General features: G+C 50.0%; 359 protein-coding genes and 17 non-coding genes across 376 annotated transcripts; 185 read left to right on the top strand and 191 right to left on the bottom strand.

Annotated features, from left to right (window-relative positions):
• Positions 1 to 150: 150 nt before the first annotated feature.
• On the bottom strand, positions 151 to 3,026 carry ALT_7273 (putative aldo-keto reductase (AKR13); the record flags this gene model as incomplete). The annotated part of the gene is made up of 9 exons (XM_089600216.1): positions 151 to 428; positions 481 to 582; positions 635 to 821; positions 895 to 1,073; positions 1,680 to 1,795; positions 1,870 to 2,418; positions 2,471 to 2,540; positions 2,603 to 2,796; positions 2,857 to 3,026. 9 exons carry the CDS (start codon positions 3,024 to 3,026, stop codon positions 151 to 153), a joined length of 1,845 nt encoding a protein of 614 aa, XP_089455678.1.
• A 641-nt stretch (positions 3,027 to 3,667) lies between these two features.
• Positions 3,668 to 5,341, top strand: ALT_7272 (Zn(II)2Cys6 transcription factor domain-containing protein; the record flags this gene model as incomplete). Its single annotated transcript, XM_033557183.2, has 2 exons — positions 3,668 to 3,708; positions 3,757 to 5,341. The coding sequence occupies 2 exons, from the start codon at positions 3,668 to 3,670 to the stop codon at positions 5,339 to 5,341; spliced, it is 1,626 nt and encodes a 541-aa protein (XP_033413074.2).
• Positions 5,342 to 5,710: 369 nt separating this feature from the next.
• On the bottom strand, positions 5,711 to 7,611 carry ALT_7271 (uncharacterized protein; the record flags this gene model as incomplete). Its single annotated transcript, XM_089600215.1, has 5 exons — positions 5,711 to 5,983; positions 6,048 to 6,784; positions 6,835 to 7,141; positions 7,190 to 7,233; positions 7,287 to 7,611. The coding sequence occupies 5 exons, from the start codon at positions 7,609 to 7,611 to the stop codon at positions 5,711 to 5,713; spliced, it is 1,686 nt and encodes a 561-aa protein (XP_089455677.1).
• Positions 7,612 to 8,273: 662 nt separating this feature from the next.
• ALT_7270 (putative phosphorylase) lies at positions 8,274 to 9,222 on the top strand (the record flags this gene model as incomplete). The annotated part of the gene is made up of 2 exons (XM_033557185.2): positions 8,274 to 8,390; positions 8,443 to 9,222. 2 exons carry the CDS (start codon positions 8,274 to 8,276, stop codon positions 9,220 to 9,222), a joined length of 897 nt encoding a protein of 298 aa, XP_033413076.2.
• A 110-nt stretch (positions 9,223 to 9,332) lies between these two features.
• ALT_7269 (uncharacterized protein) lies at positions 9,333 to 10,016 on the bottom strand (the record flags this gene model as incomplete). Its single annotated transcript, XM_033557186.2, has 1 exon — positions 9,333 to 10,016. The coding sequence occupies one exon, from the start codon at positions 10,014 to 10,016 to the stop codon at positions 9,333 to 9,335; it is 684 nt and encodes a 227-aa protein (XP_033413077.2).
• Positions 10,017 to 10,451: 435 nt separating this feature from the next.
• ALT_7268 (uncharacterized protein) lies at positions 10,452 to 11,749 on the bottom strand (the record flags this gene model as incomplete). The annotated part of the gene is made up of 5 exons (XM_089600214.1): positions 10,452 to 10,884; positions 10,943 to 11,085; positions 11,225 to 11,371; positions 11,426 to 11,530; positions 11,588 to 11,749. The coding sequence occupies 5 exons, from the start codon at positions 11,747 to 11,749 to the stop codon at positions 10,452 to 10,454; spliced, it is 990 nt and encodes a 329-aa protein (XP_089455676.1).
• A 1,303-nt stretch (positions 11,750 to 13,052) lies between these two features.
• ALT_7267 (uncharacterized protein) lies at positions 13,053 to 15,014 on the top strand (the record flags this gene model as incomplete). Its single annotated transcript, XM_089600213.1, has 7 exons — positions 13,053 to 13,163; positions 13,213 to 13,367; positions 13,418 to 13,507; positions 13,564 to 13,646; positions 13,697 to 14,094; positions 14,148 to 14,477; positions 14,532 to 15,014. The coding sequence occupies 7 exons, from the start codon at positions 13,053 to 13,055 to the stop codon at positions 15,012 to 15,014; spliced, it is 1,650 nt and encodes a 549-aa protein (XP_089455675.1).
• Positions 15,015 to 17,329: 2,315 nt separating this feature from the next.
• On the bottom strand, positions 17,330 to 18,089 carry ALT_7266 (haloacid dehalogenase, type II; the record flags this gene model as incomplete). Its single annotated transcript, XM_089600212.1, has 2 exons — positions 17,330 to 17,871; positions 17,924 to 18,089. 2 exons carry the CDS (start codon positions 18,087 to 18,089, stop codon positions 17,330 to 17,332), a joined length of 708 nt encoding a protein of 235 aa, XP_089455674.1.
• Positions 18,090 to 19,658: 1,569 nt separating this feature from the next.
• Positions 19,659 to 21,011, bottom strand: ALT_7265 (uncharacterized protein; the record flags this gene model as incomplete). Its single annotated transcript, XM_033557190.2, has 1 exon — positions 19,659 to 21,011. One exon carries the CDS (start codon positions 21,009 to 21,011, stop codon positions 19,659 to 19,661), a length of 1,353 nt encoding a protein of 450 aa, XP_033413081.2.
• A 267-nt stretch (positions 21,012 to 21,278) lies between these two features.
• Positions 21,279 to 23,471, top strand: ALT_7264 (uncharacterized protein; the record flags this gene model as incomplete). The annotated part of the gene is made up of 1 exon (XM_033557191.2): positions 21,279 to 23,471. One exon carries the CDS (start codon positions 21,279 to 21,281, stop codon positions 23,469 to 23,471), a length of 2,193 nt encoding a protein of 730 aa, XP_033413082.2.
• Positions 23,472 to 24,053: 582 nt separating this feature from the next.
• cp8 (putative carboxypeptidase Y) lies at positions 24,054 to 25,692 on the top strand (the record flags this gene model as incomplete). Its single annotated transcript, XM_033557192.2, has 4 exons — positions 24,054 to 24,632; positions 24,677 to 25,037; positions 25,094 to 25,563; positions 25,621 to 25,692. 4 exons carry the CDS (start codon positions 24,054 to 24,056, stop codon positions 25,690 to 25,692), a joined length of 1,482 nt encoding a protein of 493 aa, XP_033413083.2.
• A 295-nt stretch (positions 25,693 to 25,987) lies between these two features.
• ALT_7262 (uncharacterized protein) lies at positions 25,988 to 26,776 on the bottom strand (the record flags this gene model as incomplete). The annotated part of the gene is made up of 2 exons (XM_033557193.2): positions 25,988 to 26,192; positions 26,259 to 26,776. 2 exons carry the CDS (start codon positions 26,774 to 26,776, stop codon positions 25,988 to 25,990), a joined length of 723 nt encoding a protein of 240 aa, XP_033413084.2.
• A 2,716-nt stretch (positions 26,777 to 29,492) lies between these two features.
• ALT_7261 (ankyrin repeat domain-containing protein) lies at positions 29,493 to 30,323 on the top strand (the record flags this gene model as incomplete). Its single annotated transcript, XM_089600211.1, has 1 exon — positions 29,493 to 30,323. One exon carries the CDS (start codon positions 29,493 to 29,495, stop codon positions 30,321 to 30,323), a length of 831 nt encoding a protein of 276 aa, XP_089455673.1.
• A 1,717-nt stretch (positions 30,324 to 32,040) lies between these two features.
• On the top strand, positions 32,041 to 34,894 carry ALT_7260 (cytochrome and DOMON domain-containing protein; the record flags this gene model as incomplete). The annotated part of the gene is made up of 4 exons (XM_089600210.1): positions 32,041 to 32,385; positions 33,536 to 33,767; positions 33,834 to 34,064; positions 34,170 to 34,894. 4 exons carry the CDS (start codon positions 32,041 to 32,043, stop codon positions 34,892 to 34,894), a joined length of 1,533 nt encoding a protein of 510 aa, XP_089455672.1.
• Positions 34,895 to 35,611: 717 nt separating this feature from the next.
• ALT_7259 (cellulase family protein) lies at positions 35,612 to 36,941 on the bottom strand (the record flags this gene model as incomplete). Its single annotated transcript, XM_033557195.2, has 3 exons — positions 35,612 to 35,703; positions 35,754 to 36,315; positions 36,366 to 36,941. The coding sequence occupies 3 exons, from the start codon at positions 36,939 to 36,941 to the stop codon at positions 35,612 to 35,614; spliced, it is 1,230 nt and encodes a 409-aa protein (XP_033413086.2).
• Positions 36,942 to 37,601: 660 nt separating this feature from the next.
• Positions 37,602 to 40,817, bottom strand: ALT_7258 (putative beta-galactosidase; the record flags this gene model as incomplete). Its single annotated transcript, XM_033557196.2, has 2 exons — positions 37,602 to 38,754; positions 38,803 to 40,817. The coding sequence occupies 2 exons, from the start codon at positions 40,815 to 40,817 to the stop codon at positions 37,602 to 37,604; spliced, it is 3,168 nt and encodes a 1,055-aa protein (XP_033413087.2).
• Positions 40,818 to 41,673: 856 nt separating this feature from the next.
• On the top strand, positions 41,674 to 45,794 carry ALT_7257 (MFS transporter/fungal specific transcription factor domain-containing protein; the record flags this gene model as incomplete). The annotated part of the gene is made up of 7 exons (XM_089600209.1): positions 41,674 to 41,921; positions 41,971 to 43,314; positions 43,959 to 44,034; positions 44,083 to 44,723; positions 44,768 to 44,929; positions 44,979 to 45,527; positions 45,581 to 45,794. 7 exons carry the CDS (start codon positions 41,674 to 41,676, stop codon positions 45,792 to 45,794), a joined length of 3,234 nt encoding a protein of 1,077 aa, XP_089455671.1.
• Positions 45,795 to 45,861: 67 nt separating this feature from the next.
• Positions 45,862 to 47,073, bottom strand: ALT_7256 (uncharacterized protein; the record flags this gene model as incomplete). The annotated part of the gene is made up of 1 exon (XM_033557199.2): positions 45,862 to 47,073. One exon carries the CDS (start codon positions 47,071 to 47,073, stop codon positions 45,862 to 45,864), a length of 1,212 nt encoding a protein of 403 aa, XP_033413090.2.
• A 590-nt stretch (positions 47,074 to 47,663) lies between these two features.
• On the top strand, positions 47,664 to 48,977 carry ALT_7255 (serine hydrolase domain-containing protein; the record flags this gene model as incomplete). The annotated part of the gene is made up of 1 exon (XM_033557200.2): positions 47,664 to 48,977. One exon carries the CDS (start codon positions 47,664 to 47,666, stop codon positions 48,975 to 48,977), a length of 1,314 nt encoding a protein of 437 aa, XP_033413091.2.
• A 318-nt stretch (positions 48,978 to 49,295) lies between these two features.
• On the top strand, positions 49,296 to 51,300 carry ALT_7254 (putative transporter C1002.16c; the record flags this gene model as incomplete). Its single annotated transcript, XM_033557201.2, has 6 exons — positions 49,296 to 49,429; positions 49,521 to 49,728; positions 49,780 to 49,948; positions 49,996 to 50,149; positions 50,194 to 50,633; positions 50,684 to 51,300. The coding sequence occupies 6 exons, from the start codon at positions 49,296 to 49,298 to the stop codon at positions 51,298 to 51,300; spliced, it is 1,722 nt and encodes a 573-aa protein (XP_033413092.2).
• A 160-nt stretch (positions 51,301 to 51,460) lies between these two features.
• ALT_7253 (MDR family MFS transporter) lies at positions 51,461 to 54,235 on the bottom strand (the record flags this gene model as incomplete). Its single annotated transcript, XM_033557202.2, has 5 exons — positions 51,461 to 52,213; positions 52,259 to 52,718; positions 52,765 to 53,102; positions 53,153 to 53,319; positions 53,614 to 54,235. 5 exons carry the CDS (start codon positions 54,233 to 54,235, stop codon positions 51,461 to 51,463), a joined length of 2,340 nt encoding a protein of 779 aa, XP_033413093.2.
• Positions 54,236 to 56,286: 2,051 nt separating this feature from the next.
• ALT_7252 (uncharacterized protein) lies at positions 56,287 to 58,149 on the top strand (the record flags this gene model as incomplete). The annotated part of the gene is made up of 2 exons (XM_033557203.1): positions 56,287 to 56,593; positions 56,642 to 58,149. The coding sequence occupies 2 exons, from the start codon at positions 56,287 to 56,289 to the stop codon at positions 58,147 to 58,149; spliced, it is 1,815 nt and encodes a 604-aa protein (XP_033413094.1).
• A 297-nt stretch (positions 58,150 to 58,446) lies between these two features.
• On the bottom strand, positions 58,447 to 59,198 carry ALT_7251 (cysteine dioxygenase; the record flags this gene model as incomplete). The annotated part of the gene is made up of 3 exons (XM_033557204.2): positions 58,447 to 58,532; positions 58,588 to 58,843; positions 58,893 to 59,198. The coding sequence occupies 3 exons, from the start codon at positions 59,196 to 59,198 to the stop codon at positions 58,447 to 58,449; spliced, it is 648 nt and encodes a 215-aa protein (XP_033413095.1).
• A 4,733-nt stretch (positions 59,199 to 63,931) lies between these two features.
• Positions 63,932 to 64,570, bottom strand: ALT_7250 (uncharacterized protein; the record flags this gene model as incomplete). The annotated part of the gene is made up of 1 exon (XM_033557205.2): positions 63,932 to 64,570. One exon carries the CDS (start codon positions 64,568 to 64,570, stop codon positions 63,932 to 63,934), a length of 639 nt encoding a protein of 212 aa, XP_033413096.2.
• A 755-nt stretch (positions 64,571 to 65,325) lies between these two features.
• On the top strand, positions 65,326 to 66,897 carry ALT_7249 (uncharacterized protein; the record flags this gene model as incomplete). The annotated part of the gene is made up of 1 exon (XM_033557206.2): positions 65,326 to 66,897. One exon carries the CDS (start codon positions 65,326 to 65,328, stop codon positions 66,895 to 66,897), a length of 1,572 nt encoding a protein of 523 aa, XP_033413097.2.
• Positions 66,898 to 67,679: 782 nt separating this feature from the next.
• On the bottom strand, positions 67,680 to 69,833 carry ALT_7248 (GTP-binding protein rhoA; the record flags this gene model as incomplete). The annotated part of the gene is made up of 5 exons (XM_089600208.1): positions 67,680 to 67,838; positions 67,901 to 68,293; positions 68,353 to 68,380; positions 68,431 to 69,333; positions 69,397 to 69,833. The coding sequence occupies 5 exons, from the start codon at positions 69,831 to 69,833 to the stop codon at positions 67,680 to 67,682; spliced, it is 1,920 nt and encodes a 639-aa protein (XP_089455670.1).
• A 3,187-nt stretch (positions 69,834 to 73,020) lies between these two features.
• On the top strand, positions 73,021 to 74,841 carry ALT_7247 (Zn(II)2Cys6 transcription factor; the record flags this gene model as incomplete). Its single annotated transcript, XM_033557208.2, has 1 exon — positions 73,021 to 74,841. One exon carries the CDS (start codon positions 73,021 to 73,023, stop codon positions 74,839 to 74,841), a length of 1,821 nt encoding a protein of 606 aa, XP_033413099.2.
• Positions 74,842 to 75,406: 565 nt separating this feature from the next.
• Positions 75,407 to 77,929, bottom strand: aguA (alpha-glucuronidase; the record flags this gene model as incomplete). The annotated part of the gene is made up of 1 exon (XM_033557209.2): positions 75,407 to 77,929. One exon carries the CDS (start codon positions 77,927 to 77,929, stop codon positions 75,407 to 75,409), a length of 2,523 nt encoding a protein of 840 aa, XP_033413100.2.
• Positions 77,930 to 78,973: 1,044 nt separating this feature from the next.
• Positions 78,974 to 80,936, top strand: ALT_7245 (transcription factor domain-containing protein; the record flags this gene model as incomplete). The annotated part of the gene is made up of 5 exons (XM_033557210.2): positions 78,974 to 79,370; positions 79,420 to 79,715; positions 79,761 to 80,195; positions 80,242 to 80,477; positions 80,522 to 80,936. 5 exons carry the CDS (start codon positions 78,974 to 78,976, stop codon positions 80,934 to 80,936), a joined length of 1,779 nt encoding a protein of 592 aa, XP_033413101.2.
• Positions 80,937 to 80,982: 46 nt separating this feature from the next.
• erg4A (c-24(28) sterol reductase) lies at positions 80,983 to 82,493 on the bottom strand (the record flags this gene model as incomplete). Its single annotated transcript, XM_033557211.2, has 4 exons — positions 80,983 to 80,994; positions 81,041 to 81,258; positions 81,304 to 81,635; positions 81,685 to 82,493. The coding sequence occupies 4 exons, from the start codon at positions 82,491 to 82,493 to the stop codon at positions 80,983 to 80,985; spliced, it is 1,371 nt and encodes a 456-aa protein (XP_033413102.2).
• Positions 82,494 to 83,364: 871 nt separating this feature from the next.
• On the top strand, positions 83,365 to 84,332 carry ALT_7243 (SDR family NAD(P)-dependent oxidoreductase; the record flags this gene model as incomplete). The annotated part of the gene is made up of 5 exons (XM_033557212.2): positions 83,365 to 83,774; positions 83,821 to 83,933; positions 83,981 to 84,003; positions 84,047 to 84,099; positions 84,143 to 84,332. 5 exons carry the CDS (start codon positions 83,365 to 83,367, stop codon positions 84,330 to 84,332), a joined length of 789 nt encoding a protein of 262 aa, XP_033413103.2.
• Positions 84,333 to 84,385: 53 nt separating this feature from the next.
• Positions 84,386 to 85,716, bottom strand: ALT_7242 (alkene reductase; the record flags this gene model as incomplete). Its single annotated transcript, XM_033557213.2, has 3 exons — positions 84,386 to 84,721; positions 84,776 to 85,411; positions 85,459 to 85,716. 3 exons carry the CDS (start codon positions 85,714 to 85,716, stop codon positions 84,386 to 84,388), a joined length of 1,230 nt encoding a protein of 409 aa, XP_033413104.2.
• Positions 85,717 to 87,551: 1,835 nt separating this feature from the next.
• ALT_7241 (uncharacterized protein) lies at positions 87,552 to 90,296 on the top strand (the record flags this gene model as incomplete). Its single annotated transcript, XM_089600207.1, has 4 exons — positions 87,552 to 87,702; positions 87,903 to 88,446; positions 88,492 to 88,854; positions 89,249 to 90,296. The coding sequence occupies 4 exons, from the start codon at positions 87,552 to 87,554 to the stop codon at positions 90,294 to 90,296; spliced, it is 2,106 nt and encodes a 701-aa protein (XP_089455669.1).
• Positions 90,297 to 90,346: 50 nt separating this feature from the next.
• Positions 90,347 to 93,786, bottom strand: ALT_7240 (alpha,alpha-trehalose-phosphate synthase [UDP-forming] 1; the record flags this gene model as incomplete). The annotated part of the gene is made up of 8 exons (XM_089600206.1): positions 90,347 to 90,655; positions 90,715 to 91,089; positions 91,143 to 91,353; positions 91,408 to 91,470; positions 92,266 to 92,608; positions 92,655 to 93,028; positions 93,078 to 93,447; positions 93,495 to 93,786. 8 exons carry the CDS (start codon positions 93,784 to 93,786, stop codon positions 90,347 to 90,349), a joined length of 2,337 nt encoding a protein of 778 aa, XP_089455668.1.
• Positions 93,787 to 99,412: 5,626 nt separating this feature from the next.
• Positions 99,413 to 105,641, top strand: ALT_7239 (phosphate-repressible phosphate permease pho-4; the record flags this gene model as incomplete). Its single annotated transcript, XM_089600205.1, has 13 exons — positions 99,413 to 99,660; positions 99,728 to 100,550; positions 100,600 to 100,755; positions 100,805 to 101,277; positions 101,319 to 101,901; positions 103,634 to 103,731; positions 104,054 to 104,144; positions 104,204 to 104,411; positions 104,463 to 104,709; positions 104,782 to 104,907; positions 104,954 to 105,332; positions 105,401 to 105,454; positions 105,504 to 105,641. 13 exons carry the CDS (start codon positions 99,413 to 99,415, stop codon positions 105,639 to 105,641), a joined length of 3,624 nt encoding a protein of 1,207 aa, XP_089455667.1.
• An 84-nt stretch (positions 105,642 to 105,725) lies between these two features.
• On the top strand, positions 105,726 to 106,022 carry ALT_7238 (inorganic phosphate transporter; the record flags this gene model as incomplete). Its single annotated transcript, XM_033557220.1, has 1 exon — positions 105,726 to 106,022. The coding sequence occupies one exon, from the start codon at positions 105,726 to 105,728 to the stop codon at positions 106,020 to 106,022; it is 297 nt and encodes a 98-aa protein (XP_033413111.1).
• A 300-nt stretch (positions 106,023 to 106,322) lies between these two features.
• On the top strand, positions 106,323 to 108,102 carry ALT_7237 (acyl--CoA ligase; the record flags this gene model as incomplete). Its single annotated transcript, XM_033557221.2, has 4 exons — positions 106,323 to 106,412; positions 106,458 to 106,595; positions 106,641 to 107,500; positions 107,547 to 108,102. The coding sequence occupies 4 exons, from the start codon at positions 106,323 to 106,325 to the stop codon at positions 108,100 to 108,102; spliced, it is 1,644 nt and encodes a 547-aa protein (XP_033413112.2).
• Positions 108,103 to 108,131: 29 nt separating this feature from the next.
• Positions 108,132 to 109,620, bottom strand: ALT_7236 (alpha-ketoglutarate-dependent dioxygenase alkB homolog 2; the record flags this gene model as incomplete). Its single annotated transcript, XM_089600204.1, has 2 exons — positions 108,132 to 108,505; positions 108,819 to 109,620. 2 exons carry the CDS (start codon positions 109,618 to 109,620, stop codon positions 108,132 to 108,134), a joined length of 1,176 nt encoding a protein of 391 aa, XP_089455666.1.
• A 431-nt stretch (positions 109,621 to 110,051) lies between these two features.
• On the bottom strand, positions 110,052 to 111,166 carry ALT_7235 (uncharacterized protein; the record flags this gene model as incomplete). Its single annotated transcript, XM_033557223.1, has 2 exons — positions 110,052 to 110,409; positions 110,460 to 111,166. 2 exons carry the CDS (start codon positions 111,164 to 111,166, stop codon positions 110,052 to 110,054), a joined length of 1,065 nt encoding a protein of 354 aa, XP_033413114.1.
• A 5,707-nt stretch (positions 111,167 to 116,873) lies between these two features.
• On the top strand, positions 116,874 to 117,203 carry ALT_7234 (uncharacterized protein; the record flags this gene model as incomplete). Its single annotated transcript, XM_033557224.1, has 1 exon — positions 116,874 to 117,203. One exon carries the CDS (start codon positions 116,874 to 116,876, stop codon positions 117,201 to 117,203), a length of 330 nt encoding a protein of 109 aa, XP_033413115.1.
• Positions 117,204 to 117,434: 231 nt separating this feature from the next.
• ALT_7233 (uncharacterized protein) lies at positions 117,435 to 121,250 on the bottom strand (the record flags this gene model as incomplete). Its single annotated transcript, XM_033557225.2, has 3 exons — positions 117,435 to 119,172; positions 119,223 to 120,036; positions 120,095 to 121,250. 3 exons carry the CDS (start codon positions 121,248 to 121,250, stop codon positions 117,435 to 117,437), a joined length of 3,708 nt encoding a protein of 1,235 aa, XP_033413116.2.
• Positions 121,251 to 123,271: 2,021 nt separating this feature from the next.
• On the top strand, positions 123,272 to 124,504 carry ALT_7232 (uncharacterized protein; the record flags this gene model as incomplete). Its single annotated transcript, XM_033557226.2, has 1 exon — positions 123,272 to 124,504. One exon carries the CDS (start codon positions 123,272 to 123,274, stop codon positions 124,502 to 124,504), a length of 1,233 nt encoding a protein of 410 aa, XP_033413117.2.
• Positions 124,505 to 127,371: 2,867 nt separating this feature from the next.
• Positions 127,372 to 129,063, top strand: ALT_7231 (Zn(II)2Cys6 transcription factor domain-containing protein; the record flags this gene model as incomplete). Its single annotated transcript, XM_089600203.1, has 3 exons — positions 127,372 to 127,438; positions 127,495 to 128,342; positions 128,410 to 129,063. The coding sequence occupies 3 exons, from the start codon at positions 127,372 to 127,374 to the stop codon at positions 129,061 to 129,063; spliced, it is 1,569 nt and encodes a 522-aa protein (XP_089455665.1).
• Positions 129,064 to 131,275: 2,212 nt separating this feature from the next.
• Positions 131,276 to 131,549, top strand: grg1 (putative glucose repressible protein Grg1; the record flags this gene model as incomplete). Its single annotated transcript, XM_033557228.1, has 2 exons — positions 131,276 to 131,397; positions 131,462 to 131,549. The coding sequence occupies 2 exons, from the start codon at positions 131,276 to 131,278 to the stop codon at positions 131,547 to 131,549; spliced, it is 210 nt and encodes a 69-aa protein (XP_033413119.1).
• A 262-nt stretch (positions 131,550 to 131,811) lies between these two features.
• On the bottom strand, positions 131,812 to 132,075 carry ALT_7229 (uncharacterized protein; the record flags this gene model as incomplete). The annotated part of the gene is made up of 1 exon (XM_033557229.2): positions 131,812 to 132,075. One exon carries the CDS (start codon positions 132,073 to 132,075, stop codon positions 131,812 to 131,814), a length of 264 nt encoding a protein of 87 aa, XP_033413120.2.
• A 909-nt stretch (positions 132,076 to 132,984) lies between these two features.
• On the top strand, positions 132,985 to 134,610 carry ALT_7228 (MFS transporter; the record flags this gene model as incomplete). Its single annotated transcript, XM_033557230.2, has 3 exons — positions 132,985 to 133,220; positions 133,274 to 133,730; positions 133,786 to 134,610. 3 exons carry the CDS (start codon positions 132,985 to 132,987, stop codon positions 134,608 to 134,610), a joined length of 1,518 nt encoding a protein of 505 aa, XP_033413121.1.
• Positions 134,611 to 134,666: 56 nt separating this feature from the next.
• Positions 134,667 to 135,759, bottom strand: ALT_7227 (uncharacterized protein; the record flags this gene model as incomplete). The annotated part of the gene is made up of 2 exons (XM_033557231.1): positions 134,667 to 135,037; positions 135,090 to 135,759. The coding sequence occupies 2 exons, from the start codon at positions 135,757 to 135,759 to the stop codon at positions 134,667 to 134,669; spliced, it is 1,041 nt and encodes a 346-aa protein (XP_033413122.1).
• A 620-nt stretch (positions 135,760 to 136,379) lies between these two features.
• Positions 136,380 to 136,475, bottom strand: ALT_t151. The gene is made up of 2 exons: positions 136,440 to 136,475; positions 136,380 to 136,415 (listed from the first exon to the last, which is right to left on the bottom strand). It is a non-coding gene; the product is annotated as a tRNA-Cys (tRNA).
• A 401-nt stretch (positions 136,476 to 136,876) lies between these two features.
• ALT_7226 (uncharacterized protein) lies at positions 136,877 to 138,706 on the bottom strand (the record flags this gene model as incomplete). The annotated part of the gene is made up of 9 exons (XM_033557232.2): positions 136,877 to 137,133; positions 137,182 to 137,211; positions 137,255 to 137,369; positions 137,420 to 137,507; positions 137,552 to 137,661; positions 137,706 to 137,860; positions 137,909 to 138,263; positions 138,313 to 138,401; positions 138,448 to 138,706. 9 exons carry the CDS (start codon positions 138,704 to 138,706, stop codon positions 136,877 to 136,879), a joined length of 1,458 nt encoding a protein of 485 aa, XP_033413123.1.
• A 467-nt stretch (positions 138,707 to 139,173) lies between these two features.
• ALT_7225 (uncharacterized protein) lies at positions 139,174 to 139,986 on the bottom strand (the record flags this gene model as incomplete). Its single annotated transcript, XM_033557233.1, has 1 exon — positions 139,174 to 139,986. One exon carries the CDS (start codon positions 139,984 to 139,986, stop codon positions 139,174 to 139,176), a length of 813 nt encoding a protein of 270 aa, XP_033413124.1.
• A 571-nt stretch (positions 139,987 to 140,557) lies between these two features.
• On the top strand, positions 140,558 to 141,406 carry ALT_7224 (uncharacterized protein; the record flags this gene model as incomplete). The annotated part of the gene is made up of 1 exon (XM_033557234.2): positions 140,558 to 141,406. One exon carries the CDS (start codon positions 140,558 to 140,560, stop codon positions 141,404 to 141,406), a length of 849 nt encoding a protein of 282 aa, XP_033413125.2.
• An 891-nt stretch (positions 141,407 to 142,297) lies between these two features.
• Positions 142,298 to 142,537, bottom strand: ALT_7223 (uncharacterized protein; the record flags this gene model as incomplete). Its single annotated transcript, XM_033557235.2, has 1 exon — positions 142,298 to 142,537. The coding sequence occupies one exon, from the start codon at positions 142,535 to 142,537 to the stop codon at positions 142,298 to 142,300; it is 240 nt and encodes a 79-aa protein (XP_033413126.1).
• Positions 142,538 to 144,663: 2,126 nt separating this feature from the next.
• ALT_7222 (dynamin family protein) lies at positions 144,664 to 147,051 on the bottom strand (the record flags this gene model as incomplete). Its single annotated transcript, XM_089600202.1, has 7 exons — positions 144,664 to 145,974; positions 146,023 to 146,116; positions 146,165 to 146,206; positions 146,257 to 146,344; positions 146,395 to 146,542; positions 146,592 to 146,867; positions 146,923 to 147,051. The coding sequence occupies 7 exons, from the start codon at positions 147,049 to 147,051 to the stop codon at positions 144,664 to 144,666; spliced, it is 2,088 nt and encodes a 695-aa protein (XP_089455664.1).
• A 1,070-nt stretch (positions 147,052 to 148,121) lies between these two features.
• ALT_7221 (DASH complex subunit DAD1) lies at positions 148,122 to 148,616 on the top strand (the record flags this gene model as incomplete). The annotated part of the gene is made up of 3 exons (XM_033557238.2): positions 148,122 to 148,199; positions 148,326 to 148,388; positions 148,440 to 148,616. 3 exons carry the CDS (start codon positions 148,122 to 148,124, stop codon positions 148,614 to 148,616), a joined length of 318 nt encoding a protein of 105 aa, XP_033413129.1.
• Positions 148,617 to 149,229: 613 nt separating this feature from the next.
• Positions 149,230 to 150,047, bottom strand: ALT_7220 (Rho4-like protein; the record flags this gene model as incomplete). Its single annotated transcript, XM_033557239.1, has 3 exons — positions 149,230 to 149,598; positions 149,649 to 149,852; positions 149,925 to 150,047. 3 exons carry the CDS (start codon positions 150,045 to 150,047, stop codon positions 149,230 to 149,232), a joined length of 696 nt encoding a protein of 231 aa, XP_033413130.1.
• Positions 150,048 to 151,864: 1,817 nt separating this feature from the next.
• On the top strand, positions 151,865 to 155,369 carry ALT_7219 (dihydrosphingosine 1-phosphate phosphatase C823.11; the record flags this gene model as incomplete). The annotated part of the gene is made up of 7 exons (XM_033557240.2): positions 151,865 to 151,919; positions 152,011 to 152,227; positions 152,325 to 153,095; positions 153,154 to 153,650; positions 153,711 to 153,757; positions 154,282 to 154,384; positions 154,423 to 155,369. 7 exons carry the CDS (start codon positions 151,865 to 151,867, stop codon positions 155,367 to 155,369), a joined length of 2,637 nt encoding a protein of 878 aa, XP_033413131.2.
• A 2,520-nt stretch (positions 155,370 to 157,889) lies between these two features.
• ALT_7218 (vegetative incompatibility protein HET-E-1) lies at positions 157,890 to 161,925 on the bottom strand (the record flags this gene model as incomplete). The annotated part of the gene is made up of 3 exons (XM_089600201.1): positions 157,890 to 160,160; positions 160,246 to 161,774; positions 161,829 to 161,925. The coding sequence occupies 3 exons, from the start codon at positions 161,923 to 161,925 to the stop codon at positions 157,890 to 157,892; spliced, it is 3,897 nt and encodes a 1,298-aa protein (XP_089455663.1).
• Positions 161,926 to 166,678: 4,753 nt separating this feature from the next.
• Positions 166,679 to 168,508, bottom strand: ALT_7217 (heterokaryon incompatibility protein s; the record flags this gene model as incomplete). Its single annotated transcript, XM_033557243.2, has 4 exons — positions 166,679 to 167,721; positions 167,789 to 167,987; positions 168,046 to 168,105; positions 168,224 to 168,508. The coding sequence occupies 4 exons, from the start codon at positions 168,506 to 168,508 to the stop codon at positions 166,679 to 166,681; spliced, it is 1,587 nt and encodes a 528-aa protein (XP_033413134.1).
• A 917-nt stretch (positions 168,509 to 169,425) lies between these two features.
• Positions 169,426 to 173,860, top strand: ALT_7216 (uncharacterized protein; the record flags this gene model as incomplete). Its single annotated transcript, XM_089600200.1, has 6 exons — positions 169,426 to 169,469; positions 169,514 to 169,790; positions 169,838 to 169,915; positions 169,975 to 170,545; positions 173,339 to 173,640; positions 173,696 to 173,860. 6 exons carry the CDS (start codon positions 169,426 to 169,428, stop codon positions 173,858 to 173,860), a joined length of 1,437 nt encoding a protein of 478 aa, XP_089455662.1.
• An 807-nt stretch (positions 173,861 to 174,667) lies between these two features.
• On the bottom strand, positions 174,668 to 179,806 carry ALT_7215 (cutinase transcription factor 1 alpha; the record flags this gene model as incomplete). The annotated part of the gene is made up of 6 exons (XM_033557246.2): positions 174,668 to 174,998; positions 175,048 to 175,388; positions 175,441 to 175,902; positions 175,971 to 176,025; positions 177,948 to 178,066; positions 178,133 to 179,806. 6 exons carry the CDS (start codon positions 179,804 to 179,806, stop codon positions 174,668 to 174,670), a joined length of 2,982 nt encoding a protein of 993 aa, XP_033413137.2.
• A 3,272-nt stretch (positions 179,807 to 183,078) lies between these two features.
• On the top strand, positions 183,079 to 184,164 carry ALT_7214 (DUF3632 domain-containing protein; the record flags this gene model as incomplete). Its single annotated transcript, XM_033557248.2, has 1 exon — positions 183,079 to 184,164. The coding sequence occupies one exon, from the start codon at positions 183,079 to 183,081 to the stop codon at positions 184,162 to 184,164; it is 1,086 nt and encodes a 361-aa protein (XP_033413139.2).
• Positions 184,165 to 185,895: 1,731 nt separating this feature from the next.
• Positions 185,896 to 186,903, bottom strand: ALT_7213 (WW domain-containing oxidoreductase; the record flags this gene model as incomplete). The annotated part of the gene is made up of 1 exon (XM_033557249.1): positions 185,896 to 186,903. One exon carries the CDS (start codon positions 186,901 to 186,903, stop codon positions 185,896 to 185,898), a length of 1,008 nt encoding a protein of 335 aa, XP_033413140.1.
• Positions 186,904 to 188,067: 1,164 nt separating this feature from the next.
• On the top strand, positions 188,068 to 188,881 carry ALT_7212 (alpha/beta hydrolase; the record flags this gene model as incomplete). The annotated part of the gene is made up of 2 exons (XM_033557250.2): positions 188,068 to 188,481; positions 188,540 to 188,881. 2 exons carry the CDS (start codon positions 188,068 to 188,070, stop codon positions 188,879 to 188,881), a joined length of 756 nt encoding a protein of 251 aa, XP_033413141.2.
• Positions 188,882 to 191,744: 2,863 nt separating this feature from the next.
• On the bottom strand, positions 191,745 to 192,936 carry ALT_7211 (zinc-binding alcohol dehydrogenase family protein; the record flags this gene model as incomplete). The annotated part of the gene is made up of 3 exons (XM_033557252.2): positions 191,745 to 192,686; positions 192,746 to 192,765; positions 192,819 to 192,936. 3 exons carry the CDS (start codon positions 192,934 to 192,936, stop codon positions 191,745 to 191,747), a joined length of 1,080 nt encoding a protein of 359 aa, XP_033413143.2.
• A 681-nt stretch (positions 192,937 to 193,617) lies between these two features.
• Positions 193,618 to 195,080, top strand: ALT_7210 (epoxide hydrolase family protein; the record flags this gene model as incomplete). The annotated part of the gene is made up of 5 exons (XM_033557253.2): positions 193,618 to 193,901; positions 193,953 to 194,493; positions 194,553 to 194,628; positions 194,683 to 194,937; positions 194,989 to 195,080. The coding sequence occupies 5 exons, from the start codon at positions 193,618 to 193,620 to the stop codon at positions 195,078 to 195,080; spliced, it is 1,248 nt and encodes a 415-aa protein (XP_033413144.2).
• Positions 195,081 to 196,650: 1,570 nt separating this feature from the next.
• On the bottom strand, positions 196,651 to 197,334 carry ALT_7209 (uncharacterized protein; the record flags this gene model as incomplete). The annotated part of the gene is made up of 4 exons (XM_033557254.1): positions 196,651 to 196,850; positions 196,905 to 197,052; positions 197,172 to 197,245; positions 197,289 to 197,334. 4 exons carry the CDS (start codon positions 197,332 to 197,334, stop codon positions 196,651 to 196,653), a joined length of 468 nt encoding a protein of 155 aa, XP_033413145.1.
• An 830-nt stretch (positions 197,335 to 198,164) lies between these two features.
• Positions 198,165 to 201,344, top strand: ALT_7208 (SUMO protease ULP1; the record flags this gene model as incomplete). The annotated part of the gene is made up of 1 exon (XM_033557255.2): positions 198,165 to 201,344. The coding sequence occupies one exon, from the start codon at positions 198,165 to 198,167 to the stop codon at positions 201,342 to 201,344; it is 3,180 nt and encodes a 1,059-aa protein (XP_033413146.2).
• A 600-nt stretch (positions 201,345 to 201,944) lies between these two features.
• ALT_7207 (glycoside hydrolase family 16 protein) lies at positions 201,945 to 203,351 on the bottom strand (the record flags this gene model as incomplete). The annotated part of the gene is made up of 1 exon (XM_033557256.1): positions 201,945 to 203,351. One exon carries the CDS (start codon positions 203,349 to 203,351, stop codon positions 201,945 to 201,947), a length of 1,407 nt encoding a protein of 468 aa, XP_033413147.1.
• A 1,504-nt stretch (positions 203,352 to 204,855) lies between these two features.
• Positions 204,856 to 206,417, top strand: ALT_7206 (uncharacterized protein; the record flags this gene model as incomplete). The annotated part of the gene is made up of 2 exons (XM_033557257.1): positions 204,856 to 205,606; positions 205,660 to 206,417. The coding sequence occupies 2 exons, from the start codon at positions 204,856 to 204,858 to the stop codon at positions 206,415 to 206,417; spliced, it is 1,509 nt and encodes a 502-aa protein (XP_033413148.1).
• An 886-nt stretch (positions 206,418 to 207,303) lies between these two features.
• ALT_7205 (zinc finger HIT domain-containing protein) lies at positions 207,304 to 208,670 on the bottom strand (the record flags this gene model as incomplete). Its single annotated transcript, XM_033557258.1, has 3 exons — positions 207,304 to 208,024; positions 208,079 to 208,546; positions 208,621 to 208,670. The coding sequence occupies 3 exons, from the start codon at positions 208,668 to 208,670 to the stop codon at positions 207,304 to 207,306; spliced, it is 1,239 nt and encodes a 412-aa protein (XP_033413149.1).
• A 533-nt stretch (positions 208,671 to 209,203) lies between these two features.
• ALT_7204 (oxidoreductase, short chain dehydrogenase/reductase family) lies at positions 209,204 to 210,093 on the top strand (the record flags this gene model as incomplete). The annotated part of the gene is made up of 4 exons (XM_033557259.1): positions 209,204 to 209,251; positions 209,298 to 209,593; positions 209,651 to 209,948; positions 210,004 to 210,093. The coding sequence occupies 4 exons, from the start codon at positions 209,204 to 209,206 to the stop codon at positions 210,091 to 210,093; spliced, it is 732 nt and encodes a 243-aa protein (XP_033413150.1).
• A 361-nt stretch (positions 210,094 to 210,454) lies between these two features.
• On the top strand, positions 210,455 to 211,405 carry ALT_7203 (glycoside hydrolase family 16 protein; the record flags this gene model as incomplete). Its single annotated transcript, XM_033557260.1, has 5 exons — positions 210,455 to 210,887; positions 210,944 to 210,975; positions 211,034 to 211,209; positions 211,260 to 211,312; positions 211,362 to 211,405. The coding sequence occupies 5 exons, from the start codon at positions 210,455 to 210,457 to the stop codon at positions 211,403 to 211,405; spliced, it is 738 nt and encodes a 245-aa protein (XP_033413151.1).
• A 234-nt stretch (positions 211,406 to 211,639) lies between these two features.
• Positions 211,640 to 212,986, top strand: ALT_7202 (putative endo-1,3(4)-beta-glucanase; the record flags this gene model as incomplete). The annotated part of the gene is made up of 1 exon (XM_033557261.1): positions 211,640 to 212,986. The coding sequence occupies one exon, from the start codon at positions 211,640 to 211,642 to the stop codon at positions 212,984 to 212,986; it is 1,347 nt and encodes a 448-aa protein (XP_033413152.1).
• Positions 212,987 to 213,561: 575 nt separating this feature from the next.
• On the bottom strand, positions 213,562 to 218,558 carry ALT_7201 (WD40 repeat domain-containing protein; the record flags this gene model as incomplete). Its single annotated transcript, XM_033557262.2, has 5 exons — positions 213,562 to 216,716; positions 216,775 to 217,559; positions 217,616 to 217,924; positions 218,028 to 218,151; positions 218,207 to 218,558. 5 exons carry the CDS (start codon positions 218,556 to 218,558, stop codon positions 213,562 to 213,564), a joined length of 4,725 nt encoding a protein of 1,574 aa, XP_033413153.2.
• A 2,630-nt stretch (positions 218,559 to 221,188) lies between these two features.
• On the top strand, positions 221,189 to 222,368 carry ALT_7200 (FAD-dependent oxidoreductase; the record flags this gene model as incomplete). The annotated part of the gene is made up of 3 exons (XM_033557263.2): positions 221,189 to 221,217; positions 221,285 to 221,883; positions 221,938 to 222,368. 3 exons carry the CDS (start codon positions 221,189 to 221,191, stop codon positions 222,366 to 222,368), a joined length of 1,059 nt encoding a protein of 352 aa, XP_033413154.2.
• Positions 222,369 to 222,849: 481 nt separating this feature from the next.
• ALT_7199 (translation machinery-associated protein TMA46) lies at positions 222,850 to 224,102 on the bottom strand (the record flags this gene model as incomplete). The annotated part of the gene is made up of 4 exons (XM_033557264.2): positions 222,850 to 223,282; positions 223,340 to 223,890; positions 223,964 to 223,981; positions 224,046 to 224,102. The coding sequence occupies 4 exons, from the start codon at positions 224,100 to 224,102 to the stop codon at positions 222,850 to 222,852; spliced, it is 1,059 nt and encodes a 352-aa protein (XP_033413155.1).
• A 944-nt stretch (positions 224,103 to 225,046) lies between these two features.
• Positions 225,047 to 225,958, bottom strand: wos2 (Hsp90 cochaperone SBA1; the record flags this gene model as incomplete). The annotated part of the gene is made up of 4 exons (XM_033557265.1): positions 225,047 to 225,127; positions 225,190 to 225,369; positions 225,428 to 225,753; positions 225,937 to 225,958. 4 exons carry the CDS (start codon positions 225,956 to 225,958, stop codon positions 225,047 to 225,049), a joined length of 609 nt encoding a protein of 202 aa, XP_033413156.1.
• A 709-nt stretch (positions 225,959 to 226,667) lies between these two features.
• Positions 226,668 to 227,413, top strand: ALT_7197 (ESCRT-III subunit protein VPS24; the record flags this gene model as incomplete). The annotated part of the gene is made up of 2 exons (XM_033557266.1): positions 226,668 to 226,715; positions 226,775 to 227,413. The coding sequence occupies 2 exons, from the start codon at positions 226,668 to 226,670 to the stop codon at positions 227,411 to 227,413; spliced, it is 687 nt and encodes a 228-aa protein (XP_033413157.1).
• Positions 227,414 to 228,200: 787 nt separating this feature from the next.
• On the top strand, positions 228,201 to 228,725 carry ALT_7196 (uncharacterized protein; the record flags this gene model as incomplete). The annotated part of the gene is made up of 3 exons (XM_089600199.1): positions 228,201 to 228,419; positions 228,477 to 228,506; positions 228,564 to 228,725. 3 exons carry the CDS (start codon positions 228,201 to 228,203, stop codon positions 228,723 to 228,725), a joined length of 411 nt encoding a protein of 136 aa, XP_089455661.1.
• Positions 228,726 to 229,581: 856 nt separating this feature from the next.
• On the top strand, positions 229,582 to 230,218 carry ALT_7195 (putative RNA annealing protein Yra1; the record flags this gene model as incomplete). The annotated part of the gene is made up of 4 exons (XM_033557267.2): positions 229,582 to 229,707; positions 229,761 to 229,831; positions 229,886 to 230,156; positions 230,216 to 230,218. The coding sequence occupies 4 exons, from the start codon at positions 229,582 to 229,584 to the stop codon at positions 230,216 to 230,218; spliced, it is 471 nt and encodes a 156-aa protein (XP_033413158.2).
• A 380-nt stretch (positions 230,219 to 230,598) lies between these two features.
• On the bottom strand, positions 230,599 to 233,018 carry optD (glutathione transporter 1; the record flags this gene model as incomplete). The annotated part of the gene is made up of 3 exons (XM_033557268.2): positions 230,599 to 230,894; positions 230,950 to 232,797; positions 232,853 to 233,018. 3 exons carry the CDS (start codon positions 233,016 to 233,018, stop codon positions 230,599 to 230,601), a joined length of 2,310 nt encoding a protein of 769 aa, XP_033413159.2.
• Positions 233,019 to 234,067: 1,049 nt separating this feature from the next.
• ALT_7193 (nucleotide triphosphate diphosphatase NUDT15) lies at positions 234,068 to 234,673 on the top strand (the record flags this gene model as incomplete). The annotated part of the gene is made up of 3 exons (XM_033557269.2): positions 234,068 to 234,155; positions 234,212 to 234,417; positions 234,476 to 234,673. 3 exons carry the CDS (start codon positions 234,068 to 234,070, stop codon positions 234,671 to 234,673), a joined length of 492 nt encoding a protein of 163 aa, XP_033413160.2.
• A 222-nt stretch (positions 234,674 to 234,895) lies between these two features.
• Positions 234,896 to 237,939, bottom strand: aglA (putative alpha-galactosidase; the record flags this gene model as incomplete). Its single annotated transcript, XM_033557271.2, has 3 exons — positions 234,896 to 236,427; positions 237,046 to 237,534; positions 237,585 to 237,939. The coding sequence occupies 3 exons, from the start codon at positions 237,937 to 237,939 to the stop codon at positions 234,896 to 234,898; spliced, it is 2,376 nt and encodes a 791-aa protein (XP_033413162.2).
• A 238-nt stretch (positions 237,940 to 238,177) lies between these two features.
• ALT_7191 (putative transsulfuration enzyme family protein) lies at positions 238,178 to 239,407 on the bottom strand (the record flags this gene model as incomplete). The annotated part of the gene is made up of 2 exons (XM_033557272.2): positions 238,178 to 239,206; positions 239,252 to 239,407. 2 exons carry the CDS (start codon positions 239,405 to 239,407, stop codon positions 238,178 to 238,180), a joined length of 1,185 nt encoding a protein of 394 aa, XP_033413163.2.
• Positions 239,408 to 239,957: 550 nt separating this feature from the next.
• Positions 239,958 to 240,743, top strand: ALT_7190 (FMN-binding negative transcriptional regulator; the record flags this gene model as incomplete). The annotated part of the gene is made up of 1 exon (XM_033557273.1): positions 239,958 to 240,743. The coding sequence occupies one exon, from the start codon at positions 239,958 to 239,960 to the stop codon at positions 240,741 to 240,743; it is 786 nt and encodes a 261-aa protein (XP_033413164.1).
• A 312-nt stretch (positions 240,744 to 241,055) lies between these two features.
• Positions 241,056 to 242,654, top strand: ALT_7189 (Zn(II)2Cys6 transcription factor; the record flags this gene model as incomplete). Its single annotated transcript, XM_033557274.2, has 4 exons — positions 241,056 to 241,296; positions 241,344 to 241,424; positions 241,469 to 241,928; positions 241,976 to 242,654. 4 exons carry the CDS (start codon positions 241,056 to 241,058, stop codon positions 242,652 to 242,654), a joined length of 1,461 nt encoding a protein of 486 aa, XP_033413165.2.
• Positions 242,655 to 242,734: 80 nt separating this feature from the next.
• ALT_7188 (putative stress response protein (Rds1)) lies at positions 242,735 to 244,156 on the bottom strand (the record flags this gene model as incomplete). Its single annotated transcript, XM_033557275.2, has 1 exon — positions 242,735 to 244,156. The coding sequence occupies one exon, from the start codon at positions 244,154 to 244,156 to the stop codon at positions 242,735 to 242,737; it is 1,422 nt and encodes a 473-aa protein (XP_033413166.2).
• Positions 244,157 to 245,247: 1,091 nt separating this feature from the next.
• ALT_7187 (uncharacterized protein) lies at positions 245,248 to 245,545 on the bottom strand (the record flags this gene model as incomplete). Its single annotated transcript, XM_089600198.1, has 2 exons — positions 245,248 to 245,374; positions 245,442 to 245,545. 2 exons carry the CDS (start codon positions 245,543 to 245,545, stop codon positions 245,248 to 245,250), a joined length of 231 nt encoding a protein of 76 aa, XP_089455660.1.
• A 958-nt stretch (positions 245,546 to 246,503) lies between these two features.
• ALT_7186 (caleosin family protein) lies at positions 246,504 to 247,517 on the bottom strand (the record flags this gene model as incomplete). The annotated part of the gene is made up of 5 exons (XM_033557277.2): positions 246,504 to 246,608; positions 246,662 to 246,754; positions 246,807 to 246,968; positions 247,025 to 247,249; positions 247,305 to 247,517. 5 exons carry the CDS (start codon positions 247,515 to 247,517, stop codon positions 246,504 to 246,506), a joined length of 798 nt encoding a protein of 265 aa, XP_033413168.2.
• Positions 247,518 to 247,942: 425 nt separating this feature from the next.
• On the bottom strand, positions 247,943 to 249,125 carry ALT_7185 (PP2C family serine/threonine-protein phosphatase; the record flags this gene model as incomplete). Its single annotated transcript, XM_033557278.2, has 5 exons — positions 247,943 to 248,328; positions 248,383 to 248,485; positions 248,533 to 248,818; positions 248,885 to 248,994; positions 249,060 to 249,125. The coding sequence occupies 5 exons, from the start codon at positions 249,123 to 249,125 to the stop codon at positions 247,943 to 247,945; spliced, it is 951 nt and encodes a 316-aa protein (XP_033413169.1).
• A 390-nt stretch (positions 249,126 to 249,515) lies between these two features.
• ALT_7184 (uncharacterized protein) lies at positions 249,516 to 249,953 on the bottom strand (the record flags this gene model as incomplete). The annotated part of the gene is made up of 2 exons (XM_033557279.1): positions 249,516 to 249,841; positions 249,905 to 249,953. The coding sequence occupies 2 exons, from the start codon at positions 249,951 to 249,953 to the stop codon at positions 249,516 to 249,518; spliced, it is 375 nt and encodes a 124-aa protein (XP_033413170.1).
• Positions 249,954 to 251,652: 1,699 nt separating this feature from the next.
• ALT_7183 (C40 family peptidase) lies at positions 251,653 to 252,425 on the top strand (the record flags this gene model as incomplete). Its single annotated transcript, XM_033557280.2, has 2 exons — positions 251,653 to 252,368; positions 252,416 to 252,425. The coding sequence occupies 2 exons, from the start codon at positions 251,653 to 251,655 to the stop codon at positions 252,423 to 252,425; spliced, it is 726 nt and encodes a 241-aa protein (XP_033413171.2).
• A 1,636-nt stretch (positions 252,426 to 254,061) lies between these two features.
• On the bottom strand, positions 254,062 to 255,279 carry ALT_7182 (uncharacterized protein; the record flags this gene model as incomplete). Its single annotated transcript, XM_033557281.2, has 3 exons — positions 254,062 to 254,509; positions 254,569 to 254,686; positions 254,745 to 255,279. The coding sequence occupies 3 exons, from the start codon at positions 255,277 to 255,279 to the stop codon at positions 254,062 to 254,064; spliced, it is 1,101 nt and encodes a 366-aa protein (XP_033413172.2).
• A 1,866-nt stretch (positions 255,280 to 257,145) lies between these two features.
• Positions 257,146 to 258,600, bottom strand: ALT_7181 (uncharacterized protein; the record flags this gene model as incomplete). Its single annotated transcript, XM_033557283.2, has 3 exons — positions 257,146 to 257,401; positions 257,446 to 257,602; positions 258,327 to 258,600. The coding sequence occupies 3 exons, from the start codon at positions 258,598 to 258,600 to the stop codon at positions 257,146 to 257,148; spliced, it is 687 nt and encodes a 228-aa protein (XP_033413174.2).
• A 2,075-nt stretch (positions 258,601 to 260,675) lies between these two features.
• ALT_7180 (tyrosine-protein phosphatase) lies at positions 260,676 to 261,515 on the top strand (the record flags this gene model as incomplete). Its single annotated transcript, XM_033557284.2, has 1 exon — positions 260,676 to 261,515. The coding sequence occupies one exon, from the start codon at positions 260,676 to 260,678 to the stop codon at positions 261,513 to 261,515; it is 840 nt and encodes a 279-aa protein (XP_033413175.1).
• A 407-nt stretch (positions 261,516 to 261,922) lies between these two features.
• ALT_7179 (uncharacterized protein) lies at positions 261,923 to 263,927 on the top strand (the record flags this gene model as incomplete). The annotated part of the gene is made up of 2 exons (XM_089600197.1): positions 261,923 to 262,233; positions 262,280 to 263,927. 2 exons carry the CDS (start codon positions 261,923 to 261,925, stop codon positions 263,925 to 263,927), a joined length of 1,959 nt encoding a protein of 652 aa, XP_089455659.1.
• Positions 263,928 to 265,844: 1,917 nt separating this feature from the next.
• On the top strand, positions 265,845 to 266,225 carry ALT_7178 (YbjQ family protein; the record flags this gene model as incomplete). Its single annotated transcript, XM_033557286.2, has 1 exon — positions 265,845 to 266,225. The coding sequence occupies one exon, from the start codon at positions 265,845 to 265,847 to the stop codon at positions 266,223 to 266,225; it is 381 nt and encodes a 126-aa protein (XP_033413177.1).
• Positions 266,226 to 266,559: 334 nt separating this feature from the next.
• ALT_7177 (fungal specific transcription factor domain-containing protein) lies at positions 266,560 to 268,572 on the bottom strand (the record flags this gene model as incomplete). The annotated part of the gene is made up of 5 exons (XM_033557287.2): positions 266,560 to 267,034; positions 267,091 to 267,444; positions 267,511 to 267,684; positions 267,759 to 267,916; positions 267,973 to 268,572. The coding sequence occupies 5 exons, from the start codon at positions 268,570 to 268,572 to the stop codon at positions 266,560 to 266,562; spliced, it is 1,761 nt and encodes a 586-aa protein (XP_033413178.2).
• Positions 268,573 to 269,331: 759 nt separating this feature from the next.
• On the top strand, positions 269,332 to 269,922 carry ALT_7176 (uncharacterized protein; the record flags this gene model as incomplete). Its single annotated transcript, XM_089600196.1, has 2 exons — positions 269,332 to 269,349; positions 269,536 to 269,922. The coding sequence occupies 2 exons, from the start codon at positions 269,332 to 269,334 to the stop codon at positions 269,920 to 269,922; spliced, it is 405 nt and encodes a 134-aa protein (XP_089455658.1).
• Positions 269,923 to 279,483: 9,561 nt separating this feature from the next.
• Positions 279,484 to 280,134, top strand: ALT_7175 (uncharacterized protein; the record flags this gene model as incomplete). The annotated part of the gene is made up of 1 exon (XM_033557289.2): positions 279,484 to 280,134. One exon carries the CDS (start codon positions 279,484 to 279,486, stop codon positions 280,132 to 280,134), a length of 651 nt encoding a protein of 216 aa, XP_033413180.1.
• A 1,325-nt stretch (positions 280,135 to 281,459) lies between these two features.
• Positions 281,460 to 283,376, bottom strand: ALT_7174 (bifunctional C97 family peptidase/thioredoxin family protein; the record flags this gene model as incomplete). Its single annotated transcript, XM_033557290.2, has 4 exons — positions 281,460 to 282,941; positions 282,997 to 283,218; positions 283,275 to 283,289; positions 283,341 to 283,376. 4 exons carry the CDS (start codon positions 283,374 to 283,376, stop codon positions 281,460 to 281,462), a joined length of 1,755 nt encoding a protein of 584 aa, XP_033413181.2.
• A 489-nt stretch (positions 283,377 to 283,865) lies between these two features.
• ALT_7173 (EF-hand superfamily Ca2+-modulated protein) lies at positions 283,866 to 284,571 on the top strand (the record flags this gene model as incomplete). The annotated part of the gene is made up of 3 exons (XM_033557291.2): positions 283,866 to 283,868; positions 283,933 to 284,135; positions 284,205 to 284,571. 3 exons carry the CDS (start codon positions 283,866 to 283,868, stop codon positions 284,569 to 284,571), a joined length of 573 nt encoding a protein of 190 aa, XP_033413182.1.
• A 280-nt stretch (positions 284,572 to 284,851) lies between these two features.
• ALT_t150 lies at positions 284,852 to 284,923 on the top strand. The gene has a single exon. It is a non-coding gene; the product is annotated as a tRNA-Glu (tRNA).
• Positions 284,924 to 285,172: 249 nt separating this feature from the next.
• Positions 285,173 to 287,212, bottom strand: ALT_7172 (ubiquitin-specific protease UBP1; the record flags this gene model as incomplete). Its single annotated transcript, XM_033557292.2, has 1 exon — positions 285,173 to 287,212. The coding sequence occupies one exon, from the start codon at positions 287,210 to 287,212 to the stop codon at positions 285,173 to 285,175; it is 2,040 nt and encodes a 679-aa protein (XP_033413183.2).
• Positions 287,213 to 287,488: 276 nt separating this feature from the next.
• Positions 287,489 to 288,129, top strand: ALT_7171 (Alb1 domain-containing protein; the record flags this gene model as incomplete). The annotated part of the gene is made up of 3 exons (XM_033557293.1): positions 287,489 to 287,504; positions 287,572 to 287,861; positions 287,920 to 288,129. The coding sequence occupies 3 exons, from the start codon at positions 287,489 to 287,491 to the stop codon at positions 288,127 to 288,129; spliced, it is 516 nt and encodes a 171-aa protein (XP_033413184.1).
• Positions 288,130 to 288,552: 423 nt separating this feature from the next.
• vp16 (tethering complex subunit VPS16) lies at positions 288,553 to 291,110 on the bottom strand (the record flags this gene model as incomplete). Its single annotated transcript, XM_089600195.1, has 7 exons — positions 288,553 to 289,862; positions 289,918 to 290,012; positions 290,060 to 290,363; positions 290,418 to 290,553; positions 290,607 to 290,735; positions 290,807 to 290,913; positions 290,966 to 291,110. 7 exons carry the CDS (start codon positions 291,108 to 291,110, stop codon positions 288,553 to 288,555), a joined length of 2,226 nt encoding a protein of 741 aa, XP_089455657.1.
• Positions 291,111 to 292,821: 1,711 nt separating this feature from the next.
• On the bottom strand, positions 292,822 to 294,522 carry ALT_7169 (FAD-binding dehydrogenase; the record flags this gene model as incomplete). Its single annotated transcript, XM_033557296.2, has 1 exon — positions 292,822 to 294,522. The coding sequence occupies one exon, from the start codon at positions 294,520 to 294,522 to the stop codon at positions 292,822 to 292,824; it is 1,701 nt and encodes a 566-aa protein (XP_033413187.1).
• A 685-nt stretch (positions 294,523 to 295,207) lies between these two features.
• Positions 295,208 to 296,576, bottom strand: ALT_7168 (bestrophin family protein; the record flags this gene model as incomplete). Its single annotated transcript, XM_033557297.2, has 4 exons — positions 295,208 to 295,574; positions 295,631 to 296,172; positions 296,233 to 296,374; positions 296,434 to 296,576. The coding sequence occupies 4 exons, from the start codon at positions 296,574 to 296,576 to the stop codon at positions 295,208 to 295,210; spliced, it is 1,194 nt and encodes a 397-aa protein (XP_033413188.2).
• Positions 296,577 to 297,665: 1,089 nt separating this feature from the next.
• On the bottom strand, positions 297,666 to 299,553 carry ALT_7167 (FHA domain protein; the record flags this gene model as incomplete). The annotated part of the gene is made up of 3 exons (XM_033557298.2): positions 297,666 to 298,295; positions 298,358 to 298,454; positions 298,520 to 299,553. 3 exons carry the CDS (start codon positions 299,551 to 299,553, stop codon positions 297,666 to 297,668), a joined length of 1,761 nt encoding a protein of 586 aa, XP_033413189.2.
• Positions 299,554 to 301,478: 1,925 nt separating this feature from the next.
• On the bottom strand, positions 301,479 to 302,190 carry ALT_7166 (uncharacterized protein; the record flags this gene model as incomplete). Its single annotated transcript, XM_033557299.2, has 2 exons — positions 301,479 to 301,877; positions 301,930 to 302,190. 2 exons carry the CDS (start codon positions 302,188 to 302,190, stop codon positions 301,479 to 301,481), a joined length of 660 nt encoding a protein of 219 aa, XP_033413190.2.
• A 515-nt stretch (positions 302,191 to 302,705) lies between these two features.
• Positions 302,706 to 302,954, top strand: ALT_7165 (uncharacterized protein; the record flags this gene model as incomplete). Its single annotated transcript, XM_033557300.1, has 1 exon — positions 302,706 to 302,954. The coding sequence occupies one exon, from the start codon at positions 302,706 to 302,708 to the stop codon at positions 302,952 to 302,954; it is 249 nt and encodes an 82-aa protein (XP_033413191.1).
• Positions 302,955 to 304,669: 1,715 nt separating this feature from the next.
• vac8 (protein anchor VAC8) lies at positions 304,670 to 306,737 on the top strand (the record flags this gene model as incomplete). Its single annotated transcript, XM_033557301.2, has 6 exons — positions 304,670 to 304,843; positions 304,951 to 305,071; positions 305,133 to 305,246; positions 305,296 to 305,541; positions 305,596 to 306,345; positions 306,406 to 306,737. The coding sequence occupies 6 exons, from the start codon at positions 304,670 to 304,672 to the stop codon at positions 306,735 to 306,737; spliced, it is 1,737 nt and encodes a 578-aa protein (XP_033413192.2).
• A 581-nt stretch (positions 306,738 to 307,318) lies between these two features.
• Positions 307,319 to 308,068, top strand: ALT_7163 (exosome non-catalytic core subunit CSL4; the record flags this gene model as incomplete). The annotated part of the gene is made up of 1 exon (XM_033557302.2): positions 307,319 to 308,068. One exon carries the CDS (start codon positions 307,319 to 307,321, stop codon positions 308,066 to 308,068), a length of 750 nt encoding a protein of 249 aa, XP_033413193.2.
• Positions 308,069 to 308,820: 752 nt separating this feature from the next.
• On the bottom strand, positions 308,821 to 312,391 carry ALT_7162 (GTPase RIA1; the record flags this gene model as incomplete). Its single annotated transcript, XM_089600194.1, has 5 exons — positions 308,821 to 309,598; positions 309,647 to 311,188; positions 311,241 to 312,175; positions 312,241 to 312,261; positions 312,329 to 312,391. 5 exons carry the CDS (start codon positions 312,389 to 312,391, stop codon positions 308,821 to 308,823), a joined length of 3,339 nt encoding a protein of 1,112 aa, XP_089455656.1.
• Positions 312,392 to 312,773: 382 nt separating this feature from the next.
• ALT_7161 (KIAA1143 family protein) lies at positions 312,774 to 313,302 on the bottom strand (the record flags this gene model as incomplete). The annotated part of the gene is made up of 2 exons (XM_033557304.2): positions 312,774 to 313,222; positions 313,272 to 313,302. The coding sequence occupies 2 exons, from the start codon at positions 313,300 to 313,302 to the stop codon at positions 312,774 to 312,776; spliced, it is 480 nt and encodes a 159-aa protein (XP_033413195.1).
• Positions 313,303 to 313,765: 463 nt separating this feature from the next.
• Positions 313,766 to 315,423, top strand: ALT_7160 (pre-mRNA-processing factor 19 family protein; the record flags this gene model as incomplete). The annotated part of the gene is made up of 5 exons (XM_033557305.2): positions 313,766 to 313,778; positions 313,840 to 313,884; positions 313,938 to 314,376; positions 314,430 to 314,893; positions 314,954 to 315,423. 5 exons carry the CDS (start codon positions 313,766 to 313,768, stop codon positions 315,421 to 315,423), a joined length of 1,431 nt encoding a protein of 476 aa, XP_033413196.2.
• Positions 315,424 to 316,376: 953 nt separating this feature from the next.
• On the top strand, positions 316,377 to 316,876 carry ALT_7159 (putative RING finger domain protein; the record flags this gene model as incomplete). Its single annotated transcript, XM_089600193.1, has 2 exons — positions 316,377 to 316,721; positions 316,778 to 316,876. The coding sequence occupies 2 exons, from the start codon at positions 316,377 to 316,379 to the stop codon at positions 316,874 to 316,876; spliced, it is 444 nt and encodes a 147-aa protein (XP_089455655.1).
• Positions 316,877 to 317,555: 679 nt separating this feature from the next.
• ALT_7158 (mitochondrial 54S ribosomal protein mL43) lies at positions 317,556 to 318,097 on the bottom strand (the record flags this gene model as incomplete). The annotated part of the gene is made up of 3 exons (XM_033557307.2): positions 317,556 to 317,847; positions 317,909 to 317,991; positions 318,059 to 318,097. 3 exons carry the CDS (start codon positions 318,095 to 318,097, stop codon positions 317,556 to 317,558), a joined length of 414 nt encoding a protein of 137 aa, XP_033413198.2.
• A 308-nt stretch (positions 318,098 to 318,405) lies between these two features.
• ALT_7157 (U1 small nuclear ribonucleoprotein 70 kDa) lies at positions 318,406 to 319,759 on the top strand (the record flags this gene model as incomplete). Its single annotated transcript, XM_033557308.2, has 4 exons — positions 318,406 to 318,667; positions 318,725 to 318,852; positions 318,901 to 318,997; positions 319,098 to 319,759. 4 exons carry the CDS (start codon positions 318,406 to 318,408, stop codon positions 319,757 to 319,759), a joined length of 1,149 nt encoding a protein of 382 aa, XP_033413199.2.
• Positions 319,760 to 320,544: 785 nt separating this feature from the next.
• On the bottom strand, positions 320,545 to 321,396 carry ALT_7156 (ribosome assembly factor MRT4; the record flags this gene model as incomplete). Its single annotated transcript, XM_033557309.2, has 2 exons — positions 320,545 to 321,094; positions 321,203 to 321,396. The coding sequence occupies 2 exons, from the start codon at positions 321,394 to 321,396 to the stop codon at positions 320,545 to 320,547; spliced, it is 744 nt and encodes a 247-aa protein (XP_033413200.2).
• Positions 321,397 to 321,748: 352 nt separating this feature from the next.
• On the top strand, positions 321,749 to 323,223 carry ALT_7155 (mitochondrial distribution and morphology protein 10; the record flags this gene model as incomplete). The annotated part of the gene is made up of 2 exons (XM_033557310.1): positions 321,749 to 321,845; positions 321,908 to 323,223. The coding sequence occupies 2 exons, from the start codon at positions 321,749 to 321,751 to the stop codon at positions 323,221 to 323,223; spliced, it is 1,413 nt and encodes a 470-aa protein (XP_033413201.1).
• A 345-nt stretch (positions 323,224 to 323,568) lies between these two features.
• On the bottom strand, positions 323,569 to 324,653 carry ALT_7154 (triose-phosphate isomerase TPI1; the record flags this gene model as incomplete). Its single annotated transcript, XM_033557311.2, has 6 exons — positions 323,569 to 323,597; positions 323,657 to 323,871; positions 323,927 to 324,039; positions 324,101 to 324,175; positions 324,240 to 324,519; positions 324,616 to 324,653. The coding sequence occupies 6 exons, from the start codon at positions 324,651 to 324,653 to the stop codon at positions 323,569 to 323,571; spliced, it is 750 nt and encodes a 249-aa protein (XP_033413202.1).
• Positions 324,654 to 325,245: 592 nt separating this feature from the next.
• Positions 325,246 to 326,979, bottom strand: ALT_7153 (uncharacterized protein; the record flags this gene model as incomplete). The annotated part of the gene is made up of 1 exon (XM_033557312.2): positions 325,246 to 326,979. The coding sequence occupies one exon, from the start codon at positions 326,977 to 326,979 to the stop codon at positions 325,246 to 325,248; it is 1,734 nt and encodes a 577-aa protein (XP_033413203.2).
• A 2,273-nt stretch (positions 326,980 to 329,252) lies between these two features.
• On the top strand, positions 329,253 to 331,225 carry ALT_7152 (Protein kinase domain-containing protein; the record flags this gene model as incomplete). Its single annotated transcript, XM_033557313.2, has 3 exons — positions 329,253 to 329,919; positions 329,988 to 330,481; positions 330,626 to 331,225. 3 exons carry the CDS (start codon positions 329,253 to 329,255, stop codon positions 331,223 to 331,225), a joined length of 1,761 nt encoding a protein of 586 aa, XP_033413204.2.
• A 383-nt stretch (positions 331,226 to 331,608) lies between these two features.
• Positions 331,609 to 332,520, bottom strand: ALT_7151 (ESCRT-III subunit protein DID4; the record flags this gene model as incomplete). Its single annotated transcript, XM_033557314.2, has 5 exons — positions 331,609 to 331,740; positions 331,800 to 332,060; positions 332,114 to 332,174; positions 332,247 to 332,461; positions 332,515 to 332,520. 5 exons carry the CDS (start codon positions 332,518 to 332,520, stop codon positions 331,609 to 331,611), a joined length of 675 nt encoding a protein of 224 aa, XP_033413205.2.
• A 363-nt stretch (positions 332,521 to 332,883) lies between these two features.
• On the top strand, positions 332,884 to 335,876 carry ALT_7150 (mitofusin; the record flags this gene model as incomplete). The annotated part of the gene is made up of 4 exons (XM_033557315.2): positions 332,884 to 333,205; positions 333,283 to 333,331; positions 333,391 to 335,456; positions 335,515 to 335,876. The coding sequence occupies 4 exons, from the start codon at positions 332,884 to 332,886 to the stop codon at positions 335,874 to 335,876; spliced, it is 2,799 nt and encodes a 932-aa protein (XP_033413206.2).
• A 703-nt stretch (positions 335,877 to 336,579) lies between these two features.
• On the bottom strand, positions 336,580 to 339,301 carry ALT_7149 (S-M checkpoint control protein rad4; the record flags this gene model as incomplete). The annotated part of the gene is made up of 7 exons (XM_033557316.2): positions 336,580 to 337,625; positions 337,674 to 337,754; positions 337,802 to 338,078; positions 338,126 to 338,757; positions 338,814 to 339,090; positions 339,162 to 339,223; positions 339,280 to 339,301. The coding sequence occupies 7 exons, from the start codon at positions 339,299 to 339,301 to the stop codon at positions 336,580 to 336,582; spliced, it is 2,397 nt and encodes a 798-aa protein (XP_033413207.2).
• Positions 339,302 to 340,118: 817 nt separating this feature from the next.
• On the top strand, positions 340,119 to 342,462 carry ALT_7148 (DEAD/DEAH box helicase; the record flags this gene model as incomplete). Its single annotated transcript, XM_033557317.2, has 3 exons — positions 340,119 to 341,096; positions 341,152 to 341,570; positions 341,625 to 342,462. 3 exons carry the CDS (start codon positions 340,119 to 340,121, stop codon positions 342,460 to 342,462), a joined length of 2,235 nt encoding a protein of 744 aa, XP_033413208.2.
• Positions 342,463 to 343,052: 590 nt separating this feature from the next.
• On the top strand, positions 343,053 to 347,738 carry ALT_7147 (mRNA decapping enhancer EDC3; the record flags this gene model as incomplete). The annotated part of the gene is made up of 7 exons (XM_033557319.2): positions 343,053 to 343,167; positions 343,223 to 344,953; positions 345,011 to 345,172; positions 345,784 to 345,822; positions 345,880 to 345,896; positions 345,968 to 347,178; positions 347,237 to 347,738. 7 exons carry the CDS (start codon positions 343,053 to 343,055, stop codon positions 347,736 to 347,738), a joined length of 3,777 nt encoding a protein of 1,258 aa, XP_033413210.2.
• A 1,365-nt stretch (positions 347,739 to 349,103) lies between these two features.
• On the top strand, positions 349,104 to 350,834 carry ptcG (type 2C protein phosphatase PTC1; the record flags this gene model as incomplete). The annotated part of the gene is made up of 2 exons (XM_033557320.2): positions 349,104 to 350,360; positions 350,412 to 350,834. The coding sequence occupies 2 exons, from the start codon at positions 349,104 to 349,106 to the stop codon at positions 350,832 to 350,834; spliced, it is 1,680 nt and encodes a 559-aa protein (XP_033413211.1).
• Positions 350,835 to 351,472: 638 nt separating this feature from the next.
• On the bottom strand, positions 351,473 to 352,570 carry ALT_7145 (mitochondrial 54S ribosomal protein mL67; the record flags this gene model as incomplete). Its single annotated transcript, XM_033557321.1, has 2 exons — positions 351,473 to 352,228; positions 352,292 to 352,570. The coding sequence occupies 2 exons, from the start codon at positions 352,568 to 352,570 to the stop codon at positions 351,473 to 351,475; spliced, it is 1,035 nt and encodes a 344-aa protein (XP_033413212.1).
• Positions 352,571 to 352,992: 422 nt separating this feature from the next.
• Positions 352,993 to 354,911, top strand: ALT_7144 (putative UV radiation resistance protein (UVRAG); the record flags this gene model as incomplete). Its single annotated transcript, XM_033557322.2, has 2 exons — positions 352,993 to 353,076; positions 353,136 to 354,911. 2 exons carry the CDS (start codon positions 352,993 to 352,995, stop codon positions 354,909 to 354,911), a joined length of 1,860 nt encoding a protein of 619 aa, XP_033413213.2.
• A 936-nt stretch (positions 354,912 to 355,847) lies between these two features.
• ALT_7143 (uncharacterized protein) lies at positions 355,848 to 359,285 on the top strand (the record flags this gene model as incomplete). The annotated part of the gene is made up of 6 exons (XM_089600192.1): positions 355,848 to 355,998; positions 356,046 to 356,961; positions 357,020 to 358,020; positions 358,069 to 358,116; positions 358,170 to 358,465; positions 358,518 to 359,285. 6 exons carry the CDS (start codon positions 355,848 to 355,850, stop codon positions 359,283 to 359,285), a joined length of 3,180 nt encoding a protein of 1,059 aa, XP_089455654.1.
• Positions 359,286 to 361,798: 2,513 nt separating this feature from the next.
• Positions 361,799 to 363,146, top strand: ALT_7142 (pepsin-like aspartic protease; the record flags this gene model as incomplete). The annotated part of the gene is made up of 4 exons (XM_033557324.1): positions 361,799 to 362,121; positions 362,173 to 362,450; positions 362,510 to 362,758; positions 362,809 to 363,146. 4 exons carry the CDS (start codon positions 361,799 to 361,801, stop codon positions 363,144 to 363,146), a joined length of 1,188 nt encoding a protein of 395 aa, XP_033413215.1.
• A 718-nt stretch (positions 363,147 to 363,864) lies between these two features.
• Positions 363,865 to 365,590, top strand: ALT_7141 (MFS transporter; the record flags this gene model as incomplete). The annotated part of the gene is made up of 6 exons (XM_033557325.2): positions 363,865 to 364,037; positions 364,087 to 364,349; positions 364,411 to 364,448; positions 364,498 to 364,663; positions 364,715 to 364,804; positions 364,857 to 365,590. The coding sequence occupies 6 exons, from the start codon at positions 363,865 to 363,867 to the stop codon at positions 365,588 to 365,590; spliced, it is 1,464 nt and encodes a 487-aa protein (XP_033413216.2).
• Positions 365,591 to 365,974: 384 nt separating this feature from the next.
• Positions 365,975 to 368,160, bottom strand: ALT_7140 (uncharacterized protein; the record flags this gene model as incomplete). Its single annotated transcript, XM_033557326.2, has 2 exons — positions 365,975 to 367,981; positions 368,050 to 368,160. 2 exons carry the CDS (start codon positions 368,158 to 368,160, stop codon positions 365,975 to 365,977), a joined length of 2,118 nt encoding a protein of 705 aa, XP_033413217.2.
• A 619-nt stretch (positions 368,161 to 368,779) lies between these two features.
• On the bottom strand, positions 368,780 to 371,017 carry ALT_7139 (PalH/RIM21 family protein; the record flags this gene model as incomplete). Its single annotated transcript, XM_033557327.1, has 1 exon — positions 368,780 to 371,017. One exon carries the CDS (start codon positions 371,015 to 371,017, stop codon positions 368,780 to 368,782), a length of 2,238 nt encoding a protein of 745 aa, XP_033413218.1.
• Positions 371,018 to 373,194: 2,177 nt separating this feature from the next.
• On the bottom strand, positions 373,195 to 374,053 carry ALT_7138 (DUF614 domain protein; the record flags this gene model as incomplete). The annotated part of the gene is made up of 3 exons (XM_089600191.1): positions 373,195 to 373,231; positions 373,285 to 373,390; positions 373,462 to 374,053. The coding sequence occupies 3 exons, from the start codon at positions 374,051 to 374,053 to the stop codon at positions 373,195 to 373,197; spliced, it is 735 nt and encodes a 244-aa protein (XP_089455653.1).
• Positions 374,054 to 377,914: 3,861 nt separating this feature from the next.
• Positions 377,915 to 382,078, top strand: ALT_7137 (inositol polyphosphate kinase KCS1; the record flags this gene model as incomplete). Its single annotated transcript, XM_033557329.2, has 2 exons — positions 377,915 to 380,022; positions 380,116 to 382,078. 2 exons carry the CDS (start codon positions 377,915 to 377,917, stop codon positions 382,076 to 382,078), a joined length of 4,071 nt encoding a protein of 1,356 aa, XP_033413220.2.
• A 1,222-nt stretch (positions 382,079 to 383,300) lies between these two features.
• On the top strand, positions 383,301 to 385,297 carry ALT_7136 (MFS transporter; the record flags this gene model as incomplete). Its single annotated transcript, XM_033557330.2, has 3 exons — positions 383,301 to 383,572; positions 383,659 to 384,580; positions 384,632 to 385,297. The coding sequence occupies 3 exons, from the start codon at positions 383,301 to 383,303 to the stop codon at positions 385,295 to 385,297; spliced, it is 1,860 nt and encodes a 619-aa protein (XP_033413221.2).
• A 330-nt stretch (positions 385,298 to 385,627) lies between these two features.
• ALT_7135 (uncharacterized protein) lies at positions 385,628 to 387,642 on the bottom strand (the record flags this gene model as incomplete). The annotated part of the gene is made up of 2 exons (XM_033557331.2): positions 385,628 to 385,738; positions 385,807 to 387,642. The coding sequence occupies 2 exons, from the start codon at positions 387,640 to 387,642 to the stop codon at positions 385,628 to 385,630; spliced, it is 1,947 nt and encodes a 648-aa protein (XP_033413222.2).
• A 201-nt stretch (positions 387,643 to 387,843) lies between these two features.
• On the bottom strand, positions 387,844 to 390,141 carry ALT_7134 (GDP-Man:Man(1)GlcNAc(2)-PP-dolichol alpha-1,3-mannosyltransferase; the record flags this gene model as incomplete). Its single annotated transcript, XM_033557332.2, has 3 exons — positions 387,844 to 388,451; positions 388,510 to 389,326; positions 389,566 to 390,141. 3 exons carry the CDS (start codon positions 390,139 to 390,141, stop codon positions 387,844 to 387,846), a joined length of 2,001 nt encoding a protein of 666 aa, XP_033413223.2.
• A 782-nt stretch (positions 390,142 to 390,923) lies between these two features.
• On the bottom strand, positions 390,924 to 396,432 carry ALT_7133 (uncharacterized protein; the record flags this gene model as incomplete). Its single annotated transcript, XM_033557334.2, has 5 exons — positions 390,924 to 391,472; positions 391,528 to 395,562; positions 395,625 to 395,800; positions 395,854 to 396,177; positions 396,270 to 396,432. The coding sequence occupies 5 exons, from the start codon at positions 396,430 to 396,432 to the stop codon at positions 390,924 to 390,926; spliced, it is 5,247 nt and encodes a 1,748-aa protein (XP_033413225.1).
• A 3,413-nt stretch (positions 396,433 to 399,845) lies between these two features.
• ALT_7132 (agmatinase) lies at positions 399,846 to 401,393 on the bottom strand (the record flags this gene model as incomplete). The annotated part of the gene is made up of 7 exons (XM_089600190.1): positions 399,846 to 399,930; positions 399,979 to 400,129; positions 400,177 to 400,269; positions 400,329 to 400,546; positions 400,597 to 400,818; positions 400,868 to 400,973; positions 401,021 to 401,393. 7 exons carry the CDS (start codon positions 401,391 to 401,393, stop codon positions 399,846 to 399,848), a joined length of 1,248 nt encoding a protein of 415 aa, XP_089455652.1.
• Positions 401,394 to 402,581: 1,188 nt separating this feature from the next.
• On the bottom strand, positions 402,582 to 403,397 carry ALT_7131 (putative transporter C11D3.06; the record flags this gene model as incomplete). The annotated part of the gene is made up of 1 exon (XM_089600189.1): positions 402,582 to 403,397. The coding sequence occupies one exon, from the start codon at positions 403,395 to 403,397 to the stop codon at positions 402,582 to 402,584; it is 816 nt and encodes a 271-aa protein (XP_089455651.1).
• Positions 403,398 to 403,451: 54 nt separating this feature from the next.
• ALT_7130 (putative transporter C11D3.06) lies at positions 403,452 to 404,157 on the bottom strand (the record flags this gene model as incomplete). The annotated part of the gene is made up of 2 exons (XM_033557336.2): positions 403,452 to 403,483; positions 403,536 to 404,157. The coding sequence occupies 2 exons, from the start codon at positions 404,155 to 404,157 to the stop codon at positions 403,452 to 403,454; spliced, it is 654 nt and encodes a 217-aa protein (XP_033413227.2).
• Positions 404,158 to 405,750: 1,593 nt separating this feature from the next.
• ALT_7129 (uncharacterized protein) lies at positions 405,751 to 407,702 on the top strand (the record flags this gene model as incomplete). The annotated part of the gene is made up of 7 exons (XM_033557337.2): positions 405,751 to 405,971; positions 406,027 to 406,340; positions 406,398 to 406,487; positions 406,537 to 407,154; positions 407,208 to 407,282; positions 407,334 to 407,461; positions 407,523 to 407,702. 7 exons carry the CDS (start codon positions 405,751 to 405,753, stop codon positions 407,700 to 407,702), a joined length of 1,626 nt encoding a protein of 541 aa, XP_033413228.2.
• A 3,973-nt stretch (positions 407,703 to 411,675) lies between these two features.
• On the bottom strand, positions 411,676 to 413,877 carry ALT_7128 (uncharacterized protein; the record flags this gene model as incomplete). Its single annotated transcript, XM_033557338.1, has 1 exon — positions 411,676 to 413,877. One exon carries the CDS (start codon positions 413,875 to 413,877, stop codon positions 411,676 to 411,678), a length of 2,202 nt encoding a protein of 733 aa, XP_033413229.1.
• Positions 413,878 to 415,270: 1,393 nt separating this feature from the next.
• mdv1 (mitochondrial division protein 1) lies at positions 415,271 to 417,512 on the bottom strand (the record flags this gene model as incomplete). Its single annotated transcript, XM_033557339.2, has 5 exons — positions 415,271 to 415,546; positions 415,598 to 416,409; positions 416,462 to 416,665; positions 416,718 to 417,318; positions 417,429 to 417,512. 5 exons carry the CDS (start codon positions 417,510 to 417,512, stop codon positions 415,271 to 415,273), a joined length of 1,977 nt encoding a protein of 658 aa, XP_033413230.2.
• A 759-nt stretch (positions 417,513 to 418,271) lies between these two features.
• Positions 418,272 to 419,258, top strand: ALT_7126 (chorismate mutase ARO7; the record flags this gene model as incomplete). The annotated part of the gene is made up of 3 exons (XM_033557340.2): positions 418,272 to 418,342; positions 418,474 to 419,125; positions 419,181 to 419,258. The coding sequence occupies 3 exons, from the start codon at positions 418,272 to 418,274 to the stop codon at positions 419,256 to 419,258; spliced, it is 801 nt and encodes a 266-aa protein (XP_033413231.1).
• A 184-nt stretch (positions 419,259 to 419,442) lies between these two features.
• On the bottom strand, positions 419,443 to 420,428 carry ALT_7125 (protein-transporting protein BCP1; the record flags this gene model as incomplete). Its single annotated transcript, XM_033557341.2, has 3 exons — positions 419,443 to 419,997; positions 420,050 to 420,286; positions 420,345 to 420,428. The coding sequence occupies 3 exons, from the start codon at positions 420,426 to 420,428 to the stop codon at positions 419,443 to 419,445; spliced, it is 876 nt and encodes a 291-aa protein (XP_033413232.2).
• Positions 420,429 to 420,843: 415 nt separating this feature from the next.
• Positions 420,844 to 421,557, bottom strand: ALT_7124 (uncharacterized protein; the record flags this gene model as incomplete). Its single annotated transcript, XM_033557342.1, has 1 exon — positions 420,844 to 421,557. One exon carries the CDS (start codon positions 421,555 to 421,557, stop codon positions 420,844 to 420,846), a length of 714 nt encoding a protein of 237 aa, XP_033413233.1.
• A 663-nt stretch (positions 421,558 to 422,220) lies between these two features.
• ALT_7123 (uncharacterized protein) lies at positions 422,221 to 422,725 on the top strand (the record flags this gene model as incomplete). Its single annotated transcript, XM_033557343.1, has 3 exons — positions 422,221 to 422,395; positions 422,463 to 422,572; positions 422,624 to 422,725. 3 exons carry the CDS (start codon positions 422,221 to 422,223, stop codon positions 422,723 to 422,725), a joined length of 387 nt encoding a protein of 128 aa, XP_033413234.1.
• A 449-nt stretch (positions 422,726 to 423,174) lies between these two features.
• On the bottom strand, positions 423,175 to 424,653 carry ALT_7122 (alpha-mannosyltransferase; the record flags this gene model as incomplete). Its single annotated transcript, XM_033557344.1, has 1 exon — positions 423,175 to 424,653. The coding sequence occupies one exon, from the start codon at positions 424,651 to 424,653 to the stop codon at positions 423,175 to 423,177; it is 1,479 nt and encodes a 492-aa protein (XP_033413235.1).
• Positions 424,654 to 425,413: 760 nt separating this feature from the next.
• On the top strand, positions 425,414 to 427,806 carry ALT_7121 (uncharacterized protein; the record flags this gene model as incomplete). Its single annotated transcript, XM_089600188.1, has 6 exons — positions 425,414 to 425,527; positions 425,574 to 425,693; positions 425,748 to 426,105; positions 426,169 to 426,355; positions 426,403 to 426,551; positions 427,589 to 427,806. The coding sequence occupies 6 exons, from the start codon at positions 425,414 to 425,416 to the stop codon at positions 427,804 to 427,806; spliced, it is 1,146 nt and encodes a 381-aa protein (XP_089455650.1).
• Positions 427,807 to 428,554: 748 nt separating this feature from the next.
• ALT_7120 (GNAT family N-acetyltransferase) lies at positions 428,555 to 429,109 on the bottom strand (the record flags this gene model as incomplete). Its single annotated transcript, XM_033557346.2, has 1 exon — positions 428,555 to 429,109. One exon carries the CDS (start codon positions 429,107 to 429,109, stop codon positions 428,555 to 428,557), a length of 555 nt encoding a protein of 184 aa, XP_033413237.2.
• A 4,357-nt stretch (positions 429,110 to 433,466) lies between these two features.
• Positions 433,467 to 435,947, top strand: ALT_7119 (fungal specific transcription factor domain-containing protein; the record flags this gene model as incomplete). Its single annotated transcript, XM_033557347.2, has 1 exon — positions 433,467 to 435,947. One exon carries the CDS (start codon positions 433,467 to 433,469, stop codon positions 435,945 to 435,947), a length of 2,481 nt encoding a protein of 826 aa, XP_033413238.2.
• Positions 435,948 to 441,918: 5,971 nt separating this feature from the next.
• Positions 441,919 to 443,130, top strand: ALT_7118 (uncharacterized protein; the record flags this gene model as incomplete). The annotated part of the gene is made up of 1 exon (XM_033557348.2): positions 441,919 to 443,130. One exon carries the CDS (start codon positions 441,919 to 441,921, stop codon positions 443,128 to 443,130), a length of 1,212 nt encoding a protein of 403 aa, XP_033413239.2.
• Positions 443,131 to 444,646: 1,516 nt separating this feature from the next.
• On the bottom strand, positions 444,647 to 445,524 carry ALT_7117 (YoaK family protein; the record flags this gene model as incomplete). Its single annotated transcript, XM_033557349.1, has 2 exons — positions 444,647 to 445,248; positions 445,299 to 445,524. 2 exons carry the CDS (start codon positions 445,522 to 445,524, stop codon positions 444,647 to 444,649), a joined length of 828 nt encoding a protein of 275 aa, XP_033413240.1.
• Positions 445,525 to 446,906: 1,382 nt separating this feature from the next.
• Positions 446,907 to 447,245, top strand: ALT_7116 (uncharacterized protein; the record flags this gene model as incomplete). Its single annotated transcript, XM_033557350.1, has 1 exon — positions 446,907 to 447,245. The coding sequence occupies one exon, from the start codon at positions 446,907 to 446,909 to the stop codon at positions 447,243 to 447,245; it is 339 nt and encodes a 112-aa protein (XP_033413241.1).
• Positions 447,246 to 448,433: 1,188 nt separating this feature from the next.
• On the top strand, positions 448,434 to 452,695 carry ALT_7115 (kinesin-like protein KIF1C; the record flags this gene model as incomplete). The annotated part of the gene is made up of 4 exons (XM_033557352.2): positions 448,434 to 448,602; positions 448,685 to 450,331; positions 450,956 to 451,647; positions 451,706 to 452,695. 4 exons carry the CDS (start codon positions 448,434 to 448,436, stop codon positions 452,693 to 452,695), a joined length of 3,498 nt encoding a protein of 1,165 aa, XP_033413243.2.
• Positions 452,696 to 453,274: 579 nt separating this feature from the next.
• Positions 453,275 to 453,805, top strand: ALT_7114 (uncharacterized protein; the record flags this gene model as incomplete). The annotated part of the gene is made up of 1 exon (XM_089600187.1): positions 453,275 to 453,805. The coding sequence occupies one exon, from the start codon at positions 453,275 to 453,277 to the stop codon at positions 453,803 to 453,805; it is 531 nt and encodes a 176-aa protein (XP_089455649.1).
• A 164-nt stretch (positions 453,806 to 453,969) lies between these two features.
• On the bottom strand, positions 453,970 to 456,136 carry ALT_7113 (DNA-directed DNA polymerase alpha subunit POL12; the record flags this gene model as incomplete). Its single annotated transcript, XM_033557354.2, has 4 exons — positions 453,970 to 454,143; positions 454,199 to 455,501; positions 455,549 to 455,734; positions 455,805 to 456,136. The coding sequence occupies 4 exons, from the start codon at positions 456,134 to 456,136 to the stop codon at positions 453,970 to 453,972; spliced, it is 1,995 nt and encodes a 664-aa protein (XP_033413245.2).
• Positions 456,137 to 456,519: 383 nt separating this feature from the next.
• Positions 456,520 to 457,749, top strand: ALT_7112 (CRAL/TRIO domain protein; the record flags this gene model as incomplete). Its single annotated transcript, XM_033557355.1, has 2 exons — positions 456,520 to 457,357; positions 457,418 to 457,749. 2 exons carry the CDS (start codon positions 456,520 to 456,522, stop codon positions 457,747 to 457,749), a joined length of 1,170 nt encoding a protein of 389 aa, XP_033413246.1.
• A 1,130-nt stretch (positions 457,750 to 458,879) lies between these two features.
• Positions 458,880 to 460,735, top strand: snf4 (AMP-activated serine/threonine-protein kinase regulatory subunit SNF4; the record flags this gene model as incomplete). The annotated part of the gene is made up of 6 exons (XM_089600186.1): positions 458,880 to 459,203; positions 459,480 to 459,579; positions 459,762 to 459,899; positions 459,968 to 460,324; positions 460,385 to 460,494; positions 460,550 to 460,735. The coding sequence occupies 6 exons, from the start codon at positions 458,880 to 458,882 to the stop codon at positions 460,733 to 460,735; spliced, it is 1,215 nt and encodes a 404-aa protein (XP_089455648.1).
• A 666-nt stretch (positions 460,736 to 461,401) lies between these two features.
• On the top strand, positions 461,402 to 463,719 carry ALT_7110 (uncharacterized protein; the record flags this gene model as incomplete). Its single annotated transcript, XM_033557357.2, has 3 exons — positions 461,402 to 462,473; positions 462,544 to 462,858; positions 462,914 to 463,719. The coding sequence occupies 3 exons, from the start codon at positions 461,402 to 461,404 to the stop codon at positions 463,717 to 463,719; spliced, it is 2,193 nt and encodes a 730-aa protein (XP_033413248.1).
• A 3,348-nt stretch (positions 463,720 to 467,067) lies between these two features.
• Positions 467,068 to 468,051, top strand: atfB (bZIP transcription factor atfB; the record flags this gene model as incomplete). Its single annotated transcript, XM_033557358.2, has 1 exon — positions 467,068 to 468,051. The coding sequence occupies one exon, from the start codon at positions 467,068 to 467,070 to the stop codon at positions 468,049 to 468,051; it is 984 nt and encodes a 327-aa protein (XP_033413249.2).
• A 483-nt stretch (positions 468,052 to 468,534) lies between these two features.
• ALT_7108 (sugar porter family MFS transporter) lies at positions 468,535 to 470,237 on the bottom strand (the record flags this gene model as incomplete). Its single annotated transcript, XM_033557359.2, has 2 exons — positions 468,535 to 470,012; positions 470,069 to 470,237. The coding sequence occupies 2 exons, from the start codon at positions 470,235 to 470,237 to the stop codon at positions 468,535 to 468,537; spliced, it is 1,647 nt and encodes a 548-aa protein (XP_033413250.2).
• An 817-nt stretch (positions 470,238 to 471,054) lies between these two features.
• Positions 471,055 to 472,926, top strand: ALT_7107 (arylsulfatase; the record flags this gene model as incomplete). The annotated part of the gene is made up of 2 exons (XM_033557360.1): positions 471,055 to 471,212; positions 471,270 to 472,926. 2 exons carry the CDS (start codon positions 471,055 to 471,057, stop codon positions 472,924 to 472,926), a joined length of 1,815 nt encoding a protein of 604 aa, XP_033413251.1.
• Positions 472,927 to 473,084: 158 nt separating this feature from the next.
• On the bottom strand, positions 473,085 to 477,067 carry ALT_7106 (uncharacterized protein; the record flags this gene model as incomplete). Its single annotated transcript, XM_033557362.2, has 8 exons — positions 473,085 to 474,086; positions 474,140 to 475,042; positions 475,624 to 475,800; positions 475,860 to 476,405; positions 476,466 to 476,623; positions 476,677 to 476,716; positions 476,771 to 476,952; positions 477,025 to 477,067. The coding sequence occupies 8 exons, from the start codon at positions 477,065 to 477,067 to the stop codon at positions 473,085 to 473,087; spliced, it is 3,051 nt and encodes a 1,016-aa protein (XP_033413253.2).
• Positions 477,068 to 478,510: 1,443 nt separating this feature from the next.
• On the bottom strand, positions 478,511 to 479,227 carry ALT_7105 (mRNA splicing protein SMD2; the record flags this gene model as incomplete). The annotated part of the gene is made up of 4 exons (XM_033557363.1): positions 478,511 to 478,553; positions 478,611 to 478,859; positions 479,051 to 479,083; positions 479,205 to 479,227. The coding sequence occupies 4 exons, from the start codon at positions 479,225 to 479,227 to the stop codon at positions 478,511 to 478,513; spliced, it is 348 nt and encodes a 115-aa protein (XP_033413254.1).
• Positions 479,228 to 480,078: 851 nt separating this feature from the next.
• ALT_7104 (putative GATA transcription factor (Ams2)) lies at positions 480,079 to 483,717 on the top strand (the record flags this gene model as incomplete). Its single annotated transcript, XM_033557364.2, has 3 exons — positions 480,079 to 480,260; positions 480,326 to 482,316; positions 482,369 to 483,717. 3 exons carry the CDS (start codon positions 480,079 to 480,081, stop codon positions 483,715 to 483,717), a joined length of 3,522 nt encoding a protein of 1,173 aa, XP_033413255.2.
• Positions 483,718 to 484,607: 890 nt separating this feature from the next.
• ALT_7103 (putative ssDNA binding protein Ssb3) lies at positions 484,608 to 485,018 on the bottom strand (the record flags this gene model as incomplete). The annotated part of the gene is made up of 2 exons (XM_033557365.2): positions 484,608 to 484,721; positions 484,779 to 485,018. The coding sequence occupies 2 exons, from the start codon at positions 485,016 to 485,018 to the stop codon at positions 484,608 to 484,610; spliced, it is 354 nt and encodes a 117-aa protein (XP_033413256.2).
• A 380-nt stretch (positions 485,019 to 485,398) lies between these two features.
• Positions 485,399 to 486,931, top strand: ALT_7102 (microfibrillar-associated 1 family protein; the record flags this gene model as incomplete). The annotated part of the gene is made up of 1 exon (XM_033557366.2): positions 485,399 to 486,931. The coding sequence occupies one exon, from the start codon at positions 485,399 to 485,401 to the stop codon at positions 486,929 to 486,931; it is 1,533 nt and encodes a 510-aa protein (XP_033413257.2).
• Positions 486,932 to 487,372: 441 nt separating this feature from the next.
• Positions 487,373 to 488,205, bottom strand: ALT_7101 (trafficking protein particle complex subunit 5; the record flags this gene model as incomplete). The annotated part of the gene is made up of 2 exons (XM_033557367.2): positions 487,373 to 487,862; positions 487,919 to 488,205. The coding sequence occupies 2 exons, from the start codon at positions 488,203 to 488,205 to the stop codon at positions 487,373 to 487,375; spliced, it is 777 nt and encodes a 258-aa protein (XP_033413258.2).
• A 1,458-nt stretch (positions 488,206 to 489,663) lies between these two features.
• ALT_7100 (putative NAD+ kinase) lies at positions 489,664 to 491,411 on the bottom strand (the record flags this gene model as incomplete). The annotated part of the gene is made up of 5 exons (XM_033557368.1): positions 489,664 to 489,820; positions 489,873 to 490,149; positions 490,213 to 491,206; positions 491,282 to 491,329; positions 491,382 to 491,411. 5 exons carry the CDS (start codon positions 491,409 to 491,411, stop codon positions 489,664 to 489,666), a joined length of 1,506 nt encoding a protein of 501 aa, XP_033413259.1.
• An 826-nt stretch (positions 491,412 to 492,237) lies between these two features.
• ALT_t149 lies at positions 492,238 to 492,329 on the top strand. Its single transcript is given in 2 exon segments — positions 492,238 to 492,275; positions 492,294 to 492,329. It is a non-coding gene; the product is annotated as a tRNA-Asn (tRNA).
• Positions 492,330 to 492,606: 277 nt separating this feature from the next.
• On the top strand, positions 492,607 to 492,695 carry ALT_t148. Its single transcript is given in 2 exon segments — positions 492,607 to 492,644; positions 492,660 to 492,695. It is a non-coding gene; the product is annotated as a tRNA-Asn (tRNA).
• Positions 492,696 to 493,216: 521 nt separating this feature from the next.
• On the top strand, positions 493,217 to 493,313 carry ALT_t147. The gene is made up of 2 exons: positions 493,217 to 493,254; positions 493,278 to 493,313. It is a non-coding gene; the product is annotated as a tRNA-Asn (tRNA).
• A 1,039-nt stretch (positions 493,314 to 494,352) lies between these two features.
• On the bottom strand, positions 494,353 to 494,850 carry ALT_7099 (VOC family protein; the record flags this gene model as incomplete). Its single annotated transcript, XM_033557369.2, has 1 exon — positions 494,353 to 494,850. The coding sequence occupies one exon, from the start codon at positions 494,848 to 494,850 to the stop codon at positions 494,353 to 494,355; it is 498 nt and encodes a 165-aa protein (XP_033413260.2).
• Positions 494,851 to 495,498: 648 nt separating this feature from the next.
• Positions 495,499 to 495,588, bottom strand: ALT_t146. The gene is given in 2 exon segments: positions 495,499 to 495,534; positions 495,551 to 495,588. It is a non-coding gene; the product is annotated as a tRNA-Asn (tRNA).
• Positions 495,589 to 496,759: 1,171 nt separating this feature from the next.
• On the top strand, positions 496,760 to 497,839 carry ALT_7098 (uncharacterized protein; the record flags this gene model as incomplete). The annotated part of the gene is made up of 1 exon (XM_033557370.2): positions 496,760 to 497,839. The coding sequence occupies one exon, from the start codon at positions 496,760 to 496,762 to the stop codon at positions 497,837 to 497,839; it is 1,080 nt and encodes a 359-aa protein (XP_033413261.2).
• Positions 497,840 to 504,466: 6,627 nt separating this feature from the next.
• On the top strand, positions 504,467 to 505,639 carry ALT_7097 (uncharacterized protein; the record flags this gene model as incomplete). Its single annotated transcript, XM_033557371.1, has 1 exon — positions 504,467 to 505,639. One exon carries the CDS (start codon positions 504,467 to 504,469, stop codon positions 505,637 to 505,639), a length of 1,173 nt encoding a protein of 390 aa, XP_033413262.1.
• A 1,218-nt stretch (positions 505,640 to 506,857) lies between these two features.
• ALT_7096 (rRNA-processing protein LAS1) lies at positions 506,858 to 509,853 on the top strand (the record flags this gene model as incomplete). The annotated part of the gene is made up of 13 exons (XM_033557373.2): positions 506,858 to 506,977; positions 507,027 to 507,166; positions 507,225 to 507,710; positions 507,767 to 508,207; positions 508,630 to 508,658; positions 508,748 to 508,835; positions 508,887 to 508,958; positions 509,014 to 509,047; positions 509,096 to 509,306; positions 509,356 to 509,447; positions 509,500 to 509,634; positions 509,686 to 509,712; positions 509,770 to 509,853. 13 exons carry the CDS (start codon positions 506,858 to 506,860, stop codon positions 509,851 to 509,853), a joined length of 1,959 nt encoding a protein of 652 aa, XP_033413264.2.
• An 844-nt stretch (positions 509,854 to 510,697) lies between these two features.
• Positions 510,698 to 512,843, top strand: ALT_7095 (uncharacterized protein; the record flags this gene model as incomplete). Its single annotated transcript, XM_089600185.1, has 5 exons — positions 510,698 to 511,015; positions 511,107 to 511,636; positions 512,072 to 512,241; positions 512,313 to 512,768; positions 512,824 to 512,843. The coding sequence occupies 5 exons, from the start codon at positions 510,698 to 510,700 to the stop codon at positions 512,841 to 512,843; spliced, it is 1,494 nt and encodes a 497-aa protein (XP_089455647.1).
• An 892-nt stretch (positions 512,844 to 513,735) lies between these two features.
• On the top strand, positions 513,736 to 514,338 carry ALT_7094 (putative mitochondrial inner membrane protease subunit 1; the record flags this gene model as incomplete). The annotated part of the gene is made up of 2 exons (XM_033557375.2): positions 513,736 to 514,095; positions 514,159 to 514,338. 2 exons carry the CDS (start codon positions 513,736 to 513,738, stop codon positions 514,336 to 514,338), a joined length of 540 nt encoding a protein of 179 aa, XP_033413266.1.
• Positions 514,339 to 514,516: 178 nt separating this feature from the next.
• ALT_7093 (mitochondrial 54S ribosomal protein mL38) lies at positions 514,517 to 515,851 on the bottom strand (the record flags this gene model as incomplete). The annotated part of the gene is made up of 3 exons (XM_089600184.1): positions 514,517 to 515,238; positions 515,308 to 515,778; positions 515,842 to 515,851. 3 exons carry the CDS (start codon positions 515,849 to 515,851, stop codon positions 514,517 to 514,519), a joined length of 1,203 nt encoding a protein of 400 aa, XP_089455646.1.
• Positions 515,852 to 516,255: 404 nt separating this feature from the next.
• On the top strand, positions 516,256 to 517,014 carry ALT_7092 (mitochondrial 54S ribosomal protein uL4m; the record flags this gene model as incomplete). Its single annotated transcript, XM_033557377.2, has 1 exon — positions 516,256 to 517,014. The coding sequence occupies one exon, from the start codon at positions 516,256 to 516,258 to the stop codon at positions 517,012 to 517,014; it is 759 nt and encodes a 252-aa protein (XP_033413268.2).
• Positions 517,015 to 517,593: 579 nt separating this feature from the next.
• On the top strand, positions 517,594 to 519,120 carry ALT_7091 (mitochondrial 37S ribosomal protein mS47; the record flags this gene model as incomplete). Its single annotated transcript, XM_033557378.2, has 3 exons — positions 517,594 to 517,644; positions 517,701 to 517,862; positions 517,921 to 519,120. 3 exons carry the CDS (start codon positions 517,594 to 517,596, stop codon positions 519,118 to 519,120), a joined length of 1,413 nt encoding a protein of 470 aa, XP_033413269.1.
• A 183-nt stretch (positions 519,121 to 519,303) lies between these two features.
• On the bottom strand, positions 519,304 to 520,368 carry ALT_7090 (Kelch repeat protein; the record flags this gene model as incomplete). Its single annotated transcript, XM_089600183.1, has 2 exons — positions 519,304 to 520,130; positions 520,194 to 520,368. The coding sequence occupies 2 exons, from the start codon at positions 520,366 to 520,368 to the stop codon at positions 519,304 to 519,306; spliced, it is 1,002 nt and encodes a 333-aa protein (XP_089455645.1).
• A 792-nt stretch (positions 520,369 to 521,160) lies between these two features.
• Positions 521,161 to 521,319, bottom strand: ALT_t145. The gene is made up of 2 exons: positions 521,282 to 521,319; positions 521,161 to 521,204 (listed from the first exon to the last, which is right to left on the bottom strand). It is a non-coding gene; the product is annotated as a tRNA-His (tRNA).
• A 1,047-nt stretch (positions 521,320 to 522,366) lies between these two features.
• On the top strand, positions 522,367 to 522,931 carry ALT_7089 (class I SAM-dependent methyltransferase; the record flags this gene model as incomplete). The annotated part of the gene is made up of 2 exons (XM_089600182.1): positions 522,367 to 522,397; positions 522,516 to 522,931. The coding sequence occupies 2 exons, from the start codon at positions 522,367 to 522,369 to the stop codon at positions 522,929 to 522,931; spliced, it is 447 nt and encodes a 148-aa protein (XP_089455644.1).
• A 655-nt stretch (positions 522,932 to 523,586) lies between these two features.
• Positions 523,587 to 524,626, top strand: ALT_7088 (metallo-beta-lactamase family protein; the record flags this gene model as incomplete). The annotated part of the gene is made up of 3 exons (XM_033558428.2): positions 523,587 to 523,708; positions 523,779 to 524,394; positions 524,441 to 524,626. The coding sequence occupies 3 exons, from the start codon at positions 523,587 to 523,589 to the stop codon at positions 524,624 to 524,626; spliced, it is 924 nt and encodes a 307-aa protein (XP_033414319.2).
• A 688-nt stretch (positions 524,627 to 525,314) lies between these two features.
• On the top strand, positions 525,315 to 527,282 carry ALT_7087 (CCCH zinc finger DNA binding protein; the record flags this gene model as incomplete). Its single annotated transcript, XM_033558427.2, has 6 exons — positions 525,315 to 525,395; positions 525,460 to 525,603; positions 525,665 to 525,712; positions 525,776 to 526,073; positions 526,128 to 526,483; positions 527,163 to 527,282. 6 exons carry the CDS (start codon positions 525,315 to 525,317, stop codon positions 527,280 to 527,282), a joined length of 1,047 nt encoding a protein of 348 aa, XP_033414318.2.
• A 651-nt stretch (positions 527,283 to 527,933) lies between these two features.
• ALT_7086 (uncharacterized protein) lies at positions 527,934 to 528,434 on the bottom strand (the record flags this gene model as incomplete). The annotated part of the gene is made up of 1 exon (XM_033558426.2): positions 527,934 to 528,434. The coding sequence occupies one exon, from the start codon at positions 528,432 to 528,434 to the stop codon at positions 527,934 to 527,936; it is 501 nt and encodes a 166-aa protein (XP_033414317.2).
• A 2,642-nt stretch (positions 528,435 to 531,076) lies between these two features.
• Positions 531,077 to 532,928, bottom strand: ALT_7085 (aminoacyl transferase sphA; the record flags this gene model as incomplete). The annotated part of the gene is made up of 4 exons (XM_033558424.2): positions 531,077 to 531,502; positions 531,561 to 531,703; positions 531,770 to 532,673; positions 532,773 to 532,928. 4 exons carry the CDS (start codon positions 532,926 to 532,928, stop codon positions 531,077 to 531,079), a joined length of 1,629 nt encoding a protein of 542 aa, XP_033414315.2.
• A 72-nt stretch (positions 532,929 to 533,000) lies between these two features.
• Positions 533,001 to 540,693, top strand: ALT_7084 (reducing polyketide synthase sphB; the record flags this gene model as incomplete). The annotated part of the gene is made up of 4 exons (XM_033558423.2): positions 533,001 to 533,650; positions 533,713 to 538,450; positions 538,511 to 538,804; positions 538,882 to 540,693. 4 exons carry the CDS (start codon positions 533,001 to 533,003, stop codon positions 540,691 to 540,693), a joined length of 7,494 nt encoding a protein of 2,497 aa, XP_033414314.2.
• An 801-nt stretch (positions 540,694 to 541,494) lies between these two features.
• ALT_7083 (monooxygenase sphC) lies at positions 541,495 to 542,472 on the top strand (the record flags this gene model as incomplete). The annotated part of the gene is made up of 1 exon (XM_033558422.2): positions 541,495 to 542,472. The coding sequence occupies one exon, from the start codon at positions 541,495 to 541,497 to the stop codon at positions 542,470 to 542,472; it is 978 nt and encodes a 325-aa protein (XP_033414313.1).
• Positions 542,473 to 542,591: 119 nt separating this feature from the next.
• On the bottom strand, positions 542,592 to 544,352 carry ALT_7082 (MFS-type transporter sphD; the record flags this gene model as incomplete). The annotated part of the gene is made up of 2 exons (XM_033558421.2): positions 542,592 to 544,043; positions 544,110 to 544,352. 2 exons carry the CDS (start codon positions 544,350 to 544,352, stop codon positions 542,592 to 542,594), a joined length of 1,695 nt encoding a protein of 564 aa, XP_033414312.2.
• A 634-nt stretch (positions 544,353 to 544,986) lies between these two features.
• On the top strand, positions 544,987 to 546,534 carry ALT_7081 (acetyltransferase sphE; the record flags this gene model as incomplete). Its single annotated transcript, XM_033558420.2, has 1 exon — positions 544,987 to 546,534. One exon carries the CDS (start codon positions 544,987 to 544,989, stop codon positions 546,532 to 546,534), a length of 1,548 nt encoding a protein of 515 aa, XP_033414311.2.
• A 165-nt stretch (positions 546,535 to 546,699) lies between these two features.
• On the bottom strand, positions 546,700 to 547,936 carry ALT_7080 (3-ketodihydrosphingosine reductase tsc10; the record flags this gene model as incomplete). The annotated part of the gene is made up of 6 exons (XM_089600181.1): positions 546,700 to 546,828; positions 546,876 to 547,126; positions 547,206 to 547,512; positions 547,601 to 547,734; positions 547,791 to 547,857; positions 547,907 to 547,936. The coding sequence occupies 6 exons, from the start codon at positions 547,934 to 547,936 to the stop codon at positions 546,700 to 546,702; spliced, it is 918 nt and encodes a 305-aa protein (XP_089455643.1).
• Positions 547,937 to 550,250: 2,314 nt separating this feature from the next.
• On the top strand, positions 550,251 to 554,876 carry ALT_7079 (uncharacterized protein; the record flags this gene model as incomplete). The annotated part of the gene is made up of 8 exons (XM_089600180.1): positions 550,251 to 550,324; positions 550,437 to 550,482; positions 550,545 to 551,288; positions 551,353 to 551,930; positions 552,089 to 552,664; positions 553,049 to 553,331; positions 553,389 to 553,661; positions 553,722 to 554,876. The coding sequence occupies 8 exons, from the start codon at positions 550,251 to 550,253 to the stop codon at positions 554,874 to 554,876; spliced, it is 3,729 nt and encodes a 1,242-aa protein (XP_089455642.1).
• Positions 554,877 to 555,408: 532 nt separating this feature from the next.
• On the top strand, positions 555,409 to 556,475 carry ALT_7078 (ketoreductase sphI; the record flags this gene model as incomplete). The annotated part of the gene is made up of 2 exons (XM_033558417.2): positions 555,409 to 555,823; positions 555,889 to 556,475. 2 exons carry the CDS (start codon positions 555,409 to 555,411, stop codon positions 556,473 to 556,475), a joined length of 1,002 nt encoding a protein of 333 aa, XP_033414308.2.
• Positions 556,476 to 557,206: 731 nt separating this feature from the next.
• On the bottom strand, positions 557,207 to 559,080 carry ALT_7077 (uncharacterized protein; the record flags this gene model as incomplete). Its single annotated transcript, XM_033558416.2, has 2 exons — positions 557,207 to 558,452; positions 558,512 to 559,080. The coding sequence occupies 2 exons, from the start codon at positions 559,078 to 559,080 to the stop codon at positions 557,207 to 557,209; spliced, it is 1,815 nt and encodes a 604-aa protein (XP_033414307.2).
• Positions 559,081 to 561,309: 2,229 nt separating this feature from the next.
• On the bottom strand, positions 561,310 to 562,877 carry ALT_7076 (uncharacterized protein; the record flags this gene model as incomplete). The annotated part of the gene is made up of 2 exons (XM_033558415.2): positions 561,310 to 562,198; positions 562,264 to 562,877. The coding sequence occupies 2 exons, from the start codon at positions 562,875 to 562,877 to the stop codon at positions 561,310 to 561,312; spliced, it is 1,503 nt and encodes a 500-aa protein (XP_033414306.2).
• Positions 562,878 to 565,022: 2,145 nt separating this feature from the next.
• On the bottom strand, positions 565,023 to 565,817 carry ALT_7075 (uncharacterized protein; the record flags this gene model as incomplete). Its single annotated transcript, XM_089600179.1, has 1 exon — positions 565,023 to 565,817. One exon carries the CDS (start codon positions 565,815 to 565,817, stop codon positions 565,023 to 565,025), a length of 795 nt encoding a protein of 264 aa, XP_089455641.1.
• A 1,211-nt stretch (positions 565,818 to 567,028) lies between these two features.
• On the top strand, positions 567,029 to 569,333 carry ALT_7074 (ankyrin repeat domain-containing protein; the record flags this gene model as incomplete). The annotated part of the gene is made up of 3 exons (XM_089600178.1): positions 567,029 to 567,148; positions 568,375 to 569,149; positions 569,242 to 569,333. 3 exons carry the CDS (start codon positions 567,029 to 567,031, stop codon positions 569,331 to 569,333), a joined length of 987 nt encoding a protein of 328 aa, XP_089455640.1.
• Positions 569,334 to 575,489: 6,156 nt separating this feature from the next.
• On the bottom strand, positions 575,490 to 576,278 carry ALT_7073 (LysM peptidoglycan-binding domain-containing protein; the record flags this gene model as incomplete). Its single annotated transcript, XM_033558414.2, has 2 exons — positions 575,490 to 575,770; positions 575,834 to 576,278. 2 exons carry the CDS (start codon positions 576,276 to 576,278, stop codon positions 575,490 to 575,492), a joined length of 726 nt encoding a protein of 241 aa, XP_033414305.2.
• A 647-nt stretch (positions 576,279 to 576,925) lies between these two features.
• ALT_7072 (uncharacterized protein) lies at positions 576,926 to 577,750 on the bottom strand (the record flags this gene model as incomplete). Its single annotated transcript, XM_033558413.2, has 1 exon — positions 576,926 to 577,750. The coding sequence occupies one exon, from the start codon at positions 577,748 to 577,750 to the stop codon at positions 576,926 to 576,928; it is 825 nt and encodes a 274-aa protein (XP_033414304.2).
• Positions 577,751 to 578,846: 1,096 nt separating this feature from the next.
• Positions 578,847 to 583,362, top strand: ALT_7071 (killer toxin subunits alpha/beta; the record flags this gene model as incomplete). The annotated part of the gene is made up of 7 exons (XM_089600177.1): positions 578,847 to 579,914; positions 579,973 to 580,467; positions 580,529 to 580,753; positions 580,804 to 581,733; positions 581,784 to 581,967; positions 582,051 to 582,174; positions 582,228 to 583,362. 7 exons carry the CDS (start codon positions 578,847 to 578,849, stop codon positions 583,360 to 583,362), a joined length of 4,161 nt encoding a protein of 1,386 aa, XP_089455639.1.
• A 3,916-nt stretch (positions 583,363 to 587,278) lies between these two features.
• ALT_7070 (HET domain-containing protein) lies at positions 587,279 to 589,315 on the bottom strand (the record flags this gene model as incomplete). Its single annotated transcript, XM_089600176.1, has 2 exons — positions 587,279 to 588,972; positions 589,036 to 589,315. 2 exons carry the CDS (start codon positions 589,313 to 589,315, stop codon positions 587,279 to 587,281), a joined length of 1,974 nt encoding a protein of 657 aa, XP_089455638.1.
• Positions 589,316 to 589,990: 675 nt separating this feature from the next.
• Positions 589,991 to 590,497, top strand: ALT_7069 (uncharacterized protein; the record flags this gene model as incomplete). The annotated part of the gene is made up of 2 exons (XM_089600175.1): positions 589,991 to 590,108; positions 590,163 to 590,497. 2 exons carry the CDS (start codon positions 589,991 to 589,993, stop codon positions 590,495 to 590,497), a joined length of 453 nt encoding a protein of 150 aa, XP_089455637.1.
• Positions 590,498 to 592,285: 1,788 nt separating this feature from the next.
• Positions 592,286 to 593,967, bottom strand: ALT_7068 (glycosyltransferase family 1 protein; the record flags this gene model as incomplete). The annotated part of the gene is made up of 2 exons (XM_033558409.2): positions 592,286 to 593,844; positions 593,901 to 593,967. The coding sequence occupies 2 exons, from the start codon at positions 593,965 to 593,967 to the stop codon at positions 592,286 to 592,288; spliced, it is 1,626 nt and encodes a 541-aa protein (XP_033414300.2).
• A 440-nt stretch (positions 593,968 to 594,407) lies between these two features.
• ALT_7067 (NYN domain-containing protein) lies at positions 594,408 to 595,184 on the top strand (the record flags this gene model as incomplete). The annotated part of the gene is made up of 1 exon (XM_033558408.1): positions 594,408 to 595,184. The coding sequence occupies one exon, from the start codon at positions 594,408 to 594,410 to the stop codon at positions 595,182 to 595,184; it is 777 nt and encodes a 258-aa protein (XP_033414299.1).
• Positions 595,185 to 596,273: 1,089 nt separating this feature from the next.
• Positions 596,274 to 598,259, bottom strand: ALT_7066 (dihydroxyacetone kinase 1; the record flags this gene model as incomplete). The annotated part of the gene is made up of 4 exons (XM_033558407.2): positions 596,274 to 596,902; positions 596,965 to 597,593; positions 597,642 to 598,149; positions 598,253 to 598,259. 4 exons carry the CDS (start codon positions 598,257 to 598,259, stop codon positions 596,274 to 596,276), a joined length of 1,773 nt encoding a protein of 590 aa, XP_033414298.2.
• A 1,895-nt stretch (positions 598,260 to 600,154) lies between these two features.
• Positions 600,155 to 603,069, bottom strand: ALT_7065 (cullin family protein; the record flags this gene model as incomplete). The annotated part of the gene is made up of 5 exons (XM_033558406.2): positions 600,155 to 600,224; positions 600,276 to 600,636; positions 600,695 to 601,117; positions 601,174 to 602,254; positions 602,317 to 603,069. The coding sequence occupies 5 exons, from the start codon at positions 603,067 to 603,069 to the stop codon at positions 600,155 to 600,157; spliced, it is 2,688 nt and encodes an 895-aa protein (XP_033414297.2).
• Positions 603,070 to 603,735: 666 nt separating this feature from the next.
• On the bottom strand, positions 603,736 to 608,984 carry ALT_7064 (nuclear pore complex Nup192/Nup205 family protein; the record flags this gene model as incomplete). The annotated part of the gene is made up of 5 exons (XM_033558405.2): positions 603,736 to 603,786; positions 603,836 to 604,107; positions 604,155 to 604,310; positions 604,364 to 608,707; positions 608,801 to 608,984. 5 exons carry the CDS (start codon positions 608,982 to 608,984, stop codon positions 603,736 to 603,738), a joined length of 5,007 nt encoding a protein of 1,668 aa, XP_033414296.2.
• A 354-nt stretch (positions 608,985 to 609,338) lies between these two features.
• atmA (DNA-binding protein kinase TEL1) lies at positions 609,339 to 618,471 on the top strand (the record flags this gene model as incomplete). The annotated part of the gene is made up of 9 exons (XM_033558404.2): positions 609,339 to 609,420; positions 609,470 to 609,512; positions 609,579 to 610,913; positions 610,970 to 611,310; positions 611,365 to 615,820; positions 615,874 to 616,264; positions 616,314 to 617,375; positions 617,437 to 618,397; positions 618,452 to 618,471. 9 exons carry the CDS (start codon positions 609,339 to 609,341, stop codon positions 618,469 to 618,471), a joined length of 8,691 nt encoding a protein of 2,896 aa, XP_033414295.2.
• Positions 618,472 to 619,156: 685 nt separating this feature from the next.
• On the top strand, positions 619,157 to 620,728 carry ALT_7062 (gluconeogenesis factor YvcK family protein; the record flags this gene model as incomplete). The annotated part of the gene is made up of 2 exons (XM_033558403.2): positions 619,157 to 619,355; positions 619,431 to 620,728. 2 exons carry the CDS (start codon positions 619,157 to 619,159, stop codon positions 620,726 to 620,728), a joined length of 1,497 nt encoding a protein of 498 aa, XP_033414294.2.
• A 304-nt stretch (positions 620,729 to 621,032) lies between these two features.
• On the bottom strand, positions 621,033 to 624,077 carry ALT_7061 (DNA-directed DNA polymerase gamma MIP1; the record flags this gene model as incomplete). The annotated part of the gene is made up of 1 exon (XM_033558402.2): positions 621,033 to 624,077. One exon carries the CDS (start codon positions 624,075 to 624,077, stop codon positions 621,033 to 621,035), a length of 3,045 nt encoding a protein of 1,014 aa, XP_033414293.2.
• A 2,536-nt stretch (positions 624,078 to 626,613) lies between these two features.
• ALT_7060 (putative CorA family metal ion transporter) lies at positions 626,614 to 628,768 on the top strand (the record flags this gene model as incomplete). The annotated part of the gene is made up of 5 exons (XM_033558401.2): positions 626,614 to 628,273; positions 628,324 to 628,397; positions 628,454 to 628,506; positions 628,560 to 628,613; positions 628,666 to 628,768. 5 exons carry the CDS (start codon positions 626,614 to 626,616, stop codon positions 628,766 to 628,768), a joined length of 1,944 nt encoding a protein of 647 aa, XP_033414292.2.
• A 175-nt stretch (positions 628,769 to 628,943) lies between these two features.
• ALT_7059 (NADH dehydrogenase (ubiquinone) complex I, assembly factor 6) lies at positions 628,944 to 630,199 on the bottom strand (the record flags this gene model as incomplete). Its single annotated transcript, XM_033558400.2, has 2 exons — positions 628,944 to 629,949; positions 630,012 to 630,199. 2 exons carry the CDS (start codon positions 630,197 to 630,199, stop codon positions 628,944 to 628,946), a joined length of 1,194 nt encoding a protein of 397 aa, XP_033414291.2.
• A 380-nt stretch (positions 630,200 to 630,579) lies between these two features.
• On the top strand, positions 630,580 to 634,317 carry ALT_7058 (DEAD/DEAH box helicase; the record flags this gene model as incomplete). Its single annotated transcript, XM_033558399.2, has 1 exon — positions 630,580 to 634,317. The coding sequence occupies one exon, from the start codon at positions 630,580 to 630,582 to the stop codon at positions 634,315 to 634,317; it is 3,738 nt and encodes a 1,245-aa protein (XP_033414290.2).
• A 237-nt stretch (positions 634,318 to 634,554) lies between these two features.
• On the bottom strand, positions 634,555 to 635,597 carry ALT_7057 (uncharacterized protein; the record flags this gene model as incomplete). The annotated part of the gene is made up of 3 exons (XM_033558398.2): positions 634,555 to 634,655; positions 634,711 to 635,325; positions 635,429 to 635,597. The coding sequence occupies 3 exons, from the start codon at positions 635,595 to 635,597 to the stop codon at positions 634,555 to 634,557; spliced, it is 885 nt and encodes a 294-aa protein (XP_033414289.2).
• A 905-nt stretch (positions 635,598 to 636,502) lies between these two features.
• ALT_7056 (putative GTP binding protein (GTPBP1)) lies at positions 636,503 to 639,771 on the bottom strand (the record flags this gene model as incomplete). The annotated part of the gene is made up of 4 exons (XM_089600174.1): positions 636,503 to 636,783; positions 636,836 to 638,354; positions 639,488 to 639,580; positions 639,646 to 639,771. 4 exons carry the CDS (start codon positions 639,769 to 639,771, stop codon positions 636,503 to 636,505), a joined length of 2,019 nt encoding a protein of 672 aa, XP_089455636.1.
• A 368-nt stretch (positions 639,772 to 640,139) lies between these two features.
• Positions 640,140 to 642,395, top strand: ALT_7055 (uncharacterized protein; the record flags this gene model as incomplete). The annotated part of the gene is made up of 1 exon (XM_033558395.2): positions 640,140 to 642,395. The coding sequence occupies one exon, from the start codon at positions 640,140 to 640,142 to the stop codon at positions 642,393 to 642,395; it is 2,256 nt and encodes a 751-aa protein (XP_033414286.2).
• An 89-nt stretch (positions 642,396 to 642,484) lies between these two features.
• ALT_7054 (PIG-L family deacetylase) lies at positions 642,485 to 643,649 on the bottom strand (the record flags this gene model as incomplete). Its single annotated transcript, XM_033558394.2, has 3 exons — positions 642,485 to 642,524; positions 642,742 to 643,354; positions 643,412 to 643,649. 3 exons carry the CDS (start codon positions 643,647 to 643,649, stop codon positions 642,485 to 642,487), a joined length of 891 nt encoding a protein of 296 aa, XP_033414285.2.
• A 4,598-nt stretch (positions 643,650 to 648,247) lies between these two features.
• On the top strand, positions 648,248 to 649,825 carry ALT_7053 (alpha-arrestin; the record flags this gene model as incomplete). The annotated part of the gene is made up of 1 exon (XM_033558393.2): positions 648,248 to 649,825. The coding sequence occupies one exon, from the start codon at positions 648,248 to 648,250 to the stop codon at positions 649,823 to 649,825; it is 1,578 nt and encodes a 525-aa protein (XP_033414284.2).
• An 826-nt stretch (positions 649,826 to 650,651) lies between these two features.
• On the bottom strand, positions 650,652 to 652,130 carry ALT_7052 (integral membrane protein TmpA; the record flags this gene model as incomplete). Its single annotated transcript, XM_033558392.1, has 1 exon — positions 650,652 to 652,130. One exon carries the CDS (start codon positions 652,128 to 652,130, stop codon positions 650,652 to 650,654), a length of 1,479 nt encoding a protein of 492 aa, XP_033414283.1.
• Positions 652,131 to 654,340: 2,210 nt separating this feature from the next.
• Positions 654,341 to 656,323, top strand: afeA (adenylate-forming enzyme AfeA; the record flags this gene model as incomplete). The annotated part of the gene is made up of 3 exons (XM_089600173.1): positions 654,341 to 654,544; positions 654,774 to 655,876; positions 655,930 to 656,323. The coding sequence occupies 3 exons, from the start codon at positions 654,341 to 654,343 to the stop codon at positions 656,321 to 656,323; spliced, it is 1,701 nt and encodes a 566-aa protein (XP_089455635.1).
• A 4,044-nt stretch (positions 656,324 to 660,367) lies between these two features.
• Positions 660,368 to 661,267, bottom strand: ALT_7050 (uncharacterized protein; the record flags this gene model as incomplete). Its single annotated transcript, XM_033558390.2, has 1 exon — positions 660,368 to 661,267. One exon carries the CDS (start codon positions 661,265 to 661,267, stop codon positions 660,368 to 660,370), a length of 900 nt encoding a protein of 299 aa, XP_033414281.2.
• Positions 661,268 to 661,669: 402 nt separating this feature from the next.
• On the bottom strand, positions 661,670 to 663,107 carry ALT_7049 (ferritin-like domain-containing protein; the record flags this gene model as incomplete). Its single annotated transcript, XM_033558389.2, has 2 exons — positions 661,670 to 662,701; positions 662,751 to 663,107. 2 exons carry the CDS (start codon positions 663,105 to 663,107, stop codon positions 661,670 to 661,672), a joined length of 1,389 nt encoding a protein of 462 aa, XP_033414280.1.
• Positions 663,108 to 664,588: 1,481 nt separating this feature from the next.
• ALT_7048 (SDR family NAD(P)-dependent oxidoreductase) lies at positions 664,589 to 665,621 on the top strand (the record flags this gene model as incomplete). Its single annotated transcript, XM_033558388.2, has 2 exons — positions 664,589 to 664,661; positions 664,789 to 665,621. 2 exons carry the CDS (start codon positions 664,589 to 664,591, stop codon positions 665,619 to 665,621), a joined length of 906 nt encoding a protein of 301 aa, XP_033414279.2.
• A 232-nt stretch (positions 665,622 to 665,853) lies between these two features.
• ALT_7047 (isopenicillin N synthase family dioxygenase) lies at positions 665,854 to 667,018 on the bottom strand (the record flags this gene model as incomplete). The annotated part of the gene is made up of 2 exons (XM_033558387.2): positions 665,854 to 666,846; positions 666,944 to 667,018. The coding sequence occupies 2 exons, from the start codon at positions 667,016 to 667,018 to the stop codon at positions 665,854 to 665,856; spliced, it is 1,068 nt and encodes a 355-aa protein (XP_033414278.2).
• Positions 667,019 to 667,871: 853 nt separating this feature from the next.
• Positions 667,872 to 669,082, top strand: ALT_7046 (amidohydrolase family protein; the record flags this gene model as incomplete). The annotated part of the gene is made up of 2 exons (XM_033558386.2): positions 667,872 to 668,862; positions 668,919 to 669,082. The coding sequence occupies 2 exons, from the start codon at positions 667,872 to 667,874 to the stop codon at positions 669,080 to 669,082; spliced, it is 1,155 nt and encodes a 384-aa protein (XP_033414277.2).
• A 223-nt stretch (positions 669,083 to 669,305) lies between these two features.
• Positions 669,306 to 670,967, bottom strand: ALT_7045 (uncharacterized protein; the record flags this gene model as incomplete). Its single annotated transcript, XM_033558385.2, has 3 exons — positions 669,306 to 670,387; positions 670,446 to 670,811; positions 670,865 to 670,967. The coding sequence occupies 3 exons, from the start codon at positions 670,965 to 670,967 to the stop codon at positions 669,306 to 669,308; spliced, it is 1,551 nt and encodes a 516-aa protein (XP_033414276.2).
• An 850-nt stretch (positions 670,968 to 671,817) lies between these two features.
• Positions 671,818 to 673,146, top strand: ALT_7044 (putative cell cycle control protein (Cwf23); the record flags this gene model as incomplete). The annotated part of the gene is made up of 1 exon (XM_033558384.2): positions 671,818 to 673,146. The coding sequence occupies one exon, from the start codon at positions 671,818 to 671,820 to the stop codon at positions 673,144 to 673,146; it is 1,329 nt and encodes a 442-aa protein (XP_033414275.1).
• Positions 673,147 to 673,319: 173 nt separating this feature from the next.
• On the bottom strand, positions 673,320 to 674,663 carry ALT_7043 (YgfZ/GcvT domain-containing protein; the record flags this gene model as incomplete). Its single annotated transcript, XM_033558383.2, has 1 exon — positions 673,320 to 674,663. The coding sequence occupies one exon, from the start codon at positions 674,661 to 674,663 to the stop codon at positions 673,320 to 673,322; it is 1,344 nt and encodes a 447-aa protein (XP_033414274.2).
• Positions 674,664 to 674,945: 282 nt separating this feature from the next.
• ALT_7042 (decapping enzyme complex catalytic subunit DCP2) lies at positions 674,946 to 677,597 on the bottom strand (the record flags this gene model as incomplete). The annotated part of the gene is made up of 2 exons (XM_033558382.2): positions 674,946 to 677,493; positions 677,545 to 677,597. 2 exons carry the CDS (start codon positions 677,595 to 677,597, stop codon positions 674,946 to 674,948), a joined length of 2,601 nt encoding a protein of 866 aa, XP_033414273.2.
• An 876-nt stretch (positions 677,598 to 678,473) lies between these two features.
• Positions 678,474 to 679,378, top strand: ALT_7041 (DUF4112 domain-containing protein; the record flags this gene model as incomplete). Its single annotated transcript, XM_033558381.2, has 3 exons — positions 678,474 to 678,548; positions 678,618 to 678,832; positions 678,892 to 679,378. 3 exons carry the CDS (start codon positions 678,474 to 678,476, stop codon positions 679,376 to 679,378), a joined length of 777 nt encoding a protein of 258 aa, XP_033414272.2.
• Positions 679,379 to 679,470: 92 nt separating this feature from the next.
• Positions 679,471 to 680,646, bottom strand: ALT_7040 (cytoplasmic tRNA 2-thiolation protein 2; the record flags this gene model as incomplete). The annotated part of the gene is made up of 2 exons (XM_033558380.2): positions 679,471 to 680,497; positions 680,561 to 680,646. The coding sequence occupies 2 exons, from the start codon at positions 680,644 to 680,646 to the stop codon at positions 679,471 to 679,473; spliced, it is 1,113 nt and encodes a 370-aa protein (XP_033414271.2).
• A 565-nt stretch (positions 680,647 to 681,211) lies between these two features.
• Positions 681,212 to 683,002, top strand: ALT_7039 (membrane protein PTM1; the record flags this gene model as incomplete). The annotated part of the gene is made up of 6 exons (XM_033558379.2): positions 681,212 to 681,373; positions 681,432 to 681,757; positions 681,819 to 681,859; positions 681,909 to 681,983; positions 682,048 to 682,658; positions 682,718 to 683,002. 6 exons carry the CDS (start codon positions 681,212 to 681,214, stop codon positions 683,000 to 683,002), a joined length of 1,500 nt encoding a protein of 499 aa, XP_033414270.2.
• A 463-nt stretch (positions 683,003 to 683,465) lies between these two features.
• ALT_7038 (uncharacterized protein) lies at positions 683,466 to 685,115 on the top strand (the record flags this gene model as incomplete). The annotated part of the gene is made up of 1 exon (XM_033558378.2): positions 683,466 to 685,115. The coding sequence occupies one exon, from the start codon at positions 683,466 to 683,468 to the stop codon at positions 685,113 to 685,115; it is 1,650 nt and encodes a 549-aa protein (XP_033414269.2).
• Positions 685,116 to 685,253: 138 nt separating this feature from the next.
• Positions 685,254 to 686,488, bottom strand: ALT_7037 (WD-repeat containing protein SWD2; the record flags this gene model as incomplete). Its single annotated transcript, XM_089600172.1, has 2 exons — positions 685,254 to 686,032; positions 686,089 to 686,488. The coding sequence occupies 2 exons, from the start codon at positions 686,486 to 686,488 to the stop codon at positions 685,254 to 685,256; spliced, it is 1,179 nt and encodes a 392-aa protein (XP_089455634.1).
• Positions 686,489 to 687,092: 604 nt separating this feature from the next.
• ALT_7036 (putative mitochondrial oxaloacetate transporter (Oac)) lies at positions 687,093 to 688,329 on the top strand (the record flags this gene model as incomplete). Its single annotated transcript, XM_089600171.1, has 6 exons — positions 687,093 to 687,109; positions 687,242 to 687,262; positions 687,322 to 687,451; positions 687,507 to 687,978; positions 688,031 to 688,176; positions 688,237 to 688,329. 6 exons carry the CDS (start codon positions 687,093 to 687,095, stop codon positions 688,327 to 688,329), a joined length of 879 nt encoding a protein of 292 aa, XP_089455633.1.
• A 757-nt stretch (positions 688,330 to 689,086) lies between these two features.
• Positions 689,087 to 689,158, top strand: ALT_t144. Its single transcript has one exon. It is a non-coding gene; the product is annotated as a tRNA-Glu (tRNA).
• A 385-nt stretch (positions 689,159 to 689,543) lies between these two features.
• ALT_t143 lies at positions 689,544 to 689,615 on the top strand. The gene has a single exon. It is a non-coding gene; the product is annotated as a tRNA-Glu (tRNA).
• Positions 689,616 to 690,164: 549 nt separating this feature from the next.
• Positions 690,165 to 690,236, bottom strand: ALT_t142. The gene has a single exon. It is a non-coding gene; the product is annotated as a tRNA-Glu (tRNA).
• A 604-nt stretch (positions 690,237 to 690,840) lies between these two features.
• On the bottom strand, positions 690,841 to 690,912 carry ALT_t141. The gene has a single exon. It is a non-coding gene; the product is annotated as a tRNA-Glu (tRNA).
• Positions 690,913 to 692,451: 1,539 nt separating this feature from the next.
• ALT_7035 (ribonucleotide-diphosphate reductase subunit RNR2) lies at positions 692,452 to 693,902 on the top strand (the record flags this gene model as incomplete). Its single annotated transcript, XM_033558375.2, has 4 exons — positions 692,452 to 692,481; positions 692,559 to 692,804; positions 692,910 to 693,243; positions 693,295 to 693,902. The coding sequence occupies 4 exons, from the start codon at positions 692,452 to 692,454 to the stop codon at positions 693,900 to 693,902; spliced, it is 1,218 nt and encodes a 405-aa protein (XP_033414266.1).
• Positions 693,903 to 694,603: 701 nt separating this feature from the next.
• On the bottom strand, positions 694,604 to 695,215 carry ALT_7034 (SRP9/SRP21 family protein; the record flags this gene model as incomplete). The annotated part of the gene is made up of 2 exons (XM_033558374.2): positions 694,604 to 695,032; positions 695,144 to 695,215. 2 exons carry the CDS (start codon positions 695,213 to 695,215, stop codon positions 694,604 to 694,606), a joined length of 501 nt encoding a protein of 166 aa, XP_033414265.2.
• A 538-nt stretch (positions 695,216 to 695,753) lies between these two features.
• On the bottom strand, positions 695,754 to 700,832 carry ALT_7033 (putative WD repeat-containing protein C3H5.08c; the record flags this gene model as incomplete). The annotated part of the gene is made up of 7 exons (XM_033558373.2): positions 695,754 to 697,445; positions 697,499 to 698,060; positions 698,244 to 698,407; positions 698,494 to 698,660; positions 698,799 to 699,132; positions 700,252 to 700,351; positions 700,429 to 700,832. The coding sequence occupies 7 exons, from the start codon at positions 700,830 to 700,832 to the stop codon at positions 695,754 to 695,756; spliced, it is 3,423 nt and encodes a 1,140-aa protein (XP_033414264.2).
• Positions 700,833 to 702,375: 1,543 nt separating this feature from the next.
• Positions 702,376 to 706,009, top strand: ALT_7032 (uncharacterized protein; the record flags this gene model as incomplete). Its single annotated transcript, XM_033558371.1, has 4 exons — positions 702,376 to 702,449; positions 702,569 to 702,756; positions 702,833 to 705,904; positions 705,966 to 706,009. The coding sequence occupies 4 exons, from the start codon at positions 702,376 to 702,378 to the stop codon at positions 706,007 to 706,009; spliced, it is 3,378 nt and encodes a 1,125-aa protein (XP_033414262.1).
• Positions 706,010 to 706,729: 720 nt separating this feature from the next.
• Positions 706,730 to 707,997, bottom strand: ALT_7031 (pseudouridine synthase PUS4; the record flags this gene model as incomplete). The annotated part of the gene is made up of 2 exons (XM_033558370.1): positions 706,730 to 707,907; positions 707,964 to 707,997. 2 exons carry the CDS (start codon positions 707,995 to 707,997, stop codon positions 706,730 to 706,732), a joined length of 1,212 nt encoding a protein of 403 aa, XP_033414261.1.
• Positions 707,998 to 708,513: 516 nt separating this feature from the next.
• ALT_7030 (uncharacterized protein) lies at positions 708,514 to 710,709 on the top strand (the record flags this gene model as incomplete). The annotated part of the gene is made up of 6 exons (XM_033558369.2): positions 708,514 to 708,718; positions 708,832 to 709,097; positions 709,160 to 709,318; positions 709,377 to 710,488; positions 710,566 to 710,632; positions 710,686 to 710,709. 6 exons carry the CDS (start codon positions 708,514 to 708,516, stop codon positions 710,707 to 710,709), a joined length of 1,833 nt encoding a protein of 610 aa, XP_033414260.2.
• Positions 710,710 to 711,224: 515 nt separating this feature from the next.
• ALT_7029 (EBP2 family rRNA-processing protein) lies at positions 711,225 to 712,508 on the bottom strand (the record flags this gene model as incomplete). The annotated part of the gene is made up of 3 exons (XM_033558368.2): positions 711,225 to 711,523; positions 711,589 to 712,267; positions 712,335 to 712,508. 3 exons carry the CDS (start codon positions 712,506 to 712,508, stop codon positions 711,225 to 711,227), a joined length of 1,152 nt encoding a protein of 383 aa, XP_033414259.2.
• Positions 712,509 to 712,909: 401 nt separating this feature from the next.
• Positions 712,910 to 713,308, top strand: ALT_7028 (heat shock factor-binding 1 family protein; the record flags this gene model as incomplete). Its single annotated transcript, XM_033558367.1, has 3 exons — positions 712,910 to 712,987; positions 713,043 to 713,142; positions 713,214 to 713,308. 3 exons carry the CDS (start codon positions 712,910 to 712,912, stop codon positions 713,306 to 713,308), a joined length of 273 nt encoding a protein of 90 aa, XP_033414258.1.
• A 384-nt stretch (positions 713,309 to 713,692) lies between these two features.
• ALT_7027 (protein disulfide isomerase family protein) lies at positions 713,693 to 714,872 on the bottom strand (the record flags this gene model as incomplete). Its single annotated transcript, XM_033558366.1, has 2 exons — positions 713,693 to 714,276; positions 714,350 to 714,872. The coding sequence occupies 2 exons, from the start codon at positions 714,870 to 714,872 to the stop codon at positions 713,693 to 713,695; spliced, it is 1,107 nt and encodes a 368-aa protein (XP_033414257.1).
• A 564-nt stretch (positions 714,873 to 715,436) lies between these two features.
• On the bottom strand, positions 715,437 to 718,113 carry ALT_7026 (MKT1 family protein; the record flags this gene model as incomplete). The annotated part of the gene is made up of 9 exons (XM_089600170.1): positions 715,437 to 715,526; positions 715,587 to 715,779; positions 715,830 to 716,061; positions 716,126 to 716,372; positions 716,426 to 716,515; positions 716,570 to 717,412; positions 717,480 to 717,577; positions 717,650 to 718,018; positions 718,071 to 718,113. 9 exons carry the CDS (start codon positions 718,111 to 718,113, stop codon positions 715,437 to 715,439), a joined length of 2,205 nt encoding a protein of 734 aa, XP_089455632.1.
• Positions 718,114 to 719,621: 1,508 nt separating this feature from the next.
• Positions 719,622 to 721,020, top strand: ALT_7025 (UPF0676 protein C1494.01; the record flags this gene model as incomplete). Its single annotated transcript, XM_089600169.1, has 6 exons — positions 719,622 to 719,801; positions 719,857 to 719,916; positions 719,984 to 720,037; positions 720,111 to 720,127; positions 720,178 to 720,337; positions 720,391 to 721,020. The coding sequence occupies 6 exons, from the start codon at positions 719,622 to 719,624 to the stop codon at positions 721,018 to 721,020; spliced, it is 1,101 nt and encodes a 366-aa protein (XP_089455631.1).
• Positions 721,021 to 721,699: 679 nt separating this feature from the next.
• Positions 721,700 to 723,520, bottom strand: samB (MYND-type zinc finger protein MUB1; the record flags this gene model as incomplete). Its single annotated transcript, XM_033558363.2, has 1 exon — positions 721,700 to 723,520. One exon carries the CDS (start codon positions 723,518 to 723,520, stop codon positions 721,700 to 721,702), a length of 1,821 nt encoding a protein of 606 aa, XP_033414254.2.
• A 2,397-nt stretch (positions 723,521 to 725,917) lies between these two features.
• ALT_t140 lies at positions 725,918 to 726,009 on the bottom strand. Its single transcript is given in 2 exon segments — positions 725,918 to 725,953; positions 725,972 to 726,009. It is a non-coding gene; the product is annotated as a tRNA-Phe (tRNA).
• Positions 726,010 to 726,099: 90 nt separating this feature from the next.
• ALT_t139 lies at positions 726,100 to 726,190 on the bottom strand. The gene is given in 2 exon segments: positions 726,100 to 726,135; positions 726,153 to 726,190. It is a non-coding gene; the product is annotated as a tRNA-Phe (tRNA).
• An 89-nt stretch (positions 726,191 to 726,279) lies between these two features.
• Positions 726,280 to 726,371, bottom strand: ALT_t138. Its single transcript is given in 2 exon segments — positions 726,280 to 726,315; positions 726,334 to 726,371. It is a non-coding gene; the product is annotated as a tRNA-Phe (tRNA).
• Positions 726,372 to 729,160: 2,789 nt separating this feature from the next.
• ALT_t137 lies at positions 729,161 to 729,248 on the top strand. The gene is given in 2 exon segments: positions 729,161 to 729,198; positions 729,213 to 729,248. It is a non-coding gene; the product is annotated as a tRNA-Phe (tRNA).
• A 245-nt stretch (positions 729,249 to 729,493) lies between these two features.
• On the top strand, positions 729,494 to 729,584 carry ALT_t136. Its single transcript is given in 2 exon segments — positions 729,494 to 729,531; positions 729,549 to 729,584. It is a non-coding gene; the product is annotated as a tRNA-Phe (tRNA).
• Positions 729,585 to 732,799: 3,215 nt separating this feature from the next.
• ALT_7023 (WD40 repeat domain-containing protein) lies at positions 732,800 to 734,204 on the top strand (the record flags this gene model as incomplete). The annotated part of the gene is made up of 5 exons (XM_033558362.1): positions 732,800 to 732,917; positions 733,043 to 733,755; positions 733,821 to 733,910; positions 733,965 to 734,084; positions 734,184 to 734,204. 5 exons carry the CDS (start codon positions 732,800 to 732,802, stop codon positions 734,202 to 734,204), a joined length of 1,062 nt encoding a protein of 353 aa, XP_033414253.1.
• A 2,739-nt stretch (positions 734,205 to 736,943) lies between these two features.
• Positions 736,944 to 737,920, top strand: ALT_7022 (phosducin family protein; the record flags this gene model as incomplete). Its single annotated transcript, XM_033558361.1, has 3 exons — positions 736,944 to 737,546; positions 737,617 to 737,846; positions 737,905 to 737,920. 3 exons carry the CDS (start codon positions 736,944 to 736,946, stop codon positions 737,918 to 737,920), a joined length of 849 nt encoding a protein of 282 aa, XP_033414252.1.
• A 666-nt stretch (positions 737,921 to 738,586) lies between these two features.
• ALT_7021 (Ran GTPase-binding protein YRB1) lies at positions 738,587 to 742,065 on the bottom strand (the record flags this gene model as incomplete). Its single annotated transcript, XM_089600168.1, has 9 exons — positions 738,587 to 738,675; positions 738,756 to 738,876; positions 738,960 to 739,100; positions 739,178 to 739,323; positions 739,429 to 739,580; positions 740,991 to 741,057; positions 741,119 to 741,247; positions 741,306 to 741,564; positions 741,781 to 742,065. 9 exons carry the CDS (start codon positions 742,063 to 742,065, stop codon positions 738,587 to 738,589), a joined length of 1,389 nt encoding a protein of 462 aa, XP_089455630.1.
• A 537-nt stretch (positions 742,066 to 742,602) lies between these two features.
• Positions 742,603 to 745,029, bottom strand: ALT_7020 (uncharacterized protein; the record flags this gene model as incomplete). Its single annotated transcript, XM_033558358.2, has 1 exon — positions 742,603 to 745,029. One exon carries the CDS (start codon positions 745,027 to 745,029, stop codon positions 742,603 to 742,605), a length of 2,427 nt encoding a protein of 808 aa, XP_033414249.1.
• Positions 745,030 to 747,047: 2,018 nt separating this feature from the next.
• ALT_7019 (glycosyltransferase family 15 protein) lies at positions 747,048 to 748,802 on the bottom strand (the record flags this gene model as incomplete). The annotated part of the gene is made up of 5 exons (XM_033558357.1): positions 747,048 to 747,389; positions 747,451 to 747,862; positions 747,917 to 748,003; positions 748,054 to 748,461; positions 748,531 to 748,802. 5 exons carry the CDS (start codon positions 748,800 to 748,802, stop codon positions 747,048 to 747,050), a joined length of 1,521 nt encoding a protein of 506 aa, XP_033414248.1.
• Positions 748,803 to 751,638: 2,836 nt separating this feature from the next.
• Positions 751,639 to 752,987, top strand: ALT_7018 (PH domain-containing protein; the record flags this gene model as incomplete). The annotated part of the gene is made up of 3 exons (XM_033558356.2): positions 751,639 to 751,884; positions 751,945 to 752,694; positions 752,760 to 752,987. The coding sequence occupies 3 exons, from the start codon at positions 751,639 to 751,641 to the stop codon at positions 752,985 to 752,987; spliced, it is 1,224 nt and encodes a 407-aa protein (XP_033414247.1).
• Positions 752,988 to 753,518: 531 nt separating this feature from the next.
• Positions 753,519 to 755,097, bottom strand: ALT_7017 (DMT family transporter; the record flags this gene model as incomplete). Its single annotated transcript, XM_033558355.2, has 6 exons — positions 753,519 to 753,806; positions 753,875 to 754,290; positions 754,353 to 754,425; positions 754,480 to 754,485; positions 754,541 to 754,858; positions 754,981 to 755,097. The coding sequence occupies 6 exons, from the start codon at positions 755,095 to 755,097 to the stop codon at positions 753,519 to 753,521; spliced, it is 1,218 nt and encodes a 405-aa protein (XP_033414246.2).
• An 810-nt stretch (positions 755,098 to 755,907) lies between these two features.
• On the bottom strand, positions 755,908 to 756,856 carry rab7 (Rab family GTPase YPT7; the record flags this gene model as incomplete). The annotated part of the gene is made up of 6 exons (XM_089600167.1): positions 755,908 to 756,017; positions 756,077 to 756,224; positions 756,291 to 756,470; positions 756,543 to 756,626; positions 756,693 to 756,746; positions 756,827 to 756,856. The coding sequence occupies 6 exons, from the start codon at positions 756,854 to 756,856 to the stop codon at positions 755,908 to 755,910; spliced, it is 606 nt and encodes a 201-aa protein (XP_089455629.1).
• A 468-nt stretch (positions 756,857 to 757,324) lies between these two features.
• ALT_7015 (ATG16 family protein) lies at positions 757,325 to 758,064 on the top strand (the record flags this gene model as incomplete). Its single annotated transcript, XM_089600166.1, has 3 exons — positions 757,325 to 757,455; positions 757,516 to 757,777; positions 757,906 to 758,064. 3 exons carry the CDS (start codon positions 757,325 to 757,327, stop codon positions 758,062 to 758,064), a joined length of 552 nt encoding a protein of 183 aa, XP_089455628.1.
• Positions 758,065 to 758,633: 569 nt separating this feature from the next.
• Positions 758,634 to 760,204, bottom strand: dot1 (histone methyltransferase DOT1; the record flags this gene model as incomplete). The annotated part of the gene is made up of 2 exons (XM_033558352.1): positions 758,634 to 759,597; positions 759,657 to 760,204. The coding sequence occupies 2 exons, from the start codon at positions 760,202 to 760,204 to the stop codon at positions 758,634 to 758,636; spliced, it is 1,512 nt and encodes a 503-aa protein (XP_033414243.1).
• A 650-nt stretch (positions 760,205 to 760,854) lies between these two features.
• On the bottom strand, positions 760,855 to 763,418 carry spb1 (rRNA methyltransferase spb1; the record flags this gene model as incomplete). The annotated part of the gene is made up of 4 exons (XM_033558351.1): positions 760,855 to 761,408; positions 761,467 to 763,132; positions 763,187 to 763,336; positions 763,401 to 763,418. The coding sequence occupies 4 exons, from the start codon at positions 763,416 to 763,418 to the stop codon at positions 760,855 to 760,857; spliced, it is 2,388 nt and encodes a 795-aa protein (XP_033414242.1).
• A 492-nt stretch (positions 763,419 to 763,910) lies between these two features.
• On the top strand, positions 763,911 to 766,715 carry ALT_7012 (uncharacterized protein YML020W; the record flags this gene model as incomplete). The annotated part of the gene is made up of 5 exons (XM_033558350.2): positions 763,911 to 764,051; positions 764,128 to 766,050; positions 766,112 to 766,191; positions 766,255 to 766,404; positions 766,460 to 766,715. The coding sequence occupies 5 exons, from the start codon at positions 763,911 to 763,913 to the stop codon at positions 766,713 to 766,715; spliced, it is 2,550 nt and encodes an 849-aa protein (XP_033414241.2).
• Positions 766,716 to 767,162: 447 nt separating this feature from the next.
• ALT_7011 (Zn(II)2Cys6 transcription factor) lies at positions 767,163 to 770,032 on the bottom strand (the record flags this gene model as incomplete). The annotated part of the gene is made up of 9 exons (XM_089600165.1): positions 767,163 to 767,212; positions 767,272 to 767,921; positions 768,009 to 768,268; positions 768,504 to 768,542; positions 768,599 to 769,175; positions 769,235 to 769,445; positions 769,495 to 769,645; positions 769,722 to 769,767; positions 769,902 to 770,032. 9 exons carry the CDS (start codon positions 770,030 to 770,032, stop codon positions 767,163 to 767,165), a joined length of 2,115 nt encoding a protein of 704 aa, XP_089455627.1.
• A 1,029-nt stretch (positions 770,033 to 771,061) lies between these two features.
• Positions 771,062 to 772,612, bottom strand: irs4 (the record flags this gene model as incomplete). Its single annotated transcript, XM_033558348.2, has 1 exon — positions 771,062 to 772,612. The coding sequence occupies one exon, from the start codon at positions 772,610 to 772,612 to the stop codon at positions 771,062 to 771,064; it is 1,551 nt and encodes a 516-aa protein (XP_033414239.2).
• Positions 772,613 to 774,034: 1,422 nt separating this feature from the next.
• ALT_7009 (uncharacterized protein) lies at positions 774,035 to 777,644 on the top strand (the record flags this gene model as incomplete). The annotated part of the gene is made up of 6 exons (XM_089600164.1): positions 774,035 to 774,065; positions 774,146 to 774,359; positions 774,425 to 776,111; positions 776,216 to 776,440; positions 776,511 to 776,655; positions 776,707 to 777,644. 6 exons carry the CDS (start codon positions 774,035 to 774,037, stop codon positions 777,642 to 777,644), a joined length of 3,240 nt encoding a protein of 1,079 aa, XP_089455626.1.
• A 331-nt stretch (positions 777,645 to 777,975) lies between these two features.
• On the top strand, positions 777,976 to 781,358 carry ALT_7008 (DNA ligase (ATP) DNL4; the record flags this gene model as incomplete). The annotated part of the gene is made up of 7 exons (XM_033558346.2): positions 777,976 to 778,055; positions 778,147 to 780,260; positions 780,321 to 780,452; positions 780,506 to 780,638; positions 780,693 to 780,798; positions 780,846 to 781,284; positions 781,339 to 781,358. 7 exons carry the CDS (start codon positions 777,976 to 777,978, stop codon positions 781,356 to 781,358), a joined length of 3,024 nt encoding a protein of 1,007 aa, XP_033414237.1.
• A 1,039-nt stretch (positions 781,359 to 782,397) lies between these two features.
• ALT_7007 (uncharacterized protein) lies at positions 782,398 to 783,897 on the bottom strand (the record flags this gene model as incomplete). Its single annotated transcript, XM_033558345.1, has 1 exon — positions 782,398 to 783,897. The coding sequence occupies one exon, from the start codon at positions 783,895 to 783,897 to the stop codon at positions 782,398 to 782,400; it is 1,500 nt and encodes a 499-aa protein (XP_033414236.1).
• A 1,703-nt stretch (positions 783,898 to 785,600) lies between these two features.
• On the top strand, positions 785,601 to 791,330 carry ALT_7006 (putative C6 transcription factor (NirA); the record flags this gene model as incomplete). The annotated part of the gene is made up of 4 exons (XM_089600163.1): positions 785,601 to 786,227; positions 788,737 to 788,772; positions 788,838 to 790,111; positions 790,169 to 791,330. 4 exons carry the CDS (start codon positions 785,601 to 785,603, stop codon positions 791,328 to 791,330), a joined length of 3,099 nt encoding a protein of 1,032 aa, XP_089455625.1.
• A 390-nt stretch (positions 791,331 to 791,720) lies between these two features.
• On the bottom strand, positions 791,721 to 793,145 carry ALT_7005 (serine/threonine-protein phosphatase; the record flags this gene model as incomplete). The annotated part of the gene is made up of 3 exons (XM_033558342.1): positions 791,721 to 791,723; positions 791,779 to 793,060; positions 793,129 to 793,145. The coding sequence occupies 3 exons, from the start codon at positions 793,143 to 793,145 to the stop codon at positions 791,721 to 791,723; spliced, it is 1,302 nt and encodes a 433-aa protein (XP_033414233.1).
• Positions 793,146 to 794,629: 1,484 nt separating this feature from the next.
• alg3 (dolichyl-P-Man:Man(5)GlcNAc(2)-PP-dolichol alpha-1,3-mannosyltransferase) lies at positions 794,630 to 796,023 on the top strand (the record flags this gene model as incomplete). The annotated part of the gene is made up of 3 exons (XM_033558341.1): positions 794,630 to 794,780; positions 794,859 to 795,382; positions 795,433 to 796,023. The coding sequence occupies 3 exons, from the start codon at positions 794,630 to 794,632 to the stop codon at positions 796,021 to 796,023; spliced, it is 1,266 nt and encodes a 421-aa protein (XP_033414232.1).
• Positions 796,024 to 796,196: 173 nt separating this feature from the next.
• On the bottom strand, positions 796,197 to 796,677 carry ALT_7003 (putative eukaryotic translation initiation factor eIF1a-like protein; the record flags this gene model as incomplete). Its single annotated transcript, XM_033558340.1, has 2 exons — positions 796,197 to 796,299; positions 796,367 to 796,677. 2 exons carry the CDS (start codon positions 796,675 to 796,677, stop codon positions 796,197 to 796,199), a joined length of 414 nt encoding a protein of 137 aa, XP_033414231.1.
• Positions 796,678 to 797,331: 654 nt separating this feature from the next.
• Positions 797,332 to 798,840, top strand: ALT_7002 (putative MFS efflux transporter; the record flags this gene model as incomplete). The annotated part of the gene is made up of 1 exon (XM_033558339.2): positions 797,332 to 798,840. One exon carries the CDS (start codon positions 797,332 to 797,334, stop codon positions 798,838 to 798,840), a length of 1,509 nt encoding a protein of 502 aa, XP_033414230.2.
• A 1,655-nt stretch (positions 798,841 to 800,495) lies between these two features.
• Positions 800,496 to 804,364, top strand: pkcA (protein kinase c; the record flags this gene model as incomplete). Its single annotated transcript, XM_033558338.2, has 9 exons — positions 800,496 to 800,931; positions 801,042 to 801,308; positions 801,376 to 801,957; positions 802,015 to 802,410; positions 802,482 to 802,907; positions 802,976 to 803,522; positions 803,589 to 803,790; positions 803,842 to 804,247; positions 804,303 to 804,364. 9 exons carry the CDS (start codon positions 800,496 to 800,498, stop codon positions 804,362 to 804,364), a joined length of 3,324 nt encoding a protein of 1,107 aa, XP_033414229.1.
• Positions 804,365 to 805,201: 837 nt separating this feature from the next.
• ALT_7000 (uncharacterized protein) lies at positions 805,202 to 807,438 on the top strand (the record flags this gene model as incomplete). Its single annotated transcript, XM_033558337.2, has 2 exons — positions 805,202 to 806,741; positions 806,798 to 807,438. The coding sequence occupies 2 exons, from the start codon at positions 805,202 to 805,204 to the stop codon at positions 807,436 to 807,438; spliced, it is 2,181 nt and encodes a 726-aa protein (XP_033414228.2).
• Positions 807,439 to 808,138: 700 nt separating this feature from the next.
• ALT_6999 (ubiquitin carboxyl-terminal hydrolase) lies at positions 808,139 to 808,840 on the top strand (the record flags this gene model as incomplete). Its single annotated transcript, XM_033558336.2, has 1 exon — positions 808,139 to 808,840. One exon carries the CDS (start codon positions 808,139 to 808,141, stop codon positions 808,838 to 808,840), a length of 702 nt encoding a protein of 233 aa, XP_033414227.2.
• A 301-nt stretch (positions 808,841 to 809,141) lies between these two features.
• ALT_6998 (tubulin-specific chaperone D) lies at positions 809,142 to 812,994 on the top strand (the record flags this gene model as incomplete). The annotated part of the gene is made up of 6 exons (XM_033558335.2): positions 809,142 to 809,318; positions 809,377 to 811,876; positions 811,924 to 812,206; positions 812,256 to 812,600; positions 812,652 to 812,817; positions 812,869 to 812,994. 6 exons carry the CDS (start codon positions 809,142 to 809,144, stop codon positions 812,992 to 812,994), a joined length of 3,597 nt encoding a protein of 1,198 aa, XP_033414226.2.
• A 145-nt stretch (positions 812,995 to 813,139) lies between these two features.
• ALT_t135 lies at positions 813,140 to 813,210 on the bottom strand. Its single transcript has one exon. It is a non-coding gene; the product is annotated as a tRNA-Gly (tRNA).
• Positions 813,211 to 813,361: 151 nt separating this feature from the next.
• ALT_6997 (U1A/U2B'/SNF family RNA-binding protein) lies at positions 813,362 to 814,346 on the top strand (the record flags this gene model as incomplete). The annotated part of the gene is made up of 4 exons (XM_033558334.1): positions 813,362 to 813,408; positions 813,476 to 813,482; positions 813,549 to 813,855; positions 813,952 to 814,346. 4 exons carry the CDS (start codon positions 813,362 to 813,364, stop codon positions 814,344 to 814,346), a joined length of 756 nt encoding a protein of 251 aa, XP_033414225.1.
• A 263-nt stretch (positions 814,347 to 814,609) lies between these two features.
• On the bottom strand, positions 814,610 to 815,800 carry ALT_6996 (H(+)-transporting V1 sector ATPase subunit D; the record flags this gene model as incomplete). The annotated part of the gene is made up of 8 exons (XM_033558333.1): positions 814,610 to 814,824; positions 814,876 to 814,916; positions 814,970 to 814,979; positions 815,036 to 815,084; positions 815,140 to 815,465; positions 815,534 to 815,544; positions 815,607 to 815,719; positions 815,786 to 815,800. 8 exons carry the CDS (start codon positions 815,798 to 815,800, stop codon positions 814,610 to 814,612), a joined length of 780 nt encoding a protein of 259 aa, XP_033414224.1.
• A 367-nt stretch (positions 815,801 to 816,167) lies between these two features.
• Positions 816,168 to 818,952, top strand: ALT_6995 (mRNA splicing protein SYF1; the record flags this gene model as incomplete). The annotated part of the gene is made up of 5 exons (XM_033558332.2): positions 816,168 to 816,209; positions 816,272 to 816,388; positions 816,442 to 816,495; positions 816,590 to 818,601; positions 818,661 to 818,952. The coding sequence occupies 5 exons, from the start codon at positions 816,168 to 816,170 to the stop codon at positions 818,950 to 818,952; spliced, it is 2,517 nt and encodes an 838-aa protein (XP_033414223.2).
• A 637-nt stretch (positions 818,953 to 819,589) lies between these two features.
• ALT_6994 (Sec7 domain-containing protein) lies at positions 819,590 to 824,625 on the bottom strand (the record flags this gene model as incomplete). The annotated part of the gene is made up of 6 exons (XM_033558331.2): positions 819,590 to 819,919; positions 819,980 to 820,362; positions 820,423 to 820,529; positions 820,591 to 820,979; positions 821,039 to 821,384; positions 821,447 to 824,625. 6 exons carry the CDS (start codon positions 824,623 to 824,625, stop codon positions 819,590 to 819,592), a joined length of 4,734 nt encoding a protein of 1,577 aa, XP_033414222.1.
• Positions 824,626 to 826,547: 1,922 nt separating this feature from the next.
• ALT_6993 (putative Rho guanyl nucleotide exchange factor) lies at positions 826,548 to 831,355 on the top strand (the record flags this gene model as incomplete). The annotated part of the gene is made up of 3 exons (XM_033558330.2): positions 826,548 to 828,771; positions 828,826 to 830,693; positions 830,792 to 831,355. The coding sequence occupies 3 exons, from the start codon at positions 826,548 to 826,550 to the stop codon at positions 831,353 to 831,355; spliced, it is 4,656 nt and encodes a 1,551-aa protein (XP_033414221.2).
• Positions 831,356 to 831,925: 570 nt separating this feature from the next.
• ALT_6992 (UBP9-binding protein bun107) lies at positions 831,926 to 837,979 on the bottom strand (the record flags this gene model as incomplete). The annotated part of the gene is made up of 11 exons (XM_033558328.2): positions 831,926 to 832,240; positions 832,310 to 833,760; positions 833,822 to 834,117; positions 834,455 to 834,699; positions 834,754 to 834,928; positions 834,984 to 835,072; positions 835,124 to 836,082; positions 836,161 to 836,371; positions 836,420 to 837,689; positions 837,779 to 837,857; positions 837,943 to 837,979. The coding sequence occupies 11 exons, from the start codon at positions 837,977 to 837,979 to the stop codon at positions 831,926 to 831,928; spliced, it is 5,127 nt and encodes a 1,708-aa protein (XP_033414219.2).
• An 809-nt stretch (positions 837,980 to 838,788) lies between these two features.
• On the top strand, positions 838,789 to 839,493 carry ALT_6991 (cupin domain-containing protein; the record flags this gene model as incomplete). The annotated part of the gene is made up of 2 exons (XM_033558327.1): positions 838,789 to 839,322; positions 839,374 to 839,493. The coding sequence occupies 2 exons, from the start codon at positions 838,789 to 838,791 to the stop codon at positions 839,491 to 839,493; spliced, it is 654 nt and encodes a 217-aa protein (XP_033414218.1).
• Positions 839,494 to 839,561: 68 nt separating this feature from the next.
• Positions 839,562 to 840,626, bottom strand: ALT_6990 (putative mitochondrial carrier protein (Pet8); the record flags this gene model as incomplete). The annotated part of the gene is made up of 2 exons (XM_033558326.2): positions 839,562 to 840,467; positions 840,570 to 840,626. 2 exons carry the CDS (start codon positions 840,624 to 840,626, stop codon positions 839,562 to 839,564), a joined length of 963 nt encoding a protein of 320 aa, XP_033414217.1.
• A 964-nt stretch (positions 840,627 to 841,590) lies between these two features.
• ALT_6989 (serine/threonine-protein kinase oca2) lies at positions 841,591 to 844,274 on the bottom strand (the record flags this gene model as incomplete). The annotated part of the gene is made up of 4 exons (XM_033558325.2): positions 841,591 to 842,357; positions 842,421 to 843,762; positions 843,864 to 844,159; positions 844,223 to 844,274. The coding sequence occupies 4 exons, from the start codon at positions 844,272 to 844,274 to the stop codon at positions 841,591 to 841,593; spliced, it is 2,457 nt and encodes an 818-aa protein (XP_033414216.2).
• A 2,920-nt stretch (positions 844,275 to 847,194) lies between these two features.
• ALT_6988 (mitochondrial 54S ribosomal protein uL11m) lies at positions 847,195 to 847,754 on the bottom strand (the record flags this gene model as incomplete). Its single annotated transcript, XM_033558324.1, has 2 exons — positions 847,195 to 847,527; positions 847,626 to 847,754. The coding sequence occupies 2 exons, from the start codon at positions 847,752 to 847,754 to the stop codon at positions 847,195 to 847,197; spliced, it is 462 nt and encodes a 153-aa protein (XP_033414215.1).
• Positions 847,755 to 848,219: 465 nt separating this feature from the next.
• Positions 848,220 to 849,649, top strand: ALT_6987 (survival factor 1 family protein; the record flags this gene model as incomplete). Its single annotated transcript, XM_033558323.1, has 5 exons — positions 848,220 to 848,239; positions 848,315 to 848,530; positions 848,642 to 849,066; positions 849,123 to 849,499; positions 849,551 to 849,649. 5 exons carry the CDS (start codon positions 848,220 to 848,222, stop codon positions 849,647 to 849,649), a joined length of 1,137 nt encoding a protein of 378 aa, XP_033414214.1.
• Positions 849,650 to 851,208: 1,559 nt separating this feature from the next.
• Positions 851,209 to 864,372, bottom strand: ALT_6986 (dynein heavy chain; the record flags this gene model as incomplete). Its single annotated transcript, XM_033558321.2, has 3 exons — positions 851,209 to 851,655; positions 851,713 to 864,026; positions 864,090 to 864,372. The coding sequence occupies 3 exons, from the start codon at positions 864,370 to 864,372 to the stop codon at positions 851,209 to 851,211; spliced, it is 13,044 nt and encodes a 4,347-aa protein (XP_033414212.2).
• A 649-nt stretch (positions 864,373 to 865,021) lies between these two features.
• Positions 865,022 to 870,477, bottom strand: ALT_6985 (dicer-like protein 1; the record flags this gene model as incomplete). Its single annotated transcript, XM_089600162.1, has 15 exons — positions 865,022 to 865,321; positions 865,374 to 865,526; positions 865,579 to 865,764; positions 865,839 to 866,355; positions 866,415 to 866,815; positions 866,876 to 867,946; positions 868,000 to 868,182; positions 868,234 to 868,325; positions 868,482 to 868,527; positions 868,593 to 869,274; positions 869,324 to 869,431; positions 869,481 to 869,746; positions 869,810 to 869,898; positions 869,976 to 870,172; positions 870,227 to 870,477. The coding sequence occupies 15 exons, from the start codon at positions 870,475 to 870,477 to the stop codon at positions 865,022 to 865,024; spliced, it is 4,542 nt and encodes a 1,513-aa protein (XP_089455624.1).
• A 561-nt stretch (positions 870,478 to 871,038) lies between these two features.
• ALT_6984 (IGBP1/TAP42 family protein) lies at positions 871,039 to 872,217 on the top strand (the record flags this gene model as incomplete). The annotated part of the gene is made up of 3 exons (XM_033558319.2): positions 871,039 to 871,250; positions 871,311 to 871,587; positions 871,639 to 872,217. The coding sequence occupies 3 exons, from the start codon at positions 871,039 to 871,041 to the stop codon at positions 872,215 to 872,217; spliced, it is 1,068 nt and encodes a 355-aa protein (XP_033414210.1).
• Positions 872,218 to 872,592: 375 nt separating this feature from the next.
• ALT_6983 (porphobilinogen deaminase) lies at positions 872,593 to 873,682 on the bottom strand (the record flags this gene model as incomplete). Its single annotated transcript, XM_033558318.1, has 2 exons — positions 872,593 to 873,329; positions 873,394 to 873,682. 2 exons carry the CDS (start codon positions 873,680 to 873,682, stop codon positions 872,593 to 872,595), a joined length of 1,026 nt encoding a protein of 341 aa, XP_033414209.1.
• Positions 873,683 to 874,433: 751 nt separating this feature from the next.
• On the top strand, positions 874,434 to 877,210 carry ALT_6982 (putative LON domain serine protease; the record flags this gene model as incomplete). The annotated part of the gene is made up of 2 exons (XM_033558317.2): positions 874,434 to 874,905; positions 874,971 to 877,210. 2 exons carry the CDS (start codon positions 874,434 to 874,436, stop codon positions 877,208 to 877,210), a joined length of 2,712 nt encoding a protein of 903 aa, XP_033414208.2.
• A 575-nt stretch (positions 877,211 to 877,785) lies between these two features.
• Positions 877,786 to 878,569, bottom strand: ALT_6981 (mitochondrial 54S ribosomal protein uL23m; the record flags this gene model as incomplete). The annotated part of the gene is made up of 3 exons (XM_033558316.1): positions 877,786 to 878,020; positions 878,092 to 878,382; positions 878,481 to 878,569. 3 exons carry the CDS (start codon positions 878,567 to 878,569, stop codon positions 877,786 to 877,788), a joined length of 615 nt encoding a protein of 204 aa, XP_033414207.1.
• Positions 878,570 to 878,893: 324 nt separating this feature from the next.
• On the bottom strand, positions 878,894 to 880,290 carry ALT_6980 (protein kinase RIO2; the record flags this gene model as incomplete). Its single annotated transcript, XM_033558315.1, has 3 exons — positions 878,894 to 879,933; positions 880,005 to 880,149; positions 880,228 to 880,290. The coding sequence occupies 3 exons, from the start codon at positions 880,288 to 880,290 to the stop codon at positions 878,894 to 878,896; spliced, it is 1,248 nt and encodes a 415-aa protein (XP_033414206.1).
• Positions 880,291 to 880,817: 527 nt separating this feature from the next.
• Positions 880,818 to 883,830, bottom strand: ALT_6979 (proteasome regulatory particle base subunit RPN1; the record flags this gene model as incomplete). Its single annotated transcript, XM_033558314.2, has 5 exons — positions 880,818 to 880,847; positions 880,918 to 883,227; positions 883,293 to 883,457; positions 883,527 to 883,591; positions 883,683 to 883,830. 5 exons carry the CDS (start codon positions 883,828 to 883,830, stop codon positions 880,818 to 880,820), a joined length of 2,718 nt encoding a protein of 905 aa, XP_033414205.2.
• A 585-nt stretch (positions 883,831 to 884,415) lies between these two features.
• ALT_6978 (uncharacterized protein) lies at positions 884,416 to 886,553 on the bottom strand (the record flags this gene model as incomplete). Its single annotated transcript, XM_033558313.2, has 3 exons — positions 884,416 to 885,554; positions 885,621 to 885,872; positions 885,932 to 886,553. The coding sequence occupies 3 exons, from the start codon at positions 886,551 to 886,553 to the stop codon at positions 884,416 to 884,418; spliced, it is 2,013 nt and encodes a 670-aa protein (XP_033414204.1).
• A 411-nt stretch (positions 886,554 to 886,964) lies between these two features.
• ALT_6977 (mismatch repair ATPase MLH1) lies at positions 886,965 to 889,411 on the top strand (the record flags this gene model as incomplete). The annotated part of the gene is made up of 4 exons (XM_033558312.2): positions 886,965 to 887,060; positions 887,121 to 887,300; positions 887,357 to 887,623; positions 887,672 to 889,411. 4 exons carry the CDS (start codon positions 886,965 to 886,967, stop codon positions 889,409 to 889,411), a joined length of 2,283 nt encoding a protein of 760 aa, XP_033414203.2.
• Positions 889,412 to 890,554: 1,143 nt separating this feature from the next.
• Positions 890,555 to 892,415, bottom strand: pps1 (tyrosine/serine/threonine protein phosphatase PPS1; the record flags this gene model as incomplete). Its single annotated transcript, XM_033558311.2, has 3 exons — positions 890,555 to 891,468; positions 891,521 to 891,607; positions 891,671 to 892,415. The coding sequence occupies 3 exons, from the start codon at positions 892,413 to 892,415 to the stop codon at positions 890,555 to 890,557; spliced, it is 1,746 nt and encodes a 581-aa protein (XP_033414202.2).
• A 2,588-nt stretch (positions 892,416 to 895,003) lies between these two features.
• ALT_6975 (tRNA methyltransferase PPM2) lies at positions 895,004 to 898,399 on the bottom strand (the record flags this gene model as incomplete). The annotated part of the gene is made up of 6 exons (XM_033558310.2): positions 895,004 to 895,462; positions 895,523 to 895,813; positions 895,866 to 897,550; positions 897,604 to 897,968; positions 898,053 to 898,270; positions 898,325 to 898,399. 6 exons carry the CDS (start codon positions 898,397 to 898,399, stop codon positions 895,004 to 895,006), a joined length of 3,093 nt encoding a protein of 1,030 aa, XP_033414201.2.
• Positions 898,400 to 898,996: 597 nt separating this feature from the next.
• Positions 898,997 to 900,606, top strand: ALT_6974 (phosphoinositide binding protein ATG18; the record flags this gene model as incomplete). Its single annotated transcript, XM_033558309.2, has 5 exons — positions 898,997 to 899,048; positions 899,116 to 899,270; positions 899,412 to 899,571; positions 899,627 to 900,500; positions 900,558 to 900,606. The coding sequence occupies 5 exons, from the start codon at positions 898,997 to 898,999 to the stop codon at positions 900,604 to 900,606; spliced, it is 1,290 nt and encodes a 429-aa protein (XP_033414200.1).
• A 570-nt stretch (positions 900,607 to 901,176) lies between these two features.
• On the top strand, positions 901,177 to 902,526 carry ALT_6973 (tRNA(Phe) (4-demethylwyosine(37)-C(7)) aminocarboxypropyltransferase; the record flags this gene model as incomplete). Its single annotated transcript, XM_033558308.2, has 1 exon — positions 901,177 to 902,526. One exon carries the CDS (start codon positions 901,177 to 901,179, stop codon positions 902,524 to 902,526), a length of 1,350 nt encoding a protein of 449 aa, XP_033414199.2.
• A 176-nt stretch (positions 902,527 to 902,702) lies between these two features.
• On the bottom strand, positions 902,703 to 903,373 carry ALT_6972 (nucleobindin SSP120; the record flags this gene model as incomplete). Its single annotated transcript, XM_033558307.2, has 2 exons — positions 902,703 to 903,187; positions 903,247 to 903,373. 2 exons carry the CDS (start codon positions 903,371 to 903,373, stop codon positions 902,703 to 902,705), a joined length of 612 nt encoding a protein of 203 aa, XP_033414198.2.
• A 371-nt stretch (positions 903,374 to 903,744) lies between these two features.
• Positions 903,745 to 905,928, top strand: ALT_6971 (uncharacterized protein; the record flags this gene model as incomplete). The annotated part of the gene is made up of 1 exon (XM_033558306.2): positions 903,745 to 905,928. The coding sequence occupies one exon, from the start codon at positions 903,745 to 903,747 to the stop codon at positions 905,926 to 905,928; it is 2,184 nt and encodes a 727-aa protein (XP_033414197.2).
• A 399-nt stretch (positions 905,929 to 906,327) lies between these two features.
• ALT_6970 (DEAH-box ATP-dependent RNA helicase PRP43) lies at positions 906,328 to 908,754 on the bottom strand (the record flags this gene model as incomplete). Its single annotated transcript, XM_033558305.2, has 3 exons — positions 906,328 to 906,456; positions 906,518 to 908,384; positions 908,447 to 908,754. 3 exons carry the CDS (start codon positions 908,752 to 908,754, stop codon positions 906,328 to 906,330), a joined length of 2,304 nt encoding a protein of 767 aa, XP_033414196.2.
• Positions 908,755 to 909,314: 560 nt separating this feature from the next.
• On the top strand, positions 909,315 to 912,107 carry ALT_6969 (protein arginine N-methyltransferase; the record flags this gene model as incomplete). The annotated part of the gene is made up of 4 exons (XM_033558304.2): positions 909,315 to 909,419; positions 909,474 to 910,101; positions 910,188 to 911,743; positions 911,802 to 912,107. 4 exons carry the CDS (start codon positions 909,315 to 909,317, stop codon positions 912,105 to 912,107), a joined length of 2,595 nt encoding a protein of 864 aa, XP_033414195.2.
• A 1,939-nt stretch (positions 912,108 to 914,046) lies between these two features.
• Positions 914,047 to 916,710, top strand: ALT_6968 (UNC45-central domain-containing protein; the record flags this gene model as incomplete). Its single annotated transcript, XM_033558303.2, has 2 exons — positions 914,047 to 914,127; positions 914,275 to 916,710. 2 exons carry the CDS (start codon positions 914,047 to 914,049, stop codon positions 916,708 to 916,710), a joined length of 2,517 nt encoding a protein of 838 aa, XP_033414194.2.
• Positions 916,711 to 919,877: 3,167 nt separating this feature from the next.
• On the top strand, positions 919,878 to 923,658 carry ALT_6967 (glycerophosphocholine phosphodiesterase; the record flags this gene model as incomplete). The annotated part of the gene is made up of 4 exons (XM_089600161.1): positions 919,878 to 920,013; positions 920,082 to 922,904; positions 922,964 to 923,364; positions 923,419 to 923,658. The coding sequence occupies 4 exons, from the start codon at positions 919,878 to 919,880 to the stop codon at positions 923,656 to 923,658; spliced, it is 3,600 nt and encodes a 1,199-aa protein (XP_089455623.1).
• Positions 923,659 to 924,446: 788 nt separating this feature from the next.
• ALT_6966 (TFIIH/NER complex subunit TFB4) lies at positions 924,447 to 925,653 on the top strand (the record flags this gene model as incomplete). Its single annotated transcript, XM_033559486.1, has 2 exons — positions 924,447 to 924,492; positions 924,554 to 925,653. 2 exons carry the CDS (start codon positions 924,447 to 924,449, stop codon positions 925,651 to 925,653), a joined length of 1,146 nt encoding a protein of 381 aa, XP_033415377.1.
• A 630-nt stretch (positions 925,654 to 926,283) lies between these two features.
• On the bottom strand, positions 926,284 to 927,936 carry ALT_6965 (threonine aspartase 1; the record flags this gene model as incomplete). Its single annotated transcript, XM_033559487.2, has 4 exons — positions 926,284 to 926,394; positions 926,460 to 926,569; positions 926,637 to 927,638; positions 927,753 to 927,936. 4 exons carry the CDS (start codon positions 927,934 to 927,936, stop codon positions 926,284 to 926,286), a joined length of 1,407 nt encoding a protein of 468 aa, XP_033415378.2.
• Positions 927,937 to 929,217: 1,281 nt separating this feature from the next.
• ALT_6964 (actin-related protein 3) lies at positions 929,218 to 930,741 on the top strand (the record flags this gene model as incomplete). Its single annotated transcript, XM_033559488.1, has 4 exons — positions 929,218 to 929,252; positions 929,319 to 929,341; positions 929,405 to 929,766; positions 929,842 to 930,741. 4 exons carry the CDS (start codon positions 929,218 to 929,220, stop codon positions 930,739 to 930,741), a joined length of 1,320 nt encoding a protein of 439 aa, XP_033415379.1.
• A 353-nt stretch (positions 930,742 to 931,094) lies between these two features.
• On the bottom strand, positions 931,095 to 932,690 carry ALT_6963 (tRNA (uracil(54)-C(5))-methyltransferase; the record flags this gene model as incomplete). The annotated part of the gene is made up of 1 exon (XM_033559489.2): positions 931,095 to 932,690. One exon carries the CDS (start codon positions 932,688 to 932,690, stop codon positions 931,095 to 931,097), a length of 1,596 nt encoding a protein of 531 aa, XP_033415380.1.
• Positions 932,691 to 933,101: 411 nt separating this feature from the next.
• On the top strand, positions 933,102 to 934,397 carry ALT_6962 (mitochondrial 37S ribosomal protein uS5m; the record flags this gene model as incomplete). The annotated part of the gene is made up of 1 exon (XM_089600160.1): positions 933,102 to 934,397. The coding sequence occupies one exon, from the start codon at positions 933,102 to 933,104 to the stop codon at positions 934,395 to 934,397; it is 1,296 nt and encodes a 431-aa protein (XP_089455622.1).
• Positions 934,398 to 934,827: 430 nt separating this feature from the next.
• On the bottom strand, positions 934,828 to 935,361 carry ALT_6961 (DASH complex subunit DAD3 family protein; the record flags this gene model as incomplete). The annotated part of the gene is made up of 2 exons (XM_033559491.2): positions 934,828 to 935,094; positions 935,197 to 935,361. 2 exons carry the CDS (start codon positions 935,359 to 935,361, stop codon positions 934,828 to 934,830), a joined length of 432 nt encoding a protein of 143 aa, XP_033415382.2.
• A 916-nt stretch (positions 935,362 to 936,277) lies between these two features.
• Positions 936,278 to 938,466, bottom strand: ALT_6960 (putative serine/threonine protein kinase (Nrc-2); the record flags this gene model as incomplete). The annotated part of the gene is made up of 5 exons (XM_033559492.2): positions 936,278 to 936,617; positions 936,675 to 937,056; positions 937,126 to 937,251; positions 937,307 to 937,480; positions 937,572 to 938,466. The coding sequence occupies 5 exons, from the start codon at positions 938,464 to 938,466 to the stop codon at positions 936,278 to 936,280; spliced, it is 1,917 nt and encodes a 638-aa protein (XP_033415383.2).
• A 1,788-nt stretch (positions 938,467 to 940,254) lies between these two features.
• ALT_6959 (uncharacterized protein) lies at positions 940,255 to 942,582 on the bottom strand (the record flags this gene model as incomplete). Its single annotated transcript, XM_033559493.2, has 3 exons — positions 940,255 to 940,654; positions 940,718 to 940,789; positions 940,850 to 942,582. The coding sequence occupies 3 exons, from the start codon at positions 942,580 to 942,582 to the stop codon at positions 940,255 to 940,257; spliced, it is 2,205 nt and encodes a 734-aa protein (XP_033415384.2).
• An 810-nt stretch (positions 942,583 to 943,392) lies between these two features.
• ALT_6958 (uncharacterized protein) lies at positions 943,393 to 945,132 on the bottom strand (the record flags this gene model as incomplete). The annotated part of the gene is made up of 1 exon (XM_033559494.2): positions 943,393 to 945,132. The coding sequence occupies one exon, from the start codon at positions 945,130 to 945,132 to the stop codon at positions 943,393 to 943,395; it is 1,740 nt and encodes a 579-aa protein (XP_033415385.2).
• A 1,287-nt stretch (positions 945,133 to 946,419) lies between these two features.
• ALT_6957 (telomere repeat binding factor family protein) lies at positions 946,420 to 949,195 on the top strand (the record flags this gene model as incomplete). The annotated part of the gene is made up of 4 exons (XM_033559495.2): positions 946,420 to 946,510; positions 946,656 to 947,125; positions 947,194 to 947,847; positions 947,900 to 949,195. 4 exons carry the CDS (start codon positions 946,420 to 946,422, stop codon positions 949,193 to 949,195), a joined length of 2,511 nt encoding a protein of 836 aa, XP_033415386.2.
• A 517-nt stretch (positions 949,196 to 949,712) lies between these two features.
• ALT_6956 (putative TFIID and and SAGA complex TAF10 subunit) lies at positions 949,713 to 950,676 on the top strand (the record flags this gene model as incomplete). Its single annotated transcript, XM_033559496.2, has 2 exons — positions 949,713 to 950,111; positions 950,221 to 950,676. The coding sequence occupies 2 exons, from the start codon at positions 949,713 to 949,715 to the stop codon at positions 950,674 to 950,676; spliced, it is 855 nt and encodes a 284-aa protein (XP_033415387.2).
• A 735-nt stretch (positions 950,677 to 951,411) lies between these two features.
• ALT_6955 (37S ribosomal protein S19, mitochondrial) lies at positions 951,412 to 951,971 on the bottom strand (the record flags this gene model as incomplete). Its single annotated transcript, XM_089600159.1, has 4 exons — positions 951,412 to 951,519; positions 951,570 to 951,723; positions 951,831 to 951,846; positions 951,929 to 951,971. 4 exons carry the CDS (start codon positions 951,969 to 951,971, stop codon positions 951,412 to 951,414), a joined length of 321 nt encoding a protein of 106 aa, XP_089455621.1.
• Positions 951,972 to 952,335: 364 nt separating this feature from the next.
• Positions 952,336 to 953,817, bottom strand: ALT_6954 (inositol polyphosphate multikinase; the record flags this gene model as incomplete). Its single annotated transcript, XM_033559498.2, has 2 exons — positions 952,336 to 953,563; positions 953,729 to 953,817. 2 exons carry the CDS (start codon positions 953,815 to 953,817, stop codon positions 952,336 to 952,338), a joined length of 1,317 nt encoding a protein of 438 aa, XP_033415389.2.
• A 1,727-nt stretch (positions 953,818 to 955,544) lies between these two features.
• Positions 955,545 to 957,265, top strand: ALT_6953 (uncharacterized protein; the record flags this gene model as incomplete). The annotated part of the gene is made up of 5 exons (XM_033559499.2): positions 955,545 to 955,802; positions 955,865 to 955,950; positions 956,011 to 956,028; positions 956,079 to 956,327; positions 956,386 to 957,265. 5 exons carry the CDS (start codon positions 955,545 to 955,547, stop codon positions 957,263 to 957,265), a joined length of 1,491 nt encoding a protein of 496 aa, XP_033415390.2.
• A 182-nt stretch (positions 957,266 to 957,447) lies between these two features.
• On the bottom strand, positions 957,448 to 958,500 carry ALT_6952 (quinone oxidoreductase family protein; the record flags this gene model as incomplete). Its single annotated transcript, XM_033559500.1, has 2 exons — positions 957,448 to 957,670; positions 957,725 to 958,500. The coding sequence occupies 2 exons, from the start codon at positions 958,498 to 958,500 to the stop codon at positions 957,448 to 957,450; spliced, it is 999 nt and encodes a 332-aa protein (XP_033415391.1).
• A 2,110-nt stretch (positions 958,501 to 960,610) lies between these two features.
• ALT_6951 (uncharacterized protein) lies at positions 960,611 to 962,911 on the top strand (the record flags this gene model as incomplete). Its single annotated transcript, XM_033559501.2, has 1 exon — positions 960,611 to 962,911. One exon carries the CDS (start codon positions 960,611 to 960,613, stop codon positions 962,909 to 962,911), a length of 2,301 nt encoding a protein of 766 aa, XP_033415392.2.
• A 179-nt stretch (positions 962,912 to 963,090) lies between these two features.
• ALT_6950 (chitin deacetylase CDA4) lies at positions 963,091 to 963,873 on the bottom strand (the record flags this gene model as incomplete). Its single annotated transcript, XM_033559502.2, has 1 exon — positions 963,091 to 963,873. One exon carries the CDS (start codon positions 963,871 to 963,873, stop codon positions 963,091 to 963,093), a length of 783 nt encoding a protein of 260 aa, XP_033415393.2.
• A 433-nt stretch (positions 963,874 to 964,306) lies between these two features.
• ALT_6949 (cleavage polyadenylation factor subunit CLP1) lies at positions 964,307 to 966,128 on the bottom strand (the record flags this gene model as incomplete). Its single annotated transcript, XM_033559503.2, has 3 exons — positions 964,307 to 965,085; positions 965,137 to 965,899; positions 965,991 to 966,128. The coding sequence occupies 3 exons, from the start codon at positions 966,126 to 966,128 to the stop codon at positions 964,307 to 964,309; spliced, it is 1,680 nt and encodes a 559-aa protein (XP_033415394.2).
• Positions 966,129 to 967,121: 993 nt separating this feature from the next.
• Positions 967,122 to 968,734, bottom strand: ALT_6948 (KilA-N domain-containing protein; the record flags this gene model as incomplete). Its single annotated transcript, XM_033559504.2, has 5 exons — positions 967,122 to 967,146; positions 967,200 to 968,046; positions 968,105 to 968,267; positions 968,337 to 968,554; positions 968,674 to 968,734. 5 exons carry the CDS (start codon positions 968,732 to 968,734, stop codon positions 967,122 to 967,124), a joined length of 1,314 nt encoding a protein of 437 aa, XP_033415395.1.
• A 1,928-nt stretch (positions 968,735 to 970,662) lies between these two features.
• ALT_6947 (rho GDP-dissociation inhibitor) lies at positions 970,663 to 971,524 on the top strand (the record flags this gene model as incomplete). The annotated part of the gene is made up of 4 exons (XM_089600158.1): positions 970,663 to 970,713; positions 970,791 to 971,231; positions 971,294 to 971,342; positions 971,394 to 971,524. The coding sequence occupies 4 exons, from the start codon at positions 970,663 to 970,665 to the stop codon at positions 971,522 to 971,524; spliced, it is 672 nt and encodes a 223-aa protein (XP_089455620.1).
• A 6,002-nt stretch (positions 971,525 to 977,526) lies between these two features.
• nuf2 (kinetochore-associated Ndc80 complex subunit NUF2) lies at positions 977,527 to 979,075 on the bottom strand (the record flags this gene model as incomplete). The annotated part of the gene is made up of 4 exons (XM_033559508.2): positions 977,527 to 977,640; positions 977,694 to 978,608; positions 978,677 to 978,937; positions 978,992 to 979,075. The coding sequence occupies 4 exons, from the start codon at positions 979,073 to 979,075 to the stop codon at positions 977,527 to 977,529; spliced, it is 1,374 nt and encodes a 457-aa protein (XP_033415399.2).
• A 364-nt stretch (positions 979,076 to 979,439) lies between these two features.
• ALT_6945 (translation initiation factor eIF2B subunit alpha) lies at positions 979,440 to 980,554 on the top strand (the record flags this gene model as incomplete). Its single annotated transcript, XM_033559509.2, has 2 exons — positions 979,440 to 979,465; positions 979,519 to 980,554. The coding sequence occupies 2 exons, from the start codon at positions 979,440 to 979,442 to the stop codon at positions 980,552 to 980,554; spliced, it is 1,062 nt and encodes a 353-aa protein (XP_033415400.2).
• A 7,484-nt stretch (positions 980,555 to 988,038) lies between these two features.
• Positions 988,039 to 990,393, top strand: ALT_6944 (uncharacterized protein; the record flags this gene model as incomplete). Its single annotated transcript, XM_033559510.2, has 1 exon — positions 988,039 to 990,393. One exon carries the CDS (start codon positions 988,039 to 988,041, stop codon positions 990,391 to 990,393), a length of 2,355 nt encoding a protein of 784 aa, XP_033415401.2.
• A 1,298-nt stretch (positions 990,394 to 991,691) lies between these two features.
• ALT_6943 (thioredoxin family protein) lies at positions 991,692 to 992,100 on the top strand (the record flags this gene model as incomplete). The annotated part of the gene is made up of 2 exons (XM_033559511.2): positions 991,692 to 991,720; positions 991,797 to 992,100. 2 exons carry the CDS (start codon positions 991,692 to 991,694, stop codon positions 992,098 to 992,100), a joined length of 333 nt encoding a protein of 110 aa, XP_033415402.1.
• Positions 992,101 to 995,961: 3,861 nt separating this feature from the next.
• On the top strand, positions 995,962 to 998,499 carry ALT_6942 (uncharacterized protein; the record flags this gene model as incomplete). The annotated part of the gene is made up of 6 exons (XM_089600157.1): positions 995,962 to 996,116; positions 996,167 to 996,519; positions 996,572 to 996,731; positions 996,808 to 996,885; positions 996,947 to 996,974; positions 997,057 to 998,499. The coding sequence occupies 6 exons, from the start codon at positions 995,962 to 995,964 to the stop codon at positions 998,497 to 998,499; spliced, it is 2,217 nt and encodes a 738-aa protein (XP_089455619.1).
• A 1,308-nt stretch (positions 998,500 to 999,807) lies between these two features.
• Positions 999,808 to 1,001,411, bottom strand: ALT_6941 (OTU domain-containing protein; the record flags this gene model as incomplete). Its single annotated transcript, XM_033559513.1, has 3 exons — positions 999,808 to 1,000,425; positions 1,000,502 to 1,000,956; positions 1,001,066 to 1,001,411. The coding sequence occupies 3 exons, from the start codon at positions 1,001,409 to 1,001,411 to the stop codon at positions 999,808 to 999,810; spliced, it is 1,419 nt and encodes a 472-aa protein (XP_033415404.1).
• A 984-nt stretch (positions 1,001,412 to 1,002,395) lies between these two features.
• ALT_6940 (FAD-dependent oxidoreductase) lies at positions 1,002,396 to 1,003,744 on the top strand (the record flags this gene model as incomplete). The annotated part of the gene is made up of 5 exons (XM_033559514.2): positions 1,002,396 to 1,002,424; positions 1,002,504 to 1,002,641; positions 1,002,699 to 1,002,802; positions 1,002,854 to 1,002,957; positions 1,003,025 to 1,003,744. 5 exons carry the CDS (start codon positions 1,002,396 to 1,002,398, stop codon positions 1,003,742 to 1,003,744), a joined length of 1,095 nt encoding a protein of 364 aa, XP_033415405.1.
• A 327-nt stretch (positions 1,003,745 to 1,004,071) lies between these two features.
• On the top strand, positions 1,004,072 to 1,005,117 carry ALT_6939 (uncharacterized protein; the record flags this gene model as incomplete). Its single annotated transcript, XM_033559515.2, has 2 exons — positions 1,004,072 to 1,004,744; positions 1,004,804 to 1,005,117. 2 exons carry the CDS (start codon positions 1,004,072 to 1,004,074, stop codon positions 1,005,115 to 1,005,117), a joined length of 987 nt encoding a protein of 328 aa, XP_033415406.2.
• A 1,078-nt stretch (positions 1,005,118 to 1,006,195) lies between these two features.
• Positions 1,006,196 to 1,006,810, top strand: ALT_6938 (TVP15 family protein; the record flags this gene model as incomplete). Its single annotated transcript, XM_033559516.1, has 4 exons — positions 1,006,196 to 1,006,215; positions 1,006,297 to 1,006,412; positions 1,006,483 to 1,006,572; positions 1,006,638 to 1,006,810. The coding sequence occupies 4 exons, from the start codon at positions 1,006,196 to 1,006,198 to the stop codon at positions 1,006,808 to 1,006,810; spliced, it is 399 nt and encodes a 132-aa protein (XP_033415407.1).
• A 2,489-nt stretch (positions 1,006,811 to 1,009,299) lies between these two features.
• sreA (siderophore transcription factor SreA) lies at positions 1,009,300 to 1,011,071 on the top strand (the record flags this gene model as incomplete). Its single annotated transcript, XM_033559517.2, has 3 exons — positions 1,009,300 to 1,009,616; positions 1,009,683 to 1,010,203; positions 1,010,266 to 1,011,071. 3 exons carry the CDS (start codon positions 1,009,300 to 1,009,302, stop codon positions 1,011,069 to 1,011,071), a joined length of 1,644 nt encoding a protein of 547 aa, XP_033415408.1.
• A 488-nt stretch (positions 1,011,072 to 1,011,559) lies between these two features.
• On the bottom strand, positions 1,011,560 to 1,012,747 carry ALT_6936 (CapA family protein; the record flags this gene model as incomplete). Its single annotated transcript, XM_033559518.2, has 1 exon — positions 1,011,560 to 1,012,747. The coding sequence occupies one exon, from the start codon at positions 1,012,745 to 1,012,747 to the stop codon at positions 1,011,560 to 1,011,562; it is 1,188 nt and encodes a 395-aa protein (XP_033415409.1).
• Positions 1,012,748 to 1,013,545: 798 nt separating this feature from the next.
• ALT_6935 (PTH11-like integral membrane protein) lies at positions 1,013,546 to 1,014,912 on the bottom strand (the record flags this gene model as incomplete). The annotated part of the gene is made up of 6 exons (XM_089600156.1): positions 1,013,546 to 1,013,895; positions 1,013,947 to 1,014,014; positions 1,014,064 to 1,014,424; positions 1,014,474 to 1,014,563; positions 1,014,627 to 1,014,663; positions 1,014,721 to 1,014,912. The coding sequence occupies 6 exons, from the start codon at positions 1,014,910 to 1,014,912 to the stop codon at positions 1,013,546 to 1,013,548; spliced, it is 1,098 nt and encodes a 365-aa protein (XP_089455618.1).
• A 3,085-nt stretch (positions 1,014,913 to 1,017,997) lies between these two features.
• ALT_6934 (SDR family oxidoreductase) lies at positions 1,017,998 to 1,019,043 on the top strand (the record flags this gene model as incomplete). Its single annotated transcript, XM_033559520.2, has 5 exons — positions 1,017,998 to 1,018,302; positions 1,018,367 to 1,018,676; positions 1,018,732 to 1,018,787; positions 1,018,835 to 1,018,943; positions 1,019,011 to 1,019,043. The coding sequence occupies 5 exons, from the start codon at positions 1,017,998 to 1,018,000 to the stop codon at positions 1,019,041 to 1,019,043; spliced, it is 813 nt and encodes a 270-aa protein (XP_033415411.2).
• Positions 1,019,044 to 1,023,318: 4,275 nt separating this feature from the next.
• On the top strand, positions 1,023,319 to 1,024,262 carry ALT_6933 (Ras family protein; the record flags this gene model as incomplete). The annotated part of the gene is made up of 4 exons (XM_033559521.1): positions 1,023,319 to 1,023,330; positions 1,023,495 to 1,023,609; positions 1,023,677 to 1,023,952; positions 1,024,024 to 1,024,262. The coding sequence occupies 4 exons, from the start codon at positions 1,023,319 to 1,023,321 to the stop codon at positions 1,024,260 to 1,024,262; spliced, it is 642 nt and encodes a 213-aa protein (XP_033415412.1).
• Positions 1,024,263 to 1,025,724: 1,462 nt separating this feature from the next.
• On the bottom strand, positions 1,025,725 to 1,026,033 carry ALT_6932 (uncharacterized protein; the record flags this gene model as incomplete). The annotated part of the gene is made up of 1 exon (XM_033559522.1): positions 1,025,725 to 1,026,033. The coding sequence occupies one exon, from the start codon at positions 1,026,031 to 1,026,033 to the stop codon at positions 1,025,725 to 1,025,727; it is 309 nt and encodes a 102-aa protein (XP_033415413.1).
• Positions 1,026,034 to 1,028,306: 2,273 nt separating this feature from the next.
• On the bottom strand, positions 1,028,307 to 1,029,403 carry ALT_6931 (flavin adenine dinucleotide pyrophosphatase; the record flags this gene model as incomplete). Its single annotated transcript, XM_033559524.2, has 3 exons — positions 1,028,307 to 1,028,925; positions 1,029,021 to 1,029,187; positions 1,029,317 to 1,029,403. The coding sequence occupies 3 exons, from the start codon at positions 1,029,401 to 1,029,403 to the stop codon at positions 1,028,307 to 1,028,309; spliced, it is 873 nt and encodes a 290-aa protein (XP_033415415.1).
• Positions 1,029,404 to 1,030,183: 780 nt separating this feature from the next.
• ALT_6930 (GMF family protein) lies at positions 1,030,184 to 1,030,544 on the top strand (the record flags this gene model as incomplete). The annotated part of the gene is made up of 2 exons (XM_033559525.2): positions 1,030,184 to 1,030,255; positions 1,030,353 to 1,030,544. 2 exons carry the CDS (start codon positions 1,030,184 to 1,030,186, stop codon positions 1,030,542 to 1,030,544), a joined length of 264 nt encoding a protein of 87 aa, XP_033415416.2.
• A 3,773-nt stretch (positions 1,030,545 to 1,034,317) lies between these two features.
• ALT_6929 (uncharacterized protein) lies at positions 1,034,318 to 1,035,556 on the top strand (the record flags this gene model as incomplete). The annotated part of the gene is made up of 4 exons (XM_089600155.1): positions 1,034,318 to 1,034,484; positions 1,034,611 to 1,035,087; positions 1,035,226 to 1,035,420; positions 1,035,472 to 1,035,556. 4 exons carry the CDS (start codon positions 1,034,318 to 1,034,320, stop codon positions 1,035,554 to 1,035,556), a joined length of 924 nt encoding a protein of 307 aa, XP_089455617.1.
• A 4,547-nt stretch (positions 1,035,557 to 1,040,103) lies between these two features.
• On the bottom strand, positions 1,040,104 to 1,042,958 carry ALT_6928 (putative nucleosome remodeling complex ATPase subunit (Snf2h); the record flags this gene model as incomplete). The annotated part of the gene is made up of 5 exons (XM_033559527.2): positions 1,040,104 to 1,040,188; positions 1,040,274 to 1,041,289; positions 1,041,339 to 1,041,822; positions 1,041,878 to 1,042,408; positions 1,042,462 to 1,042,958. 5 exons carry the CDS (start codon positions 1,042,956 to 1,042,958, stop codon positions 1,040,104 to 1,040,106), a joined length of 2,613 nt encoding a protein of 870 aa, XP_033415418.2.
• A 683-nt stretch (positions 1,042,959 to 1,043,641) lies between these two features.
• Positions 1,043,642 to 1,044,767, bottom strand: ALT_6927 (putative oxidoreductase, 2OG-Fe(II) oxygenase family; the record flags this gene model as incomplete). The annotated part of the gene is made up of 2 exons (XM_033559528.1): positions 1,043,642 to 1,044,346; positions 1,044,402 to 1,044,767. 2 exons carry the CDS (start codon positions 1,044,765 to 1,044,767, stop codon positions 1,043,642 to 1,043,644), a joined length of 1,071 nt encoding a protein of 356 aa, XP_033415419.1.
• Positions 1,044,768 to 1,045,542: 775 nt separating this feature from the next.
• ALT_6926 (RNase P/RNase MRP complex subunit) lies at positions 1,045,543 to 1,046,323 on the top strand (the record flags this gene model as incomplete). Its single annotated transcript, XM_033559529.1, has 2 exons — positions 1,045,543 to 1,046,059; positions 1,046,130 to 1,046,323. 2 exons carry the CDS (start codon positions 1,045,543 to 1,045,545, stop codon positions 1,046,321 to 1,046,323), a joined length of 711 nt encoding a protein of 236 aa, XP_033415420.1.
• Positions 1,046,324 to 1,047,196: 873 nt separating this feature from the next.
• Positions 1,047,197 to 1,048,129, bottom strand: ALT_6925 (tRNA splicing endonuclease subunit SEN34; the record flags this gene model as incomplete). The annotated part of the gene is made up of 1 exon (XM_033559530.2): positions 1,047,197 to 1,048,129. The coding sequence occupies one exon, from the start codon at positions 1,048,127 to 1,048,129 to the stop codon at positions 1,047,197 to 1,047,199; it is 933 nt and encodes a 310-aa protein (XP_033415421.2).
• A 960-nt stretch (positions 1,048,130 to 1,049,089) lies between these two features.
• On the bottom strand, positions 1,049,090 to 1,050,340 carry ALT_6924 (elongator complex protein 4; the record flags this gene model as incomplete). The annotated part of the gene is made up of 1 exon (XM_089600154.1): positions 1,049,090 to 1,050,340. The coding sequence occupies one exon, from the start codon at positions 1,050,338 to 1,050,340 to the stop codon at positions 1,049,090 to 1,049,092; it is 1,251 nt and encodes a 416-aa protein (XP_089455616.1).
• Positions 1,050,341 to 1,050,639: 299 nt separating this feature from the next.
• ALT_6923 (DNA-directed RNA polymerase core subunit RPB8) lies at positions 1,050,640 to 1,051,163 on the top strand (the record flags this gene model as incomplete). The annotated part of the gene is made up of 2 exons (XM_033559532.1): positions 1,050,640 to 1,050,971; positions 1,051,058 to 1,051,163. The coding sequence occupies 2 exons, from the start codon at positions 1,050,640 to 1,050,642 to the stop codon at positions 1,051,161 to 1,051,163; spliced, it is 438 nt and encodes a 145-aa protein (XP_033415423.1).
• Positions 1,051,164 to 1,051,383: 220 nt separating this feature from the next.
• On the bottom strand, positions 1,051,384 to 1,052,401 carry ALT_6922 (thiamine pyrophosphokinase-related protein; the record flags this gene model as incomplete). Its single annotated transcript, XM_033559533.1, has 2 exons — positions 1,051,384 to 1,052,311; positions 1,052,361 to 1,052,401. The coding sequence occupies 2 exons, from the start codon at positions 1,052,399 to 1,052,401 to the stop codon at positions 1,051,384 to 1,051,386; spliced, it is 969 nt and encodes a 322-aa protein (XP_033415424.1).
• A 422-nt stretch (positions 1,052,402 to 1,052,823) lies between these two features.
• Positions 1,052,824 to 1,053,549, top strand: ALT_6921 (OPI10 family protein; the record flags this gene model as incomplete). Its single annotated transcript, XM_033559534.1, has 1 exon — positions 1,052,824 to 1,053,549. One exon carries the CDS (start codon positions 1,052,824 to 1,052,826, stop codon positions 1,053,547 to 1,053,549), a length of 726 nt encoding a protein of 241 aa, XP_033415425.1.
• A 220-nt stretch (positions 1,053,550 to 1,053,769) lies between these two features.
• ALT_6920 (type 1 glutamine amidotransferase) lies at positions 1,053,770 to 1,054,725 on the bottom strand (the record flags this gene model as incomplete). Its single annotated transcript, XM_033559535.2, has 3 exons — positions 1,053,770 to 1,054,066; positions 1,054,130 to 1,054,356; positions 1,054,485 to 1,054,725. The coding sequence occupies 3 exons, from the start codon at positions 1,054,723 to 1,054,725 to the stop codon at positions 1,053,770 to 1,053,772; spliced, it is 765 nt and encodes a 254-aa protein (XP_033415426.2).
• A 1,017-nt stretch (positions 1,054,726 to 1,055,742) lies between these two features.
• On the top strand, positions 1,055,743 to 1,060,639 carry ALT_6919 (multidrug resistance protein fnx1; the record flags this gene model as incomplete). The annotated part of the gene is made up of 7 exons (XM_033559537.2): positions 1,055,743 to 1,057,489; positions 1,057,541 to 1,057,640; positions 1,058,200 to 1,058,258; positions 1,058,359 to 1,059,230; positions 1,059,281 to 1,059,972; positions 1,060,032 to 1,060,196; positions 1,060,249 to 1,060,639. The coding sequence occupies 7 exons, from the start codon at positions 1,055,743 to 1,055,745 to the stop codon at positions 1,060,637 to 1,060,639; spliced, it is 4,026 nt and encodes a 1,341-aa protein (XP_033415428.2).
• Positions 1,060,640 to 1,061,219: 580 nt separating this feature from the next.
• ALT_6918 (WD40 repeat domain-containing protein) lies at positions 1,061,220 to 1,062,645 on the top strand (the record flags this gene model as incomplete). The annotated part of the gene is made up of 2 exons (XM_033559538.2): positions 1,061,220 to 1,061,485; positions 1,061,538 to 1,062,645. 2 exons carry the CDS (start codon positions 1,061,220 to 1,061,222, stop codon positions 1,062,643 to 1,062,645), a joined length of 1,374 nt encoding a protein of 457 aa, XP_033415429.2.
• A 39-nt stretch (positions 1,062,646 to 1,062,684) lies between these two features.
• On the bottom strand, positions 1,062,685 to 1,064,961 carry dbp7 (putative ATP-dependent RNA helicase; the record flags this gene model as incomplete). The annotated part of the gene is made up of 1 exon (XM_033559539.2): positions 1,062,685 to 1,064,961. One exon carries the CDS (start codon positions 1,064,959 to 1,064,961, stop codon positions 1,062,685 to 1,062,687), a length of 2,277 nt encoding a protein of 758 aa, XP_033415430.1.
• A 528-nt stretch (positions 1,064,962 to 1,065,489) lies between these two features.
• ALT_6916 (pantoate--beta-alanine ligase PAN6) lies at positions 1,065,490 to 1,066,518 on the bottom strand (the record flags this gene model as incomplete). The annotated part of the gene is made up of 1 exon (XM_033559540.2): positions 1,065,490 to 1,066,518. The coding sequence occupies one exon, from the start codon at positions 1,066,516 to 1,066,518 to the stop codon at positions 1,065,490 to 1,065,492; it is 1,029 nt and encodes a 342-aa protein (XP_033415431.2).
• A 770-nt stretch (positions 1,066,519 to 1,067,288) lies between these two features.
• ALT_6915 (lysophospholipid acyltransferase family protein) lies at positions 1,067,289 to 1,070,056 on the top strand (the record flags this gene model as incomplete). The annotated part of the gene is made up of 7 exons (XM_089600153.1): positions 1,067,289 to 1,067,760; positions 1,067,890 to 1,068,108; positions 1,068,160 to 1,068,415; positions 1,068,472 to 1,069,150; positions 1,069,200 to 1,069,511; positions 1,069,567 to 1,069,823; positions 1,069,891 to 1,070,056. The coding sequence occupies 7 exons, from the start codon at positions 1,067,289 to 1,067,291 to the stop codon at positions 1,070,054 to 1,070,056; spliced, it is 2,361 nt and encodes a 786-aa protein (XP_089455615.1).
• Positions 1,070,057 to 1,071,978: the final 1,922 nt, after the last annotated feature.

The raw sequence follows: 1,071,978 nt of genomic DNA, 5'->3' as shown, positions 1-1,071,978 counted from the left end.
CACCTGTAGCACACATGGCAATTCAGACAGAATTAAGCAGGAGGAAGAGCATTCTTGCCCAACTGCGACCCCTGCGCTCGAGTCCAGACCCAGTCGCTCACAGCGCTAACATATGTTCCATTCTGAAAGTATAGACCGAGATCCGGGCCGTTATTGGCGAAACTGCCCCGCTGGAGTGATGGTTGGCTTGTCGTAATAGCCCTTGCCGTGGTCCCAGCAGACCTGCCAGATAGTGTTGTCCAAGTTGACAAAATAGATACGCATATAGATGGAACTGTTGCCGGCTCCGAAGCTGGTGGCGGCAATGGCGGTACGTGGAGGTGCCTTGTCAAAGATTGCGCTGAGGTTTGGGTACCAGCCTTTGTGCGGGTCGTAGGCTCTTTGGACGCGTCTGAGGTCGTCCGTTTGGAACCAGATCCTGTGTATTTCTTTTATTAGTAAGTGTTTCCGTATTCAGGGTTGCATATGGAGGTGGCGTACCGGATGCTTGGGCCATTGTAGTCAGTATAGCGGAAGGAGGTGGCTCCGATACCAGTACCGGGGACGCAGTTCCCAGGTTGGTGCCCTCCTCCCAGCCGTTGCCTAAGTTGCAGGTTAGAAAAAGACATCAAGAGAAACTTGTGATTCGACACACCATTCCACATGTACTCCTGGATTGTGTTATCTGACTTCTGGACATAACTCCGCAACTGCAACGCATCTGTTCCCGCCAGGAACACAGCAGCAATGCCAGAGTAAGGCAACTTGGAACTTGGCACCGCCCAGGCCGCCGTTGTACCATCCGCTTCCAGAGTCGTAGGCAAACTCCTTGAGGGTATATCCTTCAGTGAGGGTTAGACACGGATCTCCATATGGTCAGTCCGGAGCAGAGCCAATGGGCAGATAATAACATACGTTGTTCAGCTCCTTGGAAGTCGCGGCGACAGGGCTGCCGAGCTTAGCCTTGCCGATGACATTCTTTTCGGTGCCGTTGGCCCAGCTACCCTCACAGAGACTCTCGGGAATACTACCATAGACATCCTGGAGGTAAACACGGAGACGGTTGGTTGAATTGACCGCGGCAATCCGGGTGCCTATGTTTGTCAGGTCGAAACAGGAGGTCACTTAGTGGTGCTTAGACAGACCTATTAACAAGTTCATCTGCTTCTTACCATTACTCTAATAGATATTTTGATAATAAGCATGTTTAAATAAACACAGGAAGATATTGACTCGTATATGCTGGATGGATAGGAAGTCAGCTGGTATATTTTCTACTACTAGCAGATACAAAATCATGTCCAATGGTCTGTAATAATATAGGGCGGTGTTGAAGTCGTCACCATAAACCACTATAGTCTCTTGCAGATCACTCTAATGGATAGAAGTTTGAGTTCAAGTATAGCTGCGGGAAACACATACCATAGTCTAGTCAAAGGATAAAGAATAATACACAGAGTAGGTTAGTTTCAGCACAAGTGAATTAGGCACAGATGTGGATTCTTATTTAGCCTCTGCATGATTTTGACATATACGCCAGACCACTGATCTGCATTATTATTAGATGGGTGGCCCACACTAGGTTGTCTATATTTAGATTCCATAGATTGCTGCAGACATTCACCACAGAAGCCAACTCAGATGCTACTCTAGAGTCGGATCGAAGAGTAATCCTGGATATCATAGCGCTACAAATGTACAAGAATGGCTCCTTCTAAGGCCCCAGGTCAAAACCATCCCAGAATGCTGCTGATTGGCAGGGGTGACTTGTAGAACACGATCGATAACGATATCAACCCAGTAAATGATTCTCCGGCTATTCAACATGGATCAGAGTAAAGCTCCCATCAGCTCTCCTCGACAGTATCGCGATAGAGATACTCCACGAACTGGTCCGGGACCTGGCCGCCAGCCATTTCGTTCTGCTCCGCAAAAGTCCTGATCTCGGCCTCCTCCGTGTCCGTCAGGGAAATTTGGAGGGCACCCCAGTTCTCCTCCAGATATCTGACCCTTCTCGTCCCTGGAATGGCGAAAATATCGTTCCCTTGTTTCAACAGCCAGGCCAGTGCCAGCTGCGATACAGTACAACCCTTCTTCTCCGCCAGTGACGCGAACTGACTGGCAACCTTGACGTTGCGCTCACGATTCTCCTCCAAGAACTTGGGTATGACTTTTGGTCGCTTATCTTCACTATTGCCGACTGGCTCACCCCTGCTGAAAGTGGACGTGATGACCCCGCGGCCAAGGGGACAGGAAGCCACAAGCGCCACCCCCAGTTCTCGACAGGTTGCCAAGAGGTTTGTGCCTGTTGGGCCCTCGATATCGCGTGAGAAGACGCAATACTCAGTTTGGACAGCCACGACATTGGCGATCTTGCATGCGCGCCGGAGAGTTGCGGAAGACACGGATGACACGCCAATGTGCTTGATCTTGCCTTCTCTGTACTGAATAAGATTATGAAGCTTCAACATTGACTGAATTGGTGACTTACGCCTGAAGCTCTACCATGGCTCTCATGGTCTCCTCGATGGGAGTCTGGGGATTGGGACTGTGCAAATAGTCTGGGGTAGAAAGCTGGTTAGCAATACTGGCCTCTGTCAGTAGACGGGGTTAAGGCGCCAACAAAGGTCAATCGAATCGACCCCCAATCTTTTGAGGCTCGCATCACAAGCTTTCTTGCAGTATTCGGCAGAGCTGTTTATCTCGTGGGGTTTTCCTCCCTGAACAAAGCCGAACTTGGTCGCGAGAAAGATCTGGTCACGCTTTCCGGTTCGTCGGAACCATTTTCCCAAGAGCTCCTCATTGTCGCCGTAGAGACTTGGCAAGTAGAGTTATTAGCAATTAGAGCCTACTGATTGATGCTGCTTGAAGACTTACTCGGATGTATCCCAAAATGTCTCTCCCAGCTCGACGGCACGATCGAGGACCTTGAATCGTTCTTCGTCACTGGGAATGGAGCCATAGACCCAGAAGGACATTCCCATCAGACCGAGCCCCAGGGCCGGAACAGTTGGCCCGTTTTTGCCCAGCTGGCGGTTGACAACCATATTGGAATTGATAGCAAGGCGCGATAAGTGAGGTTATATATATATATACGTTGACGGAATGGAACTGGATTGATCTGTTTCGGGATTTGGGAAGGTCGACCAAGTCGGACTCATGCTGGATACTTATAGCTATTGCCTCTACCTGGAACAAGGAAGAATCGAGGTCCTTCCTACAAGACAGTGCTGCAATCCATCGTCTGAGCCGTGAAGCGCAGCCTTCGCTAACAGTTGCTTTCAGTATAGGGAAGTTGAACAGCCAATGGGAGTACAATATTGCCGAGTGAGCCTATTATCTCAAATGACCAACCAGCGTAAGGACAGAGCAAAAGATATGTCTCACTTGATCTTTTGGAGAATGGCCATAACTTCCAGTCTGCCCTGGTATCCCGGGCACCCTTTCGGGATGGGCCATGACACCATTATTATTAAGGATGTCCAATCAAGCGTAAGTACAGCCGAGTAAGCCAACCAAAACCTTTCAAAAGCTCCACTAGTGGAAGTGGGTGGGGTTTTTCTTGGCTACCTAAATGAGTGCACGAAGGATCTCGTCTCACATCATCTTAGTCCTCTGTTACCTGCAGATTGGTGGTGAAATTGCAGTTTACCGACCGAACAGACAGCTGGGAGTGGCTACGCGGCGCATGGGTAAAAGAAGAGTTAGGACCGGCTGCCAGACATGCCGGTAAGTCAATGCCGAAACCACGCCTGCGTGTTGCTGAGGTCTTTCTAGGATTCGCAAGGCCAAATGTGATGAGGCCTATCCGGCATGCCGTCGGTGTCTTTCCACCGGTCGCACCTGCGATGGATACGGCATCTGGGGTGGCGGAAGCTCCAGCAGGACTACGAAGCCTTTGGCTGTCACAGAGAACTCTGCACTTGTCATTAGACCAATGTCGGATTTTTGGCTGTCTGCTAGGACCAACAGTGAAGAGGACCGCTATCTTCAGTGGTTCAAAGAGCGCACTGGGTCAAAGATGTCCGGTTCATTTTTCTCAGAATTCTGGAGCGGCTTTGTCATACAGGCCAGTATGAGCGAGCCCGCCGTGCTGCACGCCGTCCTTGCCCTGAGTTCGGTCCATCGGCAAGGCATCCTGAATGATGGCGGTCTCAAGGCAGGGGACGAGGAAAGGGTAACGTTGACCCGGTACAGTAAAGCGATCAATCATCTGCAGCCTCATTTCAAGGCAAAGGACCGGACTGCCTTTCGAATAGCTCTCATTGTCTGCGTTTTGTTCATTGCGCTAGAGCTGCTCAGAGGTCATTTTGTATCGGCGCGAATCCACCTTCAACAGGGCTTAAACCTCCTCGAAGGATCATGTTTGTTGAAAAGAAAAGGCGACCTTTTTGTAGTGAATAGTCAAGAGTATGTTGATGACTGGATTGTGCAAGCACTGTCGAGGTTGCACATTCAACTCGAGCTACTTAAGCAAGTCCACCGGGGTTCTTCCCTACGGCTGCAGATGCCCTTCTTGGAATGCAAATCATCGACATTCCCCTCCGTGAAAGAGGCGTGGTCCTGGCTTCACCACCTGATGGGAACAGTTTTTCATTTGAATGGAGAAGTTCGTGAACAATTCTGTACAGGGAGCAGTTCCCGAGCAGAGCTGCTCAAACATCAGCGATCTGTCCATGACGATCTTACCCGGTGGCTGAACACTTACAATACCACGATCCAGACTATGAAGGGCAGTATGCGCAAAGACCAGGCGCAAATCTACGTGCTGCTTCGTACATATCACACTATGATAACTATCATGGCGGCGACCTGTCTTTCGCCTGGCGACGAGATGGTCTTCGACCAGCATACCGACAAATTCCAGGAAATGATTACCATGCTGGCACAGCTCTGGAAATTCCTCTCGATGTATTCCGCTTTTGGCTCTCGGCCGACCCAGTTCTTCATGTCGCGGTCGATTGGAGATCTGGGCTGGATTGCTCCACTATACTATACCGCCATCAAATGTCGTGTGCACCGGTTTCGCCTGCACGCTATCCGGCTCCTGGAAGGCAGCTTCCACAGGGAAGGATTCTGGGACTCACAGATCCTGGCATTCGTGGCGCGAAAGGTGATGGAAATTGAGGAGGGCGACTTTTATCTCCTTCTAGATGCGGTGGATGACTTTGAGCTGCATTGCCCTCCAGGCCAGGAAGATATGCTGTTTCCGCCATTGCCCGAATCCTGCAGACTATCTGATGTGGAAGTGAGCCTGTTAGGCGATCCTGTCAGTGCAATTTCAATCCTTTGCAACCCGAGTCGCCACAGAACGGATCGCAAAATGTGTGTTGCAAGTTACGAGGTCGCCTTCGACCGATGAAATGGAACTACACGTCTTCAAATGGAGCTTCAGCAGCTTCACATAAAAGGCAACGTCATAAGATCATTGGTGGATATGATTCCGGTGATACCGTAAGAGGCTCCATTGAGTAGGCACGGGGACGAGGTTGGTCTCGATCAACAATCCAGACATGAGGCTCATTCAATATCTCCCGTCTGCCTTAGTGCTTAGTTGCATAGCGTGACTAATTATCATAATCATTGGTGGAATAACCTATGTTACAATGGAAGCATCACCGACAGAAGTCCCATTATGGTGATATCCTGGTGCTCGAATCTATCACATCGTCATCAATCGGCACAACACCTGCCGGGAACAAGTACAGACTATCGGCACTCAGGCGCTGCGTCAGACCTTGCCAGAAGCACTGTCTCGTCGGCTCCATGACGAGAAACTCAGAGAGCGGAAGGTTCCTCTCTTTGGTGGTGGGGTGGGGTCCTCGTCCTCCTTAGCCATCGGTGCTGGGCGCACATTATCGTTCCGTTTCTTATAGAGCCACCAACTGGACATGACAACCAACGTGAGGGGCACTGTTATTGCAGCCCATAGCCACCATACTGATGCCGATTCAAACCTTGTGTTATCGCCACCACTGTTGAAGCTACCGGCGCTTAGGATTGTCTGTGAAACAAAGATCAGAAATATCACGATCGACTCCCGCCTGCAATCGGCCTGAAGAACTCACCGCTATGAACGTCCCAGGTAGAAAGACCATCGTCAGCGCAGCAATCGCATTCATGCTGGTACTATCTCGTTTCATACTCGCTGCCAACTGGATGTTACTCGCTGCATCCTGCTGCGTCACAAGGTTATACACCAGGGCCATCGTGCTGTCTTTGCGGTTCTTGTAGTTGAGAAACCATATCTTCTGCTTCTGCATGGACTCAATAACATACGTGATCGAGTCAGATGCGCGCTCAAACACCCGAGCGGGGCTGCCCATGGCTTCGTGCAAGCGAGCATGCGTCGTGCGGATGGCAGTTGCTGTGATGATTGCGACATCGGCATTTCCCAGATGCGAGTCAGCGTTTTGGGAGATGATTTGCAGCTCCTTTGTCAGTTCTCCTAGCTTGCGTCGGTCGTTCGCTTCGAGCCCCGCGAGATGGTCGTCGACCTTGTTGATCTGGCTCCACATGTACCGCCGGAATCGCTGGGCATGATATTTCGAAGCCTCGAAGGATAATGTGGAAAGAATAACGGCGAGGTCGAATGGATCGTCGAGCAGGATTCCTACCCGTTGGTCTGCAGGCGCCGTTTCGATGGTAAGGTCGAAAATGTTTTGCAGAGCTTGGATACTCGAGTCTCCTTCCTTGTGGGAGATGATATAGGTCGTGAGATGCAAAGCCGCGTTATAGCGGAGATATACTGATAGAGGTGCCCCTTGGAAGTGCAAGTTCCAGCGGGGGTGTTGACAGTAGAAGTCTGCAGATGTCAGCAATTCGATTCATCGTCCAATGTCTGACGCAACAGACCACAAGCTAATATGTTACTATTGCTATCGGACGTCCACCGTGTTTGCGGCGCCCAGTAGTCTGGTCTCCCAAGCAAGTTCATAATGAATGACGGATCAGCGTTCAAGTACTTGAAAAGCTCCATCGTGTTGTCTTGAGTCATGGATATCCGACTCGCAAACGAAGTATGCTTCTCTGGTATGAGAGGTACGAAGCTATTGACTGTCAGTGGCGAAGGTGCCAAAAAGTCTGGAACGTACAATGCAAGTAGCCTCGAAGGTTTTGAATGTCCAAACGGTACATTCGTGTGCGAAGCTTTTGGAATATTCTAATCTGCCCATCAGCTCCGTTGGCCCGGTGGAACAAATGCTCCTACCTGAAGGAGTTGAGTCAATCCTCTCGAGTCGAGCGTATGCCATGCTTTGCAGTATCAGCCATCGATCAATAACTGTACGATTATCGTTCTGACTGACATGACGTGTTTTCATTCACATCCAGACACATGATATCGGTCTCGTCAGAAAAGTTCCGGGGATTCTTCAAATGCGTGTCATGCTGCACCGCTGGAAACACATCCTGGAGGGACTGGAGGTTACCGAGAGGGTAGTTGCTGCGGTCTAAACTGAAGTTAAAGTCGAGATCCTTCGCTTCCAAATCGCTTGCTTGGGCGTGACGAAAGATATCCTTCATCTCAATCGAATTTCTTCGAGGAAGCACCTTTGTCTGCGAGAATGACGCCTCCAACCGAGAGAAGGTGGCATCTTCATGGTCGGTGTTTATGGGCTGCTTATCGCCCATTTTGCTGGTGTGGACCTGCAGTTCTGTCTGTCTGAACAATCTTAAATATTGTCAAGCAAGTGGGGATCTTGTCGTCTAGACTCCAGACTATATCTGCCGACATTGTGCAGAAACGGCTCCTCTTCTTCCCACAAGGATGAGCCTCATCACTGGGCCAGTGCGCTTGAACTCGGTAGGGATTACTCTGTCCGGCCAATCTGACATGCGCGATTCATCTGAATGGTGCTGGAAAGTACGCCACCAACTAACAGATTCTCCTATCTGGCCCAGCTGCCTCTCAGCTGGTCATGCCAAGAGAGAACTAATATCATCCTGTTCTCAGCCTAGCGAGTTAGCCTAGAGTAATAAACATCTTAGGAAATCATATCTTCAAATTCGGAGACATCGGATCTGCAAGGATGAAAGGGTGAGGATATGGATTGACCCAAGAAATGCAAAAATGTCACCATGGTTTTGAATCTGTCAGCCGCCAGGAGGCGGAGAAATCGAATGGATATGGATATGGACACGTAGTAAGCACTAAACCTTGTTCGAAAGTAGTCCCCGGTCTTGCTATCATTCTTCTTATTGCCCTGGTTTCTTTTCTTTTCCTCAATCAGTCAGGAACTCAATATTCGTAATCTGGCTGCCACCAATCCTGGTTCTGCTGCTTTCCACGTGCTATGGCGACTGAGGTTGACTATGATGCTCTCCTGGCGAGGTTCGATGACCTGGTTGCTCGAAAAATCATATACTATTCCCCGCCAACAACAATACGGCTGAACGATGCGGGCTTTCCTGTGAGGAACTCCGGCATTAAATCGACATTCACTAACTATATGTCGATCCCAGTTCGAGTTCTATATCAGTCCTTCACTCCGCACAAAGCCGGCTAATATTGGGGAGAATTTCCACTCGAGTGATAGTGCATCACCCGAAGGCTTCGGAGCAGGCAGTGATATTGCCAACGCCGATCCAGGCTTGCTCATTGCATCCATTAACCAGACCCATCTCCTCGTAATCAACAAGTTTTCTGTTCTCCGGCCACAGTTGCTCTTGTTGACGTGCGACTCCTACCGGCGGCAGCATGAAGCGCTCACCGTGGAAGACTTTGCAGCGATTCATAGCGTCCTGAGCTCGTCTAAAGAACGCCATCTGGTTATCTACAACTGTGGGCCGATAGCAGGCGCAAGCAGGAACCATAAACATGTGCAGATTTTGCCGCGCCCTGCCCATCTGTTTCCCGACGACCCGAACTTTGACCCTGAGGTGATTCCATTTCAGTATGGTCTGCGATATCTTCGGGATCTGGACTTTGAAGATCCGAACTACCCTTCAAAACTCTCGGAGATCTACCAGGAACTGTTGGCAGAAGCAAAAAAAAGGACTGGAAACTCACCCGACGCAAACAATGGAGGGTACTTTCCACATAACGTCGCGTTGGTCCGAGACTGGATAATTGTCATCCCCAGGCGCAGTAACAACTTTGAGGACATCACTGCCAATGCGACGGGAATGATGGGCTCTGTCTGGCTAAAGAACGAAGACGAAATGGATCGTTGGAAACAGGTTGGACCAACCAAAGCTCTGGCTGGTTTGGGATTTCCAAGAGAGACTGAGAAGAAGGGCTAGCGTGGCATTATAAACATTGGTGGATGCATTTCAAGCGGCATTAAACTCCTTTAGCAATCCGACTAAAATAAATATAGAATGCTCACCCTCGACGAGAGACAAGCAGATCATCACAATATCTTCATGGCGGCCTCCGCCAAGTGTACAGCCTCCAGTTCCTGATTCTTGATGACCGAAATCAAATAGTTCGTCCCATATTCCGACACAGCGCGGACAACCACATTCTCTCCATATCCACAGTCCTTCTCCGTAGAGGCTGCTTCAGTGTATTCGGCAAAGCTCTCCTTGGTGATTTCATCTTCTTTGGACAGCAACACCCGGCTGGCCAAGTCTCTTGCCTCCTGGTACGTCAGGAAGACACCCTCGATGTCAATATCGCGCACTCTGCTGCCCTCGTCGGCGCTGTATTCGACATTCGCCTGTACCACATAGTACAACGGCTTGGTGACGTGGCCCTCAATGACCTCGTCGATGAGCTTTTCATCTTTCGGCGTCGTCATGATATGAACCCGGAATTCCGTCCCATCGGGCGCAACAGCAAAGACAGCTAAACCAGATCGCTCGGGAAGATCTCTGTTCTCGAATACGTCCGGCTTGGTCTCGTACGTGGTGAACCACTCCTTTTCGTAGCCCGCGTCAAACAGACAGCGGTATGCGGCAGCTTTGGCAGCTTGGAGTTTTGTGTAGGTGCCCGGGATTCGGACCTTTTCGACAACGTTGTTTGGGTTTTTTTGAAGGTGACTGGTCGTCAGAAGAATGTGGAATAGTTGTTCAGTAGTGTCGTTTGACCCCATGGTGGCGACAGTATTGGGGATATGTGGTCGTAGATCTAGAATGTATGCAGGTATTACCGTACTCGTTGTGGATGATTACTTTTTAGGTCGCTATCCCAACTGCTTTTATATATTCGCTACCTTGCACAAGTTTCGTCATTTTCGCCTTTTGTTGAGTTTGATGTCGTGGGGTGATGTGGCTCAACGATGGCATGTTATGCATGGCATGATGCTATTCCAATATAACCCGGGTTCTAAGGATTATACCGGATCATGACTTGGATGATTCTAAATGTGACCATGATTCTTCGGCAGAACAAGTTGATGATAAAGTTATTCCATGAGGATTTTTGAACACTTTTCCATTCATCATTCTCAGAGCCGGGCAATTATGGTCATAGCTCAGTTTCCCTATGACCAACCGGACCTGAGTTACCAAAGAAGAAACCCATCTCACTACCTATGCTCCGGATGTCCTTCATCACCAGTCACAACCCAAGTCCGCGTCTCGCGGATGATCCCAGTTTGGCTGGATTGGCTATCCGCATCCCACGCCGGTGACGCCGACACCATGGTGAGATTCTGTCCTGATGCCACTGGGACCAGTTCATGGTGCTCCTCCCGGCTATGATTTGTCCCAGATCGTCCGTACGACCGTGATGATTGTCCCTTCCCAGTCGAATATTGGTAATCCACCCCTCGAATACGCAGTCCATTGGACTTGAGCTGATTGAGGAAGGGCTTCAATTGGCCCCAGCATGCGGTAACTATACTCGCACATTGTACAACCTGCGACACAATTGTAGTAGGACAGTAGTCGTATGTCGGATCGGTGGAATGTCTAACGTCGCGGGAGAAGACGATTTCGATAATTGTCGCTACGATCACGCTGCATAGTAAAGGTCAGTCCTTGTCATTTCAATCATAGGGGCCTGAGTAGCACGAACATGACTCTTGACAGAAATATACTTGCAAAAACGGCCTTTTTCTTCCACGTCGCCTGAATGCCTGCAATCAAGAGCAAAGCCTGTGCGATAATCATACAATCTGTAACAATGTTCGACACAGAAAGGAAGTGATTCCAAGCGGCCTTGCATAAGTTAGTACCAATCAGACGTGACGCTGTTATTAAGGATAGGCGCAATGGCTACCAAATTGAAGCATTTCCCGTGCCAATAATCCCATGGACGGGGCATATGACATTGAAAGGCCGTACCAAACACACCAACCACTCCCAGGACCGCAATAAGGCCCTGCAGGACGGCGGCCTGGAAGTGATCTTTATGCACCGGGGTCAAGCTGCGAATAAAGGTCGAGAGCGATAGCTTGGAAAGGCAGAGGCTTGCGATATACAGGATGTAGGCGGCATATTGTGACTAGACAAGGGTTAGCCGGACTTAAGGCAGCAGACGACATTAGCAACGACGTACTTTCATGACCTGGTCAAAATTTGCACTCGAGATTGTCGCGAAATGATAGCCATATCCGTGTGATACCGCTGTCGAGATGGCCGCTGATTGCGCAATGCAGAATGTCTGTATTGAAACTGAGTAAGATCATAATTCTCTAGCATTTTATATTCGTAAACATACCAAAGATGCGATAATCAGGTAGTCATCGCTGGTCAACCGGTGAAAAATCCAGAACTTCGTCCCCAATCGAATAAGGACGCTTAAACCCACAACAACGACCAGAAACCAGTTGGTGACATTGACGGCAGGATCCCGGGTATCGGAGTTGGCAAATCGCCCCATATCTGCCAGTCATGCCCTGCAGGTAGGCAGTCGATCAAAGCCCGGCTACTCAATAGCGCTTGTCGCGCACAGTGGCATTCATGTCAGGAAAAGGAGAGGCAACCTGGCGTGGATGGCATGAAGAGAGACGAAAGCAGAGACTTCGTCGACATTTAACGTCGAAATCAATGCGAATACTCAAGTAGACCTCACGCGAGCCCACTTTGAGCTGATAGAAACATTGAGAGTTTGATTATGACCAGGGAGGGACAGGGATCTCATCCTTCCCGTGCCATCCTCGCGTACGTTCTGCGTTGGGGCGGCAAATATTACCAGGAATAGATTTCCTCCGTGTCAGATATCTGTCCGAAGGCCTCTGCACTTGATCTCATCCAAAGTTCTTGTTCCCTATGCCAGAATCTATGTGAGCATAGTTCACATGCATATACTACCGCGTGTCGTGGGATCTACATGTGGCCCTGGACAGCCCATCGAGGCAGATCCAGACGCGAGCACAGCATACACACGGAACTCGGCCAGCTGCTCTGGTGAAACACGCACGGCACAGATCCTGGCTCGTGCATTACGAGCATGCGACCGTGGGAGACAAAATTTTCTCATCCTTGCAGTTATACGGAGGAAGGTTACATTGTTGGCCGAACCCTTGTCGCGCCAAGAGACGTCACGTAATAGGAGTGGACTCTGGACGGTGGATTGACCGTGGTCTAACTGGTTTCAGCACCCGATGCCGATTGATAGAAGGACTAGTTTCAGAGTAAACTGTCTAGCAAAGTCTACCCACCGATCACGATCAAATGGTGCCTTGGCTCGGTCGGTGGGCGGGACAAGAATTCGAAACCGAAGAAGCATATCCTAAGCCTTGTGATCAGTCGAGTACTCGGCAGTCGGACATTTCAGCATGGCCAATTGTAAAATGATACAAATTGGAGGTTGTACACCACCGCTGGACGTCGACGGCATCAAGTGTGAACTCCTTGATCTTATCCTGGTCGCAACCCCCTGCGAATGACCCGCAAGACAGGGGGATGACAGGGATCGTAAATTAGAAAGACACCGTCGATATCGGCTTCAGTCGGGGTTACTTCCCACCCATAAGACGGCCTCCTTTTGCGTTCAGGACTAGAACCTGAACGGAAGGTGTTTCGACGGTGGCCAGATTGGTCTGGGCAACTTGCGTTCTGTCTAGCAACCCACTTCTCCTCACTCCTAGGCCTTAAAATGAACCATTCCCGACATTCATGGTGACAATCTCCAGCAGCTCTTGAGTGTGATTGCTATTCCCCAGTTTCGTGATATCGCCAACATGGAGTCGCACCAACTCAAGCATCGCGCTGTCTCCGCGAACGAAGAGGTCCGCAGCCATGATCGCGATGTCACCGATCTGGCGCGACTGGGAAAGAAATCAGTTCTGAAGGTAAATAGGCTGCTTATCTTCAAGTGCTCCTTAATCTGACTCGCTTTAGCGAACGTTCGGCATCCTATCCACGCTCGGGTTCAGCTGCACAATTCTTGCGACGTGGGAGGGATTGTTCAAGTATGATTTTCCTAACCCCTCGCGGCCGATCATGCAACTAATAAATGGCTCCTTTTATAGTACTTTGCTCATGCCTCTATCAAAGTTAGTAATGCAAGCTGGGTGACACGAGGTCGGAAACTAACAGCATTCAGTGGCGGTCCCGGAGGCGCAGTCTACGCCTTTATTTTCGCCTGGACAGGAACCGCATGCTGCTTTGTGGTAATATCTGAATTAGCCTCAATGTATGTGGACACATCTTGCAGTCCAAGGATTAGAGTTAAATACTAACAATCGGAAGGGCACCAACCTCTGGAGGCCAATACCATTGGTGCGCAATGCTTGCTCCCCCGCATCTCATGAAGTTCCTCAGCTACATGACTGGTAGGCATGCAATCGAATCCCCATTGACACTACTGACCTCATCATCATAGGATGGGTTACCGTCATTGGATGGCAGGCTGCATTCGCCTCGTCCTCGTTTCTTGCAGGGACTCAGATCCAAGGCGCTGTCCGTCTCGGTCACGAACTGTACCAGGCGAAGCCCTGGCATGGAACCCTTCTCATGTGGGCGGCAGTCCTGCTGGCGTTGGGAATCAACGTGGTGGGAGGCAAGTTGCTCCCCCGGCTTGAGACGGTCATCCTGGTGGTTCATTTGCTGGGCTTCTTTGCCATTCTCATTCCGATGACCTATATGGCCGACCACAAGTCTTCTCACGAGGTGTTTCTCGAGTTTGTCAACAGTGGTGGATTTCCCACTCAGGGGTTGTCGTGGTTTGTTGGAATGACGGGTTGCGTTTTCGCCTTTGCTGGTGGCGATGCTGCTGTGCATGTAGGGACCCCCCACTACCTTGTGAAAAGAAGTGGATTATTGACCCGACACAGATGGCGGAGGAGGTGCGCAATGCATCGGTGGCAATTCCAAGAGCAATTCTGCTGTCCGTCCTCATCAATGGAGCGCTCGGATTCAGCATGTTGATTGCTGTACTGTTCTGCCTGGGTGATCTCGACGCTGCCCTGGCAACGCCCACTGGATATCCGTACATGGAGATTTTCCGCCAGGCTACTGATTCACTCGCGGGCGCCCTGGGAATGACCTCGATCTTACTGATTATTGGAGTCTGCTCGGTGATTGGAATGCTGGCCGCAACATCTCGTCAGTTCTGGTCTTTTGCGCGTGATCGAGCTGTGCCTGGATGGCGCATCTGGAGCAAGGTATACTCGCCCCCGTGATTTCGCCTAAACATCACTGACATGCTGCCTCTTCAGGTCTCCCCTACCAATTGTCTCCCCACGTATTCGATCCTGCTCACAATGACCGTATGCTGTCTTCTCGGCCTCATCAACATCGGCTCCAGTGTTGCCCTCAACGCCGTCGTCTCCATGGCCGTTTCTGGTCTCTATCTTTCCTACCTCATGGTCGGAAGTCTTCTTCTCTACCGGCGATGCACTGGTGCCATCTCGCAATACGATCATGGAGAAGACGGGGTCATCAATGTTCCCGGTGCCAAGTTGGCCTGGGGGCCATTCCATGTGCCGGGGATTTGGGGCACTGCGGTCAACACCTATGCGGTGATTTATATGGTGATCGTCGTGTTCTTCAGTTTCTGGCCTTCTCAGATGTCGGTCAACAAAACGACAATGAACTTTAGTGTGGTCGGGACTGTGGGGACTATTCTGCTGGCACTTTTGTACTATGTGCTGCGGGCGAGGAAGGTGTATACGGGACCTGTCATGGAGGTTTCGATTTGACGAGAATGATGGAAAAAGTCACGCGAGTATGAGCATATTCCATGTTCCATAATATATACAAATCCGTGAAAAACTAGACGTTATTTTCGCCTGGCTCATTCTGTTCGAAGAAGGCTCGGTTACATAGAGGACACAAAAAGTGACGCCCAAGGAACCACTGCTCCAGGCAGTGTGCGTGATATACATGGCGACAGGACAACACGTGCATTAGATCTGTTCCGTTTACGTCTTCCAGGCACATGGAACTAATACAGTTAGTTGATCGGTTGAAAAAAAACTAGTTGCAATGGTCAACCTACCATGTGAGGCGCGTCGAAGACCGATCAGACAAGTCTTGTTCCTCCTGAGTGTGTTCTACCCATTCGTCATACGGTTTGGTAGGACAGAGAGACTCGAGCTTCTGAAGCAGTTCTGTGTCTGACTGATGCTTGGTTTCTTTTAGGACAGTGGAGGCCGAAGTACGAGCTGCGTTTCGGCGGACTTGGATGAAGATCCCTCTGATTAAGTCATTAGCTGATGTGTTTCTCACTCTCCAACTCGATATCGTTGGCTCCTGAAAAGCGCGGAGAAGACGGGGTCTCATACAGCATTGCAACAACGATAATAACAAATGATCCGACACAGACCCCTATCACCGCTATTGGAGAATTTGATCGATGGTCCATCTTGATGGCTGAAGATTTCTATCTGCATGTGTGGGCGCAGAACCACAGTCACGGGCAAACGCGATAATAAATGACGGCAGAACGCCTGTCCGGCCGAAATAAACAGTCCATGTGCGTGCTCGACAGTCTGACCAGCAGCCACCCATGGTTTTGTTTCATGAGCATCGGGTGAGCTCTGACATCTCATGTTCTCCTGTGGCAGTGTCGCTCATGTGCTGCCATTTAAAGTGCGGTGGCTCAGTCTATCCTCGGGTAGCCCGTCCGTGGATCGCCATCTTATTGCTTAAGCCGCGTCAACGATGTAATCGATTGACAATGCGATTGTCTAGATTGCCATCGATCGACACAAGCTGGCGATCGGGAATATCCGAACCATGAGAGATTTGCCCCACAACATCCCCCATTCCCCAGAGCCCGAGCGCACGTGTGTCATTCTGTTTCGACTTGATGAAGCATTTGCCTCCCGGCCGGCATTCCTCAGGCCACGTTTGTCGTCGTCAGCTGCACAGCCACTCTCGAGGATGGACTGTTGAGCGAGATTATTTGGAATTGTGTAAGCAAGCATTCCTGAAATGATTTCTGAAAAAGCATCGGACAAATATTCTTCGTACTCGATGTAGTCCAGACATTTGCTGTGTATGATCCCGCTGGAATGATTACGACTAGATTAGTTTGCATACAAGAGATGATCTGTTCTTGAATATTCCATAGACTTTTTGAGGCTGTAGGTCTCTTCACTGAGGTTTACATCGGTATATTGGATATCAGAAGCAAAATCAAGCTGCTTTGTAAACACACGAAGCTCATTACTTGAGACAGCTCCGATAGACTTTCTGTTAGTAATCTTCCTTCCAATCGCACTATGCATCGCCACAAGCATTCTTCCAAGGGAGGCTGGTATGCTAGAGCTCTCAGGAATGTGAGGTCGGCTCTATGTCTTGTGGACAACCAAGCACTTCCCAATCTTGTTGTTAGACCAGGGGACCGCCACCAATCCAAGTTGTCGGGCCCAAAGGTGGACTGTGCTCTTTTATGTTCCAGAGGCATAATGGCTGACCTTGCGGCTTCTATATTCTGCTACGTTGGGCGATCAATACCGAAATTCGTGCTTGGAATGGTCGCCTCGTGGCCAAAGGGGCAATCGGAATTGAATTAATGGCGAACTCATGGTCCATACATTCTTAAAGGTTTCCATTCCTCGTCTTGAATGGACTTTCTGGATCCCATCCAGTGGAATCAATCCATCCTGGCTCGGAGTATCCTTGCCTGAAACCTGAATATACACCCACCCACCATGTGGTCTGCCCCAGGGTCACCAACCGACGATCAACATGAAACTTCCAGAACTTCTTAGCTATCAATACATTCCTTGCTTCTAATTGTGATCACCTTTGACACAGCAGAAGATACGAGTGGCCTTCCGGTATGGGGCCGGTATGGGCAACTGCTACATGCCGGGTCTGTCGTTCGTATGGCAAGAAATATCGTAACTATGTACGAAGAATTATTTAATACCGGATAAGACCGTGTCGCCTAGCTTGGCTAATGATAGAGTGCCCGAATTATTGATAAACCAATAACAGATATGCAGACACTTCAAGCCAGTAACTGTGGTACTGCACTCCAGGAATACTTCTCATATCAGCCTCATCACTGAATGACAGTGAGTATGTCATTCAAATCATGAACCACGGCAGTTGGCTGTAGATCAGGTACAACACCATCCATCCAGCCCCGACGACCTCGATCCACCCAGATGGCGTGCATACCACAGCTTCTAGCACCGACCACGTCGAATGGGTTTCCACTGACCAGCCATAGGTCTGCCATCTGTGAGGGCGACTTTCCCATCTTCTCGGCAAGATGGGAATACACTGCTGGAGCTGGCTTGAACTGCCTCACCCCATCAACCGTGATGACCTTCTTGAACACGGCACTGTGAGGCGACAAGTCTGGGGAGTGGCGTACAGAGTTGGTGACCATAGCCTGTGTCCCATTCGAAAAGACCACCGCAGTGATCTCGGAACGATTGGCCAGCTGGCCCAAAGTAGACTGAATATCTGGGAAAGTTGATAGGCTGTCATAAGCTTTTAGAAGCTCGTCAATCGCAGCTTCCTCTAGCTTTTCACCATGCTCTGCTACGGCATGGCGCAGGGAGTTTTGAGTGATGTTTGAGAATGAGTCGTATAGTCCTGCTCTCGGACTCAGTTTAGGGTTTCAGGGGCATGTCATTGTCAAACGTACCCATGCTGTTGAGTCTCCAGGTATACTCCAACTGATATCGTCTCCATGACGTGGATATGGATTGCGCTTTGGTATTAGAGAAATGCTGCCCGAGCTGCTTCACAATTGAATCTGTTGATAAGAGTGTTCCGTACAGGTCGAAGGCGACAACAATTTTATTTTCCATTATTTCTGTTTAGAATGAGAATTATTCTCTTGGATGAGAGCGTATGAGAAAGAGTATTAGTGGTAGTATTAAACTGTGGCTGGGACTGACATCATTTCTTCGTAAACCAGCATTGTCCAATCACTGTTGGAGGAATTTTTTAGTAACAACATGAATTTATTTAAGGTGGTCATTGTCCTTGTATACCAAGTTTATAATTCAGCCATGCTAGACAGCATCCTGCCCTTTGTTAATGTAAAACTATGTTGAAATATTCTTTGATTTTACCTCATAGATATCTAGCTTTAGATCTTAGAGTACTAATTTAACACCTAGCTGATAAGCACTGCACGATTGTTTGCTTTGCTGATGAAGGCAAGTCTCAGTATGTCCTGTTCGTAGAAGAGTCCATCTATACATATCATGTAAGACTTAGGAGCAACTCAAGTTACAGAAGAGTGCAGTTATGCCCTATTCGTCGCAATCCTCATTAAACAAATCGTGGCCTAACAATTCCTTGACCGTCGGTCTGTCCCTCCAGTCCATCTTCATGATTCCCAGAATAAATTCTTTATCTTTTCTAGAGACCTCCTTCTCTGTTATCTTAGAACAGTGTAGACTCCGACTTGGGAATTTCCTGCATAATCCATCTAATGGCATGCACTGTGTCAGGGCTTGCACGTCTTCATACTTACCAGACCATGGGCCAAAATATCGAAATCGTTGCTTTAAAGCCTCTAGGCTGTACTCTTCATGGCCGTAGGGTACGGTGGTACGGTTGAACAAGTTGAAATCGCCACCGTAGGTTAGACTTATTAGCTGCAGGCAGAATTAGCGCTCCACATTGCAAAAGCCCGTTCGTGAAGATGGGATTAAAAAGCTTACCACTGCCCCAAATGACCAAATGTCGGTTGGAGTGCCCCAAGGAGTTTCCATAATCATTTCTGGACTGCGCAACATAGGCGCTCCCAGGGGAGTTCCTGATTTCGCCCACTTCGAGTCAACACGGCATACGCTACCGAGATCCCCGAGCTGGACATCTGAAAATCGCACATCGTTGTTAACACCTCTGTCGATATAATTTACAAAGATGTTATCCGGCTGGACATCTATAGATCTATCGTCAACGAGAGTCCAAGATAGATAGACCGCGAATACTATGCCGTTACCTGCATGTACATAGCCGACCTCATGGAGACTATCCAGCGCTTCGAGAACACATCTGAAGACGAGTTTAATTTCTCTTCGGTTCAGGGCAGCTTTCTCGTTGCTCGAAGAAGATCATTGTCTATGGACGGAAATGATTGATCCCTCTACCTTAGCAACGATTAGATATTGAATGCTCATGTAGTTTGTGTGGTATAGAATCAATTCGTACACAGAGAAAAGTAATCCACTGGGTGAATTCAGTCACTTTACCATCTGCGCCACCTCAAAACCCCTCTTTATCAAGTCCTCCCAGCAAGCAAACAGGAATATTTGATCCTTCTACCAATTAGAATAATTATTGTATGTGCATAGTTCAGAATTGATAAGATATGTCTACTGCTCAACATACCTCAGCAAGAAACAAACAGCTAAATATCCCAATCAAGCCTTGACCCTCAGCGCGACCCCAGCCTTCATGATTCGAACACCAACAAGGATGATGCCAGCAACGCATCCAGCAACGCCCCCATAAACCCACAGGCCCGTCCAATCCAGAGGTTCACTTTTCCCGAGTATGGCACCACCACTTGGCCCACCAATCAGCAGACCCAACCCGCCAATCGCAAAGCCCTGTCCGATGCGCGTGCCAATCATAGACTTGTCCGCGGTGAGGACACGGAAGCAGACAGGAGGGAGGGCGACGACGACGCCGCTAAAGAAGCCGGTGACGATTGCCTCGACGATCATACCGGCCGCATTGTGCACGCCGAGCATACACAGCACAGTGACGCCCAGGAGCAGGGTGATGGGCACCATGGTGTTGAAGACGCCAATGCGGTCCGACAGCGCGTTGGGGGCGATACGACCCAGGACGGACCCGGCATTGAAAATGGCGGCCATGTAGAAGGCCAGCGAGGTGTCGGTGAAGCCGCGGTTCTCCGGGTAGAAGGAGATGTAGAAGATGAGGACTGCGTTGCCGATGAAGAGAATGACCAGGCTCAGCGTGAAGACCATGAAGGGGACGTCTGTGAAGGCGGACCAGTCAACGACGGCGCGCGGCTTGGGTGCACGCACGCGCATGCGCATGACTGCCAGCGGGAGGATGAAGGTGCCGAGGGCGATGAAGCCGAGGGTGCGGACGGCCCAGGGGAAGCCGATCGGGCCGAGCAGCCGGTAGAGTACGATGGGGTAAATGATGCCGCCGAGGGAGGAGCCGGATGAGGCGATGCCGACGGCGAGGCCCATGTGTGTGCTGAACCACGTTGGGAGCAGCGAGACGGTAGGCGTGAAGAGCAGGCCGCCGCCGATGCCGATGCAGAAGGCCTGCGCCAGCAAGGCCTGCCAGTATTCGGTGCACAGGGAGAGCATCATGAGACCGAAGACGACCAGGAAGCTACCGGTGATTAGGAGCAGGCGGAGGTGGCCCCGGTCGTAGATGGGGCCGGCAACAAGCCCGGTCAGCTGAAGTAGGAAGCATTGGATGGACCCTATCCAGGAGATCTCGGAAGACGAGGCCATAAAGAGCTCGCCGCTCTCGTAGTAGGTTTGGAAGACAGCAAACGTGTTGATCATGCCCCATGTGTTGAAGAAGAGAACGAAGCCGGCCGCAACCTGGAGCCATGCCATGAGCCCGCCATTAGGAGGCGGAGGAGGTCCGCTAGGTGCAACTGGAGCTGTCGTCAATTTCTCATCGACCTCTTTGCGGCTATCATTGTTGTTGGGGTTCATTGGCGGCCTCTCGTCTCTGGGCATGTCTTGCCTTGGCACGTCTTGGACGGCTGGCTGAGGATCCATTTCTGATACTGCAGCAAAAAGTGATAAAAAGAGACTTGTCTGGCTCTATCCTCGGACGACATAGAGACTTAAGTAGGGGGTTATAGATTGATTGTATTTTCCGCCGTGACGGACGAATGGCCGCATATTGTCCATATAGTTCACTGGAGCTGACAAATGCAGTTCGCCCGTCACGGCGGAAATACGAATCCAGGTTGACACCATCCAGTCCAACATCCTTGAAACCATCTCTAGAGAAGAAGAATAACACTCTGATCGGCAGCAGTAATGGAGAAGACAAAACTGCACCACCAAGATCCATCGGCTAAGCGCAGGAGGGTGCGCAAAGGAACGCGGTCATGCTGGGAATGCAAGCGGCGGAAGATCCGGTGCATATTCTCGTCCGCCGACGATGTCGCTTGCATCAGCTGCCAGCACCGGCGTGCTCCTTGCGTCAGTCAGGACATGCCCGAGGATTTGTCTCCGTCAAGAAAAGGCAACCGGCATCTTAGCGAACGCATCGCAAGAGTCGAAGACTTCATCAAGGATTTTGTGACTAGCAAACATACCGAAGGAGAGCCACAGCAAGATAGGCATTTGGATCAACCAAAGGCTCAATCAGACGATTCACCGACCCCATCAACTCGGGCTACACAGACGGTGGACTCGCAAGGTGTATCAACTCGGACCAAAACCGAGACAACAGCGCAGCGTCACCTATGGGCGGCCTTTCTAGCTGAAGACGATGCCAAAATCCTGCTCCGGGAGAGCGCGAGACCGTCGCTTTATACCGCTCTCATTAACACCCAGCCACATAGTAAGCTGACACTCGAGTCGCTTGCCGTGCCACACCCGATGCCTCAGCTTCCCGGCCCCAACACTCATCCGGTCATTCTGGCCAAACAAATGCTCATGTTCGCAATCACACTACAGAGTCCGTGTGGGGAAGCGGTTCGAGGACTTTCCGAACCACAAGGCGTACTCATGAGCCGCTTGAAGATGGCTGCAACGACATGGATAACGGCCAAGGAGGAGATGCATGGCACAGTCGAGAGCCTGATTTGCATCATCTTAGAGGGCGTCATTGAGGTGAACTCTGGTAATCTTCGACGGGGTTGGGTTGTCTATCGCAGGGCAATGACAGTAGCCCAATTGATGGGCCTGCACCGGTCCCCGATGCCACCCCTGAAACGCATCGAGCCAGAGCTGCAGGTGGACCCCGAGTTTATGTGGTTCCGCATCGTGTATATGGACCGTTATCTCAGCCTGCTACTTGGTCTCCCTCAGGGCACAACAGACAAGAGTATGGGAGCAATACCGTCTCTGCAGCATGAACCACCCCTCGGCAAATTCGAGCGGCAACTCACCGTCATTGCATCCTGCATCTTGGATCGCAACGAAAGTGCTTTTACCACAAGCGCAACCATGACAACTCAGTCCATCGATTCAGAGCTATTGAAACTGTCACGGAGCATGCCCACAAGTTTTTGGCGGCCGGTAAATTTCTATAGCTTTACCGCTGGATCGCCGGAGAGCCTGTTAGAAACGGTACGCTTGTCAGCCCAGGTCTACTACTATGGCCTATTGATTCATCTTCATCTACCGTATGTGATGCAGGGAATAGCCGACAATGCCGAGCACGAGTACTCCAAGGGTACTTGCGTCAATGCTAGCCGGGAGATAATGACGCGCTTCATTGCTCACCGGACGTTTAATCCCATGTCGTCCTGCTCGCGACCAGTAGATTTCTTCGCGCTTCTGGCGGCAATGACGCTCCTGCTTGCTCATCTCGACGCCCATCATCATCGAAAAGCGACCGACATCCTCGCTCATCAACGCTTGAGCGACCGCGCCATACTAGAGCAAGCCGTGGAACGGATGGATGTCATCAGTAACGTGAACAAGGATGTAATAACCGGAAAGAGCGCGGAACTGATACGACGCCTACTCGACATTGAGGCGGACGCAGCCGAGGGACGCAGTTACACTACCAGAAGCGTAGTAGGAGATGGCGCCGATGTGGACGAGGGGACTGACAAGAAAGGTGACGAGCTTCGCTTACATATCCCGTACCTCGGCGTCATCAAAATTGCTCGCCAGGATCCTATTTCTTGCGAGCTGCCCGGGCCGCATCAGATATTCCCGGTCGAGTCCCCGCAGAGAGAGTCAGCAATCGCCGTATCCAACGATGCGTTCGCGTCTCTCCCTCATGCGTCATCGACGGAGGAACAGCAGCGGCTTTACCATCTGCACGGCACGACCCAAGTCTCACCCTTCCAGGGTACTCTGCCCGCATCGGACTGGCTGAACGCGCAGTTACATGAACAGTCCATTCTGCAAAACCCTAGCCCTAGCCAAGATGACATCGCTCTGCAACCGCATGCGGGGCTTCCTGCCATCACCGCTGGTGTCAATGACTGGACTTTTCAAGGGGTCGACATGGCGTTTTTCGATAGCTTGATGAGAGGAATGCCCGACTAGATGCGGCCGAGTTAGAGGAAAAAAGAGCGGGCCAATGATTTGAACCCTGACTTTGATATGCTATTATGCGTCTTGATGCTTAGTGTTTATAGATTTACTACCTTAAGAATTCTAAGTTAATAAAGCAAACATGCTCACGCCCCAGTCCCGGGTTACTTGAATATTAATATCCTTTGAATTGCGTCCAATGGAGGAATTTACCTTGTTCATCACGGATGGCCAAAGTTGTCAAGCATTTATTTGTCCATATTATAAGAGGCGGTATAAATGGAGATCTGAACTGGCCCACAGAAACCATCCTTACAAAAGCAAAATACCGGTCCATCCCTGGTTCCCGGGTCACATCTTGCAAATCATGTCTACCTAGTCCTGTACCCTTATAGCTGGACTATCCCAAGCCCGAACTCCGAACTCCGACCTGTAATAGTCCGGTCTATTCTTAAGCCAATCCGATGTGTTTATATGAGCAGGGTTTCTGATTACCCACTTTTCAATGGTACCTGGTTATTTAAGAACAGCATGAATCATTTCCCACCTTCCTTCTCCTGATCCTTCTCTATCCTACTGCCTTCAACTTTTGTCATGATCGTTTCTTGCCTCCTCCAATTCGCTCTTTACAGCGTGGCGTATGCCACCCAGGAGGTGTTGCGGCCTGTATCGGACCAAGACAATGAATTTCGCATTGTTCAGAGCCACCATTCCCCAGATCACTCAATTCGAATCAAACAGCAAGACGAGTCCATCTGTGCTGCTGGCTCACCTCAATACACAGGCTGGCTCGATGTCGGCCACAAGCATCTTTTCTTCTGGTACTTTGAGAGCCAGAACGATCCCTCCAATGACCCGCTAACTTTGTGGATGAACGGAGGCCCCGGTGCCTCCAGTATGATGGGTCTGTTCCAGGAGGTTGGCCCCTGTCTAGTTAATGAACACGGCAATGGGACATACCACAACCCATGGGGGTGGTCCCGCAACTCATCGCTCCTCTTTGTCGACCAGCCCGTCGATGTCGGCTTCTCATACATTGATGAAGGGCATGAGCTGCCGCGGGACTCGAAGGAGGCCGCCATTGACATGCATCGCTTTCTGCAGCTGTTTGTCTCTGAAGTTTTTCCTTATCTGCGGGATCTTCCTGTCCATCTTTCGGGAGAGTCATACGCGGTATAAAAGACCCTTTCCTTTGGTAGGCCATGCTGACTTTCCAGGGTCATTATATCCCGTACCTGGGCGCTCAGATCATACAACAGAACAAGCTCTATCCCGACAAGCCCCAAGTCCGACTGAAGTCATGTCTGGTAGGTAATGGCCTGATGTCTTCGCAAGATACAACGTTCGGCTATTGGGAAACGCTTTGCACCACGAATCCAGGCGTGGAGAAACCTGTATTCAACCAGACACGCTGCGATATCATCGCCTCGAACATGCCCCGGTGCATGGACGTTACTGCAGTGTGTGCACAAAACCCAGATCCAGCTTTGTGCAGCGCTGCTTCATCTGTCTGCTACGAGGGTATAATCGGCTTGTATGAAGACGAGTCCGGTAAAGGGGGGCGAAACAGGTTTGACAGTAAGTTGAATAAAAAGAACAGAGATATGTCAATTGCTAAGCACTGCGCAATACAGTCACAGCACCCTGTGAAATCGACGATATGTGCTACATCCAAGCCGCACGTGTGGAACAATACCTCAACAGCCCAACTGTCTGGGAGGCGCTGTCACCCCCCAAACAGATTACCGAATACAAAATGGTTTCGGAAGCGGTCATCCAAGCGTTCGCAAAGACCTCGGATGTTATGACGTCTACTTCCGAACTGGTCACGTCTCTCCTGGCAAACCAGGTCCATTTCCTGGCTTATCAGGGTAACCTGGATCTCGCCTGCAATACAGCCGGGAACCTCCGTTGGGCTCATTCCCTGCCCTGGAAAGGCCAGACTGAGTTCACGTCCAAGCCACTGCGTCCCTGGCGATCGCTTGTTGCAGCCACCGGGCAAAAGGAGACAGTTGGTACCATGAAGGAAGTTCGGGTACGTGTGGCCGAGGCGGAGACCGAGTCGCGGTTTGCACTTGTCACTGTGGATGGTGCTGGTCATCTGGTGAGCATACCTTTGAGAATACAATGAATAGTAGTTGGTACTGACTGTTGGCAATAGCTCCCTCAAGATCGACCAGATGTTGCTCTGGATATGATGGTTCGGTGGATTACTGGCGCGCCCTTTGCCTGAGTCGTTGATTTGCATGCTTTGACGGACCAATCTTTTTTATAGCCAATTTCCTGCTCGGAGTATATAAGGCCGAATGTGGATGGTATTAATGATGAACAGGAGGGGAAGCCGGAAAAACAGCTCAGAAGGGATCGCTGGTGGCTAGCCGGGGGGTAGTTGTAGATGTATAATACTATATATACATGTATCTATCAATCTGAGAACAGTAGATTCTGAAAATGGCAGCAACAACTACCACAATGTGAATCATGTACAACATTGTAGTCCTTACCTGATAGGCGAGTTCGGAACACACCTATCCTTGCTTAACCCGAGTTGACCTCCATTCGACTCTGCGGAAATACCACAAACACACCCCATACGTTATATCCAAGCAATAGAAAGCTCCCACAAGCCAGTACATGAGAACATTGTCGACCCAGTCCCATTTGGCAGGCCAGTATGCGGCTCTAACGAACAGCCCTGGTACCGTGACGCCGGAGGCAATAAACCGGGTGAGCCTAATGAGATGAGTATATATTTTGAGGATTCTAATATGGTGATCACTGCGAGGGACACGAGCCTACCACATCTTATATGACATGCCTCGCGTATGGCCACGCTGAAGAAGGAGGCCCAATGCACTTGCGCTGAGCGTCACTTGACAAAGCATCCCACCCCAGAAGAGAGCTGCCAATGGACCGACATGGGATGAGAAGGCGAGATGTCCGGACAACATGCCTAGAATGCTAATGAGGACAATGAAGGGTAGGTGCCTCCGCATGAATGGCGAATGGGAATCAGACTCTCTCTCGAATTTGACGGTGGCATATAGGACGAAAGCATTGATAGACAGCCACAGAGGATAGTTGACCTTGGCGAAAGGGTTAGGTGGTGGATTGATCAGAGCAAAAGCAATCTCCCAAGCCAGGTTGTTGGATAAAGCTATCAGCGAGACACCAGACATGCGGTCCTGGTATGCTTTGCGGATAGTGAAGAAGTAGTTCAGTGACCATCCAACCCCGGCAATAATGAGTGGCGTCTCCACTATCCACCGCACCTTTTGGAATTCGGCCGGGGCCGTGTCGAAATCGAGTCCATCCATGTTGATCGTCTAGGTTCTTTTGGGAACGACTTGGCCGTATGGTCAAGGCCGATGCGGTCAACAGACCATGTCATCGTGGGCTGATTGCTTGATCATATATTTATGCCGAACGGAAGGTAATTAATCTGACAACTCAACGCAAGGGATGGCTGTCACCATGATAGCAACTGAAGCAGCGCAGAATACATTAGGTGGATAGATGGTAAGGATTTGACCAACCCTGTAAATTATTCTCGCATATAATGACCAGCTGAGCTGCAGTCCGATTGGAAAACGGGCGGACCGGTCGCCGTATCACATCACCGTCTTCACATAATGATTCACATCTAGACTAAGAACCGCTGCTTTGGGAATGTGCTGGCTGACTTGACAAGTTGCACTTTGCTTGTAGGGTTGCAACAAGCGGAATATCTAGAAGATGGACTACTCAAAAAGTGGAATGCTTGTATTAGTTTGAATGATAGCCATTGCAGCGTAAAATACCCAAGAGATAATAGGGCTTCTGCTCCCGAGCAAGTCCAAACCCTCGGCAGATATCTCTCTTGCTCCATGCCTTCGGACCGTCCGGTCAATCAAGTTCGCAGACGATGCTTATCTCTGGACAGAATAGAAATTGTCGGATGGAACAAGAGACAAAGTGCGGACTGTAAGCCCGCCGATCCTAGACGGCATTAAAGTAAGAACTGCTCAGATGAGGAAGACCTTTGGAGACGGCGTCAAACCAGTCATCGTACTTCTCTCCACTCCAAGGCCCTCTGGAGGTGCCATGGTCAATATGCTCTCACGTATGCATTATTGACTCGATGACGTGTGATCCCCGAAGCTGTAGGTTACAGTCATGGCGAGGATTTCCTGTTTCCTGTGTATCACTGTTTTAGTGCAACGTAGTGCACTTGATCCAATGTGGTGTGTGGGCCACTGCTATGGTTCATGCTTCATCGTCCCTCGGCATCCTCGGCTGACAAGGGTATATACAGCACACCCTCAAGCTCCCTGCCGCTTAGCCTCGCTGTTTCCTGCAATACAGCGTCTAAATCTGTTAGAATGTAACAGCGATGTTCGCCATTGGGTTGGAGCCATATTCCATATTCATATAGCATTGCTTGTGATTAAGGGCTTTGCCTAAATGTAGAATGATACCTATCCTCTCAACTGATACACTTAAAACTGTGTAACGATATTCCTGCATGGCCGCAGAATTGGCACTTCAAACAATAGGCGACGGCTCTGGCACCGAATATATAAGCGAGAGCAGTTCTAGGGCGCCAGTCATAGAATCCTAGTCTTTACTCCCGGCGCAGCGAACTGCTCTCTAGAAGGGTGGTAATTGAATTTGAATTCCCATACACCTTACGGAGGGCCGTCGAATGCATCGAAAAGGGGAGACTGGTTTGCAAAAACAAAAGAACGAATCATCTCGTTCCATTATGCGCTGCGATGGTGAGGTTGAGGTGGTGCTTTGCGATTTGTAGCACACCCCTGGCGCTTATTTTGGCATCATTGCAGCCTTTCGCCGGTCAGGGGTATGAAGACTCCTGGAGACCCCTCAGTTCAGCCTCACCGGCGCTGTTAATCTTCTTAAAATCCTTCTAGTGTACTTTTTCCCTTTGTTTTGCCAATTCTGTGGTCGTTATAGGATTATTGAAAGAAGCGCCACATCTATCTTATATAGCAGTCTCGGTAAATTGCTAACGTGCTCAAGCGCGCGAACCACGCCGAGGAAAGAAAGCTTAAGAGACAAAGGGGCGGTGGCCCAGCTCAGAAATACCCAGTCGGGTGGGTTTGCCCTCTGGATGAAGAGCTCATTGCTGCGCTGGAAATGTTTAGAGGACAGTACACTAAGGGACACGGCCGGAGCGATGGCCGACTTCCATTACCTTATCATGAAATTACCTTATCATGGAATCAGTCCAGTCCATGCACGGATTCTAGGCTGAGTGGTATGTGCGTACGAGGTTCGACTACCATATATGTAATACGGCGACGGATTCCCGCTTAGCGCGTTGGCGCCTTGTAGTAATATTAAAAGCCTTTCCTCGTATTCGGCAGCGAGGGGAACCAAGTCATTGGATGATTGTCTACATAAGGGGCTTCCTCCTGCCTCCCCAAAACAACTGTCCCAGTAACAGAGCAAAGACCAACATCTGCTGTTCTCCTATATGCCCTGGCCGAAGCGAGGATGCTCGTATTACGGGTTGCCGAATTATCTCAATAAACAATATATAGTCAACATACGTCAAGTCAGACACGCGATTCCTGACAATTCAAGACACCTGATTTATCGGAAATCTTTCATCTTGCCGTTATACTCCATAAATGAGAAACCATGGAAACAGATACCTGCAATCAGCATCATTCGCATATATTTAAGTTACCGAACGAAATTATACTCCTAATCGGGGAGTATTTATCTATATCTTCACTAAACTCATTCGTGCAGACGGCCAGACGGGTGAACCGAATTCTTACTCATCATCTTTACACCCTGGCACTCAGCCACATTGGCAAAGACGGCAAGAGTGTCCTGGAGTGGGCAGTTAGAAAGGAGCGGATGGCAACAGCGAAGAGGATCCTACACTGCAGCCCACCTGACTATTTGCGGAAAGCATTATCCTTCGCATCCAGCACAGGCCGTGAAGATGTTGTGCGTTTCCTCCTTGCTTCCAGCGCATATACTGATTCGCAAAAACCACTAGTGGAGAATAACTCACCACTAATGGCGGCATCTGCCGGCGGACATAGTCGCATTGTCCAACTACTACTCGAATCCGGAGAAAACGTCAATACAAGGAATAGCGGTTACTATACCCCGCTGCATTTAGCAGCTCGTGAAGGGCATATGAATGTCGTTCAATTACTTCTGGACTATGGAGCAAAGCTCATCGCTGCCAGTGGAATGAGAACGCCATTAGACGACGCAGTTTTAGGAGGGAACCCCGAAATCGTCCAGCTCTTCCTTGATTTAGGGCCCAATACTAAAGTTCGCGTCTATTCAAGATTTCGTGGTCATACGAGTCGCCAGCGCATGTACATGCCTTTATTTTCTGAACGTTCTTTAAGTGAACTATTACATTTCGCAATCACTTCTAGTCGGCGAGGAAACGTCCAAATAGCTCGACTACTTATAGAACATGGAGCCAATGCTCAGCATGTTAACGGCGATGGAGACACCCCATTACACAATGCGGCCCAGGCGGCCTGGGAGCCCTCGCGCCTGATGGAAATGGTGCAGCTTCTCATCAAATGCGGAGCAAGCATTCATGCTACAAGTTATGACGGAGACACCCCATTACATCGAGCGGCTGGGCAGGGTGCGAGTCGACAGGTTATTCAAGGGCTCATTGCGTGCGGAGCTGATATCAACGCTTCCAACGGCCACGGAGAAACGCCATTGCACATGGCAGCTCGCGGAGGGGAGATTGATGCCGCCAGGGCTCTCATTGACTGTGGAGCTGATATTACTGCTACCAACTCCCAAGGGGAAACCGCTTTCCGCGTGGCGGTCAGTGAGCGGCAAAAAGAAATCATGGAATTGCTCAGTGGTTAGTTTATATAATACCGCCAAGCTGTGATAGATGCATAGGCAACCCGCATCCCTGGGCTTTGGCCTTTGGGGTCATATAGAAGGGGTAGGAGTCTGGATTAAGATAGAACTAAGCCAAGCTTCATGCTGCCCATGGCGCTGTCTCTTTACAGATAGATGCCTGGGCCACAACAGTTCTATGCGAATTAGGCGCTGGCGTTATCTAATATTCCTTTACAGCAGGCGGTGCTTGGTTTGCAAGGATTCCGCAGTTCTAGGCCTGCGTTCAATTGAATACTTCCTGGCTATCTCAGCCCAATTCAGATTCGGATGGCGATCCACCCATGACTAAAGCACCCTTTCCTCATCTGGCGTCCAGGCCTGGTAGTTCCTCTTATCAAGGCCAGTCATTCTTTGTAGGAGGACTAGGGGAGCTGGGCGAACAGTAGCAGGAGAGAGGCGCAGAGGCACAAACAAGGGCAGCAAGTCTAGTGGTATTGCCCAAGGTGCTGAAGGAAAATAATATCACTAGGTTATAGGGAATAGGGGGAGTAGCAAATGGAGGAGATCAAGATGCACTTAAATAGGAGGAATGATTTATTTCTGGTATCAGGCAACCTTCTGCCTCATAAATTCACACCGACTGGCGATGGGGAAGTGCATATTAACCAGGCAATTCTCATCTCCCTCAGGAATTGAAGACAAAATCTGTACTCTTGATGAGTGTTCTAATGCTTAGCAACTACGCGACCAGGTAATTCAATTCACTCCGTACATCACATCATCATCAGGTTCAATAACTGCTCAATCCATGTAAACACTTATCACGGCCAGCAGCACGCCGTCCAACAGTAAACAGACCATCTCGGGGGATCAAGAATGCCAGTAAGCGGGTGATTGGACGGAATTTGTCCCATAGACTCGCCTTGACATTCAGGGAGCCTTCAGTGAGGTAAGTTGATTTACTCGCCTGATTGCATCAGAAAATATCATTCTGAGAGGGAACCTACGCGTATGTTCTGCAAAGGAAAGACTTTCCGCCGTTGGACGAGGGGACGAGGTTAATCTGCACGACTCTGAGACTGGTTAGCGAGGGCCCGGAATATATTAGGTTTCATAGGCAAGAGACATACTCTACGTCGAATGTCTTGCACACTCCGTCTTCGACGGGGATTAGAATCCAGTCACTGCCGGCTTCTTCTCGGACTTCCTGTGACCACTGTTTAAGCAGAGGGGGTATACAGCAGGTGGGGTTTTCAAACCATCTCGATGGCAGCAGCCCCAGAGAGCAGAAGCCCGAGAGTCGTGAGATGGGCAGAGAGCTTCATGATGGTAAGATGCAAAAGTTGTATTTCTAGAAGTTTGGAAATAGATGGGCGGCAGATCCAGCCCAGGGGCAGCGGTCGTATTTGACACACTCGGTTCACACTGGATTTGCTTTTTTCAGGTTGCGGCTGTGCTCAGCCCTTAGGATCTATTCATTTCATTCGTCATGAACCTGGGAGAACGCGCGGGGTAATGGGTCTTTCGTATTCTGAAATGACCCAATGTTATATCAGAAGACTTGCGCCTTCGTTTCTCTTCCGTTGCTGATGGACGGCGACTTTCAGTCTTCAAGCTAAATACAAGCATGAGGAATCAAGTCCCCGAGCTTGAGCAAGCGCCTCGCTCCCATTTTTTTTTTTAGAAAGAACTCCGCTTGATTTATCAATCGTGGGATTCTGATAAGCAGTCCGCCTCCATGTTCCCGACGAGCAATTCGGCCGTGGTCGCCCTTCCTCCCTTGAACGTCCCCGAGTTGCGGGAGGCAACGACGACAATCCATCCAAGCCCTCCGAATTCCCCGTCTCGGCAATATCTTTCGATGATTACAAGGCGAAGAGTGAGCTCAAAGATGGCGCCGCATCTAGGAGTGAGCCCTCTATACTTCTCACTCCGCCCACAAGTCCTCCCCGACGGTATGCCAGAGTTGACGAACGAGGGCCAGCCAGCAGGAAACGCAGCCAAGCTTGATCCTGCTGCGTTAAAGTCTCCGCTTAGTCTCGATACTGAGCGATGTGGATGTCCCAAAAACAGAAGCAGCCTTGTAAGGTAAAACTGCGGAGGAGAAGAAGGCAAAGATCGACAAGATGATCAAATCAATGCTCGGTTCCATTCCCTCATCTCCGGAGCTCGAGGGCGAGTTAAAAAATCTGGCTGAGCTCGTGCACTGTTGGCACCATGACCATAAACTGTTCATAGAATCTCGTGCCGAGGAATGGATACCCATCTTGCTACCGGAGATCCCGGCAACAAGTCTTTTCTGTCTCTAAAGCGGCAAATTAGAAAAGCTCTAGACGGATTGTCTACCCAGTGCATAGGGAAAACACAGGTAATAGTTTTATTTTATAAATAGTTATATAGGACTATTCTCTATCTATAGATATAAAAACATCCCCCTATCTAGGCCTAGGTCAGGTTAGATAAGCTTATCAGCTTCTAGAGGCCCTAAATCACATGCACCCCAATGGGTTATCCATATCCATGTGGATTAGGCAGGTTCAGCCCATATCAACATGGGTTGGATATGGATTTGCGGATTGGGTCAGCCAGTCTAAGTGCAAACATGGATTGTAAGTATTCATCGTAAATGCAAATATAATTGTTTATTCTAACCCAAAATCTGGATCAACCCAAGCTCAGTCGGGATGGCAGGGGACAGCTCTGGATTTTGTTCCACCATTCACAAGCTAATAAAGTTGCTGATGCTTTTCAATCATAGATGACTACCTCTTTCACTACAGGGACCATGGTTCCATCAGGAACCACTTTGTGGGTCACTCTGTCAGTGCGGACAATGAAGCTTTGCTTCAATAGCCAACCTAGACCTAATATGGCAGGAGACCCCTGATTTAGGTTCAGCGTCAATGTATACCAGAAATAGAAGCAGCTCGATGCAGCCAATGGGAGGGAGGATGATGGTCATCGATGGCTGGATCAATGTTGACGACGCTTCTGTTCGGCAGGAAAGTTCAAATAATGGGTTTCCAACTGTTGGCCTTGTTAATGCTCTTGTATCTCTAGGGTAGTTTCAAAGTTTGGGTACTTGACACTTGTTCATCACAATGATGCGCCTTTTACGGAGCGGACTATTAATGTCTGGTATCTATCCACTGCCCCACGATCCTGAGCTTGTCTATGCTTGGCTATTCTGGCCGTCGGTTACTGATTCTTGGACCTAAGTCTGTCTTTTCCAGCTCCTTGCTATTTCCCTAGCGGATGAAGCAAATGCTGCTGTGAGCACATTTACTCTTCCCCTGGGAAGCAGTTCAGAAAATTACACATTTGCTCTCAATATCCCAGACAATTCCAGCGATGTGTACTTCCACCTGTTGGGGCCGACCTCGTATTCGTGGGTGGCCGTCGGGACCGGCCAGGAGATGAAGAACTCCTTGATGATCCTGTTGTATTCCGACGCCAGTGGAAAGAGTAAACCTTCGAAGATTGTCCCCAACAGCAATTCAGTAAGATTGAGCTAATAGAGACTGTTTCCAGATGTCACTGTCAGTCCACGACTCTGTACTGGTGAAACAGAACCGGTGTATGCCTCCTCCCTCGCCGTCCAGCTTCTCCCCGGAACAGGAATCGCGAATGGCTTCATGACTGTCAATGGACACTGCTCAAATTGCACGAAATGGAATACTGGCTTCTTGGATTTGCAATCTACATCGCAGCCTTGGATCTTCGCATTGGGCCCTCACTCTGGTGCCAACGCCGTCATTCGCAGTGACTCCTAGGCTGCCAGCATCGAGCGACACTCCAAGTACGGTATGTATTAATCTGTCGCCTTCTTGCCTCGAGCAGTATGGAAGCTCATTCCCACTCTCCTAGGGCGCTTCACAATGGATATGACCCGCGCGACCGGCGGATCGGGCGGCTTGCCTGACTCGTACACCAGTTCGATAGGAACCAGACCGGTGGGAGACGTCTCAAATGATAGCAACTGGCCTGCTGTGATTCACGCTCTGGCCCTCTGTGGCGCTTTCATCTTATTAATGCCCACAGGTGTCGTCCTGCTGCGCGTGGCTCCAGGAAGTGTCCGCTGGCATTGGGTCAACCAGACCGTCGCCAGTGTCATCGCCGTCATCGGTGTCCTGATTGGCTTCTGGCTGAGCACCATGTACACGAAGTCGCAGTCGTTCAACTCGTCGCACCAGATAATAGGGATTCTAGTTGCTATCGCCATGATCGCTCAGTGGGGGTTAGGATTCTGGCACCACCGGCTGTACAGGCTCCGACGAGCCCCGACCAACTACGGTGTATTCCACCGGTACTTCGGACACATCGTAATGTTCTTTGCCATTGTCAATGGGGGTATTGGGCTTAAGTGGTCCTCTGCATCCACCGGTGCGATTATTGGATACGCCATCGCTGTGGCTTTTGTTTGCATCCCGGTTATCGCTGCGGTCGCCTGGAAGAAATGGGCTGCCTATCGTGGCGGCCAAGGCTACGTTCACCGGCCGGTGCGTATGGATGAGGCACAGGAGGGATCGGGATCAAATATTGGTCTCAATCAGTATCCCGGTGGCCAATATCCTCCCAAGCCATTTATCTAGACGCCGGGATGGTCCTTGAGTATATTATACCAACACACCGACGTTAATGTACAGGATTACTATAACAACCATTTTGATGAAATACAAGTCTAAATAGTCATACCAACCTATAGCCGTGTAAATTGCTATGGCCAATGCCATAAACAATGCCATAGCTAATCCGAGCAGCCAGTGCTCCAACAGAAAGTGTCTGAACGGCTCCATGTAGGCCAGCTGGTTTAGCCTTGGCTACGATCAAGGCCCTGCTAAACCCAGAGCTCAATAAAACGACAAGTGATGAGGATCGGAACGAACCAGGCATTGTGAAATTGATCGTGATAAGTACGTAGGAGATCATTGCAACTCAGCCAGTGTATCCTATTTCCAAGCGTCAAGTACTCAGCATAAACAAGCCAAGAACGCAGAATGATTTTCTAATGTTGATCACAAAATCACTCACGGTTGAAAGAAGTTAATATTAGAGCTAAAGTATTAGATTCTTCAAAGCCTTCGGTTGAGGCATGCAGGTACCTCTTAGGCGGGATCCTTCCCCCTGGGCTAATGACACAGATGATGCAAGTGGATTGTATTTCATGTTCATTGACAACAGATCTGTTAGGCTCTTGCAGTAGTGAAAGGATCAAGAGCAAGAATGATGTAAATGCTAGAGACAATCATTCAACGTGAATGTGTTGCGTCCACACGGCAACACCACTGGTTTTGCTCAACCGCAAACTCCTATCCCTTCAGTGACGACTGGACCATTACTTTCAGTCCCTGCTCAATTGCATCTTGCGACCTCCAGCCAGACCACGTATGATCAAGCATGCCTGCATATATTAGCATTTTAACCCAGCAACGCTTTGGAAGTCATTCTTACCCCATGTCTCATCCATGTCCTGGTTTCCTTGCCGAATGTAGTAGCTGCCTGCAATAACCCAAGTGATCCAACCGGCGTGCTGCTCGGGGATCCACGTCCTCAGACAGCTGGCATACACATTCTTCCACGTGGTGCTGTCCTGCAGGAAACCAAACTCGGTGAGGACCACCGGCATGGGATTCACAATCGACGGGTCGGATGAGTTCTGGGCCTTGAATCCGGCGTTCCAGAGCGCACCGGACAGCGCGCTGCAGCTGGTGGCACTGGTGTCATAGTTGTGGAGCTCCAGGACCAGCTTGTTCGCAAAGCTAAAGTCGGAGAGACGGAATTTGACCCCGTTGCCGAGATCCGACGCAGTCGGGATGGGCGCGAGCGTGGTATCGTAGTTCAAACCGGACAGGAAGATTAGCGCGTTCGGGTTGGCCGCGTTGACTCTCTTCGCTGCGGTTGTCATCTGTGTGTACCATGTCCCCCAGTTGTACGGGTACTGCGTGTTGCTCGTGGAGGGCTCGCGAAGCTCATTCCGCAGTCCGATGCTGACGAAGTTGGGCCATTTTTTGGCCTAGCGGGTCAGTATCTTCTGAACCGGGCTGTCATTAAAGAGGTACCTACATGAGAAGCCATATATTCGAGTCCTCTCATCCACTTGGCAACGTCGAAGTAGGTATCTCCAAACCAGGCGTTACCATCCGTGTGTGAGCAACACCACATCGCCTTCGAGATGTGATTATCCAAATGAACATAGAGTCCTTGTTTGTTGCACTCCGCAGCTACCATATCAAAAACTTGTAGACGAGTGGTCGTGGTCTTGATCTGCGGGTTCACCTTGCGGATCTGATTGAATACCTTTGTCCCGTTCGTCGATCCCAGCGCGTTGATCAGCGATTTCTGGACAGTGACATCTCCGCCATTGTCTAAAATATCATCGATCAGCTCAATGGGAAAAGTCAAACGAATAACATTCATTCCCAGGTTCTTGAGCTTGGAGACTGTGGATGCGATGGAAGCGTATTGCATCCCCTCAGGGATCATGGCCTCGCCCGCACCGGGCCAATTGGCCCCCGCGTAGGTGAAGACTTCACCCTTGGAGTCCTGGATCCATCGGCCAGAGGCGGTGAAAGGGGCATGCAACGCCGTGCAGGCGAGGGATTGTAAAAGGACAAGAGAAGAGACGATGTTCAACTTCATGGTGAGATGCTGTTGCTCTCCCAAGAGACGGTTAATGCCTGGAGAAAAGTGCCTCCCTCCATCTGCCCTTTTATACTTGCATAAATTAGGTATTTGAGTATACCCTGCCATTTTCTCCGCACTCGGGATATTGCTTAACGAAAAGGGCCCACTTTCTGCAAGACTATGGGGAAGCGGGGAATCTAGCATGTGTCCAAACTATGAGCATGATGATCTTCCTTGTTTCCGTTCAAGTGGTCGTCTATATCCTTCCGGCTCCCCCGAGGGCCGCACGGTACGATATGATAAGCGTGTGACGTTCTTCACACTTTGTGGCTCCCCTTTCCGCAGAATTGCCTTTTGGAGTCATCCGTTAGGCTCACTCTTTTGCCAACGGATCTACACCACTTGTACCTTCCTTCAAAATCTACGGATATTGACCCAAAGTGCGGCACGAACCGAAGCACGGCTTTCTTTCCTGCAAGGGGAGGCAGTGGTCGATAGATCGTTGGATTTTACCCGACAGCAGCATGCGACAGGTCTGGCTGTCTAGGTCTACCTTATGACAATGGAGCATTGGTCACATACTTCAATATTCTCTAATGATTGTAAGAAAGCCGGAGCAACCAGTGCACTTCCAAGCCAAGAATCTATCCTTAGTACTAAAAGAACTCAAACAATCTAACACGTCTCGGCAAAAACAGGCTGCAGAGTAAAACCAAACTTCCTTTCCTCACATTTAACCCTGTACTTGTCAAGGGTACGAGGACCACAAGCTCCCGTCCCAACACCGCAGCTCTCCACATCCAGTCTCAACCTGACCCGTTTCTCGGGAACAAGTTCAGGCGCATGCTTGGCCGACTCGATAGCCTCGGGACTGTACCGCGTAGCAAGCCACTGGAACAATTCAGTCGGCTGCTTGTCTCTCTCCTCTGTGATGCGAGTCACTCGGAGACCCCATCCTCTACTATCGTGCACACGTAACCACCGGGTTTCCATCCGGTTGCCGCCTTCCTGGGGTACTTCGTAGGGGGTATGAAGTTCGGCAGTCGTAGCGTTGTAAATTCCCACCTTTTGCGCGCGCTTCTTGTCTGCGTAGGCTTCGCCGGGTCCTAGCCCGAACCACGAGGTGTTGTCTAGCTCGTCTGCGAGAAGGACGTCCAGGCCGAGACGGGGCAGGTCCGCTGGGATGGGACCGTGGGGCTTCAGGTGCACGTTGACGGTTAGGGCGCCATTACCGGAGATGGTGTAACTGGTCGAGGCGAAGAATCCCCAGCCTAGAATTGGCGCGGAGATGTATGTCTCTGTGGTGACTTCTACGCTCGTGGGGGCATGCTGCACGACGTGCATCTTGCGGAGCTGAGAGGTGAGCGTGTCGAGTCCGAAGCGCCGCCATTCAAGGAGGTCATGGGACATGTCGTTGTCGGTTGGCGGACGCCAGAATCCAGGAGAGATGGCACCGGTTGTTGAGGACGGGTCCAGGAGGGAGAGACCGTCCGATGTCCAGGCGTAGAGACTGCCGGTTTCTCTCGAGAATTCCAGGTTGAATGTGGCGCCGGTGATCTTGTGTGTCGTCTTGGTGGACGAGAGCATCAAAGACTGAGCGGGTAGAGGCAATGAGGGAGATAGAGAAGGCGACTTGAGGCACTGCTGGTACCAAGCGACTTCATAGTTGCTCGCGGCCCATGCCGTCTCTGCCTTTTCATGGAAGCTGACGGTGAGCCAGACCTCCCCGAGGGTCGTTGTAGCAGGCGCAGATGGCAGCTTGATAGTTCCTTTCTGGCCGGCAGGAATAGACGGAAGTTCTATATTGCCTGTGGAAATAATGCGCCCGCTACAATGTGTCAGTGCAAGGTTGTTTAATGGATCATGAGAGACATACCTATCTCCGAAGACCTCGACCTTGTAAGATGCCTGGAGACCTTCCAATCCAATAAAATTGTAATCGTTGGCCACGACCAAAGTCCCGTCCTCACCAGGCCACACCCGAACCGGAGCATAGGCCTTCTTGAGTTCAGTGATACCAGGTGTCGGGGTGTGGTCGCTGAATAGCAGTCCGTCCAGCACAAAGTTGCCATCGTGGGGCGTATCTCCAAAGTCGCCGCCATAGCCATACCATCCCTTTTCCTCATCCCAGAGCCCGTGGTTTGCCCACTCCCAGATCCACCCTCCTTGCAGACGCCGGTGGGCCCGGAAGGCTTCCATATACTCTTCCAAGCCCCCAGGCGCGTTACCCATCGCGTGCGCATACTCACAGAGCACAATTGGCTTTTTAAACTCATCTCCCTCGGCAGTGGCAAAACCGACGAGTCGCTCGACCGACGGATACATGTAGGAGTACATGTCGACCGTCTTGGCCTCCATGTCTCCTTCATAGTGCACCGGACGACTGGGGTCCACCTGCTTGACGTAATCGTACATGGCTTGGTGGTTAGCGCCGTAGAACGCCTCATTACCGAGCGACCAGATGATAATACAGGAATGGTTCTTATCGCGCTGCACCATTTGCACCATTCGGTCTACATACGCATCTTTCCACTCGGGGTTGTTCGTGGTGAACTGCGCCGCCTTGTCGAACGTGAGCTTCTTGCGCTCCTCGTAGTCCATAGACTCGGGGATATCCAGGGGACGGGCGATGGCATCGTAGAAGCCGTGGCATTCCAGGTCTGCCTCATCCATTACCCATAGGCCGAGCTCGTCGCAGAGTTCGTACAGACGGGGATGGGACGGGTAATGTGAGCAACGGAGGGCGTTGACGTTATGCCGCTTCATGATCAAGAGGTCCTCGCGCAGGAACGAGAGCGGAACTGCTCGGCCGAAGCGTGGATGGTGGTCGTGCCGGTTGACGCCGCGGAACATCACTGGCACGCCGTTCACAGTGATGTTGCCATTCTTAATCTCAACCTGACGGAACCCGACACGGTGGTTGATTGCCTGCACGAGTTCCTTCCCACCGTCTATATAGAGAGCGATGCACAGATCGTAGAGATGCGGTGTCTCTGCTGTCCATTTCCTCGGGTTGGGGACGGAAAGCTGAGCCTCAAGTTTGTCTTGCTTTGCCTGAAGAGAATACTTCTCCAACTGCAGCGCACTGCCCGTGGACGGATCGCTCAAAGTCACTTCCACGACGGCTGCGGTGGCGAGAGCCAGATCCAAAGACAAGCGCAATGTTGCATCAACGTAATCCTTGTCCAATTCGGTGCGCACGAAGAAATCTTCAATGCGCGCCTGACCAGGAAATGCGAGAAGGGTCACATCGCGAAAGATGCCCGACAACCACCATTGGTCCTGGTCCTCAATATACGAGCCATCGCACCATTGATAGACTCTGACGAACAATTCATTGGCGGCATCGCGGTCGACAACTTGCGACACATCGAATTCAGCCGGGTTACGGCTCCCTTGAGCGTACCCAATCGGGACGCCGTTGACCCAAACATGATACGCGCTGTCAACGCCGTCAAACCTCAGCCGCAATTGGGACGAAGCATCCCACGCGGCAGGTACGTGAAAGGTCCGACGATAGGTGCCGGTAGGATTCTCCGTCGGCACAAATGGCGGACACACAGGAAAAGGGTAAATGACGTTGGTGTAGTGCGGACGACCATAACCTTGCAATTGCCAATGGCCAGGGACGGTGATGGGAGCCCACGATGTCTCGGAGTCTGCGCCGTCAGAGCTAGATTGGTTTAAATCCCGGCGGGGTTCGGAGGTGGCGTTCTTGGTGCTTTTGGACCATGTTGGCTCGGGGGCGCTTACAGGAGAGGCTGCATAGTTGAAGTCCCAGCGACCATTGAGCGAGATAGACGTCTCGGGAAGGAAATATGCTCTTGGTTTGAGCCGATTGCGCTGGAATATGTGCTGGTTTTCGTAGTCGGGGACTGCAGACAGTGTCATGATGAGGGATAGTGAAACCGAGGATAGAGTAGGATAGTAGCAAAGAGAATTCCTCCTCAATCGGGTCTAAATAAGCCACGGAACGGGATCTAAAGAAGAAAAAGGAATTGCTTGAACGAAAACAAGAAGTAGGCCATCTTCTCCTCCTAAATAGGCGGATTCGTGGAATAACAGGTGGACTGGAAGAAAAGCTGTGCTCGAGGGCATTCACTTGCATCCAAACCGCAACGAATGCCCCTCTTCGGTCCACATTCCGATCATGATTGATCCTTATTCCTAATGCAGAGATATGTTTCGCTGTTAGGGAGCGGGGAAATCCACGCCTTCGTTCGTCAGTTTCGTCTGTTCGTGGTTCTTCTGCTTGGCGCACTCCGCCGGGGATGTCGGATGGAAGAGGAGAAATCCCCACATTGACTGATCAGGGGACGGTTAACCTTAGATTAGAGTATAATACAAAGTGCGGATAATGCTATGGCCCATCGTTCACATGCAATAACATCAAAGAGTTTGTTAAGTCCTTCCGATAGCCCCAGTAGACTACCAGTAACAGTACGCACTGACTCTGGAGTATATATCCATACGAGGCCATCGCACGATTCGCACGGGGATGTCGGAACCGAGGGACTACAAATGATCGTCTGGAAGAAATTGCCTCGAGCCCAGGCGGTCCATCTTCCCCGTATTTCCCCAGATTGCCCTTCTGGTCATGGGCCATGCACGACCGTCCAGGATATAACCTCTGCAGTCGCTGCACCTGAGGCTTGATACCGCTTATTAACGAGGCTCCTGTTCCTCTCTGTCGCTGAATCCCTTGTTTTCTTAAGGTGACTTTCCCTCAAGGTGCCTTTCTCCCAATATGGCAGTCGACGAAAAGACCGACGCTCAGTTCCACGAGACGGTCCCCACGCGCGATGGAGATGTGGGCGACGCCATTGAACTGGCCCAGCAAGCCGCTTCGGCCAAGTACAACCCATGGACCCCGAGTATGTTCCGGCTGTACGGCTGTTTGACCATCGCGTATCTCTGTGGCTGTCTCAATGGCTACGATGGATCGCTCATGGGCAGTTTGAACGCAATGCAAAGCTATCTGGACTACTTTCACATGTAAGCTCGACCATGCAAATTAAAAGGAAGTCAGAGCTGACGTCTCCAGGAAATCCGCCGGTTCGAGTACAGGTCTCGTCTTCGCCCTCTACAATATCGGTTCTATTCCTGCGGTGGTCCTATCGGGTCCTGTCAATGACTATCTGGGCCGCCGCGCGGGCATGTTTACCGGCGCTCTCATCATCATCATTGGCACATGCATCCAAGCGCCTTCGATCAACCACGGCATGTTCATGGCCGGTCGATTCATCCTCGGTTTCGGCGTCAGTTTCTGCTGTGTCAGCGCACCTTGCTACGTCAGCGAAATGGCGCATCCGGCCTGGAGAGGTACCCTGACTGGTCTATACAACTGTACCTGGTATATCGGGTCGATTGTCGCGAGTTGGGTGTCATACGGCTGCGCCAACATCGAGAGCCATGTTGGGTTCCGCATCCCCATTTGGTGCCAGCTTATTTCGTCGGTGATTGTTGCTGTCGGAGTCTGGTTTCTACCGGAATCACCACGGTGGCTTATGGCGCAGGACCGCGTTGAAGATGCCGTCAACGTGCTGGCCAGATACCACGGAGAAGGCGACCGTAGCCATCCCATGGTGACGCTTCAGATCAAGGAGATGCGGCAACAGATCATGACCGACGGCTCGGACAAGAAATGGTGGGAGTACCGGGAGCTGTTCAACACGCACTCTGCCCGTCGGCGGCTGATCTGTGTCGTTGGTATGGCCTGCTTTGGACAGCTGTCTGGTAACTCTGTCACTTCGTACTATCTGCCCAACATGGTGGCCAACGCCGGAATCACCGATGAAAAGACCAAGCTGATGCTCAACGGCATCTACCCGGCCATTTGCCTAGTAGCAGCCGTCACTGGCGCCCGGTTGACCGACAAGATTGGCCGTCGTCCCTTGATGATCTACTCGCTGCTTTTCTGCTCGGTGGCCTTTGCCATCATTACTGGAACCTCGAAGATGGCGACAGACAATCCGGATAACAGCAATGCGGCCAACACGGCGATCGCATTCATCTACCTGTTCGGCATCGTCTTCTCATTTGGCTGGACACCGTTGCAGAGCATGTACATTGCCGAGACCCTCACGACGACCACTCGGGCCAAGGGTACTGCTTTTGGCAATCTCATGTCCAGCATCAGCAGCACCATTATTCAATATGCGTCCGGCCCGGCCTTTGACAAGATCCACTACTACTTCTACCTGGTGTTTGTGGGCTGGGATCTGGTCGAGGCGGTAGTCATCTGGTTCTACTTCCCTGAAACCAAGGAACGAACTCTGGAGGAACTGGCCGAGGTGTTTGAGGCCCCTAATCCGGTCAAGAAGAGTTTGCAGAAGAGAGATATCCACTCTGTCTTGAACACTCTGGAGGTTCAGGGTGATACCAAAGCGTAGTCTATTCTCATTTTAGTAGTTAATGGTTTCAGTAGCTGAATATATCCAAGCCAAATGAACGTATGATTGAATCAGAGAACTTTTGCAACTACAAATCAACCTCGGCATAGATCACTTTCCTATCTCCTGTTGCCAATGCCCCTGATCTGGCCATTCTGGGGAAAGCTCTCCAGCCCGTGATTGGCCAAGACAGAATGCAAGGAATGCGGGGAAGAGATCTTCGTCTTCATTCTTCATTTCGGGTCAATTCGACCGCGCTGATTCCTCCTGCACTCTGTCTCTCTAGATTGTTTCTGCTTTATCATTTGGGCTTTTCTCTTAGGTAATAATATATCATGTCGCTAGAGGAGACGCCCGATTATCGTAAGCGCAAGAGAACTTCCCACGCGGTTTGCCTCCTTCTCTTCTAATTGGGTTGACCCCTGCTGATCGGCAGACAGTGTGACCCCTGTCGATACAGAAAAGTGAGGTAGGTCTCCTCTGTATCAATTATCAATTAGGAGTACACTGAGTAGGTAGATGCGATGGTCGTCAGCCATGCACGACATGCGCCAACACAGGCGAGGAATGTGTGTACGGCACCGAGGCAGTCCCGTTAGTATTCCCATGCATTGAGTGCGCATTGACTGACCCATTACAGCAAGAACAAAAGCGATTTGATTCTCGAGGTGACCGTTCGCTCCGAGCGACTGCTTCGGGATATGTCCGCTCAATTGGTAGCGCCTCCCTGACGTGGCTGCATACCTTCCGCTGACCCCGTCTAGGCCAGGGTGTCAGGGATGCTGGACGGTAGAGCGTCATCGCAATATCATACATCTCCAACGGCCATAATCTCTCCATCGACAATCAATGGGGCCCATCGTGCCGACAGCCCTGGTGACCACATCTCCAATGCTACCCTGTCAGCCTTTCATGCGTCCACCACTGAGTCCATCCTCGCGTGGCCGCACTTCAACGACTTTCAGTCCCTACGGGAAGATCACAGTTTCTCCGTTTTTCACCTGGAGTCCAGTCGTGCGCCTCTTGCGCCCCGTCCCACAACGGTGCACCCCTACGCCAGCCGCAGCGAAATCGACCGCGTGGTGCATAGTTTCCAGCGCAACGTCAACTTTTGGTATCCGACCATGTCAGTAGCCCAGGCGGCCGAGGTCCAGGTGCACATAGCCGCGGGCGTGTTTGGGGACAGCGTCAAATCCTGTCTGGCTCTGTTGGTCATGGCACTGGGCTGCGCCAGTGAACTCATCTGCTCGTACGCGGAACATGAAGATCCAGACTCGGAAGAGCTAGAGCTGCGCAGTCATCGGCGAGCCATGGGCGAGATCTATTTCGATTGTGCGTTCAAGAAGATTTACCTAGCGCAGGCCGAGTGCACTGTCGATGCAGTGCAGTCTTTATTCTTTACAGCGTATATCCCCCCACCGCAAAGTTGATATCTTCTAACCATTGCAGTATCTTCTTTGCATTCCTTCAACGTCCCCTGCAAGCGTGGTCGTTCATCCACGCCACTGCCGCCAAATGCCGTCTCCTGTTAGCATACCATAACCCCGACGCCAACCCGGCCGAGCAAGAATGTCTCCGTCGGATCTTCTGGTCCTGCTACATCCTAGAAAGGTATGACCTCCCTTACTGTTAGATAATTCAGCACCATCTAACGAGACAGTGACTACCTCGCCGAACTCTCCGCCCTCCCCCAAACCGGCATCGCCGACATCGAGTCCTCCATCCCCCTCCCAGGCGAATACCAAACGCACCTCTCGCAAACCGACGAAGAACAATCCTCCCTCTACTTCCTCGCCTGCATCTCCATGCGCCGGCTGCTCAACCGCGTTCACAACATGCTCTACGCGCGCGACACCGGCGTCGCCTTCGACAACCACCAGTTCCCCTCCGTCGTCGCCGAACTCGCCCACCAGCTCGAGGAATGGAAGGATCTCCTCCCGCCTCCCTTCCAATTCACCGTCGACCTCCGTGCCCTGCCCTGCACCGCCGCATCATTCCTCCGCCAGCGCTACCTCACCTGCAAGAGCGTCATCTACCGCCCGTACCTCACCTGGGCGCTCTCCATGACCGCCACCGCGACGGTGGAGCATTTCCCACCGCAGCTTTTTGAAGGGTGCAAGATCTGTCTTGAAGCGTGCTGGCTGCATGCACAGAATTTAGGGAGTTATCCGCATACGGTGCTGGTGGATACGTGGATCTGTTCGCTGTCGTATGTATACCTGCCCTGAATTTTGGACTTGGATCGTGCTAATGACGGTGTAGAATGGCGAGCGTGATGCTGATTACGCTGGCGGCGTCAAGGCTGACGGCGCTACGGGGCTGCTTGTCGCCGCAGGTGGCGGAGATGGGACCCCATCTGGCGAAGCTGCTGACGCAGTGGATGCATATCCCGGGACATGGGGTGTCGCCGAGTGTGCTGCAGAGTGTGAAGCTTATTGGGGATGCCGGGGTGTTGTTGAGGATGAGATTGGGGTGACTGCAGTGGAATGTTATACTAGGCTATATGTGGTATATGATACAGCAACAATTAGACGAGAGACTATTTAGTGCTTCTCCTCCACGGGATGCTTATCCAAACTCTCATACCACTGTATCACAGACCCCCACAGGAACGCCCAGGACCCCCAGAACGTCGCCAACGTGCTCTGATACTCGACCCCCGAGTTGGTTGTTGCTGGCCCCAGCGCTCCACACAGAGTAAATCCAATCCCCCCGATGAAATTCCAAAACCCGACATGCCAGCCAAGGATGTGGATGGCAGGGATATACCATTTCGGCTGCGTCTCTATCGCAAAAAGAAACCCGCTGAGTATAAAGCACGAACCGCCAACGATCTGCGGGACCCAGAAGACGCCGTTGGTGACTGCCTGGCTCATATGGTTCATGATGCCAGGAAGGCCGGTAAAGCCTGCGATCCAGAAGATGGTAGCTCCGACGAGCTGCACAAACGAAGCCCAGAATCCGATCTCGTGGAGATAATGAGTGCGCAGTTCGGTCAGCGTGGGAAGCCATTCGAACGATCGCTTTCGAGCAATTGCCGTCTGTCTGTGCGAGTCCTGTCTGGCCTCGGAGGGCGTCAGAAACGAGTGGCGGTTTGCATGATGATGCAGACACGAGTCCATGTCGGACTTGATTCGTACGACGGCCTGTTCGACTTCATCTTCTGCTTCCTTGGAGGCCGTCTCGACTGCCCAGCCGAAGCAGCCCGTCTGGTTCTCGTTGACTGCTTCCAGAACCAGCAGGACGCTGCCGATTTCGAAGACGGTCGCACCGATAAAGGCCGTGACGCCGCCGCCGGTAAGGACTTCATTCGCAAATTCGGTGGACGGGTCCTCCAACGGCAGCCAGACGAAAAAGGCGTTGATAACCCAGATGACCGACCCGACCGTAAATACAAAAGCCACCCAGAAAGAAATGTCCCAGTAGGGGAATGTCGTGAACATGCGAAGAATTCCTTTGATGATAGCTATCCGGTGCATTGTTTTCCGGGGGTAATTCTTGCCTGCGACTCCTGGCGGTCGCTGGTGGATGGTGAGCGCATGTCGTCCTTTACGATTATCACGGGATCTCCAGAGTCTTTCGATGCGAGGCTTTGGGACGGTTTCTTGGTCAAGACTTGGATGCGTCGACAGTGGAAAATGCGCCCGTGTTGGATTGAAAAAGGCCAGAGGACCGGAGATGTGGGGTGATCCCAGTGGCACTCGTTGGTCTTGTAGGGGCTGTCGACCCGCGTGAAAGGCCTGCGACCGGGGCATTTTCTTTTTTATCGAAAGTTACAAGATTACTGAAGAGTATCATACATTTTGTTTGCGCCTTTTGTTGCGTGTTGATGATATTGGATGATGGGTCGATGGATGAGCTGGGATCCGATATATGGCGAGATCAAGTTGCCGCCCCAAACTGCCGCTGCTTTTTAAATATCAGACCATCCATGATCTCATTGGGCTTGGACAAAGTTCCTAACAACCTTAGTCGCTGCTAGGTTAGGTTCATTCCACTGTTCTCAAGTATCACAGCTTCTAGCTCTGGCATTATGATGGCGCTGTCAGAATCTTGGAAATGCGGGCGCTGATCCTGGCAGCTGTCAAGCTTTTTGTCTCCATGACCCACTGCTTAGTATCGTCTAATAAAATGATAAGCATGCGGTCAACAGACGAGAATACGAAGGAGAATCCAATGTTACATTCATGTTACATTCGCTTGTGTATATTGACTTTGGCTATTTTTCACTTGGGGATGATTCAGGGGATAACCAACGTATATATCGACAGAATGAGGGGAAGACGTAGTATATATATAACACTGCATGGCTTCAATCTAAACATCAACCACAACAGTCTCTGCCATGCGCCTATCCTACCCTTTTGTCCTTGTCATATTTGGCACCATTGCCAGCCATGCATTCCATCACCAATCCAGCCAGGATACTCTCCGTTTTGGCTCCCCCGAATCCGTAGGCCTTCTGTCAGCCCCCCTCCGCCAACTGGTAACCAACATCACCGGCTATCAACAACCAGCCAACTATGGAGCATTCACGCACAATGAGATACATCCAATCCAGCCATCGTCTGCAGTGACCGTGGGTCATGATCGCACCATTGTCTCACTTTTCGCCAGCGGAAAGATGTTGCTGTATGCCGACGCCAATGGCACTGAATTGCCTGCATCGCAGCAACTGCCTGCGAGGACAGACACCATCTACGATATGGCCAGTCTGACCAAGCTATTTACCACCGTTGCGGCCCTACGAGAGATGGATGCTGGCCGACTCTCCTTGAACAGAACAGTGGCGTCCTACATACCATCCTTTGCAGCAAATGGGAAAGAGAACATTACCATCCTGATGCTTCTGACGCATACTTCGGGCTTTGCTCCAGACCCAGAGCCTCCATTGTATGACCCCGTGTATAAAACGGTCAAAGAGAGGAATGCTGCAATATTGAACCAGTCTCTGCGCAATCCCCCCGGCTCTACCTACCTCTACTCAGACCTCAACTTCATGTCTCTCGGTCTACTTCTGGAGCACATCACCCACAAAAAACTGGATGAATTGATTCGAGACTTCACCAATCCCCTCGGCATGCATGACACCTTCTTCAACCGGGGCAACATTGAAGGCCCAGCATTCCCCTTCTACCCCCGCATGGCAGCCGAGGAATACCAGATCGAGGTCCTGGGGCCAATGGAGCCGCAGCGCCCACAGCCAGTTCGTGGGACCGTCCACGACGAGAATGCTTGGGCTCTCGATGGCGTGTCCGGACATGCAGGCCTGTTCTCAACAGTCGAGGACACGGCAATCTTTTGCCAGATGATTCTAAACAACGGCACGTACGGAGGCCATCGAATATTATCGGCAAAGGTCGTGGATCTCATCTTTCATAACTTCAACGCGAGATTCCCCGGAGATGAGCACGGATTAGGGTTCGAGCTGAATCAGTACTATACGGCGGGGCCAATGGCCAGTCTTCAGACGGCCAGCCATACCGGCTTCACGGGGACCACTCTGGTGATTGACAGGCCGTCAAACACGTTCTTCCTTCTTTTCGCCAACCGTGTTCACCCCAATCGTAGCTGGTCTTCGAATAATATCGCCAGAGAAGCTTTGGGCTACTGGGTGGCCAAGTCGTTGGGAAGAGATGTCCCTTTTCCCACCCTTTGAATGGCCCTGAAATGGTGTATTTTTGAACAGAGAGCATGCGCAGTATTGAGAGTCTCGCATCAATGAGTTTCATTCTGTATCAGATCATAACTGCAAGTAGACTATCATCTGTAGATTCCTGCTTGGTCGAGTTAGCACCCTTGAACACAGTGGAAGGATCCTGGCGGATATTGGGCGGAAATCCAGCGGAAAAACGGATAAGCACAGCCCAGCTTTTAGCCAAGAAAGTTTACCTCGTCCAAGGGCATGCCATTAGATGATACACATGCAAGCCAAGACCATCCAAAGCTAATACAACCGAGATAACCATTCGCGTGGATGAACCCCGCATTCAGCAACTGTCGTCCCCAGGATTCAACCCCAGATCTTCATGCTTGGCCGCTTGGCAGGAAGCCAGCGGGGACGGTTCTGAATGCGGGGGATGAGACAATGAGCTTCTGGCGTGGAGAAAAGTCCGGAAACAGGCCGTAGCTTGGTAAATATGACCAGGTCCAAGCGGATATATAGTTCTTGTTGACCCTGACCGGTTGATCATCTTGATAGACGCCAGGATCAAGAAGGTCTCCTGAATCCTACTGAAGTAGAAATGGCGGTCTTTGACATTGCAGACGAGAAACACTTCGAGGACCATGTGGAGACTGTGTCAAACATTGTTACTATCGACAACATCCGGGTCCTTGGGTTGAGTGCCGACGATGCCGAGTTCTATACCAACTTTCCTCTGGACAGGAAGAAGAAGCTTCTGCGCAAGGTATGCTCTCTAACCCTCATTACTGCTCATTGCTCATCAATTGACGTACAGGTCGATATCCGACTAGTTCCGATGCTGGCGGTCCTCTACCTCATCTCCCATCTCGACCGTGCAAATATTGGAAATGCGAAGATTGAAGGACTTGTCAAAGACCTTGGACTGACCGGTATACAATGGAATATTGTTCTGAGCATCTTCTTCGTTCCATATGTGCTTCTTGGTGAGTATCACCAGTCAATATGGCAGTACAAAGTTAAACTCCGACAGAGGTCCCTAGCAATATGCTCCTGAAGAACTTCTCCAGACCGTCTATTTACCTTGGTATCCTGATCACCTGCTGGGGTATTATCATGACCCTTACTGGAGTGGTCCAGAACTTTGCTGGCTTGATGGTCACTCGTGTTCTCCTCGGTGTATTTGAGTAGGTGCCACTCCCGGCGAGATATACATTTCTGACCTTCTCAGGGCCGGGTTCTTCCCAGGAGCAGTCTATCTATGCACGTTTTGGTACATGCCCAAAGACCTTTCTACCCGTATCGCTGTTTTCTACTGTGCCAGTGCGCTGTCCGGTGCTTTCTCTGGCCTCTTGGCAGCCGGTATTGCGCAGATGGACGGCGTGGGAGGCCAGGAAGGCTGGCGGTGGATCTTTCTGCTCGAGGGAATTGTCACTGTCATCCTGGGCGTGATGTGCTTCTTCCTTTTGATCGACTCACCAAGACGATCTGGGAGATGGCTTGATCCCGAGGAGATTCGGTACTTGGAGCTGCAGCATTTCATCAAAGAGGGTGGCTACTTCAAGGACGAGAGAAAGGGGGCCTCGTGGAGCGATATCAAGGCCGTGCTGTTGAACTGGAGAATGTACATGCTGGCGTACATACTGCTCTGCCAGTCTGCCTGCTCATACGGTCAGTCCCGATCATTCTCACTGCTCCGTCCTCCCGGCTAACTTGTACAGGAACCAAATTCACCCTGCCCACCATCACCAAAGCAATGGGCTTCACAAACACCAACGCCCAACTCATGACCGTCCCGCCATACGTCGCAGGTGCTCTCTCCGCCATCTTCTTCTCCAAACTCTCCGACCGCTTCTACTGGCGGATGCCATTCGTCGCCATCCCCCTGACCCTGGTAACCGTCGCCTACTCAATCATCATCTCCCTCCACGGCCAGCTAAGAGAGAACATCGGCCCGGCCTTCTTCGCAGTTATCCTCACCTGCATGGGTATCTACCCCATCCACCCGGCGACCACGTCCTGGACAGCCAATAACCTCGCATCCTCCAGCAGCAGAGCCATCGGTCTGGCATTCAATATCTGCATTGGGAATATTGGCGGGATCATCGGCAGCTACATGTATATCGACAGCGAGAGTCCGAAGTACTACACGGGGTTTGGTCTATCATTGGCATTTGGTGGATCAGGTCTCCTCGTGGCGCTTCTGCTGGAGCTGTCGTATATCTATGGGAACAAGAAGAAGGCCATGGTTACTGAGGCGGAGATTAGAGAGCGGTATACCGACGATCAGTTGCTGGCTATGGGCAACAAGTCGCCTCTTTTCAAGTATACGTTGTAACACTGGGTCTTAGAGGACTGCTATCTTATGTTGGCCATTGTGTGAGCTTTGTCTAGTAGTTCATATGCAAATCATTTTTCCTATTTTTGATTCCGCGCCGGTAATATGACGGTGTATTCCAACACAGATGAGATCGACTGTCATAGACTGGACTGTTCCCTCAACATTCATCCGCAGATCTTTCAGCGACAGTTGCAGCCTCCGACTTCTCCGGCCTCAGCCCTGTCCTTGTTTCCACATGCTCCTTGTTCAACCGGGTCTTCAAAATAAACACACCCGCAACAATCCCCAAGGCGGACATGCACGTATACAGGATCCACATGTTCCTCAAGCTCCAGGCGAACGCCTCCTTGACAGCAAGCAGCTGAGTGGCATCCTGAATGGTCTTGATGACTTCGATATTCGCAGCCGCGGAATCTCCGGACATCTGCTCCGCCAATGTTTCGGACATTCCAGCGGCAAGCAACGTTGATTTCATCCGGCTCATAGAGTTCTGGAACACCACGCCACCGATGACGATGGACGAGGATGTTGCCAGATTACGAATAAAGCCGAGGGTAGCTGTTGCAGTGGCAGTTTCGTCCTGGGAGACCATTGCCTGGATCGCGATGATTGGGGGTTCAAACAGGAATCCTGCTCCGATGCCGCTGAGGATCTGGTATCCGATTATTTGGCCTAAGGATGAGTATGCATTCAGATGAATGTACAGTCCGTTGCCAATCGTCAATAATGTCATTCCTAGCCAGATCAGTTCGCGATAGCGGCCGGTGCGATGGATAATGGCTCCGGTGATGATGCCGGCGAAAGCTTCGGAGAGAACCAGGGGCAGAACGAGGACACCAGAGCGCATGGGCGAGGCTTCTTTCACGGACTGCAAGTATAGTGGCATGTAGTATTCGCCAGCGATGAAAACCTACTCCTCGTAAGCTCAGCTTCACAACAGGTGGGAAATACATACGAAACCATGGGCAAAAGCGACTGCCAGTGTCGCAATATTGGAGGCCTGGGCAAAGAGGCTCATCGGCATCAGTGGGTACTTTGCCAGCCGCTTTTCGCTGTAGATGAACAGTAACGAACAGAGCGATCCGAAGACGATCAGACAAATGACCTTGGGCGAATCCCAAGGGAAGGTTTCACCACCAAAGTCCAAGCCGAGGAGGAGCATCAGCGTCAGGCCGAGGATTGAGAGACTCCCGAACCAATCAATAGCCTTCACTCCATCCATCATCTTTGTCTTGGGATTGTGCACGTCGAGAAATAGCAAGAGGAGGACGAAGGCAAGTCCGCAGACCGGAAGATTCACCCAGTAACTCCATCTCCAGGAGACATATTGGGAAAATGCACCACCAAGAAGGGGACCGATTCCTCCGGCCAGCGCCCACATGAACTCCATCAAGCCGAGATAGAGACTCCGGTGTCTGCAAGGTCAGAAATGGGTCCATGGGTGAAAATCTGTGTACATACCTGACACTGAACAAATCCGAGATGACAATAGTGACCAGTTGAAGCAGGCCACCTCCGGCCACACCTTGCAGTGCCCGTCCCGCGATTAACATGGGCATATCCACCGCCGTAGCACAAATGATCGAACTACCAAAGAACCAAGCCACGGCCAAGAGTAAGATGGGCTTGCGTCCCCAGATATCCGAGAGCTTGGCCCAGATGCAAGCACCAGCGGCATTGGCCAGAAGGTAAGCACCGCCAATCCAAGTATATCCCGCGGCCGAGTGTAGCTTGGCTGCAATAGTTGGGATCGCCGTGGCCATGATCGTCTGGTCGAGAGCAGCGACAAACATCGATAGCTGCAGTTTAGTTAGCTTGGTGTAAGTCAAATTGTGTGCCTTGTCCTGACCGAAAGAGCCACCATGATGGCAAAGACCTTGAGGTTGCTCCGGTGCGGCATTGCCGTAGAGTCCATCATCTCCATTACCTCCATATTGTCTTTACCTTGACTCTTATGCTGGACAGTCCTATGTTGATCAAAATCCAGGTCGCCGTGTTTGTCGATATGTAGATCGCCTGGCACGCGAGAGTCTGAGTCAAAAGACCTGAAATCTTAACTATCGGGTTTCCTTTTAGTGCATCACTAATCCTATAATACTCTAGCACAATTTACCTAAGTACTGGATACGGTAAATCAGCCATTATCATTTGTTGGTTACCGGCTATGGTGGAGATATTACCCCACTTGATGAGGAAAAAAAGAAAGCAAAAGCGATTCGGAGCTAATTTTCCTATGCCCAACAATCTCTCATTTTTGTATTGGTCCACGGCCATCTCCGATACAACATAAACGAATAGCTCAACTCCTACCGAACATGACCATACCAGCAAGATTAATGCTCTGCACCATCGGCAACATGGCCAGCCCGGAAATCACGGCTTCGTCCTTGACCAGTTGATCGAGACCAGCGTCTACTTCAAATGTGCCCACTTGCTCATTGGAAAACGCTTTGTTCCGGAAGCGAACCAGCACCCGTCTCTCCGACTCATTCTCTGTCTCGTTGACGAGTCGATAGTCACCCAGGTTACCCGTCGGGTCGGCTTCCCACGTCAGGATGGGCGATGACGGTGGCGAGGACGAGGAGTTCATGGTATTTGCGGCAGACATTGCTGGAGAGGTGAATGAATAGCTCGTGGAAAGCATGCTTTTCCAGCTGAGCAGGACATCCCGGTGCTCGCGGATCTGAAGCTGGACATTGAGGCTCGTCATCTTGAACTTTGCCGTGTAGACCCGGCGTTGGAAGTAGGCGCTCTCATCCTGGGGAAACGCTTGGCCGGTATCGTCGCTTGGGGCTGGGCTTAGGCGAATCATTTCCATCTGCGGTACTTGACGGCAAACCTTGACATGGTACAGGGGGGTACGAGTGGCTGCGTCCACTAAGGAAAGATATTTGCCGTCGGTATAAGTGATGGTGATTGTTTGAGATGCCATTATGGATGGGTAACTGAACAGGAATATTCGATCAAGAATTGAATCACATATTCTTTCCCAAATTGGAGGTAATCAATGAGCATATATATATCTGTCTCATTTTGGTCCTAAAATCATAGGCAGCGCAGTTTCTCCGAGTCATGAGGTGAGATCATATAAACCGTTCTCTATCTATTTGTAGTTAAGACATAAACAGGGATGTCAAGGCTGCCATAAGGCATTGGCTAGGAAGAAGAACTTTGGCCATGTGATGGTCATAGCCACCTTTAATCCCTGTCAAAGGGGTCCATGCTGATTGAAATTCTGCCAAGATAGTCTCTAACCAGCGGGGCTGAGGAGGCTCAAGATTAAAGATATTGTTATAATAGTTACCAAAGCCTACCTTGTTTGTGCTTGTACTCAAGGAGCCTTCTAGGATAATAATGGGTAGGCCCTAACACAGCCTTGCTATGCAATAAACCATCTACATCAGTGACCAATGTGTATCACCTATACTATCCATTTGTATGGACAACCTGGGCACATTATTCATAATCAGCCTCCTAACATGTTAATATCCTTGCTCTGCCACCCGTAACCTTTCGCAGATTTTATGCTCCTGCTATGTATTCAGGCACAAACTACTGGAAGTGGCATCTCCGAGACAAGAGAAGGTCTGGAATATCTGCTAAGATGCCTCTTGATAACATGAGGTTCTAACGAATGGTGAAAAGAGCTGCGAGTGAGAGTTGTCCATCTTTGTGAAATTCGAGCCTCTGTAACCTCGCCACTTGTCCAGAATGTATGCGGTGGTCCGGTTGTAAAGCCTTATCTTGTTCATTTGATTGGGATCCATTGGAACCTCTGACAGTCTCTGAATGCAAGAGGTGCTTTCGTCAGGCAGATTTGTATCCAAATCCAGACGTCGTAGAGCAGTTCTACTTTTATTACCCAGACCTGGGACCGGTAACATCATGGTTTTGAATCAAAAGATATCAGCAATTATTGACTGGGCGTCGGCTGGATTCTACACTGGTTTCTGGGTCTAAATAGAGCCTCCCTTCTTCTGGACTCGATTCTTATCCGTCGATTCCTGGTGTTGAGGATACCGTACGACAGAGGCGACTAATGGTGGAACTCGAAGAACATGGCTGTCCCCGTTTCGCAGGGTGGTATATGCAACGGAGGAAGGAAGACAAAATCGAGGGTGTGAGAATCAGCTTGCTATAGCAAGGTGCGGGAGATCCTGGGAGCGGTAAATCTAAGCTTTGATAGAGGGATTGAGCGCTTGGAGGAGATGGCTTTGCTTGTGTGAGAATAACATCATAACTGACCCCATCAACAGTTGGGGATTGTTCAAGGCATGTTAAACTCCTGCCTTAGACAATTCCATCGTGGACGAAAGTGTCTGGCCAGCTTCTTATCCTTGCCGTACTCTGGGATATGTACGGCAGTAGCATATATAGTGCTTTGCCAACAATACAGCCAGGAATTCGCTGTAAATAGCAGCTCATTACTATTGGTGTTTCTGCTTGAGGAACTTGCTGCCAATGAGGCTTGGGGACACTACAGGAGACAGCGGCGACGAAAACAACTGGGTAAATATATACTTTACTGTCATCAAAGTAAAACTCTTGGTTTGCACTACGGTCGTGGGAAGAGGCATCGTATACGGAATGGTCGCCTATATTTCGTGGGTTTGTTTCATTACGAGTCGACGCGTGAACACTTTTACTTCATGTTCATTTCATGTAGATTATTAACTGAGACATCCATACGCGACGGACGAATCAGGATACTATTAAGGGCCGTCTTGGCTGAAGTGAAACATGGACTGCACCGAGTTCGGCATATTTCCGATCCTCTTCAGTAATGCCTGGAACAAAGTAATGAAGCTCCTGTTATGGAGCCTTTTTGAGTCTAGACTGTTAGGGCTAAGTTGGATCCTTCAGGATCATCCCCTTAATCAATATGGCGAGATAAGCTTGTTCTAGGGGTATATATCCGTGTCAACTTCCCACCAATCCTCCCCAAAAGTGGACAGTCAACAAGCAAACACCAACCAAGCAACCATGCGTCGGTTTTTCGTTCTTTCTTTGCTTTCTGCGGCGCTGGACGTCGCGGCCGGTCTGACTGCGTCCAACCTCGAAAAGCATGTTGATGTGCTGGCACTCAACTTCAACTTCAACCCTGTCAAGGCTGCCTACTGGACCAACTACCCTCACCACCGTCGTACTCCTTTTGCTGTCTCTCCCGATGGAAAGACCGCCTATCTCGCCTACCTGGATTCCAGTGAGACTGACGTGCATGTTCAGCAGCTGGATCCCTCTACCTTTCAGGCTACAGGGACCACGGTTACTGTGGCCGGTGGGAAGGAAGGTATGTAATATGACTGATATTTTATGACTTCTTATTGACGGAATGTAGCCGGTGGACTAATTGCCCATGACGATGGCTTTGCCTTGTTGACCAACGAGGCCATGCCTTCCGGAACGAGCAATGCCCCCCCGTCTAACACCCCTGTTCCAGTCCTCTACCGCTACACCAACGGCAAGCAGACATGGAAGACCTGGCTTGGTGGCCCCGGAGTGCACGAGGCTGATGGTCTATCGGCCTCTCCCGACCTCAATGGCGATCTGGCCTACTCCGAGAGCGCAAAGATGTACGGCGCCTATTTTGTCGTCACCGACTACGCCGGCTGGGCACAGGGCCATTTCGGCGACAGCATCCAGTACGTATCGGACAACGGAACTCTCGTTACTATTCCCGGCGCCAGCAGCGCCTGGGGCTGCAGCCACAACACCGGCATTGCGTTTGAGGCAGCGGACGAACCCCCCTTTGCCAGCATCTGCTCCGAGGACCAGGGTGCTATCTGGCTCAACACCAAGACACAGGGAATGTCCAACGACGGGGTCAAGATCTCCAATGAGAACACTACAAACGGAGCCTCGGGTGAGCCCATGGGCGGCATGTCCGGCAGCTACAGTGCTCTGGCCCGGTTCGCCGACTCCGCCCGCTACATCTTCGCCTGGGTGTCCCGGGGTGCCATGGACGTGACGGAGAACAGCTGGATGGGTGCAGGATACACCCACGTGAATAACCGGACGAACGGCCGCAACGTCGCCATCGCCCTTTTCACCGACAAGTACACCAAGGTCGGCGCTCAGGCTACGTCCCAGGTGGGTGCCGAGGATGGCGACAGCCAGGTCACCTGGATCACCAGCGGCTCGAACGACTGCTCGAACGCGCACGCAGCTACCTTTGGCGCTGACTCGGCGCTGATCACCTGGGAGGAGATCTCGAATCCTACCTGTGACTACATCGCCATGGGCTGCCGTGGGCAATTTGCCGGCTCATTCTTCCAGCAGGTCGACTCGAGTGGAAAGAAGGTCGGCGAGGCCCTCAAGAGCACCGATACCTATGTGGCGGGTGACATGGTAACCATGGCCGACGGTCGTGTCTGCTGGCCCTATGTCAGCATGACCTGGGATCTGTCCCAACCCGTCGGCTTCTCGTCATCCACTACCAAGAAGATGAGCTTTGCTTGTATCTCCCTTGGCGGGGCATCCTCTTCGGCCAATTCGTCTTCTGCGGCATCCTCTGCATCTTCTGCCTCTTCCGCTTCTGCTGTTACTCCTAAAGCAGATGATTCCTCTTCTGCTTCTGCAGTCAATGCCCATCAAGCAGAGGCTTCCTCTGAACCAGCTGCCACTCCCGCTGGTGCTTCTTCGGCGTCTTCCGACTCCACCGCTGACGCGGACACCAATTACGCCAGCGAACCCGCTGCTCAGGATGCAGCCGTGTCGGCAAACGCTGATACGGAGCCAGCTGCTGAAACCCCGGCCCAAGCAACTACTACTCCATCAGTCAACAAAGGATCTCACGGGCATGGACACCGCAAGCACAAGCACCCCGCTTCTTGCCCGGCGAAATAAGCAAAGTTGTCACTGTACGACAGAGGAACAGTCGACTCACAGGGAATAGAAAGGTTACGTCGTTCACCGTCTGTAACCACAATGGAGAGTTCAATATAAATCCTCTCAATGAATTCATAGCGTAGGCCACTACAATGACCGTATCTAGTAAAGCCACATGATGCAGCGCATTCAATTCCAACAAACAGGCACCGAAATAATGCAATCTGGACAGCCGCTAATATGGTATCATAATACAAAGAAACACCTGGACGTGAAATGGTATCATTCTGCGCAAAAAGCATCATACGCGCGTCTCTACGCCTGGAAGACATGACTGGATTTTCCGGTTTTCGGATCGTAGATATTGTATCCAAAGTCCGCTGCATTCGGAGGCGTATACACTAAGGGTCGTTAGTTAGTCCATACTCGCCATAACTGTCTGATCCGTGAACATACAATGTAACGAAACAGCCAATCGATCTTTGGACGGGTTAACAACGCGGTGCAGCCCGATCTGGTCACTGATATAGGCCACCTCATTAGGCTGATACGTCGTATTCTTCTTGATCTTCAACGGAGCGTCCTGGTCCTCCGCTGTGGGAGTGTGATAGACCGATTCGTTCAGTTCCCCATCGAGGATCTTCATGATACAGTGCGCGTTGGCGTGGTCATGGATGAGTGATCCTTTCTCGGGATTCCAGACTAACAGCAGCTACTTGAGTTAACCCCGACCTCCCGCTGAAAATACAGCGATGACATACCAGATTTGCACGCCCGCTGATATCGGCCACCAGGTTCCGGGTATAGTTCTTGCTAGGGTCATTGCGCATGTATCGTGCCCAGTCGGCGCTGCTGGACGTGTACTTGGACATGAAGCCCATGAGGACCGCCGGGTCGACATGGTCGTCGTCAATACCGGAGCTGCCCAGGTACTGCTTGATATCTTGTACCAGGTTGTCGAGGGTGTAGTTTGTGTTGGGTTTGCGGGATACGGTATAGTTCTGGACGCGATCAAGCGAGGCCGGGTGACTGGCCACGGCAACGGGAGCGCACAGAGCAGGAGACATTATTATGATAATTCAGAATTATGATGGAATCAATGATTTCAGAGGATATACACTAAACAGAAGAATGTGGTATAGCTGGCACAACTACCTCAGCCAGACATCAAGGCGATATATGTGTACCCCTTATCAGGGTCAATCGCCGACCCAACTGTCGAACGGCGACTCACCCGGGGATCCAAGCAGAACAGCCAATCAGAGCACGGCAAACTATGTAGTGGAGTGGAACAGCCCATCCCAGGATCAGCAATATAATTGGGTATGGATCGCGAAAAAAGACATGGACAGCTTGTCATTATCAATGTAATTGAAGGATTGGCTCAAGGGGTAGTACAATGGCCAGCGATAGCCGTGGCTATGCGATCAACAGCATCACCGCACTTTCAACGAAGCGGTGAATGAGACGCAAATTGACATCAATTTGTTGATGATACGGTTAGTAAAAGGGCGGGCATTATGGGTTATGAGGAGATAGGCTTGTTTGGCTGGTTATTGAAGCCGCTGATGTGCTCATAATACCCAATGGACATTGCAACGGCAAAAGTCGGTTTGTATATCATCCAGCGGAATGACGCGAAGAAATACTAAGCCAGGGCATCCGTCGAACAGGGTACGTATAACAACGATCATAGGTGCGGGAAGTTGGCACTATGTTGTATTCAGCTAAAACGCAAGACTTGCTTGGAGCTTTGTACAGCCGGAGTTCACGTGAATATGAATATCTTGCGCGCCTGCAATGTAGTAAGTCCTTCGGCCTCGTACCTCCCTTAACAGGCCCTTGTCCTTTCGTTGTTCTCCACGGTGCCACACGGCATGGCATCACGGGTCATCTACTACCCTAGCTTCGAACTCTGGGAAAGTTGCAGGATGGGATCATGTCGTGTCCTGTGTACATTTTGGATTGGGAGGCAGAAAACGGACCTGGTCATGGTCTCATGAAGCTTGTGTGCGTCGCTGTTGGGAAGTCGTATCTACGCTGCTGACGTCTGGATCAATATCGAATCATAAGTGGAGGCGTTTTCAATCGTGATACTCACTGTTATTGAGAGTGCATCTTTGTAGATGAAGTGCTTTCCCTGTCAAGTCGCCGAGCTGACATTCATCGTCCCGGAAGAGATGACCAAAGACATTTTCTAACTCCTGAACTCATCTCCATATCTCTTCACGAACGTCGCTTGAACCTGCCGGATTCGGTGTCTGGAACAGACGAGGCCTTGTGTTTCAGACGTGCTAGAATCTTTCTGCTAGAAGTGATATGCAACTGTAAGGTGGAGTCCGTCTCTATGTTCTGACGTAGATTGTGGTTAGATAACTTAGGCCCCTTCTACACAGCGAGCCAGCTGATTGTCTGCCTTTACAGCTAATGAGGCAGAACCTCATAACATTTCGCTGCCGGGATTACGGAGAATCACGGCACCTCCCTGGAAAACGGGACACAAGTGCGTGGCTTGAGACCATGTCTGCGACCTGCACGATCGATTGGAGATTGCGTTGGGCTAGGCCATGATACATGACCGGGCTCAACTTTATCCAGGATACAATTCTGCTGAGCAGGAGACAAAGCTTGGCAGCTAGCCATCAGCGTCGTGCCTTGTTCTCTTCTCCAGAGCAAAGGCCGGTCCCTTTCAATACAGGATTGAATCCCCTCGGGAATAGGTACATGTGGGTGCATTTTCCTGGATAGATTCGATTTTTCCACTCCCCGAGCTGGTGGTAAAACTTCCGGTGTTTAACTTCGAGATGGCCTTATTTACAATCGCACAAGTAGCGACATAGTGCCTCCTTCAAAGATATGGGAGTTGTTGAAGTCTGCGGTGACAATCTCAGATGGCTCTTCCAGAGGGGCTGCTCGATGCATATACCATTGGTCTCCGTCTTTCCCGGTTGCGAGGCACGACCTGTCCGGTGTCAGAACCAAGACGCCAAAGGGAGGGAGACATCTGACTTATTGATTCTTCGATTAATCCCAACAAATGTATCTGATGGTTTATAGACCTGTCTCAGTGGACATGTTGACACACCGATGACCAGACAACTCTGCTATTCCGAGCTACGTTGGCTATCTTATTCCAATGTTCAATGATTAGCTTATATTGCTAGCCTGGCCTGAACTGGGAGACAACCTCGAACTTGGTTGCTAGGCTATAAATTTTAGTCTTTATATACGCTATGCAAAGTCAGAGTAGTGAAATCCCAGCAAATTGCTCACCTGACATGCACTGGCTTCAAATGCCTGTCTGGGCAGACTCTCGCTAGAAGCAAGCGTACAAAGGAAAGGCCTCAAGTAAACGCAAAAAGGACTAATAAACAGTATGTATATCACAGGTAAATTCCCAGTTGCTCGCAGACGTCTTTCGAAGCAATGTGCTTTGCTTGTTTCTTGTTAGAAGCTTCTCCTCTGCCTTGCCTTCCACGAAACTTCACCGCGCATCTAAATCGAATCGGAAAGCTGCTTATCATTTCATCAGAGATCTCAGGTACTTCATTACAGCACTGGCCTTCTTCCCACAAACGAGAGGTGTACCTCCAGATCTCAACACTGGATCGATCTGGAAGCTGCAGTTCGATGTTTGTCTGCTCAGACTCCATCCTCACATAGGAGTACGGCGGGGGCGAATTTTCGTCGCGATGGTTGGAGCTTGACGCACTTCCCAGGATCCCTGCGTGTGCCTCAGCTCTCTCTGCGTCAAGGACATGGATCTCTGGAATGATGCAGTTCTCTGTAACGGATTTATAAAGTTCTTCTGGCTTTGTGCGATGCAAAAAGCCAAACGCCCGAAAGAAGTTTTTCCTGAAATCATGCTGAACATCCTCGCTTGGGAAGGTGCACTCATTTTTCAGGCTTTGAAGTGCTCTTCTATAGTCGAATCTCTCTAGGAACTGGTTGACTTTGTCCTTTTTTTTTTTGGTTTTAGTAGAGCTTCGAGTACACTAGGAAAGAGAGCAGAGCAGCAAAGAGGTAGAAAAGTAATTAAATGAGCAAAGAATCCGCCGGTTGAAGCTATTCAACTAACCTCAAAGGCCCCGACTTCCGTATTTTGCTCCACCTTGGAGGCGTTTTCTAGAGTAATATAAGTCGAAAGCAGTGTTTTCCCAACCACATAATCTGGAATTATTAGCTTCATCAGATCGGGTTATTATCTTTTATTCTTACCACATGCATAGTATATGTCCGAAAGGCTCGTGGAAGCCATCCTATTCAGTGATCTAATCTATCCGAGAACTTAAGTTATGGCCGAGACGGAAATTTCCTCGAGGTGGCTCGCCGAAAGAACTGAGTTGAGCCTTCGTCTAGATTGAGCACTGATAAAGGAGATCAATCACTAGGAGGTTAATGACCGAAATAGGAGTCTAGAAATCATAAGTGAAACTTGAGGTATTTTCTGCTTTTCGGAGAATGAATAGCGGGATTTGAACTTATCGATACTTTATAACCACTACAGTTGTGTCTTCCTGGTCTACCACTTCTGCCTGGTCTGCCTCGGTGGATTGAGTCTGGATCTCTGCGGCTGAAACCCGGACATCTTTCGCCCAGGCTGTATCGCGGCATGGAAGCCTCATCTTTGAAGCCAACCGTGTGACCTGAGGTAGTGCACGGATTTCAGTCATTGCAGATATGGACCAGAATACAGCCTGGTTATAATCGTGCTGTTGAGTACAAAGTGTCCGGAGGTAGGAGGGAGACAAATGATTGGGCAATGGCCCATAGTGTGAGGCTGGGCTGGGCAAAGCAGCATTAGCATTCTCAGCCTGATCCAACGCCCTGCTACCCTCAGACATCGTTCTTCCAGTCATATGCAACGAACGAAGGACACGATTGCACTAAAAGCAGGTATTTCGAGAGCTTTCAGCTTGATCTAACCCGTTTTCTTGCTGCGCTGAGCACTACCCGCTCATAACATATGGACGGACGCAAAGCACATTTCTGCTCTAGGCAAGAGGCTTTCATGAGCTCTCAGCCTGATTTGACTTCCTAGTGCGCTCAGACCATGACTTCTCAATAGTACGCATATGGACAAATCAAACTTTTATCCTCTATTGAAGGAGCAGGCGTCGCATGATGTCAGCCTGATCCATTGTCTCACTGTGCTTCAACAATAGTCCATAAATGACAATCAACATTCTAATCACAAGGCTGAAAACTCCGAAAGGTATGTCAATTTGTTGTTAGAAAAGGTAGAATTCTCATTACCATTAATTGATCGAGATTCAAGCTGTCTCCCAAAGGTTAGGAAGAATCACTGATACTTTGACGCAGGATTGTGTCCAGCATTCCGGAGCAGGAATAGCAATGCAGATCGTCTCTAACCTGGAACGAAAGCCGAATAGACTTGAAGAGCGCCTTCCACTGATTGAACCAAGCCAAAAAATGTCGTCAATATGAGAATCAGAATTGCCACCCAAAATGTATACCACTGAACACCGTTTCTCCTATCCCACCACCACTGGTTGATAGTCTTGGGATGTGTACAGTCATACTTTTGCTTCAACGTCACCAATCGATCCCTCCAGTAAAAAAAAAAATTTATATCGCGTTGGGCACCATGCAACTGACCACATCGTAATATCCTTCCATCAATTTCTGCATTAGACCGGTATTTCCGAGCCGTTTTTTTGTCACCCTCGGGGAAAAGAAGTGAGATTGTCCGCAAAGTCTCTGTCACTAGATCACTGGGGAGCATAGAACTAAATGTTTGATTTAAGTATTTAAACAAATATGAGAAATGGTAGACAACTTACTGCTTTTGACACTCGAGAAAGGTGACGTGATGAAATATGGCTACCTTTGTCTCCCCTTCGATTAAGCGTAGGTGGTCAGCAAGGTTATCTGTCCAGAATATTTTAATATCCGCAACCTTCTCAATGTTGTATCCTGTGAACTCCGCGTCCAAAGTGACGGACGTATCAATGAGCGCCTGTTCGGGTGAGAAGTGCTGCTGGATTGAGCTTTCAAGAGCACCCTCAGCCCATAAGACTTTCTCGGTCCCCGAGATGGCGTATGGGGGATCTCTAAAGTTCAACATCAGCAAGAGCTGCGCCGCCAAATCGATTGTTGCGTCAGCCTGATAAAGGGAGTCTGGGGATGATATAGAATTGCGTATGGTATCACGAGAGCAGCCACTGCGCAGCTGCTGGACTATATCCATAAGCTGCCGGTGCGTTTGAACTGACATATGGCCTCCGCTATAATGCAAAGTGCGAGCGCAGGAAGCAATGTAGAAGCGGAAGTAGGCATCGAGTTCAATCTCATGGGAGCGTACGCCGTTTGAGAATTGCTGGACGACGGGTTGGGGGCCCCAGAGACGTTCAGCTATTAAATGCTTTGTTGTAGCTGCTGGGGGATCGCTGAAAATACTATCGTCAATGGAAGCCATTTAGGACACGCTTCCAGGGTGAAATTGCATGTAGATCAATTACAGAAGGACTGCGACTAACAGAACATTTTATATTTGATACTACCGTTACCGCTGAATGTCCCACATGCCGTTGTTGGTTTTTCTTTTTCCACCCTCCTTTTGTTTGACTCTCCCGAGATCAATAAATCATGACTGGAACCGGGGGCTTCTATCAGCGTCCGCGTCTGCAGAATGCATGCACTGCCACCTAACCAGAGTGGGGTTGAAAAAGCCTTGCGATTGTCAGCCTCAGTCATTTTTTCCGCGAGATTATCGAGGTTGCCCACGCGGTCCAGAGCACGTATATAGCCGTTCTCTCGTTACGTTAAGAAACGATAACTACAAATTTTCTACAGGAGGTTTCTATACTGTCATATTGCATTTTGCCTTGCTGGGCAATGCAGTCACTTCCGACATCCGTTGGCCCGTTGGTACAGTCTTCAAAGCTTGGAAAAAGCTACTGGGAAGCAGTTGGGCCAATGCGAAACCTTTTCATTGACGAGCTCGCGGAGACTGTAAAGGATTATCTCGATCGATGCCTCGAACCTCCAGCAGATTGTTTATACTGGTCTATGTACATGCGAGGGCATACTCCAGGAAAAGCTAAGCCTTATCTGGTTTTTTCTTCTACCAACGAGAGGACAGGGAAAAGGGCGCTACGTATGGTGAGAGAAAGCGGAATCCTTGCAAAATTCCCGACTATAAGATTGAAATACACTCGCTATCCTCCAGAAATGAACACATTGATGCGACTTCTCAGCGACGAAGGCCTAGAGCTAAGTCAAAATGCCGTACCTTACACCTATATTGACGGCAATACGGTCTACCACATACCCTCCGGCAACGTCATGAGCCTACAATTATATGTTAGAAAGCCAACAATCAAAGAGCCAGTTAGACAAGCTACAGCTGGCGGAGTCATATGCGTCGGTAGTTCATTCTTCTATCTCACAGTATATCATATCCTCGAGCGAAACGAGCACCAGGTATCACTGCAGGACAGCAAGCTTCAAATCCACGGAAAGCTTATAAACCTAGACGATGAAAAGTACCAGGTGAGCTGCCGGGGAGAGGAGGATGAAGAGGCCGATGATTCTGGATTTGAAGACAGTACCCAATCCGATTCGGATGGAACGTCTACGACGAGCGACAGTGACAACGGCAGCGGAGACTCGGGGGTCAGCATGCAGCTCAGTGAAGAGCACATGAGAGGCGCTTGTATTGGTTCTACCGGCCTTGATAACAACCCGTCATTTTCACCCCAAGTCCCTCTACCCACAGAGCAAACTAAAATGGATTCCGCCGAATTAGCCTCATCTGCTGCATTCGGGAGTGAATCACTTGATTATCTGTTAATAAAGCTCCAGAACGAGGATCAAAAGAAGGTGAATAGGATTGAAGCCTCACATATTCGTTCACACGACATCTGCGTCGATAAGATTGCTTCAATCGGCAATGAGGATCGCAAAGTAATCATCCTATCGACATCTCACGGAATCTCAAAAGGTGCTCTATCTGCCACCCCCCGTTACATGCGTTTGGCGAGAACATCTACAACTCGAAAGACGTTTGCCCTACAGCTTGATAGGGATGTGCAGCCTGGTGAATGTGGGTCATGGGTAGTGGACGAGGTTTCCGGTCATCTCTACGGACATGTTTTTGGCGGAGGGATTGGCACAAGAACCGCCTACATAATACCAGCAGATGACATCTTCGAAGACATAGAACGGAAATTTAGACAGCCAGTATTTCTGCCTTCCGTGAAACAGGATTCACATACGCCATCTGGAATGAGCCCGGGCACGACTCCCCCTCAGGTGCTACAAGCTGGTTCCTCGCAAGGCAGCATGATGGTGTCGAAAAGTGGCGAGAAACCAGCTATTCCTAGAGAGGCGTCCGACCAATCCCAACTTGATTATTGCAACATCGTTAGCAGCAACGCCAAGCTTCCTGGAAACCAAGATTCGGTTGATCCTCGAGGAGGCGATGTTCCTCAGCTACCCTGCACAAGAAGTCAATATCGGGGTAAGTTAACATGCAACAAAGCTGCACAGATCCTTTCTGACAATGGTGTTTCGTCAGCGCCCAATTCTTTGCCGACACTGAGCATTAGATCCAAGCCTCCTAAGGCTGCTCCAAACTCAACCTGCGCGAACCCAGTTTCTTCTAAAGGGTCAAGAGCTTACCTCACGGACAAGAAGGAGCCACTTAGGACCTTCAGAAAAAATTTGAGTCGATCACTCTTTTACTATGCTTCGTCATCTCGCTCCGCGGGTCCAGGGCAAGACAGCGAGAAAAGGCATTAGATATGATCCGCGAGCTAATTGGATTGTCACGCAAAATTTTTACATTCTTGAAGTTTGGCAAAACCATGTGTCGACAGAGAGTTTGTTCGACCGCCCTTACCTACTAGACAATACGTCTGCAGACGCTGTCGCTCTATCCGATGCTGTCACAATTGACGTTGAATGGTGGAGAGGGCAAAGAAGGTCAAAAGCATGAAGCAAGAACTACTTTCCTTTCCTTGACTGTGAGTAAAGATCGAAATCTGTGTTTCGATTAACTCGCGTATCTCCCCCCCATTCATGGCAGTATCATGCTCCGTCAGCAAGAGACACGGGTGTAGTCCTCAATTTGAGTAGCCCAATGGGTAGAGGTCACTCCCCTTTACCTTACCTATAGGCCCATAGGCATCAGTATAGTATCCATTCAAGCCAATAGGAAAGGACCCACTACACATACGTAGCCCCTTGAATGCCCATCCTTGCATAGTATTCATTAGTACGTATTCTTTGCTATGTTAGTCGACTTGAGCCGTTCCGCCAGGACACACTGCGACTGTCCACTCCAAATATTTGACATCTAGGTGTACACAAACCTTCATAGATGGCCGGGCAATCACCAAAGACTGCCCATCCTGCGATGCTCTTCGGTTCCTCATTAATAGGTGAGAATGTGACTCCGGCAAACAAACACCAAGCGGGAATGTTATTACGTCTGTTCTTGATGCTTTCCTAATAGCTAATTCCTCCCTAAACGCCGTCGACTATGTATGACTGGTGGCAAAGCATGGGGGTAATGACCCTCGCTAGAAGAAACTGCGGCCTTTCCTCCTTTTCTTCTGTACCATTTCTCCTTGCAAAATATGTCTAACCGCTTTCTCTAAGGCCACATCAACGCCATCTCCGGTCTTTGCAGAACAATCAAAATACTCAACTGCGCCCAAGTCTCGCCCCACTTCTTCAGCCTATAACATGAAGAAAGTTTAGTCAATGGTCCTCATAGACATACATAGAAGTTCATCCATACCACAGCTGGTTTCACGGGGCATTGTGAGGTTTTAAAAAGCTCTCCAATAGTTGAAGGGTCGTCACGAAGATCGTTCTTGCACCCTAGGAGAAAAACAGGGACGTCTTTGCAGAAGTGCGATACCTCGTTTATCCACTGCGTAACGGCGATTAGAACCGGGGCCTCTCCTCTGCCTTGTCGCACGGAATACTTTACTTTCTCTTGGGCGTTATACAAACTGTCCGGGGAATCTATAGAAAAGCATATGAAGACGCCGTGGGAATCAGGATATGCGAGGGGTCGCAATCGATCGTAATCTTCTTGCCCAGCAGTATCCCACAGAGCCACTTCGACGGACGTTCCGTAGGCCTGAACATCGCACACGTAGTTCTCGAAGACCGTGGGAACATAGACCTGAGACGGGATTCAGCTGCGCTCTATATATCCACCCCCTATATAGTGCCATAACTCACCTCTGGCATAACACCTTTAGACGCCCGGCTTGAGGGTTGTCAATTGGGGATTGGAAGTGGCAATGGAAGAAATCATACATTAGAAGACATGTCTTTCCACATGCACCGTCGCCCACAAAGACAAACTTCATTCGTGTTCTGGACTGTTTGTGCCCTTGGTCTTCCGTCACAGCTAGCTCCCGCCTTGCCTTAGGTGTGGATCTCTTATTAGCAGAGGCCTTGCTCCAGAAAAGTTGAATAAGAGATTGTCGCTTTTCCCTGGAAGGAAAAGCAAACAACGGGGTTAAGTTTTGTTTAGATGTTTTGCTCTGCTGATGAGCCGGCGTTGACAGGGATGGTGGGACGGGGCGTGATAGATAACTGTCTTCTGCGGGTTTCTCAATACCAACCGTCTCATCCTTTAGTTGGTAATGGTCGCTATTTTGAGTTCCCAAATTGAACACAGTGGGTTGTCGTTCGCGGCTGCTAGGTATGAGTCTGTCAAACCAGTGGCCCGAGCCTTTCCTAGTTAGATGTATCAGGGGTTGTGTAGGTGATGGAGAAACCTCTGGTAATCCACCAGGTGCATCAGAACTCGTCGTTAAGGGTTCTTGAAAACTGGTATTGCCGAGTTCGAAGGTGAGTGATTTCCCTCTAGTGGAGCTGACCCAATCAAGGTTTGTTTTGGTTCGAAACCAGTCTGCATTGAAATCAGGCCAAAAATCGTCTGCATACTCAGAAAGGGCATCATCCCCCTCCTTGTCGTTGGAGGTTATTGTGGAAGCAGATGAAAGGACTGTGGCGGCCGAGTGAATGAATTCTTTTAGATTTTCGACACCAGCCATTTGCTTTTGCTGGTTACTCCCATTGAACATATTTTGCAGTCCATGAAGCTTGATGTCCAGGTTTGTTGCAAGCCGACGGATGTCCGAATGCATGGCGTTCAGACTAGGCAGGATCTTTGAAGTTGACTCTTGGATTGAGACCTGATGCCAGCTTTCCCTTATTGTTACTCATCGATACCATATTGCTAATGTTGGTGCGGAGAGCTGGGAGGTGACTTACAAGATAATAGTTTGCAATGAGAGCTGCATTGCATCCTTATACGTTTGAACTTGCTGCCTGAAGTTTACAATTTGTTCAACAGCGCTCTTCACGCGTACTTCTCGCCGTGCGGAGTCTAGGAAAGTCACTTGCTTGTTGATCGTAGTGAGGAGCTCTTCAAGTTGTTCAAGAGTACTGCGTCCATCTTGGAGAGATCTCAAAAGGTTCTTCCAATGAATCCCAATATGGCCACTTGGAGGCTGAACTTCCAACTCATCGAAGGTATCTTCCATTGACTGGAGGACATCTCGCAAGCCTTTCATGTCGTTCAACATTGCCGTGACGTAGGTGCGGGCTTCCGCCGCTCCGTGGCGAAATTTCTTCAGCTCGACGGCGACTTTCGAACATATTCCGAGGAGCGAGGCCGCGCTCGCTATTATAGTGAGCGGTTCCACCATTGTTTCGGCCGTTAGTGTTGTGATTCTGGCTTCTTCTGGGGAGGGTCGTGGGTTATAAAGAGCGGAGGAGCTCGGGTTTTGAGCTAGGCAGTGGTCACTGGTGTGGAACTGGGGCTGAACACAGCCACCTCGCACAGATCCTTTCAGCCTCCTGGCAGGCGCTTCATGTCCTTTGCCTACTCATATTTGTTAGATTTGGAATGAGCTGATAGCACGGTGATGAGGAGTAGCTGTGACCGTATGAAGCTACTGGGTCTTCTTCATTCCTGGCTTTAATGGTTCTTTGGGCAAGGGACCATGTAATAGAGCAGCTCAGAGATTCCCAGTGGCTAATCGATCTCGGTGGTGTTCTTTCTATGGACGAAAGTTTGATGTGAGAAAATAGGCAGTGCCATTAGTGCCTTTGGGTGATGGTAACGCACAGGCGGCCAATTATAAACAATTTCACTTTTTGTTGCCCAATCACGCATAAGAAGTTGGCGCCTGGTCAACAGGTCCTGCTATTATGTGTGACTGATTGACCATAGGAGATTCTCAGTGGTTGATTGCCTGCTTGGAAGTGGAAGGATTCCCATGCATCAACAAGAGTTAGCCACACCACTGTGAGCTGATGGGATGGACATTAACAGCCACAAGTACAGTTAAAACCAGAATTAGGCAATAGGTTCCATGGGAAAGAAACACAAACAAAGTCTCTTTGGTAATCTCGTATTCTCACATCACATCAAAACCAACATCTTTCCACGCCAAGGACTATCTAAATGTTGACTTCCAACATCCAAAACCCTCCCAAGGAATGGCGGAAAGATGAAAAGCCCAGTGGGGCTGTGTGCGAGACAAACTTTCCAGTCACAATGATAGCTAGTTCAGGTGCGAGTGGTTTCCGTCAGAATAGTAGATGCAATCCTTGGAACGACAGGCACCGGAGACACATCTGCAAGCAAGTTGACAGGTCCAAAAACAAAAATACAAGAAAAAGGACAGAATCTTCACTCCATACTATGGATTCTCAGCAAAATAACAGCAATGTGAGGGCACAGCCATGGCCTCTCCTACTTCTTACTCAATGAGATTGATTTCTCATTTGTTCAGCCCTGTGATATCAATTGAGCCATCCACAGATGTGTTCCCAGACTTAGAGTTTTTGGGCTTCCGCCCAGACCAGGGAAAATATGGAAAAGAGGGGCTACTTCTCCTGTGTTATTGAGCTGTTCACTAGAAGCTGAACAGAGTAGATCAACTTACCAAACGTATAAGGGGGATTTTTTTTCTTTTAAATGCTTAGGCTTGTGAGACATATTGACCTATATTAACTACCAAAATTCTTAGGAGAGCCATGAATCCACTCCCTTCCTTACTGCTATTGTCCCAGATTTAATCTATTGTACCCCCGTTTGTCTGGGGTCAAGAAGGGTTAAATGGTTAAATACCCCTCCGAGAAAGGCCCTTTCTACCTGTCTATTATATCAAGAAGATATCAAGCAAGTCATAGCAAGTTCCGCCACATCAGTGTGCCATGAATGAGGTGTTGTCTTTAAGTATCAGAAAAGTAGGTCCATAATAGCAAACATTCTATTGCCCATGTAGTTAGTTATGAATCAACCCCCTAAAGCTAGTACAACTAGAATTCAACGCTACTGCATCTGACATTTACCTGTGTATGTATTCTATGGATGGTGTACTGTTCCACTTATTTTTAATCTAGAGAAAGGTTGGTTATTCTCGGTCTCGCATGTAGCTTGGCTCCTGATCACAATGTACCACTAGATAAATTAATATCAGCCCTACTATGTAGGATTGCTCTGTGCCTGAACCAATTGTCACAGTGGATTATGATTGCTCTGACAACAATATACTAGTGATAATGGTTGTTTTCAGCTAAAATGGCCATCTGCCGCGGGCCGGACCGCGCAGCCTGCCATTTTTCTAGTGGATAAAAGTTAAGTTTCCAATCATGTCTTTCTACGGAAACCCATTTGATTAATCATTTTTTGAATCGCTTAGGCCCCGTTCATTTCTGCCTTGCCAAGCCCACCCTGCACTAGTGTTGTGTCGTAACAGGAAACTTAGTTTGTTCTTGCTTTGGTATTCTCAGGCCTTTCATTGGTTTCAACTGTTTCAGAATTTCGCAGGGAACTGGCATGCCGAAAAGCAGCTCATTGTCTACCAGTCACGCAGAAGCCTTGCACTTCATTAGCTTGTGATTTTCACCTAGCTGGATGATGGGGCTAAAATATCTGTGAGTAGCAAGACCCTCACATGAGATCCTATGAAAACATTCTAATGATGCTTGGACAACAAACTATGTAACTTGACTCCCTTAGCACTGTTATTTTATCTAATTGACATGATTCCATTACCTAGCTTGCTTCCCCTCACTTTAAGTCTTAATGCAAGGACAGCTGCACTTCTTTAGTGGCTTACTAGGCATACCAGGATGTCAATCACTTTTCCAAACAAGACATGAGACTTTTCTACAATCGATGGCTGACATTGGTTTGACCGCATGGAGCAATCAGTACCTAATGTCTGGCTTCCACTCTTATAGGCATGATACAAGAGCTCTGCTGTATATGATCAATCATTCAGCTGGTCGAAGGCTCGAAGGCTCAATCTATGAGTGTCTGTTAAGCATCCAGAGCGTTTCTATATTAGTTATATATGCCAAGCTAGCGTCCCTGAGCCTGGCCTTGGCAATCTTTATTTTTCTCTCCAGTGATAGCCCATCAAAGGATTATCTGTGATGTCTGACAAAAGTGACGTCCCAAAAGAACATATATTCCCTGACTTCGTCAACTGGCATCTCCGAAGACAGCAGATCCTAACTGGCGTATTGCAAGTCATCTGAAGCAGCGAGGCTGATGAAATCAACTGGCCAGGGCAGTCTTCAATAATGCCGGACATGAGAGAAAGTGGAGGGAGGGGACTGCAGGAGGAATGTCTACTTGACGAAGTGCCTGAGGCACGACTGGTCGCTCACATGACCCAGAGAACTGTTTAATGCTGACTCACCGGAATGGTGGCAATTTCGGCCTTGGATTTCAGGCAGCAACCAGTCGCCGAGTTGGTCGCCGAAATCCCCGAAATGGAGGTGAGCTCGTTCGGTCCTCGTCTGCACTGCCACCGGTCATATTATTTATGCATTAGATATGATACCTCTGATATCAGGGGATGCAGATAGCTCAACATGAGCGACAGAAGAAGGAGAACAGCTTCTCCACAAGGCAATGCTCTGCGTCCCTCTCCTCTCGCGTGCACCGAGTGCCGCAAACACCACGTCAAATGCGACGCCAAAAAGCCTTCGTGTTCCCGGTGCTTGGATGCCCGTCTGCCGTGCAACTATCTCCCATCGCGAAGGGGTGGCAGACGCAAACCCCGTAGCAGCCTGCTTCAGCCTCTGCAGGGAGTAACGTCAGACTTCCCAGGCATGGCGTATCAGACTCCCCTGTCGGAATCAGCGGGCGGGAATCCAACCGCAGGCCCATCCAGTTCCCCTGTTACTGGTAAAGAGGTTTCATCAGTCGACTCAAGGAACTCACCGCAGAATGCACAACCTGTGGTGCCAGATTCGCGGTTGGTACGTCTGTACTATGAGCATTTCCACAATGCGCATCCAATTCTGGTTCCGGCCTCCTCATATGAGGAGCGGAATTATCCCAGTTTCCTCCAGCAGGTGGTGCGATTCATTGGAAGTCATTACTCGCTGCAGGTCTCTGGCGACTCTTTCAGGGATGCTGCAACGTTGCAACTGAACCATGCTGGCGATCGGACACCCTGTATGGTGCAGGCTTTGTTGTTGTATTCGATCTTTCTGTGTTCGCGAAGTGAGTGCAGCGAGGCGGAGAGAGCATTCTCCCAAGCAACCGACATCGCCCTGGAACTGGGAATGTTCCGTCGAGATTTTGCGACAACGTTCTCCAATGGAAACGAGACCGAAGCGGAAAGTTTACGGCGGACCTGGTGGGAGTTGTTCATTGTCGACGTGTTCATGGCGGCGCGACCACCCAAGGTCGTCCTTCGCTGCGGCAATGTACCTTACGACGTCCCCCTACCTTGCGAGGAGTATGTGTACGCCAATCGAAAGGAGATTCCGCCTCCGGCGACCTTTACGGCGTTTAAGATGCGCGTGTTTCTAGAAGAGGACGGAGATGCTCGTTTCTCTCGATATTCATCGTTCAGTTATCGCATCGAAGCAGCACTCATCCTGGCTCGCGTGCTCGTGTTGAACAGTCTGCCCGAGACGCACCGCGATCATCTGCAGGCCGTGGAGAATGCGCTCATCAGCTGGACAAACCACCTGCCAACGCACAAGGTCGACATCGTCGATATGTACGGCAACGTCGACGAGATGCTTTTCCAGGCACACACGACCATTCAGTACGCCGCAATGCTGCTCCACCTTCCTCGCAGTAATCTACGCCCCGACTTCCCTGACCTCCACGTCCCCATCTGCCCGACAACTCCTCTGCGTCTATCACCATCATGCACCCGACACGTCCACGATGTGAAAGCAACAGAAGCCTCGAAGCAACTCTCTAATCTTCTATCCATGCGCCCCAGCGCACAGGGATACAGCCCGCTGATCGTGTCCCCGCTCGTCCTCTGTGGCATGGTCCAGCTGGCAACCAGCCGCATCCATTCCCCCGAGTGTCTAGACCATCACTGCAACCGCGTGGTGCTCGTGCTGGGGTGCTTAAAAGTCCTCAGCTCGAGCTGGCCTCTTGCACGCCAGGCCCAGCAGCATCTTCGACGTGCAGCGGCCGACTCGTTTACCTCCTGGATCGAATCGCAGCATCCCCAGGGAGCGGCCGGTCTGCCTTCTGCATCGAGGAACGACGCTTATAAGGATTCCTCGGCCGATCAGAATGCCTGGTACAGTGCAGGCGGTCAAGGGATGAACGGGGATGTCCAGTCTCTTTTCTCGCCGGGCTTGCTCTCGGCGTATATTGATCCGACGTGCAGTGACCCCTTGTTGCTGAATACAATGCCTGAGTTTGACATCCCATGACGGTCGCTGAAACGTACTCGGCTGTCGGCATTTTAGGCCCTCGATAGCATGTAGTATGCAATCACCAAGGGCTTTATTTCTTTCGATACGTGCGCATGAGGACCAGCGTGCCGACGCGGTTGTCGAGATGCAATCTCTCGTGACATCGGATGGGGAGCTGCCCGATCTCACATCATCCCGCGCCCAGCACATGCTTATTCCGTCGACTTTCATCTGTTCTCGCTATGCACAATACCTCCTGAAAATTAAGGTGCGGTCACATAGTGTGCATCAAGACGCGAGAGCCTCCCAGTCAGGAACACAAGGTTCATTTCCATTAGCGTGGGGTCTGGATTCATACGCAAACCCTCGACGTATCATTCAGTCATGGCTAGTACCATCGCAGCCTAGAGAAACTACATCCCCGAATGCCTATTCGTACGCAGAGTGTGTGTCATGAATACCCTGCTTTGGAATCCTAGCTATCAAAACAGCCATTCGAACTGCCCAGCCACCATCCTGATGATCAACTCTATAAAATCCATAGAAGCCGATTAAGGTCCTATCACAATGTATCTAAGCACGGCTAATCTACAATTCCCTGGGGCAGCAACACCACATAGTCCAGCGGCGCCGGTTCCACTCCATCCGGCTTACCCACAATCTTCAGCCGATCCCCCTTGTGGATCTTCACGTCTCGGAAGGTAATGCGCGTAGCGGAGTGTCCATCTAGATAAATCGAAGGCGTATGGCTCAGCACGTCCTCGCTGTTTCCTTGCCACTGGCCCACCACGCGATCATTCAGATACACCGTCCATTGAGACTTGCCCCCGTACATATCGTAGTAGTTGATGCCCAAATCGTACGTGCCTGTCTTGAAGTCCAGCGTAGCGCTCGCTGTTCCCGTGGTGCCATTCGATGCAGTGACGATAGCGGTGAAGTTGGACGCGGTCTCGAACGGACTAACGGCGTACGGCACGTAGCCATCGAGCTTCATATCTTCCGCTTCGACACGCCAGGGGTGGTGTCCCACTCGTTGCTTCTCGTCGGCGATTCCCGAGAGATTATGGTAGAAGCTGTTGATGGCGTCGCGCCAGACGATAGAATGCCCCGCTTGGTAGATGAGGCGCGCGAGGACGTGCTGGTACCGCTCCGCGTCGATGTGTTTACTAAGCGACTCCCACTGCGAGACGAAGGTTTGGGCCGTCTCCGCGCCGGCGTAGTGTGCGTCGTAGAAGTGCTGGATGACGGTTTTGCCGGAGTGCAGGCGCTGGGTGTATTTGACGTGGTGGAACCAGAGCATCAGGTTGTCGGGTGTGGTCTCGATATTCTCGTACATCGCTGCGACTTCGGCGGGGTACTGGCCCGAGAACTTTGTTCCGTTCTTAACGGTGCGATCCATTCCGATGGATAGGTGATCTGCTCGTGTCCACTGGCCCCAACCGTTGCCGTCCTGGGAGGCCGGGTTGGGCCCGTAATGGGTGTACAAGATGTCTGTCAGTGTCTGGATGCCGAGGTTGCCGGAGTAGTTCTCATACGCAGGCCAGGATTCCATGGACATTTGCGTGAGGGTTTCGAGCACGCGGCGATCCAAGCCAAACGTGAGGCGGATCCAGTCCTGCACGATGTGCTCCGAATCCAGCGTCGGCTCCCAGGCCAGCCGACCATAAGCGTAGAGATTCGACATGGCCAGATGACTACCAAGCCAGGTAGTGTTAGTCCCGACATTGACAACTGCCGCCCAGCCACCCAAGGGTCGGTCAAATCGCTGTCCGGAGATGATGTCTCGCACTGGGGAGGGTTTGTGGTCGACACGAAGATCAAATCCCAGGATCGTTTGCCAGAGCGGGGGCAAGTACACGAGATGTGATTGTTGTCCGAGATACTCCTGCGTCACTTGCAACTCGATTGCCGTGTTCGTCTTGTACAGGTTGGCAAACAGGGGCGAGGCAGGCTCGCGAACCTGGAAGTCGATGGGTCCATACTTGATCTGTACTACCACATTGTCGTCAAATTTGCCATCAAGCGGCTTGAAGAAGTCTACTGCGGCGTTCGCGCGGTCATTGTACCAGTTGTCTTCGCTAATATTGTGGTCGTACACAAAGGCACGAAACATGACCACACCACCGTGCGGCTTGAGGGTGCGTGCGAACATGTTGGCTCCGTCGGCGAGGGTGCGATTATATGTGGTAGGCCCGGGCTGGCCTTCCGAGTTGGCTTTAACCAGATACCCTGCCATATCCGGGATGCGCGCGTAGAGCTGATCCGTGATGTTGCCCCACCAAGCGATGACCGAGGAGTCGAAGGGATCATAGGTACTGAGACCGCCAAGAGTCGAGGGAGACGCGAAATTGAGAGAGATACCGACCCGGATTCCGTAGGGACGGAAGATATCGGCGATGCGAGCCAATCCATCCATATTCGACGGCATGAGAAGTGATGCATTCGCATTGACATTGTTGACGACGATGCCGTTGATGCGTACCGAAGCCAGCAGACGGGCATACTGTTTGACACGAGAGAGGTCCTGACGAATCACGCCATCCTTGAAAAAGATCGAAGGTCCACCGTAGCCTCGCTCAATGCTACCGTCCATGTTGTCCCACTGGTTGACCCAGCGGATGGGCGCGTGCGGACTGGTCGCGTACGAGACCTGTGAGAAATTGCCTTGCGCCAGCATGGAAAGATACTCGTATGCTCCGTACAGGGCCCCTCGCTCACTATGGCCAACGATCTGTACTGAATTGCCTCTGATGCTGAGCCAGAAACCGTCGACGTCGAGTTCTGGTACCTGGCTGCCGGTATTGCAGGCCTGCCGGTACGCCTCGACCGTGCCGACAATGATCGAAGAATCAGTCGAGCAGCCGGTGGTCTTGACGGGAGCATGTTTTCCGAGGATCTGGTGTAGACCATCTTGGAGTTCCTGTCCAGCGACATACACCGGGCTCGATTTTGTAGAATTGAGCGTCACAATCTGCGGCGGGAGGGCACGCTGGCAGTGTCCATTGCAGGGAACGGATGCATACCTTAGCCAGCCATCGAGACCATTCTCTGCGGCCGCAATGCCGATAGAGGATAAGAGCGCAAATATAGGAATGCCGCTCCACATCTTGACGGCTTTTGGGTAGGATGATCGGCTCAGGTGAACCAGGGGTCAGCGCTGCTTTTAAAGGCTCCACGAGCCCATACCATAGTGGCGTTAGACAGTCATCATCCAGCAGCCGCTACTTTTGCTATTGAAGCCAATTTCGAATTCAGGCTATACGCAAAATGCGGGGGAACGCTGATCTTCAGGAGAATTTGTCTTCCGTCTGGTGCTGTACCGCCATTGGTGACTCTCTCAACATAACTCTTCGCTCGACTTGTTTTCGGCGGCACGGCATCAGCCTTGTAGCATTTCAATCTCTGGGCTACCCCAAAGCAGGCAAAACAGTAGTGTCGAAAATGAAGAAAGCAATGACGAGCAATCCTGTGAGGAGTGCGGAGTTCGGATGTGGAGGACACAAACAAGAAGCGGAGATTTCTCCGGGCATGATTGATGGATTTAGGCTAATTCTGGCAGCGTTCCATTGACGCATTTGATCATATCCACGGATATGAGACAGATAATTCACAGTAAGTGATCACCGTTATTATTGAGCCGTCGAGAAGGGATCGAAATACAAAAGAGAAGCTGGGGATCTGCCAGAAGGATGAGTCAGCAGCCACAACAGAATCCCGAATTTCCTCACGTGTCGCTCCATCATTTCGTCGCATCGAATAGGATCATCCTGCACGCGAATATCGATGTGAAATCATCAAGAATAAGATTGTCCTCATGACAGACCGGCTCAATTCGGGAGTTCGTAACTCATTTCGAGCCCGCGCGGTATGTTTCGACCCCCACAGGCACATTGGGATAACTCTAATCTCGACCGGCACAGTGCGACAATTGCCGACAGAGAAAGGTAATCGAAATTCCCGCATTGGGCACAGCAGGACTGATCAGCATAGATCAAATGCAATAAAGCCATTCCATGCTCCAGTTGTGGCGCACTTGGAATCCCATGTCGGCTGAATGGTGTCACTGTGAGCACTCCAGAACCACCGCAAAGGACTGCCTCTGGAGAATAGTAAGAAATACCAAAAGTTCGTGGCTGGGTGATATATTGATATGGTCTTCAGTGAAAAGAAAATCGATGCGCTACAAGAGCAGCTAGCAGCCATTCAAAACACTCTGCAGCAGATTACCCAGGCTCCCACCCCTCCCTCAATACCTCAATCCACTCATCCTGTAGCTGTGGACATCCCGTCTACTCCCTCTGCGCCCCTTTTTGAAGGTCAATCCTCCTTCAACAATGAGGTTATCATCGCTAGGGATGCAGCTTTCTCGGCTGTTGCGACATCACAGCCAGGAAGAGTGGATGCCCATGTTTCAGCAATCTTGTCTTCCCTCAGGAACAGTCTCGACCGGCAGCAGGGATCGTCCACAGTTATCGAGCCGCCTTCGCAGACGAAGGTTGAACTTTTACCTCAAGAGTTCCTCATTACTCTGATTAAAAAAGTCAAAGGTAGTCTGACTTTTCGTTCAGTTGCCTGTCTTGCTGACCCAGCTACAAGTGCATCCGCCCTTCTTTTTGACCGTCCATTCATGGCGAGACGTTCGCCAAATTGAGTCATTGTGTCATGCGATCTATTTTCCAGTAGATCCTATTCCTGCGGGCTCTCTGACTCTTTTGCATGGATTGTTATACTACATTATCCGCGACTATCTCCATGAAGAGTGTTCGGATCTTGCACGCTTTGACCTCGCAGCGTACGCCGGATTCTGCGAGCGTCATTTCTTGGCCGGGCTGAAAAGCTACGAGATGATGTGCGATCCGACGCTTCAGAAAGTCCAGGCTCTGCTCATCGGGGTATGTGCTTCCGACTTCTAGTGGACATAACTAATTCATGATCAGATCATCAAAGCCCAAGAAGAGTCTGATCTCCAGCTGTGCTGGACCTACCTCGCTTTGGCCTTCAATATGTGCCAAAGCATGGGTCTCCACCGAAGCGCCGCCCTGAAACACGATCCTGTCCCGGTCGCTGACGCCAAACGCCATGCCTTCTGGTCGTTGTATACCATTGACAAGAATCTGTCGTTGAATCTCGGATTAGCTTCGCATTTTCAGAACCATGACATCGATGCCGAGCTGTTCACGCCTTCGGACAACCCACAGTACCGCCCCTGGGACCTGATGAGTCTCACCACGATTGACTTTGCCACTTTACAAGGGCGCATCTACGATCGGCTTTACTCCACTTCGGCAACTCAGGCCACTGAATCGGAAAGATTGAAGTCAATAGAAGAGCTATCGAATGACTTGATGCTGGTTCGCGAACGCCTTCTGGGGGTAAGTGTCTTGTTTGTGGCTTTGGACTTTTACCAACCTTGGCCAGATCGATGTGAGCCAAGGTCTCTATGCGGAATCGCTTCATGGGATGGCCGCCTGCGCGGATTTCATCACGCACTCCGTCATGACAGTAATACTTCGGGCGCAGACGCGGGCCAGTGATGCCATGGCCATCACGTCTCAATGCTACGAGGCAGCGATGCGAGCCTTGCAGAGTCACCTGGAGTGCTTTACGTATTTTCGCAACCGGAAGACCCATAAGCAAACTGAATATGTCAATTGGTATGCCGTTTGCACCCTCACCTGAGATCGCACTAATGGAATAGGATTCTATTATACCCATCATTCACACCGTTTGTCATTGTCTTCATACATGCCATCACGACGGTGAGCTCATTCGATCTGGCCTTGTTGCAGGACACGGTTCAATCCCTGGAACTATTCAAGGGACTCTCACGTGGCTCAGACCGTCTTTACACAATCTGCGCGGCTTTCTCCAGGACTGCTCAGATTCTCGTAGACTCGGAAGAAACACTGGAAGGCCTCACACAACACCGGGACGGATCGCTTGTCATGCCGGCTCTAGATAGCAACATTGCTCTACCCAACGTTGAATGGCCGGAAAATGTGTTTGATTCGCACATGAACAGCACTGACATCTCCATGTTCCTCAATGATTTCATCGGGACACATCGTTCAGTGATGGATATATTAAACTCTGACTACATGAATGAGACTTGACCGCAACCGGTCTATGGTACAATTCAACTTTTACTTCTAGCCTACCTCAAATGACGTACTAAACTGGTCAGCTCATCCTTGTGAAGCATATCAGCGAAACTTACTGGAATGAAGAGATAAGGGACCCGACGCTCATACTCCATCCAAGCCTCCCCGTACCGCTCCCGGCAGCGCATGATATCCCGTCTTGCGCGATGGATAATCATGACGGTGAAGAAGCAAGCATAGAACCAGGGAAATGGCGAGTTGAACCCGGTAATGAGGCCCCAGGAAATTGCGAAGAACACGTCACATGTATAATGCACCTTGCGCGCCATGCCATCTAGCCTCGTCAGCCGTGTAACTTGCGCCCGGGGAGATGACTTACACCATCCGCCGCAAAGGATTGAATCGCCGGTCTTTGTCGGGATGGACTGAGGATTCTCGACGTACTTCCAGGGTAACTGGGGGAACGACTTGCGGTCGACGGTGACGCCGCGTTCCTGGGCGCGGAAAAAGTTCTTCTGGCTGTTGCAGGTATCCCAGACCCAATACATGAACAAGTATGCAACGGTCCACACAGCGAGAACCCAGGGGTTCCAGTGGTAAGTGGATGGGTCATGCAAGGCCAGATACAGAGTGCAGTGGCAGTAGCTCATGGGGACGCCAGCCAAATTCCAGAAGATAAGCATGAATCCCCATTTCTCATAGTACATGTCCCTGTCGAAATCAGTATGATTCCAGGTGTGCACGCGGAAAGCAAACGAACCAGCTGGTGACGATCAATTCCTCGCCCTTGGCGCAGGCGTTCGCGTATAAGAAATGGGCCATGAGCAAGAAGAGCACCTCCCCAGAGACGAACCCATACTCCTCAAACTGCTTCAGGGCCGTTCCCAATGTCAACAGGAACAGGATGAACCACGGAATGCGGACCTCGAAGAACATCTTGAAATCCAACCAGCCAAACAGCCGCGGGTTCAGCTCCGCGCCCATGAAGAAATCATAGACATGCGAGCCTGTCATGCGGTGCTCCGCTCCTCGCGCCAGAGCAGAGATGTATGCCACGATCGACACGAGGATTCCCGAGCAGATAGCGACAGACATGAGGGGTCCGAACTCGTCGATGAGGGTGTACAGCTTGAATATACCGGTGAAGTGCAGTGCCAACGCGGTGGCGATCGTGACATACCACGACGACACGGCGGAGCAGTAATACGGAAGCTGTTTCCCACCGAGATGGGGTAGCCGTTTTCCCTTGCCGTAGACACCTGGGAGGTACAGGTACCCGGCGCCTTCGAGGATGAGAAAGGTCCAGTAGATGGTCCAGGCTTTGCGGGTAGGATAGGCATGGGTGTATGCGAGGTCGATGAGGTGTGAGAGGAAGTCTGTCCATGATTGTCCTTTCTCGGGGGTGGGAAGGTGTCCATCGTAGAGGGCTGCACCGATGTACATGTAGTACATCAGCAGCGGGAAGCCGATCATGACCAGGGTCACGCCGGGCGCGCCGCCGAACTCGAATTCAACTTTTGTATCAGGCGGGGGAGCCTCATCGCGGGTTTTCCGATCTTTTGCTGCCATTTTGCTTTCAACGGTCTATTGTACTGCGAGTCAATCGCCTGGTTCACCAAAGTACGGAGTGACGAGCACTTACCACTGTTCGTTCGCAACAATTGAAATTCACGTCCAAACGCACCGAAAAGCAAGACTTGACTTATATCCTCTTGCAAAAGCGCAATCCCTAGGTACTTCAATGCTATTGAACAATCGAGGACTTATCCGGCGATGGCCCGGTCACCACGGACACCGCGGAGACCGCGGAGAACACGGCGACCACGGTTCATCTTCTGCGTTGCAGTGGAATCATAGTAATTTATGGATTCAAGAATAATATTAAGATTGGATCCGACCTGATACGCAGAATAGTATTTGGCTATTTAATCGGTTGTGCAGTATTATACTCCTGTCTTGTGCACTCAAGTGTGCAAGCTACAGAGTCTCCGGAGACAGGACAATATATAGCTACTGCATCAACAACACAGTGGGGTCATATTGCATTTCCAACCATTGGTTTTGTGACACAACAATCCTTCACATTGATTAAAATCTAGGAGACTACATTACAAGCCTCAAAATTGTCTATTACATTCTTCATGATTGATGATGTTCTCTACTCTTGAGAGGGCACCCAAACAATGTCCCCTCCTAGATCATAAACAAAGAACATCAGACCACCTCAGCAGTTAACAATAAGCACAGTGAGCAAATATATTCGCCGAGCCCAAGGTAGACATCAGCTGAATAAAAAACAGAGAAAGCAGGTAACACAAAAGCGCAGTCCATAAGATAGTCTCATTCCGTGCCGTGCTTACCCCGCTTGAGCCGTCTCTAAATAGCACCTGATCCCCATCCCGTCCCTTTCCTCATCATCCTCAGCATCACAAACAGAACCATGGCGTTCCAAGTCCAGGGAACCGCATTCATCACTGGCGCTGCATCAGGCATCGGCGAAGCCACCGCGCACATCCTCGCGAGCAACGGGATCAGCGCAGTAGCCCTGGTAGACGTCAACCTTGCACTCCTGGAGGAGACGAAAAGGGAACTACTCTCTGGGCATGCCCAGCTCCGAGTTGCGGTCTTCGAAGTGGACGTCACGGACGAGGCCTCCGTCGAGGATGCTGTCCGCAAGACGGCGGAGGAATTCGGACAGATCGATGTCGGGGTGAACGCTGCGGGGATCAGTGGCAAACCGGATCCGTCGCATGAGACGGAGCTGTCGGAGTGGCAGAGGGTGATTGATATCAATCAGACGGGGGTGTGGATGTGTCAGCGGGCGTTGATCCGGCAGATGTTGAGGCAGGAGTATGTGTGCGCTTGCGATTTTGATATGCTTGCGCTGAGGATGTAGGTCTCGAGGGGCGCGCGAAGGACGCGGCACGATTGTCAATGTCGCATCGATGTATGGGGTTAGGGCGCCGCCGGGGGCGACTGCGATTGCGCCTTATGTGGCTGCGAAGCATGGTGCGTTAGACCCTACTGGTCTGGATTATACTAATGAGTACGCATAGCTGTTGTGGGGATGACCAAGATGGTAGGTCATTCAGTGGGTGACTGAGGACGAGCTGATATAGTAGGACGCCAAATCGTATGCCGGAGAGGGCATTCGCATCAACGCCATATGTCCCGGGTATGCAGTCTCTCTAGGTGTCAGTACTCTACTGACGGTTCAGATGGGTGGAAACGCCGATGATAAGTCGGTCGATCGAATGCGGCGCTCTCGACTCGCAATTCGCGATGATTCCTCTAGGACGTCCTGCGGCGCCGGACGAGATTGCCAACGCGATTCTATTTCTCGCCTCGCCCATGAGCAGCTACATGTGTGGAGAAGCAATGGTGGTAGATGGGGGGTTGACAGCATAAGAATTCGTCAGCAATATAGTCTTTATCAATCACTATATACATCTATAAACATGTTAAGAAGAAGCAGTAGCCGGGGGATAATCCACGTAACATTTGGCATTATCCTCAAACGGACCGTAGAACCGCGAACGATCGTACGGCGTAAAAGGGATGCCCTTCCTCAACCGCTCGACAAGGTCCGGGTTACTGGTGAAGTAGCGTCCGTACAGAAGCGCGTCGTACCGGCCGTCTTCCAGCACGCCCCACGAGTTGCTCTGATCCCAGCCTCCGGCCGAGAAGAAGGGAGTAGTTCCAAAGATCTTGCGGAAGCTGCTCAGATCGACATCCAAAAGTCCCCAGCTGCGGAGGAAGTTGTCCTTTTCCTCGTAGCTGAAGATTTGCTCATAGCGCTGGGCACGTTAGCGTTATGACGGATCAGGGTTGTATTGTAGACAAAAACTCACCGGTTCAATGAAACTGACATACGACAGATTCGGATGCGCCTTTTTCAACGATTCGCAGAGGAACGTCCAGGTTTCCACACGCTGCTCGCCGCGCGCCTGGTTGAACAGTCCGAACGGTGAGAGACGGATAGCCAGATTGTCCTCGCCCACCGTGGCCGCCAACTCATCCATGAGCTCGAGGACAAACCGGCAGCGCTTCTCCGGCGAGCCACCGTACTCATCCGTGCGCTTGTTGACGTTGGAGCTCAGGAACTGCTCGGGCAGATACCCGTTGCCCGCGTGCAGCTCGACGCCGTCAAAGCCAATCTCCATGGCCGTCTTGGCCGCACTGCAGTAATCGCGGATGGTCTGCTTCAGATGCGGAATGGTGAGCTCGATGGGCGGATGGTCCGCGTACCGCACCGGCTCGGTGGATCCCACGGGGGGATGGGAGTAGCATTCGGTCGGCGAGTCCCAGACCGTGGCGGAGGCCGAGACAGCAGGCGAGCCCGTCATCTGCGGGACGGTGGCGCGACCTGCGTGCCACAGCTGGCAGTAGATGTAGCCGCCCTGTTCGTGCACAGCGTCGACAACCCTCTTCCAGCCGGCGGCCTGTTCGGAGGTCCACAGACCGGGGACACCGGGCATGCCATTGCTCTGTGGTCAGGTTAGTTATGCTTTGACAGACTTGAGAAGCTGCACACCTCCAATGACGGCGGAACACCCTCAGAGATGATCAATCCGCCCGGGGTGGCGCGCTGGCGATAGTACTGGACCATGAGATCGCCGGGATACCAGATACGATTGGGCTGCTCCGGGGTGCTGGTGGGATTGAGCGGAACGCCCCGGTTGCGCGTCATGGGAGCATGGACCACCCGATGCGAGAGGCGAATCCTGCCGTTTGCGATCGCCAGGGGCTGGAAGAGCATCGAGTCTTCGCCATCGAGCTTGCGGATTGTCATTTTGGCGGTGCTGCTCTGACCGGGCAACCTAAACCGTAACTACGGATGGTAAACAGTGGCCTGTGGCGGTTGATCGACGGCTAGGTGATGTAACTTTACCACGGAAGGCAAACCATGGACTGATCGAAAGGGGAAGTTTGAAGATTTGTTTGCAGGATTGATAATAGGATTTATGGTGGAGATGAAATGAAGAACATAAGCGGCCATAACTCGGCAGCACCATGGAAGTGTCTGCCCCTCCTCGGTTCCCCTGAAACGCAGACCATTTTGATGAACTAATCGATTTCTAGATATGTTTTAGGCTGGAAATCAGGCCAATTGACAGGATGACAGGAATTAGCGAATTATCCAACCATAGCGTTGGAGATGGGCGCGAATGGAGCACCAGGTGGGCTTGTCTCGGTCTCTCCACCCGTGGCTCCGTGGCTCCACAGCCATTTTTACATCCCTCTGCCAAACACACAAGGAGACAAATAGTTTGATAAATAAAGGTTTCAGATCAATCAATGAGAAGTGCTTTTGCAATAGACTTGCCGGGTCAATGGATGGAGATCATCAAGTTCGGTATATGTCGAGTCGTCTGCCGTCCAGTTTGATACCCTACACACGAGCACGATTCAAATGATGATCAATACGCACTATTCGACTAGTTGTGTCTAACAACAGAAGGAACTCAATTCCTTTCCAGATCGTCACTTGAACTGGACGCGAGAACGTCAGGCTACAGCAGCCGTCAAACTCTGTTTCCCATTGTCGGCTGCCGAATCTCCCAATCGGAAGAAACCATTTGTCTTGGGAATGGGGCTATTCTGATATGAACCAATGGTTTCACCCGGAAAAGCTTCGGGTGTCCATCTCGTTTTTCCGCCGCCTCGGCGCCATCTCGTATTTCTCTGCTAAGTAGCCTCGACTAAGGCGATAGTCCAGTCCACCAAAAACCCTCGCGCTGGTCATACAAACCTATCTTTATCGTTCCCTCGTGTGTCAATTTGTCCAATTCGCATCCACTGGGCCATTGCTCAGTCTAGCCCAGAGGAGCTAATGATGTGGCAACTCAAGAAGGTTCGAATCCTCTGTGACCAAGATTGGAGACGAGATGGCAACAGGCCTGCAGATCATGGCAATTTTCCGCGCTACGGCTTGGGCGTTGCTTGTCAACTCGATGCTTTTCATCTCGATTGCTTGAAGTTCCTTCGCCTATTACGTTAGAATCGACAATAGGATCGTTGGGACGTCTGCGGGATTGTAGTAGAAGTGAGACATGTAAAGATCGAACGATTGTCTCAGATATGCCGTACTCTGTAGAGAGATGCAGTGATGCACGCGGGATAGCCCTTGGCCAGGTGTTCATCATTTCCCTGTCTGTGCAGGTACGCTTAATGGTACTAGAATAATAGTCGAGGTCTATTGCCCCATTCCCCTATCACGATCGATCTGGCTGGAACGCACGTGATGCCGCCCTGCCGTTTGTTCCTACTGTAACGTACGCTGAAACTAGAAGGATGCGTGAGAATTAGTGGATGATGGCAATTTTCTTCATAATGGTAACCTATCACATGCCTCCCGCGGAGGAGGTTTGTTTATGAAAGTTTTGAACGGCGGGTCGGCAGCATAGTGGATTCCGATGGGATCAGCAGAGATGGAAATAGGCCACAATCAAACAAACCTTGACAAGATTGAGCGGAACATTCGGCCTAATATACACTAATATACATATCTGCTGCCGCCCGGATAACGCCTCCTTTACCTCAGTTCCTCTCCGGTCTGTTTGATTTCGATTCGGTATCCTTATTTCGTTCTCCTGCCCTCCGCGTCATGCCCACTTGACGGACATAATGAGTGCAGACGCCATCACACAACCTGTGGATGTCCTGCATACGGTCAATCTGGTGACACAATGTCTGTGTATACCAATCGTCACCATCTTCGTGGCCATGCGGCTGTCCGTCCGCTTATGGTACCGCCACATCTCGGTACTTGAAGATGGTACGTGCTGGCCAATTGCACTCAACAGAAGAATGCTAACCTCAGTAGGGTCATGTCTCATCGCATGGGCAAGTGGCTTGAGACTGGCTGCCGTTGAGATCTTCTAACATCATGTAGGCCTTGTTCATGGGATACTGCGCCATCGCCATCATCAGTCGGTAACCCTTTCTGCATCGTCTCGACCCATCTAACCGTGATAGTCGGCCAACATGGCGGCGGATACCATCAATCGGACATTCACGACTCGGCCACGATCGTCGCGTACTATAAATTCTGCTACATCGCTACCGTCCTCTACTGTCCGATGGCGCTCTTCGTCAAAATCGCCCTCCTCTCCATCATCATCCGCATTTTCGCCCCATACCGCAGCAAGATCATCTTCATCTACGTTCTCCTCGGCTGCCTGTGCATCTACTACATTATCGCCGAGATTGTCAAGATCCGCATGTGCGATCCCATTCCGTCCTACTGGGAGAACACACCAGGACGGCGCTGTCTCGACCAGAGCGCCGCTCTCCTGGCCGACTCGGTCATCAGTGTCATTAGCGATCTGATCATCCTCGTTCTACCACTACCCTTGACCTGGTCGCTGCAGATGTCGCGCAACAAGAAACTCCGGGTGATAGGGATTCTGTCGGCAGGCGGCCTGGCCACGGCGTTTAGTATCTACCGGTTGATTCTCGTGCTGCGCGACGGAAAAACATCGGATATGACCATCTTCTTCACCTGCGTCATTATGTCTGGGTATGTATCCCTCCATCTCTCGATGATCTTATCTAACTCCCGCAGAAACGCCGAAGGAGGGGTCGGCCTCATCTGCGCCTGTCTACCGAGCCTCAACATCCTCATCAAGCGAGCGCGAAAGAACGGCTACAGCTCCAACCGATATGCTGAACAGGATTCGTCCGTGCAACTGGGCCATGTGAAACCGGCGCCCAAGAAACGTCTCTCCATGGGGTTTTCGAAGAGCGACACCTACGTGGATCCGACCGAGCTGGGGTGCGATCAGAGCCATTTGATCTCGTACGCGGGCGCCGTCGATGGCGAGTCGCGCGATGCAGCACTTGGAATCCACAAGACGGTTGATGTGTCGCAGACGGTCGAGGTGTTGGATGGAAATCGTAGTCGTAGCGGTAGTGACAATAGTCACCCGTCTCGCTATTGATTCTTGCGCATATATACTTGGGTGGTTGTACATTAAACTGGAATAGTGTTTAAAAATATGAAACAACTCAAACATTAATTCTAGTTTATTTCCTGTCCAATCAATTCTAATGCATTAGGTGGTACAATGCAATTGTCCAGCTGATTTCACAATGCCCAGCCACCCAGCCTCGTCTCAGCCGCATGATGCATCCCAGCGATCAATGCTCTTTCCGTCATCCCATCATCTTGTACAACACAAACATTAGACACAAATGCTTAACGTCTTCTTAATTAAACGTGTCACTTCTCTCCTTTGCCAGAAACAAGCTCTATGGCTGAAGTGGCTGAAGCTGAAAAGGTGCGAGCCCTCACTTACTTAATCTGGACTACTCTAACATAGGCAGACTCAACTACAACCTCCCTTCTCGCGATCTCTACACAATGCCAGAAGGCAAGAGACCGGAGGAGATGATCCTCAACCTAAAGATGGCAGCGTCACTGAAATCACCGACCGCAGTCAAGATGTGCTGCTGACGCTACCAACCATCTCTCGCACAGCAAACCACCACGTCTTCCTCGTGCAAGACGACATGCAGACATTCCTCAGCACGGATCTGGATCTCTCACGGGTCAACATCATCCACAATCTCCTCTGGATGGCCGGCCGACCGATGAACGCGCGGCCTCTGCAACGCCAGAAAATGATGGGCTTCGAGCTCATCCCAACCGAGCGCGCAGACCTGCATCTGCTGAAATTCTCCACCAAGCTGCTCGTCAAACCCTTGCCGGAGTACATTCTCGACCACGACTTCTGGACGCACCACCTCTGCTCGTCACAGACACTGCACGAATCCGCGACCGGCCTCCTCCTCTCGTACATGTGGCTGATCTGCACCCCGCTGGACCTGCAGCTCGCCCACGACCACAGCCTCATCCCCAAAGACCTCACCTGGCCCTGGTGGAAGGCCTTCATCACCGAGTTCTACGCACACGTCGACGTCAACGCCCTCGACACAGTTAACAAGCGCTACCAGTTCGGCGAGCTGCGGCTCGGCCGCATCAACACCATCTACCGCGTGCGCTTCTTCCTCTCCCATTTCATCCGCGGCTATCTGTACGGGTATAACCGGTACGTGGTGTTCTACGAGCGCAACTTCGCCTGGATGTTGATGATTTTTGCGGTTTTCTCGCTGGTGTTGTCCGCCATGCAGGTGGCCGCGGACGTGCCGCGGTTGAATGGCAATGCGGCTTTCCAGGATACGACGTATGGGTTCGTGGTGTTGTCGATTGTCGTGGTGGCGGTCTTTCTGGGCGTGTTGGGGATGTTGTTCAGTGGGATCTATGTGTTTAATATGTTTGCGGCTATCTCTCAGTGTCGGCGGGAGAGGATCAAGAGGCAGAAGCTTGCGAGAGAGCGCATACGGGGGGAGAGGATACAGCGTAACTAGTCGATTACCTCTAGGCAGTCTATTGAATGACCGGTATACTTATATAGCGATTAAGCATTCCAATCCACCAGTCCATCCTCCCCAACCTTCTCCTTGATAAGCCGATGACTCAAATCCCACAACGCAGCACCCAACATCGGATCCGACGCCTGCGCCGACTCCTTCCCCGGCTGTGCCACATCGCTAAAGTAGTACCCATTCCATCCCCTCTCCTCGATCTCTGGACTCGTCGCCGCATACAAGGCACTGTACGAGCCCTGCTCGACATTCCGGCCCACAGCCAGCATCGCAGTCGTGAGCAGCTTGCCAAGTAAACCGGGGTACGCGTCCTTCCACTGCTGCTGCATCGCCGTGTTGACCTGTTTCCCTACATCAGCTATACACCCGACAGCCAACCTGGAAGAAAAAAGTAACTCACCGCGCCAGGATGCACCGAAAGCGCATAGATATTGTCCTTGTTCGGCTTAATCACCCGGTCCACTAGCCCATACTTGACCCCCAGGATGATCGCCAGCTTCGTCCGGCCGTAGACCTCCGTGGTGCCGATCTCGGGGTTGTTGATTTCGTCAACCGACCCGAAATGCACCACCTTGGGCGCATTGCGGTGCTGCTCGGACGACTCGAAGACTACCCGCGGCGGCGGCGTCCCAGGCATCTTCGCCGTCTTGCGCAGTAGAGGCCAAAGCTGATTAACGACGTAGAACTGCCCGAGGAAATTCACCTCGAAGTGTCGGTCTAGCGCGTCGGTTGTCTCGCCGTACTGGTTGACATTGATGCCCGCGGAGAGGATAAGCTGTTGCCGTCAGCATTGGCGTGGATATATCCTTGTGGCTAACGTGCTCGTACCAGGTCAAGTCGACTCTCCCGCTCGCGGATCCCAGAGAATACCTCCTTGATTTCTTTCAGATTGCCCATGTCGCAGGGGATCCATTCGATTTTTGCGTCGGGCCCAGCCTCCTCTTTGATTTTGTCGATGGCGGACTGGCCTTGTTCTTCTTTGCGGTTGACCATGATGACGCGTGCGCCATTGAGCACAAACGCGCGGGAGATTTCATATCTATCTGTTTAGCAGGACTTCTGGAAAAAAAAAAAAGAAGGATGATTGACTTACCCGATACCCAGGGCTCCGCCGGTCACTAGGGCGACACGGCCGGTGAGATCGTGGATCTCCTTTCTGGGACCGATTACGGGTTGCAGCACGGATTGCATTTTGGATTAGATTATTATTACTAGGTACGTTGGTTTGGTCGATGGGATTGTTATGCTCTTGCTAGCCTAGCTGTACCTGAGTGAGGTGGTGGTTATATTATACTGTAGTTGGACTAGATGATCGTCATGATGATATCAGAGGCTGCCAAGGTCAGATGTTGGCTGTGGCAGGATTTCATACAATGAAATTGTCTCTTATACGGCATGTAACTGGTCGATTCTGCAGAATGAGATAACGGTGGATATTGCTTGTTTCCTGCCTGGGGTCGATTTATTGGTTGCTGCATTGCTGGGTGGATTGGTATGGCATCGTATGACATCTCAAACATAACCTTAACTGAATAATTATTCGAATTCTCTGAGAGAATGTCTTTTCAGTTCTGGGTACCAATATCTTTCTTTTAATGAGTTGCTAGTCGAGTATTTAATGGTTGAGGTGATGTATTGTGGACTATGTCCATGCGGTATCCAGCTCTACACCACACAAGGACTGATGATAAATTGTCACCGTGTACCGTCCCATTAAAGTAATTATTTGAACAATCACTGAAGGAAATAACAGGTGCCGTGCATAAAGCAGTTGACGTCGGATGGTGTAACAACGAGATACCATGTCAAGTCATAACTCGTAAGACATTAGAACCAGCCCGGAGACCTGTTCAAGACGCTGAATGCTTCGCCAGAGTATCCACAAAGGTTTCGCCCCATTTGGCACTGCTTTTGTTAGCCATGAACATCTACAGCCAGCAGATCATCTTACCTCGTATGAGTCGTGACGAACTCGCTTAGCTCTTTGTAACGCCGCTTCTTCTCCTCGTCGTCCATGGTAACCGCCTGGTGGATGGCATTGGCGAGCTCGCGAGTGCTGGAGGGATGGAAGGTGACACTGCCATGGCCCATGAACGACGCTGCCCCCGCCAGCTCCGACAGCACCAGCACGCCATATCGATCTTCCTGGCAAGCGACGTACTCCGAGGCTACCAGGTTCATTCCGTCTCGCCGAGACGTGATGAGACAGGCTTTGGCCACGCAGTACAGCGCCGTCAGCTCGGGGAAGGAGACGGAACGGTGGATGTAGATCAGAGGTACACCCTCCGGGGTGGCTGGACGGTCAGCTAGAGTCACTACAGACAGATTGACAAAACTTACCATAAGTCCCACAGATCTTCCCGACGAGGGTGGAAATCTCGGTTTCGAGTTCCTGGTACTCCTTGACGTCCTCGCGACTGGGAACCGCAACCTGGATCAAGACAACCTTCTTCGCAAGCTCCGGGTTCTCCTTGAGGAACTCCTCGAATCCCTGGAGTTTCTGCACCAGACCCTTGGTGTAGTCCAGTCGGTCCACGCCGACAATGACAATCTTGTCCTTGTACTCCTCGTCCAATTCCTGGATACGTTTGATGACCGTGTCGTCTTTCAACGCATTGTCAAACTTCTGGGGATCAATGCCAACCACGAATACACCGACATGAGCACGATGGTCTTCAAATTGGATTTGATTGTTGTCTGTAGCTTGAGCGCCCCTGTCCACTGTTAGCGCGACTCAATCCGGATCGAAGTGTAGGTACATACAAGCTCTGCTCGCAGGCCTCGGTAAAATTGCGCTTGTACTCTTCGGTATGGAATCCGATCACGTCGCACGCAAGAACACCCTTGAGCAGCTCCTTCTCGACCGGCAGAGAGCGCCAGAAATCTCCTGCTGGGAAGGGAGTGTGCAGAGTAAACCCAATCGGGCACTTCTTCCCCTGGCTCTTGAGACGCTCGCGCAGGAGCTCAGGCAGAAGCAGGAGATGGTAGTCGTGCACCCAGATCAGATCGCCGTCTTGCGCTTCGTTGGCGACCGTATCGGCAAAGATCTCATTGACGCGCTGGTAGGCCTTCCAGTAATCCTCGTTGAAGTCGACACCAGACTGATAATGGAGGATCGGCCAGAGAATGGAATCTAGATCATGTCAGCTCGGTTCTGCCCACTTGGGTTGGGTGACGTACTCGAGAATCCGTTATAATGAGCATGCCCCAGCTTCTCCTCTAGAAAAATACCCTTTGCGCCCTTTTGTTCAAGAGATTCGGCTGCCCTCTTCTGCTCTTCGGGATCAGGGATGTTGACTCCTGGCCAGCCGAACCATTTGAATGTCGTCGAGTTGGTCAGACCTGACAAGGCAGTCACCAGTCCACCGCTGGAGAGGGTGGACTCGAAACCTCCGTCGACCTTCTTCAGCGACAGTGGCAGACGGTTGGAGACTATGATCAAGCCTCGCTTTTTCTGTTCTTCAGATGCCATGACGATGTGGTTGTGTTGTTGACGGGTTGTCGAGTTTTACTTGCGCCTGACTATTTACTCTAAAGTACTGCCGTGGGATTTAAGTGCAAGAAAGTCTAGATTCACTGAAAGCATGAAACCCTGTCGTCAGGATGAATCGTCTGCTAAGCAGGGTTATGGTCCTGGAGGCTTGGTGGTGAGCAGCGGTAAATGACGTCATCTATCTCAACCACAGTGAATCATCGACGATGGAGATCAGCCACATTCATTCACTGATCTGGTTATATTTAGCAGGAGCTATGACACTTCTGACGCCTAGAAGATTCCTGTCATACAGTATGAAGACAAACCCGGAACCTGTAAGGCTGAGGGATCGCCTGGATGGTGCTCGAATCAGATAAAGTACAGGTCCCGCAGGTCTTCCAAGGTTTCCTTAAGCGGCAATGGATTATATAACTATCGCTTGATCTACCCCTTGATATGATCATGATTCAATAATAGTAGAGTGTTGATCACTTTGACACAAGCTAGATGTTTTGGAGAAGTCATCCCTTCGTGACTATTGGATGACTGATGAGCTGCTGGATAACCTCATCATGACGTTATCCACCCGCCAATCCCATCCGACAGCAACATGGAACAAACAGCCTACTCAAAGAGGAAAACGATATATGGCCCCATACTTCTGACATATAACTCCATTTTTTTTGAATAGTATTCTGCAGTAATGGCACTAAAGCTACAGACACTTACGGAGATGCCATGTACATCAGGCAATGTCTCATCACTAGTTACTACCCGACATACTATTCGGAGGATAGCCGATCCACATATTGTAAGGCCTGACGGTTAACCCCACTCGTACTTTACCTCGACTTAGACTAGGGATGTCGGTGCGTGAATTCATACGTGGCGCACTGAGGATGGAAGAATCATTGGTCTCTAGATTGGATCGAGGCCGCAAGTATAGGCTAAAGAACAGTGCGGAGGCTTCATCGGTTGATGATAGAGTTTCTTCCTGCCGTGTCTCAGCAATGAAGATGAGTATTCGGCATACCGAGAGTCTATTCACTTAAGTTAGGTCATTATTATTACACTAGGGATCCTAGTTCATCAAATAGGCCCCTCAAAGTCCGGTTGGAATACCAGAAGAAACTGGTCCCGTGGATCACCCAATGGGAACTAATTGACGTTATGATAAGGGATTTGGTGGGGTATCGATGTCATCACTAATTTATCCTCCACGTCTTGTCCATAGAAACCAGCTATGCGAACGGATAAACCCCGACTTGCGCGTTGGACGCCGGAGGTGAATTCAGCTCTAGCGATGGGTTGTATATACCAACGAAAGGAAGACCGAAGCAGAAACAGCAACTATCTACCAGTTCTGAATAGCCGTGTGAATCAAGGTCGCACACAATATAATCAGAAACTCTTCTCAAATGACAATGTCTTCTCAACACACAATGTGTCGCGCTGAAGACAATCTGCGCCCTCAGTGGCTGCGAGTTGCAGGTCTATCCGTTCCGATCCTCCAAATGGTAGCCCTGGCAAGAAGGTAGTCCCCCAAGGAATCCCTGAGTTTCAAAGGAGGCCAAGCAGTACGCTCAGAATCTCCTTGCCGACGAATTAGGCGGATACCACGTTCATTCAGGCTGGATTGAAGGCTTGGAGTGGCAGACGAGGGCAAACGCGGCGCTGCTGAGAACCACAAGGAGTGTTCGGCCAGAGGCTGACGAATAGACCAATCGATACTGTCATATGACTGTAAATGAGACCTGCATTAGTGTTATGTTGATGGTAATGCAATCCACTAGAGAGGTATGTGAGTAGAAATCATACCAAGATGTAGTACTTCAGTAGCAGCAATATGCCGATCGCATGCACGGTGTCGCATTTGTAAAAATCCTGCTTTTGGACGCGCTCTTCTGGCGCATTGACCAGATATAGAGAGCTTCAGCGCCATAATACACTGTGTCCCAGTGACCCTGAGGTCGTGTGCTCAAGAACTGCATCGAAGAAAGTTTGAAACTACTCCGGAAGTTCCTGGTGTAACGAAATTGAGCCAATGCACTCTCGGTAGGCGGCAGAGCCTATGACCTTGTGCCCTCGCTCGTCGCCACGTAGTCGAATACATTGCTCCTATGATGGCGATGCCAGGATCCCCGGGAATGAGCGCTGAAACGTATATAACCAGAACCAATGAGCTGAATCAGCTGGTGAGTCAGTTCCTCGGTCGCGAGCGTCAGAAATCAACGTGGCGTACACTGGCGTATCATCCTGAGTAAGGTTCTCCCCAGACATCGAGCAGCACGTACAAGTGCTGAGTGTTCATCTGTTACCGCCAGCCTCGTACTGTGGATATTGCAGTGTAAACAGGCTGATAGTGATTACCCGGTCGATCTTTCTTGGATCGATGTAACCATCTTGGAAGAACGTCGTGTGATGCGGGTAGGACGCGCGGAAATTGCCTCATCTTCTTGATATATCCCGCTGCTCTCATAATATTAGTTGTCTTGCATGGTTCAAATTGGCGCTCCGGAGAACCTGTGAATTGAAAAGAGCCCAGCTGACTCGCGGATAATTTCAGATTGATGATATCCACGGTGTCGACCTGGCAGAGGAGTCGTCCCCCTCCCTTGGCAATCCACCACCCAAGGAAATCATATTGATGCGAGACTGCCCAGCTTTATCTAGATTCTAGACTATCACTCTGACAACGTACGGAGTAATTGCTCCTGAATCAGATCATGGCGGTGCTCGGGCTCGGCAACGCCACCGACTGGACACTATTGGTTAATGGCGACTTGGCGTCTGGTGCAACCTGCTCGTTTGCATCTCTCCGACTCTGACGCCCATTCGGGGTGACGCCAAGGTGATTCTGCGTGTTTTATTGCCCTTTTGGGCATTATTTGGTCGGACTCTGCGCGATCTTGGCATTCCTCGTACAGAATAGCGGCAGACTAGTCCTCGGATTTGCTCTTGGAGACCCCCTCCGCTTGAACGCGTCTGGACTTGCCAAGATTCCCCTCCAGCCACGGCATTCCTCTCCGTCTTGCCTGATGATCTCCAAGGTGAAACGTCGGAGCACTTGAGCTGCAGAATGCCCCTTCAAAGTGGAGACGGCCATAGAGCGTTGCAGAAACCAGATTCTCCCACGGAGACTGCAGCGCTGATCCTCACACAAGTCCGCGTGTTGAGCAGAATGTACACCATAGGCCAAGACGAGCTCGTACGAGAGATCCCTGCCTTGTCTCAGTCATCGTGGCTGTGGGAAAGTCCTGCATGGGCATGCTGCATGTATCCTTCCACAAGGTGATTTCGCACTCGTCATTAATCCTGCAGGGCTCGTTATCAGAGCCCAGAGAAGAACGGGGAATGCCGAAGAATCCTTCATCGTGGACGCGCTTCGGTCTCCTGATGGAGTAAGCAATATATTGATATGGACCATTCCACAAATCATGACCGACCGATAGTGAGATTAATCACTGATATTACGAGATCTAACGCAGCTGGCATAAAACGAGGCTCGGGCCATGATATAGCGGTCCACTTAGATTCGTCAGTGACGACCGGGAAAGACATGATTGCACAGTGAATGAGCAATGTACCGCCAGATAAGCATCACGGTGCGAAGGTCATTGCGCCCAATATGCCTGCTGTCCAACCAACACACGACCCAGACCAGGTAGCTTTTTTCTGCTCTCGCGTTTCTGATGATAGTGACGATGGTGGTGAGGCTCCATCTGGTCATCCTGGGAGTACATCATTGTCTCTTGGGCATCAACCGAGAATACATTGTGGGCATTCGGTATTACAACCCCCCTGTTGATCCAGGGGGTTGAGCTGGCTAAGTCGGAGCAGACCGATCAGCCAGCCCAGGTTGTAGAGTATTCCGGCAGCTGCTGTCGATATTATCCCGTCCTTTTTCTGCACGCCATCGAGATTGGAGACATCCCTCTATATTACCTCTTGTCCACATTAGGAATATATCCGTGCATATTCTTCTCAGCTTTTGGCACTGACCCTCGCCGAGCTATCGTCATATTCACTCATCATGATTGACATTTCGATACACTGAAACACGATTCATCCTAGAGTATGGTCTTACAAGGTTACATCGATCGTTCGGCATGTCAATCTCCCGCGTTGAGACCTAAGCGAAATACGAAAGAGCGCCATAGACGGGCGCAGGACGATTGGCAAGTATCGGAGACTAATCGAGCACGCACTCTGATTAGCTGCGCTTGGCGAACAATCTCGACAATTCTGGACTCGAGCGTTACCCACTCCGGCTAGAAGGTGCTAAAATTTGAACTACTGAGCTGCGAGCTTGCGAGTCTGCAAAGGGGATTCTCTACCCTGCAGAATGCGAAAGCCCGAGGAAATGTCCGCAATCACACGTAATCAGAATCCCTGAGTCCCTAACGTCATTTCTAGATTGGAGATGTGTCTCCTCGACTTGGCGGAACCCGGACTCTTCCCGGCGCCCCCTCCCCCCCCCCCTCCTCCTTCCGCCCCCAAGTAAGATCTGTGGAGTCTGGTGCAGTTTATCCGAAGGCCTCTGGATTGCGTATTATTGAAAGATTTCGAGAAAGGTTCCCATCTCAGCTCGCAGGTGTAAACCTGGCAAGACAGCAAGGGTCTCATGCACAGCCGGTTGCTCTTCGACTAGTAGCTAATGGAAGTTCTGCAATGTCCAATTGCTCCGGGAGGGACTTTCCACAATTGCTGGCGTGTGGGAAACATCGAACCTTCCTTATCTGAGAAGAATACTGAGTTCCAGCCACAACTCTTGAATCGAAGCTTGTTCGGGGTCGAGCAGAACCTTCAGTCAGAAGACGAAGAAACGGCCCTCTGGAAGGCCCGATGGCACCCGGTCAGCTCGCCTTTTGCGGTCCAGGAATCCCTGGTGCGTGAAGGGTTCGGATCCTTCTGCAGCCACGAGGTCGTGCAACGAATACATGTGGATGTGGAGGTTGATGCCGCTCATCCGCTGCAGTATCCACCTTCGATTATGCAGCACTGCAGCCAGTCACAATGGGCCGGTGCAAAAAGGAGTGGCTCTGGATGATTGTTACGCTACCCTGGTGGGCAGAGATTATACCCACCAGGGATTATACCTTTTCGGATTGAGTGCTTCATCCGTTCAGAAGTGTCCACACACTTCCTTGAAACGGCATAGTACACTGCGTTTTTTACGAACGATCACTTTTACTACATCTGGCTTTCCCCCTTCACATGAATTGTGGACCTCTACTCCACGAAAAGTGGGAGGGGTATCCCTCAATGTTCTGCTGGTTATTCCTCTTTCAGGGTTTGCGAAGCGAAACCCCTGCACTGTTACTGGATATTCCCCCAGTCGGACAAGGACGGTCGGTACGGAATATACACCGATCGTCGTCTTCTAAATGAAGATCAGGGTCTTATCACCCGTGCTGACAGAGGCTTCGAGCCGCTCCGCAGCCTTGATTTCGTGTCTGTTGAGTCCTCTCGTATCTCTGGTGGATTCTCCCCCAAGATCATTTATACCGTGGTCCGCTGTGTATATCATTTCGACTCTGGGCCCAGTCTATCACTACCGTGCTCTCCTCTTTTCTGCTTTGCATGTGGAGTTGTCCATTCCATATTTGTTCTGTACTACACAATGGGTACACAGGACCAGACAGGAGCGAAGCGGACCAGGGTGAAGCCTGTTCCCAGTCAACCAGGATCTCACGGCACGACAGTCATGAACGTGCCTCCGTTAACAGGGTCCAGGGAGGCATGTGATGAGTGCCGTATCCGGAAGGTCCGTTGCAACAAGGAATATCCCAAGTGCTCGAGCTGTCGCAAATCCAACCTCGCATGTGGGTTTTCTAACAAGGGGAAGCGAGTCAATCACACCAAGAAACTGTTCGTCTCTGTGTTTTCTGTCTCGTCTAATTGACCCGAATCATTCTAATCTCCTGTGCCTGTATAGGGTGAACGATGTTGAAGTTCTTGGAAACCGTCTCGGGAAGATTGAAGAGGCCGTACTTCGCTGCTTGTCAGCCGTAGAGCGTTCGCAGACCCCGTCAAACCCTGCTACGCGGCAAAGCTCAGTTATTCCGCCCGACGACAGTCATACCGACCTCAATGATAGCCCGCGTGCAGACGGAAATACGTTCAGAGATGCTTCTTTAAAAACGAATCCCGAACAATGCAATGACCACCCCTTCCCTGGATCAACCCCTCTTGCGTCTTTATATACAGAGGCTCAGGCTGCGTGCGATAGACTGCGATCGCTGTTGCCGTTCTCGAATCCAGACAGCCAATATAGTCCAGCTTCACCGGATTTCATACCAGACCAGACTTGTTCATTGCAGTCACGGCTTCAAGAAGTCAGCGAATTGTTTGAGAAATTGACCAGAGAAAGCCCAGTCCTGTCGATACCAGAGTCAGACGGCCTGCTGCCTTCGCTACCACCACGAGCACTTCTGGAGACCTGCCTAGAAACATATTTTGCATGCCTTAGTCCCTTTCTGCCCATCTACGACCGCCAGAGCGTCACGTCAGCAATCGAAGAGCAGTATGGACCCAGTATCAACAGTCCGGACCCTGCCTGGGTGATCTCGTTCAACAATATCCTTCTACAGACACTGGATGCAAGATATAGTGCAGCGACTAGAGCTGGCTCGATCGCTCACAACATACTGGAAGAGGAGCTCATCAAAAGTTTGTTACTAAACTATCGACGAGGGTACAACAATTTCGAGAGACTGTTGAGACCGCAGTTGGCTAACGTGCAGGCACTGTTGAGCATGGTAGGCTAGCCCTTCTTCATTGATGGTACTCATTGACTAACGTACTCAGGCATTGATCGCCTTAAAATACTTTTCTCTTGCGACCTTCGAGACAGTCTTTGCACAGGCATGCCAGCTATCCAAATCCATCGGCCTCCACCAATGCAGTTCGGATTCGGAGAACGCAGAACAGATAGACCTGTGGTGGTCGTTGTTCATCATCGATGTAAGCCTGGCAATTGATTCGTCCCTTGCCCCTGCTAATTACGGAATAGAAGCACGCGTCTTTCATGGCCGGCAAGCCTTGCCTTCTTCCATCGTATCATTGCGGGCTGCCGTTCCCAGCGGCAAACTCGGAGCATATCCCACGGGATCAACGTTCTGCACACATCTCCCTGGCACGTATCGAAGAAGACGTTTACCAACGTCTCTACTCCGCACGGACAGCTCGCGAGGGGCGAGACTACATTATTCGTCAAGCTCAGCAGATCAATCGAACCTTGGACGACTGGGAAATCCAACACAAACATGTCCTCTCCCCTGCGAGCACTATGACAGCACAGGAAGCCTTCCGCCTCACTGAGTTGCGCTACACACTATGTACACTTCGGGTCCTGACTCAAAGGTTGGAACATACATCCAACAACCGATGCTCACGCTTAGAATATGCGCGGGCCGGCCTTCGGCTATTGCAGGAGACATGCGATACCCGTGGTGATAGCATCGTTGAACTTGCACTCTATCAAAGGTATGTCTTTCGTAGGAACAGTGGACATCTTATCTTATTAGTCCCAGTATCTGCCTGAATTATTCCACGACGTTGTTCCTCGAGCTCTTCGTTGCCATCATGAAAGAGTACCAGCAAGACCACCGCATCGATGCCGAGCTCCTGTCAACCTTCGCTGCCCACACGAGCTTCTTCTCTGCCAAATCGTCTCCTGCATCTCGTGCGTCTAAAACCACCTACATGGCCGGTCTGTGTAGCAACATTGCTCTCAGCATCCAGACGCTAGACGGTGGCTATTTTCCGAACCAAATGCCTCTTTCCAGACCCAATTCTATACCTGATTCTCCAGGTCTCACAACCATTTCTACTGTGTCGACCTTCGGACCTGAGATACTCGAGAGCTCTTCATTGAGTGCGGGTATTCCTGTCTCATTCATACGGGATCCTTCCTGGGAATTATCCTCCTTTCCCACTGATGAAAACTTCAACATGAAGATGCATGAAGCGCAGGCAAAGTCTTACGAGCAATATGGACTTCTCGTGGGGAGTAACCCCACTGCAGGATTCTCGCATAGACCAGAACTGGCAGGGATGGGCTCGATGGAGTTTGATGCAATGCTTGATACATTTGCCTCCTATGATCATGTAGGTGGACTGATGCATAACGACAGAATTTAGACGTTCAGATTAGAGTAGGCGTCTGTTATTTGACTTTTATGGGTCCTGATATTGCAGCGGCGCACATTATTGACTTTGATTCAACATATGATGTCCACATAACGTCTAACGATCGGAATAGAATTCAACACAATGATGAAATTCTCTGTCGAACATCTACTATAATTTTGTAGCAGCTCAAAGCACATTGTTAGCTTGTCTACTATTCACCATGTCAAATCAACAGCCACATACAATCATCTAGACTGTATTGCACTAGTAAGATAGCCAATGCTTGATAAAGCTTATAGACCCAATCACCGGTCCCAAACCTATCTTCACCTAGGTCAGACCTCGATAATACATCCAGGTGGCGTGCGCCGCCACCGCAAAGGGTAATCTGGGCAAAATCCGTACCCATCATTCATTGGAGTAGATATTCTATCGAGCTGACTCGTGTCGCGCCACTATCACTCCCAGCTGAAGGGATTATTAGGCTTTCAGCTCGGAGTAGCACGTTGCACCACCTCCAAGGACTGTGATTAGAGGGAAGGCTTTTAGATAATATAAGGGTACATTATGCGCGTTAATATGTTGTCGAATTGAGATAAGTCATGGCACGCATAACAACAAGAGACCGCTTTACAGTTCCTAATCAAAAGGCCCAGCCTAGGGTTCTGAGAACGGATCTTTAGCAGAGCGAGAGGAACCGTTCCAGGGGGCTTCTAGCCCGGTCTGAGAGTTGGGCTAAGTCTAGGTACATAACGGGCGTAACGTACCCTCGTAGGATTCAGCTTGTTCTATGTATTCACCAGTCCCTTGCTAGTCAGCACGTGTATCATCGGTTCCAGGGCAAGTTCATTTGGTCTCGCCGATGTTTCTGACGAAGGCGCGCCACCTGGGCTTGGATTCATCCCCGCTACGAAGTTTCTGTTAGTCAGAATGGCCAATGTATAAGGTACATTTGCGACGGGATTGGGTCTGAGTTAAACATGGATATACTCAAGTCCGATCTGGATCTGCTCGCTTATTCATAACTCCTGTTTCCAAACGAGTTTAATTAGTGTCTGTTATACTGTGTATTCATAACTCGAGATCAAACTAGCTCATAGCAGGAGTACGACTACATTCCTTGGTTCAGGCAATATAAAAAAGTAAGGACAACTCTTTCGCCATTGTCATTATAAAAGTACAGAGTACAGAGGACAGAGTACTTTGAACTAAGGCTATGAAAGTTCTGATAAGAATGCCAGTAATATTCTCATTATCAAACAGGCGAAAGACCATCAGGGAATCGAGAACTGGAGACCAAGATCCCAAAATAATTGCAAGCCATGGCATGAACTGCGATGTAAGTGGCAGATAGGTAACCACTCCCAGACCAAGCGGCCTATGCGGTAGTAGTCAAACTCAGGATCACCTACAATAGTACCCTGAGATCCACTGGAACACGAGTCATAGACCCATAATGAACTTATTTCGTTCTGTAAGTGCCACCACACGCGGGCTCTTGCTACATTGACCATCCACGACAGCACTCTTGCCAATCTCTCGAGCCAGGCGTCGTTGGCATTGCTTGAACTTCCTTGTCATTTCTTATGGAAGCATACAAGAAATGACAGGAGCACTCGTGCTTGCGTGCCTGGATCTCGTTCGCTGCTAGACACAAGCAGTCCACTTTTTGTATCCACATCGGTTCCGTTGTTGACAACCTGATAAGCTCCGCAACGGAAGGGAAATTACGCCAAGCGCGGCGGACGGACTTGGCGGGCGCTGGGGCCTCGACAAGGAAGCTTCTCCTAGCGAAGACTCCGCTTGGTGTCTGGACAGTGACATACTCCTGTGCTCGAATCATTGTGATCATGGTTCGTCGAGGAACTGGGACTGCGTCTGAGTGCACCCTTTGCATTGCGGCACTGTGATTTGATGGTCAGCTTGTCTATTGTAATGCTCTGTCCCTGGCTGTTCTTCCCACATGGCTAGGATTTGGAGTTCGCGTGGGCTTTTTCTAGAAATCGAGATCAATGCAACAATGACATTACCTCTAGAGTGTATAAAGGATGTCTCCCACGGCAACATTCTCTTCCCCGTCGACCGTCCTACATCAATCCAAGTCGTGACTCGACGTTGTAGACTAAAGTACCAACACGGCTGTCAATCACGACCTTGACTGGCTTTTTGCCATCGGTAACATCTTCTTCTTGATCTCCGTCTGGGGTATCTGTGCCAATGTATGTTCTCCTTCCTTGGAACTTCGCTCGTTTGAGCCAGACTGACATCTTCCTCATAGGATGTGGCCAACTCTTACGCGACGTCGGTCAGCTCGAGATCTCTGACCTTGATCCAAGCCGATATCCTCGCAACCATTACGGAATTCATCGGCGCCATTGCCCTTGGACAGCAGGTCACCTCGACCATCCGCAGTGGTGTCTTCTCCATCGACCGCTTCCTCGGCTCGCCCGGAGTTCTGATCATGGCCATGGTGGCGGCAGAAGTTGGTGTGTCTCATTGCCGGGCTTGGATACCTCTTCGTTGCTGACGTGTTATAGGCTCCTCGATTTGGCTTACCGTCTGCACTTACTTCGGTTTCCCCGTCTCCACCACCCAGTCCATTATCGGCGCTCTCATCGGTGTTGCCATCGCGTCGGATCTCCCTGTTCACTGGGGATGGAAGTCTCAGAGTGTCTCCCAGATTGCTGCCTGCTGGGGTATTGCGCCCGTCATCTCGGCTGGATTCAGTGCCATCATCTTCATGAGTATCCGGTTTTTGGTGCACTCGCGCGAGGATCTGATGAAGTAGGCTCTGCGCATTCTTCCATTCTACCGTGCTCTTACCGCTGGAATTCTGGCCTTGTTCATAGTCATCAGCGGTGGACATGGCGTTCCCAAGCTCGAGGACCTAGGTGTTGGTAAGGCCTGCGGTATCATCCTTGGTGTCTTTGCCGGTGTCTGGGTCATCAGCGCTGTCTTCTTTGTTCCTAACTACTGGCGCAGGTATGTCATCTTCTCGATTATCTAGAGTTCTGCTAATTGGTATCAGCCTCGTCAAGGAAGACCGTCGTCTCCGGTTCTGGCACATCCCCAGAGGCCCTCTCCTCCAGCGCGATGGCTACACCCTCTACTTCCCCGGTATCCCCGACAAGGGCATTGTCCCCAACTACTACAAGAGCGACCTGAAAGCGACCGATGAAAAGAGCGACACCGATACCCTTGGCTCAGTCACGGAGGGCCAGCAGTCCACCCTCGCCAGCCCGGAAATCGAGCCAATCAAGGGTGACCGCAACACCGCCGAGAGCGAAGCCCAGCGCGCCGACGCGAAGCTCGCGGAGAAGCACCAGAAGGAGCTCCAGGCTCTGGATCGCTCCCCTGGGCTCACCCAAAGCGCATCTACGCGACCCTCAAGCTTGTTTTCACCTATGGTATTACCCGGGACGTCATCCACCACCAGTCGAAGGGTCTGGAAGATATCCACCGCCGGGCTCCCCAGTTCGATAACAAGGTTGAGCATCTTTGGACAACGGCCCAGGTTTGCTCTGCTATGGTACGTTTAGTCGCCACACTCCTGAATATCTATTCTAATGCTACGGCAGATCATGTCCATCTCCCACGGCGCCAACGATATCTCCAATGCCATCGGCCCATTCACCACCGAGTACATGACCTGGCACACCGGCGTGGCCTCCACCAAAACCGATACCCCGATCTGGATCAAGCCGTTGGCGGTCTAGGCCTGGGAGTTGGTAAGTCTCTCTTCCTCCCTAGTGAGTATCTATACTAACGAACTAGGCTTCTGGACCTTCGGCTACCACATCATGCGCAGACTCGGCAACCGCATTACCAAGCATTCTCCTACCCGCGGGTACAGCATGGAACTTGGCGCTGCCATTACAGTCCTGCTTGCGTTGCGGCTGGGTCTGCCTGTGTCCACGACGCAGTGCATTACCGGCGCCGTGTTGGGTGTTGCGCTGGTGACCATAGATCTGAAGAGTATTAATTGGAAACAGCTGGCGAAGATCTTCCTTGGTTGGGTGCTGACGCTGCCGTGTGCGGGTCTCATTAGTGGGATTATCATGGGGATGGTGCTGAATGTTCCTCAATGGGGACGGTAATCTAGGTCACTAGTGGACTGTTGCATTAGACATACATAATCTTGAGGTGATGACCCTGCTGCGGGTTCATCTGTATAAATACAAGCTTACTACATTGGAATAATATGCATGAGCACAAGCTGCAAGTTCCACATGACACCTTTGCTCAGGCACCTATTCACTGCGGAGTTGAGGCTTTGAGGGCTGGGCGGAGCGGGGTAACAACCGTGCGCTGAACAACAGATCGACTTGAATAACTTCATCTCCAACACACCACTCCACAGTAGCTACATTCTTCAATTACACTGTCAACGCGGCAAGATGATCTTTGAACCGGCGGAGCGCGTTCTTCTCCCTTCTGTGGATGTCATCTCATACATCTTCGACAATACATATGACGCAAACCGACCGGTAGACGATCTCATGAAAGCTGAAGCAAAATACTGACGCTGACAGATCTACATTGATGTCAATAACCCCTCCCGATCAATCAGCTGCGCTCAGGCTCGGAAGATCGTCCGCCAGTTGATTGCCGGCCTACGCGCCTGGGGAGTCAAACCAGGCGATTGCATCGCTATCCACTCTTTCAACGATGTACACAACCCCTCTGATATCCCTTGCAAGGCTAATGCATAATAGATCCACTATTGCATGCTTGTTCTGGCCATCGTCGGCACGGGCGGTATCTACACCGGTACCAATCCATCCTACACGACGATGGAGCTAGCGCATCATTTCAAGGCGGCAGACGTAAAGTTTGTCATCTCCGAGCCGGAGATTCTGACGTCTGTTCTTGCAGCCGTCAAGGAGAGAGGCATCCCCGAAGGGAACCTGCTCATCTTCGATGTCTTGGGACAGGAAGTACCCGCTGGTCACCGATCATGGAAGGATCTCTTCAACCACGGCGAAGAGGACTGGCTGGCCTTTAACAACCTGCAACGAGCCAAGGAAACCACTGCCGCACGACTATTCAGCAGTGGGACGACGGGCCTTCCCAAAGCCGTGACCATCACGCATCACAACCTCATCGCGCAGCATGAGCTGGTCTTCGAGGTGCATCCCCCACCATACCAGGTTTCCAGCGTCGTCGCAATGCCCGTCTTCCACGTCGCAGCCGCGATCGTAACACACTTCAGCGCCATCAAGGCCGGGCACACCGTCTACATGATGCGCCGCTTCGACCTCGAGACCTACCTGGTGGCCAATGAGAAATACCAGACAACCGACCTGGCCGTCGTCCCGCCCATGGCCATTGCCATCCTGACGTCTCCGTTCTCGCGGACCCGATCGTTCCTGCACTCCATCAAAAACGTCAACTGTGGTGCCGCCCCGCTAGATAAAGAGGTGCAGACGCGGTTCCGCACACTCCTGAAGGAGGGAACGCCGTTCACCCAGGTCTGGGGAATGACGGAAACCTCCGCCATCGCGACAATGTTCACGTACCCAGAGCACGACGACACGGGGTCTGTGGGCCGGCTAGTTCCGAATGTCGAAGCGAAGTAAGTCGCTTGCCCTTGGCCAATGGGACGATTACTAACTCTCCAGACTAATCGACGAAAACGGGGACAACATCTCCGCATTCGACGTCCGCGGCGAGCTGTGCGTACGCGGCCCCATCGTCACACCAGGGTACTTCCGCAACGACTCCGCCAACGCCGAGTCCTTCGATGCCGAGGGCTGGTTCAAAACGGGGGATATCGCGTACTGCGACGGGCGCACGCGCAAATGGTACATTGTCGACCGGCGGAAAGAGCTTATCAAGGTCCGTGGGTTCCAGGTTGCGCCGGCGGAGCTGGAGGCTGTGCTGCTGGGCCATCCGCTTATTGTTGATGCGGCGGTGATTGGGGTGGTAGTTCCTGGGGCGGATACCGAGTACCCGCGGGCGTATGTGGTTAGACGGCCTGGCGGGGAGGGTGAGAAGCTCACGGAGGAGGATGTGAGGAAGTATCTTGGGGAGAGGCTGGCGAGGTACAAGGCGCTGACTGGGGGGGTCAAGTTTGTGGATGCCATTGCGAAGACTGCCAGTGGAAAGATCCTGAAGCGGGTGTTGAGGGAGGATAGCAAGAAGGATATTGAGGCTGGGTTGTGGCCGAAGTTGTAGACCGTGTTTAAATACAGGTGGCACATAGGTCATGAGCGAAAGAATCTGCTGAGGAATCCCTTCTTTGGCTCCTGAGCCTTGGTCTCCACCAAGACTCCCACTTGCAAGCGCTCTCGATAACGGGAGAGGATTGATGCGTCATGATACTGGAGGAATTTGTCCGTTGCATCTTTCCCGGCGACCTTTTGCAGGACTGTCTTGTCAGACTGCTTTCTTGCTATATCTGTAGATAACTCACTCCTCTCACCCCCAGGATGCTCTGCCTGGAATTCTGTAACATCGAAAACTTCCTTGTCGATTACTATCCAGAGGTCTTTTGAGGTGTTATGCCGCGAGACATCTTGCAGCGAATAGATAGGAAGCGAAGAAGCCATGCTGACTGCTCTCTCATCGCCAGATAGGTCTGACATATATAGTCAGCCTGAGCGGGGTATTCATGCTGACAACGTATCCCTGCTTCGGGGAACTGGATAATGCTGACAATGCAGCTGCAATAAGCTGGTTGGTCCTTGTGAACATCCCTGTTGGCAATCCTATACAGTCAGTGCTATACAATACATATCCTCCCAATCAACAGCTCTCTACCATCCTCGCCTCCTCCTCACTCCACCTGTAGACCCTTCCCTCCCCCACATTATACCTATAATAATTCTCCGTCCCACCAGGCACCACCGCCCTCCGAAACGTAATATTAATCCTCCCTAGCCTCGCCTCACCCCTGCTACCCCTCCTCTTCGGAATCGAATGCAACCAATTCGCCTGCGTCTCACCCCGCATAACAACCATATCCCCGTCCGCCAAGGCCATCTTGACCGGCGCCGCCTCAACACCTTCCGCGGCCTTATGCTTCATGAGGAAATCCCGCTTTGCGCCGAGCGACAACGATGCAATGCATGGCTTCGGGCCGAGGAACCGCTCGTCGTCTGAGTGGTAGGAGATACTGTCGTCGCCGGTTGCGTAGTAGTTTACCAGGCAGAAGTTGTAGACTGCACCGTCGGTAGCGGCCTCGACGCGTTGGCGGAGGGCGTCGAGGCAGGGAGGGATGGGGCGGGGGGTGGATTTGTATTTGGTGGGTGGGATGGGGGTGCGGGATTTGCTGTCGACTAGATGGGAGGTAGAGGTATTTGGTGACGGGGTGAAGATGGAGGTATCATCGACGCCAAAGACGGTGGTGAAGCGCGGGGTGGTGATCTGGGTGGTGGTCGGGCCGCGGCGGATGGTGTACTGGACGCGGTAGAAGGGGAGTTCGCGGCGGAGGAAGTGGAAGAGTTCGCGGGCGGTGGTTGACGAGATAAAAGGTTGGTAGTAGAGTAGATCCAGGTGCGGCTGGTTGGTGATGCTGCGAGGGGTGGTGGCGGGGAGATCCGGGAGCGCGTTGGCGATGGACGGGGGAAGATCCGCGATGGGGAAGGGATAGCTGGGATGATGGGAGTAGGTTGATGGAGGAGTGTCCTCAACGCGCGGTTTCTTCGCTTTACTGATGGGTTTGTAGAACGATTCGAGTGTCCGTTTAGCCATTGTCGTCTGGAGGATGGAGTGATGAAGTTGATCAAGGAGTCAAGGGATGATGTCACGTTGAGACGAGAAAGATAACCCTAATTCGCATGAACATCCAGCCATCTATACTGCCTGTGTATAATGCTCGAATCGTTCTGGGCATCTTATGCAACAATCATTCCAACTCTGGCTCTTCCTGAATAACCCCCTCTCAATATCATCAAGGCAGATGTGACTGCCAGTTATCAGGTCTACTTCCGCAAGATACCACTAGTGGTTCATCTCACCATCTATGTTCTTTTAATCCTCAACTGAGAGGCACATGCAATCATCAATTGGTTAGAAGATATATGAATACATTAGAATTCGGACGGCGTGTCTTGCATTAGGTTATGTCTATACCAGCTGTCAAATTCTATAAACGCACGTAAGAAGGAGAAGGACGATGATGGTCAATTATCCGGCCAAACCCGTTTTGGAACTTTTGGGAAGGCCCAGCCAGGAACTGGCTCGGGGAGCGTCTCGTTGACCTCATGGAACTCTTCCCAGATGGCCTTCAGGGTGACCTTTTCTGTCGACATCAGATCGTAGAATTTGTTGAACAGCTGATTCCAGGTAACCTCAACGCGTCCATCGTAGCCATCAGCATCTGGGCCCGGTAATGACCAGTCAGGCTCAATAGCCCAAACCCAAGCACATCCATCTTCTCGCTGCAGATAGGCATCTCGACATTCGGTGGGCACATTGATGAATACATTCGAAAGAACACCTGGTTTGAGACCGCCTTGATCACGACGGTCGCGAAAGTCCCTGATAGCCTGAGTTAGAGAGTACTATCAAACATTTTTGAGAGTACGTACCTCCGAAGCTGATCCACCCCGCCCATTTCCGCTTCATAGTCGACAAAATCAAGGATCTTGGAATCTTGAATCTTTTGGCTGCCAATAACCATGAGCGGGAAATCCCTCAACCGTTCAATCAAGTGGTCCCAGCACGCTCTCCACGCTTCCTTGGTGCCTTCTTCCTCGAGAGTGGTTGAAGGACGGTAGATCAAATATCCCCAGCCTTTACCCTCACGGTCAAGGATTCTCTGCACCCAATCCGGGGGATGAGTCCAGTATCTCTCTGCAGCGGGGTTTGAGTAAGCTTTTGCCTTCTCAAGAAAGACCTCACGGACGTTCTCAAGAGCCTTGAGTTCATCTGGTGATAAAACAGCGGCTCTTGCCTGCTGCCACTTGTTCCAAAAGTCCTGATCCTCGATCATGAGTTTCCTTCGGTCATTTTTATATTTACAAGCATCAAGAGCTTTGAATATCTGAAAATCCTCATCAATCAAGCGGCATTCCGCATACGTGAGAGCGAGAGGATCGTTGACCGCTGTATGAATGAGATCTTGCAAAGACTTTCCAACGTATTTTTGGCTTGTCTCCTCCATTTGTTCCAAAGATGGCCATTCCAGTATAGCATGTTTCTCTTCCTGAGTTATCTCCGATGGTGAATGAATCGCTTTGTCATAAAGAATCTCCATAAGGGCCAATGCCTCGATATCATTGAATGGCTCAACCATGCTGATCGTGTCGCTGTATGTATTATGTGCTGATTGTTTCCCGTCCAGGGGTGGATGCTCGTTTTGAGGGGAGAAAATCACCGCTAACCTTAAGCAGGAAGAGTCCCCGCTAGATGGGTTTGTAGTCGAACTAAACACAACAATTGGCTATACTTGGTTATCTATACTGGGTGGTCCATGGTTGGCAGTTTTAGTGTGAGACTATATGAATGTTTTTTGGTTTAGTAGAGTTCCCGCCAGGAAATAGGGACTTTCAAGATATACACGGCAGGAAGGTGTCAAGACATTAACAAATAAAACTATGAAGCAAGAGGAAGGTAATGAATTAGCAATAGTCAAAGGTCTAATTCATTCACTGTCTGACATGCACCAACACGGACCATAAGCGCCTCTTTCCACTTTCCCTTTGCTAGAACTCTTCTTAAGCACTCTCACCATACGCAGCAGCCTTCTTGGCCTTCTTACGCAGGTGATTCTTGACCAAAAGGGCCAGACTCATCATCAAGCCCAACCCGTCCAATCCAACCTCAAAGTAGAATGCGCCCTGATACCCCTTCTTTCTTATCATCATAGGTATAGCCCCTGCGATTAACCTCCTGCTCTACCATCCCAGCAAAGCCCAGCCCTAGTGAAATACTATAGTTCATAATTGTCATGACCACACTCTGATACTTAGGCAGCACCACCCCAGAGAAGATAATTGTCGCAGCAGGTAAAGATAAGTCTATACTAACATAGATGATGAGAATGCTCCAGAAGAAATTCCCCTAGTAGATCTGGTGCATCTGCATAGTGGCAATGAGAATCAATTTGATCAGGTATACCACAATGCCGATGACCATGACTCATGCGGTCGAGACGTAGCTAAGCAGCTTTCCCACCGCCAGCGCCGAGGCGAGTCCTGACGGAATCACTGGGCTGTACCGGCTGATATTGTCCAGCTCCAAGATAAATACAGCAGTGTAGTATACCCAGATCCTAAAGGTCACCCAGCTGCAGGCAGTGCAGCCTAGTATAAAGGCAAGATCTTAGTTAAAGGCTGCCAGAGGTAGGATGGGTCTTGAGACTAATGTAGTTCTACCTAGAAGAATGTAGCTGCGAACAGGAATCCCAGGATAAGGTATATATAGATATACAGTTTTTACCAGCCAACCCCAGCAGCTTAGTTCTATGTGAAATTTATCAGGACTAGGGAGGCCACAATAATAATGCAGCCTGGGAGTTCCAGGTATATAATTTCCTAGCAAATTATCTGAGTTTTAGACATACTACTCACCAGCTGAGGAGGGATAGACTAGACAGTAAAGACAGCTAGATAAGTAAGTATAATGGCCGCGCTCTAGTACATCCATAGCCACTAGGCCAGCATAAAGTGGCTGCCTGTTACAGAACCAGAGATAGCACTAAAGAGTACACTACCACCAAAGATTGTAAAAGCCATATTCTTATACAGGCCGAGGACATACAACTAACCTAAATAGTAATTATATTAGACAGTATGAAATTCTCCATGCACTGTTCTGCTTGGTCTCAGTTATCCTAGACAGCAAGTCCTTCCAAAGCACTGCACCCAGAACTAGAGAGTATCATAGCACAAGGGAAAGGAATCAATCTGCCGATGTTGGTTGGGAGTCACTCAAAGGTGCAGCACAAGCATGGTTATTACTACTAATATTAACACATACACACAAAGAGATGATTCCAAAGAGTCCTCGGAGGAGGCATTGCCAATATCCGACGACTAGGTGCAAGATAACAGCAGAAGAACCTGGTCCCGATGCGGAAGTGGTCGATCACCTCGTCGGGTATGGATGTTCGCATCTGAAGAAGTTCTCCGATCTACTACTACTCCGGTGGCTTACAGTGGCTTGAGGATATTATGTCCAATCTCGCCTACGGTGCGACGTTGAACAAGGCCGATGACCGCATCTGACGGTTGAGCTCTTCGCGGTCCTTCCGACCTCAGGCTCGTAAAATATCTATCTGTATACAAGATTAAGCCTATACATCAGTTTGAATTTCAATCAGAAAGCCAACCTCTGGCAAAATATACACTCCACAGCACTGGAGATCTGTGCTTCCGCTACTATAACCATCTCACGCACATAATGCGACCCATGCGACCCAGGCAACTAGACAACCACCTCGTAAGGCATAGCCATCTTCTGCTTCGTAGACTTTGATAAATACTGCTCCAGTCCTAATGATTTCCGCTTCTAAGTTACTTTTGTCCGGCTGAAGTATTGCAATGAACCTGGGTCATTACACCTCCTCATTCCACAGTATGTTCGGGGCGCGCTCGTCAGGATGATCGTTCAGATTTTGTTCAGTCAATCTCATTCTTCAACACCTTTCCGCCCCAGGTCATGAAGGATATATGCATAATGCCAGGGTTGGCAAGTAGTATATATTCTGCCCAGATAGATATCTCCAAGATAACCAGGGACAGCGTGGCCCTGCAGGGTTTAAAGCACATAGTAAATTCCGGCGCCTTGGATTCTAGGTCACAGTTCATTTGATTAAGATGATTTTTGCATGACTCTCATGCATGTCGCCTCGTGAAGTTGACTAAGTGAAAGAAGTCGCACTGTCTAGACGACCGTATCTGGATTCAAAGGACCAGGCTACTTAGCCAATGATTTCGACCATGTAGTATGTCTCCTACTTCTGGTTTCACACCGGAACAGCCATCACGCGACCTTTCTTTGGCGAAGTGTTCTTGATGCTATGGAGAAACATAGTTGGGAGAGGAGGAATATCCTTCCCCTAGCCCGTCGAACGGCCATCCTGATGAACTACTTTTACGAACTAGTTTCGCGATAACAGCATTCGATCGGAACGAGGGGCAAAGGCGAAGTAAACGCCGAGTCGCTTTGTCCAAAAAGTAGACTAGTAAACAGTAACTCTTGTCGATGCAGGCCGATATCTTGAGAGCAGAAAAAGCGCCTCCGGACCTTCGGCGTAGGGATCAACGGGTGAACCCACAACTAGCTAAGCTCTCGGTTGAGACCGAGCCAAAAGGGACGAAAAAAGCTCATCCACTGGACGTCACCGGTAAGCTTAGATTTGGACACCCTTCTTCCTTTTTTGCTAGATGGGATATCTAAGTATGTCTAAGGGATCAGACAAGATCTCGGCGGCAATGAAGAAGAATCAATCGAAGATCATAGGGCGGGTTCGAATCCCTCGGCGCTAGCAGAGATTGGCATCGACCAAACGTCCACAATATCCTGGCTTATTTGAATCATTCGACGACGACCAGGGTCTTGTGGAGGGACCAATCCTCAGCGTGTCGGCATTGTGATGGACTACGTGGGATCGCTTTATTTTCAAAGCTAGAAGGGGCTGCAAACTTCTCTTAGGCGCCTGCGTAATCTAGCTACTGGGAGGGCGCGAATTAAAGTGATATTAGTTACGAAGTCGCAGATCCACAAGTCAAATGATTGAACTTCTATTTGCCAGTTTCACCGGCTACACCTTTAGCTTCTCGGTGATTTCCAGCTAAGAAAAGGGGCGTAACCGCCCCTAACTCTGTGATCTCCCAAATGATGCGGGTAACAGCAACGGCTTGAACCGAATCACAATTTAAGAACCAGGCCACTGTTGTAACTGGTAAGGAGCCAAAGTACATCATACCTGGCCAATGACAACAGTGAAAGTCACTCGATATCGCTAATGGTCACTAATTATTACTCCGCAAATCCTCTCTTCTCAAACTTCTCAAATTTGAGGTTACATCCTTAGTATTTGACCATCTCATGCCAGCAAAGATTTGGCCAGGTTCCGGCAGGCGCAGCAGAAAAACTCAAATATTGCTACCAACCCAAGCATTCAACAACTTTGAGATAATGATCGACAATGAATTGTAAAACATGATTCTCTGAATCGCCATAGGGCACTGAAAAGAAAGATGTTATCAGGGAACACTGGAAATCTCAATGCTCCTTAACCTACACGACTCTTGCTCCATGATAGCTTGTATAGCGTGAAGGCCCCCATCAATGCTTCATGTGACCCACCTGATCCATTATATTATTTGAGCTATGAGCTTTAGTCTATGAAACTGTGATCTATGATTTTGCGGCGTAGTCAACATACATCTTGGTGTAAGCATGCCGCCCTCTTCGTCCAGGTGCATGGCTAGCGGGCCATCTACAAGGACTAAAGACAACGGCGGGTTTCAGCCAGCTAAATCAGAGATGGTAGAACATCCCAGTGATCAAACCATGCTCAAACTAGTAATGGTATTGCTTGGTTGTCACAGAGCCCTGGCGCTTCCTTGCTATCAGCGTTTAGGCTGACCTCTAGCCTCTTCTAAATAACTTTCCGGTACCATCCTATTCTACTTATGCCTCACAGCTTTTCTCTCCTCTATGTATATTTGAACCTACAGCAGTTTCGCCACTCTTTCCAATGCCTTCGCAACCTTTCTTGTACACACTTTTACTTGTGGGCCTCTGTCGAGCCCAGAGCTGTTATTTCCCTGACGGAAGCTTTGCTGATGAGTATACACCATGCTTCTCTGGAAGCAGCGGGTCACCATGTTGTAAACCTGACTCTGTCTGTCTGACAAATGGCTACTGTATGTCGGCGGCTCAGCCATACACACTTTATCGCGGGGCCTGCACCGACGCTGAATGGTCTCCCTCATCGGCATGTAAAGATATGTGTTCTGGATGTGCGTATAAGTGCCAGCAGAGTCCCGTTCAGCCAGCATCATAACATACCTAACATCCAAACTGTGTAGTACTAAATACTCGAAACACTGCATGCTCTATTGTTCTTTACAGCAATGACGGGGGCAACGCCCTGTATTGCCCGAACTCCATCGTCGCCAATTCATCCGACAGTATAGGCTGCGCGAACAGCCAGAGCCCGATTCAGGTTCCCCTTGGCAATATAGTTCCTAACAAAGCTGCCCTGGCGAATACTTCCTGCTCTGCTGAACCCAGCATGGCGACGACCAAAGACGCCGCGTCCAGCACCGGCACTTCGTCCTCTTCTCCTTCCAGGTGTCCAACAAACAGTGCTAGCGACGCCAATAACAACATATCCGATCACGGAAGTGGTGACTCGAAAACGCTCGCCGTTGGCGTAGGCGTTGGTGTTTCGCTGGGGGTTGTATCTCTCGTTTCACTGATATGGGGTGTCTATGAGCGGAGAAAGCGACAACAGCTTTTGAATTCAATGCCCTCAATGATGCCGATGAGCTCAGATCCATACATGCAAGTGGCAGTAGCAAAGAATCGATACAGTGAACCTCAGGAGCTGGCGCCATAGCTTTCTGAGCATTCTCCATGACCGTTGAAAGAGAAGAGACTTTCATCTCTAAAACCATATTAGGGATGATACATCATTCTCTTGCCATAACACTGCGAGGATTCTCCTTGTCAGTCAGTTCTTTTAACCCTACCTCCTCATATATTACCTGCTCTGACTTCATTTCATTTCAATGACCTGTTGCCCAAGCTCCGTTGTACATTTTGACGTTATCTTAATGATTAGCAGACACTCAATACAGCTGATCTTTTGCCTGATATGCAGACCATGAAACTTCCAATACAACAGTTCCAGTGGATATGCACCTCTTCATTTTACTCAAAGGAGGCCTCTAGGTTATTGCTGCAACTCTAGTGTCAATAATCCTAATGGGAGTCTGCCGCTCTGCGACCAAGGTCTCAACCCCATTGAGGTTGATTCTGCTTCAATGATCGCAAGAATGGCAACGCTCACCGATTACACCAAGATCGACGGCTCTACCAACACAACGTCTCCAACAGCTTCGCCGACTTCGAATACGTCAGGTAGTGCCAACTCTCACGGTTCCTCCTCGCATGAAGTTGCAGTTGGAGTTGGTGTGGGTGTTCCACTTGGTGTCATTGCCGCTATATTTTTGGTCTGGGCTTTGTGGGAAAGAAGAAGCCGACTGGGTATTATAGGGAATTCGTCCTACGCAGGGGCCCAGAGTACCTATGCCCTTGCTAATCTGAGTGGTGGAAGCTCTCAGAAGCTGAATACCCCCAACATCCGGTTCTAGGACCTGCAGAACTGCACGTGAATTTTCGAGCAAATCATTCCAGGTCTTAGTGGCAGTCGACAATTTGAAGCTTTCAGGCACCCCAAGGATCCGAGTCAAAATTTGCCCATGCACTTCCACGCCTGTCTCATCTTTGTTCCTATCGATTTCTGAAGAACGAACTAGGAAAACTCGATTCTTGTGTTCGTTCAGACATCTGTAAATACATTGTCAATTTGCGTTACAGAATCTCTAAACCACACAAATCCCGGTAGAAGCTATAGTTGTCGTTGGGTCAGCACCCTTCTCAAGTAACTGCTTGACCACTGCTTCATGCCCATTCTCTGCGGCCCGTGACAGTGGTGTCTGACCATAATCGTCCATTAGGTCTGGGTCAGCACCCCTCTCAAGTAACTGCTTGACCACTGCTTCATGCCTGTATCTTGCAGCCCATGACAGTGGTGTTTGGCCAATCTTATCCCTTGTGTCTATGTCAGCTCCCTTATCGAGTAACTGCTTGACCACTACTTCATGCCCGTTCCTTGCAGCCGATGACAGTGGGGTCTGACCATATTTGTTCTTTAGGTCTGGGTCAGCACCCTTGGTAAGTAACTGCTTGACCACTACTTCATGCCTTTTTCTTGCAGCCCTTAACAGTGGTGTTCGGCCATATCTGTCCCTTAGGTCTGGGCTGGCGCCCTTATCAAGTAACTGCTTGACTACTACTTCATGCCCATTCTCTGCAGCCCATGACAGTGGTGTTTGACCATCCTCATCCCTTGTGTCTATATCAGCGCCCTTATCAAGTAACTGCTTGACTACTGCTTCATGCCCATTCTTTGCGGCCCATGACAGTGGTGTTCGGCCATTTCTACCCTTTAGGTCTGGGTCAGCACCCTTCTCAAGTAACTGCTTGACCACTGCTTCATGCCTGTATCTTGCGGCCCATGACAATGGTGTTAGACCATCCAGGGATATTGTGTCTATATCAGCACCCTTGTCAAGTAACAGCTTGACCACTGCTTCATGCCCATTCTCTGCGGCCCATGACAGCGGCGTACGCTGAAAAAGGTCCTCTAAGTCTGGGTCAGCGCCCTTGTCAAGTAACTGCTTGACCACTGCTTCGTGCCCATTCTCTGCGGCCCATGATAGCGGTGTACACTGAACACCGTCCTTTAAGTCCAGCCTAGCATCTGGCAGTGCTTGACCATCAGTGGTCTGTACGGTTGTTGCGACCTCCTCAGACAGGAGAGTATTAACCGCTCCCTCCAGGCCAAAGTAGGCCGCCAAGTGCAGCCCTGTCATCTGCACTTTTATCCGAGGAGATGAATACTCCCACTCATTCCTTAGTGCCTGAATTGACGCCTCTAGCTTCGTCTTGCATTTTAGAAACCTGATGAGTTCTGGGCATGAAATGGAGGCCTTGCGAGCATGATGTCCCCAGTTCTTTGCAGAGTAGTCGTAGAGCTTGTATAGGTCTAGCCTATGCTGAAACTCATTAGATGAATGACAAGGCCCACTTTCGAAAGCATGAAATGAGAGATAAGAAGCGCAAATTTCCGTGATATTATCCTCTGCATATGGAAACCAGAGTTTCTGTGTTTGCTGGAAATATTCTTGAGTAGTATAATGAACTAATCGGATAATGCTGCTTTCTTCGTCGACTGTAACCAATCCAGCACAAACACTGACCATGTCCTCAATTAGTGGAAGGTTATCTTCATCAAGTTCAGACTTGCCAGCTTCCACAGCAAGAGCATGCTGAAGTTCCGATGTATTGAGCGGTCTCTTTGCGCAGACGATCCACGATAAGACATCCTTTGCAAGATTCTGAGAATCTACATCATGCCCTTCAATTCGCTGCATAGCATCCTTGTATGCATGATTGTATGCTTCGGCCCCCTTTGGAAGGTGCTTTATAGCTTCCCTGACCTTTTTCATTGATTTTTTCGATTTTATTGAGTCAAAGTGAAGCTGTGCTAGGAGAAACCTGGCGCATGGTTAGTCTACTAAGCGTAGTATGATGTGAGTTTCACCTACATCCCATCTACGGCGTTTATGATGCCGCTTTGGATTTCTTCGCTGACTGGGACCAAAATGGCCGATTCCGACTGTAATATCCGATCTTTTAAGTATTTTCGCACATCTTCATCACATGCACGGATTTCCAATGTCATGCTGCATTTGAATCTCTCGGTTATTTGCGGGATGAATCTGGAAGTGGCAAAGACGTTTACAGCGCATTTTGCCTGGAGGTCGAATATCTCTGCTAAGAATTTCGTTCGGCGACCATATACTTCACATTCATCAAGAGCGTCAATGAAAATGTATGCCCTCGAATATTTAGCTGCGACGGACCGAAGAGCTTCTGAAATTTCGTCAAGTGATGATCGAGTCCCTTTGTCTTTATGCTTCTTGTAAAGAGTGCCCACACTATCTGGTAGGGCAGGCTGCTCCTGACTCAGCTGCTTTAGTAGACTCGCAAGTAAGTCTTCGACCTTCTGCTCGTTTTGCCGGCGGAAGTTGAAGTAAATGTACGCAATCCCAATGGATTGATCATCCAGGAACCGTGTAGTGAGGTCGTCAATAACTGTTGCAGTCAGAATTGTTTTCCCTGCCCCAGGAATACCTGGACAGAATAACGTCTGATTTTTCGCGCTTAGCCAAGTCTGGTACTCAGCAGACTCTAAAAACCATCGGCCAGTTCCTGATTGCCGTCTTTTCAAGAAGTCACTATGCTGAGGACCATAATCGACCGGCGTTAGCCAATTGAGGACCTCAAGGTCTTCTTTTCTATCCAACTTAGACCTCAATGTTTCAATATTGGCCTCAGTTCTCTGCAAAGTGTCAAGAACTATTCATATCGTTAGAAGATTGTTATTAACTTGATATAGGTCTTGGAAATTACTAACCCTTGCCTAGAATGTCCTTCACTGGCCGCTGTCCGTCAACATCACTCGTCTGCACATATTCAAGAAGTTCCTTCGCGTACGCCGCAGCGACGGCTGCAGCATATTCCTGCCAGTCTTTGCTCTTTTGCGAGTCGGCATAATCACAGATACCCCGTATAACAACACATGGGAAACCATTCATGAGCCCGGCCGCCTCCATTTCAATACACAACACATCTCCGCCGAGACTCTCGTCAAGGCTGTCACGAAGCTCAGCGTCCTTGACCACCTGGTTACCAGATGCGATCAGACCATAATGCACGCGTGTATTCCCAGGTCTGCCCCGAGTCCTGACTAACTCATCATGTGCTCTGCTTGCAACCTGCTCCGCGCCACGATCTATAGGAGCAAACACCCACCAGCCTAAGAGGCAGCTGAGTAGAGCCCAGATTATCTCCAAAAGTTGAAAAAGTATGCCTTGCCATCTGCTCCGAGGACGATGAGAACTCTCGGGGGTGAATAGCGGGTCCTTGAGGGCATCGGACCAAGTATACTTTGACCTTAGATTGGGATATTTCTCTCCCAAATCATCAAGATAATCATGTATCTTAGAGCCATGCATCTCATGCTGAGTCTCCAGTTTTGTCAGCGCTGTCAGCAGCGCGCTCGGGGGATTATTCAGGGCACCAGTCCTTTTGAAGGTGCCACCACCCTCCGCCTTGCCCATATCCCACTGGACAACTCCAGGAAACTGGTCAACGGGCACACTAACCACAACATCCCCGAGTCTAACCTTGGGCGGAATACCACCGCCAATACCAACCATGAGCCCGACCTTGATGGAAGGAAAAGTGTTAACCATCCAGGTCGCGACCATCGATGCTGAAATAGTGCCGTACTTTCCTTTGGGTAAGCAGGCTATGACGATGTTGTGCTTCCTAATAGATCCTAGAGTGTACGCGTTGGGATCATTTGACGGCTTTGGTAGAGGAGAATGTATCCGATCTAGCATTCCTGTTGCTGCTGTCTGCTCTTTTGACAGCGCGCAGATCCATCCCACAGTGTAATCACTGTGCGTTAGCTCCATCAACCGAGACTCGCAGTCCGTATTGTTACTATCTGTCTTGCTAGAGGCAGAATTTTTGTCATCACTGATCCCCCCGTGCCCTCCTGACATTCTGGATCGGTCTGGATGTTACGGGTTTGGGCGATGCGGTTGTTGGCTTGTGAATGACATATATTGATGATATATTTATGCAGGTTCGCTTTCAATGGTAATCTAAACTCGGCGATTCGATCTGGTTGTGTATGCTTGTTTAGTCGGTGGTGATTAGGGCGAGGCTAGGCAGCCTTACTTTGATTCAAGAGAACTCAGGATAGAGTCAGTGGTGAGGGGCGACACGAATTGTGGTCAAGAGAGGGTATGATTGCAAGTGATCTAATTAGAAGGGAGAAGGAAAAGGGGCATGATGCAGACACAGCTGCTAATTAAGCCTTGCGTTTCAGAATCTAGCAGATGTTGGACATAATACAGCTCAGCCGCACGCGTAAATAGTATTACTTCTATTTATGGTTTTGATTGCGCCTCGAACCCATGAGTCTAAAATATACGGGACTAACAATTGGAAGGCGTAAGTTCATGGCGCATGACCGGCTCCAGAAAAACAGGGGCTAAAGCTTCTGGTTGGTTTGCTTTACGTCGCGGATGGGACCTGTCATATTGCCATGGTCCATGGATAGTTCGGCAATCATTGACGGATTACCCCGCATCGGTTCAGATTTGGATCTCTACATCACCCTCTTGCAAATGGTAGATCTCTACGCTTGAAGGTTGTTGTCTTCCCATTTCCGGGGATGATCGCGTGTTGAATACGTCCCATCAAGTAGACCGGCCAGTATCACCGCGAGAGATACCAAATTACGGCACCCAGAACTGCTGCTGAGTCTCTGTTAGCTCCTCCTCTTTCAGCATATCCTCTATCATTAATGTTATTATCAATGCGAGCGTCTTCTGGAAAGTCAGTCTTGTAAGTTACATTAGTACAAAAACAAGAAGGTCCTATCCTTAGCAGTGCCCTACTATCAACTGGGATTACAGATCCTTTTAGGTTAATACCGCTAGCTTCATAACCGAGATCCATCTACCTTGGAACTAGCGGTCCTGCATGTTCCTTCGGGCAGGCAGGCAGTCACAACATAAGGTTCGCCGATTCGGTCCAAGGTGTAGATGGTCGGATCGGCTGCATCTGTTCCTCAAGAACTCCAAAACCCTCATCAAGAGGTTCCTGAGCTGCTGCTGCCTCGATAGGTATGGCGCAGAACCTTCCGACCTAGAACTCCTCTCGCGAGGGGCAAGGCATAGCTATGGTGGTGTAGGCAAGATGGAGCTACGAGCTGCTCTAATATTGCTGGCCTGATAATTTCCCAAAGATATTGGAGGCGAAGCGGAAGTTTGTTAACTTTCTCTCTACCTAGGGAAACCTGGAGAGCGGGATATATCAAGGTCAGATCCCAGATTATAATCAGCCAGCAAGTCTCAGCCTTGCGCTGGAAATTAGGCAAGGCAACAGGGCTGGGCGGCAAGAGACAAAATATCATTGACATGTGTTCAGTTCCAATGCATGTGACAATTGGGCAGGTACTCCTTCCTGGAGACCAGGCGCTCCATTTTGAAATGGTGTAGAGCGATCAATAATAGCTCTCCACCGTCAATCTGGCGATTGCTCAGTCTGCCACCTGAGCGGCTCATGAAACTCTTTAACTTGGCAGGGTCCAGCGCCTGTTGTTACTTAGAGCATATTAGGAATTATATTAAATAGCTGCATGATTACTTGGTAATTAGGGGTATTTTCTCAAGTCATGTGATTTCAATCTTCATGGTACGTCAGATGCCGCCCAGAATATGGGCTCTACAGTCATTGGCGTCATCAACTGGTATAGATAGTACGAAGAGGTACACTTCGAGTGATGTAAGCTTAACTATCGTTCCAGTCAGTGGTATTTTGCTCATAGTTGCAGCTTCTTGCAATTGCTCCCTGAGAAAGTTGTTTTAAACAATCTGGCTGATGTGCGTACAATATGGCGCTTGATCATGCTTGTTACATCCCCCCTGGTGATGGAAACCTGCGTTCAGTGGCGGATATAGTCCTTAAAAGCCTCTCCATTCATATCTTTCCACTCGCCCTTTTCGGCCATTACATGTCTCTTTCTGGAGTCCCTCATACCGCCTTGGCGGCCTTTTTGATGATTGTCTTTGCTTGCTCTCCTATTAGCGTCGCAGCTCTCTTCATATGGCGTGCATTGAGGATCTTCACAAGAGAACGCATCCGCCAGCAGCCTGGTATGTCATGGTCCTATCGTCTCTCGGCCTGCGTCGGTATGTGGGCAACGTTCGACAACCCTCCTTCTCTCCCGGATGATGACCGTCTCGTTGGCTCCGTTCCGCTGATCTTCGTTGATCCACGTGATCTTCAGAAGCGAAGCCTGCCACGTAATATATGGTGGTTTGGCAGGATCTTTATGCTAGCCATTGGATGGTTTCAGGCTCTGATGACGTCCATTCTCTACTTCCGTCGAGTCAGTAAAACTGCTTGCGCGCACCTTGATATAATCAATGGCACATTGGCTTGCGGATCATTTGTCGTTCAGTCCTTTTCTCTTTTTATCACGCGAAAGAACATCAAATGGGAAGTTGATCCCCGAGCACGATCGCTTCGCCATCGGACGTATGATACGGGTACTTCTTATTCAGGCCCTGTTAGCTGGCCAGCAAGAAACCAGCGTGAAGATGAGAGGGGTGTAATGAGAGCGACCTCGTCTGAACAAGGTAGACACATTCTGCGACAACGCCGAGTGCTTCGGTCCTCGCCGGTGGCCGAGACTGTGCACGAGAGACGCATTCTTGACACAACCGGTCTCCTCGGCTGGGGCAATCCCAACCAAAACGCTCTTGAGTACAGTGTGGAGACTGATTTGTTAAACGAACTGATGATTGCTCTTGGAATCTCGACGCCTTTCAGTCCAGGGTTTTGGACCTTTCTGACCGGCGCAGTAGGATGTGTCATAAGCAAGCCCGAGCCGTGCCCGGGACTGCTAGTTTATACGGTGTTCGCGTTGCTGCTCATTATTCCCCCTATTATCCATCTGGTTTGCTATCTTTTCCTAGAGTTCATGCGACGAAAGTCAGCTCTTCTTTCGCTCAAAAAATCAGCTCAAAACTGGATTGAATTAGGGTATGGTACCTGGTGGCTCTGGTTTGTGGTCTTAATTCTTTTGCCAGCTTCATATTCCGCCCTTCTTGCGTATAAGGAATACGGCAGAGCCAGGAGTCCGGTGGGTTTGGATTGGGGCCTCATTTCGGAGCCCTCGCTACCACCATGCAACAGGACATTCTGGAAAGATCCGCTGGCGGAAATTCTCTTTGTGTTCTAATAGCAACTGAAAGCCTTTTCCAAGTACGCACCTGCTGACTAGCAATATGTAAGACGGGGAGATGAATATCGAAGGCTTTGCTGACCCCTGGTATGTTTTTAGTTCACCGGCTTTTTTTGGCTCATTATGTCTAGCGCCTTCAGCCCTTCGCCGAAGTCTTTCATACCAAGTCTTGAGAACATAGTGAGCGGACCTCTTAAAAAGGCTCAACCAACCTGGAAGTCCAAGCCATACTATCAACAGTGTCATGGTGCGCTAGGTCGCGGCTCCCTGCTGCACAAAGCTTAGGCTATGTATTGGAACTCCTATAACTATTAATTTATGTGCGAAGCAAAAGTTAAAGTGCCAAGGGCGAGATCTTAGTCTCTGAAGTTGGAAAACTTGAGAGATTCTTTGATGATTTGATTCGACGTCGAGGAGCAAATGAGAATATGAGACAGCAGGTGCTGGCTAGCAAATTTGCGCCATACAGAGGCCGGTTTCCATGATGAACATGTAGGCACTACGTACCTTGTTTTGTATCTAATGTTAGTCATACAATATTCATGATTATTTCTCGGTTTCAAATAAAGTCTAGCTAATGACTTGGTCAGCCCGACATTTTCTGTTCTCCCTAAATCGAAGTGCGGGTTACATTATGCATTACACCGTATTTGCGGATGGGCCGGTCCTGCTGCTTGAACTGCAGTCTTCTTCTCTGTTCTTGCTGTGCATTGTCTTTCAATTCGACGAGAGAGACGACTAGTAGAAGCAATCTCTTTCACGGAACCATGTGAAATCTAGGCGAGCGCCCCTGCGAAACATAGGTGAAGCTCAAGCTCTCCATCCTCCTTAATGATCTTTCTGATTTCCTCCCATAGCACAGTTGGATAACAGCGCTGCGATTCACGGTTGTTCCACTGAGTCTTCCCTCTCAAGAAGCTCAATAGATCCGCTTCTTGCGGATGATTTGTTGCTGTTCTTCCGACGAATATGTTCCGACGCATTCTTGACGCAAACTGCTGTTACTCATATCTTGTTTGGCAGAGAAGGTATGAGTCCAGGGTCGTAGAAAAACACCCTAATGACTATTCGCCATAAAAGATGCGTTTCATGCAACCAACACAAAAACAAGTTACTCTGGACATTGGTGAAATGTTGTTGCATGACCTATCATTATTAGTGGAAATCATGAGGCATGTCCAAAGATCGACGAGTTACAATCTTGCGTTAACTGCGGGTCGATCAGTAGAATCTCAGGGATTGTATTAAGTAGTTGAGGACCCAAGTTCATTACTTATGCAGTGTAGGAAGGTTGGCAGTGCTTAATGTGTCTGCAATAGAGTCAGGCTGCAGGGATGGTGAGTGGATTGAGCATTCAATGCCATCTATATTAGATCTTGCCCTGTTTTTTATATAGTTGATATAGTCTTCTGTCTGCTGATGAGAATGATGTCTTGCTAAACACCTAGAAAGGTGTTGCCAAGCGGTTTGAAAGTGAAGGAACTGGGCGGTAATTGAGCCACCTGAACAGGGGTCAGTTCTGTATGGTTGCCCTTGATGAGTGTAGAGCCTGGCTGTCTCTCAACCTCGGCAGAATGGCGACTGCTGGATGTGGTAGTAATATTTAATTCCGGAGAAGCCCACTGGATAACATGGACGGTTCTTCAGTGGGAGATCAGGATTTTCTGATACAGAGAAAGCATCTCATTGGTCACTCTTCTTTAGACTTGACCAGCACAGATTGTATTACCTAGCGCAGAACACCCTTAGTCTTGTCATCCACCAAGTGCCGTTGCCCTTTGGCAGGAGCACCCTTGGATTATTAGATTGAGTACAATGATCCTCTAGCCCGGCTTGCCATCATATAGTGGATTACAACTTTAATCCTTCACTGATGTCTTTTGTGTGTCAGGTATAGGAGGGAGAAAGCATGTTAGTTCACTCATGAAAGTCTATAGCACTAATTCTATGTAATTCATGCTGCACTATCTATAAAAAAAAAAAGAATCAACAGTTAGTAAGCCCTGAGGCAAGCAGAATTTCCATTCACACAGAAAGTACGGACCATCAGGCGGGCGACAACTCAAAGGCATAAAAGGAGGTGGCAAAGTATAGAACATCGGAGTCTCAGTCTAATAGCAAAAATGCCTTAGTACTTGAGTTAGAAGACCATGATGGGTTGGGAAAATAGTAATAAAAGTTAGCTATAATCTCAAGTAGACAAGAAGGCAGCTTTGTAAACCATACACCAAAACATCAAGCCTCAGTTGCGCGCTTTCACCAGACAGGAACACTATACCACTTCTCCTAATTCACTGTCACCTCAGAAAGTGGTCCAAGTGGATCATGATTCGCGGCCCGCAAATCTAGACTCTAGTTCCTTAAATGTGCCGAGCGCTCCCAGTGCGATCTTGAAATTGAAACTCGAGCGACGTTGACCCACGGGTTCTACTTTCTTCTGTCGCAAACGCATGAAGGACAGCCGTGTGGTAATAGATAAGCACTAAGGACGGGCAAATAATGCAGACGGGACAAACGGGACTTTTGACTCGCAGGTAATAATAGCTCCACTGATATAAGCCAGGAAGATAGCCAATGTTACATTGATTGCACTTGATTAATCAATGCTAGACCCCGCGCTTACCACACAGGGGATGGCTTCGGATCCTTCGTAAATCTCACCTTTTCATTGTCTGTCCTTCTTACCAATACCCCGTCTTTCTTCGAACCAAGGCTACAGACATAGAAGGATCGAGAAGATCGAAAAACAGGATATGTCGGATTCTCTGGCTTACTCTCTGACACGAGTCTATTCATTTAACCTGACAATCCCCGGCTTATTTGTTATTTCCTGTCTTCTGTCTCCCTGATGCCGCCCTTCGACCATGCCGGCATCCGAGTCATCCAACGACGTTCACCAGTGTGACTCTTGCTTCAAAACCTACCAACGACGTTTGTCTCCGCCGTTTGTTGAGTCTCCATCTTCTTGCGTCTGAGCTGATGTCTAGACCGATGGATTCCAGGTGACCTCCTCTTGCGCCATCGACGCCGGTGTCTCCGGTCGAACAAACCTAAGATACGCCGCAAAGCGTGCAATGCCTGCGTGTTGGCCAAGACCAAATGCTGCTGCACGCAACCGACTTGCTCGCGATGTGCCAAACGGGGCATCTCATGCGAATACGTGTCGGCGGCCAACACAGCAGGCGCCATTCCCTCTGATTCTTCCGACTCTTCCTCGTCCCCGTCGACCAGAGATCGTCCTAGACCCGATGAAACCCGCGTGAACACGCCAGACTTCCCGTCGCTATGGAGCCCTCGAAGCATGCTGGGTGGTCCCGACGCCGACAGCTTCGACTCGTGGAGCTCCCAGAACTTCGTCTGGACCATGGATACCCTCGGTTTCCCCTCGTTGCCCTCGTCAGCAGGCTTAGTCGGCGAAGTCACCTTGGATCCGACACCGGCAGTCCCGACCAGCCATCCAAGCTTCACATTACCACTGGCCCCGGCTCCGTCGCAACCGTACAGTACGCCGGTCGAAATTTCCATGGTGCCGCCAGATCCAGCGATCCCCAATACGTCCACCCTCACCGGTCTGGGTGGCAGTCCCGACGTGCTGGGGGTGCGGCCGCCCAACTACGTCCGTCTGCTTGCACAGTATCCGAGACTCTTGCTTCAGGATGATTTCAACTGTCCGTTCGTTCACCGCACTCTGTTCACCGAACAAGTCGCGGACATGACGATTCTGCCGCACACGTCCATGGCCATTTGCTGCGGAAGTGCCTTGGGCTCCAAAGATGCCGCGGGCTACGTCAAGCGAGCCATGGACGCGCAACGACAAAGCTTGATTGAGTCATATGTAAGCACTTCCTTCAGGTGTTAGGGTCATACTGACAGGCCAGCCCACCTACCACTGCATGGAACAGTGGGATGCGCTGCATGCAATGCTCCTCTACGAGATCCTCGAGATGGGCATTCCGCCCGTCGACAAATCCGAGAGTTGGAAACGCAGGCGCCGCACAAAAGGGCTGAAATCGCCCTTCCTCTCAAAAATGACCCAGTGTTTCTCGCGGTCCTACCTCGAGTCGCACGACACGGCCCTCCTGCCCGCGGCCAACGCCAACTCCACTCACTCGTGGGTCAAATGGGCCGTGGCCGAAACCGCCCGCCGCACCATCTTCCTCGCCAACATTGTCAACTTCTTGAACAACCGCGATCTCAACTCCGGGCGTCAATCGCCCTACTACGAGCCCCTCAACGATGAGCTCATTATGAAGATGCCTCTACCCTGCGATCAAGGACTGTGGAGCGCCCGCACCGAAGACGAGTGGCGCAAGTCCTCGCCCGCGACCCCTGGCTCTCCAGGCATCAGCGACGCCTTTTCAACCTTGGGCCCTGCTGGTGACATCCCGGTCGGTGAGCAGCTCCCAAATGCCCAGTACCAACCCTCGCTCGAAGTGCTTTTCTCCAAGTTCACCAAGGACGATCTCCGGGCGAATTGCGCGATGAATGCGGGGTTTGCCAACTCCAATGAGCTGCGGTCGTTTATCATTCTCTGTGCGCTGGAGCAATTTGCGTAAATCAGCGGGGTCAACTTGATGTAGCGGATTGTATGTAACCTGACGATTTATATAACGCTTAACGGATCATGGGCATATTCACTGAGCTTCCCGTTTCATACGGCACATGTAGACCGGTTCGAGGAGCAGAACGAGCAATGATGAAATGGGAGTTGCAACATTTTGTCATGCATTCACCTGATCCAATTGCAAATCCCGACATGTCTCTCTCATCAATCGCATCGACTGTCCCATGGTCTCAAGCCGACGCACTCGTAAAACTGACTGCGTCTCAGCAGCTCGGCGCTTCGCTTTCAATGGTCTGCGATATGTAATTGCTTCGCGCGCGCCTTGACATGCTTGTCCGCCACAACGGGCTCGAAGCGGGCCGGGCTCGTCTCCGTTACCCGGGCATCCAGTGGCACACCAGCATATCTGGATTTAAGCGTCCGAACAACGTGGTTTAGTCCAGATTCTTCCCATATGGAAGCCAGAGTCGCGGAGGGCCGCGCCAGAGTCGGCACCGCTCGTCGATGGAGAGGGCGTGCGGTGGCGGGTTCATTCTTTCTGGGGCTGCGAAATCGGTGGTGGCCAGGTCGATGGTGTCGTGGGTGACTATGTGAGAGATTGGTGCTGTACTTTCATCAAAAAGAATCCTGATGATTTCGAATGAGTTCATGACAACTGCAGATATAGCATTCACCACCGTCACTCCACATCCAGCATTCAGTCTTGTTCGTGCTTCTGTGCACGCATTTTATGAGTTGAAACAGTGTCTGGACAGCGGATTCTGTTTTAACAGGCATTTGGTGTGGCCGCCGGAGCTGGTGGTTGTCAAACGACCACGAACTCCGGCGCCTAAGGACTCCAGCAGACGACGGAGACAAGCAGCCGGGAAAGGACAAACTGATACGCATTTGTCAGGTCCTGCAACATTGGCTTGCTTCCGTCCTCCAGTCGTCAAAAGTTAGCTACGCAGGAATGGCACGATTCGTCCGAGTCTGGCTGTCCTTGGGATCGTCCTTTAGATGGCCTTCAACGACATGATCAGAGCTTCTGTCATGAAAGCCACCGCAAACACTGCATTTCGGCTATCCGGTCTCGTTGCCAGATAGACAGGCCATCCTTATCGGCCAGAGTATTTGCCGTCCAGCCTGACGTCGGCGCGCACGACAAGGACACCTCGCGAGTCCTAGGGCCTCTAGTCCGGGCTCTACACGCCCCGGCAACTGGTCGACCCATTTGCGCTGCTGCTGGACATGGTCTTGCGCCCGACGTGAGCCAGTGCGGACGCTGGCCGGTGGACCGACTCGTTCCATCTTCTCTGGTACCTCTCCGCCAAGCTGATCCAATGACGTAACCAACGTCATCTTCGACTACCGCTCCAGGATTACTATCTTGCGCCTCGTGGAGATCCCCGCCGGCACCGAGAATACTCCGGCGCCAGACTCAGGGTCCAAAGCACAGCATTGCAGTCACCTTATCGGCCGATATGGTTCGGCAATTGGAGTTTCAAGTCGAGCTTGCAACGGCAAGTGCATCTCCGTCGCTCTGGGGTTGCGCGGGCCATCTCTACGCCTATTAGACATACACATGCGACACCGCAACATCAGCTACGTCCAGCGTAATCCACGACGCAGCCTCCGTCCTGGAAACCAGGGACTGAGACAGTATCATTATGGTAGAACGGCTGCATGTGAATCCTTGCACGACCCAGTGGTTACTCTAGCGCTACTGGGGAAGATCTGATCTACCCGGGAAACGTAATCTTGCCGAGGTTGGAAGCCTAGTGCAAGCCGAGGAGACTGGCAAGGGACTGGAGCCAAGTCTGTGTGGTTTGGGGGTGGCTATCTCCGCTGACGTCTACTTGTACTATATGGTTACTGCTAATAGCAGATGTGGCTGGTACGCAAGCAGTGTATGACTTAACCTCTAGCCTAGGTACCATAATTCCTAAATTCAGTATGACTCAATAGAGCTTATCAGCCAATCTTGTTTTGCGAGGCTAATTCCTGAATGTTGCGCATCCAATACTTGGCTCGATTCGATGACATCACGACATTTCGGGTCCTGTATAGATGACATCATCATGCCGTACCACCTATATAAAACCTCATATTTCGTCCTCTTATGTCCTTCTTCATCAACAAGCAACAATCAATCAATCAATCAATCGAACCATCTACTACTCAATTTAATCCAACCCAATCTACAACCCAATACAACCAATACAATGGAGTCCATCAAGCAGGGTGCCAACTACGTCAGCGAGAGCGTGCAGCAGGCCTTGCACGGCACCTCCAAGGAAGCCAACAAGGAAGTCGCCAAGGATTCCAATGCTCCCATTGGCACTCGGTAAGTTTCTTCTTTCCTGCAGAATCTTGCAGCCATTCTTGCAGCAGTTTCTAACATTGTCCAGTGCCTCTGCCGCCAAGGATGCCCTCGGCGACAAGGCCCACGAGTCCAAGCATGACGCCAAGGCCGAGGCTCACAAGCAGCAGATTTAAAACTGCCTCTTAAAGTGGTATGTACCCCTGTATTCGTTGACGATGGATTGATCTGACTGGTCTAGTTATGCGAATGACACCTGACGAATTCATGTTATGTATTTGATATGATTTGTATCTAGTGATGGCCACTGGTGATACCAAAGAATGAATTATTAAATAAACACAAGGACAGTATCAAATCATTAGGTAACATATCGTACGCCGTAGACAATCGTAACATCATAAAAGACAAAGAAATACATGATTTATAATATATGATTTACCTGCCCTGCAGCTGCACTACCAACCTCCCGGCGCAATCTTCGAACACGCCAGAACCATCCTCCATCCGATCCATCTGCAGCAGCTGATACAGCGTCTGCGACAGCGCATGCTGCTGCGCCAGCAGCCACTCCTCCTCGCTGCACGCGCGCCACATATACTCCGGCGCCGGCAGCAGCAGATGCAGCACCATCTCGTCCGCCAGGGGCTCAAAGTGATCCTTGTTGAGCTTGCGGGCGCGCGCCCCCAGGATGTTGATCATGTGCACAAAGAAGACGCGGTGTCATCATCGTGGTACGAACAGGCCGTACTTCAGATTCATCATAAAAGGCGAAAAGACCATGCAGGACCTAGCTTTCGACCTAGTGGTTGCGATTCGCCGCACTCATACACCCTCTACGGCATCAACATCGGATCGCATCAGTTCCCTGCTAAGCCTGCGCGAGATGTTGGGCAGTACAATCTCCTCGAGTCATCCCAGATTATCTTTCAATATCGTCCATGAGCGCTTTCGTCAGAAAGAGATTCGTTGCGGCTGTCCGATATTTGGCTTGACAGATGAGGTAGGTGATAGGTCATTTCAATTTTTTTTTTGTCACCCTATTTTGATCATTATTCTCCCCAAAGTAAGGGGGTTCTGGCGTTACACCACACGCGCCGAGCCGTATGCATTTCTGGATCGATCGTAGAGGATTTGAAAGAGTAGCCTGAAAACCCACTAGTTCGTGCATGAACAAAGTCAAGTGTAACCTGGCACTTGTCATCTAGAGACTCCGGCTCAAGGGACAAATATGAGGTCAAGGCATGAAAGATAAACAGCTGAGCTCGCCAGCCAAAAGCTTCACAGGGTTCGTAGTGGCCGACTCCCGCGAGTCATAACGCGACAGATGATTGGCTTTTCGGCCGGAAAACTCCCAGGTTCTGCATATGCTTGAAAAATTAGAATGGTAAATCATGATATTGGCTGATTGCACTATGCAAGGAGGAAAAAGCAACCATGCTAGCCCGATGCGAAGAATGTGAGGGATCGAGTCAAGTATTGATTGTCCTTCACAGTTCACCTCTCTAGAGAGGTACTCTTGCAGTATATATGTAGAGTTGCCTCTGTTGGAATGTGCTGGCACAATGTCTTGCAGCTGGAGACCGAAAGAAGTAACATCCGAACACCGCCATGCAGGATTCCACTCCCAGCGAATCCACCGACCTGGAAAAAGGCCTGGATAGAGACACCGCAGTATCTTCAAAGCAGGTAGAGAGCTCTACTTCACAGGTTCAACATGACCTCCCCACTGAAGACCCGGATTTGGTCAGTTGGGATGGCCCCAACGATATCAACAATCCCTTCAACTGGCCGGTCAAGAAAAAAGCGCGCCAAGTGCTGCTGATGGCAGTCAATACCTTCATAACGTGAGTCCTTCCCCCTAGTCAAATTCATCCGACGCACAGCTAAGATGATGCAGTCCCCTGGCCTCGTCTATGTTTGCTCCTGGAGTCGGAGAGGCGATGCGCGAATATCATTCTACCAACGACATGCTCGGCTCTTTCGTCGTCTCTGTTTTCATTCTTGGATACATGGTCGGCCCTTTCGTGATCGCTCCTCTGTCCGAAATGTACGGCCGTGTTCCTCTGTACCATACCTGCAACATCCTCTTCCTCATCTTCACCATCGCCTGTGCTGTGGCGCAGAGCCTGCCGCAACTGATCGTCTTCCGGCTGTTGGCGGGCGTCGCCGGTGTGTGTCCATTGACCATAGGTTCGGGGACGGTGGCAGACATGGTTCCCAAGGAGAAACGCGCCGGCATTATAGCTGTTTGGGCTATGGGGGCTATCCTAGGACCGATCATTGGGCCCGTGGCAGGAGGTTTCCTAGCCGAAGCGGAGGGATGGCGCTGGGTGTTTTGGGTGATTGCTATCGCGGTATGTTTGTTCCATTCCTCTCATCGACTCTCGATGCTAACGAACGCTTTTCTAGACCGGCTTAGTGACTGTCAGCTGCATGTTGCTCTACCGCGAATCTTACGCCCCCGTCCTCCTACGCCGAAAAGCCGCCCTTCTGCGCAAGGAAACCAACAACCCAGCGCTCTATTCGATCCATGACAAGACGCGTCCCACGAAAGGGATCTTCCTGTTCACGCTCGCCCGCCCCACCAAGCTGCTCATTCGCTCGCCCATCGTCTTCCTCATGTCCCTCTTCAGCTCCATCACCTACGGCTACATCTATCTCATGTTCACCACCATCCCCTCCATCTTCGAAACCAAGTACGGCTTCTCCCCCGGCCTGGCCGGTCTCGCCTACCTGGGCCTCGGCTTCGGCTGCGTCATCGGCCTCGTCGTCTACGGCGTCGTGTCCAACCGCATCGCCGCCGCCCACTCCGCCCGCGGCTGCTTCACCCCTGAGTCTCGGCTCCCGCCCATGCTGGTCGGATGCTGGCTCGTCCCCGCGGGTCTATTCTGGTACGGCTGGTCCGCCGAGGCAGGGGCGCACTGGATCGTGCCAATCCTCGGGACGGCCGTCTTTGCCATTGGGCTCGTGACCGTCTTCATGCCGGCGAATACCTACCTGGTCGATTCCTATCTCGCGCATGCGGCCTCTGTGACGGCCGCGAATACCGTCCTGCGGTCGTTGATCGGTGCGGTGCTCCCGCTGGCGGGTCCGTCGATGTATGAGTCGCTGGGGCTGGGGTGGGGGAATTCGGTACTGGCGTTTATTGCGCTGGCAATGTGCCTGTGTCCGATGCTGTTTTGGAAGTTTGGGGCGAGGATACGCACGCATCCACGGTTCCAAATGAAGTTGTAATGCATATGGACATAACAATAGAATAACAATTACATAACTACACAGTTGGCAGTCAGTCACTTCTTCCTCAGCTCAGTCAACCCATCCAACTCCACAACCCTCACCACATCACCCGAACCTCTCAGCGAAGAATTGAAATCCAGCGTCGCGAGACAAGAATGCTGCATCTCGCCGCCACGCTCGTACCACCTCGGCAGCGCCACCCCTGGCGCGTCCTTCGCCAGCTGCTTGGCCGCAATCCCCTCAAACGGCGGCGCCGGTCTCTCCAGAATCCCCAGTCGATGCATGTGTCTCGTGAGCGCCCCAAGAAGCGCACAGTCACACTCGTACGAGCACTGCACCTTGTCCGAGCTCAACATATTGAACCGACTATGCAGCCTGTCAAGGATCGCGCTTATAGCATCCTCCCGCGCGCGATCAATCGCATCTAGCCGCATCAGCGCTGCCCACGAACCCATGAACAAAGATCTAAAACATACCGCATACTCGCCTCGGTACCGGCAACTCAGAACAAAACCTTCCAGTCAAATTCTCCAGCAGATACCCACCCGTCTGTGCAAACATCTCCCGATGCTGAAACACCCAGGACACAAACAGCCATTCCTCGGCCTGCGCCAGCGATGTCAGAGACGTCGCTGTAGTCGGCTTCTTCAGTGCCGTCATCCACATATCAGTGAAGACCTCGACCGCCTCGTAGCACTCGTAGTAATCGACCAGCACGGCGAAGTCGACGAGTTTGCTGAGTGTTAGTTTCCTTGGGACTGGGCGCGTGCGCCCGTGCAGGATGAGCATGAGCAGGAGAAAGGCGGCGGGATCCCAGTTGTCGATTTCAAGGGTCAGGTGGCCAGCTTTTTCGAGGGAGTGGGATTCCTGGAAGCCGCTGTGTAGGGTGCGGGTGAATTGGGGGCAGGCCAGTGTGAGGTGTTTGGAGGAGGCGCGGATTTTGAGTATTGCTTGGGGTTGTTCGTTTTGTGTGGTTTCTTCTTCTACTGCTGCTGCTTCTGCTGAAGGTGAGGTGGTTGTTGGTGTTGAACCGTCTAGCAGGAGGGGGTCCAGTTGGTCTAGGCTTTGTGGGAAGGAGTCTGGGACATCGTAGACAAGGAAGGTGATGTCGCCTTGGCTGTCTAATTCGTATATCCTCTCGTCCATTTTCAGTGGGTTGCGAACTGATGAAGATGATGGCGAGGATGACTGGGGGCCTTATATTAATTGCATGTGATATGATATTGCATATATCATAATCTTTACTTCACCTTGCATGATCTGCGGGGTCTGATTGTCAACAACTACTTGTGACCTGAATTAATATGTGTATCAAGTATCTCCTGGTATGTACAGACAGTGATCAGGCAGCCATATTGATGCATATTAAACAAGCATGCAGATTAGTCTATGCACCCTGCTGGCACCACGATTGTCGTAGCCAAGATTATGTTTCTAAAATAGGGTCTTGCATCATTAAACTTTCTATCCATTCAGGGTATGCACCTACAGGATCAATCTCCTCTTCCTAAATACGTCTAGGTGCATCATGCGCTCTGTGTCTATGTTCCAGCCCCTAATCCAACAACGAGACAGGGGCTGTAGGGCATTCAAGCTCAACTGCTTAACTAACAGCAATAAAATCAACTGTAAATTCAGACAGGGTACAAATATCCTGTAGCCAGGCTACGCTAATAATACACAGCTAACAGTTAATTGCATGCTTGTGGAGAAGCCGTCTTGGCAATGATGGGCCGGAAAAACAGAAAGAAAAAAGGCAAAAAATTAGGACTGACCGTGGATCGAACACGGGACCTCAAGATATTACAGTACATCTTGCGATGCGATTGCAATCTCACCCTCTACCACTGAGGTACCAGTCCTTTTGTTGATATTGCCACTGAAGTTAAGATTTATATCCCATTGTACCTTTTGATGGTTCTACCATAACTTGACGGAAATGTCGTTTTTAGCTTTTACCACTCGCTTATAATATCATAATTAATGGGGTTTAAGTAAAATAGTTGAATAGATGTGAATGTGTTCTATCTTGCGTTATGATTTTCTATACCGCGAGGAAAGGGAAGGAATTGTCTATGACTTTCATCCGTGTAACTATATATTGCCTTTTCACTCTTACCACCCATTGGTTTACTACATCTAGATTGAGATAGTGGATACAATTCTTGATGATCATACGGATATTATGCGCATGAGACTTCTAAAGGAGCACATAACCATCTTATGGACATAATCTAGTCTTATTCACCCACTACCACCACTGTCAATGCTCAGGCGGATAAACCACAATCTTATCCAGATCTGCCCCCTTGTAATCAAATCCATTGTACAATCCCCCAACTGTAATGGTATTATGCGAGCCCTTCTCCAGCGTTAGCAGCAGAGGCGCCGACAGAATGATGCTCTTGTGGGTGTCCCTCTGATAAAGCGTTTCCACATTCGAAGTATTCCCGTTCACAACGACGCTGCTAATGCGACGGAGCTGCCATGAGCCACCGATGCGATCGGGGGAGCCTCCCGCTGGTACTGTTAGCTCTGCTACTGGTCCTGGCTGATAGGGTAACTTACGTTGATCGCCGAAACCCATATCATCGGTGTCTATAACATTAGTATGGATAGTAATCAGAGCAAAGAGACGTACTCTGGTAGTAGAAAGACACCCATTGTGGCTTGCCAGTTCCTTCAATGCCCTCAAAGGTGACCGTGCTGTCATTGCCGTAGATCCCTGTCAGGATGACACCGTCGGTTGCAAAGTTCTACTCAATTAGCATTACGACTGAAGCTGGACTGAAAGCTAAGGACATACAGCTTCCTGTTTATAAGCATTGCCGTTCGTCTTGGCCTTGCTGGCGGTGTATGTCTTGCCGCGGATGGCTTTCCATTCTCCAGTTTTCCTAGATCCGTCAGTATTTCTTCATTCAATTGGTTGGTGACATACACGTTGAGGTCATAGACGTCATTCCAGACAAGGTCGAGCGTTTTCTTCTTCTCGTCGATATCCATCGGAAGCCAGATGTACCGGCTTTCCCAAAGGGAGTTGGAGTCCCACTGTACTCGTTACCTTCCATTCATCCTTCCAATGACAAACTTACCTGATCGCCAATATACAAGTATGTCGTCTTCTTCGTCCCCTTAATGCGGAGGGAGAAACCGGACTGGGAGCTGAACGTGCGTGTGTTCAGAGGAGCAACCATGAACGGCTGGGACCAGGGACCGCTGAGCGAGTCGGCGCGGAACGCAACGACATCTTCTCGGTCAGTCATTGCAGTTACCGTCAAAACTCCCGCTCACTTACTGTTCGGCCGGTAACCAGTCTTGTGGCTCATCAACGCCCAGTAGCTCTTCTCCGTTTGGATGATGGTCGGCGCCTCCAGGTCAAACTTCGGGAACCGGTAGACGACTTCCTCTAGCGCGGTGACGTTCTTGTTGTACGCGGTAAGGTAAACATCGCGTCCATACTTGCTGTCGCCGTTCGAGTAGAGCGCATACGAGCGGCCGTCCTTGTAGTCGGTGAAGAGCCCAAAGTCTTGCGACCAGTTGCCTAGCGGTGCCATCGCGTCGACAAATGTATAGGGCCCAGTGATGTTATCGGAAGTCGCGAATCCTTGCAGAAGCCATCCATAAGTGGAATTATCTGCATGCCACCACATCTAATGCCTGTTAAAAGAAGCATAGCTAGAGAGGATGATCGGATCATACATGATACTGATTCGACTCCTCACTGTAGACCACCTTGGGACGCTGGATGATGTGCTTGGGGGAGATGTACGGATGTCCCTCAACCGGTTCTGCAGAATATTAGCCAGAAAGCTTTCAAGAGACCGGTTGTCATACTCAAAGCCAACCCATGAGGCTCCCACGTCGCCAAATCCTCCGAACTATACACTGAGACACCACCACCCTCCGTCTGGCCTTCAATCTTGTACTCGCCAAACCACCAGAACTTGCTCGACTTGTCGTCATACAGAAGACCGCCAGCATGCGCATTGACCAGGTCCCCGTTGGTATCTCGCCATCGGCCGCCGGGGACAATATATCTGGCCTGTGCCGCGGCAGCGAGGAACACAGCAGTGAACGACGCGATTCTTCGCATATTGAGAACAATTGATAGTTTGGACTTCTACTGACCCCAAAATCATCCTTCTGGAGCTTTATACCCCAGACCTCGTGTAGCCAAGACGGCATCGGTTGTTGCTACCCCGAGATTTGCGGGGGTACAATTAAACCATCAATTTAGCCGTTCTTGGCTGGAATGGTCCACATGGCAATCCCATGCATGATTTCGAGTTCGATCACCTTGAGGCTGTTCTGTCTGGAGTGTTGTGATGAATTGAGTACGTCACTGCCGAGTCTTCTGGGACAGAAATCATCTGTCAGTTGCTATAGGACGCACAATTCCCTTACGGAGTATTTGAGGTCATTTAATCAGCATTGTCGATTATCACTAGATAATGGATATCTAGTACAGAAACTGTAATAGTGTAAGTACCATACAACAGACCAATTCTTGGTATATTCACTTACTACCAGCTACATAGAATATAGTAAACCTGAACCCGACTAAGTCGTATCAATCTTCCTCTTCTTCGATCCCGAATCCGCACCTCCAGCCTTGGTAAACATGCTATCCAGCCTCTGCTGCCCCTTCTCATGCTTCTCCACTTTAACCTTCTCAGCCGCCAACACCGGCGGCAGCCCTTGAACCCTCTGCTTCGCATCCTCAAGCAGCTCCGCCTCCCTCTCGCGCTGCCTCTTCACCGTCGGAATCGACCACGAGTTCGACGACGCAGACTTATACGCCAGCTTGTACTTTGAGCCCGTCAAATGCGTCTCGTACGTGTTCGCATCCACCTTCTTCACATGCTGATGCGCCACGATCAGCCAGTGGTACTCTGTTCCGACGGGGGCGCCGCTCCCCTCTGGCGCCTTGCGCGCTCGCCGCTTGTTGGTGCGATAGTCGATCCGCCAGAGATCAGGCTCCTCCTTGGTTTCTTTCCAGGTTCCTGCGTCGTAGGTCCAGGTGTGGGAGCCGCCTACTGCCATTCCGGAGTATACCTGTCCCTTGAATGACTTGAGGGCGTTGTATCCGCCTGCGTAGCCGGCTTTTTTCTGTTTGGCTGCTTCTTCGGCGATGGTGTGTTCGGTTTCCTCTGGCATTTCTTCATCTGAGTCGAAGGGGACGGTGTCTGTTATCTCCTCGCTTAGTTGGGAGCTGGGTGGGCTGGCATGGTCAGTGGGCTCCAGCTCGGGCTCAGGTTTGGCCTCGGCCTCGGCCTTGGGTGCGTGTGTTGTCGTGGCATTCTTCTCAGACAGTGGGGGAGATGGTGGGTTTTTTGCTGCTGAGGTGGTTTTTCTTGTGCGTTTTGGAGGCATTCTTGCGATTGATAGTTTGTGTAAACAGAACGATGTGTAGAGAGATGCTCGGGTGTTGATGGTTGATATGTCGCAGGCCAGCGTGACGTCACTGATAACGCATCATCTAGACAACATCAACAAACACTACATCAGGATCAAAGATGCAGATCAATCGTTGATTTCTCTTTGATGTTACATTATGGGAGCAGTATGTGGATAAGATGTGACTGTAATGGCCAGATATGAGCTGGTCCAGATCTACCTGCGAATACCCTCGTCTGGTGGCCGTCATATATGTGTTGACTGCCTGAGGCTTCTGCCATTACAAGGGGAATATATGAGAGTAATGGGCACGTCAAAGGTACATCTTTAAAACCAAGGGCCACATATCAAAAGCCGTATTTTCACTGTGCACAAGCTTTCCCTCATCCAGTTTAAACCATCAAGCTTATCTGTTCCTCTGAGAAGCTCAACCTTCCTGCATGCTCCTCTAATGTTGAAGTAGACTCGATTGAGAACCACAGCCACAAGCGCAGGACGTGTCAGGACACGAATGCACCTTATCTAACGGCTCAGGACTGACCAGGAGATGGCTAGTCCAGAACTGACGGCAAATCTGCCAGACGATCACATCGTCGTCCAATTCACTACCTTAGAAGACCTCCAGCAGACAGCAGAGCGAGTCCACTCCTCCCTGAACCAAATAGGAAATGAGAACCAATTCATCCTCATTCTCGGACTGACCAAAAACTCCCGCATCGAGCTAGACAGCGAAGAACGTCCCCTGAACGGCATCCCTTACCGATTCATGTGGGAAAATACCGCCGGCATCCTCAAAATCCTCACTCACGGACAAGATGTAGTCACGCTCAACATTACCCGCGCCATCGATCTGTTCTGTAGCCGCATGGGAATGGACCCTACCGCAGAATTCGCGTTCGGCGGAACCACCACGCGGCTTCTCTGCGCAGGACGCAAAGGCAAACAGCCAGATGGATGTCTCTTCCCCAAGGCCCGGATGCGACGAGACCGCGAAGCCTGGCCCACCCTGGTTATCGAGGCAGGCGTCACGGCGTCACTTCCCCGGCTCCGCGAAGAGGCAAGGTGGTGGCTGCGCAACTCGCAGGGAGAAGTCCGGATGGTCCTCGTCCTTGGCATACACCGCCAGAGACGAACGTTGATTATCGAGAAATGGGAGCAAGAGCGCGCGCCGATACAGCAACATCAGCATCAGCCATCCTATCAGCCTGTGGCTTCTCTGCCGGCGTACGCTGCGCAGACTACTGAGATCAGTCCCGAGTCTGTTTCTGGGGCTCCTCTCGTTCTTTCTTTTGAGGAGCTACTCGAACGACCCAGACAGGGTAGGGAGGCTGATATCGTGCTGGCGGCGGAACAGCTTCGGGGCTGCATGTGCTGGGTGTGGCAATTCATGGATTGAGGCATTGCTGAGCTAGGAATTTACAGAAATCTTTAGCCTGCCATTGTTCTTCAACTTGCTGCCAGCGAATCAATCTTCATCTTCAAAGTGTACCATCCTTTGATATGTTCATCGTCATAATCATACGTAGAGAAAGGTACATGTTTAGGCGCCAAGGCACACCGGGGCTGAGCATGCGCCCATGACGTCACAGGCGCTGGAATGCGTACTAAGAATAATATAACTTTGGAGAAGAGGTAGACTAGACACTAGGTACTTTGATCCTGTCATTCAGCAGAATACTTGATCTATTTTGTAAGTCTAAATATAGTTCGCTTGTATGTCCGGATCAACGGCATGTCTGATCAACACAGACGATCAGGATCGACATACACCCTTGAACTCCACCGAGTACGCAATGGGTCCCATTATATCCGTCAATCTATCTATCCACAGGTATGCCAATGCACTTGGGATGATTTGCAGGTCATGCTGTACAGGCCACGCCAGCAGTGGCGATTTCGGATGCCCGTCCGAATTCGGTTGGATGCAGTGGCGCAGGATGATCCAACAAAACATAACGTAGTAGTACATGATGGAGAAGGATTGCGTGTTTTAGGCCAGCCGACTCTTATTGAACAAGGAGGAAAAGAAAAGTGTATAGCATAATGCACGGGGTATAGGAGGGCTCATTTTCGTAACGTCATTATCGTAACAGAGGATTTCCAACCAAGTCCCAGCCAACAAGAAGAGCCCTTGGGTTGAGCCAGTCAACTATCCCGGTCATCCAGAATAACGTATCGTAGAGGTATTAGATATCCGTGTCTAATGTGGCAGTCCCTTGTATCTGTCTAATCGTCGCAAGATAACTGAAATATACCAGAACTCGGTTCTGGGACCGTAGTGTAGTGATCACGATGTGGAAGGTCGTCGGGGCGTGATTAGGATAGTGCTCAGTCTTTTCCAACGCTGCCCCGACGAGGAGGAGTTATCACGGTCTGATCGGTCACTGGTCTTTGTGGCGGACCGGGGTCGAGTGACGATGGCCTCGTGATCGGCTAGGACATCTTCCAGGCGGACATCCGAGTCGGAGAAGCGCAGGTTATCTGAGGGATCGAGGATTTCAATGAACCTGGATGGCATGTCTCGCATTTTTCGAGTGTTGGTGTAGTTGCTTGTAATGGATGGCTTATGTGGTGCCCAGTGCAGTGCTGAGTCAACAGAAGCGGACTGACAGTGATGGAAGTATGCTGAGAGATGCTGTCAGACGAGGTGAAGACATTTGTTCGCTGAGAATAAGCGATGATGACGGACAATCGGTGTGGAATACAATTTCCGCAAAAGCAACGAGAGATCAATAGGGAGCGGAGGGCCATCCAGGATTATAAAGACCCGCGTGAGGAATAAACATTTTTAAAGATTGACAGCCACCAGCTCCCGTGACTGAAGAGGATGGGCAATGCAGCCGATAATCCCAAATTTGCGGGGTTTAGAATTTTTCCTTCTGTTGCGAATGACCTTATCCGACACACAGATCTCCCACCGCACCGAGGGCGCCGAGATACTATTGCTCAGCGGCATCACTTAGGAGTGCGCATGATGATCCTTACCATGCACAGGTGGGGGTCTGTGTCTCGTACTGGCAACGATCGTCCAGCGATTTTACATTGTGGCTGGCCGCAGCAGAATCCCGAGTGGGCGCTTGCGAAGGAAAATGGCTTACACACTGCTGATGTGGCTGCGCTCGAGCAAATAAGGATTGATGATCGTGTGAGAAGATGGAGGATGAAGCAGCCTGATGGTTCGTCTGTTTCGGGAAAGATTTTCTCATTATCAATCAGACATTCCTCAGACACTACCTCTCTAACTTTGTTTGAAGTGTCCCACTGTGTAAAACTCCATAAACTCCACTATAACACGAACTCCTCAAAGCCATGACGTCCTGTGGTTGATCAGCGGGTCTTTCCGAGCTGGTTGGCAATCTCAACTTTGAGACCAAATATTAACTGTCCTCTGAATCCTTGGTCCCATCCCAAAGTCAAACAGGAGCCTCCTGAATGTTGTACGGTTGTACCTTGTAACCGCCGTGCGATAACTTTCAAAAGTCGAAACAGTCCTGTACTCCTGTTTCATCTATCAACCCGTCCATTACGGTTTTGGGATTCATACCCAGCGCTAAAAACCGAGAACGACAATGACCGCATCCGAGAACCCGAGAGAGTCTCGACTCTTCTATTTTCTCCAGACTGAGACACTGAGACTTCTCGCCCACTTGAGACTCTAAAGCCGTTCGTTTCCCTCTGCGCCCCTTCCTTCTCCATATCGCGACCCAAGGGACAGATGACGCATATCAACGGCCTTTCTCTGTCTTGGCAAAATTCAGGTAATATAACCGACAGCCACTGACTACATCGTAGACCAGTCGCTGTAATTCTTTATATTGAATTCTTCGCAAAACGATGTCCTACCTTGTTACTATTGATATGACATCGTACATAGTTTACCTCACTTGGGTTACACTAATAGATACTGTGTAACCGTAGTGCGGTTTATCGATCAAGGCTAATTATGGCTAGTCTCAACATTCCTTGCCGACATAGACATCCTTAGTGTAAATGACATCACCGCGACGCAGCCTACGCGCTATTAGCTAAGTAGCTGCAGCTTTATCTTGCCTGTTCGGGAAGACGTGAGGCCATTCCGAATGGCATGGGCTGTGTTCTGGGAAACTGCTGGATTTTGGCCAGGCACCTCAGGAAAATATGGCTCATATTTTAAGCATATCAGCAGCTTCAACTTTCAAGTCATATAACCATTGATTGATAAACTCAAAAGTCGAAACAACAATGGACGTAAAAAGTAATGGACGAAGAAGAAATCCAGCTCCTCTATCTTTTAAAAGAAGCCTCTGCAGTTGCAGGATACGATGCAGACTGTAGGGACTATTTGGCTCCGAGAAAACGGCATGCTATCTGCCTCAAATGTGAGCGAGTTCTGCGAGACTCGAAGTCACCATGAGCTAAAGCTGCTAAGGGTTTGCACTACTGGTTAAAAGAGACTTGTTTATCAAACTGCAAACTGTTTCCCATACCAAAGCAATCGTTGCCATTACCATTATCCCAACGCGCAAATGACACACGACAAGTGAGGATGAGTTCAGACCTAGCAAGGACATGGATCTGCTGTGGTACGCCAGAAAAAAGAATGTCATCACGAGCATTCGGCCCAATCTTCTCGGATACTGAAGCCGCCGTCATGCCTGACACTTGGGCGCAAACCTAGATACTGGCTGACTTCGCAATCTGCAAAGCTTTTTGGAATCGATCCACTTTGGAAGCCAAGTCGTTTCGCATGCTTGACGTCACATAGCTTTCACCGGCTATATGCTCGAGCTCGCTATCCTCCAGACTCATAACGAATTCAGGTGACAGCGTTTTCACGGGTCCATTGGTCCCAAGAAGGTGACGTTCGGCTACCTGGAGAACGACGTTGTCTGTAAATCTTTTCCGAGCAACCTTGTAGTACGCCTTGAGAATATCGTGGATATCCTCAACAGCTTGATCCTCATTGCTGAGGTGCACCGCACCCACGACTTGGTCGAGACAAAAGTAATTGCCGTCGCGAAAGCCCATCGCTTCGAGGCGCCGGAGAGTGCGCTCTTGACGAATGTTGGCCAGCGTCTCAGCAAAATAGTGGTTGACTGTCTGCAAGATACCGCCCCTCTCACACTGTAGTAGACTGGCCAACTCGTCACCTGCACGTTTGACGGCTTCCTGGTTTTGCTCGCGGAGGCGTGCCATGAGATGATCTCTGATCCCGTCGTCGCCTATCAATTTGTCGAAAATTGCGTGATTGAAATCATCAACGGCTCTAGCTACCTTGCCGATATATAGGCTCGCGATTGGCTTCCATGCCATGGTCTGCTGCCGGAACATGGACTCAAGAACACTGGGATTCACCATACCGGGCAGCTCGGCACCCCGTGAATCGCGATACAATTTCCGAATCCATTCATATATGTCGTCGTCCTCAGCTTGTCCGGGACGTTCGTACTCCTCGTCTCGTCCGCCGTCAAGGTTCTGAAAAATCTTAGTATGGCCGTCACGGGCCATCGCCTCCGCGAATTCGTCGTTGAGATTCCTGATGTGCATTCTCAGTTTCAGAAGACTGTTTGCTTGAAAACCAGAACCATAGTTGCCACTGAGCGCATTCGACACGTCGCGCTCATATCTTGTGGCAATTTGAGTCAGATAGCGTCGCTGATCTGAGGCTGTTTGCCGCGAAGGCCCCAGCTGTTGCAACTCCTCCCGCGCGTCTTGCAAGAATTCTTCGATGTCCTTGACGACATGGGGAAACTCTCCACGAATATGCGCATACAGGAGTTGACCCAAGAAAGCCTTCAGGGGTTTGATCCCAACTCTGTCCGGTCGAAGAGTGTTCCACGGCGCTACGGTGGAAAAGAATTCCTTTTCCCGTTTGTGGCGGTCCTCAATCGTCATACCATCCTTGATATCTTTTGTTGAGCGGTTTCGGACGGCAAACCAACCGTGAGTCAGTTTTGCATCTTCGTTCCTCGCGATTTTCAAAACCTGTATCGATCAGCCATGTCTGCATTCGGTAACAGCAAGCCAGCTTACCCTGTCCTCATCGCCAGGCTCCAAGGAGTCGCATTTGGTAATGATTCCGACTGTGCGAGCTCCTGCAGGGTCTGCGGCCTGAGCCATAGAGAATCTAGACCCCTCAGCTATGTGCCCCATATGACCATGTTGGATCACTCACACTTCTTGATTGGCAAAGTTGTTTCTCGCATCCATCACTGCCCTAAACAAATCGTCAGCGCTCCGATTCCAGTTCCAAGAATCGCCACTAACAAAATAATGGTTCTTTTATCATTGAGGTAGCTTTTAATCAGCTTGCGAATGGTGTCGCGATCTTCTTCCGTTTGGTAGTCCGTGGGGTCTGCGAGTTCGCTCAGCACAAGCACTGATCTCTTTTTGGGTGATGCGTACTGTGGAACAAGCCAGGCACATCCACCACACTCAAGTTTTGATGTTGAGGGCCGAAAATCTCGATTCTCAGAATGTCATCAGAAAATCGCTTGTCCAGGTTCTTCGGGTCCTCAGTATCAGGCCCCGGGACACCCATGTGTTTTGCAGCCTGTTGGTTTGAGCAACCGAGACACAATATGCTTTGAGTATGAGCCTACCTCATTGAAGATTTGCCTCAAGTCATCACCCCCAAAATCTTCTTCTGCCATCTTCCGCTCGAATCCTAAGAGGTGTGCCTTGAACTCGCCATCCGTCTGAGTTGTTGGACCGGGTATGATTGTAACTCGAACTCCTGCGTTGCTTTCGGGGCCTCGAATGAGGACAATCTGTGTAACGAACCGAGTACACAAGTCGCTGGCCACGGGGAAGCAGAAGCCTGTCATGCCCTCTAGGAGAGAGGATTTTCCACTGGATTGATCGCCGACAACGACTAGCTGCCATTTCTTTCAGCAAAACAAAGCCCAACGCGTGAGAAAATGAATGCATTACCTGGGGAAGTGAGACGCTCTCACTGATGCCTAGCTCGCGTAGTTTGTCAATTGTCTCCAGGAGGTGCACGCGTCCTCCTGTGTTGAAGCCATCAATGTCTGACAGCATAAGGCTGTTCAATTTGCCCATACTGTCGAACTCTGATACTGTATATGTAACTTGACGTTCTTGTGGGTCCAGGCACACACTGTCAGCTGGGAGTTAAGAAGGAAAGATTAGCTTGAGTGTGAGACGAGGAATGTCTTCAGAAAGATGGAGAAGCTCGTGCCAGGTTCTTATATGGTGACATGGGAGGCTGACTGTGTGAGTTAAGAGGGCTTCTGGGAATTTGTGTTTGCTACTTGTTTGTATACTCTTCGACAGCTGACGCCAAAGCGTTGGTAGTGTCTGCCCCCATTGCCTCTTTCTTAACATGGCGTAGAAATGAGGTTCAATGTGGCCTATCTTTTTTTGCTTGTCGTTGCTTTCTAGCCATGAATGGGCGCTACTTGTATGGCCTTTGATGTTAAGTGCAAAGCGGATAGGAGCAGCTCATCACAATTTTCTTTTAACAGCTGTGTGCCCATTCAGGACCGGCTTCAAGAAAATGTTGACATTTTGGCATTGCTATTCCATCTTTGTCTCAGCATCATTGAGAGTCCTCTGAATTCACAGAGACTAAAGATTACTTCGTAAGAGAGTCATATGTCACGTCACTACGCAATGACTGACAACTGTTGCCATGCCGTTTCTCAAAGTGAAGCCATTGCTTCAAACTTTTCAGTCATGGAGGATGTGTTTGTGGATCCGGAGAGCATCGGTTTGGGCCATCGGGTCCAGAACATGATATGAAATTCTCTCTGCGTACTATAGCAACTACCTTTTCGAAGATGAGAAAGATTATGCAGCATGTCCCTGTTCAATTTCTTTAAGGACGTTGAAAGAACTAGCTACCTAGCACCATCGTCCGTGACTGAAAGAACATCCAAAGAAGCGGTAAGGTAGGCGGTCAAAGCCCAATCAGATACTGCCACTTCCGCCCCGCATCAGCCACAAAGCGCAAAATGGCAACAAATCAACGCGTCCAGAATCAATCAAACAATTCCACAACATACACAAGATACAATATTTTGTGATCAATTCTTACGCCAGAATTAAGCAGACTGATCTGATTGAAGACCTTTGCCCTGTGGAGTGAGAACAATTGGACCGTGCCGAAAATGTCAACAACACCGAGGAGATCAACCCCGACAGTCTTTGAGCAGCAGCGAGCTGAACTGGTTCGGGAAATCGCAGTGGTAAGCAATTCGGCGCTGAGTGAGAAACAGAAATGACAGCATTATGCAGCTGTTCAAATCCCTTAATCAATTTCATTGATGGATTAGAGTCACTCTATTTACTACAGCGCTGACGGAATTCATCAGGGTATGGAGCAAGTACTCCAAAACATCAACCGCCTAAACCGCAACCTGGAAAGTATCATTGCAGTAAGTGACACGAAACCAACGGACCAAGGCTGTCAATAATGTGATACGCAGGTTGGCAATGAGTTCAGTTCCGTCGAAGCTCTCTGGTCACAGTTTGAGAACTTCATGGGCCGCTCTGAGGAGAATGAGCCGAACGGGACGAGACAGGGTGAAGGGCAACATGTTGGAGAGGAAGGAAGGGAAGGCCATGGTCAGAGTTACGCCGAGGGAGCATCGACGAGTCACTAGCGGTGTAAGCACACGGTGTCTTGCATACGATGATCGTTCTACTTCTTTTACGAGTTATGTACTTATTTTACTGGGTTGGATATTCCACTATTTGATACCACTACTACGTCGGATTTTGTTACAAGAATAACACACACGTGTTTAGAATCATCAGTTTTGATAGTTTATCCTATCGGGTACATGGGATAGTTGCTTGCGCCGGTAAACACCCATGCCATGCATGCAGAAGAGTGGCCTCAGGCTAGTTCATGACAGACATCAAATGTTAAATAGAGCCAATCGCGCAAATGGAAACGAGGACAAAAAAAGGGTAATCGTTGGGTTCATGGTAACAATCATCAAGTCCAAACCGGTATAGCAACATGAAGGGAACATAAATCAGTAAGCCACCTTGACCAGCATGTCTGAAGTAAGGAATGACAATCCGCAACACCTGCCAGAAGCCGAATGTTTCTTTCCCAACAATTATCCGGCTCGGGGCAGCACGTCACGTACCAAAAAAAAGAGTTATCTGGTCCATCGCGGCGTCGAGGCAACCAGGCCCCGAAATCGGCTGTAAGAAGACCCGAGAAACAAGGAAAAGTCAAGCCAGCGGAGAGAAGCTGCTCAAGATTTACAAAATCTTGCAAGTACGCTTCTTAACCTTCTTGCTGCCGCTCCTGAGGCCACCGCCACCTCCTCCGAATTTGCTGCTGGTGCCGTTACTCTGGCTGGTGCCCATCCAGTCTTGTTCTTCGGCAGACACGACGGTATCGACTGCCATTGCAAAAACTTCATCAACACCGCGCATTTCCTTGCTACTGCATTCGATATAGGAAGCATTCATTCTCCTGGCAACTGCCTCGCCCTGTTCCGGTGTAACGGGAGTCAATCCTTGAGTTTTCAGGAGTTCGATACAAGTCCTCTTCGAGCGCAGATCCGACTTCAAACCGACAAGTATTATAGGCGTGGTGGGACAGAAATGCAGTACTTCGGGATACCACTGTTCGTGTTGGTCAGATGTTGCGGGAAGACGAGAGGTGAGTCAAATACCTTGTCCATGACATTCTCTAGCGATGCAGGACAATCGATGGCAAAGCAGACGAACAAAAGATCTGTTTCGGGGTATGAGAGTGGCCGCAGTCTGTCGTACTCTTCCTGTCCAGCAGTATCCCAGAGAGCCAGTTCGACTGTCTTTCCAGAAGCTCGATGGGTGGTTTGCGTGATATAATTCTCGAACACGGTAGGAACATATTTCTAAAAAAGCGGAAGTTCGAGCAGTGAGGGATGATTCTCATCAAATTCGACGTTCAAGGATAAAACACTTACCTCAGGGAAATACCCTTGTGAATAACTGATAAGAAGACATGTCTTACCGCAACCACCATCTCCCACCACCACAAACTTTTTTGAATATGCTGGCGGTTGAGTGATGTTTGTGGCTTCCGACATCCTTCCACTTGAGACACTGGTATTTGTGCTGACAGTTCCGTTACTCACCCTCACACTTTGACTACGGGTCCGATTGTGTCTTGGAGTCATGGAGGGTGGTGGAGTTGCAAGCGAACGACGTCGAGAGGCTGCGTAGCCACTATCTTCATACATGTGTCCTGACATGTCCATGAATCTAGGAGAATAATCTGGCACGAGGTACCCAGCGGATCCAGAAAGGGAGAAATCTGTCCAATGTACGGGCTGCTGCTGTAACGGTCCAGCTGACGTATCAAAAGCAGAACGGAGTTATCGTCTTTCCAGTTGCAGGTGACTCGCAGGTACTGATGGTGCGGTGCGGTTCAGACAAACAGACGGTAAATTGATGCGCTCGATGGATGTGTAAGAGGATGAGGTGCGGTTGAAATATGGAACAATTAAAGGATGAAAGGGATGCCACTTTGTAAGATGGTTTTCGCCCATTTGAGTAGAGCATGCCTGCTGCTCCAACAACGAGTGCAGGTGACATGAAACTGCAACCTTCAAAATGCGGTGTTTACGGGCTGGAGGGCTGCCATGGCAACCGCCCGTGGCTGGGATGACGCACGAAGCTCCGCTGCCACTCGACCCTAGCACCATACTCTGGTGTTCCAGAATCCCCATTCGTGCACGCTCTTCAATTCTCGTCTTATTTTTAGAGTACCAGCGATACAAACAAGATCCGCCGGTTGATCTGGTCCATATTTCATTGTCTTGTCGTTGGCCAGCTGGGCTGGAGGTTCGGATCATTGAGCCGCCCCGATCGGAAAGCTGACACTGGCTTGTGGTTTGTCAGTAGTGGAATTGGACTACTAGTCTAGCTTCCTAGTAATGCTACAGTAGTGAGGGACCTCTCTATGCCCTCGGCTAACGTTCCCTTTATCTCAGCACCTGCCAGGCTTGCTCGCTCACTTTCGTCATGAATACATGTGGGGTTAATCGTCAACCAGAGGAACACCACGACAGGCTTTGCTACCTCGGATATGAACACCTTCAGCCCCAATATCCAGGCTCTGAATGAGCGACTTTCATGCTGCCTGTGCTGAGGGTGATCTAGACTTTTCCACAGCTAATAAGGAATTTAGAGTTGCGCGCAAGCAACATCCTTGCATGTGATTCAGGCGTCAAGAACCTCTCTCAGACATAAAGTATGGAGTCAGACCAATGGATGATTTGTGCTAGTCTGCCCATGTGTGCAGATGATTCAGCTCGGAAGATTTGACTGTCCAGGCTGGATCCAAATAGATAGGCCTCCAAGAGTCAAGACTGACGGAGTCCAAGGGTCCTTCAAAATATATATCTGCGGTTGATGTTGCCACGGTCGCCTTTCTCCAGGTAGCCAACACTATACTTCCTGTAAGATGACGATCAAACTCGTCTTCTAATAATTGTGCCTAGTGCAGGAAAAACATTATTGTACCAATGCGCAGATAGACTATCTTCCTGCTATTCATTCGTATTCGTACCTCTCCTCACGTGCTTCTGACTAAGGGGTCAACGCACAATCGTTATCGCGACGCTTGGACTGCCAAGCGCCAGTCTCTCTTATGCCGCGGGACAAATTGTCGTGGGCCCGCCCGGGTTGATCTGCTGTTCTGTCAGCCCCGAGTGGCCAAGTCCCCTGAAAAAAGCATAAAATTCAGGTGCAAGCGGACATATCGCTCAGTTGACCTTTTCTTCATCCGCCATTGCGATGTCAATGTCATCAATAACGCGCGTGTGTTGAGACGTCGTAACTGGCTGGCACTCTATGGGGAAAACTGCAATTACACCACTTGTTCGAATCGGCCGCCTTCAGTATGGTTAAGGGCGCAAATGGCAATCCAGATGCCGGGCTCCGGAGCCTAGATCACTGTACGTGTGTGACATTTCCCTTTCGGAATGAAGTACACTACTTGTTTCGAGTCTTCGCTTACCTGGTCTCCTTTCCTCTATTGCTGAATAGACCGGAATCGACTCCCGCAATGGCGTTATGTGCCTCGACAGAAACTCCTTCCTCTGGTGCGCTATGAGACACCCTATCTGGCGTGGTTCCAGGAGAAGATCCGTAGTCCGACCCTCGATTCCTATTTCGCATTCACCGCCAACCTGGGAACGCATACCTTTTTCATGATCTTTTTGCCGATGTTGTTTTGGAGCGGTTACACGAACTTGGGCCGTGGGTAGGTGCTCGTGGGAGGGATGGAAGCTCTTTGAGCCGTCAAGAACAACTCATAGCTCGGAATGGACCCGTGTCGGCTAACAACTTGCGCCGCTCAGATTTGTGCAGGTGTTGGCCTCTGGAGTCTTCTTCAGCGGATTCATCAAGGACTTGCTATGCCTTCCCCGCCCGTTATCACCTCCGCTCCAGCGCATTACTATGTCTGGTTCAGCCGCGCTAGAGTATGGGTTCCCTTCGACGCATTCGACAAACGCCGTCTCTGTCGCCATCTACGTGCTTACCCTGCTTAATTCGCCCGACACGACTCTGAGCAGCCACATCAATTTGATCTTTCAATGCATGACATATCTCTACGTCACCTCCATTGTACTAGGTCGCCTTTACTGTGGAATGCATGGGTTTCTCGATGTCATTATCGGTTGCCTGCTCGGAGCTTTCATAACGCTCGTGCAAAATCTATACGGACCTTTGCTCGATGACTACGTGTTCTCAGCGTCAGGGAAACAAATCGCGCTGGTGGTCCTGGTGATAATCATCCTCGTCCGCATTCACCCCGAACCGGCAGACGATTGTCCGTGTTTCGACGACAGTGTGGCCTTTGCAGGGGTAATAATTGGAGTGCAACTGGGCTGCTGGCATTTCGCGAAGTCTAGCATCGCTTGGTCCGAGCCTTCCCCCGCTACGATACCGTTCCGGTACAAAGATTTGGGTCTGGTAAAGACAGTACTGCGCTTTGTCCTGGGTGTCCTCTTGATTTTCACTTGGAGAGAGGTCATGAAACCTCTTCTCCTACGCACCCTACCTCCAATCTTTCGAGCGTTGGAGAAGTTGGGTCTCCTGCTTCCTCGGCGATTCTTTACCAGAGCTTCGTAAGTCTTCACCCACCACTTCGAAGAATGAAGGATGGATTGATTGACAATTAAACAGGCAGTACAAAACTGTTCCAGCTCATCTAAAGGACCATGAAGTCCTTCCGTCGTTTGCGGACATTCCGTCGATTCTCCTCAATATCCGCCATCCGCGCCGCCGAGCCGTATCCATTGGCCCCCAATCCGAGGCCGATGCCTACGAGACTCTGGCATATCGCGAGAAGCGCAGGCGCGAAAGTTTGTCAAATAACGCTCACAATTACTCAGTTGCCGAAGACGATGGTGACACTGCAAATGTCTCCATGTCCGGGACGCAGCCATCCAAATCGGCACGAAAGCAATCCAAATTGGACGAGTATGAACAAATGATGGGTACTGGCATCTCGCGCCACAGCCCTGGCGCCATATCGGCCATAGACCGAGAGCCTTCAACCGAACCCTTCCCTGCTTACGAAGAGGAAAAGGAACCCAATCTTACGGAGGTCTTCTCGCAAGTGAAGAAACCTCGTGTTCGATATGATGTCGAAGTGGTGACCAAACTGGTTGTGTATACGGGTGAGTAATGCCGTCAAATAGCTGCGACGATGGTTTTGCTTACGATTTGCCCTATGTTAGGTATCGCTTGGGTAACGATAGAAGGTGCGCCCCTCGTCTTCGACAAAGTAGGCCTTGGGTTGTAGAAATCACGAGAGTATGTCGATTTACATAAATATTTTGTTCCTCAATTTCATGTCACTTCTCTTCTTCTTCCTACGTTCAATCTTCGGTCGGTTTCGCTGCGATCTCTTTCTCGGTCGGTAGGAGCAAAGTGTAAGTGACTTGTAGATTAACCCCCCCGTGTACATGCCATACTTGGCCAAGGTCATAAACTGTGCCCGATTCCAATTAGTGATTGAAATCCGTCTATATATACTTACCATCAAGCCATGGTTGACTACTCGTAGGAATTTCTAGATTTTATTATTGCTTGGTAGTCAATTTGCGGGGTTAGGATAGGCTTATTACGTCAGCCCATCACAAGCGGGGGCCGATATATCCCAGCCCCGAACTAGGACTAGGACTAGGACTAGTCCGTTTGCTTTCTTCATTTCTAGATATCACATTTCGAACACTACAGTACATAGAATTAGGCTCTCGCTAACCCGAGACGATGGAGTATGCCAGTACTCAGCTCTCCTGGCCCCAGAGTCAAGCGAGACAGGCCGCTGACGATCGTGACACGGAAGCCGAGGCTAAGGCCAAGCAGCAGCGCAGGAAGGTCCAGAACCGGAGGAACCAAAGAGCACACCGTAAGTATCCCCCTCGCTCATAACCGTTCTATACTCAGAAGCCACTACAGGACTACGGCTCAAGGGCAGAGACTCGGGGAATGTTCAGGAGTCGCGCTCATTCCAGATCAGGCGCTGGCGCCTCGACGAACCCGACCATTTCCCCTCCCAAGAAATTTCGTTAGCATCAGAGCGCGCAACAACCACGTCCTTCTCCCTTCGCCCGCCTTACACGTACCCTCACATGTACACAGGCACATCACCCTCCACAGCCAAGCGTACAGTCGTCCTCCGAGAATCGCCATCCACTGCCAAACCCCCGGCCGTAAATCTGGACCCCCAGCCCTTTACTTTCCCCCTCTCCTTAGATCACCTCCTCCATCTCATTCAGTATAACGTCTGCCGCGCCTTAATCTCTAATATGCGTACCCTCAACACCCAACCCGCCGATTCAACCATCTGCACCATTACCTCAGCCTGCCGTGACGACACGGCTCTCTACCCCCTCAAGCCGGACATCCCTCCCTCCCTCGTCCCAACCACCCTCCAACAAACTCGCTATCACTCTGCCTGGGTTAACGTCATCCCCTTCCCCCGCGTCCGTGATAACCTTATTAGATACGAAGGCTGCTTCGACCCCTGGGAGCTGATGCAGGACCTCGTCGGTGATCTACTGAACTCGACACCAGCTCCGCGACGAGGAGGCGCGCCCGTCTCCACTAACGTACCGGAGACTCAACGGCCCCTGACCCTTTCATCCGGAAGTGATCCTGATGAAGTGACCGCCGGGCGTAAGGGACTCATTGTCTGGGGCGAACCGCACGAGATGAAGAGCTGGGAGGCCACGCCCGGTTTTCTCGTGAAATGGGCATGGGTTGCGGAGGGCTGCGATGAGCTAGTAGAAATAAGCAACCACTGGAGGATGAAAAGGGGGGAGGAACCTATTCGACTCGCGATGTCGAGGAGCTATCCGCCACCACTGCTCTCGCACGCAGCGTCAAGTTGATGATAGATGCGTTAGCACTGGCACAGTAAAAGGTCCGGCAAACCGCCGACGTACCGAGAATGACCAATAGTCCCATTTGGCGAATCCTATCACAAGAGGCTGGTGAGCCAACTGAGCATCGCCTTAAAGCTTGGGAGACGGGCGAGAGCTTGAGGTCTTTAATGTAGCAACGCTAGGGGTTTCGCTGGCCCTGGACGAGCTTAGTAAGAGGGACTACAGTATCCTGAGGGATTACCTAGAGTCTGTAGCTAGATTTGCGCTCTCTTTGTCCTGATATATATAATCTATATCATATATAAATTGAGTGGCGTAAGATCGGAAAGAAACTGAAGCCTAGTTAGGGTAATAGAGATAAAATTATAATAACTAAACCTACTTATTTCATAACTAATATCAATAGAGATCCTAAAATACCTGCTCCTGAGAGTTACTTTACATTTCACACTACCTTGTAGATCTAGGTATTGTTTTGGGTGCCTGCAGCTTCAAGGTAATGCCACAAGTAATTGCACATGATTGGCCTCAGTCACAACAGAGCCCCAGGGCACAACAGCGCCCTAGGCAAAACAGGACGCGAGTTATGGGGCACTAATATTAATCATTTAGAAGCCAGTTGATATATAAAAGCATTATCTTCGCCCCTTTAACATTCGGCACTACAGCTATCAAAGAAACTACTACAACTATGTGTACGTTCTAGGACTATTATGAGTGGTATCAACATGTCTTATCTTATTTTAACTCTATATATGAGGGGGTCTTTGGAGGATCTAGATCCTTTTATAGAGATCTTGTTACATCCACTTTGGAGAACCTTGAATATATAATAGGTATGTATAATGTGCTTCTGCTTTTTAGGCACCCCTTACTAGGCTAGTGTAGGCTAATTAAATCAGGAATATTTGCTGCTGAATACCTAGTCATCTAAAGCAAATGCTTAACAGCTTTAGAATTGACTAAGGATTATCATCTCACAAAGGAGGGCATTTAAGAGTGAGGTAGTAAGGGTGCAAGAACTCTGCAAGAAACTAGTACTGCGTAACTCTATATGCACTTAAGGATTATTAACAGGCTCTATCAAATTTTTACTCTATAGCCAATAAGATCTCAAAGAAACCTCAATCCTCTTATAATAAGGCAGCTATATCTACTATAGAAAAACTAGATATTATAATAAAAGAATATGAGGAGTATCAATCCATTGAGTTTAATGAGCGACTAGGAAGAGCAATCTGCTTCGAACGAACTGTCGGCTGTTCCATGAAGCATCTCCTTTGGTCCTCCTCCTCTTGGATGAACAAGAAAGTGCCGACGAAAATAACACGCTGTCTGCTAAGAATGCCAGCAAGACCCAAGCACCTAAAGCAGACCACAGTGCTAACAACCTACTACCGACCCATCAGTGGTATCCCCACTACATTAGTTACCTCAGGTAGTATACGGCTGAAGAATGAATAGTGAATGCAATATCTGACTGGGCTTTTGCATGACTGGTAATCACTGAGATTAAAATTCCATCTTGAACTCTCAAAATGCATCTTGGGTAGGAACATATCTGGGATTATCACTCTAACGTGAAGTAACCTGTCTCTAGTTTTGCTGGTAGATCATCATTAACAATACATGGCCCAGCGACCTCCTCCATGTCACGATGAGTGGTATATCTGTCGAAAAAATATACACATATTTGGAAATTGAACGTCATTGCAGTCCACTCTGTTAGATGCGAACGGGTCGAAGACGGAACTGATCAAGTCATCCTCTACTCCTATTGGGGTTTGACGGTTAGGCTTGGGCAAAGCAGCCACTGGATCGTGGAACCATATATCGGGTGCCAAGTTTAAATGGGAAAGGAGCAAGGACTGTATTGCAAATCTCCTTTCTACGTCTCACACTCCGGAGTATCCTTTGAGCTGACGGCGCGACTGATATCAAACCCGGTATCTGAGATACTATTAGACAGTCGATGGGTTACTCCTAGGTAGATCTCAATATGTATACACTTATATCTGGGCACTGGAACTCACCAGTCCTTTGGCCCGTCGAGGTTCATTATGGGTATCTTTATATCCAAGAGGCCCTGGACTGCGAAATTCAATTTGATTCTTTCTGCTGAACTGGTTGATCTCTCTCGTCCTAGCTGTTGTCTATTACACAGACGGAGAGTCTCGCGAAGTGTAGACTAAATACGTCGCCATGACGCATGGCACAGATAATCGGAAGCCTGGCAAGCTATAGGGAACCCCACAGCACGAGCATTCCGTGTACCTCTCGTGCATATTAATATTGATTCCAATCCTCATCTACCATCATGACCATAAAAATGCATATAGTATTCCTGGTGTCCATAGAAGACGCAAAGCAACTTAGAGGAAACTGGTTCGAGAATCGCAGTAAAATGAACAAGCGAAATCGACTGATATAAACTCCCCGCAGCTGCTACAAAAAGGAGCGACATACAAACAGGCCTACCAATGTTGACAAACCGCATCTGACCTGACCCGGACCGAGACTGAATCTTCAACGGTCAAGAGAAGCCTCCTGGTTAACTCCATCCCCACTCCGACTTCCAGCCAGATTACTAACCGGCTGTTGGGCGCTTACCGTCATGAAGTGTTTCCAGTATTGATGTAAACTCCATCGATCAATGTCGAAGCTTGAAACTAGACCGTTGCTGAATCCAACAACCACTTGATCGCCGTGCACATCACAGGCACAAGCCAGGAAATCAGGCAATAGCCGAAGGAAGGGCATAGTTCCATAGTATATCCACTCTCCTCTGACATAGAGCTTCTGTAATAAATCCGAATCTGACCTCACTGGCAGTTCCTCCTCCCCTTCCTCGGACGCGGTGCTCTCAAGTGATATTAGTCCAATGGCTGTTTCAAGATAGCGGTTGCCTGCTGCGAATTCTACGCCATACACCTGCTCTGACGTCTTAATCTCCTTCCATGGCCGAGATGACTTGATATGACTACCAACACCGCGCCCCAGAAGTTTCGATGCTTTGAGCAATTTTTTGATGTTCCAGACCTTGATGGTCTGATCATCACAGACTGCTGCGATCAGCTGGCCGTCTGATGAAAAGGCCACTGTGATGATTGATGTGTTTGCATGGGCCCCTGTTGTAAGGGCCACCGTGGCCGCCGTAATGATGCTCTCGAAATTGCATTCTAGTGTCTTCTGGAGGTCCCCCGTTTTAGCATCCCAAAGCTTAATTGTTTTATCTTCAGAGGCCGATGCAATTAGCTTGCCATCAGGTGAGAAGGTCAAAGTGGTGACTTTGGTGTCGAACATATAGTCCAGCCTCGTCAGGGACGCAAATTTGTTTATGTGGCCTGCAAGTGTCTTCTTGAGGTCACCTGTGGCAGGATCCCAGAGACTAATTTTGCCGTGCTCATGGCCTGTCGCAATCAGCTTGTTGTCGGGTGAGAAGGTGACAGCGCTGAAATTGTCGTCGCTCTGAAGTGAGATCTGCAGGTCACCTGTGGCAGCATCCCAGAGATTCACCGCTTCGTCAGAGCACGAGGCGATCCGCATGTTGTCTGGGGAAAAGACCACAGCAAAGACTGTGCTTTGATGGCCTGCTAGTGTTTGCTGCAAATTGCCCGTTGCAGCATCCCAAAGCTTAATAGTCTTGTCAGCGGAGCCTGACACAATCACCTTGCCGTCTGGTGAGATTGACACTCCTACAACCCTCCCTGAGTGGCCCACGACATTCTGGGTGGCACCTATGGTGATATCCCAGCGCCTGATAGTGGTATCAGTAGAGCCTGTAACGATCTGCCTGCCGGTTGGTGAGAAGGCCATGGACATAACTGTGCCTAACTGGCATGCTAGAGTCTTTTGAATATTGCCTGCAGTATCCCAGAAGATCATGCCATTAGTAAAGCATGCTGCGATCTGTTTACTATCGGGTGAGAAGGCCACGGTCCGGGCACAAGGGTATGCCAGTGTCTTCTGGAGATCACCTGTTGCCGCATTCCAAAGATTGATAGTGTTATAACTGGCTGATACAATCTGCTTGCCATCTGGTGAAAAGGCCACAGTCCGAACACTGTCTGTGTGGCCAACTAGTGTTTTCTGAAGGTCACCTGTGGTAGTATCCCAGAGTCTGACTGTGCCGTCATATGAGCCTGATACAAGCTGCATGTCGTCTGGTGAGAAGGCCAGAGCTAAGGTTGTGTCTGAATCGCCTGTAAGGATCTTCTGGGGGTCTCCTGTAGCAGCGTCAAAAAGCATGATACATTGATTATCATGATAATAACCGGTTGCTGCGATCTGCCTGCAATCCGCGGAAAAAGCCAGGGCGTGGGGGCTAGCCTCGCGCTCTTCTGGTGACTGCAAGTGGAACCAGTCCTGACGGTCGCCTGTGGTGGTATCCCATAGCATAACAGAGCCCTCAAGAGCGCCTGACATAATCAGCTTGCTATCCGGTAGGAAAGCCATAGCTGTGATCTGCGCTGAGTGACCTGATAGCGTTCGCTGGAGGCTACCTGTGACAGTATCCCAGAGCTTAATCATGCCATCATAAGAGCCTGATGCTATCTGCTTGCCGTCAGGTGAAAAGGTAACAATCTCGATAGTTTCAACATGGCCTGCTAGTGCCTGTATCATAGGCGTCCAACTGTCCTCCATGGGAGGAGCTCTTCTCAGCCATACGGGAACTTTGTGAAAGTTTTCTTTTTTCACAACACTTGATTCAGGACTGAAAATGATGGCAGAGCTGTAGATTTGTAGCGGCCAGTGCGACAAAGTGTGGTAATGTCGCAACAAAAAACGCAGAGCATCCTGCACGGATGCTAAAGCTTGACAGTCATCCTTTGTCAACTTGATTAGTAAAGACGGAGACGTCAGAGAAAACATTAAAACCCACTTTCAATATTTCTTCCAGTGTTCTCAACGCGTCAATGGCCTTTGGTAGCCTGTCCAACAGACTTAAGCATTCTAGCCATTCCAACAACTTTGTGTGTAGAAATACGCTGACTTGGCTCTTGTCGGTGTCGTTGCTCGTGTTCTGTAGATGTGACACCCAGAACATAGCTGCATAGGCCACGCGAGACAGTATGCCATTCTTCGGTCCATTTTCCAAAGCTTCTATAGAGTCTCTCGTGGCATCGGGCCGCGGCAGGTCGACAAGGTTGGGCTTGAGACATTCAGATAAAAAGGACAGACAAGCGAGGACAATTTCTTCATGTCCGAAGCGTCCATGAGAGTCGAGTATAGACAGTCCATTCTCTCCGGCCAAGTAGTCTCGCGCTGACTGATGAACAAACTCGATGTTGTCTTCGCGCAACCGGATGAATGAAGCACAGCAATCGACCAATGCTCTAATGGCGTCCTCTTCATCGGTTAGGCCGATCACACTAGCGACTTCCTCCACTTTCAAAGGTCGGTATACCGTCATCATGGCTTTGAGCAGTCGCATACACTTCTGTACTTCAGCCAGTTCGCCTTCGTTGAGCTGGTTCAATACCCGATCATAAAACGGATGCAAACCCGGCGGCAAGCTTTGAACTGTGGACAGAGCGTCATCTCGGCAGACACTCTCGAGCGCCTTGCATACCAAGCTTACCCAGAGGAAGGTACCTTCCGATCTTTCAGTAAGCTCGGTCATTATTTCGCTCTTCAGGGCCACTCCATATTTGTGCTGGCGACTAAGCTCCTCCACTTTCGAAGTGATATAAGCCTCCACAGCCCCTGAAACAGATTGGGAATTGTGTTCCCCGTCCAGATTGATTTGCACCTGGTCCTGACCAGCTAATAATACCCGCTCTGCGCCGTCCCATGGTCGACTTGTCAACATCCACTTGATCTTGCCGGGATGATCAAGTCCCTTACGCACGATGGATTTGAGAAAGTCAACCACGTCGTCATTCCGACATTCATCAAGCGCGTCAACGACCATATATACCCTAGAGTACTTGCACCGGGCCAACATCTCGAAAAGGATGTTCCACAACGATTGCCACGAGGTGACATCCTCACTGAACGACTCCTGTATGGTGTCCCACCGGCGACGGAGCGATTCTTTCAGCTCCGTTTGCTGATTCGCCAGCTGGAGAATCAACCCCTTGAGAATGGCTTCCAGTGTATTGAGCTCGTAGTCGGCATTCTGGCAGAACGAATAAATCACCACGGTGGATTCATCCTGCGCCCGCGCGAGCCGCTCGATCAGACCGATTGACAGCATGGTCTTCCCCTTCCCAGCGCCTCCCTTGATCCAAAGCAGGCCGACGTCGTCCCCATTTTCCCAATCTTTGTACTGAGGATCTTCAAGAATCCACTGGATAGACTGGTGGACCAACCTGTCCTTGCTCTCTTTCAGGCGATTCTTCACAGCCAGGGAGTCCGGGCAGCGCAGAGCGTGGAGACAGATTCGATCGATATCTTCGGAGGTGTACGCTAGAAACAGTGTTTAGCCTGCCTTAATTTAACTGGAAATCACATGAAAATTACCCCGCGCCACATGGAATTCTGCTGTGATGGAACCAGAGTTGTTTCCAATCTGCAGGCCATGGTTAGTCGCATTAAAAGCAGTGGAAGTGGCCATCATCAAAGCATTCACTGATGCGAGACTGTGCTGGAGGGAAGCTGCGGCTCAGCCAGCTGAAATGAGTGCCTACCTTTAATTGTTAGGGATAAAGTGTCAAGGACAAGTGGAGAGATTCATTACAGTGACATGGGATTGGTCCAAATCCAACCCGTATTACCTATAGTATGTGTTTGTATGTAATGTGCGGGTAGTCTTTGCTGACGAACATCTATGTCAAGTTCATGCAGGGCACTCAAAAAGGCAGGGTCAGCAATCACGTTATTGGTTGGTTGGTAAGCTCTGCTCGGTTCTTTTTGCCCATACCAACGCCCTTAGGCTGCTGGGACTATGTTTATGACATCCCTGCAATGAGCCAATATGTTTTTGAAGTTGCGAAGGGACGAATAGTGTTTTGAAACTAATGTGACGGGCATTGTGCTTCTTGACAGTGCGACGTGAAGAATCTTACATTTTTCAGACATGTCCTCTCTAGTGGAACATTATACTGGTAAATTGTGTCGTCTTTTCAGCTTGCTAGTCTCTCATCTCTTCTGGCAGTTGTGGGCCTCCCGGTGTTGTGTAACTCTACATTTGAAACACGAATAAAAGGGTGTATATCGCGGCTACGGCTTAGCTGCGAGGATTGGCGGATCAGGAGCAGGATTTCCGTCCCAATCAGGCGTCGCTAACATTTATTTATTTATTTCTATTTATTTTATTTTTTTGGGGGTGGTTTTGGGGGAGAGGGGGGAGGGGGTGGGGGGGCAAGTTAGCTCTGCTTTCAGCAATGCCGCTCCAGTTCTAGCCGTACATATTTCACCGATTTTGGAGTCCACATCCTTTTCAATCAAAGCCCAAAGAACACAAGAGAATGCCCCTATGGGTGCGCAAGCAGGCTGGCCAATGCCGTACGCAGAGGACAAACGTGTAATGAAGTCAGAAACGTTACCATATCAACGTCATTAGGTTCTTCCTTAGAAGCAGGCGAGCGGTACAACTCTGGGGACTTTGTTTTGTTTTCTGCAATGGTCTTTACTTACATTAGAGGGACCACAGGTACCATACCAGCACTTTGAGTTCTATTACCTGGATGAGCAGTGTCTTTTCCGTAAATTTCGAGTCCATACCACTCCGAAGAATTGCTATATGCATAAAGCCTGAAACATAATAAGAAATTCAAAATCGAAGGCGTTAAATATCTACTTGGGCCGGATACTTGAGAATTGGATATTTTAATACCAAATATATATCATGTGTTCATAGGCTAAAGCTCCTTATCTAGGCGACTAATTGTTCTGCTGTTATCCATCATAAACTGCAACTCAAATCAATCAACTTCTTGTAAGTCTTAGCTTTCCCGCACCGATGAAGGTCCTCTGGAAGCTATGATAAGTGGGGGTTTCCAAAGGAAGAGTCCTGGTCCCAGTCGTCTTTGGTTGTGAGGTGATTTAGTTAACTGTGGGCTCAGCGGCTGAGCCATTGTCGCAACTGTAACGTGCTGTGCTTGAGCCTCCTGCAGATGCTCTGTTTGTTTGATCTGAGGTGGAGCAGAGGGAAAGTTCTGATTTGGGAACAATTTATGTTCCGCCTGCCAGCTAAGAAGAGTGGAATAGGACTCTCTGGCGTCTGGATGATTGTGCCCCAATACTTTGTTGCGCAGTATACAACATTCTTGAATTAAGGCTAAGGCGTCTGTACGCCTTCCTTGAAATCTCCAGGTGTAGGCAAGGTTGGCCATGCTGGTCAGAATATTCAGGATGCTCCGCACCCAGAATGCTCTTCCTTATCTCCATCATACACACTTACAGCTCTTCTGCCTTGTTCCATTACCCTTAATCTATATATGTTGATGCTAGGTTCACTATGCTTATCAGAGTGCCAGGGTGCTCTGCACCTAGCACCCTCTTCCTTATCTCTATCTCCTACAACTCTAGGTCTTCTGCCTCTTTCCATCACCCTTGATTCCTCTATATCGACGCCAGGTTGCCCATACTAAGCAGAATAGCAGGGTGCTCTGCACCTTGCACCCTCTTCCTTACCTCCATCACCCATACTTCCAGCTCTTTTACCTCTTTCTATTGCCCTTAATTGCTGTATGTTGACGCTAGGTTGCCTATACTAACTAGAGTGCCAGGGTGCTCTGCACCTAGTACCCTCTTCCTTATCTTTATCTCCTGCAGAAACACCTCTTGCGCTTCCTTCCATCGACCCTGACGGTGGTAAATTACCTCCACCATTCCTACGCTCTCTAGTGTATCTTCATGTTCTGGACCTAGATATTTCGTCTGGGCTTCCATTGCTTTAAGCAACAGTCTCTCCCCCTCAGCCCTACTACCTTTTTGCCAGTCATACCATGCGGCCTTGAATAATACTGCAGCCCACTCAAAAATTATTGAGTCGCGTTCATGGGGACGCTGGCTGGCCGCCGACTTTATACGTGGGTAAAGCACTTGACACTGCGCCTAATTCTTGTACTCTCCTATAGGGAATTTCGCATTAGGTTCTGGATATACTGCTGTATCTACTTCTCCAGCTCGCCATGCACTTCTAACCAGCTTCGCATCGCAAGCTACACCAGGCCGTGTATGTTAAACGTCCTTTAGTCCGCATTAATAGAGATTAAGGAGCATCTGCGCAGCATAAGAATGTGGTCTTTAAATTCTTCAGTTACACTAGACTGTGATTGACTGTCGTCGTCATCATCATTGTCTTCATCGTCATCATTGCTATTACTCAGCTCCACGTGTCGCTGTTCACTTCAACTTTGAAGAAGCGCCTCAGGAATCCCTTGCCGGTCGACGAAACTCATAAGCAACAACAAATCAGCCGCCGATCGTCGCCTTTCGCGTATGCTGTTAAACAAGATCTGCCAGGTCCTAGATTTCTAGGACCTGAACCCGGTGGGCTAGGTTTGAAAGATAGGAGAACCCAGCCCAACCCGCAAAAATAACAACCCTAAGCTAGTATAACTAGAAGCTCTAATATTATTACTATATTAAGTATTAGCAGAGAGTCCTTAAATACTATTATAGATATTACCTATATACTAAGACTAGGAGAAGTATTCTTATACTAATTACTAAGGCTATTTATAGGTTAGAACCTACTTTTATAGTCTACCTCTAAGTTAGTCTCTCTTATAACAGGGCTGTTTCCTTAGGTTAAGATATTCTTAAGCTTAATATTAAATATATTACAAGGGGTAGGGCATTAGAAGTAGCCCTTAATTATAGAACTTATAATAGCTATTACTGCAGTAGGAGGCTTTGGGGGAAGAGGATATAAAAGGGGATCTAGAAATAGAAGGGACTAGGGAGCAGAGAGTATATAGTATAACCCCTAGCTAGAAGATGACAAAGTATACACAGGAGGTTTAGGAGGAGGGGGATAATAGTAGAAATTAATATTATTAAGGCTAATTATGACTTCATAAGATCTTTAGAGAGGATAGACTTTTGTTTTTAACAGGTCAGGGTCGTAGGAAGCTAATGCTAGAAAAAGGTAGGCAAGGGTGGTTCACTTAAATATAAAATAATAAGAGGGGGTAGTTATTTATAAGTAAAAGAACAAAATCCTTACAGCTCTGAGAATCACAACTAGATTAGTACTAGGCAACACTGGGAGACTAGACTAACTTATCATCTCTTACAAAAGTCTAAACACCCCAAGGTCGCTTCCCACAGATCGGCTGAAATCAGCCCACTGCTTCACTATTTCCAGATGAAGGGGCCTTTGAATGGAAGAAAATCTAAAGTTATACAATGCAGAACTTACAGTTAGTGGAGTAATTATAATTCTGTGGCAGGTGTCCCTTGCTGGTCAAAGTCTGAATGCAACCATACTAATCCAGTCTGCCAATTGTTGAAAGCGCTGTGTTGTGGAGTGATAATGACGCCATAAATGGGCCTGTAATGCCATCCTCTAAAGATGAGGCATTTCTGCTATTGGCGTACAGGTTGTCCTACCCAGGATGGAAGATGTGAACTGGAGCCACTGTTTAGCTGAAGTGCCCCAGTGTGAAAAAGGCAACTATTGTTAAGGAGGCCCAGCTGCCCCATTAGAATCTGTGTGAGGGCTATGCATTGTGAATAGCAGGCTGACCAGCAGTGATTATGATGTGACTCCTAGTGGGATTAGTCCACGCGTGACTTGCTACCTCAAGCTGGTGGAATGAACTAGCTGCCTGAGCCAGTCGGGGTCGCTGAAGAGGGGGGGGAGAAGAGAAGGGGCTGAGTACTTATTTCTGGATGTAACAGGGATCAGGGGGGGCCGTGGGCCGTGCAACCTATATACAAAATAAAAGTTGTAAGGGTAGTAGTAGACAAAGGAGGGAGGGACTATGAAGCGACACACTGGCGCTCTTATATAGTTAGTTGAGAGGGAGTGACTTAAGGTAGTGCAAGGCGGCGGTTCCGCTTTGGGGATTAGTACCATAGGCTAAGCCTGATACAGTAGGCACTAAACTGTATCAGGGTCTGGCGAGACAGGCGCTAAACTAGAAGAGGGCGGTTGCCGAAAACAACGCCCCTTTGGTAAATACGAATTGTCCTAACCCTATTAGTCTACACTAGGTAGTAAGTAGTAATAAAAGAAATTAGGAGATATACCTCTCAAGTACTCTAGAGGCTACGGAGCTCTCAGAGGAATAGGGATCTTGCGCGATGAAGCGGTCTTCTTAGCCAGATTCATCTATTATTTTCTGCCTTCGCTTGGTGGTGGATATCCTATTGTGCCTCGACCTGTCTGTTTTGTTCAGACTGCATCCCCCTGTTTACTAGGAACCGCCGAAGCGAACCCCACTAATCTTGCCGGAATTGTTCCCTATCTGAAAGCCCGAGTTAGGTCCCGAAAACACCACACTGTTGGTATAGGTGGTGGTGGATTGAATGACTTTGACAACCGTGTCACTCAGCAGCTTGTCCTGGCCAGCAGCGACCTCCTTCAGTAGCGAAAGAGCGCCCTCGTTCGCGTTCAGCCCGGCCACCTCTTCTTCACACAGCTTGCGCTGTTCTTCCTGTATTCCCGGGAAAAGATCGACCAAACCGTCCACCAATTCGCTGATGTCCTCGATGAGCCGGGCGAAATTCTTCTCCTCGTATAGAATAGTCACTTGGTCCTGCTCCAACTCGGACTTTCCCTGTCGCTTCTTAGCGAGATCTTCCATCTTCTGGTGCAGTGAGGCTGAGACGCCGTCGAGCTCTTCAGCGGGGTCCAGCACTTTCAGAGTGGGATTGCGTCGTCGCAATCGCTTCGATGCCGCCTCAGCTTCCGCAAAGAGCTCCAGAATCTGTGCCAGAAGATCCTGGACCTGCTCTTGATCTTCAGAAGCGAGATTCGTCATCCGGAGATGTTTCACATCGCCGTCGTCCACATTCGCCAGTCCAACCGACTGACCCCACCGAGTCAGCCGGAGCCTTACGACGTCCAGTTTCAGCAGGCTAGTTTGGAAGCTCTGCCTGAAATTAGACCCCATTTGGATATACTCGAAACTTTTCACCGCGTCGTTGAAAAGTCGAGATTGCTCGTCCAGCATCTTGAGCATGGCGTCCTGTTTCAGTTCCAGCGCCTGGGTTTGTTCGATGATCGTCCCCGTGTCGGATTTGATGGCCTCCATTCGTCCATCAATTATAGTGACCTGCGCTACGAGGAACTCGACGTTTCCGTTCATACTTTGGACGATGTCGTCTAGGATCTCGACGGTTCGTAGCGTGGCTAGGCCAACGGCTTGCGTCAGCTCGTTCACGGCTTCCTCCATTTCCTCAATGGCACCAGAAAGAGCCCCATCCGATCCATCGATCAAACTGGAAAACCACTTTTCTATATGAGAGAATCTTATCAACACCGCTGTAAGCGCAGCCAAAGCGATTAAGGAAAAGTTGCTCACTGAATCTTTTTTTCTCGGCATATTCCTGCGCCACGGAACAGATGGTCAGCATGCCTGAGAAGACCCGCGCAATGCATCGCTGGAACGGCGCTTGCTGGGGAGTTTTATCCTCGATCATGGAGAGCCGGTCGAAGAAGCGATGCGTGAAGTCGAAAAACCCCATGATCTTGTCGTAGTCGGCGGATACCGAGGCAAAAGACTTAGGGCGTTATCAGAAAATTAAAATCGTTATTTTGTTATCAACAGGAGTCTCTTACCTGCATGACCTGTCCAAAAGCCGTGAAAATCAAGCTAGCTGGCATTGCAGGGGGAAAAGCCTGTTAAGCATCATCAGCATCAGCACGAATATCATCAGCATCAATGTCATCAACATTAATATCAACAGCATCAGCATCAACAGCATACACACTATAAATTCCATGTGAGAGAACATACCGATGCAGCATTCCCAATCACCTCGACCGTATTAACAACCTTCTGAATCAGCCATAAATTATTCTTCAATGCAGTCCGCACATTGTCTGTTTTCGATCGATCATGCCGGAAATCCTTAAACTCGTTCAACAAGCCTTCCGTGCCCTTCATTATTTGGTCGATGTTGCTGAACTGGGCCAGGTGGAGTGACTTCTTGGTCCTTTTCTCATAGTCCTCGACTGCTCGTTGCCAGAGTTGAGCGATGTCGGACGCCTGTGCCGCGTCGACTTGCCTCTTGGTAGCCATGTTGGAGCAAGCGTGAAAGACGAATGCTGGAGCGAGATTGAATGTGTGAGGGAGTTACGCGAATGATGGTGTTTGGACTTGGACAGAGGAAAGCCAATATTTAATGAGCCAGCACAGTCCAGCACCTCATCTGCTTTACAGGGGAGCAGAGCTGGGCTGAGAGACTCGGAGGTCAAGTCCACAACTAAACCGGCCAGACCAATCGAGAGTCCAACAGCTGTAACGCTTGGTCCCAGGTTCTCAGCCGCATTTACCCCACCAACAGCACTTGGTCTCAGAACAGTGGAAAATACCGCGCCACGCCTTCCCCAGTTCGGAGAACAATAGCATTTTATACACAAATGTATTATCCCAACACTGAGGGCGGGTTAATTATTTTAGGGAGCGCTAGTCAGTGGTCACTGCTCGGACCGATACAGCACCCCCGCCCCAGGCTGTGCGACTGGCGTGCCCTCCAGCGGAAACTTCCCCCATTTACACGAGACGGGATATTAACGACCTTATTTAGCCCAATAGCATGTCTGCCCTTCTTGCCTCTTCGAACGTTCTGCATGAGCTTGACGCACAGGGAGTCCGGGAGAGCCGAGGCCTCAGCCTGCGCATCCATAATCGCTCAGCGCCGGTGTATGACCAGGTGTGGTGCTTCAGCCGCTCTGTGTAATTTTTGTAATGAGGAAATACAGGCTAGGCCTGCACCTAGACTTATAAACAAGTAGGAAGCAGATCTCAAGGTGAATCTTTCGTCTGGTTGTAAATTTTCCACGCTTCTACCTTGCTCATATGTCGTCCCCCCTTTGCCAGTCACCTCTTCTACGTTGTATAGTCAATAACCCTTAAGAGTCGCAAAGAATCATCAATTACTTGCTTGCTTGCTACATATCTAGCTAGCTTTCCTTCCAACTCTATCCATCTTCAAAATGTCTATCAGAGCGGTTAGGGAACCGGCCAATGCCAAAGTTGAGTAAGATCGACCCGAGCTCTTTCTCCCCCAATCTCTTTCTCTAGCCCAGCCCATCCCATCCTAAATCAGCGTACTTACCCAAAACCACCCGATAGTATTGTGTTTGTCCACGGCTTGCATGGCGACCAAGCACCGTGGACATCCGAGGCGGATGTCTTCTGGCCTGAAAAGCTCCTACCAGGGAAAGTCTCCGACGCGTGTATCCTGTCATTCGAGTATGAAGCGGCTATCGGTCCTTTTTTTGGCGAGGACGACGAGATCACGGACATTTCCAACGACCTGATCAACGAGCTGATGGACCATCGAACTGAGAAAGAGAAGGTTTTGTTCCCAGCTCTGCTCTACTCTTCCAGTGCCTCTTGATCCAGCTGGTTGACGAAGCAAAACAGGAAGAAAGACCGATTATTTTCGTTGCACATTGTCTCGGTGGCGTTGTTTTAGAGAATGTATGTTACCCTCGCTGTCCATGGGAAATCCCATTAACGTAGGACATTCTCATGTCTAGGCCCTAGTCCGAGCCGCCGAACATCCCAGGAAAAGAGAGCTCATTGGTCATATTCACGGTATATTACTACTAGGAACCCCTCATTTCCAGCCGGCGTCGCTAGCAGCAGCCACAACGTATCTCCAAGTTGCTCAGGCGGAGGTCCCCAGCGAGTCGGACCTGAAAGACCGGTTAAAACGCCTTAGTGGCATTCCCCAGCGGTTTGCCGAGCTCAAGCAAGCAGGGGCTGAGTTCGAGGTGGAAGGTTTCTATGCCGGAGCCGGCACCAAGCTGGGCGGTACCGGCAAGGACGTGAAGATCGTTGATGAGGCGTTGGCCCGAGGCCCCGATGCTCCTCCTCCTGAGCGCCTGGCGCGCAATCAGCTACGGCTGAGCCAGTACGACGGCGAGGATGACAAGGATTTCAAGAAGGTGGTTCGGGTTCTTACCCAGTGGGCGTCCAAGATTGTTCTTCCGGAGGAGAATAAGGGGGCCGCCAATGTGTCGAATGCGACGTTTTCGGGTTCTCATAATTCTGGTTTGCAGCTGGGGCAAAATGTAGGAACTCTGAAGGGGTTCAGTTTCGGAAGAGGTTAGATAGTTAGGTAGTTGATCAATTCATACTTGCAGCGTATATCGGATGGGGAAGGTAGGTAATGATATAAGTTGACGGTTGTTGGTCCATATTGTGTTGTATTGCTCCATAGGTTAAACGCCATGCTCTGTTGAATGCTGTAACCATTGTAGTTAACAAGTTTTTCTATTCTTCTAGTAAAGTGAAAAGACGCGTTGTCCATGATGTGTGATGCTTTCAATGATTAGTGGGCTGGATCTGTGAGGTTGCATTCAGACTTTGACCTGCAGGGGACGCCTCTGCTGCGGAAGTTGCAATGACTCCACTGACTGTGTATTCCACATTGGGTGACTTTTGTTTCCCTGTCCATTCGGAGGCCCCATCATCTGGAAGTGGTGAAGTGGTGAAGTGGTGGGCTGATTTCAGCCCGTGCTTAGGAATAGGAAGTGACTTTGATGTTTGGACTTTTGTAAGAGAGGATAAGCTAGCCCAGTCTTCCATTACTACTGTGCTGATCTATATTATACATACTCAGTTACTGCCAGGATTCTATTCTTTTACTATAAATAATTACCCCTTCTTATTATTTTGTATTCAAGTAAACTGCCCTTAGCTACTTTATTCCAGCATCAGCTTCCCACTACCCTAACTATTTAAAAAAGAAAAAAATATCCTCTCTGAAGATATTAAGAAGTTATAATTACTCTTAATAATATTAATTTCTACCATGTCTAATCCTCTTTTCTAGGAATAGGTTCTGCGACCTGCCACTTGTAAAGTATGAGCTATTCTCTAGATAGATACTCATTGGCTATCAGTCTACTCCGGTGAGGACCGTGAGGTTTTTTCCCCTAACCTTGGTTTTCCCTCACTATCATGCAAATGTGGGAGCAATGTTCAATGCATTAGATTTCTATCTTTTAAATCTGATTATTGAGCAATTTGCTTTTCTTATAGAGCTGCCTGGATCAGCATCCTGATTATATTTTGCAGAGCTGATGCTCCATAATATATAACTTTATACTAGTGTAATCTGTCCGGATCCTGTAGTATTAAAAGAACGGAAGCTTGCCTGGCTGTCACTCAAAGGAGACAAATGACCAGGAAGCTTTTAGAATTATTGGCCATGGAACACAGGCCAGGAAGCCTAACCCGGGTGGTGCGTTCTATTGAATACCGAGAGATTCTTTAGTTTCCAGCAGAATCTGGCTGGGCTATGCATTACTTCATTCAGCACCCAGCATGTGTGACTAACTCTATAAATCACCTATCATCCTATTCCTCTGACAGCAAAGATTCGGCAGTCTGCAATCCAGTAGTAATATTGCTCACAGCCGTGACACCATCGCCGCAGTCAGTAGAAGGATCCAGTTTTCCTCCTCACTGGAGTGTGCAGCAAGCGATGGATTCTAAAAACATAACTTTGCAACACAGGAACTAATCAAGCCGCCGCACTAGATTTGGCGCGTATGAGTTTCAAAGGGATGCATAGACATGAACTGTTGATATGAGCTGATTTTGTTGGAGGTTCCATCGCCTGCCCATCCACACGTAGAATTACGAAGATTCGATGGTAGAATCCCCAGGTTGATGGATGCTCCTAGAGCCCCTGTGACCTTTCGATGCATTTTCTGACAAAGCGAGTCCCGCAAAAATAGAAATAACGTGGTGCTAACCAGAATATGCACTATTATTCCTGCCATACTAGAAGCGGACATCGAGACACTTTTTTCACTTAGTGGTTCGATGACTGCCGCATGATTATACACTGCCAGTGGCCCAGTTCAGCAGCCAGCACGTAGGAGCGTTTCCTGCATTGAAGATATAGACATGACAGGAATCCAGTCGGGCTGGCCGACGCGGAAAAAGCAAGGTATATCATGCAGAGGGGACACTGCTAAGGGAACATCTTCGGGAGAGAAAAAATGCTATGGAGTCCCTGAACGTGGGTCAACTAAAAAGTCCAGAAGCACACAGCTGATGATATCGAGTTTGCCCCGTCAAGCCAATATCCCTATTACTCGAAGCGGCTCACAGAAAAAGATAGGTAGAGAAACATATAATTTATGCGGACATCTGCGGCCCTAGCACTTGGTCCCTGGGTCCTCGCATCCAGGAAAACACACTTGGGTCCATTTTACAACTCCAAACCGCGGAGCCCCAGAGTCAATCATGGCTGAACCATTGCGCAGAAAATTATCGTTTTGTATCTGCCACCTCTGCTCGCGCAGCGTGGGGCATTTCTTCTCCTTGATGAACCTATAGAACTTGCACTAGATCCCCTGAAAACCGCGCCGTTGACGGTTGGGGAACTGGCGGTTGAAGTTCTCGCGGACCTCCTTCCACTCCTGGCAAAGGTCGACACGGCAGTACCAGAGGAAGTACATCTCTTCTTTATTGTACTTCGGCCGGGGAGGTTGCTTGCTGGAGCGGCTGGAAGCGGAGTCATGCCTCTTCTGATAATAAGTGTTTGATGGCAACTCGCCCAATATAGACTGATAGGATAAGGGAGTTTGTTCTTGAGAAGACCCTGAGGTGCCTGAAAGAGGGTACTCCTCCCTATTATGAGCATAGTAGTAGCGGCTAGACCTGGAAGAATAATGTAGCGAGTATTGCTGGCTCGAGGATCAATGGCGTATTGGTCCTTTATTGCCTTGTTCACAGCTGACGGATTCAACAAAGCATCGATGGCCATTCGGCTCGCGTAAGATGAGGGCATGTAGCTAGTTCACGTATCCATCGGTTTCGTGACGGACTTTTGCAAATGGCGTGACTCGTAAGTGAGGGACACAGTGAAGTCTAACCCCGTAGGAAGTCTGCGACTCAACCCCCCTGCTCCAAACATCTTTCCCACATATGGAATCACGAAGCCTGGCATGGAGTTGTATGGCAAGTTTGCGCCAGCGGGGACCGAGGTTTCAGGCAATCAGTGGATCATGCAGCGGGACAAGCAGATGTATGGGGAGGATGCGGAAGAGTCTAAGCTGGAGCGTTGGTTGGGTGCTGAAAAGGCTAAGTTGTATAATAAGTATAGCTTCACATTTGACTACGGGGCGCGAGTGTGTCTGGGAAAGGATATTGCCATGATGGAGCTGTACAAAGGGCCCTTACAGGTTGGTCTTCCGTAATTCTCGTTGTGTGTTCTGAACCGATTCTCATGTCTCTCAGTTCTTTCGGCGATTCAATGTCCAGACTGTGAGCGACAAACCGCAGACTCGATTCGTGATCCAAGAGGTGTTGGTTTCTATCGCGATCTATGGCTGGCAATTGATCGTCGCCTTCCAGAAAAAGGCGTTAAGTGACACTACCACTGATCAGCAAAAACTCGGTTGAACTCTCCCCTGCGAATATGTACATGCCCTCTATGTAAAGCACCTGCACTTACCTTGTATATCATTGGTTCAAATATCAAAGAATGAACTCGCAGCTTTCACGATGCTAATGCGCATGGATATATATCCAGTTTGTACTTCAGCTTCGCACTGCTACGGAGAATTGGGCTCAGTGGCAGCATTTTCCTTGCGCTGTTGACTGATCCAGTAATCGCCATGCGCGATCACGATGATCCGCTGTCCCTTGTTTCGTGAGGGTCCTACATGCTCTTGGGTTGGTCTAAATGTATTAAAGGATGTACCTTATCCCTGGTGCATTGGATGTTCATGCGGATAGACTACAAATAGACCATCTACAGGATGTATTTGCTTGCGCCTTCCGAATTCCCCTGGTGGATTAGCATCCACATTCCATGGGCCATTCTCTCTAGGCATGAAATGGCGCTCAAATGGTCCACTAAGCCAATATCTATTTCGGCATACACATATCTAAGTTGATGGAGTCGCGTTGTATGACAGGTGAGGCTATTTCCGTATCTTGTATATTTCTCAATTAGAGTTGCATGAGCTCTTGAACTGGGCAGATAGTGGAAAACTGGGGAAAGTCTGGGGTATAGTACTATGTAGACTTTTGGAGCGATACACTTGGTGGATTAAGGCAATGACATGGCCGACATATTTTCGTTGGCTACTGGTTAGCTCGAACCTGGTAATATATCCAGTTTTACTCTCCTCCCTCCAATCTTGGCAAGGAATACATGACCAGTCAAAGTCAATATGGAACTTGTTTCGCCACCTATCCCGCGAATTATGCTTTGTCGTATTCAGATATCAAGTCATTCATGTTCAACGCTGCTTCCATAAACTCCATCTCCTCCATCCCATGCTCCGTGTAGAAGCGAAGGAAGCTCCGACGCCTGAACAAAGATTCAAAGTGCTCCATGGTCATCCGTAGCTCATTTACAATAGATGTAAAGTTTCCTGTGGATGTAACGGAAATTTCATATCCAGCAGTCGGAACGGTGCAGGCGTAAAAATGAGGGTTAGCAGGCATCCACTCCATGAAGGCTGGGTTGCTTTTGTCTCTGACGTCTCGAGTGAATTGTGTAAGTGTGTCATGGAACCCATAATTGCCACGGCTTCTTGTTGTTAGTTGAATATATTGCTTGGGTTTACGCAAGGACTTACAAGGCCGCATTGTAAGCAAGGCACCGACCAGTATCGTGGGAATGGATACCCACCATCGTCCAGACTCTATTTCGAGAGAGTTCCTGGGCTACTTGCGCCATTGTCAAATCTGCCATATTCGTATGTCCCTGGCTGCCATATACCGGTATCATTGCTGAGGTTAAGAAGTGCATCCGCGGCGTTGGGACCATATGTTCAATAAGCTGCATCAGATCCACATCTCTGTGGCTTGGAAAACGCAATGAGGTCGTTGCGCCTAGAATAGTATCCGCTACTATCCGACTGTAGCGTACGAAGGAATGATCCATCTTCAGTTGATTTATGATTTTGTCGTCCATAGCCTACCACACATTAACGAAATTATTTTTCAAAGCAATCGCTAGGCAGAAATACTCGGTAGCTGAACAAGGTCGCCAAATCCGTAAATTCAGTCAGATAATGTAGTGTTAGAGTGGTATTATAGGGTCTAATCATGCATCCATCAGGGGAGGAATACGTCGGCATTATGGCATAAGTCGCTCGCGATGCCTCCGGATACTCTTCAGCGAGTCGGCCCAAGAGTCGACTGGCCATGCCACCTCCAGTGCCAGAAGCGATGCTTTGCGTCATCTGGAAGCCCTGGAGGTTGTCGCAGTCTTCGACCTCAAGGCGGACAATATCGATAATTTTCTCCACCATGTCGCCTCCTTCTGCACTGTAGAATCCTTTCGCCCAATAGTTAGAGAAGCTGTGCTGACCGAATATCTGTCTCTTCCGGCTGAATGCTTTTGTTATGGGTCTACAGTCAATGAGATTCGCCGTAATCGGACAAGAGTCGGTGAGTATTGCTCGTGGGACATAGAGGTTATTCTCGGTCTATCGCTCAGTGTCATATGAAATGCTTCCAGCAGAAAAGATGGAAAGAAGTAACATTGGAAACGCACCTTCTTGAAGTAAACTCCCATTCGTTCAGACTGTATGTCAGTCGTTGTCGTGAGACTACAATACAAGCTGTCAGGAAACTAGAGTAGCCGCTCAGCAACATAGGTGGCAGAATATACCAGCCTGATTGATTGACCCCATGCTCTGTTAAAAGGCCCTTCCTGAGTAACAGTGAGAAAAGCCTTGAGGTTCCATGCTAATGCGGGCTTACCAGAAATTGAGGCCCAGATCAATTCCCTAAACTCCAATCAGCCATGATGTGCTTGAAGAGTGACTGGAAGCCTACCCAATGCCCGACGTGTAAATTTATCTAGCAAGAGACATTAGTAGAGGACAGAGTATCGGATGGGGAGGGCTACAATTTCTTTTGAATTGCTCATAGTGAGACAGAAGGAGGGAAATTCTGTTCCAGCATGAAAAGCATTATATGAAGTCAAAAAGTTATCTTGGATAATAGAACAGTTGGTCCCAAAATGGGCGACGGTATTAGTTATTATTGACGGAATAGATTACCGCTTACCGAATGGAGAAATTTGGCCATTCTCTCAACCCCTTCCAGGATAGATGATTCGGCGAAGACGACGAGGATACCACTGACAATCTATGGAATCATGATTGCCGATTCAATCTGAGTGATGCAGAATCATTTCGAATGTAACTACCTTCATACTCGGGATATAAATATGGCTTATTTAGTCGGTCGTTGAAAAGAATCAGACCTTCATTTGATTTCAATCTTGCATACATATTAGTCATATCTAAACTTTAAGTAACTAACTACTAGCGTAGTCGAATTCAAAAGTCGATTTGGACCTGTAACAATGCAGCAAATTCAGAATAGAACATTTGCGTGGACGAGCTCAGCAAGACGCTGACGAAAAATATCGATACACTCGTCGACATAAGGCTCATACGTTACCAGTGACGACATGGAGTATAACTTCTAATACTGCCTACAGTTCTGTGCATGCCTCTTGATATCGCTGTCGGAGAAAAGTGTCTTTAATGGCGCCAGTGTGTTTAGGAAAGGGCCATCTATGACCATAGATGACATATATTACTTTAGGGTCGCGGAAACTGTAACAGATTGGGCCGCAGCGCACGATCAGGCCTGCGTAATACAAATCAGGCCAACTTCGCCTTGAGAATGGGTGAACGAAAGCACAATACCATAGACTTTGTGCAAATTCTGGTTCCGGTGCTGGAAATCTCCAGCACGAAGATACAGATCCTACCATATGTACCAAATAAGACGCCACTATCATGCTGGCTGAACCAGGGAGGCTCAATTAACCCGGCAGGATTCGTTGACAAAGACGGAACCCGCTATGCCATTTTCGAGTTGAACAGTAATAGCATTAGCCATGGTGGTGACTGTAACAACAGTATCACACCTCTGATGCCCACCCCAATCCTTCTACAGAGAGTAAGAGATGTTGGCTGTACACTAATTAGGGACGATATCCCAGTCCTTGACGGTGATGATAGTGGTGGACATCTGGTTGAAGCCCCTAACCTTATCCTGCATGGTGACATATACTTCCTTTTCTACTCAACCCATTGCTTCATGAAGATTGAGCATGATGTACATTGGGCGACCTCGAAATCGATCACAGGCCCATACGTCAAGTCTGGCCAAAAGTTATTCAAGTCTGGCGACTATGCACTAACCTCACCTGGCGGAGGGACTGTCTATGGATGTGGTGATAAGATGCTCTTCCATGGAATCTGTGAGCCCAATAGACGATGTACATATGCTGCGAACATTGCCATTGATGGTGATCAGGTTATAGACATGAAGCGAAAGAGGAGTGCTACGAGAATATCTAGCCCTCATTCAACTTTCGATTCACCTGATTCATGCTTGGCTTTGATAGTGAAAATTCGGGTTGCTGGCATCATAAATTACCCCGAAGAACTTAAACCTAGGCATTTCTTTTTAGCAATAATTCCTCATATTGTGAACGATATACCCCTACCAGTCGTTCATATTCAACGTCATTGGCGCAGGCTGCCCTTGAGTCACGGCCCAACCATCCAGGCTTGGTCCGTCCGGCATTTCCACATCAAAATCGGGAAGCGATGTTGTATGTGGCCCCTAGTAAGCGTCAGTTTATATGCGCCCAGCTTTTAGCCCAGAGACTTGTCGAGGTCAATTTGCTACCTGCCCATGCACGCCCTGTCCCACGCTGTAGGGCGCCATTTGGGATATGGTGTTATGCTCTTCTCTCAATCCGCCATTCTGCTTCATGATTGCGCTTTGTATGTGCGGTTGCAACCATCCATATGACGCCAGTTGGCTGGGGCTGGGAAAAACAAGGTTAGGGCATATTCTTTCTTCGTCTTTCGAGAGATCTTGCCCCTTGCCCTGTTGCTCCGGTCGAGACAGGCTGTGATGCTTTTCAGGCTCCTTAGCCCCAAAAGTTTGCACTCCGTCTTCGGGCATATTGTTGCGGATAATCGGCTCAAACAGAGTATATGCCATCTTGCCTGTCAGCCACACATGAGACACAGCCTTCAAAGCTGACATGCAGCTGCGTAGCTTGTCTGTGACATCTTGGCGAATTGTCGAAACTGATGTGTGTATCTCATTGACGTGCGTGATCAGCGCTGAGAATAAACTATAAACAATGGACGGTGGACAATATCGAAGCTGACCGGAAACCGCCAGGCTCTCGATAATAGAGGTGATCATCGCTGCCGCCTGGGAAGAAACTCTTCTCGAATGAGCAGAGTCGCCTCGGGGTACTGGTACTCGGTGAAGCAGACAAAGCGTTGTATAGTAGTTGCAGTGCAAGATCGCAGACCAGAAGTGATGTCGTGGCGCCTCCCAGTAGACAATTTGGGGACAGTTACTGAGCCAATCTGCCAAGGATATATCGTTGCGGGCTGCTGTTGAATGAACAGCGGGCCTTTGTTGCTCTTTGGGGCCCGCTGGGTAGTGTTGGTCCAGAATATGGCCCATAATAACACATAGCTTGACATACTGAAGGAAAAATTGCACATGCACCGAATCCGATGCAAGCCCGTTGGACCTGTCCACGCCATCCGCGTTATCCTCGACAAAATCGTCTTCTGTCACCATTTCTACGTCGCAATTCTGAAGGTCGATATAGGTAGGCCACCCAAAGGCGACAGCGATGGACCGATCCACAGTGAACAGGGTCCACCATATTCTTTTCCAAAGTCTCTTATCTGACTTGCTGAGATATGACTGGTCAACGGTCCGGTGCATCCCGCAGCCTTGGGCAATTATTCCCGCGACCCGGCTCCAGTAGAAGGCATTCTTAGTAACGTCCTTAGGGTCTTCCCAATACAACCCCATCAGCAATACAGACTGTATAATAGCAACACGATCATCCTCATAATTCGCATCGTAAAGAGCCTTGGCGCGCTTATAGAGGATTTGTGCATCTGGGACAACCGATCCGTTGGTAGACGCTAAATCCGTATCGCAGAATCGCGAGCCAGCTAGCAAGACGGCGTGAAGAAGCAGTAGCGACGGTTGGTTCTTAGGATTTCGGTACTGCCTCATGAAGCGGGCGCGGTTGATGACCGGTAGCATAGGGTGCACACACTTGAAATAGGTATCGATAATAGCGTCGCAGAGGGAACGCGGTGGAAGAATGAATGCACCCCGTTGGTGCAGGATGTTCATCTCGACCTTGTCCAGCTTAAACTGCCTGGTCCTGCGTCTCTCAGTATTCTCGGGATGCAGATAGTGTACGTCGTTGCCGCCCTGACGGCCCTGGATCAGGAACGTAACGTTACCTGACTCGCCTTGGTATACAACCCGGCCGGCGTCGGTGATGGGGGCACGAGTAAATTTTGGCCTCATAACCAAACGTACAAGAGTGCCGTTGTCGTCTTCTTCTGTTAAAGCTAGGGCTTCTGTTTGTGACGTTGAAGGGATGCCTTCAGTGGTATGATATAATGGACAATCCCACAGAGGGCAGGAAATTGAGTTATTCGAGGCCTGCTGGTGCGATCGATGGTCTACCCCAACATGGCAATCCCTACTGGCAGAAAAGGTGCGTTAGCATCACTACTGGAGTTAAGGCTCTGTTGCCGAGGCTTGGAGAGCAGCATTAGTGTGGAGATCACCTATATGAGTCCCCCTTAACATGGCCGGTGGTATCCCGGGATTTCCTTTGTTTTGGTGTTGGAATACAGCACCGGACCTGGAAGGCCTTGCAGTTGGTGCAGGGTACACCAAGATTGACAACATCACAACGGACCTAGATGATCATGCTGTTAACAGGTCTGTTTATGCAAATCAGTCACAGAAGATATACAATACTTTTCGTGCACGACAAGTCTGGTAGGACGCGCCAATGTCAGCACTAAGGATCTAACATCAAAAGACAGAAGGCTGGTGAATGCCTTGACTTCGCAGCTTGCGATAGCTACATCAAGGCAAGGGGTGAGTGGTCAGTAGATACATGCCTCACATGCTCGTGATGCTCGTTGTCTATATATAATGCACAGCTTGTTAGTGTCTGAACTCTCATCCAAAGGGTTTCTAGATGGTCATACCTCTTAGAGCCCATTGTGTTGGTTGACTTGGTCATCGCTGTGAGGCTTTCGCGGCTCAACTACTGACTGCCAACTGCTAAGCCTGTAGCGCTACTAGGTCGTCACCTAAGCTTTCGGGTGGACTGAAGGCGTGAGTAAAGAAAGGTGCAATAGATCAGACTGCTCCCCACACTGCACATGTATTAAAGTAACGAGGAGTCTGACAAACTGACATGTTGCCATGTGCCCAAACAGGCGGGCGGCATCTGACAAATCACATATACCTTTGTGCTACTCAAGCTGTCATCAGGCTCCTACGAGATGGTTGGAGGGAGACATTCGGTAAATGAGGGGTGCGCTAGGTATTCACAAACAGAGAGCGCTTGTACTGGCCCTCCTTGCGGTGGACTGAGAGGGAGTATACTGAGGTTTGATGGGGCCTTCCAGAGCTGATAGAGGGGTTTCCGAGGCAAGAGGGACAATGTCCAGAAAGGAGATTCGCCAGTCGGATCAGGGTTTCCCATTATGTCAAGTGTGGGTGCCCCGCACAGATTCAGAAATAGATTTCAATCACAGAAAGGTCGCTTTCTATGCACCAGCCTCGGCACTCAAGACCGAGCCTTACATTTTATTGGATAATCATTCCCCGCAGGAGGCAGAGACAACCGAGCCGGGTTCATTTAACCAGAGGCACCGGAAAGAAAATCAAAGGAGAGAAATGTAGAAGCCTTAGCTGGGCTGTGGCTTTTTGTTGAGACATGGGGCGGTAACTTGCCGCGTACATAGATATGGGTTATATGGTTATACTAAGTGATCCACTTTCCCTTGTATTTTGTCATGTGTTACCTTATACTGATTTGGTATTCATGGCATCACAGTACGGTTGTCGTAGCACCTATGGGTATTTCAAACTACCCCATCAAACTTGTTCTTTCTTCAAGCTTTTGATCCGAGATTGGTTCTGTTTGACCCTATCCTCTTATTCCATTCGCCTACCAGAGTTACTAGCCTATACTGTTCCAACTTTACAGGGGCGTGACATTGATGTACAAGATGTGAGTCGGGAAGCACATTGTGTTCTTATTAGGTGACTAACTTCAAATGTAGCTGACTACATCTGGACGCTAGCCCAAAGGACAAGGGAAAATAGTAACAGGTTTCACCCATTTACACTAGGAGGAGTGGTAATAAGGTGGGCTGGTAAGAGGTGGTTAAACCATGGCTGTTGGGAGACAGTATCACATGGGGTAATGGAATAATCCCTTTTCACAGGTGAAAGTGGAATAAACACAGGCTACAGCAAGGCTCCAAGTTCGTCTAAGAAGTGGCACATTATCATCGAAGAAATCATGTATTTGCGCAGTTGTTGTACGCCGCATATCGTCTGCAAAGTTGGATTGTTTACCACAGCCTCCTAGGCTTGGTATGGATTCGTACTTTGGCCTAAAACCCACTCGCGAGGGGAGGTTAGCGTAAGTGAAATTATCCATCCATCCATCCATCCATAATATCCAGGCAAGGGATAGTGTTGTTCCAGTAGTAGAGAGCAATCCGTCCATAAAGTCTATCTGTCTGATAACTTCTACTGCCTCCACCCCGAAGATGTAGAAAACAGCAGTTATTCCTAATCCAATGAGAGCCCAACACCATAGAATAAGCCTAAGTATCTCCACATAGAATGCTATTGGTTCATCAGTGCAAGATGAATGTAGAGCAGATTAAACTTTATTAAACGTGCCTGCTTGACTATCTAGCCTGACATCTTCTGAAGGCCAGTAACTGACAAAGAGTAATTATGTAGAAATAGTGATATGGTAACCTTAACATTCTAGCTATTTCTGCCTTATATTGCCTACTTATTATCCGTCAGCCCCACCATCTCTAGGGAGTCTTTCCAGAGCTAAGCCTCTTTCTCAGCATCATACACATGCCCTGCAAACCCTACACCGGCAATCTCATGATTGTTGTACTTTAAAAAGGGGAAGGGTGATCAAACCATACTTCATCCTAAGTTGGTAAATACTAGCATGCTTTGTATTTCTGCTCATCTCTTTTACCAACACTGTGCAGGGGATGATGATGTCATAGCTGATTTGAGCATTTTCGCGCGGCGGTTTGATGATTGTAATGTGTGGTAGTGAAGGATGATCTCCTCTCTTATATGATTTAAACTACTCCTCTATAAGTAAATCCACTCAGACCGCGCTACACTGAATTCGGTCAGGGAAAGACCCATCTTTTCTGATGTATTTCTGGTAGATCACTAAAATTACCGTCACATCCAATGTAATTTTTCAGAGGCTGCAGGATGGCTCCACTTGCTGGGTGATTGACAAGAGACAAAGAAGACCGCGCTCAAACAGCACATGCACAAGCCCAAGGGTTCAATACTAACCGGACTATCACCCTGTCAGAGCCCTGTCTGACCAGCAACATAATCCGTACATTGCTGCCTAGGAGTTTCCCTGAGAGAAATCCCTCATCTTCTCCCTTCCCATTCACCCTCCCCGGTTCTAGCAGGTGGCACTTCTCTTTCATTCATACTGATAACTGCAACCAAATCAATCCATCAGTCAACACCATCAACACCTCATAATGCATAATCTCCGTGATTCGCTGCTCAGCCCTTCGCCACGAGGCACCCCTCACCTCACCACATCAGAAGCTTTTCGGATAGACCAAGAGGACACCCGTCAGTGCACCGCTCGGGGAGAATTCAAGGAGATTCGGAGCGCGGCCTTCAGTAACCGAATCTGGATCATCACCTCCCGATACTGCGAGCTTGGAGATGGTGTGGATTCCCTTGAAAAGTACATTCATTCCATGTGGTATATGTACTACCAGCTCGGTCGGAATATCTCGTACGAAACGCCCGACCATGAGGGTCTTGTCCTCGACATCGTCCGCATTCAAGGAATGGGACCGCTCACTCGGCCCGTACGAGGAAATTACGGTGCTGATATCGCACGAACTGCCGAAGGCACACTGTGGAATGATCTGCCCTTCTTGGCCACTGACATGACCAACTTCTGGAACAGCGACTTCCCGACGATGTCGGGTACACACCGACTCAACTTTGCGACTTTCCTGGCCAAACTGGCCTCAACCCGCGTCGGCAAGGATAGGTTGTGCCAGATTGCCCTCATTCTATTCCGCAATCTGTTTGAGGAGAGTCAGGGACTTTGCAGCGGGGAGGAGTCGGATGATGAAGATCCAAAGCGAAGCATGCATCAGCTTGAAATTTTTCACTTGTTGCCAGCTGCCGTGGCTTGGCTCTGCCATACAGGCCACAATCTTATTCTGCTCTCAGAGGTCTATTGGAACGAATGCCCCAGTACCGTCAGTAAGGGTGGCGAGATGTTCACTGAGTCAGAGCTTGGGCAGCGATCACCCACTGGATTCTCGCCATGGAGATACATATACTGGCTCAAGCGACTCCATGAAATCCAGGAGGAGGCCAAAGAGGCCAAAGAGGAACTCTTAGAAGAGTACGCCACCGATGCCATTGACTACATGCTCAGCAAACTCGAGCAACGAAACTCTGAAATTTTCAGGGCATACCAGAACGGTGGAGATGCCTTGCATCAGGAAAAACATCTGCTTTGCCTGAAGATTCTTTTGAAGAGTGAAGCTACGGAGAATAAAGACTTGAAGGATGACTCGAAGGATGGCGTAAAATAAGTAAGACGCGAAGGAAGGCCCCAAAGCAGATGTTAAGGAAGATGACAATCAAATCTCTCTCCTTCTTTCTTAGCTTCTCTCCTACTTTAGTTTCCGAGTTCAATGTTACTCTTCTCTCCTAATGCAGCCCTCCGCATATCTGCTCTATCTTTCAAGGTGTACAAATAAGATACGATTACACTATTTACATGATTCAGGTGAAATACATATGTCTGGAGTTCTGGTAATTGTCGAACTTCTGGATTGTTCAAACTGTCAGAGACAATCCCTCGGGTCAGATTCTTGGAAAACATGGTAGGTAGCTACTAGAGCATCAGGCCACTAGCATAACTCAGCAATAAATAGATGGCTAGGATATTCTCTGAATGACAGAGATGCTCAAAATACCAGGTAGTTAATGAGTAATTTGTTGATAAGCAAAATATCTAGCTAGATACTAAACGAGTGTGGTCGTAGCAAAAATCACAGAAAAGCGAGATACAGGGGATGCACATCACATATGTATCCACCCAACATACACTCAATATTGCTTGTTCCTAGCCCTTCTTGAGGTGAATTGCAGTTGTTGAGAATCATGCGGCGTCTCACACTTCCTGGTAAGAAGAATGACCAGGAACAGCCATTTAAAATAGTTTTATCAATGGCGGAAGTCACACTTGACCTTTCTGTTATAGGAGTCATATGTGCACTCGATATCGGCCAGTTGTGCGGCTAGTAGTTGCCGGCATAAAGACTTTCTGAACCCACTGTAGTCCAGTTTGATCAGTTGTCCATCCATTAGCACTGACTTCAATCCGCCAGTCAGGTGGTATGGCTGAAACTTTATGCCAGCCTTCAGTATGGACTTTTCCTTTGAAGATAATACATGGTTTGCTAAAGTGTACCGAGATCCCTTGTTCCAAATTCGTGGGGGTTTAAGTGAAAATACACAAAGAGTCCCTGACTTAGGCCCGAACAAACCGGTAACAGTATGCCAAACAAACAAACAAGAAGCGGACTATCCGCAGTACGGTTCCAGATATCAACTCGAAATTAATCATATCACGACCTACGGACGCCGCATAGTATACCCTTCCTCCTTTAATTGCACAAGGCGCTGCTTTTGCTCAAATATTGGTCTAAGACCAGCAAACACTGCTTATTTGAACTAATACAAGCGGGAAAATTACATACAAGGGTGGCTTATGCTTCAGATCATCGCTCGTTCTGTCGGAGGACGGTTCTCTGCGATCCTCTCATACCGAATCTCGCTCATGTCAAGCGTTTGATATTCCCCATGCACGGCCAACTCGACAACCCGGCGCCCGCAGGCTAGAGCCTATTGGCTCCCCTGGCCAGAAAAGCCCACGCAGAAACTGACCTCATTAAGTTCGGACCGAATCCAGAAATGGAAAGTTGCACAGTTTGCACAGAAAAACAGTTCAGTATTAGTTCAGTGGTTGATATCCCGTCTATAAGAATAAAAATGATGCGTCCAGGACGGTAGGGCGTAAAGAAGGAGACTATAAGAATCTCTAGAATTAAATGGCAGTTAATACAAGAACTTTCATGGCCAAATGTTGAGACACTTCATCAGCGCAAGATGAAATAGAGCGGATTGAACTTTATCAAATATGCCTAGTTGACTATCTAGCCTGACATCTTCTGAAGGCTAGTAACTAACAAAGAGTAGTTATGTAGAAACAGTGATATAGTAACCTTAACATTCCTACTATTTCTGTCTTATGTTGCCTACTCATCATCTGTCAGCCCTACCATCTCTAGGGAGTCTTTCCAGAGCTGAGCCTCTTTCTCAGCATCATATGCATGCCTAGCAAACCCTACACCAGCAATCTCATGATTGTCGTTGCCCTGTGTGGTTTTCCCGCACTCAGCAAGATATTCTCCACCCTTCTTCTCCCATTCTTGGCCAATCGCAGCCCACACCGTCGTTGCAGCCCCCTGCTCTGGCGATTTCATCATTTTATACATCTTTTCGTCTTTGGAGAACGCCTCCACTGTTGCAGGGTCCATGTGCTGCATAAGTGCAGTATATATCATGCCAGGATGGACGCTGGTAGCGTGGAGTCCTCGCGAACCGTAGCGCCGCTCGATCTCGTTGGCCATATAGATATTGGCGGTCTTTGATTGTCCGTATGAAACCCAGTCGTTGTATTCAGTCTTCTCAAAATTGTAGTTGCCTGATTCATTGATCGAGGCTACATGATGGGCAGAAGAAGAAACGTTGACGACTCGAGACGAGAATTCAGGGCTAGCGCTGGCAAGGAGAGCTGGCTTCAAGAGCTGAAAGAGGAGGAAATGGGCGAGGTGGTTGACTCCAAACTGCATTTCAAAGCCGTCTTTGGTATACTCCAACTTGGGCAGGGCCATGATGCCGGCGTTGTTGACTAGGATGTTGACTTGACCGTTCGACTTTTGGAGAATGGCTTTCGCGGCAGCACGCACGCTGCTCAAGGAAGTATTGTCCATCTCAACGAGTTCAACACGCTCCGGTTCGAGGATGCCGTCCAGAGCAGACTTGGCTTTAACCAGATCTCGTGCTGTCAGGAATAGCCTTGCTCCGGTTAAAGAGAGAGCGCGAGCTGTCTCAATCCCTATTCCCGACGAAGTGCCTGTGATGACGATCACCTTCCCGACTAGCTTGCCCTCGACTGCTTCATCCTTGATAATCTGGAGAGCCGTTGGCCGAGCGTCACCGGGGCCAGCAGGGTTCGAATGAGCTTCTGCGTAGCGGGACATCGTGGTTGAATAGAATCTTTGGCAGGTTGAAACTGGGAAATGATCTGAATGAAAATGGTCTTGATGAGTTTAGGATTCAGCTTCTGGGAGCATCAGAGAACTATTTATCTTTTTTCGGCTTCAAACTTCTATCCCCAAGTTCACAGAATCTTGCTTCGCATTTCTAAGCACTCGGCTTTAGCCCCTAAAGTCCAGGACGCCGTCGACGAGAGTGATAATCAGAACATGTTTGTATTTCAAAGCAACGGACTTCTGAAGATCACGTCAGAGAAACTAAGTTTTTGTTGTCTTTCCATAGTTCAGAACTTCAGATCCTGACCTAGTTTGATGACCTTTTTGCCATTTCCGGCCTAGCAGCTAAATACGCAGTACCCACTGTGGATGAGAGTGATACTTAGAATGTGTTTGTATTTCAAAGCACCGGACTTCTGAAGATTATATTAGGCAGATTAGGTTTTCGTCGTCTTTCCATAGTTCAGATCTCTGACCTAGTGTGATGACACTTTTTGCTGTTTCCAGCCTAGCGCATCCCAGCTAAATTCGCGGACCCGCCTTCCAGGGTTGTAGTTGACTAGTTGCTGTAGGCTCGATGACATTTTCTCCTCTTTCGGCCTAGCTCGCGGGACTAGTTAGCCTTAATAAAAGGTTCGGACTTAACTAGCGCCAACCTTGATATCTCTTCGGAATCGCCATATGTATCACAGCTTACAGGGCCAAATTTCCTAGTGATAAATAGCGGAATCCTTGAGTTACTTCCATGCTAAAATACATTATAGGTTCCCTGCTAAAGAATGTTAGTTACGCGTGGCTAACTGGTTACAGTGAGGACGTCTTATTATAAGGTATCCACAATAAATAGAATATAGACCCATTTTACTGGTATCCTTTTTTCCAGCGGAGAATCGGCTCGACGTCAACCTGATCGGTAATTAGAAGGAGGGCATCGGTGTGATTAGTGAACTCATTTGTTATGTTCAAAAGCCCGGAGAGGAGGCGTCGAATGGGTATGAGAAACCCTTGGCTTTATGCATTACACAACAGTCAGGCTTCCTCATCATATAACTCATATAAGGCGCATTTCGCCTTTTGTGTCTCAGTTGTCTAGATCCTGCCACTGGTCGGCCTCGACGACACATGTCATCTACAAGCATCCTAACTACGAAGATGTCTCTCCCGAAACCAACCATTCTTCTTATTCCCGGAGCCTGGCATCGGGGTAGCACTTTTGAACCAGTAGCAGCACTCCTACGGACACAGGGATATCCCGTGGAAACAATCACACTATTGTCCGTTGGTGGTCCAACATCAACGACAGTCGCCGATGATGCCGCCTACATCCAGAAAAGATATTTAGACGAGCTGATCTCCCAAGGGAAAGAAGTGGTTGTGGTCATGCACTCTTACGGCGGTATTCCTGGCACAGAATCCGTCCAGGGCCGCACACGCCGAGACATAGCTGCACAGGGTAAGAAGGGTGGAGTAGTGGCTCTCGTATACATGGCAGCGTTTCTCATCTCTGCGGGCCAATCGGTCGATTCGTTTCTTCCCGGCGGAGCAGCTTCAATCATGACCTTTGAAGTAAGTTAGGCTGGTGGTTCCATTGACTGGAGGATAACTGATATTTCGAAATTAATAGGGCGAGAAGTCATACTGCATCGACCCGATTCCCAAGTTCTATAATGATCTTGACGAAGACACGGCTAAAAAGTATGCTACTGAATTGGTTTATCACGCTAAACCGAGCTTCTTTACCCCACTCAACTATGAGGCTTATCGTGATGTGCCGACTACGTATCTCTTTTGTGAGAAAGACGCATGTTTTCCTTTGGCTGTGCAGCAGGCTATGGCAGCTATGCCCGGTGATGGGGTAGTGCGGACACGTACTTGTGCTGGAAGCCACTCAGCCATGCTCAGTATGCCAGAGGTTGTTGCTGATGTGATACAGACCGCCGCGAGTGACGCAGAGATTGTTAACTAGATTTAAAATTGATTAGAGATTAGTGGGCTTCTTCCCATCCTTGATAGGGACGCAGCTGGCTTAAGTTTTTATCAATAGTCTGTTGTCATTGGAGAGGATAGTGTGACATAAAACACCCAAGGCTTTCACTTTCAAACTACACCTTCAGCTTTTGCAGAGTGTATATTTCAATTTCCGCCATATGACATTAAAAAAAGGTAGATTCTGTTATTCAGAACTTTGCCTCCCCTGCCTTCTCTACACTCAACCCTGCGGACGGGATAGGCAGCGACCCAGACTGTGCTGCAAGGCGGGCGACGTTTTCTCCCCGCACCTTTGAATGACTGTTGACGCTGGGAACTATGTAGAGACAGACATTAGTCTTGAGCAATCTGATTGTGGAAACCGAAGGGTATGAAGGCAGGCACCGCAGCTCCAGCACTTTTCTCTTCTCTCCCCTCTCGCGTCTCAGACTCTCAGTATTCGCCGCGGAACGCGCTCTTCCCCAAAAGTCTAGACTCTTGTCGCAGGCTGTATTAGGTTGTAACTTGTGTGGCCTTGTGTGGATCCGGAATCCAGTAAACCGCATTATGAATGCGGACCCGAGAGGCGGGTGTTCGTGTTGGGGTTCTCCCTTTCCCTTCATGTTTAACGCCTGATGACCCCAAACATAACCGTGGAGTACATTACAGTGTGGGCGATATGTTGCGGTGAACTTAATATCAACCCTTGATTATGGTATACTTTATTTGTACTTGCTATCGTCTGCCGTACCACGGCCGAAACGGGCTTCGGTGCGGGAGCCATTTACGATTACAAATCGTGCCCGCCTGATATCAACTTAGTTAGCTCTCACGACAGCGACGAAAACGTCGTCACCATCATTGCGAAGAGTACTAGCATCCGCCTCAAGTAAACATGCAGCAATCCAGGAGAAATACCATGACCAGTACAAATGCTTCGTCTACGGAATGAACATCGAAGCGTACTACTAAGGTGCCTGTTTCCGAGGTAGGTTTGAGACGATTCAGACATGTCTACTTGGCCGGCGGGATTCTGAGAGATTATAGCACCGAAGGCTACAATTACGACTGGCACAGCGAGCCTATCGCTACCGCAAGGAGGCAGCAGCCTTGTTCTTGCAGCATCGACTTGAATATCTGCAGACACAGATTCAGAACCTAAATCGGATGTTCGAAGCATACAACCATCAAATAGAAAGGTCCGGTTTATTATCTTTTGACGTGGCTGTCGAAAGGAAGCTGCAACAATTACGCTCGCAGTTTCTTGTAATTTCTGCTGCTGCAAATTCAAGTAACGAGGACAGCAGTGCAATTCAATTGGATGACATTGCATTGACTATGGCCCAAGCGAGGAAACAGCGGGAGCATTCGCAGCAGTTAGAGGATGATCTTGAGTCGTCCACATCAAGACCGGTCAATGGTGGTCTCTATTTAGCTCGTCCGATCCCCTCGTTTAACAGTGCCGACTGCCAAGAAGACAACCCATGAGGTAAAACATCAGCCTAGAGTTATTCGTCCTTATCGACACCTACCCTGCATATTGTCAACCGTTTAGAATCAGTGCCATGCGCTGTAGATGACAGTGCTTTCCTTAATATTCTGTGTCGCTCACATCTTCTATCTTCTTCCACTGCCCCTTTTCGCGAGACGTCTTTTGAATGCCGGTTGCATCGAGCCTGTCTGAAAAATGGATATAACTTGTTGGTAGATCCGACCTCTGATCCAGACAATGTGAGCCGGGTGTTCAGGCTCCCATTGACTCTGTCCACCCGGGATTCCATAGTCCAACAGGTGAAAGGGCTTCTGGAAGGTGGCTTAGACGAAGCCCTAGAGCTATGGGATATGCCTTTCTTCTTGCTAGGGGGCGCGGGGACTCACTATCCTCGAAGGGATCAAACAGGAAAACCTATCCTTCCTCTGAATGCCTTGCCGATAAGTAAACTCGCTGGTGCTTTTGTACATCAAAGAAAGGAGCCACTGCCCTTCCAGAACGACCATGACCTTCTGGCCGACCTTGGCCTCAATGGGGAGTGGCTAGATTCTCATGATGTGGAAGGTTATCTCAAGGAGAAAGGTATCTCCTTGAGTGCGGATACTGCATTTTGCAGAGTTCCCGCACGTAGTTCCTCAACAACATTCCGGCCTTCCGACATAACAGATGCCAATGCTCAACACGGCATTGGCATAGACGAATCAGCCCTGGGATATATGCTTCCTCATCATGCGGATTTTATGGAACCACAGTCGAGAGGATGGGGAGCAGGCATACAGGTACTTTTCCGTTTACCACCATTCACCAACGTTTGAATAACTGACCAATCTCGAAAACCGGCGCAGGATGTAGATCTTCTTCGAAATTATACCGATCCAAGCGGCTCTTGGGTCCTGGATGTGGGACTATTCATTGACCGTATGCACTTAGTGAACCCAGATTGGTTGCTATTACCCTCTGACAAGAACAGATCTTATTCAGTCCGGCATTTGCCTCGGTCGCTGCCCTGCGTTTCGCCGAGAAGACGTCGAGCATACATTCCGCCTTGCATTGAGTAGAAACTTTTTGGACTCTTCGATGTGATGGTGTTTATATTCACATAAATAAGCCTGTGCCCACAGGATGTGCGCATATCAAGCTTTGTTGTATACCTACCAGACTCCGGCTAGTCTGTGCTGACGGGCTAATTCGGACCATTCATCCGTCACTATAAAATACTAGTTGTTCTCAATGCTTGCCGCGTGAACCTGGCGCTACTTGGAATGGATTCATTGCATGTGACAGTTTGACGTTTCTGAATCTTATGATACCAAGCTCGACGTGCGATGTCAAACGTGCTACCTGATACACAAGGTTGCGAAAGCATATATCATTCGAGAATGGAGTCCCTATGATGGGGATGCACATGAGTCTTAGTTACCGCTCTACCGTCACGGTAGTCGTCCAGTAGGTTGTTAACTTTCAGCGCGTCAAGTCCGTCAATAACTTCAAAGTCTAACGGCCTCAGCTCGCCATTTTCGATCCAGCCTGGCAACTCCCCCCAGAACTTGGCAGCCAGCTCTTGGTGCAGGTCGCTAACTCCGAGAACTTGGTTTTTCTTGAAGCCAGCGGTCTTTGTAGCTGCAATTGCAGGATCAGCCTCTCCACGCACCAATGTTGCCAAAGACCCTTTCTTCCTGGTCGACAGAAGTGAGAGCGCCAGCCGGTGGCTGACACCACCCGAGTAAGCACCGTTGACCGTGTCAAAGGCGTACGACAATTCATCGCCAACTATCGCACGGATCTGATCTTCCACATCCGCTGCCTCCCGATCTATGATATGAGTAGCACCAAAGTCGCGGAGTGATTGGCCCCCATCGCTGCGGACCTTGGCTGTTGCAATGATCTTCCCAAAGCCTGCGAGACGAGAGAACTGGAGGGCAAACTTCCCACTATTAGAGCCACCTCCAATAATGACAATCGCTTCATTCGCGTAGTCCAAATCATGGCCCAGGAACTTTGGTGCTAATCCCAATCCCGACGAACTGAATAGAGCGATAAAACTCGCAATGGCATTGACGGGGAATGTCGCTGCCTGGTCAAAGCTAATATGGTGTGGTATGGGAGCAGCAAAGTTTGCGTCGAGGATGCAGAACTGCTGCAAGCCAGCTTGGTCAGGGCCACCCGACAGGATATTAGACTGGCCAACGATGCGATCTCCAACGGAGAATCTTTGGACGTCTGGTCCTATCTTCTCGACAATACCGCTGATGTCATTTGCTAGGATCGCATGAGGCAAGTACTTCTCCACAAGTACACCTCGATCTCGACCCTACAACGGATTAGAATTCGACAAAATGTCAATTGTTCGACAAGTCTTCTCCACGATACCTTTTGGTCATGAGGATTGACTATGAGCTGTTAGCTTTTCTTTCCTACAAATATATGCATCAACGGGCCATACTTCCGGCTGCAATGATCCTCACAAGAACTTGATTCCCTTTTGGCTCAGGGATAGGTCGCCTGCCTAGTACCAGTGGCCTTTGGACCTCTTCGAGGAACAATGCTTGTTGTGTGTCCATTTCGTATAAAGACCTTGCTTGTCCCGGTGGGTTGTAGAAGGGAATTGAAAATATCAAAGAAAGTAGACAGAGGATGAACAGACAACCCATTGATCTAAGGCGAACAGCATACATAACTAGGTAGATAATCCTTAATCAGCCGAAAATGTGGGTATTTCTAATCAGGCCTCTTGACCTCGGCCAAGAACCGACATGATCGCTCATCTTCGTAGTGGAATCTCATTCCATCGCGAACTCTGGTAGCTGCTTTGATTACCTAGTCAAGGTCTAACAGGATCAACCACTGGTTGGGACAGTGCTAATGTTTGGCGAGACCTCCCACTCCTAGCCTCGGCTGATCTGCTCATCACTCATCGACGAATCTCGCCGAGTCAGTCCCTTCTACTTGGGACTCTCTCCGATATGACCACTATGTCCGATCGGACAAAACGAACATGTAATGGGAAGGTGCTTGAGAAAAGCAGAGTTTTCAGTCGCTTATTCATGGCTTCAATTTGTAATCATCGCTCATCAGCCCGTGTATTCATCAGCTTTCCATCTTGGGCTGGATTTGTGCCAATTTTTTGAAAGATCGGCTGTGAGACAGCGCATCGAACAGTATAAGAAGTAGCTCCATAGCGCGCGTAGGCGAGGAATTTGAGGGCATAGAAGCCATTGACTGCCATAATTTGCCCGTCAAGTATGATCGAGTTTTGCTTCCAACTACTGGCTGCAAGCTGCATGCATATCGTTGTACATGCAGCCTCTCGGGCGAACGATCCATTCAATGTACGCCCTTTTCATATTGAATTATCGGCTAGGATACCGCGAATGCTCGATCAGATCCAAAACACTCGGCTTCCTGAATGGTTTCCTTATTCCGGTGTTGACTCTTCCTTCGGGATAGACCTGGATGTCCTGAAAGCGTTGCGACGAGAATGGGTGACTGATTTCAACTGGAAAACAGAACAAGATTCGATGAACCAGTTTGTATAGACACCTTGATAAACAATCTCTTTTTCTGACATGACAGGTAGGTTCAATCACTACAAAACGCCAATTGAAAATCTAAGCATTCACTTCGTCTACGAGAAGTCCCCTGCGCCGAACGCCATACCGCTGCTTCTGGTCCATGGCTGGCCAGGATCATTTCTGGAATTCGCTCCGATCATCGATCAGTTGACCAAGGAAGCAACGACCTCTACAGGAAAAACTGTGTCGTTTGATGTTATTATACCGTCCCTCCCTGGTTTTGCTTTCTCATCCCCTCCTCCGCCCAGCTGGACGATTACAGATACAGCTCGTATATTAAACACGCTGATGGTAGATGTCCTGGGATATGAAACCTATGCAATACACGGAACGGACTGGGGTAGCGCTGTTTCCTATAATATGTACGACACATTTAACGCAACTATCGGTGCGGCACATTTTGTGTTCCTGCCCTTCTATCCGCAGACCCCAGGGGAACTTACTGCTGGGAATATCACACTCTCCAAAGCGGAGCAGGCCGAAGAGCAGAATGCGATGAACTGGGCTAACACGGGTGACGGGTACTTTATTGAACAAAGTACGAAGGTAAGGAAGATTCACATCGTTGTAAGTTGGGAATGTACACTGATTCCCGCTTATTGCAGTCTAATACGGTCGGCCTGGCACTTCATGATAATCCAGTAGGGCAACTGGCTTGGCTTGGAGAGAAATTCATGAACTGTGAGTGCACTCTCTTCACAACAACTGGCCGCCATTAATCCAATTATCGCGAAGGGTCCGATCCAAATGCCGGAACAGGGCCTTCCGTACTCAACCACAATGAGATTCTCCGCAGCGTGTCTTTATACTACCTCACTGGAACGTTCGCCTCGTCTGTTTTGATATATTCTCAGAACCCGAACACCTGGAAAACAGAGTACAGCAAAGCACGTAACGACGCACCGCTACTGTTTAGTTCATTCAAGTATAATGTTGGCTTTTGGCCCGCAAGGCTCGTTTCGAAGCTTGGAAACTTGGTGCTCTATAGAAGTTAGTATGCGCGGATTATCCTTCGAAAGATTCGCCTCTAACACGTATTAGACCACGATTTCGGAGGCCACTTCCCTGGTTTGGATAACCCGCCTGCTTTGCTGGAAGATCTTCGAGAGATTGGGTCTTTCTGGAGTAGATGAGTCTCTGAGACGATGGAATGCTTCCCTCATGTTAAGATTCCATGTCGACTCGACGTTTTATAAATCCTTTCTTAAGACATGGAAGGTTGGTTACCGTAAATTTAAAGAATGAGAGGGAGACTAATGTAGTAATATAGCTTGCGGTTGCTATCTTTGACTTTTTCATATTGTCTACATTTTTCCTTCTCTGTTCTTGCTGTTTCCTGTTGATTTTCACTGCTTTCCAGAATGAAATATAATATTGATTGAATAATTGACCTCGGAGTAAGATCTCACAAGCATTTAAGAGCGAACTCGTCGCTTATCAAGTATCTTGGAGGACTCGATGTTATACTCACACTCTCTGTCGCGTTAGCTACGGTAGCACGACTTTTAGCATGCAGGATCCTGTGTCTCCAGCAGGCTAAAACAATTATTTGCTAGGCATTGGCGTAGTCTGCGCTTCCGACGTACAGGTGAGCGACAGGCCCTGATCGTCGGAGCCCGTGGTCAGCCGTATGTACAAGATGTTGCGATCTGACCACTCTTATGTATCCATTGGACTCCTTGATTTTACTCCTTTTACATCACCTTGATTTAACAAGATTCACGTTTAACTCACTTAAGACCCTCATTTCGCCGTCAATGCTGCATCCTTTCTTTCTCAAGAATTTCCACAGCTAGCTAATCTTGTTGTAAATCAGAGGAAGGTTGAATTGTTGTCAGTTCAGAGCGGGCACAAGAGGATACATACACAACATGAAGTCTAAGTTGATTTCCAACAGACTTGCTTTCTTGTATAGCCAGTACTGGAATTATTTCTGATGTTGCAGCGTCGTTCCTGGGTAGCAGCTTCCTCATATCACAGCAGAAGTAGATATCAGCTATAGTGGAAGTTACTTCGTTTGTCTCTCTTTGATACAGTTACTAAGGTTATACTGTCCTCTTTATTGCTATGCATGCCATAACCAGTTCCCAACAACGAGCCCTCCGCTCCCCATAATTGTCGATGCAACTAGAAAGAAAGCGGCCGAACTTCGTACGGTAATTGGTAGTGGACTTATTATAAATCAGTTTTCGACTGTACCGCACGGCCATCACGCCCTTATCTCTACCGACTTCTTGCCACGGTGTACGTTCTCTCATCTCCAGAATTCTACCAAATCGTAATACAAAAGAGTATTGACGAAGAAATTGGTATGATATGTGAAGTATCGACGTTAACCGGTCAAAAAGGAAGAATCTAGGTGTTTTTGTAGGGGTTTTTCCAATTTGTGATTACTATATGGTATAAAGTCTGATCCCGAGGGCACAATTGTGTCTTCCAGCCCTCACTCAGTTGTACAAAAACAGTTCAAGATGCTGTGTGTAGAGCTCCAGCACCTAAAAGAGATGCCCCTGTCCCGAGTCAGGGAAAATATGCAGCTCGGCCCGAGTGATCTTCTGCTGCAAAATGAAGCTGTTCGCTGTGGGTGTCATAATGTTCACCGGCCCTGGGAACCCAGAGAAGGTAATCTATCGACTCCCGCCAACCGGTAGCCCTCCTATCCCCGGTGTTCCAGTTTCTATCGGGGCTACAGCTGCGCAGATTCTAGTTATATCGACCGGACGCCGAAGGTGATGCAGAAACATCACCGCCAGTGACATTAGGAACAGAAGAGTCGGCAAGGATTAGGCCGGCAAGCTGCCACTCAGAGCCCAGGCTTGCCTCCGAGAGCGTCTTGCCGATCGAATAGTTAACTGCCAGCGCCTTTATGTTACTCGGACATGCAGTCAATTCTTCGAAGTTACCTGCGCGGACTCCTTTATGGACTAGAAACTAGAGAAGGCAGCCTCTCTAAAGACCTCTGCCGCCATTATTTGCACCCGGGTAGAGCAGACCCTGCAGGAAAAGCAGGCCGCAGCCGAGCGGGCCGATGTCCAGGTCCCGATTATCGATCCGCATCCGACCGCGGTGTCGCCCTGGCTGGAGCTTACCCGCTGGCCCGAATACCTGCGAGGTCAGAACCTGGCGGCCACAGCCCTATTAGACTTGCCTGCCTGATTCTACGACCGAGCCCCCTGCTCGAGCAGTTCACTGCTAGCATCTGGCGGCTGCTCGATCAGGCCTACCACGCGATCCAAAACAGCCGCATCAATGAATTCGATCAGATTCAGATTAATACTTTCTTCCGCCGGCCGAGAATCTGGAACCGGTCAATACAGATCCATCTCCGGCCGGCTACCTACCATCGATACCGCCAGGTCTGGCAGCGTCTAATCTCGGGGGTTGCATGAACGAGCTGGTCTTTATCAGGGCGCGCCCGACTACTCTGGTAAAAAATTGAAAGGCTACCCATCATCCAGAACGATCAAGGCGGGCTGTGGTTATGCACAAGGCAAATTTGGCAATAATTTGATGTATTGTATGCTAAGTATGCTAAGGGGCCCGGACAGCCTCCGCAACTGCCTAGATTCGAGACGGTCCATGGGTGACAATGAGAAGGTACCTCTACGAAGGTATAAAGCTGGTTGAATTGGAGTAGCAGGCCAGCATTGCATGAGTCTCGAAAGGGGCATTCTCATCAACCAGATCTTGGGCTTATGTGGAGGACGATCGTCGTACTTGTTGTGGACTACCACTGGACCATTCCACTTTTGGTTTAGCGCTGCTTCTGACGTAGAGCACATCACGTGATTTGACGCGCCCGCGACAGAGCTTCGTGAGAGCTTCCGCATCGGCGATAAATCTGAGTTTCTTATCAATCCCCTTCCTGTGCTACTGCCTGGTTCCTAATGAGAGATCATACTCAGTGCTCGCTGCAGATTTGCTTCTATTGATGCTTTCTGTAAAGTCGCACACTGATGTGTTCTTCGCCATGGCAACAATTTGAGCTATTAACAAAACACTGGGAGGTGCGCATGGTCAGTGAATGTCCACCTCTATGTTTTGACTCAACCCACCTCTTCACCCACCTTCCCTTCCTTCTCTCTCTTTTCGTCCTCTTTCTCATCTTCATTGCAGCATATCTACTTTTTATGCGTTCCTCACCAGCGTCCTTATTCACAGCTTTACCTCCGAACAGCCAGATCAACTTACAATCAGGTCTCACTTCCGACACCAAAATGGCTGGTGTCTTCGCGACTCAGCAGCTAGAGAAGGTCGACGAGGCCGAGAGAGACGCGCGTATGCTCCCTACTAATCACGCGCAATCGGAAATTGATAACATGTTACTCGATCCTATGGACACGAGTTCTATCAAGTCCTCACCTGCTCAGCAGCCAGAGACCAACGCTCACCCTGTTGGCTCCATTCCTCCGCAGAATCATGCTCAGTCTTACTCTCATCTCGGATCCTCTTTTGCCAATGCCGTACCCCGCTATGTCGCTACAATTGATGATCCCTATCCCTGGGGTCCTCTGCTCAATTCCCCCTTCGTCAGGCCTCGCTTTGCATTCTCCCCGAAGTCTAGAGCTGCAAGTCGCATGAAGTCCAATCCAGTCGCAGTCGCAAAGCCGTCGGTCAACAGAACCAAAGCAATATCTCTTGCCGCGCGAAATGGTTCTACCTTCGTCGGCCTCGATCACACTACGCGTCCCTTTTGGAATAACCGAGTTGTGAATGGTACCAGTCTTTTGACCGGTGGGGTCCCTTCCGTCGCTAATCGTGGTCTTGCATGGACCAACTTTCAAAAAGTTAACATGCCCTCTCAAGGTCAAGCTCCTCAGTCCGACCGCTCTGCGTCTCTACTGTCTGGATTCTCTTCTCTTCCTCGTAAGAGATCTATTGACGAAGGCGTTACGAGCAACCCCCCTCAGAAAGTCATTGACGACCCGAACAACATCCCTGTTGCCCCTTCCGCCAAATACCGTCGTGTGGACCAAAAGGGTTCCCGCTTGTCTCCTGTCCTGCCTGACGGGACCACCCTGGCTATGGCTGCTAGCCCTCAAAATGGAGAAGCCTGCGGCAAGGCCGATTCTGAACCTACAGCTACCGATAATAGCGATGGCAAACTGTCTATTCATACTGGAAACGCCAGCCCACCCGTTTCCTCGTCTCCCAAGCACAAAGCCATAGATTCTCTCATTTCTGAATCCAGAGGTCACGACATCATCTCTGAAAGCCAGGCGAATGTAGCACAGGCTACCACGCAACGTGCCGGAGGTAATTTCCCCGCCCATTCTCGCTTTTTTCCCTCTTCGTTCACCCATGGTTCCAAGCCCACTGAAGGTCCCATTCGTCCTTTTGAAGTCCGCGGTGTCATTCCCCAGTGGCACGATAGCTTCCCCCATGGTCCCATGCGTATTCCGGGCAGTTGGCCTGAGGAGTCTCACTTCGATTCGATTGCTGATGTCCGCAAAGGTTGTAACGACTCGCTTCAAGTCACACCTCTTTCTATCCCAACCGCTTTTAACGGTTCGGCCTCTCCGGAAAACCGAGACGGCCAGCAGACCACCGGGTCGTGGCAGGAGACATTCTACAATGCACGTAATAGTACTGTGGGCCGTGTAGTCAGAATGGCTTTCAGTTATGCTTGGTCAACTGTCACACGGCTCTTCAAACCAAGCGGCGTTTCGTCTCGTCGAACCGCTGCTGCTGTGTCAACTTCCCCGACTCGAGTGAACCTCCGTAACTTTCCAGAGCAGCAAAGACAGCAAATCAAGAGTCATCAATGGCGGAAGGAAAGAGGGTATCCTACTGTCGAACACTATCCATTTCCAGAATTGTCTCTTGATATTCCACTCTACCCAGCTGGCGCTGCTTCTCAGACCGAATCATTGGCAGAAGTTCGCCGTCCTTCCGTATCGAAGAAGCTTACTGGAACCCCGCGACAGCCTCGAAAGCGTATCGGGACATCTGGACCTCGTACCGTTTCGCTAGAGGGACAAGAGAAACATGGAAAGGAGAAGCGGGCCCGTGTTGAGTCGCTCAGTCCGCGGCTCAAACGACGCCTGCTTGCGGGCACCCGACTCAGTCGTTGGAGAAACGCTCGTCGTGAGCGCGCTCTGGCCCATGCACTTGAAACAGCCGAACATGATACAGTTCGGCCCCTGCAGCCGTCTGCCAAGGCATTGAGCATCAGTCACATTGAACCGAGACGCTCTACACTGATTCAGCCTCGAACTACTATTGAGCCAAAGTCAAAACCGAAACGCGTCCGGTTCCAAGAGCCTTTGACCGAAACTCCTACCCTCACAGCTCCAGCCCTCCTAACGGAGCTTGCCCCTCACCTCAACCCACCCTCCCCTGAAATTGACCGTGTTGTCCAACAGACAGAACAACAAATTATCGAAGAGAAAGAGAATGTGCCCCCAGCTCCCGAAGATGCCAAGAAAGTGAAACTTGCTGCGCGTGACGACGAACTCCGCACCAGACATGATGACTGGCTTCGTACCGAATTTCCATTTGGGCGGCCAGTTTCCGCAGTTAGGCTTTTCTATCCAGTTCAGAAGCCACTTCCACCAGGTCGTACAGAGTCTATTTACGCGGCTGAATGGAGAAAAATCGAAGAAGAACAAAAAGCGAAGCAAAAGCCTGTCCGAGTCAAACCAGAAGGCCCTGCCGTACGACCTCTCCCTCCTAAATGGGAAGCGAAGGTTTCGGAGATCAAGTCCATGCCGAGCAATCGTCAGATCGCCACTACCCTGTCCGGTGATCCTTTGACCAAGAGAGATCTTGCCACCTGCTACACTCCAATGGCGTGGCTGAACGACGAAATCATCAACTCATATCTTGCTCTGATCGTCGACTACTTGCGTCGTTCTCACGGAAACGCTGGGCGTCATGACAAGCCTCGATTCCACGCGTTTAACACGTTCTTCTTCTCAAACTTGCGCGACAAGGGCTACCAGTCGGTACGCCGCTGGGCAACTCGGGCCAAAATTGGGGGAGAGGCTTTACTGAACGTCGATACTGTGTTCATCCCCGTGCACAACAGTGCCCATTGGACACTGATCGTCGTCAGACCGGGAGAGAGAACCATCGAGCATTTCGATTCCCTCGGTTCCCTCTCCCGGCGCCACGTGGGACTGGTGCAAGGCTGGCTCCGGGCCGAGCTCGCCTCCCGTTATGTTGAGGAGGAGTGGACAGTACTCCCCTCCATCTCCCCTCAACAGGATAACGGGAGCGACTGCGGCGTCTTCCTCTTGTCGACCGCGAAGGCGGTGGCCATCGGTCTCGAGCCACTCTCTTACGGTGCTAAGGACATCGTCGTCCTGCGCCGTAAGATAGTGGCCGAGCTGATGAATGGAGGGCTGGAGGGTGATTTCGATCCCACCGGTGGGGGTGGAGAACCGCTGCTCTAAGCAGCAAAATTTGTTTCCCTTTTTTCCCTTTCTGTATGAGTATCTGTGTTTTGTTTTGGGTTAGGGCGTTGTCGTTTCAAGGGGAGAAAGGAAGACAGAAGAAGCACTTCGGTGCATGATGTATGATTACGGGCCGGTATAGACTGGCCGGACCGCCTCCCTCCAACGTTCGTTGCATGTTTCGGGGCGCTTGGGACAGGATGATGGGACGAAGGAATGGCCTGCATTGTATGATCTGGAGATACCAGCATGGCGTTTATGATTCTTGGGGTTTGGCGCATGTGTGCATTTTCCGCTTCTGATACCCCGTCAGTCGAAGCTTCGGCTCCTGACTTGAGCATGCTTTGTGGTTTAAGCTCGTTCTTCAGCGTCTCAGCCGCCGCTTGTTTATGTTTGTTGTACAGGATAGTACTGAAAATGAATCTACCGATTGTCAAGCATTCTTCTTTTTCGGATAGTGAGGCAAGAATCACTTGGGTGTTTAGATACGCAGTCACCTACGTCAGTGTAGATTTATAACGAGCAATGCTAGTCTTAAGGCTGAGGTGAGACATTAGGAATGTTATATAAGAATTAAGACTATCGTAATTGACAGAGTCATCACGGACCACGAACATCATCTAAGAAGCATGGCCTCGAACATTGCCTGGCCGCGTCCTTCCTTTGGATGAACTCAACCTCCTCTGCCAATCCCTCATGGTCTGGTTCTGGTCCTGCGGCTGGGGCTCGCGCAAAAGGTCTATGTTTGTGGCTCGGAAAGGGTACAGTATCGCTCGGTGCTCCGTTAACCTTTGTTGACGTGTTGTAGGCCACCTCGATCCACTCAATTCCTATGTACGCGCTTTGTCCCACGGGCATTTCGCCTGTCCACTGCCCTCCGTTACTCCACAGATTGATTGCCATCATGCTCGGCTGATCAGGAACATGGTAGGTGTTGGAGGCTTTGATCTCGCCATCGGCGTACCATTTGGTGATATTGTGCAGCCAGTCGACCCGGTGCGTGGTAGGGTTCGTCCATGGCTGGGAAAGCGTACCGATTGAGGCCGCCCCCGGAATCATGGCATCCGTTATGGGGTCGTAGTCAGGTTGATTAGCGTAGCGAACGATATTGGTTGGATCTGAAGTCAGGATCTCGATGTCGGACTCGCAGGTCGATGAACGATAGGTGAAGATACCCGCACATGCACCTCCGGGTACCACTGATTGATTTGTAGGGTTTCCTTTAGGCACTGGGCGGCCATACAGCATTGGCTCCCTGTTCACAGAGCCAACTGTCATGACGCGCATCCGGACACGTAGGGAGCAGTGGAAGATATTGCGAAGGCGATACTCGAGTTCGGCTGTCGCCGTGTGGTTAGGAAATCGTGTCGTGCGCAGTACGAGGTGAGTTGACTCGGAATCATTTGTATATAGGGTGTTGCTCGCGAAGAATATGTTTTCTGGTGAGTTAATGATAGGGAGGGGTCCATATTTGTTGCTTTTTCGGTGCCACTTTTGGGGTTTCCAGTCCCTTGCAAATGCAGTCTGTGAGAAGAGGAGAGTACCCAAGTCAATTCCTTCGCCGATTGCTTTCATATCACCGTGATCGTTCTTGTCATCGTCAGGGTTCTCTTCATCTTCGGCGTTCTCTTCATCGTCAATGTTTTCTTCATCGTTAAGGTTCTCTTCATTGTCGCCGTTTTCTTCAAGGCCGACGTTCTCTTCCTCGTTATCGCCTTCATAGTTGTGGGTTCTATCGGCTCTGGACAGGATATAGCTTCTCTTGTTGGCGCGGCTTTTGCTGCCATTGCTATCATAACGAGGCAAAGGGATCTTTCTGAAGTCCCAGAAGGCGTAGTTCTCAAAGTATACGGTTTCCGATCCGGACACAACATAGCAGTCACACTGACGCTTGTAGAAGTCAAGGGGGAGTCTAGGAGATGTGGTACTGCTGTTACTTGGAGCAGGATAAGAGAGGACTCTTGTGGCGAAGAGCGAGGGTAGAAGAGAGAAAAGGAACAACTTCATTCTCAAAAACGTTCGAAGTGTAGGTCGACGTGCGGATAATAGATAACGAAAGTCATAGCAGCTTTCTTAGGTCGACAGTAACCAAGAGGTGTACGTCTCTCGCAAGCGATACTTGAGCAATCGCGAGGAAGCATCTTGCAGTATATATCAAGAGAGGCAGGCGCGTCTCTTGTCGTTTCGGACAAATCTACTCCCCCAATCTCAAATTGACGAAAGCCATAGGTAGGAAGTATTGAATTCGATCGTCTAGCATTGGAGTTCCCTTCGTAGTTGTGCTTCTGTGTTACTGTCATTGAGCACTTGGGTAAACTGGCCCACTTTGTATGGGAAAATGTGCCCCCAGAAATCATTTTCGGACCCGGGAACGTTTGCACACATAATTCCAGGCCAATTGAGGTCGGCGAATCTATGAGGGTATACATTTCTTCATTGAATGTGTCACGAGTATGTCATAGTTAGCATTCATGTTTACCATGACGCTTGAAGTTGAGCATCTCCAGTGTAAACAGTAATCCTAGCAGCAGCGCAGGCTGTCAACTGGTCAGTATCGCCAACTGGTCAACCGGTGAACAGTCCAGGATCGTTCACATATACATGGGTTGACTCATCCATTATGATGCTAATTTGAGTCATGAGCGATGTGCTATGAGAAAGAATGAGCTATCAATCCCGATTGCACCATCTACTCAGCCATTGTGAGTCGACCTGAATGTGGGCATTGCTGGCGTTCCTTTTCCTTGTACACTTGTTCTTGGATTAAGATGTAATGCTTGTATTAGAAATACCAAAACTGTCCCTCGAATGAGGCAGAGAAACGCCGAGCAGATATTTATGCTGTCCAATTGGCGGTCGTCCACTCTGAGGCGGCAGCCGCGCATCAGTTATGATTGGCTTCTATGCAGTCACCTGGACGCAAGGGAGGGGCCAAGGCGTCAGGCTATCCTATAACGGTATTGTCATAAATCCAGTAATTACCAACACTTTCAATTTCGTCGCTCCTCCTGGGTCGAATGTTTGATAGATGAGGGTTGTGAAACTTCATAAACGATTCTTCACTGTCAAGCTAGACAAATGTATAGAGTAGAATTATCTTGGAGAAAATATCAATTGTCAGCAGTCGAAATCCAACTGGTAGGGATGGCGAGTCTTGATGGTCGCTGTCCGGCGATCCGGTGTTGGCGAGGAGTTGCCGTATGTGCTTGTGCCACGCAACAAGCGACCGAAGAAAATGAAAGGAGGGGGCGTCAGCCGGAACGAGAAAGGGAGTCGTCCAACTTCCTCACCCAGCCCTTCCGTCCATCCATCACATCGTCATCCATCATCACCTACGACTTAACCATCATTACCATCATCGAAATATCGTCAAAATGGATATCCTTCGCATATAAATCGATCTGCACCTGCAGGTGGTACAATATTGACGCAGAATTCGAGTTTACGCCATATTTTTACAGTCATCCATTGTAATCCTTCTACCGACCGTCATCTCATCCTCACTATCACCATGACTGCCACACTTGAACGAAGTCTTTCCCGTACATCAAGCATGTCAATACCAATATCCAGTCCTCTACTTTCAGTCAGACATGATGTGACGCCTCCTATTCTATCTGAACCCTCTTTGTCCCAAATCCACGACCGATTAAACCTCCTAGATTCACGAGTACTCGAGCTACGCTCGACAGTCCTCACCAAGGATGGCTATGTTGATCGACGTAATCGTGAAGATGAGCATATTCGCCGAGAATTCGAAGCCAATCGCTCGATATCGAATCGAATTGATCTGAACGTGGTTGCGTTGAGGACGGATGTCGACCAACTCAAGTCGGGCGTGTTTCAACTCAAATCTAGCATTGGCCAGGCCAGCAACGAGACGGTCTTTTTGCGCAGTGATGTCGACCGTCTCCAGAAGAATGTCGATCAGGTCCAGGCCGACTTGGAACAGCTTCAGACTGATGTTTGTGGATGCCGCATTGAAATCAGCAAACTGCATGCTGCTATCAGTCAACTACGTACCGATCTGATTACTCTTCAACATGAGACATCGCGTCACCTGAACGCGGTATTCAATCGGTTTACCCTAATTGAGGCTCGCATGAAGCACTCGGAAAGGGTTCGATTCAACTCCCTTGCTCACACCACGCATGCCCCTATCACGCCCGTCCCGGTTATCGAAGAAGATGGATCTCTTCAGTGGCCCGAATACTTCCCTCGTACAGTCTGGAGATTCTGGTGCTTGAAGAAGCGCAGTAGGAGTGAGTGATTTGTACTCAAGATGAGTCTTATGGTACCTAACATAAATCCGCAGTTAATCGACTTGTACAACTCGCCGAATTCTATCAACTGGGAGGTTTTGAGTACTGGGGCCGCATGCACCAATCGGACTTGTATGGCAGCGACAGCGATTCGAGTGAATCCAGTGAATACCCATCAAATCTGACGCGTGCCGAGGCTGTTCGTCAGTATCCGGAATCCGCACACCAAGCTCTCGCCGCAACTTTGGGTCTGGTCTACTACAAGATCCGGAATGAAGTTGGTGAAGGGCCGAACACTCATATTACCCGTCCCCCGAAGCGGGAGCGCCAACAGGAGGATCTGGCTTCTGTCTCCTCTAGTTCCAAGCAGAAACCGGTCAAGATGCCACGCCGACCCAACAACGTCTCCCCCACCACGCTACACAGGCTCATCACTGGGCCCTCACTGGAGTCGAAGTCGCTGGTTTCGGAAGAATCCGACAAACTTGGCTGGAATGTCCATTCCGACGTGTCTGACGACGCCATGAGCAAGCTTCGAGGTATCGTGTCTGAGGAAGTCGGTACCCTTCTTCGTGCACTAGAGCAAGGTCGTCTCAAACTCAAACCAAGTCGATCCGAACGATTAAATATGTCTCCTACGGAATCCAAGGAAGGGTCGTTTCAAAACAAGGCCCCAGAATCGGCTCAAGACGATGAGGTTCGCACAGTGGCGAACACCGTTGCAACCGAGCTTGTGTCCCCATCATCTACACGGAATGAAGAACATGATCTCCCAGACACAGCTTCCGATGCTACAACTCCATTGACTTGATGGCGCTGCCCTGGTCGGATTTCCGTTCCCGGCAGACCACGTTACTTGATCCATGATCGATCATAGGGCTTCATACTTCGTATAGACCCGGCCGTCTGCAAGTCTAGCTTGTATGGGTGACCATACAGCATTCCTCAACCTGGATTATGCTGAACGCGGCAATTACGCGTCAAAGCTTGACTCTTGTGGCATCGCCCATCGAAGAGAAACAATCCGTTTCAATCCTGACTGGCCACCTCTGCAGCTGAATGGAGGTCACAGGAGCTCGCTCAACGTGAACATCACCACGAGCTATATTACATAGCACATTTCTGTCATCTTATTATCGACGGCAAGTCGAGCAGGACTTAGGAGGACTAATCTAACTCAGTCCAGCAGCAGCTGGATAGAACCACCAAGCATTGGCAAGGCGTCCTGGAATGGTCATATTTTGCAAGGATACCCATTTGTTTGTTATATTTGGCGTTTATTTATTCTTGGACCGGAGTACATACCACTTAGATACCTCCAGGTTATTGGGCGCACTTCATATTTTGCGTTAATTGATATTGGCAAGCTTTGATTAACCATGATGCTCTAGTCTCGATACCGAGCGGATCGAGACACATTCACGTATTTACATCCTGTCCTCACCCTATTCGAGGTAACGATCTCTGTCGGCGCCGTGAGCTGAGTAATTCCTCCGTCGGCCATGACTCTACCAGTATACCATTGCACCAGAGCAATTAGTCCGCCCTCGTATACCATGAGTGGAAGGGAGAGTGTCCCTGGCACTTGTGACCAGTTCGCGAGAATGTAGCTGACAGTATACATTATATCAGGGACGTATATACACGATGTGTCCAGCCAAGTCCAAGCTCTTCCACCGAAGCAAGTGAAAGGCTAATTATTGTGTTGTCGCATCAGCTGCGACCGGTTCCCATAGATCCTGCTTCAACACTTCGAGTACTTTCTTTTCGTCAATATTCCCTATATCCAAATCGCCAGTGTGGATTTGATCTTCAGAAGTTTCTTGCAACATGTCTTCGCTCAGATCCGGTTCCGGCCCTTGGGTCCGTAGATAATCTTCCTCCAAAAGGAACATTGGGGTTTCTTTTTTGGCGCGTAATGCCTCTGGAGGCTGGGGAAGGGCGTAGATTGTGGGAAATTCCAGAACCGCACGGTCTCGGAGAGCAGAGGTAAAAGTCATGCTGGGGGATAAAGGGATGAGGACCGGCTGTTTGGTAGCAGTTCGTGGACGATGAAGATAGAAGCTAACGCCGCGATGGGGGATTATTTCGTTCTTGCTTTTGGATGAGCTTGACGGTCGATCCGGCGTTGATTCTGTGACCGATTGACCAGTTGGAGCTGTCGAAGGAGGCTCAACGGTTTCTGATTGTGTCGGTTGTTCGCTGGACGCGGGCTCTGACTCCTGCTGTCGATCTCCTGTACTTTCAAGTGTTTGCTCGTCTTCCTTTGGTTTTTGAACAACTTCGCCTGCTTTCTCCTTAGGCTGTGGGTAGATGCGGTCGTAGGCTTCCGCCAGAGTGCACGATTCCAAGCAGTTCCTCGTCACCTTCTTGCCATCAGCAGTAATCCATTCAACCGTCCAACTCAAACATTTATGTCTGGAGATCGTCAGTACGCCGACACCACTCTCACCGCCCAGAAAAGAGACATACTTAGGATTCCACTTTGACGCATTCGCCTTATTCCTACTCATCCCCCTCGGCGCCCTGATAACCCTCACCCCGGCATTCTGAGCCCCACGCAGGAACCCAGCTTCACCCTTCACAAATCCTCCCTGCTCAGGCCTCTTCCTCTTTCTCCCCGCCTCAGCATCCTGCCCATCCTGCCCAACCTCATGCTCCAGACCCAACACCGCCGGATCAGCAGCCGTAGTCCCACTCAACGGAATCCCTCTATCCTCCGCCTCTCGCTCCGCGCGCTCAAGACTCCTCTCGATCTTCGTGATGAAGTTGAAGTCCCGGTCGAAGGCGGATTCCGTGGCGAGCTCACTGCGCTTCAGGTAGGCGGCTGGATCGCGGACGCCGGAACACTGGGACCAGAGCTTGTGGCGGCGGGAGCAGGGGAGGGAGCAGGTTCGTGTTGAGCAGCGGGGACAGCGGTATTTGGGGGGGTTGATGTGGCTGTGAGTGTGGAAGATTAGTTAGCGGGTTGTTTGATGCGATGGGGGATGGGATATCGTCTTTTGTTTACTTACCATATTGTGCATAGATCGGACAATAGGGTGTCGCCGTCGGCATTGGACATGTTGATGTATATATTAAAAATAATTGACAGTAAGGATAGATGATATTATTAGTGATACTGTTCTAATAGGAATAGATGTTGACGGCAAGCTGCGCAGACGATACATCAGGAAAAAGTTTCTGGGGATTGGGGTGAGCTTATCGATAACAGTTAGCCTTCGTGCCTCAGGCACCAAAAGTGTTGCTCATGTTTGAATCACTACGGAGTACGTCTTTAAACTACTTTCTTTGGGATGTGGTTAAGGTATTTTGAGCATTGAAATTGGAGTCGCTATCTTGAAAGACTATTAGACGATGGAGTGGAATCATCATCACAGTATCAGAGGTCGTGTTGCAAGCAGTAGCAAAGATGATATCATCGCGATTACTGATCAATATGGACATGTATTTCTAAGCACGGCATCAACAATGCCCGAAGTAAATCACGACATCCAAATCATAAGAGATATAATTAAGGGAGAACCATCGTAATCTCTGATTCCGCGCGACAAAGTTACGATTTAAACATTGACAGCATATAAGACGTTCAACAGTATGGCTACCAAAGCATTGGCTATCATCGCGGGAGTCGGCCCTGGCACGGTAAGTCCATTACTTGACTGGAATACACATCTGCTAACATGACCAGGGCGCTTCCATCGCCAGACGCTTTGCCAAAGCATACTCGGTGGTGGTACTTAGCCGGAACCCGGCGAACTTCGAACCTCTGGTCGAAGAGATCAACTCCAGCGGTGGACAGGCCCTAGGAATTAGTACGGACGTGACAGACTCGGGAAGCGTCAAGTCTGCGTTTGAGAAGATCTCTCAGCAGTACGCTGGTGTTCCTCTGGCAGCGGCCGTGTTCAACCCTGCCGGTGGATTCTCGCGCAAACCCTTCCTCGAGCTTACAGAGGAAGAATTCTCCCAGGGGTTCGAGAACCAAGGGTGAGTTCTTATTTCCAAAGACAAACGTATTCATCCAAAGACTGAAAATCAAAACAGAAAGGGGGCTTTCAACTTCGCCAAAAGCGCTTTGCCTCTTCTGCTTCAGGCGCAGGGCTTGCATCATCCTCCAACTTTAATCTTCACGGGGGCTACAGCCAGCGTGAAAGGGTCTGCGAATTTCGCGGCCTTTGCAACCGGCAAATTTGCTCTACGAGCGTTGGCGCAATCGCTGGCGCGAGAGTTCGGACCGAAGGGCGTTCACGTCTCTCACGTCATTATCGATGGGGTCATAGATATTCCCAGAACGAAGGCTTGGACATTCGAGCATGAAGACGCTAAACTTGATCCAGACGCTGTAAGATACCTCTTCCTCGTTTGGAATTGATGACAATGACTGATTGGTACTATAGATTGCAGAGTCGTATTGGCATTTGCACACCCAGCCACGCACGACATTTGGGTTCGAGCTAGATCTTCGCCCATATGTGGAGAAATGGTAATGCAGAGGTCGAAGGGGTATATCAGCTGATTATAATGGATCATTTATATTGTTTTCTACGTGATAATGTTGGTGCGCAGGAGTAGCGCTGTAACCTTCGGGCCGATCTTTCAGTTTCAGTAAAACTCCGGGGGAATGAGGAGGGGAAACGTTCTTCGTATAAATTGATTGTCGAGCAAATGATCTCATTGAAGGTGATGGTGAAGGTGATCGTCACTCAGAAGGATATTCTGTTTCAGTTGTTGCTTCAAGTTTTCCCGAGATGACTGAATTATCCCAAGCCCATTATAAAAGGATACTGTTTAACCGCAATTATAGCACTATGCTCGCTCATCTGCCGAAGATAGTTCAAGTGCGCCAAAATGAAGTTTTCAATCTTTCTGAGTGCTCTCCCTCTAGCCTCTGCAGCTACTACATTGATCCCCTCCACGTGCTTCAACTCATACTCGTCTCTGGAAAAATACTTTGCCTATCTCTACCCTTGGGGCTCAGATCATAATGGCTCCGCTCGTATGGTCGGCAGCTCAGCCGACCATCAGTATATTTCTGTCAACTCAGGCACACTGACTCTGGTTGCCAAACCAGTTAGCGGCCAGCCGCCTACCAAATCAGGTAGAGAGATAAACTACCTATCTGGCGCGGTACATTCAGCAAGGACCTTCACCGTCAAAGCCGGATCAGGCTTCGACATCCAGGCTGAGTTCCAGGCTCCAACTGCTAGAGGTACCTGGCCTGCGTTCTGGCTCAATGGAGCGAATACGTGGCCACCTGAGATCGATCTTGCCGAGTGGAAGGGTTTGCTACACCTCGAGACCCAAATTTCTCGGACTCTGTATGGCTGACAGCAGCAGGAACCGGGGATATCAGTTTCAATACCTTCAACGTGAGAGATGCACCTAGAACTATGGTATCGGACCTGCGCTGACCGGTCACTATTACAGACCTCGTCTGAAGTCAAAGCTTTGGACGTCAACTACCCCTCTCCCGGCAATTTTCACAAGATCAAGACGGAAATTCGTGACGTCGATGGCAAGAACATCTCCGTCAAGTTCTACCTTGACGGCAAGCTCATCACCACCCAGTACGGGAGGAATTATATTGGCAAGCCATTGCACTTGTAAGTTTGTAACGATGCATGAGATATTGCCCAGCACTGACTCCTGCCAGAATCGTCAATCTACAAATGGAGGGGTCGTCTGGCTCTCCTGGTCCAACAACTGGTTAGTCTTCTTTTCATGGCTTGGTGATGATGATCGACTAATTGAGCAGATACCTACTATCGTATTCGCAATCTATCTTTCGTGGAGATTTAGTTGGTAGATTGTCACTGCGAATGATACGTGTTGATCAGCGTTAGTGTGTTCGAGTAGATTGTTTACTTGTAGAATAAGAATTATAAGAGTAACTTTATGCTGGTGAAACGCTCGATGACTAAGCTGCACAACATCACCCAACATTCTTCTAACCTTCTCCACACTCCGTCACAGCTATCACCAAGCTTCTGAAACACCAATTGGAGCAAGACCACGAGCGCTCTACCATCCAAGATGGTACTCAACGACACATCGCCGCTGTCCGAGTCCGAGAGCTCCAACGCGTCGTCTCAAAATGGATCTAATTCATACAACAGCGGCCACATCCCAATACCAGGGTATCCCCTCGTGCTCAAGACCGAATACCTTTCCCGCCCCGACCTATTCACGCTGTACTTCGGCTTCGTGGGCCAACGCAACTGGCTGCACAAGAACAGCGCACACATCCGCGACCGCATTGAATCCTGCAAAGTCATGATCAACCGGCTCCCCACCCAGGACGAGCTCGACGCCTTCGTCTACCACGGCAGCAAATACATCTACCACCAGCGCCTCGGCGCGCCCTACTCCGGCGCCATCGGCACGGCGTACCTGTACTGGCGCGTGCGCAACTCAGGCGTTGTCGCGCACCTTGTCCCCGGGCTGAAACCGGGGCAGAAGCCGTCGCCGGCGCAGGTGCTTGCGGCTGTGAAGCTGTACTCGTCGATCGAGCCGGCGAATTTCAGACAGGTAATGATTCGGGGATCGTTTAGGTGGTTCTTCTGGGTGGTGGCGGGCTCGATGATGACGAGTGTGTGGGGGATGTTCCATGATTTGAAGGAGACGATGGGCGATCCAAGGCTGAAGCAGTTCTTTGCGGAGATGAAAGACAAGGATCCAGAGGAGGTGCGCAGGCGGAGGGTCCAGAGGGTTGCGGAGAGGACTAAAGCGGCCAAGGAGGCGGCGGAGCGGCGCGCGCAGGGCTTGCCGCCTGTGGAGGTGGGGATGGGTCAGGGTGCCGGGGCGGGAGGGGGCTACGCTGAGAGCCAAGAGTATGGCCAGGGTGCTGGGACGTATGGATCTTTAGATTCTTACTCGTCTTCGTCTGCGCGGGAGTCCGTTCCGTCGGCGTCGTCTGATAAGCCTGCTAATCTGCCGGATCGGAATCTGGGGCGCTTGTACGGTGATTCGTCCTCGACGGAGTCGATGCGCGGTGCTACCACTGTCGATCAGAGCAAATCTACGGACTTTTTCGAAAGCGACGATGCCAGCCCCGTTGCGGCGGAGTATCGATCTGGAGGCGGCTCGCAAGGAAGCGCCTGGGATCGGATCAGACAGCAGGCCGGCTCCGGCTCCGGCTCCCAAGGCGGACAGGATAGTGGGCTAGGATCGGCGTGGAATCGGTCCGTCAATGAGAGGCAACAGCGCGAACAGGATAGTGGTCCAGGCTCAGCATGGAGCGGGTCGTCGTCAACGCCAGACAGTGAGAGGCGACAGCGCGAACAGGCTCAGGCTGAATTTGACCGCTTGCTAGAGGCCGAGAGAAACATGGCCGGTGACTCTGAGGGGGGTGAGAAGAAGGGATGGGGAAGATGGAACTGAATCTCCTGCAACGCATTATGAGCTTAACATGTACCATATCACTCCACATTAGCAGAGTTACATTTACTACTCTTTTCCAACTATGCTACGGCTACTTTCTCGTCCAGCCCGTGTATCACGCCGGACTTCAACCGTCCGAGATCGCTGGGCTTACATATGAATAGATACAGATCGGTCTACATTTCACGAAGGATATGCAACGGATTCGCTTGAATAAGACAGTAGGATGCTAACTTTTCCTTTGCCCTTGCGGGCGAGTACAGTCTCAGAACATCAGGAATTCCTTTAGAGCACATCATGAAACCGGGCAGAATCTTTCAAGGTGGCCCGCGTGATCATAGAAACTATCGCGTGAAACAGAGGCAAGGGTATAGCAATTAAATCGTCACTAGAGATATGAGAAACACGCTCGGTCATCGCAGATTGTAGATATTGGGGGTGAGGTTTAATTAACGGGGCATGGTTGAAAAGGAAAGGTCATCAGTCATAAGAATTATAGGTCCAATGAGATATAATGCAAATCATGCTATAGAAGTCGAGCTGGCAGGATATGATAAATCGAAGAAATCACTTGGTTATATCCGGCCTTCCGACATTTGTACACTTTCATAAGGGACACCCGTCTCACGGGAAGATGTCCAATTGTCTAGTCCGCGGCTGTTGCTGCGCATGCGTGTCAGATTCCGGATCTTGTTCGTGAAGCTCTCGTTGACGCTCTTGCCCCGCCGATGGTCAAATGACGTGCGCCGGCGCTCGATGGTAGGCCGCGTTTCCGTACTGATTGCCGGGGCCGCTGTCATAGCTCGAGGGAGCAATCTGCCCAGGTTCTCGTTGTCAATAGCAATGTCTATAGTCCCGGAGGATGCCCGAGGGGAAACAGGTCCAAGGGGAGCAGGAGGCGGAGGAGGTGGGGGAGTGTTCAGATGCTGTAATTCTGGCAGGATTGGAGGATTCTCGAATTCCTTCAGGCCCATGGAATTTTCGATCGTCTCCTCGATACTGACGGTGACTGGAGAAGAGCCGTACGGATAGCCACCGGAGCCTCCCAGCTCTCGAGAACTTTCTCGCCGGTGACCGATGTTCCGGCTCCTACTGGTCGATCTGCTTCGCGGGAGGCGGGGGTTGAACCTCGGATGGGTTGGCAGGTCGACAGGCATGGGACCCGGTTGATGCTCCTGTACTGGAACGGACATTGAACGGCCGATTCTCTCGGCTTCGCCTTGGTACCTGGCATCACTCAGTGTTATAACGTTGTCTGGAACACTAGACCCCGAGGAGACGGTCTCTTCGTAGCCGTTAGGATACTTCGGGTGACGCATGGCTTTCGGAGTGGCTGGCAGACCAAGAGGTCCTCCTGACCTCGACGAATTCGAATCGGAGCTGCTGGGATAGTCTGGCGAGGCCTTGCTGGTCGACGCTCTCCTTCTCGCCGGTGTACGCTGGTTGGCAGAGGTTCTGGACAGAGGTGGGCTGCCTAGGGGGCTTCGGCTGTACTGCAGCTCTCCAGGAAAAGGTATGTTTGGGGCTGAAGGGTTGCGCGCAATTGAAAGCCGCCGGGCCTCCAGTTCAGCAGCTGCGAGCTCCTTTCGCCTCTGTTCTGATAGTGCTATAGGTGGCAAGGTTGGTGCACTTGCATTTCGAGCCTGCATCTCCACTTCTTCCATTTCACGGGTTCTCTCTTGGACGTATGTATCGGTCTGAGCAATATCACTCGTCATCAACCCGTTAGCCCGCTGTTCGGTGTCGGTGTTAATGTTCATGTTTGTATCATGGCCTTGCCGATTATGAGATGGTGCCCGCGAATGTTTGCTCTCGGGAGACGCATCCCTTCTCGACCCGCCCTTGTCAGGACGTCGGCTGCTACTGCGTTGGTGACTCCGCAATCTTTCCCTGTCACTAGCGACCAGCCTCAAGGCATCCTCCGCTTGAGGTACAGGTAATGGGGCAGACGGTGATCTATCCCCGGAGCTTCGCCTATCGATGCTGCGCCCCCGATGAGCAGGGTCATTCTTGTCTGCGGCCATTCGGCTAGCGGCGTGTCGACTGGCAGAACGATGCTGATGACGCTCCGATGAGTGTCGAGAGCGTGGCTTTCTCACTCTGCTGCCATTACGTGATTTGCTCGCAGGGTGTTTGCTTCCTGTGCTCTTGCTGTATTGAGCTATCTCCTCCGGGGACATTGGAACCGGAGAGGACGGCGATCGTTTAGCAGGCTGAATGTATCTTCTCTCGTTTCGTCCTCGAGTGGTTTCCTGGGAAGTATTCCTCGAAGTGATCCGTCGTGCTGAGCTTTGGCTGACCGAATCGTCCGTGTTTCGCCTTCCTCGACTGAATTTTTGTGAGCGATAATTCGCCTCGTCGAGACTGTTGATGTACTGGTCCATGCTCCGACCACTGACACTGGGACTTTTCGCTGAATTGTAACTGTTTAGCGTCGATGCCGGGCTCCGAGTATTACTCATTGTACCGCTAGGTGGACCTAGCAAATCACTGTCTGGAGCATCGGGCTGGAACAGGTGAAGCTGCAGACCACCTGGCTTTCGGTCTCTGGATCCGTTCCGACTGTCCGAACGTTCCCTGAGGGCCTCGAATACGCCAGGGCTTGGGGAAGGAAGACCCTTGATGGTTGCAAACTTATCCGAGTTCGCCTGAACGGCAGTTTGCGGACTCGGCTTAAACGTGTCTTTTTCAGGATTGTACCGTGCAGACGGCAACAAAGACGACAAGACCTCCTCGTCCTGACTTTGGCTTCCATCATGCAGCCTGCTGGTGCTTTCCACCGACGAGGCATATTCCACGGAGTGATTCAAGCCACTTGGCAAGAAAGTGGGTGGATGGACATCAACGGGCGTTTCCCCAATGGAGGGCAAGCGTCTCCGGTTGAACGCAGGCGTGCCTGTCCTTGCGTTCATCGCATTGTTCAGACTCTGAATGTTGTTCGCTCTGTAGGACCCAAGTCCCCCGGGGGATATAGCAGACCCTCCTACAGCCGACTCGGCGATAGGTGTAATTCCCGGGGCATTTGTTGGTGTTCTATCGTCTGATTTCAGACCCGGGAATCGGAACTTGCCGGGCTGAGAATCAAATGACGTGATCAGCTTGAGGGCAGGAGTTTTCGCGTTCGGTCTGGTGCTAGGCGGCACCTTTGACTGTGAATTCATAGTCGGCCGAAGAAAATTCGACGATTGTTGCTGCAAAGGCTGTGGCTCAGGAGACGTCATCGGCGATCGTCCTGAAAGGATTTCCGCAAAAGACGCAGCTTGCTGAGCAGCGGGAGAAGTCCAGGGATCGGAGGGCTCTACACCGGTACACATGAAGCATCGAATTGCCAGCTGCTGCTGAGCATGGGAAACGACGTGCTCACCCCATCGTCGCACCAGATATGACTGGCGCTGCCAATCCGTCGGCGTCAGAAGACAAGTCATCAGGATCGCTTCCATGTAGCAGTTCTGAGAGACATAGACTTCAATAGCTTCGTTTTTATCGCCCAGGCCCAGCAAAACGGTAGCCGATGTATGTATGTCGCCGATCTCTAGCAACTTTTGCGCAAAGGCTTGGCCGACCTTGTTCGCTTGCGACTCGCCATTCATCTGGCTCATGGCCAAGAGCATCCAATCGGTCAATGTCGCCGGTCCCGAGTTGATCATGGCCGCGGTTGCGTCAGAGTCGGATTGGCCGAGCCATTGCGCCAACAGAATGGCACTCTGACTGCCGGGTGGGTGACGAAAGACTGCTCATAAGTCAATTCGAGATGTTGACAGCGCAAAGATTTGAAGGTGCTCACTCACGTTCGTCTCTAATCAGGTCTTGGATATCTCCATCCCATCCAAACACGACGCTCAGCATCTGTCGCCGAAGGTCGTTTGGCGTGAGATGGGTCTCATCTATGGGGCGATGGTTCCTATACGGCACGTCGTTGAGGCGCGCACGCGTGAATGGAAACAAATCAATACGCTGGTCGGCTGGGCTAAATTGCACCTCATTTCGCAGTCGGGATGCCGCGCGAGAGCTTTTCACCGACGACATTGAGATCGAGGAGGCGTACGTGTACGAGGCCCCAGACTGCTGAGGAGTCTCTCTTCCACTTGCTGAAGCTAGCGAGAACGATGTACCCGTCTGTCCCGACCTACTCGGTGGTGAAAATGGCACCATCCTGTATTTCCCCGAAGATGCTTTCGAGCTCACAGAGTTGGCGTGACTCCGCGACGATACTGGACTGCTCATCTCTGCACGCTGCTGCCGTACGGCGTCTACTCCGCTCTGGTCAAAAGGTGGCCGGCCGTCGTACATGCGCGCTGCTTCTCTGAGATCCGGCGGATCCTGCAAGGCTCGTGGTTCCAGGGGCGCTCCCCTCGGGTCTTCAGAAGTTGCAGTAAGGGCTCCAGCAGGAATATGCTGCACATTAGCAACCATTCCCGGATTATCTAAATCGTACTGCTGCACTGTGTAGTTAGGGCCAAGAGTGAAAAGAGTAGCAGTCGGGCCATAATTAGCGAAACCACGAGGGTTTTCTATCGTCGGAATCGGTTCATAAGTGACGTGTTTCGTTTTGACATCCCATGCCCAGGTCTCTCTGGAAGTCGTTGCTGGTTAGGAATTCAATCTTATGATTGGGTGGACGACACTTACCCATCGAGAAACTGCACGATCCGGCCGTTCTTTGACCACGCCATCCACTTAGGCTCGGCTGAGGAAGAGTCGGATCGCTTGAGCACTCTGATGACCCGCGGAGCCTCTTTGCCCGGAGGTTTTGAAATACTCCAAACTCTCAGGTCTCCATTGAAGGATAGAGTCGCGAGCATATCGGACTTTTGCTTTGACGACGACGCATGCCATGCTAACGAGACGATGGGTGACGGGCCTCGTGAGGTTGACATGGTATGAAGGATGTTAAACGTGGGATGAAGAGTGGCGATCAGAATGGAACCGTTCTGATAGCTGGTATATGTGTCAGCTGAACTGTCAATCGACAACAATGCACATCTCCAAGACTCCGTTGTCCTGTTCACTTTCTTTCTCCAATAGAAGATCATTTACATACCCAATGGCATATGTTCGGCAGTCAGAGGCCGGCGCCAAAGCTGTAATGGGGTCGAAAATGGTCCTCGTCGAGACATGCTCCGAAGTGGAAGGCTCGAAAAGAATGACATCGCCCTTTCCGTTTCCTTCCGGCTCATCAGCATGCATACTCCTGGGTTGTGAGGGCAAGGTCCTCCTTACCAAACGCTACATTGCCATTACGCATCCAGGCAGCTACTCGTAGATGATCAAACGCTGCAAACCGAGCGAGTTCAGCTCCGGTAAAAAGATCCCATACGATCGTCGTCTGTCCCGTGTCATAACTGGCGACTAGTCTTCCTGAACCTCGTTCGCTAACATTGTCCACCGATATGAAAGAAATATCAGACTTGTGATGGTCGAACCGTCTCTCGAGCGCGAGGGTGTCATGATGGAGGCAATTGATCACCGATCCTTGAGCGTAGAGGAATAACGAGGCTGTCGACGCACATGGTTCGAACGTGGTTTCCGGTGCCTGTGATTGAGGCGTCGGCGGCGCAACCGGAGGCGCCATTGGTTTGATTGTTGTACTTTTTGTCTCAGGAAGGGGATTTCTGTTCCATGTCAATTCAACCATTCTTCGGATCTTGCGGTTGAGTTGCCGGCCTGCAAGCAGAGTGAGACAGCGTCTGTTTCTTCTCTGACTCGCCGTCCACACGTATTTGTACGGCGACTACCGGATTCGAGCTCGCTTATCCGAGTTCGATGTTCTATCGCAGATCTCCGGAAGCGTTGGCGCAAGTGGAGTGACAGAATGGGTATTGTTCGACAGTATAGACAATCCTCAACAGCATTCCCACAGCTTCGGTGTTGCTCGCAGAGAGATAATTTAGAACAGTTTGGTTATGACCGAGCAGAGTACTATCCAGCTAATCAACAGCTTTATCGTAGCCTCGATGACGAGATACAGTCCGCTGAATTAGTACAAAGCTTCGGTCTCGGGACATGGACTCTGAGGAAGAAGCAGAAAGAGAACCGACAAGACGGTCCGGCCCACCGTAGGATAGGGTAAGAGGGAAACGGAAAAATGGCAAAAGCTATAACGAGAATAATAAGGTCAAGTCTTTTCGAAAATAGGCGAGAAGTGCGATTATGCAAGGCCAGCAACCGCAAGGTATCGCAGATGCAGGCGACTGACAAGGAATAGTATGCACTAGGCGGGCTACCACGTTATATGGAGGGGGAAGTACATAAGAGAAGAGCCGGGAAGGATTTGAAAGTCCAGGAAACCAAGGAATAGGGGTTTCAGAAGAGTCCACAACGGAGACTGTTTTCTGTGATGGAGCAAGTGAGCGACGACTGAAAGGGTGTGATTCGACATTCCCTACGACTCGACCCTCGTCGATAATCAGTTATACCATGGGGAAAAGGTACAAAACGGTTGGAAGGCGACACTAAGTTACCCTAGTCAATGATCGAACTCACCAGCCACCAAGCAATGGCAGCTCGCGCCAAGGGAGGTCGATGGCGCTTGGTCTGTATCGGGAGGAGGAGACAGTGATTCCATGACTTCATTAGCGGACGAGCATAAATGAGGGAAAGCGAGTGTATCCAGTGACATGTTGATTGCATTTGATACCTCTCCAGCGCTAAAGCAGTACAGCACACTAGCGAGATATCTGCCAGCCATACAGCGGTACAGCCACAGCACACAGGACACGAGACTGCAGAGGGCGGACGGACAGACAGGCAGCCGAATGGATTTGGAGAGGAGAATCAGCGCTAACAAGATTGACTAAGGCAGTGGAAGGAATTAAAAGTCGATCAAACTCATAGCGGACATGGTCGGACGGAAGAAATGTGCGAAATGTTGCAGCTCCTAGCGGTAGTGAGACCTGGGCATAGCACGATCATAGGATGCTTTGCAGCCGGGAAAGTTTGGAGCTAACATGGGAATTAAACAAAAATAGCCAATTTTTTATAACGTAAGGACAGAAGATAATCCATCGGCATGATGATCATTTTCTATTATTGCCAATTATCTCTCTCCAGGGGACGATAAGTATGGTTCTTAATTTCCAATGAGAGACAGGTCAAGAGCACGCCTACAGCAGAAGCAAGCTAAGCCAGTGATCCAGCAATCCTGTGAAAGACTTCCACCATTTCAAGGCGGGGTTAGGACGAATTATGCGTATGGTCAGATGTTAACAGGAATTCTTCTTCTGGACGGCCCTAGGATGATGCTGCCAGGGACCCCTAGAACGAGCGCTGATTGGCTGGCAGCAATGCAGAAGGCGTTTCTTCACACTGCAGGTCTCATCACCCGGACCAGCCAATCACATCCCATAGCGGCCCTGTCATCCCCCTCCCGTGATCAACTGGGCGCGTATTTTAACAGGTTCAATGAAGATAACTGGATGCTTCAGATGGCCGAAGGACCGTCTCTCAACTCGTAGCTACTTCAGGTGCTCAAAGCAGAAGATCTAGGAAAGTAACGAAGTCGGCATGATCGCGAGAAATTGATTCCTTCGAGCAGTGTGCCGAAGGATATATCTATCTATGGTGCGCCTAATTAGAGAGGCAGGATACGCTGCAACAGTATTTCCAAATAGGAGACACTAGATAAACCTTGAATCTCAGAGCTCACCAAGTATACCCGATTTGGCCATTTCCTACGATGCAATGTGATGTGATGATCAAGTGCTCTGTACCTCAGAGGTACTGCGGAGATGCCCGACAAGCTCACGACCAATATGCAGCTTCAAAATCAATATCCAGCCAGGATGGTGTGATAAGGAATCCAGCCTCTGCTCGTATGTGATTGTGATCCGATCCATGGCGGCTTGCTAGTAATCACTCGAGCTATAAGATTTGGCGGGGTCAGAAAGACGGTTGAACTGTCATGTCAAAAGCTCCGACAGTTCAAAAGCAAGCATGGCCTAGCCTCAACTGCTCCTCTATACATAGAATTGTAGACAGAGTTTGACAGAAGGAAATGATAACACAACAAACTGAATAACCTCATACCACCGAACCATGATCGGAAACTCCAACGTCACTTTTCTGATAACGGCAATAGTTCGGGACCCCAACATGCGGGGATCCGCTTATCTATCTCCATCTCACAATGCGACAACCACAGTCCAATCGTCTGTTTGACCAAGGAACGTTGCGTTTGATCGAGTACACCGTGTATCTTAGAAAATGAATAACGAAACCATAGTCGTCATCGGGTACGTCGGTTCCCCTCAAAACCAACAGCACACAATAACCTGAATATATAACACTGACTCATTCCAGCGCTGGCGTGGTCGGCCTCACCACAGCCCTCCACATCCAACAACACCTTCACCCCTCTCAAAACGTCCTCATCGTCGCCAGAGAATTCCCCAACACCACCTCCCTCAACTATGCTTCGCCATGGGCCGGCGCGCACTACCGCCCCGTCCCAGGATCCTCACCGCAATCCGCACGCGAAAACAGTCAAGCACGCCGCACATATGAGTACTTCAAGCACCTCGCAGCGGACGACCCCTCATCAGGCGTCCAACTCATCGACGGTGAGGAACACCTCGAGTCCCCGCCGTCGGATTACCTACACGAAGCTAACATCCAGAGCGCGTACGCGCATCTGGACGGCTTCCGCCGCCTGACGGCCGACGAGACACCCCCCGAGGTGAAATGGGGCGTGCGCTATCGCACCTACGTGGTCAACTCGCCAGTCTACTGCGCCTATCTGCTTCGGAAGTTCGTCCTCAACGGCGGCCAGACAAGAGAGTACACGCTCGTTGATCCGATGGAGGCGTTTGAGCTGCCGGGGACGGAGACGGGGACCGTTACGACGGTCGTTAACTGCTCCGGGCTGGGATTCGGGGATCCCAAATCGTTCATCATTCGAGGTACGAGCTTCTGCTTGTTCAGTTTCTGATACAGCTGCTGATAAAGGCTATCAGGGCAAACGTGTCTTGTCCGCAATCCCTGCTCTGTGACCATCACCCGCCAGAACTCGGACGGCACCTGGTCCTTCTGCATCCCCCGGCCTTTGAGCGGTGGGACAATCATCGGCGGCACCAAGCAACCGCACGATTGGAGTCCGACACCCTCACTTGAGACGAGGAAGCAGCTTCTCGCCAATGCGGCGAAATGGTTCCCGTTTTCGAAGGAGAGTGGTGGTCAGTTCGATGTCATCCGTGACATTGTCGGACGGAGGCCGGCGAGGGAAGGGGGAATGAGGATCGAGGCGGAGAGAGTGGGTGATGATCGCTTCATTGTACATGCCTATGGGGCGGGAGGACGCGGGTTCGAGTTATCGTGGGGTGTTGCGCAGGATGTAGTGCAGTTGATGTTTGAGAATGGGTTGGCGCGGCAGAAGGCGTCGTTGTAGATAGTCCTTGGGTCAGTACTCAAGGCTCGTTCTACGAACAATAAAGTGCTATCAGTCGCTGATCGACTGCATTCCTTGGCTGATGGAACCTAAAACGTTTGATGCAAAGCATTGAGATGTAGCGCTAAATCTAGTCAAAATCATTTTCTACGTACAAAAACGGCACACAGAATGCCGGCCTCTGTTTTCTGCATCCACGTTACACATGACTGCCTCAATCATGTGTCGCCTTCTGCCTCTGCCCTTCCATACACGCATTGGGACATCGGTCCCAGAATCCCTGTGGATGCATAGGAGTACGTACGGAAATGACAGAGGACAAAGCGTCAACGCCCACCCGGCAGATATCCCAGTCCTGGTTATCAACACGATCACCATCACGGGCCCGGACATCCGCCTGGGACGCCGGTTCCAGTGTGGGAGGTGCCATGCCCGAATTCGAAAGCCCAAGTTGTTAGAATCTCGGGTGAGTCGCATCGACTCAGCCTTCGCCCTCTTGGGCAAGGGTCTCGTCGTTCGAAGACGGCGTGACAGAAATACCAGCCAGTCGGGCAAGACGTTCCTCTTCTTTCCTCTCCCGTATCTTTTCGGTCTCCCTCCGCAGGGCTTCCAGGTTCCAGGTTCCATCGTCTTCGTCCTCGTCCTCGCTCTCCTCCTCCGCACGCCAGTTGCCGCTCTCGAACAGAGCGCGTCCTGTGGCCTCCTTGGCCTTGCGGGCCTGTTCCTCTGCAGCCTTCTTATCCAGACGCTCCTTCTTCCACTTGGCGAAGGTCTCGGGTGTCACCGGTGTCAAGTTGCCGGTGAGCTTGTGACGTTCTGATTCGAGCCAGTCCTCCAGGGTTAGTGTGTTCAATGGAGACTTGTCCATCATAGCCTTCTCAGCAGCTCTTTGTTCCTTTGTCTTCAACACGAATCTATACGAATATGTTAGCTTTGGGTCATCGTGCTCGAAATCCTGTACTGAAACATACCCAGGTGGCAAGCTGTGTTTGTACATGCACTTGTCTCCTCCATTGGGACAAACCCAGAACCAACCGTACTTCTGGTTCTCGACGGCCTCAATGAAGTACTTGCAAACCTTCTCGGTAGTCGTCCGAGGGTTGCCGTGCTTGCTGAGAACAACTTTGCGAAGTTTCTCTTCGTCCCACTGGTCCATCGTGTCGCCCTTCTTCGCCTCCTCCTCCTCAGTCTTCGCGTCTCGCGAATCGGTGTAGAGATCCTTCTTGGCCGCTTTCCGCTCAACGTTCAGATCGTGACTGAACTTGCACTTCTTTCCCTTTTCACAGTTGCCCTGCTTGTAGAAAACACACAGGACGGTCTTCGGGTCGACACCGAAAGGAACCTTCTGAACCTGCACGGGCTTGAACAATTCTAGGGCTTCCTTCTTTGCGGCCTCGGCGGCCTTCTTCTCGGCTTCACGGCGGGCCTTCTCAGCCTCCTTCTTCTTGGCATCGGCGGTCTTGTTGTGCGCTGCTTGGGCTTGGAGCTGTGCAATCTGCCTCTTCGCGGAGCCACCTTTTTTCTGTAAGATTATCAGGTCAGTTGGGTGTTCAATAATAACGGGATGATATTGTCTTCGAAAGGTCGTAACGTACGTTTTTCATACCAAAGGTCTGTCAAGAAAAGAGTCAGTAAATCATCTCCAAAACAGTTTCATCATTCAGCATCAGCACGAACCTTGTCCTCGACCGTGGTCTTCTTCTTCTTCGCCGGCTCAGGCTTCTTGGGCGGCATTTTGGCGATGACCTTGTGGGTTTCTAATCTGCAAAACGTCTATTAAAAGAGGAACAAATTCGCCGAATTTGGCGGTGGCACCGGGCTCGTTCGCAGTCAATCAAGGCTGAAGGGCTAAATCGACCGAATATTTATAACGACAGAGAAAAGGAGGGTCAATCCAAGCGTCCTGACAGATAGACAAAAGTTGGTTGACACCTCAAATGCAGCGTGTGCAACGATCGTGAGAGTTGGTGAACTTGGGAAGATCTTGGGTTGCGAGTCCCTCCACATTTTCAAGAGATGTGGGTTTCCAGAAGAGAATGTGGCGGCACAACCTTCGAAAGGCTTCTCTCCGCCAATGAGTTTCGACGCCCAGAATGCGGTCGACCAAACATCGACTCGACCAACTCGGAACACTTTTTGCTTTCTGGTCGTGCCAGAGGCATTATCAAGCATAATAATCGTACTGGTTAGTCCCGGTACTCTCTATTCCCGGCTTTCAGTGGTTCCTGGTAAGAAACGTCTGTCGGCACCATGATCGAGATATTTACAACCTCAGCCAGTGGCCTGAAAATCGAGGTGTCTCCAATGCTCTAGGACGTCATAACTTGTCTGATGCACCTCAAGGCCAATGGTGTTACATTTAACATACTACGACGAACTTACGCTCGAGCATAGCCATGGCAGTACTAGCCGCAACTTATCGGACGGAATAAGCGAATAGCGCGAAGCGTATCTCATTATATCATTCAGACTTGCGGTAGGTCCTGAGACATTGTTGTCCACAGATTATGTATCTCAGGCCTCCACAACAAGTCGCCAACGGTATACTCAAGACTCGTACAGCCTCTTTTTATAGTCGAAATGAGTAAAGCTCATTCATGGCAGAGCGATTTTGTTCATAATAGGTGTTTCAGCATTCAGCTTTCACAGATCATCATCAAGCTCCTTCCCATCATACTTTAAGAGACTTCCTGGATCTTAGAGGACTTGGCCTCTCCCTCGGCCTTGCTGTCACCCTCGAGCTCGGGCATTTCCTCGTCCTAATAAGGTATTAGCAAATGGCATGCGTACGGTTTCCAGAGCTCGGATCAGATCGACTTACCGATTCTTCGCCCTCGGCACCTTCGAGGCCCTCGGCACCCTCGGCACCCCCGCCAAGGTTGGCACCCAGCTTGGAGAAATCAATGTTTCCAAGACCGCCCTGGTCAAGTCCCTCGAATCCACCAAAGTTGTTTGCGTAGTCATCGTCGCCGGCCTCGTCTTGCTCGTCCTCGTCAACCCACTAGCAATTGTTAGTAGGTGTCCTCGTCCGCCAACATTCACGGTTGTTATCGTCATACCTTGTCGAAATCCGTCTTCAAGAAGTGAAGCTTCTGTGTGTCCTTCACCAGGCGGGGCCAGTACTCCTCCTTAAGCTCCTTCTTCCGCAATACGAGCTCGACCTCGCGGTCAGTGTGGTTGACCTTGCTGTTTTCGGGGTCGATCTCGGCGTATAGGTCGAGAGAGACGTGGTATTTTACGCCCTTGTTGGTTTCTCCGGTGAATGAGACATTGGTCGCGGTGATCTTGAGATCCGCGGCCGACTTCGCGACATCGGGGGTCTTGATGTTGACGTAGAGGTAGTTGCGCTCAGGGTCTGAGCTGGATGAGCGCTGGGCCCATGTAACTGCACAGGAATTCGTCAGCGAGGTTCACCATCTCGAGGGCCAAGTGCTAGCTTGAGCTTCTTTAGAGTGCGGCAAGTACATATGCACTGAGGCTCAAGAGTCTGTGCTGCAATTGAGACGCAAAGACCAGCAACACAAGCCGAGGCGGGGAAGGTGGACGGGATGACCACAAGTTAACGTACCTTCAGGAGTGAGTTGAGACATTTTGATCCGCGTTAGATAGGATACTAGGAAGAGAGACGGTGAGGAAGATGATAGTAACAGATGTGTAGAACTAGGCTGAGAGGAAAGTGAAGATAGAGCAAACAATAATAGGTAGAAAGACTTGGGGCTAGAAAGGCTGGTGATGGAGTCCAGCTGAGGTTAGCGTAGCTGTCCCTCCCTAAGTGGTGCTAGAAAGTACTGGAACTGTCTTATGGCAGCCGCCTGCTGTTTGCTCTGTTTGCGGTCTCTCGTATGCCTGAGGCTCATTTCCCAACCAGGTTGGAACTTGAGTGGTCTAGTTGCTGAGTAATCACATGGGGAAGTTGGCGCCGGATTCCTCAGTCTGTTGACGAGAGTGACACCGATCTTGATCAAAAGTATTCAGATTTACAATCTTCAACTAGTCACCACTCTTATTAGTTCAGTTGCCCTATCTTTCTTCTTGGCGTCGACATTAGTGAGCTGTTATCTTATAATCTGCACTCGCCTTGCGCAACACATTCGAACACCCTGCCGGGTCAGATACCCCACTTACAGTGACGATCAAGTTCCGGAACATAGCTTGATGCCTTTTGCGATAACGTAGCCTTGGGCGCTCACGAAGTCGTGAACTCTTGCTTATATTCTAAATTCACATATATTCGGTCCTCAAGGACGGAGTATCCCAGGGAGATAATCCAGGATAGAATCTCAGAGAGCCTCTTTTATCATGGAGACTCTGAAGGCAGTCTTCTTTGGGCCAGATCCTCAAGCGCAAGTACGATGATTGACGACTACTTGCTACCAATGTGTGCTAATTTGACTTCCCATTTGCAGATGAGGAAATGCAACCAACTCATACGTGCCAACACCCGTCAATTAGACCGCGACATTGCCCAGTTGAGGAATTTGGAAAGCAAGACACGGCAATACATCGTGAATGCGTCGCGCAGGGCTCAACGAAACCCATCACAAGCAAAACAGGCGACTGCTGAGACAAAGACCTTTGCCCGGGAACTTGTTCGGATCCGCAAACAGTCCGCTCGTCTAACTACGAGCCGAGCCCAGCTTCAAAGTGTCCAGATGCAAGTGAATGAGGCGTTTTCGATGCGTAAGATCCAAGGCAGCCTGAAGAAATCGACTGGAATCATGAAGGACGTCAATACATTGGTCCGGCTGCCTGAATTGACAGGAACCATGCGGCAACTGGCGACGGAACTGGTGCGTGCCGGTATCATAGAAGAGATGGTGGACGACGCGATACCCAACAATGAGCTCTATGAAGATGAAGAAGATGAAGCCGAGGCGGAGGTCGACAAGGTTCTACAGGAAATCTTGCAGGGCAAGCTTTCCCAGGCCGGAGACGTCAAAGCGGAAGAACCGGCAGAAGGAGAGCCGGCTATTGAGGACCAGATGGAAGATCAAGAAGCGGCCCTGGAACAGATGAGAGGTCGATTGGAAGCCCTGAAAAGCTGATTATGAAGGGATTGATCACTTCAGGCTAGTGCTCCAGGGAATGTGTTGATTTCAACTCAAGGAGTACTCTTTCATTGATGTAGTTGTGCGTTATGTACAGGGCTCCGGGTAGAGCGAGCGTTCGGCGTTTGTCATTAGGAACTCTTTTCTTATTGCAATGTATCAAGGCTGGGCCTAGGGGTAGCAACTGACTCGGATATACAATTCTATTTTGTTCGTGAGAATGATTCTATATATAGTGGTAGTTTAACTCCGCATCACTGATGACGAGTCCCATAATGGGCCTCCCAACGGTTTCCGAGACATCCTGTTCTTTTAGCCAATATAACGCTGCATTAGAATAGACGTGGAGGGAATCTTCTCGAGATTTAGTAAATGGCAATAATGATGGTGATGATGACTGTTTCAGTTTGTACGGCTAAATCCTGATGTCTAAGGCACCAACATCCCGCTTCTGTATGCGGCCTAGCGCCAAACCCGACACAGCCTCCTTCCCTACCGCCCTTGCGTAACTTCCTGTCGTCCATCAATCTCAACCGTCCATCGTCTTGCATCACCTCCTCCATCAACGTGTCTTACTTCTCAATCACGTACATCAATAATTGTATCAGCAATTAATACTTGAAGCTCAATAGCGACAATTCACAGCTCTTGGGCCTATTCTCCTGCCCCTTTGTTAAAGCCTCGAACCACCTTAGGTGGTGCTTTATCTGTCACGGTCGCAACTCCGTGAATCTTCTGAACCTCTCACTCTCCAATTCGGACCACTCATTCGAGCTCAACAACAATGTCTGCCAAGCTGGACAAGTCTCTCGACGAGATCCTCGTCAACCGTCGTCAAAATGCTCGTCGCCGCACTCGTCGTCCAGCCGCTTCAAAGCCTGGTAGTGCTGCTGTTCCAGTTGGAGGAGTGAAGAAGAATGCAAAGGCCGCCAAGCCTGTTGCAAAGGGCGCTCAGGGTGGACACCCGGTCGCAACAGAGAGCAAGATCATGGTCAGCGGCTTGGTAAGTCTCCACTCACACTCCGAGGTTGTAATGTGCAGATATGCTAACTCCTTCAAGCCCTCTGATGTGAATGAGGCCAATATCAAGGTATGTTGATCGAGAGGCCTTCGCCTTGGGTTTCTATCGCCATGTCTGTTTTTCGAGACCTTCGAGGCGTCAACGGCTTCCATCCGCGTACGGACCCTCGCCACGTCGCTTCCACAACCTCGTGGTGATTGCTGGGTCCGCTGCACAGGCACCAACTCCTTCCCGTCTTTTATCTACGAGCGCTTTCATAATCTGCTGCTACGTGACGGTCGAGAGTGAGTTTTGCCGGAGTCTTGCGAGAAGCGTCTTAGTTTGAGTGGCGAATTTGCATTATCAGCAATACGCTTCCATCACTACGCTGCAGACTGTGCTCGGAGCTTTGAAATACCTTTCCTGGCGAAACTTTCCGGTTTCGCCGCCCGTTTGATTTCGCACTGCATGGAGGGGGCATCAGCGAGCGCATCAGCAAACAGCAGTAGCAGGCAAGGCTTTGCAATGAAATTAGAACCCTCGACGGGTACCGCGATTTATCTGTGAAGTGCGTCAGTTTATTAGGGCAGGAGACGCACTCGCAATGAATCTTGAGGATCTAGCAGCCTTGCTGAGAAATTGTTCTTATGATCTCTATTTCACTTGTGGGCAAACTGGGGGTCGTGTCGAAATTTCTCTGTTCGTCTTGGATTTTAAGCCATGGAACGGTCACTTCGTTGATGGCAGGTCGCCTTCGGGCGTGGACGTTTGATATCTGCATCGCGGCAGGGCACTGAGACGCATTCGTCCAGTCTTGCTCTTAATGGTTGCTGAGGTCGGTTCATGCCCTGGAGGGATCAATTTGCCCGGCCATTATTTGAAGGGGATTGTGCCGCGAAGGTCAATATGGATTCCCAAAAAGGGTCTTGGGGCTTCATGATCGTAGAAGTGGAAATTCGGGTTCCCTGTGGAACATAACGCTAACGCTGTGTGCTCGCTGATGCTCTGTGCTACTTGTTCGGGGGCCGTTGTGCGCAATTGTCGATGTTTCGTTCATGCCGCCGTCGTTACCAGGTTTCGTGACTTGATCTTGACTGCAGTACTGATCATCTTTCCCGTCCATTAGGAATACTTCTCAAAATCCGCAGGTCCCGTCAAGCGAGTGATGCTCACTTACAACCAGAACGGCACCAGCCGTGGTATTGCTTCGATTGTCTTCAGCAAGCCCGACACAGCCGCCAAGGCTGCCAAGGAGTTGAACGGCCTTCTTGTTGATGGAAGACCCATGAAGGTGGGAGGCGCATTGTCCTTATTTTCATTCCGATCGTCTCTAACTCTCCATAGATTGAAGTAGTGGTTGACGCTTCCCACGCTCCCAGCGTGCCGGCACCCAAGCCTCTTACAGAGCGTGTCGCGTAAGTTTCTCACGCTTTCTTTTTTTCTGATGATCTTCTATTAATTTGGCACAGTCAAGTCAAATCCCAGCCCAAGCCTGCCACGGCCGCCAAGGCCGCCAACACCGCTCGGGGCCGTGGCGCCCGCCGTGGCCGCCGTGGTGGTGCCCGTAGCTCGAACCGTCCTAAGCCGAAGACCGTCGAAGAGCTCGATGCCGAGATGGTAGACTACTTTGCCGGCAACGAGAATGGTGGCCCCGCAGATGCCAATGCCCCTGCCGCTGCAAACGGCGCTGTTCAGCAGCCTGCTGCCGGTGGTGAGGATCTTGGAATGGCCGAGATTTCTGTAAGCTTCCCCTGTTTCTTCATGCGCTGTGGACGTACAGACACTGACCCCTCGTGCAGTAAATGTTTCATGATGTATCATTTTTCTTTTTATTCGAGGCGTGGCAGGTCACTCCTATTGACTGAACCGACCAACTTTGGCAAAGTCTTCTCGGACACCCGGTCTGCTCGCTGCTTTCTTTACCAAGCTACGGTTTCCGGATTCTTGCTTTCGATTTTCTCCCGGCATTGTTTTATTCCTCTTTACTTGATATGGCAGTTTAGTTCGGTTTTTAATGGGAAACATTGAGGTAACCTGGATGTATACAATCATTTCTCAACAAGCTCCGTCCGACGATTGCAATAGAAAAAAAGTAGCTGAGTAGGCAAATGCGTGCCTTCATGCGTATATGAACAATATGTGCCGATTTTTGTCACCGCTGTAGAGGGATACTGGCGTGACGTCAGGTCCAAGTTCCGTTCGGTAGACCAAAGTAACCGACATCCGGCATTGGCTTCCAGGCGACTCCCTGTCCATCCGCCGTGTTGAGGTATACTGTGTTCCCCCACCAGTCCGGAAACACGGCACCAGGATACGAGATGCAGAAAAATATAACGATGCCGCTAAGGGCAAGGCCTGTGTCCAGAGCCGCTGCGAGGACGTAGTTGTATTTCGTCCACCAAGCAAAGAAGCGGCGCTTGATGACATGGTTGAAGGCGAAGTTGACGAGAGCCCAGCTGGAATAGTTGATACCCGTTGCTTAGGAACGCATCAGTAGCTGGTTGCACTGCAGCATTGAAGTCTAGCCACTTACCCGGCGGAACGTTCCATGTGCCCACGAAGATGAGAGGCCAATTCATGGACTTGAAGATGCTGCGCTTGGTGTATCTGTACAGGAAGTACGTGACTAGTGGCGCGAGGGCGCCGATCCAGAAGAAGTGCAGGAGAGACGAGTAGATTTTTCCGGCGGAGTAGAGGCGCCGCGGGCCGACTAGACCCCAGATGACGGAGGATGAGTACACGGTTCGGCCGTTGGGGCAGGAAAAGCCGTCTGGTTGGTCCTCAGTGCAGATGCCGTCGATGTTAGCGAGCATCCAGAGGGTGACGCCGGCCTGGGTCAGGGCTCCGAGGATGGTGGCCGTCCCCTGCGCGACAAAGAGAAGCCGTGGAGGGATCTTCAGGTAGTGGCCGAGTTTCATGTCCATGGCGAAGTAGACGCCTTGGCCGACCACGTCTGTGCTGAGGATTTTGAAGAGCATATTAGCCAGGGGCTTGCCTTCGAACATGTAGCCGCCGATGAACTCGCTGAGGACATTGAGCTGGTTTGCGTCGACGTTGGTGATGCCCTGGACGATTCCGCAGGGCACCATGTAGAGGGCTGGGATGATGAGGGCAAGGAACACGCCGTAGACGGGGAGTTTCGTTTCGTAGACCTCGACGAGCACAATGGCGATAGCGGTCACTACCACAATGACCGCAGCATACCAGTACCAGGGAGTTTTCCTATATGATTTCATGAGCCGAGCATGGATGTCTAGCCTATTTTTGCCCTTCATTGCTGCCCAGATGTCGTTCTTATGCCAGACTGCAATGTGAGTAAGGACGGACGTAATCGACGCGAAGGCGAGTCCGTAGACGAACGCGAATGTGGCGCCTAGATACGGAGGCGAGTACTGCTTGTAAGCATCGATATCCAATGTCTTTTGGGAGCTAACCACTCGAGCTGTGTCGTAGACAGCCCCTGTCCGATCGTACACGTCCGCCGTCATCATTGGAAGATAAGCAGTATACCAAGTGTTCGTGTAGTAGAGAGCAGGAACAACACCCCAGAAGAAGATTGCGAAGCCCGCGAAAACGTTGACGGCTGCCCAAGATGGAGATAGAAGGGGGTTCGTATTGTACGCTACCTGGCTCCAATCGAACGTGATGGGACTCAAGCCCAGTCCCGTCTGCATGCCGAAAAGCTGATTGACAATAACGTTTTTGGGTGCAATCCAACAGATCCAGGTAAAATAGGAAAGGGCCGTGAAAATGAGCCCGGGAAAGAAGTACCACAGGAAACCGGCAGCAGTGACGTACAGAAAGAAGCGCAAGCGAGAGATCTTCCATCCATCCGCAACGGAGTTGGCGCGAGAATGAAGGGTTTCCAGCATTGCACAGTTCGATAGAACCCCTGGCCATATAATGCTCGCGGGCTCCACGAGCCATGGCGCAGCTAAACCAGCGATCCCGAAGCCTAACAGCTGCGCGCAGATCACAACGAGCACCGAGAAGCCCGCTTTGAGACCAAAGTTGTAGAAGTTGGAGCTTGAGGCTTGAATAATGTTGGTCGAGTCGGCACTGCCGTATCCAAAAGAGACATTGCTCATGATCACAATGATGGCATGTTCCTTGATATTGAAATGGCGATCTGGATTTATGCAGAACGAGCCCAACCATCCGCAATTTATCGTTGTTACGGGTAGTATTTTGGCGAGAAAGACGCCACATGGATACGCAAGCAGCTCCGCAACAAGCGAGACGATGTGTACAGATGGGTAACGGAGGGAGAAGAATTGATTGATCCCAGAACCTAGAATGGTGAAGACGACGCCGAGCATCCACATCCGCAGCGTATTGACAGGCATGTGTGGATCATCAGTTTCAGGAACAACTGCTCGGACTATACAGCTTTGGAATGAGTAGAGAATCTGGTATTTACAGCGCACTCAACAGACCTTCGGCAAACGGAGAGTGTTCCGATCCGTAGTCATACTTCTCATCCTCCAAGGTGGAGTCGAGATCAACTTCAAGCTCATCCAGGCAGCCAATTTCTGCCTCTGGATTATCTCCGGCGTGAGATATCTTGACAATACGATCTTGAGCCTGCTCCTTAGAAGCCATGGTGAGTGATGTTTTCAAGCAGGGCCCAAATTCTGTGTCGGGACCCGCCAATTGCTGATGATGCAAAGATAAAAGGACTGAACGATTTCCCAAGACTTCTCTATCTTTTAAGGCTTGTCCTCAAAGCTTGATCTGCCCATCTGATCCTAGTCAGACTCAACTGCAATGCGGGGTCACGAAGATAAGCCATGTTGCATCTGGAGTGGCACGGCCCATGGAGCGGCAGCACACAGTGAGGACATTCAAATCGAAGTCACATGGCGCTTCATTTCCTGAACGGTACCATCGTCATAGATATGTGAAGAAAAGCTGGCCGCATCTCCCCGATAATTCTTGCGCTTGTCATTTCAGAACACCAACTGCAAGACAGGAAACACATGATGGTGAAGCTCCCGATATGGAAGATGTCTCCAACCTCCACATCTCCAGACGAGGTGATGCAAGGCCCGACTCCGACATTACTCGTTATCAGGGCGCTTTGATAAGGAATGTAGTGCCTTGCTTGATAGGGCAGGGAATGGGGTGCGGGAGATGGCCAACAGCAGGCCGGGCAAGCGATAACGGATTCTCAGCTTGTGATTGGTATAGCAGTTTGTCAAGCCAGACCCATTTCAGATGGCCATGATGGCGATGATAAGATGAAGGCTTGAATGAGAAGACTAGAGCTGAGGAGATGATGGAGAATGGAGGTTCTTTGTTATGGAGACAAGTTGAAGATGTTTGATTTGTATGCACTGCCTTCCAAAACGGGAAAGTGTCTTCACAGAGGTCACCAACAGCAACACACCCATATCAACTTCACCATTGTCAAAAATTGTGCTCATTGAGCAATATAAAAGAGATTGGATTTGGTCATCAATACCCATACCTGAATTTAAGTGCAATCAACCACAGCTGAGAATTAGGTGAGCATTACCTCCCAGCGTTTACGCACATGACTCACCCGAAGGGCTGTGTAAGGCTGTGCTACAGACATTTTTTATACGCGGCACACCTGCGCTCAAAACATCGTTAAGTCCAGTATACTAATTTGCTGCAGACTGCTCATAATGAATCCAAGAGTAGGAGTTGGAGTCGTGGTCCTGAACAATGAAGGGAAGGTCGTTCTGGGCAAGAGGAAGGGAAGCCATGGTGCCGGTATTTCTGTCTTCTACTATTTTCTGTATTTTGAGCGGGGTCTGACAGTGGACTAGGAACCTGGGCATTTCCCGGAGGCCACCTCGAATTCGGCGAATCTTTCGAAGCCTGCGCAGTACGGGAAGTTCTCGAGGAGACAGGCCTCTCAATTCATGACGTACGTTTCCTAACCGCTACGAACGATGTCATGAAGGCCGAAGGAAAGCACTATATTACTGTTTATGTCGGTGCTATGGTCAAAGAAGATAATGCACAGCCCCAGGTGTGTTGGAACCATCCGCCCTTGTCCACGATGTCTCCCTACTAATTCGTGGTTTCAGATAATGGAGCCCGAGAAGTGTGACGAATGGCGGTGGATAAGCTGGGGAGATGTTCAGTCATGGTTCGAGAAGCAGGTGCAGACTGAAGGAATGGAGACCGCCGATGATCAACCAAGACTGTTCATTCCTCTGTTCAATCTCTTCCGACAACGGCCGACCTTTGACCCGAAAAAGAGTTATGATTCTGCACAAGCATAGTACTTCTCGTTTCTGTTTTTCGTCAATTATTGTTGATCTATGGTCTATGGTTCTCTGACGACAACTTATCGGAGGCTTGTTATCCTTTCAAAAAATATGATGAGTACATACTGTACCGTTTAAGAGATGGGATGCCACCAAGGGATTCTGTCCTGGAAGATTCCATTCTATTAAGACATTGCCAACGCGAGCGGATAATATCTGCAACTTATTGAGGTCTATCTAACTGGACATGATGTCTACACCACTCGGCAGACCAAATACCTGGTTGTCTCGTTCAAACCCACATTGAGATATTCCAGTCCCCTCCGTCAAACACATCTTAGTGTGTTCGTTCTTGAGATTGCCGGTCATCTCATAAGTCCACTTCTGGTCTTGGTGTCCAGTGCACAACTGGACAGATAATTGACTCCCTGCAGTCAAGCAATGCGACGTTGTCGACAGCGGATGTAGACTTCCCAACTCACTGACCTGCCAAATCTGCGTCTCTGACCCTTTGCAAGCGTCGAAGCCAACTCTCTCGCCGTCGACATCAGTGAGACAGTTCCCCGATACCGTATTGAACACAATACCCGTTGGAATGACCGTAGAGCACTCCGCCGGCAGAGCGATTCTGTACACCTGCGTAGCATGCGAGTCCAACCTGATCACGATCTCCTCCACCACAACCTGCCCCTCCCCATCCCAGAGATTCTTAGCAATATACGCACACCCCCTTTGCAACCCCATCCACTCAACCGGCACCTTAACCACCGCCACTCCATCCCCCCGATTCAATACAGTAAGCAATCGATCCCCACCCTCCAAACTCCTCGTCAACACATCGACCTTCTCCCCCCGACTCGCCAATGCCGCCTGCAACCCCAACGCATCCTGATCAACCCTGATCAACTCCTCGTTCCTCAAAATCGCCACCTCCTCCCCCGAAAGGCCCGGAATATACGCACTAACAATCAACGGCGCCGAAAACGACGCCCACAGCGCAAACTGCGAGCGTTTCTCCTCAATCGTCAACCCAGGGTGATCCGGTATCAAAAAGTCCGGATCATTAAAGTACCCGGGGCGCTGGTACCGCGCCAGCAGCGTGTTATAGTGATAGTTCACCATGATGCTGTCCCAGGCGCTGCCTTCCCCGACATAAACCAGTATATCAGTCGAGTGGCGCGCCAGCTCCCCGAACGCAGGAACCCAGTCCATGACCTCGTACCAGGAGGTCAGATTGGCGGGGTCAGCAAAGTACGCCGGGGCGCTTTCGGAGAAGATGAGCGGGGGGTGCATCTGCTTTAGGACGGTGTGCCAGTGTGAATAGCGAACTTTGTATTCTTCTTCTAGGGTGCGTGAGTGCTCTGGGAAGACGTTACATCCGTCTAGCTTTAGATAGTCGATTCCCCAGGCTGCGAAGGTGTGGGCGTCGAGGGCCTCGTGCCCGAAGGAACCCGGATACCCGCCGCATGTGAGATTTCCTGCGTCTTGGTAGATGCCTAGGTGGAAGCCTTGGGTTTTAAGTTGGTGGACGAGCCAGGGGATGCCGTGGGGGAATTTGGTGGTGTTCCATTGGAGGGAAGAGTCCGCGGCGCGGTCGTAGGCCATCCAGCAGTCGTCTAGGTTGAGACGGTTGTAGCCTGCTTCCAGGAGGCCGGTTGAGATCATTGCGGAGGCGGTTTCGAGGAAGAGTGTTTCGTTGAGGTCGCACATGAAGCGGGCCCAGTTGTTGAAGCCCATTGGGGGTGTAGGGAGCAGATTTGGGGAGGAGACTGACCCCATGGAGAGGGGGATCATTATCAGTATTAGGCTAGATAGGAAGGATTTGGTTGTGCGCATTGTGATATGTTACTTGACCATTGAAATGTCAATTAACTGCGAGTAGGAAGCGGATTATATACTGTATGAGGATTCCCCGCATCTATCTGCAAGGAGGAGGCCTAGCATGATATGCAGGTATGGTGATACTACCGTGTCATTGCAGTGAGGGGAAGAGACAGTCGATCGTCAGTTGATAATAACTATTCAGTTTTAGTTATCTCCTACCAGTTACTATTATGCAGTGCCTGTTCCGGTCTGTTTAAACTTGGCTATTGTATAAGCACTAGAAGCTCACTTGGCATAAAGATGCCTACCTAAACAGCTACTGAGCAACCTCTGCTATCTATGAAATACAAGAGTCGTACAATCATGTACAGAGATGTGAACAGCCATTTCTCTTGACTCTGTCCTTAGTCACAGCCTGGTCGATCAACTGGAGTCCACCCCCGGTAAAGCCACCAAAAAAGTACATGATTACCCTCCTCAAGGCTTCTAGGAAACCCTTCTTGCTCGTTGACAGCATCTAACTCCATCAGCTATTGTAAATGATCTGAATCAACAAAACCCACCTAAAATCCTCCCTGGAATAGGTAATCCTAACGAATCCATCCGCTCATCCAACTGCTCCATAGCCATTGCGCCAACCTTCCGAAACTGCTCTGGAAGACGCAACACCCACGAAACCCACAACCACAAGACAATATCCTTCGGCCGGACAAGATCGGAGCATGTCGGCTTCAGAAAAGCATACCAAGACAGCGCCATGAACTGGATGGCGTCTATACACTGATAATAGTCGGCGATGACGGTGACCTTCGCTAAGAGCTCTAGCCCTATTTTCCAGGGCAGGCCGCGGTGTTGTCCGTGTATAACATTCAGAAAGATCATAAGCGCCTGATCATCCCAGTCGTAGACGGTAAAAGTGACAGAGCCGTGGGTGCCTAGGGTGTGGGTCTCCTTCCATCCTTTTGTTAGTGCTGCGCGGAAGAATGGAGACGAGAGTATCAGGTGTCGTGAGGAGACTTGGTAGGTGTACTCGTCGCTGAATGCCGGTTTGCCTAGACATCTACACTTAGCATGTACTCGTGCCCAGGGAAGCATGACATACGTGCGTATTCACTCAGAATACATTCACTTTCGCTCATTCTCCGTGGACGATGACGTTGTCGTCGAGTGGGGGTTCTTGTTAGTCTGGTCTCTGCCAAGAGAGAAACATGCGTCTCTGATGCTGCAGACTTTTGGGGTTCGTCCTGGTCGTCCTGATCAACGACGGTGAGGTCAAGGAGCGAGTCGACTGCATGTTCGTTGTTCAGCGGATTCCACTGTCTTGATCCGAACCACGAGGGTAATTCGTCATCCTCTCCGTAGTCCCATTCTTCAGATACAGCAAACGGAGCATTTGGGTTGAGGAGTTTTATGATCACGTCCCCGTTGGGGTCGATGATGTGTGTTGGGTACTTCATTTGAGATGCAGAGTTTACTGTTTGTAGGACTGGGACAGAGCAGCATAGCTAGTTATAGACGAGGCTAAAGCTCTCGAACAAAGGAGTACCCTTTTGTAAATCTTTGTTGCAAAGAATAAATCACGTTCTTTGTAACAATGCAGACTCTCAAGTGAAATTGACTCAGTGCGTGAATGAAATCTATGAATACTGAATAAGCGAGATCCATTAACAACAAATTCACGAAATCGACACACCGCTAAACCTCAAGAAGAGCCTTGAAAGCAGACAACAAATCCATCTTCAGATCCTGCCAATCCTCCAACCCAACACTGATCCTCAGCAACTTTCGATCAACTCTGGAATCAGACAACGCCCTCCACTCAATCAGCGACTCAACACCCCCCAGACTTGTTGCATGCTGGAACAAAGCAAGCTTGCTGGGCAATGTCTTTGCAAGCTTCTCATCCCTCATGAGAATCGCAAACACAGGCCCGAACCCATTCGGCATCTGCCTCTTCAACCACTCCTCATCCTGCAAACTGGCATGATAGATCTTCACCAGCACCTTTTGCACGATCTCCTCCTCACTCCCCGGCGCCGGCGACGCAGCCGTCAACGCATCATTCAGCCAAGAAATCAACTTGGCCGAGTTCTGACTCGCCCTCTGCACTCTCACCTCCAGCGTACGCAGACTACGCACACCGAGCCAACTTTCCAGATTCCCCATGACATGGCCAAGTGCGACCCTGTCCTCTAGCAACTGACGATGCCACTCCGCACGCTTGACGCCAAGCACACCGCAGAGCATATCGCTATGACCGCCGAAATACTTGGAGCCGGAGTGCAGCACGATATCCGCACCCCAGAGGAAAGGATCCTGCAGGCCTGGCGGAGCAAAGGTGCTGTCGACGATGAGGTAGGCTCCGCGGGAGTGAGCCTTTTGCGCGTACGCTTCGATGCTGAATGCGGTGCCGAGTGGGTTCACCGGCGTCTCGAGGAGGATCACATCACCTTCTTGCAGGTCGTCGGCGGAGCAGTCCAGAGGGAGCTTCTTGAGCCCTGTAAGACGGGTGAGCACACCGATGACTTCGTGGCTGCCGTGGTAGCCTTCGCCGACGGAGACGCGCCGCGGGTTCAGCAGGACTAGGGCTGCGTGTAGTGCGGCTAGGCCGGTGGCATAGCTGACGGCGTGGCTAGCAAGTAAGGTGGAGAGGATTGCCTCGAAGCGGGTTGCGTTGGGTGCAAACTCCCGTGAGTAGACAAAGTTCTTGCCGTCGAATTCGGCCTGGGGTTGTTAGTTGAATCCTCTCTTGGGGTTTGAGGGGCTTACGATGGGATCCTCGGACGGAATCAATTGGTCAGGGTCATTGGAGTATCGAAATGTGGTCGATAGATGGATTGGAGGTGCGACGTCTGTCACCAGATTGAGTCGATCGTCGGCATGGAGTGCCTTGGTGGCAGGGTGGCTGTCTTGTGAGAGAGGCATTTTGCTGGTGTGAGTATGGTAAGAAGATGAAGATGCTCATAAAGAATGCGGTTTCCTCAGATTTATAAGATGTATGGTACAGAGCAAAGTTGATAGTAGTGGCAATCAGCAAGCTGCTCCACTCCCCAGAATTTCCTAGAATGGAAGTGGTGACGATTTTCAATGATCGATTGAAACACTGTGAGCCTATTGGCTGTAAGAAATGCCCCACTCCTGTCAACTGCTGAAAAGGGAATAGTGCAGAGATCCATGCGTACTATTGGCCACCAGCTTTTTGGATTGAGATAAATCTAGTTGGACCAATCAGGGTGCAGACATTCCCCTCTAAATCGGCCGTTTGTAATGTCTTCTGCCGGGACAGTTATGACTCCTAGCAGTTCCGAGGGCGTACGCCCTGTGCCGACACAATCTGACTCGGCGTCCTGAGCCAATTGAATACGGCCGATATCCCGAGCATGGCTCTACTCATCGATCAGACGATTGAGGATATATAGCCCCGTTCCCTACCACGAACGACAATAACCATCCGAACTACAGAGTACATACCAACATGTATCTCCGCGCCGTCCACGCCGAAGCACACATCCCCCTCCTCCAACAGTTCATCCGCGACAATCCCCTCGGAATCCTCACAACCGCCATCAAATCTTCCAATTTTCCCCTCCTCCAATCGAGCCACATCCCCTTCGTCCTCGACACCCCAGACACCTCCACCGACAATGCCGATTCCGATCCCGCCCCAGGGACTCTCCGCGGACACATCGCCAAGCAAAACCCACAAGCAAAAGCCCTAATGGAAGCATTGGCGCAGCACCAAGCCCAAACCCAGTCCACAACCCTCGAACTCCCCGACGAAGTCCTCATTCTGTTCAACGGCCCACACCACCACTACGTCACGCCCAAATTCTACAAAGACACAAAGCCCGCCACGGGCAAGGTCGTGCCCACCTGGAACTACTCCGCCGTGCAGGCCTACGGCAAGATCACCGTGTATTGCGACTCGAAGGCCGAAGCGACGGGTGCGTTCCTGTCGCGCCAGGTGAATGATCTTTCGCGGCATGCGGAGACCGCGATTATGGGGTATACCGGGGGTGAGAGGCCAGGTCCGTGGAAGGTGAGCGATGCGCCGGAGACGTATGTGGAGCTTCTCAAGAAGAATATCATTGGGGTGGAGGTGAGGATTGAGCGGTTGCAGGGGAAGTTTAAGATGAGTCAGGAGATGGGGGTGGGGGATCGGGAGGGGGTTATTGAGGGGTTTGAGAAGTTGGGGACGGAGGTTGGGATGGGGATAGCGAAGACGGTGAAGGAGAGGGGGGAAATAAAGGAAAAGAAATAGTTATTCGATAGACTGTAAGTAGTATTATAGACGTTGGCGATGATTGAACTGTGTTTCCTGATTAGGGAATACTTGTAGATCAGGTAGTAGATAAGCACGTGATAGTTCCAGATCCCCCGGTCGCCTTGGCACGTGCATCTTCCGTCTTGCAAATCCATGAACCCACATTTCATACTCTGCTCATCTTAATTCTTCCATCATATGTTAAGTCTATCATTATCTATTAGGCATGGATGTCTGAGTCGAGCTCGTCAAGAAGATGATGGTTATGAGATGAAGATTACGACCTTTTGATAAATTCTCGGCTGATGCATGTCGTCCACGATGGTCGAGTTAGAAGGATGTTACACCTGCCGGCATCGGCGAATACAATGCGACAGATCCGGTATTCCCTGCTTGAAATGCGAAAAGGGTGGATTCGAATGTCACCAGAAACGCCCCATCAGATGGGTCAAGGGTGTCGCCATCCGAGGCAAGATGCAGGGGGTGTCGTACAGTCGATTAAATATTCTTGCAGGGGATGGGCAGGGCCTGATCAAGTTAAGACGTGAAGGTACGCTCTGTTGCTACTTCCTGTTGTACTGCCTCTTACCATTTCAGGTCGACGAGATTTGCCTACTGGCTTAGGGGACGTATCCATGTCAAGCTTGGACCGAGTGTCGAAATATTATCTCGACTATTGTAAGTAAACCAGCTGGTCAAAATACTAAGCTAACGATGAGAAGATAATGATCGTATATGCAAGCTCTTCATTGTCTATGACAGTAACCAAAACCCATTTCGCAGTCTGGTCTCACTGGCAGTAAAGGATCCCCTCCTGCTCAGTGCGGTTCTTGCTCTCGCAGCAAGGCACAGAGCAAATGAAGGTCGGACGTTTAACGGCAGTGAAGCACCGATCCCTTGGATGGATAATGCTCAACAAGATGCACTGGTCTTTAAACATCAGGCGATACAAGGCCTATCGCAAATTGTCGGTGATCCAGAGTCTTGCAGAACAGATTCAACTATTGCGAGCATTTTCCTTCTCATCTTCCTTGATCTGGTAGAGTCAGGGAACGATCGGTGGAATGCCCATCTGGAAGGCGCAAAGACTCTCTTGTCTTTGAACAAGTCGTTGTCACAAGTCAACGATCCCGGCCGGACAGTACAGGAGATACGGAACTTTATCACTAAGCAGATTTACCTGTATGTACACTTTGCTCTGAACCTTTCTGATGCTAACACAAATTTAGAATCGAGACGCTAGGTGGGACCCTTGTACGGCCGAATCTACTATCACCAGTTCCTGTTGCGGAAGAAGTAGAAATGGGACCAGATACAGTCGAACAGTCGTTTCTCGGCTGTCCGGAGCAGCTTCTCAACGCGGTCCAATTTTTCTCTCTCCAACGAGATCTTGCTAGCGCTGGACAAGGGTCAGACGCTAGTATTTGCAACATCTCGTTCATGATGGAATCCGTCCGCAGCTTTGATACCTATTCCTGGGCTGCAAATCTCCCTCAATCCACAAGGCATGCTACCCACAATATTGCGACTCTTGCCGAATGCTATAAACTGGGTGCTCTCATTTACGGGCAGCGCGTTCTAGATATGCTTATTGATGAAGACACTTCTCAAGAAGAGGTGCTACACAACCTCTTTGGTACCATCGAATCCCTCAAAGATGACGCTACATTGTTCAAGTGCATCCTATGGCCCATTTTCGTTGCTGGTCTTGAGTGTCGCTCGTCGATCGAACGAGAATTTGTCACCCGAGCTTTGGAGAGGTTCTGGACGGTCACCCTGTGCTTGAACACGGTCAACGCTGGGAAGATTCTACAGTCATACTGGCAGACCCAAAACTGCGCTGAGAACCGGCCCTCAAACTGGGTACTCGGTATAGGACAATCAGGAGAGGACTGGCTACTCATTTGACCAAAGTGAAGCTCATACACAACTGACATTAAAGTTCTGTCGACTGCAACAGATGACAAAATCCACTATATTACATGATATCAACCCGCCTGATACAATCCCAAAGCACGGATATGCGGATTCAACATGGTTAGGTTGTACGGTGTGACAAACATATCCGTGTCTGTGAGTGCAATAAAAGCCGTACCGTTCAGGGCTGGATCCGTCTCAAATACTTCGCTCGCCGGCTGATAGGTATATCCCTTATTCTGTCCTGTTACCGTCAGCTCGGTATAGGTCAAGTTCAACTGCGACAACCAAGCCACGAACGAGGGCTGGCCCGCCGTCGTGGAGGTGACGTAGCTGTTGTTCGGCCCCACAGCACGACCTGGCTCATCCCAGGTAAGCTCGACTTTGCGTCCGGGGAATGTGAGCGGATCGTACTTGTCGCGAGAGATGGCGGGTCCGCAATTATAGCCCGTGACATTGTTGTGGACGCAGGACTGGGCCGCTGGGACTGTCGAGTTGCTCGGATCACCAGTGCCGTTGCCGACAACTTCCCATGCTGCGGTAGCATTCGCGTTGATGCGGTTGGGGTTGGCCTGGTTGACCACGTATAAATTGGGGAAATTCTGCCAGACCAGCCGAGTGTTGTTCGCCGGGCAGGACGAAATATACTGGGCTAGCAGGGTCCAGTGCCAGGATTGCGGGATACCGGCAGCGAACCACATGGGCATGGGCTGGAGGCCAAGAAGCTGACGGAAGATGGCCTGCTGCCGGGCTTCGATGGCTTCCGCTTCGACGACCATGGTCGCGACCTCTTTGGAGTTGAGATGGCTCAGCCAGCCCCAGGTGCCGGACTCGCCCCAGCGGGTGAGCTTGACGTTGAAGTCAATGAACTCGCGGACCGTCTTGAAAGGATAGTTGTACGTGCATTGGCGTGGGGCGGACTCGCCCAACATGTTGCTCAGCAGGGTGGCGTGGCCGGCCTCTTGTATGGCCATGTATTCGATCAGGCGGCGGTCCTCGACAGTGAGACCGGCATCGAGAAAGTCCTGCTCGCTGAAGACTTCGAGACCATAGTGGAAAAGGTCCAGCTCGATGTATTCCTGATGCACGCCCAAGGCGACGGACTGGTAGTCGTAATCGCTCTGCACCATATACACGGGCACGGTGCCGTTAGTTCCCACACCGCCGGCGGGCATGTATGGCATAGGCATGGGCTCGGTCAGCTTGCCATTGGGATTGTAGTACGTGGCGGTTGGGTTGGGCTGGATGGGGATGGTGGCCGCCACCGTGGAGGGATACTGCTCAGCCCCGGTGGTGGTAGGGGTGCCAGAGTAGGCACCGTGGGTGGTGACGCCAGTCGTGGCACTGTTGACCAGCGGAGGGGCCGCACCAGGCTCATCACCACGGGGCGGTTGAGTCTCGATGGCGGGGATGCTAATAACCTTTGTTCCTGAGTCGGACGCAAGGGGGACGGCTACGGCAGAGCCGGCAAGCACCCAGACGAGGAACTTCATCTTGATGTTTGGAGTCTGTTGGTTCACGGTTCATGGTTCGCAGTTCACCGGGCAATTGACTGCTTTTATAGCGCGGTCTCGAACTTGTAGCAGCATTGTCATGTTACATACGACTATGGATCTAGCCCTGTGGACTTATCAAGCAGTACTGATTCAAGCTTGGAAAGAACAGACCAAGTGGGTCACGACTATTAAACTTGCTTTCAATACTGCATCATGACACTGGCCTGGGCTACAGCATCTGCAGAACTGGGCCGTTGACTTCCGGCTTAGAGGTGCCGGTATATGCAATGCCGAATGCACGTCATCCTTAATAGATGAGCCTATTCATCATTACCAGGACGGCAATTTCATCCCAAACAGAGTCGAAGGCTGAACGATCCCACTACATCAGAGGCACAATTTGATTTTAACGATATACCAAGAAACCCCATGTACTTCCTTGAATTAACAGGGAACATCTTCCTCAGACTCGGTGCAACCGGCTTTGGGAAAGCCATGGGCGCTGACGCGGAAACTAGTTTCTCTATTCGGATCGCAACCGAAAACAAGGCTGACCCGAAAGTAACCTAGAATTGAGACTGCAGAATGTCATTGTGAAATCACATCTATTACCCTCTCCTACTATGCAGTTCTATATCGGATATGTCTAGAGAGGTACCTTATCTGATTGCCAAGCATTTACGTCATGTTGACGACTCCAATACCGGTCCTTCAACCTAGGTACATCTCTATATCAATCTGGGAACGCCCCCCAAGCCAACACTAATGGACAGAGGGAAGAAGGTGCATAGCAATGTTGCTGCTATGAGACGGGTGAAATCGGCGCCGAATCATTCAGACGAGTGTTCGGACGAGTCCATCTTTACCCGCCATCACTATATATTACTACCCAACTGCAAATACTCTACTCCGTTTTAAGATCTTATAAAATACAGTATAAATACAAGAAGAACCCGTCAGGATCCCATACATACTTTATCATACCCACGCTGCTAGACAAAAGTGCGACAAAAAGCAAAGCTTGCCATGCATTCCTGCAGATGTCATTGGTAGGATATTCCGCCAGGTGTCGATCCCTGCGTCCCTGTCTAGGCCTTCGTGCTAGTTTTGGCATACTTGGTAAAGATGTCGTCCGTGGCAGCTGCAGTGTTGTATTCGTCTCTCAGGGCCCGACTGAGGGCGAGCATCAGCGCTGTCTTGCCAGACCCAAGCGGCCTTGCTGTCAGTTAGCTTTGCCCTTGCTAGCTCAAGGGGTTAGATATAATTACCCTCCGATGCCGACGGTAAATGCTCGCTCGGTCCAATCGCGGCCCTAGTCGAGCGGCTTTTCTCGTTCGAGGTACGAGCCCGGGCCGTCGAGGATCTCGTGCGAGTGGCCGTGGCCATTGTTGGTGCCGTCGTGGCTGTGGTCGTGAGAGTGGGTCATGTTTTACTATTGACAATGACAGAAATGACAGATGCAATGCAAGGAATAAAAGAGAGGCGTCAATAAGGGACTATAGGTAGCTGATATGGGAGTATTTATAGATTTGGAGGGAGCAGACACTGACTATGTTACTACTGTACAGTAAATTCTCTCAATTTACTTTACCTACCTCTGCAAATTTCGAAATACCAGTACCCCCAGATGTAATCAAACATATCACTTATTGGACCTTTAGCCTGGGAGGATAATGACCATCGACTTCTGATGCTAATGGAATCTGCAGCAATGCGATGATGGGGATGCTCTTAAGCTGATCTTGTTATAACAAGCTCTTTTCTATATTACTGCGGCATTTACCTCTGATTCTTCTGCACACATAGTAGTGATTCCTATCATAGCAGCAAACACGCTCCTCGATCCAGATATACAAGGAACGCATGCTACTGTCACTAGAAATGATATTCTTCACTAAGGAATATGTTGGTTCATTGGATTTGGTACGACCAGCCTTGGGAAGCAATGGCGCTGGCACGGGACTAGCATCTCTGTTGGACCGCAACTGGCAAGGTTGACCAGAAGTAACCGTATCAGGACTAAAGGATTCACAGAATGCCGTAGGAATAAATTACCTATACTACGTACCTTGACTGTAGTACCTTTCATGCTATCCGTTATCAGATATGTCTGTTGCCATTGCCAGAACATGTCATTATTATGCCTCAGTGCCATGTGTCTATATATCAATCTTAACGTGCAGTACAACCGGTGGTTGTAGTCGATGTCAAGACATTGAAGACCGCGGTTGGGACGGGGTATGATCTACGAGAAGATGGCAATAGATGAATTCCAGGAGGCATAGCGTGTATACATGCTGCATTTTTGTACATAAATCGTGATATCAGGACATATGTATGGATATCAGTACATCTTGACTGCACCCACGAACCCATCCCCTCCAACGCCATACCCCTGCTTCCAACCTCCCTTCTTCCTCTCCTCGCGGATCTTCCAGAATATCGATCCCTATCGCACGTCAGCATCGTCATCATCACCGTCACTCCTTGCAAATGACGTACATCATATACCCCCCTCAAATCCTCCTTGTAAACCCGTCCATCACGCTGAATCAACAGCCACGTCGTCCCCCATTCAAAGAACGCAGCTCCCCACTACAGTTGTAAGCTTAGCTTCCCTCAATCAAATCCAAAGAAAAAGACCTACCCCAAACGGATCCGCCGCACACCGATTCCCGTGCATCATCTCAAACAACTCCCCCAGTGTCAACGCCCCGTCTTGGTCCCGATCATACTTGGCAAACATATCCTCGAAATGCTGCGGGATGAACCGTCCTTCGGGATCATACGTCCCGCTATCAGAACCATGCTGTATCACTCTCATCAGCGCCCGCTCCATCATTCTTCCGAGGCAAGAAAATTCACCTTAGCTTTGTATATGCTGTCAACATAAACCCTAAACCACAAATCCGGGATAACGGAATGCGCCAACCGCGTCGGATACGAGAAATTCAAATTGATGATCAGCACCGCCAGTATCGAGAAGAGGATATTGAAGCCTAGCTCCCGGAAGCCCTTGTAGGTGTCTAGCGGGTAGATCTGGCCGTCGTGGTCGCGGTCCCAGAAGAGGACGTGTTGTTGTAATGGGGTCTGTGGGAGTCAGTTTTCTGGAGCATTATTTTCTGGGGCTTTGGGAGGGACGTACGTAGTCGCCGTATTTGGCAATGTAGTCTGCGTCGCCATTGGGTTTGTCGATTGAGACGGCGGCGTTGGCGCGCGCGACGGCTGGGTTCGGGATGGATGTTGCGGTGGATGTTGCGGGGGGACGCTCGGATGTGACGGGGCAATTTGGGGCTGTTGTTTGGATTTTGGGGTCGTTGAGATCGGATTCGGGAATGAGGTCTGGGACGCTGGGCATTTTGTGGTTCAGTGTGGGTTTTTGTGCGGTTCAGTGATTCAGATGGAGGAGATTGAATCGAGTATGTTGATGGGGATGGAGAGGCCAATTGATGGCAGTTAAGTATAATACCAGGAGAATCACATGCAAATTGATCAGGCAATCAGGATTTCTGTATTATCACGACTCTCAAGACTCATATCATCTTGTTTATCAGATAGAGAATGACGTTCGTTCCGGTCCAGTGTGATGTCATTTTATAGTCTCAAGAGTGGAGCTGATATCAAACATATGATTCTCGCATATCATAGGCATATACGAATTTATTTTATAGATAGCCAGAAGACAAAAAGTACAATAATTAGCTGGGGTATATTCATCTCTATGTTCATAGTCTGAGAGTTTCTGAACACAACGTATGCTATGCTATGTTATGCTATGCCATGCTATGCCGAATCATGCTGCCTCCCATAAATAAAAGCACATACACAAGTCGCATTATCACTCATCGGCCCTCCTGTCGCCTCCGTCGTGATCTTGCCCGCTACGCCCTCAGCCTGAGTCCCATAATTCCAATGCGCTACGGCCCGATCAAGTATCCTCCGATCCTCCATTTCATCCGTCACCCCATCCGTCGTAAGAATAACGATATACTTTCTGTCCTCCTTGAGTTCAATCCGTGAGATAGCCGGTCGGTTAGACAGTAGATCCCCCTGTTCCTTGTCCGGGTTGAACCCGGCAATCTCCTGCTCGAGCGAGAATGGTTCATCCGCGTTGATTAGCGGCGCTTTGTACTGGAGGTCTCCGAGCGCGCGTGACATGTTCAGGGCGCCTGCGGCTGTCATTTAGCAATTGAAGGCATTGGAAGGGAGAGGAAGTGAAATACCTATTCGCGGGGACCCGAGCTCCCGATTCACGACTCCCCCAGCCTCTTTGATGCGTTCCTTTTCCGCGTCGGAGCCCGGCTTATGTGCTTTCGTGATGCGTTTCTATCATGGCATTAGCACCGTCTGACAAAAAAGTAGGCTAAACTCACCACTTCCCAGCCATTAGGATAATGCTCAGCGAGTAGAACATGCGAATCGCCTAGGTTTCCCACGATCAGAACCCCGTCGGTGAGATCCACTAGGCAGACGGAGAAGGTCGAGCCGGATTTGCCAAACACCTCGTTCCCTGCTTTGAATTGATCGAGGAGAAGGTTGTCCTCTTTCTGGACGGCGTCTTCGATGGCTTTCTCGTAGTTGCCTGTTTGGATGTCGGGGGATTCGAGGATGAGACGGTGGAGGTGTTGTTTGGCGTGGAGGGAGACGTCGGATGTCACGCTGGAGGACCAGATTATCAGTATATACTTGACGATTTCATGATCGCGTGGATACGTCGAGACTTACTGCCCGTCGTAGACTCCGAGGAAGAGGAGTGTCTTTTCTGTCTTGAAAGGAATCTGCGCGGGGAGGAGGATGGTGTACTGGTCTTGTTGCGAGGGTCGAGATCCTAGGGCCTATTTTTCTTAGTTTCGACCGACAGTAGACAGTAGACAGACAGTAGACTTAGGCTTAGGCTTACACTATTTCCTCCCGCATCCTTGAGCGTAAGCTTATCGTCTGATGCAGAACTTGATAGCGGTCCCATTTTGCTGTTTGCTCTAGAGAGTAGAATTGAAGTTGCGCAGTTGCGTTTATTTACGGACAGTAGATGTAGAAATAGTAAAGCAGAAATGCCATCACCGATGCATAAGATCTACGACTTGGTCCGAGCTGAAATGAGCAGGTCTCATGATACGCCCCTTAAAATATCTTGATCCGTCGCTGTCAGATAAAAAAGGAGACTAAAAAAAGAGATAAGAGATACACTACGCAACGGTGACGTCATCCATTGTCCTCCATCGATTATCAGCTTCATCCTATGCAATATTATATTATATTCCCTTACACATATACTACCTAGGTAGATCATCAATCGTCTGCATTCAATGGTCTTAATGTAGTAATGTACATAGTCAACGAGGTAGATATATTCAGCCTAAACCCTAGACCTCCGTGACTTCTGTTCATCCTCCGGCCCCATCTTCCTGCTCCCCGCTTTCTCCACATTCTCTCTCTTCTTCTCTGTCGGCTCGTTGGGGTCATTCTTGATCATTGCATCCGCACTCGTCTGCTCCTCGCCCTCGTGCGCCTCCGAGGGGTGTGCCCTGTGCATCGAGACCGGCGATTGCACTGACCGTGTATCTGCTTCGTCGGAGTGCCCCGCCTCCCTTCCGCGGGCCTTGTTGATAGAATAAGCCTGGGGGTTGCTGGAGATCGGATTTCCAGATGATCCAGATGGTTTTGTGGCAAGGAATCGGACGTCTGATTTCTGTCAGTGCTGGTGGATGAGAGGTTGGAGGGGGGGGGGGTCACTTTGTCACGTACGGTTGTAAGGTCTCAGTGACCGAGAGATCGGAATTCGAATTGGAGGCATTTTGATGCTGCTGATGCTGCTGATGATGATTGTTCGTAGTTGTTTGTCTGATTGGAGTAGATGTGTTGCTAAGTGTTTATATATGCCGGGGTGGGGGATGACTTCATTCGCCGTCACCGGGTTGTCATCCTCCTTGAAGCAGGCACAAGCTTGATGTTTACTGCCTGATCCAATAATGTGGTCAAACAAACTGGCTAGACAGCAAGGGCTTTGAAGGTCTTTACACCTCCCTCAAGACCAGCTTGTAGGATTCCAATCGATCGTGAACGTCTTCAAGGGTACCACTTCCCAGTATATGTCTCAAGCAAAGCAACAGAGTACTCTCCCACGTCAATCCCATCACGCCATGGCGTCTCACCTCCTTCCCCAGCTCATATCGATAATCATCCAGCGCGTCGTTCCAAAACCCTCCGTCCTTCAGCGCATCTAGTACTTCTAAAGGCGAGACATAGTACGGATGGCCTGCCCGAATGAAGGGCTTCGTCCGTCGCTGTAAACGACACTTATGAACGAGTCCATCCGAGAACGGCAGTCGATACACGGTGCAATCGGAGCACGAACACCACTTCCACGGCGACTAGACTTCGTCTTTCCCAGCTTTAGATTTCGGGAGCCCGACTGCTGCTGTCCCTTAGGAGACAAGAGGATAACCTGGATACCATTGAACCTCGGTTTGGCGAGGCATTCGGTGCAGTCTAACTAGCCAGAGAGTCCCCAGGATCGAAAGGAAAGATTAGCTTGCAATGGATCTCGAGTGTCACATCGTCTCTCGAAGATTTACTCAACCACTACTACTGATTAGTAGCAGCTGATTCAATGAAATGAAGACTTGCAGGCTCAGTGAGCCACTTAATCAAAATACGAGCAAGGCTTTCTATTTCGAGGTTGCATTGCCTCCAGGAAAGAGGCGAGAACCTGTTCGACAGAGACCAAGAACTTCAGATCCCATCAGATTCCAGTCAAGAAGTCAAAAATGCTTCGCGTGTTGCTTTACTTAGTTTATCTAGGGCATCGCATTGAATTGCGCACAGATAGTCTCGCTGAATGACTCTCAAAAAGGAATCAACGCAACATGAGGACCTCCACGCACCAGGGTTCAAACAAATACGGATCAAACTAGTTTATTAGGCCAGATTAAATCGCACTAATGGAACATACCCCTGGGGTATTGTGATGGTCTGATCTCGTATTCGGCGATGATTCGCTGTGGGTGATCTGCAGACTAATCTGCAACACGAGAAGAACGAGAAAGATGGCCTTGACGAGTTAAGCTTCAGAGCTTGTGTCCTCTTGGATGCTATTTTTAGATCTATTTTTAGAGCATGCCCTTCTGCTTAACTCCTAATGGCTTCCTACTCCTTCGATTCCCAGGAACACGAACAGTACGAGCCGGGCACTCACAGGACCTTAGTCGATGTAACGCTTCTAAACTTGGCCTCGGATACGATTTTCGGCCCCTTTCCTGGACCCTGAATTGAGAAAACACGAGCGTTCATGTTTGGGCTCTGTGGGAATACGAGATGTGCTCCTTCGGATCGACAGGCTCTGAAGAATCTCATGAAATGGGGAAGAAGCAGCAACAAGAGCTCAATGTCTATAAAAGGTACGATCTGCCCGTGTCTGAGTCCACTTCAACAACAACATCATCAAGCCTCAATCAAAACACATCTCAAATTCTCATCTCCCTTCTCTCACCAAAATGAAGTACCTCACCATCGTCGCTGCATCCCTTGCAGCCATCATTCCCTCAGTCAGCGCCTACCCCATCACTGGCGACGGCGTCAACTGCCGCTCCGGTCCCGGCACCGACCACCCCGTTGTCAAGTCCTACCCCAAGGGCCACGATGTCTCCATTGTCTGCCAAGCCCCTGGCACCGACGTCAAGGGCGACAAGATCTGGGACAAAACCTCCGACGGCTGCTACGTCGCTGATTACTACGTGAAGACCGGTTCCTCCACCTATGTCACCAAGCACTGCGACGGCGGCAGCGGTGGAGGCAGCGGCGGCGGCTCCGGCAGCGGATCGGGCAAGGCCATCGTCGACGCAGCCGAGAAGGAGAAGGGCCTACCCTACGTCTGGGGAGGTGGTGGCTGCAAGGGTCCCTCTGGCGGCGGCTTCGACTGCTCCGGTTTGACTCAGTACGCCGTCTGCCAGGCGCTGAAGAAGACCATTCCCCGCACGGCGCAGACGCAGTACAACTCGAACATGGGCAAGCGGATTCCTCGCGCACAGGCTAAGGAGGGTGATCTGCTCTTCTGGGCTACCGGTGGTGACTGCAGCAACAAGGTTGCCCACGTTGGTATCTTCATCCGGGACGGATGGATGATCAACGCTGCGAAGACTGGTACTCCTGTCAGAGAACAGGCTATCTGGACCTCTTATGGTGGAGAGTCTATCTGCCCTTATGTCATGAGGTATGTCACTTTCTTCGGTACTGTGGATTAAGCTAATGATTATACAGATTCTGGTAAGAGTTCTTGCAACTATTGCATGGGATACAGTGGACATACTGGCAGTTTTGCCTCTCTTCTGATTTCTTTCGAATTGGGCTATACAATTGTGATTAACCGCTTGCCTACTTTCTTCGCACTGTACAAATCTTTTCAATTCTATATAGACGAACCAATTGGTCTTCTTTGATCTTATTTCATCTATTATGCGTTTCCTCTAAAGACAAATGAAATTTGTCCTCAGGCTAAGGCTGTCAGATCAACTGCTTGAATATATTATACATCCTGGAAATTTGCAACACCCTAGTAACCTTGTAAGCAGTTTGGCTCATAGCACAATTCTGCTACAATACTAGCCAACATAATATAATCCAATGGAGAAAAACTATTTCAGACATAGCGGAAACTTCCAAACATCGGAATTCCATGCCAACCGTGGATCGTCCCATCATACCGATACACCACAAAACGAGACCCAACGGTTCAAAAGAGCTAAACAAGCTTCAAGCGAACCACGGTCGGTCTTCCGGCTTCGTTCCGTGGATAGCTATAGGGTTGCCATATAAAGTAAACCAGAACCATGTTATCTCGCCGTCAGTCGAGTGTTCATAACCAGGTTCTTCCCAACGTCTTTTCGTATAAGACCTTGATTTTGGGCTGGTCCCTGTTCTGCATGTCGCATAGTTATATTGCCTCAAATTTGAGCCTAGTCTCATCACATCATTTCTCAGAGACTACGTTATACTGACATAGATGGCAGGTCAATCAGGATGAAATGCTTCTATTGGAGTTGGGCGGGATTGCCAGCAGAAAATCCTAGCATATAAGGCGGCTGAGCTTGGAAACGTAGAGATGGTCCAGTTTTTGGTCTCTGGAGGAATAGACCGCAGCATCAAGATGTAAATGGGCGGACTGCTCTGGAGTGCGCTGAGATGTTAACATGTCAAGTGGAGGTTGCGAAAGTGCTCAAAGAGGCAGCGAAAGGAAACGAGCAACCATCCCGAAGTTTCTTGGAGAACTCTTGAGCAAAGGCTGCAAAACTACCAGATTTGAAGTCAGTGAGCGCAGACCGTCCCGAAATGGTTAGCAATGCGAAAGTGTCATTGACTGGCACGATATTAGCGTCGAAGGCTTAGGTAACGCTCATTGCCTGGGGATAATTACAACCTAAATTATATATCCTGCTGCACAGCCGGACAAGACTTCACTGAGGTGCAGGTATTTGACTCTTTGTGGTTCGCGATGGAGTTCTGACACATACAGAAGTTATAGAAGGGTTGCAGATACTCCAACCGTGTCTGTGTTCACCCGAAGATATGCAGTACAACGGCTGTAGATCTCGGATAGGAGATTTATTCGCCCTTGAAGACATGACGCTCTATAAATGAGAATTGAACAATGAGTGCAGGTTAGTACAGCTGAGCTGGAGGTGCAATCCATTGGTATAAGTCAGAGGGTCTGAACGGGTGGACAACGGGGCTTCCAGTAGCCTTAGAGTGATGGTATCTCCAGCCCAATATGGTCAGGTCCCTTTGAGACAGTCAAGCCATTCCTCCATGCATTGCGACGAATAGGTAGGTGCACGCCGGACGTAATTCTGGTTATTATGACATTAATGTGAAATAGTTTGACATAAGCTGAAATACATGAATAATCGTCACATTCCATCGTATCGTACTAGCCCCTGGATATGAAACTCGGTTGTTTTGAGGATCCCGGTCGGTGAACTAGGCTCGATCGTAATGAGCGCCTCACTGTCACTGCTACGGCGCTTGGAATCCTTCGCTGACCCGACGCAGGTCATGGGATATTCGACGTATTCTCGCCCTACGCTTGCAAAAGGCAGGTAGGGTTGAGGGCGACTCAACTTGCGGTCGCTTGCTCCCAGCTCGTTGGGAGTTGATTTGGATTTGGACCGCTTGCTGGTTACTCGACGCACAATGATATTGAAAAGAGGCGTGAGTGCAGGAATGCAAGCGGCTATAATAATGAGATATTGTTCGACTGAAACCCAGACTGTCAGAGTGAGCGTATCCCACGTATAATCTGTTCTGGCCGACAGTGCCGCCAAGTGGACGGTCTTGATAATAGCAGCCACCATTGCGCTATGCGGTATGACGTTAGAGTACAGCACACAGGAGTTGAGGCGGGAATTTTGACTAACATGATACCAAGCGAGAGCACGAAGCCGAGCCCAAATTTAACCTTCGTGGCCATCTGCAAATCCTTGATGGTAAGGAGAGGATATACCGCCAGAACGAAGTCGCTGAATGCAGAGGCAGCTACAGCGTCCCCGATTAGCAACATCGTTAAAGAGAAGGTCCGTCCAGCCATACGTACAGCCCTGAAAAAAAGCGTAATCTCTCTGTGCTCCCGCTGGCCAGCAGGTGCCTTTGATGTCATTATCCCAAGCTTTTGCAGTGGGTGTGCACTGCCCGTAGATTGTGTAGACACCACCGATATTAATGATAGACAGGAGTATCATTCCCGCATACATGGCTCGCTTATGTTGCTTCACCTCCGAAATAATGCGAACCAGAAATAAGGCGACCGACACCTTCCCCCAATTTGTTGACATGACATGAAACCCCTGGGAAAGCAGCTGGTACTTTACTGAAGCGATCTGTTGCTCGTGTGATAGATCACGCATGTGACGCCCAGTGCCATGCATGATACTCAGAGTTACCAGTACAGTATTGACAGCGGCACAGATCAATGCAAGCAGGATGAATGCATCGTCCCAGCCGCAGCTCCGAATGATGCGCGCACGTACCCAGAATCTGGTAGCAGTGATAAGAACGCAGATTCCGAACAGCGGCCACGAGACTGCGTGGAGAATCCAGCCGCGGTCATCGCCTGATGCGTCTGCCATCATCAAGAACTGCGGTGCAGGACATGGAGGTAGATAGTGTAGAAGTGAAGATCAAGGGCCTGGGGGAGGGGCAGGTGGGTGGGGAGGTAGGTAGATGGCAGAAGAAGGAAATCGCGATGCTATTGACAAAAACTGACATCTTTGCACGATCTAATACGGAGTAGTCGGCAAAGATGTCCCTCTGAGCGAAGATCTTGCTGAGTTCAGGGGCAATGGCTTGCATAGTTTCTCTGCCGTTGTGATCATCTCAACCTTTGCCGAATTGGGTTATGACTTCGGGGAAAAAACCCCCACTTGGGAAATGATTCTCACCGCAGTGGACCTGTCGAGGGATGGCGGTTTGATGTATCGGTTTGAAGAAGAGATTCAGACAATAATGCAACGGATCTATCTTGATTTTGCGACCCTTCTCAGATAGAGCTAGTGGTAAGTGGCCAGTCGGCGTAATATTCTAGAGCCACCCACCGAATCCAACAGTGAGTGAGATGATCCTTGATGATCCTTCCTGGTCTCCCTCATGAACCAGATGGGGAAGTGGATACAGTACGCTTCGTATTCCCTGTTATGGCGGGAACTATACGAGAGCGCCTATTATTGGCCAGTACTGCCATTGATAGCGTTGATGTTTCCTTGCTATGCGAATAAGATGCAAAGAATATAGTGGATAGTCCTGCACGGGATCTGGACCCCAGCAATAATACTAATAATATTAAAGGAAGTCAAACTAGTCCTCCACCCTGTTTTGCATCAAAAAGACCCAAAAATGTGGCAACGACCTGTCTATCCTTTCTCAATCAGAGCACGTGGCCCCTGCGAATGGAGTCTGGCCAGAATGGTCCACCCAACCTTATTCCGCTCCCACACTAATATAAGGACAAGTATTCGCATTCATCTCCCTCGTTGTTTCTCTCAACACGTCTCTGCGTTTTTCTGCGTTTTTCTGCTTTTGGTCTCATTGCGGTTATTGTCGGAATCCAATTATTGTCATAATAGGAAACATTACATCCGCGATTAATTGCAGCTCAGCTCGTCCGAAGTTTAAGCGTTGAACGTATACAGGTAAATGCATCCTCGCAGTAATAACAACAGCCTGCTATGGGAACTCTGAAGAGCTATTCCCAAAGATAGGATCGAAGACAGCGGGATCTTTCTCCAAATTGGATAGAGCGAGAAGCCTTCAATCCATTTGAGACAAGAGGAAGCGCTATACCACCCTTCGCGGGCTAAGTTTCATCCTCGACACGCCGGGTAAACGCTAAATGATTAAAAATACGCATTGCAACATGCATACCAGCCTCAATATGTAGCCGAGAGCCTGGCTTGCACCCCAATCTCTCCGAGGATTACTGACCACCACAATGCCAAGTATTCCTCCATAGGTCCTCCGCAAGACCAATTTAATCGATTATGGATCTCATAGATTCGTTCAAACGTTCATTGTTGTTTATCTAGAATAGCTGGCGTGGCCGTCTGATGCTTGTCATTCCCAAGCTCATACAAGATTCATTTCTAGAGTTGGCATTGACTTGATAGCCCCGTCATGGAGATCTCTTTGAGCCGGCCGGATTTGAGCGCTCATTGCAGGACAATCGTCACTTTGATGATCGAGGCTGTAGTCAACACCTACATACGAGTGGAAGAATATACAACAGATGACCAGTCACTTGTCCTGTTTCTCTCTCTTCATCTGCTTTGAAAGAAACTCTTGGTTTAATCTACTAAGCTGTTGAGTAATCTTTAACAAGTTGTTGAGTTATCTCTATTTATTCCACCAGCTGCCCACTAACATACATTCAAACGATTTCATGTCGCAGAAAAGGTATAAATCTTCCTGGTACTCTGCTGCTTGCATCTCTCGCTCTTCCCTGATCAAAACAGCTCAAGGTCCCAACACTTGTTCTTCCTCGGCCATCCATCATGAAGGTCTCCCAGATAATCCTCACTTCCCTTGCCGTCGCTGTCAGCAGCACAGCCGCCATCAAAATCAGCACTGGCTAGCAAATCAACTGGGACGAGAACTACGCCGTCGCCTGGAAAGAAGGCAAAGACCCGTGTCGTAATGACCACCTCCTTGCCCCCGTCTACCAGAACCCATGCGAGCGCAACTTTGTTATTGATAGCGTGCCTTGTAAGTCTAAATTCTTGCTCCCTTTGTTATGTCGGACTTACATAGTATAGACCACCTTGCGAACTGCGGCACCGATGACTTTGGCCTGTATAGGAGTGATGACGGTTCGCGAGTTGGTGGTTGTACGAGGGTAGCTGATCAGAAGATTGGCTGTGACCATGTCGCTGCGTATGTGCATGATGTTATCAAGCACTGGATCTGTGGGAATTAGATGCGCCCTAACAGAAGCATGAGTAGCCTGGGTATGAAGACAGTTCTGATGGGAATAGTCCCGGCGATTTGCCACAAGACTTGATAAAGAGATGAGGGCGTTGCATAGGTTGGCCTCCGGCCTCCCCGCTAGTACTAGGAAACTTCAGCTGTTCTCTTCTCACGCACTGCTAAGTTATGTAACTATGGATCTTAGCAAGGGTCTTGAATACTATCTGTTTTTGTTATGGTGTCCTTTCATTTACATAAGGTGTAGGATGAGGAGAAAAGTACAAAGGTTTGGATAGCGGCTAAACAGATGACAGAACGAGCAAGAGGACAAATGCACAGTGGAGACAGGGGTGCGAAGGAATATGACTAGAAGTAGATGGTGTTAATCAAACACCCTGAACGTCACTTGTGCCGCCAGCATCTGTTAACCAATACCTCTCAGAAGCATGTATCATATGCTCAGTACACCAGGAGACACGACAAAAAGCTAATACCACGTCCAACTTTCCGCCTCTTCGCCCTGCCAACTAAAACCAAAACCACACTCATTTTCCCGTGCCCTGACAGCTCGCCCCCACAAGCGACCACCAACACCTTGTGAGATCGGAGTTAAGGTCCGCAGAGTTCAAAGCTCAGACTCAATGATCAGCCCGCTCCGCTCAGAGGCCATGCTCAATGCTGCACCTCATGGAATAGAATCCGCGGCCCCAGTTCGACGCACAATTGTCCCCACCGTAGACAACAGTCTGTTGCGCGCCCTTACAGTGCGGCTGCGTGTAAAAAGTGCAGAGGCACTTTCCATTCGGAAACGTGCAGTCGGCGATATTCACGCTGTTGGAGCCGGACCAGACGTAGTCATAGCAGTAAAAGTCGGTTGTTGGATTGAGCGAGGTCATGTAGTTGGAGCAGCCGCCGTCGGAATAGTAGTTGACCTTGAGAGTAGCCGCCGTAGCGGCGGTAATGAAAGTGGCAGTGGCCCAGGGTGAAAGATGCATTTTGTGAAATGGAGGATGGTCTTGATACTATGTGAGACTCTTGCGGGTAGGATGAGAGGGGAGTAGAAACAGTTTGGTAGAATGCTTTGATTGTGAGGCTCCATTGACTGTGGCGAGAGGTTCTACCTCTTATATAGCTCATCCCAATCGCTACTCTATATTGTCTTCACTGTATCTCTGCGTTCTTCATATAGTTCTCCACCGTGTGTCAGCATTACTATAAGTCAGTCAGATTACGGTTGGGTAATAACATCCCTAAAAGGGAAAGGGTCGCATTTCTTAAGCATTATCAATGAGACATGCATGCTAGGATAAGTATTCGACTGAGCGTGTTCTGTCTATACATTGTATGGACGTATAAGAAGGTTAGATGTCTATTTCAATTTAAGTTATGCTTATCATTAACCTTAGTTTGATGACAAAGTCTTGGTTAACTAAGTAGTATGTGAGTCTTTCAACTGCCATTTGATGTGGATCATTTACCGACAGTAACAATGATTTTTTGTGTTTCGTCCCTCTTGATACATTTTGACTACTGTGTACTATCTTCAAGATAATCACTGTAACTGAAAAAGGGCTATACTTCAAGTTTTATCACGTCCAAATCTTCACCGTTCCCTAGCCCTGCTGACCACATCATGACCAATTAATCAATTATCCTCGACTGTCCCAAAAAAAGACATTGTTGCTTGGCTCAGGCTGGACTGTGGTTCTGGTGCCTAAATCGTGTCAGGTTAATGAAGAATCCTGGGCTTGTGTATAAGGATAATAGTACTTCGAACTTTGCTTACAGGCAACTTGAAATACCTTTGATTGAGGACAGACGATGATTCGATGGGCTGGGAAGACCTTGGCGCCGCAGATGATGTACAGATCGCTGTAGGCAGGGTTTAGGAATTGACTGGTTCTATCAGTCGACCTTTGTAACTTGCAAGGAGAACAGTGTATCTTTTCAGTACCTGTGGACGAACCCTTTCTCCTTGACAGCAGCCCCATCATCCACTGCATAACAACGCGTCAAATCGACCGACTTTCCATCATCAGTGTCTTTTTCGCTGGGTTCTGAGACTCTTCGCCTTTTTGCAAGCCTTAGTTTGATAGACATTTCGAGAACGCTGGTAAATTCTGCCTCATAGAGAGGATGTAAACGGTGCGAGGTAATGGGATTGTGGGAGTTGAGCCCGACTTTGACCTAGTGTGCTGTAAGAGTACATTCACAACTTGTGAGCTAGTTGTCACCTTTTCTAGTTTGAACTCAGCCTGATGACCCTGATCTTGCAAAGCACTATCAACAGAATATCATGCCTTTGCATATGTCAGTCTTCATTGTATATTGTGTTCTGTCTAGTACGTTCTTGGATACTGCAGTCATTGTGATAGAAAGTATTCGGTTCCTGACTATGGTGAAACAAATTGCCGAAAGCTCACGCTATCTATGGGACGGTATGTTTCATGAGTCTTCAGCTCATACATTGAAGCAACGATTGATGTCAAGGAGGTCGTCCCAAAGTGTCCCCAGTTTGCGGAACGGGCCACGTAACTGTTTGCATTGTGGAAGATGCGGTCAGGCTCTTTCGGGACAGACAATCTCAGGGACACTGCTGAAGATATTCGCAGTCGGCGAAGGATGATGAAGCGATATCTGTCAGGCATCCTCTGGTATGTACTTCCACATTCTTCTGTACGTCATGGTCAGCAAGGGGCCCGATAATATCTCCGAGGACATAAGCACAAAGATGACGAACACCGTGTAACGACAGTTTCAATATCATCATGGTACGCAGGCATTTTCAGTTGGACCTTATCTGACGTCAAGGGATCCATTATCCTGAACTGTGCATCTCACGCGTGTAGGGTACGTCAATCAAGACTGCTGCCAGTGTAAGCAGCTCGAGTCCCAAATTCCACTCCTTCGCACCGACTGCCACAAAGGAAATCAGTGAGGTGGTACAAAATAGTTCGAGAGGACCTGCAAAAGCTAGGGGTGTATAAAGGTCGGCGCAGGCTACTGGGATGACCAGATTCCAGCACTCCATCTCCAGACCACAATTACGCTTATAAACAAATCCAACAACATGAAAGAAAACCTTCATCTTTGTAAAATCAAGGGAAAGCTGTGCGGTTCGAGCCAGGAACCGGAACAGGAATCTTTCTCTCCTCAGATTTTAGGCTTATACAACTTCCGAGACATTGGGGGCTACGAATTGGCCGGCAACAAAGCCGTGCGAAGAGGATATCTCTTCCGCTCAGCCAATCTGAGGAACGTCTCCCAAGCTGGAGTTCAGGCTTTGGAAGAACACTTCGGTATCAGAAACATCTTCGACCTCTGTTCAGACAAAGTCTCAAACAAGACAGCCATTGCCATCGAAGGCGTTACCACACAGCATGTTCCCGCCATAAGTTGGGAAGAGAGCCGAGAAACGCTCCTTAAACATTTCAACCGGCTTTCTTACGACGTAGTCGAAAGTTTCATGGTGATCTATGAGCACTACTGTACCGTGTCTGCCCCTGCGTACAGAGCGATATTTGCACACATCCGGGATGGATTCGACCTCCCACTTCTTGTTTACGACGACTTGGGAAAGGACGAGACGGGAGTCGTCATTGCAGTTGTCCTTAAGTTGCTGGGTGTGTCGGATGAAGATATCATCGAGGAGTATCACCGTTCTGAGGCTGAAATTGAGGGACTGGTCCCTGAGAAGAGTGCGAGACTTCCTGGTCTGTCTATCTTTGATGGCTGTCCACCTGAGAATTTTGAAAAGCACTTCCTGGCACCAAGAGAGGTCATGAGAGCGTTCCTTGTGTACCTTGACCTGACGTATGGTGGAGGCGAAGGATACTTGAGGTTTCTGGGATTTGTTGATGTTGAGATCGGACTTATCAAGAACAATCTTATTGAGAGCAAGTCTGCGTGAACTCTTTTATATACCTAGGACGCATTAGGGAACTATCCTAAGATGAAACTTCTGGTTCGTTCTCGCTATGGTCAATCCACTTACATGATTTTTCTTTGACCTTTCGACCGGAACGCGCTCCCCAACCCAGCCCATTCATTTGGTCGATCAAACGTAGCATCCTTGACTACTGATATCTGCATATGAGCCATGGTTGATCTGCCATGTCGGCTGCTAAAAGGATTGCGGGATTGCGGAAGTCAGTCGACAACTCGTCATTTTGATAGTCAGATTGGACGAAGCAGGTAAACAGCGCTTAGTCATTCACCAGACCACTTGCCTATTAGATTTGGGGAACACTCTAACATTTGCCTTCAATGAAATATCCAATCACAGGACCCATTCTTTGACGAAGGTCTACAGCTACGATGCCAACAGATACAAAACCTGCAATCTTTAGAAACGCTAAATTCAACGTTGAAGCCCTTTGTCGCCAGGCAAGTGCCCTGCGACAGGGGATTGTGTGCACTTGTGATATGAATCAGCGCCCAGCTATGGGAAGTTTCAACTGGGCCATATTCGTCTCGTTTGAAGATGGGATACAATGGGTGCTACGGTCTCCCCATAATCTGGCCGCTTCGTCGGAATTGAGTTTGAAGCTTCTAGCTAGCGAGGCTGCTACTCTACGATATCTCAGGTTGAAGAGCGATATACCAGTACCGGAGGTTTATGGTTACAGGTATGAGATTTCTAAGTTTGAATGTTACCTCAGCTGATTCTACAAGCTCTACGCACGATAATGATATTGGAATCCCATACATTCTGATGAGCAAAGCCCCTGGTCGGCCGCTGTCAGACACATGGAAATTAGCAGCCTCGAATCATCCAGAGCTAGCTGAGCATAAGAAAGTCAAGGTTCTCAGTCAATTGGGCGCCATCACTCAGAAGCTTCTGCATGTACGTCTTGACCGGATTGGCTCTCTTTTTGAGGAAGGAGGTGCTTTTGAAGTGAAAGAATGCCTTGCACGTGGCCATGTATTGCACCAAAGGTATACCTTAGAGGATGTACCTCGCGGCCCTTTCTCCTCTGAAACACAGTTTTATGACAGCCTTGTCACTGCGTTTACACAGCATGCTGAAGTTCTGCCGCTATTACACCATTGTTTCACCGCACCAATCCCCTCTCGACGTGACTACGAATCTGACGCTCAACATCGAAAAGCGTGCGATCTATGGAATGCTTTCGTGGCAGTTGGAGAGAAGTGTGAATCTTCTGAGAACAGGGTCGATTACGTTATTGCCGGTGACGCTCTCCGGGATATGATAGAAACACTCGATTTACGAGGTCCCTGCTTGGGAGGCTTCCCACTATGGCACCCAGACTTGAGTGTTAACAACATCTATGTTGACGAGGATTATAACATAACATGTATTATCGATTGGGGATTTTCTTCATCTGTCCCGGACGCAATACTGTTAGCCCCACCTGGACTTCCACAGTTCGGGGACGAGTTGAGTAAAGACCTCATTGCTTCTTTCCGGGACGGGTTCAAGAGCGCTCTTCTGCCAACAGTCGGGCGCAAAGCCGATGATTATTCCAGCCTCAGAGCGTTGCAGCTTCTACAACAGAGTATGACATCATGGTGTCTGTCTCGGTTTCTCAGCTTTGATTCAACCAATGACTATGGTCTTTTTGCTACTCTCTGGGATACAGCCTACGGTCCTGAAAAAGACCTGGCAACTTGGCTCATTCAGCAACGATCTTCTCCTCGATACAAACAATTATACTCTGAGGCACAACAGGAAGATCTACCACCACAAGAAATCCGAGAAATGGAGCAAAGACATCTCCGAGGCAATGTCATGAGGAGTACCATTGCCCGAAAGCTGACTTTGAGTTCGCAGTGGAAGTCAGAATATCGTACTTCCCCCGTTGGGCAACCACAGCTCTACTATGCTTCACACCCATCGGCATTGGTCCCAGCTCCCCCTGCTGCGGACTCTTTGCTACCAGCGTCTAGAGGTCATAATCACCTTGGAGGCGACTGTATAATGCAGTCTGCCCTTTTACCTCCAGATGCCCCAGCGGAGTCGGTTGCTTATACACGTACCCAGTATCTGTCAAGCTCCTCTTCCGGTGCTTATATTGGTGCTTGGTGTCCAGACCCCTCCTCTAATGAGCTACTACCGACATATGGGAAACACAGAATGCTGGATCATAGTCTATTAAAAGACTTCTCCCCTGGAGTATCTGCCCGTCCCCACAGCCAGGTTAATATGGATCATGCGCCCTCAAATCCTCCGCTACCAACCGTCCAGGATGACCATCAAGTCAGTCAAAACCTCCGGAGAGAAAGCGGGTTATTTGTAACAGATGCAAGGTTGTGGAAATGGCTGTTAAGGGTTATTGAAGAAACTGAGGACACTGCGTGATCGCTGGGAGGAGGCTTTTCATCATCATATAACGGGGTCGATGCTTCTGTAATGCTACCGCTAACACTTATGACATTAAAATCCTCAGATAAATTCCTCATCATTGGGAAAGCCTGCCCAGCGTCCAACCCAGGAAAACACTCACTAGACTGAGGCGTATGCCAGCTCAACCATCTACAAAGACCCACGGCTGATGAAGTAGAAGCTATACCCGATGTACAGAATAATTGAGTATGCCATTGCTTCGTTGTTCCTACATGAGTTGGTGCTTTCATCTTCCAACGTGGAATAGATCTGAAACTGTTTAGAGATAACTGCTTAGGGATGAAGATGTCTTACTACTCAATTACCTCTCCACCAAGGTGCTCATTTCTGATCGTCATCAACGGCTGACGAGCATGATGGCAGCCTCGCATGAGTTCATATATTCTTGCACGGATAACAGTGACGTAGTTGTCCGTATCTAGCTTCAAATCGTAGACCAATTTCCCTGGAAATATCGGGGAATCAACTTTGGGGTATGGAATTAGTTCGTACGCCTTTCGCTCCTGCAATTTGTCTAGTTGCTGACGCCCATCCCTCCCAGATGATACACCGAGCCGCCCATCACGAAAGCAAGCCACAGCAGCGGCCTCGAATCATCCAGAGATCCTTGTCCGGGAGTAGACAGGGGTATGACTTCGAGAATCCTACTTTGAAGAAATGGTAGGCAGAGGGGACCCCTGTGTTTTGACAAAAGGTCGGGTTCCTTGAACGCCAGACTGGATGGAGGTACGAAGGAGACAAATCCTAAAGGACTCGGCCAGATATGCAAAAAGCTGAAGAGGACGTAACCCACCAGTGTCGGGCATGAAATCCCAGATTCTCCAATTAATCTGCAGTCAAAAACCTCGCCGCAGCAGCTGGTTCCTGGTAACGTTCGTCGCCGCCGAGCGTAATCCGTGTGATCTTGTGTATCCACTCCTTCTCCCTGTCAGGGTAGTTGGTTGCGGACGTGCGGTACTCCGAGAAGAAAAAGATGGAATCTTGAGGCGCTATAAACACTGTGCATAGCTTTGGGTGGGGATCTAGGTCACTGAGGGCGTACAGCTTGAGACCACCCACGCGATCTCGTAGGTCAAAGGCTTATTTGGCCGCTATTGCGGACCGCCCCTGGTATTGACTATAGCACCGCTCGTCCGACCACTGGTATGGGAATCGGAGTTTGTTCTTGATAATACGCAGCTCACATGAGGGTTTCGACAGGAGGGAACAGTTGCATTGGGCTTTATTCACTGCTGAGGACCTCATCTTCCCGTTGGGAGTGGCTTCGCAGAAACCGCCAAGATTGGCGGCGCCAGTGTTTATTCGACAGCTGTGTCATGGCATTCTTTGTGGTCGATGTTGGCCACCTGTAATTGGGAAGAAAGGCGGCCTGAGATGCTGTAGCAGAAGATCTAAGCGCAATATATATCGCTGAGTTCTTGGGTTATCAACGCATGTCTCACTATATGAAAGGAGGTAAAGCTCCGGAATTTTCCCTTTAGAGCATGCTTTATCATTAAATGCAGCTATCCAGTCCGCAAAGAGGGAGTATATTGAAAGAAAGTGGATGTTGGAGGTTGAGAGAACAAGACCCCCGACGGGAGCAATCAGCAGGGGGAAGTGGTAGAATCACTTCCAGAGACAATCAAGCTTTTAGTGAATAATTTGGCATCTCATGAATGAGCTTGATCCACTACTCGCATTAATTAGGTTCTCCGCTTCACTATCCTATTAATGTCTGAGGTAATGTGAATACGAGGCTGATCGTCTTTTTATATGCGCGATTTTCCTTGACAAAATGCCTCATCCGAAATAAAGATAAAAGCAATCTTCCTCTTGACTAAACCTGAAATCATTAATGTGTATAATCGAACAAATTCTTTACTATGTACCATGCCTCCATCTAAATCCCAAGACAACACCCCCTCCTGCTTCACCGACACCCACGGTGTCATCACCACAACAACCAACGACCTCCCCGGCTACAAAATCACCAAAGTCCTCGGAACAGTCTACGGTCTTACCGTCCGAACCCGCAACTGGGGCACTGATCTCGGCGCGATCGTGCGCTCGTCTGTGGGCGGCGAGCTCCGTCCATTCACGAATCTGATGTATACGTCGCGGAATGAGGCCGTCGAGCGACTGGTCGGAGAGTGTATGGGACGCGGCGGGAATGCCATCGTGGCGATGAGGTTCGATGTCTCGAGTATTGGGGCTTGTTCGCAGGTGTGTGCGTACGGGACTGCTTGTGTGGTGGAGAGGATTGAGGGGTAATAGGGTAGGTTGTCTTGCCTTCGGTGATCAAGGAGTGGTACAGAGTTTGACTCGACACTGAAGGGCTTACTGGTCGAAACTTCCTTGCGGGTCTCACCATCAGAAGGCCCAGAAGGCCCTGTATAGGTATATGGATTAATGGGGTTCTTCATCTAGTTCCGGCGTACTCTCAAATTGAACTACGAGATTGTGAGAGAAGAATACGACAAAGGATTGAACAGTGGCTCATCCGGAGATTGTCAGCTTTGAGACTTCATTAACGGAACGAGTAAACTGAGTTTGAAAATCGGTGACGATACAGGACTTAGATCCAGTCTTGCACTTCCCACGGTGATCAGACCCAAAACCTCTGAGCCAGTGCACCAAATCTCTCATCATCCTCTGGGCCCCATTTCAAATCCTGAAAGTCCCTGTACAGTGGAATGGTTTCCGGAGGTAAAGTCAAACATGACTGAAGTGCGAGATGCTGCGTAAGTCGGAGGAGACCCTTCGAATGCTCCCATCGTCGGGCTGATACACGCAGTGCAACACAGAGGCTGACGAACGCCTCTTTGCTTTCTGGTGTAGACAGGTCCTCCAGCAGAGTGAGCAGCGAGATTGTTATCCACTGGCTGAGGGGCGCAGAAATACGGTCCAAGCCCCATAGTCGTCGACGAAGTTCAACTAGCCGAGCTACTTCCTGTGCCGCGTGAAGGCGCATGGCTCGGGCTCTCGCATTTGAGGGGGTACTAGCATCGCTCATTCGTACACTTCCGAAGGACTTCTGCGAAAAGCCGTACAGTGAGATCATGATTGTGTGGTAGTATATGCTATACTCAATGAGTGACACGTAGGCATTGTCAAGGGTCCAATTGATAACACTCACTGGGTGCCGAGGACCTGCGGCGAAGACCTTTCTGTATCACTCAGCCGCATGCAGGACGGTACATGGGCCTTCCAATCTTCAAGGCGCTTGAATGAGGCTTCGACACTTTGATCTACAGCCTCGGGCGATAGATACTTCCAGCTCTGGGAGAGCAATAGACATATGTCGTTGACGATCAGAGTCAAGTTGCAGAGACTGTTGATCAAGCACGATTCATGGCTTGTAGTAGCTGGCTGGGAATTCGGATATGGAGCCCACTGCTCACCCGCGTGACCCTCAACATGGAACACCAGCGGACGCGCACATTGCGGAATCCCAATCAGTGGCCGGCGCCGGTAGGTGATCAGATTTTCCCTAGACGTTGCAATGACTTAGAACCGCCCGGTCTGACGTGAGAGTGCTCGATCATCCCACACTCACAAAAGAATATTGTACACCCCCCAAAGTGCTATGCTACAAACATTGTCATACTGTTGCTCATTCCCGCTGGGTTTTGGCGAAGCAGATGTCCTAGAAGTGGAGAAGTTGCGTAACGCGTCCACTATTCGGTCCTCATACACTCGAGCTAGATGGCTGTTACCGAACGTACACGTGCTATCAAAGGTTAGACGCAGAAAGTCTAAACAGAGAACTTGCGGGCGAGGATAACAAATTATCGTTCTCGTTACCATCTCCATAGAACGGCTAATCCCTGAAGGGTGGTCAAGCTGAGTCGCCCCTCCTCCTCATGGAGCCTCTGTGCTTGCTGATAAAAGCATTTAGCCAGGGAATGAAAGCTGTCGTTCATGTAGCTTCCGTTTTCGGAGTGAGAATCATCCAGTAGTGCCTACGATTCCATCATAAGGATCATCAAACCACGGAGGATACCAATGGATCACTCACGCAAGCGTCGGCTAATATGGCGTTCACCAAGAAGGGTGAGCAGTACTGACACACCACATTCCCTGCCCGCATGTCTCGCACGAAGAGGCTGCGGTCAATACACGGAAACATGGGATGATTCCAAGTAAACCACAGCGAAACGAGCTCCGAAACAAACGCACTGTTGCACTGGATCACCGTCCACGGCTTCGCGGGAACGTTGAAACAACGAGGGTGAGTGACCTGCTGTGCCTTCCGTGGCTCAAAGGCTGGCCCTTCTACGTCAAGAAGAAAGTGAATTTGACGCCGAAACTCCGTCATCTCGGACGTGTCCTCGATTGTACCCAGTTTCAGATGGTCTGTTATATACTCGCGAATTTCCTGCAATGAAGCGTGACTCCGAATCATATTCACAAGGTGAGAGACATGGCGTTCATTGCTACCGCGAAGTGCGCTCACGAGCTGAATTAGAAGTTCTTGGTCTTGCTCCATCATTGCTGCCTTGCGCTTCAGAGCCCCTTTTCGTCGTAGATCATTACTTTCGTCAACAACGCATTCGATTGAATTTTCGAAACAGCGTGCACAAGGCCGTCCACTGTCACACTGCGTCTGGTCAGTCATGGCTTCAAGCAAGTCGATGGAAGCTGATAGGAGGGTATTATTTTGATCACCAACTGATAAAATTCGGCGCCTGAGTCAGAGAACTCGTAATTACCTTTTGTTTTCTTTCCCGGCATGCGACACATGCTCTTGTCTGCTTTCGCCTTGGTGGTAGGGACATTGTGGCTTAGATTAGGTAGTATAACCAAGAAACAGCATGCATGTGTTGAACTTGTGAGAAGTTAACGCGTAGTTCGTATGGACCGGTGGAGTGGCTGACATGTTGGGACTTGAAGTTGGAAAGATGGAAATAGAATCAGAATTGGGACATATCATTGTGGCAATGTGGCTGATGTGTGACTGTATTTGCCGCAGCTCGCCCCAACATGGATGGAAGAGGTAGATTGATAAACTGCTTGAAACCAAGACCCCCTAACAGCTCCAAATGGCAATAGTTGGATGGGTGAAATATCCGGTGCATTATTGTGGCCCGCAGATCATTGCGTCAGTCATCCTAAAAACTTGGAGCTGACAGCTGAGACCAGCAGCTTGAAAACTAGTAGATAATACGTAACAACCAATCACTTTTAGGCCCCACAGCCCTCATTGATGGGATACGAGATATAAGTCCATGGCTGTCATATGCCTTCATAGCCACTGGAGAACGGCTTATTTGTTCTTATGTGACTCCGCATCTGCTGCGTGTCTTTTGCTGTTCAGAAACCGATACCTCTTCAGGAAACTCACCCTTTCTTATGATCTACCCATTTTCTATCCGCAATGTCGGATCCCTTCAAGGTTCGTTACTTGGCTCCAGCGTCAAGCTCAGATGGTCCAACACTGCCGGCGAAACACACATTGAAATCCATTCGATCTCGTCGTAACGCGTCCTTGTCATGTTCAGCATGCAGGCTTCGAAAAACAAAGGTTGGCGATTTGAAAGTCAATAGGGTGGCTCCTGTTTCTGATGACCGCTTCATATAGTGTCAGGGCGGACCTCCATGCGAAAACTGTGTGAAATACAAAACGGAATGTCGGAGGGAGGAAGACAAAGATGGCCGCCGACAGACATCCCTGAAACGAAAGCTTATCGAACTTGAAAAGGACCGCGATCTTCTCGTGCGCCTCCTCGAGACCATTCGCGACGAAGAGGATGTTAAAGTCACGCAGCTGCTCAATCTCATTCGCAGCAATGTTCCGCCGGATGAGATTCGACCTTCCCTCGCTGATGGGAGACAGCGGTCGAAACGCCGAATCTGCCCCGATACTAGCCAGGTTATAAATGAGGACATTTCGTCTGCGCATGATTCTATTGAACCGCGGACTCGCCGCAACGTCATGGCAATAAGAAGCCTCTGTAACACCACATAATGCCGCCTGCTGAGTTGGGCATCGGTTACTTGACGATGAGCTTCCTCGAACCGACTGCTTCAGAACCTTGCACCAATAAAGAGAATGACCAGGGGATGCTGTCCGCCTCAATTCCGGCACATACAAAGTTCTTACTTCTTCATTGACAGATTAAGGTCATGCCGGATTCATACTATTGCCAAAAGTTCAGTCTGAATTTGCGCACGACACATTGAACCCTCGGTGACTGGCCAGAGCCATGAATGATCCTCAAGTTCGGCATTAGAATGGCCTGTCGCGAAGTTTGCTAAAAGCAGCGGATCCTGAATCTTGCAGATTTCACGGGTATTTTGTGGCACATGCCCCTGGTATCTGCTTCGTAGATCGTCCTATTCCATTCCCTCCGTCGATAATCCTTCAAGATGAGTTCTTGATCTCCTATAGCCCATCAACTGCTTCTCGATAAGACGAATCTCACGGTTCTTGCGATTGCGAATGACCATTTCAGGAAAACGTGTGCTTGCGTCATCAGCAGGACATTCTAGCTACCGATATGGTCAAACGCGCCTCCTTCTGAAGCTTAGATAGAGTGACCCAAAGCTTACGGGCTGCGACGACCATTCCTTCCCAAAGTCTTTCTTCGCTCATGCACGGAGTAACGATGACACCTTCACCCTGACTGGATCCGGTGGAGTAAGGATAGAGGCTTTACAAGAGTGATCAGCCAAAGGAACTGGGGGTGGAATGGTCCCGACAATAGGGGTCAGTACGGAGTAGCGTGGGCATAAATCCTTCACTGCTGTCTCGAATATTATTTTTGCAATGCTTTCAGCTCCAGCCCGCTTCAGGATAGCGTTCTTAAGCTTCATTGAGCCTGTGGTCAGACCAAGAGTAGTTCATAGGGGACGAGGACGTCTCCACCGAGAATGCGTAATGCTGTCCCAAGCAGCCGCTTCAATTGTCCATTGGTCGTCTATTGGGCCATCGCCGCTCCTGATGAACTCTTCTTCCGGGGGTGACATTAGAGGATTAGTACCACGTACCTCCTTTGATTTCACACTCAAAGACTTGGGCTGCTCCTTCGCACCGACGATCAACGAAGGAACGGAGTCTAACAGCCCGCACTATCGCTTTTGGAAATCGGGACGAGACCAGATCTACAAGACTACAACAATTAAATCCAGCTAGAAACTTTCGGCTTCTAACCAAACTCACAAACAACCATTTAACCGCGCCCAAAAAGGCAGATCGGGGAAACGGCCCTTTCTCTGCACGGGCAAACTCTCCACCTTTCTCCATTCGAAGCGGGATCCAGAATCATCCGGCGATTAACCGGAATCTAGGCGTCTAGGCCATTCACCGCTGATTTGAGTCAAAGCTGGCTGAGATAACAAAGGTCGAAAAATCTTGATCCTGCTGGATGGAAACTCATGGAAACGCCACAGAGCCATGGTGGTTCTCATCGTAGAGGGTCGGAGGTTGATGGCTTGGGTTGAATTATGGAAGTGGTTGGAACTCGAAGGATAAGATTACGGAGTACTTGTTTCCAGCATCGTCTCTGCTGTTGGAATCAACCGACACGCGTCTTGGTCGCTTGGATCGGAATCCTTCCTAATCATACACAGGACAGCCAAACACATTGCACTCCAGAGTCGCAGAAACCGGATGGAAACAGTCGGAGATGAATGGTTCTAGTTTGCGCATTTAATTATTATTATTATTGCATTTGAGAATGAATATTAATATGTTATCATTGAACAACTTGGTAGTTTCTCTATCAATGGCAAATGACAACCTATCCCGAACTCGAGACCTACACGTGGAATAAAAACAGCGGAGACAGCGCTTGGTCGAAATCCCCCCACGCCGTATATATCTATCTAGTCCATTCTTCGCCATATCAGTCAGGTCAAGCGAGGCATCATCCTCCATTCTTTGGTGTACGGAGCAGCTGGGTATGATCGCCATCCCACTTTCACTATCGGTAACAGTCTCCATCATCCAACCCCACTTTCACTTTTGGACACAGGGAAATAGAACGTCTAGAAATGTTCTGGAACATCCAGAACCCTGCTCCCACCTTCATAACACATACAATCCCTACCAGCGGTTCCGTCTGACGCATGCTGTCCTCTAAACCCACCATCCATGAGAACAGCTAAGTGCTCCTCCTAAGCACCTATATACCGTGGGCCATTCCTCTTTTTTAGTGGTCTGAGCAATCCTGTTTCATCAGTAGGTGAACTGCGTATAGAGGTTCTCTGGTATTGAAGTGGGAGATTAGCTGCCCAGAATCAGGGGAAATGATGCTCAACAAGTGCACCCAACATGTATCTACAGTTCTACAGTGCTGATAACTAATATAGCGACTAATAACTGATACTCCGTATAGCCGATGTAAACCAATGTACGAGAAGTAATGAATAGCTTGATTGGTCTTTAACCTGCTGCTATGAAGCTCTTTGAACGATGAATCAGGAGGCTAGATGAAGGCTACTTGATGTACAGTTCAGTCTCAGTCCTCTGGATCCTGGGCCCTGTGCGCGGAGCACAGTAAGACCATAACCACCAGTTGATATTCCCTTTGTCTCGCTTAACGTCGGGATGCTTGAAGCTTCACCCCAGTCGCGGTTACATGGGCGTTTGAGGTGTGCTTTATCTGAGCCAACCACGACTCGTGTATTCTTAAAGATGTGGCAGTGTTCGTATTACTTTATAGATAGTTGATGCTATATAAATGCTGATATCGAAGCATCCAGAAGACGCCGAGTCAGCAGTCAGCCTTATGGGGATTCGGTGGGTTTCGGGCGATGATATAAATATCTACGGGGTACTCCACTTCGTACTCCATACGGAGGATATGTGGGTGAGATTGGTTCGGCGTCATCTGAGACAGCATTATACTAATGTAACTGTTGCTGACGGATGGTGGTCTGACACATAAATGACTAGAATTAAAGAGTCCCATTGAACGATAGCACAGTAGTAATATGTCAGCTTTCTTAATACTTCCCTGGTCGCTCGTATACTCCAACGCGATTACGCCAGCTGAACAAGGTGTTGGATGACGAGCACCACCTCGCGATACATTTCGGAATTCGGTGGTTTTACACATGAATGAAGCTGTTTGCCACTTCTTCAGTTGTCAAGTGGAATAAGTGATGTCGCAGGAGTATTCGGTTCTCCGGAGCACCCTCTTTTATCCGATGTATATGCTTACCTCGGTTGATACGGCTTGAAGGATATACTACGGAGTACTCCGTAAAGCTACTTGCGAACCAAACAAGAAAATATCGCCCGAGTCGCGATAACAGTCTACGTCAGTCAACATCAAGATAGTACCTCAGCAGACAGCTGACGGGAATATTTCGGAAAAAGGATGCGACCGCTGGACATCATCACTGCCATCATATGAACAGGACCGAGGCATCGACATTATCCTTAATGACGAGTGTGGCTGGGCGCACCCAATAACGATGACCATCAAGGAGTAAACCAGGTGCATTATTGCTATTACTCCAGTCGATATCGAAAAAGGTCCATCAGCGCAGCTTGCACCGGGAGTCGCCGACTGTGTTCGCCACATATCTCCCATTTCCCGAGATCAGGTGGAAATACGATTAACAAGATGATCCATCCAAGCGAGTGATCGTCGGGGGAAGCTGCAAGAAAGTGATTCTCGGTCCAAGCTTTTAAGTTATTAGTGAAATAACCTGGGATTTGGAATCCGGGACCCTTTCGCGGACGGAAGGGATCGCGATACTTCCGCCTGCTCCTGGGAACTGGGCCTGTAGCTCGAGCTGGAAGCAGCTTCCGCTGCGAGGAGGTCCGTTCTATGTATCCTCTTTTCCTGGTTTGGGAGCGCCTTGCACGAAGTTGGAGATCCGTGCGGCGGAAATACGTACTTTGTCTTTCTTTGGAATGTACGGGGTAGTGGTAAGTTGGTAAGTGGTAACTCTGGGGAGTGTGGAGAGTGGGTTGATTCTGGCTTGTCTTCAGACGTGAGGGAGAATACCTTATGAATATGATGTACAGAACACAGACGAGACATACATACTCATGTACGCACTCCATGGACACCTAGTCTACCCCATACTGGCCAGAGCTTGAGCTTGAGCTTGGACTCCTCGCTCGGGCCATACTGTGGTAGCTCCAGACTTTCAGAGAGTCCAGAGCCACGCAGTGCTACTGCTCCATAGGACCATATGTATAATGATATGCACCAACAGTCGCCTCACATGCTGCGGTGACTGCATCGGATTCACGAAAACCAGAATCAGAGTTGGAAGCTACAGCCCTAGATTGACAGACTCAATCTACTGAGGTTCTAAGACCTCCACCCCGGTCGCAGATGCAGCAGCCACAGGTCATCCACATAATGTGGCTGATAGTCGGTAATGCCTGAGCGATCCAAGCTCCTTCATACATCAACGGGTATCAAACCCTTCATTTCCAGTTGGTCGCTGGCATGGCGGGCTGGAATCCAATCATGGAGGAAGCGGTGAATCACCGCTCATTTGGCGCCTATGATGCTGGAGTATGGCGTGTGGCAAGGGAGGGTGGCTAATGTACGTACCCTGCACCGCACAGATGTATATGTGTGTGAGTGTTGTATGGGTGCAATGTGCAGTGCATACAGGGTACATAATTATTGGCTAAGTAATGCGGTGTATCTGTTTGTGTACACTGTGCAGAGCAAGGTAGGTTTAAGGTACTTGTGTCGACTGTCGAGGAGGAATGGATAGTGGGCCAGGTAATTAAACAATAATACATGCATTGCATGAAGAGGTGTAAGTGGGCGGAACTGTAGGGTTGAATCCGGGAGCATGGGCCTACGAATCTGATCTCTGCGATCTGGAATGTCGGGGAGGATTGGATGGTGATCCCGGAGTGCTGGGGTGCATGCAGCTGCAGCGGCGCCCTTGATAATCTACCATCGATCAATCAAGCCATCAAGGTATCAATATTTGCTAATTAGTAGTACAGAAGTACCTGCAGTCTGTCGCCGGTGGCTTTGGCCTACGGGTAATGGAATGAAGGAGCTACTGAACATGGGAGGGAATGGACAGATAGCCATCGTCATCAAACAGTTATCGATCAATAAACTTGGGATGCAACATACCTTGAATTGAATGCACATATTCCCATTCTAGAAGAAACTGGTGAAGAGACAAGACCCTGCTGTGCTTATAAACCGTCTCCTTTATTGATCAAATCAGGGAACCTGCCATATTCGGGATGGACACATATCTGCCTTGGTCAATGCATTCCTACGGTCGGACACAGCGTTCGACAATAGTTGTATGAATAGTCATCCCTTGATCCGGGATTCGCACCTCCCATCAGGGCCATCACCGTCTTTCATAGCTTGGGCCTACACTATTGTAAATCCTGTCAAAGTGAGTGTCCATCAGACATCAATCTCCGCAATCCCGCGCCCTGTCTCCTGGAAGCTGGGACCCTAGCACGGCCATTTCCCGGTCTTCCGCGGCCCATCCCGTTCCCCTTGACCCTTTTCCAAGGGAGTACTTTTTCCCAAAGTTGATTGATCGCAATGTCTAATTATGGGGTTTTACAAGAAGACGTAATGTGATGTCTAATGGAAGACCCAAAAGACGGAAACAAAGCGACGGAAGGACCCCTTAGCCCTATTTTCTAATGATCGCTACCGCTCAAAGTAAAACTACTTACTGTTGACTAGTAGGATAAGAGGTATCCGCCAGGACGGGTGCGATCGTCGATGTGGCTCCCCCCGGGTATGTGGAAGAAATGCCGCGGTGGCTGAACCACGGCTGTTTTGGCGGTGATTGGGTCTTAGTCTTCCAATGTCCTTTTGCTTTGATTGCTCGTGATCGATAGGTAGATTCGATAACTGGGTCTAGACTTTGGGGATCTTGGACCTCGGGATAAGTGAGTACGAGGTACCCCCTGGTGATTGATACTGACAGTCGATACATCAAGTGTACTTTGGTCTCTTTTACAGCGTCCAAATAAGCTGTAGCTGTCATATTCTTCAGGTGTCTGAAGCACCAGTGCAGTAGAATTTGAAATCACATATTCTGATGGCTTGTCCACATCGTCGGGTCGATAAAAGTACTGGTGCGTAGAGGGCGATACACCTTTCCTGATCGGTAATCGTGATCCTAAGTTGATATGCTCGATCGGGAATGTAACACGGTGCTCTGGACTCTATACAAAATAGTCCGTACTATCTATTTAGTAGTGTGCTCATCGCTGCCTTAACCAAAGTACTTTGCTCCTAAGGTGTACCCAGCTGGATGGTTCTAAGATTTGGGCGTCGCTGTCGGTACCGAGGGCTCAGGGGAGATCTCCCCTCGGGTACACGTAGTGATCAACTGAAGGAGGAGCTAGTAGCTGAGAAGTGGAATCGCTCTGAATCCTTTGGACCCGTTGCTAACATGTGCTCCCGCCTTAAACATCCTGATCTCATCTTAAGAGTGAATCAGGGGCATATTCCCGTCAGGGAGCGGTTGACCATCCTCACGGGTAACTTCCGAGTGCGACTCCATCTGACATGTGTCATCGCGATGTGATTCCTCGTTGCTTGTGACATTGCTCAGATGTATGACAGCCATCTATGCTTGGCGGGACGGTGGCACAGAGTACTTCCATTTCTAGTTGGGGGAGCTTCTGCGGCGGAAAGTACTTGACCTGCGACACAAAGCATTTGACCTTCCTTCTGTTTGTAGTAAACAGTCCAGAAGAGGCCTTCAGCTAAACTGTATTGTCTAGTCAGTAGGAGCAGACGGAAGATTACCTACCGAGGGAGTCGCCCTCCATTTTTCCGTCCAGCTACCTAGGTACCACGAGAATATTTCCACGAGTCACAAGCTCGGCTGAAGTCACGGGAAAATCCAATATGGCGAAGGAGGCGTGTTTCATCTGTCTCATCCTGGTGGCCTAGTAGTGTAACTTAAGTGTTGCCCCAAGACGGGGAGCTTTCCGGAGACGCGGGTCGGGGGCCGTTGGATGGAACAGAAGTGCCTATCTATGTCTCATAGATCCTACAACCTAGCGACGAGGTTACTTCCAGTTCCCCGTACTCATAGGCTTCTCATTTATCCTAGGTTACTTCAGAGGGCTGGAACATGGTATTTAGCGGGGGGGTTGAAGACAAAGACACGGTTCAATAACCTAATTAATGGATTTGACGCGTCTCGATGACTTGAAGCCGAGTCAAAGAGCTCGCGCCCCCGTCCCATGGTCTGGGTATGAGTTATCATGTGTTCGAACGCCGAGGTCCCACTGGTCGCTCTTTTGTGGGGGATGGATGCCTCATTTCCTCGGCAGGTGGGCGAACATCTCAGGAGGGAGAAGCAATCTGATTCTGGTCACAGTTCATCTCAAAGAGACTGCAATTCTTTGTACTCGAGTTAAAGGCAAAATGAGGATTTGGCCTGGGCTTATGGCCGTGGGCATGGCAAAACGAATTTTGCCGCGACCGCGAGATGCGACCGAAGGACCATAAAATAAGGACCGAAATAAGGACGCATGCGCACTAACTCTTAACAAATAGCCGGATCTCCACCGCGGATGCCGCGCAATTTACCGCGCTTTAGGGAGATAGAGAGGTAAGGTATGCTTTCCTTTTTCTAGCTCGATATTTGGAAGTCACGATCAGGAGTCAGTAGACCCAGTATTCAGGAGCCAGCAAAAATGACCTTGGGCAGAGATCATAACTTCACTATCAGCATTGCGAAAATCAATTATCTCTCCGACTTGCTGTTTGTCGCCCTGACCGCCAGAAAGAATGGCCAGGAAACAACACACCGATCGGGGCCTAAACACTCAGTCACTACCTATCTACGCGCAACGTTTGAAGTTTGATCTCTGGCTGGACCATCGGCATGTATATACCCCCGTGTGGACTTGCGGTCTTGCATCCGCCCGCTGTACGCACCTCTGTCGCATCGTGCATCCGCTGCGAGAAATGAGTCAAACAGTAAGAGCGGTGAAAATCGAGCTATCATCCTGTTGTGTGATTCGACCGCGCACATTGCGGTTTGAACTTGAATACAGCAATCAGCTTTTAAGGTGTTGACCGCAAGAAATACAGGCGCGTTGGGTGTCTAAAGAAGTGGTTTGATTGCCGCAAGGGTAGAAGGTGGCTTTTCTTTTACTTTTTCGTCTCCAGGTTTGATACGGAGCACATGTGGTGACTGGCGAGTAATGATGTGTTCGAATCGACCGCCGGAGAAGTGGCGACCATGTTTGACCACCACTAGGTATCAACCTTCACTCCAAGATTCGATCAAGACCCAAATAGATTTGTCGGATGAAACGACAGTCAGAATGGGGGCCTGTCTTACTCTTGACTTGAAAAAAGCGATGCTACTCTGTGGAAGTTCAGGCTGCTGTTGCATATGAAGCTCGTATATATGATAGTTGTCAGACGCCGAATTAGAGTCGGTCAGATTGCACGGGGTTCTATTTCGGCACTGATGATAATAATATCCGTAATGGGAAATAAATACTCTGCTTCTGTCTTGGGGGATAATTCCTCCGGGAATTTCCTCAAAAAAGAATAATTAATTATTTTGGAGGATTTTATTTATTCTGATTATTTTCTTGCTGACCGTTCCTTCCGTTTATGATTTATCCCTTCTTCCCCACGCCCGCCCCCAATCCGATCTTCCCCGGCCCGCGGTCCGGCGAAAGGAAAAATAAGTAAATAAAAACAACGGGAATAAAATAAAGGATAATAAAATAATAAAATAAAATAAAATATTCGGGTGAAAGAAATTAAACAAATGCAACGAACAAAGGCCAGAAGAAAATAGAAAAAGATAGATCAACGCCCACTGGACCAGGATCTCCTACTGTCAAATTGTTTCTACTCTCTGTCAAACAGCTTCACATCCAAAGAACGAAGTACCTAATATGGGTTCGCATTATCCTTCCACACCCATATCAAACCGGACTGATCAATTTCGACGACCTGTATACTACTGCTACACTTAAGACCTTCGACTCATACCATCTCCTTCTCACATCCAACCATCTATTGCATACATACGGAGCGCCCCTTCCTCTTGATCGCCGTGGTCGCAGACTGTTGTCACTCACCCCCTTTCAGCTCTTGATCGTTGGATCTTCGGGCGGCAGTTTTAAATCAGGAATAAGAAAATATACACCTGATTTTCTGCACCTGCGTGGTATTTTTGATTGCAGAGTGGTGGAGCCCAAGCATTTTTCGTTTTTTATTTTATTTTATTTTATTTATTATTTTCCAACCCCCGCGGCGCCTTATCTGTTGTGATATGCAAGGGAGTCCAGACTTCCCCGATCATCGATCTGGCCATCTATCTATATACATATACCCAGATACCCATTATTCACTGCTGCGACCTTCTCATCAGCAACAACAACAACACGATTCACTCTTGTCAAAAGAGTATTTATCCTTCTGATACCACAATCTCCTCTCCACTCTCCATACTCTTACGCACTGCCACATACTCTTACATCTTCGACTTGCTTCCAACGCGACACCTTCTCCTTGGTATCACACCTGTTCCAGTTCGACCAAGATCAAGAGAAGACACCACACACACCGGAACAATGTATCCCTGCCTCGCCTTCAGTCACAACCAGTCCAGTATCAGGTCCACTCCGAGCGAAGCCAGCCCGACCCTCATCAACCATGTTTCCACCATCACTGACAGCTTTATGGGCGATGGCTACTTCAACTCCTTCGACTCGGAGGTTCCTAGAGCCCCTCCCCCATCTCTGGACAACGATACTCTACTCGATATTCATCCCCGCAAGACCTCCTTCTCTGATGTCCTTGGAATGAGCAGCGCCTGTGCTTTTCCCTCTTGGCCCAAGCGTCCCAGTCTGCTGAGCTCAGACTCGGAGGGATCCACTGCTTCTGCTTACCTCTCGGACGAGGACCTACTGTTCTCCAGTGGCCCAGCTTCCTCCTCAGAGTCCGCTATTGAAGAGGAATCTGCTGCTCAGGAACCGGCCATGGGCGCTCATTCCTTGACCACCGAACAACAGATCCAGATGGTGCGCGCTGCTGTCGAAGAAGAAGCTCACCGCGCCCGTTTCCTGGCTCAAGTTCAAGCCCATGCGCGCGCCCAGCAAGCTCTCCGTGTGGCTCAGATGGCAGCAGCAGAAAAGGAGAACACAAAGAGCAAGAAACGCAGAACCTTTTCGGACAGGAAGAGACGCACGACATTCGTCAGGACCATTTCCAGTCGTTCTTAGAGCATTGGGGTGTTGTCATCGCACCTTTCTTACTTTTGTTACACCATAATCGTCATGATACCGTGATACCCCAACTGCTCGCGCCTTGGTCCACCCAAGTCTTTTCTTTACAACTTGTTTCATCGGTCTCCGGAGTTCTGGCATGTCAGCTGCATCGCCACTGCATAGCGCTTTCGATTCATTTTTTATTTTCCCATTTTGAACTTCCTTCAACAGCTATCAAGACTCCTATTTCTCGAATCGCAGCAAATGATAGCGTCTGCCTGCTGTCAGATGCAGAGTGGAAGGCACCTGCTCTGGACCTTTCTGGAAAGGATGAGCAAAGCGCGAGTCTCTGGCGATGATGTGAGAGCGGATATGCACGTGCATCACTCAGGGTCTCATGCGGCGACTTGGTTGGTTGGTTAGGTTTGCGCCGACGCAGGCATACGGAATTTCAAGGCCGACCGGGTGCGCCGTGATTTGTTGCCCGAGACTGGCTCGCCTGATTACATAATTTTCCCCTCGCTGACGGCGCATTGCAACCAAAATCAAAAAATAAACCAACTGGTCATCCCCCTCCTTCTGCTGGCCGGTCTCCGCCCTGTTTCCCTTCCCTCGCCTGCTTATCGTCATGGCGTCCTCTCCTCTGCAACACTGACAGGGGGTTCTTGCGCCACGGATCAGCCTATCAATCTTCACGATCTCACCGCCATTGTGCCAGGCGCTTTTCGATCAAGTCATTGTACCTAATAACAATGACTCACCGGAGATGATGCTGTCGCAGTTGCTGTCCAGGCCTGATGGCCATCCTCGAATCTTCCCGGCCCGGTCTTATCTGCCTCCTTTTACATCACGTTTTCTTTTCTCGTTGTTCTGATGCGTTGTCGCGATGGCGTTGGTGGGCATAGCTGGCGCTCTGTCCTCTCGATATTTCGGGCTTATTCTTTTCTTTGTTTCTTCATCATCAGCGAGCATGAGACCATCTGTCCTACCTTGTTTTTAGCGTTTTGATATCCTGTGTTTAGATACCCAGTCCTGTACTTTGGTAACATCCTGTTCTGGCGCCTCATACCCCGAGTCTGTTACATCACAGCTCTTGCGTTGCTTTTGTGTTCTGGTCGGATTTGAAGCATATCTGCTAGCATAGCATGCACCGTATAGGGTAGCATAGCATTGCAAATACTATTAATTTCGGATGCATATGTTTACTTCCATTCAAGTAGTTAAGAGTGATGTAGTCTAGATAAATACAATCCAGTGTAACATTCAAGTAACCAGTCCCTCTAATCATTACATGTATTATCATATACTAAGGTACAATCAGTAAAAATCTATAGAGTACTCTACAGCCCCTTCCCAAGCAACTCCCCACCAACCTCCCTGGTCAACCCCTCCTTCGCAAAAACCTGCATTTCCCCCTTGGCCTTCACCGTCTCCGCAATCCCCATCGCCCGACAGAGATCGACAACCGCCCCATCCGCCGGCGCCTCGTACACCAGTAACCCCAGCGCAAACAAGAGCCCATGCAGCGCCTCCGCGCTCTCCGCTTCCTGGGCGATCGCCTCAACCAGCGATGCGGTGAGCTCGACCTGTTCCTCCTCGGTGAGTTTATCGGGGAGGCCGGCGAACCGCGCGTTGTGGTTCGCGGCGGAGAGGTTGTAGGCCAGGGAGGCGGCGACGGTGCGGAGGTTTGGATGCGGGTCTAGAAGGGAGGAGGTGGTGAGGGTTAGGACTGTGGTGTGGAGGTTGTTGTTGTTGGCGGTGTTTGTGGTGAGATGGTCGAGGTAGAGCGGGGAGCTGAAGAGGTTGCAGATGAGCTGGAGCATGACGATGCGGAGGTTGTAGGGGCAGGAGGAGAGGTTTGTGGATGGGGAGAGGAGGGAGAGGAGGGTGGTGTGGTTGGGTTCTTCGGCGAAGAAGCTTGATACCCTTGTGTCGAGGAAGAGGAGGCGGGCGAGGTCGACGAGCGCGAAGTGGTTCTCTGGAGGGAGGGCGTGGAAGGTGGATTGGAGGTAGGAAGCGAAGGTTGGGAGGGCGTCGGGGAGGGCGACGTCTGCTGCTGGGCTGGTGGGTGTGGTTGATGATGAGCGGGCGGTGATGAACGCGATCATGGACTTGAGACGCGGGTCCTCGTGGTGCGGCTGGAGTTTCTGGACTAGCTTGTCTAGCGGAGGGACCTTCTTGTACATGACGAAGTTGGATAGATGACGCTGAAAGCTGGGGAGATGGAGTTGGCGATGGCGATGGGTCGGATGGGCCATCTCGATGAGTAGACGCACGTTGCCGCGCAGCTTGGCCGGGTCGGCACCGCTCCATTCGTCGAGTTTGTTGCCTTTGAGGAATGTCATGAAAGTTGGGGTCGCCCGTACCCCGTACTTCATGCTGACGTCGTAGGCGGCGCTGATGTCCACCTTGATGAGGACGGCTTTGTCGCCTGCCTCCTCCGCCAGTTCATTGTAGGTAGGATAGACAACCTTGCACGGTGGACATGTCGCTGAGGTGAAGAAGATGACTGCACACGATTTGACCGCTGATTCGAGTTGTTCCTCGAGCTGGCTGACGTTGCTGACCTGTCGTACAGTGCCAGGGCGCGCTGGCGCTGCAGCTGTGACTGGTGCCCTGGGAAGCGGCTGAGGAGCCGGTGCTGCAGCCTGCGTCACACCGCGCAGCGCCTGTTCAATCTGCGGCTTCATCATCTGCCCAAAGGGAGTGCTCAAGAATGTCTGAGGTAAGTTTTGAATGTGTTCTGGGATGCTCTTTCCGACCAGGAACATTGCGAGATCTTGTGTGAAATTGTTGCAATTGTGCAGAAAGAGGTCATACGACTGTCGGTGATGCTTTAGCTTATGCCTAATGCGAGGACGTGCAAGAGTTCCATACCTCTGGTGTATAAATGGACGCCAGCGACTGGATATACTCTTCGATCACGTCGATGGGGAGCTCGGTTTTCCCGAGAAGCAGCTTCTCCATTGGCTGTCCGTGATGTGTACTGCCAGGGACAGATGTTTGTATCCCCTGGCCAAAGTAGTACTCGACACCATTGAGTACAATAGACGTGTGATATATGGCATCAATATAAGTTCCAGTCAATGCCAACGAATACTGCAATATGTTAGGACAACCACTACTGGGTCTGGGAATGTGCGGTAAAGCCATACCATCCTTGCGAGACCCTACAGATAACGTTAGTATACGCAAAATAAGTACTTTAGAGATCACCATACCTTGGAGAGGTCATAGACATAGAGCTCTACATCCATCTTGACGTGGATGAGGCAGAAACGAGTCCAGTCAAATCAAATGAAGTCCTTACTTGACAACAACGGCCTGTATTCAAAGAAAAGATCAATAAAAAGAAACTATCTTAGATTTGTCAAGAGATTTGATGTGATCGGCCGGCTGCATCTGTTACAAAAGTTGCAGGACATACAGGCATCAATTGGATCACGTCAGCCGATCTCCGTCACGAGGATTCCGTCATGTTCGATCAGATACTATCATTTTGGCATGTGTCTAGACTGCTAATCTTATCATGCAAAAACCTTTGATTATCCAACGCAAAACCGCAATTGCTGGAAAGAAACCCATGAATCCTGAAGAGAGACCCTGGTAGAAACTCTGTAGATCTTATCGCGAAGCTATCGCCCATGGACCACTCGGAGAGCATTCCTTCTCCGCACCCGCATCTCTTCCTTTGACGACAACATCTCCAAATCGACTGCGCCATACTCTGCATTGCAACCTGCGACATGGTAAGTACACATTTTCCTCCTCCTCCTTTTTCATCATCAGCGCCACTAATTCACCATCCATCAGCCCCCCAAGAAGCGCAGCGCCCCCGCCACCTCGTCAGCCCCGAAGAAAGCACGCCAATCCAAACTCGCCAAAGAAAACGACATCAGCGCCGAAGAAGAAAGCGAAATTAAAGAAGTCTTCCACCTCTTCTCAACCACAGCCGAAGAATTCCCCAATGAAAAGGAAGGCGTTATTCCCCGCGAGGACGTGCGCAAGGCGCTCGTGTAGGTCCTCCCCATTCATCTACAACTACAACCCCAGCGTTGAACGCGGTGTTGACGCATCACAATTAGAGCGCTAGGTCTCCCTCCGTCCGACTCGAGCGAGCTCCATTCGATCCTCTCCGCCGTTGATCCAACGAATACCGGCTTTGTCCCGTATGCGCCGTTTGTGTCCGTTGCGGCGGCGAAATTGAGGTCGCGGTCTGATGAGGCGATGTCCGCCGAGGTGGATGCGGCGTTTCAGCTTTTCACAAAAGGGACAGATGGGCCCATTACGTTGGGACATCTGAGGCGCATTGCGCGCGAGTTGAAAGAGGATAACCTCGGTGATGAGTTGCTCAAGGATATGATCCTCGAGGCGAATGGTGGCGCCGGGGTGAATGCTGGTGTTACGCTGGAGCAGTTTCATGATGTTATGACTCGGGCTGGGGTCTTTTAATTGCACTTTGTTCCATTACTTTCTTCTTTTGGGTGGGTTAAAGGCGTTCGAGGTGGTGTTACTGTTTTAGCGGGTGCCTAGGTTGGGGTTCTCATGTTTATGTCTTGTCGCATCTTGTTGCATATACAGAGCTAGGTTTCATCTGGTGCTCTTCAGCTTTCATCAAACTACATACCAAACTGTACCAGCTCGAAGATGTCGGAATACAAGTACATCAGAGGTCTCGTGTCAATAAAAGACTGCGACATATAGCGTATTTTGTGGAATCTTTCCATCACAATCCGATGTGGTGTAATGGCTAACATCGCTGTCTCTCACACAGCAGCTCGGGGTTCGATTCCCCGCATCGGAATAACTTTTTGCACATGGTTAAAAGTCGTTATGCGTCTTGCAAGGATCCAATTTTTTTCAGAGACATTTTTGTATGATATTAGTTGCTATTTATTGGTTTTGATAGGTTATTTGATTATACTGGAACAAGTCTCGCTTTCAGAACAAAGCTCGGAAGAAGAACTACCATCCATGAACGCCTAAAACATGCACAGTTGGGTATCATTATAAACAGTATACACAATTCGGAAAATGTTGATATAGGCCGTAGTTAAGGCGTAACCTCAAGAGTAGGTTTGCCAAGTGAACTTGCATGATCATCAGTCAGAAACTGAAGCTTGTCAAGGGGCACATCGAATCTGTCTGCAGCGGATACGCTTGTCGCGGGGGACGTATCAGGAGAACCGTCGGTGATCGTGGACGTCGTAGACATATCGTTTGAAGTTGCGAAATTACATACGGACTCGAGCTTCTCGCCCTCCACTGCGTGTGTTCCCTCCGTCTGGGTAAATTCCGAGCGTTGCCGATCAACGGCTTCGTAAAACAGCATAAAAGCACCGCCCTGAGACATCACGCTTGCCTCACTGACCATTTGTACATCGTCGTCACTCAATCTGAACCACCGTTCAGCTTTGTCCTTCTCGCCATCCGCCTCCAGCACGGTGTCTGGAACGTGGGCCGGGAAAAGATCTGACGAATATTTCCTGTAGCAGATATAATGCCCATTTTCGTGGCGGCCGTAGTGCGTAACCACGGCCCGCAACTCGAAAAAGCGGCCGGAGACATCGGAAGCCGACCCAGCTTCGGGTAGCATAGACTCCGTAGGGTCAGTACCCCATCTTTCAATGTCCATCTGACCCCAACTGGAGCACTTTGTCCCCAGACACCATTCATTCAAGTCAAGGACATTGGGGAATCTGACGGCAGCATGATTCTTCCTGAGCATCCCTGTATTCTCGTCAAACATGCTTCGGTTGATATGTATCACAAGGCATTTCGGCGTCCTCGCGACTACCGCCTGTCTTGATTTGGTCGACGTGACGCGGTTCTTGGACGGAATATGACACTTCTTCGACAAGGTCTTTTCCGCAAAATCATCCTCTTCTAGTGCTTCCTCAACAGCCCGCAATCGCTCTTCCGCTGAGGTCCTGAGTGCGCCTGACACTTTTGAGGAGTCAGGCGTATCTGGCAGCTTCATGTCTTCTTCGATCTGTTTAAGAAGGTTTTCTAGCTGGTCCTTGGCGCGTAAAAGTGTGCACTTTGCACATTCCACACCTTCGATGGGCTCGAGGTGCATGTACTGATCAAGGCATTGTCGTACGTCGTACTCGTGTTGCCCTCCAAGCGGCACCGTAAGGCAGTTGAACGGAATGAGGGAAAGACCTTCGGTCCAGCCGCATTTCATGCATCCTACTCTTTGCGCAAGAAGGCCCTCCAGAGGGTTGCGATTCGGGTGCCGTTCAGTTGCACTAGGGGATGAAACGTCTGCGCCACCTGCAGCCGTATGTGATTCTGCCCCGATAATGTTCTCAACTGGCCCTGCCATTTTCAACCCCAGATTCCTCGTCCGGCGTTTCGTAGCCTGCTGCACCTCGTGATCGACCTGACCCACAACTTTCGAAAAGTATTCCTGCGCATCCTGCTGTTGCCAACTGCTCATTGATTTGAGCTCCGCCGGGATCCACAGCCGCTGATCATGATTATCAGCATTGTTTAACCGCTCGATGATGCCTTTAAGAGCCTGATGGGTCGAAAAGGATCCTTTATCCCCTAATGTCCGGATGTTGCGCTCCAAGAACTCTGCAAGAGAGCGCAGAGATGCTAGACCCTGAATGGTGCTATTCTGGTAACATGAATTGTCCCAGTTTCCGAGCCCCGGGGGCAGATGGTCCTTGGAGCCGAGTAACGCCGTACCGAATCCTGAAAAGGTCGTAGAACAAGGGAGGAAGGAGGAGAGGGAGGAGTTATTGAGTCCAAGGATACGTTGCATTGCTTCGCTCTTCGCTTGAAAGTTCATGGAAAGAAGGTCCTTGTCAGTTGAATCTAGGTTCGATGTCTTCGAATCCAGGGCAACAACTATTCGAGACGGTGTCAAATAGACGATGAGGTTCCACAGAGCTCGTGGTATCGAAATCGGCGCAACTCCGAAGTAATTTAAGACAAAATATGCCAAAAGGCCAGCCGCAACTCCGTAGGTCAGAGTGTTATTATTACTCTGCAACCGCTGCAGAAACGTCTCATGCTGACTATTTTGAGGGTTATGGAAAGGACTCTGAGCGAGGATGTCGAATCCCCCTCTTCGAGCATTCATGGCTAACCAGAAGAAAAGAACGACGACAGCATAGAGGCTTTTGGGGCATCAAATGAGAAGGGAAGGTCAAAGAAGATGTGTTGCATCTGTATGGGACAAGGATCGTCTTATGCCAGCTCGCGTCAGCCTCTGTAAAAGAAGCCGCGGGCTGCGGTTGCGGTCGCTGTCGGTCACCGGAACTTTTCTTCTATCGATAAGCGGCTTCTCCACCCACATCAACAACTTTGTTGTTCTGACTATTTTTTCATTTCTCATTTCGAGTATCATAAACACAGAATGGCCAAAGCAAAACGTAAGTTTTATATGAAGAAACTACGAGGGAGTGTAGGCTTTTATGCTAACGTCACTGTGAATTATAGCCAAGTCGATACATTCTCGCGCTGCTCGACGGGCGGCTTCCCCAAGTCTCGATGTTGACAAGTCGTTGACCTCACTTCCACGAGCCGAAAACACTGTCATACAGCGAGAATCTGTTCTGAATGAACGCGTCAATGCTGGGGTGTCGAAAAAATCAAAGGCCAAAGTCAAGACACGAGCACAGCGCTTGAGACAACAAAAGGGCATGGAAAGAGCTGAAATTGTCTACTCTCAGCTGGAGAAGAAGGTGGCTAAGAGTGTCTCCCGGGCTAAAAATGTCAAAGCACGAAGAGTATGAAGGTTTCTTGTCTATGTCTGCGAGAATGCTAACGCTGACATGTGTCGTTCAGTCTGATTGGGAATCTTTAAATCGCAATGTATCTGGGTCCATGTTCGAAGCTCTTCAAGAGCGGGATGATGATACACATCTCGATGATGCTATGGTCGATGTTGCTGGTGCGCCGGCAACCAAAAAGCGGATATCAAAGCCGGCGGAGATCACGCAGAACCTTCTGGCAGATGAGCATGCCGACATCGACGTTGACGATGACATTACTTGAGATTCTCGATGGAATAAGACAATGAATATCTCAAGTCAGCTATCTTCTTGGTCTGAGCTGATTGATCATTCGTTCAATTTCAGCAACGGCTGGTCCCGAAGCTTTCGCCCGAAGGAGTTCAAGAGTATTGACGTCTTTTGCTCTGTGGGCTTCCTCTCCGGCTTTTACGATCATTCCACATTTCACCCACATCTCGATCCTCTCCTCGACGGGCAGATTGGTGCATTTCGGAATAAATAGCGAAGCTAGCTTGGTGTTGCCAGCACCTAGGACTTCATTATAGAAAGGCTATCACGCTGTATGTGAGTATGTGTTTGTATCAGGATGAGGGTAGTGTTTAATGAAATATCAGGATTTGGCAGTGTTCAATGAGATATCAGGATGTAGGTAGTGTTCAATGAGACGTCAGGATGTGGGGAGTGTTCAATGAGATATCAGGATATGGGTAGGTAGTGTTTTACTCACCTCCCACCCAATCGGGGATTTCTTCTTGGCCATCTCTTCCAATTCACCCCAGTCTCTCTTAGCGACCAGGGCTCTTAATCGCAACCACCAATAAGTCTTGTCCGGCATTCTGAACTCGCTCTGAATCTTCTGCGCTCGTTTTCCGTAGCCCGATTTGATCAGTCTGTAGATAGTATCATTTAAGCTGAGGCCGACAAACTCTGAGCGATCTGCAATGTCTTTGTCCAATGCCTCTTGGACCTTGAGTAATTGTGACGCTTCAGAGAGCAGTTTCTGCTGTAGAACCGCAGTTGCATCCTTAGAATCTGATAAGAGCTTCGATGCGAGAAGGAGTTTCTCAGTTTTATGCGGTAAGTCTGTCGCATTCAGTGCCTCCGACAGGAGGACATTTGAACCATCGATAGGGCGGTCATCCTGGTAGAATAGGTCTTTCAGTAACTCTGTATCTTGCCCTCGAGCATTCGCTTCGACCAATGCCGAGGCAACGGGCCGGGTGTTGATCATCCTAAAGAAGCTGGCGAGAGGGAGTTTGCTCTTCAAGTGCAAGAGTACATAGATGACAAGATCATCATCTCCACTCTCGATCGCCTTGTCCAGGGCGACTTCGTCTTCTTCCATCTTCAGCAGCAGCGGAACTTGCTTACCACCCCGGGGTTCGTGATTCAGAAGCTGTGTGGCCAGGTGAGCGCGTCCTTCGTCGTATGCAGCTTGAGCAATCTGCTCGAAGGATATCCCGGGCTTGCCTTCCAATTTCTGCACAATGAGTTTGCAAACGGCTTCGTCGTCGACAGTGGACACCTTGACCTTCTGGCTGGCCCAGTGAACATAGATCTTGTCCGCTGGAATCTGAAGATATTCAGATATTCTGATGGAAAGCAGATATTCATGGCGGTTAACCAGACGCTCGATGAGCTTCTCGGGTGTGAGTCGCAGATATTGCTCATAAGAAATAGGCAGCCCTATTTGGTAGTCCCTCACTGCTTTCAGCACTCGAAGTTTCTCCGTCATTTCGACGAACTCATCGCTGTTGTACAGATCCAAGACGGACTTCCCATACGAAGCAGCTTTCAGCAGCCTCTTTTGCCAGTAGACATCAAATTCATGACCCGCAGCCTTGACACAGGTATCTACCGCTTCTGGTAAACTGGAGCGGATGCGTTGTATGTTTTCATCAGCCTTGGGCGACTTTTTCTCCAAGAGATCTACCGAATCCAGAAGGACCGAAGCTGGGCTAGTGGAACCAAGCCTGAAAATGGCTTCAGTGACATCTGTTCCGAGCCTAGTTGTTAGCCGTCGCTATGTCGCAAATTGTGCTCCCCTTACCTGTAACTTTGTGTAAGAACTCGCAATTATCGTTCGTAATCAATCGGACCCCATCACATTCGGGTATCACATGCACAGTGCCATCGTAGTAATACCTTCACATCGTAAGTTTGTGCAGACAATGAGATCAAAGATGACTTACTTAGCAGCAGCGCCATTGGGACCAATAAGATGTATCTCGTCCTCCCATGCAATGACAACAGCGTCATCTCCACACCAGTCGACGGTACGAGGAGTCACACGAGATTGCGGGTCATATTCAGTGTGTTTACTTTGAAAATCACTGCTCACTACCCAGACCTGACCCTCGGCGGTGTAAAGGGCCACGAATCGACCGGTAGGCGACACGCTTGCATGTTTGAAAGGTCCATTTTGAAGCACTTTGTCCTCTGCTTCCGAGGAATCAATCAAAAATATAGTCTTGTCGACTGCCAGTAGCACCTCCACTGAACGAGAAAGCGTATATGGTGGCGGAATCAACGACCAAGAAGAGACTTCACCTTCTGGACACGGCGCTAGCAGCTTGGGACGCGGCTCATCATAGTTTGAAACAGCAATCAGTTGGTTATTCGAGAGCAGAGCGACAAAGCCGTTATTCCAGAACTTGCATGCTCTTACGCCGTATTCTTCAGTTCCCTGCCAGGAAAGGTTAGCATTCATGGTCTTGCTACATATTTATACCGACTCACGTTTCCTAGAGAAAAAGACGTGAAGTCACCATACAAGCCGAAATATCTGCGGACTGTTCCATCTTCTGTGATTACTAGCAACTCTTCTTTTTCGGACCAGCCGAGCCCTCGAATCGTCCCATGTTCCCACTAAAGGATTAGCATGAGCACATCGACATCGCAAGCTTTAGCTTTGCCTGGTTGCATGACAGGAAGCTTACATTGATGCGATTTATGTGCTTTCCAGAGCACGAATAGATGTCAATGCTCGATCTAGCTGTATGAGCATCGCGAAACATGTACGGCTTGCTTTCGTCCCGATGAAGGGCTATTGATCTCATCAGTCATTGAGAAAGATTGAAATAACACTTGTAACGTACCAATAGCTCCTCCATATGGTGCGCCGGCGACAATGTAGTTGTCCAAGTCCACATCCTCGTCAAAGATAGCGTCATACACGGAGACTTTCCTGTAAAAGCTGTCCCCAAGTCGCTCCCAATTCGCAAGAGGATTTGACGGCGCCATTAATTGTGTTTACTTGTATTCATTGATGAAAGATACACAGTGCAGAACAGGTATCAGTCCAATGTAGTAATGGGCTTGGACTGACTGACCGCGGTCTGTTGCCTTCCTATCCGAAGGTCGACATGGGGTCCTACTCCCGCGCTAATCCCGATATGGTCACCATACCTTAGGCATCATTACGTGCCATTACAGCTTGCTATCTTTCATCAAACAGTGATCCATTTCGCTTCGAGTAGCGTTTAACACCATGGCTCGGGGAGCTAATCATCATGGATAATAAAGAAGACGTAAGCGGTCTCGTCTCAGAACTTTCAGATCTTGAAGTTGCGCTTCTACTATCTCTTGCTGTTCATGAACATTGTCTCATTGAGACAACAAACGACTGCATCCATGACGTTGCGAAAGAACTGGCCCTGGTAATTTTGTACACTGATGTTTGCTCTTTGCTCAACACGCCACTAATGCCTTCATAGATATGCTCGAGTGTCTTCGGTCGCACTTGTAAGATTCTCGAATGCTCGTCGGCTACGTCTTTGGAGGATTTTTACTCTGAAGTCCTGGTGCCGGATGTATCCAAGGCGAATGCGCCCTACTCGCGCCCATGTAAGGGGGCTGAATCTGTACGGTGATAGCCACAGCTTTGACAACGCGACTAGGACTAACCATTCCAGTTGTCAACCCATCACAATACCACGGAGCCAAGAGATCGTACGAGGTCTCCTGGTTTCCGTAATGTATTCGGGGACAAGAAAGTCGCGGACGTCGTTATTGCCAAGAACTTCAATCACGTTGACGGGGTTATACAACTTCATGCTTTGGAGGTAGGATTCCTTAATCATCACGACGATATCTTGCTGAACCATCGACAGTTGATGCGCTCCAAACGACTGAGCTCGAGTCATGGCCCAATTGAAGCTCCGCCTGACTTTCTCTTCGTACCTCTTGTAGTGCGTAGCGCGGACCAGCTGAACCCTCGCTTGAATCAGCACCTGGTGCGTGCCTTCGTTTGTGCAGCAGATATCTGCTTACTGACGTCCAGCTAGAATGACCATCTCATTCTCTCTCACTTTCATGATCCTACGGACGGCTATGTTCACCTAGAAGAAAATACAGACTGGCTCTCAGATGGACAGTTGTCAGCCTCATCTGTGGTCCGTAAATCGGACGCTCAACTAAAGAATCAGAGTCTAGCAGTTGACCAGAAAGTATGCTTTTCTTTAAGATTTGGATTGGCCTGCTGCTAATGAATTGGGTTAAAGTTGCTGGAACAAATACAACAGCTAAGCACCTCGGTCTCAGTGGGCGCAGACATAATACGGTATCAGCAAGATATTGTTGTATTCTTGCGACTAAGCCGCGCTGTTGCCGGGGGCATCACAGCACGATCAAACATGCAATTTACAAAACTCTCCAAGTATGTCCAGTTAATCTGTCTCCCCAAAGAATGCACCTCATCATTCCTGGCAGACTACTCGCAACATTACACGGGATTGACTATTTGACTCCCTCGATTGTGGTCTTGGCGGCAAGGAAAGCCTTCCGCCATCGGATTGTCTTAGCAGAACCTGAAGATGATAGAAGTTTGCAATACGGGAGCGACATACAGGCTGTGACTAAAGTCCTTGCTCAGGCCAGTCCGGATTCCATACTGGATGGTGTTCTTGCACTGGAGCCTCCGTTATGAATCGACAAACAACCGAGATACAGCTCACTAGGACTGTGTCGTAGGGGCCTTCGCCAGACTTTCGGCCATGGCAATGCCTGCAGTTCGTCCTGAGAAAATACAACCCCCCAGAAATGTGCCTTCAAGGGAATTGTAGCCATGCACACCTCCACCTCCAAAACCTGCAACTTCACCGGCGGCGTACAGGTTCGTGAACCGAGTCCCGTCCTGACGGAGAACATTCGCGCTCAGGTCTGTCTCTAGTCCGCCGAGGGTCTTTCTGGTGAGGAGGTTCATTCTGACGGCAATCAAGGGTCCGTGGCTCTGGTCTAGGAGCTTGTGAGGTTTGACGACTCTGCTGAATTTATCAGGCCAGAAGTTGCGCGCGTTCTGTATTAGCATCATTTGCGCGTCTTTGGTGTAACTGTTATCTACCTGTGAGTCACGGAGCTGAATTTCCCGTTTAACTTGGTCAATATCCAGAGGAGGACCTCCATGTTTTTGTCCGAGGTTGTCCATCCTATCAAGTAGATCGTTCAGAGACGTCTCCACGATGAAGTCTTCTCCATTCTTGATGAAGGCCTGTACAGGGCCCGTGCCGTTGGAACTGAAGATCCGCTGAAGTAGAAGGAGGATGCTTTTGCCGGTGATATCTGGATTCTGTTCTGACCCGGAAAGGGCGAATTCGCGGGCGATGATGCTTTTATTCAGGACAAACCAGGTGTAATCATACCCCGTCGAGCATATATGCCGTAGAGTAGCAAGCGTATCGCAGCCTGGATACAGAAACGGAGGCAGCCGCTTTCCCGTAGCATCGAGCCAGAGAGACGATGGTCCAGGAATGACTCGAATCCCATGCTTTGGCCAGATCGGGTTCCAGTTAGTTAATCCCTCAGTGTAATGCCACATCCGGTCGCTGTTCACCACATTGGCACCAGCTTTCTGGGAGATATCGATCATGCGCCCATCAACATGCGCAGGAACCCCCAGCACGAAAGACTGCGGCACCTTAGGACCCAGCCGATCAACCGGCCAGTATTTCTTCACCAAATCCAGGTTCCCGCCAATTCCACCTGAGGAGACAAGAACGGCAGCGCCCCGAAGCTCAAAGCTACCAACGCTCTTCCGCGAAGAAGCAACCCCTCGCGCCACATCTGTCGGCTCCAGCACCTGCCCCCGAACACCCACCGCAGCACCTGTCTCATCATCAACGATAATTTCATCAACCTGATGTCGGAATCGAAACTCAACCAGCCCCTTCTTCGCCGCTTCTTTCACCGGACCAGCGAACGCCTCGACGATCGCCGGCCCTGTTCCCCATGTGAGATGAAATCGCGGAACAGAGTTGCCATGGCCGCCAGCCTGCCCACTCCCGCGTTCAGCCCAGCCCACGCTGACGAACCGCACGCCCAATGCACCAAGATACGACTCCATCTGATCCGTCGCAAAGTTCACGAATGCTTCCGCCCATTTTCTCGGCCAATGATCCGTTTCGCGGTCGAATGCTGCGCTGCTGAACCAATCCTCCATCGCTAGCTCTCGACTGTCGCGGATGCCGAGTCGGCGCTGGTTACTTGAGTTCACGCAGAAGATTCCTCCGAGGGACCAGAATGCTTGCCCGCCGAGGTTGGCTTCGTTTTCCTGGTCGATGATGATGGACCGGATATTGCGGTTGGAGAGCTCGTAGGCCGCTACCAGGCCTGCTAGGCCGGCGCCTACTATGACAACCGGCTGGTCGTTTGTTGCCATTGTGTTTGGAGTGTATATCTTGGAGTTTATGATGTCGTTTAAAGCATGCGTCTGGTCATTCATGCATATATAATTGCGTGCTGACGTTGCGACTTGCTAGGGTCTTGCGCCTACCGAGGTACTTCCGCGAATCAATGTTTGATCAGCCTGTGAAGAACGACGGGCGGAGCTCATCCTTAGGAATCATGCAGTTGTACTTGTACATCCGGTCTGACCGCAGCTGCTCTCGTTGGTGGAAATTGGTCGTACTCTCCCCTGCGCTACTTCTTCCAGCTGCGCGTAAAGTGGGTGTGTCATGCGATCCACTCGTTCAAGTAACCATGGCCCATCGGTGGGACGTTTTAATATATATTCCAATCACACGATCCAGAATGAGTGCGGACGACCGAAGTATCCGATCATGGATGTTGTGGATCTCGGAACCAGCCGAGACGGTACCACATCAAATGCTGACCCTGCAAGACAACATGCTGTCTCCAGAGAGAAGCCTAGCTGCTACATGACGGGTACAGATATTACCGAATTACAACTGGATCTACTCAGAGAGGAGGATTCATCATGTGAGGAATCTCGGCGCGTTGCACATCATAGAATTCACTTCTATGAACATACAAGTGCATACAGCAAAATATGGACAACCAGGGTATTGCAGGGTATGTGGAAGGCCCGGAGGGTAGCCTTATCACTACCTCGATACTCTTGGAGCAGCCCTCAAGAACATATCAGGAGGCGCAAAGCTAGCTTTCCTTTCCTCGGTAACGCCATTCTGACCCACGGACGGATGATTTGCCGCCTGAACGGAAGCCATGAGCTTCCGCCACTCTGAAAGCACTGCACCGACTTCGATCTTGGCGTCTCCGACTATGGCATCCATTTTAATGTCGTTGCGGTCATATCCAAACGGATCTTCGAGTTGACAGCCAATACCCTCAATGCCGTACAACGTGAAGATCACAAGACTGACTATCGGGACGGCCCACCATCTCATGTCATCGACCATGGCGAATGGGAGCACACATCCAAACAGCGCGAGAACTTGCTTTTGATGGATTCTACTCGTGCGATCAGCATATGCAAGCGATTTCAACAGGGTGAAGAGGGTACTCACAAATGAGCGACAGGTATGGGAGTCAATTTGATGGTTTCCATCCTCCCATACGCATCTGTCAACGTGTTCAGCTGGGCTTGCATCTGACTCGCCCCGGGAGCGTTGAACCACCCCCGTTCCACGCCCCGTTTGATAAACCCATCCACAAAGAAGGTCAACTGGAAAGGCAGACCCAGCCCGTCATGCTCATGACCCTCCAGACCCACGGGTAGGAGACTCGCGTAGTCAGGGTCATACACCGCGGTACCATTCTCATTAACATCGCTACCCAAAGCCCATGCCGCGCCCCATTCAGCCCGGAGGTGGTTCTTGACAGCATAGGGAATCGCCATGAGCACACGAATTGTCCGCTCGATGTCCTGCTGTTCAGCGACGGTGGGAGGGCCACGCTCACTGTAGCTGTTTGTGATAATCGTACGGACAAGATTGCGTACACAGGTTGTGATTGTGTTCATGCCGTTGCGACCGTCCCAGAATCTATTGTAGGATGTCTGATTGCGGAACACGAGCATCAAACCCACGACGATAGACAGAGACGGAATCTAGAGCTGTCATCAGCAAAACACTCACATAACGCGATTTGGGAGATTAGAATAACGCACAATACTATTGGGCAGACCGACTGTATCGAATACATACTCGTCAAGGTAGACCACGAACGCCGTAAACAGCGCATGCAGGCACACTGGCACCAGAATTGCACCGTGGATAGCACCCTTGATGAACCGGAAAACCAACGGCCATCTAAACAAATTAACATCAGCCACTCACAAATAGAAAGAATGCAATAAAAGAATACGTACCTCCTCGGCTTCCTCCGACTCGACAGTAAATGCGGATGCGTCCCCGTCCGATGATGATGGACGCCCTCGCGTCGAAAGCTGAAGGTAGTGCCGTTCTGGCGCTCCAGCGTCGGAGAGGGAGGGTCACTGGTACTGATTCTCATCTTTGTATTAACCTCTCCACGGAAAACAAAAATCGTTGACCACTGCAAGGATTGTTTATGAAAACAAACAAGTAAACATGAGGATAACTAGCGGGCAGGAGGGGCGGCCGTTTCAAACAATCTAGCGGTCAACGAAGTTTGAACAGACTCAGAACTACGGATACACGAGTGTAAATCTGGCAAGCCTAGAGTTTACTACTCTGCTATTGCGGCTCAATTGAATTATAATTTGTGAGTTTGACGAGAAGGATCCTTATATAGATGGTTGGGCATTTCACCTAGTCATGGCGAAGGTGTGTTTAGAGTGGTGATCGTCACTGCATTCGAGATGGAGGAGGGGCAGCCATTAATCAAGCACAGATATGGGCGCGATCTGAACCTACAAGCCAACTGTTCAGGGCGGGGTATACATTACAGCAACGGCGTTGGTTCATCTGGGCCACAAATGACGTCCAACAGGGAGCATACTGTTATTGATAAAAGAGGAAAGGCTACTGGTTGCACAGTTAATGACTGAGAGCCTGTCTGCCGTGCGGCCCATGCAAACTACCTACTAATCCTACCCGAACCTGCATATGTCCATGCTCGACGCTAAGCGAGAGCAGTTGAATGAGTAAAGCCAAGTAATCCAACCTGCAATTAAAAGCACCAAACTTGGACACGATCGTCAAATATAGTTCTGAAAGCGAGAAAAGGATGCCAACGCCTAAGCCAGGGATGGAGGGGATACATGGATTGAGGAGCTTGTCACAATGCGAAACGCTGGATGTTATGATAAAAAATGCAATGCGCTGGATAGACCCAATCATCTCGACCGAAGACCGACACCAGGATGATGTGGGCAAGTACAAAAATGAAAAAGCAGACGGGGTGCAACAATGGGGTATATGTAGGCGGCTGATGACGTGTCTCGAAAAGGTGAATAAGAGCAGGGCAATGGCGAGACAGCAGCATAGGGAATAACCGGCGACACAAAAACTCCTGCAGAGAAAGAGAATGAACTGATTAGAATAATAGTCCCTCATATGTAGAGGTGCAAGTTCGGAAGATGTCCAAGCTGATCTGTTCAACGTGGACATTCCTCGGCAATCATGGCATGCCAGCTCTGCCATCAAAGGCCAGGGGCCCTGAATCGTTTCTAGGCGTCAGCGGGTTATCATCGGACGACTCGGAGCGGAAAGGTGTGTCAGAGCGCGTCTGTCTGATCGCGACGGGGTGGGATGGAGGAACGGAGGCAGCGGAACCTGTTGTGGGAGCAGAAGTAATGTTGCTCACAGCCGGTTCAGGAGAGGCAGATGCTACGTTCGGAGTTCGCTCTGCCTCTGCTTCGGACGGAGAAGGAGAATCGTCCTCAAGCCGCATGTTCTCGATGTTATCGGCTAGTCCCTCCTCAGCAGGAACGTCACTTGTTTGACGATTGCTTTCCGTGCGCTCTTGGGTAGGAGCTGCTGCCGGATCGGATTCCGCTGAGGATTCTTGGCTTCCAGATGAAGCCTCTGCTGCTGACGTCTGCGCAGGCTCCTGAGTATCATCCTTCTCCTTGCTGGTATCCACATCGTTCGCGTCGTTCGAATCGTCCACCTCGGCGCTCAAGTCTGTGTATGCACGACAATTGGGACATTGGAACATCGGGTACTCAGGAGTATGTATAAGACGGCTGATGCACTTGTAATGCCATACATGGGCACAAGCCGCCATGAACAAGCACTGATAAGGTCGCTGCAAGTCAAGTCAGTGGTCAATCGTTTCAGGGATATCATTTTCCAATCAATAATACTAACCAGGACCGAGCCGAGGCAGATTGAGCACTCGCGACAACCTGAATAATCTGCGGTTTCCCCTTTGCCAAGGTTCTTGATAAGGCTTGCAGTGTTTTTGCTAAAGAATATGTCAGCTTCACCATCCCTGAATATATTTCTGCCGATCAAGGGGGTCTCCCGCACTTGAACTCATTGGGTTGTTGCTGCCAGGAACGGTTGCACTCTATGCGAATCCGCACGCATCGAAAGATCATCTCCTCGCCGCCTCTAAAATCGATACCGAGTTGTACGATGTCGCCATCCTTGATAGTGTAGAGCCTCGACACCATGTTTGGCTGGCTCAACCTCATGTGATTCAAGAAGGTCCCAGAAGAGCTCCCCACATCCTTGATATGCCACTGCCCATTTATATAGAGGAACTCGCAATGCTTCCGACTCACAACTTTTGACTTGAATCCGACAGGGGCATCCGAAGGTTCGGTAGGATTAGCCACGGGCATACCATCGCGCTCGGAGTATCGGCCGACACGAATTACACTACTTTCCGATGGGAGAGTTCGCGAAATAGGAATGAAGTGCAAGGAAGGCCTGGAGGTTTGGCTGGAATCTTGATGGGGAAAGAAGCGGATGGTGGCCTTTCCCTTCGGACCAGGAGACGAGGAATTTTGACTCGCAGTCGAATTTGCAGATTCGGAAGTGTTTGTGGTGGGATTTGCAGAGGCCGATGAGCTCGATGCTCGCGGGTCGTCTCGTGCATTCGAGGCCCCTGACGAAGCTCCTGAACGCGCCATCGCCTCGACTGAATTTTCACCGCCGGAGTCGTTCGACGGGGTCGACTGTGACGAGTCTGTTGTGAGGTCACGGGTTTCCAAATCTACGTCAACGGCGCGGTAGCCAGGAAAGAAGACGGAACTATAACGAGCGAGAGCAGATTGATCGCTTGTTGGGCATGGAGCGGGATGGGAGGTCCCCGCTGAAGGGAGAGACGAAGACTCCGGACTAGTCGACGAGGCAGAAGGGGAAAACCAAGAGACACGACTGCTGAAGGTATGTCGACGAGAAGAGCGCTGGGAATTTGCAGAAGAGGAAGAGGTATGAGGCGAAAAATGATTCTGAGTGTAGGCTCGTAGTTGGCTTAGTCGTCGGCGGGGCCCAGAGCGAGAATCGGCTGGGAAGTTGGCGGTGGAGGTGGAGGCGGAGACGGTTGAAGCAGACATGTAGGGCAGGGCAGCAGGCAGATGGAATAAAACACAGTAGTGCCGGACCAAACAAATCCTGCTTAGAGAAGCTCTCTCACCCAGTTGATAAAATGGTAGAAAATATTCTCTTGGATGTCAGGAAAAAATATGATGATAGTATGGTATCGCGTCAAGGGTGACAATGTGCGAAGGCATATATAATGCTTCAGTCGGGAAGAGAAGATAGCGGTTATACTAGGCGCATTGCAACTCGGGAACTGTTCGCACAAAAGTGAGCTGGAGCGACGATGAGATCGGGTAAGATATTAGGGGATTGAGAGAAATCATCGAAGGGAGGGATGAGAGAAAGAAAAGAGAATTTGGAGCTTTTGCGCCGAAGAAGGTGGCCAACCATGCGAGCCGTTCAAGGGCCGTCCGATGGTAAGATCTCCAGTGGGGCGAGAATGTAAGTAGACTAAGGAGTAGGAGTGGTAAGTTGGCGGACTACAGCACCTATATGGGTAGGTCAGGTAGTCTAGGTAGTTAGACTACTTGACAGCCAAAAGAACAGACTAATAATGCATGAACAGAATGGCAATTACTACAGACAACTAACTTGGTGTGACCTTGTCAACTCATCGGGGAGAATCCGCTCCAGAATTGATTTTATTTCGTCTCCTGCTCTTACGAACCCTTTTAAGTCTGAAAAGACTTGTAGGGATAAGGTACTAGCTCGGAGAGGCGATACTTTATTCGAATGAGGCCGCTGGTCAACATTCTTCCCCATAGAATCCTCCAATGACGCGGCCATTACAGGCAAACAATGGACAATTGCCCTTACTGCAATTAGTATCTTGAATAATGTCCAATGTACTCCGTAGATAGGCAATTGCTGTCGCGCGATTTTTGCTCCTCCTCCCCTCCCCTGGTCATGCCATGCGCAAAGATCCCTCTGGGGTTTTAGTGCGGTGTCCGGGACTCTAGCCTGCGGGGCAACCCAAAACATACTGCAGAGGGCAGACCTCCAGGATTTGCCTCGCAGGTGGTTGGCGGTTGCTTTTATTATTATTGGCTGTGGTTTCTTTGATGGACGCATACCCGGCATGTCTCATGTGATGCAGAACGTCTCTATGGAGTAGACGAAACTTTCTCACGTGGTCGATGTGACAAATCATTAACCTTGCATTTGATATCCTGAGTCAAGGTACAAGGCACCTGGTGCACGCTGCAACCTGCGCATAGATTCAATTTCCTGGCGCTCCTATTGCTGGGAGGATCCCTCGGTGTAGGTTTGTGTCTATTCCTGGATTGGTTTCCGGCGGCACTGCTTCAAGAATCTCCGTTTCAGCTGCAGAATCGTCAAGTCGTCAAGTCATCCAGGTACCTAGTTAGCGAGGAGTACATTCTAGGATCAGGATGAACAAGTAATTCCCGTCATGGAAACTTTCCTCCGGTACACTCGGTATCACTGTCAAGGTATTCACGGAAAGGCTTGTTCAAACGGCAGAAGGGGCACATTGGCTGGGTCGGAACAACGGCACAATTCATGATGCTGCAAGAGCAGATATTATCAACCATTGTCTCCGACGCCTTCCCAATAATGGTATCCCATGATGTGCTCTTTTTATCGCATATAGATGAATGAACAATGGCCACCACTTTGAGGTATCTATCTCGACTCACCGATCAGGCGCGATGCGGACAAGAGAGCCTGGATGACGTCATCTGCTGTTGTGAGTACCTCAGCTGCAGTATTGATGACCACAGTACCTCTAAGCATCTCTAGGTACTATGGTTTGCATCCAAAGCTGCAGATGTCATGCCAGATCCAAAATTATCATATTTCCCCAGAATGTGAATCTTATAAACAGTCCTTACTCAGTGCTTACATATATTGATACAACTAGAGCCAGCATATATCTGGGTCATTGCGAGCAAATATCTCTCGATGCGGTTCAAATACGCTATGTCACTGGAAGTCGTTTCAGTTGGACTTCCATAAATCTTGCTCCAGCTGGCAAGGTTGCACTGCTGTCTTTGCCATTGTAGTAGAGTTGCCATGCTTGGTGTGCTTCACTATTGGGCAACTGCACAGCCAGCCACTGGTTGTCTCGTAGTGTCACGTATTCCTGTTCATCTTGTGCAGCATCCCAAGGCCCGCATATCTGACCCTCGCTATCTTCCCGGCTGCCGTACCGCATCTCAGAGGTCGCTGCATCGCAATATACCCATCGCAGACTGGGTGGGCATTCAGCTCCGACGCAGACGAATCCTGATGTATTCCCTCGCCCAAACGCAGGGTGTGGGTAGAACCCACCCTTGAATAGAACCATCTCTGGGCTTGGATGTTTTGTAATATACAACTGCGCGTTGTCAGGTAAATCCTACCACGCAATTCTAGTTGAAACGACATACTTTCCTATTTGGATCCACATAAACTTTGGCACCCTCAAGCTGGAGTCGTTCCGTTATTGAGCCATCCGGGAACTTCGTTACGACTTGCAGATTGGACGGCTGTGTCCGATCATCTGCCTGCCTGCGTTTCTCATCCTCGCGTTTCAGGTCGTGGTCATCTCTTCGATTGTGCTTGTCATCCTCCGTCAGCCCCACTATGCCTGGTATCATGGTTGGGATCATGGTTGACATCATGATAATGTTGACGATTCCGAGAACCATGTTGGTGGAAATGGAGAACTTCCCTTAATGCCTGCGTCAGAGTTAAATCCAGGCATGAGTCAGGTCGTTCAACCTGCGAGATATTTAATAGCATTGGGGTTCGTTGACACTGACATGGTGGGATTTCCGTTTGCGGCAACTACACCCCAATCACGACCATTGCCTCTTCATGACAACCAGTCGGAATCACACACTGCACTAATGATGACATATTTGAACAGGCTTTCCAACCTTTTAAGGTCGAAGCTCTGAGGCTAACTGACTCCATGATCTCAGTAGTGGCTTATGGTGTGGGAGGAATCACTCTTTCCAGAGCCGAAGCTCCGATAAAAGAGCTGCACTTCGCAGATAAAATTCCATCGAGTTGTCTTCGCGCAGTATCCGTTTTTTTGGTCTTGGAGCAATACTTGAATCTTGACGAACCACAAAGCTGCGTCCACTCGGTCACAAGAAGTGCTTCTGACTCGACATGGGTGAAGGGTAAGTAATATGTTACCTATTCATTCCCTAACGCAATGTTTTCACCTGCCAAATGTACTATGCTGATTCAGGGTCATATTGAAATGCTCAGCGACAAGGTCAAGGACCAACAACTCTCGGAGAATGATGGCTTCACAGACTTCGCCAAAAACGATCCAAGCTCAAAAAACAAGAAGAACCAAGATTCCAACCTGAAGATTACCATTCATCTGGATCTGGTCGCCGAAGTCGATATCAAGATCAAGGCACAGCTATATGGTGATATTGTGATTGGCTTGCTTTGAGTTGCTGGGATGCCCACCCATAGCTAGTTTAAGTGTGGGTTAAATCCGAACATCTCGACTTGATCGTAATTGTGTGTGCCTTATCATATCAGAGTGCAAGATATTCGAAAGATTGGCTAGCCAGCTGAAACGCTCCTCTGGGTGGTTGAATGGAGTAATGGTAGTCCAGCGCAGTGCACATCAACCCATGTGATTTCAAGCCTTTAGTCTTAGGGTCGGGCTTTGCGCGAGGCTCAGCGTTTGTGTAGAATGGACAGTATTTTTGGCGATTTTTGATGCATTGATATGTTGAATTCTGGCCGTTTCTCAAAATGGTATCCCCCACCATCCACTGACTCGGAAACACCCTGGTCATGTTGATCATCCGTCACTTGTCTGGTGATCAACCGCGTCATTTGTTAGTCGCCATTTTGCGTTCTCAAGATGTTTAGAAATCGATGGAAGAAACGAGTTAGGACTAGTCATCCGACGTTCGTTTCAATGGGTTTCATTTCACCAATGTAGTTGGACGTAGAGGAAAGGTGGAGCGGAAACAATGTTCCAAATCAACTAACAGGAGGACGGTCATGTTGTACGCTTGGCAACAGAAGAGAACGATTGCTCATCATTGTGCCCCAAAGGACAGTCGGCACGGCAAAACATAGATGGGGACCAGGCCTGTTGGGAGGATCATGCCTTCTTTAGTTCCCGGGATCGACCAAATGCTTACTTGCCGTTGCTAGTGTGATAACAGTCTACTCCCATATGTGAGCTCTATTCTGCTACGGAATTACCTCATTGAAAAGACAGTGAAGATGTGTCTGGGTTCCGCAAAAAGTAGCCCTCGAAGTGAGCTTGCGAAGTTGTCACTGGTGGCCTTGTCGGGAGGCAGTAGAAGAGATTCGTGTGGTTCATGGCGGATAAAAAAGCATGGCTGGGGCGGATGCGAGATAGGAGATAAACAAAGGCGAGAAGAAGTTAACGATGACGAATTACCTCTGCATTTTCGGTTGGCCGAAATTGAATTCTAGCAAGAAGCTTTTTAGGTAGCGAAGATTAATTGTAGTCGCATAAACGGTGCTCAACATATCTATCTATTCAGTTGATAGTCTACCTGCTACTTACTCCGTACATCAGTGAAACCTAGTCGAAGCATGGTTAGACTCACTTGGAGCTTCCTTCTCCAGTGACAGCCGCCGCTGACGAGACTAAGGGAACCCAGCTAAACTAGACGGAGCAGCAGACCTGCTAAACCTAAACCAACCTGCCGTCTGCCATCTCCTACCCTTCTCCCCCTCCCTCTCGTCTTATAATTCAGCATTCCAAAGGTCGGACACAGACCTTGGAAGAATCAAGAGAATAACTACCTCATTGACTAGAGACCAAGAGGGTTTATCTCACATTGTCTTCCCGTCCTATCACGCGACGACGTGCCCTACCCTCCCGCTCCTACCTCAGCAGCTAGCTCCAGGTGCTATATGCAGAGCCTCCCGTCCTTTCTGCCATCGCCAATCGACTTCCATTCGCATCCTGCATCTCCTTGCTGGGCCAGTCACATCCTCGGATCGCTTACATCACCGCGAAACTCTCCATCTGAAGGAGCGGAGATAGAGAGAACAACAAGGGGGAAACTAAAGCTACCTTCCTTCTGACCCTGATCGGCTGCCGTTCCTCACGCCTACCGTCGCTTTGAAACTGTCGCTTGCGGGGCCTTCTGGCCTCCCATCACCGAAGGTATGACTGCGATCGCAAACGCGTGTCTGTCCTGTCTATCGGCAGTCGACCGCTGGTGTCATATCACGGCCTGTCTCGGTCCTATCGGAGGTCGCTCGCGAGATGGAATTTATGAGACAACGCTAGCAGACAATGAGCGGGAGGCCGTATCCGACCTGCTCGGTTACTTGGAGAATGTACGTCTAGCTTTGTTGTCTATACACCTGCGCTTCGTATCTATCATGTCTATCAACGTACTCGGGCCTCTGTTTTGCTGTTGAAGCTGACTTTACTTGCGTTCTAGCGAGCCGAAACCGACTTCTTCTCCGGCGAGCCTCTTCGCGCCCTGAGCACCTTAGTTTATTCTGATAATGTGGACCTTCAACGAAGTGCTAGCCTGACTTTCGCCGAGATAACTGAGCGAGGTACGTCATATCATTGCTGTGAAACCAGAAGTTGGGACTGACGTTATTGTGATTGTCGCAGATGTGCGCGAAGTCGACCGAGACACGCTCGAGCCTATCCTCTTCCTGCTACAGAGCTCGGACATTGAAGTTCAAAGGGCTGCTAGCGCAGCTCTCGGAAATCTTGCCGTCAACGGTTTGTCGCTCAATCCCATACGTCGTCGAGTATTGCTGATGGATTGTAGCCGAGAACAAGGTGCTCATTGTTGCCCTGGGAGGGCTGGCTCCTCTCATACGTCAGATGATGTCGCCCAACGTCGAGGTCCAATGCAATGCGGTCGGTTGTATCACCAATCTAGCGACTCATGAGGACAACAAGGCCAAGATTGCTCGGTCGGGAGCTCTAGGTCCATTGATCCGTCTAGCGAAGTCCAAGGACATGCGTGTACAACGTAATGCCACTGGAGCGCTTTTGAATATGACGCATTCTGGTAAGTTGGGCCGTGTGATAGAACGGTTCTGAGCTTGGCTGACTACTCGTGTAGATGACAACCGACAGCAACTCGTCAATGCCGGTGCAATCCCTGTGCTTGTTCAATTGCTCTCCTCTCCTGACGTCGATGTACAATACTACTGCACAACTGCCCTCAGCAATATCGCTGTCGATGCTTCGAATCGCAAGCGGCTCGCCCAGACGGAGTCACGGTTGGTTCAGTCTCTTGTTCACCTCATGGACTCTTCCACTCCCAAAGTTCAGTGTCAAGCCGCCCTTGCACTTCGAAACCTCGCTTCCGACGAGAAATACCAGCTGGAGATTGTTCGTGCAAAGGGCCTTCCGCCACTCCTGCGCCTGTTGCAGTCCTCGTACCTTCCCCTCATTCTCTCTGCTGTTGCATGCATCCGCAATATCTCCATTCATCCTCTCAACGAATCGCCTATCATCGACGCAGGCTTCCTTAAGCCGTTAGTAGACCTTCTGGGTTCGACAGACAACGAAGAGATACAATGTCACGCCATCTCTACACTTCGCAACCTTGCCGCAAGCTCTGATCGCAACAAGGAGCTTGTTTTGCAGGCCGGTGCCGTACAGAAATGCAAAGATCTGGTCCTTCGGGTTCCTCTGAGTGTGCAATCTGAAATGACCGCTGCAATCGCTGTGCTGGCTCTCAGCGATGAATTAAAACCTCATCTGCTCAACCTAGGTGTCTTCGATGTGCTGATCCCCCTTACGAACTCCGAAAGTATCGAGGTCCAGGGCAACAGTGCTGCTGCCTTGGGCAACCTCTCCTCAAAAGGTACGTCACCAGCCATCGCTCTACTACTCTCTCAATTGCGCAAGTACTAATGAGCACTAGTTGGCGATTACTCGATCTTCGTTCGTGACTGGGCTGACCCTAACGGCGGCATTCACGGTTATCTCAAAAGGTTCCTTGCAAGCGGCGATCCTACCTTCCAGCACATTGCCATCTGGACTCTCCTTCAATTGCTGGAATCGGAGGACAAGCGGCTCATCGGCTACATATCCAAATCCGAAGATATTGTACAGATGGTCAAAACGATCTCGGACAAGAACATCGAATCAGACGAAGAGGATGGGGAGGATGGTGAGGCCGAGGTCATTGCGCTGGCGCGGCGATGTCTCGGTTTACTCGGAAACGGTCCAAAACAGACTCTTGTCGAAGGCTAATACGCTGCTATCCCATAATTGTCACCATCTATAACCGCTTCCTTCCTTCCCGTTCATATCTTGACGTTTCTTCTTACCATTCTCAACACATCGGACCTTTACTTACCACAGGGTGCTAAGCGGGCATTGATTCGGTGTCTTTTCTTACGCTTATTTCCTTCGTCAGCGAGCATTTGGTGCGTTTATGGATTCCCGCTAGAATTCCTCCTCCATAATTGCCTGTTCGTCTATAGTTTCCTTTCAGGACTGTCACGCTTATTTTACCCTGCTTGTGCTGCACATGAATACTGTATTGATGCTAGAACAGATTTAAAGGTCATAATACTTTGAATCGCAGTATACCTAGATTTAGTGAGAAACAATCCATCTCTTCATCAATTTCCCATCGAGATCTTTATGTATCTGTGAAGGCGTTGGCTAAATTGCTATAGGCCGGGGAAACCTCCTTCCGAGCCGGTCTCCGCAAGACATCGTAACAAAAATTACTCCGCAGCTTCCAGCTTCCTTTTCCAAACCAAATCCAACATACTTTCTGCACCTTGGGGAAGAATATTGTCACTTCTTAGTGGCACTCAGTTGAGATGGCAAGCAGTCAACCCTCTTTGGCTATTCCAGGTCAGCGCCTGGGGCCAGTGTCTTCTTACTCGGCAGGACCAGGTACCCACGTGCAAAATGCCAACATTTATGCATCCATTGCTGGACCAGTGGTTGTCCAACAAGCTCAACCCAGCTCCAAAGTAAAATCTATCCTCAGCGTCTCGCGGAACTTGCCGAGGAAATCGGACCCTTCTACCTCGACCACACCTGCAAAAACGACAACAACTACGAAGCCCAAACTGAGGTACAACACTCTCCCCGCTGTCGACTCGATTGTGTTAGCACGCGTCACCCGTGTCCAGAAACGCCAGGCCACAGTCTCCATCCTCGTCGTCCTCGACGAGTCGGCTGGGTCCCAAAGCCCCGATCCGTCGAAGACGGCGTCAGACAACGACAACATCGTCTCCATACTCACTTCGGCGGCCAATCCTGAGAATCACAGTAGCTCCGACGAGCTTCGCTTCCAGGCGCTTATCCGGAAGGAAGATGTGCGTGCTGTTGAGAAGGATCGCGTCGTGATGGACGAGATGTTCCGTGTTGGAGATATTGTGCGTGGTTCCGTCATTTCCCTGGGTGATCAGAGTTTCTATTATCTTACCACTGCGCGCAATGACCTTGGTGTCGTCATGGCACGTAGCGAGGCTGGCAATATGATGTTTCCGGTTAGCTGGAAAGAGATGAGAGACCCCGTCACTGGTGCTGCAGAATTGCGAAAGGTTGCTCGGCCTTTTTGAGCGGTGTCGACGGTTGGATGAGATGACGCTTCGGGATTGAAATAGATCGGCGTCGCCTATTATCGAACTTCACACCATTGATATTTCCGAGAAGATCATTTCTCCGACGCTCTTGGCTTGTCTTCTGGTCATTCCAGAGCGAGATAGATCCCGGAAACCTGGTTGTGCGAGAAAAACTCGCAATCCGCTGGTTTCTTCGGTCCTTGAGGGGCCATTGACTATGCCTTTGGTTAACACAGGCATTCTGATCGCCCATATAGCGGGCCGGGATACGTCGGCGCGACGTTGACGAACAAGAATAGACATGAGATACCCATATGCTCAGTTCGCTCGTGAACAATATCCTCCAGCATCACCGCCTACGAGGCTGTTAGCATGGCAGGACCTATTTTATTTTACTCATTTCTAATTTCTCAAATGAGAATGAACAAATCTTTTCTCCAGTTTCTATTCCTGGTGACATATCCCGGTAGTTCATTTCTTCACCTCCCAAGTATCCATGGTTCTGGCTTTCTCAATGCTGAACTGTGTTTGTCACGGGAGGAAGATTAATGGTTTGTTCCGCGTGGAGGACTACTCATCTTCTACGACCCTCGCCTACTATTCCTAGTCCTTGATTGATGGATGTGGGAAAATCTCTTTCGAGGGCACAAATTTTGTGTCTTTGCAGTATCCCTTTGTAAGATGGTAGCCATCGACTCGTTAGACTCCGCAAACAATTTCAATTCACATTCTATCATAATAACCACAATCTACTTCTTCAACGTCTTCTGCTTCTCCGCATCAATCAACTTCCTACCCTGCACAACCAACCCCTTCCTTCTCCGCACAGCATCCATATACCGTTTCGCCACATTTTCACGGTCAGCCAACTCTCCCAAATCCTCCAGCTCCTCCTCCGTAGCCGGGACCCAGAACGGATCCTCGTCTAGGGCCTCGAAGCCCGCGAAGATGAGCTGCGGCTGTGCAGCACCCGATGTCCGTTTGCGGATTTCCTCAGCGAAGCCGAATGATTCGGCAACGGGGAGGAGGGCCAGGATGGTGAAGAAAGGGGTTCCTTCTTTCATTGTTTCGGAGAGGATGCGGCCGCGGCGGCGGGTGATGACGCCGTACACACGGCCGAGGACCTCGGCTGTTGTAGCAGTGTTAGTCTGTGTTTTGAGATGCGCAAGATGGGGCAGGGTGATCAATGTGGGACTAAACGTACTAGAAGCTTGAATCTCGCAACTGTACATTGCGAGCATGATCCGGGGACTCCAGTCGAGGAAACCTTGAGTAATACTCTCGCGGACTAGTCGGATGACTTCGCCTGTCAGACGACCAAGGTCTAATTCTTCTTCGCTGGCGTTGATCGATAGTTCTTCCAGGAATACGGCGATGCCTTGGATAGGTTCATTACAGAGAGGGCCTTGACCTGTTGCGAGCTGGAAGGCGTGCGCGAGCTTGTCGTTGAAGTCGCGGACCGTCAGGGAGTCGCGGGTGCTTTCTTCGGTTGTAGTGTTGGGTTGCTGTTTGGGGTCGTCGAGTAGGCTGCGCCAGTTAGATTGAGGAAGTTGTCGGAAACTGTATCAGACTTACAATTTCTCACAAGTGTTCACCGCAGTGGCGTCAACCAAGATATTCGGTCCAACTCGTCGAGGGCCGAAAGCAGTGATCCGGTCGACGACATTTGCCCATAATTCTTTGTCCTCCTTAACTTCCTCGTTAAAGATCCGGGTGAGTTCCTTTTTGAAGTCTTTCAAGGGAAGCTGATTGCCCTCTCTGGCTTCTCCAGAAGCATCGCTGGACTCAACCTGTTGTGTGGTCTCCAACGACCCGTTGCTTGCTTCCGCGTCGGATTTGGTCTCACCCGCTGAGCGTTTCTCGGACTGGAGACGCTTGATTGTTCCAACGTTCTTGGAGATGAAGTCCGTCACTGCTTCAGGTAGGGGCACAACGCGCAACTTGACAGTCAGCTGTTTCGAAGGAGAAACGGCCAACACACATCCTCGGCCAAGTTCTGGCTTCTTTGGAGGCGCCATTTCCGGCGCGCTGATAATTGTTTCCCGGTATGGTACGATTGTCTGACCGGTTTGGATCTCACATTTGGCAAAGCGTTCGCGGAGATCTTTGATGCAGCGCTCAAGATGCAATTCACCAGCAGTCAGAATCACATGCTCACCACTAGGGAGAACCTCATATTGTGCACATGGGTCGCTTTGTTCGAGGAGGCGCAGACCGGTGACCATCTTGTTCAGGTCTGCAGGGTTCGCCGGCTCAAGGGAAACTCTTACAATTGGTGGGGCGTTTAGCGAGACGCCAGCCAAGTTGATACTTCCTTCAAGCTGCGAGCAAAGAGTTCCATTCTTGAGGACATGGCCTTCAAGGCCACCGATACCGAAAATCACTCCCGCGGGAACGGTCTTGAGCGGCTCTAGGCTCCTGCCCATAAGGAGATATAGATCCGTGACTTTCACCTTTTGTGGCTCAGGGTGTGCATGAGGATTCGCCGGAGAGAATTTGGGGGCCAACACATAGACCTCATCACCAACTGAAAGGGTGCCTGAGTACAACCGTGCGAAGCCAATCAAGTGCTCCGGGTCTTCCTTCTCCTCTGGTTCCCCTTGTTCCTCTCTGTCATCCAGCGTGGTCACTTCGAATGCAGATGTGATACGCGCGTAGTCGTCCGTCTCATTTCCGTTTCCGCCTGCCTCAGCCTGCATTTTCGCAATCTCTTCTCGCTTCTTGCGTGCGATTTCGCGGGCTTCATCTGCCGACAAGGTCGCACCGGAGCGCTTTTTGCTAGACAGTAGCTCACTTTCAGGAATCGCAACCATCTTGCTGACATAGGCTACCACAGGAGCGTCTGTGCCTGACTTGAACGCTACCATTGCGTCCTTAACCTTCTTGTCGACAAACTCAGCGCCAGGCGAGCCTTCAATGAGTCCTGGTAGTCGAGTGGCTTGGGCAGCCGGTGGGCTGGGAAGATATTCAATGACAGACACCAAAACAGCAGTTGATAAAGGAAGCCACATCGAGAACAAGGTCATCATGATGTTTCTCGGGTCACGAGAGCGAAGAATATAAGGCGGAATGGTGATGTTCAAGGACTTAGTGATCTTCTCCAACAAAGCTGGATCGCTAATATAACATCAGTATCAAAACAATCTCCAATCTCAGCTGTGCAACATACCCTTTGCCTTTTCCTCCACCAGTTGTAGCTTCATATGCAGCCCAGATACTGTCTAACACCAATTGAACAAACATTGGCTTGAGGGCACGTCCTTTCAAATGCTTCGACCCCAAGACACGCTTCGTCTTAGGGTCAAGGTAAAAGTCTCCCCATAGCACTTTCTCAAGAATCGACCGTTTGATTCCCAGTTTCCTCTCGTAGAGAGCAGCGAACTGTCGAACGGTGAAAGCCCAGCCATCGATGGCACTACAGAAAATGACATTGTTTTTCTCCGGAGCGAAGTAGATTTCCTCATCGTCCTTTTCCTCAAATTCCGCCTCATCGACGCTGCTCATGTTTGTCTCATCGCCTTGTTCCTGCTTCTGAGCGGTTCGAGCAGCCGAGGCATTGATACGGTCTTCCATCCGCTCTCGCCACTGAAGGTCTTCCTCCATCCGTTCGCCCTGATAGAAACTTCCGATGACAGCGTTGACTTGCTCTAATAGTCTGCTTAAATGAGAGTAAGCTTCACTGGGGCTCATTTTCAACTCTCCAACCAGTCTGTCGATCTTGTTGATGACCAAAATCGGTTTGAGCTGCTCGACCCAAGTCTGACGTAGCACTGTGACAGTTTGACTGCAGACACCCTCAACGGCATCGACAAGGACAAGAGCACCATCACAGAGCCTTGAAGCTGTCGATACTTCGCTGCTGAAGTCGATATGCCCAGGCGAGTCGATCAGGTTGATCAGGTACTCTTTGGGCTGAGGAGCAGCATCAGGAGACGAGCGACGCATCATGGAGAAATACAGGGAGATAGCAGACGACTCCATAGTGATTCCTCGAAGCTGCTCATCTGGACGTGAGTCCAGATAGCGGATCTTGCCCGCCAACTTCGGGGAAATAATGCCATTTGTGGCAATGAGACCATCTGTTAAGGAAGTTTTCCCATGATCCTAACTCATCGTAACAATCAGAATCAGACGCGCTCAGGCAGTCGGTTATGCTATAGAGTACTCACAACGTGGGCAAGAATACAAATCTGCGGGATGGTTAGCGCTGAACAAGTAGAAAATATGACATCAAGGTGGGATGGAGGGGTAGCTCACATTCCGTATGTCCTCAGACCTCTGTTGGAGACGGACAAGATCATCTACATTAACGATAGGCATCTTAAAGAACCATCGAGTCTATGAATTTTTTCCAGCGTTGACAACCAGAGAGAGTCCTGGTAAGGTGAACTTTTAAGGCGGTTCCTCGGTGTTCCGCTGTCGCCGAAACGGACAAAATTATCTTCGGATTATGTGAAGTCAGAGAGAGAGGTTTCAACATCACCGATAACAACACACCAAGGAGAGCTCTGTAGCAATAACTTGGCAGAGGTTCTAGGTGAAAGACATGGCCTCACCTTATCGGTCAAATGGTCAACAGGCCTACTGGGTTTACCAATGCACGGCTATATATCTACCTTAAACTCCATTAGCAGGGGTACTATACTCCCATGATATCATTATCTAACAAGCGTTATCAAGAACTAAGTATAGCATGTTTGCCTTATTCATCGAATGATAGCTTGATCTTCTTCTTCTTTTGCTTCTGCTTTGCTTTCTGAGGTCCAGTGCTCTCTTGCTGCGTGCCATTCTCAGCTTCAACATTATCATCTCTGATGACTTTCGCCTGTTTCCGCTTCTTTGGGCCTCCTATTCCAGCCAAATTCTGCTTTGAGGACGCTTCCTCGATGTCGGCTTTTTCAGTGTCCTGTTTCGACTCGTGGCCCGACTGTTGTTCGGATGACTCAGGTTGTTTCTCGTCACCGCGCAGTAGTGTTTCATATTCTTCCTTCGATATCACCTCATTACTTTCTTCATCAACGTATGTGGGCTCGTCATCGTCCTCATCATCTTTCTTCGCTAATCGAGGTCGCGCAACGGGCCTTTCAAGACGACCAGACGTATCTCCGTACTGGTTTCTAAGTTTCTGTAGAAAAGCGGGCTGTTTATTCTCTGCCTGGCGTTAGATGAAGTGCCGTGTGAGCGAGAACGTATAGCATACCATAGGCGAGATTTTTCGCGTTGAAGGACATGACTCCTGAATACAAGACGCGTTAGTCCCGAAGCAGAGAAAGGCACAGTCAGAGATCGGTTTAGCGATGCTTGAGGGCAATAGCTAATTCTAAAGCTTCTTGAATGTCTGTTAGTAGCGCGGGAGTTCTCTGGGCCGGATGTTCTCAGTCGAACTGCAGCCTGGTAATAAGGAGGGGCTAATAGGACGGAAGAAAAGCGGCTTAATCAAGCACAGATGGGTATAGCATGGTTTAAGTATACATAGATACTAGTACACGGGGTAGGATTGCTTGAGAGCGAAATGAATCTGGATTGCTGTACAGTGTGAGTCGCATGAGTGCCAAGCAATGGACGATCAGCCAGCTTTGCGGTGCGGCTAACCCAGATAGGGCGGAAGCCTTGTCTCGTCGAAAAGTCCAATGCGGCGACAGCTCTCGCGTCAAGCAACCTCTCTCTAGATCAACCAACTCATAATACAAAACAATGCTGTGCGCAAGTAAGTCAAATTTATTCCATGTTTTGTTTTGCTTGATTGCATATAGTTAATCTTTGAACAGTTTCGGGAGAGGCACCGCAAGTGCCAGTCGTCTCGCCCAAGAGCGGTATGTCAAGGATCCAAGGATTTCCTGAGCTTCATTCGTCTAATAGCGCGTAGGCAGCGTCTTCGAAAGACGTCTCATCGAGGCATATATTGCCGAGAACGGAAAAGATCCAGTAAATGGAGAGGAACTCTCGGTCGACGAACTCATCGAAGTCAAAAGCCAGCGCGTTGTCCGACCCCGACCTCCCACCCTCACATCCATTCCCTCATTGCTCAGCGTGTTTCAAGAAGAATGGGATGCGCTGGCGCTCGAAACTTACACATTGCGTCAGACCCTTGCCCAGACGCGGCAGGAGCTGAGCGCAGCTCTCTATCAACACGATGCTGCTGTACGAGTCATTGCGAGGTTAACAAAGGAAAGAGACGAAGCTCGCGACGCTTTGTCCAAGGTGACTGTTAGCGCCGGTCGCGCTGGAGGTGAAGAAGCTATGCAGGTCGACTCAACCGGCTTACCAGATGCTGTTCTTGCGAGAATTGAAAGCACACAGGCATCGTACGTGACATGGCTATTTCAATTCGTCATTCTGTATTGCTAACCTCACCTAGGCTGTCCAAGACACGTCGCAAGCGACCTATTCCCGAAGGCTGGGCTACAAGCGACGCGCTTTCTACATATAAGCCCACTGAGACGTCCGAGCCTCTCTGCCAAGGCGGCAAGGCCCTAGCCGTTAACGCGGCCGGAGACATGGCTCTCGTAGGGGGTGCTGATGGCACTGTCGGTGTCTACTCCCTGTCCGAGAAACGTGTCGTTGGTAATCTGCAGACAAGCGGCCCGGTTACCAGTGCTGTATGGGCAGGTGACAAGGCAGTCATCGCGTCCTCTACGGGTGCCGTCCAGGTCTTTGAGAATGGCAAAGAACTGGCGAACTTTGCTTCTCATGCTGGTTCAGCAACAGCTCTTGCTCTGCATGCTACTGGCGACATAATCGGCTCTGTTGGCGTTGATAAGAGCTATGTGTTGTATGACCTGACAACTAACTCTGTCATCACTCAAATTTTCACAGACGCATGTAAGCAAGGGCTGATCTTTTCGTTTGCGACCTTTACTAATTTTTCCCCTTCTCCTTTAGCTCTTCATGCCGTCGCATTCCACCCTGATGGGCATCTCATCGCTGCTGGTGGCGCAGACGGTCAGATCAAGATTTTCGATGTTAAGTCTGGCGCCGCGGCCGCCAACTACGCCATGTCTGGCCCCGTCAACTGCCTTTACTTCTCCGAGAACGGCACGTTCCTTGCTGCAGTGTCAGACAACTCGACTGTTCTGTCCATCTGGGATCTCCGCAACTCGAAGGAGATCAAGGTTCTGGAGACGGGCAGCCAGATCGATTCTATCTGCTGGGATTACACTGGGCAATTCCTGCTCACTGGTGGCCCCAGCGGTGTGACTGTCCAGCAATACTCGAAGGCATCCAAAGAATGGTCGGAGCCTTTGCGCAGCGCCGTGCCAGCAGTAGCAGTGGCTTGGGGCTCTGCTGCCCAGAGCATTGTGGCATTGAACAGCGAAGGTGGAGTCACAGTTTTGACAGCACAGGAGTCATGATACCTTACAGAGAAGGAACCTCTTTTGTACTTCTAGCCAAATGTGTTTCCATTTTCCTCTTTTTCATTGTCCTCAATCACTCTAGGCTTAAAAGGTTTACAATCAGGATCGCTGCGTAAGGCAAGGAAATTCATGTTTGTTTCAACTCAGTCATAGCACTTTTGAACGATAATGACGCCGGTTAGCAAGTCTTGTCTGTTCCTCAACTACGATTCGCGCCAGCGTTTATAAATCTTTCCCCAGCTCATGGTACATTGCGCCAGTTTGTAAATTGTCTGCTTGCCAAATGCAAATTCCTTCGCCACTGCTTATAAATTTATGCATTGGGCGGCGGTATGACATCTCTCCACCACAGACTCGGAACCAGCTAGTCATGGCCTCCACCAACAATAACGGGAGCCCCTACCGACTTTGGATGCTCCAGCATCCCTAACCTTCCATGTTATACCCCTCTCGGTCCAACTCTTTCCATTCAATGACATTGACCTCACATCCTCGACATGAATGGTGATTCAGGCGTCCAGTTTGTGGCGGCGCGGCCAAGAAAGGTTTGTTCCATTGCATTCATGAACTTCACAGAGCGGGGCATTTCTTTACGATACCAACACAAACCCACCGGAACTTTTGAAGGCATTTCTAATGATTATTCTCAATAGCGTCCTCATAATCAGATGTCCGAACCATCACGAAGCCAGCATCAGTCTCGCTGGCGCTCAGACGCTGAACCGTCCTCGTCCCAAGGCCACAATTCTCCGCATAGCCGCCCACCGTTGCCACCGATGAGATATCCTGGAGATGGATATGATTTCCGTCGACCGATAATGTCTGATTCTCCTCAAAGAGAGGATGTAATAGATTTGACGAACGAGCCAGATTCTCCGGAAGACCAGAGAAGACCGCAGAATGGCGGCTCGCGAACAACACCACGACTACCACGATTTGGAAGAAACATAATGGCCGACGTGGTCGATCTTGAGGAACCAGAAGATATAGTTCGAGTAGATTCCCCAAGCAGTCCGGAAGTCCAGTTTGTCGGAGCTACAGTTCGCCAGCCAGAACCGGCGCCGGCACCTCCGCCTAGAAATCGGGGCTTCATAGGGGCGAATCTCTGGGATTTAATACGATTACAACGTGAAATGGTACCACGTCATCTCATGTCAAGAGAGGAAAGCTTCAGACAGGAAATTGCATGGAGAGCACGAGACCTTCACCGTCGTCCGCCCGACGAGGTGGATATGTTTTTGCTTGGTGCTGCGGAGGAAGCTATCGATCTTGAGGATGCCATGGATCTCGCGATAGTCGGGGATAGGTCCTTGAGAGTTGAGTATCCTACTTCTGGGTTGACTTCAGATAGAGGCTCCCGCCAGAGCTCGTACAAAGCGCCAAGTCCTCCCTCCGAAGGATTTACGAGAAGCGCTGGGGAGGACGATTTGGTCGTGTGCCCAAATTGTGATGAAGAACTCGGAATAGGGGATGAGACAAAACAACAGATATGGTTATCGAAACCTTGTGGACATGTTCGTGCGACCCTATCATATGTTGGGACCTGGCTGACGTTTTTCAAGGTATACTGTGGCGAATGTGCCAGGAATCGTGCTGTTTCCAAGGCTAAGAAGACTCCCCAGAGAACCAAACCATTCTCTAAATGTCAGGTCATTGATTGCGGTAAACCTGTCAGTGCACCGAAATCAATGTTCCAGATATACCTTTGATCACCGGTATTCTGCATATGTTCAACGATGATCTGTGGTGTATTCCGGCGGAGTTAAAGCGTTCTTTTTCGGTTTCCCTATTTTGATACCCCATTGCATGTGTACTGTGGGCGCGAGGGCATTTGCGATTTTCTCCTCCCTTGAGGGACTTTTTCTGGATAGTCGAGGCATGAGGCATATCATTTATTCATTCTACCTCAGTAGATAAAGGTCCATAGCAGCGGTTCATGCAACCTGCTGTTAATCTGACATTCAAAGGTATCTAATTTGTACATACCGTGCAATGACCCCTAATTGAAAGGCCTTGGGGTCGTCAAGGAAAAACAGGACCAGAACAGAAATAACCCATGATATACATTATACACAGAAAAGGCTGGAAAATGGAGCCTCAACACCAGTCTGAACACCCCCAACACTGCTTCATACCATCTTGAGATCTCCGTGGTACGGGGACCAGATGCCTCTTACACTCTCGTTGATACTGGTGACGGGTTTTTTGGTGCGCTTGAGCTTCTCGCCGCTGGCTTCCTTGAGCAGATTCGCCTTCTTCAGGATTTGTTCAGGTTCCATATTCCGAACGCATATCGCTTTCTCTCGTCCGTTGATATAGTGACCTTTAATTACCGGGTGTTTGTGCGGCCGTGGTGATACTCGGATTTCGATCTGAGGATTGGCTTTGGCGAAGGAGGGTAGAGAGTGTTTCAGGAAAGCGCTGCATGACAGAACAAGTTAATTCAATTCATTGATAGAGTCAGAAGAATAACTGGACTTACACCATGCCTCTCGAGCTACCAGCCCAGTCGCAGTAGTGGAAATCCAAACGTTTGCATTGTAGAATGAAGGCGCCCACGCCATTCTGTATTCCCAGCACGTCAGTCACTGAAAGGAGGCAATCATTGTTTGGCAACTAGCTTGAATCATACCCTGGCCTTGGCTACCGTTCTAATGCCTTGTACAGGCATTTTGTGATGTATTGTATGATCGCTGTCGGTGTCTAACAAGTCATCTAGGAACAGTTCGGTGACTTTTCAAGACCGCAAGCAAGGTGGTTCCCCATTGGCTGGCGGCAATCCCGCTTAGCGCGTCTGGCGCTTCTGCAGTCCCGTGGTTCCAGCCAACTAATGGGAAACGCGAAACTCTCAACAACCTGGCCGCGAGAATCTGAGTCCGAGGGAACCTACCTGAACTATTAACTATCGTTTCCCCTCATGACTTTAGATCACATCGAGAAGTTGTCGCTAGCTTGAAATAAAATCTTTGAGGGGTCAAAATGACGGACAAACTCCCCCCTCCCCTCCTGGCGCTCTTCCAGCCTCGTCCACCATTACGTTACGTTCCTCCCATTGATCGCGCACCCGAAGATGTCAAGAAGAGTAGCATCGGCGGTGTTGCAGATTTCCTTGGGGAACTTAAGAAATACGGCGAGGAAGTTCCTTACAATGCCACAGAGAGCTGGCTGCAACGCAAGTGGCGTCAGAAGCTCGAGATAAAGGAGAGGCTGAATAGGCAGTTGACTGAAGGCCTTCAAACCTGTAAGAGCCTCGACGATTGATTGAACGTTCGCTCATTAGTGCTAACCATCTGCATAGATGATCCTTCGAATGATCCTCAAGCTCGGGGCGATCCCTTCAGAACTCTGTTTGTTGCTCGACTGAGCTACGACGTGAAGGAGTCCGACCTAGAACGAGAGTTCGGTAGATTTGGGCCAATTGAAAGAGTGAGATTATTTGTCGTCGAGGTGTCTTTCAAAGCTAACTTCTGTTAGATCCGCATTGTAAAAGACACAGTCACGCCGAAGGGCTCCAAGAAGCCACACAGGGGCTATGCTTTCATCGTGTACGAGCGTGAAAAGGACATGAAAGGTACTACTGCTACTCACATTTATAGGGAAACCTTTGAGACTTCTCTTGACCCCAAAAGTTTGGACTCCTTGCTGACCTGATCATCCTTGTCCCGACTCAGCTGCCTACAAAGAGACAGATGGAATTCGAATCAAGGATCGACGTGTCTTGGTAGACGTGGAACGTGGCCGCACAGTCAAAGGCTGGAAGCCTCGCCGCTTCGGCGGAGGCTTGGGAGGACGTGGCTATACTAAGGCTTTGCCCTCCCGTCCCACCGGACCTGGATCTTTCGGTGCGCCTTCTGGCCCTGGAGGATTTGGTGGTGGATTCCGGGGCGGATATGGAGGTAGAGGTTTTCGAGGAGGGTATCGCGGCGGCGATCGCTTTGGACCTCGTGGCGGGATTGGTTATCAGGGCGGACGCAACGGCTTCGGTGGACAGGCTCCACCAAACGCTCCCTCCGGTCCCGGTGGTGGCCGGAATGCTGGCTTTGGAGGCGGCTATGCTGGTGGTGGAAAGTATGAGAGAGATGCCCGGGCCCCAGGTGTAACTGGCAGCAACCGCGAGCCTGTCAGGCCCAGAGAGGGCTACTCAGAGCGAGACCGGCGTGATCATGATCGTGAGCGGGAAGGTGACCGTCACAGAGACCGTGATCGGGATCGCTACCGTGACCGTGATCGCGACCGCGAACGTGACAGATATGGTGGCCGGGAAGATTATGGCCGCAAGAGACATCACGAAGACGATTCCTATGAGGATCCTCGCGCTAAAAGGAGGTACTGAACCTCCCTTGCTGGATTAAGTTCCCCATCCAGGCGTCAGCATGGTTTGCTGGTGGGTATCTATGCTTGATCTTTCCTTTCTTCCCTTGTCCTCTTTGATGCAATGGGTAAGGCAAGGTCACTTCAGAAGTCAACAGCGACATTTACGACCACGGAAGCATTAATAACTCGCACAGTCAAACCGATGTGCCACCTTTTTCTGCTTGTCACCAGGCATCTTCATCAGCTGAAGGCTTCACTTGTTACTATTTCCTTTGCGAAGGGTCAAGGTTTGGAGGCACGATTCGTGATGGCCCCTTTTCCTCCTTACGATCTCGTGGTCTCGCCTCTGTTCTGCTTGTTTTCCATCTTGTTTTGTTGTGTCGGCCCTTTTAAGGTCTCTGTTACTCTGCACGGGTAAGTATGTATTTTAGGTAGCCGTCATTTTCCTAGGTGCAATTTGGTTGGGATCCGGGGATGCTCAGGTAAGAGACGCAGGTAAGGCATATTTAACGGCCATGTCGATGCCAGAATCCTCGTATGCAAGTAAGAATCGGTAATCTATCTCCATAAATTCATGCTTGTCACCATGTAGCTTTCTGCTCTGAATGGAAGATGTCCTGCAAAATTGCTTTTCCGGTGGTAATCTATGTCCACCGTACGCTCATCCAACAACATCTAGGATGAATTCATGATCTTCGAGGAATATAAAAAGAGAAACAACGAAAGAACGCCTATGCCCAACTCCAATCAATGCCCAGGAAATTTTTGGGGTAAAAGAAGAAAAGGAACGGTCTTGGACATGAATTACTGTCCATCAACCTCCATGCCCTCATCCTTCTCGAGGATCTTAACGTCACCGGTACTCCGAGTCCATTGCGCCTTTAGATCGACTTTGAATTCGGCAGTAGCGACACCGAACATCTTCAGCAACGTTGTCTGCCGCGAGTCCAGAACTTCTCCCTCTTTGCAGACAGGGTAGCCCTCTTGCCCATCAGTCAGCTCGAGCATGACCTTGCCCTTCACTAGACGAGTAGGAACTCCCAGTTTGCGCAGCTCCGGCTCGATCGTGTGGCTGACCGGCTCGTCTTCGGACGCAGGGATCTCACCACCACGGGAGTAGACCAGGCCATTGGGGATGCTGAATGAGCGGGTGCTGACGGTGCCAGCACGGGCAAAGTCGAGGGGGCGGAAGGCGTCAAAGTAGCTGAGGACGGACTCGGGATCGCGGGAGGTGAAGAGAAGACCGACGGCACCTGTCAGGTAGGAAGAGAGCTTGTGCAGGTTGGGTGCGGCCTCGGTCTCGGGGTTGTGGCCAAGGGCAACGGCCATGACTTTAGTTTTGCCAAAGAAGAGACTATTTGGACTGTTAGCGATTGAAGTGCGATAATGTTTCCGCTGCCATATTGCACATTGTGAAAGGGTATATCTCGCGGGGCTGGTCCTGAAAATCAGGTAGACTCACCGACTATCGGCAAATTCGGTGCGCACATCCTTCAAATAAGTGTTGCGCATGTTATCGACGGAGAAAACGAATAGGTGATCATAATTTTCGACACATTCGCGGATATTGGCATAAAGTCGTCTGGTCTGTTCCTTGTGGGACTTCTTGGTGACCTTCGACTCGTGGACAATTCTGGCACGCTTTGAACGAGGCATTGCGAAATATTATAGATTTTGAATTTCTGAAAGTGATTATACCGTTGCGAGTCTCTGTATGCCTTGAAAGATGCGGAAATATACAGACTCGGAAAATTGACTCAGAGCAGAAAGATACGATTATTTTTTTCTTCTCTGATAACAGGCGGATTAATGTTGATGCGGGGCTTATCCGGGTACGCTAAGCCGTATAAGGAATTTAGCTGATGATGTTGGGGCTTCAACTTCCGTTTCCAAGGTCATCATCGTCATTAATTATCCATGGGCCAGATTCATTTCTCGTTCATTGGAGATGGACTCATAATGATAAACGACAGCTGGGCTGAAGAACTGAGTTGAGACATCTTTGACAATGCTTGACTTCATGGACTACATCCAATTGGCATTCGCCGAGGCGACCAACTGGAACCGCGACAACTCATATTCGTCCCTGACAGCCACAGCGCAATGTACGTGCATTTGCCTCATATTAAAGCTTAGATAGTTATGATCTCGATTTGACTGCATACAGCGTTACTCGATTTCTCGACTCCGGAGCGGCTGCGCGTCCATCTTTCGTCCCTAGCCACTCCTCACTTCGCGACCAGTTATACCCTCGGCACAGTTGGATTGATCGATGGCTCCGTATCGTACCTCTACAGCACCGTGCCTTTAAACAATACTCCCAGCCGGAGCGCCCTTATTCCACTGCGTAAACTAGCGCGCGGTTATCGCCAAGTTCAGCCTCCAGTTGCCCCGGTGGAAGGTTGGGGGTGGCAGTCACTCCTTGATGGACTCGGATCCTCTGAGTCCAAACCCTCCGGCAATGGCGATAGTCAACTTTCGCTCGGGCGGAAGGCGACTCTGCTCAATGCAACTTTGCATCTTCCTCCCCCGACAACCCTGAATGCCTTGTTCTTGCGCCGAATCTCACCAACCATGCAGCTGTCATTGGCAGTCTGCTCGACCCGGGGACCTCCTCTATCAAACTCTGCGCCGCAAGCTTCTCTCCTAGGTCAACTTTCCCACGACACGGGCAAGTATAGCAATGAATATCTGTTCAGCACGGACAATTCGTTGTTCGGCTGGCGGGGGCTGTGGAATTTCGGCCCAGACCCGCGCCATACCAAGGAGAACGCATCACCACGGTTATCACTACTATCGGCCGGCGCAGAAGCATATTACTCCCCCGTCTCTTCGCTCATCGGCATGTCAACTGGGTTACGGTTCAGCACCCTACCAGCAGCCACCGAGATGCCGTCATCAGCGTCATCCACGTCTAGCACAACCACGACCTCAAACCACGGCACCCCAATCTCCACCTTCCCATACACCCTCACCCTGGTCCTAACACCACTCACCGGCTCCCTATCAACCACCTACTCCCTACGCGCCTCGCCCAACCTAGCCTTCAGCTCCCGCTTCGGCTTCAACGTCTACAGCTGGGAAAGCGAAATGGTCGCCGGCTGCGAACTATGGCGGAAGAGGAAATCCCCGCACCCGCCAATCGATGACGATGGCCTTGAATGGGCCAGGCGAAAGATGCGCATGGCCGATCCCTCTGCCTTTCCTCCTGTGGATCCCCCCACTGCTCATAATGAAAACCAGGAAAATGAATCAGTGTTGAAGATCCGCGTCGATCAGTCCTGGAATGTGCGGTTGCTGTGGGAGGGCCGCGTGAAGGAGCTTCTAGTTAGTGCGGGTGTGGGGTTAGGTCCTAGTTCATTCTCTTCGTCTTCGTGGGCTGCGAATTCGACTGCAGCGGGGGGTGGGCAGTCTGTTGGCGGAGGTGTTTCTGGGAAATCGTATTGGCATGGTGTTGGGGTGTCAGTTTCGTATTCGTCGTGAGACCAAAATATCCTATGATCTGTATATGATCTGCATCGTTCTTTGTATATAGCGCTTTCTACTACGTCCTAAATATGAATTAGGATAGAATTCATCCATGAATTTACGAATGTTAAGAGGATTGAACCAGCTGTATCGCATACTCCACTTTATTTACATTCAATTTTTTACTTTAACGTTGAGATATATAGCTTGAACTTCACCCGCTGAATGGGCGAACCTAAGCAAGCATATATAAGTCCCCAGAGGGCCGCTTAAGAGCCCGATTGCGATTCATGATCTGTATTCCTGCCGGTACTACAGTGGCAGCAGGATTTGGGGAGGGAGGTTTTCTCGTATGTCGGCTTACAGACGGGCGTTAACAATGTCGACGACTATATCACATCATTAGTCTATAACTTCGACACTCAATTGGGTAGAAAGGAGTCCTTACAGGCAGGCTTCAAGCTGGCACCGCCAACCAGGAAACCGTCGACATCGGGCTGCTTGGCCAGCTCGCGGCAGTTCTTCTCGCTGACGGAGCCACCGTAGATAATGCGGACGTTCTCAGAGGCGTCGGCGGAGACGTCGTCGCTGAGCCACTTGCGGATGGCGGCGTGGACCTCCTGGGCCTGCTCGGTGGTAGCGACCTTGCCGGTGCCAATGGCCCTGCAGTGTGTTGTTAGCGTTTAGTTGTGAATTGATGTATGGGTGAGCGACTAACCAGACGGGCTCGTAGGCAATGACGACCTTCTGCCACTGCTCCTTGGAGAGCTCCTTGGCGACAGCAGTAAGCTGCCTTCTAACGACGTCGATGGTCTTGCCAGCCTCGCGCTCCTATGTAGTGTTAGTCTACTGGATACGTGGGGAATAGAACCGAGCGAATAGAATAACTTACCTCCAGGGTCTCACCAATGCAAAGGATGACGCTCAGGCCACCATCAATGGCAGCCTTGGTCTTGCGAGCAATGAACTAATCAGAGAAGTTAGCCATTCCATTCCCAATCCGGCAAATAAGGTTCCAGCGAGTAACGTACCTCGTCAGTCTCCTTAAGGATGACACGACGCTCGCTGTGTCCGATAATAGCCCAGTCAATCTTAGCATCCTTCAGCTGCTCAACGCTGATTTCGCCGGTGAAAGCACCGTTGGGCTTGTCGAAGACGTTCTGGGCGGCAACGCCAATCTTGGAGTCGGCAGTTTGGCGGGCAAGGAGGAGGTAGAGGGCAGAGGGGGAGATGACGACCTCGACGGAAGGGTCGAGCTTGGCCTCATTGAGGTTCTTAATAATGGAGGTGATGGTGTCAGTGACACCGTTCCTATCATTGCGCCGAGAATGTCAGTAGCTGTGCAGTTGCAGGTTGGGATGGTGAAGCTGCGAGGGGAATTGCGGGGCATTGGGTTAGAGCTCATACATCTTGAAGTTACCACCGACGAAGAATTGGCGAGGCATTTTGGCTGAGTGTATAGAGAAATGAAAGAAATGGGAAAATATGCGGAGGATATGAATCTTAACAGTATGGAGAGATGGGTATGAGGGAAGAAAAGCAGGAAGTCACTAGCCTGGAGTAACCGACGGTTTATTATGGAGTTTATGACGAAGGAAGACGAAGAGAAAACGGGAGACAGCGGGGCTTGGTGCCTTACCGAACTGGCAGAAACAGAGAGGGGCTTATCGATAACACTTGTACTGCGTCACTTGGTCCACTCCCCCCGGTGAGGTTGATGAGCTGTCCTGCTGCGTGTACATATGAGATGATTCTTCAATTGGCTCCTCTAATACGAAAAGGATGTCCAGGGAGTTATCTGCAGAGTGTAGACTATTCAAAACTATTGTTCTGTATAATTGCATGTACCTAATTATCAATAGACAAGATATACTAGTAACGCCCATGTTCCCAGTGGTATCCCTGTTGACCGATTGACCGAAACCCCGAAAGTGTACATTACAGCATGGGAGACAGAAAGGGGAGAAAACTAAACTAAATTCCAATCGAAATGGGTAAGGAAAAGGTTAAGGAACCTAAACAAAGGCCCAGGGAATTTCATAGGTAATATCGACGCTGAAAGAGACCTGTTTCTCGAAGCGGCAGGTGTCGGTCCAAATAACGGGCTTCTTCGAGTTTCTCGTCCAACATCCGGGCCTGATGCTCGACCAGCTTCTCTCGCCGTTCCACTCTCGCTTCCCGGTCATCCAGGATTCGCGTTCTGATGTCATTCCTCTCACGGCCCTTAAGCAGTTTCTCACCGAGGTGTACTAGGTCGAGGTCGGCCGAGTTTGCGGGTGCTTGCACAATCTTGGGCCGGCTCCGGGGCTGTTGCTGGGCGGCACCCTCTTTCAATTGAGGCTTCACAGTTCGCTTGCTTGATTGCTTGCTATTTGCTGGGATCACCTCGACATAGCCGACTGGGTATTTGCTGCTGTTGAGCTTCGAGTCTGAAGCAGGCTTGGTCGGCTTCTTGCGGTAATGAGTCCTGTAAGCGACCTCAGGCCGATTTTGCCTTGATGCGGAGTTCTGGCGATGATGAAGGCTTCCGCGCCATGATTTCGTTTTTTTTGGCGCTTCGTCAATGATGTCCTCGGAGCCTTCGGTAGCTGAGCTTGCGTCCTCAAAGTCAAACAGCTCCGAATCGTCATCTCCTAGGCTGCTCGACTCAGGAGGCCACTCTACTTCGGGCCCGACATGCAGACTTGACGACCGGGGTGTATATGTTTTATTCGCGCTGGTTTGATTATGAATCTCTGGCCTCATGAAGGGCTGAGCTGCATGATGATTGTGTTGGGGCCCAAGACCCCGATCATGGCTCTGAGGATGCGCATCAGGAGCGACTGGGATGACACGGATACCTGGATTTTGTGGCTGAAATTGAGGATTGTTGCCTGGATGAGGTACCCCATGATGATGTACCTCTGGTTGTTGGTGCATTCCTGACCATTGCGTCTGTTGATGTTGCTGCTGCCTTGCTGTATCAGCGTGACCCTGAGCAGGGAAATGTGGTTGCTGGTACGCATGCTGAGGATGTTGCTGCGCTTGATTCATATTTGCTGGCATCTGTGCATGGTTGATAGCCGGCTGATTCCATTGGCCATTTATCTCGACAACCCTCGGTATACGCACATCTTCTGCCATGAAGTTGTTGGGATTGACAGTGTGCTCCTCTCTTGGCTTGGAATGGGTATGGACATCGGCCGGTTCGGCTGTCACCGGCCCTCTCACAATCACCACATCCATCGAGAGCGTTTCAAAATCACCCCGACGAGCACCCTTGCCTTTGACCGGCTTGTAATCCTCCTTGATGTACGCGCAGGTCCATTCAAACCGAGGGTCACTGCGGCTGTGCTCATTGATTAACTGGTCCACATGGGTTCGTTTCAATTTTGATAGTGCTTGATATTGCTCAACAGCAGTAGACTTCTTTGCTCTCTTCTGCACCAACTGAAACAGATCTGCCTGGCTCAGGTTCATCCTTGTTTTCTCGACTTGGTTCCAAGTGGACTTTTGGCCGGGTGCTGCCTCGGCCTTGAAGAAGGTGTACCCAATGTAATAGTATGGAGAACGCGTGTGTTCTCTGATGGGTTCGGAGTGACCTGTTTGTTGGTAGCTTTGGGCAGACCTTTGGGGGTCCACATGAAGCTGAGCCATTTGGTCCACCAGATATGCAGGATCTATCTGGCCAGGAACACGGTGCTGAATGATGCGAGGGTCCTCGTGCGGATGAGCCGGTGGGTGATGAAGAGGAGGGACAGGCGGGCCCATATTTTGATTGGCGATCACCATGGTCTGCAGAAGAGTACTTTCGGTACCAGCACCAAGACGAGAGTACAGTCAGAGGTAAGGGAACAGTCTCCAGACTAATACAACATATAGGAGTCAAACAAGGACTACCAGAGTTGAGGGCACTTAATGGCATATACAGATGATGATGAGACCATAAACATCAAGGCCACTGGAAAGGACACAGAGACATCTTTAAGCTCCAGGCAGAAGGAAGTAGGACCTGGAGGGGCTCTGTCGGCCTTTTCAATGCAAAAAGGCGGCTGCTGAGTGACCACTCAGGTTTCATGGTGTGAAGTATCCATGCACTTCTGCCTTGCCATTTGCTCTGCACTCTCTTCACACGCGACAGAAAAATTTTTCGAACCTGGAGGGGATGAACTCATGGGCAAGTTTCCCGGTCAGTTGGATGATTCGTCGATGAGAACGAAATAATGACCAGAGGTGTCGCAGAGCTGCATCTCAGGCACAGAAACACGAGTGTAATGGGGCGCAGGACGCGCCCGGGCAAGTCTACTGCGAAGGTCTGGCCTGGTTGCTGAGGCTGTTCCTCCTGGTCGTGGAGGCCTCAGCCGCAAAGCAGTGGCTGTGCAGGAGACATACTACAGTAGAATCAGTGGCCAATCGAGGACATTCGTCAATGTTGACATAGATCAGAGAGTAAGCAAAGCATCAATTTGACTGACCGGAATACGATGTTGGGGATGTAGATGATTCCTGCGACTGTGGATGATGATGCCCTTACTACCGTGGAGCTGGCGCGCTGCATCACCGCCGGTCTCCAAAATGATGAGTTGCTTTTTTCCACGAGGCTCTGCTGGGATTGCAGCCTAGTCTGCCTTGCAACCTCACCTACCTCCAGTGTTGGATTTTGTTTTGATGACGGTGCCTTCGTTCTATGACTGGTGGATGGGAACATGCAAGTAGGGAGGATTGAGCACTCTCTGTGCCGCTCGATCCTGCAGCTAAGAGACGCTCAAAGCAGGCACCATCGCGCCTTTGTGCAGTCATTCTCATCAGCCATCCACATTGCGTAGTGTCATGTTTTAAGCCAACTAGTTACTGTATCCTTGCCTTTTGGCTTGCAGTAGTAATCAGTGACACCCATGCAAGTCCCACAGGCCACATGTCAAGTGGATATGCTCCTTTGTTTCTGCAGTGTTGTTGACTCGCTTGAAGAGACTGAATACCTGCAGTGCAAGTCATCCATGATTGCAGTGGCTTGAAAGAAGTTTTTTTTTGGCCCCATCTTGATTGATAATATCGCTCATAGTCATCAGTCATTGAATATTTATGTGGATGGCTTTTGGCCTCTGGTTATGTTGCCGTGGCGTGCAGTATTTACCCTTTTTTTGCCCTGACAGACTGAGACACGCCTCGTCATCCTGTCAGTTGATTATATTTAAACTGGATTGTAATACTGTAATTTCACTAGCAGCAATGCTGGCCTTAAATCAGTAGTAATTTGACGTCTTGTGTGGGGTCTCCTTGCGCAATATATCCTGGCAGGGACACTACTCGTAGGGCTTAAAATTGGGAAAATGGATGGGAGCGAAGAGGACTCTGTATTTGTCCTCCTTGTTAATCCTAACACTTAAACAATTTTTGACTAAAATAAAGCTCCCGGTTCACGGATGATCTCTTTGACGTTGTCTGCCTTGGTTACGGAACCGGATGCCCTTCGGAGGTCAACAAAGATAGAGTTAGAATAGCTTCCTGGCAGGTGTCCGATTGTAATAGCATGAATGATGCCCTTTGTCATGTAATATCTAAACTGAAACGCTCCCTTGTCATTCTAATCTTAAGATCTTTATGAGTCGGAGACCGCAACAAGAGGGCACCCTCTTCTGTTACCAGTAGAGAGCTGAAGAGTGTCCAAACAGCCCTTTCAAATTGTGAGAGGACAATGACTTCGATATGAGAGGCATCTCCATATCCGCAATCTCTTTGTCTAGAACTCAGCGAGTATTCAACTTGAAACCCTTTGTTGACACTGCTTATTTCGTTATTCAGGTTAATGTCTTTATCAACCACCACACTGAAGTATTGCCCTTTGTCACTGAACAATGGACCAAGCTCCGGCTCATGATAACTTCATCAACCTTCTATTTTTGGACTGCAGCATGACGATCTGAAAGCAATCTATGGAGGTAGAGATGCCTTTTCCAGGGTATATAGCATACGCATTTCCCGCGTATGACAGTGGGAAGATTCCAGAAAACAACACTCTAACGCTTTCTATTTATACAACCTTGTCAGCTTTTGCATATGCTAGGATGTCAGATTCAAACAACACCCCAAAAGAAGCTGCTGCAGGTAGTTCAGGGCCCAGATTCGACAGCTACACCCCACGCGGCGTCACCCCACGGGGAGATACACTTTCATACGCCAAGAACAGTCCAGTCTTCAATCCCGATGACTCTGGCACGGATGGAACAAATGGGACGAATGGAACGAATGGAACGAATGGCACGAATGCAAACAATGCGACAAATCCGACTGTTGCCCCAAATGATACAGCTGGGGGGGACACGACTGACTCGGATGGTGTTGGTGCTACGGCCAATTTGGGCATAGACCCTCAGAGAATGCCTGCTGATACCCGCCGGTTCGACAAGATTATTCCCCTTCTCATTCAGCCAGAGAGTGCGGTTTCAGAAAGATTCCCACTTCTTCATCGAGTGATTGCGGGCCGACTGAAGACAAGCCTGGATCTGAGGGGAGGACGACAGGTCTCCCGGTGTTCTCACAAGTACGGCCTAGGCGCGGTCGCTCTGAACCAGACCAAGAAACACAGACCTGACAGCCATACCTTCCAAACGAAGGTTGCCAGGTCCATAGAACGATCAAGGGGTGGGCGCGCAACTGTCAACGCACGACTCCAGGGTATGTGCCACAAGCTTCGTCGGAAGGTGAGACTATCTGGTTGCATTGGTTCTGGAGGTATGTCCACCTTTTTTTTTCTCTTGGTGTTGAGTCGTCTTTGGCTGGTAGCTAATGACCTGATATAGGCTTCGGCACCGTGTTCCTTGCCCACAAAAACACTCCTCACAGACAGGCTAACTTTGCCATCAAGGTTAACGATCATAACACCATTGCGGCCATGGGTGATGGGTCACATGTAGCCGAAATGATGTTCTTTGAAGAGGGTGGAAAAGTTCGTTATATACCGTGTGAAGCAATGATCATGCTCTTATTGACTCGCAGCCCAAGGTTTCCAACCCTACACTCTGTCTATACTGAGAAGGACAAGGTCGCGATTGTCATGTCCGCTTGTATCGATTACGATACACTCCAACTCTCAAAGGGAATGAAAGAGACGGACCAAGTCTGGGCCATTGAAGGGGGCCATCTCCGCACTCGTGAAAAGGAGCCAAGATTGAATGAGCTTCAGGCCTGCAAGGTGTCGACGCAGCTCTTGGAAGCAATCGCTTACCTCCGTGATATGAACATCACGTATGACGACGTGTCCTATCGCAATTACCTCGTGGGCGAGAATCTCGACGTAAGTGAATTTCAGAACTTCAGTTCCGTTGAAGATGCAAGGCTTGCTTTTCTTCTGTTACTTTTGTTTTTCCCTCCCCAAATTCGTCTCCGATCTCCCTAGTTGACCATCAGGGCCTGGCTAACAGTCTTTTCTTGAGTACAGACACAACTGATCGACTTTGGAATAATGGGCTTTGGGCTGGATGATCGTGACTTCCTGGAAAACTCCCACACCTACGTCTTTTGGCAAGAGTATCTACTGCCTCCAGAGGTTGCAATCGAATTGCTGAAGCCACAATGGCGCGTCCATGTCAGAAACACAACACGTGGAATCGCACAAGTCAAATGCAGAAACGATACGCGTCAAACCGCACTCTGGAATTATGCTGTTGAGGTGTTTTGTTTGCTGCACGGATACGCACCCTGGGAGGATCCGGAATGGGACGATGAGATTAGGACAGTTGGCGAGTTTGCTTGTAGGCTTATCGATGGCCGTTGGCAGGAGCCTCCCGAACTATACGACGAAGGACCCCGTTGGGACGCAGCTTATGCCAGACGGAAGCGAATGATTAACGAGGAATTGGCTGTCCGGGAGGATTTGTCGCAGGACTGCGTGGACGCGCTGCGGACGATGCTCCAAAGGGACCCAAAGCAGCGACCAAGACTCAGCGAGCTGATTTCGTTTCCTTGGTTCGGCCAATGGGCTTATCACGGTGACAAATTGTTCAGGCGACCAGATATACCTCGCGAGTATTTCGTCTAGCGAAGTTGGAGGTGCATTTCACCAGACCCCGCATAGAATGCGTGATAGACTTCCCTTCCTCGACGAAAAGTATACAGGCAAGCGTTTCATTTCAGCGGTGATGTATGACTGCGACGAAGTTGTTTCCTCCCAGCTAATTTTAGTTTTTCCTCATAGAGATCCATGACTTGATTACCAACAGATCATTTTCAACCTAGTGTGCGAGCCGTACTGTAAGTAGATTTCTGGATGCTGACAAAACCCACAGGACCTCTGATAAAAGGAATTATTGACATTCGTAACTCATTAAGGATATCCCCAGTACCTCATCTAGCAATAGAACATATTCCTAAGTGGAAGATCGGTATAGGCGTAAGGGAGGAATTTGGTCGAGTGTCGTATCGTTACCGCCGAAGGCTGTCCAGCCTGGCCTGAAGATCGTCATCGCTGGTAGTCCCACCACCGGCTCCAACCGCTTGGGCAACTCTGGTCTCGCCAACCGCTGCCTTCTGGATATCTGACGGCGTTTCACCCAGCTGTGGTAGAAATGTCAATAAAGTGCAAGAATGAGAACTAGCCCGCTGGATGGACCTACCGCCTGGCTGAGGTCAACACCAATTTCATCCAGAACTTCCTTCACGATGTCTTCGCCTTCCTCTTCCTCTCCTTCTAGACCTGTAGCCTCGTCTATGGCATCGTCCATCATTTCTTGCCGTTGGTCCATGATATCATTCTCTCGTTCAAACTCCATCGCAATCCGTTGAAGCGCAGGGAGGTTCATCTGGCGATTCATGCTTCCTAGAAGCATCGTGGCTCCTTTCATAGATTGCATCATCTGTTCATTGCTTCGAACAGTCTGTATGTCACTGTCAGCTCACTGATCCGCCAGCTCTCTAACAGCTGCCGTACCTGAATCCGGAGGGAAATGGCCTGTAACTGCGTCCGCATCTGATAGAATTTCTGGATGTACCTGATCGCAAGTGACAAATTAATCAAGAGATACAGTGAAGGGAAAAATAGACCGGTGTTATGCTATACATACCTCCTCGTCCGAACCAGATCCTTTGCTTGGATCTTGCAGGCTCCAATTTGGCCATTCTTGGCGCTCTTTTTAATGTCTTGAATCAGCTTCTTCTCCTGGTTTTCCAACTTGACACGTTCCCGGTCTAGTTCTCGCTGCGTCCGGTCGAGCGCTCTTTGATGCTTGCGCAGACGCTCCGCTGGCGTCATGCGCTTCCCGAATGCCCACTCGACGATCTAGAAGAGGCCTGTAAGTGGGGAAACAAGAGGTAGTGTGGTGTACCACGTACATTCATGATGAGCACGACAAGTCTATGTAGCGTTTGAAGAGAGTGTCCAAAGTAAACAAGCCCCTTCACAAACGGCAATTGTTATGCGCAGCAGTATATTTATCAGATGGAAGCCTGCGGTGAATGTGATGCGGTGACATCAACCCACCTAAGCAGAGGCTTGACGGGGTAACGAGCAATAATACGCGGCCATTATTGATTACTGCAGGAGGGGGTCACATGCTGCCGCCAGCCCATTTCGGGCCTAGTCCAGCGCCTGCCGTCATGAAATTTCCCGGTGGAACCATCACTATCACCTAAACCCGGTTCTGCCAAACACCCTTCCATTCTGTTATTCTCGAAGTCGATGCAACGCACACGATATTCGTCATGAGTCAGGAGTATTTCCCCGGCAAGAGCGCATCGGCCGGAGAGGGATCCTCTCGGCATCCTCCCAAGGATGTTCCCTCGGAGAACAACCCTTTTTATCCACGACCCCCACCTACGTACATGACCGTTGGGAATGGGTCGACGTCTGAGAGCGCCACGGCTCTCATGGCTTCGTTGAATGCTGATTCGGGCTATGGAGGGAGTATCGCGAGTGGAAGTGTGATGGATGGTGATGAAGGGGCCGGGTGGCGAGCGGATATGATGGTTGATAAACCGACGCCGGTGCCTACGCCTCCCGGCGTCGGTAATTGGAATCCAGCTGGTTCGTGGTTCTGTTCATGTTGGAATAATAAGGGGTAATGGAATTGGAGCATTGTTGCTGACGTGTGGTTGATACAGCCGAGCATGAAAAGCAGGTTATTGCCAGCCATGTTCATCAACTACTCTAGTATGTGCGGACAAATTAGCTGCAACTCGTTTTGAGAGGCTGACAAGTCTTCTTTCCAGTAACTCGAATCGGACGAAACTCGGGCGTGCGATTTCCCGGACGATTGAAACGTTGAAGGAGCTTCAGGATATGAACCGCCAATGGCCAGCACACTATCCATCTGTACAGAGCGCTCCGGGTAGCCCCGGCTCGGATTCGCAGAGACCCGGTCTACGACAGAGTCAGTCATATTTCGAAAGTGAACACAATCAATCGGAGCCTTTCCCCCGGCCGGGACAAATGCGACGCGCAGCCACGATGTCAGGAAGCGATGACTTGGCGGAGTCGAGTGCCGCGGCCGAGCGCCGACCTTCACCGGAACCAAGATTGATGAGCCCACAGATTGCGCAGGAATTCTCGATTTTGAAGTTGGATCTGAAGCTCGGTGCTCTGTCACAGGCCGAGTTGGTACATTCGCTGGAGAAGGCCTCGATTGCATCACTTTTGGACGGAAAAATCAGTCAGAGCATCAAACACCTTCTTTCTCTACGGGACAGAATCGAAGACACATCAAGCAAGGTGCTAATCACGGGAGACTTGAATGCCGGCAAATCCACTTTCTGTAACGCTTTGCTGCGTCGCAAGGTGCTTCCCGAAGATCAGCAACCCTGCACTAGCATTTTCTGCGAGGTTCTCGATGCGCGAGAGAACAGTGGAGTCGAGGAGGTACATGCGGTACACAAGAACAAGCAATACAATCGTAACGATGAAAGTACCTACGATGTGTACACTCTCCTGGAGCTGGAAAACATCGTTATCGACAACTCCAAGTACATGCAATGCAAGGTCTATGTGAAGGACGTCCGAACGATTGATGAATCTCTCCTCAATAATGGGGTGGTGGATATCGCTTTAATCGATGCACCTGGCCTCAACTCAGACTCGTTAAAGACGACAGCCGTTTTCGCCCGGCAGGAGGAAATTGATGTGGTTGTGTTTGTGGTATCGGCCGCCAACCACTTTACTCTTTCCGCCAAAGAGTTCATCTTGAATGCTGCTCATGAGAAGGCTTACATCTTCATTGTTGTCAATGGGTTTGATCAGATTCGTGATAAGCAACGTTGCGAACGCATGATCCTGGATCAGATTGGCAAGCTCAGTCCTCGTACGTATAAGGAAGCCGCTGAGCTGGTTCATTTTGTTTCCAGTAATGCCGTCCCAGTTGCGCCTCCCATCCAAATGGAGCAATCTGGTGGTGGCAGTGGTGGAGGTTCTGATCCTCATGGAGATGACGATGACGACCAGCCTGACGATAAAGGGAAGGGCAAAGGAAAGGAGAGGGAGAAAATTCGAGATTTTGAGAATCTGGAGAGCTCTCTCAGACGATTCGTCCTGGAGAAGCGTGCTCGTTCCAAGCTGGCGCCTGCGAGAACATATCTTCTCAACCTACTTGCGGATATTAATTCATTAGCAGCTGTTAATCGTGACATCGCTCAGTCGGAACTCAAGCGTGTTACAGACGAGCTCGCTGAGCTTGAACCAGCCTATGAAAATGGCAAGAAGAAACAGGTCGAGCTCGGTGAAGAAGTTGAAAAGTGTATTGACGGCTCGTGCGAGGATGTCTACAACCATACACGTTCAACATTAACGGACACCATCTCGCGAGTGTCCGAGGCAGACCTAGGTGTTGAGTACCCTGGTCTGTTCTCTGCGTTCCAGTATGCTGAAGATCTCAAATTGGCAATGCTGGAGCAGATCGCTACATCCGTCGCCGATTGCGAGGACTACGCGCGGGCAAAGACCGTTCAAGGAGTGGGATTCATTCAGAACATTGGTCTGCTGCATGTTGGAGAGGACAAGTTCGCTCCATTGAACTTCCGTGCTGATGCAATGTTCCGCCGTGGTCGTCGCCACACGCTAGCTAGACAGGTCGACACTGAGGTGGAGATCTGGGACTTCTTTGATATTTCCGGTTTGTGGGAACGGCAGGAGAAGATGGCTGGCACCGGAATTGCCATGACTGCCGTGACAGTCCTCGGTGGTCGAGCCTTCGGAGGCAGCTGGGTAGATAGCATGCTCAGTGCCGCCAAAATCCTTGGGCCTAACAACTTGCGGCGTCTCCTCCTACCTGGTATCGTCGCTGCTGGTAAGTTTCCTGTCGTCTTCAATTCTGCTATACGCGATCTCAAGCTAACTTTCAACAGCCGTCTTGACCACTGCTTACATGCTTTCGTCAATCCCGCATACACTTCCCCCTCGTCTCTCGCGCAAGCTTGCCGCTACTCTGTCCGAAATGGACTACGTACACTCCAATGCCAGTCGTATCTCGACTGAGGTTCGCCGCATCCTCCGTATACCCGCCGGCAATCTGCAGACCAGCCTCGCTCAAGGCATTGAGGACCTCGGAAGACGTAAGCTGGAGGTCAGCAAGACGAAACACGAGAGCGAGGTCGCGAGCAAATACTTCTCAAACCTCTTCCGTGATAGTGGAGAGAATCGACGGTCCGTTGAGGATATTGATCTTGACGCCCCCTTGCCTGGAGGCCTGGCCACCGTTCAAGGGTGAGGCTTGTCTGTACAAACATTATGACGCTACATGAATCCCGCCCTTCTTTTCCCCTGTTTGACTTATGTCATTGCGTTTTCTCCTTCCCTTCTCATACATCTTCCGCTTGTTCAATGTCCTGTACAGTCTTTCCTTGTCCACACCCAATTCTCTGAGGTTCTGAAAGAGTTCATCCTTCGCTATACAGTCTCTATGACTGATCAATAGCGTAGCGACCGCTCTTCACTCCGCCTTTGCTTACTAGATATCCCCCACGGCGTACCTTGAGCCCTTTGTTTGTTATAAAATGTACCTGCTTTTACCTCTAATTTGAGAATCCTTACCCATCTCTTGTAACAATGGCGACTCCGCATTCCTCTTTGTTCGCTGCAGACAGGTAGTATTAGCCATATGCCGAATATCTGTGAGGATGTATATGGCTTATGACTAAAATACTCTTGCCTAATGTACATGTCAAGGCAGCTTTGAGCTTCAGAATGATATATATCCCCTATTATTTAGGCCAATAAAGTTTATGGCATCAAATCATGAGAGGAAAATATACGCACGCCGTTGACGCTATTGGTGTATATCTTAATGTCCCGAAGCTCGAGTGAACAAAAGACGCCATTATACCATGCAATGCACCGGACAAACCAAAAGAAAATTGACACCAAAAGCAATGCAAAGCTCTTATAAAATCAGATCAGTTCATGAACCTCATTTACAACTCATCCTCCGAATCCTTAACCGCGTTCCTCGTCCTTCGACCAGTTCCCCAGCCAACATCCTCCAATTCCCTGACCTCACCGACAATCACGCCCTGATCGGGAGATTTCTTCTTGGACAGTTTGCCAGCGTGACTAAAAAGCTCTTCGCGCATTTTGACAGCATCGGGATCCTCGTAGTTCAGCTGCGTCATTGCAGGCTCCTCATTCTCTTCATCCTCGACGCGACGTTGAGATTCCGAGGGCTCGAATCGCCCGCCTGTAAGGAACGAGTTGAAGCCCTCTGTGTTGATGCTTTCCACGGCACTGCCGCATCCGTCTTCGTTGAGTGTGTCGATTGAGCTGGCGCGAGAGAAGACACCCTGTGCGGAGGAGTGGGATGGTGCTCGTCCGAGGAGCGGTTTCCGGCGCCTTCGGCGGAGGCTATCGCTTTCTTGGTCTGCTGTATCGGATTTTGAGCGAGAGTTTGCTGCTCGTGCTTGCTTGAGAAATCCGCTTACGGCGAGTTCGATTGCGGATTGTGCGGGGGTTGTGCCATGGTCTGATGCTTTTCGCTTGTTTGAAGGCGAGGCTGTGTTTGTTGGTCCGGTTACTTTAGTAGGTGAGACTGATGCTGACTGTGATGGTCGTTTGTATGGAAGTGGTGGCTTCACTGATTCATCTTCGCTACCGAGTTTGGACGGCTTCTCGACAGGAGTGCTCTTGGTGGGCCCGTTCTCACCAAGTCTCTTTGATTCCGTAGTATGGGAGTCTGGCTGCGCAGTCCTGTTGGGCTTATCGAAGGACTTGGACAGCTGTTTCTGCTCCGTGCGAGAGCCGGCTCGCACTTCCAAGCTCTTTTCAGGTTGCGACAACCTCTGTATAATATATGGTTCGAATGCCTTTCTCTGTGCTGATCGGATGGAGGACCAGAGCCAATCTATGGTGACAGCTGGGATTTTCCACTCGGAAGTGTGTCGCAGCTTTTCGTTATTCATTGAGCGCGAGTCATTACATACCAGAACAGACGCTTTCGGCGTTAGGTACTCGTCATATGTAGCACCTACATAGTAAGTATCTATTTAAGCCGATACAAATTCTAGTGGCTCACCAATTAAGTCGATCAGCTTTGATAAATGCAACAGGTCGATGCGAGAAAACCCGGTCGAGCAGATCTTCATCCCATGGAATCCTAACTCCGTCAGTAGACGTTTCAAGACGTTCAAATGTTATACCAACCTGGAATTGGAAATACAGGTAAGGGAGTACATGCGATATAAGATTCGGGTGGCACTAGGGCTTTCGCCTCTAGGCATCTCTCCAGCCACATGTCGGTCACCACATCACACTCGAACGCCAGATCATCCGTGGAGGGGATCTCAGACCTTGGCGTCTTATACGACACTATAGTGTAGAGTCCATGCCCTCTCTTAGGTATCTCTGGGCGCGAAAACTCGCTTAAAGAGCTCACGAGCTGAGCTCCATTGTATGAAAGGTGGTGACGCAGGACACTAGTCTTGGGACAGTCAGATCAGAACAAGGAGAGACGCTAGCGGTACAAACCTGCTTGGGAGAAAACCCATATATGAAGAAAAAACAGCCATCCAGGAAACCATTGTTGCTAGCGGGTCTCACTTCAGAAGTGTCTTGACGAGATCCTTGGGCCTCTGCAAACGTGGTCTCGCTAGCGAAGGATTTAGCTTCCTGTACAACGGATGCTTTTCTCGTGATTTTCGAGAATGGGACGTCTTCATTCTTCGGCTGGCTGTTCGTTGACCTTCTCAGCTCGTTGTTCTCGAATCCCGCACCCACGATAGCACCCCAAATCCCTTCGTTCTGGTCAACGAGCTTTGTGCTTGCGATCCTGCGCAGCTTCCTAGGTCGAGGATTAGATGAACTCTCGGCTTCTACAGCTTTCTCTTTGGCGGGCGGTACTGTGCGATTCCATGCGCCCACACCCTGTTGTTCTTGCAGTAGAAGAGGGTGGTATAGAGTTTCCTCAAGAACCATGCCACGCTCGATGCTGTCAGTGAACCACTTCATCGTTACGACTTTGATGTTCCACTGTGTTGCAAATTTGTACTTTTGGCCCTCTGTATTGCGCGCGATGAGATGGGTCACACTCTTCGTAAGGTCTTTCCTAAAGTCGGCGCCATGCGCGACAGCAGTATCCTGAATGTAATTTCGATACGCCACTAACAATGACCGTTAGTCTTATCAGCAGATGGGAGCACCGGAACGAATTTCATACTATCCTCAAAGCCTGTTATGCAGATAGCCAATCCCATGAAGGTTGGTAGTCTATACTGCTGTTCTAACGCCCGAATATCGGTGTCTTCACCCTGCATCCATGACTGCCGTACTGCCTCAACCCATTCCGGTCTGAGAACAACGACATCACTCCGCTCCCGTGCGACGAACTTATACTTCGCGGTATTGATCTCGCCGACAAGCAAATGTGTGACATCGGATGTGAGGTCGAACTTGTGAGCTGCTCCCATCTGACTGGCAATTGTGGCCAGCTCAGTCTAAAGGGTCCCGACAGTCAGTGATTGTCGGTATTGCCAAGTGGACAAAATGAACACGGAATTGCGCATACCCGTTGTTCTGGCAGAATAGAGGTAAAGCAGAGGACCACCCCCGCAAGAGGGCGTTCCTTGTCTGAAGCGATATTAGCAGTGCCACCGTCGCGAACACTGATGTGAGTGTGTGCTTACTGGAAGTCGAGTTCTGTGCCATGCTTCATGATTGGCAAAGCAGGATTGCAAGGCCTGTTGGGCTTTGGAGATGGACCGAGACTTACAAACTCCGCAATATTGATTCGCGCGCGTCGGGAAATGCGTTTATCACGTGACATATCGCCCTGATGTTGCGCGACTTTCGGATTACCAAGGTCGGATATATAGTCTATTATTAAGGCTGATTAAATCAAAATGGCTTCAATGGATTGACCAGATGATTTTGAGCTGCTTCTCGGGTTTTGAACAATCATGTGGAGGGTCCTGCAAACTAGTATGACTTGCGTCATTGGTCGAGTACGGAGTATACATCTCATTGTCCTACGCGTGTATAAGGGCGACTCAAGTAGGAGTGCAATCTCCAATGACGCTGTCGCATCAAGGAATAGTTTCAATATTCAACAGCACCAGACTACCTCATAACAGTAGTGGAGAATTGGTCTTTTGGGGGAGACATTGCAGAGGTGGAAAACTGATGCTTGAACAATGATGTCCTTATCAATGTGGATAAGCAAAAGAAAAGTGCTTATCGGTGTCACGTGCGATAATGCAGCGCGTTCCATCCACATTGCGGATTGAAACGCGCGACTTGGGTCGCGAAAAGTTCCTGATAACCATCCTTATCATCGACTTTTGCAGTCTTTCTCTCATTCGACGGATTGCATCATATACGGGGCGAGGCTTATATGCATGTGTCCAGAATAACAAAAAGGGACCTCGTTCTACTCCGCCAATACTGCATATATGGTCCAAAAGTGATTTCGCGTACTGCTCGTTACTCAACAGCTGGACCTTTGGCAGCGACCCAGGAAGCGGCTATGTTCAAGAAGGCCGTGAAAGACCACTCCGCAGGTCCTGTGAAGCCCCTTCAGTCCAATCTATTTCGCAGCAATGGCGTCGTGCAGCCGAAGCCGACCCCACCTCCACAATCAATAGGCGTTAAACGGAAAATCGAGATGAGCAGTGCTGGAGAATCTGCATTAGGGACCCTACACAGTGCTGTTTACTTCGATGAGAATGATTTCGATGATGATGTAGACTTGGACTTTGAAGAACCCGAACCCTTCATTCCGCCGACGAAAATTGTGAGACCGAGCATTGGGGGCCAATCTACTGCGACGTCGAATGCCAATTCCACGGGAAGTAACGTTTCAAAAAGCGCGGAAAGAGTTACAGTTGATTTGATATCCTCCGATATAAAATATCCTGAATTACCTCCAGTCTCCAACGATCACGTTCCCCCGTCGAGTAGCGTTCAGATTCCATGGTCCTCCTCGCCCCCTCACCACCTCCAGCAACCGAATAGTAGTCGAACATTACCATGGCTCACCAAGAACGAGGAATCGACAAAGGTGGAGGAATATAAGAAGCCAGAAACCCCTGCTCGGCCCAAGCCCACTGCTATCTGGAACAAGTCCGCCAGTGCAATCAAGGAAGAGCAAAAAGAGCTACGGCGACAACATAAGAAAAACCAAAAAGGCGATACAAACTCCAAGCAACTTCAAACTCGTCCAAAGATTGCGTCCTTATTTCTCAGTGATGAGCAGCGTCATGTCCTCGACACGGTCGTTAACCAAGGCAAAAGCATATTCTTTACCGGTTCTGCCGGTACGGGTAAGTCCGTGCTTATGAGAGAAATCATCAAACAGTTACGGAGCAAATATCGAAAGGAGCCCGATCGTGTGGCAGTCACAGCTTCTACCGGTCTTGCTGCCTGTAACATTGAGGGTGTCACTCTGCACAGTTTTGCTGGTATTGGGCTGGGTAAAGAGCCTGTTCCAGAGTTGGTCAAGAAAGTTAGACAGTCCTCTGCCTCTGCTTTGGTCATATTCGTTAACGATCAAATTACAGATTAAGAGAAATCAAAAAGCACGGAATCGCTGGCTTCGGACCAAGGTGCTCATCATCGATGAAGTGTCTATGGTCGATGGTGACTTGTTCGACAAGCTTGAAGAAATCGCCCGAAGAATCAGAAATAATGGCCGCCCATTCGGAGGCATTCAACTTGTCGTTACTGGCGATTTCTTTCAATTGCCTCCAGTGCCTGAAGGTAGCAACCGAGAGGCGAAGTTTGCCTTTGCAGCGGCTACTTGGAATACATCGATCCAGCATACTATTCTCCTCACACACGTTTTTCGTCAAAAGGACCCTGAATTCGCCGAAATGCTGAACGAAATGAGACTGGGTAAACTCACCCCTCGGACAATCGAAACGTTCAAATCACTGTCCCGTCCGCTTAACTTTCATGATGCACTTGAAGCGACGGAATTGTAAGTAGTCCCAGTTATTCCCAGCTGGTGATGACACTAACATATCATTCCCAGGTTTCCTACTCGTCAAGAAGTAGAACAGGCCAACAGCGCACGGATGAGCAGGCTCTCTGGCGAGACAATGACCTTTCACGCAGTTGACTCAGGGACAATTCAGGACGTCCAATTTCGTGAAAAATTGCTGGCCAATTGCATGGCACCACCTGTCATACACCTAAAGAAAGGTGCACAGGTAATGCTGATCAAAAATATGGAAGATTCGCTTGTCAACGGCTCCATTGGGCGAGTTGTCGCCTTCATGGATGAAGCGACATTCGAATACTATCGCGACAATGAGAGCGAGTTCGCCGGTGGGCAAGATGCTGGGAGTGACGATGAGAGACTAAACCACGCTCGCAAGAAGCTGAAGGGTCTTGGTAACAAGGATGGAGGCGTTGTGGTAAGTCGAAAATGGCCTCTTGTTTGTTTCGTCCAGCCAGATGGAACGGAGCGGCACTTGCTCTGCCAACCAGAGGCTTGGAAGATTGAGCTTCCGAACGGCGAAGTGCAAGCCCAGCGCCAACAGGTACCGTTGATCCTCGCATGGGCACTGTCCATCCACAAAGCGCAAGGGCAGACTTTGCAGCGTGTCAAGGTCGACCTTGGGCGGGTATTTGAAAAAGGACAGGCTTATGTCGCTTTGAGTCGTGCAACCTCGAAAGCTGGTCTTCAAGTCACCAGATTCGACGCACGCAAGGTCATGGTACATCCCAAGGTCACAGAATTCTACTCGAACCTTGTTAGTATTAGTGATGTTCTTGCTCCGAAAAGCTCAAAGCCTCGCGAGCATCAAGAAGCTGAGGAAGATGGTCAATTGGACGACGAAGAGCTCTTGCAGCATCTATACGGTTGACGGTGGTATCAAGTCAACGTGGAATTTCTGTGATGCCAGCGCCATGGTCTAGGCCTTGCGTCATCCATTTCTTTTATATGTTATTATTATTATGGGCTATTTATCTCTGAGGAAAGGTGCAAATATCGATATCCGGGTGCTGCTCAATGGAATAATTTATTAGATACTGCATATACGGTGTTGTCGGCCAAATGAATGGCCAGGTGAAACAATCTCCGGAGACAATGGTATGTGTCCCGAACACTTATCAAAGTCAATCTAGGTCAATCAAGGACATCAGTAGACTTGCTTTAGATTGCCAATACCAGGATATTTCTATGGATTGATTTAAGAGACACAGGGGTCCAAGACAAGCTTTCACCGTCCAACATAAATATGCTGGCTGCATAGCTCTGCCGCCCCCACATCTTGATTATCGATAAGATACTTTGCACGTGATGCTATCAAAGGCGATTGCAACCTGACAATTCACTTTTGCGACGCTGTACAACGCTTTCCTTCCCCTACTTCCCCTCACCTTCTCTCACAGCCTCCGTGCTGTTGAAACATCAGAACAGCGATATATGAGTGGTTAATATCTGCTCTGCGACATGGCGTCAGAGTTTATTGGCTACAATGTCTTGGTGACGCTCAGAGCACCACCGAATGCAAGCGTTCAAGGAGTGGTGGCCAACGTCATTGGCCAACGTCTAATGCTAAGGAACGGTATGTGTTGTTTTTGATCAGACTGTGTGGTATTGGTCTAACCTGTTGTTCTCAGTGACTCTTTCTTGGACCGGCCAACAATTGCCTACCTATTCCATCGAAGCCCCCGACATTGCAGATCTCTCTCTGGGGCCTTCGAAGACGCAGAGCACCTATGCCAACCTACGCGAGACATCTGTAACTCCAACTCAGCAGTCGTTTGTTGATCCGGCGATTGTCAGCTATGGAAAGCCGCCTTCCAAGTCATTCAGTCCGCCTGTTTTGCAGAGCCAATCCATCCCGAATGTGCTGAGCGCCCAGCAGTTTCAGGCTTCCCAACAAGCTCATTATGGAGACGCGGCGGTTTCGGCTGCCCTAACAGAGCCATTCAGCAATCTGGAGCTGAATGTTGACAACAATGCTAAGGCTCCTAAGGTCGCGCCGCAGACGGAAGAGCCGCATGATGCGCTGGATGAGAATGAAGGCTTGGCACCGCTGCAAGCCGCTTCACAATTTACGACTAAGCGAAGCCGCCGGAGTGGTCGGACAGGGCATCCTCAAAATGTCGCCGGCAATGAGCACGATGGGGCAAATAATACAAATCCGAAAACCAAGGGCTGGCGCCAGACTGCATTTGTCCAGCCGGCCGACACAACTGAATTTAAAACCCCACAAAAATACAAGGAAAGTTTCCCCGATTCTACTGGACGACGTCGCAAGAAGAGGGGTCGTGGGTACGCTGAAGATCCCAATGGCTGGGCAACTGAGGACGCAACAGATATCCAGGAGATGGGCGACTTCGATTTCGAAAGCAACCTATCCAAGTTCGATAAAAGAAGAGTTTTTGAGGAAATCAGAAACGATGACACTACCGCGGATGAGGATCGATTGGTCAGCTTCAATAGGAAACCGAGGCCTGGAACAAATGGTGGGAAGAATCTCCACTGGACAGAAAATGTACTGGACAGCCCTCAGGAGAGTGAGAACGGCGATTCCGATCAGGGCCGGAGCGATGCGAAGCTCAGCAGTGGTAATTATTCAGGCCGCGAACTATCCAGGGCATCGGCACGTGCCCGAGACTCTTGGAAGGGAAGCGCAATTCTTGGACAACCTTTGGTGCCACCGCAGATCAATTCAATCGGGCGAAGTCAGCTAAGCTCATCACGTACTACAAGCCCTCGCCCTAATAAGACACCCGTGTCAGCGTCACCGATGACCGGTGCCGCTGGATCGGGAGCTTCTTTGCGCCTTACAACTACCAATCGCAGCTGCCCCACGGTTAGCCCATTGCAAACTCTTGAAGTGGAGCAAATTGCCGTCGCAGAGCTGGGGTTGACGGAAGACATGATCACCGAGAACGCTGGGAGAGACATAGCAGAAGCTGCCGTCGGTCTCTTGTCGAATGATGCTGCTGCCCCCACGATCCTCGTACTTACCGGCAACCATCGTACTGGAGCCCGAGCCGTTTCTGCTGCGCGCCATCTTCGTAATCGTGGCCATCGTGTCACCTTATGTGTTCTGGGTCTAGAACACGAGAATGAGCTACTTGAAAACTGCCGCAAACAGCTTGATGTATTCAAGAAGATTGGCGGGCGTGTCTTCAGATGGGAAGACCTTTCCGCACAGCTCTCAAGCTCTGATTTTGCGCCTGATCTGGTTGTTGATGCACTCTTTGGTATCCACATCTCATTCGAGGACCTGCGCACTGACGATCAAGCTATTGCTTTCGAGATGATCGCTTGGGTCAACCGTAGTAACCTTGATATTCTATCCGTCGATGTTCCATCGGGCCTGTCTGCTTCCAGCGGTGAGTTCGAAAGCCTCTCCTATTCATGCCTCCAAAAATATCTGACATTATCAACAGGCGAAGTGACGATGGTCGAAGACGGCCGTGTATGCGTCAATTCCACATCCGTAGTCTGTCTCGGAGCCCCTAAGACGGGAGTCGTCAATGCCCTCCTGGCTGGAGAGGGACTTTCTTGGAAACTTTCCGTCGCAGACATTGGCATTCCGCAAATCGTTTGGCGTAAGTACGGCACCCGTCGTCGGCACGGGATCGACTTTGGGAATCGCTGGGTGGTTCCTCTCCGCTTCCAACCTCCTCCTGCTTAAACAGGGCAATGGACTCGCTATTGACGGTTTTTGAACGATAAAAAATACACTCCTGGCGTTATGGGTCATTCTTGACAATTCTTATAAAGGGGTGTTTTGCGGGATACGTTCTGTGGTCATTGAGAGCAAGAGGAGATTTTGCATGTGCTACACTCCAAGCAAGCATACGTTAATAAGCATGTACTATATGTGGTTTACACTATCACGATCGACACAATGCTGTATCGTATATCTATTATACCACGGTTAAAAGGTGATCTTGAATCGATATTTAGTTCAACCATAGTCTATAATGGCCAATTCAGAACCTTGAACCCCTTCCATTGTAAAGGTTCATTTCCTCTTCTGTACTAGCATTTGTCTGCTGTTGTGACTTGAACTTAGTTTAAAATGGAGATGGCGTCAATTACTGCGCTAGCCCTAACTGGTTAGATTAATTGTACTAGCGCGTACCGATACATCATATCTGGAAATAATCCTACCAGCGGCGCCGAAGAACATGAAGTCAGCTACAGATTTGGCCAGATAAATCCCCGCTCCTCAAAAAGTTGGAAATGGGCAAGGGTGAGTTACTCCATTAAACGATCATTTACTGCTTGCGGCTGACTTTTGACTTTTTAGGAACGGATAAGCTTTACGTATGATGTCCCACGCTTCCTCTGCTTTCGCGACTCCGGTGTCGCAAGCTGCTAACATGAATCTTTAATAGATCACACACTCCGAGTGGGCGTCGGAAGATGCATATTCGGCCAGCGCAGGCGCTGGTGTAGGGAAAGCGAGGCGGGGAGGAGAGCATGCCGGTTTCAGACGCCTCCCATTCAACTTCTGCTCCCTCTCCCTCCAACCCTTCTCGCATCCGGTCTGCACACCCTCGGGAACCATATTCGATCTAACCAACATTCTGCCCTGGATTAAGAAACACGGTACAAATCCTGTGGATGGGTCGCCGCTGAAGAGTTCCGACCTTATCAAGCTTAATATCGCGAAGAACGAGTCGGGCGAGTATGTCGATCCGGTCACGTACAAGGTCTTGACGGACAACACACACATCGTCGCTTTGCGCAATACGGGCAATGTTTTTGCGTGGGATACTGTCGAGCGGCTGAACATCAAAGGAAAACTGTGGCGCGATCTTGTTACCGATGAGGAGTTCAGTCGCAAGGATATAATCACGCTACAAGACCCGCAGAATATCGAGTCGAGGAATCTAAGTTCGTTCAATTATTTGAAGGAGGGAGAGAGCGCGTTGACTGAGGAACAAATACGGGAACGAGAGGATGTGTCCAATCATGTCAATGTCCATGCGCTGGGCAATGCGGCGAAGATCCTGAAGGCGAAGGAGGCCGTGGCGAAGGCTCGTGCCGAGAGGGCTCAGCGCGCCGAGTCGGCTGCCGCCTCGAAAGGACTGACAAAGCCGGGTACGAATGCCGCAGCTGTGTCGCAAAAGACCGCTTCACACCAGGCTGGGAAACCTATTCCGTATAATGCGGCGAGGCATACTACTGGTCTGGCCGCTGCGTCGTTTACAAGCACTGGTATGACACCGCATACTTCGGCCGAGCTTGCACTTCTTTCAGATGAAGAGTACATGTTGAAACGAGGGCGAGTTAAGCAAAAAGGTTATGCTCGAATCTCGACTACGCTAGGCGACGTGAATCTGGAGCTGCACACTGAGTATGCGCCTAAAGCCGTGTGGAATTTCATCAAACTGGCCAAGAAGGGTTATTACAAAGATGTCACTTTCCATCGCAATATCAAGGGATTCATGATCCAGGGTGGAGACCCTACAGGTACTGGGCGCGGAGGTGAGAGTATCTGGGGCAAGTACTTCAACGATGAGTTCGAAGGGCCTTTGAAACACGACTCTCGAGGAACCTTAAGTATGGCCAACAAAGGCAAAAACACCAACAGCAGTCAATTGTAAGTTCTGGTTTTCGTGTCTGCTTGCTTCAAATCAAATTGCTGACAATGGTCGCAGCTTCATCGCTTACCGAGCGCTGCCTCATTTGAACAACAAACATACCATTTTCGGTCATGTAATAGATGACCCAACGCCCTCGTCGCCGACATTGAACAGCATGGAAACTCACCCAGTGAATCCTACAAGCAACCGACCTACTCCTGACATCCGCATCAAAGACGTAACAATCTTTGTCGATCCATTTGAGGAGTTTTTGAAACAGAAGCAAGCAGACGAGGCGAAAGGTACGACCTCTGCAGATGATACCAAGGCATCTCAGGAGATAGACGATGATCGCGTAACCTGGACTGGAAAACGAGTTCGGGGACCTGGTGCGACAGAAGCGGGCGAGAGCTCGGCTGGGGGAGTAGGGAAGTACCTCAAGGCCGCACTAGCGAACCAGGCAAATCAGGAGGAAGACGAGATTGTCGAGTTTGTGGATGAGGAGCCCGAGCCTGAGCCTGCACGGAAGAAATTCAAGGGTGGCGGTGGCTTTGGTGATTTTAGTTCCTGGGATTGAGCATGTTCCACACGGAGGATGTCTAGACGTACTTCAGCCGTATATGACGATCGAGCATATTTACGTCTCAAATATATATGGAACCTATGGTGGCTAATTTGTTGTCATGGGCAGCCAAGCTGCCTTGCAGACAGCTCTGTTAACCAGTGTACCATAACATAAGATAGCCTCTAGGTCCCCCAAGAATATATTTAGCTGCATCTTTGTGAACGACACATCGACAAAGGAATTGTTGCGACTTTAAACGATGAAGGAGTAAATTGTCTTAACTAGCTACCCGCTATGAAAAGATGATATATGACCAGCATATTATTGTCGACAGTACTGTCTGCTTGGGGGTTTTTAATCACGACTTCTAATGATTCATCTACTTCATCATTACTCCCTGCAACTTCCCATTTGAAGAGAGTGATGCCAATTCTTCAAGTCTCTGGTGTTCTAGTCTCGATCCCAGTCCCTATCTCCATCCATCCCCGATCCTCGGCCAGTTTATCTCCGTCTTCCCGCCGTTTCGGGACTTCCTCTGCAGCCGCGTTGCCCTAACTAGGATTAGCGTAGCCGCAGTTTAGGTGACCCAATGACCTAAACTGTTCCCAAGGCAGTAAGGCAGATTTCCCCTCTCCCCAGGATTAGTACTATTACTATTAGTTGTTAGTAGTAATCACTACTACTGCTGCTACTAATAATAAGCGTTCATCAGTTCCACCCCCCAACCATCTATCTGCATTGCGCTACCATCTATTCACGCCTTTCTGTATCTATTTGACGGCTATCGATAATAGAGGAGATCCAGGCGATCTCTAGATACTATCCTATCATTCCGTGAGTGTTTACCTTCCTTTTGATTTGGTGAAGGGGCCTGATACCATACCGTTTCCATCGACGTGCAGTGGGGTTTGCCTTCAAGCGCCTATGACACCCGACTGAGGATAACCGCCCAGGGTCTTTTGAAGGATTGATCCTGATGACCTTGTAATCTGACTTTTGTCCTTTGGTCACTCATTCAGTCCCTTACCAGGAGGGTTTGAGAATCCCTCCAACCGCGGCCGTTGGATAACATCATCCTCCGCCGGCATCGCTGGGTTGATTCTCTAATCCGCTGTCGTTATTGCTCGCATTATAACCATTGAACCTTGCGTAGGATCAACTACTGACAATCTATATCATAGCCTTCTTTCCCTCGAATCCGCATTCAGCGCTTCCTCCCCTCCTACGTCAGTTCCTCGCTCTCCTTCGTTCTCCACTACCGCCGTAACTCCCGCCGTACACCTTCACTGAACTTCTCTCCTTCACAGAGGACTACCTATCAAGCTGGCAGGTAATAAGAGAAGAAGTTTTTCTAGCCAGGGTGGGTTGCTGAACAGAATGTTCAGTGGCTCCTCGAGCCCACCCAAAGATAAACTAGAAACAATTCCACACTCGGAGGCCATCAATACACCGTCCCTGACCGTCAAGACCGACGAAGCTACCGTATCCCAGAAGAAATTTTCTCCTCCCGGTGGATTCTTTGGTCGCAGAGCGAGCGACGAACCAAGCCCTGGCGGCGAGAAGAAGAGGAGAAGCAGTACCGTCACCAAAGCAGCGACATTGTTCTCCAACGCCAAAAACTCGTTAAGTTGGAGCAACTCTCGTGAAACCGCTGCGACCCTTACCGTGGCTCACTCGCCACCTACTTCTCTACATAAACTTGGGAGAATGGACCCGGCATTGATTGTCCCTCAAGGGTCGTTGAACAATTCTGCCGGCGAATCATTACCTACCCCCCGCTCATCATTCAGAGTTGGTGTCACAGAGGACCGGAACCGAAGATGCCGTCGGACTATGGAAGATACTCATGCATACCTCTACAATTTCTTGGGGACGCCCGCACCCTCTGGCCAGGCTGATGTCAATGGTAAAAGACAGTCCGGTGATGTCTCGCCTACAGCTGTAGAAGAAACCAGCGTTGTCGAAACCGACAATGGGTATTTCGCGATCTTCGACGGGCATGCGGGCACATTTGCTGCCGAGTGGTGTGGCAAGAAGCTGCATCTGATTCTGGAGGAGGTCATGCGGAAAAACCCCAACACTCCGGTTCCGGAGTTGCTTGACCAGACTTTCACTTCTGTCGACCAGCAGCTGGAGAAGCTGCCGTTGAAAAACAGCGGTTGTACCGCTGTTATTGCTCTTCTACGGTGGGAGGACAGAGTCCCTAGTTCTCATTCCGTGACCGGCTCTTCTGCATTGGCTCCGGCCGCTGCCGCTGCCGCCGAACCCAACTCGGAAGCCGACAACACCCCAACTGAATCGGCACCTGTGTCTGTGCTTCCGGTACTGCAAGAGAAAGCCGCCCGTCAACGAGTTCTCTATACTGCGAATGTTGGCGACGCTCGCATCATTCTATGTCGCAACGGTAAAGCGCTACGCTTATCGTACGACCACAAAGGCAGCGACGAAAATGAGGGGAAACGGATCGCCAACGCTGGAGGATTGATACTTAACAACCGAGTGAACGGCGTTCTTGCCGTCACACGAGCTCTTGGAGATGCTTATCTCAAAGACCTTGTGACTGGCCACCCATATACTACAGAGACAGTCATCCAACCCGATCAGGATGAGTTCATCATTCTGGCTTGCGACGGGGTGAGCGTTCTTTCTCTTTACTGGCTCTTATTTAGGCTAATGTTTCAACAGTTGTGGGACGTATGTAGCGACCAAGAGGCGGTAGATCTGATACGGAATATACAGGATGCTCAGGAAGCCTCAAAAATGCTGGTTGACCATGCCCTTGCTCGCTTCAGCACTGATAACCTCTCTTGCATGGTGATTCGGTTTGACAACAACCGCGTCAAGGAGGTCGTCAACCGCACGGTCGACCCGATCGGAGTCGACGGTGATCCAGCCACGCATGCGGGATACGGAGTGAGCGAGGCTGATAAGATTGTCGAGGGGGCCAGAAAGAGCATGGCCAATACAGAAATCACCGATGATGCTGAACCAGCAGAGAAAGTCATGGATGAGGTTTTACAGAAGATGACTGATGATGGGCCAGGGCCTGACGTCCCTATTGAGGCGACTTCGCCGAATAAGGTTGAGTCGATTAATGGAAGTACTTAAGTGCGATGCGATTTCGCGCACTACAGAACCGAAATGGCTTCGTCCGACGACGTGATAGAAAGTTCTCTATGCCTGGCATTTTTGGACGCAATCAACAAAGCGTCGTCTTGCTCTCTTGTTATACTGCTCCGTTTTTGCTAGTCACTGGTGTTGGTTGGTTTGAGTGTGCAATCGCTCCAGAAGCCAGATGACCTGTGCCCCAGTGGCTTGACCACTCTCCATATCTCTCGTTCTCATATTCTATCTTATCACTTTTGCTGCCTATCTGGGATCTTTCACTTCGCAACCGGGGATAGCGGAGCTTGACCTCGTTTTCTCATTTCCATGCAAGCACAATCCTGCACTTTGTATCGCCATATCGCTCAGATATAAATTCCATATGCCATTCTGATCTACTCAGATTACCAGTCCCGCAAGCAGTACCTTTCCCTGCGGTCTTGCCAGCAGGTTACTGGGTTATCGGGTGAAATCAAATTCTGTCTGCTAAACGCCATCATCATTCCCAAGCACAAAAGTAAAGTAGTATCTAAAAGTACAGTTGTATAGTGCCAAGTGCAAAGTCACGTTGGAGAGATGCGAATATCCACAGCCCAATCCATCGCCGATTCCTACATACAATTGAACGCGTCGCTCTTCATCTAAGCCTGCTTCTCTTTGAATTGGTCGCTCGCCAGCACATCCTTCTTGCCGGGGATGTGCTTCTCAGCGGGCATAACATGGTCGCGGCTCAGATCCAACTCGCCATGCCAGACACGATCAGGCCATCTCTCCGCAAAGCGAGCGTCGTGGATATCAGACCAGAGGATCTTGACACCGTTGTCTCCCAAGAGTTCCGCGTCCTCATTAGGGTCCTGGATCGTGTAGTCGACCTCCGGCGTGCTCAGGGTCTGCGCGAAAGCAGCCACACGCTCAGCTTGCTCGGCAGATTTCTCTTGTTCCTTCTTCCTCGCCTCCCTTCTCCGTCTCCGAGCAGCCGGAGCCAGGTATCCCCTCTTGCCATCTGCAAAGCCATTCGCGATCTCATCCTCCTGGATGGAGAGCACGGCCGCGATGTCCGCAACGCTGGTTGCCTTTTGATCCATGACTGCACGGGCCCGGTCTTTCTTCTCCATCAGCCAGCCGACCTTATCGGCATATTTCTCGTCGAATTTCTTCGCTTCTTCCGGGTTGCGGGGCCGCTTCTGGGCAAGGAATTGTTCGGTGATGGTGATCATTTCGCGGGGGGGAGCGAGCTGGCGCTGCATGGAGAATTCTCGGAGGAGGTGGTAGGCTCGCAGACCGATCTTGGAGTCGGTGAAGTGCACTGAGTAGTAGGGCACCCACATGTCTTTTCGAAGGGTTGCGGGAACAGTCTTTTTGCCGTGGTAGATGAGTTGGCGGAGGACATTGTTTTTCTACGTTTGCAAGAAAAATGTTAGAAGGACGAACTCTGACAAGTTGATGATGAGGGTACGCACCTCCAGATATCTTGTCAACGAGTATACCACCTGGTTAGTGCGGATGTTGTGGTAGACGAAGATATTCTTGCCGTGGGAGATGGCATTGAGCGCCTTTCTTAACCGCACTCCCTCCTTCCACTGATGTGTCTTGAAGGCGTTCGAGTTTTGTTCCCGGGCCTTTCCCTGAATAATACTGTGGTTTTCGATCGGTGGACGACGGACGACATTCCAGGTTCCGATCTTAGTTGGGTCCAGGATCTTCTGGAAAGGTTTGGAGAACGACTGGGAGGAGGCCATTGAGGCCTGAAACACCGCTCGGCGGTCCTAAATGAAACTGAGGTGTCGATTAGAATCAATAGAGTGAATACACTCTAGCGCATTGCGACTCGAGACTGTGGTGCGTGTAGTGATCGATCTGGCTTCGTGATGGGAGCTGCACGGTGTCCGGGCAGTGAGGAAAGTGTCGGTGGATCAATTTTTGTCGGAGGAACAGAATGGGCGAATCGTCGCCTGCAACGGGACCTCCGCAGCGTCACTTATGCTCGGGGAACAGCATGATCATCAACTTCTTTATTCTTCAAGTTGAGAATCAGCGCAAAAAACCGTTGCAGAAGAATTTTCTCAATTTACGTTGACGAAATCATTATCCAGGTGCTCATTAGAATGATCGGACGAATACAACCCTTGCGCCGCTATAGCTGAGTCCTCGACCGCCCGCAATGTCGCGGACAGCGAACACTTCGAATGGGCTGGACAAGGACGAGGCTGGCACTCGCCGCGAAAGGCCGTGGTTGTTTCCTTCGGTATCTGAAACATTATGTTACGAAGGGTTTCTGTACCGCTGCTGATGCATTGACTTTAGAACCGCAAGCTCCGACATTTACAAGGCATTTCGATCCGCAACCTCGTCATCACTCCCCCCCTGAGCAGGCCTCGTGGGAAGACTATTGACGATGAGGAGATCCCAAATTCTCTACAATCCCCTTCCAAACTCTTAGCTCAAAGCGCAAGCCGGCCCTTGCCACAGTCACGATCTTTTGTCGACCTCAAGAGCGCGCCCGCGGCATCGGACAACCGTGACGATGCCGAGCAGCAACCTGCATTGCGACTACGGAGGAGAAGCATGCTCCCGTGGAATGACCCCAATCCACAGATGAGACAGATCAAGCTGGAGGATATTACGAAAACCAGGATGGCAGATACATGGTTCTCAATTCATTGCGACGGCATCGATACGCCTGTCTATGTGAGCGAAGTTGTTGAGAATGCTACCAACCCAAGCTTCAAGGCCTTTGATTTGAACGTTTGCGGACCGAAAGTCTCCCGCGCGGATTGCCTTACACTCAAGCTCTGGGCGAAAGCAATGGCCACGGAGGAGTATGTGTTGCTGGTCGAACTGCAATTGTGCCTGCAGTCGCTACAGTTTCTCGGCAAATCGTTGGATAGCTTCCACCAACCCTTGCCGTCGAACTCCATTCTTTTCCATCTGACAGACGGTGTGTATACTAACCTAACTGGTATTCCATCCTCCAACACCTTGATACCTTCGGGCGCGTCAAAGTTTTCAGACGGGGTCGTTTTGCCAACGTCTTCCTACGACGCCCTGATGCGCTTGGCGAATTTGGACGAATGCATTCAAGACGCGCTCGCCACGAGAGAGAAACTGGAGTCGCAGATTAGTGCGATTCTAGAAAAGAACCATCATGCCATGACTCTCACAAGCGACGTCTCCCGCGCCCAAGATAAGCTTGCTCTGACCAAGCATGCCGTTGCGGCGGGGAAAAAACAGCTCCGCGCAACGTGCAAGCGCAAAGAGGAACTTATTGCCAGTATCAAAGCTCGAAGAGAAGCCATGGAGCGCGGACGGTATAGTCAGGGAAAGGCTCGCAGTCATCTTCCAGACGCTCAGCAGAAATTGGCCTCCTGCTCTAAGGTACTGAAACAGAATACTGAAGCGACCAAAGGTCAAATTCGGCGCATTGCCGAAGACTTGCTTGCGATTTACCCCATCGAGCCGATTCCCGACAAGCCGCTGGCGTTCACTATCGCCGGGCTTGCCCTTCCCAACTCGAATTTCGGCGACATCGATCGGGACGCCGTCGCGGCTGCGCTTGGGTATACCGCGCACCTGGTTTACTTGCTTTCGTTCTATCTATCGGTGCCGATCCCCTACCCGGTTAATCCGTATCTGTCGAACTCGTTGATCCAAGATCCAGTGTCCGCCTCATTAGCTCAACGGACCTACCCTTTGTACCCGGTCAATGTCCAGTACCGGTTTGAATATGGAGTCTTCCTGCTGAACAAAGACATTGAGTTCCTGTTGAATAAGTTAAGCCTGCGAGCACTCGATATTCGACATACTCTCCCCAACCTGAAATATCTTTTGTACGTTCTCACCGCTGGTACCTCGGAGATCCCAGCACGCAAGTCTGGTGGGATCCGTGGTCTTCTCCAAGGACGGCTGACTCCCAGCTTGTCGCGACGGGGAAGCGAAGACAGCGTTGGCTATACCGAGTCGATCTTCCCTCGCAAAGACGTGAGACCGAGCTCGAAATTAAATGGAGATCTCGCGTCAGACAAGGCCAAACAAACAAGCCCAGCCTTGACTAGCACCGCAACCTCCTATCAAGTGGCTTAGAAGATCATTCCGTCTGTTCCCTAAATAATGCCTCATTAGGTACTCTTGATGAGTACGACATTTGTCTTGTCTTGTCGATTGTTGACCGTTTATCTATCCATGTACCCGTCTCTTATCTGTCTCTTTTCCCATTCGTGCGATGGTCCCCATTGCCCACTTGATTCGTTACTTGGTAGACGCCATGATGCAACCTTCTACCTTCTTCCACAGTTTCTAGAAACCCATTAACAGGTCATATCCTTGGCGTATTACTGTTGGATTGTCGTGCCTGGCCATTTCTGGGCTACCAAGGAGATTTTGTTCCAATGAGCGGACGCCATCTTCGCTGTTATCTGTACTTTAATTAGGAAGAACAGGGAATCTGGGCGATTCGCCCTGATTAGTCCGGAGTCTGATACCCTAGCATTATTATTGATAACAGATATCCCTCTAAGCCTCTCACGACTGGTGAACCACAGGATACGAGGAACTTGGAACGAACGAGAGGGCACGGAAGGCTCCATTAGAACGCTTCTCTGCCTAGAATCCAAGGAAATAATTTATCTGCTTTCCCTTTTATCCCTCTGCGCCTGGTTTACCCCGCATTTTTTTCGGACCCAGCGAATTCTGGCTTAGCGAGGTTAATAGCATTCTCCATCATCTCATAATCCGCCCTTTTGTCTTCCATTTCATCATCGCAAAACTTTCCATCCGTTTTTTCGTCGATAGTAGGACAATTGCATTGCCTACACGTGCTTTACCTCGAGGAAAAAGGACCTGCAGGCGGAACGTGGATCCCTCGAGTCCTTGAAAAGTCACCGGAGAAGTGTGATAACTGATAAACGGCCGCAAACCCCACCGCTTTCTGGCGGCCCCTTCGCTTTGCATCGGCATACCCCAAATCCACCATAATCCACTTCCCTCTATTGTGCCGGCAGAAGGCGGCTATACACGATCATGATGGCTGCCAGCAATACACAGCACGAGAACGGAATTTATGCGCAGAACGGCCAAGGGCAAAAGTCGCCGTCGCCTCAAACTCAGCATCGTCGTGGTTATCAAGCCTGCGACCCTTGCCGCAAGCGCAAGGTCAAATGTGACCTTGGCAGTGAGTACCGTCCTATATCTTGGCCATACAATCTGCACGGCGACTAGGAAGCGCGCAGTTGAAAGAAAGAGCAAAAGCTAATCCCATCGTTGCAGGTGTCGATAACCCGCGTCCCCCTCCGTGTGTACGATGTCGTCGCGAAAGCAAACGATGCGAGTTCTCCGCGACCAGGCGCAAGCGGAAGCCCTCCGAGATCGAAGACAGCGTCGATGGGGTCCTCCTCCGTGACAAGCGGATGATGGTCGGAGACGCGGCTCCTAATGGGTCTTCGCCGGACGGGTCTTACAACGCACGACCGGAGCCGACATCGCTTGATGGTGACAGCCTGCATTCGCGACAGAAGTGGTCCGAGGGACCTCCCCCAGCACCTAATCAAATACCACACGCCGATGCCGGTCAACGATACGGCACTAATCAACCTGCATCCTCTACTTCGCAATTTCAGGATGCGAGACCCGCACGCCCTCCCATGTGGCCGCTGGGGGAGCGCCCTGGAATGAGTTTCGGTCTTGAGGGAAGCCAGCCCATGATGAATCGCACGGCTGTTGAGCTGTTGTCGCCCGCGATCAGTAACAGTCACGATGCTCTGCACTTACTGTCCGAAGCGGCAGGACGGACGGAGGATCTCAATCGGCAGAGCCTCGAGAATCGATACGCCGCGCGGCGATCGGTTTCGTCCTTCAATTCTCCAATGTCTCCTATGACACAGGCCGGGACTCCTAGAAGCGGAGGCAGTTCCTTTCCGCGAGCACCTCGGTCCGGTACCGTGCCCGTGGGTAACTTCTATAATACGGGAGGATCGGGTTCCGTGGATCACACGAATTCGGATGCTCGCGATCACAATGAACCTATAGATAACTTGCAGGATCCAGGGTTCGTCGATGCCGTCAGAGCCTGGTCACGTCTGCGGTTTGTTCGGGCAGGTTGGCTCACCGTTGAGGAATCCATGGCGTACGTGGCATAGTAAGTGCTCAACTTTCTTGTCTTGTCCCTTGGATGTTTTTATTCTGACAGATTACAGTTACTATGAACATCTTGCTCCATTGAGCCCTATCGTCATTCCTGACTTTTCACATCCTTCGACTCATCGCACCCTTCTCACTGACGAGCCTGTACTGGCTGTCACTATTCTTACGACCGCATCACGCCATATGAAACCCAAGGGTGATGGGGCATATACCCGGTCATTCTACATTCATGATCGACTCTGGTCTTATCTTCGGGGAATGATTGAGCGTCTTTTCTGGGGCCAAGAGAAGTTCGGCGGAAACGGCATTGGAATCAGCAAGCCTCGGTCATTTGACCTGGCCCCAAGCGCAGCCAAAGTGAGTCTCAAAGGAAACTTGAGATCCCTGGGCAGTATCGAGGCGCTCTTGATCCTCACGGACTGGCACCCCAGAAATCTGCACTTCCCCCCTGGTGATGATGAAAATACACTCTTGGACTTGGACGCGCACGCTCAAACTCGCCTTGAGAAGGATGTCGACCATGATGGTGAGCCAACGAACCATCGGGCTTCTCAAATCTCAGGCGAGGGGAGACTCGCCTTCCAGAAGTGGTTGGAGCCCGCTTGGCGGTCTGATCGGATGTCCTGGATGCTGTTGAGCACCGCACAAGCGCTGGCTTTTGAGCTGGGAGTCTTTGATCAGAAGAGCGAAGCGAAGACTGCGAACGACTCTCCTGCCGAGCAGACACGAAAACGTCGACTGCGGCGTCTGATTCTCGTTTACATCACGCAAAGCAGCGGCCGTCTGGGAATCCCTTCTATGCTTCCACTGCCACAATGGACTAATGACATCCAACCAACTCCTGCGTCGACTTCAAAACGTGATGATACAACTATTGATCGGATGCATGACTGCTGGATTGGAATCACCAAGATCATGTATCAGAGCAATCAGTTGTTGTTCGCATCTAATGAACAGACATCGGAACTGATTAGGAGTGGACGATATCGTGACCAGATTGACCGATTTCAGCCTTTTCTACGAGAATGGCGGAATAACATCGACACGATTGACCGTAAGTACTGTGTACTACACTGCTCTTGATATAATGCTGACTGTTTAGTCGCACCTGCCATGCGGCACATCTTGATGATTGAATACGAATATACCCGTAGGCGGCCACCTATTTTGAATTATAGAATGCAATATCCTAACCTTCTACAGGCGTTTATGTCAATTCGTTAGCTCTACAAGCAGTCGTGGACCGCTGGACCACAATGTCCAACGAGGCTGCCCAGGCTCAGAGCGGAAGACCGGGCTCTGGACCCTCGTCGAACAATTGGTTTCATATGCTCATGGAGCTGTACCGTGTCAACGAGCAATACATACAGGAAGTTGTTGACGCGTCACGTCGGATTTTGCAAACTGTACTGGATGACCTGGTTCCTGGCGATCACCTCAAGCACGCTCCTGTGCGGACATGCTTCCGGATTCTGTCTGGCATGATCTTCATCCTCAAGGTAGGTCTCCGTCATTTTCTGTGTGTATGGCAAACCTGACTGACGGTCGCAGACATTCACCCTTGGAGCGAAAGAGGATGATGTACGTGTATCGCTAGACCTTCAGGATCGAACGGTGGAAGCGTTGAGGACATGTGTCGTCGACGATGTCCACCTGAGTCACGCCATTGCTCGGCTGGTGGAAATGCTTACGACCAGCATTCGCACAAGATTTTTGCGATTTGCACCGTTGGACCGAGGTGGTGATGGTGACGGTCAAGATCGTACCTCTGCACCAGTCTCCAGGCACCAGTCACCGCGTCCTCGCGATGGTGCCCAAGGCCGTCGGGATGGATCGAACCATGCATGGACACCGAGCCACAGCGCAGCACAGAATATTGGCTACGTTGATGGCAATAATCCGACGAGTACCACAATGGGATCAGTGCATGATCCCCTGGCGGCCATCCCAGCGCAGCCGATCAATTCTTCAAATATTAATGTCTCATTCATGCCTCCACCACCGTCGGTGTACCATAATTACTACGAACCGCACACATCGCCTCCCGCCGGAGGGATGGAAGGATCGAACGTTCCTTCGCAATCAATGAATGATAATTCCGGCACCTCCGGCGGACTTCCGGACTGGTTCGCGCTTCCGCTCGATCATTTCTTCAACAGTTCGACGGCCGTTGTTGATCACGGCCTCGGAGGAACAGGGCCAATGGTAGGCGAGTTTGACATGCTTGAAGTCCTGCTCAACGAGCAATATGACGGCACGGGCGACGGCCTCGATTCAGCGGGGCGCGACGGGCTTCCGTCCCAGTTCCTGCAGTCTTAGCTGATCCCATTCCAGACAATGATGACGAATGCTTATCATGCTTAATCTAACGGTGGCGCTGTTCCTAAAAGTTCACTTGAGCTACATACTTCACCTCAGCCAAGGAGTTCTACACTTTAGCCTGCCAGGCGCCAAGCACTGCGACCATGCTTAGCGTTCCGTGGCTCGATCCTATATATGCTTGTCTTAGGATTGTTCCTTGGTAACTAGAAGGTGACCTTCACGGGGTTGCATTGTTGCATTCCATTTCTGAAGTTGCTTCTCAGTACGGCTCTCAACAAAGCCTTGTATAGTGTATGAGAAAGGGTTATTTGACAGCTTGGCGGTTTCAAGACATCTTCATGTGTCATGTATGTTTCTATGCGGGAGTTTCAAATGTCAACACCCCAGACCCTTGGATACGAGCTTAAATAATAACGTTTCTAGAACCGTAGAACGACACATGCGCGGTTCTCTGGTATGCACTCTGGATGTTTCAGTGTCGCACAGTCGTTTATGCAGTGTGATGCTGATTCCTCGGTTTTCTGTCTACAATTAGCCTAACGGAGAGTTATTATTATTACTTATCTACTCGATGTAATTGATATTGTCTGAAGGCAGTGATCTCACCTCGCATATGCGTGCCGCAGGAGGCGGCTTCTCCCTTGTGCAGTAGAAGTAGACTCCATGCTCCATCCGAAGTACCCGAAGAGCTCCAGATGCCGATCACGAAGGAAATGGACTCCGCCATCCTGGCCAGAACTGCGGAAATTTGTAGGGATAATTGGCCTTGTAACGATTATATGCGGTTATTTGTTTTGTCTTACGGTTAAGTGCTGGTTCAGACCACTGATGTAGATGCTGCAGCTTGTAGGGAAGGTAAGCATGATATTACTACGAGATCTGAGGTATATCCATCTCCAGATGAAAATATCCTTACGATTTGGCCCTGCAGGGCAGTCAATAATGATCTGCCCCGATAAACGATTCATTTTAGTCATCCTATGCTCCAGAGTCCCTTTCTCTTCGCTTATCTTTGAAGATCAACAACCACAGGCTGCACCTGATGAATCTCCCAACATTCAAGCACCGGTATTCGCTCGGACTCCGACCCTTTCAATTTGGGACTTGGTCAGGGAGGACCGCATCGAAGCTTCTGAATGGCTGAATTGCTCGGGTTGTGGACGGGGACCTCGGAGGGTCTAACTGAAAACTGAATAAGAAAAATAATAAGAGCTAGGGTGTGAGTGGATGGTGAAAGTCTCAAAGTGACATCGCGCCCGGGCTAGTCTCCGCAGGTGGATTGGGGTGTCCCTTGGCGTTAGGGGTTGAGAGAACAGAGTTGTTGAAGGACTCACAGGTCTGCAGTAGTTTTGTAACATTGACATGTGAGTTAACATAGTAATATCTGGTGAGGGATCGACATACTCATAGAAGGATGATATACAACGATCGAAGCATCAAAGAGATAAGGGATGATCATGGGATATCTTCCGCGGCCAAGGCAGTAAGGCAGGGCTTATCGCTTTTACCTTAGTCTAGATCGTTCATCTTCGACCAGCATGTTCTACGGCGTAGGCTTCTCAATCCCTGTGAATCTCGAAATGTATCACCATCCATGTGAAGTCGTGAATCCATCCAATAAACGTTGCAATCGTCCTGCTGAGACCCTGGTCTCTCATCATCCTCTGACTTCTCTCATGCTTCCATCTCCTCAGGGGCTGCATCGGACTCCGGTCAAGCCCAGATGACCCTGGTTAAATTTCTCCGTTGGTTTATGCAGTTAATCTACAATGTACTCCGTACACTCGGCTCCTAAGATTGAGTCAGTACCGTGAGTCCTGTGCTCCCCACTCTCCACTCTCCACTGAAGACACTAACACCATCAATGACGATCTTCAGCTCATAACGAATGAGATCGTTTCTCTCACTTTTCCAGATAGCTTAATGCCTGAGCAGCCGGCGTTGTCCGTCCAATCCAGCCGTGCAGCAGGACAAGAGAAGCCAGAAGGACAAGAGAAATCTTGTCCTCTCTTGTGCTCTCTTGTCCTAAACAAGCAACATGCACCTCTGCCGTAGCATTCAAGGTGGCCGCGCTAACCTCCTGGATGGATACTCCAGCTGATTTGCTTCGTTCGCCCCGCTACGCTATCTAGAACCGACAATCGCGGCCAGGGTGCCGTTCCATCTTTCCCTTGGCCTAGCCGGGTGGGTGTGACAATTCGTCTTCCAGCCCTGGATGACGGGATTCATGTCCCTGGATCTTGTAGATCTTCATCGCGGACTTCCTGGATAAGAGATATGGCGTGAAGGCTTAGGTGAAACTTGGTCCTCCTGACCCCGGAGTGACTCCGTCAGTAGCTGCTATCTATCCTAGGCCCATGGAAGAGAAAAAAAAAGCATATAAAGGAGGCATGTTCACCAGCTGTTGACGGAATCTCATCCTCATTCTCATTCAGCAAGAGTTTGAGATCGTCTGTTTCCTTTCTTTCCTTGATACTTCCCACGGTCCAGTAGTCCGTTGCTTCATCAAGATGGTCGTCTTTAGCAAAGTCACAGCTGTCGTTGTCGGTCTCTCGACCATTGCGTCTGCTGTCCCTGTGGTTCAGCCGCGCAAGGGCTTCACCATCAACCAAGTGGCCAGGCCAGTGACCGACAAGAAGACCGTCAATCTTCCAGCCGTCTATGCCAATGCTTTGACCAAGTACGGCGGCACTGTCCCCGACAGTGTCAAGGCGGCTGCAAGCTCCGGCAGCGCTGTTACTACCCCCGAGCAATATGACTCGGAATACCTGACTCCCGTCAAAGTCGGTGGAACAACCCTGAACTTGGACTTTGACACTGGCTCTGCAGATCTGTAAGCGCATCTTGTCCGTCTTTCTTGAATTGAATTGACTAACTGTGATAGCTGGGTCTTTTCCTCCGAGCTTTCGGCTTCCGAGTCTAGCGGCCACGCTATCTACAAGCCATCCACCAGTGCCCAGAAGCTGAATGGCTACACCTGGAAGATCCAATATGGTGATGGTAGCGGTGCCAGCGGTGACGTCTACAAGGATACCGTCACCGTAGGGGGTGTCACTGCTAAGAGCCAGGCTGTGGAGGCTGCCAGCCAAATCAGCTCTCAATTCGTGCAGGACAAGGACAATGATGGTCTGCTGGGTCTGGCATTCAGCTCCATCAACACCGGTGAGTTGCTGTCAAGATTTCTAACTTTGACCTCAACCCGCTGACTTGAATTGATGCAGTCAGTCCTCGCCCTCAGACTACTTTCTTTGACACTGTCAAGTCCCAGTTGGACTCTCCTCTCTTTGCTGTGACCCTGAAGTACCACGCTCCAGGAACCTACGACTTTGGATACATCGACAACTCCAAGTTCCAGGGACAGCTCACTTATACCGACGTCGACAACTCCCAGGGTTTCTGGATGTTCACTGCTGATGGCTACGGTGTTGGCGACGGTGCCCCCAACCACAACCAGATCAGCGGCATTGCTGGTATGTTTTTCACTGTTTCGTTTGAAAAGTACCAGGCTGATCCATTTTAGACACCGGAACCACCCTCCTCCTGCTTGATGACAGCGTCGTTGCCGCCTACTACCGGCAGGTTTCTGGAGCCAAGAACAGCAACGAATACGGTGGTTATGTCTTCCCCTGCTCCACAAAGCTTCCTTCCTTCACTACCGTCATCGGAGGCTACAACGCCGTCGTTCCCGGTGAATACATCAACTTCGCCCCCGTCACTGACGGCAGCTCTACCTGCTTCGGTGGTATCCAGAGCAACTCCGGCTTGGGCTTCTCCATCTTCGGAGATATCTTCCTCAAGAGCCAGTACGTCGTCTTCGACTCCCAAGGCCCCAGACTCGGCTTTGCCCCTCAGGCATAGATGAATATGCACGCGGTTCTTGGTCTTTGAGGCCAGCCCGGCTATATCTACAGGGCCTGTGTCCGTCGAGAATTATCTCCAGTTTCGTTCTTGTATATGACTTTAGTTTAGAACGGCAATATGATTATGACCACAGACTCTTTCTGCTTTGCATTAGTAAGATAGTAACTTATGCGGCTTTTTCAAAATCCACATATATATCGAATATATATCTTAGCTAGAGTACGTTGAGATGTGCAGGGTGCACGTGAGAGAACTGTCTTTATCAACTGCAGGACGTCCCATTCCTTGTGAACCGAAATCTCTGAGCTTGATCACCTAAAGAATTATATCTGAATAATTCTGGATGGTAACATGGTTGAGGTAGGAGACCATCGGCCTCTTGCATCTACGCTGTCTACTGAGATTGAAGCGAGAAGATCTGCTTCCTTCTCTTCCAACAGCTCTTGCGTTCAAAATCTTCTCTCCATCATGCTGTGTTATCAGAGTCATTCCAGACGAGCTCACCGCTTATGCTGGGGATAATTTCGAGCCAGCAGATAATACGCCTCACATATTTGGCCTTGATGGAGGGTCAATGCAAGGGAGAAGAGTGAGGTAACACATATCGCCTTGGACAGTCAGCCGCAATTCGCATGAACATCTATATAAAGGCTGACGGTTCAAGTGTCAAGATGGCTATTTCATCTGGCACATTGTACAAATCTGATCCGAAAAAATGGTGGAAAAAGTGCTTCAATACGACGACGGTTCGTCCACGGATGACTCGACACCGGTCGTCGACTCACTCTCCGAGGATGAGCGCGAGATCGAGCCCAGACTACGTCGCAAGCTGGATATACGGATCATGCCTGTTATTGTCTTGATATATCTTCTCAACTTCATTGACCGGTATACTGCACCCGCAAGACTATGGACGGTTCATGCTAACCCTAGCTAGGTCAAACTATACCGCTGCCCGTCTTCAGGGTTTAGAGCGTGATCTCCATCTCTCTGGCTCAGAATACCAGGTCGGGCTCTCGGTGTTCTTCGTGGGATATGTCCTTGGGCCGATCCCCTCGAACCTTCTTCTGAATTATCTCGGCCGTCCCTCGGCTTATATCGGCCTCTTTGGTGTCGCCTGGGGACTGGTGACGCTCTTGACCTCGCAGGTGAAGGGCTATGGATCCCTTGCTGCTTGCAGATTTATCCTGGGTGTAGTTGGTAAGCCTAGGCTTTCTCTTCTGGGCGATGGGGGCCTGGACTGATTCCATACATGCGATAGAGGCGCCCTTGTTTCCGGGTATCATGTTCTATCTCTCGGTGGGTGAAGATCCTCAAGAAGCTACGGGCCTGTCTCTGACCTACACAGAAATGGTACACGCAGAGAGAACTGGGCGTGCGGATGACCATATTCTTTTCGGCCTCGCATATTGCCAATGCTTTTGGGAGCCTGATCGCCGCCGGCATACTGAACGGCCTCGACGGTAACCGGGGATTATCTGCATGGCGATGGCTGTATATCATCGAGGGAGCCAGTAAGCCACACTTGCTCTATTTGACTGAAGCAACTCACTAACCCTGACGAGTCTCCGTCTTCCTCGGCTTCATAGCTTGGTACCTGCTGCCAGACTTCCCAGAGAACTGGCGTGCCTTATCCCCCGAGATGAAACACGTCGGTACGTCTCCTTCATCTCTTTCTACATACACAATTACTGACCAGCCTACCAGCCATCCGACGAATGGCCCTCCAAGCCGCCGAATCCGACCTCGACGAAGGCAATGCCTCCTCGCAACTCACCGGCCTCAAACTCGCCTTCGCAGACCCCAAACTCTACCTCTTCGCAGGCATCTATATCTGCATGGTCGGCTCCTTCGGCTTCACCAACTTCTTCCCAACCCTCACCTCCTCCCTCGGCTACAACCACACCATCTCGCTCCTCCTCGCCGCCCCGCCCTTCATCTTCATGACCCTCTACAGCTACTTCCACAGCCTCCTCAGCGACCGCCTCCAATCCCGCTTCTGGTTCTTCGTCTACCCCATCCCCATCGCCATCGCCGGCCTCCTCCTCTTCATGACCACCGACTCGCTAGCAGCAAAATACTTCGCCACATTCCTAATGATGTTCTGCGTCTGCATGAACGGGACTACACTCAGCTGGGCCGCGAGCTCCATGCCCCGCCCTCCTGCGAAACGCGCCGTCGCCTATGCTTTCATGAACGGCGTGGGTAATACAACGGGGATCTGGACGCCGTTTACCTATCGGGACAAGGACTGGCCGCATTATCGGCTTGCGTTGGGGATTTGTATTGGGTTGCAGGCTGGGGCGGCGGTGTTGGGGAGTTGGTTGAGGTTCGTCCTGGTGAGGGAGAATAAGAGGCTAGAGAGGGAGGAGAGGGAGGCGGTGCAAGGCTTGCAGGGTGGGATTGCGAGTGGGATTACCGGGTTCCGGTATATTCTGTGATGCAATCCGGCAGGGTTGGGATTAGGCTATATATCAAGTGGATTGGCCATGGCACTAGCAATGTTAGATGGATGGTTGTTGCTTTAGCCTATTGGTACTTCGTTCCATTATGGTATGTCGGCTTTAGTACTATGATGGGGCTGGATAGGGCGCAAGGATCAGCTGGATCAGATCGAATCAACGCTTATCCACTACTGATAAAACTATATGCATCTAGGTACATATTCTATGTACGAGATATAGACATGTCCCGCTAGAGAGAAGAGTGGAGAGAATCAATCACCTGCAGATAATCCTTCCTGTACGTCTCCAGGGATTGATTAGAATGAAGAATGACAACACAAGGCACAGCATGACCGATACGCCGTCCGGGTATGACGCAAATCAAATATCCTGGGAATCCAGAGCCCATATCTCCCAGTGTTGCAACACTTCCCACCCCACGCGTCGGACCCGTCTTCTCCAGATCCGGCCATCCTTGCTTATCTGTGTCGGGAGGCACAGTTCATCCAGCTTGGCTTCCCAATTCGTAGGCGGCCGTGCAGGCGGCGAGCTATCTTGCCGCGGACGTTTTCCGAGGAGAGACGATGGTTGACTGGTTTGAGGAGGCTCGGCTGAGAGGGGTGTACTGTTAGGTGTCGACGTGAGAGAATCCTGGGGATGCGAGAAGGGTCGATCACCGGCCATGAGGCTCCGGTCCTGTTGGCCGTTGACAACTGAACTGGTCGAGGAGGAGGTAACTGTGGGCGTCGTGGGTTGCGGCTCCGGGTTGGGAGCTGCACTGTCTGCAGGCAGCGTGTAGTAATCGCCTAATTGCCAGGCTTTGTGGCCCATGCCGATGATCTTCAGCTGGCGGAATAAATTCTGATCCGCTAGTGACTCGCTGAGTTTCTCAATAAGGATCTGATCGTCCAACTCAACTATATCAGCGAGAGTCCGTGCCGATGAAAAAGGATGTGGTGTAGACGAAGACTTGGACGAGTGCCCTGAATCAGTCTTCGCTTGTCGTGATCGTTCGCATGCTGCCGAAGACGATCCCGGCCCAGTCGGAACCAGCAGGCGAACAGCGACTAGATTGCGCAGAAACGGGAGTACAAGTCCCAAAGTATCCATACTGGAAAGATCTGCTGCCAAAGCCAGTTGCTCCAGTTGCGGACTAGCATGAACAAGACGAGCTATTGTGGACGCTGAGAGTGGCCAGCGAGAGGGGAGGAGAAGATGGCGTAGGGTTGCGCAGTGGTTCATGATGATGTTATTCAGGTAGATATCACGAATGCTAGCCTGCACACCGGTATTCGACCCCGGTGAAGCGGCAGGAGTTTCCTCGGTGGAGGCGCTCACAGTTGAACCATTGGTGGTATGATCCAGAGACGGCGGTGTGAGTGCCGAAGACGGGAGCAATCGCCGGGGCGAGTTGACATTGTCCGATGAATCTCGCGATGCATTGACGAAATACAACTTCTCCAGGCCAGTAAAATAAGACAAAAACTCAGCATGTCTCCTCGAGGTGGAATCCTGCCTGAACGATTTGAAATTCACCTGACCGGGAGGCCCAGTCGGCCAGCTGCTGTCATAAAAGGTATTCAACGATTTGGCACTCTCCGATCCACATTCACTGAGAAACGTCATATCTTCGAGCGCACTCGGGTCAAGAGCAATCTTGAACTCCTCGCTGTGACGGGCATATAGATTCTGAAGCGCCAGCTTCTTGACCTTCAAGGGCTGCCTCGCAGCAATACATTTGCGAAAGTAATCATGCAGCATGACGCTGGGCTCCTGCTCGATGCGCATCCGCGGCGACCAGTGCATCTTGAGCTCCCGCAGTTTCTTACACTTCCACAACAACGTCGAGATATCATCGGGATAGCACAGCGGATCGATATGCGTGATCTTCAACGAGCGCAGATGAGGCATCGGTGGGATAACGATCGTGGGTCGCGGATGCCGACTCGAGGGAAATCGTATACTGAGCGAGGTGAGCTTCGGCCGCTGCGCCAGCCCCAGGTACACCGTCTCGAGCATCTTCGTGCTGAGCTCCCAGCTGAAACTCTCCAGCTCCGTCATCCGATCGACGGCCGCCCGCACCGCGATGTTCAACATCATCGATGAGTCCGGCACCCGGCCGACCCGCGCGTGTTCCTCCAGCTCATCCTCCCGCCAGTCGCCCCGCAGCGTCAGCGACCGCACTAGCGAAGCGTACGGTCTCGTAATGACAGCATTGAGGCCCATCGAGAAGGGGCTGGCGCTGCCGATTCCTTCCGGCTCATCCCCGCGGTATCGGATTTTGTCGTAGGAGGTCAAGGTGATGTGTTTGTAGAGCTGTGGGAGGGCCATGTAATTGAGGACTCGACATGTTCGGCACAGACGAGCAATGTCACCGGTATTGTCAAGCTGTATGTGTCAGACTGCGTCAGTTTTCATCACTTCCTATTCAAATCAACGCGTTCTGGGACACAAACCTGAGCTATAATGAGAGCGAGCAGATTCAGCGGTAGAACTAACAGTGACGCACCATGCGGCCGCTCCGTCGTGATGCTGGCATCAAACATATTCCGATTGACGGCCGCCATGATGCGACGCCCGACGATGGAGTCGCAGCATTGACTGACACAAGGTACGGTCCAGGACAAGAGAGCGATGCATCGAGGTCTGGCCGAAGATCGCTGCAGGTGGATGATGACAATTCAGTTGAGGCGGTGCGGGAAGCAACTTTTTCGATGTGCGCGGATCTAAGAGTTTCCGAGAGACGTCTTGTGAAGCTTGATTAGGCTACAATGTTACGGTCCTATTCAATTCCCACGGTGGTCTACAAAGCAATGAGAATGTCAAGCAGATCGAAACATTCAAAAGATTATGGACTTTGTTATTGTTATATGACAGAAAGATCTCAAGGGTATCTTTTACACAGCTAGACTTTCAGTAAACCCGCCAGTTGCTCTACCTTTCCCAAATATTCAAGTAATGTGCAATTCATAGGCGACGAGACGCTGTGCACATCGTTCCAGCTCGTAAGTAAGAAGTGACAACATATCATCGAAAAAGAAATGAAAACCGATTACCACATGGTGAATGATCCCCGACTCCTCGCTAAATCAACAGTCGACAGGGTAATAGAATGTAGACAGCACCCGGCCAATAAGAAAGACAACAATCAAAGATCGCGCATGACGCCAACAGCTATCGCTCGGATCATGTGTGGTCTCGACTGGGATCAACCCCAGGGCTCTGATGAGTCGGAGACCGTTGCTGATCCTGTGGTGACGTCGCCGACGATGGAGGCTGGTCAGGTGGAGCGCTATTTTGATACTCGTGCAGAGCATCAGGAGCATCATGTCCCGCAGGTCCACCGGTTGCCTCACCAACAGGCTGACCGTCTCCATGGTGGGCCGTGTTCGCTGCAGCAGCTTGTTGCTGTGCATGATGGTCATCAGGCACGATAAGCGCTGCTGTCTCCGGATCGTAGCGCAGTTCATAGTTGCCATTGCCGAGAATCGAATCCCCCTCAGGCATACTCCACGGAGCGGCAGTTCGAGTCTGCGGCTGGATCACCCTCACGGGCAGATTGGAGCGGTCGGAACGAACGACACGATTGGGCGTCGGCTCCAGTATGTTTGCGTCGTTCAACCATTGCGGAGACCATGTATTCTGGCCCCGGCGTCTGGCAGGAATGACGGTCACTGGTAGGGAAGCCTCTGCGTCTCGCCTATCAGAGCCGGGCATGATCCTGAAATTGAATGGGAACAAATTTCCCTGTTTACTGCATGCAGTACGCTGCCTGTCACTTTCGTCGCCATACAAATCTTCCTGCGCAGTCGAAGGATCCTCGTCTGCCTGTGCTGAGGCAACTTCTCTGGGCAGAGAGGCATGTCTCTTCTTGAAGGGGTTAAGGATCGTTCGCCAACGGCCGTCCATATTGACGATCTGAGGTGACTCCTCGCGGGTCTGCTGCGCTGAAAGACGCGGCTGCGCGACGTCAGCTTCTCCTTCGTCGGTTCTCATGGCCATTTCTTTCAGCTGGTCTGTCTCGTATTCCTCTTCCTCCTCCATATGAGGCATAACGACAGGAGGCGTCGGGCTAGACACTGGGTGATAATGGACATTATACACGGTGCTGGCTGCACTTGTGGTATCCGCGCGACTAACTGGAGTAGCAGCCGCCGGGGGTGGTGTCGGGCGGCCAGCTCCATGACGTCGCACATCGGAACCAACTGTTTTGCGTTGCTTGTCCGGCTTGCGGTTGCCACGGGGTAGACCGACCCTTGTGCGCAGAGGGCGATGTGTCAACCCCATGACACCTCCCCATCCCGAGGACGTACCGCTTCCCCCGCCCCGGTCGCCTCCACCGTAGGTCTGGCGAGGCCAGTCGACCTCTTCCGATGGTGTGACTTCCAGCATTTCATCTCCGTCGAATAACTCCCTCCCGAGAATGCCATCCTTCCTTTCGTCCCGTTCCAGTGCTTCAATTCGTTCCACCCACTCCCAGACCACAACACTCGCAGCAGCTGACCCAACCCATCGTATGTAGGTACCCCAACCGGCAATCTCTTCTTTGGCGATGTCCAGAACGAAGAAAATGACGGGTATGAGAACAGCACACAAAGATAAAAGTGCGACCAAGCAGATATTCCTCATCTTGGGGTGAAAGAAGGCATATCGGTGTTTGGATAGTGAATAGAAGATGACCCAGGCGGCGTATAGAAGGTTGAGCGCGAGCTCAAACAGATAGCTGAGCGCGGGAATCGCATCGTCGTAGAGTCGGGGCCGCGTGGTATTGGTCTTGACAAGAAACTTATCCAGAATGCTAAATATCGTGTCCAAGACAATCAACGCGAACCCGGCCCATTTGATCATGATCTTCTCCTTATGTCGCGGGAATAGCCGTATCAGCGTCTGCACCTGAGCCAGCCATAGAAACGTGCTTGATATAACTCTGACCACGCGGATCTCTGTGCCATCGATAACCTCCTCGGTGAGCGCTTCGGCATCGGAATAACCGTAGTTATACTGCCGCTCAGCGACCCTGAACGAGTCCGCGGACGCGATAGTCAACGATACCGCCACCAGTATCGCAGCTACTTTCTGTAGCCACGGTCTTCCACCCACGCCAACCACCGAGGAATTGCCGCTATAGGATCCGCTGATCATGCCATGGCGGCCCAAGAAATTGGCGCCGCCACCGGGACCTCCAACATAGAACGTTCGTGGTGTGATGAGTAGTATTATGACGAGGAGATAGCTCACGACAGTTGCGCAGCCGATAGCGTATAACTGCGGAGTGACGGAAGAGTAGAAGGGATCGCGGGTGTCAAGGAGGGGTGATGGCTGCCGGGTATCGGTTGGTTGACTCGTACATACGGGCTCGAAAACGGCATTTTCTGTGAGGGTGATTGCAAAGGATCTGTTAAGATAGACATAGCCTAGAAGCATGCGCAACAGACGCGACAGTCAGCTAGAGTTGAGAGAGATCTAAGGCCGCTACAGTTGACGCAGCGACATCTAAACCAAGTAACTGCACAACACGATTGATTAATGATAATCACATACCATCGCTAGGAAGCAGAAAGGGAGTGCAGCCTGGCGAATAAGACTTGGTGGTGGTCGTCGTTGGATTAGCCCATATTTGGCGGGGAGTTATACGAGCATCATCCCCCATGGTCAGGCAGACTCTTGAAGACGTTCTTACGTCGTCGTCGTCGGTTGCGAGGGATTCATAAAACCCGGGATATCATGCGATAAGACTGCTGTCGATGACCATTAATGCAAACGGATGGAAATTGCGTCAAACCCCCATAATGGCACTGTTCTAATGAATGTGGTCATTCGCGAGTAGTCAGGTCCCTATACGATGGTAGGAACGGACAAGTCTGGAGGCGCAAGGAGTATCGAAACCGACACGTGCTATGAATCGGTATTCAAAGATGATGAAGCAGGGGCAGGCAAGACAAAATGTCAAACAAGAATGGGGGAAAAGGCTTGTTCGAGAATTGGGTTGCGGAGGAGGTGCGCATAGGTCATATTCGCCAGGCTACCTTAAGGAGAGACGAGGCCAAGACTTGGTGCGATCTGATGAACAGTCCCGCCACCGCGGTCCAGATCTCTTATAGCCATTGACCAACTGCACAGTAAGCCAACATTTACTCTCCAGCGATGAGCAGATTTCCTCCGACGACAAGTGATCGTCTTGTGGACTGGTAGTTATTTAGTTACTAATCGCTACGGACCAAATTTGGCCTCCAGATTCTGCACATCTAAGAGTTGCTGGACTGCCGCAGTCAGGTAAAATTCGACTCTGAACACCCCATCGCTACTTTTAAAGGTCATTTCCATCACAAACTCAGTAGCTCCTATATTTATTCCACTGCTTGTCTCCTGTCGATAAATCTAGAACTCCTCGTCCTGAGCTTGGTTGAGGGGAAGTGTTTCACAGCAGCCATGTGCATGCATGTGAGTATACTACCCGCGCTGGGTAGATCGCTGATTCAGCTCTATGATGTGATGTCAAACATGCTGACAGAAGTGGGATGCATCCTCTTTCATGAATCTATCCGGCTTCCTGCCATATCTTTAAACGAGCAGAGTCAGGAAAGCTAAAGGACAATGAGAACAAGACGGTTCATGCCTGACTGGCTGGTCCAAGTTATCCCGGCGTAATGCGTAATATGGACTGTGACTCTGTGTCCATTGCATATTCTCACAGTTGAGTCCTTTCTGTCCTACAGATAATTGGACGCCTGTACGGAGTAATTATGGCAAAGATATGTGCAACCTTGGAGCTTGAACTCCGAATCACCTGAATCACCACCATTCAGCTACACGCCATCTCCTTGTGTCAGCTAACCGAAGTGTTTTTGACTCTGAAGCTGCTAGGACGACTTTCTGAGCTTTTGTCATCAACTGGTAAGCGGGATAAGTTCTGAAACCGTGGGCCACTCGCCAAAATACATAAGCGTAGCTTGATATTCGGGTAGAAGGATTTCACGCAATCCTACAGGGTCTATGATGAAACGCTGATCTTCTAAGGTGGCCAAGCATAGACGTGATTTGAAAATATGGATCTCATTATATTCCTTGACGTCGATGCGTATATACATTGCCTGATAATTCGGCAAGATTTCAGATGCCGGTAAACACGATCCAACGCCGGAGCTAGGGATACCCCTCGCTCAATGCTGAAGGGTGAAGATAGTAACAGAAGATGAGTGAAATGGAAATAAATCCAACACAAGCCATCCAGTAGAACGACCCGGGAAAAGAAGGTGGCAAGGAAATGAACGTGTTTCGTCGCCCTGCCAGAGGAAAGTTTCTCTCATCCAACGGCAGACAAGACCTCAAAGGAATTTGCCTGACGGATTGATACACTGGCCATTCAGGTAAGCATATCGATCTATGGCGACCTGGGCCGACATCATCTCGGCGGCTGGCCATAGGACATCTGCAAGGGCGCTGCATATGGCGATACCAGTGCCTGCCCGGTGGCCCAAGCAACTCTCTCTCGCTCTTCTTCCCGAGATTTGATTTCCTTTTCGTCTTGTATGAGCGTGCAGCATGTGCAGCATGTCGCTCGTACACAATCCGACCCAACGTTGCCGCTGATTCCGTACGCTTTACGTGTCCGTGTGTGCTGCACCGTAGCCAGCAGCCCTATAACAAAGTCAGTATCGAACCGTTGCTGTCAGCATGATTAAGAAACTCACATTGACATCCGCATAGCAAGGCCATTGCCGTACACGAGCCGTTGCATGTCTCGTGGCCTAGCATGTTGGTTGGGTTCTCCTTTTTCGCTTTCATCGAAAGGCGATACTGCGTCCTCCCGTATAGTATACAAGGACACAGGAGTCCAAGACAACATGTCCCAATGCTAGAACATTCACATAAACCATGACTCCATGTTCCACCCTTGACGACCTGGTTGGGGTGTGCAACCTGCCCCGGTTGATGATAGGACATTGGCGTAGTTGCATGTGGCGCGCTGGTCATGATCGGTGGAGGAAAATGTGGCAGGCGGGGAGAATGCAATGGGTTCTCGTCAGGTGCAACGGTTATCTTTCGAGACTCTGAGAATTGACCTGACGCATCAGGGTCCGTCTTGACTGGAAGTGGATCGGGGCCAGCGCTGTACGAGTATGCTGGTGCAACGGTATCGAACTGCGCTTGTTGTGGCGTATCCTCTGCATAGGGAGCATAGTGCGCAGGGTGTTGCTCAATGGGCGGACTACCGGGGTAGACAGACGCAGCAGACTCATGCTGAAATTGAGCTTTCTCATTGAACGATGGTTGAACGTCTTCAGTTGCCGCGACGTGCTGCTGAACCGGGCAAGCGTCGGGTTTTGTTTCTGATTCTGGCAGTGGTACTTGTCGCTCTATCCTTTGTCGCGAAGGATTCATTTCCAACGGCGTCTCAATGAAAGAGTATCTTTGAGTTCCCGCACCAAAGGAGGTGTCCAATCGTAATTGCCGGTCCATTGTGGTAGTATACTTGCTTCGAGCGACGAACGCCTTTAATCTCCCGTACGGACTGGAAATGCTTAGTTCAGCATAAGCAAACGCTTGGCGACAACCGAAGCGCTCTTGATAGGATAAGGTTGCTTGCGTGCGCTTCGTTCAGCCTGCTGCCGTCAGGTTCATCGCATACATCAAAACCGTGCAGGCTCTCCTCGCTCCTTGACAGAGGAGGCCAGAAAGAACTGAATACGAGCGCAAGTTCTGAAACCAGATGCAAATGCAATAGTATGATCCGGCGCCATCAAATCGGGGTCATAGAGCCATTAAGTGTCTGCTTCATGGAGTAACAGGCACAACTGAGTGGAGACCAAAAGCGCTCAGATGTATTGTGATCATGCTGCGGGATGGCTGCTTGGTCTCCAAGTGGTCAGAACTCAATGGATCTCGTGCTTTGGGATTATGAGAGCTTGTTGCACCAACTGCTTAGCCTGCAGCAGTCGCGATGACTTCTCACCAGTCACAGCGATCGTTGGCCAGGCGCCCGTTCGGGACATCCCGTTGGACAACTTCTCATCACATCACTGCCCTGTCGTTATCACATCGGATAGTGCCAAAAATGCTGTTCTACCAATGAAGATGGAATATTAGGAGCAATCTGGATGTAAGCTCACTACGCCGCAATATTGTGACAGTTTTGAGGGGAAATTGTCTCGTATTTGAGATCTCGCTTTTGTTGGATTTTTATGCAGGGTGAATGTGTGATTCTCCTGCCTGGTTGCAGACAGAATGAGAACAAAACAGCCAATGAGAGAAAGCAAACCATGGTGAGTTCTCAAAGTTCTTATTCTTGATAGTAAAAGAGCCTTGAGACACGGGACAAATGTGAAAATATATATAAGCAAGGCGACTGGCTCACTCCCTCAACCTCATGTTGCAACACGCACGCAACTTGACACTACCTTTACTTTTTAGCAGATTGAATACCATCGCTGGCTTAGGCTTTGTATTTCTCAAATTCCCTCTTTTTCCTGTTCGATCCTACAGAGTACCAATCAATTATCACCAAAACTATAACTTAAGTGCGGTGTTTATCACAGAATTTATCTATTCGAAGACAGTGGTATTTTCAATCTAGAATGTCTATCTTAGGTCAATTTAAAAGGCAAGTACTATATTTCCTGGCAGCTGTTATATTAGTACTATATCCCCACCGTCAAGATACCTTAAACACCATGACGGGGTCGCAAGAGCATTATCCATGAAGCACCTTATAAGTTAGAGGGGTAATCCAAAGATTCCTGGGAGCTGATATCAGGGAAATTCCCTTGCATACAAACCGCACCAAAACGGGAGGGGTACCAGCGAGCTTATCGCTCAAAGTAAACTGGTCGCTTAGGTCCTCTCCAAGGCCAGGTATGGGCAACAGACGGAGAGAGAACCATGGCAGCTCTTGGCAGACGAGACGCCATAGGTCGAATATATTGCGCCGGCCCTGAGCGTCTACACTCCGGTTTCAGGCATTGCAATTTCAGCCAGGAAGCACTACGGCCATCAGTGGCATCGCAGTGATTGATCGAACGTTGTATGCTGGTATCAAAGTCGTGGTTACCTTCTGAACAAAGTCTCAAGAGCCTGAATGCATAATTGCAGGCAGAAGAGTTCCAGATAAGGAATACTGACATCGAGTATGATCGGCTGGAGGCTGATCGGGGTTATATGTGAGTAATGTGACAGGTCACAGGCGATCACTTACGAGGATAAATGAATCCTTCTGCATGGTTCTCTTTTTGGGAAATTCAGATGTATGGGAAGACTTCTACCAGTCTCTAATAATGGAAGGGGGGGTTGGGCATGAGGAGCAGCCCAATTTTGTACTTCACCAGATGGAGGAGTAAATGTTCCCAGGGGATGACCTTAGCGACATCAAATATAATGCCGCGATGCTATAATGAATTTGAGTTTGAAAGCAAGGATACACTGTGTCAAAATAGCTAGCATCAGAAGGCTCAGGAAAAGAGAATAGAAATGCAGATGTCTGAAAAGGGACAAACTAACAATATGACGCAAGGGAAGAAACAAGGATACTTCGATAAAACTTTGTTTTCGTGGCCGGTGAGGCTGTGATATTTTATATCTGAAAGTAATGCAATCATCCTCTCATCGACTGTTCCATCTCGACATACCAGTCGGATCGACGGGATATGAGGAGTGGAGTTTCCGGGGAGGAGGAGAGATCCTCGTGGCCAGCAGTTTGATCACGTTGTCTATCGAATGGTTGGCGTTCCTGACGCTGAACGTCTCCAGCATTCGCAGCTCGGTGAAAACTGGACAGAGAGGAATAGATTATTGATGCTTGAAACGGTATAAACATGATTTATACATCTTGGGTTTTAGAAGCGAAACACTTTTCTTCGATTCGAGAGGATTTAATGGGCCAGGGATTCAGAAAAGTTGTCTCATTTCTGGATTTCAAATTTTTAGATAGGAGAGTTTATCAAACGCCAGTTTAGTGGTCAATTATCAGCGACATCTGACAGTGAAGAATGCCGATCTCACCCTCGTAAGGCATGTATCTTGCTGGTAGATAGTATGGAGTACGTAAGATAAACAGTGCCTTAGTCTCGTGGGTCATCAGTCAAGCGCTATCGGTACCTACCCAGTAGATAGGGGATATGGGAGATAATTGTCTAGCGACATACCTGAATTAAGGGCTGTCTACTCAGAGAATTGGCTTTGGAAATCGAGAATGAGATTGCACGCTGCTTTCACCACATAATATTCCCACCTCTTTTCAGATTGTTTATGCACCCAGTAAAACCGCGTGGAGATCCAATGGAACTAGAAAGACGCTGGAGATGATTACCCAAAGAGGAATAGAATGGACAAGCCACAGCTCCTTTTTCCTGGGGAAACCCCCAATCTCAGTCATGATTCTGAACTACGACTAGAAAGACTCTTGTTCTTATTGGCATGTTGGACCTGCATTAAGAGCGCCTAAACCTGTCCTTAACTCTATCCTACAAAGCGTGGTTCTTAGCGCCCTGTCTCTCTTAGTTCTTACTGAACCAAGTACTCCGTAGTCAGATAATAGAGACCCATCAGTGATTCACTGTGTGCTGCTCTGAATGTGAGACCTGTCTAGAACTCTTTACAGTGTCTGATGTAGATACCAATATACAGAAGAGATCGGAAGTAAAGTGAAGACTGGCCCACCATATTCACTTCCATTTGCCCTCTTTGTTATTTTTTTTTATTTTTATTTTTATTTTTATTTTATTTTTCCCTTCTCCTAATACCATGCTACGATAATGATCCGTCTTCATCCTTTCCATCCAATGCTTTCAAGTATCTAAACTCAATTGAAAGTTTCGTTTCGTTGTTTATCCCGGCATCCTAAGGTCTTTACTATAATGCTTCTCTGATTAAATCATCCATCCTCCGCCTCGCCCTTACTGCTACCTACATACCAATAAACCGACAATAATCACTTCATTCCATAGTTTGTCCAGCCGGACAACTACCTAGACACGAAGTCAATAATACCGCATTGATAACGACCTTCTAATTCTTCAGGTTGTCCCGTCCGACGACTCCGTCGCATTTCGCTGGCCTGTAAGATCATTTCTCCCCGGAACGTGGCTTGGTGTTCCTTGATATTCTCGATGATTTTCCCCTACCGCCTAGCTTCTAGTTCTAACTTAGTAAGAAAACTAAAACCCGGTGACGCCAGAGAATAATCTCCCTCCTCCAAGCCTTCGCTTTCCGCCTTTGAATTGAAACACCAACCATAATCTTCCCTTCAACAACGCCCTTTTTTTTTCCCTGCTCGGCTTCTCATTCGATTCCGTGCAGCTACCACACCCCCCAACCAATGTCCTCCCCATGTCAAGGCCACCATCTGCGTCTGAGAACACCTTGCCTGACACCCTGGTGACACCTGCTGCGTCTGCCCAACATGATTGCTCTGCACGGCCTGAGCTCTCTTCCGGCAAGCAGCGTCGCCACAACACTCGCGACCAGCAGCTCATGCATCAGGATGTTCAGCAAGCTCCTTCTCCATCCCGCGCTGAATCCCCCACTGCTCATCAATGGTCTAAACCTGCATCTGGCTTTACCCTAAAAAGGGCATTGACTCTTCCCCTGGAGAGGCTCTCCCGCCCTGATCGGTCTCACAGCCCCCAGCTTTCCGAAAGGGATTCCATCTTCGCAACCCACTATCTTCCCTCAGATAACGAAACCAGTAACACACCGCAACTGGGCCCCGTACAAGATGTTGATACTGCCTTGACGACCGACTTGTCTCCGGGACTCGATAATGCGCCCGCTTCGCCAATTTCCTCTTTGAAAATTCCCTTCCGTCGCCCTTCCGTCGATCGCTCCCCCATGGAAATCGAAATTCGTAGAACTCACCCGTTGCGCTCCTCTACCTACGTTTCGCCATCCCTCCCTGTCCATCCCTCGTCACTACGACCCGTTGCTTCAGATGTAGCTTGGGACACACCTCACAAGGAACCGGACAGGAAACTGAACGCTCCTGTCCGGGAGAGTTCGCACCTTCCCGGAAAAGCTTTCTCGGATGGTATTGGCACTAAACACACCCATTTAGAGGATCCCGTTCCCAATCTCAGTCTGATATCTGCCTCTTTGAGAGACTCGCCATCCCATCACCCTGAATATCCGGAACAAATCCGAGACCGGCATTGCGAGACTAGAGTTGAGCGGAGTGCGAGTCGGACCCGACGTGCCAGGGTTGAGAACTCCATTGAGGCCAATCTGACGAACGTGGAGCCTACCTCTCACGTACGTAGTCGAAAGTCTAGTCATTACCTCGGCTTGTTCAAGGAGAATACGACCTCGCCTGACCGCAAAAGAAGGGAGGATAGAGACGGGAAGCACGGGGAGTTTCCGACGCAGGACGAAACGTCGGACGTCACTGTCCTTTCAGAGCCTGAACAGATTCGGGATCGTTCCCACACACAAGCGGGAGATTTGCTGTCAGAGGACGTTGGTCCTCGAACTTCCAAGAGCTCACCTCAGCTCTTACTTTCCGCTGCTCCGTCGATAGGGCCGACCCCATGGCAAGAGAATCGTCCGCATACCCTGAGTGATGATGTCTCCAAACGCCAGCCCAAGTCACTGCCGCGCAGTTTGCTGGAGGAAATTCGATCTTTCCACTTGACTCCGGGAGGTGGCCGTGGTTCCTCATTCTCCAAGAGTATTCCAACCCAGTATGCTGAAAGGGGCAGAGACTATTTTGCGGAGATTCCACCTAGTGATGGGCTCTCGCCACCAGATACAATTCGAGAACAACGTCGGGACTCGGGGCAATTCGACGATGAAGAAGAGGAACAGATCTCGTCTGCTGTATACTTTCCGCATGAGCGTGTCACTGTCTCCGAAGAAGTCGACCAAGTCGAGCCTTTCCTTGAGAATGAGCCAGACGTGGAGCGGTTCGATGAGTCGGCGCCGAAGAGTAATCTTGCTCTGGTGCCGAAAGTACATACCGTGCCTATTGGGCAGGAAAGCAGTCATGTGGATATATCGCTTCGGTCTAAAAATGAGAGTAGGATTCTCCATGGCGAGCTACAAGACATGCACTCCCCTACACTAGAAGAATATGATCGCAAACCTCTTGGCGCCATTTCAGAACGCAGCGGCGAATACTCTACATGTGAGTCCGAGTTTGCCTCTGCGGATGACAGCAGTGTGTCTGCTCGAGACGAGGAATCGAGCTTGACCGACGATGCTGACGTGACCCCGACCGCTACTCCAACTCAGCGTGCTCGCTTCCCGCGTCCACGACGGAAGCACAGTTCGACAGCACCCGTAGGGGCGGTTGAACTGAAGCCTTATCGACATCAAGTGGGTGGTCATACCACGGTTTTCCGTTTCTCAAGACGTGCCGTCTGTAAACAGCTCAACAATCGGGAGAACGAATTCTACGAGCGAATTGAACGCAGACACCCTGAAATGCTCATGTTTCTTCCCAGGTAAGGCAGGCTCAGCTATAAATATATGATATGATTTGACATTCTCTCTACCTTGACTTCTGGACCTCGCTGACAATGATTCCCTCTATTTAGATATATTGGTGTCCTGAATGTGACCTTTTCCAAGAATTCGAAGCGTCCCAAAGCTTCGTCAGGAAACAATGCCGAACCCACAGATACTGAACACAGCAAGGAGCTCACACAAGATGAGAAGGACTCAAGGAAAACAAGCATTAGCAAGCCTAGCCAGTCGGGAGACGCGGAGCCAGAACGAATTTTCAGCCAAAAACAAGTGACCGGTGTCATCCCCAAGGTGATACTCGAGAACAACCGCCATATTATTCCGGCTGATCTGTTCATGCGCTGTCAAAGACCTAGGACAGCTGATTGTGCCGCGTCAGGCAGTCGGCGGTCTTTGAACGGGAATCACGCGTCAGGTGGGAAGCAATCGGTCGGTGGATCTACCGCAGGCAGCATTTCTGCTCCAACCTTGGACAAGCCCATCGCTAGATGGGGTGCCACAACCGTGAACAGGAAGTTGCAGGAGCAGGTCCTTCGAGAGGTCTTCAGCCCTCCCGCCATCCATCATCACCGGCGACATGCCCGCGGTCACTTGAATCTGCCAAGGACGTCTTCGGACAGTGGCCGTCGACGGGCCAATCTGTCTGAGGACCAGAGCGCAAGTCTGCATCGATACGCATCAGAGCGCGTTGAAGCAGCATCCAGTTCTTCGGGCATTGATATTTCGAAGCCGTCCAAGGAAAGCCCAGCTCTGTCCTCTTCCGCCTCGACGGCGCTTGAGGCAGGCCATGACCGCCTCGAGAAGGTCCGGACTGAAGAACCACAACCTCGCGCCAGCTCGCTCAGTCGAACCCGGCGGGTCAGGAGACGCCATTCAGGCAGTGGTCTCCAAAGACGGGGAAGCATCAGCTCCAATAAGGGTGTCGGTCAACTCATGTTTTTCGAGGATGATGGCTATGGTGGCGATAAAGAAGATGGTATATTTTCGATGGAACGCGACGCCTCCTTGCTTTCATCTAGCGATCCCCATGTGAACGGCTCCACTACTGCGCTGATTCACAAGGATGATACGTCTAACGATGTACCATCTGCACCATTGGCCGCCCGCGATAGCCCGTCAAAGTCCTTGCGCCTTCAGGCGAAGGATGATTCTCAAATGACTGTCCCTTCTAATCCCAAGGAGGCTCAAACTAGGCAAGACGAAAGGGTACAATTTTTCCTTTTGCTGGAGGATCTCACAGCTGGTATGAACAAGCCCTGCGTGTTGGACTTGAAGATGGGTACCCGCCAATACGGCATAGAAGCCAGCGAGAAGAAGCGAAAGTCTCAAAGGCGCAAATGCCAGTCCACCACATCTCAGCAGCTGGGTGTCCGACTTTGCGGCATGCAGACTTGGAATGTGAGGAAGCAGGAATACACGTTCGAGGACAAGTATTTCGGACGGGATCTCAAGTCTGGGCGTGAATTCCAGGATGCCCTCACACGCTTTCTCTACGACGGCGTTTCTTACAGGAGCGTGGCGAAGAAAATTCCCATCATTCTGGATAAGCTGGCAAAACTGGAGAATATGATTCGAAAGCTCAAGCGTTATCGCTTGTATGCTAGCAGCTTACTGATTCTGTACGATGGCGAGCAAAATCCTACCGAAAAACCTCAAGTCGATGAAACTCACAACGCCGACAAGCGGGCATCTCTTCACCGCCGTGCCTCCGAGGACGGACACAACAATACCGAAGTACATCTAAAGATAGTCGACTTTGCAAATTGCGTCACGGGCGAAGACGAACTTCCTCCAGATGCTCCCTGCCCGCCCCAGCACCCGGATGATATTGACCGTGGGTATCTCCGTGGACTTCGCTCACTTCGAATGTACTTTCAACGCATTCTCAAGGAAGTCACTCAAGATGAATTTGTTGAGCGGGGTGAAGGCGAAGCTATCGCTCTCCGATCTCGTGATGCCGGTCGCGAGGAATCGACGGACCGGTTCTGGGACGAGAGCGTGCTGGAGGAGGATCCCGGTGAAGTCAGCTTCTGAGTTCCACCGACCATTCCACTAGTCTCTACCTCAAACGTCTCGGTTTTGAGCGGAGCAATCTTTAATATTCCATTCATCTATCTTGTTTTCTCATTCCTAATGACTTCTCCGTGCTTGGAGTTAGCGGCTCTGCATTTGATCGGATTTTCAACTCAATGCACCGGAGTATCATGGATATGGCGTCCTTTCTATTTTTGCATGACAGGGTGCTGGGATAACGATGTTTCTGTTTCTGCTATCTTTCTCTTCATTCCTCCTCGCATACTGGACTCTGTCTAATGACATTATCCGCGTGCTATGACGCCGTCATGATCTGAACGGGGATACAGGGAGGTCTCAAGAAGATCATTGAAGTGACGCGTGCTACGATACTTACGATTGATAATGATACCATGCTCGCCTCTTGGGTCTTGTCTATCCGTGCCTGGAGCATCATAGAGGAGGATCATCTGCTCGGGAGCATCTTCTATTCTGATGGTGTGTATGAGATCATAATTTTCACTTTTCGGCTTCATTTCTTTCCAATTGTTGTTCTCTTCTCGGACATGTCTTAGTGATTATTATACCCCTCGGGAACCTGCCCGAGTCCCTGGGTTACTTGTTTTCCCTTCTTTCAGACTGCAAGCATGGGACGCATTCGGATTGTTCATGTACATCGATGAATACCAATTTAGATAGCTCAAATCGTGTAAATCCGTAATTTTCAACCAAGTCTACCTTTTGTCATGAATCTTGCTTGTACATGACTCGGCATAATCAGGTGATGACCAGGCATGATCATGTGCTGTCTGTTTAGGGAACTGTCACGTGCACCGTTGATAAGCGGTGTATCTCTGATGACGTGCGCTTGAGACCCTGTCAACAAGACAACTCACGGCTTCTCCATCCATGGCATTGATCAACAGTGTTCAAATAGCGCGCTCTAGAATTGCCGGCGCTCTCCTTGCATCTTGACTATTTATTCAGTATCACGTTAATAATCTGCTACTTGACCTGACGGGGCCGCAGGGAGAGCCGACTTTCGTTATCAGGTGGTCAATTGCTTATCCCAGCTGGACTGGAGAACTGTCCATCTCACTGAAACGCCGCTCTACAATCTGCTGACGGCAGAGGTATACTTATCGCGTATATATATTACAGTATAACAACTTCTCAGCCGATAGTGCTGTGTTATTTGCTACCTCCTGGCACTCCATAGAGCTACAGTTGATATACAAGCACAATGGCAGGGCCTGATCAACAATACGAGCCAGCAATTGATAAGCGGGACTTTGATGATCATCGACCCCTACTCCATGACATTGGTGACGGCGTCGATGGGACTGGAGAAGGACGGCCGCGATCCGATTCGAGACTGTCCGCCATCCGAAATCTCGACGGTGGCAGTGAAGGCCTCTTGAACAATGTGGTTGACGAGATCGTCGAGAGAGACCGTCGTAAGATGGCAATGGAAGTGATGCGTGTATGCAGCTTTGTGGTGGGGGTGATCAGCTGGTTGGCCGTCCCCTTTCTCGCAGTCCGTAGATGCTATCGTTTGACCCGTCGTTGTAAATGTACTGACAGTAAGCGTGGTCGTTTAGTCTTGGAGCCGGCAGCATCACTGCTTTTTCGCTGTACGGGCCTCTTTTCCTCACTCGGCTCCATTACAGTCAGCTTCAGGTGAACGCCGTTTCCATCGCGGCGGAGATCTCGATGTACCTTCCCGTGCCATTGTTCGGTTACCTTTGCGATCGGTACACGCCTTCTCCGCTGGCGTTGTTATCAGGGCTTGTCTTTGGAGGAGGTTACCTGCTGGCTGCCTTTGCATATAGGAGTGGCCCGCTTCCTGAGGCGGGCGGAGAAGGATGGCCGCCCTGGGTGATGGTTGTGGCATTCGTTGCTATCGGGACGGCTACAAGCTGTATGTACCTGGCTGCGGTGACAACGTGCGCTAAGAACTTTGGTCGCGGCAAACACAAGGGTATCATGCTTGCCGTCCCTATTGCGGGGTTCGGTCTGAGTGGCATGTGGCAGAGCCAGGTAGCCACATACGTGCTATGTGAACGCCGCGAGGATGGAAGCCGTGGTGACGTAGATGTCTTCCGGTACTTTCTGTTCCTTGCCTTGTTTCTCTTCTGCCTGGGAGTCATTGGCACTTTCGGATTGAGAATTGTTGACGAGGAAGAGGACAAGTACATCGATGAGGCTGTCGAGGAGCTCGAGCGCAGCGGTCTCCTCGAGGAAAGCGAGTTCTTCCGGCCTCGAAGCGAAGTGCAGGCGGCTTATGGCACGTTTTCCGAGGCTGCTGACAGAGATGTGCCGGACCCGGAGCTATCATTGACCCTCTCTGAAGAAGAACGTGAAGCGGCGCGACTCGAGAAGGAAAGAGAGGAGGAGGAACGGAGGAAGAAGAACTGGTTGCTGAACTTCGAAACGCGACTATTTCTGCAAGATCAGACCATGTGGTGGCTTGCACTCGGCTTCTTCCTGGTCACCGGTCCAGGAGAAGCGTACATCAACAACGTAAGTCTACCTCCTACTATTCCAGTAGACGATAACTAATTGACCTCCTAGTTGGGCACAATCATTCAGACACTCACGCCGGAATTATACCCTCCCAATGCTCCGCCTCCAGCAGGTCTGCCCTCTACACATGTGACTACGATAGCGCTCACGTCCACTATAGCCCGACTGCTGACAGGATCTCTCTCGGACTTCTTCGCCCCCCCGGCCACTCATCTGTTCCCGGCAAACATAGAAGCTGGCCGTCGCTCCTCGTCATCAGATTCGACCGCAAACAGGCCCACCCTCTCGCGACTCGCCTTCCTTCTGCCCTCAGCCCTCCTCCTCTCCGTCGGCTATCTCCTCCTCTCATCCCCCTTACCCCTCCAGCATCCAGGTCTCTCACACGTAACAACCGCGCTGATAGGCCTAGGCTACGGCAGCGCCTTCTCTCTCGTCCCCATCATCATCTCTGTCGTGTGGGGAGTCGAGAACTTTGGCACAAACTGGGGCATCGTGGCCATGGTCCCTGCTGCCGGTGCCGCGATGTGGGGAGTCATCTATTCGCGAGGATACCAGGACGCGACGGACGGCGGGAACGGCTCACCGGACGGACAGTGCCATGGCTGGCGGTGCTACGGGTTCTGGGCCGTCGGATGCACCCTCAGTGTGTGGGTGGCTGTAGTTGCGTGGATACTTGCCTGGAGGGGTTGGCGACGAAGAGGCGTTGTTGTTTGATACATTCTTCCATCTTTGGCGTTTGGAATATTCTGGATTTGTCATGGTATAGAGATATAGCATCTCTATGAGGTGGCGGGTTCCCTTTTGGCTAAGTTTGTTATTTTCAGCAGCTAGATGAGCGAGAGACACATGTAACATATGTCTGCATCTATTGAGTCCTGATCACGATGTATTTGCACATTCCAGCAACCGACGAAACCTAGTCCATACCAAGGATAACATATGCCAACATCCTGGCAACAATGACGACCAGAAAGAATAGAGGGGTATTCATGTACAACATGGGAACAAGACCAAGTTCAATAAACAGATACAGAGCAAGCCAAATCAGATATTCGTAGAGGAGGGATCAAGACCCATAAACACCTTGTACAGCCGTTTACTCGCAGCCGGGCCGATGCGCGAGTCCGTCAGGGCACCGTTCTTGTTTGCAGATTTCTTCAAATCAAGTTAGCGAAATTCAAAACGTGAATTGGGGTAGATAGGGGGCTAAGCGCATAGCATACCTTGACATCTTCCAGCATGGTCGGCCCATGCCGGCGCATCCCTCTCACCAAGTCCACGACGGAGGGATACCTCGCCGCGATGCCATAAGCCATGGACGCAGTGACGCGATTCACCTCCTGGAGCATTTTGACAAAGGTATCGGCCTTGTCCTCGCCGGGTTTGACCTGTCCGGTATCCATGCAAAAGGCCGAGTCGTTGGAGTCCATGCGCTCGCGCTTGTACGGTATGGTCGAGATATGCTCGGTGAAGTTCTTGATCCATTCTGCTGACTCGGCCGCAGCGCTGGTGTGGTGGATGAGGCAGGCGTGTGTGACCTGCAGCTCAAGGAGGGCGTCTTCGATGGTATCGTCGTCGACGGGCCGGGTGGACTCGGCGGTTTTGGCGGGGGGTTTTCTGCGGCGGGTTGAGGAGGACGGATCGTCTGGGTTCTGGTTCTGGTCGAGTTGCTGACGGACCTGGGCTTGGAAGGCTCTGTTGCGGGAGTTTTGGTTCTTGCGCATCCACGCGGCTAGGCCTTCGATGAGGTATATTGGTTTGTGGCGTGGGTAGGCTTTTTTGATGCGGTCGAGGTGCAGTTCCAGTTCGCTTATGCCTGTTACCGGGTCCGCGGGCGCGATCACCATGTTGACGAACTCTTGTGCTGTCACGAGGCAGAGGACGTGGTCTTCTTCGCGGATATGGTGCAGACATGGCTCCCAGTGGCCGGCGGCTTCGTTGTACTTGGCTGTGACCTTCCGGCGCCACTTGACGATATTCGGGATAGAGCTCGTGAAGAATGTGTGCTCGACTCCCAGCCGTTTCATCAGTTCAATGCTCTGATTGCCAACACTCGTTTCCCTAAGCGAGGACGCGAGATCGAGGATCATCTCAGGCGTGGACTCCTTCTTGTCCACCTTGAGCTTATTGGCCTCCGCCAAGTCCGCGGCGAGCTGCTTTTCCCGAGCCTTTTCCTCTTTGAGCTTCTTCTGTCTTTCCTTCTCGAGTTGTTTCTCATGTTCCCGCCGCGCCTTTGCGGCCTCTCGCTCTTTAGCCCGCGCTTCTTTCTCCGCGGCGGTCAGCTTCGTTGTCCTTCGTCCTGGCTTGCGAGGTTCAGCCACTACCTCGGACAGATCATCGTCCAGGTCAAGGACATCGCGTTCCTGAGATTTTTTGGAGGGACCTGCGGCTCTTGATTTCGTCCTACTCCCGGTACTACTGGTAGCTTTTGAGCGCTCCTGCAGACCTGCAAGCAGACTGGCCGTTCGACTGGAAAAGAGCGAATTTCCATGACCAGATTCCTTTTCTGCTCTAGCCTGCCTCATTAACTCGTCAATATCCGGCATTACAAGCTGGTCACTGAAGTCTTCGATGTGGTCTTTCCCGGTGGCGGCATCGTCGAGAATATCGACATCTGCATCGTCACCGTCATCGTCAATCGTAATCGTATTAGTTTCTCCGAAATCCGTTTGACGAGTGGTAAGGGGTCTCGCTCTGGGCACAGGAGCAGGCGAAGTAAACACAATAGGATCCGACTCCTCGTTCCACGCCGGGATCTTCAGTGTTGAGGGTCCGTCAGACGGCAAGGCGACGTCATCATCGGAGAACAGAGACAAATTTGTCGTCGAGAGCTGAGCATCTACTTCCTGTGGAGACTCAATCTCCTCGCTTAAGCGACGTCTCTTGGCCGGTTTATCTATATCATCGTAGGCGAAAAGTGATTCGATATCATCCGATAAGAGAGGCGGACGACCCGAGGAGAGGGGCGGATCGGATGGAAGTGTAACCACTAATCGCTGTCGGGGTTGAGATGCTGGGGGCGGCGGCGTCGAGGACAGGAGGTTGATAACCTCTGGCATTTTCCTCGTTGAAGAACACCGAGGTTGTGGATTAGTTGATGCTTATCCGACTTCGCTGCGGCGTTTCTCCAGTTCTCACGCGTTTCGCGGTTCCCCCGCGTTGCCATTGCGCGAAGTCACGTGATATTAACCATAAATGGTGTATGGAGGACGATTGAGATTGCTAAATACAAACAGGAAAAGGAGGGGTATTGTACAAATCTAGATCACCTTTACGGCCCACACGGCGAAAATAGAAGACACAATGCCCAACAGGGCGAAGACGAAGATTAGCTGGTGGAATCCGCTGAATGGTCGTCTTTCCTTGCTGAGCATGTCCGCAATCTCCTCCTCAAGCCTGTCACCCATTGCAGTCAGCGAGAACTCCTTCTCCACCCTCGCCTTGCTCGCGGCCGACATGCGGTCCAAGTCCTTCTGATTCATCCCGTAGAGAACCCGGCCCATGACCGCGGTCCACTCAGCGACGACCGTTGCATCCCGTAGCCAGCCCGTTTCGCCCTCCACGATAGTTTCCAACGGCCCGCCTGTATTCGATGCGAGAACTGGGATCCCGGCGCGCATGGCTTCGACGGGGACAATACCAAAGTGTTCGTTGATGGGAGTGTAGAGAAGCAGTTTCGCCTGCGAGAGGAGCGTATCACGGAAGGCGGTTGGTACGGAGAGCAAGAAAAGGACGTCGATCGAGTCAGGGATGGATAGGGCAGAGATGACCGTTTTAGAGGTCGCGGTCTGCAATCCCAAACTCGTGGCCAGCTGGTCTAGTTCTCCATGGTATTGGACGTTCTCCTGGACCCGGTTGTCGTAACCGCCTGTAGAATACCCTCAGTCAGTAGCTGCTCTTCCCAGTAGGAAGAGAAGGAAACGTACCAGCAATCACCAACCGCGTCCCCCTCCGCTTCTCCTCCCCAAGACCATGATACGCACGAATCGCCAACGCCAAGTCCTTCTTCCTCTCAAACCGATTCACGCTCAACAGGATCTTCTTCCCACCCCACAACGGCCCCTCCTCAGCCCCAACCGGCGCCCCAGCCTTGGTATCGACGCAGGGATAGACAATCCGAACATCCCCCAGCTTCTCCTTCCCAAAGACCTCGCTCACGATCCCGCGCGTGAACTTCGAGTTGGCAACGACCTTATCCGACGCGCTCATCGCCCACCCCTCAAACCAATCAAACGGATACCGATAGAGCGTCTTCGCAAGCCGCAACAGCTCCCCGCCCTCATTCCGGCGCGCAAGCAATTGATCAGGGAAATGGCAGTAGAAGAGGATGCGCTGGCGAGTGCGACTGCTGCGCACCGCGCGCGGGCCGAGCGTTTTCAGAAGCGGCACGCAAGCGGGGACCTGGTCGACAATGAAGATGTCGTCCTTTTCTTCAGTTGTCGCAATCTCCCTCAACACCGACACCGTCAGATGCAACTGCCGCAGAACGGCCATGAGGACGTGTAGGCGGCCGCCGACATGCGCGGGGAAGAGGGAGTTGCCGCGCACGCGCACGTCGAGCGTGCCATCGCGCGCTTCCTCGAAGCAGTGTGATTTGTCGCGGTGGGAGGTGTAGATGGTGACTTTGTGGCCGCGGGACTGCAGCGCCAGCGCCACGTCGATGATTAGGCGCTCCGCGCCGCCGATTCCCAGGTCTGGGTGGATGATGGTGACATTGGAGGGTTTGAGGCGGGCCATCTTCGCCTAGAGGAGTTTGTGTGCGTGATTTGCAGCAATTGCTGCGTTGTTGGTTGAGCTTCAGCTTGAGCTTAAGCCACGGGGCACGACGTCATGTGATGACGCATCTTGATCCTCTTATCTACTCCGCATGCCCTCAAAACAACATCACTCTTTCTATTACTCTATGTCTGTACAAGACCTAATCAAATCCTACCAATACCATCCCTCTTCACCAAAAACATCCCCTCACAAGTCACACAAACCCCTTCCCCTCCCCCATCCGCCTCCGCAACAAAAATCTCCCCCACCACATAAATCTTCCTCCCCTCCACCCTCCCAATCTCCGCCCTCGCAACAACAACCCCCGGAACCTTCACCGGCGCTTGATAATTTACATTCAAATAAACCGTAACCGCCCCCCGTCCACGATCTAACCCACTCGCCCGGATCAAAGTCCCAGTGACCTGGTCCAGGACTGTAGCTAGGAACCCGCCGTGCGCGATATCGGGCTGCCCTGATACGCCGGCGCCGAGGTGGAGGAGGAGATAGCCTCGTTCTCGTTTTCGTTCTTGCTCTTGCGGGTGTGGGTTAGTGGCAGCGCGGGTATCAGTATCGTTTGAATCTGAAGATGTTCTGGGGTGAGCCGGTTGGTAAATGAAGATAGACTTGAGGATGCTGTTGTTGGTCCGGAGGGTCGAGTGGAAGAAGGCGTCTGGGTTGCGCGGGTGGATGACCCTCAGGTCTGGCTGCGCAAGAATCTCGGCGCATTTGGGGATGGTGTTGAAGAAGGGGAGGGTTTCTCTTGTAGAGGTAGGATCTGAACTAGAGGTAGCTGTCATGGTCTTCCGGCTGGCTTGTCGAATGGTGTTCGGGATAGTGATTAGCCGAGTCGACCGATTTGCTGAGTCTCTGGAAGCGATGAAAGTCTCGTTGTCTAACGTAGGAAGGCTTCCTGGACTCAACTGTATTAGAATCTATGGATTCAAGATGCGTAAGAATTTCAAGGACGTGATCCCCTTCTCTGGCCTACCGCGGGTTAGATCAATATGGTGTATACCGAAGAACCGAGGCACGTCCATGCGGAGGTCCAAGATTCTGGGCTATGGTCCGGACTATGGAACTATGGGGACTATGGGGACTATTTAACAAATCTTGGTTCCTTTCAAACTACTACCCTACATACAACAAGGCAGACTACAAACGACCTCCCAGCAGTGGCAGTGTGGAAATAAAGGACTATAGACAGAGTGGAACAAAGAACTTAGACAGGAGTGACCACAGGCCGTACGTTCTTTATGGCATACGAGTAATAACAAAATATACCACAATAGGGTTTCTGAAGACGTAATCACAGGGTAGGCAGAAATGTACAGTGTCAACCGACATAGGCAAATTGCCCAGAAGAAGCGTATTTAATGACCCGTGGTGAAATCAGGCGTTGGAGGCTGGGGGTTATCCGAAGGGAAAAGACTCAAAATGAAAACAAAAAAGGTATCAACAAATCAAGAAGGGGAATCGACGTCGAATTCATATTACACAGGGCGGGCTTTGAACATGGGGAAACGTCACGTCCGAGACACTAAAATTGAACGATCCAAAAGAATCCAAAGGGTACGATGGATTAAAAGCAATTGAGCGTGCTCTTCTTCTTCTTTTTGTTCAGCGCATTCATCCGCTCTTCGAGCTGGGCTCGAGCAGCCTCGGCTTCGCGTCGGGCATTGCGTTCTTCCTCGACGGCCTGAAGCGACAGGCGCTGCGAGTTGCGCTCTTTGCGTAGAGTCGTCAACTCCTCCTCCAGTTGCCATGCCTTCTTCTTCCAGGCCTCGCAGTCGGTCTTGACCTTGTTGCTCTGCGCTTCAAGATCACCCAGAGCTTCTTCCAAAGTAGCAGTGAGTTGCTTCTCCGCATTGAGGTGTTTTTCTATCGTGCGGATACGGGCCTCCTGGTCTTCAACAATCTGGACACTGACCAGCTCCTTGCTGGTGTGGCGAGAGCTTGGAGGTGAGACACTACCGTTGGTGGCGGACTGTATAGTCGGCAGGGGAGGGAGAGGAATGGCAGGTGGCGGCGAAGGAAGAGAGGCTGCCGAAGTACTCTTCCGCAGATTCGAGGTCAAAGAACTGGTACGGTCATGCGAACCATCCTGGCCGGTACCATTCTTGAGTTGAAGCTAGATTTCATTAGTCGGGATACGATTTCACAATTTATTTCACTGCAGGGTTTACCTCAAGTTGTTCAATCCGCATGCGATATGTCTCAATCTCTTTCTCATACGTGGCAATCTTGGCCTTGGCGTCTTCCAAGGCCTGATCGCGCTCATGCTGGATGACGGAGAGACGGTTGTGGTGTTGGTCGAAGCTGTTGGTAATCTGCTCCTCGAGTTCCTCCACCAGACGCAGGCTCTTTTCTTTCTCGGCGGTGATCTCCTCAATGAGTGCATCCTTCTTCTTAATTTGCTCTTCCTTACGCTGTAGGGTATCTTCAAGAGTGGCGACGAGGATGGCAAGCTCATTCACCTTTGCATCTTTGGTAGCCTCGCGCTGGGTAAGCTCTTCCAACTTGCTGGCATCGCTCTCCTTGGCTTCGAGCTGCTTGCGAAGATCTTCATTTGCATCCATCAGCTCGGCATACTTATCGGAAAAGTGTTGCTTTTGCGTGAGGATATCTTGGATCTGGTCTGCAAGGTTGTCTGCGGTGACATCGGAATTGAGCAGTTCTGAAACCATCTTCAGCAGTTTCAACAGCTCATTCCGCGATGTCTCAATTTCAGATCTCAAACTCTTCATAGCCTCCTCGTGTTCGGCGTTCTTCTCCGCGATCCGCGAGTCATACTCAGCTTGCGCCGCAGCCTTCGCGCGCTCCTCGAGTTCTGCCAATTCATTCTTATGCGATTCCTGCAGAGACTCGAGGTCCTTCTTGTGAGATTCAGCGGTCGACTTGTGCATCTCAATCTCTTTCTCCAGTTCAGACACACGAGACTGGAACCCTTCAACCTCACCGCTGGTACTGTCCTTGGTCGCGAGGAGATCTGACAGCTGCTCCTGCGCTGTTTTGTGCGATTGCTCGAGAGCAGAAATCTTCTCAAGATGAGCCGCGGCGGTAGCCTCGTGCTCTTCGATCTTCTGCTTTAAACTCTCAACCAGCTCTTGCTGCTGTGACCTCTCGGCCTCCAGCGCTCTGGCGGCAGCCTCCTTCGCAGCAGAGGTCTCGTCCACGGCAGCACGCTCTGAGCGCATGGCATCTGCGGTTGCCAGTGCCTTGTCCAGGTCGGCCAAGGTGGCACTGAGTTGCTGCTCGGAAGCCTGCAACGATTTGACGGCGTTCTCATGCTTGCTCTTCCACTCCACCAATTCACCTTGAAGGTCGTCGATCTTCTTGTCTTGCTCTTCCGCGTGCGCATCCTGAGCCTTGGCAGCTGCCTCCTGAGTTTTCAGAAGATCCTTCAATTCGGCGATCTCGGCGAGCAGCTTCTTCTCGCGCGACTCATGCGCCTCCCTGAGCTCGTTGATCAGGTTCTCCTGCTGGACTACCTGATCCCGCAACTGCGAGACTAGGCCCATGTCCGCAGACGGTGTACCCCCTTGTAAGCTGGACCGCTCACGAGTGAGGCCAGAGATGATGGTCGCCTTCATCTCCATTTCTTTCTTCACGCTCTGGTTTTCTGCCTCCAAGGACTGAATGCGTTCCATGCGCGAGTGCAACTCATGCATCGCCGCATCAAGATGAACCTCGAAGTTCTGCATTGTGTCGGGCTGGCCTTCGAATTTTTCTACCGCGATGTTCTTCAGGGCAGCAAGCGAGCGATGCGCACGATCCACCGTCGACATGAGGCTCTGGCTGCTCTTCCTCCGGATGACATTCGACTTGAAGCCCGGGGTTGTCGGTGGGGAGGCAGATTTGGATTTCTGAAGCTCCGTTTTGAGCGTCTCCACCAGAGCAAGGGCACCTTCATGCTCGGCCTGCAGCTCGGCATACTTTTGGGTCATAAGGTGAACACCTTCCTGGTGCTCGGAAAGTAGCTGACGCATCTGCTCCATTTCGAGCGAGTTCGTCTCATTGTGGGACGCCTGCGAGTCCACAGGAATTTCTGCGGCGGGCTCAGGATGCCCGTTAGTAGAGGGTTCTTGCGAAGCAGCAGGCTCCCCGACCAAGGATAACTCCGAGGAGAGTGATTGCGAGAACGAGTGTTGTTTTCCACTCTTCGAGTCGGGGGCCTTCGCATCCTCTAAAAAAGACACTGGTCGAGAGGCAGTGACTGGGGAAATGAGTCCCTGGACGGCAGAAGCCGGATGGCGCGCTTCGTCGGCAGCGTCCTGTTTCAGTTTGGCTAATGCCCTGAGTGCCTCTTCATATTTGGTCTCCAAAAGTTCATATTGGTTCACCGTGTTCTCGTGCTGCAGGCGCAGGTCCAAGAGCTCTTGGGAGACGGTCTCAAGCTTATCAGCAACGATCTTCGACTCGGTAAGGCTAGGAGTCTGGGCTCGAGGCTCTGCATCAGGATCGGCCTCTAAACGGCTTGTTACCCTTTCCAAAACCTCCAAATCAGAGCCATCAACGTGGGCAGCTGTCGCCGCTTCAACATTTGATTCTTCTTCAATGTCTGGGACGGTTTCCGCGAGATCCTCGTCTGATTCAGGAATCGCCGTTTCGGCGGCTTCGGTCAAAACTTCGAGAGTGGTGGCTCTCTGACGGGAATTGCGGGCGCTCCTCACAGCAGCCGAAGACTCCATTTCTTCCTGGATGTCATCCTGACTGGTGCCGTTCTGGTGGACATGGTCCAACTCATAGAGAAGACTATCGAGTTTGCCGAGACTCCGCTGACGCTCAATTACATGTTCCAAGCGCTCAACCTCTCGCTGCATGAGCTCCATGTCTTGGTCGGCTTCGGCGAGACGCTCCTCCAGTGTCGAAATGTAATCTTCGCATCCCGCCTCGCTTTCGCGCGCACGGCTGAGTTCCTTGCGCAGCTCCGCAATGATAGCCGTGTACTTCTCCTCGCCCGAAGACTGGCCATCGAGCCGAGACTCTAACTCGTGCATATAGGACTCGGTGCTGGCTTCACGGTCCATAAGTTTCTGGAGACGCGCTTGCAGCTGGGCATTGACAGTCTCGACATAGGCACATTTGGTCTCACGTTCCAGAAGAGTGCTCTCAGTCACCGCCAAGGAGGATCGCGTGTTGGATAAGGAGGATTCAAGGCTTTGAATTGTTTTCTCATACTCGAGGACGACCTGTTCGACGGATTGGGCAAAAGAGTGAGACCGCTTCAGTCGCTCAACAGAGCTCTTGCCAACGGCCGAGGCAACATCATCTGCTTCTCCATTGGTGGAGTGCTCCGAATCGCGAGCGAGTTCGGAAATGAGTTTGGCATGTCGCTGGCTCAGCGCGTTATAACTCTCTTGTACGTCAAGCAATTGGTTCTGAAGCTCCTTCTCCCTCTCATTTTGACGCTCAGCCCTCTCTTGCGGTCCAGCAGCTCGTCGGTCATTGTCCTCGGCGATACGGATCTGCTGTCTCAGGAAAGCAACTTCGGCCTTGAGCCTCTCAATCACTGCGTGCTTGTCGCTTTCGTCAGCAATATGCTGGATTTGCGGCTTGCTCTGGATAGCCCTCGCCCTCTGTGCGTATTGCACAGTATTGAGAGTTTCACTGAGGTGGAATTCCGCAGGCGTAACACAAGCAACCATATATGTATAAGCATTGCCGCCGAGAGAATCTTGGAGTAGCCGGGTGAGCTTCGAATCGCGGTAGGAGACATGAGCGCCCGATTGACGCGAAGAAAGCTGAGAGATGACCTTGCCCAGGGCAGCTAGACCAGCATTGATGGATATACCCTCCCTTGCGCGTTCGCCGGAAGCACCAGTGTTCTTCAGCCGTTCGCTTCCTGCCAGATCAACAAAGTGCAGCTTGCTATCGACCGTGACAGAAGCATCCGAGCCGGAAAGTACCTCGACCGGCATGGACATCCGTTTCTCTTTCGGCGATGTAATGGAGGCCGCTGACTTACGTTGGACAAGATTGAGACTGAAAACTGCGTGGGATCGGGAGGACTTTGCGTTGATCGCGGTTGAATCCGTCTGGCGAATCGAGGAACCGAAGCTCAGGGCATTCATCAAATCCTCGAATGAGTTGATATTGACTTGGTGCAGGCCGGTCAGAATGATGCGACCTTTGGCATCCTCGCGGATCGCTACCGAGCCGCGATCACTCATAGGTGTTGATTCAGGGAGGAGGAGATCTCGCAATTGCTCGTTGTAGATCTGCATGCATGTTAGCGAACAGTTTCGACTGCAAGGTCGAAGTTGACCCTAAGGTGTCGTACTTCCACATAGCTGGCTTTCAACTGCCAGTTCTTTTCGGCAGTTGCGCGCCCGAAGCTCGAAGTAGAGCTGATCGAGTATCGAGCCGGTGTCCGAAGGCCAGTCGAACTGTTGCGATTGTGCTTAGCCGGGCCGTCCAGTTTCTCAAATAGGAGTTGGGCCGCGCGAGGGATGATTCCTAGCAGTAGTATCAGCAGTCTGAATGAGATGAATAGTCCCATCAAGCCTAACCCATTGACTGTGTATCGTGTTGCTCGCTGGGACCAGACGTTCCCATGGTGTACGATTTGCCGGCACCCGACTGGCCGTAGGCCAAAATGGAAACATTGTAGCCCTGGAGAAACGAGCTTACGCTGTCGCTAAGGTATTCCCAGATGCCATTCTGATCCGTCGTTTCGGGAAAGACCCGATCAAACACGAACAACTTCCGACCTTGTGGGATATCGACCGCAAGACTCGTCGGTGACGTGACATGAACCATAGATCGCTGGAAACGTTGCGGAATCAATTCGTACCCGGGATCGGTGGGTTTCAGCGGGGGTCGTACACGGACCGCTATAATCACATCAGCTTCCTGGTTCAGATACATGACCTCCCTTGTCCCTCGCGACTTTTCCATGGTCAGGGGCCATTCCCAGGACACATACCGACTTTGACCGCTGTTTTCCCATCCTCGTCGGAGGCCCGACTTCCTCCACCGACTTTACTGCTCATACTCAGACGGCTGTTACTTCGCGGGGTCCGCATGATGCCACTGAAAGGCCGCTGCGGCGTAGCCGTGGTGGGCGAACCCGGCGGCGAGACCGTCATGTTGGTTTACCGAGGTGGACTGCAATGCGCGATTGACGTCAGGGAACCAGAAGGATCGACTCGAACTCGAACGCAATGGATGAGTTGTCAGAAAGCGGACAGAGAGGGCGTCATGAGTCGTAATCGTGGAGTGGTCAAATGATGATTCGTTGCGTGTTGTTTTTGTCGTTTCGGTGCTGAGTTGGCCGGGCAGCCTTTCGTCAGAAATGCGCACGATTTGTCGTCCTGCGGCAATCGGCGAGCTTGAGGATAAATTGATAATTCTCTATGTGCAGTGAAAGCGGAAGGAGGGAATTGTGATGAGTTCTGTGGATAACGAGAGACAGATAAGCATTAGTTTTAGGATGGAAACCCCTGAAGGATACGGCCGCCAATAAATCAATTATAGAGTTTGGGGTGTCCGGGAATGCGCACACCACCGCAGAGAGACAAGGAAACATACATACACAAAAACTTGAGACAGGCCCAAGGAGTGAGGATCTCGCAGAATGAGGATAAGAATGAGCGAAAAGAAAAAGGTAACCTCCCTACAGAGCAAGAAAGGAGAGGAAAGGAAGGGAGTGAAGGAGGGAAAAGAAGAAGCCTCCGTGCCAGGTGCGGGAATGGCCAACTGTAAGTAGTACCTAGGTAGTCGCTGGCTAGTTGCTAGACTACCTAGCGATAATCCAATGCTATTATTATTATGGTGAGATGAGGTACATACTGAACTCCTGAGAAGAGCCGGCAGCGGACGGACTAGATAGACTAAACAACCTCTTTAGACGGTTAGCCGACCTACTAAAGAGGTGCTAACGCCTATTCAAGTAGTGCTGTAATCCTGGACTGAGACTGAGACGAGTCAAGACTTTGAGCTGGAGGTCTGGAGAGGTTTGCAGCGAACGAGAAAGCGAGGCCTGCGCTGTTTGACTGAGTGGCCGAACTTTACCAGGGCGGGTTAGAGGGTGTATCAATGTGACGACTCCCGTCTCAATCTAACACCAGGGCGAGATTGGCAGCCACATCATTATTAATAAGGGACATCATTCAGGTCAATCTTTACCAATTACATGGAAATCTCAAATTGTGTCTATAATTATTATCGAATCCATTGAAGAAGGAAGGATATCATGAAGGAGAGGTGGTGGTCAGTGGACACTCATCCAAAATACATCGGTTGTACCGTACCTTAATACCTCATTCAACTCAACCTTACGACTCCAGGAGGGACGCCAGGGGAAAACCAGTGGGGACTGGACCAGTTAGGCCTAGACTGGCACAGAGAACGACCGGGGGAAGGATTCATTTTTTTTTTTTTAATATGAACCGTCTCAATGATCAACTGTCTCAGACAAGAGTCTACTACTAAGCCTACTGTGCCCAACTAGACGCCTTGTCCGGTGCGTTCCTGGATCGGTTCGACAACAGTGCACTACCTTACCGTACTACTGTCAACCACGGCTTCCCACATGGCACGGAATGAGGTTCCACGGTTTGCTACAGTGGAGTAACGGTGGACACTCGATAAATTAATCCAGGAACCAGAAGCTTTGCCTTGGTGGCTTGGTGGGATCGGATATCCGCATGTTTCTTTGCCGGGGGATGCAATAATTATCGAGTCGTGATAATGCATAAAGTTCGTTTGACATTATGGTTGCCTCTGGGATTGACCTCGACAAACGTGACTGTACTCGATAGTGAGTACCGTTTGTTCGATTATTGATATAATCAAGTAGGGATGAACCCATGGCCCATGTAGATACTCCGTATATGAACAGAGTAGCTAGGATGGCCGTTATCCACGGACCGCATGTCATCGCATGTTCCTGAATCTGTCACTGCGAAACGAGAAGTTAAATCAGATGGTGAAACCATCGGTGATTCAAGTGCTGTCAAGCGGGACGATCCTAACGGCTAGGTCCTTGCCATTTGGCCGAGAGTCAGAGACCAACGACTGAGGTCTGTATTCACTGTTCAAAAAGCGATATCAACTTATCAAGTCAGCCTTAGTAGAAATCCTACGGCTTAATTGTACACTTTGTAAGCCTTGTCCTCTTTCCACAAACAAATGATCGTAGATCTTCGCAAGTTCGCAACAAACCCTCATCTTGGGTCAAAACTTCCGGCACAAAGGAACCAAATGTAAAGCGATTCCCTGATCCGCTCATAATCTCTCATGTGCGTTGCACGAAGCAAGAAAGAAAACTAGCATAAGTACTTCTTAAGTATACTGAAATCTATCTGAAATGACACCTGACTAGAAAGTTGGTTCTTCCCGACCTGAACTTTACAGTGCACCTTAAATTTCGATCGCCATGTCACATCTGCTAACAAACGGGCTGGGAGACAAAAAAGGAAATCAAGTTGACCATCGCATACTTACGAGGAAGCTGAGATCTGCCACGAGGTTGATGCCTTAGACGAGTGAAAGGATTCAGTTATTATTATTATGATCAACCGACATAAGCTACAGTCATACTAACCAAAATCATTGGACACTCTTCTCATCCAGAGGTGCCTTAGTCTAGACTAGGTCTTCTAATCCATAATAGGAACTCGAACACCATGGTCCTATATACATGCCAGAGATTCCCTAAGTCTGTCTAGATTCATCGCTAAAAGTCAAATCCTCGCAATATCCACAGACGAGCTGTTGGACCGTGCTCTTAAGCTCCTTCAGTACGAGTAGTATTGGCAGCCCAATTAACCCAGTCCATGAACGTATCAAAGCCACGGCAAGCCATCCCCCACTTAGAAAGCTCATCGAATCTGAATACGGCTCGTCAAACACTCAGATAGAATCATAAGCAAGGGGCGCATTGAGATACGCCACAGCCCTCGGATCCCGGCTCGCAATGCAGATATCTGACCGTGATAATAATATATTGACTCTGACAGTGACAGCCCTGCAAGTCGGCAAGATCCCTGTCGGATGCAAGGACTCGATGCTGATTACAATTATGGATGAATTGTTACACTAGATGAATTATTGATTGTTTGGCTTGGATCAGTTCATTTTCTTCGAGAGGTCCCTGGATTAAGTGACCGTTCTCATTTCATGAATGAAATGACAGAATACTGTACTCGCCAAATGATAACCTATCAGGAAAATTAGAGTAGGTAGTAGACTCGTCGACATCATCTGTCGCTGGAATTAGGTTTCTGCAGTTTGCTTTTCTCCGACGCAAGGGGCTGCGCACAGGATGTGATCTGTCTGCTTTATTTGGAACGGATATAAGGCTAAGACTATGATACGATATTGTTTTCCGAAGCCCTGTCTTCATAGAAGGGTGTCCTATCTACTACTGAAAAGAATAATAACCCCAGCCTTATGCTAGGGAGTGGTATATATACATGTATCTTCAGTTAGATATATATAGTATTGCCTTCAAGGAGTCTGCTGCAACACGCCTTGTACAACGCAATGAATCCTCGACCTACAACTCATGTCCCTTGGAAATAGACAATGGTCCCTTCTTAACCATGATGGTAAGAACCTCGTAAAGGACATCCGCAGCGGCCCTAAGACACGGTCAACCACCTTTTCAAATCAAAAAGGGAGGAACATACATGGTAGAAAGCTCCGCGTTCGTATCATAAGCTGGAGCAACCTCGACGATATCCGCACCGATAAAGTTGAGGCCATCAAGGCCACGGATGATGGTGCGCAGTTCACGGGTCGACCAGCCTCCAGTCTCGGGGGTCCCGGTTGCGGGTGCAACTATCCATCGTCAGAAGAGGGATGCTTAACATCGTGGCGAAACTTACAAGCAGGGTCAAGGGTATCGATATCAATGGAGAGGTAGACAGGGTTCTCGGTGCCGACTCGGTCTCTGATCTTCTTGATGATTCCTTCGGTTCCTGCTGCATGTCAGCATATCGCTCAAACGCGACAGTCACTTGGTTGAGTGGATTCTGACCGATAGTATCAATTTCACGCGCCTCGACAATCTCGAAGCCGCAGTATCCGTCGTTCTCATAGTCTGAGGGTCCAGAAAGGGTCGTCCTGATGCCCGCATGGATGTTGGTGTCGTTCTTCAGGAGACCTTCCATGGCAGCATGGTAGAAGTAGGTTCCGTGATTGATAGCAGCAACCTGACTAGGCGAACCGCCAAAGACCTTGGGCTTCCATGTGTCCCTGGGAACCGTCAATCCAGCATCCTATCATTCGCATGGACGTGAACTTACAGATGACTGTCAAAATGAATCACAGTCACGGGCCCGTAAGCCTTGTTGATACTGCGCAGCAACGGCAGTGTGATGGTATGATCACCACCCAGGGTGATGATGCGCGGCAGAGTCTTTCCCGCCCTGGACAATCCTTCAGCGTCCGCATCGGTGAAAGGCTTGCGCATGAGCAAGCTGTTGTGTCCTTCTTCAATCTGTTGGATAGCCCAAGCATTGTCGTACCTAGTCCAGTGAGCAAAGTCATGATATCTTTGATACATAGAGAACATACGATGTCACAGGTATATCACCACAATCCATAACCTTCAGCTCACTAACGAATGGATTCGCTTCCAATGGTACGTTGTAGCCACCGCTAAATCCCAATTTGCGTGAGCCTTGCCAAACCACCATCGTAAGCATGGGTAGCATTATTACAACGTACTAGAGATTGAGACGGCGAGAACCTTGCCTAATGCCACTCGGGCCGAATCTCGCACCAGGTCTATATGAGGTGCCAGTATCGAAGGGAGCGCCTGGACTGTGAGCACTTTACGGAAAGGCCAGTAGACAGATTCAAACTCACCGATGAAGGCGATATCGTATTTCTCTGCCTCGCTGGAGAGACAAGGGAAGTATGGTAGACGACCGAACGTCGAAATGCCAGAGAAGACAGAGTCCGCCTGAGTGCCACCATCACCTGGGATAGTATTGTACCACAGGCTTTGATGTGGACCAGCGATAGCCTTTTGCCGATGATCGCTATGCGCAGACGCAATGGCGGAAAGTGCCAAAAGACTCAATGTGGAAGTGATCATGTTGCAGTACTAGTGTGATTGTATAGAGAACCTTGTGGATGAGAAAGATACCAGCTGCGAAGGTGGATGGATATATTTATGACCACACGGTCCAATGCAAATTTCTGTCCATTCCGTGTATGATCTCGCAGATAATTGGAGTCTGCGGGGTTGAAGCTCGACAAAGGAGCACTCCGATTTCGCACAGGTTGACGATCTTGTAATCATTGGAGGACGTTCTGGTAAGGTATCATATCTCCAGACAACTTCCTATATTGAGCAAGCAAAGTCAATTCGAGCATCAGATGTCTCTCACCAAAGGAGTTAGGCTCTAAGAATTTGGAGCTCAGTGGGCCAGACTCGCAACGGCTGACAGCTTGTACTTCTGCACTTGATCAAATCTAGGTAATAGCAGGAGAAGTAGCGCTTGACTAGGCAGAATCTCTATCTGCAGAAACGCATTGGCCAGCAGATATGCCTATGGGGCAGGAATGCAGCAGTGACATCAGGACCGTTGCAGAAACCTCGCTTGGGTGGATACTGGGAAAAAGCAATATGCAATCTAGGCATGTTAATTTCAGGTCCCTTCCCAGAAAGGAAGGCCGGAAGAGGATGAAGACAAGGTTCCAGAAATATCAACGAAGCAAAAGACGAATTGATAGCTGACTTCTTATCAGTTGAGTGCTGGTGGCTTATCTCAACGCTATCTTGACGTGTGGGGTGTCTCTGATAACAAGCAACCCTATTTCAACAGTCCTCTTAGACTCATTCCTCCGTTGGAGAAAGTTAGCTGCATGCTGAACTGGCATTTCGAGTGGATACTCTTTGATTCCGGGGAAGCATAGCTTATCTGCAGCCACTAGTCTCGTTATGCTTCTCAATCGTCCTTCCTTTTTAGACCGTCGAGAGACAGCGAACGATATGGACTATTTTCCAATGATGACCAAAAGAAATGGAGTTACCAGCAGTGCGTTCTTATCGTCTTATTCTTTCCAATAAGTGTTTGCTCACATATGACGTGAAGATGCTCTGACCTACAGCTTCAGATGACGGGGGAGTATCAAAGATACACGAGTACGTTTGACCTGCCTCAGGTATCTATGTACCTCTCATTGTAGGTGGTGAGAAGCAGACAGTGCCTTCGCATTCGAATTGCTTCGTGGTATTATTTACTTTAGTTTGTCTATTCCGCCGTAGCAACTACTGTATCTACACCTCCGTCTCAAGACGCTCATGCACATCCATCCGCCGAAAGGCCTTTTCCACCTCCGTATCCCAGTTGCTAAAAGCCACAATCAACCACTCCAACAACCCGACAATATAAAGCGCAATGCATTGTCCCACCCATAGCCCCTTCAGCCCCCACCCATGAAACGCAAGCCAGATCCCCAGAGGCAACGCGCCACAGTAATAACTCACCAGGTTAACCATAGCGCCCACATGCTGCCGGCCCATACCACGCAGACTCCCCCCACAGCTCCCATTCAACCCATCCGCAATCTGAAACAGAGCAACATACGGCAACACCTCAGCTGTCAGCCGCACGACCCCTTCGTCATTGTTAAAAATCCTCGCAAAGTCATTCCTTGTACCCATAAGCACGGCCAAGACCACTCCGCCAAGCACCATACTCAACCACGCAGCTGTATTCGCAGCACGAGCAGCACCACCCGCATCCCTAGCTCCGAGGAGATTGCCGACGCGCGCTGATGCGGCAACCCCCACCCCAAAAGGGATGGTATTGAGGACCTGGTCGGCGGTCATGATCACGCTCTGCGCAGCTAGCGGAATGGTTCCCAGACGGCCGGCGGCGAGGGCGACAATCTCAAAGGCCCACCACTCCGTGCCGACGTGAATGACGCCCAGGAAGGCGAGACGGGCGAATGTGCCGAGGTTGCTGAAGGCTTCTCGCGACCAGCCGCCCCAGCATTCCGAGCCGGCGATGAACCGTGCGTACAGGACGAGGAGGGCAAAGGATAGCCAGTAGGATATACCTGTTGCGAAGGGAGCGCCTAGCAGGCCCATCTTGAAGGTGTAGCAGAAGAGGTAGTTTAAGAAGGCGTTGAAGGGGGAGGTGATTCAGAGGACGTAGGTTCCCGGCCGCATGATTCCTATGAGTCGTTCTTTAGCGGAAACTTAGCGAAAAGAAGGAAGAGGCAATACCTTGAGCCTGGAGATACTTCTTCATAACCTCGAAATAGATATACCCCAAACCTCCAGGAATCAAACACGTTAGAAACCGTGCACTGTCTCGCGAGAGAACCGGATCCTGACCCAACAAAAGAAAAACGTGCTCCGAACAAGCCCACAGAATAGCAACGGGGATATAGAAAAGTCCGAGCACAAAAAAGCCCCGCTGCAGCAGGATCCCCAGATCATGCTTGTTCGCGCTCCCCGTGAACGAAGACGAGGCCAGCGTATCCAATGCGGTCGTGCCTCCCAGCGCAATCATCCACGCCGTGATCATCGCGAACATGAGGGAGAAGGCGGAGGTAGCGAGGTGCTCCGGAGACAAGCGTCCGACGATCAGCACGGATGAGGTTTGTAGACTGTTTTGTAGTGTATAGGCTAGGATTACGGGGATTGAGTCTTTGAGCAGGTGCCAAAACTCTGCGATGATAAGGTGTCGATTTGAGACATCATCCTCGTCAGCGACGGTCGTTTCGCCGTTCAGATGCCACGGGCTGTCAATGCCTGGTGGCTTCGGGAGGAGAGAAGTATACTCAGTGGGATTGTCTCCATCTAAGGAGCTACTCCTGCGAGTTGGATCAACGGCGTCGCGCATTTTGTGAGGATGACAAAAGGTCCTGTATAGGATGCATAGGACAACGGCAAGAAGTAATCTATATATCCTGTATACATCAATATGGTTAAGCGAGAAATTGGCACCTTGGGTCGGCAGTAAGCGTCTTCCGAATAGATCAAAAGCCAGTTACCGGCGGTATGTAATCCTAACCCAGTGAATCAGCTTTAGGTCAGTTTCCTCTCGCCAGTCTTGATTTTCTTTGCAGTCGCTTCCTCTCCATCGCATCATTCTAAGCACCCACAAAAAGCGCCTCTATGTTATCTCAACGACCGGTGGATCATGCCAACCGGCTAAGGAGCAAAGTCTGCATTGGGTCGACGACTGAACCGTCTAGAACTTCCTCTGACTTGCATGACTCGCACAGAACGAAGAAGAAGAAAGTTCAGCCCATAGAGAACAACCCGTAGACCACTGCATCAGGGGTCCGATCACGGAGCCCTTATCGACGGCGGCTGCCATGTCATGCTGATAGTCGTGGAGACAACAATTCGAGTACAATAAAGAGTCTGTCTCTCCAAATATTGACCCAAATTGGAAGGTGATCTGTAACTTTATTTAAGAGTAGCGAGAGAAAGAAAAAGGAACCAAGTAAGTGACCGAATGGCCTCGGAGAAACAGAGCACTTGTCAGTATGACAACCCCGCGATTGATAACGACCCCTGATGGTGCTCAGGTCTGGATAGTCCAAGTATACTATTTTCGACTGCTGGACATTCCTATGTAATTTGAATAGATGCACCTGGACGAGAGCTAGCATGGATTGGCTTTTTGAGGAGAAATATATGTTTTAGGCTTATATGTTCCTAATCATGGACTCCTGTATACAAACATGTCACTGTCGATAATGTGGTCAAATATAGCGTCAGTCTCCAGTCGGAAGAATGGATGACAAGAGATATGAATTGAACCAGAAATATTGTTCAGCGAGCAGATGGTCCAGAAGTCATCGTAAAAGAAGTCGAGCTTGGTGCACGGCCTCAAGACCAGAAGAGCCAACGTCAAGAGCTGATCAATTTCATGACAGCATCCGATTTCTGATATAACAAATACAATGTCAGTCATCCGTAAACTTCTCTTATCGTTATCTGCAACAGATAACTGGCAAGAGACTTTCTGGTTGTTTGTTGACTAAGACGCCACTCATCCGGGGTTGTTGCAGGCAGTGGTCTAGTAGAGTTCATCGACATAACCAGAAACGCAAAGCATGTTGCGCCACTGAAGCCCTAGTAACGTTGGAAAAGATGAATATCCAACGAGCCCTGATATGCTTATCACTTGCGCAGCCTTAGTCAAGCTTTGGACTTAACTACCACTTGATCGCCGGAAAGTGTCTCAAAGAAAATAGGCACAGATAAGGATGTTCTACTTTGATATAAAGTCAGATTCTGATTTGACAATGGCTGAGACGAAGTATAACCCCGTAAGGTCAGATACTATGACCTTTATGACTCTTATTCCATAGTGTGGTTGTATATAGCCCTTTTATACCTTCGAATGCCGAGTACTGGCATGAGAGAATTACCTACAGATCCATAACAAGACACCTGTACTGAGACCAATGCTTTCACATACATGATGGAAAAAGAACTGATCAAAGGCAATCTTGAGAATTCGCAGAGAATCAGTGGGATTGATGAGAAGCAGTCCGTTCCAATTGAGCTGGGAGTCATCGGCGAGACGACAATAGAGCAAAATGGAATCAAGATACATCCTCAACCGACTTCAGATCCCTTGGATCCGCTCAACTGGTCACGGCTTGAGAAGCATACCATCTTGGGGATCGTCATGTTAAAGTCAGTGCTCGCATAGCTCACATATCAGTCAGCCTTTGCTAATGTTTGATTGAAGATATTTTCTATTTACTTACATCACAACCACAACAGTCCCTTCATTTCCTGAGCTCCAGTCACAGTTCAGTATCAGCTACTCAGAAGTCAACTGGACCGTCGCAGTTCCTGCCCTAGGACTTTCAGTAGGGCCCCTTTTTTGGACTTCGTTCAGCGACATATACGGCCGTCGTACCATTTTCATTACCGGAACAGCCATTGCTCTCGTGTCAACAATCGGAGTAGCGGTGGCAGACAATTATAGCGGATACATGGCTGCTCGATTCTTCCAGGGATTCGGGGTTAGCCCAGCGGCGACGGTTGGAATGGCCGTTGGTAGGTACCATATCTGCCATCTCAATCAACAGTGTACGGACGTACTGACTCATGCAGTCAATGATCTTTTCTTTGACTATGAACGCGGACAGAAACTTGGTTTGTGGGTTCTGGCAATTGACTCTGGACTCTTGCTGGGGCCAACCTGTGAGTGGTTCAAGCATCTCTCCTCATGACACATGCTAAGGCTTCCTAGTCGGTGGTTTCTTGAATGTAGTGAGCGCAGCATGGATCAACTGGTTCAACGCCATCCTCTTCGCCGCACTGCTGGTCCTCGAACTCTTCCTCATGCCCGAAACCCTATACCCGCGCACAACTATGCTACAGCGCGTGCCGCGGGAAGGCCATAAACCTCCGACCTCTTCAGATATCGAACAAAGCCCAGTTGACGAGAAGACCGAGAACATGGCAACAGCAGCCGGACCCGCCATTCCAAGAACAAAAGAGCTCGGCTTCTTCAATGTCAAACCTGTTCCCGGCATGCGGCATCCAAAACCATGGGACTCCGTCGTTCGGTTTGTCCTCACTTTCCGATTTCCTGTCGTAGCTATCAGCGTTATCGGATACTGTTTCTTGTGGTATTGGTGGATTTTGTCGGTCATCACGATGGTGCCTGCTGCGTACGCGTCGTACACCCCACTGATCCAAGGACTGCTGTTTCTTGGGTTGTTTCTGGGGACAGTGACCTCGGAGATCTGTTGCTCAGGTAGGTTGAGTGATTACCTTGTTGGGAGACTGGCGAAGAGGAATGGCAGCGTGCGTGTCGCGGAGATGCGATTGTGGCTGGCCTATCCTGCTATCCTCGTCACAGCTGGTGAGTTCATCGTTCGCTTAGCTTTCACAAACGGAGGCTAACCCAGATGTCAGTTGGACTTGTTGTCTGGGGTGTCAGTATTGATAAGAACTACCATTGGATAGTTGGTCAAGTCGCGTTCTTCCTCTGTAAGTCTGTCCAGCTGATGGAGTGAGGAATCAACTACTGACAGTTCCCAGTTGCTGCTGGAATCCAGATGGGGAATACCGTCACAAGCAGCTATATCATCGATAGCTACCCGCTTCAGTCAACGAGTGTGATCAACTTCTATGCTGTCTTCCTCAACTTGAGCGCCTTTATCAACCCAGTATGTTCCTTTGAATGACAATTTCTTGGTTACTGAGATGGTAGCTGACTGACATCTCCAGTTCTTCATTGCGCAATGGCAGGCCGCGACAGGATACACATGGACGTTTACCACGCAGGCGTTGATTGTCGCGGTTGGTGGAACGGCTGTGTTTGCATTATTACACTGGTTTGGCGCGTCGATGCGGAAGATGTCGCCAGTGCCATCATGGGTGAATCCTGAGTTTGACTCAGGGATTTGATCTGTATAGATGCCATAGATGCCATTGCCAGAAGTTTTATACTATGTATTTTCGAGAGAGGATGAACCATGAGCTATCCTCCTTTCCGCTCTATTGTACCACTGAACTGCCGTAGATAATCTTGTCTTCCACTGCCTTGCTTGTGCGCAATCGCTAAAGATGATATCCACTCATATAAAGCTCATAATATGGAAATGAGCTCTAGACTCCTGCGTGTAGCCATTTTGACAACGGGCTTAAACTGTTATGTGTAACCGTCAGCATGTCCTATTGTTTCAGACTACTGTCTCATCATTCACTTCCTTTCAATGCCGCATACTTGTTTGTCCCTAGATTTGCAAGATATTCAATAATAAGTAGCTGTGGATTCACTACCAAGCTTTATTCAACTCCTAATTCTGGTCTATTTATTCACTCACCTCCCCGGCTAAGTCGGATTTTATCTCCCTCTCGCCATCAAACTCTTCTTGCCTTCTTCTTATGCCGTCCTTGAGTATGGACGCTCGAAGGACTAGCAACCACGACTCTGGGCTATCCATAACCAACCCACCTCGGGAGATTTGTGTATAGCCCTTCTGACAAGAATTACATCGACCACCAAGCCTTTCGAAGGATCTACTTGCTGAGCAGGGTCGAGAGCATCAAAGCCCATTCATTCCTGGCAACCATCAGGAATAAAGCGAACCAAATTATTCTCGCGTAATGAGTTGGTGAGCGTTCCCAAGCACTTCAATCTGAGATTCTTGCATCTACTCAAATGCTGACTCCCGTGTCTCCCGCAGGCGTCCGTCATATGTGGGACTTTGCAGGCAAGGAGGGCAAGGGCAAGACTAGTGCCTTGGTTATGGGATCCAAGGAAAACAAAATGATATGGAGTGGCGCGGATCGAACTGAGATAGGTTGCCACAGACTGGATATCACCGAAATATTTTCGGCGTCTCTTCCATTGCTAGCTCCTTCGGCATGCTGGGACGAACGACAACCAATTTACCACTAGATACCAGGAAAGTTTGATCTCACTCCATCGGGGAGGACTGAAGGATCCCGCGGGAAACGGCTGTGGGCATTCCTCTTTTCGCCAACAGCCTGGCAGTTAGTCGTTAGCGGTGCGCCACGGAACAGAGACATTGTTCTTACCACCAGAATCATAATGGCAGTATCCAGAAAACAGATGAGCTTTCAACCATCGCTACCTGGGCTTCCTCTCTGTGCCTGGTTCCGCATGCAAACCGTTGACAGAATGGCGCGCAATGGTGACGCGCTGACAATAAATTTCAATTCTGATGTCTATGAAGAAGTCCCGGACTCAGACTGGCACGCCACAGTCACTGGTCCCATGCCCATCACACCTCCTGAAATGATCACCTTTTTTCTCACCCGCCGTTGAACGACTAAACCTGCCTGGCATCAGCTAGATGACGGTCTAGAGCCACGGCCAATCCCTGTCGAGGATCTGGCCGACATACGTGATGCCATACATACGATACAAGCTCATGGACAACAGATGGTCCTTGTAAAGATTCTGACTCGGATCGTCCTTTTCTCGGAGTGCAGCAGCTGTCCAAGAATACGCTAGTCAGGATGCTCACCTCAGACATGTGGAAGATTTGTTTTATCTGAACCGGCTCCTCCTACTCCTCGCGGCTTGAAGCGCTCTTTTCCAAGTGGAAGCATATCCACAAATAAAACTACTCCATATGCAGAGATTCAGAAGCACTCAGATGAGTAGCCTGCTATCGATGCGGAGAAGCCAGTGATCTATAGGGGTGAGGTATTTCGTCGCTAGTCCGGATGCCAGCGGAAGTTCAGCATGAAGATTGTCATGGATGAGAGCATATCCACCATGACTAGCACTTCTGCATTACCCGTGATCCCGTCGATGCTCAGTGCCTTTTCATTTAGAAGGTCTCTGCCAGGTTGCGTGGCACAAGTAACAGAGAGCGAAACCACCGGTAGACGGAACCTTACCTCCAGACGCACTGGGGAAAAAGATGACCTGTTCAGAAGTCTCTCGCAGGCGGGCTCCAGCTGCAGTTCGGCATCCTCGTAATGATTCCAACAGTCCGAAACCCGTCCTTGCCGGAACGACGAGCACGCTGGTGATACTTTGTGTATCCATGTAGCTGCTTGCGGGGACCACAGTAAGGATGATAGAACGAAAATGAACTTGGATTCTTCCTTGTTAAAAATCCTCGGCCCTATTGATTTGGAGAAGGGCACGACTACGGCTGAGCGTCGGGAGATGAAGGCGGAATTTTTCGCATATCCACCTTGGGAACAAATTTGGACTCGGTCCTTCACTGTCGGCATAGACAATCTTCGAAGCTTCATGCAAGGCCTCCTTGATCGACATATATTTGGAGAACTCGCGGTCTATCATCCTTTCTGTGGTCCCCGCAAGCAGCGAGGTGGATACACAGAGTAACATCCAGCGTGCTCCTCGTTTCGACAAGGACGATTTTCGGACTGTTGGTCATGATCTCGAACTCAAAGAGAGAACGGAGCTGCAATCGATTCGGTCATGTATCCCATGTTGCAGACTTGACCGGATACTGCTTTCGTCGTTGGGGAAGCTAGCCAGATACACAGCAAATCCCGACAAATCACATCACATTTCATCCATCTCGTTCGCTACTTTCGTCAGACCCTGGTTATCGGAGACGTCTATAAGCCTTACAATGCCAAGGACGTCATGTCAAAGCTAGGCGTCATCATTGGCTACGTCGACGCAGACTACGCAGGATGTATCGACACTAGGTGTTTAACTACTGGATGCGTCTTTATGTTCAGCAAATAGGCCTATCTCGTGGGCATCCAAGCTACAAATAGTCGTCTCTTTGTCTACGTGTGAAGCTAAATACATTGCAATTATCCGCACTACAAAGGAAGTCATCTGGCTCACCTATCTCCTTTGAATATCGGCTTTGAAGGCGTCCGCCCTATGCTACTCAACACCGACAGTCAGCCCACTATGGATCTAGCTCACAATGCTCAGTTCCATGCACGCGGTAAGAATATAGATATCAACTGCCATTGGATCAGAGATGCAATTATCAAGAAGCAGGTCTTCCTGCAGCACCTTACATCAGATAAGATGATCGCGGATCTCATGACGAAGCCGCTCGGTCGTCTGAAGTTCAACTAATTCTTTAAGGCGCTGGGCTTAGCCTAGCGGAGCACCACGAACAGCAGATCACCGACTCAACGCCTTGATTATAGATTAACTGCATAATTGAGAAATGGCTACGACCTCGATGGTTGAATTCGGGGGTGTATGGGCATACTTAGTATGGCGGAATCCGATCATGTGATCATTGGTAGATAGCTCCCATCATTTGTATGATGGTAAACCTACATTCTACATAGCAAAGAATTAACGAAAATAGCTACATATTCTTCCCCTCATCATCGGACAGCCAGCGCAAGACTTAGGTTCATGCTATCAGCGTTTATTTACCTAGCGAGGGGACTAGAGTTAATGCTCTGGCTCAATGAAGTGGTTTAATTGAGAAACTCGCACATCTCACGTTATCAATAGCCAAGCAGCATTGAATATGCATTCAATAATGAATCATCTATATGGTACAAAGAAGCTAAAGAAAGGAAAAGCATTCCTATTGTAGTCAAGGGGGAATCTCAGCCATCAAAGCGCCCTCCGAAGCCCAAAGCTCTTGTAGGTCAGGTAAACGCCGATTATGCTTCCATGAAAATACATCCGCGAGGGCAGATGGGCTGAAAAGGTAAAAGAAATCAAGAAAATCATGAATCAAAACGGATAGGAGTCATTCAAACGACCCTAACCATGCTCGACGGAAGCCGTTATCAGTCGCTGTGGCGATCTTTGTAGGTGAACGCTTAATGAGAACAAATTGGGAAGAATGACCAATAAAAGGAGTAAAGCGATGCCACAATCGAATATCACTATCCACTAGTAGTCGATCCCTCTCCGTATGTGCAGCAGCCTTGTGGGGAATCAGAGGTGACCATATAACTTCAACCGATAGAAGCAGGTGAAGTTAGCCCCCCAATTTGAATTGACGCGGAAAGCGACTCGGTCTACACGGATGTCGGGCTGGTCGATGATCGCATCCAGACTGAACTCCTGGACGTGGTGCTGCCCGTGGAGATCATACTTCCATTTCCCTATACGGTAAAATGTCGGACCCAGAGTTGTAGCGTTCCAGTAAGCACTCTCAGGTTCATTGTGGTAGGCGGGACGAAGATAGCCCATTATATAGTCGTGTAGTGAGAATCGCTCTGATAGCATCGGAGACTGGTACTCCGTTTCGAGTACCTTAGACTCAAAAGAGAGGAGCCATCTTAGGTAGGATTTATACCAACCGGAAGATCCTGCTTCCGTCGGAAGTTCACCAGACGTGCTCTTGTTAATCGTGTATTGAACCCAGAGTTCCATGTCCTTCGGTGCGGCTCCTGGATTAAGGGTAGCATGTTTGGGAATATGCTCGACGACGACCTCCTCGGGAACAATGGGCCGGCTCAAGTGAAGAGCCAGCTGCGACACACCGTTTCGTGGAGCGCTACACCAGCAATCGCCCACACTGTCCCAGGGTACCAAGGCCGTAAGAGGTGGGTTGGGCTTTGGCCGCGGATCTTCACCCCAGTCTGATATCCGGTCCTGCAGCCACTTAGGCAGCCTGGATTTCTTCTCTCCGTAGGTTGGACTTGTCATGCGCGGATCTACCAATACGCCGGTCCCTATACTGAGAAAATTGGGCTTCTTGGGCACTTTGACCGGCTCAATGATAGTGGTTGGGCCAGCGACGTTTTTGACCTCAGATTTAACGACGCTCAATTCCTTGGAGATAGAAGAAACTTGCGCTCCCAATCTCATCACTTGGTTATTAAGTCTATTCAGCGCCTCGATGTCGGAAGCGTTCAGGGGAATTGAGGGGGCGGGATTGCGAAAGGGAAAGTGCGAGGCGATGTCGTGGGGTATGTTGGCAAGTGTGTCGCTGAACGAATAAATTGTGAGAAGAGATATGGCGGTCAGAAGTATAGCACCAGCTATTCGAATAATTTGTGTCCATGGAAGAGAAACTGATACTCTAGGTATGAAAGAAGTGGCTGGTGTTGATCGAGCGTGGTCTGTGAAGGATTGGTCTGGTGGCAGCGTGGTAGAATTATTGAACGACTGTTCTTTCGTAAAAAAATCTGGAATGATAGTCCGCGCAGGTGCCGAAGACACTTCCACTTGTGGTACAGACTCCTTTCGAGTCTCCAAAGGCTCCGGAGGCTGATCCGGCTCGGTTTGATGGTCCGATTGTGCCTCTGATTCCACTGTCAGTTCTCGAGGCGTTTTCGAGACAGAAAGACGCGAATCAGGTTCGTCTTCCTCTACAATGGTCTCATTTGCGAAAGCAAGCCCAGAAAAGCGACGAGGCGGCGCAGTAATATTCTTCCCGATTGGCTCTTTGCGATAGCGAGTGGAACGTGTCCGTTGCAGGTCATCATCGTGGATATCGCGCTCTACCATCCACGAAATGACCGATTCGTTGTCATCTATGCCTGCATTTTGCGATATTTCTAGAGAAACATCGTTGCGAGTGGGGGAGCCAATGCGCTGCAGCGGGGAAGGATACAGCTGCTCTATTGGCAGAGAGGGATATTTGGGGTCTGTAAGCATCTGAGAGGCCGGACTGGACATGGTGGAAAGTGTGTGTGGGATAGGCGGAGTTGGGGTTGCAGTAGATCTCTCAGCTTGCTCTTCATTTTCTCCGTTGCGCTGATTCGGGGAGACAGTCGCGTCGCGTAACGCATCAAGCAATTGCACTTGATCTGGAGTCGGTTCTCGCTTGGTTCGCCGGCGGACGGGTGATGCGTTAGCAGCTGATGACCGTCTCCGTGAGCGTGTGTTCATATGAGGTCGATCATCTGTATCATTGGATTCATCTGGGTCACTCTGTCGATCTCGCTTCTGAGCGTCTCTGATGGTCTGATCAATCGATTCGGCCACTTCGGCCAAACCCATCTTCTTCGCGACTAGTTGACGAGGAAGGACAGGTGCTGCCGGTGAGCCATAGGCCCAGCTTGGCTGAGTAGGCACGTCTGGCAGCGGCTGGTTACTGACACTTGGACTCGAATGACCAAAAATGATCGAGGCCTCGGAGCGAGCAGTAGCTCCGGCACGCCGGGTGCCTGCGCGCTTAGGCGGCATCTGTTCCCAGGTGGCTTTGTACAGCCGTTATCGTTGTCTATGTGGGGTCAGTTGAAGCAGAAGGATAAGGGTGAATCCGTCAAAGGTAGGCACAGATGCGAGATTCCAACACAGTAGACGCAGATAAACGACGGTTAGGTTAGGCGAAAAGCTTAGTGTCAAGACTTACAGTTTCGTAAACAGCACTCGCTACCAGGAGCTGGTCTGCATGAGTCGAAGCCGACACTTCTCAAACGGCAACCTCAGGCAGAGATCGTTCTCGTGCTGTCCAAGGTGCTTCAGACCAAAGGCGCAAAAACCAACAAAATTGGATACTGAATTCTGAAGCTGTAATAACAGCACTCACATATCATAGAATCAATTAATGACTCTGCGTGATCTTCAGATTGTTGCAGTGGTAGTGTGTTGGTGAGACCAAAGTGAGGCCAAGATGGCGGGCTAAAAGACAGGCACAACAGTGATATCGCCGCATTCAATATGGGACACTTTGGCTTTTATCTTTGAGGGGAAAAAAACAAAGACAGCATCAAGACAAAGCGCCTCAGGGAATAAAGCAACTTAGTAAAGCCCTGCGAATGACGTTCGGCGTCGTCAAGAATAGCCTCCGCGTAAATGAAGGAGTCTGGCGCGCCGAAGCTGTCGAAACGCGGGTGTTTTTCGCGGTGGCTGGAATGGAGACCCACAAAGCTTAAACCCTCGGGACAGAGAATGGAGGATATTATCGATAGCTTTGCTGATAGATCTTTCAATATCGCGCATTAGAAGTTATATTACTCCCTCGATGGCTGTTCGTGGTGTGGAAAGGGAGATGTCAAGTATTTGGCCAAGTACCCGTTCCATTATGGAGCCAAATCGGGAAAGGCTTGGCAACAGCAGCAACAGAGCGAAGCCAAGCAAGAGCACAAAGAGAATATGAGGATTACGAAGTTGAAAGAAAGCCATATATTGGAAATATATACTGTCCTCGATGACCAATTGCTGCATACGAGAAGACATGGGGAAGCTTGAAATTGTTTGAATATCTTTATTCTTTGACTGGCATTCAAGTCCCCTTATCTCATGTGTCACTCCTGTTTGATTCCTCGAGCATGTTTCATCTTGAACACTTCAGCTTAAAATATTTCTTCTTTGTTCTATTTTGAGGAAGCCTGCTGTGTCACTTCCTGTCCAGATTGGCACACCCTTGGCCCCACATACAGTTGCCATTTTCCCCTTTATATTGGTTCCAAGATACATGCTAGTATACAAGTGTGAAGGATGGTGCTATAGCATAAGGCGCAAATCATGGTCATGATGTGCGACGGGTCAACATGAGAAAAGCAGCGTGGAATATAGGATGACAATGCAAGCCGTTAAGAATCATGTAGACTTAGAAAGTAGCCGGTAGAATCGTTCAACAAGTCCACGCCGCCACGGTACCGTCCTTGCGGCCTTCGAGCAAGTATCCGTCCTTAAGCCGTACTCTCTCGACTGTCGCAGGCGCCGGGCCGGACTCATCTGCACCAACCCCGGCTCCACAGTCCCAGTGGTGACCATCGGCCTTATCGTATACTTTGACAACGTTCTCGCCAGCCGCAGCGACTATGCGCTTTGTGTCGAACATCATGCTGGTGATTGGTCTGTCATAGGCGTACGCATCGAAGATGGAGCCCATGCGTAGATCCCATATCTGTAATTGCGTCAGAACTCAGGATGAAAGATATCCAGAGATAAGACTTACTCTGATGCTGCGGTCCTGACTTCCCGTCACCAAGTGCACTTCGTCAAATTGCAAGCACGTGATGGGCCCAGTATGGCCCACGAGGCTACGATGGACTTGGCCGCTGCGAAGATCCCATAGCCGGACCATGCCGTCGGCAGTACCGCAGGCGAGCGCAGCATCAAAACACTGGAGTGCGCCGACGAAATCCGCAGACGCGTCCGGGAGACGTCCCGAAGGGCGCCATTGTGTGTCAGCCCCGAGGGTTGACGCCTGAGCTGCGGCCCATAAGACGTCTAATGTCTGAACGCAACGTCCTTTGACAAGATCCCACTGCCGTAAAGTCTTATCCGCAGAGCCGGAAATCAGCGTATTCCCTCGGAAATGGAGCGCTGTCACTTCATCAACATGGGCGTCGAGTGAAAACACATAGCAGTCCTCCAGAGTGGTTGCAGAAAACAATGAGAAAGCATCTGACGCATTGTCGTCCTCCCCTTCACCCTCTTCATGTTTGTTGAGACGGTTGTCACGGGTCACAGTCCGAGCACGACTCAAGTCCCAGAGTTTGACCGAAGCATCCATAGATCCTGTAGCGACAATGTTGTCTTCGACCTGCAAACACCGAACGGAGGCATTATGGCCCTCCAGGAACCCCGTACAGCGGCCAATATTAAGGTCCCAAACTCTGACGGTGTCATCCAAAGCGGCGCTCACCATCGTACCAAAAGGGTAATCGAAGTCAATAGCTGTCACCATGTCAGTATGGGCTTGCATTTCCTTGATCTGTGATCCGGGTGCGAAGTGTTCGTGTAGGATAGGCATCGAGCGTTTCCCTAAGCGTTGTTAGTGACGGGTGGTAGAGTAACGAGCTTTGGTGAACAGTACTTATAGAGCGCTGTTTCAGACTCCTCGGCGAATGTGAAGGTAGTTTCTGATAAATCGACTCTGACATGAAAGACGCATCCATAGCCGCGTCTTCCGAAACGACCGAGTCATCGTTCACTGCCGAGGATTTCGGGGTTGCAGCTGTTACAGGAGTCTTCGGCGCTTCCTCTTGGATATCCTCAAGCTTGTTGTCGATTTCAGTCACTGTCAGGTGTCAGAAACAGTACCATGAAGCCTCAAATTCGCCATAACCCACATTCATGTTCGAGCTCCGCCTCTTCCATCTCTAACCCCGCCAACCGATCCAGCACGATTTTCCTCATGTTGTGCAGATTAGCGATTTTGTTGTCAATCTCGTGGATTTCCGAGCTGCACATATTCTTGCGCACACCCATAAGGTCCAGCCGCCGGCTCAACAGGTCCCGTTCCTTCTTCAAGTCCTTCGGCACTGATGGAAGAGCCCCGGCCGCCTCGCCATCCTTCAGCAGCTTCTTCCCTTTGGAGCTGCGCCGTCGGTGGGCTTTCCTGAATTCATGGTCGTCTTGGGTGGCCTTGAAGCCCTCGAACAGAGAGTAGGAGCTAGAGTCTTCGGGAATGTTTGCGAGGAGCTCGTCGGGCAGAGAAGAGAGGGCGCGCGATTGAATTTCAGATGTTGAGAGCTTGGAGCGAACGAGGTCGGTCGGAGTGGTTTGTGTCAGGGAAAAAACTTTGCGCTGAGTCGTCGGCCGCCGTAACTCGCGATGTATGTCGGCCATGGCAGTGTGGTAATGCCCGCCGTTGCTTGATTCGGTAATTGGTCCCATCAAATGCCCTGCAGTCGATGTGACTTTTCTCCCGAAGGCTTCGATATGCCGGCTCTGTACACGTTGAAGTAATATCAGCATACACTACTGACCATGCCCGTACCACAAAAGCCATAGACGAACGCAGACACCGAAGGGAGCAAGGAAAAAGAAAAGAAGCGCACCGTTAAGCCGATCCCTAAAAGACCATCCGGCTCGACAATATCTGATAAACCAGAAGGCGACTCATCGCGGCGCTGTGTCGCCATGAGGCTAACCGGAGGGTCTTTTGAGACTGAAGGACCTCAAAAACCCATACGGCTTATCCGGACAAAATAGAAGAGTCGAAGCGCTTCAAGGGCGACTTCTCGGCACTCGGTCGGCTCGCTGGGGAAGATCAAGAGTTGCTCTGGAGTTGCACGCGATGAATTACCGTGTCTCCGAGCTGCCGTATTATTGTTACCACCAGCTAGCGAGGGACAGCGGCCTCGATACTCTGCGAGTCCCTTACCTATGTCGATGAGCGAAGGGATGATCAATAATATATTCTGGGATAGGATCTTTATCACGGCCTAGTTGGCAATACTAGACCCGATTATCGGAAATCTAGCCTCTAGAGGTAGAAGAAAAGATGTTTCCCAGCTCTCTAAGCTGTGACGGAGGCGGCTTAATGTTCCAAAAATACCACATGACCGAAGTGAAATACGGAGACCATGATACCTAGGTATCCAGGTACCTCAGGTAACTTAGCTGACTTCTCTGACTTCTGCTATCTATTAGTTGAAAAGAATGAGGTCAATCAAAATTTTTGGCTCCTCATGATGCCTTACACGATTTGGAGCGAAGATGAGCTCCACGGTCACCGAGGCTGTGCTTTCCTAGCCCGGCGCTGATGTTGTCCTACATAAACTGGATGAAGCTGCCCGACCATCGGCGCCGATTTCTTCCCCTCTTAGCTCAGAAGAACCAAAGATCCTAGAAACTGGGGAAGCTTAGAGAATTCCCGACAACCTGAGCTCAACAGAAGCATGGATGCTGCAATTGATCTTTCAGACGCCTCCAAGGCGTTGGATCTGGCCAACATCAGATTCCAGTTGATGTAAGTTCGATATTTCCTTACTTCTGCCCCGCACATACATAACCATCTCCGACCCCGGGTATTGCTACATGTTCACTGTTCAAATGAATGCGTTCGCTAATTGGAATCTTATAACTTGTCCTCTATCTCAGTCGTCTAGAGGATACAATCACTTTCCACCTGATCGAGCGCGTTCAATTCCCCCTCAACAAGACCATCTACATCCCCGGCGGGGTCAAGATTCCAGGCGATGAGGTCAGTTTAATGGACTACCTGCTCCGAGAGCAGGAGCGCCTACAGTCCCGCGTTCGTCGCTATGAGTCTCCCGACGAATATCCTTTCTTCCCCGAAGTGCTCGAAAAGCCCATCCTGCAACCCCTCGAGTACCCCAAGATCCTCCACGACAACGACGTGAATGTCAACGAGATCATCAAGAAGCGATATATTGAGAATATCCTTCCTGCAGTGTGCGCGCACTTCGAACGCGAGGATCGAGGAGAGGCAAAAGAGAACTACGGGTCCGCGGCGACGTGCGACGTAAGCGTGCTGCAGGCACTTTCGCGTCGCATTCACTTTGGCAAATTTGTCGCGGAGGCCAAGTTCCAGAAGGATCCCGAGTTGTTTGTCAAGCTGATCAAGGCCAATGATCGCGCCGGAATCGATGCGGCCATTACCGATGCGAAGGTAGAACAGAAGGTGCTGGAGAGATTGGGCCTTAAGGCCAAGACCTACGGGACCGACCCTGCGTTTCCTTCGGAGACAGGGCCAAAGATCAATGTGGATGCGGTGGTTGCCATGTACAAGGTGAGTGCGAGATTTGACTGCGTTGGAAAGCGAGCATTGCTGATTCCGGAAACAGGAATACGTCATCCCTCTGACCAAGGTGGTGGAAGTCGAGTACCTCATGCAACGGCTGAAAGGCACTCAATGGGAGTGAGCGATTCAAGTAGTATCGCCAGTATATATGATGTATTGATGGGAATGATGTATCTTATGCCCTCATGAAAAGAAAAGAAGCTGTAATCTCTGGGTTGAATGATGGATATAGACATGCATGCGTCGGCTAATACTCATACTTTTGTTCTTTCGTCATGGAGTCATTGGCTGCAGCTGTGATATGCCTATACAGGAGGTTTCAAATAATCCGTCACATCTTTGACTGCAGCTTCCAGTTTCGGGCCGTCGATCAAAATCAGACTTCCCGATGTCTTGATGCCCAGATCCTGGAAAGCCCGCTTTGAGTCAGAAAGGCCCTCGTCGTGCTTATGTGTATACTCTATCGAGCCAGAGCAGATCGCATGTCGCTCAAGCACCTCATCCTCGGGGTGAAAGAAGAATCGCTCGACATTGCTGCCAGACTTCTTCTTCTTCTTCTGCGGACGGGACTCTTCCATATCCAGCTTAGATTCAACCTCCTCGTATGTCTTGGACACAATCAGATAGTGTGAGAAATTGTACGGCTCCTTGTCTTCGATGGCCCACGCGATCTCCTCCAGAAGCATGCTATACATTGGAGGAACAACTTCGGCTGGCATGTTGATCAAGCGCTCGGTGAGAATCAACCCAATTGGAGGGATGGGCGATTGTGAAAGGAGCTCCGAAAGGGGTGCGAGGGAAGGACTGGACGAGGCTTTGCGTTGTAGGTAGGACGTCAAATCCTTGATTACGGGTTTATCCTGAACAAGTAAGCCTAGCTCCTCTCAGTCCTCAAAGAACAAGTGGAAGTACCTTGTGCTCTTGCATGTTCAATACGGTCAGAAATGCATATGGATCGGATTCATTGCCGTCCACCTTCACTGTCGATCCGAGCAAGGGCTGTGCTAGTATCAGATCCGCCAATGCGGACAGGTCGAAGATCTGAGAATCGGCATCGAACAGTTGTCGGAGGAGATTCTTGAGTCCGTGGAAATCCACCGCGGGCTGCGGATCGAACCATTCGAAATCCACATTCACCATATCCATCTCCTTGTCAACGTAATGTTGTTAGCATGAATATGCGACAGGAGCAGGTTGGTGTCTATACCTCGTCGGACTCATCATCCTCCACTGGGCGCCCGGTACCGCCCATCTCGACGTCATTGTCTTTCAGTTCTTTTCGCTTTCCCATTCTGAATGTTTCTTGATATCAGAGTGATCTGTAGGATTGAGAAGCGTCTGTCTTGGCAGTCGAAGTTCTCCAGACTGTTCGTCGGCGGTCAATAAAGATGCTCCGATAGGGCCCCTCGCTAATTTTTTCGGACCTTGGCTTTATCAGCAGCTTATCGCAAGCACGTGACCTCCATCTTTATTCTATAGTGTCATGGCGACAAGAAGCATTTAACAAAACGAGCTGTTGAAGGTCATCTCTAGAAAGAATTATACCTTGAACAGGAGGCAGGGCATGACATTTGCTTGCAAAATCTGAGATTCATGCTGGAGCTCACATTGTGGCTCGTCATGATGGAATGGCAAGGCGAGCTTTCTGTACACTAGCCTTTCTATCGATGCATGTCTCTAAGACAGTCAATCAGGAAAGCAAAGTCTCATATGTCAGCTTCCACTTCCTCAACAGTAGGAACCTTGTCCAAGGTTACGCCATAGAACCGCGCCACGAGCTGCACACAATCCCAAACAACTTGCACGTCCTCCCTGGAGAGCCCCAACCGCCTCGTGCCCCGAATATGCCAATGCGTCTCGGTCCTGAGATTCTGGCTCATGATCGCCGGCAACACAACCATCTGCGTATCCACATCATCCAGCACCTGCCGGTCAGACAGAAACAACCCGTAGGTGATCTCCCTCGATAACCAGGCGAAGTCCTTGTGCGCATTGAACAGGTCCAGCGTGTTGGACGCATTGCGCGCGTACAGCTTGCCGAACCAGTCCATCCCGCGCTCGTGGTTGGCCGCGTCGCACTGCCAGTTCTCCCGCGTGCAGGTGAACTCTTTATCTTCGTCGCGCTCGACCTTGCTGATGGCTAGGATGGCTTCGATGGGCTTGCAGACGCCGACGATGATGACGGATTTGAAGAGGGATTCTCGTAGACGCTTGACGAGGGCTTGTCGGGCGCTGGGGGACTCATGGCCTGGCTGGTTGATGAGGTGGAGGTAGAGCTGGTCTGCACGCTCCGGGTCGGAGCTGGCGACGATGGTTGCGATTGCGAGGATGTACCATTTGTCCGCGGGGAGGCTGGTGGATCTGAACCGTGATTCGATTTCTAGGAACAGTTGTTCGTAGCGAAGGTCAATAGATGTCATTGTGATTACTGTGGGCCAATTAGTGGGGTTGAATATCGCAGCTAGCATAGAGAAGGAATGATTTAGTCCTGAGTGCGCTGTGGTGATCATGCAAGGATGCATCGCTGACGCCCACGTACAACCCCCGCACGTCAAGTTCAGTCCTTCAGATGATGCATCCAAATGCACTCCTACTTTGATAGCGCTTTGGACTCATATTGAATCCGAAATTATGACTGTCTGAAAAATGTTATAGAATATCCTTGTGTTAAGACCATAGACTGCTCGCATGGTAGCCAGGAACGGGCAGTCCGGACTGAGCTGTATAGCACGCCATGACACCATCAACCAGCATCACCACCGGGATTTTTCCTGGGACAATGTTTCGAAGTGAATTGAATTTTCCTTTTCTCCACACTAGAAAGGTATGATCACATTAACCCAGTCAAACACGCCTATTCTCCTGTTCTCAGGATACATCACCAGCCAGCCCCACAAAATATGATCTCAGCGACTCGACCATATGACATCACAACGGTCCAACATCTGGTATAAAGCTCTATGAATCTCTCACCACGACCAACACACATACTTTCATTCAACTCAAATACAATACTCTAATTGACCTCACGCGACCTCTTACCCTTTCTTCAAATCTTCAACTCTCAAAAGGATATCGCCAAAATGCCCACAGGAACTCAAAAATCCGGTAGCTCATACGCCGGCGGCGGCCAATCCAACGTCGGCCAGCCCTCTGTCTACGAGGCTGGCGACCAGCGCAACCAGCCCCAGTCTGTCCTTAACGAGCGGGAACGGTATCATGAGGGCCAGAAGGGAAGCCACCGAAACTTGGATTCGAGTATGTCACTCCCAAGCCCCGTCAGGCAACCAGCTTGGTCTGGTATCAACATAGCTAACGAAAGTAGAGGATGAACGCTCGATTGCCAATAAGCTCGCTTCGGCGGAGCAGCACCCCGACCGTAACAAACCATACGACCCTGAGGCAGAGTTGAGCAAGCGAGATCCCACTGCTCCGGTATGGTTTCCTCAGTCGGCGACAATAGTGTCTGGATACTGATGAGTGTAGGCCACATTGCACGGTTTTGAGCCCTCGAAGGGAGCCAAGATCGACAAGGAGCTACAGGAGGACGATGAGCAGCGGCTGAGGGAGAAGGGTATCAAGAAATAAATAATGCCATAATGCAAGGGATATCTGGATATATCCCTCTCACAAGAGCTATGAACACTTTCTAAACGAGGAGCAAATGTAATGTTAGCTTTCATCTTAAGAGACGAATTAAATCGTCAGGTTTTTCCGACACCCGCTGAGCTGTGTCCCTAATTAAATCGGCTGCTCATAGGCCGTTGTCTGTGTAATCTGTATACATGCTAGATGAAAAGTATGGTCACAAATAATGTACATGCAAGATTAGAAGGGATATATACGGTACAATTGGCGGTATAAATGATCATCAACTCATGAAAAGCATGTTATGCTGGAATGTCCAACGTTGAAGCCCGTCAAATGACTCCGTAGGATGCAGGTGGGCAAGAAGCCTAGTACGTTCAAAGAAATGGCGAGCCGTTGCGCAACGGCCGTGGAAATCCTTGAGAACGCGTCAAAAATCTTGGGGCTGTTTAATCATCGGTAAACTTTGGATCGTCCTCATGTGGTTCGGCGAACACGTTCTGCCAGTAGCTCTCGACCTTCTGGCAGACCTCCGTCTTGTTTTTCCATGTTTGGAACTGAGTCTTGGGATCACAACTGACCCACTTAATCTCTTCCCAGTAGTTCCTCTCCACATCGTAGCCGAAACGGCTAACGACATCTTCTGGTGCAGTCCATGCACGCCCGTCCGAGCCATCAGCTTTAAGCGTCGGGTTCGTCTCCCACTTCGTCCCGAAGACGTTCTCTGCCGGGTTGAACTTGGGGTAATGCGCATGTATGAAGAACACACGCGGCGCTTTTGCCACGGAGGGATCTATGATCCGCCGTTTGTCCTGACTGGTCAAGGCATAGTCTTCCACCGGGTCGGCCTGCGCCATGGCCGAACCAGAGAGTCCTTCGCCGTCCGGCTTCCAATGACCGAGAGCCTGCACTCTCTCGCTAACAGCATAGAACGGCTCCCCCAGTGCCGTTGCCGCCTGCAGAAATGTCTCCTTGTCCCCTTCCCCTGGAGCGCCTTGCGACAGCAGCCGGAAGTAATGGGATGGCCCGTAATAGTTGTAGTAGGCGGCCAATAAGAGCGTTGTCAAATGAGCCTCCTTAGACACCAAGAAAACGCCCGTCTCGGACGACTGTCGAGCAGACATCGGTGGGATTGGTTGCCGAGAGAGTTCAAAGTATGCCGGAGACGCAGTGGACACCCAGAAGTCGGGCCAAGTGATCAAGCCGTTGGTCTTGAATGGTTCCGAGTCTAACAGCTCTTCAGGTTTGTGCAACGGGAAGCAGTCCGCATCCATCCAGATGATCTCCTCGAACGACGAAAATAGAATCGCAAAGACCTTGAGCTGGTAATGCGCGATAGGGTTTTTCCCGACGATTTCTGAAAGGACCACGCACTTTGCACCTAGATCGGGAAGCACGCCATCACAGATCTTCTTCTCATATTCGGTTGCATCCTTCATGTATAATTCTACCGGTAAGGTAGAGCCTGTACGGCGTAGCATCCGTAACGACGACAGAAACACTGGAAGATATGAATTCCCCGCAGTCGACACCAAGCCGCGAGTTCCAGCAGTGTGGGGTGAGCGCAGCTTTTTCGATACCCGAACATCGCGAATATAATTCGCATGCGCCTCTTCCATCGCCTTTCGGTCGTCGTCTTTCAGGAGGGTTAAATCCGGTCGCGCATCGGTTGAGGTCGCATTGAAATGGACCGCATGAGCATCGGCTCGGGCAACTGGAGAGGGACAGTTTGGCGCATTCTTTTCTAGGACGGACTTGAGGGCTTTCCAAAAGGCAATCTGACGTTCGGTGAGAGGGACTTCAAATGCGGTGCTGGGGACCACGGATGCTGGTGCCGGGGTCCAGTACAGATAGAAGGTCGAGATCAGAAAAATAGCGCCCGTGGCTAGGAGGAGTGACTTCAATCGGCCGAACCGGAATGTTCCCATGGTTGCGGTTCGTCAGTCAGCTGTTTAAAGAGAAATTTTGACGAACTTAAGCCAACGTTTTCGAGAAGCGTTGCGGACATAGAGTCGTTGAGGCTTGTTTGAGCCCAGGTTGGGTGACAACTGACAACGCCGATGGTAACTACTGACCAGGTCAGAGTAACACTAGCATTTTAGATAGCTAATGGAGAATTCAGCCAGTATCTGTAGCGTTAAAGGATAGAAACGGAATGAAAAACCTCAAGCCGAGGACTTTCTGCAATTGACAATATTATGGTCCATTATCCCCCGTGTTGCCCCCTTTTTCAGGTTTAGTGCCGGCCTAAGAAAAGCAGCCAAGATTTTAGTCAACTGAAGATCGCTTGCTTATTTTATGCACATTCTTCTCAACAATTAATGGATCGTAATGCCTGTGGCAAGAATAAAGGGCCTCCTTTTCTACTTAATATTCGGATCTGATGATGTTGCTGGACTTCTTCTGTAAAACACAGACTTGGACCCATGCTGTTGAACATTGTTCGAAGAGCTCTTGATAAAAGTGTCGTCAACATCCACTTATTAAAGACTGTATTAAATCATTGCACCATCATGTAACTTCTTGAATGCATCAGTATATTGCACCTCTGCCACGTCCAGCTGTTGAGCCATCCGCTGCCGCCGCGTACCTTGTTGCTCAGCCCGCCTTTGCTGCGCAAGTTAGTGAGTCGGGAACTTTGATCTCGCTCGAGTAACCCACAATATCACTTCAAACGGCAAAAGCATCATGCCAGGACTCTGGCCTGGTGGGATACCCTCCCACATACGACCACACCATACGGCGGACCTAAGCTTTGACGAGAGCAAGGAAGAGGTCAAAGGGTGGCTGCTCTTTGTGAAGGTAGGATCAAATTGCCTTGTCTAGATTGGTATTCACAGTAGCTCAGGAGAGCTGGGTTTCTCGCGCCCATGCTGGAGTAGCCGAAAGTGAGGATGAGGATTTTGAGCTTCGCCAGCGACGAGCATTGGTCGACCGATGGGCAGCTGCAACACAGGAGTTCCGCGATGTATGAGTTTTTCATATCCCTGACCGAAAACGACTCCTTTTAATTCTGTTTCAGTCCTTCCAGGAGCGCGCCCCAATCGGCCTGCCTGGCACAGAGACAAAGAACTTCCCAAGTGATCCGGATGAAGGTCTTCGGTATCCTCCGGAAGCATTGGAGCGAATGTTTAATCCTAGCCAGCCTGGCCATAATAGAGGTGTTATCTCTCTTGCACCGGTGGATGCCGCTCATCCCGTTAACCAGGCGCGATGGGTGAAGTTTCTGATCCTGTTGTACCGTTACGACTTAGAGTCAGGCCACTGTCTCGATAATGATTATACGTTCTCCGTTGCATCTCTCAACCCAGCTACCACAACGACTGCATCATTCGATGACTTCCTGCCCTGGCTATACCTCGAATCTGCCTTGTTTAGTGGTATCTATCTCACCCGTGGTGGGACAGTACTCTATCTCGGTCAACTTCATAATCATCTATTAGTTGACAAGGAAGGGCTGAGAACAGGTCGCCTGGCTATTGTTGACTATGACATCAACGGCACTGTCAAGGATTTAGTTCTGCGACGCCCCTTCAACATGCACCAGCCGTATCAGAACCTCTTTCATAATGGTCAATCGATATCCGACGTGTTCCAGGGTCTTGGAGGTGGAAATTTCCATAATCAACCGTGAGTGCGCTTCCTCCCCTTGGTAGAAATATGTCTAACTCTTCTAGGATGAATATGGACCTACCGATTCTGGGTATACTAGAGCATGCAAAAGCTGCTAACCAGCTTCTCGATACTATGAGTCTCTGTAACCTCAAGGACTGGAGGGAAGATGTTGAGGTCTATGCACCAGGGTATCTTGAGCTTGAAGCTGCAGGTAGAGGTCTATCCTATGACCTTCGAAACCTGGTTTCACCGGAAGAAGTTATGATGAGAACAAAACCAGCGATGCAAAGGATTTTGTCCAGTCACGAATTACCTACGGACCGAAATGTACTATTTCCTGTATAGGGATGCAACGAATAGTGTAGTTTTTTATGAATGTGAGAACATTGACTGATCCCTGGTAGTAGAAGCCTGCAGCATATATCATGCCACTGACTCGCACCGTACATATACTTAGTTCTTTCCCAAATGTTTCTGCTCCTTCCCATGTGTATTTCCTCCATCCGGTACTGTGGTGCGCGCGGAAAATATTCATACAAATAGGGGCCGGATATATAATCAAGTGAGTATTTTAATTTGAGTATAGACCAAATACCACTCTAACATAAAATGTAAGATTAACCGTTAAGTAATTTCTGTAAAATATATTATAGAACAATAATATAATAACATGTATAGGGTTCTATCATTTCTATGACCAGGCTAACTGAGCAAAAAGCGACACTACTTCAGACTGTTCCGTAGCAGAGTCAACACCTTCCAATCTCCTACTATGGAATTTCCGTCCTCCTTTGAGCTTTAGATACATATATGAGAGCCTCTACACTTCAAAAATGCCCAATAGCTCTCATCCTGGTTCGAATCTTGAACGCTAAGAAATTGACCGGATCTTACCGGCCAAGCGGCAGCAACGCGAAACAGAAGCGTGCTATCCGTGTCGCCAGCGCAAAGTAAAATGCGACAATGGTCATCCTGAGATCTGTCTATGATGTTGAGAGACCCTCTCCGTGGAAGCGGGCCGCGATAAGTCCTCGAAACGGCGAGAATGGCGCCTCTTATCACGCGTTCACATCTGGCTTGAAGATCGCAAACGATCAGCCTCAAACCTGGAATCTGTATTTCCTCTGCGTACCAGACGTGCATTAGGCCAGATGAATTAGGAGGGCCTGAAAATTATGTCTTTTTCGGAGAAAATAAAGTCATCTCCATACTTGGATCACACGACACTGATGGATTGATCGCCCACAGGCCGGGCTCTGCTTTGGGGCTTCAAAATAGCTACAGCAATTACCCATTCGTGGAGCTTCAGACCTGTAGATTGCTGGAAGGCTCTCGTGGAGGTCCTTCCCCACAAGGCTGGCTACACCATTCATCGGCTCGTCCTCGTCGGTGATGACATCGGTGTCTACAACGGAAAGGACATCATGTGGGCATTCTCGACCAGTTGCCGCCCAAAACGCCGATGAGACTTATTTTGGGGATGTTCGCGAATTCCTTCAGATTCTGTACACGTCTCACGGTACTGGGCTCCTGACGCAGGGCGGAAAGGTTGTTTCTGTTGCTCTCATGCCTGCTGAGTATACCTGGTGCGGACTAGGAGGTAGCTGTTTTTGAACACTCCTACCCCTAGGAGCTCAAGGCCAGGGTCCGAGCTAATTGAGTAGCTATGGGCTTTCGAGAGTGTGATTGATAGCATTTCACGTGTCACTAGACTTGTACTTAGGAATATGCTGATAGATGATCTCATATATTGAATGACAGTATTACGCTTCGCCCTAGCAACTAATGTGGGTATGTTGCGTACTGCCGTGACCATTAACAACTCATAACGCTTTTCGTTCTGTTTTAGCTTTGAATTCGTCCCGCAGATCATGCTCCTGACTTTGATGAGAGTCGTTACTGACTTACCATCGAGAAGTGCTGATTAATATGCGAAACCAGTATAGGAGATATTCCCGGTATAATGATTAAATTATACAGCACTCAATTCTAGGCTCAATTTATGCTTAGCTCCACGCTTGATTCATACTTACTTCAACAATTAATATGGGTTCATGTACACCTTCCGCCATGGCCCGTCAGAATGTAGCGCCTAATATCATGACCAAGATGTGAACGACGAAATAGCACAACCCCAACCACATCAATGCCTGTCGACGTATGTACCATCCGCTGTGTCCAGACTGCCTGGAAGCCTGACTTACACGCAGCAGCTCAGGCTGCAACAGACCCTCCATTAAACTCCTTTTCCATTTCCACAAAACACAAGTCCTCATGTAACGCACTCCCCTCCACTCGTTGAACCGGAAACGGCGTTAACTCGCCAGTCCGCCGATACCCACAGCGCATGTACCAAAGGATCAGTTCCAGACGGTTCGAAAGAGCATTTAAACTCCCCTTGTTGACGCCCCAGATCCGCTGACAATAGCCCTCGGCGTAGGCGAGTACCTGCCGCCCGATACCGCCGCGTTGGAACTCATCGCTTACTGCAAGCAGGAATAAGCGAGCGAAGTCAGCGCTGTGCCTGGAGATGCCGATGGAGGCGACGAGGGCGCCATTGGTGTCCGTTGCGATCAGGAATGCACTGTCGGGCGTGGTGATTGTGGTGAGGATCTCCTCAACGCCAATGCTGAAGCCCGCCGCGAGGGCCGTGTCTCCTGTCCAGTTTGGTCTGCTGTCTTGGGTGCGGAATGCGGATTGCACCAGTTGCTGGATTTGGGGTGCGTCGTCTGGAGTTGCGAGTCGGTACTGAAGGGTGCTGTTTGTCATTTTAGGTGGTTATTCCGTGAGCGGATATCTTCATATTTAGTTTCGTACGCTGGCTGGATGTTAGTTCATATGTATCATGTGCTGAGTAGAAGGAATCATACAATTACTTACATGGCCTTAAAAGCGGGTATTGCATTCGCTTCCCCGGGGTTGGACTAAGCTAAATGTAGGTTTTGGGGGCGGAATCTTGTCTGGCGCAGACAAAGCTCTAGTAAACTAATAGTCAGAGTAAAAGGAGATGCAGTCTTATATACCTAGATCGATGCTGGGATATTATAGAGACTAAGCCCTCTCGTGGCTGCTCAATTGGGGCTCTGTTACTCGATGTTATAGTCCACGCCCTACGCCCTTCCGGATACATATACTATTCACTATATGAATAAGAATTAGGCTGAGATTAGAAGCACATCCTGATTATCACTCAGATGAGATGTTTTGCTTACATCCTCTAATCCCATCCTGCAGTAGAGACGGAATGGCTATTTGCCAGCGCCTTCTATCAGCTACACCGCGGACACTAGTGAACCATTATTTGTTCCTTTACTAGAGCTGAGCTGCTCATATGTTTACCTGCTTTCTTCTAATCTTATTTAATCTATGTTTAACTTGTATAAAATACACTTGATATTTTTAGACTATCTAGATGTTTTACCATGTAGAGTTTAAGTTCCTTTTATTTCAGCAACTTATTACTACGATATATCTAGTGAATTTAGTAAGTATAGGTCATTGTCTATAGTGACCGGCCATCTAGGAAGAGCTCGGTCATCACTATGTCAGTGCTTCGTGCAGCCTTCCTCTGAATCCAAAGTAGACGGCGGTGGAAACAGAGGACGGTAGGCAGACTGCATTGGGCAATCAACAACCCACATGTCTTGACGCCCCTTTTATGTGGTGCTGAGACTTGCTAAGCTCATATCCCCAGTTAACTTTGAGGGTGTGTCTGGCAGGGCTTTTCTGTCTGCTTGACATATTTTATGAGCAGCTGGAACACCTGGATATTCGGCATATTGGTATTTGCCAGAGGTGACGGTCCGTCTTGTGTGATTGGTTCCACTATTTTTCAGTTATCAACTTAGTCTGATCTAACCGGTCCATCAGCGTATCTCCAGGCGCTTGGGGTTGGTCTGGTCAGTGCTATGTCCATGGTATTTGTCGTATAAGTGATAAAGCCTCTCCGGATTGCCCATCAACAATCAACTGCATGAAGCCACCTAATGTGCCAGCATCCGCTTCGCCGAGGACACCAATGGAACGCGCTATTCTGGGGTTAACCTGTTCAAGCAACCGTTCATGAGAAGGCGTCTGTATTAGTGCACAGACTGTATTTATGATCTTAACACTGGTGGAAAGAAATTTGCCATGGATGGTTGATCGAGGCCCTATCACTGCCGGCAGTTGGAACCTGCGCACCAGAAGAAAATAAGTCGACGCCTGATTCGGAGTCCATAGTATGTTCATCTTCTTTGTGTTAGCGCTCGAGAGTCGATATTTCCTGCACAGGTCCGGAGGCCTAGTGCCTGAGTTTCTGCAACGATGTCCATCATCATCCACATTCGTAGGCTATGATGTCGTCCGAGTCATCTTCGGCAGAATTGTGCGCTGCAGCCAGCTCCACTTGGTTTTGGAGGGCAAGATAGACATCAATGTCTGCCAGAAGAGACTCGTCGAGCGAAATCGAAGGGGAGAATCTCCAACTCAATGTCCGGTGTGCGCGACCGTTCCAACCAGCCCACTTGTAGGCTACACAGTGTTGCATGCATAGATGGTGGAAACTGTTGGAAAGAGCTCTTGACTGACTGATTCCTGCAATAGACTCCAAAAGGGAATGTGCAGCAGAGTCGTGTTGGGGACCACAAGGAATGGCTCAAGCGGTTTCTTTCTCGGCTGATTCAATCTCGCGAAATACTTGGAATTTGAGAGACAGTTGTGGTAGGCCATAGCATCCATTACGGCCCACTGTAGCAATATATTCTGCGACCCAGCATAAGAAGCTAGGCTTTGTTCGACATAGCTGCTTCCCCTAACATGTTGCGCCGCAACCAAGGTGGCAAAGGTTTAATAGCTGAACACGTCGAGGAAATTCACAAGAGCCATGCTCACGGCTTCTTTGTCCGCTGGCCAAGCGATGCAAAGCATGAAGCATGCACGGAATCACCATTGATAGGGTCGTTGCCCTGTATCTCAGCGTCAGCCATAGTTTCGCCCGCTGATGAGTCTTTTACTATTGGCGTTGGAGATCTGACTTCCTTGGTCTTTGCTCTTGTCCTTGATGATATATTATCTTAGGCTGGTCCGTTGATATTTGATATTTCGTTTGCGATGCGTAGTTGAAATCGTCGCTGTATCTTGTCGTCGTTTCCGCGACTGAGTCCTTCCTAATATCACGTAGATATTCCAACCATTGCTGGTCGTCCCGAACAGCATTATTTGCACCCTGACCAGCTACGCAGGACCACCAGCCCATTTTCCTTTCCATCTTGGAGCCAGTCTGCGAAGAGAATTTCCTCGGCGCTCTTGGTAGAAGCAAAGTGCCCTACTGTCCTCCCCGACGCTGACGGCCAACCGCCCATTGGATGAAGAATAAGTCCTGAGGCTGTTTCTCCCCCCTCGTAATCTGGTGGAAGATTAAACAACTTCCACAAGTAGAGAAATCACTGTGTGCCATGCTTGCTGGAGAATGGAGACATTAGGGCAAAATATCTGTCTGAAGATAGTGAGAAGAAGAGTGGCGAGCAGTGGGAGACGGTGATATTTATACTTGATAAAAGCAAGCTGAATAGTAAGGGAAACCTTTCATTTAGGTCTAGAACATTCAGAATCTAAGCAGATTCATTGAAGCTGCTAGGGCATTCACTCTAATCAGTGTAGTGAATATATAAGGACAAATGCTAGTGAGCACAACTGAGATAAGGATATTTTATATATTCCCCTGCTGGTCTCCTAAGCCTATTAAATCAATGTATGAGAATGTTCCTTCATTTCTCCATATTACTGGCTGCAGGTCCTTGTAAGAGAACCAATACATGGTGTTTCACTTAGAAGTTGGCTATTATAAGTCTTTGAGTCTGGCATACAAACCCTGGCGTCCTGTGATTTTATATCCTACCAATCCTCTCCATCACTCTGTTAAGATTCTCCTGCACTGTAGCCTAGTATAGCTCTCCAGAGGTACAAGTTATAATTGAATGACTGCAAGATAGATGCATGTTACAACAAGCTTTGACTACCTACACACCTGGCGGATCATAGATCTAATCACTAAGGTAATAATACATGATAGCATCACAGCCAGACGCTGACCGTGGCGTGTAGCCCTGACAAGACTTGAATAAGGGTGTGGTCGCAGCCTATTTGGCATGGCTTTCTTGGCCCTATTCAAAAAAAGAAAAAAGGGGGGAGGTATATCCATGTCATTATGCTCTCCGAACAGCATAACTTATTATGCTCATCTATACTCCATATAAGTTTCGCCTTCTCAAGGCTAAATGTCCGCCATGGGGTAATTCGGCATATTATTGATGGACAGCATTTGCCGCTCAGCATGGAACATTCAGGCGTGGATCATCGTGGGGCGAATTAGACGTGCTGGGTAAACCAAACAGTCTGCACTAGTTCCTTAGTGAGGAGGGAGCAAGAGAAAGGAGGGCCATGGCTCAATAGTGATCGAAGCTCTAGTCCAAAGGGTGTTAACAGCTCCTTTAGGGTCTAGTTTTGCGTGACTTTAGTTTCGATTGGATAAAAGAGACTTGTATTTGCTGTAGCTCTTAAGATGCGCACAGGATGATAAATATCACCAGATGATCACAGTGTGGCCACACTCTCGATCCAGACCATTGGCTGCAGAAGGGCGGCGGATGAATCCGCCGCCGTGGGGAAGTTGGAGTCTTGGAGACGGATTGCTTATCAAGCCTCAGGCCATCACACCTCCAATTCGTCCGACATCGTCAGCCTTGATTAACTTCCCTAGTTTAATTAAACCCATATCTCTCTTCCTCCTCGATTCCGTGACTACTTGGGGCTGTTCTGCTGACAGCAGAATGAGCGGTCTAAGACCGAATAGATCTAAACTTCAACTTTATCATCATTTATATTCTCCTTGACGCGGCTGGATTTTTCTGCCTCCTTCTATTTCCTTACCTCGTTTCCCGTTCGTCCGATTCCTCACACTTCAACAAGTACAGCAAACACCTCCGAATCCTGGTGCGCCGATCGTTCATCTACTGGTTACCGACAGTCCGATAAACTATCGATGGACCCCCGCATTCCGGATTCATCCTGCTGATTCCTTGACGATCACTCTCCTTGCTTCCGCACGGCGGCAACGGTTCCCAACACCGGCCTTGGGATCGCGGGCATGGAGCCGGCCTGTCAACCCCCGATTCGCAAATCCCCGTCGACCTCCACCGCTCCTCCCAGGAAACGACGAAAGAGGACCGTTGTGAGCGGTGCAGCGGATGACTGCTTCACATGTGCCCGGGAGGGCTCCGCCTGTGATCGACGGCGGCCATATTGTTCGCAGTGTTTGAACCGTGGACGCGATTGTGCGGGATACAAGACCACGTTAACCTGGGGTGTGGGAGTTGCCAGTCGAGGCAAATTTCGAGGACTGTCTCTTCCGATTACTGGAGCGCAACCAGCTGCGACTGGAGATAGTCGTCGTCGTTCCGGGGGCGAGGAAAATCCGTCGGGGCAGCCGGTCGCATCGCCAACTACATATACCTTTGCCTCTGATGCGTCACCGGCCGCTGCCTCCGACAACGTGGAAAGAGCCATATTTCAATCGCAGGGATCGCCGAGTCCGGACACCAATGAGAATGCAAGTTGGATGCAAACGGCCGTGGACCCGCGAGCCTGGCCAACTCCAGCGGCTGGTTTCTCGTTTGGAACTCCGCCAGTTGTTAACACTAGTTCTCCTTATACAGAGTCGCTGAGACACTCGACCACGGCGAACTCTTCGTTACAATATATGCAGACAGTCCTTGTGGCGGATTATCACTCTTCCCTTCAAGCCAACGCGTCGACAGAAAGCTGGCCAAAGTCAACCACTTCTACATTCAAACAATGGCAGGTGCCACCAGCTTGTAATGCTGCACAACCTCAGGGCCGTCAGGACCCTCAGGACACTGAAGGACCCAGCAAAAGCTCAATTGAATCAGAGGCCTCAGGCAATCCTCGACGGATTGCATGCCATTCCCCGTCATTTTCTCAAATGCTTCTTGCACGATCGGTCGGCCGTACACCCCGTCTGAGATACTTGATAAGCTACTATGCGGAAGTCATTGCGCCGGTCATTGTAGCTTTCGACAGCCCAACGAATCCGTTCCGCACCCATATTCTGCGTCTAGCGCAGGACAGCGAGTCCCTGCAGGAGGCCATCGCAACGCTGGCCACTAGCAACCTGCGGCAACGACGAGAGAGCAAAACCATGCCGACAGACAGGACGCTTCCTTCACGCATGTCTTCCTTGGCACATCGAGCACTGACGGATGGAACCTGCCAAGATTTTCAGGATACTTTAACGGCTGCAGGATTCGCCCGCGAAGAGCAATATCACCGAGGTTTGGCGGTGAAAGCATTGAATATGGAGCTCGCCGATCCCCATCGAAGGATGTCCGATTCCGTTCTGGCAACCTTGTTCATCCTATGTCTCTTCCATGCCTGCGATACTGGTGTGGCGCAGTTCAAAACGCAACTCGCAGGTGTGACCAAGCTTCTAGCTCTCCGAATGCGCAGCTCACCGGTGCTTTCCGATGAGCTGAAGTGGTTCATCCGCGTATTTACCTGGTACGACACGATGGCTGCCACGACCAATGATCGCGAGATACAGCTGCGTGGTACATGCCTGGATATTGCTGCGGTCTCCGACAGCGAATGGGGCCTTGAAAATCTGACTGGCTGTGATGCCAGCTTATTCAAGTACATTGCACAACTCGGTCGCCTGAATCTCCTCAGCCAGAAGCAAGAGGTCAGCACGCCTGCTCTTCCCGAAGTGTTTGTTCCCACAGCGTCTCTCCCGCCATCGCTACTCTTCGACGCATCCATGGCCAACGGTATACCGGGAATGAACACTTGTTTCAGCTTTACCATGCCAATACAATCGTGGACAGTCGAGCAAAGCAGCCGATCTTTGTCCCCAACATTCTGGGCCGAGTGGTTCGCCCTCCGGCAGCAACTAGAAGCCTGGCGACTTGCGCCCCCGCGATGGGAATCAGCGTCACCGCGTGGTTCGGTCCATATCTCAACTCCTTCTTCCGCTCAAGCCTACATCTCTCCACCATCCTCGCCATCTACGCAGTCTACCGTGGCGCCTCAGAACATCGATGACGTATTCCACATCTCGGAATCCTTTCGCCATTCGGCAATACTATACAGCGAACGGCTCGCCTATCCAGAACTTCCTTCCAGTCATCCTCGCATTCAACACCTAGTCCACCGTGCCATGCACCATATCTCATTGGTCAAGTCGGATGTGTACCTGCTATGGCCTCTCTTCATCACCGGATCGGAGTGCGTACTACAGAGCCATCGAGATACAGTTCGACAGCGCTGCAGAGATATCTCCAAGGACTCTGGTTTCTTCAACAATCTAACATGTCTTGAGTTGCTGGAGAAGATCTGGGCTAGGGACATGTGCGATAGCGAAACAACGTCTGTGCAATGGGACACCAGAGCGCTTTATGGCTCCGAGATGGCACCCTCGGCGGTTCTAGGCATTGATTTCTTTACGGGAGGGGGCTCTGTATACCCGGCAACATCCAGTTCGCGAATACAGGGCTTCCGCTGGCATGAACTCATGCAAGCTAAACGAGCAGAGGGAGAGTATCTGGTGGTTTGACCGGATCAGCAGGCTCACACACACCACCTTGTATATATCCCAGGCGCCAAAAGGTCAATGATCTATTGCGCTTTTGACGATCACGGACATGACGAAAACCATCTTTGCAATATTTATGAACATACTTTTCTGATAATTTTCATGTACATACTACGAGGGCACAGTCTGTTCCCAGAATGATATTCCATGAATAACCAATTACGAATTTGCTTTACCGACCATCAATTATTAACCACCTTCAAGGATCATCAAGCCAACTAACTATATTAGGTAGTTGGCCAGCATGCCTAACGCATCTCAAGCCTGACAGATTGCTCGCCAGCGTGTCACCCGCTTATTTGCGGGGTGCTAACACTTGACCTCCACAGTTGATGCCTTATTCCTGCGCTAGACACGCAACCCAGCAAACTGTCAAGACCGTGCAGCGTACATGACACACTGGTTCTACATCTGCCGGTACTCGAGGGTATTGGTCCATCGTCAGGACCATGAGGGGTTGGTTTTCGTTCTTGTTTCTGGAAATCATGCAGATGCAGATGACGGCCGGAACCTATTCGCTGCGACAAGCTCCAAAGTCTCTTAGTCTATTCGTACACGATGGTTCTCGTCTGTTCCTTCAGAGTTATCCATACATATATACATTCTGGTACAGAGACTGATAAGGACAGGGATGTGGAAATACCACAAACACTTATTAACTTCGAAGTCAGGGCAGAGTTCAGACACATACCCATGCGTTTTTTTTTTTTTTTTTTTTTTTTTTTTTTTTTTTTTTTTTTTTTTTTTTTCCCCGATAGGTCTTTGTTCTAATTGTCGGAAACCGATATGCAAGTACCCGGTACCCTAAGGCGCCACAGATGCCGGCGTAAATAATACCATTTGAGCCAGGACAGATATACATCGTCGATGCTGCAGCGTTACTGGTCAATTTGATCGAGTGCGAAGGGATGAGAGACTCGAGATACTGCATCTGCTGAGGAATCGATCACAGGTCTATGTGGATATGTGCATTTGTGAGTCATCATGAAGGTTTGCTCTCATCTGTGCTCTTCTTGGTTCCACCTGGACCGTCTGTCGTTGCTCTATCTCAAGAGCTCATTGCGAGGTACGAGCTGATTCCGTCAGCATCAACTATCATGTCCACAATGAGGATGAGCCAACAAGCACTTCAGTTGAGCTTTCGACAAATTCTGCTCAATGAAAGGTCTCACTTGCCAAATAAACAGCCGCCATCGCGCAAATACTGAGAGCCAGTACTCGTGTCTATTTGCTGCATCTCAGCAAGACTTGATCAGCCCAGTTATAGAGTCCATTCGAGTTGCCAGCCGAGTCCTCATTCACCTATATCCCCGTCTCGAGGGGTATAAATGAGGTCGCACGCAAAATGGAGGAGCTTACTCCTGACCGCGCGTACCATTATATAAACGGAATATGTTCAGCAAAGTCAAAGGATGTCATCTCGCGGGGACGAGCAAGTCCTGCCGCTATTGCGGCAGTTCGGATACTGACATTTACGTCTCCGACTGGTCCTTGAACCCACATGCATGTCAGCAATTTCACATTCCTCTTCAAACGCTGGATCAGACTCAAGGAGTACACCATCCAAGACAGCCCTGCCCTACGCAGCTGCAAAACAGTTGATCGACAATCTCGATGAGTCCTTCGGCAAGTACCCGTTGTGGCTCTGTCCCGCGCCGCAGACCACAGCGCATGTAAGGGTCCCGTTGCTCAAAAGCATATGGGATCGAGGCCGAGTACAAGCCGGATATGATTATCAGCGTGGAGTCTAGCGAGCCTAGCATGACACAGTCCGGTGATTTCAACCGACGGCAAGTCGCTCCAACCCAGACACTAAGTAAGGAGACGTTATCTGGTTAATCCACATCGTAGTTTTTCCCTAAAAGACTGGATGAAGAAGTTTCTTGTTTTCGGTTGCCTTACGTCTCAGATATTTTCTGTCGTCAACGCCGAAGTAAGGATGACTTATACGGCCTTTTTGCTTTACCAGTGAGCTTGCTTCGCCGTATGAGTAATGAAGGAACCCCAGATCTGAGACACCTGCTCTGCAACGTCCGTGTCTTGAATCTGGAATTAGGTTGATGGAGCTGTTCTGACATACTTCCGCAGATGTATCAAGGTAAGCTACTTAGACTTCTCTGCTTCTCGTAACATCACTAAATTCTTCATACACATAACAATTCCACTGTGGATGCATTGAAATGCTAGATGGCCTAAAAGTCTTATAAGATTCACAATTCATGATTCTCCCAGTAATCACTTGGGCGTCTTTAGATGAATCTACGCTTTTACTCAGTGACTTATGTGAAAATCATGCCTCAACAATTGCAATTTTCTCTTAAGCTTTGAGCCACAAAAGACTTATCCCTATCCTAATTCATTATTCTGAAACGGGGACGAAGCGTTCAATGCTTCCAGATAACATGATGATCTCACATTTTTAGGATGATGCCTAGGGCATAGGGCAAGGGCAACACTGCAGCCCTGGGTACACCAACGCGCTTCCTTTCTAGGTAGAATTCCTGCAAGCTCATTCCGACGCGCTCTTTTTCAAACAATGAGTAAGGTACCAAATACATACAAGAAGAATTCCAAAACTTTACAGCTATCTTACAAACAAAACAAGACCAAAAACTAGACTGTCCATTGAATTTGTCAGGACTTGGACTGCTGAAAATGTGATCGAGTATGCAGGACTGCCGCCGTGAAGAACGGGGTATGATAGAACCACTTCGTACAAGCTGGTACAACCTGGTACTTTCGATACATGAATTACCAACCATGTGTAATTATGACCAGGACCTAGGCCGTGTGCATAACAGGAGTATACGCTATACAACCACACATTATTGTCCCCCAGCAGGATTCCAAATCATAATACGGAGTATTATCGAGCAAAGGAAGGGTAGTTATATTAATGTCTCTAGTCGTTTAACCCTGTAACAAGCAAGGGATGGTGAAAATTCTCTCTGTCTGTCTGACTGACTGGTAGGAAACTCGCAGTGTACTGCATTTCCTACGGAAGACTGACTCTCTGAAATTTCTGTCGCTGACTACCTACCTAGACAGGAAGAACTGTCCTGCACCTATATCGGAGAGAACCTAACGCATGGTACTTGTGGGTTGTCTTGTTATCACCCACAGATAGATTCCGAGATGGAGTCTCTGTTCTGTATTCCGTAGGCTAGACTGGATAACTGGAACCTGTTGGATCCTGGATGAAGCTAAGGAAGTGGAGTCTCCTCCATACTCCGTGTACTAGTTCCGTTCCTTCGAATGATGACATCCATCTGCACTTGAGCCGTTGGCGCCGACGCTACAAGGTCTTAGCGGGTCTCGGTCTGACTCGCTGAGTCGCTGCATTCAATGCTTATGAATTGGTTACTCCGAGAGGAATGATATTCCTTCAACCAAATACATTAGAATTGATCAGCAACGTAGAGTCGCACTCATCATCTTGCACATGGAAACTTGACGCCCTGTACGACGTCAAAAAGCCTGTCCTTGAACATTCAGACCGAGATTGGAAGAGAAGTAGGCTGCCTGGACTTCAGGGGTCTCGGCCCGGTCTGGATTGAATTTGGCTCTGGAGTTATCTCAAGTAATTACAGAGTCGAAGGATGGTAGATAGATTCCTTCTATTGGTGCGCGGGAATAATCCGATATCAATAGTGGCCCTATTGGTTTTCTTTTCTTCTTTCATAGTTTACACATCTCAAGCCAGTCAATCTCAGAATTGGGAAATCTTCTAGAAAGTCTTTCTATCTTACTGTCGAATAAGCTGGTTGCAAGGCAGCTGAAATCAGCTGTGCTTGTGTACCGCAAGTGCAACATTTTCAGGGTGCAATATTGTATATTTTTGAGTGCGGACGACTCACATGTACTGTACCATTTACCCAATTGCCTGGATCCGGACAGAATTTTTTTTCTACAACTGAAACTGAGTAAAACTTTTTTCGTTTAAGTTTTTTTTCCCCTCTTGCTGTTCGTTTTGATCTACCTGATACTAACCAAGTTGCGGTCTGCCCATTTCCGTTGCCGGGTTGCTGCCCAGCTGGTCGCAGCGGTAAAGCCCATCGACCACCTGCTGCCTGTTGTCTGTTGCCCAATAAGTTGTCGTACTTTGTACAAGCTACAAAGACTGTCGTTAGTAATTAGGAATAAAATGCCATATGGCTCCACTCGAGAGCAAAATTCTAATCTATCAACTATCGACAAAATAGTTTACTATCTATACTGAAGCTGAACCATGGACGGCACCCGGGAGTGACCCGTAGCACATCCATGGGACAACCCATAGTGTTCCAGTACCTTATATTGACATTATTAGACATATATGGCATATGCAGTAGTTATATCCTGTTATCTTTGTGTCGCGTTGCACGAGGATGATTACCATTCCTATCATCCACCCAAGGCTGAGCATCGCATGCTGCATGTTGTGGACACTCGACGCCCTGATGCAGCTTTATGGCCAACGGCTTCAGCGAGTCAATCTATAAGTATATTTAAAGATTCAACCGTTCAGCTGTATCTCTCCAATGGCACGATGATCATAATCAGCTGAGCCACAGCGGCAATGGGAGGATTGACTCATATAGGTTCCGGCTTCAGGCTCCAGTGGTAGACAGGGGAAGAAGCACATGAAGATATCGTTGATAAAGGTATCATATGAACTACAGAAGAGGAAACTACCAAGTAGATGAGTCAGAATGACTCTTATAACGCTGCGATGGTGGAACATTCATATAGACTGGTTGATAGAAGGCCTAACTTCACGCCGAATCCTGTCCTTTCCTGCTATGGGAGAAGTCATTCAGCCTTCCAGAATATTAATACGATATACAGAGGTACGGTGCCCAACAATGTCAGGAATCAAGATGATTCGAACGCACCTCTGAAAGGGGATGATGTAGGATGACTCGATGGCAATCTGTAAGAAGTCATAACGTAACTGACCCTGCATATAATAGTATCAAATCCCAAGCATATGATATAAAAGCATCAGAAACCCACAAGCTGCTTGATATTCGTAGAATAGATAGGCGCCCACCCGCTTATCCCTCAGCCACTGTGGTTGGGCCCAAAAATGTCAAGTTGGATCCAGTCAAGAATTTTGATCTTCATTTCTCGCCTCGCGCCCAATCGTAAAATATCTCTTTTAACTCGTTATTTAATTAAAAACTAAAAAAAGGTTGAGCCGGAGTACAGTAAGACGAAGATTACGAAGCACATTATTACCTCATTTACCCCCAATACCTGAGAGATACAGCCCCACCACACCCGCTTATTTCGTTGTTAATGCCACGGCCGGAGCCTTGATTTCTACAAAACCAAGCGATATCCCGTCGAAGCCCCCCTTTGCACCAAAACCTGTCCGCCCTACTTGGGTTTATAATCTTTCTCCACGTTGTCCTTTCAGTGACAAAATAACCTCTGAATAGTTCCTGGGTCAGTTGCCGAGGACTAGCAGCATTAGAAACTCGAACTCGCCACTAGACGATTCGATATTCTAGGTATAATATCTGGGAATATCGCTCAGCTGGAATTCTCACACTGAGACTTGTGTGTGAAGTTCGCCTCCCGGTGACGACGAAAAGAAATACATAGCCCCTTGACTCAGCGATCGGTCAACCGACGACGCTCAAATGCACTCGCAGCAAACACAATTTCAGCCCTCCTCTCCCCTGCAAACCGTACCGCGGTGACGGTCCTCATCTTTAGGTCTTGCGGTGTCTGCTGTCTCGTTTCATCACCGGCGTCGATCGGCTTGCTTCGAACGATATCCTGTATAATATACTCTGGGTTGTTTTTGTTCTCAGTCGTCTCCGTTGAGCTGTTTCTCTGATTGCAAGTCTTTTTTCTGTTTGCTTTGAAATCACTATTTACAAGCGTTTATACCCATCCGTGGTCACGGTTTATTAGCGCCTCGATTTTCCATGCTCTGGTGATAATGTATCACTACGCTTCACCACCACCTGGGTGGTCCTCGTTCGATTACATGAACTCGCCTCCGACCTCTCCGCACTACGCCTACTACGCGACACAATTTGCGAACCCCTACGTTTCTCCTCGAGGCACGTCGAAGCGCCACAATCGCAAGGCCAGCTACGCCGCCCCCAAGGAATCAGGAGCATGGCATTCCGGCTATGGCCAGAGCTTCTACGAAGCGATACCGGAATATGGCACGCCGCCACGCAAGCACGAGAATGTAAGTGCTTTCTCTGGTGGCTATCCATCCTGTCGTCGTCCCCGGGCCAGGTCTAGCGCGACCGGCCTCTGGGACAAGACTGGTTATCATTTCTATGAGACACCGTATCCGTCGGCACAGCGTCGCTCCTCCATCTTTGTAGATGTGGTCGATGATGTGTTCGATGACCGACCGCCCGTTACGCCCAAGCGGGACAGCTACACCCAGCCGCGTCGCCAGCCGTCGTCGTCTCAACGCAAGGGAAGGCCACCCACTGATCCTTATTTCTCCTCTCCTCAGGTCCCCGCGTACGACGACCAGGATTCCCCCAAGCGATCGCGGGCGCGCCGCCAGTCAACCTCCACGCGCACCCCATCCAAACCCAAGCCGTCCGCCACCCCCAAGGCACCGCCCAAGGCGACCGAGGAGGACGCCGCCCGTGCCGGCATTCCGCCGGGCTATTCGATCAAGAACTGGGATCCGACCGAAGCGCCTATCATTCTGTTAGGAAGTGTTTTCGATGCGAACTCGTTGGGCAAGTGGATCTATGACTGGACCGTTTTCCACCACGGTGCCTCGACCCCGATGGCCGACGTGGCGGGTGACTTGTGGTTGCTTCTGATCAAGCTAGCGGGTAAGGTGAAGCGGGCGGACGAGTGCCTGGAGCGAATCAAACGACCCGAGGCGCAGGAGATTGTGGAGGATTTCTTGGAGAGTGGCGAACGCCTGTGGGCGCGGTTCAAGAAGCTGCTGCGCACATGTGAGCAGTTCATGTGGAAGGCAGCCAAGCGGGAGAGTGGTGGCAAGGGGCCCGTCTCGATGGGGCGCAATGCCGGCTGTGAATTCGTCGAGTCGATTTTCGGTCGCGACCGCGAGTTGGAGAACACAGAGAAGTTGATGAACAGCATCCGGGTGTGGAACATGCGGTTTGATGCAAACTGCGAAGAGATCCTCCGAAGACCGTCGTCTGCTTAGCCCGACAGTGCTACAAGTTTACCCCTATTTGCGTATTTGCGTCGACCGGTTTACGAAAAGTTTGTGTTGTGTTTTGTTTTGTTTTGTTTCTGCTCTCTTCTAACATCTAATAATTGTTGTCTGTTCGCAAGCGCAGGCGAAGCGTCTTCTTCGTTCTCGCCTTCTGCCAGGTTTAATCTCTTTCTCATACAAGTCGGATGCATTTTGAGCGCGTTTGGTTTTGGCACTGGATTTGCTCGTTTGCGGTTCTTGATACCTCTTTCCCGACCTACAAGCGGCATCAAACACCCCATGCCGACGCTATCAGCGCGAATCATCTCGTCGGTTTCTGGCGCCCTTTTTTGACTTGTTTCTCTCTGACTCATTCCTGGGACGGGTATGTGCTTTTGCTCTTGTCCGGCGCGGGAGTCGTTTGCATTTCTCTCTACGCAAGTTGGAGTCTTTGCTTTTTCCACTTCACTTCGATGATACCATTTTGCGTTCTCTCTACTGTCTCGGGCACGGTTGGTTTTATTCATTCCTTACTGCGCATGTCTGGTCTTGTCTTTTCCTTTGTTTGTTTTCTGCTCTTCGCGTCAAGACCCGCGTCATAGATACCAACTACCATCGTACCGATAGACTTGAATACACTTTATCTTACCACTGGCAGTTTTTTCCTAGGGGCGTAGCATTCTTGATACCATCATATTTTCGTAGTAATTATCCGGAAAAATACCAAAGTAGTCTTAGTCTTAGTCGTAGCTTCAGTCTTACCCCTCCATATCCACATACTAAGGTAATGTCCATGTAACCTCTAAATCTGATGTCATCTGACAGACCACCCTAAGAAGGCCCGTTCATGCGCCAGCCATGTGAAATGACACGATGTGATGTGATGTGGCCTGCATCGCGGCAGGGATCATCATTCTTAGTGCTTGTTGGCATTTTACCCCTCAGACTGGAGCGCCTAGGCTACCCCTCCCTACATTTGCTGCTATTCTTGCTCTGCTAGTGTTAGGTAGTCCGCCAGACTGCAGGGTCAGACTTAGGCAGCGTCGGGCGAATCCCCGTTTCCGAGACTATGCATGCATGCACGGTTATTACAGGCTATGTCGGGTATTACAAGACGCTACTAGTATAGGTGACTTATTTTACATTGAATGTATCGGAGGTAATTTACTGATGGATTACCTTGCGGAGTACTACCTTAGTACTTGGGTGAGTTTGGCCATGTGTTGGGCCTTATGGCTTATGCATTGCAGGTGCAACCACGTGTTTGTAGGTTAGGGAGTGAGACTGTAGGCACCTTAGAATTTTCAGGTACTGCCGTCGGTAGGTATTATCTAGGTTAGGAGGGTAGGACAGAGGGTTTCTGAGGTGATACTTGCTCAGGGGTACAGATACTAGGTACATATATAGTGGTACTGAGGCGGTTTGGTTGTCTGCATGTCACTGACTGACGAGTCTAGTCTACTTCTATATGCGTCTGTCTATATAGGTATCAAGTATATCTAAATGTAAGGTACAGGTACACAGATTACTTCCCTTCAGCCCTCCAAAACAACCACCCCAGTCCAATCACAAACTTGAACCCAGCCGCCATCCACAACGCAGACTGCATCCCCCCACTGCTCCGACTCAACCACCCGCCCGCAATCGCCCCAACAAGCAACATCACCACCCCTCCAACCCTGCGATTCCGCTTCGCATTCGACGCCGGCCCCGCCCCCAGCTTCGGATCGGACGCAACATCAAAATACACACTCGTCAGCACAACCGCCGGAATCTCATTATACCCCAGCGCGCGGCTCGACGTGATCGACCCCGCAGACTGGAACGCCAGCAGCGCAATTGGGATCAGCTCGAGGAAGAGCGGGCCACCTGTCAGCGCGGCGTCGTCCTGCGTATGCGGGATCAGATCGGCCTCGATGAGCGACACGGCGATGACGATCAGGATGGTCTGCACCATGAACGAGGTGAAGAGGGTGCCGCGGCGGCGGGCGCCCGTGCGACGCGTCACGTTCGAGAAGATCAGCGCGCCAATAAAGAACGAGGCGATGGAAGTCAGAGATTTGAGCCAGCCCCAGGGTTTGCTGGTTGGTTGGCCCGAGGCGCCGAGGCCGAGGAAGATTGTGTTTCCTATACTACGTTAGATCTGGGAGGGTGATGCTTGGGTGAGTGAGTCATACCCGTCTGCATGGCGAGGAAACACGACCAGGCGTTGTAGGCGCTGCTATCGCAGAGGCCTGTGTTCAGGGCGAGGAGCAGGCAGATGAGGTCCGCGTAGGTGGGATCGACGGATTGCCTCCAGCGCTGAGCGAAGGTCGCTCGTTGTTTTGGTGGTTGTTGCGACACTTGGTCCCCTTGTTGGGGGTGCGCTTCTAGGTCAGGCGCACCAGCGGTTTTGTCGGCCATTGCCGCGGAGCACAGCCAGATTCGGTTTTTGAAGCTGTAATCCTTGTTGTGGACGTGATACACCCCCAAGCCGGCTGTCAAGCGTCAATATAAATCGTCCAAAGTGACAGCGGCGGAGCTGGCCGAGGGCGAAAATTTGCGCTGATAGGGAAAACAAGAAAACCGGAGAATATCCGACCAGTAAACACGTCTTTTACTCTCTCCGTACTAGTCTGGCCTGCAGCTATGACAAGATCGGCAAAATATTCGCTGCCTGATTTTTAGGCTTGAAGCTATCTCATAAAAGGGCAGGTGTGCTCATCGAGAGCTCCGATTGCGAATATGGCCTCCCAATCTGGATTGTTATTTGTCAATGCATTGTCGTCAAAAAAACTGAAGAAAGTTGCCAGTGAGACAATGTGGGTAGGGGCCCACCCCCCCGCATACATAGGGCTGAGTTTGGAGCATATTACAATCGGGAGTTGTCGGTCCTCGGTAGATGGATGGAATATAGAGTTGAGAATGAATGGATATACATTTGAGGTTTACCTCTCTACTTCGTGGTGTACGGAGTTTACTATTGATTGATGACTTCATTGTGCTGTCAGGCTTCAACGCATCAATGCACAAGGCAACCTGGATCGTACGACAAACAATCAGATGAAATAAACATTTGAGCATACCCCGGACGAAATCAGTCTGACTAACACTATCTAGAGCATTAGGAAGAGAGTATGTCTCAAGATCTAGGCCAGTCCACCACCTTCGGATTGCCCACATATGGTCGAGAGACCTGCGCACATGAGGATGACACCTTGGGATGGCGACTAACTTCAGTGACACTATAGTCTTCATTGCAAGCAACCAATACCGTGTTCGGCACAGCTGCTTCAACATGCTGTATCCTCATGCGATGGTGAATGGGAACCCTCCAAGGACATAAGAAATCCCTCAGGAGTAAATCGCGCAGACGTTCGTCGTAAGTTGGCACGCGACTTCAGTCCAAATGAAGTCCAATGATATCACTCATACACAGCCAGGCATGACATTTGCCCTTGAGAATATCAAAGAATCAGTGGCACAAATGATGGCTGCAAATGGAATGGCCACGGATGATATCTCTGTGCGGAGAAGCTGATATTGCTGAGTGTGGGCGTCATCGCCGTGTCATCAACGCCACCTCCCTTGTGTGATCAAATATAACAGAGACGAATCGGGGCAACCCCTTTTATTCTTCAAACACAATCTGAAATATTGAAGTTGCACCAGAATAACATTGTATTGTTGGTGAGTAATCGGCTAACTTACCCACGTCCGTCATCTTGAGAACACCTTCGCAAGAGGACTTAATATCTTGCCGGCTGATATTAACTTTTTCAGATCACACAGGTCACATAGTCAAAATGGCAGGATCGAAAACAGAGAGCGCTGTGCGCTTCCCCGAGAGGGACGCCCAGACCCGTCGTCTGCGCAACCAAACCACCCAAGACAAGAAGGCCGTAGCTCGGATGCAAGATCAGGGTGCTTCGGCGCAAGCCAGGGTTGCGAGGGCTACCCATGCCGGTGAGGAGTGGACGCCAGTCGAGACCCTCGAGACCGCCATGGACCGGGACGGCAACCCAGTGCCTGATCCCGCGTATACCGACTATGACAAGATGAGCCAGCACAAAGGTGGCGAGGACGAGGCTGATGACTATGTCGCTGCTAATGCAAACTTTGACGTTAATGCAAAAATTGTCTAAGTCGAGGACTCCTCATCGGCCGTGTACATTCCAGTCACTCAATATGAAGGACATGTGGATTCTCGTCAAGGAAAAGCGTGTAACTAAGTAGTACGTCGGATTTGCAGGACGAAAGAGTTGCCTTTCGCATATTCGCGGAGGTAGTAAAATATGAAATCAAATCACCCTTCATACCTTACCATGACTAGAGTAGCATGCTTCAAGAGTAGTCCGGATCGGAGGTCATAAATTGAGGAGGACGACGCTCTAATAACATTGTGTCTTTCAACGGCTAGAGTCTGCTCAAAGCGCTCATAGATCGAAGTCCGATGCTTGTATTGTTGCGCTTGCAGGCAAGCGGTACTGCATGAGGAACAAAGTTGCTTTTTTGCAGTCTTCCCGAATTAGTCGGCTTTCTAACACCATTAATACACAAACTTCGTGTCTTCAGGAATTGAAATCCGCAATTGACTAACTGATAATGGCGTTGTAGGGCGGGGCTGCAGTGACACGCAGAATGACAGCCGGATTGCTATGGCAACCCCTGACAGTAGATCGGAATCTTAGTGCCTCAGGCGCTCACAATCCCATTCTGGCAAAATCCAAACGACGTCTGAGAGTATTCAGCTTCATTACAACAGGAAGTCCACCTTGGGTGGAATCAACTTGTCATTCCTGATCGCCTTTGGGACTTCAGATCTTTTTCCTTTTGGTTCTCCTTCTGTGCCGTTGCTGCATGTTTCTTTCTTTCAAATTCCATTGCAGAAGCCCCTCGGACTTATCAACTTCTCTGTTTACCCCCATAGAGGCAGTCCGGTTGATGGATCCAACATCAAGATAGCAGGAGATCTTGATTTATTCCTACAATTTGAATTAATCTAGACTTTCTCTTGCGCTGAAGGAAAGCATCGTCGGTAAAGACTTGTTCATCCTAAGCTTTTATCGACCCTCGTCTATTCACAACTGACTGCTGCAACTTCACTCCTTCCTTTTTCTGTGGGTACAACTGTTTGTATGTACCATTGCCTAATTCACCGCCACCGTGGCCTCGTCACTCATTTTGTACATTTATTAGAGGAACAGAGTCAAGGCATGGCGCTGGACCCACGCTTCTACCACCATCTCGGCCACGGGACCGGACCTGGCTCCCACATCTCCTCCTCATCGTGCGGCGCTTCAGCAATTACAGGTATAACAAGCCCTTCAACTATGTCGACTTCTGCCTCCGCAGCCACGTTGCGTTCTACAGCCTCCGTTCCGTCCCTGCGTGCGAGAGAAGGCGTCGCTGTCTCGCCGAGACGTTCGGATGGCGTCCCGAGTCCAACACCTGGGGGTAATGTCAAAGTCGTCGTCCGTGTTAGGAAGTTTTTACCCAGAGGTATGTGGTGGCTGGGAGAGACAGACCCAGACATATAATGGAGTGAGCTAACCTCGGCCTGAACGGCAATCGGATCGTATAGAAACCGAGCGCAATGCGGAATGTCTAATCGAGATGGATCCTCACACACAAATGACCAAGCTCAAAGCGCCCAATATTGGCCCAGAAGACGAAGGAAAGCCAAAGTCCCAAGCTCGCGGCAAGGTCCTGGAGGACAAAGCGTTTGTTTTTGACAACTCGTTTTGGTCCCATGACCCTAATGACGAACATTACGCAACCCAGGAGGACGTCTACAATTGTCTCGGCGAGGAGTTCCTCGACCACAACTTTGAAGGATACCACACTTGCATATTTGCGTACGGACAGACTGGGTCGGGGAAGAGCTACACCATGATGGGAACTCCAGAGCAACCTGGCTTGATACCTCGAACATGCGAAGATTTATTCCAGCGTATCGAAAGTGCCGAGTCGCCTGATGTCAGCTACAATGTCCGCGTGTCATACTTTGAAGTGTACAACGAGCATGTTCGCGACCTGCTGGTTCCCCGAACCGACCCTCCTCATTACCTTCGCATTCGCGAGTCTCCCTCAGAGGGGCCCTATGTCAAAGATCTAACAGAGGTTACCGTCAGAAACTACAACGAACTGATGAAGTACATGCGCAAGGGCGACATGTCTCGCACAGTCGCGAGCACCAAGATGAATGACACATCTTCCAGGTCGCACGCCGTGTTCACCATCACCTTGAAGCAGATACACCACGATCTTTCGACAGATGAGACGACTGAGCGCACGGCCCGAATACGCCTGGTCGATCTGGCAGGATCTGAACGAGCCAAGTCTACTGAAGCTACTGGTCAACGACTCCGGGAAGGGTCCAATATCAACAAGTCGCTCACTACTCTAGGCAGAGTCATTGCGGCTTTGGCGGACCCTAAACATGGGCGTTCTGGAAAGCGCAAAGGAAAGGACGTCGTGCCGTACAGAGACTCAATACTCACTTGGCTGCTCAAGGACAGTCTTGGCGGAAACTCAAAGACCGCAATGATCGCATGCATTTCTCCCTCAGACTATGAGGAAACCCTTTCCACCCTTCGCTACGCGGACCAAGCGAAGCGAATCCGCACTCGTGCTCGGGTTAACCAGGACCAAATGTCTGCCGCGGAGCGTGATAAGCAGATTGCAGAAATGGCGGAGACTATCCGAGCGCTTCAGCTCAGCGTGAGCCTGGCCACTGCTAACAGAAGGGAGACCGAGATTCAGAACGAGCGACTCGAAGTCTACCAGCAAAAGGTAGAGAAGATGCAGAGACTTATGGAAGAGACCAAGATGGTCAGTGAGTGCAAGATCCGGCAGCTGCAGACCGAAAATGAAGCGCTTCGCAACCATCTGAAACTTGCACTGGACAGCCTCAAGAATCCCATACCCCTGGTAACAATCGAAAAGCGCAAAAGCAACTTATCTGCTTTGGGAGAAGAGAACGGCAACACAGCTGACGGGGTCAACGACACCCGGCCTCAGTCACCGATTTCTGATGCAGGGCCGGAGCCCGATCTCATCTGGGCAGATGATGACACCATCCTCATCGAGGCTAGTCAAGTCAAGGCTCAGGAAATGCAGGCCGACATGGAAGATTTGCTGGTGGATTTGAACATGTTCAAACGCAAACTGGCCACCGACCATGAACGATTTCGATTCATCCAGAAGCACGAAACTCGCAAAGGGCGTCGTGCGTTGCAAGTTGTTTTGGCCAATAATCGCTAGGATTCGACGCCCGACACGACGGTTTCAGGGAGGGTTTTTGTTGTATATTCAAGAGCAAGCAGGAGTTTTGGACTCTGGAGTTACATGGAGTTCGTGGTTATCTGTGCTTTTGAAAGTCGCCACAGGATACTTGACGATCACAGTCAGACCTTAGAACTTCTCTCGAACCTCTTTCAAGTCTTTGATGATGAATATCTGCCGGTGAACCATTTGTTGAAGGGCTTCTTGTTCTTACAGCGTGTGCTCTTTTGTGCTTTTGCAATGAAACGATGGGATGATATTATGCCAGTACGATACACGTTGACGAATTGGTTTACGAGATAATAATGAAGCCAATAATTTATTTTCTGCATAGAATCCCAAGTATGAACCTAGAAAACATTGATCTGGATATCTAAAGTGCGAGTATGCAGCCTGAATTTTAGGGCTGCTTTAGTGCCGGCCTTGGCCTTTCCTCTTTTGGGCCTCTGACTCAACTTCCGACTGGTGACTTTTGACGCTTTCGATTCCGCCGGACTTCCTCCTAACCCCACAATCACCAAGAAAAGTCGCCAATGCCCCTCTCCGTTTCGCTGTCGCGTTAAATTAGTTGAGTTCGAGATGGCGACTCCTATCAATCCACCAGTACCTTCGTCAGCATCAGAATCTGCCACTACCGCGCCGGCGCAACAACAATCTACCTCCGAAATGCAGGCCCAGCAACAGCAACCGCCCCGCGAGCCCAAAGGAGCCGCAAAGAGCGCCTCTAAACCCGCCAAACAATCCCAAAAACCCAAGGAGGGCGCGTCCTCAACTGATGGAGCCACGCCGGCCGATGCAGGATCTGAGAAACTCACACCCGCTGAACTGAAGAAGAAGGCCAAAGCAGAAAAGGCCGCCCGCAGGGCGAAGGAGAGGGCCGAGAGAGAACAAGCCGGTGGTGCGGCGCCGGCGCAGGGCGCCAATTCCGCATTTGCGAAGAAAGGGCAGGCCGGCGCGGGGGGAGCTGGTGGTGGTGCGGGCGGGAAGGACGCTGCTGCTGCGCAGTCGCAGAAGGGACGGGGGTATCTGCCGCGTCGGGGCTCTGCGCAGGCTGCTGGCGCTATGGAGCAAAAGAAGAAGCAGGAGGATAAGAGTGTGGCTGTTTTTGGACACCTTTATGGGCAGCAGCGGAGGACTACGGTTGCTGGGGCGGGCAAGGAGGTGCATCCTGCTGTGTTGGCTTTGGGGTTGCAGATGAGGGATTATGTGATTTGTGGGAGCAGTGCGCGATGTGTAGCGACGTTGTTGGCGTTCAAGAGAGTACGTTCTTTTTCCCTCCCTTCTTTGTTGACTATGCTGATGTGATTTTCTACTCAAGGTGATCGAGTCCTACACAACGCCTCTTGGTACCTCCTTGGCTCGTCACTTGACTACCCACCTCTCCCACCAGATCACCTATCTCTCCACTTGCCGCCCTCTCTCGATCAGCCAAGGAAATGCTATTCGTGCGCTCAAGCTGGCTATTTCCTCGATTGACCCCTCCGTTCCTGAGGCGAGTGCCAAGGCGTCGCTAAGCGACTTTATCGACAGCTTCATCCGCGAAAAGATTACTGTTGCAGACCAGGTTATTGCGGACAGTGCCGCTCAGAAAATCCAGGATGGCGATGTGATTGTGACATACGCCGGCAGCTCGATTGTCAAGCAAACTCTTCTCACCGCACACAAGCAAGGCAAGAAGTTCCGGGTATCCATCATCGACTCTCGTCCGTTGTTCGAGGGCAAGAACTTGGCTCGGACGTTGGCCAAGGCCGGTCTCGAGGTTCAGTATTCGCTCGTCAACGGCATCAGCCATGCCATTAAGGACGCTACCAAAGTGTTCCTCGGAGCTCACGCGATGACTAGCAATGGTCGGCTGTACTCACGCGTCGGCACGGCGCTGGTCGCCATGTCTGCCAAGGAGCGTGCCGGTGGTGTGGAGGTCCCTGTCATTGTATGCTGTGAGTCCGTCAAGTTCACCGACCGAGTTGCTCTTGACAGTATTGTCGTCAACGAAATTGCCGACGCCGACGAGCTGGTAATGAACGAGCCCTTGCAGCAAGTGACAGGTCTGCCCGACCCGGCTGCCGTTGCTCAACCGGAGCCCAAGAAGGGGAGCAAATCTGCTGCGAACCCCAGTCACTCCGAGTCTACTGCAGTCACACAAGGCACTTCGCCTCTGAAAGACTGGAAAGACACTCCCAACCTGCAGCTGTTGAACATCATGTACGATGTGACACCGGCCGAATATGTTGACATGGTTGTTACCGAAATGGGCAGCCTGCCGCCAAGTGCCGTCCCAATCGTGCACCGGATGAGCACAAATTTGTGAAGTCATCCAAAATAAAGACAAACGAATCTGCTCGTTTAGTGATGACACTTCTCTGTTGTCACGGACATGGCAGAAAAGATAATTGGTCAATTAAGTGGATCACACCGCAGTGGCACTATCTAAGATGAAGGATGATGGCAGCGTCAGTGGGCAGGACTACTGCAAGTGTCCGTCGTATCCTGCATGGTTTCGTTCTGGGCAAAGGATCTACCTCTCAGGGTTGACTATTCCAATGTAATGATATTCGGCTTTCTGAAGCTTAGCGGGTCAATTAAAGAAAAGTTTCTTACATAATTATGCTCCTTTGTACGCCGTAATTGGAGACATGATGCCTCTCTTCAATGTCTGGAAGATAGGTGCCTGAGGCAACAAAAGAATCGATCCAAAGGCGGTGGAGCGGCTAGATCTTATCGCTCATATCGTCGTATCTCTTTCGTCCCTGCCTTAGTCTCAGCTTGCCCAAACAGATATCCAGTGAACCCGCCTCGATTGCATTCAAACTCGTCGAATCACGAACAGCAAATTACTTGGAGAAAGGGTTTACTTGGACATTCGCTGCAGTTCAACCCGCAATTCAAAATGGTTAGCCCATTACTACCAACACATCAAAACAAACCACCCCGCGTGACAGTAACTAATCCCAAACTACAGAGCAAAGACTCCTCCCCCACAAACATCCACATGCATCATCCCCGACTAGCAGATTACTTCGAGGAATTCACCCGCCCACACACCTCGCAAACAGCCAACATGACCGCGTCCGCCTCCGCCTCCCACCTCTACCAGCACGGCTACAGCCACGGCGTGACCTACGGCTCCTCCTCGCCGACGCTGGTCCCGTCGTACCTGCCCATCGAGGAGATCTACGTGCTGCCGCAGTATCAGCCGCCCAATCCCGAGGATGAGGATGATGTGGTGCCGGACCAGCATGCGGCGTTTGGGATTACGCGGGCGATGGAGCGGAGGAGGGAGCCTGCTTGGAGGGATTTGGGGCTGGAGGGGTTGGTTGCTGGTGGGGGGAGCGGGGGTGGGAAGGGGAAGGGGGTGAAGGTCAGGGTTAAGGAGGCGGGACGGTTTATGGGTGGGAAGAGGACGGTTTGTTTGCGGTGATCGAGCTCAGCGGGTGGATTTGGTACTTGGGTGTTTTGTTAGAGCGAGGTGTTACGGTCTGTCTGATTCTTTATTGATATCAGTGTTCAGGGTCAGGGAACAAGGTCATTATTATTGTCATGTCTATCGTGACTCCGACGCCGTGTAGCGGCGGTAATATACAATTATATGCGAATAACGTCCACACGTGCCCGTTCGTAGAGCTTATGACCTAGCTGTTTCTGTTCTCGTTCGTCGTCCGCTATTACGCGTGGGTGAATCGCCATCTGTGCATATGTCCCCGCTGCTCGTCGTTTGGATAGTGTGCCGGGGTTGATCACGAGGACGCTGTCGACGACCTAGACGATCGGATGTTAGAAATAAGAACGAGAGCGAAAGACACGGTCGAAATACCTTGACAAATGGAGGGAGTAAACTCGGGGTAATCAACACGTCCGGTCGTACATTCCACCACTCTCCCAACTTGGAATAGCTGAGGTCTAACATGGCTCCCGTCGCAACACCGTTTTCAGTTGCTGGTTTGGGAAGATTCTCGCGGGAAGAGGGCGGGAACATGGGGAGGAAATGCCGTTGTTCGATGAGATATTTGGGCAGCCGAGTCAAGAGACTGCCTTCCTTGGGTTTGCCGTGCAGGACTTCCTCCCGTCGTAAATCGTATAGTACGTCATACGAGCACATGCCGATGACGGTCTCGTTGAAGGACAATGTAACAGGGTTGGATACCATCCGGACCTGTTTTGGTAACCCGAGCTCTTTCTTCGGTAACTGCTCCTGCGGCCAGGAGACGTGCTTGCTCAACGCATCCCGAACGGATGGTATCATCACAATTGTAATGCTGGGTACCGCTGCGACAAGCTTCTGCAGCGGCGCTGTGATGCAGTGCCTGAACACGGTTGCCAATGTGGCAGTGTCGGGATCAAGTCCTTTCATACTGGGGAGATCAAGATCCCCTGCTGACAGCAGCGGATGCTCAATATCCAAAAAAGGCCCCATCAGTACAAGACTGTCTGCATAGGTCTCAGCGGCTTTCTGACAGATCTCGTGTAGCGGCTCAAAAGCGAGATTGTCATCTGCTGTGTATGGTCCAGACGCAATCAACACATTCAGTGGTGAGGGAGAGCCGGCTTCCTCTAGCCTCTGATTGATACTGTCCATAGTAACTGGAGAAGACGCCGCAGGTGGTAGTAGGGGTGGGGGCAACACCTCCTTGACGGAGAAATAGTTCCCTGAGGCATTGATCCCCCTCAGAGCAACTATTTGTCCAGGGAAAAAATTCGCTGACGCTACTGAATCCAAGTTCAGTGGTACACGTAGACCAGCGCCTGTTCGTCTGGAGGTCTCAAGAACAAGTGACGCAGGATTTAGCTTCCCTTCCAAGCTGTCTGAAGCGATGCGTCCGACGGCAATAATCTCGCTTGTGCTCTGGAGAGCGGCGCTGCCGAAGTTGGCATCTTCCCTTTCATATTCTTTCTGGTAAATTTCGGTAAACTCATCGATCCGGTCGTCCAATATTTCCGATGCTTCAGAAACCCGCATCGCCATCGGCTTATAACCAAACTTCTTGAGGTCTGTGTTCGCAGTGGGCCTTATCCTGGCTTCTGAAAAAGGTGCCATTGGGATCTCGGGCATAGACAAATGCGCATTGAGGGTTTCTATAATCTGTCCGGGATTGGGTCGTTCTGAGAAAGGCACCGATCTGTTCTCCGTCAGTCAGGCTCTCGGACTCACGAGACTGATCCATACTGTAATCCATCGACTGCACCGCCGCCGTTGACAGCTACCGCAGCGGGTTTTGAATTCGGAGACTGGTTATTATCGGTTTTTCCGATCTTCGAGAGCGAAGGAGATCCGAAGTCTGATCTGCGTTTCGTCGAACTATTCATACCAGTTGGAGTTCGGCCAGGGCCATTGGGTGTCAATCCGTCCAATCTAAGTAACGGTGCTTGATAAGCGCTTCCGACCTGACAGAAAAGTGGTATGACTGCTCAAAGGGCCTTACATTCCAAAAACATCGGACGTATTTGTTGCTCGCGGAGTCGCTGTCACTGCGCTTCGCTTTTCGGTCTGTCTGCCTGTCCTTCCTCGGCTTTCCCTTTCCAATGCCTCCTGAACGTCCCGCTTGAATAACCGAACTGTCTCCAGATTCAGCTTGGTGTCTTCCGTGCCCATCTTCAAGCAGTACGATTCCCATTTATAGAAGAGCTCCTGTGGGGGAATCGAATGCACACGCAGTATAGACTGCAACTCCGCAAGGACGTCCTTGGGTAATCCATCTGGCGATGTGGCCGCGAAGAGCTCATTGAGCTCTGCTGTAACACCATCCATATCCATCTTTGTATAATGATATCGAGGTGGATTTGATGCAGCAGAAATGAGCAATTGCACTGTCAGTTGCTACGGGGTATCACTACCGCCATAGATAAAACGCGTCAGATACGCGTGGGACACGCGACGCCATTAAATGGTCACCGCCTACCGTTTCTGATATTCTATTGTCTTACTGTCTTAGGCATCTACTAAGGTACTAATCGATGATCGGTCTTTTGTTATCCTCCAGTGGGGCTTGTCGATCTCGATGAGGATTGACAGAACTAGGAAAAAGCAAAGAAGAAAAGTTCTGATTCCTGTGACATAACTTCAGCACTCGTTTAGACCATTGCCACTTAGATTTTTGAGATATAGAAACTTGGTTTGAAAGCATAAACTCGTTCACAATGAGTGCACCGTCAGAAGCTCCCGCTGCTGCAACAGCTCCAGTCACCGACTCACAGGCCAATGCTCCGGTTTCGTCGTCTCCGACAAACCCAGTTGATGATCAATCTCCTGCTGCGACAACATTGCAATCTATGGCCCAGGTCCCGCCTTCTAATACCAGTGGGAATGATGAGAAAGATATTGAATCGAACCTCCCAACGTCCGCTGCTGATGGCCTCGTTCAGAGACCATTCCCTCGCCCACTTGATACAGCAAAACCAGCGGCTCCTGCTGAGCTTACTCCTGATCAGCAATCGAAATATGAGGCAGTCCTGAAGGCAGTTTCCGAATGGACCACTGTTCCGACAACATCGGCAAAAAATGCTCCCGAGGCCCCAATTACAGACGATGAGCGCATGTTTCTGACCCGGGAATGTCTTCTGCGGTACTTGCGCGCTACGAAATGGAATGTCGCCGAAGCTATCACCCGACTTCAGCGCACTCTCACTTGGCGGCGCGAATATGGCCTGGAAAAGCTGACTCCAGACTACATCTCGATTGAGAACGAGACAGGAAAGCAGGTCATCCTCGGATACGACATCCATGCGCGACCCTGTCTCTACCTCTTGCCCTCCAACCAGAACACGGAGAAGAGTGACCGCCAAGTTGAGCATCTAGTCTTCATGCTGGAGCGCGTGATCGACCTTATGGGACCGGACCAGGAAACTTTGGCACTTATTGTGAATTTCAATGAGACGAAGTCTGGGCAGAACGCGAGTTTGGGTCAAGCTAAGCAGACGCTCAACATTCTTCAAAACCACTATCCGGAGAGACTGGGACGTGCATTGGTGATAAACGGTAAGTGATTCTGCTGTTTTGATGATTCACTCATTTGTCTGATTGCCGTGGTGATTTTAGTGCCATTCGTCATCTGGGGCTTTTTCAAACTAATCACCCCGTTTATCGACCCATTGACTCGGGAGAAATTGAAGTTCAACGAAGATCTTCGGCAGCATGTGCCTGCCGGCCACCTGATGAAATCCGTAGGTGGTGATGTGGAATTCCGATATGATCATTCCATTTATTGGCCGGCTTTGAATCAGCTGGCTGACAAGAGGAGGAACGAGTACCGACAGCGCTGGATGCAGGGAGGCAAACGTATCGGAGAGTTTGAGCACTATCTCAAGACCGGTACCAGCCCCAGTCGGTCACAGTCCGAGGGCACCAACGGGGTTAGCGAGAAGTCGTGACAGGACTTCTTCAACCTCCTATGGCCGTCACTTATACGGCGTCCCTTCGATGTCCTTCCTGTTTTCTACATGTTGGTCAAGCGTCTAATAATTGCTGGCGTGTTGCTGGAAGGATCTGTGCCACACTGAGCGTCATACTCTGCTGGAGAGTCAGTGTGTATATTTCCTTGACCTTCGGCCTCATCCTTGGTTAATGTTCGTTTGCTTTTTCTTCTTCCCACCAGCCTTTCTTTTCCACGCCTTGTTGATATTCTGAGGCTTTTCCTGCCTGCTTTCGGACTAATAGACACTTATATAACATGCTCGTTAGGAGGTTATACTCTAGAAAGAGCGGAATGTATATAGAACCGCAGCTCCCTCTCTATAAGTTTGAGATACAATTGATGCTGTCATGTAATCACTGTTGAGAGTCACGTGTCCTGGCGGGGCAAACAGTGGGATACAGGCGAGTATCTCTTGAATGGTCATACTTTGTTTGATATATTTGTGCTTCTCAATGACCATTGAGACCTCTGTGCTGCCTTAGTATTGCTAAAAAGAGGTATGGAGTATGCTGGTATCATTCACAACTCCACAACCCGGAAAATACAGCGCTTTCTTCTCCATCTCCGGGCAACGGTTAATAGTAGTAACAAGCCAGTCTCTAGATGTCCTTCTGTAGTCTAACCAGTTTAGCCAATGAACCTGCTGATCCAACAGCCAGCAGCATCCCTTTGTCTAGCTATGTCTATTTTTACTTGTTTTTTCTCAGTCTCAGCTCTTACCTGTGTAAGTCTGTCTCGCGGGGTGTGTATCGAGATCACTTCAACTTAACTTATCTACCTGTCAGCGCGCGAATCATATCTAGCTCTAGACTACAGTACTTCCATCTTGAGAACATAAAGCGGCAAGGGCGGCAAACAACTGTATCCCCGTCAAGGACAAGCTACCTAAGCTGCAGCAGAGAAAAAGAAGCAAACAAAATCCAGTGATCCTCATTCGCATCCACAGCCATCCCAAGGCGTCCTAGTTGACCACGAACCCCATCCTCCTCATGCGGCTCTCCTTGCAATAGACCCAGGCAATCCATCCCACTTATTACCATTTAGAGGGGTAGTCTTATTATTGCTATTATTATTATTCTGATGACGATGGCGGAACATGCCTCCCAGTGGATGATGCAGCAGCCCCCCACAGGCAGAAACAGCTTGCCGCCCGAACCCACCACCGCAACTGCAACGGCCAACGACACTCCGACTCCCACTGCCGCGCATGCTACCATCTCCGCCAACACTACCACCACAACGACCACCACCAACACCATTACTTTCTCGACGCCTGATCTTAATATCGTCCACGGTCACGAGGGCCCTTTTGTGCAGCCCTCATCCTACCTTCGCCCACGAGGTCTCTCACATCCAATGCGCCCATCTGAGCCCGAGAGGGCAATTGATCGGGAAGAGCGTGAGGGTCTAGTGAGTCTACCCCTCTTTTTGCTTTTTTTCCTTGCTCTTCTTGGTCATCTTGTGTTGTTTGCAACTATTCCTTTTTTTTATTGCAATTTCTTCCTTGCAGGTGCTCGAACTGTTGAAGATCACCCCACGTGCGCTATGTATTACTGGTTTTATATCATGGCGGGATCTTCGAGAATTAGAGCTCTTCATGCAGCACGGTTTCCCATTGCATTTGTCTCCGCGCTGACGGCCTTATGCAATTTGGCTAACGGGTTCCCTTGCTTGGATATGGTGTAGCGTGCCATCCGTAACTTCCTCAAAGTCCGCACCAGCTACGATGTTCTTCCGCTCAGTTTCCGGCTCATCATATTCGATACTTCGCTCTCTGTCAAGGAGAGTTTGAATATCCTGATTCAAAATGGCATGTATACATTCTTCTCGCTTGCAGGGTGGCCGCTCGGAATGCCCCAAAGATACTCTCCGAAGGCCGCAACAATCCCAATATTTCTACGGTCCAGATTGGAACACAATAGCTGACTGGGTGGATGTGCGCGGTGTGACCTACAGGCATCGTATCAGCTCCGTTATGGGATTCAAAGACCTCGACCTTTGCCGGTCTTCTGACCACTTCCGACTACATCAACGTCATACAGTATTATTTTCAAAATCCCGCGGCACTGGACCAGATTGACCAATTTCGACTGGACAGTCTTCGAGGTGCGTGCCTGATGTCTCGATACTTGTGAATTTACTCTGTGCAACCTGAAACTGAACAAATGTCACAGAGGTGGAAAAGGCTCTCGGTGTTGCTCCGCCGGAAACTATTTCGATCGACCCAGAACGGCCGCTTTACGAGGCCTGTCGACGCATGCTCGAATCTCGCGCTCGCAGAATCCCTCTCGTTACAAATGATAGCCAAACGGACCGACCTCATGTTCTCAGCGTGGTGACTCAGTACCGAATACTCAAGTTCGTGGCGGTCAATGTTAGTGACACACAAAAGTTAAAGAAGCCGCTCAAGGAAATTCTGTTGGGCACCTATGATAACATCGCCACGGCGTCAATGGATACACCAGTGATTGATGTCATCCACATACTCGTGGAGCGGAGTATATCTAGCGTTCCCATCCTGAACTCGGAAGGTAAGTTCGAACTCTCGTCTCGCAGGTCAACTCTAGTGTCCGGCTAACCGGAACTCCTAGGTGTTGTCTACAATGTCTTTGAAGCGGTAGATGTTATCACACTGATCAAGGGAGGCGTATATGACGACCTCAGTCTCACGGTCGGCGAAGCCTTGAAGAAACGAAGTGCGGTACGTTCTCTTTATTCTACGGTCTTCCCCTATCCACTGCTGACATCAGTCGCAGGAATTCCCCGGTATTTACACATGTTCTCTGAACGACGGTCTGGACACCATTTTCGATACTATTCGCAAATCTCGCGTGCACCGCCTGGTTGTGGTGGATGGAGACTTCCGACTCAAGGGTGTTCTCACTCTGAGTGATATCTTACAATATATACTCCTCGAGGGCGAAAATGACGAATTATCATGATATGAAAGAGATTTTCTGCGCACAAGCGGTCGCGGATATATCTAAAATTTGCATGGAAACGGCGTTGACTCACTTCTACATCAGATCGATTTTGAGGCTTTGCAACATCAGGTTTGGCTGGTAACAAATGGCTACGCCGCATATTCATTGTTCCCCTGTCAGCCATTTTTCTTCCTTTCATTGCTTTTATTCTTGTCTTGTCCTTATATAAGGATGCCACGATGTAAGACGCACGCACGAAAGGTAATGGGATGGTTGTCCTTGGCTCCATCTGCGCTGTATTCGAAGGCGCTTGGCTCGACAACAATAGATTTCATTTTGATGATACGTCTTTATTTTCCAACTATTCATGTTTACTCTTCGTCTCTGTGATTCCTTTTGTCAAGACTTTTCTTTTTCCGTTCACCCGCGAGACATGGAGACCTAGACCGGAGGTAATTGTCCGATGCTGTTGACACATCCGTCGAAAAGAAGGAACGAAGAACAGCACATTGATCAGGCTGCCTGCCTTCTGTCAACAAAATTCCCCACAACTCGGGAAAGCGCACAGTGACCACACCATTATGCTGACGGTCAAAGGAGGGCCGGGATAATTTCTCGTCTACATGAGAATATACCAGACTTCATATCCTTCAATGCTAGACAACGACTCCTTCTCACGTGAGAATGGGACTCTTCAATACTTTCTTTAGAGCCTCAGAGCAAGCCAATGAGAGAACTTTAGAGGGCAGGCAGTCGTGGACCTGGGTACACCGCACACGAGCGGGTGCTGTCACACAGGCTACGCACCGAACAAATCCCTCTTTAAAACAAGCCTCGAACGAACAAGGTACAATCGGAACAGGCGCAGCCAACGATGGCCACTGCTCCAAGGAGTATCATGTCAATGAGCCTGAATCTAACCCCACATCAGCTGGGAGTCTCGAACAGGCACTTACTTCTGGTGACTCTGACCCTTCCTCGAACTATTCATGTCTTAAAACAGGCTCGCAACAAGGATTCACAGAATCACAGCATCCAGTGGCAGGCTCGAAAGGACTTGCAGGCTTTATGACGTCCCTTCGTTCTCGCAAGCCTCGGCACCGGAAATCGCTAATGCGACTTGGGGGGCGGTCTCGACAAAATGACTGTGCCCTTCACGGCGCAAGAACGGATTGTGTATGCATTAGCTCCAGGGAAAACTCAACTATAGACAAGGATGCAGATGAACACCAGGAGTCCCGCAAAGCCAGCGACAAGACCCTCCAGTCTGTCAATTCCAACCTCACAACCGAGACTGTCTGTCGTCACCCTTCCCGAAACACTTCCAATCCGATTCCCTTTATCGAACGGGAATATATATACGAAAATCCTTTCGATGAAGTTGAGGAGTCGCCCCAGTTAGTAGCGGTTTCCAACCCATTCACAGACCGATTCAAAGCCGCCTCTCGATCCAGCAGGGACTCCAGCTCCATCTATAGTCTTACCGATTCTCAGAAGCCACAGAACCTCCATGTCTACAAAAGGTCAAGAAGGCCTGTCATCTGCACCGACCTGGATATCATGGGAAGCTTGTCACGGGAGAGCTCTCTCCCCATGTCGTGCTTGGATGAGGGCAATTGGTCGGACATTTTCGATCGGCGCAAAGCCGCCATAGCGTTTAATGATCTAGCTATCAAACTGAATTTAAAACCTTTGCCCTTGAGCAATCCTAGGCATCAGGGAGGCGGCGATTGCTCTCATGCTCACCCCACTTCAGGTAAGTTGAGTGTATCCCCATTGACGGCATTTAAGGGTGGTTGCTGATGAAAACTTGACGCGGATATCAGGCTCGCGGCCCTGCGACGTTGCGGGGGAGCTGCCTCGGCGGCGGGATAGGATTATTCGTCGGATCAGAACAGTGCGATCGACCTTCCATCTCAAGGCCCAGAGTATGCCACAGGAGCGAAAGTTGCGTCGAATGAAAACATTTGCCAACCTCTCCTACTGTTCTTATCGGATGGATGCCCTAGCCGGGAAGTCTTTGGAAACTCTAGCTCGCCTTGGGGGCCACAGCTTCTTGGCCTATCCCGGAGACTTTGCACCGACGGCACTTAAATTACCCGTGTGCTTTGTGGCGACGGCGACCTATTTGAGATGTCGTGGTATGCATCCCCTGAATCTCAGAGATGAATATCTGCTTACCAAGGCGAGCTGCAGGTCCACTTGTCCGAGACTTGTTCTTCGATCCGGGTGATTTGGGCGCGGCTGCACAGATATATGGTTATTTCGCCAGCCAGGTGCTATCCACTGAGAGAGAGCAGGACAAGATTCAGATTACGATGGGCAGTGGCGAGATGCCGTCCGAATTGATGAGCATCCTGAGTTCAATCCAGTCGCAGCGGCATTCGACTCACATCCTCAGCGTCGGGTGGGTGTTCAAGCGCCTGCTTGCTGGGCTTCCTGGCGGCATTTTGGGATCCACGCACCTGTACAGCGCCCTGTTGGATATCTACATCAAGACTCCTTCTTTGGAGGACAAGCTCAACAGCCCTGACCAAAAGCTCAAACGGACGCGTAGCTGTCTCGGAGGGCTAACTCAAGCAAGGTACACAAGGATCAAAGCGATTGGCCTCGCCATTCTAGCCTTGGCGGGTCCCATGCAACTAGAGCTGATGTGCGCTGTTTTCGGATTATGTGCCTTTTACGTGCATGAAACGAGACGAATTGTGGAGTATGAGCGGCATGGGTACAGAACTGGCGTTGGAAAACTTGAACTCGTGACGCGTTCGCAGATATTGGAAGGGCTCGGCCAAGTCTTTGGGCCCCTGCTGACGGATCAAGGGCCAGAAGAAGGTGCTTATGATCTGGAGACCCTGCGCATACTTGAAATGAATCGCACATATGTGGCGATGATGCTGATTGCTAACTGGCGAGCCGTGAGTCGCCAAATGCGGGTTTGGGAAGATCAAGTGCACGTGCCCGAGCGACTTACAATATCTTGGTCGACTGAGGGCTCGGAATAGCTTGGATGGAGCAGATGATGGATCATTAATCTGTGCTTGGTTCAACGGGCCGGCTTGTGGGCACGGGACGATTCTTGGACTTTGTAGAATGATTTGTTGATATAACCTGATGGTGTTTGGTTTTCGAGTCAGGCTGAGCCGCGGTGTAACCCAATTAGAGGCCATTCGATGAATGAGACAGCGGACAGCCAAGGGCATCCTGGTCGGGATTCGTGTACAATAGCTGAATTGGTTGGTAGACAAGAGTGAAGGCGGGGGAAAAAGACGATCTCCAGCAGTACCTTTCATCATCATTATGACACAAGCGGCTTGCCTAGTCTTCTACCCCTGACGGAAGTACGACTGTATTATGGACAAGGATGGCAGTCTGACCATACCATTGGTGGGTAGCTACCCTATTAGATAGATCGCCGTGGTCACAGCTGTTGATAGGATTCATACTTTGTATCTAGATAGTGGGTAGTTCAGTAGACCCTTTGAAGTTCGTTCCAACAGGTCCCGGATCAAGCGTTTGGAAGGATATATCTCAACCACTATCCACTGTCTGGAAGTCCGACCATACTTTACGTCCACAAGTTTCTACTCCCAGACAGAGCTCTGAGCGAGAACACCCCTTATATGGATGGATGTACAGTATATATATGTCTAGAGTACATGAAATGAGTACAATAAGAATAGGGTATGTACTTGGTTGGCCAAGGATAAGAAACCCCCCAAGATCAGATCCAGTTTCTCGTAGTTGGAATAGGAATTGAGTTGAGTTAGCTGGAGAGGTGGAGGATGAAACACCTAGTGGGAGTGCGTTACTGCATTTGCCCCGTTTGCCTCTCCTGGGCTTTGGACCAAGGACAAGCGATCCGAAGGGTGGAGCAGACGCCGATCCCTGAACGCTGAGTTGTCGGATTTCTGGACCGGCAGATTGTAGTCTACGTCCGTTCCTCTACCACTGGAAGCAGATACCTTGACGGGACTCTTTCCGGGATGCGGACCAGAATATGTATGGAGTGTATGGAGTACATTGGAAGATGGGCTCGATGAGGTGATGATCCCTTGGATGCAGGGTAAACCTGATTCTGGGCCGATGGGGACGAGCACTCTGGATTCCGGGCTCGCTGGGTGAGACAGACGCGTGTCTTGACTGTCTCTTGCCGATAACTTGTTGATTTATCTTGATATTTGAGTAGTACTCAGTGGAGCACTACAGATAAAAGCCAAGGTCTTAACTGTTGACCTGAGTGGAGCGATGTTGGAGGTGACGTGATCGTTAGCATCATACCTTGGCTTGAACCTGAACGTCGATCCATGAATGTGCAGAACTGTAAGTTATCTATCTATTTCCTTTCTGACTTCGAGGTGTTGGCCGTATCCATGGTTATAAGGGTGAGTGGCAGGTTGACAGCAGGACTGCCGTGGTTGAGAGTGTGTACGTGTACCTCAGTGTGAGGCCTGAGCAACTCGAGTACCTGGCATCTCAGGTTCTTGAATTCCTGATGTGTTAGCTATGCAGAGGATAGGTGGCGATTATTAAATGCTAGAGAGCTGTCATATCTCATATTACATTGAATATGCACGTGCGGATGCAAGGGAGGAAGGCTGGAAGGGTCTACTATTGAGAGTCTGGCATGTCTGCTGCGAGTAAGAGGGACTTGCGGATATACAGTACCTTAATCAGAGCCACCTAACCCGGTACGGATTACGGAAAACCATCAGAGAAACCAAGTGGCGAAGCGAATCAGCGGCCACAAACGCTGAGTCAGCCTGTCAATGACGTCACTATGTTCCAGCTCTGGTGGGGGTTGGTGTCCGGAATAAAACTCAGCCCAATCAGAGAAGAGAAAGAAACTGTCCCTGCCTGTTTAGGAAAGTACCTCTCATCTGTTCTAGCTGGTTGTGGAAGTACCACAGGTGTCGAGGGTCAGCAAAGTACGTTACTTTTTCTACGGATAGATACATAGTACCACGTACCTTTGTTCTTGGATCAGGGCCTCGGGCCTCAGGCCTCTGCCCTTGATCCCCTGCCTAAAGGGGGAGGAAACAAGGAAAAACGGTGGATTCTTAGTCTATCACTCTTATGGTTCTCCCAGTCAATCCATGTTGCTCTTGCTCCCTCCGCGTGTCCCAGCCAATGATGGTCCCTACCGCCATCATCAACTCTTTAACCTCCGTCAATTCCATTCAGATTGTCCCCTCCCATCTCACAAAGTTCTGGGTTCTTACAGGTCGAGATCGTCCACCAACGGGACTGCTAGATGTCGCCATTAATCTCATCATGGGGGGTTTCAAGTAGATAGATAACGCTATCGCAGGTCTATTTCCTCGTTGGGGTTATATAAGTTTTGATTCTGGCGTCTTATAACCACAGCCTTTCTATGGGTACCACATTACTACTCCCTATTTAAGAGACAGAAACAGGGAACTATATTGTAATAACATATATATCATACAGGATAAATGCGCTGTTTATCTGAGCAGTAAATGATTGACTCTCTTACTTCCACATTGGCAGGGGGCAGTTGGAATCGCAAACAATTGCAGTCTCAACCTCAATGATTGTCCTGTCTATCATCTGTACATGGAAGTGATTTCTGTCTGGTTTTCCTCAAAACTTGTTCTTCCTTTTCTCTGTCATCATCCACCTTCCCTTGAACTGATCTGCTCCTCTTCTTCAGCGTTCCCTCTTGTCTAGCCACTCCATACACTCCCCACTTTGTTTCTCCTTCCATGCTTTTTGCGCTCCCTGGTTGCAACAACTCGGATCTGACCACACACCACTCCATTTCCTCCCTCTCAATTCTCGTTCTCCGGGGTTCTTTACAGATTCTAGACTCATCTTAGCTAAATTCCCTTTTTCGTCTCCTCCTCGCCAACGCGGTTTTATTCTCCTGTCCTTTCTTATTCGCCTTGTTCGCCCTTCCTTCCTTCTCTTTGGATAAGGCTATCCACGTCCGCCTCTACCACCAACTACGGTACTCCTCTTCGCTCTCCCTCTCTCCTCCCTCTGCACCTCCTTTGTCCCTTGCCTCTAAACCTACAAAGTCTCAAGCAAATCCTTCCCGCTACCCCTTCCGCTCTGATTGTTTGGCCGGATCAGCTGTCACTTCTCGGCCCGCCACTTACACTCCCGTCCTATCAATCAATCCACGGCTGCTATAGATATCTAACTCACTCGTCGTCGACGTCTTCTTGTTTTCTTCTTCTTTCTGTCTTGCTCCTTTAATATCATTTTTGACAGCTTTCTCTCTCATCCATACCTAATTCAAATACCATTTGTCTGTGGCGTACTCTTCAGCTCGAACCCCCTTGTACAACGCATCGTGCAACCATCGCTTCCCGATGTCCACTCTCAATATGTTACCGGAGCAATCCGCTTTTGGTCGGTCTGCAATGCCTGGTCCCAATGCTGTCAACCCTGGCCCCTCTCCGTTTGCTCCTCCTAATTCATACTCTGGTGACTTTCTGGGACTCTCTCTCCCTGACGAAGAGCATCTCTGGGGTATGAGTCCTATGTCCTCCTCCATGCCCTCATGGAACGGAAAGAACGAGCAGATGTTCTCCAATCCTAACCTTGAACGCGACCTCAAGCGCTCCCATGTCCGCAATGGCCAGCCTACTCCACCTCCATACGGTGACAACAAGACGCACACGGTCGGTGATCTATACTCGCTGTCTCAGTGCCAATTCTCCAACGGAGCACAAAATTTCCAGACCCATAACGATCGTAGAAGCTTCTGTGAGCAGTCAGCCATAAATAGCAACGGCGGCAGCTCCAAACGTCGCAAGGGTCGCGACTCCAAGATGACCCAGGCCGAATACAACGAACAGCAGCAGGAAAAGGCGAAGCGGGAGAAGTTTCTGGAACGCAACCGATTGGCCGCCAGCAAATGCCGGCAGAAGAAGAAAGAGCATACACAGCTTCTTGAGTCGCGATATAGGGAGCAGTCTGACAAGAAGGAGCAACTGGTGTCTGAGATTGCACGCCTGCGCTCGGAGATTCTTGGCCTGAAGAACGAAGTCCTGAAGCACGCTCAATGCGGAGATGAGCCGATCAAGCTTCATCTGGCACAGATGGTGAAGAAGATTACCTACAATGACACAACGGCCCCGGAGTTGACCGACGTACGGGATGCAGCATCCTCTTCAGAAGGGCCGATGACCCCTCGACCTCAGCAGGCGCTGTCCTTTGGCTTTGATGATCCGCTGCACCTGGAACCCTCTCGTGCCGGCGAGTCGATGGACCAGTCCGTCCGTCGGGACTCGGAGGCTTCAGTCCTGACGGAGAACTCTTATGCCTTTTCGACCGACGACAGCTTTGACGATTTGATCAATGTTTGAGCCTTTTCAACCCCTGATGTGACAATGACCTCGTGCTTTGCTTTAATGACTATTACTACTACTACGATCCATACTGGCGCCTGGCTGGGAAAAGTATGGAAACAAGGGTCTGCGGATTAGCCTGCTTGCTATTTTACCTTATGGCGAAGGAACCTGCTTGGTTATTCGGAGTTTAATGAGGATGCTAGGCGGTATCATTCTTACAATGGTTTATGGATGGTTTGTGCTTTTCTTTGCTTTGCTTTTGGTTTGATGCTGGCTTGCTCAAGGGAGGTTCCTCTGCGACTGGGTACCGGGAGTACTCATGATGATAGTAATTCATGAATGATAGATGTACATTAGGCGAATCAAGCCTGCTCAATGCTATTCAATAGTGGTACCAGTAGAGATTTAGCCGCAACAAGTGTTTTCAGCTGCTCAACCAGTAATGGCAATGCAATATTCAGTGTCATTCTGTCGTCTTAAGCTATATAATACTTAGTATCACGAAGCAGCACTTCCAGCCTCCACATGCAATATACTCCCATCCTTGCTACGATCACCATCCCCATCACCATTACTAGCCGCCTCACACCCAGCCTCCCTCCGACTTTCCGAATCACGGGAATCCCCCTCAAACAAAGCACTAATCTCCTCCAACGACTTCCCCCTCGTCTCCAGCACGCACCCCCACACAAACCCCACAATCAACAGATCCAACCCCCCAAACAGCAAGAACGTAGCCCATTTAATCTTTGCCAGGACAAACGGCGTGCTAAACGACCACACAAAATTGAACATCCATTGCGCGCCGACGCCCACCGCTACTCCGGGCTCGCGGATGCGCGTGGGGAAGAGCTCAGACACGCAGGGCCAGGGGAGGGGGCCCCAGGAGAGATTGTAGGCTGTGATGTCGAGGTAGATTAGGGTGATGGTTGCGATTGCTGCTGGCGTAATACTTTCTGCTGGGGTTCCTGGTGAGGCGGGTGCCCGGGGGTAGGATTTGAGGACGGCGGCGGTGGCGAGCATGCAGGCGGACATGGCTGCTGCGCCGGAGAGGAGGAGTGGGCGGCGGCCGAAGCGGTCGGAGAGGAAGAGGAGGAAGAAGAGACAGGATAGTACTTTTATGGCGCCGAAGATGCCTGTTAGGAGGAGGGGGGTGGTACTCTCACTATCGCTGTCACTAGGGCCGACGAGGAGGGAGAAGAACTGCGGGGCGAAGTAGGCGAGGGCGGTGGCGCCTGTGGATTGTTGAGCGAGGAAGAGGCCGAAGGCTAGGAGGAGGCGGCGGGCGTTAGGTCCCGCGAGGAGCTCGCGGGGGTGGAAGTTGGCTGTTGCGGCGCGCTCTTGCTCGAGGCCTTGGCGCATGTCGGTGAATTCGGCGGAGAGGGCCGGAGAGGATGGGGACGCGGCGCGGATCCAGAGCAGGCTGGAGTGCGCGCGGGCGTGGTCGCCCTTGGCGAGGAGCCAGCGGACGCTCTCCGGAAGAGTGCTGGTGCCGAGTCCCATGAGGGCGCCGGGAACGAGCTGCAGGGCGATGGGGATCTGCCATTGGGCTGGGGAGGCGGGCATGAACTTGATGGCGTAGTCGATCCAGTACGAGACGAGGATGCCAATGGTGTAGGTGAACTGGTAGCAGCTGCCGAGGCGGGCGCGCGACTCCTTAGGGCTCATCTCGGCCATGTAGATGGGGATGACGGTGGCGGAGCCTCCAATCCCCAGGCCGCAGATCACCCGGCCGGCGTAGAACAGGGCCAGCGAGTGCGAGTTGATGACCTCGAGGATGACACCCGCGCAGAAAACAGCGGAACATGCCATCATGGCGAGACGACGGCCCCAGCGGTTCGTCACGGGCCACACGGCGAAGCAGCCTACCAGGGCGCCGGCCTGCTGAATGCCGACGGCGATGGAGCTGACGCAGGTCTTTTCGGCGGGACTGTATCGGAAGTCGCGCGCAAAGGACTCAAAGGTGAGCACTCCTCCTGTAGATCATCAGCCTCGCGTTCGAACATAACAGGAGTAATGATCGAGGACTAACCAATCACCCCGGAGTCATACCCAAACAACGCACCACCGCAGCAAAGCACAGCTGCCAGCCAGAACAGCCGTAACCCGGCAAGACGGAAATCCGTCTGCTCGGTGGGGTCAGGAGGAACAAGATCAAGATCGTCAGGATCCTGTTGAGGAAGCTGGTTGTACGACCTCATTTTGAGCAAGTGTCAACAAGACATCCGGTCCTGCATGAAATAGCGACATGGGTTCTCCCAGTAAGAACGCTGGAAAGGAATCAACGTGGTGATACCCGATCAGATAGATCCAGAGGATCGCTCCTGCAAGGAACCAAGCCATGTAATGATAGCATTGTGAGTGTACTGTTGACGCTGAGATTGATCAACATACCGCTGTCTGATTATGTCAGGGGCATGACGTATCTGTTAGCCGACTGCCGACTGCGCAACAGAGTGGAGAGATCACGCCATGATGGACTGTGAAAGATGCAGTTTAATAGAGAAAGACGAGAATAACAGGCACAAGCACGATGCTATTGCAGCTGTGAGGACGCTGTATAAACAATCTAAGGCGTCAGTGATCACCAAATCCGGCCACCCCGCAGTCCGCTCACTGACGGGGAATAAAACCCCACCCAAACTTTAGTCCCAAGGAGTTGTGATGACTATTATGGGAAGTCTGTCAAGTGAGCCAATAATATAGACACATCCAACAGCAAATGTCCAGCCAGGTACACTCCTGACATGGCTACACAGCCGACAGCCGATGGGCGATGGTCGTCAAATGAAGGAAGATCATCCGGCAAGTAGTCCTACTGGACTGTCTTGGTTTATCAAGTCAACTAAATTCGCAATTCAATTGGTGTACAATATACAGCGATAGCAACCATCACTGGTGGCTGAGCTGATACATAATGGCATACATAATATGATGGGGAGCGCTGCTCTCCCCTCATCTCCCCTCCTCCCTTCAGATCTCCCTGCTCCATTCTCGGCACCAATCTGTTGCTCTATCATGGCTAAACGTCCCAATTTCCTCGTCATCGTCGCCGACGACTTGGGCTTCTCCGATGTAGGATGCTTCGGAGGGGAAATCCGCACACCCAACATCGATCGTCTTGCTTTAAATGGAGGCGTCCGTTTCACAGACTTTCATGCGGCGGCTGCTTGTTCGTGAGTGTCTTTTCTCTAGCATTAGATCGCCCTCTTGACCTGGAGTAACCGCGATAGTCCCACCCGCGCCATGATCATGACGGGGACAGACCACCACATCGCAGGTCTCGGCAACCTGATCGAATGGACCAACATCTCCGGGCAGAACGGACCCAAGGGCTCCCAGATGAGCACGGCGCCCCAGCGCGGCATGCCCGGTTACGAGGGTTACTTGAACGAGCGAGTCGTCGCGCTGCCCGAGCTGCTGCGGGATGCGGGCTACCACACCGTCATGTCTGGGAAATGGCATCTGGGCCTCACGCCCGAGCGATCGCCGCACAAGCGAGGCTTCGAGCGCTCGTTTGCGCATCTGCCTGCCTGCTCGAACCACTATGCCTACGAGCCGCAGCTCCAGGGGTCCGATGACACGCCTACATTCCTTGAAGCGAGCTACATCGCCCTCCACATGGAAGATGATCACTACGTGAAGCGGTTGCCGGAGGGGTGGTATTCGTCCGACGGATACGGCGACAAGATGCTTCAGTATCTCTCCGACTGGCACGAGAAAAAGGACGAGCGACCTTTCTTCGCCTACCTGCCCTTCACGGCCCCGCATTGGCCGCTCCAGGCGCCCCGCGAGTACATCGACCATTACCGCGGCGTTTACGACGACGGACCCGATGCGCTGCGTCTGAAGCGACTGCAGCGGCTCAAGGAGCTGGGGATGATCCGTCCGGACGTGGAGCCTCACCCCGTCGTCGCGGACGAGGTCAAAGAATGGGCCGACTACAGCCCGGAGGAGAAGAAGAAGTCGTGCACCGCCATGGAGGTCTATGCGGGCATGGTGGAGTGCATCGATGCCAACGTCGGCAAGGTCGTCGACTACCTGGCCTCCATCGGCGAGCTGGACAACACCTTTGTCTGCTTCATGTCCGACAACGGCGCCGAGGGCGCCGCCTACGAGGCCTACCCCATGGTCCAGAGCGGCGTCATGCCCTATCTCCAGAAATACTACGACAACAGTCTCGAAAATCTAGGCAATGCCAACTCGTTCATCTGGTACGGGCCGCGCTGGGCGCAGGCTGCCACCGCCCCGTCCCGTCTGTACAAAGCCTACACCACTGAAGGCGGCGTCCGCGTCCCCTTCCTGGCCAGGTTCCCCCGCAACGTGCCTGCAGCGCGGAGTGGGATTACGGACCAGTTTGCAACGGTCATGGATCTCGCGCCGACTATTCTTGACATGGCGGGAGTCAAGCATCCGGCTCCCACGTACCAAAGTCGTGAAGTGGTTCCCATGCGCGGCAAGAGCTTCTACCCGTGGGCGCGGGGTGAGTCGGAACGGATTCACGAGAAGGACTTCATCCAAGGATGGGAGACCTGCGGCCGTGCGGCGCTTCGGTTCGGTGACTGGAAGATCGTATATATTCCGAAACCCAAGGGTCCCGAGCGATGGCAGCTGTACAATCTGGCCGACGATCCTGGCGAGGTGCACGACCTGGCGGATGTTCATCCCGAGCGATTGAAGCAGTTGCTGAAACTGTGGGATCAGTACGTGATCGAGACGGGTGTGATTCCTCTGAATCCGGATCTGGGTGACTTTCTCGAGGCGACCGAGGCGCAGATGCCGGAGAATGCCTGGATGGAGTATGATTACTGGAAGAAGGGGGCTCGCGATGAGCCTGAAAAGTTCATGCGGAAGCCACAGCGGTTCCAGAGAGTGGTCAAGCAGTTTTAGTTTGTGACTGACTAATTCCCTCGCTGTATGATAGTTTTACCATGCGGTCAATATGAACGCTCGTCTGCAGCAATCCCCATGTAGCTTGCCCGCAAGTAATGGACCCACTAACTGCCAAACATACCTTAGATTTCTTCTTGACGCATATCATTATCAAGCTATATCAGAACGTAAAAATCAGTAAAGAGTTCGCGCCTCACGCACCGCGAATCCGCCCAGGTTCGAGACGCGTCCTGTCTCCGCGTCATCTCCTCCAGAAGGAACAGCACTTTGCTTGCGTTGGGATGCCGCTGCGTCACGTCGCTGTCACAGGCCACCATGCGCTGCATCTCCTGCACGATCCACCGCCGTTGAGTCAGCGTACCCTCCAGCCCGGCAATAAAAAGCGGCCAGAAGAAGCTGACCGGCAGGTGTCGCTGCGTACTTGCCGACTCAGCCGTCGCCAGCTGGATGATCTGATCCACAGCGCGGTTGACTCGGTCAGTCCGCGGATAAATAGCGAATGCTACCCGGTGCAGATAGATGAAAATCGCCAGAAAGTTGGCTATATACTGTCGGAATGTGCGGCATACCTCGTCCGCGACCGACTGACTTAAGGAGCCAAGCAGCTCTTCAGGTCGGTCGTACACGTCCAGCACTGGTGGGCGGCAGTTCCATAGAGTCTCCAAGTCAGCGCCCACCCTGTGAGCAATCTGCAGAACCTCAAATTCATCACCCAGCGTCCCGCGACTGCGATGATGCAGGTCAATGCAAACAATCCGCCGGATAATTTGCTGGGCTTGGACGAAGAAGCGAAACACGGGTCCCACAATGGCATCGTAGACAAGATAGCCTGGTTTCGACAGAAGGTAATCGTCTGTCACTTTCTTGTCTACTGGACGATCGTCCATAATACTACTGCTGAAGGACGATTGTCCGGAAACGGCACAGCTCGATTCGTTTTGCGCCGTCGAGAGCTCAGCCAGGCTGCCGAGTTCTATTAGAGGATCGCCATCTCGGCCGGCAATCAGCGATTTCACATCCAGAAGAGAGACCCACGAGACCACCAGGCGGCCAAAGCCAGTCCATGACTGGATCTGGTGGTGAAAGCGCTGCAGCAACAGGTATGCTGAGTGGAGAAAAGAAGTGCCATGGCGGCCCAGCTCCGGGGATGATAGTGACTGTACAGCGTTTAGTCAATCTTTGACCGTAAACTTGGACATACCGTACATACTTCAGATAACATGAGCAGAAAGACAGTGGTAAAGACCTTTACCAACGTTGGCTCATCCACTTGCCCAAATATGTATGACTGCCCTTCCAAACTTGCCTGCTGGTGGTACGTTGACGCTGAATTAGGCTGACTCCCTTCCTTAATTCCCTTATGCACCTCTGCAAAACAGTAGATGCTATTCCGCAAGGGTCGAAAGTCGCGCGATTGCGCTACAATAACCTCACGCACATATTTCCATTCGAGGTTCACGGGTCCGAATATCGTCGAGGGTGGATCGGAGCTGAGGAAATATGCCAGCAGATGCTCCTCATACGCGGCTCCGGTCTCCGTCCACATACCCTCCGTAGCTGGAGACTGTGATTGCGTTCCCTTTGAATAAACACTTGAGTCCCAGCTCATCGATCGATCAGTATGCGGTACATTTGTAGTGTCGTCCGAAGCCTTGCAAGACGTCGCATTGGTAAATTCGGATAACCCGTTGGTCAGATCGAGGTGCTTGCGCTCTAACTCGGACGTAATCTCGCTCATGAAACCAAGCATATCAAATGGTCCGGGTGATGCCGCCGCATTATCCACAGATCGCAATTGCGAAGCGTCAGCTGCCTGCGGCGCCAGATATGCCTGCTGCCCCTCTGGTCGTAGCACTGTACTGAAATAGCTCGCATCTGGTCTCTGGAAGGTGTTTGCGGTCGGATTCCCCGTCACAGTAGCTGTGTGACCATTAGCCTGTCGCGGGACGGCAGCAGGCACAATCGTCTTGTAGACACAACCCAGCCGAAGTCGGGTACAGTTGGCACAGATTGGTTTCGCTTCATCACACCGAACCTTTCGCGCTCGACATGTCAGGCACCCGGATCGTCTTCGAGGACCCGACCTGCCTAATCCCCGTGCTCTGGGAGGAGCCTAAATGCAGTCAGAACAGCTAACAACTCTACAAGGAACGAACGATCGCCAGAATATGAACGATGGTTAGAAAGATGGTTTACCTCCATAATAAGTCGGCTGCCCCTGCTCAACAGGCATGGTGCGCAGTTGGCTTGGGCAACGCGCAGTTGCAGCTGCGACGAGACACATAAACAAGCAGTGAATTTCCCCGCAGTTCGGGCGGCCCACTCTCCACCAACACAAGCCCGAGGATGGCCTCACACACCAACTTCAGGTTAACATCTCCCTTGTCTACGGACAGACAACTGTAGAATAAGGCAGAATGCATTCATACTCTGATATCATGGTGCTTCCATGGTGTGCTGATGAGTTACATACATAGGCTATTTCCAGTAAGCGTCACAACACGCACATATATATACATCTTTCAACCCTTTAGTACAGTCAAGCTCAGAATGTACGGTGGTGGTCCTATCACTATACAAAAAATTGGATGAATCGTGTCATAAGCCTCCGGGAAGTTCCTGATACGACCTTTGCATTTTATCAACACCCCAACACTTGGCCATGTGCAGCAAATGTCCTCGCTCTTTTCTCACGTATGTCGCAAAGCATATGCCTGCCAGCGCAATCGCCCCGTAACTGATAAAGACGGGATATCTGAATTGCTCCGGGAGAGGAAAAACTATTGTGGTTGCAAATGACAGCATCTCAAAGACGTTCTGCACGCCCATTTCGGTTGAGGAGAATCGTCCCCGGGCATCTTCTTCGACACCCTACATGATAGACATTAGCAACGGCATCTAATAGCAGCCTTTAGGTGGGACGCGATTACCTCTTGAACGAGAAACTGAACCGACAAATCAAAACCCCACAGACCAATCCGACTTAAAGCAACTCCGAGAATGAGGCTCACTGCTACCAGCCGAGAGAGCGAGTCATACAAGGCAAAAGCCACTGCTGTAGTGGCCAAACAGCCAAGCTGCCAATTGAGGAACCACAGTCCCGACCTAATGGGCCCGATCCTGCCCATGATGAATGGTGCTGCCCATGTGCCAGACAATTCCGCGACCACGGCGCCGATTCTCATACAGCTGACCTGCAGAGGATCGAATCCCGTATGCAAGAGATATGTGACCATCGTGGTGCCAAAGGAGAGAACAGTAAGATAGAGCAGGCTCAAGGCAAAGGACGCCAGGAAGACTGGACTAGCCACGTACTCTCTCCAGGGCGAAGCAGCCCGTTTGACCAGGTGAATTGTTCTTTTAATCATACTCTGTTGGTTTGCCGTGGGATTTTCGGGTGCATTGTCAACAGCTCCACTTCCATCATCTGTCGGGACTGAAGCTGTCCGCACGAGTTCCGGTATCGCCTCGTACACCTAACATAATGCCTGGTCAGGCTCAAAGTGATGTAAAGGGCGAAAAAAAGATGAACTCACCTGAGCAATGGCAATGTATTCAATAAAGACACAAAGAACATTCCCTCCCAAGACCGTCCAGACTGCGACCTTTGTAGACAAGCCGTCGACGAGCGATATTACCACAGGGGCCACAAGCTTGCAGAATAGATCTATCCGTCTCATCGATGCATTCAAATCTGTACAGGCGTCAGTGCAACGTGGAATAACATCGGGATATTTGGTTATCTACCTTGCCTCTCGATAGCTAGAGTGTCTGAAACGATGATGACCTAACTCGACGTCAGAGTTCCATGTCCAGAAGTATTCGCTTTGATACGACATACCCAATCCCTCTCGACAGCCACTGTGTTTGCTGTTGCTGCCAGTTTCTCCACGCAAGCGAGCAGAACAACTGCAAGAAATAAACCCGAGACGATAGGCTCAGATGGATCAGGTTCTCGAACTGAAGGTATGAGAAGGGCTACAAAGCATGCGCAGGACACTGCAACAGGTACTCTCTGCCAGACTAGAAAGTGTAAGCAATCATATAGCCATTCATCAACTTAGTGATAATATGTTGGCACGAGAAGCGACCTACCGATGGAGTGACGAATCGCTACCAGGCGGTTCGATCGATCCATCTTGGATCCTAACCAAGAAGACAGAGCCACCGCCGATGCAGAACGCACCAATGCGTAGATCGAGGCATACAACAGAGTTCCCTGGAAGATAGAAGCAAGGAACAAGACAGCGCCGAACTCAAACATGCGTGAGTTCCATGTCGACAAGAAGTGAGAAACATAAAGTCTCCTCAACACACTTTGGGAGCTTGCCGTTCGAGTCGTCCGTACGCTGGGGGAAGCTTCTCTTTCTAGAAGAAATTCAGCTGCTTCTAGTGAGTCTTCCTGATGACTATTCATATCTGGCTGCGTTTCCATCATTGGCCCTGATTGCAGTGGATAGTAGCAAGTGGTCCAGGCTCAGTATAATGCTAGGTATCCTCGCGGATGATGGCTATGGATCAAAACCTTTCAACCAGGTTTATAGTTGGCCCATCGTTTGTCTAAGTGCATATAAGGAAGCCATGGAATCAAAATAGTGAACAACCCCTTCGACGTTAAAAGTTTGCAGGCGGATGCGAGAGACAATCGGTGGCCTGACGCTCATTGGTGAGTCGGAAGGCCGCTGATCGAGAGTTCATCCCCAAGTTCCCCAACGCTTCTCCGTAGATGATTATTCATCGGCAGCGTAAGTAAATACTTTTTTGGCTTCTTCCTGAACGTGGGTTTCCCGTATCGGATGATAAGTGGAGCGGGATATATCTGGCTCGAACACTCATCTTTTTTGTCCTTTTACTCGTCGTCATTTCTCATGGTACCTCGCACTGGTATACGGAATACCTACAGCGATACTGTTCCTCTTCACTTACACTCAGATCCCAGTATAGTTCTGCACTAAGGGCTGAACCTACGAATCATCAGCAAGTGACGAAGTCGTCAAGCTAGATTTGTATTTGTTCTTGATTACTTCCTAACCAGTGACCATTAGAGTACTGCTAGAATTTGTAATGCTACTTCAGGATGACCAGAAATGCGTAGGAGCAATGCTCTGGCCAGCTTTTTATGCTTAATATTCCGTATGAGGATTAATCGCCCCGGCCTTTACCAATAATGGATTTTTCCTTAGATTCAGAGATATCAGTCCAATAAGTATGATGTTCCTTTGCACCGTCCAGCTCACAAAACTACTTTACACCTCTTAACTTTTCAAAGATGCAACCATAGAACGCCGGATCAGCCCCGTCATATGAGATGAACACAAAAGCCAGACGAGGAACTCAAAAGAGATGAACAGATGCTATCGGCCCGAAAGAGAGCTAGGGTCGTACTCAGATTCGCCCGGTCCACCCTCTAAACCTGACCGGACAAAGAGAGCCTCGCGATCCATGGGAGAAAAAGGGTATCAATGTCAATCATGCGTCGTCCTGATGTCGTTGTAGCACAGACGAGGAAACATGCACGGGGCAGGACACCAGGCGAAATTGGTCGGGCACGTCACGTGAAATGCGGATAGGTGATAACCATTCAGCTCAGCAGAACGAGGATAACAGAGTCGCCTCGCAGGAACCTGGTAGGACGAGTTAGGAACGCGACTGATAGTAACATATAGAAGTTCTGCACTTACATCTTGCTGATGAAGCGATCCTTGTTCACGCCCCTTCCCTTTCCGCCCTTCGGCTTCTCCGTCCACATTTCTTTCACGTTCTCGAGCACCATATTGCAGTGGCGGTCAAATGCCTTCACTCGGGCAAGTAGCTTGCGGTTGTTCCGGCATGAGATCAGAACCTGAGTGTGGGTGCGAGTAGCGGTTTGGAGAAGAGACAGGGGGCCAGCTGTGAGCTCGTGTTCTTCTACCAAGGCGACCTCATATTCACTGGAAAAGCACAATGTCAGAGAGATGAGTAAGACGCGGGATAGCACGGAACTGTGGATGTGCGAATTGGATGGACAGGATCAAGCATAGGGAAGAGTCGCATGGGAGACTGTCACATGACATATCCAGAGTCCGATGCACTCAAGCATAGGGTATGCGATGATGAAGGGTGAAATATAGGATGCACATACGTAAGTTCGCTCTTGGGCTTGTTCAGCAAATCCCTGTTAGGATAGACGTCTGGTTAGCATGAACGGAACAGATTGATGTCGGAATTACACCATATTGAATGCCATCAATGACTCATGCTGAAGCCTTGAAGAGAAAAGAGGGGTAAGCACGTACTGAATCTTGGGATCGGTCGACATGATGGCTGTATAAAAAGGCGCTGGCTGGTGGTCTTCCTTCTTCGTAGTGCTGCTCCCTTGTCTCTCTTGCGCTCTCTCTGCCCTCAGCAGCTTCTTAGTCAAAGGCGGTCAAGCCCTGGTGTCGAGTCTTGGCGCACACTGGTCACGTGCGACGCGACTCTGCCGTGTTTTGCAGGCATCCTTTCCCGAGGTCGCGATTGGCTGCGTCACGTCGCGTCGGCAGAAACACTCAACACGCTGTAGGCGATCGTCACAGCGGATGCAAGGCGTGCTTGCTTTTCTCTCCCATAACTAGCTTTCTCCTCTCCAACCATCTCCTCAATTACATCCTTACTTCCTTTTCTTGACGAGTCATATTGCGTTCAGTGGATGAAAAGGCTGTTCTCAGTTCACTCCTTCCCTCAATTCCTTCTTCACCGTGTCTTCTGTCGATATAAGCTTCAAGGAAACCCCTACCTGCCCGTCCCACGTTGAACATTCCAATCGACTTCCCCCGCGTCCCGTATTGCATAATCATACATACCTGTACATTCTCCAGGTCGACGCAAAGCTTCGATCGAATCAAGGCTGGCTATGAATAAACGAAAGTAGCGGGTTCGGCTCGAAATTCCTACCTTGCTTCGCGTTCAAGCTCTCGCCTCTCCCTTGTTCCTCAGCGTCCGACACACCTGAACGAGTCGCTTGCGTCTTCTTCATAAACCTCCGAACGTCATTTATCTCCAATTCTATTTTGAATTGAGAGCTACTTTGGCTTATGGTTGAGATCGGATTCCTTGTGGCATGGAATCTCAGGACGGAATATCCGTCCGGCCTATGAGGCGTGGGTTTGCTCTGTCAGATACAGTCTGTTGATGCTAACCATTGAATGCGGAATTACAGTGAAGGTGCTCTACACATTTGACGATGAGAGTAAAACGAATTGCCTGGCCCGGTGGCCTCACTTACTCGACATCCAGACTGCATCCCTGGATGAGCAAACTCAGATTGGTGTCATCGAGCTGAAAACGTGCATTCAAGCCATTGTGTCTGCGAGGTGGGCCGCTCCTGTTCTTGGGCTCAAGCCAAATCGTGCTAATTGATCTTCCTTCGACAACCTAGTCCCGAACTGGTGGCCAAGCTGGGACAAGACTACACAGTATATGCCTATGACTATTCCGAATATGAGACGCCGTTAGTCGGTCAGGGGATGCTCTCGTGGGTCCTCGCTTCGGCCTCTCCGACTCCCAACGCACCAGCACATCAATCAAAGACTATGGTAACGGGTCGTGTGTGCAAAAATGTGCTCGGTCTCTTTTCAAAAGGTGCACAAGAAACATTGGAGGTCAAACTGCGATTGGTGCCAGTACCTACTGTTATGCAGAGTGAATACCTCGAAAGCATGCAGAAATATCGGGAGTTGAGCAACATCATTCCTCATGAGTTTGACGCACAATCATGGACTGTCTTCCTTCGTCAGAACCCCGGGCTGCTCGGTCCCTCCAACACACAGCCCCTTGACCGCACAACATCACCCATGGATCACGCTGGAATTGAACGGTTTCACCGGTTACTTAGCGAAGGGTCGACTCCAAGGGAATTGTCTTCGATTGCTCCAAACGGAAATTTTCGGTCTATATCACCTGCGCAGTCCGCGCTTGCCGCTCCGAGCAGGGTGTCCACACCTGGCCAACTTCAGCAACTTCATGAGCAACTTCAAATACAGCAGGCACCTCAGCAGCTGCTGCAGCATGAAAGGTCGCACGGGGAAATTCGCCCTTCCTCTAGTGCTTCCATGCGCGATTCTGAGCTGCCTTTGCATGTGCACTATGCCAGCCGCCGGGATTCGGTACAGTCAGGCTATGGAAGCTGTGATGAATCTGCCGACCAACAGCCACGAAAGCGAGCCAAGCTGTATCGAGCGGATTGGCCAGGTAGATCTGACTTCAACATTGAGAGACAGCCAAGCTCTTTGCGTGTCGCAGCCAGTACAGCTGCCTCTGTTCGGATTCACCGTCCTACCCCTGTCAATCCCGCTATTACTGCTGCCCAGAATTCGAACGAGGAGCCTGTCCGGCCGCCAACACCTATCTCTGGATCGAACGATCTCCCACGCAGAGGGCGACCTGCCCCCAGCCTCCTACGCGAATCGTCTGTTCAGAGTAACTATACTTCACCATACCCCATGAGTGATGATCCAGGTGATCACAACTCTCACTCGCCGGAGGAGCCGCGCTACCAGGGTCTGTTCGAACCATCAATCAGTATGCCTTCTTCGCCTCCGGTCTTGGATTGCGGGTTTCCCAATCCATCTAGTCCCGTCCTTCCACCTATGGTAACCGATCCCGACTCGGGTTTCATGAGCGGTGGCCTGGATGATCTCTTGGATGATGATATGGGTACTCCTTTGGAGGATTGTGCAAAGTCGATCTCGAATGACGCACCAAAGCGCAGATGCGCAACGGACGCTGCAGCACAGGCCAGCTCTCCTATCAATCCTTCTGCAGTACCAGAGAATCAGATTGAGAACGCTCCTCCTGCTCCTGCCCCAACCCGCGGTCCTGCCAGTGCGGCCGGCTCGAGGCCACCCTCGCGGGCGAGTTTCAGACAGGCCCCCAAGCCTTTGGCTCCTGCCCCCATCTCACAAAGTGAATTGGAGCAACTCATGAATGCGATCCCCGCAAGTGACCCCGTCGTCCCGACACATGTTCCTGCTCAATATGCCCATTCCTGGACAGGCCCCATGAGCGACCTCCCCAGCGCTGAGACGCCTACGCCGAAGCCTGTGACCGAGGATGGCAAAGTCCGGAGTGGGGCGGGGGCAAGAAGGCTCAGGCAGGTCCAGGCACGTCTGGATAAGTGTATACGAGACGGTCAGGTCCCTCCTTACTGCGAGAACTGTGGGGCCATTGAAACTCCCACTTGGCGCAGGGCCTGGTCAAAGGAGTTTGTTGGAGGGGAATCCGATGCCAATGAGCTGATGAAGGATCCCACCATGCTATTCTGGCAGGTTGTGGAAAGGAATGACAAGGATGAGGTCACAAAGTTCAAAATGTTCAAGAAATCCTTGGTTGACGCCGACAATGACTTTGTCCAGATCCTTCTCTGTAACCGTAAGTCGATAGGTTGTTTTCCCCACTGGAATCGCTGCTGACATACAGGAAGCCTGCGGTCTTTGGCTGCATAAATTCAAGTGTATGCGCCCTGAGAACAGATGGAATAAGCCGGCCAGCGGGAAGAAGAAGCGGATGCCCCGGAACCGTAAGGGAGGAGGCCCGCTCTCGGACAATGGTACCTTGGCGAAAATACACCCCAAGCCCCAGTCGTCAAAGCCGGCTGGGTCCTCCCCTGGTGCGTCTGATGCCTCGTCGCCTGCTGAAGAGGAAACCCCGCGCGCAGATAATGGCAACGAGAATGGAAACGATCGAGACAATGACGACGATGTTCAAGAAGTGCCGTCCCAGCGGCGTCGTGCCAATAGCGCTGAGCCACGGCGGTCGTCGGACACCGCAGAAAAGCGTTGGCAGCAGCAAGATGCAACGGAGGCGCTGCGGCGGGCTATCCAGTCCAGCCCAGCCCGAAACCTTGAGAAACGCCCTGGTCCGGCGGTTGATGAGAACAGCCTTACACCTAAGCCAGTGAGAAGAGCGCTCTTTCATAGTGCTCAGAACGAAGGTTGTCCTCTCAAGCCCTTGGGCGGTTCAGCCCTGAACAGTCCACGCCGTAGCCCTCGCGTTAACTGTCGCGATCCAGGTCAAAAGCCTCAAGACAAGGAAAACGCGGCGATTGACAAAGACATAGAAGGGTTATTCAAGAGTCCGCCTTTTGAATATGATCTGCCCGCCAGCCCTACCCCCAGAAGACGAAACCAGCGCAGCAACCTGCTGGGAGAGAAGCGCAATTCGTTGCCGTGTATCTCACCTTTGTCCAAAGCGCGCCTGGAGGGAAGCTCAGACATGACGCCTACCAAGCTCAGCGCGCAGAAACTTCACCGTATACAGGGCAGTACGACTGCGACGCCCCGTCAAAATAGAACGCCGAAGTCTCTGCGATCTTTAGGACCAGATCTGCCTTCCATGCCCGACGGTGAATTTAATGTGGAAGCCTTGGACAATATTGACAGTATGCTTGTTGATATCTTTGAGGACGTGCCGTCTTCTGCACAGTGTGACTCCTTCTTTTCTTTTGGGCAACCCAAGGACTCGACGAGCGGCAACTGGTCTGGATGGATTGAATCCGATTATATTTCATTGAACGGATCCGACGACCAGGAGGCAAACGGCGAGCAGCGGACGGGTAGGCGCAGCGGCGCGAGTGAGGACGAAGATCTCATCCACGCCATTCTATCCGACCCGGACATCCAAAAGAATGCGCATTTCGATCCATTCCAGTTTACTGGTGCAGGCGCCTTGGAGTCTGGCATTTTTGGCTCAGATTCAGTCCCCACCGATGTCATCGCTCTCGGCTCCAGAACCAAAAACGCCGAGGAGCCCGCGAGCAAGGAGTCGGCTTGAGTATTACAAAACTAATGCCTTATGACCTCTCTCTTCCTCTCACTATTTCCTTTTTCCACTTCGATCTCGCACATTACACACACCTCGTTCATGATCAAATCTTCAGTCTGTCTGCTTTTTCTTAGCGAAGGCGTTGGGCGGGATTCCTGGCAATTCCAGTGAAGTCTGTGTTTTCCCATGCATTTATGCGAAGTGCCCCATATCATGATGTTGTTCTGGCGTTCTGCTCTGCCCATCTGACACAGTTGTCAAAATGCACAAAAGCCTGTTTCACTCTCCTGTTGTCTAGCCTGACTGCTGGATCAATTTTCCTTAGTTATGACATCAAAGGGGCGGTATGTCTCTTCTTAGCATTTAGATAATGAACTAAAGATATGCATGTATGCATTTATTTGGAACGTTTCTGCAGAGTCCAGCTGTAGTCCACTGAGGAACAGACTTGGCATGACTTGACTTCAACCGAGACCGATTCTTACGACCTGACCAACTACAAATAGCGGCAGAAGACTCAGCATGTCATTGGCAAATGCAATTGATACGAATCCTTATCATTGCCATTATACCCCTTGCTTCATCCAGTAAAGCAAGGAAGCTTTGAAAGAACTGTCTGAGAAGCATCCCAAGAGCAGCAACCACCCTGCGTTAACCTGATCCATTGACTCCGTACAGAATCCACGGGCTTCCACCTCAGAGCAACTAGGCATCCGTAGGCTTGTCGCAGAATAAAGGGTACGTCAGATTCGAGATATAGTCCGAAACTGCGTTGCAAAAGATGCACAAATAGAACCAATTCATCTATTCATTGGAATCATAGAATATAGGCTTCAGCTTATGCGTCACTTCGACGACGTGTTCGTAGATCTTGTAGTCTGTGCAGCCACTTTCATTAGTCATTCGCTCGCTTTGCTTCCCAATGCCTCGAAGTCGGCGAGGTGTGCAAGGCACTCACCGCAATCCGAAGGGTTACCCCAGTCCGTCGTGGCCAGGACACGGATCCCGAGACCCTGTTACGCATCATTAGCTCCTTCTGTCCGCTTTCTCTTGGTCTCAGAGGCACGTACCTGCCCACCCTCTAATTCCGTGACTTTCCCTACCACCTCGACTAACTTTCCCATTTGGAGATGCGAGTCTGACTTTAGGATGAGAGTGACGTCCCCGTTATTCCCGCATGTTATTGTTGCGGTGTCGCCGTGGAGGGCTGTTACCGTTCCGAGGATGCGGACGGTGTGTGTTGAGGAGCCGCTGGAGGGGTGGAAGGCGTGGAGGTGGGCTGGGAGGACGCGGGGGGTTTGGAGGGACATTTCGTCTTCTCTTCTTTTGGATCGAAGTCTTTGAAATCTTGGAGGTAATTATTTCGGGCCGTGCAGTGGTTGTTCGCTGGGTTTGATAGGCAGCGTTGTCGATGTAGAGAGGTTGATATCTTTCAATGGTTAAGCTCCGTCGCGGGGCGCGCAACGCGTGTTCACGTGATCTCATTACACTCTCGACCGCCCGCTGGGGCTGAGCTCCATACGTCAATCGGCAGATGTTTGATCGGAGATATCGACTTTTTTCTCCGCGGTATAGCCATTCTCCCCTTCTGCGGAGAATATACCATTTCCGCGCTGCGTAATACGACAGATGAGTCAATAGAGTCTCGACACACCGTTATATTGATCCCCATTCTCAAGCTGTCGTCGCCATGCCTCCTCCACTTCCCTCCCAACATCGCGGTATGACCGCAAACCCTCTCAAGCCAGTTAAGCGTTACCGGCCAGGAAAACCGATCGCGGAGGAACCCTCGTCATCTGAAGAAGATGAGGACGCCGAGGAAGAGATACAGGAGCAGGAGCGGCGCAGACAGGAACAACAACGGCAGAAGCAACAGGCTCCAAAGGCGACCTCGTTCCCTGCTGGCGCTGCTGCTGCTGGGAGGATCACAAGAGGCGTGCAAGATGTAAAGATTGAAGAGGAGGAGGACGAGGAAGGGTTTGTGACGGAGGAGGAGGAAGAGGCGCCGCCGAAGGTAACCGCTCGTGTTGCTGGCGACCGAGCGGAGACTGTGACGGCGCAAGCAGGCGTAGATGAAGAAGAGGAAGAAGAGGAGGAGGAGGAGGAGGAGGAGGAAAGTGAGGAAGAAGAGAGCAGTTCAGAAGAGGAGGCTCCCCGGAGGGTTCTGTTACGGCCTACGTTCATCAAGAAAGACAAGCGCAACAACGCACCGAATCAAGCACAAAATGCCGCTAATGTTGCCGATTCGGCGGCGGAGGCGGAGGCCCGCAAGGCGCAGCGACAGGAGAAAGCGGACATGCTGGTCCGCGAGCAATTGGAGAAAGAAGCGATTGCGCGGACAACGGCGAACCGAGCGTGGGATGACGACGAGGTGGTTGAAGCGGGCGAAGAAGGTGCCATCGATGATCGGGATGGCGTGGATCCAGAAGCAGAATATGCCGCTTGGAAGCTACGGGAACTGAAGCGAATCAAGAGAGAGCGCGAAGCCATCGAGGCAGCGGAGAAGGAGCGGGAAGAGATCGAGCGTCGTCGGAACCTTACCGCGGAAGAGCGCGAACGCGAAGACCGCGAGTTTATCGAGAAGCAGAAGCAAGAGAAAGAAGCCAGTCGTGGCCAGACTGGGTTTATGCAGCGCTATTTCCACAAGGGTGCTTTCTTCCGTGATGATCTGGAACGCGAAGGACTTGACAAGAGAAATGTCATGGGGCAGAGGTTCGCCGACGATGTTGCTCGTGAGACCTTGCCTGAATATATGCAAATTCGGGATATGACCAAGCTGGGAAAGAAGGGCAGGACACGATACAAGGACTTGAGGACGGAGGATACAGGACGCTTTGGAGACGGCTTCGACAATCGTTCCCGCCGTCGGGAGGCTGCCCCTCTCGGTATCCGAGACGAGCGATTCCTACCTGACCGTCCGGACGATCGCCCCAAGGGTCCGACAGGAGCCAACGCCAGTACCGTACGCGAGAGACGAAGGTCGCGGTCAAGGTCATATTCGCCGAGGCGAGACCGTCACCGCGACCGTAGAGATGACAGACATGATAGCCGGCGAGACAGTTATGGTGGCGGTGACCGCTATCGTGACCATGGCCGTGACCGTAGTCGTGACCGAGACCGCTCAAGAGACCGATACAGGCCGGATACCAGCAGTCGAAGGAAACGGAGTCCTTCGCCATACGACGACCGCGACAAGCGACGGCGTACAGACGATGCTGCATAGACGGGCTTATGAGAAGGAATCATTATGTTCTTGGAGTTCCTGGTACCATGAAAAATGCGGATGGGATTCGGGATTGTGTTGCATTGCCGTTGCGACAGGTACTTGCCTTTGTTATTATTCATATCTAATATTTTTTCTCTCCTGGGGGTTTGGATATATAGCCTGTATCTGGGCTGGTGAACGGAGTGTGTAAGATAAAACAGACATCATGCTTGCAGATACAAACACAGCGTCTAACAAGGCCTCGCTCGCTTGGTAAAGCAATCCTTCCCTTTCCCATTGTAACAAATGTAAACGACTTGGCCGTGATGTGACGGATTCTTCTGTAATACTCCTTTCCCTGATATCCAATGCGATAACTCCCAGAGTCTTCGCAAGGCTCGTGCATCCCGTTGTGGTCATCCCGTCAGGCAATGGCTTAGCGATCAGCCATCCACTCACTCATTTCACCCCAGCCCTTTCCAACACCTTCTCCCTCTCCATGACACTCTCGCCGAACCGTAACAAAAAGATCGTGCGCCCGGGCCACATCTCCGTAGGCTGATTGTGCGCCGTAACCTTGGCCTCGAAGCCACACCCATCACAAACCCCCTCTATGATCCCCGCCACAAAGGCAGCGCAATTGAGCATGCTCATCTCCTTCGGAACACTAATGTACGTGTTTACGAGCGGGTCATTGTCCGTAATCATGTACTCGTTGGGTGTCTCGGGAGACACAGAATGCTCGAGGGCGTCTGCGGGGCGTTGGAAGAGCAGGCGCCAGAGGGGCCCATGGATGAGATGGAGCAGGGGGAGAATGCGGAGGGGTCGATTAGGAGGGGAGGCAGAGGTCGAGGAGCTCGATAGCGCGGACGATGTGGAGGAGGACATGGAGCGGTAGAAGAGGAGGTCGAGGAGACGGAGGCCGAGGGGGTAGCCCTGTTCGTTTAATCTGGCGTGTTGTCAGAATGGAGCGACGAATCTATCAAAAAAGCGCCATGCACTCACCTGCGCTCTAGATCCTGTATCCCTGTTACTCTTCGCTGAGCATATGTGACCATCTCCGCGAACAGAAAGGCGAAGCTTGCCCGACTGAGCTCCGCATTTCGACTGCGGTTCAGATGTCTGTCGTAGATTGTCTTGCGGTTCGACGGGATTCGCAGGCCGGGGCTTTGCTGCGCGACTGTCGTCACTTGCTTTGGGGGTGGCTGTCTGTCAGCGGTGCCAGCTATGTTTGTTCCGCTGGTGCTGGCGGACAGCATCGACGAGTGTCTGGCGGGGTGTGATTGTGACATGGCGGTTGTGGTCGGTTGTTGCTACGCTGGGGATGGGAGATTTGCGGGACGGAGTAGAGAGAGGTAGTAATTCAAATGATCATTGCATCATCTTGTGTTGATAGAAAAATTAATGCACGAGGGAGTCTGACTGGGGGTCGTTGGTTTCTCGAGCTGCGATGTTGGATGTTGATAAGGCGAGTTGACCATGGAGGTTTGAGATGTCCATCATCACTCTCCGTCGGGCGCTTGAAGGCCATACAACACTGCACATCGCACGCACTTTATACCAGACTACGAGCAACTGGTGAGCCTGCTTTACACATGGAATTGCTTCCACAGATATTATCCAGTTCTATAATTTCTCTTGCTTTCGGATTTGGTACGAGGTCTGCGACAGCTACAAGCGCTGATCTGAATGTTTACGTGGTTACGGAGTGGAAGCACATTAGACACAGGAGAGGAACGAAGCTTTTCTGGGAGCAAATTCATCATTATATCTATCTTCAACACAGTCTAGTCGAGACAGTGTCGTTTGGAGCTATCCAATATCCAGAAGGCCAGGCCAGCGACACCAACTTCGCACAATCCACCCCGTCAACGACCACGATAAATCTTAATTTCAATCAACCTATACTAAAAGCCATTATTAGCGCCTATTCATTGACCGTGACAGAAAGTCATGCTCAAATCCATGCCAAATGACCAACAAGAATCAGACATCCAAGGAAGATAATGCGCACAGAGCACGTCTATGATGGGTTCATGGCGACGGCTAGCGTGGAAACTGCGAATGTAGGAAAAAATTTTCATCATAAGAGAGCCAGAGGGCTCTGTTGGTCGATTTGAGGATCGAGACAGGACAGAAAAAAAGGTAAGACTTACCCAGAGTTAGTGAGTCGCGAAATGGTGCGCTGTGAATGAGCAAAAGTAATATTATTGTCACATATCTTGAAAGCTAAATCAACTGCAGGAGTCTGCATGTAACTCCATAGTCAATTGAGCGGACAATGCTGCTGTGCAAATTCGAATGGTTGTTGGCTGTGGAAGAGCAGAGGGAAGAATTTTTGCGGCGGCGGAAGGCTTTTTATAGTCTGCCTGAGGCTGCCCGGGAAACCCACCGACCCATACGAAGCTTCTAGAGCGAAGAGCAGAAGAGAAAATCTTCAAAACAAACGACACAAAATCGAAGGTTCGATCGGACTGCAGTTTCCATTACTCAAGATAATTATCTTCGGCTATGCGATATCCAACAATGACATGCCTTTGAGGGCCACCAAAATAGATGATTCCAAGATTATGCGCTTTGTATGAAACTGAACAAGAGCAGACGAGAGCGAATGAGTGAGAGATCGTCGTCAGGTGCATGCCTTTCACCCAATAATACTCGTATGCAACAATGTAAGACGGCTCCTCTGTATACAAGTCATACTGCATACCAGTATATCCAGGTTGGCGCCGCGTTGGCAGCAGCATGCGCTATTTGAAGGTCTTTTGCTTTTGCCTCGAATTCCAGTTCAAAGTTTTGGAGATACTCTGGACCCAGTCCTCACCACGTCGGTTGTGGGGTAGCACATTTGCAAACGGATACCGTGATGCGGATACAGTCACATAATCGCCCGGCTGCAGTTCGATTCTACCATGGCTGTCAGCGAATCTCAGTGTAGCTTCCATGTCACAGAACCCACCTCTCTCGACCATCAAAGCTTGCCCATGAGCTCGTTCGGGCATCATAAGGCACTCCCATACGTAGAACAATGGTGTCTGGCAATATAATCGGTCGGAAAGACAGAGTGTGGGCACAGATTGCGGTGACGAGAATGACGGGGTTCTCTGGATGACACAGTGAACCTCCCGCTGCGAGATTATACGCCGTCGAACCGGTAGGCGTCGCTATACAGACGCCGTCCGCTAACAACGTCGTGAAATGCTCATTGTCACCGAACAGCTCAATTTGAGACATCGCTGATAGGGTCAGTCAGGGATCCATTTCCCGGCAAGGCGTAGTGCATTCAGGGACGCTCTTACTGGGGTTCGGCCCTCTGTCCAGCACGACATCGTTGAGGATCTGGAAAACCTTGTCCGGTCTATGGGTCAATGTTCCTTCCATCTCCTCTCCTATCAGTTCTTCGACAAGATCCCGCTTCGTTATGTTTGATGCGTCGTCTTCCGGCCGCCGATTGCTCCTCATGATCGTGCACTCGAACCTCAGTCTGAGACTTACCACGACACCGTCCTTAAACGCCGTTTCTAGTGTGCTCTGATATTGGTTGAAATCGAATCTAGTCAGGAATCCAAGAGACCCCAAGGAGAATGAGAGTACGGGTGGTACGACGTGCTGGAAAAGCCAGCTCGTGTAGAGAACTGTTCCGTCCCCTCCTAGTGTAACAACAAAGTCAAATAGATGTGCTTCCTCGCAAGCCATATTTGAATCCCAGTACTTGAGCCGGCCTTCGGCTGTAGGTTCTTCTTGGACGAGTTGAATCGCTCCAAAGTCCGGATGCGTCTCCAGCCGCTTCTCCACGTAGACGACATATTTTGTAGAACGATCCTTGGAGAGCAGCCATTGGGTAACCTTCCGTGTAAGTACGACAAGAGATTCGTCGCGTACTTTTGTCACCAACAATACGCTCTTCACCGTAAGCTTGAGCTTGATGCTCCCTAGTTTCTTCGACAGCTTGCGCACATTCCATGCCATATCCGACAGCTGCTTCTTGGTCAGGTGCCGTGATTGCACCACTGTAGGGAGTGTCCTGAGAGCCTTTCGGTCCTTCGCCTCAGATGGTTTAATCGCGTCGTCGTCGACGACGCTCGTTTGTGGAGTTGTTTCGTGCGCTTTGCTTGGCTTCACATCTGGTCGGATGTCTTTGGATAGCGGTGTTATCCATTCACCCATGATCAATGAGTGCACGAAACATGCCGTTCTCTCGTCCGTATTGTCAGGGTGTGGTCTGGATCTTGGGTCGTCTACCGAAACCAAGGACGACTTGCGGCGGTGACTGTAATCGGGGTAAAGCACGACCTATCAGGCAGGGGTATTGGCAGTTAGCAGAGGGTTCAGAGACCAATTCCTGGTGCGTTTGTGCGTTTGTCGTACCTCCAGCTGGTTATGCGTTTCTGTGTCGCTGATTGCCCCTCCATGATCCTTCCGTCAGGTCAGCTTTGGCAGTTCCTCCGGTGAGGATCTGGCGACTTACAAAGTCGTCCTGCGACAGCCCCTTCTCCATTATACCACGGCTCTGTTCTCAGAATTATCAATTTCGAGTAATTTTCTGATGGCTTCTGACGCTATTGTCCCATGATGTGTGGTTTGAGAAGCTGACTTGTTGCGTTCAATGAGTTTGTTACGGTTCCGGTCAAAGTGGGTATGACGTCGTTACACGGCTCAAACAGTCATCATACCTAATCCTGCTGAACAGCATATGAATTGAATACTTGCCAGCGCTCATTGTTGGCGCTAATTTGATGTTTATTGTGATCATGGTTTTGGTGTGTATTTCCAACATATCCAATTGTGTCATTTGGCTAGAATAGTCTGTCTACTTGGCTTGGTGGGGAGGTACGCCAATCTCTCCATGGCGGGGAATATATATCTCCATGATAGCTCAATACAACAACGTTTGACGGGGATCACACAAAAATATATACACTGCGTGTGCTGATGCAGTAGCTGATAGCTATATTGAAAGCAAGGCCATACTAGGATGCATTCATTCCCACACCAACTATAGAACGGAAGGCATTATATACGTGAGCACGACGCAATGCAGTATACCTGTTGAGAGATGTATAGATGAGCCATTCAGCAAAACAAAGGTGTAATATATTGACCGTCGATATCACCATCGCAAGGACGAGTATAATATTGAGGCCAAACAATGAGGTCTCTGCCGGACCATGCTGATCTCCTTCCCATCATACATTAGCCAACAAACATAGCAGCAAAGCTGTCTTTTTGTCCTATTGGTGTAGGTTCAGCATTCGCATTCTACCTCTCTCGGGCTTAATTTTTCTAGATATTAACTCTTCATTTTCGGCGTTCTTCAACAAGTGGTCTCCGTGGCCCAGCTGGTTAAGGCGTCCGACTGTTAAGCTAGCTGCTCCTAGCAATCGGGAGATCGGCAGTTCGATCCTGCCCGGGGACGATTTTTTGTTCCTTTTATTTTATTTTATTTTTTTGCCAGGTCGCAGTTTACCACCATTCTATTGACCCAACTCTGTTGTCTTAAAACCTAATACCTGCAGGCCTAAATGTTTTTGTATTCGGTAATATCAATAGTAGATTCTCTTGCAAGGCTGCAACCACTCGGCGGGCTAGACCGACAAGACATTCTCTGTATCAAAGGACCTTGCGAGGCCTAATGGGTATATAAAGCCTCCAACCCCATGTATCCAAAATTCTCAGTAGATCTTCAACAATTGGTCTCCATGGCCCAGCTGGTTAAGGCGTCCGACTGTTATGCAATAGCTGTGCAATCGGGAGATCGGCAGTTCGAGCCTGCCTGGGGACGAATTTATTTTTGCATCTTCTCTTTTCTTTGCATCCCCTACTCCCAGACCCATCCTACAAGAAACTCTGTCATTAAACTTTTTACCATTAGCGCCTGCTATGTTGTTTGATGCACTATTGGAGAGTGGCCAACAATGCGTCCTGAGTTGCTGCGGTGGTCAACAGTGGCACAGGCAGCAATCAAGTTTGAGGCTGTGTAGAGTAGTGAACACTATTACCGCCGCGCCAGAAAGTTCTAGCCTTTTTGTCTTTCTCGAGCTGGTACTACGCCCTCTCCCTCATTGGAGACTCTTACCAGATGAACACTCAAGGCATCCAGATTCCAGATTCCCAGTCAGATCCAGGCCCTGATTCCTTCAGTCACATCCGAGCGTCTAGACTGGTCATATTTCCAATGACACGTACGGCTAAATGACCGCCGCCGAGAAGCTACCTTCAATGTCCTAACTTGACCACGTCTTCCGACTCGATGATACTCAGGCCGACTTGAGACACGCGCGGTGTCGACCTAACCAATCAGATGTCTCCATGGCCCAGCTGGTTAAGGCGTCCGACTGTTATCGCAGTCCATTTGGACTCGGCAATCGGGAGATCGGCAGTTCGAGCCTGCCTGGGGACGTTTTTTGTACCCCATCAGCGTAAAAACGTACATTGACTTTTTGATGCATAGAACTCTCGTTCTTCCTCCTCATGGTATTTTTGCCCCTTAAGGGCTGTATGCCCTCCCGGGAACGGGATATTCGGCGACTTTGTGAAAGCATATCCAGTTGATCTCTCAAAGAGAGATGCGCATATGACCATGTTCTGGCTCTGAACAGTTCTGAACAGCTCTTAAAGTTCTGAGAACCATGCTTCTGTTCCTTAGCACTTGCAGATATCAGCCGATTCCCAGTCAGAGCCTAAGGCCTGCGAGCCAAAAAAAAAAAAGAAGGCTCTCTCCTCCCCCATCTGCGTTCAACTAGATGATTCTCTTGATGCCCATCCCAAGCGAGCCGTGACTTGAGCAGGATGTCAGTGGACAATGCCTACAAACATCTGAATTGTAAGAGCCGCCTCTGTCAAATCATTCAACATCACTATTCATATGTTGGAACTGATGTTGGGACGGTTCAATCTTTCTTGTTTTCAGCGACAGGAGCACTGATAAGGCGTGGATCACTTGGAATTCAGCTAATTTGCTGTGGTTACCACGGGAGTACCGGCCCGATGCTTCGGTGGTGTCAGGGTCGACAATAGGTCTGGGGTGTGATTCGGGACAGGTGCTATTTTTCACGTTCCATACCCAGGGACTTTCACACGTCCTTTGCAGGCACTGAATCCCTTCTAGAACAAGTATATCACATGTGATGTCGTCATTCAACATCAAATGCTTTTGCAGACGGATGGGTAACAGGTCATTATAGGACTCTGCATTTCCACCCACATTTTTCCTATGTATTGGGGGCACTCCCATTTTGCAACGCGACTCACCAATGAAAAAGGGAAGACAATGGCAAGGACGCAGATACTGTAAACGCCTAATACATATATCATGGCCTATTTGATCCCCCGCCAGACTCTTGAGCGCCTCGACTACTTCGCTGCCTATCGCGTATTAACTTTTACGGTGAGTACTGACGTCAGCTTATCCAAGCAGAGAAATTCAGTAAGGAGTAAGCCTATTCCCCGTCGAAAGCCTTGCGTAGCCCGGCTATGTCAAGCTTCTCCATATGCAACATAGCAACATACGCACGGTCCCTCTTCTCTGTCTCTGTACTATTCAGCATCTTGTGGAAGTCGTCAGGCACAATCTGCCACGACAGGCCAAACTTGTCCACCAGCCAGCCGCACTGCCTCTTGCTCTTATCGCCGCCATCGCCGAGCTTATCCCAATAGTAGTCGACCTCAGCCTGGTCTTTGCAGTTGACCATGATAGAGATTGCTCCAGTGAATTTAAAGTGGGGGCCTCCATTAAGGCCGACGAACTTCTGATCATTGAGCTCAAATTCAATAGTCATGAGGCTGCCGGCCTCGCGTCCGTGGAACTCCTTGCCGGCTTCGGGGTAGTAGTGGCGCCCCGTAACTTTGGAGTTCTTGAATATGGAGGTGTAGAACGAGGCGGCCTCTTCTGCTTGGCCATCGAACCAGAGGCAGGTCGTGAGTTTGCCAACGGACATTAGGCTAGAGGTGGCGTGCTAGGAAGGAGCAGAATAAAAATTGTGATAGCAGGTGTACCAAATACGTCTTGTAGTGTTAAGGGAAGAATTGATGACAGGTTCATATTCGTTGCAACATAATAGCTTCTATACTTGTCGGATTCGTTGGAGTCTGCGGGATGCACGTGATTTAAGAGCCAACGGGAAACTAGGCAGCAGTGCAGTTATTGTCGGAGCATCTGAAACAATAATGGAAAGGCAAAAGGAGATCAAATGAACCTAATCAGCATGGGTATACTGTGATCTATCTGCTCGGGGAGCTACTCTGGGCAGCAAAGTAACACGAGCCGTGTGTCATGGAGCAGCATGACAGTTGCAATTCTATATTTCTGGGTCCTGGGTGATATCCGCCTTGGTGGATATGGCCTTTTTACCATACGTTAGGAATCGGGTGACACCTGGCTGAATGATGGCACCTAAACTGACGCTGGACCGTCCGTCCACCACCCAAGGTCACCCAAGGTTCCCCTATTCCACGTTCTGAACATACTTTACTTTTCGCAGCAGAAGGCGGCCTGCTGGACCCGACCTATGACGGCTGATCACAGTAGGAACAAAAAGAAAAAAAGCTCAGCAAAAATAAGTATCGATATTGAAGACACAAAAATTCGTCCCCAGGCAGGCTCGAACTGCCGATCTCCCGATTGCACAAGCTATTGTTTAACAGTCGGACGCCTTAACCAGCTGGGCCATGGAGACTTGTTATTGTTTCTGCCGGCAGCATTTAAAGCTCTATAAACAAAGACAAAGCATTGTTAAAGATCGAATCACTGGACTTGGAAATCCATGGAATCGCCTCAGGGATCAGCGCGAGTGAGGGCGTCATTCATCCCCTTGCCATGGTTTCTTGCCCGTATGAAACCGATCTGGACCATCTACGCTGTCTGACGCATAACAGACATTGCTCCCCGAATGGCAGGCAGGTAGGTAGAGGGGTGTGAAGTACAAGGGAAGATCCTTTGATGATCCGTTGGAATTGCTTTGCCTTTGATACATCACACCCCAGCATGGACCATGACTGTACGACAAGATGCAGGATTCCAGGATGCTAGGATGTGGTCGGTGCATATCACTTATGTAGCTGGCGTGCAGTCTTTGCTTGAGGCTCGCCTCTGTTTGTCCACAGAGCCATGCAGAGCGTCAGGTCATACAGTGATTCTCAAAATCGGTCTCACCCCCGAAGACATGACGATTGTTCTCCTGCCCCACTGCCAAGAACTGAGTATGGAAATAATATTGAGCCAACCGCAACAAAATGGGGCATAACCTTCTTATTGTACCCAGCCTGGACACAAGCGAAAGTCCCATAGTGACTAGTTGCTAGAAGGTCCGCAAGAGGGAGATAAGCACTAGGAGACTTGCGCCCCGCAGAGGCAATCGATGATGGTTGCCTGGCTGAATGCCCCTGAGTTGGAGAGGCCAAATAAAAGGCCCCGCGGTACGACGCAGCAAAACTTTTAACCACACTGGCTACACACCCCCTGATTAAACAATATTCTGCCTGTCCTAAATCCCCCGTAAACTGCCTATTTGACACCTACTTTGGGCTATCCGTTTTCAGACAGTGGTCATTATTGATGTAGGCAGTCTGAGAGTGGGAGTTATTCAAAACTTTTACTGCATCACTGTACTTCAATAAACTACTACAAAAAGTAGTAAATGGGCATAGTATAGGATGTATGGTCACCTGGCACATATTTTCTTTTCTACTTAATTCCTGTGTCAAGACATTCACAGCCGGACTTTTGGGGTACTCAAGATAGTGGGTGTCAACTACAGCCTCATCTCCGCAGGAACAGATTGTCCTCTTCAGCTTCTTTGTGAGTTGACTATATCTCTCTGAAATACTCACCCTAAAGAGAACCTATTCATGTGTTTGTTCCTTGAAATCCCATTTGAGCTCCGAGAACTCATCATTGAACATGTGCTCTATACGCCGCTCAGCCCGCCTGTAACTCCGCTGCAATCCGATGGAATCGAATACAACGATCTTAGGTACAAGGCATGGGTTGGAGGAGGTAGCAAAATTTATTACAAGCAGCAGAACATGGCTGTCTCTTCAAGCTGTCTGCCTCTGCTTCTCACAAATCATCAAATTTCATCCGAGACTCGGGCGATCCTTGGACGCATGAAAGTCGACTATATCCTTGACATTTCAGTCAAGGATGACTTGGATCTTTTTCTGACATGGCTGTCGGTGCCATGTCTCACAACCCACATATCGACCCTCTACGCGAATGTCCGTCTTTTCGGTCACATCATTGGGAAGCGCGCTGTCCGTAGCCAATTCGGCGATGGCGGCCGGCTAGGGTTCCACTGGTCCTTCTATGCTGCATTAGAGCGGTTTCTCCGCTATGGACCTGTGGGAGAAAAAAGACGCAAAGAGGAAGATGAGTCATCTGAATATCGTCGAACCACGCAGGAATTTGAGGATCGCGGGATGCTGATCGACACCCTTGTTCTTGATTTCCAGTCTGCGGAACTAGAGCTTGCCTTCCCACCAGAAGATGTCACATACAAGCATTGGTCGGCGCGGCATTGGGGTCTCGATCGGAGAGACCAAAGTGAAATCTCAGAGACATTGTCATCATATACAACGCGCCCGGAGTGGCTCTGTGAATATCTGCAGGGCTGGATAGGCGGTCTTCTTCATATGAGTTATCATACCTCCCAATACGGACAGCCTCTATATGAGCATATTGGGACTATCCGAATGCTTGTTGATGGACAACTACATCATGAATTTGATCTAGCAGCTTGGCTAGCTCGCCTACAGTTTACCGACCCAAGTGATACAATGGGTCATTTACCCACAAATGACAGAGAGTCTGGATTTTGGAAATGGAAAAACGAGACATTGCTAAGAAGGGAGGCCCAAGGGTTCCCCGTGATGAAACAGCCATCAGATGATGGATTAGGTGGGAGAGAGATTCACGAATCTATGATTTGAAATGGGAGGAGGATTGACGGTAGTCTGGTAAGCCAGACAGCTCGAGAGCGGCAGTAGGAATAGTACTAGCAGGAATAGGAGCATGAGGCCGCTCTATTAACGTGATTCGTAAATATCCACTATCGGCTTCCATGGAATTCTATTGTACGCACTGTGTAAACCTTATGTAGCAGGATGCAGTAGCATACAGGGTGCATTTTACTATGCTACTTGATTCTCGCAGCCCGCTCAATGACTGATCTGTGCTAAGGTCTTTTGCATGGGTCCAGAAAAGAGTTATTAAGTATGTATTAGTCAAGCAGTTTTCAAGAATGACTGTAGAGGATCTAATATTTCCATATCAAGCTTACACACAAAGTTCTCTTATATTGAAGCTATTCAGAACTAGCACTACCCAAGATGACAAGCAGTGACAGCTCTTATAATAGGGCTACGCGGCCGCTGCCTCTGATCCCACTTCTAATCTGGGCTATATATGACCGAGGCGGCTGCATGACAGCTTTATATAGTTACATTACTTACTATTTTTTGTGTACTTAAGCATAGTCCGTAGCTAGATTGAGAAAACTAGGCTTTCTTCATTTATAATTCAGATATTCGAATAGTAGCCTGCACGACTGACGAGACGCTCCATAGGCATTTAGGTAAACAAATTTCTTGCACTGTATGAAAGGAAATTGTTGGCGAAATAATATATTCACTCTGAATTCTTGGCTGTGGGGTTGGCAAACAAATGATGTGTCTTTGGAGGTCAGTCCGATTTCGAGAATCACTGTATCATCTCTACACTGTCCTTGCTGATATCAACGATCTCGATATGGATGTAAGGTAAGGTAGATTCGAGGGGCTACCTGGTGCCATGAGCCATGATTGGTCGGGCACCCAAACAGTACACTGCCTTACGTACTTGGTGTGCTCCGTACGAAGTAGTAGTCATATGCATGTGTGATATGCATGTACGCATTTGACTCATGGCTACCTGCAGCTGTCCACAAAATCCTTCTGGTGAAGGGGGCAGAACATGAGTCTGACGCTGTTTCTCCTTTTCGAGGGTGGTTGAGCAGAGAGTGCAGAGTGTAGACCCACCCTGTCGTTGGATCCTTCTCCCAACTTCTCAAAGTCAAACTCCGGACCAGGCGTATCTACTAGATGGGTCTATGGTGCTGGATTTCGGTAGGAGGTCCAGCGTGCATTGCCTTTGATTCCGCCACCAAGTGTAGCAGTGTGCCAACTCGCCATCATTTTGAGTCACTAGTCTGCAACTCTGGAAGCTTTGCCAGTCACACGATGCCAACTTTCTTCTTCTCAAAAACAGGCTCCATGAGAACCATCCACTTAGGTCGGCTTACTCCCCTAACAATAAAGCCTACCAGGCGGCAGCCACCAGGTTCTTGAGTTTCCTGATTTAGGTTTAGGTTCAGTTCGACAAAGGGTGAGCTCAGACGTTGTGGCGCTCGGACGTAGCACGCGGCGCGCAGCGGCAGGGAGGAATGAAAATTTGGTTTCAGTGAAATAAACCTAATCCTACAATTGAGTACGATGCATCCCGCTAAGGATGCTAACAGGGGACTGGCACTGCAGGCTGGGATGCAGCTGCATCTCGGGGCATATGAGGCACACTCTGTGTCATCATATTGCTGCGGTTGATATGTCTTATAGTGACAGCTTGGGGTGGGCGGCGTGGTTGCAGTAGTCGCCGGAGGACACATACATTCTAAACGGTGAGTGGCTGTGGTAGACGGAGTACGCGGCCGAACATGGTAATTGAAGGGCCACGAATCCTTCAAGGATGAACTTAGTGGTTACTCAGCTGGAGCGCGGGCTGCGCGGCCGAGGCGAGATGACAAAGACCTTTTGGAAACACTGAAATTAAAAATGCTGAATGGCGCCTAAGCCCACAGTGAACACATCGTTTGACCAATGATAATGCAATCGGCTACAGTTCTTTCCCAAAGTATCACAGGATCTGGCCCCCGATGACATGGAACTAAGGCAAGTCAAATCAATTAGTGGGTGTTCCAATGCCTGAGCTTTGCGCTCTTGAGACTCTGAGTGGCTGGAATCTGGCGCTGGATTGAGTGCTCTTTCAAAACAGGATTGAATCATATTCAGCGAACCTTGATGGAAACCAGACAAGTTGAATGTCTTCTGATCTGACATCCCTTGTCTCCGTGTGATGCTTACTGCCTGTGCCTCGCTATGTGGATCAAGTCCGAGAAAGTAACTATTGGAGGTGATCTCTACCTGGCTGTGGAATTTAACTAAGGTAGTGTCGTCGATTATTGCCCAGTTCCAGGCTTCTCCTGTCTTGGACGGTCGGATTGTGACCGCCATTTCGGGGTTGCTGGATTGAGCCTGGTACAGCAGCGAGGCGCTAATTAGGCGGAGACAGCCAAGTCAACCCCATTTGGAGTCTTGGAGACTTGATTACTACTTACTTACACCTCCAAGGATAGTGTGTTTGACGATCAGTTCGATCGTCATGATTACTCTTTTGATTCGTCTTGTAGTGTTTAATTATTGACAACGAGAGGCAGTTGTCCCTGATCCTGTGAAGGGTGTGAAGAGATGCCGACCGTGTCCCGCAGTCAAGACATAGTGTATGGACTTAGAGGGGCTAGACTAGTTCGAGGCCAGCTGATACTGTAGCATCAATGTGGCCTGTGGGTGTTTGATAAGATCATCTCTTGTGATGGATTTTCTCCCCGAGGCCCCAGCTCGCATGCAAGCGGGCTGTTATTGTCGAGCGATCGGCGAATGGAATGAGATGGAATTGATTTTGGACTGCTATTTGAGACAAACTGTCTGACTAACTCCAGGTCCAAGTCCAGGGCAAATCAGTAGGGAGCAAAGTATGCGTCGGCCTTCCCTTTTACCTGGTAGGATCCCTGCACAACGCCATTCAAGGTGGAGACCAGCGATCAAATGGATAGATCATCAGCACACTAAGCGGTTACCAGTAAGACTAAGCACAATACTCCGTACAGGAGACATACCCACTTGCATTGCCCGTCAGCGTCTCAGAGCCCACAGAGGAGCAGGCTTCAAGAAATTCGTAAGAATTGTTACCTACGTACCGACCCCTGACTCAGGCCCCCGTTTGTTCTATTAATTTTCTAGCCCCCTGCGTTACCCGTGGGTCCGCACATGCGTTCCAACTACTCGGCGGTTTCTTCCTGGAATCCGCGGCCTTTGATTCGCACAGCAATCCAACGATGATCTCAACCATCCGATCAACTAGTACCTTCTTGGTAGTGTTCTTAGCGATGTCGATGTCGATACTCGATAGAAATGTTGGATACACGCAGAGTACGGAGTTTACGGAGGTCAGATCACGGACTCGCCCGCCCTATCTCGTGTACATGACCGTTATGCTGAGCTTCGATGACAATCGCCTGAGCCAACACAGGCAATCATGGTAACCGCCCTTGGAAGCAGGGATTGGGACGACACGGGGGAAGGAGCATGAGAGTCCGCCTTGCCCGATGGCTTGATGGCTGATACTCGGTTCCATGCTCCATAAAGCATACTAAACCGCTAGAAGTGAGCAGAAGGTCCGAGATATATGCTGTAACCTCGAACTTTATGTCGTGAGCCTTGAGCCTTGAGCCTTGATTGAGCCTTGATGTCTTTGTGACGTTGGTCGATCTCTCAGAACTGTTGTCGGAGCTTATTAATCATGTGCCCCTTTAAGAAACTCGTGCTTCATACGCTGTATCAACTTCTTTGAGGCTGCGTTGGCCCCTCGTCACTATGGAGCCACTATGGAGTACAAAGACACGAAGTAGAAAGTGATACTCAATCCTAAGCCTCGACTCAACTCCTAGCCGAAGTGTCAGTTGATAAATGAATAGTACCCCACTTTAAATTGTTGAGCATATTTCGTCCTTGGCTCTCCGTCAAACCTAGGAACAAGATAGTGGGCTCGTAGATGATACATTGATACCCTGCAGAATTCTTTTATCTGTAACAGGTAATATTGGATATTTGCTGGTGGTACGGAGTAGTGCATTAGATGATATTATTGACGCTGAAAGTCATACGCTAATGCTGATCACAACCAGTGTCACATAGATAATCAATATTTGTTTTCATTTTTTTCTATTTTCAATAACACTAAATGTCTTACGCCCTTGTCCTGGGCTAACAAGCCACATAGAATAATAGTAAAGCTGTGACAAAGATAAAGATAAAATCTCACCATCCACATGACTCTTTGATCTTACCTTAGTCTCTCCGAAATCCTGCGCCTAATCAGACGGCCGAAGGCTTGGTATGGAGTGCTTGGCGTCCCCCCGATTACGAGATTACGAAGTTACGAAGTCTAGCCGTTCATGAGTAATCTATGAGTCCAAGTGTCCAACCTTATCCACCGCAGCACTAGAAACGTGAATTCAAGCCTATGACGATAGTGGATGAACTCTCCCCAAGCGGTTGGTTTCAAAACAAGATACCGGATCACAACTTTAGAGAGGTTCCCGGTGAGGCCGAAGAATGCCTTATTTATAGTGATACAAGGGTGTAGCACAGGCAACAAGGCAATGCTCAACTGGATATCATAGACAGCATATAGAAATGCCTTGCAGGCTGACCTCGTTCAGTTTGGAGCGACGATGCAATTGTAACCCTTGCGTAAGAGGTATTGAGCATAGCAAGATGTGACGCATCGAAGGAATGAACTTGCGGGGAGGCACTCAAGAGATACCTTAGGTGCACCCTAATACATAATGCGGACCTACGCCGTAATAATGATGATGGATAGAGGTAAGGCCAGACTCAGCGAAGGAAGAAACATTATTAGTATGTGGACCAGCCTCCAACTCCAAGAGACATTGAATGCCGAACGCCGTAACCGTAAAGCAGCGGGCGCCAGCGATGATAGGTCGAAATTTGCTAGTGTGGCTTCAAACACCAAGAGACAACATTCCAGAAAAAGAGGGACCCTTTAAGTCGAACCTGCTAAACTAAACCGGGCGTGTCTCTCCACAGCATCGCAGCCACTTATTAATAGGGCCAATTTTCGGGCGAGAAGAAAAGTTAAAAAAAAAATAAGAGGAAAAGGAAAATTAAAAATAAAATACGGAAACCCACTAATTCAGATGTCTCTGCCAAACACCTTAGCCATGATCCCTTTGAACGACTCTATCCCTGATATGTACGGATACCACTTCATCTGAATGTTGGCTTGTTGATCATATCAGCAGTACTCCGTAGGTCCGTAAGCAGGCACTACTGATGATAATAGCACAGAGCCATGAGCCCTAGCTTGATGTATAGTTGCATATGCATTGGAACTTGGGCGGTGATCTCCAGGTCCATCATTAACACCTACTTGTATATTCAAATAGTAAAGGCTGGCTTGATGCATGTGCAACCATCGACCCGATCACAAAGGTAACTTTTCTGGGTTATCTAGGTAGCCGCTTATCCGTAAGTTACATAGCAGTCACTTAGTCACACTCGGGCCTTGAACTTAAGTTAGTTGTTACTACGAAGTACTACGAAGTACTACGGAGGACACTCTATCTTTCTGGTTCCATCTCTGTCTTCCCGGTTCCTACCCTGCTCTAAGCGTTCCTCTTTTATTTTCTCCTTGAAATCCCATCCAATGAAAACCCAACTCCTTGCAAGCCTTTCATGGGTCTGATCATCCCCGCCAGTGGTAAGGTATTGAGCATTTCCGGCTCCACCAACATGGCGGCACCATGGTTACCACCACTAGCATGGGGTCCAACCGTCCAGCACATCCAGAGGGTCCAGAAATCAAGCCGGACTTCTGAAAAAGGCGGTGGAGCCTAGAGAAGAGAAAAATAAGAATTCTACACGAGTAGTACAGGTAGAGGAAAGAATTAATGCTATGGACATGGACCATGGAAAGGCAGTGGAGCCGTTGAGCTGAGGCATGGCGCTCTGCATCGTCACATCCTTCCAGTTCCATCCCTACCACTACCAGACCAGCCTGCCTCCTCCGTCCCTTAGCCGACTTGCTTGTTCCATTCTTCCCCCTGTGAGACGCGGACCAAGTCACCTATTTTGTTACTGTCAACGTTGTGTCATCTCACTATTGAACACATGTCCGCCAATAGATTGTCAGCTATGGGGTCCCAACCTTTGGATCGTGGAGCTGGGGCGGACGGTAGATCGGAAATGTAAGTTGATGCCACGAGTAACAAGTGACCCCATATTCATCACATAAAATAAAAATTAATAAATAATTTATTTTTTATTTTTTATTTTTTCTATTTATTTCACATTAATGAATAATTATTTTTTCTAAGAAGGGAAAGTAATTTGATGCTATGGAGACAACGAAGATCTCTAGACTATCTGGCTAAAGTTACTACTTTATTACTTACTTCCCTCCTTCTGCATGACTACTCGCTCGGTACCTTGCCATGAGCGCCCTGTGACCCCTTGTGTCATCTCTATATGATGAGTCTCGATCTCTGACCTTATTATTGTGTATCTTACTGCAGTCATCCATGGATTTCGATCCACCTCCATCTGTCATATAACTCAACGCTCTATCTACATACCTTATCCCTCTCTCGCCCAACACCTCCATCCTCTTCCAGACAACCATCCTAACCATTTCTGATCCGATTGATACTCTCAACATCACAACCAATGGCCGACTGCTGGCAACCACAAGCCTCCGTAGCAGGCCCCTACTGGATTTCCCCAGAAAACCAGCCATGTTTCCGAACATCGACGTTTCGTGACTTGATGTATGCTTTCCCCAGACCAAAGCACACTAGTCGGGTGATGAAGCCTCGGAGTGCTGGGAACAGTCCTTCTTCTGCTGCCAAGCGAAGGGCCACCACGTCGCACACTTCACCAATGTACCGGCACCTGCCGCAGCAGTCTTATCAGGCTCAGATCCAAGCTGCTCTCGCGGCTTCCGCCATGCGCAGAACACGCCAACCGCGACCAATGAGTTGGCACCCGGCATCACTGCAATCAACAGGATATTCCACCTCGCAGTACTTACCGGCCACCACTATGTCTGGAAACCTTGCTGGCACAGGCTTATGCTCTTCGTCATCCAACACGCTTCCGGTTACCTACGGTGGCGAGGACATTCTATCTGCGTATCCCACCTCAGATGCTGCGATGTTTTCATCTTTGTCCGGCATAGAAGATCCGACAATTATGCAGCAACAGTACCTCCTGCAAATGAACGGCTCGCAGGCCGAGCCAGTCACTTGGGACGCCAGTGCGTCTAGCTTATCCGCGATGGCTCCGCCCATGTCTGAAGGCTGGTCCTTCGATATGATGTCCATGAACAGCAGTATTCCCGGGGCGGACGTTGCGGGGTCGAATTACGAGAGCGCGCCGTCTTCTGGACCTCCAACGCCATTTCTTCCAATTCAGCAATTTGATGAGCCGGAGGCGGTTGAGGAGGAGCCGGAGGACGAGCTTGTCGGGATGGGCCTGTACAGTCATCCTGATCCATCGCTGAATGCGTCCTTGACTGGATTAAACGGCAAGGGGTTGAAGCTGGAGGAGACTTTTACGCCGTCACCGGACGACGAGACTGAAAATCAGGACGCTGACGGAGAGGATGATGATTCGCAAGTGACCACAGAGAAGCAAGCCAGCAACAGTGCCGATCTTCGTCAACCGCAACTGGGGCCTCAGACACATGCGCAACCTGTGAAATCAGCACAGAATATGCTTAACAAGTCATTCTTTTTCGAGGACGATGGCAGTGTAGACCAAGGTGGCGGGGTAGTCCCTCAGCAATTCTTCGGTCTGGAAAATCAGCCGTGCATGAACTATGCATATGGGTGGATATGAACTCTTGAATCTGTTTCTTTGCCTTTTCTTTTTTCCCACTCGACATATCCTGTCTCTCGTTTGTCTTTATCTCTTTGTTTCATGGCATAGCGTGGAGTTTTGGTTTTTATGAGAGGCACGAACCGTGACGAGGATACCCAACAGAAGGTACAATGATACGAATAGCTACATGCATTAGATAGACAATCAACAAATAGACGAGCAACTTGCTAAGACTACAATTTGTTTGAGCTGTGTAGTGATCTGACTCGAAAGGGGTTTCTTGATTTAGTCCTTCATATCTTCCTTATGCCTCATGTTCTATCAGAGCTTGAGACGAGCAGTCTACTCTCTTAATCAGTTGAATGCTTCCTCATCCTGGACAATAGAGGCACCGATAAGCTGCATGAATGTAAGCTGATATCTTGCTTGAAAGTGATGACTCCATGCTCTGTGCCCTTGGATTCCAAGTTGAACGGATTCTCGGGCCAGTCTCGTGACTACGGTCTCCTGCCTTCTCCCCATATACTCTTCGACTGTTGCCTTCTTTCTATCCTTTCCACATCTGATTTCGCTTCCCTGGCCGCCGGATACTGAGGAAGGGGGATTCTGTGTGACAGTCCACGCCATGTCTCTGAGGAATGCTTCATTGGGGACAAATCTCCACATCCAGAGTCTCATTGCCCTCCCCTCCTTTTGCTGATAATTCTTGTCAGTCTGGAACTCTGCAAAGTTGTTACTCCCTTATCCCTTGCGCAGAATACCACCCTTGTGTGGTGTAACACTCTTCGACAGGCGAGTCGCAGGTGGACAGTTCAGTTCGCCGCTTCTAGAGCATCCTTTGCGTTACCTGAAGAGGAGTATGGATACTTATAATAGCGTGCATGCATCTCGTCTGATAAGCCTCATTCTAGACTCGTACTTGGTCTATTTTGACTTCCACGTACAGGCTCCAGACACAGAATGACAGTGTCGTCGACCGCCGTTGCCTCTGCGCCCTGTGCTGAATTGGGACATGTCATGCCATATCGCACACTGAGCAACTGTTGACCTTTCGTAGAATGGACGGAGTACTGTAGTTGGACTGTTAATGGGTAAGGCACAAATCTAGGGACACTCGGAGGGAAAAACAATTCCCCGGTATAAAAATCCCGTCGATCAGATACAGTGGACAAACAATAGAACAAAACTCACGAGGGAATTACGGATACTTCTTCACTGAAAGATTCAGGGAGCAAAATGGCAAAAGTATTTTTTACACCGTGGAAGGATCATTCCCAGTTACTCACTGTCCGGAATCAATTCTACCCTCCGCCCGCCTATGATGGACCAGATTTGCGCTCAAATGCCTGCGCTACGGTACGTAGTTTCTACATTACGCTTGAATATCATGATTAACACCCCCAAGGTCGGAGTCTGGAAGCTCCGTGGCAACCTTCCACATCCGGTTGAGGCTACCGCCTTATTAACGGACGCGATTCTTCACGACGATGCTCAGAAAAATTCCATATTCTCGATTCGAGCCACCTACTCGGCTGCTTTCTGTCGGTGAGTCCCTTTTTATTCATTTGTGACGCATAGGGCATCTCTAACGCAGGCCTATCAGATTCGTAACGGGTCTTGTTGACTCGAAACTCCATGGACAGAGGAAGACCATGTTTCAACGAGCGATTGACCTCGGGCTTCCGGCATCGTTTGTTGAGCTGCGCCACGAGGCGACCCATAGAGAGCTACCGTCTCTTGTGGTATTGCGCAACGCGACGCAACGCTCGTTAGAGTGGCTCTGGGACTATTACTGGGCCAAGACAGACTCTGACGTTGCGCTTGTATTAGGAAGGCCTGCCTCTGCGGTCTCTAACGATGCCGACAATGGCAATGTAGAAGAAATCAGGAGCATCGTCAGAACCGTTCTCGAGCATCCAGCGAGCCAGGGCGACCTTACAGAGCCACCACGGAAGAAGAGGAAGTCAGATCAGCAATCGTCTTTCCTTGCGGCGCAGCTGGTAGCGGTATGTAAGGCGTCTAGCAGGAGTCCTCACTCACTTTCTCGAGTCCTCATTGAGGATGCAATAATTGTACCGAAGGGACGAAAGTAAGTGTGCCTTTCATGCAACGTTAGTGGACTACCCGCAGCTAACATATTACAAGGCTTGGCGATTCCATGGATGAAGCATTCACCAAGTGGGACAGATCACTACAGTGTGTAGCGGCAGGTCATCCTACATTTTTACCAGCTCTGACCGAGGAACTGGTCAATGAACTGGCATTCACGAGACGACCGAATACGAAAGATGATCCCCGGTGCGAGGCGGTTTATATGTGGCTGGACCACATCTTGAACTCAGCAGAGTGGAGTACAGCTCGGCAATCTCTTTCTCTCGGATACATTCTCAGTGTCTGCGACCAAAATTCGAATCGCTGGCTAGATCTGCTCAGAGGCGCTGTTCGCTCAGAGGATAATCGCTTGCCTCCTATTGCTAGAGATCAGAGCAACGCTCCACTTCGATCACAGAAAAAATCTGGAAGTACGACACATGCCCAGCACACCGAAGATGAACTACAAGGGCTGCAGAAATTCGGGTGGGAAAGGTTAGACACATGGGATACCAGACCAATAGGGATAGTTTGACTGGAGCAATGGAGCGAAGTGAGCGACTGTGTAAAACCCACCATCTCCGTCTCGCCCGACTCACCGACATCGGAAGAGATCGTAGCCACTCGCATGATCCATCAAGGAATACCCTTTATATTAATGTCATTTTGTGCAAGTCGTAGGGAAGACCATTGAGCGATGTATATAATTTTCCAAATACGGCTTAGCGCCAACCACATGACCCGGAGCTACTATGAGGTAATGCTCCGAATAGTCTTCATTCATGGAGATGCCGCCTATTAGTAAATGATCTCAGTATCACCCCGCATTTTCTCTCTCTATCACTTTCGTCAATGAACCTCCTCAGAGCGATCAGACCATACTGTGGATCTCGATACTTAAGGGCACATCACGTCAGAACCATGCATGTACAGTCGATTCCTATGTGTAAGTTGGATGTACCAATGCCTTGTGTCTGGTCTTGATTGATTCAAGATTGGTTACCCAAGCGGATTTGACGCTCACGCTATGTACAGGGACGGGGAAGGGCAATAACTATGCCTACCTCGTGACGGACGAGCCCACAAAAGAGTCCGTCATCATCGACCCGGCTAATCCGCCAGAGTATGTTGTTCGTCAAATTGGCCTGTGGAATCGACTCTGACGTTCTGCTAGAGTAGCTCCAGAGCTTGATGCTCAACTCAAGGCGGGCAAGATCAAACTGACGGCCATCGTCAACACGCATCAGTATGTCCCGGCATCCAGTCGCTAAGGGAGACCAGTATTTAACGTGCGCTTCCAGTCACTGGGATCATGCTGGCGGCAACGATGAGATGGTGAGCTAGCTAGCTATGTTTATGCGCTCTTCTGACTAACACATACAGCTGAAACATTTTGGTAAACTCCCAGTCATCGGAGGAAAGAAGTGTCAATCAGTCACGCGGACTCCTGCACATGGGGAAACATTTAAGATCGGAGAGCGGATCTCCGTCAAAGCACTGCACACTCCCTGCCATACTCAGGATAGTATCTGCTATTATATGCAGGATGGGGACGAAAAAGTGGTGTTTACAGGTGACACCTTGTTCATCGCAGGTGAGATGTCCGTTTCACAGCTGTTTTCGAATGAATCTCACAATAGCAGGATGTGGTCGCTTTTTCGAGGGAAATGCTCAAGAGATGCACAAAGCGTTGAACGAGACTCTTGCCTCGCTTCCCGATGACACCAAAGTCTATGTAAGGTGTTAAGAGACCATTTTTCATTGATGCAGATTATTGATTCGTGTAGCCCGGCCACGAGTACACCAAGAGTAACGTCAAGTTCTGTCTTGCTGTATCTCAATCAGAACCGATTAAGAGGCTAGAAGCATACGCAAATCAGCATCAACAGACCCAGGGCAAGTTTACTATCGGAGACGAGAAGGTATGGAGTTGTTCGCCCCGTTTGATTGCTCTAGCTGACGAGGTTGTCTAGCTGCACAATGTGTTTATGAGAGTCAATGTAAGAAGATCCAGAGATTCATTCTCTAATTATACTTATCGTCTGACCGCTACATAGGATCCTGAGATCCAGAAGAAAACCGGAAAGACTGATCCAGTGGAGGTGATGGCAGCTTTGAGAGAGATGAAGAATGCTATGTAGCGAGTGATATGGGGAAATAGTCTGAATACACCATTGTTTGAACTCTGCGTAAACATGACTATACTCCTACTCGCCTTTGTGAAAGATGGGATTTAAAATCTTATTGATGAATTCCATGACAAGAATCCTCTTCGCTAAATAATACTGTAAGCCTTGTGCATTGGAGTCGTGGTAGTCATGTAGGAAACGGAATAGTGCCTTCCGTCGCTCCCCTAACTTCATCTCTATTTCATCCATCGGTATCCCATATTCGGCATCCCATCTGCCATCTACGTTGATGTGAACGACTCCTCCAGCTATTTTTTTCACGAACCTCATCCGACCCACTCTTAGCCTTGACTAATTTTTACCAGTTGTCAAGAAGTATACAGCCAGCACATGGCACGCAATGGTCCCCCGCAGCACAGTCCAAACCAGATCTACTACCATGAAAACCGCTGCCAGCGTCAACGAAGGCCCATTTCGCTGTCCCCAGCGGGGATGTAGTCGAAGCTACAGGCGCAGAGAACACCTTACTCGGCACTCTGCGATTCATAGTCAAGCGCCAGCGTGCGAGTGTCCGTTTTGCGACAGAGTTTTCTCCAGGACGTAAGCTCACACGCACCACCTCTCTCGCAACGGCAATGAAACTGACTCTAATATGATATATAGTGATACTTTACGTCAACATGTTCGGGCCCTTCATAAGGACAGGGTGTTGGAATCTAGTCGCACGGTTATAGCATGTAGTCACTGTCGCTCGAGAAAGACGCGATGCAATGGTAGGGCCCCTTGCGAAGCATGTTCACGGAGAGGTCTCCAATGCTCCTTGTCACATCTGGGGAATCCGAAGAACGCTCGAACCATGCGTATGGACAGCATAATCAACGAACTTCAAGATGAGCAGTATGACCAGAAAACGTGCTCGACTGCTGAAGATCGCATGGACTGTACGCTTCCATGGAAGGGGCCCAATGTACTGCAGTATGTTGAGATATATTTTGAGGAATTTCACCCAGTCTGGCCGTTTCTGCATAGAGCGACTTTCGAGCCTAGTCTGGAGCCTCCGATTCTCTTGCAGTCTGTTGTCATGATGGGACTTTGGATGACTGGGGACGAGGAGATGCAGTGTCATGCAGTCAAACTACATGACAAGCTTAGTTCCTTAGCTTACGAACAGCGAGTGAGTAACTCGCCTGCCTTCCCGTTCGATTACCCAATGAAGCATTCAAAGGCAATGTACTCGAGTCGTGCAGCTGATGTCAATCTGATAGGACAACTGGGCAGCCATAGACTCAGAGTCCGAAATCCAAAGCCCCTGGCCCATGGCAACATACCAAGCCATCCTTCTTCAGATCATTTTCGCCTTCCTCAAAGACACTCATAGCCAGGTTGACATTTGTCTCGCCCGAACCATCCCCACGACCTGTTCTCGTCTATTAACGACACTGACTGACACTTGCCTTCGCAAAAACATGTTCTTCTACCCAGAGATCTTAGCCCAGGTTAGCCGCAACTCCGTCCCGGATGTCTTCATCTGGGTAAGCATCGAGGAAGTCAAGCGCTTTGCACTCGCCCTTTACAAAGTTTGCAGGTCGTGTCATATTCAATGCAAGAACGGCCCGCGTAATAGCCTCCACAGGACCCAGAGAGGGAGAAGTCTTCTCACTCTTGCAGACTTGCAGTTCTCACTGCCTGACAGCGATGAGCTCTGGAATGCCACCTCGGATCTCGCGGCTCGGCTAGCAGAAGATGGGCCCCTTTACTATGACAATAACAACACCGAGGCCAATTGGATTTCTCAGTCAGCAAGGATTTTGCAGAGGCATGATATGACATTTGATTGGTTATAGTTTGCGTCCGCGCAGTCAGGTACTCTCGGGTAGATCGAGTACCTTTAGCTTCCTGATCTCCGCACAGACGTTGGAAGCCTTGATGGATCCATGTCAAGAGCACGGGGCTAAGTAGTCGGTTGGCAACGCGAATTCCAGAGGTTTATTGTTTCTCCTCAGAGGTGAAGCTGGGAATATCATAAATGTGGCCTGACCCGCAACAATCATCATGACGTCAACTATGGACGAAACTCCTGTTTTCAACGGAATAGACATCCGAAGCAATAGGCGAGCTGCAGTTATAATTGGGACAACAATCTTCGTTCTACAATCATATCCCCCAGCTCAATATTTGCAATTGCAAAATTGTATCGCACAACCATGTCGTGTCATCAACACATTCCCAGAGACCAAGATGGGATCCCCGGCTCGCCTCTCACCACCAAAAGCCGTGTCCTGGAAGGCGGCGCCAGCATGGTCCAAGATTTCACGCCTGTCAAACAGATCTGCGCCCATCTAAATGCATTTCATATCTATGCGTCGGATCCGACAAGAGCCGTGGAAGCGAATCATTATTGTACTCATGTTACAGAAGGTCTTCATAGCTCCCTTGCTTCTGCAAGAAAAGACAGCTGATCTGAAATGCAGACCTCAGGCAGTGTCTGATATACGATTCCACCAAGCCTAATGCCCGATTGATCGGCGTCGAGTACATGATTTCGCCGCGCTTATTCGAGACCCTCCCGTCCGAGGAACGCAAATTATGGCACACCCATGAGTTTGAGGTCAAAAGCGGCATGCTAATTATGCCTGCTCCCGCCGGAGTGCCGAAGCCTGCCTGGGAGGCAGCGGAAACATCAGAGATGAGGGACGTCATTCCGCTGTACGGAAAAACGTATCATTTTTGGCAGGTGGACAGGGGCGATCCACTTCCCTTGGGAGCTCCACAGCTCATGGCTAGCTTCACATCTGAAGACAAAGTCAAGCTCGCTCATCCGAAGGGTCTTGATGGGCTACTTGCGGAGAGGGACGAGGCGTTCGGGGTTGACTACAAGGCCAAGGCGGAGAAGAGGAAGGATATCGAGCCGCCCAACCTGAGTCCTGGTAAGTATTTTGGGGCATGTTTGAGAAGCTGTGAATTTGCTGACGATTGTCTCAGATGCCGACGCCATGGTGTAGAATATGTAAGATGGAGCTGGGTCACCGAGAGATAGGCCTTGATGAAAAAGATGATACTTGTAAAGTATGATGACTTGGGTGTGCACGGCTGGTTACCGAGCAGTATATCTGAGGATCTTCAGCCATCTATGGCCACGCAGCAAATTCTCCCTGGAGCATTTTGAGAATGGATTCCCTAGTACTATCAAGAGCATGGGTCTCATCATACGACGAAGGAAGGGAACGAAAGTCTGAAAAAAATATCATTACCACGGACACTATTTCATATCTAATTGTCTCCCACCCACGCTGTCCAGCATCCCAGTCCCATAGTTAAATGGGGTCAAAGCTAAGACAGCGTTCGGGGATATCTCGCCACTTTGTGGTCAGCCGAGACGTATAATGTTCATCTTGCTTCTCTGTCCACACTCGCGCGTCCTGGTGTTGTATTTCGGAAACGGCGAGCTCTAGCAATTTAGAAGCGGTGTTGATAGGTATGGAGACTAGCAACTGTGCTTGATGGGGATTCCAATATGATTGAATCATTGAATTGTTGTTGATTGCAATTCAGCTGAGATCCTGCACAATCGAGAACACATTGAAAACAGGCATTACGCAACGTGAATCCTCGAAGATGAGATCACTCAGAACTGTAGAGCAAAGACCAGCTGAATCATCCCTTACCAGACATAATGGTTGTGGAAATAATCAGCCTCAGCTTCTCCAAACCGAAGAGATGAAAACAAAAGCAGAACGAACCGGAGTGCGAAACGAATTTTTAAACGAAGAACCACAGCACGTGACTTTCCTCGGCCGTCCCGCCTCTCCGCCTACAAGCAATAATATAGTGTAGCTCCAATCAGTCCGGCAGAACAGAACACCCAGACAATCCAGAAATGCTCTGACCACACCAATGGAACGAATATTCCGCTCCGCGCTGAGAAGCGCAACGCCCGGCGCCGTCTTCCGCCTCACCCTCGACGGTCTGGGCCTATTCTGCGCATGCACGCTGGTCTGGGAGCACCTGATCACCGTGCAGCTCAGCGAGGGACCCTCGATGTACCCGACGTTCAACCCGCGCGGCGATTACCTGATGATATCGCGGGTGCACAAGTACGGGCGGGGGATTGAAGTCGGCGATGTGGTTCGGTTCTACCATCCTACGTTCCTGGGCGTCAATGGTGCGAAGAGAGTGATTGGGATGCCGGGGGATTTTGTCTGCCGGGATTTGCCGTTTAGTACGGAGGTTGGCACGAGTCGGGAGATGATACAGGTAGGGATTTGAAGTGGGTGGTTGTGGGCTACTGGCAGTTTGCTAATTGGGTGCTGTGCTTAGGTACCAGAAGGCCATGTGTATCTCGGCGGGGACAACCTGCCCTGGTCGAGGGATTCGAGGAATTATGGACCCATCCCTATGGGATTGATCAATGGGAAGATTATTGCTCGGGTTTGGCCACCGTCGAAGATGCAATGGGTGGAGAATACATTGCAGCCAGCTCAGTTGGACGAGGAATAGACGGGTTACCACTGTTACAAAATGATTGCTTTGCGGCGTATAGTTGGAGCAAAGGTTAGGAGTTCGGAGTTGGTTAAACTTGTGTGTACATATTCATACATGTCGGTTGTACAATACAGATCTATCACCTGAAAGCTGTAACGGACGGAAAAGAAGCGCAAAAGGATACATAAGCAGATCACCGGAAGGTGGAAGGATTCCTCCTCTTATAAGGCAAAGGCTCGACTCTCTTCCGGCGCAGTTCTACGTCTGCATCGGGGAAGCCAATTTCTCTCATGACTTCCAGCATGTTCTCATCCCATTGGGTTCTGAACAGGTGCGCCCCAATGGCCTTGAGGTGATACCTGGCCTGCAGTGTCCGAAGAAGGACATCACGGCTCGTCTCCATGCCCTTGACCAGAGAAAAGTTCAATGGAGCCGAATCCTTTTGCTCCATGATGAAGATGGAGAGTCGGTGGTAGGGGCTGCCCTTCTGAGCGACAGGGGGCAGCCAGGGAAGAACAACCTGCGAATCTGCTGACAGGTTGCCGAGATCAACCTTGGTGGAAGTAGCGGAGATGGGCACGTTCACAGCAAGGTAGTGCATCTTGTAGTCGAATCCGTCATTCTCGACATTGGGAACATCCGAGTCGACAACGGCAATCGTCACGAGCTTCTCACCAGCCTCAAATAGCTGTACATCGAGTTTGGGGGCCGTCGAGCTGACCCTAGAGTTGACAAACTCTCCGGGTTGAATCGTGTGTCTGCCGAAATAGAGTTTGGTGTCCACAACAGGGTCGCAGTGAGGCAGAACATCAGGAATGACCTTCATTTGGGTAATTCTCTGCACCAAGATCTTGCGACGGTACTCTCTCCACTTTCGATCGGCCAGGAAGCGGTAAATAGGCTTGGTCATGTCGCCTAGGTTGCAATTCAAGGTTAGTTGCATATGGCTACTTGAAAGTGAATGGTATTCCTTCTTTAACTCACTCGTACCTTGCCCATCTTCGAATTTCTTCTTAACGATAGGGTCATTGATATCGGCATGGATCTTGAGACGCTCAAGCTCCAGCTCCATTGCCCGCAATTTTGACTTCTGCACTTGCTCGCCGCCAGCCTCGTCCGCAGGGATAGCCTGGAGCCTCGCAATTTTCTCCCGCATGGCCGTAATCTTCTTGATCTTCTCCTCGCGATCTGCGAGTAATACCTTCCGGGCTTCTTGGAAGCATTGATAGGGCAGTTGCTCAAAGGGGATGTTGGCGGAGCTCTGCAGTGCCGCTCGACGACGGCGGGATCCAATGGGCGTAACGCCTTGCTTCAGCAGTTTCCTTTCCAATCGCGGACTTGTCACGAGAGCCGGATCCGGGTTTTTGTAGAAGGGTTGGCTTTGGGTCTCGGTCTGAGCTTCCTCGCGAGCCAGAGCGGTCGACTGAAAGGTCCGCGTCGACTGCAGCTGGAGGCCTGGTAAACCTCTAGTATAGGTTTTTTGGATGCATTGAATCAAAGGCCTCGAGGCCCGCTCACAAGGAGCCATTGTTGGCAAAATTAGGTGATGGATGCGGTGGAGGAAAGGTGGTGATCGTGTTGTCGGGGCAAAGGTGGAAGAGGGTCGGACGGAACTCTTTTTTTCAGTCCGGCACAGCCAAGCCTCACCCAACTAGCGCGGACCGCCGCAAAACCCCGGATTGAACTTTTGCTTCACCTGCCCTGGTTCGATCACACAACAATATAGGGCATCAAACAGCAAAATGCCTGGAACTGACGCTCTTCGTGCTCTCAGATGGCTTTCAAGAAGCTCAGGTGGCCTGTTGACAGGTGCTGAAGCCACAACGGTATGACTTTTCCCTTCTTGAATCGCAATGAGCACTTGACAGTTCGCATACTGACATACGTCCTTACCATTAGAAGAGATGCCTGGCAACACCTCTTTCGAGATCAATGGCAACAGAGGCCCAGCCTACGATTGATTTCCTCACAAGAGAGTCTTCGACCGGTCCTCGGCCCGTATGGGACACACCGGCCAAAGCCACCACCTACTCATTTCCGTCAATGGAACCCCTGCGTATCGTCGAATATCCTCGAAACCATCTTTTGATGCCTCTACGAAAAGACATTCTTCACCGAGCCGTCGTCTACGAAGGTGACATGACCCGGCAGGGTACAGCAAGCACAAAGTGGAGAGACGACGTTCATGGCAGCGGTAGAAAGCTCTACGCGCAAAAAGGCACCGGTCGGGCGCGTGTTGGAGACAAAAAGTCCCCAATTCGAAGAGGAGGAGGTGTCGCTTTCGGTCCTCACCCTCGCGACTTTGCTACGAGTCTCCCCCAGAAGATCTACGACCAGGCCTGGCGGATAGCCCTGAGTTACCGGTACAAGCGAGGCCAGCTGATCATTATCGACAACGAAATCTCGATTCCCGAAGGTGCCACCCCACACCTCATCAAAGAGATCTTCAAGGTCAACTGCTGGGGCCGCGAGTTTGGACGCTCAACATTAATCACAGACCAGCTGAAGGAAAGCTTGTTCGAGACGGTACGTGAGGTGGGAGAGCACGCAAAGATCCTGAACCGGAAGGACGTGGATGTCAAGGATCTCCTGGAGACAGGAAGACTGGTCATTGAAAAGCAGGCGCTGGACCGCATTCTGTCTCAGCATTCAAGGGACTTGGTCAACAAGCCTGCCACGGCTGTGTATTAGTGCAATAAGTTTGGGGCTGCTATCTATGGTTTTTAATTGTATTAAAACAATGGCATCCTTGTGTATAAATAGATTGAACATGACATGAGTATCTTGAGCCAGCAGCGACGACTATCGTCATTAGCAGTATTGTATTTGTGACTGAGGTTTTAAACCCTCCATGTGAATTTCCTAGCGTGTCTACTTCAATTTTTCGGATCAATTCCCTAATCCCTGGCCCAACGCTATCAAGTAGATATCATTACTCGATTTAAACCTTCATTTCCCGTTGCGCAGCTAATTCCGTTGTCGAACCGCTCGTAACCGCGGAATTGGGGATGTGCTCGGCAGCAAAACCGTCCATCTTGTCCAAGCTGCCGGCGGAGGAAAATCAATCAGCGCGAAAAACTCCGAGGTCAAGCGTCCATCCAAAGCGGAGAAACGACATTCTTTCCCGAGTCATAAGCACTAACTTTCTCCATTTCCATTCATTGTCGCTTTCTCCTCAACGACGAACTGTCGTCTGCCTAGATGTTACTTCGACGCAGTTTCTGCCGCTTACCAACGCCGGCGAGCTGGATCTCGCGGGTTTCACCACCAATGCCTCTCCGCGCCAAAGTGACGAATCCAGCATTCGGGGCTGCTGCAAAGGTATTCCCTATGGCTTGAGTCTGTTTGAGGTTTATGGTTCTAATTGAGGTGTATAGATGTCGACTGCCCCCGAACTCCCCAAAGAACTCCCCGGAGACGAGCCCGACGATGTCCTATTCAGCTCCCTCTACGGTGTACGATTGATTGAGCTCAATCGCCCCAAAAAGCTCAATTCGTTGAACGGGTCGATGGCACGGAAGATTCTCCCTCGATTGAAGGTTAGCGACTCGGATCTGCACAGTATGATAATGCCTTGGTTGCTAAGCGGCGGAATAGGAATGGGAAAAATCCCAGCTCGCGAACATTGTTATGCTTTCCGGTGCCGGCACAAAAGCTCTCTGCGCAGGAGGCGACGTCGCTTCTCTGGCTTTGCAGAACGAACAAGGGCCGGAAGGACAGCAAAAGTCGACGGATTTCTTCGGCCTCGAATACCGTCTGGACCACATCATCGCTACTTACTCAAAGCCATTCATCTCAGTGATGGATGGAATCACGATGGGCGGCGGCGTGGGTCTCAGTGTTCATGCCCCCTTCCGCATTGCGACTGAGCGTACTGTGTTCGCCATGCCCGAAACTACCATCGGATTCTTCCCGGACGTTGGTGGCTCGTTCTTCCTTCCCCGTCTCGACGGTGAGCTTGGCACATATCTGGCACTCACCTCGGAGCGCCTCAACGGTGTGCAGGCGCTGTACGCCGGTGTTGCGACACACTACTTCCACTCCAGCGTTTTGAGCAACCTGACAGGTCGTCTGGCGGAGCTGGTCTTTAGGGACCACGCGTCGCTTGCCGAGCGCTTGGACCTGGTCAACAAGACCATGGCCGAGTTCTCCGTCGGCCTTCCGCCAGTGGAACAGGAGCCTATCCACCTTGCCGGTAGCCTGCGGGCCGCCATCGATCGCTGCTTCAAGCACAAGACTGTCGAGGAGATCTTCCGGGCTCTCGAGCAGGAGACCGTGCAGAAGGAATGGGCTCAGAAGACATTAGAGACCTTGTCTTCTCGCTCGCCCACATCGCTCAAGGTGACGTTGCGCCAGATGCGCGTGGGCAAGCAATGGTCGATTTCCGAGACCTTCCAGCGGGAGTACCAGATCGCGGCTCAATTCATGAAACACCCCGACTTTGTTGAGGGTGTCAAGGCCCGTTTGATGTCGAAGCCCCCTCGCCAGGCTACATGGCAGCCCGCTACCCTGGAGGAAGTTACCAGTGATGCTGTGGATGCTTTCTTCAAGCTTCCCAAGGGCGAGTCCCGGCTAGCACTCTTCAACAAGACCGACTACAAGCAGTACCCTCACTCGTACGGCCTTCCCAGCGAGGCGGAAATTGAGAAGTTTGTCCGCGACAGCTCGGAATCCGCCAGCAAGACCGTGGCCGATTTCGTGGAGAAGTGGGGTCACAAGGAGGGAGTCCGAGAGAAGGTTGCAGAGGTTTTGGCTAGACGAACAGTACAGACTCCTGAAGGTCTGCGGTGGGAGTAATTCAAGAAGTGCAATATCCGAATGATTAATTATATGTGAGCTTGTGCATATGGTTGTATCTTATTCACGTGTATTCTTAAATAAATGGTATCTAGACTCAATCCGAACCAGAGCCTCCTATCCACCAACTGTACAGGTGCTCTGACAGGATCCTGATCCTATGTATGGTATTCTGGAGACATACTAGAACGAGAGGATCCAAACATCACCCAGCCTCCCATTCGACTCATCCAACCCTCCCTGCACAACAATCGCATTCTCGCCCAGCACATCAGCAGCAAACCACCCACGAGCACATGGCCTCTCAGCACCCTGCACATCTACCCTCCTCCACGACCTGTCCTCCACATCAAACACCCACACATCATCCAGCATCTTCCCCGCCCCCTGGTGACCCAGCGCACTAGGGTCCCTCTCCCCAAACAGCGTCACCAGCGCCACCCGACCCCCAATCCGCACTGGAAGCAACGCGCTGACGCTCCGCGCCTCGGGCCCACGCACCCCATCCGCCACAAACTCATAAGACGACCAGGTGTTCGCTTCTGGAGAATACACATCCACACAGCCGCCCTGCTCGCTCTTCCCATCGAAGCCATTCATCCGGTACAACGCCCCGTCAGCAAAAGCAATCGAGGTCCCCCCGCGCGGCGGGTCCGGCGCAGACGCCAGCGGAGTCCATTCCCTAGTAGACAGACGGAAGGCCCAGAGGTCGGAGAGGCGGCCGGTTTCCGGGCAGCCGGCGTGCAGGTAGAGCGTGTCGGTACCGTCGCTGGTCATGCAGTGGTAGCTGCGGGGCGGGGGGTGGATTGCCGAGGCGGGGGTGATGAGTCTCCAGGATGAGGTCTGGGGGGTGAATTTCCAGACTGCCCCGGCTTCGTCGATGGGGGACATGGCGAGCCCGCCACGGCCGGAGAAGAGGTAGATCTTCTTGTCGAGGGTTGTGGATGCGGATCCTACGCGAGGGGAAGGGACCTCTGGTGTTGATGGTTTGGCGATGGTTGATGTTGAGCCTGTGGGTTGATTGTTAGATAGCCGTTGCTTTATTTATTGGTTTATAGATGTTATTCTCTTACTTGTGCCATTAAGGACGATGGTATGGACGTCATTATCGCGGGGTTCGCGGGGTCGGAGCTCTCCTCCAAAAACGTGGGCCACGTTATCGACGACAGCGACGACTTGGGAGGACCGTTGGAGAATCTCGGCGTCGAGGACCTTGGTCCATTTTCCGGTGACTTGACTCGCTGCCATTCTAATTGCTTGGAACTGTCCACAGATAACCTACATGGGTTTGGAACGTTTGAAGTTTTGATATGGGCTCTACTGACCGTCAGTGAGTACCTTGGGAGTAGCCTCAGTGATAACCTTTTTCCCGGCACTATTTCTATCAATGGTTGGGTATAGAAAGATAAGGGTATTCTACCATTAGTTCTTGCATCTAAACGAGTACCTTAATGTAGCGAACCAGTCTTTTGAAAGACATGCGATATAGACTGTCCAATGCCATGGCCGATTATACCCCATCAGCATAGATCAGCGTACCTACCCTCATTCACTCAGAAGCTGCATATCATGGCAAAAAGCTGGTATAGAGACTGGCTCTGCAGCCGGAATTGTTAAAGAAAACAGAGCTACTGACAAAGGGCGAGATTCTCCTGCAATGTTGGGAGAATCAGCTAACTACAGCCACTTTCTTACTGTTCTCGCTAGGTGACAGTGATTCTAGGATTTCATTCAGGTGGCGAATGACAGATGGGTTCTTCTAAGCCTTAAGCTCAGTGCTTAAGAATTAATATGAACTATTGATCTTCATAGATGGGTCTTCTTCAATTCTACACAGACACTTCTTGGGGATGGAGTTACACAATCTACTTGTTAAGCAACAGAACTATTATCATTCTATATATTATTATTATCAAGACACATTGTGTATCAATCTTTATACAGTCAGTTGTGGTTTAGGTGTTGCCGAGAGGCGGGCGAAATATATAGGAAGGGAAAAAAAAAAAAAAAAAAAAAAAAAAAAAAAAAAAAAAAAAAATTCGACAAAGGCAGGGTTCGAACCTGCGCCTCCGAAGAGAACAGATGTATTGTAGTCTGAGATAGACACAATTCACTTTAATGGATTAGTATAATGGTAATAGAGACTGAGAATCGGGATAGCTCACAGTCTGTCGCCTTAGACCACTCGGCCACTTTGCCGGGATTTGGGGTTGAAACTCCTATTTACCTTAAGACATACAATATAGATTACAGAACAAATGTCTTCCTCAATTTGGGGTAGACGTTTTCTTGACGCACTTGGGCCGAGAGGTAATTGACCTGTTGGATAATGAGGATTCTGTATGTTTCTGACATGCTGTAAAATATAGGTACTAGGAAGGCGCATTAGCAGCCTCGCTTTTATGGAGCGGGAGGCAACATGACACTGCACCAGGTTATAGGACGCACGTAGGCGACCTATACCAACTGGCATATTGCATTGAATAATAGAACTCTTCCCTGCCGAGATGCTTAAAGAAGCGGACATGCTCGCTCTTGATCTCCTGCCAGATGGGCACTTCCTGCTAGTAGTTCGTATTCAACTGGATTAGGCATTGCTCAAGCCGTTTAATCTTTCCCTCCCCAAATACGAGGGATAAGTTGATGTTCTCGGCCCCGCGAAATATGAGTGAACCTATAAATAGACTCTGAAATATCCAGATGTCTGGGAAGATCAGCGGGCCTAGTGTTCCCCAGGTTGATTCTGGCAGGCAATCGTGGTCATTAGGAGCGAGAACACGGATTAAAGCGATGCTGCAATTAAATAGAATTTATCATTGACTGCAAATAGTTTGACACTGTCTTGTCTCTGAGTATAACCGGAGCCATGCCTGATAAGGTTTGGTTTGCTTCAGCAATGTAAGTAACTTGGTATGGATTCGATGGCACTTTGCTACGGAAGTGTTAGAGAACACCTTGGTGGATATTTGCTCCCAGGGTCCTTCTGGCAAGGCTGGTGGATTGGTGGTGCATGCTTCCCCGCAAGTAGCACTGATTTACGCTTGTCATGTCCAGATGTCAGATCTAGTCTAGATGTCAGGGCACCTTGGTGGACATTTTGCTCAATCCCTGCACGTAGCCCAGATTTAAAGCCGTCATGTTCTCTACTGTTCTGCAATGATAAATGAATTAACTCTTTCTTTTATCTGCGAGATCTTCAGAATAACAAACCGATCCCAACAACAGCTAATAACAAATCGAGCAGCCATGTCTTTCTCCTCTGACCCTCCCGCTGCAGGTACCACTGCAGAACATTTTGACAGTCAGCGCCTCATACGAACGTGTCACTGGCAGTTGTACACGCGAGGTTGCATAGTTCCTGCTCAATCTCCAACCAACCGTGGACGCATCATCAGCTGTGCTCGACAATGCCTGCGGTACTGGAATCATCACTGAAGAGATTCTTGAACGCTTTCCCACATCTTCCAAGCCAAAGGTCTATGCCGCTGACCTCACGCCTTCAATGGTTTCGAGCCTCTCCACCAAGGCGGAGAGTAAGGGCTGGGTGAATGGCGAAGACGGTCTCGTGGAAGCATCAGTCATGGATGCAAAGGAGCTGACCTTCCCCTACAACATGTTCACTCACTCCTACACGGACCTGGGGATTCTCTTCTTTAAAAACCCGGAGAAGGGGCCCTCGCAGATCTACCGCACTCTGCAGCCCGGCGGGACAGCTTTTTTACAACCTGGTCGAAGTTGGGGTACTTGTCGCCTGTGCGCAAGGCGCAGAAAGCTGTGCGGCCCGACAGCACTCCTTGGGAATTACCGATAGGCGAGGCATGCTTTACGGAAGAGAAACTTCGACAGGTCCTAAAATCTGGGGGTTTTGAGGCTGGAAAGGTTCAAAGTCAGACCCGGACAGTCGCATATCGAGGGAAGGACCTGAATGACTTGGTTGATATCATGGTGGCTGCATTCTCCTCAGCGATAACCGGAGGCTAGAGCGAAGAAGACCGAGCAAAGTTGCCTGCTGCGCTCCGTGAAAGCTTGAGAGCGTTGAGAAGGCAAATGCGAGCATTGAGATGGTGGCTTATGTCGCGGTCGCAAGAGAATAGCACATGCCGAGGTATGTACTAAACAGTTGTTCAGTTTCAGCAATGTAAGTAAATTGGTCTGGATGTGTTTTATTATGTAAGGTGCCAGAAACTTCTTATTCACTAGTCAACTCATCTCGTAATACTTCTCGTATAGTAGTAGGATGTGATTTGATATCCAAAGCCACCAAGATAAGCAATTCGGATCTGGACTGCGACCAGTGACTCGTAAAGAATTGGCCTTGGAGCTGATTATGGGATCACGAAAAGTGGAAATAAGTAGATAAAAAGCCGATGACAACCCCATACAAAAGAAAGGATCATCAAGGTTTAGAACATTGTACACGCAATTTCGCGATTCCTGCATTCAGCCATTTTATTTAACCTCTCATAATGGATCCTCCTGCTTTAGACCTCCTGGTCTGTTCCACCTGCGGCGTCCAGTATGATGCCACGTCCGGGTTGAAATCCTGCAAGATCTGCGATGATCCACGACAATACGTTCCTCCATCGGGGTAATTCTCACTTCCCTTTCACAGTTGCAGGTTCGAAGTAAGGGAGCCTTTGTACTGATCGATGGAATAGACAATCCTGGACAACACTGCGCTCTCTTCAAGCGTCACCTGCAAAGTATCGCAATGTCTTCACCACCGACCCCGAGAACCCCAACCTTATCAGCATCCAAACGGCCCCGAAATTCGCCATTGGTCAACGAGCATATCTCTGCCTTGATGGATCTGGCTCCGGCAATGTTCTTTGGGATTGTATCACATATCTTGATGACGAAACGATCCGGCATATTAATTCTCTAGGAGGAATCCGGGCCATTGTCATCTCGCACCCGCACTACTTTTCCACCAGCATCCAGTGGGCTGATGCTTTCAATTGTGATTTATACATCTCTGCGGAAGATGAAGAATGGGTCGCCAATAGAGGCGATGGACGCCGGTTGAAGTTGTGGGAGGGGAAGAGACTCTCTCTTCCAAGCCATCGACTCGGCTCACTCCAACCGGATGAGACCTCTGATTTCGTCGCTATCAAGACCGGAGGCCATTTCCCTGGAAGTTCAGTTCTGTGGTGGAAATCAGCCAAGAAACTGCTCATTGCGGATACCATTATGATTGTTCCCAGTGGACTTTACCGCGTGGACCGGCCCGCTGGTACTGTTTCTTATGCGTTCATGTGGTCGTATCCTAACTATGTAAGTGTTCATTGTCCCTGACACTGCCAATAAGCTAACCAGCTAGATTCCACTTCCTCCGGATGATGTCCATGGTATTTGGAAAGCAATCGAGGATATTGATTTCGAGGACACGCATGGTGCCTTTACTGGGCAGGATTCTAGGGGTAACAGTAAATCGAGGATCTTGGAGAGCGCAAAGATTATCATCAGGGCCTCGGGGTATCCGGAACATGCTATATTCCAGGAGTGAAAGAGCCAAGTTCGCACTCGGCTTCTGAAGGCAAAGTTGTATATAGCCTAGGTTGTTTAAACGCAAGGTAAGAAAAGAACTACTAAATGAACCACATATGCTGTTTGCATGAGTGCCACAGTGCAGTTACTGTAGTACAAGAAACTTCATGCCGTTGTCCTTAGAGGTGAGGGATATCTGGCACAGTGATCGACTCTAGTGTAAACCCAAGGCTCAATGTTGACTGAGGATAGATCCCTGTAATTTGCTCTCTGAATAAATACTATGCGATTCTTGCCATATCCGGACTAGAGACCCTATGTACTGCTGCCTAGTGATTTTGCATCCAAGCAACATTGAGCCCTTGGAGATCCAATGTACTCCTGAACCAAATGCTATGCAAAGCAAAGCTGGGCACAGCGCTATTTTATCATATTTACCAGTCATCAGGACAAGTTGCGTGCACTACTAAATATTCATTGGATAACAACAACTCTAGGAATTTTGCGGCGCAGTGAACAACTCACCCAGCCAGGGTAGTAACAAGGCTGGGGAGAGGGCCTTTTGGGTGATGCAAGGCTGATGTATCATGCCCTTTGTGCTTTTAAAATGCGGCCCCTTGACTCCCAACTTTCTCTTTTCTTCTACACTGCTACTTGTCTGCTCTTCAATCTCTCTTATTACAAGATACTTTATTTGAAAATCAACCATGATGTTTGATATTGCAGATGTGAAGACACGGTATGCGGATGTACGTGCTGTTGAGGATAGCAAAGATAAGATCATTCTGGTTCGTTGGCTTTGCAGAGACACCTGAAAAGGTTTATCAGATAACTTACGAAACCGATGTATAGGATCTCTTTTCTTATATTGAAGACCTTACAAAGGAACTCCAAGATGAGAGGGATGTGGTTGATAATAACAAGCGGCTTATAGCCTCATTCAAGGAAGAAAACAGGAACCTTGAGAATATGCGTGAGACTATGCGGCGTGATCAGGTGGGTTATTCATCCATCTTGTTCAATCCAAAGCTGTCCGTCTCTGACACCATTGTTCCAGGCTAAGCTGAGTTTTGTTTCCGTTTTGGTTGATGGAGATGGTATGAATGTACGCCACCTTATTTCTGATATGCCTTGATGCTCAGTATTTGACCGATTCCGCTTTATCCAGTTTCATGGAAATCTCGTCAAAGATGGGAAGCATGGCGGCTTGGAAGCTGCACGGCTCCTGATCCAGGCTGTCCAAGACCATATTCAGAAAGTTGACCCAGAAGCATCGCCAATTATCAGCTGCAAGATCCGTGTGTTTGCTAATGTTGAAGGCCTGACGGAGGCCTATCGTAATAACAACGTTCTCAGTGCTGGGGAAAGCTTGACCTCGTTTATTCAAGGCTTCAATCAGGAGAATGCATTATGTGATTTTGTGGATGCAGGAAATGGAAAGGAATGCGCTGATGTTAAGTTACGAGGTCAGTCCCTGAGCCCAAGAAGTGTATACCAACCTAACAGACTTCAATTTTTAGCACGTTTTGAGCAAGATATTAATGACGTACACTGCCGAAGGATCATCTTCTGCGCCTCTGCGGACAACAGCCACGCGCGTGTTCTCAGCGCACACCGAGGATCGAATCGCATCTCGCTGGTCAAAGGACCCCCTTTTGCCCAAGAGATGGAGGAATTAGCAGCGGGTTTCAAAACCGACTCTTTTGAGAATGTGTTCATGTCGAGTAAGCTGAAGACCACCAGAAGAGTTTCCTTCAGCGCTACAAATACCGCTATTACACCCCCGAGGACACCTACTCCCAACTACGCGTCAGCAGCGAAGGCAACTCCTCCGACGCAATCATCATCACTGGTCGTGAGTTCTCCAGCGCACAGGGTGAGCAAACTAAGGCAGTCAGTATGTGTGAATTCCAGAGGCCAACGGGTGGACCATCCCTTGCGATATTCGTCCAAGGAAAATGTAGAGACGCTGAAGCGCAGGAAACTGTGCAATCAGTTTCATCTTCTCGGATCATGCCCCTATGGCAACAACTGCACACACAAACATGGCCCATCCCTCAGTGCCACGGAGATAACCGATCTGACGCATATTGCCAGATCATCCGTCTGTCTCAATGGTATCTTTTGTCATGACGTGAACTGCGTCTGTGGACATCGTTGCCCGCAGAAGACTTGCCCGGGTGGTGGTTGTAAATTTCCCGACAGCATGCATGGAGTTGACACGAATATCGTCAAGATCATCTGATGGATGCCAGATAATTGTTTATGTTTTGCAATCTGTATCTGATCTTGCACCGAGCGAAATTCACAAAGATGAGCATACCTACATAGCTGTTTATGTTTCGGAGCAGCCCATCCGTGGTAGGCTACCGGGTTTCCCGATTCGGAGCTGTAGGGGTCCCTTGGTAATACAGGGGCAGCTGTCTGTATTGATGACGTGAACTGCTCATGAAAAACATAGAATGGAAAGTCCAGTTGCAGAAAACAACCACTCCTTCCTGAGCCTACATGGCAACGCATCGTGAGATTGGCTACATACCACAACCACTTCAAAGGAAACGCCTGGCTCCCGAAACGGCGAAGAAGAGACCAATCGCGATTTGAGTGGGACCTCGGTCCTGAGTCCTGACGCAACCGCTGAAGATGCCATTCAGAAGGTTGCACCGCTACCTTAGGCCCAGGGTGGAGACTTGCATGAAGTACTGGTTTTATCAATACACTGAAATCACTTTGATACTTATGTGCTATGTTGTGTCCCTGCTGTGATGACCCTAATGTGCTATCACCTCCTAGCTAGAGTTGGTTGTCTGGTTACCTTTTTGGCTGAGTAATTTGATGTATGGCATGCTCTATCACACATCGCAGAAGTGTATCTATCATAGAGAAAGTCCGATTTTACAAATTTACCCTTAGTAACCGAGTAATCAATGCTACCGTACGATGATCAACAGACAGCCCTCTTGTTTATTCTGCTGGAAGTCAACCAATGAGATGGAATACCCCAATCATTAACTTCACTGACAGCTAATGAACCACCTCCTATACCCCATGGATGCTCTTCTAATATCTAACCAAAAAGGCAATGAGGTCTGATGAATGGCAGCAGCTATGAATACAACCAGAAACGTCTTTGAATACTAGGTGAGAAGCATCAAAGCAGATCCGCCGCCCTCTCTTAGTATATCTCAAGGGCTTGAACCGATAGGGTAAGGGAACCCAATGCTACAACTCTGCAGGCCCTGTGAGTAAGTATCATGCACGATGAAGGTCTTGTTGGAATGGCATGTGACAGGGTAATGATGAGAAATACACATACTGATCCGAGATTATACCAAGACATTAATCATATCATAGAGCTTGGCACCCGTCCATTTCCACCGCCCGCCTTGATGAAAGGGTTGAACCCGGACGGTGTGACCGGTTGTCGTATCCTGAAGGCCGAATGAGATCGAGCCAGGAATCGAAGCCTGATCGGCAGTCCAGTAAAAGACACAGTACTCCCGCGCGAGATCGTAAAAGATATGGAGGAAGATGGTAACGCCATTGGTCCTAATTCTGTAGCGATTGCCCGTGTCGGCCATAAGTTGGAGTTGTCCTAAGACGCCTCGCTTGACAAGATGGGATGGGGGATCCGATTCCACTTCCGCAAGATCTAGTAACTCGGGCTCGTCGATCTGCGTGGCCGGAGTATCGACCGCAGGCGCTCTCGCTTCCGTCTCTCTTGCGGAAAGGGAGAGTGGATCACTGGTCACTGGAATAGCAGTTGCCACAACGTGGGAAAGTTGCAGAGCCCCCAGTGTGGCAGCAAGAATAAACTGGAATCGCATCTTTAGGTGGAACACTGTTAGTGACTAACAGCCATTATCATATAAGTTGGAACGGACTGAACATCCGAAGGATAAAACTAACCTTTGCGGTTTGGATCGATAGCTAGAAGGGCAAGGGAAAATATATTGTATCCTTTTCGCTGGCGAGGGAAACCCATGCGAGGTTGACTTCTATCATATAGTTACTCAGATTCTACTGTCATTCCAGAATGATGTCCGTAAAATTGACTTCGAAATTAGCTTTGAACTATTTCCTGGTGTCTTGGAACCATTAGATTAATTGTTCAACCCTAAACATCTTATCCTGTGGATGTGAGTATAATCCAAAAGAGATCTCCACTGGGGAATTGCCATTTTAGCTCTCATCGTCTCCTAACTATCATGGTTGTCCGAGGAGATGTTGTGGCCTATTCAGATTTCAACGGAGCGGGTCGAAGCCGAGTTAGCACTGAGGGGATTTTTTGAGACACTGCGAAAAAGGTGATCCTTCTCTCTCATTACTCTTCACCGAGAATTGATCAATTAGACTTTGGGAGATGAACGGAGAGGGCAAATTAGTGGTCGAGCATCTTCCAGGGCATTATCTGGAGTGTTCCGGACTCTAGTATCTAAGGCCAGCTGGTCCTGAAGGATTCCTGTAGGATCTGGATCCCAGCTGGATGTCTCGGAGGTAATCCTTTCAGGCAACATGCCAGCATCCCATAGTACACTTAGGATATCAAGAGTCTCTTGCTGGCAAAAGTGCAAAAGTGCGAGTAAATGTTGTAGGTCCAATTTCCCACGTGGCTTGATCTATATTCTTGATGTGAACTATATGGCTAACAGAAAACGGGCGTTTAGCGAGCAAAGGCTCATTGGTGGATCTACTGTGGGGAGATGGAATAATCAACTTTATCTTACTCCGAAATTTTCCCGAACCGAAGCTTGCTCAAAATAGAGTTGCATAACCGAACGGCTAAAATCGAATCCAAACCTCACCGAACCCGCAGTGGTTCGCTTTCAGTGCCTAGCATTATGCAACTCTAATTAACAACTGTATGATAGTGAAGGTAAGTGATTTTTCTTCCCCTTATAAGTTGTCCTCCCTCTGCACGATTAGCAGAACATGTCACTCTGCCTCTGATAGCTAAAAACAATATTTGAGCCCTTTTTCAATCTTTCTTCTCTTTTTGACTTGGCTTGCCCGTCATGAAGCTCTTTGCTGTAACCGGACTTCTATTGTTTGTCGCCCTGGCCTGTCATATTCTCTCTCCGTCCAGCCGCTAATAACTTGAGGACAGCTGGTCAAGCCTTGCATACGCGCGTAATCACAATTTCTGTGCCTGCCAGACCCATACTAATGGGGGTTTGGACCTGCAAGCAACAATTTACTGTTGCGATGAGCTTCAAGGAAAAGCCAATGCTGCAATGGGTACTCTCCTTATTGCCACCTGAAGTAATCATGATTGTTGACCATTTTTTAGAGCTAATCACGAAGCCTTTTGAGGGTGGAGCGAAATTTCCTGGGTCCTATGTCAGTCCATTTCTCATATCCGAGGATCTAATCCATGCCATCTAATATGGTACTTAACAGTGCGGAAGTGAACCGGCCGGGGACGGACGCCATGCCACTACGATGTCTGGGGACTGGTGGCATAGTTGCTGTCAGCGGAAGCTGGGTGAAGGGGCCGATAGCACATGCTACTGGTAATCCAAACAGCGCTCTGCATAAAACAGGCTTCGTAGGAAGAGAAGTTCTGTCTAGGCTTTTGCTTTGTTACATGTTAGAATTTAGTGGCCTATTTTTACTCCTAGCCCAACTTTGGAGTGCAATAACTTTGTCTCCCTATAATGATCAGCGTTAATGTACACATAGACAGGGAACCCCCTTACCAATGAAAACGTATATAGTGTTAGTGCTGCTCTTTTCCATTGACTGGATCCCAGTATCAGTTTCAAGGGAAATGTTGGTGTCAGCATGAATATTAACATGGGTAAGCTTCTCAAGTTAGCCAGCATTATAAGGTGGAGAAGATCTTGGACTCATATGTCCCTAGCAAGGCAAGATGGATCTATCTCTAAGAAATACTTGTGCTAACGATGCCTCCTAGCCACACAAGATCTGAGCTGGTTTAATCTTTATCGTAAGGTGAATTTACTCAAACATTTATACCGACACATTGTACAGAAATGCACAGATTATAATATGTGGATTAGCTCTTCGGATGCTAGTAGTGGCTGGACTTGCTGTTCCAGCATTAGCTGCTGCTCCTTGTTCGCCTGATACAACACCTCCCTCCTCCTTTGGCTGACTGAATCCATGCGGTGGGCTGTTGTAAATATACTCGACCCCCACAGCTATTTAGATGTACATATGACTACAGACGAATTGTTGTTTCGCATGCATTTCCAGGATACTGTAAGCAAGTATGCGGCATCCCGTGAAAAATGCAACAGTGGATCAATAGGGTCCTATGATTTCTTAATTTGGAAGCCATTCCTGGAAAAATTGCGGCCCCTTGTAGGTCTGTTAGGAAGGAATGAAACGTTTCGCTTGGGTGCTGTAGCCATCTCGTAGGATGATATAATTCCAACATCTATTCCTACGACAACACGTCTAAGGGGAGTCCTCTTCTGCAGTATATGCTGAAACACGTTCAGCTTCACGCATTCGCCGCCATCAACGCGTAAATCTCCTGCGCGGCTTTCGGTATCTTGCCCTGTTCGCCACTCTCCTCGATATCGATCATCTCATTGGCAAAGTCGCAAAGCGTGGCCACCAAATAATCCACCTCTTCCTCCGTATTTCCAGCATGGATCATGACCCTGACGCGAGACTTGCCTTTGGGAACCTGGGGATAGTCAATGGGAACGACTGCGATTTTCGCCAGTTGCAGGTGAAAAAAGAGCCACCAGTTGTACTTTTGCCGGGTCCAGATTGGTACAATGTGCGTCACAAAGTCCAGCGACTCATAGTCCTCGGCCACGGGAATAGACAAAATACCCATATCGGCGGCTTTGTCCCAGATGTCGCTAGAGGTGATGGATTTGAAGAAGTACTTGACGAGATGTTGGATGTTGTCCTGAGCCTAGGTTTTCTTCTTGTTATTATGAGCTCTTCAGTCATTTCACCCAATTGTTGCATACCTTCTGCGTGGCACCAGTTCTCATCAGGTTATAGGCTGCGCGAATGACTGCAACCGACGGGAAGGATGGGGCTGTCGTATTCACTAGGGACCCAGCATAGTTCAACATCATGTTTCGGACCGTGGCGTTTCCAAGAACCACAGCTTCAAAACAATTGCGTCAGTGATACCGCTTGAGCAAGGAGTCACTGCCAGGTCTATTGATCTTACATCCAGTACAGGCCAAGGCCTTGCCGCAGGTATTCAGTCGAATTGCAACCTCATTTTCCAGACCCAGCAGCTTGACGAGACCGACACCTCTAGGACCCACGACTCCGGTGGCGTGAGCTTCGTCCGCAATGAAGGCAAAGTTCCCCTTGGGACAGATCTCTCGAGCAATCTCGAGCATCTCCGCCAGAGGGCAAACGTCTCCATCCATGCTGTACACCGACTCTACAGACACAAGGATCGAGCGTGATCCGTCCTGAAGCATGGGCTGCGAGTCCATGGTGGAGGACATGGCCTCCCGAAAGGCGTCAAGGTCATTGTGCCGGAAGGCGACCTTGGTCGTGGCCAACGAGGCGGCCATGCCTGTGTGCGTGCTGAAGTGAACCAGCTCATCGTACACAATGGCATCTCCCGGCCGTGGGATAGCCGTATAGATGGCAATATTTCCGTTCGAGCCCGAGTTAAACATGAGAGCCGTCTCTGCCCCGAGGAAGTCGGCGATCTCCTGCTCCACCTCCTCGATATAGTCGTAGTTGCCGCCCATCACGCGAGAACCCCCGGAATGCAGCGAGAAATCGGGGTGTCTTGCCAACTCGGCCAGGAACTCCCGTCGCAGTTCTCCCGTGAGTCCGAGGGAGAGAAGATCATTGGAGCAGAAGTCTATCGCGTCTCCTGTTTTCCATGTGCTTTGTCCTCGGGTCATCAGAGATTGGGTCGACCGTCGAACATCTAGAGCCTCCTCGAGATTTCGGTAGAATGTGGGGCCATCTTTCATGCGAGGAGCGACCAGTTTCTGGCTCTTGATCCAGGAGACCATCTCCGAGACGACTTTGCCGTTAGTTGCCATAGTGGTTGAGGTTGCGGAAGTTAGTCTTCGACAGTGGTGCAGCGGCCAGCGTTGTGTCACCTAAAAGAGAAAGAAAGGAAGCTCAAGAATACATCGAGTCTATATGCCGAGTCAATTCATAAACCCATTTAAAGATCACCTAGTCCCCCATCGGCGTACCGGGCCGAAGGCGCTGCAGGTCGTCGCCAACACGGGTTCCGGGCTGCGAGCGGACGCCGGGGGCGGAGGGCGGGGCGGGGGGCGCATGGCCGTTGCGGAACCCAGCACATGGGAAATGCATGCCACGTTGTCGACAACGGTCATGTTAACGGTCATTTTAAACTCAAATGCAGAGATGGTCCGCCAGGGGACTGCGAAGCAAGCAACTTTTACTTCTAACTCACATCAATGACTATGGACGAAAGTAACGGCACCAATGGCCAGGGGGTAGCAATGGGTTCGACTATCATCAATGGGGCTACTCTCAACGGGCATCCCACCAATGGTGTGCATACTAACGGCACAAATGGTACTGCGACCCATGGGGTCTCTCGCAATGGTCAAGTGCCCATCGCCATCTGTGGTATGGCATGTCGTCTCCCAGGAGGCTTGACGACGCCCGACGAGCTTTGGGATTTCCTCCTCGCAAAGAAAGATGGTCGATGTCGCGTCCCTCAATCGCGCTATAACATCGACTCATACTACTCGGATACCAAGCAACCAGGAACCGTCTCGACCGAGTATGGATATTTCCTCGATGAGAGCGTCGACGTCGGAGCGTTGGATACGTCGTTCTTCTCCATGACGCGAACCGAGGTAGAGCGAGCCGACCCCCAGCAACGGCTTATGTTGGAAGTCGCACGCGAGGCTTTCGAAGATGCTGGCGTGACAAATTGGAGAGGCAAGACTATCGGCACGTATATTGGTAACTTTGGAGAAGACTGGCTGGAGATGTTTGGGAAGGAGACCCAGCCATGGGGTATACATCGCATTTCCGGTTCAGGAGATTTTGTTGTTGCCAATCGGCTCTCGTACGAGTTTGACCTGCAAGGGCCAAGGTATGATCTTCTGTTGGAAAGTTGTTCCAAATACATAGCTCTGTGCTGACACTTTTCAATAGCATGACGATTCGCACAGCTTGTTCTTCCGCCCTGGTGGCATTGAACGAGGCGTGTGCTGCTATCAATAGAGGCGACTGTGGATCCGCTCTGGTGGGCGGTGTCAATCTGATCCTCGCACCTGGAATGTCGATGGCGATGCAGGAACAGGGGGTTCTATCCAGTGACGGCTCGTGCAAGACCTTCTCCGCTGACGCTAATGGGTATGCCCGCGGAGAGGCGGTTACGGCGATTTTCATCAAGCCGTTGGCGGATGCCTTGAGAGATGGCAACCCAATTCGTGCTGTCGTGAGAGCCACATCTCACAACGCGGACGGAAAGACCCCTACACTGTCGCAACCTAGCACGGACGCACAAGAGGCTCTAATGAGGAGAGCATACGAACTCGGAGGTATTACTGACTACGCGGAAACCGCCATGGTAGAATGCCATGGGACAGGTACGCCGACTGGGGACCCCATCGAGGCGACAGCTGTGGCCCGGGTGTTTGGAGACAAAGGCGTCTACATTGGATCGGTCAAGCCCAACCTCGGACACACCGAAGCTGCGTCCGGCCTTGTATCACTCTTGAAGATGGTGAAAGCACTCGAGCATCGCATCATCCCGCCAAATATCAAATTCACCAGCCCCAACCCAAACATTCCGTTCGCGGACGGTAAGCTGACGGTCCCTACGGATCCACTTCCGTGGCCGAAGGACAGACTCGAACGGGTCAGTGTGAATTCGTTTGGGATTGGTGGCGCAAACGCCCATGTCATTCTTGAATCTGCCGCTGCCTATAACGTCCCGGCTGCGGTTCACCAAACACCGGAGACACCGCAACTTCTGTTGTTCACGGCCAACTCGTCAAAGTCAATCACGAGGATAATCGACGACTACAAGGCATGGGTGGAACAAAATCCGGACAAAGTCAGTGATCTAGCCTACACGTTGGCAAGGAGAAGGGAACATTTGCCGCACCGAGCTTTTGCTATAGTCAGCAATGGTGTGGTTGAAAGTGTTTCGCAACCTGCAAACTCCAAGTCCGCGAAGCCGCCGAGTGTGGTTATGGTTTTCACCGGTCAGGGCGCACAATGGCCCCAGATGGGACGGGAGCTGCTGCGATCCAATGAAGTGTTCAGGTCTAGCATCCGATCTCTGGATCAACACCTGCAGACCATTGCTGGGGAGAAGCCGCAGTACTCGATCGAAGAGGAGCTCAAGAAACCAGGCAAGAAGAGCCGTCTATCACTGGCCGAGTTCTCTCAACCACTTTGCACTGCTATTCAGATTGCACTGGTCGACACGCTCAAGTCCGCGGGAATTTGCCCAGACGCAGTCGTGGGCCATTCCAGTGGCGAGATTGCTGCAGCATACGCCGCCGGGGCTCTCAGCGCTGGAGAGGCCATCACCGCGGCCCACCACCGTGGAGCAGTGACAAGCAGACAGAAGAGAGCAGGAACCATGGCGGCTATTGGAATGAGTTGGGCAGAAACGGAAAAGTACCTCGTCCCGAACGTCACGATTGCCTGTGACAACTCACCCAAGAGCGTTACAATCTCAGGCGACGTCGACGCCGTCAAATCCGTTGTTGCTGCTATCAAAGAGGCGCAGCCACAGATGCTGGCTAGACTGCTCCAGGTTGACAAAGCCTATCATTCATACCATATGAAAGAGATCGGAGAGGATTACCAGTCCTTGATCGGCGAGGAAGTGGTCGGAAGAGAACCATCGGCGCTCTTCTTCTCCAGTGTAACCGGAAGTATCCTGGACCCCGAGCACAAACCCTGGCCCAAATACTGGCAGGACAATTTGGAATCGCCGGTCCGGTTCCGCGAGGCCGTCACGGCCATTTTGAAACACGACGTGGGAAAGAATGCAGTCTTCCTTGAGGTTGGGCCTCACGGGGCTCTCGCAGGTCCATTGAGACAGATCTTCACTCAGGCTTCTTCTCCAGCTCCCTATGTGTCGGTCATGGCGCGCAACCTCGACTGCACTGCATCTTTCCTGTCCGCCATTGGAGCGCTGCACTCACTCAATGTTGATGTCAATCTTGAGGCCCTCTTTCCCACGGGTTGCTGTCTTTCGGATCTTCCCCGGTACCCATGGAATCACGAAGGGAGCTACTGGTACGAATCTCGTCTCAGCAAGGAGTGGCGCAACCGCAAATTCCCATACCATGATCTCCTTGGTGCTAGGGTGGCTGAGAGCAGTGACGGTGAGCCTGCCTGGCGTAACATGTTCCATGTTACAAACACGCCGTGGATTCGTGACCACAAGGTCGGGGAGAACATCGTCTTCCCGTTCTGTGGCTACATTGCCCTGGCAGGCGAGGCTATCAGACAATTGACCAATGTCGAGGAGGGATTCAGCGTTCGGAATATCATTGTCAGCACGGCGCTGGTGCTCAGCGAAGGAAAGCCGACGGAGATGATGGCCACGTTCCGGCCGCACCGCCTGACAAACTCCCTAAATAGCGCATGGTGGGAGTTCACTGTTTCAGCCTACAACGGGCGCAACTGGACAAAGCACTGTACAGGAGAGGCCTGTGCTCTGTCATCGGCGCCCGAGCAGACCCAGGATCCTGCTACTGACCTGCCTCGGAAGCTCAACGTTAGAAAATGGTACGAAAAAATGGGCAAAGGTGGCCTCAATCTGGGAGGATCTTTTCAGACCCTGGAGACGATGACGACCTCGACTTCAGAACAGCGGGCGGTTGGTAAGGTTGTCAATGGAAGGCAGGGAGACGAAGCCAACTACCACATTCATCCTACCGTCCTCGATGCAACCCTGCAAATCCTGGGCGCTGCTGCAGTCAAGGGCTACGCACGCAACACCAAGACCTGGCTCCCGACCAGCATCGATAAAGTCACCGTCCATAGGTGCTCGTCAGATATGATCACCAGCGTTTCCGCTAAGCTGTCGAGTAATTTTTCGGTTGTTGGAGACGGCCGTTGTACATCCGGGGGCACTACAGTCGTTGAAGCTGTCGGTATCCGGATGTCGTTGGCGGACGGTACCGGTGCAACAGACATTATGGACACGCATGCCGCATCCAGATGTGAATGGAGACCCGACATTGACTTCCTCGATGTGGATGAGCTCTTCTGCCCACCAGCCGGCCGAACAGACCATCTGCGTCTCCTGGAGGAACTCGGGGACATCTGCTTGCTCTTGTCCCAATGGCATTTTTCAGAATCAGCAAGCAAATCAATTCGGCCCCATCTACAGAAATACATGGCTTGGATCGGGTCTCAATCCGACTCGATTGCATTCAGGTTGCCTTCGACTTGGACAGGCCTCGATAACGAGGCTATCTCCGCTCGAATCGACAATATATTGAGTCAGCTAGCGAACACTCCGGCAGCCCCAGTCGCCAGTGCCATGCATCAAGTCTGCCTAAAGATGGAATCCCTCTTGTCCGGCGAAAGCCTAGCGGATGTCCTCCCGAGGGGAGCTCTAACGCAGGTCCATGAATTCCTTGGACAGATAGACCGAAGGGAATTTATTCAAATGCTGAGCCACTCCAAGCCCAACCTCAGGATCCTAGAGATTGGAACTGGAAACGGCGCGTCGTTGCACCGAGACATCCTCGCCGAATTGACACGACCTGATGGGGAGGTTCTCTGCGCTAAGTACACTTTGACTGCCCCAGGCTATGTTGTGGCGACAACCCAAGAGAAGATATTCCCAAATATGGAGTTCGCCAGCTTGGACATCAGCGAGGATCCGCTCGAACAAGGATTCGAGGAAGGCGGGTACGACCTAATTATAGCTGTCAACGCTCTTCATGAGTGCAAAAATATCCAGGAAAGCTTGGTCAACCTGAGAAAACTCCTACGCTTCGATGGTAGGTTGCTCCTCCAAGAGCTTTGCCCGTCATCCAGATGGATCCAGTATGTGCTCGGTGTGCTCCCGACGTGGTGGTCGGGCCCTGCCGATGTCAAGACGCCCTACCTAGGCCAAGAAGAGTGGAAGTCGAAGCTTGCAGCTGCAGCGTTTGGCGACATCGAGGCCATGGCTCTTGATTCAGAGGAACCCCATCAAGTTACGACAACGATGGTCGTAAAGCAGGTCCGTGAGACGCCCATGAAGAAGGTCACAGTGCTTCTCGAGGAGGAAGGACCTGCTGGCACACACATCCTGAGCGAGCTGGAAAAGGAGGGCTACCAGGTGACCAGATGCAGATTAGAGGATGAGCCACCGGCTGGCCAAGATGTGATTTCGCTCCTGGACGTCGAACAGCCCTTTTTCCACGAGATCGATGAAGCACGCTTCCTGGCATTCAAGGCCTTCCTTCTCGGTCTTCAGGACCGCGACGCCGGGATGCTCTGGGCAACCCACCTCATCGACATAGGATGCCGTGATCCCCGATATGCGCAAGTTCTCGGCCTCGCCAGAACTATCCGTACGGAGCAGCTGGCCGATTTGGGAACCTGTCAGATCGACAGTTTTGACAACCCGAAGTCCATTGGCCGATTACTGCAGGTGCTTGCCAAGTTTCAGACTCGCCAAGGTGACGATGAACTCAACCCAGACTTCGAATGGGCCATTTTCAATGGACAAGTTCAAGTGGCACGCTTCCACCCTTTCATACTGGCCGATGAGCTCTTGGTTTCAGAGGAGTCAAACGAGATGGCCACACTGAATGTCCGTACGCCGGGACGGGTCAACAGTCTACACTATGCGCGGCATGAACGAAAGGAGCCCGAGAAGGACGAAGTGGAGGTCGAGGTGTACTCCGCCGGTTTGAACTTTAGAGTAAGTCAACCCAGTCAACCCATCAGAGCGAGTGTCATGTTACTGACAGGAGACATCTAGGATATTCTGGTCGCACTGGGCATTGTTGAACTGCCGGTCCGTCTCTTCGGAATTGAAGCTGCAGGCATCGTCACGCGCGTCGGGGCAGACGTCAGCCCCGACGACCTGCAAGTAGGTGATCGGGTCGTTTGCTTTTGCAGGAAAGACGCCTTTTCCACATATACAACCACGTTGGCTGCCGTCTGCGTGCGGATTCCCGATAGCCTCACCTTTGATCAAGCTGGAACGATGCTTATACCGTATTTCACCGCGATCCACTCTATGGTCAACGTTGGACGCGTCACAAAAGGCCAGGTAGGCGGCACGGAAGACCCAATGTTAATTTTTTATGATGTGCAAGTACAGTTACTGATCAATATTCCCTTGCATAGTCCGTGCTGATACACAGCGCGTGCGGTGGAGTGGGCCTGGCGGCTATCCAGGTAGCTCAGATGCTGGAGGCCGATGTGTATGTTACGGTTGGCAGCGAAGAAAAGGTCAAGTATTTGATGGAGAACTACCACATCCCGCGAAACAGGATCTTCCACTCTCGTGACAGGTCGTTTGTGGATGGCGTCATGCGAGAAACGGAAGGCCGTGGCATGGACTTCATCCTCAACTCCCTCTCGGGCGAGCTCTTGCACGCCACGTGGAGCTGCGTTGCTGAATTTGGAACTTTACTCGAGATCGGAAAACGCGATCTGATCGGAGATGGTAAACTCGACATGAAGCCTTTCCTGGCGAACCGCAATTATTGTTGTGTCGACATCGATGGGCTCTGGAAGAGAATCCATGTCGCCAGAGCTCTAATTTTCTCTATCTTGGATTTCTACAGCAAAGGATACATCTCTCCGCTCCCCATGACCATCTTTCCCGCAGCCCAGACCCAAGATGCATTCCGATTCATGGAGAAGGGACAACACATCGGCCGTGTGGGCGTTTCGTTCAAGCCGGCCGAAGGGGAAACCCAGCTGGGATTGGAAACCACCAAGAGAGCTCTGACGATTGCCTTCAACGGGTCCGCCTCCTACCTCATGGTTGGTGGCCTTGGCGGGATCGGTCGTGCCGTATCCACCTGGATGGTCGACCACGGGGCCCGCGAGCTCGTCTACCTGTCCCGTAGCGCTGGTCTCACGCCCAAAGATGACGACTTTGTCGCCGAGCTCCAGAGCATGGGTTGCGCCGTCAAGCTCGTGAGCGGAGATACCACGAAGCTCGAGGACGTCAAGAGAGCCATTGCTGCGGCAACATATCCCCTCAAAGGTATTGTACAGATGTCTATGGTGGTCGCCAATGAGAACTTTACCAGGATGAGCTTCGACGAGTGGATGGCGTCGACGGCACCCAAAGTCCAGGGCACCTGGAATCTCCATGAGGCTTCTGTGGCCCCCGGTATCGATCTGGATTTCTTTGTGATGTTCAGTTCGGTATCGGGCATCGTTGGACAAGCTGGACAAGCCAATTATGCCAGTGGTAACAGCTTCCTAGACGCGTTCGCCCAATACCGTAACGGCCTGGGTTTGGCGGCCTCTGTGGTTGATATGGGAGCCGTCGAGGACGTGGGATGGATTTCGGAGCACCAAGGGATGATGGGGAAAATGTCCAGGAGCGGCTTCAAGCCTGTACTGGAGCAGGAGGTTATCGACGCAATGGCAATATCCATGCTGGTCCACAACAAACCCGGTCAAGCCGTCGACGAAGCTCTTGCGGCCGATTCCAAAGCCACTTCTTATTTCGTGCACAAAAATACTTTCCTCGTCGGCCTTGCTTTGCTCATTCCATTGCACGATCCCAGCAACTACGTGATCTGGAAGAAAGACCGCCGCATGGCCTCCTATCACAACAATTCTACGGTGGCTGCAACCGCAGCCTCGACGGATGTCCTCAAGTCCTACTTGAGCAGTGCCAAAGCGGATCCGTCCATGCTCAAGTCGCCAGAAGCAGCGAAGCTCTTTGCGGTCGAGATCGGCAAGAGACTCTTTGACCTGTTGCTCAAACCTCAGGAGGAGCCTAATACGAGCTGGCCACTGCTCGATCTCGGCCTTGACTCGTTGGTGGCTCTCGAATTGCGCGCTTGGATCAAACAGGTCTTCTCGTTTGATCTTCCCATGCTGGAGATGATGAGTATTGGCTCTCTTGACATTCTCGGTCAGTACGCGGCAAATGAGGTTTATAGAATCGCGACAGAAAACAACGAGAGCTAAGCCATCCCTCATGCGGGATTGCAACTCGGGAAGAGTACCTCCTATCATTCTACCACTTGCTGCAATACAGCCTTCAGCCCTCCTTTGGCATCAAGCACAAGGTCGGTGAAAGTATTTCTTGCATCTATTGATGCTTTTCTACAAATGGTTTTCTACATTCTTTGTGTCCTTGCTCAGACTGTACATTTTTATGAGAAATGCCAAGTATCTATTTGTTGTCAAAGATTTTCATAGTAATCTTCTGCGTCCATGAGGAGTGAATAATGGGCTCTTCCGGGTACCCAGGGATAGGAAAACTCACGGCCTCCAAAGTACACGATGTAGAGAACGAGTTCGCTCCTAAAGATCTTGGTTCTACAAGCCTCAAACCAAAGTTATATCATAGTCCTTTGTCCCTCCGGGATCAAGATTTACAGGGTTGGATAACAGACAAAGGTCCGTCCGGGATGACCACATGTTTAGGTCTCTATTGCTCCCAACATACTCTCGTAAGCAAGGGGCAGAGTTGAAATCGTACGACATTGACTGATAGAATGAGCCGAGCCTGTCGCAAATGCTGCGTGCATCAACCGGGGGAATCGGAATCCGTAAGCCCCGGAGGCCATCAGTGGACGGGATCCGAGTCTGACGACCGAGGTCATGGAACGAAACAAGCCCCATATGAAGTAATGGAAAAACCCTCCTATTCATAAACTCGTATGCAAGCAACTAGGATAATCGGGGTTCATCTTCACCAAGTCCCCATCTTCTTCTACCATCAATACATCGTTCAGCTAAACCCTCCTGCCAGAACTTCCCAAAATGTGGCGAGTCCCAACAGACGTCCCGCAGGTCGCCGTACCCAATGGACTCAAGCTCGCGGAAGTGACAGTCGACACCCCCTTAGACGAAGTGTTCAAGCACTGGAAAGAAAGCGGCGGCGTCATCCTGAAACACATGCTCACCCCGGCGGAGGCGAACCAGATCACCAGCGAGCTCGAGTCCCGCATCGACTCCGTGCAACGGGGGTCCCGGGTGCCCCATCCGGACCTGGCGGCCTTCCACGGCACCAAAACCAAGCGTGCCGGCGACCTCATCAACCACAGCGCGACGTTTCGCGCGCGCATCCTCGAAAACGACTTCATCCACGCCATCTGCAAGCGCTGCTACAGCGAAGGCGGGCATAACGGGGACTACTGGCTCTCGGCGGCGACCACGCTCAATGCCTCCGGACCGCAGCCCGCGCAGGTCCTGCACCGCGATCTGACCTCCTATCCACCATACGCCCAGCTCGGACCGGAAGGCACCGAGCCCCAGATCAACTTCCTCTTTGCCTTTTCGGACTTTACGGATGACAATGGCGCCACGCGCATCATCCCCGGCAGCAACAAATGGCCCTTCCATCAGCGCGGGGACATGACGCAGACGATCCCGGCCGAGATGAAGATCGGGGACTGTCTACTGATTGGGGGCAAGGTCATCCATGCCATGGGCGAGAACAAGACGGAGACGGAAAGGAAATGTATACAGCTGACCGTCATCCCCAGTTTCCTGACTCCGTCGGAAGCACATCCCTTCATCATCAAGCTGGACACCGTGAAGAAGTTGTCCAAGCGCGCGCAGCGATTTGTGGGGTTTAGGTCGCAGTACCCTCGCGGCTCGCCAGGCTTGTGGACAAAGGATTATATCGAATTGGCATTGCATCTGGGTTTGGACGATCTTCAGGGTGCTATGGAGGATTTGCAGGATGTTCTCAACCAGCCCAAACAATGGGATACAATTGATTATGACAAAGTTTGATTAAGTTGTACATAAAGTTACTTTTGGCCACCTGAATGATTTACACACTCTACTTGATAGTTTGCAAAAAAAAAAAAAGCCCCCTTTATCCCCTTTCCCCCCCCCAATCCTTCTCCCGACTAATCCTCGAAGCGCTGATTCCCGAACCCCTGCGACTTCAGATCAATCTCATCCACGAACAGCGAAGTCACCAACCCCAGTCCACTAAGCCCCGTCATTGTGTAAAAGATCGTCTGGAAGCACTTGAGATAGACCCTCAGAACCTGATCAAGCGTTCCAACAGGAGCGTCTAGGGATCTTAGCTTGTCAATAAAGGCCACTGCATTGGAGGCTTCCTTGAGAGGAGCCAGAGAACCGGTAAGTTGGACTGTAGTGGCGGAGATGGATGTCGAGAAGACCGAGTTGAAAATGGTTGAAGAGATCGTGAGGCCGACGAGACCTCCAAACATGCGGATTGCGAGAAATTGTCCGATCGCTAGGCCGGTGTCGTCGACGTTTTTGACGCTCGCCTGCATGGGGAGAAGATTGAGACGCAGCAAGGCAACCCCCGCTCCCCAGAGGATGGGAAGGCCGAGCCGCATGGATGACGACGATCCTACGTCGAACAGGACCAGCAAGCCGGTTCCCAGCGTGAGTATGATCCATGCCAGCCTGAGAATCCATACGTATCCACCAAACAACGGAACCATCATCATGGAGGCAGCTGCGACCACTACACTAGTAATGACGGTGGGCAGCAGGGCGACGGCCGATAAAATGGCAGTTTCGAGTTGTACGGCTTGGTAAAGCAAGGGCAAGTATTGCAAAAGCGAGACCAGCACCGCGCCATGGAGGAAGCCTCCGGCTAGCGTCATGTTTCCAGTCTTCGAGTGGAAGAGTCGATGAGGAACAATAGGGGCTTCGGGTTTCGCTTCGTAGAAACCAAATATGACCAGTACCGCAACCCCTAAGAACATTGGGACGAGAGTCTGCCAGGAAGCCCATGGAAATAAGGAGCCCGCCCAACTGAGCGGCAACACAAAGATCGTGATCCCGACCACGACCAACGCCATACCAATCCAATCGAGGCGGTTCAGATTCTTGGCCAGCGATGCATCGAGGGGGACGGGCCGTAGCTTGAGGAAGAAAAACACCAAGGGCGTACCAATCCCTAGCAACGGCAAGTTCACCCATCCAATCCATCTCCAGCTCGCATAGGTCGCGAACAGTGCACCAACGGAGGGCCCCATGATATTCCCAATCGCCATGGGAATGGCCATCAAGCCCAGATATTTCGAGCGTTCCTGCAGCGTCGTCATATCTGCGAGAATTACCTCCGCCAGCACATCAATTCCTCCACCACCAAACCCTTGAAGTACGCGGCCGACGATAATCGTGTTCATATTTTGGGCCACGGCAAAGACGATGGATCCGACGAAGAATAACGCCATGGAAACGTAGAGAGGCGGTTTCCGACCGAACGCGGTGGAGATACTGGCCCACACCGGTTGCATGACGAGACCACATAGGGTGTAGGACAAGTTCGCCCAGAAGGACTCTAAACTATCCCCCTTGAGATCAGCAGCTATGGTCTACCGACTGAGGTTAGTCTTGGGGGCGATTCAGCAGCAGATGAGAAAAATTGCGGTATAGCTCACTGGAAGGGCGATACCGAGGGCCGTTGCATCCAACTGGAACACAAACATGCTGGCGGCGAGGCCGATGAAAGCGAGTTTGAAGGCCAGCGATTTCTTTGGTGTCTGTTCGACATCATCCTCGCCATTTCCCTCGGCAGGAAGTTCCCTCCCGCCTGCCTCTGCCTCTGTGTCTGTCTCTGCCTTTCCTTTTGTTTCCGATATGGGTTGTGAGTCTGATTCTTGTCGAACTGCGAATGTGGACATCTCGGCGCTGGCGCCTGGCCAATGCTTGGCACGATAGTTTAACTCTCAGGGCACGTCGGCTTAGGGCTCAAGCTCAATCAGAGACACACTCGCAAAAAATAGAAGTCAAGTTTTCAGTTACAGAGATGGGATGCTTACCGACGGGGTTGGTCCACCGCAGTGTGCTGGAGATAGGAAAGAAGCTAGAAACAGAGACACCCCTTTGTTTCACGCTAGGATCCGCATCACAATATTCTTCGTTCTTACTTCCGGATCGCTGGTCGATATTACTTACTCAGCAGGATCCGGGCCGTCACGTGTCCTGAGGATGAAGGGGAGCGGAATGACAGAATGAACGAGTATGTACCTTGTAAGATGAATCATGAACCTTCGAATTCTCTTTTCCCCCAAGCGTGTGCCTGAGTTCGGTGGATGATGGGATGAGCGAGCGGGAGCCTATGAGGCGCGCCGGTCCTCGCGGGTTCCGGTCCCGAAGGCTCGGCCCGGCTGTGGGGCCAAGCAAACCGACCTAAGGCAGCATTATCATGAAAGGCAGTGACTGCGGACTGCGACTGCGACTGCAACCAGGACCAGGACCACGATCACAACCAGAATAAGCTGTCGTCAATACAGAGGCTCCATTAGACAACTTGTCATGGGTTTTCTTGGATTTGGGAGGGAGTCTGCCCCTCCGCCGACCGTACCAACCGACACAATCATTCCCTTCCACTACTGGGATGATGACCATCATACACGAGGCCTTTCCTTCGACGTCACTTTCCGCTTCGATGACATCCTGGACCCAGAGAAGCTTCGGTGTGCGCTATCCCGGCTGCTCGAATTAGGAGACTGGCGGAAACTCGGTGCTCGAATCCGAAGGAATGCAAAGGGGGAACTAGAATACCATGCTCCACAATGTTTCGACGACAAGCGGCCTGGCTTCGCATACTCCACGGTCGCATATGACATGAAGGTGGCCGACCATCCACAAACATCGCGTTTGGCTCAACCTCACCACCTTGATGCCGCTGGTCGCCCGTCCGTTCTGGCCACTTCATATACGACTACACCCGAGTTCAGATCATTAATCCGGACTCCTGGTTTCCCCGATCGCTTGGAAGGTTGGCTTTGCTCAGACAGTCCCCAGCTGGGGGTGCGCATTATCACCTTCCTAGATGCGACACTTGTCACCGTTTCTTTCCTTCATAGCTTGACGGACATGATGGGCCTTGATGCCGTTCTGGACGCCTGGTCTGCAGTGCTGCGCGGACGAGAAGATGAAGTGAAGCCGTTTGTGGGATTTGCTCATGATCCTTTAGCTGGGCTCAGCGAGTCGAAGACAGAACCGCGGCAAAAATACGTCTTTGCCGACACGCTACTCATAGGGTGGACCTGGTTTTTGTTTGCATTGCGGTATATTCTTACAGTTGAGCTGTTTTGGCAGCGCCGGGAGGAGGAACGAGTTATCTTCTTGCCCGGAAAATACCTGCAACAGATGCGATCTCAGGCGATGAAGGAGCTTGCATCGCGCGACGCCAACGACGGCGACAAACCCCTTTTCGTTAGCGAGGGTGACATTCTGTTTGCCTGGTGGACGCGCGTCGTTCTGCGAGCCGAAAAACCTCGCCCCAGCCGCACAGTTAACATGCGGAATACATACTGTTGTCGGTCAATCTTAGCAGAGCTTGGCCACATCCCGTCCGCTACCTGTGCATTGGTAACCAATGCCGTATTCGCAACCCTGACATTCCTTTCCGTTCGCCAGGTTCTCGAAGAACCTCTAAGCTTTACCGCATACGAAATCCGCAAGTCTCTTATACAGCAACGGAACGCGGAACAACTCCAAGCACTGGACACCATCCAGCGAAATACTCTGGACAATGCACATCATCCAGCCCTATTCGGAAATCCTAGTATGTACACGGTAATGATGTCAAACTGGGTCAAAGCAAAACTGTTCAAAGTTGATTTCTCCGCCGCCATCGAAAGACAGGGACTGGCAATGGACAAGCGAAGCAATCAGCTGGGCAGGCCATCTTGCATCCAAGGAGTTGGGACTAAAGGCTACGCAACGCGAAACACTGGCGTGGTAATTGGAAAAGACGCTGCGGGTAATTTCTGGCTGTTGTACAGTTTGCGGAAAGAAGTCTGGCCGGCTGTAGAGCAACAACTTCTGTCTATGTCTGATGAAGATGCAACATAATCTATCGAAGACATGCTTAGTGGCTAGCACAGTTGCTGACATTCTTACGGACACTGAGCTCTCTAGATTAATGTATAAATTGACAAAATCTGGCACTCAATCTCAAGCGAGGATGGCCCCTAGCTGAGCTTCCTCCTTTATCGTGACCGGTTGCTACCATCTTCCCTACACATCCTCTCCCACCTCCTCCTCAACACTGGCACGACAAACCACCCCATTACCACGCTCAACAACGAATCCACAATCCCAAGTCCTCTCTTCGGGCTCAGCCCGACCATATTCGTAAACAAAAGGCTTGCAGACAACGAATCCTCGCAGATAATAAAATCCCCTTTATCTACCCGCGCAACTATTCCCTGAGCCACTTTCTGCGAAGAAGGGAATTTCCTCTCCAGCTCGGCGAAAGTGGCGACGTTGGTTCCCTGGATCCGCTTCGTGAGGTCAGGTTTGGTGTCTTGTTCGAGGACAAACCCAGGGGAGATGAAGTCGGCCGGGAAGGCGATGTGGATGGTGTAGGTGGTACTGGAGGAGTTGTGGCGGAGGACTTCAAAGCGGAGGGTGTCTGCAAGGGCTCGGACTGCGCTTTTGGCGGCTTTTTGATTGTTTGGATGGTGTTAGCCAGATTGACAACAAACTCGAATCAACAATAGTTATCAAGATCATCGACTTACGGGTATAAGCAACGCTCCCTGGTAACCCCAAGAACGCCGCCGCACTGTTGACGAAAACAATCTTTCTGGTCTTGGGTCCAGTGGCATTGTTTGACATATCGATGCCAGTAGGTTTCTTGTCGTTCTCAACCCAGATATCCAACATGGCCTTGGCAGCATAAGCAGTGGAATAATAATTATTCTTCATGCAAGAATCGAGCTGCGTGGCTTCGAGATCGATGAAAAACCCATTCTCAGCATGGTTCCCCCCGGCGGAGCAATACAGGAAATCCGCTATTCGGGGTTGGGCCCTGAATGCTTCCGCAACCTGTGTGTTTTGGTTAGGGTGAAAGCTCATTTCGCATGCTGCCGTCTCTCCGAGTGTTTGGGGGTTTCCTGGATTGGGAGCAACATACCGCAGAGGCATCAGCCATATTCACAGCCACGGCATTGATCTCTTGCCGATCTGCATCCACACAATTCCCGACTATCTCATTCTTCGCATTTTCTAGAGGACCCTGTCGTCGCGCGAATATTGTGACATGGGCGCCTTGGCTTGGGATCAGTGAAAATCTAGGGGTTTCCAGGGTGGAGGATTTCACAAACCACGCGCAGCAAGTATGTTGGAAATCGCTTTTCCTAATCCACCGGAGCCACCCGTTACAAAGGCAGTCTGCCAGATCTGTCAGCGAGACCATTATCCGGCCAAAATACGTACATACCTTGCCAAACAGGTCCTGATCTGGTCTCATGCTTTCTTTCTTTCCACTCCGGGGTCTTTCCAGGTGAGGGTAAGATTCTGCTAGGTCGCAATTGAAACATTCAAACAACGCCTCGCGAAGTCAGGATGAGTTGAACCTCGTTCCGTCGATCTTGTCATCTTGCCATGCTCTATGGGAGATATGAAATCATTATGCCAGAGCAGCCAGAGAATGCAAGGACCCAGTCGGAGCCTTCGCCGGCTTGGACCAAGTGGGCCCTGAAGATGGGTCCCGTCTCCGAGATGAGCGAAGTACGAAATATTACCCTAATCGCTCCAGCTTCTTCAAATAAGGCCTAGACTCTTGTCGCTCTTTAAGGATTGTTGAGCTTTTAGCGCGTTATCCTTTCGTTTCAAGCACAGCACGCGTACTCGATATAGCAGCAACGGTGTCCTGAAGTCTCCCCTTCAGGGGCTAATCCGCCTCTCAGGCTACTGCACCTAGTCTCTCCCCCCAATATCTAGCTCACACTTACCCCTCCGTTTTAGCCTCAGACAACACAGTCAAAATACCCCACCCCCCCACGCCCCATATACGCAGTAAGCAATCACCACAATAACCGAGTGCTAAGCATGTATTTTTAGCGCCTCTTTTCATTGGCCAGAACGATATGAAGAATGTGGAATCCACAGATTTCTGGTTTAGCGTGGTAAGCTTCATAAGCATGACCAATGGGCCTAGGGCATGGGGACCAACGCCAAAAGAACATATTGGCCCCAGGTGAGGGGTAGTAGAGCCTTCCTGCAGGTAAACTTATGTCCGTTCGGCTCTACCTGCTGAGACAGAGGCTGACTGTGCTCAAGGACTGACTCGTTGATCAACGGAAGATCGCCGGAATGTGCCGCAGGTCTTGCTTCTCCAGAGGCGGAAGCCAACTTTGTCTGATGCTCTCTGTTGCTTGGGTGCTACTGCATCTAAGCACGCCATCACGAGCGTCAATCTGCTAAACCGCGCGGCCCCCTCACGCTATTGTCACCATTCTGCAGAGCAGTTACTGCCTTTGACTCCGGTATCATGCATAGGGTTGTTGTAAATGCGAGCAGGTTCCACAACGCAGCATGGCACCGTTGCATTTTGGCCTGGGTTCCACTTCACCAAGTACTTTTTGTTTTTGATAGGCTTCTTTGGTGTGACCAAGTGGCAGAAACTCTTTGAGGTATGGCAGGGTACCCTGGGCGCGTCTCACATCTTAACTGAGCTCAGTTTCACCAAGACAAGGGTGTGAGAGAGTTGCATGATCAGATCTGAACATTCTCCGTAGCTCCGGACGGAATGACTTCTCTCCAGCGACCCGGAAAAAATTACTCAAGTTCCTGTCTCGCCAGTAGATTATCAGCAGCCTCCGTAGTAGATCGCAGTCTATCCTCAGACCTATTTCATACAGCGAATCTAAATGGTTATCAAGACCTAAAACCATATACGAAACTCAACCACTTCAGAAATGTAATAGCGAAATTCTTGCACCGGTACTAGCTCCGGGAAAGGTATAGTTATAGAAGTAGTATTATGTTATCAAATAAGATTTCGGTCAATCAGCCATGGCTAACAACAGCGGAAGAGGCTTGATGGAAGAGGCTTGAACGATTCAGCCGAAACTCTACAACAATAGGCATATTTATCCAGGAGATTCCCGAAGTACATCACCGACTACATCCGCGCCCCATGTCTAATATTTTTTCAAACTATCTTCGCTTCCGTTGTCGGCTTTCATAGGAAATAGATTACTATATACTACGGTAATCTAATATATGATTAGTTTATTAATCCTAAGTGCTACTGAAAAATAAGCAGCAAATCTAGAACAGTAAAGAGTACATTTTCCTTCTAACGTCTTATCAGGCTGATGTTGTCGGATTGGGTTGGGGACATCGAACCATCTCTCCCATCTCCCATTGATGGGACCTGGTTGGCCCTGTGCATGCTTGGCCGTGGGCCCTAATGGTCCTCAGTCGTTGGTGATGGTTCAATTGGCCCCCCCCGTAAGAATGCATCTCAGCATGCAGAAAGGAAATGAACGGCGGCAATGCCTACTGCGGCTGACAAGCGGAGCCTTGTTGCCCTATAAATGCTCTTACCCGCAATCATTGTAAGGTGTCAGGCTGTACGTTAGAACCCCATCTTATACCTCTCCGGAGGGATAATCAAAGATTCGCGCGGGCCTACGACTCCTTTCTGGCAAAAACTGCGACGATGGCCCAGGAACTTAGTAGAGACGAGTACACAGGTAAGCGAGCCCCCCGATCCGCACGGCCCCAAAAAGCAAGCCAACCATAGGTAACCAATCATTTCGATCAGTGTGTGACCAATGCCGGGCCAGGAAGATACGCTGCAGTCGAGAAAAGCCCTCGTGCAGGAACTGTGGCCGCCTGGGCTTGCAGTGTGAGTGGTCCGGTCAAGGCAAAAAGTGCAATCAAACAACTCTGCTGTATGTACTACGCCACTACTTCACTACTATATACGCATTCGTTGTTCCGGGCTCATGATCTCATAGAAGCCATACGATCCTGGGCATGGGTAGTCGCCTTGAACAACTCGAGGTAAGCTGGCCGCAGTCCCATATACATCTTGTAGACGATTTCTAAATGACGGCTTCTGGAAGACTTCATTGGCGGACACTCAGAGGTCCTTGAAGCGACTTTTCGAGGGTTCATCGACTGTCTCGTCTTCCTCAGGACACCCAGCCAGCCCAGCGATGCCTACACCACAATTGACTGATCAACGGTGTCCTGATTCGTTAAAATTGCCCCTATTCACGAGGCCGCTTGGTCGATTTGTCGTGGACCAAAATAGTGACGAGAGATGCTTTGGCCCGACATCTCTCGAGTCACTGATGCTCAACATCAAGGATGAGCTCTTGCAGAGTCCTGATCTCGAAAGACACACCGTGAAGGAATGCGTGATGCAAGCACAACGCAAGATTGATCTTCTGGTTGGCCAGGGGCAAGAGACTCCCATTATTGGGGAAAAGTCTCCGCCCGCGATGCCTCCCTTTGCCATTTTGGACGCCATGATTGAGCCATACTTTACAACAACCAATGATCATTTTCCTATCTGGACAAAGAAGAGGTTCACACAAATGGCTACTACTTTGCGGCAAGCAACGCCATCCGAACGGGACCTTGCTTCTATCGTCTGCTGCAACAACCTCATCATCATGGCCATGTCAGCGGACTCCCTAGGCTCCCACCAGCGGGAGTCCATGATCTCCAAGCAGTCCCACAAGACTTCGTCAATCGACTTTGACCTTATTGCGGGCTTTTTGACAAACGCAAAGCGCGCTGTCAGCAATATTGACCAACTTGTGTCGCCGCACCTGATCAATGTGCAGGCACTCTTATCTCTGGTATGTCTCGGACAAGTAATCCCCACCTTTCCCAGTTCGCAACTGATTCACTGACAACAAGAAGCACATAGTCGCGCAAGTGTACCTCTCTATAAGTATATCCGAGACGCTGCTTGCTCTAGCAACCAGATGTGCCAAGTCCATTGGCATCCACCAGTGGCACTCCTTTCAAAGTCAACTGAGTGATGACGACATCAAAGAAAAACAAAACCTTTCATACTGCTTATACGTTCTTGATAAGGCCGTCTGCTGGACGGCTGGGTCATCTCCCAGTATACCAGTCTCCGAAGTCCATTTCGACCCACGCCTGGTGCCTTCTGACAACGGCATCCCCTCCTGCCTTGTTGCAAAGGCTGAGATGGCTAGGATAGAGGAGACCGTATACTTGGAGATATACGCTGTCCATGTGCAGGCGAGAGACGAAGATCAAGTTCGAGGATTCGCAGCCTCGGTTTTGTCAAGACTCCAAGCTTGTCTCACCGAATCGGGAGTCGATTTGGACAAGATACAGAAATCGCTTGAAGGCTCCGCTTCAAATCTCCAGCTGGCAATCAGATATCTTTCTGTTCAGCTGCTCCTCATCTGGCCCCACAAGCACCATCCCGATCCCATGTTTCAACGGGCACCCGAGGTCGCTCGAATGTGTTTGAAACTCTTGTTGCGCCTGTGGCATTCCCCACCCGACCAAGGGAGCCAGGCTGTTTTCTCATTGTAAAGATACCTTTTTTTCTCTGACTGCCCTTGTATATTTTGAACCACACAATTTGGACTGAGACTGACCATTTGGTTTCCCGATATAGTTTTCTCGCCTCACTTCCGCCACTATATCTTTACGAAGTATTGTCATCCATCCTCGGTGGTCAGGGGTCCAATTGGGACATCGACATGCTTCAAGAGTTTGTTGAGATGCTCCAGACCATAACCGACTGCCGCGCAGAAGCCTCGTACAATCGACGGCTATACCAGCTGTCACTTATTGTCACCGACGTGATAAAGGCCAGGAAGACTCAGCACAAACGGCAGAAGCCGACCTCGGAAGGACCAACGAACCCTTATTTGATGTCAGAGCTACTCTCCCCCCCAACAAGCGGTTACAGCTGCATGACTTCCGAGGTTCAAGAAACCTATGATTCACGCTTCGACAGTGCCGTTTTCCAAGATCCAGATGGTTCTTTTGCCTCCATGGACCCAATCCCGTCGGCGAGCGGCGAGTTGGCTCGAGCCTCAGATTCGTTTTTGCCGCAGTTGAGGAGCTACGCGAAGACGGCTCCCGGGAACGAAAACTTCAATTCTCTGGCCATGGAAGCCTTGGGAGAGTCTGTTCTCTTTTGGAAGGGCGTCAATCAAGGTGCCAGGGTTGATAGCCCGTCAGTCAGGTGCGATTTGGGGGAGAGGTTAAACTATATATGAAGACGAATTCTCAGAACGAATCTGTAGGCACTGAAAAGAACTTTGGCAGCGGACAACCACTGCAGTCTATTGCAAGAGACTAGTCGTGCGTAATCAAGTATGTGCTTGCATAAAGTGGGCCCCAGCACTCTGCTCCCATATTTTGCCATATACTGAAACCGAATAACTGTCGGAGAGTCGAACGCGGAGACGGCGCCCGAGCCCCGGTGGTATAAGGGGTTTCAAGGGCTTGGATGTGGGTAGAAGTGACAAAAATTAAACCAATCGTACGACTCGTCTCAGCTGGTGACAAGACTGGGGTATTGGGTCAAGCTGTCGGTCAGCGAGCTTGGTCCTCTAGATCATTGAAGTAAGGGTGGCCCTCCACCAGAAAACGCGGCCTCACTTCCTTTTGTCGCGGAATTGGCCTTGGAAGACCAAACCGCCATTATGGGATCCATTAAGGATTACTTTGGAGTCCTCTGCCTCGGCGCAGCAGCCGGTATCTACTTCAAGCCAGAATACGCCATCTACGACTCCAGAATCGCGGCCATTGCCGTTTTAATTACAGGTATCACCATATCAAAGCTGCTCTATCAGTTATTCATCTACCCTCACTTCTTCACGCCGTTGAAACACTTTCCGGCCCCGCCAGTGAGCCATCAAATCCACCGTTGCCACCACTTGACTCTGAATTAACTGCAAATCTAGAATCGGCACTGGCTCACGGGCAATACGGGCAGTCTGCTCGTCGACACCCCCCATGCGCTAATGAAGGAGTGGGCCAAGACTATTCCCAATGATGGAATTCTCCGTTACTACATTGTGGGAAACATGGAAAGGCTCACGATCACCAGTCCTGCTGTCCTAAGCGAAATTCTGGTGAGCAAGGCCTACGACTTCGCAAAACCCTTGGTGATACAGCAAACATTGAGGCGTGTGCTGGGCAATGGCATCCTGATTGCCGAAGGCGAGGAGCACAAGGTAAGAAAGAAAACAGCAATGTGCTTTTCGATTGTGATCTTACAAATCATTTCGTTGTAGTTTCAACGTAAGAATCTCAAGCCAGCGTTTGCGTACCGCCATATCAAGGATCTCTATCCTGTCTTCTGGTCCAAGGGCACGGAGATGGCCAAGTTGATTCGAAAGGATCTGCAGAGCAGAAAAGCCCCGGAAGATAACACAATTCAAGTGCGAACCTGGGCCAGTCGATCCTCGCTGGACATCATCGGGTTGGCGGGCATGGGCCGGGATTTCGACTCCTTGCACGACCCTGAAAACAGTCTCAGCCAATCTTACGAAATGATCTTCGCCACGCCGGGTCTGGGAACAAAAATCCTTTTTATACTTGGAATGCTCCTGGGGAATACGACATGGCTAGCAAAGCTACCCACCAAGCAGAATAAGCTCATTGACACCGGCTGCCGCAATATCCGGGATGCCACGCGGCGGATGATCCGCGAGCAGAAGGTCAAAATGGAAGATCCAAATGCAGGGACCGAGGTCGATATCATTTCCGTCGCAATGCGGAGCGGCAACTTTGACGACGAGAACCTCGTCGACCAGCTGATGACCTTCCTCGGCGCCGGCCACGAGACAACCGCTGGGGCTCTGCAATGGGCTGTATATGCGCTTTGCAAGCACCCAGAGGTCCAGACCCGCCTGCGTGACGAAGTCCGCGCCAACCTGCCATCTGTCAATGCCGAGAACCCCAGTCCCATCGACGCTGCGACCATTGACAGCCTCCAATATCTAAATGCCGTCTGCAATGAAGTCATTCGCTTCCACCCGTCGGTGCCAAATACCGTCCGCGTGGCGTTAAATGACACCACTCTGCTGGGGAAGCCTATCCCCAAGGGCACGCAAGTCGTCATTTCGCCGGAACTTGTCAATCATATGCCGGCGCTTTGGGGGCCGGACGCGGAACAGTTCAACCCCGATCGATGGATGGGCCCCGGCAGGGCTAACACCGGCGGCGCATCCAGCAACTACGCTTTCCTGAGCTTCCTTCACGGTCCCCGCAGTTGCATTGGACAGGGATTCGCCAAGGCGGAACTGGCATGTCTCCTCGCTGCGGTGGTCGGTAGCTTTGAGTTCGAACTGAAATACCCCGACGCTCCACTGGAGGTGCGCGAGGGAGCAACTATTGCACCGAAGGACGGCGTCCTGGCCAGATTCACTCCTTTGGAAGGATGGTAGAAGCGGGGGTGAGGGGTTTTTCCTGCATTGTCTTACTTCTTTCTGGGTTGATTTTGGCGATTAGGTCTTCCCATGGGTTCACGTGAACCAAAGGCATTTCTGAATATGGACGTCTCTGGGAGTGGATCGAGACGTGAAACAGTCATCCAGTCGTTTATCATGAGAATATTACATAGAGCCTACCAGTGTAGACAAAAAGAGAGCACAATCGAGCAGCAGTGCCAGAATGGGGTCAGGGCGACGGGGCGAATGCGGCAGCGGGATCCGGCGCCCCGACACGAAACATAAGAATAAGTCTCTCCACATGATGTACTATGATATTACCATCCGAGTCGATCTTTTTCCTAAAATGGCTTAAATGGGGAGTGTAAGATTATAGATCGGTCATCCCCAACACGCTTCTCTTGGGAAGTCTTGACCTCGGAGATAAATCTGTGGCAATTTCTAGGATCGGATCCATGTAGAAGGATAAAAGGAAGGACCTGACTATTTTACACTCTTCCACATTCTTTGAGTTCTGGCTTTACACAGCATGGCGCGTCAATTGATCTTCATCACCGGTGCAACCGGTTTCATTGGCAGTGCCACCGCCATAGCAGCAGTCAAAGCGGGATATCGATTGCGAATCTGTGTTCGAAAGCCCGCAGACAAGTTACAGGATCTGCTGTCGGGGTATAGCGACCAAGTGGAATATGTTACTGTTTCCGATTGGACAGCCGAAGCCGAATTCAGAGGGCAGTTGGATGGAGCAGACTATGTCATCCATCTCGCACATCCTATTCCCAGCGGCACCGATAAAGAGTACTATTTCACTCCGGCTGTGAAAGCAACGACTGCCTTGCTCAAGGAGGCTGCTCGAGTGCCAAGTATCAAGAAGGTTGTGGTCACCTCATCGATTGCGGCCTTGATGCCCCTGAACGGAATACCAACCGGCGGCGTCGTCAAAGGTGAGTTTTCGGGGTGTGTTCCTGGGGGCCGTTTATATTGTAACTGGAGCTAACATCATCCCCAGAGGACAACGACTGGGACTTTGATGTAGATGAGACTGAAGACTTCGCAGCATCCAAGGACCCACGAGGAATACCTATGCGGTTGTACCATGCATCTAAACTGCTCGCCAATAAAACAGTATGGGAGTTCCAGAAGACCGCAAAACCGCAGTACGCCTTGGTAACAATCCATCCTGTGTTTGTGTACGGACGCAACCCGGCGCAGACTACTGCTGAGGAGATCCAAGAATCCTCAAATGGTCTCCTGTGGTATGCTATCATGGCAGGCATCCCTCACCACTCTTACTCTCGGGTTCCTGCTGTGCATATTGACGATGTTGTTGAAGCCCACCTCAAGGCCCTGGATCCAGCCATCCCAGACGGGTCGAGGTATCTGCTGTCGGCGAAGGGCGGGACCTGGAAAGAGGTGGCGCAGATCATTCAGCAGAACTATCCAGGTCTTGGGGCAAAGATTACACCAGACATTGAGGAAGAGTTTCTCTCGACAGATAGTAGCAAAGCAGAAGCAGAGTTGGGGCTGCAATGGCGTTCATGGGACCGGATGGTGCGGGATGTGGTAGACCAGCAACTGGAGTTTGTAAAAGGTTGATTGAGTATTTCGAAACCATCAGTCATAGGGGTTCACACTTTTGTACTTTGAGAAACCAACGTCCCTCGTTGTTTATCATTTTACCCTGTACGTCTTAATGATGCCATTTATCAAGGTGATGATGGTTAAGCAAAAAGGCATTCCACCGATTCCAGTTACTAACCGTCTAAAAACTGAGTTTCCAGGTGTAGTCATTTCCGTGCCCTACGTGTTAGGCGATTTGTCTTGCGGTAAGCTGTTCAAGAACAGACTTGACAAGGCCCGGCAACCCTTAAAAGATATCTACTCTGTAGCGAAGCCACTGGTTGTCCTTGTTGCGATGACGATGTCACCCACAGATCTGGCATCATTGAATCACAAGGAAATGTGTCCTCGTCTCGAATACTGGTGGCAGAACAATGCGCCATCCCAAAGATTTCCAGTCCAGTTCAACCGAGCTTGTCCACAGGTGGCCTTCTCCATGTACAACATAGATTATTCCTTACTTGCTGGGTGTATTGACACTAACTCCTTCAGAGTCGTAGCGTATCAAACACAAGAAGGTGGAAACATTTGAAGGGGAGAGGAGAAAGAAAGAAGATCTGGGGGACAAAGCCCCATACTAGCAAAGCAAAGAAGGTCCTTAACTGGCTATAGGAGATCCATGCATATGGAATGGAAGAATTGGTAAGGCAGGTTATAGGTAATTGATTGCAATAATACTGCACCCATCTCCAACCTACCACATCTGCTCAATTTGGACGCCATCTCTGAAACACCCAACCCCCTTCCACTGCCTTTGCAAACCCAATCCGCGGTCCCTGTTCACCATGCCTCTCCTCAAACATATCCTCTACCTCATTCACAGGCGTTGCCATGCGTACTTCAAACAGCGCCGCTACTAGCGCAGGAATACTCAGGCGCGCTTGTGCCTCTCCTGTATTGCCCCGAACAGCTATCAAAGCTACAATGGCGAGTATAATGCCCAGCAACACAAGCAGCAGATTGGCGGCAACCAGGGCGAACAGCGGCGCTTTGGGAACGCGCGCAACAAGAATCCGGTCTCGCACCTGGGACGCCCGAGCGGCGCGTGGCTCGAATGCGCCAGACGAAACTGCCAAGGCGGTTTGACTATATGCTAGTGCAAACTGATCTGCGATCGCTTGCGCGGAGTTGCCCAGCCCTGCGATGCTAGCAGCCTGGATGAGGTTTGGGTTCCCGACGTCTGTGCGGCGCTGTGTGCCTTGCACGATAAGCGTCATAGAACTGTTCGATTTGCTAGTCTTCCAGTCCTTGATGGTGCCGTTGACGGAAGAGTATTCGACGTCGTAGACGGTGGATGTGCAGCCCACGACCACGATAGTAGCACCGCCGTGTCCACCAGACAGAACCTCCGGGTCGTTCTGCAGGGCTGCAGGGCGTGCATTGCGCATATTCGCTAGGATCACGGCGGAGTAGTAGTAGGGATTGCCAATCAAAGTTTTATCCGTGTTATTGCTAGAGCCAGTTGAGTCGGTGAAGTAGGCCATGGTGACGGAGTTGGACGCGCCCACGGCTGTGTTGACCCTCCCTTGGAACGCAAATGGGCAGTTGTAGGTCGTGCCAACTCCGGAGACATCATTGGCGTTCGCGCACTGGGAGGTCACGGGAGAACATTGCGAGTGTATGGCATATGTTGAGACGGTGTAGTCGAGCAGCGATAGGCGAGGTGTTTCCGGGCTCGCGATGTATGCGTACTGATCTTGACCCGTCGAGTAAATCTGGATTGTCATTGTATCTGATATGTTGGAGAGAACTTTCATCGGGTCGGTGTTAAGCAGGACATCGCCTGAGGCAGGGTTGTTGAGATTACAGCTAAGGAGAGTGCTGTCTACGTTTGTGCAATTCTGGTACACGCCGAATCCAAGACCTGAGGGGTCGGAGTTTGCGTTCACTTGGATGAAGTTGACGGTTTTGGTAGTGAAGTGAAGCCAGGTGTCGGTGACCAGGACAAGAGTGCTTTTTTCTTGTTAAACTAGCAACGCGATAGTACCTCTAGAGACTGAAAAGCCACGCACCTTGAGGCAATGCCGAGGGTCAATACGGTTGTCAGACTCTTTATCGCTCTCCCCTGTCGCTCGCGCCGTCCTCGCCACCCAAAGGAATACATCAACCAGCTCCAAAGGGCAGAGAACGAGCCGCTCGAAATCATACGGACAATCAATGAGAGCTGAAAAGGTGTTGGTAGCTGTGCCACCTCATGATTTTCCGAGGCCGTCAACAGACCCTTCGCAACGGGGTAGGACACCAGAGCGACACCGAAGCCAACCAATATTGGAGCGAGAGTGCTAGACCACGAGGCAACGGTGATGAGTGTGGTTGCACTTATTCGGACAAAATAGACGCCTGGATCATTCTGGTTCGAGTCAAATGCGAGATCACTGGAGGTAAAGTCGTTTTGTGTGATGCGATAATGAAAGACCAAGCCGAGCAGAAGGCCGGAGAAGATTAACATTGGCAATGTCATTACAGTGAATGCGATGAGAATCTCCTGGATGCGCCCCTGCATTTGCTTTGGCCCTCCATCAGGAGCCAGAGGTATAGTTGAGGATACTCCTGTCTTGTCCGTATCTTCAAAGGTGACCATCTTGGTATGAGTAAAAAGTATGAAGTCTTAACTATCACGGTTCAAGACACCATTTGACGGCAATTGCGGGTATTTGTGCAAAGTGTTTGGCAAGCGTGCGGCTGAGGAAAACGAGGTGCTCGCCTACTTTTGCCGTGACAGTAAACGCCACCTCGACGCCTCCAGAGCCTAGCCCATAGAAAGACCCCACGTCTATACTCTCTACAAATGATGCATTGCCTGTAATCCCAAGGATCGGGACTACAGGACCCTGCGGATCACGAGATGGCCTGACTGCGTGGCCATGATAAGGTTTCTTTTGGTTTGAGGTATCGGTTGGTAGACTGGTACGGGGAGGTCGGATAAGCGATTGGAATCTGACACCTTGGCAGGTCGGTAGAGGCATTTGAAATTGCCATTTGCCAGCCCCAAGAATCTTGTCTCCTAATTGATCACTCCCAGCTGGAGGCGAGGTCCGATTGATCTACAAGTACGACCGCTCAGCAAGAAGTCTCGGTTGTGTGGCAGGGACTTCCTCATTTAGCGAAGCCGATGTAGCAACGAATAGGATATTCGGGTTCGTGCTCTGGGAATACGTGCAGTAGAGCCACCAGAAGTGGGTCATTGGCATCGGCCGTGATGCCCAGATCGTCCCGCCAAAGGGCCGCAAAAGGAGCTAATGGACCACCGGTGAGTTCGGTCTAGACGGGGCAGGGCATGGAGCAGCCGTTGCGGAGAATAATGATCCAATGCAGTGGGTCATTATCATCGCTTAGAAACAATCTTGAATGCTCGGACTCGGAGCTCAGGGCACAGACGACGAGGAAGAATGCGAAGGCCAGCACCGCCTCACAATTGTCGCTGTCCACATGCATGATTGCCCATCGGAATGCGGGAATTGCTTGATCTTGGTGCCGTATTGACTGGATTGTGTAATATGTTCGATTGCCGGGACCAGTGGAAGCGAGGTGGAGGGCAGAACAGGCTAGGACGCCGTGAAGTAAGAAGGGGAATCGGGAGGCCAGCTCTAAAACAATGACCCCAAACGCGTCTTCTGTCTCCGGGTTGCATGAGAGGGTTTTATAGGTGTAGGCTCGGTAATGATCTCTGCCTTAGGTGGGAACTGAAGGTGCCGTTCTCAGGCACTCTTAATATCCTATACCTAATGCAATCCCTTTCCAGCGTTTCAAGACCAGCGTGCGCGGTGGCCTCAGATACAAGATGATGTGGTAGGTATTTTGATAATAAGAATAGATTTTGGCGGAACCGCCCAAAGGTTAACAGTGAGCTTAGGGTGAGCAGGGCGAGTGCATAATAGACAAGGTAAACTACTCACCCTGTGCTCACCCACTGTCCTTTTTGGATCTTTAATCTAGATGTGCTGCTTTTATTTAGTTATTAGTTAAGAGTCAGAGCTGTGACAATGCAAATCACTTAATGTCAGAAGGTATAGTTTCTAGTCATTTCTGGGTAAATAAAGCTGCATGCAATCAAGTGTTAAGAGGACAACTGGTTCAAGAGCATTACTTTATGTTCGACTTCCTTTACTTAAAAGTCCACTTCGACAGGGTGAACATCCTGCTTTAAGGGAAGAGCAGACTTATCTCTATCATAGATCATTAGATCCAGCAACCTTAAGCAGAATATCCCTTTGTATTTAAGAGATCGCGACAATGGCGCCAAATCCAGAATACTGGTAGACTGCTGTTAATGCCATATAATAATCTCCTAATTTATTATCTCTATGGTGGAGTATGAGGGAAGCTAGTCACACTATTTGAAGTAAGCAATGCTGCACAGAACTAACATTTAATATACTCTGCTTTAGTGCACCAGTCACCTTTGTCATGGCTGTATTACACCTGACTATAAGGTTTGTTTGGATTCTTAATATAAGCCTTATAAGGATATGCCGCATAAGACAAGTACTAACTTTTTATAGCACTAAATTCATGTAGTATTCTTCTAGTAGGAGTTCTACACTTAGTATATTGTTAGTCCTATCCTAGCAGGTTATCTTTAACTTGAAGATTGAATCTGGCACTGCAGTGCGTATATTCATCAGGCTATGTCTAAATATGTCTTTTAGCAGAGGCTACGCAACCACCCATATGCTATTAACTCACAGAGATATGCATGACCTTGGGTATGGCTCTTGCGAGATATCCCCATTTCTCTAGCAGATTTAATAACTACCTCCTAGGCAACAAGATTTGGATTCTCATGGATATCCTCTTCCTCTGCCTGCACTCAGTCTCCCCCTTGCTGCTCATTGACGTCCGCACTGTATCGCGCAAATCGACTCTTCTGCCTCAGCTGCTTTCCAAACTTCAGGAACAAAAAGGGCGTAAAGGCGAATACGGTGGCCACAGCGGCGATGATGCTGGTAGCGACATTCGATCCGAGCCCCGAATACATCGGATACGCAAACAGGGGCATGCAGGCCGATGCAATACCGCGCAGAAAGGAAACCACCGCGAGGCCCGTTGAAGCATAAATGGTATATGCATCGGCGATGTAGCCACTGAGGGTATATGAGAATTCGGTTGCCGCAAAACCGATCAACACCAGGCCGAACATGGACGCGATCCACGGCACGTGGACAAGAGGGGGAACGGTCCAGCCAAAGATCCAGAGCCCAATGGCAAGGGCTGGAGCTGCGATGGCAAATCCACCGATTTTGTCCTCCGGTTCGGGAGAGGCTCCTCCCCTCTGCCTTTTGTTCAGTTGATGATGATCCCAGAACCGCACTAAGCCGCTAGCGAGAATGCCGGGGAACAGAGCTATGAAAGGTAAGGAGGTTGCCCTCGAACTCCAGCCAAACTCGCTATAGACCACTGTGAAGGACTCAGTGAAGAGATACATCATCCCCCATGCTGAAGCGCTTAAGATTGAGACCAGTATGATAATGGGCTCTGTGACGCCTAGCCGCGCCGGCCGCACCAGGATGACTTTGACGAGCTCTCGCGTGTTGCCAATGCGGTCCGGATTAGGGATATCCATGTCCAAGTTTCCGACCTTTGACTGGAGATGCTCGAACCGCTTGGAGAGAAGCGTGGTAGGTCGACTTTCACTTATAAACAGGAGCAGGGCAAACAGGACAGCGCATGTAATGGCGGCAGTGTAATATACCCAACGCCTGGCCATCCTTGATCAGTATACGTGATAATAAAGTATACATGCGACCGAGCGGGCAAAACTTACCAGCCTATGGCACTGACAATATATGATCCGTACATTGGGCCGACACACAAGCCGAAAATGGTGGAGCAATTCCAAAGCCACAGCAACCATAGCCTTGGCCAGGTGGAATACAAATCCTCGATGCTCCCGGCGAGTACGATGGCCGGCACGGCTGAAGCATACCCCGAGATGAAACGGCCGACGAACACGCCGGCTGGGGATGGGACAACGCCGACTAACAAACACGAGATGCTGTAAGCGCCAGCTGATACTAGATAGGATTTCTTCCGGCCCAGGGATTCAGAAAAAGGGGGCATGGTCAGTCCTCCGAGGGCCTGCCCAACGCCATACATAAATTGGAAGCCGGTCAGCGTTATAACCCTACTCCATCCATACTCTTTCATCGCCAGCTCCGCTGCCGAGGGACCAGTCGTACTGATGACAGTCGTGTAGAACTCGAGGAAAAACATGACGACGGCATCATAGAGTTTACGCTGGATCGGCCAGTTGCGCGGGTAGTCTTCATGCTCAGTGTCCCATTCCATCGTTCTCGACCCCGTCCTCCGAAGGCCCTTTCGAGCAGCTTCGCGCTGTAGGGTGCCCTCATCTTGCTGTTTCTCCCGGTCGTCAGTCATCGCTTCCGACAGGATGTAAAGTTCCTGCTGTGTAAACGAGGAAACTTCTCCGCCCGGCTGAGGCTGAAGATATATGGCTCCAGTGCAGGGGCATCATATTGAGGCTTTCTGCCAAGAGAGTTCAGGCTGAGGATTGATATAAATGATGCGCAGAATGCGTAATATAAAAGAAAGTCGTGTCGGTGGGTCCATGACGACAGTTTGCAGTGAGGTGGATTGCGATAGGGAGTGCAAGTCTACTTTACTTGTACTTGTTTACAGTCTAAGCGTCAAGTGCTGGCAGCACGTATGTAAATAGCCTTCAAGAACAGGGCATCTGGATCGGCCATTCAAGAGAGAAAATAGAGGAAAGCAGGCTGATGGTACCTTTGAGGCCGTGAACCATGGGGTAAAGAGTTCGTGTTTGGTTCGTCAGGTGTGGAGCAGTGATTGGAGTGGTTCATGCAGATCAGTCTTTGCTAGCCATACAGACCAGTCTATTGGACCACTTCAGCCCTTAGCCTGCAGGACGAATCTCCAAAGCAAGGAATATCGAGCACATGTCATCACAGTTAAACTGAGAAGTGAACCCGAGGATTTGGACCTCCGATCTTCCCAACACAATGGACCCTGCTGTCGATCTATAGGTATACGTATGACGTTATTGCCTAGTGCACCATCAGCCAACAATGAACATGGATGTTTCCTGTCCCATTACTCTGTTGATTAGGTTTGAATTGGGTATTCCAGGGACAATATGTTGTTCTCGAAACAGGATATTTCCGTCAACTATTCTATGGACATTTCGGGTTTCTCGGAGGTAATGTTAGGTAGACGTTGTATAGCCCAAATATATGCGAGTTATATGACATCATTCCTCTACACTGATCGAATTGACATGAATAAAACTTACAGGTCCTCATGGTATAGTCCGGTGCGTCAATTCCGTAGTAGAACATAGATTGCAAGGCGGGATCTTCTGAAAGGGCAGCAGTTGATCGATTACATATATAAAGGTTAGTTTATCTCCCTCTAATTTAATGCTAGGAGAATGCTTATTAAAATCATAGGAATATTATATAAAGATATTCTATCCTATGTAAATATCTCTCTAAGCATATTCTATGCTTAGAAACTTGGGATAGATATGGTCAAGGAGCTGCAGCTTCGTATTGAGCGTATGGCGTGCTAGAAAACAGCATCTACTCTGTACATGTACGGGAGTTTGAACGAATTAATAGATGGAAATAAATACAAAATTCACTAATTATAAAGAAGCAGAGATTTGAAGAGCATAGGCAGCTGGCATTAGCAAGCATTTTCTGTAAATAGGAAAGATTATGGCTATGCACTGATAGTGGAATGCTTAGTATCACCCATTCATCCTAACTAATATACCTGGATTAGTGCCTAGTGAATCATACCCTCCTTAAGTGAGTTTTTCATAAGGCCGATTAGGATGATGCATACATAGGATGGTGATGTATTCACTAGTCATCACAAGCTCTCTGGATTACACCCATGCCAAGGAGTAACCACCCTGCATATATCTTATTAATATTAAGGGGTTCTAGCTCCTGTTCATACTTCTACCTAAATTATTTAAGGAATATAGGGATCTAAATAACGATACATCATGCAAGACGTTCGATTCGGTCCTGATCCTCCACTGCTGACTGAAATGGAAAGATTCCAGAAGCTCGAACCGGAGGCGACTGCTGAATGGAGTGGAGCTTCGAACATATGAGGTCGAGCTCCTGTAGAAGTAGAGCCGTAACAGATAGCCTAGTGGAGGGAACGAGCCCAAAGCAGTAGATCAGGCCGATACACGAACTGACCCTTAAGCGGTTAAAAGTAGACATAGCTTGTTCCTCTTATACAGTCGGCGCGTCAGTGGAGATGCTGACTATTAATATCTCCAAACGCTAATTATTAGATACAGCAAGACTAACGCGAATAATATGTAATATCCGCCTTAATCTAGAAAGATGACTACCAAGCCAGGTTTGGCTAAGAGGGAGAAGGACATGATCCTCTCGAATCCTGCGGCAGTGCTTGAGGTTGCCAATATTCCGTTAAGAAGATATGTCATGAATACAATAAATTGATCACCGATCTAACTAAGTTACCCAACTTTGTCTGCAATATTCTCTGGGCGTCTAATCTTCAAACAGGATCGTCGTGGCCAGGATTACATTGGCCAGTGCATGTATAAGATGAACATAAATCACCTGGCGTTGTGCCTGCACAGGTTTCCTCGGTGGCCGAATTGGCATACCCTTCCATCTGGAAATCCACCCCAGTTGCTGTCACCTCGACGACCTGGGAGCCTCCTGTCTGGAAACATGCATTTGCCAGACTCTCCATTCCCTCCGCACAAAGATTCTGGATCCCGGTTCCGATAGTATCACCGGCTTTGACAGCGCCAACAGTCCAGAGTCCCTGGCAGAGATACTGGTTGTTATTCCCACATTGGAGATTGGAGAAGACCAAGCCAACAACGGCCACAGAGTATGGCGTTAGAGCAACAACCCAATCGCAAAACACGCCATTCATGAATACCTGCGCATTGAAGGAAACCAATCGGTTTGCGAATTCCGGAGGGTCTGTACATGTAACAGAAATGGGTTTTATGGCTGCACGTTTGTCAAGCGACAGAGGAGAGTTCCCAATAGACAGAGAGGAGTTTCCAGATTGCCGGTATGCCGCCAAGGGCAGATCATCGGTTGAATTGCTCAAGATGAGCCCACTAATGTGAGCTCCAGGACCGAAGTAAGAGGGCAGTGCAAAGGTGCCGCCCAAGTTATCATATATAGATTGCACATGGGACGTGAGATGGGAGGGTGGCAGATGGGAGCGGACCCAAATGGTTTCGTTGGAGGTTGTGTTGGTACTGGCGAGTATCTGTTGGCCGAGGGCCAGAAGGACCGCGATGGAGGCAAGCAGACTGAAAGTCTTCATTGTCGGAAAGAATTGCGAAGGCAGGATAGTAGAGTTATGTTTTTGGGAGGGGTTGAAATATATGTCCAGGGGATGGGAACCGCCAGCTCTATATAACCCGTGAACCTCATCTCTGCTCTACATACACTAGTATAAGAATGAGACAAGATACCTGGCTTACGTGTAAGTTAATTAATAACACCATCAGCCAAATCAAATTGAGGTTGTCTAATCCAATTCACTACTGACAATTAGATGAAGTATGGGCGATAGTATCCTTTCTTGGAAGCTGAAAGGATTCAGGCTAAAAAGGTTAGAAGAAATCAGGGTTAGGAAAATATTCCGGATACTGGTTGGGGATCTAGATGTAGAGCTGAATTGTTACTGAATATGTATACTAGATTGTTTTTAACTGGTCTATAGTTATACTTTTTATGCCAAAAATGCTTAGCATACGGAGTACGAAGTCCGTCCGGTCTAAGAACCGGTCCATGTCGGTATCATTAGCTCTTAGATGTGATGTGGTATTCCATCAACCATAATAGCCTGATATGCGCTGGTTGTAGACTACCTTGTTGCCGCGTCTGACTTCTGGATCCTAGACTGCGCTCGGAATCCTGTTGTGACTGGCGAAGGAGCCATCGACCCATTCCGCCTCATGGCGCCATGTTTTGAGGCCTATTCTATATTTCATGGCAATCCTATGGCCGGCTGGAAGCACGACGTTACATCGTGCTTTTAGTGTCATGACATTGGCACTTTCTAGTGAGATATGTGGATCTGTAGGGGCCTGAGAGGGTGCGCTTGTGCCAAATATGCTTAGCATACAGAGTACGGACTACGGAGTGCGTCCAGCGTCTGGTCTAAGAACTGGTCCACTAGCCCCCACGAGCTCCTGCGCGCCGCGCGGCGCGGAGATGACATCTGCATACAAGCTCTGCTAAGCCTCGGGCAGCTGTAAGCGAGCTATTAGTCCCATCATGCATCCTAACTCTAACTGACTTAGCACCCTATGTATAACTAACTAACTATCTACGGGTATTAAGCCTTCCCCTGTCTGCACTTTTCAAAAAATCTATAAAGAATCTACTCCGTTTCTCAGTATACATTGCCTTGTGCCTGTACAATCAGCAGTTTGCTGTCAGCCCCTCACAGAATCAGGCAACCAATTCTCTCCTCTCTTGTGCATCGGTCTAGATACAACAGCCCTGTCCTTATTTCAATCTGCAAATATGTTCTTGGATGTTTATGATCTGAATGTTCCAAAAGACTACCAGAATCAGGAAGCACCACTGGTGGTGAATGTGCCTGCTGTACTGATCCTTATTGCCACGCTGGCCTTGCTTATCCTCGTAAGTCATTATCATGTTTGAAAGGAATGCAGAGCTGACAATTGGAAGACGATTCATATGGATGGGAATGTTAGTGCCACCCTCGCTGCGACTTCAAAACCAGATATTGACGGACGACAAATCTCCATTCGGAAACTTCGAGGTCTTCCAATGTTTATCACACATCGGCTGGTAAAGGTCTTTCTTCTTTCCAGACTCTCGACAGGGAGCTTTAGTCTCATTAAATGCTTTCTCTTGAACATATCGACTGAATTGCTACTTTCAACCCTTAAAGTGGCTAACATATATGTTATCCTCGAGTTAAAACCGGGGATTCCATTCTATCGAAGCATCTTCAGCCGGTCGATATGGGTGAATACTTTTCCAGCTTCATTGCTGTATAGCATAGCCTCAAGCATATGCTTTTATCTCCCTGTTTATGCTTTTCATCAACTAGAACCTTGGACCGAAGATGCCAGAATTTCTCAGGAGACACGATTGGCTATTATACTTGCGATAATTTCTATCCTTTACTTTGGGATTGTGGTTCCTGCATATGCAATTTTTATCCGAGTTGCTGCACGGGCGCTCCCATCGCAAGACAATCTTAAGGCACGGGAAAATATACCGTTGACTATCAAGAGCGCCTGGCAAAGCTTCACTTGGTCAGCTCGTATTGGTTTTTTTCAAATCCTCGCAAAGGTTCTACTATTAGAGATACTTTTCACTCTTTTTTTGTTTATGTTGGTCGTCTTCTTGTTTGACCCCTTCCTTCACAATGATGTTGCAGTATTTCTTGTCAAATACGCTGGCTAGTCTCGAAACTTGAGCAGTAAAATGTAAGTGACTAGTAAGGGTAATAAGAAGTTCGAGAAAATTAAATAAGTTTAAGATTTACTAGAGGGCTGGTGGCAAAATATCTACACGGAAGAGGGAAATAAAAAGTTGAATGCAAAAGGGAGAAATCCAGGTATGTAATATACTCTTAATACCTACTACCAGTGCTAGTGTTAAGTAGCTTTTTAATTCTACTTAGAAGAGGTAGTGTACTGTATTCATCCGCAAGTATACACTCCTGCGCAGAGACTACCGATGCCACAAGGAAAGGGCCATCACAAGATCCATCAGAGATCAGCAGATAGACTTTATCCCTAACGCAAAATCTTGGGTTCTATATACGAGCATGGTTAGTGCCTGATAGCCTGCTGGCTAGGCCGACTCACAGAAGCAGAACTAGCGATATATAGGCAGTGGTACAATACCTCGCCTCCGTTGGCGCTGATCCCAACGCAAGAAATACCATTGGTGAGACAGCGCTGCATTTGGCGGTTAAGGAGAATCTCAGCACCGTGACTGAATTGCTGCTTTCCTTGAAGGCGGACCTGCAAGCGCAGGATCACCAAGGGCTGACGCCACTCGACATCGCCGTACGGGACAAAGTAGCTGATGTCGCCAATTTGCTCTTAAACAGTGGCGCCTTTCCCAGAATAAAGACCCAGTGTAGTACCGTTCCACCTTGTATTCAAACACTGCAATCGCAGGTGGGAGACCCATCATCACCTCCCTGCTACATCCCCCAGACCCCCGATGATCAGTTCCAAGCCGCTTTCTTCATCAAGGTCGCGTCTCGAAAACGGTTGCCCCCAGCCATAATCCGGTACGTCTTCGATCTCGCCGAGTACTGGCTCCGGTCCAAAGTCCAAGTGGTTCGTCCAATGCTCATTGACGAGCGAACCGTCTTCACTGTCCAGTACGCCCGCACACCACCAATAAAGGGCTATCCGGGCTGGCCAGTCCGTCAGCTCATCTTCAAAGCAAGCTCCTATGAGGATAACATCCACGTCCCCCATCAGCCGCAGTCAAGAGGCCACAGTGACCGCGCATACACCTGGTGGGAGGCAGCCAAGCTCGAGGCCACCACTGGCTCGGGCTCAAAGGAACCTGTTGGCCCAATCTTTCAGACGGGTCCGATCTGCTTCTGGAACCTACATACGGGGCCCCAGCAGCCACAGACACATTCGTGTACGTGGCCTAGGCATGGGCATATGTTAAGCGCGTATGGCAACGAGGCTGCTGCAGGTGGAGGAGAACCGGTAGTGTTTTACTGGTGCCAGGGTACAAGTTCCGCTGGGTGTTTGCGGTGGATGCGTGGGCTGCGGCCTGGGATGGGGATCGCGCTTATCCCGAAGGCCTCGTTCTCGAATAAGATCAACCATGTCTTTCGAGCGCAGATTGTGATGTGTACGTCTGTTTTAAGAAGGTAGTCAACATGTACACCTGCCTCCATGATCGAACTGAATCTCGAGCTGCCAACTTCTACTGACCTACCTGAGCTGATCCAGCCGTAGAAGCGGAGCATTTTTCCTGCGGTTGCCGCCTTGCTTAGCCAGTGGGTTCTGTGTATCAGAACCAGACTTAAATTCACCAGTCACCAATAAGTGGTTGGCACTAGCTTAAAGAAGGGGGGAGTTTCTTGTGGGAAAGTTTCTGGCATAGAGAAAGAAGAGGGGGAGTAGCGGTGAATGAGACTCTCCTACCACTTGAGTTCCAGCATGGTGAATTCTGCAGGGAGAGAAAGATAAATGTATTCACTGCACTGCAGGTGATCTGTTAGTTCAATTTAGTTTGGCTTTGGGTTGGGTAATTGGTGGATTTCAATAGTTTTTAATTTTTAAATCTCTTATTAATGCCATACTATCTATCATACCTATAGAAAATTAATATTTTTATATGAAATATATGCTCTACACATTTGTGGAGAGACGAAGAGACGACTGAAGACGTGACATTGTGCAGTTCCCCTCATACAGCGCCCCATTTGCTGGCACTATGGTACGTAGGTCCACGCAACATAAATATCGTGGCCACTGCTCCAGATATGTCCTTTGAGTCATGACTATGATACTCAGCCAACCGAGCTCAGTTCAACCTCCTCAACCTCCAAGCCGTGTCTTGATATCCGCCCTCTTGACAATCATTTGCTTTTCTTCCTGAGTGCGTCAGCCTGTGGCGGTTTCTGTGGCATCGGCGGCGCTTTAGATTCGCTGCCAGGCAACGCCACGCTATGCCAATCAGTATTCAACGCCCAGAGTCAAAAAGAAAAGTTGCAAGTAGACGGCCTGGTTAAGAACAACAGTAGAAGATTTAGGGGGAAGAAAAAGGCCAAATACCGAATTGCTCACTAGTTAGATAGCCATATCAAATGCGTAATGGAGTACAAAGTGCAAATAAGAGAATAGGAGTGATTACCCCAAGCTCCCATCAGCTTCTAAGGGTACCGTACATCATCAACCTAGTTTAACCACTCAAATTACTTATTCTACTCCAAGAATATTTGCTTTCTTTAAATGTTACAAGTTACAGCAACAGATACTAATTTTTCAGAAACGGTTTTACATAGTAATGATCTATCGTGGTCTGCTTGAGTGAATCTGCTTTTAGTCACTTCCACCATCAAGTTCCAGTTTCAACGCTGCTCCTTCCAACTTGGCCATGATTTCTGCGGTTCTTTTTGATCTTTCTGCTTTGTGCTTCGTTGAATGTCCATGCTCATCCCTTCTACACCTCATTATCGGAGGATTACCTCATCGTTATCCCAGATCAAACAACCAAGAACTATAACTTTATCCCTATGTATATATAATATTGTTGATGCATGCCAACAACCTGGCTCCTCAGCCTATTATGGATATCTTCACTAGCAACACATACATTGATCAGAGAAATGCCACCAGAAAGTGCCTATAAAGGTGCTTGTGCTTAGAGTGGGAAGAACTAGTATAGCATGTATATTTTATTCCCTGAGAGTTTAAGCTATATAATACTAGTTATCTCATGCTGTACTAGCCCAGTGCAAGGCCCTTGAGTTGATCAGGATACATCTAATGCTACTATATAATGTCTGCTAGCATGGAGAATCCCCCTAACTATCTAATATGGCACGATGCTCGCTGCGCCGAATATGACGGTGTGAGTGAGTTTGGTAGAAAGGAATGGGATTAGTTGCTAGGGGATTGCTAGGTATATTTAAATAGTTGGAAAGATAGAAGAGAAGTAACTACTAATGTTACTCTAGGCTACCTATGACTTGACTGCTTATGCCTTCACTAAAGAGTTAATTAAAGCCTGTCCTAATGCTAAAGTCCTTCTGTCAACCTGTAAGGTAGACTCATGGCATGTATATATGTATATATGCTGATTGCTGCTCTATAAGTTTATTTAGAAGAGAAGTTCAAGTCAAACTCTATTTATAGTTCTATTATAGACTGTTTTCTGTTATGTCACTGACGCTAAATACTATCTTACCTTACTTCAGTTAGACCACCAGCATGTACTAACCCCATTCTAAATAAGTTATTTGAGATGTTCTTTTATAGGGACTTCCCCAATAAGAGCAGGCAGGTCTACCTTGATTATATTAAGGAGGTTTGTAGCCTGGTCCCTCTAAAGAGATTGCTTAAGTACTAGATTAAGGATGGTTAGGGACTGTTCTACAAGTTCCTTGGTAAGGATGTCCCTAATACTCACTTCCCCCATAGAAACAACATGGCAGATTTCTTTAACTGCTGCCGTACTCACAAGAGACGCCAGATGATGAATGCCGCTCTGCAGGCTTTTAGCAATAGGTGGTGCCTTGCTAGCAACCAGAGTTACTGCTGCCATGGTTTTCAAGTGCTTCCCCTGGTAACGAATTTTTTTTTCCCACTTCGTCCAACACGTGCGCTGGCGCCATGGAGCTTTAACCTGTCCCTCCTTCCAGCCTTTGAATACTAATTCTTCAAATGTGTTTCTGTTGATTCCCTATGTTACCTCTGGTTGCGCATCCTCGTGTGCAAACGGGGTCTGGTCCTCGACAAACAATTGTGAACGATATCTTCCCCTCCGGCCTTGGGTTCTTGTCGAAGGCCGCGCGGCGGAGAAATTGCTTGGCTCAATGCTCAAGGGCCGGAATTACTATAACGAGAGAGTCCAGACCACTTTCTTAGAAAGACTAGATATCCAAAAATGCTACTGCCTAGTCATCTCAGTCGACTCGAGTTTGGTTCTCAGGTAAGGCTAAGAGTGGGCAGGGTGCATATCTTCATTAGTGAAGCCAATGTAACTACGGAGTAGTATAGCACACTTGGGAACTTCTCGTTTCCTTCAGCCTGGGCGGCAGATCGACTAGGGAGAACTCGGCGAATACTTAGTTGCTGTTTTCGGGAAACAGACCACTGATGACCGGGTGATGCGAGCCATCTCGCGTTCTTCCAGTGTGAATACAACAATATCAGTAGTCGAACTTGGACACTAACACGCCCAAGAGACGTTCTGTATGAGTATCCTGCTTTTGAGGCGTCGCAATAACTAGACTCCCTTTGCTATGGAGTTCAGTTCGGCGTATCTCGCGGGTGTGTGAGTCACTCTATAAATTACAAAACGTAGTTTTTTCACATCTCGAATGCCTCAACGACAGAAATGTTCTAAATCATGATTTTGAAAGATATAATATACAGCAAAACCACTTAAAATTTCATGGATGGTTTTTCAGAATTGAGGGTCACCAAAGATATGGTCAGATATATTCCCTCTGTCTTTTGATTAGCGATGAGTTATTATTACACATTAATATAGACAACCATTGTTGTGGTTGGATTGTTCAAGACACAGAAACGCATGCGAGAATGGAGGTACGAAGCCGGTCCTGCTTGGCCGACTCAGCTTGAGATACAACATGGCCCACATGGGTACTCCGTAGACTCATTCTTAGTAGCTCTTGGCCCAAGCTATGCAGAGCCGATGTCACTCTACTTTGGTTGGTAGAGCTTGGAGTCATCCGGTCAGGAACGGACCTACATCATTATGCGAATACTGCTATTAGCCTAATACCTGGGTCGCCAGGTCAATTGAAGGCATTGTTGATGCCCCGTGCCGGTCCCTGTCCGTATCCTGTACCCTATCCTGACAGTGGGCGGGGAATGTCTCTAGGCTGCCGGGAGGCGTTAGCTACGGTGGATACGCAATATATGGAGGGAAACACTAAGAAATTCACATGCGTAACATACGTAACATAATGAGAAATCTCCTAGATGCACTCACTTCCTGTGGCTGCATTACCAAGCCAGTGAGCTTGGCCTTGGCTCCATGAGTCGTTCCAAAAATTATTATTCCACATGTCCTCATCTGCGATTGTCAGACCGTATTCGACTCTATCGGACAGGAAGAAAGGTGTACATTCTTCTAAGACTTGGAGACTTGGCAATTGAACTGCATGTTGAGGTTAGGAACTTTTGCTGCCGCGGCGTCACCGTAGAGCTTGCAAAACATTTAAGCTGCTGTTTTCCTTCTGTTTTCACTCGAGAAGCAGGCATAATTGATCCCTGTCGAGATTGCCTTCTAAAATAAACTAACGCAACATGAAATTATGAAGTAGTTTTCTGTCGCTAGTCCAAAGATCTACATTCAACTACAAGACTTATGAATCGTCTGATTACCCGCTCTGACCAGGAGCCATCTTGGACGTGAGTTGAGTCATTATTGATGATTTGTCTTTTCTTTTGCCAGTCGCCTCCTTGTCCATCGCCATTTTTTCCCTTTCTTTGTGTGTTCAACAGCCGCTATGGTGCTTTCGATTTCAATGGTTTCAAAAGCCATGGAGGCACAACAGTACATGATTTCATGCGTTTCCCTCCAATGCATAATACTCGTAGTATAGTGGGGATTTTCCGGTTCGGTCGTGACGCCAAGAAGCGGGCGCTCACTAGGGGATTAGCTTGTCGCGTGTCATGCCTCTAGACCTAAAGGTAAGAGATAATGCCCCACTTGGGATTTTCGAAGCCTGGAAGACCTTTTATAGGGCCTTCCATGCCTGTTTTTGGATGGTATAAGCAAGGGTGTTTGTGATTGGTGTGGCTGTTTTTATAGTAGGGAAAATGATGATTTTAGACTTTTATAGATATATTGCTTTTCCTATTGTATGGTTTAATTTGTGAATGGATTGCTTGGAGCGATGATCAAGCAGAGTCCGAATGGAGTCTTCAGGTTTCTTAGGAGTTCTAGTGACTAATAAGCTGGCTGTTGCTTAAGGACCGGGACCTATTAGACAACTTCATGCTTTTCGATCTGTTAGCTATATCGTTCGTCTTTGCTTTAATCATAACTATGGTGCAAAGCCGCCAGCTATAATCCATTCAAAGATGATTGGCGGGTGCTCCGAGAATTAGAGGGCAGCACTGGACGGACTACTGGTCAGTTAGAGTTGTTTCTTGCGGTTAGGAAACGCACTCATAGTGAGCTCGCAGGTGCGTGATCGCATCTGCAGGGATCAATACTTGTGAGGTGCTGTCAAACCAATCCAAGATGATAACATCTGTATGGTAAATGCATACACGCGGAATATCAAGGGATGAAGGTCTGGCTCTTCTAATCTACGATCTCGTACTAGCATTTATGTACTGGAAAGAATGGAACTGGAATCGAACCGGCGAGCTGATCGCAATATGATCTATTCCCCCCGATCTGATTGCTCAAATCAGAATCCACGAGAGTTCTTTATTAGATACGGTAGTCGGCTGGCTGACAGGTGTCATGGTGTTGACTGATATTTTGAGGTGGGGTCGTTTGGAGAGGGATACTGCGGCCTCCGTTTCCGAGCCCTCCTCCTCTGATTGCCTCCTTTTCTACCCTTTTCCTTTCTACTTTTTGCCATGCGTCAGCTCTCATTGTTGCCATTTGCAGCGGAAGTAGATTTGCGGCGGAATTTGGTGGACGCCCACCTGGGAGACAATTTCGCGTAGCGGTGCGGCGACGTTGCCAAGCCTGCCAGTCGACTTGTCTCATCCTACATTTGCATCGAATGCAAATTCTTTCCATCCTGCCACTGCACGCTACGCTATTGTCACAAAAAATTAATAAATCACTTTTCTGCCAGAGTGCAGTTCTGAGGAAATAGGGGCTACATCTTAGCCTTGCTTTATTGTTGTTGATTGCGTATCTACTGTAGCTCTTCCAAGTATTTTGCGACTGCACTCCATGAGGTCTAGAGACATTTCCGCTTGACCCATGCGTAGTTGGCGGCAAATTCGTGGTCGGCAGATTCAAAACAAGCAATTTGCCGTCAGTATGGCCTGCAAAGGATCAACAAACGTACTCGTTCTCCTGGCATCGACTAGAGTGTGTTAGGTAGTATGCTAGTGCTCAGTGAGCATCATGGAATCTCTTTGACGATCAAGCCTTCGTCTCTGATAAACACGTAAGCATTTGTATATCAACCTATACTGATGTCAAGTCGTCTTTTGTTACTAAGCATTGCCGGAGAAGCCATTCCATCAATTCTTATCCCTATGAGCTGCATTTGCAATACTCGCTCTGAGAGATCAAAATTCTAAACCCCAATGCACACGTAGTAGTCCACCCACAAATTAGTGCAAGTCGCATCGATCTGGGTATTCCACGAGCGGAACTGAGCAAGCGAGATGCCCGCAGCGGTGTCAATCGAATAACAGCTGTCGCCAGACTTGACCTTATAGAAGGACTTGCAGTTGCTCACGATTCCAGGCATTTGTGGCTGGGGCCCCGTGGGCGTTGGCTGGGGCGACGAGCTGGTTGTCGTAGCGCCCGGAACGTGGACACAGACATAGTAATCCAGCCAGAGATTGGAGCAACCTAATAGAAGCAGTTAACTCTCTGGTGTACAAGACGAAATAGATACCAAAGGGGAAGACATACTGTTGTTAATGCTTGGATTCCAGGCCTTGAATTGAGCGTCCGAAATACCGTACTTGGCCTCAATCGTGTCGCACTGGTCGCCAGATGAGACGAGATGGAATCCGTCGCAGTTAGAGGGCACGCCAGGCTGGGTTGGCTCGTATTTAGAGGAGGAGGTTGTCGTTGTGGCAGTCGTCGTTGTTTTCAGTGTTGTGGAGGTCGTTGTGGTCGTGGTCTTTGGGTTGTCTGTCACGGTGCCAATGACACAGTAGCTCTGGCCAACGCTGAGGGTCGGGCATTGGACACCGGGGTTCAGGGCTTTGAATGATTCAAGAGCCTGTCCCCAGGATGCAGCGAAGGACTCGCAAGTATCGCCTTTGCTGGCTGCTACGGAGAAGCTGCAGACAATGCTAGCAGAGAGCAACTGAGGGAGCAACCCCAGGACGACGGCGGCTTTGTAACCCATGTTTAAATGAATTGAGAGAGAAAAGAGAAAGTTGGGATGTGGATCCTGGTTCTCGGACTCTTCGTCTCCGGGATGCTTTTATACTTATACCTGCGCTTCTATGTGCCCCTGCAGGTGCAGTCATGGATGTAACGTGTGAGTCAGACTGGCTTTATTCTGTACGTTCGGCTATTCACTTTCTTCGCGTAGCGCACCTTGGTGTGATTGACTACTGCAACTAATCCGGGAGGATTCGGACCTTGATACATCAAGGGAGCCGGTGGTGAATCGGCAGGTCTAGCCAAACCGTCAAATTGATTCACACGCGGTATTAACAATAGCCTCCTTGGCATTGTGGAAAGGACAGCGGGAGAAGCATGCTCTTGTGACATGTACATCTGTCTCCTGCTGGATCTGCCCGCCGGGTAAAGGCCTCTCCAAGGTGACATCGGGTCAGTCCTAGCTTCGGCCAAGAACTACTATGCATAAGCAAAAGAAACTACGGAGTACTAAGTATGTGCCTACGGACTAGGTAGCTCCTAGTGCATCATACGAGACGAAGTATAGCAGGTTATTATCCTATTACGAAATTTTCAAAGGACTAGCGTACAACGAATTGAACAGTCCGTGCAAGAGAAAATTAACATGTCTCACCGAGATAGTCCGTCTCATGATGCGAGACTGTAAGCAAGCAGCATTCCAATCGCCAATATCCAGTGCCCTACCACGGGTGATTGCGCCGCAGAGGCCGCACTCTCAGAGGATGGGGTTGGGCAGCTCAGCCCCGTGCGGATCGGGTTGGCACAAGCACTGGAGGCTAAGGCCGCGGAAATACTTGCGGCAGCTGTGGAATCGATCTTGGCCTTGCAAGGATTGGGAGCTGGCGACGGACCCACAGTTGCTGCACAGGAAGGTGCGCCCCAGGTTCGTGTAGCCGGCACCTCCAAAAGATCCGGGACTTGTACGGCCTGGGCTTGGGATTGGTCGCAGGTATCATCCTCGGTTGCGGTGACGAAGTCCGGAGAGGAAGTGCCATTCTTGGTAGAGAAGTACAACTCATGGCGGCGTGAGCCAAAATATCCGAAAGTCAATGCGTCGCTTTGCGGAGAGTAAGAGCAGTTGTTCATCTGGAGCTCCCAGGCGAACACAAAGGTCCCCTCAATGTCCAAATGGCCGGTGCTCCAATAGAGAAAGTAAGGGTCACTTGTCGTATAATTGATCTTCGAGAGTTGGATAGAGCCAGAGGTAGAGACGCTTTCATTCGTGTTGACATTTTGCTGCTCAATATAATAAGAAATCTCTGGGTTCAGGCTTGACAGGAGGCTCGGGTTTTGGATGGTGAATACGATTGGGGTGACTGGCGAGGGGGAGTAGCTCTCGTTGCGCGGAAAGATCAAGTCTACTTCCGTGACCCCGGGCGTAATAGGGGTCTGACTGTAAGCAAAGCCTAGACAGAGAGTCAAAATAAGCCAGCCTCGAGTAACCAAGCCCATCTTAGTCGCAGTGGTGATGGGGAAATGCAAGAGGGACAAGTTGATGGGGCCGGAATCTAGAGGTGCCGGCGAGAATGGTTCCTTAAGATGTTGGTGGTTTCTGGGCCCCTGGATGTGGCTTAAATAGACTGATACTAAAAGTCACATCATTCCTTGTAACTTTAGCGAACTTGCCAGAATGCAAGAACGGTTACATCGTGCATGCAGCCAAGCCTCAACTCTGTGAGTTGAGGTTCAAGGATAGAGGGCCTTTAGACAAGATGAATAGGAGGTTGACTTTAACTGAAGCCTGCCAGTGCCACTAGGGGCCTTGGCGTTTCCGGAGGCGTCCTGATCGTTTTGGTCAACACAAATTTGTAAAAATACCCATACTTTTTGTAGTCTAGCAGTCTTTTTGGTTGACACAACCTAATCCTGTATGGAGTAGATTCATATTGTGCCAACCGGCTTGGCACTGTTAGTACTTTATTTTTCAGACCAGGTACTAACTCCGGTCCTCAATTCGAACGATGGACGGATAGTCGGAAGTCCAACACTAAGTTAGTCGCCTGTCAGAATAAAAAAGCGCAGTTGTAGTTGTAGGCTGTCGACGTTACATTGTAGGCAGGAAAGTACAAAAGCCGCGAAATAGCCCCATTAGAGGATGAGAGGGCAGGTCTTTGGCTAATCACTCTTTTTTTCCTCTTAGTCGTTCTCTACTATTTCCACCCTTTGTCATTCTTTGATCATTCCTGTCTTCTCATAAGGTGGCACGATGACCCCTTCGTGGCTCCTAATAGCCGTAGGGTCCATATGCCTCTTGCTCTCTTGCGACGTTGCCTTTGCGGCACGAGGAAAAGTAGGCCTGAGAAATCCTGCCAGTCCTGGCTATCTCGGTAGAGATGCAGCATGTCCCGTAGCTTGCAGCGTCGCAGGACCCAATCCTTCCAACTGGTCTCTCTACCACAACTTTGAGCAGCTCCAGTCTTGCCACCAGACAATGTTTTATGATTTTTCTTTGTATGATCGAGTGGATGATCCAAGCACTTTCCATCGTCTCTACGCCTGTACCTCTTATGGCCCCGACTGGTCGAGTCTCCCACGCCCGAGCGCGAGGATGGCGGCCGCTGTCGATTCTATGAACTCAACCTATTCCCTTGGCTGGTGGAATGACGGACGACTCGCTACCTCGGATATTAGCTCCGTTTCTAAGCAGATGCGCCATTACCTGAAGGGTCAACATGTCGCGGCCAAGAGCACCAAGAGAAACACATTCTTATTTGCTCGATCTGGCTCGGCCACTGTCGGTATTTACATTGGCAAGGGTCTGCAGAGTGAGGGGGTTAGCTCATTTGCTCTTAATGCGCTGTCAGATAATGTTCGGACTCTAAATATCAGCTCCGGTAATATTGCCATGCAACTATGCGATCCGAACAGCAACAATGCCCATACCTTCGGGATTTTTGCCTCTAGCAATCGGTCTTTTACTCTCGTGCAAAGTGCAATGAAAACTTGGTCGAACGGAGGTTGTCTCTCTTTCGAAAATGAAAAAAACATTACCGGTCCGGCTGTCCTTACCACTCCTCTCTTGAAAATCTCGTCCAACGCCACCCAGTCGAAAACTATCCGTTCGAGCTCAACAGTAGCCGCCGTACCCACGTCATCCTCCCACAGCAATATCGTCATTCGGGCTGAATGCAGCACTGTACAGGTGGAAGGGGGAGATAGCTGCTCTGCTCTGGCCACAAAGTGTGGGATCTCTGCTGCAGATTTTAGCAAGTATAATTCTGGTCCGAACCTCTGTTCATCACTTATGCCAGGACAACATGTCTGTTGCTCGGCCGGCACCCTCCCTAATTTTGCCCCAAAACCTAACCCGGATGGATCGTGTGCTACATACACCATTCAACAAGACGACAACTGTGCAAACCTTGCTGCTCAATACAGTCTCACAAAGGAGGATCTGGAGGACTTCAACAAGAAGACATGGGGCTGGAATGGCTGCTCAAATGTCTGGGTTGGGACTGTGATTTGTCTGAGTAGTGGAAGCCCACCTATGCCCGACCCTGTGGCTAATGCAGTATGCGGGCCCCAGGTGCCAGGCACAGAAGCACCGGAGGACACTATGGATATTGCTGGGCTTAATCCCTGCCCATTAAATGCTTGTTGCAATGTTTGGGGTCAGGTAAGATGGTCCTCCTATAAGCAGGTCATGCAGTCAGTCCTAACTGGCTTGGGAATAGTGTGGCATAACAGATGAATTCTGTGTTGACACCAGCACCGGAGCTCCAGGCTCTGCGGAAAAAGGCACAAATGGCTGCATTTCTAACTGTGGCACTGAGCTTGTGCGCGGCAACGCCCCTGAGGTCTTCCGAAGCATTGCCTATTTTGAAGGTTATAGCTTGGGTAGTCGCAATTGTCTATACCAGGACGCCATCCAAATTGATGGGTCTAAGTACACACATCTACATTTTGCATTTGGTATACTCGCAGATGATTATCAAGTCAAGTTCCAGGATGCTGTGACTGAATATGAGTTTCAGAATTTTATGAAAATCTCTGGACCAAAGAAGATCCTGTCTTTTGGTGGCTGGGATTTCTCTGCCCAGCCTAGCACCTACAACATTTTCCGCCAGGGAGTCAAAGCCGCTAACCGGCTAACAATGGCCACAAACATTGCAAATTTCATTAAGGAGAATAACCTCGATGGTGTTGACATTGACTGGGAGTATCCTGGAGTATGCCCTCCATGACACTGTGCTCTTGATAATATATGACTAACATGTCTCCTCCATATAGGCACCTGACATTCCAGGTATTCCCCCCGATGATCCGGACTCTGGTGACAATTATCTGGCCTTCCTCGTCATTCTTAAGAATCTGCTCCCTGGAAAATCGGTGTCTATCGCCGCTGCATCATCGTACTTCTACCTAAAGAACTTTCCCATTGCGAAGATCAGCAAGGTCGTGGACTATATTATTTACATGACTTACGATCTTCACGGACAGGTTGGCAACCAAACTGTATCCATCAAAATTTCCACACAGCACACTAATAAGTTCGCCTTGTATAGTGGGATGCAATGAATCCCAATTCACAGATTGGCTGCCCTTCGGGAATGTGCCTCCGCAGCCAGGTCAACCTGACTGAGACCATCAGTTCTTTAGTCATGATCACCAAAGCAGGGGTGCCCTCAAATCAGGTTGTGGTTGGCGTAACCAGCTATGGGCGATCCTTCGCCATGGCTGATCCTTCATGTCATGGACCAGAGTGCTTCTACACCGGAGGTCCTTACGACTCGCAGGCCACCCCAGGAAAGTGCACGGCCACCGCGGGTTACATATCCGATGCTGAGATAAATGAGATCCTGGAAGGGTCCACGACGAACGGGCTCCTGAAACGCGACGGCCGAGTGAATCAGCATTATGTTGATCAGACGAGCAACAGCGACATTCTAGTCTACGACAATACCCAATGGGTTGCCTACATGAGCCCTGCAACCAAAGCGTCGCGCAAATCCCTCTACAAGGGACTTAATATGGGCGGCACTACTGACTGGGCCACAGATCTCCAGCAATACAATGATCCTCCCACGCGTGGTGGGGTCCTTGTGGAAAACTGGGCCGCTTGGAAAACAGCTATTAAAAATAATGAGGACCCTTGGCAAGTCGGAGATAGGACGGGAAACTGGACTGAGCTTCATTGTACTGACCAAGCTGTTGTTGATAAACGTACCCTGTCGCCGTCAGAGCGATGGAACCGAATCGACGCTCCTCATGCATGGGCTGATGCGATTAATGTGTGGAAAACTATTGATAAAGGCACTCAAATGGCCTTCACGGCGTCTATCTCAGACACCCTTGACGGCCCAGAGAGTGTCAACTGTGGCACGTTAAAGTCAACAAGCAACTGTGGTGAGACTAAACAGTGCAAGGAATTCGACAACAACGGTGCTGGCCCAGCAGGCTATTTGATTTGGAATTCTTTGGTCTATGTTCATGAGGTATGATTGCGTGGTCTAAGGCTGTGGGCAGGCTTTAACCATAATTGTAGCTGTACCAAAGCTATCACAGTGCCCTGTTCCAGGCCGCCGCTTCAGAAATCACCAACGCTCTCGACGATTTCGAGAACAAGTTTGCGCCAATACCTGAACCCGCGGACAATACATGGCTTTTGCTGCTGATCGATCTGATTACTCTTGGGACCGCGTCAGCAGCGGCCCCGTTCTTTAATTCAGGTATGTCCCTCCTGTGCTGAGCTCAACTCTTTACAACTCTTAACGCGGCGAGTTCGTGAGATACTAACCTTGTCTGCCAAAAGTACTGTCGAAGTTGCCGTATTTCATCGCGAAGGGGTCCACGCTGGACAACGTCAAAGATACTACTATGACCATTATCTCCCAAAGTACAACTATTGCCAAGGACTTGCTCAGCGACCCTGATCCGTATGTGTTGTTGCAAACATTTACAAGAGTGTGCTGACCGGTGAATGAAATAGTGATGACTGGACTCCAGAGAAGCAGAATGAGTTTACCAACTACATGGGCCAATCTATAGCGGGCTGGGGCGCAGTTGTAGAGAAGTCACTGAGCACACTATTCGACGGCTCTGACGCGTCAATCGAAATGCTAACAGACCTGATCTCCGATGGCAGATTTGTTGAAGGCTCCTCAATCAGCATGGCGCTACCCCCATCGGATGCAGGTGAGCTACCAAAAGATACGATGACTGCTCTGCAAAAAAGCGTAAGCAAGTCGTTCTTTGCCTTTGCCATTCCTTCCATCTGGACGGTTTCCGGCAGGTACCCTTTCGTTATTGACGCGGGCTACTCCTGTGACCATGCGGATGACATGGGAGATTATTTGGAGGCTGATACGATGAAGGTGGCAAAAGCCTGCTACCGCAATAAGCGCTACTACCTTGCCGCCCCGGAGGGGCAACCATGGGAGTGCGTTGAGGGTAGCTGCCTTGATAACCCATTTTCCGCACTGCCTGGCGTGGACTCGATGGGTCAAGGCTCGTTTGGTAATGTCACCGTGGAGGATATCATCATAGGATCGGTGCGTACGTACCTGCAGAACGGCGAGACGAACGGCGGCGGCGCAGCCGACCCTGCAGACGAGGGCACACTGGAGGATCTCTACAACGACGACATAACCACGCCAGGGATGATCCGCTTGCCAGTATGTAGCGCAGAAACCGCCTACCGTGCATGGGACCACGGCGACACTCCGGATACCGATGCCCCGAACTACCCGTGTGTTATTTATCCAGCGCCTGACTATTGCGGCAGCTCCACGTTCGTCGACCAGACCAGTGACGCGTCCCCAACCGTGTCGGACTGCATGCAGATAGTGAAGAATATTGCAAAAACAGACGGTAAATGGGAGGTTGAAAACGCAATTGGGTCCCAACACCAGCTTGTGCAGTATGGGACGTGCGCTTTCGGCGTGCAGGGAAAGGGTAAGCATGGAAACATTGACTTCCACATCGGCGCCCAGGATATTGTGGACATCATCAGCGACTCAGTGAGACAATTCGGCGGATCTGGCAAGGTTGGCTCCAAGGGCAAGATGTCTTGCAAGGGAACTGTCAAAGGCCAAACAGTTGAGTGGGGGTTGTATCATGATTAGGGGGATCCTAGCTCGGGAGTAGTAGGATTGACTACTCTGAGTTGACTGCTAAACTGATATGAAAATCGACTCTCCATAGGAAATGCTAGGTATGAAGAAGGCATGAAAAGGCGATTAGTAACTCACACCAAAAGTGTCTCATATACGCTTGTGACTGTCTTGTTCTTGCCTTTAAACGTCCTGTAATCTGACCGACCTTGGCGGTGTTTAGAACCGTAGTAGAGACCCTGCGATCTGGCTGAGCGCTTAACTAACTATAGAGTTGCTTCCTAAGTAATACAGTCAGTGTCTCGCTAGTCACATGAGAAAATCGGTTCTATTTCTCTTCCCAGATCTATAAAGTCTCCTAGCCGAAGAAGATAAAGTTCCACTGTGCCATTAATTCTCGCGCTTTCCTGACTGTCAGGACTAGCTATGATAAGGGAGCACCTGCCGAAGTATGTGACTTGAGACGCTTGTCACAATTCCCATTCAAAGCTGTTATCTTTGAAGACAGATCTCTCCACGCATCAAACTCGCAAACCTACTTCCTCTTCTGGGATACACAGTTTCGACGGGGTTCCTTCAATGGAATGGGCATTAAAAAAAAATGCTATTGTAGGATCAAGGTACTGTTGTAAAGTTTGTTCTTGCAGTAGGGATGAGGGCATTGAATAGCCTCCTCCTTTACTCTGCCAGCCAAATGCTTATCATTAATATGGTTTATCAGCGTAGATATTCTCCTGCTATTATTGGAATCATTACACGGGTACTTTAGTATGGTCACCTATGTAGAAAGGACAGAATCCAGGAGTAACTAATTACTATGTAAATTAGAATTGTAATAGTCTATAGCAAGGTCGTAGATGGTCTAAATAGTATTAGCAGTTGCTCAGTCCAAAGTACCAAGCTACTAAGCTATTCATTTCCCCTATTTCTATCTCATGTGTACAGAGTTCAGAGAAACTATGATCCAAACAAGGCAGTGTCCCAAGATGGAAGCTCACCAGTGATTCGCCATGTGACAATAAAATATGCATACTATAAGACTTTATACTATGATATTTACTCTATTTATTAACGTATAAGTACCCGCCAAGAACCCATAGGTTTGATATCCATACCTATAAGGCTATACCCCACCCACAGGCTGTAAGGTCGGCCATTAAGGTCCGAGGTCAACTGGTAAGATCAGCGTGAAGGGAGCAAGATAACCGTAGATTGCCTAAGCAAAGAGAACTAATCGCTGAGTTGCAGAATACTCGGCAACTTGCGGAGATATCTACAGTGTATCACTTGATCTGGTATCCGTGTCAGCAGCACACGCACACCGGGAACCTGGGTGTGCCTCACCGTAACCACCATGTAACTCTTGTATGGCATCACCATATAAAAGGTACATATGGTTTATCCAGTCTAGGTATATACACACTTAGGTTTTTCTAGTTTATTATTATTTAGATATATAAGTATCTATCTTTTATTACTATCTCTATGCTTAGAAAGGAAAGTTATAAGTGTTATAATAAAGTAATCTCTCTTTATATTTTTCCATAAGGAGAGACTTCTAGACAGAAAGTTCATGCATTCTTATATCTCCCTAATTTTTAGTTAAAACTCTTAAAATGCTTTTGACTATAAGATATTTCCTTTTAATATTTTAATATTACTTTATAGAATATGGTTACCCTTAGTGAATACAGTAGAATACCTGAGATATTAGACTTAGTATGTACCTTTTATATGGTGTTGCCATACAAAAGGTACATGGTGGTTATGGTGAGGCGCACCTACACCACAGAGCACAGATATAGCTGCACTATCACCGGTGGCTGCATACAGCAGCTTTATGGTCCGCCATAGCCCTTAACACAGGCTGAGGCCATCGACCCAAAACCCGCCAAGAAATGGGTTTGGCTTGGACCCAACCCGTCAACCCACGGGTTATGGCGAGGCCTAAAAACTCTACAAAATGGCCATATCTATCATTAGTGGCCGGAGCCCTTTTCTTATGACTAATTTGGTTTGGTTTGCCTTTTTTTTATATCTCCTAGTACTCTGTTATGAATCCTTATAACTTAGTAAAACTATAGAGCTCCTCCACTTCTCCCCTATATTAAGGTTATTTAAAGATGTGCCACATGACATGCTGGGATGTGAGGGGAGACAGAGACGAAATATATCATAAAAAGAACACTGCTTGTAGATAGGAAGAGAAACAATGGTTAAGTAGAGAAGAAGCCCTCATATTTAAGCTGGCGATGGAGGTACTAATAATGGGCTGCAGGGAGTCTAGTCACCACAGAATAGCTCTCTCACCAACTGATCACCCATGCTCACCTTCACTCACCTTTACTCACTACACTCACCCTGTAGTTTAGCATTTCTCACCTATAAAGCAGCAGGCCTTCAAGGGCGCATGAAACTTCTGACTGTGTTGATAATACTAGCTTAAGTACAGCTAAGCAGACTGGAAGCCCTGTTTTCTACACCCTATAGTTATATTATGGGAGTGTTTCCCGATGAATGCACGCATATCAGAGTGCTAAAGAGCTGCAGGAGTCTGATGAAGACAGCCAGAAGAGTGAGGATGGTCTTCTTTTGAAAAGGAAGTACCAAAGGAGTAGTATAGAAGCGCGTGTTCAAACTCGCATATATATAAGCATGGTTAGTACCTGATAGCCTGCTGGCTAAGACGACTCACAGAAGCAGAACTAGCGATATATGGGCAGTCTTCCTTATCTGAAAAGACGAAATTGTCCTTTGTATTCCTAAGGTACGTCAAACAGTAGGTCGAGCATAGTTGACTAGATATGTACCTTTCAGAAGACATAGTTATATAAGACTCAAACTGCTCATGGCGGATATTTAGTTAATTTTCTATATCCTTCCTATCTAAGCTCTGCTGGTTGGGGCGGTTTGATACTGGTAAGATATGGTTGACAAGGGGTATACCCACAAATTCAGATGGGAAGGCCCTGTTTTCCACACCCTAGGGTTGTATGTGCTAGATTAGTAGATACAGCAGTATCTATAGTAAATAGAATACTTAATTGCGTTAGTGTGAAGCATATCCAGTAGTTACCTGCTATTATTAGCATTCACAGTAGGTAATAGGAAATGCATCTGTGTTATTAACTCATGGTAGAATACTATAGACAGATTAGTAGGAGATAGTGTACTGGATAAGGGATACCACTGCATCTATTCTAGCTGCCTTATATAGTTACTAAATCTTCTGTCTGGTGTTAATAGCTTCTAGAAGGTCTTCCTTTTTTTTTATTAGAGGGCTAATGGGCAAGAAAAATATTGCTCTAAATACTATATATAAGTATAGTATTTCTTAACCACAACACAGCAACCTTTCTATAGTAATATCAATCACAGGAGACCTGGCCCACCGTGGAAGGTATGTATATTAATACCAGACAACAGACAGCCAGACTAGTTATACTGAAACAGAATGACAAAAAGCAGAATTAATATACTCAAGGACTCTTGATGTCCAGTGAAAAGAGAGGACATCCAGGAGAAACAACCTTAAATACTTGGTGATATATATCTGTGTACCTTCTGCTGCATAGGTACACACCTACAGGAAATAAGTCAGCTGCCCAGCCATCCCTGTAGACAGGTAGCACAGCATGTACGTCCGTCAGTCTGACAAGGTGGTGTGTTCTGATACCCTTTCCAATGCTATCCAGACATTACAGGCTAATATTGCAAAGTGCATATTAGAAAAGACTTAGTATGTCTTAGACTTTGGTTTTGTCACAGGATGAGCTCGGCCACGGGGATGCATCACGATGGGCAATGCTAGTATCAAACAGGCACTTAATATCTTTTGTGACATGCAGGACAAGCTTATCCAACTTGTCAAGTCTGTGGAACATAGAGAATCTTCCCTCAGTAGATAATAACTCCACAACGCCAATATCTACAATATAGTGACAATTGCTTCCGAAAAATCCTCCAAAGCCTCGGAACATTCGGATGCCTCTGGCGCTCCAACCTCCATTCGAAAACCCTCAGTAACGATCCCAATCCGCTCGTACTTGGTCGAATCTCTCGGCGACTTCCCTAGAAGGAGGTAAGCGTGATCCACCCGTTGGCGATTCCCCCCTTTCCTGATACGACCAACACAGTGGTACCCAATATAGAATAGGAAGACCGGTGTCCCGGACTCGGCCTGTTTCGTCGATGACCCTGGCAGTGATCGACGTACGGACCTTTCCACGACACCATTCTCGTTGGTGAACTCGAAAGTCTCCAGTGCCATATCGGCTTCGGGTCGGAGCCTTTTGGAGCCATGAACAACGACATATGTCTTTTTATCTGGATCTATAAGGCCGGGTCCAATTTCCAGTGTCGTTTCAAGTAGAAGCCCTCGTAACGTCACATGCGCACTGTCTATGGGGCCCAGTAGGTTTTGACCTGCTACCTTGCAATCCGCGTCGAGAACCGTGCATGAGCGTGCCGAAACCCACCCAGGACTATAGAAGATTCTATGCTCAATTGACGCCCAGGAGAACGTGGGAGCGCCGTAGTTGACAAGGGGAATCACCGTGTGGTTGGCCTCGATGTTGTCATTCTCCATGCACGCTTGCCAACTAAGATCAGCTACTAGATTATCCAACCAAACGCCAGCGATATACCTAGACTTGGTAATATCTTGGACGACCTGGGCGATACCCGATATTGCCGGCAGTTTGTCGGACGATATAGTCAGCACCCGACTGGTAAACTCGGTGACCACCTCGTGCCAGTCCTTATATGCCTCTTGCGAGTCTGTGATGGAGTAGAACGGCCAGAAAGAAAAGATCTTGCTTTTATCGCGGACCCGGTCAAGCATCCCGCATTCGCATGCGGACCCTCCCAGACAGGACCACCACAGTTCCTCTTGGTGGTAGCCGAGCACCCTCGTCGAGAGGTTACTCTCCTGCAGAGTCCAGCCCCGGAACCATAACGGCGGCGTGTCATCGTCCATCAAGTCAAGCGTGTGTGTTGTCTCGGCAGGGACCATCCTTGCACCCAAGAGCGTGCGCTGGCCGGTCCAGGTCTCCCATTCAATAATCAGGGGAGGTTTCTGCCCAGCGGCAAAGTGCTCGTGTTGAAGGAACCCTTCCGTGACGCATGCCGCGGTGGCGGCTGAAATGGTCAGATAGGCGTTGCGGTAGACAGACGCCATGTTGCTGGACTCGATTTCCCAATCAGACGCAGAGTCTTGGATAATGCACAGTGCATCTATCCATACGTATTGGACTTTCAGCTTGCGGGTCACGGTGATGGCGTCTCGGATCGTCTGTGGGAGATTTGAGATTGGTATGCCTTGTTTCATGGCTTCGTAATTGGAAGCTGTCGTCTTGATGGTTTCGAGACCTCCCCAGCAGTAACTGAGAGCAACATAGCGGTCTTGAGAGGAGGGTACCGTCTCGACCACTCGAACCTCGGTGTTTCCAGGTACGCCCACGTCGATCAGACGCGTTGGGACGTAAGTGGAGGTCGGTCTGCATGTTGGATGTTGCTCGCACTTTGCAAGGCATGACTCGATGAAATCGTCTGCTGCCTGCGAGTCCGGATGGGTGCTGAGATCGCGGCCGGTCACGATGCCTTGCCACGCAGGTGGTTGTCCTGTCGACTGTCAGCTTTGAAACGCATGTTTGGATTTTTCATCGCATATCTAGGGATCTTTACCTGAAGGTGTATAGATCTGGACTGTACTGTAAGTTAATGGTTCTAGTATCGTGGTTTCATTGTTCTCTTGCATAGAGAGCATGACAAAGTCGCCGGACGCAAGCTCAAACTCAAAATATCGGAGACATTCCAAGATAAACAGACACACACGGCATCCGCGTGAGGCCACAAAGTCCCTCAAGTATCTCACGTTAACATTCGAGTTACCAGGACCACCACCGTTGCCCGCACGTTGAGCGGAATACTTCAAGTCGAGACAAACGTCGCATGTCTGGGACATTGTGTCGCCGGGTTGGGGTGATTCTTTGCTCTCATCTATCATGATGTCATTTCCCTTTCTGCGACATCCATCCATTTCTTCTGACTGTCCTTGAATGGGGTGCGGCTCTCGAGATCATTTCGTGTCTCCCACCACCTGTAGTCCCCGCTTATCTCACAGCCGGAGTCTAGTACCCCGGATATGCAAGGGTATCCTGGCGTCCAATCCATGTCATCCTTTCAGTTGTTGTGAGAGCTGGCGCGAGGCTGTCATTGGCATCGGACGGCTGCCTATTGACGCCCTGCACTGCTGCCCGATTCTAATTTCTAACAGCAGTTTAATCCTGAAGCTGTATTGTTCCTGTCAGCTTCTGGAAAGCTAGCGGTCGCCTCACTCTGTTTCGGGGACCACCATATCCGTCAGGACAGATATGCTTGCTTTTAGCAGACTAGCCTCACCATCGCATCTCGTTTTCTACTGCTCAAAACCCATGGCAGTCGATGTTATTGGCAGCTTGGCCTCCCGAGGTCACACGGGTTGTTCTCTGGGCTCGTGCTCACGCGGAAGCAATAGACATCTTCTCGGCACCAATATAAAATGCGGCCTTGGACTTGACATTATAAGCACGACGGACTTCGCTCGAACAAAGACACCTCAGCGCGAGAAAGACCCTCTAGAAGTAGCCTTATCACCAAAATGCCCAGAAAAACCGACGCGGCCGACCGGAAGAACAGACTCGACGCCGAGGCACAAGCCGCGATCGCCGACATGAGGTCCAAAACACCCCCTAGACAACTGGGAACCTTCGACGCCTGTTGGGCCGGAAAGCAAGTAACCCCAATTTCCTATGTTCTAACCTCGCTAACAGCTCGTGTGCACCGCAGTGCTTCCCCGGCAGTCAAGCAGCAATACCTGCAAGACCGGAGACAAAACTATCCGACAGCAGCGAAGAGGGCCGCTGCTGCTGCCGCTCGGCCGGTTGCGAGTACCAGTTCGAAGACTGTCGTGACGTCGAGTTATAACTCCGGTGGGAGCTCGAAGCAGGCTACCAGCTCGTCGGGCCATAGTTCTAAGAAGACTTCTTCTGGTACCTCTAAGAAGACTCCGACTGGTACTAGTTCCTCTAAGAGTACGAGCGGATCACGCAAACGGTATGTGTTTATTAGTCTGTGGCAGAGGGAGTATACTTACAGCAACAGGTGACATGTATACTACTACGCATAATGGATGCGGGAAATGGGTGATATTCATGCTGCTCGCGTCGCCTTCGTTCTGAGCTCCATCTGTCACGTGTTTAACTCTCTGTTGCCTACTTTATCGAGTCTCGATTCGCAATAGGGCTGAAATCTAGTGGCCCATGATCAGAAAGCCGGATGGTTTAACGCACATTGCAGACGTCATCTTTAACATGATTTGGAAGTTCTCTCTATGCTTCCCTCTCCCATTTGGCGATGAAGCAGGAAAGATTGTAGCACACCGTAGACTGAGAGGGTAAGTCCCTTGTTCGAAGGACTATGAAGCTTTCACAAAACAACTTCAATATTTGGTTTGGAGGGTCAGGCTCCTGTTTGGCGAAGTATCTGGTTTCAGGCTCGTTTCGCGAGAGCATCCATCTGGAGGATATTAATAATTCTCTCTTGCAGGACCATAAAGGAAAAAAATATATTACATCTTCCAGTTGTTTACAGCTCTTCGATTTGTCGCTTTCTCTCTTCAGTTAAGACCATTTTATCATGATAAAGAGGTCATATAAAACTGAGCGCAATTATTGGACAACTTCGAGTCACAACAAACTCGATGACTGGGGGTTCAAGATGAATTGGATAGAAGTAGATGGTGATGGTCAGGAGGTGAAAGAGCCCTGGAGTATTTATGTCTATGAAAAGCCCTTTTAATCTCAACTCACCCACTCCTTGGCTTGAGAAGCATCACCCAGCTCACCCGCACTCACCCTCTGGTTTAGCATCCATCACCCACAAAGCGGCAAGGGCTGAAGGGCTCAGGTACTGATTAACCGCATTTATAATAAAGGCTTAAGTACAGCTGAGTGGATGAGAAGCCCTGTTTTCCACACCCTAGGGTTGCATGTGCTAGATTAGTAGATACAGCAGTATCTATAGTAGATGGAATACTCAATTGCATCAGTGTGAAGCATATCCAGCAGTTACCTGCTGTTGTTGGTGTTCATGGTGAATGATACTACTTTATCAGTGGGAAATTCAATCATGTGAATGACTTGATGGCCCCCAGGTCAAATACCATAGACAGATCAGTAGGGGATGGTGTAGTGGACAAGGGACACCACTGCATCCGTTCTAGCCGCCTTGTGCAATCATGAATCTTCTATTCGGTGTTGATGGCTTCCAGAAGGTCTTCTAATTCTTATTAGAGGGCTAATAGACAAGGAAGTTGTTGCTCTAAATACCGCACATAGGTATGGTGTTGCTCGACCACAGCGCAGCGAACCTTTCTATAGTGGCATCGAGCGCAGGCAGATGGATCAGAGTAGAAGGTCGGTACATCGTTGACAGACGACAGAGAGACAGACAGAAGAAAATGACAGAAACAGGATCTAACATGCTTAATACTCTCCATCGCTGGCCGCTAGCACTAGTCCTCGACTTCCTTCATAACATTGGTCAGTTATTGCGAAGAGGCCAATGCGACAGTCAACATAAAGCTTCAAAAAGAGTTGGCCATCTTGGCCAGGCACTAAGCAGTGGCGTGTCTAGTGACAAAAAAGCTTGATTTTCACCATCTTAGTGTTGTCATACTTGACTCTTGCCTCTGACACGATGCACTTTCACGGTAGGGCCTGGTGATGGAAGGGTTACCCGCCGAATGCACGCTATATAACTATGCTAAGAGCTGCATAGTCTGATGGAGACAGCCAGAAGAGTGAGAGGATGGTCTTATCTTGAAAAGGAAGTACCAAAGGAGGAGTAGAGAAGCGCGTGTATCAAACTCGCATATACAGGGACAAGGATATCCCTAACCACCAACCACCGACCCTCGGATCAAGGAATCAACAAAATTCCTAATACCCTGACGATTTACCCAGGCCAATCGCGCCGCATAATACGTCCCTCCTCCAAGGAATCCCATCACCAAGCCCGAAACCGCCATCAGATCCCAGTTCCTCGCCTTGTAAACTGGCATCCGCATATCCGCCGTCTGGAGATGCATCGGCCGCGTTTCCTTCCCATCCACAACCCTCAGCTCCGTATCATACAACACCTCCTCAATAAGGTCCGCGCCCAGCTGCTTCCGTCTAGACGCCACGTGAGCGATCCGCTGCAGCCGTAAGACATTGCGCGCGTAGCTCCCTTCACGATCTTCCAGGATTAGCTTCGTCTTAGTGTAGACCTCCTCCGCCGTGAAGCGGAACTTGTGCAGAACCTCAGATGTCCCGCTGCCGGCTAGTTTGGCCGCGTTGCCGATCTGGTCGAAGAAGAAGGGCATGGCGAGCATGGGTTTACCGTGGTAGAGGCCCTCGTTGGCGCTGGATCCGCCGCCGTGGGTGAAGTAGATTCGGGCGTGCGGGTGGTCCAGGATTGACCGTTGCGGCGCAAAGAAGGGGAATAGCCAGTCGGCGTGTTTTCCGGCTAGGAGGTCGCCGAAGCGGATGGTTTGGCCGTCGATGGTGAACTGGTCTGCTGTGTCGAAGAGCTGCCGTCCGCTCTTGCCTACGGACCAGATCACGCCGTTGATGAGCCCTGCATCCATCGCCTGGATGAGCCCGTGGATGATTTTCCGAACATCCGCGTGCGGCAGGATGATGTGAGTCCCCAGCGCGACGTAGATGGTTTTCGGGTGCTGGTCCAGGAAGCGCTGGTGGATGTCATCCAGCGGGGGATATTCATCTGCGAGGATGGGTCCCACGGCAGCAACCAGCGGAGGGAGGTCCTTGGGGACTTCCAGACCGAAGAACGAGTTCACCAAGACCAGGTAGTCCGGTTTCGACGGGGTGGGAAGAAGATAGTTCAGACCCGCGCGTTTGCGCATCGCCTTGGTCCATTTCATAAGTTTCAACGCCTCGGGCAAGGCACGCACGACCACCAGCTCGTTATTGATCCGAGACCACATGGATGCATTCTCCGACGTCAGGGTCATGTCTAGCTGGAAGCCCGGCTGGCCGGGGATATACGAGCAGGGGACCATCATGTACGGCATCTGGGGCCACACGATGGCGATGGGCAGCTTGTACTCGATATGGATATCCTTTACCGCGTCGACGAAGAAATCCGCGACCATCATATCTGGTCGTGTGGCGGGATCGGCCATGATCTCCTTCAGTCGATGGTAGGTTTGCGTCCATAGCGAATCAAAGAGGTATTTGGAGTCCATAACATCCCCAAATCCCTTGGTTGGGTCCCAGAGTCGGCTTCGCTTGTAGTGAGCGTCGAGCTGTTCTTCTGTGGGGCCTGGGCCCATGAGATGCGTGCGCGATATTGGGAACCCGTCTGTCCATTTCTCTTGACCATCGAGCGTAGCAAAGTCGATGACATGGCCTCGGCTGGCGAGAATCTTACCGAGTTCCAGGACGGGTGCTAAGCCGTTAGAATATATGGATTCCATACATGCAGTAGAAGGATGTGATACTCACCCGCGTGGGTATAGCCTCCCCCCGTAACTACTAGGAGGATCTTCCTTGGAGTAGTTATTTCTGGCATTGTGGAACTGCACAGGAGCTTATCTCTAACTCTAAATAATTTAAGCCGGCTCTGAGTCTGGACGGCGAGAGATTAAAATACCTCGATGAGCACGGATCCTCGGATGCATCGAGCCATTTGTCTCGCCATAAAAAGCCGCCGATTGACTCCGCTAGTTCCAGGATAAACGCCAATCAATACAACATGTCAGTGTTATAGACAGGGATTGTAGCTAGCTAAGAATGGATCTATGTCGTGTCTTAGATTTCAAAGTTTATGGTACATGGCCCGTCTCTTTCCCCACGCTTGATCAATCCATTACGTATATACGCTGTCATGACTTACTCAAAAGGTATATATCCATAGTACTGCTACCGAGATTTAAGACCATTTTGCACGCAGACGGCACGTCCTTGTGTGAGTCGTGGTCTGACTGTCTCGCTACATACACATCCAAGGTCATGGTTGGAGACAACATTCCTAAACTTGCGGTTCTCATCGACGCGGATAATGCGCGCTCCTCCGTTGTCAATCTCCTACTTTCTGAAATCGCAAAATATGGCACAGCTCATGCGAAGCGGGCCTATGGGGACTGGAGTAAACCTGAACTACAGGGCTGGAAGGATAAGCTCCTTGAGCAATCGATCCAACCAGTCCAGCAGTTCGCGTATACGCACGGCAAGAATGCGACCGACTCAGCTATGATTATAGACGCGATGGATCTCCTATACTCTAGTCGGTATGATGGATTCTGCCTTGTCTCAAGCGACAGTGACTTCACCCGGTTGGCTGCTCGAATCCGCGAGTCAGGACTAACTGTGTACGGATTCGGGGAGCATAAGACGCCGCGGCCCTTCGTCACTGCCTGCGACAAATTTATCTACACCGAAAACCTCGTGCACATCGATGAGCTTGTGCCGCATTCTGACAGTGCTCACGTGGGGAAAAATCGTTCATCAGCCCTGCAGACTCAAAATGACAGCGATTTAGCAAGTCTGCTGCGGACGACGGTAGAAGCAGTCTCCGATGACGATGGCTGGGCTCGGCTGTCTACCGTCGGCCAGCTACTCACCCAAAGATACCCCGACTTTGACCCTCGTACCTATGGATGCCATAAGCTCAGCGATATAATCACCAACTTGCCTTTCTTTACAACTGCCCGCCGCTCCCTTGGAAAGGGCTCAGGCACGGAGATCTTCGTACACGATGAGCGTCGGAAGCCTAAGGATCCATGCTAAATGTCTATATACATCATCAATCCCTCCCCGTCAACCCTTTGTCTGGTCAATTAGTTGAAATAGTCTCATCCACGTATATTATTATTGCCTTCTCTTACACAAGTCCTCCACCTTCTTCTTCTTTTACGAGTTATTGACGAGACTCGAAAAGTAATAGTCCAACCTCAAGGGCTGTACGTACGCGAGATAGTGGGTAGCAATAACGTTATTAAATTGACTGCCACCTGGTGGCTCTGCAAAACATCCCGTTTGGATTCCGGCGCAGAGAGCGTAAGTCTTTCCCCGGGCACCGACCTGAATCTCATGGCCAAGAGCCAACAGTGCTCGTTCAGGCGTTGCAGACGACATCGAAGGGCACCTTCATCGTGGATCCGTCTATGTGACTCCCGTTGATTCTTAACCAACGTTCAAAGTGTAACTATCGCGTTATATTCAAGAGAATGAAGAGAAATTAGCAGTGCCTCTTGGCTCACATTTCCACGGCAAATAGATACATCCCCCACTTGCTGCCTGGCATCTGTCATGTCACATCGAGACTACTACCTCGGGACTGCGATGTTACAATGACTGAATAAGGCACCAATCAACTATAACTAGCGTATTGTATCAATTGCTTTGGACTAGAGCCTACAAGTTAATGGTCGTTGATATAAGGGCCCTTATGCTTCTAGGGCTTAGGGCTTGGCGCTGTCTGTTCCAGTTCCACAGCTCATGCAAGCTCAAATGTGTCTAGTAAAGCAATAAAGACAAAAGAAATATACAAGTATTGGTAGTGGTACTGCCAATCAGCCTTTTATGATACACTGCCTAGCACTTCGATAGAAGGAGCATGTCTGGGGACAGGGCAATCTTGATTCTGTCTATAGCTCAACCAAAGTCATTGTGGCATGCTCTATACCAGCGACAAGGCGAGTGTACACAAATGAGGCTGCCTAGAGATTTATTGACCAAAGCTGCGTCTCCAACTTTCTCAGATATCATTGGAACCGGGTGGTAATAAGGATAGATGCATCTTATCGTCATCATCATAAATTATATAGGAAGATATCCAAAGCGTTATATACTTGATACAGGAACAGAGATGAACCCTCAAAGCGCCTCAGCAAGCCCGGTCAGGAACTCGCTCAATCCATACGCACCGGGGTCAGGAACCTTGCCGACCCATTCCTCCTCGCCACCGACGTAGACGCTCCGCCCGAGACTCGCCTTCATGTTCTTGGTGGCTTCAGTTCCATCCTGCGCGGCCTTTGCAGCCGCATGTACGTCCTTCCTTTCGACCAGCGTGTTGCAGAAGGGAACTAGTGCATCGATCAAGGTGCGATCACCCGGCTGCGCGGGGGTGTACTTCCCTAGCGCGGTGATGGAGTACTTGAGAGCGCTGGCCCAGACCTCGACCGTTGCGGGGGTTGGGGTGCCTTGGTCTTGGGCGCGGAGACCGTGGGCAAGCGCGTTCAGAAAGATGGAGTAGATGGCGCCTGATGTGCCATCCATGGTGTTTTCCACGACGGTTACGATGCGGTTGACGGCGGTGACGGCGTCGTCGTTCAGGTTGGACGATGGATCTTCCAGGAGGGCGAGGACGGCTTCTGCGCCGCGCTTCAGGCCCACGCCGCAATCGCCGTCGCCGACGATGGTGTCGTACCGGGTGACCAATGCTTCGGCAGCAATGACTCGCTTGAGTGCGGATCCGAGGGCTTTCTTGAGAATGGCTGGGTCCACTGTAACATTATCAGCGCTGTGAAGAGGAGATAACCAATGCCATAGGCATAAGGAGACTCACGCTTGATGTTACTGGGTTGGTCCTCAGCAAGCTTGGTGCTCTTGACCTCTACAGGAGCATCGGACTGGTGTGCCTCCCATGTCGATGTGCGGATAGGAGCAGACCAGCCCACAGCTTCGGCAGGCGCATCGAGAAGCTCGAGCATAGACTTGCCAGGACCCAATCCTGTATCCGCGAGCTTCAGTAGTGAAATACTGAAGCCCAGTCCGTTGAGACTGGTCAGGAAGGTTCCTTGAATGATTCGCACAGGCTTGACGTTGAAATCTTTCGTGAGCTGGCGGTATACTTCGTCGGTGATACCTGAGAGCTCCAGGGTACTGACGCCACCCAGGTTGTTGATGAGCAGCACCAACTGATCGCCTGGCTGATGGGTCAGGAAAGCGCGGTCTGGGTCGTTGTGGTCCAGGATCTGCAAGAGCATAGTCTTGATCACCTCTGGAAGAGAGAACTTCATCCGGTGGGATCCCGGTTCGTTGTGAATGCCCATTCCGACCTCCACTTCCCCATCCGGAATCGTATCCTCCGGTACTCCTCTACCCGGGATATGGACGTGCTCCAGAGAGGAGCCCACAGACGCAAGGTTGGAGTTTGCTAATTGAGCAATGCGGTACACGTCTTCCAGCGATGCCCTGAGTGACGGTTAGCTGTCGTCTGGAATCATGCTACTATCAACTTACCCAGCCTCGGCCAAGGCTCCGACGATCTTCAAGATGAGGATGCCACCACCGATACCGCGACGGCCAACTTTTCCGCCCTTCTTCTTGCCGACGCCCGCGTCGTCATTGATGGCAAAGAACTCGGTCTTGATTCCGGCAGCCCGCGATTTCTCGGCAGCCATGCCAAAGTTGAGAACGTCGCCGGTGTAGTTCATAGGTATGATCAACACGCCCTTTTCATTGTCGACGCAGTTCATGGCAGCATGGCGGATCTGCTCGGCAGACGGAGAGGCGAAGATGCTGCCGGCTACAGAAGCGTCCATGAGTCCATGGCCGACATAGCCGGCAAACGCAGGTTCGTGACCGGAACCTCCACCCGAGATGATGGCCACCTTGGGTTTCCTGGATGCATCTGGGCGACGGAAAATAACCTTGTGTTTCGAATCAAATGCGAGCGATGGATTTGTGAGTGTCAGAGAATGGAGAGCCGTCTGGACCAGGTGATTCGGGTCGTCGAAGAAATGTTTGGCTGTCGTTCTCGTCAGCGCATACAACAACCTCATGGCTTCATGATTTGCGAAATGCGGATGTGATGGAATCGAAACTGGAATTTGAAGAAAAGTGAGACATACTCTGCATGATGTAAAATGTGGAGCGAGACAATCACTAAATCCGGAGATGCGCCGTGATAAAGTGGAGAAAGTTGGGGAATATACAGATAGCCGACTCAAACAGATACAGAAATGTCGCTGGGACTACAGAGAGACAACCCCTCGTCGGTTTAAATAATCTGCTGGCAGCTCTCTCACGCGGATGAGTTCCAATCAGACAAATTCTGGGCGTTACTTCCCCTCAATACGCAGCCCGCGGGATGACTGGAAGCGACTGCGCCAGGGATTGCGACGGGGATCTTCAAAGTTGACGGTGCGACTTGGGGAATCGGTTTGCAGTCCGTGAGAGGCGGGGAAAATGTGGAGAATCCTGTGATCACGTCTCGACCTGTCATCTGTCAGTTGGATGCTCTCTTCGATAATAGACTAGACCATGCAGCCTGAGACATCTCGATTACGTCCATTCGCGATGAATTGAACCGGTTGAAATCACAATGGTAGGGGTGATGGTCGTCTGAAGGTGCACTCACTGGAATGTATTCGAGAATCTTTTTCAGATATACAATGCGTGTCCCAACGGAAATGTATATGGATGCTGTATACAGATGTAACAGTTTAAGAGACCGAAACCCATGATCGAGAAGAATAATTCGAGAGGGGAAGAGCACTATATATACTCAGTGATATCCATATTTGGAGTGCCGAACCTGTTCTCTTTTTCCGCCATTCTTGCTGTCCACATGAACAATTATTCTCCTTAGTACTAGGGGTACTGTAAGGTACCACGGTTAGCCTTCCTCCATAGTTCCATACGTCCAGTGCACAGTGACAGTGCACCCCATTCATCGTGGGGTCTGGAGTCTGGACCAGAGGCAGCGGGGAGCTCTTCGGCTTACCCTCTAGGGTAATCCCGTCAGCCCTCCAGCAATAGTACATCAGCTTATCTGGCAATCTTATTATTGCATGACTGCCTCTCAGTTAGCTAAACTCAGCTACTTAGCTATCTCGCTACGAGGTCATAAATGTGTAACCATTGGCCAGAGTACATCTATCCAAACAGGTCTGAACGTGACATCAACGTCAGTAATATTGCCAAAGAAGAACAATACAATAACATTGTTGCAATAGCTTCTCGCTAACTGATGTTGTTCCCGCATTCAGAATTCAAATTAAGATCCTGTGGCATTAAGCCTATTCTCCTTGCATAAGTCCTCAGAAGAGAAGGTGAGCCGGGCAACTTGACCGAACAGAGTATGCGTTTTGATACACGCAATACATATATCAAAGGTCATGGTCATGGTCATGAGACCTGAAGAAAAATGCGTTCATCTAGAGAGGTACGTACTACAATAGTAGCTCCCCTCTGTCAGATCCCTTGAATCCACAACTGCAACTATTATTACCGCATTGGGCATTCCTGACTACCTAGAACATTGACTAGGATGGACTCAACCACGTGAACTTTTTCCAGAGCATTAGTGCAAGGTCGATAGATACCAGGCCCATGACTTTCACTTCTCGGTCGAGTACCACTACCACCTTAGTCTACAATGTGCACTCCTTACCTTTCAATGTAATGGAGCTATCTGTCTTCCCACCAACTGGCAATTCCACTAATACTCTAGCCACCTCGGAAGCCTCCGAGGGCCCGATGCTCACTGCTCCTGTGGGGTCGGAGGTAATCCGGGTGTGTTCCAGACTTTCCCAGGCCTGGCATCCACGGTTTCTAGCCTAAGCTTCGGCAGCTTGAGAGCTACGTACATAGTAGTTCGTAACTCTGGCAGAATACCATAATCATAAGTCAAAAAGGAATGTGAAGCATACCAGGCCATAAAGGAATGTCATTGATGTAAGTTCATAAAGAGAGATTGAATGCTGAATAAAAATGGTAGCAGCTTCTCTAACAGCACAATGCAATTGCTCTTATGCGACATATTTGTACATATTGGGACTGGTCTCCGTGTCTCGCTCCATGTAATCCTTCTCAATCAGTCTAGCCAACAGTCAGTATTCGTCCTAGAGAAACTATGGAAAGACCACTCACCTTTCAATATTGTTCTTGATCTCCGCTACGTCCAACACTCCTCGGCTGCGCGTCGCCTTGATCACCTCTGCGACCAGTTCAGCGTGCGGGATCTGTTTGCGGCTCTTCATGATCCGCACGATGGCCGCCTGCGTCTCAAGATGTCGGTCGGCTGCCACCCGCTCGTGCGTCTTCTTGTTCTCCTCCTTCGTCTCCTTAAGTTGAATCTGATTGATCTTGATCCGGAACTTCGGGTCCGTAAAGCCCGCATTGAACGAGAATTCATCCGTAGGAGTGACGTCTCGTCCCTTTGGCTTCTTGCTGAGCACCCGATATTTGGCACATGCCAGCGACTGAAGCGTGCGTTGGAGCTCCTGGTCGGCTGTGTCAAAGCAGTCAGTACTGATACAACCCATAATCTCGCTAGGAAAAGCACTCACAAAGTTTCGTCCCTTCCTGAATCTGAGCATAGCTCAGACTTCCGCCCTCAGGAACGTCGTTGAAAAGCAGGAGTACGATCGCTTGAAACGAGCTGACCACCAGCTCTTTCTGTCCGCGCGAAAAGTTGGCCCGCAGCTGGCAGTGCGCCAACTGGTGCTTCCAGTTAAGTTTCCGCCCGTTGTACTTGTTGTAGTAAAATGTCTCAAAGTCATCAATCGCTGCTGCAACGACCGGTGGAATCCGCACCTGCACATCAGGGTACGATGGCCATGCAGATGCTGAGAGCACGCTGACGTTCAGATCGATCGGGAGTGGTTTCCTCCGTTCGCGTTGAATCGAGGCATACGCAGCCATCTCGTCTCGCGCTACATCCATATCCTTGAACATGGACTCGAGATTGTGTGTAAATGTAGAACCACACTCTATTCAATAGAGTTAGCTTGCAATCTACGCAAAGATGGTGCATGTCGGAACTAACCGGTCTTGAGCCTTGCCAACATGCTCTTCTCCGCATCATCACTGGCGCTTCGGCCCATCAATAACCGACGAGCCAGATCGTTCTTGTAGAATGCCTCGAACACTGCTTTGCCGTTGACGAATCGAAACAGGTCCAGCACTTGATCCAGTTGTCGGTTAATCTCAGCGTCCTCGTCGGCCAACGGCACGTCCACCATATTGCGCCCAGGAGCCAGCTTCCATCCACCTTTGAGCAGCCTGTCTACGTACTTGGCAATCATCTCGCCCGTCTTGACATTGTCTGTACCACCGGTAGATTCCGATTTCCGGCTCTTGTTCATAAAGGTCGCAAAGGCTTCGCGTAGCGCATGACCCAGCTCCTCATTGCGGTGGAACGAGTTGACCCATGTATCGTCCAGCTGCGCCTTGAAATCTAGCAAACGAACGACCATTTCTGCGTCCTTCTCCTCGTCAAAGACAATCTGCGAGCCTTCTTCCACAATATAATTCTTGAAAGCTGGCTTTAATTCCGTCCCGAGTTGCCTTCGCTCTAAAAGAGTGTAAAGCTTCTCCAGAGCAGTCTTGTTACCAGTTCGAAGCAAGCCAAGAACGTCCTTCTCGTTAAGTAACACCGACTCTTGATCTGCTACCAAGACACGATCGAGAAGTTCAGACAGCTTCTGCTTGGTGCTCCTGTTCAAAGAGAAGAGCTCGCAGCGTTTGACTTCTCTTGCTATTAAATTATGGCCGTTCTCCACGAATGTGGCAAGATATCCGGCGGACTCTCGCTGAGCCCACGATGAGAAGAATCGCTTCGACTCGGAAAGAAGGAGAGGCTCAAAGCTTGTTGTGTAGACATCAAGCCCATGAAAGAATTCAATGGCATTTCGGAGCAATGAAGAATCTGCCATAATGACATGATCCTCATTGCGGTCCGCGTCAACTAGGTCACAAGCCCCTTGTAGAATCTTCGGTTGTAATACAGGGTCGGAGAAGATGTGATTTCGAAACTGAATCAAGCCCATTTCACGAATGACTGGAAACTCTTTCGAATGAAGTAGGAAAGATTGATCGAGGTAGTAGAAGATCCACCGAATGGTGACCTGTAACGAATCTATTAACCATTCGAAAGAACGAACCCAAACCACGACGCATATAAACTTACCAATTTAGATTTCCAAATGCTCCATGCGTCAATCACAGCTCGCAATGTATCCACATTACTCCCATCAGCTGCCTTCGCCAGCAACTCGTCCCGCAGACCCCCAGACACGTGCGCTCGGCATTGGTCCTGCAGCCGTTGGGTCAACACCACGGCTCTTCCCTGGCGACACACATTCTCTGCTCCCTTGTAGAGCTCTTCTAGAGAAACCTCGGGCTTACCACCGCTGAATACGGCGCTCAGCGCTGCATCAAGCTGTGCCCAGATCTTATCAAAGTATGAATCCTGATTCAACCGCGAACCCGTCCGTAGATTCTTAACCACAAGCCTCTTTGCGCCAGTATGAGGGGTGAAATTACTCTGACGCGACGATGTGTTCGAGAAATGGGGCTTGACTGTCGTGCTGGCCGGGGAGCTCTGCGCAAATGCTCCACCTGCTCTATGTTCCGAATTCGAAAAATTGTACATCTTGTCTGGCGGATGAAGCTCCTGTGACGAAACTGGGGCTCGCGAATACGATGATGGCGATAGCCGAGGACGCTTGTTCGATGGAGGGGACTGCTGCGGATAACCCTTGCCGTGCGTATGGTTCCTGGATAAGAGCTCCGAGATGGTCGTCTGCTGTTGCTGCTGCGGATGCTGTTGCGAGTTCTGAGACCGGAATGCCGCCTCTTCTTGATCAGAAAGCTTCCTCTTGCCGATCGACTTGCGCTTACCGCTCCTCTGCTCGGGGGCGCCTCTTGAGTTCTGCTGCATCGACCCGGTTCGGTCCGAATGATCAAGTCGAGAGAAGGGAGCGCTCAGCGTTGGCGAGATTCAGTAATTCCCTGGAATGCACAGATCATGGCAATTCATTTGCTTTCTTGTTGATTTCGAAAGAGGCGATGTAGCGGGGTTGAACGATGGATGAGGAGATGGTGAGCACTGGGCAGCAAGGACGCAACGGGCACTCCGGAGCAAGGTAGTCGGAGATAAGATAATACGCCCGTGCGCGCTGCTCCGCTACTGTAAGATGATGACATACCCGGACAGCAGCACAATCTATGTAAATAAGCTCCATTAAACCGATTAATTGATGCAGGCAAATTCCATTCCTCTCAGCATTGTCATAAAGATTATTCTCATTTCTGGCAACGAGCTTAGCCTTTCTGTCTTTCTGGCTATCCTACGGCCGAATCGACAAATCTTAAAAGCTGTTTGAAAACACGGCGTTGACTTCGGACGGACACCAATTGTCTTCGTTTTATACCAGATATCATCTCTCTCCAATATGTCTATGCCGACGCAACCTCCACGTGAGATCTTCATTGCTTCCAATGCTTTTAATCTAGCGAAATAAACGCATCGCATATGTATCATGTCTTATAAGAAAACGCCGAGTTCGGCTATTTGACTACGCGAGCTGTATTTTCTGAGTCAAGTTTAGGAGAATAATGTCGGCCGAGTTTGCTCCTTCACTTCTTCGTCCTCGTACTGAATATTCGTTAGAATCTGCAGCTATTTTGGCGGGGTGAGTACATACCTCTAGGAAGTTGCTGGCGCTGATGAGCGTCATGTAGCACTTGGCCAAATCGCTCAGCGCACCGTGATGATTAGCAGTACCTACTCCCCCGATCTTGGCAAATCGCTTAAAGATACCGGCCATGCTCTGTCTGTTTTCTGCCAGGAAAGCTCGCGTTTGCTCCATGATTTGCTCATTATGGAGACCCCGAGAGAAGACAGCTGAGATAATAACTCGGAGTACCGAGCCAAGAAGATCATAATATTTCCGAAGAGCATCAGGGTTGTCAATATCTGTCGTCGTTAGAGAGATCCTGATCTAGAAGCTGACATATACTTACCAATGCCCAGATCCGGATCAGCAGCAAATAGCCGTGACTCGCGAACCGCCTGAAAGAGGCCTGTTTTCAGAACTTGAGTAGCGCCATTCTTAGTTTGGCAGAGCCGTTGAAGTAAAGATAGCAGCGACTCGTAATATGACAACAATGCTGGCGTATCTACTACGATATCAGCTTATTTCACAATTACATGAATTCTACCTCCGACTTACCATTCGCATGGGTGTTCTTCAGTTCGACAGGTAGCGCTCTGACGGCGTCCAAGAAAAGACTCAGATAGTTCGATTGTGAGATCAACTCCGCCAGAGTGGAGTCTGTTTCTCGATCCAGAGAGGCGAGCAGATTGAGGAAGAGGAGTGCCGACACCCGGCATGTTTCTTGCCCGGCGTATGCGTCATCACAAGTGGTCTCAATCAGGTTCGAGCCCGCCGTCTTTATCACTTGCTGACTGTGGTGCCTCAGATTCTGATTCACTGTATCGGCGGAGGCGATACGACTGATGTACTGGGAACCAATATTGTAAAACGTCTCACGCAACTGAACATTTCCACTTGCCAGGAAGATGCCTCTAATGCAGATCTGGAACAGCTGGTGCAGTTTTTCGTCTATGATATCCCCACTTCGCCGCGCACCGTCTGTACTCGTGGATGTAGATTCTAACCCCCCAATAAGAGTCTCGGCGAGTCTTGCAAGCTCGATTGCCTCCGGTAGGTCCTCCTCGATGGCTGCTTCAAGTTTAGGGAGGACCAACTGGATTGAATGCAAGATAAACGTTGGTTTTCGGCCACCCTCAATCTCTGAACAAGCCAGCATCGTTGTGATGAGCTCTGTCCATGATCGAAGCGCCAGGTAACGGTTAAACGCAATCTGTCTTGCTTGATTTGTCGCACGAATGAATAATGTTAGGCCTTCAGCTTCGGCCAAAAATTGCTCTTCATCCTGAGGTCGCAACTGCCCACTCGACAGCAACTCTTCCTTTCTGACTTGGATGAGCTCTGCAACCTCCGCTAGATTGTACAGAACAAGCGATTCATCTGCTTGCGATTTCGCACACACATCAAAGCCAATTCCATCAAGGAAGACTAATCTGGGCGCTGGAATTCTGTGGCTGAGATCCAGGTCAGCAAAATCAAAGAGATCAAAGACGGTGGGATTGAGGATTGTCTCCCCGGTCTCCGTGGTTGAGTTCCCAAGCAACGTCGAAAGGACCTCTGTCTGAAGTGTCTGCGAGCCAAGCTTGGCGGCCGAGCGAATTTCAGTCGCCGCGTAGGCATACAAGTAACTTCTAAAAAGTAAGAACTCAGCAAGAGCCGATGTGGACTCAGAGATCCAGAATTCTCCGTCCATGACAGATAGCCCATCAAAAGGAGTGTCTGGTCCGATTATAGGCTGGCTGGCAAACATGCTTAGTAGAAAGCGGCTGGAACGCATCTCAAGCAGAGTGAACGCGGACGCGATCTTTGAGGACCATAGATGTTTGAGAACTTCAAAGGCCATACGCCGTAGATGTACCATCCAAGGAAGAATGTTCCCTTCCATTGCATCGGGGTAGCTTTGCAAGAACCCAATGATAGCATGTAGCAAGGACATTCGGTTCGAGAACAGGCCGTTCGGAGAAATATCCAGCATGGTTCCCACACTACTGAACCCGAGGAGAAGATGAGCAATGGTCGGCCTATCTGTGATCATGCTGAGACAGCTATTTAGGAGTGCCAAAAGGCTTTCCCTAATGATATAGCCTGGGGACCGTGCACCAAGTTCCAACTCCCTCAATTCAGGTTGCATCTGAGACACCAGCGGTCTTGAAACACTGTCAACGTCCACTTCTGTGCTCAGAACTTCAACTATTTTGTTTGAGGATTGCCACTTCGATATTTCTGGGGAGGACAATTTGTTCAACTTCCTAGAGCTTGACAATTTCTCCAGAAGTGCCATTGAGGTAACGGTAAGTTGCTCGTGACCCGCGCCGCAATAAAGGCTCAGAGCAGGTATAATCGATAGGTTGTTGAGGACGCTATCCTCAAAGGATGAAAGCGACGAATTAGCGACGTTAATTCTGCCTCCACCTGCCTGAGACTTGATGGACGGCCGGACGATATGGAAGTAGGTCGATTGCAGATCCAACATCAGGTCCATGACTTCTAGGCTTTTGACCAGGCACTGAACAATTATAGAGTCAGACGCGGCGTTGGCAACCTCACTGGCGTCTTGTTGAGCTGTTGCGAAGATCGCCTTGATAACATCTTCATTGAACAGCCACTCAGCCACACGCGCAAATGGGTGAAGACGGATATAGGTAGTCAAGGATGATGTTTTCAGGGTAGAATCGGAGCTAATTGCGGGTTGGCTGAGGACAGTTACGATATTCTCGTTGAACGATCTCAGGCACGTGATGACGAAATTCAAGCAGTTGTAGGTCAGAAGGCGAGTTTGGCGCTCGCCTAGATCTGGAACTTTCCTCGAGAGGGCCTGACCCATGACAAAATCGATGTACGGGTCGATACCTGGCATGCGATAGGAGGATCCTAGAGATTCGGGGAAGGGCAGAGACAGATGGTACTCTGCCGAGTCAGAGGTAGGGGAAATGAGCGAGTAAATTAAGACGACAAAGGCATTGGCCTGATCAAAACTCTCGCCGATCTTCTGGAAAGCCTGCTGCTCGTGCCATACCAATGGATTTGAGACTATGGGTACTTTACCAAGGCCGGGGCCACTCATGGCGCCCCCGGAAATCCATTGGTCGAGAGAGAGCCACATCTCGTTACCATTGTGGGACGTTCTATCCGTCATTAAAGCTGCAAGGGTAGTGAAAACAGTGGCCCTCAGATGGGTGGGTATGGGGCCGCTGCACAAGGTCAACAAGGTGCTAACAATGCTGAAAGATGGGTGGTGAAGCATCCACTCCCTTATGGAGCCACTCTGCTTGCATAAATGCCCCATTAATCGCAGGTAGCACGTCAGCATGACAGGGCTTTCTGGCTCGCTCATGTCGGCTGGTTCAGATTTTCGAGCCCTCAGGACTGCTTGGGAAGCACTAGGCTTCTCAGTAACTCTCGTCGCGTACAATTGGAGTTCAGCAAACATCTGGGACCAATTCATGGAAGTGGATCGCTTGAACTTGGACGACAAAAATTTGTCCTCCTCGGTTAGAAACCGATGTGCAGCAGCGGCATTCTCCTCTCCACCAGAAATAGAACACAGCAACTCGCAAAAGGCGCTCACTCTCGGCACGGTTTGTCTCTTAGAAGCCCACTGAAGGAAGCCATACAAATTGCCGTCCGGGTCTGCCCAAAATTCCTGAGCTGCGTCTGGTCGGCGTTCGAAGGCGAAGGCTATGATCATGAGGAAAGACTCGAGGTGAGTGCGAGCTTCGACCAGGCCACGATGGAGGCTGGACGACAAACCGTCCCTCAGGGCAGTAATCTGATCCAAGCGTTGCATATCCTCCTCGGATTTCAGCTTTCGAACTGCATCTGGCATGTTGGCAATGCAAGACTCCACAAAGACCTCCAGATTCTCCATTAGCAGAGTCTTTAGAAATCCAGCACATGGTTCGGATTCCAATTTTGCGAATGCGCTCTCTTTCAACAATAGCGCCACTAATTCGCGGCGAGCTGGATCACCCCATTCTTCGTTGTTCACACCTGAGCAGATAGCCAGCAAGAAATCGAGTCCTCCGTCGTCCAGTGCCGTCATAAACATTTCAGTGCGTTCCTCTGCTTCCTTTTCGAGATCGACCCCTTGAACAGGAGAGGTGGGCCCGTCGATATCCCAGCCACTGTACACTGCAAGCCAAAGCGCGATGACAGCTGCGTGAAACGTAGATATCGTCCAAGTTTGGCCATCTTTGGTAGAAGTGACCGCCATGTGCAGGCTCCTAGCTTCTTTGTATGAATTCGACCGTTCTGGTGACCCGTGTTGAACGAATGACGATATCATAGCTGGGATGTAGTGAAGCAGCAGTCCGTCAAATCTTTCAAGCTTCCTTAAGCGGTTCAGGAGCACTCGAAGGTCCTCAGGACTCGTATAAGGTCCTTTGAAGAAATAGCACAGAATTGCGCCTAATGACTCGTGTTGTTGCTGCAGGCTGCTGCGTTGGTATTCAATGGCTTCCATGATATCGTGATCCTCCACTTGGCCGACAATAGATGCCTTCTGAATCTGCTCCCCAAGGAGCAGCAGCCATCCCTCGATATCCTCCATAGACTTCATGCACTTCCGCGCAAAAAGCGATGCGTTCCGTAAAGGTCCAGTCTTAATCTCGACGACGAATGCCACCATGTCTTGCATGAGAGCTTGCGTCACTTCCCGCTCAACTTCAAACGATTCTTGAAGAATCAGGCGTAAGCATTCAAGAAGGAAGTGCCGGCGCTCATGAAAGCGCATAATTGCCGCGATCAGCGGAGGTCTATCCAGTATTTGAGCTTCTTCCTGCGCAGCAAAGAATAGAACAGCGGCCTCCAGTTCATCAATGTTTAGAGCATCGGCGAGTTGTAGCGCGCCTTGTTGAAAGTCTTGGTTGATTGAATATTCGACATCGTTAACGGTAATCTTCCCTGTAGCGCAATTGAGCAAAGTCAGCCTTGCCCCTTCAACATCCGAATTCAGTCTTGTTTGGGACTGCGAGGAGCCATCCTCAATTTACCGACCTGAGAGAACAGCCTGCCGACTGGTGTTGTTCTTTGAGGGTTTGTCTAAGAGTTTCTTGAAATCCTCAATGTGAGCTTCCAACTCAACGCGAAGTCGTTCAATGTTGACAAACGACGAGTCTGAAAGAGCAGAAAGATCCTGGTATAGGCCCCGAAGGCCAGCCAGGGTATCTCCGTCTTCCATCTCAAAGTCTGTATGTGAGAATGGGCGAGGTGGATGAAAGAGGAAGCTATAGTGAGGCTTCTGTTTGTCTGGGCGGAGGACGCGGTCAAAATTCCGACCTAGAAAAGGCGGAGCTCACTTTTGCGCCCAGACTAAAATAACAAGCCACACCAGAGCTAGACTAGATCTACAACAGTCAGACCCCAAAACAATAATAATCGATGATTTTTGGTCCTCGCTGACGCTGACGTCGGTCCATCGGTCGTCAGAATCTCTCATCAAGAAATCATGGTCAAGAGAGATTGACCCCCGCAGATGGTTTAACACCACGCTCTAGATGCTGTTTGTGTGCGAAATACGGATAGCCGCGCCATCATGATGGCGCAGGTCACTCTTGACAAGGCCATTGCGCTTTTGTCCTCCGAGAGACTGAAAGAACGATCTGACAGCCTGGCAGGTTTGTCTACAGCTGAGCCGTTTCATGGCACCTTTGCTGATCCTACCAGATTTGAAACATATTCTCCAGCAGAATAAACAGAGCTCAAAGTTGTATGATTCCCAGTCAATTTATGGATTGCATGTTATACATAGATTAACAGGTGCTTATCTCACCAGAACCTCGCTCAATGATAAAGCTTGCCATAAGATCTTCGAGTCCCTTTTCCGATTCATCTCCGTCGAAAGATCCTTGTATAACAAAGCGAGTTCCAAGGGAGCATCCGCCTCGCGGTTGTCCGCTTGTGCATCCGTCATTCGAACAGCTATCGATGTCTTTCTGCGTAACCTGAGAACAAAGTCGATTCGGGCTATAGTCGACCACATAACAGAGATTCTACAGGCCCCTGGAGAGGGTCTGTGGGAGCATCTCGGTGCGGATTATCTGAAATGCCTTACCACACTGTTGCGCTACCCTCCTCACCTCGAGCATTTGGCCGCCAATGAATGGGACAAGGTTCTGAACCTCTGTCTAAGAAGTATCGGTGCTCCAGAAGATGGGGATAGCCAATCGAATGACCACAATGGTCATCCGTCTACTTTGGATGACTTTCTGGGTGCAAGCTCACGCTCAACTCCATCAAGAAGTGCCTCGAGTCTGGCTTTGCGGGAGAAGCAGAATGGCGACAAGAGAATTGTCGCGGAAGCAATAGTATGTATCCAACTACTTACAGCGACCCCGACTGCCCCCGTGCAATCAGCCGCTGAGAATGTCCTTCGCGGGCTTGGGACTTTCTTGAAGCTTTCGCCTATCGCTGGAAGTGAACATCAGGCCGCGTTCAATAGTATAAATACAGTTGTCATGAGAGTTATTTTTGACCAGTCTGATCTCGTTCGCATGTTCCTCTTGGATCTAATTCCAGTAATTCGACATCTGTGGTCTACCAAGCGTATGGGCCTGAAAGATGAACTTCTGGTCACTGTTATGCTTTGCATGACCATCTTGACCGATGCAACTCGCAGGGAACCAACAGAGTCTCTAGCTCTATCAATCGAGAAACTACTGGACACACTGTACTCGGAATATACGAAACGTTCTGAAAAGGACATTTTGCAGATTGACGAGTTAATTCTGGATCGAGCGAACTCCACGCAAGTCATTGATCTCGCACTGCAACCTCGACTTGAAGTGCCCAGGTCCGAGCACAACTTGACCGTCGTATGGGTCATGGCAAAATTGACGCGATTGTCAGAGGAATCGACCGCGTGGTTATCGCATCCAGCAGGCGAAATACCAAGCAAGAAGCAACGGTTGAACTCGGCGTCGGACGAAGTCTTTCGAGACTCTGTTATGTCATCGGGCAACAGGAGGGTATGTGCCCTGCAGTTGATCCCCATACTCCTCCAGAGCCACGTCAGTATGGATTCGAAAGCGTCGCTACTTCAGCGATTGATCCCTTGCATACTCGATGACAACGGCGTCATAGCTTCGTGGACAATGGTTGCTATTTCAGGGTGAGCCTGTACAGGACCCCGTTATTGATCGCATAGCTAAAGATTTGTCACCGCAGCATCGCCAGCACTGCTGAAGCAGGCTCTCCGTCTCTGAAGAAGTATTGGCAACGGGCATGGGATCTTGCGTCTCGCGCCTCTATCTCGCAGCACACCTCCAGAGCCGCCTGCCATCTTATGAGTAGCATTTTAAAATTCGATCTTCTTGATTATTCCGTAGTCGCGGGTACGACGAGTTCAATGCTTACAACTATGAATTTGAATGCGCCATCTAGCATCTCAGACTCATCCTTGGAGTTGTGGGCGATCATAACAAGGTTGGGCGCACAGACGAACCCAGGCTCAGTCTCGAACGCCTCGAAACAGATCTGCTCATGGCTACGAGAAGCTTGGGTGATTGGTGTGTTTTCGCGATGTGTTTTTACGCAGATTCTTGATCGCTAACATGTGTCAGGCACAGTAACCGATCGAATGCAAACAGCGCAGGTCGCTGCTTTTGCACGTCCTCTATATCTTCTCAATCTGTTTCTTGCTTGTACCAACAGACAATTCGAGGTGCCCACCCCGCAATTTCGAGGGCCGTCTGGGCTTGTTGCCAAAGGCTGGCACTTTTACCAAAGTAACCGAGAGCTTCTCGACTACCTCTTCCATGTGGATGGGATGCTAGGCTCCGCAAGCATGCATGGCAGAGATGATTGCATATCTCTGCAACTCGCGACTCGGAAAGACCCTAATGACGACATAGTACTCGATTTGTTGCAAGCGAAATCTGAAATCTTCTTGCAAGCATGGCGATCGTTGTCTGACAGTAAATCACACCACGTGACTGTCGATGTCGTTCAGATACTGGCTTCATTCTGCATAGTCGCTATATTGTACACAGAATGCATACTTGAACAATCACACACTCAGATAAAGGACCTGCGGGGCAATATCGAGCAACTCTGGGTCAGCCTTTGTTCATTTATGGCGTCTCGTGAGATTGTGTTTGTGCAATGTTGCCTGGAGCTTCTGTGCCCCTTCCTATCCCAAAGAAATAGGGTTGGCTTCGAGAAATCGGTTGTTAATAGCAGCCTGTACAGACTTGTTTCTCCCTTAAGTCAAATTCTGGAAAATCATCGACAAAACCAGAAGCGGTTGCTATCTTCTGATGAGGAAGAGCCAATGGATTTGGACGACCAGCTGCTGCAGTCCAACGATCTACTGGCAGAGAGCATGTGTATCATTAACTCGAATCGAGAATCTGTCCCTTTGTTTCATGATTCTGCAACTTTCCAACGCTCAATGACTATCCGCCTCTCAATCTTCAAGATAGCATATGGCTCTGTCGTCCAGCCAGAACAACCAGCCAGTAGTGCTCTGGTTGAGTACTTGACGGATTTGGATGAAGCTGATCTATTGTCTGCACGAGACTTCCTGCCGGAGGTTTATCGGGCATGTGCAGGATATGAACGCACGTCGCTATTAGACTTATTGGAGGACATGGGTGAGAAGTGTCTGCAAACCTACCAACTTGAACGTTGCGAAAACTCACAGATTCTGTGCATTCACATGATGAATAGTTTCGTCAAATCATGGACGACAGGAGAGCGAGATCATCTCACTGACTCGGCTTTAGATATCTACAACTGGTTTACCGATGTCTTATTGGCAAAGGGCAGGGCTTCTTCTCGAGTATTGATGGCCTTTTCCAGACTTCTAGAGGAAATATTCAGCACCAACCCCGTGTACACAAGCGGTGAATCTAACCCCTCGCCCAGAACAACTCTTTTCATGATCCTTCAGGAAAGTGATATCCTAACGAAGTACAACGTGGGCAATCTCGTTCCCAAATTGTTTAGACACTTCCCACTGAAAGATCACGATACGATCTTTGATGATATTTTGGAAAGCCTTCCCCGCGATCCTGACTGGACTGAGGGTATTGCGCTTCGTTTGTTCATATTGGCGAGGTTGGCTTCACAGTGGCACACTTTACTTCGGAGGAGCATCTATCATATGTTCGAGACGCCGGCCCAGCTTCCTCACTCTCGGTGGCACGCTGAAAAATGCATACGACACGTTGCAAGTGTCCTTGGACTCGAAGACGCACGACAATTATTCCGCCTCTTCTCCTCCCAGATTCTCTACACCTGGACTGAAAATGAATCAGTTATGACAATGCCCTTCAGCATATTTGGTTATGCCACCCTTGAGGATATGCTGAGCGATGTCCAAGATGAAATTGTAGGCCAAATCATGATGCGGGCCAATGAGCACGAAGCAAACGAGCTCTCAACCCGTCTGGGAACTCCTTTCATAGAGCTCCTGGCGACATCTTTTTATAGGGCAGAGGCGTATAGTATTGCGCGAGACATCAGTACTCCTCCTGGACAGAGCTCTCAACCGAAAGGGGTTGAGAATCGATTGAAGAAGATCTTAGGGGCCGACCGTTTCGTGGATCTGGTTGAGAAGCAATTTCCGCAAGTGATTGCAACGTTCTTTGGAGCCCTTGATCAGTGTGAGCAGATCGAAAGAGCGTTCTCCAAGAGGGCCAATTTTCAAGAAGCTTTCAGTATCTTGAAATCAATCACTGCGAAGGGTGCCTCAAAGGAAGTACTTCCCCCCAATCAGCAACCTTCATTCAGAGCGCGTTACCTTCTAGATGAGCTGGAATTCCTCTGCAAACGAAGCGGTTATGAACTCGAAACGATCTGGACTCCTACACTGGCATCTTATGTCTCCCGGACACTTCTGGAATCAATTCACCCGGCGCTTGGCTCTCTTCATGCCTGCTCTGTCATTCGAAAGATCAGGATTTTGATCTGTATTACCGGCCCTGTCATGCTGAGAGATTATCCTTTCGAAATGCTCCTACACGCTCTTCGACCGTTCCTCACAGATATACATTGCTCTGAGGACGCTCTGGGCATGTTCTGGTATCTCCTGGACGCTGGGAGGTCTTACTTGACTGAGAATCCTAGTTTCATGGCTGGCATCGCAGTGTCCACCTTGCTCTCTTTTCGAAAGTTCTTGACCTCTACAACAGCCACAATGCAGGAAAGCCAATCTGTTGCAGTTCTGACAATTGTCCAGAGCTTTCTCCAATGGTTCGAAGACTTCTTGAAGACTTATGAGTCACCTCGTCTAAGCGCAGAGGCGCAGGCCTTCTTTCAGCGTCTGATGGAGTCTTCGCGCAGGATCTCTGCCCCAAGCAAAGATTCGGACGGCACCGAAGAGTGTAATTTGCTTCTTGAAGTGATAAAGGACCGCAATTCTAAGACGAGTTTGCTGAGTCAGTCAATATCTGATCACATCCTGTCCTTGCTTTGTGCAAGCTTCAAGAGCCCTCTCAACTACCATCAGGACCTTGTTGAAAGAGGGCAAGACGCTATTGCAAATACTGTTGCTTTATATCGGACTCTCCAAGACTTCAGTCCTACAAGAGAGTACAGGCTGTGGGCTGCCAGGGTAATTGGACGCAATTTCGCTGCTACTGGTATGATCAGTGAGGAACTTTTGAAGGAACAGCAGTCGACCCTATTTGAACCCCGAATGGCTAAGTTAAACCTGGACATGTTCTGCCAGTCAAAAGCCAGAATATTACAGGTGCTTTGCAGTATGTTGCAAAATAGCAGCCTTCTGGAAGTTGGGCTTGTTGAAAGGACCTTGCAGCTCATTGTCAGCAACCTTGCCGGCTCCCCAGGATTTGAGAATTATGGAGATCTCATACCTCCTTCCCTACTGAAGGCACTAGTTTGGAGTCCATATCAGTGTCCATCAATACCCTTGCCGGCTTCTCAGGCTAAGAATCACGATACCATTGTGGGATGGAACCCTGGTATCTCCTCTGCTCACTGGGCTCGCAGCATTGGGCTTTTCTTGATAAAGGCTGCTCCCCAAGATCCTGTTATTGGGCCGCTGAAAAACATTCTTCACGTCATACCTTCATTGGCAGTCCAGATTTTGCCATACATTCTGCATGACGTTTTGCTCACGGAGCTTGACGGTGAGGCCAATGTTAGGCAAACCATTTCTGATATCTTCAGGCAAGGTTTACACGAAGCTGATGACCATTGTATCCCTCACGTCCGTCTCATCATCAACTGCCTTCTGTATCTTCGGAATCAACAGCGTCCTCAAGAAGCAACGATAGTAGAACGTGATGAGTGGCTTGAAATTGATTTTGCAGTGGCATCTAAGGCTGCAAACACATGCCGCTTACCCAAGACAGCGCTGCTGTTTCTCGAGATTCAGGCCTCGCGGGTCGTGTCTGGATCTCGCCGCTCCTCTCTTCTGAAATATGAACCTCCCCCTGATCTCCTTCATGACATATTCAGAAATGTGGATGATCCGGATCTTTTTTACGGCGTCCAGCAAAGCCCGTCACTAGAGTCGGTCATGGAGACCTTGGAACATGAGAGCTCCGGGTTCAAAAATCTCCTTTTCCAGAGTGCCCAGTATGATAGCGAGATTCAGATGTTGGGAGACGCCGACGCTCACGGTCTATTAAAAGCACTCAACTCAACTAACCTCCAAGGCATTGCAAACTCATTGACCTCGACTCTCAAAGGCTCAAAAAGCTCGGTCTCGTTTGATAGCATGATGCAAGCTGCGATAGATCTGCGACAATGGGATCTACCTGTTTCACCTTTGAATCACTCTCCGTCCGCTGCACTCTTTAGAGCCTTTCAAAGCCTGAACACCTCGAGATCTTTAGTTGATGTGTCAAATTCCGTCAACGAAAGCCTCCTGGCCATATTGGGCTCGCTAGGAAGCACGAGTCGCTCAGCTATGTCCTTCCGGGCAGCGATGAGAGACCTGGGAATTGTGACTGAGGTAAGCGATGTCTTGAGCGCGCACTCTCTCGCGGAGTTAAGTGAGGAATGGCGGAAGGTCGCGGAAAGAAACTCTTGGTTGAAAACAACAAGGTATGTCCAAGGTAATCGGAACTCTGTCCGAGACAAAAGGCTGATTTATCTAGTGTCCATGAGGTTGGAGAGATCTTAAAATGTCACGAGGCGTTGTTCTCCTCTATCAAGACAAGGGATTATCTCAAATCCGCCGTAGGACTAAGTGACCGAGATGCACAGCTACTGGAAGTCAAGGTCATTCGCCAGTCACTTTCCGTCACAAGAAGTCATGGTATACCACAGGCTTCATTGAAGTCTGCGGTGCGCTTATCTAAGCTTGCAAATGTCTGCGTGGTGCAGGGAATCAATGTCGAAGGAGCAACAAAATTCGATTTGGCCAACGTCCTATGGGACCAAGGAGAGATGGCAACGTCGATTAGAATGCTTCAACAGCTTGACAATCAAGGCGATCTACACAAGCAGTCAATTCCAATCAGCCGCCCGGAGCTTCTTGTGACCCTCGTGAGTGGGCAGTTCTTTGCTTGATCGAGTTGTTTCTAATCATTTGCAGGGCCATTATGTGGCAGAGGCACGCTTGGAGAAGCCAGAAGCTATCATTCAGGGGTACCTTGGCCCTGCAGTTAAGGAACTTAAGAACCGCTCAGAAGCCGAAGAGGCCGGTAGAGTATATCACGGCTTCGCCATCTTCTGCGATCAACAACTACAGAATCCCGACGGGCTGGAGGACTTTAGACGGGTGGAGCAACTACGTAACCGCAAGGAAAAGGAAGTACTGGGTCTTGAAGAGATGATGAAGAATGCAGAGGGCAAAGAAAGGGAGGCTCTGAGGCACTATCGGACCAAGACAAAGCAGTGGTTTGACCTGGACGATCGAGAATATCAACGTCTGCGACGCAGTCGAGAGGCCTTCTTGCAACAATGCCTTGAAAACTATTTACTTTGCCTCAAAGAAAGCGACATTTATAACAATGATGCACTCCGCTTCTGTGCCTTATGGCTCGACAAATCGGACAGTGAGATTGCAAACAAAGCTGTTTCCAAACACCTCAACCAGGTCCCGAGCCGGAAATTCGCACCACTGATGAACCAGCTTACATCCCGCCTCCAAGATACCTCTGACGAGTTTCAGAATATGCTCTTTGCGTTGATTTTCCGCATTTGCGTCGAGCATCCCTTCCATGGCATGTACCAAATATTCGCCAGCAGCAAGTCCAAGGGTGGAAAGGACCCGTCAGCTTTGTCTCGTAATCGAGCGGCAAGCAGGCTGGTAGATTACCTGAAAAATGACAAACAAATTGGACCGACATGGGTTGCAGTGCACAACGCGAATATCAGTTACGTGCGGTTCGCGGTCGATCGACTGGATGAGAAGGTCAAGAGTGGTGCGAAGGTGCCATTGAAGAAACTCCTGACGGGCCAACGACTAGAGCAAGACGCTTCGACACAAAGGCTGCCGCCACCTACGATGAAAATTGCCATCCGTGTTGATTGCGACTACAGTGATGTTCCTAAGCTCGTTCGATACCATCCCGAATTCACCGTTGCATCTGGGGTGAGCGCACCGAAGATTGTCACCGCTGTAGCAACAGATGGTCACAAGTATAAGCAACTAGTAAGCTTGCATTTTACCGTTCTCACACCATTAGATTGCGAAGCTGACTTTCACATTACAGTTCAAAGGTGGCAACGATGATCTACGGCAGGACGCTATCATGGAACAAGTATTCGAGCAAGTGAGCAGTCTTCTCAAAGACCATCAGGCGACACAGCAGCGGAAGCTGGGAATCCGTACGTACAAGGTCCTACCGCTGACGTCGAATGCGGGAATCATTGAGTTTGTACCGCACACCGTCCCCCTGCATGACTACTTGATGCCGGCGCATCAGCGATATCACCCCAAGGACATGAAGCCCAATGTGTGCCGAAAACATATCAGCGACGTACAGACCCGGTCGTTTGAACAACGAGTTAAGACATTCCGCCAGATTACGGAGCATTTCCATCCGGTCATGCGGTACTTCTTCATGGAGAAGTTCAACAGTCCGGACGATTGGTTCAGCAAGAGGCTCTCATATACTCGGAGCACTGCGGCAATTTCCATTCTGGGGCATGTGCTTGGGCTTGGCGATCGGCATGGGCATAATATTTTGTTGGACGAGAGAACCGGAGAGGTCGTCCATATCGATTTGGGTGTGGCTTTCGAGCAAGGTCGAGTCCTACCAGTCCCCGAGGTGGTTCCCTTCCGACTGACGCGCGATCTGGTTGATGGTATGGGCATCACGAAGACAGAGGGTGTCTTCCGGCGATGCTGCGAGTTTACTCTCGAGGCACTTCGTCAGGAATCGTACAGTATCATGACAATCCTGGATGTGCTTCGGTACGACCCCCTGTACAGCTGGACTCTCTCTCCGCTGCGGATGAAGAGGATGCAAGATGCTCAAGAGGCTGGTGATGGTCCCCCCATGATTTCAGGCGCTGCGGAAGATCAACGATCAGCGAATGAACCTAGTGAAGCGGATCGGGCTCTGACGGTTGTGGCAAAGAAACTGAGCAAGACTCTTAGTGTCACAGCGACTGTCAATGAACTGATTCAGCAGGCAACTGATGAAAGGAACCTTGCTGTTCTCTATTGCGGTATGTCATTGGGATTTCTCTCAACGATGATGTCGAAGGCTAACGTTGTTCCAGGCTGGGCCGCATATGCATAGGCACTCAAGATGCGTAGCAAAGCGAATTCTTTCAGTTTAAATTCTTGATATTTCGTCGTGGAGACCCCCTCCTCTTCTTCTGTGAAGCCTTTCTGTATTGAATCCATTCTATGGCAATGCTTGATATTTGCAGTAAATAACTACAACGCTTTCCAGCCTTCCTTGAAGTAGGTGAGGCAAAATGTGTACATAGTTAAAATAAGATCATCCAAAAAGATTGAGTCTTTGGCAATATATGGTCGTGGAGACTGAATGTAACTTGCCGTGTAAATGCCGCATTGAGCCAAACTCTTGCGAGACCCGTGGCCACTTCTTCCACTTCCGCCGGTCAGGAACTTTCAAGATTAGCGCTCGCTTTTCGTTTAAGGCAGAACGTTTCACCCGTATTTTATGCCTCCGAAGGTATATCCTTGTGTTAGACTGCATTAAAAACTGTCAAAAAGGTTTGGCTTCAATTTTTCCCAAAGGGGTAAAACCACACGCACCTGCTGCCTCTTTTACCCAATACGGCAAGTGGTATCGCGATTTTTGTCCGAGATTAAAAATAGCACGTCTCCTAACTATACGTTCGCGAAAGACTTATCACTGTGGTCTCACGGCCTCAGTCTCTCGAGAGCGCATTTAACTCCAGTATTTTTTGGGCCTGCGCTCATCAGCGGTGCTTTCGACATAGGCTCAAGTCAACATGTCAACCGCATCTCCCAACAGGGGCATCGTGGTCTTCTCGGGAGGAAGCGCTGCCAACAATCTCGTCGATGTCTTCAGCAGGATACGTGAGAGTAAGGATTGCTTGTTAAGCTATATCATCCCCATCAGCGACAATGGAGGTTCATCCTCTGAGCTGATCCGAATATTTGGCGGTCCTGGTATCGGTGATGTGAGAAGTAAGACTCAAACATCCTCAAGAAAGATAGCTAGCTTTATGGCAATCACCAGTCCGTGACTGACAATACATACAGGTAGATTGGTCCGTCTAATCCCTAACTCGCCTCCAAATTCAGAACGGGCAGCGATCAAGACCCTGTTCAACCACCGGCTCCCCTCGGACGCTGTCGCGGCCCACGGAGCATGGCAGTCCATTGTGGACGGTACTTCCGAGCTCTGGAAAACCATCACGCCTGCTAAGAAAGAGCTGATACGCTCGTTCTTCAACCTGCTGAACCTGGAGATCCTCAAGCGGGCACGACCGCCCTCATCCACCTTTGACTTTACCTCGGCCAGCGTCGGCAATCTCTTCCTCACCGGCGCGCGACTCTTCAGCGGCAGCTTCGAGAGCGCCATCTACCTCCTAGGAAGCATTTGCGGTGTCCAATCCGACCTCGTCCGCGTCATCCCAGCCATCAACTCCAACTTCTCCCACCACATCTCCGCCTCCCTCGCCGACGGCACCGTCATCGTCGGCCAGAACAGCATCTCCCACCCAAGCGAGGCAACCGCTCTCCAGCCCCGTCCAGGCTCCAGACGACCCAGCCTCCTCCTCGCGGATGGGGCCTCTGACCTCGAGGACACAGAACCCTCCGACGCCTCGGACGCCGCCTCCTACGAAGACGACCACCTCCCCGGCTCGCTCCCCACTCTCCGCAACAAAAACATCCAGTTCAGCAAATCAGCCAACGAGGACCTGCCCGCCCGCATCACCCGCATCTGGTACATAAACCCCTACGGCCAGGAGATCCGGCCCCCCGCTAACCCGCGCGTCCTCGAATCCCTCCGCAACTCCCAGGCCATCATCTACAGCATCGGCTCCCTCTACACTTCCCTCGTCCCCTCCCTCATCCTCCGCGGCGTCGGCCAAGCCATCGCCACCAGCCCGGCCCGCCACAAGATCCTTATTCTCAATGGTTCCCTAGACAGGGAAACCGGCCCGCCGTCGCAGCCCTTCACGGCGGTCGATTTCGTCGAGGCAATCACCCGCGCAGGCGAGGAAAGCCGTGGTCGGCCAGCTCACTTATCTTCGCCGCCGTATTCCTCGTACGTAACGCATCTTCTGCATCTTGATGGGCCGGGGACGCCCCAGGTTGACCGCGAGCGCCTGGCGGAAATGGGCATCGAGACGCTCCGTTTATACGGGCGGAAGATTACGGCGCCGGGGCCGGACGGTGAGGAAGTGGCCTTGGGGATGAAGTATGATCCTACTGCTCTTGTGCAGGCGTTGGAGGTGGTGTTGGGCCGTAAGGGAGATGCGATGCTTCGCGGGGATGGGTTGAGTAGGCGGAATACATTGGATCCGGGGAGAAGAAGGGCTGAGGTAAAGTAATAGATAGAAATCAATACAATATAATGATCTGGTTCAACTTTGCTGTTTCAATATCATTCAGATTAGTAGCATCACAGAGGAGTATTTACAGATCAATATATATCACAGAAATAACCGCCCAGTTCCCCTCGGTAGAATACAGCAAGCCCAAGCGTGCCATCTCGAGCAGCCACTGCAACGCCATACCAATGCTTTTACAGAACGTTCGTCAGATGATAACATAAAAGAGAAGTTACATGATTAATGCATGGAAAGGGTACAGGATCGTAGGGAATGAAAGGAAAGAGTAGGACGGATTCTCAGACTAAGGCCGAGCGGCCGGTCTGGGTTTCCATGTCTGACGGTTCACGTTGAAATGGGGATGCCTGCTCCCCTGTGGTAGAAACCGGAAGTCGCGGTAAAGTCCGGAATCAATGTCCATTAAGACCGCTTTTTGAGGCTCCGCTGAAGGGAAGTTGGTCGATTTGGCACCGTTCCGAACAGAGCGTGTGCTTGAAGCGGTGGCAGACTTGGTCTTCGTCACCTCCTTGATGATTTCTCGAAGCTCTTTGTCATCTTTGGTAATCTGAGCTTTGATAAAAGCAGGATTATTGGTGGCCTGAAGTGCCGCCATCACAGACTCTCGTGGTGTGTAGGTGTACTTCTGAGGTGTAGGAGGCGAGACCGGGACTACTGAAGGATCCAAATATGCTTCTTGGTCCTTGTCCAATAGTCGACTAATATCCAAGCTTTCTCCGTGCGGAATCTTGTGCGGATGAGAAGGAGTCACGCAGTCCATGTCCACCTCTTTACGTAGAACGTGATCGATATCGACGGCCGAAAAGTAGGCACAAGACTGAGGAAGATCGTCGATCCCAACTTGTTGCGAAAACATGGCGCGGGTCCAAACATTGGCGACCTGGAGGGCCATGGCAGCTCGGTATTTGTCCTCTTCCTTAACAAGGTACCGTATTTCGTCGTGGACCGTGATTGCGAGTCGAGCATCAATGTTAAAGCGACGGATAAGATAATCCATGGATATTATCAAAAGGTGAAGATAATCAACTCCAGATGACTGGATGGCCCAGTTGATTCGGGAAGTCATGAAACTGCCCTTGTTGATGAAGCGCCGCATGAGTGCCTCAGTGATCCCAGCGCCGAGCGCAGGCGTACGCGGTCTTTCTTGGTCGGCGAATTCCTCCAATTTGTTGAAGACAAAGGACTCAGTACCTCCGCGCCAGAAAGGGTTCTCGTTCAGGATACAACGAGTTGTGCGGGTGCCCTTTGTCTCTCTGTAGAGATTGGTTGCAACTTCTTGGGTCTCCTTCTCGGACATGGACGGATTGAACTGACGAAGCAGTGTGGCAGCGAACTTCACCCCAGCACCGTAAATGCGACCATAGTTGAAAACCTTGGCGTCATTACGCGAAATCCCCAAGATCTGGGCAGTGCGCGAATGCATATCAGTCCCAGCAGCCTTGGAACCTTCTAACGTCATGAATCCAATGGCATTGCCCCCATGTAGTTGGAATTGAGCGTCCCCGACAAGACTGGCAATCCACAATTCCTGGGAGTCAACATCTGCACCAACGAAGACATAGCCTGGCGGAGCTTTGATCATGGCTTTGAGTTCAGAACCCACGCGGTTTGCCTTGGCGTTGCTAGCCGTTAGCCACGTATTCTCCACGGCTCGCCGGGTGATCGTGCCCATAGGTATGATTTGAGGGAGAATAAACCCTAGTCGGTTTGACGTTTCACCTGTAGACCCGGACTGCTTGACTTGATCTTCGTAGACTACCATCTGACTCATGATTCTGTCACGGGCGCTGATCCAGTATGAGCAGGAGGCATTCATTTCCAGAGCTTCTTTGGCGAGTGCGTATTGCGATGAAAGCGTTCCCCGCTCAAAGAATTGCAGATAGCCCTTGGCTAATGGGTTGACGCAACGTGCTTGTGGGCCATCCTTATGAGGGAGTTTGAAGTACACATGTTTCCTATCGTCGCGCATCTCCGGGTTCTTCTCTTCACTCATATCACAGAGAACCACTGGCTGGTTTTCGAATTTTTTGACCTGGTCTTTCGGGACTTTGAATGTCCATCCGAATTTATCGGACCATGTCAGAGGGTAACCGTCCCATGACAGCTTCAATAATATAGGGGCAATCCGGGTGCGCACAGTCAGGTTTATGTCCGCTGTAGTCGAAGGAAAAAGATCTTTGTACCATTGTGGCATGCCTGGTTTCTTCTGTCTGGCCGCGGGTCGCGGAGGATCACCCTTCTTCTTGCCCTTGACCATTTTGATTTCTTGGCCAGACCAGTCCAGCTGTCGCAACCAAGGGTCATTCATGTAAATATCCGGGTTCTCTTTGACCTTGAGAGCTTCGTTACATAGTTCAACTAGCCTCCGTTGCACATCGTCGACTCGTTGATGATATGTTGCTTCCGCGTTCGTAATATACTCTTTCCACGTTTCATTGACGGGCAATATGACCGAGGAAAGATGGCGGAGAGCTCCGAAGCTGACAGGATGAGGACAGACCTCAAGGAAGTTGGGAAAAACCTTCTTGTACACGCGATGGGTGATGGCGACGTCCGCGGCACAGTAATCCAGCAATTCTTCCAGCTTTCCCAGGATCTGCTCCCTGTTCAATTCGCCAAAATAGTCTCTTTGTGACTTGTCAATTGTAACATCGCAATGAAATTTGGCTACATCGCGCAAGGAATTCACAGAGCTCCGTCCCACCCACAATTCCTCCTCTTCTTCGCTCAGCATTTTGCTTTCGAGCAACGCAGCCAGCTCAACAGAGTTGCTCTCGTTTGCAATCTTGTCTCTCAGATCCTTATTCTTCTTATGACGCATCCATGTGGGTCTCTGTTGCGAGCACATCCCGTTGACGGCGACGTGGAGTGACATGGTATCAAGGAAGAAGTTGCGAGTCTGCTCCATTCCATACTCCTCGAGGACGCGCGCTCGGTCATACCCAATGTTGTGTCCAACAACGATCCGAGGTTGCTTTGTATCACCCAAAGGTATGAGTTGAACTTCATTCTCGGATTCACCGAGGAGCCAGGGAGAAAGCCATGCATACCAGGCTGTAGGGCTCACAGCGCAAGCCATAACAGCAAAAGAGTGTTCTTTGTACATGACCTCGGTATCAAAGGTGAGCATTGACTCATTTGGTGCGTCCACAGGCTCCCAAGAACCGTCAGAGTTATATTTGGTCCATCCGCTGCGCTTGACCCATTCGCGCGGCTTCTGAGGCGAGTTGACAGTTGTATAGCTTTTCGCATAGGTTAAGTAGGGCTCGGATGCATCCATTCCCAGCTTGAAGAAGTGCTCGTCCATAGTTTGTCCCTGGAGGGAGGGCATGTCGAATGCGATAGGTTCCGCGGCATCCTGAGATTTTCCTAGCAGATCGTGCCTTGAAAGGTGTTCCTTGGACAGTGCAACTAGGACCGGATCTGGCGATCTTGCTTGATTCGGGAATATTTGAGAATAGACATGGTCGCTCAGCTGTTGAACTCCAATCTCATTGAACCTAGGCAATGCAGGGACTGCAAGATTAGTATATGTATTTTTTTTTCTCGACTTGCGCCGGCCAGGAAGAGGATATAAGTACCTGAAAGAGACCGACGGCGTGGTGCTTCAACACCATCTCCCGACGAAGGTTCCGAAATGAACGATCTAACCAGCAGTAGCAGCGGTCGTTGTCGGGTGAAGCGTGGCGAGCGCAACCTCTGGGAGCAAGGACGTACAGCATCCCTGCAACGGGGGGCGATCGCACTATTTAAAAGCATTCTAGATCATAAAATCCAGGTCAAATTAGCCCCATGACATGGTATATAGTGCCGCGCAGCCAATGCTGCGTAGAAATAGCGTGTCTATGGAGACGTCGATTCAAGATGAGTCGTGTTGGTACACATTTCTACGGAGATTCCAGACTTTCCTATCGCGGAAAGCCCGTCGTCATGCCTGTCGGAGATCGGAATTAGAGATGATCCTTCAAACATCCACCGCCTGCCTTCATGGCTCTGTCGTTATCGTCATGTGATATTGTGCGATAAGCCTGTTGGCAGTTTATCGCCCCTCCAAAAGTACCTCTCTAGCCTTCCTTATGAACTGGCAAGATATTAGAAGCGTTCATTAGCGATTCCCACTCCTCTATGGCTTCACTTGTAAGGAGTATCTCCCATGCTCGTCGAAGTCCTTCCACCCGTTCTGTTTCCATCGAACCTTCAGATCGAGACCAGCATGCGCGAAAGCGCCGCCGTGTGAATGATGTCGAGACAGCAGGCATTGGGGAATCAGCAGATTATTCGGACACTTCAACTGCTTCCACCATTTCCACATCTAATCCGGGAGCTCACGGCAGAGATGTTGAACCAATCGAACAGATTGATTTGACAGAAGTGGAGGGTTCGGCTGCGCTTGCAAAAGCGTTGGCAAAGCAGCGAGAAGATGCTGTTCGGGCACAAGAATCTTTGCACCAAGGGGCTGGTCGTTCTGTTCTGACATCATATAAATGTCCTGTGTGTATGGATACCCCAGTCGATGCCACCAGCACTGTATGCGGTACGTATCTCCTGTGTGTAGCACACGGAACCACATATTGACGGAGTCAGGGCATCTCTTCTGTCACAAATGCATAATGGATACACTGAAATTTAGCGAAGAGCAGCGGTCAGATGCGTCAGGTAAAGGCCCTCGCGGCACTTGTCCAGTCTGTCGAAAGCCTTTAGCACGAACAGATGCACCAATACCCAGAAGGAATTTAGTTCCACTGCAACTAAAACTCGTTACAAAACGGAGAAACCAGGCGACTACGGAAGGCACATAACAATCACCGAGGCTTGGTTTATTCATGAGCATTTAAGGGCCGGCGTAGGGATAACTAGTGGTTTTTGAGCGGGCCAGATTGCATCGGGATGAGCGATTACAGCGTTTAGCAGGCGTTATGACATATTTGAATCATTTCTCTAGGACATCCTAATCGATGGACTTACTGATAACTGGATTTAATTGAACTTTAAGAGTCCGAGTGCTCCGTGGACCGAGCAGAGTATGATGGCCGCGAGATTGATTCTTGTGGGCTGACTAGCTGCCAATTCGGTGACTTATTTCCAAGTCTGTCCTTGAACTTGTTCCATAGGGTGTATCCTCGTAGACTGAAGGAAACATCGAGTCGAGTATCAGAGTCAGGAAAGGATTGGCATTCCGCTGTCCAGGATGACGTATTAACAGAGCCATCCTGTTCTGGATGAACATGGAATAAACCAGCTAAGCACCATGGTTATAAACTAGGCCAATCTTATGATTTCTCTTTATTCTGTTACTGAGAATCAGCTCCAGTGAACTACCTAGGTATGTGCTGATGCAGCTCCGATAATTTGCCAGTTGCCAAGAGGTATCCCAGTCTATCACCCTAAACACGCCGCATCCGTGGATGGGACGAGACTGCGGACCTTAATGAGATTGCCAACTCCGCAATTATCGAAACCCAAGGAACACCAGGCGTCGAAGCTGGCCATCCACAACTTCCTGTATATTTCATCTTACCTGCGCAACTGTTACTTCCGTCCAGAGCTTCTCCGCTGGTCGTCCACAGAAGCAGATCCCAGCGCATTCAACAAAGTCAAAATCCCAGCGATGAACTCTTCCTTTGGGCCCTCCTGCATCTTGATGAGGTGCTCACAGTTTCTCCTTGCTCTGACCTGGGATGGAAAGCTGCTTCCATAATATTTTCAAGATCATTTTCTTGGGTTGTGCGCTTCCCTTCGATATCCTTGCGCGATTACTCGCCAAATCCACTTTGTTCGATCAAGACTTGTCCGGCTTCATGCGACAAGGATGTTCTGAGTTTGAATGCCTCTAGCTCGCGCACAAGCCATCATAGTCGTTCGTCACCATGAGCATTCACTCACTCGATCATACGCGGACCATTGAGTTGTCACCTGTCGCTCTTGATGAAAGAGACATAGAGGCAAATCCGCGGGCATCTATCGCACATCCGTCGCCCTTCTCGACACCCGCCAAGGGGGTGGCTCCTCGTTCGCCTGAAACATTCACTACTGCGGCTCGGATCGCATCGCAGGATACGGTCAGACATCGCGTGCGTCGCTCAAACACAGCGCGCTCTTATCATCCCGACAGCGTTGCTCATGATCCCAATTGGCAACCGGGAACAGAACCAGGCATTGACCCGAACAAACCTCCACCCCCCTATGGTGCCGATTGGGCACCTCACATACCCACTGAATTACACAGAAGATGCGAGATAATCGTGGTGGACTTTTCGCAACATGAAATGCGGCAGTACGAGCTTGACAATGACACGCTGGAAGCCTTCCTCGAGCGACAAAGGGAGCCCTGGGTCCAGTGCAGGTGGATCAATGTCAATGGACTGAGTTGGGATGTGATCAGGATTTTGGGAAAACATAAGGGCCTCCACAGACTTGCAATTGAGGACATGATCAACACGACAAACCGTACGAAGGCGGACTGGTATTCGGATCATGCCTATATCGTGCTTACCTTGCAGAAACTGGTAAAGCTCAGGGAGGAGTCTAGCAGCGACTCTGAAGAGGAAGAAGAAGACGGACGAAGCTCATTTGCCCGCGACCGCAGAAGTTCGACATCAAGTGGGAAGACACATTCACTGAAGCGACCAACGAAGAGATCGCTCGTGGTGGCCGCATTGAAGGATCTCTTCACATTTCGGTCATCGAAGGAGACAGACGACAGATATGCTGGCGGGACAAGCGCTCGCCCTTCATCGGGGAGAGCCTCGTCGAAAGCCCAGTCCAGTCTGGGTGACACTGCCAGTGCAGGGTACACGGCGCGCAGCATTCAGCGCTTCCGCGGAGGCCCGAACGAGGACAGGATTGCGTTCATGGAACGCCACGCTGTCCTAGCATCGAAGGGTCTGAGTGTCACACTCGAACAGGTTTCGCTATTCTTGCATGCAGATAATACGGTCACCTCCTTCTTCGAGACCAGTGCCGACGACATTGAGGCGCCTATTGTTCGTCGTCTCAGTTCACCGGAGACGATTTTGCGCCAGTCCTGCGACGCCAGCATGCTGTTGCAAGCTATATTGGACGCCATAATTGACCTGGCTATTCCAGTGACCAGTGCCTATCAAGACGCAATCGGTGACCTAGAACTCGAAGTTCTCACAGATCCCGATGTGGATCAATCTAAAAGCTTGTATATACTAACGTCCGAGATTGCTGTTTTGAGAAGCTCCATGCAGCCGATTGTGACGGTCATCAACGCGCTCCGTGACCATCGCTCAGAGCCCGTCAGTACCCCTGGCTTCGGTCTCAAGCAACTTGGTACCGCAACGCCACTCTCAATGTCAGGTTTCAACTCCTCAGACGCTCTGCCCCAGGTGGGGGTAGCCACGCCGAATCTCAAGAGTTTGGGTGGATCAAGTGTTTCCATTAGCCACATGTGTCATACGTACCTAGGGGATGCGCTGGACCATTGTATAACCATTGTGGAGACATACGATCAAATGAGACGCGCTGCTGACAACATGATTGATCTGATATTCAACACAATCGGTAATACCCCTGCGAGGACGATTTTAGCTTCGTGTGCTGACTGCCTGCAGGAGCGTATCAAAACGAAAGCATGAAGCAGCTGACGCTTGTAACATGCTTCTATCTGCCATTGACTTTCTTGACTGTTCGTCAAGCTTTGCACCTTGGAGGATTTCACTGTGTGTACTAACTGCAAGCTAGGGTTACTTTGGAATGAACTTTGAGCACTTCTCTGGAATCCAACATAGCGATTCGTACGTTTCGTTCTGTGCCGTCAATCTCAAGACGTACTAACTGGTCTGAAAAGTTACTTCTGGATGATCGCGGTTCCTTTTGTCTTCGCAACGACCATTTTTCTGATGTAAGTGGGCTTCATCCTCGAGACGGAAATAATGCTAATGCTTTGACAACAGGCGGGACAAGATTCAGCGCTACGCGGTGCTGCTCGCCCAGAGACGATTGATCACCAGCTCGAGGAAGCAGAGACGGGAGCGAAAGGCCATGAAAGGGGCTTGAGATTATAGCAGCAATGGGCATAGGCGTATATATAGAGCCTTCTATCTGGTCCATGAAGGGCGGATGCAGTCTATAGTACAGTACATACGAGACTATATACACGGTGAAAATAATATTTTGTTTATACTCGTACACAAATTGTACAAACAGGTCCTCGCCATGAGAAGCACCCATATCACAGAGACTTCCGGTTAAACGCCAAGTAAGCCTTCCAGGGCAGCCTCCAATCAGACCGAAGTAGCTCCGGCCTGAAGATATCGAAATCAACCTTCTCCAACCTATCTAGCCAAAGTCGCGTGCTCACCGCAGGCATGAACACGCCAAACGCCCGATTCACCTCGTCCAAAGGCGACTCGTCGCGCTGGCCCCTGCCCGCCCCAGGTTCTGCGAGGTACTCATGCCCCTCCTCACCCGCATGCTCAAAATCATGCCCTACATCCTGCCCAGCACGGAGATTGCTCAGCATCTGCTGCACGGTAATCAGATGGTCGCTTGCCCGCGTCGCAACCGTGAAGACGGCATCGCGTAGTCCCGGTGCCTCACCGCCCATCCGGAAGACATCTTCCTCCTTCACGCCCGCCTGCGCCATGACGTCCAGCGGCAGCATCACTGCGCCTTGCTTGGTTCCTCCGAAGTTGCCCGAGGCAGGCTGCGTGGGTGACTGCGCCTTAGGAGGCGGGAACGCAACCAGCGGCAGGCCGCGGAGGACAGCGGCGATACCGGCTGCTTTGCCGATGTGCGATGCGACGTGGTCGACTGTGATGGAGGTCATTGGCAGCGAGGACAGAGTCAGGTAGAGCAGAGTCGAGTAGGTGTTTTCTGCGTAGGTCTCCAGCGCGGCGATGGTGGGGTACGGGTCGTTTGTGAGGGTTTGCTCGCGCGCGTTGATCATCTTTTTCAGCCAGGCTTTGCTGATCCGGGCTTGGCCATGTGTGCGCTCGTTGAGGTCCGATATTGCGGACGCCAAGAGGATGGCAATGGGTTCCTTGGGTGGTGCGCCGGCAAGGATCTTGGTGACGGCGTCGCGCCAGAATTGCAGTCGCATTAATCCAATTGTGTAAGAGGATGTAGTCTCGGGGATCATGGAGAGGGTAACATTGAGGGCTCGGAGGGCGAGGTAGAATGTCTGCGATTTCTGCGGGATGAACGTGCTGAGGGTGTAGGAGGGCCGGTCATATTTCCTATATGCAACAAATGAGTTTTGATTCGCCTCGAGAAAAAAGGAAGGGGCTGGCCCTCGTACAAAAGGAGATCCGAGCAGTATTTCCGCGCAGCTTGGACTTCTGCTTCAGCTGCGCCGGAGACGGGACTGGCGGCTGGTGCTGATCGAGTGAGATGCCTTCGTTGCTGTGATTGTACTCTAATCTGGGAAATGCGACATGATCGTGACCTGGCACGACATGCACGAGCAATTTCCTCTAGAAATGACATTTTATATGAGGGTTTCGAACCAAGTTGTTTCTGCTTCAGACGATTGCAGGCATGCACATGGTCTTCTAGATATCTTGTCAGCAGACAAAAATCTCAATGATGCAGTCGACCCCTAGCTCCAATATACCGAGAAAAAGGAAAAAAATCTATATGAATGAATCGCCGGTCGTATCGACGACAATGTGACAATTGACGCCGCTCATAAATTTATCAAGAATGACGTCGGCCCGAAGTGCAGCGGTCCATCGCGTCTTTCTCGGTCTCGGCGCGTCTCCCGTCCATTAATGATCAGGCGTATCAACTTTTGATGGCTTTTCCGCTCAACTCCAACGTCACCTCGTCATCAATCCAGCCATCTGATTTGAGGTCAGATCTATAAAATGGTTTTTGGAGATCTGAATGAACCGCCATTAAAGAAAAGACGATTTTTCGTTGACGAAGAGGATACACACCCGCCTTCTAACGAAGCTGCACCGGTTGCCACGAATCTCGACGCGTCTACGACTTCCTCTGCTGGCCCAGAGGGAAGTGATGTTCAACGGCAGCAACTCAACCGCATCCACTCGTTCTCGATCCTTCAGGAGTCTCGCGGAGAGAGCCCAGATTTAGGCTCTGAAGATCAGAAGGATAGCTTGCACAAGGAAGACGAACAAAAAAAGGGAACCGTTGATCATGAAATCCTCAACCACTCTACTTCAATACAAGCTCAGCCAGATCAACGAACTGACCAAGATCTGACAAACAAACATGGGGGACAACAAAGTGAGGAGAGGACAGTTTCCGAAACCCAAGGATTTCAGAGTTCAGGTGGATTCGACACTGCAACATTTGCTAGCATCATCGGAGAACACCTTTCCCCGGAATCAATTGAGAGAATTCGCAAAGCCTCTGGCGATGATCTGGAGCGGGCGGTTAACATCTACTTCGACGGGTCATGGAAGTCGTCGAACAGCAGTCTGGCTCAAGCTCCTCTGGCCTCTCGCCAACAAACACTCTCCACTCCTCGCACCTCAGTCAACGAACCGATTCCCCAGACAGTCGTTACAACGGTTAATCAAAAACCGAACCAAGCTCCATCGCGCCGCAGCCTTCCGCAATCTTCAAGATACATTGGTGCTTTCGGGGTCGGAGCCTGGGCTACGAGAAGCGGCGTTGGTCTACTCAAACATGGGGAGCATGTCAACGTTGAACGGGCGAGGTCTCAGCCGATATCAAAGCGTGGCCGGGGAGGCAAACTTATCACAAATCAGAAGGGGGATGTCCTGACTCGATTCACGAACAAATCCGGTCAAGAAATCGGAAGATTACCTCGAGAGACAGCCGAATGGGTTTCAACTTTGATTGACCAGAAGATCTGCAAATTTGAAGGTATTTGCGTTTTTGCGCCTGACAGGGTGCGGGTCAACGATACGATATATTTGCAATTATGTTGCTATCTGCGTAGAGAGGCGTTTCTGCCTCGGAATCTTTGGAATATGAGCGACGACAACCGGTCGACCGCATTATTCGAGGAGCAAGAAAGCGCCGAAGAGAAACAGCTTCGACTTCGTCAGGTGGCGCTTGTGAAGCTCTTTGATGAGATTGGTCTGCAACCCACAACTGTCAACGACATGACCAAAAAGCACAAAAAAGAAGGGCTACTCCGTGCCGCAGAGATTGCAGAACAATACGACAAGACGAAAAAAGAAGGCAAATCGAACGAATCGTCGGAAGACGAAGAATCCCCGGAGCTAGAAGAAGATCAGCTCGATACTCTATACAAGAAGGCGCAGTCCTTCGATTTTAATATGCCAGAGGCTCAACCTCCACCAAGCTTTGTGCTGAACCTGCGAAAATATCAGAGGCAAGCACTTCACTGGATGGTTGCGAAAGAGAAAGATAAGAAGTCTGGCAGAGAACTGTCCATGCACCCTCTGTGGGAGGAATACACGTGGCCAACCAAGGACGTTGATGACAGAGATTTGCCATCAGTCGAGGGATTGGCACATTTCTACGTTAATCCGTACTCAGGAGAGCTCAGTCTTGACTTCCCCGCACAGGAACAGCATTGTCTGGGTGGCATCCTGGCCGATGAAATGGGCTTGGGCAAAACCATTGAAATGCTGAGTCTCATACACTCGCATCGAAATGTCCCTCCGAGCCGGGAGGGTCCAAGCTCTTCCACTGAGCTGGTGAGGATGCCTAGCTCTTCCAGTGCCGTTCTGCCTGCTCCAAACACGACCCTTGTTGTGGCTCCAACCTCTCTCCTGTCCCAGTGGGAAAGCGAGGCGATGAAGGCGTCGGAACCGGGAACGATGAAGGTGCTGATGTATTATGGCGCCGACAAAACCGCCAATCTGCAAGAGCTCTGTTCTGCTGGCAATCCCGCTGCGCCTAACATTATAATCACCAGTTATGGCGTTGTACTGTCGGAATCCCGTCAGCTCGCAATGTTCAATTCCAATACTCAAGGTGGCTTGTTTTCTGTGGAGTTCTTCCGCGTCATCCTCGATGAAGCCCACGTCATTAAGAACCGACGCTCAAAGACGGCAAGGGCTTGTTACGAGCTGAGAGCGACACACCGATGGGTGCTCACTGGAACGCCTATCGTGAACCGCCTTGAGGACCTCTTTAGCTTGGTGCGATTTCTACAGGTTGAACCCTGGAACAACTTTTCGTTCTGGAAGACCTTCATCACCGTACCCTTTGAGTCCAAGGACTATGTTCGAGCGCTCAATGTCGTACAGACAGTCCTTGAGCCTTTGGTCCTCCGTCGGACGAAGTCAATGAAAACACCCGAGGGAGAGCCATTGGTGCCACTGCCACGACGGACCATTCATATTGTAGAAGTAGAGCTTTCCGAGCAAGAGCGCGAAATCTACGACTATATCTTCACCAGAGCTAAACGCACTTTCAACGACAACATCGAAGCCGGTACGCTCCTCAAGTCATTCTCGACAATCTTTGCTCAGATCCTCCGTCTCCGCCAGACTTGCTGCCATCCTATCCTCACGCGTAACAAGACCATTGTAGCAGATGAGGAAGATGCAGCAGCGACGGCTGATGCCGCTAACGAGCTGAAAGACGACATGGATCTGCAAGAGCTTATAGACCGCTTCTCAGCCAGTATGGAAAACGCGGATTCGGCTGAGGCACAAGACCCGGGCGCCAAATTCACTACCCATGCCCTGAGGCAGATTCAAACCGAATCCAGCGGAGAATGTCCCATTTGCTCGGAAGAACCCATGATCGATCCCGCTGTCACAGCATGTTGGCACAGCGCATGTAAGAAATGCTTGGAGGACTATATACGCCACCAAACAGACAAGGGCGTGCCGCCTCGGTGCTTTTCGTGTCGAGCACCAGTTACCTCGCGAGACATCTTCGAAGTGATCCGTCACCAATCGCCTAGTTCGACCCCTACAGAGACCGATCTCTACAGCAGTACCCCTGCTTGCAGTCCGCACCCAGCACCCCGAATCTCCCTGCGGCGCATCAACCCTCTCTCACCATCAGCACACACCTCCGCCAAGATTCACGCCCTGATCAACCACCTCAGCCGCGTCTCTGCAAACACAAAATCCGTCGTCTTCTCCCAATTCACTAGCTTCCTCGACCTGATCGGCCCGCAGCTCACCAAAGCCGGCATCTCATACGTCCGCCTAGACGGGACAATGCCGCAAAAGGCCCGAGCCGAGGTCCTAGCGGAGTTTAGCAGAACTGAGACCTTCGACCAGGAGGAAATAGACGAGGACGAAGGGCCCGACACGCCGCGGGTGAGTATCTCATCTAAAAACGGCCAGTCGTCAACCAAAAGCCCCACCGTGCTACTGATTAGTTTGCGCGCCGGCGGCGTCGGCCTCAATCTCACGGCTGCCAGTAACGTGTTCATGATGGATCCGTGGTGGAGCTTTGCGATTGAGGCTCAAGCGATTGATCGTGTGCATCGGATGGGCCAGCTGCGTGATGTCTCTGTGACGCGGTTTATCGTCAAGGACTCGATCGAGGGACGGATGTTACGGGTGCAGGAGCGCAAGATGAATATCGCCGGGTCGTTGGGCTTGCGGGTTGGTGGTGATGGATCAGAGGATGAGAAGAGGAAGGAGCGGATCGAGGAGTTGAAATTGTTGTTTGAGTAGTTGAATACCGTTGTTTGATACCACGGCAAAGTGCGGAGTGCATGTTGCTATCATATACCCCTTGATATTGCTCCCCGAGATTTGTTACGAAGGTTACGCTTTACTGCGAGGAATAGTTGCACGTAAATGACATTCAGAATAGTAGATCACAATCTCCAGCGCGATACGTTAAGCCGAAGCCCTACTCATAAATTAAACGACATCCAACCGAACCTCCAATCACTCAGGATCCCGATCTCAATGATTACCATGCTTGAACACCTTCCCCAGCCGCTCCTTCACGTGTCCCATCTTATGATGGTGATGCCCCGAATCACCCTTTTCATTCGTATCTTGGTCTACAAATCGTTAGCACATCTCACATGCACAGCCACGTAAAGGGCATATACTAACCAGTCCTCGTCTTCGACGGCTTCCCATCCATCTCCTTCTCGAACTCATACGCATCCCGAGGCGCAGGACCCTGCGGCCCCTTCAGCGCCTCGACGCTCACCTGCTGCGTAGTAGCAGGCGGGGCGCGCTCAACACCGCCAGGTACGCCGCCGTCCTCCTTCTGCTGCGAGCTGCTGTCGCCGTCGGGCATGGCCTGGGATCGTTGTTCCGGGGCAGGTTTCTCGGGTTCAGATTGAGTGGGTGCGTTGTTGTTGCTGCTGCTTGAGCTTCCTGTGCTGGTGGTAGTGTCGGCCGAGCTGGCGGTGGGATTCGACTGCTCTTGTGCGGGCGAGGGTTCGTCCACGGTTGGGTTGCCGGGACCGGATCCGGATTCTAGGTTGGTGTTGGGGGTTGTAGATTGCGACTGCGACTTTTCCTGTGCTGGTGTGGACGATGGCTGCGGAGCTACAGGGAGAGCGGTAGTGAGCCCTGCTCCGGCTCCGGCTCCGGGGCCCTGGTCCGAGGTGCTTTGGGCGGAACTGACATCCGTGGGCTTGGTTTCAATGGGTGTAATGGATTCGAGTGGCTCGGGGATGACGGCGGTGTTGTCTTGAGTTTGAGGGGCGCCGGGTTGTTCTGTGTGCAGTGTTAGCCGCTGATGTTTGAATAATAGCATACAATGCCACTTGAGGCGACGCTGCGACGACAACATGTCGTCATGAAAGTGCTCGGGACTCACCATCTCTGTTCCCAGCGTCGTATGGATCAGTGGGCGTTCCTCGACCCTGGACGCCGGAGACGGGCTCCTCGCCATGTTGAGTAACAGCTTCTGTGACTTGCTGTGGGCCGAAAGCGAGGTTTCGCAAGCCGTCTGCGGCATCGCGTACGGCCTTCTGTACAGACTCCATCTTCGAGCGTTGGGGTGATAGGACGGTGTACAGCAGGCAGTCAGGCAGTCTACCTATCAAAGACGAGGTCGGTAGGGTTCAATGTGGGTAGTTTATCTGTCAAGCACTGCCAAGATTGAGTGTAAGAGTGGTAGGCGCTTAATCATAAGAGCTGATTTCAGAATCAGTTGACGGTGGATGTCTTTAATAGATCGTAACTATGTTAACAGGTTAAGAAGGCAAGAGTAAGACGGTCTACGTCAGTGGAGCTGGTGGCTGTTGCAAAGTACAGGGATCACCAAAGTGACAGGTGCTGTAATCGCCGTCTTGCTGCTATTGGTCTTATCGATGATCTCAATTAGACGAAGCTATCAATTAATCCTTTTGCGGCCGACAGCCAGAGATACATACGTCGACGATCAACTGGGGGAATGGCATCATAGCTCTCTGATAGCTGGGATGGTTGACGTCATATCCACGTGATATCGTCACTACAACAGCAGCAGTCAAACAGGACAACGAGACCAGCCAAGAGTGGAGGGTTAATAACAGTATGGTACATGATAGGCTTAGGTATGGATGTCTCTGAATCTCCTTGATGGGTGTCTAATAATACTTGTATTAATGCCTGCACTCAACGTCATTTTATAGGATAAGCATACTGGCATCAATAGAGCAGTATGAACCGCAAAATGTATGACGACTGGTAGATAAATTCAACCCAGAGGAAGGATAGCAGCCTATCCTGAGTGAGCACCTTTTCCTATGTATGATCCATGAGGAAAACAACATGCAGCTAAAGTAGGCCCAAGCAAAGAGCACGGCTGATTGCAGGGGCGCCAGAATAAAACCAAAGTACATAAACTGATCAATAACAATAGGAAAAAGACAGAACCAAGTTCCACGTATCTCCAAGCAGTGATGCCTCACTTGGTCTTAGCTTCAGGGTTAAGAGGATGATCCGGGTCGTATCCGACACTCTTGACAATCCCCAAGCCCTTGGTTTTACCCTCCCGGAAAAGAACTCGATCGCCAGGGGCCAAGAATTCCGGACGTTGGATGAATCGGAAGGCGACAAGAGCTCGATCACCGGTTCGAATGAAGGGGCGGTCAATGTCGATGACCGAGCAAGTCTGACTTACTGCGCCGACGTGTAGCATTGCTTGATACCTCGGTTTGATTGTCGTAGCGTGCGAAAGAATGAGAACTGTTCCAAGTCAGCGAGAATTCTTATATGGACACCAGATAATAGAACGCACCCTCAGCGACAAATTCTCGGTAGACCTTGGGAGGCTGTTCCAATTTCTTGAGAACCACCATTCCCTTACGGACTTCTTTTCTACGAACACGCTTGAGAGCAAACGAGCCAGACTGTCCCGCAAAGCAAGCATTCACTTGGATCCGCTTGCGTTCAATCGACTTGATTGTAGTCGTGGTGAACTGGCCGAGAGAATCAGGGCCCACGAGCACCGAATCGCCAGCATGGATCACCCCGGACTTGGCCACTCCAGACACCACGGTTCCGACATGAGGGACAGAGAAGGTATCATTAATCAGGAATTCAAAGGGCGCTTCCGTGTTATATTGGCCCCGGTGCGGAAGAATGTTCAGGAATGTCCGTACGAGTTCCAGATTCTCACCGGTGACATTGGACACCTGGAAGATGGGGCAAATGCGTTGACTGACGAACTGAGTCGCGGTGTTGATGGTCTCCTCCATATCTTTCACAAATATGGGAATCTTCCGAGCACCAGGGGACTTGAGAATCTTGGTCAACTGAGAGACGGTCTCCTGCAGGATTTGCGGAGGGCAGATATCGATCTTGGTGATAATCACCATGACTGGCACATTCAGAGCCAAGGCAATGCCCAGATGCTCTTTGCTCATACCAATCAGACCGTTGTTGGCTGCAACCATCAGTAGACAGTAGTTGGGACTGCTGCTCAACATGCCGAAGACAGTAGTTCTCAAGTAGCGTTCATGACCGGCCAGATCGGAGAAAGAGATCACCTTCGCAGATCGCTTTCCTATCTCTTCCCAAGAAAGCTTGCGACCCTGCGAGCTGCCGACAATCTCGCCGTGGCTATCAAAGCCCATGATCTCCAATCCGACGGAGCTCGTCCGACCGCTCTCGACTTCATGTTTATGGCGGAACAGATTGATTCGCGCCCTGCCTCGCCCGTCATCGAGATTCCCCTTGACGAGGACCCCAAGCATGGTACTCTTCCCAGCGTCGACATTCCCAACAACCGCTATTCTAATCTCAGCCATCTCCTCCACAGTATCCGCAGGCTGGCGGATCAGGATCTTGCCCCAGGCACCCTTGATCCGGTCATTCTTGGTTTTCGACTCCTCCGGGCCTCCCACATTGCAGGTAAGTAGGACTCGACAATGCGCCGGGAGGGCCTCTGCCGCCTCTCGCAGACGCTGCAGGGCCGTATTCCACTGCTCAAGGTCAAAGCCCATGGAGTCGCCACCATCCTCGAGTCCTAAGTCGAAGATGGTTTCCCCATGGCCCTCGTCAATCCGGGCCTGCAGGATACTGCCCAGCAGCTGCAGACTGTCTTCTGCTTCGTCACCCGTACCAAGCAGCAGGTCTTTCAACTTGGCCGCCTTCGGGGTATCGGATAGAGTGAGTTGGTCAAGAATATCGAGTTCCGCGTGGTCCTCGGTGGCTTGGGCTACGCTCGCGGTCGAGTAGCCGCTATCACTCGGGGCAACCTGGGCCGAGCGATGCGACTGCTGCTTCTCTGCATATTCTGCAAATTCACTTAGGGCCTTGGCGGCGAATAATTAGCAGGAATTCAACGAGTCTTGTCACTAGATGACAAAGAATGGGAATCATACTATCTCGCCTCTCCGTCGCTCCTCGAGAGAGAGTTTGGGACCCTGTGGCATGGCCGGATTCAACAAAAGAAAAGATCAAAGTACAAAGCACAGAGCAAATAGAAAAATGGAAATCTAATGGAGAATTTTGAAAGCTGTACTTGTTCAATCGGTCAAAAGATGAAGTCGCCTGTGGCGCATTCAGACACGTATTCGTATTATCATAATTCCACTATGAATGTTCGAGGCAGGCAGCGTGTGAGGACTTCACCAGGACGTAGCAAAGATCAGACGCAAGCAATCAATCATATATAGGATCAAGTGAAGTGTCACGAAACAGGACAGCAGGGTGGGTTGAGTCAGGCAAGTGGAAAAGAATGCGCTTGGTTGCGGGAACTGGGGAAGCTTTATCGATAGCGAGTCATCGCCGCCTCGGGGACCACGAGGAGTCCTTCGACTGAGTCACGGCGCTGCACCACATGAAGGCTGTGTCATAAGGCATATTTTCTATTGAATTCATCTAGCCATATTATTGGTGGATCGAAATCTATTTCCAGACATTCAAGCGATATAGTGACCGCTACTTTCATGAGGCTCTTCATTAAGGTTATGACATAAGTCCCTGTATATCCTGTCCCATAATGTTTCCGACTTTTCACCCTGTGATGAATGGTGCAAATTGCTCTGTCCGTGTGCAGAGAATACTGAAGAGATACCTAATGGCCATCGTCTGGTTCAGTGTCTGTAGTCGCCACCCAAAATATAGCAGCAGGGATCTACATTGCCCTATACCGCTGTATATTCCATCAGGTGAACTGCATGTCGTGGCCAAGCCTCCTAATCTGATGTATCGCAATATCACGCCTGTGGAGAGATCAAAACAACTGAGTCACCTGCGTAGAAAAGTTCCGGATCAGTATGGCGGTCGAATATCGAGGCTATGGTTTTATTTCGAGCTCACCTCGTACAAAGAGCATCTCCTCTTGCTTCTTTATTGTCTGTATTCGCCGACCGAAATGTTAGCTCATGTCCTCATCAATTGAACGCGATCACAAGCCTATCGGCCATCTGATGGGTAGTCGTACTCGGATGGTCTCCTCTTCATTCTCATCCTCCTCGACCACGTAGATGGTCTCCTCGACATCACCCAGCACAAGATTGCAGTGGCTATCGTAGGCCTGCAAGAATCCCATGTCAGATCCAGCCTTGCGCAAAAATGCGACCGGCACTCAGATCAACTCACGTGTAGACGACCCTTGAGCTCGCGATCGCCGCGGAGCTTCACGAAGACGATCTCATCGAGCGAGAGGCGGACCAGATCCAAAGGTTCGGAGACAGATCCAGCGCCAGTATCCTCGGTGTCGGCCATGTCTAGACAGCTAGGTAAGGCCGATAATAAAGCTACCACCGCAAAGAGGCTAGCTTGCAATTGGTGATGGTTGTGGACGACAGTAGATAGGTATGCCGCAGTCTGAGAGTAGGTAAAATCCGCGGGCACAGACAATTGCAGGGATTCCACGCCAAGAGTGCAGCGGCCAACCAGAAGAGGGGATTGAGTGCCTTGAGGCCTTACCCCATGCATTTCCCCTCACATTGCACAAAACGCCCTGCATTGTCGCGACTGAAAGAGTGTCCTTTCCTGACATTCTTTCGTTTCTTCATCTCTCATCTTCTCTAAAATCTTTCAATTTCATCAGGATAAATTGCTGCAAAATCCGGCTCCATGAAACCGCCTTGATGTTACCGAACTATACCGTCTCACGTGGTCTGCTCTTCATGTCTCGATCCATTATCGGCCGCTACGGGCGCTCTTATGGGTCCTCCCGACTGACAGGCTCCGCTCCCAGGCCCACGCCTTGCCAGACACGGTCCCTGGCAACCCATCCAGCGTCATTCGTCGATGCTAAGTATCCAGCACATTTGGAGCAGCATCATCTCGATCATCACCAGGATGATCAGAGACCTCCCGGTTATCACCGGGAGCTTGCACCGCTATTGTCCCGTTTTCATGCAATCAGATCTACGCAGAGCACAGTCGTGTCACCGGGTGACCATGCTGATGCACGGAAGGAAGTACCAAATGGGCTCGAAAATGAATTCTTCTCGATTGTCGGAGATGGTCAACCGGAACTGGTCATGAACGCGTTACTCGATCCCAAATTTGAAGTCGTGGTTGGATCGTTACCTGAGAGCACCTTTGTAGAAGCCTTTCGCTTGCTGTCTCCTGCCTACTTCACTGATCCTTTTCGAGATATTTATCGCGCGTTGCATCCAGCTGCCGTAGCAGTCAAAGGTTACCCGCAATTGGACAGGATCTTCGATAAATTTGCTTGCAGTCTTGCCTCGATCGTCTCGATCAGACGGTCGGCGGGTCACAGACTGGGACTGGCAGAGTACACCCATCTCCTGGACTGTGCGCGGTCTACCGGAGATGCGCTGATGGCCGACCATGTATGGCATGCCATGCGTCAGGACGATGTTATCCCCGATTTGCATTGCTACAATTACTACATGGAAGCCAAGGTTTGGGATGGGGCCTACACTGGCCGGGAGAAGTATCATCTGCGATTAACGCCGTTCGCTTACCGTAAGCGACGCTTCGAGGAACCAAACTTGGGATGGAGAGGCTATGGGACTGGCCGCCGCAGTGTCCGCAAGGAGGTCATGAGGATTCTGACCGAGATGACGGAAGAAGGCACTGCGGGCGACGAGGGTACTTATGTGAATGTGATTATAGCCGCTTCCAGGGTTGGATTCACGGCAACAATGAAGCACGTGTTGAAGACGGTTTGGAACGTCGACATTGACGCCCTGGCGGCGCTGGGAGACTCACCGAACCTTCCGCGCCCCAAGAAATACGATCGTTCATCACCTCTGTATCCAAGTAGTCGCCTCTTGTTCGCTGTCGCACACGCCTTTGGCATCAACAACGACATTCCCGGAGCCATGCGGGCAGTCAGCTTCATATCCACCTCCTACGACATTCCGGTCCCAGAAAGGGTCTGGCAAGAGCTACTCGAGCGGTCCTTCGTTCTTTCTCGCCCTCGTTTCGGTAAGGATGCCAGGCGCAATAGTAAGGGAAAGGTTCCATATGAGTTCCTGACGGCCCTGGGCCAAGCCATGAAGTCGGAGCCTTTCCATGTCCAGCCCACCATGGAGATGTATCAATTCCTGGCCAAGACAGCGTGGGATCAGGACAAGCTATCAGATTTCAAGCAGTACATGGAGTCAGCATACGCGATTCTCGAAGAGACCCGACGCAAACGCCGAACTGCCCGAGCGATCATCGAAAGCTACCTTGGTCCACCGCAATTGGAGGCGACAGCTTCAGACCCCCGGGAGCCGCCGTGGGTCGATCCCGAACTGCTCCAGTCTCGAGCATTCACCGAGGCAGTGCATACATACGACGTGCTTCGCACGCACACTGCCCAGCAGACGATCATCATGGAACGCCTTGCGAGACTTCTCCTCATACACCCTCGCTGGGTCGGCCGCGACAATCCTGCCTGGGAGCGTCAACTCCTTCCCCGCGTGATCGAAGAGTGGCAAGACTTCCTCCCCGAGTCGGTTTTGTTCCAGATCAGCAGCGGGGACGTCCATGTCCACGGAGAAACTTACTGGGGTGACCGCCTGCTCAACACACACAGGAGGATACCAGTGCGCCGGCCGACCGTCGATAACGGCCTGGTTCTCGACGAAGACGCCAGGGAACTCGACGACGACTTCTTCTGGGCGTGCTACCCTGCTGCCTTGCGATATACGAACTTCCCTGCTGTTGAGCGGTTGTTCTCGAGAGTGCCGAAACGGCTTGCCAACCCAGTGAGACGGAGACCTGCCTTAGAAGAAGCAGTTGAAGCCGACGCGGTGGAGGGCCGGGCTGGAGCTATGCCTCAGGCTGTGGAAGCGGAACACCCCTCGCAGAGACCGCTTGGGTGGAGTGCGGACGACGAGGATATCTTTGATCCCACGACTAATCCTCTCGCTGTAGCTTGAGTGACCTTTCGTGTTGACGGCGCCTTTCTTGTACAATCCATTCCGACCCGGGCCATGTGGATGTTCTGTCCTTCTGCTGCAGACGCTTGTTAGATACCCCGTTCAGAGCACATGTATTTTGTGTTCCGCCTGAACATCACCGTTACCAGACTTCTCATGTCAGCGTCCATTTTATTCTCTTGTCAAGTAATGTTCTTACATCTGTTCATCTCATTCCCATTTGTGCAAATGTACAATTAAATACAATCGAAATCGACCTCCCACAACAGAGATCGTGCACAGTCATACCCTCACCCTCCTTAAATCATTAACCACCATATACCTCCCCAGCGTAATCCACCCATACCGAAACCAGACCATTTGGCTCTTATGCGCCTTGACCATCGCCGCCTGCGCGCGGATATACTCATCCACCGCACTGATGAACAGCAGTTTACCCGGCATATCATCCTTCCCGCCCTTGGCCGCTCCGGAAAAGATCGACCCCAGCGCCCCGCTCGCCATCGTCCACGGCGCATCCAACACCCCAATATACTTCCGTAGGATATTCGTCGTGGCAAGCGTGTACAGCGTCACGGGACACGTATACCCTGCCTTATCCTTCATTAGGGTCCGGAGGAAATGCACAGCGCCGTGGTACAGCGAGCGGTGGTTGGGGTGGTTGCTGATACCGTCTTTGTCGAAGGTGATCAAGACGTCGATGGTTGCGGTTGGGGCGCCTGTTGTTCCAGTCCCTCGTTTCCTGGCTGCGGATGACTGCGACTGCGAGGCAAGATCGGGGGCGAAGGCGGACGCGAGCAACGAGGACACGTCGCTCTCGGACCAGGTGGCTGTCATGCTATCTGGAAACCGGGCGGGGTCGTCGACGATGAAGACGTCGGACTCGGCGCGGAGGCCGAGGTGTTTGGCGCTTTGCTGGAGCTCCTTTTTGCGGATGTGGCCGAGGCCGTCGGCGTCTCCTAGGGATCTGGGTTAGGGTGTTGACTTTGGAGAGGCGCGGGGGGAGCGTAGCGTACCGCTGCTCAGACAGAGGATTTTCACATGGTTCCCCAGCTCTGGTTTGGTCAATGCCAGTACCGTGGGGGAGAAGAACATTGCCTCATCATCCGGGTGGGCGATTAGCAGGCATATCCGTTTGTTGAAGAGACGGGGGAAGTTGCGCGCAAAGGGGGACGAGCTGGTTGAGGAGAGAGTCCAGAAGAGGAAGATGGCGGAGAGGGTCAGACCCCATGTCACCAGCGACGTGGTGAGCATGGTAAGGAGGATTTGAGGAGACTGCAGCTCTGCAAATATTCAGTTATGCGCAAGATCAATTGACTTGCCCCGCAATCTGAGGTTCAATTGATGTAATGCAAAGCTGTCAGTGTCAGTTTAGGTGGTTGCGGATTGCAGGTGGGGATTCCGCATCATCCACTCCACCGGTCCGTCTCAGCTTCTGATGGTTTGTCTGCTATCATCAGCAATGACAATTGAAGCATATGAACTCGATGACACGAGCTGATATTCCACAAGGGCGAGAGTCGACCGCCCAATGGCAAATAGACACGGTGGCATAAAGAAAAGGGGTAGCGATCTGGCTCTTGGAACTCCAGATACGCTCCCCTGGCGATCTGCGGATAAGGTCACGTGGTTGTATGACATTGGCCTCTTGACGTCTTCAGATACAAGGTGAGTGTCTCTGTGCAGTGGATACTGGCTTTACTCTACATGTGCGATATACCTGCCAGTCTTAGCTGCGCATTGAGAGCTTGTTCCATTCCTGATAGCGTAGAATGGCACCTAATTGATCCGAGGACACTGAGTTTTTAAGACTGGGATGCAGCTTGCATGATTTCCATAAGATATATAAGTAAACGCAGACCTACGATCACCGTCATCTTCAGAGACTGAAAAGGACATAATAACGAGTTGCCGATTCCTAATTGAGATCCGAAGTGCATATAGACCTCGTCTCCGACATAATGACATAAGTATCAAAATTGCCAAATAATGAGGAAGACAATGGTAGAAATGACACGATATTAGACAATTTTCTGATCGAAATTGCCCATACTCCAGCTAATGGCATGATCTTAGCGTAATGTGCTGAGGCCCTTCATCAGGTAATCGCTTTGTCATACGGCGTACCGACGAGACTTTCGAGAGGCCATCGGCGTCCTCCGCCAATGGAGCTGCAGAAGGAAAGTTGATGGTTCCAAGTCAGGGTCAACAAGACGGTCCTGTCCGCATCTAACCACGGTCCAGATTCGTCTGATGATTGATGAATTGAGTGATTTACGGCGCACGGGGCAGATTTGAAAAGAAATTAGTCTACCGTATGGTGTGAAAAATCAGTTGAAAATAAACGAAACTGAGGCACTTGTGGGAAAAGACCAATAAGAAGGTCCGGTTGGACCTAGTGATGCGCGATGAAAAATTTCCGAGGAACCGGGTGAGAACCGGAATCCACTCGGTTAGTCCAAGTCGTGCAAATGGAATCCACCACCAAGCGAAATCCGGGCAGTATCCGATTAAACACCTTGAGAATGGCTGTCGGAGTTTCCCGCGGGGAGTTGTAAACTGCGAAGAGGTTGTCCAAAGGTAGATGCGTCGGGATTAGCACTCCATTGGTATGAAATATGGACCTGAACCGAACTTGTTGTGAATGCGGTTATAAATGATATAGAAGACAACGAAGGCGTATCTCCTATAGTGGTTATGATTTGATGGCACTTGTATCAGAATAAGTAACTAATTGTATGGTATCACTTGAAGTTTCAGACCATGATGGCAATATGCCTCAGTCCTAGCTGTCACTCTCGACTTCCAGAAAGGGCAACTCCTGCGCCGGACCGGCCTCCATACAATATCTCCATCGGATCTTGACTATATCAGCTAGTGAACGCACCAGGATGACTAAAATCAGCATCGGCATCAATAATGGTACTGTAGATCAGCCCCGATGACATGAACCACATTGCCGTGAGCAATCCGACAAGATGGCATGATTGAGTCGGGGTATGATGGTATCACTCGGAATGAAGATCCTGAGCCGACTTCAAAGCTTTTGCGACTCGGGACGAGTGATCAGTCAGCCTTCAGCAAGTGTTTAGCCGGAATTCAGATGAAACTAAGCAGATCTTTTTCGCTTTTTGAGTCATAAACCCTGATTACATTGACAGTAAAATCGACCGAGAAGGACGATGACTTCCAATGGGGATGGTGAAGAGGAATCTGTTAGGTAATTGGTATGGCGGCGATGCACGGCCATTCGTCAGGGAAGAGTTTTCCCTTGCAGATGGAGAGCGCACAGAGCAGGGCTTGACCGTTGACAGTTAGGTTGTCTAGACCAAGCTGGTGATAGACTTTTGATATCTTCAAAAACAGTCTCTGATGAATCTGAGAATCGGGTTTCAATCCCAACTCACGAGACAATGTGGAAAGATGATAACAAGATGATGGGTTAGTGTCCGCCCCCTAGTAAGAGACTGAGAAAAGCAAAAAAAGAACCAGATGATGCGATCCCCCGCAAAATCTTGAATTGCATACAGTGCGGGGAAATCCGATTTGGACCTCCGCGGACATCGGTGGGATATCAGATACTTAGCCTAGAATGGATGTTACAAGGAAAAGTGACAATAGTACTCCGTAGTAGAAAAAAAAACATCGCCTTTCACAATCTGGAGACTTCTTCCACTCTATTTCTCTGGAATTGGGCCACTCGTTTCGAATTCTCCCTTTGGACCTCTGGTTTCTAGAACTGGAAAGATGTGGAACCTCACCGAGCCGTTCCCAAGCGCAAGGAAAATTCTGTAAAAACTTTTTCATTTTTTCCTGAGCGCTAAGCTTAACGCGGTCTAGATCGGGTAGATTCGTCTAGCGACTTCGCTCCATTCTCTGGATGTTGCCCCTCTTGGGTGCGTAGTCCCAGAGGATCTCCAATTAGCGTTACGCCTTGTCGAACTGTATTGTATTGTAACCCGGTGTATCGTTGCCGGTCATTGCTGGTAAGAGGAAACCTTACGCTAGACCGCCTCCGGGAGCCCAAACTAAGCTACTCCTATTCCTCCGTACCTCTTGCACTTTGGTACAAAGACTCAGCCTCGAGAATCCGCCAGAGCACTGAATGACGCCACGTGATGGTTCGATGACGGCAGCTGACCTTCACCACTGCATTTTGCGCCGTGCTAAAAAAGCTCCCCTGGTCAGGCGCTTACATTTTGGCTTGGACTCGGTCTATTCGGGCCTGGTGGACGGATAATCGGCCTGCTACAAAGCACATCATCAGGAGTCATATGCTTCTCTTCGTGTTGTCGATTTGTGGTTAGTCCAAAGGGTCCAGTGCAGTTAGCTGTTCATATTGCGCCTTAACGACTTGCGTGTTTGTTGTCGTGGCAGTTCTGATTCCAGACACATACTGGACCAATTGTGTTGGAAATTGCTGAGCGTCGATGTCTAGACCGTCCTGACTTAGCCATTGCAGCCTTGGTTCAGTTATGACAATTGCACATTGTCTTGAGTACCTTCTAGTCCATATGTCTAGAGGAGTATCCTCATACGCGTAGTCTTCCACAAGGTTATCAAGATCTACCATGGTCCGGCTACCGACTTATTTGGTCTAGCGGATTGAAGCCACTTGACCGTATTTCCGGTTTGATAACCGCCAGCCCATCAACGGCATTGTGACTCATTACGCATGGGACTCGTCTGCTATGTTTACTCTGCAGACATGGTCGTGGCGTGTAGATGGACACAGAGGAAAGCATCCATGAATTCCCAGACGCACCATGGAATCTGCATCCACGGTGTCGTTGCAGATTTGTGGGGTATGTACCTTGGCTAGGGCAAATATATACCAATGATTTTGAGCGTATGGTTGAACGTTGGAGTCACATGGGAGATGCGAGACAATGGATCACCGATCTTTGTGTTTACAAGTCGTCCGCTACATAGAGCCTAGACAGGAGTCCGAGAGTCGATGATCAGGGAACTGATGACCAAGCCGGAGTACTTGCGTGAAGAGGATCGCCTGATGATTGTTAGAGATTCTCCGTGGAACTCAGTCAACATTCAATATGCTGAAAACGGTCCCGCTATGAGTAAGACCTGTAGTTGAATAATAATAGTAAACATCTAGACAAGTTCGTGATGTAATCTTCTAGGGTCACCGACCACACCACTTACTACTATTGAAGTGAAGAGCCTCAGGCCACAAGTCAACTGCGGCCCTGAGACAAAAACTTTTTTTAGCTCGGCGAACTGGCGGTACTGTAATATTGTCATGTATGGTAAAGCGTATGGTAAGCTCCACTATGACGCTTTTTTCTGCCGCGACCCATTAGGTTGTGCCTTCCTTGGGCGATGTGACGGAGGCATGGAGGGGCCCATCCAGGAAAAAAAAAATAGAAAATTCAGAAAAAAAAAGGCGTCACAAAGCAATTTATGGTACCTGTTGTTACATGCGAAGTGGGAACCTCCTAGAAAAATCTTAATAGAAAGGGTTGTATATCCATTTTCTGACTCCGAGCTAATAAAATCAAGGCTGTCTCTTTCATTCAAAGGGAGCTGGTCGCCCACTATCCTCGTCTTCTATTGTTGCTCTACAACTCTTGCCTCTCACATCATACATCCTTCACACTCCAAGCTATCATACAAGCTATAGTTCAATTGCAATATTGTCATGTTGTGGATTGCCATCCTCGCCTCTCAACTTCCACAAACTGAAATCTGAGTTGATATCACAGACAAATAGCAACAGTACTGGACCAACGCGAGCTTCCAAAGTCTGAGCTTGATCTCCAGTATAGGCGCATCTGCCTGCCTGTGACACTACCCCCCTTCAGCTGGTCTAAATCAGCAGAGAACGATTCACCATGCCTGGCCGTCTCCTTTCCAGTTTTGTTCGGCCCGCTGCTCTCCATTCCTCTCTCCTCTCACACTCGAATTCCTCATCAACCTCATCCGTCAACGAGATTACTACCACTACCGTGGCTCCCAAGAAGCCCCATGCGCATACTGATCGAGCGAGGTCTCCAGAGCGTCGCCTGTCCTTTAATATGGACCACCTGATTCATCCTCACAGAGACCACAGCAAGGAAAAGAAGCGCACTCATGGAAGATCAGCGCGCTCAAAGGAGCGTTCCGGTAGGGAGGATATCACCGCCGCTGCCGCCAAGCTGGACGTCATCGTCGAATCTCCACCCCTCGTCTGCTACGGAAACCCTGCAAACTCGACTGGCGCGTTATTTTCTGGACGTTTGAGGATCACAGTCTCAGAGCAAGCCAACACAGTCACCCTGGACAAGTTCGATATGAAGCTGCTCACCAAGATTACTACCAAGAAGCCTGTGTCGCGGGAATGCCCCAACTGCGCATCACGGACCGAGGAATTGACCAGCTGGAACTTCCTCACGGAATCGCTCATCCTCAAGCAGGGGGAGCATGATTTCCCCTTCAGTTATTTGTTCCCCGGTCATTTGCCTGCGTCCTGCAACGGTTCGCTGGGTCAGGTTGAGTACTACCTTTCTGCGCGCGCACACGATACCAACGGCGAGGAGTACACCTACAGAATGCCGTTGCACATCAAGCGCGCCATACTGCCGGGCAACGACAAGTCATCCATCCGCATCTTCCCGCCGACAAACCTCACCGGCCGCATCGTACTTCCATCTGTCGTTCATCCCATTGGCACTTTCCCAGTTCAGATGACATTGAGCGGTGTCGTGGATAAGGGCGAAGAGACCCAGACCCGTTGGCGTTTGCGCAAAATGATGTGGCGTATTGAGGAGCATCAGAAGATTGTCTCGACAGCCTGCGCCAAGCACGCTCACAAGATCGGTGGCGAAGGGAAGGGTGTCCTGCACCAAGAGACTCGCATTATCGGCCATAACGAAGAAAAGGATGGCTGGAAGACGGATTTCGACACCGCAGGCGGCGAGATCAGCATGCAGTTCGAGGCCAGCATCAACCCTACCTGCAACCCAGTGTGTGACCTGGAGGTTCCCAATGGCCTTGAGGTCAAGCACAACCTGGTGATTGAGTTGATCGTCGCTGAGGAGTTCTGTCCCAACCGCAACACACGCTCGATCACACCTACTGGCGCCGCACGGGTGCTCCGTATGCAGTTCCACTTGCACGTCACTGAAAGAAGCGGGCTTGGCATCAGCTGGGATGAGGAGATGCCTCCTGTGTACGAGGACGTGCCAGCAAGCCCTCCTGGATACACTATGCTCGATGGCAACAGCATCATGGAGGACTATCGTGGATCTCCTCTGTCCCTCCCCGACTATGAAGAGCTAGGACGGATGGAGTCTCTGAATCTGGACAGCGACTCAGCTGGCTCTGTCCGTGGGCGGAGTCGACTCACCACCGAAGACCTGACTGCAGAGCCAATTGAATCAGGAAGCCGGAGCCGCGGTTTATCTGCTGATTCCCGTGCATCCGGACATTGAGTGTCTTCAAATCTGATTTGTCGTCCTTTGCTATTCTCATGGATCCATTATCGGTCCATTCAGCCTCATGACGTTACGAACACTTACGAACGGAATGATTTACTTAATCCCTTCATGAAGGAAATGGGCAAACCAATACAATAAACGGGAAAGGGAGTTTCGAGCAATATTTGCGTTATGACGCTTTTTCTTATATCTTAATGGCCCTATGTGGCATGCCTACTACTGGTGGTTTTTGGCAACAAAAAAAAGTTTTCATCGATGGATTCGCATGATACCCACGTCTCATTTGGCGTTTGCTTTGTTCTTTGTCTTTTCCAACAATCATGACGACCACGTGCAAATGTACATAATCTAATCTATTGCTCTAAGTTTGCTTGCTACTGCTGTCTCTGTGCCTGTAGACTTCTGCAATTCGTAGGGATGAACAACAGTAGCGTGATGTCTGCGGCAGGTACAGCAGACTACATCCCATAACTTGACTGTATCACCTCCCTTGATCGTCGGGGAATTACAGACTTGTAACCCTTACAGCTATCCATGTCTAGACCACACCTGGTTAAAGGCACGCAAGCAGTGAAGCTACCGGATGACCCAAGTTTGTATGTCCAACGTAACCATCGATATTCATATATTCATAGTCAGGTGAGCTGACTCTAAGCCAGGAACATCCGATCCGATATCTGCATCTGCTATATAACAGCAGCCAAAAGCAAGCCTCAGGTTTTCCCTACCATCCTAAACTCCATGCGTACGCCTATGCACTAAAGAAACAAACATCGGTTGATAACAAGCAATTGATACAAGCAAGAGGAACGATGATTCATCATGAATCGAAAATAGGCCCAAAGGCGGGTATCCCCGCGCTTTCCAAGTCGAAGACGACCCTCTTCGTGACGACGGGGTTGCTGATGACGCAGACGGCCTCGGCTTCGAATTCGGAGTATAACCTCCGGATGATGGGGAGCATATCTACTCTCCCGGATTGATTTGTCTCGATGATCACGGGGTCGTCATCCAGCTTCTTTACGAGGTTGAAGACATCCCGGCCGTATGTTCTGAGCGGGGAACGGGTTTGCCATACCACCCGGAGAGCGGGACGATTTTCATCGCCAAGGAAGGAGAGGCAGGGACCGATGCCTGAGCCCGTTGTGACGACGATAACACGCTTGAAGACCCGCATGGCGTACGCGAAGCCGTAGATGAGAACACCGCGTTTCCAGATGTGTTTTGGGGGGCATTTTATGCGGGCGCTGGTCCAGTCGCCTGCTCTTGAGACCAGGCATGAGAAGCTCGCTCCGTCGGGGTCAGGGAAGGTGGCAAAGCCGTGCCAGTCTTGCAAGGGGTGCGTGGCTAGCTGGATGCCCTTGCCGAAGGTGGTGCTTGTGTGGTTCATGTGCAGCCTGACCGCGTGCGGGGAAAGAGTTTCCCCAACGACGGGAACTTTGCGGAGGAGTAGCCACGGGTGGATGATAGCGAGGACCGTAATCACGAGAAACCAGAAAGCTGGGAGATGGAGAAGGAAGGTCCCCAGAGGTTGGTTGGCGGCGCGACTGGCCTCGCCGGAAAAGACGAGCAGGAGGATGACGAAGAGGACCACCACGACCCAAGCGGAGAAGCGATGTGTAAGCTCGAAATAGTCGTGCTTCTTCATGCGGAAGGCCGGGTGGGCGACGAGGATGATGGCGAGCAGTAAGGCTAGGATGATATACGAGAGGACCACAGGCAGGATTGAGAAGGCGGCGTTGCCCGCTTCGGCTGGAGACCAGTACTCCTTCGACATCAGGCCAACGAAGCCTGCATACCAGAGGAAAGAAGCGATGCCGCACCCACTGTGGACCCCACCATAGTGGTACACTTTGGCCGCGATGCGACGCAGCCGCAACGGCGCGGACCGCGGAATCGAGCAGACAATGACAAAAATGGCATTGACCACCAGCGGCTGGCGGGCCAGGCCACAGGCAAGCACGTTGGCCGCCGTGGCGTTCACCAGGGCCAGCAGCTTTCGGTCCGCCGTCATGACGGCAATGAAGACAGCCAGGTTGGCGAGGAAAACTAGGGAGAAGAGACGCCGGTAGATGTCGAGGGCGGTGTATCGGATGGACGAGATGAAGGCGTGTCTCTTCTTGCGGGCACCGCCCTGCGCTTCAAGGTCAACTTCCTTCGACGAGCCATTTTTCTCGGCGAGGATTTTGGCAATCTCCTTCTCGACGTCGACCAGTGTGACGTTGCTGGGATTTGATGAGTGAGACCTGCACTTGGCAGGGGGAGGTATTGAGATTTCACTCTTCTCTGACAACGACATGTTGCTTGTGTGAAATGAAGACATGGATGGAAGGATGCGGAGGATGCCAGCACCGGTGGTATAGAGGTATGAACAGTGAAGGCCACACTTGATAGCAACACACACGGTAGTATGACGGCACCCTGCGCCTTTTGAGTCCTGACTCGCCATGACATCTACCCAGATGGGGCCATTGCCCGAACTGTGCGCCTACATTAGACAATCGAATAGTCTCTAGACCATTCGTAAAGTTCGTGACATCCGCTACGGCACTGTGCCGCATGCATGGACCTCGGCAAGCTTCCGTCAAGAGACTGAGCTTTTTTTGTTTTGGCCATCTACCATGGTCTGAGGATGTGATACCACCGTACGGAGCTCCGTTCCGCATCACTAGTCACCTCCAAGGGCTGTACCAATGGGCAGCCCCAGGCCGCATCACGACGCCCTTGCCTCAGCTCCTCTTTTCCCAAAAGTGGTATATCAGGGAACCAATGACAATGGCACAGGGAGGGGAACCCGCCCCATCTGGTGACGAATTGGGTGAACCGCGGGCTGCATCAGGCGCAGCTTAGGAAGAGAGATATCAGACTTGAGTGGCTCATGCAGCCCGGTCAAGGTTGCATGAAGAATCCTGGTCAGAAAACAGGGCGCCAGTAAGGAACGTGAGTATCAAGTGGCGTTCGCATGGTCCACCGGTCAAGCCCGTCCAAGGATCAGAAATTACCAAGATAATGGATTCGAACCGCTCATCGGACAGGCGGAGTTGCCAGGCGACGCAGGATCTTGCAGATCCCTTGACAGGTTCGTCAAATACGCGAACTTGCGGATCTCAGCGCACAGATGCTTACTCCAAAGATCACTGGCAGAGAGACATTGGTGGAATCACTTCATCACATTCCCAATGGGCGGGCTGGCTGGCCGGGCTGGGTATAGCGGTGGGTTGTAGCCCGTGGGTGGTGGGTACGGTGATAGTGGCACGAATTTGGAACGAGCCAAAGTCACTTTGTTGAGCCGTCTATTCACATCGAGACTCAATGGGAGCAGATCCTGCACGGATATCCGGGATCTGATCGACCGGACGTCAGGCTGACATGGATCACGGATCTGAACAAGCATGGCGTGGGAGGGGTGTCCTGTGGAATGTAGATCATCCCTTGATGGCTTTCTGCAACTACGGAGTAGTTTCCCAAAACTCAACAAGAGCGATGGAATGACTGGTGGACGCAGCCGAGGTCACTACTAAGGATTCCAGAACGGGGAGGAGAAGACCGAGATAGCGTTGGGGTTCAGCTGGAGAAGGGGAGTGACTTGTGGACTAGGGACACTAAGGACAGGGAATACAGCAAGAAAAAAGTGGATACAAGGGATTGCCAGAATGCTAAGAAATGACGGTGACGGACCGGCTGAAAGGGAAATTGGAGTCGATTAGATGAAGATGAAGTTGCTAGAGTGATGGAGTGATGTGAGATGGGGGGGGAAAAAGAGGCCACTCGTGCGCAGAGATTGGCTCGATAAAGTTATGGAGTCACAGGACGATCGCAGAACACTCCAGCTGGGTCTGAACATGTTCGTCTGAATATCAACACTACGGCGACTAAGACCACTGGATACCTTGCTGGTAACTAGTAACTACCAAGAACAGACATTAGTCCAGATATCTATTACTCTATGACTCTTTTTTTTTAAATTTTTTTCCTTTTCACTGACCCACCCCGCTCCGATCTGAATGCTGAACTGAGTGTGTTCATTCGCTGCAGCTTCTCACAAGCGTCGGTCCGAGGACGATCAGCGAGGCGCTGATCTGGAAAGTCTCGTCCAGGTGATTTGATTATTCTAATCAGCAGCCGGGATTATCAATCTAGTTTCGATGTTTTAGACTAAGCTCGAGGCTGATACCGACGGTGTTTGGGGGTTTGCGCCACGCCTGCTGGCAATTCCAAATCATGGAGATCTCGCGTCTAGGAAATTGGAATTATCGCATAGGATCACTTCATCGTGACAACTACCTAAAGATTTGAAATAGAAGATTCAAAATGCAAATGGCAAGCTATTTATCACTGCGTCTCCCCATGGAGCAAAGGGATAGATTCTTTTTCGCATCTTCATCAGACTTGCTTTGCCGGCTCTATAAGCGAAGACGCCCCCAGATTCACCACCCCCTACTACGGAGTAGCTCCTATACATTTATTTCTCCTACTCTTTTTGCTTTTCTTGTCTAATACTTGGAGAAGATGGGACTCTGGGAACGATCTTCGGCAATTCCCGGGCCAGGAGCTCGCAGTCCAAGCAGTCCCAGTCCTGAGGCTCACCATGTATACACCGACTTGTTGACCTTTTGCTTCGACGGCCCCAACCAGTATGACCAGCGACGACCGATCTTCATAGACGCCCAAGTCCCCTCGCGTTCACTCAATGCCAGTCAGTTTCGGCTGCTGGTACGAACACTCATAGCCGGACTCAAGGCTCATCATGTGCAGCGCGGAGACTGCGTATTGGTCCATTTGGGGAATTCTGTACGGAGTCCTGCAAAACCCACTCTGCTCTGCTCTCTCTCACCGAGTTTTACGCCTCCTTCCGGTTTTGTACTTTGTTGGAACTTTAGCTTTGTTCTTTCTGCATTCTTTTGCGGCGGACTAATGTACTAATGATTTCTCATGCATGCAGATCATATACCCCGCACTGTTTTTCGCTATCATCGGCGCTGGCGGTGTGTTCATGGGCTCCAATTCTCGCAGCCAACCTCAAGAACTCGAGCATATCCTGCAATTGGCAGATCCGAAGCTGATCATTACGTCGCGCGATGCGCTCCCCAACGTTCTCAGCGTCTCCGCCGCCCGTGGAATGCTCTCGAGCCAGGTGTGTTTGCTGGATGAATACGCTCCCAACCATATCGCCCAATTGCTGTTGTCGGGCCCGCTGGCCTTGATTCCTGACAACGACGCTGTGTATCTGAATTTCGCGCAACTGCTCAGCTATGGGGAGAACGACTGGGTGCGGTTCAATGACCCGGCGATCGCAAAGTCGACGCCGGCCGCCATGTTCTCCACCAGCGGGACGGGCGGCCTGCCCAAGGGAGCCCTGCTTTCGCATCACGCAATCGTATCACATCACCTCAGCATCAACTATGATGTCCCCTACGTAGTTACTCGGCTCATCTCCCTGCCGATGTTCCATCTGTTCGGGTCGCTCTGGACGCACATCTTCCCCATCCGCTACGGCCAGCCGCTCTTCGTCCTCCCGCGCTTCGAGCTGACTCAGTATGTCGCCGCCATTTACCACTACCAGATCACGGAGACCTATATGGTCCCCGCCATGATCCACGTTTTCAATCGCAGTGCTCCCCCGATCGCAGATTACATGGGGACGCTGCGGTACGTCGGCGTGGCGGGTGCGCCCATCGACGGCCCTTCAATGGAGCAGTTCCAGCGGCTGCTGCACCCGCACGCCCGCGCGACTCAGCTCTGGGGCATGACTGAGGTCGGGGTCGTGTTCCAGACGCGATACGGCGAGCACGGGAACCCCGGAAGTATCGGACGTCTGTTACCTGGATACGAAGTGCGACTGGTCGGTCAGGACGGGAACGTGGTGCAGGGGGAGTCTCGACCGGGGGAGCTGTATGTGCGCGGGGCCGGGGTGTTGATGAGCTACAAGGGCCGCAACGACGCCAAAGATGCATATGGCTGGTTCCGGACGGGTGATGTGGCCTATGTCCAGAACGGGCAGTACTTTATCGTCGGACGAACCAAGGAACTCATCAAAGTGCGAGGGTAAGTTTACTCGCTTCTTTTAGTGCGGCTAGTTAGTGCTGACCGGGAAATAGATGGCAAGTTGCGCCCGCTGAACTCGAAGCGGTTCTCCTCAAACACCCCGGCATCGAAGACGCCGCCGTCACAGGCGTCACCTCCAAAGACGGCAGCACAGAATTGCCCCGCGCCTTCGTGGTGAGGGCCAAGGGACCGGCTGCAAATCGGCTGACAGCGGAAGAAGTCTACCAGTTTGCACGCCGTCAACTGGCCAGCTACAAGGCGCTAGACGGGGGGATAGTCTTTGTGGAGGAAATCCCCCGCACGGCCAGCGGGAAAATCCAGCGCTTCAAGCTCTCGCAGATGAACACGTACCGCGACATGGTATCCAGTCTGCTGGCGCGATTCAAGGGAGCCGCTAGTGGACTGGGGGGGTTGGGGTTGGTGCACAAGGGCCGTGTTGCCGTGTAGTTCACACTACGGTACCAGTCACTTTTTTTTTTCATGTTTCTTGCAGTTTCCAGGGCTACGGTCAACAGGCGTGGGCATAAGGCATAGGCACAGGCGCTGATGGGATTGATTTTTTTGATGGATTTTTGATTGTTCTTTTTTTTACCTTTTTGAATATACGTACCTACGTACAGAGTACAGTACCTAGTTACTTGGACAGTCGCACTACTCCTACAGCGAGTAGATGCTAAAATGACAGCGAACAGTATCTACTCCGGTATACAGAGTACCTTTCTCCAATTCTCAACCAAATTTGAAATCAAGTATATCCAACCAATCAAACTCGAGATCTCGTCCCCAAAAACCAGAATTTGTCATTGTGGGTTCTGGTTCTGGTTCTGGTTCTGGGCGGCCCCGCACGCTTACCTTAGTCTTCCAGTGTGTTTACTTTTCGCCAGTTGATCCTGGCCTGGCGTGCTGCACTCAAATCTCGGCTCGGCTGGCCGGAGTCGGAGTCCCAGATGTGGCGCAGGCGCAGCAATCCCAGTCCTCCAGTCACCGCCTGGAAGTGGACGAGCTACTGCGAACACTGGCGAACATGGTGCGTAAGCGTTGACTCTCGTTGAGATGCAGTAGAGCTCCCCTTGCATCATAAGCTTATGCACAGTGCGTGCACCGTGCATGTGTCAGGTAGGAAATTCCCCCCTCACGTAGATACACATACGTGTGAATGTGATACAGTCTATTTACCATAGTCGAGGGACTCGAGGACTCGAGGCCTGAGAGTGCGCACAAAACACTATTGTCGTGTAGAGTTTTGGCTCACGCTCACCGATACAAAAACACAAAGTAGAGTTAAATTGCCCTGGCAAGATGACGGTGAGGATCCGTCGACACCAAAATCAAATGCCCAATCCCATTCTGCTAAATCGAGATCTTGGTTCAGAATGCGAAATCGCATGTGAAACGCGATGCACGAAGCAAGGTACCTACTTCCTCGCAATCCTCAGGCATCAGTACATGATATGAACGGTTACGATGCATGACCATCCGTCGCTTTTTGCCATGGCCTCAAGTTGAGCATCTTGGACTTGGTTTATGGGCATTGAGGCATGTGCATATCGTATTCTCAGGTGAATTTTAAAAGAGGCAGGTTCTGAAATGACCAGAGTAACCAAACAATGGTACTTTGGGTACACAACATGTGAAATGCTTCCTCGAAATGGCCAATCAGGCTCGCAAAGTACTGAGTCTCGATGGAATACAATAGGTAGTGTATCCAGATCACGAACAAGTCGAACACCTCGTCAGATCCTTCGCTTGATAGTGTCCTTGTGTCGTACAAAATCTACTGGCTTACAGCGCATACCTTGATTCATGGCTGTAGTTTCACCCGCACGAGAGACAATACGATTGAGTAACGGGTTCGACGGCGAACTTCGCCGTGCCGCTTTGGGTATATTGTACGGAGTACTTTGGCCTCTCTGCATGACTAGACCGTCATGTGTACGGAGTACTACCCTTGCTTCTCTTCCCTCTGCATCCTGTTTTGACTCTTCTCGCTTCCACTGTTTTCGAAGTTGGCCAAAAATGGTGCAATTGACGCCTAGAACGACTGCTGATCACCTCCTGCCACCGTGACGTCGAGTCAGCTCATTCGATTGGGTGCAGTCATATAATGCCAATCGTGTGATATCTGATCGATGGAAGATCAGCCTAATGTCATACTGAGCGGAATAGATTGATCGACATCTTTATCGCATGCCTCGACCAGACGACAAGGTTCATGAATGTAATTAGAGTTGGCACGAAAGTACCATCAATCTACTCGAATAAACAGCGGAGGGAACTTGACCGAGGATCGCCATGAGCCCGTGTCAAGATTCCTAGACAGCAACAGCTTATCGATCGACCCAGAAACGAGGTCAACTGAGCCGACCGATCCGCTCAGCTCTTTGCTTTTTTCTTCTTCTGGATAGAGTCTGATCTGAATTCTGAATGGGTGTCTGACGTTCGCACTATTGACTTTTAGCGCAAATAGTTCTTGCAGACTCTCCACCTTGTGGCGCAGGCGCACCAGCCACCCGTCCAGTGCTGTGACATCGTTCGAGATCGAGCTGGAATCATACATTTCTCTGAGTCAATGTAATCAATCATTCTGGTGTAGCCATGTTGATCACAGGCCTTTGCCGGACAATTGTATCGCGGCATCCGGTCTGGTCATCAAAGTGTGCGAGATCATGAGTGACGATCATTCGGCTGATATGCCAGTTACCCGATACGGCAATAGACACGGTTCGCTGGGCATCGGTCACCGCCTCTCCTCATCTAGTATCCCGCGCCACGGGCAAATTGGGATGATAGCGTAGTAGATTGTCAATCCTGTTGGGCCAGATGAATAGGACACGGGATATGTGGGTTACAACAAATGGTCAACCCCTCATCATCGACGTCATGATAGCCTTGGTTCGCTAGTGAACAGCGCTGGGAGAAGCCACGCCTCCACGTCCTCGACCTCGAAGATCATCCTTTGCAAAATGGCGCTTGAAAGGTGCCTCCGGTCACAAGCAAATCGCTGATCCTTCAAGAACCTAACAGCCTTGGTCAGCAAGAGACCGGACGGCCAGAACCCTCGCTTCAAATTAAAGAATAGCCCAAACGGGCAGGTCGAGGATAGCGCATCATCCTCTTGGAGCGAACTGCATCGGCAGATATCCTGAATGGTCCATGCAGCCCAAGAAGCGAACAAACATGTCCGCCGCGGTGGTGTCTTGATAATTCTGTGAGAATCGCTATAACCGCTCGTCCTGGACTTGCCTGATTTCATGAAATCGAGCTCAAAAAGTATAGATACACCTTTCGCCGGGACGGGATCAAGGACGCTATTTTCCGCTAGGACTGCCATGTCCTTGGATGCCAGACGAGGTTCCTGACAGACAACCCATCGCGATCATCCTTCGTATCGGGGTTCGCATTCCCAGGTCAGCCATGCGTTCACCTGCAGAAGGCATGGTCCCCTCGGGCAGCAACCGCGGGTTGCAATGCTTTCAAGATCTTGGTCAACTGGACGGACATGTGCTGCACTCGCTTCGCAAATGAACTTCCCAGTCGTGGCAATCTCACATGAAGTGACGTGCCCTTCTCACAAACTCCAATGTCGCTGGTAACCTCCCCGCATTTGTGTCGAGAACATCGCAGTCAGGACGGGTGACGGTGCGACTCACGTTGGCCCCACATTGTAGAGATTCTTATCCAGGGACCAGGATCGGGAGACTAGTCCTATACACCTCGACGACATGCACACCCCTGAGTGCTATACAGTAGTGTGTTATTCTCGCCATTCGTATGCTTTCCTGGCTTCAAGCAGTGAGCATTAGCGCGAATACGCAGTCGGAATAAATAACCCTCGAGGATCTATCCTCATCCTGTGACGGGACGAGTTAAGAAGTCATGATGGATCTGCCCGGCATGAAGTTTTGAGCGAGTTATGTTCAGACCCTTCTTCTCCAATATTTGATTTCGGACCGCAGCCTCGTAACGGTGACGTTAGGACTGAAGGACAAGAACCTTGCATGTGGCATATTGCACGGTAGACATTGGTTAAGCTTCGAGTTCGAGCGGTGCTTCAGTAGAGCGGCCATCACATTATGTATGTACATGCTGGTGCCATTTCCAACCTCCATACGGGCGCGAATACGTTGAAACGTAATGGTTGCTAACGTCCAACTAGAGCTCGGCGGGGTGTATGCCGTGTCTTCAAACAATTGGATTGTTTCGCGACACCAGCAGAAACGAGCCCGCTTATGCAAAGTACGACATCGCCGTTGCGGTCTGAGTCGGCGTGACTGCTGACGCCCTGACATGGGAGATGCACCCGTGCCGGGATCATCCCAGAAGATCCTGGCAATCGAAGCCAGCCATGAGCAACTCCAAAGGGGTAATCGACAGCGAAATTGCAGGCTTCTTCAAGGGTAAAATTACCGGGCTAGAACTTCAGTTCTCTTCCAACCGCGGCGGTAGAATGCGTGGGGAACTATGGTGCGACATTGCCCCGGCCTTTGTGGCTTAAAAGATACCGTATCCTTTCCACCAGACACCCCAGATCAACGGCCCCAGTGCGCCTAAAGCAGCTGCGCCCACTGGAATTTCCAGAATGCTCCAGACCCATAAAGTTCCGATGGCAGGGGCTCGCTTCATAACAGCATAGTATGGGTCCTCGTTGGTCATAGTCATCAGCTTGGTTCCCAGGAGGACGGCAACAGGTAAAAATGCCATTGTCCGCAGACTCGGAGGAAAAAGCAACTTCCGAACGAATGAAAGTGTGAGCTTGTCTTGAGACCAAGGGAAGAGCGAGACTTTCTCCTGCTTCGAATCCCCTCTATGCATGGATACGAGGTGTCCATGAGCAAGATGGACGAGCAGCGTCAGAATGGGGAATGCAATAAATGCAGACTCGCGCAGAAGCTTTTCCAACTCGATCGTTTCCGCGTATTGGTGAGCCGCCAGGTAGGCCAGTGTAAGGTGTAATGTCGTCAGTGGTACGGAGAGTAGGAGCGTGTCGAGTACTGGGGGAATCGGTGCATCGTCACCGTCGTCAGCTGTGCCCGGCTCGATCTGCGAGTTCACGGTCGCTGGTCCTGCCCGGTCGCCCTCATCGCGTTGTTCCTTAGAAAGCATTGAAGGATCGAACTGGGAAATCTTGCCAGATAACGGATCCACGGACATGAATTGCGTTTCTGGACCTGACTTTGCAGTATCCCTCTGTTCCTTGCCCAAGATCTCATTTTGTCTTTCAGCAATGAGTTCCACCAACGTCTTTCCTCTCGGTACGTTGTCACGGGGAGGTTTTTGAGGATGGGCTAAGGGGATCGAAGATGGATCGAACGAGGAGTCAGGGGCGGAAGCTGCGGATGTTGCTGTTGCTGCTGCTGCTCGTCGCTGTTTTCGATTCCTAGGACCCTCCATCTTGGTTATGATGCTACTCGGAAGGTTCGCAAGGCTGTAGATTCGTCGATGATGGTCTTCGTGGAGAATAGGATAAGGGTTTGGCATCTGTTGATGGAGGAATCAAAAAGCTAGCAAAACGACGGGATCGCCTCGGAGTTAGCGGGGTTACCGTTTTATGTCTACCTTGCCTACGATACCGGACTCTCGCTCTCACACTCTCACCAACTAGTATTCATGTATAAGTAGCCACTAGAAGAACAGCACATATCTTGGAACATCCATCATTCAATGACTTTTTGAAGACTCAAGACGCATCATCCCCGTTTCTCTTTACCTTTGACAATTACATGATCGGCCAGAACTTCAAGATATATAGTCTAACACTCCATGCTTCATTCTACCACGCTCGATCGGACCAGCTTAGCCAGCTTGGTAAAGAGCTGGGCCGGCAACTATATGAGTGTTGACGCTGCTGATGTTGAACGGAGTCACGAAAAGATCAGTGTCCGTGATTGCGATAAAGATGGTACCGTTGAGCGCTGGGTCGCCGGCATATGTCGACAGGTCGGGCTGAATGGTCGTTCCATAGCTTGAATTGCCACTGGTGTTTAGTGTCGAGTACGTGACGTTCAACTGCGAAGCCCACAGGACGTAACTCGGGGATCCCGCAGTTGTGTTCGTGATGTAGCTGTTGTTCGGGCCCACACGCTTGCCCGGAGCGTCCCACGACAGCGTGACTGTTCGGCCCGGGTAGGAGAGGGGGCTTGTTCGATTATGGGTAATTGCGGGGCTGCAGCTCTCGCCCACGGCCGTCTTGTTCAGACATGACTCGGGTCCGGTCACGTTCCGGCTTGCCAGAGTGTTCATGCCACCACCTGGAAGTGTTTCATTGACCGAAGACGATCCATTGACCCGGTAAGGATTTGGTTGGTTCTCGATATACAATGACGGGAAGTTCTGCCATGCCAGTCTCGTCTGGTTGGCAGGGCAGTAGCTGATATACGGAGCCAACAGTGTCCATACCCAGGACTGAGGCACCCCAACCTCGAACCACACAGGCATTGGGAAGAGACCTTCAAACTGGCGGAAGATCATCTGTTGACGAGCCTCCGTGGTGACAGACTGGGTCAAGAGGCCAGCTACCTCTCGTGAATCCAAGTGAGGCAAGAAGCCGTAGACACCAGCTTCTCCAAAGCGGGCGAGCTTTTGGCAGAAGTCGATGAACTCATGAACGGTGGCGTAAGGATAGTTATAGACACATTGTCTAGGAGCCTGAGCACCCAGGATGTTGGCCAGCACTGTTGCATGTCCAGCCTCCTGGTCAGCCATGAATTCAATCAAGAATCGGTCTTCTGCCGTGAGACCAGCGGCAGTAAATTCCGCTACAGAGAACCGAGCCAGACCATCGTGGAACAGGTCCAGCTCGATGTACTCTTGGTAGAGCACAAGGGACTGGCAGCAGTCAGCTACTGTCCTCCCAGCTAATCGATGGAAGCCCTACCAGTGATTCATAATCAAAGTCGCTCTTTGCGCTGTAGATAGGAGTTGTGCCGTTCGTCCCAACGCCGCCTGCTGGTGTATAAGGAGCCGGCTGGGGGTCATGGAGCTTTCCATCGCTTGGGTAGCTGGTACCTCCTGGAGCCGGTCCCAAAGTCGGGATCCCGGAACCAACAGAGCTGGCACGCTCGGCTCCACTGGTCGTGGGAGTCGCGGTATAGGAAGAGTGCGGTAACGAGGTCGGGTGGCTCACAATAGGTGGCACTGAAATAGGGCCATCGGCTCTCCTCACCTTAGGTACTGCGAGGGCGGGAGGTAGCCCACCCAGCACGTTGATCAGCAGAAAGTGTCTCCAATTCATAGTGATGGTTAAAAAGGGTGATATCCTCCTGACATCCAGAAGGCAATTGAGATGCTACCCAGTGATGTGCTAGGGAACCTTTCCGGCGCCCAGAGTGCAGCGTTGCGAAGCTACATACGAGGGCCAACCTGCCTTTAAAAATGTGGTCAGAGCCAGGGGGTTCGCAACTGACGCAACTAATTTGTGATCAAGACATGACGCTGTCACTCATGTTGCTGAGGTTTCCAGACCTGGGCTGCTATCATAGCATCTTTCCAGCGTCATAACTTGGTTTGTCTCCCGATTTACCAAATCAGCATCGGAGTTTCTGTTCCTGAGGATCGCACACCAAGTACCATACCTTAGTGACATCGATTCGTGCTAAGGTAGTCAACATCTAGGCGTGTCGTAATGCTACGGTCAACCATGAACGAATGATTCATGGTGGAACGTTGAAGTAGCTGTATAGCTCCGGGTCTGAGATTCCCTCGTAGCTCTCAAATTGAATTTCGTTATAGATTCGGAACTTGTAGACAGCATACGTGATTCGTCAAGCGTTGAGCAATCGGTGGTCCGCAACCAGGAGCAGCACGGGATACTGGGATTCGTCTGCAACATCAGGTCTTCACGGGTCATGACATGTATCGCGAAAGATATGCTTTGTATAACAGGTTACCCTTCCGATATTCCGATCCTATCAATTGATCCCGTATGTTGCATGTCCACAGTAAAGAGGATGTAGCGGATCTCCTGGTTACTATGACGTGGGATCAAGATCACCAAAGTGGGCTTAAAGGAAGTGTCATCCGAGGAGAAAATTCACCCAGAATCTGATTGAGCCGCCGAATTCTCGGATGAATGATTCAGAAATAGATACTCATTAGCATTGGAGTGGAGCTTTGGCTTAGTCGGGGTTCGTTCTATGCGAAGCTTGGTTGATTATCTGAAAGAGATGATTTTTGCATGATATGGGGTTCAGACAAGCATTCTGGCTTTTCCGGCTTTCCGATCTGAGTCTTTCGGAAAGACCTGAAGCATGGACTGTAAATATCTGTCACATCATGCTTCGGGTCACTCGAGTTTTATGGGCTGTTGGTGTCGATTCATACATATCCCTGGCCTCGTCAACCTGGGATGCGAACATCATTCTCACGCATAGCAGATTCTACTTGCTTATCTCACTCGTAGCTCCAAGAATACGCTTGGACACCGTTTCCTGGATAACCTAGCTTTAGCGAAGGAGAAAGTCATCAAGGAGCATTGCCGGAGTGTGGGATTTCCCCACATCGGCCATGTTTGCGAGATGCGGGGGTCTTGTATGACGCCAGATCCTCTAAAAGGGACAAATCGATTGTTTCCTCACTGCGGAATGTCATAAAACACCTTGCTTTTATGTGACTAGAGCAACTCCATCATTTTCTGTAGAAATTTAACAGTACTTGCAACCGATATTGCATTCCGCTATTGTTAGTGCTCTCAGTGGTCCCATCATCATCATCACCATGTCGCACCTGCAAGCTTCGGAATTGTTCTCCATCCAGGGATGTGTTGCTGTTGTGACCGGGGCTGGAAGTGGTGAGACTCCTTGAAGACAACGATCCCTTTTCGTGAAATGCGTTGTCGTTTGTTGTCCGCCACAGCCACTCGATTGCGTTCGTAGATCTGGAAGAATGTCCTATAGCACTAACACGGCCTTCAATAGGATTGGGGCGTACAATGGCCCTTGCGCTTGATGCAAACGGTGCCTCGAAGGTATTCATCATTGGCCGACGCGAAGACAAGCTACAAGAGACTGCATCCCTCTCAGTCAACCAAACAATCATACCGATCAAGGGCGACGTCTCATCTAAGGAATCACTACAGGCGGCCTACGACTCCATCGCATCTCAGACAGACCATGTCGACCTCTTGATCGCAAACAGCGGTGTGATGGGTCCTTCTGCTCGCCCTCCAGCCGCAAAGGAGGACGGGTCAAAACCAAGTCTCTCAGAAGTCCGTGATCAGCTATGGGCTGTACCCATGGAGGAATTTACCAAGGTCTTCGACATCAATGTCACAGGGTCATACTACACTGTTCTCGCTTTCCTGCCTCTTCTTGAGGCAAAAAATAAGAGGAGGCCGGCACCTGAGAAGGATAAGCTCTCCCCGCCGACTGCGCAGGCTATCATCACCAGTTCGATTGCGGGGTTCATTCGGCAGGTGCCCTTTAGTTTTGCGTACAGTCTTTCCAAATCTGCAACGAATCATCTTGTCAAGATGCTTTCGACTACGCTGAGCTCCTACGACATCAGAGTCAATGGCATTGCGCCAGGCCTGTATCACTCGGAGATGTCTGCGTCAGCATTCAAGGGCGGAGATAGGGGCATTTCTGACGGGTCGTTCCCGCGCGAAAGGATTCCCCTCACGAGGGGTGGAAGCGAGGAAGACATCGCGGGTCCGATTCTTTGGCTGGCGAGTGCTTCCGGTGGGTACATGAATGGTAGCATCATCGTCACTGATGGAGGACGAACCGCAGTTCATCCGGCATCGTATTAGAGCGCTGGGAAGCGCAGAGCACTTTACACATGTAGGCCAGGTATCAGATACCAAAGGGGCATAGGGGATCAGTCATTGCGCTATAAATGAGTAGCTTATATTAGTCCATATCAACCTTCGCATAGAAAGAAACTCACTCATACGATTAGTGGTCAGTCTTGCTCGAGATACAGAAGAACGCTAAATTTAAATATGACTCATTTGGAGATATACATCAATATTAAGAGTCAGACTAGATGGTTGCTGTCAATCGTTGCACAAGATAGTCTCCGGCGGTAATTCCAGAGTATTTCTTTTTCTGGCTAATTCCTTCCCCGAATGTCCCCGGTAGGACATCAATAAACTTGTTCATATTAGGATTGCAGAAGTATGCGATACTATATCGGGCCGGGTATGTATCAGAGCCGTCATCTGCGTCGACACCTGCGATACATGGAGGCTCGACAACGCGATGGCGAGTGCTCTTGATAATGTCGTTGGACCACCGAGCTAATAGGTCTCCAGCGTTGACCACGACTGTGTCTGCGATAGGCGTAGCATCGACGAAGGTGCCCTTGGGACTCCGAACCTGAAGCCCTCCTCGACGATCTTGGAACAGAAGTGTGATAGATCCGTAATCACTGTGCTCTGCGGCACGAACCTGTCCTGGGTTCTGTTTGAAGACATCTTTGGGCACAGAAGGGTAATGCAGCAGACGGAGATTATTGTCTCCCGCATCCACAAATTCATCAAAGTAGTGCTCTGGTAAGTTCATTCCAAGAGCGATGGCCCGCATGACCTCCGTATGGAGTGATTTGCACATTCCGAAGAATGACTGCATCACTTTCTTGAAATCCTTCCCCTCGTCATCGAAATGGTCTGGCCATCGGTTAGGAAGACCGTCAACATCATCGCGACCAATCTCCATTGTCTCCTTAAGATCTGGCCTCGCCAGTCTAGCGGTATCTTTGTCGACATTATCTTCAGGTAAGCTCAGCTTCTCTCGTCCCGTCTTGACGTAACCACGGTTCGACTGCGGAGACGTCCAGCACAAACTGTCTTTCTGATCCTGGGGGCGAGCGAAGAAGCGGGCTGAAGCCTCAAATACCTGGGATACTGTGGAAAATGGGATTCCATGGTCTTTTAGGTAGAGAAAACCTGATGTCTTGAATGCGTTTGTGATGGAAACAGCGACAGCATGTTTGTCGGATGGTGTTCCTCTCAGGAAGGCCCCAAAATCAATGACCTGTAAATTGACAGTGTAAGTGGAGAGGGAGACACATACCATACGAATACATGAAACAGACCAGGAGATTGATAATTTATATGATCAGGATACTCACAGGAATGACAAGATCGTCCTTTTCAATCGCTGTGGTGATGGGATGACACGCATGCTGCGCCAGGTTGTCGTCCATTGTATAACGATCGGGATCAATGGCTGTAGGAGTTGAAGAGTGAAACTATGTCGTCAGATGAACGTACAACCCTTCTAAGGTATTAGAACAGTTATAGACGTCTGCTTGCGAGCTAATGTAGAAAGACGTCGAGCGCAAGCGCAGAAGATCTTCGTGAAATCACGACTTGGTCATGAACCAAGGAGAGGAAAAGGAAAATAAGCAGATCAGCAGAGTTGGATGGACAGCAGCCATGGTTCCGCAAGAGATATGCCTCCCCTCCTCAGACTTAAATATCCTTCTTTCCTCATCCCCAATCAACGATGATACCCTGGAGCGGGGAAGATAAAGTCGACCTGCATGATGCTGCTGTCCGTGTCTGAGCGATAAGACATCGGTTGTCACGACATGAGGATATCGAGGGTAGATAGGCTCTTTGACCACTCAGAGAAGAGAAGATCCTGATGAAAACTCACTCATGCACTTATCAATGAGACGATCGAAAGCAGATAAGCCATTGGTATGGGGTACAATTCTTGAGCTCTTGATACTTGAAACATGAGGGACTCGATAGTAGTCCATACATACGCTACACATCACTTGCATCCCCTGCAGATGCATTACTGCTGTAACATCATTGCGAATACCCCGCATCGAAGATAAGAGACAAGTCAAGATTGGATCTTGTCTCACTCGTTCTTTCTCATCTTTATCTTGCGTTCGCGAATCAGCTGCATTTCGAGAAATGTATGATCATTTCATAAGGATCGAATGTCGATTGCTAACTGTTTTTTCAGCGTGCTCACCTTTGCACCATCACTACTACAACATTTTTAAGACAGGCTGATTGATCGCCAGAAAGCAAAGAGAAAAGATGTCGTCCCCGCTCATTGTCGACATCCACACTCATGTCTATCCCCCGGCGTACATGGAAATGCTCCGCGCTCGCAAGGTAGTCCCCTACGTCCACGACCCAGTAAATGCAACACCACGGCTTGTCATCCTTTTTTCAGACGATGATCCCTCAATCCCTCTCGATGAGCGCGGCCGTCCAGTCGACTCGTCATACTGGGATATCAACGTCAAGCTGGCATTCATGCGACGCCACGGTATCAACTGCAGTGTCATTTCCCTAGCTAACCCGTGGCTGGACTTTCTCGAGCCTGACGAAGCGCAGACGTGGGCAGAACGCATCAATGATGATCTGGAGGAGACTTGCGCGCGTGCCAACCAAGCAGCAGACCCCGATAACACGCATTCTCTCCACGAAAAAGAGACGTTGTTCGCATTTGGCGCCCTGCCGCTCAGTGCGCCTACAGCAGACATTGTAGTGAACGAGATCGAGAGACTCAAGACGCTGCCACATCTGCGAGGTGTGATTATGGGTACTTCTGGGTTAGGCAAGGGCCTCGATGATTCAGCGCTGGATCCCGTATGGGACGCCTTACAAGAGACAGACACCCTGCTGTTTCTCCACCCTCATTATGGTCTACCCGACGAAGCTTTCGGCGGGCCAGAAGTGATAAGCCGCTACGGCCATGTTTTGCCGCTTGCTTTAGGGTTCCCACTCGAAACTACGATTGCCGTAGCACGGATGCTCCTCTCCGGTGTCTTCGATCGCTTTCCCGGGCTGAAGATCCTGCTGGCGCATTCTGGCGGAACGCTTCCATTCCTTGCCGGACGGATTGAGAGCTGTATTCATCACGAGCGCAAGTTCGTCGCCAACAACGGTAATCTACCAGGTCCTCGGAGAAGTGTTTGGGATGTGTTGCAGACAAATATCTACCTTGATGCGGTGGTTTATGGTACTGCTGGCCTGAAAGCAGCCGTGACTGCGGCCGGTGGAGCGGATCGTCTCATGTTTGGTATGATCATGCACTTCGCTGAATTCTTTTCTGCGGTTATACTGATGTCTGAATAGGCACTGACCACCCCTTTTTCCCGCCACTTGATACTAGTGAAGACGCCGAATGGCCTAGTGTGACGACCAACTACAAAGCGATCCACGCTGCATTTGATACGGAGAAAGAAGCAGTTGCGGCAGTCTTGGGAGGGAACGCAGCACGCATTCTGAATCTCAAATGAACGAAGTTCATCCTCGTATAGGTATCAGATATCGTTGCATCCTGCGTGACCCTCATGGGTCTCATGCCTCGACTTAACTCTATAAGAGCAGAGAACAAAGTAAAGATATATACTAAAAGCGGGGAATATCGGTAGAGGCATCAAACGAGCTGCGGAACGGACTCTGTGACCTTTTCGGGAAATATTCAGCACACAGCGACATGAAGCGTGTAATTTCCCATGTTTAAGATGCGTCCTGAGTCCCTAGCAAGTCCCATCCCAGTAGCCTCCATATCTCTTGAGTAAACCAGTCGGGTACAGATTGCTCGGGAATTTGAGTACGGTTCTGCAATTTCTCAAGCTCATGTGTATCAAGTGTTTCAGGCTGCTGCAGTGTATTTGGAAACACAGAACGGTCTGATCCGAACAAAGCCTGAAGCAGAGTTCCTTGTAGCTGCTGCTTCATCTTGGCCACCCATGCCCTTGTTTCAGGCGCATCCTGGGGGCCCAAAGTCGAAGACGAGGATGTACAAGCATCTAATAAGGCTAGGCTCCTCTCCAGAGGCCAAATAAGATTTTTTGCCTCCATCTGCATAGCATGCAAGGCCTGATCGTCCAGCTTGACACCCTGCAAGCCTTGGGGAAGAGGTAACTTGGTTTGGTCCACATGAAGATCAGGTCGGAGTTGTAAATCTTGGAAGACAAATATGCAAAGTAAAGTTCCCACGCGCGTAAGAAGAACGTACAAAAGCCCCTCGAAAAGAGTCCGATGAACGGCATATGAAAGATTCAAAGAGATTGCGATAGAGCCCAGTAGCCGACTGATCTGGCTGGCTACTTCGTCGATAGGGGTGGTTGTAAGATTTTCCAGTCCCTGACAAGGCTTTGCGCTTTTCGACTTTCTAGCCTGCTTGTTCTTTGGGGGTTTGGAGGAACCGGTGCTTGCAGAGATCTGTTCGGACTTGCTGATGCAGTATTGCTCCAGAGCTGTGGCTATAGCTTGATACAATCTGACGAGATGATAAGCGAGCTGACCCTTGCCGTTTAGGTCATTTTCAGTCTCCGCGAGCTTCTCCAGTGCCTGTAAGATAAGCTGAAAAGCGCATTTGACGCTGCGTAGAACCTGTTCAAACTGAGGTCGCTTTGCCTGGAGGACTGACTTATTGCTAGGTCGAGTTGTAAGTTCTCTCCAACGGACTGCTGTGAGCATTTCATGCACAGCTACCTCGCATAAATCCGCGGATGATTGTACAATAGTCGAGCGACTTGGCCTGCGTTGAATGGCTCTCTGAAGAGCGTAGAAGTGACGCATGAACGATGCAGTAGCTGTTTAGATAACTTCACTTAGTCAGAGTAGGCGAGAACATTGACACTCTCAACTGACATTCTTCCATGTATTCGGGTTGCTCGACGAGTTTGCTAGATTCTAGAGCCATACCAAACGCCTGACCCTGCAAGTTCACCTGCGTCTTTGCTCTTTTTCTCGCATTCAGATTCCCGTTTGCCTTCCTCTTTGCCGATACTTGCGTGATCTCTTGAGATAAAGAGTTCTGTGATTGCAGTTTCGCAAGAAGAGCCTCATTACGCTGCTCCAGCTCATAAACTCTATCCATCAGTCGGCTCTGCTCAGCTTCAGATTTCTTGTAGGCGTGCTGCCAGAAGGAAACGCTGTCGAAGAATCGATCTTCCAAATACTCCCTAACACAACTGTCTGCATTTTTGATGTTCTTTCGGATCTGCAGCACATAGGCTAAGACTTGGTTAAGTTAACCCGTACAGAAAGGGGTTTCGAGGACTGTTAACCTTGAATATCCATGCCCGCCGGCTTCTGTTTGACAATGGCCATTGCAAGGGCTAGCTGAGCCTGGGATGGCATAGGCTTGTTTGCCATGGTCGTCGCCTCCATGATCAAGGAGTGTCTGTCGCTTGACAAGGAATGTTGATGATGGTGGAATGGAAGTTGTGGACGAGGCAAGGCATCGAAGGAGAAGTTCTCAGAGCCTGAGGCATAGTCTACACACTCCACTTTCTTCGGACGTATACGCATGCCAAATGCACCTTTTTCTTACAAGTAGGGCCTTGATATTCTGGAGTTTTGAAGAGGGACGGCTGTGATCATTGAGGAACTATTAACTTCCACGGCATATAGGTCGAGCGATCATATTGTCCCACGGGTTTCTGCACCTTTCTTCCTGGCGATCCAGTGAGCCAACGCCAGTCAGCATATCATACATAATTAGTCACGCGAAAGAAGAATTCATGAGTAGATCGTATAGCAGAGAAAGCCTCCCTTGGGACTAGCTCTCCTATAGTTAGGGCCGGAGAAGAATGCGTTGCGGGATGTTCAGCCATTTTTTAGGCATTTAGAACAGAGTTAGGAAGTTATCTCCATCTGCATCAGCTCCTATCACTGTGTCTGGCACAAATAAAGATCTCAGGAGTCGAATAAATATGTACCCAGCAAGGGTTGCCGGATATGTAATTGGAGAACAGGAAGCCATGTTTGCCTCGATAGAAGTGTTCCGCCACCGCCAACACAGAAAAACCGATAAGAGCTCCGACCTTTCTCCACCTTCATTTCAACCATGCCATCGTTAACCTCATTCTTTCCTTATGGTGATCCTTTGAATTCTCAAAGTCTATCAGCTCTTCTATAATTCACGGTTTTGCGCATTGCAAACTTTGTCTGTTGGCTAAGTCTGTTTCTCCGCACATTGAGATAACAGCGAGCTTTCCTCGCACGAACTACGCTCAAGATGCCCTCGGACGACGATCTCAAGGCACACGCTGCCTCCAACCAAGATTTCTATGCTCTTCTTGACATCCCGCCGGCCGCTTCTGAGTCGGAAATCCGCCGTGCATATAGGCGGACAGCCCTCAAATACCACCCTGACAAGATCGCAAACCCGACACAGACAGACATCGACAAATTCCACCTGTTACAGATTGCCTACGATGTACTCTCTGATCCCTCCGTACGGCAACTTTACGACAATGCGAGGGAAGCGCGCGAAAGAAAAAAGCGTGAGCTGGAGATGATGGACGCGGCGAAAAGGAAGATGAAAGAGGACTTGGAAGCTCGAGAGCGTGCCGGTGTGGCTGCGATGGGAGGTGCCCAACGAGGCGTTAAAAGGACCTGGATGTCTGCCGGCATGGCTGGAGCGGACGACGATGCCGAGGAGAAGCTTCAGCGCGAGATTGAACGGATTGCGGAGGATGGGCGGCGGCGACGCAAGGAGGCTGAGGAGCGACTGAAGCGAGAAGCTGAGGCTGAGGAGAGAAGGTTACAGCAGGAACAGGAGGAGGCGCGGAGAGCTGCGGATCGGAGCAGTCAACGAGTCGACCGTTCACACGAAGGTGGCACGAATGTTCCGGAACTGGAGCGAACCGTCAAAGTGCGCTGGGTTCGGGAAGGCCGAGGTCTGGATCTTGACCAAGATCGCTTGGGGTCTTTGTTCAAGCCTTTCGGTACAGTCGAGAACACGTTCATGCTCAAGGACAAGCGCCAGCGTGTCGGGGACAAACGAGAAAAGAAGATTGTCGCGACAGGTGTTGTGGTATTCGCCTCCATTGTCAGCGCCCATGCCGCCGTGCTGGACAGCGAGAAAAAGCGACGCCAGAGCGCTGGACAACCGGACAACGACTGGTCGCTCATCGAATCTGTTTCCTGGGCGTCTGGCAACCAGCCAGACATAGTGGACACGGAAAACCGGGCCGCTTCTCCCATCTCCACGCCTGATGAACCTGCGTCAGCACAAAAGCCAGCTCCTTCTGTTGGCCCCTCCAAACCGTCTTTCGACTTTTCTAAGCTCAAGTCAGCAGCGCCGCCTGGTGGTCCAGGCAAGGCCCCCGGGAAAGCGCCCTCGTTTGCCTCGTTCGCCTCGGCCGCTGCAGGCTCATCAAAGCCAACGCCATCCGATACATCGGCCAATGGACGAAGCACTCCAAGTTTCCAGGAAATAACATTAATGCGATTGAAGAATGCACAGCGCGAAAAGGAGCGGAAGGCCCTCGAGGCACAGCTTATGAAGGAGGATGAGGCAGCAGATGCTGCTGAGGCTGCTGCCGCTGAGGCCAAGGGGTAATTCCAGTTTTCTTTCTTTTGATGTTGAGCGTCCTTTCGTTCGGTAGACTTCTAATTTCAGAGATACCCCTTTCAGCTTTGTTCTTATTTATTCTTTGAGAAAATTTGTCGTCTATAGAGAATGCATGGTCATTATATGTACAATATATGATACACGATGTGCCGTGATCCACGTCACTCATTCCGCCGTTGCTCTTCCTCCTCATCTAACTGATATAAGAGCTCCTTTGCCCGGTGGCCTTCCTGGTTGTCCACCTTGCGAGCAAGGTTCCTCGCTCCAGAGGAGATATACTCTCTCAGCCAGGGAGGCACAAGAGCTTTAACCTTCACTTCTCCCGCCTCCGTAGCATTCGATGATGCTTCTCCTGGCGCAGACCATGAAATCTTGAATTCTTGCTCGGGGCTGTACTGTGAACCTTCGCCTGTGAGCGCGATATCGGTCATTATCTCCAATCGACAAAGAGCTAAACCGATATTTCCAATCCCATTGAGGAACTTCCCTGCGCTTCGGCCCTTTCTACCATCAACCTTGGAGATATTCGATCCGCTAGGTGGCAAGACCACCGCTGCAGAAGAATCATATACAGGGGTATCACCGGATGGAAGGGTGGAGTTCGCATACAACTGCACAGGCACAATCCGTTTCCGCACAACCCCCGTATGATGCGTACGGATCGTAAGCTCCTGGCCGACGTAGCAGCCCTTGCGGAAGTCAACCCCCCGCATCATGTCCATATTGCACTCGAGGGGAAGCGCAGACTCGCGGATTATCTCGGCCTGGCCCTCCGCTATACCGTGCAACATACGACGAACCGTGTACGTGCCCAAATCAACCTCGGAGCCAGCAACTTGAGCCTCATCCGGTAGATGGACGCGTAGGTCCTCCTCGCCAGGCGTGACGAGCCGGGATCCGAAACCGGGAGCCCGGGTATCGATGCAGCCTGCAACGGATGACGAGGGTGAGAACGGCGAGGACGATTCCGATTCCAGGTTATAAGCCGCCCATCGGGGCTCAGCGTGGTCCTTCCACGACGACCAGACGGACCGTTCACCGTCTTCCAGCGCACGAAGCTTCAATTTTGACCGAAGTTTATGCTTCTTAAGATGCTTCAGGAGGCTGGATACCTCGCTTTTGTCCACTTCGACCAGCCATGCCGGGTCATCAGTTGTAGCCGTCTCGCTGTCTCCTTTGGGCATCGGATAGATGAATGCATCGTTCAACACTCGACCTTGGGAGTTCAGGAAAGCTGTGTAGGTCCCCGTTCGACGAGTTGCACGGCTCGGGTCGTTCGCAACGAGCATATTCTGGGTAATTAGACCTTGAAGAAATGTAGTACTATCGACACCTGTGATCGATATCAAACCCCGGTTCGTAAGTCGAGCATACCCGGACCAAGGCGGGGAAGAAGGGACAGCATCGCTCGATGGCTGAGCGCGGTGCTGTACGGTGGTCGAGAAGAGCCTTGAATGGCTCAGACAGCGAGTGCAGACTCTTTTCGAAGATGCAATGGACCGCATCATGACTGTGTTAGGCCTTTCATGACAATCGTACAAACGATCGTTTACAAATCAAGAGTTCCGGGTATGACATCGACGGTCAGGCGGTGAAATATGGCAGAATAGGATAAGATAAATGCATTGATTATTCAATCGGTCTACCTCTCTACACAAGAAAGAAGTATCAAGGACAAGAGGGTTGGTTATTCGGCGTTATACAATTAATACTAGTTCAGACTGAACCTTCTGAAGGACATAGTTACATGTTGGTTCACTGTTGAAGATCAGCGCGAGCCTGGACACTCATTTGTTTCCCTTCGCAACACCTTCCAAGAATCCAAGCAGGAAAGCCTTATTGACTGGGGACGAAATCTTGTTTGCGTTCGGCGTTTCAGTGCCAACCTCGGAGGCAGAACGATTGGGCGAAAGCGGACTAACAGCCGAGGTAGCAGCCGACGGTTTGGTCAGTGATGTACAGAGGTCCAGTTTGCCAGAGGGTGAAGTAAGTGGAGAAACAGGCCGCTTGCCAAAAAGCGAGAGGAGAGCCTCCTTCTGCGCAGCTGTTTGGCTTGGTCGGCGGTCGAAGGTTGGCTGTGGAGGCTGAGGAAGCTGAGCAGGCTGAGCAGGTTTCGTCACTTGCCCAGCGCTGAGAGATGGGGAGGTCACTTGCTGGCCCACGCCGTTCACATCCTTACTCCGCGTCGGAAGAATCTTATCTAGGTTTAGATTATCCGAGCGACGTAGTATCTGCGGCTGGAATGGCTTCTGTGTCTCTGCGGTCTTCACCCTGTTGATACGAGATTGAGAAGACGCTCTTGACGAGGGAGGCTTAGGAGACTGGGAAGATGCTGGAGTGGGTGAGCGATCCTTCTTGTCCGACTGCGGTCTGGTCAATATGGTAATGGGAGACGCAAGAGGCTGTGCGTGTCGATCTTTGTTTTTCCGGTTTGAGCCGTTCTGGATCTTCTTCGTTGGGTGCTTGAAAGCCGCCTCAGAAGGAACGACGGGCGGAGGCCCGGACGAACTGGTAGTATTGCGTGGAGCTCCCTTTGGGGTCACATGTGTGTTGGGGGCAGATCTCTTGGGAGTGCTAGGATCGGTGCGAGGCCGTTGGAGAATTTGTTTAGCAGCCGGAGAGACAGGCTGGGCCGATAATTCGGCAGGCCCCGGAGGAGTTGCTCCCTTAAGGAGACTCAACAATTGATCTTGATGTTGCGACGGTTTGCGCTCAGCAGATGGTGTTTTCTCCGAGGGCGTTGCCAAATTAGCGATTGTTGTCTTTGGCGTTTTCATTGAATTGTCTTTGAAAACGTTCAGCAGCGCTAATGAGTGGCTGGTAAGCTTAGGCGGAGGCAATTTGCTTGCTGGTGGTATAGCTGCCCCTTGAATTTGCGGAGCTTGCGCCGCCTGCGAGAATTCAGGATCGCCGGTTCTCTGGTATGGAGCTGGCGCTGGCGCTGGCCTATGAGTCTGCGTGTTTGCGTGCAACTCGGACGGGTGACGATTTGAAAACTGTGATACCCCATGATAACCAGCCTGGGGACCTCCTGCACCAAGCGAGTGCGCGGGTGTTGGCAAATGTGAAAGAGTAGCGCCATGGTGTGGTTGCCCGGGAATCTGTAATGGATTGTAATGTTGCCCAGAGTATGCAACTTGCTGAGGGAACCCTGGAAAGAAATTTGGTGCCGAAAGAGTGTGAGGTTGATGTGCTGGGGGCATAGCCTCATGGAAGGCATTAGGGGGGAATGCATGGTCGTTTGTGGGAGCCTGGTGAGTAGGTTTGTGAGAGGAGCCGCTCCTTAACAATTCCAACAGAGCATTGGACTTGGAAGCATCCGGACCAGAAGTCTGCGTAGGAGGGAACTGATTCTGAGTGGAGGCCGAATGGATTTTAAGAAGTCGCTTGAGATGAGAAGAGGCGTCCTCGGCTGAAGTAACTTCAGGTAAATCACTAGGAACAACATGCCTGGCCAGTGTATGGTGGATAGCCGGTTGAATGGCCTCGTCCATAGATGTTTCTCCTTCCAACTGCGACAGCTGTTTGACGCCTCCTGATTGTGCCTTTGCGTCAAGCCGCCGTTGTTGAGCGATCCATTTCTTGAGTGGATGCATGAAAGGTGCAACCATGTAGAACTTGTTCGCGTTTGCAACCGCCAGATTCTCATCATTTGGCTTGCTTTTCTTCATTAACGTTGGCAAATCCGACAGCTTATACCATTCAATCTTGCTGATTTCTTTCCGAGTACGAGGTTCAAAGTGAGCATCCTGCGGCACGCCACGGAACACATATAACCTCATATGCTGTTCTCTCATGGTAATCTCGATATACTTGACGTCCTTTTCATCCTTCACTAGCCCGGCCTCCCGGACGTCATAACCAGTCTCTTCGTAGACCTCCCGGATCGCGCAGTCAAGATCCTTTTCATCCTTATTGATTTTACCGCGGGGAAAGCTCCAATTGGCGCCTTTCTTCCATCCCTTGACCAGCACTACTTCGTCCATATCCTGATTCAAAAGGATGGCACCACGCACCGGCACACGGGTCTTGTAGGCCAGAAACTCCGAGAACGCTGTAATATGATGGTAGTGGGACCATTGGGACATCAGTGGGCAATGCTGAAAGATGCGCAGCGCGAAAGCTTTCAGAGACAACGAGGGAAGCGCCGGGTCCAACGGCCGAATGAAATCCTCGTAGAACCATTGCGCCTCCTCCACTTGAAAACAGATTCGTTCGACGGATTCCAGCTCTTCGCGAGGTAAATTTATAATGAAGCGGACACACAGGTCATCCAGCCCTAATGTCAGGGAGTCCCACCATTTAGCATCGTCATCGACATCACCATCACCATCACTGCAGTCGCCGTCGATATACTGAGCGACCGGAGAGAAGACGAAAACTTACAGTCCTCCAACTGCATCTTTGTTTCTGTCATACTGTCTGACGTCTTCTAGCATTTCAACACGGCCTTTGTCTGCGTGACGAGGTCTCTCCGAGAGCCAGCGGCGCGGAGAGAGAGAGAGGCGGAAATAGAGGGGGAGAACAGCACACCAGTGATGCAGCTTCCAGTAGGGTGCTTAGCAGAAAGCACCCGCCCTAAAGCGTAGCGTTGCTGAAGGGAAATGGAAAGTATTGGCGAGAGCAAACCAATGGCTTGTCTACCTTGAGAGAGTGTGAGTGGATAAATCACCTATGTGAAGGAGGGGGGGGTTTGAGGTAGAGTGCGTTCACTCGTTCTGTGGTAACCGAGTGTTGGGCGACAATCACAAGGACAAGAGCCTGAGAGAGAGCAAGCTGCTGAGACGGTAGAAAGGATACCAAGCACAGGTGATTTGTGGCGCAGTCCTCCAATGGGTCATCCAATAGTAGCTTTTCATGTCTCAGTAGCAGCGCCACAGATGTGGCTCTGTGGCCTGTGCAGATCAGCGGATCAAATCAGGGAAGGGAAAAGTGATGATCGTCTCAGCTGTTGGGCACGGGATGACGTCTCTGGTAGTTATGTGAACCAAGGGGAGAACGGAGAGACGGTTAGACGACGCTTTGGCACCTACAAGTGCTGGTTGACAGATACTATTTATTATTCAACAGCTCACCTCAAAAACCTGTTTATACACTATCTGGGACCTGCTACGTCAAATTTTGGAAAGCTTAATTCATTTAATACATTTTATCATTGATATCTGTTGTCGAAGCCTAACCAGATACAAAAGAATCTAAGAGCGCTCTGAAAACTTTCCTCGCGAAATCGACCAGATTCCTGTTAAATCTCTTATTTCCGTATCAACTCTGGTTCTAGATAACATTCATTTTACATAATCGATTGAAAAGAAGCCATGTCGGGTGCTCTGGCGTCCTTGGTCGGCAAGAGAATTTTAGCGGAATCGGCGAGAAACCATTTCGGCCAAGAGGTAAGCTCATGAAAGATCAACAATTGGAATGCGTTTTTGTACATAGCGACTGATACGGGTCTCGTCCAGGATCCCTATTTCGAAGAAGTTCCGGCTTCGCGACTCTACCGAGCCTTCGGCAAGAAGACACGGAAGAGACAAAAGGCCATTCCTCCAGGACTCTCTGAGAATGACCAGAGAGTTCTCACCCAGGTGAAACGCAGGGCGTACAGACTAGACTACTGCCTATTCAATCTCTGCGGCATTCGTTTTGGCTGGGGCAGTGTCATTGCGCTAATTCCATTGTGAGTTCCGTAATCGCGCATGATGTTGAAATTGACACTGATGCTCGTCAATTTTTCAGTCTCGGTGACGTTGGCGATACCGCACTTGCCATGATGGTCGTAAAGAACTGCGAGCAGGTTGACGGGGGTTTACCAGCACGGCTCAGGATGATGATGATGATCAATGTGCTGATCGACTTCGTTATCGGTCTGGTCCCATTCGTAGGTGACGTTGCAGACGCTGTGTACAAGTGCAACACAAGAAACGCTGTCATCCTAGAAAAGCATTTGCGGGAAAAGGGGGCGAAGGCGCTTAACGCGCAAAGTCGAATTCCGGAAGGGGTCATTGATACCAGCCTGCCCGAGGAATTCGACAGATATGACCAGAGTGCCTCGGACGAACCGCCTAGATACGAGAGGCAGGCACAAGCGGGACCTGCTAGGCCTGAGTCTGCCAGACATCCGAAGAGAGACCGGTCGCAGAAAGGGTGGTTTGGTAAATCATCCGATCGAGCAGGTGACTTGGAGGCTGGAGTGGCGGATAACTCAAAGTCCCATGGTCGATGAAGGGAAAAGGATTCCCCCATTTAGTTAGTGCTAGTACCTTTAATATTTTCCAAGGCAATGAAGTGTCATCTGCGGTTCCAAAAAGCCACCCATCAGCAGGTCAATTCAGGTCGAGACCTGGTGCATGCATAGCATAATTCGAGTGCTCGGCTAGCACCAGTAGTGTCACCGGCACCATTGTTGCCTGAGTTCAGCATAAAAGCGCCACAGAAGCTGCATTGAGGCACATTGGCAGGGACCAAGGAAGCTTGAAGCTTACTCGCAGTCCTAGTCACATTGGCCATTACGCCGGGATACTTCTCGCCCTGTGTCTGGACGTACCGCATCATCAGCTCATCAATGGACAAGTTCTTCGTGAGAACATTTTCCGATGGTGGCTCGTCAGGAATGATAAGTCTGGTCAATTCGGGGAAGAAACCGGCGTAGTTATCCACTTCAGCTTTGAACAAGTCCCGAAGCGGAAAGTTGAATTCTATACCAAACGGTGACATTCCATCACACACTTGCCATGTCAAAGATGAACCCCGTCCCTTGGCGACATTGGCAAGAGTCTTCGCGGCGAGCCTGGTATCTGAGTCTCCCCACAACACTCCTCTGCACGCCATTTTCTTCGCGAACGCAACAACAAGTCTGGTGATCAGGACGTAGTCAACATCAACCTTGGATGTGGAAGTCGCAATCGAGGCACGGAAAGCATCAAGACGGTCTTTGGCAGATAAGCCGGTATCGTCGACAAAGCCGTCCTTGGAAAATTGAGAAATGACTTGCTGAATCTCGGGATCCAGCTCGAAGATACTGTGAAGTGGGATCCGAGTAAAAGAATGCAGAGAAAACGTCTGCTGTAGCAATCCAAAGCCCTCATCATACGCGGGACTACTGTGAGAAATAGAAGAAGGTTCGATAACAAGCACATGGAGATCGAAGCCCGGTGAGGGATGCGATTTGGCGAGTTCATGGTGGATCTGAGCATTCAGTATGTGCAACAAGACAGACGAGGAGATGCCGCAAGATAAAGGCAAGAGCAGCTTGCATGGTCCGGTTCTGGGTATGTTTCTCCGAAGACGATAGTTCTCCATACGCTTGAACACCTTGAAATTCACGAATCTTGCATAGCAAGTCCTAGATGAAGATAATGCAGTCAGTCATTTCGTCCCCGCCACCAAATCTTTCGAGCCCACATACTTGCATAGACGGCGAGTGCGCAGCGTCAATATAGCCTCCGTATCACTGCAGTCAACGCAGGGATCTGACAGTTGCTTTCCCGGCATTTTGCTGCTTGTTGCCTGGCTTGGTCTCAAATATCTCCGTTTGCGATGACTATCGATGAGAAATTTCGCATAAAAAGGCAGAAACGTAATGGCGGTGCTGCGGCGGGCACAGTTTGATTGGTGGGACCGTCAGCACGCGGCTTCCCCGGTTCCAGTATACCTACCTAGCCACGACAGCCTGTACGTACTACAGGTAAGCTTCAACTCTAGCACTCTCAAGCCCCGATACTATCGCGGAATAACCTGTCCTAGGGAGGCTCGATCGACAGCCTTCTGAAGATCATCTTGCAAATTGAAACATAATTGCAAGTTTTGCTTGCCGTCGGATGGTCTGCGGTCGCGCATAGACTCTCCTTTTGAGTACTTGGAAGCCTAGTACGGCTGTTCTTTGTGAATACAATGAAGGGCTGGCTCCAGACACTATGCTTGACTGCCGCTCTGGCAGGACGAGTTCTTGCAAATGAAGTTGAATTGGTGCGCATAAAACTGATGGATCTCCCCGCGATAACTAACATAGTATTTTATCCAGACACAAGACGAAGCCCACCGACAGCGATGTTCAGGGATGTACAGTCGCAAGGCGTGGGGTGGAAGCATCGATCCGTATATCGAGACCGTATTTGTCAAAGATAACGAAGCCGGCGATAGCGATCCTCTTGTCAGTGTCGTGATATTCGAATGGAGCGACGAGAATCTGATCGGGAGATCCGTATCTGATGACCCTGAAGTGCGCCTGCCCAGTGTCGCCGCAGATGAAGTTCCCGCGCTTACACATGTCCTTATAGGCGAAAGAGACCATTTGCGACCAGACTAGCGTCGAGGCGAAACTATGCGAAGAAGATCAAATAGGTTCCTTCATTCTGGCCGCCAACGCGAGCGAGGCATCCAAATTCCCTATTATATCTCAGGCGGTGCATCTGAACAATCCGACTGCAATTAATTACCCTATCAAGAAGACCGGCTTCTATTGCGTCAGCACCTATGGATATTCCGGGAAGGACTACAAAGCGGCAGTTGAGTTCAGGAATTCATACGGTGAACTCCCTGCTGCTCAAATTGCAAAACTTCCGTTCTACGGTGGTTTGACTATTGTCTATGCGGTCATTGGAGTGTAGGTTTCCGATCCACCAGGTCGTTTCCAAGTCCTAGCGGCACTGACAGGCTTAACACAGGTTTTGGGCATTCCTATACGTTCAGAATCGTCATGACATTTGTGAGTAGAGTCCTTCAATTGGACGGTGCTCAATTACTGATGATCGCAGTGCCGGTGCAAAACTACATCACCGCTATCCTAGTCTTTTTGATCGTGGAGCAATTGATGACCTGGGGCTTTTATGGTATTTCACCCTTCGCAGATCCGCTGGAGTTCGAATTGTCGTCCAGGTCCCTGACCAATAGCAGATTTCCAGAATCGGCACGGTTTGAATATCGGTGCAAAGGTGCTGATGGTAATCGTCGCTGTCCTGAATGCGGGACGCAATTCTTTCTCCTTTTTCCTTTTGCTCATCGTTTGCATGGGATACGGCGTGGTCAAGCCCTCTTTGGGCCGGACCATGATCTATGTCCGTATCCTGGCCATCACCCACTTCGTTTTCGGCGTCATCTATGCTGTCGCAAGTCTATCAATTACACCCGATAGCGCTGGGCCACTGGTCCTCCTCATCGTACTCCCACTTGCTGGTACTCTGACTGCATTCTATGTGTGGACACTGAACTCCTTGAACGCAACCATGAAGGATCTGATCGACCGAAAGCAGAAGGTCAAAGCAATGATGTACAAGAAGCTCTGGTGGTGTATTCTGGGCAGCATCATCGTGATCTTCGGCTTCTTTTTCATCAACTCATTTGCTTTTGCTGGTCGTAGCGAAGCAAGCTTTGTACCAGAGCATTGGAAGACCAGGTGGTTTGTGCTAGATGGTTGGCTGAACCTTGTGTACTTGTTCGATATTGGGTTCGTTGCCTATCTTTGGCGGCCTACTGCGAACAACAGGCGGTTCGCAATGAGTGACGAGGTATGTTCTGGACAAAGCTTCCATGGCGCCCGATGAATGCATGCTAACATCGACTGTAGCTTGCACAAGACGATGACGGATTCGAGATTCGATCTTTCAATAGTGGACTGGACGACGAAGAAGCCTTTGGAGGCCCGGAAGGAAATTCCGCCTCCGCAACACGCCGTGAGCTGTCACCAGTACCTCCTAAACCTGTTCCATCTGCTCCGCGCCAGCGAGACTCTCTCGATGGTGAGACGATTTTCGCTGTAGGTGAGGATGGTGACAAATGGTCTGAGGACGAGGACGAGTCACCACGAAACTCGAGCGAGCGCCAGAGGCTCACTGCCCATAAATCGGACTAAATGGCTCATGGCGGAGGAGCCGGAGTCTTGTCTCGAATCAGAACAATCGTGATTGCATATGCATTCTCTATCCTTCTGTTCAGAAGTGGCATCAACTCATCTCTATATCAATTCTCGGGAAGTTGAAGGTTCGATCGATCTCCTAAGGATCTTTCCGTTTGGTTTCAACTTTGCAGGCATTTGATGGCGTTTGGCCCATTGGTGTATTTTTAGATTGGCTCTAACTTCCTACTACTCTAGTAATGGGCTAATTGAATTTATGTGTATATGTTATCTACAAATTAAGAGACGTATGTTTGAATCCAGCCAAGAATCTGCACTAGAGATGTAATAAACGCAGCACTCTGGCTTACCTGGAATTCCGCCTTGGTACTCTGTACCTAGTGTCTATTTACCTACCGCAGCCGTCATAGCATCCCACCTTGGACTCATCTCCGCTTACCTTACCGTCTGGCTGCCAGCCATGCACAACAATGACCCAGGTAGTCGAACATTTGACAATCCAAGAGTTGCCGTCAAAGATGACTTTCGAGATAAATCCGACCCTGAAAACAGCCGCGCCCTTGCGACCTCCCTGGTGAACAAGTGCCGCCGTCTCCTTGGCGAAATAGATACCCTCCAGTCTATGCTCATCCGCAACCTCCGCAATCCCCAGTTGGTCGAGGTCCGATCGCTCCGATCCAACGTTCTATCCGAGTTGCGCATGCTCGAGAAACTCTCCAAAAAGGTGCACGCGGTATCTGCTAAGGCGGATGCAGAAACAAGATCACATGATGACCAGGCCGAGCTACGACTTCTGCATGCCTTGCGGTCGTCAAATCTACCCTTTTACGAGGCGGTCTGGAACGTTGCTAAGAATACATGCACGGGTTTGGTCGCTTTTGGGAAGCGGTTCTACTGGGATGCCGGTGCGCAACATGGTGGAAAGGGACCTGAGGAGAGCCAGGCAAAGAAGGCCAGTCAGGACAAGCGCAAGAGCGTCTTTGTCGATATCGTTGCAGATGATGGTGAAGAATGGGTAAAGGTCTCTACGATCTCCGAAACTCGTCTCCTATTCGAGATGGCCAAGAAAGGGTGGGAGGCGGAATCGGAAGACGGGGGTGATGGCGAGCCTAGAACCGTTTTACGAAATTACGACAATGACGACTTCGACAGCGACGAGGACGACGATGATGAGGTCGAGCTGATTAAATTGGCGTGCGGTATGAGAAAAGCTGCCAATGCTACACGAATCAGGTATAAACATCCCCGGCTGCGATTCGTGATTCCAAAGATTGAGGAGGGGAAAGGTCCCGAGATCGATGATTTATTGAAAGAGATTCGGAGCTATGGTATCACAGTGAATTGTGGTGGGGAAGTAGCCAGAGCGCGCACGGAGGATGCAGAAGGTCCCGAGCATGATGCTGTCGAGGAAGGGGAACTGTCTCAATTGCTCCCCAGCCCGTTCAAGCGATTCACTTCCACTTTGAATGTGGATTGTACTCTGCTGCTTGCCATGGTTTCAGACTTGTCGCATTACAAAACCGTAACCCTTTCTCCCTCCCATCATAAAGCTATTTTTAAGCAGGTCGAGGTAGAAAAGCAGCGGCCATTGCTGCCCACAGAGCTTTGGCCGGCGACGACCGCGCATGACTTGGTTTGCACGGAGGAAGCTGCGAGGAGAATGCGGGAGATAGTCGATACTATCGGAACGGAGGCAGAGAGAAGAAGGGCCCAGTTATTGATGGGTGATGCACCCTTCAATGACTGTGACACCACCTCTCTCCTTGAAAGATTCCAGGAATTGTCAGATTATGAAGTACCATCTGGCTGGGAAATTCCGATCAGAACGGTTAATGCCAAATCCGCTATTGAAGCGGCGAGAGATCAAGGGATCCTACCTCCAGTATCCCGCAAAGTCGCAAAGATTCTGTCAGATATTAACTACAGTGTGTTTATGTATGGTTGGTCCACGGGAGTCACGACCATATCGAGCAATCGCACTGTGGTCAAACAAATTGAGACCACCATCGAGGAACATAGGAATGGCGATGAAGGCTTGGAGGGGCCGCCGGTGTGGGTTTGTGACACTGCCAGAAGCTTGGCAGGAAAAGACAAAGATCGAAAAATGTAAAATCTCTCAACAAAGCAGGGAAGCAGTGTTGGAGGCAGGATAGCCCGCAGCAGCAACCTCATGTCCTTGGTTTGATCTGACCGGTACATAGCTAGACTTCTTTGCCCGTCGATCCGAATGGGATCAACACGCATATTCTTATTTTTCAGCGGACCGCGAATTTTCTTCTGGAAGCCAAAAGACCACCTCCTTATCCGCAGTAGCAAGCATGTTGTACCGTGGGTTGTATTCTAGTATGGCGGTGCGACCACGGTTTGGTAGTTTGGTCATTGGCTGCAGGACGGAATTGGCATCCGGTGTCTGCTGCATATCCCATACGAGAACATCTGACTGGTCGCCGGAGCCGCCCAGAACATATCGTCCGTCCGGGGTAAAGCATGCGTCCCCTTGACCAAGTGGTTTTCCCGTTGTTGAGACAGGAGCTGCTCTGCCAGGGGATCCGTTCTTGCCGAGCAGAAACGCCTTGATATTGCCTTCAAAGGCGTCGAGAATGAAATGCCCATGAAAGTCCGTCGCAACCATCAAGTGTTTTCCATCGTTTGAGAATTCAAGGCGAGTCCACGCTCTTCCACGTGTAGAAGGAGTGTATCTTTCTTCGTACGGCGCGAGATCGAAGGTGGAAAACGGAGCCTTGTCATAGTTGCGGAAATCGTATAGAAGGACTGACGAGGTAGACTGTGAAGCAATAGCGATCACAGAAGCAGAGGGATCGAAGGCAACCAGGTAAGGCGTGGCCAATTTCAACTTCCCCTGCGCATTCCTCGAGCTAAGATCCCAGAGCGCAACGGTGTCATCCTTTGAGCATGAGATAAAGGCGTCGCTGCCAGGAGAGAGAGCCAAGCAAGTGACTTTGTCGGTATGGCCGGAGAAGTAACGCACGTAGCCCTCATTGTGAAGGTCCAGTAGCCGAAGAGAATCTGTTCAAATGTGAGTCCGGACAAATTGATCATGGAGACCTCCGCGATAGACATACCATCGACCTTCGTGCTCGCGTGAAGGACTTGACGAGAATGGTGCGTGAATCTCGCTAAATGGGCACCATATTTTTTGCTGGGGACTGATTTTGTAGATTTACCCTCTTTAATATCGAAAATCTGAATAGTCTCATCGTCGCCTGAAGTCACCAGGTAGTCGCCCTGATCATCAAAATCCAATGAAGTTACATAGTTGGAGGGTTCTTGCTTCGATCCTTTGAACGCCTTACTCTCGACATGGAGACAGTCAGACCAATGGAACAATGTAGAAGAGAGTCGCGGACTGACCTTTGCAGGACGAAAGCTACGAATTATATCAGACACTTTCTGAGTCTGCATCGGAGCCTGAGGTTGCGACTGCTGCGACGGCACCTGGGTTTGCTGCTGGGTTTCCGACATGATTTATGGCTCAGTAGTTACCGCAAATCGATCGTCATAAACCCAGGGAGGATAAAGCAAAGATATTCAACCGGCCTAGCAGTCCTCCTCCGTGCCCTCTTGAGCCCGTCCTCTGGTTGGCTTGTGTCCCTGCTGATCCTCAACAACAGCAGCGGATTTGTGATGCGGGGAGCTTTGCGAAACTGGGGAGCAACGCGCGCTTGCTTCCGTTATGGAAATTTGGCGCGTTTAACCGACGCTAAGCGGAAGACTAGTTGATCCGCGCCGGCGGCTGAAAGATGCCGATCCGATGATCGGAGACGTTGGCAGTAAAGCGGCCAATCAGCAATACGGAATTGATCTCTCCGCCGCGATGCATCTCAGATTCGGGTTGCAATGCGACCATGACTGTGTTGGTCGCTTTATAATCTAAGATTCTTCCTCAGCAGCGGGTCGCCTGGAAATAGGAGGGACGCCTTATTTCTGGGAAAATTCACCGTGCCATTGTTGCAGATTCCTTTTGATTTCTTGATTCTAGCCACTATCTCCACTCTCCTATCTCCTTCGTTGCTCCATAAGATCTCGGCCGTCGTCCACCGCTTGCAGGGTCCATTTATCCGTCGTTATGTCGACAACAACAGGGTATGCGCCGACATTTCGTTTTATATGTTTATGGGTTTAGGGGTTATTGTGTGCTGATGAGAGGCAATTGCTTTAAAGGGCATTCATTGCTGGGGGTATTGCAGCATGCGGTGCGGTAACAGTAACTCATAGTTTTGAGACTGTGAAGATTCGGTATGCCTTGTCCTCTTATGTGCTTTAATTGACGAAACTGACTTTCTCTTGATTTGCAGGTTACAGCTACAGGGAGAACTTCAGGCGAAAAGCGAAGCGGTCAAGAAATACAAGGGCGTTTTCCACGGAGTTAAGGTCATTCTGCAAAACGAAGGTCCCCGCGGGCTGTTCCGGGGAATCGGCTCAGCTGTATGTTGTCTTTACACGGTGGTTTAATCTTGGGTGCTGACGTGTACCGACTTAGTACATCTACCAAATTTTGCTCAATGGCTGTCGTTTGGGCTTCTATGAGCCGCTGCGCAAGGGTATCACAACCGCTGTCTATAAGGATCCGCAAGTTCAATCCCTCGGTATCAATGTCTTCTCAGGCGCTGCGTCTGGCATCATTGGTGCAGCAGCTGGGTCTCCTTTCTTCCTCGTGAAAACTCGTTTGCAGTCTTATTCTCCCTTCCTTCCCGTCGGCACGCAGCACGAATATCGGAACTCCTTTGATGGTTTGCGAAAAATTTATACTTCCGAAGGCGTTGGCGGACTCTATCGGGGCGTTGGAGCGGCTATGGTTCGCACTGGTTTCGGCAGCTCCGTCCAGCTTCCCACATATTTCTTCGCGAAGCGACGCTTGGTGAAGCACCTGGGAATGGAGGATGGCCCAGCCCTTCATCTAGCCAGTAGTACGGTATCTGGCTTCGTGGTCTGCTGTGTCATGCACCCTCCCGGTACGTACAATTGGCCGTTGTTCGATTATGGGCCAGCTAATTTTATAAACAGACACGGTTATGTCCAGAATGTACAACCAGACTGGTGATCTTTACAAGGGAGCATTTGATTGCCTCTTTAAAACTATCCGAAAGGAGGGTATCCTTGCGATCTACAAGGGCTACTTTGCCCATCTGGCTCGTATCTTGCCTCATACAGTAAGTAACTCCCGCATCTCGAGGTTACGCTTCACGGCTTGGTGCTGACTCGTTTTGTAGATCTTGACTCTCAGTCTGGCTGAGCAGACCAATAAACTGATGCGCAGATTCGAGGACCGGTTTCTTCCTGAGTCCATAAAGGCGCGTGTCTAGCACGGTTGGTTCTTATCGCGACGGAATGCCTTTTGAGTATCGTCGATAGATTCAGTGATGGTAATAATGGGATTTCTAGAGAGTAGGGCATTGGTCTTTGCATTGTCGGGCGGTTGCAGCGAAGAGATCGCTCAAATCGTTGGGTATATACATTGGAGGCGTTGACTTCCGGGTCGTCCTGCTGCGATGCGGCTTGGACTTTTTGTACATATCGGTATATAATACATCGTGTAGATCTCGATACAGTGGTATAGACTCGGTTTTTCACTTCATATTTTGGGAGTCAGTCTGGAGCTCTGTCACTGAGGCACATGGCGGTTCGTCGGTGGCTTACCTTCGCCGGGTGTTTCAATGCCTTTGGGGAGACACTGAGCTAGCCTATTAGCTCTGGGGCCTTGATGGTTTCCGGCCACTGTTTGCTCTGCTAGTTGATGGATAGTGGTTGTTCCCAGCGTTGGCTTTTGCGCAACAGTCGCCATTAGGGTGGCCTGGTGGATGCATCACGCGATATATATATATGCGCATACCAGGCTTCAACATGAAGTACTACGAAACCCCTTATCGATTATGGGATTAACCACGTAGCTCTACATGATTCTACACCGGATGGTCTTAACCCATGATTCATCAAGGACGATCAATCCGCTGGTGGTTAAGGAGGACAAGGCGATATGGTTTTGCCCGCGCCGGCATGATATCACTTCGTCAGTATGTGGCTGGCGTATGTAGTCAACAGCCGCTCATGTTTTCAACAAAATCCGATGTGGTGTAATGGCTAACATCGCTGTCTCTCACACAGCAGCTCGGGGTTCGATTCCCCGCATCGGAAGAAGACAAATCTACCTTCTCTTTTTGCACTGAGATTATTTTTACCCTTAGTCGCCGCGTGCACCGCTCACTTCTCCCTTACCTTTAATTGAGACAGGGAGGAAGATCAAGCAATATGAGCAAGATCTCATTCGTAGGATGCAGACCCTTAAAGAGTCCATATCCTCAACGCATGCTCAAAGTAGTGCTCTTGGCAATATAGTTTACCTTATCTACATTCGCTAAGACAGTGGGCCAGAACGTCTTCAGCCCGGCCAACCAATCGGAACAGTATCTGGCTTTCCGGTTCCATGGTGACGGTACGACCCATAGTCGCTCAGTGCCAGAATTTTCCCGACCTGGCTTTGTGACATGAGTTTAGAAAGTCCAGATGTTTCCACAAGTTATCCGATGTGGTGTAATGGCTAACATCGCTGTCTCTCACACAGCAGCTCGGGGTTCGATTCCCCGCATCGGAATTCAACTGCTCCGGGCCTTTTGAATATATGTTTTTGACGTATTTTTGGTCGTTATCTCCATCGTCCTATCGGCAATAAATAACCTGCAGCGCGGCCGAAAAAAGGTCTTCCTGCCGGTTTGCGGATTAACGAGTCCCGGGGGTTGCTATCGCGTGCGGCGACTTCAAGAAACGGATACGGAGTACTGGGATGGGAAAGATGTAGGTAGTGAAGCATGTCTCCTTCCCAGTCCTCGCAAGACCATCCTGCCCAAGTCTAATTGAGCGTGGAGACCATGTAAATTTTGCACCCAATCGAGGAGGCAGACCGAGAAGAGCGTCGCCGTCTCACCCAACTGGCGGCTAATCGTCATTTGGGTGGTGGTACTTCAAGTCGGCCAGTCTGACCAGGTAGATTCTGTTCAATGTGGCCGAATGAACTAGTAACAGGGTGGGACATGCGCAGACCGAATCTCATCTGAGAGCGGCAATTACTGAGAGCACAAAGAAGTAGTAACAGCATCGTATTGTAGGAGAATTAACGATAAACGGCAAAAATAGGAACTGTGTTTTCCGATGCGGGGAATCGAACCCCGAGCTGCTGTGTGAGAGACAGCGATGTTAGCCATTACACCACATCGGACTACGTTGAAGAGCTTGTCCCTTTTTGCTTATAAGAAGAGCTGCATCGAATGGACCGAGCAAAATGGAGCGTCCCTGTGGACAGTAGGGTCGCTACTCGTAGACCACCTCCATCCACGTCCCTTAGCGGCCGACGTGATGTGATTATTGCAAATTGCGTACTGGAAAGTTCAACTCGAACAGGTAGGATCTACCTCTCTATTCGTAATGCACCAAGACACGGATGAATTGGAGGGAAGCAAAAAAAGTAAGGCCCGAAGCGCGAGTCGAACGCGCGACCTCTCGCACCCAAAGCGAGAATCATACCTTTTTATTTTGTTAGCGTGGAAATTATGGTGGCGCAATAATATGAAAACTAACCACTAGACCATCCGGGCGCTTGATATGAGATAAGCAAGTATTACAGTCTCTCATGAGACTGTTATTAGTTGCGTGTCGTGTAAACTGTATCGCGTCCTGTATGCCTATGGTAGGAGCTTGTAACACTAGGAGCCGAATTTTCTGATCAATCAAAAAAAAAAAAAAAAAAAAAAAAATCCTAGCTTTCCCAGCCGCATAAGTCATCTCTCAAGATGAAAAATATAGAACAAAATTGAAAGTATAATTTCCGATGCGGGGAATCGAACCCCGAGCTGCTGTGTGAGAGACAGCGATGTTAGCCATTACACCACATCGGACGGCTTGTTGTCGGAGCGTCGGATATGGCATCAGAAGGTAAAGATGCAGATCGTTCCTCCTCGCGTCGCCTTTAACGCTGAACATCACGTAAAACACTCAGCATCATTCATAATTTCGACCTGTGAAAACTCGCCGAATGTCTCTTGTCTGAGGGAATCCAGAACTGATAGCAATCAGGCGGGCCTATAATGCCGCTCATGCATGGTGAAAAGGCAAGGACCTTCACCAATCCTAGAAGGGTACAATGAACTGGTTACCTCGTATACATGTCATCCTAAGAGTTGGAAAGGCACCAGCCGGCATTAAGACGCGTCTATCTCCACTTCGGTGACCGGATGGTGAAAGTGTGAAAGTGAGACCCACCCAACTGACTGGGTAGTCCTGCTGTCAGGTACGAATAGTATGAGGAGTTGCGGATCCAGGAATTCAAGGGATATACAACACAAAGCAGACGTACACCGTATATACCCGTAAATCCGTTGTGGAAGCTAGATGTTCGAAAGCTGTCCTCAGTTGATTGGCTTTCCTCTTCCGAAATACCGCGAGGCACCCACCTTAGGCCTGATATCGTCTCATTCCGTCGGATGGTGGAATCGACTGAAGTGCTATGCCAGCTTACACAATCATTACTCAACTTTAACTCCCAAAGGCTCTGGCGTAGATGGGGCCATGGATGTGAGCAAGAATGCATCGTCGAACTTAGTCGCGTCCTCGGTATTGCGATAAGATAATGAGACACACCCGCGTGCGAGCTATGCAGGACAGCAGGAGTCAATGCGGAAACATTCTACAATGTCAATTCAAATTAAGGCATGTGGCGACAAGCGACAGGTACAAGAAGCAGGTTCAAGAATGAATATAGGTATAGGCCAGTTCAGTGCTGACCAAGTCTGGCGGGCTCTCCCCAGAGTCTGAGATGATCACATCAGATCTGATAAGATAAGTATCTGGACGCGAGTGACGCGACAATAAGAAGTCACTCAATAAGAATACCTTAATCACAGGAAAGACTTGTCTCTTGTAATCCTAAATAACCACTAATATTTCTGTAAGGATCCAATATGTGATTCACATTTAATAAACGTGTAAGTCGCCCGACAAGGCTTTGGATAATACGGAGTAGATAAAATAAATATGACTGCCGGAGCTCGAGACTACCGAAACGTATGAGCCAAGAAATAGTCCTTCGAAAGACTGAAGGCATCCAGGCTTGATGAAGTTGCTGCCTTGCAGCCAAGTGTTACTGTGTTCGTCCCTGGCAGACGCGACACCAAAACACCAAAATACGTAATAATGGATTTTCCGCCAGCCACTGGGTTCAAAAAGCGCGCCAAATCACGTGCGACGTGACTTAGCCCGTCGCGCTAAGGATCACCCTGCCTCGTCTTAAGCAAGTATTTCTGCCGGCTCTTCCTCCTTCCCAGCAGCTACTTCCTCTCCATTCCATCTTCTCGGCCCAATCTAGAAGCTTTTTGTTGTGTCTGTGTGATCAATTTGTCTCGATATTTTCCCTCACATTGCATCAGACACTCCACGAAATGGCTGCGCAAGTTACTCCTTCCAAGCAGGTACCTGATGTCACTTCCTTGCCTCCTACTGCAGACGCGTCACAGCAACACCATACACTAACATTGCTTTCCTGTAGGCTGCATCCTCTCTCGAGAACCTTAAGATGAGCGATTCACCTGTGAAGAAGCTCAACTTCGGAGTTGTGGGCAAGGAGAACGCGCCGTCGTCCACCGCCCTCGCCGACGCGCCGACCGAAAAGATTGCAGAAAAGCCTACGGAAGCTTCTAAAGTTGCTCAGAGTGTAAAGGAACTCGAGGCAAATGAACCACTGCTTCAAGAGAACCCTCATCGCTTCGTACTCTTCCCAATCAAGTATCATGAGGTGAGTGCCACGTCCACAACGCGTCACGCGTAAAGTGGTTTTCTCCGCGCCATGTCCTTCCTATGTGTGCATTGTTTGCTGATATGCCCTGCTTCTCCAACGCAGATTTGGCAAATGTACAAGAAAGCCGAGGCTTCCTTCTGGACCGCCGAGGAGATTGATCTCTCCAAAGATCTGCACGACTGGAACAACCGCCTGAATGACGATGAGCGTTACTTCATCTCTCATGTCCTTGCCTTCTTCGCTGCCTCGGACGGTATCGTCAATGAGAACCTGCTGGAGCGCTTCAGCAATGAGGTGCAGGTGCCTGAGGCTCGATGCTTCTACGGCTTCCAGATCATGATCGAGAACATTCATTCGGAGACATACTCCTTGCTGATTGATACGTACATCAAGGAGCCTAAGCAGCGGACCTACCTTTTTGATGCCATTGATACCAGTATGCTGTTGTCTCTTTCCTCTCTTTAGACCAGTCACTAATTTCCTCCAGTTCCTTGTATCGCCAAGAAGGCCCAGTGGGCCATGAGATGGATTTCGGATAAGGAATCTACTTTTGCTCAGCGTCTTGTGGCCTTCGCTGCTGTGGAGGGAATTTTCTTCTCTGGATCTTTTGCTTCCATCTTCTGGCTGAAGAAGCGTGGATTGATGCCTGGTCTTACTTTCTCCAACGAGCTCATCTCTCGTGACGAGGGATTGCACACGGACTTTGCTTGCCTTCTGTTCTCTCACTTGAACCATCGCCCCGACAAGAAGGTTGTTGAGGATATTATCGTTGAGGCTGTGGCCATCGAACAGGAGTTCTTGACAGACGCTCTTCCTGTTGCTCTCCTAGGCATGAACTCTAAGCTGATGTGCCAGTACATTGAGTTCGTTGCTGATCGGCTGTTGGTCGCCCTCGGAAACAAGAAGTACTACAACTCTCCCAACCCCTTCGACTTCATGGAAAGTATCTCGCTTGCAGGAAAGACCAACTTCTTTGAGAAGCGTGTTGGTGACTACCAGAAGGCCGGTGTCATGGCCAGCACCAAGAAGGATGCTAGCCAGGACACTGCAAAGGACGCCAACGATGGAGGTCTCAGCTTTGACGAGGACTTCTAAACCAACACTGAACGACTTATACCCAGCTGTGTGCCATGTTCGGGACCCTTGGGAGGGTCTCTGGCGCCTGCCATTTGATATGAAGATAATTGTCTCGTTTGCTCACCTTCGTTATTGATTTATGATATTTCTATTTTTGATGGCTACGCATGGGCACGGCGTTAGGAACTGGCGGAATTTTTCTTTGAGTGTCTGTATTATGAGTCTTCCGCTCCGCCATTCAGAAAATGTTCGGCATATAATGAGTGTATGGACGGATGCAATGTATTTAGTTAGAAAGGATAGCACTATACATTCCCCTTGGATATTTTGACAGAATTTTTTTAATTCTTCGACTGACTTGGAACCCAAACCTTCTTGGAATATGTAGTCTGCTGATAATGAATGATTCACACATGCTCCAGATCCGCTTCGTTATGCAAGTCATGAACCCTCTGTCTTCGATCTTCCTCGAGTGCTGTCGGTTGTAATCCTGCTGATGCGCCTCGACGGAGTCTCAGTTCACACGTACGAAACCAGAACAAGCTGCTCTCATCGTCACAGCTGCTCCGACAGTCTACATCACGTCTCAGATCGATCGATCAGAGGTGAAACAGGGAACAGCACCACTTGGCAGGCCACAGTAGTCATCATCGGTGCAGTATCTGGTGACGGACACCCTTCATCCCTCGTTCAAATACGCTCGTCCGCTCTGCTACTCATCACCTCTTCCCCTTCCCGCCTTTCTTCTTCGATTTCCCACCCTTAGCACCCGTATCTGTCTTGCTCGCATTCGCACTCGCAGCCTCCTCGACTACCGCCGGAGCATCCGTCATCTCCACATCCGCGGCAGCAGAAACAGAAGCAGTCGTCGTCGGCGGCGGAGCCGAGAGCCCCAGCCCCGCGGCGTTCGCACCGCCCGCCAACTTCCCCAGACTGGTCACCAGTCGGCCGACCTCCGCGGCTTTATTCGTGCGGTACTTCAGGCAGATGCCTGCGGTTGGGTTGTATGTTTTCAGGGTGAGGACTGCGACAGGGTTGGCGGCAGTTGGGGCCGGGGAGTCTGTCGTCTCGGGGTTTGGTGTCGAGGAGGGCTTTTTCTGTGCTGAAAGTCGTTGTGAAGGGAAGCCGTATTTTGTTGTGACGCGGGTCTGCGCGGTTTGCGTTGGAGGGTCAGTCACGGTCACTTGAGGTTTGGCTCATTCGTAGGGAATTTTGAGGAATCCATTGCATGAGGTAAGATCCTCCTGGTCTTGACGTACAGTCTCTGGGTATGCTTCAAGCAGTAGAGCGGATTGTTCCAGGAAGGCCTGGCTTGTGGGTAGGTATGGCATCTTGCCTGAGGGTTGATTTCTTCTCTTTCTCGGAATTCTGCGCGCGATGGCTAGACTGTTTGTGAGGGGTTCCAGATGCAGAAGTGTGCCTAATGGCTGACTGCTGGAGATTTCGTTTATGGTGGATGCAATTGAGCTGGAGGTGGAGTACGAACTGCGGACACTTGACAACGTGGAGTTGGAGAACAATTTCATTTCATTTCGCTGTGGTCGAGGCTTGGCAAGGCAGCCAACTGGACAGGAAACCTAAGCGTCCAAACTGAACACGGTCTTGCACCAAGGTTTGATTAACCAAGTGTCTGGGACACATTCATAATGAATTTTGTACACCTCAAGTTCATGCCAAAAGAAACATCCCGTCATGCGTCATCCGTTATGATCGTCCATCATCATCTCGTGTACTGTACAAGCTGCTAAATACAACGGCCCCTGCAGATTTGAACCCAAAATAGACAAGTGACACCCAAAATGCGAAATACTAATCTAGGAAATAGAAGGACATATGTAAAAAATGCAGGTAGATAAGCCCCATCCGTGCTTAGTCGATAGGTCGATGACAGCGCACGCAGATCAATTTCTGCTTCCCAGTCCGCGACTTGGTTGCTCGAAAGTTCGTCCCTTGGCAGTTATCACATCTGAGCACGTCTCCCTCGTCCCCCTCTCCGTTGGAGGAGCCGTAATCACTGCTCAAAGCGCTGCCCGTACTGAATTTGCGTCCCGGAACAGATAACCTATTCGAATCCCGTGACTGAGATGGGGTTTTGTTCTGCGCTGCCAGCGCATCATGGGCGATCTTGTTCCAGAATGCATAACTATGTTGGCCCTGTAGCCACAAAGGGTTGTCCTTATCCTTTCCCTTGGCGACTATTGTCCTCGCGGTCGGGGCCATTCCGACGTTCTCAGCGTTCCGCTTCGAGGCTTCTACACTGGACCGTCGACTGTCAAAGGACGACTTGTATGCAGATGGCGGTGGAGACACAGTGAGCGAGAGAGAATCGGCCGGTGCTCCGCCTGAAAATTGACGCACTGGACTTGAGTAACGTGAGACATCGGGTATAGACTTGTGGGGAGACGGACTCCGAGTCCTCGTTCCATGACGGGAGCCTTCCCGCTTCGCTGTGTCGTGCCCTATGACCGAGTTGCGCCAAGAGAGAATGCGCTCTGAAGGTGTCTTGTGAGATGACTCCTTCCCGATTGAAGACGAAATGCTATGGCGAGCTGAATTGGACCGGCGCAACAGTCTCCTGGAAAAGGTGGAATGGGTGTCCCAATTCTCGTAGCGGCGCTTTTGGAATGCGCAGTCTTGCCGCAGAACTCTGATCTTGCCCGAATAATCGGCGACGATGATGATATTGCCTTCAGGGTGCGTTGAACGGGAGAGATATGATGGGGATTCCTGCGCCAGCTTGCCAATGTCGGAGTTGCGATTTTGGCGAACATTTTCCTTCTCTGCGGCGCTCACCAAGGTCACCGGTGGTGGGTTGCAGATGTCGTACACTGGGTCGTCGGAAAAGCCCAAGACCTGCTTTGTCTTCGACGGAGCCATTACAGCTGCGGTGACAATAGCGGACCGTGTTTCAAAAACTTCAACAGCACGCTTATCGAAGTCCTTCTCCACGGCACCCGTAGGCCAAACATATGCCCGGCGATCTTCACTCCCGCAAATGATATGTTTGCCGTCGTCACTAAAGGAGGCACGGATCTGACTGCATGTGTTCTCGTTGCCGCGATATTTCGCCTCCAGTGTCCTATCCCTAAAGTTGTACTGTCGTATCCGTGAATCGTTACTCGTGATCAGGAGCTTTACCTCACCGTTGGGGTCGCCGGGAGGTAACGTAATAGTATCAATGCCTGTTATCTTACTGCCCTTGGCGTTGCGGCCTCGCGCTGATCGGACGTGTATCTGCCCAACCGCCTTCAACCCATCCGTGTCGTATATGTTGCACATACCATTGAGGCAACCGGCAATTGAGTGCCTACCATCAGGGGTGAAAGCGACCGATGTGATCATATCCGGGACCGCCGCGACGAACGCCACGCTTTTGTCCGGAATGCTCCAGAGACGGAGTTTAGTGTCGAGAGACCCTGCAAGGAAGAACCGATCGTCACGGGGGTGGAACTGGATAGAAGTAACAAAATCACTGTGCTGAAAGCAGCAGAGACACTCCGACCTTGACACATGCCACAGGCGGACAGTCTTGTCCATTGAGGAAGACAATAGAAAGTTATTCTGATCACCCGCGTCAGATCACATTATATACCTCTTCGATGTGAGACTCGTACCTTACTCCAACTCAGGTCCAGCACGCTTCCCGTGTGACCTTCGTACACTTGGATCGGCTTGGTCCTAAAGACAGGCGCCTTCAGCCGCGGAGGCTCGTTCCCGTCTTGAGCTTCGTCGACTTCACCGAGTCCTTCCTCTTTACGATCATCCGGTGAGGCAATGACGGCCCAAACGCGCACCCTCCTGTCTTGACCTGCTGCCGCTAGATACTTGCCGTCTTTCGAGAATGATAACGCCCATATTGCTTTCCCAGTATTGCCGCCGCTTAGGGTGCCTGTCGTCGATCCCATTGCATCCTTTACCGAGTTGTTCGAGGGTGCCTCTGTGTCAGTCAATTCCTGCGCGAGAAAGACCCTACTGAACGTTTTGTCTTTCTTGTAGTATGCCTTCACCCTGATGTACTTTGGTGGAGGGGGAAACTTGGGAAAGAAGCCTATCGGTTGTGCCGCGGCGTTGGCATCCATGCGGAAGGTGTCCGGTTCCGAGACATCGTCCTCTGCTTCAGATAGATTCTCTTTCTTTTTGCCTCCGATTATCCGACTGAGGAACGATACTCCTTTCCTGTGAATCGCCAATATGCCTCGTTATTATCAAGTAATTGTTCGGAGAGCAGTGACGAGCTTCGTTGTTGGAGAGGAAGAGGATGGATTTAGGGGTGCAGCTGACAGGGGAGGATATGCTGGAGGACGATTGAAAGACAATGACCTGTTGAAAACCGAACTGAACGAGACATGTGGCACGTACTTTTTCTCTTTGGGAGGCTTCTGGCGCAATACAGGATCCCCCAGGATCGAGCCCTGCTCAGCTGGAGAGTAGTCGTTCGTTCCGCCAGCTTCCGCTTCATATGATGCTCTTCCTAGGAGTTTCAGAGGAATCGATCGTTCGGTATTGGTGCGCTTAATGATATGCTAAGTTCGCCAGTAGCGCATAAGTCCTCAATGCTTTTATTCTGCACGACATTGTATTGTAAGGTCGGGAATGCGAAGAAACTCACTTGCGACAGCGGATCGATCGCGCTCGAATCTGCGCTGGGCCCGTAGAGCGTCGGGGAGGAAATGGAATTTCTGCCATAGGCATTACTCTGAATTGATGATCGGGCATTCTTTTTCGTATCTTGCTGATTTGCGCTTGAGCCTGATGCATTATCGGACGCGACAGAACCTATCATGAAGTCCGCGAGAAAAGCAAATAACCATCAGCGGGTGACACATTACAGAATCATTGGTGATAAATCACGGGAGCCGGAACGAACGGGGCTGATTTGTTTGAATGACCAGTCCTTAAAAGAGTTGCGCATACCGACAGGGAAAGACTGTGAAGTCCTTAAGAGTCCTGGTGTCGCGACACTGGGACTATCATTCTTATTGCTGTTATCGTCATTGCGTTGGCCTTCCTTGCGACTGCTCGCGGTGGTGGTGATGATTGCGGGCAACGTGGGGGCTGTCGAAGCCCGCGGCACCTGGACCCTTTGATCGTCCGTCTCCTGCGAACCCTCCGCCATAGTGAGCTTGAGGCTCGTAATAGCGCATGTGGAATTTAGATAGAGACCGGTACGATGTATGGGAAAATTCCTGCCGGTGTACAGCTGGGTGGAGAGGTCGTAGAAGAGGCCAAGAAGAGAATTGACAGGGCTCTAGGAAACTTGGAGCAGGGTCATGTTAACCAGTAGCTACCAAGGATGATGAATAATTGATAAGAATAGTAACTATACTTAGATAGATTAGTTAAGTGGCCATGATAGATTATCATTACTCTGGCCCATCCTCCTTTTGTGTTTAGTGTGATTGAATGAAAAGGAAGTGGACGGCAATATTCGGATGAGGGCTTAAACCAGGATGGATGACATCAAAAGCGGGACATCATAGTAGTGCCTTTTATCTTCTCGGTTGGAGGAATCTGGCAGTTCCATACTTTTCAATTCTAATAATGATGGGATCCATGGTCATGGTAGAGCTTACACACAAAGCAACTAACTGAGCGAATGAAGAATCTCCGGGTTTGGCTGGTCTAGAACAAGTGGACCAATTACCGTTATTATTGATTCCTGTCATGAGAACGAACCATACTGTGACAGAACATGGCGAGAGGAACGCTGTGGCAGATGGATCAGGGTCTATCTACTCCGTACAGAGTAATAATAGGCTAAGACGAGTCGTGGCAGCAACTAAGCATAATCTGTCCAACTATACACCCAAGGGAAGTCTCATTAGACAAACTTGGATAGTGTCGGATGTGCACGGCAACCACCAAGCCGTCCCTATACTCCGTAGATGGAGTCCTTTACACGCAGGGGATGGGCTCTCTTTGACAGACATAGGCAGACGCTTCTCCAGAAACTAGCATTTTCACGATTATCACACTATCCAAGACTAAAGTCCAGGCGCGGGACAGACCCGGATTATTACAAACATTAAACTTATTCGAGGCTTTTCTGGAAGCAGCCTCAGAGACTGTGTCATTGGCTATTCCAAAATAGATCAAACCGTCGCACAGGTTGTCGCACATCCATTGCTTTGCGAAGACAACATCCTCAAGAAGAGCATCAGGTTTTAAGGACTGAATCCATCGTGACTCTGTTCTCATGTTCTCATTCGGATCTATTGGTTCAAAGATGATACACAAGCTCAATCCAAGGATGACTGTTCCAGTTTTCTAGCTCGATCTTTGGCTATATCACACATTGCCTGTCAATCCATGCCAGAATTAGCTGGCCGCTCGTTACCTGTTAATGTGGTCGACCAAAGGCACTCACCTGGATGGTCTCTTGTCTTTCTCGCTCGATATCGCCTCTTTCAATCCTCTGGCGCATTTCCTCCATGATGACGTCTCTGCTTCTTCCATTGACAAACGTTCTAGGTCAAGTCATCGGGAGACATACGGTCAGCATACAGAAGGCATTGAATGCTGATACTTTCGACAAAGCACATACACAAATCTGAGTCCCGGAAATCTCTCCTCATATTGGACATTGAGTAGCCTCAATTTCTCCGCTTGTTCTTCTGCCCCTGTATTCAGATTGGCCTGCTCTCTCTTACTGAGCTCGCTCATATGTTGTGTATCTGCAGCTTTAGGCCGTCCAAGGCGAGGGTGCGACCCCAAGATTCCCGTGAGAATATTATCGTCGGTGGGAGAATTTTTGGGGGAGAGTGCAGACATCCGGCCGCCTACTGCATCGATGAGACTGTTATACGAGGAGAAAGTTTGGTTGGATAGGACCGGAGCCATCAGCGTGTGGAGTTCTGGAGATGGCTCAAAGAGGGTATCGAGAGCTCTGAATTGGTCATCCTGTGGTAGAGATGGTAGTGATGAGATTGGAGGAAGACTGGAAGACATGATGATCGACGTTGCAGCTTTCAACACCTCCGCCGGTACCTATGCGAATAATAATCCGGATCGTGATATGAATAGGGAAGGGAGTTGGAGGGTCGCTCTGATGATAAATACTGGGACTAATATCCACCCCGCATCGGGAGTCTCCGAGCGGTTGTTACTGCTGACGGTGGCGGAGAGCTCCAGGATGGATTGAGTTTATGATAGAGGTGGGTGGCTGAAAATATCGGCCATTTAGAGAGATATTGAAGATGGATTGATTCAGACTGACGTCGATTGGAATGTTGGATTGACATTTCTATCTACTCTATCCGTCACAAGCTTATCTGGAAGTAAGGTTATTGAATACCTTAGGGGCTGCCCTGTCGCCCGCGACGAGAATCTCGGAACCAAGAAAGTTGACATCGCCGATTGTCCTGATTGTAACGAACTTTAGGGCCCTTCCATGCATGTAATGGCCGATCTGTGCTTGCATGAAAATGTGGAGATATAACTATCACTTCTTCTGCCTATCCAGGCTTCGTATAGGTCTGAAAAGAATGACAATATCCTTTTTTGTTCAACTGATGAACAGTCTATATCGCCTTGCGAGTTCATCATTTTTAAAGGACTATCATATGAATACAGAGTATTTATGTCCTAAACATTCGAAGTATCTCAAGCAGCAAAAATCTGATGATAGATATACTTGGGTTACGGGTCTCTGAGGGGTAGACTAAGGATAACAAGGGCATGGCAACTGCACAGACCGTAGTCATAATACCTCAGCTGGAGCATTAATACTATTGAGAAATATCTAATAGTCCGCACCTTGGTTGATAATAAGATATAGATTATAGTTCCTCCAAACAATACAGGTAACTATCAAACACAAAAAGTTTGTCTGCAGTTGACCGAATTGCCTTGTCCATAAAGCCATCGCTTGGTTACTGATTGCCCAGTCACAATGAGAATATCTCCTGCTGTGAATCTTTTGGAATCCTCTGATGCTTTGTCTTTGATTCTTGGGATCTTCTATTGATAGTCCGTACCTGGCCCTGACCTCACCACTTGCACTTGGTACCTGGCCATGTACCTGACCGAATACCTGTAATTTTCCCTGCCTCGGATCGAATTGCCAGCGGGCCAAGGAACGTGGGGATAATTCGACCCGTCCCTATCTCTGAAAGTGGAGGCAGCTAGTCCTCCACTAGGAGTGCCCCTGAACTCCTGAGAGGTTCGTGAGGTAGATACATCTCCGTCAACGGCGTCAAGTCCCTCTTTCATCCTGTCAATCCCTCGATAGCGACGGATTTCGACTCTTTAGGTGGCAGTGCCTGATCTGGGCAGGGCCTCGATCTGCACGCGTGTCTTCTTTTTCGCACATTCGTTTTAAGTCTTCACCATCTGTTCGCCAAAGCCGACTGCAGTCCTCCTTCCTTTTGATCTCTATCTACTCTCTCTCATTGAACAACCCCTCCTTGCAGGAATTAACGATTCGTCTTTCTTGTCTATCTCTCCATTTTGACATTTGAACCGGATACCCGCTCCCAATGCGGTTCCCGTCATGTCTCTTAATGGCCTAGATAATCCCGCTGTCATCGAAGCCTACCAGAGCGCTCTGGCCGAAGCGGGAGGATGGTTAGTTCACTTTCGTCAATGAATTTCGATCGGTTGCAATTGCGTCGCGTGGCTGTGGATTGATAATAGTTCGCGCTTTTATCTATGCGAGCTGACACTAATTGCCTCATGTCATTTAGGTTTCTTCTCCGTTACGTATCAAGGGATGAGATAACTCTGCTTGAGCGAGGAACAGGCGGGGTGCAAGATGTGCGGAGTGCGATCGACAGCTATGAAGAAATCTCCCCTCTCTACGGTTTCTTACAATATCGGCGGAGAAAGGTGGTGCTGAGCTACCTGCCAGAGGGTCTCTCGAGGCTTATACAAGGTACTTTCCACCCTGGCTCCATTGTGTGCTCTTTTCCCGCCAACCTATGATCTCGCTGACGCGGTCTTGTGTGTAGCCCGAACCACAGTGCAGTTTCAGTCAATCTTGGACAAGTTCTCACCCCATGATACTGTATTCTCCTTCGCAAAGTCAGCAGATCTTACCGAGAGTGCACTGTCTTCTGCGTGCTTGTTACATGCTGCCTCAGGTTCTATCACCTCCTCTTCAAGCTCCCTCCGCCGTCGCAGGCTGATGGAAATTGCTGAAGATGCAGAGGAAACCAATACGACCAAGGACGAGACGCAGGCCCCATTTCCACATCCGGACAATCGACAGAGGTCAACCAGCCATGTATCCGACGCTACCATAGTGCCCCCATCGGTCACTTCGAACGCTCGAGAAACCCCCATTGGCGACGAATCGCCCCTCGTCGCAAAGAGCCCTCAGGATTCCCAAGCGAGTGATCAAGTCTCTATCTCCTGGGATAGTAGATCCGAACGCCCCGCTTCACGAAGAAGACTTGAGGATGACATATCCTACGCACCATCCGAATCGCGGAGGTCTATACAGTCGGTCAGACCGTCGCTCAGGGACCTGGAGCGTGCGAGTACGTACACCCCGAAAGTCAAGCGTGGTCCTCGACCTTCAGTAGACGGGAGCGGGCGTCCTCGCACGGCAGGTAACCTGTCTCGAAACGCCGAGCAGCGGCCAGTAGCCTCTTTACCGGCCGGTGTTAGGACATCTTCGCTACGGAAAGGCAACCCGAGCCCAAATCGGCCCCGTTCTCAAGGAAGCCCAGTGGCATCTGTGTCCAGCCGAACAGCTCCCCCTGTCCCGCCATTGTTGGTCCCACCATTGTCAATGCCGATTTCACGGCCTCAGCTGTCACCGGGTGCTAAATCATTGAGTGCTCTCTCTTCGTGCGGCACCTCAAACGAAAAGGAACGGCTGATGAAAGCTCTCCAGCTGCGAAAAACTCAAATGGAAAAGCGTGCGGCGGAGAGCAAAAGGGATCGAAAGGTGAAAGATGGAAGATTGACCGATGTTGACGAGAATAAGGAGAACATTGGTCAGGCTGATCACAAGTCGAAGCATGATCAAGAAACTGCAGCGGTGACCGAACATAGCAAAGAGCCTTGTCCTAAAATGCAGCTTTCCATTATGCCTGGACCAATCGCACTTTCTGAGGAAAAGCTTGCGCCTGCCGAAAAGCTTGCTACGTCCGACTCCACAAAACCCGATTCCGCCGTGGGTATGGAGGTCGCCAACTTCGATGACGAACGGCTTCCCAATCAGTCTCTTCTGAACTCAGACAACGCCTTTACAGCCAATCCAGAAGAACCATCGGAGACAGCCCGGTCACAGGCATCTCAAGTACCCCCGGAAATTGAAGCGGACGCTACCGACAGAGACTTAACCGTGTCCGTTGACAACGACACTAAAAGTGGCCCCGGCTTGCCTAGCGCCGACATCCACGTCCCACCCCAAGACTCTGAAAAAGCTGCAACAGAGAAAAACCAAGAAATTGTTCCCGCTCCTTCACATCCGGAAAATTATCCTGTTACTGGCCTGGACGTGGCTTTAACAGTGACCGACCCGGCCGATTCAACCCTTCCCCAATCCATTCCTATTCCCGACTCGCCAACCTCCAATTCACGGTCGAGCTCCACCCCCGAAGCGACGGTAATAGCACCTTATCCCGCCGAGCCGCAGAATGACTTGATCCCTGAGCCCTCGAATACGGATTCGAAGAACGTGAATACTCGAAAAGACAAGCGTAAACCTCAGCTCGAGCCTATTCAGGTGCCCACCCCAGACTATTCTGATGACGAAAACCTCCTTTCGGATGATTCCTTCATGGAAGAACTGAAAAGCGCCACTGTCGAGGAAGCGAAGCCTGTTTCGGTCGGAAAGTCGCCGTTGTCGCCTGTCTACCCAAATAACAATGACCACATAAGCTCTCATGCTTGGAAGAATTCGCGGGCAGTTTCGAACCCGAGCGCCCTGGGACATCAATTTTACAATATGCAGTCACTCTCCGGGGACAGATCCGTCTCTGGTCCTTGTGGAGACATGGATAGCGCAACAGGTCCTGTGCTCGTGGCCAAGAAGATCAATGTATCTTCAGGAATCTCAAAGCGCATCAAAGCTCTGGAGAAGTTTTCAAACAGCCGTGAAACATCATCGAACTCGGGCTTGAACCTAGCTCCACCTACTGCGTCCTCTTCTTTCGAAGCTCTTCGAAAGCGAGCCTCTGTGTCGTTAAGTGGGGGCAATTCAGACGCAGGCTCAATTTCCCGGCATGGCTCTTATACTCCAGAAGCTTTCTCCCGAGCCCCTAGCGTCAAACGTCGCGACTCACAACCTAGTACGAATGCTGCATGCACTACGAGTTCAATCTCGGTGACTGCTCGGATAGTCCGCGACGGAACCAATGCCCCTAGCGATTCAAACCCAGACCTTCCAGACTCGGGCGTTCTCAATCTCCAAGCTAGTCCTTTGACCGTTGAACGTGGGCCTCTTGAACCGCCGATTACCAAATCAGAAGAACGTAGTATGTCTTCGTCTTCTGCGACTTCTGGACACCAGTCTCGGGCCGCTTCGGTGTCGCGATCTGAGAGCACATTGTCTATCTCCTCTGTCTCGAAAAAGGAAGAGGCCGGTTTGTCGAAGTCGACCAGCGATTTATCTTCGTCCCCTGAGGAGAAGAGGGCCTCTCGCGCTTCTCGACTCTTACGCCGCATGTCATCGATAACGTCAAATTCAAAGAAGAGCGTCATTGGGGCATTCAGTCCTTCCGTCAAGGAAGAAGAGAGCGGACGGACTGCTGCTGAGAAGCCGAAGGCTAGCGTGAGCACCGCGGCAATCGATGTCGGCGAGGTCAATGTTCAGTTCCCTGACACCCTCCTCTGGAAGCGCCGGTTCATTCGGATCGATGACAAAGGATATCTGATATTGACCCCTGGAAATGTCGATTCAAGCAGCCGCAACATGATCAAGCGGTACCATCTGACTGAGTTCAGAACACCATGTATACCGGATGAAGATCGTCAAGAACTGCCTAACAGCATTTTGCTTGACTTCTTGAACGGCAGCACCCTCCAGTGCGCCTGTGAATCCCGACAAGGACAAGCCTTTGTGCTCCAAAGTAAGTCGTTAATAATGCACTTGTTACATTCTTCAGGCTACAGAGAGCTAACATACGACAGCACTCGTTGACGCTCACAGTGCTCATCAGCAGTCACTGCCCTGATATTCTCGTTTACCGCATAGACTACTTTCTATCATCTGTTCTGTCCTTCTAAAATCATGCCTGTTGGCCGCATTTCTTTTTAGATTTTCTTTTCACTGTCCTTTTGCCAAATTGCTTTTTTTCAGCGGTATACCCCAGCCAAAAGCGGTTCTCCTTTGTTCAACTGCCGACTGTGTCTGACAATCTGACTTGCAACCGTTTCCTATTTCCTTGCGACATTCACCCAGCCATTTCTTGAACCTGATGAGATGCATGATCTGATGAAATAGATCCATTGCATGGAATAATCTCCTGCTTGATGCAGAGGTAGATCCTCTTGATTAGTAAATGTGCTTTAATCCATTGGCTTAGACCTCGCAATCTTACATCTCACATTCTTGGTTGAAGCAGCCCGCAACCGTATTGGCTCTCTTTAACGGATTACTATCATTTTCGAGTGACCTGCAAAATCCCCTTTCTGAGGAATTTGGGAAGCCGATTCCCACCGTGACTTGAGACAAAAGCCAGGTAGTAGCATGTACCGGTACTATGCAGGGCTGTGCAGGTTTACTGAAGCTATCCAGAAACCCCGGAATTTGCAAATAGGCGAAAACCAAGGAAAAGCTCATCAAGTAGAATCATCGTGTTGAAAACATCGGTCAACGCTGTCTATTGTACACAGGTATTCTGAAGTGTTATAGAAGACTTTTAGATGGTGTCCAAGTTCTATGCTAAATGGACTTATTCGGTGCTCGCTTCCGCTCTCTTCTTCTCCCACTCTTCTAGGAATCGTCTGACTTTCGGACCCCAAACATCCTCACCGGCTTCGAGATCTTTATATTCGAGAACCTTGTCAGACTCCAGCTCGAAATCCGCTTGGCGCGTTCGGATGAGTGAGCTCATAAGACCACAGCTACCGAGGGCCTTGCCCAGATCATGCGCCAAAGAGCGGACGTAGAAGCCAGACGAGACGGTCATGGTGATTTTCACAGCAGGGGGTTGAGGGGAGGGTTCATTTGCAGGCGTGGTAACTGTTTCCGAGGAACCACCTGAGGGCTCAGCCTGCGCCGGCGCCGAGTCGCCATTGGCGGTGATCTTCTGTCTCTTCGCCGCCGATGGGCCAAGCTCGGCATCGGTGGCAGATGAGGCATCCACGTCATCTTTCGTGGGCTCTTCAGTAGGCGGCGGTGTCTTACGTTTTGTAGCTGTTGATGTCTCCTGTTCTCCGCTATCCTCGGCCGTGACTTCGGCCTCAGCAGACGGAGCTACGGGCAGGGTATCATCTTTCGCCAGAAGCCTTTCCGCAACTTCCTTCTCCTCTCCGGCAGCCTCTTCCTTGGGCCACTCGTACTCGTGGGTGCCAGGCTCGTACCACTCGAGAATGCGCAGATCGCTCACTTCCACGGGGCGTGACTGGATCTCAATAGGAGGCTCCTTGCCCTCCCGCGCATACTCGTAAAGCTTCTTCCCCTGGACCTTCAGCGCCGAGAAGATAGGCGGACGCTGCATGATCTTCCCTCTGAACTGCTCGAGCGCCTTCTCAACCGCCTCCCGAGTGATATGCTCGTACGGGGCCCGTCGGACGATCTTCCCCAGCTTGTCGTAGGTGTCTGTCTCAGCTCCGAAAAGCACAACCGTTTCATATGTCTTTGTGCAGCCTAGGAAGTCGTTGAGGCTTTTCGTACCCTTGCCCACACCCGTGACTAGAACGCCGGTCGCCAATGGGTCGAGGGTACCTCCATGTCCGATCTTGACGTCCAGGCGCCTCGAGCGGCGCCTGTTGCGCTGGTAGCTACTCTCTCTGTTACGTCGCGCGCGCTCCTCTTCGAGCCAGGGCTTAAAGAGTTTGGAGGGGTTGAAATGGTGCTGAAGGGTTCGGATGACATCGGCCGAGGTGACGCCTTGAGGCTTGTGGACGGCTGTTGCACATTAGCTCTCTTTCTTGCCGTGCTCCGGTGCGCATGAGAACACATACCGAAGACGCCTTCGTAGATTTTTTCCCCAGACATTGTGGTACGAAATAATCTGAAGCCGGGACGGAATCCCATCAGTCGCGGGGGAGGTGGAATTAAATATGGTTTGGGAAGACTGATGGCAGGCAAATAAGCTTGATCAACGAATGTCCTACCTTAATAAATGGTAGCGATCAATCAATATGCAATGGAGCTAGCTGGCAGTTTAAATGCATTTCTCAGATAACAACTCTTCAAAAAAGAGAGAACATTGCCCGGTGCGATAAAGAAGATAGCTCAGCAAAACGGTACGGTACAATTATTTCGTGCATACCGGAGAATTACAAGGTTCCATGACCCCAAATTTCGTAAACTACAGGTAATTACCATCTGTCGGGGGTGGGTGGGTTGTGCCAGACAAAGGAAGGTGCCTCGAGTGACTCTATCGAACTTCATTCTGACCATCCTCACTCGATTTCTTTCTTGGTCCTTCAATATTTCCGTTCGCCTTTTAAAGGAGCTTTTGTTAATTCCTTTCCATATCAGTCAAGACACCATGCTGCTCCCCGAGACATGACATCGCGAGAAGATAGTGTCCTGGCCGCCAGGGACCCATCTCTTACGGACGAGAACGACTGGGAGGAGTTCAGTCTGTCTGAAGTCAGGGTCCTGGTGCCAGGCAAATCCCGATATGCCAATCTGCTTACAGCATCTCCCAGCAACCCTGTTCAGGTAACGGGCTGTTTGGACGAGGTGGAAGAGGAGCAAGAGTCTCTAGGTACGTATTACTGGAGTTACAACCTTAATTGTTATACATAGTACCTCTCACAAGTACCACAATCTTCGTCTACCTCAGACAGAAGCTGACTTGAATCTTATCTCTTCGGATAGTTCTCGATCCTGATTATATTACAAAACGGATTGTGATCGACAATGTGACCCATTATGCCTACGGCCAACATAGCGACGGTGAGGTTGGGGTTTGGATTGCTGGCCGTGCTGGCTGGTTTTCCATATCGCCAGCGAGGGGTTACCGACCAATGTTCAATGATGTGGTCGAAGCCATTGATCTGTTATATTTTTTAGCGGACAGACACCAGCCGAAAGGACGAAGACGGAAGAATTGGAATCCAAGCGTTAAGTACCTGTGTGAGGAGGTGAGTACAGATTACATGCTCTGATGGACTATAGGTGTCAGTCACTTACACGGTGCTTTTAGTATGTCAACCACACACATGGGATTTGCGAGGACGCTGATGATTCCGCCGAAGTCTTTTACAAACATCACAACTTCCTCCTCTCCCGGATGCTGAAGGGTGAAGAGGAAGTGGAATGGACCAAAACGCACCTTTTCGAGCATTTGTGCGAGAAGTTTCCTGTGAGCAGATTCCTCAGTACTATCATCATGATTTCCTTTGCTGATGATCACAAATTAGGAGGACTTTGAAGAGATTAGGTCTTCGCACGAGTCAAAACAAGATGGAGAAGCTATGGACGAGGACAAGGACGAGGACATTGATGAGGTCTCGGAGGAGTCAACGCATGTGCCTGATCCGAATGTGATTTCAAAGACGCAGGCAGACGCAATTTACCAGGTGATTCTTGAGTTGAAAGAGGCAGGACACTTGGCGAAACGTCAGCTCAATTTTGATTTACTTGCCTCCACCCTCTTGAGCCGGTTCGAGATAGATAGTCCCGAGTATGCACAAGATCTCATCTCATCGAGGGCCAACATCATCCTGGGCCTGATGGACGAAGCTAAGACGCCGAACTTTGACTGGTCACGGAAGGTTATCTACCGTGAGCTGAAGGCCGCGTCAAAGAGGAATGAACTTCAGCAGGTCGCTCTTACTCCGTTGCGTCCCCGGACTTCTGGAGAAGAAGAGTCCTCTGATGAAGAGAGTGAACACGAAGACAATCGCAGACCACGAAGACGATTAGTTCGCAAATCTGTGCTTCGCCCGAAGTCGAGCGCATTCTCCACTAAGCAAATTGGCAAGCGTACGCGGAGTACTGCGATCGACCCAGAAGATATGTCAGAAGGAGATCAGGACGGGATGGATGAATTTGAGACCCCCAGTAAAGTCCGTGGTCATGATCTGATACGGGACCCGCTATCAACAAGAGCAAAACGAAGAACTCGCTCCATTCTATCAGACACGGCCTCCACGCCTCAACACAAAACACCTCTGCAGGAAACTCTCCAAAGCCGAAATACTTCCGTTTCCGCCGCAGATCAGGTCCAGGACTCAGCTGGCTTAGACATTACTCATGCCGACGATGTGCCATCCGATACATGGACTTGCCAGGTACGAGGATGTGGAAAGGTGATCAACAAGAGTAGCACGAAGAGAGGCAAAGAATTGATTCAAGATCATTCCTTAGCGCATGCAGACGACACCAAGGCCAAACTTGACCTTGTTTTTGCGGAACAAAGGTTGAATATTAATATACGCGTTGATAATCTTCTCGAACGGATTCGGGAGATGGGAAACCTTGACGCTGGGCTTTCGCTCATAGAGAACGGAGCCAACGGTCAAACGGAGTCGTGAGAGAACTGCTGCATATCATCGACTAGAAGATCCGTTGTGAAATGCTTAAAACATGCTACTTTTTAGACTCCAGACTGCTGTTGGCACCAACAGACAGCAATGAGAGCTCGAGCAGTACGCAACCGTTCGACTATTACTGGGTGAGTATCATTCGCTTACATTTCGACAGTCTGGTGCTGACTGGACTTGGTAGGTCGATCACCCCATCGATGATTAGGCCCACGAGTCTGCATACAAAAGGACTGAATACAGATCCATTCTAATGAAGGACACGACGCATGCGCGATTAATACATCATCGAAGATATAGCAGGTCTGACAAGGAGGCAACTACGCATTTCGGGTGTCGGAAGATGAGCGCGGCGTTGTGGATTGATTGATAATGATACCAAAGAATATTTTGATAGACATGAGCTCTTCGAACGATACTAAGTGGAAATAATTAGCATCCATGGGGAAGCAGGGTATATATCCCATACAAAATCACAATATAAGACGCAGCGAGAAGATTATTCCCTTAAGAAGGGCATGCCTGAGATGGATCAATATACATACATGGAGGACTTGGCATCCGATGGTCAGGAAGTCCAAGTTCTGTCTGGACAGCTATCTAACAGGACAAGTGAAGACACAATTTTTTGAACGCTAAACAATAGTCTCTGCTTTTGAGTTCCCAGCCGAAGACAAATAGACAATGAAAAAGTGGAACAATCAAAAGTAGCTGGTCATTACCTTAGGACCTGCCCTTTGCCGCCGCTCTCTTACTTTTCCCAGGTCTCTTAGAGCCACCCTTCATCTTCTTGACCGAGAAGTTACGCAGGTCTCCGCTAGAAATAGCGTCACCACTCTTGGCGTGCCGTTTCTTACCACCGAAGCCGTATTTTTCATTCTTCTTCTGGCGCTTCAGTGAGGGTCCGCCGCTCTCATTGCCGCGACTACGCTTGCGGCTGTCGGATTTGCCAGAGTCCTCGATGGCGATATCAAATAGATCGTTGTCATTGTCCGTAATGCCAGATTTATCAGTCTTGCGCTCTAGTTGATGAGAGAACATGTCAGTAATTGTTCAGTAACCTGTGTGAAAAGAACGGGTAACATACTCTTCTTCAGCTCATTGATCTTCTCGAGTGTCTCGCGCTTCTCCTTCTGTCTCTGTTGCAACTTGGCAACTTGCACCTGCTTTCCAAACTTCTTCAGATCCCGCTGCTTGCGGGCTTCCGCGGCAGCCTTCTTCGCAGCAGCTTCGTCGTAAAGCTTCTTCTTAATCTTGCTCATGTGCTCGTCGGTCTTGACCATCTCCGCAAAATAGTCGCCAGGCCGAGTGAACGGAACACCCTCCTTCTTCAACAGGCTACGTGCCTCTGAAGCGGCAGCCTGGCAAACCTTGTAGAAAGCCAACTCTCGGTTCAGGTCGTCGTTGGGGTCGGGGACTTCGATCGGCTCTTTCGAGACTAGGGAATTGTGCTCTGAAAACGGTGTCTGGGTGGTGATGAACGAAATGCGTTTAATAGATGCGTTGATAGCAGCAGAGTTGTTGATCGTGAGGCGCTGGTGAGGAACCACATCCTCTCTTTCGTCTTCGGACAAGTCGGATAGAGGAATGTCTTCTTCTTCTTCTTCTTCTTCTCCCTCCTCCTCGTCATCTTCGTCTTCCTCGTTGTCTTCCGCTTCTCCAGTAGCCTCTTTATCCGACTCTTCATCCTCATTGTCGCTTGATCCGTCTTCTTCTTCATCTTCAGGAGCGTTGCGCTTCTTGGATTTCAAATTCTCCGACTCAGCCTGTGCGCACGCGAGCAATTGATTTAGCAAATTTGATTACAACGCTCCTGTGGCGACTCCAACATACCTTGCCATTTGTTTCAACAGTCTCCTCTTCCTTATTCTCATCATCTCCTGATTTCGTCGTCTTTGTCGCTTTTCTCTTCTCTGCGGCCTTGACTAATTTCTTCTGCTTCTCTGCATCATAGTCTCGGCCCTTGTGAGCATCCAGAGCCTGGAGCAACTTGCTGCGTTTAGGCATTTTCTCTATGAAAGCGAAAATCACGATAAAGGCTTAAAGGAATGTTCGACTGCAAGCTTGCAATTACTGTCGAGCACCCGCGGCGGACTTTCAGATCAGGAAACTATGGGAATTTTTTTGGGATGCCGCTAGTCCATATATGGTTAGCATTCAAGATAAGCCGGGTCTAGTCCAGCTTTAGCTTAGAGCATATCGGTGATCAGGAGAAACAGTTGATCCTTGGGCATCTTATCGTTTTAATCTGGATATCAGCAGCGGAGTAGTATACAGGAGGATGAACATCAACTTTGCGGTTGTCCTTCGGTGCTACATAGCATTTATCTCCAAATTCGGACAGTAATTTACTGGCGCCTCAAGCCCGACCTTTTCGTATCCTGCCGGCACGCCACTATCAATACACCATGGCAGAAGATAGCAAATCCATCTCGACGTCTGAGGCCGTCACCCCTCCCACCGGGGAATCTCTGCGATCGCAACAGGTTTGTTAATCTGTCACATTCTCAATGAGAAACATGTCGCTTACAAGCACTGTAGAGCACCGATGCACAAGGTCAATTCTCAGCAGCGGTCGACGACCTCCTGGACCAATTACAACACAAGTTCGACAATGTGTCGCGGGAAGTGTTCGCAAAATGTTCGTTTGCCTCGTACATGGAACCCATCACTAGGCTAGCGTATACATGATACTGACTTGAACTTTTTTAGTGGACGATATGGCTACGCGCCTCGACGAGCTGGAAGCTTCCTTGACTATTGCGGGCGACACGGCCGCCGCAACAGCGTCGTCTCCGACGAAATGACTTTCGTGCAGGCATATAAATTGTGGCCCTTCGTTCCATAGCATGTTATTGCATTGATGGTCTGTTTCTGTGCGGAATGGAGTTTATAGGTTAAGTTCTTCTTCAGCGATGCATTCATTTGAAGGCGTGGCATATGTGCAAGTGTACTTTGTTGTATTCATGTCTCACGTATTGAGAGATACCCTGACGAGATTCTGAGGGATAGATGCCTCTTGTTATATATTTCTTGAACTGTTGCTCCTTGGGTCAAGCCCTTGTTGCTACATTTTATGCATCATGGAGTTCCAGACACATATTTCATAGGCCAAAAGTCATATAATTGAACAAGTCCGTCAATGATCTCCAAATCCGTGCGATCTTACACACTTGAGCCAGTGGAATGATTTACAGCTCGTCCTTGGCATCAGTGTCTTTCTCGCCGACAAACTTGCGCAGGATGTTGCTGCGAGAAACAATATCGTCGATCTTCTCGGGGGCTGAGCCACCCTTCTCAAGGATCTTCTTGAGACGAGCCAGCTCCTTGCTGGCGTACTCCTCGTTCTGGCTGATCTTCTCAGCAACCTTAACATAGTACTGAGCATACTTGTCCTGGAGACCCTTGGCAGCCTTCTTAACCTCCGCAACAAGCTCCTTGACGTTGCGCGACGAGACGTAATTGGTGATAAACTCGTCAAAAGCGGCGACTGTGCCGGCCTTCTCGTTGAGACCTCCACCAACGGCACGGTTAGTACCGGCGTTGGCGTTCAGGAACTCGATGAAGGCCTCCTCGGAACGAGCGCCGTTGTATACGATGGGCTCAGTTGAGCCCTTGGGGAAAAACTTGATGGTGGGGTATCCGGTGACGCCTTGTTCTTTGGCGAGAGCCTTGGAGTTCTCTGCCTCGGCGTCGACCTTGGCGATCACAACGTTGGGCTCGAGTGCGAAGTCATTGGCGAGGGTCTCCCAAGTAGGGGCGAGGCTCTTGCAATCTGTAAACGCCGAGGGCCATTAGCTCAGTCCGACGAAGCCAGAAAAAGAGGAAATATCAAAAGAAGAACTCACGTCCGCACCAAGGCGCAGTGAAAGCAACCAACACATTCTTGTCACCGCCAATGGTAGACTTCCACGAAGACTCAGTCAACATCTCAACCTTGCTAGGCTCCTTCTTGGCCCCACGAGGCTTGATGCCCGTCTTCTCCGCAATGAACGCAGACAGGCTCTCCAGATCCCGACCACCCTTGTAGTCCTCGGGCTTGTCGCTCTTGCCATCGAACCACTTCAGTGTGGGAAATCCCTGGACACCAAATCTCTTTCCAAGATCTCTGTGTTCGTCTGCGTCCACCTTGGCCACAGTCACCTTGTCCTTGGCGAATTCGAAAGCCTGAGCAAGCTCTTCATAAACGGGTGCGAGGTTCTTGCAGTGGCCACACCAAGGGGCGAAGAACTCAACGAGAGCAGGCTTTCCGGACTTGAGGACGACATCGTCGAAGTTCTTGGGAAGCAGATCAATGACGGCGGAAGTGGCGCTGGCGATACCGACGAGCAGTGTGAGGCAGCTCACAAGCAGGAAGCTCAACCGAGCCATGGTGGCTTGTGTGATAGAAGAAGCGGGAGCTGAATTATCCTCAATCAAAAACGCAATATATTGGACAAATATTATGTACGAACTGTCTCAATGGTAGAAGAGCTGTGATTAATGCCTTCACCCAGATCAGCTCAAATAGTTGAAGGTGGTGTAATTTGCCTCCCAACGTATGGATCCCACACCAGAAGCTCCGCTATCACCGCAGATCACATCCGATTTATCAGCGGGTCGGAAGAGGACACTTGGTATCAATCTATACTCATAAGAGATTACAAACCACTCCGTACAACCGCGCAATTGACTTTGTCAATCACGATGTGTTGCGGAGGTCTACTGTAACAACGTGCTATGAGTATGTCACCTAATGTAGAGATGGCAGGTGGCCAGTAAGGTGTTTAGTGTTACAGTCCCTTTTGATTTCTACCATTACCGGATGAGTCTCTCGGTCAATCACCATCGCTGACAAGTGATAACGCTGTTGATGTTCGTAGACTCCGATTTCATTCGTGAGATTGCAGTTCCCACGACTGCCCCTTAGCTTATCACCTGGGTACAACTTAATATCTATCGCCTCCCCGACAACCATTCATTTGCCTCCTGCCACAACTGAACGTCCTTAAATTCTTTACTCGCGTTCTGCGTGCCCTTGTAGACCTGATAGAAGAAAAACATCAGCTCGCGTGATCAAAATGGGTTCGATTCTTTGGCACTCACCGCATCCCAGAGCTTGAAAGCCTTTTCCAGATTGCTTGTAAAGCTGTCACTGTGCTGAAACCATTCTTTACCCTTGGACTTCACCTCTAACCGTGCCTCCGGCGACGTTGGGTCCGCCTGCAGGGGCAGATCATCGAGATATGTGCGCACTGCAATGCCGAGACCGCAGTCATTGTCGTCGATGAACGGGAGTCTATGAAGGTCAGCGCCATCGATCTTTGTGAAGCATAATATAAGCCTTACTTGATACTCATCTCGGTCCAGTCATTCCGATCTCTGCTAGCATCTCCGCTAAGAAGCAGACTAGCTAAAACGACTTCGATCAGGTTTCTTAATGTGGAGCGGACCTCAGAAATAAGAGAGCGGTAACAGAGCAATTGCCTGCTGAGGGGCCCTGAATAGCCGATGTTCTTGTGTTGTATCTTAGCGATACAAGCCACACGTGAGATCAGAATATTGAACTTCTTGTCCTCATCTAGTGGGAGAGGCGAGATCAGTAAGGTATGCATTGAGGCATCAATCAGGCACGATCGACTCACCTGAACCTCTCATCGGACCTCCTGAGACATGAGAAAACCACTCTTTGGAATTCAGGAGGCCAAAACGGACCATTTCAACGGCGAGGAACGTCGCCTCTTCCAAATTATCAGCGGGATCAAGGACGGAAAGCGCTTGGTCGAGGCAGACACCCCATGAGGTGAGTCGGTGCTTCTCATCAATGTAGCCTCGCAATTGCAGGAACCTCCAGTAGACATTGGCAAGAATTTCGTCCTGCGACGATAGCGGCTTTTAATCATTAGAACCATTTATATCAGAGAAATATCCCTGGATAGACTCACTTGAGCATCCTTAGACGATGCAAAAGACTTGGCTCCGAATTCGGGATCTTGCAGGCTCTGTACAGCAAACTTGAGCGGCGAGGAGGTGCTCTGTCACTTGTCAGAGAATACAAATTTGGCATGCAGGTAACATGGTGAACCGACCTGTAGCTTCTTTACTCCCTCGGGCAGCTGGTCAGAGCGGATCTTCCACGCCTGGATGGTTTCCTTGACAGAAGGAAGAGTCTTCAGTGTGATGGACTTGTCAGACTTTTCGTCAAACCATGTCCGTATATTGATCACTTTGGTCTGGTAGAACCTGTGAAGGGAATTCGAGAGTAAACAGATAGATTGAGTCTTGATTGGAGTGAGCGTGCTGCTCACAGTTTGGCGATATATTTCGGTATCTTCAACTCCCAATGGAAGGGAGATTTGGACCTCGCCAGATGTCAGATAGTTAGGAATTTCCGGACCTAGGACGCCCTTGGAGAGGTAAAAGTAAAGTTCTTCAGGCAGTCGCTGGCCGATCAGTTCATGCATATCGGACGGGGCGTTCTCCGAATCCATAGGTGCAACCTTGCCATCGACGTCCATGATCACATGGTGCTTCACCGTCATGAACGCGCGCTTGTAAGCATCGGCATATTGAAGTTCCTGCACGCGACGATCCTCTTCGAACTGAGCATATAGAGCTAGTGCATTTCGACCCGCTTGGTTGAATATCGGAAGAGCATCACGAATGCTGACGCTCTTTCCCGGAAATGTTGGGTTTTCGAAGCCCGGGAAAGTTCGCAGGAACGATGAGCCCAATAAAAGGCAGAAATCCAGGAACTGCTCATTTGATAGCCTACCCATTTCATCTTGGCAAGTTTGTTTGGTAATCCAGAAAAACTGAGAAGACTCAATATCCATCCGTGTTATGAGTTTGTCAATGTCGAAGAGGAGTGCGTCAGAAGGCCCAAAGACCGCATCAATGACGGGATTGGAGCCCTTGGCAAGATAGGAAAGCTATCAGAGATGAGAAGTAAGAAACTGAGCCGTTGCGAGTCTATCTCCCCGATGGTCGCTTTCTTACCTGAGCCGCGGCACTATACGGCGCCACGATAAAGTCAACCCCATTTTGGTACAGGATGCGCTGCAAAAATCTGTAAAGGGATTCAGGTCGCGGTGTGCCTGGAGTGGGCGGAGCGTGTTCAGCGCAAACCAGTATACAGGGATAACGAGGATGCAGAAAGGGAGACTTACCCGCGCCACTAAATGCGTCGACTACCTGATCCGCCTGTTGTTGGTCATAAAGCTCCCAGGCTTGTTCAAAAGCTCGCAATGACTCTGTCTGCACGTGTGGTCGCTGGTCCTTTTTCCCAAACTCTAGGCCGTTGAAGACGAAAAGACATGCCACACCCAATTCCTTGAAACTCTGTAACTCTCTCTCAATATTGGTCTTCAGCGCAAATGGGAAGCCGCCCAGAGCGACCAGTAAAGGCTCGCGGGTCGAGTGGTGGAGAAGGTGCTGGGAAATGTAGTGCGACGCATCGATGCCAACAACAGCCCCTTTGAGAGCGGAGAGAGGAAGGGACTGGGTGCGGGCAGACGCCCATTCATCAAGTGGCCGGACTAATAGTGAGAGAAGTGAGGTCAGTCAGCTTCATGAAACTAGTTCGCCCACGTATGAGCTCGGAGGGGTCTGTAGGAGTCGTCTTACTTGGCATGGCTTAGAAGCTGGAGCTGTTGTCTCGGAAGAGAGATGAATGACCCAATGCCAGGCGTGGAGAGCCCGAACAGGGCAGGAGGGGGGAAAGACTAAGAAACGAGCGAGTGAGGGAGAAGAGAGAGTATGGAAGAGACGAATTGCCCAAGAAGCGAGGTGTCGCTCAAGCTCCGCGTGCCTTTGCGACAATTTGGGTGGAGCAATATTGAATGAAATCACGGGGCGGAGATCAATGTTTCCGACATGCACTCTATTAACGGAGTACACTCAATTACCCCACAACCTATGTCAAGTACTTCAGACACATTCGAGGTTGCGATTGTCTTGATATATAGATGCTATATCTAGTGCGTCCATACCATACGCGTCAGGTCGTCTAGGTGACAAAGGCATCCTATTTCAGTCATCCATGTCAAATATACATATAGATAGCTTGACCAGCATGCAGGTACACTGACATGACAGGTATCAACACCCTACGTCCAGACCTCAATCGTTCTTAAACCCTGGAAATGAAGTGAAACCTATCTCCTGAATATTCCTTTGATAACATGTGATTTACTTCCATGCGATTACCAAGGACCACTAGACGATCCCCGTGTCCAAGGTCGCAGTTAGCAATGACAGTGAGATATTCGCCCTGCATCTGATCGCTTGAGAAGAAGCTGATGAGCACGCGATAACTTTTCATAAACAGTGCCCTGGCAGGAACGGGTGAAGTACACCATGCGATCTTCTCAGAGGTCGAGCTGCAAACATGACAAGACTCGAAGTCCACCAAGCAGCTTTTCAACGGCAGTGGTCTGTTGACCAGCAGAGATCTCGAGATTCGGCATCGGATATGATCAATGCTTATGGCGCCTTGAATGTAAGCAGCAGCAGCAACTGCCTGTGGAGACGATCTCGGTATGTGTCATTGACTCATCGTGCTAATCTCCGAGAATGAAGTGCCATTAAAAAGAGTCCGCTTGGGTTATGAATTCACCAACCGAAACAGTCAATCAAAGCTCTGCTTGAGCTTTGGCTTCAAAACTCGGCTAAAACAGAGATATCTCTCGTTGGTAGAAGTTGAAGCCACTCAGACCATCCTGGCGAACACGATGGAGATATGCCTTGGCATAAGGCAGTAGTGGTATCACGACAGAATAGTCATTGCTCGCTCACGTACTACTTACTATCTCATTCTGTACTCCATAGTCCTACTCTTAAGAGACCAACCAACCGTATCCCAAAAGTGATTATATCCAACAATAGCAGGCTGGCACCATCGCTTTGCCCTGGTCCACAGGCGAGATAAGACCGATAGGATCAAGATTAAGGCAATCGCATAAGCTCGGCCGGCGATGTAGCCTTAGATCCGGTATCTAGACATATCTCCCGGCTATTTCACTATATATATAGTTCACTGTTCCCCGTGGGTTTTCCAGTCCATAGTTCTGACATCATTTGCAATTATTTTCACCACCTGTCCGCCTGCGACATTATACGTCCATCTCCAGCTAGATCAAAATGGAACGGACTTCCGCGGTGGGACCGCCTATTGAACTCCCCATCATCGACATCTCCAACCCCGACGACCCCAATGTGGGTAAGGCCATGCTCGACGCAGCCGCCAAGTACGGCTTTCTGTACGTTGACAGCAAAGGGACCGATTTCGCGGCGGAGGATGTGAATAGAGCCTTTGAGCTGGTAGATTGCCCCCGATCCACCGTCCATCAAACTCATGGGTTGACAGAGCCTGTAGTCGAAAGCTTTCTTTGCCTCTCCTGCTGAGGAGAAGGCCACTTGCCGTATTACTCCTAATGTCTGTCCTACCCGATTCTCAACGTTATATCGACCATTAAATTGACGCTGATGCTGGTCGCGTGCAGAATCGTGGCTGGTCAGGCATGCATATTGAAACTCTTGATCCAGAGCATCAAAGGGTAAACCACTCCCTACGACCTTGTACACCTCTCAGAACGCTGACTGGAGTGCGCCTCATGGCGCATGCTATAGACTGGGGATTTTAAAGAGTACGCCCCTAGTCCCGGATCACAATACTTCTTCGACTTGTTCTCACCAGAAACTACAGGGCCATGAACTTTGGCGAATTCAAGGATGGGAAAGCGCAGCAACCCCTCCCCCCATCGCTCTCCCCGCACGAGGCCGAGATTGGCCATTTCGCCTCTCTCTGCAACAAGACCTGCAATCGCATCTTGAAGCTACTAGCCCTCGGCCTCCAGGTTCGAAATATGAACCAGTCATTACAAGCTTTTCGCTAATCGCAATTACACAGATCCCGAACGACTTCTTTACATCCCGCCATGACCCCCAGAACGGTCCCACAGGCTGCATCCTCCGCTACCTGTACTACCCCTCGATCTCCTCGCCCGCAACATCTTCCTACCAGCACGACATCGACGTGCGCGCTGGTGCCCACTCCGACTACGGCAGTATCACCCTTCTCTTCCAACGGCCCGGACAGCCAGGTCTTGAGATCCGGACGCCAGATGGCTCCTGGGCTCCTGTCCCCGTGCAGCCGGGCAACGCAGAGGATGCCAGTGCCTACCCGTTCCCGCCTATTCTGGTAAACATTGGTGATCTGCTGAGCTACTGGACCGACGGTCTACTCAAGTCGACGATCCACCGTGTAGTGTTCCCCTTGTCTGAACAGCGTAGCCCTAACCCACAGGACAGGTATAGTATCGCTTACTTCTGTCATCCGGTAGACACCACGGAGTTGGTTCCCGTACCCAGTGAAGCTGTCGTCGCTCATCGCGAGTATTGCAGGAAGAACGGCATTACCAATGAACAGGTTGGCTTCGGTGGCGGGGCAGGGAACATGGCGCCGGGGAAGCGGGCTTTGACGGCTTACGAACATCTCGAATCGAGACTGGCGGCCACTTACGGATTCAAGAAGGAGTGACGCTGTCAATACGGAGAGGTGGCTCTGCGTGGAACTTGTTGATCTAAATCTCATCCGGTCTAATCTTGATTTACCCTAGAACCGCTTCAGTACAACCGCTTCGTGTCGGTTTTGAAGAGTGTAGGAAATAGATAGTACGTGGTCAAGTTAGGAAAGAAATCAACAGGGTGAGATGCACGGACATCCACCCCATATGGCACTTGTTGTTTGAGCTGATACAAAGAGAGGGGGCAATATGGGAAGTTCAGTTCGGAAGATCGCACCAAGTTTATTGGCGTTCAACTAAGACAAAGGAAAATCGTGATAAAATTTAGTATTCAGCGTCACCAAATTGTAAGAAGAAGACAATGGAAACAAAACCAAAGAGTTGACTAGGACAAATATGCAGAATCATGAGCGCTAGAGGTATTCCATGTAGGGCATCAGGCCCAAAGTCAAAGAGACAAGATAGAAAATGCGTAGACCAAATGATAGAGGGTAAACCGTTGCGAAAAAGGCATAGACGACATACAAAAGGTATCTTTATGATGAGAGGTAACGCCGCCAAGTTCTGAAATGCCATGCATGGGTAAATAGAACCTCGCCAAAAGGGTGGGGAAGACACTGGAAATGGGTGACAAATATGACGCTATGCAGGCCAGAATGCATTATTGGGTAGTGGTAATTCCATCCATTCATATCAGGGCGTGGTGTGGCACCAATGACGATGATAAACCCACGCTGCTTTTTGACAATCTTTGCTGCAATATTTGGTACGGCGGCAACGGCGGCACTTTGCGAATTGACGCTGAAACTCCTCCCACTTTCCGCACTTGTAGTATGCACATTGCCTGATACCTCCTCTGGATTCGTCCTTGCGGCAAAGGTTCCGCATGACCACGCAAGCCCAGTATTGCATATCTTTTGAGTGGTGACGGACGGTGAATTTCTCAACCAAAGGGAAGATGTTGACATCATCAGGAAGCAGATACTCGTCCTCTTCTTCAGGAAGGTCAATTGGCGATGTTCCTTCCTCTAGCATTTGAAGCTCGCGATCAATCTTGAGTTTCGGGACGAAATGAGAATGCTGGAAGTAGGACCGGAGGTTGCAGTACTTGGAGACATAAGCCAAAAGTTGGAGGGACATGAGAACGTCCTCGTCCCTAGGCATAGTTGTCAAAACACCATGAGCGGCCGTGGTTGTTCGATCGCGAAAGTACAGAGAGTAAGGGCTTGGAACAAGAGCGGGGGAGTTGGCGTTATCAGCTGCCTGGGTAGGGGATAATCCCAGAGCGGCGTTATTTTGGGCGTTGTCGGTATTGATCATGCTGCCATCCACTGCGGAACGGTGTGTAATGTTGAAGGTCTCGGCTTCCTGCTCTTCGGAAGGATCTGTTACTGTGAGATCGTGAGAATCGGAAACGCCGCCTAGTATCGCGTCTCTCTCGCCAACGTCATCGATGTCCATTCTGTTCTGCAGTCCAACGATAGGCTCAACTGCCTCTGTGGAAGCAGGATCCTCATCCATCGTAGAACCGTCTCCGTTTCCATCATCGGATTCGCCCGATGCCGACTGCTGCTGTCTCAACGACGGACGTTGCCTCGCAATTGTAGCCTGGGCGCTGCTTCGAGGCTGTACCGGAGCATTGGGGGTAGTTGGAGACTCTGGCTGAGAAGTGAGTCCGGTGTGGAAGCCAGGAAGCATGCTCGGTAGCCGCTCATTATCACGCACGGGCCGCAGACCGAAGCCATCAGCAGCATCCATCGAAGGCAATGCTGTGGCCAAAGGCTGCATTCTGTGTCGGTGGTTGCCATGCGCAAAGCCGCCGTCGTTTGTTCTATGGTGGTGTACGTCTTGTCCGAAAGTGTTTCTCTCAGGGGGGGAGGTCATCGGCACTCGGGGCGGAGAAGCAACATCCAGCACGTTCGAATCAGCGACATGGTTTTCCTGGAAGAAAGTTTGGGGTGGAATTTCGATACTGGGAGGGGGGGCGTGGCGACGAGAGGTGCGTTGTTCAGCTGTCGACGACTGTTCCAGGAAGGACGAACGTCCAGATGCATCATTTGATGTTGGCACAGCTTTCGAATGATGTTTGGACGATTGTCTTTGAGACTCGGAATCGGCTCGGGCTCGTGCCTTGTCGACAACCTTGATATAGTTATCCAGGATCGTTGCAATTACCGGCACCATATCGGCCTCGACAACCCTTGTTCTCACACTTTCTGAACCTCTCACTCCGATATTCACAACACATTGAAAGGCCAGACTCCACTTCCACATCTCCATGAGGTCCCTGCTCCGGCCTTCTTTGAGGATGCACACGAGTCTTTCAATACCGCCATCGACGGTGAGAATATCGCGAATACGGGCAGAGGATGTAGTGAGATATGCAAGATGATTGAGAGAGTTTATGAGGGGTAGTGTTGATGTGCAATCGAGAGCCCGCCGGTCATATAGGGTTGTCGTAATATTGACAGAGGCCTTGTTAACATTGGGAATGCTGAAGTTCACCTCCCGCATGATGGACAGGAGTTCGCAGGATCCGAGATGATAGAAAGAGCAGTTTCGAAAATGGGAAAGTTGCGCAGCTCGATGGAAGGTCGGCGTACGCTCTCAACCCCTAATGCGGACGAAAGCGTACTTGGGATGAGAAAGAAAAGGACCGAGAGGCTTGTCGTTTTGTGACAAAATCATGCGGTAAATAGGAGAATGCAAAGATGAACCAAATAGCCCTAAGAGGCCCGTTGATGGGCGGGAGATGAGGAAGCTGGAAAGTGATGAAGAGGACAGTGAAAGGGAGTTTTGATCGAGCCAAGACCAGTCCTTTCAGTCAGAGCCTGATGGTGGTGGCCGCGGGCAGCCACAAGATGTATGGTTCAGATGAGATTGCAAAAACAAAAGTCAGGGGTGAAAGAAGGACCAGAGTCAAATACAAGTCATTAACGAAAATGGCCAATATGTATAAACCAAAATAATGACACAAATGAAAGTCCAAAAGCTGGAGGATTTGAAGTCTGGCGGAGGATTTGATTATGTGTCGGAGAGGGGGGCAAAATCAAGAAGAGGAGAAAGTGAGAGAGAGAGAGCGAACGAGCCAGGGAGCGTCTGACTATGAAGCCGAGTCGGGCCAGAGAGCCTAAGCGGAGACTGGGACCGAGAAGGGGTTTTTGTTTCATGAATAGCCAGCAACCACCAAGGAACTATCTATAAACTATCCGTCTACTCTTTACGCACTCAAGTTGTTGGTGGAAGACTCTTCATTTGCTTGCTGATGATTTATACGCTGACTAGGGATTTCTGTCTCTTTCCTCCACCTGCGATCGAGTCGATGTACGGCGGACTATAACTACGATGCGGACCTTTGGAGTTCTTTACTGTTTGCCACATGTATTACCTATTGCCACTACCTCCACATACGGGTAATAGGTACTCATATACTAAAAATACCAACGTATTGATATCGAATCATCATCTACCTAGTAGGAATATCGATATCATAGTATTCGATTTTGAGTCATCACCTAGTAGGGATATCGATGCCGTGGTATCGATATCGAATCACCATCTAGCAGAGGTATCCGGAGATGGACTGGACAATTGGATCGGGATGGATTCAAACTTCATGCGGTATCACGAAGTCAAGAAGGCCGAGGTGGAGAAGGACCTCGACGGCCATGTGAGGTACGTGGACAATGCTGTTACGAGGCATACCTGCTTTGAGGTCTATGAGGAGCTTGCAAAATATCTCGTCCAGTGTTATCCGATGATCTTTCTGTTGGAAGGTACTACCCTGCACAACTGACCCGCGAACAGTTCCAATAATACCCTGCTAGTATGTGTCGTGATGCTTGATGCTACTGTAGGATATACTGACGCTCTGGAGGAACCCCAACGCAGGCTGTGCCACTTCCTTTCTCGTTCAGGATGATCTGGTCCAGGTGATCAAAAATGAAGCCAGTCCTATCGAGCGCAGGACCGTCCACCATACTACGGAGCTAGATGGCCAATATCATCTCGACGCAGCAGCTGTCTGTCGGCCCTGTTTGGCGATTTCGGGTGAAATTCAGCGTGTCGCTGGACACGCTGCATTCGAGGCTGGCGTATGCCTCACTACGTCGCAAAGTTGCAAAAGTCCATGAACCGGTTTCTCAAGGTATTGATGCCCGAACGGCCCGTCGAGCAAAATAACGTGCGCCATGCTAATCACCTCTGCAAGCGTACCGTGACTGATTGGATATTTCGCAGATCTTCATCCAGCTCGATGATAGCCTCCACTAGTCTCCCCGATGGAGGATCAGAACCGCACCGACGTTGCTTGCATACTGTCAACCTACCATGTGACGGAGCATGCGAAAACTATCAGTATGGGTTCAGCGTGGGCTACGGCACAGCTGAGGGTTGACCGTCGACGAGATCCATTTTCGATTTGAGCGACCTCACGACATCTACCCCGTTCGGGGGCCACTTTACTAACTGCACCTATTTCGAGCCGATCCGCCAGATCGTGAAAGGCCCTTTTATCTTACGGCGATTGGCCGAGGTGATTCGAAACTGCGATGTGACCGTGTCGGTATACAAGGGAAGGCCGATTGGGAGCATGTCCTGCTTCGTACTTGGATGAACAGGATTGGCTGCGGAGGTATATGTGTGGTCAGCAATTGGGCAGACAATTCCCGTCTTCATTGTATTTGGATGTGACATCGAATGTTCTGCGTCCCTTTGGACTGACTTGTGTCGTTGCTTTCACATATCTCCAATACTAGGGTTGATTTATAGTGTAAGCGGCAGAGAATACACCTAACGGCTTGGTACATAATCAAGAAAGCAGTTTGTATGGCTGGAACATTTCTAGCTAGGTAGGTCCGACCGCGTAGTAGCTGCTGGACGTTAATATAGGAGCAAAAAACAAAAAGGATTTGGGGTGAGCCGGGATTGAACCGGCGACCTTACGATTAAGTGACTAAAGTGAAACTTCAGTCGTACGCTACTCCCAGCTGAGCTATCACCCCATTTAATGGGATAGATGTGGGAAAATATAATTAAGAAGGCTTGCAAGTTGAAAGGGAAAAAATAAACTATTAAACTGCAAAAAGGAGAAGTGGGGTGAGCCGGGATTGAACCGGCGACCTTACGATTAAGTGACTGAGTTCAACTTCAGTCGTACGCTACTCCCAGCTGAGCTATCACCCCATTTGATGAGATAGATATGAGAAAATATAATTGAGAAGCCTGGGGGGGTTGAAAGGGAAAAATAACCATTAAACTGCAAAAAGGAAAATTGGGGTGAGCCGGGATTGAACCGGCGACCTTACGATTAAGTGACTAAAGTGAAACTTCAGTCGTACGCTACTCCCAGCTGAGCTATCACCCCATTTGATAGTTTAGCTCTGGATTTTTGTAACTAGGTGGCAGAATAAATCTACTGACTGAACTAATAACTCCATAACTAACTGGTCAAACTAGTTATTGATTTGTGCTCAAGGGGATGGTCTGATTCTACTATACCTCGAACTATCCCATGTCGTATGATCTGAATAAGTGGCAGTAACTGTTATTAGGCTATAGGCCTACCATGCTGTCAGCCTGTACTCAACCAAAATAATATGAAAATGGGAAAGAAGTAGGTATTTGGCATGTACCAAATCATCGAACTGAACCATCGCCCTGTTTGTTGGGATTCACATTCATTATAATACTATCTCTTGTTGACTGCCTAACCTAGTAGGTAATAGGTAGGTACTGATGATGCCGACTAACACCCCCTTCACAAGGTGAACCAATTATTATCCTCCAAGGACTCATGATAACTAAGAATTAACTCATACCTCAAGCCCTGCAGAATGTTCCAGAGTCTCTCAGGAACCGACTCATCCCAACAAACAGGAACCTCGCTTCCTTGTTGGCCTGATATTAGTGGCACACTATCTTCTCCAGTACTCCATTAATTGGGGTGGATAACATATAAATCATTCTCCGTCATCTGTGTGTTAGGGAGGTCTCTTTCTCTTCTGGCTTGGATCAGTCGCTCGTACATCCCCGATATGCTTTTGCCTTAGTCTCCTTAACACCACCTTCATAGTGGAAAAGATTGATTTCATAAGAGAGCTCTGTCGCACTGTGGGATCGTCCCTGGGGTCAAAGATTTCACTTGTGACGTTGTCCCAGAACTTTGACAGTACTGTTGAATTGACGGTTTCCCAATTCTCGACTGGCCTGAAATTTCGGTCTTTTCCTCTGCAGCCCTTGCATTTTAGTCGTGGAATGACGAAGCGATGCTCTTTTTCTATCGTCCATCGGGGGTAGCCACACAGTTTCGGGCTACTGCAACTCATACCTATTGTCTGGACAATTTTCGGTAACCCATCAAGTTCCTCTTCCGAGCGGCAAAGGAAGGAGTCGAAGTCCCCACGCCCGTTCTTGTTTGGGGGGTTTTCCAGAACTTTTCGGGTGCCTCTTATGTGCGGTTGCTAGGCCAGCCAATCTTGCAGCCAGACCTAATGCTTCCTCCTGTACCTTTGCTTGGATGGTTCTGTCAGGGACACCGTTCGTTGTAGTAACTGGTCTGGGCCGAAAAAACCACTGAGGGTGGTGCGTCCAAAACACGAAGCGTTTTAATGTTTTCCCATCTTCTTCTAGGTCCAAATAGAGCTTGACATCCTTATACTTCCCCCATAGGGGGAATCGAATCAGCCGACCTTGCTGTTTTACTTTCCTCCACACAACCTCGCCCCAACATATCTCGACGATAGCAGACGTGTTTTGACGCAGATCGCGAACGAAACCATCGTGGGGCTTTTGGACGTCATCTGTCCAGAGGTGAAGATAAAGTTGTGTCTCCTCTCTGCGGCAAATCTGGTCAAACATGAATGAATTCTGGGACGAGAATCCGTTGTGTAGTAGATAAATAGTTGGCTTGCCTGCGTTGTCGGTCTCATTGCAGTATGGGTCCGTGATATACAACGTTGGTTAAGGAGATGGTGGGCTAAGGGGGCAGCGATGGATCCACTGGGACGTAGGAGAAAGTGACGCTGGTCACTCAGTTCCACATTGTCTCCAAGCATTGGTCTCTTCATGAATGAACTCACTGAACTGCCCTTCAATTTCCCAGATGTGTTGTGGCCCTGCTTTTCCACCGCGGTTCAGCATATATCCAAAGACAAGAGATCTGATATGACGTACGGCGCGGAAGTTCCCTTTCAAGCGTCCGTATCAGGGGCATGAGTCGCAAGACTTCATACTCATCTTCATTCAGGAAATGGCTTGGATCCTCTAACTGAACATGTGCAAAAAATTGAAAGGGACGGGAATCTTGATCGTTCTCCATGGTGGGGTAGGCACATGAAGGGGATTGCTGTCAGTATAGGTCTGTTGGGTGAGGTCGTGGACAAGGAGTGATATGTATAGAGGTCAGAGGGGCAATAGGTGAGAAGGACAGGAAAGAGGAAGAGAAAAAAGGATAATGCAGGAGAAATAGAAAATGAGTGAATGGGTTTTGGGAATGGTGGTTGCCAGAGAGTTTGATGACTGCCTCGACACCAAGCGAGAGAATAAGGCCGCGTGAATTGCTCAGGCACACTGTGGGGGGGAATGACGGACTATGCACAATGTGAGGCCATCAAAAGACCTATAGAGAAAAGAACCCTGCGAATATGAAACTAGGCGCTACTGATGCTGAGCTTAGGCGCATGGTGTATCAATATTTTTGTATGAAAAGGAAGACGTAGTCGTAATATATACATAAGTACCTTTCATATCCACAGACAGAGACTCACGGTGCAGGTGTTACATAGCCACATAGCCTCCCCTGTACCCATATTACTACTAAGCCTCCTCAAAAACTGCCGCATCCCCCGGCATCAAAAAGCTTAGTTGCCAGACGTTGCCAGACACCCTGGGCCCTGTTATCTGCAGCAAAGGGCCACCAAAAAAGGACATCGGACCGCACGTATGTAGGCAATCAACTTGTTTCCTTACTAGATAACTTTGAGCCTCTGTTTGTATACTCGGTTCTCACTACTCCCTTGATTTAGGTATTTTGATGCTTTGTATCGGCCTCGTGCTGTACACTACCTACTTCTACATACCTACATTGTATTATGATGGAAAGCTGCGTATGTCCACCCTCACAAGACATTATCCCTCGTTCCCTTATCATTAAATGGGGTGATAGCTCAGCTGGGAGTAGCGTACGACTGAAGTACTCAGTCACTAAATCGTAAGGTCGCCGGTTCAATCCCGGCTCACCCCAATTCAGCCTTTTTTTTTTTTGTTATATACTTTTTTTGTCCTGTTTCAATTTTACAGATTTATTTTTTTTCGCCGTCTCCTTTAATCACTGTTCTGTTCCACAATACCCTGTTATTGACACGACTATTCTTAAACGGTCAAGTAACGCATAAGCTCCCACCAATCACATGATGATTGGGAACATGGCGGAAGCCCATCTTTCGTCTAACTCATATATAATTAAAGCTGTCTAGCTTTCCACCAAATGGGGTGATAGCTCAGCTGGGAGTAGCGTACGACTGAAGTTGAACTCAGTCACTTAATCGTAAGGTCGCCGGTTCAATCCCGGCTCACCCCACTTCTTTTTGCCCTTTCTTTTTTATTGTCCTCTATTGTGTATACACAGCAATTCGCTTGATAAATGTACCAAGGTAAAAGGGGCCACCAGGAATATCTGCGCTAGGTATCAGCCCCCCTAGTTGATGTTTCAAAGGAGCAGACTTTCGCAGCGTTCAAGGTACTTCATCCTTCTCTATAGGTTGAATGATTCTTGTTCGTCCTACCTGACAGAGAAGCGCTCTCAAGTACGTCTCTACATGTTCAGCAAAGTATTCATTGAAGACCATACACAGTGAAGCGCCGACAACCATCCGGCGTCTGGGCAGGCGAACTAACCGAGGCTGGAAATTGACTAAGTCCTACACAAACTCTTTGGGCGGTTCTTTATTGGAATCAAGGTGGACTTAAGAGAGGCTGTGGAATATTTCTTATCCATGAATGTTTTAGATGCACAATCAGACTTAAGTCGTTTATATTTAGAAATCCGTCATGTACGGACCAGCGAGCTGATAAAGATCCATTTAGCCACCTATCAACACGGTAATAATAATACAAGCATTCAACATCTGGAGTCCAGAACGCATGACTTCAGCTTTGTGCCCTGTACTATTCTCACTCATACAGGCTGTTATTCCTGCGTCATGCCTTAGAGTCTTCTTATACTTCATGCCCCAGAATCCCGATGGGATAATGAACTGTCCTCCGATCGACAGGGCTGTTTGATTTGTTGTCCAGGCCTCATACGGGGCCGGCAATTGTTGATACCCGTGCAATTCCAACATGCAAAAATTAAACAGGGTTCTGTGCGCTGGTTTTTGTCTGCATTGACCAAGGCCTCCTGGCCGCTCAATTGCAGAAAACAAAGAGATGTACCGGTCAAGTCATGATGAAGGTGGTTGCTGGATCATGACACTTACGTTTATGAGTATGCATGAACGGGACTGGGATTGGGAAAACAGTTCTGATTCTCAAATAGCTAACATCGGGCTTCTTCGCTAGGCCAGGAGTCCTAGGAGCTGGGTACCTCTTACTGGGAATAGTGTATGTAGTAGGAGCATTTGAGGTTAGTCAGGATTCAGGAACGACCAACGTCGAGCAATGAGCGATCATTCAACAGTGGAGCCAGATTCTGCATTTCAAGAGTCGAAGTGGATAAGAGATTTTCAGTATGGAGTCAAATCTAAATGGGACCCGCTGCAGCGTGTGGGCTTGCATCTCGGGGGCACAGTGTGCCAAGGCGTTCAAGTGCAGTTTTTGGTACAAAACCTCCAACAGAAATAGTATACCAGAACGTAAAGCCGGGCTATGATCGATTATGATGACAGGAATCTTTGTGTGAGGAGATAGAAGGTTGAGAAGATAGTTGTTCCCTCCGTGCCCCTATGCCCCCGTGCCCTTGCGGAGAGAAGGGTTGTAACATGGTGCACCACTAGCCCATCTCTGATTAGGTCTCCGAGGCTATCTGTTTTTATACTCCTACCTCCGGACTTTTAGCAAGTATTTCTGCATGATCCAGGGACCGGACACCGCAGAAGAAAAAAAATATTCGAGGACGATGCCGAATGTGAAGCTGAAGGAATTATGAGTTTTGATACCATATCTAGAGACTGTTTATATAGCTGTTAGCTTTCTACTACATTAAAGCGAGACCAGATTTAGGCACTTTTTTCATTGAACTTGTCTCGTTTTCCAATATCTATTTGGACTTCGAAAGAGTAAATAGTGCTCAGGATCTAGGTTTACTGGGAGGATCGCAATGTCCATGGCTGGTGATATGACATACATAGGACCATCAGATTACCTGCACACTACCAAATATGTGCCTGTGTACGCGCCTGTAGCGTCATTAGCATACTTGCCAATGAAATATGCACATAAGATCGTGCTCCAATCAAAATAGTCATCAGCTCCTATTATTAAGTCGATATTTTCTACTATCATCACCGCAATAAGATCAATTACCACAATTCATATTTTCCTCAATTTCTTCGGAAGACTAGAATGTCTCAATCTCCTCCACTTTGGGAACATCAATCACCAATCAATGTCCTCAAATTGCCTTGGCTGCATCTTAGTGACCGCAATAACCTTGATAATTTACCCAAACAAATTACAGGACAACGACCTTCTGTACGGAGTACGGAGTACGATACCTTATCCATACATGGCGTGGGTCCAGATACCCAATCAAGGCTTGCTGCGTTTTTTTTTGCGTATACACCCAGGAGGCTCCGTCTATTACCAAGCAGTTCGTGACTCTGTTCAGCTGCTTGCTACTGCAGGTGCTGTCTGGGCCTAGCGAACATGTACAAGTATCCATTCTGCAAACCATGTCCGGCAGTGACTAGTTACTATCTGGGTGGCTATCCAAATAGTGATTCAACGACACAGAGCGTCGCTGCATCAACGGTGTAGATACTACTATCCAACTATGCAATCAATTCAGCGCTGTCTACTGCTGATCCATCAAATCGATCGTCATCCCAAACAATACCTGAGTCAATATGAGTGCAGTAATCAGTCCACCTGAACGTGAAGCAAACCGAAGGGGAAATATTTAATGACACATTGAAGATAGACTTAAAACCTACGATGTCTGTTGGTGTAATGGATTGATTATATTACTGTTACCTACTCCGAGTAGAGTATGGAACTTCGTAGTGCTGGTGGTAGTCCGGAGTAGTGAGGTACGGGTTCCCCTTAACTGCTTGGTAAGTAACCATTTTATTGCTGTTGTTACCGGGGGTGTCATCTCCAGTCGACTTGTTTCCCCTACATTAACGTTATTATTTTCCTCCTTCCTTTAATCGAACTTTTCTTCGGGTTTTGTGACCCTTGAAGGCTACTCTGTAATAATAAATCCTTTCTCATCATAACCATACATAATTCTTGCTATCTTTGATACTCTCTTCTTCAGCACGTATACCCCTGCCTCGTTCAAAGCTCGAACCACAACTGCCCCGGGTCGAAACTTTCTTCTTCACTCGGTCGCTTCCGCCGTAACTCTCGCTCCACACCCAATCAACCCCCTCCTCCTGCAGCTCCCTCTCTCTCTCAACTCTTCCTCTGTCCGTTCCCTTCCTACCGCCGTCTTCCCGCCCCCTCTCCCGGTCATCCCAATCCGATCCCCTGGGATTTACAGAGCCGCCTCCTACGACACCGTTTCACATCCCACGCCAGCCTATTTCCTCAATTACCAAACCTCCCATCCCAGGGACCTCCTTTCCGATCGAAATGGCAGCCGATATGAGCGGCGAGCAGATGCAGGCCAAGATTACCGCGGCCAGGCGCGAAGCTGAAGGTCTTAAGGACAAAATCAAGCGCAGAAAAGATGAGCTGGCAGATACAACCCGTACGAATCCTTTAAACCATTACCTTTTGCAAACTTTCAATTCCTGGAATTGCAGCAGCTTCTTTACTGTCATTCCTTTTGCGAATATCTCCTGTTCCATTTCGGCTACTGACCCCCCTAAACAGTTCGTCAGGTTGCGCAGAACCAGACCGACACCCTACCTCGCATCGGAATGAAGCCTCGACGGACGCTCAAGGGCCACCTGGCCAAGATCTACGCCATGCACTGGTCAACTGACCGTCGTCATTTAGTGTCCGCCTCGCAGGACGGTAAATTGATTATCTGGGACGCCTACACCACCAACAAAGTCCATGCCATTCCTCTGAGATCATCGTGGGTGATGACCTGCGCCTATGCTCCAAGTGGTAACTATGTGGCGTGTGGAGGTCTTGACAACATCTGCTCTATCTACAACCTCTCCTCACGCGAAGGCCCGACCCGTGTCGCGCGGGAACTGTCGGGGCACTCGGGCTACCTCTCGTGCTGCCGTTTCATTAACGACCGTCGCATTATCACCTCCTCTGGTGACATGACATGCATGCTGTGGGATATTGAGTCAGGATCCAAGGTGACTGAGTTCGCGGATCACCTGGGAGATGTCATGTCGATCAGCATCAACCCCACGAACCAGAACATCTTTGTTTCCGGTGCCTGCGACGCTTTCGCCAAACTCTGGGATATCCGTACCGGAAAGGCTGTTCAGACTTTTGCCGGACACGAATCAGATATTAACGCCATTCAGTTCTTCCCTGACGGAAACGCTTTTGGAACAGGTTCTGATGACACCTCCTGCCGTCTTTTCGACATCCGTGCGGATCGGGAGTTGAACATCTACCAGGTAAACTTGTGTTCTTGTTCATGATTTCTACTGCGTTCATAGCTAATGAGACTCGCTTGCTGTAGAGCGATCAAATTCTCTGTGGCATCACGTCTGTTGCTTTCTCGGTGTCTGGACGATTGCTTTTCGCCGGTTATGATGACTTCGAGTGCAAGGTATGTGCACGGTACAATATTCATTGCAACAGGGGCGTGAACTGACGTTCGCAGGTCTGGGATGTTCTTCGAGGTGACAAGGTCGGTTCTTTGAGCGGCCACGAAAACCGTGTCAGCTGCCTTGGAGTCAGCAATGACGGCATCAGTTTGTGCACTGGATCCTGGGATTCTCTTGTAAGTGCCTTGAAAGCGTTAAAATCTCCCATTGTTATTCATTTTATTGTTTTTCTTGTCATCATTTCACAATTACTGATATTTCTTTTCGTGGTATAGCTCAAGGTTTGGGCCTGGTAAAAGAACAGAATCATCGAGCAAAGATACCCCGTCTCAGTCATTTGCGATTCCATCATTCGGCTACTTTTCTATTCATTTTCTGCAACAATAGGTTGGATGTCCGCCGTTGTACGATACATTTTCATATTTTTTGTTTTCCAAGAGCAATGTCCGCTTTTAATCTTCCATCCGGAACTACAAAAGACGTTTGCGGGGAGCCGGACGGGTGAATCACTTGGACCTAGATCAAGGTGGTTGGGTACTTGATCGAGATATGGAACACTTCAGATGTTGGTCGTGGGGCCAAATTAATGAATCCGGAAATCTAGGTGACAACGTTCGATGGCTGATGTTGTGAGCGCGCTCATATGTTGTATTTGCTTTTCTTTTCTCTTTTGATGATGACATTGATCTACGAGCACCCTAGGATGGCTGGCTGAGGAGTGTTCCCATAGCCTAAACTCACCATCCATTCAAGCCCTCCTTTGCAGTGAACAGTGGGTGAGACTGGCAGACACGTCCGCGTCCTTGAACACTTCTTCGCTCTTCCCTTTTCCCTCTTTTCCCTTTGGAGGGATTCTCGCTTGCAAGCCTTTCCTATACCTTTGCTCTTTCGTCTGGCATATCCTATTCCCGTCTTTACATGGTCGCCCTTATTTTGGTCTTACGGGACTATTTATTATTTCTGATTTCTATTTCTTTTGCCTATTCATTTTTGATCAGCCCGTCTTGCGCATTGACTTTCTTCCTGCATGTATTCATCTTGCGGCTGATAGGACGGGAGGGAATGTTTTCGAACAGGGCCATGACGTTTTCCTTTGTCTGACTTGTGGCAAATGTTCTCTTAGTTAACTAATTAATCTGACATTACAAAAATCTATTGTTGATTCCAGAATTTCCTCGTTTCTTGAGCTACCGCTGCCGACATCAGGCAGCTCTCGACCTCCTGTCAGCGGGGCTTGGCTGATACGTTATGGGCGGTGAGGGCTGCGATTGACATACTGCTGTATCTGAAAGCACTCGTAGGTCTGCTTCAGTTTTGGGCTTGTTTCGCATGGGTCTGACAATCTCTTGATACGAGGCATACCGGACGCATCTACATGGCATGTTCAGGTCAAGATATGTGAGATTGAGGTTCGGCCTTGGGTTCGAGTTTCACCGGAAACCATGGCGCCATTGAGACGCAGGAGCTTAGCAGCGGGCCGAGTTATCATCCTTCCACTAGAAGCCATGAGGTTGTGAGGTGTCCCTACGAATGAAATCCAATCGGCTGATGGGCTGCGTGCATCTACCGGTTCGTGACATCAGGTAGCAAGAACCTACCAGGTGGAGATGGCAAGTGCTGGAAATGGTTCAACGCATTGCCTGTCTCTTTCCCATCCCACATGGAGTGCTCCAGTGGAGAGGACCAGGCTTATAGCGGACCACGTTGGAGCGTCTGGACTGCTTGTAAGTCCCCTAGGCATCACGAGATCCTATCCTGCGCTGATAAACTCAAAAAGGCACGGTTATCCAGCCAGCAGCAAACCGAGGGTAGTACGGAGTACTTGGGTGGTGACAAGCGCCGTAACTACGCCATAACTGAAGGATCTAGCTATGAGTTGCGATTTGAGATTTCATCGGGCTGCTTGGAAGGATCGCCATCGTGATGGCGATGGATCTGCATCTGAAACATCTATCCACGTGGCTGTGATGCCCCTGACGACGGTCATAACAATGTATAGCGCCAATGAAACAGCGAACAGCAGTCAGCAGACTGATCCTTTGTACTTCCGTAATGGATTAACCTTCATAAGCTTTTTTACTTCGCTTTACTCCATTTTTTGATATTAGGTGATATAGGAGGGGAGTGGAACATTTCCAGCCATGAGCAGAGGGAATGTTCTTCGCTGCTTCTAGTGGTGTGTGGCATTAAACTTAACCATTCAATGACTAGACTAACCGATTGATAATTGATACATCGAGAACCCAGATGTCGAAGAGTCAAAAGGATGTGACCTGCCAAAAGTGGCTGAGATGGGATCTTCATCACTGAAACAGGGGCCTCTGGAACACAAACTGTGATTGGCTCCTATTCTTGTTTTGCTTGGGAGCTGCAGCAGAGAAACCTAAGGCACGCTAGTTTTCCCCGCTAATCCCCCAAGCGACAGGAATCGTCGACTGTTTCATCTGCCACTCACTCACGCATCCAGTCAAGATTTCTCCTATCTACGGAGTTTTCTATATAGACCCTGCAAATTCGAATCCTTTTGGCCCTCTTGCTACAAGTCCACACTCGAATAAAGTAATCAACCTCCTGATTCAACGCTCAATTGCGGAATTGATCAGCGTGGGTGGTTTGGAGTTCTCCGTTCCTCTCTCTCTTGTCACTGGAGCATCTCTCCAATAGCGGCCATACCTCCGACTACGGTTCAGGGGGAGAAAAGAAACATCCGAGAGATTCTGAAACCAACACCGCAGTCATCCGTCTCGTCATCATCTTTTGCCTTTATTGGGCCATAGGGCTACTCCATACTGCCTATTGTTCTCGTCAATTGCTTTTTTTACCTTCTCGAATTAGAGTTCTAGAACGGAACTCGAGTACCCTAGCCAGAAGGCAAAAATCAAAAAAGGGAAAAAGGAAGCGGCAGAAAGAGAGGGCAAAAAGTGTAATCGTGATCGACTTTCCCTGTCTGCGAGCTGAATTCGGGACACGAATATCAACGTCTACCCTTTAAAATTGGGCATTGACCCCACCCTCCTACTTCCTTCCTTTTCGTCATGTCTGCTCAAGACGAGTTCAACAGCCTTGTTGCCAACAACCAGGAGAAGTTCTCCACTCATCCTGAGGACCGAGATAACTCTGATCGCGACTCCGAGCCTGCCTCTGACAACGACACCAACCACGGCGACCACGCACACTTCTCAGACTCGGAAGACTTTGACGGTACCGCCATGGGTTCACGGACAACCACATATCAAGTCCCCAGGACCAAGTTCGACGCCAACACTGGTCCCAAGGGCGTCATTGCTGATGCCCAGGCCTTCGAACGTGCACGCAAGCGCTCCTTCCGCAGAACCCTACTCGGTGCCGCGGGAATGGACTATACGCATCGTCGTTCCAACTCCAAGTCGATCACTGATGATGTCAATCTTCTGCAGAACTCGCCGCCGGATGGCTCTGCCAGCGAAGACGAGGAGCAGTTCATGCGCAAGTGGCGCGAGTCGCGCATGCAGGAGCTGCAGAACCGGAACGTACGACGTACCAGTCCCCGGAGGAAGATATACGGGTCCGTCGAGACGGTGGATGCGGGGGGTTATCTGGATGCTATTGAGAAGGTCTCCTCGGATACGGTCGTGGTGGTGTGTGTGTATGACCCTGAGGTGAGTAGTATATTGGTTTATGCCCATTCCAATGGAGGCTCGTGGAACGCACAACTGACAATGACCGCAGTCCAACGTCAGCTCCCTCGTGGAAGACTGCTTGGATACCATTGCGCGCAGGCAACCAACCGTCCGCTTCATCAAGCTGGACCATGAGATCGCCGAAATGGACCACATTGACGCCCCGGCTCTGCTGGCTTACAAAGCAGGTGACGTCTTCGCTACTATCGTTGAGATTTTGAAGCAGATTCCCAAAGGCCGGAGCTGCAGTGCAGACAGTCTGGAAGATCTACTCAAATTGTATGTTGATTGCAAAGCGTCTGCATTTCTTTCCATCGTCGACTAACTCTATACACAGATATCGGATTCTGTAAACCTCCTTTAAAGTCTTCTCCAATTCTCTTTATGTTTTGCAATATCATTGCTCCACTAGAATGAGCACAGCGGGCGCATGGGCTTCTTGTCGTTTCCTTCTGGTCTATTTCTCATTTTCTCTACAGGATCTTGTTTTGACGTCTATTATCATTTGATTCCTTCGTGACGAGGCATTACTTTCATTCATGGGCGGATATTTGGTGATTCACTTTCTGGGTTCTCAACGCATCTTGTATTGTGCTGTTCCATTTGTCTCCGGCTGTCTGCATGAAACTCTGAGATATCCAAATCGTTTCGGTTTTCAGTTTCTTTTGTTCTTCTGGGCATATGGCGTTCGTCTTTCGATAGACTGATTTTCCTGAAGATATCATCGTCTCAATTGATTAGAATTGGGCCTTGTCCTTGATCATGTCTCTCTTTATTGTTTCATTAGTCACTAGGATCATTGCTCTCGCCAGCTCCCTACTTCTTGGAAATCTTCTCTGTATGAAGGCCACTCAAACCCAACGAACCTTCATCGAAGCAGAGATACAAATCAAGGTAAGTAGGTGGGGAAGTAACATGACCTGGAAGAATAGGAAGTTAAGAAGATAAAAACACAATTGGAATACGGGTTTAGAAAAAAAAAAATTGAAGAAAAGAAAAAAAATACGAGAAGAAAGCGACTACAGAGCCCCCTTCTCTTGTGTAAAGTCCCACAGCATCTTGATCAGGTTGTCCGGAAGGGTATAAAGGTCGACGTGAAATTCGCCCTCTGCAAGCCAGCAATAACGGTTAGCAATTGTTTTTCGAAGACAGATTAATTTTGAAAAATATCTTATGGGAAAGACGTACGCTCGACATCGTTCTTCGTATATGAGTCTGGCGCTTTGTGGTCGTGTACCATCTGCACGACCTGGAGGAGGTCGTCTTCTCCAAGTCTTTGGAGGCCATCGGCCAATTTGTCCATGTCGACCTGGTGCAAGAGGAGGTTAGTTGACATGTCATCTTCGCCTTAAGAAAATCCTCCTGGGCTGGGAGAAAAGAAATCAGACTCACATTCTTCTCCGTCCGCTTCTTCTTTTTCGATCCCTCCTCGCCTCCTGCGGTGCGTTTCGTTTTCACTCCGTTCTCGTCACCGGGTACTGGTCCCGACTCGCGCAGTAAAGCCAACAGCGCTGGCTTGGGGTTCTTGAATGTCTGCAAAGATAGTAGGCATGAGTACAAGCGCCACTCAGTGCAAGAGGTCGCGCGAGAACACAAGGGCTACTGCTCACAATGACATGTTTGGACTCGTAGCGAGGCTGTGCGAAATTCAGGTCGTGCGTGAGGAAGTGTTCCTTATCGGCGGCAGTCAGGCCAATCTGCAGGTCGAATTCACCCCATCCTTCCTCAGAGATTCTGAATGGAGGGTTCTTGAAAGCTGATTGTTTGACGCGCTGCGTGTCAGCCTCGATTCATCGATCGTCCTTTTGCCCCCGTGACGTGGCAAGAATTTGATAGCATGGCGGTAGAGGAAGCGACGTACTCTGGACAGCCCGGTCCCCGAAACTGGGATGCAACGTGTATGTCACCTTGTCGAAGACGTTCGCCGGCACCTGCTCGCCGTGTTCATTGACGAGGTAGATCTCAATCGACCACGATCGCAGTGGGAATCCTTCAACGCCAGAGTCCTTGTTTCTAGAGTAAGCAAGAGCAAGCGTCAGCACCCCAACCAAACACACAAGACAAAACCAACAGCTCTATTCATCAAGTCCCGTAGAAACGGAAGCGCGTAGCAACAGCCCGACCACGCGTGCGCGAAATGTATTCAGACAATCACATAATGTATAGAAAGGCATGGAGAGAGGCATCGCTCTTGCGCGGTTCCAACGGTAGAGGAGTATGAGGGAAGGTCGACGTACACGACATGCTGCTCTGTCACCAGCCGAACTGTTCTCTTAACCTACGTGGCAGGGAAAAATATCGGCGTCAGCATCATGCGATAGCAGAAAGGGGATCGGTACCTGCGTTAGGCATTGGAGGGTACAACGCAGGAACTCTCCATTGATGGGGTGAATCAGAGGGACTCACATCGGGCATTTTGCCAGCGGGCCTCTGCTAGGCTGAGCGTAGATCGGAGGTATCAGGACGGAAGGAAGGCGGCCTTTTGTATGGTTTCTTTACTGCAGAGTACTGCAATGGGAGACAAAGAGCTATCGGGCTCAAGGGTCGCGCGAATCAAGGTGAAGCGAGGTTGGATGTTTAGCGCCAAGCCTGCGGAGAAATCAGAAATTCGGACTGAAATGCAAGTGTCCAATGTCGACCAGCTGTAGTGAGCTCCAAGTAAGCTCTACTTTTAGAGACCTCAGGTAAGAATGAATGGAGGAGACAGAAACGTGAGAGGAAAGTAAAGGCGTTTTGTGGAAGCCTTCGTCGAATGCTTGCAAGAGGGGGAAAGTAGGCAGAGAGCAGCGGGCAGTGTGACCCGCCACCAGAGAGCTGAATACACCCAAGGTCGCTTTCGTCCAAACCTCCAGAATGAATCGGAAGGCAACTGGCTGTACCACAAAGACTACGAGAAGATACATATCTTTCATCACACGACTAAGTCATAGCGATACTGAATTACAAGAACCTCCGCCTACATCCCATGCCTGCAATTGAGGATGCGCAAACGAGAGCAATCATTGCAAGAAAAAGGTTCACAGAGCAGATCTAATAACTATGACAATTCGTACATAAACGTGGGGTGTATTCATGCGTATATTCGAGGGGATAGTATGTCTATCTACCACCAAATTGGTTCGAACGTCTGAGACACGCGATATCACCTGCCAGACGACGAGGGCGCGTTGAATCTGATGCTCGGTCGACTCAGGCTCTCATTGTCACCAGCTTACAGAATCATTCGCGCACTCAAGTGAAAACGTCGGGGGGAAGGGGGAGGGGGATTGACAAGAGGATGCTGTGGCGGGGAATGATGGAATTGATGGGGTGATGATGAGTTCAGGGACAGGCCATAAGTCAAAACTCGTCGAAATAGGATCGAATTCAATGGTTACAAGAGGAACCGCAATCTCCAGGAGCGTGGAGCTGCAGACTTCTTACTGCTGGCCGATGAGCTTCTCGTTCTCCTGCTGGGCCTTTTCGAAGGCTTCCTTGAAGAGATTGGCATCTGTAATATCTCGTTAGCAAACATTGAATAGACCCCAAGCTTATCATCATCCAGGACTTACTCTCGCTGTTGGCGAAACGAATGGCCAGGGTCTGAGCCTCAGGTTCGCCCTCACTGACATCCGCAGTTACACTCCAAACCCAGCTGCGGTCACTGCCGACATTGGGCTTGAGCTTCATGTCGGGGACAACTGCAAAACCATTAGCCTCGACAAAATCAACTCAACTGGGTAGTAAATAGAGACTAACCGTAGTGGTTGGCGCAGACCTTGAGAGTCTTGTCTCGGCGCATCACTAGCCGGGTCTTCTGGTTCTCCTTGTGCTTCAGAAGTCTAACATCACCGGTACCACGCTCCTTCCATTCCTTGCTCTCAGCGTCGAATCGGAACAGCTTGGCACGCATCTTGAAAACCTGCTCCTCAAGCTCTTCGTTGGTCTTGGTCTCGACCTTCTCCGTCAGGCGAATAACGGGCTCGAAGTGGACATCAGGTGAGTCGGGTGCCTCATCCTAGGTTTATCAAAATCTGTCAGTCCAAAGCTTTCAGAGAACGTATCACAGTTCATATCGCTCTAGAGAAACCAGCTTCCCTAAAAAAAAGGTGCCCATCACATGCGGTAAAAAAAAAGAGATTGAAGGAGACGACCGGAGGAATGGCCACCGCATCAAGTGAACCAGCCACAAGCATCATAGCAAGGTCAACACGAGTGTAAAAAGCAGACTCACCTCTTCTTCGCCCTGCTGAGCCTTAGAAGAACCGGAAGGTTCATCCTTAGCATCTTCAGCCTCCTCCTTCTTCTCCTTCTTGGGACCACCACCGAACATGGAGAAAACGCTGTCAGATGTCTTGGTGGCAGCATCCTTGACAGTGTCAACCGCAGCCTCGGTCACGGACTTTTCTTCCGCAGGCTTGGACTCTTCAGTGTTGGCGGCGGGGGTCGTCTCCTCAGGCTTCTGAGCCTCAGGAGCGTTGGTGGCGGGGTCAGGCTTGGTTTCAGCGACGTCAGACATGGTGGAAGGATCTGGGTTTCTAGGAGTTTTATAAGTTGGAGTTTGCAGTTGTGAAGCGAAGGACTATTTACCTATTATTCAGATAAGAGAAAGTTTTATTTGTGGTGGAAGGCAGTGAAAGGGAGAGGCAAAATATGTTTTGATTCAGGGCCTGCAAAAGGTGGGGAGTTAGTCCCGCTCACAAAATAATCATGCCCGGGCCCCCAGCAGTGTAGCCTAAGGCTACAAATTACTCCACTAGTGCCACCGCTCAAGGCCATTCCCTACGGACTACAAAGCACAGATGATGTATGACAGTCCTGGAATTCCCAGCCTGATTGTTTTGCCAGGATGGATGCGTGAAAAGCGTAAATTAGCAATCGTTCCAGTAATTGTCATCAGATAAGCCATATTCTCATAAACCCTGTTAACCCGTGCTTATGACTATCCGTCCGTCCCTATCGCCTGAAAGATTTCCCAAAACAAGATAGCAGGACAATCGGAAAGAAGAATAAAAAGTAATGAACTATAGACGCCAAATTTCGCCGACTGCAATATTTATGAGGAATCTCCCAGGTGGGGGGAAGCTTTTCGCCTCATCAGACTCTTCACTCTTCTCTGAGCCCTATCCAAAGCGTCGCATTTCCTAGCGTTTCGCATTTGGCGCTTGAAGGTCTCAAGATCAAGACTTCGGGCAGAGGTGCTGACTTTGTTCCATGTGTCGCCCATCAACCCCCTGGCTTCTCTGCTGAATCTGTCTGTGTGACTCTGTATCACAGATGAGGCTGCCAGAAATGGTTGCACAGCAGTCCGCTTCACGACCTCTGAAAGTTGCTTTGACGTAGACATAACTGCGACTCTCGTCTCGAGAGAAAATTGCGCAGAGCCTTGCCGAATTATATCAGCTTCATGTCGCAAGAAATGCGCCTTCCTAACCACATCCCCCATCATCAACTGCAAATCGGTGCACAATCGACTATATGCCCCTGTCAGACCGGTGTGCGCCGAATTCAAGTCTCGCGCAAGTTGGGATGAAATAGCTTGCGCCGCTCGCTTCCAGCTCGCGATCTTGAGCCAGGGTGTTCCCAAATCAACTGACATGGTCTGGTTGAGGAATGGCTTTGTGTCTGCAGTGATGACGATATCGACGACACCATAAGCATCTCCTCTGTCCAATCTCAGCGTGTACACTCCTTCGAATAGCTTGGAGAACTCGTAAGCAAGAGAAACATTGTTCCTGCTGATTTGGACATCGAATTTCGGTTGCTTCTTCATACTGAAGAACGTACGCGGAGGCTTTAGAATAAGGTGACAATCACCGACTACCTGTATCTGGAAATGGTTCGATTTCGCCTCCTGCGCAGGACCAGATGCAACCCCACTATTAATGTTCCCGAAGTGAGATCGACCGAAATATTGACTGGTGAGCAGCTGTACTTCCTCCGCGGATGCGGACGGTGCTGAAAGGGAAGTCTGTCCGAGTCCTCCCATGGAAAGAAGGCTGGAGGGGCTTGTCATTACAGCAGGAGATGGGGTATTTGAAAAGGTAGGCTGAGAGAACAAATGTAAGAGGGATACAGTAGTAACCTGTAAAGCCGAATAACACAACGTGATAGCTGTCATGAAAACGATTGTCATGATACTCAAACGCAGGAGGGGCGTCCAGTCGTGGTCGTCATTTCGGTAGTAAACCCCAGAAATCGCCCTGTTGAAGATCTCCGTGCTAAAGAATCGCTTTTCCGTTCCTTCTGGAGAATTTGATAGGTGGAGTCGAGTTTTGGATGGCACTCGAGGATAGACCTCTGCTAGAGAAGCCAGGTTCCGGTTGAGTTGACCAGGAGTAATGCTCTCGAAAGTCTTCAGATCGATGGGGTACCTCCTCAGTACTGTACTCTTCCCAGTAGTTGGATGGCGAGACTCCAGACACATATGAAGACTGTGGTAGTTCAGAGGAATTGGCTCGCTCACCATCTTCCACAGCGGCTTCTCTGAGATCATCAAAGTCGGAACACCATGTCTTTCCATGAAGATACGAGCTAGTTTTTGCGTTTCCACAGCATCAAGAGTGTCCATGGTCGAAAGGAAAAGAATGGCTACGTCCGGGAGTGCCCATTCTGAAGAGGAGGAGACGGTGTAGTCTAATCCGCTCCAGGAAGATGTGCATGGGGGCCGGTTCTTGAATATCATGCTGATCGCGCCAGAATCCTCGGTCTGAGCGTCGGAAGAAGCCTGAACGCACTCGTCGACAATGAGCTGCACATGGATCGGAAGGAGTTCTGCAAAATTTGGTACGGCCCCTGCACCAAATGCAGTGGGAACGACATGGTATCTTGAAGACTCTGTGGAGCTACTCTCATAGCTGCTGCATGAGCTTGAAACCAGGACATCACCAATTTTGTCAAGTATGATAGTGCGATAATCGGAGTGTCCAATATACAGCACACGAAACGGTTTCTCGGTGTCAAGGCTTCTTTTTGTCATTGTCTGCTGGACTGTGATTGTGAGGAGGGAGTCTTGATAGTCGCAACCAAGATGCTCTAGGAGTTCTGTGGACTCAAGGCTGTCAATGACCCGGATAGTGTGTTTCAGCTCTACTCGTTCGGCTTCAGGCCATTGCTCAGGTTCGACGAATTGAATGGACTCGCTCGATTGATAAAAGGCCGTCTTAGCGGTAAGGTTACTACCGTCGATGGCATCATCCGTTTGAGCAAACAGGGAAGGAAGCTCCTGAGACTCAGAATTATTGATTTTTTGATTATATTCCTCCTCATCAGTGTCATCTTCGCCAACCGCGTCGGCCTCGCTGCAGCTGTACTGGTCATCAAGACTCGCAACGTCGTCTGGGCCGGTCTGATCAATCAGAGACCCCGCGTCAGTCTGCTCAGAACGAGTGCCATCCTCAGAATGGGCGTCTGAAGCACTCAAGGCTGCCCAACTTTCACTCAACGATCTGCTGGTGTGTTCTGCCGCTGGAGTTGACGTCATACTTGTAGGTCTCGATCGTGATAACCACTCTTCAACGGAACCACTTAGCGGTGGGAACGTTGGATATTGGAGGTGAGGCGTGCCTGAGACAGAGGGACGTCTGGAGTAGGGCTCTGGAGAGTCAGCCATATTTTCAGAGTGCGGTTGTCATCGAGCAGAGATGGTTATATCAATGAGGTGGACTGCGAAGTCTCGGTCGAGTACAGAGAACGAAGACTGAGTCTAGTGGACAGATTTGAAAGGGGGGATACGTTAACTTCACAGGGGAAGCTCTGCCCAGTTCTATCTGAGAATGATAAAGGACAGTTTGTCAGTGAACTCCCCAGATCAACTCTGCCTAATAGGCGGATGCCCGATGATTACTATAGCAGCGGAGAGGACGCTTCCCGGCTAAGCGGAGGAGAAGTCAGGTGCACTGAGGCACAGAAGTCAGTTGAATGATGTAAAAATCCAAGATGGAGACCCTTGTCCTACGTAAAAGAAAGAGTAGATCAGTGTATGGAGGGGCCTTTTGATAGATTATCTCAAAAGCAGCGATTACTTTAGTAGGTGAGGGGAACGGATTGTGCCTGTCAATGTAGATAGCAAGAATAGCCAAAGGCGGGCGGGGCACATGACAGCGGATGACTGGGTACTACAAAGTCCGTGTCAATAATTACAGGGACCGGATTATCGAAGTCAGGTGGAAGTTCACTAGGTACTTTAGGTCCAGTATGCTCTAGGCAGCAATTAGATATTAAGGCTGCAGTTACCTCATCATGTGGTGTTAACCATCAGGATGAGACATCATCATTCAGTCGTTTATCGTTATTATCGTTGGACAACTGATAACGATAACGGCTAAACCCGAACAGGCCTAGACTATGCAGGACCTCTATGTCAGGGCCAGAGGTCCATACGTAATATGGAGGATTGGCCCTCCACTTTACTGAACACTTGGATAACATTTTGAATTGGATCCGGGGTATCTGTATCTAACCTGTACTCGAATGCCCCTTAACATGCCATCCTCTTCCTATTCTTTACTCGTCTCCGGAAGGAATTGCTCCGGGGATGGAGGCTAGTCCTTTCTGTAAATGCATGATCACAACGATACGCACAAGCTTACAGTTGATTCGATCTTGGGAAACGTCACAAGGATGGATTAGCTCATGTTCTATGGACAAGTCATGCTCAGTGTATTATTTGAGACTCAATGACGCATATGAAGGGGCCTCAACGGGGGCCCACGGGGAACAATATGTACAGTCGTCGTGAATTAAATGCAGAAGGGCAGAAACAAGAAGGTGATACTGGGTTGAAAGGAGACAGGGAGACAAATATCAATATCAAGAGGCATGGGGAAAAGAGGTAGGAATTTAAGGATTAGATATCGGAAGCCTCAATAACGGTCACATCGCCGCTGTGTCATCCTCAGTTCACATATAAAGCTAGGCCTCGAGAGTCCGAGATGGCCATATTGTTGAATGACTATTCCCACACTGTTGCCAAGAATGCTCTCTTGGCGGCTTCAGGGAATGGCGATCGAGAACAGCACTCGCTCAAAACCGCGGCCGGCCGAAGCAAGAATCTCCAAGACATCTGTCTGGTAACAGGAGCCTGCGGAAAGAAGACTCTACACGAGTCCGTCGTTGGCGGCGCATGAGCCACAGCTTTGAGAGCTGCATCGTCGAAGAGTCGGATCAGTGATGCGCAAAAGACAACTCTTCGGAAAGTCGGTCAAGGCATTCTCTGAAAGGAGATAAAGATTTCGACACGAATTATAGGACGTGGCAATCCAAACAAGATGTACGAAGCACGCTAGATGAATATGTCAATATGAGGGTGTCACACCGTCTTCCGTATAAGAAGTCGTCAGATCCGTTAAACGCCGTCCAGAAGAACCCCACGGCCAACACAGTCTGCAGGCCCAAGCAAAAAACTCCCAGGACGACCCAAGTAGCGCTCATAATCGAACAAGTAGGCACGGAAAGGGTGTTGCAAACATTATACAGAGTACATTGACGGGCAATTCAGGTCTATGGAGATGCCCATCCTCCAGCAACTTCTACCCATTCGGCGAGACAGCTGCCTTGTTTGCCTTCAACATCCACAATATCAGTATCACACCTGCATCTGCAACCGACACCGTTCTCCTTGACGGCGTCAAAAGTCGCCCAGTATTCATCTTCTTCGATTCGCGCCTTCTCATCCAACGTGGTCTTTTCCAGATATGGAATTCGGGGCAGTTGTCGCGCAGGCGCATTTGCAGGACAGTGTTGGATCGTGGTGTGACGATAGCCAAAATCACGGAAGTAGTGGATGTCGCTGGGAGATAAGAGAGCGCCAGCGGCTAGCGAGTGGATAGGCGCATCACCCCACTGTTTTAAAAAAAGGTGTCAGTCCAGCCAAATAAAGACCACGAACCAATTGCGAACTTACTCTCTCCATCCAGAAGCCCCCGCTCTTGTCCATCATCTCGAAGAAATCTTCATATTCTTTGCTGCGGAACCAATCCAGGCGTGCGATTTCGAAATTACTCCAGAAATGACACATGTTGTACTTCTCGCCCTCCATAGCCTCTGGATCAACTTCAGGAAGAGCATTCTCGCCCGGATCGGTAAGGAGTATCTCGTCGGGAAGCTTGTCCTTCTTCTGTTCTTCTTCCGGCTTGGGTTCCTCCTGTTCAGGCCTCTCAAGAAACATCTCCCAAAGCCCCTTCGACTTGAAATTATTCTTTCGCATATAGGCGGACGCGTAGCGGAAGATGTTGGGTACAGTTTCGCGAAGTTCCTTGACGGCGATAGTGAAACCGTAAGTCTTATTAGCCTCGGCCATCATGATAAAAGGATCACTATTGCTAGTTAGAGGATGTGGCCAGTTGCAAAGACGGGAGTGCTATGCGTACTATGTGATATCGCAGAAGTACTTGATCTCCGGCTCAAGACGCCAGTACCACTCGTACTTCATGAGGAGAGGATGCTTGTAGAAAAACCTGCCGCCACGTCAATCATAGCTAGCCACAACAAACCGCGAGACACTCACCCAGAATAGAATCTGCACATATGATGGTAACTTTCCATGCCTCCATACATGATTGCAGCATCTCCCTGCTTTCTGATACCTTCCTTGGCAACCTCGTGGTCAACCCAGTCGGGGAAACCCCACATGGTCTCATCGATCTTGCCAAACTCCACAGGGGCGCTGGTGTAATTCTTGACGGTGGCCTTGAAGTCATCGTCGAAGTCGCCGTCGTTCAAGAATACATATGGATAGTGGTACCAGCGATTGAAGTGACGTTCGATGGATTTCAGTGACTGAACGACACCCTCCAATTCCTTGTTACGGGCGAGAACGACAAACGCAGCATTCGCCCGTTTATAGTCAGGGGGCACCTCTTCAACTGGCAAGCAGCCAGTAGCGAAGACCTTGTCATATTTCTCACTTATTCTCCTGTAGCAAAGAATGGCACGTTAGCTTTGAGGATTGGTACAATGAAGGGGCTGTTGATGGGAGTCGAACCTGATCGAGGGCGGAGTGCCTGCTGGAATGAGGATCCCGCCAGGAGAGGCTGGATGTCGTACGAACAAGAGTAGAATGAGGGTAATCACAAGGCACGGAAATAACAGAACAAAGCCTAGGGGTATGGAAATCGACGAGTTGCCCTTTAATCGTATCCTGCGCTTCAGGAAAGCGAATCTGGAGAAATTCCGAGCCTTTTCGCGTGAGCTGTCATCGAAGGGTAGATTCGGCGTTGAGGGCAACCGCTTCACAATACGCTGAATGAAGCTCATGATGGCAGTGTCTCCACGCTGCGTCGACTTCGAACAAGTCGACGCAAAACACCAATGTCAGGTTCCAGCGGTAGATTCAAGGCTCTGTCCGAGTCCGGACGAGCAGCCTAGTCTGAACAAGAGCCGTGGTTGATGAGCAGAGGATAGATGCTGAACTGGTTTGCAACAATCCGCACGCGAGACAACAGGGAGTCGAAGGCTTATGGATGTATACCAGCTGCAGATCGCAGAAATATGGACAGGAATGGGAATAGAAGAGTATAGAACAAGGTAAGAATAAGTCCGCAATCAAGAAAGGAAAAAAAGACCAGCAAAAAAAAACGAGTGGCCGGAGGAGAACCTCCTTTCTCTTTCCAACTTTTCCCTCTTCAATCGACCTGTTGCGAGCAGGTGCGAAAAGCGTTGAAAGCAACGCAGGGGACCGTTGTCCTAAGCAGTGAGGCCGAAGACACGGGGGTAATCGACTAGGTCATCAATCACAAATGGGGTTGGGGGGAAGAATTGGATGGGGAGGTGGAAAAATTGCGGGAGGCATCCAACGACGGGGCGAAGGTTTGAGGGTATGATTTTGGGGATGGGAGATTTGGGAGATTCCGCCAAGCCCAAGGAGGCGCAAGCCGTTCGCTCTGGTCACAGTCACACCAGAACGGTAAGTTTACAAGCGGCTCAAGCCGTAATACCACCGGCAGTACGGAGTAGATAATCTACCTACGACCCTCCAGGAACAGGCATGTTCTTCGACTCTTCCTGAGTTTACAGCAGATCAGCACCTTACCTAGGTATCGTATCACTACCGAGTCATTCGATGTTCATATAAAGGATGAGATGAATCAGATCGTCAATGACTGGTAATTATAGAATCAAGACATCAACATCACCTTTCTCTCTGATTGCGATATTCTGCTATAGAAGAGCTTTCGTCTGTCCAATATCCAACCACGTACTTCTTGGAGTATACGGCGCATGATACTTCGAACTCTCCATGCTGGATCGATTACGGAGATTTCATATTAGCTGGTTGGCAATCTTTGACCTTTGAAGCATGCATATGTAGGCGCATGTGGACTCGCCTACACCACTGATAATTACAGAGGTACAAGGGAGTACACTGTACATCGAGGACCGTATTATTGATCAGCAGATTCTCCCACAATTCTGGCATGCCAGCGAGTAGTGTGTTGTGAGTGCTTGTGCTTGCCTGAAGACTAAGGTATCTATCATCTCAAGAAAGTCCTCCATTCATTACTGTACTCCTACCTACCTTAGGTGTGCTCATGATGGACTACCAGCCTGATGATACAGAAAGAAATGTAAAGTAATGACAGTCCCGACAGGAGGAATCTTCCCTCAGGTACCACCGAATGAGGAGTTCATCCCTAGGTACCTGTACCTACCTTACCTTACCTTACCTCATATCTTGGTATTTCACGTACATTAAGCTAAAGGTACGGTAATAGGCTATGGAGAAGATAGAACTCAGGTACCTCCCAGAAGTCGAACCCTTCAGTCACGTGACACTTGGTCTAAAGGATCTGTCAAGGTGGCCTCTTTCGCCTCCCTTTTTTCCTTGACAGCGAAGGGTCTGGACCGTTGTTAGTACGTCGTTGTTTTTAGAAATGGTAGTCAGAACTTACTGTGTTGTCCTTGGGAGTTCAAACACAAGCCCAAATCTACTATGTACAATCCCAAGAGGTGGAATGAGATGATTTGCTATTATTCTTTTTCTTAAAGGCGATCTATAATTTACCCAAATTTCCACTCAGGCAGGTAGTTGAGATACTTGCATCCAGAATTAGAAATAAAGGGGGTCATATCCAATAATATCCTCTTTGGTTGACCACTAAAAGCATCTATTTAGTAACCAGCCTAGGTACTCTTGTATTAAGCTATTACTACCGAATCAAGCACCATTTATGCATAAGAAGAGGTATGCGCCCCTGAGAAGACAAGTACAGCCGATACTGAAGTGTGAAGTAGAGTAAGTAACGTAGAGGTCATTCACGACAGGTTGATTCTATACCAGATCAGTGAAGCTTGCGATGGAATAAATGTTTCCCTCGTCGACGGCGAAGCAGGTTCAAGTCCAATCAATCAGCAGAAAAGGAGTCGATTCGAAACAAAGCTTGATTCAGGACCGGGAGGAGTTGCCGCCCTCACCTCAAGTAGGTAAGTAGTTTGCTCCTTAGTAGTTATCTTGTAGCAGCTTCACCCGACGTCCCAGACCTCGAAGCATCTCCTGTCGGATGATCTACCAAGTACTCATTAAAAGCCGCCCATGCGTTCCATGGGACTGTGATGGAGGAACTTCCTTCGAGAAAGGGTAATTGTTCCCCAATACATTTCCTCTTTACTTACAGCTCATCATAACGAACAACCCTGAAAACAAGAGAGGGCCGTCCCTCATTAAGTGCAGCGCATTCTGCACCTTCTAAGGTCTTCTTCTCCACACGACCGTCATCGCCGCATCTTAATTTCTTTCAGTTCGGGGGTTAATTTCACCCCTCCTAGGACGTCCGAGGGACCGTCGGTCCTTGTGACGCTGTCTCGTCAATTATCTTGCCTCTCAGACGATCAGACAGAAAGTTGCCCTTCACCTGGGAACTAGTCAGAAATATTCCCATCGTTTCTGCCTACGTTCTCAGGTGCCCGTCTTGTATTTCATAGGGACCTGTCCCGCAGTGTCTTTTAGATGCGGTCATACAATTTTGAATTAGGATCCTCATCATACGCACCTTTTCGCTTCAACTTGCGTCCTGGGCATGTGGTCTCCGTTCTAAACCCTTCGTGACTTTTCATAATCTTAATTTTGTCCTTTGAAAGGAAGTCTGCGACCACGATGGATCAAACAATGTCGAGCTCCTGCCCGCCAATCTCGGAGGCGCATATGAAAGCCCCCTCGATTCAGTTTCCCGACGGCACTGTCCAGCAGTCTACATTTTTACGGCCTATACACCCTTCCCCCGCCTTTCGCAATGGCCATGTCAACTTGGACACATTTTCTCCAGTCAACGAAAATGGTAGCTTTGAATTCGATCGAGTCTTGAAAACCGGGAAAGTGCATCGTCGAGTGAAACACAAGCATGTAAGTCGCTTTCGTTACAGAAGCACTAGTTGTTATGTCCTAACTAATAGCCTCTTTTAGGCATTCCGAGCTTCTTGGAAGCCCGCCTACCTCGTCCTCCGCCCGAACCTCCTGTCAGTCTATAAAGATGAGGAAGCGACAAGACTTCGGGCTTCCATAACTCTTTCGGAAGTCACAGCGGTTGCTCCGGTCAAATCCCCGCGATCGTCTCGACAACACGTCTTCGGTATATTCTCGCCATCCAAAAATTACCGCTTCCAGGCTTTGTCGGAGAAGGATGCAGAGGACTGGATTAGACGTATTCGTGCTGAAACTCGTGCGGACGAGGAAGAAGAAGCCTTCTTGGCTCTGTCGCGAAATAGAAATGTGCCGGCGGCCAATAGGCAGCACGTCGAGGATACTACAGATCACTCGGAATTCGAATATCCGGGAAGAGCCAGCTCGCCTGAATTGGGACGGTCACTTTCACCTGGCCGCTATTCCAATCGATACGGCTCCTTACAGGACCACTCGGGAAATGAGATAACGTCATATTCGGAGTGGTCTGATGGACCTACAAGCAACACCAGTACTCACATGAAGCCCAACCGTTCCCTGCAGAATTTGTCTACATCGGCCCCTGTGGGTGGACAACAACTCCAACCGCGAGATGTTGGTCGCAGTCAGGACTTGGGGATCCTCCGCGATCCAGAGAGAGTTATTTGCAACGGCTATCTCCAGTGCCTTCGAATCAAAGGCGCAGTGCGCCAGTGGAAGCGTCTGTGGGTCGTCTTGAGGCCAAAGAGCCTTGGATTCTATAAGGATGAGCAAGTACGATAGCCCTATACAATGTTTTCTCAAGTGAGACTGGGCAACAAGCTAACTTTGATGAATAGGAGTATTCCGCTATCAAAATCCTGCCCATGTCTCAAGTCATCGAAGCCGCCGAAGTTGACCCTCTTTCACGTTCAAAGAAGTTCTGTCTTCAGATAATCGCCGAAGACAAATCGTACCGATTATGCGCACCTGACGAAGAATCTCTTGCCAAGTGGTTAGGCTCCTTGAAGAGTATCCTTGTTGCGCGCAAGAAGTTGGAGCCTGCACCAGGAGCATCAGCACCATGAATATTAACTTTGATGTGGAACAAGCCAACACGTATGCTTACCACTGGCTCAATTTCAATCTTCATTCCTTTCACTCTGACCATATTCTTCACTCGTTGCAGATCTCAAGTGATCCAAGGTCCTCCTTTGCACAGCGTTTCTTCGTTGCTGTCATATTTGTTTCATGACGTACATACCCCTTCTTGTGATGGCTGTTTCTTTATTCCCCTTTTGTCATCCCTTCTTGTATTGCTTTAATGGGATACCAAGACTACTCAACATTGTCGAGTTCATGGCAATTTTTGATGACGAGTCTTGACTGTTTTTGCTGTATCATAATGATCTCGTTCCTTCTGGTATTTTCCTTGCTTGTCTACGTCATTGTTCTTCCACTGGCAACGGACGATGGAAATCAGTGTCTAATTAGTGTTACACCCTAGTATGACGTCTAATAATTTTAATGCATTACTGGTCTTCGGTCTATCAAGGATAACGATGTGTGAAGGACGTAAAAGGTTTCCCTTCTAGCCCAAACCATATGGAAACTCTTCATCAAGCGGTATCGCCTGTCTCGTCACCAGGGACAGCATCGTACCCGGCCGCCGAGTTTGCCTCCAGCTTATCATCCCGACTCTCATGGTTGACTACTAGAAATGACAAAAACACTATAGCGGCACCAACCCAGTATATCGCACTCGAATACTGTCCCTGCAGGAAGATTTGACCCACAAGCGAAAGCGGGATGGTCAGACTCAGCCCGACAGTCACGACAAGCGGAGTGGTAAGGAGCATCGCATACGCCCAACATATATCTGAAACTAGTGATGAGAATGAATTTACCTGCAGAAATGCAAACGTCAGTCCATGGCGCCGCAGGGGTCACATTATTGTCACGACGTGTCCCTTACCAGCACTATAGTCCATATTCTCCCGGTATCAGGGAGAACGAACGGCTCGATCCCGGTGAAATGTAAGATGATGAATCCCGGCCAGAGCAAGAGCATATTAAAGAGTCCCACTAGCCCGAAGAACAGCACCATATTGACCCGCGACTCATCACCAACTTGCCTCTTTAGGACGATAGTGTAGACGCCGTACATGACAGCGCTGAATGCGGCCATCGCATCGCCGAGGGCAATCTCGGCGGTCGTCTTGTGGGGGAAGGTACCCGAACTGCCATCATCTGCGGGCGGGAAGTCCGTTGACGACAGATCTACTCGGGAGATGAGGATGATTCCGATCAGGGAAGCGATAACGCCGGCGAGTTTGCGGACGGTGAACCGTTCCACCCCGATCATTGCGCCGAAGATGAGGGTCCAGACCCCTGGAAGGATGTGTTAGCCTCGAACTTACCAATCGATCCCCGTGGGATTGCTGAGCACGTACCGCTAGTTGAAGTTAGGATGGTGGTACTTCCTACTGTTGTGTATTGCAGACAGGCCATTGCGAAATAATTCGCCTGTATAAGTCAGGCACCGGCTCAAAGCTGGTATGTTGGCAGTAGTTAACTTACAAGGACCTATTCATGCTTGTTAGCTTGTATATTGAAAGTGCTTGTCATGCCAATTCCTCACCCATAATAGACAAAATTGGAAGCTCAACTTCGCAGTCGCCCTCAAGCCCAGCTTGCTAGAGCTATCAACTTCGTTCTCACTCTGTTGTCTATCTGCGAAAGAGGAGGGATGCAGCACGTCGGGTGCCTCGCGCTTCGAATCGTGCGAATCAAGATGGAGCAACAGGCTTTGAATAGAATCGATCTGAGACAATCTACCCTGGCGCCATAGTTTGAATAGTCTGCCCAGGATGATCGAGAAGAGAGGAATAATGAACAGCGAGCTGTTGATGTAGGTCACAAAGAACGGTTTCGAATATGAATTATCCGCGAAGATGGTCTAGAAAGGGATGGAAAATGTACAGTTAGCACGCGTGTAGCAGGATACCAGCCCTAACAAAGTCCCAGATGCACAGCATCAAACACGATCATTTCGGAAGTCTCTTCTTGACATGCACATACACTAGCCAGAAAGTTCGAAGCCGTCCACAAGACCACCACGAGTAGTAGGAGACAGATACCTAGCGACCGTCTTGCGGCCCCAGTCCAGCTGGGACCATGCCAACTATATGTCAACATGGGCAAGTTGTAGTATTGAACAACTTATGGGAACAGAACGATTTTCATAAAGATAATTTGAAGAAACGAGCGACGAGGAGCCTGGTCATTGATTGAAGGTACCCGACCGATTAGACCAATTTGTGATCATGGATCATGGAGCACGATATCCTGCAAATCGTGGCGCGCCGATACTAGGATGGAGATTCGAGTCCATAAATCACATTTGGCAATAGGCGGTGTCGATGGTAGATGGCCTGGTCCGTAGTGTTTCAGCGTGAGCGCCTTGAAGCGGGGGTACATTCCGATCATGGAGATGTCGCTGATCCCGGAATATATGCCAAGCATCACGAGCGGCCTGATAAGGCACGAGACGTGATCACGGCTGCTACTGGCATACCTGTACCATTTTTGCTTCTTCTTGCGCTGAAAGTTCAATCTCCTTATTTTTAATTAAATGATAGGAGCTACAAAGAAAATAAGCGCATGTGCAGCAGGATTATGTGCGTGACTCTCGATTGATTGAGTATGCTGTCGAAAAAGCAAAAGGTTATCACCGATAAGCAAGGAAAAGTAGAGTCAAAAAGCTCGAAACCCATATGATACCCTTTGCGACCCGACAGACAATAGGAAACAGGCAACTTGGTACACCGAGGAACTTTGAAGGTATATATGGATCCCAAACTATCGTAGAAAGTACAATCCTCCAAGCTCGCCAAATGGAACGAAGAAAGAAACAGCTCTACAAACCACAAACGCACGACATGAATGAATCAAGAATAGCAGCGGTGTTGTAAATCGTTCAAATGTCATGGCCATCTCAGAAGCGCATCAACAAGCACAACCATCACGGTCACTATCGAGGTGGATGTTGATGGGATCGCTGAATTCGCCGTTGAACTCCTCAGCCTCTTCTTGAGCCAGGGCGCTTCGGGCGATGACTTTCAGCATATTAGCACAGCGCTCTCTGTTCATGTTTAAGCGAAAACTGGTCACATACCCTCGAATGCTTGCTCCACGTTGACTGCTTCCTTAGCGCTTGTCTCGAAGTAAGGGATGTTGCCCTTCGATTGGCAGAAAGTCATGGCGCGTTTCGAAGAAATCATCCGCTTGCTTTCCTCCACATCAATCTTGTTGCCGATCACAACCTGGAACTGGTCAGCATCTGCCCGTTTGCACATCAAAGGTCAGGGAGTGGCAAGGGAGGATCGTACGAAAGGAAAGCTCTCCGGGTCGCGAGGGCTCGCTTGAATGAGGAATTCATCGCGCCAACTGTCGAGAGCCTCGAAGCTCTTGGAATTATTCACATCGTATACCAGAACACAGCAATCCGCACCCCGGTAGAATGCAACGCCTAAAGACTGAAATCGCTCTTGACCCGCAGTATCCCAGATCTATCCACAGGTTAATTCGCAATCCTCGGCGAATATGCGAGCCATGGGTGGTACACATGCCTGCATTGTTACCAGACGGTCGTCTACGAGCACCTCTTTCGTGAGGAAATCGGCGCCGATAGTGGCCTTGTAGCTTGCACTGAACTTCTTGTTGACCTACCGATCGGATGGAGGTTAGCGGTTTGGACGATATCCATAAATCGCCGAGATGAGGCCACTGACATATTGATTCATCAAGCTCGTTTTGCCAACACCACTGTCGCCCAGAATGATTACCTAGAAGCCCCAAAGGTACGTAAGTAAACACTCAGCAATTTAAAGAGCCCTGACTGTCGTATGCATTGAGGAAGATGTACCTTCAGCAAGACCTTCTTGCGTGACGCCATGGCGGTGGAAAGCGGGGGAAAGGCAGGATATCTTAGCAAAAGACAAGGGGGATGCGGAAAGCCTGTCAAAAGCGCAGTAGTGCCAGAGGATGAGATTGTCTGCAGTCGTCAGAAGGCGAAAGTGTAGAGGTGTACTGGACGTATGTAGCAGAGATGAGGAGCAGCAACAGTTAGCAGCGCAGCTGTTGGGTCTTGCAGTGATGAGCCGACGCTAACTGGGACCGTTGGGTTCGATGATGCATGATGGCCCGAGCGGTGGCCGAGGCGGTGTAAGTGGGTGCCTGAGACATTATTCGTTATCGTCGCTTATCAACAACCGTTCGTTGCCTGCCATAGAATGCCATGTCGAGCACTGTATGCTATTCCACCGTCCTCTTTGATCTGCGCTATCTACAGGAATAAAAATGTATTCGTAACCCGACAAGAACCGCTGTCAACTGCCCCGCCTCCTCGCCGGAAGACTATCACATGACTCACTGGAGGAATGAGTACTCCGCCGCTCTGGCGGCGCGCGACCGCCGAGAAAGGGCAAATATCGCTCTCTATAATGCTTGTATGCCACTGGATAAGGTCTATGGCCTGGCGACTGCGAAGCCTTTGTAAGAGGATAATCTAACAAACTGTCGTCGACTAGATACGCAGCTGGCCGATCGAACTAGCCGAATTGCGTCCGCTGGAGCTCAAGGTGCCCAATATCTCACATGGGCTGGAGACAAACATACAGCGATCCCTGCAGCTGGGAAGTCGTTGGCAGGCCCATCTGTTCCTGATATTCTAGCAGCTACACGTGCGGATCTTTCCGAAGCCCAACGCGCTCGTTCGGAGTTGCAGGCCCGGCTGACTGAGCTGAGCACCGAGTTGGAGAATCTACGGAAGAGAAGCACGCAAGATGGAAGACGTATCCATGCTTTGGAGAGTGAAGTAACTCATCTACAAATGCGCGTAAAGGATAGGGATGCAGAATTGAAGGGGAAGGCCAAGTTACTCGAGGCATGTCTTTCATTCGTCCGCCATGCCGCCACTTGTTTGCTGATACGATCGCTTCGTAGGACTTCCAAGACGAACTCGCGACTCTGAATCTGCAGCTTAACATGGCCGAAGAGCGATCCAGCAGGCTACAGCGTGAGAACCAGGAGCTGATTGACCGCTGGATGGCCAGGATTGGCAGAGAAGCAGAAGCCATGAATGATGCCTCGAAATTCTCCTGAGCTGCATCACCAACGGGGGCTTAACTAGGGGAATCAGAGTCCCAAAAAGAGCGACCAGCTTCAACATGCCATCCCCGGTTAACAATTTTCTATGTACATAAGATTGATACAGTCCCCGTCTAACTAACTCATCTATTCATACAAGAAATGGTATCCAAGAGTGCACCCAATGGTCAATCCGGCTGGCCCAGAGCCACCGCAGACAGCGTGCGTCTCTTCATTTGGTCTCAAATTGGCCTTCACCCCTAAGATTCGCGCACATGGAATATGACATGAAGGCCATCTTGCGATGGGATTGATGGAGTATGCCAAAAAGGATGGTGGATCATCATAACAAAAAGGTATCACGGAACAAGAGAGAATATTTCCAAAAGAAAACTCATTGCTCCAAGGCATGGCCCAAAAGAATGTCAACAGACATGCCGATATATACGGGGGTACCCAATGCGGAAATATTCACATAAAAATCAAAATGTCAAAAAGGCGAGGTAATGCCAGGGGTTGTGCATCCTTAGTCGTAATGCCATGCAACAGTAATGAATGAATCATGATGCAGTGATCGAGTTCGCTCACTCCATGCTATCCGCAAAAGCCTTGAGCCTGGAACTATCTTTGGTGGCAATAAAATATGTGCCCCCAACGTCAGTCCAGCTGACACTGTTTGACCAGTAATTCAACTGTTTGACCTTCAAAAGGTTGATCGGGGAGTACAAATTGCGAGACTGAATCTTGTGACCGGCAGGGACAAAAGATTTGAGAGACACAATCTGGCAGCCCTCCTTCATATCCAAGAAGTGATTGATAATCTCATTGTTGAGCTGAGGTGTAAAGGCTTGGTTGTTGATCAGAACAACATCTGCGCGTTTCAGAACATCAATGATGCTTTGCTCTTGCAGAAAGTCGCCGCGGACAAGGTGTGTTTTCCCTGGCGCAATACCCCAGAGCCGGCAGCGTGCTCTGAACTCGGCCTGCTGAAGTTCTGCCAGGTCACAAGCATTGGCCATCATCTCGCAACCCCAACTTTCACATCCAATTTCAAGCGCAGCTTGCAAAACCACGTTACCAACCCCAGATCCCAGATCGACAAAGACTTGCCCCGATTTTAGTCGAGTTTCTTTGAAGATTGTGCTGATGAAACGAGGCAGGAGCTCCCCGTAAACGTTGTCTGTTCCATTTTCGTACCGGCGAAGAGATTCAACTCGAGGGGATACAGTACGGGCGTAAATCTGTGTCAATATCCTCTCTACCAGCGGCAGGCTCAACCGATGTGTCGCGTCCAAATGCTTAGCAATGGCCCCACTACGTCTTAACTGGTCGATCTGATGATTGTAGTCGGCCACAGCTTCTCGAAATTCCGTCTCGGACGAATGTGCCAAAGCTCGACGCAATCTCCGTTTGATGCCTGTTGATTCATTGTTGAAGAAATCCGCCTCGCTCTCAGGAATATAGTTCTCAAAAACGGTGTCGATAACATGAACGATATCATCAATAGGCTTGAAATCATCGTTGTCGCGGGGCACGACGAGGTTGAATCTACACCAAACCAAGCAGTTAGACAGGATTATGGGTATCACTAGACCGGAATTGCGTACCTTTCTTTCAGTGAAGCACTAGGATACTGCAGAAGAATCTCCGTCGGCCGGTCCGCCCCACCAAACGCGCGTTTGAAGTTTCCAGCTTTTTGCTTGGATGTAATATCTGCAGCGTGGACCAACGGCAGTGGTTTAACATTCTCCTCCGAAAATGCTTTCAGAGACCGTATGCGCCTCGCGAGGTCAGGCTCCGCACTATCCTCCGTTCTTGCCCGCTTGCGCAACTCAAATGATGTATCCGTGTCACTTGCGTCATCGTCGTCACTCGAGAGCCGTTGCTCGGGAGTTGGCCGTTTCCTATTTCGCAAGGGGGTACTTAAACGCTTCGATGGGCGACGATCAGGATCACTCGAAACAGACCGGCTAGTGGAGTCTCGGGGTCTTTTGGTCTTCTGCGGGGGTGTGGTCTGCGACGATGATCTGACGGGGGTGTGCGACGACGATCTTGAGGGCGGCGCGGGCCGGGTCTGGATAACCTTACGAATCTGTGGCTTCTGAGCCTGCAGTGAAAAAGCGCCTCCTTTCTGGAGGTGATCGAAAAATCCCATGGAGCGGAGTTGGCGAAATCGGTCTGCGGCGGGGAGGTAAAATATGCTGACGCGTGTAGAAATATGGACAAAGAAGACAATAGCACACGCTATGATAGGGAGTTCATATGCAAAAGTCCCATAGACAAGAATGATCAACAAGAATGCAATGCAAATAATAGAGTGAAAAAGACTTGGAAGTACAGGGCACAAGGAAAAGGGAAGAAGACCCGCGAAAAGTGAGCAGGCTAAGACAGAAGATCAAGTCATTCACTAATAGCCTCAGGCCCCAAGGCACTAAAGCCTTTTACAATTGCCACTGCGAGTTAGAGTTTCTATATTAGGCTTAGTGTGTACATTAGTATTCACTACTTATGCACAATCCATGCACCATCTCCACAGCTGTGGGGTCTCCCAAACACTTGTATAGTATCGACAATAATTGACCGCTGACTGTCCACTTAAACAGACTGCCATTCAAGTTTTGAAGGTCAATGCAAACAAACATGTAGGACTAGAACGGGTGATTTAACACCACCCTTCAGATAAGACCTATGGTTGTCGCTATTCTCTACTGAAGTAAAGCCAGCCCTGAGGGTATCAAACTGTAGTTCATATGTACGGGAGTATGATTGAAAATGCCAATGTCATACACATAGTCTGCTGTCCGTCTATTTCTTCTTCTTGGCTAGTCTCTTTTGAGCCCGGATATCCTTCTTCATACGCGAGTCCACAATCTTGTATTTGCCCTTCACTCCGCGTGGACGACCGGAGATACCTCTGTTGGCTCCCTTAGCAACAACCAACTTCACCTGCTGCTTGGGTTTCTTCTTGACCGCTTTGCTCATCAACTTCGCAATGGCCTGCGACTTGTCCCTTTCACTGAGCGCCTCGTCATCTGCCAGCAGAGCAGACTTCTTGCGCAGTTTCTCGAGTCTCTGAGCAGCCTTCATCTTTTTACGGCCCTTAGCCTCCATCACCTTCTTGATGGGCCGAGCATTGATGGCACGCAGCTTTTCCTTGATTGCGGCCGCAGCCGCCTTCGTGATAGGCCGTTGGGGCTTAGAATGCTTGTTTTCGTCGTCGAGGAACCATTCGGGCAGACCGTCAACATCCCGGAAGGTGTACCGATTGAAACCGTCATCAACAATGTCCTGGGACTTCTTTTCACCAGTAGCCATTTGCTGGGCGAGCGCCATGGCTTCTGCGGTGATGATATCGATATCTGGGGTAAAAAAAGGGTTAGCGGCTCGTCTGAACAGTACCTACTCATGGAAACATACCGAGTTGGCCGTTCTTCTTCCGTGGGTCGTCAGGCTCTTCAGGCTCGCTATCTGAAAAGTCTTCAGTGGCCTGTGCCTTTTGCTTTGCATCCTTGGGCGCTTGTTTGTCCAAAGCAGAGCCCTTCTTAGCGGATTTATCGTCCTCCTGCATTTCAATTGCGCTGTCCTCGTCCTCGACGTCGTCGACATCACCCAGACCCTGGAAAATGTCTTGATCGAAGAACATCGCGGCCTTGCTGGAGAGTGTTCCCGAGTTAGGAGGAGCTGGCTTGACCGCCGCTTGGGACTCGCCCTCTTCCTCTGATCCCTCGTCGTCTTCCTTGTCAGAGTCTGAGAAGCCGTCCCATTCGTCCGCCTCGTAGTCTTTTCGTGCTTTCTTTGCCCGTACTTTGGAGTCCCGATCTTCTCTGCGTTCCTGGTACCGTTCGTACAATGAATCGAGCTCCCTCTCAAGTAGGTCGCCTTCGTCATCGCTTTCGTCGTCATCAGATTCCGTTTGATCGTCCTCACTGTCACTCTCAATTTCCGCTACCTTTCCAGACGCAATGACATCTCTTGCCCCATCTCTTTCCACTCGTTTCAATGAGAAAGTTGCGTCCTCGCCGCCGGGCCCAAGTTGCTCCATGCCAATGTCCATAGGCGTTGTCATATGCATTTGCATGCGTACGATTTCTTTGCGCTTCTTCTCATTCTCCTTGCGCCTTTCCTTCTTGCGCTTGGAGCTCTCCTTCTCCTGGAGGCGTTGCAGCTCTTCCTGTATGGCCAACTCCTCATCCATGGGAGCAACCTCTGCGACCTCCTCAGGTTCATCGGCCTTGGCTTGCCCTTTTTTGACTACAAGCCCAAACTTTTCACGGACCTTTAACCGCCATCGGAGCAAATTCCGAAATTCCTTTTTGCCAAGAATCTTCAAATCCTCACAGCAGGTTCGAATCTCGTCCGTGGTCTCTTCCAGTCTGTTCAGAGTCGCCAATGCAAGATCTCCTCCCGGAGATTGTTCGAAGCTGAGCTTATTATAAGTACCAAGAATCGCGATCGGATCAGTGGTGTTGATGAACTCCGTGACCGGTATCTCCTTGAACTGTGTGTAATCACCTTCCTCGTAACCTTCTCTCTTTCGCTTCTTCTTCTCCGGATTGAATACACGCGCTTCGTTATTTGGCGTAGCATCTGTCAATTCTGCAAAAACATGCTTGGGGTCGAGAAATTTGGGATCAATGCGTTTTGGAGCTTTGAATCCACGGCAGACGACAAAGATTTCTGCGGACACATTTCGGGAAGAAGGAGGCTTTGTCGCTTCCACAGACGTGAAGAGCTGCTTGAAAACCCAGAGCAGAGGATTGTAGTCCTTCGATCTAAAGACTTTGGTGACAAAGGTACCACCCTCAACCAAGAACTCCGTGGCCAACTTCATCGACTGCAAGACCAACTCCGCCTGGGAGAAAGCGTCCTGAACCCACGCCGTACCAACATTTGGAGCTCCGTCGTGAAGCACAGTGTCTGCTTTCCAGTGTTTCAAATGTTGTCTGATCGTCGCGCGACACTTTTCTGTTGTAATATCGCTTTGAAAGGTAATGACTCGAGGAATTGGCTTGATTGGGGCGAGATCGACACCGACAATGATGCTCTGTGTGGGCATACATTCTGCCGCTACTTGACACCACGACTAATTTATCATAAGTAAAGGAATCAGCGGAAAAAAGGGTGTGACTAAACGTACACCGGGAGCCGCGCAAAGATCCAGAAGGACTTTGCTCTTTTCCAAGAAACCATACTTCTTGTTTAGCTGGATCAATTTGAAAGCAGCTCTTGCTCTGTATCCCTTTTCTTTCGCAAGGCGATACCACTTGTCCAAACGACCTTTACCGTGCTGGTCGATATTAGCGCAAAGAAGTCTTCCAAACGTAGAGAGGAATTAAGTGATCCTGTCATACCTTTTTTTGGATCGCCATTTCTGTGAATGGGTAGTCGAGATAGGCTCGACAAGATCCAGGAAGTGCACGACAAAAGAGTCGGTAAGTGGATGATTACAAAAAAAATTACAACGAAGAAAGGAAGTCAGAGAATGACCAGAATGCTTATCCAGCATGTTATCCTCCGATAAATTTCTCCCCGGCGGAAATAATTTTTCTAGTTTTTGGCGGGTCCCGCCCGAACTCCTGTGGCGGTGTAGAGATACACCAGCCACATATGCATGCCTCAGGTATCTAACCCGAAAAGGCGGTGGAAAGGATCACGGATAACATGTGACATGATATCAGTGTGTGTCTCTGCCTGATAGCTTGGTTGTGGTGCAACAAGGCCGACCGTGGCGGTTGTGTTGGATGCGGAGCGCTAGCAGGCACTCCTGTAAGACTCGTCTTCATCATCCTTCTAAATGATCTCATCTCTTTATTGACTTGCACTTTAATATTTGCCTTGGTAATGTTCTACTACCTTCTTCCATGGCGCCAACGGGATCTCGTAAGAGAATAAAGCCCAGCCCGTCCGGCCCGCAGTCGCAATCATCTCCCTCATTGAGCAACGAGGTAACCTCATCTCCAGTAGGCGCAAAGCGCTCAACTTCGCAGAAGCAAGGAAGTGGTGTGAGTCAATCTTCTTGTCATTCAACAGACAGTTGGTATATTTGAGTCCAGCAAAGCTGATGTTATTCGTTCTTAGAACTGGTACCCTGCACTTTGGCCCGCGGTGTCTAAAGCATCTAAAGCGGCGCCTGTTACCGAGGTTGCCCGCGAGAGCATTTCGGTTGCTCAAAATGTAGCATCGAGCATGACTACCTCCTCGGAATCCCTCCTTCACATCCCAAAACAACATAGAAATCCTCCACTTCAGCTTACCAAGAAAAAAGGCGCATCGACCAGATCTCTACCTGCCGACGCTACGACAACAAAGATCAACATCGCTTCCGATGGTTCCGCATCCACTCCAACACTGGATTCCCAGTTCGATACTGCCAGTCCAGCCCCGAATTTGGCCCAGAAGGAAGGATCAAGCGAGGAGGCTACAGGGGCTACAGACGATAGGAACGGAGAGCAACTAAAACAGACAACCGACACCTTCCCATCAGGATCAGGTGCTGGAGCGGTGGAACCGGGTCAGGCTCAATCATCCTCGAAGCCAGCTAGCGGCTGGTTCTCATGGTTCTATACGGCAAACTCAGCTGAAGAATCTTCCACTAGTGCTCAGTCAGAACGAGCGCCTGGGACCGAAAGCACCCCGACCGAACCGTCTGCTGAAGACCAAACGCCGAAGAATTGTGAACCTCCCTCCAACGACCCTGTGAGAAGTGCAGAGACACCCTCTGCACCGGCCACAGAAGCTCCTACGTCATCACAGAAGCGAACCTGGTTTCAAATGTTGTATGGTTCGTCTGCGCCGCCACAGGGGGCGGATACGCTCAAGCCCGAAGAACACCAAGATCACTCCCAACCCGAATCCCTCGGACCTTCTTCTGCTGTAAGTGCGCCCGTCCACGATCCAAAGCATACAATTTCGTCCTCAAACCAGCCGCCTGCGGAATCTCAGAGAACGGGCGGTCCAGTTGATACACAGGCCAAGAACACTAAGTCGGGATGGTCGTTCTGGTTCAGAGATTCATCGCACAATTCGAATCAAGTGGCGCTAGCAGATCCTCAGTCAATTGAGGCTTCAACCGCGCAACGATCATCTTCAAACCAACCTCAGGACAGTCTACAGGAAGAAACAGGACTGGAACAGAAAGCGGAAGACACCAAGAAAGGCAACATCAAAATCAAGACTCCTAGGAGCAGTGCTGCTGCCACTGACAGAATCCCCTCTCATGTGCAGGACCTTCCTCCTGAATCACCCCCACCACGAGTGTCAGAGGCAGCAGCAACGAAGCAATTGCAGAAAGTACTACCGAATCAAGTCCTACCTCTCTTTTCGGACACTTTTGCTGTGAAAGAAACACACTCCCTCGTGCAAACAATTGGACGGTTCTTGCACTATCGCAGAGAGCCTGATAACAAGCATGTCTATTTGATCAGAGATCCCCCAAGCATCAAAAATGCATTGGCCATTGGTGTACATGGGTATTTTCCCGCTCCACTAATACGGACAGTACTTGGACAACCAACAGGTACCTCCGTGAGATTTGCCACCATGGCGGCGGAGGCCATCCACAAGTGGACAGAGAGTCATGGCTATGCATGCGATGTCGAGAAGATTGCACTAGAAGGTGAGGGCCGCATCGCTGAACGCGTCGACTTGCTATGGAAGCTGCTCCTCAATTGGGTGGAGAAAATCAGGAAAGCGGATTTTATCCTAGTTGCATGTCACAGTCAAGGTGTTCCGGTTGCGATCATGTTAGTTGCGAAACTCATTGCTTTTGGCTGCTTGAATGCCACTCGTGTTGGCGTGTGCGCTATGGCCGGCGTCAATATGGGGCCATTCTCAGATTATAGATCACGATGGATCAGTGGTTCGGCGGGTGAGCTTTTTGAATTTGCTCTGCCCTATAGCCAAGTCTCAAAAGATTATGAAGCTGCATTGAAATGCGCTCTGGACTCTGGCGTTCGAATATCCTACATTGGGAGTATCGATGACCAGCTGGTATCTCTAGAGGTAAGGCACTGTCCGCTTATTACCGGTTTACTTCGCAGTTGCAGTCTAACTCTTGTTGTAGTCGTCTCTCTTCTCACCAGTGGTCCATCCCTACATCTACCGCGCCGTTTTCGTGGACGGTAGAGTCCATGCACCAAGCTTGTACGTTAATTTATTTCGCAGCTTGATCTTTCCCACCTTGCTAACGTCTTGTTCTTCTGATAGTCTTTCCCATCTGGTCGGTTTCGTGCTCAAACTTCGTAACTTGGGGATCTCGGACCATGGCCTCATCCGAGAATTGAGCTCTCCGCTGGCAGGGAGCCTTTACACAGGAGAAGGTCATTCACGTCTCTATGACGAAGAGGCTGTCTATCGGTGCGCTGGCTTGTCGTTGATGCTGACCCTCATAAGGCTAACGTTCATCCCTTAGGCTGGCGATTGAATTTGCTCTGGAAACGTCAAATGTCAGTAACGCTACCTTAGACGTCAGACGGAGTCTCCCGTCTCCTTCGAACCCCTATATTCTACCGTTTGCCATGCGGGGCATACTCGAAGAAGAGTATGTTCGCCGCGAACTCTATGAAGAGACAATGCAATTATTAAGGCAATACGATGATTGGAAGCCCTCGAGCAAAGTTCTAAAGGATGTCAAATTCAGACTCGAGGGAATCAGGTCCAAACTCTAAGCGGGCGCCTGCTGGTGCTTCTTCGCCCGTATCTGGATTTGCTTCTTGTCCTACTGTTGCTCTTTGGGTGTTTTTTGCGTCTAGAAGTAGAGATGACTGGTTTCTGTGTTGCGGTCTAATCCAGTTCTTTACATAGATACCTAGACATGGTCATGTTGAGTGAAAAGAACGGTGTATATACCAAGTACGCGGATTAGAAGAATATCACTAATTAGAAGACTAGTGATGTTGGAAGGTTATGGAATCTCATTGTGAATGGTAGGGAGGAACGAGGCCAGCACGTATACTTTGACCAAAATGAGTTGGAGGGAGAGCAGACAACAATGTCCAGTTCTCAGACCACCAGGGCTGCTTCTAAATGGATACTGAATGAATATCGTATCGTGATCTGAGTCAAAGGGGAAAGAATCAGAAAAGAAATGAAGCCGCTCAGAGAGATAATAGCAGCTACTGAGATACCGGAGGAAACGCCGTGTGATATGCACCTTCGATTTCGTCTGTGACACAAGCGTTAGTCAGATTCTGTCTTCGGGACATCGCTGAAGCAGCTGCCTACCTCTCATGCCATCCAACGCCTCAAAGGCAATCGCATAATTTTGAACGGTTTCAATGACACGCTCCAAGCCTTGACGGATCTCCTCGATCAGTCGATCCGAGGCACTGTTTGTGGATTCATTCCCGTAATCTGGCGACATTTGTTTCTCCACTGTCGCTTTGTAGAATATCATCAACAAGGCGTAGCTTCCTTGCATCAGACAGCATGCGAATGATGGCATTGTTCGCGGTAGCTGCTTTTGCGGCGATGAGGGCGGCTCCTGGTTGGGCGTGTTACTGCCACTCGAAGCGTAGAGCGGCTGTGGCAGGGGCAGGCTCGGGAACATGCGTGAGATCGTAAGAGCCGCTTTCAAGCAGACTTTGGCGGAGTGCTGGCTGCTGTATGGGAAGCCGCTGGTAAATGAGAATGGTACCATGGAGTGATAATCTGATGTGGCAGAGCCGGAGGAAGAAGCGGAACCTGTGCAATCGCTCGATGTAGATGGCGGCGGGCGGAAGGAGTCCATATTGCTGCAGCAACACGAGATGTTTGCCAAACCGTCCTGTTCTTTGGACACCTTGGACGCCGAATCGCCCGTTATCATGTTGTTGGGATTAGCTGCGGTCAGGTCGCAATGCTTCTTGATAAAGAGTGGAATATCCGAGAACGCCCTGAATCGGTGTACCTTAATTTGTGCACTTACTTTCGTATCAGCATCTTTGTGAATAAGCTCTTAACTTTAATAAAAGACCGCTTACCTAGAAAGCTTGATTCGCGCGATAGCGCGTATGCTATGGGCGGTTGTATACTCCACTTCGTCACCGCAGCCCATAGATTGAGGGACCATTGGAAGGAGATTTGATTGTGCTATTGCGGAGCTAGCCCAGGCGTCGAGTTGCTGCATTCTTTCATATATGTAAGTCATGTTGGCGCCAGTCGACATGCATTTGTTCAAGTCGATGACGAATTGAGTTGCGGAGGCCAGCACTTGCTGGGCTTGCATCAAGACAGCCCATCCCTGGAGAGCCGGTCAGAACGGTGCTATTTGTTTGTGGTGTGGTTTGCTTGAAGATCATCCTGGAAGCGCTGAAGGCGGAGCGGAAGACTTGCCTCTGGATCTGCAGAGAAACGAGGATAAGGTGTAACGAATTGAGGGTCGCTGGCGATTATGGAGAGCGGCTGTAGATCCAAGATCAGCTACTTTTAAATCTCAAAGAGTCTCGCGAGCCGGTTTGAAATCAACGTTAGCTTACCGTTGTACTGACGATCGAACCCTGAAGCACGCAATAGTACTAGACAGCAGATAATTAGTGAACACGCCGCGATGATACTTGACCAACGGCCGTACCGTCATCCACCAGGCCCTCCGCCGAGCCTCTGCACATTCATCATGCTCCTCCCCGAGCGACTGGAGGGACATGTCCAGCGCGATTGCCAAGGCTTGGCCAGCCCGATACCTCATTTTGAGCAGATTTCCCCGCTGTGTATATTCATATACGCAGAGGATCAGCAACGCAAGAAGGCTTTCGAGTTCCACAGGTGTCCGTGGATGCAAGGGCTCCCGGTTGATCCTGGGTCGATTGTTCGCTAATGCTTGGGACGGATCCGTCGAAGAAGCTTGTAATTCGCAATCTTCCTCAACACCAGCATTAGCTAGTTGCGCAAAGGTATGAGCATAAGTTCTACGACGTATCACAGCAACCGGAGACAACGGCTCAGGATCGTCAGGATGGGGCACCAGGGCCAATATAGCGGAAATTGCAAGACTGAGGGGGGATTGTGGTTTGTATGCCAGTAAAGGCTCTCCAGAAGGAGATGACGAATAGTGACCAGCGGAATTGATTGGCCTATCTGGACAGCGCGGAGCGACTCGTGGTGGAAGTATGGGAAAATAATGGTGAATGAAGTCGTAGTATGCGTTCAATCTATATTCGAATCAGCGTTCAGCAAGCCTTCTGGCTGCCACTCATAAGTGAAGCCTTACATATCCTGTTCGCTGCCATATGTCCTGACCATAGGCTGGGATGGTATGTTTGAAGGCGAACGTGTCGGCCCAATCTGACCCTGGGTGTTGCTGCCATTGTTCGAAGGGAAGAGATCAGCAAACATGCTATTCACATCCGATGAGTAATCTAACGCTCTCAGCCCAGCTCCTGGCAAGGAGAGTACATCAATCTGACCAAACATCGCCGAGGCTGCTTGAAGGTTAGTGCTGCAATTACAGACAAGGGTCGCCTCACTTACAGTCATCAAAGCCAGATGCTGGCGTGATGGTAGAGTTTTGGAAGTCATCCTGCCGGGTTCTTGAATCCGAAGGAGATGAGCTCTTTTTCTTCTTCCTTGGACCGCCTCTCCTACTAGGCAGGTACGAGCATTTCTTCTTCTTGCTAAGACACTGTCAAGTGAACGACCTTGTCTCAGCATATATAGAGACAAACATAGGAGAGTCAGTATAGAGTTAGTAAACATACGTTGGAGCATGGTTCTTGACCATCGCAGCGCGTCCTTGATGCACGACTGTCGCGTCAGAGTCAGCATCAAAGGCAACAACCAGCGACAGGGAGACAAGGGGTAGAGAAATCCAAGTAGTCGAAGGAATTACCGACGAGGGTCACATGGATCTGTAAACATGAAGGATCAAGACGGCTTACCATGTCAGACAAGCTACTTTGACTGGCGGTTTGGCAAACTTCTTCCGAACCACTGTGGGCCGCGAAGTCTTGGATTGTGTAACTGGGGCGATTCCGGTATTAACAGGGTGTGGAAGGTTCTCCAGCACCATCTCGAAATCCCGATCAATCAAATCACTTCAATTTCGTGTTTTGAGTCCCTTCATTCAACGGGGTTTGGTCGTAGTCTCGTGCAGGCTTAATGAAAGCGGTCTATATCACACCCACCGCCTCGAAAGGGTCACCTTCGCGCATAACTACTGGGCACAGGGGCCGTACGATCACGGAACTTTTCTCCCTCTGGTGCTGGTCAATCGGGATCCCAGAGATGTGGTCTGATATAGTTACTGCTAAAAGCCGGGGCGTCGCGCCGTGGCTTAATCATCCGTAGCCAACGATCCAAATCCCGAACTCCCACGGTTCGGGATTTGCTTTGGTTCAGGAAAGGGATATGTGGAGCAGGCTTCACCTCGCATTAACTCGTGAGATAAAAAGGGTGATAGGGTGCCTTGGACAAGAGAGACTCATCAAGTTCCCTATTCTCCAGAGACGGTTGTGATAAACCAGAAAGTTGCGTAAGAACTATGATGGAGTAAAGGGCGTTGAAAACAATCGCCGACTTCCTGATTGGAGCATAAGTACTGTATTGGTCACGTGACAATGACAATCACCTTTATCCCCAGGCTTCAAGCCTTTTAACGAACCTTGCAACGTGACAGACTATTCATAGCAAAGGATCTCAATGAGGGTGACGCATATCTACACTCCCGGGCTGAAAGCGGAAACCAAGAATTGTAGCTGTTATAACTGTAGGAACCCGGATATATACATGTTTTTAATGTCCTAAGGTATGACTACCTAGGTATGTGACAAGACAGTAATAACGTAGTAACTAATAGCCTTGGTCACAACCATGTCTTCATGGTTTCTGCATGGTGCTGTAGATAGTCCGCTTTAAGTGGACACCAGTGTGGATGCAGAATGGCATATTCCAAATACTTGTTTTATGATAGAGTCGATATCCGAGTTTCCGGAGCTGCTTGACCATATACATGAAGCTCGTGGAGAGCCAAACAGCCTTGACCATTGTCTCTAGCATTGCCGTGTTTGGTGCTGATGTGTGGGTGTATGGTTCTCCTGCGTTATCGGGAAGGGACCTTGGGTATTCTGATGCCGGGTATGCCTCTCACGCTGTCCCAGACACTGTCCGGCACCTTCACTGGAAGCTTGTGGCCTCTGAGCTGTTGGTCTATCAACCACATGCCGACGACAAACTCTTCTCTCGTCAATAGTCCAATCTTCTGCCGATCAACAAGATTCCAGATGTGCTCCAGAATGCTTGACGGCAAGCGGCTTCGGGACCATATGTCGCGAACAACAATGTTCAGGACCGTCTCGGATGCACTTGGAGGATAACCTTCGCTGGAAGTTTCCTCCTGTGAAGATCGTTCCTTTGAATCACTGATGGGTATCAGTAATCCCTTGTTTGCAGCCCAAACGCCCTCGTACCTCTTCCTCTCCTTCTCAGTTACCTCGCTTTGCCATCGTTTTCGATCGCCCTCGTGATGTTTGTGTGGGTGTCTGTGTATAATATGCTTTCTGTGCTTGTGATGGTCGAGCTCTTCTTCACCAGCCTTAGTCGGCGGTTGGAGAGTGTGCCGCAGGCTTGGGGTGGGACTGGAGCTGCGTGGAGAGTCGCTGTTGGATGTGTTTGGGCGCAGGAGCGAATGGGTCCTGAGTTGCCGTTGTGGTGGAGGGGGTGGAGGGACTTTCTTTGCGGATGGCGCTTTTCTTGAGGCCAGTGATGATGCAACTATCGCATCCGACATTGCTTCCTCGTCTAGGCCAGGGGAGTGGTCGATGAGGTCAGGGCTACTACCATTGTTTTGTAAAGATCTGTCCAGCAATGGAGAGCTAGGAGCCAAAGGACGCTTGCTATGTTCGTGCGCTTCCAGCAGAACGCGACGATCACTTGGGGGAATGTGTGCCACAGGTGAAGCGTCTGGACGCGGGGGAAGCTTAGGTCTGGCCTCATCAGCACCTGTAAGACCCACGTCAGAATTTGAAAGCGGTTCGTAGCTCTGTTGTCTTCCATGAATCTTCAATTCATTGGGACTAGGGCTTTTCGGGGCCGGTTTTGCACCTCCTTTCCGAGGCAGAGGTGGAGTAGGACGGGGTTTTGTAGCAGACACTGAAGCGATATCTGAGGGTCTGGGTGAAGTAGCTGGCTGCATTGCGGGATTTCGATGGGGAATTGCAAGCGGGTTTCTGACCGGTAGTTCCCTGTTGCCTTGAAGAATTTGTTCAACTGTGTCGGCGCCTGCCGTCATGTTGCGAACAGGCTTCGACATTGGAAGACCAGGCTCTGCTCTATCGTCGCTTCCCTGAGACTCCGTTTGCCTCAGTTCCGTCGTTGAATTCATTCTCCCCAATGTTACGGGTTTGTTCACTGGCACCGGCGGTTTCTGCATAGCGAGTTGTGCAGCAGCCCGCTGGGGAGGCTGCGGCCTGAAAGTCGCAGATTTATCACGCTCCCCCTCCGATGCCTTTTGCGTACTCTGTGCGGTAAACAGTCCAATTTTGCTTTTGACGGATCCAGGCTCGGGGAGTCCTGCGGATCCGTCACCTGGTGGACGATCCGTATCGGTAGCATGATGTTTTGCATCAGTGGTTCCCCTGGATTTGTCGTCCATTCTCTGCAAAGTTGTCTGGGTAGAGCTTGCCTCAAAAGCAGCAGTGGCTTCTTGCAGAGCTGTCACAGTTCCGCTGACATGACCACGGCCCGAATGGGTAGCCGGACTCTCCATGCACAAGACCTGCTTCGCCTTTCCTGCTCAAGGGATAATGGCCTAAAAGGTTCCTGTTTTCCATTGACTAGGCTCTAAGAAGATACTCCCTATAATGTCCACCTCGAATTGAACAAGTTGTAGGGGCCAAATCAATAAATCATGGCGTCAGATGGAGATGTATTTACATTTGTTGATCGGGGAAGCCGAGTGCGGACTGCGGACCTAAGAGTTCTACAGAGCCCGTGCGTCAGATTCCGCCACGCATGGCAGAACACATCCAGTGTCAAATGGACTGACCACTCCAGCCATGAAGTAGAAGGGTACTGCTTCTGGAAATTGAAGAAGCGAAGTACTTGGATATGGCCATGCTATGTGAGGAATACTTCAGCTTGACCTTTGCTTCAGCCTCGGCATAGAAATGGTCGGTGGTATTTAGCCAAGCATCGTAGACAGCAAGTCAAGAGATATCTATCCACAACAGCAGTCTACCTCTGGTAATTTTTCCTAGTGATTGTGACATGTGTTGACTAATGATATCATTCTAAGTTCTAATATAGAATGCTTCCAAAAAGGGATGTCGGTTCACAGCATGCCTAAAATAATGACAAGAATATCCACTCGACAGCCCGTACCCGATAACTTTTCCAGAGAACTTCGCCATAACGCATGCTGATGATGCTCTCCCCATACACATCACTCTTGTTGTAACACGCATGCTTGTTTAACCTTTGGCATATACCAAGGTAAATTAATGTTTTCAGTACTCCCTCTGATTCCAATGACCGTCAATTTGAAATGCCCCTACTTACTAAGCTTGCGATTTTAAGATCGGTTTCTTTTAGCCTTCCCAGTATTCATCCGTTTAATTAACCGAGAGACGGAGAGACTAACTGAAAGTGCGGGGAATTCGACCTGGGGTTCGTTCGTACGGGACGATGTGAAGGAATAATCACGGTTCTCATTTCTCCTTCTCTCGTGTCTTAGTCTAGTCTTAAGTTTCTCCTGAGCTCTTCCCCGCTCTCTAGCTTTTCGCTTCACTCAGCTGCTACGATCCTTTCGCCTTTCGAAGCTAAGCTACTCCCGCCTCCTCAATTCGAGGGCAGTCGGCGTCCGCAATTTACCTTTTTAGATCCACCACCGTCAATAACAGCTCTTGAATCAAAAGGGCTCTTGCTCACCACTTATAATGTTGATGAAAATGTTGGCGCTTTCAGCAATTCCGTGAAGCTTATTCCTTTTCTTCAAGGACCCCTGTGATCTCCATGCGCGCAGCTGCAATGCCAAATCCTACTAATTCTCAACTCAATAAATCGTCCATGAGGCGCAATGACCCCAGAAAAGAGCGACGCTGGCCAAGGTACGCACTTGTTCTTTGCTCTGCGGCAGAAACGCCAAATAGATGGTAAACCGGTCAAGGATTAACCCATGACGTGGTAGAACTTGCGAACCGCCATGAGGCCGAAACAGGAGCAGAGGAAACAAGCATCAATCGTGCTCGCGAAGTTCGGCTTGGCTCCGCCACTGGTCAGACCAAGTGCTCGATTTGCCATAGTACTTTTCGAAGACCTGAGCATCTGAAGCGTCACTTCCGAAGCCACACTAAGGAGAAACCTTTCGAATGTGCGCAGTGTGGACGTCATTTCTCAAGAACGTATGTCATCGCCTTCTGCCCTTTTTTCTTTTCCCCCTTCCCTTCTCGTGGTACCACTGTGGCAGTTGCGGCCTCGGTATCAGAGTGTTCACCAGTTCGAAAAATAATCGTATTCCAAAACTGACTGCTGCCGCAAGTGACACGCTCCATCGCCATGAACTAAGTCATCATACCTTGGGACCCGAGGGGGGAAAGGATCGTATGCATCGCATTACCGTCAAGACGTTCAGAGCCTGTTACAAATGCGCGGTAGCCAGAGTAAGGTGCAGTGGTGGTTCCCCATGCGTGCGCTGTGAGAATAGGTCTCTGGAATGCCAGTATCCGACGGAACGACGCTCCAAAGCCAAAACACGGAAGGAAGCGACCCAGAACCTGTCTTCTGATGGAAACAGTACGATTTATAGACAGGCTACTCAGCATGAGTCCCCCTCTTCAACAGCAGGTGCTGATGTCCACGGAGCGGATATCAGAGAGCAATCAAGAAATGAGCCTCCGAGGTTTCAGATTACCGAATTTCAGCTGGATCTCCCCGGCTCCCATCGTCTGGATACACCATCGAAGGATATGCCTGCAGAGAGACCGCACGGGCCGCCTCGCGGAGAAGCGTCAGAGCATCAGAATGGTCCACCGGAAGACGAAACGGCTGATTTGAACTCTCGAATGCTCTTGTCGGATGCGGATGGTCCTACGCACGACGCACGTGTATCGTTGCCTGAATATGCTGGCTTGAGCTCGCAGCAATTGTACTCGCAATTGCCAGCAGGTGGCGTTCAGACATTTCCACAAGAATCAGCCTCGCAACTTGACCATCGGTCCAGAGACATCCAGCAACCAGTAGCAGCCACATCCAATCTCAATCTGGAATTGGCGGGAGTTGGAGGCCAGCAAATTCAGCTCGGGTTTGACCCACCATTTTTAGATCAATCAATGCTTTCTACCTTGAATTGGTTGCCTAACGATATGTTCCCTGATACAACTAGCGATCAGTCTCTCTCGAGGATGCCTCCGCTCTCTGATCAGCTGGGTATCTTGGACGAGCCGGTGAGCCGAACAGCATGGCTACCTCCTGTCACCAACTTGCGGCAAATGAGTCCCTCTATGCGGGAAAATCACTCACACACCCCTTCCGCGCACATGTCTGTGGGCACAGATGCGGGGAGTCCCGACCGATTTTCTCGCAGCATTGGGGAAAGTTCATTACATTCGGAGCCCTCAAACGCAACCAAGCGGTCGGGAGATTTCTACGTGGACGGCGCTGGAGCTCGACTGCCAAAGTATAGACGGAACAGAACTTCGTGGTCAAGGTCATCTGCAGAACCTATTGAAATCCTGGCACCGATGCATCAACATGATACGCTACATCAATTCTCATTCCCACTGATTCAGGAGATCAGGCCAGACTTCCTTCCGGGTGAGGAAGCGGCTTTTAATTGTCGGATCGAAGCTCCGACATATGATAAAATCTACCACTCATTCCTTCAGTTGTGCCGCACAGACAACCCTCTCTATCCCAAATTCGAGACTGGTAACTTTCCGAGTGCCGATGCTCTCTCAAGCTTTGTATACCTTTACTTCGACTCATTTCAGCCCGTGTATCCCTTGTTCCATCCCCCTACATTCAACCCAAACAGCTGTCATTGGCTCGTGACACTGGCTATATCAGCAGTCGGCTGTCGTTTCTCTGGTCTCACCCCTCTGGATGAATGCACTACGGCGTTTGATGAATTCCTTCGGCGGGCTACAAAAATTGAGGTAAGACATTTGATTTCCGCTTGCGGGCTATTCGACGCTGACCGAGTATGGCGGCCCAGGAAGAGAAATGTCGTTCAGAACGAACACCACTGTGGCTGATTCAGGCTATGACGCTCAGCTGCATCGGATTGCTACACAGTAGCGGTAATGAGCAAAGCAAGGTGTCCACACTCAATGCCTTCGGCGATCTTGTCAATTTCACCATTCAAGAGAAACTGCTCTGCGCCGCAAGCAAGCCAACGGCTCAGTATGGTGATCTTCCGCTAGAACAAAAGTGGCATGACTGGGTTGAAGATGAAATACGACGACGGACTGGGTATCTGATATGGGTATGCTCCGTTGAAAGATTTACCCGAAACTATGCTCCGTCAATATCTGGATCTGACATTCAAGCGCTAGCTCCTTGATTGTTCCCTCGCGTATTACTTTGATAACCGGCCATTGCTGTCGTTGGACGACGGGCAGTGTCCATTACCGTCTCATGAGAATCTCTGGAAAGCTCACTCGGCCGAAGCCTGGCGGGATGCTCTCGAGAGAACTTCCGGTAAGCTTGGACAAGGCAAGCGAAAATTCTCAACTAAGACATCGGTTCTAGGTTTGCGAGATATCTCTCTTTACAACGCAGTGCTCACAATCTATATCGAGAAGAAGCTCGTCCCAGAGATCGGAGAATTCAGCCACGTCCTACTCGTTCACGCTCTCTACCATCGAATGTGGGAGGTCGGTGACTATTTTCGCCGTCCCTTATCCTTTTGGAATCCCACCGCAAAGAAGCAGTCCCTTGATACCGCTATCCCGTCGGGGTCTGTCTGGCTGCCAGGTATCCCTTCGTACTCGAAATGGCGCAACAGCGCGTGTGATTGCTTGGATATTTTGCATTGGACGGCGAACAGCACAATCGCCAAAGCAGCGGGACTTGAGCATCCTACTGTGCTACACCTCCATGCTGCCCGAATTGTCCTCCTCTCCCCATACCGTGAAATTCGTTCCCTGGCGACCTCATTAGCAATGGGCAAGATTCGCTGGACCGATCATCAACAAGCCCTTGAGTGGCATTACATATTACGGTGGATCAAACACGACCAGTACAAGGCTCGTCTTGCGATCATACATGCAGGCACAACCTTGTGGCACGTAAAACGGTATTCGACGAACGCGTTCCACGAGCCGGTCGCTGTATATCTTTCAATACTCACTCTATGGGCGTATGGCTCATGTCATGTCCAAATATCCGAAGATCCCAACTCAAGATATGGACCACGGCATCATCCAGTCCGCGAACCAACATTTATCCACCTAGACCGGCCGTGTGATGACGAGCTAGTCCAGCTCTTTGTCCGCGAGGGTCATGTTATGCAAGGAAACGTCACAGGCGTCGGGGACATATGTGCTCCTCATGGTCCTGAGCGCATCCTGAAGGTTGGCTGCGAGACACTTGCCGGGCTTACTTCATGGGGAATTAGCAAGAGATTTATTGCCATCCTTACGAAGCTCGCGGAGCTGTCCTCGCAGCCACAAGCTCCTAGAAACTGATATTATGACATACACGGGGAAGGTAGCATTTCGATCTGACGGACGATTGGGTGTTGGCCATATTTTATACAGGTCAATAATGTATATAATGTCTGGTGACGATAGGTTTTGTCCGAGTACAATAGTATCTAGATTATGCCACTTATCTGCGGAGTAAACGCAGGTGATGTAATGTCACAAGTGTCGCTATCTTATCGGGGCCCGTTGTAGCCTAATCTTCGTGGATCAACACGCTTCTTGGCTCGCCATATATTACGGACAACGTGTATGGCCTGGGGTTTACTTCAAATATACTTTATTCCTGACTTGGGAATGGAAATTTTGATACATAATGGACTCTGACGAGATCATTCCTGATGAGGAGCATCCAAATGTCCCTGTCGGAGATGAGGAGTCTGACATTGACGAAAAGTGAGGCTACCCGCACCCTGTTTTCATCTATAAAATCTACTCCAGTGTTGAGAGACAAAAGTCATTGACATTATGCTACTCGTCGCTACAGATATCCCAATCGCCCGCGTAACCATTCCCCAACGCTACCTTTTCATGAGCTTTTCCAGACCCTCTTCAACCCTCTGAGCGAAATCAAAAAGAAGCCAGCCGGAGCGGTAGCCGCTCGCAGGAAAGTCGGTCCCCATGGGCAATCGGCGGCGAATCTCAACCCGCTCGAGCGACGACGCGATGTGATCGAGCGCTTTATCTCGCGATGGAGGAAGGAAGTGGGTGATGATATATACCCGGCCTTTCGACTGATTCTTCCGGACAAGGATCGGGACCGGGCCATGTACGGAATCAAGGAGAAAGCTATTGGCAAAATGCTTGTCAAGATTATGAAGATCGACAAGAACTCCGAGGATGGCTTCAACCTGCTGAACTGGAAGCTGCCTGGGCAAGCAGCTACGTCCAGGATGGCGGGCGACTTTGCGGGGCGATGTTTCGATGTCATCTCCAAGCGACCAATGCGGACTGATGTGGGAGACATGTTGATCGAGGAGGTCAACGAAAAGCTGGACAAGTTATCAGGGGCTTCCAAGGAGGAGCAGCAGCTGCCGATCCTTGCAGAGTTTTACCGGCGCATGAATGCCGAGGAACTGATGTGGTTGATTCGTATCATCCTCCGGCAGATGAAGGTAGGAGCGACGGAGCGGACCTTCTTTGATGTCTGGCATCCGGACGCGGAGAATCTGTACAGTATTTCGAGCAGTCTCCGGCGTGTCTGCTGGGAGCTGCACGATCCGAATATTCGGCTGGACGCTGAGGACAGAGGAATCAGCCTGATGCAATGCTTCCAGCCGCAGCTGGCTCAGTTTCAAATGCATTCCTTGGACCGCATGGTCGCTCGAATGAGACCGACGGAGGAGGATCCTGCCTTCTGGATAGAGGAGAAGCTGGATGGCGAGCGCATGCAGCTTCATATGGAATCTGACGATTCAGTACCTGGCGGCAGACGATTCCGTTTCTGGTCAAGAAAAGCAAAAGAATATACATATTTATACGGCAATGGTATTCATGATGAAAATGGGTCTTTGACGAGGCACCTCAAGGATGCTTTTGCAGATGGGGTCCAGAGCCTGATTCTGGATGGTGAAATGATCACATGGGACCCCGAGCAAGACGCTCCCGCACCTTTCGGCACACTCAAGACTGCTGCATTGTCCGAACAGAGGAATCCGTTCTCCACGACAGGCGCTCGGCCGCTGCTGCGTGTCTTTGACATACTGTATCTTAATGGGCGAGACTTAACTGGCTACACACTTCGTGATCGTCGCAATGCTTTGCAGAAGGCTGTCCGCCCTGTCCATCGCAGATTCGAAGTACATCCCTACGAAGAGGCTACAACTAAAGATGAGGTCGAAGCTGCGCTCAGAAAGGTGGTAGCTGAAGCTTCCGAGGGTTTGGTGCTCAAGAACCCTCGGTCGCCTTACCGTCTGAACGAGAGACACGATGACTGGATGAAGGTGAAACCTGAGTACATGACCGAGTTCGGAGAGTCTCTAGATCTCATCGTCATCGGTGGGTACTATGGCTCCGGTCGTCGAGGCGGCAACCTTTCAAGTTTTCTCTGCGGGCTAAGAGCTGACGATGCTCATGCCTCCCAGGGTGCGAGCGCGTCAAGGTTCTACTCCTTCTGCAAAGTTGGAGGTGGCTTTAATGCCGCCGATTATGCAAATATCCGTCATCACACCGATGGTAAATGGATGGAGTGGAACCCAAAGAAACCTCCAACTGCATATATTGAGTTGGCAGGACGAGATGCTCAATATGAGCGACCGGACATGTGGATCAAGCCGGAAGACTCAGTCGTCATCTGTGTCAAAGCAGCCTCCGTATCAGCCAGTGACCAGTTTCGGATTGGGCTGACTTTGCGGTTTCCGCGTTTCAAAAGGCTGCGCATGGACAAAGACTGGAAAAGTGCTCTGTCTGTGCAGGAATTCCTGGATCTCAAGTCGAACGTCGAGCAGGAACACCGGGAAAAGGAATTGAATGTGGACAATTCCCGTAGGAAACGCGTCAAGAGGACGACGAAAAAGCCTCTCACTGTTGCAGGATACGACATGGATGAAGATGTCAAGTATGCTGGTCCATCTGGGCATATATTTGACGGATTGAACTTTTGTAAGCTTTGCACCGGGCATCGGGCCTGCTTATTGATAGTGTACTAACCATACGAGGCAGATATTCTCTCAGATTCGAGTGCACCCGTCAAGAAAACAAAGCCTGAGCTAGAGCAGCTTGTCAAAGCCAACGGTGGCATGTTCTTCCAAACCAACAATGCAGCTCCTCATACAATCTGTGTGGCGGACAGAAGTAATCTCTCCTAGCCTAATGATGAGGTCTCTTTTAGCTAACCTGCATACTAGGAACGGTAAAAGCTGCCTCGTTACAGAAGACAGGCGATGTGGATATCATCCGGCCGTCCTGGATTTTTGATTGTGTGAAGCAAAATGAGATTGACGCAGGGCTACCTGACTTGCTGCTCCCTTTTGAGCCTAGGTATGTTCGAACACCTATCCCGGACTAGATGGACCCATGCTCAACTTGCTCTAGGCACATGTTCTTCGCCACGCCGGGCAGGCACGACGAAGTGGCATCCAATGTAGACCAGTTTGGCGATAGTTACGCTCGTAATACGACGAGCGAGGAGCTCAGCGATGTACGTTTTCCATAATGTTTCATTAAACGATTGCTGATCTCGTCAAGGTACTGAAACAAATGACGAAGAAGCATCGTTTCGACATTTCCCAGTGTCCCGAGTCCGTCAAGAAGCTCATTGACCGCATCCAAGAAAGGGTCCATTCTGGACATGAAATGCCATGCGGATGGGTCTTCAAGAGTCTTACGATACTCTTCCCATATAGAAATGAGGATGTGTCGGAGTCCGAAAGTATGAATCCATCGGATGCTCACAGCCGCCTGCGTTATGCTCTCAATGTAGCGAGGTTCGCAGGCGCGAATATAGCCAAGTCCTCAAGTCATTCCTCGATCACCCATGTGGTTGTCGATCCGGAAAGCTCGTCAACAGAAATATCTTCGCTACGAGGGGAGTGGTCCAGGAAGCCTGGGAAGAAGGTACCACATATAGTCACTGTTGACTGGGTAGAAGAGAGCTGGAAGAGTCGAACGCTATTGGATGAGGAGAGTAAGTCATACAATGTAACTTTCCTGATGACTAGCATCTAATTGAGTTGCGCAGGATTCCAGCCCAAACGATGAATATCTGGCATCGCTTAAACATTCGGGCCAGGATGAACCGAGACATGAATCCGGGTCACCGAATCCTAGGTTTTGCCCTGCAATGAAAATTGACTTTGTCCATGACTCATATAACGGCATACAATGATGAAGGAGATACAGGCGCAATGGTAGTCTAGCTGCACTGGTGCCCAAAGAAGATACCCCATGTTACTTGAACTTGTTGATTTTGGCGGGATAGTCGTTGCTTCCCCACGCGGGGATCAAGAAACAATATCTTAGCACTGTACAAACTACGGAGTATCTAATTTTTGCTTTACTATGGAGTAGATAGTCGATCCCTGCACTGTCGTATGAACATCCAAGTACACTGCTTGATACGATTGGATAGAGATAAGGCTTGCATATAGGGATCCGTGCAACTGGGCAACCAGAATAGATGGCTCCATGGACGTTGCTGAGGCTACCCCTATACCGATTAAGGCATTAATAATTACTTGGACCAGGAATGTGCAGTATATTTTACGCTTTGAAAAGCAATGTTTACCAAGATTATTAGTGCAGCAAGAACGAGAGGAGAGAGGCGCTGATTGTATGTGATACCAGATCCCGCTTTCACATGTCGCTATTTTTTCAGACTTTCTTACTCGGCTGACTTGCTGGGTTTGCTTCCATTCATGATTCCAAGTTTCTTGAGGGTTTCAACACGGGCTAAGGTGTGTCTCATACCCTGTAAAACAATGAAAGAAAATTCCATTTCGCTTCGCTATATGTACCGGGCTAGAAAGGGAAACGATCTTTCTGCCCGAATGAGACATGTAATGGTGACAAGTGATTGTTCAAACCACTGTATATGATGACTCCAGTCCAACCAGGCGCCGATGCTCTCTATGCTTCCAACCAAGAAGGCCTCTGAATATGTACAGAATGTGAGAAATTGAAAACTGGGATGAACCCAAAATAAATTCTGAGATCGTTGGAGGGGGGAAAAAAAATAAAAAGGAAAAAGGTAGTGGGTCAACAGTTGGGTAAGCAGAGGCAGAAGGAGATGACGCATGTATCAGGCAGAAATTCCGATCCATCGTGGAGGGATTACATGCTCAGTGTCTTCTTCGTGGTCGTGCTCATCAAAGTCGTAGACGGCGAACCGATGCTGGATGCTTTTCCGTGGTGGTAACCAGATCCGCGCCCGGGTAGGGATGTCATCCCGAAGCTTTCCGCTACGTCTCATGTTCATTTCGAGAACCACCATGCGCAGAAAATCACTGTTCTCCCGCGGTTCTCGGGGCCGTGAGAAGGCCGGATGCTCTGGATCGAATGGCAGTAATTGTCGATCTCGGCTTGCGGAGCCGGCGAGACGAAACCTGCCCTTACGACCTCCACGGGCCCCTGAACGGTGATATGTCTGCATTTGGATCGACACTGGGCAGTTCCGAGAATCCAGGGTTTCATGTGGATAGTCTTGGTAAGCATACATCTCGGAGGGTGAAACCTGAATCGGGTTCAGATACCGCCTTAGGGCGGGCGATGGCGGCTCGTTCATGGGCGGAGGCCGTCGGTCATCCGTCATCTCCGGAGTAATACTAAACAGAGACCGCGTCAAAAAATCCTCTGGTTGTACCGATGGAGAAGCAAAGGTCGAAACAGTTTGAGCAGCGGACTTGATTGCTCGTAAAGATGCTGTCAGATTGGATTTGAAGGAGGAGCCTAATCGAGGGAACGAGCGGGATGGGCCAGAGGATTTGGAAGGAGTGGCATCAGTAAACAAGGGCTGCGAATCAGTCAGGCTCCAATCTGATTCCGACAGATCCCTTTCCAGCAGAGGATGGTCAAGAGCACAATCTTCCGGATGTGGTGGGCGGCGGTATCTTCTTTCTGAAGGGCTTCGCTGGCTTGCTGGGGTAGGCGGCACAGGAAGGCTAGATGGAGAATCCAGATCGTGATCTAATAACGGCATCGATTCGAGCGACATAGACCGTCCAGAAAATGACGGTGTCTCAGGCTCGTAATCGCTGCCAACCACCGACTTTTCACTCTCATCTGGAGGGCTAAGCAAAATGTCAAGCGCAGTGTTACCAGTCCCTTCTAGTAAATGATCATCTCTTGATTTGATCCCTTCCATCAGCAACCTGCTAAACTCCTGCACATGATCTCCGCGCGGTAGTTTCCGTGACTCTCGCACGCTCCAGGTGCGTCTGGGAACTGGAATCGCGGTGGCTTCTAGGATGGACGCAATGGATGTGGGTACATGGCGATCGCGCAAAGCGGGCGACGATGACCGGGGAGATACTGTCTTATTGCAGAGGATCTTTGAACCATGCGCTGTGCTGTTCTCAAGCCTTGATGTAACACGAGGTCCCCGTTTCGGAGGGATCACGACTGGGCTCGTAGCATGAGAGGTCGCCTCGCTGGGGAACTCGAGGCCAGAGACGACGTCCCGCGCCGTGAAAAAGGCCATGGGGGAGGTAGAGGTGGAGGTTGGCGGTATATCCTTCTCATCTTGCCTGAATGGTTTTGGGGAAGACACAGAACTAAAAAGAAAAGCCCTGGGGACCATCATCTTTATGGTTTGTTATCAAGGCACAGTCCGTTGATAAGGTGATTTAGCCCTGACGAGGCACTTTGATCGAGAGTCTGAGCGAGATACATGGATGGTGAAGGAAGACAAGGAGGAAAACGAGATGGGATTGCTGGGACTCCCCCCAGGGAGTATACTTATTCGATGATATACGTGTCGGTAGGGGTCGGTGTGTTGGCAGATGATTTGCGATAAAGATTTAAGGCAATCGGACCTGGAGACCGGTTGCGGGATAGCGGCCGTATGCGTATGCAGGCACGCGACAGGTAAACCTGACAGGTAGGACAGATGCAAGTGTCTAAAAGCGTTACAGGGTCCAAAACAGACAGGAATCAAGTAGAGGGATGAAAGGAGAAAGAGGGAAATGAAGCGGATGGAAAAGGACTCCAGCACCGTAAGAGTGTAATAATGATAATACCCTAATAGACGTCAGATGGGGGCGAGGAAAAGGTGATCTTCTCTGGGTATGGACTACGGAGTCCAGTGGGACGTTTGGTGAAGATAAGAAGAGTGGGTGGCTGCGTTTCCTTGGGCCGTAATTTCAACGTAATACGCCACACCTTGCCTTATTAGCCCTGGGCTGGCATTTGTTTTAGGAATAGACTGTACAGTCAGCAGCCCACTAAACTGATGGAAATAGGAAAAGTGTCGTGTACGGTCACAACTGAGGGCCCTTACTAATAAAATTTTGGGGCGGTAAGGGCGGACATTGCCGGTGATCCGGGATGTTGAACAATGGCAATGGTACGGTATCGTAATATGTCCCCCAGCAGCCAGTTATAATCCAGAGATATGGCTATTTGTTTGTTTATCATCCGCCTGACTTTCATGTCTCACTACCTTAGTGCATTGGTAACCGATCGATAATACCGGCTTGCCTTACCTTAAGACTGTTTTTGGAAACCCCACAGAAGTTAGAGAAGATTCTATCTAAAACGATGATACTAGTTCAATACTACCTCACCTTGCCAGCAGTTGCCTACTTGAGTGTCATGCGTATTGTTGGAGTACAACTGTCGTGTGCTGCACCTGTTACAGTATTGAGGTCCTTTCTTCTAAGTCAGAATACCGAGTAGGCTGATAAGATTACGGGGGAGGGTGTCAGTGACTCAGTGTGTTGATAATCATCAAACTTGGTGCCTGCCCAACCTTGAAAGGCTGAAAGGTCGGACTATAACCCAATCAATATGAAAGATAAGAGGGCTTGCCATGTGAAAGAAAATAATCATGCATACCTGTAAGCAAGTAAGTACTCATTGACAAAATCGAGGTTAATGCATCTACACAGTAAGTATCAATGACACCTTCGGCATAGTTAAGATCACATGATTCATTATTCCCCCTCTCCTTTTGACCTCTTGGCCTCTTGGAACAAGATGCATGCATAAAGCTGCTGATCCTTCGTCGATTCATAAGCAAAAACCATATAAACGACTCCTTTGTGCTACCTCAAGTTTTCACCATCCTAAAGGATCATGAAGTGAGAATAGATATTTTTCTACACGAGTCCTAAGCTGACTCGTCTCAAAGCTGAGGCTCGATCGCGGGGCTGTGCAAGGGACATGGAAGAATCCATGCTAACGACGATTATCCGTAAACTCCGACCAATCCAGCTCTGATGCTATGACGGAATATAAGTGAGCGCTTCCCCGCAGCTCACCAAATCAGCTCCAATACACGTCGCAATGTTTAGATCATCTTCCTATTCCTCCTCTTCGTCCTCGCAAACCTCTTTTCGCAGAGTATTAAAAGCACCGGGCCGTCCGATCGCTGTACGGACCGAATATGTCACAGATTCAAGGACACTTTTGGTTGTGAGACCGCAAGGTGACAGGCAGTCTTCAAGAGCGTATAAGATTGAGGATAGCGATGGGGTGACCTTGTTCACTGCGACGGGTCGTAAATTCAGTGTTCGCGCCTGTCGCGAATTCTGGGATGCTTCTGGACTGCCTCTGTTCGAGCTGCATAGGAAGATGTCGCTCAAGAATACATGGTCTGTCACGCTACCAGGAAGCAAGCATGCAAATATAGCCACAGCCAGCGCAGGATGGTCTGTCGGTGACTTCAAGATTACTTTCCAGAATAGAGCAGCCGTTGAGTCGAAAAAGGAGGAGGAAAAAATACTCACGTTAGAGGTTGAAAAGTATGGGAACGCTCTAGCTTCATTCGATGTCGTGGATGGGGACAGGAAGGTCGCGGAGATTCGCGAAAGTATACCTCACAATGAGAAATTGGCCTTGCTGCCGAGTTCGAAGAAGGGCTATCGACCAGTTCTGGATGTGACCGTTCTACCAGGAGTAGACTTGTCTCTTGTAAGACATGTTATCCGTATACCTATCATACGATGATTGACCCTACCTACAGATCGCACTTATTACAGTTATGGCGTCGGACTGGGTGTTTAGCTCGAACTACTAGATCGTTCCTCAACAAGCCGTCCAAACCATTCGCGGTCTTTTTTTGAACCGTCATGATGCTCACGAACCCAGACTCGGATTGGTCTGGGATCGCTGATCCCAGTTTATGGGGGACGGCTCAAGCCTCACCCTTTCAGTCGTTACGGCGTATGAAGCGATTCTAGACTCGGCATGTACCCATCGGTACACTATGCTGGATGATTTCACGGCCACAGATACCCTGTCCGCTTTGCAGGCAGAATTGTACATAAGAGCCTCCCTTTGCCGCCAAAGGGATGTGATTACCTTACTATTCCGAATGAAGATCATGATTATGGAAAGTTCGATGCAATTAACGACGTAAGTACAGAAGTATACTGTCTATATTCGATCTCAGTTGATCGCAAATCTGCCATGCCATCGTTCCATAATTCCGGACCTACCTTAATTAACAAAGTACCTGCATAAATACCCAAATATGGACGTATTTGCATTTCTTCGTTGTAAAGCAGGCTCGGAATACCGGAGGTAATTATTGGTCTCAGCTCCAAAGTCCAAATGAGGTAGGTTGTTCCTAAAAACGAGGTACCTAACTGGTGCCTTATCAAACTGCGGTGAGTAAGGTAGGTGTCAATGTGTAAATATTATCAAATTCCCTTAGAGAAGTATGGTAATCTCTACATATCAGAATCACAGCAGCTTCTTGTTAGTAAAGTTATACGTAGATACTCTGTGGCTGGGAAACAACGCATTATTAATGGTAACATATCATGGTCCACCCAGCAAGGTACTGACGTAGTGAAAGGGATCCTCAGGTATGAAACGCACTTTCCAACAGGATACTCCAAACTCCTAAGAGAATTCTCAATTGTTGAGATAATGTGATAGATGAAGAGGGAGACTTTTTTGTTCGAGAGTACTGCGTGCCCTTGAAAAACGCTATGCCAATATCCGAATTCTCAATATTCCCTCTCCCTGGTTGTCATACAAAGCACTTTTGGTATCACAGATGATCTGCAACTGGAAGTTAGATTGGATCGTTTATTCTGGGGTCAGATGCGGATAGTACAGACTTTCCTCATGCCGAGAGCTATTGCGCCCCTGGTGCGATGCTTGGGATGTGCACATTCATCCATATTAATTATCGTTAGTTTAACAATAACCTCAGATCTCGGCAGATCGTAGCTTCAGAAACACATTCGCTGTGATTGGCCAATCCTACTATCGAAGCGCCAAATCCTCATGTTCAGGGATCTTACTGCTATAAACAACACGAGGTTCTATTCGAGCCGGCTATCAGTGTTGTTATTCAACAAGGTGATTGCAATGTATTTAACTACGAGCGAATTCTCCTCGCATTCGTCAACATCTTGCTCAACGGCCTCATATTGGCAGATCTTCCAGCTGCCATTGACCTACCTTAGTTACTTGCGCCAGGCGAGCCTTAGTCAGCGATTCTTATCGCCCACTTCGAGGCGGCGGCGGCGGCGGCAATGGGCTTCACTGCGATCCAGAACTAGAGCTTCTCTGGGACGTTATCGCTTTATCTCGTCTCTGGTTTCTGTCCAATCAACCTCACAGTCTCCAAAGGCTCTTATCATTTTTCCCTTTCAGCGCAGTGATCCCAGTTTTGATGTCTGAATCCATCCTCCACGATCCCGCCTCCACTGCGGGTCGAAACCCCATGGTGTGATCATCGCGCTGCTTACGGAGTACATTCAATTCTAATTGCAGTCCGTGATCTGTGAGTATATCCAGATAAATATGGGCACGAAGTTTGTGTGTGTAAATCTGCAATCACAATGAAACAGAGGGAGCTCAGGCTCCGAGTACGCTTCAAGCTGCTGCCCGACTTAACACACATGTACTGATGCTTCTCCAACCATTTCAGGTTCGCTCAATATCTTAAGCGCATATCGATTGATACGCCCATCATCTCGAGGATTTCTGCTCACGCAACTCCTGGGCTCCCTTCAGCGGTGGACACATAATATCACCACCCGACATAAGCATGGTCTGCTTTGACTCGACAGTTCCTTTGAACGTTCCTGGATGGACTTGCCAAACATGGAAGGGAATACTGCGGCGAATGCTGAATCACTAAGCCCGGAACCTTCTGCTAGAGGACCTCGAGGAAAATCGGCCGGAAAAGCGAAGAGCGTGGATCCTGACAATGGTCCGACGTCCAAGAGACGCTGCGTAAGCACGGCCTGCATTGCTTGTCGGAGGAGGAAGTCGAAGGTAATAAGCCGGCAGTTTCGCTTAGTGTTGTTTCTTCGTCATATTCTTACTATATCTGCTCTACCAGTGCGATGGGAACCTGCCGAGCTGTGCCGCATGCTCATCCGTTTATCATACACCCTGTATGGAGAGCCCTAAAAAGGAGGCAAAGACGGGAAGAAAGTGATGCTAACTTGTCCTCCAGGTGTCTACGATCCAAACTCTGATCACAGGCGCAAGGGTGTGTACAAAAAGGACACGGACGCCCTTAGGACGAAAAATTCGACTTTACACACTTTGATTCAGGCACTGCTGAACTATGATGAAGAAGACGCTTTCGATTTGGTCCGGCAAATACGTTCCTGTGACAGTTTGGAAGATGTGGCTCAATCGATCATGAGCCGGGACAAAGCGCCCGCACCTGGGGAGCTCTTCCCCAGCGGAGACGAGTCCTCGACGCATGAAGATCAATTTGTATCTACTCTGGCAGGAAGGATGGGCGAGCTTATGTTGGACGGTTCCCGTAAGTATATTGGAGGCACGTCCAACCTCATCTTTCTGCCGCCAGGGTCAGAGCTCAATGAATTCGACTCGACTCTGAATGGCCTGTCCTTGGGCCGCAGCCATGAGTACTCTGTGACTCGGTGGACGAGAGTCACCGATGACGAGCAATTGATAAGTCACCTCATGACCATGTACTTCACCTGGCATTATCCCTTCTTTACCACTATTCCTAAAGATCTCTTCTACCGCGACTACATCCGTGGTTTTTCAAGCCAATACTGCTCGTCGTTGCTTGTCAATGCGATGCTTGCTTTGGGTTGTCATTTTAGCTCATGGAAAGGCGCCCGGGCGGATCCGAACAATTCTGCGACCGCAGGAGATCATTTTTTCAAAGAAGCCAAGAGGTTGGTTCTTGAGAATGACGAGCATGAGAACGCAAAGCTGTGCACCGTCCAAGCATTGGCACTCCTATCAGTTAGAGAAGCTGGTTGCGGTCGCGAGGGCAAAGGTTGGGTTTACAGTGGCATGAGCTTCCGTATGGCTTTCGACCTAGGTCTGAACTTGGATTCCAACAGCCTGGGGACTCGTAAGCTTGCCGACGAAGAATTAGATGCACGACGAATCACATTTTGGGGCTGTTTCCTCTTTGATAAGTTTGTCACCCATTTTAAATCCCACTTTTTCAAATGTCTTTCTGACGAAGACAGGTGCTGGTCTAACTACCTTGGCCGCCAGCCTCAATTATTGACCTCGCAGGTTTGCGTGCCGAAGATCGATATCTTGCCTAATGAGGAGGCAGAGCTCTGGTCCCCATACACAGACTCTGGACCGAGCCAGGACAATACACAACCCTCGCGGATCAGGACTGTGGCTTTACAGCTTGCCAAGCTGAGTGAGATCAGCGGCGACTTGCTTGTTTACTTCTATGACCCGAGCCCAACGGATAAGCCGCCAACAAAACAAGCGGAGCTTAAAAAGCTCACCGAGATACATACTAGACTTGAAGCCTGGAAGAAAGGCTTACCCAAGGAGTTGGAACCTCGAGAAGGCCAGCTTCCTCAGGTTCTTGTTATGCAGTAAGCAAGCAAGCACTCAGCCCACAATGTGACTCTGCCACTAATGATCGTAAATAGCATGTTTTACCAACTCCTCTTCATACACCTTTACCGCCCCTTCCTGAGATACACCAAATCCACCTCTCCTCTTCCTCAGCATGTCTCCCCTCGCAAATTATGCACACAAGCCGCAGCCACCATATCGAAATTGCTGCGGATGTATAAACGCACATATGGCTTCAAACAAATAGTTAATGTCGCGGTATATATTGCACATACTGCTTGCACTATCCACCTTCTCAATTTACCTGAAAAGAATGCGCAGAGGGACGTAATTCACGGCCTCCGCAACTTAGACGAGATGGGCGAGAGCTGGCTCTGTGCCCGGCGCACGCTGCGCATTCTCGACATATCTGCCAATAAGTGGCAGATTGAGTTGCCTACCGAAGCTTCGAGCATCTTTGAGAGAACGCACGCGAAATGGGGGTCTTGGGGCTCATGGGATCAAGCAGCATCTCCCTCGACGTCTGACGAATCCCCACCCACCGTTTCGGCGCAGCTTCCGTCTTCAGCTCGGGCTTATATACCACCAGCCCCAGGAGGGACATCAATACCTCAACCTGGAGAATCTCCTCAAAACCTTACAGCTTCAGCTTCATTCCAAGGCAATCGACAATATAGTTCAGGACTCTCATTCCCAACGTCCTTATCCGCAATGCGAGCAGCCCATCGCTCTTTTACCGCCCAGATTCCACGAACAGATGCGCCTCTACCGGAACCAACTTATCTTAGGCCCGTTCCTCATAGCTACGGACCAATGCAGACTATCCCACTAACACAGCACGACGCTTGGTACAACGGTCAAGTGCGCGCCTTCAGCACAGACAAGAACACCGCTTCAACTACGGAGGCCTCTTCATTGACCGATTTTGACAAATCAGAGAGTTTAGTGGAAGAGAGCCATGACTGGTGGTCCCGCAATCCCAATGCAATCTTAAGCATGGGGGCGGAAAATTGGGAGCAACGTTTGAATCCGAGCTTCACCGGGCCAACTTCAAACATGCGCTACGACAGCAATGTTCTCAACACCGGACAGTCACCAGGACCTGACAACACGTCCGGAGCGCCACAGGCCTTCAGGTACCCCGTTGGCGTGCCTCCTAGTCTGACCGAGTCGGAACAAGGTTCCAGCATCTCTGGGTATAACAATATAGGTCTTCCAGGCGATTTCCAGCGATGATGTTCATATTGAATCTTGTATTACGAAATGTATTATGGCATGGTTTGGGATATCTAGTTTATGATCTAGCGATGGGATGGGCATTTTGAGTCTTTTTGGCACCGTTAATGAGGAAGGATATCTATTCCAATGTCTTTGGAGATGATAATAGTGAAACTTTGGAAGCACTAGTGTTATTGGCTGTTTTCAAGCTCGGTTCGCTCATGGCCAAACCATTAGGTGCTTAGCGGACATAAAATACTCATAGATACCATGTTTGTAAGCAGGACTACATTGAGATTTTTATAATGCATAAGGGATGAAGAAAAAAGAAGTATTCATTGGTTGGGCCGGCCTATATAAGAATGTAAAAAGAATTCTTAGAAGGGAAGATAAGTGCAGCACATGGTATCACTGCGCATTGTTAGTGAACTGAGCATGTCTCAAGGGAAAGGGGGCCAAAACTTACCAGGAAATAATCAGCAACAGGTTTCTTCGCAGGCATGCCCCTCGTGTCCTGCGCGGCGGCCTCAAACACTCTGTACCTTCTACCGGGACTGACGACCCCTGAACCGCCACCGTCTGCACCTGAGACTCCATTACTCCGTCCATACTCGCCGTTGCTTCTAGCAATCGTACCCCCGTTACTTGTATCCTCGCCGAGCTCCAGTATTGCGGCTACGTTGCCACATCGGTAGCAGTAGTTAGGGGCTGACCAGACAGTGACGATCCCGCCGTCAAACATCTCCTTGTAACCCTCCATAACGAGCTGGTGAGCCCTAGCGACCAGGGACAAATCGTTCTTGTAGTTGAACTGCTTCACGATGTCTCCGCCGAACAAAAAGCCTGCACCACGCGGACTCAGTCCCCATCCTTCGATTTCGTCTGGATCCGACCACAGCAAGTCGCACATGGCGCCCTCATGCGGCACCTCCTGTTTTCTGTCAATCAGGCGAATCTTATCCACTGTATCTATCAGCGGCGAAAGGCCGCCGTGCACGCAGAGCACAGCACCGGTCCGACTGGTGTTGCTGCCGGCTCCGTTGCCCGAAGCCCCAGTACCCGGTGCGCCGGATCGGGCGGGAGCCTGGCCAGGCACAGCGGAGATATCCCGTGGTGGGGAGAGGTTTCTGGAATCAGTTGATGCGTCTGAAGAAGATCGTTGTCGCCGTCTGTAGGTGCTCATCGTGACCTCTCCTCTCGAGTTGAGTACTTCCGTCTCCAATTCCGCGTCATCAATCGGCATCGTGGACTGGGTGGTGTCATTCATCGTTGAGCCAGTTGGTTCCAGTTCTGAGCTGGCCCCAAGCACGAGTGCGCCCAGCGCCAGGTAATCAAACACCTCGCAGCAATACCGCCACACATTGGCGCTGCCGTACTTTCGAATGCATTCGTCGTAGAAGCCGTAGACAGTTGTGATCTGGCGAGACTCGTGATTTCCGCGAATCAAGGTGATGCGATCAGGGTAGCGAACTTTGAGACAGAGGAGAAGGAGGAATGACTCGAGAGAATAGAACCCGCGATCGACGAAGTCTCCCATGAAGAGATAGTTGGTGTCGGGAACATCGCCTCCGACGCGGAACAGTTCCATCAGATCGTGGAACTGGCCATGTATATCTCCGCATATTGTGACCGGAGCATCCACAGAAACAACGTTCCCTTCTTCTATCAAGATCTCTCGAGCTTTGTAGCAGAGTTCGCGGACTTGGGACTCGGGGATCAAACGGCAAGCGCGAAGCTGCGCGATCGCCCTGATGAAAGCAACCGAAGTCAGTGAGGGCCTTGAGGATTCATGGCAAGCAAAATTCTTTAGTATTACCTGTCTAGATCACTCATAGTATTTCGAACTGGAGGAAAAGAATGGAAGGGATGATCAAGTCGGAGTGGCTGGTGACCAATCGGTGGGTCGTCCTAGAGCCGAGGGAGGTCACGGAAAAATCGACTTAGCCAAGCCTGGGAAACCAGGGGAGCAAAGAACAAAAACAGAAGCGCTATGTGCAGGAAAAATCAACAGTCATTTTCTTCGTAACCCATACGACGAGCGAAAGAAACAGGGGTGGATGCAAGTGGTTTGCACTCCAGACGAAGGGGGGCCCTGCAGCAACAGCAACAGCAAAGTCCTGTGGCGCGTTGACAACTTCCCATGACTGAGCACTTTGGACCAATCACAATTTGATTGATAAGATAAGATCCTGACCGCCAAGAGCAAAGGTCGAATCCAACTCAATTCGCACTCTTCGTCCGCTGCTCCGACTGTTGCATTTCGGCGTCTCGCGCTTCAGCCACGCTGCCCATTGGAGAGAGCCATGTCTTTCTTGGGACATCTCTACCTTTCTAAGTGTTGATTCAACAATTTAAATTGAGCAACGATAAGGTGAGCTGTTCGTCCCGCATGAAGAACCCCCGCTCGTTGCTAATGAGTCCATACGTGTTAGCTCTTAGCACCACGATCCCTCCATGTCAATGTCATAGCGACGATTGTGGTATCAATCGCTTCTTTTGAATCACATCCGAAATGCCCCCTCATCTACATCCGCGGTCGCGATCGACCATGTCGCTCTTTGCAGCGACACTCCTCGCATCGCTCTTTGTCGTTGGCATGCCGCACGTCTTTCCATGTCCCGCTCCACGTCGTACGCTGGCTGATTCCGAAATGATTGTGACCGCCGATGGACAACAGATACAGAGAATTCGAAGGAAGAGGAGGAAAGACCCAAACATGCTCGAACACGATGGGACGTCAATACACCAAACAAGGCCCCAATCTTCAGACGAGGAGGTGTCGACATTCTTACAAATGGAAGAGGAAGCAGAACGCCTGGCTAATACAGGGAGGGAATGCCCTGTTCCTAAGCCCAAGGGCGTCTTGGGCCAATTGTTAGGATTTCCGACTGCTGAGGGGAAGCAGAAACAGCCGACTTTCAGGACTGAGCCGGTGGCCTCCCCAAACCAAGGAGGCTGATATTACGGCTTGGTCCGCAATGGACTTGTTGATCCTATGTGACACCACGATAGGTAAAGCGCATTGATCCCGGCCGGGCGTGCCTTACTTTTTGTCCCACAAAAAGACACAATTGCCTGCTATACCCATGTACAGATAGTGTAGATATTAGCACTTGTATCTGCTTTATGTTGATATACCTTTGAATTGAATGAATGACACCTTATGGACTTTACTGTCTTATTTTCCCTCCAGCTCAATGGTTGGATCTGCTGATAGCGATTTCAATGGCTTTCCCACGCTGCCCATTGTGTTCGGAGCTAAGCCGGAAAATGGCGAATGTCATTGGCTCCGCACACTCAGGCCACCTGCGACAACAATGCAGCTTCGTACACCACCGCTATCTACAATGGACTTGAAGCACACTCTGCGCGATTTTTGTATGAACCCTAGACATACAAGATGGGTTGCTGCTCTACTTATTCTGGGCGATGCCGTCCTTTGCGCACTAATCATCTGGAAGGTCCCATGTGAGTTAAGCATTATGTTCTAGAATATCAGGAACAATACCGAGCAACATGAACCTAACTCTGAGTGCTTGGATGCAGATACTGAGATCGATTGGACGACCTACATGCAACAAATCTCACTCTATATCACCGGTGAGCGCGACTACACCTTGATCAAAGGGTCTACGGGGCCTCTGGTGTATCCCGCCGCACATGTGTACATTTACAACGTCCTATACCACCTTACGGATGAAGGACGAGACATCTTCCTCGGACAAATTCTGTTCGCCATTCTATATCTCGCTACATTGACTGTCGCTATGACCTGTTACAAACAGGCCGCAGCCCCTCCGTATCTGCTAGTACCCCTTGTGCTCTCCAAGCGGCTCCATAGCGTTTTCATGCTGCGCTTATTCAACGATGGATTTGCGGCTTTTGCTATGTGGGTTACTATCCTCTTCTTCATGAACAAGAAGTGGACTGCTGGAGTCATTGTATGGTCTACAGGCGTTGCCATCAAGATGACGCTGCTGCTTCTGGCTCCTGCTATCGCAGTGGTGCTCGTGCTTAGCTTATCTCTTGGACCAAGTATTCAACTAGGATTCCTTGCGGTGCTCATCCAGGTAATGCAAGTGTCTTGTGCTCGAAAGAGAATGGCTAACACGGCGGGTAGGTCCTACTTGGGATACCATTTCTGCAAAACAACCCGGCGGGATATGTTTCGCGAGCCTTTGAGCTGACCAGACAATTCATGTTCAAGTGGACTGTCAATTGGAGGTTCGTTGGAGAAGAACTATTTCTATCGCGGAAGTTTTCCCTGGCCCTATTGGCATTGCACATTTTGCTGTTGGGTCTGTTTGTTGCCACAGTATGGTTGAAGCCGTCTGGATTAGACCTGCCAAGCTTCCTGCAACGGTTTATCCAAAGACGTTACCGCACAGTCTCCCTTTCCAAGTCTTTCATAATGACGGCAATGCTGTCCTCACTTGCGATTGGTCTGCTGTGCGCGAGATCGCTGCATTACCAATTCTTTGCTTATCTTGCTTGCGCGACACCCTTCCTTCTTTGGCAGGCGGGCTTCCATCCGATCCTCGTGTACGTCGTGTGGGTGGCGCAAGAGTGGGCTTGGAACACATATCCTAGTACCAACGCGAGTTCTCTAGTTGTGATCCTCTCACTCGCTGCTCAAGTATTTGGTGTGCTCGGCGTCTCGTTCAGTCGCAAGCATCTGGAGCAGAGTAGCCAGAAAGAACATTTGCAATGAACCTGACATGCAGCCCTCTTACAAGGGAGCTGCTGCAAACATCCCTAGTTTCCCTGCTTTCCCGAACTTTTGTTGATGATCAGTAGATCAAGAAGTAAACCATTCCCTGCCAGGGGGCCAGGCAATGGCTGAGCTGAAGGCGAGTCGTTTGGAAGAGGCTTCGGAGGGTTAAATCACGCATCCGACTCGTCTGATGAAGGCATCTTGCCCACATTCGATTCGTTTTCCTCATCAGATGATTCCACGGCAGTTGGTTGTTTGACGAACTCTTTTGGCCTATGGGGACTGTCAGCATTCTCATAGACGACAGGATGTCCCGCCTTCATAGTAGCATCAGACTGACCAAAAAGGAGCTTTGCGCCAGGCCTTTTCATCCCTGACGATGTTGATAATTTCTCCACCGAGCTTATTGTCTCTATTCTCTAAGGCATTCGTGTCTACCACGACATAGGAACCCCGCTTGATCCAGATCGTGGATCGGAACCGGGCAGGCAATTCTACCAACACTCTGGTTTTTGAAGGATATTCGACCAGGTAGACATTGTTCCCAGTGGCTTTAATGACTCGGCCAATTAGTTGTCCTTGCGCAAGCTCATCAGGTGGGAACAACGTCTCTTCAGCAGTAGCAAGCACCTTTCTTCTTGGAGGACCCATGGCTTCTGAGCGAGCAAAATTTGATGACAGAAGCAAGAACTTTACTTTGACTTCACTCTGTATATTCGGTTCAGTGTCGAGACCAATGGCTGTCAAAGCTCAGTCACAAAATTTTGACAGCTGTTCATTGTTTGTCAAAATGGTGAAGATGACAAACACATGAAATACAAGATAAAAGAAAGAAAAAAAAAAACTTCACTGTGGCGGGGATAGACTACTGTGGAGCTATATCTGAGGTACCTTCCCCTCCATCCCGCACCTTTCGCAAGCTCCCCGACGACCATGATGATTGGAACATGAATAGTTCTTCGTCCATACAGGACTGACAGCGTATCCATTGTGGATCATGTATCCCCTAGCGATTGGAAAGATGGTAAAAGACGGCCAGCTGACAATGCATTAAATGGCTCCCCGTCGTGTTCTGGAACCTCGAGGATCTTAGCACACCTATCGTGAAGATATTTCACCTTGAGTCAGCTGGTCGTCATCGGAACTCATTTTCCAAACATGATTATAAATGCTGATGTGGCACCTCATGGGCTTCTACGAATCTTTTTTCTCACGCGCTTTTTGAACGGGAATCGTTCGACTTCTCCAGCTGCATTCAGATATTTCTTTCCTGATATAGCTGGACTAGGATAACACACTCTCGCCATGTCTACTCCAGCCTTTGGAGCCGTGGTGCGGTTTGAGAGCGCCTCACCGATTGCTAACCCTGCGGCCGTGGTGCGAAAAGATCAGCAGGGTATCGCTCGCACTCCCTCCGAATATGAGCTAGATCATATGCGCGAAAGTCGCCAGTCTCCTGCATCTGGGCCAAGCACCGGAGTTCATATGCCTATCACACCCGTCACCCCCAGCGAGTTGGAGAGCCTTCCGGGCTCACCTGCAGAAGACGGTGCCATCGATGCTATCGATGCTATCGATCCACTGCCGAATCCCACCTCATCTGCGACAACAAGATGGCGACTATTGAGTGCTTGTATGATGAATGTGGCCAATGGCTTGAATGACAGCGGCCCGGGTGCTCTGATTCCGTACATTGAGAAAGACTACAATATCGGTTACGCAGTCGTCTCTCTGATTTTTGTGACTAATGCGCTGGGGTTCATTCTTGCTGCGCCAGTCACACAATTCTTTGAGGCAAAACTCGGGCGCTCGAAATCTTACGCCTTATCAATGAGTTTGTTGGTTGCGGGATATGTGATCATTCTCTTCAAACCGCCATTTCCAGCCATTGTGGCCAGTTTCTTTCTGCTGGGATTCGGAATCGCGCTGAATTTGGCCTTGAACAACGTTTTCTGTGCGAACCTAGCGAACAGTACGACTTCTCTCGGCGCCATGCACGGTAGCTACGGCATTGGGGGGATTATGGGACCGCTAATAGCGACGGCCATGGTATCCGACGGTGTCCAGTGGTCCGTCTACTACTCCATCAACCTCGCACTAGCAGTGTTCAACCTAGCGTTTGCAATGTGGACCTTCCGCGGTTATGAAAAAGAGCTGCCCACTCAACTTCTCACCGCGCTTCAGCAGACGGCTTCACAGCAGGAGCATCGTCATAATGTGGCAAGCAAAAAGCAACTATTGAAGCAAGCAGTCCAGAACAAAACGACGTTACTCGGGGCTCTTTTCATCTTTGCATATCAGGGTGCAGAGGTTTCTATCTCAGGCTGGGTTGTCTCGTTCCTGATCAGCTATCGTAAAGGAGATCCCTCCCATGTCGGCTATGTCAGCGCCGGGTTTTGGGCGGGCATTACCCTTGGACGCTTTGTGCTCTCGCATCCGGCGCATATGGCTGGGGAAAAGCTTGCAGTCATATTGCTGGTTGTAGGATCTGCTGCTTTCCAGCTTATGACGTGGCTTATTCCAAATGTCATCGGGGACGCCGTTTCTGTGGCTATTGTGGGATTGCTGCTGGGGCCCGTCTACCCCTGTGCTACAGCAGTCTTCAGCAAGTTGCTTCCCAGAAATATTCAGATTTCTAGCTTGAGCTTTATCAGCGCTATGGGAAGTAGCGGTGGTGCCGTTGCGCCGTTCTTCACGGGCTTGCTGGCGCAGAGTGTGGGAACATATGTTCTTCACCCAATCTGCATTGGGTTATATGGTGTGATGCTTGTGGGTTGGGCCTTAATGCCTAAGGTCTCGAAGAGATCCGAATAAGCTTGCTTGGATCGCCAAACTAATGAGGGAATGAGTTATGCTGAGTTTTATGGTGTTACTGGAGGACCGTTACTTCAAGCGAATCTACCTCTAATGATGCATGGAGACTTTTTCGCAGCTGCGCATCCGAATTCTCAGCCTCCAAAACGCCAGTGGATAGTATTTCCGGTGATCAGTTTCCAGCGTATTCTGTCTTTCTCAGACTCGATATGAGATATGAGATATGAATCAGGATCGCCCAAGCAACAGTCCATTGCTGGGAAGGAGCAGTATTCCTTTCTGACATGACGTACAAGAGGCAAACATGATCTTGTCAGAAGAGCCTCTCATCGCCCGTGCTTGTTGTGTCAGCTTCCCGCTGCAAACTGGATCTTTCTGTTTGCCTACTTGTCGTCTCCCTTGTTCTGGGTGACATTCCTCGCTTCTCTCGATCTGGCCCAGGAATGTACCTTTAAGAACTCGTACGCCGCCCATCCCCGGGTGAGCTATTAAGTCCACAGGAGATCATGTGTGACGAAGCATGCACAGATGGCTTAACTTAGCTTACTGCAAGATACAGGCCGCACAGAGGAGCCACATGACTGTTGGGGACATGCTCGAAGGTCTATGAATGACTAGGGACAAGTCAGGTCACCACAAGGTATCTGGCTGGATGGTGCTTTGGGGATATTTCACAGAGAACAGATTAGACCCATTGAAAATAAATATCTCGTACGTATCTTAGATTCGACTCCTGTCGATAAGTCACTAGAAATGTCCTCCTGATTCAGCACTCTTTGTATTCGTATGTACATTCGGAGACTTCTATATCAAGCTGTTCGTGCCCTGGCATCAGCCAAGCTATCTAGGCACGCCCCATGATCTTGATCCTGAAATCGTTTCTACCTCCTCAAGGACTCTTCGAAGATCTCACTTTATATGCTACAACCAGATCAGCCTGTCATTTCCTCCCTTGCCGCCTCCTCACAATAGTATAATCCAACTGGTTGTTGCCCCCGTGTCGAAATTGAGGCCTATTTCAATCCCTTGCGGTCTCATCGCAGCTGCCAGCCCAATTCCAGCAGAGAAACATCAATTATTCACGTATACAGGTACTCAGGTAGGTAGCCTCAACAGTTCGGAATACCCAACCAGAATACTAGGAATATTATTCCCTATTATTATTTTGCTGGCGGGCGGTCAAGCCAGACTTCCCACGAATCCGAGTCTGGCCAGGACTCAAGCACAGCCCAGTTCATCGGCCTAAAGAGGGCGAAAAAAACCATCCCAAGAAAATCAATCTTACTTTCCCCTGGCTGTCGATCCAGGAGCCGGGCTGTTTCACTTCATCATCTTCTGATCTTTCTTCTGGTTGATTGGAGAAGAAGAAAGAAAGTGATTTTGTCATCGAGCTGGGCATTGATTCACGTATCCCGAGTGGCATATCTTTGTGAGTATTATTGACTACTGTTAGTCCGCCCTCGTTGCGATCGACTGCCCCCCCTCCTTTGCAACTGTCAACAAGAACCCCGCGACGGTTCTATCATCCCATCCATATATCCTCACCTCTTCCATTCGATCGTTTCCCCGGTTTGATACTAATTTTCGATCGTGTGACTAGGTTCGAAGTCTCTTGAGAAAATACGACTTTCTCGTCTTCGGACCACCTTGCCACCATGGACGGGGACGACCTTATTGCCTCGGTCTACCGCAAGATCGAGCGGGAAAAGGCTCTCATCACTGCCGCGTCGAACATGCGGCAGTCGACCGATAACCCGCTCGTGCAGCAGAGAGTCGATGCGAATATTCGCGATGGTCGGAAAAACATCGCCTACCTCGAAGAGAAGATGCGAGAGTTGCAGCTCCGACAGATGAAGCAGGAAGGGGCCTCCCCCACAGACAAACGTCTTCCTCCGAATCCTGATGGGTCGGGCCCAGTTCCTCCTCCGAAAGATCACGCATCAGGCTATCCTGGTCACGAGAGGGAGTATGGGGATGCTTCGGGTGCTTATCCGCATGGAGGGGCAGGGACCATGCCATCTGGAGCGCCCTTTGCGGATCCTCGTCCCTTTGCTCCCGTTCCCAAGGCCCGGCCGAATTACACTAAACTTGGTAGGTTCTACTACTTGTTTGATGTGCGGAGCGATGTTCTAGCTTGTTTGAGGTGTTTTTCGCGGAGGTCGCGTGAGATCGTCTACTGACTTGGGAGCGATTGCTTATAGATCTGATTAAGTACGACACTCCTTATCTTGGACCGAAGATTCAGCTCATGTTATCTCAACTGGAATTTAAATTGAGTGTTGAGAAGCAATACAAGGCCGGTATCGAGAAGATGGTCCGTCTATATCAAGATGAGGGCGATAGAAAAAGCCGACAGGACGCCGAGGGGAGGCGAATTGAGAGTAATCAGAAGATTCAGCTGCTCAAGCAGGCTCTTAAACGATACGAGGACCTTCATGTGGATATTGAATCCGCCGAAGCACCTGACGGTATGCTGCGAGTCACTGCTTGTTACCTGGTCTTCGCAATCTGCAGTTACTGACTTGATTTGAGCAGACGAAAGTTTGAGCACACCAAACATGCGCAAGCCGTTGACAGGTCTATTAACATTGCGTATTCATGCTGTAAAGGATGTCGATCATGCTGCCAGCTCAAGGTTCTCCAGAGGTCCCGAGACTTTTGTCGTTGTCAAAGTAGAAGATGCCATCAAAGCGAGAACGAAAGCTACCAGAACCGACAAATGGCAAGATGAGGCGTTTAGCATTGAAATTGACAAAGCCAATGAAATTGAACTTACCGTATACGACAAGTCGGGCGATCGGCCCACCCCTATTGGCATGCTCTGGGTCCGCATATCTGACATCGCCGAAGAAATGCGCCGCAAGAAGATCGAGTCAGAGTTTAACGCATCGGGCTGGGTCTCCGCAGACAAGATGGAGCACGGGGGCGCACATGGCAGGCAGGACGCTGGCGGAGCGCCGGGCTCGTCCAATCGACCACCCTCTGGGGGTCACCCTGGCGGTCCAGGTCAAGGATATGCTGGTGGTGCTCCCGGCGGCCCTTCCGCAGGCCCGGTCCTGATCGACAGTTGGTTCGCGTTGGAGCCAGTCGGTCGTATCCACCTGACGCTGAGCTTCGGTGAGTACCTGTATACCGCATTTTTCACTACATCAGCTCACTGACATATTTCTATAGCCAAGCAATTGAAGGATCGCCGCCCCTTCGATATCGGTCTCAACCGTCAAGGTGCCGTCCGACAAAAGAAGGAGGAGGTTCACGAGAAGCAGGGTCACAAATTTGTCACTCAGCAATTCTACAACATCATGCGCTGTGCACTTTGTGGTGATTTCTTGAAATATGCTGCCGGCATGCAGTGTGCCGACTGTAAATATACCTGTCACCGAAAGTGCTATCCAAAGGTCGTCACCAAGTGTATCAGCAAGGCCAACTACGAAACGGACCCCGACGAAGAGAAGATCAACCACCGTATTCCGCATCGCTTCGAGGGATTCTCCAACATCTCGGCCAATTGGTGTTGTCACTGCGGATACCTGCTTCCTTTCGGACGAAAGAGCGCTAAGCGCTGTACAGGTATGTTTTCCTTAAGGCACTAGGACATTTTTCAATACCGGATCTGACGTATATTTGCGATTCCCGTGCAGAATGTGGTCTTACTTGCCATGCTCAATGTACCCATCTTGTTCCTGACTTCTGTGGCATGTCGATGGAAGCAGCCAACCAGATCTTGGAAACTCTCATTCGAGCGAAGAACCATAATAAATCAGCCTCTGTCAGTTCCGGTCTGAGTGGACGTACCCTTCGACCAGGCGGTCCGCCCCAGGCCCCTCAAGATAGTGCTGCTCTCGCCTATCCGCAAAAGCCAGTTGAGGGTGCCTACGGTGCCCCTCAGAGACAGCCATCGGCCGAGGCTATCAGCGCCGCAACCAACACTTATATTCCTCCACAGTCACCCACAGCGGCTCAGCGTCAGCACCTGCCTCCGCGAACTTCTTCCTCGCAAAGCCCCGCTGCCGCAGCTGCCGCCGCCGCAGCAGCCACAGGACTGCGTACGCCCCAGCAAGTTTCAGGTACGCTCGATCAATTTCCCTTGCACCACTCAGTGCGCAACATGTGCCCTTGCTTACCGTACCTCTAGATCCTAACCGTCCAGTGCAACCACCGCCGTCCTCGCACGCCCACTATGACCCTGCCGCGTATGCATCCTACCAGCAAGCCATCCCCCCTCAAGCAATGCAAAAGATGGGTGCACCCTATGGCATGCCTCAACAGCAGCAGCAGCAGCAGCAAGCCGTTGCGCCAATGCAGCAACAAGTCGCCGTAAAGGAGGAAATTCCTCCTCAGCAGCCGAAAGTTAGAATTGGACTGGATCATTTCAACTTCCTAGCCGTTCTCGGTAAGGGTAACTTTGGAAAGGTCATGCTAGCAGAGACAAAAAGCACCAAGAAGCTTTACGCCATCAAGGTGCTGAAGAAGGAGTTCATCATTGAGAATGATGAAGTGGAGAGTACTAAATCCGAAAAGCGTGTCTTCCTGATCGCCAACAAGGAACGCCATCCGTTTCTTCTCAACCTTCACGCCTGTTTCCAGACAGAAACTCGTGTGTACTTTGTTATGGAATACATCAGCGGTGGTGATCTGATGCTTCATATTCAACGCGGTCAGTTTGGGCTGAAAAGAGCACAGTAAGTTGAGCACATAGAACCGCACGTATCCGGAAACTTCAGGAAAACTAACTGCGCACTTCACAGGTTTTACGCTGCCGAAGTTCTGCTGGCTCTCAAATACTTCCATGAAAACGGTGTTATTTACCGTGACTTGAAGCTGGACAATATCCTTCTGACTTTAGATGGACACATCAAGATTGCCGATTACGGTCTCTGCAAGGAGAATATGTGGTATGGAAGCACAACAAGCACATTCTGTGGAACTCCCGAGTTCATGGCACCTGAGGTGAGATTATTCGCATTCAAGTCTTTGCATCGTCAATTAACGCTTTTACAGATTCTGCTGGACAAAAAGTATGGCCGAGCGGTCGATTGGTGGGCATTTGGTGTCCTGATTTATCAAATGCTCCTACAACAGTCGCCTTTCCGTGGTGAAGACGAAGATGAAATCTACGATGCAATTCTCGCCGATGAGCCTCTCTATCCAATCCACATGCCTCGGGACTCTGTCTCTATTCTACAAAAATTGCTCACCCGTGAACCTGAGCTGAGGTTGGGATCTGGGCCCACAGACGCTCAAGAAGTCATGTCCCATGCCTTCTTCAGGAACATCAACTGGGACGATATCTACCACAAACGTGTTCCTCCACCGTTCCTGCCGACGATCAGCAGTCCTACGGATACAAGCAACTTCGATCAGGAGTTCACGAGTGTGACCCCCGTCCTCACGCCCGTGCAGTCAGGTAAGATATCACTCGTAGGTATTGGCTGTTTCAAGGCTAACGATGTCATTTTTAGTCCTCTCCCAAGCTATGCAGGAGGAGTTCCGCGGCTTCTCGTACACTGCGGACTTCGCTTAAGTTACTCGGTATTGATTGAGAATCATCGTGACATTGCCTTCGTTGCTCATTCGTCCAACCAGATCTTTGGAACCCTTGCTTTTTGACTTCTTGACCAATCGCTGGTCGCCGAGAGCACTTTGTTTTTGCATTGGAGATTTTTCTTAACATACCCATGAGAGTTTTCAGAGCTGGTGTGCGCACTTTTACGGCCTTGATGAGCGCGGATCGAATATACGGCTTGGTCCCGGGGTCTCTGTCTTCCTCATTCGTTTTAAAAAAATATTTAGGGCTAATCGCTTTAATCCACAAGAATTCTAGTTTACCACTTCTGAGATGTGACTATGCAGTGCTCGCCGTTCTATGATTGTTGCTCAACACTACCATTTGATTGAGCGAGGTACTGTTCCTTAGACGACGGTTGAGAGGCAATACAAAGCAGGGTCTCGTGGAGGTGCATTAACATTCACCGCGCTTCAGGACTTCCCGGCAGTGTTGTCTCCTGGAATATGGAAGCGTATGCATAACACTATCAGCTTATACTTCCCTTGTTTCATCTCGTCAGGAGCTTCGCGTTTCAAGTCTCTTTGTGTTGCTCCATGCGCACAGCCATATTCCATGCGACCCTCGATAATGGCCTGGATGCAACACATATACTGACACCAAATTGCAAAGATGATCACTGGTAGAGTTTGACTCGGAGACTCGGTTCTTTCTCTTTATCTTTTAGACTTAATCTTTGACATTGGCGTCCTCGATGTTCTTTGTCTGTCAACACACTTTCTCGAATTAAACAAAGAAAGGAACCCCGCGGACACTAAAGATAGAATTATCTTCCATTCTTGTTTTTATCCTACCATGGCACTGCCGAATGCACTCGTTCTTTCAGATGGTAGCGATTCTAGTGTCTTGTGCCCTCTTCGAGGGCGAGTGGAAGATGGACATAATGCGTCCGTCTCCACCACCCTCGCCCTCGAGTCACTCTTTCCCGGCAAGGACTCGTACCTCTGGGACTTTTCAGAATATTTCCCATCCTCTTGCAAATCACTTGAGGCTATCAGTGATTTTGATGCGAATAGAACTTTGACCCCTCAGCAGATAAGCCATTACGAATACGGAGCTGAGACTATTGCACCCTGGAGTAAGACGAATGTGAGCTACACCCTACCACCAGAGGACACAACGACAGGAGCTACAGTTACTAAACCAGCAAAGCAAGCCACGAAGATGTCTGAATACGCCGCAATCTCCAGAATTCGAAGGAAACGAGTTACATACACGAAAAACGTTGATGATGAGGAGAGCCTTAACGACGGCTTGATGAGTCCGTCTGACATGACAGGCACCGGAGACACTACAAGCGGCATAGCGAACAAGAGCCGCGATTTGGACCCTTTGTATGATCCGAATCAAGATGACGAGGACCCGGATGAAGACGATCAGTCCTCCCTAAAGATCCCCAAAAATGATCGGAGGAAACGAGCTCTCGACCCAACGTATATTCCCGGCAAGGATGACGGTGGTGAAGATGGCGACGATGAACAACTTCCAACGCGCTTACAGCGCAAGAAGAGAAGAACTTTGGATTCTGCCTTCGTTCCTGACAAAGACGACGAAGACCAGGACATATTTCTGGATTCGTCAAAGAGGGGCAAGGGCAGGGCTATAAACAAACGAACCTCGAAAAGGAAAGCGACCTCTGATATTGGAGCTGGGAATCTACCTACTCCTAGCAAAGACACACCTCGACCCGCGAAAATGATGAAGACTGAACCCACACCACCTCCAACAGTCCCAGTTTCTCCGGCTCTCACGGATCCTCAGTCTGATAACTCTGACGGAGATGTGGTCGTAAAAAATCCGTGGGAGCTTGTAAACGCCAGAACACAGCCAAACCACCCCTTAGTGTTGAAAGCGATGAAGGTACTCAACAATATTGCAGATGATAGAAACAGAGCATTCTTCGCGCTCGTCAAAGCTCATCAACGCTCTCGAAAAAGTTATGCGGCCAGCTTGGCAGATTATACAAATGACGGGCCTCATACCCAGGGCAAATTAGACTCCTCAAGGAAAAGACACAAAACCTCTGACGCCGTTGCCAGACATTCGGACTCTACCGCGCGAGTAGTCGATACTCCAACGATGCAGGAAGATCATTCTGTGCCAGATCTGTCCCTGGAAAGAGCGAAGCGCTGGGCAAATGCTGTCAATGTGCCCAAGGATCTCTGGAGCGAAGTGGAGAAACAGCTTTTCTATCGAATCGCCATGAGAGGTTTCGAACCTTTGGTTCCGAAGCAGTGGCATTACGACTTCTCCACACTCCCGAATCCTCTGTTCGCTGTTCCTGGGGAGAAACCGGCGCCGTTGATCAATGCAATCAGAGGCTCGGAATTCTACGGTAAGTTGGGCCTCAGCCATGCAATTTGCCTTGATAGTCCGCTGAAGATGTTGCAGCAATCAGGTCGCTTTCCGTTTTATTCTCTCTCGGCGGTCATGTGAGAGACTGCAAGCTGGTGCATCGTCGACCTGAGCCCATCATAAAACGGGCAATTAGCAAGTACATTCGCTGGGCTGTGTACGATGCAGGTCTACATATCAGCTCAGAAGCTATACCCTTGTATGCAATAGGCGCCAGAAAGAGAGGAGAAAGTACCGTCAAGGCTGTGGTGAAAGTGAACCGACGTCTACAAAAGCTGGCGGATCGGTTTCGAAGGGCCTATGGCCTTGCATCCGCTACGAAAGAGCTTGTAGCACCTCTCAATATGGCTAAGAAGAAGAGTGCTACTGGCTCAGAAGCAAAAGCACAGAATAGGCCACCTCTTCTTACAGGCTTTGTTATCAGCGGTCCAGTGGTCGCAATCTTAACCCTGAACACCGACCCTTCCGCCGCAAATGGTCAACGGCGAACTGAAGACAGCCACTTCATTTGCCAACTCGACTTCAGTGAACAGGGTCAAGACGTCTGGAATTCGTTTGCAGTAGCAATATCTGTCATGCATATCCGCAACACCATGATGGAGCTTGCCGAGCATGATTTGGCAGGTTTGTTCAGATTCAATGCAGATGCACATGTGGTAGTGGATCAAGATCTATGAGCATCATTCTTTGGGACATATCCTTACATCAAATACTCAGAATCAGTTCGACTCTGGGGCTTCCTTTCTCTTACCAGAATCTACCAAATTCAGTGGTTTGCTTTTATGCTTGGAGTTAGTGAATTATATATAACTTGATACAGCCATATGCCAGTAGCAATCGATCACCGTGTAGTAGTAACCACCAAACTTAGCAAACTACTAGAGATCTTCATTTCTCTGCCGTGTTTTCTTTTCCGTTGCGAACGCCAGCTTTACCATTGATACTGGTGTAATCTTGTTAGTTGAACAGAAGACATCCAGCATGCTCTTCAAGGACACTGAGACTGTAATTAAGGATGACATGATTATTTTGATACTTTGGCTCTATGAGTTAAGGATAACACTAACTACTACTATTTAATAAGGATGGAAGGTGGCATTTAGGTTTTGTAGACTACTAGGACTATAAGCAACTTCATGGTGTAGGAGGGGGTGCTTATAACAAGGTCAGCTTCCCCCCTTCCTGTAAAGGTCAGCTTACATCCTCCCATACATGCATTCTACATACTGTTAAGCTCTCTGTTCCACACCAACATTTCTGACTTTTCGACGTCCTCGTTCTATTGATTCCCAAAATGGAAAAGAAGACATGGGTAATGCTTGGTAAGGGACCTAAGCCCTTATAGACCACTTGTCTTTGAGTAGAAACTCATTGCAAATGGCAGAGAACAACCCCGATGTAATGAACAAATTGGCAACGAAGTTGGGTCTATCATCTGAGCTCCAGTTCTACGACGTCTATTCCCTGGATGAACCCCAACAACTCGCACATATCCCTCGACCTGCCCTGGCTCTACTGGCCATCATTCCACTTACACCAGCTTGGGATCGAAGTCGCGAGGCCGAAGACGCTAACAAAGAACCCTACACTGGCTCCGGCCCTGACGAGCCGGTCATCTGGTTCAAGCAGACCATCGGCCACGCCTGCGGCTCAATCGGCCTGCTCCATAGCGTGATCAACGGTCCGGCCGTCGACTTTATCAAGCCTGATTCCGATCTCGCGGCGATACGAAGCCTCGCCATACCGCTGGATATGACCAAACGCGCCGAATTGCTGTACAACAGCGAGCCATTCGAACTTGCTCACAAGTCGGTCGAACAGGCCGGCGACAGCTATGCCGATCCGACGGATGAGCGCAATGGTGGGCATTTTGTGAGTTTTGTCAAGAGCGGTGGGAAGCTCTGGGAGCTTGAAGGGTCGAGGAAGGGTCCTTTGGAGAGAGGAAGGCTTGCGGACGACGAGGACGTTCTCAGTCCGCGAGCGCTTGACATGGGCATCAAGAGGATCATCAAGTTGAACGCGGATGGAGGAGGAGAGAACCTTCTTTTTAGCTGCATTGCTTTGGCTCGCAGGCCTTAGGCTCTGACCGGGAATTGGCACACTATGACAGCAGCTGTCTGCAAGTCACATGGCTGAGTCAAAGCATCTATAATCTACTTCGTAATAGTATTGCCAACCATACTTAGCAAACATTTAGAGATTCCCATTCGAGTAGCGTTTGCTCTGCCATATTGCTTCTCTGTTGAGATCAAATCGTGCTGTATCTGTCCCAAATTGACATACCCAGTATATATCACGTGACCAAGGCCAATATCTCCCCGCTGTTTGTTGATTACAGAGTCGCAGGGGCACAAATCCACTAAAGGTGCAAAGTTTCATCATGGATGAAGGTGACGATAGGGAGATCAAGTTACAGAGAGCTTCTGGTGACTTGGTCAGAGAATTCTCCGCCAAGCTGCCATCTCTACTCTGGAAACCGCGGAATGAGGAAAGACAGAGTATTCGAGTCCCACGAAGATGGACGCAGGCTGCCAAGGCAGAGAGACTTATAAACCTTGTAAGAGCATTCATTCTCTCAGCATCGTTGATATAACTTACTCAGTGTTACTCTACAGCTTGAGCCTTTTCAAGAATGGCCGCAGCTGCTAGACCCGCATCTGCAGGCGCTTCTGCCTCCTCTGGTGGATGCCTTCCTTGCCTACCTGGTCAAGTATCGTGACCAATATGGCTCTAAAGCCCCCAAGTCTGAGCACCAGGTACTGTATACCTTGCCAAGGGCCATCTGTCGGCTTCTCTATACCTTTTGCAAGGTCCGCGGGGTCAAAGTTATCAGTCGCTTTTTGAACAATGAGCCCAAGTACCTTGATCCTATGTTGCGGGCGTTCATCGAGTGGGATGCACTCGCTGTGGGTGAATCTTATGGGGAAAATCCGCGACAGTTAGTTTGGGAGGAGCGCTACGTGATGCTGATCTGGCTTTCGCATTTATTGCTCGCCCCCTTTGACCTTTCCTCCTTGTCCTCGGATGATATCCCAGTACCGTTCGACAATCTGGGTAAAATCAAGCCTTTACCGGCGCATGCGCCAATGGTAGCAAAGTCTCTACTTTCGGTGGCGCTGAAATATGTCAATGTCCCTGGTAAAGAACGGGAGGCTGCGACTCTTTTGCTTGCGCGGCTGGTTCTGCGGCGGGACATGCAAGCCCTTGGGCTCCTGACTAATATTACAGAATGGGCGTTTGCTGTCTTGGATCCTGGAAAAAGCGAAGAGCTTCCTTCTGTCTACACTTGTATAGGTGTTTTGTCTTTTCTGGGGCGATTGGGCGCTTCGGGGCAGGTGGATGAGTTTGCGCCCTTGATCATTCCCATCTTTGAACGCACTCTGCATATTGCACAGGAGCGAACGGGTGTATCTGAGATCATCACTTCGTCTGCTCTTGCTCGCAAGACTATCATCAAGATTCTGCGAAATGTGACAGGCATGGCACTGTCACTTAGCGAAAAACCAAAGAGCCCAATTCCAGAGGACAAAGTTTCTTCGATTCTGGAAGATACAATCGATCATTTGTTGATGTCTCTCGCCGACAAGGATACACCTGTCCGCTTCGCCGCAAGCAAAGCACTCAGTATCATTACTCTAAAGTTGGACTCTGACATGGCGTCCGAAGTCATCGAGGCTGTCACTGGCTCCCTAGAAGAGAATATACTTTACGAGAAGCCGGGTGGCACAATTGTCGCACCGTTCGAAGCGCGAAAGATCGGGTTGCATCTACTTAAGCGAAACCTGAATGCGGTAGATGCGCAAAGGTGGCAAGGGTTGATACTAACACTGGGGCATTTACTCTTTCGACGCGCTCCTCCAACCCATCAACTCCCACATGTACTGCAGCCGCTAATCTCCGGTCTCGATTTTGAACAACGATCGTCTACGGGAAGCTCGGTAGGCACCGGTGTTCGAGATGCTTCGTGTTTCGGAATATGGGCAATTTCTCGCAAATACACGACCCAAGAACTGTTGACCTTGAACACGCAAACGATAAGCACCCCCTCGCGCCAGGATGAAAAGAGCATCCTGCAGATGCTGGCAACAGAATTAGTATGTGCCGCTTGTATGGATCCTTCAGGCAATATTCGAAGAGGCGCCTCTGCTGCTCTACAGGAGCTGATTGGCCGCCATCCCAACACCATTGCCGAGGGGATTTCATTAGTCCAGGTGGTGGATTATCATGCAGTTGCGAGGCGATCACGAGCGATGATTGACGTTGCGAAAGCCACCGCTGCACTAAGTCACCATTACTGGAGTCCACTTGTGGAATCTCTCCTGGGCTGGCGAGGAATCGCATCTCCTGATGCTGAGTCCAGAAGACAGGCCGCAAAAGCAATCGGAGAACTCAGTATCCACGAATCGTACAAGACGATTAGCGTAGTGCTTCATCGATTACGGCATAAGCTATCGAGTCTTCCTCGCGGGGACGTCGAAGCGAGACATGGCTGTTTGCTGTCTATTTCCGCCACAGTAGATGCCTTTAATGCACACAAAGCCACAGCGAGTGACAGCAAGGAGCAATCCGAAGCCATTCTCGTTGCCCAACAAGTTACCGACCTCTGGGACATTTTTAGCTCAGCAGTCGGCCCTACCAAGGATGACCTAACACTCCAAATCTCTCGACCGGAATTGACAGCTGAAGCCTCATCGCGCTTGATTCGTTCGCTTTCCCAATCAGTTACCCAAGGAAATGAGCCTACTTGTTCTCAGCCATCGTCTTCTTCACTGGACAGAGCACATGAGACCCTCTTGCTATGTTTATCCCGGAGTGAAGAGGTTGCTATAGGAGCATCGTCTGAAGCTGTATCCGAGTTCTTCCCTCTTCTATCGTCGTCTAAACAGGAAGAAACGATCCAAGATTGGTTCGCACACATTCGCGCTACCTGGAAGCTGCCGACGGGCAGAGGACAGATCTCGGTTCTAGGGGCGGTGTTCAGGCAACTTGAACCCATCAATAGTCTGAAACAGTCTGTGATCGAGACATTGCTTCACTGCACTGATAAGGAGGAGTTGATCGAGAAGAGGGTAGTAGCGGTCAAAAGCCTGACTACAGGGGTTTTGCCCTATATCGGTGAGTTTAACGTACATCAAATGCGTCAATCTGCTGACTGCAGGCAGCTATCACGGAGGATATTGCGAATCATATCATCAGATTCCTGAATGACTATACAACCGACAGGCGAGGCGATGTTGGGTCCTTGCTGAGACTGGAGGCAATTCAAGCGGCAAAGTTTATCCTTCAACATCAATCTCGTCCAGAATCCCGCTCTATCTATGCTCAGAATATAGTGGGCTGTCTTTGCCGGCTTGCTGCAGAAAAGTTGGACAAAGTCCGGCTACAAGCTTGGATTTCTCTACAGGAATTCTGGTCGTCGGCCGAAGACTTTCCGCCGTTACAGAAGTAAGAGAAAGAATGATTGAAGCGGTAGTACCTATGCTGACTGAGGCAGAAAATATGACCATTTCAGCCATGTGTCTTCGACCGAATACTTCGTTCAGTTACTTCGGCTGCAAGCGATCGATTGGCTACGCTTACCATTGTTTCAGGGATTGGCAACATCTGCTGTTGCGGGTGCTGAAGGGCTCGTCCGTTCTACTCGCCTAGCACTTGTGCAGAGTCTCAGCAGCTACAGTGGGACGGAGCAGCAGATCGAAGCGTGCGCCATTTTGAAGGACCTTGGAGTCATATTGAGCGATAATCTGCACGATGACCGCTACGCCATACCGTCAATGGAATTTGCAGCCTTTCTCGTGGATGGTTATGTCTCCTCCGTGCCTGAAGAGTCTGAATCAAGGTGCGTTATTGGCAGAAATAGCTTGGCAGAAATCGGCTGACTTTGATGTAGTTTCCGAAAGCTCTTCGTACTTGTGCAAAAGGCACACTTTAAGACCACGAATATGGCAAGGCTCGAAGCTGCAATCAGAGTCTACGCTCCTCTGTGTCGGTTGGAACATCTAAGGACAGACGTCCTGAAGAAGATGGTCGGAATGCTCTTGCATCCGTTTCCAAGGGTATGTAGTGTGACCCTTTTCGACATGGGCGTTTATACTGACCGACTGTAGATCCGTTCAAGCGTAGCAGACTACCTATTCATGGAGACGGGGTCAGGCCTTGTGAGGGACGAGGATTGGACCAAGCCCCCAAAGCAACTCAAGGGCCAAGTCGAGAATTTGCGGGCGACGTTGTGACTGTGAATGATAAATAGAACTGTAAATATACCTTTATGATGATCGCTGGGTGCTCAAAGCGATAATGAACGAACATCGAGAGTCCGGGACAAGGGAGTGAACGAGCGGAAGCTGATCAGCGCCGAGGGCAAAAAAGAAAATAAAGTGCATCATCCGTGAATCGAACACGGGCCTCGTCGATGGCAACGACGAATTCTACCACTAGACCAATGATGCTACTATATGCCTAACAGGGAATTAATTTTAACATAGCCTAATATAAAAACGAAGTAAGCTATCTCAGATCAAATGCAAGTTCCGAAGGTCGATACAGAAAGTCAGTAGTTGAAACATTCAAGCTCACGACAAGGGCTCAGCGGTCGCAACCATGGCCGCAGTACCAGCGACTAATTCCTCTCTTCCCCCTAATCCTACGTGAGTTGCCATTGACTTATCCAATCCTTGGAAGCTACATTGTGCTAACCAAAGCTACGCTCCGCAGTGTCTATGTGTGTCCCCCTCGTCCGCATGCTACAACGAATGAAAAGCGCATCTAACATCTCTGACAAAAATAGGTCCGTAACTTAGAAGAACGCATCAAGGTCGACCAGCTCAAAGTAGCACTGGAAGAAATCTTCTCCGAGTATGGCAATATCGTGGAGATCGTCGCGAAGACCAACCTGAAGGCCAAAGGCCAGGCGTTCATTGTCTTTGACAACGTCGAATCCGCGACCCGCGCAATCGAGGAGGTCAACGGGTTCGAGCTCTTCGACAAGCCGATGGTCCTTGATTATGCGAAAACGAAGAGCGATGCAACCGTTATGCGAGAGGGCGGGACAGAAGAGCTTGAAGTCCATAAGCGGAGGCGGTTAGCAGAGAAGGGTGAGTCCTTCTTGGCCTTTTTTTTACCCTTCAACTCTTGCCTATTCCTTTTGATATTGGGGTATGTCCGTCCGCTAACTGAGTTTGTTCCTAAAGAGCGCAAACAAGCCCACGAAGCTCTGGAAGCCCAGAAGAAGCTCAAGCGTCCCCCCGGCCCTGCCGAGACAGCGCGTCCAGCCAAGGCAGTCAAGGGCGCGGGCCTCAAACCGACCAGCGGTGCAGCGGCAGCGGTCATCCCCGACGAGTACCTTCCTCCCAACAAGATTCTTTTCCTGCGGGACTTGCCCGACACCGCCGACCAAGAGAGCCTTACCGCTATATTTGGTCGGTTCGAAGGATTCCAGGAAGTCAGATTGGTTCCTGGCCGAAAAGGGATCGCCTTTGTCGAGTACGAGAACGAGTCTGGTGCTATCAGCGCGAAGGAGGCTACGGCGAACATGCCTATGGGGGACAATGGCAAGCCTATCCGCGTCACCTACCAAAGACAGTGAACTACTCATTTTCGAGCGGCCTTGGGCATCGGGTTCAACACTTGTTCTGGCGTTAGGAAGGCTGTTTTCATTACTATTTGTAATTTTTTGGTTTTGATCATGGAGAAAATGATGTGTATTCATCCGCGGAAGCCGCATTTCACTCTGGCCTCCTGTGTCTGAGTGATACCCTCATAATATGAGATAGATGAAAACTGAATGTAGAGCGATGAACAAAACATGCTTGAAGGAATATACATTGCTCAAGGAAAAAAGCAGACACTCTAGAAAATGACATCGGCGTCTTCATTCTCCCCCAGAACGTCTGGGGCTTCTGGCACCGCCTCGACTTCAGCGGCCCGCTTGTCCGCAGCCTCCTTTTCCCTAGCAGCTACAATCTCGGCATCAGCGGCGGCGCTATCCCGCTGCTTCTTGTTTGAAACCTTCTTCAATCGGTAGAACTCCTCTCTGTCCAGTTCATCGAGTTCCGAATTGATATCTTGGACCTGGTCAGAAATCGGAGAGATAATGAGCTTGTAGGGTTACTTACATTTTATAGTGTTCTCTGTTCGAGGAATAATGACGTGCTCACTAATCAAAAGGTTAGCCTGTAAATTCGATCTACGTTCAGGTGCAAATCGTACATCGCATTCACTATGGTCTTGGTCAGCGTTTCAGCGCCATCATGGGCGGACGCGGATTAGACTCACCTCGTCGATTCACAACTTTGATGACCTCGTCTAAGATCACAAACGCAGTCTAAATACTGCCAGTTAGAGACGAATGAGCTCCAGCACATGTAGAGATCCAGTACCTGTAGACTTGCAAGTTCCACTAATGTCTCCACTGCTCGAGCATAAGTCTCCCGACACCGCTGGACCTGTTGACCTCCCTTTCCGAGACCAGTCAAGCCAAAGTCATTGATCCCTTCCTCTGTGTAACTCTCAAACTGCGGTAGGAAGACACCGGAGACATTCTCTTGTTTGGCCCGTACTCGGAACCGTGCTTGCTTGGCCGATTCTTGAACTTGGTAGCCGATATCTCCACCAACAGCGTAGCTCACTTCAGCAAGGGAGAATGCAGCGATTTGCATTACCCGTCCCATCTTCTGTTTCGCTTCATCGATGCGTCGGGTGATCTCTAGTATACGGCGTCAGCTTCGAGAAATGGCGGCGTGGTGTGCTATCTTGTCGGGGAAGCTGTCTTACCCCGGAAACGCCTGCAGTTGGACGGATATATCAGCAAGTGAGATAGATTTCAAGGCAGTAATAGCAGGCTTACTTCGTGAGGGCTTCACTCTTTCGTTTTAATAAGCTGTGACCAGTCTCCGCACCCTTCAGCTTACTCTTCATTAACCCCAGCGACTGGCGGGTCGGGAAGACTGGCTCGCGGCCCTGATAAGGACAAGCATATCAATCAGCCAGATCGTAAAGCGGATCAGACAAAGAGAAGACACATACCACTGCACCCGACATGGCTGGGAAATGATTAAATAAAAGTAATGATGCTCAAAATAGATGTTACTACCACGGAAGAGCAGAGCGCATTGCTTGGGCCTCTCATTGGCACGATGATACGCAGCGCGATAGAGGGAGAAGCTTGGGCCACTTCTGCCCGCCTGGCTGCGGCATGACAGAAGGTCACGTGTTCCCGTCCAACTTCACGTTCTGCGGCGCTTGATCTCTGCTGGTCAACGCGACAAGGAACACAAGAAGCTCTCCAGTTCATGCGACTCTCCCTTTTTCTGACCCTGTGTTGACCGTGCGAGCTGGTCCCGCTCGAACGAGTGGCGAAATGCCAGGGACCCTCCTGCCCCCGAGATCTAACCGGCAACACGCACAGATGGACCGAACGTCTGCCTCAGGGCCAGACCTTTACCTGATTGTAAGTGCTAAGCATGAATTGAGCATTGCAATTGTGGATGCTGACACTGTACTTGCGCATAGGCCGATCAGGACACTGTCTATGAACAGGATCTTCTTCGGGCTCCTGGCAGCATCAAACCATGGCTCGCCTACATTGAGTACAAACAGCAGAATGGGACACTCTACGAGCAGGCCTTTGTAGGATTTCTCCGCCATTTTCTTTGAGATTACATGCTGATAGATTGTTTTAGGTTATGGAGCGTGCCTGTAAACAGCTTCCCAGATCATACAAGCTTTGGAAAATGGTATGTCAACCCGGCTTTTTTTTTTTTTTGGGTCGCTTTCTTCAGATAAATTTCTGAAACATGAGCAATGTATGATTTTGCTGACTGTTTAAAGTATCTGGAGTTTCGAATAAACCACCTTCGGGGTCGTAATGCGACAAAATACCGGGGTGAATATCAGAAGGTGAACGCGCTCTTCGAACGAGCCCTCATACTGCTGAATAAGATGCCAAAAATCTGGGAGATGTATCTCTCGTTCTTGCTACAACAGCCATTGGTAACACAGACTCGGAGGACATTCGACCGCGCGCTTCGTGCGCTACCGATAACCCAGCACAACCGGATCTGGAAATTATACAAAGCCTTTGCGCGCTCAGCATCTGGACAAACAGCTGTGAAGATATGGGCTCGTTATATGCAAATTCACCCGGAGAATGCTGAAGATTATATCGAGTTGCTCGTTGAACTGGGTCAATATACCGAAGCTGTCAAGCGCTACATGGAAATCCTGGACAACCCGAGATTTCAGTCGAAGAAAGGAAAGAGCAACTTTCAGCTTTGGACTGAGATGGTAGATCTGCTCGTCTCTAAAGCGAAGCAGATTCAGACCGGTCCGCAAGTCGGCATCGACGTTGATGCCATCCTTCGGAGTGGAATTGATCGGTTTGCGGATCAGAGAGGGAAGCTCTGGGCTGGGTTGGCGACTTATTGGATCACGAAGGGTAATTTCGAGAAAGCGCGCGATGTGTTCGAAGAAGGTATTACCACCGTCATGACCGTCCGCGACTTCACCCTGATATTCGACGCCTATGTCGAATTTGAAGAATCGATCATTGGAAGCTTGATGGAGGCCGCAGCGGTCCGGGCTGATAAAGGAAATGTTGACGAAGACGCTGATTTTGATCTCGATCTACGAATGCTGAGATTTGAACAACTTATGGATCGCCGGCCGTTCCTTGTCAACGATGTCTTGCTAAGGCAAAATCCCAACAATGTCATTGAATGGGAGAAGAGGGTGGCTCTGTGGGGTGACAACAAAGAAGAAATTGTCAACACATATACCGCCGCCATCGCTGCTATCAACCCGAAGAAAGCTCATGGGAAGTTTTCTGAACTCTGGGTCAACTACGCCAAGTTCTACGAGAGCGGTGGAGATTTGGACACTGCCCGAGTTATTTTCGACAAGGCTGTCAAGGTTCCCTTCAAATCTGTCGCCGAATTAGCAGAGACATGGTGCGAATGGGCTGAGATGGAACTTCGAAGTGAGAATTTCGATAAGGCCGTCGATATCATGGCCAAAGCTACGCAGGCGCCAAAGAAGTCTACAGTGGACTATTTCGACGAAAGTCTCTCGCCTCAGCAGCGCGTTCATAAGAGTTGGAAGCTTTGGAGTTTCTATGTCGATCTAGTCGAGAGTGTTGCAACCTTGGAAGAGACGAGGAAGGTATATGAGAGGATTTTTGAATTGCGCATCGCAACACCCCAGACTGTGGTCAACTATGCCAACCTACTGGAAGAGCATAAATACTTTGAGGATTCCTTCAAAGTGTACGAAAGAGGCCTGGATCTCTTCAGCTATCCGGTCGCTTTTGAGCTCTGGAACCTTTATCTCACCAAGGCAGTGGATCGGAAGATTGGTATTGAAAGATTGAGAGACCTCTTCGAACAGGCTCTCGACGGATGTCCACCGAAGTTCGCAAAGCCATTGTATCTGATGTACGGCAACCTCGAAGAAGAACGCGGTTTGGCCCGACACGCAATGAGAATATATGAGCGTGCAACTCGGGCAGTTTCCGACGAGGACAGATTTGAAATGTTCGAGTTCTACATCACCAAATCTGCCTCCAACTTCGGTTTGACATCCACGAGGCCTATCTATGAACGCGCCATTGCGGCCTTGCCAGACCAGGAAGCCAAAGAGATGTGCCTCAAGTTCGCGGAGATGGAAAGGAGACTGGGCGAAATCGATCGCGCACGTGCGATCTACGGCCATGCTTCTCAGTTCTGCGACCCACGTACCAACGCCGGCTTCTGGCAAAAGTGGGAGGCATTCGAAGTCCAACACGGAAACGAAGATACCTTCAAAGAGATGCTTCGTATCAAGCGAAGCGTCCAGGCGCAGTACAAGTATGTCGATCCTGACCAACTCATGAAATTTGAAAAATACTAATATTCTATCAAAACAGCACCGATGTCAACTTCATTGCTTCCCAAGCAATCGCCCGCAGCCAGCAACGCGCCCAGGAAGGCGGCAAGGAGAGGGAAGGCGAGGAAGCAGACATGGATGCCTCCAAGGAGCGTGCAGACGCCATGGCAGCCCTAGAACGGCAAGCTCGCGCCCCCGTCGGCTTCGTTGCCGCCAGCACCGGACCCGAGGGCGGCAACCGTCCCCCTCCGCCAGGTCAGCAGCAGCCGCAGCCCTCTGCGCCGGTCAACCCGGACGCTATTGATCTTGATGATGATATGGATGCCGAATAGTCTTTTTTTCGTTTCACATTTATTTCATGTCTCTGTCTCCCGCCGCCGACATTCGACATCGCTATCTTGCAAAGGTTGCACGCACCTTTCTCCTTAGAAATTCATTCCGCGCTACAAGTCGCATACATACCTACGTACATGAATGTCACTCGCTCATTCCTCAAGTAAGGTCTTTCTCGTTTGCGATATCCGTCTGTCGTTGGTTCTGCCTTTCTGTCGAAATATTTGTGGACAATGGATCTGAACCAACCACATACGTCTCTGTCATACTACCTAGTTTCCTTTGTTCTTGTTTCCACCCAAATGGGGCGTGATACCGCTTCTAGATGGCAACTATACTTTTCTTTTGTGTGTATAGATGGTCGTTCTGTTTCAATCCACATCTCACTCTACAACGAGGCCTCATTGGGACTATAAGTGAGAACATAGATTATTATGTCTATCAAAGGGAGACTTCGTAGGGAGGAGCAGTCAATGAATTCTAGGTAGGACTGCTCCAACATTCCCGGGACATTGTTGGTCGAATGATCGTTATATTTACATGTATACAAGAGGGAGACGACGAAGTAGCTACCCACGCTATAAATGCTCGAAGTGGTAAAATGAGAATAGAGTCGATCGACGGGACGCTCCCCCGTTAGTCGGTCTTGGTTTCAGGCTCTATGGCTTCGCCTTCATTTTCTGACTGTCCAGGCACTGGCTGAGCCTCTCCAACGTTTGCATCGGTGGCGTTGGGGTTGTCGTGAGAAGGAGAGATAGGAGACGAGACCGCGGAGAGTGCAGCGGGCTTTTCGTTTAAGTCTTCAGGGAAAATCTCCTTGAACAAGTCTGGGAGGAATCGCTCCAGACGTTTCTTGGTTTCCGTCCAGATTGCTTCCTTGCTGGGATCTTGAGACGGCGGTACCAAGTGTCCGCCATCCGCCATTACTAGAAGAATGTTTTTGAGACTTTCGGGAATTGCCTCCGCCTGTCGAAGGTAGTTAGTGTATCCGTTTGTCGATAGCTCAAGGAGTGCAACCCCACGTACCAAGCTATCTCCCTGACCGCTGTTCATCATACGGTCAAGGATATCCAGAATCTTCAGCCAGAGATCTAGCATGCCTTCCCGGTTCGGAAGCTGGTCGAGATAGCGTAGGAAGATTTTGCAAACCAGTGTTGCTGCTTGAACGCGAGTTTCACTCATACCAAGTGGATCGGAATGGTAGACCTCGGGTTTCAGTAACAAGAGAATAAGTGGGAAGAGGACCTGGTCAAAGATAGCGGCCCATTCCTTATCATCGGTCGAATCAATGTGAACAGAGAGAAGGCATCTTTGCAGAGTGGAAACCGCATGATGCCGGATATCCCGGCAAGGGTTAATGCACTGTGCACTCAGAGACTGGAAAACGGGTGACCAGTAGGCTGACCAAGCTACGGCATTATCAAAGTTAATGGCCTGTTCTGCTCCGACTAGACACGCTTCATACGTACCTTCACGCTCCTCAAGATGAGACTGCTTAATGAGGGTCGGAACCCGATTCGTCAGGTGATAGATGAGACCAACGGCTTTGACACCGCGAGCAACGACCTCGTTTTCACTGCAAGCTTTGATTAGCTACCACTTGAGGCATTAATTTCACTCGGGAAAAATAGACGAACCTTGGCTTTGATGGCTTGACGCCCTTAGAGCGCCGAGATGTTGCATCCCTCTGTCGTTCTTCAATGTAACCCACCCTACCAGCGCTTATGAAATCATTCGCAAGACCGACAGCAGACTCATAGTTATCTGCGGTCACTATAGGAGGCACAGATTCAATGATCGTGCGAAGGAGCTCGAAAACTAACGGCGCCGCCACCGTGTGTTGGTGCAGTCTCTGCAGAATGGACCAGAAGTCGGGGGAGACGGTGAGCTCGTTTCTCAAGAGACCTGGGTCTGAGATGCACCGGGCTAGGCCTTTGATTGTGGGGACAGCAACACTTTCTAAAATATCCTGTTCGAAGCTGGATATGCCGTGGAGAATAACGGGCACACGCATGAAGGATTGATCCTGAAAAATGTTAGTCGACCGGACATACACTGAGAACGGATAGGGTAGGGCATGCGCACATGGCTCAGTCGCAACAGATTGAACAGATAGGAGACGATCCGGGACAGGGCCAGCGAGTGCAGATTCGTTGCATCTCTGATAAAGGCCTGTAACACGGTGGCCAGCCGTTCACCAAGGGCCTCGATGGTTCCTTGGTCACGAACGGTAAGAACTGTTGCCAATTCCAAATAATACATCATCTTTGGGTCATAGTTTGATTTCTGTGCAACGGCTCTGCCATTTGGCGATCTTGGGGAAGGAATGGGTCGTTCAGGTTTGACAACAATGACCGCTGGAGTAGTCTCTTCAGGTAGCTCAGCCATTAACGACTCTACGACGAGAGTGATGGATGAGAGGGGAAGAGATCTATGTCAATGTTATTGTTGGTATCGCACAGGAGCTGGGCGGAGAGAGGGCAATGCACTTACTTAATGTTGAGCAGAACATCATTGATTGCGCATGCAGCCACGCAGTCAACCGTGCAAAGCGTATTGTCTAGCTCCTCATCTGATGGTTCTGGGGGATCATCGGCCGCATAGCTGGAGAGATAAGACGTGAAAGCCGACAAGAGGCCTGTCTCACTACCACGCGCATCACGGTCTACAACCTGTGATGGGGGTTGCAGTGGGATCGAAGGGATCCCGAGTTCAGCAATCATATCACTTTCAAATGAAGGAATGAGCGAGTTGATGAAGAGGTTGCTGATGATTTGGAAAACATATTTCCAGCTTTGCTGAACAGCACACTCGTTTCCTGCCAGAACCCGGAAGAGAACAACCGTGGCTAGCTGGGCTCTGAAGTCTCGCCCGAACTTGACGGCAAGCTCGCTGACCATCACGGTCTTCTTCCCAGCTTGGACCTCCGTATTAAGGGCTGTGCTTGGCGGCTTGTCCGTGGCGAGAGTGCTAATGGAGGCGAGACTGAAGATGATGCGATCGAATGCCTCGGTGATACCGTAACGCGCAGCGATCTGTGCGCATTGATCGAAACCCATCACGACTCTAGAGTAGACTGCATCGTCTGAAGCGGACATGAAGACGTATGAAAGCGTTGCCACGACTGGTTTCCAAGTTGCTTCAAACATTTCCGAATCGTAAATGTTGGTCTCTCCAACCACCAGGTCTCCGGCAGACGAAGATTTAAGAAGAAGCTCGCGCCATGCATAATCAAAAGCGTGTTTATTCTCATGTTCATCGGGTAGAATGATCTCGTTTTGTTTGATTGAGTCGTAGATCTCTTGAAGGAATTCGGGAGCAAAGTCTTCTCCCGCATTGACTCCGCGCAGATTCCTTGCAAAATCATTGCAAGTCATGCGATTCTGGGGCCTGATATTAGGATTGTAAGCATCTGTGTTAAGCATAATAATGCCGTATGTCAGCACGAAGAGTGCATCCTTGTCTGCAACGCCCTTTGGGTGGGCTTTCTGGACGAATTTGTCAGAGAATGTGGTCACGATCCTTTCAATGAGAGCAGATTCTCCAGGAAGACGGAAAGCACCGAGGAGGTCTCTCAGCGCATCGACGACAGTCTTGCCGGAGAAGTCAAACAGATCGACGAATGCGTCAAGGATTGCTTCATTGGATTTTTTAGAAATGAACTCTCCAAGAACCTTCTTCGATATCCGAGTCGTTCCCTTCAGGAATCGGGCAACCGGAACAGGATCGTCCGGGTTTTCAATGATACCATGAGCTGCAAGATATGCAATTCCCGCCTTTGGATTTTCATTGAACTTTTGGGCGCCCTGTATGATGATTCTCTTCTTTTTGCGTTGGCTTTTCAGCATCTCCTTGGACGGAAAGCCCTCGTATCGCGGCTCGTCTTCGAGACGATCGTATATGAATTGCACGTACCCCAACAGTGCATCCAGACACAATGGGGGCACATTGGTTGTGCTCCACGTCGCTGAATCAGGAAAGGCATTGCGGGAAAGTAGACCAACCATGTCCTCACAGAGGTCTGCCCGATCTACCTCGCAATCATAGTTGACGAAAAGCTCCACCATGAAACTGGGAATACGTGCCAGCACGCCGATGCTCTCAACCATGGCTTCCCGAGTCTCCGGTCTCCTCGAGCCACCTTCCAGACCTAGTTTCTGTCTATCCTTGACGGGGACCGGCGTGGACCTGCCGCTGCTGGTCTGTGAAGGAGGAGGTTTCACCAGCTTGGGTGCTTGCGGCACCCCATCATACAGGGCCGGGTCGATGCCAGGTTCTCTCGGTATCTCTACGCGAGGATGAAGACAAGCAACTAGATAGGACAAGTACAGCTCCTGCTGTAGCTTGAGGACGGACCGGCAGGTTAAAAGGAGAGTGCCAGCAACCCTGAGCGACCCACTGAGAATGGCCAGATTTTCTGAGCGAACTAACTGGAACAGGTGACGGCAAAGATCGTCTTTCGCCAATGCGGCCAAGCTAGGATGTTTGGCAATGGAAGGGCCTGCGACTTCCAGAGCCACATCTATAATCCGCAACGCCATTACCCTCATGGGGTCGGTATGTTGTCGGTTATGTGGATCAAGTAGGTCGATGAGGACACGGAATAATTCCCGGATAGAAGGCAAGGAATACGGCTCGACCTCGTTCCCGAGATCGTTCTCTGGGTCCGGAGGCGCGGCGACAGCATTCCCGCCGGCAGCTTGATCGGAAGGCTCATCCCCGCTGGTGCGCTCTCGTTCCGGTCCCGCGGTGTCGGAGCCCATGGCGGAAGGATGTTGGGAGGTTACGGTGTTCCCATCAAGAGAGGGATCCATCTTAAGGCCCGTCTGTTCGGCACTGTTCCCGGCTGTGGCCAGAGAGTCCGAATCGACCGACTCTGTGACTTCCAGCTGCGCCAACCGTGAAAAAATCACTTGGCACATATTGACCATGGCCATTTCGGCGGAACGCCGCAGCACTTCCGAGAGACGCACTTGACAGCACATGCTCAAACCGGTTTCCATCATTTCACAGACACTTTCATCACCAAGCAGCTCACCTTCCGGTCGGGATAGCATTCCCTCCATCAGTTTGAGGATCCTCAACAGAACAATCTCATCCGCAGCGGAGTCACTGGCCTCAAAACGACAGTGGGTTATGGCGGCCGACAAAAGCTGCATGGCCATGGAGAGCCGAGGGGAGTCGCGGCTAATGATGTTATACGCGAAGAACTTGGTGATAGCGATCAGGGCGAGGGAGGTGATCGAGGCCGAGGTTGAGGAGGACCGGATGACTTGCAGGAAGGGGTGCAGGAGTGCCGGTGTATCGAAGGTCCGAATGTCTTTGCAGTCCTTTAGGTCGCTCCGTAACCGTGTGAACGCGGATATCAGAGGATTATCCTGCATGCTCTTGCCTTTCTTACCCCTCAGGCCCCATCGATTGGCCAAAGCATGATCGTCATCCATAACAGACAGTCTCGACCGAGGACGCGGGGAGGCCGCGCCATTGCGGGGGCTCGGAGGGGCAGATGTATCTTTCTCATAGACCCGGGAGGAAGCATTTCCACCGAGAATGGCGGCAACTGACGAATGAGCCCAGCGGGCATGTTTGCGCATGGACGAGGTGACGGTGATACATTCTGTTGTCACCAGAGCCACTGGATCAACAGCGATGGACAGGGAGGACGTTGACATGACGGAGAGGAGGAAGGAAGGAGCTCTAGGGAGGTTGCTCAATGACAGAGCAATCTCTTACCATAGCCTGTCACTCTGAAATAGGACAGAGGTGGGGGATTAGAGCAGCACAAGTAGCGTTGGGGTCGACGAGGAACGCAACAGCTGGTCTTCTCCAGCGTTTGGATAGCTTACCAAATCGGGTTTAGAGCAAGTTGCAGTAAGAGTGACTGTTACGGTATGTAACGATACCTTACTTAGGTACTGGTCGAGGCTGTATTGTACAGTTGGTTACCAGCAATACCAGGCTGATAAGTACCTACCAAGGTTCTCTCTGGTCTTTCTCAGTAGCTTCATTTTAGTCGATGACCTCAATCAATGCAAGGAGGTCAAGACGATGGATCTGATGTTGCTGTGCCGGTTCAACTGTCAGGACAACATTTAAGGGGTCTGTCTCATGGTAAGTGGGAACTCTGCATGTGCATCCCTGAGCAAATAATCCTTACATGGAGCCGAACTATCTAGAAGATCGACGAGAGATGAAACAAAAAATCTCTCTTCTCAGTTACATATTCCATGGTCTGGCGGGATCCCTTAGATCGATCTATGTCACTACCTTACCGTTGAAGATGTTTGAGCCTCAAAAGACGATAACCTGGTTACGGAGCTTGAAGTACCTTAGTGACTCCTCCGTACCTTGGAAATATTCTCCCCGATGGGGCGCGTCAGTTCTCCACTTTCAGCCTACTTTTAGGTTACTACTTATCGACATGATACTAAGCTATTGTTTATTTTGGATCGGTTTCAGATTCCCTTGCAGACATGATATTCAGTTAGGCATCAGGGCTGACAGTCTAGGAGAAATTGTTTACTTACTGACTGGCAGGTGCTTGTTGTCAATCTCACGTGTCATCCGCTGCAAAGCATGTATTATTCAGAAAGTAAGCGAGAAGATGGTGCTAATATCAGACATAAGATATAGATAGACACCACCCAGCCTCTCGCGCGCTTAGAATAGCCGATTGAAGTCAGATAGCCAAGGCTAGTTTGTTACTCAATCAAGTACGTTCCATAGATCTGATCTCATGAATCATCTTACACATAATTCCCCTCTTTCCCCTCACTACCGTCTTCACAACTTGTAAATCATCATTATCACCATCATCGTCTTTTGAACAACCTATTTGCAGACTGATATCATCCTTATGATGGACTTCAGCAGGTCAGACTGAGTCCAGAATCGCATCTCAGTTGATCATCGCTCTCGGACAAGCCACATTCATCCATCTGCAGTACCTACAATCAATCATCCAACCAAATCCCAGTCAACAACTCATCGCTTGTCTTGACTACTTTTTCTTCTTGTTTTGTTGGATAACTCCACCCATCAGCATTGAGAATATCATTTATTATTATCATTATTATTATTATCATCTGATCCTTTTTAATTCTTCTTTTAAGAAAGTTTACGCCGTCGGGGGATTCCATTGCCAGTTAGCGATTCAGTTCTTCTCCCCCCCACCCTCCCTCTTCTCCTCTCCTCCTCTCTCCTCTCCCTCCGCTCCTCCACCTTCTCTTGACCTTTCTTCCCATGGAGGGGATTCCTTCTTCGTCTCCTCGTTGGATCATTTGAGGGCGATCATTCGTTCATTTACTTATTCTTTTTACTTTACTTTACTTTCCTTTCTTTCCTTGTGTCGTTTGAGCATAATAATATCCTCCCGCCTTTAATTTGGTCGCATCACAGTACCCCGTGTAACTGTTGTTGTTGTTGTCACTCTTTCTTGACATATTGTCCTTTATTCTCTCTTTTTTGTCTTTACCTTAATCATTCTTAATACTTTCCTTTTTCGATAGACCCTTCCTTCCCTGGTCGTTCCAGCGCTTTCCTTATTTGTTTCATTCGTTGCGCGCCAATTGCTCCTTCCTCGAAATTGTCCGCTATGGCGACCGTGTCGAGCGCCGTGTCGGACCTGCCTCTGGAGCAGCTCACCCTCTACCAGGCCTCCGATCCCTATCTGTCTTCGATCTTCGTCTTCTACGGTCCCGTTACAACCGCAAATGCCACCGTGAGCAGTTCGCGCATTCAGGCGCATATCCTGACCCCCGCCGGTTTTCAGAGCTATTCTCGGATCACCGTCTCCCCCGCTGCCCCGTTATATGCGGCCGTCAACCACCTACCCCGCGAAAGACAAGGCGACGAGGTTTGTCGCGGTCTTGCTGTCAGCATGTTGAAATACTTTGCCGAGTTGTCCGAACCGGCCAAGGAGTGCTTGGAAACGATGGCTCGTGCGGGGAAGCCTGGTGGAAAGATTCCCAAGTTGTTTGACGAGATGCATGCCGCGAATCTTGCGAATCGGATGACCAAAGTAGAACAACCATCCGACCTTATACGCGACATTCGCGGTGCCTTTCAGGAGCGCAAAGTTCCGTGGGTGGATATTGATGTAGTGTTCCCTGCGGGAACCATACAGCCCCCTCAAAGGCCGGAGGATGACGGTATTGACGAAGCTTTGGAGATAGAGGACAATCCTGATTTACAATATGGCCAGTATTCGGGTCTCATCCGAGCACTCGGAGCGCCGATGTTCCTACCGACATCAAGACTGAAACGAGCGCCCTCTCAACCGACCAATCTCAGCAAATCTAGGCTCTTCACCAGAAGTCAGAAAGAGTCTCTGCGTCTGACTATGTGCGAGCTTGTTGACACAGAAGAGCGGTATGTGAGCAAGTTATACAATCTTGTGCGCGAGGTAGCCGAAGAATTCCGATTGAAGGCCCAAGGCCGAGGAGCTTCCAGCACCAGTCCAGACGAAGCCTCTCTGACCGCCCTTTTCCCTCCCTGTCTCAATGAGATACTCGACGTCAACCTGGGGTTTTTGGAAGTGATTCGCAATGTCCTGGAGGAAACGGAAAGGGATGCGATTGCCGATATTGGAGACGACACCGAGCTTCCGTCGTCCATGTCGCATAGGACGTCGTCAAGAGAAGGAAAGGATCCGATTGGTGCTGTCGCATTCGCGAATGCGCTTGTCGAATGGTTTCCGCAGTTCTCACAACCCTACGCGGACTATATGCGAGCTCACACAGGCTTTACACAGACACTCAACTCATTTATGAGGGATAAGAGCTCGAGCTTCTCCAAGAGAGTTGTCGAGACCGGAGAGCAACGATTGCGTTCGTTGCTGATGGAGCCTGTTCAGCGCCTGCCTCGTTACAGCCTTCTGATTGACACCATGACCAGCAGTCTTCCGCTGATCCATCCCGCCGTCAGGCCCCTCCTGAAGGCTCGAGATATCATCAAGGATATATGCTCACTCGACGATCCCTCATCCACCAATCACGACCAGAGCTTCCGACGATTGAAAGAGCTGGTGGATGGTTGGCCGGCAACAATACTGCCGGTCGGCCGTTTGATCACAGCCGTCGACTTCAACGAGTTATCGCCTCCATACCACCTCGATCCTTCATCTCCAAACCAAAATCCGGGCATCATGTTGATCTATAAGAACTGCCTTGTTCTCCTAGCGAAAGCTCTAGGAAGCCGAACCACTGCACGCGGTTTACTTGCAGATCTCGACGGCGCCGCTTCAGGACCCGGTGGCCCCTCTGCCCTGCAAAGCTCAGGTGAGATCAAGGTTGCGCAAGTATACGACCTGCAAACCGTACGCTCAATGCAGTCGACGTGCGGGAGAATACTCTTCCTCGCTCCTACCTCGGCCAAAGCAAGACCAAACCAGAATACCACAGTGGACCTGTTTGCTTTGGAATTAACTGGGATGTATGAGGGGCGGGCGAGTCGGCTTATCGAAGAAGTGGTGAAGGCGAAGATTGAAGGCCGGTTTTCTGAGACTGAGCGGGAGAACGGTAAATGGACCCTGAGGAGCCCCACGGGGACCGTCGGGAACATAGGCATTCTGGCCTGTGTTCTCGAAGAAGAAACGGATAATGTCTTGGGGCGGAGTGGCCTGTCCAAGATTCGAATTGTCTTTGACACTCCGAGGGCGATTTCCAGCAAGGCATTGAACACTTCAGATTTGGAGGTGGTCATCTCGGTTTCCTCTGCAAGTGAGGACCAATATCGTGTCGACATAGACTCCATTGTCGGGGTTGCCTCCTCGGATATTGTTACAGTGGATAGCTTTGTTCCTGTGCTTTCCAAACGCCGTAAGTTCTCGTTCTCTTATCAAACCGATGGCCTGTAGCGTTGACGGAGTACAGTTTTGAATGTCCTTCTGCCTCTGCATGGTCCTCGAAACCGAACGATGACGGAATCAATAATTCACTCGAATTTTGATATACTTCGTTACCTCGCCGGTCACCTCATCATTCAATTCAAGGCGCCTCGCGGATTTCGTCCTCCTTCGCCCACCAAGCTCCTCTCCAGTCTCCTAGGTGGGGGACAGTCGAAAGACGCCAAGGACAGTGGGACTACAGGCTCGAAAGGCCCCAGTTCTGCTACTCTGCTTGGTGAATTCCCGAAAATGCCGCCTCCAAGAGCCAACCTCACTCGGTCCAATACGCTACCCTCGATGTTCCCTGGAAAGGAAGAAACCCCCAGCAAAATCTCCGTGGTTGGGACAGCTCCTTCCAAGGGACCAGATAGTCCGTTCAGTTTGTTGGAACAAACATTTACGGCCTACGCCCTTGCACTTCAGTCTCGCAGCGGCAATATAGTTGGACGAAGTCTGCGTGCAAGGGAGAATGTCGACAGGTCATCAGTCAATGAGTTGTACAATGTACTTTTGGAAGACCCCGGGAAGATTCAAGCTGCAGCTGAAGTGCCTGTTGACACATTATTTGTCGCGTTCGAAACATTTATGGCAAATGCGTGGAAGGAACATATGGGCCCGGTGATAGAATCCGGCGCTTTGAAGCTCATTCAGAGCCAATTTGATACCATGTTTCCTCGCGACTTTGAGGAGAATTTTCGCAGATTTCTTACGGAGATCAGTCCGCAGAACCGGCGTGCGCTGGCGTCTCTGGTGCGGTTGCTGGCCGACTTGCTCGATGCGTCTGGGAACGACGGCGATCGAGGAGCCCTGACTGCGGCCTTCGCCGAAATTCTGACAGTCGAAGGGGACCCCATGCAGCACATATCTCTTCTAGACCGACTTGTGGACGATTTTGACAATCTCTTCGACGAGTTTATCCCCAGCGGTGCATCGCTGGATGGGATCTTAAGCAGCGATCAAACTAAACCAAGTGCGCGAGACGCAGGGTCTATTAGCTCGAATGCGTCCTCGTTCCGGAAACGTTTCGGCTTCAGCTTGCATCGAGAGAGCTCCAAGAATGACGGAGAAAGCAAGGTCTCGTCGATTCTGAGGACTCTCAGCAAGACCAAAAATTCTGGCGACTCGGAGCCCGGTACCCCTCGAGGCTCGTTGCTGCGTTCCAAGTCGATTGACGTGGACGCTGGGCTGGCACTGTACTTACGACCTGGCTCGCGCGACCGCCCCAGTGCAGCTTCATCGCAGGAACACATGCGACGGCCAGGTAGCTCTCAAGGGCAGCCCCCATCTCTATCCTCAATCCGAGGTATCTCGACGAACGGAGTAGTCAAGGTTCGGAGAAGGAGAAGGAGCTCTTTATCCGATCTGAGGCCTGGGACGGCATCCACGGACACGTCCGCTGTATCGCCTCGCCAGGATCCACGGCCTGCCACTCCTGTATCATCAACCAATCGTTCCGAAACCGAATTGGCGACGCCTACTACGCAGCCCAGACCACAGACAAGTCATGGCACAGATTCTACGAACAGTAGCACGTCGCCCACCAAAAGCAACTCCCCTTCTCGATTGGCCTCGCCAAGCCGACGATCACCGACACGTCCAGTTACCCCAAGCCGCAAAGAGAACATTGACCCAACTTTGAGTCGAACGGACCGACCTCCACGAAAGAAAAGTGACCTTGCTGTTTCTCCCACTCAAGAGCAAAAGAGAAGATTGCGGGCACTCAGCATACCATCATCACGAAATGTTGGGCTCAAGGAACGCCCAGTGCTGGTTAACGGATCTGACCCCAGACGCCTGCAAACTTTGATCTCGTCACAAAGAACCCCGAAGCTGCGCATGCAGAGCCCCCAAAAGGTATGGTTCCCCGACTTCCCTCTGCTGCCAGGCCGACTATAATTCCGTCTCTCTATTCCATGATCTCCCCGAGAGCCATTTGCCTAACATATTTACAGCTTCGAGATCGTCTCCAAAGCGAGAAGAGGCTACAACATTCTGCACAATTGGGGCTCAAGGAGGAATTGACTTTGATTGGCCAGGAGCTGCAAGCTCTGAACGTCGCAGCGCCGCAACAATTGAAGAATGCCGAACAGAATCCTGGGTCGTTAGACGCACCGTCTATGTCGGCAGCTGGTGATTCAGCTCTTCTCAACCATATTGGCAATCTAGAGTCGAAGTTTGAAGTGCTTTCGCAAGAGCTGAATTGCCGCACTGCTGCAATCGAGAGAGATCTGGAATCGTCTCTGGTTGTTAGTGAGAAGCGAGCAAAGAAATTAGATGAGCTGTACCGTGAGGCTAGCGCGGAGAATGAGGCGCTGTATGATCGTTTCAATCTGGAGCTGGGAAAAATTGTGCGAGATGTCCGATCTGGAAGCGTCGAAGAGGCACTCCGGACACAATTGTCCGAGGCATTGGAGGAGATTGGAAGGCTCAAGAAGGAGAACTTTAGGTTGAAACGGGAAGTTGGCGGATTACGTGCACAGCAAGCAGCTGTGGCCTTGTTAAAGGCGAGCGAATGAACGATCGAGACATTTACGAGACATTTTTCAATGCTGGCCCAAGGTGCCTCGTGGCTGGCCACTTCCCAAGGCTTTGGCGTCGAGCTTTCTTTCCTTCTTCTACTCGGCACAAAATCATTTCTTTGCGATGGACATGATCTCATGCATCTTAGCGGAAAGTGATCATTCTCGGTTCGTGTTTTCTCTTCTGGATCACCATTTCTCTACGCATGGCGTTAAGGCAACCTTGTTGAATGAGCCCAGGCGCCGTGCTGGCTGCGGAGAATATCATTTTTTATGGAGGGACTCCGCCTCGATCCTGTCTATGATTCCGTCTTCTTGTATCACACGTGTCTCGTCAAACTAACCGGGTTTTTTTTTTCCCGATGGGCCACCATATTTATGCACTGCTTGCACTAGTGCTGGTGCGCCCTGCTTCGGCAACCATCGTTAACTCAGCCGCACGGAGAATATCCCATGTAATATGCTTAATGTAGCCTTCGGTGGTTTCCTCTCACTCATTCTCCGGACTAGGTAAAGCTACCTTAAACGAGAGCCTATGTATGTGTATAGTCCAGATAGCGCAAGATTTCATAACCAACCCATCAATTTGAGAGGATCCTGATCGATCATCTTGTACATCCATTGCCAACGTACGGTCCAAGGCATTGAACTTTGAAGTAGACTTTGCGCTTGAGAAGCGGAAAGTAACCTGCAAAATAGCGTGGGAAGCGCCAGGGGCACTTGGTCTGCATTGCCACCAGAGTTCTTTTGAACAACCAGCACAGGAACAGTGAAGCGAGCTTGCCCTGGAGCCTCGAGCGCCAGGCGCTTCAGCAGCGCTGCCAAAGCCGGATGCTGCTGCTTCTTCCCACGACCCTGTCCATCAGCCATGCCCCGAATGGCCTGCAAATCGGACTGTCGCAGCGGCCGCACAACCAGAGACAACCCTTCCGCATCATAGCACCGACGGACCCCATCGAGCTCGGACTGCGTGTAATGCGCATGCACGTCGGGGTCTCGTTCTCCCTTGTCCGGGACTACGGCGGCGCGCACCCAGTACCGATTATCCCATAGTTTCCAGGGCGAGTAGATGTCCTCTGATTCCGGGCCGGGGAGGTCGAGGGTTAGTGAGAGGGCGCGGTTGCGCATGTATGGTTGGCGGGTGAGGAGCCATGTATTTTCATTGTCGATATGGTTGCTTTGATTGGAGGTAGAGGTGGACGTGGGTTGGAGGGGGTGGAACATGATGCCGCCCAGTGTGAAGGGGAGGCGGTTCGTTGGTTTTGACGACGAGAATGAGGAGGGGAATACTTCTGCGGTGAACTTCTCAAAGCTAGGTAGGGGGAAGTGGTTGTGCGGGTGTGGAGAGATGAGTTCTGTGATGCGGCGGAGGGTGAGAGATTGGATTTGGTTTTGGAAGTGAGGGGTGTGGGTGCGGGTGGGCAGTTGCGATTGCGGCTGCGTCTGCGAGCTGGGGAATCGGATGAGCATTGTCCCTGTGCTTGCGTTAAAGTCTAGAAGATGGCATTGCGATAGTAGGTTGTTGGAGTGGGCGATGGCGTCTTCGATCAGGGCGTGGCTTGATTTGATGAGGGAGAGGATGGAAGGGGCCTGTAGGGCGCGCGGGAGGAGTGGGGGTGAAGAGGGGGACAGGAGGCTGCGAATGGCGTTGCGCGGGGTGAGTGTTGGATCGAAGTTTGTCGGGTCTGAGACATAGGGGATGCGGTGTTGGTGGCAGGTTGCGAGGAGGGAGGCCTTGGGGAAAGCCAGGAGCGGCCGGCAGAGGAAGATACCGCCGGTGGCCATGGGGAAGCCTGGTTGCTTGTGTTCGTCCTTGTCGTCGACTTGCGGTGCTGTCGTGTCCACGACGAGAGTAGATGGTGCGCCTGCTCTGTCGTCGCGAGGGCGGAGGACCGTCGACGAGCCACTCTCCGAGACTCCGTAGAGACCATGACACTCTGGGATCCGGGCGATGGGCGGGATACCGGCCAGGCCGGCACCTCGGGCGCCGGAACATAGTCTCCAGAGGGTCGTCTCGACGTTGTCATCCTGGTGATGGCCCATGAGGAGGGCGCTGATGCGTCTGTCTCGGCAGGCTATGCCGAGGGCTTGGAAGCGCAGACGTCGGGCATGGGTCTCGAACGCGGAGACACTGCTGCCCTGTGGCCATTCAAGCTCGAGAATTTGTGCTTGTAGGCCTGAGTGGCTGTTAGCCCACCGCTTGTTGGCAGGATCGTCATCTGGCTTACCGATATCCCTCAGCCATGTAGCTACAGTTCGGGCTTCCCGGCTGCTCTCCTCTCGGGCTTTGTGGTCGACGACAAAGGCTGTGACGGTCAACCCGTCTACGAGGTTCTGTTCTTGTAGTTGTTTGCAGAGATAAGCAAGAGCCATAGAGTCTGCGCCGCCGCTGACGGCCAAGCCTGTCAAATAATTAGAATACAACTCGGCGGCCGTGATTGCTCAGCGCTGATGCGAACTGACATACCCAGGTTACGAGGGATGAGGCGATTGGCCTGTCGTCCGCCCCAGGAGAGACGCGACTCGCACCATGCTCGCTGGAAATGCTCCAGAAACTGGGAGGCTGTGATTTCTTTGTGAGAAAGTTGTCTGGAGAGACATGATGCAGCCATTTATCATTCTGGCTAAACTGAAGGGATGATGTGTGTTGTTGATGTTGCTGGAAAAGATAAGATGTCAGAAAGAGAAAGTAGTGGTGGTTCTTGGCGTCCGCGGACGAAATATATTTGGTCGCTTTGTGAGCGTCGAAGACCTTTACGCTTGAAACACATCAGGAATCACATCAATCCACTAGAATTTTTGTAATCGCTAATCTCATTAATCGAGTACATGGTGTTCTACACGTCTGGAGCAGGCCATACCCACAACAATCCCACAACAGCCCGCCCAGAAGAGGCCACGGCGGTAGCAAAGACGGATCCCAAACTCCGGATGTGCAATATGGACACAGAGAATAATATGACAGAGAAGGTTAAAGAGGGAAAAAAAAGACGGAGCACGGCTCTCGGCCTCAATGCCTCATAAGATTGCATCCTAAACGGCACAACCAGTCGTAGAGTTCACGAGTTTTGGATAGACACGGAAGCAGATCCTGACGCTGTCTGAGAATGGACACTGCTGGGTTGAGCGCTTTCTCCATCCCCGTTCGCCATGCCTGCTGTCTCCGACAGATGTGGCGTATTCGTTGCGTCGGCCGACTGACTGCCTTGATCGCCTTCTCTACCTGACCCGGGCATTGGTATCTCTTTCTTTCCGTTGGCTCTATAGTAGAGAACCATATCGCCGGATGATCGCCAGATGTGAGCGCGGATGGTTGCCAGAGTCATATTGGGTGGGATGAGCTGGTTCAAGTTAGCAATGCGGTACGAAGTCGCCTTGCATCGAAATGTACACACCATCTTCTGGCAGTAGAGCTCCAGATACTCTTCCGGCTTCAGTGCGCCTTCCTGCGGCTCTTCGGAGTATGAAGGGTCAATTCTTTCCGCCACGTAAGCGAGGATCTTCTTCGCACGCAGCATACGGTTCGCATTCAGCCGAGAATTGTTGACACCGTTACCGTTAGGAACCGACCTACAGAGGGTATATTGTTAGCAGAGCACAACAGAATCCCCGAAATTGTACATACAGATCTGGCTTGGATACGGGGGGCAGCAGGTCGTCATAAGGTTTCAGCATAAAGGCGATCTTGACGGGTTCCTTGACAGGCACTTGGTTCTACCAAGGGTTAGCCATGTTTCAAAATCCGAATCGCTGACGAAATCTCACCTTCAAGAGTAGTTCAGCCAGCCACATGGGTATCGACTTCTCAAGCCTGTCAATTTCCTGGCCGATGCTACCAACACTGCCTCTGTAGAGATCCGAGGCCACAGCGGTATCTCCCGATTCCTCCTGAATGAAAACGGCAGTACGAGGTGGGATATCTAGCATTGGGGTCTCGTTATCGGGACTTGGCGTGATGGCTGACACGAGCTCCTGTCCCGGATTCGCCGCGAGAAATTCATCATATTCATGACGAATTCTCTCGATGAAACCGCACAGATTGCTATCAAAAACTTTCTCTTCTTTGACTGCCGAGGGTTCTTCCGGTTCCTCTGCCTTCTCCTCCTGCACCTGAGGCTTGACCTCTGAGGACGTCCTACCCAACTTCTTGGGGAATTCCATGCGGAATTTCTTCCCAAATATCGATCCAGTTCTCTTCCTCTCTTCTTTATCAGGCTCGGCGGGCGATTGGGGCAGAGCGGTTGGAGTAGGATCTCCGGGTGTCGTCGCATCCAACGCATTTGAGCCTTGTTGTCTCGAAGACGAGAAATAATCGGATTTGTCTGACATGGAATTCCTCACTACGTCGGTATGAGGCGACGCCAGATGGTCCCCGACATCACCCGGCGAGGTGCCAAAGTGATTGTTGTGGGTGTTGAGCATGGAAGACGTCAAAGAACCTGGAGTGGTGGCAAGATGGATTCCAAAACCAGGCGTCGTAGGGCTTCCAAACGACTCATTTCCAGGGCGCATGGGCAGAGAAGATGGATCATAAGGGATCTGTATTCCTAGATTCTTTGCATTCGGTGATGGAATGTCCATCGGTGCGGTGACACTCGACATGGTCTGTCTGGCCAACTCTTCGGCCTTCGCAATGGCCGACGCACGGTACTGCTCATCTCGCTTGATCTCTTCGTCCACAAGGGGAGCAAAAAGCCAACGGAGAACCCATTTTCCAAGATTTACTGTTTAAGGTCAGCCAGATCAGACAAGAGAAAAGATAAATCGAATATTCGAGGGTCGAGGAAAGGAAAGTCACCCACTCCTTTGATCTTCCCGGATCTGTGAGTAATCATGGAGGTCGGCCTCGTCCGCGTAGACCTCGGCATCAAAGCAGCGATTGAGCTCCAGGATGACAGATAATCGACCTGTCCTAATGTCAATCGTGCACCAGTGAGCGATGCTCTCTGTAGTATTGATCTCCGATGCGACATCGTCCATATGGCGCTTGCCGAACGATTGTATTGGTTTGCACTGCAAGGGTCAGAAGAAGCCTGGTCGGGTGGATGGCGAGAGAATTACCTTCAGAAGATCCCAAAGAACAACCTCACCGGCGGAATCTTGCGTGAGTGTGCGCTTTCTGTCATTCAGCATGAAATGCTTAATCAAACCATGTTGGCCCTCTATCGTCTCTTCGGGTAAGGAAAATACTGGTAGATTGAGATCCAGATCATCGTCCAAGTCCGGATCGGGCGAGCGCTGCTGTCCATTCGTCGGCAAGCCCTCGGATGTACCTTCTGGTACTCGTGACTTGGGGAATGTCGATGTGCTTGTCAACAGTAGAATCGACTCATACGGTATCTTGGTCCGCCGACCTTTCTGGGTCAAGGACTCCTCAGGTTTGGCGGCGTCAGATCCTGCGGGGCCCCTTGACGAGGGATACTCAATCTCGGCAGTGGTATCAACATCGTACCAGCGGTTGATACTGGACTTGGGGGTGGCAGTCCAGATGTAGTCACCGGCAGCGACCACATTCACGACGCCGTCGTTTTCTTGCAACGCTGCGACACAAATGCCTTGATCCACATCCGAGCAGTGCCTTGTATCAGTCTTGGCAACCAAGCCAGAACGGTCGCTCGAATAGAAGACCGATAGCTGTGGATGGTTGGAGTAGAGGGACCAGACGCTGTCGTTGTGCATCGTCAGGGTGTGCATGCATCTTCCTGCTGTGAGAGACCAGATCTTGATCGTCTGATCTGAAGAGGCAGTCATGATCCTATCTCCGTCGCGAGTGATCAAGATGTCTCGAATGTTGTCTGTATGCCCCACGAATTTGGTGATCGGCTTTCCAGATTTGGGATCCCAGACTCTGACCACGCTCTCCGGGCCACCGCTGGCGAGGACCGAAGAGACCGCCCCCAGCGCATAAACAGAACCCTTGGCCGTGCTCTCGCCTCCGCAAGCGTCGATGCTGAGAACCTCACCGCCACCATTCAGATCCCACAGATAAAGCTTATGATCGAGACCTCCCGAGGCAACCCAACTTGAGTGACCTCCGGGCGTCGCAAGGGCCTTGACGTAATCTGCATGTTTGCCGATCGGTGATGGCAGCTCAGTAGATTCCGAGTGTGGTCGCCAAAGTCTCACGGTGGTATCCGATGAAGCCGAAACGAGGGCCGAATTATTCTGCGTTAAGACGATGTCGTTGATCCAATGGCTGTGGGCCTGCACTTGATGTCTGAAGGTAGTCGGCCCTGACTTTTGGGCGCCTAGAGCTGGAGAAGCTTTGGATGCGGAGAGAGGGAGATTGAGATCCCATGAGCAGATCACTCCATCGCGGCCAGCGGAATACCTTGGGAGGACAGCAGTCAGCTACTGCAGCGTGCAACGGCAGGGACTTTCGCATAAATTATCATAGGCACTAGATAGGGACATGCTCACAGGATAGAATTGTCTTCATCAACGGTCAAGCTATTTACGCCGAGTCGGTGACCACCCGGCGCATCAGGCAGAGGGAGCACTAAACAGCCGCAGTTAGATAAGCCGTGGGGGCCGCAATGCGACAGGTCAGAGGGTAGACAGATAAGTCGAGGAAAAGAACATACCATAAGTGACCCTCTGATGACTTGGTTTCCGTGCCATGCAGCAGGGAGACAGACCAATGCACTAGAAGGATGATGGAAGGCAAGGACAAATGCTGCGGAGACGGGGAGACGATGCGGATTGCGGAGTGGTTGGTTAGTGGTGATCCGCCGGACAGCTCGGGGGGACGATCACACAAGGAGTGCAGAGAATGTGGGGTACTAAGGGTGATGCATCTAAGGGCATAGATGATGGTATTAACAGATGACAGAGAAAGAGTGAAGATGAGATTAATGGATAAACTAGCACAATTCAAAGACCGTAAGAGAGAGGTAGGAGGTAGGAGTAGGAGAAGAAGAGGAGTAAACTAAGACTGGAGGGAAATGAGGAGAGGAGAGGAGAAGGCGGGATAACAAAGAAAGTGTTCTATAACTGGTTGTTAATATGTCTGTGTGTATGTTTCCTAGCCAGTAAGCCAGAATGCTAAGTCTCCATAGTCTGCTAGATAATAGCCTGATTTCCACAATGTCTCTCAACACACCAGCAACAGATAGATCTGTCGCGTAGACTATGCACCAGCGTTGCTGTTTCACCATATGTTCGAGTCTATTCCTTCCCAGCTGACGTTTCACTCTCGAGTCCTGTGCAGTGTAACACTGTTCAACAGTCAACTGGCTAGATGGCATTCATCAAACAACTGTCATGATGACTGGAGAGAGCACAGAGAACAGTCTCCAACTTGGTATCCACCCTGATATCATCTTGATGGCGCTGTGTAACCCCAAGGTATTAAATTGTATCTATAAACAACAAACACCTACGAACGCATCTCGTTCTACCTATCCATCTATACATGTACCTCAGATAACATGGACATCCCCATCACCTCCATCAAACCAATCTACCACCCATCTCCCACCACCCCCACCTCCAAATCCAAATCCAAATCCATCCAAACAACCATCCAATCCCTCCATCTCCAAGCTCATCCAGAAGGAGGCTACTACACTGAAACCGACCGACACCCGCTCCGCATCCCCTATCCACACAGCAAAGACCAAAGCACCACCGACACCGACACTGACAGCAACACCCGCTCCCTCTCCTCAACAATCTACTACTATCTCACCCCCGACTCCCCAACCTGCTTCTTCCACCTGAACCGCAGCCGCACGATTCACAGTCTTCACCGCGGCCGAGCGCGGTACGTCATTATCCACGCGGATTGGGTAGCGGATGATGGCACCGCGCCTGTTACGTCGTTTGTGGTCGGTCCGGATCTAGACAAGGGGGAGAGGATGCAGTGGGTTGTGGAGGGGGGCAAGTATAAAGCTTGTTATCTGTTGCCGGATGACCCCTCGGAGACCGGGGCTGGGGAGAGCGAGGGGTTGTTGATTACGGAGGTAAGTAAACTAACTGTCGATACTAGGTAAAGAGAGCGATTGACATGCCAGACTGTTGTCCCTGGGTTTGAATTCGAGGATCACGAGTTTCTGAGTCCCCAGACCATGGAGAGGCTGCTACCGGAGGAGCAATACCGGGCGCTGAGCTGGATGTTGAAGAAGGATGGATGATTGACTGCAATGCGCCGTCTACTGTACATACATTGCCATATACACTTCGGCAGATATAGATATACAATCTATTGCGATTCCCGCTTCCGCTCAAGGGTATTCCACGCCCACTGGTAACTCCCCAGAAACACCGCGCCCCCGATCCCAATCCAGGCCACTCGCGGCCCAATCCCGCGCCAGAACGCCCCGAATCCTTCCGCAGAGATCTCCTGCACAACATCGCGGATGCGCACGCGGGCGCCCCCCTCGCCGCGCCGCGCCAGCATCACCCGCGTCTTAATAACATCCAGCGGCGTCGTCAACCCCGCCGCAATGGACCCCGCAACACTGCCAAACATCGCGCTCGTCGACGCAGGAACCTGGCTCAACGCGCCCGACTCCGGCGACGACGGCACCAGCACGCGCTTGGCATACGCCTCCTTCATCGACTCCCACATGGTAAACTGCAGCACCGTGAAGGGGATCTCACGCGCAATCGTGATCCCCGCCCCGCGGTACAGCTCCCGCAGGACCTGCCCGTACCCGCGCTTCGCATTCCCCGTCGGGTCCGGGTGCCGCAGCGCCAGGATGTCCTTGAGCGCGAGCAGACTCGATCCCCCGAAGAGACCGGCCTGTGCGCGCTGCTTGACCACCTCCGTCGGCACCCGCACGGCGCATGCGGCAATCTCGCCCATCGAGGAGGCGAGCGAGTGTGTGAGGACGATGTGGGAGCGCGAGGGGGCCGCGTCGGAGCCAGAGGGAGGGAGGAGAGAGCGTTTGACGCCGTCGTAGACGATGAAGAAGGACGCGGCGGAAGGGGCGGAGCCGAACAGCACGGACGGGAGACCCGCATAGATGCCGCGGATGGTTTGTCTTAGTGACAGGGTGGGCGCTGGTGTGCTCGGAGCATGGTGTCTAGCTTTTTGTAGACGAGTTTTGATTGTGTCGAGGGGATATAATGAGCAATCGACTGTGAGGCCGGCCACTGCTCCGGACTAGAGGCGCAGGAAAGGGAAGAGGTTAGCACTGTGCCACCGGAGGAGAAGAGTTGACAGATAACATTAAGGAGACATGGATAGAAAAGGAACTAATCTTACAATCAGGGATCTCGTCCATAGGGAGACCAATGGCTCTGCTTCTGATTGCTGGGCCATGGTAGAAAGGAAGTTGGAGGTTGCAGTTCTGAGTCACGTTCTACCTCAACATGTCGGACCAAAGAGGCGTTTGTGCTGTGTAATTACCTAACCAATCTATTGAAGGTTATTGCAGGATGATAATTGGGGGTAATAACCGAAAATGAGCTTTGAAAAGGGTGTAAAGCTGCAGGAAGCAGAGACTGAGATTGTCCGTGTCGAAATGAAGCTCCAGATTTCGACCATCTCCGATAATCGCCCACTGTGGGAGTCGGCATAAAGTCCGCTATCTCCGCCAACTACGTCAACAGCCCATCTGGAAGATCATCATCACAAACCATTCACTTGAAGAGCTCATGAACAGCCTTCATATTCGGTATTTCTTGATTTATAATATCTACTTAACCACTTTGTCTCTGGGAATGCACAATTAGACACTGGTAATATAAACAGAATGACAGGATTCCTGGCAAAAACCAGACACACTCTAACAGCCCCTTCACAACCTCATTTTGACGACAACAAGCAAAGAGAATAATGGAAAATAGACTCTAACGAATAAACATCTATTGCACGAGACGGGTGTTGCTCAACAGTCCACCCAGGAAGAAGAAACCACAACGCCTGGTAAACGTAACCACTAAGCCCTCTTTCCAACGCTGAGATCAACAATACAATGATACATAGAACGGATGAGGCTGGTGAGGGGGTGAGAAGTGCGATAAGCTCCGTGGCACAGTCACGTATTCAGAGAAGAAGGACGGCGGCAAGGGCAGACACAGGATGTATTAGCTCCACCCAACACCATAGCGAAGTGAAGGCATAGAATTCAGATGGGAGGCCCTTGGCTATTGTAATGGCGGGTTAAGTGAATAAAAGGAGGAAAGATGGATGGTGGTAGAGACAGGTCGTATCCAAAATTCGGGAGCAATCATTTCACCTGTAAGACCAGAAACATTTTCTAGGGACAAGCGAGACGGAAGGCCTATTTGGCCTTGTTGTTGGGCTTGTTGCTGGCTTTGCTCTGGACCGGCTGCGATGCCGAAGGGGGTTCCAGGACATGGGTATGGTTGCAAGCTTTGATAACCTCGCCCGTTACCTCCTGCCGGCAAGCTTGGATGTTTCGAACCCACTCATCGGTCAAAACATCTTCCAGGGTGGCCCGCTCCTTCACGTTCACCTTGAGCATGCGGCCGATGATATATCGGCTTTCGCGCGGCAGGATACGCAGGAGCCTCCAAGGACCCTTGATGACCTCCTGACGTTGACTCGATGACTGCGCTGAAGCTGGGAGAGGCGGCGCTTCCTTGCTCGTTGTTCGAGTCGGTTTGCTGAGGTTGCCGCTGATCTTATCTTTAGGACTCTCAGGAGGGCGATTCTCGTCACTCGTCGTGGAGGTGGTTGGGGCTTGTTTCTTTTCCGAGTCCGAATGTGCCGAAGTCTCACCTGATCCGTTCTTCTCCTCTGCAGGCTGCGCCGGTTTGCCCTCGTTGTCAATAGACGCCAGGTCTGGAGCTGATTTAATGGCGCGGTGACGCTTCGGATCAGCATCCGGGACGGGGGTTCCTGGCGTTGGTGTTGAGACAAAGAGCCTATAGGAGTTGTCGCTGACGCGGGGTTGTTTCCACGGAAATCGGCGCAGTGTCATGCAGCAGAAGATAATAGCCAATGACCATATATCGGTGGGACGCGGGTCATACTTCTTTTCGTCGTACACCTCTGGTGCCAAGTAGGGGTCGGATCCAACAATACCTGTAGCACAAAACAAGTTAGCTAGGCTGGTCCAAGTCAGAGATCCGCGTTGGAACAACTCACCAGAAGCAGGAACAATGTCATTCTCAAAGGGATATCGGAAGACAACCGCACTGCCGAAATCGATAAGTTTCATGATGCCGTGCTCATTGACCACCACGTTATCCAACTTCAAATCCCGATGCGCCAGTCCCATGCCGTGCAGGTAGGCCACACCACTGAGGATTTGCTTGAAACAGCATGCGATTTCGTCCTTGGACATTTTCCCGGTCATGACGATCGCAAACAAGTCATAGGGCGCGTATTCCATAACCTCGTACCAGTGATCTCCCTCCTGAATGATATCGAGTGTCTCGATGATGTTGCCGTGGTGCAGTGTTGACCCAATACAAAACTCGGCTGTCACCTTCTTGGAATATTCCTTCATCGTCTCCCAGGAATGACGGTCTCGGAATTGTTTCACGGCGAAAGTCACTCCATCACTGTTGCGCTTCAATAACCGAACAGAACCGCCGGCTCCAGAGCCCAGAACCTTTCCGAGCTTTCCGTATTTGGTGTTGAGCCCGTGGTCATCGGCGAAAGGAACGGTTTCTGAGGGCGTGCTCTTTCCAGAAGAGCGGCTCGACCGCTTCGGGATAGAAGAGGGAGAATCGCCTCGCTTATGTTTGTGGTGACCCATCTTGAAGAATCGCTTGAGCTCCGCCATGTGGCCATGATGATGTTTGCTTTCACCACTGTCGCTCTGTCGCAGATCTTTCCTGCTGCCGAAGATACCGCTCCGCTTGTCGCTAGATTTCAAGTCGCCAGCACTGGAGGAGCGGGGAGTTCCGGGACGACCGAAAGCCGCTGTGGTGTGGCTTCGGCGTTTGGAGTCACGGCCTCCAAAGATGAATCTTTGATCGATTTGGGCAAGGTTCTTAGCCTGAGGCGGTCGCTTGCTGCGGGCATACGGGTCGTTCGGCTCTCCCACAGGTGTAATGGCGCCCGGCGGGGTATAGTCTCGTGGTGTCATTGGCGGGCTCTCCTCCTGCGAGCTTGGTTCAGCCCCGGGACCGAGAAAGAATTGCGCCCGATGCTTGGGCCCGTTCAAGGGATGAGATGACGTTTTCGAAACATCGATCTGCTTGGACAGTTGGTCGGTGGAAGACGGCCGAGACGAGGGCGCGCTCTGCGGTACCCCTTTTTTCTCAGCCACTACTGGAGGCGACGTTTGTGGAGTCATGGCAGCAGCAGCGGTTCTATTCATGGCATTGGTGTTAGGAGGAACGCCTTGATGTGTGGCTTCACGCGAATTAGTAGCTGCAGGTGTAAGAGGAGGCGACTGCATCGGAGAAGCACGGGGAGACGGCAACGAGGAGCCATTAGGTTCCCGGGCGCTGCGATCGCTTGACTCTCGAGATGCGACCTGTGAAGCGACGTAGTGTTAGTCTATATCCACTGCTAGCCTTTGTAGAGCGATACTATAATATCGCGAAAGCCAACATTGACCGATCGCATGCCACATACCCTTGACGAAGGAAGAGAAACGGGATCGTAAGAAAAGTTTCGCAACCGAGTCTCCTGCAACTGAGAGCTTTGGAGGCTCTCTGCTAGTCTTTGTAAATCATCGTTCTCCTTTGGTGGCACCGCGGGTTCTTGTTCGGGTGATTGAGGAGCGTTTGAAGAGTCGGGAGGCTCGATTTCTTCGGTGATGGTGGAAAATCGAACCTGACCCGGTTGTGCCTTGGCCATATGTTCACTGTTGGACGAACCCGTGGCCTGGCCAGTTGCCATCGGGGTGTGCTCCTGACCTGACTGAGATGCTAATATTGAAGTTGACTGCGTTAGAGAATGAGGTGCAGGCGAGAAGGTAGAGCATTGCTTACCGGGACCCATGTTTTTGGTTGTACCGGCAAACTCGGTCGCTCCAGACGTCATACGGACTCGTCAAAACCACGCTGTGGAACGCATGCCCCTCCGCAGTCGCGAACCTGTTGGTTTAAACTTTGAAATGACAAATCCTTGTCGTTCAGATCGTAATTCCTGCTGCGACTGTAGACTGTACCTGCGGGGTCAACCTGCACAGGACGTAGAGGGCTAGATAACGTGGGAATTGTAAGGAGTGAGCGCGGGGAGGTAAACCTCGTATGGAAGACGGAGCAAAACTTTTGGCGAAGACCAATTGTTACTCAACCGTCCAGTTGGGGCCTAATGGGATGGAGTTCAATTATTAATCGCCACTGCTCTGAATTTAAAGAAAGATGATAAAGAATCGAACAAGTCTGGGAAGAAAGGTGACGATGAGACTGAAAGTAGTAGGACTGGGTAGAAGATAAGACGACGAAGGATTAAGATAGGCAGATCCACAAGTCGTAGTTGCTGGGTAGAATAGAGATGTCTACCTTGGATGAATAAACACTGAAATGGAGAATGGGGAATGGAGAATGAAGAGAGGGAGAAGAGTAAGTAAGAACAGTGGATAGAGGAGTTTTGGAGCCACTTTCAAGAGTCCGTCGATTCTGGGCTTGGACGGCGGCGGCAATAGCGGCGACGGAACGACAGGAAAGGTGGGCTGGACTCTGCGCCTGGACATTACTACGACTATGTTTGGTTGTACTCCAAATTATTCTTACTATAAGGAGACAAGACATCAACGATTATTTTAATGAAGACTAATATGCTAGTTAGCTGTCATATATCTACATGGTGACCTGGGACTCGGCGAAGAAAATATATCATCATATTTCAGCTTTGTTTTATTTCAGCTTTGTTTGGCCCAAGCACCGGAAGACAGTACGCTCATATGCGGATATCCTCCTTCCTTCAGATATTACTGTCATAGCTGGTAGAGCGAATAGTTGAACGATCTTTTCCTCGTGCTAAGTACAGGTCTTTCAACGAAGAGAATCGTTACTAATGTAAAATAACTCGGAATATTGCGGAGAAAGTATGCTCAACCTACCGTATGGAGTAGGAAGTCTGTTCAACTTGTATGACGCAGCGGATACTCATCTCTACTCTATGCACCTGGCACCTTTCAAGATAATAAATACTCCGTGGAGACACCAAGGCCAACATGTTCGAGGTCAGCTGCCCCCATCTGCAGTCGGGTCCAAGAACCCCAAGGACAAGAACCAGTCCGTTCATCAGCTGGGGAATTCTGACGGATGCCGTCTATCCGTGCAGGCTGCAGCCAACCACCCAGGCCAACGATTGGAAGCCGACTGCCATATTGTCAGAGGACGAGATCGGTCCAATCCCGCATTGGCGGAGACCGGGATGGCGGTTTTCTACCCCGCTAGATTTTTCTGGATTGTGTTGGCGCTGAATCAATGATTCATATTAGATAAGGATCGTGCATGCAGCGGCTAATTCGAAGGAAGACAGGCAAAGGCAAGGTACAGGTACCTCTGACGAGGTACCTACCTACCTGGTTCGGACGGTAATCTCCCTGCCAACTGCGTGCTGATCTCATGTCGTTAGTTATAATGTCAGCTTGAGTATCTCATCCAGATAATCATCTCTCTCGTTTCTTTCCACGTCCCATTTAGAGATTCTCTCCAGACTACGACTTGTATACTAGAGTGCCCAAGGTAGGTTACGTACAATAACCTGCATGATTAGATATACCCCAGCAATCCATTTGCAGCTCCAACATGGTAACCACAGATATGGTGGGGTAAGTGACATGGGCAGCAAGACTAGTCCCGATTGGGATGCCCAGAATATTGCTATGACATTACCGAATCCGGTTAGCATGGAGATCACCAATGATGATACTAAAGAGGTAGTAATTCGCTCCGTGGTGGATACATTATTATTGTTCTAGCTTTCACCTTCGAGACTGCTATCCTTGGGGAGTCGTCTGCCAAGAGTGGAGGGCTGGAAAGTATGACTCGAATGAACTGGTGCTATTGAAAAAGGTTGAACTCATGTTTCTTGGGAGAAGAGCATTGACTATTGAAAAGTGTCTCGATGCAGCCCAATATACATGGGGCCAATTCGTCACCAATTGTCTGGAAATTCCAGAACAACGGGGGTATGAGGGGGTAAAGAATGCTGGGGTAGGGACACTTCCGGTTTGGGAGGATGACTTGAAGTTGCACTCACCGACTTCGGAAATTCGATAGTTGACAACAGAGTTACTTCCCACTAGATCTGCTGGTGGCATCGTCCATCATGTCTTCCCACTCGAAATCTGCCAAGACAACAATACCTGGGGGGGTTGCGTGGATTTGCATAGTTTCATTCTCGCCAAGCGAATTCAGGGAGAACGATGTGCAACCCTTGGGACACTATTGATGAATTACGTCTATGATCTGCTGGCTAGATACCTAGGCAAATAACTACGAGTCTCATCTGGTCGGCAACACCTGACTAGCAGTTGTCCTTGAGCATTCCCGTCGATTTCTTGCACAACTGTCTCCTGCTACTGCCACTTGGAGCTGGTGATCTTCACCCAAGCATGGGGGAATGCTATGAACTACCTCATCAGAACGCGATGGTCCAGAGGAAATCTCCTTCTCACACACCGCTTATAAGCTTGTCAGAATATCGAATCCCCCCAGGCAAAGGCAGAGCAACGTAACCTTACGAGGGAAGACGCTGTCAATGTGACCTTGGTCATTTCTTTCTCAGCAACCGGTCTTCAAGTTCCCCAACCTCAATTTATTCAGTGCGTGCAAATGCTGTGGGTATTTGACTACGCTCTATATCGCATGCAAGTCCTATAATGTACACATTGTAAAAGCCCAACCCAAACAACGCCGGTGTCGTAATCCAAAACAGCATGGCTGCAGTCGCACGAATCGCAAAAGTATACAATTGAGATGAACAGTCCTCCCTTCTCGGTGCTTATTCAAGGCACAACCTGGATACCAATCGACTTTGCCTGCGCCATAATACTCTTGCACAGTCCCTGCAAACTCAGCCCCGATAATCTCGTCTCGGACTGCTTGATCTTGGCGATTTCGTACACATGCTTCAAGGACACTTTGCCGACGGTCTCATGGCCAGGTTTCATGGCTCCGCGAATTCGGTTCTTGCGGGGCTCCACGTTCGCAGCCTGCAGGAGGAGATATGTCGTCGTTGGGGTTCGAAGGTCGAAGGTGAAGGATCGGTCAGGACGAACGGTGACTCGTGCGGGAATGGGGACTCCGGTGTTGATGTGCGCAGTCCTGGCATTGAACTCCTATACGGGCGCGTAGCGGTTTAGTAAGACGATCAAGTTCAAGCTATCCATCCAGATCCGCCTTAAAGCCGAAGAAGGACGTGAAGAGAGGAACGTACCTTGCAGAAATCCATACTCTTGACACCCTTGCTACCCAGGGCTGGACCGACTGGGGGACTGGGACTGGCCTGTCCAGCTCCGACAATGAGCTTGACAATCTGATCTTTAGCCAGTGCCTTCTTCGCCATGGTGAGATGTGCCCGCAAAGAGACGAAAGTACAGTATGTCTGTATACAAAAATGAAGTGATCCGCCAACTATTTGCAGCCGAGTTTTGTTCGGATTCGGATAAGTCCCAGGACCGGAGTTTCTTACCGCTCTGGGTCACCTTCCGACCGGCCGTAAAAAAGAGCATTCTTGGACTGCTCAGATGGCTAAACTTGATCAAGGTGGGACGCCATTGGGATGATGTCGTTGAAATATCCTGATCGTAGGGGGGTTCCTACCTTAGCAAATTGTCATCATAGTCTATAGTGCTTCGTAGTTAAATCACCAGGAGCATCAATATCACCGCTGCAATCTCTCAGAAGCCAATACAGCTGCTGTACTTAAGCCGATCGACGCCATTAGTGCCCCGCGCGCTACTATTGATTTCCCTTTCCCTTCATCCCTCCCTCACACCTAACGTACAATCATCATCTCTATCTGCCCATCATGAACTGGCTCAAGTCTACGTATGATATTTCTCCGGTCTCGTCTCGTTTTTGATGTATAATATCGACCGTACTGATTGACTATGCTATATGTAGCCTTGCAAGTGTTGCGGGCACTCAGGAGCCCATCTATGGCCCCGAGGCCATTCAGTCTGTTGCCCAACAAGCTCAGCAGACCCCTTATACCGAGTTGACCAAGGACGACCTGCGGTGGCGCGCCTATCAATATACCAATGTTGAGACCGAGACCTTTTATGTGATGGCCGACAATGGCACTCTCGTCATGGTGCAGGTCATCTACAGCAACATCGCGTGAGTGGATCTGTTCCAGTCGTTGCAATTCTTCAGGCCTCGTTTTACACCTGTCGACACTGCAATGGAACCTTGTGTATCGTGGCTGCTCAGGACCTGACACTTGTGCAGAGGAATTCACACTACTGCGCAATTCAACTCAAAGATCTTTAACCTCAAAGGCGATCAACCCCACATCTGGCACTCCGATCCCCTATACAACTTCATGTTCGATGAGAACATGCTCTCCTTCGGAGCCGACAATCTCGCCTTAACGCTGAACGAGGAGGGAACTGCGTACACCATCAAGTCCGCCGTCAACGAGGACAGCCTGGTGAATCTGACGTTCACCCGCGCCGCCCCCGGTTTTGTCGTAGGAAAGGACGGCACATCTTACTTCGGGACCGATCCCGCGAACCCCTGGGGCTCCATGATGCATGCCTTCTGGCCTCGGTGCCGTGTTGAGGGTACAATCACAACAAAGGAGAAGACCTATGACCTCACCGGTCGGGGAATGTTCATTCATGCCATCCAGGGCATGAAGCCCCATCACGCTGGTGAGTTCCCCCATTTTGTGGTATAAATGTAAATGAGAATACTGAGCCGGTAATAGCTGCACGATGGAACTTTGTCAACTTCCAGACCCCATCATACTCTGCCGTCATGATGGAATACACAACACCCCCCTCGTACGGCTCGACGGTCGTCAATGTCGGTGGCATCGTCAAGGATGACGAGATTATCTACGCCGGTGCAACGAACTCGGCTACCCACACCGCGTCGGCCCATGACGCCGACAGCGACTGGCCTGCTCCAACTTCCATCAAGTGGGTCTGGGAGGGCAAGTCGAAGGACGACAAGGACGTCCACGCAGAGCTCGAGGGGCCCCTCGGTGATCGGCTGGACCGCGTCGATGTCATGGCTGAAGTACCAGGCTTCGTCAAGACCATTGCGGGGAGTGTCGCTGGGACACGGCCGTACATATTCCAGGTGAGTTTTCCTGCAACTGGCATGCGGTTTGTCAAGCTAACAATTGGCCAGTATTCTCCCCAGGAGAAACTGTCTCTAAAGCTCAAGATCGGCGACGAGGAGCTCTCAGAGGAGGGTTCCATGTTCTCTGAGGCTACGTTCATCTCGTGAATGACTCTACGTACATATAGCACACCTGACAGGAACTTGTCTGTGGCGTTTTGAGTATTATTTTGCCCATTCTCGTTGATACTCATAAATCACGCACCCTGCGTGACCCTAATTACTCATATAAAGAATTTTTTTAATGCTATTCATACTTGTCAAACCTCAATGCTATTTTCCCGGTTCTGCTCAACATCTAGGGGTCACATCAGTGCCGGTTTCATGTTTGTGCTATTCAATGTAAGTGATTCACCCCATTCAACAACATCTCCAGTAGCACAACACAATAGACAATAAGCTAACACAACTCGTAGTATTTATACCTTAAGATTTCCTCGACTGCTAACCGAGAAGTGTCTTCCAACATTCTCACGCAATCTTTTCATAGCATCTCTTTGGACTTTCGCACCAGACAACCATACATCCGCAACTCCAATCAATTACTGTCATCATGACGTCGCCCACTTAGCCGCCAACCCCAATACTCGAGGCCTCCTTCTAAAAGGCCACCGGCGTCGGTAAGTCGCCTATCTACTGCTGCGCTTTATGACCTCGACAACCGGGACTTGACCAGCATCCCATCCACATACCCCTTATACTCACCATTATGAACTCACAGTTTCCTCCGTGACAATATCATGGGCATCAGTAAGTCTCCATCGAGCCAAATCCGAACCTCCGACCACTAACCACAAATCTCTGGTTTGGCTCATTAGCCAAACCCGCTATCCGGTAAGCTACTCGCCCGGGAACATACAAGAAATCTCCCTCTGAACCGCAATCGGAGCCATAGCCGTCTCGCCCGCCGTGGAGGCGTAGTCCGCATAAAAACGGATATTTATGCTGAGATACGCTCCGTCATCAGAGGACGGCTTCGTGAGGTGAGATTCCTTACTGGAACGAGCTGTTTAAGCAAATCCTTGCCTTTCCCCGGGGAACGGGCAATGGGTTTGAGGTGAAGGCGATGTACTAACCGCCCTATCTGTAGATTCTGTTTCAGGTGGTGCAAGTCCTAGAGTCCTCGAAGACTCATAGACACGATAGGAAGGTTAGTAGCGTTGAGTTTATCTCCCCTTGTTGTGTGCAGCGGAGGATTCTGCAGTTGTCCGACTATATCTGCTCTTGCTAATCTTTCGAGCAGGTTGTCACCACACGAGATGTGAGTCTGATAGTTGAGCTTTAGAATGCGAGCGGATACTAATACGAATGCCTGTTCTCAAGGTTGTTTACGCCTTGCAGAGAGTGAGCTTTACTTATCCCCGTGTTGTTCAGTTACTAACGTTTGCTATTACAGATGGGGCAAACCATGTATGGTTTCTAGGTGGTTGGGCTGACTGTTGGGGACTGGAACCTTGATTTGAGATCTACGTTGGAAGACAGTGACCGAAGACTCATAAGACTATCAACAAGAATGAACGACGACGGAACAAAGGTTCTAAGACAAATATTGAAAGAAAGCTGCGTAGTCAAGTCTATCAACACAAACAAAACAATGAGAGGAAGAGAGCCCGCCAGCGGGACTATAATAAGTACAGAAAATTCTTGGTCTACGTTTGGAAATAGACTTAACCTTCAATCATCAACTGCTCCCCTTCATCCAACAAAGTAGTGATCTTCGACAAGTCCGAGATCATCTTGTTGCCATGCCCGACCAGCAACAGTTTCTCAGCATTGGCTGGCAGACCCAGGTACGTGGGTGGCTCTCGCTCAGGTAGGCGTTTGACCCATTCGACAAAGTCACGGATGCTGGTTTCTCCAGGCAGTGCCAGACACTCGTCCTTCTCAACGCCCGAAACGAGTTTGTAGTCGACTTCGAAGGCAGCCGGAGTGAGGAAGCTGTTCACGAGGTTGTCCAACACCTGGAAGTCCTCAGCGTCGTCGACCTTGCCGCCGTATGTCTCCGTTATCAGGGTACGGATCATTTCCCAAGGGAGTTTTTGAGGTGCAACATTGGATCGGCCCTGGGCAACCGTCTCCACCCAGACATCGATGATATGGGCTGAGCATTCGTACTATTAAAAACTCGTTAGTGGGATTGCAATGATGAATTTGATTAAGTGGTCACTTACGTCACTGTCATTGAACTCCCAGAAGCCCTTCCAACCCAGGCTAGGCGCATAACGAAGTCTTTCTTGAACGACGGCATGCAAGAAGCAAAGCAAGAGATAGACACGCGCTTTCTCAACGGGGGGTTGGCCGGCGCGTTCCATCAGGGTAGACAGTGAGTCCCTCATGTTTGCACGAATACCAGCTGGTTGCTCGTACATCAGAACGCGAGAAGCGCGGATGAGATTGACTGGAATCTTCGGACTGGACTCCATTGAGAGGAAGAGCCGGAAATCCTTGTGAGGTTTGAGCGAGTCGAGCCTCTTCTCCAGACTTTGAAGCCAGGACGGTGCCAGGTGGACGTTCTTGACCAGTACCCACGTTCCAGCTGTAGCAGCATTGCTGATTGCTTTGTCGGCGCTCTCGAGACCTTCGTTGGAGCCCATTGCAATATTGGCGCAGGTTGCGTGCATACGTTCGACGAGAGCATCCACTTTATAACTAGCATCAAATCCAGGACTCGAGCTGAGAGAGATTGGTGTGGTTGCTGCAACCTGTTCGACAACATCCTTCAAATCAGAACTTCCTTCAAAGAATTCTCGACCAAAGACCGCCTCGATGAAACGCTCGGCACCGGGTACGAATCTGTCCAGCCTGCAAAGCTTCACCAGCAACAGTGAGCGAAGCAGTCGGTCGAGCTGCTCGGTGTTGTCATCCCAAACGACCGGGACGTAGTTTTCAGCCAATTCCTCGCCCAAAAACTGATCCCATTGTTCTTGTGAGATATCGGCGAATGACGCTTTGAAGATTGGTATGTTCGAGATCTTGGTCAGAACCTGCTCCTTAACCTCCGGAGCAGTCGACAGATCGGCGCCCTGCACCGACTCGTCAAGAATGATATCAATGATTGTCTTGTCCATCGGGTATGGAGCGGCTTGTGCGAGAAGCATGGCCAGCGTGATACGGTCTTTCTGAGCCAGCCCCAGGGAAGTCCGCTGGAATGTCGTAACGAACAAATCCTTGAGAATGATTTGCACGCGCGCCGAGTGGTCCTTCTCCGCGGCAAGGCGCTTGTTCTGATAGAGGACCGAGTGGAAAATATCCACAAAATACTGCAGCGAAAATTGGTAGAAATGATTGATGTGATGGAGCTGCTCCAAAACAGCAAACACAGCGCTGCAAGAGCGAGCGATGATGCTGTAGTTCGAGGTGATATTTTCGACCTCCGTCATGACGCCCTCAGTCTCCACCATCTTCTTGGAGATCTCGGCCGCCTCCTTCTTGAGGGTCTCGAGAGTCTCAATAACGTTGTCATCATCCAGGATGTTGCCGCGAGATTCGTTCAATGCTTGCAGCAGTCGTTTCTCGAGCTGACGGAGATGGATCTTGAATTCTCCTTGCAGCTTAACCAAGTCGGTGCGCCGCGCGTCCACATCCGGCCGCTCAAACTTGAGGACTTCGTTGAGCGACTGAGTTCGCAAACTGCTCTGTGTGACGGTGAAGTTGACAAAAGTGGTTCTACTGCATACGTCTGGCGGGAAAGTCGCAGAAGGGTCTCTTGTCGAGAGGAAAAGTTTAAACGAAGGCGAGAAATCAATCTCTTGTTTCCCGAGCTGGATGAGAACACGCCCACCAGTCTTTTGATATTCCTTGTTGAGGACATGGTTGAGGATGGGATCCAGGTGTTCCGCATCTTGAATGAGGATTGGATTACCGAAACGCAGGGCACTCTCCAGTTGCTTGACAAAGGAGTCGTCCAGGAAACTTGTGACGGTGAGTTTCCTATCTGTACTTTCCTTCTGCAAGAACTCAGTGACGCGACCCGAAGGATCGATGATCAGAGGGTATCTGTTGTACCGCTTCAGGATGATGGCGTTTTCGGTGCAGAGATCGTCAACTGGAAGGGCGTGATCTTGCCAAGTCAAGCGTTCGTCGGCATTCGACAGGTACTCCGTAATCGGATTGTGTGGCTTAAAGTTGATGCCCGATTGTGCCAGTTGGTTCACCCAGTCATCAATCATGGCCTTCCGGAATTGTTGATCGTAGAAACCAGCATAAGCCAGGAAAGCTGCGGCAATCAGAACATCCCCCACGAGAGTGCTGATCTGTGTTTCGAATGACTTGCTTCCCTCCTCCCAACGTGTACGCTCGGATGACAAGCTATCAAGTAAGCGCACACTTCGGTCGACCTTAAACTGTACCCTTGACATTTCTGTCTTGATGGCTTGGGTTTCACTAATGAGGGCAGCATATTCAGCTTTGTAGGTGGCAATGCTGCTCTCGAGGTTCTGAACGGTATTCTCGATGGCCTGAGCCTCCGCCTTGGTCTGCAGGGCTTGCTCTTCAAGTTGACCGACCTCCTCACGCAGCGGTCCAACACGGTCGAGAATCTCGGAGTAATTGACCTGAGCTTCCACCCACTGGACCAGGGGACCACAGGCTCTACTGGCTCGGTTGACTCGCTCGTAAGTGAAATCCTCCTTTGAAAGGAATTCGTTCTGCATCTTGAGACGGTGATTTCTTGTCATCTGCTTTTCGTTGTCGTAATTGACGATACTGGCGATGAAATCATCTCTTCTGACAATACCCTGGATCGTCTTCCAGCTGTCAACTTTGTGGCCAAGCAGAGTGCACACGGCTTCGAGAGCAAGCCGAACGCTAGCGGGCGGGTTGCCCATAGAACGAACTTCCGTAAGATGCTGACGTTTGATGTTTTGCACGCTTTTCTGGGCCTCAAGGACAGCGGGCTCCGCTCGAGCCAAGTCATTGAGCACAACTTCCTTTCGCAAAGCCACTTCTTTCTCCTGCTTCTCCAGGGCAGCCTGAACCTCAAGAGACACAGCCTTCCGTTGCTCCGCCTCTCTTTGATCAGCAACCATGCGTTGCAGCTTCTCGTTTGCTTCCGCATCCTTCTTCTCCAACTGCATTTTCTTCTGGGCAAGACTAGCACGCAAGTCGCTGACCTTGTCGACAGTATCCCTGAGTTTCTCCAGACCGACGTTCAAGTGCCGCTGTTGCTCTTCCAGATCCTCCCGCTTCTCATTGAACAGCTTCACATACTGAGCGACAAAGTCAAGGTAGTGACGGGGAGTGAGGAATGTGGTCTTTCCTTGTTGCTTCTGCAAACGTTGGTTGAACCTCTGCAATGAATAATGGATATAGACCATCGAGTTGACAACCGCATCTCTATGAGATGCAGGAAGGCTGAGATCGCGATAAGCGACAGGAATGCTGTCAGGTGCAACAAAGTTTGGCTTGTCCAAGTCGAGTGACTGAGTGAGTTCAGAGCCGACCTGGAAAAGGGCTTGATCAGACCAATCACCCATCCAATTGAGTACACAACGGTTGAACAGGGCGGGACTTGTGGCAGCCTTGGAAGATAGACCCTCCTCAGGGGGGTTCATCGTGAACACAACGTGAAGGTTCTTGACAATCTGCTGTGTGAACCATTTATAGAGCTCTTCCTGAGAGTCGAGGAGAAGACCTTGACGTTGAGCGCCCTCCTTGCAAGCGGTCATCAGAGACGAGAACTCATCTCCTTCGAATAGGCCGGGAACTTCAGCATTAGCGAGCAGTGTGTTCATGCGCTCAAGGAAGCCAGAGTCAAGAACATTGGACTCGTCCATTATAAAGCAGATCTGCTCGCCCTTGCAGCCCGCGCGTCGAAGAACGGTTCTTAAGTCGTCATCGAAGTCCTCCGAAGAATACTTTCCATGTACCTTGATCTGGAAGACCTTCAAACCATTCATCCAAGCCACAAAGCGAGACAATGTCGTTTTACCACTTCCGCTGACACCAATGAGGATGAGATGGCCCTGAGGCTGGCGGAACACCCGGTCGATGCGCAGTGCATGCTCCAAGACATCGTTGAAGAGCACGAGAGGAACATCAACCTCCTCCTCGCAGAAGGTCTTCAAGCGAGCCTTAACGAAGTCGCGTAGTCGCTCTCGTTCAACAGGGACATAGTTCTTAGACAACCAATTCGAGAACAGGATCGGCCCCTTCAGCGCTTGCTCCTCGTCAATCGTAGGGAAGTTGTCAAGTGCAATGCGGCGGACTGCGTCGGCTGTCCAATTCCTCTCTTCCTCGGCGACCAGTCGATCCTGGAACAGACGCAGAGCTTCATGTGCCCATATACGCACCAGGCCCTCGACGGAGAGTGTCTCAAGCGGCTTAATAGCCTCATATACACCACGAACCCATCGTGTAAGCTCACGAGGAGAGTACACGTAATGCGGTTGGATCTTAGGAGTGAATCTGCGTTGAGATTCCAAGTAGAACTGCACCATGGCTTTGGTGAGTGCCTCGGAGTATCCGCGTAGCAATGGGATGATTTTGAGCACAGCCGAGTTGAATGTTCCGTAGATTTGCATGAGCGAGATTTCTCCAGGATAATCGACCATAATCAGAGGAGAGTGGCGTAGGAAACGTTCGGCCAAAGGGGTACGGCCCGCGTCAGTTGGAGGATTGCAAGCTCCAACAAACTGGATTCTATCCAGGGTGACCCAAGTCTTGTCCGATGTCCTCCAGAAACCGTTCTGCTCAACAAGCTGTCTCAGGAAGGTAATCGCCCGTTGTGTTCCATAACGGTCTGGTGCCGGAAGGTTGATTTCATCACAGAAAATGACCAGCCAACGACCTATTTGGTTGGGAGACATAACAACACCATTCAAAGTCTTCTTATATTCACAGTACTGTTCGAAAGTCTTGATCAAAAGATCCGGAGTAGTGGCGCTTGAGAAATTCAGGCCCACCACTTCCATGTTTGGCAACTTTCGGAGTGCTGCAAATAGGGTCATGGTCTTACCGGAACCTGGTGGACCACAGAGCAGTAGTGGCTTGTGCTCAGCGAGCCAGGAGTAGAGAACGTCTTCGTGGCGAACAGTATCCACGGTTGGAATGACCACATCGGTTTGTGTGATGGAGTGGGTGTTTATCTCGATTGACGGGACTTGCGACTGCCAGCTCATCCACTCCGACTTCGGTAGTGTGATGTCAAAGTCGATGAGGGAGGATGCTCCGTCAGGCGGCAATTCTGTTGTCGACATAGCTGACACAAACTGCCCGAAGGCCTGGCGATCTGTCAAAGGGCAGTCTCCGGTGAAGGACCAGACGAGAGCAAGGAGAAGCTTCTTGGAAATGTACGACTGAATCTGCTCGTGATCGAGCGGGAAATCGACATGCTGAATGTTATACTCGAGAACATTCCGGCAGGCCTTGTTCAACAAGCTGAACAGAGTATTCAGGGCACGGATGTCGGTGAACTCCATGATATGATTGTAATTCTTGGCTTCATCAAGAGATTTCAGAACAAGGTGATCAGTCTCCAGAAGTTGCTTGAGAATCGTGGAGAGCATGTCCTGTGCATCTTGAGTTTTGACTGCAGCTTGTCCTGCAGGGGCACTGTCATCATCCAAATCCTCAAAGGTCTTCGTTTTGAGCGATTCGACGTAGTTGGAAATCATCATCAGAGGAGTGACAGTGTCGTCGTTGAACCATACCATACCACAACGACTGACTGTAGCCAGGGTAGCGTACTTCAGACTTTCGACTTCAAACATTATGCGGACGTTAGGAGGGAGATTCAGACGCTCTCCGTTTGGAAGGGTCAGAAGCTTGTTATCATCGAGAACACTGTTCAGATTCTCGACCCATTCAGGGTCGACGTCGCCATCAAACACAATCCAGTGTCTCTTTGTGTCTTCACCTCGGAGGTTATCCACGATCTTTCTCAGGATGCCCGTGAACAGACCATCCGTCCATTCTCTGGTGGTACTATCAAGATTACCATAGAGTGCTTCCTTGGACATGACCTTGGAGTCAATGATATGGGAGACACCTTCAACCCCTTCAATCCGTTGCAAGGCCTGAAGCAAGATCTTCCAAGCGGCCGACTTACCGGACCCAGACTTGCCAACCATCATGACACCATGGTGGATGCTCTGGATTTGGTAAAGCTGGAGGATTTTTGCGATCCACGTCTCACTGTCGACGTAGTGTTGCTCGTGAGCGATGTCCCGAATTGCCTGCGTAAGCTTCTCGTAATTTGCGGGCACATACTCCACTCCGGAGAAGTTGTGCGCTTGAATCTCGAGCATCTTGTCTACATCCTCACGGACAAGCTTCGGGGCAATTGTTTCCCGCAGACTTTGAACGATAATTTGGGGTTCAATGACATCGTCTGGGCCCAGGTCCCCGTCGGTATTAGCAAGTCTCGCCCGCTTGAGACCCCCAGAGCTGACCAGAACGCTTTTAAGAGCACGTAGACCGAAATCGTAGTGGGCTTGCTTTGACAGCTGCGAGGCACAGTGGTCGAAGAAAGGTACTGTCTGCTTGGACAAATGCTTTGCTTGCTTAAAGCCCTGGGAAAAGAGCATCACTTCCGCAATCAACTCCTTGTCTGGCTTCGACATGGCAACACTCCGGAATAGCTTCTTCAAGTTGTCAGGCAGATTCGAACGGCCTGCATAGCCAGGGTTCATGGTAATGAAGATTCCGGTGTTGGGGTTAACACGTAGACGTCTTCCGACCAGCTCGATCTGTGCCTTCTCATCGTCAACTCCAGTTTTCAAGCCCAGCTGGATATTCTGAATTTGCTGTGAGACGGCGGACAGGATTCTCTCTTCGAGACGGTTGAACTCGTCAAAACAGCCCCATGCACCAACCTGGCAAATACCAAGGAAGATCCGGCCCATTGCCTGGAAATCGAAAGTGTCGTCACAGCAAAACACAAGAGTGAAACGGCCAAGCTGGAGACCCAGTGCCTTGACTGATTCCGTCTTTCCTGTACCAGCAGGGCCGTACGGAGAGCCACCCAGTCTTTGACACAAAGCTTGAGTCAAGGTCAGGAAACAGCGATCGGTAAGAGGTGTGCGAACAAGCCGTTCAGGTACTCCTAGGTACTCGAAGCCATAACTGAGCTTAGCATTTGCCATATGGACGTGTAACCGCTGAAGGAAATCGCCGTCAGGATGGTAAACATAGCGCATCTGCAGCAACCACAAATAGTGCGTCGGGATGTTGGCATTGGCCGTCATCAGTTTCGAGATGACATCACGTTGGTGTACGAATTCAGTGATCATGTGTTCGCACTTCTTCCTACTAATCGCATCGAGGTCCCCAAGCACAGTAGCAGCAAGCAACTCCAGCACTCGGACTTGGGCATCATACAGCTCTTTGAGATTCGCACCTCCATTTTCCAGAGATTTCTGCACCGCGTTGGTCCAGACCACTTGACTGGCAAGAACGACAATCTGCGCGGGATAATTGGCCAGGTAGTCATTGAAAGCAGTGCGGTCGACCTCGGGGGCATTGTAGATTGTCTCGAATTGCTCAATTGCCTCCCCGAGGAGTTCTGCCAGTGTTAACTTCATGCTGGTTTCCAGTGCAGTGAGCCAATCATTGATCCGGGGGGTTTTAACAAGGTTGATTTCTCGTTTCAAGCGGACCTCCTCGCCCTCTTTCGATGTGATGCCAACGATGTTATTCTCGTCATCCATAAGGACGCCTGACAACCCAGCAAACATCTTCTTGAAATGCTTAGCGACGCGGAAGATGTCATTGCTGTTACCGATAATCTCCAGTAGGTCCTCATCACCGACGAAGTAGAAACGAGGGAATGAGATACGTTCACGTTCGAGATATTCACCCAGGGCCTTTTGAATCTTGTTAAGCAGCTCGGCCAATCTCTCCAATGATTTTTGCACACCGTTTATGGCAAGCACATCGAGGACAAATGGAGACTTGTACACTTTCTTCATCACGGCGAAGAATTCGGAATTGATGTTTTGGAAGCGGCTCGATTCAAGGGGAAGAAGATGCTTGATATCGGCATTGCCAGTGAACACTCCCTCAAGGTACACCCACTGTCTTTGAACGTCAATCCACACATCGAATAGGACGTGGACTCTGTTCAGCTTGTCTTCCCAGGAAGCAGCTTCCTCCTCAAACTCTTTGTAGTATGGCGAATGTCTCATGGCCTGCAGGGAGTTCAGGTTCTCACTGCATTTAGCGAACAGGTCATCGAATCCACGAATCAGGCGGCATTTATTCTGGTAGTTGACAAGATCCAAAGAATAGTTTTGCCATGTTTCCCGAACAGATTTCAAGAACTCCTCTAGAGCCATTTCGCCCTGGGCCTGGGCGATAATGTCGCGGATGACAGTCTCGCTGGTCGCAAGTTGCAGATCCCATACATCTCCCAGTGTAAGGGAAACGAGAGAAAATCGCTTTCCAGGCTTCAGTGCCTTGTAAATTTTCTGCCAATGCCTTTCTCGAACAGCTTCTGATTTCATGTCGGAAAGCAGGGGATTGACCTTCAGAAGCTGGCGTAGGACGTTTTGTATGTGCTCGAAAGCCGCATACTGGCGCATACGACTAGGCATTTCCTTGGTCATTTTGATCAAACCATCGATCGACTGACGGAGCTTTCGGGGCTGCACGCTAGTCCATAGCATGTCCCTCAGGTCATTGAGGCTCTTCCAGATGGTTGACAGAGCTGCCCAAACGGACATGAAATCCTGCACCTCTTCAAGAATTGCTGGTAACGAGGACTCCGAGCTAGCCGGAAGATCAAGAGCTTCTTTGGCCTTAGACACCATCTCAAATTCGCCCTGGAGGGCTTCAAGTCGGGACTGGAAGGAGCTCAAAGTCCGAGAGGCTTCCTCAGGTGGAATAGTTCCAGATACGGGCTTCTCTTCATTCCACTGAGCAATAACTTCGGTGATCTTATCACCGATGACCTTGTCTTCAGCTGTGATCTTCGCGCGAAGCCCTTCCGTCTGGTCGTGGACAATCTTGCTTTTCCGTGCAAGCAATTCGTTCAGGGCTGCCCACTCGCCATCGACGTTCTCGACATGGAGCCAGTCGCTAGGGAACTGGTATCGCTGGCGCGCCAGGGTAGCCTGGCCTTGTCGGAAAAGGTTGACTTCCGGCTCCCAGACCTTTGCCTTGCGCTTGCATTGTTGAACAATTGTGATGAAGGAAACCGCGTGAGCGGTTGAAGAAGCCTCGAGGGTTTGTCCTTCCAGGTCCCTACGGGCCGCGGCAATCTCTGAATGGACTTCTCTCATCCGGGCTCCGAGCTTCGATCCGAATTTCAGTAGAATCTCATGCTGCCACTGGTCGTATTTGGCATTGACCCTGGTCTGGACCTGCTCATAGTCTATCTTGATGTTGCCAAATGACCGACTGACCTCCGAAGTGTCGAATGTGGCTCGGCTCTTACGAATTTCCTGAAGCAACTGGAGCCATTGCGCTAGGTCGTCGCCTAGAATGTCGTACACTTGCTCGGATTGCAAGTCCCATAGTGATTGGAACTGTAACCATTTATCGACATACTCTGACACTTCCTTGAGTCTGCCCTCCACAACACTATAGACATGGCTAAGCTCTTCAGTGCAGTGCTGCGGAAGATCAGCGAAGCAAGCTTCGGACAACTGAACTTTCTGTACATCGATCGATATCTGATACCGGGATGATTTGATCTTCTCAAGGTGGCAGATTACGCCAAGCCAGTTGTCGAAGTGGGAGAACCAGCTCGCTCGAGCATATTGTAGAGGCGGATCAAGATGAAGAACCTGGTTGCGCATGGAGATTTCGTGGACTAGTTCGGGGAACTCTATTTTGTACGACACAGCTTCTGGCTCGCCCGCGGCCGGATGCTGGGTTCCAATGGACACTTGAGAAGCACTCTGCTGCTCCTTGGCTTCATTGAAGGAGTGGATCCACTCACGAATGGCGCGATGGAGCCGGTCACGAAGGATTGACTCGATCTTCTGGTTCAGACGCGCAACCCAGTACCCCAGGTTGACGTAGTTCTCCAGATTAAGCTTGTCAACAGCCACTTGTATCGTGTCCAGACGCTGCTTGAACGCTGAAGCCTCGTACGGGCATGTTTTCAGCTCAAGGATGGCTTTCTGGATGGTTTCGTAAATTGACGACAAAACAGCCGTCTTTGATTGCAGTACTGACGCTGATCCTGCAAATTCTCGAACGAATTGAACATGCTTGCTTTCTCCTCTGCCGGGAATAGCAGACTCAATGGCGCCGTTGGCCAGGGCAGATTGTTTTACGTGGAGCTCGTACGAATGAACGAAAGACTCCCATCTCAGGGGAATTCCTTTGATGACCATGCCTTGCGCATCATTCAGATACCCGTTGAGTAGGATAGCAACTTCTGTCATGGCAGCAATGGAGCGAGTGGTTTGGAGTAAGGTCCGAACGCTCTCCATCAGGCTGATGGCGTATGGATAAACACGTTTAGCCTCTTTTGAGATACTGCTGACCGCATGCGGAACTTGAAAATTAAGCCAGATGAGGTTCCTGACTTCCTTGAACAAGGCAATGATCTGAGCATCGAAGTTGACGGTGAGCTCTAGGCTATTTCCTGCAGCGCGATTGCGCGTAACATTGAACAGTCGGCCAGCAATAGTGATGTGACGCCTTTGCACATCATGTAGCCACGATTCAAAAACGGGCCGCGTGTCCAGCTTTTTCCGGAACAGATTGCTCTCAGCTTGGAGCTTTTGACCTTCGGAGTGCAGATGCCAATCTTCTCCCAGGACATCCTCGACCTTTCGCATATAACCATCGAGTTGCCGCTCAATCTGGCGGGCCCAGACGATTGCACCTGACACAGGGGGGAGATCATGCAACTGTGCCATCGCATGTGCCTCCGAGTGGCCATACTGCTGTTTGAAGCGCTCATGCAGGGCGGAAATATCCTGTTTGACATTCTCAATAAGTTGAGTTTGATATTCGCCAATCGCACCTCGGATCTTTGGGCGAACAAGAAGAGCATTGAACTTTGAAAAGACTCGAAACATTTCGTTGGCATTCTTAGCGGTAGCCAGACGATCGCGCAAGCGAGCAATGATAGAGTTCTCAACACGAGAGGTGCGCTCATTGTAGGCAATTTCCTCCTGAATCCACTGCTGAGTGCCTTCCGGAGATACGTCCAGCACATCTACATTCTTCAGCGCAGCATATGCTTGTGCAACTTCCTCGACCGCATCAACATCTCCAATCTCTTCGACAATTACAGCACCATCGGAGCCTGCTCCGTTGGCGGTGTCTCCGGTAGACGAAGTCTTGGGGCCGAGTACATTTACGATAGTTTTCTGAAGCTGCTCATGATTCACCCTGAAGGTGTTGATGTACTTCAGGCGTTCCTGAGTCTTTTCGTGCCGCGCAGCTATCTTGATAGGGATGAACTTTTCATTTCGACGTCTTGTGGATTCACGGGCGACGTTGGTGAACTCCTTCAGATTCTCATCCCAAGTTCGCCAGATCGCACCGCACGTCTTCATCAGAGAACGGAACTCGCGATAGTCCAGGTGCAGAATTGTTCGGCCGTGGAGCAGACTATGAATTTGAGTGTCGAGATCACCCGAGATAGCTTCGACAAGGGCAAGAGCTCGCTTGATAGGGTAAGGGCAAATCTTCAACTTCTTATTAAGATGGCCAAAGATCAGACCCAGAGATTCCTGGACTTTCTGCAAAGTGGTGGCGGAAAGCAGTTCATCCAGGGGGAAATCGCGCATAAGCTGATTATACTTCTGCACCATGTCCGTCGCTTCTCGCAAGCCGGTGTCCGCAACAAAGCTGAGCGTTGCTTGGTAACGTTTGGCATGGCGGAGAATATCCATGGTCAACTGAACACCATCGCTGCGCAGCTGGTTTTCGATACCCTCGAGAGCGGTCTCCATCGACAGCCAAAAGTTGATCTCTTGAGCTGCAGATCCGCTATCGGCGTCGCGAGACATTTTCGTGATCGTCTGAATAGACCTGATCCAAGCATTGACGGTATTTTGAATGCTGTTAATAAAAGCACTACTCTCCAGAACGTTTGAGGGAATGAGCTCCACAGAAGGCTTGATCCCTCGGCTCTCCGCTTCGACCAGGGCGGCTTGGACTACCTCATGGAGCGGCAGGTTCAACGCGGGGATCTCAACATTCTGTTGCAGGTGGAGCAAGCCCAATTCCAGTTCTGCAAATTTCTTCTTGGTTCCAGGCACCCCAGTCTTCACTTCTGTATCCGTCCTGGGTTTCAAGCCAGTCGCTGCATCCTGATTGCGGGTATTGGCCTCGAAGTAGGGGCTCAGCGCATGGTGCACGAGCAGATGCAGGACCTCATAAGGAGACAAAGAGGTACCTTGTTGCGCCTGAGCGTTGTTGAGAGATGCCGGGCCGGGGAGATTCATAACCTGAACTTGCGACGATATGGGAAGCGTAGGGTCAATGGGAGCAGGGCGTTTGATAAATGCGACAGAGGCGACCGTAGTAGAGGAAGAGGATATTTCAGCGGAAAGATTGTAGGCATACTGAACAGAAGAAGCTGCAGAAGAACAAGACAAGGTTATTATTCTGTCGTAGAGCTGACCGTTTGGAATACACGTACCTTCACCATCCTCCGCAGCATTCGTTCCTTCTGAAGCGACAAGGTCCTTCTGCACGTAAAGAGCTACCTGCGACTCTGAAGCAAAGCGTGTGCATCTCTGCACCGTCTCGCTGTATTTGGCCTCCGATAGCAAGCTGCCTGTGCTCTCGAGCTCGGTTTTCAGAGCTCCTAGAGTTGCTTGCAGAACATCGACCAAGTACTGAATCAAAGCCGCAGAATCCACGAATGACGCCTGAGCTGGTGCTGGGACGCCGTTCGATACCCCCGCAGAGGCGACCTCCATGCTGGTGATTCTTTACAGACAGCGACCCACGGTAAGCATCGAGAGGTTGATAAGGAGTTGTCCTGAGCAGTAGATCGGCTGTATGAATGCGCAACGTCGACTAGTAGATTAGGCCGAAAGGATAAGTCGTTTGAGTTTGTAGAAGCGGGTTGACAAAGAGATGGTCGGAATTATTCCAAGGGATAATTAAGAAATAGAGTACGGAAATTAGATAGTTAGATGATCATGACCCCTTTGTTCATTTAGGTCTCATCTATCCGATCTTCCACCTAAATATTTTATTATTATTATTATCACTACCGGCCATGCGGGACGCGGCAGGCGTGTTTTCTTTTCTTGTCTGGTACTTCAGGGGGTGGTCCCACGCTATCCCCATTATGGCTAGCTTCCCCATCGGCGTCCTCGGGTCATCGTTTGCCTTGTCCAAGGCTCGTTTCCACTTGGCTGGAGACCTTCCTTACCTTGCCTACTCGTGGTTCATACTGTGCATGTGGCTGTAAATCGGTAGCAGAGTGCAACAGCGACGTCTTATTGATCACAGCTTAATATGAGAGCCACCTTGCGTGTATGCATTCGTATCTCTGCAAGCTAACGAGCGTCTTGAATCTGTTTGTCTAGCAATATCTTCGCCCGTTCCCCCCAGGCATTATCAAATCGCAGTCCCAATCTCCACTACAGAGGAAGAGTCCTTTGCTTCATTACAATCGCAATGGTACTTCTGACGAAACTCAAAGGGCAGAAGACCATCAAGCACTGTCAAAGCCTTCTCACTTGCCTTGACCTTGGCATAACGACTGGAAGACGACCTTGCCTCTGAAATCACATTACCGTGCACAATGACAGCAGCTAGGACGCCAGCTGGCACTCCGTCAATGGTTGGCAATTCCCCTGCTTTCAAGCAGTAGTTTGTACAACCGTACTCGTTCGTCAGCTTGTTGTGAAGGAAAGTCTAAAGTTCCATCAGCCATCTGTATGAACACAAAGACCATTAGCCCCCTTACAGTTGGATGCTTGTTGGCGAAAGTGTCATAGATTGACATATCCTCAAAAAATGGTTTGATCTGGCGCTCAAAGAACGCCTCTATTACCTGAAAGTCGAACTTTGAGTCCACGAAAATCGCTCCGAGATATGCTTCGACCATGTCTGGCAAACACTACATTCCACGTCAGTCGCGTTGGTAGAGGACGGTAGATTTATGAGCATACTTTCGGTGGATCCTTTGCAACAACCCAATAATCTACCGCTCCCTGGCTTTCAGTTTGTGCGGTCTCGATCTCCTCAGCATAGTGAGTAATTTGAGCTTGTAGAGGGTTGCTGAAAGCCACGATACGCCTATGGAATCCCAACTTCACTGACAATGCACCGAGGAACTTATTTGATACCATTGCCATCTGCATGGTTGTAGTCAGTCCCATCTGCAGGGACGAAAGACAAGGGGAAAAGGAAAGCGCAGCTTTGAGCTTACCTTATGCTCGGTAAGCCATTGAGGATCTCGATCAGGAAACCTCCGAAATAGGTCCTCCACGCACACCATGTCTAGCAGCGAATCGCCAAGAAATTCAAGTCGCTGGTAGCAGGGCACACGGTAGCCCCACGTTGAAGGGAGAGAGGGATGGGTGATGGCAGATGCGAGGAGTCTGGGATAAGTGAAGTGGTAACCCAGCTCCTCCTCAACGTGACGAGCCAGATCATTCTCAGACCCTCTGGATTTCTCGGCCTGGTATTTGGGCATAGTGTAAAGAGTAATATATTCCTTCCAGGAGGAGACCCTGTGGCTGGGGCTGTCGACAAGAGCAGTCACTGCTTTCGTAGCCATGTCAAATCTATGTTCGGGCCCTCCTGACAGCAAGGATGCTCCTATCACGGCCTCACAAACGTCAGCGATCGTCTTTTCTCCAAGGGCATGCTTTCCTTCGGAAAGGAGCTTTTTGCTGTGGTCCTTTCCATGCAACAAGGTCAAACCATCAGGATACCATATGTGCCTGCGATTCGAGCTATCAGCATCCTATAAGTTCAAGTCTCGGTCTCGAGACTACCCTACCTTGAGAATCCCCGACTACGGATGTACCGGTATATCTGCTTCTTAATGGCCGTATTGAAGAGATTCTTGTTGCAAATGAGGCACATCCGGTTCACATGGTAATCGAATTCGTCATCATCTGGGTTCTGAGTGAAAAGCGCAATCGATGTGGCCATTTTCAGAAAACAATCGCCCAGAAACTCTAAGCGCTCGTAGTTCTTGCCCATGCCTCGCTGGAAATGGATTTGTTGACCTCGATGCTCCTCGGTGTTGTCCGAATCCTTCGTAAATGCCTCCAAGGCAAAATCAGGTCGAATAACCAGTTCCAGTTCGTCACATGCTTCGAGAGCAATGAGATATGAGTCCAGTCGGCTGATGATTGCTGGGAATGCGAGACAGGTAGACACTGTCGATGTAGGGATCTTCGCCACACGTCAGCATACCGACACATGCGCTAATGAGTGGATGAAGGGTCAACTAACAGCAGATATCCTCAGTGGCTCAGCACATATAAAACACTCTGTTTGCATCTCCTTCTCCTGGGTGGTCATCTTATCCAGGAGATTCCGGCGAAGACGGACAAGCTCCGCCTGGAGAACTGGCTGCTTCCAGTCGCAGCCGGAAAGAAACCTGCCTCGTGAATTCTTTGACAGGCTCAGAGTGTAGTTCATAATATTGTTCATATGCCTACGGCGTGGCACCGAAGGTGGTGGCGGATCAGAGGGTTGCAATGTATCAGCCACAGCAACTGTGAAATAACGGAACCGCCCGTCCCAGTTGTCGAATATAAACCGATTTACCAATGAGTCGGGACTCAGGTCTCTAGTGAAAGGGATTTCGTCGTTATTGTGTACAAAAGATACAGTATCCCAATCAACACAATCGCGAGGATTTGTTCCGCTGCCTCGACCATCGAGCGCCTCTGCTGGGGCAAGCCAGTAAGGCATTTTTTGGGTTTCATGCTCATAAACCTTGTGGAAAGCATCCCGAAATATGCGAAGAGTAAATGTGGTCAGCGACTGTAGTTCGTCAACCGATATTTGTGAGCCATGCTTCAGTCGGTTGGATAGGACCTTGGTCTCGACGTCCTCGTCAAGGTAGATTGAGAACGCCGGGAACTCTGGCAATTTCTCCCGGGTCAGCAAGAGTATAGGCCGGTGGTCACGATTCAGGGGCTTCGAAGGCAGCAGGGATATGTGAATCCCGTAGAATGTGTCAGTTGGCGTGGTCCGTTGTCTATCCCAAATGGAAGGCTTTAACAGCATGTCATACTGGTTCGTTCGCTTGCACGTAATGGCTAGCTTTGCGTTCCTCATTGCTGGCAAGCGCCTATGATAAATTGAATTAAAATAATCATCAAGCAATCTGTTTTTCCGGAGCAAGAGGCAAGTATCGAAAGCCGCAGATTGTTTGGCGCCGGCCTTTCTGATTGCTGGGCTTCCAGTGAGTCCTCGAATGGGCGACTTTTCAGGCAATATCACTTCGCAGATATAGGCATTGCTGACAGGCGAGACCACATAGGTTACTTGAGGTACGGTTTCCTTCTCGTATTGCTGTTCAATGTTGATATCAGACCTTCATGAAGATCAAGGGTGACAAAGCATACCAGAGAACTGGCATAACGCGCAAGAATTGCAATAGCGGAATGATATGTGAGCTTTGCTCCCGTGCTTTTCACAGTGAAGGTTCGTCTTCCTTCCTCTTCCTGGAGTAGCGAATCCAAGTCGTGGTCGTTGCCGTGCAATATTCGATCTTCGGGGAGAGTTTCACAGAACCGCTGCATGATTTTCTGATCCGTCAGACCCGTTCAAGGAGTGTCAAGATCTAAAAGCCCACTTACTTCGGCCTCACGGACCTCTTTAAGCCGTCCTTCATGCTCCGCATTCTCTTTTTCGACCATAATCGCGTACTGAGCGTAGACAAAGTCAGAAGCTACTCAAGACAATCAACCAGATCAAGTAACGTACAGTGGAGGTGCAGTGTCTAGCTCGTCCTCGACTTTGTACATACTGAATAAGTGTGTGATAAAGATCGAATCTTGGTGAAGTTACTAAATATTCGTGAAAAGTAATGGTGCCAATAACTTACCTGACAACCAGATTGCAATCTGGGATATCGAGACCTTCTTCCGCCACTGATGTAGCAAACTTCAACCCGTCAGTCGAGTCACAATTAGAGCATTTTTGCGGGAAAGCTCACCAAGCAGTTAATCTCTCCTGTTCTGAATTTCACCAGAGCAAGAAACTGTTGCCGAAACGTAATGTTCATGCCACCGATGTCACCGGGTCTAACGCCAATGAGAACCCCTGGACGCAAATGTGGAATGTTCAGGACTGTAAAAAGCTCATTGAGAATTTTGGCAGTGTAGCGCTTCTGCGTAAAGACAATACATTTTGTTCCTGTGGTATCGCTGAAGTGTTTGCTGAGTTCCATGCGGAGAAGCTGCACTTTAGAGCTGAGTTCACCTGGGAGCTCGGGATCAGCGAAAGAGTAGTCCTTGACGGTCTCACTCGCTTCTCTGATGCGTATAATATCTTTGAAAACAGCGCCATGTTCTTCGTTCAAGGTGTTCGACTCGACAAGCTTGCTGATGTTACCCTCAAGTTTAGGCAACAAATCGTCTGCCAAGGCGTGCCTCCATGCTCTGTCTGAACACCATTTTCCCAGTTCTGAGCTGGCATGCCAGGCAAATCTAAAGACTCCTTTGAGTACCTTGATATTTCCATACCGAGTATCCATGAGCTTATAAAGTTCTGTTGCGAAAGGTGACTCAAGCCTGTTGTACGCCCACACTTTCTCTATCGGGCGACTGACAACTTCCCGCAAGAGTGTGATCTTTGAGGTTGTGGCGATTCGACTATCCAACAAGGTCTCTAGTCTCCTACAAGGTATTAGTCTGATATCTCCTTGCTCACTGGCTGACAACATACGTCGCGGCTTCTGTGATGTCGCCTTTTGTGTCGATTGGCGAAGCCGTCATTCCGAAGACCCGTGGACGCTGAGAAGGCTGTACCTTGAAATAGGAATCCCTGATAATGCTTTGGTGAAGTTAGTATTAGCTCTGGGATCGGGGGTGTTACCACGAACCGGGCATATGGGTGATCTTTCTTCGCATGATGAGCTTCATCAAATATCAGAAGGTTTATTTGATCCATCTTTACGTATGAATTGAGCAAGCATTGGTTCAGGATCTCCGCTGTACAAACTATCACCATGTTCCGCTCCAAATGCTCGTCCCAGGTCCGTTTATCCCATAGGTCAGTGCCCATGGCTCCAAAGAAGTGCGCAACATTCTGGTCAATGTTATTGCGCAAAACCGCCGCCTGTTGATATGCGAGAGTGACGCTGTCAACCTTGTATCAAGTTAGTATACATCTCACCAAGGCTAGGAAAACAAATACCAGAAAGAATGATACGCGATGCGGTTTTCCATTCGCGCGATTATCCAGCTCATTCAGGATGGTATGTCTCAATAAAAGCACGGCGATCAATGTTTTTCCCGATCCTACAACGGGTCAGCAGGAGGTTCACTTACTAAAGAACAGAAGAAAGCACTGAAAGCCAGCTTTGAAAAGGCAATACCTGTATCAAGAACGGCAATTGTGTTCTGCGTCTTGGCCCGTTCGAACAGCTCAATCTGGTATTCTCTCGGGTCCAACATCCCACTTCCCAGATCTTGCTTTGCGATCAAATGGGCGATGGATAGCTCACGATCTGATAAAGCTATTGGCGCTCTATCAATGGCTTCGTTGGAATCAGCATCGGCGCGCTTGGACAGCCTGCTCCAAGTCAGCAATAGCCTCAAAAGGTATCTCCGACGAGTGGGCGCTGACAGGGCTTCAAATTGAGCGTTCTGGACTCGTCGTTGCTGTGAGAAATCATTTTGATTGGGAACAGCGTCATGATCATTATCAGAATTGTCTGAACAGAGCTCGTCTTTGCGAACACCAGCATTAGAGTCGGCTGGTTCGCTTGCAGCAACATCATTTATGAAGAGGTCTCTTAATAGTGCAACGTTGCTGGAGTCTTCGCCTTTCAGAGACACAGATGACGACACATCCACCAGAGACATTTCTTCAGTCATGGTTGAGGAATTCTGAAATGGCTGAGATGGTGAAGTACGGAGGTAGTGCAGAAATATAATGTTTTACTTCACGACGACACGAGTAAGTACAGAGGAGGTTTGCATTCATTATGATGAGAAGAAGAACCGAACTCACCGAAGAGGAGAATGAAGAGTGAAGATAAGAGTGAATGTATAAATATTTAGGGAAGCTCTATAGCTTAGTCGTTTGAGGTGATACTGATCGCAAACAGAAAGGTTTGCACACAAGACAAGGACTTTGCCCATGATGAGATTTGTTTCAGTCTGCTACCCGCTACTGATCTGATACAAATTATCATATATTGTCACTCATAATGATCATGGAGCTGTAGTGAAGAAAACCAGCCATTGATTAGTGATTCGGAAGCTCTATATATATCTCGACTCCAGCGCTGTTGATAAGGAGCTCTGACCAACTGATTGCGGGGCGTGGATCTGGCGCCGCGGGGCGAGTCCGATAATATTATTTTTGCGCAGACCCGATCGTCAGGTACCGCAACGAAGCTTCATCTCGTCGTTATCATATCGTCATTGCCCAGGATGGAGCAACCCCAGAGCCTTCGATCGCTATTTACCGCTGCAAAGGCTGAGAAAGCCTCGTTGGAGTCGCGGCCCGACTCCAATTCTGACTCCTATCGCAAGGATGTCAACGCAACGATAGCGAAGTTCGAGGAATGCCAGCGCCTCGTTGGCCAACTCTCCTTGTTCAGCTCGAATGAACCTCTAGAAGATATTGCATCGGGGGATATACAGTGAGTGAGATTACTGCTGGAGCTGTGACGATCTTGTGCTAATGACTATTCTCTGCAAAGGTACCTCACTGTGGATTATCTCCTCGCAGACATTCTCCAACGTACCTATACCTCAGACCGCGAATCTACAATCCGGCGTGCTTTGGAACTATATGAGAAATACCTTTCGAGGTTAGATGACTATGGGCTGCTTAATGACAACGAGAAGAAGCTACACGAACGCTACATATCGAATCCCTCGTCGTTTTCGTTGACTCCGACTAATGATGCGGCTACCCGAAGGGAAGTGAAGCTATCGCGATTTCGGGAGGAGAAAGAGCTGAAACAACGGCTTGAGGTTTGTTCAATGTTTCTTCCACGGTTGTGAGCCTTACTTACATCTCAACAGTATTTCTCAAACAATCAGAGCCGATTACAAAGTGACGACGAAGACGTCCGAAAGCTTTACCTGGCAGAAATCAATCTGTACACGCACCAAGCCTTCCAGTCGATGGATTTACTCTCGCAAGAACTCTCAATGCTTTCAGCAATTCGCAATAACCCTCCCAATCCCGCTCAGCCCCCGCAGGACGATCCCAGGCGACGAAATAACGATACCGAATCAGGCTACTCGGAACGTCTCGACCCGCCTTTGTCGCAGCTCCTCAGAGGTGGAAAGTCTGGACCGATACTCAGTAAAGAAGGAAAGCCATTGCAGCCTTTTACTTTACTGGATCGCCGCACTCAACTCCAACAGGGTGTGTTTAGACCCGGCCATAATCTCCCCACGATGACGATTGATGAATATCTTGAAGAAGAAAAGAGAAGAGGTGGTATAATCGAGGGTGGAGAGAAGTCGGGTATGAAAGAAGAAATAGACGAGGATGACATGGACAAGGCAGATGAAGAGACGATGAAGGCTCGAGCCTGGGACGAATTCAAGGAAGCGAACCCAAGAGGCTCAGGGAACACCTTGAATAGGGGCTGATGTCTTGCCGTTGAAGTTCGTCAACATGAGATGTGCCTAGAAATGGACGCTTTTGGAGCCGATATCCCTCGTCGTGCAATGCAAGTCGTTGCTAAGTGATAATTCTTTACCAGCAGTAAAATACGTCTCCTGGCGGCTCAAACTTTCATGTCGAGACATCCAAAGGGATTATTTGTTTTAAGGAAAAGTGCCTGGAGATGAGGGCGGAAGAACATGCCTATAGACACATATGCAAGCTGGTTTGTGCATTACATCTTTTTACATGGGGTATACATGGGGCATCGGCCCACTGTCTTTCTGCTAAGACTAGGGAGAAGACCAGCATCTCCACTTCAGTGAGATTGTGTGCTTTGCTCATCCACCAACAGTTCGTCCTCAAGGGGTGAGCTTTTTGCGTTGGATCTCCGCGAGAATCTCCCCTGCGCCCTCTTCTACCAGTGCCTTCGCAACGGTCACACCGAACTCTTCAGCGGATTCTGCCGTATCGACTGATCCGTCTACTTCAACCTCAGCACTTTCACGACCGTCAACACTGACGACTATGGCCCTCATTCTCAGCTTGGACGACCCATCGGAATCCTGGATCCACTCCGTCTCAACACCAAGAGGGGCACTGCAACCACCCTCAAGAGTTCGCAGGAGGCTTCGCTCTGCGAGGCAGGCCATGGTCGTTTCGTGATGACCGATAGAGTTGAGCATATCCCGCAGAAGCTTATCATCCTTGCGGATCTCAACGCCAAGGGCTCCCTGGCCAACCGCGTAGAGCATCCCGCCATTCTTAGAGTCAAGATACTGGGATATGCGGTCCTCCAGACCTAGCCTCAACAGACCAGCAGCAGCCAAGATAATGCAAGTAAATGGGCTATCCTCAGCATCTAATTTCGCTAACCGAGTACCGATATTGCCGCGCACATCCTGGACCTTCAGATGAGGGTATCGGCGGGCGAGTTGAGCAGTGCGGCGGATGGATGAAGTACCCACGACAGACCCTGCGGGCATCTCGGAAAATGTCATATTGGACAATCCTTTCTTCATCACCAGAACATCCCTTGTATCTTCTCGCTCCATCATGGGGCCCAATGTACACGTGGGAGGTAGTTGAGTTGGTACATCTAAAATCAATTCCAGTCAGTATCAAGCATTTATAGTGATATGAGGCAGGCATGATAAACCTACCCTTCAATGAATGAACAATGAGATCGACATCACCAGCCATCAAAAGCTCTTCCAACTCCTGCGTCCAGAGATTCTTGGTAGTGAATTCTCGGAGAGCAATAACTGTATTCTTATCACCCGCTGTCTCCTGAGAGTGTATTTGAAATGTATATTCCGGGAATGACTTCTTCAGCGCTGCAGCAACCAGGTCTGTTTGCATAAGAGCGAGCTTAGATTTGCGTGTCCCTATCGTGAAGGTTCTCTGCGACGAGGAATCTGCGGCCTCGGAGGAAGGCGGGGCAGATGCCATTGCGATAACTGTTTCAACAGGACGCGAACGAGAATCGTTTCAGGACGGCGCAGCAGTCTATCGAAAGGTTTAGTCGACAGAGAAAAATGTGCAGGAGATCTGCTTATCAAAGACTCAGAGGGCCGAGTGTCTTGAAGTTGAAAGCCAACCAAGTAAATCATAAGATATCCTCCGGGAAATTTGAAGCCGCTCTGGCGGGCAATCAGTAATTAACGGTGGCTACCGCCTTCCGCCGTGAAGAACTGTCACAGGTTGTACCGTAATGTACCAATAACCGTAAAGTTATCTTACCGCGGGTGAAATACTCATACAGATCCCTGTGATCCATCCTCAACAGATGGAGTAACTGCATGACAGTCCCTCTATCACTCCAGACCGCAGAGAATATAGCAACGCTTATTGAGAAGCTTGCGTTGATACTACTTGAATTGGTATATTGACGTGTATCCAATCTGCCACAGCCAGGTTAACAGTCTGGAGCTGGATACTGCAATCCCGGATCCGACTGACGTAGATCACGCGAACCTCGGCTTCGGGAAGCGCTTATCGCTTCATCGCCTCCCCAGAGTCACGGACTACATCTATGGAGTTCTGGAACATCTCCGCAGCCTTAAAACTGATCGTCCGACACCCTACAGCCCATTTATGTTGATTGACTGACTTCAGACAAACGCCCTATCCTCGTGCTCTTATACTAATAGCTCTGTTTGATATTGACACAAGCTGTGTCTTTCAGATCTGGGAGGCCGAAATGGGTTCCAATAACGGAAGAGCGACGAAGTTAGCTTTAGTCCCTCTACCCAAAGGCTCCGTATTGCTCCCTGGCGTCACTCTACGCATACCGGTGTCGAATCGCCCTGATCTTGCCAACCTTCTCTCGGCTCTCCTCGATCAGACAAATCTGGGAAAGCGGGATGGGAACACTATCACATTCGGTTGCGTACCTTTGAGTTCGCCATTGCTAAGCAACGACGGCCAGCAGCTGATCGAGGACGGAAGCTTGGATGGTGCTAAGAAGGAGGAATATGATGCTATAGATGCAGGTCAGGCAAGGAAAGAGGATCTCTTCCGGTACGGCACGGTCGGCAAAGTAATAGGGGTGCAACGACGTGCCTATGCAGAGCCGTTCCTCGTGGTCCAAGGAGTCCAACGTTTCACTATTAAACACATACTGAGGGACAGGCCCTTTTTCGAGGCAGAGGTGGCTCTACACAATGAACGAGGTTGGTGCACAAATCTATTTGCCGTTAGAGATATACTCTTCATCACAGCTAATAACAATTCATAGATGCCGTTTCCAACGATGCAGAAACCGTTGAGTTGTTCCAGCAGTTGAGGCAACTTTCTCGCGAACTCATAACCCTCCTACGACTGTCGTCTCTACTACCTTCCACTGGCACGCGCCTGTCGCCGCTCGTTGCTCGCAAATTCGAGGTGTACATTGCGAAGACGGATCTATCGCAGGCGGGCAATCTGGCCGACTTTATGGCAGATGTAGCTGATCCTACCTTCGAGGAGAAACTGCGCGTGTTGGCTTCTTTCGCTCTGAGAACTCGGTTGGAAAGAGTTGTAGAGTTATTGGGCCGTCAAGTTCAAGGAATCAAGAACAGCGTCAAAGTTACGACGATCTCCACCTCGTCATTCCCACCGAATTCTCCGTTCGATATCAGTCAGATTGATCCTCGAGATCGTGAGTTGTTGGCAAGGCGAGCCATGGCCGGCCTGACGGGCTTGACGCCCCCTGGAGCCGCAAGCGGACGTAACGAGGATGAAAAGGAGACAAACGAAGTTGATGAATTGCAAAAGAGGCTCCAGGAGGCAGAGCTCAGTCCCGAGGCTCGGAAGGTTGCTGACAAGGAATTGAGACGTCTTCGAAAGATGAACCCGGCAAACGCCGAATATGGCGTCTGCCGAACATATCTCGAAAACATCGCCGATATTCCCTGGACCAAGGTCACCGAGGACAAACTAGGACCTGAGACGCTGAAGAGAGCAAGGAAGCAGTTGGATGAGGACCATTACGGTCTTGAGACGATCAAGAAGAGACTGCTGGAATACTTGGCTGTCTTGCGATTAAAGCAGTCAACCAACCAAGATGTTGAGCGGCAAATTGCTGCACTCACCAAGGAACTTGATGCTGCCAATGAAGCGCATGTCGAGAAGGACTTTCCTGCTTTGTCCGAGTCAGACAGAGTCTCTCTTGAAGCAAAATTGAATTTGCTTCAGTCAAGACGTATGGCTGATAAGTCTCCAATCCTGCTGCTCGTTGGTCCACCTGGTACTGGCAAGACGAGTTTGGCAAGATCCGTGGCCGCCTCTCTCGGACGCAAGTTCCACAGGATTTCTCTTGGTGGCGTGAGGGACGAGGCTGAAATTCGAGGCCACCGGAGAACCTACGTTGCTGCTATGCCAGGCCTAATCGTGAACGGTCTTAAAAAGGTTGGGGTTGCCAATCCTGTATTCCTCCTTGATGAGATCGATAAAGTGGGCGGGGCCAATTTCCAAGGAGATCCATCCGCAGCAATGCTTGAGGTCCTGGATCCCGAGCAGAACTACACATTCGTCGATCATTACATCAATATCCCAATTGACCTGAGCAAGGTTCTCTTCATAGCCACTGCCAATTCTCTTGATACCATACCCGCGCCGCTACTCGATCGTATGGAGACAATCACTTTATCCGGCTACACGACTGTTGAGAAGAGACATATCGCCAAGAGACATTTGATACCAAAGCAGATCAGAGCCAATGGTTTGTCCGAGGGCCAAGTTGTTCTTTCTGACGAAGTCATTGACAAAGTCATTACCTCTTACACAAGAGAGTCGGGTGTGCGGAACCTTGAGCGCGAGTTGGGCTCGATTTGTCGACACAAGGCTGTTCAATATGCAGATGCGGTTGATAATGGCAGGTTGGATACGTACAACCCTGTGGTTGCTCTTGACGACTTGGAAGAAATTCTTGGAATTGAACGCTTTGACGAAGAGATTGCCGAGAAGCATGGTCGGCCAGGCGTTGTAACCGGTCTTGTCGCATACTCGACTGGGGGCCAGGGCAGTATCTTGTTTATTGAGGTTGCGGACATGCCGGGTAATGGTCGCGTTCAGCTTACAGGCAAGCTTGGTGATGTTCTGAAGGAGAGTGTGGAAGTCGCCCTGACCTGGGTCAAAGCTCATTCTTTTGAGCTCGGTCTCACACATGACCCCAACGAGGACATCATGAAGAACCGAAGCTTGCATGTCCACTGCCCAGCAGGAGCTATCCCCAAGGATGGTCCCTCTGCTGGACTTGCTCACACAATCGGGTTGATCTCCCTATTCACAGGCAAAGCTGTGCCTCCGCAGATTGCAATGACCGGTGAAGTCTCCCTGCGAGGACGGGTGATGCCTGTTGGAGGTATCAAAGAGAAATTGATTGGAGCACTGCGTGCCGGTGTCAAGACTGTCCTCCTACCCGAGCAGAACCGGAAGGATGTCAAGGATGTACCGCAAGAGGTCCATGATGGCTTGCAGATTGTCTATGTCAGGTAAGACATGATTGATCCTCACATTGAATCAGCATAATTGATTACTGACATATATTGCACCGCAGGCATATTTGGGAAGCGATTCGTCAGGTCTGGCCTGACGCCCATTGGCCTGGACAACACCACATGAACTTTGTTGAAAGCCGGCTGTAGAGTTCTTCGGCTTAAACTTCTTTGCTCTGAATTCTACTCATACTCTTTGCATTCCTCCTCATTGCTTGCGCTGACCATTAACTGCTTTGGCTCATATCACGATGTCACTCTTTCTTGTATTAGCGCATTCAACCCCAATCACTCTAGCATAGCGTCTTATATAGCCTAGTCAATGGCCATCTTGGTCTTAGTTCTTCCCTATTCTTTCCATCTTTAACTTCATATGCCCAAGTTGGAGTCTTTCCGGTAAAAACTACGCCGCTGAATATCGTATTTATAGTCAGATGAAATTTCGATATATGGTACAAGGTTAATGAAAATGGAAAAGAGAAAGGGATCCGGGAAAGAAAAATGCCACAAAAAAGAAGCAAGATTCCGCTTTTCTATCCCCTGAACGAATGAAGCAGAAAGGAAAAGGAAGGCCATCTATGAACTTGTCGACGTCGAATCTTTCGCTGCTTTGAATATCGACCGGTCATAGCTGAGTCCCAACGCCTGCCAAGTCGGTCTCCAGGCCTTCGTGCCGTCCAGCAGCTGCTTCGCTTCCTTTGCGTATTCTTCGCGCTCGGCCTTGTTGGGCTCCATGGCAGCGTCGGGTCGTTGCGAGCGCTGAATTTCTTCCTGGTACTTCTCGGCGTTGAAGTACTGATCCTTCTCCCATCTGTCCAAAAGTACATTAGCACACGCGCACGACGCCAGTTCATGAGAAAAAGGCAAATGTGGTAGACATACGGTGACATATCCGTCGGCGCCTCGGGCCACACAAAAGGCTCTTTCATTTCAACCGTCATCTTCTTCTTCGACATCGGTCTCCTCAGACGGCCGTATCCGAACTTGCCCAGGGGCCGCAGGCGGGTCACTTTCTGTTGCTCGACGTAACTGCGGATCCGGAGGACACCGACGCCGTATAAACGTTGCAGGTAGTCGCGCATATCGAGCTTGTTGAAATTCAAGGGCACGTAGAATGTGGCATATCGCGGGGGAAGGAAGGGTGTGCGGATGAGGGCGATTGTGAAGTCAGGACTACATCGCGATATATTGTCAGCCCAATGAATAGAGATGCAAAACCGAGGAATCAGGGAAGGCGCTTTAAGCTTTTGAATCGACCTTGGTGAACTTACAGAAAGACCTGCTTCCGCATCGACAGCGGCGCCGAAGGAGGCACCCAGCCTGCAGGCTTTTTGGGGAATTTTGAGAATTTGCGCACCATCTTGATTCTCTATGTCCCGGTCTCAATTGTGAAATCGGAAACTGGATAGAGGTGCAAAAGTGGTGGGTATATGAATACGATTCGTGCTCGATGGCCGGATCTTCTCAACTCGGCGGAACTTTTGGAAAAAATGCACGTGTGGCCGCACCGCCTACCGTATAAAAGTGCTGCGATAAGGTCAGGTTCACAAAGAAGTATCAGACAATACAACATTTTACCTGTACATCGCGTGGAATTACAAATTAAACTTAGAACCAAAATATCAGATTATGTACTCATTAACATCATTAAGTTTGATTGACTTTTACGTTATCATGCTGAGAGCTACCGCCCTTCAGACGCCTCCGATACATGCAGTTCTCCCAATTTCCGAGAACTCTCACTAATCTCGTCAGTTACGGAATCCGACGCTCGTTCCTGATCGTTGTCGCCATGCTCATCCTCTTCCTGTGATTCCGACCCTGACTGTTCGTCCTCCTCGTCGCTGTCTTCATCATCTTCTTTCGGCTCGTCCCCATCCCCATTTGCGCCGACCTCCTTCATGTAGGCTTCCAGCTCGCGAGCCATCTTTCTTGAAAAACCAGACGCTTCTACCTCAACGTCCAACCGCTTCCCAGGGTTCTTCAAGAGCTGTTTCTTGGCGTCCGCGAAGAAAGGGCCTGGCTCATCGCTGACAAAATGGAACTTCCGTTGGAAATAGCGCTTGATGCAATTCACGTCGCGGTCGAAATACATCTCTGCGTTTGGATGGTCGATTGACACCATCTGCGGGAAATCGATAATGACCGGAACCAGCCGGATATTCTCATCGTTCTCCGCATCAGCAGGACCCTTTCCCTTCGCATCGGGATCCTCCTCTTCTTTGATCAAGATATTGAACTCGTTGTAGTCACCGTGAATAAGGCCAAACCGCGCAAGCTCCATGATCGTACCCATAAGCTCCGAATACAGTAGCGCAGGCTTGGGAACTCTCGAAATCTGTCGCAGCGGGAATGCGTCGATTAAGCTCATGACGATCGTGTGTCTGTTCTGGGCAATAGGTTCGGGTACTGAGAACCCGTTCTCTCGAAGAGCCTTCATAAAAGCGAACTCCTTCATCGCCGCCAATCGCGACATGTACATCCATGAACCTGTACTCCGATTGCGCAGATAGTCTCTGTTCGTCTTGACTGTTCGGAAGGAAATGCGGCCCAGGCGATGAATCTTTAAGATGCATTGTGTTCCTTTACTGTTCGCGACGACGACGATATCTGACTCTTTCCCGACACCGATCTGGTTTCCGACGGAGTAGATGCATTTCTGCTTCTGATGAGCGTTCAGCGCCAGGTAGTCGAGACCTCCGTAAGTAAGCCGATAGCCATCATCTGAATGAAGAATAAGATTAGCAAATACATTCATCCAAAGTATATTACTGGCAAGGCGCGAATAACTGTACATTTCGCGTTCTTCACTTTTGCGATCAAATTAGTCTTAGCCAGGTTGGAGATAGACCGATGGACTCCACTGCCGCCCCGGAGACCTGAGAGTTGTACGATCAACGGTGTCGGTACGACTTCATGATTTCTACTTCCTGTTTCCACCTATATAGAGCTCTTGTTAGCTGTCAGACAACGAGCTGTGATGAGAAGCAGCAAAGGCGGGGCAAATGGCAGGCATACCGCAGTGAGCACGCGGAAATCCTCGGAAGTGAGGTATCGAATCGCTTTGGGATCGAGCTTCATTCTTGTTGGTAGCGAGTGCTAAAAGTGATTTTAGGAAGGTGAAAGAAAGATATCGTTCGAGCAGTCTCTCTATCGTCTGCCGTTGTTGCGGATGTCATGGCGGAAAAAAGTTACATTCTTGGAGCCCTATGCCCTACTTTCCTATTGGAGCGTTTCCTTGGTATATAGTACTCCCATTGACATCGCGATAGTCTGAGTCGATTGTCCATAGACGTCTCTGAATACTTACCGAGGGATGACAGTATTTCTTTTGATCGGTATGTAAATGACGCGATCCATGAAAGAACATTATTCGCCTTTAGTGCCCTTTGATTTATCTATAATCGTATACGATCCGCCTCCGCGAGACCCAGTTACATATTCAGTTACATCCAGAACCACGGAGGCGCTTATAGTCTAGAACTAGATCGTGGCATGTTATTTGTCGATTCGGTCTCAAATACATTAAATCCAACCTCATCGGTCGCTAGATGGTTGCCCCCGCACCCGGCCCCTTGCAAAAGAAGCGTTATGAATCATCGTTTCACTCAAGCGGAATTCTCTTGCCAGTCAGGGTTCTAAATCATGCCAGTTAGTTATCAAGAAGAATAAACAAATTCAAATGGAATCATCATCCAAGAAGCTCACCTTTCGTAAGATCACAAGCCCTTCAAGGGTGCTACTAAGGGGAATGTATTGCTCATCCTCCAGCTCTGCTCTTTCACCGTAGGACAGAAGAACAGGTGTGCTCTGTGTTTGCCAGCCAGTGATCGTCTTGGGACGACCAGCTTGGCCAACCACATCCACAGCCTGACCCACGCGTACGTTCACGGTGAGTGGTTGGAGGTCCTCGTCCAGCGTAACGAGGAATCGTGGGTACATGGCGGTGATAAGGAAGTAGAGGAGGTAGTGGTGTTCGGCAAGAATGAATTGTTTGGCGTCGATCAAAGATACAACGACAGTGAGTAGGCCAGCAGCTGCTACACGGGAAAGGACCTGGCGGTCGGTGTGAAATGGATTCAGGGTCATCGTGCCCTTACCCATGTGAAGAAGACCCTGAGCGATGCGGACCATGAATAATGAGTTTTGGTCACGGTGGTAGTAGCTTGCCAATTGCCTCAGCAACTGCGCAAGACGGGCATTGTTGGTACCTGCTCCACAGAGACCCATGGCGAAAATCGCGTTGATGGCGACATCATTGTCATTGTCGTGGCTGTACCGCGACAGTGTATCGTAGACCTTCATCTGCGGGTTGCTGGGGCTGATCAGACCCATTGCAAGTGGCACAGCCTTTCGGATGTTGCTGGCACCGTAGTGCATGAGGTGACCGAACTGTCTGAGAATCATGTCCTGTCCGACTTCCTCGCCCATAGCGATGAGAGACAGACCCAAGACAGCGTAGGATTGGACAAGTTCATCTCCTTTCTTCTCATCATTCTCTTCAATAAGGTCATTACAAATGTGAAGAAGCTCTTGCAGCTTCAACACTGTGCCAGTTCCTGCCCAGGCACAGACAGAAGCAAGAACAGAAGTTGGCTTGGCCATTGGGTGGTCGACGGCCTTGAGAATGTCGAGAATGACGTCGACCTCCTCCTGGCGGCCGAAGTACAGTAGGGCCAAACCAAGCGCCATGAAACGGGTCCACTTATCTTTCAGATGCTTCTGTCGCTCCTCATCCATCAAGGTCGTAGCAATGGCTTCGCTGACTTGATGGTTCGAAGAGCCAACAAAAATAAGACCTAATGAGACAGCCGCCATTGCCGAGAGTTGCATATCCAGGGAGACATCTTCAACGACGGGAAGCAGGATTTCCAGGAGCTCCTCCTTGTTGGACCCGGCGTAGGCCAGACCAAGACCCATGATCGCAGCAACTCTGACCGGTACACTCTTTTCTTGCCAAACTTCGGGATCGCCCAGGAGAGCCAGAACGGGATCCGCCTCTAATCGTACGCCCGAACCGATCATACCTGTGCCTAGCAAAGCACCGGCCTTGATCTGCTCCTCGGTGGCATAGGTAAACTTGTCAATTCTGTCCAAGCCAGAGTCGGTGTCCTTCGACAAGAGCATGCCGAAAGAAGCCGTTGTCGACAGCATGCCATCGTCCTTTGTCTTCCAGATCCAACTTCCCTTGTCATCCTCTCCTAGCATCAGGTTGTCTTTACCGAAACCAGCATTGACAAAAGCGTTCACAAACGCGCTTGCCAGATTATGTCTCGCGGAGTCAACATTTGTCAAACCGGCGCCTCGGCTGCTTTCCAGGTGCGTCTTGTAAATGTCCTCCGGATTCTTGGGTTCAAGGATATCGAGCTCTTTGCCCAGGGATTTGAAATGCTTAGAGATCGATGTATTGTTAAGACAGTCCATAAAGGATGCGTTCTCCTCCTCTTCAGGCATATCGAGCCAAATCTGCTGTCTGGCGACCAGAAAAGCCATTTGATTTTTGAGCACTGGATCAGAAGTAGCGTTGATGTCACTCTTGATAAGCTCCGTGTCGTTTAGTCGAATGGCAAGTACGATTGCTTTTGTGAGCTCCTTGTAGCGGACATAGATCTCGTGTGCTGTCCGGAGGAACTGCTGATCTTCAGGATAGGTGAGGAGGTTGACCATGCTGACCATATACAGACAGACTCTCGAGTAAGTGTTCTCGTCGAGAAAGCGGGGGATCTCCTCAATGATTTCCAGCTCACTGAGGAGGTCAACAGCATCGGCTTCAGCATTATGACTCAGGAAGTAGGGGACAAGCGACAATGTGAGATCGATCAGGTCCTGTACATCTTTCTCTGCATTCAACCTGTTTTGGTACTCTTGGCCAATCTCCAGAGCCAGATGCCTAATATATTCGTGACCCCAGGAGCCGAGATCTTCTGCCTTGGTGAGAAGGCGATATTTCAGCGTCTCGAGCTTCTCCTCGTCCCCGTACGTCATACCGAGAACAGACAGCATATCCGCCAGCGAGTCCTAAATCAAAAACTATTGTATCAAAATAAAATTCAACCCAGACCAGAATTCGGAGATTAACCAACCTTGACAGCGCCTGCCGACCACTTCTCGTAGACCTCTGTCAGCTCATCGTAGTGCGGTCTGAGAAATTTGAGGGGCTTCGGGACAGCGGTCATAGAAGAAGTCGAAGTCTTTATGAAATTCTTGATCGCATCTAAGGCAGGAGCGTAGAGCGACGTATCCGGTTCCTGATGAAGACGAAAAATATGGGTTAACGTCATCGGCCAATAAATTGAGATTTCAGCTCGATTTTATACCTTTAATCTCTCGACGAGCATCTCAAGTTCGCTCTTCAGCTGCTGATCTTCTTCGCTGAGTTCCTCTACGATAACCCGAGCGTTAACCCTTCTGTTGTAGCAAAAACGCCGTTTGGGACGGCGGCCTCGCGGTTGTATGGGCGGATTATGACATACCTTCCTTCGACTCCTCCTCCTTCTTTTTCCCATTCGCTTGTGTCTTCTCGTCATCCTGTGTCTTCTTCGCTCCAGGCAGATCTTTCACATCATCAACCTTGCCCTTGCCCTTGTCGGCGGGAGCTGACCTCTCGCCTTCTTTCGCCATCTCTGACGGGTACCTGGCGAGTTGGTCTCGGTTTGGGGAGGGAGGTAAAAAGGTAGGATGGAAAGGTTCGTACAAGCTGCTTATAAACTCGGATACAGCAGCAGACAGCGTATTAATGAAATCTCTGCACACTGGTGGATGGAGCAGAGAGCAAATCCGGAGCTTGTTGATGGAAAGCAAGAGAGCTCACGCTCATCGCCGCTTGGGCGTTGCGCTACGGTGGAGCTTCCTCCCGCTTATGTAAGTCTACTTCACCGCCGAGATATGCATTCGCTTTCCAGGAACGATATCAAATTATGGCAAACAGGTTTATGTGGGTGTTTTCATGGAATTGCTAAGCTTGAATATGCCAATGTCCATGGCCTAGAGAAAAGGAGTATGTGTATGCACACATGTCGAGGTGCCATACACAACCGCTTAGTAGTGGAAACATGATGTCAATGCTGGATTCTAATCGAGAGATTTCGAACTTAATATGAAATGAACACTGGGTATGAGTAGACTACACGATTCCAGCTATCCAAATGAATTTTGTCGGTATAAAGTCGATCATAGGGTGATTAAACACGGTTCATATGATATGCTCTATTCTCCGTCCTCTCGCTCATGCAGGCAGAACAATCTCGTATAAGTCGAGCCATCTGTTAAGTCACTGTCTTGACAGCCGCCATAACGGATAGCGAACTTCTTCGCGTATTCCGCGGTGTCTTGCGAGTGCATTAGGTCTGACATTTCCTCACCGCGGTATGACAACAGGGGCAAACTGCTCAGCTCCGGCAAAGAGAGCGAGAAGCGCTCAAGAAGCGGCATTAACGTTGATGCCTGGTCCAGAGGCTTTTCCGAGGACAATTGGTTAATGGATGACCCAACAGCCATAGATGAGTCTGCTTGACCGTCGTGTAGAAATTCTTCCGGTGGTTGAGACAGCTCGCTATGAACTGTTGCAAGAGTAAAAGTGCCTCGGTCGGGGAACGTTGGGTAAAGCAGGTAATAACCCCGAGCTCGAATCAGCTCGAGCAAATACTCCATTACAGCAGGATATCGTTTTGAGATAGATTTCTCGTCCGTAGACTTCTCAGACGTGGGCCGGTGTAGAGCGAGGCGGTCGGTGAGGAAAGAATGTAGGTCAGCCCATCCATCGCCGAAATACAAGGCCGCATGACTGTTTGGAGCCTGCCATAAAAAGACAGGTAGCGGCTCGCCACCTAGCTCCTGTGATTTCTGAATTTGTTGCTCAACTTTCGGTGGCATGAGAGGCTCGTTATCTGTAGGTCGTGATGAGGGAAGCTCGAGCGAAATTCCCAGTAATTTGGACCCGGTGCGCTTGGTTTGAGCCGAATGCTTATATTTCAACGCAGTATACTTCAAAAAATGGTAAAAAGAAGGCGCCAGCTCAACCTCTGGGGCCAATAAGAGCACATGCGTTACGTTAGCGTTTCTAGGATAGAAAGCTTCCACTGTTCTTAAGGAAGCTTCGACTGGAGTCAAGTAATCCGGCTGTATACGGCGGCGAAGAGTGACTGTGCTTGAGGTTTGAGGAGGCCACTTCAACTTTTGCAGGAAGTAGAGGAGCTGTGGATCGACGCGAGGAGGCAGCTCAATAGTCAGGCTTGGAGTCGACCCCAGGTAATCTGCCGCTTCCAATGATCGAATTAAGCGGATCAAGGAACCAGATGATTCGGAAGGTGCCTGTATGAGGATCTCAACGTGAACGTCATTCCATACTTTGGAGCAAGATGTCAGTCACACACTCGCACGTCGAAGAAAATGCCACGCAGTGGTAAGATCACCTTTGAGAGCATCGCTATCCAACATCGACATCCACATGATATTCCTTGCAGCAGTCGGTAGTGCGATGTGCGTTAGTTCAGACTTGCTAATCTTTCTTCGAACGCCTTCTGTGAAAAAGCGATCCTCGCAAGAGTCCCCTTGGGTAATGAGAACCTGCGCGCGGGTATAAACATGGACGTAGTCTAAACCAGTCGTCACAGCTCTCTCCATGCGAGTCTCAGTAGACCATTGAGCATAGTCCGGTCGACTATCTGTAATTGAAAGAATGTCAGCACCCCGGGTTGATGAATCGGCTCCAGAATAAACACACCATGCCAGACAATCGGACAGTCGACTTCCTTTATGCCATTAACACGCTGTATGCCTTCGATGGACACATCATCTCTTCCCATCAGCACAAAATGGACTTCATTTATCTTCTTATCGGCCATTCGGCAAGCCAGAGGCAGAAGATCGGAAACACTCCGCAGGTTTGAGCCAGCAAACACAACGGCACGACTAATGGAGCTGCCATGGCGACTGGGCGGCTTCCAGAAACGTTGCAAGGTTCTCGCTAAAGCATTTAATCTGATTTCGCCTTCGTAATAAAAATCCTCCTTAATATTTGTCTGAGAATCTGGACGGGGAGGGTGCCCTTTTGCAGGAGTAACCGGAGAAGGTATTGCAGGCCCCAATGACTTTCCACTGCCCTGCCGTGCTTGCGCGAACTCTGGGTTGAATCGTTCGACTGCGGGGGGTACATCCGTAGGCATATTCTTAAAAAACAAGTATACTAAGTAGAGGATGATAATTCCTATTATGAGCCGGCGTGGTCGAGGCGCTCTCCATTGCTTTGCTCGCGAGAGCGGCTTTCTGCCATTGCGAGGTCGATGGTCGTCATCCTTCTTTCCGAGCTCTTCATCTGCCAAATACGGCCGTTTCAATGGTAGCATACTGTGCACATATGAGAGATAGCCCCAAAGGAGCTTCAGAACCCGAGGAGTGCATTGGAGGGGGAAGAATGGTCGTGTTGTTGTCGTGATAAGGACACAATTGATAGCTGCTTGGGGCGTTGGAGATTCCGCTGTTGGTTGGAGCGGAGTCTCCACCGCGCGATCTCCGCAAGCCATACTAAAGTGTCTTCAATCACCGCCCATAACCATAACTGCTGATATTGGCCACAGTCATCAGCTTTTACCATTCGAAGACCTTATGTCTGTACGATATACTCGGATTTGCTATCTTGGCGAATTATTTGGTTCCATCTCCAGAAGCAGGGCCATGTTGTCGTTTGTAAGCCGAAGCCATTAAGTGCAACACGCTCGGTGCCTTCAGCCGATATCAGCGCAGTCATTTCGTACATCATGGATCCCACAATGGATGTGGATGCCACTGGATCGCGAGGCACTAAGCGTCCCGCTGAAGACACAGAAGCAACCGCGAAGCCTAAAAGAATCAGAGTCAGTTCACTCAAGCTACCCAGCAGACTCTTGAATCGTTCGACTGATCGAGAATGAAAGCCTCTTGATCCCGATGTGGTGAACAAAATCGCTGCTGGGGAGATCATTGTAGCCCCTATGCATGCCTTGAAAGAGCTTATAGAGAACGCAGTCGACGCTGGGTCTACGTCTATTGAGGTCTTAGTCAAAGATGGTGGCCTCAAACTACTTCAAATCACCGACAACGGGCATGGCATTGACGTGAGCGTCCCTTAAGACATCCAGATCATCTAGGGGTTACTAATGTTGGCGCGCAGCGGGATGACCTCCCCATTCTGTGCGAGAGATTTACGACCTCGAAACTGAAGCAATTCGAAGATCTCTCTTCCATCGGAACTTATGGTTTCCGAGGCGAAGCACTGGCTAGTATCAGCCATATCGCTCATCTCACAGTAACCACCAAAACGGCTGGTTCAAGCTGTGCATGGAGAGCTCATTTTAGTGATGGGAAACTCATCCCTCCTAAACCTGGACAGAGTGCCGCCCCGAAAGCCACAGCGGGGCGTGGTGGTACACAGATAACGGTGAGTCGAATTAACTCCAATGACCAAGAACATCCCTGATTGGAGCAGGTTGAGGATCTATTCTATAATGTTCCTACAAGACGCCGAGCCTTCCGATCTGCGAGCGAAGAATACGCCAAAATCCTCGATGTTGTCGGTCGATACGCCGTTCACTGCTCTGGGATAGCATTCTCATGTCGAAAACACGGCGAATCTGGTGCTGGCATCTCGACACCTGCGGCAGCAAATACTGTCGATCGAATCCGCCAGATCCATGGTAGCGCCGTTGCCAATGAACTTGTTGAATTCCAAGTTGAGGATTCAAAGCTCGGTTTTCGCTCGTCGGGCTTGGTCACGAACGCGAACTACCATGTCAAGCGGACAACCATCCTCCTTTTCATCAACCACCGCTCTGTCGAGTCTACTGCGATAAAACGCGCAGTAGAGCAAACTTATTCGAGCTTTCTGCCCAAGGGCGGACACCCCTTTGTGTATATTGACCTGGAAATCGAGCCACAGCGCGTTGACGTCAACGTGCACCCGACCAAACGCGAGGTAAACTTCCTCAATGAGGACGAGATTATCGAATGTATCTGCGATGAGATAAGATCCAAGCTGGCCCAGGTGGATTCCAGCCGGACCTTTCTCACGCAAACACTTCTTCCTGGGGTTCCTACAATCGAGCCGTTGAATCGCAACAATCCAGCCGCTGGCCCGTCAAGTGAAGGCGACGGCCAAGTTCCTAGAACCCCTGCTCCAACGAAGAAGCCATATGAGCATAGCCTCGTGCGTACGGATTCCAGAGTCCGCAAAATCACATCAATGCTACCTCCTGCGATACAACAAACGCCCTCCGGTGCTGAGGCGGAGCCCGACCACTCTAATGTAGTCGAAGAGGGATTGCAGTACGAGACTACAGACCGTGAACCCCTTCGAATTGCCCTGACGTCAGTCAAGAATCTCCGCGCCGCCGTCCGGTCTACTATGCACAACAATCTAACAGAGATGATCGCAACACATACATACGTGGGGTTGGTCGACGAACGACGGCGCATCGCCGCTATACAGTCAGGAGTGAAGCTCTACCTAGTTGATTACGGCATGATATGCAGTGAGTTCTTCTACCAGTTAGGTCTCACAGATTTCGGCAATTTCGGCATCATCAAACTCGAACCAGCGCCGAAATTGGTGGACCTGCTTCGAATTGGAGCAGACGCGGAGCGAGAAGCACATCTCGCTGCCGCCGGCCCCGGCTCGAGCCAACAGACCACACAGCCTGAGCAAACAAGCACGGCAGAGGAAAGTGAGATCTTTGCCAATGCACCGGACATAGTCGCAAGAACACTCATCGACAAACGAGAGATGTTGAACGAGTACTTCTCTCTTCAGATCTCCGCAGAGGGCGACCTTCTCACGATTCCCCTCTTACTCAAAGGCTACCTCCCATCATTGGGTAAATTACCACGTTTCCTGCTAAGACTTGGCCCGTACGTCGACTGGACCAACGAAGAAGAATGCTTCCGCACGTTCCTGAGGGAGCTTGCGGCTTTCTACACGCCGGAACAACTACCTCCTCCCCCTCCTGGCGGGTCAAATGCTGCTTCACACGACAAGGAAAATCCAGAGTCCTCAGAAGAGCAGCAGGAAGATGCAGCTTTGAGGCGCCGTCGATTGCAGATAGCTCGGATGCTGGAGCATGTTGTTTTCCCAGCGCTCCGGGCTCGTCTGGTTGCTACCACACGGCTTCTCCGCGGTGTGGTGGAAGTGGCGGATCTTAAAGGTCTATACCGTGTGTTTGAGAGGTGTTAACCTAGACCTGGAGAACGACATATATCTAACGCCTTCTCAAGAGCTTATGGAGCCCATCTTGGTCAGATTCAGACGCAATCTTCCTGGTGTTACCCTCTGCAGCCAAGATCTCATTATTGGAACATGATCCGATTGGGTCAAAAAAGCTTGAGTTTGTGCATCGACGAGGCAACTAGATAAAGATACAAGTGAAGGGAAAATAACGTAAAGAAGATTAGATGATCAACGCCCAAGGCGCAAAGCTTGGTATGTAGAACAAACAGTCTTGAAGACAAGGCAGTCATGCAAGAATCCGGTGTGCCTGCTAAATAGAGGCAAGAAAAGAAGAACAATGACACATGTATCGTGCATCGACAGGAAACTCATGGCTTCGTCACTTCAAACCCCAAGAACGCCAGAACATTAAAGAAATCCGTCGCTTATCTCACCATATTCCCATTCAGCTCATACAGTCCGTTTAAATTCGTCATCAAAGCGTAAATCTTCGTCACTATCAGAACAGGTCAAAATTCTGGTAAGGAAAATGCCTAGAAGCAGACCCTGACGGAGATGGACAACTGTTCGCGCAGGTCAAGAGGATGCCACACTTGCGGGTCGGCATCAGGTGTATGTCGTGTTGCAATTATCTCGAGTATGGCTTGTTCATCAATGCAATTTCCCTGGCTATTGAGGCCCATTCGAGTTCTCTTTTGATGGGCTTATTGCATCTCTGCAGTAGCTGCTCTTCCCACTTAAGAAGTTCATACCTGAGGAATTCTGTTAGCCAGTGATGCGATCATACATGAAATGGACCGCGGGATTGCTTCTGCTGATTGACTCGAGCTGTAGGGAGTGCTTACACGAAACGCAGATGAGGCTGAATGATGACATTGAGTCTTCGGGCACGAACGAAGCAGCTAAAGAGGTAAAAGTCAACAAGGGTTGGTCCTTTGTAACAATTCATTTTTCACAACCAGGGTAGAGCGTGGCTTACTATGCTCTCGGGAAAGATAGGTTGAGAGAAGCCATCACTTCGGCAATACAGATTGTGGCTGATCGAGAGACTCCAACTCGGCAATGGACCAACGTGGCTGCTCCATCCTGCTTCCCTTTCCCTGGAAGAATTGACTGGTGAGCCTTATCACAAACATTCAAGGGAACCGATCAGAACTCACTGATGAATTCCAAGCATCGGTCGAATTCCTGAGTCAATGGGTCTATCCCATTGTCTTGAACCTGAGTTATATGCATCACGTTCTCTGGGCCCATCCGAGCAATGTCGAAATCTCTCCATGAGACTGACTCTCCAATGCTCAGAATGCGCCGAATTCCAAGAGCCCAGAGCATTTCAGGATTGTTGGCGTGGCCCAAATTGCCAAGATACATATATGGGAGAATTCGACTCGGAAGTGATCCATCACAGTACCGGAACCATGGCGGATCTGGAACGCTGGAGAGACTCTCCGAGTGCGTCGCAGGACTCTCATGCAAAAGTCTTGTCTGAATGCTGCTCAGAAAAGTGACATCCGACGGGTATGCGAAGAAATTACGCTTCCTGTCGCAGTGAAGTCGCAGCCATGCCTCATGAGCCGGTATACCTTCAGCGAACATCAAGTAAGCGATGACCAATAGTGAAGCTTCAGTATAGCCGTCTGGACAGTGGATAAGAATCCTGCGAGGCTTCCGTCGAAGAGATGTCATGACAATATCTCCATCAACATCTGTTGGGGATTCCGGCTCTTCTGGGTTCGCTAGATAATAGATCCATCGTATAGTGCTTACAAGGTCGTCTATCTCTCTTGTTTCAGCGGATGGGACGACAAGCGACCCGGAAGACGGGAACTCTAGCCGCAGAGGACTGTCGTGGTCATCCAGCTGCCTATTGAGTTTAGCCAGATATCGAGGGCCAGGGATGCTGGCAAGATCACTTGTCTCAATCAAAAGGTCAAAATCTTCGGCATGCGCGGAGTCGTCTGATCCGGATCGCAATATGTAATCAGGCGTCGGCCCTTGCCAGACATTCTTAGAAATCTCAGAAGCTTTGGCCATCTCGCACATTTCCAGCCGCTCCCAGTGAACTGGGGATGTGTTAGACCTATCCCTCCGAAGAAAAACTCAAGAAGGGCTTACAGAAATCGACTACCTGGCCGGTGAGCTGGCCTTGAGAGTTGATAGCAACGAAGCGCGGGCAACGGCGTTCAATCTCAGAAAATTCACCTATACGTTCGTTAGTTGCTTTTTTCCGGTAGATCTCAGTTACCAAGCCGAGAAGGGACTGACTGGAGAGGATGAACGTATGGTAGGATGGGAGGAATCCATCTGGGTCATTCTTATTTCTCCAACGGTACTGCGCGGTGGCAATTTTCTCAGCAACTTCTAGGAGTTGCTTTCTATTGACACCGTCTTGGCCGTAAACAACAATGTCTGATAGAGTAGCCAGCTTTGCGGTTTGTATCTGAAAATTGCGAACAGAGAATCCCTCCTTCGGATCACTTGGAACGAAATCCCAGCCGGACGGTGCAAGAATCTCACTGGGAGACACTGCACCTTTGAGCCTGGATGTGCTAAGATCACCACCGACTTTGACGATCGTGATGCCTCTCCAACATTGGGGAGTCCGGCGAAGAGAACGTCTCCGGTTTGTGAAAAAGCCCAGTTGTAAATGATTTTCCGGGTGAAGTCCATGGAGCCACGGAAATACCTGGCTGGGGTCTGGCAAAGGTTGAGAAGCCCAATAATCCAAGGCAGCGGCTAAGGTTACAATGTCGATCGAGTATATCGGCGGTGAATTGGTCACACGCGGGAACGTGTCGGGAGGATAGAGAAGCGACGTGACCTTCTTATCGTCTTTCGCCGATTGTACAGCAGTCTGCGAAGCTGCTGTCGAAGTTCCCGACGGACACACAGGTAAATGTTTGTTTGGCACCGGCGACGGGGTTCTGGTGAGATTCAGGGATGAGGAGATTCCCGCTGGCGGAGGGGTGTCATGTCGCAGCGTTTGCTGCTGTACCAATACCGTAGCCATATTCAATGACAGCTGTGCAGTTTGGGTGTATATACAAGTCCAAAGTATGTTTCAATCGGTGGAATTGATACAAAGACACACGGTCGCTGGGCGATTAAGAGTACATCTGCTGCACAACATTCGCGACCAAATTTCCAACTTATGTGGATGGTAAGGAATGGATGAATGATGCCTGTGTGAGAGAGACTTGTTAGCAGATCATCTGACGTAAAGACGATACAATTGAATTGAGTCGACATAAACGCAAGGTGACTTGCGTCCTGCGCTGCTCGGGAAGGGGTGGAAACAAACGAAGAGAAGCGACCTAAAGCATACCCGGTTCTCAAATACTACACTCTGGAGGGCAACTTTGATGGTATCAAAGACAATAACAATAGCCAGGAAGGAATACTGATAATTGAATCCAAAGTATTGTCGAGTCGCGTGGATACGATGGCGTGGTGGTGAGAAGGGTTCCCCAGTAGTTACTGTATCCCCACTCAGTAGATAGCAATGCGACGGACCCGCTGATAAGGGAGAAGCGGGAACTGGGTGTGACGTCCTTGGCGGGTGCAATGGTAACAATAAATTATATGAAAAGCCACCGATGAAGATGTTGAACAGTTGTAGGATGAGCTGGCAGATAGAAGATGAGGTAAATCTAGCGCTGTCTATTGCGTTTTCAATGATGAAAATAGATTAAACGATAGCCCGAGAGTCATTGCCTGGTGTCTTGGTTTTGTACGCCCAAAGTACGGGGGTGGGGAGGGGTAGTATCCGTGATCTAGTGTACAGTAGTCTCGCACTAGCAGTTCCCGTGTTAGAGCGAAGTGTGGATTAACTGCGGATGGCTCGTGCTTCCACAGTGGGTTGGGTGTTGCTCTCCCCTCCAACGTCAATTACCAGTCTATTATTCGATCGTTGCCCTTCCGGAGTTAAGACTGCATGAGACTGCACTACTGGTGGCTCTTAGGATTAAATCCTGCTTTCTGGTAACTCTGAGCTCAATATATGGTCAAAAACTCACTTCTTTGGAGGAGGAGCATCTTTGATCAAACCCCGTATCACCAAGTATCTATGGGAACCATATCCTACATTGGGCGACTTTCTCGTCTCCCCATAAGGCTGACTTGCCGCTTGCAGCCAGAAACGACATCCATCTTGTTTACACAAGCGCCGATGCTCTCTATTATAGATGCTTTGAAATAACATTCTATGCCATCAGTCTGTGACTTCCCAGACTGAATCGAATGGATGGCGTCCAGCCCCGGTCTCTCTGTGCCCCCCACCACTTCCAAACTCTCATAGCATCCTTGACGCCAACAGTTCTTGGGTAACATCCAATAGGGGCATCAGGAGCGCTTTCTCCCCCCCGGATGCACTAAGTGTGGTCCAACCAACATCAGTGCAACCTGCCAGAGGGAGGTTTGGAACCTAATTGTCGACCCTCCTGCATGGCCACCAGAAACTCTGTTGTCGGATCCCGGCTTTTTAATTGGAGTCGAGGCGAATCCCGTATTATCTTCCCATTATTATGCATCGTGTATCTTCAGTCACTCGTGGATGATCGCAAGTCGGACGCCATGGTTCTAGAGTGTGGATGGCCACAGCCTGAGGAACGTCCATTGCGACGGAAACTATGACGACGAAATCTCGCGTTCTCTGTCCTCTCGGACATAGTTACCAGGATTGATAGGTGCTGCCAGAAAGTTTCACAACGATAAGGTATTGTCCGGGATTATTCCCTGCTGGACTGCCGTTGTGCGATAGTGCAATCGCACCTGCGTCCGAGGTTCTCGAGGGCCGTCTGCCGGTTACCATGGTTTCCTTCCCCTGCTTACTTTCTTCTAACGGTCTGATTGAAGCTTCAGATTTGGAACCTGCAGGTCGCTTGCGCACTATGTACGTTCTGTAGCCTGCAAGCTTCGGAAACAAGAGCGTCAGTGGCACGCGATCTTGTTCTAAACGCCTGAGCTGAGTGTTTGTTGTTCAACAATCCCATTTACAACTCAAGAACTCTGTGTTTACCCCACTCGGAAACTTCGATCCTGGTCTAGCTTACATATGCTACGTGGATGGATGGACAACACACAACATCAGGACAGCCTTTTGGCACCACAGTCCATCGTCTTTTTATAATCTAGACTTCTCAACTATGGCTGCCGGGTTTCGTCTGACGAGCGAGGAGTTGAACACAGAGCATTATGCTTGTCTGGCGCGTGCAACTCTACGTTGTTTCCACTGGCTAGCTTGGCCTCCTCGGGTAGAAGGTTATGATGCTGCCTTTGGTCCCAACTTAACACCTCTAGACGTTTCGCAACCCTACCATGTTAATGTTACCGGGGTACAATTCTCGCGATGGCTATACCATACCCACTGAAAAACAAGCGACATGCGGATAAGCCAGATGACCAGCACCGGCAAGTTTGGATTGAAAGTGCAGTAGTGCTCTGCTGCGATCTGCTGGTTATATGACGAGCTAGCGCGCGGAACGCGATTCCCGTTTGTAGCTTGAAGAGCTGGTATAAAACATCAAATGGACAACTAGCCTTGTCCACGCGCAATTCACCACGCAACTATTTCCCAATGCCGCGAACACTTGGCCCCAATTATATTCCGGCGCTGTCTTTCAGTTCCTGCGCGAGCCTCAACAGATAGAAGCGAGATATGTCAGATGGGAGACCGTCGAAAGACCTCACCATCTTCTGAATGTCAGTTCTGGCTTTCTCATAGGCCTGCAAGTCACGGTTGCCGTAGACGTCTCGACCAGCAGCATATCCTTTGGGCAGGCTGCGGAAGAATACATTGACTGCAACACTAACCCCGCCAGTTGGAGAAGCAGTATGCAGCCACATCGGTGGGATGAATAAAATATCGCCACTGTTCAGCACAGCTTCTTGCGGCGACGTGTGTGGAATTGAGACGACAGAGCCGTCTTTGATATTCTGGAAAATATCGGTGGTAGAGCTAGACGCTCCTGGTGGCACTTGCAAGTATTGCACGTCAGTGGGAGGGAAGAGTACCAATCTCCTCTCCCCTCGGATTTGGCATAAGACATTCGCCATCACCTGCGCATAGCGATCAGCCACTCTGAGCTTCCATCCCTCTTGTTTGGTAGTTGGACTTACATCGTAATGGAGCCACATAGTAACCGGCCCGGAAATTCTTAACGGAGAGCTGTGGGCATTTTCTGTCACGAATGAGAGTGCCTCAGGGAGTTTAAAGTCATCCTTCAGACCAGGGAAATCCGCGGCAAGGTTGGCAGGAAGCTTGGATGGTTGTTCAGCGGAAATGCTTCGGAGATACTGGCGAGCACCCGCATGAACCTCGTCCAAGAAGTCCCCGAAAGTCTTGGTTACATAGGAGAAATTCTTCGCCTGGAAATTCATGTTTTCCGACCGACTCTCATGAACCACGACCTATTTACGAATCCTTAGATGCGGGTCCCGAATTGTCTCGACTACGGCTTACCTTGCGATCACTTCCCACAGCATCTGTCAAATATTCCTTCGTCCAGAGTTCGACGCAAGGTCCAATGTCTGACCCCTCAATAATCACCGGCTTGCCATTAGCCAAGATCTGCTGGAATTGCTCGGAGGTGTCGACTCGTATACGGCGAATCGATGAGAGTTTCGAAGTAGTGCTGCAGCCTGCAATTTGTGGAACATTGGGAGATGCGACAGGTCTCGGAGTATGCGTAGCTTCAGGAACAAGAGTCCACTCGTTCTGGGCTGTAGAGCCGGCCGGCCTCAGAACCCAGCTCCCTTCCGTCCAGAATGTGCCAAACGAGAAGCAAACTGCGCCACCTCCCAGTATCAAAACCTGGTCTGGATCAATCGCACAGGCCACATGACCGACAAGCAACGGTCTAGGACCCTGCAATTTAGCCCCGAGTCCTATCGCAGACAGAATCCGGTGGCCCCAGGACGACTCGTTTTCGACGCATTTGAGGAGCTCTCCTACATCAAGCAACATGATTTCACATTCATATGGGACAATCTGTCGAGGAACAATTCCACCAGCTATAACCATCCCCCAAGAAGTCCGTGTGACTGTGGATCCAAATCGGTGAATGTACTGACCCAGAGGTGTTTGTTGCAGGTGCTCGGTATGATCGGTCAACTCCAGAAATATAGTACCGTCACTGCGCTGGCATATCTTCCATATCCAAAAGTCTTCAATGATGATTCCGTCGGAGCCAATGCCTCCGAACAGGACGCCTGTGGTATGGTTGACGCTCTCTAGACAGGCCCCAAATCGAGCAGGAGGTCTTGCGCCTTGTATCTCAACTTCCTGCCATCCGTTGCTGCTTGTTTGCCATAATAACCAAGTGTCAAAGATCGATCCGTCGCTAGATCTCCCGCCGTACACAAGGACCAAGTCCGAACCTGTCTCAAGGGTAATCTTGACCGCGCAGTGTCTGAAGCGAGGAGCTGGGAGACTCTGAATGGACTGCCACAGCTTTCCCTGTCGCAACCAGCAATCTTGAAATGCGTTCGCAGGTGACGCTCTCCCACCGACGAGCAAGCAGTCACCACCGCTCAGGCTAGTCACCGTGTGACACATCCGCGCAGAGACCTCTCGTGGAGGGAATGGAAGCTGCGGGGTAGTCATACCCTTGCGCTTACTGTAGAGATCTGTCGACACATCGCGAGTCTGGCGGCCTAAACCCGAATGGTGACCCATGGAATTTTCACTGTCCGGGATGAGGGCCCCGAACCTCCTCTGCCCGCCTCTCGGGTCGTTACGCGCAAGCAGCACATATTGTGAGGATACATCGGGCTCCTTAGTAAATGCCGGCGTCTTCTGTGACTCCTGAACCAAGGCATGTGGTTTCGTAGAAGCGACGAGCAAGAAGTAATGCGAGGCAAAGAGTGCAAACTCTTCCCACTCATCGAACGGTTCGACTGTATCAAGCCATGCTCGTAGAGAACTTCCGACAAATTCCTTATCTGACCAGAGATCCCAGAGACTTCTAGCCTGCGCATGTGCCCAGCCGGCATTTCTAAATCGCTGTTCTTGCTCACTCAGTGAAGGATATTCGTGGATTGAGTACAAGGGCGCTCCGAGTTTGTTGAAGTGCTTCATCATTGTTGAAGCAAAAGGATGATTGGGTCCGTCAGGGAAGAACTGTTCCAATATACAGAACTGAGAATCTGAATACCCTGTTAGCTTGACGACACTGATATGGTATATTGACGGTATTAACCATTGTTGAGCTTTGAGGCCCAGTCCAACACAGCATTGGCAGACTTGACATCCATGTAGGTCAGAGAGACCTCTGCCAGGAACAAAATAGAGCATTCAGACGGAAGGACCTCTGTCTTCAGCACATCATCTAGCTTCTTGAGGTTCTTCAGATCACAACCAATCGCCAAGTATTGCTCGCTGCGGATCTGGATTGGACTTTCATCCGAGAGAAATTCTACGTTCTCAAGAAGCTGGGTAATCTCGTCTGTCCTGCAAATGGCCGTCTTCTTATTGACCATCAGCTTCTCATAGTCGATATCAACGAACCTCGTGGTGCTACACAAGGATTTATCGGTACTCAGGAGTATGAACGGTAATGGATCACTACGATAGCCCAACTTAGCATACGACTCATGCGGCCATTTCTCCTTCGTCCGATCGGCACAGCGGTAGTTCTCTACGACTTACAATCCACATCCAAGATTCAGTACGAATTTGGGTTTATCAGACGGCTGCCTCATGAACCGCCGAACCGACTCCGCCATAGCATACATGCGAAGCCAGTATCCACGATTGATCAAAGGCGACCGTCTCGGGGGTTTCTTCACGAAATATCTGAAGAAATGGGGCTTGGGGTAGTATAGTAATTCGACGCTCCGCTTGGACACAATGCTGCTATTATTAGTCTACGTAGAAGAAGTCAGTGGTATGTGCGCGGAGTCGTCTTTAGAACGACTTACTCCCATCACTAGATCGGCGTCTCGTTCGGCCTTGGTGTTGACTCCAGCCGTAGCTGGTTTCTTTGCAGCCCTCATTGTGGATTCAGCGGCCAACAAAGGACAAAAGAAGACAGACAGTCACAATCAGTAAACTGTTGGAATCACTGTTCAGTCCATGGAGGGGGCCCTCGAGGACTAAAAAATTTACCAGATTGCGGAGCAAGATGTGGCCCAAGCGCCCAATGCTCGCTTAGCGCGTTTCGCCCAACTGTACAGCGAACCGCGGCAATGAAAGCAGTTCAGGCGATCCCCCGCGATCCTCCGCGAATGAGAGCTAGTTTCCTGCCAAGTTCCAAAGACACCGCTCTGGTCTGAAATGACGACAGTGTCCACGGCGTTTCGAAGGAAGTCTGTTTTTACGTCTGTGTATGAGATCAATCGTGCCAGTATCTCCTGAGAGACCCGAAATGCAAATCCGGAGCTGTTTGTGACGAACCCGATCTGCTATGAGACCCCGTTGATCTGCTGTTCTGTTTGCCCCTCGTCCATCCTCATATACGACTTCGGAGCGTGATTCAGCGGGGTAGCCTGTCTGTCTGTTCTACTGTCGCCGGTGACTATCAGACTATACAAGACGGATATTGGATCGAGCAAAGGACATATCAGGCGAGGTGGTAGCCTACCGGAGTCAGGATGGCAATGAACTTTGTGACCTTCAACCAAGACTACAGCTATCTGGCTGTTGGTAAGCGCCCCTTTGGAACTCTTCAAGCGCATGCGCACGCTCTAAGGCTCTGTATTCCCTCCATCAGCGACCTCGAAGGGTTTTCGCATATTCACGACGGACCCTTTCGCGAAGAGTTATGAGACGAAAGAGGGAAATATTGCCATCATCGAGATGCTGTTCTCGACATCTCTTGTTGCGCTCATCCTCTCACCGCGTCGTCTTCAAATCACTAATACTAAGGTTCGTAGTTCATCACTGGACAACTGTACATTCTTGAACTCTTTTTTCCCGATAGACACGAGGATCAGAGTCATGCTGTTGAGTGCGCTTTACTTTGCGGCATATGTTGACGCTTTTTGCTTGGCTATTTGCCTCATATAGCGCCAATCTACGATATGCGAATTAACCTTCCCCACGACCGTGCTGGCGGTCAAATTGAATCGGAAACGTCTCGTGATTGTCCTTGAAGATCAGATCTATCTTTACGACATTCAGACGATGAAACTGCTCTACACCATCCAGACGTCGCCCAACCCCAACGGTAAGCGATGTAATCCACTCTTGCCTTTAGTCGATCGTTTTCTAATGCCAGACAGCGATCTGCGCGCTATCACCGTCCTCTGACAATTGTTACCTCGCATACCCTCTTCCACAAAAGGCGCCGCCTTCCTCGTTCAATCCGCCGTCTCATACTCCTCCGGGAAATACTCATGTATCGCCGACAAGCGGAGAGGTTCTGATATTCGATACCTTAAAGCTGGAGGCCATAAATGTCATTGAAGCTCACCGATCTCCGCTGGCTTGCATCACGCTCAACAATGATGGCACTCTGCTCGCCACCGCTTCTGACAAGGGAACCATAATCCGCGTCTTCTCCGTTCCTGACGGTCACAAGCTATACCAATTCCGACGCGGTTCTATGCCATCGAGGATCTTCAGCATGTCGTTCAATACCACATCGACCCTGCTCTGCGTCTCCTCTTCTACAGAGACAATACACCTTTTCAAGTTGAGCCATCCAACGTCATCTCCAGACGCCTCCCCTTCCTCTCCTGTGGGCCGTGACAGGTCGCTCAGTCAAAGCTCCTCTGGTTATTCTCCTGACCGCGGCGACCTGACAGGAGACGTGGGTTCATCAGATTTCCCCGCCCGGAAACATAATGGAACTCTGATGGGTATGATCAGACGGACCTCGCAAAATGTTGGCAGTACTGTCGCTGCCAAGGTGGGAGGTTACCTTCCGAAAGGAGTCAGCGAAATGTGGGAGCCGACCCGTGATTTTGCTTGGTTCAAATTGCCAAAGCCAAGCCAAACTTCTGGTGGCAGCGGGAACAATGGCCCTCTCCGCAGCGTGGTAGCTATGAGTAGCAACACACCCCAGGTCATGGTGGTTACCAGCGATGGTAACTTTTATGTCTTCAGCATCGATCTCTCGAAAGGCGGCGAAGGTACGCTGACAAAACAGTACTCGTGAGTTTACCTGTCCAAACATTCAGACTTCGAACTTGATACTGACTCATGCTACAGGGTGCTTGAGTCCAATGACCGGCTGGGATACTCTGTAACAGATTACTGAATCTTATTCATTTGATACCACTTTTCTAGCGGCACATCTCCATTTCTCTATCCATTGATTTTCAAGCGGCGGCTGTCACTCTGTGCTCTTCTTTCTCTTTCTCTTTTTGGCTTCAGATACCGAAAGCCTTGCGCCAATAAAGGAACAATCCTGGTTTATGACACACTTTTAGCCCTTAGATACTTACCGATGATTCCATGCACCTCACTACATTATAGTCCAATTCAGCTCAAATCGGGCTCTCTACTTGCAACAGTCGATATGACTACCGTAGGTAACTCATACACTCGCAAAATAACCTCTGCGAGGTAGTTTTCTCAATGTAGTTCAGTGTTATACATCCAACGATACCTATAAAGTCAACCATCTGAGTACCTTGTATAGAAGTCACATGACATAGGGCGGTGCCAGAACGAAAATTATTTCCGAAAGATGACTCGAGCAATTTTTGCAATAATTCAAATTCATATGCAGAGTTCATAAAATGAGCTCCTGATCAGTAGGTCAACATCATCTCAAGTGCTCACATATTGTTGAGGCAGTCAGCATCTGCCGTAGTGGCAGGACAATATGCCTTCCGACGATCCAACAGGGGATCACACTACAGATGGACATGTCAAGAAGCCTACAAACCACGCCAGGGAAACTAAACGTCGAGCAAAGTGCTCAAATCCCCTCCGAAGAGGCATACAGGACTTTGTAACAAGACATATACCCTCAGACGACCTTGCCATACAAGGTCTGTCACCAGAGAAGCTGGAATCAGCCCTTCCGAAACGTTTCACAGTGTATGAACCACTGCTGCTGCTGCCAGTGAACGCACTCAGCGATCCTCCAGCCTGGGGCTCGCTTTATGCAAGCCTAGATTGCCAAAAGCGAAGGCTGCTCTTTGAGTCGATTGCTACGGCATTCGGGCGGATGGGCGTTACTCATATTGCTATGAATGCGCCTATCGCGCCTACGAACACGCAGGGAGGAGAGAACAGGATGCGTAGCCCTGCAGGACTGATTCCTCTTCACGGAGACTTTGGCCTGGCGCCGTCTGGGGATGGTGAGAATGCGCAGCCGACGCGGGAGGACTTGCAGCGTGCGTTCTGGGCGCAAACTATGCAGAATCAGGGGATTGTGCAGATCTGGGCCCCCCTGTATACGATGTTTTCTCGAGGGAATATCACGGAGAAGGCCCGCATTCTGGGTCAAGGATCGGTGTTTGAAGGGCTTGATGAAGGTACCCTTGGAGAAGACATCGGCGATATCAGCGTGGTTGATATGTATGCGGGTATTGGGTATTTCGTCTTCTCATATCTGAAAAGAGGGGTGAAGAGGGTCTGGGGATGGGAGATCAACGGATGGTCGGTCGAGGGTTTGAGGAGAGGGTGTACAGAGAATGGATGGGGGTGCAAAGTGGTTCAAGTTGGGAATGATGGAACATCGAGTGAACCAATCCCGGATCTGGTTGACAGTCTTCAAGATTCAGACAGGGTGATCTTGTTCCATGGGGACAACAAATTCGCCGCTCGCGTTATGAGCGAAATCAAAGGGCACATGGGGCGCCGAGGTGCATGGAATAGAATTCGACATGTCAACCTAGGTCTCCTTCCTTCATCCAGCGGTGCTTGGAGTGACGCTTGCGCAATGATCGATCTACAGATGGGAGGCTGGATACATGTGCATGAGAACGTGGATGTGCAACATATTGATGCGAAGAAGCAGGAAATCATCACAGAGATTGGCAGATTGAGAGCGTTAACCTTCCCAAGTGACGTTCAGCAGCCTATTGAATGCCGTCATATCGAGCATGTCAAGACATATGCACCAGGCATTATGCATTGCGTCTTCGACATCAAGTTGCCCCCGTCAGGAGACGCACCTCCTACGAGACTCGAGCTAAGCCGAATGTCGAAGCAGTCTCAATCCTGACGTCGGATGCTACGGCGAGAGAGTGGCTATTGCACCTCATGAGAATGAAACTGTCTCACCTGTGAGTTCCAAAATGAAGAGTATAGATTTCACCAGCTCATGTCGTGCAACCGACCTGCGGACTCTCTGATAACATGCACATATATACAACACGACAGATATCAAACTGTACATCTCTATGTCCGTCTGAGAAATTTCTGCGGGATATTCGCCTCGACAATCGCCATTCGTTCCAGTTGTTCAAGTCTATCCGCGGCATCTTCTTCCTCGTCATGTCTTCGGAAATGCTCGATATCTTCGGGATGGGTGAGATCTTCTAACTTGGCATCCTCCCCGTGAAATTTCTCGAAATGATGGATTTCATACTCGTATTCAATATCGCCATGGTGTCCAGGACCGAATCCGAGATCGGGTAACCGTTTGCCGGCTGAGATGAGACGCATCCAGTTGTCGCGAGTGATAACCCCTGAACTCCCTGTGTCGAAAAGGGCAAACACTTCGCGAAGCGCCTGTTGCTTGCGCTCCTCGTTCACCCCAGAATTTGACTCATCATCCATGCCATATGTCTTTCGGACTTCATCAGGGGTCCATGCGCCAGAGGAATCGTAGTCGTGGAGGGTGAAAAAAGAACCTGCGTCGAAGGAATCGATGTGGTGTTCCTCTGTCGAATAGATTGTCAATGGCGGTTCCCAATGGAATGACGACGATGTAGAGAGCTACCTTGCATATGGCGAGTCGCCCAGTCTGAGGAAGGGTTCTGCTCGCTCGCATGCGATCCATGAGCATTGGCAAAGCTGTTGCTTAAAGCCAGCAGTGCAGTAGCAAAGCCAATGGAGCGGACAAGCATTGTCGACAAAGCTGCTTGAATGACAATTCCAAACTTAAGGTGTACAAATCCCAGATACTTACAGATCAGAATGTATCCAGTATCAAAATGGTAAATAATGATAAAAGAGACGAGAAACATAACAATGGCTTGTCCACATCTCCTCCAGTACTTGGCTGTTTGCATTGTTTGCATCGTGGCCCTCGCCTTTTTTCCGGCTCGAGTAAGAAATCCGCATACATCGTGCCATCGCCGGGGTCCTGGACTCACCATCGACTATCTTGGCCTGCGCTCTTTTCAGACGCCATTGAGCCGGAGAGACACCTCCATTGACATTGACTCGACCACCGTATGCTTTATCCGAATGAGCTCCGCTTAGAAATGCCACGATAATGCAAAGTCTATGGTCCCGCGTTGCTCCGACGCAGTCGACCTGTCGATGCGTTCCCTGCCTCAGTACCAGCGCACCCGGAATAACATCCCGAGCAGCAACCGCAGCAAGCAAAAGACGCCTTCGCATAGGGAATTCGGTCACGGCGCTGTACACCAGTATCTTTGCGGCCGCAGCTTTGGCAGATGCTCGGGCGAAGGACAAGCGCCGACATGAGTGGGCCGAGAAGATCGCAGCCGTGAAGGAGGAGGTGAACGAATTGGTGGATGAAGAACATCGACTACTAGAGGCCATTCAGGCTCGGAGGTCGCGTACCCTGTCACACAGAGCCTTACAAAAACGATCATTTACGACCTGGAGATCGATACCAACGCCGAGAAGCGACCAATGGCTCCAAAGGAATTCTCCCCGTCGTTTGGTCCATGCAGCGCGAGGTGCTGATCTTGAGGAGGACGAGGAAATAGTCGAGTTGGAGGGTGGAAAACTTCAGGAAATTGTTGAGGACGAAGGAGATCTTGATGACGACAGAACAGAGCTGCAAGATGGTTTCTTCCCTGAAGATATGGAAGTTCCGAAGTGGCTGTCGGACAATACAATTCGACAGAAGGCCATCCGGAGACTTGCAGTGAAGCAACTAGCTATACGACTTTTGCTTCGCGAGTCAATCGCCCACAGTTACTCGGGTATTGCGATGGACCACAAGGCCGACTTTGAGATGCCCCAACTTAATTTCGCAGAGTTGTTGTCTGAACTGAACAAACTTCGACGCAGGATTCGCCTTCTGAAAGTCACTGAAGGTGCATACTATGACGATCTGGCACATGATCTCCGCGTACGGTCGATTACGGAGCTGCAAATGGAGCGTACAAGACTCGATGATGAAGCAGCTCGAGATGTCTCGTTGTTTCTCAGAAACAAAATGTCGCTACAGGAATTAAATCTGCGATTAGCGAACAATCTACTTCAATCCTTGGATCCTGACCGACCGTATTTCATGAAGCTGATGATATTAGCTTTCACCAGGTCCATGCAAAACGATCTTACGGACCTGGTGCTCAAGACGGTGTTGCCGCACAAGTTTCCATTGAACTCCTCTCTCATCATTTCAATTTTGACCTATTATAAGAAATCCAAAAACCTCAAAGCGTTTGATTCGTTCCTGAAAGTGCTTCGAGGTGAAGGCTACCCGGTGGATCTGGGCAAACTGGGTTTTTACAAAAAGATGGTCGTCAATGACGTGGAAATAACTGTTCCCCCTGTGGCCAGTGCTAATCCTGTCATTTATACGACGTTGATCACAGCAGCTTTGCGCTTCCATCAACCGGATCGAGCTGATGCCTGGCTTCAAGCCGCGAGGAAACACGGCTTCACAGACGATTTCTCGACCCTGTACGCCTATCTGAAGTATTATGCCAGAAGGGAAGACTGGCAAAACGGGTTGTATACACTCCGGAGATCGCTTGCCTTCCTAACTGGTTCAACGCTACACTCCGATCAGCACATCGAGAGACTGATTGTGCACATGGTGCAGCTTTGTGACTGGTGTGGAAAATGGGACCTAGGCGATGCCATGATCTCAGCCGCAATTGACAGTGGCTTTGATTGGAGTTCCGCGACGACAAATCAACTTGACATCCAATTTGCCCGAGATCCTCGCCTCCATTATTGGCAGAAGAGGGTCGACCAAACGACAATAGACAAACGAAGTAGGCCTGCATGGGAAAAGTCTTTTGCCTTTGCCAAGCTATTTAGGGAGCAATTAGATGACCTCGTTGTATCCGAGGAACAGAATCCCGCCGCCCACTGGCAGAGGATGGTTGCCCTGCATTCTCGGGAAGTGTTGTCAGCTATGTCTGGCCCTCTCCACAAACTCAAAGACGCAAAACCGACCGAGCCGGCTCCCGAGCCGATCCTCAATTCTGACAAATCCGACTTCGTTGAGCATGTCGGTTCCGACCCTATTGAAGAACACGAAATATCCGCTGAGAAGACGCCGCGGGAGGAAATCGACCTTCTGAAATCGGAGGTGCAGCAATTGAAGCAAATGATTTCGCAACTACGTCCCAGGCCAGGCTCCTCCTGGCGGAAGAAACGTGTGGATGTCTCAACTGTGGCTTCCACTGGCGACGGCATAGACCCTCCAGAGGGAAAAGAATACAGCCTACAGAGCGCCACGGTTCACTGAAAGTTGGTAGATCCGGAACCGGTAGCTGCAGCAGAATGATCGTCAAAGATACTGATCGCACGCGTTGTTTGTAGTGCTATATTCACTTACCTGTATAATATTATGTCGGATAGGTATAGGACTTGGAATGATGATGCCGTAACACCTGCTTCACCACTCTTGATGGGTTCTTGAGCTATGAGTCGCAGAAATACGTCTACCAGACATTCCCATTATTAGCGTTTCAAGCAGTTGTACTCTCTCTACCATCATCAGAGGGCATATAGTGACGTCTAGAATTCGATACGGCGCCGAATATACATACATGTCAGGCAGTCTACTCTAGAATGACTGAAGTCAAGACGCCGCCATGAAATAAAAGAAATGGGGAATCTATTTTATTCTCGAAACCAGGATAATCTATCGTCTCTTTGCAGAGTCTCCGCGCATCTTCTCTTTGCGCGACAGTCTCTCTGCGGCGCGCAGCAAGGAGGATCGGATCTCGCCCTTGGGGAAGGTTGAGATATCGTAGTATGTGGGAGCGATATCCTAGAAGGAGGATGTTAGTACATGCTCGTTTAATGATAGTACTGGGACGGAGACGACATACAAGGAGCCATTCGGGTTTGACGGCGGTCACAGTCCGAATGTAATTCTTAGTGGTGAGGACGAATTCGTTATAGAGAACCCACTCGGCATCATAGCTGAGGACGGTTGACGGGTGCAGGAGAACACTCTGGTTGTCCTTGACGGTCGTATAGACACTCTTTCCCTGTGGTTCCTTCTTTGCGACCTGCATGAAGAATCCCGCGCACAGCGCACGCCGGATGTTCTCGTAGTATTTCTTGTCTTCAAAAGGAGTCGAGATCATTTCCAGCTCCTCGCGCTCCATGATCCTCAGGAGCTGCATACGAACGTTGTCTGCCGATTGGAGAGATCTGAGGGAGAGATAATGATCGTGACACCACTGCTTTGGATTCTCCTGGGCTTCTGGACTCTTGAAGGCATGATAGGCATTCAGAAGAGTGAGGTGGTCACCATCGGGATGAGCGAAAAGATTCTTCATCTCATCAGCGCGCTTTCTCTGCGAGGCGGGCCTCACGAAAATCTGAGGAACCGAAAGCAGAGCTGTGATGGACAGAATCTCATTTGAGCAGTAGAACTCGGGAGAGCTGATCAGCATGACGGCAAGCGCGGGGTCAAGAGGAAACTCGGAAGCAAGGCGGCCCAACGGTGTCAGATTGCCGTCGTCATCAAGGCAAGCCAAGTAATTCAACTCTTCCAGAGCTCTCATGAGAGTCTCGGGGGCGGGAGGGTCCATCAGGTCAAAATGAACCAGATCATCGATTCCCAGCTTCTTCAATTCTAGCACGGTCGAAGAAAGATTAGATCGGAGAATTTCGGGATAGGTCTGATCAATCAACTCCTTCTTGAAGGCACCCTCCGTGTATAGACGGAAGCATTTTCCGGGGCGCGTACGACCCGCACGACCAGCTCTTTGTTGAGCGGAAGCCTTGGAGATGGGAGACACGAGAAGTGACTCGACCCGAATTCGGGGGTTGTAGATCTTCTGTTTCGAGAATCCCGGATCCACCACGTACACGATTCCGTCGATGGTAAGAGACGTTTCTGCAATGTTCGTCGAAACAATCACCTTACGGCCAGGACGACCGCCCGGTCTGCGAGGGGGAGGAGCGGGCTCGAAGATACGCTGCTGCATGTGCGGAGGCAGACTGCCGTAGAGCGGATAGACTTTCAAGGGACCAGCGTCGGCTTCTCTCACCATCTCGTCCGCCTCAAGCGATATCTTGCGCGCAGCATCTTCGATTTCTTCCTCACCGGTCAGGAACAGAAGGATGTCACCATCTGGCTCTGTGGCGTGGATTTGAAGGACAGTACGAATGGCTGCTTCCACGTAATCCTGTTCCGGTTCGGGAGTATAGAAGATTTCGACGGGATGAGTACGACCGGGAACGGCAAGTAGAGGAGCGTCGTTGAAATACCGCTGGAACTTTTGCGCATCCAAGGTGGCGGACATGATAATGATCTTCAAATCGGGCCGACGCTGCACAACTTCTTTGAGAAGACCCATAAGCACATCGGTAGCCATGGTTCTTTCGTGAGCTTCGTCAAGAATAATTGTGCTGTAGCGTGTAAGGTCATGGTCATGCATAGCTTCTCTCAGAAGCATACCATCCGTCATATATTTCAAGCAGGTCTTGGAACTTGTCATGTCCTCGAAACGGATACTGTAACCAACTTCTTCTCCAAGCTTAACATCCAATTCAGCGGCCACACGCTGAGCAACGGACATGGCAGCGACTCGACGAGGTTGAGTACAAGCGACCATTTTGCGCTGGGTTTGCGGTAAATCATCGTACAAGACGAACTGGGGGATCTGTGTAGTCTTTCCGGAACCAGTCTCACCGACGAAGACTAGAATCTGGGACTGCTGGTAAAGCTGCAGAAACTCATCTCTTGAACATAACAGTCAGTTATTTATAACCAAAACCTCATTTTTGAGTCTGAACGGGCTTACCTCTGCTGGTGCACTGGAAGATCACGACGAGTCTGCAAGATAGAGAAGTACTTGCTGGAGAAAGGTTGGCCGGTAAAAGGATTGATCTCCCCATCCTCTATCTCCTTTGCCAGTGCTGATGTCGTCTGATGCCTCTTCAACTTCGCGAAAGCAGGATTCGTCCCTGATGAGCTCGAGTTGCCGTTGGTAGACGCATCCGCATACATATGAGCGAGGTAAGGATTGTTCCTGGGATCCGTCTCTGTCTTGTCCATCTTCTGACGCTTAGCACGCGAGCGACCTTCAGAGTCTGAGCGCGAGTCGACCATGGCGATATGAGGTCTGCAAATGAGTGGAGTTGCGACAGTGAATGAGATCGCCTCTGCAGACGAATACAATCATATTCTTACTTGAATAATTATCGGGCGGCAGAATAATAATTTTGGCGAAAAAATAGTCTAACCCAGATGGGCAAGAGTCGCCGCCACATCGGTGCCTTTTTGTGTGCTCTCACCGCCTAGTAATTCTGCCACTCCCCTCCCCACAGAAAGGTAGGGGGATTGCCGTGCGTGTTTTGGAGCTGCCTACCTAGCGCTTGGACAATATTAATACCTGGGTGCAGGTCTCAGAAGCGAGGAGGCTCCTTGACTGAGCGACTGGCCGCTGTCACTTGTTCCTTCGTCACGTATATGTGCATCTGGAGTCGCATTGGGAGAACCGAATTCTATTGTCAATTGATCTGAAATGCGGGACTAATCTTCTAGGCATATATTTATTGGTTGAGATCAACAGCTCAACATTTGGGACCCTCGACAGCTCGTCGATTGATCTTCACTAAATCATTGTTCTCTGTGGGAACTCTAGAACGCGCTGTTCTGTAGTTACGAAGATGGATTCAGAAGATTTGGCCCCCGCATTCTGCGTTGGTCAACATGAAAGCAACCGTACCATACCCATCACCACCCAGATCGTGCAGTCGGCACACGAAAGTAACGTACGTACCCGTCGATCCGCTGAATTGTCTGGCCTGCTAACAGGTTGGTTTTAGTATGATATGCTTACGACGCCGATAACTACTCCTCACTTTCACTCTCGAGTCCTAAGTCTGCTCTCTGGTCACTTGTCTAAGTTGCAGGCAGTATCGTCCGATCCCAATGGTCCTCTGGCGACAACTGAGAATACGAGACCTGTGGTCATCCCTCCACTTGGCGCGTCAGACACTCATCTCACTCCGAACCAAACGATGAGCCAGTTGATGGGTGTCAGTAGCCCTTGGATTGACCTTTGTTCCCCCGATCCATTGATTGCAGATATCTCCCGTCAAGTTCTTATGTTAGAAGTGGCATATGCAGCATTCTGCGGCATTGGATATCTCCTGATTCCAGGGCCGAAGCTCCACCATGGAAATATGCACTCAGAAGGCTTGATTTTTTACGCGAGAGCAGTTCAAGATGCCCTTAATCTGGGTCCATATATTCAGTTTCATATTTGGCTGAGAATTGTGGACAACCCAGATCTGGAAGTTGATAGTATGGGCGACCTCGCTCCTCTTGCCCGTGATGAGTTCCTTTGGGGTTCCGATGATGGGCAGTCGCTCAAGGTGGACCTGTTTGGAACGTGGGATGCTTGGGACGTAATTAGAAGAACCTGTAAATATCACACGAGACTCTTCGTAGGTAAGAATTTATTTTCCGTTTCTGCAGCCCTTGACGCGTTCTTACATCTGTGACTATTTTCCTGTTGCTGAAACCTATACCGACAGCACTATCCTTACCAAAACAACTTCCTCCAATGTCCGTCCAGTCTCGGTGGCATTCCGAGCCGGTTCACCTGCTTACTATGGACGCCAATACTTTTATCAAGAACCAGAAGGGCTACCCTGTCCTATCGAAAGCGCACCAGGCATTGATTTCTAAGTTCATGCGTCTTCGGACGCCCCCATGGATTCTCCTCTGCGACGTTGGCCCTATTCCGGGAGTAGAGGCAAGTGAGGCGTCTGAGGCGACTCAATCTAACCTGTCCAGCTCTGAATATCCAAGTCTTTCGCAAGCCGCGGTCTCGAGCAAGAAGTTCATTGATCCGACACCTCATTTGTCATATATCAGAAATCTCCAGCAACGCCAACCACCACGCTCTGCGATCGAGAGATTTGGCATGGGTTATCAAGACTACCTTCAGGCGCCACTGCAGCCCTTGACGGTCAACTTGGAGAGCATCACATATGAAGTTTTTGAGAAAGACCCTATCAAGTATGAGTGGTATGAGAGAGCCATAGCGAAAGCCCTCAGCGACTGGGCCGAGCAGAAGAAGCCTACCTCTAACCCGGATGGTCGGGTAGTACTCGCTGTTGTGGGCGCCGGCAGAGGGCCGTTGGTAACACGAGCCATCCGAGCAAGCGCTGAAACAGGCGTCGATATCGACCTTTGGGTCGTGGAGAAGAATCCCAACGCCTTTGTCCTCCTTCAACGCCACAATGAGGAACTCTGGGGCGGCAAGGCAACCCTTGTTCAGTCGGATATGCGGAGCTGGAAAGGTCCCCGAAGGGCGAAAGATTCTGGCTTACCCCTGGCCACAGTTGGACAGTCGCTCGGTATTGAGGATTCGCTGCTCTATAAACCGGAACCAGATCAAAAAGGCAACACGCCCGCGCCTGAGTCTGTGAAGAGCATGGCATCGTCCGACCTGTCTTCTGGTCAAATTGATATTGTGGTCTCAGAGCTTCTCGGCTCCTTCGGGGACAATGAACTGTCGCCGGAATGTCTGGACGGTATCACTGATCTACTCAATCCTGTGCACGGCATCTCCATTCCGGCCTCATACACGGCCCATCTCACTCCGATTGCGGCCCCTAAGCTGCATGCGGACGTTGTGAACCAGTCTATATCGAATCCAGCGGTCCCGGAAACACCGTACGTTGTCATGCTACATGCCATCGACTTCTTGTCCACGAATCAGCCGTCTGCCGGTACCACGTCGGGCGACAGCGGCAACAGCTATATCAGTAATACTCGATCTTCTATATCGACCATCCCAGTGCCTGAGTCTACAACCCCTTATGTGCAGACTGCGTGGTCCTTCTCGCATCCCAACAGAGATATTCCTCCCCAGTCGCCTTTTACGTCCATCATCTCTAACTCACACAATGTTCGCCGCACGCGCCTGGCCTTCCCTACTCAGAATCGTGGCGTCTGTCACGGCCTGGCCGGTTACTTCGAGACTGTGCTCTATCGTGATGTGGAGCTATCAACAAATCCCGTCACGATGGACAGCAAGAGCGCTAACATGATCAGTTGGTTCCCCATATACTTTCCACTCAAGGTGAGAATTCATGCATGTCTTTTCCGAGAAATACTCGCGTCTAACAACGGGCTTCTAGACACCCCTCAATGTACCCGACAATGGGGAGATTGTTGTCACTATGACCAGGCAGACCGATGACCGGAAAGTTTGGTACGAGTGGATGGTCGAAGTCTTCGCTCTGGAACGCATTGTAGATGCATCGGCAATTGAATTGCCGGTCATGAGCGGCGCACGGGCGGTGTCTCCAGCTGCGGACGGTGCCAGCGGCAAAGACAATGGCACCGACAAGCCACAGAAAGCTGGAAAGCACAGCGGTTTCCGACGTGTGAGGGTTGGAATGAGTGATTTGCACTCGAGTATCAAGGAAGGGTGTCTGATGTAATAGGCATCATGTCACTGCTGATTCCCATGGCCATGTACGGTCACTTCTGTGTCGGCAGACGTGAAGTGACTCGGGCTGAAATAGGGGGCATCTGTGAAGCAGAAAGCAGTAGACCAAGGGGTCATGGATATCTACAATCAGCGGGTATCTACTGTCTACTAGGATTTAGAAGCGGCTACCTTAGACTAAAATCCTTAGTTCCACGGTCCTGGCTCGAGCTATCGAGAGACCTTGGCATTGAGTGCATTCATTGTTGAATGAACCTCCTCTGTTGCTGATTTACCCTCAGAGGAGCTCGCAGCCTCGCTTAGGTCAAACCATCTCAAAATCCTTGATCAGCAGGCTATGCGCTAGACAGATCGCTAAGGAGCAAGCTCTCCTCGGAATACGACCCGTGCTAAAAGTGGAAATGCACTAAGGCACGGAGTACGTTTGTGCTACTGCTCCTGGTCTCTAGTAGGGAGTAAGCTCGCCTGGAAGTACATATACAAGGGGCATAAGTTGTCAAGCGGTGACCGTACGGCGACGCGAGACAAGTGTAAGGTGAGACAGAGTCTAGAAGCCCAGAACACTAGACACAAATCATGAAATCGAGTTCAATCCGGTTCATCGTTCATCCGAGAATCAACTATCTTCAAGCTTGTAGGATCTTCTCTTCCTGAGCAAGGAGATAGCCAAGACTTGGATGGTGTGCAGGGTCACAGACACTAGTAGTACTTCTGGGAAGAGAAAGTCTTGGAAGCGTTGGACGGTGTGCATTGGGTGCACTGATTAATGCCGAAATACGGAGTAATCCAGTCTCTAGTTTATCGAGATATTCAAGAGGCCGAAACAAGCTTGTTGAACAGGGGAGCCGGACTGTCGCAGCCCTTGGCTGTGCACGGAGCACGGCATGTGTGAAGTGGACTCCGGGCTCAGTAATGGAGGGGTTCAGAGCCTATAGCCACGAAGGAACTTAGGGGGCCCGCGGCCGAGAGTGGGCAACGTGGTCTCATTGGCTTCTGTGGTTGGCGCCGCTTGTTATCTCTACCTAAATTTTTGAATAATCAGGATCATTGCGATTAGATGTCTTTTTGATTATCAGCATTTAGTTCTACCGAACATCCATGTACTTCTGTGGTCAAGGTAATTTACATCGAGCGAGGGGTCGTCGATAATTGCCAAGCCATTGATCTTCAGACTATTGTACAACGAGCATTGCCAACAGTGAGGCTGGTCATAGTCAATCATACTGAGACGAGTTTCTTGTGCCAAGGAGTAGCTACACGCTAGATAGAAATATAAGATGATCGTAGGATGAAGCTGATGAAGCTGATGCAGGAGGGGCGCCGACTCCGCCGAGTCGATGTATCAAGGTACGTATTATGAATTACCCATATCCGCCACTGCCGTATGTAATGTAATTCTATGTAAGATACCATAACTCCGCAGTCATTTTGCCTGGCGATTGCTTCCTTTTGGTGGTCTGAAGTGCTGTATTATTTACCAAAGGGAACTCATCGTCCCGGGAAATCATTACAGAGGTATGATCATGACCAAAAAAAAAAAAAGCAACTTATCCTACTTCCTTACAGTACTTGCATAACCTTCATCCAACTGCATCATTGACCTGATTGCTATCTATTCTTGTTCGGGGCCTGCCTGCTTACTTGGACAGCCATAGCTCCCTTTATAATCTCCATGATTGCATGTGTTCTTTGTTCTTCGACCGTCACTTCGGAGGCCGTGGGTTGAAGTACCACCAACACTACCTTGCTGCTACTCACTTTGACGTCTGCTATCATTAGAGCGTGATTAATTCTCTAGCTCTTTCTAAGCAGAGATAACCTTCTGGATTCTGCTCTGCTACATCTTCTTACCTGTCTTCACACCCTGCCTGCAATTTCTTTCTCTCCCTCCGCGATCCTCCCTCCTTCCTGCCCCTCTTATCAAGCCTGAAATGGTTCACTCGACAGGCGAAGAGCGCGCTGTACATCTGACACGGGAGGCTGTTGAGCTGGCAGACGCTGGCCACCGCGAGGTATACTCATCTTTTTTTATCTAGCAAATCTCTACTCTTCTGTTTTTGTTGACATCGGTCGTGCTCTCTTATGGGTCCGCCATTTTTGTCTGTTTCACGCCTCTGTACGTTTCCCAAACTCCGCTAACTTTTTTATCATCTCCGCAGGCTGCCTCGCGAAATCTCCGGGAAGCTCTTTCCTTAGCACCAGAAAATCCAACCGTCAAAGCTGCCATTATCAAGATTCAACAAGAGGAAAATAATGGTCACTACCTGCTAGACCTGTGCCGCCGATATACCTCTGGAAAGGACGAGAGCGCGGGAAAGGATGCAGCTCTCTATCTCCGCACCGATGGTCTCAAACCTTCAGAGGAGGTGGCGTTGGAATGCGTCAAATTCATACTAGCACGGGAACCTTCTAGCCTATCTTCTCTCCAAGATGATATTATCTCGGGATTGGTGCGCCAGAACGCCAGCGTACGGCAATACTTCTCGGACCGACTTCAGGTATCTGTCACGACTTTCTTTGACGAGATCTATGATCGGGGCGATGGAGCGGCAGTCTGTCTGGATACTGTGGTCCTGGATCATGCCGTGTGGCCATCAGAGGATACGCGCCTGCACTGTGAAAGCGAACTCTTCCAGCTCTTCATCGCTAAGCTCATGGAATCGGGACATGACTTGGATGGTCGGTCGCTGAAAGGTATTGCACGCCTACTCGCGGTCGATGCGGTCAAGCTGCAACATCTGGTCGATGATGAAGGACTTGACGTGATCCTTGCCTCCCTTGACATTAGACTTCCTCTCGAGGTGAGGAGCCAGGCAACTCTCGCGACAGTCAAATACCTTGAAACTTCGAAGGAAGCAGGGCAGGACCGTTTCTCGCGACTTCTTTCCACGAAAGTGACGAATGCACGCAATGACGATCACATAGTCGCATTTTCCGCCCTCGCTGCCGTTTTCCCTGTTGTGCCAGATATTGCTGCTTCCCTGTTCCTGTCGGAAAATTTCATTAGTTCTCTCACGCCATTTACCTCGAGGAACATGAAGAGCCGGAACGTGGAAACGGCCATTCTGGAGCTGTTGAATGCAGCCTGCATACACCAGGCCTGTCGAGATGCTGTTTCTAAGCACCTCTCCGATTGGCTCTCTCACCTTTTGACGAATGGCAACGATCAGAGCTCAGAGTTGGCAGCGGTGATATTGGCGAAGGTTCGGGCTTCTGAAAAAGAGGATCGTGCCACGTCCAATGGTAAAGATCATGAGGAGGACGGCCAGACAGCGGAGCTGGTCAAACGCTTCAAGGAACAGATCTCGAAGCATAAGGACGAGAGTGTTTCGAACGCAATCGAAGGTTTGGCCTATTCTTCCGTCAAGCCAGTTGTAAAGGAGCAGCTTGCGAAGGATTCTGCTTTCTTGAAAGATTTGATCAAGGTGCTGAAAGGCAGTATCATCGACGCATCGGTGCTGTATGGTGGCCTGATGATCATTTTGAATCTCACACAGTTTCTACCCTCGATGACCGAAGAACAGAAGAAGATGTCTCAACTCAGAGCGTACGCAGACGCTTCGGGCGCGACAGCACGAGCTGGGCCGCATCCGCTAGACGACGACGAGCACGTCATCGCTCGTTGCAGCGCCGTAGTTCAGGCCGGGGTCATGCCTCTTTTCATCGAATGCAGCAAGAGCAGTCTGCCTTCCGCGCAGGGGCTCGTGAGCAAAATCCTGCTCTCTTTGTCCCGAGACCGCAAATCTAGAGGAACTCTTGCGCAACAAGGCGCGGTTAAGCTACTTCTCAGCCTGGGGTCTGCTAGACAAGGCACGTCGGGCTCAATTTCTGACGAGGCAATGCAGAGCGCCTCGCATGCACTCGCCCGTATACTTATCTCTGTCAACCCGTCCCTCGTTTTCCCATCCTCCGGAATCCCTCAGGTCACCTCAGCCGTTCGGCCTTTGACCAGTCTGTTGACGACGCCTGAAGTAGGCAACTTGAGTGCAGAACAGCCGCGCGATTTGCTACCTGTGTTTGAGGGCCTTCTCGCTTTAACGAATCTTGCATCGTACCCGGATCCGTCCGCAGCGGAGGCCATAGTTCGCCATGCATGGACAGTTGTCGAAGACCTCCTACTCTCCAGTAGCCCTATGATTCAACGAGCATCATGTGAACTGGTTTGCAATCTGATGACGTGCGAGTCTGGTGTAGCGAAATTTGCTGATGGCTCCAAGCGGGCTGCTCAGCGGCTCCACATCCTGCTGGCGCTCACTGACACCGATGACATGGAGACACGCAGAGCTGCCGGTGGCGCGCTGGCTATGCTTACCGAGCTCGATGCTGCTATTGCGGGCATCCTCGATCGGCCGCGTGGCGTTGAGCTACTTCTGGGTCTCTGTAAAGAAGACGACGAAGGGCTTGTGCATCGGGGTGTGGCGTGTATTCGGAATCTGACCTGCGTGGCAACTGGTGACATATCTAAGCGCGCGAAAGAAATGGTGGAGAAGTGTGGAGGGGTCGATATACTGACCAGTGTGCTGAAGAAGGCGTCGAACCCGGCGATACTCCAGACTGGAGTAGAAGCTTTGAAGCCACTAGTCAAGAGCCAATAAGCCTCGTCGCGATGTTCGTCTGAAGCAAGTGGTTTTTTCTCGCTAATATGTTGAAGTTCACGGAGTTACTGGGACCATCAGGAGGGGCCATCTGTATGGCGAGGTCTCAATGGGTTGTGTCTGCCGATGCTTGCTTCCGGCATGTTTTCTGAGCCACTCGTGTGATTCCCTACCTCGTTTTCATCTCTTTCTGCTGAGCTGTTTGTGCTCCTATTCTTCAATAATGACTACTTCTGATCTTGTTTTACTTTTTAGCAGAGGATGTTATTGTTGGTCACTTAGCGTTAGGGAGGGTTCGGCGTTTTACTTTAGGGGTTATTCTTTTTTCTCTACAGGTTGTCTCGCAGAATCTCCATAGACACGATTTGCAATGCGAATTCACATTTTAACAGCACAGCTCGAAGTCCTTCTAATCGAGATTCAATTCTTCTTCGATGGAACAAAGCACTGACCCTGGGAGTGGTCACGAGATTCGTCATGTGCACAGTCAACTCAAGCCATCCCTATCCATTCTTGCCCCTTTCTCCGTATTCTAAAGGTAAAGGTCGGTCTATTATCTGTATGCAGAAAAAGCAAAACAACACCTTCGGCAGAATTCAGTAGACGAGCGGATCTAGTGAAGAATGGCATCTGGAAGGGTCAAGTTCAACGGCGATGAGACAGTAGTCTACTGTAGGTAGTCATCTGACCCGTGCCACATCGGAGCATATACTCTCCGGAAGTCGACTTGCTGATCGATTATGTGCAATACCACGAGCTATAGGTACCCCTTAGATAGTAGAGGAATGGTTGCAAATAGTCGGTCGCGCTGAAAGAATAGCCTTGCTGAGATGGAAGAGGCTCGTGATGCCCTATGGAGTACGGAGTACATGGCATTGCATGGTTTTTGTTTCGCTTTTTTCGGGAAGAGCGAAGAGCTCTTTTCTTTTTTCTTCGGTAGTCCATACTTTATTATTGATAGTAAGGAGTATTTACTCCGTACTAGATCTGTACATAGAAGGATTGCCTACTGGCAACCCCTCCGTGCCCTACAAAGGATGGGGTATAACCGGAACACCGGAAGATATCTTATTTGCCATTGAGTAATTTGAATCCACTGGTGGTGAATTTGATAAATTTTTGGATCACTCGGGGGGCCGGCTGGGGTTGTGGTGTTGTCTGATGGAAGATTAGGGGGCGTTGGGGGAATGATGGCTGAGATGCAAGCGAAAGAAAAGGGATATACTCTAGACAGGGGTTTTAGTGAAATCTGGCATCATTGGAGATTGGATAGGACGATGGAGCGAAGGATAGAGAACAGGCACTCTGAAATGTACGGGAAGGAATGGGATATGATCAATATTATTGGTGCATTGTGTGACTTTGAAGTGTATATCGCGATTGATAAGGATTCCATCGTAGGGTTTCAAGCGGGAGACTGTACCTACAGACCGCGACACCTTGATACCAACTAACAGGGGGAGAGGTTGGAAAGAGCAAATGATCATCTCAAAGAACCTAGGCGATCTCATGGATGAGGCTCACCGACAATTCTCATCAGCGAATACGGAGTATCAAGTACTAACAATACAGACGGAGGGATGCCAATCCTACAGGGGCATGCAGGAGCTTTGATGGTTTGAATCCAGCTGGAATGATATAGATAGCTGCAGGCTGCAGTAGACAACATCCCCCACCCTCCACTGCAGGAATAAAACATGTGCGGACAAGCCACATGCAACCCGTTGACAGTCATAGCGAGGATGATCACCTCCCGTCATTGAGGGGGAGCAATGAGCATACTTACATACCTGCTCCGTACTTCTCTTTTGATTCGTGGTTTGTATTGAGAAATGGGGACTGAATTCTCTCTCTTGGCATCTCCCATTGGCGAGGAGGAGCTGATGGACGTAAATCTTCCCCACGTATCTTGTTGGATGCTGGATAGTCGAGTGGGACTGGCGCAACATACGGAGGAGATACATCATTAGAGTATCATCCTTGAGCTTCGTGACGAGTATGTCTGGTTATATATAGTTGGACTTGATCCATTGCAAAGCAATCTCCAATTCTCTCGTTTATTACTAGAGGTGTACCAATAGTCTCATACAGATGTTACTGCTAGAGTAGTATACTCAAGTTACTCCTAACCTCTACTTGACGTTATACTGCCACCACTACTGCAGTTTCAGGGTATGTGTCGACTCCAGAATACCGTAGAATCTCCCTCGACGATGACAGCAACAACAACAACAACAATACCAGGAGTGCTAATCATGGCTCAATGCAGACAGAGACTCCCGAGTGTCCGACATCTCGCCCTTGGAACCAACAAGGTGTGGCGGACAAATCACAGTGTCTTTGATACCCACGCCGCTGAGCATCAGTCAAAGAATCGCCATCTTTCCCCGAAGGTGTGCTTCCTCTGTCATTTCTCACTCGTTGATCCCTTTTCTCTACCCACCAGGTTCCTTCATTCTTCTTATTACTATTATCATAGAGACATCTCCGTTATTCTTGATATTATCCCCGAGCGTTCCATTTATCATTCATCTACCGATCTCCCGGTTGACCCACATTGCAGATTTCTCATCGCTAGCGTTGCCCTCGATTGTTAGAATTTTTGGTCACTCGCAGCTGTCTAAATGGTCTAAATCCACTACTGTCTAAAAAGGTACAGTCTGCTCACTAGACGCGCCTCTGAAGGGATCCTCCTTGCACTCACTTGCCTTCGCTCGGCTTTATTCACCGCATCTTTCTGGTCGGTTTTACCACGTGCTAACTCGGAACCCTTGAGGGTATAGTTCGTGAAAGACAATTTTCAAAACATCGCCGGCTACCCAGTCGCATTCACTACCTATAAGTCCTTGACGCACTGGAGTGAGGCTGTATTCTGTCTTCCACTTCTTCGAGACAACGTCCTTACATAACCTATAGTTCTTCGCACAGACTGACAGATGGAGCTATTGTCGAGACCTTCCAATACCCTTTTCCTTGCTTCTCTTTGCTCGTTTATTTGAGGGTTCCGATTGTTCGCTGTCCTTCCTAACACTCCTTATTTCTATCCTTATCCCCCTGATTCCATAAAAATCCGCTCCTGCGCATTGTCGAGAGAAACCTCGATCTCTCTGAGCAGACGAAGCACGCTTTTGGCTCTCCTTTAGAGGCTACGATTGCAGCCTTTCATCATGAAGTTTGGGCGCAACTTGCCTCGCAATGTCGTTCCCGAATGGAGCACTTCGTACATCAGGTACAAGGCCTTGAAGAAACTGATCAAATCCGCGGCAGAAGAGGTGAAAGACGGCCGTGAAGCGGATCTTGCGGGTGGGTTTCTCTCTCCATGCCATGCGCCACAAGGCGAAGCGGCCTACTAACGTGAAGATCTCATGCAGAATTCTTCTACTCTCTCGATCGAAATCTCGAGGATGTCGATTACTTCTACAACAAAAAATTTGCGGACTTTTCCCGTCGGTTGAAGTTGCTGGAAGAGCGATACGGCCATTCCCTGCATAAAGGGCATGAGCTTGATTCGGAGGATGTGGAGGATCTTCTGGCGGCGTTGCTCGAACTGCGCGGTCAACTGCGCAAGTTGCAGTGGTATGGCGAAGTGAACCGTCGTGGATTTGTCAAAATTACCAAGAAGCTTGACAAGAAGGTCGGCGTCCAGGCACAACAGACATACCTGGAGACTAAAGTGGATCCGTCGCCTTTCGCCTCGAACGCAAGAGTCACCGAGTCTTTAAAGACAATCAACGATTGGCTCTCCGTGCTTGGAGACCAGAAGGTCTTTGATGATGCAAGCTCCACGAAATCCTCGCTTTCCTTGAAGAAAGGACCTTCGCGACCCAACCTCAATCTGCCCCCGAGCATGCTCGCTGAGGTCGACGAGGCTTTGCGCAAGGATGACACACATGTTCTCCTGGAACTAATGGAGACGCTGAAGAAAGCTGCGGAGGATATCGGAGAAACAGTCTATCCCAAGGTCTTGAAAAGTCTTCTTCAGCGGTCCATTCACTATCGTTCCAAGGCGTGCATTTCAGTCCTTCTTGGTCGAATCGACTCGCTCGACGAGGAGGACGACATCAATAAGCGCAACTGTATCCATCGCTTGGTTATTTCTATCGGACGAGCGCAGTCGTCCACTGACTCAGAGTCGTCCGCCTCGATGGTGCTTGATTTTTCGCTGGAAACTTCTCATTACATCACCCCTGCTGCTCCTCCAACAATGCAGCCACCCCGCTCAGTGGTAAAAGAGACGAACCATCCTCAGCTTCTGGACAGAGACGACCCATCGGTTTCACTTTTGCAGTTTATTCTGGACGAACTCCAGCCCCATCAGCGCGGCGCATTGCTAGCCAAAGATCTTTCTGGACGCACCCCTCTGCATTATGGTGCACAGTATGGGTTCAAAGTGGTATGCGAGGTCATCATTGAACATCTGCAAGCTTGGGATATGTTTGATGTTCGTGAAGGCATTGATGCACCGCTGTGGCAGGATAACGATGGCTGGGCTCCCTTGCACTTGAGTGTTGTTGGCGGTCACCCATTGACGACCCGGGCACTCTTGGAGGCGGAGAACTGGCAGGGGGCTTCCGAGAAAAAAGCCTCCATACGGAAGCACGTGTCGAAATCCAGCGCGGTCTTGGCATTAGCCACCAAGGCAAATTTCGTCGATATAGTGCAACTCCTTGTGGATGCGGGAGTCGACATCAACTACCAGGATGACCAGGGCGAAACCGCGCTGCATGTGGCCGCTCGGTTTGGTCACGATGCGTGCGCAAAGATTCTGCTTGAGGGCACTGACAATCAGAAGGCGGACACTGAGCTTACGGAAAATACTTATTCGTGGACGCCGCTTTTCGTTGCGTGCGTCGACGGATCCCTGAGTGTTGTGGAGTTGCTCATTGAAGCTGGCGCTAATCTCGAGAGACTCGACTCTTCGGGCTGGAGTGCCAAGGAACATGCTGCATTGAGAGGCCATCTTGATATTGCGAGACGTCTGGCACAAGTGACACCCGAACCCGAAGTAACGGAAGCTGAGCCTGCGATACCCGTTCCTTCGGTGTCTTCTGTCCAATCCTCCCCACCTTCGCAATCTTCCCTTACCGAGAGACGATCTAATGTTAGCCCACGCGGGAGTCCTGCGCCGCGGAGCACTGAACCTATTAAGACTTTTGGACATCGGTATCTCACCGACAAGGCCATGATTCTGGTCAGCTTGGGCACCATGGACATGCGAAAGCACATGGAAGCAGTGAATCTTGACCGTATTCCTATGGTTAACGCTCATTCTACTCAATTGGATACGGCCCTGTCCATCGTCGTATCGGCCAATGGAGCTGAAGGAGAGCCCGAGATCATTGATCTTCCGGTTCAAGATAACATCTCTACCGAACCGATCGTCTTCCATGCTGCAGACCCAAGCAAGGTCAGGCTTCTGTTTGATCTGATCCCCACATATGCTGGCTCGAAGGATCAGATTGTAGGGCGTGGCGTTGCTCTGCTTTCGAGCGTCAAGCCGACGATCGGATCTCACCGTATCAATCTCAAAGGTGACTCCACGGTTCCCATCATGGCTGCCAACACTTTGGAAGTCATTGGCTCCGTGACATTCAACTTCCTTATCATTACGCCTTTCAAGCATCCGAATATGTCGATTACTGGCAACAGGACATACTACAAGAGCATGAGCTCGACCATGGTTATCGGACACCGCGGTTTAGGGAAGAATTTGGCCAGTCGCAGATCTTTACAGTTAGGAGAAAACACTTTGCCGTCTTTTATTGCGGCTGCCAATTTGGGAGCATCCTACGTCGAGTTCGATGTCCAGCTCACGAAAGACCATGTTCCTGTCATCTATCATGATTTCCTTGTCAGCGAAACGGGGATCGATGCACCGGTTCATACTCTGACACTTGAGCAATTTCTTCAGCTGGGGGAGAGTGGCGTGTCCCGCCGGTCCACCTCTCCATACCAGTCGCCTGACGCTACTGGAAAGAAGACGGGCAGTCCCAACTTCCGTCCGCGATCAATGTCTGTTGGCGACTTCGAATTTGACACTACAGAGCTGAATGAGCGAATCAAACACACGCGGGATTTCAAGAAGAAGGGATTCAAAGGCAACACCCGTGGCAATCACATCCAAGCTCCCTTTGCAACGTTGGAGGAGCTGTTCAAGAAGCTGCCAAAGTCGGTTGGATTTAATATTGAACTCAGTGAGTTTTCGCAACCCCCCTGAAGAACAGTTACGAGACGATCTGACCAAGATCGCCAGAATATCCCATGCTCTTTGAGAGCGAGGAGGAGGAGATGGATACTTACGCCGTCGAGCTGAATTCCTTCGTGGATACGGTTCTCAAGATGGCCTACGACCACGGCCAGGGGCGCAACATGATATTTTCCAGCTTCAACCCCGATGTCTGTCTTTTGATCGCTTTCAAGCAGCCTTCCATCCCTGTGCTCTTCTTGACCGACTCTGGTGCGTCTCCGGTCAGCGACATCCGAGCCAGCAGTCTGCAAGAAGCTATTCGGTTTGCTTCTCGCTGGAGCTTGCTGGGCGTCGTTTCCCAGGCTGAGCCACTGGTTCTGTGTCCGCGTCTAGTCCGCGTCGTGAAGGAGTCTGGTCTTGTCTGCGTATCTTACGGAACGTTGAACAATGAGCCAGCAAACGTCAAGGTAAGGCCTTGATGCTACACACGCGTGGCTTTAATCTGTACTAACTCCGAATAGCTTCAAGTCGCCGAGGGAATCGATGCCGTGATCGTCGACTCTGTTCTCGCCATCCGTAAGGGCCTTACGGAGCATCAAGCCAAAGGCGACACTCCGGCCCCATCTGCGCAGCCAAGCCCGCTGGCTGAACCCAATCGTGAGGCACTGAAGGAGTCTATCCAGATACCTGTCCTTGAACAAACCGAACAGAAGGATGACCACCTCCATGTGAAACAGCAGGCTGTACTCAATCCCCAGTGAGCCTTTACTGTTTATTCAAACATTGCAATCATCAGGTGCGACTTTTGCCTCAGCGTCAGGTCAAAGTAATCAGGGCTACACTTTCATCATTTGCGATAATCTTGTCTGCATCTGTACATATCCGAGTGGTCGATTTCGCATTTCCATGTCTGCTTCTACAAAGCATTATCCACCTACTGTCACTTGAAGAGTCGCTAGATGATGGAAAGTGTGTATCTTGCATTTCGTGTTTCTGATGATGTCAATCTCTAGACCATGTGGTAGAACCTGTTGCAAAATCGGGAGTGTGAGAGAGAACTTAATGATAATAGTAATCCTGAATATTTCAGAAAAGTGAAGGTCCACTACAAATTTACACTGTATAATGGAAGATCTTCGTGTCCTGGCTCAAAAAATCAACCTACCTACACCATCCTGTGACAGCATGAAGGCGGTGGAGTACCATTGAACTGCTTCATCCCACGTGACTGGCTTTTCTATTCATCTAATTCTCATCACCAGTAGGTCATCAGAAAACACTGCAATAATCTGCACCCTGCATTTCCCGCTGCGACATACTAACTAGACAAGACCTATTCTCTTTCCAGCAGTGCACATTCTGTCTTTGGGACGTTGAAGATAAGCTTCAATTGGTTGGAGCTGAGCTCTACCACCGGCAACCAGCCACTACCTACCTTGTCTGGCCCCTCACCATGCTGTGATCGATCCAGTTATTATTTGAACGCATTGCCTTCATCGCATCTACGTCGATATTCTCCCCGACTCTCCTCTCATCTCAAAGCAGAAAAATGAACGCCGTAGATGCGACGGAGCACTACGAGGCAAGTGCCAGCGGTAAGATCGCCGCAAGAGATAGAAATATCTACCTTACTGAACGACTGACTCGAATATAAAGATCCCGCCCCCTCCCTGCTGACAATCGTCCTCGACACAAACCCCCACGCTTGGGCCCTCCTGGAAGACTCCCTCCCGCTCTCCACCGCAATAGCCAACATCCTCGTCTTCGTCAACGCCCATCTCGCCTGCAACTACGCCAACGAAGTCGCGGTCGTCGCATCGCACAGCCAAAAGGCGACATGGCTGTACCCGTGCGAGATCAAAGAGGACAATGGAAAGAGCAAGACCAAGACAGGGAGGGATGAAGACGGCGATGTCGCCATGAACGGATCCGGCGCTGGGTCTGCTGCGGACCAGGTGAACAAGTATCGCCCTTTCCGGATCGTCGAGGAGCAAGTCACTCGCAACCTGCGGGAGCTCATGGACTCGACCAGCGGCGGGGACGTCGCGGCCACCACCTCGACGATGATGGCGGGGGCGCTGACGCTAGCGCTGAGCCATATCAACCGGCGGTCGATTGCGTGGGCGGACGCGCATGGGGGAACTGCTGCTGGGCCGACGGGGGCGGTTGAAGCGGGCAGCTCCGGGGCTGGTAGGGCTGGGACGGATACTGGGGCTGAGGCTCTGCAGTCGCGCATTCTGATCATCTCCGTGAGTGGTTCGACGGATTCGGCACATCAGTACATCCCGATCATGAACTGTATCTTTGCCTGTCAGCGGCTCCATATCCCCATCGATGTCTGCAAGCTGAGCGGGGATGCGGTGTTCCTGCAGCAGGCGTCCGATGCCACCAAGGGAGTTTACATGTCGCTGTCCGAACCTCGCGGCCTACTACAGTACTTGATGATGGCGTTCCTACCTGACCAGCGATCTCGGAGACACTTGGTTATACCAACGCGCGTCGACGTCGACTTCCGTGCCGCTTGCTTCTGCCATCGCCGTGTCGTCGATGTTGGCTTTGTCTGTTCAATCTGCCTGAGTATCTTCTGCGAACCTCCTGAAAACGGCGACTGCCTAACTTGTGGTACCCATCTCGAGATGGGTGACTACGGTGCTAAGCCGGCGGTTGTCGCTCGGAAGAAGAAGAAGAAGAAGGTTCGCACCAACGGTGCATCAGGGACAGCAACTCCAACACCTACACCTACACCGGGCCCTTGAAAACCTCCACCGTTCGAAGTGCAACCATTTACTACCAGGGAAGGTCAGTTTCTAGACTGCATATGTTGGACTATTTGCTTGAAGCTCTTGCTTTGCATTATGCTGCCTATTTCAAAGGCCTGTCGGCCCTGAAATCCGGTGCAGAGAGGGGATTCCAGACTTGGGCACATGCCAGGAATTGCGAGGATCGCCAAAGGAGACTCCAATTCACCAACGCTTGCCATACTACAACCTGAAAGAATACCAGCGCAACAAAACCGCAGAGGGAGCATTCTAACGGCAGTTAGGGTGCCACCCATATGCGTGGTATGCAAACAGCGAGTCTCCGAAACGGCTATGCGAGAAATGCAAAGGTCCAAAGGCAACCGTGAGACAATCCTAGACGGTCAATTCACTCGAATCTGGTATGGCGACAAGACTTGGCGTGTAATTTCACATATTCGGTCCGGCGAACTGGAGGGGCAATTGCAGTCGGCATTCGAGTGCATCATCAACGGGACTCATTTTGTAAAGATAGTCTTACGCCAGTGATGCTCTGATCCATTCTCCTGGCTACGAAGCGCAAGTCAGTGGTGCATTCGAATCAGCGCGAACCTGGCTGTCGGTCATGAGAGCCGTCAATCATATACCTTATCTTCTGCCCCGATAGGCGCGGCCACCTTGAGCAATAGTCGAATTTCCCTGGTTGCGAGACATCACAGACAGCGGTTTCCTGTCCTCACTACTCATGGAAGCGAGAGCCTGGAAGATAATGCGAGTTCAGTGTACAGGCTCTCCAGAAGAGCAAACTTGTACAGAGTACTCACAAAAGAATCAGAATTATGACCAAAGTAGAAAAAAATCCCGTCCTTCGTCTTCTTGACAGTCAAGATTCCGATAGCGCCTCCACAAGGGCTTGCCTTCACGCCGGGATGCTCTGCGCAAATTGTAAACGATTTTTTCTCTACCAATGGTCGTAAGGGATAGGGAGTACAATAACTCACCCATGAACTCAGTGGCTATCGTCGCATTCATAGCTTCGTCTTCGGATACGTTTTCGAAAGTGCCATCCTTACGCTTCTTTTGACAGTAATAGAGTCTTGCAGCTGATGTCTGCGCAGCCATAGTTGTAGCAATGTGCTCGCCTGTGCCCGATGTAATCGAAGCGACTGATACTTGTTCGGGATCGCTGGGGTCCACAGGAATCACATAGGTGCCGATGCCCACCAGCGCGGCAGGCCCAATTCGACCGCGATGCTTCGCGCCAATCCCGCCAGAGGAAGAACCTGCCGCAATATTGCCATAACAGTCTACAGCTATAGCCCCGACTGTATCGCTGATCATATCTTCATCCTCATCTGCAGCGCCTGGGTGAGCATTCATGGAAGTAGTGTCAGGTGCACAAGGTGCTGTTGTAGGGGTCGCACGGAAAGCAGCACCATCTGCATGGGTGTTGGCTGAGGCAGCCATACCTTGCTCAGGTGCAGGAGCCATACTTTGTCCACCTGCCACGACCATAGGTTGTTCACTTGCAGGACCCATGCCGTGTCCATGGTCTGAAGGCATAGCTGGTGGTGCAGGAGCTATACTTTGTCCACCTACAGGAGCCTGGAGACGTGGAAGAGGGTTCAGCAAGTCGACACCGGTAAAGGGAGAGCTGGGTAGATGTGGGCGTAAACGAGTATTGTCAATGAGGCGGGCTGGATTACGATTCAGCATTGGCCGACGAAGGAAGGATGCTCTATCTTCTTCCATGCGAAAACGTGAAGGATCCCGTTTCCTTTCGACCAGTTCGGCAGCCTCGAGATCCTGCAGCCAGCGGTGCCATCTCTCTTTCGAAAACCGCGATATGAGACCGTCAGGAGGCAGTATGACCAGTCCTTGCTCATAAGCAAAGTCCGTTGCACCCTCACCAACGAGGAAGCTTGGAGGCACTCTGTGGCAAGTTAAAGGCTTTGCAGAAGTTTCAAGTAGCATTCGCGCTAGAGAGATCGGGTTCTTCACCTCTGAAGTGAACCAAAGACATTAGCATTAAGGCCATGATCGGGATGGGCGGACAGTCCAATAAACAACACAAGAGCAGGCGATCTTGAAGCTGAGAAAAAAGAAGAGAAACCTACGCGAGACGGCTCCTGCTGCGCCGCTCCTGCCATGGTGGTCGACAATAGTAGCATCACATTCGACAGCTCCTTCAATCGTCAGGTTGCTTCCATAGCCAGCATTTGTCATCTCGTCATCTTCCATTACAATGATGGCCATTTCAACAGCATCCAGAGCTGATCCACCGCTTTTCAAAATGCCCATTGCGGCTTTGCATGCGCTATTGGCAGTCAGACCAAAGGATGATACGTGAACGACGTAGATCATGGACCCGCAGGCGGATGGAAGACTTACTTTTCGCATACTTGAAGGTGGGCTCTCTCATTTCCATGGCCGTGATATCCCGCCCCTACATGGACGAAGATGGCAGAGATACCTCCACCTCTCTGTGATTCGCTCATATTGAAAATATGAGACTTCAACTGAGGATAGAAGTGGGGAGTATCCTGAATCTGCGGCCAGCTACAACCAGCTGTTGTGACAGTGGATTGAGGTTGAGGCCAGAAGGCAGCGGTGCAGACGCGAGTTGAGACCCAAACAAAAACAGACAGGAGGCGGTAGCGAGATTGATATTCACTGCAGTCGAGTCGCTAGCTTCACAACGCAGAGCACTGAGCAAGAGCAAGCTAACCAGCAGAGTAGTAGAGCAGGACGTCCACCACTTCGGTCCTCTTCCGTTTTCCTTTTCGTTATGAGAATGAGGGAGAGAATACCCTAATAGAGAGAGAGTAATAATACAAAAAGAGCTTTCTTCTGCTCAGAGGAATGAGTGGGAGGAAGGTATATCAGAGAGGAGGGAAACTGATGGGATAAGGCTATGACAAACGAGCGGACACTGGTATGAGAAAACATGAGGAGCAGACTCCAAAGCCAGAAGTTGAAAGAATAAATATGGAGAGTGGATAGAAATGACTAGGAGATTCATGAGGGAACAAACAGCAGAGCAGGGTGGACGACATACAAAGTCCATCGATTAAAGCTGGAGAAGAAGCTGAAGCGCCTTCCCTTTTAGGAAGAAGCATATCTTCTGTGAGAGCAGCAGGAACCTCAGGTGTCTTCTGTCACCGCCTTGATGCCTGATTACACTGATATACAATGCTCTGTACTATCATGGTTGCTTTTATCCGTAGTTAATAAGCCCTGAGTATCTCTACTTCTTCAATGCAATAGTCGATATCCTGTAACTATGAGGTTTGTGGAGAGCACATGACATGGCTTGGCAACTACGTATTGGATCTCCATAGTTTAGTCTGCTCCATACACGAGGTACCTAAGTAGTACTGTTACTGCCCGCCTTCACCTCCCCCTCATCCTCCTCTTCCTCCACCACTATTATCCCTCGGTGCTTCCTACAGTATCACCTTTACCAAACCAATTGATCACTCGAACTCTTCTCCAATTTCTGATATATCAGGCTTCGGCCCGATTTCAACGGTCCCACTTCGTCCTATCGTGGCCTGTCAATAGGGGACATTCCAAACCGTCATGGCGTCCCAGACTCCGGCCGTTGTCATGGACAAGTATGTTGTTGTATCTGCTATAATCTTATTGTATTTCGGCTAATGATGGTGTTCTCTTGTGCTCAGCGGTACCGGTTACTCCAAACTTGGTGAGTTTCAATCCACTCGCGGCTACCTGGCATCCACCAAGCATTAGGCTGACACAATCTCAGGTTTCGCCGGTAACGATTCACCCTCTTTCGTCTTCCCTACTGCGATTGCCAGCAAGGTAGGAGCCGGAGGCGCGGGAAGCTCTGGGAGTGGCCGACCACCTGTTGCGAATAAGCCATCGTTTCTGGGGGCAGGCTCTGGGTCAAGCTCGAACTTGTCGGCAAAGCGTGGAACTGAAGATTTGGATTTCTTCATCGGTGATGAAGCTCTGGCGGCTGCCAATGGACCTGGCTACGGCATCAACTACCCCATTCGCCACGGACAGATCGAAAACTGGGATGCTATGGAACGTTTCTGGTCCAATTCGATCTTTAAGTACCTGCGCGTCGAGCCCGAAGACCACTACTTCCTGCTTACTGAACCGGTACGCTCATGAGACTTGATGGAGTACCTGTTATTCTGACCTTATGGAATCATACTGATATATGCTTCATTGCAGCCCCTGAATCCTCCCGAGAACCGCGAGAACACCGCAGAGATCATGTTCGAGTCGTTCAACTGTGCTGGACTTTACATTGCCGTTCAAGCGGTGCTTGCCCTCGCTGCCTCATGGACGTCCTCTAAAGTGACCGATCGATCCCTTACTGGAACGGTCATCGACTCTGGTGATGGTGTGACCCATGTCATTCCTGTCGCGGAAGGCTACGTCATCGGGTCATCCATCAAGAGTATCCCTATCGCTGGTCGAGACATTACCTACTTCGTACAGAGCTTGCTGCGCGACCGAGGCGAGCCGGATAGCAGCTTGAAGACGGCAGAGCGGGTCAAGGAGGAGTACTGTTATGTGTGCCCTGATATCGTCAAGGAGTTTGCCCGCTATGACCGCGAGCCCGATCGGTTCCTGAAACATACCGTGACCTCCCCTAACGGCCGGAGCGTGACCATTGATGTCGGCTACGAGCGCTTCCTTGCGCCAGAGATCTTCTTCAACCCTGAAATCTACTCTTCCGACTTCCTGACTCCCTTGCCGCAAGTCGTTGACGGCGTTATTCAATCCTCGCCCATCGATGTCCGGAGAGGTCTCTACAAGAATATCGTTCTGTCCGGTGGATCGACCTTGTACAAGGACTTTGGCCGTCGTTTACAGCGCGATATTCGACACCTGGTAGATGCTCGTATTCGCGCCTCGGAAGCTCGCAGCGGTGGTGCTAAGAGCGGTGGTCTGGACGTGGCTGTTGTGACACACAAGAGACAGAGACACGGTCCTTGGTTTGGTGGTAGTCTGCTAGGTCAGACCCCTGAATTCCGGAGCTACTGCCACACCAAGGCAGAGTATGATGAGATTGGTCCCAGCATTGTCCGCCGATTTGCTCTCCTGGGTGGTCCCGGAAGCACCTAAGGTAAATCAAGAACGGATTTATTTGCTTGAAAACTTGTGTCTGCTAGCCCTGTGTCGGTCTGCGTCTATAGTTATACTTCTGTCATGAAAATTTAGATCATTCTCCTTGACACGGCCGTCTTTTTACAGGTTCAGGACATTGAGGGACGACGAGGATTCTGCTTGCGCTGAAGTCTGACAGCCGAATGGCAATGTAAACAACAAACACAATGTACATATATGCAAATGGGATCAATATCACCCGAAAGCCCGCTTGAACTTTTCGTCTCGCACCTTAACGCCGCCTAAACCGTGAGCATGGATGCGTAAAGCTTCGCTGACATTTAATTACTTTTATATTGGTAAAAAAGATGCTAAGATGAAGTGACCGGCACCTTATTCAAAATCGCGACTCCCTCCACATGTCCAGTCTGCGGGAAGAAGTCGAATCCTCGAATACTCTCAATCTCATATCTCGAGTTCGTATCACCCTGAACCATGACCGCGACATCACGCGCCTGAGTGTGCACGTTGCAGCTGACATATACAACCCGTCGCGGACCGTAGGTCAGCAGTTGACGGAGGAAATCATCGCTGCACCCTTTACGCGGCGGGTCAATGACGAGTAGAGTCTGTTCGGGCGGATATGGGACGTTCTTGAAGAGGGTTGCGGCGTCTGCGGCGGCAAAGCCGGTATTGGGGAGGTTGTTGGCGCGGGCGTTCTCGCGGGCGGACGCGATCGAGTCGGCCGCTACATCTACGCCGAGGCTCGATTTGAAGAGAGGAGATAGGGTGATGGTGAAGAGACCGGAGCCGGAGTAGGCGTCGAGAAGGTACTTGATCGGCTTGGGATCTTGCTCGTTATCTTTGGGGAACGCGTGCTGGCGGATGTACTCTGTGAATCCGGAGAGGATTGAGTTGTTGTTCTGGAAGAAAGCGCCGGCTTTGTTGGTGAAGATGTAGTCGTCGATGTATTCAACCGAGGTAGCGTTGTTGTCGGTCACGCATCGCTTCTCTTCGATGTAGTTATCGCGCTCAATGCGAATGACATCGCCAGACTCTGATTCTGGTGGGTTCTCGCCCTCTTTTTGTACGGCGCTGGCCTCTGCCTCGGCCGAGTCCTTCGGGATGCGCCTGGTAGACTCGCGCATCAGAAGCGTTGCACCTTTTTTCGTATACTTGTGTAGGTTCTCGGCAACCCTCTTCCTTTCACTTTTGAGGCCTCGCCGAACAATGTCTGTTCCCAACGGACAATCCTCAATGTCCATATCCATGCGCCGGTTCTTATATGTGAATCCAATCGCAGGAACTTCGGTTGGCACCTCGCCTGACTTCCTCCTCTTGGCTGCGCTGTGGCCCCCAGGAGCGGTGAAATGTGGTGTCAACTTGGTCCGGTATCCGTATTGCAACGGCGAAGGGAAAGTATCGTCAACGGCGGGGATCAGCTCGGGAATGAGGCCCGAGAAATTGGCATACGCTTTCTCGACAATACGCTTCTTGTGCGCCAGCTGGTCTTCGTAAGACATCATCTGCAGCTGACATCCGGAGCATCTGCCAAAGTACCCACATCCAATTGCGGCATCATTGCGCTGGGGCCCTGGCTCAAGCACCTTGATAAAGTCCGTCACACTGTGGGATAAAGGCTCGTGATGCCGGACAACCTTGACAAGCACCTTGTCCCCGGGGACAGTGAAGGGGACGACGTAGACATGATCCTTATTTTCCGAGAGTGCGAGACCATCTCCAGTGGAAGATATCTCTGACACTGTCACTTCAATCTCCGTGAAGAGCTCGGGTAATGCGGGTGATGGAGTGGAAGCTTCGTTTTCCGCCTCTGGTTTATGCTTCTGAAGAAGGTTATCAATGTCGGTCTGAAGGACTTCGTCAAATCCGGAATTCTTCGTCCGATCGGCTCTGCCCTTCTTGCGCCGCTTCGCGTCCGTCTGGGGTTTTCTGGAAGAACTCTGCATGGCGTTTATAGGCAATGGCGCATTGCGATGCGACAAGATATGAGGGAAGTGAGCTTTTTTGGAATGCGCAAAACGACTAGGTTGCGAATTAAAAAGACAATTCTTCAAAGACCGTGAGAAAATCGATCTCACAGCGAACATGAAGCCAGAACTACCGACAGAAATGAAGGTAATCCGTCAAGGTCCGTAGAATAATACACTGGATGGAAGGGTCCCAAAAAAATGGCGGAGAAAAAGAAGTCAGCGGAAAGGGCGGACGCGGATTGGCTGGAGGCTCTCCGCTGAGAATTTCACCGTCCCGTCGATTGTTCCCTTCTGTCCATCTCTCACTTACTCCATCACGCGGCCCATCTATATCGCCAATTCCGCGACATCCCCTCTTTCCTTGCCGGGGAGCTGCAATCCGTCACAATGAGTGTCGTCCGACCGGTTAGATGTCTGTTTTGCAGCTTCTCTCGGCCTGCCTCCGCGGTCCCTCGCGTGCCTCGCCGTCAATTTCATCCTTCCCCAGCGCAGCTCGCCAACCGGAAGCCGAAATTTCCCAATGTCAAGGCCGATAATTTGAAGTCATTGGAGGAGATCTCCCGGTCCCTTAAGCCGGAGGATTTCAAGCCCTACACAGAAGAAGAGAAAGCACGGCTGCAGGAGGAGTATACACCCGAGCAGATGGCCGCGATTGAAGCCGGTGAGGCGGCAATCGATCCCAAGGATCTAGCAGAGCAGTTTGCCATCCGTCGGGATCCGATGAAGCTTCACTATCTGGATGATTTCTCGACCATCGAACCCGGGGTAGACAAGCACGTCCGGGCCCCCGTGACCAACACCGATTACAACGCCGAACTGAAAAGCGAGAGCGACTTCGCAGAAGATTTTGGCCGTTTCCTTGCCGAGCTTCCCAGAGACCCCACCGCCGCCGACTGGGTACGGTTCGCAGAGACTCTTCGTATGACCCATGGCAAGGAGGAGAACGAGTTGAATCCCCACAGTGCTTTGGTTCCCGATCTGCTTGCTCCTGGAGAGTCCATCAGCGGGGAGCGGAAGGAGATCAATTTCTTCAAGGAGACAGACCCGAAGGCCAGAGAGTCAGAAGAGATTACGGATGCATTGAAGCAGCTCCTTTTGACTACCGGATATTCACAAAGGGAGATTCAGGACCTGAGGACGAAGACACTCGTTTCCCACGCGGTTGTCAACCAGACCCGCTTGGGTAAGGTCCGTCGTCAGTACTGCTTGTCGATTGCTGGTAATGGCAACGGGTTGCTCGGAATTGGCGAAGCCAAGTCAGAAGAACCGGCCGATGCTCAGACGCAGTCCAGATACAGAGCTATTCGAAACATGCAGCCCATTCCTCGTTACGAGGACCGGACCATCTTCGGGGATGTCGAGGGTAAGGTGGGAGCTGTTCAGTTGAAATTGATGACCCGCCCTCCTGGTAAGGCTTCTATCTTTGTCATCAGTAGCAGACAGCAGCTGACGAATGCGGTACTAGGATTCGGTCTCCGTTGCCAGCATCTGATCTTTGAAATGTGCCGTGCTTGTGGCATCCACGACCTTGCCGCTCGGGTGGCCCGCTCAAGAAATCCCATGAACACAGTCAAGGCTGCCTACGAGGCTCTGATGAGCCAGCGCAACCCGGAAGACATCGCTCGGGCCCGGGGCAAGAAGCTGGTCGATGTGCGCAAAGTCTACTACTCGGGAAGAGCCTAATCTATCTCTGCAATTTCATTTGATGCACCTCTATCTTCACCCCCACGAATGCCGTCTTTCTACTTGTTTGTCACACAGAGGGACATCTTGACGGGTCTTCATCATGCATAGAGTCGGCTGTATGATTATGGACACAATTTGAGCGGCATTCTCACTCAATGCTTGCTGCGTTACGGCGGTGTATATAATTGTTTTGGACTTCCTTTACTCTCCATGTCTTCTTACCATGTACTTGTACCAAGCCACTGCCATATTATCAAAAACAGTCTATCCATGAAACTAAACTCCGCGCCATATTGTCATGAACCCATCCAATCTATGAAACAAACAACCCGCCATAACGCATCAAAAATCAAATAGGGTAGTACCAATGCCGTCCATGCAGTCCATGCAAACCATTCCCATGTCCATACGCATACAATTAGCTCAGTCACGCATACCTCCCCGTAAAACTAACATCCCCCTCGTATCCCACCCCCTGCCCCTGGAACTGCTCATCCCGCCCCTCCTCATACTGCTGCTGTTGTTGCTGCTGCTGCTCCTCACTCTCATTGATCATCTGCTGTTGCAACACAATACTATACACACTCGCCTTGAGCAGCGTGCACACCGTCGCAGTCTTGCGCTCCAGCAACCGCAACCCATCCAGCGTCAACGAGGTCGGATCCCCTGCCAGCCCGGCCAGTTTATCAGATAACTATCGCCTCATCGTCGTTAGCATCGGACTCGTAGCATGTAGCTAGCTGGCTAGTGGGTTCGTGCAAGCCGATGCGTAGATGTAAGCGTGAGTGTGTCGTACCTTGTTCACATTCCCCAGGAGTCGGGTATACTCGTCCAGGACTTCCTGCTCGAGATCCGAGACGAGGGGGTTCGAGGCGCGCAGGAGAGGATTTTCGTTTGTTATTGGGGAGGAGGGAGCGCAGTCGCGGCTGGCGGTGGCGGGGTCTTCGTCGAAGGACGACATTGCGATTTGTGAGGATGTGGCGGATAAGGAGCTGATATTGAGATTTGGACTGTTGAATGTTCGTCGGTTCGTGATGTCTAGACGTAGATGAGGTGATGAGGTGGTTTGCTCTTGATTTGTTGATTGGGGTAGGATTGTTTGTTTGGGTCTTTGGGTCGTGTTATGGCGGGATCATCCAACTCACTGAGGAAAACACTCCAGCATGTATCTACTGCGTAGTATTTAATTTATAATCTCAAATATTGACCACGAATATTCTACACAGACTTCTATTGCTGTTAATCTTCTGAAATCAAGAAATGCTAGAATCCATTCAGTGACCGCTTGAGTACTCCCATGTCCCGAGGCCAGTCCAGCTCCTCCTATGGACAGTCACAACATTCGTCTCTGCAGGGGAGAACAGATACATGAACACAAAATAGTCGAATAATCCACGGCCGAGTAATTAGTACACTCGACGCTGACCTCCAATGACGGGATGGATCAGAACTGGTGCGCTAATATAACCGAAATCGAAAAACGCCGTCTTCTGCAATAGTGACAGTAATGGAATGGGAAGATGAAACTGTCGCGTCGTGGAATCGAAAAAATATGAGAAAGCCGAAAATCGCCCACAAAGCATGGAACGTCCGAAGACAGGACTCGCAGTCCTAAAAACTGAAAGAAAGTCCACAATCGCCCTGACAAAAGAAGAATGAAAGAATAAAAGCCAATTGGATAGGTCTAGACACGCCAAACTCCAAGTTAATACGTGCAACAGAATATCAACGTTCGAACCCAGATCTTCATGCCGTCATGATCATGAAAGTAACCTCACATCAGAGGTCTGAAAGCGCCGCTCAGGCGGTCTCGTTTTGTCGCAGGAGGACCAAAAAAAAAGCGTATAATTGTCGTTGCGAGCTCATGGATCAACCAGCTAAAAGTCTCCGTCATGATGAAGCGTAACACTATTGAATTCCTCGAAAGGATCGGCCACCTCTCCGTTGGGCGTGGCAAGGCCGGATTCCAGAGGGACACCCTTGGGCTTCGAAGTCCCACCAATATCGACACTGGCGCTCTCCTTGACATTGCGGAAATTCGCCGTGTCCGTTCCGCGACTCTGGTGTGGAATCATGGGCGGTTTCATATGGCGGATGAGTGCCCATTGCGTCTGCCGGAAGAAAGGATGAGTCTTGACATCCGACGCCCCAGCTCGAGCGCCAAGACGCTTGGTTTCATCCTTGATCAGCAACTTGCGGATCAGGGATTTGCATAAACTGCGGATGAAAATGTCAGTTTGCACGAATGAGAGCAAGACTCGACGGCAGACTTACTTCGAGATCTGCTGCACTCCTGCATGCTCTGGAAATTGCACTTCGTCCCTTAGGATGTTTCCAAACGTTGCATTCCTATTCTTGCCCTTGAAGGGCGTGGTCCCGTAGAGCATCTCGTAGATCAAGATGCCCAGAGTCCACCAATCGACCGCGCTGGTATGTCCGCAACCCTTGATGACCTCCGGCGCAATGTACTCTTCGGTGCCAACAAAAGAGTTTGTTCGGAAGTCAGCAATACATGACTTGGTGTCAATGGTGGGTAACGACGTGGCGGAGTTGCCGCTGCGCGCAGGAATCATAGTAGGGGCCCCGCCTGGTCCAGATTGTTTGGACAGATCGAAGTCTGACAGCATGATGTGGCCAGACTGGTGAAGAAGAATGTCTACCAAGATACCGTCATTAGCAACGAGCGATCACTAATATCGTATCAGATTTCCGGAAAAGAACTCACTTTCTGGTTTCAGATCGCGATAGATGAATCCCATGAGATGGAGGTATTCTAGAGCGGCAGTGACTTCTGCTGCATAGAAACGGGCAGCATCCTCCGATATACACTTTCCTGGGCGTGTTTGAAGTGCTGCGCAGTTTGTAATCAGTAAGACGCTCTGGGACAATTGCACTGGGTTGCACACCTCGAAAGAATTCACCGCCGCTGCAGTACTCCATACACAAGTAGAGGTAATCCTCAGACTGGAAAGAGTGGTACAGAGTCACAATGAACGGGTGGTTGCTCGTAGCAAGAATCTCCTGCTCGGCCAGTGCGCGCTTGATCTTGTTTCTCTTGATCATCTCCTTTTTACTCAATACTATTCGGGACATTAGTTTTGTGGTTTCCCAGTAAGTCCAAAGCAATCACTTGAATGGCATTGCATGAACGTCAGAATTGCGGGAGTTTACCTTTCATTGCGTACAAGCGACTCGTCTTCTTCTCACGAACAAGGTAGACCTTGCCTACATCTCCCTTGCCGATCAACTTGATCTTGTCGAAACTGCTAGGGCCAACCTCCACATTCCGGACCTTGATCGAATTCGAACTGTACGTCCTGCGGAAGGCAGCCGCATTGCGAATCTGACCGGGACTCGGGATCTTGCTGTCCGGACCAAGTTTGGGTACGGCAAGTGTACTAATATCGCTATCTCCAGAGGCTCCTACCAGGCTGACTTGAGACTGAGTGGGCCCCGATTGTTCGAGGAGAGGCTCTTTACCCATCTCCGCGGTCTGAGGACGTGCATCCGACTGGCCTTGCGTGAAAAGGCCTTGTGCATTTGGTGCGGACGCAACCCGGCGAAGCTTCCGCGCTAATTCCTCCTTGTTGGCGGTCGTAGCCTGCTCAGCAGCAGAGACACCATCCACCTGCAGTTCAGGGGTGTCCGGAGGGGAGGAGGGGACCGAGCCGTCGTTGCGATGTTGCAGGGAAGGCTGACCCTGGTGAACAAAGTATGGATTGGCAGTGGCAGTAGGAGAGACGCCTTCGTCGAGCGGATTGCCTTCACTTGCGACGGTGGTTGAGCGACTGCGACCGATAGTAGGTAGGAAACGGGATTGTCTAAATGTCGACTTCGCATCCGCCTTGGCGCCGGTGGACGGGCTGGCGTCTCGATCTCGTTCTCGCTCGCTGCTGGAATGAGGAGTGACATTGCTGCTGGAACTATTGATGCGAAAGAAATTCTTTATCCTTGTCGGGAAATGGCTCGATTCGCTGTGTTTTTTGGAAGCCAGGGATAGACCGGGGAAATTCCCACGTTTCTCATTCGTCACACCGGACGGACTAGAAGTGAAAAGCTGCGTCATGCCGGTGGGTAGTGAGATTGAAGATACCACCGAACGTCCACCTGTACCTTGCTATCGAAAGAGCGAGGAGGTCCAAAAATTGCCCGAGGAAGAAAAGGAAGATGAAATGCGGCACAGGAGGATAGACGAAGGGCGAGCCGTGTGGGAGGGCGGCCTGCAACGGACTGGAAACCGCGGGGACAACGTTGGCGGTACAGGTTTGTTGGTTGGTTGAAGATGCCCAGGAAACTCGCTTTAGAGGGACGTGCACCCTGGAACAAGAGAGGCCGCGGGGACGATTCGCATGGGTGGAACTGAGATGTCAAAATATCCCTAAATGATAGATAGAAATACTTTTTCAAACGAGAGACAACAAAGAATCCTTCGATCTACCGAAGAGGATGGGATGGGACAGAAGGGGGCTGAGGGATGTGGGAGAGTAGAGAGGGAGGAGAGAGAACAAGAAAGAGGGAAGCGGAAGTGGAGACGTGGAGGGATTCCAGGCTTAGTCAAGGCCTTGGAGATGGTGAACTAGCGACCAGACTACCTTCACTACGGGGTATAGATAGCCGCTTTATCGAAGTTTGATGGAAGAATGATAGAAGAGAATCATCCGGTAGCTGATATCTCTAATAAGGGTCGTTACAACCACAATGGAGGCGACAATGGAATTATCCAAACTTCAAATATGAGCGATCCACTCGACATATCCAACCATCCAGACATCCAGTATCGGACTACGTACTATTATTTCTTGGGATGTTGTCGCCACTCAGCCACTGAACCCAATCAAACTCCTCCAATGCTGTTCTGTTCGCCTCTTGGCCACGGATTCAACCCAATTCAGCAAAGGATTTAAGTTTCTTCATTCCAGTGAACCGTTTGGACTGAGGTAAGATACGTAGATGGACAGGCACACTCTTCGTCACATTGGCCAGATCTTGTCTTTGCTTCACCCTTTTCTCTCACGGAAAATAGTATGGACGGAAAAGAAAACGCAACACTATACAATGAGTCTTGATGACACTGTCACCCAATATCGAATATCTACCGATCTATTGCCGAAGTTGCCAATCTCGAATTGGAAGTGTCAAAAGATCGGTACCTACGAGTCTACGACCGGAGTACGTTTAGGTACGACTGCGTCACTATCGATATGTGGAGAGAACGTACTAGGGAGAAGCCGAGACTCTGAAATCACAATACTCGTTGGTGGACCTTTTCCCGTTTGTTATCCTGCAAGGAGACCCGGTTTCTCGTCCTTGACAGTGGAGAACCTTTGGGGGCACCAGGACAGCCTAGACCGCATTCTATCAGAGCAGTCTCAGTGATTCTACCTTGGAATGTACAACCAAGTTGCGGAATGTGTACTGACGATGCATTATGAATGAACTGCCTGACGACTTGAGGATACTAACTGATGACGCAGAACTTGCTTTCTGTTCGACTTGGTCTTGCGGGAAGCTCTCAATCAACCTAACAAACTATCATGTATAAAAAAAGTGCTAAACTCCTGCCTTAGAACTATGGTGCTAAGAGCACAAGCCGTCCTGTCGCGAAGTGATATTACTAGCTTCAAGAGCCGGGACCCTCTTAGGGCTAATCCAATGAGCCTGCTCAAGAAGCCATCCTAAACTATGCAGAAACTGATTATACTATGATCGAAGACCAATTAATCGGAGTCTGACCGTTTGACCCCCGAACACCTGCGGGGTCTATGGCCTGAACAGCCGGCTTGGTAATTCCAGATGTAGTCGCTTGTTCTCCTGGTAAATACTATGTGCCACAAGACCCCGTCGCATATGATTGTCAAACTTTTCCCAGCTTTGCGTGCTGGGCCAGGGCCTGCATCTTGTCGTCACCATGACTGATATCGCCCAGATAAGGTCTGTTTAGCAGGCCTTCAACACCAGCGAGGAACGCATGGGCATTGACATTTTGAGACACTGCTAATGCCGTAGATTTCTGAACAAGCAAGCCGTGATCCTTGTTCAAGTACTGCGTGAGTAGTTGGGGGTTGGCCTGCTTCGCGTTGACAGAGCTCGTTTCTTCGCTCAAATCAGTCATACTAGTCGCTGAAGTAGAAGGACGCGGTTCATATGCGATTGTGCTATGCGACTGTGAACTTTTCGAATTCGACGCACTAGCATTTGAAAGCTGCGCAGTGTGCACCGTATCTATTGCGGGAGCTAGGCTGGAATAGCGTCGACTATGGCAACAGAGTTCACATGTTTTAGCTCGACTGTCACTACTGATATAGGGGCGTCCGTACCTTTCCTGATGCGTTTCCAAATCGTTTCCGCTCTGTTGGCCGTGGACGGAGTCGCCGCCTACCGAACGCTTGCTGGTTTTGTCAGCGAAGATATCCTTGAACTAGGCGTGGCAGACATATAGAAACGCTTACTCCTCGCTACGACCAGTAGCCCATGAATCCGTTGTCGATGTATAGGACGACGATGACTTGCTATCGGCGTCCTCATCTGTTTTGAAAGACATCTCGCGACGCCGGACGGGCGCTCGTTGGATTGGCATTTCAGATGCCCAAGGTCTTCTGAGACGTGGTACAACCGGCCTGTAAGTCCCGGCGCCTTTGATCAACTCCGTGGACGATTTCCTTGGAAGGTAGGACTGGACTTTTGCGTTTTTCTCACTGTAGCTATGGGTGTCTGACAACGTCGATTGTATTGAGACTCGTGACAGTCCTTGAATAAGTTCGTTGACGGGATCAACCTTTCGCATGGCGTCCCCCATCATATGCTCTGTAGCACGGGGTTCGGAGGATGACGGTTTCGAAAAGGACGTCCGGCCGTCATTGACGCCTGTTTTTCCATCTCTTGCCTTACCGTCAACGAGATCTCTAGCTCGTGTATTGGCTCTGGCAAACTCCGATCCGGAGTTAGACTTCCGATTGCGTTGGGATAACCTAGAAGCCATCGAAGCATTCCATCCTGAGGATAAGTTTTGAAATTCAAAATAATTGTCCAGACTTCCCACATTTTGACTGGCCTGCCACTGAAAATACGGGTCCATATACTGGTCGGCTGGGAGAACTGGTGGCACAGAACTGACCGGTGATAGCATGGAAAATCCAGGTATCGCATATTGTGAAGCAGAAGGGGGTATTTCCAGATGGAATTGATTGGTCATCATACTTTGAGACAAACAATTGTTCGATTGGGCTGCGGCGCCAGCCCTCTTTTCCTTCTGCTTCCCAGGTTCATTCGAGACTCTGAGGGTTGCTTCCAACTGCTCTTTGTACGACCGCACCACATCTAACTCTCGCACCAAACTCTTCCGCTGTTCGACCAGGGACTTCTTCGCGCAGGGATCCATATCCCAAGTATGCATGGCCATGTATCTATCGAGACTTATAAGCTGAGTTGATAGGGCTGCATAATCGATCGAGATTTGGCTCAGGGATTTGCGCAGTGAGGATTCCAGGAAAGGCCCCATTGAGAGCAGTGGGTGATTGACAGCCGCCATTTGGCCACCGACTTGAAGATAGCCCTGCGGTGCATGGTTTGGAACGAACGAGTCCAGAATTGACGAAGATTGGCTGATGGCGGAAGAGTATCCACCGATCATACTGCTGCATGGAGCTATATCGGATGGTGTAACCAGGCCAGAGGACTGCGCCTGTGATGCGGACGACATGAAAGGAGTGACATTCGATGCACTCAAACCTTGCAAAGATGGAGAAAAGGCGAACGGGTACCCCGCAAGACCATACATAGCATAATTCTGCGGCGCGGGTGCATGAGGCTCCTGAAATGGTGGCTCACATTGAAAATATTGTTGGCTCATCCGCGAGAAGGCCGCATTGGGCTGCGAAATCATGGAGGAACCTAGTGCAACCGGCGCTATAGTCGGAATCAACGTCGAAGACGAGATCCGTGGATCCGATATGTCATTCATACTTATACTTGACAATCTCGCGTGCGTCGCCAGTATCCCTTGAGGTATCGGAGATGACGAGTCGGCACCGGTATGAGGGCAAATATCCTCGAACCGTTCTCTTTTGTCTTTGGCCTTGTACTTGCATTTACCGATCGTCGGAGTAGAGAATGTACCCCGGTCATCTTTGCTTTGGTCAATCGCTGACAGTTTCATCTGAGGTGCAGGACCCTGAGAATCCATTGGAACTATTCGGCCACCAGCAGTGACCCGTTGATGTTTAGGTGATGCGTGCTCCTTGAGAAATCTCGCGAATCCAGCATCAGCTTGAGCGAGAGCTCCTTGTGGAGGATCACTTGGCTGGCGACTAGGGTGGCGTAAACGAGGCCCCGAGGTTGAGTGGGTTCCTTGACTTTGACGCGATCTATTTGACACGTTCCTTGACCCGTTGACTGGACGCTCAGATAAAACACTTCTATCTGCTTTGTGTTGCCGGAGCAAGTTATCTGGACGACATGAAACCGTTAGCATTACCGAGCTTATTGTGCTCGAATGATGACTGCAGAGGCACATACAGCCTAGGGCCTGCGCACTGAATCGACCAAGGTCTATGTGTATATTCTGGCTCATTGCCAGCAAGGTTGGGATGTCATATCTCATTTTCCGTCTTGGGCAAATTTTACTTAGGGAACGTCCAAAGGGAAAGATCAACAAACATGAGACGTGTCAAAGCAGTATGGGAAGACAAGATGCGAGAGAGGTTCTCCTGTGATGTTGTGATGTCCTTGTTGGGGTTTGCGTCGAAGAAACTCACACTGAGTATATAACCGTGCGAATCTAGAAGGTGCACTGGACCCTGCTAGGCCAGTGCGCAAGTGCTCTCGTGAGGAAGGACCACACTTAGATCATGTATGTGAAGTACGTGGATTGTTTTATTATCCGGTAGGAAATTATCATCTAGAATAGTAGATCTCACGTGGCTATTTCATCAGAAATGGCGAGTGCAGCGAACGGCTCGGCTAAACTGGTGTGGCAAGGGCCTGGCGATCCATATCAAACATGTTCCCGAGCCTGGACTGGCTTAAGGATGCTGTGAATATTCCAGGTATCGTCATGTCCGTCTTCGAAAGGAGGTGCAGTCGTCCGATTCCCAGTAAGAGTCGACCCCATCTCCCAGCTTCCAGTCCGCTCATGACCACAGACAACTGCTCCTCCAGCCCCAAATGTCTCCCTATCTGGGCTCTCTGCTGGCTTAACATCCTCATGCGTAGAATTTTTGGCGGTAAGGTCAGCATCGCTTGCCATCTTGCTATTACCCTTGAACCCTCCAGCGCTTGATCTGCGCATACGTCTCATACGGAACCCACGCACAAGGAAAAAGAGTATGGCAGCCAGTGCTAGAGCGACGATTGTAACCACAGCTCCAATCACGCCAGCAATAGCCGGACTTAACCTGTTGTCGGAGGTAGATGTCTTCTTAGCCTTGCCCATCACTCCGGAACAGAACACAGCCGACGATCCGCATTCGAGGCACCACTGCTGAGTCGAACCAAGAGAAAACTTCTCCATCTGCGCGTGGAACTCGGAGTATGGGATCGCATCATTACTTGGACCGTGCCCAAAAAGTGGGTAGGACCGAAATTCGGCGGAGGTTCCTGTTCCGTTACGCAGGAGAAATCGCACGTAGAGCTGAGACTGGTCGGGGTATGTCGGGACTCCTTCAGCTTCGAGGCTAAACAGTTCGAAGACGAGCGACGCCCCGAGGTCAGGACGCGAGTAGAAGTTCTCCTGGCTCGACGATGCGAGCTGCATGAGCGAAGCAAGAGCCACAGCGGGTTCCGAGCCTCCAAAAACAAGGCTCATCTTGCTGTTAGCTCCGCGGTATTGGCTGTTGGTGTCGAAAGCTTCCAAAACATGCGACGCCAGGGTTCTCCCTGCAATTGTGCGTATGTCATTGGATACACTGAGTTCCGACGAGGATAGGTTGCCGTTCGTTGCGTACATATAGTGATCTGCATACCATCGTGCACGTTCGATATCCTCTCGCTGCAAATGGGACAATAATGATTTATTGTGCAATAACTCATATTCAAGGAATTCCGATATGTAGAAGGCGTTGGCATAATTGGCCGAGGAGAGATCATATACTCCCCTCAAGGATTGGCTGTACAAGTGGCCGTAGAATCTCTCCGACTCTTGCGTAAGTTCCTGCACCTCGGGGCTGAATTTGTACTCCAAGTCAGCTACTTCGTGAAGAGTACATCCAAACTGGCCGTCCACAATGATCGATTGAGGATCTGCTAAGCCCACCGTGATCACTTGAGGATACTGATATCCGTTCAGAGGAGCACGAGATAGAGACCCATTAGCGAGCACGAAAGAAGGGTCATAGAATTGCCCATCGTAAACCTGGCCGAGAGGCGGATACAGGCCCTGCATGAAAGCTTGGGCCGATGCCACGGCTGGCTGATCGGCCCTTGAAAGAACGGAGATCTCCTCGGCTTCTAGTGCGTACGGAGATAGGCTCGGTATTCTTGTTCCCACGCCACTCCCGTTGCTATGTATGGCAACATAGCGGTCTCGAAATGCGGACCCGGCGGCATACAATTCACTTGCCCCGTACGGAGTCAACGCTCTTGGGCGAGGCAGAGCGTTCGGGATACTATCCCCGTGAAGTGTATATGCGAAAACCGACCAGACTTGCTCCTTGAGGTCTTGGGCTGCAATCAAGACAGGAAATTGCAAAGCTGCCGCTGCTGCCAGGACCAGGAAGCGTTCGCGAGAGATCAACATCACGATCTGAGAAGCAATTGCTTATCGAATGGTGGGGACTTCAGAGTTGCAAGGCTCTGCGCAGTATGAGCTTGATAGGAGACGTTCCAGATGATCTTATCCAGTCAAGCTTGGGGTAGTAGAATAAAATATAGTCGCTTTCTTCAGCTTACAAGTCAGTTGACGGGAGAATTGCAAGCATCCTGTCGAGTTTTAAGGTACCGAAGGAAAGCATGGCAAAGACGTCTAGACCCCAATCACGACCGTTGGTATCCAACAGTGCTGGTATGGATGTGACGAAATGAATATCATTGCATCAACACTGGAACTGTATCAATATAGACAGAGTGCTTGCAGAAGTTACATGTGTGGTTGTCCCACCGGGCATCCTTCTCTGTTCCATGGTCAAAGGCCTTCAGGTAGATGTATGTATGCCACCCTCACAAGATAATTCCACTGGTCCATTCATACGTAGACGATTCTCAAAGATCCGTACCTTTCCCGTTTCAGTCTACAAAATCGAAGCGCTAGAGAGAAATCGCCTTTTTTAGCATTTGATGCTCGATGGACTCAGTCCTGGGCTTCGACAAAGCCGAGACGAATACCACTCACTCAGTTTTGAAGATAAGACATGGCTTTTTCTTTAAATTTTGTAGACCAAAGTAGCACGTCAGTCTGTTTCAACTGCAGAGGCATGGTAAGGATCAGGGTCAATGACGCGAGCAACGGTAATGGTAGGTAGCATTCGAGCCAAAGTAACCGTATGAGGCTCTACTCTGGTACCGTTGACTAAAGTTTGCAGCGGACATATTTGGTTGTCAATTGCAAGTCAGGTTAGTAAAGAAGTCAAGTGAGTAGTATAACGTAAGTCAATGAAAGCTGAGAGCTGGGGTCTTTTGTCTTCTCTGAAGAGGTTGCCAACTGGTTGGTCTAGCTCCTCAGGCATCAAGGCAGACCTCCAAGTCAGCATTTCCACAGTCTGTTTCTTGCCGCCCGTTCCTCAAGCAAGGAGGAATCTAAATTTGTAATTGAGATCAATTTGCCTTGACGATTGAAATAGCAGACTATACTCCGTAGTAGTCTACCTTATCGAATGAATAATAATACCTCCACAGTGGAAGCATTCACAGCTTTCGCCCATCTGATTCGTCCCTTCTGACCGCTTCCGGCTGCCGGCGAAAATTCTATCACGCCGTCCCGTCCGTCTCACCTTCTCCCCAAGCCCTACACCTGCGCCCTACCCCTAAGCCCTTATTTCTGCTCTTGGAAGTCAAGATAGTATCTTCTTAGGACCTTACCTTGTCCAATATGGTAAACACGCGAGGTTCAGGTCCCTCGTCTGACGATCACGTCTCTTCTGAGCTTCCTGCGTCTCCTGCTCTCAAGATCGAGGACGATGGTAAGTGTTCCTCGTGGCTTATTGCGGACCTTGATCTGCCCGTCCAACATGACACAGGAGGTCATTGTCATTTCTTTCATTTATTAAATAAAATTGTATCCTGTTTATGGTTTGAAGTTCGGTTCTGACTCTGATTCATTTGCAGCTTCCTTGAAGGCGTCTCACCCGCGCGAGGAGGACGAGGATCGCTCCCTTTCCCCTCGAGCTTCGAAGAAGCGGCGCATCGAGGCCGAGTCGGAAGGGCTTCTCCTACCGACTCAAACGACCGAATTGACCGATCAAGCCCCTGGACACCAGATCGAAGAAGAGTTAGTATCCGCGCTCGGTTCTGGGATTGTAGATACTGTGGAACGCCAGAATGCCGGGCAGACTCAGACGGTCAGCTCCGCGGGAGATCCCGCGGCGCCGGAGACAAATCCGGAGCTTGATGATATGGCGTCTGTCATCTCTAGTATCATGAACCATGCTGAACGGGTCGAGGAACAATGCGCTATGGGCCAGCAACAATTAACTACTGCGACAACGACACCGGATCAGCCGGCGCCTAAGGGTCTCGTTTATGTGAAGGCAAACTCGCACTTGAAGATCCAGAGTTTGCCTATATTGGACAATCTGGTAAGAAATGCCTCTTATCCTGTTATGTGGATCTTCTAGACGTCAACCCTGACACGTATGCGGTCCAGTCTACCCAAATTCTCTCTCTTCTGGCAAAATCCACTTATCAGGACATTACCTCGTTTGTGGCTGAGCCGGAGTCAGAAAACGGACAAGCTTATGCGACCATGAGATCCCTCTTTGATCATACGAAGAAAGTGTATTCCTCTAAGGAATCTTTCCTGTCACCGACTGAACTTGGTCTCACGGAACCTTCCCAAGTTGACATCATCAGAAAAGCAAACCTGGCCTCATTTGTTTCGAGCATCTTTGGCACACAAGAAATCGGTTTTGCTGAACTGAATGAGCATTTTCTGGATGTTTTCGTCCCGGAAGGGGGCCGCCTGTTGAAAGTACAAGGGGCTCTGTTTCTGGAGCTCAAGACCCAAGCGTTCATAGCCTCCATGAACAACACTGAGAGAACAAGGACCGAGTTGCTGTATGACCTGTTTCCAGATGATCTGGAGCAGCGGTTACTTGACCGACGGCCAGGAACTCGTCAACTAGCACCTAGTGAGGCTGATTTCGTGAAACGTGCCGGCTCACGTCGGGATATTCTTTTGAACGATATCAACAACGAAGAAGCGATGAAAGCTTTGCCCGATAAGTACCACTGGGAAGATTTTCTCCGAGACCTGAGCTCGTACATTACGAAGAACTTTGATGCTATCTGCCATCAACAGGTTTGTTTTTTCTGTGACCCCTATCTATCCTTGCCTTGCTAATGCTGATCAGACGAAGAAATTGAATAAGGGAAGACAGCCATCTTCATCAAGTGGCGAATCACAAGATACACCAAGTGCACCCCTCCAAGGCCAATTTCCTGTTGCTTCGCAAGCGCCTGAAGTTCCGGTTGACAAGAATATGCATGGTGACCTGGTAGCCCGTGCGGCACGTGCGGCCCAGATCGCCTTGCAGGGCCATGGATTGAGACGTTCTCAACAACAGCAGTCCCAACAGCAGCAGCAGCAGCCCAGTCAGCCACAGCAACCAGGACAACCCCAACAACAGCAACAGCAACAGCAACAGCATCAAAACCACATTCAGCAGGCTCAGCAGCAACCTCAGCACCACCTACAGCAGCAGCAAATGCCACAGCAGAGTTCTCAACATGGAGGCCAGCCACCTCATGGGTATACTGCTGCTCAGCCCACAGGCCAGCTGCCACCTCAGCAAAACCCACATCAGCAGCACTACCAGCATAGTCCAACCCCGCCGGGGTATCAGCAGCAGCCCGGACAGCTCACATTCCAGCAAAGCCCTCTGCAAGCAAACTTTCAACAATATAACCCTGGGGGTCACGTCTCCATGCCAGGGAGACCCAACGGTGGTCAATCAAATCATGGTTATATGCCTGGAATCCCTCACTATTCACAATCACAACCCACTCAAGTGCTCTATGAGCGCGCTCGCATGGCGGCTTCGGCGAAATCATCTCCAAGCAGTCGCAAATCCGGCCTACCAAGCCAGCGCCGCCCCTGGACTACCGAAGAAGAAAACGCTTTGATGGCTGGACTGGATCGTGTAAAGGGGCCACACTGGAGTCAAATTCTTGCGATGTTCGGTCCCGGAGGTACCATCAGCGAAGCCCTGAAGGATCGGAATCAAGTGCAGCTGAAAGACAAGGCGCGCAACTTGAAACTCTTTTTCCTCAAGAGCGGTATTGAAGTTCCTTATTACCTGAAGTTCGTTACTGGTGAACTCAAGACTCGCGCTCCTGCTCAGGCCGCTAAACGTGAAGCACGGGAGAGGCAGAAGAAGCAAGGCGAAGAAGATAAAGCTCATGTGGAAGGTATCAAAGGCATGATGGCCCTCGCTGGTGCACATTCGCAGCCCGTTCCGCTCGGACACGGGCACGAGGCAATGTCTGCTTCTCCCGGCCTTCCGGATACTGGCAGTCATTCTACGTTCGATCAAACCGCGGAACAGAACCTGATGCAGACACTGGGCCAGGAAGTCCATGGGGCTCAATTTGGCCAACCTCAGCATCAACCAGGAAACGTCGATCCCAACATGCACATGGGGCAGTAAACTGGTGTTCTTCTACAAGACTTTCCTCCGGCTTGCCCCGAGGATTGACCTGAAGTCGCCGTGGTCTTTACCGTCCGAATGGCGATATGTCTTTTTCGCTTCCGGGGAAGGATGCTGCTTGCTCCATTGTGTAATAGTATGGTTTGGGTCTGGTTTGGTCTGTAAGAGTGGAATTCAGGCATCTATTCGTACATATGTAAAATGAGTCTGTATTTATAATGAAAAATACCATTTTCAGTTGAGCCTATTTTAGAGAATATCATGAAATCATACTTGAATCGTTGCTTTTCAAGCTCATATAGCAGAGCGTATAGTTTAAGTGTCCTCGGGCCGAACACGGACAGATCTCCGCCTGTGCATCACCAACACATGTCGATTCGTTGTACACACCCTAGAAAGAACAGACCTCAGCGAAACGTTGTCCCCCAATTCTCCTATTCGTCCAACAGGGGTCTACTTTACCCGTCCATTCACTTCCGTCTCTCTTGCTCAAGTCATTAATAAGTGATCTGTCACGATGGCCGATTCATCAACTCCATCACAACCTCCAGCGCCGCCTTCGTCGCAACCACCACCTTCATCCCAGATCGGTTCACAAGAGCTTCCTTCATCATCAACACAGGCAACAGTACCAGGAGAGTCACCGGGTTCTTCTGAACCCCTGGTTGTACCGAAACAGGAGCCGAATACAACAAATGTCGAAGCCCTTGACGCCTCCATCGAGCAGGACATCGATATGAACACCGGTGGCAATACCAACGCGGCGGGCGCAAGCGACGGAGATAATACGATAGGAAACCCAGTTCAAGATGCAGTGCCTACGTCTGTCGACGCTATAGCAGCGGCAGTGGCGCCATCGAAGAAGGAGACGAGTTTGCGCGAGTTTCTGGGCAAGATGGATGATTATGCGCCTATTGTAGGTCTTGCTTCTTTTATCATTTTCCTCCTGCGTTACTTTTGACCGCCTTTTTTGTCATGAACGTATCGCAAGATGCACACTCTCGAGGCATTCTAACAAGATATAGATCCCAGACGCGGTAACAGCTCACTATCTCACCCTCGCCGGCCTACCACCCCCAGGAAACGGACCGAACCAAACCCCCCCACATCTCGCCCGACTCCTCGCTCTCGCAACACAGAAATTCATTGCTGATATCGCGGCGGATTCATATCAGTACGCACGTATCCGAGCCTCGAACAGTACATCAGCCAGCAACCCCATGGGCAGTCTGAACGCTGCCTCAGGTTTGAACATGCCCGGCGGTGCTGGAGCTGGCGCAGCAGGCGGCACAGCGGGTGTTGGTGGCGGCGACGCAGGCAAAGGCAAAGCGAACACACATCTGGGCATTCAGCGTCCTGGTTTTGGCGGTGGTGGCTCCGGTGGCTCCGGGCAAGGTCGGACGGTGCTCACCATGGAAGACTTGGGTATGGCTGTTGCAGAGTATGGTGTCAGCGTCAAGAGAGGGGAATTTTACCGGTAGGGAAGGCTGGGTCCTCGTGACGGAACACACCACGGTGGTCAGTGCAGCCAGCATGCCACCGGGTGTCATCTGCTTGGCTTGAATGATTCTCCATCCGCACGGCTGATAAAGCCCATCCACGAGATTTGGCTGACTTACGAGAGATTTTGACGTTATATTGATACGCAGTCTTGGCGAGAGGGATTATGGTGGCTTTCTCTGGGAAGGCAGATTTTTCAATTTCATTTGGCGTACATACCGGGTCGAGGACGACGGATATCCTGCATTGGGGGTTTCTTATATGTCGAAAAGAATTTCCCTTTTCTGAACTTTGCTCGCAGGCGTTTTTGGAAGGCTAAATGGGACACATATTCATCGGTGTCCACCTCAACAAGTATGCAACTCTGATATCCAGAACAAAATGAAAATATTGACTTTCACAAAACCTAAATAACTCCGACACAGTAACCGCTATTTTTACAATACAGATATGTGTAGATGTACACTTCCCGCCAGTAGAAGACGGAAGAGCCTCGACAGGGAGACGATATCGCGGTGGAGCGACATTTGCTACCCTCACAGTAGATATTCCCTGCTTTGATCATTCTCAAGTAATCGCCGTGGCAGTCCCAATGGCGATCCCATCCCATAATGCTGCTCGCCCAGGAACGACCCCCGTAAGCGCCAGGGCCAAAGGTTCGAAAAAGCAGCGACAAGAACCATCGAACAGTATCCCCATACCACCGCCTGAAACACTTATTTGTTCTTGGACTGCTTGTACGTGAACCGCTTGCGAGTACTGCCATCGCCAACCGTCAGCTTCTGTTTCTGCTTCTTCTTCTTCTCACTCCGATTGTCGGGAAACTGAATGGGCATCAAACATACGGAACATATTCGCCCAGCTTCCTCCCCACCATATCTTCCGTGATCAAAACATCCTGGTACGTCTTCCCATTGTGCACTGCGAACCGCAGACCGACGAAATTAGGTAGGATTGTGGCCCCGCGCTTCTGTGTCTTGATCGGGGGTGTGCCGGGAGGAGGGGGCAGTTTTCGTGGGAGAGGGAGACTGTTGAAGAGAAAATTGAGGGTCAGCTTATAGAATAAAAGCGATCAAACTCGTTTGGAGCTCGCTCTGCGATCCTATATTCAAGCTAGGGTGATGGAGATACGTACGGCACGATGTTCGGGCCTGCGGTGATGGTAGCGGGATTAGCCATTATCCTTTCCTTCGAGACGTATGAATTAAGTAAGAACAATCTTGGGTAACTCACCTTTCCATACTGATCGGCCCAGCAGAGCACGAGTGGGAAACATCTTGTCGATATACGCTGCTCAACAAGTCCGAGACTCTGCAAGTTGAGAGTCGCAAAACGATGCTTTTCGGATAGCGGATTATGTAAGCGAATATACTTGGATGCTCAAGATACTAAGGGATTACGGAGGTTACGGAGTAAGTAGAAGAGACCTGAACTCTGAGAAAATATAGCTATTATTCTTTCTTATATATTATAGCCATTGACTGGGACTGCTAACTGTTATATGTTTCTTCCCCAAGCAAGCTATCGTCGTATATCGGTAGCATTGAACAGAGCCAATAGCTTGAATATCTTCAGATCCAGAAGCCGCCAGCGACTGTTGGATGTAAAGATCCCGTATTCCTGAATTTGATTTGATGTGCTCATTCCATAGCAAGCTCATCAAGCAGCCTGATTAAGCTCCGGACCCCCATGAGGACGTTTTCATCCGGACCCTGACCAGGCGTCCAACTGGCGTGTGCAAAGTCAATCAGGCGGAGGTCGTGCACCTTGGGAGGTTCATCCTCTTCCTCCTCGTCTTCGAAGTCTATTTCTCCTAATTGTGCCGTTTCTGGACCAAGGTTGATATTGATTGCCTGCTGCGGTATTCCCTCTTGTCCAACCTGGAGGTTGACGACTTCGAAGGAGCCATCTTCCTGCAGAGCAAAATCAAACTCCTCGTCCTCTTCATCGGTCTCTTCCGGTGATCTGTCCCTGGGTTTCTTTTCTTCTTCTAGTGCTTGTTCCATGGCCTCTGGGTCACCTTCGTAGACAATGAGAACGCTAGACGAATACATCCTGCTCTCTTCCGACTCCAGGATCGACTGCACACGCCTCAGCTCGTCAGCAAGTCTCTTGGCGATTAGTTTGGACCGATCAATAGGGCCGGCCTTTGCGCCGGCGAGGAACGTCGCAAAGCCTTCTTTCACATTCTTCTCATTAAAAGACCGTCCGTACCACTTGTCATAGCGCTTGTAGCCGTCCTTTTCAATGACTTCGCCCTTAGCACCCTCGACTCCCTCATGCTTGGTGGCGTATGGATTGGTTTTGCAGCCCTCGTCCGTCTCCCCATGAGTGCCTGTCCAAATTTTCATCCCGGCAATGCGAAACCCAAGGCTACCGCTGGTTGTCTCCTTGGCCACAGCCTCTAGCTTGGTCCGTTTCGCGGGGGGCGCGTCATCAGCCCAAAGTCGCGCGCCAAGCTTCACATCCAGGACATTTGGACGTTTGAACCCAGACGCGACATTTTCCAGGACTATGGACAACCCTGTTTCGAGCTTTTTTCCGCCAGAGGGCACCCAGATTTTGTTTTCAGCTGCGCCATTCGAGCCAATTCCAGAATTCAACCCGAGTGGCGGAGCCTCCGCGGTGGTCGGCGTGGCAGATGATGATGAGTCGTCTGCGGTGGGTAGAACAATAGCTCCACTCTGCTGAGCAGCAGCAGCGAGCGCTAACGGCCCTTGCTGGTCGGCAGACGATAAGGTTCCGATGTAAGTGGGAATGAACTCTCGAAAGGCGGGATGGAGGGCGCTAGATTCGTAGAATGCAACTTCTTGGGGAGTGCAAGGTTTCGCGATGAAGGAACCGGAGGGAGTGCAACGCACGCCGTCACTGTAGAGAAAGGTGTTAGACCAGTCATGCGACCCTGTATATGCGCACAAAGCGCACTGCGCTGACAATGATTGGATGCTCAATGCAGGATAATTCAGCCGCTAGAGAGGCTGAGATATGCTGACGTGGGCAAGGAAGGTGAGCCGAGAGCGGATGGATACTTACTGTCCAGCAGCGGCGTGATCGAAGTCGACAAAACTGTCAGTGTCGAGTTTGGCTGTTTTCAAACTATCGGACCTTGAAGACGATGGCATGTTGTTCGCGAGAGATAATGATCATATATTGTTGCACACCGGAGCGCCGCGAAAATCTCATTCGTTGCTCATTCCGGAAATGCGTTTGACAGGTAAATAGATATTTCGAGGCCGCGATAGAGATATGAGAAGTAGTCAAAGGTGAAAGAAATGAAGTCGTAGGTAGAGTGTAGTCAAAGAGATGGCAGAGTTAAGGAGCGAAGAAAAGGAGAGACAAGGCAAGTTGTACTTCCGTCTACGGTTGAAATGCAATCATGATCGGCATGACTGGAACAAGGGGTCGGAATTAAATGCCTAGGAGATTATTCAAAATAATACCGCTCTAATAGTCTGATGGAGTCGTTGTCGCCTTAGTGTCTTGGTTCGAACAACGGTCAGGTTTGATAAGAAGTGATCGGCGGCTGTGATTGCCGGCTCAACGCGGGCCGAGGACCGCTTGTTCTTGGGATGGCATCATATCTGCCGCTTTTGGTTCTAAGGATTTGTCCCCCTGCAGTATACGAATACACTAGACTTGAGTCCTATTTCGCTCTTTGTCGCTATAGTAGATGTTGTGGGTATATATATAGCCTTATCAGGAAAAGATAGAGTGTGCCTCTAACTATGGGGTCATTATTCTCTTGCAACTCTTATACTTACAAATGTATGCTGCCTCTGTAGATGTCAGTGATATCAGTTTGTAATACAATATGTATTAAGCTGGAATGGCTAGCATTCTCATGCCAGCCTTTAAACCTCTCTCACTGGCCTTGTCGTCTTTCGAGCACATATTACCAGAGTGGACGGTCAAGGTGATATTGTTACCATTCCAACTATCTAGTCCTTGACTAATATGTGGGCAACGAGTCTAGCAGGGGTAAAGAATCATTACTGGCCTCTTTTGCATGATTGTATACTAGGCATACAAATGAATGATCCCTAGAGTTATAGCAAATGGCTTATTAAGAAACAGACTGAGTAGCTAGTCCACTGCCAGGCTGGACCCTTAATTAAACTCAACCACATATACTACAGTCTAATAAAGCCTCAGAAGCCTAACAAGGCTTCAGGGTAAAGTTAGTTAAGGTCTCAATGGGGTATTATACTACTACTGATGTGGTAGGTGAAAAGCGAAACAAGAGCAAGTCCGTGATATACTTTATATCGACCATTCAATAAGGGAGATGAACTATAGAACTGAATCCCTATGTCTAGGAGTTTGAAAAGCTGCAATGTACGCCCTTCAGTAGTCTAATTACATGAAATAGTTGCCAGTCTGACAAGGGAATGAAACACATATGACTGGGTGGATATGGATATATCCTCTGAATGGTATCACATCTGCCTCTTTGGCTTTTCAATTACTAGGCTTCCCATGTTGGCCATTACAAATTCTTAACATAGATGAATTACCTCAATTATTATAGCTTGAGCCTGCGAGATGACTTCTCTTTATCCTCAGAAAGCTGCTTGAGGCACCACAGTCAAATAATAAAGAAGCTAGAGGTGCTCTGTTTGCCGGTGAATTGCATGAATCAAACAGACTAAGAAGTAGTTGGACCGTTGGAGGCAGTGTTTTCCCTCCGTCTACCAAAAACTAGTGAATTGAATCCTTTCTCTTTCTCTCTCTCATGCATTGTCTACTTCCCATCCCCGTCGATCTGATCTTTCTTTCACCTTTGCATCAGCTTGATCTAACCATCTATTCTATCTCGTTAGCAGACAATCTCATCCCACCTCTCATGGCAATGGAGTCTCCCAAAATCCCCTCGAACTCTTCTCATGAGCTCCCTCTTCGACCTCTTGAACAACACAACGACCCAGTAACTGAGCAGCTCAACACGGGCACTTCTTCAGAACATCAGACGAGCAAGACAATTGAAATGACTCAACCCCGGTCAGAAGTAAATGGTAGTCAACGGGAACCAGAGTCCATCCTTGTTGATATGGTGGAGTCAAAGAAGAAGAAGAAGAAGACCTCCAGATCGAAAATCAAACGCGGCAAAGTAGGACCTTTGCCAATGACCGGCATCACGTTGCGGGCGAAACTGACGCGTGCACTCTGCAGAACAAGCCGACAGGGTTTGAAGAGTACTACGTGGACGCCCCTATAACACCCCAGGAGTATGCAGAGGGACGAGAGATATATGATGTGTATGTGAGTACTGCCACACGAGGAGACAAGTAGGCTGACAAGCGTTTGACTTTATCAAGCTCGCGGCCTATTATTCAGTAAGTTGCTCTCGCGAGTAGGACTCATGATCTGCATCTAACGTCCCTAGTCGAATGGAAGATGCGATTCTACGCTTCCAGAAGAAGCGGCGTATTGAAAATGACAGACGCGAAATCTTCCTAAAGTACCTGCAATATGGAGGCGTCGATATCAGTCCGAAAATGTTCACGGGTACAGACCAACGTGATCTCAAGGAGATGGACAGTGAGGAGATCCTCCTGGCAAGGGCCCAGACAAGCATCGCACAGGAGCAATTAAACTTGCATATTGACTTCAATGCTGTGGTCAAGGGGTACCTGTAAGTCTTCAAGGCAACACAATGCTGCGACACTATAATGAGACTGACAGCTGGACAGGACCTCCTACTTCCCGTACTACTTCAACCCCGAAACCGAGGACATGGTCAAGCTTGGCACTGTCACGATTTGGAACTTCCTCACGTACATCCTCTACCACGACGTCGTCCCAGAATACAAAGCGAACATCGAGGAAGCCAGGAAATCCTGCGACATTGCCGGCAAAGAGCTCTGGAAAAACCAGCAGTTCACAGTCAAAGGACCCGGAGACTTCAATACCGCTTGCTCTACGCTCTTCGGGGGCGTCTTTTTTGACCTCTACATCGAAGACAACCAGTGGTGCAACAGCAAGAACGATACAGTGCGTATGACCAACGAGATCGCCCGCAAGGTTGTCAAGTTCGCGCTGGCAGGCGCCGGGTTCGATAGACAGGCCGTCCGATTCCAAGAGCTTGCAAACCAAAACGCACTGCGGGCGATGCGAGTCGAAGACATCGATGGCTTTGAAGTCACCGCTATCATCTTCGCAGACGACGAGACTAAGGAGTTTTACATGTCCCACGCTCCAGATCTCCACCCTGTAGGACGAATGCTGGCAAAGGCCTACCGCGACCCCGGCAAGCCCAACATTGACCTCAGCCCTGAGGAGAGACTTCAATGGGAAGAAGGCGGTGCACCAGAATATGAGTTTGACTTCTTCCTTGAGGAGAGTCTGCTGAAGCTGTGCTACCCTGGCATGAAGGTCATAACATCGGTTTGGGAACTTAACTGTGGATTTCACTACTTTGACGAGGTGTTCACAGCCTACTGTTCTATTTACACGGTTCTGGCCAATGATTTAATGATAGGTTGGAAGAAACCGAAGGATTTGCGGACGGAAGATGATTGTGAGGCTGATGAGACTGATGATGAGGAAGGCAAGGATTCAAAGGAAAAGTAAACAGAGGGTGACCAGGCTGTTGAGCTAGTAATCGAATCTGAGATTCTGGGTAGTTCGGGGTATCGATTCTGGTTCCAACAGCAACAGCATACATTGATACACAATTCGATGGATCTTAATCAGAAAATCGATACTTTTCAAACATATACACGCGTAACTCATGTTCTGATTGGTTAAGTAGATCATGGCTTCAAGAGAGACTTTCCCGTAGTCTTCCTCCCCTCAAGGTCGATATGCGCCTGTTGAATCTGCTCAAGCGGGTAAACCTTGTGGATCTTGACCTTGAGCTGGCCAGACTGGAGCAGGTTGAATAGCTCATTGACATAGAATTCGAATTCTTCGCGGGTCTCGATGTAGCCGAAAAGTGTAGGACGGGCAACCTTCACACACTTGGGGGAGAGTTTACTGTCCAGGTCAGTCCATGTTCAAACAAAATCATAATGAGAGAGCCCAACTTACTTCAAAGGCAGAGGGGGAACTGGTCCACTGGCATTTCCAAACCAGACAATGGTACCCTTCCTCTTGACGACCTCCAGACTTCCTTCCCAGGTATCCTTTCCGACGGAATCATAGACGACATCCACGCCTCGGCCGCCGGTAATCTCCTTCACCCGCGTCACCCAATCCTTCCCCTCTTCGCTGCGGTAGTCAATTACATGATCCGCACCGAGGCTCTTGACCAGCTCGACCTTCTCAGGACCACCAGCAGTACCGATGACATGCGCGCCAATAGACTTTAGAACCTGCGTCATGAGAAAGCCGGCACCACCAGCAGCAGCATGCAGAAGAACCCAGTCGCCCTTCTGCACGGCATAGGTCTCCTTCGCCAGCGACAGGACGGTCAGACCGCTCAGAAACGAAGCCATGACATCCTCATCCGAGATGCCGTCGGGGATTTTGACCGTCTTGGCCGCAGGGACGGCAGTGTACTCCGCATATCCGCCGGTGCTGAGCCAGGCAACGCGGTCCCCGACCTGAAAGTTGTAGGGGTTTGGCCCGGGTCCCAAGGCGACGACGGTGCCAGCGCCTTCGCGGCCCAGGACTTCAGGCTTTGGGGCGGGGTAGAGCCCCGTGCGGAAGTAGGTGTCGATGTAGTTGATGCCGGAGATGTTGTTCTTGACGAGCAATTGGCCCTCTTGCGGGGTGGGGACGGGATAGTCAGTTTTGAAGTCGAGGACCTCGGGGCCGCCGATCTTCTCGACCAGGACGGCTTTCATTGTGGTTGGGATAGACATGGTTCGTGATTGTGGAGAGGTTATGAGTGAGGCTGTCGGCCGAAATGGCGGTTGGAGATGAGAACGAACGCCGGAGAGACGGACGAGTGCGGGAGATGTGACCGCGAGGGAATTACTGAGGCGGGGGATGAAGGCGCGGGAGAGATGCATTCGACGGGAGGAGAGAATAGTGAGGTTATAAGACTGGATTACAGGAACCTTCTTTAGCGATCTATCATCATCTTATAGAAGAGCATTTGTCATCGCGAATGTTATTTCTCTGGTTATATCCGACTTGTACAAACATTCCCCGCAGTTCCCCCACTATGGAGGCACTTGCAATGGACGATAACCTCGGACTTTGATCCGGTCTGGCCTGGACGTTATATTATTTATGGTTTCAGCACCAGCTATTCTTTCTCTTTACAACTATCTCCAATCTTGTCCCAGTTGTCCTCTCCAGCCCTAGTTCTAATCAACTTCCGTCGGGAATGACGCCATCGGGTGTTATCCGAGTTTATCGGATTTCCTCCCTTAGCCTTATCCCCGGGGATTCAGAGCAGAAGGAGAAAAGAAAGTGAAAGACGGAAAATGAGAGGTGAAGATCCTTGTATCAATAGTTACTACTGATGGATGTGCAAGAAGGAGGGAATGGGGTGAAGGAGCACAGAAGTAGCTTATAGGAGTCTACCTTGAACAAGATATATCTTTATATTGACCAAGCAACAAGTGGCATACAGTTTGATTTCCGTCTTGATGAGAGTGAAGCTACCAAAGAAATAGTATTAACACGCGTAGATGTAAAGAAGATTCTCCCAGCTGAAAGATGGAGACAGATATTCAGAAGAGTATGACTCAGAGCTGTTGTTGAGTTGGCTGTCTCTCCACATCTACTCACTGCCAACAAACTCATCGATGCAGTCCACGTTTCTCCCTTCCACAACTTCCCCATCATCATCGGAATCAACATCTCTATTTACATCAAATTGCTTTTTGCATAGTGGCTCATCCCTTCCAATATTGATGAGAGTGCTATAGTTTGCTACCCAACCCTCTGACCAGAGGTAACACAAAGGTCGTCGCTTTGCAGGGTACCTTCGACAGTCGACTGAGCAGGACCAACAAAATATCGACATCATACGCTTTGTCTTTCCCTCGTCCAGGATTGGATAACGATCCGTTCTTCAACGGTCAATAATCGTCAATGACGGCGCTGAAAGGGGGCTGAGTGGTCACCCTGCGCCTGACCTTTACTGCTCGCGTGAAATGGATGCAGTGTCCATGAACAACTTGTCATGTCTGTCAGTCCTGCAGTAAGTGGCGTTTTCATATCTGCAAGGCTCTATCCGCAAACAGCCTTCCCGCGCCAGGAGATCATGATTCGTCCGTTCAACGAGAACCTCGACACTAGTGTTGATGCAGATTGGTTGTCTAGTGCGTCTCTGTCCACCGGCGCAGGCGTTTACAAACCCACAGCATGCGGTTACCACTAGCCTTCCCGACCATGTATCATCATATTTCAGTGCCTGTTGAGTGTTGACATGTTCGAAGTATCGCCACTCATTCTCACAGTCAAACATCAAGATCAACCGGACATCTGTACATGGAGGTTGACTCGCTGCCTATTAACGCCCAACCCCCGAGTCTGTGCTTCTGATAGGGCCGCCAAGATGAAACACGCTGCCCAACTAGGCCCTTTACGATATTTATATTCCAATCTCTCAGGCGCTTGCTCTTCCTGATTTTCTTTGTTCCCATAGACCTAGGGACGAAAAGTTTCTCTTCATTCTTTTTCTTTGTATCATAGTCTTGTACACTACAGCTGACAGCTTCCCGAGGATATTCCTGGACAACATTCTGATATTCGTGTTCGGCTCACATTTCTAGCCTGGTATTCCATCTATCGACACATCTCTCTGATCGATCTCTGCGACGCCTACACAACTCCGAGTGAGTCTGAGATTCGACGGCTATACCATGCAAACCGCCACCGGGAAAGGATATCTAATTAGCCGTGCCACTGCCACAGGATAGCCTTTGCCAGTTCAGCTCCTCTGAGAGAACTCTTTGTTTGCCTTGTTATTCCCCTGGAAGTCACCACGCATTTACCTTGGACTCATCGCGGCCGACAATGCCTCGGTTTGGGCGCAAGCGGTCCCAATTGCCACCACCTCCCTTGGTGGAGGACGAGGCCACCTCACTCTCCCGGGAGCTCCACGGAATGTCCATGCTAGGAGAAAAGCCCGGGGTTGAAGGAGTCTGTGCCCGAGGAACCATTGACCAATACCCTGTCATCCTGGATGCGCCTATTTCCGAGTCTGCGAAGACTCAACCGTATGACCTGGATGAGTGCAGCCGCGAAAACAGTTCTTCAGATGATAGCACAGGACCAGCCACGCCACCTGAAAGATTTGTACAGGATCCACTTCTCCACGTCGTCGATGATTCCCAGGAATTCCACTTGACGCCTCCTACGGTGCCTGTCCCCTTGCCGGTCAGGGAGACTAGGCCTCAAGCCCAGCCAAGGAAGGAGGATCGCCAGCCGCCCAGGATGTCCCAGAACACCAGCAGCGGCCGTCAAAGAACCGAGCCGAGTCATACCATTCCCAAAACCCAAAGTGCATCAAGGAAGACGAACATTGATGTGAGGGCGACCACTCAAGTCCCTCCTCGCAACCCCGAGCGTGTCTCTGTGCCTGCAAGAAACGGACAAGGTTCCCTGGGGTCCCCTGCAGAGAAGACTACTTCTGCCGCGGTCCCAAAACGCTCCGGTAGCGTGAGGGATGGGCGTCGACGATCCCCTGGCGAGTCTCAACAATCGCGCTCATCAGCCGGGTACGCGTCTGATCCGGCTGCAAACAAGGCCCCAGTGAATCCTAGAACCGCGCATCAGGAGCCGCCTTCGCAGACAAGCAAGAGAGCTCATGCTGTCCCTCCTACCGTCCCTCCTACGGGATCAGGCTTGGCTGAAAGGTTGGAGGAAAAATTGAGACAGCGCCAGAAAGTTCGCGAGTCTGAAAACTCCACTCAAGCAACGGGACTACCTCTTGCTCGTCCTACGGGTTCCACTGAACCGCCGTCCTCCGAGCCTCCTCGAGCTTGTCGGTGCAACGCACCTCCCGAGTCAGTGCCACGAGCTACCTCTCGCGGAACTCGTTCTAGGGCTTTGTCCACCCCAGCGAAGCCCACGCCGGCTGCTCCCCGCCCAGATGAAGTTGATCCGCTTCCTGCTTCACTCCGTACAGCGACGACCGAACCAATGCCTCCTGTATCATCTCAGTCGACAACGAAACGGACAGTATCATTTTATAGCGAGCAGGAGCAGGAGCAGGAGCAAGAACGCGAGAGATCAAGATCCTCGAGACGGCCGAGTCCTTCCAAAGCAGTGGTTCGCCAACCTTCGCCAGAAGAAGCTAGCCCCTGCCTTCTGCCTTGTCCGCGGTCTGTCCCTATGACCGGGTACCAGGACTGGTATACCATCAAAGGATTGGAACATCTCGACATCTGCCCTTCGTGCACGAAACAGATGCGCAATTCGCGATTCCAAGACTTGTTCATCCCTGGTTTACCGGTACCACGTGGTCAGATGGTTCGATGCTCGATGAGTGAGCCGTGGACACGACTCGCCTGGATGCAGACCATCAAGAAGCGGTATGAGACTTTGGACATGCTCCAGCAGATTACCCGGCCACCGCCAGGAAGCAAGCCATGCACAGGGCGCATCATCAGCGATCAGTTCTGGTACCGGATTATCGACCCGGAAACAGGCATGTACCTGCCAAAGTTCAACGTCTGCGTCGCGTGTATTCGCAACCTGCGCATTCTTATGCCGCAGCACCGCGAGACGTTTACGAGAAGCACCACGATGCAGGAACAGGTCTGTGATTTTGTGGCGGACAGTCCGCGGTTCGTCCAATACGTCGACCTGTTGGACATTGCTGCAAACCGCGCCGAGATCGAACGCTCGCCACGGCCCGACATGACCGAGTTCCTGGCTTATGCTCGCCGCAAGGTCGTGCTACGGGACTGTCTCCGGGATCGACCGGTTCTTGGTACGTGGTACTATATGCCGCAGCTGCCCGAGTTCACGGTGTGTGAGGATTGCTACGACGACGTGGTGTGGCCGCTAGTCAAGGTAAATAAGCCCATCGCGCGGGAATTCTTGACCAGGATGCGACTCGCGCCAGGGGACGCACCGACTCGATGCCGGGAAGCCAGCTGCCAGCTGTACTCGCCCCGGATCCGGGCCAAGTTCCGCGACGCCGTGCAGCGAAACGATCTGGCGTACCTAAAGCTCATCGCACTGAAGCGCTACGATGTTGAGCAGCACATTCGGGAACGACGAGAGGAGTTGTTGGAGGAGGAGCGCAAGGGTTATGACTGTGACGCCGAGCTGCGGAGGACCTTGCTCGAGTGGAGGAGGTGGGAGTGAGGTTGAAGAATCATGTTGACAGGCTATCGCGGGCGATCAGCCTTGTTCTTTGCATTACACAATGTACGGTAATATGGGCATGGGTATGGGTATGGGTTTGGGTATGGGTATTCTATAGACATGTATCAACAACGGAACGCACCAGATCAAAACTGCCTCTGTAGCCTCGTAGCCTCACCTCATGACCCCTCCGCCTCCTTCACCAACTCACTCAGCGTCACAACCCGATACCCCCTTCTTTTCAACTCGGGCAAAACCCTGGCGAGCATCGGCCCCGTCCAACTCCTCCGATCATGGCAGATAATCATACTCCCCGGCCGCACCATACTCAGGATATGCGCCGCATTCACCCACGCATACGGCACCTGCGGATCATGCGGATACACACTCCCCAGCGCAATCCTCAGCCCCAGAGCCCTAACCAACCTCCTCATCCTCTCACTGAAGAACCCACTCCCCGGCCGAAACCACCTAACCCGCGGCTCCTCGACCCCAGCCCTCGTATACACCCGGCTTATCCTCGCCTGCACCTCCGCAATCTGCGCCGAGAGCACCTCATCGCTTAGTGCGCGCGACGGCTCATCCCGCATAGCATGGTTCCCCAGCTCGTGGCCCGCGCGCACCAGGTCCGCAAGCACAGCCTCGCGCCCGTTCCCGTCGATCTGCGACCCAATCACGAAGAACGTCGCGGACGCGCTGTGCGATTTTAGCGTTGCTGCTATCTCTTGCGTGTATTGCGAGGGGGCATCGTCGATGGTCAGCGCGACGAGCTTCTTGTGGCTGGGGAGGGGGACGTGGAAGAGGACGTCTGGGTAGCGGTGTTGGAGGTAGCGGATGAGGAGGTTTGGCGGTTTGTAGATCAGGTACAGGGGGGAGAGGAGGAGTGCGGTTAGGAGGATGGGGAGGAGCATTACGACGAGGCGTTTGAGTTTTCGGCGGCGGCGGTAGCAGCTGTAGAGCATGGTGTTGTGTGAGGTGTGGGTTCAAGGTCGTTGGGCTGGTGGTTTGGTGTTGGGGGATTTTGGTATGGGGTTGTTCTGTTCCACCGAGTAGTTATACGCGTCAACAGCACATGAGTAGGGAGTAGTCTCTTTTGAGTTAATTTATATAAATAGTTATAAACTTGTCAAATTTGTATGAATGAATTATTTATTCAATCCTGAGACTGCATAAATAGCACAGAAACATCATGAACCCCAGATCAGAGAATTACCGAATAACAAGGTTTGCTTGGGGAGTATGGAGAAGCTACTAGTTGACTGCTACTCAATGCATAGCGAAGCCGATCCAATTAGAATACATTATCTCTCTTATATACAAATATCCCAGCCCGTGCACCCAACTCCAATTCTAACACCCTGTCAAATGATTGAACCCGCTATATATCATGCATGACTATCCCACCAACCCGACCACCTCTCCAGGCCACTTCTTACCCCAGACAATGGCTCTTGGCGGTACTCGCCCACCGATCGGAGCCAGCACCCGAATCTTGCCTTTATCGCTATCTACATCGGCCACGTACAGGAATCCCATGATACTGGCATCGCGAATCTCTGCCGGACTGGCATTCGGCGCGGCGTGTGTAACTGCGAGCAGGGAATTGGCGAGCGTGTGCGGTGCGGGAGGTGGAACCTTTTTCAGGGGTACAGCCGAGCTGCCTGATGCTGCATCATCGCTTGACGATCCTGCTAAGCCAGGCACGGAGGAGGCGAACGATGTCTCCTCGGCATGCTTGGACTGTTGACCCTCTGCGTCATTGCTTCCTCCAGGAAGGAATGTATCGCTGGTGCCAAATTGCGACGGATCGTATTCGTCCTCGTCTTCATCTGAAGAGGCGACTGTGTAGTTGTAAACGGCCAAGGAGTCGAAATCGAGCTGTTGGGCATGGGGAGAGAGGGTCACGTTTGTTGTCGAAGACGCAGACATCGAGAGTGCCGCCGATGCCGTAGAAGGAATAGGATTGCCGAAGAAGTATGTCCGAATCTGCGACTCGCGCACTGCTTTCATAAAAGCTGCGTCGCGGTCCACGCAGCCGCCAGACTTGGAGAGCTTCACGACAGTGATCCTCTCATCCGACGCCGCGGCAGACGCACTGGACGTCGGCTTGTTGTCGTAGTTCTTCATCATGGTGCTGTAAAGCCGTTCCGAGCCTATGACCAGGATGGTCGTAACTGTACAGGTCAGTCTCATAGCCAAGGGAAGCAGAAAAGAAAGAAGCCTACTTGCAAACTCCGTCACGATATGGTTAATAATCTCAAGACTACCCGGCTTGCCAGCGCTCAAAATCCCCGGCGTATCAACGATGATACCCGTCTCGCGCGTATCTTCATCCTCGGCCATCCGTCCCGTCACACTCAGCGCCAGCCGCGACACAATAGGCCGATAAACAGCACCCTCCGCCTCGAGCGGATTCTGCAACGGATAGAAATAAACCAACGGCAGCTTCACAGGCACCGCACTCGGCCCCGACATGGGACTGCTGCCCCACCCCTCCTCAACATTCATCATCGTCCGGAACGCCGTCGCCGTCAGTGTCCCAGGGACGCTGAGCATCCCCTCCGCCGGATCCAAATTAACCACAATCGGCTGCCTCCCGACCTTAGTCGCATACGCCGTCAGGATCTTCGCCACGCTCGTCTTCCCCGCATTCTCAGGCCCCAGAATCAGCACCCGCGGCCCGTCCTTGCCCATAGCCTTGGCCTCCTGGCGCATCGTCTCCAGCGCAAAATGCACATTCGCATACTCGACCATCGGCGTCTCCTCGGCCGTATACTCGCTCTGGCAGCCGCCCGCGCCGTAGCCACGGGCCCCCTCCCCGTTCAGACCCGCCGATCCCAGTCCATCTATCGTCGATATCGTATCGCCGGCGCTGACCTCGAGCGTGCAGCCGTGCCAGGTGTAGATCGCCGCTTTCGTCCCGGAGAAGGTATACGTCTGCGATGCAGCTAGTTCCGTGCCGAAAAGCTCTGCGGTGCCGGCCAATAGCTACAGCAACATAAAGGAAAAGTTGTATTAGCCATTGCGATGCGTCATCAAGGGGTGATGGTAATCAAGCCTGTCCATCACTATTACCCACCTTGACTCGTATAGCTGTGCCAAATGCAACCTCAAATCTCCATTCTGAGCCCTTGGACAAGGTAATCTGTGTTGGCGGTGCGGGGACAAACTCCCTCTCCGATGAGGTCTGCGAGAGCTCTAAACCAGGGAGCGACATTGCATCGCTGTGCTGTAGAGATGATAAGGCAAGTACTAAATTTTCAAAAGACTATCATAGATATTTGTCCCTGTTTCTGTGACTGAACGTGAAGCTGAAGGGTCGAGAAGGGGTGCTGGAGCTCTTGGAAGCTCCATGATTGTGGTGATGTTTGGAATGTTTGCAGTGCGGATCGATTCGTCCTATCATCCCCCAGACCTCAATATAAATAAACTGAGGGGTGATTACTATCTATTGCTACCAAAAATAAAATCATTTGATTTGACACATCCAAGTGCTCAGACAAAAAAAGGTATGGTACGCTATCTTTCTATATGCGTTCGCACAATACAACTAACCTACAGTGCTTAGAAGACTGCTAGAGTCAATCATTCATATCATACTGCATGCATTGCTTCTCTAGTGTCCAACAGTGAGGAGGGCAAGGGGCCTTCAGAGAAGAAACGGAGACGAGATGCCGTAGATCAGGTATCCAGAAACCAAGTAAAGAACAAGGGGAGAGTAACGGAGAAAAGAAGGAATAGAGATGCAAAGCTCCTCGCTTTCAATGTCCCAACCGAACACCATTGGCAGAGTAAAGCTGCAGATACCCGCAAGACCTATGGACAGGAATATTTCCCTTTTTCATCAAAAGGGTAATTATTAGAAAAACCGATAGAATATCAATACAGTACATCAAGAATCACCGGGATGAGATATAGAAATGGCAATGTGACGGGTTTCATTGGAGGAAAGGCAGGGGAAGGCTGGCAGGGAAATTTCACAGAGGAACAGGCATGTGAGGGGGAGGAGGTTCGGTAGGAAGGATTGGACGCTTCTCTTCAGTCTGGAGCATCATCAGACAATTCTTCTACCAAGGTAGAGTGCGGTGGAGGGCGGGGATCGTGTTGGACCATTTCCGGAACAATTGAACTCGATACAGCATGATTTCATACGGGTAATCATACTCTGCTCCTGGCCCTCGAAGACCAGGGAAGAGGCGGGTTGGATTTCCTAGAAGAAATAGGGAATGGAAGCCCTGGTGTATATCGTTAGAACAGAATCCTACACCAGTGGGTTTCAGATACTTACGCAAGTGCAAAGACAGCCGTAACACCGACCAAGGCACGGTTCCTCACACGCTCCCGCTTCAGCTTCTCTTCCAGGACCTTTGCCCTCTTGGCGCGCAGGGCCGAGGCCGCTCTGGTCTCATCATCCTCCTCATCTTCACTGAGCATGTCGGTCTTGCGCTTTTTGGCGCCCTTGGGTGACGAGGCTTCCGGCTGTTCACCTTCGGTGGTCTGGACCTTGATGGCTTCCTCGACCATTTCCTTGGCCTTGGCGATCATCTTCTCGGTGTCCTCTGCAGAAGGTGCCTCCGGGAGGCTAACAGGCATCTCGACCGAGATCGTCGTCTGGGTGGTTCTAACGTCGTCCACCGTGTCGGCAGTCGTCTTGACGTCAACCTTGACTTTTTCTTCTTCGACCTCATCCTCCTCAGCAATGGCGGCGACTCTCTTCCTGGAAGTGGGCTTGGTTGTGGGCTCTGTGACGGTGACCACTTTCTCTTCGACATATCCCTCCACACTAGGCTCGACAGTTCCGTTGGCTGATCCAGCATCAGCGTTAGACGCGGTCATGTCCAAAGCGTTCTGAAGACTGGCGCTTGCTGCACTGGCATCCTCCGCACTCGCCTCCTTGGCTGCGCGAGTCTTTCTCGGTTTGCGAGGGGAGGTGGTGGCTCTCTTACTGGGCGAAGCAGACCGTCCCCTTCTCGTACGCTGCGATGGGGCAGAGAGCTGGGTGGGGGCTTCAATGGGCGGGAGTTCAAACTTGGGAGGAGGTGTAATCTGCTTCTTTGGGGTTTGAGGGATCTCTGTGGGATCGAGCAGAGCGCGAACCCAATCGTACATCTGATATTCCTTGGCCAACTCCAACGCTATGGACCATCAGAGGAAAATTCATTTAGGAGTACTGGTATCTCCAGGCGTGCTTACCTAGTAAGGGGCTGACCCAGATATTGCCGGCGATTTCATCCTCGCTGGTACCCTCCCGAGTTTTCAAGTATTCCCGTTCAGCCTTCTCTTCCTCCAACTTCGCCCATGGGAACGCGATCTTGAACATTCCGGTAGCGCTGACATATCCATCCTTGCTTCGTCGCTGATTGAATGAAAGTGATCAGAATCGGTCACTGTGACCATCAACAAAGGGCGAAGCGGTTTCACTCACCATGAGAAAGTAGGTCTCCGGGTGCTGCTGAGGGGCATGCGACGCGAAAATCTCGGAGCCTTTCAAGTCTTTTGGCAGCTTCGCGCGTAGATGGGCATATTCAAAGGGGCCCAGATTCTCAGGCTTAGTTGCGTTGGACGTTCCAATCTGCGTGGGCTTGACAGCGAGGTTCGTTTTTCCTAGACGGCGGAGCGCCAGGAGTTCCTCATCTGTTCTCCCTCCGGAAGGAACGGGTTAGCCCTGCGTAATGCTCATGTGGTACAGCGCCTCCTGGTCGAAGCATCGAGAGCGATTTTGGAGCCGAGGATGCGAAATAAATGGTGAAGTTTCAACTTACACGAAGGGGATTGGTCCGGGAGGACGAACGGGTTGTTCCTCTTTGGCAGAGATCGCACCATGATGTATGGCTAATATGAGTCTAGACGGGTAAATTGACGGATGTGACTGCGCCTGAGAATTATGAACGTAATTCTCCAGATGGCAGATAGATAAACTCTTGCGCGCAGGGAAGGATTGCGAGATGCGACGCCAAAGCGGCGGCCACGTTGCAGGCGCGTCTGCGGTTGCTCTCCGAAGAGGTTCACTCCTGAGGATATAGACGTCACCACAGAAGGGTGCGCGCACACAAGAGAGAGGTGTAATGGCACCACACGCAAATGAATATATGATTTAATTTTGGGGCGGATGATAAACTCTCGCGCGGGAGTGTACACAGACAGATCCGCGACGAGCCAGGAGATAAGTTCAATTCGCGATCAAAAATACGCCTGAAAGTTGATAAAAGATAAAAAGGTATGGGCAAAGCAGGGGGGACGCAAAATAAGAAGACGGGCATTTTGCTGGGCTTGGGCTACTTACGCTGTCCTTACCGTATCGTTGATTCAACAGTATCGCATCACTCCTGGCAATTAGCTATTGGCCAATTAAAAAGAGGTGGTAATCACATGAGCTGCCAAAAGCGGAAAGATGATAGCGGGCTTGGTACATCCCCCGGTATTCGATTACGAGTATGTGACAGGTAGTGGCCTGCCACGGTATTTCTGCCTTGGTGCCTCATAATGAGGAGTGATCGTCCGGTTGTCTTCTGCTGCTTCTTCCATGGTTGATGCATCCTCGTTCGCGTCATGGTGACCCCTATCCCAACTGCCAAGCTGAGGTAGCTCTCCTCGCGTCAAAAGCCAGATGATTTTCAGCACAATCAATAGGACGCGTTAATCCAATTGATTGAAACAGCCATGCACTTCTCGATTGTATCTGTACTAGTAGCTAATTGCTAACATCTCTGAAAATATCTATCTGTCGCATGCACCGATGTGTCTCGAGTCTACTCTTTGAACGACCACACCTAGTCGAGCATTCGAGTCAAGCGAGTCAACCCAGGCCTTGAAGTCGAGAAGGACCCAGAGGCAAGGCACCTGCTCCCGAGACGAAGCGAAGGAAGCGGTCCACTAAGACACACCGCTTCATTGTTATTTAAGCCTTTAGGCTTGAGTTCGACAACAACCGGAGTGTCATCGGCGATATATAGTTTCGTTGATCCAAGGTCAGTATCCATTTCTTCCCCTGGCTAGAAGCTGTAGTGTCTTCTAGGTAGTCATTGCAATCCACCATACTGCGAGGTCTATCGAACTGTTCGCATATACCGTCCACGAAGCCAAGATCAGCCCACGCGTTTATCCCAGTCACTTAGTGGGTGCACCTCTCTGCTCCGTAGGCTATGTAGCTTTATTTTGCCCCAAGGACCCCACTGGGCCTGCCTGGTATCATTGAATCATTATTAAACCGCAGCGGCCAGCAAGAGAAGTCCCAAGAGGCATATACAGAAGCTGAGCGATCATTATGATCACATCTCAATCGACATCACAATGGCACAAAACATGGTTTCGGAGATTATATACCTTACTTGGGTCGTCTCACAAGCCCACCCGTCTATCCCTGAGTGATATTGATGAGCTTTCACTAAATCCTAGACCTTGTCCTCACCGCCCTTCTCATGATCTCGAAGCAATTGGTATCTCTGCCTTTCCCCCCACCAGAGCGTATCAGACTAACGAAGCGATCCCCGCCAGTCCTTTGGCCAGAATAACTACTAATCTGAGTCCTCCGTACACTCACTTGGATCTCTCTCCTGCATTCCTCTAGATTTGTATCTCTTTGCTCAGACCTCTGTCGAATATACCTCCCTCAGCAATTACACACACACACACATATATATATATATAGATACTCTCCCGCTCTTATCCGCGGCCCCCTCTCTAGTGCCACCATCCTTGGTTCAGGTACCCCGCCAAAAGAAGCCCGTCAACAAACAACAGCTACACTCACAATGACTGAACACGAAGATGATCTCGTTGCCTCGAAGACCGAGGGCTTCAAGGTAGGAGAGAAGAAGACAATTGAAGAATACACAAAACTCGGTATGTCGAGGCTCTATACACTACCCTTTCATGCCAGTCTTTCCAGCAATTCTTCCCTCCATTCGCGGCCACCAGTCAACCCCTTACCGCAAGCCCGCCTCTGTCTCAAGAGCCCAAAACTGCAAGCTCAATGCTGATATACCACACTCGGACAGACCAAAATGACGAATCCCTGAACCGCTGGAAAGCCTCCCTTGGCCTCAACACCGGCAACCCGATCGGAGACCCCAACGACCCCAGAAAATGCATCATCAGGTCCCTGTCCCTGGAGGTTGAGGGCCGTCCCGACGTGGTGATTGAGCTGTCCGCGCCCGGTGCCCTCGAGGCGCTCAAGGACAAGCCATTTACCATCAAGGAGGGAGCGACCTTCCGCATCAAGTGCAAGTTCGAGGTGCACCACGAGGTCCTGAGCGGTCTCAAGTATCTGCAGGTGGTGAAGCGCAAGGGAATCAGAGTCAGCAAGGATGAGGAGATGCTGGTGAGTAGTACCGATTCAGGAAGCGTAACTCGCTGCGTGCATCGTTTAACCTAGCATCGCAGGGAAGCTATGCCCCCAGCACCACGGACAAGCCAATCTACGAGAAGAAGTGTAAGTCACCCCACCTGAAGTTCATCCAAGACTTGACCCTGATGAAAACAGTCAACCCCGAAGAGGCTCCCTCGGGAATGCTCGCCAGAGGACACTACAACGCTGTCTCCAAGTTCGTCGACGACGACAACCAGACCCATCTGCAGTTCGAATGGTCGTTCGATATTGCAAAGGATTGGTAGGCTCCTTTTTGACGGTATCGGTTTTATAATGTCGCGTCTTTGAATATACCATTATCAGCATATTTGGAAAATTTACATGCGTTGGACGAATCTCCTTGTCAAAATTTACGACAGGATTACTTTTTTGTCAGAACGACAAAAGTCTTATATAAACAATTGAAAAGAAACCTGAGTGACAGTTGATTCTACATTTGGTATATGCCTCGTTTGAAACATCTTGTTACATCATATCAATGCCATCTATAAATGCTCTTTCGGGTGCCAGACTCCAAGCTTTACATCGGGAAGCACTGCATGCAAAAGGAAAACTAATACAGAAATAAAAAGGGTATCACAAAAAGTAATCAATCACAGGATTCTGGCCGTCCTTGTTCTGTTGCGCTTGTTGTTCTCCACGGTGGATATCGTTCTCCGGCGCGGCATCGAAGATGTTGAAGTATCTCTCCCCAGTGTCACTTACTTCAAGAACACTGGCGAGATTCCCGCACCGGTAGCAATAGTTGGGCGCACTCCACACCGTACTCAGACGGTCGTCATAGAGAACCTGATAGCCTTCCTGACAGAGCTGATGCGCTCGCAAAATATGCGACATGCTATTCACCTCGAGGAATTTCCGAACGACCTGCGCACCGAATGTGTAGCCGGCTCCTCTCGGTGATAGCGAGAACTCGTCGCGTTCGGTGTCGGGGTCGGACCAGACCAGGTCGGCCATGGGACCCTCGTGAGGGATCTCACGAAATCGATCAATAATCTTGATCTGGTCTATCGAGTGGATTGACGGGGAAAGGCCACCATGCACGCAGAAAATCTGATCGTTGATAACCACGCTCAGGGTGAGAAAGTCAAACATGTCGGTGAAGTAGTGCCACACGTTGGCATTGCCATATTTCCGCGCGCACTCTGTATAGAAGCCGTAGGACTGGGTGACGCCGCGCGATTCGTGATTACCGCGAATGAGATGAACGCGTTGGGGGTATCGTAGCTTCAGGCAAACGAGAAGGGAAATCGTCTCGACGCTGAACAGACCGCGATCCACATAGTCGCCTACACAACGGAACAATCAGCACTGCATCTCCTCGAGACTGACCAACCCGTTGAAACTAACCCAGAAACAAATAATTTGTATTGGGACAAAACCCCCCGATCTTAAAGATCTCAATCATGTCGAAGAACTGCCCATGGATATCTCCGACAACAGTAACCGGAGCTCTGATATGCACCACATTGCTCTCCTTCATCAGCAGCTCTTTAGCCTTGGCGCATATTGCTTCAATCACGGTATCCGCCAACAACTCTTTCCTATAGAGCCGCTCGATGCATTCGTCCAGGTCGATGCTAGCTGTCAAACGATAAGCTTCTTGCAGGAGGGTGAAAGCGAGGCGCACGAGGTCAACGTACCCGGTAACCCTGGCATTGCGGCTGAATTAGCTTTCGAGCGAGCCCCCCGAGGATGGCTCTCCGAGACAGAAGTGATACAGAAAAGAACGATAAGGAATGGACACGTGCCAAACTTTTCAGATAAGGTTCGAAATAATCACAACCAGCGAGAAAAGAGGAACAAATGAGAGAGAAGACACTATGAGTGCGGATTCGAAAAGGGGGTCGTCTGAAGTGTTCTTGCAACCGCTGGCATCATGGCCGACAGACCAAGAGAGCGTGTGCAGCACTGACTGGATCCGCGATGACGGGGAGTAGGGAGTTCAGTAGGTGATATGGAAGCACTCCTCCTTGGTTTCCATCGATAACTTGGCGTCAATCTAGTTAGCTCCTCGCTGAAGAGATCTAGGCACGTATAGCACCGTTACTAATCATCTATCATGCGCCGCTGCTCAAGGCCATCCACCATCAACGCACGGAGTCAATATCCATTCTGCCCCAGTATACCGCCTGCTTCGTCGTATTAAAGCTAAGGGCAGCCCTAAAATGGTATGTCCCAGGGAAGCTTAGTTCGCCACGTGAGATTCTTGTGCCTTGCTGCCTTGGCCTGACTCGGTGCAACCAACAACTGAGGATCCATGCTCACAGCGCACGTAGGGCACCATCTAAGTGGTATATTTTATTCTATCCGACCATCTGATTGATGCCAGAGTGCGGTATCGTGCCATATATACATCTAGATCATCATCGAAAATCTCCAAGAGGCTACTCCATAGCCAATGACATGCCAAATATGGGCAACACACTAGAAGCCGCGCAATCCAGGAGCCCCGGGCTCATCATGCGACAGAAGCTGTTGGGCTTCCTGCTGATCATCTGAAGCGCTTTCTTCGTCTTCCTCGTCTTCTTCGTCCTCCTCTTCCTCCTCTTCCTCTTCGTCGTCGTCATCCGTCTCTTCCTCTGTCTCTTCTTCCTCAGAGTCCGTCACTTCTTCTTCTGACTCTGTTTCCTCCTCATCCGTCTCAGACTCTTCCTCCAGCCACTGATCAAGCGTTTTAGTCTTTGCCGCGGAAGCACCTGCTCTCGCGTGACCGTTTTGTTGCCGTTTCACGGCTGCAACACTGCTCTCGTGTTCCATCAGAGCCCGGTCAAGCTTTTCACCTGCCGTCATAGCCGCTCTTTCGGTCAGGTCCGGCTTCATCTCTGATTCGCGGAGGCTGGGGTCCGGCTCTTGTCCCAGTTCAACCCAGTCGGGAAGATTGTGGTAGCCACTCAGTCCAAAAGGACCAGCGTCTGGCCCCACGATAAGCGTGGATGAGCCGAGAAGTAAATCCTTCCGCGTTTCCGATGGGCTTGGGGCATGTGGAACAGGCTTAGGTGCTAGCAGAATGAGGTTCGCGAGCTCGGTGGAAGAGGGATTGGCCAAGAGAGCTTTTAACATTCGAGCCCTGTCACGAAGGTCGTAGGAGGAGTCGTATCGAGCAAGGAGGAGAATATATCGCCACAAAAGAGTAATTTGGTCCTCTTTAGGTTCTTCTTTTCGCTGCTCTTCTTCATTGCCCTCGTTGACTTCTGGTTCCTGAGCGGCATCCTCCGCCCACTCATTATGTTCCTTGTTTGTTTTGGGTTCCGGTACCGACGGCTCCTCTGCATGCTGGTTTGGAGGATTTCGTAGCAGGTGGTGGAGGTATACCTTGGCACCTAACAGAACAATCTGCTGTTTCACAGGCTCTGGCTCATCGGCGAATTTTTGTACCAAAATTCGCAGAACATCTGGAGCAATATTCCTCTTGGAGTCTACCCCCGCGAATTCTCCAACCAGCCATACTATGGTTGCTCTGGCTTCTGGGCTACTGGACGAACCGAGATGCTTCACAAGCTGGATCACTGTTCGTTCATGAGAAGCCGGGTCTTGTTGAATCAGATGCCTAATCACGGTCAAAGACTCTGATACTAGAGTCTCATCAAGGCTCGTGATCTGACGAAGCAGAACGACCAAGCAATATTTCGCAGCGCTGGGGTCATTCTGCGCGCAACGCCCAAGGGCGCGAACACTCTCACGGACAAGGTCTTCATCCGCACCATTTGAGAAATGTTCCAGCTCGTTAATGATCACACCCTTGATATGCGAACCACAATGTGGGAAAAGAATTGTAAGGACTTCGAGCTTCAGGCGCCATATGTGAGGCGGATCCGAAGCATGCACGAAGAAGTGAGACACGTACTTGGTGAACAACTTTGGGTGTTTCAAGGAGACGACAACAATATTATAAAGTGCAATGTGTTGTATATCCTGGGGACTTCGAAGGAGAGCAACCAAAGGACCGACAGCAGCAGCAAGATACTCGGGTGGCGCAAGATATAGGAAGCAACGGACAACGCTGACGATAACCGCGGAATTGCGGTTGTGTAAAAGCAACCTGCAAGACCGGAATAGAAGCTCCAAATCGGGGTCTATTACGGGCAATTCGTATTCCTCGCCATCACCCTGGGTTTCACCACCTTGTTCATCGTCGTAGAATCCTCTGGAAACTGCGCTCTTCATCTTCTGAGTCTTCTGGGGAAAGCATTTTCGCCCGTAAAACGTCAAAAGACGCAAAGTCGCAAGCTGGCCCCATTCGTCCATATCCACAAGCTTCTTGACCAAGCTCCGATAATGCTTATGAATGAGATCAATCCGATCGGGACAAATCTCGAGAAATGCGGCCACAGCGGGCCCAGCAACAAAGTACTGAGTGTCGCCTAGTAGAGTAGACAAATAGCCGACCAGCTGGGGTAGCGTATTTGGATCAAGGCGATAACATTTTGGTATGGCCAATGCGGCAGCTTTACGGACATGAGGGCTCATGTCACCACAACCTCGTTTGATCGCAAGGGAGACAATCTGGCTGATGACGGGTACCCTGATCCCAGACATTGTACGTAAAGCCATCGCTCGCACTTGAGGGTTTTGATCCGTAAGTGATTTTTGGATCGTATTGATTGACAAAAGCGCAAGGTCTGGCTCGGTCTCCGCATGATGAACCAGGTATATGTATACCAGTTTCTTCACTTCGATATTCGTGTTTGCGACGTTCTTGACGACATATGAGAAGAAAGGAAGGGAAGGCTCGGACGAATACATCAACTAGTGGAGTCACGCAGAGAGGCACATAGTCAGTCCAAGTAACAGCTCGATTGGATTGACCAAGACGTACAGCGATCACCTTTCGCATGCCATCCAGGACCTCACGGTCATTGCGACTCTCCAGGAGCTTCTTAATTTGAGAAGCACTGTGGTTGCGCGACACCAAGCCTGTACTCGACCCCCTCGTTAGAGTGGCCGACTGAGCTGCCTCCATGGTTAATTCTCGAGCTGTTCCAGACCGTGATCAGTAATGGAGAGCGGAAGATAACGTCGGCGAGAATGTTACCTGTTTCCAGCATTGAGGAAATCCTGGAGATCGTCTCCATGTTGTAGATGTCAAAATCCGCAGGGCCCTCGCGGGCGCACGCGGAAGGATCAATTTAAGATTTCGATTCGTGAAGCTTGTGGATAGAAGGAGGGGGAAGGTTTCATGAAGATCAGCGGAAGAAGTGCGGGTGACTTGGCTATTAACACCTTAGGCCTGCGGATGATGCAAGCGAGAACGGTCACAGCTCTCCCCGCCATTCAACATTATCTCAATTCTGTCTCTATCACAAAGGCCGCACGAGGGAAACGAAGAGCTCTAATAGACATGCGTGGATAGGACTTGTTACTAGGGACTCTTGACAATGTTCGAGTCGTTACTTGGGACTACTTGATTACCTTGTGCGTCGCGATGAAGTCAAGCCGTCGCATATATTTCTGTGATCGAGCGACGGATTTCCTGCAACATCTTCTCAATAATGTTGCCGATACTATCGTGCTAGTCATATGCTCAACGAGAGAAACTTTTCTAGAACAACTCTACGATGATGTCTCGAGTCGTGTTCGAGACACAGCCGAGAAACACGCGCTACTTACAAAATCTCTTGGGATGCTCTCCAGATCAAGCAGGATCCAGCTTGCTTTCTGCCCGACTCTGGAGCATTTCCGGGCCTTTATCTCCGTGTTATCCTCTCCCGCTCGCTTAGAGGAGATATCGACTAGTGACCATGACAACAGTAAGCGGCCTCTGACGGCTGTGCTGAATCCTATATCACTGCATCTCCCAAGTTCGGAGTTTTCTGCTCAGGGATTATCGCGGACACTCGCAACCGCAGTGGAAGTGTGTAACAGAGAAGCCATGGACTTGGTTCTTTGTGAATGCAGAGGTGCCCCGGAATCTGTTGACATCGAGTGCGGTGAGGCTCTGTGGTATGTAGAAGTACCGTTGCTCAATGGCGCTACTCGAAGGGGGGAAGGAGAAGGTATCTGGAGTGGCCGAAGCGTGCCTGTGAGACGGATTGTACAGCGATGGTTCGACTTCGACGACAGCAATCGCACGATCACAGAGCCTCTGGATATCTAGACAACCGAAAATACAACAACCATATAAACGAGCTGAAAACAAACTCCAATAAGAACGTATGGACCTCGATGCCAAAGTATAAGCCTCAACCCACGGGGTATCCTAGAACCAAGCCTTAACTCCTATACCATAAACCCCAGACCTTGCGACTCAAAGACACTTCTCCATTTCGGTAATGTACAGCTTGATATGCGATTCCAGCTTCAAGTATTCCTCATGGGCACTTTGGATCTCGTTTTCAATATTCTCCTTAAGGTCGGCCATCTAGACGACCATTAGCATAAGAGAACCGCATGCTGCCAGGCACGGACTCTTACCTTCTTCTCGGTTTGCTCAATCCTAATTCGTCGTCTCTCCATATCACGCTGCTTCTCTGCTCGCTCTTCACGAAGCTTCTTCTGGACATCACGAAGCTCATCCATCCGGGATTGAGCTATCTCTGCCTTTTCTTGGGCATTCTTTCGCAGGGCTTCAATCCTCTCGTTCCACCGCGCGAGCTGCCGCTGCAGCAGTTTCTCGGTCTGCTCCACTTCTCTGACGTTGTTCCCCCTCTCGGAAATCGCTTCTTTGTTCCTTGACGCTCGCGATTCTTCCTCTTCCTCCTTTTGTAGTTCAACAGATATATCTTCGAGTAGCTTGATGCAAGCCTGAACGTCATTTCCAACGACGGTAAATGTGTCAGAAGAGGTCTGCAGTGCTCTTGCTCTTTTCTCCATGGCATCGATTTGACCCTTCTCTCGAAGCAGGTTCTCAGACAGCTCGGTCAAGGCAGACTGTAGCGATACCGGACTCTGCATCGCATAGGGTCGGAGCTTTTCGACTTCCTGTCTGGTGCGCACGCTCCTCTCTGTCTTCTCTTCCAATTGTGCCTGTCGTCGAACTTTATCTGCCTTTACCCGCTCAAGAGTCTCGGCAACCCTTTCCTGATTCCGTCGCAATTCCAAAAGCCGCGCTTTTAGCTCGTCGTTTCTTCTGGCCTTTTCCTTAACCTGAGCTTCGTTGGCTTTCAGGCTCCGGCGCATCTCTTCAAGACGTTGCTCCATCTCTTGATTCTCCGTAAACAGCGTATCGATGCGTGCCTTTGTCTTCTCTGTCTTATTAAAATGCTCATCGATGACTTGGGTCTGCGACTCCCGGAATCTGACGAAGTTAATGAGATAGGAAAATATTTTGACCAGTCGATCATGAGTAGGTTTGGTCAGATCAGTGAAAGTGAAGTCGTTGACACCACACTTTTGAATGATAAGAAAAATAAGTTAGTGTTCCTGTCTTTGCGGCCATACACTCGCATTCGACATACCTCCATCATCAGCCTGCGTAGACTGATGAAGAAACCCATGAGATTGCGCGTCTCTAATGGGACAATGTCGGGATAGTCGCCGCATATATCTTCTGCTGCGGCGCGCATTGCTGGCTCTACCGTCTCCTTGGTCGTATTCATCAGAAGCTCTGCGAACCACTCGAACACCATCTGGATCTGCTGAGGATTCGGCTTGATCAAGTCGGCAGCTGTGAACGGAATCCCGATATCGTTGATGCAACCTGCAATTTCCTTATCAGGCTACTAGCACAGTTAGCATCCTGTATGGCCGACGTAAAATTGGTTTATCCTCACCAGGCGCATCAACGCATCATTTTCATCCTCTTTCTTGCGACCGCGATTATGATGTTGCTGGGTGCCATGAAACTGTTGGCTCATTCGATGATTATATGCCATTCCGTCATAAAATCCCCTATAACTTCAGACGCTTGAGCAAGCAGACTTGAATTGACGAAACGGATGATGCTGCGAGTTGCTTGCTTGTCGGGCCTTAATGTTGTGATGACTGTTTACTGTAACGCACTCACATGGCAACCAGAAGCGGACTAGGGCCGGTTGTGAGGGGCATATTATGCAAACACAGCAAACACCCAATCCGCGTCTCTTTTGATGACTCTGCAGCTCAGAGGACTGTAGATTTCGTCTAAAGACGCTGCGCAAGTCGAATACAGCTCTGTCTGTGCCGGATCAGTTATATCGGCTGCCAGTAAAAGTAAGCGCTATGGCGACCAGCACATCAGCCATGTCAGATCCATCGAAACCGTTCGAGTAAGCATCTTGCACAAGAGTCGAGATATTCCAATAATTGACCTGGCCGGCAGCATTGTCGCGACATACAATGAACTATTACGCTCCGATCCAGACCTGACCATGCCCATCGCTGCTATTGAGGCTTTGGTCCTACTGCTCACTCACTCACCCTCGTCCACGATATCAGAGACTCTCGATCTGCTGGAAAAATCCACCGCGCACCTGAAGAAGTCGATCCCTAACCCTATCGGTCTTTCGGCCGGAACCGATCTATTTCAAAGATACCTGATTACGACTCTACAAAGGCCTGGACAGCTCGGACCGGCGGGAGACTTCAACGCCATCAGGGCGCATCTATTGTCCAACGGTCGGTTATTCATTCGGCGAGCAAAGGAAAGTCGAGACAAGATTGCTGCGTTCGGTAGAGGTTTTATTCGGGACGGATGTACGGTTCTCACAAACGGTGGATCGAGAGTCGTCGCTTCGTTGTTGCAGAAGGCAGCCGACGAGAAGGGCGGGCCCTCTGCTGTCCGTTTCCGAGTCATCTACGTCCTTTCGTCGGCCAATGGCGATGTCGAGAACCATCGTGCCGAGCCAGAGGGTATGGAGACAGTACGTACGCTCAGGGCGAAGGGTGTACCTGTGGCCACAATTTCTGAGTCGGCAGTGGCATACTCTCTTGGCAAAGCCGACATGGTGATTGTAGGTGCCGAAGGTGTGGTCGAGAACGGGGGGATTGTCTCGCGGATGGGAACATATCAGATTGGTCTTCTTGCAAAGGCAATGGGAAAACCCTTCTACGTGGTTGCCGAGAGCCACAAGTTTGTCCGATCTTACCCTCTTGGACAGTATGACCTTCCTATCGAGCAACATGTTATCAATTTCAAGACCGAGGAAGATATCGCAGACGAAGCCAAGCAACAGTCGACCGAATCACAAAAAACAACAGAAGTTGAGTCTCTGGAGGCGAGTCCGGGTTCGAAAGGCGGAGGCCGTTCTGATGTGGTCGACTTCACACCGCCGCATCTGATTTCCGCCTTGATCACGGATAGCGGCGTGTTAACGCCGAGCGCGGTCAGCGAAGAACTGATCAAGATATGGTTTTGATTTTGTTTCGTTCTATTACCCATCTTGGAAATGATGATCGTTAGAGGCGCGAGGCGTTCATGCGGCTGGGACGAAAAGTATTTGCAGCGTACAAATCTTCTCATAGAACTCGACTGATCCGCTAGAAAGACCACATGGAACTATTCTGCGCTGTTATTGGCATGTCCCCTGTACGTGTGGTCCGCTGTAATTTGGCCTGTACGTAATCTGAGTATATGACCCCCATGTTGCCTGCATAGATCAACCCGTGAAGGTCGACCGACTACGGCGTAATCCCTAGTAATCTATCAACCTGATACCATACCATAGGCTCAGGAACTTGTACGCCAATACAACGCAGCTGGCCCCATGCTTTGGGAGACCGGACTATGTGGATGGAATTTTTGCAAAGTTCTCGCGAGTTCCGAAACATGGGACCACATATCAGACATACTCCCTGTTAAGGAACAATCATAATCCATCGAGAAAGAACAGAGTAAGATCCCTACGGAACAATAGTCATCAAGGACATCAATTTCTTCCGTAAGCTCATATAGCCATCAAGTCGTATATACATATTCTCATCAACGAGTGTCGAGCGAGTTCGGAGTCACTAACAACATCCTCTCTCCACCACAGGTTCTCAACGGAGTGCTGTAGATGTGGATACTCCCCGACGCCATTCGGATCTTTCTTCGATCTCACTTTGAACGACCGGCAGTGGCATTGTGCCAAGGGTATATCGCCTTGCATTTGCTCGGTTGGATGGCGAAGACCAGTAAAGAGGCTGCTTTGAATAACCAGGGTTTGAACGAGCGTTGCCAGAATTGGCCGTCATGTACTCTTACTCATTATACCTCGTGCGATTCGGCCCGAATCAACCCGTAATGCGGTTGAGTTGCGTCGTCTGTACTTGAAGCGCTTGTAGCGAGGCAAAGGCATAGAGTAGAAGGTAGCCGAACGCTACGAATAGCCACAGGAAAGCCATGGATCAATGTAGTTTATGCAAAGTCAGACGGGAAATCAATGATAAGGCTTGTACATCGAGGTTAGGAGTCGGATCAGACATGGGTGGAACGGGGTTGTCTTCCCACTTATATGCGAGTCACGTACAGCTTTTCCCGATTCGATCTCGCTAGGAATCGAGACCCAAGGGAGCCAGTTGGTAGTACAGGCTGCGATCCGTTTTCTTCGGAACAAAAAGGAGATCCCTGCGGGATTTCGGAGTTGAATAACCAGGTGGGGTTATCGGTTCTTAGAGGTCTTGTGAGAGCAATAATGACGCCTGGGTAACTACTGTGGCTTACTACCTAGGCAGAGAAGGGTGTACATCCACTCGGGTTATAGTACCAACTGTCCACGGTACTTACAGAGTAGGTCGAATTTGGCCAACAGGAAAGATAAAGTTGGCTAGGGCTATTCAGGCAAGGCAGATGACAATTGAGAAAGAGGTATTTGGATCAAACGAACATGATGCAATGATCTGCCGCATAGTGGCGCATATGTGTGGTAGACATCTCAGCCTGAGCGAGTGTATCCTCACAGTCAAGCCTCCTCTGATATGCTCTATCTAGTCTCCAAGGGATGCCATGCTTGATCCCATTGAGCGGTGTAAGTAGAAGTCGACAAGAGTGATGCGGTGAAGTAAGAGTATAAGTTGATTGGAAGCAAACACCACCATGGATGGATACCATCGTCTGTTATTGACTGGTTTTTGAACCAGGTCACACTACTGATTGATTTTGCCTTCTCAACCCCATATCAGATCGGGCTCATGCAGTTAGTGCGGGGCTTTTGCCACCAAATCTGGCATTTGTGTCGTCAACTGCCCTAAGTATTGCCGTGAGTAACCATCCTGGCAGATTGTCGAAGCTCAAGGCTTTGCGTTGTTTAGAGAGCAGAGGTCTGAAGATCTCGGACCAATCTCAACGGTTTACTCAATCCTGAGTGCCTCCTGACACCCAAGCCTCGATGTGTCACTTGATTGTCAGAGCCAGCGATGATTTATCCTTCTGTAAGTAGAAACTGTGACAGAGGGTCTATATTGCCCCGCTTAGTGGAGCAAGCACGTGCCCATCAGAGGCCTTTGTCATGCTAGGGCGAAGCATTTTCGGTCTCTTATTGGTTGTGGTATGGATCTTGTCCCTCCATCACCCCCACACTCGCGAGTCGCGACTCGCAAGACTCCGATGTCCCGGCTCGACATTATGGGTTTGCTTCATCGTTGGAAGCTATGATCGAACCGTTCAGAACTTGGATTTGGATTGAAGGATCCTGTTCGCAACAGATTTTAGCTTACACTTGGAGTCTCGAGCACTCGATGATAGAATCATCCTCATCGACTCACTAGGGCACGCACTCGGTGTGGTAAATATCTGTAGCGAGAGTTTGAATGAAATCAGTTAACCTGAGTGTCCTACTGGTGCTTAGCTTTCTGAATATCGTCCGCGGACGCGTCATTTGCAGACGCTTGTCTTAACTGTTCGCATTATAAGGTATTGGCGAGTGACACCTCGTTCTGTTATCTCAAGAGAGCCAAAATAGTCCCAACAGAGCTCACGCAGCTACAGACAAGCTCCGTCAGTCTGCAAGATCTCAAGCCAACGTTTTCAAAAATACTGAAGTCCGACCGTTCACTCGGTGTACATCCTACGGAGCTACTGTCACCTACCCTTGACCGCACGTCCACTAAGTGCAGCCGAGCTTTCCTGACAAACCATGAGCGCCGAGTCATTGACAACCCCGTTCCGACTCCAACAACAAGTGGACTACTCAGAAACAGAACGAGAACGAGAGTCCTCTTCCAAGATTAATCCAACTGGCAGTCGAAAAAACCCCGAGGAACCCTGGTCGATTCGCAAACTTATCAGTCGCCACGTGAGCCGTCGGTATCGTGTTTTGGAACGTGAACCAAATCGACTTAGGAAACGGGCCACCCAGTAGCGCATGCATCGATACTACGAGGTCATAGTTGTCTACCTAGTGTTGCCATCTTGGTTGTATATCCTTGTCAATCGAAGCCCAAGTGGTTCTCGGTCATTGAAATCTTCTGAACGGCATTTGAAGTGCCACGTGTGGGGTTGTTGCTGGATTCTTAATTCTGTTTGAGATGCTTAGCGCAGCCGTTATCAGTCAATGTTGTCTCCTGCTGCCAGCGATGTATATGTACCTTATGTTTTGCTGCTAGAGTCATGGTTGTAAGCTTGTCCTGCCTGGGAGGCTCACTTATTTCAAATATTTCGGTACATGCGTCAAGCCGGCCTTGTCGCTGAAGTCAGATCTTTATTCAGATACTTTGATTTCTGGCTCAATCACCGACGGTATTCTAGCTGATGTCAGAAACCTACTGCTGTATGTATATAGACTCTAACAATGCATTCCTGTATCCTGTTGTCTGTTTCCAGACTGTCCAGCATCTCTTTTCACAACATAGACTCTCTTGCGTTCCCCGGCGCGGTGTGACTGGAAAGTTGCAGGACCGCTCGCACACCATTGGAGCACTTACCTTGGTAGGATTCTGCACCAAAACGTGGTCCCTTTCGGCTTTGACTCAACTTTCTCGAGGAATGCAGGTGGCCGGCGTTTTGGGCTGTAGGACGTTTCTCATTTACTGGTAGTCCACATAGGTAGCAAGTGTACTGTCCTTGATAGGCACTATCTGAGACCCAGTTCTTGGAAGACATTAGGTAGGAAATTGGTGCTCCTAGTTAATACCATAACTTTGATACCTTATATCTGCACGGTGGATGGGCTCAGCATGGAGTATGGTACCGTAACTGTCCTCACAGATGGCAGCCATACTGGACCACTTGGCAGTAGCGTGTAGATCCACAAACTCGCGAAATCAACTGAGAAGGAAAGGGATGCCCATCTGAGATCTGGTATTACCATTACCAATCATGAATTTTTGACTTGGCAAAGGACGAACGATAGGTAGACTTCTGTTACCCTAGAGTCTGGAGGCGCAGGACGATTGGAGAACGTGCGTTAATAACCAAGCTTTTCTGAGACTTCCATTCCTTTGAACAGCTGGCACTTCCGACAATGAGGATTCTACGGTCAGATCATGGCTGGATATCTGATTATAAGTCCTGTTGGTAGGTGGAGCGTATCTGAGGGACAAGACTCGGAAATTTTTGCGCAAGAGACAGTAATTGAAATTACTGTCTCTGTATGGTCCCTCGTGACTTCCAAGGAGTGAACACATATCTACAGAGTGCATCTCCACTCATTTCATTTGTTTAAAAACCGGGTGCTAGAAGGTGTCTAGACCCGGCGATACACATGCGCTCTGGCCAGCTTCTGAGACATTGCAATCAGTGAGTGAAAGTTCAAGGCTGTGTTCAAATGGCTTGTGGTACCTTTTCGAGGCACTCTGCCAAGAGCATATACTACACGTTAATATGATTTGTTAGAGACACTCGATCTTAATTTTGGCGGATTGTGTGTGACTTTGTGCCTGGAGTATCGAGCCTCCGGAGCATGGTATTATTTTCTGTATGTGCCTATAATGACACTGAACCAGGGCTGTAAGGGCCCGCCTTGAGCAAGTCCCATTGGGGTACTCCGTATTACGGAATATTAATTTTGAATCTGTCATAAAGTGGAGCTTCTGTCTCCAAGACGGAAGTACACCAGCGCAATTCGAAGACGTGAAGCGAGGTTGAGGTAAACAATGAGTCCTAGTCAAGCCTTTGTAGATTCTCTGCAGCCTGTACTGACCATGGCAATGTACCTTACTTCTCAGCAAGCCCTGCTATTGATTTATGATTATTAGTTTACTTCATTGCGACTTTGATTTATGAGACTGCTCAACTCAATTTCTGCTCCATACTCCGTAGACTGGACTATCTTAAGCCACAAAGTCAAACGTCAATTTCGTGGCTGAAAATTCCCCACTGGCCTGATTCAACACCTATTGTAATTCGCTGCCATGCCATATCTAAACAATAATGTTTACTCCGGCCAAACAACCTTGAGACATCAACAATCCAATAGCCTCCTTGCAGGTGATCTATGGAGAAAGAAGTTACGCAAATAACTTCCGGCCATTGTTGGACTCGCCTGTTATGACTTATGACTGACCTGGATAGTTGCTTCCATCCATCCAATAATTTAGAATCCAAAGACCGTCACTTAGACTATGAAATCACCTCTTAGGTTATGCTCATATCTTTCTATTTCACACTGTTTCCTGTTATAGCCCATACCTGAATGTAACTGAAAGTATCACACTGATGAATGCCTACATAGTATGTACTCAGAGTATGTGCTTGAAGCTGGCGTCACTAGCCCTTCATTAGTTGCGAAGCGCAACACAGAATCTCATTCAACCTACTAAGAAAAAGCAATATTTCCCGGAAGACTTGCTTGAGTCACAGACTTGTCGGTATGGGAAATTGATATATTAAGAATCACTGCTCACCATGGGCCTTTGTACAAGTGTGATTACATTTGCATCTTCGCAGACCACGGCAATGTTGTCGATCGTCATCCATTCCATATACGTGAACCATGCCCATGTCGAGTACCTATCTTACTCTGTCTAAGTGCTTTGCCTTACTTGTTGCGATGACATGGATGATAGAACGCAGTAATACCTCTCTAGGTTTAGCCAGAGAGAGTAGCTGACTATGACATCACTCTTCATCAACAGGCAGGATTGTAACACGAGTCGATCCACACCGAGGCCGAGATCAGCGATTTCGATGCTACTTCGTATTTTCCAAAGGTCATATTGCTGTTTTCGAGTCCATCGTAGGCACAAAGCCTCACGGGGCGTCTCTTGCGTTAAGTTGCTTACCTTGATGGAGGATATTACTCCTTGACTTTTAATAATATTAACAACAAAACCTCGAGAAATTACAAGTGCCTTACACTTTATCCTTGATTCTTACGGCCCTAAACAATAAGGAAAAAATCATCATGTACCATTCTCTGGAGGCTGTTTCTAAGAATAACCTAGAAATGAACCTTCAATGTGGAGTCGGTACAACGCATACAGATTACAAAGTAATAAAACAGCCTGCTCAGGAGGTTCTCCAACTAAGGTAAATTGATACATTAAAACCAGATACTCTGCAGATGTTGCGTAGATAGGTTTTTATTCTGTGGGATAGAACCTTGATTAATGTCGATAGATTCACTGACACTATCACAAATAATAAATCAGATGAGTTATTCCGCGGTTACCTCAGTTTGATGATGTGCTAAAGGTACCTAAGGCAGGTACCTTACCAACCATTACTCTTTTAGTCCAAGCAAGCCCAAGGTCACAATCAGAATGGGATCTTGGGCGTCGATGCCAATGTCCATGTGGCCGTTCTGGCGGTGGATTCCCCCACATTGAAGAAATTTTTCATGATCGTCTCTCTTGTTTTCGCTATGGTAATTGACTCATTGACTTGGACGTCTTTGAACGTCTCCGAAATCCAGGGAAGGAAATAGATTGAACGAACTAAAAGAAGGGACTGGTCAGATAGATGCATCCAGATTTCAGTAGGCATAATCTCAGTCATCAACAAGACAGAACGAAAACCAATATGGATCAGTCACCACCCGATGCCGACAGAAAATTAATGGTACATTACCGATAATAACAATAATATACCTAACTACAGTACCATAACGTCCTTCTCTGGCTCAAGTGGTCCTCTGCCGTTGGTGTAACCACTAACCAGCCAAGTCGATCCTCCGGGTCGACGAACAAATAGGGCGGTTTGTTTGTCTCGGCCCCCCAACTACCATTAGATAGATGCTTTGTAGGTGTACCTAGACTTCTACCCTAGCAGTGGTAGTAGATAGTGGTTTACAGCCTGGACTCCCCAAGAATACAGTCCTTGAATCTCCTTTTCCTTTCTTCTCTTCTTCTTCTATCAAACCATCACGCATAACACCTATTATCGATAGACATTTCTTTTCCCCTTTTTCTGGTCCTGTTGTTTATCTGATTTGACTCTATCAACTCTACCTTGATTTGAACTTCCTACTTCCTTGCAACTCCATGTGGCGTCGCCTCCATTCGGCGGATCACCTGCTCGACCATTCAATTTGCCTCCTGACAGACGTGACGACAGCGCTGATATAGCTCTCCAAGTTCCTCGTACATCATCTTGAGGAAGGTTTCCTCTCCTCGGCGGATGGTTTGAAATTCATTTGCTTCCTTTGAGACAGCACCTGAACTCCTTACGCCGGACTATCCTTTTTTCCTAATCCTTTTCCTTCCGACCTTCGTGGATGTCTCAATTTTTTACCTCGTGACAAACGGCCACTCTCGAAAAGCTAAATACCAGTCGACCATCGATGCAGACTTGTTTTACCTGCCAGTTGACGTCGTCTCTCTATACTCGTCCCTACGATATCTCCTTCGCCCGTTGATCGCGTGTCTCCCCCGTGGCATGATTCCAAATGAGTTCACTTATTTGCGACATTCCTGTATCCCACACAATATCCGCCAACCTTTGAACTGCCAACAGGGGAACAAAGGACTTAGCTGATCTGGCACCATGGCGATATGGCCTTTTGGTCGCAGAAACAAGCGGCATACGATCCAGCTAGGTGCGTCGGAGGCCGCAAATTTGAAAGCGTCGTACGAAAATGGCCCCAGCTTCGTCGACTCCTCGGTGGGCAGAAAGCCGTCCCGTAAACAGTCCAAGCGTCAAAAAAACCGCCATTCACAGCCTATCGAAGATACCTCGAGTTCCTTCAGAGATGACTCCATTCAAGCACCGTTACACCCATCATCGTTAGACCGTCCCGTCAAGATGCTGCCAAAGTTACACTCCCAAATAAACCGAGCTTCAGAGTCGTATATCTCTCATCCTGCTGCAGACCACAACCAGCAATCTTCGATCTCTCGGAACGGCTCGCTATTGAAGTCCAAGCAGAACGATAAAAGCCCCGCGGTCCTGAAGAAGAAACTGAGCAAGCGAAAGGCATACGAAATTGCACGGGAGCAGGAGATCCGGCTAATGGCCTCAACCCCCATTGACATACCTTGGCGTCCCGGTACACTGCCAGGTGAGAGAATCTCTGTCGAGACACGACGAGCTCCTAGAGCTCATAGCCGGCGGTCCGACCGCCATCTCTCTGACCTTAGTTTACCTGTGCGCGATTCCGCTGCCTCGTCTGTATCCGATTTCTCTGAAGCGTATGCATTCAAGGTCAACAGTCTGGCTGCTTGGACCCCTCGTCCCATCATTCGATATGTGGAAGCGCCGCGCAGCTCGGCTGCCAAAAGTCAGAAATCAGCCGAGGCACCAAGCCGCAAGGAGAACGCCCTCAATTTGTCCATTTCGGAAGAGGAATTGTACTCGAAGCAGCGCGTGGACGCATTGGCTGATAGTCTTGATGCAAGTGCATTGCGGGAGCTGCTTGAGAGAGACCGTCGCCGAAAGGAGAAGCAAAGGATTGAAGAGCAGGAGAGGCTACGTCGCAGATTGCAACGTCGCGCAGAACGCCAGCGGAGGGAAGAGGAGCAGGAAGATGAGTCTCAACGCCAGCACGCTGACGACCAAGGATCGTCCGCTATCAACCGAGGCCGGGCCGCTGTCGAGAAGAATGCTGAATCTACTCCTGCAGCTAGTGGGACTATGTGCAAGAATGATGAGACAAAAACTTTTCTTTCTGGCGACACCGCTGGCTCTTGGTTGCGGGATGCTTCCAAGGAGCGAAGTCGTCATGCATCTTTTGAAAGTGTCCACGTCGTTGGCAACCTCGATGACAGCTCTGTTACAAAGTTCAAGTTAGCTGAGCGTCCCAGTTTTACCCCCTCGCACGACATGGGAATGTCGCACACCACCCTGTCGCCGTCTCCATCCAGGCATGGACTGAGCAGTCCCACTTCCTCCCAGGTATATGGCATAGCTCGAGAATCCACATCGGATGTTTCAAGAACGGTTGAATCCGAAAGACGTCTGTCCGACCATAGCAGCACACGGGGTGGTGCTTTGGCTTCATTGTTTCGACGCGGCAGCTCTCGACTCAAGCGGAGATATCGCGAGCGTTTCCATGACCAGTCTTCAGAATTATCCAATACGTCTCATGAATCTTTTTTCAAAGTGTCAACTCAGTCATCCGGGCCCCCGCCGTACGCTCCTCCAAAACCGTTCCTTCGACCTGGCGTCATCAAACGCTCTCAGTCCAAATTCACTGAACATTTTGGCGATGAGCCTCTGTCTCCCCCAGATTCGCGCCTTCAATCCCCTGAAATCCCGGAGGAGCCCTCTGATCGATTTGGGCAAGAGAATGACACGCTTAATCTGCATGTGGAATCTCACTATCCAATTCCTGGCTCAGAATCTGACCTCCAGGATGCGAGCAAGGTCCCCCATCGCTCGTGGGGTGGTGAAAGTCTAGAGGAGAGTGCAGACAATGTCCCATTATCACAATCACTAGCGTCAATTGATTCAGAAGGATCGTGGATGTCAGGGCAATTTCTGCGCCGCATTTCCCAGAGGAAGAGCAATCTGATCCAGCCCAGTACCAGTTTGTCACATAACCACACCGAAGAAGGGCACGAGGACTCGGTCAAGGGCGACGCAATGCCTCAAAAAGAGCACTTTGTTCGATTCGAGGGCGACTACGATGACGCTGAAGGACCAAGCAACAGTGTCCTTGGCGACCAAGAGAAGGATTCCAACGTCCGCACGTCGTCGCAAGATGAAACCTGGCATTCACAGATTGCCAAGAGGCCGGTTGTCGTGAATCCAACAATTCGGCCCAAGTCAACCGAAGGCCTTCTGCTGAGGTCGATCCAGTCACTGTCCCCCATATCTGCGGACGAGGAAGTCAGTCCTATCGAAGAACATCCATCCGAACATGAATATATGCACGATGAGGGTTATGGACAGGCATACTGAGTCATGTCCAGACCCGGGCCTTGAGAGTTTCGCAATGTGACAACGAAGCAGCGTCAACCGACAAGCGCGCAGAAAGGCCAAGCGATTACCCGGTATACACTATTTCTTCTGGATCTATCTTCTATATTGACTGTTTAATACGTCGTTCTTGAGTACATACTCTTGCCGCTCCTTACCTTTCCTTTGTCTTTCTTTTGTATAGATATTTCCCCGTCGCCAAGTAGTCTCTTGCCAAGAGTTGACGTGGCCATCGCAGCGTTTACAGGCTTAGTGGAGGTTTGAGTTAGATACTTCGTTTGTTGATACCCCCAAGGAGTGCGAGTTAATTGGATGCGCCTCGATTGCAAATGAACAATGTCCGTGTGAGTTTTGGGATTTGTGATTCTAAATAGACTCGAAGATACAGATGTCAATTATACCCAGGATATTCCCCATCACACATACCGCTGTACGGTCTGAGGTCTAATTGTCCGCCATCACCTAATTGTACAAAACGCCAGAGACTAGGGGGTCTTCTGTCAGCTATATCTCGCGCAGTACTGTGTTTGCTAATCGCCGAGCGGGATTCTTGATGCCTGAGGCTGCGGTCCGATCCAGACTGTTTCCAATTCATAAGCAGCGGAATCACGTCATCTGGGGGCGCCGCTTTAAGCCTCGTTTAGGTACGACCTGGAAGCCCAGAACGCGTTTTCTCACCTCATCCGCCCAACATCCAACAGGTACCTGAAGTTACATCGCATCACCAGCCTCCGATAGATTATTTTTGACTATACTGCAAAGGAGCCTATCTTCAATTGATCTCGTACTCTGACAAATCTATTCTCGAATATCCCTTATCTTGAGAGATTTGGGTAGTTCACAAGTAGGTGATTCTGAGCCACCACCACCACCTCGCTCCTTCCATAGCCCCCGAGACAATTCCGCCGCATTAGTGACCGAGGCTATTATTGATTATTCAGCCTCAGTGTCGCTCACGTCATTGGGAGGCTGCTCGTCATCCCACCACTACAAAATCCCTATTTGTGCCCCTCTTTGAGCCCCTCATCTCGAAGCTAACCATAATCTGACCATCCACAGTGTTTAAATCATTCACCGTGACCTCTCTTCGTCTTCCTCCTACTGTCTCCTCTGTCAGGGCCATATCTACATCACTCAGATCAGCAAGCAAAGTCGCCGTCGCTTCGACATTTTTGCATCAGTCGTCCCTCACGCGTATCCCCACCCCTAACCACTGCTCCTCGATCAGCCAACGAGCTTTTTCTTCAACTCCAATCTCCCGATTTTCACCTACACCCACAATGTCTCACAACGTCGAGAAGATTACTGAGTACGTTCTCTCGCTGTTCTGACATACCTGTTTTGGGTGATTCTGCTTGATATCAGACTACTGACACCAACTTCAGCGCCAAGGTCTTCAAGGAGAAGGTCCAAGAGGCCTCGGGTCCAGTCATTGTCGACTGCTCCGCGACCTGGTGTGGTCCTTGCAAGGCCATCTCTCCCGTCTTCCAGCGCTTCAGCACCCAGGAGGAGTTCAAGAACGCCAAGTTTTACGAGATCGACGTTGACGACCTCTCTGAAGTTGCTGCTGAGCTCGGTGTCCGTGCTATGCCCACTTTCATGTTCTTCAAGGACGGCGAGAAGGTTAACGAAGTCGTTGGTGCCAACCCTCCGGCCCTTGAGGCTGCTATCAAAGCGCACGTTGCTTAGGCCCATTGTTTGACAATGTCTTGGTTGTAAATACATTAATCATGAAGGGAATTTGATAGAATTTTCTTGATCTGTACGGACTCGCCATCTGAAGAAGACGACGAAAGTCGAGCAGAATGATTCATAACTCCATGCTTAAGCTATCATCCTGGGGCTGTTCTTCTGCTGCTCCTTGATATTCTAAGCTGATAACCTTGCTTGTTGAAGCTGGCTTGGCAGAGTCACCTACATGTGATCAATCTGAGCCCTTCTCAGAGCTGCTGTGGTTGTTCAAGGAGGACTGAAACTACATCAAAACCTTTTAATATAATTAGATGAGGTGTAGCTTAGCCTTCATAAGAACAATCACTTAGAATTATGTAAAGCTCCTACTTGTAAACACACCAATGATAGTTTGTAGAGGTATGACTGATGAAATTTCTGCGCCGGAAGCTATAGATAATGAACTTATCTCAGAAGGGCTGTCACTCTTCACCGGAATAGAGGTTATCTGCTTGTGCAGTGCCTCAGTTGATTAAGTAGTTAAGGTCATCCTTGCAAGTTTAAAACAGAACCCAGTGGTAATAAAAGGTGATGTATTGAGATATCAGTGCTTGATAGTGGTGAGCATACCTCACACACTGCTATTCCACATTATAAGAGGGAGCTACTTCAAGTGTTATAGCATTCCATTTGAGCTCGATATGGAGATCAGCAACCAAGCAAGAGTAAGCTAATTGCAATGATATGGAGTAGGTTTAGTACGACTATAGACATGATACCATGCCTCTTCCCATCGGCAATGGAACAACAGTGTGTACATAAATTCCATATAGCCATCTGTGTTGCCGGAACTTTGACGGCATCATTACAGTCGAGCCTCTAGCAGGACGTTGTTATCACCACACACGCGAGTCCTTCTGGAACAAGGTACTGAGGTCTACAATCAACTCAGCTACAAAGCTCCACTGCAGAGGGTTCTGTCACCGTTGTATCCGGCCTCACCATGTTGATGGGGATATGCTGTCTGTTTTGGAGTATACATATAGCTCAACGAAACTCCGCGTTCCCGACTGTCTGCAAGGGAGCTTGACTTGACACTCCGATTGCAGCTATTATTTTATCCGATTTGAATCATCCCAGGTAAGCTGAGACAGTCTACTCTTTGCTCAACGCCGACTGGAAGACTCTGAATCTGCGCGCATCAACTCCGAGACAACGATGCAGAAATACCTGCTCACAATGCTACGAGCAACAATGCTACGAGCACCCGCAGAGTCTTTATAGTCTATGGATGAGCGGTGCTTATTCAGAGCGTGAGTGTTCATGTCTTCCTATCGAATCTGCCTTGTGGAGATTTCCACAACTGCAGCTAATGTGAAGTGCATTTCTGATATGCATTCAAAATGACCTGGTGGCTGTCCAAAGCCCTTGGGTTCTAGAGCTTAAGTGTATTCCTCATCTGCAAGAAGTATAGTTTATGCTGTGATATCAGTGTCACGGCCAAGGCGTGGTCATCAGACATCGTATGTAGACAAAAAGCGGGCTCCTATAGACTCCACAATGACATCTTGCTAAGCTTCATATTGTGATATGGTATACTTCGCTCAGTCGGCGTATATACAACAAACGAATGTGTAATGGGGCAGGAAACCTTAACCCAAGATTGCACGGCCAGCAATCATGAGGAATCGGAGATCGGTGATACCTCGGGCTGGAGATGGTGTATAAGTAAGATTGCAATAGTGGAGCAAGAGATTAGATACATGAGCAGGAGATGTTCAGTTGCAGGAGTCTCACGCTTCAGCTGGGTCGGAGTATACTGTGGAACAGACAGGTCAAGTATGTCATCTCGACGGCCACGTTCAAGATTGATGATACTCCTGGTTAAAACCGATGAAGGCGAAATCTGTGAAAGTTGGGTCTGTGAGACATTGTAAAGATTTGGTTTCTAGCAATCTCGATTTGCGAGATCGGGTGGAGATAATACGTATCTGGCCCACCTGGAAGTGGAAACCCTAACCTAGAAAAAAGAGAAAAAGAAAAGAAAAAGACAAGATCAGGAATTTGAATATAGTTGGATGATTGCTTTCAACCTTGTGACGGCTATTGTAGTGGCCTGTCTTAGTACCTCAAGAACTAAATGACCAGGCAGATGACTGGAAATGGATTCAGACGAGCAAATCGAACTTCCTAGGATGGCCCTCGGCCTTAGGTGTCAAGGAGCCAAATCTCTATTGATAATAGACTGATATGAGCTAGACCGCTTATGGGCTAGCGTAAGTTGGGATCTCTCTCTCGCTCGTGCATCTTCCAGTTCGTGTAAGATTTGGATACAGTCAACAGATGACACTGGACACTCCTTGATTCCAATCAGGCACTAATGCTCAATCCGTGTTATGCGATCAGCTTTGGCTCGCCCACACCATTCAAGATTGGCTTTCTTTTCATCCAGTCACGGCTGCGCATGACAGTGCTGACTAGTCTGCCAAGAACTTGCTTGGAATCTTTCGCTGGTGGCCCAACACCGAAGTTTTCCGACAGCGTGTTTCGATTCTAGTTCTTTGGCTTTGCACTAGCCATTCGGCTTCTAGTTCTAAAAGGTCAAAGACTTGTTTGTGTACTCCTGTATCCGCCAAAGTTCAGAACATGAGATGTCCTCGCTACTCGCTAGACTGACTAGTTGCTACAACTGTCTGATAATGAAGCAAACTAGCAACTCGCTAAATTTGCTCGTACAGATTTGACCTAGCATATCGTCCTTCGAGTCATTCGGTCTCCACTACGTCTGTCATTATTTGATAAGTTCCTCGGAAGGTCCCATGGCATCCTTCAGCCATGGAATAGAAGTTTTCCATGGGTGGAACGCAAGAGCATCAACCGATCTGGCTCGTGATAAGTCTCAAGAAGTCAACAAACAAAAGCGGTATCCAGCCAGGCATACTTCATTTCGAACAAAGGTCTTAAATGACACGCAGAGTTCCTCTGTGCACACAGTCAAAAATTTCAAGACAACGATTCAAGGGCCTGAAACCTAGTCATGGCGCAGCTGAAATTTGATTGTAGCGGGTCTGCAAGGGAGTCTCGAAGTCTGAAATTTTGGCCAAAAGCTCCGACCCGAGGCAGTCTTCTGAGACCTTGGCCTTCTGGGCCCTGGTCTTCTGCTGGCAACAATTGATTGTTTAATATGAACTTGGCCAATAGAATGAACCCAGGTACCTGTTTCCTGGTCGTTGGCCAGGCCTGGAGTCAGCACTAACTCACTAACTCACTAAGTACCGAAGTCTGTTCCCCATCGTTCCCTCGTTAGCCAACTACGATCCGATCTGTTGATCCAGTTTTCGGAACTTTCCTGGTCCTCGAGAATCACCAGCTGACGAGCTACATTTTAATTCGATCCATTATCGACATCTACGGAGTACCTAACAATAAGTCGTTGGTCCCCTCGTGCTACTGATCCAGCCGTATGGACCGGTGCTGTCTTGGAGGTTGACAACTTCCAATGACCTTTTAGCAAATAGATTGGGCTTCCTCTTTTTCATAAGAACGCCCCTTGTCATGAGAAAGCCCCATATAGATACTTGGCCCATGTTCCCAGTTTTCTCAAGCTGCAACACTCGCAGTTTGGAACCGGCACATTTGAAGCATGGTGGTCTCACATGTCATATAGTTGACTCCAGTTACTCTAAGATCCCCCGTCTTAGTGGTCTGATTGTCACTGTCACCTTGTTCAATCTTTGCCCACTCCCTCAGTCGTTCCTTGTTCTTCCTTCTAGCCGTTCCTTGAGCATCTGTACGGACTGAGATGCGCTGAGAACTCCCACATCATTTCATGAGGTCGCCGTCGTGCTAAGTCAATCCTTAATCTTGCCGACCTTGACAATGTCGGCTTCAGATGATCACCCCGACGGGTTGCCCGTTGCCGTATCTTATCTGGCAGGCTACATCTTTCTCTCCTACGTCGTCAGCACGATGGGGTGTGCGACTACCCTCGAACTTCTTCACCGACGGACATCGAAGTCCGGCTTATATAACTGGTATGACCACTGTTCGAAGTACAGTTTCATTCAATTGCCTAACATTATAGGTACCTTCTGTTCACATCCTCAGTAACCATGGGCGGCATTGGTATCTGGTGCATGCATTTCATTGGCAATAGAGCAATTGTCCTCGGTGATGGAGCAGCCCAAATCCAGATTGTGTATAGCGTGACTTTCACAGGAGTTTCATTCATCCTTCCCGTGGTCGTCCTACTTGCAGCTTTCTACGCGATAGGAACCAGTGAAAAGGCTGGCTATCTTCGTATCATTATGGGAGGTGTCCTAACGGGCAGCTCCGTGTGCGGAATGCACTACATCGGTCAGCTTGGCATCTCCAATTACCGATGCAGCTACAAGGTCGCACATATAGTCGGAGCCGCAATCATTGCCGTCTTTGCCAGTACTGTTGGCCTGGTAATCTTCTTTCGGTGGAGGGCTACATGGACGAACAGTTGGTGGAGACGTGGAATCTGTGGCTGTCTACTTGCCATCGCTGTCTCTGGTATGCACTGGACTGCTGCAGTTGGTACATCTTACAAAGGACATGATCAATCCGTCAAGCAAGGCGGCCAACTTTCACGAAGCCAAACTGTCATTATATGTGCGGTCCTGGTACGTTGTCTCCATTCATCATCGGCGACAAGCAAACTAACGAGGTAATGCGATAAGGCATGTGTTTCCTGCTCAGTTCTATCGGCATGTGCCATCGCGGCCGGCGGAGACCGCAGACGATCGAGAACGAAGGCGCGCCAAGTGGTCTTGAGTTGTGCGTTCTTCGACCCAGCCGGTAGAGTCATGGTGACTCCGCATGCGAGTCTTCCGAGTAGGAAAATCGTGGATCGTTATCGCGGAAAGGTACGTTGTGAGCGGATTAGGACACCAAACACATTATTCGACTGAACCGTCAGACCGTACTAATCTCCTTGCTACTTGGTAGACTTTCAACGACGACGATCTTACAAGAACACATTCGGCGTTCCTCTGGGCATTCCGCGCAAGTCGAAACTGGAAACTCGTGAGGGATGTCGTTCCCTTTATGAGAAGTCGAATCGAGTCCGAGAAAGCTGCGAAAGAGCATTTCACCCCGCAAGGTGGAGCGACCGACGAGGACACAGAGATGCAAGGCGATTTTGACGGGTTCTTCAAACAACACTTCTGTGTAACCGCTCAGGATCTGGCTGAGGAACTGCGACAGCCTCTTCAGGACATGGGCGTGCTGTATGACGACATCCTGACCACTACGACACCAGTCTCGCGCTTTTCTCGAGCAATGGGGTACTCTCGGCTCAGTGCCAATAAGGGTCAGATGATGTTCACTGTCCGGCAATTGAGTAAGCACGAAGCTGCCCGCCTAGCAGCATCAGGGCTTCGATTTACAGCAATTGAGAACGTTATTCCCGTGCTATCTCGCCGTGTCCATATACCGTCCATGACTTTGGCCGCTCATCTCAGGGATATGCGAGACTATGCCACCTCCGGTCGGAATTTTGAGCCAGGAGTTCATTTGGTTTCTTTTGTCATGCGCCCCACCGTTCATGACTACTTCGAAGTACTCACTGCCAAAGGCGTCAGCAACCCGTTACCGTCATCATCACTGCCAATGAAACGTCTCCAGATTGCTCATCTGGAATTATTGTCACACATGGAAGGGTGGACCGTGTCAACGTGCCTGAACTGGCTGAAGTCGGAGACAGCGCGCGCATACAAGGACGCCGACGCATTTCGCCAACAGCTGATCCAAGCGATGGGGAACCTTTCGTCCGCCATGCCACCTGATATCAACTCAGCATCTAGATTCTCGGCACGCCCTCTTATTGCCCCGTGTCGCTCTTCAAGACATTCAGACGGAAACAATTGTATCATTCTTCCATTCTGCGTTGTCGGCACGCTGGACACCCAAATCTCCAACCCGGACTTTACCTTCACGCCTCTGCGTCTCTTCAGAGTGCAGCAGCAACTGAACGATGGCTTCACAGGAGGCGATGGTTTCGCAAAAGAGCTGAGTCAAGAGCTCTATTATTCCAACGCCCGCTCCAGTTCAACCACCGATTCCGAAATCGCATCCTCTGTTCGTGCTCTTCGTCGCTTCTGGCCGTCCCGCAAACAGCCCAGCGATAAAATGAGCGCAACGTCCCAGGAGACCCTTGCGGAGCATTCACCGTTCGGAGAAATCACTGTCCGTAAGGAAGTGAAAGTGGACATCGCGAAACTCGCAGAATTGTCAACCCAGCCCACACTGGGTCGGCATGCCTCACAGACTACCGTATTGGCTGGCGACTCGGCCTCGGGCACATATGTGGACGATCTCTACAATCTTTGCTACTCCCCTAACATACGGCTGAGGCCAGATACATTCCAACAACACTCGACAGTTGGCTGAGATACAGGGTCAGTCAGCCGCAAGCGACTCTGAACTCTCAATCCTTCGAATGAGCACAGGCATACTGGCTCGTCACTCACGTCGAGAACAATCCTGCCCTTGATCTGTCGCGCAAACCGGCACCGACGCCATCACTAGCGCATCACCACGCCCTCACCCAACGCGGAATCGCATAGTTTACGCTCCTCGCTACGGTCCCATCCACTACAAGTGCATGACCCACGAATCTCGAGCATGGCTCAGATGACGAACATCTCGAGGGTACACCTCAGCAGTCATGAGGCGGCATTCTATTCGTATGCTCATATATATCGAGCCATAAGCAGATACAGAGATATCTCGTGTGCAATCTCGTCAGATTGGTTGATGACGAGGCCCTTCACTTTTCCTTCGTTCTGTACATAGTGATACCTTAGAAGGCAACTGGTACAAGCTGCATGTATAATATGGATCATGTTTCATTCTCAATGAAATAAAATTCTCATATGTGAGAAGAATACTTAGCGGTTATGTGCGGCTTTGGTATGCCAAAAAGGCATGTTATCAGCCTTGTTAGACACATCAAAATCTCTACAAGCCGAATCGACGGCAATCTCATTACAAGAGAAGCAAATAGAACATAGAGCCATCGAAGGAGGAGTGCACCAGGCACCCTCAAATGCTTGATTCTAATATGTTGATGAACCGACAAGATTCGCTCAAGCCAAGCCAGTTTATTAAGTCAACATCCAATGCAAAGAAAAGCAAAAGAAATGGAGAAACGCCTTGCCATGGGGTATCGTGTACTGATGCAGTAAAACCCGTAGCCAAACTGAAAGCCACCAGAGTGGACAACGATGATAACCAGATCATCGAAAAATGCCCCTCAAATAACGAGAATAACCGCCCAGCGCTAAGTAGCAAGCGTGAACCTTACGCTCAAAGCAACCTGAAATGATCCAACTGGCTCCCAATGCAATGAGTAAAAGGCGATAGAAAGCCAGTAATATGGAATGTCGTAACTTCGTGTGTGGGTGTCGGGGCGATGTGCCCTCCCAGTACCGTGTTCTTGGAGAATCACGGGTTTCATATCTTTCATATCGTAGTAGAGGCCATGCGCCGCCTGGTACGGGGCCATGACGCTTGTTTATTAGTGGACGCAGTGCAGATAAAGGACATCCTGTACGACAAGCGCCACTTATTGCAGACTGTCATGTCAAACAGCCGAAAGAGGTAATTGTCCACCTTATTGAAACAGATGAAGTACTCAATTTGGTGGAAAGAGACAGCTCAGACGGCACTTCATGACTGCATGAGCTGCTTTGTTTCTTAGGTGCTAATGCGATTGCGGAGTCTCCGCCTCCGAAGGGTAGGACGCGGATCCTCATCCACGGTCTCATCAGCGGAGCGCTTCATGCTGGCAGGTGAAGGAGACAAAGCTCGCGAGGAGGACCGACTGCGTAACTTCATGGTCAATTTGTTCTCCAGAGCCCCAACTCGGGCTTTCTTGCGGCGAACAGCTGGGCGAGGATCTTCATCTTCGCTTTCATCTGCGGAGCGCTTCGATCCAAGGACAGAGTGAGAATCCTCATGAGCAGCCTCATCAGCGGAGCGCTTCGATCCAAGGGTAGGGCGAGAACCCTCATGAGCAGCCTCCTCAGCGGAGCGCTTTGTGCTGACGAGAGAAGGAGACAAGGCCCGCGAGGAAGACCGACTGCGTAACTTCATGGTCAATCTGTTCTCTGGTGCCCCAACTCGGACGATCTTGCGGCGAACAGCCGGGCGAGCGTCTTCATCCTCACTTTCATCAGCGGAGCGCATAGCTCCAGCGTTGGGAGGTGGCGACCTGTTTGAAGCCCGGTTATCTGATTTCAAATCTTTCGGGATACGCGGCAGTCCAGTATGAGGGCCATCCACATGCCGCACTGAGGAGTAGTGGTTGAAGTCCTGTACAGCGAGAAGATTAATCGAATATTCGCAAAGTAGATCGACGATCGACGACCAATACAAGCAGTTGACTTACGTGAAAAGCGACATGGAGAATTGTCCTCTCCTCACTGCCCGGAGCATAAACGTCTCGAAAGGTCTGAATGCCTTTCGTGCTGTAGACGCGAACGTCGACTTTGAATGACTGGCAAAATGCTTGAATGTCTTCGGAGCCACCCCATGTGCCATTCTTTCGACAACCCTCCAATTTCGACTCGAAGCTGCGTTCGATGTCCTCGGACGAGGGAGGTGCCGGGCTTGCCGACGAAGACGAGGAAGAAGAATATCTGGACGAAGAATATCTGGATGAAGACGAATATCTGGATGCAGCTGCTCGTCTAGGAGCTCTCCGCTCGCCACCGGCGGCAACTATGAAGTTTATAAAGTAATCTCTGTGAGCAGCAATATGATCTGCAAGCTGAAGACGAATCTGGTCGGCATGGTCCGGGCTCCCGTACATTTGATCGGACAGGGCGTAGTACAGACAGTTGCCTGGGAACGGAAACAGTTAGTATGGAACGATAGCACATGCGAGCATACCTCAGAATGAACACAAGTAAGAAAATCAAAGGTCTGGTGACTCAATGTAGGGAGAAATTACCATCACCCTTGGTAGGGAACGCATAGAGTCCTAGCTCATTGAGACATGGAATTTCGAGGCTTTGTGTTACTGCTTCTTTGCTTCGAATCTTTGCTGCCGACCGCCTCGGTGCTAATTCCTCGCAATCGGAGTCGGCTGATATCGATTCCTCTGTGGACTTTTCTCCTGGATCCTGTTCCTTTGGGGCTGGGTTGTTTGGTTCCGCTGGTTTTGGAGACGAATTGTTGGAGGGAAACTTGGATTGTTTACGCTGCAAGTTGCTTGTAGTGTGCCTGACCAAGGACTGTCCCTGAGAAGGACTTGGCAGATGGTGTAGAGGAGACATTGGTGCAATTACTTGCGCCATAGTTGCTTTGATGCTGTAGATCGACGTACGGGAGCGGTAGGGAGAGAAAGGTAATGGTGGCAGGAGAAGAATTGAGAAGAAGGGGAGGAGGAGAGAAAGGAGGGAGGAGAGAAGGAGAGGGGAGGATGAAATGTCTATATCATCTAGAATACGGACGCAAGTTAATAGACGACAACAACCCATTTGTGGGTTAAGAAAACAAAGGAAAATAGTGAAGCAATAGTTACAGGGCGAAGATAGCCCTGGTATACAACACACGCGCGGCGAGACTTTTTGGCCGGACTTGCGGAGGAAAACGTAACAAAAGTGGCAGAAGTGGAACAGAATCCCTGGCCGAGGTCGAGGCGGTGAGACTCTCAACGCCTGATGATTGGTGACTGACACGTAAAATCTCCTCAATGACGAAATGTGTTGTATTCGTGAATACAATGAAATGTCAATACTTTGATTGTTTAATGCATTGATCCCAGCTAAGTGCTTCTTTAACCTATGGACGTAAGACCAGGCAGCTATCAGCTCTATCAATTGATTCATTTCCTCAAAAGTTGTATAATGATCGCAATCAATGAAGAATGGAGGCTGAAATGATTGGTATGGACGTTGAAACAACACAAACGATCAAAAAACTTTTAAATTATAAAAGCGCTGATTGGACGAGTACACGTACAAGCACAAGCGCCCGGACCTACGCGGCCAAGATAGGTAAGGCACAATACCCGCTCATACACCGCCGAAACCAGCGAATGCTTCGGTTACTGTCAACAATACATAGATAAATTACGCCGCGAGGTGGCAATCTCTTATCTAATCAGGCCTCTCTCGCATTGTCTGATACGAAGATAGTGCCGAGACCCCGCTTGAGAGGAGTATATCTTTTGACTCATTGACCCATTCTTCCTGAAATCCTTAGATTCTATTGTTATATTCTTCCACTGCTGCTTTAAGGTTGCTTAAATCACTCAGTCACTCGTGTGAGAAGATACAATGGCTACAAATACCATTGTAATTCTGGGGTAAGCCGGTTCGGCGGCCTTCCATGATTCCAGTTAACCCGGTATTAGTGGAGATCTTATGCTGACAACAAGTGAATAGAGCTGGAGTATCGGGGCTTACTACTGCATATCTCCTTTCTCGAAATGCGTCCAACAGCATTACCGTAGTTGCCAAACATATGCCTGGAGATTACGATATCGAATACTGTTCTCCATGGGCTGGAGCCAACTATCTTCCGTAGGTGTCTTTTTCCGTCTCAAATTTGAAACACTCCGCTGATTGATCGCTTGAAAGTGTGGGGAAATCCGGGAGTCCTCATGAGAGGTGGGAACGAGAGACATGGTCAGCTTTGAAGGAGCTGACAGAGAAACACCCAGAGGCCGGGATCCATTTTCGAGGTAGACCTCCAGCGCTTAACGACGTAATACAATCCGGACTGACCATTCTAGATACGATTGTATACAACCGAGTCAAAGACCAAGAATCACCAACTGGCCAATGGTTCTCCGAGCTGGTGCAACCTAATCCGTGGTACAAAGATGTTGTTCCGGACGTGAGTTTTGATCGTTCTGGAAAACCCTTAGACTGCTGACGAGCCCGGCTGACGACGTTCCTATCAGTTCAAAAGCATTCCAGCTGACCAGCTAGCTCCTGGCATCGATAACGCGCAGAAGTTCACTTCTGTCTGTATTAATACCGCCGTCTACCTCCCGTGGCTTGTCGGACAATGCCGAAAGAACGGGGTGATATTTAAAAGAGCCGTCTTCAAGCACATTACGGAGGCTGCAAGCGCCCACCACTCCGGCAAGAAGGCCGACGTGGTGGTGAACTGCACCGGTCTCTCGTCTAAGAAGCTGGGCGGAGTATGCGACGAGAAGCTGTATCCGGCTCGCGGCCAGATCGTCGTCGTCCGCAACGATCCTGGAGCCATGGTTTCCATCTCCGGGTCCGATGATGGTGAAGACGAGCTGGTCTACATGATGACTCGAGCCGCTGGTGGTGGAACGGTCATCGGCGGCTCATATCAGAAGAACCAGTGGGATCCATTGCCCGACCCTAACCTAGCAGTTCGGATTATGAAGCGTGCAGTTGCTCTGTGTCCACAGCTCGTTAAAGAGGGTCAGGGCATTGAAGGACTGGACATTATCCGGCACGGGGTCGGACTGCGGCCTCTCAGAGAAGGCGGCACTCGTATTGAAGCGGAGAAGATCGACGGTGTAGCAGTCGTGCATAACTATGGCCATGGGGGATTTGGATACCAAGCTTCATACGGTTGCGCCGCGGAGGCGGTCAAATTGGTTGATGATGTCTTGCAGCGCAAGAGTAAAGCGAAGTTGTGATACAGAGACAACTTCGGCTGCAACAATGTATATAAGTACACATAAACTACAAAGAATAATTACTGAAGTGTTTACCTCTCGTATTTTGCAGCAGAAGAGAAAAGTATATCTCATCCAATGTGCTGCGACAGATCAAAAAGCGGATCGTCCAGTCACCATCATGTAGACGTCATAACTGTCGGCACTATCGGAGGAATCATCCCCGGATTTTCCATTGTCAAATTAAAACGCTTGTCGAGTACAACTTTCAATTTCGCTGGCTTTTGAACAGCTTGTTGGCCTAGTGAGAATATAATGTCCATTTAAAGAGAAAATCGCAGCAGCACAATGAAGTACAAATCTCCCGCCGTAGAAGACTACGAAACCGACGGCACCCCAGTCCCAGTCGCCGAGAAGCGCAAGCGAGACCACAAAGTACAAGAGACATCGGATCGCGACGACTCAGAGCAGCCCCCAAACAAAGTATCTAAGCCGACCAGTGAAAACTCTAGCTCTAAAGAGGGGAACAAAGCGGACCCTAACAGTGACAGCGAAGAATGGAATAACGGCAACAAAGGCAAAGAAGACCCAGAGATGGACGAGGACGTGAAAAAAGGCAATCAAAATGAAGAAGGCGGCTTGGAGAGTCCTGAAGGACAATTTGAAGATGAGCAGCATGCTAAACCCTCGGAATCACCGAAAGTGCACAAGATTATCGAGGAGTTTGGCCGGCAGCCACTAGAGGGCACTTCCCTTGCGAAGGAGCCGCTCACTGCGTCTCCGGAGACGGTGCTTGCGATGGTGCTTGACGCGATGCTGAAGTCGCGGCCGATTTCTCATGATCTTTCGCAGCGTGCGGTAGATAAGCTCATTGACGAAGGATATCATGATATCCGAAGGCTGGGGGAAAGTAGTTGGGAGGAAAGGACGAAGGTGCTACAGGACGGGGGGTATAATCGGTATCGAGAGCAAGGTGCTACGAACCTGGGCGATTTGGCGGACTTCGTCAATGGGCAGTACGGTACGCATCCCTTTCCGTGAAATCAGACTGGTTCTGCAAGCACGCTGACCATGGTCTAGATGGTGACCTTAATAATATTCTGAGAAAAGCTGGAAACGACCGCAAAAAGACCAGAGATTTGATCAAGGCAATCAAAGGACTGGGTGACCTTGGTGTGGATCTCTTCTTAAATAACGTCCAAAGCGTTTGGCCTTCCATGGCCCCCTTCTTGGATGCGCGCAGTCTCAAGACGGCGGAGGAGCTTGGCATTGGTACAGATCTCGAGGCAATCTATGAAAGTCTGAATCGAGACCCAATGAGGATGAGCAGACTGGCAAATGGATTGTCCCATGTGCGGTTGGATAAGAAGCAACGAGAGGTTAAGGAAGTTTGATTCCGCATATGACGAGCTTAGGCCACATTGGGCGCACTTAAGCAATTGACACCTTGGGTGTCCAACATGTGTTTCAGCCTTCCAGCCTATTCGGAACTGCAACGTCAGGATGAATGAAATGAGGTCAATTTCCAGTTCAACGATTCAAGAAAAAGCCACAGCGCTGGAGAGACATCGTTCATCCATTGGTTTGCAAGCGGAGTTCTTCTACCTTTGACCTTGATAACTTGATCGTTTCATGTTGCGGACGTGGTTTGATTCTCCAGGAAAGGGCAATGCCTCTTGTACAGAAGAAGATGCCACGACGGGTGTTGAGGAAGCACGACACAAGGTGAGGAGCGGGCGGTTGCCATGAAATGATATTGGAAACCCGTGTTCGCAGCAGTAATGGACCATTATCTTCCCTCACTACCAATACCAGATAGCGGCTTCTCTTGTGCTCAATCTGAATCACTATAAGCTTGGATCTGCAACATGAAGATCTACTATCTGATAGCCCTTACGTGTAATGTAAAGCCTTTGGAGGTCTGGCTAGTTGATGTCAAACCTCTGCAGTCTTTGTATTGCAGTCCATGCTCTGTCACGTGAAATTTCTTGGCCGCAGTCAGTGGCTGGTGGCTACGGATGAGTCAGCCACCGTCAAGGGCTTGGCGGATCGGCTGGTTGCGACTCCAACTGGAACCAGGAAGCTCCAAAGCCCCATCCGTTGCTCATCTCCTTGGTTTCCCAGCCTCTCCTCCGTTCGATCTTCTCCGTAACCTTTTGACGAGTCTTACTCGACCACTGCGTTATTGAGAACTCTGAGATACATTACGCGATCAACGATTTTTTTTCACCTTAGGCAACTGCTTTTCGACGGCGCAGGCTACGACATTCGAACAGTTCCACCGCTCAGCGACACTGGTGATTTCACAAGCAAGCAGACGAAGCTTTCAACGCTGCCATTCCCTTGACCGCACATCGCTACAGCCTCGTGCTCCGACCTCGCCATTCCGATTTGATTTATTATATCTCCTCGAAACCCCAAGTACTCGTGCTCGACAACCGACGCATATAATTCGTGCAAACATCGTTCAAGATGGACTTCTCTAACATCTTGTATGTCGCTGTACTCTGCTTAGCTTGAAGCATTGGCGTTATGACGAGCCGATTTTTGAAACTGTGACTGACAGCCTCCAGCCGGATCGTCAACATCGCCATTGGCGTGATTATGATCCTTGGTGGTATTGCTCAATTCTTCCCTGCATCGCTAGGTTCCGTAATTGTTGGTGCCTACGTGATCATCTTCGGTCTCGGTAAGTCTCAAGACCATCTGATTTGATTACCAGAGGAGAGTTATTGGTTGCTGACACGGTGGTCTCTTAGTCGTCGGCGGCCTGGAATTGATGCCCAATGTTCCGGATTATGTCTATCGCTATGCGTCTTTCCTCTTCTCGTTCCTGGGACGAGGTGTCTGTAAGTTCCTGAGCTTTCTTTGGCTTGGCGTTTCTTTTTGGTAGCATTCTGACAAGTATTCTCAGTCTATGTCTTCGTTGGATCGATCCTGCTGCACGGTCACGTGCTGCGATACATTGCGGGTTCTATCGTTGGGTTCGTCGGTCTGGGATATGTTGTCCTGGACTTCATTCCTTCCATCGAACCTCCCTCCAACATGCGTGAGGCCGACCAGGGCTGGGGTGCGGAACAGGTCTAAGCCTTGTGGAACCTGGAACACCTGATCTCCCGGACACTGCGCGATTGCTGTTATCCCGGGTCCTCTGGAAACCGTAATTTGAGCGCAAGATTGAAAACTTGCGGCATTCCAAGAACGATGTCCCTATAATGCGCTTGACGATGACCGACGAGTGTGATGATATATATTCGCCTTGCGATTTTAGTGACGTGGACGAACCAGTATATTATCTCACATTGAGTGGAAACGCTGGTCTGAAATAGTCTCGATGTTGTCACCTTTGGAGCTCTTGGTTTTCGTTGAATTGTCCTTTGCGGACAGATACCTTTTCTTGTGAACCTGTATTACATATGTAGATAATATATGGTTGAATATCAGTTGTCATGTGGAAAAGCTACGCTAGCGCACGTCGTGGTTAACAAGAGACAATACTCGAAGCAAGGGTACCTGTCGAACACCAACGCAGATCTCTCAGCAACACAAAACCATGCGGAAGCATGCGGGACAGTCTTAGTCTACTCGCCTGCCTCATTTCCTAGGCGTTGGCGAGTATGATAATGAACTTCCATATTTAAGCTGTGTCTCTCTATAGTCCTAGCATATCAGCCTCGAAGTGTTTTGTGCGCCCATGGTGTGTGTATAGTATCTTTAATCTCAACAGAACCTCTTGCAGCCTAGCTTGGCTCGCAGACCTTCTGCATGTTGTAAAACTCATTAAAAAAGCAGATGGAGAAACGTTTTGTGATTACTATATTTTACATGTGATGAATAATAGTATTCCACTGTCGATGCTGACAACAGACCCTGAATGCTTAGACTACGAATGCCGAGACGGTAGATTAGGTTAGGTAAGAATAATCCCAGAGGGTGGAGCTGATGCGATAGATTAGAAACTCACCGAAGAGATAGAAAGACATCTACAGCCAATCAAAATCATTAGAAAAACGCTGACATGAGGGATGGAATGACATTCACCAATAGCAGCAGGAACAAACAGGCTTATTCTATCACATATACGCTACTTATTAAAAGGGGAAGGCGCATTCCTGGAAGATCCATAATACTAGACCAGAACAGGCATCGGTGGGGTCCAGATGATTCGATCCGGGGGAGAAAAAACAGGCGCAATGAGGAAAGAAACGAACGGCAAAAATGAGTGAGAAAAAGAAAACATCAGGAACCATCAATCAAGTGAGCACAGAGAGTCGAAAGAGGGAACCGAACATCTGGACCAAACAGTATCTTTCTTGAGGAATCCCAACCACTTGGATATCTGAACAACTTGCAGCACAACAGTATCTGCTGTCCCGAGGTGTACGTAGAGTAGATCCCCCTGGGAGATCGATAACCGATAAGAACCTCAGGCAGCAGCTGCTGCAGCAGCAATAGCAACAGCACCAGGCAAACTGTCGTCTTTCACAATCATCTAAGAGTCATTATTATTATTACCCGTTATCATCATCGTCTCATCCATCTTGTCATCATCCTCCATCAAATCCGTCAACTCCAAAGCTTCTCCTTATTAGCATTTTATCGTCATCGTGACCGCCTGGGCAATACCCACTTTTTTCCCTTCCGTCCCTTTTCCTCTATCTATCGATCAATCAATCATTTGATCTGCGTTACAAAGTACGTACTTCCCCGTCTAATCAATCAAATCAGTCTATCGATCTCATCAATCTTTCTGCATCTCACGATTCTCCTAGCTTTTCCCACTCCTCATTTTCGCTAGTCTCCTCTTCGTCTTCCCCTTTATCTCTTTTAGTTCCAGTCTCTGCATACCCGAAGCTCCCAACACCCTACCTGTCACTCTTTCCCAGTGACATTCCATTGCTCGGAGTGGATCGCCTCGTCGCCGATCCTATCTTCTTGCCCTTCTCCCTCTTCTCCCAACCACTTGGCTGCTGCACCTGAGAATTTTCTGTTTATTTATTTTCGTTGTTTCTAATAGTTTGTTCGCGTCAAGCTCTCTTTCCAATATTTCGGACCACTTTTCTTCCCTTTATCTGAACGGGCATCTGACAGGATCGGACCACTTGGCATACCCGACTGGATCGCCACCTCGACCTGTCATTCGGATTGGCCAACAAGCGGACCCTTCGTGGCGGATCAGTTATTGATAATCAGAGTATTGACTCTGGCCGACCTTTCTTTTTTAATCGCTCAACTTTTTGAGACACTTGCGCGCCTTCCAACAGTTGTCAAGGATCAGCCACTAGTCGACTCCCCTGCACCGCTCTGTTGGGTTTGAGTTGCACTAGCTGCAGCCTCTTTCCACTACGACTTTTCTTTTTTTAGGGGGCATCTTGTACCTCTTCTGTACTATTATCCTGACCCTGACCGACGCTTGACTTCTGTGATACCATACATTACGCCTTGGGACGGTGGTGCGACGTGCCATCCACGACACGGCTAGCCCGTTTGCCTCGACTGCTACCGAGGAACGCCGCCTTGCGGGCTGATTCTCGTCCAGAGACAGGAATATAGCGAGGTGAGGTTTGATAGTGGCGATGCTTGCTTCAGTTCCTCAGATGGACTCAGTACGATCGCTTCCTCGGAACCCTGATGTCGTTACGCGGCACCCTTCAGCGGAGGACCTGGACGCTGCCCAGCAGCTGATATCTTCGGCCCAAGCTGGCCGGGAACACACCGCGGATCGTCATCGGGATGAGAAGGGAACAGCGCCTGCTCGGTATCAAATGGAAACGACAATGAACGGATCGGCACAATGTTGGTCTGAACTACAAAGGAGCGCTCCTCCAGCTGAGAAGACCTCGACATCTCCGAAGGCGCAGAAAGACACATCGTTCTTGGGACATTCCTGCAGGTCAGTATATCTTTAGACTCCTCAGTCATCCTCTTTCGAGTTCATTGTGTTGACTCTTATTTCTAGTAACTGTGGGACGAAAAGCACTCCTCTATGGCGACGATCACCGACGGGGGCGATGATTTGCAATGCATGCGGCCTCTACTTGAAAGCGCGGAACGTGGCTAGGCCGACCAAGCGCAATCGAATGGAACCGGGCTCTGAAGCGGGCGGGCAACAAACTGGTCATGGAAATGCTCAGAGCGAATCCGCTTCACAGGGCCACTGTCAATCTAACTCAGGAGGTGGTTCTTGTCCTGGCGGAGGGAATTGCAATGGGACTGGCGGAGCCGAGGGATGCGATGGTTGCCCTGCCTACAACAACCGTGTTTACAAGTCCGCTGCTCGAGGCACGGTTCCCGTCCATTCGTGGAGAGCTACAAATCCAGAGTCCGACCGACCTCTTCCAGGAGCCGAAAACGATGCGGGAAAGAATGGCGCATCAGCTGAAGGAGGAAACATGCTGGTCTCCTGTCAAAACTGCGGGACCACTGTGACTCCACTTTGGCGACGGGACGAAAATGGACATCCCATTTGCAATGCTTGTGGTACGTTGACTCTCGGCAAAACTTGTGATAAATCAATATACTAACATCCGTTTGTCTATTAGGACTCTACTATAAATTGCATGGTTGCTACCGACCCACCACGATGAAGAAGTCCATCATCAAACGACGAAAACGTGTTGTGCCTGCCATGAGAGACCAATCTCCCAGTGGAGCTACCTATTCGTCCAACGGTTCGTCTGCGTCGCCAGAGGCATCTCCTGCGGTATTGGCTCACGGTCATGATGACCACTACCGATACTTAAGTTCGGATCCAACATTGCAGGGTAACCATCGACATTATGCCATTGCCCCGCCGCCCGTAGATTTCACGCACTTCAGTGCTACCGGGAGTCTCTCGTTGCCGCATCACCCTCCCCCTCCGAGACTCCTGGAGCCTGAACGGCTGAGCGCACCTAGTCATTCTCCCGTTCCACAGTTCGGTCGACGTTCTATCTCCCCCAGCGCTTCCGGCAATGCCAAGAAGCGAACCCTTGCGGAGACCGCATCATCCTCCGATACTTCCTCCATCCCGACGACGTTGGAATCGGGTTCCAACCAACTTCCTCCCATCATGTCAACTGCCAACCCCTCTCCTCCCGGCCGTCTCAGTTCGATTTCCACTCTTCTTAACCACTCAGGCCCGCACGACGAACCTCGTCTAGACCCGTCGCTTGCTGCTCTTAGCCGTCAGCAGCAACACCACAAAGCGACACCCTTGGCACCTCATCCGCCGTCGCAGCCGTTGCCTGGCGTGTCTGAACTTGAAAGCCTCAAAGAAGACCGCCGAGCGAAACTGCAGCGTGAGGCGGAGGAGATGCGTGAAATGCTTCGAGCTAAAGAGCGAGAGTTGGCGGAACTGGGCGCGTGATGCGCAGTCCCTTCACTATTGTCTCACATGACTTCCCTTGTTCTCTTTTCTTTTTTCTCTTTCTTACACCCGGCGCAAAGATTTACCTTGTTGGCAAGATACCATTTCAGTATGTTTGAACCAGATACACAGGAGTTGTGCAATTCCGGAAAAGCCCATAGCTTTCTTTATCGTCACCTTCTTTCCTGCGACCTGTCGGAGCAACCTCAGCGGAGGCGTTTGTCGTTCCATTTGTTCACCCTTCTTCCATTCACCAATTTCATGATCTCAGCTACTCTAGCGTTGTACTACAGACGAGAGCTCACTGCTTTGTCTTATCTAGATAGATCTCGGTAATCTCCTTAATTCTTATCATGACTTCACAATCTTTCTTGAGATCCAGACTAACGGGCTGGGCCCCTGATGCTAAAACCTGGTTGTATCCCACTCGTCTGTGGGCATGAAACCCTGCAAGATATTGCCAATGATGAATGTGCACCTCGTATCAATCAATCCCTCAGGTCCACTATGACCTGATGTTCCCTCCCTAAATCCCTACGCACGTTGGTCCCCATATCCTCGCTCAACCGGGTAATCTTCCTCTTCACCCAGAGATGATCATCATCATCAGGATCCAACAAAGTTACCTGAAAACGATCGCAACGGGTCGGAAAGATCTCCAGCCGATCCAACACTAACCTACAACTCTCCGGGCCAGCACTCTCCTCATCCTGCTCCTCCCTCACACATACCCTCCACACAGCTCCAAGGTCATTCCGATACTCCTCGTTCAACGCATAATCATCCACAAAGTCTCCACACCCATAGATGATGAGTTTCCGCCGGTACCGCTCGACACCCTGCACATGGTGCGAGGAATGGCCATGCACAATGTCCACGCCGCACTCGTCGATCAGGAAATGCGCTAGCGAGCGGATCTTCTCCTCCGGCTGCCACGTATAATTTGGTCCCCAGTGGACGGAGAAGATCTTGAGCGCGGGTTTGTCGGCCGTGTCCGGAGACGTTGGAGGTGAAGTTAGCAGCGTGCGCAGGTGCTCTCTTGTTCGCGCCGAGTAGTCGATTAGGTGGAAGTTTGACACGACGGCCCAGTCGCGCGGGTGGTCCGAGGCCGACCAGACGTGCACGCTGTAAGATTTGCCCGATTGATCATGGTTGTCCTGTGCGTGTGCGTGTCCGTGATGCGCGGCCGCTGCGCAGCGCGGAAGACGCAGGATCGCCGGCCGCCGGCTCTCGTCTGTGGTCTCGCCGGCTCCCGCGAACGCGATCTTGGACTCCTTCATCGTCCAGACTGTCTCAATTAGGCCGTCTGTGCCGAAGTCGAGGGTGTGGTTGTTTGCAAGGCTGGCGTAGTCGATGCGGGCTTCGCGCAGGGCTGCGGCGTTCGCGGGGTGCATGCGGTAGTTGAAGGCCTTGTTAGGCCAGGGGTCGTTAGTGGTTGTTGCTGAGGTTTCGAGGTTGATGAGGTTGAGGTCGGAGTTGTGGAAGAGTGGTAGCGCGGAGCCCCAGGGGTCGCGGTGGGTGTAGTTGCTTAGGTAGGGGTAGCGCTCGATGAAGTAGGAGACGATGCGGCGTTCGTGGGCGTTGTCGACGTGCTGGGGCCAGAGTTGGTCGACGAGGCGGCCGAGCATGACGTCGCCGACGAAGTTGAGGGTGAAGGTGCGGAGGGCGGTCGGCATGTCGATGGACTCTTTCTGCTGCTACTGGTGTCTTGAGTGAGAATTGGATCCTGAGTACATGTTGAGGGTGCTGGTCTCTATTGTCCCCGTAGATGGTGATCGGGTCATCATGACATCGACCTGGCGGGCCGATCCGAAGCCACTCAGATCTATAGGTTGAATCGTCGACATTTGAGACAGTTCATGACATGATGAGAGTAATACAGTGTGCGTGACCGCATTGCGCTCGGATATGTATGTTGATCCAGTATAACGGTGATTGATTCACTGAGAGCGAGCATTGCAGTGTCGTCTCGAATTGACTGATAGTTTCCATGTTCGAAACACAGTGAGAGGTATGTTGGCTATTTAGTTGCTGATCGTGACTGATAAGTGCATTGTGGCTGGGTTAAGCTTCGGCTGATTAGTCTTGCTTTTGCTGTAGTTGAATTCATGCAAGGATCATCCTTGCTAGTTGGATGTCGAAATAGTAGTCAAAGAGGGTGCAGCTGCTATATATACCATGATCTGAGTCACATGTCAATATACTTTCGTAGTACAGATAGCTCCGCCAAATGCTAACAATCAGTAAAGAGCAAAGTTCGTAACAGCTTTTGTCGGAGATCTGGAAACGCGAGAGACTCTGGGCTCCATACCTTTCATTATTATCATCATTATAGGAAAGTCAATGTCTGGTAGAGAAAGACGAGAAAGAATAGGGATATATGTACATCGAAGACATCAGACTTGAGTATAACGAAGAAGATCGATAAGCATCTGGAAGAATTAAAAATGAACAAACATCACGGCATAAAGTTATTATTGCATCACTAGCCGCCGCTGACTCGTCGACTCATCGTGCTGCGAGGACTCCTGTACCGTCATCTCTGTGGTGACCTCGATGCCTCCCGTAGATCCTCGTTTCACATCAGTCGCTTCGATATCGATGGTGTACAGGCCATAGTCCCGGTCCCGCGAGTAGAGCTGAGTCCTCCGTGACCGGTTGGCTGTACCCATCGTCGGTTGTCCCGTGTATTTGTTGTAGCTCTTAGTGGACAGTAGTCTGGGGAAGATGCGGCTGATAAGGGGTCGAAGGAAGGGGAGGCAAGCACATATGATGGCGACATTGCATTCAGCCGCGGTCCAGTAGGCGGCACCTACGTTGCTGTCTGTTGTACGGTTAGAGATAACTTTGCAACAAACATGGCAAGGAGGCTTACATGACGTGTCTGGGCTTTGAGCGACTGTTCGTAGACTCGACAGACGAAGGATGCTGGTGATAACAACCCTATCGAATGTAAGCAACCGACAGACCGTTCCGTACAGGGCAAACTCACAGTAAACCGACGGCAAAGACAGCCATGAGGGCAATTTTCTGCATACGGGGAAGTTGGAGTTGAGAAATGAGTGGCATCGGCATGATAAGCAGCGTCAGATCGGTAGCGATGTTCATGGACGCGTTAAAGAACCAGACAGCTTCGAAACTGAGACAGGAGCCGGGAATATCTCGGTCCCAGAACCTCGCTATAGGAACACAGTTCACGAATGCGCTGACAATAGCCCATGTCGAGTACAATGCGACGATACCCATCACGGTGTGGCAAGCAAATCGAAACCGGCGGCTGGGAAAGATGCGCAAGTATTGAAACAGAATGGAGAATTTGCTAAAAGCCATACTCGCATTGTAGAACGGAATCGCTATCCAGAGTCGCTATATCAGGTATTGTCAACTACCATAGTGACGTACGTATTAGGCTGGCAGCACCCACCTTGAGCTGCTGTTTCAGTGTAGCAGTAGGAAGTTTATCGGAATGTATTCCAAGACCGAAATGGACCTCTGTGTGTGAAAGTCAGATCAGTGTGTTTCTTTCCCAGTGAGAGACACTGCGAAATTCCTTACGGGCAACGACCAATGCGAAGTAGACGATTGAAAAGACCTTTTAACAATTCCAGTCAGTGGTGGATTGCAATCAGAAGGCCAGATCTTCACTAACCAGGGCCACGACGATCGTGTAGTCTTCGCGACCTCTCAGCTTCATCAAGCCGATCCGCGCGAACAGCCGCATCGCAACGATTAGAATCGCCAGTCCGGTCAATACGCCTGTTACCACCACTGCCTGTTGTCCCCGTGATGCTCCATCGTCCTCATCGCGAGATAGTATGAAATGTCCTAACGGCGCGTGCATCTTGGAAGTGTAAAGAGTGTGTCGCCAAATGAGCGTGTCGCCTGAATACTACGAAAAGAGTGTGATGCGCGATTCGAGAAGTTGTTGACAATATCCGGCCTTCTGCAAGCCAGACAAGATCAACCAGATTCCTTGCATAGGTTGTATAGCACTTTCGCTTGGGAAACCCCCGTTGAATGGTAAGGAACGGCCAGGTCAATTAGACCCTATTTGAGATGAAGGCGTCAAGGAGTATGAGTTTGTTTGCACTGATAAACGACGTCGATAATATGGCAGAGGCTATTATTTAATTGGGTTGTACGACCTCCTAAGTCCTAGGTACTGCTTTCCCCACCCACATCCCACATGAACCAGAGGCACGGTAGAGAGCTCAATAGTGTTGTCAGATCACTTCCAAATCCCCCAAGCGCACGAGCCGGGAAATGCTTGCCATATGTTCGCAATGCCCTGGAAAGCTTTAGTGCCGCTGATCTTCAACCCGGAGTTGGCGACGGTGGAGCGTCTAGTAATGGAACTGCAGCAACATGTGTCATCATTCGTGCCTAGCTCTGGGATTCGTAAGGAACATGAAATAACTTCAACAAATCATCGCTTGTAGACTACAGAAATTGACGGCCGTCTCGTTAACTTCACTGAGGAGTATACTACCACGGGATGATGAATGCCCTTTCTAGTAAACAGCTGTGCTATTTCGGTAAAATATGGGACGCTTCATAGTCTTCGGTCAAAGTGTCATCCATCAACTCTGCTAGGAAGAGAATTATGCGCATGCAGCACGACTGCATATTCGATTCAAGGCCTTGTTCTGTGTCGGCCGTCCCGACGGACTAGTGAATTTGCCGCTCTCCTTGGACATGAAGCGGGGATGATTCTCCGAGTGGAAAGAGACAGGCACTTCGAGAGCTAAGCCAGGTACTAGCCAAACTCCGAAACGCCACTGGTCGGATCATCGGATGGCTTACTACCTTAGCAACTTCGTGCAGCGATTGATAAGACAATGGGGGGTCTGTAAGAGCATCAAATCTACACACATACTCTGTGTATTAGGTATGTCGAAATCCAGAACGTCCTCAGTGCTAGGACCCGTATGGAGGAAGATATCTGCTGAAGTTTAGAGATGGCGTTGCCACCTCATTATCCTCTTTAGGAATGTCTCCTCGAAGCGAGCCTGTCAATCATCGCTAGACTGTGGATCTTCGTGGGTTTAGAACGTTTTTGGCGCATGTCCTCCCAAGTGGACCAGAGAGCCAAATGCGGGACTTCTCATTGAGACATCAGCACACGAGCAATCGTGGCTCATTAATAGGCAATCTCTGACTCGACCAGGCTCAATAAGGACAATGAGATTCAGCTCATTCATCTATATGATAGACCTACAGGTGATATAGACTCATTCTGAACTAGATCTGGCCGTGGGGCTTGCGCTACTTAAGTAGAAATGGATCACCGTGACCTGCAGTGATCGACAGCCGGACTGTGATGGCGCTTTTCGGTGTCTTGGCACATGGGGAGAAAGGAAATCATCATCCCTGAAAGACAAGTCAGGGTCCTGGTCGGTCCAACTGTCGTTGCTTGATCGTGCTCCGGTGCGGATAGACCAGACCCAAGCGTCTCGTATGGATCCCAGGCATGGCCGAGGCAAATAATCTGCCGTCTACTTGGTACAACATGAGTCGATGACATTCTGGCTAGAGACAGTCTATCATGATCAGAACCAGGTCTTCTAAACACCTTGTAGGAAGCGTGATATGACTGTCCGTGGTGGCTGCGATCAAAGGACATTGTGCAGCTTTAGCTTTCGATGACGTCTACCAATACACACCCGCAAGTGATCATTACTGATATATCGTGTAGCAAATAATAGGGGTATCGGTATCTCAAGGCATTCGAGTTCCCGGACTGGGTCCAGAGACCGAGGAATCGACGATACCAGGCCCTGTGTAGACAATTTACGGTTTACAATGGCATTGTCTGAATCCGGGGACCTGGGATTAGGTTTCAAAGTGACCTTGCATTGAAGCAATTCCGTGTCCGACGTATTCGAGCCGGCAAGTTCCTGGGACGCAGAAATAGCGTTGAAGCACTATTGAACTCTATCGGGGTTCAGCAACAAATGGGGACATCCAACGGTCGAAGATCAAAATGGATTGGTGATCTCTGTGATAATGTAGTCTAGAGTGGTGATTGCCAAAGGAATGCCTAGCCTTCTCCGTCCTCGATATGTACCTTGACCCCACAGGAGGGTGCGCGCGGGGGTTGAGCGCTAGATATCTACAAAGGAAGAGAATGCATGTCATATCATTAAGAAGCAATGATGCGGATAATCTCCACGGTAAATTTATAAATGGCTTTGGCAATGCCAACTGTCTTAAGCGAAGTTCAAGCTTGCCCTGAGCACTTTTGATGGTGCACAGTCCGTTGTCACTTCGTTCCTCATCACCAAAATGAGCTCAATCGAAGTTAGCTGATTACATTCAGTGTGTTCTATGTCCCTACCTGGATAAGACACGAATACAGCAAGAATTGATGAGATGATTCCCTACACAGCTTGTTCATCTTCAGGCCTTTTCCGAGCCATTCCTTTAGAAAGCTTGTCGCCAACAGGTTTCTGAGCTGAGAAGCAGCTCAGGAAACGAAGGAGATATTGTCTGGAGCTCAAATACTCCGTTGTGATGCAGAGCAAGATCAAACTCACACACTCCTTTCTGTGTGCTGGACATGTTTTCACCAGAGTCGGGGCAAATCCGATCGGTCAAACCTTCAGCCGACAGACACTGGCGGAACTTCTAAGGCAGACAATAGCCCCGCCAATCATTCGGCTTCCCCGCAGATGATGTGATGCCGGCTTTCGGCTTGTTATCTGGACGAAGAGTCATAATACGGGCCTCAATTCTCTGTCCTTCTCTTAAATTCCTACTCCTTCTTGATCTCTAGGCTTCTTACTGCAGGCTGAAATTCATTTATGAAGCAGATCAGCAAATCAATAAGCTTCCTCCGATCTTTTACTTATCTCTCCGCATTCACCCCTTCGGCTAGAACGAGCATTTTCACCCCTACATCTCAGGCGACACTTGTAAAACGCACAATGGCAACCGCAATGGCAAAGCGCCTTGAAGGCAAGACAATTGTGATTACTGGCGCATCGTCCGGAATCGGCAGGAGTACCGCTAAGGAGTTTGCCCGGACGTCGCCGAAGGCCCTGAAGCTGATCGTGACTGCACGACGACTCGACTCTCTGAAGCAGCTGGCCGAGGAGATCAAGGAGGAGGTCGGTGATGGTGTCAAGGTACTGCCAGTGAAGCTGGACGTCAGCAACCCGGAAGAGGTCAAGAACTTCGTCCCGTCCCTTCCAGCGGAGTTTCAAGATATTGATGTTCTGGTCAACAATGCGTAAGTCTCGAAGTTGCTCGCTTTCGCACTGCTTTAGACGTGGGATACTAAAAAAAGGAAACAGTGGTCTGGTCAGAGGTGTAGCCAAAGCCCCCGAAATCGACCCTGAGGATATCAACGTCATGTTTTCCACCAACGTCACTGGATTGATCAACATGACCCAAGCCATTCTTCCCATCTTCAAGAAGCGCTCCGATGGTGGCCGTGGAGACATCATCAACATTGGCAGTATCGCCGGTCGCGAAGCCTACCCTGGTGGTAGTATCTACTGTTCTACTAAGGCTGCGGTCAAGTCGTTCACCGATGCCTTGAGAAAGGAGCTTATTGATACAAGAATCCGCATCATCGAGATTGATCCCGGTCAAGTCGAGACGGTAAGGTGTCTGGATCCAGGAGATAAGAACCGAGCTAACATCAAGCCTACCGCAGGAATTCTCAGTTGTGCGGTTCTACGGTGACAAGGCCAAGGCTGATGCAGTCTATGCGTACGACTCTCCGCTGCATATCTGAGCGCTGAGCTAACCTGTATTAGTGGATGCGAACCCCTTACACCGGATGACATTGCTGAAGTCATCGTCTTTGCTGCCGGTCGGCGAGAAAATGTCGTAATTGCCGACACTCTGATTTTCCCAAGTCACCAGGTGGGCTTCCTTCATACGCTCATGTATTTCTGGCTGCTACAGGACATAGCTGACGCGACCAATCTAGGCATCCCCTGGCCATATGTACCGCAAGAACTAGAGCAAAGCAGGATTAGACCGACATTTAGAGGGATATACCTACTGGCTTCCTAGGCCATCAATTCAGTCAAGATAGATAGCACATTATATATAGCGCATTATATACAGCCATGTACATCACAGGTTCAATTCCATACCGCCAGAAAAGACTTAGCGGCATAGCACCAACTTCAATACTCGTCGAAATAAGGTAGTGGTACTCTTATTCGCCCTTTCCCCATGACAAGCGTTCTTGAATTTGGTCCCTACCTTAAACAGGAAAGCGTTCTCAGTCTCGGTCCATGGGCACAGGACAGCTCTGTACCATGGCACATCCACATCCCAGAAGCCCATAGAACAAACCCACATGCCTGGGAAACTTACTGAGCTATCATTTGGCGACACATGGTATAAGCTCCGCTGACAACCACGGATACCCCCTCAACCCGGACTCAAATCTTGAATAAGAATGAGCAGTGTGGGCGAATGTACATTTACCCTTTTGGGATATGTAGGTGTGTTGATCACCTCGTTTCAATTAGTAAGATAATAGGCCCTTTGCTTATGCCTGGACAGACTACTACTGCAAAGTAGTGGTCGTGCCGTTCGTGGATTTTAGGTATATCGGGCCGAGTTATATGCCAGTTCCCCCAGACTACCCCTAGTCCGTAGCGTGAGATTTACCGGTCAGCGAGAGTTGGAGGGATAATTGCTAGATCCTGCTGCTTCATGATGATATCATATTATTTCTTCTAAGTTCTAAAGGGCTATCGTCTTAAGTGCTGTATAGATGGCGCGTATTGCTTTGGTGCTTCCTATACGCCTTGGAGTACTTGTTGGGTGACGCAGTAAACTACTGCAAGTATCTCCCTGATTTCCATCTCCTGCTTGCGTTCTGCCCTGTAGAATGATGAGCTTGCCAGATCATCGGACAGTTTTCGGTGCTTCTAAAAGCTTTCTAGGTGCATGCATTGATACGATTGCCGTCTTCCAATGCCAGTGACAGTTGACAGAACACAACTAGCGAGAGTCAGATGTATGAATCAAGGAAGGTGAAAGTGCCGACCAAACGTCATTATTTATCTTCAAGCATATCCTTGCTGTAGTATAAGATGGGCAGAAGCAATTTTCATTATAGGAGGATGCAATGACTGGTTTTCTACCAGCTGGATGGAGAAAAACTCGTTATTCAAGGGCAACGTGCAACCGCTATCTTATTATCCAAGTATCAGGCAATGTATCGCATGCAACACATATATTCCGCATCCTTAAGACGAGTGGCACAACCAGAATTTGTTTGAGGTAAAGGAAAATGATGTTTCCTGTGATGACTGGACTGTGGAGCTCCTTTCTTATCATCACAACCTCTGAAACGAAAGGCCACGCACAGTGTTTGCCAAGCGATTCAATTTCCAGACGCTTTACCTCAAACTGATGATCAATCCCTACTGGGAACCATTATGTTAGGCATTTCGACCTGCCTTAGTTCATCGTTCGTACAGGCGGATTTGACAGCTGGCTCAAGAAATGTTAGCATATTATCGCACAGATGTAGGTGGGCCTGGAGTACACGGATCAATTGCTCTATGGTGATGATCTCTGTGCACTTGCCATCGGTTGGAGAGGAGGGGTATACCTTGGAGATCAGCATCTACCGTTTCTCTTTCAATGTGACTTGTCTTATCTCGGCCATTGCAGCAAAAAAGGGGCAGCTAGGAGACTTCGTGACTGGTAGACTCTTGTTACCAGTCAACTCGGAAGTTGTTAAACTTCCGATTCCCTAAATCAGAATGATCGACTTTGTGACATTGGTTTGGACGCGCGATGATGCAACGGTATGCGAACTACTGAAGTGATGCTGGCCTTGAAGAAAGCGAGGAAATTCGCCTACAATTGTGGATCGCTTCATTTTAGCGTCGAATTGCTGCATATGTGGTTTGAATCACTGAATATGAGTGTCCCGATCACATATCGTCAAATGTCATTCAAGTCATAGAAGCCATCTCGGCTTTTCATGATCCCACGTCTTATCACCAGTCCAACATCAGCTGTGGACTGTCAGACCACAGACCCAAGCAATATATTCGTAGCGAACTAGCAATGGGCCTAAGAGAAGTGGAGGCGTGGAGAAAACTCTTCCCAAAACATCGGGGTGGTCTCTCATCACTATTATTGGTCTAACTGGTTCGCTCCCTGGATCTAGATTGATTTGGGACCTGCGACTAAATGACTAGCCGCGAACAGGTCTTAACAACTGAACGGTGTTATGTGTTCATCAGGGACACGAGATGGTGAAACACACCAGACTGTTGCGCCTGAGGTTAAGGCTGAGTTTGACAGTTTCCTCCAAACGCTCAGGAACGATGACCTCATTCGCGGGTTTTCAATCGGCCTGAGAGAAACTTTTTCGCATGTCTAAGACCCTAGGCCAGGCACCTTGCTTTCTGCAGCAGCAGATGCAACCAATTAAGCAATTGAGTGACGATTGCAATTGTTTTCTAGATTCGCGTCCTCAACCCAATATCGCTCAAAACCCTTAATGCTCGACGGTACACTACCGATGCAATGATCTCGGGGTCGTCGTTGATTCGCTTTATTTGGTGATATCCCGGCAGGGGGAGTTCATGGACCACGGGCCGGAGAAAGCCAAACAGATTCAACAGCTAGACAATCGCATTATTGATGGGCGTGGCTATTGATCCTTCATTTATAGGACTTGTGAACGCCATACTTCTAGGACAAGACGAGTTTGTAAATGACGAGGGAAAATTGCTTTCCTTGCTTACCTGCTTTCCAAGCTTGTAGATAAGTAGGAGGCATCGAACTTAGGCTAGATAGCCAGTAAGGATGGTGTAGTTAGTCATTTAGTTAATAAGCATATTGAATTGGAAAGAATCCAGTCAATGTCTGCGCCGTTGGTTATCTATTATTCCTTGATGGAGCTTAGATGGCTGGAGATATTTGGTAGCGGTAAGTGTACGGAGTACTGATGGTTAAATCGAGATTTGGATTGCTCCTGTTTGCGTTGGCATGAAACACTTCATCATCTGCAACGTCTTTTTGACAACTCCATCTTGATGCTGTGGTTGGAAATTGTGATTGAGTTCTTATCCATCACAATGGTACAGGGAAGCGGCCAGGAGTGGCTTGTTTGCGACATCAGCAAACTGCTGTAGTAGCTGATTGCTACCTCGTTAGGTGGCTATCTATCGGATGATACTGTGGACACTACATACCTTACTCCATACGTTGTTACAGACACGGCCAGTCCACTTAATACCACGCTCATCCCTCCAAATGACCCAGATTTGACCTAATCAACCCCTTTTGAAAAACAGAAGTTGTTATTGTTATTGTTTATTACCGATATTTATTGTTATTATAGTTGGGTTCATATTAATATCGCCTAGTAATGTTATGATGATCCATTATTGAATTCATGGCCCATTTGCTACTTAGGTAGACACCTCCATCCACAATCACCAATCATCCAATCCTCTCCCTAGTCTCACTCACACCTCTCCAGGATCGGGAACTCAAAAAAAGGTACTACAGAGTTACACTTGCAGACTGCTTTATTTCTTGCTTTTCCCAATTTTTTAATGCCCTTTCCTTCACATCCTTTCTAATTCTTACAATTGACTAGGGGGAAAATCTGACAAGACAGTCCAAGGAAAGAATTTTGCCTTCCACCACAAATTCTGGATTCCTTCTTTTCTGGGACTCCCTCCCCTATCTTATCCCCACATCTTCCTGCTCATCTTGACTCCCCTTAAACCACACTCTCCAAATCTCCACCCGTCTTCCTTCTAAGCCCACACGGAACACTTTTTCTTGCAAGAAAGTTATCATCATCATCTCGACTCTGTTGAGTACGGAGTAGAGAGAAACTTTGCCTAGATACTCTAGTAGGTAGCACCACCGTTCGGAAAGCCGGCGCGCAAGCTGGTTCGCCATCTCCAATTCCCTCCCGATTCTGTGCTGCAGAGTGCAGACTGCACAAACCCCTAATCCTCCTAAATCATCCTCTTTCCCAACCCCAGTTGGCGTCTTTAAGCTTGGCTTAGTCGCTACTAGAGTACTGGACCCGCCATTGCTGTGGACTGTTCTCCAGCGTCTTCGCTCTGTGCGGAACTCCCGACAAGCTGGGTCCCGACTGTTGACCCTTTTTGCAAAAGAAACTTGTGCTGCTACTTTTTCGACCCGCTGACACTGCTGCTGTTGGGATAGCTTCGATCGTTGCTCTCTTTTTCCCCTTCCATCCTTTCCAGGTAACTTCAACCTAAACTTCGCCGTGATGGCTTCAAAGGTACGCCGATCATTCGAAAATCCTGTTCCCTTGTGTCGCTCGCCGCCCCTTTTCCCTCTCAACATCACCGCAGCGCCTCCATCCCTGCGTATCACGCCTTCGATTGCCACAGGTTCCCAAGAATTGAGATGTGTCACAAATGACTGACAGCTTTCCAATTGCAGTTCCTTAGAGAGTACAAGCTAGTTGTTGTCGGCGGTGGTGGTGTCGGAAAGTCATGCTTAACAATCCAACTGATTCAGAGTCACTTCGTCGACGAATACGACCCAACAATTGAAGGTAGGTGGCTCCTTTGGCGCAGTCATTGACGACTTGAGTGCTTACCATTTCTTTTCCTATTGTATAGACTCGTACCGCAAGCAGTGTGTCATCGACGATGAGGTCGCTTTGTTGGATGTCTTGGATACTGCCGGACAGGAGGAGTACTCGGCGATGCGTGAACAATACATGCGAACTGGCGAAGGCTTCCTCCTGGTCTACTCGATTACGTCTCGGCAGTCCTTCGAAGAGATTATGACTTTCCAACAACAAATCCTTCGTGTGAAAGACAAGGATTACTTCCCTATTATCGTGGTCGGTAACAAGTGTGATTTGGAGAAGGAACGAGCCGTCTCTCAACAAGGTAGGCGATCCTCCGGAGTTTCTTCTCACTCGAACTTGGCAATATACTGATTTAGGCCACCTGCTATTCAGAGGGCGAGGCTCTGGCCAGGCAGTTCGGTTGCAAGTTCATCGAAACGTCGGCAAAATCCCGCATCAACGTCGAGAACGCTTTCTACGACCTCGTGCGCGAAATTCGTCGTTACAACAAGGAGATGTCGTCATATCCGTCCGGTTCTGGTGCGGCAGGCACTCGTGCCCCTGAAGGCAAGATGGATGTGAGCGAGCCCGGCGACAACGCTGGCTGCTGTGGAAAATGCATCATTATGTAATTGGGTCGACGTTGCTTTACATGGTTACCAGGCGCGCAGGTCAATATGAAGGAAGGAAGTCGCCAAATCCGACTTTGAATGAAGGATAAGAAAGAAAGAGAGAGAGAGAGAGAGAGAGCTATGCTTGGCTTAGGAGATGAAAGCCGAGACTGCGGTGTGGCCATACACCTGCATCTGTGACTTTTCGCACTGTACAAGGCTCGCTATCAGGTGATGTCTGCTCTCAGCATGAGGTTGTCATCGTCTCCATGACCGTTCGATTCCCCCTTTGTTTCTCTGTTTAGTCTTTTTTTTTTTTTTTTTTTGGAAAGATTGTTCTCTTGATGAATACCCGTTCCCTTGGCACAATGAGGGATGAGCCTGTCAATAGATTGTGCATTTATATAGGTACATGCTATTGTCATGGTTCACATCTTGGTTCTCACTCGCGCAGCATCGCCTTCTCTTTTGTTCTTGTTTCTTATGTGACCATCAGGACGTCGCTGTCTCTTCCGTGTCCATTCCTTTCCCATCGGGTCCGTCCTCAATTTCCCCCGGCGTCCCCTGGCGCCCAAGTCCATTCTAATATTTCAACCATAGGCAGCGAACATGGCCCTTTCCCAAACGCTTCTTCAGGAGGACTACGCCTTTCACCTTTCCTTTTTGCTTTTCAGCCTCTGCGATTCTACATGGATGCTCCTCTCTCTTATTTCCCCTTGACGGCGTGTTTTCTATCCATATTTCCTGCATATATCCTTGTCACTACTTTCCTTTTCTCGCTTTAGAAAAATCGATGGGACTTTTAGAAGAGAATTTGGTTCATCGGAAAGACAAGGTCAGATCCAGGTATGGATTCTTGAGGAGTTCTCCTTTTAAATGCCATAGAACATCAATGTAGGATCGACATTGTGCCTAGAGCGGAATTGTAAAGTGAGGAACGGTGATTTTCCGTTTTTGGTTAGATTTACCGTTCTCCAAGAGTGTGGTCATCTGATATGACGTCTTGTATACCCGTCTCCGCCCTCACTTTAACCTCCAGCTTATTCAGTCATAGCCTCTCCGTAGCATTCAGCTCGTGCTCCTGCAGGGCAGTGCAGAAATCGACAAACTCCCCATCTAGGCGTTTATATTAATATTAATCGCATTCCCTTCATCCAAATTATTATATTTAAGTTAACTGCGCAATACTATATGTACATGTCCATACATTGCGCCACAGAAGCCCGTCAGCCATGCGCTCGAAGACAGAGCAGATCACAATTTGAATCTAATAACAGCCAAGAGATTCTTTACTGCGCATAGCATATCGGCATCATACAACCATGTTATGGCAATGGCTGTCGTCCTTAGAGAAAAATATGGGGTCCTCAGATTTATTGCTTAATACTGGTCAAAGTGGGAAAAGCTGACAGAGAACCAGCCATGATTATAAACACGTTACTGATGTGAAAAACTGGCATCCATTTGCTTCAGTCAGGGTGACCTACTTTCCAGTCGCCTCCTCGATTTGCCGGCCATTAAGGGGAGAGGAGATAGGGTGACTGACCTTGTTTCTTTCCTCGATGTTGCGGGCACTGAGGCCGCTATTCTTTTGGCCGGGACTGGCGACGAACTCGGGGTTGACATCGCGGATTTGAGTCATCACTTCCTGGAGGTTGTCAGTCGACGAGTATGGCTGTGAAGCTACCTGGAGGGCCCCCTTGAAGGTGACCTCTGGCTTGTCCGGATGAGGCTTCCCTGTCCATTCCATCGGGACGATGGCGTATCCTTCGATTGGAGAATCGCGGACCATAAGAGCGCCTGCGCAGCAATGTCAGCAGCCTTGGACGTCTTTTGTATGCCTTGACTCTCATACCTGGGACAGAGAGACCATTGAAGCCGCGTCAATAAGAAGGCTTGAGCACTTCATCTTGTGATTGCGAATGTTTTGAAGGGGAAAGCTGTTGGATGAGTGCAGGACAGGGGCATTCGGGTTGGACATGTCGTCCCAATTTATAGGTTTTGCAAGACCGTCAGAGGCAGAGAACTGGCTTCGCTTTTTCTAATGTCCTGGAGCATTGGGCCAAAGGAGCGACCTGGTCCTCAGAGATGGGATTTCCTGCGCTTTCATGATTGCGCTTTGAGCATCATGCAGGGGTGTATTTGGAGTGAATCGTGGAGCAGCGACCAGAGCTCTATGCAACGTAAGACATGGGTCAGTTGGATCTGCATTGAAAATCGAGGTAAAGGCGGAAGCGAAAAAGAATTCAGATTTTGAGTGCTGTGGAGCTGATTGGCTAGCCATAGAAAAGCACCTCGTGCAGGTCTCTCTACTGCCTCAAAGAGCTGGAGGCTCTCGCAATGTCCTAAACGGTTCATGACTGACAGTGACACCTGCGATTAGTTACCATCATACAAATCTGCGGCTGGCTAGGTCCTGGTCAACTTCTCCCCTAGATCGACCAGTCACTACTGCAGTGATCTTGACCGAGGAGCCAAGCTCCATTGAGCTAAGCAATGTTGGCTTGACTTTGGTTGACCAACGAAACAAGCATCATTGACTGGACAATGCTTTTCTGCACACCTACTCTCAGAGGCTGCCATATCCGTACTTCCTTCTCCTAATATGCGTCCCTTGACCAGCTAGAATTGGTTGCATATTGCTCCGGTGGGATGAAGTTGCTTGCGGCTCGAGCAGATGCATGGTCCATGATTGAGACCAGATACTATAGATGGAAGTTCAGGCTTCCAGCAGGCATGCACTAATGGTACAAGCATGACTCTGAGATTACATGGAGCGATTTCCGCGACCTTTCAAGGCTTGGGTCATCTACTATTTTGACAAGGCGTACAAGCCCAAGATTGGCTACAGTTCATTCCCCAGACACGCGGGACGGATGCTGCCTGCTACTATTTACCCACAAATGGTTCATCGGCAAATTTTCAACATGTGTCAGGTTTCTCTGCTCGTTTGGCTCCTCGAGTATGCCCAAATGCGCTTATTTTCTTGTCATCTATAGGTCCTGCCTAAGACCTCCAGTAGACTATCAAGGGCCTGAACGAAGAGGCGCAGTACACGTAGCCATTAGACAAAGAACCCCAGGCTGCAACATATGCAAAGCTTGATATCTATTTTATTTTGCCTGGACGCCTAACATCCAAGACAATCATCACTCCGAGAATATATGAGTCAACTCTACTATCTGGGACACCATCATGTCTACTACACATAGCTTCGACACGTGCAACGACAAACGCGACACTGACACTCAATCGTACAATCTCAGGCGAGACTCTACACGAGTGAGCATTCAACGACAGTCCCGCTTGCTACTAACACATCCACAACCCTGCCAAACCAAGCCGAGTCTATCCTCAAAGAGCAAAGACGCCCAAGCGACATCAACAACCCCAAGCAGCTCAAAATATTTGGCGAAGAACCCGGAGTGGATTGACTGTCCCTTCTGCCATGAGCGCGCTTTGTCCAGGGTCGAGACGAAGAATAACGTGGGCGCTGCGTATGTCGTGTCAATCTTTTTCTCATTTTCGACCCTATCTATCTGAACTGAACTAATCGACAAGCAGAGTTGCGTCCACGGCAATGAGTGCCGTCTCCGTACTAGTTGGTGCTGGACCTCAGTGGGGTGGCGTGCGTAATTTTACGCATTGTTGCTCGAGGTGTGATCGCAAAGTGGCTGTCAAGTACCATACCAAGGGCAATGCAGATGTTTTTAGTCCGGAATGTTGAGAGTTAGATGTTGATTGAATGTCCATTCATCCGAACTGCTGCAATTGCACTAGGTGACGGTATGATATTCCGCTAATATAGAAGCAATTGCTATGCCTACAAGTCATTGGGCCAATGTCTGGAGATATTTTTCGCGGACGTATAGGCTTAGGTGACTTTAGCAAAGTGAGACGGATCTATGGTTTGACATCTATTCATTATACTGTTACCACCAAGGTAAATCACTTTTCTCCTTTCTAGGAACCAGTCCAATGTTATTTGCTACATATGCAGAATTTATCTATCAGCCGAAGATTGTACATGCAAATATCATCCTATGAACGTAGCCTGTAGTGCCTCTACTCCGACTCAGACGGAGGGTCCAGCTCATCCTCCCGAGACACCTTCTTGCCCTGGACGTTCTCCTCGACCTCCGCAATCACCGAGTCCATGAAAGCCTTGTCGGTTCCGACTAGAGTGACGGTGTTGCGCTTGTTGCCCCAACGAGGGTAGCTGCCGACTTTGACGCCGTGCACGCTGGCCCGTGCCGCAAGGTCCGTCAGGTACGGTGCGACGGCACTCTCCGGGAGCGGGGTACTGAAGAGGTAGCGGTAGATACCTTTGCCCTCCGGGTTGGCTAACCGTGGGAGCAGAATGGGCTTGAGGTGCTCAAGGAGGCGCTCGAACAAACGAGGCACGCCGGGGAGGATATGCACGTTACCGTTGACGACGGCGATGGGCACCCACATGTCGTCTGCAACGAAGAGGGCTTGTGATTCTGCGGGGAGCTTCTCGTCGTGCGGGAGGTAGACCATCCGGAGCTTTGCTGTGAGGGCGGGCGACGGGGTGTCCCAGTCGAAGCGAGGCTGCATGGGGTGAGGTTTGGAGAGTTTCTTCATGCGCTCGAAGGCAAGTGTGTGAAGTTTGAGTGGCAGGTTGAAGGCCTTGGCTATCGATTCGTAGGTGATGTCATCGTGGCTTTTGAGGGACACGCGGTGAAGAGTTAGCTTTAAATACTTGCAATACAATATGAGGGAGATGTTAGGGACGTGGAGGTGAGAGTGTGTACGGACGTTGGCCCAATGCCTCCACTGGTCACAACAAAGTCGTAGTTGTTGCTCATCCTTCTCACAGCTTCAATGATCTCGCTCTCATCATCGGCAATGACTTCCACCCGCTTGAGTTGGATACCAAGAGAGAAGCAATATTTAGCGAAAAAGGCCGAATTGGTGTCGATGGTCTGGATTTGTTGACATCAGAAAGCTGTTAGCTATTTCCATGACTCCGACCCATGGGACTTCTTTGCAGAATTGTCTGCTGATTCTGTGCTCCGACCTCCGCAGAACAGAAAGATATGAGGAGGTCTCACCTTTCCACCAAGGACTTCATCACCAATGATCAGACATGCCGCCGTGTGGATGGTCTTAGATGGATTGGGCACCACGGATGATGTCATGATGGAAGACGGACTGCTGGATAAGGGGGAGAATGAGGCTCGCGAGGCGATCGGAGAGATAGAGCTGGTACTAAGCAATGGCCGGGAGATATGGCGTGAAAGCTGATTGAGACGGTTTAACATAGAGAAGGAGAGAAAACGCGGGGGAGTTTGCGGGTTGAGGAGAGTCCAGGCTGCGGGACATTGAAGACGACTTTATGAAGGCTCAGAGGGAGCGGGGTGGGGAATCTCCGATCATCGCGCTCCCGCACTGTTTCATTATCGCGTGCAAACCGGGAGTATCTTTCTTTCAGTCATCAGTTTTTCAGCCTTATATAGTCTCTCCGCCTCCTGTGCAGACTTATCAAGAAGGCGCTTGCACATTTTCCCCCGCTTTATTTGTATCGTTTGACTGTCTTACGTTCCATTCTCCCAGTGACATGGTGAGTCTCCGTCTGCCCCGCATCCTAACCTTTCTGCAAGGAATGCTCTGCTGATGATGGTATGCCTCTCTTAGTCTGAATCACGATTATATTCTTTCTCTCCAGAGACAAAAGAGAAGCTGCGCAAGTTCCGCTTGGGAACCTCCAGAGCGAAAGATCCGCAGGCGGTCATCTGTAGGACACCCATTTCCTGGCCCTAGACGACAAGCCATGCGCTACTTGCGACGCAAGGCACACAAGACCCCATTCTTGAGATGCGAACTTTCACAAAAGGCAAAAATTGACGATCGATCTGGCAGACATCATCGATTCCAAGACACAGGAGATCCGAGCCGAAGATGGCGAAGTCTACACGAAAATGGAGGATCTGGCCGACGAGCTCCCTGAATCTTCCCCACGCTTCATTCTTCTGAGTTATCCCCTGACCCTGGTAGGTGGCATCCATGGTGGAGGCTCCAAGGCACCCCCCCTCACGTTTGTTCAAGGAATGTTCGTGTGCTCAAACTAACTTTTGCTCGTCTCACCAGGGTTCCGGTCGCCTGACGGTCCCTTACGTCCTTCTCTACTACCTTCCCGAAAATTGCAACCCATCCATGCGAATGACATATGCCGGCGCTGTGGAGTTTATGCGCAATACAGCAGAAGTCAATCGCGTGATTGAAGTTCAGGATGAGGACGATATACTTTCCATCGAATCGAAGCTTCAGGGTTCGGACTAATCGAGCTGTAGAACGGCTCGTATGGCAAGATACTATAGTCTCTGTGATATTCGACTGCGTCCTGGGAAGACGGATGCGACGTAATGATCGTACCGGGACTGCTCCTTTCCCTATACGTGTTAGTATTGCATTCTAGGATGGCCGATTGAGTTGGATTTCTGCGGAGGGATTATCCCTGTCGACCAGGATCCTGCAAATCTGCGAGGCTGGACCGAGATACCGGCGATACACCCTTACCCACGCAGCGGCTACATATATCCTTTCTCCAGATACCGTCGAATCAACGACTTCCATTGTATTGCTTACAATTGTTATTGTGCAGCTCATTTAACTCATATTGCATGTGTTTCCAGTTCTTTTACGGCGACTGTGGGTAGAAGCATGTGACATGGATACTATACCTTATTGTCACGGAGCAACTCACAGAAGTCATTAGAGACGTGCCAAGAGCACTGGAATCTATCATCAGTCCCGTAGGATCGCAGATCGCGCCCATCAATAACAAAGCATCTGTATAGATGCTTCATCGATCGTGGTTATATTCGAAACAACCGGTAAAACTTTGATACAGACAGATCCTGTCTTACTGCGCAATTACGGTAAATTCCGCACTGGAGAATTCTCGGCCAGATAAATCGGAGTAAACCGACAGGGGAGATAAGGTTTATTACCGTATTATTGGATGATTTGGATTTGTTGTGCACTTAGGGTGCTGTGCCACTGCATTACTGCTGGGCCTGCTGGTACTGGCAGCCACCGCGGCCTTTTTGGCAATCGTTTCAATTATTTGGCTGGAATCAATTATCGCTGTCTAGTTAAGCAGAGTCAAGGGAGTGTGATTGGGTCCACGTCCCCGATCCCAGTGACCCGGTTGTTTGAGCAGTTATTTAGTGTTATTAGTGGTGGCTGGCGGCTAGTGCTCTGTAGTGACACTGGCATCTCCGTGTATAGTGGTTGCAGCTCTAAAGGCACCAAGTGGGTGGGTCGGTGGGTTTCAGAGGCACTGACCACCGTGTCTTACTCTGGTAAGTCCAGTACTCCACCATTTTAATTAGTGATATTGGGTGGTATATGGTACATATAATTACCGGTACGTTGGTATGGCATAAAGATGGGAATTGAAGTAACTTATCTAGGTATACTACCTCTGCAAGTCACATGTTGGACAGAAGTGGTCGAAATAGCAACTGATCCACTATAGATCAGGCCGTAGCAATGTTCATTAGTGAGGACACATCATCATCACGATCATCCAGAATCATGCAAACAAGCCGAGCAGAACGAACAACGTCACTTCCCACCCCATAGGTAGAAATCACCCTGAGTCAATCCACCAATCTGCAGATTGACAATCGCGCCACCCCTGCCATGAGGAGCATTAGGAGCATCCAAAACACCCCCCATGTGGTCTAGGGGCCACCACCAGGATTCCTAAAGCGTGAATCTGCAGCCCGGCGCATGTTGGAAGCCGTTGGAGATTTCATGCATGTCCATTTATCATCTCAGTCATTGCATCAATTGGCGGTCCATAACCAGCTGGTCGCGTTTCTGGCGCTCCCTCGGACTATTGCGTCGCCAATTACAGCAGCTTGCGTTTGAGGGGTTAGTGCAGCCCATATGAGATTGCTGCAGTAGAGTCTAGGCAGTGCTGCTGGCATATACGCGATGGCTCTATGCTGGTCTTTACCAAACATGTGCCTTTGTTCGTACTAGGTAAATGTATGACATCAATGATATATGCAGAATTATACAGGCATTGTCATGAATCTTGTATCCAGTTGGAATACTAGCAAGGGGCTCTTGGGATCTGCAGACTGATCAATGTGCGATTGTTGCCATTCATAGTTTTCATTAGGGGAGAACAATCGTCTTGTTCATTATTCAGGGTTGGCGCGCTTGTACTACTGGAATTTCTTCATAGATACCTTACGGAGCATGTAACTTTGTATGGTTTCAATGATTTACCACCTAGGTAAATCGTCCGAGCTGAACTACTTTAGCTCATGCCAAATCTTTCTTGTTTTATCAAAGGGAATCATAATCCGAGGTCCCTCAATGAGTAAGGTATTAGTCAAGATTCTACTTTAAACATAGTTGTCGAACTGCCAAGCACATTTTGTTTTTGATGGCTTTTGCTGTAGACAGCAGACTGCATAGAATCGCGCCAAACACTGACAATACAGTGGCTACTGCAGGCGTACTTATGAACCCTGGTCGTAGCTCGCTTACGGATACCTTGTAAAGAGGTACGTAAGGTGACCCGGGACAACGGTTCTGCTAAAATCCATATCTCGCCACGATGCGGAGTATGTTGTACCGGAATGAATTGTGAAAGGAATCGGTGGAATGAAGACCAGAATCTGTCATACCACACGGCCATTTGACAGCCACAAGGGACGGATTTGCACGCGGAATTGTACTGCAGCCGGAGACACTCCATACGGACTAGAATGACTCCAAGATACATCGGGGCGAGACGCCTGTGGGTTCCAGCAAAGTTCCAGAGCGGGAACAGTGCCTAATTCATCCAAGCTCCACTTCGGACGAGGCCTCAACCCGGTGCCTAATCGTCATTAATTGTGGCTTATTTCGGTATGGTCAATTGCGTATCATTCAATTACTCGGGATTGTTGAGAGTGCCAACTGCCCAGGATAAAGATAACAAATAATATTTAGCGTCTCGGCTAGACGGCAGCAAACCATGGTAACTTCCCAATATCGTTCCCATAAAGTCCACGATTTGTCCTTTGGTTCAAGTAGTTATTGAATCTATAAAACATTCTCGCGGATGTATTAAGTCTGTATTTATAATATGTTGTTTCTGATAAAATGAGTACAATGCTTGCCTACGTGGATCCTTTTGCCATACAGCGCTATCCTAATGTGTACTGTAGAGTACAAGGGTACGGAGTACATAGGTTGTTGCATTAAGTCGTAAAAATACAGAAGAGTAAGGTGTCCACCAATATCCACCCCTCTCGCTCGTTCGGTTCCCCCAGAAAGTTTGTTCCTATGCTAAGTGCCAAAATGGGTAGGTGAATGATTATTATCTTCATTCTCCCGTTCGCTGTCAAGTATTAATTTTATCTCGGCTTGATTTTTCTCTTTTATTTTATTTTAAGACCCATTTGCCCTACTTATTATTAGTATTGCTCTTTCCTTCCCAGTTTCCCTGGGCCGCTCTCTGTCAATGTCGCATATACAAACCACCACACCCATACTTCGCATTGTTCCTCACGACGATAAAACCAATGCAATCTGAGAACTAGACAGTTGACAGGTCATCAAGACTACCGCCTTATTCGACCCGACCGATCGTCAAACTGACTTCTGTTGCAGTTGTGTCTGAGTGCACTGACCGCTGCTCAGCCAATCACCCAGAATACAGTCCGCCCAGAGTTGCCTTCCCTGCCCGTCTCACGTATTATTTTTACCCATTGTTCGTGCAGTCCCTGCGTCCATTTCCACCCACACCGTCTCGTCGGGTCTCCCAGGCCTTTGGATTCGGTACACCTCGTGAGACCTGCCATACCTGTGCTTCACCACTTCTCTCGAATTCGCCCCCCATTTCGATCTCACGCGTCCTAGTCAACTAATATTTGGTCGCCATACATCGCCGTTTTTTTGCGCTTGAAATGTTATGAGAACGGGTTCAACGGAGGAAATTAATGCTATATTTGAGGAGGCCGACGCTAGACTTCTATCAGTCCCAACGCCACGGATCAATCAACTACAGATTCAGCGTGGAGATTTCATAATCGGATACAGCAAAGATGTCCAGTTCAAACGGCCCTAGCCAACCTGGTGAGGATAGGCAGGAAGGTTTCAGCAAGTATTTGAAGCGCATGAAAACGATCTTGAAAAGGAGCCCAACTGCAAGGAGTTCGATATCAAGTATGCAGGAGATTACTGAACGACCAGAACCGAGCCAAGTTGCCTCGTAAGTTACTTTTTTTTTTTCCCCTACACATTCTCAACATTAGCTAGATACTCTTTTTTGTCCGTTCCGTCTTCTCCAGACATATTTGAGATGATTCTATACCACTATATATTAACCAAGTTGCAGTCCCAGGCCTACCCCCGCCCCAGCGCAAAAGCCCGCCGCCAAACCAACTACTCAGCCGACCGTGGTAACGCACTGGAGCGCCATCCAAGAAGAGAAGGCTCGCGCCCTTTTCGCCAAGTATGGACTGACGATTGAGTCTGGAGAGTGGAAAACGCCGAGCGACATGACTGTCCAGCGCGTTGCCAAGCCGATTCGTATGAGAGTTCGCCGCACTTGTCATCGATGCGAAACTACCTTTGGGCCCGACAAGGTGTGTGTCAATTGCCAGCATATTCGGTGCACCAAGTGTCCGCGCCACACCTCCAGCAAACCCAATGATCAGGCGCAAAATGCTCTCGAGACTATCCGCGCAGCCCAAGGACATGGGCCACCTCGACACAAGAGCAAGGAATTACAACTCACCATTCCTTCTCGCACTGGTGGCCAAGACCTCGTCCTCAAGCCGATTCGGCAGAGAGTCCGGCGCACTTGTCATCGGTGTAATACTATGTTTCCTAACAAAGACGTGACGGAATGCCCTACTTGCAGACACATACGTTGCAAGAAATGTCCTCGAGAACCGTATGCGAACCCAGTTCAAGAACTTCTCCTTGACAATCAGCTGATAAAGTATAGGCCCAAACCGCATAAATATCCGGATGGCTATCCTGGAGACGCAGAACCTCCGTCAGAACCGCCGGCACGAACCTGGAAGAAACCACGACAGAGGGTGCGCTACACTTGTCACAAATGTTCTACGCAGTATCGGTCTCGGGAGACGACCTGCTCGAATTGCGGCCAGGAGAAGGGACCGGAGACTATACGAGACCCGTATGTTCAAGAAAGTCTGATTTCTTAAGATTGACTCTGACAATTGATCAGGCCGAAAAAGAATAAACCGGAACCAGACCCGGAGATCTTAAGGCGGGTGGAGGAACGACTAGCAAACATGAGCGCTACCAAGTAGCGACAATCGCTTTGCATTTTCCGATTTATCTATCAGCGACTGCCATATGGACTTTCGTGTATTCCTTTCTTATCACATCACAACATATCTCCTCTGACGAATCGGGGCACTAAAGGGATATTTCCCTCATACTAGCTACTGTTGAATCAATCTACAATTCTTGACTATTATTGAAGACAGAACACGTTCCTTGCATTACCACCTTCGACTTAACCCTGGATATCGAAGTGTAGTTATGGGCATGTTTATGCTCACCCACCATAGAGACAATATTAACGACGATAGAACTCTAGTAATTAATGACAAGTTACTGACCAACAGACACCATACGTCATCCAGTCCTTATTGGGATGGATTGTCGCTCGAAGGAATGATAGAGTTTCAGGGTTGCTATCCGCTGTCATCGTTAGGAGAGCCTCGGGCCAGCCCGCGTTATTGACTACTCGCCAGGCTTTGAACAGAAAAATCGCCTGTCATGGATTGATCTGTGCCGACTGTGGATATTATCCATACTATTGTTAATCCCACTAGCATAGAACAGCAAATTGAGTTATGATTCGTCGAAATCGGTGGCCTAACCGCCGGTCCTAGTACGCTGGTTAAGTGCTATGGGACCCGACGGAACGATGGATCTTGATTCCGAATAGCCAAAAGGATTTTCCGACTTCCAAAGGCCCACTTGAGTCTGTAGCTGGAAGTGAAATAACGGTCAGAGTGTGGGTTCTATGATACCTTTTACATATTGAACTTTGAAAGCGCGCAGTCGGCTTGAATAGGTGTATGTAGGAGGGGTAGGGCGTACTTCCGACAGTATCCTCCTTTATCCCCTGAATCTCCCTCTTCCAACTAATCTATCTCGCCTGAAACCAACGCAATATCTAATATTAATACGTATTTAACACCAAACTTTGCGTACGAAAGCACTATAACAGAGTTTACACGGTAGGGTAGTGTCCCATGTCAAAACCAGAAAATGCAGCACTGGGCCATGTCATGCAATCGCTGGCCAGATCTCACAGGGGTTATTGGTTGTGGCTGGAAGACGAGAATCCACTACTTTGATTTAGGCAAATTCAGGCCGTGACTGCTACCGCCCCAGCCTTCTTTGAGTTAGTTCCTCCGTTGAGGCGTCCATTGAGTTCCGTGGTTTAGGGTGATGGAATGACGGATTCCGGGAGTTTGTCGGGGCCGGAGAATAATTCTTATTGGATTTTTATTTTTCTTGCCAACCGGAATCTAGGAAATCCGTCTTGATACTTCGTATGGATGCATCTTGGAAATGTAGTCCTACGTACTACCTTAGGGTCTGAACCATCAAGTTCATTCCAAAATTGTACATACGTAACCAGGACTGCAATTTTCCAACCAATTGACCTGCCATAAGACCGACGTGTTCCTCATCAATAGCATTGTCTATCACCAAAATCCTGTTATTGAATCAATTCGCCATGAGTCGAGTCAAGTCCCAACGCTAAGGGAGTGATTTACGTGCCAAGAAACTAGTTGAAGGACGGAAATGGACGGAGTTTCCGGGCAGCCAGTCTGGTCCTCATTTTGGGGCATTCTAACTTTCGAGCTCTCAAATAGGGGACGTCGGAACCGAGGCTGCGATCGTAAGGTAGCGCAATCGGACCCCTTTTGGATGATCTGCTGAATATGGATCGACTACGGTAGTGGTAGTTACATCTGTCAGATCCCTTTTGTTATCTATCACAACGCCGGCATTTGCATTTGCCCATGTGCTTATGCGAGCTCCCCAGATCTGCTGGATCTGAGATCATAGATGAGCATAATCCTCGCGAGTCGGCTGGTCTGACTCGTCATGTCCTGTGTTCTGGGATAAGCTCCAAACCCGTTAGAACTAGTCCCGCTAAAGGTTAGAAGATGTGATACTTCACATTGGACTGATTAGACCTGGATTAAAGCAAGCAACAGCAAGCCTGGCAGAGCCAGCCATCTAGTGTCCAAGCTCGGGCCTCCGGCCAAACCTGATTCATTTTTATAGCCGTTGATCCTGTCCCCTATCGCTCGACGTCAAGGGGTCAAGGTTCGCTTAACGTCTAACTCTAGATATGTTTTACAGGAGGTATAGGGTACTCCTGGTGGACTGGGCTCCTATCCAACTGGGGATGTGGCTTCGGCTTGCGAGTCATTCTTACTAGAGTGCCATAGAGTACTTAAGCATGCATGAGCAAATACCCAGATCCATAAAATAGACAGCGTGCTTCAACAAGTGGAATAAGCTTGCATCGTACATACAATTGAATTCAGAGGCTCAGACGAGACGAGGAACATTGTTGACTTGATTAAGCTGACTATAAATATTTGCATCCTTTGTCATTGCCTGTAAATGAGCGTGATTTACATGATAGGATGCTTGCTGAAACCACGTAGTACTGAGTTGATAATTGCAATTTTCTGACTTTTACTGTACCATGGGTGTATTTGCACTTTACCCACCCTGGCGGCTCGGTCCGCTTGCCCCGCTCAGTTGTACTACTATTTGTTTCAGTACGGCAGAGCTTTGCCATGAATACAAGCCAGAGCCATATATGGTATTCCACGTATTGGGCAGGCGAGGCAAGCAGTGAATGATGATACCTTAAGGTAGGTCTCACCTATTGTATTTTGCTTTGCACTGGAGAGGTGTATATTTTACGCATTTCTCATCAATATGCGTTTTCCCCCCTCTTCATATCTATAAAACTTGAACTGATGCATTTTCCCTCTGCTATATATACTTTGCCCACCAAAGAAGAAACAGTCCGCATCCTTGTGATATTCACTTTCCTGAAAGCAATAATACAACTACAGGCAAGCATCATAAGAGCACTTCGTCTTCATTAGCAAAAACAATATCCCACCCATAGTTTGGACCAACATTGTATGCTGCTCCTTGACCAGCTGCGTCGTGCAGCCTTCAGTGAGCGAAGGATTGGCCTGTAGGAATGACGATCATGGGATGCTGTCCTGCACGCATACAGTTGTATATTTCCTGTCCGCCATTACTCTCAACACACTACTTGCCACAGTGGAGTGTGGTACCTTGAGCCACCGTCGCATACTCTGGTAGCGCACGGAGGATTTGGAGGATTCATGAGACCATAGCGTACAATCAGAGCCATTGTGTTAGGCTTAAAGGACAAAGAGTCATGCCATATTATGCTGATCGTATTTGCCATCTGTCCTGTTCTAGAGGAAAGTCAGGGGATTGCCAGGGGTCCGACCATGATTTATGATCGAGGAGACTGCTAATGCTATCGGAGACTTACGCCTGCGAATAGTGTTCCAGATATTCCTTTATTAGAGACTTCACAGTTGAGAGCTAATCTCATATAATTGGGGCTGATTTTATATCGTGAAGTCAACGCTAGTGGTCAGAACGATGAGCATAAAGTATTAATTCGCTCTTTATAGGAGACCTCCAACATTGCCACGAAATATGGCCAAATGCTCTAAACAGAGAGAGCGTACTGTCAGGTTATTCATTCACGCATCGGACTACTCATACCATAACCAAGCCACACTACTCCGCATCCTTCAACTGCCATTAAAAGCAGGGGGTAACTACTTACCCCTCATCCAGCAACATATTTGTTCTCATCCGCTGTTCTTCTCTCAACATTCCGCCTGTTGCATCCCAGCACAGTGGGAACAAATAGGATCCAACCCGCTAAATGTAGCGTTCCGGTGTTCCCGCACTACTGCCAGTCTAAGGTACTAGTGGCCTTCGTAGCCTCGACGGCTAGTCCTGCATCAACCCATTTCTGGAAGGAAAGAAACTTCATGTGGCAAAGTACAGCCTGTTGTTCGGCGTATGACCAGAAGACCCGGAGAGTTAACTCCTGGCTCGGAGAGTTGTTTGGTAGGTTGTTGGACCTTGTTCATTGCAATTATCCTGGTTGCTGGGATTACTGTTGCCACTACGGAGTACACCGTGCAAGCAGAAGGCTAATTAATGGACATTAGCATACATTTGTTTCGAGTCGAGTAAATGTACGAAAGTGGAGCTTGGGTCTCGAGAGATCAAGACGGTAACTGTGGTATTCGTACGATGACTTGCAGCAAGCAAACAGAAGCACCATTCCTTCAAGGTAAGGTAGTTTTGGGTATCAACGCCATGTTCTGAACACTGTATTCCGCATTCGACGGCTGGATGATCTCATAAACGGTTTGTATGACGTGCTAATCTTCCAACGTTTCCCCAGAAAGCGAAAGTCCCCTGCGTCAACTTTCCCCTCCTACCACCTTTCTTCGCTTTCCCGAGTAGCCTTTGGTTTCTGATGCATGCTTGCGTTTTTCGTCGCACCTGCAGATAAGACAGTCGATGTAGAAGGCATTTTTGGAAAAATACCCCAGTGCCTCATACGCGGGGTTGGCTCCGACGAAGGTGGTGGTGTCCCAGTAGAAGCATTCGTCGCAAAATGCCCTCACGCATTGCCTGCAGCAAAACAAGAGGCGTCCCGCTTCTGATGCATTCTTGTGGCATTTCCAGCAATAATGATGGGGGCAAATTGAAGTTCCCGAACTCGGATGTTCTTCTTCAATCACGCTCCCAAGGCAAGCAGGGTGAAAAGCACGAGGGCATATGTCACAGTCCTCCGCATTGAACTGGTGACATACGAAGCACGTCTGAGATGTATTAGCATGCTATGTTCCTTGATTCGGATCACTACTCACTATCTGATGGGTAAAAGTCTTCGTGGGTGAGACACACCCATTAGCGGACGCCGGCTCTTCGACCGAGGGACCCAGGCTTTCCTTGCTCACTGCATAGCCGTCGATCATGACCGTCCTCTCCTTACCAATGCGACGATTAGAGCGGAGCAGATTGCTGCTATCTTCTTCAGCATATACTGTATGGTGGCGTCTGCTTGTATCAATCGTCACCCCATTAAACAGGTTTGTCCTGACTCTGTCGGCCTTTTCAAGCCAGAGCTGTTCTTGTTCAACGGTGAGACATCCGGAGAGCCCTCCGTCTTTTTGGGTACTTGAACACTTGTTGAGAATAGTGCTCATGTCCCACTGGACCATTTCGTCTGTATCAATTTGTTTCTGAGACAAGAAAGTCTGATCCACGAAGACGGGCGAAGGAAAGCCAAATGTATCCGTCGAGTCCTGAGACATGCTCACCTGTTCAGACTTGAGCATGTCAAGGTAGTCATTTCCGGGCCAATGTGTATGTATGTTGTCGGTCACCCTATCTGCGATATAGGCTTTCTTGGCTAGCCGTCGGCTCATCTGCTCTTCTACTGTGCCTGTCGAGCGCAGCTTATAAATCATGACCGGCCGGGTCTGTCCAATTCGATGCACTCGTGCTTCGGCCTGGCGCATGACTTGAGGGTTCCAGTCCTCATCCAAGAACACAATCACAGAGGAGCTGGTCAAATTCAGCCCTTCCCCGCCCGCTCTAATCGAAACCAGGAAAACCATGTATCTCGGATCGTTCTGAAAAAGGTGCACCATAACCTTGCGCCATGGCCCTGTGGTTCTCCCGTCAAGCCGTGCGTATTCGAAGGCTCGGTTGTTGCCTCGGAGCATCATGACTAGGTCCTCGCATAAGTTGAGAGCCTGATCAAAGTTTGAGAAAACGATGACTTTTGTCTCAGTCGCCACGTAATGTTGAAGGAGCTTCTTCAGGACTAAAAATTTGCCGGATTGATTGATAATATGTTCGCCTACTTCATAGGGATTGGGGATCGCGTCTACAAAAAGATAAGGATGAATGGAACACTGCTCAATGTCAGTCATGCGCAAAATGGAAGGGAACTTGAGGGCTGACTTTTCTCAGCTCCATGAGAATATTTCCCGTGATACGGTACTTTCTAGGCCCAGGTGTCTCTGCAGGATCCTCAGAAATTGAATTGACTGCCCTAGAACATGGACTTTCGACTGCTGTTTGCTCAGACAACGGTCCATCCAGTTGAATGTGGGAGGTTTCAGAGGCATCTGAGGGCAACTGCCAGATTTCTACACCTGTAAGGATTCTCAAATACAACGAACGCTGTGCACGCGATAAGGGCACAGAAAGGACGGTTTCTCTTTTGGGCGGAATGTCGAATCCAATTCCGGGAGAATCCTTGGTTCTTCGGATCATGACCAGCCTTAGGAAACTTTTGACACATTCGAGAAATACAGGGTCGAATTTTCCGTCGCTGACGGAGAAGGCCTCCTGGAAGAGCTTCTCCGTGGCTGGCACGAAGATCTCAGGGTAAAGCCAATGGAAAATCGACCACAGCTCGCTCAAGTCATTTTGTATCGGGGTACTGTGGACGCGGCCAAATTAGCAGCATTCGGTTTATAGAAAGGGCTGCAACTTACCCGGAGAGCACGAGCTTCATTTCTGCTTTGATGCGATTAAGGACCAACGCTCTCTTCGAACGACTGTTCTTGATTCTATGACCCTCGTCAAGGACGACGCCTCGCCAAACGAAGACCCTCGAGAACCAGTTTATTTCTGAGATAAGGGTCTCGTATGTTGTAAGCACGATGTCCACAATGCCCGTTGAAGTTCTGAAGATACTAGGCTTTTTCTGGACAGACATCATCTTCTTCACGGCGTCTCGTTGCTCGAATGTGCCATGGTATTTGACAGCTCGGAGGTCGGGGGTCCACTTCTCGATTTCTGTTAACCATGTTTCTAGGATACTTAGTGGACACACGACGAGGAAGGGCACATTGTTGTTTGAATATCCACCATCTCCTTCTTTCAAATATTGGAAGAGGCTCAAGGTCTGAAGCGTCTTGCCTAGACCCATCTCGTCGGCAAGAATACCACCGACGCCGTTGCGGCACAGGTACACCAAGAAAGACAGACCCTCAAGCTGGTACGGCTTTAACTCTGCTCTGAGTCTGTCCGCACGTTAGCCCAGAAACGAAGACGGGAGCTGCTATAGTCAACTTACCCTCTGGGCTGAGCACTGAGGCTTTCATGTTCTAGTATTTTAGCAGGTGCGGAAATGTTTCTGTTGGCCAGCCTCTCAAATGACTTTGCACCGCCAAGGAGAGGGAGTATGATGTCCTTGTGCGAGAGCAGAAATGTGATCCGCCTCGTTCGGATGTCCTGGAGAATGTCCTGTGTTCTACTGGATGCAGATATGTTAGGCTTTGGTCCTGCTGACCAGGGGATGCCGAAGACTCGCGAACGGCCGTGTCGCTCTGTCTTTCCGAGACTCTCTCGGTCTAGCGAAGCATGGATAGCAGTGTCAGCGGTACATCGAGTCTCACCGGCGCCAATTTCACCAATGCCAATGCTTTCCGACCCTTCGGAATAGTTGGGAGATGTCGGCGGCGAGATACTCCATGATCGAGGCGTGCTCAATGCGGAAGACAAAGACCCCGACTCTGAGCTCTGGCTGGTATATTGCGCTCGAGAGATGTTATTGCCCATGCTGAAATGCATCTTCGTATGCTAGGAGGGAGACCAAGTGTAGATGAGGAGGCTTCGTATGTGAGTGAGTTGAAGAACTGAGGGTAGCCATGAGGGAGGAGGACCGGTGGAGAGCTTCTAAAAGGCAGGGAGTATAGAAAGAATCATGCTTCACTATTTGAGATCTTCTGAAACGAATGTGAGCAATAATCATGCTGAGTGTTACTCTGGAGGAGCAAAAAGAACTACTGTTCTTAGGGCATGCCTCACATGTAGTTTTGATTTCAGCTAACTGGTGAAACAAGAGTAGGAGAATCTGGGTAGTGTTCTGTGGGGAAGTGATCTGAAACAGATGCTTTACAGTTTACTGTGAATGTGCAAGATCTGTAGTCATTTAAGATGTGTGAGAACTTTTAGGTTGCCTTCAATGTGTTGATTAAATGAAGCCTGGATAGCATGATTCCCATTCAAGACCTGAAAGCTAGGCCCTTTAGTTCCATTGCATTCTGTTCAGTTATCTGCTTTATTGCTCAGGACTGGTTCTGTATGCGTAGGAACTATGCATGCTTCACATAGGAACATTCCTATGACCATGCACGTTAGTACGCTTGTAGATAAAGCCATCCATATCTCAGTCATATAAGAAGGGTTGGAAAGCGCATAGAACACATCTTCATATTAGTCTATGCGTCCTCATAAGTTCGGAAAGTACGGCATTACACCTTAATCCTCCGACTCAACTGCTCCGTCCCTGCCGACTTGTCAAAGTCAATCTCCCCCAAATCGACCCTCTTCCCCAACGCGCGCCGGATAATCCAATCCTTGCTATTGACTTCTTCCTCGACATCACCTTCTCTCAGCTCCGGAATCAGCTCCGACCCTTCCAACCGCTTGAGGACCACATCATCCTCCGGCCGCGAGAAGTAGACAAGACTATACCGGGTCCAATCAGCCTGCTGACCCGGCGGCGCCGCTACGCGATGGATGTTCGACCGGAACAGCCCATTCGTGAACTTGACCATTGCGTCTCCGAGGTTGACGATCGCGTGGCCCGGGAGGGGCCGCACATAGACCCATTGCGCGTCTGCGCCGGGTGGGAGAACCTGCAGGCCGCCGAGCCGGTTGAAGAGGATCGTGATGCTGCCGAAGTCGGTATGTTCTCCTAGTGCGGTGCGTCTGTCGTCAGCGGGCTGGGGTGGTGCTTTGATGAAGCGGACTTGGTCGCCGCTGATGGCGTTGAGACGGTGGAGGTTTGATAGAGTTGAGGGCGGGAGGCCTAGGCTGTCGTTTAGGAGGGCGAGGATCAGCGTGACAATTGAGTGAGAGGTGCGGATGAATGATTCGAGGGTTGGACGAGCTTCATGGAGGATGGCAGGGGCTGGCAGTGGTGATGTGATGCCTAGGATGTCGTTCTTCGGGACCTGGGACGGCGTGTGAGCTTTGGCGTTCAATTCATTGGGACTGCTAAGAACAGACATTGTAGAATTCGTTCCTGTCAAGATTCCCTTGACGATCGACGACCGCTGCACCCTGTGCTTTGTAGCCGTGGTAGGAGTTCTCGTTGCTAAAGTCGTATTGTAGTTTCTCCTCCAGATTAAGATTCAATAGGTTCTCGCCCGTTTGGAACAGCTTGTCTGCATCATTGAGGATGCCACGGCCCTCTTCGGAGCCTTCCAGGTAGAGGTAGAAGAACCCTAGATCTTCACATGCTTGCATCAGCCTCTGGACCTCGTTCGCGTCACGCGCAAGCAACTTCTGGAGAGATAGACGCAGTAGAGGAGCGGTTGGTATGTCACTTGGGAAAGGTGGCAGCCCGGGGAAATCGTTCGTATCGACAACCATGCTGAAGGTAAACAAGGATAGTCACTGGTGCTCGCTATAAGCTCTTGAGAGTGAATGTAAAAGAAGAATGACTTCCCGTTCTTTCTTTATATCAGCACTCGAGTCAAGTGCCCTGTGGCCCCCATGCGGGGAAGAGAGTTGCAACCGAGGGCCAACAGAGTGCGGAGCTCACAGCCTAGCTGACAATAGTGATTATGATTGTGGTTGAGCTTGAGATTCTCGACTTCCTAGAAGCTGAAAGGTTAGTCTATACCTTTGTCGGCAAATAATATAGAACTCGGCGTTTGAGTTGTGGGCAGTCCATCTTCTACTGTGGCATCCCATGCGCTTAGCACAGGAAAAATGAGAGTAAAAGTCTTCCAATAACAAGATTAAACTTCAATGATAGCTCATAGTGTCTGAGAAACGGTTCCTTGGGAGATTTGACTCGAGCTTCTCGGAATCTGGCAAGTCCACGGATGGATGTTGACGAGCAATATGTAAATAGTAATGTATGCCGCCATCAGGCAAATATCCATGCATTCCCCCCATATATGCTGCTGTCATAGAACCGGATGATTCCAACATTGACCGATTAATTCAACAGAATCTCGTTGGAAAGTCTGCAGCGCGTGAAGCAGAAGCGCTATCCTCAGCGCATATCATGTCACGTGATGATGAGGTCTTCCAGATGGAAAGTGGAAATGCCTCTCCATCGTTCTCACCATATCCCATATTCCTCATTGAACTCTTCTAAGCTCAGGTCCGGTCGTCGGAACGAGCTATATTCCACACAATGACCACACCGAAGCCTCACATCGCTCGCGAGCTTCTTGCGCGCGCCCACTCACCAGAAACAGCAGAACAGCTCTTCACAGAGCGCGTCAAACAGAAACCCCTCTACCTCAGACCAACCTCCCCCACACCTGCGGACAACCGAGAAAGACGTCGCCTGCACCGTATCCGCAAAAAGGAATACTTCTTGCGCAAGCAGAAACCAAAGCCCCTCTCCGCGCGCGAAAAGCGTATCTCGGGCCTCTACGAGCTTCCCAAGGAGGAATGCAAATATTCCATCTTCAAGGAGCTTCACAAATTATGGGTTGGCTATATGCAAGAGATCCTAGACCTACGAGTTCGAAAGGTTCCTATCACGCCACAATCGCATGGGAGCAAGCTGGTTACTGCGGATTTTCATGGTGCTGAGGTTGAGGTTGTTCGGAGTCGGTGCGCGGGACGGGTGGGTGTGAAGGGAATCGTGGCGAGGGACACAAAATTCACCTTTATGATTGTCACGGAGAAGGATGAGGTGAAAAGTGAGTTTGTTTTTGCAGATCCCTTTACGCGGCTGGAGAAGTAAACGTTGGGCTAATATACGCCGTGAAGCTATACCCAAGGAACAGACCATTTTCCGCTTCACTGTTCCTTTGCCGTCGGCAGATGATGAGGACACCGCTATGTCGGATGGTGATAAGACCAAGAAGGCACTTACATTTGAGCTACACGGTAGCCAATTCGAGAATCGCCCAGTCGATCGGGCCAACAAGAAATTCAAATGGCGAAATGTGGAATACATCTAGTAGCACCGGGTTTCGAGAGCACTGTGTCAAAATTGACGATGCAGGCTTTTACTAGCCATGGCTCAGTTGCATGACTTTCAGGCTAAAGGGGCCACCGAATACGCTGCTAAGCAGTCGTCTGCTTGTAAACCCTCCATCTAGGGAAAAGGAGCACCTGATCACCGACATCTGCTGCGAAAGATTGCCAGGTCGGGATTAGGGCTTGAGAGCTCATGTCCCGGAGAATACCACACATATTTATGTTCTGAGAAATTCGGAACCGCAGGTCTCTGTCTTTCCTCTTCGACTATCAATGGAGTACATATACACACTGTTGCGGCACAACCCGGGGGCAGCAATTCCCTTTACTCCAAAGCTATGCAATCCCCGAAGAATCGTGCGTCCACTGCGATGCTTGCAGAGCCCATCTGAATAGCATTGCATCTCAATCCCTAACTCTCGCATGATTTGTCAAATTCCCTCGTCGACCGACCATATCTCTGAGATCTGATTGTTCTTCATTTTGTTCTTCATCCTATCGTGTCTTTTTGACTCAGTAGACGACAGGATGTGCGCAAGGCGCATACTTGGTGTCAGCACCGTCTGCCATGTTCTGGGTTCAAGTCCATGCTACCGACTAGCGATCCCAACCCAGTTATGGCCTGCTGGCCCTGATAATGCAGACTTCCATCTTCATCGAGCAGCACAGCATGGCTGACCTGTCTTTTCGAAGTGACAGGATCCGGGTCAGGTCACACCCAGAACTGAAGCCCTATCACGGAGTGGACACCTGACGAGGGTAGCACGAGCGTGCCACTGGGGACCAATATGTATGGCCTGCTCGCCAGTGTGAGTTAGAACGTGGGGTGCAGTAAAAGCACCAACAATCCAGCTTCACATTCCCGCCCATTCAATGCTGAAAGTCCTCACATTACTGCCTGCTTCATTGATCGAGTCTCCATCCTTTTCCTCAGCTCCTCCTAACAGGAAGCCCTTCTTGACACCTGTCCCGAGTCGCCCACCGACGATGATATCCATCAAATCAATCTCCTCATCCCATTCGGCGGACACGACCAGAAAGTGAGAATGGAATCGCAGAGGGTCGCCAGGATATGCGAGGTACTGGCAGCCGAATCGGAGACCCGGTGATAGATAATAGCCCTCCGAGTGTAGGTGGGCAAACAAGGGGTACGATGATGGCACCTCTGGAAGTGGCAGAAGTTGCTTAGCAGGCAGATCAGAAGGTAGAAGATCCTCGGATGTAGCGGGAGTGATTCCCATGGCGACTTGAGGTTGGGTTGCAATCGAGGTTCGTCGTGACGTCTGGGTGGAATCCGTTTGTTTATCGTCACCCGCAAAGAACTCAGAGCCCGGCATGTCTTGCACGCCGTCTGCGGAGACCTGTTTTGGAGCAGCTCTCTTTGCCTTTGCTGCCTTCTTCTCATCTAAATTCTTTAACACTTCCTCCCTTCTCTGCTCCTTTTGGCTAGTTTGAAGGCGCATTGCTTGGAGTCCCTGGTTTTCTATATCCTGCAGGTACCTCTGCCGGTCTGCCTCCATGATAGATTTCATTCCATCCTTCTGGAATTTTACCTCGTCTACAATGCAAGCTACACCTTTCTCCACCAGAAGCCTGGCCTCTTCCGGCATCAGCTCTAGCGGCAAGCCCAGGAAGACATTTTGTTGCGGGATTTGTGGCAGGGTACCGATCAAGACACCACAGATGTGATGTTCGCGTCTCAAATATGTGACAGCATCAATTGAGAAAAGATAGTAACTACCCGAGATATACGAGATCGGAATATGGAGGGAAGGTTGAGTATCCATTCTTGATAACAATAGCACAATTGCTTAAATAAATCACTGTTGCGACAGTGTCGACGTTAGCCTCCAGCTCCAAGACAGATAAACGGAGTATAAAGAGTTCAAGGGTAGACAAATCATTCTCGATACGTTTCTCAATCACATGTGCTCGAATTTTTTTTGAGATAAATAAATGAGCTTCAGGGGATTGACAGATTATAGTAGTTGTATAATCATGTGAGGGGGTGTGAAAGACGAGAAAATAAGACGTTTGACTTACCATCAGAAGAATTTCGGTAGTAGAGGAGTGACCTGCTCTGGATATCGTCCTGCGAGAGCCAGAGCTATAGATGTCACCCAAAGGTGTAAATTGCGAGTGAGGAAAAGAAGAGCACAAGGAAGTGGGTGGAGGTGCTGAAGAAAAATGTACCCTACTTGAAACGAGGCTAATCCTATTTGGGCATGCTGTTTCGGCAGCGCAAACGGACCGGAGACATCAAGACTAGCTTAGACTTCGGATCTACTTCGTACTCTAATTGATCTCTCACAGCGTATATACACGGCCAAAACCTATATTTCTTTGGTGACTATCAGCGGAAAGATCTTTGATCGATATTCGAGACGGTCTAGTAGCCACTGCAACGATGAACTTCTTAATGTTGCTCTTCTTGGTCTTCTTCGCGCCCTTCTTCCTATTTCTAGGTAGGCACTGCTTCTGCAGTTGTTCTTATCACCCCAGCGCTGACTATATAAGGGTGGCTCGGTATCTCGGCGATTCGCCGGAGTCGCCTTGGCTCCTATTTTCCAGGAGTCTCCGTAAGACCTGGACTGGATGCCTATGACAGGCATTATCTTCGAACTATGGTCAACACTGGCTCCTCTATGTCCGAACAGATTGAGTTGGACAATATGTTGGTGCAGCCAGACCATGAAGAGTAGTGAACAAGTCTGCTAGTGTAGTCTTCCAGCTCTGCGGACATGCAATCAGAACTCAAGGTCCGCTTTCTTCGGCATCCCGCCGGGTCCCGCAGCATCTTGTGCCTCCTTGTCTCCTTCGGCAGGTGGTAGGCTGAAAGGCTTGATCTCAAATCTTCGTCTGCTCAGGGTGAAGGCCCAGTCTTGTCCGACATTCTGATCACTTCCGCCACCACGCTCGTGAAGCACTGGCAACTTATGGGTCTTGAGCATGCCTTGTGGTGGCTCCTCCTGTGATGTCGCAGCCCCAGACGTTGCGAGGGCGTCGGCCGAATGGGGAAAAGGACAAAGTTCAATGACTCCGTCGCTAATTATCTCCATCCATCGCACCAGCCCTGACGAGCGCGGGAAAAGAGACAAAGGAACTGTGACCATTGCCGTGATGCGATGACCCTGGGTATTCAACAATGCCCTCAATGCATGGAGAAAGGGCAGAACATGATCTGGCTGGCTGACTTCGGATGGATATATCGTAGGGTTGAGTAAGGATGGAATGACGATACGATGTACTGTGTTTGGGTGACTCGAAGCAATTGCCGTCTGAAGACGTCTGTAAATCGAGATGAACAAGGGTTCATTCGACGGCGTGAGGGGTATATATGTCAAGTTCGATATGGAAGGGTGGGTGAGACGCTTTGTGAGATCAAAGGCGTGACAGAACGCCTCTTGCTTGTTCATATCAGCAGCTGTTGGACTCTGTTCTCCTGAAACAGCAGGAGCTACTTCTGTCAGCACAATTTCACCATGCAAGATTTGGATGCTGAGGCGCATTTGTTGGCGATGCATACCTCGGGACCCCGCGACTCCGGCACCGAATTCTCCCAAACGCTCATACCGCCAAGCAATCTTCATGCGCTCGCTCTTTTTCTTATCGGACTTCTCGTCCAGCATGTCTGCGGGACCTATTAAGCCTGGGAGACTTCTACCCCATTGTTCCGGCATTCCAATGACGTGAACCTTTTGGTCTTGCACCACACCTTCAGCGGCATAATATCGTAGTAGTGCACCCGCAAAATCTGTAGTCCCATTCTCTTCAATTAAGAGTATTTTCCCAATAGGAAGCCCTCCGTGCCCCGCCAAAAGGTTATCGAGCGATCGTGTGCCTGTCGAAGTAGTTGGTCGCCCATCGTCGGGGGACGGACGAATACCGGGTTGCGACTCTGTAGTGGTGGTGGCGTGCGGCGCCTGCGCAGGAGTATTGGCGGTAGACGTGCGATCGACGGCTCCCGACAAGCCTATATTGCGCTTGCGAAAGGACATTTTCTACAATGGTGGTTGTTGGTTTTTGGGAGCTCGAAGCTCTCTTGAGAATTTGTTGCGGGGCAGCTCTCGGAAGGAAACTAAAGCGGCAGTACGCTAAAAGTTGAGCAAAAAAAGCTGCCGTTCAATTCTCCGATCTCAAGACCGCTTCGCCAGTTCCTTGCAACAATCGACATTCACACGACCCTCTAGCCTCTCTTTATCCGTCAATACCAGGGCTGCTTCGATCTATTCGCTCTTTACACACGCCTTTCTAACAATTTCTCGTCGAGTCTCGTTCAGATCGCTCGGTCGCAATCATGTCGGATCCGCTCCTTTTCGAAGATACCTTCACGATCACTGCGATCAACTCGCAGAAATATGATCGCGTTTCTCGTCTGACCTGCACCTCTTCCGATTCCATGACCACATTTACTCTCGATATCAACAGCGAGCTATACCCCTGCGCAGTTGGCGAGTCGGTTTCTATGGCACTTGCTTCGACACTTTCCCTGGACGGCAAGGAGGCTACAGGGGCAAAGGCCAGCTGGAGAGAAGTAGGAGCCGGTGAGCAGACTTTGGCGAATGACTATGACTATGTCTGCCACGGCAAGGTCTATCGGTTCGAGGAGGCAGCGACCCAGGGCAACATGTAAGACTCTATTCCGGCCCCATGCCCTGTGTTTGACCGGGGGCTACTTAGTGCACCGCGCATTTACTGACGATTTGCGCACACAGGGCTGTTTTTGTCTCCTTTGGCGGACTGTTGCTTTACCTCGAAGGCCCCTACAAGAAGCTGGCTCCTCTCCGCATTGATTACGTGTATCTGCTCCTCAAGAAATAAACGAGAGAACCCTCTCAGTCAACTTGTGTCTCCAAAACCTTGCGAGCAATTTCGCTTTTAAACTTGGCAGAAAAGTTGTATTTGCATTCTTCATTTTGGGTTGCAGCGTCGGCGTTTGATTGGATGATTGGGTATATCAAATGAAACAAAGAACTTAACATGACACAAACATCTCTACTTGTTCGTCTCCAGCTCGTGCAACTTCCGGCAGCATTATAGCCTACCTCGTGGCGTGCGATACTGTTGGGTGCTCAAGGCGGCGGTGAATCCTTGCGACAATCTCCAGGTAATCGGGCTCGTTTTCGGGTGTCAGAATCCCATGTCTGATGAAGAAATCGATCAATACAACGGCGCAATTGGGCTTGAATTCGCCATTTGCCAGTGCCTTCTTGGTCTCCTCGATAGTGTATAGGTTGAACTCCTCGACCTCTGAATCGCAGGGCTTCGGAATAACGTCAGCGCTGAGCTTAATATCGTAGACGTATTCAACCTCAGGCTGCAGCAGATCGGTTTCGCCTCCAGCCCGCGCTCCACGAACATAGATATACGTGACACATCCAACGGAGCGAGCGTTTTGCCTGACCACATCCTCGGGAAGAGACGCCTCTTCCATCGCCTCGCGGACCAAACACTCAAAAGGTTTCTCTTTGGTGCTCATTCCGCCCGCCACGGAATTGTCCAGCATTCCAGGGTACGTTTGCTTCGTCCGTGACCGTCTCGGAACCCAGATACGTAGTCCATTTCCGTCTTCAACGTAGCAAGTGCAGTGTATACCATATGAGACGATGCCGAACAGCGGACTCGCGCTCCGTTCCATTTCCAACAGGAACTCCCCGCCTGGACCATAGACAGGGTAGAGCTCGTTGCGCCATCCTTTCAATATGTCAAAGGTTCCCCTCTTGACTACTTCACGGAGAGTTTCTGCGACCAATTGGCTTCGCTGGTCGGCTGTCGCATTTGGAGGAGTAACGAGTGTGACTGTTCGATTTGTAGAGTCGATCGACCAGCAATCCTCTGGCCAGTAGAACTTTTCCACTACCGAATTGAGGATATACCCGAGGACCGCATCACACCCACTTACTTTGAAAGCATGGAAATTCTTCAAGTGGGCTGCGTAGGAGGTTGGACTATCCTCGTAGTATGGGAATCTGTCAAGAATTAGAACAATTGAAGAGGGGCTGAGCAAAGATGCAATACTTGTCGCATTCGTTCACCAATTCGAGATATGACTTTCCCATTGTGGTTGTATAATAATAAAATGAAGTAAAAGCAGAAACTATGTACACTCCTTTGCCAACAATGAAAATATCCGATGTTATATACAATCTTGTCGGAGCCAGGCTGAGAGCATCTAATCTTCTCTTGTCTGCCTTGTCGTACATGCGGCACGCTAAGCCACAACCCTTATCGATAAGGGCATTTCGTCACTCGCAGTCTTTCTCGGAGGTTCCATCATCGAATGCGCCAGGGATTTCTCGATAGCTCTGCTGCTAGAGCTTAGAGCTCAATCAGAATGCCACATATCAACCTTGAGCCGGTGGCTTGAACACGGCTGTGTACGACTAATTATCTCTCCTTATACCCTTCTACATACTTTTAATACGCCAGCATAATACATAACCTGACCCAATCGTTCCCTACCGCTCTTCCCTCCCCCGCCATGTTCTCCGTCATCGTCCCCGGCCGGCCCTGCCTCACAGACATTGTCGCGGTAGATGCACAGCCCAATGGCCAGGCCACGAAATTCGCCTTCACATTCCCTCTCAACCCTCCCTTCACAGAAGTCGTCGTGTTCTTCTTGCCCGGCACGGTCCTCCCGCAAGACACCGCCGCAGCAATCTACATCCAATTACCCGAATCTACCCCTTCACCCAATGGCCCACAGTTCCGGTTCATCGGCGCATTAGCCAACGAGAAACCCTCCGCAGTCTTCAAAGTCCAAGGCGGCTCCTCATCGACACCGCCCCGCCGCTCAGAAGCCGAAGAGCAAGATGAGATGCTAGATGAAGGCACCGGTGGTGCCGCTGGTGGTGCGCCAGTAAACGGCATGGTAACTCTGGGTATTTCAATCGAACCAGTCCAGACTGTTGCGCCGCAAATTGCAGCGCTCGAGGCAGAGACGGCACCCTCGGGGACATCGACGGATCTCGTGCGTCAGTCGCCGGAGCAGCGGCAGCAGAAGGGTCTTACGACGAAGGTCCTGGCGCAGCGCATTATCGGGAATGCGTTCAACTTCCTGGCGAGCTTCGCGTCGTCTGATCCGAGTAATAAGGGTCAGGAGGTTGTGTCATTGAAAAGTTTTCAGGATTGGTGGGCAAAGTTTGAGCGAAGGGTAGATATGGATCCGACATTTTTGGAGCGTGAGGATCCTGGGGCTAGTGGGTGATTCGAGAGTAGTTACAGTTGCGTGGGGACTGTGGGGGTAACAGAGCTCCGTTTCATGGTGATTTGATCATGCAAAGCATGTTTGATCATACCCTGTGAAGTCAGGAAGCAATGAAATAGACCATCGGATCTACATGTGGTGATCCAATATATATATAAAAAAAAATCTATATCTTTGAAATACCCAACTTTGCGTACAGCTCCTACTCACGCTGCGTGATCTATTGAATGTCTCCCAGCAAAAATTTCAGGAAAGCAACGCCAATGGCAACGCCATCATGGTCCTTCGCTGCTCGACTCAGTGCATCCTCGCCTTGTTCTTTGGAAAAGATACCCGTCGACATCCGTAGCTTGACAACCTCCGACACAATATCTTCTCTGAATTCCGGGTGACCCTGAACAGTGATGAAATGCCCAGGCATATACATCCCCTGTATGGCGCAACGAGGGGAAGACCCAAGTGGAACGACATTCGGTGGGTAGTTGAATACGATGTCGCGATGCATTTGTTGAATGTGCTGTAATTGTCAGTCAGTATTGCAGTACACTCGCTCTCATGATTTTCGTCAATAATGACCTACCAGCTTATCCTGTCCGAACAACTTCTTTCCCTGCTCTGTGAGATCCACTTCGCATACTGCAATCTCCCATCCCGCGTCACTTCGGCCAACTTTGGATCCGAGCGCACGTCCGATGATCTGATGCCCATAGCAGACTCCTAGGATCTTTACACGCTGATCCTCTATAGCCCGTTTTGTATATTCCACCAACTTTAGAATCCAGGGGTCGTCGTCAAAGGAGTTGTACTCTACAAGGAATGAGTCAGAGAAGGCACAAACAACACACGCGGACTCAAATGGTCTACTCGCCCAATAGGATATCCGTGGGCGTAGAACCAAGGATCAAGACCAAATGTATGAAGATGTGGCTACTTACTAGATCCGGTCAAGAGGATTGCGTCGACATCCTCTAATCTGGGGTACTCTTGTGCATATACGACATCCCAGCGGGAAATATCGAGGCCAGTCTCTGGGTCTAGTCTCTCTGGCTGCCCGAGAGCTCTCGCGCTTTCTTTGAGCAGCAGCGAAAAGACACCATGATATCCTCCGTATCTTGCATTTGAATCGGCTGGCGGGGCGTCGCATTCGAGGACGGCAATTCGCAGTGGAGAAGGCATTGTTGTGCCGGGGATTGGGGCATCCAAATTAAAGATAGTATGCTCTTGGATCTCGGTTCAATGCTGAATATACTTCGGGAACCATCAAATGCAAAAAGATACAATTGGTGAGGTCTATCAAGCACGGTTATGTATTTTTGTAATGATATACCTCTCGTAATGACAGATCTTTAAGCTGCATAATGGCATTTCTTATCGTTCCCCTCACTCCTTATCAAATGACACCGCCTTCTCGGCAGGGAAAATGCTCGTACCCATACTTATGGTATCGATATTATCATGAATTGTGTATTATTGAGTAACCATGTCTGGACTTTACTCATTGATAATTGAGTCTATCAATATGGCTCAAAGACAGTTGAGGTTGACATTGAAAGTACGTGCCTCTCCATGGATAGAGGGGATAGACATTAGCCTGCCCTAAGATCGGGACAAGATCCGCCCAGACCGGTGTCATCCCAGCGACCATCTTTAACAAGACATACAAGACATTTGGACTTGAGTTGCTGCGAAACCTACCGGAATTAGCGGCGGGTGCAGATGCCGATGCAATTGTAAGGTAAGGTATGGTCGGATGACTCATTTTAGACCAATCGGCAATCAAGTCCCGTTTTGATTGTATATGGATGGGTGATTCTCATTGGATTAACTTAATAAAAAGCCATAAAGTCCCAGGGGAGGGGCCCACAGGTAACTGGGTAATGTAATCCCACACCTTGTGGCGTAAGAGTCATTTCAAATGCCTAATTGCAGATATCCCAAAACTACCTTACCTGTGCATTAGCGTGTCTTGCTAGACCCATGCTCTATCGACTACCTCAGGTATAAGACTGCAAGTTCTCGCTGTTGGAGGCCTGCAGCATCTTGACTTAGTGCCATGCTGAACTTTTCCATCAAGGTTCTTGAACTCGGCGATCGGCTTATAACAGAGGCAGAAAAACTTTGATCTACTTTACTCGTTTTGCCTCCGAACTCACTACTCTTGACATCCATTTCTCTATACAGACTCTCCTAGAAATGACCGTCGCTCAAGGGCCGGGCGGCACACCACCGCCTCCACAGCGAGAGCGCCCTGACATTGATGAAGACACTCCTCTGCTCAAGACAAAATCTTCCCACCGACTTTTGTACTCTGATGCCGGGAGTTATTCCGCGTTGGACGAAAGCGCCGATGCGGTCTCGACAGCAGAAGATGAGGAAGTTCTTCTCAACCTCACCAGAGTCAGTTCGTTACCTCAGGGTCTTGATATCGAACCGAGCCTCGAGCATATTCATCCTGCCCCTATCGCGGATAAAGGCGCTTCCGCAGACCCAGAAAACTGCTCAGCGCGTCAGAAAGATGATTATGCCTCCCGATTTATCGGCGTATCACCCATGCGCTTCTGGCTCATTTTCTCCGGGATTCTAATGGGTTATTTGATCGGATTCTTTGACTCGACCTTAATGGCCTCTAGCCACCCCGTCATCACGTCGCACTTTCATGCCTCGAACTCTGCATCATGGCTCTCGACTGCTTTTCTTTTGACATCGACTGCCTTCCTTCCACTTTTTGGGCGCATCTCGGACACGTTCGGCCGAAAACCGGTTTATCTCTTTGCGATTGCTATTTTCTTCGTGACCACAGCATGGTGTGCAGCCGCGCAAAGTATCGGGAGTTTTATCGCTGCCCGTGCTGTCTGTGGGCTCGGAGCTGGTGGTGTTTTCTCTATGGGGATGATCTTGTCTAGCGACCTTGTACGTATCGAGTATCGAGGGTTGTATCAGTCCTATATCAATCTCGTCCTCGGAATTGGGGGCTGCCTTGGGCTTGCTTTTGGTGGCTTCCTGTGTGATCATGTCGGATGGAGAGGTGCGTTCCTCGTGCAGCTGCCGTTCATCTTCGTTTACTTCATCGTCGCAGCTTGGACAACGCCAGCCGACCTAGGGCTGAAGAGAGCAAAAGCGGATCGGATGAGCGTGTCTCAATTGATCAGAAGCATCGACTTGACAGGGTCCTTCATACTTGTGGTTACAGTGACAGCTTTGATCATGGGTCTCAACCTAGGTGGTAATGTGTTTGCATGGACTCACCCCCTCGTTATCTCGTCGCTAGCCTTATCAATTGTTCTAGCGGTGATCTTTGTGCGATATGAACGGAACGTTGAACGGGCTGTGATGCCAATATCACTCCTGTCAAAGCAACCTCGTGCAAGCATCATTTTTGGAAATTTCTTCGGATCAATCTCGATCAACACCATGATTTTCAATGCTCCGCTGTATTTCCAGGCGGTCAAATTGGCAAGTCCTACCGATTCTGGTCTTAAATTGGTCGCTGCTACTCTCGCTGTCACAGTTTCTAGCGTGTCGACCGGTTTCTTGATCACTTGGACCAAGCGTCTCAAGCCGACAATGCTCATTGGCGGCCTCTTCCTCTTGATCGGAGGCTGTGCTGCGGCTTTGATTGGTAAAGACACTCCTGATTTAGTCGCAATGATCTGTGTCTCTCTGTCCAGTCTCGGCCAGGGCTTCTCCTTTCCCACACTCATGGTATCCGTACTGGCTACAAGCGCACAGGAAGAGCAGGCTGTGGCTACGACGACTCTTGGCCTTTTCAGGAACCTGGGATCAGTTATGGGTGTCGCGACGAGCAGCTGGATATTCCAGAATACACTTGTGTATCAGCTCGACGAACTGGTGACCGGTCCCGACAAAGAAAGCGTCATTCTTCTCGTCCGCAAATCGGTTCAAGCTATTGCTAACCTGGATCCAGTGCATCAGCAGCAAGGTTAGTGTTTTCAACACCACATGTGAGACACCCCTACTAATTGTAACCCAGTGGTTGAGGCATATGCTGCAGCTCTCCGCGTGACCTTCTTTTCCGCAGCCATCTGGGGAGCGATCATGTTCATGATGCACATTCGTATTCGCTTGCCTAGGTTAGGGAGCAAGGCCTCGTCCTAGTCAGCGGCGAGCCTGTTAAAGCTTGGCTTGGTCTTTCTCAAAGGCTTGTAAGTATTCTCTTAATCTTTATATACAAAATATGGCTTTTCCAGGAAGTCCCGACGCAATGGGGGAAGAAATATGTGCCTGACGCGCTCATATAAAATGGTAAATGAATTGGATTCGAGCATAAAGTGTTCAACCCGTAAAGTATCAATGGCAATTAACTATGGTAAATGATCGCATCTCAATAATAGACTCATTCCGGTCTGTAGCTTAGAACCTTCGTAGTTCGTGGTGGTCCGAATCAGATAAGCCTTCGGGATCAACTTGGGGTAAAGCAAGTGGCCCCCCTGGTTTAGTCACCAAATCTCACATTCCCCGCAAATCTTCGCTTCGTCACCTTCGTCCAGGAGCAGCACTATGCACTGATTCGCTCTACACAAATTGCTCAGTGATTTTTTCGCTCCGTATTCTGTAAGACAAGATCCCGGAGGATTAGACTGCCATGATTCTGATGGTGATTATCACAAGCTAACAGTTTTGCGGCATTAGACTACGCGACTGCACGACGTTGGAGACTCCAGCCCAGTGGCTACAACACAATGGTCCAGGTATGGATCCTATGGAGGTGATATATAAGGTCTCTTATTCTCGTTCTCGCGTGCTCGGGGGCGGTTCCTGGTCAGTGAAGGAAGTGCTCGAACGACTTAGCACGACTTGACATGGCTTCTGTCGGCAACACTGCCTTTCCACAGTCTAAGCGGAACTTTTCGATTGATCCACGCTCTCGGGAGGGGAATGCGGACAGTGATAACATTGACTCAAACACGGCTGACCCCGAACTACTGTCCGGTCAAGCGCCCCAAGACGATGCGCCAGATACCAGCCTTTTCGAGGAGAGTGAGGTGCCAACATCGACGAATTCACCGGCGAGCACACCACGTGTATTGAGCAAAAGACGGAAAAGAATTGTCAGCGGCAAACCAAAGCGTGTCCGTACGGGCTGTCTGACCTGTCGCGAACGCCATCTGAAATGCGACGAGACTTCGCACCGGTGTCAAAATTGTCGCAAATCCGGGAGAATATGCAGACGTGGCGTTCGCTTGAATTTTATCGATACACAGACCGTGGCGCCTCCACACTGTATCCCGCGTCCTCCTGGTGCATCTGTCACTTTCCGGGATGAGTCCAGAGTCATCGCGTCGGAGTATGTGGGTGGAGCCGAGAGATATCCCCCTCCGGGAATGGAGCCTCCTTTGGAATTGGCTTTGCCGTCAGAGTATCCCTCTCTGATAAGCCCTCCTATACCTCTGTCTTCGATGGACAGCATGTCTTCGCTTTTAGGAATCACTCAGGTTTCGCTGTCTGACCAAAGCGGTAACTTCAACGGTCATGCTCTCTCGGCGGATTATTCTGTCTTTCCTGATCAGAGTGCTTCATACGCCCCATTCAAGTCAGCGAAGGCTGGAGCAAAGGACTCGAATGACCGTGTATATCTCAACGACCCCGAAGACATCATGTTGTTGCGGGTCTTCGTCGAAGAGGTGGGGCTATGGATGGATTCTATGGGTGCAGTCAAACATGTAAGGCCTATATTTGTAAAACATCTCTTTCTTGCTTCTGACTTGACCAGTTTACTGAAATACTGCCATTTCACGCATTGGATGAGCCTATGCTTCTGAAAGCGTTCATGGCATGCGGCGCTCGACATCTGTATTTGGTCAATCCTGCATACGGCGAAGAGAAGGCGACGTACTTTCATGACATGGCTTCCCGAGACCTACTCCACTCCTTGCAAGATCCGGATCGTGACTCTGCACTGTGTGCTACAACCGCTGTCGTTCTGAATGTGTATGAATTAATGAGCTCCCGCTCGATTCAAGACATGAATCATATTGCAGGGGCAAGAGCACTCATTAAGGAATGTCACTGGGATGCAAGATCCCCAGGCTTGGGCGGTGCCTGCTTCTGGCTCAATGTTGGCATGGAGCTGCTCATTTGTATGCGCTACAATTGGGCCTTGGCCTGGGATCCTGATACCTGGGGTGTAAAGATGACTATGGACCCAGCGGAGCCCAGCATCGCGGGCAACGAAGAAATGTGGACCCATCGTATGGTTTATATCTGTGCCAAAGTCGCAAATTTCCGGTCCTCTGTATCTCATTCTCAGGCCTCGAATAGTTCGCCAAATAACTTCCAGGAGGAGTGGAATACATACAACGATTGGTGTGATCAGTGGGCGAAAGCTGCACCACGATCCATGATGCCTGTCGGCTATCTTCATCCGTGGCAAACCAGGTCCAAATCTCAATTCCCTGAGATCTGGTAGGTTTACTGGGGTTTATTGCTGTATAGAACATATTCACTAACACGTTTTTCAAAAGGTTGATCAAGCGATCCGCTATAGTCGCTCGGTTATTTTACCATGTATCACGGTTGATGCTCGCCAGACTTCGTCTCTCGCAATCTGAATTCAGCCCCGAAATGGAGCACATGCAGCAGCTTCATGCGCATGATATCTGTGGCATTGTAGCGCACGTCAAGGATCGGTATGGACTCATCCCGGGTGGTTGAGAACTACTCTTGACTGACTTTGAGCAGTGGCCTTGCTGGCTTATCCATTCAATTTCTAGCTGTAGCAGCGGAATGTTTGGTGATGAAGGAGGCTCAGGAAGAAGTGATAAAGATCCTCGACAGGATCGTCAAGGAGACTGGGTGGCGCGCTGATCATATCCAGAATGACCTCCAGCAAACCTGGGGTTGGCAAATCCCTCATCAACAAGAAGTTCCATCTGTTTCCACCGAGGCCATCTCAATATTCGATGGTCACAACCCTTTGCATGCGTCCGATACGGCTGACTTACGATGTCCACCCGGTGCCATCAATCCGATCATGGCTTATGCCGATTTCTCAATGGAAAATCATCCTTACCAGGAATACTATGTTGCGCCTCATCACCCTATACATGATTTCTCGTACGATTTGTTCTGATTTAGATACGTCGATTGACCGGACGGAGTTTTGGCTTTTTGTTCTGGAGGTTTATCTCGATTCAGACACTGGGCGTTTCTAACGTTGATACCACAAGGGTTTCTCCACGATTTCGGACTTTGATGTGCTTTTCTCCATGCTGGTACAATTAATTATCGAGATGTTATATGTCATGATGTATATATTTTGCTCATTGTACACTAGCGTTCTGGAGGTGTATATTTGCGGCTTCATGGTTCTCAGTATATGTCCTGGATAGGCGAGATTTCAAAATAATTTCCTATCTCTTCTTTATTGATGTGGGCATCTGATAATGAACGCCTTACAATTCAGAGTGTATTCAGCTAATCTTCTTCTCTGATTCTCCTAATCATTCGGAATGCCTGCGACTGCAATCTTCCCCATTCTGAGCGTTGTGTGGATGATGAGAGAGTGCCAAGACTTGCTCATTCCGTAGAACTTCGCGTCTCTGTTTCTTTCTCCATCAACGCCAGCATTAAGTACATAGAGAGCATCAAATTTACGAAGATCTTGGACCGAAGTCATTTGACTTGATACTTCTGTGCATTCCAACGAACAAATGAGCGAACCCAGCGCGTTCGCTAACCAGGCGGCCCGCCCTCCAGCAACACCTATCTATATCCTTCGTGGACATGCAGCCCCAATCCATGCGCTGCATCTGTTCAACCAAAATTTGCGGCTAATCTCAGCCGACGCCGATGGGTGGATAGTTGTCTGGGACCTGGTGATGAAACGTCCAGTGGCCGCATGGAAAGCGCACGAAGGGGCAATTCTTGAAGTCAAGGGGTTTAGTTCCGCTGCAAGAGCAGAAACAGACGTATATACGTATGTTTGCGCTTACTTCCAGTATCACACAATAGCTAACAAGATGGCTCAGACATGGAAGAGATCATAAACTGCGAGTGTGGAGATTCCGCCGCCAGGACGAAGAAGTCCTCCAGAAAACTCTGCCCGTCGATATCGGCGACGGACCTCAGGCAAACTCCGCCAGCCAGCCCTGGCTCATGCATTCTCTTCCTGTGAACGCGCTGAACTTTTGTGCGTTCTCGCTGCTCTTTCTAAGAGAGAGCGCGTGTGCGGATAGCAGTGAAGGCGCCAACGTGGCGGAAGAATCCGCAGATGCGACGCCGCAGGACGCGCCCCGGTCGCCTGCGCTCATAGCGGTTCCTAACGCCCTGAACTCAGGCGCTATCGATCTCTTCCACCTTCCGCTCGAGAGGCGAGTGTGTACCATTCCAGCGGATATGACTACGGATACCGGAATGGTCATGGCTGCTCATTTGTTCACGGGACCGCCTGGGGACCTGTATGTTGCATCTGCGTACGAAGATGGGCACGTCGTGCTTTTTGCCCGCCGAGGTCTTGTTAAAGAACAAGATATCTTACAGGGAACTACCGCTTCCTGGAAGTGGGAGAAGCTCTATGCCTGTCGACCTCATAGTCAGCCGGTCTTGTCTATCGATGTCTTCCCCCAGGAGGATTATTTCCTCTCCTCGTCTGCTGATGCGTTGCTGGTGAAGCATCCTATTCCCCGCTTGGGTGAGGGCAGTCACCCATCGGCAAACCGGCCGGAGGATGCAGTCTTGAAGACGGTTAATACAAAACATGCGGGCCAGCAGGGTATCCGCATCCGATCTGATGGGAAGATCTTTGCGACGGCGGGGTGGGATAGTAGGATTCGGGTGTACTCGTGCAAGACCATGAAGGAACTTGCAGTGTTGAAATGGCATAAAGAGGGATGTTACACGATTGGGTTCGCGGAGGTCCCTACTGTTGCACAATCAAATGATTCGCCTACGAAGGACTCAAGCGGCGAAGGAGTCAAAAACGATTCACACGACAGCCATCAACAGGTTACAACACGAAGGGACAATGCCTATACCCTCGCAGCTGTGCAGCGTCAGAGAAACAAAAAGGTGCAAACTACCCACTGGTTGGCTGCTGGGTCAAAAGATGGTAAGATTTCATTATGGGATATCTACTGAAATGAGTCACCGCTCTTCTATATACAGCCGAAGCACAGACTAGGCAAGGTTGAACTCGTTTGCACCAGCCATGTGTTCTTTCATCTTAGCCCTCATCTTCTGGGCTGCCGTTGCCGTATTGTTGGCAGACGGTATATCGTCAGCAAGGTCTGCACCACCAGCCTTCCTCTTCTTTCCTGCGGCCGAGTTTCTCTCGGCCTTGAAGTCCTTCTTCGTCTCCTCTTTTCCTTGCCGTAAACCGGGTACATTGATTTTGCTCGGACGGTCACGCAACGCAAATGCCTTGGCGAGATGTCCCAGGTGGAGCTCTTTGATGTTGAACATGCTCCGTTCAGCTGCGATGTGTGTGGCGTACGCACGGATGTGCGATTGGAAGGCTCTCCGAGCCATCTCGAGGTATTTTGGGTTCTCCAGCGCCCACCGTTCCACCTCGCACTGCCAATCCGTCGCTTTCGTCTCCCAGTCTTTGTTTTCGCTTTCTACATTGCCGCCAAATCCGCGCTTGAGAATATCGTTGGCATCTGTGCGAGTAAGCGCCTTTCCGCCGTCGCGATAACCCCTCTTGAGAACTTCGACATAATTCTCCTCGCATCCAGGCTGAAGGAAGATCAATGCCCGACCGTCGCGGCCTACACGAGCTGTACGTCCAATTCGGTGCAAGTGGTCTTCTGCGCTGAATGCTGGATCGTACTCCACAACCAGATCGACATTTGGCAGATCCAAACCACGAGAGGCCACGTCAGTACAGATCAGGACAGATGCTTCCTTGTTCTTCGCAAACGCTCCAAGAGTAGAAGTTCGGATGTTTTGAGGTAGGGAGCCGTGGAGCCGGAACAATGTCACCGGATTTGACGGATTCGAAAAAGCAGTGGCGGGTGCTATGGTACCATGGGGGGATAATGGAGGATTATCTTCTGTTTTCTCTGTATCACTAGGCTCATCGCCATCCTCCTTCGCTTGTTTCCGTGTAAATACTTCAAAGTGGAAGTCGACTGAGTCAGCACAGGAGACAAAAACGATAGCCTTCATGACTGATCCCTTCCTCATAAATGTGCGTTTGAAGAAAGCAGTGAGCGTGACCAGGCGCAGCTTTGCCGCAACTACGGCGTATGATTGTTTGAGCTGGGCTGGCACCCGATAGGCGGATTCTTCCTCTTTGCTCCTCCTGGTTTTCTCATCCTCGTCCTCTGGGTCCGCTTTGATGTGGACTGCGTCTTTCAAACTGATTTCACCAAGCTTCTGTACGCTCATTTTCAGCGTAGCAGAACAAAGAATTGTAGTTCTCCGTGTAGGAACGCCGGGTATGCGACTGGGACGCTGTCGCGCATCGAGTTTCTTCACTATCCCCTGAATCTCCTCCTCAAAGCCCAGCTCCATCAATCGGTCACCTTCGTCAAGTACTAACCACCGCACATTGCTTACATCCAGCGCTTGCGTATTATCCAGATGATCCGCCAGTCGACCAGGCGTAGCCACAAGGATATTCAGCCCTTTCCGTAGTCTGGCCTTCTCAGACTTCTTCTTCTCACCACCAATGACAGTACCCGCCACAATCCAATGCGCACAGCGCAGCAAATTCTCCAGCACAACAGAGATCTGCTTGCACAGCTCACGAGTAGGGGCCAAAACGATGGCAAATAAGCCGCTGTCGCGGTGTACGATAGGCTGGCCCTTTGCGTCCGTCTGCGCGCCGGGCTTCGAGAGAGCCATGATCCTCTGCACCAAGGGAAGAAGATACGCCAGCGTCTTTCCAGATCCAGTCTCCGCTTGGATAAAAGCATCGCCCTCTTCCTTCAGAAGCTGTGAGATAGACGCTTTCTGAATAGCGGTTGGAGCTTTCAGCTCCAGTTTCGTAAGAAGATGTGCGGCCAGATTCGGCGACAGGCCCAGATTCGTAAATGTGTCTAGTCCATCGATGAGCGGCGCGTTCGTTGGTTTGGCGTCCTCGGTGGGCCCTTCTTCCTTCACTTCTTCGACTTTCTGCGGTTCCGGATTTTTCGTGAACAACGATGAAATGAATTGGCGGGGTTGGTTGGAACGCGGATGTGCGTGCGACTGTTGCTTTCCGCTATCGCCTCCATCTGTCCTCTGTCTCTTGGTCGGCCGCGACGACGGGACTTCGATTCTATTGGGGTTTCGCGGTGCTCGGGGTGCACTGTCTTCGTCGCCGGCTTGCCTGGGGCCTTTGGCATGGTGCTTGGCGATTTTTTTTGCGCTGAGCCGGTCCCGCCATGTTCCGCCCTTGAGCTTCGTTTCTGGTTGGATGATGTTGGTATCACCGAGGGAGAAGTTCAGGAGCAGGCCGTCGTCCGCCATGAGGAGGTTTGTTGGGCTGGAATGCACAGCCGTTTGTTATCAGTCATTGTCGGCTTGCTTTGGATATGCGGGAAAAGACTTTACTGCACAAGGAAATTTTCTCGGGCCGATTTACTTCCGAGCCCTGACAGGCTGCCCTAGTTTCCTGATTTGGCAGGACATTTTGTTCGATGATGCTCACGTTGCTGTCTACTTGTACATAAATTATATAATAGCAGGTAGATTGCAATACTCGGCGTCTAATTTCGGAAAATAATGGGCTAGAGTTTCCGATTTGTGATTGTGCGCATGTAATTAAGGGCGATATCCCCAAGTAGTCTAGCTTGGCTGGATATGCGATCAATGGGAATAGCCTTTTGAGCTTCAGATGCAAATGTTTCTTTGGCTGAATATGTGCTAAGTTTTTGCTTAATACAAGGCCTGCCGCCGGGGCATATACAACATTACTCCAAACCCCGACAAGAGATGGAGAAAGGGCATCCACTATGGTTGGGCTGAACGTATGAGCTGATGGATGTTGGTGAACGGTCAAACCCGGGGTGTCAAGATCAGATTGTCAATCAGCCGTACAGGTACCTTCCCATCACCAAGACCACAATCTTCACCGGGATTTGACACCTCTAGAGGCGCCATTTTGATTGCACCACTCAAGATGGCACCTCTCGAGGGATCAACAACCTCCAATTCATCCAAAGTGTCAGGATCCGCGAGCGAGATATAATCAACCTCGTAAAGCGCCCTTTCTGAGGGCTTCAATGCCTGCTGCTCGCCGAGTACCTTCTGTGTCATCCGATTGGCGGCATCCAAAATCTCGTTTCGGTTGGTTTTGCCAGAGAGGTATGCGTCTTCAGCTGCTTTCAAGGCGTTGAAGAGAACAAGACCAACGGTACGTCTTCTCGACCCCAGGTAAACATTCCTCGAACTCATTGCTAGTCCATCCTGTTCGCGGACTGTAGCGCCAATCTTGATCTCCGTAGGGATATGGAAGTCCTTCACCATCCGCTTGATAACGACTGTTTGTTGAACGTCTTTCTGCCCAAAGTATGCGCGATCGGCGCAGACAATATTGAAGAGCTTCATGCAAACCGTGGCAACTCCGCGAAAGAAGACGGGACGGGAAGCACCTTCGAGCTTCTTTGAAATGGGCGTGATTGTGACGAATGAACCGTCACCGTCTACCTCGGATGATGGCGGCAATGTAGGGTACATGACCTTGGACGTAGGCGCTAGGATAGCCGTGACACGACCATACTTCTCTCCTTGACTAGTCAATTCTTCGTTCAATTGTTCAAGTTTTGCCACATCACTGTCCCATGTACGAGGGTAGCTCGCTAGATCTTCATTGACTCCGAATTGAGTTGGGTTAACGTAGATACTGACAAAGACATCGGTGTTCTCTGCCGCTGCCTGTCGCATCAACGAGAGATGACCTTCGTGCAGAGCTCCCATTGTGGGAACAAGGCCTACAGTCCTGTTCGACAGCAGTAGTTGTCGGCGCATCTTTCGGAGGGGGGCTACATCGCGGAACACCTCGAACGAGTGCTGGCGAGAAGCCATTGTGGAATTGAACAACGACGTTGTAGCTATCAAAGACACGCAAAAGTCAGAAAGTGCACCACGTTTCTCCGGTCACAGAAACAAGGGAGTCATACTCGAAAAAGCTCTCAGCCAACGCGACATGGCTGCGCCGTATTTATGATGGTCAGTGGATCAAGGACTCCAGGATTGTGCAGTAGGGTGAATCCCGCTGTGGAGCAGCAACGACGGTTCAGGCACCACTAAACAGCCTGACGTTCATATAATGAAGCTTCCAGAATAGGATGAGGCCATTGACAAGCACAGTCATGCTCTCTGATTGCTTGAATGCCTGCTGTGTTCGATGGTCGTGCTGGTGGCTGCTGCGTTGACCTCATCCTTTGGAGCCTTTTAGCTCTTTTTTCCCTGTCGCTTACCTTATCGGGCTTAGTGCTGTCTATTCCAGACCCGTACAGCGTACAGCGTACTCCGTACCTTACCGGAAGGTAATAATGGTATGACATTTATCACATGACTAATATCCGAGGTATTCTGGGGAAAGTAACCCAAGAGCCTGAGAGTGCAGCAGAAGATCTGCGGGTTTTGTTGGGACGACGGAGAGCTGGCAGGGGTATAACTATCCAGGCTTGGTCATGGCTCTGGATGCTTTTTACCAATCATCTGACGGACAACGACTTATCTGACCTCCCGTGTCCCCTCGTTCCCGATTAGAAGCGATTTGGACCGCTTCTTCGATAACGCTCCTTTACTTCCCTTTCCCCGCAAACAATCGCCTTTATCTCCGATTCACGATGCCGGTGGAAAAGGCGCCCATGGAGGCCCCCGACCTGGAGATTGTTGGTGATAAGGTCACAATTCATCCAAGCGGATATACTGGGGGACCTCAGGATGGGCCAATTACGGAGCGCAACCTCGTTTCTCATATGGCGCGCTTTCGTGAGAATCCTTTTGACTTCTTGCGAGAAGTTAGCCTCTACATGTCGGGAACAGGATGGCGCGCATACAACGATGTTATCGGACAGCCTATATTTTACCCGGGGTTCTCGGAACGAATCAAGTCGAGCATCCTTGCCAGTCCAATCCTACAAGCGAAGGTCAAGGAGTTAGCAGAGATACGACTTGCGGTAGAGGAAAAGGAAGGGATCTTACAGATAGGCCAGGGCCCCGTATCGAAAAGGAAAAAGCAGCGCCGGGCTGAGATTGCGAGCAATTTGAAGGAGGTTGTTGATACGATGATGGATAATATGATCTGCAAGATGGAGAGTAAGACATTCATTCGAGGGGCATATTATCTTTGCACCCAACTTCTTACACGAGCCTATCATCAGGGTGAGGATGCCTCCAAAGTTGTGATCTGTGTGACGACCGCAGATTGTTGACCATTTCTTCCAGGAATCCACGTATCCAGCGAGGAAGTTCTGCGCTTGCGATCGGTTGCCCAAGAAGCAGCAAAGAAGAAGCAATCTATCGTCTTTTTGCCCTGCCACAAGTCTCATGTAGACTACGTGTCACTGCAGCTTATTTGCTATCGTCTGGGAATTGGCTTGCCGATCGTCGTGGCCGGTGACAATCTCAACATTCCTTTACTCGGCCCTTTTCTACAACACGCAGGTACAGTCCATCATCGCGCCAATTTCGTACCATCGCAGCTAACTATTTCAGGCGCTATGTGGATCAGGAGAAGCTTCGGGAACGACCCACTGTATCATACCGTTGTCCAGGCATACATCGATACACTTTTGCAGAAAGGATTTAATTTCGAATGCTTCATTGAGGGGGGACGATCACGGACAGGCAAGCTTCTATCACCGAAATTCGGTATCCTGAATTTCATTGTGGACAGCCTGCTATCGGGACGTGTGGAAGACACCATTATTTGTCCCGTGAGCACGCAGTATGACAAGGTCATCGAGACCGAGTATGGCACTCCAGAACATATGGTTTTCTATCACAGTTTTCTGACGTATTGATTAGGTCCTACATTAGCGAACTCCTTGGCCAGCCGAAGCGAAAAGAAAATTTGGCTGACCTCCTTTCCTCGTCTTCTGTTCTGTCATTAAAGTTAGGGCGGGTTGATGTTCGGTTCCATGAGCCATGGAGTCTGCGAGAGTTCATCACGCAGCAACTGAGTCGGTTGCCCAACCAGATCGACACAAAGTCTGGCCAGAAACTCAGCTACACAGAAAGAGGACGCATTCTGAGAACGCTGGGATACCGAGTTCTCTCTGATATCAACAATGTGTCCGTGATGATGCCAACTGCTCTTGTTGGTACCGTTTTATTGACTCTCCGCGGTCGTGGTGTTGGCAAGGGAGAGCTAGTACGTCGTGTCGAATGGCTCTGCGAGCGGGTCCGAGCGAAAGGAGGGCGTGTTGCTCATTTCTACCGATCTCCCACTGAACTCGTCGTAGATCGTGCTCTGGAAGTCCTGGGCCCCAAACTCGTGGGCGAGGTAACCGGTTTGGCCGAGCCTACCTTTTATGCTATAGACCGCTTCCAGCTCTCATTCTACCGCAACATGACAATCCATTTGTTCATAACGGAAGCACTTGTCTCTGCGGCTATGTACACAAGGGTCAAACAGGGCGGTGGTCCTGCACACCAGCGTATTTCTTTTGAAGATCTTCTGAGACAGGTCTCATTCCTATCACAGGTATGCTTACCGTGATTTCAACGGGCACAGATGTACTGACTCCCTGCAGCTGTTCCGCGGTGAATTTATTTTCCCTCCTGAGGGTCTGACAACTAACCTCGAGAAAACACTTCGAGGACTAGAGAAGGACGAAGTCATCACGGTCTCCAGAGATTCCTCCGGGAAGCCACTCTTTGTCGAACTTAGTGACGCTGAGCGTCAGCGCGGAAGAGAGAACTACGACTTCTATTGCTTCCTTATTTGGCCTTTCATTGAGGCGGCCTGGCTTGGCGCAGTATCCCTCATGGGGCTTACTCCGCCTCTGGATGGGCCAAAGGACGTTTGGATTGACCAAAAGAAAGCGCAAGACAGTGCGCAGATCGTAAGTGTTCTTCGAAGACCGCTTAGTCCATGATGATATCTAATACCCTCTGTAGCTTGGCAAAACCCTGTACCACCAGGGAGATCTCTCTTACTTTGAGGCTGTGAACAAAGAAACGCTCAAGAATTCTTACCAACGTTTTGCCGAAGAAGGGATCATCCTTGTCGCGAAGAGCAAAGAGTCGCGCACAGGTCCTACAATCAAACTAGCAGCTGAATGGACCCCAGAGCGGGACCCAGCAACAGGCAAACTCTTGCCCCGCGGCCGTCTATGGGATTTCACCGAGTTGATCGCCCAGTCAAGACGTGAAGGGTGAGTGAAAACTATCCTTCCCCATCCTCCTACAGTTTCGTTCGAGTTTCTTCTGACACTGGTATAGCAAAAACCGTCGGGACGGAGCCACGGTGTCATCGCGCGTTCTTACGATGACCGATACTGTCGGCCGCAAATTATTCGAGAGTGCAGCAAGTCCTGATCCGACGAATAACGTGGATGTTTCGACACGAACGATGCGTAGAAATGTCATTACGCCGTCGAAACTCTAATGGAGCGTGATGGTTATGAATTATTATCTTCTTTGATCTTTGCGCTTTGAGGTTTTCTTGAACAGTTATCCTTTCTTGCCAATACCCCTCCTAACAGCATAGGGTTGTTGTACCCATTTTTGCCCCCCATTTGGCATATTTTTCTCACTGTATACATACACCCTGCATTGTAACTAATTGTTGTACATATACAATTGAGCTCCAGATTGCATTCCATATCCAGCACATGCGAAATTGTTTCTGTACTCTAACAAGGTCAAGTACTTGGCCAAGTCCTACACACTCCATCCCTGCTTGCCATGCTGCTTAGCTGTTATGTTACTCAAATGTCCTATTAGACTTCTCTGCATGTTACAGGCTAACAAGTTGCAGCACTGACGCTAGATTCCTCTGTGCCACTACATCCTGCGGAAGATGATGAATAGTCTCTACATTATTGATAACGCCAGCCTTACATGACTGTTCCATGGGACAAAAGTTCTGATTATGCTACCCTCCCCCCAAATGTTACCTTAATCACCTAGCATCAAACATGCTCTTTGATGGGCTGGCTAGACAAATTAAGAACCGCGGCGGCCAGCCATGCTCCCAAGAACCCTCTATACGATACATAGGGCTGACAAAGGGATTGAACAGTCCGAATAAGCAAATTAGGCCTGCTCCATTCTTTTACCGAGTATGCGGTCAGAAGGGAGGTGATATCATCGCCCTACAGTCAGCACCGCATGTTCTTCCCTACAAGAATCTGATTAATCGTGTACCAGGCTGCTTGCGATCATGCTGTAGTGACTTGTTTGATATTTTGAGGGTGCTGCCTTGAAGGTCGTTGAGCTCATGACATTTCTGTCCTATGTGATAATATCAAAATAATAATATCACTAGGCCAAAAGGGTGTCCAGACTATATCCCAGTCAGGATAGGGTCTCATATCTGTAATCATAGCGGTATTCTATTTTCTAACAGATAATGATCTTGATTGGACGAATGAGTCGATGATACCCTATATTGTGGGCATCACCCCGGGATCATGAACACTTAAGCAAAGCATTACAACACCTCTTTGCAGTAATATCATGTCTAGTATGTATGAGACTGTCCCATTTGGCTTTTTTTTTTCTTTTACCCTTTTCGCTTTTGCCAAAGCTGCCATTTCTACACTTTTGTACCTTTCATCCTAGGTAGTACGCACTGCTTGATTAGAAAGAAGCCCAGAGGCGAATAAAGCAGGATGGGACTGGGAGCAAAGACAACGACAATGAATTCAAGTTTCTGGAAGTTGCTCACATGCTTCCTCATTTGTTGGCTCCATTACCTGTGGGAAAATGGAATTGGTATGGATATCCTACTACGGTTTAAGCCCACTCTGCCCTACTGACATAGACCTTCAGAGTGACTCGGAAAAGTGTGTGCTCCAAATGCTGAATGTGCTCGAACCCTGCATCATCTACATTCTTCTGCTTCGTAGTACTAGAAGTTCAGCGAGGTTAGTTCTCAGTATCGATCATGTTTACCCGAGCAACCCTCCAGTACTCGTACAGTGCCTCCTTTCTCTTCACTACTCGCCTATGTTCTCATACTTGCAGGTATAAATATTCTTCAACATGTCTTATCTCCCTCCTTGACTATAATCTTTGGATATCTACATGTACGTACGAACTTCGACGTTGCTCCTGTTGGTATTTTCAATAGTTACAAATACTCAAATTCCAGGGAGAAGTGAATTGCCCAGATGAGCTTTCACCGTGCTACAAGGATCTAAGGAGGCTGCTTAAGATCAGATATCAGGAAAGCGAATCCTATTGATTGTAGGGGTTAAGTCAAATGTATGCAGTACAGGCAGAGTGAACTTAGGCGCGCTATATTATCCTTCTCCCAGCCCCTTGGTGGTGGGGCTATTTGAATCTGGTGTTATGCCATTGTCA

Source organism: Aspergillus lentulus (assembly GCF_001445615.1).
Source record: "Aspergillus lentulus DNA, contig: Alt12, strain: IFM 54703, whole genome shotgun sequence".
Taxonomy (NCBI): Eukaryota; Fungi; Ascomycota; class Eurotiomycetes; order Eurotiales; family Aspergillaceae; genus Aspergillus; species Aspergillus lentulus.
This window is presented reverse-complemented; position numbering and strand designations above follow the sequence as displayed.